We start from the raw sequence: 832,839 nt of genomic DNA, 5'->3' as shown, positions 1-832,839 counted from the left end.
GGAGATGGAGACGAGTTTGTTACATCTTCCGGATCGTCGAGTTCATCATCGGAAGGATCAGGTTGATGTTCTTGGGATTCGAACAGGAATTCTCTGATTTTATCTTCGATGTCACGAGGGTCGAGGTAGGATTTCAGGCAAGTGTCTGAACGCATTTTCTCGAGATTATCCTTCGTGAGGAACAGGGTCAATTGGCGAACATTGGAGATTCGGTTTACAGTTGATCCGTCGGTCGGTGATAATAGATAGCTATTTTGGCCGGTTCGCTTGATGACTATGAATGGTCCTGTTTTCTTTTGGTATAGTTTCGCTGATGTTTTCTTGTCGAAGCTGGACTGTTTATGATTCGTCATTAGAACCATATCACCAGGGTTGAGGATTGTCGGTTCGGGATGAGCTTTGTTGAAAAGGTACTCTTCTTCCATATGCTTGAGTCGACGACGTTCACGTATGAAAGTTTCCACGATTTGGCGATCTGACATTTCTTCGATTTTAAGGAGGGTGTGCTCGATCGTATAGACGGCTTTCTTCGCAAGATGGTCAGCGATGATGTTAGTAAATTCGTGTTTGCGGGCGTAGACATGTTGAAATTGCACGTCCTCGAACTCGCTGCACAGATTTAGAATACGCTGGAAAAGTTCTTGATGGTGGACTGGTTTGTTCCTTGAATTCTTCCATTTATTGGTCTGCCAGATGGATACAGTGTTGGTAAGCGCTTTGATGACGTAATTGGAATCGGAAAGCATTCTTACTTTGGAGACTTCTTTGACCTTGAGAACTTCGAGTGCCGTGATAATGGCTTGTAGCTCCGCCAGGTTGTTCGAGATGGGAAATTTTGAGTCCTTGATACGCTCGGAGATGTTCAGCTTAGAATCTGGAGCGAAGCAAATGCCTATACCAGCAATTGCAGCAGGATCGCCGTTTTTTGAACATGCTCCGTCCGCAGTGACACGGACGTAACCATCAGTATCGTATACTAAATCTTTATTGTGATCGAAAAGGGTGGTTAAACAGGTATCAATGTCGACCGATGGAACTTCAGAAGTGAGTAGTTTTTCTCGGAGTTTGATGAGATGATACCGGAAGTTGAACCATGGCTTCTTTTGAGGAAGAAGTGGACACGTGGTGTCAGGAATGTACCATGCTTGGTTCGGAGTGAACCCAAATGGTGTAGGCGTGTTGTTTAATTCGGATTGAATTTTATCGACAAATATCTTCCAATTGACGTGAGATCGGTATGGATCGTAGAATCTGTTGATTTTAACGCGTAATTTGTCACCGATGCACCGCATCGTCCGCTCGACAGATGATGATTGCGGGTTGTACGCGGTGGTGTGTGCGACTTTGATGTTATTGTCTTCGAGAAGATTACACCATGAATCCGAGATGAATTGGGAACCATTATCGGTAATTATTTTCTTCACTTGGATGTTGGAGGCTTTGATATTAGCCAAAATGGATAACATGGTGTTACACACCACTTTTTTGGTGATTTTGAGCATGGTACGTAGCCAAATTCTGCCGGTGAAGACGTCTTTGGCAACGAGAATATACTTCGGATGGTCTTTGAGAGAGACTATCGGACCGTAGATATCGACTGAGACTACATCACCAATCGCAAATGCTTCGATTTGGGCGTATTCTAAGGTCTTGTGAACGGCATAGTTTTTGTTGACTTTACAGACAATGCAGCTGTTGGTAATTTCTTTGATATAATTCAAAGAGTTCGGATGGTAGTACAGTTGTCTGAAAATGACATCTAGACGTGCAGCTCCGGTGTGACCATATTCGCAGTGAAGAAAATTCACCGTGTCGAAGAGGAGTCTGTCAGGGAGATGTGGTACTTTGGTGCCATCTGGTAGGATTCGTAGAAGTAGTTTTCGATCTTCGGAAGATTTCGCGATATGATAGATTTCGCGTCGTCGCCTTTGCCTGGAACGTTCTTTCTTGTTGTTTGCAGGAATCCGTTTTTCGAGAGAACGGATGATTTCTACGCACCGCTCGTCGACTTGTTGCTCGGAATCGATATTTGAGAGCAGGTCCATCAACTTCGGAATATTGTGCTGAAGAAATTTGACTTCTACAGGAGGAAGATGCGTTTCGAAGTTCGCCATGTTCAAGGTCAAAGGTTCGGAATTTAGATCTTTCGAGATTTCGGCTATACCAATATTGAATGTATCCATGGTATAGGGTTCTGCTTTTTTAGGATCGAACATGAGTTCTAATTCCGGTGCCTTTACATCGTAAAGGGCGTTATTGGAATACTTCATGTCGTAGACAAGGTCGAAACAATTGGTCGTGGTAACCCATTTCGCGGCTTTGCGGTGAATGCGTGCCAACTTTTTGTACTCTTGATAAAGAGCAAATAGGTTTGAACGGACGTGAATACGTCTACCACAAATCCAAATTTGGAGTTTTTTGAGAATAGTGACCAGTGCCATCATTTCTCTGTCATACAGCGTGAATAGCTTTTGACAATCTTTGAAACCTACAGAGGCAAACATGATGATATGTTTTTCTCCGTTATTCATTGAGAAGAGGACACCGTGCATGGCGTCTTCGGAGATTTTGGTGTCAAGATAGAGGTCGCCTTCTTGGGGAGGTTGACATAGTTTGAATTCTTTACGATACTCGCGTTTGAGGGTTTCGAATGCCTCTTGCTGCAGATCTGTCCATTTTACCGGATCATCCTGCTTCGTGAGTTCGTATATAGGTTTCACAATTTGCATGTAATTGTCGATGAATTTACTATATAGGATGGTGTTACCAAGGAGAGCGAGCACTTGTTTTTTGGCATTGAGGGAAAATTTGCCTTTTTTGGTATGATCTAATTCGAATTTATCGAATTTTTCACCTTTAGAATCTTGTTTCTCAATTGAATTTTCGGAGAGAACAAAACCAAGGTGTTCGGTACGCTTTTTGAAGAAGCGAGTTTTTGTGGGGTTTAAGGTCAATCCTGCTTGTTTGATGCGTTGTAATACATCAAGAAGCCTGTCCAGGGTTTCGGAAAAAGTTTTGCCGGAAATTTTGATATCGTTGACATATTTGGAGATACCTGGGCGATTGGGAATGACTTGGTTGATCATGTGAACGAATTCGCCACTAGAGATTTTGAGTCCATAGGGTAGGCGATTGAATTCGTAAACCTGACCATTGACAATGAAAGCTGTAAAGGGCTTGGAATCTTCGTCAAGCTCCAGCTGCCAGAAGCCAGAGGTGAAATCAAGGGTGCAGAAGTATTTATCCGCAGATCCACTGAAAATCACTTGTTCCATGGTAGCCGGTTCTGTCAGAATGTTTTGAAGAAATTTGTTCAATTCGTCTGCCGCAAGGCAGAAACGAATTTCACCATTCTTTTTGATAACAGGAGCAAGGGTATTGATCTGTATCGATCGAGAGGGACGGATAATTTCAAGGGCGAGCATTTTTTCAACAGTGAGATCTAACGCTTCCTTGAGTTTATTCGGGGGACGATAACGTTCGCCTCTGAAAGGGACTAAATGACCTTGTCCTTCAATAAATGAGAAGTGGACTTTTTCTCCGTTGTATTTGCCTGGGTTAAGGCTAAATACTTCCTTATAGGCTTCGATCTTGCGCATGCCTTCAAAGATTTCTTCTTCGGATGAAGTTTCATCCTCGACAAGTTCCTGAAGGTCATCTTGGAGGTTGTTTATGAAGATCTGATAGGCTTTGTCACGATCTTTTTTGAAATCATAACCAGGAATAGTTAATCTGGTGTTATATACAGTGGTGTTACGGATGCTCAATGTATCTCCAGTCATAAGTTGGATTTTACACAGAGATAGCGCATCGTGATAACAATCGGGATCAATATAAGGTACGGAAAATGGGTCTTTGCCTCTTGGAGAACAGAGTGCGACACGCTCGTTTATACAAGGGGTTATTTTGACTACATCCATAGCAACACGTCCCATGATAAATGTGAGTCCAGGAGTATCCATTACGTAGAATGGCATGCTCATATTCTCAGGTCCAAGGTTAAAGTCGATGATGACAACGTGTGTGGCTGCTTTGACTATAGCATCGTTAGCCATGCGAAGTTGGATGGGTCGTCTTAAACGAATTTTAAGGAGTGGTCGGTCGACGGCTCGGAAAATAGCCTCGAGGACCTTTGGGGAAACGACATTAGGGAGGGCACCGCAGTCAAGTTGGATGGAGAAGGTTTTGTTGCCAATAATAATGGGAACAACGCAACCTGGGTCATCCGTTCGCTCGGAAATTAGGAATTGATCGTAATAGGAGTCAACATGTTCACCATCTTCGATGTAGGTATTGTCTACGGAGTCTACGAAGTTTGTGATCTTAGCGTTGGAAGAGATTTCGAATTTTTCAGCGGCCTGAGCTTCTTCCCAACTGCTTTTGTCGTCGGAAGAGCCGTCTGAGTAATCTCTGACACGGACACCTTTTGGATATTTGAGCTTTAAACCACGTTTGGTTTGTATCCTGACTGGGTATGTCATTTTTGAAAGTTTAGAAGCTCGTGCTGGCGGATCTGTCATTATTGATTTTTTGAACAGTCCGCGATACGAGTCACTTGAGGGTGCATACGTCTTCGTATTGCGTTTTGACAAATTTGAGTTTATAGCACCTGCTGGGGCATTTAGCAGTTTTGTGCTTATTTTGACATGTTTGATATTTTCAAGGTCATTGGTGTGACATACAGGTTTTGAGGCCTGTCTTCCAGGTTGAGATTCCTGGGTTTTTTGAGATTTGCATTCTTTCCGGTCCTTGAATTCGGATCGCGGAAGTGCTTGTTGAATGACCTTGGAATTGTATGACATGGAGGTCGGATGGAAATTGACCTTGTGAGTGAAAGCTTTCTCCATGTTTACATACGGATGAGCTCTGTCGAATCCATCGGCACGATTTGCCTTTTGACAATTCTTATGGATTTCGACAATTTCATATATTCCATGACAGATTTGATCGTATAAGTAACGATAAATTGACATGTCCGGGTAATATTTTTGGTACAGTTTTGAGAGTTTGAACTTGGTTGGATCAACCAGAATCTCGTTCTTCGTACCGACAAGGGCTTGTTTATAAGGTTTACCATTTTCGCTTTCGATAATTTCGTTGAGTGTGAAATTTAAAGCGGGATCCTTCCAGAATACGATCTTCGGATGTTTCGCCGCTTCGGTGAAAAGATTGCGGTAAAAGATGTATCTGGAAAGGTAAACCGGAATTTGTTTGTCTTTCCTATCTTCGGGATTCAATGGAGGAACGCGGGGTTTGACAATCGGAAATAGTAATACTATCAAATCCGCCCCCGTCTCTAGGAGATAATCAATTATGGCTTGAAATTGAGATTCCACTATGCTATAAGGCATGTTACCATAATTCATCTCCGCTTGACACATTGAGACAATAAACTTTCCTTGAGAAGGAAAGTCTGCTTGTTTGAGTTTTTCAAGTAGATGAGGTAAGCTAATTTGATCACGTAAATATGGCGGTGGATAAGTATCCAATGGAGAATCGCCTCGGAATAAATAGTGAGCTATACCATCACCTATCCATATGAATTCCTCGAAGATAGGCAAGGAAGTAGGGGCTGGATCGACATAACTAGGCATTGCCCCTTGGATGTCTAGTTGTTGAGGTTTTCCGACAGTTCTGCGTCATCGTCTGATTGAGATCGTAAGGTCAGACTTGAGAATGTCGGTTGTAGTTCCTCTACCTCTTCGTCGGACAATTGAACGGACTCCGGTGAATTTTCACCAAGACGTAGTTCTTTGACGGGTGCGGTAAGAGGAATTGGTTGTTGTGAGGAAACTTTCGGGGTAAACCTACTTGTTTTCTGAGTTTCAGTGTTGGCGTGAGGTACTTCGGCCGAAGTGACCTTGGGTTTCGAGATGACCTTGGAAACTTCGGTCTGTTCACCGCCGTTACTAATTGACAATTGTTTGGGTTTTGCTATGCCGGAATTTAAGAAATTTGATGTTGGTTTCTTTTTCGCGGCAAGCGATATGACAATATCGTGTTGGTTGGAATTACCACCTAGCAATTTCGTGAAATATTGCTGTATCGATTCCATCGTTTCTGTTTGTCCTCTGGACTTTGAATCTTTTGTCCAGGTTGAATTTTTCGCAGGACCTTGAGAAACGGAATCTTTAAGGTTGGTAAGACCATAAGGATGGTTACTGTACGCTGGACCGGTGAAAGTGATCGGTACCTGGCGTTTAGGATCGACATCGTCATTTGCGAAGAATTCGAGTTTTGAAATTAGTTGTTCGATAGTTTGGCCCTTCTCAGTAAGATACATTCGGTATCCCACCGGAGCCTTGTTAACTAATAAGTCGATGATGTCTTCTTCGCATGGATTCGTACATTTCATCAACGTGTTCGCCCATCGGATCATTTCGTCCGCCATTTCTTTTGGACCTTCGGTGGTTACGAAGTGATATTCACAATAATCGATAGCGTCACGTTGATGAGTTCTATCCCAATAGAAATCGAAAAATCGTTGTAAAAGAACATCGTATGAGTCCACGGACTCAACTTTGCTCTTCCACCTCTCGGCATCTTTACCTTTAATGACCCCTTTAAACGCGAAGACCTTGTGTTCTTCTACGATTTGGGTGTTCTTAAAGAAAGACTCAAATGATTTAACGAATTCGTGTGGGAAAAACTTCTTCGAATCGTCATAAAATATACCTGCGCTTTTCAAGGACGCAGCGTCGACAGGGAGAGTTTTGGTTTTAGACATAGCAGGTTGTGAGCGGCTGTTTTGACAATAAGCCTGTTTCAAGTTTGCTAGCTCCGTGGCAATAACTCGGCACTCTTTGAGATGAGTATCCATTTGTTTGCCACGTAATTCCCTGTCTTTATGGAAAGCTTCCGCGGTGCTCACAGCGATATTGCGGGCATCCGTGGCTACGGAATTCGCTTTGTAGGTGTGTTCTTCGGTAGCTTGCGTGAGATTTTGAGCCCATTTTTCGCATGTTTGACCGAAGTCATGAAATGCTTTATCGATTTGCTTGATGGCTTTAGAGTTTTGTTTCAAAATTTTCGCAACTGTAGCACGGTCATCTTCAAGGTCATTGATATACCTTTCATGAAGAATGTACCCCGTACGAAGCTCTTTGACGTTTTGAGCTTGTCGCGACCACGTTTGTTGAAATAAGTCAAGCATGGGGTTGTTTTTATCAATATTTTCAGGTATCTTCGGAAAATCAGTATCGGGAGTTTCGATACTGTAATGAGATTCCAACCTGAAGGGCTGTTCGTCAGAAATCAAATTCTTTTGATGTACCGATGATTGAGATGGTACTGCCTCGAGATTTGGCTGAAGTGCCTTTTGACTTTTAGGCGTTTCTTTCGAATTTGATTGAATGACCTTGGGTGAGGGAAATGAGCACGAGGGCATAGCTTGAGATGCTTCGTCCTCTATTTCTTCCTCTGATTCCTTTGACTCGGAATCATTTCGGTCTTCTGACGAGTCTTTGCTACCAAAAAATGAAGTTAGTGACAAAGGACTTAACTGCGAAGCAGTTTGTACTCGAATCGGTATTAACCTCACTCGAGGTTGAGTTGGCTGAGAAGCGGACTGATCCTGATGGAACTTCGGATCTGAATCGCGAGTTTGATTCATAGTCACGCTTTGAGATGAATCTTTAATTTGATTCGTTGACATGATCGGGATCGAATCTTTATTTTGATTCAAGGTCGTAGTTGGGTTTTTGACAAAATTGGGACAGGAGTTCCTATGCCTGCTTAACGGACATAAGCAATGAATGAACCGAGGCTTGGAACCTGTATTAGTGCGTGTTTGCATCGGCATCTTTATTGAGTAGATATGCCGAAACACGAGACAATATGTAAACACAAAAGCAAAAATAAATATGAAAATAATGCACACAAAATAGAGTATGAACTAATTAACTACGAAAAAGAAATAAAAAGAAAAGAAAAATAAAATTAAGCAAAAAATAGAAAGAAAAAATGGAAAATAAAATACAAAATAAAAAATATTGGAAAGCAATTAGAAATTATTGCGTAAAAAATAAGCGAAAGAATAATCAAAATAAAAAAGAAAAAAGAAAATGATATAAATCAATAAATGGTCATGCACTTGAATTCATTTATATCTGAATAAATGATAAAAATCCGTAGAAAATAATAAATGGTCATGCACTTGAATTATTTACGACAAAATTGATAGCACTGAATTAATAAAAAGAGAAAATAAAATAATACACTAGAAGAAATAGAATAAAAACTAAATCTGAAGAACACTTACTGACTACGTGGCAATAAAACTAACTAACAGGGAGGATGAATGTCGAAAACGTGGCACTAAAACGCGCGCGAAACAAAGACTGCGGAGCTGTATGGAATACAGGCGAGGTACACCTAAACAAACAACTTTGGACTGCGCGCGCAGCTCCGTTAGATAGAGTGTAACCTTGACAAACACGAATGTGTTCTGTCCGCAACGACCTTGAGTATGAATGCTCAGAGGGCGTGGTCTTTACTGGTTTCGGCTGATGCAACAATATGGCGGCCTTGCTTATTTGCTATGACCTTGATAGTGGTCTTGGCGGGCAAAATCGCCTTGCACTCTGAGTAGGTGCGTTTTTAACGTTTTCTAGGGTAGGTAGGTGGGGTAGCGGTGGTACTAAAATGTGCTACGTGTCCACACTAGAGGTGACCTTGTGTGTTTTGGCGGGAAACTTCGCCTGGCACACAACGAGTGTTGGATGATGAAATATTGTGCAACAACTCGTGGTCCTCAGAAATGGATTGGAATTGATCTTTTGTCCAATTTCTGGATTATAGGGATTATTTACAATGGTTTTAAGCTGAAAACTGCTTAAAATTGTTTCGTTTTCGTCTCCGCGCGGTCAGATGGAATTATGACCTTGAGACTTTGAAAACGAAATTTTGGGGATTAGGTCGTTAGAATCGTCTTTCTAGGCATTGACTATGTCCTATAGGAGGGTTCTAACGAGGGTATCAAGCTCGATATACTTGATTTCACGTTTATTACTTTCTTCCAGTCAACTGACTGTGTGACCTTGAAAAGTAAGAAACGTGATTTGGGGAGAAAAGATACTGACAATGATCTTTTGGGATGGGAAGGAGAATGAATCTACTCGCCTCGGCACTGACAATGGCCTATCTGCCTTCTCTGTCGGTGCAAGGCTGTACACACTTTGACCTTGAGAGAGGTGAGATATCTCTAAGACAGAAAAACGCGAGAAAAACGAGTAGGGATTCGTCCTTGGGGTACTGCAATAGCAGTCTTCTTGAACTTTCTGTTTGACAAAAGAAAAGAACAAGGGGGGATATATCTGTACAACGTGTGACCTTGACAGTTGGTTTCACCACGTGTGTACCGATTTGGGTCTGAAGATCGAATTAAAGGGAATAATTTGGTCTCAGATTGACGTACTGAGCTTCTCTGTATGACCTTCAGAGAGATTAGATGTTATCTAAGGGGAGGGAAGTCTGTACTTCGTATGACCTTGAGATTGTCACGTGTGTACAAACATTAGTTCGTAAGTCGAATGCTGACAGTGATTCGACCTTGAACTTTTCAGGAAGATCCAGGCGCCAATGTAATATTAAAAGACACCTGGACTGCGCTAGTGTGAAGATAATAATAATTACCTATTTACGGGGTGAAGACTAGAAATACCACTTAGACGGAATATTTATACCACTACGTGGACTTACCTGTTATTTGCTCGGATAGCACAGGATACACAGTACAGATGAATTAGAATATTGCATATTACGATAATAAATACGGTTTTGGTTACTCAAGAGGTATTTATTTACGTTACATTTACACAAAAACTCCCTTACAGGGTATATTAACACGATTTACTCCCACGATGGGGTACTTTAAACATTAACCGAACTCCCTCGATGGGGTATATTAACAAAACTCCCGCGAACGGGTAAATTAACTCATTTAAGGTAAATATGAATGGTAATTAAACCGAACACGGATGGCGAGCTGTCCTTTGTCCTCTTGATCAGGGAGAACGAGCACGGAGATACACGTTGGTGTCTCTCCTAGCTATAAGAACAGACTCACGCTGAGACGACTGGTAACAGACATACTATTTCTGCCACTGTCATCTACAGACTAGCTCGTTCTCCTCTACGTAGCTCGGACGGAGCTCCGCTTACGAGGACGGACGCAGTGTTACCACAGTAGTAGACCCTGAATGTACGTTGACACCAGGTTGGCCATATACACTATCACAGTCTGAGGGAAAAAAGGACCTCAGATTCGTGTTTCTCGAGCCAAAAAACCTACATTTTGACATAACACTCGAATTTTTTTTCATTTTTACAAAATTTGGTTTTGGTACCACCCCCCCCCCCCAAGGGGTCTGGAGAAAAAAAGGGCATCGTATTCGAATTCCTCGTTGAAAATTACTGCAAAATTGCTACTTTCAACTCTTGGGTCATAGTTTTGTTGTAAAACGCCATGCGCGCCTTTTTTCGCCATCCGAGTCACTGTGGAGCGTGAAAAATCCCATTCGTTCTCGTTGTTGATTTTCCAAATTCAACGCCCCTGCCCCCCAACGCTGTCCAATTAAAATTTTATTTCCATTTTTTTCAGATTCATTATAATTCATTGCTAATATCAAGTTTTGTGAGATTGGCTACAATGTTGGCTAATATCTTGAAAGGAAATTTTCCTCAAAATTGATTTACGTATAAGCAAGAAAAAATGAGGTAGGTCATATACCTTTACCTACCTACCTACAAATAGGTATCTACTTACATAGGTACAATAATATCCATTCTGACAATTTTTGAATAAAACTAGGTAGCTTCTCATAGAAATTTTGAAAATGTTGGAGCATTAAGTAAACACTGTTGACATTTCCTTTTTAATTTACCAACATTTTCATTGAAAATGTCTGGGCGGTAACTCGAGCTAATTTGGGGTAATTTTTAAGAAATGGGAAATCTCAAATTTCTCGCCTTGTCATTTTTTGAGAGCCCTGTTGGGGACTAAAAGTAGTCTCGAATCGAGCCAGAAATGATCCAGGCCAATGCAAAAACTTGAATCGCATCTTTTTAGTGCTGTTTGAGAAATTTTACCATTAGTTGAGGGGTGTCTAGGTGGAAAAAAAATGATTTTTTGTTATTGTTTTTTTCCTCAAAAATGACCCTACTTTTTTGGGAATTTGGTCCAAATCTACAATACTTTTTTTTTCGACGTCCATCCTCACGTGTGAGATATAGGGTGCCCAGAAATATCGTGAACACCAAAGAAAGTTTTTCATTAAAAATATAGGTTGGCAACGTGAAATAGATGCATATGATTGGTGGAATGGTATCTCTCCAATCCAACAACCAATCATGTGCTATCATTATTATCATTCACTGTGACCAACCGAAATATTTACCAGAAAACTTTTTTAGGGGTTCACGATATTTCTGAGCACCCTGTAGGCATATCTATATTCGATTTATTTGGCATTTGTGTAATCGAAAATTGAAAGGGATACTTACAAATTTTTTTACGATGAATTTATCATTACGAAAGGGCTTGTTTTGCTCATTTTTAAAAAGAAGAAGTGTATTTTTTATCACTGCGTTCATTTTGTTTTGAATTGGCAGTTTTTACATTTTTTAGATTGAAAAATCCTTTTTAAGGGTACATCACTCAAACTGAAATTTTTGTATACTTACATATTTTTTGCATATTTTGGGCGATTTTTGCATATTTTTTTGCATATTTCAGGTGAAAAAATTGCATATAATATTGCATTTTCATCATATTTCTGCATAAAAACCCCCAGCTCTACAGTTAGTACACGTCTTTTATTTGAGAAAAGTTCTCAATCATGGATGTTTTTTATTTCTTGAAACATGATTAAGGTTATGAAATATTTTTGATAAGAACTGGGGTGGTTTCAAGGAGATTTCTCACGTGGGACCGAGGGGGGAATTCAAGCTCAAAATTTTTTCAATTCTATACTTTCAATTACATTTTTTTTCAAGTTACAGATTGTTTATCTGATCTACGCTAAAAAAAAAAAGGTTTGAATAGGCATGGATTCATCATGAAAAAGAAAAAAATTTTCACGTTTCTGAAAAAAAACAACAAAAAAAACGAATGTTGATTTTATGTGTCCAGTGTCTCCCGGAGATTTTCCCCCATGATGAAAATTCGAATTTTGAACATTAAAAAAATTGGCAGGTACCTACTTGAAAATTTCTAACCCTTAAATTGTAGCCAAGCTTTTTTCAAGTTCCAGATTGGCTATCTAAAGCCACACTTGGAAAATATTTATATAGACAAAGATTTATAAAAAAGTAAGGAACGTTCACGTTTCTAAGGGGGAAAAAATGAGTAGGTAGAATTAGTATCACACTATGAACATAAACAAGCATTTTTATTATATTTTAAACATGTATGTATACTTATAACTTGGGTATGCTTACATAAACACACTAGATAGTCGATACTAATAAGTATGCACGTTTCACAAAACAAACTTCTGTTTTTCATTTATTTAAGTTCGAATTTTGAAGGTTTACTCTTCATTTATTTCCAATTTTTTAAATTAGGTACCTAATAAAACATTGAAATGTTGCACCTCCGTGAATAAATAATTTAAAAAAAAAAAAAAAAAAAAAAATGTGCACCTGCCCAATAATAATATTAGGAATTGATCACGTTTTTTGAACTTTTTAAGAGTTCAACATTAATTATGACATCAGAACGTAAATTTGCGTTGGAAATTGAAATTATTTCCAAGATTTCGAAACAAGTCAGACAATATATTACAAAATCAAATATGTACATTACAAGGATCTTAACTACCTGGTGCCTACTCTAAAAAATATTGGAAATCTGCTCATCAAAGTTTTTCGATGTTTTTAAAATTCTGATTATTTTCAAAATATTCGACCATCATCACTCCTCAGCATAATTTTTCTCGCTTTTAAAAGACCGCCGGCTCCCCTGTTAGAACTTTGGCACTAAGCTCTAGAAAATCTTCCAAAGCAAGATTCGGGTACCTCTCTTTCATGTAAGCTATCACAGCTGTAGAATTGCGGTAATTATTACGTTCCAGTGCTTCTTCGAAAATTTCCAAATACTGGAGCGTAAATCTAATAGGCTCATCACCAAATATGGGCCGTTCGCCTATCCAATGTCCAGGAATGACAACCCTGGGTTCGAGGGCAAGCATTTGTCGAAGCACTTGGCGCCAGTATGCACGCGTTTCAGGAGTTCTCGAGTTCACTACCCAGACGTGTACCTCCCAATAGATGGCATTACCTCCAAGAATAACTTTATTCTCTGGGATCCATACGTAAGCTTCGGGGGAATTTATTTCCATCAGTTGGATTTCTTTTCTGTTATCAAGGTAATACGTATCTCGGTCAATAGTGTTTGGTACATATAGTTCAGTTGGCGCATAAGGTACCAATTCCGGACCCCAGGTTGCCAGTTTTTGGTCTTTGGTTTGATTAATCCAGTTTACCACTCTAGGAGATGCTACGATATCTACAAACGGAAAAGCCTCGAGGACAGTTTGCAGGCCGAAGTAATAGTCTGGATCTCCGCTAGTAATGATAACTAAGCCAGGCTTTATGTTAGCATCGCGCAAGTAGCTCACTACTGTATTAGCGTGATTGAGACCGAATTGAGCATCGAATAGGATCGCATCGTTTTTAGAATGAATCAAGGATGAGGTGACTGGAGACTTCTCATCTTGAAAATTGAAGACAAGCAATTCGACAGGGTCTTCTTCCGTCTCGAACCAATTTCTTGAAGTACGAGATACGTGAATAGCTTTCGCCGAAACCAAGGTTATTATTAGAATCACTGCTTTCATTGTTGTTTTCATCATTTCGACTACAGCGTTACTTGACAAATCTTGAATCCTAAACCAAATAATAACGTTTTATAATACTTGCATATAAGAATAACTAATTTTCGGGGAGCCCGCATAAGGATGTATTGCACTCCTCCTCCCCCCGTCGATCATCCGGGAAAACTTTTTTTCTTAGAAAGGGAGAGTTCTAAGGATCATTTTTAGCCCTGGTAGATCAAAAGATCCGGCAAATGAGACTTTTTTGATTTTTGGTGAATTTTTGAAAATCAAATTTAGGCCAAAAAATGAGGGGGAAAATCAAAATTTTACCAAATTGGCCAAGAAAATTGAAATTTAGGATAAGCCCTATTTTCGACATGCCAAATCGATTGGAAACTGTTTCAACCCGTTTTGAGCAGTTCTGGAGCCTCCAGCAGATTTTTGAAACTCGAAATTTCCCAAAATGTCATCAAATGGAGATGGAAAAGCTGAAATTCATTCTGCGAACTGATTTCAATACGCTACGAAGTCAACTCCAGGTGGATTTTAAGTTGTTTTGGAGCCTCCAGCGACTTTTTGAAAATTACTGGAGTCCTCATCAGATTAATTCCCATCAACATTTTATCAAATGGAGTTAGCAAGCTGAAATTTACTTTGCAAACTAATTTCAACACGATATGAAGTCGACTGTATGGTGGTTTCAAATAGTTTTGAAGCTTCCAGCTACTTTTTGGAAATTTCAATTTTCGAAAAAACGCCATACAACCTTTCAACAAGTCGCTGGAGGCTCCAAAACGACTTTAAACCCACCTGCAGTCGACTTCGTAGCGTATCGAAATTAGTATTGCAGAATGAATTTCAGCTTTTAATCTCCATTTGATGAAATTTTGGGAAATTTCGAGTTTAAAAAATCTACTGGAGGCTCCAATAATTTTCAAAAAGTCGCTGGAGGCTCCAAAACGACTTAAAATCCACCTGTAGTCGACTTCGTAGCGTATTGAAATTAGTTTGCAGAATATTTCGGCTTTCCAATCCATTTGATAAAATTTTGTGGGAATTTCGAGTTTCAAAACTCTGCTGGAGGCTCCAGTACTGCTCAAAACGGTTTGAAACAGTTTCCAATCGATTTGGCATGTCGAAAATAGGGTATATCCCAAATTTCAGCTTTCTTGAACAATTCGGTAAAATTTTGTTTTTCCCCTTATTTTTGGACTAAAGATTTTCAAAAATTCACCAAAAATCAAAAAAGTCATTTCAGCTCTTGAAATTTTGACAGGTGATGAATTTTTGCCTGATCTTTCGATCTAACTTTGTACGGTTTGAAAAGTCCTATGTTGGAACGTAAAATCTGTGATGTTGGCTGACCTGTCAATCAAAATGGCCACCATTTTGTATGTAGGGCCACTTTATTTGTGAGGTCAAGGAAAAGAAATGTTCCTTAGGACTGGACTCTCCCTTTAAGAAAAAAGTTGTCTCGGAGGATCAACCAGGGGGGGGGGGTGCAATAGATACTTTTGCGAGCACCCCGACTATAAGTATACAGGTAGGTTGGTAGGTAATAGGTATTCTATTTTAAATGTTTTACTAACGTTGATTTTCTGACAAGAATATCTATTCCAACTCGCTCAAAAATCACAAAAAGCTAGATCGAAAGAGCAGGCAAAAAAATATATCATTAGCCAAAATTTCAAGTGTTGAAATGCATTTTTTGATTTTTGGTGAATTTTTGAAAATCGAAGGCTAAAAATAGAAAAAAAAATCAAATGTCACCAAATTAGCCTAGAAAGCAGAAATTTGGTATGCAACCTATTTTTGGCCATTCCAATCGATTGGAACTTGTTTTGAACTATTCTGAGCAGTTCTGCAGTCTCCAGTTGATTTTAGAACCTTTGACATAAAAAGCTGAAATCCAGTCAACAGCATATTTTTGACGTTTCGAGCCATTTTGGAGCCTCCCGCGACTTTTTGGGTATTTCAATTCACTTTTAAGGAAACACCATAAAATCAATCCATTTCAAATTTACCACGTGTGACCGTGATTGGTGCTTGTTAGTGACCCCCTAAAGTACCCACCATTTCTCTAAAATCGATGAATACCAGTTTGGAATCACTTGATGGCGTTTTTTGGAAATCAGAAATTTCCAAAAAGTTGCTGGAGGCTTCAAAACTACCTACTTGAAATACCATCAGTAGATATATCATGTTGAAATTAGGATACAGAGTCAATTTCAACTTTCCAAAATCATCGAGTAAATTTTTTTCAAGTTTCAAAAATAAGAGGCGCTGGATGCTCCAGAACTTCTCAAAACGATTCGGAACTGTTTTATGTATGTGGTAAAATTTTGATTTTTTTTCTCATTTTGGGGCCAAATTTGATTTTCAAAAATTAACCAAAAATCAAAAAATGCACCATAGCATTTAAAATTTTAGTTTGTGATGCATTTTTTACATGCTAAGCTCTTTCAATCTAGCCTTTTCCTTTTCAAAAATTTTGGCACGAGTTGGGATGCTTTCTTTACGAGAATAATTAAAAATATATAAATATTAATGAAATATTGATTAAGTAGGTAACTACATATTATTTTTTTTTTAAATGTAGCATGTCTCTGTTTGAGCGACATTTTTCAATGTTTTCAAAAGGTTCCAAAAATATGAGCCCTGACGTCATTTAGGGTCGTCAAGAGTCGATGTGGTCCCATTTTTTAGAAACGAAACTAGAGGTTTTTTTTAGAGGCGGGTTATGTCAACAGAAAATATTTTCCTTTTTGAATTTTTGGAGTCCTCAAATGGGAAATTTTATTTTAAAACGAGAACAAATTAATTAGCCTGAGCGAAACGAGGGCAAAACCCTTCGAAAATTTGTTTTTAAAACTGCATAAAATCGATGTTTTTTATTCGAGGAGTTTACTTTTTGTCTTTTAAAAATTTAGAATTTGAATGATTTTTTTCTTCTGAAATTACTGAATTTTTAAAAAGAAAACACACCTGAGCGAGCGAGGGTGAAAATTTTCAAAAATTTGTATTTCGACGAGAAGCATAAAAACGATGTTTTTAATACGAGAAGTTTATTTTTTGGCTTTAAAATTTTTAAAAGTTGAATGATAGATATGTTTTTTTTTTTTTTAGAAATTTCAATATTAAAAAATTTGGCCCCCTCCCCATCTAATTTCGATGGTTCTGGACACATGGGAAAATTATTCTCAGTAAACAGAAAGGGTGTTGAAAATTATTAATTGGCTTTTTCATAACTTCTCACAATAATTTCTGTATCAGTGATTTGAATTTTAAATGCATTAATAATAATATGAAAAATTGTCACATTTGTGGTTTTGGGTTGGTGAGATCCTAATTACATAAGTTCTATCTTACCTTTTTTTTCAATAAGCACCCAACACTGAACACAATATTATTTAAAAAAATATTTGCTATAATTTAGGAGTATTTCTTTAACTATGTTCTCATTGTTCTGTATTTAAAAAATATGAAATGCGAGAAAAAATACCACATACTTATAGATACAGGCATGGCACCCCAAATTTCAGTGGCTCAGAGGGAAATCCTCCGATACTTGGCAAAATATTGAATATGGTAAGATAGCTAGGTACTTATCATTACACTCGAGATATGATTTAAATCACTTACCTAGTTCGTCGTTATCTATAGAAAATACTAGCAGCACTGGGCACTGGCGATCATGTGGACTGACAAGCATAAAAATAATTGCAAAGCTCAATAATTAAGTTATGAAATATAAAACACCGATAACGTGACAAACTTGTACTAGCGCAATTAGAAAGTAATAATTAAAGAATCAAACTAACGGCCTACCGGTATTTTAACTAAGCAAAAGCATTTACGCTCACCGACCACAAGTTCGCGTATAAGGTAAACTTCACCAGTAATTGGCAGTTGTCATTTCTGTATCAAGTAATCGGCATACTTGAAATTTTAAATATAAAATTCATATGGTTGCTACACATATTTCGCAAAAAACTCAATTTTTGGGCATCCCCCTCCCCCAATGTGACCCTTGGGAGGGTCCAACTGCAAATCTAACTTCATATTCGTGTTCAGCGACTTTCGCACCGAAATGGGGTGGGGGTGCTTATGACCTCAAAATTCGGTTTTATAGAAGTTGTTTGATTTTATATTGTTTTGGAGGCCCCCATGCATAATTGCAGAATTATGTCACTGGAATTATCGCTTTTTTTGGCGGTGCGGTGACACAAAAAAACACATTTTTGAGTGCTTTTTGAGTTTTTGGATGATGACCCATCTGGAGAAAAAATGTGAAAAAAATACTAATTATAGTACCTACTCATACAGATAATATATTTTTAAATGAAAAAAAATTTTGTGTGCCCGGAATTAGGGTTGGAGTTCCGGTGATTTCAAATTTTCTTTTGTTAATATCTCTCCGGAAGGGTGGGGGGGGGGTCAAAAAATTTTGAAAAAATTCACGTTGCTAGACTCATGTCTCCTCAATATAGGTATGTATTTTGGGTGAATTCAAAATCTTGTATTCAATTCGTCGAAATATGATTTTATCCCGAAAAAGGTATTTTTTCGCCATTGTGGGCAAGGGGGAGGGGGAAGGGGAAATTTTTTTGGCTCCAACATTTTTTTTGAAGGCACCCAACAATGTTTTATCAAAATTTCAAAAACCCGAGGACAGGGGCATTTCACCTGTTTTACCCGGGAATACTTACCCTTTATATTTTTATGGAAAAATGAACAAAAATTAGGGGAAATTATACATTTCGCAAGTCAACAAGTCAATGAGTTACTCTATACAGAAAAAATCAAAAAATCACCTACAGGTACACAGTTATTTATCCGTTATTTACCAGTAAACTTGACACTCGCGTTTTTAGAGATTGTTTTATGCCAATTATGGTGAAGTAACCTTGCATCGTTTCATATATGTAGAGAGATTAAAACATAATAAAGCGACTAGCTAAAAGCGGCTGGCTCATCAGTGCCACTCCGTTGGACCTAAATGGTTCAAGATGCGTGCGCACATCAGACAAAGCTCCGAAACTGTTTATAATTAATTACTTTACATATTATAAGTAATTAAAAGTTCGTCGCAGCCACAATCTCGGTATTTGTAATTCAAGAAAATCTTGATTAATAAGTTGTGTCCTCGTAAATAGCGCTATACTGAAGCATTTTTCACAAACAAATTTAATTTTTGGGCAACCCCTCTCCCCAATGTGACCGTTAGGAGGGTTCAACTGCAAATCAAACTTCATATTCGTGTTCAGCGAGTTCGATTCATATGATAACGATACCCATATTGTCAATCTACATTCGGCCCAAAATTGGGAGAGGGGGTGCCTATGGCGCCAAAATTGGAGTTTCAAGAAGTTGGTTGGTTTTCTATTGTTTTTGGAGGTCCACATGCAAAATTACAGATCGTTTTTTTTGGTTGTGCCGTGACATAAAAAACACAATTTTGAGTGTTTTTTGAGTTTTTGAAGATAGCCCACCTGGAGGAAAAATTTGAAAAAAATACCAATTACAGTACTCATGCAGATATATTTTTGAAAAAAATTTCATGTGCTTAAATTAGGTTCTGAGATACGGCGTTTTCAAATTTTTTTTTGTCAATATCTCACCCTGGAGGGGCCAACAATTTTTGAAAAAAATTCGCGTTGCTAGAATCATATTTTCTTCAAGTATTTTGAGTGAATCCAGAACTTTTTTTTTCAAAATACGTTGAAGCATGATTCCCCCTCCCCCAAAAAGCGTTTTTCGCTATTGTGAGCAAGGGAGGTGGGGGGGGGGGATTTTTTGGCTCCATAATTATTTTTGTCAAAGGTACCCATACAATGTACGTTTCATCAAAATTTCAGAAATCCGAGGACAGAGGCATTTCACTTATTTTACCCAGGAATCTCGATATAAGCAACAATACGTCTGCGCTGGTTCTGCTCGTGTAGTTTTACGATCGCGCGATATAAATGAATTTTCAATTACACATTCTGAGGTAAAATTTCACGCTGAGCAACTTGGTTCTCTTCGATGTCCGCCATTTGTCCATATTTTTGGAGAAAAACGTAAAAAACGTGTTTTTTTGAGTTTTTTGAGCTTTTGAGCTTGACCCACCACTCCAAATGGCCGGGTGATGATTTCTATAGAAAGTAGACCTTAAGATACATATTTGACGAAAAAATCGTTTTGATATGTTTTTTCGTTCCGGAGTAATGTTGATTTAAAGTTTTCTTTTGTCCCTCCTTCTCCCCCCCATGCGATGAAAAATTCTGAAAAAATTCAGGGAGGTACCCCCATGTATCCTGTAACTATATTCGTTTACAGAATAAATTCATCTCGATAACGCGCTGATGCAGAATTTTCCCCCTGAAAAACGCGTTTTTGGCCCACCTGGCTGAGGAGGGTGGGGTGGGGGACGAGCTATCGGCCCAAAATTATTTTTTCGGGGTACTAAACATACCCTGTGAGTTTCATAAAAATCCGAGGTCAAGTGCATTTCGCCTATCTTCGCGGGAGGGAGGGGGGGGTACCCTTTTAAACCAAAAAAAATGCGAAGATGGAATGTTCTCTGATTATTACTTACTCTACAATTAAATGTACACTGAAATAGAGATGAATGATGATGCATATTTTTTAGCATGTACTTCTAGTTTATTGAGTTTTTAGCAAAAATAAAAATCATCGATCATATCAAGTTTAGATTATATTCCCTCAACAATTTGTTCTGTACCTAATTACTTGTATGTAGAACACGTCGATAAGAATTGTAGGTAAACAACTAAAAAGATTAGATCGAATTATATGTTAGGCAAGTTTTTTCAAATTAATAAAATCTCCCGATACTGATACACTTTTTATTTATAGAGTAATCAAGTAAAATATATTACTTAGCCAGAAGTGCGTTAACACCAACTCGTGTGGGTTACCTACGGTACTCGCCTGCGGCTCGGGCAGCAACATCCACGCCTCGTTGGTACCTATTCGTACACTAATTGCCCTACTTGTTAAGTAATATACTATTACGATTATGAACATAAATATGTGCCTATTTATACCTATTTTTACTTAGCCTACATTGCAATACTCACGCCCACACTTCACTCCAACTGGTCCCAACTCCTTAAAATAATTTTTCTCATTTTGAAAATGTCATTTCCCCGGTAAGAACTTTGGCACTAAGCTCCAAATTACTTTCCTCGCCAAGATTAGGATACTTAGCCTTCATAGAACTTATCACAGCAGCAGAATTCTCGTAATTATTTTGCTTCAATACTTCTTCCAAAGATTCCAAATACCTGAGCGTAAACCTGATGGCTTCATCTCCAACCAACGGTCGTTCTCCGATAAAATGCCCAGGAATGACACTCTTGGGTTGAAGTTCAATCATTTTTTGAAGCACTTGACGCCAATTCAAACGCATTTCGAGAGTCTGCGTGTCAGCAGCCCAGACGTGAATATTCCAAGAGATACCAACGCCACCGAGAATAATTTTATTTTCAGGTATCCATACGTAAGCTGCGTAAGAATCTATTTCCATCATCTGTATCTGTTTCGTATTATCAAAATAAAATGTAAGTGTGTCGATAGGTTTAGGCACATATAATTTATCCGGTGCTGTATTCCCTAGTTGCGGAGCCCAGGTTTTCAGTTTAGCGTCTTTGGTTTGATTGATGTGGTTTACCACCTTGGAAGATGCTAGTATTTCTACTCGTACAGATGAGTAAGCTTTTACGATAGCTTCGAGCCCGAAGTAATAGTCTGGGTCTCCGCAAGTGATGATGATTGAAGTCGGGGTTGTTTGGGTCTCTTTTATAATGTTGACCAGTTTTTCGGCCTCTTTCAGGCTGAACTGAGCATCGAACAGAATCGCAGATGTTTTCGAATAAAGCAAGGTCGAGGTGACTGGAAAAATCGCGTCTTCTTGGAAATTGATAGAAACCATTTTGAGGGAGTTTTCTTCAAAAACTGTTTCAACATAAGCCCTTGCCGAAACTAATGTCATTATTAGGATCACTGCTTTCATGACTAATTTCATAATTTCTCGGATCCTTAAACCAAATTAATAATGCTTTGTGATGGTTAAATAAGATAAATTTGGGAGGATTTATTTAGATACCAACTGATTTTCAGAACACTTTTCTAGTGGTCAATTGAAATACTGATGCTTAAACCTACCTGTACAATAGTTTATCGAACATTTATCAGTGAACATCAAAAAATTAGAAACGTCAAATATTTTACAAAAAATAATCACTTTTGATAAAACACAAACTGATAAGTAGATAGGTAGGTACCTATAACTAATAGGTAGGTGCTTCGATATATTCTGGCGGATACAATCACCAACGAATGAGCAAATTCAAATTGATTTAGATACCTAGGTTTCGGTTTGCACAATAAGCTGACAGTGCCATATGCAAATCACTTTCAAATATTGTTCAAAATTGCGTCATACCAATACATATGTGCTCGTAAATATTCTATGGGTACTGCAATAAATCAACAATCCACAAACAAAAGCTGTGCATTTAAAAAAATCGTCAATTGGCAATAATTCTTCCGAAATATTCAAATTTGAAACCCGAGAATTATGTAGGTACGGAGTTCAATTTTCAGACCTGAAATTTTTTCAAATATTACCTACGTACTCTACCTTTCCTGTTTTTTTTTCCACTGATAACTTCCAACTTTGTGAAAATGGGAATTGACGGCTCGGGCTCACCAAACCCTTCTACATAATTCTTTATAGGAAATCAAGTGTACAATACCAAATCTCATTTTTTTTTCAAAGTTTAAACTAAAATCAGGGCATTCCAGCCAATGGTCATTAGCTATTAGCTATCGGCTTGAGCTGAATTTTTTCATCGGCTAGAATAAAGCTGGCTATTGACTAGCAATTTTTCATTAGCTAGTGATTGGCTGGCTATTGGGTAGTTTCGACCAAAGTGAACTGACCCCTCAAAATGCTCATAATGAAACACACGTCATGTTTTCAACATTTAAAACTTGTTTCAGTAACAATTATGGAAGCTGTACAATGTAAATTATTCCAACAAATGAAAAACATCACATTTTACAGAGCTCACTGAAGTATTTTTATTTGTTTGGATCATTTTTTTTCTATTAGGTATACTTATCAAAAAAACAAAAAAAAACTCCAAAAAAATTTTTTTTACTCAATAAATGAAACTAGCCAATCCATTAGCTGGTTGAATTTTCATTGGCTTAAAGCTAGCTATTGACTGGCGACTGGTCGCATTAGCTGGCTATTAGTTATTAGCTATTGGCTGGCTGGAATGCCCTGACTAAAATGCTTCATTGAAAAAAAAGCCCCAGGGATTAATTTTCAATTTTGATACTACTTGGTAATAAAAAATTGTTGTTTTTTTTAGCCGAAGATTTTTTTTAGGATCTAATTTACATGTTTAAGGTACCTCGGAATGAACAGTCGAATTTCGTAATCCAAGGTTACTAGAGGAAGGGAGGAGGGAAAGGACGCAAGGAATATCAAAACAGAAAACCGAAAAGTATCCTACAAATGCACTTGAAAGAAAAATGTCACCTTCCAAGGTCAATCTGAAGGGAGGAGAATGAAAGTGAAATCAAAATCGAGAAAAAGTATTGATAAAATTACGATATTTTCTGAATGCATCAGAATAAAATATCACGCGCCCGATGAAACGATAATGTAGACTTTGAAAGAACAATTATCGCTGAGGAAAACGTAAAATGTACTCAGCAGGGAGCCAATATCTTTCTGTCTCTGTCAGAAGGTATCAACAATAACGAACATAAATGAAAAAACGGTATAGGTAAACATTTTTTAGATTTTCAAGTCGTTTTTTATTTGATTTCTTTTCGAATTCAATGATTAATAAAAAATTGCGAGATGATCGAGTCTCTGAAAATTTATGAAAATTCATACAGAAAATGTGGAAATTTAATAATTTTGTGCCTGATTTTTTTTTTTTTTTTTACTGGAATATAAATTGATTTTAGTCGTAGAGATTTTGCTCTTGGTGGCACTAGAGTTACGGTCATGTTGAAAAAAGTACCCACCTAACAAAAATGTACAACATTTTGAATCAATCTACCTATCTAAAAAGTTTGTTTTTTAAAATTAAATTTTGGAAATTCCCACTCGTAGCACGACGAAAAGTGAATGAAGTGATAAAAATATGGTATTGTTTCGATATTATCATTTGCCGCAAGATTTCATTTAGTACCTATTCTCCTTTTCAAAATTTTTACAGGCATGTTCATATATTTTCATTTTTTTTTTTTTTTTTTTTTTTTTTAATATCTTCAAAATTCGTGTTAGGGTCATTCCACGTCAATTGGACCAAGAAGTGGTAGGGGGGTTCGGCGATTTTTTTGAAATTTTTCTTGTGGAAAGATCTTCTGAAGGGATGACCAATGGCGCAAATCGCAGACCTCTAGCCCATTTTTAAAGGCAGCCAGGGGGTGTCAAAGTTTTCAGTGAACCTAAAATATCATCCATTTCAGCAGTGGATTACTCGAGTCGATAATCGCGATACCTATTACCTACCAAAATGGAACATTTTCCCATAGTTCTGAGGTTGTGAAAGGCTTTTTGGTGATATCATAAAAATCAGTGTTGCCACTTTTTTTCGTACAAAAAATTACTTCAAAAAGTTTTGAAACGTAGTTTTCATATCGTTCCGACTCTCAAAAATTCTGAAGAAAATATATTATGGATAATTTTTCATGCTGAACAACATATTAAAAAATTGGGATGGTACCATGTTGCAAAGTTGATTTTAAAAAATTTTAAGTTTGCGGAAAAAATGCGATTTTTTTTTATTTAAAACATGAAAAAAAGTTCTGATAGGTGAAGTTGACCCATTTGACCCTTATTTTTACATATCTGTTGAAAAAGTTGAAAACCCCCTTTCACTCGATGAATTGATCTCACAAGAAAATCAAAATTCGAAAAAATTCAATTTTCAATTTCAAACATCAAAAACAATTTTAATTAATTCTGTTGTCTTATTTTGACCTCTTTCTGACGTATTTCATGAAAAAGTTGATAAAAATTACACTCACAACAAAAAAAATAAAAATTCATTCATTTTTTGAATCTTTTCGAATTTTGACTTTCTTGTGAGGAGTTTATTTCATCGAGTGAAAGGGGTTTTTCAACTTTTTCAACAGATACGTAAAAATAAGGGTCAAATGGGTCAACTTCACCTATCAGAAATTTTTTTCATGTTTTAAATCAAAAAATCGCATTTTTTTCCCGCAAACTTTGAATTTTTTAAAATCAACTTTGCAACACGGTACCATCTCAATTTTTTAATATGTTGTTCAGCATGAAAAATTGTCCATAATATATTTTTTTCAGAATTTTTGAGAGTCGGAACGATATGAAAACTACGTTTTGAAACTTTTTGAACTAATTTTTTGCACGAAAAAAAGTGGCAACACTGATTTTTATGATATCACCAAAAAGCCTTACAAAACCCCTAACTATGGGAAAATGTTCCATTTTGGTAGGTATCGCGGTTATCGAGTAATCTACTGCTGAAATGGATGATATTTTAGGTTCACTGAAAACTTTGACACCTCCTGGCTGCCTTTAAAAATGGGCTAGAGGTCTGTGATTTGCGCCATTGGTCATCCCTTTGGAAGGTTTTTTCACAAGAAAAATTTCAAAAAAATCGCCGAACCCCCCTACCACTTCTTGGTCCTATTGACGTGGAATGACCCATAGTAGCCCTGATTTCCTAATTGAATAATACATAGATGTAAGTACGTTCTACACCTTCAGTTTTGCAAATCAAAATAAATTAACACAAAGTTTGAATCAACGTTCATTCTGATTATAGATTTTTATTCATCTTGACTTAAATTTTCCAGCAATCAGCTACATTTAAAAATGTTCAAATAACTTGCCCTTCTTATTGAAAAAAAAACCAAAAAAAAAAAAAACACAACTTATGAGTTACATTATTTGTTATAGTTTGATGACCTTAACTCAAAACATGGTAGGCAAATTAAAAATCAACGAGGTTAATAAATACCTATTTAAAAACATTCGTCTACCAAGACTTGATAATAAAAATAAAAAAAAAAAAAAAAAAAAATACACAAAAACCATCGAAATAGGAAAAACACACACCTATTTGTAAGTAACAGACACCCATATCTTCCGCACATGGCAGAAGATTGAGAAAGCGAAGCAGTACTTTTGGTGAATTGTGAAAGGAAAGTAAACGTAAGCAATACTCAGTTGTCTTTTGGTGTCTGACAAAAAGCTATATATTAGGTAATATTTGAACGTAAGCTAACGATAAGGGGAAAATATCAACTATTAATGTTTTTCTGACAAATACCCAGGAACATATATATTGATAAGAACTTTTGAAGCGATTTTTTAACATTGAACTTCCATTCTTGAGTAGTTTTTAAACTTCGGACAAACATGCCGTCTGTGAAGAAGGAAATACATTTTTTACTGGCTTATTTCCTCTGTTTATCGGTAATTTTTGATTTCCGGTGTAATGGACAGATCACTCATCAATTATGTAACTCTACTGAGAAGGAATTCCTGCCGTAAGTTGCTCTCAAATCATCTAGTAATCTTAAATGGGTATAATTTGAATACCTACTAAAATTTTAAAAAGTTTTTAAAAACATATTTCAAAAGTGTACCGAATACCGATAATGAAACCTTCAACTTTACTTTTGTACCGTAGGCTACATACCTAGCTATTTGAAAATTTTCAAGTTTAACAAAATATACCCAAGTAGAATAGGTAATTCTTTTTAGGCTTGTAGGTATCATACCTATTTGATTTACAGCGTTACTTTTGTACAAAAGTTGTTCATTTTCGGGGGGGGGGATGGCAATTTGCACTTGGTTATGCTCTTTTTGTGTATAATAAGCATGTGTTTAGGTTACGAAGTATCGATAAACTACATCCTGTTTTTCAGAGCTGCACAACAAAATGCAGGATTTTCATGTCCAGGCGCAACACATCCGTGCAACGGAGATCACAGATATTACTCTATAGATGGATCTTGTAATAATTTAAAACATCCTAGATGGGGATCAGCGATTTCACCTTATGTTAGAATTGTAGCAGCAAATTATTCCGATGGTATTTTCATACAACTATACCTAAATACATCGTTAGATTACACTGGGTGTTCCATTCTCATCGAGGTGTCCAATAATTGGCCTCGCAATACAGAATAAATTAGTTTTCAAAAGCTAGCATTTTTGTTTTCCCCTTCAAATTTCAAGTTTGATAACCCATTGAATTTGCATGAGTTGTCCAGACAAATCATTGCGCACCTCGAACATAACACCCAGTAGGGTACGTTATGTGCATAATTGATTCTGAAATAGATAATTCTCAAAATTGATTCGTAGGAAAAATGAAACTTAGAAAAGCATCAGATGGATCGCCATTACCCAGCACTAGAGAACTTTCGGTTCATCTTTTCAACGATAAGAATGTGTTCTCGAATAGTTACAACGTATTATTTTACGGAATAGCTCAGTGGGTTGATCACGATATGACTCTCAGTCTTCCTCAAATATCACCAAGTAAGGAACATTTACCTACACTTCCTGAGTAGAGTTGAATGATCAGTGAATAATAATTATTTTGCCAGTTCCATGTTGCTTGGGCACAAAACCCCTGCCCCATCCAATGAGTGGATTATGTCTTGCTGTGTATCCCGCGGCTAATGATTATTATTATTCGAAATATGGAGTCACATGTCTGGATGTGAAACGAGCCATCAATACGGCAACGTTTGCATGTCCTTTGAAACCTATCGATCAAGTAAGTGTGTCATTTGGTAGTGGTAATGCAGAAATAATACTTGAAAATTATGTTTATGTATGGATCATTTTCATCTTTAATAATATCACTTAGATCAATTTCCAAACATCGTGGCTCGATTTATCTCTGATTTATGGTCCCTCCACCCTGTTAACTAACGCTTTGAGGACTTTTCGAGGAGGTCAGTTGAAAATAGGAGCAGTAAAACAAACCAGTGGTCAGACTTTTCCACCCGTTATACCAATCGGATGTCCAGTAGGAGGACTTCAGCCCATACCTGGAGGATCTTGTCTGGCAACGGGTAGGTTGAGGGTGAATAGCCATACAAATATGTTTTGTGGAGAGGAATAAATAGGGGGAAAATTCTACTTCACCATGTGTGAAAAGAGTTGGCAAATCTGAATATGAAAATTTAGGAAAATGAATTAATTAAATGAAACAATTTCTCATCCCTCTCCTCCTCTGAATTGCTTGATAGGTAGATTAGGTACCAATCCATGATAAATTGATAATTTCAATTTTTTCTAATACGAGTAACTTCATTATTCATGTTCTATAGGAGATGCAAGACTTTTACAAAATCCAGAACTGGCCATAAATCTAGTAACACTTTTCAGAATGCATAATCACATCGCTGCTGGATTACAAAAAGTAAATCCTGATTGGAATGATAATAAATTATTTTCCGAAACTAGAAAGTTACTCATAGCCAAATATCAACACGTAACATACACAGAAGTCGTCCCAGCATTAATAGGTAAACACTACAGTACAGAAAAATTAAATAAGTAGGTATCAAGTACCTACTTACCTACCCATAAAATGAACTGATTAAAAATAATTAATTTTTCAGGAAACGATATGGCTGCTTCTTACAAACTTCTGCCACAAAAAAGTGGATATGCATTGGGTTATAATTCAGAACTAAATGGTCAAGTTATAGCCGAATTTTCAGCAGCTGCTGGTCGTATATTGCACAGTTTAGTCAGAGGAAGCACAAAGTAATTTTTGTTAACCAAAGCGACATCTTCTAGAATTAATTTTACAGAATGTTTTTGTCTCGAATTTCAGCTATAAAGATATTACAGGACGTATGAAAGAGTATCATTTGAAAGACCAATATTTCAATCAACAATTCCTTCTGCAGGGAAACACTTTTACAAATATGATCGAGTCGTTTAGCAATGCTCAATGCGGTGCTCAAGATCAATATACTACCACTGATGTAAATATTGACCGATTATGGATCGTTATTTAAGGCATCGTTACAACAATCGTGTTTTTATTTTTTCATTTTAGATCACCAATCATCTTTTTCTCAGCACAACACAGGCTTTTGGTCAAGATTTAGTAGCAGTTGATATAAATCGTGGCAGAGATTTTGGTATGCCACCTTACACTGTGTTTCGAAAAGCATGTGGTCTCTGCCAAATCGACAGCTTTCAAGATCTCAGATCTGTAATAACTAATCCGAATATGGTAAGTTTCAAGTTCATCGATCGAAAGCGTATTAAAAATTAATTAAGGGAGTTTCAATTGAATGAGATGAAGTAGGTATCTACCTACTGAAAATTTAATTCAAGTCTCAATACAAGTTGGGTTGAATTTATCTAAACTCAAAATTGAAAATGTTATAGTTTTTTGAAAAATTTAAAAATCCAAAATTGACAGCATTTTTAAATGGTAGGTCGCAGGTCCAACTTTAATTTTAAAAATAATATCTCATCGATTGGAATGCTCTTTCTTTTCAGAATATCCCTATTTTGCAACGTTTCTATAAAAGTATCGACGATGTTGACTTTTACGTGCTGGGAATTTTGGAAAAACCAGTTCCAGGAGGATTAGTAGGACCAACGATGGCTTGTGTTTTAGCTGAAACATTTTCGCGAGCCAAATTCGGAGACAGATTGTTCTACGAGTTTCAGAGCAGTGGATTTACAGAACGTAAGAGACTAATTGAAATTCACTATACGAACACTTTTGATCCACAGTAAATTTTTTCCACGCTCTAAAATACGTGATTTTGTTTTTCAGCTCAATTGCAAGATATAAGAAGAACAGTTTATGCTCAATTTGTATGTTTGACTAATAATATCACATCAATACCAGCTAAAAGTCTGCTTGTACCATCGCCAACGTAAGTTCCAGTTTTTTCAATCATGCATTTCACCTATTTTTTTTTTACGATTTATTCTCAAATAGAAAAGTGAACAGGTGACGTTTGAAATTCTCAAAAATTATTTCAGGCGAACAAAAAAGTGTTTTTTGTAGACACGTTTTCAGTAGCGACCTATTTTCAAAATCAGATTGATTAAGTATAGTTACCCTGAGCTGAAAAGAAAATAAGAGAAATTAAAAATTTTCAAAATTTTTTTGGAACTGCGAATTTTTTTACGAACAAAAGTTCTAATTTTAATTTTTGGCCCCCCAAAAAATACTCTGTGCATTCACGTGTTCAGCATCTAACTGTCTAACTCTTCGTTTTTTTTTTCAGAAATCCTGAAGCTCCTTGCCATAGTTTCGGAGACGTCAAATACGATTTGTTCAAAAATTAGTGTGAGAACTTCGTCAATACATTAAATTTATCATTTTTTTAATCGAGTAATTCTGAATAAAATATTCCGACAAAAACGTACCAACCAATTTACATTATTTACATACAAAAATAGAAAAAAAATAATAAAATGGATTTTAATATATAATTACACATAAATATTGATTTCTTCGAAATAGTACACGTTTCACCACAATGAATACCTACTTTTACATTGTACAAGTATGAAATCGCGACCGCCTATGAAATGTGTCTTGTCAGCAAATTTTTTTCCTAGATTCCTTGATTACCTAACTGAATCTAGAGGTCAAAAGCGTACACATAAAACATGACGAATTTATATTCAGTGGGTGATTTTACTGCGTGAAATGATCCTAAACAATATTTTCGGTGTTTTGATATTTTTAATAATCCAAAGTAACGTCACGTGTCAATCAATCATTCATAAGAAACATGTCATTCGAAAGAATTCGGGTAAGCGATTGATTACTAATAATGAATCATTTTTTTTACGAGAAAATGAATAATGATTTAGCAAACAATTAATGCTTTGGATAGATTATAGGCCGAATAATGGAACAAAAATTCGTCAAAAGCGATCATTCGGTCCATCATGGGAAGGGTAGGTAGTCCAGGTACCATTCTTAGTTAAACTTAGTTCCCCACTAACAGAAGTTTATAAAGTAGAAAAGTGATACTATATATAATCAATAATCTCTCATCTAACATATCTCAATGGCACAATTTATCTATTTATTTCGACTTTTTCCCCCTCAAATTCTTATCAATACCTAATACCTATTTATTAAAATCTCAGATCTGCATTCACACATCTAAAACTAAACGAAATAGAAGCTGAGGTCACACAATGTTTCGACGAACCAAAAATGTGGTGCAATGATAGATCAAAATATCGAACTACGGACGGAAGCTGTAATAATTTGAATAAACGATCTTGGGGTATGGAACAAACAGCGACATTTCGAGTAACAGCTGCAAGATACGACGATGGTAAAAAATAAGCGAGTGTGCGGTAAACATAATTTTAAACGCATTCTGAGAAAATTCCGGATGTATTTATCGCTTTACAATTTTTTTTCGTAGATATGTGTTCAATACATTCATTATCGGAAAAACCACTTCCACCAGCATTGAAAATAAGTAAAATGATAACAATTTTGAACAGGTTACCGAGGGTAGAAAATGTAACCACGCTTTTTGGCGTTTTTGCTCAAATTATCGCGGATGACGTCGTTTCTTCGATAGTCAAGAACTCAGGTTTTTAAATTATTAGTTCGAATAAAATTAATATTCATGTTTCATGTTAAAAAATTAAGTTCATCAAAAAAACTTTTTTTTTCAAATTTCAGACAGAATATTCTGCTGCTCCAACTTTAATACCACTTTCGATAAGCCTTCGTGTAATTGTATGGACACGAGTTTACCTCAAGACAATAAAAACTGTATCAAATCAGCAAGATCTAAAACAACATTTGACGAAGAATGTCCAGTTTTTCCAGTATATCAAGTAAAAATTTGGAAAAATTCTCCTTTTTACTTGAAAAGAAAATTTTCAGCTCATTTTTGGTCATCTTCTCGAATCGCAGATATCGTCAACTACCAGTTACATCGATGCCTCATTCTTATACCCCTCAGATCTCGATGAATTATTAGCTCTTAGAACAAACAAAACCGGTAAACTGAAAATTGAAATGGATACCACAAATCGACCGTTCATCAAGACGTACAAATATTATAAAAACGTCAATCATACTACTGGTACGTTCTACACTACGATAATATCAACATTTTCTTAGTACAGTTTAATAAATTAGATATGCATTAGTTTATTGCACTAAAGACATTATCACCTTTCGCGAAATGTACTTTTGAAAACAAGTCATCGCATGATTAGTTATAAAGGTGACAATTCATAGAAAGATGAAATTTCAGTCAAATTGACGTAGGTATATTTATCGTAATTTATAACACACAGACCCGAAGTTAACGACCTTTTGAATCATACTGTTCTAGTTAAAAATGTCTTTCGAGCGACACACTTTTAGGGTTTGTTAAATTATTATACAGCATGATGTGTACACATGTCAAACATTTTTAACAGAAAGATCATTCGTTCACATGAATACTGGAACGAAAACTTTGCGAACTATGTTCATAAGGCTGCATAATTTCTTATGCGATGTGCTCGCTTGGTTGAATCCTGCATGGGACGATGCGATCCTATTTCAAGAATCAAGACGTTTCGTTATTGCCATGTATCAGAATATAGTTTACTTCGAATTTTTACCAATAGTGATAGGTACGTAGGTATAGGTATAGGTAGCCTATTTCATTCAAATACCAATGATTGCTTATTACACATCAGTGATTTAATGAACGGAACCCATGTTAAAATCATCTAGGTTACGATTACGCAATCAAATACGATTTAATGCCAACAATTAACAGATTGCAAGAAACTTACGACCCGGATATTAATCCAAAAACCATAAATAGCTTCGCGACTGCAGCTTTCCGATATTTTCACGTTTTACTTCCTTCTTCTATCAGGTACAGTATAATGGTATAATATGATTTCTGTAAATAAAAAATTAAAACAATAAATAATAAAGTGAAACAAATTACATTTGATCATTCATAAGTTTGGTAGATCGCCATTATAAAATAATGAAAAATGTAAGTTTTGTTGGAACCACCGGAGATATTGATATTACAGAGTACGATTTGTACGATAGCGTTATACGAGGATTAACCACCAATTTATTGATGAATCAGAAACAACTAGACGATCGACAGGTAAATTCCAGTAGGTACCAATGTATTGTCTGGTTTTTTAGAAAAATTATTCATTTAAATCGTATCTTTAACAGCGCGATTTCCTGCACGCTGCTGACATAGAAAGAGGCAGAGATCATGGGCTGATGTCGTACAATGATTATCGCGAAGCTTGTGGTCTTCGTAGAATACACGATTTTCAGCAACTGAACACTCTAATGAATCGTAAAGTAATGAGATTTCGTCAGAAGTATAATTTAAAAAATACCTATTCATAATTGTAACACAGACGAATATTTCGTATGTTTGAAGTAGGATGTAATGAAATTGGCTGAGATTTACAACGATGTTGATGAAATTGAATTGTACGTCGGCGGAGTTTTAGAAAACCCAGTAGAAGATGCCATAGTTGGACCAACCTTTCAGTGTCTCATATCTGAAGCATTCTATCGATATAAGTACGGTGATCGATTCTTCTATGAGCATAAAAATGTCATGGGTCAATTTAGCAGAGGTAAGAATATAATTATGAAGCGATGTTTCGAGCGAGTATTCTTTTAGACTTGTAAATTTTATACATTTTACGACGTTTTAGAACAATTACGGGAGATTAAAAAAGTAACAGCAAGTTTACTCATCTGTATATCTAGCGATGCAATACTCAAAGTCCAAACAAACGCGTTTTACTTACCATCCAATGAGTAAGTAATTTCGTTACGAAATGAGTAAAAATATTCATCACTTTCTTACAATATACTCAATACTGTCATCTTATTTTAGCAATCCTTACCTACCATGCGAATTAATTATGAGACCGGATTACATGCTGTGGCAAGAAAAACCAGAGAAACCGAAAAAATTCTTCAAGAATAAACCAAAATAAAATATAGAAAAAGAATTATATTACTCAATAACGTTAACAATTATGGTTGAAGGTTTAAACTCGTTTAAGCTGTCGTTTCTTCGGTCTTCGTACTCTCTTGATTTGCAACCTTAGAACAATAAAAATAGCGAATAAGTAACTAACCATGATCACCTGTACTCAATTCAATTATTATCATCTAATTACATACTTGGAATTCGTAATTGATGCCTAATTTTTTCAATTTATTTAATTTCTTTTGAACACAATCGTTTAAACGTTTCTTTTCTTTTTCGGTTTGCTCTTCGGTCAGAGTTTGATTACTTCGTTGTCTAAGGAAACGCTTTCTTCGAACGGTTAATGGAACTTTAAAGGCTGGAAATCTAATAGCATAAGGTTTCTGCTCTTCCGCTGGCAAATATTTAGCTGTAAACCGAAAATATCATCAATGAGTGATATAATGTTAGGTGAACATAATCTAGAAATTTTGAATACTGTACCTTTAATGACTCTTTTGTACATCAAATAATTATTCATAGTTTCTGCGGCTATTTTAGCTACATCGGGGTACATGAATTCTACGAAAGCGTATCCTCTATATTTACCAGTACGCTGGAAAAACCAACAAAGTTTAAATGATTTTAATGGAACGTGATACTTCGAAATATGTTCGAATTTATTAGCAGCTTACGGTGCTTTTCGGGATTCGAACGCCGGTAACTTGACCAAATTGAGAGAAAAATTTCTTCATTTCGACTTCATAAAATCCATGAGGGACATTCTTCAGATATACGACACCTCTGGTACTTTTTATCTGAAAATTACGTGTTGATGAGATACGTAAAATAATAGCTCACCTCCTTACAGGTAACATGGTCAACATGGACTTGAATATAGAAAACCCATAAATCTTGAAATTGAATTTTAATCGTTGCTCACCTCTTTCTTCGGTGCACGCGCCGGTCTCTTTCTTAGAATTTTTGCGGTGCATGTTTTTTGTTCCGCTGACAGAACTGCTTTTTTCCGGAGAGCAATCTGAAGAATGGACATTAAGATTAGAGAAAGTTCCTGTATGTTACGTAATCATTACGGAAATAATTAAAAAAATTTTTACCTTTGAAACTTTTGATTTACTGATAGCTTTCGGTTTCGTAGCTTTGGAATTTTTTTTCGTGTTCTTGGATACTTTTGACGTTTTTGATCCGGTTTTCTTCGAAGCTTTCGAAGTGTTCGAGTTGGTCGTTTTCTTCACCTTCTTCGGTTCTTTTTTTTTCGGCGTCATTTTGGTAAAAGTATTTCAAATAATTTCTCAAAAATTATGAAATGCAACAAGACAGAAAGAACTTTCAAAACACAAACACATGACTTTTATCAAAATCAAACTTTTTGGCGATTCGATACATGAATCATCGAACAACATCACGTGAAACGATTTTAACGCTCTCTGTAGATCAAAATAATCACTACTTCTTGAGCAAAATTTTCATCAGGCAAATCCCTACATTTCAGAGCTAAAATTTGTGCTAGCTCAAAATAAAAATTTTCCATGAAGCTTTTTGCTCAATCTAAATATAAACTTGGTGAATTTGGTCAGCGAACACAGAGAATCCGGTAATCTCTAACTAGATCGAAGTATGAAATTTACATTCAAATTAACACCAAAGGTTTGCTTCTCACCGGTCTTCAAATGTCGTAACACCCTCCACTGACATTTTGAGTTGAAATCGCGTTATGATTCCATATCGCTTGTAAATTGACTGCCGATGTAAAATAGAAATTAATTTGCTCATTAAAACCATAATTAAGATACAATGCCATCAACGGAATAACCAAGAGCTTCGTATTGAATCAACTCGACCATGGTAAGATTTTTATATTCAATGTGTTTCATTTATTTTTGCCAAAATCTTGGTAATTAATCTTTTTTATAATTTTGTGTAGGCGATTCTCGGTGCTCAATTGGTTATCACATTAGTTACCATTAGCGTAGTTCATAAGTTATCTCCGTACTATTCCTTTTCCAGATGGTTATTATGTTCTACAGGGTAAGTGTTTTCTATCAAGCTCTTTACCGGCTATCTTCTCACATTGTGTTTCTTTTTTCAAATTATTGATTACATGTTTACAGATTGACGAGATATTTATATCCAACCAATAGCGAACTTCGAGCTTTAATTAAAATTCCAAAGAAGAGTAAAAAAGGAGCGAAACACGAAAATGGCAAACAGACTGCTGATAAGTTTCTTATTCCAAAAAATGTCGACATTGAGGTATTAGTCGAACGAGTAAATTTTACAAATTGTTTGATGATTGTTCTTAAAAATATTTAAATATTACAGCTTGAAAGCACCAAAGTTGTTCCTCAAGATATTTGCTATTTGAGATACTTTTCGGATTTTCAATGGCTGGTGGATTTCTCTTTATTCGCTTCAATTGTTTACACCTTGACTGAAGTATATTGAATCGTTTAGCTTAGCAAAAAATTTCTGAAAATTATTAATTTTAAAATATGCACTACGTAAATTTAATCGATATCTTTCTTACAGATACATTCGTACTATTTCTCCATTCAAAATGAAATCAATCTCAGTATGCTGTGGTGTTTGACAGTTCAAGGATTCGCTTTGTATCCTTTTTACACTTCAAAAAACTTTTTAATTTTGTTGAAAAATACTCCTCAGTCATTCTTCATTGTAGTAGAACCTCGTTGTAAGGATTCCTCTGGGGACCAATGAAAGTGTGTGTTATAATGGGGAAAAACAATGCATAGTGTTCAAAGGACTAGAAAAAATAAACGTTATAAATACGGTAAATCGTCAAAAAGAGGATATCCTTAACTTTTTCGTAGAAAAACTATTTTGACCATGACTCTGGAATACTTCAAAGGACAGGAATCTATCGGTGAAAGATCTACCATCATTGTCACAGCTTTTATTTACTTAATCGTTGTCATGATCATTTTAATCATCGATGAAAACAAACTCGAAACTGGATTGGACGCTGCGTATTCCAATTTCACTGCCGGTGCTTCAGTTTTTCTCAAAGCTCAGGGATTCCCTTCACAGTATGTTTATCGAACGAATTCGCTGTAATTTTAAATTTTCTTATTTTTAATTCTAAATATTTTACAGAGGACCTGCTTCTAAATTGATTTTGAAATTTTGTCTCGCTGTTTGGTCCAGTATAATTGGAGCTGCGTTTGTTTTCCCTGGTTTGCGATTGGCTCGAATGCATTGGGATTCCTTAAAGTAATATTTTACGAGTAGCTGTGATTTTTAGTGCAATTTCTCTTCATTTATTCTAATGTTTTTTCATAACAGGTACTGCGGGGAAAGAAAATGGCTCCAGTTAGTGCTTCATATCAACTTTATTTCACCTTTAATATTAGTTTTATTATGGATAAGGCCAATTTCTCATGAATATTTCACCTCACGAATATTTTATGGGATGCACAAACCATTGTAAGATGATATTTCATTTCTTCATTGTTGTTCGAGCGAACACCAAATTAATCTCGCATGTTTTTTTTTTGTTTTGTTTTTTCTATCAACAGAATGTCTATCAAATCATTTGAAAGTTTAAGGCTCATTCTAGTCGTAGTCTGTATGTTATTAAGATTATGCGTCATGCCAATCTATTTGCAAGCTTACTTAAATATGGCTTACGAAAGGACTCGAGCTTTGAAAACCGAAGTTGGTAAAATTACCAACATAGATTTGCAGAAAAAAGTAAGAAACACGGTGGATTATCGATATTAAAATTTCATGCTGATTGCTGATATTAATTTTTTTTTGTTGTTATTACAGGTAGCGTCAGTATTCTATTACATGTGTGTAGTTGCACTGCAGTATGTTATTCCTCTAGTCATGTGTTTGTTTTTCTTGTTCATGTACAAAACTTTAGGTAGGTGTATTGAAATTTTATGGTACAAATTTTAATGTCACCCTAATAAGAAGTCGATTATGATCTTTGCAGGTTGTTTCACGTGGTCGGATGTGTTATTACATAACACAAATACCACAGTATTATCCGCTGCTAACCTCACCACTAATGGTACCATTTTGGATAAACCCGAAGAAGTAAAAGGTTTCGTCACAGCGTCACTTAGTCAGGTATTGGCATTTTTGTTCAGAAAACACATCTGTGTTGAAAATGATTATTTTAATTTCTCATTTTTTTTGCAGGTTTTCACTAAAGATGTCTATCGTGGTTTATTGGGTTTTGCGACATGGTGGACTTGTTTCACGTGGTTTTCTTCGTCCAGTATTGGATTATTATATCATATGTATTTTTCATCCCAAGAGTAATTCATTTTTTCCATTTTTATGTTTCTTTTTTCAATAATGTTTTGAGTAATTTTGTTCAATTGCGTAATTTACGTATAGTTTGATACTCGACTGTCTGAAATTTTGCAAATGTCGCGAAAATAACACAATAAATTGTTAATGAATTAGTAATGTATTCATTTTTTATCGATGACTGGCACTCATTAATGTTTTTTCGTGTAACGTTTCAATTTTCAGATCACATAGATCAATTTTTAAGACTAAATTATTCGATGATTTTTCATTTTTGTTCGCGAATCTTCCTCACCTTAAAACTATCAACAGTTCATCTAGATTTTGAGTAACTTCTGAACTCACTCAGTCGTTCATCCTTTTCGAAATGTATAGAAAATCAGATTATAAAACACATTACTTATTTTCCATTTTATAAAACCGTTTACCAGAACTAATATAATAATACTCTCAACTTTTCAACGTCTCTTTATAGATTACCCTCAATAATTATAAATTTTACAAATACCTAAACCGCGATAACTACGCAATAATTCGTCACTAAATAAGCAATCTTGTTTCCAATCAACGACTAACAAATCTTCGAAAGGAAACGTCGACTGGTATTGTTTTTGAATAATCCAACTAGAATTCGACTCGGTTCGAGTTTAATTTTTTTTCTCATCATCTTGTCTTTAAAGTAGTTCGTAAAATTTAATTTCAACTCGCAAAGATCTTTTGTTACGAATCACACTCTTTATTCGAAACAAACAGTATTACAAGAATACCATTGTATTATAAGTATCAGTTTTATCAAAGACTAAAAAGATAATGTTCAATAGTGAAAATAATTGAAATACTGTTTACTTCTTCCAAAATTTAATACATTTTACTTTGTTTAAAACGACCCTTATCATGACAAGAAAATCGCCTCCTTTCTTTTAACGATTTTTAATTATCTAACAATTTTGTAGCTTTTAATCTTTGATGTTTGTTCGTCGATATTTGGCTTGGCTTTGTTTCTGTTTAACACATTTTCTGATTTTGTTTTCCCTCTTGTCACACAAAGTTCTCGTTTTTGTACGCCTCTCTTTTGCGTTATTGAAAAAGGGAGACTTTTTTGATGTTAGGATTCGACGACGACTGACGACAAATCTGATACACAAAATTAAATACTAACACGTATTTGCGTTTGGTAATTCGAAGATTTATAGGTTTTGTAGCATTTCATACTAACCTAAAATCTATTGTGTTTTTATTAATACAGGGTGTTGTTAAAATTTGACTGAAAAATTCGTAATCGGGTAAGTTTCTATAGGTATTTAAAAAATAAATGCATCATTCAACTCTTCTTATAACCTTTGAGTATTTCCAATAGGTACCTATCTGATTAGGTAATATATTATCTTGTCACTTTCAATGTAAGTAAGTAATAAGTATACAAGAATGTACGTATCTGCATTCGAAATTTCAATCTGAATCAGTAGGTACCTATAGGTAAGCATTCTTTCAAATGCACTCCTGTCATGATATGTATTCTTACGAAGAGAATTACTGTTGAAGTTGACACTTTTCAGGTACTAGAATTACCTATGTCAAATTGTTATTATTTCGTACTTGAATAAGAAAATTGGTGCTAAAACTGTCATTTCCAGAGTGGAATATATTGTTCTTATTAACGACACTTCGAAGTAGTTTGATGTGTTATGTGTACGGTGTCAGGTGTAATATTTGTCAAAGAAGAAGTGTATGATGATTGTATGTGCAACTAACGTACAATTACCTTCGTGTATTGACACATTGTTATCTTACAGAGAAGACGAAATCAATGCGAGGTAGGTGAACATAATTGAAACATTGAAATTCAGTTGAAAAGTGAGCAATGTTTTCATCGCATTTCAAATAGAAAAACTTATTCATTTTATTTGAAATTGTTGGATGCATCGATTGTTTATTACTCAAAAGCCATGAAAAAGAGTTTTTTCAACGATTTTGCAATGAATTGAATGTTCTGAATATTTTCTTCAGGGTTTAAAAATTGTTGGATTCCTCCGTATCCCCCCCCTTCAGACTAATTAAAGTAGACTTTCGTTGCACCTATTTAACCTAATTTGGGTAAATCAAATAGGATTTTTTAATGAATGAAAACGGAGAAAGGAAGCTTAAAAAATAATAAAAAAATAATAATAAAAATTAAAAACTAAAACCAAAGCAAAAACAAGTTGTTTACTCGAAGTTTCTAGAAATATCCTCTGAATTCTTGTCTTCGCTGTACCAAAATCCTGGATCATTTCTATTCACGTACCTACCTATATACCTACAACATACAATGACACGAATGCACGCAGCAGAAAAATATCGTCGAAATACTCACACAAACTCACACGCACAATCACACATCTGAAGAAAAAAAAACCGTAGTAGGTAAAAAATGCCGATAATTTCCAATTTATATTCTTATTTGTAAAGGAAGAGCAAAAGAAATCTACTTAGAAGTTGTGATTTAAATTTGATAACATGAAACGCTTCAGAAACATTCTTAAGGTAGTATTCCGGGGTATAATAGCACCTCATACTTCTTTTCTTTTTTGTCAGAAAGCTAAAAAGTTTATGAAATTTAATAAAAGTTGTTAAAGTTTAATCGATTTTGCTATTTATTTGACGAATGCACCCCTCCGCTCCAAGTTCTTGTGTTTTCTGCACATAGCTATAACTATATCTGTATTTGACGTCAATAAATCAATTTAAATACAAGAAGACCGTAAAGGAATGTTATGAAAATGTAATATAATATCGAGCATTTGTGGGATACGACGAATGTTTGACGCGAGTATTGTACAATTTTACCTACAAAGGTGCAAAAAAATTATATTTGTAATTTCAATGAGGAAAAAAAAGGAGAAAATAACACGTTCGCAAGTACAATAAAAATGTACCTTGCCTTAAAAAAAAAAAGTGCATATAGATTATAGACCCACGTATTAGGTACCTATACCTACCTACTTACCTATTTAAAAGTTTCAAGTCGAAAGTTTTCTTTAAATATAATTCGATAATTTGGTTGTTTCATCAAATCTCTCCGCATCAAAACCTATTTTGACAAAAAAAAAAAAAAAAAAAAAATGAAAATAGAGTAGGAGGCAGTTTCCCAAAAAATCAGTCTTCATCGGTGGAAACTGGAAAGTTCAACTATTTTACTTTTAATTTTTTTTTCTTCCAAAAAATTTATAGTTGCATGAACTAAGAAAACGTAAGGGTGCATTCAAAAAAAAAAAAAAAAATGATAAAGCATGAAGAATTTTTACATTTGAGGAAATCTTTTGGTCCACTGTTGACTCAAGTCGTGCCAAAAGGCAATTTCATCTTCTTATACTCAAGTAGAAGGAGCTTGAAAGTTTTTTCAAATGTGCAAATTTATTAAAATTGGACAAAGTGACGATTCAACCATGTTTTTTTCAAATTTTTTATTTTTATTTTTTTGCTACTTAACTATGCAACATTTTTTTCAACAAATATCTTGAATTTACAAACTGAAGTGTATACCTACTTATTTTATACTTCGGTTTTTTTTTTTTTTTTTTTTTTTGGAAGGAAGAAAAATACGAAGATAAATAAGTAAAATGGGTTCGTTTTTGTGAGCAGTTACAACTTGTGCAGCAAATCGACGAACTTATAATAATTTTATTTAACCTCTTTACAGGTTTGTTTTCGTATTTATTGGCGTGTTAAGATATCTTTCGTTTTAAGCAGAAGCATTTCACGCATAACTCGGGTTAAAATTCTGATTTACAGAGAAAGCTCAGGAATGATCGGAGAACAGCGAATTTTTACGGTTACGGTATGCTTTGGAAAAAATACCAGCTTATCAACGTGTAAAACCATTCGAAAAATTCATTACGAAATAAAATTTGAAAAATTTCTGTAAAACGAAGAATTTTTTCTTTTTAATTTCTCATTTTCTTTTCTTATCTATCCTATAAAGCTGCAAGAAAAATAAATACACCAAAAATACGCGAAAAATACGAAAAAAATTAATTAAAAAATACCCGAAAAATCGGAAAAAAGTCCTGAGCCCGATCTATGGCACCTAGAGAGCTGATTTTTTTTTTAATCGACAGCTTAACGTCTCTAGAATATAGGAAAAATACGCGGGGGCAAAAATTTTGAAATTAAAGGGCCCAAATTTTGAGTTTAAATGGGCTGTTTTTGCCGTTTTTTCGATTATTCTCAAATATATCAAGAACGAAAAAGGCTAGAAGGGTGGTTAATATCTCATTTTAAAGAGCATTCAATTCTGAACATTTCCCTCGATTACATTACCACTCTGGGGTTTTTAGTTTTTGAGCTATTTTGAATTCAAATTTCGAATTTCAGTTACACAATTTTGAATTAAATTATCTCGAAAACTAAAAACGCTAGATGGGTACTGTCAACGAGGGAAATGTTCGATATTTCATGCTCTGTAAAATGGTGAAAACAGATTAGCAAAAAGTTAATTATATCGTGCGATTTTGATCGATTTTTATGGCATTTTATAACAAAAACCGTTACAACGATTCGTGTACTTACACACCCACACAAGCATACGCACAACCACCAACGTAAAGGTACTCGACGACGCTCCCGACGCCGTTGTCATACCAGACTTGATCACGCCACATGCGCGCGCATGGAATTCTTGCGACGCGGATTATGATTTATCGAAATCGATGAAGCGTGAATGCTGTCAACAGATATTGTTATTGTTAATCTGTCTGTCTTGGGTGCTTTATGCGTTCACCGTTTCGCGTCTATCGTCTTGATGCTTTGCTTTTGCGTCCATTGTCTTATCATTTTTTAATAAGTTGATTCAAGTTGATTCAAGTTGATTCAAATCGTCTATCCATAACGGGGTCCTTCCAAGAATATAATTTTATATTTATACGTTGATTCATACTGAAGTATATTTTCAAGATAGATCGACATCGTTCTGTATCAATATTTATGTAGGTACTTGTGTACCAAGGTAATTTGTGGTGTTATTATAATTTTATTATTAAGCAGCTATGGAAAACGAAATAAAATATGATTACCTCTCTGGTGATACCATTAACAAAGTAATGGAAATTATTACTCGTGAAACGCCATTCACGCCCGTCAATGTGAATTTAATGGGCATCTACAATGAAGACAATGTTTACCCATTTCCACCGATACTTGAAAAACATTTGCAAGTATTATCCGATAAGGAATCTTCGTTTGTTGGTGAAATATCACACTGGGTAACATTTTACTATGATGGTACAGTGATCCATGTTTTTGATAGTCTTAATCGTAAAATTGTGACCAAGGGTCAAAAACTTTTTTTGAGTCAAATTTTAGGACGAGATTGTGATTTTGAATTTCACACAGTTCAAAATCAAACGAACGGATTGGACTGCGGTGTTTACGCATTAGCGTTTGCAACGGCCATATGTGTTAATTTAGAACCAAAAAACGAAACGTATGTGTCTTCTGTTATGCGTGGTCATATCTTAAACATGATTTCAGCGAATAAAGCATTGCCATTCCCCACTGAATCCCAGTTGGTGAATGATTCTCTGTCAATTGGCGAGTGTTTCTCAATAGGTAATTCGAGTGTCTCAATCAAACATGATAAAAACAAAACTGCTCAAGGCAGGCCGCGAAAAATTTCAAAAACAGGTAGACCGAAGGTTGAAAAAACTGAAAATACAGGTGTGAAAAAAGTTGATACGAAAGTGAGAGGTAGACCAAAAAAAGAAATAAAAATTAATGATGAGGAAAAGGTTGAAAAGAAAGCAAGAGGTAGACCAAAGAAAGAAGTTGTGTGTGATTCTGTTGAAGTTTGTTCCGAAGTAGTTGCAAACAATGCAACAAAGAGAGGTCCTGGCAGGCCAAAAAAAAATTGCTCTGTGAAAGTTGTTGATGTTTCCACTAAAAATACTCGAGGTAGACCAAAAAAAAAAGTTGAGGGTGATTCTGCTGGAGATTGTTCTAAAGGATTTCAAACTAAAAAAGACATTTTAACTAAAAAAGCTCCAGGTAGACCTAAAAAAAAAGTTGTGAGTGATTCTGCTGAAGGGAGTTCTGAGGTAGTTCAAACTAAAAAAGCAAGAGGTAGGCCAAAAAAACAAATTGAATGCGATTCTGTTAAAGTGCCAAAAATCGTTAAGAAATCAGAATCAGAAAATGTATCTCCAGAAACTACTTATTTTTTACAGAAAATTTCACTCGATGATTGTTACAAATGTCCTCATTGCAATAGTAGGCTTTTTATTGAAGAATCTTCGAAACTGATGTGGTGTTGTGGCAATGGCCGAATTCACATCAAATTGCCTCAGTTAAATGCTTCTTTTTATGATGAGCCACAATTTTTATCACATTCTCGAGCGTATAATAACTTATTTGCATTTTCAGCCATGGGTGTTTCTGAGGGTTTTCAAATACCAAAATCAGGACCATCTTTGGTGAAAATACAAGGAAGGATTTACCATCGAGTGTTTGATTTAAATTATAAAGGTAGTGTGAATAATTCATCTCTGTATATTGATGATGGTAAGGAGCGTTTGAAAATTGCTGAGAATGAAAAATTAGATAAAAATATTGTAGATCAGATTTCGAAATTTTTACATGAGGTCAACCCTTTTATTTCATCTTTAAAACAACTACATAATGAAAAATCGGAAAATGCTCATTTAGTGTTTGAAAAAACGAGCCGAAAAACCCATGGTCCTATTTTAGGGGACAGACCAAGTTGTGCTGAAATTGCTGGAATTCTTTATACTACCCCCAATGCTGATCCTAGGAAAGTCGTAATCTGGAAAAAAAATGAGAGGCAGCCTCAGTTTGTTCCCTTTCTAGACCCTGCTTATGAGAGTTTACAATACCCGTTATTATTTCCCCATGGGTCAGCAGGATGGTCTATTGATATGCTGGATGATAATAATAGAAAAATAACCCAAACCAAATATTACCGATATTTATTATTATCAGATTCGAGATTCACCTCTTTGGATAGGTTAGGACAGGAGTATTTCGTGGACATGTGGTGTAGAGTAGAGGAAGAAAAACTAAGGTATATTCGGTTTAACCAATCAAAATTTTTGAGGATGGCGCCTAGGAGTGAGATTGACGAGTCTATTGAGGCTGAGGGGGGTCCAAAACCAGGTAAAGTTTATCTTCCGAGCTCTTACACGCATGGTCCACGATACATGCAATTAAAATATCAAGACGGTATGGCTATAGTGAGTAGATTGGGTAAGCCAACTCTTTTCATCACAAAAACCTGTAACCCCAACTGGCCTGAAATAAAATCAAATTTATCTCAAAAACAATCCCATATCGATAGACCTGACCTGTGTGATAGGGTATTTAATTTAAAATTGAATCGCTTGCTAAAAGATTTAAAATCCGGTAAAATTTTTGGTAAAATGGTGTATATTTTGTACGTTATCGAGTTCCAAAAAAGAGGGCTCCCTCATGCTCACATTGCCTGTAGAGTGGAGCCCTCTAATTTGACACATGACGAAATTGATAAATTTGTTCGAGCCACAATTCCAGGTCCTGACGAATATGGTGGCAAATTACGCGAACGTGTTCTAAAACACATGGTCCATGGGCCATGTGGTTTAGAAAATCAAAATTCGCCATGTATGGATAACTCGAAGTGTACAAAAAATTATCCTAAACCATTTTTGGAATGTACATACACAGATGAGCGAGGGTATGTACATTACAAAAGACCCAACAAACCCGAAAGCGTAGCCCTAAAAAAAAATAGAGAAATTAACAATCAGTGGATCGTTCCCTACAATCCTGATTTACTTATGATGTTTGATTGTCATATTAATGTAGAAATTGCCTCGACTGTCAAAATTATCAAGTATTTATTTAAGTATATTCACAAGGGCCCAGATATGGCTAAAGTATCTATTGTTCCGGATTCCAATGATGAGGTTGTAGATGAAATTGAAAATTACGTTAAAATGAGATATATAAGTGCTTCTGAAGCAATGTGGCGTTTGTTTGAATTCGATGTATCAGGGCGTCAGCCTACTGTCATTCCTCTACCTATTCACTTACCAAATGAAGATATAGTTATTTTTGAAGAAGGTAAAGAGCAAGAAGCGAGTGAACGAAGTCTTTCAAAATTGGAGTTATATTTTAGCCGGCCAAGAAGTGTTGAATTTGAAAATTTAACATATTTAGAATTTTATGAACAGTATCGATTGAGTGAAAAAAGAGATTTTGAATCCAAAAAAAAAAAATTTGTGAAGAGAGTGCGTGGAGAAGTTGTAGCTAGAATGTATTGGTTATCCCCAACCCTAGGAGAGATTTATTACTTGCGTATGCTTTTAGGAAAGTTTCCAGCTTATAGCTATGAAGACTTGAAAAAAGTTGACGAAGTATCTCTGGACACTTTTCAAAAAGCTGCGTATGCTAAAGGATTATTGAGTGATGTGAACGAATATGAGCAGGCGATAGTGGAAGCTGCAGGTTTTAAAACGGGTCGTGATTTGAGAATTCTGTTTTTCAATTTAATAATTAGTGGAGCTCCTTCAGTTATTTTATGGGAAAAATTTAGAGATCTTTTATCTGAAGATTTTTTAGACAAGTTTTCAAACCATAGTGAGAGAGCTCATAATAAGTCTTTATGTCACATCGATTCTATGTTGAGAAAACATGGCAAAAGTGCTGAAGATGTAGGTTTACCAGTTCCTTTAGATGATTCAAAAGAAGTTGATCGTGAAAGACAGAGATGGAATAAAGATGATTTGAAAGCGTATGTTGATTATTGGGTTCCACTGTTGAATGATGACCAGAAAAGAATCTATGATTATGTTTGTGAGCAAGTTTTCTTGAAAAACAACTCTGTTCAAATATTTCTTGATGGTGCAGGAGGTAGTGGGAAAACGGTTCTTTTAAGGTGCATTACAGCAAACTTACGTTATGAATGTAAAATTGTACTTTGCACAGCATCAACGGGCATTGCAGCTTTGAACTATCAGGGCGGTAGCACAGCCCATTCTATGTTTAAGATCCCTATTGAAAATTTAGATATGTATCCATCCTGTAATATTTTTAACCGATCACAGCGTGCAGAGCTCATACAGAATGCCGATCTCATTATTTGGGATGAAGCCCCCATGGCGCATAAATTCAATGTTGAAGGGTTGAATAATACTTTGAAAGATCTAATGGGTAATCAGCTGTCATTTGGTGGTAAAAATATAGTTTTTTCAGGAGACTTCCGACAGATCCCACCTGTTATTAAATACGGTTCAAAAGCTGAGATTCTAAGTAGTAGTATCAAATTTTCGGAGGTTTGGAAACATCTGGAAATTTTACATCTTTCAGTTTCCCAACGATCTATCAATGATCCGAGTTATTCTGAATTTTTATTAAAGGTAGGCGAAGGGAAAATTCAAGAAACTCTGTGTAAGGATGAAACACTGATATGTCTCAATTTTCCGAATTTAAAGATTTTTTCATTCAATCGAGGACGTTATAGATTTCATATATCCTCAGGATGATCTTCAAAATTTTTGTGAGTTGTCAAAAAGGTGTATTCTATCCCCTACCAATAAAAATATAAACCAAATAAATCGTGTTATTATAAAAGAAAGAATTCCTGGTGAGGAAATCTATTTGTATAGTGCGGATACGGCGATAATTGAGGAGAAAGGTAGAGAAAGTATTGTGAATCCAGATTCTACTTATTTATGTGCAGATTTTTTGAATAAACTGAATGAGCCTGGGGTGCCTGAGCATAAAATAACTGTCAAAATCGGAGCGATATGTATTCTTCTGAGGAACTTGAACTTTGAAGAGGGGTTAGTAAATGGGACTAAAGTTGTGATAAAAACGGTTAAAAAGTTTATAATTGAGGTTTGTCTTCCAGAAAATGAAAATAAAACATTTCTCATTCCTCGAATTAGTTTTAAGTTTTCTGCTGGTGATACAGGTGTCCAAATTTTAAGAAGGCAATTCCCCATAAAGTTGGCCTATGCATTAACGATTAATAAAGCTCAGGGCCAGACTCTAAATCTGGCTGCCATTGATTTACGAGACCATGTTTTCGCACATGGACAGCTCTATGTTGCCCTGAGTAGGGTGAGAAGTTCAAAGAACATTTGTATACTCACCTCTCAGAGCAAAGTTTCTGAGGATAATGGCATTTATACGGCAAATCCAGTATTCCATGAATTATTATTAACTTGAGTCAAACTTTTATTTCGAAATTACAATACAGAGTGGCTGAAAAGTCAATATTGTGATTTTCACGTTTCAAAGAGTTTTAGTTTTTTGTAAAAAAAAAATCAAAAATGAGCACCGTAGAAAAAAATTAATGACATTATGTCAATTGGAAATTTAATTCTCTACAATTTTCTTTCCAACCATTTTTCTGTAGAATGCTTTGTTCCACCTCCAGGTCAATATTTACGAAACCCAGTTTGCAAATTTTTCAAAAGTTCATTTCAAAAATTTGCAAACTGAGTTTCATAAAAATTGATCTGGTGGCAAAACTAAGTGTCCTGCAAAAAATTACACCTGACCATAGTTGTGAAGAATTAAATTTCCAATTGACATAATGTCATTACTTTTTTTCTACGATGCTGAAGTTTTTGATTTTTTCAAGAAAAATCTAAAACTATTTGAATTGTGAAAATCAGAATGCTGACTTTTTAGCCGCTCTGTACATTTCTAACCAAAACTATTGCCTTTCTCAGTTTTGTTTTGTTTTTTTAGTTGCTAAGCGTTTTCCATTATTTTAAGCAAACCATAAACATTTCTTACCAAAACTTTTGCATGTCTTGGGTTTTTTTTTGTAGTTGTTAAGTGCTTTTCATTTTTATATTAAGGAAACCATGAACATTTCTTACCGAAACTTTAGCCATTCTCAGTTTTTTTTTTTTTTTTTTTTTGTAGTTGTTAAGTGTGTTTCATTATTTTAAGCAAACCATGAACATTAATTCTTACCAAAACTTTTGCCTGTCTTGGTTTTTTTTTTTTTTTTTTTGTAGATAGTTGTTAAGTGTTTTTGATTTTTATTTTAAGCAAACCATGAATATTTCTAACGAAAACTTTCGCCTTTCTTAGATTTTTTTTGTAGTAAAGTGTTTTTTAGCTTTTTTAAGCAAACCATGAATTTAAATGGATTTTTTTTGTATTGTATTTTGTATTTTTGTAATAAAATAATTATACCAAAAAAAAGTGAAAAAAATTTTAAAAATAAAAAAAAAATGTAAAATGGAAAAAAAAGTAAAAAAAAAAGTAAAATAAGAAAAAAAACAAAAAAAAAATGGAGGGGAAGTTGCCTACCTCCTCGTGGTCCCTCTGGATGCCCTGCTTTGTTTACATATTAAGTATGTTTATGAGCGGAGTAACTGAAGGCAACAATAAAACAGAATAATAATGAGCTGACAATGAGTGAGTTGAGTGGACCCTTACGAAGCGAGTTCCTCGGGCTTCGCCCGAGGAACGAGCAGGCGAGTGCCCGAGCGAAGCGAGGGCGCGAGCCGGGGGTTGGGGCCGCGAAGCGGCCCAGGGGGCGGAGCCCCCTAGTAATATAAAACTGAGCGCGTAAAAAGTTAAATTATTCGCGGTATCTTGTCTTTCTATGTAGCTCTGCAGCGCAAAGCGAAGCGCGGAGTGAAAAAAATACTCTGTATCGTGCCAAGAAATTTCTTCTTAAATGTATACCGATGAATTTCGCGCTAGGTATTTCGCAAAAAACAGTCTTTTCAATTTGAAAAACGCCAGCAACTGCGAAGGGTGAAAATCAAAAAAACCCAATACTACTAAAAAGCTGGAATGTAACCGCAAAAGACGCCGCGTTCCCAAACACGCCAAACAACAAAACTTAATACCTTTTGAAATAAATATTAAAAATAATACTTCGTAATAAGTTCCAAATACCTTCGTTCTTTGGCTTTTACCATGAAATTTCTTTTGAACTTTTAACTCGACGTTTGTTCTGTGTGTATATAACGATGGCGGCGACGACGTCGACGAGTTCATACCAAAGTATTTTTCTTGCAAACGAAAAATATGTAGGGGAAAAAAAGCAACAACTCGATTTATATACTATACTAGGGGGCTCCGCCCCCTGAGCCGCTTCGCGGCCCCAACCCCCGGCTCGCGCCCTCGCTTCGCTCGGGCACTCGCCTGCTCGTTCCTCGGGCGAAGCCCGAGGAACTCGCTTCGTAAGGGTCCACTCAACTCACTCATTGTCAGCTCATTATTATTCTGTTTTATTGTTGCCTTCAGTTACTCCGCTCATAAACATACTTAATATGTAAACAAAGCAGGGCATCCAGAGGGACCACGAGGAGGTAGGCAACTTCCCCTCCATTTTTTTTTTGTTTTTTTTCTTATTTTACTTTTTTTTTACTTTTTTTTCCATTTTACATTTTTTTTTTATTTTTAAAATTTTTTTCACTTTTTTTTGGTATAATTATTTTATTACAAAAATACAAAATACAATACAAAAAAAATCCATTTAAATTCATGGTTTGCTTAAAAAAGCTAAAAAACACTTTACTACAAAAAAAATCTAAGAAAGGCGAAAGTTTTCGTTAGAAATATTCATGGTTTGCTTAAAATAAAAATCAAAAACACTTAACAACTATCTACAAAAAAAAAAAAAAAAAACCAATACAGGCAAAAGTTTTGGTAAGAATTAATGTTCATGGTTTGCTTAAAATAATGAAACACACTTAACAACTACAAAAAAAAAAAAAAAAAAAAACTGAGAATGGCTAAAGTTTCGGTAAGAAATGTTCATGGTTTCCTTAATATAAAAATGAAAAGCACTTAACAACTACAAAAAAAAACCCAAGACATGCAAAAGTTTTGGTAAGAAATGTTTATGGTTTGCTTAAAATAATGGAAAACGCTTAGCAACTAAAAAAACAAAACAAAACTGAGAAAGGCAATAGTTTTGGTTAGAAATGTACAGAGCGGCTAAAAAGTCAGCATTCTGATTTTCACAATTCAAATAGTTTTAGATTTTTCTTGAAAAAATCAAAAACTTCAGCATCGTAGAAAAAAAGTAATGACATTATGTCAATTGGAAATTTAATTCTTCACAACTATGGTCAGGTGTAATTTTTTGCAGGACACTTAGTTTTGCCACCAGATCAATTTTTATGAAACTCAGTTTGCAAATTTTTGAAATGAACTTTTGAAAAATTTGCAAACTGGGTTTCGTAAATATTGACCTGGAGGTGGAACAAAGCATTCTACAGAAAAATGGTTGGAAAGAAAATTGTAGAGAATTAAATTTCCAATTGACATAATGTCATTAATTTTTTTCTACGGTGCTCATTTTTGATTTTTTTTTTACAAAAAACTAAAACTCTTTGAAACGTGAAAATCACAATATTGACTTTTCAGCCACTCTGTATTGTAATTTCGAAATAAAAGTTTGACTCAAGTTAATAATAATTCATGGAATACTGGATTTGCCGTATAAATGCCATTATCCTCAGAAACTTTGCTCTGAGAGGTGAGTATACAAATGTTCTTTGAACTTCTCACCCTACTCAGGGCAACATAGAGCTGTCCATGTGCGAAAACATGGTCTCGTAAATCAATGGCAGCCAGATTTAGAGTCTGGCCCTGAGCTTTATTAATCGTTAATGCATAGGCCAACTTTATGGGGAATTGCCTTCTTAAAATTTGGACACCTGTATCACCAGCAGAAAACTTAAAACTAATTCGAGGAATGAGAAATGTTTTATTTTCATTTTCTGGAAGACAAACCTCAATTATAAACTTTTTAACCGTTTTTATCACAACTTTAGTCCCATTTACTAACCCCTCTTCAAAGTTCAAGTTCCTCAGAAGAATACATATCGCTCCGATTTTGACAGTTATTTTATGCTCAGGCACCCCAGGCTCATTCAGTTTATTCAAAAAATCTGCACATAAATAAGTAGAATCTGGATTCACAATACTTTCTCTACCTTTCTCCTCAATTATCGCCGTATCCGCACTATACAAATAGATTTCCTCACCAGGAATTCTTTCTTTTATAATAACACGATTTATTTGGTTTATATTTTTATTGGTAGGGGATAGAATACACCTTTTTGACAACTCACAAAAATTTTGAAGATCATCCTGAGGATATATGAAATCTATAACGTCCTCGATTGAATGAAAAATCTTTAAATTCGGAAAATTGAGACATATCAGTGTTTCATCCTTACACAGAGTTTCTTGAATTTTCCCTTCGCCTACCTTTAATAAAAATTCAGAATAACTCGGATCATTGATAGATCGTTGGGAAACTGAAAGATGTAAAATTTCCAGATGTTTCCAAACCTCCGAAAATTTGATACTACTACTTAGAATCTCAGCTTTTGAACCGTATTTAATAACAGGTGGGATCTGTCGGAAGTCTCCTGAAAAAACTATATTTTTACCACCAAATGACAGCTGATTACCCATTAGATCTTTCAAAGTATTATTCAACCCTTCAACATTGAATTTATGCGCCATGGGGGCTTCATCCCAAATAATGAGATCGGCATTCTGTATGAGCTCTGCACGCTGTGATCGGTTAAAAATATTACAGGATGGATACATATCTAAATTTTCAATAGGGATCTTAAACATAGAATGGGCTGTGCTACCGCCCTGATAGTTCAAAGCTGCAATGCCCGTTGATGCTGTGCAAAGTACAATTTTACATTCATAACGTAAGTTTGCTGTAATGCACCTTAAAAGAACCGTTTTCCCACTACCTCCTGCACCATCAAGAAATATTTGAACAGAGTTGTTTTTCAAGAAAACTTGCTCACAAACATAATCATAGATTCTTTTCTGGTCATCATTCAACAGTGGAACCCAATAATCAACATACGCTTTCAAATCATCTTTATTCCATCTCTGTCTTTCACGATCAACTTCTTTTGAATCATCTAAAGGAACTGGTAAACCTACATCTTCAGCACTTTTGCCATGTTTTCTCAACATAGAATCGATGTGACATAAAGACTTATTATGAGCTCTCTCACTATGGTTTGAAAACTTGTCTAAAAAATCTTCAGATAAAAGATCTCTAAATTTTTCCCATAAAATAACTGAAGGAGCTCCACTAATTATTAAATTGAAAAACAGAATTCTCAAATCACGACCCGTTTTAAAACCTGCAGCTTCCACTATCGCCTGCTCATATTCGTTCACATCACTCAATAATCCTTTAGCATACGCAGCTTTTTGAAAAGTGTCCAGAGATACTTCGTCAACTTTTTTCAAGTCTTCATAGCTATAAGCTGGAAACTTTCCTAAAAGCATACGCAAGTAATAAATCTCTCCTAGGGTTGGGGATAACCAATACATTCTAGCTACAACTTCTCCACGCACTCTCTTCACAAATTTTTTTTTTTTGGATTCAAAATCTCTTTTTTCACTCAATCGATACTGTTCATAAAATTCTAAATATGTTAAATTTTCAAATTCAACACTTCTTGGCCGGCTAAAATATAACTCCAATTTTGAAAGACTTCGTTCACTCGCTTCTTGCTCTTTACCTTCTTCAAAAATAACTATATCTTCATTTGGTAAGTGAATAGGTAGAGGAATGACAGTAGGCTGACGCCCTGATACATCGAATTCAAACAAACGCCACATTGCTTCAGAAGCACTTATATATCTCATTTTAACGTAATTTTCAATTTCATCTACAACCTCATCATTGGAATCCGGAACAATAGATACTTTAGCCATATCTGGGCCCTTGTGAATATACTTAAATAAATACTTGATAATTTTGACAGTCGAGGCAATTTCTACATTAATATGACAATCAAACATCATAAGTAAATCAGGATTGTAGGGAACGATCCACTGATTGTTAATTTCTCTATTTTTTTTTAGGGCTACGCTTTCGGGTTTGTTGGGTCTTTTGTAATGTACATACCCTCGCTCATCTGTGTATGTACATTCCAAAAATGGTTTAGGATAATTTTTTGTACACTTCGAGTTATCCATACATGGCGAATTTTGATTTTCTAAACCACATGGCCCATGGACCATGTGTTTTAGAACACGTTCGCGTAATTTGCCACCATATTCGTCAGGACCTGGAATTGTGGCTCGAACAAATTTATCAATTTCGTCATGTGTCAAATTAGAGGGCTCCACTCTACAGGCAATGTGAGCATGAGGGAGCCCTCTTTTTTGGAACTCGATAACGTACAAAATATACACCATTTTACCAAAAATTTTACCGGATTTTAAATCTTTTAGCAAGCGATTCAATTTTAAATTAAATACCCTATCACACAGGTCAGGTCTATCGATATGGGATTGTTTTTGAGATAAATTTGATTTTATTTCAGGCCAGTTGGGGTTACAGGTTTTTGTGATGAAAAGAGTTGGCTTACCCAATCTACTCACTATAGCCATACCGTCTTGATATTTTAATTGCATGTATCGTGGACCATGCGTGTAAGAGCTCGGAAGATAAACTTTACCTGGTTTTGGACCCCCCTCAGCCTCAATAGACTCGTCAATCTCACTCCTAGGCGCCATCCTCAAAAATTTTGATTGGTTAAACCGAATATACCTTAGTTTTTCTTCCTCTACTCTACACCACATGTCCACGAAATACTCCTGTCCTAACCTATCCAAAGAGGTGAATCTCGAATCTGATAATAATAAATATCGGTAATATTTGGTTTGGGTTATTTTTCTATTATTATCATCCAGCATATCAATAGACCATCCTGCTGACCCATGGGGAAATAATAACGGGTATTGTAAACTCTCATAAGCAGGGTCTAGAAAGGGAACAAACTGAGGCTGCCTCTCATTTTTTTTCCAGATTACGACTTTCCTAGGATCAGCATTGGGGGTAGTATAAAGAATTCCAGCAATTTCAGCACAACTTGGTCTGTCCCCTAAAATAGGACCATGGGTTTTTCGGCTCGTTTTTTCAAACACTAAATGAGCATTTTCCGATTTTTCATTATGTAGTTGTTTTAAAGATGAAATAAAAGGGTTGACCTCATGTAAAAATTTCGAAATCTGATCTACAATATTTTTATCTAATTTTTCATTCTCAGCAATTTTCAAACGCTCCTTACCATCATCAATATACAGAGATGAATTATTCACACTACCTTTATAATTTAAATCAAACACTCGATGGTAAATCCTTCCTTGTATTTTCACCAAAGATGGTCCTGATTTTGGTATTTGAAAACCCTCAGAAACACCCATGGCTGAAAATGCAAATAAGTTATTATACGCTCGAGAATGTGATAAAAATTGTGGCTCATCATAAAAAGAAGCATTTAACTGAGGCAATTTGATGTGAATTCGGCCATTGCCACAACACCACATCAGTTTCGAAGATTCTTCAATAAAAAGCCTACTATTGCAATGAGGACATTTGTAACAATCATCGAGTGAAATTTTCTGTAAAAAATAAGTAGTTTCTGGAGATACATTTTCTGATTCTGATTTCTTAACGATTTTTGGCACTTTAACAGAATCGCATTCAATTTGTTTTTTTGGCCTACCTCTTGCTTTTTTAGTTTGAACTACCTCAGAACTCCCTTCAGCAGAATCACTCACAACTTTTTTTTTAGGTCTACCTGGAGCTTTTTTAGTTAAAATGTCTTTTTTAGTTTGAAATCCTTTAGAACAATCTCCAGCAGAATCACCCTCAACTTTTTTTTTTGGTCTACCTCGAGTATTTTTAGTGGAAACATCAACAACTTTCACAGAGCAATTTTTTTTTGGCCTGCCAGGACCTCTCTTTGTTGCATTGTTTGCAACTACTTCGGAACAAACTTCAACAGAATCACACACAACTTCTTTCTTTGGTCTACCTCTTGCTTTCTTTTCAACCTTTTCCTCATCATTAATTTTTATTTCTTTTTTTGGTCTACCTCTCACTTTCGTATCAACTTTTTTCACACCTGTATTTTCAGTTTTTTCAACCTTCGGTCTACCTGTTTTTGAAATTTTTCGCGGCCTGCCTTGAGCAGTTTTGTTTTTATCATGTTTGATTGAGACACTCGAATTACCTATTGAGAAACACTCGCCAATTGACAGAGAATCATTCACCAACTGGGATTCAGTGGGGAATGGCAATGCTTTATTCGCTGAAATCATGTTTAAGATATGACCACGCATAACAGAAGACACATACGTTTCGTTTTTTGGTTCTAAATTAACACATATGGCCGTTGCAAACGCTAATGCGTAAACACCGCAGTCCAATCCGTTCGTTTGATTTTGAACTGTGTGAAATTCAAAATCACAATCTCGTCCTAAAATTTGACTCAAAAAAAGTTTTTGACCCTTGGTCACAATTTTACGATTAAGACTATCAAAAACATGGATCACTGTACCATCATAGTAAAATGTTACCCAGTGTGATATTTCACCAACAAACGAAGATTCCTTATCGGATAATACTTGCAAATGTTTTTCAAGTATCGGTGGAAATGGGTAAACATTGTCTTCATTGTAGATGCCCATTAAATTCACATTGACGGGCGTGAATGGCGTTTCACGAGTAATAATTTCCATTACTTTGTTAATGGTATCACCAGAGAGGTAATCATATTTTATTTCGTTTTCCATAGCTGCTTAATAATAAAATTATAATAACACCACAAATTACCTTGGTACACAAGTACCTACATAAATATTGATACAGAACGATGTCGATCTATCTTGAAAATATACTTCAGTATGAATCAACGTATAAATATAAAATTATATTCTTGGAAGGACCCCGTTATGGATAGACGATTTGAATCAACTTGAATCAACTTGAATCAACTTATTAAAAAATGATAAGACAATGGACGCAAAAGCAAAGCATCAAGACGATAGACGCGAAACGGTGAACGCATAAAGCACCCAAGACAGACAGATTAACAATAACAATATCTGTTGACAGCATTCACGCTTCATCGATTTCGATAAATCATAATCCGCGTCGCAAGAATTCCATGCACACGGTTTTTGTTATAAAATGCCATAAAAATCGATCAAAATCGCACGATATAATTAACTTTTTGCTAATCTGTTTTCACCATTTTACAGAGCATGAAATATCGAACATTTCCCTCGTTGACAGTACCCATCTAGCGTTTTTAGTTTTCGAGATAATTTAATTCAAAATTGTGTAACTGAAATTCGAAATTTGAATTCAAAATAGCTCAAAAACTAAAAACCCCAGAGTGGTAATGTAATCGAGGGAAATGTTCAGAATTGAATGCTCTTTAAAATGAGATATTAACCACCCTTCTAGCCTTTTTCGTTCTTGATATATTTGAGAATAATCGAAAAAACGGCAAAAACAGCCCATTTAAACTCAAAATTTGGGCCCTTTAATTTCAAAATTTTTGCCCCCGCGTATTTTTCCTATATTCTAGAGACGTTAAGCTGTCGATTAAAAAAAAAATCAGCTCTCTAGGTGCCATAGATCGGGCTCAGGACTTTTTTCCGATTTTTCGGGTATTTTTTAATTAATTTTTTTCGTATTTTTCGCGTATTTTTGGTGTATTTATTTTTCTTGCAGCTTTATAGGATAGATAAGTAAGCATAAAGCGTATAGAAAAACACGATTGAATATTTTCCTCCTGCCTCACACCCTCTTTGCCTCGATTCCTTTTGGTGTTTTTACGTAAACGGCACGCGTGGTTATTTTGTTTATTATAAAACTATGTAATAAGATGATTACAACGAGGGAAAAAGTTTAAACGAAGAAATTCTCTCTCTATTGAAAAGCTCTTCATCGTCGAGAGTACAAAATAATAGAAAACATCGAGCTTGATGAATTGACTTACAATGGGCGAAAAGAGCGCGGAATTATTCGCGTCGAAGCATTTAATAAGTTTTACTCGCGTCGATGGAAATTCACCAAAATTATCGAGTTAATTGAGTTACTTCGAATAGAAAGTTAAAGAATAAGTATTTTTTTCTCCTCTTTTTTATTATTCGTGCTGTGCTGGTAAGATGAACGACTATTATAACGTGAAATGAACGGTATCGTTCAATTGAAACGCCTCACACAATGAAAATTTTTTTCGCTGCCCGATGCAATTGTTGTATGTTTCTCTTATTGAAAGCATGCTCGAGAAATGAAGAATTTTCACGTTATTGCGTTAGGTAGGTATGAGTATAAAATGCGACTTTCGTATACCTATATCTCTTCTATTTCCAACGAGTTGATTTTGCATTTAGATTGGCTTCGATATGAATTCAGTTTTTGCGACGATTTCTTTCGTGTTTTTTTTTTCTTCAACCGAATTACAAGATGTTGATGGGGCTAGCAAACGACGTATAGGTACGTGTTTTCAACTTGTGTTGTTTCATTATGTGTGCTGAGGTTGTCCATGTTCATTGAGAATTCTTTTCGACTTTAATTACCTACTTGAGCTGTGAGCTTGTTTAGACTATAATCCATACACGAAAAAGTGCTCTAGAAGTCGATTTTGTATTTTTTTTCCGGGACCAAAAAAATGCGCTGCCAAAATGAAGGTACTACCTGCCCTACTCAGAAAAGTGCAATTTTGAAATTTTTACCCCGCACAACGAGGGGGTGGACCCTCAAAAAGGTGATTTTGGGGACATGGTCGGGACCGAAAAAACTCGACGGGGTTGTGTTGGGGGACTTCTCCCGATGCCAAATATGTAATTTTTTTCCGTGAAACCCTGCACAACTGCATTCTATGGCACTTTGAATGCGATTTTTATGCATTTTTGGCCATTTTTGATGGTAAAATGGCTCTTATGTCCAGGATATGGCTGGGGACCGAACGATTCTTGGACGTTTGTTAGACGGGGCTATTTGAAGCCCAACTGCGCAAAAACGGCGAGAAAATACGATCACAACGCGATTTTATGAACACTAGTAGGCTAAAGGCTTGTGACCACTCCCCCACCCCCAGAAATAAATAATGCATTGTCTATTCGATAATATCGATGCGACCCATCTAAATGGTATAAAATTTCGCGCTGAACTCAAAAATCGCAATCATTTTCAATTCCGACCCCCCGCCCGCGGTGGAGTTCCCCCCCAAACTGAATATAACGATGATATTAAATAAACTTTGCACATTACACGTCGATACTGAGGATTTATGTGTACGCAATCAGAATGATTCTCATATTCGTTGCTTGGGAATATTTTTTCTTCAAAATTTTTCATTCAATCTCCACCCTCTCCTATCCCCTTTAAAGACTATGTTTGAACATGGATTTGAAAACTTGAATATGACCTATCAAAATGGTATAAAATTTCGCGCTGAGCTCGAAAATAATTGCAGTCATTCTTTATTTGGACCCCCTCGGTGGATTTATTCTCCTCTAAATGAATCTAACTATAAAACTGAACAAATTTTGCACATTATGCGTCAGTATATGAAAATTTATGCACACGTATCAGAGTATTTTTTCTCTCGTTTTTCATATCTATTTTTCTGTTTTTACTCTATTTATATATTTTTTTTTCATTTACATTTTTTGTACCTTTCATTGTTGTTCCATTTTTCTTGTTTGTATTTTTTTCTCATTTTTCTTTTCATTTATATTTTTTTCATCTTTCATTTTTGTTCCAATTTTCTTATTTCTTTGTATTTTTTCACGTTCTGATTTTTCTGTTTTTTTTTTTAAATTTCGTCTCGTTTTTTTCGTTTGAATTTTTTGTATCTTTCATTGTTGATCCATTTTTTTTGTGTTTATTTTTTTCTTGTTTTTCTCATTTTTCTGTTTTTACTCATTTCATCTCATTTTTTTTCCATTCACCTACATTTATTGTATTTTTCATTGTTGTTCCATTTTTTCTTGTTTGTATTTTTTTTTCTCATTTCATCTGATTTCTTTTCATTTATATATTTTTTTGTCTTTCATTTTTGATCCAATTTTCTTATTTGAACGTTTGCATTTTTTTCTTGTTCTTATTTTTCTGTTTCATATTCAAGTTTTCAAATCCATGTTCAAACATAGTCTTTAAAGAGGAGAAGAGAGGGTGGAGATTGAATGAAAAATTTTGAAGAAAAAATATTCCCAAGCAACGAATATGAGAATGATTCTGATTGCGTACACATAAATCCTCAGTATCGACGGGTAATGTGCAAAGTTTATTTAATATCATGGTTATATTCAGTTTGGGGGGGGGGGGGGGTCAGAATTGAAAATGATTGCGATTTTTGAGTTCAGCGCGAAATTTTATACCATTTAGATGGGTCGCATCGATATTATCGAATAGACAATGCATTATTTATTTCTGGGGGTGGGGGAGTGGTAACAAGCCTATTAGTGTTCATAACATCGCGTTGTGATCGTATTTTTTCGCCGTTTTTGCGCAGTTGGGCTTCAAATAGCCCCGTCCAACAAACGTCCAAGAATCGTTCGGTCCCCAGCCATATCCTGGACATAAGAGTCATTTTACCATCAAAAATGGCCAAAAATGCATAAAAATCGCATTCAAAGTGCCATAGAATGCAGTTGTGCAGGGTTTCATGGAAAAAAATTACATATTTGGCATCGGGAGAAGTCCCCCAACACAACCCCGTCGAGTTTTTTCGGTCCCGACCATGTCCCCAAAATCACCTTTTTGAGGGTCCACCCCCTCGTTGTGCGGGGTAAAAATTTCAAAATTGCACTTTTCTGAGTAGGGCAGGTAGTACCTTCACTTTGGCAGCGCATTTTTTTGGTCCCCGAAAAAAAAAAATACAAAATCAACTTCTGGAGCACTTTTTCGTGTATGGATTATAGTCTAATTGGGTTTATTTTGATGAATTTGACGAGGTGATTCGAGGACAGGTTGATTCAACAAACGCCAATTAGCAATTTTATTTTCTTTCTATTTTTTCCAGCTCAAAGTTAACTACATATGACTGGAATTTAGCGATGCTTTACGTTGCATGTAGGTATTTTAATAGGTACGTTTTTTTCATCGAGTAGGCAAATACTCGCAGAATATTCCCGCTGAAGGGTGCCTAGCTACGATGAAACCATACATGTATAGGGTAAAAACGACATAGAAAATTACGTACTGGTGGTAGATAGGTACATATGATACGGACACGTTAAAAACACACGATGAGAAGCGTATGATGAGGTCGTATTTGGGTTTAAAAATCGCATTTAAAAAATTATAATGTGTATTTTAAATATCCGCTATTAACCATCCTTGTAGAAATAATGCCGTAATGTTAAATATACCATGCATTATGGTAACTTCTCATTTCAAAAGGATTACATCCATTTTTGTGGTCAGGATTATAACCGTACCTAATCTTTGGTAGATGTTGCGCCGCGCCGCGCGTACGCCATGTGGTAAAATCGCGCCACGCCAAAGTGTTCGTTGTGTTTTGATCAAAAAGAAAATCTTCCTACATTACGTATTATAATTTTAGTTCATTCTCTGGAGATTATTAAAACACGGTTCATTTTAATGGATTGCGTTAATAAAGGACGTAAAAGGTCGCCGGATAACGAAATGCCGTCGAACAAAATTGAATTTTCTTATAGTACAGAAAATCCGCAACTTTGTGTACCGTGTACTAAGTGTACATTATACATATCGTGCTTACTCACTGGGTATGTATTAGGTACTCGCGCAGTTATATCTAATTTGTCAAAAAATTTCCACTGTCGTCGAAGAAATAAAATTTTTACTGGCTGTGGGCAATTAAGGTCACACATACGAATGTGAGGCATATTACCTAATTGTAGATTAACAAAAGGCCACACAACATAAATTGTATTTGAAGGGCTAGGAAATAATTTTCAAAAAAATGGTGGTCTAAAAAATTATTAAGAAAATGGATCGAAGGAGAAAGGAAGGGAACTTTGGACCAATTGTTCGCATAGGCAGAGTTTTTTCCCTACCTAAAGAAGTCCAGAAGGCTCAATTTCTTGTAGGAATATTGAATTTGTGTGATTACTCATGAAAACATGAGGCCAAATTGATAAAAATTCGCTGCTGTAAAGTTTTATTACTTAGCTGAAAAATGTTTTCGATTGTTTTTCTCGACTTACTCGTACATATTCATTCATTAAAATTTATTGAAATTTATCAGGTAGTTGAAATTGTTTATCCTGCATCACCACGTTGATTCCCATAAAAAAGGAAGCCTCGAGTACGGCTTGAAACAATGAACCTAAGGGTTACCTTTTGATTTCTGTACCGAAAAATAATTTTCACCTCGTGAGACAAATTTAAAGATGAAAATTTGCCGAATTCAAGATTTTTTTGATTATCCACCAAGGTTTTGAAAATAAACAATACACCGCCACAGCGTTTCTCGACATTAAACAAGCTTACGACTCTATATGGCATTCCGGTCTGCTACAAAAATTGGAGAATACTCAAGTACTTACCTCGTTACTTATTTGATATCATCAAATCGTTCTTATCAGACCACTACTTCCAGATTTGCATAAACAATTCACTTTCAGACCCTAAACCTATCTTCAGAGGCGTACCTCAAGGAGCTGTTCTAAGCCCTACACTTTTCAACATCTACTGCAATGACATCACAACTTCATCAAATGCTGAAATTCTTCAATTTGCAGATGATACCTGCTTATGCACCCAAAGTAATAATCTCTCCAGTGCAATCGACAAACTCAAACAAGTATCAACAACACCAACTCCTGGCTAAAATCCTGGAAACTTGAACTCAATCCAAACAAAACAGTTACAAAAATCATCACGCTGAGACACCACTGCAACCCTGCCAGAAACATTAATATTGAAAACACTACAATAGAATGGAGTGATGAAGCTGTTAAATATCTTGGAGTATTCCTTGACAAACGACTCACTTTCACAAGTCACATCTCACAGAAAATGAAAGCTACCTATTTCAAACTCAAAACACTTTTCCCGCTAATCGACAGAAGTTCACATTTGAAAATCCAAACAGCATTACTTATCTACAAGACTATTCTTCGTCCTACCTTTACATATGCGGCTCCAGTGTGGTACGGTACATCCAAAATAAACAAGAAAAAACTTCAAACATTCCAAAATAAATTTTGTCGAATCGCCACTAACGCTCCATGGTTTGCCAGAATACCCAAATACAACGCGAGCTCAAAATTGAAACGATTGACGACTTTCTGAAAACAGTAACTGAAAAATACCTGAACAAATTATCTGATAACACCCTTGCTTGTTGCTTCTATATTGGGCAAAATCGCCCTTCAAGACTCAAACCAAAACTTCCTCAAAATTTCTTTTGGGTTTCTTAGTCCTAACTCTTTTCTTTCTTAAGTTATTTTTTAAGTATCCTATTTGTAAAATTTGTGGATTCGAATATTAATAAAATTTTCATTCATTCATTCATTCAAGATTTTTGTTGACTGGATACTTGAGATACAAAAGATCGGGGGCACGCTGGAAGGGAGGGGTTTAATACCCTTAAAAATTTGCGAATGATGAGTATTTTTGAATTTTTAAACAATTCACCATAAAAACAGGGAAAACCCTACTTGTGACTTCTGATGAATCTATCACCAAGAAGTCACCAGAATTCACCAAAGAGTTTACAGACATTCAAAAAAATTACTATAGGGTCATGATGACATTCTGGTGGTTTTTTCACCAACAATTCATCTTGACAAAGACAATAAACCCACTTAATAGTGAAATATGGTAAATCTGTCACCAAGAAGTCACCAGGCATTTAAAAAAAATTTCAAAGGCTCTGAGGACATTCTGGTCATTTTTTTCACCATAATTCATCTTTAGAAAGTCAAAAACTCACTTGGTGACTAATAGTGAATCAGTCACCAGAAGTCACCAAGGAGTCACCAGGCATTCAAAAAAATTTTAAACGGCTGTGATGACATTTTGGTAACTTTTTCACCGACAATTTGCCATAAAAACGACAAAAAACCCACTTTGTGACTTCTGGTGAACCTGTCACCAGAAGTCACCAGAATTCACCAAGCTGTCACCAGCCATTCAAAACACATGCTCTGAGAACATTCTGGTGGTTTTTTAACCAATAATTCGCCAAAAAAAAGACAAAAAACCCACTTGGTTACTTCTGGTGAATCTGTCACCAGAAGTTTCCAGGATTCACCAAGGAGTCACTAGGCATTCAAAACGGTTTTCAAAGGCTCTTAGGACATTCCGGTGACTTTTTCATCATAAATTCATTTTTAGAAAGTCAAAAACTCACTTGGTGACTTGTGGTGAATCTGTCACCAAAAGTCACCAGGATTTACCAAGGAGTCACCAGGCATTCAAAAAATTTTTCAAAGGCTCTTAGGACATTCTGGTGATTTTTTCATCATAAATTCACCTAAAAAAGTCCAAAACTCACTTGGGGACTTCTGGTGTAAGATTCACCGAAAGTCACAAGAATTCACCAAGCAGTCACCAGTCGTTCAAAACACATTTCAAAGGCTCTGAGAACATTCTGGTGGTTTTTTAACCAATAATTCGCCATAAAAAAGACCAAAAAACCCACTTGGTGACTTCCGGTGACAGATGCACCAGAAATCACCATGAACTCACCAGACATTCAAAAGAAATTTCAGGGTCATGAGGACATTCTGGTGATATTTTCATCATAAATTCACTTTAAAAAAGTCAAAAACTCACTTAGTGACTTCTGGTGACAGATTCACCAGATATCACTAGGATTCACCAAGCAGTCACAAGACGTTCAAAACAAATTTTCAAAGGATCTGAGGACATTCTGGTGATTTTTTTCATCACTAATTTATCTTTAAAAAAGGCAAATAGTCACTTTGTTTCTGGCGAATCTGTCACCAAGAAGTCTCCATGCATTCGAAAAAAAATTTCTTGTGTCATGTCCTCATTCCGGTGGGGTTTTCACCAACATTTAACTTTTGAAATAATGGCCTCCCGGTGAACGCGGTTCGGGTAGGTAGGTATAATCAAGTAATTTCGAAAAATGAATAAATTAGCACATGAGCACAGAAACGAGGCGAGGGGAAGGTAATTGGTGATGCAGACAAGTATATTGATTTTCCGCTTCGGTGAATTATTTATCCCCAAAAATTCACACGTTTATTGTAGAAAAATGTCCCAAATAACTAAATTTTATCACCGATGTTTTTTGCAGTTTTCGACCCTTGGAACAATGAAATCGAATTTTCATGATCCATTTCTTAGAATTGAGATGATTGTTCTGTTTCTAGCTTCTTTAATGTCAATGATAAACAATAGGTAGTTGAAAAATTGTGCAATTTGGTCGGGTAACCGCACTTTATTTTTGGTTTGATTTGATAAGGAACAAGCGTGCTACGCCTATTATAATTTTTATTCGTATATTTACGGCAAACCGAGTAGGCAATTTTATTAACATACACGAGAATTCAACGTACCTAACTCATCATTAATTTCTGGATATTCTGAATGCACCCATAAATTAACCCAGGAACTATTGGCTTGAAAAATTATTTCTCGGTTACACTCGGTGAAATAGTTATATGTGCATTTTAAAATTGATTTCCAAAGCATTCTGAAACAATATTTCTTCATTTCGATAAAAATCTGTTTTAAACTGATTTTCAACCTCAAAAACGTCAAACTAATCGCGATTTCAGATGAATTTTCATTCCTCAGCCATGAGCAGAGTGCTCACTTCTCAGTAGGTTGGTTCTTAATCAAACAAAAAAAAAAAAACCGCACCAAAAAAAGTAAAACGACCCCGTTTGAAAAATTTGTTCAAAAAGAGTATCCCCTAGAAATAGAATAGGTTAAAAAGTACGTATGGTTGAAGTAATATGCGAACAATTCAGCCAAGACAGGATCATTAGTTTAAAAGTTTGTACAAAGCGGGGATGGTAGGTTAGGTACGCATAGTACACGTACAGTAGTAAGTCTTATCGAAGAACTTTATCATTAAACAATGTCTTAGCGAGTCTAGGTCTAGACTGAGGTATCCTAGTGCTTGAGTGGAATAGTTATTTGGCGAAAACCGATGCCGGAATGTAGATAGATTACCGAGGTATGTTTTACTTAAATGGACCAAGCTCCCTACACGTAGGTAAGTTGCACTTCGTACCTTCGCTTCGTAGCGACTTCAATTTGTTAATTTTACCTACAATTTGGTTTTTTCACGTGTAAGTACCTACCTGCGTCAGTGATGGGTTTTCTCTTTCTCGTAGGCTCGATGAAGTTTCTTTTCTTTTGCTTTTTTTCTCTACTTCTTCTTCAACTGACGTGGGTATAAATGAAGCGTATACACACGTATGTACCTACAAGATAATTCAAAATTTTCAAAGAGTGTTGATGACAGTTCGTAGAACTGGCGTATTTTTCGCAAGATTGCCTGCGTGGAAAAACGTCTTGTTAAATTCAGTGTACGATAAGTCCGTCAAAATCTGTCTGCGTATAATTTTGATACTCTATAAATAGGTAAATAAGATACCTACTCGTGCCAACGTCATAACCATGAAGTAGGAAATACAAAATACAGGAAGTAGGTATTCGTCTACATTGACTACTGTGCGTCATGAAATGGGAAAAAAATCATATTCTAGCAAAATTAACGCTCGAATGACCTTTTCCTACCTGTTATATAGGTACTACATGTTTTTGGAAAAACGATATTATCAAATTCTCAGAGCATTTAAAAAGACGAAGAAAAACATATTGTGCGCAACAATGCTCGGCAGAAGAATGCGATCGGTTGATTTTTGATTCCCCCTGTTGCCATAGCTTTTTCTGTATAAACTACGAGACCAAGTATTGGAAAATTGTTGTATTAATTTGTTGTCTCGTTCACGATCGAATGCGTCCGAGGAGAAAAAGTTGTCGTATTTTCAAAGATACGTCATTATTTGATATAACTACGCAAGATGAAGAATTTCATGAGTGTATACATATGAGAGAAAAATGATTTTTGCTTCATTAGTTTTCGGATCGTTTGACGTCGAACATTTTTCGGGGTTTTTCTTCTTCAACGTGTATCCATCATATATAAATAACATAACGTAAAAAACAAAAAAGCAAAAATTCCAATTCCGAGAAAAATTCTACTTTGTTTTTCTTAAATCTTTTTTTTTCTTTTTTTTTCATCTTTTTATATACATCGGGCGAGATTCTTTCGTGAGATTTTTCTTTTCTGCAGAGGGTTCTCCTGTGTAGTCGAAATACTATATACAGCTAGTCCTGTCGGCCGTACAGAATTAAAACGGTTAAAAACAATCGTTAACAGAAAGATTAAAATGGAAATCGGTGAAGTTTTGCTTTTTGAATGGAATCATTGGAGCGAATATTATGCAACGATGTCGAAGTCGTTTCAAACATTTAACCCTCTGAAACAGATTAAATCGTAAAACGATCTGACGCTCATTTAACAGAAGGAAAAAGTACTTAGTGTGATGTCTAGCGTAGCTAATTTCATGATATGCTAATCTGTTTTACCAACACTGTCTTTAAGTTGGCCAGGTTTTTGAAAAGTCTAGATATAGTAGTGTGTAGGAGAAACGGCGGTGGAGGTAATCAGGGGTCTCTAAAATACCTTAATTAATACGCGGATTAATAAACAGAACGGATTCGAAAGGCATACGTTCGCGCGTAATAAGGTTTTATAATATCTATGAACTTATGGAAACTAGGATAACTTTAATTCATGCATAGAATTTTTTTTATTTTTTTTATTTATTTATTTTTTTAAAATAGGTATTGATTATACTGATGTGCAAAAATCTACCCTGTTATCACTTTCAGAATTAAATTTTTTTGTTCCTGACCTCTTTTCAACAAATTAATCTATCAACATGAAGCACACAAACGTCAAATTTTCTTCCAAATTCGAAAATTTTTGAAATTAAAGTGGCATGTGTTGTTGCTAATTTGAAGGCTCAAAATTAAACTTTTTAAAGTGGACTTTTCATTTTTTTAAATGTCAAATTTTTTGACACGTAAATAAATAGGTAGGTACGCTTTAAATGATTAATGTCTTTTGGAATCTGGAGAAAACAAATTTTGTTGGAGGCTCAGAAATCGAGATGAACAGAGAAAAATAACGAGGGAATCGCGGAGGTTGGATACAATTTTTATAAAATCGTTTTGAGGTTCAAACACGTCTTTCGTGCATTCTTCCCTTCCCTTCCCTTCTACTCGTAATAGATCACTCATTTTGTTCCAATTTTGAATTCAACTCGCACATGTTAATAAAATTGCCTATCCAGTTTGCCGTAAATACAGATGAATAATGATTCAGCAAATCTGCTTCATTTCAAATCGATTCTAAAATAAAGTTGGGTATCCTAACCTCATTTTGAATGTAATTTCAAAATTTATAAAATTAAATTTTGAAAAAATGAAATTCTAATTTTCAAAGTGTAAGATCAACTTTTCATGACGAGTGATAACAAAAGTTCAAAACTATAACGAAAAAATCATAATATTATTACTTTCCAAGCTAACAATTTTTTCACCTTTTTTTCAGCCAAAAATTTTTAAAATAGGTATCATTTATCAACGCCCCTGAGCCCTGAGGAAGCAAAAATAACCAATTATGATCAAAATTTTAAACAATTTTTAAAATTAAGCATCGTATCACTTGTTGCTAATTTAAAGGCACTGAGTTTGAATATCGGGTTATTTTTTTGATCTGGCCCTTCTGAACTCCATTTTGACATCAGAATTGTTGAGCATCATTAAAATACCAAAAAATTGAAAAATGATGTATGACGTGTTGTTTTGCTAAATTTTCAAGGACGCTGAGTTCGAAAATCTATCAAATTTTTTAGTGAGATGCGATGAAAACAATTTTGCATGAGCAGTGAATAAAAAACTGTAATCAAATTTTGAGCTACCAAGGTTGATTTTTTTATTTTTGGCGAATTTTTAAAAAGATAGTGGGGATAGCCCATCGATGTACTTTTCTATTTTTTAAACTGATCTGAAGCCACTAGAGGACGTTGACTTTCTTAGACGTAGCAATAATAAACTTCGGAAGTTGAAAATTCAATTCTGTCATAAGTTTGAGATTCTGAATCCATAATGATGAGTTGGAAAAATAATTTTTACCTTGGCGAGTCTCATTTTGGAGAGGAAATTCACGTGCCTTAAATTTTTTTAAAATACTAAACATTACTGAAGTCAAGAATTTTTTTTATTGATACCAAGGGCTTGGTGCAGACTAGAGGGGAAGGGGGTACGATGTCCTTCAAATTTTGTAAAGAAATATTTTTGTAATTTTTGGACATTTTGTCATTGAATTGAAAAAATCTAGAGAGATAAGATTGTGTACCAAAAAATGAAGAAAAACATATCTATCGCCAAAAACAAAAGAAAGGATGGGCGTAGGAGGTCAAAAATTTATGGGCTATTTTTGCTCGTCAATGGGACGTCACACCTGAGGCCATTAAGAATAAAATACGAAGTCTGCACTGATTTCACCTATATATTCGGGCAGGCTCTCTCATCAGACAGGTAGAAATCTGAAATTTGATTCGCACAAGAGTTTCGACCTTTTTGAATCGATTGGTGATGGTTTCAAGTCGTTTTGGAGCCTTCGTATTGTATTTTTGCATCCGTACAGTTTCGGAAAAAAATTATTAAAACATGGATTTGAACAGGCAGAAACAGATTTTGGGAATATATATATTCAAGTCAAAGAAGTCACAAGGAAAATCAATTCAAGATGTGCTGGATTTCTTTTTCCAGCACAGAAAAATTCAATAATTTGCTGCAGGTTCCAGAACTGCTTGAAACCGTCAGCCATACATTCAAAATATTGAAAATAGGGTATAAACTGAATTTCAGCTTTCTACCTCAATTTAATAAAATTTTGTATTTTGTATTTTTTTTCTTAATTAAAATAAATGCATTAAATCTAAACTCTTAAAAATCTGGCAAAAATCTAAAAATGAAATAATTTGCGTTGAAGCTTCGACATGACGACGTATTTTTGGACGATTTTAATTTCTCCTTCATTCGACTTGAATTGGTAAAATTTTCACCACATGTAACATTCAAAAAGACATACGCAATATTTAAACCATACGGTTGCATTTAATCTACGTTAAACTTTCACACGATATACGTAGAAATTAGTGTACCATAAAATAGTCGTTTAATAAAGGCACCATGAAAATTACCTTTTAAGTAAAACCGTACACAAACAGAGTACCCTTCGTTTATAGTTCATCATACAGCCATAGGTAGGAAGTATACTTACTCGTATACCAACTTGAAAATAGCTGAAGGTTGTTTTTGATATTATAATTAATACGTTCGTGGGTACATACTAAGTATACGTAGCATATTGTATAGATTGAAATTTATACCACCCTTTCCTTCAACCAATTTACTAAAATAGTATATGTACTTGAAAAAAGCTAATTTGACCGAATATGCACTCAGACGTCTTTTACTCTACCTCATCGATCGTCACCTTGACAAATTCTAAATTCTTCTTCCAATAATTACCTACCTCATTTCGAACGTTTCATAGTTTCAAAAAAAAGACATTCTCTACAATTCACATACCACATAGGCTGCCATACACCAAGGCTTTGCCATATAAAATTATCATACCTATACGTACGTCTACGTATACTAAACGTGTGCGAATACCAAACAAAATTTATCCATCAATCAATTCGCGTAATAACGCGTTTAAATGACTGATCGCTACGCCATAAACAAACACGCGTCCATTTATTTATTTTACTCACTCGTCATTGAATTCTCTACTCTGTGGTCGCAGGCGAAAGGCAAACGTATACCTAAACGAAAGAGGAAAGATCCCTCTCATCGACCACCCAACCACCCAACCACCCAACCACCGCGTGTACAATGTACATCCTTCAAAGAAGTGAAAAAAATGGCTAAATCATCGGCCCTACATGTTTAATGGAAGGTGGGAAAAATCTACTGCATCGTACAACGGTCAATGATCATTGGTACACTGTTAATGGCCACTATCTCGTACCATTGTACATACACCGTTAAAATGTACGTTTCGCTTCTTTTACAAATGTAAACCAAATTAAGGGTTCGGGGTAATTGATGAATAAAGATTAAAGCTAAACCGTTCGTTTGTAAATTATTAATGTCGTCGTGGAACCGTTTAACCTTTCTGCCTCTCTGTACTTTTATACCTACATGTATGAGTAGGTAAGTATGTACCTACATGTGTGTTCTATTCAAGTCTTCAGGTAAAGGCATTTCTTTATACGAATATATCTATTTCGGCAGTTTAACTAGGTAATCCATCACTTATGTGATTTCTTAATCGACGCGTCGATTGGTATTTTTTGCTAATTGATTTTGATTATTTTGAAACAATCAAATTCGCCCAAAACTACATAGCACAACTTACACACAAAGCAGTCAAAAAATATGGAATTAAAATATCGACAGCAAAAGCAAATATTATGGCTTGAAACGCAGCACCTGAAATTTGACCTGTTGGTATACAGGGTGTCCCAACACAGAGTAACTCCCTCTCACCAGTAACATAGGCAACCCATCTTGTGTACAAATATGCATGCTTGCTCACCCTGGGATTTGAAGGGGCTGAATTTTACTCACATGAAAAAATTTCTAGTTCTGAAAAAACGTGTTCAAAAGTTGGTTATTTTTGTTGCCATTTTTCTTGAAAATCTCAACAAAAAAAAAGTACCTACCCATAAGATTTTTTTACAAAAAAATCATGATAGAGGAGTGGGGATTTTGCCATTAGAAACAGCATTTTTTTTTCTCCAAGAAACATTAGAATGACAACAGAAAATAATAACAAAGATTTCTGGTACTCAACTTGAAAATTAGTGGCCTCATATTTCTTATTTATGAAGAGAGCTGCTACATTACTCCTCCTGCAGCAAAGGAGTCGTGATATCAAAAAACAAAACCAGATAGGGATTTTGAATTGGTTTGACAATGACTGAAGTATTCTAAATTGGTTGATTTTGATTCTGTAGAAAAAAAATTTAGTTCAGGATGATTGAGTTCGCTTTCACAAGAATATCTGAAGAGAGTGCGAATCCTGAGACTAGAGACTGCGCAGTTAAATCAATGGCAGTTGCATTGAGGTTGTGAGTTGAATCGTTCAATGAGTCGAGAATTGAATGTTGAGAATCACGATGTCAAATTGTCAAGTTGTTGAGTTTGTTTTGTCTGACTCTGAGTACCAAGTGAATTTTATAAAGGGTATGGGGCTTGCTACTCCATACCTATGTTGATTTAGATTCGTGCACCCATGCTGGTCATATTTTGCGGATTGAAGTTGACTTATTCTGGTGTAAGCCGCATTGGTGATTTTGTCGTTGATGTTGAAAATTATTGAATTAAAGGATTACTTACAAATGATTTTACAAAGTGCAACTCTCTATCCATCATGCTTCTTGAATGACACAGGGTCATTTCCACACAAAATTGAGAGCGAAACTTTTCATGAGAATAAAATTCAGCCCCTTCAAATTCCAGGGTAGGCAAACATACATATTTGTGCTCTGGATGGGTTGCCTATGTTACTAGTGAAAGGAGATTATTCTGTGCTGGGATACTTGGATGGTCTTTGAATTTTTTTCTTTCAGTAGGTGTTCCAAAACCTCTTTTTTTTTTTAGGTTGGGGAAGTTCTAACTTCATAACAGTTGCATCTGATTTTAACTTGAAATTAAAATAATAGGTAATGATAATGAAATTCCATTTTACAATTTTGAGTGAGATTTTTGTTTTAGGTGCACATATTGTAAGTATGTGATTGAAATTTAGAATTTTTCGTTGGTTATTATTTTCCATCTGCAACTACTGGAGGATAATTTTAGAGGGAAAACGATCAGAACAAACATTAGATTGTTCTTCATCCACTTTTTTCACCATTTTGGCCGAGTTTCTTTTTGATCAATCTAAGCGTTTAAATATAAATTTTTTTTTACTAGATACCAATCTTGTAAAAAAAAATAAAACAAAATTCTCACGCATTAGTTAATCTACCTATCTAATAGTTAAATTTATTACAAATGGACCCAAGTCTCCTAAACTTCGATTTGACAAATTGGATGATTAATAATCATGGGAAAATTCGTGTACAGGGAGAACATTGAGGCTTGGGAGAATGAAGGTATTATTTACTATCCATTTTTAAACTCGAGTATATGTATTTATATCGGTGGCTATTTGGAAACTATCATTCCGAATTCGATAGGTTTTATTTACTGATCTATCCTCAGATTAATTCCACCTAGACCCAGAATAAGCAATCTCACTCTATACATATCTATGCATGCGAGACTAAAATACATACATGTAAATGGTCAGGAAACAAAAAGTGTAGGAGGGCATCAAACTACACCCAAGCATTTAGCTCTATTCGACACCGCCAACACACTATATGTATTCACGTATACGAGCAGATCTGAAAATAACACGCACACGAGATTAGAATTATACTTAACAGAGTGAAAAAAGACGCAGTCCAAACTCCAAACTCCGCAAGCTGGAAAAAAATACGCAAGTAGGAAAGGTATAGGTATATCTTGAAATAGATTCGATCTCTTTGGAACGTTGCCGTACGAAGAGAGACAGAGAGATATCCTCGGCAACATAAAAATATGACATTTGAAAACCAAATAAAAAATATATATATAAAAAAAACTCCGCAAAACGAAGCAAAAAAATCCTCGAAAAGGAATAAAAAGGGGAAAACGAGGACGTTATAGGATGATAATACGCGTTGATAACGGAAAACTGTACAGACGAAGCTATTTTGCCTTATCGAAAACAAGTTACTAACTTCATAACAAGCTCCCTACGTTTTTATGACTCAAAAGAAAAAGGTAAGTAGGTATCTTGTTTATTAAAAATATTTTCGTTCAACGGGAATTTCATCATTTTTCTTGATAAAAGAGCACCTCGTCCTTTTAAACACCGGATTTCAAATATCTGCCAGCGACGACGAATCTTCTTCGCAACACAAAATATTTTTTTAATTTTTTTCTCTCTTTTTTCTTTTATTGTTTTCACTTCTCTTGTCAAGCGACGAGGGGAAAAATAAACTATGTTTCGACGTTTTCATCTATACTTCTTACTCTTTCTCTCTCATTCGTTTTATTTTACAAAATCTTTTAAAGGTCTTTAGACCTTCCTACACTCATATTATGAGATCAACTCTCAAGTTGTAGAATTATACAACAAACCCGCGATGAAATTAAATTTATTAGGCTATATTTTTCCCACTATCGTAATATTTCCCTTTAAAAATGCACTTCGTAGCAACCTGCATATTATTTTTCACAAGAGAATAACATCATTTTGAAGAACTGATCCACATAATCCAACCAATCACGAAACATCACCTTTTTCCTTATACATGTAGTTGAAGCTAAAACGTAATAAAAATTTCAAATGAGATTGCCGAAGAAATCATTCACAGTTTCACACGAAACTTGAAACTATTCCAGTCTCTATCTACATCGCTCGTATTTCCAATTCTCATTAATTTTGCCACAATATAACGCTAACCTATACGAACTCGAAATTCAATACTGGCTTGTCTTTTTACGCCTTTATTTTTTTCCACACCCTTGTCCCTCCGCATCCATCTCTATATTCTATCTGCCTCTCTCTCTCTCTCTCTCATCTCTAAACAAGACTAATTAATTGTTTAATAAACGTGCTTATACACGCTACGTTGAATATTAGTATAACGAAGGAATCATTTCTCAATTTTACGCTTATTCACGTACGTTGATATTGCTCACAAATCCTGACGAGTTTGTGCATAAACCGTCGAGCTGTTGATAGGTAATCTGCGAATTAATTTATCCTGTCATTTTTATACCGCGTGGTGATCTTTTTTGCCAACACACAAATTCCAAACCAAGATCTAAATTTCAACTTATCGTCACCATTTTTGATACACAGTTTTTCCGTCGTATTAATTAAGTAAGGTAAACGGAAATGGGAGCGATCGTTTTCATACATACCTAGGCGTATAATTTCATCATTGTCATTTTCAGCAGTAGGTACGACGATGGTATATCTGTATCTATCTGAGCATTGGATTAAAATGATTAGGTAGTTACTTATTCAGACGATAAATAAATATCCGAAGACAGGAAGCAGACATGCGTACAAAATAGCGAAAAATATTTGCCAAACAATATCAAATAGGTAGGTAAATGAGGCAGAAAAACAGAACAAATAAAACTTCCGTCAGTACCAAATGAAATTACATTTTAAAATATCAATTAAGCAGAAAATCCGTCTCCATGCTCATGAAATAAAATACAGTCGAATTACTCAAATGATATACTTAGGTAATCGCGTGAATGTAGCAATTTACGTCAGTACCATACCTGAACTGAACAATGCCTAATATTAGGGTAGCTAGGTACAAGCCCAATCTAGAATGATCACTCTGAATGCAATTCTATGAGATAAACTACAGATGACTCATTTAATTTCCGATGCATTAGGATTGCTCCATAATCGTGATGTGAATTGTGAACCACTTGCTGTGAGATTTCAGAATTCTTTTGAGGTACAAATTTTTACACCCAGCAGCAATTTTTTCAAATAAATGTACTTATTTCTTCAGTTAATAAATCTTATTCCTTATTTTTTTTTGCCTCATATTGTGTGATGATTTTATATTGCTCATTGCTCATTGTGCTTGAATTTCATTTATTGAATTCAAATTTTTTTGGTTATTTTGTGAGTGAGTATTCTGGTTGTTTTCAAAATTTGTTTAGGTATTTACTTCAAGAGTGATTGAAATATTATCAAAGCTCATTACTTATATACTTACTTCTTTTATCAAGATCTGTAAAAAATTTATATTTTTTTAAATTTTCGTTTTCAGTTTTTTATTTTTTCTATTTTAAGTAATTTTCAATTTTTCTATTCAGTTTTTGTTTGTTTTTTTCAGTTTTGAATTTTTGTTTTCGTTTTATATGTTTTTAGTTATTTTTTTTTTAGTTTTTGTTATTGTCATTGTTTTTCCCCTCAAATTTCATTTTTACAAATTTTTTTTTTGGTTTCAGTTTCTTTGGAGCCAAAATACCAGATCATCAAATTGGGTTTTGTAATCAACATTCAACGATAGATCAGGTCCACAGGGTTGCAGCCATCATAGAAAACACATTTGAGGAAAAGAAATACTTACATTCTGCAGCATTTCTTGATGTAGCACAAGCATTGGACCGAGTATGGCACGAAGGTCTCCAATCAAAACTTGCAGAAATCCTACCAGGAAATTATGTTCCTCTACTGAAATCCTATATCACAGGAAGAGCATTTAGGGTGTTCCATGGAGATGCCATATCGCACCTCGGGAGTAATAAGGTTACATCTCAAAAAAAAATTGATTTTGATGTTTTTGCATTTTTGGGGTTTGTATGAGCCCCCTCAACCAAAAATTACACTTTGAGTTGAGTACATTATCTAGATCTTGTAAAAAACGCAAATGGCCTAAGTCAAAATCCCAACAACATTGCAAGTTGTTAGGAGTTATAAGGGTACATCTCCAAAAACTCCACCTTTTTTGAGCAAATTTCGTACATACAAAGTGTTAACAAACAGTTTTGATTGTTTTGAATGTTTGTCAGTTAGAAATAGTCACAAGGAGTGCATTTTTTATTGGTTTGTACCAAATGGAAAACAATTTTTAAATTGATCACTTTTCAGAAAAATAAATTTGCAAATATAGGTAATTAAATTTTAGTTTTTAGAGAAAAACTTAAAAAATAAGCACTCTAGAAAAAAACTAACAACATTATGTCGATTGGAAATTTATTGTTACCATGAAATTTTTTTTGGACGCTTCCTTTCACCTCCACATCAACTTTAATGAAAGGTTATAACTCAAAATGTTTTCCAAACATTGAAATATTTCCTCTTTAAGATTTTATTTTTCAAAGTGTTCTTATGCTAAATGAAGGTAGGATACCAGATCTTTAAAATGAGGTGCTATTCATTCCTCACAATTAATTATAAGTTGATAAAAATAATGAATCAAGTTTTTAAAAAAAGAAAATCACTCTCCTGTAAAATTTCACTTTTTTGAGATGTAACCTTATTACTCCCGTGGTGCGATACCTACTCAACATCCAATTACAAATCCCATATTTAATTAATCTACACAGCTGACATACCAAGAACAGAAGAAACTGAAACTGCAACGTTTGCTGATGACACTACAATTTTATCAGTTCATTCATCCCAAGCCCAAGTAACAGAGAATCTACAAAAAGCCCTTGATGGCATCTCAAGATGGGCAGATCAAGGGAAAATCAAGCTAAATAAGCAAAAGTCAACTCATGTCACTTTTGCTAAGAGAAAATGTGATGTTCAATATTCAGTCTACATTAAATAGAGTGAAATTCCAGCTGCCAGCCATGCTAAATACAGTAAAACCTCAATAAGTGCAACCTCGAGAAGTGCAAATTCGTGTTAAGTGCAACAAAAATGTAGCCCCAGTCCCTAGAGTCAATTTACCATGTAAATTCACCTTAATAATTGCAAATAGTAACCTCGATAAGTGCAACAACTTTTCGGCAGTAGAAAGCACTTTCACCTCTAAGTGCACGTTGCTGAACATTTCACCTCTATAAGTGCAAAATTATGTCTATAATAAAAATTGTAGGCAAATTTAACCTCTATAAGTAGTAAGTGCAAGTTGCTGTTAAGTGCAAAATTACCTAGACAATAGAAATTGTAGGTGAATCTAACCTCTATAAGTGCAAGTTGCTGTACATTTCACCTCTATAACTGCAAAATTACGTAGGCAACGGAAATTGTAGGAGAATTTAACCTTTGTGAATTTGCTCACCTCGATAAATGCAAACTGTGGAAAAATAACCTTGCCAAGTGCAAACCTCTTCAAGTGAAAAACTCGATAAGTGCAATAATGTTTCCTGACCCTTGAGTTTGCACTAATCGACGTTTTACTGTATCTGGGTATTCATCTTGACTCTAGTCTTACCTGGAGGCACCATATTGACCAGAAGAAGACTCATATCAACCTGAAACTCCGCCAAATGTACTGGTTGATTGGACATCATTCAAAAATGAAAATTGAGAGTAAAAGGTTAATCTATCAAATGATAATTAAACCAGTATGGACATATGTGATACAGTTATGGGGATGTGCTAAACCATCAAATCAAAAAATCATCCAAACTGTTCAAAATAAAAATCTTCGAACAATCTCGGGTGCAAGATGGTTTCAGATAAATGAAGCACTACATAAATATCTTAAGATGAAGTGGGTGGATGAAGTTGTTAGAGAATATTATGCAAAAAAGCATAAGAAACAACTTCATAGGCACATCAACCCAGAGGCAATCCAACAGGTAGACACTTTAATTATTATTTGTATGAAAACTAAAAATGAAATCGAAAGGTTTCATTCGTGTTGCTAATTGCTATTGGAATGATTTTTGTGGAGATTTAGAATTTTAATTTTTTTGTAACTATACTGTGTATAGGTATTTCGAATAAATTTTTCAAAGCGACTTCAAATACTTATTATCTACATTTTTAAAAGTAATTCTTAAATGAGTTCTTTTGTGACCATTTCAAATGAATTTTTGTACGTAGCAATTTCAAAAAATAAATTATCACAGATTTTTAATGGCGATTTAGAATTTGGTCAATTCTGCAAAGAATCTTTTCATGGCAATTTCAAAAGGAATTTCTCATGATGATTATTTACAATAAACATTTAAAAAGCGATTTAGAATTTGATTTCATTATTTTTGTGAGGTGATTCCAAGTGAATTTTTTCGTGAAATTTCAAATGAATTATTTCATTTGGGGTGATTACATGTAGGTAATACATAAATTTTTTTGTGATGATTTTATGTAATTTTTCCAAAGTGATTTATATTAGAATAGGTACTTACATTTTTCAGTGGCGATGTAGGTTGGAATTTCGTGATTTCGAATGAATTTTATGGTAAAAATTTCATTGTTGTCGATTTCAGCAATGATAATTTTTTTCGATGGCGATTCAGAATAAATTTTTCAGAAGAAATGTAAATTTTAATTTTTGGTGTTAGATGATATTTAGATTACATAGTGATTTCCCCCTCCCCATGATTTCGTACATAAGGAATTTTTTTTAGCGATTTAGAATTTCATTTTAGTGTACCCATGTGCCTACCTACGTAGAATTTTTCTGTGGTGGCCAAAGCTACACATACCTACATTGCCTTTCTCGTATATTTCATAATCATAACACTTCAAATAGAAATCTCACCTTTTGAAAATGCTGCCACTTTCACTTCATGACGCATTAATTCGACTTTCCTTGGTGATAGAAAGGACTGAAGATTCATAATATGCAAAACTTTCAACTCAAACTGATGCTTTCTTCAAATTCTCAACCTACCCTATTATCATACGTACAAGACCGACGTACTTACATAAATTCGTACAACATACGTATTCTTAGCAAATCTACTTAATATAGCAACAACTAACAAGGTCCGCAAAAACATATCTTAAAGATACAGCTCAAAATTAAAACTAAAAAACAAATCTTTTTACGCGTAAAATTTCGCAAAACTTGTAAGTACAAATATGTATGTAGTAAGTATCGAAAAGTTTCTCAGAAGTGATCAAAGAGCAACGAAAACTTTCACCCGCCAAAACATTTCCATCATTTGAATGAAAAACTTGCTAACATTTACATTTCGCCAAGACTTTTTTGACAAAGGCAACACGAACGGCATCTTTTGAATTCATCGCGTCTGGTAAAATTGAAAAATTAAAAGAAAAAGGTCACTAGAAATAACATCTAAAACTTATCCTTTTTCTTACACAAAGAGAAGAGAAGAGTTAAAAAAAGAAAGAAAGGGAGAAAGCAAATTGAGGCACGACGAGTTATAGTAAAAGTATACCTAACCCATAAGTTTCTACGAAAATAACAAAAATAAAAAGGAAATGAACGGTACAAATTAAGTAATTTAATACCCAACTACATAGGTAGGTATTGCTGCGTTAAAACGGAAAAGCAAAAATCATTTCATCATCAGACAAGAAAAAAGGTTTACGTTTTAGTAGGCAGGTAGGGTACTTCTACGATAGAAAAACAATTATATTTTTCTTTCTCGCCGAATCGATGCTTTTTATGTAAAGGGTAATCCAGACGGTGTTCTGTAAGCCTACTAAATAATTTAAAGTCTCTTTCAATTGTTTTCAAGTAGAAAATAACCGAATTAAAACTTCTTACAGGTCTGCAGCTTTGGTATACCTACCATAGGCTTAACGTGATGTCGTCTTTCGAGCCCGAGTAAATGAAAAAATCCCAATATAGGTACACCATAAGGTATGTATCAGGTTACAAGGCGATTTCATCTAAAAACGAGGGAAAAGAAATCCTCGTATCAATTATAATTTCGTTTTTAATTTGTTTCGAATCTGTAGTACGTATGTCTTTGTGGGGCCATAATCGTATACAGATTACGTTGAATGTCTCCGATACCTACCCAGCCTAGCCCATCCTACGAGCCTAATGAGATCCCTATTCGTTGCTTTAAAAATTCCCTACACCTCGTTCTCGTACACTGTTCCGTTATTATTTCCCTGCACGGATTTATATTCGCTAATTTTCTTCGTATATTACACCTGCGTGGCTGCCTGCGTTGGCCCAAGAACGTGCCAAATAAAACGTATAAAATTGAGAGAGAACGGCTTGCATTAAAAATATAAATCCTATAACTGCGTTCCTTGTCACGCGTACTGTCGTACCGACAACTTTTCAACCACGAAGTGGTGCAACACATTGAATATTCATGCATGCCGACACTGTGAATCGAAATTACTCTTTATTGAATATTAATTAAGACTAACTATTAAAATATTAACCGAGATTTTCTCGCATACCAACCAAAAGGATTGTTTTTCGTTATCAAACGATTAAATGATTATGGAAGATTGTTCGCTATAGTTTACTATACGCGAGCTACTCTACGTAGTACTACGTAGCTACGTAGATACACATAAATATAGCAGAAAAACCAACGATACGACGACGATGCTTTTAAATCATTGCACGATTCCTTCCCATATTCACAGTCTTGTCTTATCGGAAGAGAAGTGAAACGAAGAGAAGGGAAATGCTAAAGCGAATCTCTTCTTGTGTGTTTTCTAGATGTTTCAATTTCACTCGAAATTCTACTTAAAAGTTTTTCGCGCTGAATTCATTAGACGATAATTTACGAGTACAATATTAATATCATGCAATTCCATTATCCAGATAATGACAGAAATCTGCAGTTTACGGAGCAATGTGTGACAAATATTTAATATGTATATGTTAGTCAATTACTAGATAATGTTTACCATCGTTGAGACGCATTAGCCAATATGGGATGAGGGGGGAAAGAGAAGTACTTCAACGTGTTGGTACTGAGTTCTCTATAGCTAAACAGCTCTATCGATGCTCTATTTTTTAATATCATTTTTTCTGATTTTGGCTGCATAGGTGAAGCAATTGTTTCTCCAGCCATACCAAAGTTATTTTTTAAGAATAGGAAGGGAAAAGGGTGCTCAAAGTTGCTTCAACGATGATTGGCCCGCGAAATCTATCATGTCCTTAAAGATTTCATGAAGTATACATTTTTTCAGCAAAGTGAACCAATGCGATAATAATTACTTTAATTCAACTCCCACACATTAACAAATTCTGAATGGGGCCATTCTGGAGTCTCCAGCGATATAATAATTTTCTACAAAAACTTCAAATCACTCTGAAAATGCCAAAAATGATTTTTTTCCCTATAACATTGATCGGTGCTCACTAGACACCTTCTGAATCGTTTTAGTTGGAAAACTCACTGGATGGGTGACTTCTGGAGAATCTGTCACCACGAAGTCTGCAGGATTCACCAAAGAGTCACCGGAAACTCAAAAAAATGTTCAAAAGCTCTGAGGACATTCTCGGATTTTTTCAACATAAATTCACTTTTAAAAAATCAAAAACTCACATGGTGACTTCCGGTGAAACTTTCACCAGAAGCCACCAGAATTCATCAAGAAGTCACCAGTCATTCAAAAAAATTCCAAGGTAAGAAGGATATTGTGGTGATTTTTTCATCATAAAGTCAACTTCAAAAAACTCGAAAACTCACTCGGTGACTTCTGGCGAATCTGTCACCAAAAGTCACCAGCATTCACCAAGGAGTCGCCAGATATTCGAAAACAATTTCTAGAGTCATTCGGACATTCTGGTGATTTTAAAAATCACTTGGTGATTTCTGGTGAATCTGTCACCAGAAGTCACCAGGATACACCAAGGAGTGACCAGACATTCGATAACAATTTCTAGGGTCATTCATTAGGATACATATTCTGATGATTTTTTTCACCATAAATTCACACGAAAAAAAGTCAAAAACTCACTAGGTGACTTCTGTGAATCTGCCAGCACGAAGTCACTAGGATTCACCAAGGAGTCACCACACTCAAAAAAATGTTTGAAAGTCCTGAGAACATTCTGGTTTTTTTTTTACCAGCAATATGTGTTGAAAATAACAATAAACCCACTTGGTAACTTCTGCTGAATCTGTCACCAGAAGTCACTAGAATTCACCAAATATTCGAAATCAATTTCTGGGGACATATTAGGACATTTTGGTGAATTTTTACCTTAAATTCATCTGAAAAACAGTCAAAACAATTACTTGGTGACTTCTGGCGAATCCGTCACCAAGAAGTCACCAGGATTCACCAAAGAGCCACTGGTTACTCGAAAAATTTTTGAAAGGCTCTGAGGACATTCTTCTGATTTTTCAACATAAATTCACCTGAAAAAAAAAAGTAGAAAACTCATTTGGTGACATCTGGTGAATCTGTCACCAAACTGTCACCAGGATTCACCAAGGAGCCTCCATGACATTCGAAAACAATCTCTAGGGTCATTAGATATTCTGATGATTTTTTCACCATAAATTCACCTGAAAAAAAGTCAAAAACTCACTTGGTGACTTTTGGTGAATCTGTCATCAAGAAGTCTCCAGGATTCACCAAGAAGTCACCAGACCCTCAAAAAAATTTTCAAGGTCCTGATTGACTTTTTTCCAGGTGAATTTATGGTGAAAAAATCAACAGAATGTTCTAATGACCCTAGAAATTGTTTTCGAATATCTGGTCACTCCTTGGTGAATCCAGGTGACTGCTTGGCGACAGATTCACCAGATGTCACCAAGTGAGTTTTTGACTGTTTTTCAGGTGAATTTAAGGTTAAAAAAATCATCAGAATGTCTTAATGACCCCAGAAATTGATTTCAAATACTTGGTGAATTCTGGTGACTTCTGGTGAATCTGTCACCAGAAGTCACCAAGTGGGTTTACTGTCATTTTCAACACAAATCGTTGGTGAAAAAACCACCAGAATGTTCTCAGTACCTTTAAATTTTAAAAAAAATGTCTGGTGACTCCTTGGTGAATCTTGGTGACTTTTGGTGACTTTTGGTGACAGATTCACTAGAAGTCACCAAGTGAGTTTTCGAGTTTTTAAAGGAGATTTTATGATGAAAAAATCACTACAATATCATCCTAGTCCCAGAATTGTTTTTTTGAATGACTGGTGACTTCTTGGTTAATTCTTGTGACTTCCGGTAAAGTCACCAAGAGAGTTTTCGTTTTTTTTTCAGGCGAAGTTATGACGAAAAAAAACCACAAGGATGTCCTCCATGGCCCCACAACTTTTTTTTGAATGACTGGCGACTTCTCGGTGAATCCTGGTAACTTCGTGGTGACAGATTCACCAGAAGTCACCAAGTAAGTTTATTGACTTTTTTCAGGCGAATTGTTGGTGAAATGATGTCTTCATGTCCTTTGAAATTTTTTTAAAATGTCTGGTGACTTTCAGGTGAATTCTGGTGACTTTTTGGTGACAGATTCGCGTGAAGTCACCAAGTGGGCTTTTTGTCTTTTTTGTGGCGAATGGTTGGTGAAGAAATCACCAGAATGTCCTCGTGGCTCTAGAAATTTTTTTTGAATGTCTGGTGATTTCTTAGTGAATTCTGCTGTCTTCTTGGTGACAGGTGAGTTTAGGCGAATCTGTCACCAGAAAGACACTAAAACGTAGAAATTTTATATTCGCCCATCTGACTTCTTGGTGACAGATTCACCAAGCAGTGATCGCAGTTTTGATTGTTTTAAATCTGATGACTTGTAGTGAAGCTTGGCGAGTTTTGGTGAATCTGTCGCCAAGAAGTCACCAAAACATAGAAATTTCATATTTGCCTATCTTGTGACTTCTTGGCAGTAATTTGATAATTCTGGAGATAATTGAAAAATCGCTATATGCTCCAGAATGGCCTAAAACTAGTAGCAGTTGATGTGTGGGAGTTGAATCGAAGGAATTAAGCTCATCGGTTTGCTATTCTAAAAAAAATCCACAATCAAAAAACGCTAAAAATCATTCTCAAAAATTCGTCAAAAATCAAAAAATGAACTTCAGCATCTGTAATTTTGGTCACAAAAGTTTTAGGAAATTCCCTTCTGATCTAGCTTGGTATCATTCAAATTGAAGAGTGCCAGCTCATCCTTGTTCAGTACAATCGAATTACAAATATTTAAAAAAAGTTGCAGCCATGGTATCCTAATTGTTTCTAAGTAAAAATTAAAAAAAATGTTGAACCCCATCCCTTCTCCTCAATAAAAACCTGAGAAACGGGAGATTTTTTTTGAAAAAAAAAACTTTTGTCTATTTTCTGTAAAAGTTTGAAATTTTTATAACCATCCCTTCTTGAGATGGAAAATATTGAATTTTGAGTTGGGTGGTTGGAGAACAGTCAACTCGAAATTTTTTTAGATATAGTTGTGTTTAATTTGATGCATGGGACTGCCAATTTCACCACATCATCCTTAAATGTTATCATAAAAGAACGATAAAAATCGTTTGGCGTACCCATTGTTCATTTATGTTGATTTTACCACTACCCATTCCCGGACACCCCGTATAACTCAACTCATCTCGCATCACGCAAAGTAGGAAGAAGTTGCCTATCGAATTCACCGCAAATCCCCCACACAACAGGTTCATTTTTTTCAATTACACCGAGCAAACAAAACGTACATGCACCTACCTACCTACCTACCAACCAAGACAGGAGAAAAACAACGACAACAGCAACAAACCAACCAACAAAAAACCTCCATAACGGGTAACTTGCCTTTTGTAAAATAAGACATATAAACAATAATTTCGTGATATTACACCATCAAATAAAATGACTGTAGTACGTTTCTTTTGAAGATGGCTGATTGCGAAACGTAACGCTTTTTTTCTCTTTTCTGCCGCTCTCTTGTACCTTGCCGCAGCAATGATTGATGTGTAAGAAAGAGCATAAACGTGCTCATGTGTGCGTTAGTATACGATATAACGCGCACCACTGGTAGGTAGGTAAAAGGTATGCTAGGTAGACCTAAAAACGTTTTCATATAACGAAATTTATTGCCGCTTCAAGAATCACCAAAACGGTTACCTACAAAAAATGCTGCATCACGCGAATACTACGCAAATATGGTACGATTGTTAAGTATCGTTGTTCTTCTTAGGTATTTTTTTCCCTCGACGACGCGACACTGAAAAAGAACTAGGTACTTCAATGCCTACCTACTCGTGAGGTAATCGTACTTAAAACGTATATAAAGTACGGGTATGTATTCTTTTGCATCACCCAATTTTTATTTATTCAATTCTGAATTTAAGGTAAGTACCCTGCAGTAGATAGTCATCGTCGTCGTCATTGTCGAATAATAAAAAGTACCTACCTAACTATAATGCGTCAATGCGGTTAAAAAGTTGAAATTATTTTATTCATAAAGCCAAAATCATTTAAAATGTTACCTAGAATGTATTTCATAAAGCCAATTCCATAATTCAATTCGACAGACGTTTCAATATATTTTTAAAATTTTACAACGCGAATCCTTTTCAATTCTTACGCTCACGAGAAATGAACGTTTAGTATAAAATTGCACCAATTGTTACGAAATTGTTGAAAAATATTTTATTTACGATTCTATGTACTATTAAAAAAAAAACCATAAAAATGAAATTATATTTCTGAATCACTTTACCAATTAAGTATAAATAACTGCGTGGTACGTAATGGTGCGTTGACGTATCTAAAATATACATAACTGCAAGATTTTTCCATTGTGCTTCTTAAAATACATAGACTGTCGTTGGTATACTTTTCCTGATCTGTGAATATTTAGCCAAAAAAAACCCTTGAATTAATATTATTTGATTCGATATACTTACATTAGATAGTTGACATAATAAGAGAGACGCAATAAGGACATCTTAGTTTTAAGCTACCTACTTGATATTCATAAAAATTCTCACAAAATTCATAGGTACATACTTTTATGAGTACCTAACTTTAAAGCCTCTGCATGGTCATACAAATAATTGAAAGTTACCAAAATACATACAATATACATAGATGAGATTCTGGAATGATTGAGCCAAGCTTAGAAACAACATCTTGAAACATCATTTAAAATTCTTGATAAAGTACATACCTACCAATCTGAAATTTTGAGTAAAATTTTTCAAAAATCAAATTTTTATCAACAAGTAGTTTTTGAATGACCCTTTCAAATGAGTCTATTTGGATAACTGCCTGATCTTTATGAGCTTCTATGAAGTTTATATTAAATTTACTAACTAGAAAAAGATCATATTATGCAGGAACCTAATTATTTGTTTGAATGAACTTCTACCTTCTGTTAAAGCAAAGGTTATATGTAGACATGCCACAATGCTCAGACGCGTACCTTTTTTAGTAGGTACCTACATATGTATATAATATCAGTACCTACTAAAAATATTATTAATTCAAGCAGTGGTCTTCAGACGTATTATTAAAATTCACGAATTTGCACTGCCAGCACATCTACCTATTAATAAATGGTACATATTTTGTCGGTTCGGTTGGTAAATAAATAACCTCTGTGACCTGTACGAATCAGAAATATTCTGTTCAAAAATACTTACATATTACATACGATACAAGATGCATTAAAAAGTTCATTTCCTGAACCGGAGACATGTAATATCAAAATTTAAACATATAGGTACTTAATTGCAAAAAAGTTATCTGACTAACCACCTACACAAAGTACTCACTTGTACATAAATACGAAGCTGCAACGAGAGTAAACTGTTTACTACATTATGATACGATTGTACGACAAGTGAAAAATTAACTTGCTTCTCGACTTTGTAGGTAGTGATATGTAATGGTAACTTGATAATATCTTTGGGTAAGCATTAACGCGAATAAAGTTTAGGGTTTAACGTGTCACGCTGGTTGATTGGACGAGCAGGAGCAGCTACGCGCACAGAGGAAGGGAAACGCGGATAGATTTTCATTGTTAAGCTTTCCATAACAAGGTTTCCATCGTGTTAACTGAAACTCGCGGTTAATTGCTGAATAAGACGCCGAAAGCTACCTTATTATTGATACGTTATTTATAAATTTTACCATTGAACGTCAACCCGTGAAAATACTCACGTTGATAAGTTAAGTAGGTACCAAGTTACTCGTAATCCGCATCCATTGTGTGCTACGATGTCTGATGTACGCGAGTACAAAAATTTTCACACAATTTATCGACAAGGATATTGTGGTTTGTGAAGAAGTATTTTCTAGTACATAGGTGCGAAAATATCACAAATATGTAAGCCGCAAGTTACCTAGACCTAGTGGTAGGTTGTGAGTATACCTATAGTGAAAGTATTTATGTGGGAAAAGGTAAAAAATATTTTCCAGTTATAAAACGGATAAACATTTTTTTGTATTGCTATTAAATGCTTTTTGACGTTTTTTTTTTGCTTCTTTCTTATTTCTATTTTTTATTTTACGGAATGCTACTAGAAGAATTTTTACTTTGATTTTTTTTTCTTTTGCCAAAAATTCAACTTTTAGAAAAAAGTTGTTTAGAAAATATTTCGTTATTACTTTTTTTTTCTTTATCAAAAAAAAAAGAGAAAAAAGTGAGACGTTTGAATCCCTTTTTACATCGCATATTTTACTCTCTTTTTTTCTCTCCCTTCGTTGTATCTTCATCATTTTATTGTATTTCGTGTTTCGTTGTCGTAGTTACATATGTATGAAAAATATAGACTGTATCTACCATGTACGTGTGTATGTGTCTGAACTTCATTTTTACCAAACGTGACAAGTAATTTTCATATACGTATTAACCTACTGTATGATGTTTGGGACAAATAACGACGACAACGTTTATAATGATGAATTTTATGTTTTGCAATTTTCGTGTACTTTTATTACGTAACGTTGCGTCAATTCGAAATGAATTTTAGTCTACCGATTGATGACCTTTTTTGAGAGATGGGAAAAAATTGACAAGTGGATTTCAAATATTTTGATGGAGTACCTAAAGTGATTTGTAGATTGAAAATAATTAACCTTAAACATTGAAATTGGATCAGGTAGGTGGATCGTTTCTAAAATATGTGCCTGTTTCGAGTTATTTTATGAAAAAAAAGCTCCAATTGTATTGATAGAAAAATCATTTCATAATGAGCATTCTATTTTACTCGTAGCATTCAAATCAAAACGTTCCTCGCCCTCAAGAAAATATGTAGCAAAAAATAGGAAAATGACAGGATGTTTACACCTGATGAGCATAAAAAACTCAAAAGAGCGAAAATATTATTATACGAGTAGGTATTGTACAAACATGATGAATTGAAAAGCAAAAAAAAAATCTTATAAAATAATTTATGAAAATTGATGATGAAAAAACTAGAGTATTTTACTGATACTTTTTTTGATAGGTAGGTACAAAGATTTACAAAAATACCTTTTCTTTAATGAGGATTTTTTTTGAAAATTAGTTTTTCGCATTTTATTTTTAGAAATTTTGTAAGGATCAGAATATTTTACTTCTTTGTTCGTTTTTTGAAATTTGAAAAAAAAAATGGAAAAGTAGCTAAAAAAAGTTATGGACTGCCTTCAAAGGAGGCTGAAAAAAGTTTGATTGAATTTCTGAGTTTGACAATAGGATTCCCCATTTTTGGAGGAGGTTTCAGAATTTTAAGGCTTTCAGGAAAATTTTCATTCATTTTAAAAACTTTCACCATTTTTGCTGAATAAGTGTATTATAAATAGTCAATTTTGGATTTTCAAAAATTACTTAAAATCTAAAAATCAATTATGGGCAGCTGAAATTTTTCGAATATGGGCTGAAGCGCCGATATCTTTGAAAAATAATGAAACATGGTTTTTAGAGATCAATAATAGCCCTTGAGAATTGTAAAGAAGGAGTAACGATTGGCAGAAAGAAAATATCAAACCTACAGTATACGGATGACACCACCTTGCTTGTGGAGACAGCAGATAAGCTAAGGGAAATGCTCCAGAAGATTGAAAAAGCCGGCAATGAGGCAGGTCTGAAGGTCAACAAAGGAAAAATGAAAATAATGATAATCGACAGGGAGTGCAAGAACAGACCTGAAATTTTGGAGATCAACGGCGTAGAGTTAGTGTAGGACTTTGTGTACCTTGCTTCGTTGATAACAAATCAGAGAAGGTCGGCCATAGCAAAGGCGGTGGTGGGAAAACTCAATTGAATCTGGAAAAGCCTTAACATCACGAAGGTCACAAAATTGAGAATTGTAAAAAAATTCAAAAGTAGGTAGAACAATAAATTTTGAATGTTTCATAATCATAACACATCTAGAGAAGGTACAAATATGGTCCCCCCTCTGGCTTTTTGGCTTTAAAGGGTAGAAAAAATTATAAAAATTTCTTTTCGAATACACCATTTGAATTTCAAAAGGCCAAAGACTAGTATATTGTGTAAATTTTTTTTTTGTTGAAAACTCACAGAGAAATTTGAAATTTAGAAAAGTGACATAAAGTGGTACAAATATGGTCATCCTCAAAAAATGTCCAAGAATTGCAGGAAATTGTACTAAAATTTATTTAAAGATGTTTTTCGATGCTTTGGACTTGCCTTCTTTGTTAATAACACTTTTCTTGGTATTCTAAAAACCATTGAATCAAAATTGGATGAAAAAAATGTTGGGGGTCCATATTTATACCCATGCAAAAAATTGGCTAAGTTTATGAAAAATGAAAAAAATCATGGTCCCATTTTCAACACTTTGGACTTGTCTTCTGGTGTAATAACACTTTTCTCGATATTCTAAGAAATATTAAATCAAAATAAGGTAAAAAAAATTAGGGGTCCATATTTATCGTCGTCGTGGTTCCTTATCTTTTACAGGACATTGGAAATCGCATTTTTGTGGTACCCTAACAGGGTGAGGTGTATGCCTATTGCCACTGCGATTATTCTAGGGAATCAACGTTGTTTCGAGCTTCCACTAGTAGTTTTCTGTTGCTTTCTAGTGACATCTACACAAGCACCTTGGAGCTAGCCGGGTAGTTTAGAGACCCTGAGCTCCTCAGTGTTGACCTCTATAGACGCTCGAACCTGTTTCAGCTTTTTGATTCTGCTAACAGATGGCGTGCATTCAGGGCTGTTAAATTACCGTAATTTATTCGCTGGTAAAATACGGCGGTAAAATACGGTAAAATACAGTATTTTACGGTATTTATGGTATTTTACTAATTTGGATATGAAGTTATTTTTTGTAGTTTGACTTCAAAGTTCTGAACTTTTGACCTGCCTCTGAACTTCTGAAGTATAAATTTTCATCTGTTTTAGGTGTTATTAAAGCTTACAGAAAATTTTCCGTGGACATTTTTTGGAAATTTATGGGGAAGAATTTTTGGTAACTTTCAAATCATGAATTTCCATGGAAATTTGGAAATTTATGAAGGAAAGATGGAAAAAAGTGTTAATTTGGCTTTTTGGTAAATTATGGTAAAATACGGTAATAAACTTTTAGTAAAATACTGTAAAATACGGTAAAATACCACCGTAATTTACCAACATAAATTACCTTACAGCCCTGCGTGCATTATCTGTTAGCTTGGCTAAACTGGTAGTCCCAGGGTGCACGAAAGATTTTTTAATTACACGCACAAGCTTGCCTCTGTAGCTGGGTTTGAACCAGGTACCTCGTGAACGGAGGTCCGCGGCTCTACCTACTACTCCACCGAGGGACTCCATATTTATACTTATGCAAAAAATCGGCTCAGTTTATGAAAAATGAAAAAAATTATGAAAATCAGTTGAAGTAAAGACAAGTATGAAAGTAATTCTGAAAGTACACATTGTAAGCTACTTCTCTAATAATTTTTTTTCCAACTGTTATTTGAAGTTGATGAATTACTGATTGAAAAACTAAAATTTTCCAAGGCGAGGAAATGAACACAAAAAAAACAATTCTGATGAGAAGACTGAGAGATACTGAAATTTGCATGGATCTGAAATAAGTAACTGGATCGTCGATACTACACTACAAGAACAATTTTTAGTACCAAGTGTGACCAAAGAGAGGTCCATATTTGTACCAGGGTCCAAAATTGTATCTTCTCCTTCTCCTCTACATGTCATAAGGAACATTAAAAAAAAAAATTGAGTGAGATCCGTCGACCGTATATAGTGGATGAATATTTCAAATAGGCGTGTATGAAGCCGACTTTTTGGATGCAGAATCCAGGAAATGTCCCGCGCATGTGCCACTTTACAGTTTGTTTACTAGTGTTGGTTGTGTGGTTGCTGGTTGGTTGTGCTAGGAGTGACGTCGACTGTTGGCAACTGCAATGCTGACCAGTGAACCATCTCTCTCTCCACCAGTGCTGTAAGCATCATGTTTGGCGCATGAGCAGAAGGTTTCCTGGATTCTGCATCCAAAAAGTCGGCTTCAACTTCGGCGTTTTTTTTACGTTGAAATATTCGTCCATTATATATGGTCGACGGTGAGATCGGTTAATATGGAGATCCAGGGCTCCATCTTCTGATATGGGTTAGAATGCTGGACAATATGCAAGGCAGATCAAGACAAAATTGATGCATTTGAAATGTACTGCTACAGAAGACACATGCTAAGGATATTGCGGGTCCAGAAAAGAACAAACGAGTCAATACTCAAACAATCAGGAGTAAAGGAGAGACTTGGCACAGTCATCAAGAGACAGATATTATGCTATTTCAGACATATCATGAGATAGCACAACCTGGAAAAGCTGACATTCTAAGGCCACATAAAAGGCAAGAGGGAAGGGGAAGATCATCTACCTGATACACAGGCTAGATCAAGAAAGCTGTCACAATGTCACTGAGAGATTTCATAGTCGCAATGTCCAGATGCCGGCAAGCGAGAAAGAATTTTGTCTGCATGAAATGAATTTCCACCAATTTTACTGAAAAAAAAAACAGTTTCAAAATCATCAAAGTGTTACAAAAAAAATGTAATTTTTAAATTTCAAAAAATCTTTCAAACGAGCCATCCTGGTTAGGAACGTTATTGGAGGTTGATCTTTGTATGGTCCTTCAAATTTTCTTGATGAAATTTTTAAATCGATACATCCTACCTGACCCCTTTAAATATGGAAAAACTTATGGTATCTCTTAAAAGAGCTACTTGCTGGATTTTCTTCTTCCTCAAAAGTCACCTTTGTTCAACGATAGCTCGCAATTACTCGAGTAATACGAGTATAAAAATGGTACTACACCTTTCCCTATATAGGTACCCTAGTAGAATCAAGTTGAATGTACCTAAGACGTATAACAATACGTAGTAACTTGAAGTTGCAAAAATTTCTTCAACTTTATCCATGTTTTTGTAGCTGAAAAATGCTGATGAGACCTTGAAATCCGAAGCTGAACGTTAGACGAATGATGTATTCATCTTCTTCACAAGCGAAAGTGGAGTACACAAGTATAGAATGTGACTGCCAAAGGGTGCTTAACTCGGCGTATTAAAATTAAGGCAAGATTATACTTATATACTTGAACATAAATCCCATTATTTTACGCTTTAATATCGCGCAAACACTTGTAAAGAAGAAAAAAACAATAAAGTTGATTAAATTAAAATACATGAGGTATATTCTCAATGATACACCTTAACCACTTTACAGCGGGAAAATATTTACCTTGTTTTCGCAAAGCTGGATAAAGGGGTACAAAAAAATAGAGGAGGGCAAACTGCGCAAAAATAAGCTGGAATTTCGACAACGTAACGTAAAGGGAAGCAAAAAAAAAGAAAGAAAGAAAAAACGTATCTCGTATTCTTCTATTTTATTTTTTCGTTAAAAGACTCGAGAAAATCTTAAAAACGTATCGCGTATAATTTGAAAACACTTCAAAGGTTTTTTTTATAATGTAGAAAATTTTAGCAAATAAAAGGAAAAAATTAGTTTGAAGAAATATGTAAAAAAAAATGAGCGAGAGAGAGAAAATAAAGAAAAAACTAGACAGCTGCGCCAAGCGCAGCTGTAACAGTGTGCGTAGCTTCTTTAGTTTGGAAAGCGCAACGCAATTTTGGAAAAGAAGCATAACAAAATTTCAAAAAAAGGCGCAACTTCGAAAAAAGCACAATGCGACTTCAAAATAATAAGCACAATGCGATTTAGAAAAAAATCACAACGCAAATTTCAAAAATAGAACAAGATTCCGAAAAAAATCAAAATATGATTTTGAAAAAAAAGCATAACGCAACTTTTTAAAAAAAAACGATTGGAATTTTGAAAGCAGAACGCAATCATGATTTAAAAAAAAATCCCAATACGATTATGAAAAAAAAGCACATCACGATTTTCAAAAAAAGCACAATGCAACTTTGAAAAAAAGCGATTGAGATTCTGAAAGCAGAACGCAATCATGATTTTAAAAAAAACGCACAACGTGATTTCGAGAAAAAAAGCACAATACGATTTTCAAAAAAAGCACAAAGCAACTTTGGAAAAAAGCAATTGGGATTTTGAAAGCAGAACGCAATGATGATTTTAAAAAAAGCACAACGCAATTTTGAAAAAAGGCACAACGCGAATTTTAGTTTAAAAAAAGCACAACGCGATTTCGAAAAAAAAGCACAACACAATTTTGAAAAAAAAGCACAAGGCAATTTTGAAAAAAAGCACAGTGCGAACTTTGAAAAATGATCAACGCGAATTCTCAAAAAAGCACAAGGCCAACTTTGAAAAAAAGCACAATGCGCTTTGAAAAGAAAAGCACAACGCAAATGTTGAAAAAAAAACAGAACACGAACTTCAAAAAAAAAGCACAACGCGATTTTGAAAAAAAAGCACCACGCAATTTTGGAAAAAAAGCACAACACAATTTCGGAAAAAAGTACAACGCGATTTTGAAAAAAAAGCGAACTTTGAAAAAAATCACAACGCGATTTCAAAAAAAAGCACAATGCGATTTTGAAAAAAAAGCACAACATGATTTTGGAAAAAAAGCACAACGTGAACTTCAAAAAAAAAGCACAATGAGGACTTCGAAAAAAAAGCACAACACGATTTTGAAAAAAAAGGCACAACGCGAATTTTAGTGAAGAAAAAGCACAACGCGATTTTGAAAAAAAAGCACAATGCAAACTTTGAAAAAAAGCTCAACGAGAATTCTGAAAAAAGCACAAAGCTAACTTTGAAAAAAAAGTACAATGCGGATTTTGGAAAAAAAACAGCACAGCGCGATTTTGAAAAAAAACGCACAACGCGATTTTGAAAAAAAAGCACAACGCGATTTCAAAAAAAAGCACCACGCAATTTCAGAAAAAGAAGCACAACCCGATTTTTTAAAAAAAAGCACGACGAGAACTTCAAAAAAAAAGAACACAACGTGAATTTTAGAAAAAAAGCACAACGCGATTTAAAAAAAAAAAAACGCAAATTTTGGAAAAAAAGCACGTGATTTTAAAAAAAAAGCGCAACGCGAACTTTAAAAAAAAAGGCACAACAAAATTTTGAAAAAAAGCACCACACCATTTTGGAAAAAAAGCATAACGCGATTTTGGAAAAAAAGCACCACACCATTTTGGAAAAAAAGCATAACGCGATTTTGAAAAAAAAGCACAACGAGATTTTAAAAAAAAAGCACAACGCGAATTTTAGAAAAAAAGCACAACGTGATTTTTTAAAAAAAAACCAACGCAAATTTTGGGAAAAAAGCACGTGATTTAAAAAAAAAAGCGCAACGCGAACTTTGAAAAAAAAGGCACAACAAAATTTTGAAAAAAAGCACCACACCATTTTGGAAAAAAAGCACGAGATTTTTTAAAAACAAAGCACAACGCGATTTTGAAAAAAGAGCACAACGCGAACTTCAAAAAAAAAGAACACAATGCAAATTTTAGGAAAAAAAGCACAATGCAAATTTTAGAAAAAAAGCACAACGCGATTTTTTTTTTTAAAAAAGCACAACGGGAATTTTGGAAAAAAAGCACAATGTGATTTTTAAAAAAAAAGCCCAACGCAAACTTTGAAAAAAAAGCACAACACGAACTTCAAAAAAAAGGCACAACAAAATTTTGAAAAAAAAACACCACACCATTTTGGAAAAAAAGCATAACGCGATTTTAAAAAAAAGCACAACGCGAATTTTAGAAAAAAAGCACAACGTGATTTTTTTAAAAAAAAACCAACGCAAATTTTGGGAAAAAAGCACGTGATTTAAAAAAAAAAGCGCAACGCGAAATTTGAAAAAAAAGGCACAACAAAATTTTGAAAAAAAGCACCACACCATTTTGGAAAAAAAGCACGAGATTTTTTAAAAACAAAGCACAACGCGATTTTGAAAAAAGAGCACAACGCGAACTTCAAAAAAAAAGAACACAATGCAAATTTTAGGAAAAAAAGCACAATGCAAATTTTAGAAAAAAAGCACAACGCGATTTTTTTTTTTTAAAAAGCACAACGGGAATTTTGGAAAAAAAGCACAATGTGATTTTTAAAAAAAAAGCCCAACGCAAACTTTGAAAAAAAAGCACAACGCGAACTTCAAAAAAAAGGCACAACAAAATTTTGAAAAAAAAACACCACACCATTTTGGAAAAAAAGCATAACGCGATTTTAAAAAAAAAGCACAACGCGAATTTTGAAAAAAAAGCACAACGTGATTTTTTAAAAAAAAGCGCAACGCGAACTTTGAAAAAAAAGCACAACGCGAACTTCAAAAATCAAGGCACAACAAAATTTTGAAAAAAAGCACCACACCATTTTGGAAAAAAAGCATAACGCGATTTTGAAAAAAAAAACACAACGAGATTTAAAAAAAAAGCACAACGCGATTTTAAAAAAAAAGCAGAACGAGAACTTCAAAAAGAATCACAACGCAATTTCGAAAAAAAGCACCACACAATTTCGAAAAAAAAAAGCACAACGCGATTTTGAAAAAAAAGCACAACGCGAACTTCAAAATAAAAAAACAACGCGAATTTTAGAAAAAAAGCACAACGCGTTTTCGAAAAAAAGCACCACGCAATTTCAGAAAAAGAAGCACAACGCGAACTTTGAAAAAAAAACACAATGCAAATTTTAGGAATTAAAAAGCACTAGATTTCGAAAAAAAAGCACAACACAATTTTTAAAAAAAAGCACAACGCGATTTTAAAAAAGAAGCGAAACGTGAACTTTGAAAAAAAAGCACAATGGGATTTTTAAAAAAAAACAACTCGATTTTGAAAAAAGCACAACGCAATTTTAAAAAAGAAGCGCAACGCGAACTTTGAAAAAAAAGCACAACGTGATTTTAAAAAAAACCTCAATTTTGAAAAAAAGCACAACGCGAACTTTGAAAAATAAGCACACAATGCAAATTTTAGGAAAAAAAGCACAATGCAAATTTTAGAAAAAAAGCACAACGCGATTTTTTTTTTTAAAAAAGCACAACGGGAATTTTGGAAAAAAAGCACAATGTGATTTTTAAAAAAAAAGCCCAACGCAAACTTTGAAAAAAAAGCACAACACGAACTTCAAAAAAAAGGCACAACAAAATTTTGAAAAAAAAACACCACACCATTTTGGAAAAAAAGCATAACGCGATTTTAAAAAAAAGCACAACGCGAATTTTGAAAAAAAAGCACAACGTGATTTTTTAAAAAAAAGCGCAACGCGAACTTTGAAAAAAAAGCACAACGCGAACTTCAAAAATCAAGGCACAACAAAATTTTGAAAAAAAGCACCACACCATTTTGGAAAAAAAGCATAACGCGATTTTGAAAAAAAAAACACAACGAGATTTAAAAAAAAAGCACAACGCGATTTTAAAAAAAAAGCAGAACGAGAACTTCAAAAAGAATCACAACGCAATTTCGAAAAAAAGCACCACACAATTTCGAAAAAAAAAAGCACAACGCGATTTTGAAAAAAAAGCACAACGCGAACTTCAAAATAAAAAAACAACGCGAATTTTAGAAAAAAAGCACAACGCGTTTTCGAAAAAAAGCACCACGCAATTTCAGAAAAAGAAGCACAACGCGAACTTTGAAAAAAAAACACAATGCAAATTTTAGGAATTAAAAAGCACTAGATTTCGAAAAAAAAGCACAACACAATTTTTAAAAAAAAGCACAACGCGATTTTAAAAAAGAAGCGAAACGTGAACTTTGAAAAAAAAGCACAATGGGATTTTTAAAAAAAAACAACTCGATTTTGAAAAAAGCACAACGCAATTTTAAAAAAGAAGCGCAACGCGAACTTTGAAAAAAAAGCACAACGTGATTTTAAAAAAAACCTCAATTTTGAAAAAAAGCACAACGCGAACTTTGAAAAATAAGCACAACGTGATTTTTAAAAAAAAAACTCGATTTTGAAAAAAAAGCACAACACGATTTTGAAAAAAAAAAGCACAACGCGATTCCGAATACACTATGCTATGCTATTCTGAAAGCACCGGAGCACAACGCGATATATCAGGAAAGCATAAGCACTGCAGTACTGAGAGATTGAGAGAACCTCTTGGGAGCACAGCAAAATCACAAATGACTGGAGGTTTTGATTCTGAAAGGGTAACCACCTGCTTTCAGCATCTACGTGTGTAAATGAAACACCTGCAGGTGTTTCACAAATGACTGGTGGGTTTTCATTCCGAAAGGGTAACCACCTGCTTTTGGCATCTAGTCTAAAATTGAACAATGGGAAAGATAACACTGTAGATAAGAATATTTTAGGACCCCTGCAGTGTTACATTTTAAAACCGATGTCGGCTTCCCTTTTGATGCCTTTCTCATTGTTCAATTTTGAAAATTTAAAGTTTAGCTCCACGTGGAGCCGCAACATGCTCTTCAAAATTAAATTTTTACCACCCGTTGTGTTCGCTCAATTCAATAAAAACCGGCAGATAAGCGAACACATAGGGAAAGGCCATATCAAAAAGGAAGCCGACAAAAGCGAAGCCGACTTTAAATTTTCAAAATTGAACAATGAGAAAGGTATCAAAAGCGGCGCCGACAGTCAGTTAAATTTCCAAATTTATGTAACACCGCATGGGGTTGTAAGAACATTTCCCATTGTTTAATTTCCGAAAAATCACCCCTGTGGAGTTACATAAATTTAGAAATTTAACTGACTGTCGGCGCCGCTTTTGATACCTTTCTCATTGTTCAATTTTGAAAATTTAAAGTCGGCTTCGCTTTTGTCGGCTTCCCTTTTGATATGGCCCTTTTCCCTTTTTAGTGTGCGTAGCACACTATTGGTTTCGTTCCGAAAGTTGAAAAATTCTTTGGCTCGAATGTTCTCTTAGAGGAATGGACCGATGTTTTTGAATCTTTCGTAGGTAGGTGAGGCATAACTTGAGGGAGGGAATGTCGTAATTATAATTGCAATTACTCAATTAGCTTCTTGAGTAATTGCAATTAATTACGAAAATTTGTACCAAAAAAAGAATAAAAAAGGGAAAAGGGCCATATCAAAAGGGAAGCCGACAAAAGCGAAGCCGACTTTAAATTTTCAAAATTGAACAATGAGAAAGGTATCAAAAGCGGCGCCGACAGTCAGTTAAATTTCTAAATTTATGTAACTCCACAGGGGTGATTTTTCGGAAATTAAACAATGGGAAATGTTCTTACAACCCCATGCGGTGTTACATAAATTTGGAAATTTAACTGACTGTCGGCGCCGCTTTTGATACCTTTCTCATTGTTCAATTTTGAAAATTTAAAGTCGGCTTCGCTTTTGTCGGCTTCCCTTTTGATATGGCCTTTCCCTTTGTGTTCGCTTATCTGCCGGTTTTTATTGAATTGAGCGAACACAACGGGTGGTAAAAATTTAATTTTGAAGAGCATGTTGCGGCTCCACGTGGAGCTAAACTTTAAATTTTCAAAATTGAACAATGAGAAAGGTATCAAAAGGGAAGCCGACATCGGTTTTAAAATGTAACACTGCAGGGGTCCTAAAATATTCTTATCTACAGTGTTATCTTTCCCATTGTTCAATTTTAGACTAGATGCCGAAAGCAGGTGGTTACCCTTTCGGAATGAAAACCCACCAGTCATTTGTGAAACACCTGCAGGTGTTTCATTTACACACGTAGATGCTGAAAGCAGGTGGTTACCCTTTCAGAATCAAAACCTCCAGTCATTTGTGATTTTGCTGTGCTCCCAAGAGGTTCTCTCAATCTCTCAGTAGTGCAGTGCTTATGCTTTCCTGATATATCACGTTGTGCTCCGGAGCTTTCAGAATAGCATAGCATAGTGTATTCGGAATCGCGTTGTGCTTTTTTTTTTCAAAATCGTGTTGTGCTTTTTTTTAAAAATTGTGTCCTGCTTTTTTTTCGAAATCTAGTGCTTTTCAATTCCTAAAATTTGCATTGTGTTTTTTTTTCAAAGTTCGCGTTGTGCTTCTTTTTCTGAAATTGCGTGGTGCTTTTTTTCGAAAACGCGTTGTGCTTTTTTTCTAAAATTCGCGTTATTTTTTTATTTTGAAGTTCGCGTTGTGCTTTTTTTTCAAAATCGCGTTGTGCTTTTTTTTCGAAATTGTGTGGTGCTTTTTTTTCGAAATTGCGTTGTGATTCTTTTTGAAGTTCACGTTGTGCTTTTTTTTCAAAATCACGTTGCGCTTTTTTTCCAAAATTTGCGTTGTTTTTTTTTTTAAAAAAATCGCGTTGTGCTTTTTTTCTAAAATTCGCGTTGTGCTTTTTTTTTTAAATCTCGTTGTGCTTTTTTTTTTCAAAATCGCGTTATGCTTTTTTTTCAAAATCGCGTTATGCTTTTTTTCCAAAATGATGTGGTGCTTTTTTTCAAAATTTTGTTGTGCCTTGATTTTTGAAGTTCGCGTTGTGCTTTTTTTTCAAAGTTCGCGTTGCGCTTTTTTTTAAAAATCACGTTGTGCTTTTTTTTCAAAATTCGCGTTGTGCTTTTTTTTTAAAATCGCGTTGTGCTTTTTTTTTAAAATCGCGTTGTGCTTTTTTCTTCAAAATCGCGTTATGCTTTTTTTTCAAAATTTTGTTGTGCCTTTTTTTTGAAGTTCGCGTTGTGCTTTTTTTTCAAAGTTTGCGTTGGGCTTTTTTTTTTAAAAATCACATTGTGCTTTTTTTCCAAAATTCCCGTTGTGCTTTTTTTTAAAAAAAATCGCGTTGTGCTTTTTTTCTAAAATTTGCGTTGTGCTTTTTTTCCTAAAATTTGCGTTGTTCTTTTTTTTTGAAGTTCGAGTTGTGCTTTTTTTTCAAAATCGCGTTGTGCTTTGTTTTTAAAAAATCTCGTGCTTTTTTTCCAAAATGGTGTGGTGCTTTTTTTCAAAATTTTGTTGTGCCTTTTTTTTCAAAGTTTGCGTTGCGCTTTTTTTTTAAAATCACGTGCTTTTTTTCCAAAATTTGCGTTGTTTTTTTTTAAAAAAAATCGCGTTGTGCTTTTTTTTCTAAAATTTGCGTTGTGCTTTTTTTCCTAAAATTCGCGTTGTGTTCTTTTTTTTTGAAGTTCTCGTCGTGCTTTTTTTTAAAAATCGCGTTGTGCTTCTTTTTCTGAAATTGCGTGGTGCTTTTTTTTGAAATCGCGTTGTGCTTTTTTTTCAAAATTGTGTTGTGCGTTTTTTTTCAAAATCACGCTGTGCTTTGTTTTTAAAAAATCTCGTTGTGCTTTTTTTCCAAAATGGTGTGGTGCTTTTTTTCAAAATTTTGTTGTGCCTTTTTTTTCAAAGTTCGCGTTGCGCTTTTTTTTTAAAATCACGTGCTTTTTTTCTAAAATTCGCGTTGTGCTTTTTTTTTAAATCTCGTGTTTTTTTTTCAAAATCGCGTTATGCTTTTTTTCCAAAATCGCGTTATGCTTTTTTTCCAAAATGGTGTGGTGCTTTTTTTCAAAATTTTGTTGTGCCTTTTTTTTCAAAGTTCGCGTTGCGCTTTTTTTTAAAAATCACATGCTTTTTTTCCAAAATTTGCGTTGTGTTTTTTTTTTAAAAATCGCGTTGTGCTTTTTTTCTAAAAATCGCGTTGTGCTTTTTTTCTAAAATTCGCGTTGTGCTTTTTTTCCTAAAATTCGCGTTGTGTTCTTTTTTTTGAAGTTCTCGTCGTGCTTTTTTTTTAAAAATTGCGTGGTGCTTTTTTTTGAAATCGCATTGTGCTTTTTTTCCAAAATTTGCTTTGTGCTTTTTTTCAAAGTTCGCGTTGTGCTTTTTAAAATGAAAATCGCGTTGTTTTTTTTTTGAAATCGCATTGTGTTTTTTTCCAACGTTCGAGTTGTTTTTTTTCAACGTTCACATTGTGCTTTTTTTCTGAAATTGTATTGTACTTTTTTTTCCAAAATTGCGTGGTGTTTTTTTTTCAAAATCGCGTTCAAAATCTCGTTGTGCTTTTTTTTTGAAGTTTGCGTTGTGCTTTTTTTCGACGTTCGCATTGTGCTTTTTTTTCTGAAATAGCGTTGTGCTTTTTTTCGAAATCGCGGTGTTTTTTTTCCAAAATCCGCATTGTGCTTTTTTTCAAAGTTGGCCTTGTGCTTTTTTCAGAATTCACGTTGAGCTTTTTTTCAAAGTTTGCATTGTGCTTTTTTTTCAAAATCGCGTTGTGCTTTTTTTTCACTAAAATTCGCGTTGTGCCTTTTTTTTCAAAATCGTGTTGTGCTTTTTTTTCGAAGTCCTCATTGTGCTTTTTTTTTTGAAGTTCACGTTGTGCTTTTTTTCCAAAATCGTGTTGTGCTTTTTTTTCAAAATCATGTTTTTTTTTCAAAATTGCATTGTGCTTTTTTTTGAAATCGCGTTGTGCTTTTTTTCAAAGTTCGCTTTTTTTTCAAAATCACGTTGTGCTTTTTTCCGAAATTGCGTGGTGCTTTTTTTTTCAAAATCGCGTTCAAAATCGCGTTGTGCTTTTTTTTTGAAGTTCGCGTTCTGTTTTTTTTACAACATTTGCGTTGTGCTTTTTTTTCCGAAGTCGCATTGTGCTTTTTTTCAAAGTTGGCCTTGTGCTTTTTTGAGAATTCGCGTTGATCTTTTTTCAAAGTTCGCACTGTGCTTTTTTTCAAAATTGCGTTGTGCTTTTTTTTCAAAATTGTGTTGTGCTTTTTTTTCGAAATCGCGTTGTGCTTTTTTTAAACTAAAATTCGCGTTGTGCCTTTTTTCAAAATCGCGTTGTGCTTTTTTTTAAATCATCATTGCGTTCTGCTTTCAAAATCCCAATTGCTTTTTTCCAAAGTTGCTTTGTGCTTTTTTTGAAAATCGTGATGTGCTTTTTTTTCATAATCGTATTGTGATTTTTTTTAAAATCATGATTGCGTTCTGCTTTCAAAATTCCAATCGTTTTTTTTAAGAAGTTGCGTTATGCTTTTTTTTCAAAATCGTATTTTGATTTTTTTCGGAATCTTGTTCTATTTTTGAAATTTGCGTTGTGATTTTTTTCTAAATCGCATTGTGCTTATTATTTTGAAGTCGCATTGTGCTTTTTTCGAAGTTGCGCCTTTTTTTGAAATTTTGTTATGCTTCTTTGCCAAAATTGCGTTGCGCTGTCCAAACTAAAGAAGCTACGCACACTGTTACAGCTGCGCTTGGCGCAGCTGTCTAGTTTATTCTTTTTTTGGTACAAATTTTCGTAATTAATTGCAATTACTCAAGAAGCTAATTGAGTAATTGCAATTATAATTACGACATTCCCTCCCTCAAGTTATGCCTCACCTACCTACGAAAGATTCAAAAAAATCGGCCCATTCCTCTAAGAGAACATTCGAGCCAAAGAATTTTTCAACTTTCGGAACGAAACCAATAGTGTGCTACGCACACTAAAAACACCAACCAGGTATATTTAATTAGTTTCCGCCAAGTATAAAGGAATGTTAAGGCAGAGCAGTAAACATTTTTGCCAGCGAAACATTTTAAAACACTTTATGATTTAAATTTTTTCACTTTTTAGCCGCCCTTTAGCTACGTAAAAACTTAATACAGCTATGTGGTCGATTTAAATCAACTAATAAGAATGCCTCGTCGCCCCTCAAAAAAAACGCGAATAAATTTGCGTGCTATAAAATTTATATCGAAAGTGAAGTGTTGCCTTTTTTTTTACCTCTCTATGAATCGGAGAAGAAAAAAAGCATACATTGTAGCGTTTTACACCTTGTTTTTCATTATACAAATAGAATAAACAATCAAGAGAATTGGTTCAACAGTGAATGGTTTTATTCGGTGTGCGGTTTTGTTGTTTAAACCGTCTCCTAAGGGACCAATACGACACGCTCTAGAAAAACGCGCCTGCCAAAGTATTAATGATACGATGCTGCTGCCAGATTCTTATATGTATGTATCTTTGGTTCGTCGAATCGAACACGTATTGGATGCGGTTTTTTCTCTACGTTGACGGATGTCGTGATGGAATTGAGATTTGTGATTTCTTTGCGATGCAGTGTACAAATCAAAAAATGTCAAGCGGGGAGAAGGCGCAAGAGGGGAGGGTCACGGTAAACTTGGCACGGATGTGGTTTATAAGATGGGTATTGCAAGATGTACATATGTAGTATGTGTGGAGGATTTATTCTTCGATTATAAAAATCAAAATTTTGGAGAGATGTTTTACGAGCAGAAACATGGAAAAGTTTTCGTGAAATCATACTACCATCCCCTACCTCTTTTCTCATCCAAATTATGACCGATTAAAATGGAAGAAAAAATCTGCGAAATGATTTTTTCACAGCTTGGTAATCTTAACCACATTCTTGTCTCAAATAGGTACCTACTCTACTCTATCCGAGTCGATGGCAGCGCGCGAAAAGGTAGAAAGTTGTTGTTAAAATTTAATAAAGCCGCGTATTTTTACTTGACATTTACAGCGTGATTAAAAAGAAGTCTTAATTACTTTTGATGAGGTTTTAATGAAAACCTGGAATTTTTAAATGGAAATTATACGAATGTTGTCAATTAAGTTTTTAGAAAATTAATCAAATAAGCTATCTGACGGAAATTAATTTCGAAACAGAAACGTCGGTAATTTTTTACCGGCTGGTTTTATCGTCGCTGCGGCGCGGTGGCATGGCGTTTATTTAGTAGGTAGGTATATAAAGCACAGCGTGCTATATATTTTCTCGATTTGTCATTCTTGTTCAAAATACAATGATGAATTTGCCAAGCGCCAAATCGAGATATAAACATTCAATTTCCACTTGTATGAGCGCATTCGTCGAACTAAATGTTTAGTGAAATTACACGTAAAAATTCACGCCAAAGTGTTTCCTCCTCTCATACCTACTCTTCTTCTTTCGCTAACCTAAACCATCTTTATATTACGTTTTGCGAGTTCGGATTTTTATTTTTTATTTTCATTTCACAAACGCTTCGTGTGTACTTCACACGTTACCATTTTCTCTCGTAAAACTTGGCTACATCAAAAGTACGTAATTTCTTTCTTACGAAAAATAAATTTAGTCTTTGAGCGCATAAACATTTCACGAGTGCTCCTCCAGCAGCCTTCTTCACATTACGAATTAACGTATTACATTTCATTAAAAGAAAACACCGAACCACTTATTCTTTGGCGCTTAAGTGATACTCTGTCTCGTATACGTATACCTCGTTGAAAAATTAATTCACGCCCCTCGTTTTCGTCATTCAAACGTTCCTTCGCTTACGTTTTAAAAAATTCACAATACAAACTTTACTTATTCGAGTCAGTTTTGTCTCCGCACGCACATTTTCGTTTCACCGAAAGCTTAACGTGTTGCGCTGTTTTTGTTTTTACCTTTCTTTCTGCGGTTTAGGTGATGGTCGACTAGGGTGAAGAGGAGGTCATACATGATACGAGCAAATTAAGCTTAACTTACTCCATCTATAGTAAGCTCATTACCTACATTACTCACGAGGAAGATAACTTTTTCTGAATTTAGGGAGCAAAATACCACTTACGAGTAGTACTCTCTCGCGGAGCTCTCTAATCGCACGACCGCTCAAATGAGCGTTTTGCTCGCTTGATTAAAAAAATAACGTTTTGGACTCACGATGAATAAAATGATACTCGACTTGTGAGAGCTGTACCCTTACCATAGCTCGAGGTCACCTGCCTCATTCGTTGAACGATATGTGTACCATTCAACGAATCTGAAATTTTCATAATCAACGTAGAAGAGGACTCCTTTGTAGCTGAACTATCAGAGGGGCTATAAGATTGAATTAAGGTAGCCAGGTGTCATCTCTGATTACCGAGGATTACAATGAAAAAAATTGTTTTAGAAAAATTATATCCTACTCAGCCTATGATGAAATAACTTTTTTCCACTCAAGAATGTTCAATTTTCTAAAATTTATTGAAGCCTATTGTGGAGAGAACTATAATTTGCGTCATTTTTCAAAATCTCAATTAAACTCCTAAAAAGTTGAGTTTTTTTTGGCAAAATTGCAAAAAAAGTTGAATTTTCATGACTGATAAACATCTCAAAAAGTCTTGTTTTTTGCAACAAAAAAAAACAAAAAAAATAGATGTGCCAGTGCCAAAAGACTATGTGTCTGCTATATATTTTTACGATGCACAAAAATACGCATATAGATTTTTATGATGAACAAATACGCATTATTGGCAGCTGCATCGAGTTGTATACATCAACATTTTAGTCGATGGTTGTATACATGAATACTTGTTTAGAATATGATTTGCTTTAGTTGTTTGAATGATATCTTGGTGCATTGTGCATGCAATGTACCTAGATATGATTTTAATTGGGTCAGTGATTATGGTTAGTACAGTGGTCGCCATTTTGATAAGTGCATTGTACATCTTGTCAGTTAGTCAGGACCCTGCGGGGGACTTAAAGGGGTACCACAATGCAGTATGTGTGACGAGCCATACAGGCGACAATGTGGCCTCTCGGATAAATCTGTGTTTGGTGCCTAGGGCGTTGCTGTTACAACACTGCTAGCTGGCGATTGAAGATCATTCCCTTATACTTACACTAATGGGTGAACCATGGGTCAATTGAATGACGGAAATGTAAACCCGGCTAAGTGCCATTGACGTTTTTCTACAGGAGAGTGTAAAAACGAGTTCATGTAACACGTTTATGTACGTCTTATGGAAAGCGCTATCTTTAGGTGTTTATTAGTACAACTTGGAGAAACATTTTCTCTAATATGACACTACAAGCACATGTGCAATGGCAATGAAACATAACATTACGTTGAAAAAACGCGTTCCAAAAAATGTCAATAGGACTTAGCCGGGTTTGCATTTTCGCCATTCAATTATTGGCACTCAGGTCCGAAGCATCCCCACAGTTAGCCGTGGCTGAGACTGCGCGGCCTGATATGGAGGTCTCTTAGAATTGGTTGAGATTATTTACGAGTTATCTACGAGTTATTTACAAGCCTTGCATGATCTATGAGTAGTATGTGTGTGTACTCAAAAGCGATTATTTTTATTACAGATCGCTTATGATCCATCCAAGTTCCAGCCAAGCCAGAACTCTGGACCTGACAACCTCAGTTGATTGATTATTGATGTTGATTTAGATAATTTGTATAAATTCTTTTTATGATGTTTTACTTTAATAATTAATAAATAGTCATTTGGTTTGTAATGGCTTTCCTGACATATTTTCGAAGTAGTTTTCAAGCACTCATTTACATTTGATCAAAAAAAGTTTTTTTTGCAATATTTTTGGCAACTTTATCAAAACAGCAAACATTTCAATTTTTCTGGAAATCTTAATCAAAAAATGAGTTTTTTTTTTACCATTTTTACTGATTTTTTGGGGTAATTTTGACAAAAAAGATGTGCATTTTTCTTGAAATTTCGACCAAATTTAACTTATTAAATATTTGCCAGTAATTTAATGAAAATCACCAGTAAATTACTAAAAATTACCAGAAATTACCATTATAGGTACATTATTGGAAATTATCATAAATTAGTACATCATAAAAAATTACACTTGACCAAAAAATTGATAAGACTACAATGAAACCATTTCACAGAAGAGAAACACTTCTGGTACTTACTAAAATAGTTTCTAGCACTTAGGCAGACATACGACCATGAGATGCTAGACAGGTGGACCAGTGATCTTGAAAGGCCAGTCAGCGGGTCAACGACCTTAAGAAGCCAGAAAGACAAAAAAATGACCTTGGGGAGCTAGACAGATGGGTCAGCGACCTTCAGATTCCAGACACATGGGCCTATGACCTTGAGAGGCCATTATCTGCAGGCTGACAGACAATCTTGGACAGCTGGACATGGCACTCAGATTACCTCCAGAGTCCACATAGGCAGATAGACGACCATGAGAGACTAAACAGGAGGCCAACGACCTTCAGAGAGAAGTCGGACAAGTCAACGACCTTAAGGGACCACACAGGCAGGCAGAAGACTTCAGGAAGCCATGCCCACAGGTCAATGGCCTTAAGAGGCCAGACAGACGAGGTAACTGCTTTGAGAGACCTGCCAGCTATGGGTCAATGACCTTAAAAAGCTAGACTGGTGGACAGACAGACGACCTTGGACTGCTAGACAGGCACTCAGAAAACCTTGAGAGCCCAAAAAGACAGATATATGACCACGAGAGGTTAGGCAAGTGAGTGAGTGACCTTAGAGGCCAGTCATACAGACAAAAATGACCTTATCAGAGGATAGATAGGTAGACCAGTGACCTTGAGAGGTAAGTTAGACGGGTCAATGATCTCAAGAGGCCAAACAGATTTTGAGTTTAGTTCTAGAAGTCTCATAATAAGATCTTGAAAATCACAAATGAGTGAGAATTGAAATGCATCTCTTCCCCAGCTCTTTCTCCCCCCCCCCTAACAATAGAAAAGATGGTGATCATTTTTTGGAAACGAAATACATAATTGTCTACTGTTCACTCATATTTACGGCAAACCGGGTAGGCAATTTTATTAACATGTATGAAGTTACATCGTATTTTGCGAACCAATAGGTCGAAACGGATAATCGTCGGTGATGTTGTTATTGTTTTTTTAAACAAGGTTGAATAGAATTGAGCAGTACTTGAAAGAAGTCCTTTAAAACCACCAAATAAGAATTTTACCATCTTTTTCCGAATTATAATTTTATTCTTTTTTTTCTGTTCATCTCATGTTCAAATCTGAAAATCTGATTCGAAGCAAAAACAATTTTTCTATAATTCTAGACCACTGTTGTTTTTTAAACTGATCATCTTTTCGTTTTATTTGAATTTTTTTGAAAAATTCGTTTTTTGATTTTTGAAATTGTTTTATAATCATTTCATGAATTTCCAAATTTTTGAACCACTTTCATTATAAGGCTATAATATGTAGTATCATTTTTGGGTCAATTAAATTTCACTTGTAAATTTTTGATTTCGTTGCTAAAATTTTTTTTTTAATTTTTGTAGAATTTAATTTTTAATTGTGTAGTTTATTAGCCTATTATATTAAATTTTTTTGTTCGTCTGTTTCTGCCATTACTTACACAATCGTGAAGAATTCTATTAACTAACCGAAAGGCCGAAAATTCTGCATGCATATTTACCTACCTACATACCTACGTACAAAAAACAGTACAGATTTCATTCCAGAAAAAAAAACACCATTTCTAGCAGTTTTTCCGATGGAAATTCCACAATGTATCGTTTCCCTTTTACATTACCAGCGGCATAGCAGACGCATAGAAGAAGCAACATGTTGAAAAAAGAAAAAAAAAGGAAGAAGAAAAAAAAACAACGCCAAATTACAGAAGCGCTACAGGTTGAATTATACGCAATAAAAAGGTTAAATGCCATCGCTAACACTCGTGAATGCGAAGCTTGTTTCCATTATATTGAGAGCGATTCGGCGAACTTCCTTAACATTCACAGCGTAAAAGCCATAAAACTTTTCAAAATAATTTACATTTAATAAAACACGTTTACGGGCGAACGTTTGTTTATTAAAGTATCTCATCGTATCAGATTCGGAAGTTAAAAGGCCTAGATTGCGCTCTGTGTGCCGAGTAAATGTCAAATAAATTCACGTTGCATGTTTACAAAACTTCAACAATAAAGAATTTTCGGCTATAAGACTATATTAGCAAAAAGACTCTGTCTGCTCACGAAATGAAGATTTATAATATATGTACTTCGTTGAATATATAGCACAGTGTGGTTGTGGACTTTTATTCGTGATGATGATGCGCTTTTAACGGGGCAATTTTTTTTCGTGTACTCTTTCTCTTCACGTTTTAGCTTTTCGACCTCTTATCGATAAATATTTTATAATTAGGAGAAATTCACAAGTACCTACCTAATGAATCAGATATGCAATTTACTGACAGTGATTGTACATAAGCTTATTTATTTAATGTGGTATCTAAGTATCTATTGCATATGTCTACCTATGCAATTAGACGTCTATATTTTTCACTTATACTGGTTCATCAGATTTGAAATGATCAAAGGCACACATCCAAAAAGGACATTTATGTTTACAACTTTAATCATCGGTAATCCCTTGTTCAAATATGCCCCACACGTCATCTCAACCAAGAAGGAAATTTTCCAAATAAACGTAGTTGTTTTCTTGCAAAATCCATAAGTCACCATGCGTATTTCCTTTTGCACACGAAGAAGAGACAGGGATTAATACGATGCAGGATTACGAAGGGTGAAGGTACAGCAAGAGGGTACTTCTACCAACTAGTATTTTGTTCACCTTTATACTATAGATAAAATTATTCCTTTTTTTTCTTCAACTTTCGTCTCGCGCCTACCATCATTTCGGCTTCAGCATTTCTTCATTTCTACGCCTCGTATTTATTTTTCGTTTCTGTTTTCTTCTCCACACCACCTTCACCATCCCTAGTATCGGTTCGTATATCAAATTAGTTATCTCGGTTTACCTTATCGAGTTGTTTCGTATCACGGTTGGAATTTCTGTCGAAATACCATACCACGACGAAGACACGACGTTTTCGATATTCTCCTATAGATATACACGACTTTGGCTGTACATATAACAGTTTTCCAAAGTAAATATTTTGAGCCGAGGTGCGCCGACGTGACCGATGTTGAGTCGACCTCGTGAAATGTCTCCAGAGGATTCAAATAACAAATTACCCGAATAGTGTCTGTATGCTCGACGTCGTATATCACTATCCAAATTCTTACACTTGTGTTCTTCTCCTTTACCACGTACCTATACCTATCTATTGGTGTACGCTTCGAAAGACCAGATTTTTGACTAGACTTGTAAATCAATTTCTTGTCACTATTCCCTCAGTGTGGTTATGTCGAACTCGTTTGATCAGTTCAATGTTCATTGATACAGAAAAAAGATGCAGAATTATGGAGGTTTCGATGATTTATGTTTCTTTTTTGAATCCTGCAGTAAATATGATAAAAATCAATTCTAAAATTAAAATCAATTCCCCTAAAACAAATTTCAGTATTTTGGGCCATTCTAGAGCCTCTAGAGCATTTTTCGACCAGATTTCAGCATTTTTGAATTTCCGCAGAAGGTGTATTAGAAATCAATTTGGGCAGCTAAAAATAGCATCGTGACCTATTCATAATCTGTTCAAAAAGTTTATTTCAATTTGAGCCCACATTTTCAGGGAAACACGTTGAGTGTTTTTTTGACCAGCTTATCTATTTGAGGCAAAAAAATTGAAAAAATTAAAATTGGCTCAATTTTCGTTTTCTTCAGAATTAGGTATTAAAATGTTCACAAAAGATGTGAAAAATAATTTGGACACCTAAAGGCCGAGTTGTGACTTATTTTCGACCTATTTAAGGGTTGGTTTTATGTGTAGACAAGAAACGGTCTCACTTGCACAAATTTCTAAATTTTCCCCACAAACAAAGAACTTTTAAATTTTTGAATTTCCAATCTTATAAAAATAGCTGGTCAAAAAAAAACACACTCGGGGTGTCCACCTGGAAATCACCTCATGATGCATATAAACTCTTTAAACTGGCAATAAACCAGCCCAAATTAATTTCCCCACATTCTGGAGAGTTAAAATTTTTTGGAGAAATCAAAAATCACGCTGGAGGCTCCAGAATGGCCCTTAGGTAGGCGTTAATCAAGTCAAGACGTCAAGAGTACGCCACAACTCGACTTTTAGGCGCCCAAATTAATTTTCAGGTCTTCTGAAAAAATTCAAAAATTCTTCAGTGATCGAAAATCGTTTTGGGGGCCTCAGAAAAGCCAAAAAATATGAAAATTTGGTTCGTAGGAGTCTGCTTGGAAATCAGTTCATATTATGGATAAACTCTAAACAGGTCGAGAATGAGCAACAACTCGGGTTTTCGCTGCCCAAATTAATTTCTGCACTTTCTGGAGAAATCGAAAATTGCGTTCGAGATTTCAAAAAGGCCGGAAATGGTGAAATTTGGTTCGGAGGAATCAGGAATTGGCATTTCAGTTTTATGACCAATTTCCATCATTTTTATTGAATAAATACTCAAGCACAATGCTACTCTTTTTTCTCCTTTTTATGCCAAAAAGTCGTCGAAAATGGTCAATTTGAGTATTCAAAAATTCGCTAAAAATTGAAAAATCAATTTAGGCAGCTGAAATTTTGGTTATTGGGATTTCAGATCATGCTTTTCTAAAAAATCACAGTTGGATTCCCTGATAGATGAAGCTTTTCACTTTACATAGGTACTTGGACTTAATTATTAGGTTGGATCGCAAAAAAAAGTTGAATGAGACCAAATTCAGCAGAAACCTTCATTTTGAGTTAAAAGTCACTCAAAAATTGTTTAGCTCTGAAGCTGCTTCTGAAGAGGAGATACAAATATGTGGGTCCTAAAACAGGGGGAATTTTCGATAAAATCGTACTCGTAGTTCTTTTTGCTTCAGCCTCCATTCGAATTAATTATGCCAGAACATCTATAGATATTATTTCTGAATTTAGAAAATAATTTTGGAACTCAGTGGTCCCAATTTTTTGGCCATTATTGCCAATTTCAAAAATTTAAGACAAATATCCGAAAAAATAACTTAATTTTTTCAAGTTTTTGAAATTGGCAATAATGGACAAAACTTGGCACCACTGTGGGTATTCCAAAGTATTTCCTCTGTTTTCAAAATGATATCTTCTGATGTTTCAACACGAATTTACCCTAAAATTGGCGATTTGAAAATTTTCAATCGCTCATCAGAACTCTTAAAATGACCTTGGATTTTGATGGAAATAGCCTACCTAGGTCAACACAGAATCTTAAATACTACTTATCTTTTGGAACGGGCTATTTTTCTCAAAACAGGTTGGGTAGAGGCTAGAGCCAAAAGATTAAGATTTTTTCGAAAATTTACTCTGTTTGAGTACCAAATCTTCCTTCCAGGGTTACCTCCAGAGCTAGGTAAATTTTTTTTGGAGTGACTTTCAATTGAACTGAATTTGGTCAAAATCTTTCAACCTTGTAGATAGAATGCTGAAAAAAACTCTTTTGAAAGAGAAACTTGCACCTACTTTTTTTTCCTTGTCTGCTTTATTTTCCTCAGACCCAAAGAATCAACACTCCACCAACACAATAATCGACTGATTCCAATGCTTGAATTAAGTAGGTGGTATTTTCTTTAGATTTAAGTGGGAAGGATTTGTTTTCATTTCCTGTGTACCTAACTAAAATTCTTCGGGTCAAATACCTTTTTAAACAGTGTCTAGTTCGATTCGCAAATTCATTATTTTCCATCTTCCTTTATCTCCCCCTCCCTTCAAGGCCAACCTTGATCAAAATACACTGAGAAAAAAAAACATCAATAAAAAAATATTGGACGAACCCCTTTATATTTAGAACGAAAGATAAAAAAAAGTATGAAGTGTTGAACCTTATAATTAATTACCGCATAAACGGTAACATCTTTTTAAAACCCACCCTATTTATTTTTTATGCCACAAAGGGCTAATCCTAAATACGTTGCTACTCTCACCGCAGCTACAATCTTGATAACTTATCCCTAATTGGAAAATTATTTTTATTACTCGAACGAACGCAAAAGCCGCGAAAAATCAACAATTTATTCACTCTCGCCCACAGATAGCACCACTGCATAGATTTCATATTTTCATCTTCGTCTCGCGTTGCTTTTTTCATTCAATTTTACGCCTTAGAAGAGTGATAGACTGTTACTCGTACAATGTAGTGTACATCGCATCACTCGTGTGTGTGTGGTGTAGAGGAAAAAAATCCAAACATTCGCGAGTACCTAGTACATAAGGCGAAACAAGACTGTCATAATTCCTCGCAGAAATTGATATTGGTTTCCGGTTGAAAGTTATGTAGCTTTTGACAAATTTAATGAGAGAAGCAAACAGTTAAACGTTTTGCAAACAAACTTGTACAATTTAAACGTGACAGCAATCTGAAACATCTGCAAACAATATAAAAGCACAATACACCATTGCTGTTACGTAAGCCTCTTTATTAAGTGTTTCGACTAATGGCTTAAAGAGATTTCATAAACTTCGCGTTTCGAATTCCGAGTATTCGAGACGTATTAGCGTATTGACGTGAACTAAAGTGAACGACACACAGTGCTAAACAGTATTCCAGTCTTTAGTTGCATTCGAGACTTATTAATTATACTCTTCTTTTGTTTTACTTTTCTCAGAGTGATGAAATAGAAAAAATGAGACAAAAAAGATGTCTGATGGAAAATTTTGATAGAGAACTTCATTTTGAGTTGAAAAGTCACTTGGAACACATTTTAGTTCTGGAGATGTCCGAGGAGGGAAGATAATGAGCTTTCAAATTTCCAAAAAAATTGTGATTTTGTCACTCTAGCCTCTACCCAACCTGTTTTGGGGGGAAAATTTCCCAATTTCAAAAGATAGTATCCAAGATTTTGATGGCAACCCAAACAGGCTACTTCTGTCAAAATCCAAACTTCTCATTTTTTTTTTTGAATTGACAATAATGATCAAAAAGTTGGTACCACTGAATGCCAAAATACTCTCCCAATTTCATAACCCTACAAGTAGTTTTGGATTTTGACAAAAATTGCCTACGTCGACGCAGCATCTCAAATTCTATTTTCCGGAGCAGGGTCATTTCCCCCAAAACAGGTTGGGTAAGGACTGGAACGAAAACAAACATGTTTTCGAAAATCCCTCCTCTTTAAGGGCTCATATCACCCCCCTCCCCTAGAACAATTTTGGGACTGACATTTTTTCTGGGATTTGGCCGAAATTCTGCCACATTTTTTTTTTTTTTGCAATATTGCTGTACCTACTTTTTAATTTACAAAAAAAGAAAAAAAGCATCCAACTACTCGAAAATTACGAATTCTTTATCAAAGAAAACGCACCTAATCGAGATGAACAAATTTTAAGCTATCTTACTGGCCTGTGGCTCAAATTTGAATACCACATAAATGATTTTTTTTTTACTCATAATACAAAGAGTTGTCGAAACCGAGTTGAGCACACAAAGGGAAAAAAACATCGAAGCGTATACAAGTAATAAAAAGATGAGAATTAACTGTATAGGAATAAGTAGGAAAAAAACGAAGAAAAAACGCAGCCAAAATACTTTGTAATAAAAATGCTTATTAAGTCTTTTCAGTCTGTTCTGCTGCCTAGTGGTCGGTGTGAGACGGTATATTTATATTATACCTTGAAAGTTTGGTGGAGTGTAAAAAAACTTGATGTTTTTAGGGTTTTAACGGATGTTTGGAATTTCTTTAGGTGAAAAGTTAACTACCATTAAATTTCACTTTTTTAAACTGGTAAATAAGCAGAGCGTATAGTTTCAAGTGAACTAACCCAACAAGCCAACGTGTATATGCGAGGAGGTGCTTCGAACGTCTGCCCCAAAAACAAGTATGCGAAAGTTTGTGGAAAATTGCGAATAAGGAAAAGTTTTTTTTTTCTGCCACGGTGAAAAGAACGAGATGCAAGATTGCGAATAAGAGAAAGTTTTTTAAAAGAAAGAGATGAGTTAACGGTAAATTTAGCTTAAGTTATAGAGACGCTGACGAACCAAAAGCGATAGTGTGCGTGATTATTTGTGATATTAACTCATATAGGTACCTACGTACGTAGTTATAGGGCGTATAATGTCGTAATAAAGTGATCCTAAAAAGGCGAACGTACGAAAATAGATGCTCTAAAATGCATTCGAGAGTGAAATGCAATCGAAACTGTGGATTTAGATTAGACCTTTGATCGTTTCGATATCAAGCCTACGACGTAGGACTGCCCACAACGCTGATGCTAGAAATAAAAATAATAGCAATGAAGAATGTATCAAACCCTTCGTTCAAATTCAAATGCGAGTCGGTATTTTACATTTTTTTTTCTCGAGTTATTCATTTATCACAGAGGTAGATATTCTTTTTTAAAAAATAATTAGGAGCTGAACCGACTGCGTGCCTCTACTTACTGATGCGTTGAAGTTTTGAATAAATGTAATATTTGGACAGTTAGTTTCGACAAAAAAAAGAATCATTTAAAGAATTCGGCCATCCATTTGGATGGACTAAGGAAAAAACATGAGAATTTTTTTTTCGCTGAGTTTATTCTAACTTGAATTTTTAGATTTTTTTCTTCAAAATTTTAAACTGAAGTGGACTGAAAGATTTTTACTTAGGTATATCAGTAAAAAAATGTAAAAGAGAAATCTTATGATTTTCTGTTTTGAAAATCTCACCATTGTTTTGGACATTTTTTATCTCTCCTCTCCACCCCCATAATTTATGTAGGTACCCAAAAATGACAATTCTGAATCGCCTGTATCAAAATTGTGACCTTTCCAGCAAATAATATCGAAATAAAAAAACGAAAGGTTCATTAGGGTCACCCTATACATTACACATACATACACACAGATAATGCAAGCGAATTTCTCAACCTTTCAGATACACATAGACGGTTGCGTCGTGTCTCGAGTCACCTAAACAATTCCCAATTCCCTGTCACGATCACGTATTACCTTTTATATAGGTATACGAAATGATATCATATATAAGGTTAAATTCTCCATACACTTTTACGCATGCATATAAGAAGAAGAAAAAAACCAAAAAATTTTCATTCTTTCCAAAGCCGATTATATTAGCATATTTAAAACATTCATTTTTCTTTTTCATAGAAATTCCTTAATTTATAATAACACAAAAATCGTTCCTATACCGAAAATATTTCCAACCTATATAAATTTGAGCATAAGAGAGAAAAAAAAGAACAAGAAGATGAAGGGGGTTCAATAAACTCGTAAGTATATACTAGGCGAACACCCAGCCTTGGTAATCACTGTTTTCGTATTCCGTTATTTTAAATCGTATTTTCAAAAATAACGTTTACCTTATTTCCACAAAGATTTAAATTAAACTAAATCAGTTGCCGATAAAATTTACTCGGCTGTTTTGCGTCGCCTCTCTCTCGTGCTCTTTCGGCTTCATTCCTTCATTCCCTCCCTTTTTCCCTCTTTCTCCTATGCTCACAGCCCCTAAATATTAAGCAGAAAACTAAATCCAATTTACATAAATTGATTTATCAGCCGTGTTTCTTTTTTCAACTTTCTAACATGCATTGCTCTCAAAGTTGAAAAAGCAATGTACCTTACTTAATACTTATAGTATAGGTACATGTCGATGCATAATTTCAAAAAAAAAAGTATCAATTAATAAGTTGGCAAGTTTTAGGCGTTTTTAGCATGTTGTTTCTTTTGATTTTGTTCATCGTATAGAGTGAATTGAAAATGCATTCAAAAGTTGAACAATTGCTTGGAACTTACGAGTGAATTAAATCTGATTGCGCCACATTACAAAATTTTAAAAAGAAAGACAAAACAGGTTCCTTTCAGTTTTAACATATCTTAAAAATTGAGAATGTTCTTCTTTTAAAGAGTTCACATTGCTACGTAGCTCATAACTATTCCATTTTAATTTTATTCCTATTTCAAGTTAGTGTAAGAACCAGGCCAGAAACAAATGAGTTGATGTACTGCTTACATGAAAAAATTCATTCATAACCATCACAGAAAAAATCGTTGTTTGATGGAAAATGAAATTCTAAATCAACGTCAAAAATCATTTTAAATTGCCCAGAAAAAAAATTAGGTTACTCCAAATTACCATGAAAAAATTCATTTGAAATCACCACAAAAATCTAATTCAGAATTGCTACAAAAAAAATCGTTCAAAAATATACGTACATACTTACTGCAAAACATATGTGTATTCAGGGCTTTTTTGGGGAGTTGGTGAGTTGATATTGGTGTAAATGTTGAAGAGAATTGGTGACAAAACATTGCCCTGGGGCAATCCGTTCTTTTGCAGCCTCCAGGTACTGTTTTTACCGTTGAGTGTCACATAAAATCTTCAGTCTTTCATCAACAATATCAACATAGGTAGTGACTGTCTATGTGAATTTAAAATCCTTTGTTAGTTGGTACACCTTATAAAGTAAGTACTGGAGTAGTTGCTGGCATACAGTGTCAAAAGCTGTTGTGAGGTCGACATGACAAACACCCTCATTGGGGGGAAATCTGCCCATGTGCTGAAGAAGACTGCCAAAACCAGGTGGTTTATTGATGTATTCGGAATATATGCATGAAAAAGCGCTGTTCAGAAGACAAATTGGTACATCAAAAAAATCTGCTAAGAAATACGCTATGCGAATATTTTGTAGCATATTTTTCTCATGTAAGGCCACAGCGCTTTCAAATTACGTGGCGTGTTTCTTTGCTCTGGAAGAAACCAACTACAAAATACACCACTAACTTGTTTTCTGGTGTATTTATAGACACTGGACCTGCGGAATAAGACAACCAACTGCAGGCTGAGGGGAATGGAAACAGTAAAGAAAAGTTGAGTAACGCCAATTTATCCCGCTGGGTGCTCTTGGCAGCGCTATATTTCAATTTTGCAGGCAACAGGGAAAAGGGAGGGTTGTGTAGTCCGCGAGGTACTCCTGACTGCGCGCGCAGCCATGGAGTTCCTTCCGGACTACACAACCCTCCCTTTTCCCTGTTGCCTGCAAAATTGAAGTACAGCGCTGCCAAGAGCACCCAGTGGGATAAATTGGCGTTACTCCGGTTATTTTGCCAAGATGGCCGCGAGTTGGTTGTCTTATATGCAGGTCCAGTGTCTATAGGTGTATTCTTTCACATGTTTGCTAAATAACACGCATAAAATGCAGTATTTTACGTGAATATTTTGGCATAGTGTAGAAATATTTGCATTCATTCCATCACATGCCCCAGTGGTTAGGTAAGTAGAAAAGTCGTTCTCCAACTCAGAGACCCCGGTTTGATCCCTGGCAGAGCCAAAAAAATTTCATGAATATTGGACATTAGCAGAATTTACCGCGTAAAAAATTACGTGCGCTGATTAATGAGCACCCGGTTGCCAAAACGGTATTTTTTAGACAGTGCATCTGACTAGGTACCTGACCACAGTCAGTCAGAATGTATTTCCTGACTGCCAAAATGGCAATATCTGATTGTGGTTCTAAATCCATACTCAGATCTCCACTCAGTCTTCTGACAAGTCAGCGCCATCTTGGAATATCAAAAAATACTTGTTTCTGATTGGTTGATTGTAGCCAGACTGTGAATATGACTGTCGAAACGGCAATTACTGACTGCAGAAATGAGTAGTCAGATATCACCAGAAATGTGCCAATCGGGCAGAAAAGTATTAGCAGAAAGTGTCACAATTCCTGTCACGTTTTTTGTCGAGTATCATCAGCAGATTTTCACCCAATGGGGTACTCCAGTGACTTTCTTCTTTTCAAAGCCATCTTCAATGTGCTGTGTTGGGTGTAATATCTGGCCAGTGCATGATTTCCCTGGTCTAAATCCAGCCTGCTGTCTGATCAGCCCCTCATCTATACAATCAGCCATGTGATTCAAAATTACTCTGTCAAAAATCTTGTATAGGTGACACAGCAAGGAGATAGGCCTGTAACTCTTTGGGCCATTTGCATCTTTGCCTGGTTTCTGTAATGCAATAATGCAATAACATGTGCCTGTTGCCATAGTCTTGGCATTCTTGAAGTTTCTGTACAGATATTAAACACTTTTTGGATCCAATTTATTGCCTTCAGTCCGAAGTGTTTAATCTGTTCAGTGTTATAATGAAAATTTGTCTAGAATAACAAAAATCCGGAACATATAATGTCGTGCAACCTGAACACTGTCTAAGTAACGTGTCATGATGGGTAGATGTTTTAGAGTTTATCGTTATGAAAACTTTAAACGTTCGTTACACGTCAAAGCTGAATTTTATCCATCAAGTTTAACCAAAATGCTGTCGCTTTGAGGACAAAACACTGCACGTATAAATAATAAATAAACCATCAAGGTATAGGAAACATTACACAATAAACGCAATATCGGACTCGCATTTCTTTGTTAGGGAAAAGAAAAAAATAATGGAAGTAACAAACATGGTACAATAGATTAGTTGAATGGAGATAACTCTCAGAACCATTGTGAAGTTGAGAGCTTCTCCACGTAGTTGCATTTGTATGTTTTAAAATCAGATAAATAGGAACTAAACCAATAAAAGATGTAACCAAAACTTATTAATAGCTAATTGGTAACAATGACGTATGCACAGTTTTTCATTTATTGTATCGTCGCTTCGCATCATATCGTTGTTGCGGAAAATAAACAGTAATTACGTCATCGATTATTACTCCTTTGTTTTATAAAAAACGTCAAAAAAATCATACAGCAAGTTTTTACAAGAAATACCCGAGCCGCTTTCGTTTTACTTTTTAGATTACCTTTTTCAAAGTTTTTCTTTACTTTTTCTTCTCTCTTTTTTTTCGTTTCTTTTATACGTTTGGAGTTTCTTTTGTCGAAGAAATTAAATTAAGTGGCTTTAGTTAGTGGAGAAAAAATGCTCGCGAATCGAGCACCAATTACGTGGTGTTTAAGTTTTGAAAGGGAAACGTTAACGATAAATATAACAGTATTGAAATAAAAATTCGCCGCATTGTTATACCTGCTACGCCAACGAGCTCGACTTTTTTTTTTTTACCTCTTTTTACAACGACCGTCAACGACGAGAACAAGGTGTTCGAAAACTATCCTTGTAAAACAAACTTCAAAAGTGGGCTTGTTCAGAAAAGAGAGATGAAAAAAAAAATCAAACATTCGTAAAGATACACTATTCCGGACAATACTCGAAGAAAATCTTGGTACTGTTTCTTTCCGACGCACTCGTCGAGGAGAAAAAAAAACAACGTCGCCACTTATCCCCGATAATATTTCAAATACGCGATAAAAATCACATCATAAGGAAATATTTCATTACTTTAAACGACCACTTGTTGTCGGCGTGACCAACCGAATACCCTAACTTTTATCGCATCCTTCGGATAATGTCGCAAATTCAAATTCATGAGCAACCTTTAACATTACACCGAATAACTCGTAACATATATCACATATCCATCGGATATACAATAAGCTGCCGGCGGCGTGGCTTTGCTGGCTTTTTTCCATCTACCTATATCAACCAAACGGAGCATTTCAGAAGCACAAAGGACCGAAAAGAAACCTCATTATACATATACATATAGGTAGTCAGTTATCTGGGATTTTAATTTTCACTGTTTTCTTTCAAAATACTTACCTACAGTATTTTTATTAAGATAAGTTCGTATGACGCAGGGGGGGGGGGTGGAGAGGAGTGTAATTTTAACCCGCTGGTGATGAAATCTAGCCACTTTTTTCGTGTAGCTTACCTCATTCTTTCATAATAAAATATATTTTCGATCTACTTGACAAAAACTTTTGAATAAAATATGTATTCAAGTTCTAACATAACTGTTCAAGTTCAGGTATCTGAGTTTCCTAAAAAAATTTACACCTCGAAGGAGAAATCATTGGAACTGATTTGATCGTTTATCTGAGTATATCAAATCAGATCTTCTCAGCAAAAAGTGATCAAATTTGATCAGGTTGTGTGTGACCTCCTTGGCTTCATGGATCATCTTTAAGAACTAAAAAAAAAACTCTTAAAAATGAAAGGTTACGTAGTTCTGAAATTTTGCATGCAGGCCTCTAAAAATATCAAAAATCAAACAACTTCTTGAAAACCTCATTTTGGGCACATACGAGCACTCCTCCTCCAATTTTGAATTTTGGGGCAAAAGAAGATTGCCAATATGGGTGCCCTGAACATAAATATAAGATAGGATTTACTACTGGACGCCCCTAAAAATGCCACATTTGGGGAAGGGGTGCACTAAAATTGAGTTGTTCGTGAAAAGTGCTCCAATATTTTGAAAAAAGTCACATGACTAGACTGATGTCTCTTCTACATATCTCGTTGAAGTACATATGATTTTTCCCCCGAAGAATTATTTTTCGTCGTTGTTGGCAAGGGGGTGGGTGGGTGGGGGACATTTTTTGTGTCCAAATTTTTTTTAAGGGTACCCAATAATGTTCAATCAGAATTTCGAAAATCCGAAGATGGAGCATTTCACCTGAAACTGTGAAATTTTGATTCGGAAGGATTACTTTTAGTCTAGAAACAGCGATTCTCGCGAATTTCAAAATTTTTCTTGCGAATAGGAAATTTTTTGTTTTTTCACCTACCTACCTATTTTTTTCCTGGTAAAAATTTTGTTAAAAAACAAACGTGAAGTTTTCACCTGGAAATCAACCCAAATGTAGATAAAATCGTTAAACAGGTCAAATATAAATCACAACTTGATTTTCAGCTGCCCAAGTTCATTTCCACGTCTTCTGGAGTTTCAAAATTATAGAAAATTTTAAAATCTCACCGGAGGCTCCAGAATGGCTTAAGATTGTAAAATTCGGATTCGAGATGTGGAAAATACTGTCAGAATAATTTTTATCATTTTGACTGCTGGATTAAATATTTACCCATCTTTTAGCACAAACCGTTTGAATTTAGTCAAAGTATTTTTAAAAATTCACCAAAAACAAAAAAATTGACTTATTGGACAGTTGCAATTTATGATTATGGGAGTTTTAGACCATGTTTTTTCCATAAATCACTGTCCTGGTCAGATCGCGGAGGCGAACATCAATAATTATCTCAAGTGACTATAAAAAAAAACAAAACGTTAATAATTCCTGGAGTTCAATTTTACCCCAATTTATGGCATGGGACGTCGACTGTTGGGCTTTTGAAGGCTCTGAATTCGAATTTTCTTTTACTTTCAACCTTAAGATGTCCATCGGCACCCTAATTTTGAAAAAATTATTAATTCCAAATAATTTGAAGTCGCTGAGTTCTTTTTGGAACCAACCTCATGGGGCACCTGTCATTTATTTTTCTCAAAAATGGCAGCTGAAGGAGACACTGAGGGTTTTGAATGAATTAAAACTATAAATTTGGATTGTTTTTTTCCTCATGAAATGAGAAACTATCCCCTCCATCAGCCGTTGAACCAACTCACTGCCTTTCAAATATGAATTGAATTCTTAGAAGTAACTACACGTTAGTAAAATTGCCTACCCAGTTCGCCGTAAATACGAACTCATGATTCCTAACTCGCAATCGAATCATAAATAAAGTAGGTAACTATAGTGTCTCAATTTTGCTTGAATTCTCTAGTATTCGTTTCTATGGTCTACAATTTAAAAAAAAAACCATCATCATATTTTCTACCTGACCCTCAACAGTATTTGGAGAAGGGGCTTGAAATTTGCACGTATTCGCGATATTTTGCATAAGACCAAACCGTTGAACGTTGAAAGCTCATATCTCAAGATCGATCTGTTTTCGGGTTTCAGAGATTTTAGAAAAAAGATTTAAAATTGATAACCTAATTCAAAATGTTCAAAACTGAATTTTCACAGTTAAAGCTCAACTTTTCATAATGATTACAGAGTTATAAACTATCATTCGAAAATTTGAAAAAATTTCATTGTACCAACTACCTAGGTCTAGACTTCTTGAAATTGGCCCATAATTTGATTGATTTTTGAGAAAAATGAGTCGAAGTGAAGTCAATTATCGAACAATTTTTCTAAAAAGCAGGAACTTCAGATCTCGTATGGAGGGGGGGGGGGGCTTGAAACTCCAAGTTGGTATATTTTTTCGCATAACTCACAATACGAACCCACTTCCCCTATACCAACAAAATCGAGAACTGGACGACAGACGAGAAGAGTAGGGCAGAAAAGTGAGCTGCATTTCTTCACATTACATAAATACCGACAGCATACTCGCCGAGCACATAAACCGCGCACTACAAAAACTTGCTGTTGTTGTTGTTCGGCTTTCGAATATTATTTAATAAGGGTATGTTACGCGTTGTTACGCTGACGAAATACAATACCGCGCTATAGCACGTGTCAATGACAGCTTAAAAAAGTTTTCCAGTTAAAACTCTCACCTAAAGCATATTTCTATTACTTCTCCTTACATCTCTGTTAACGCTTACATGCCGAAAAGCCCCTTCAAAATGCTTCTAGGTTTTCATTCAATCATAAAGCTTTATACTAACTTCCAATCATAAGATATTTCCTTAACGTTTCTTTTTCCTTTTATAAAGCAATCTACTTTTCTTTTAGACTTTCCATTTCTATTTTCTATCGCTCTTTATCCTCTCTTGTCCACTATGCTACTTCTGTACATTTATATCTGCGTATGTGTGTATATACCCTGTACTCGTACTACTACGTCGTTCATCTGCCCTTCACCTTTCATCGTCATATAAGGTCCAAGTTTTTGCTTTTTTTTTTTTGGGAAGGCCAGTACCTACCTTAAGATTACTTGCGCGTTTACGAGCGGAATAGCAAATATATTTTTTCTATTTTTCCTCTCATTCTATATAACGGCAGTTTGCAAAAGACGATTACTTAGAGTAGCGACGGAATTTTAAATAAAACTTCCGTTTGGGACAAGGTTTTTATTGGAAAATTTATAACGTTTCGTGCGACCGATTCCAACGCGTTTTAAACTAGATGCTTACTGCAGTAAAGTGCTTTCCTTTCGTCGAAAAAAAAATACATTGATGCATAACGATTGCCAATGGTGCAGTATTCGATATGTGTGTGTAGTTTTTTCTTGATCATTTGCTGTGAAATAATTGCCTATAAATGCTGGGAAAATAAAAAATGCTTTTTGTGTTGGGAAAAATAAACTTGCGATGCGTTTGAATGATTTGAGTATATTTTTTCAAATCATTAGTTCATTTATTCCGTTGGAATATTTTACAAAGTACTCGTAAGTATTCATAAATCGTTGCGAAATTATGTGATGAATGCATTTCCAGCATGATACGTTTTTAACGTATTTTTTTCTGTTCATTTTATTCGCGAGTTTGGTTTAATGATATTGGATCGAAAAATTATAGACATTTACATATTAGCCTAGCAAATTCTACGAGATAAATAATCACACCAGCAAATACGTAGTATATTATTATGAAATGCAAGTTTGCCAATGTAAATAATAATGCACAATGGTGCATGTGCAACAGAATATTTAGGAAGGTCGCCCGATTGTCCCTGACTTATGGAGCAGTGAAAATCCAAGAAACAAAGGAAGAAAGACAAAAAGGAAAGAGTTAAACTGTGCATTATTTTGTTGACATCTTTGAACACAATTCTTTTCAAATTCAAATTACTTAGTCGTAATTTGTTGAGTGAATTTTCTAAAAAAAATCTACACTTTTGGCCGAGGAAAATAACAATACGAAATCTACCTACGTATAGGTATTTAGGTGATGAAAAATTAATTTGAAATAAATCGCCTTTCTCCACATGCATCATTAAAAATGAATAGAGTTTAATGCGGAACAAGCGGTGAAAAAAATCAGTAAGTTTGCTTTTTCTTCTAGGTATACAATATAAGGCCAACAACACCGCAAAGAAAATCCACCCACATTGTACATCTGGCGTAAATACTTTTTAATACTCTGCCAAGTAATTGCCAAAGGGTTGTTAAGTAATTTGAAAACGCGTCGAAATGAAAAACGTTATTATGTCGTCCGGGTAATTGAAAACAATGGGTGGTTTATTTCAAACGCTATGGATTTATTCAAAGAAGCGAACGTGTCTGAATTAATTTTCTAGAAATCACTCGATTGACGTAGGTATATACGTAAATGCTTTCTAGAAAATTTCATTACGCAGGTAAGTATTTTTTATAAATCCATCGCGGGTTTTCGCGTCATATGAAATTAGGGATTTAAATGTGTCCTGAAGCGGTCAACGGATAATTAGGTACAGGATCGAGTTGAATTTGTAAATTGAATTGTTTGTCGCGCTGACACGAAAATAACCAGAAATAAAGAGATGAATTTGGAGTACATGGTTTAAAAAAAAAATAAATCCATCAATCAACTAGACTTGAAAAGAAAGAACAAAACCACAAATAGGGTAAGCTAGATCAAATGAATACGCCCCGAGATCTTCGTAACCAAAATTTGAGGTGCTGAAATTCGTGCTTGGATTTTTGGCGAATTTTTGAAAAATTCAAAATTCAAAAAAGCTATTTTTGGGACGATTTTTAAACATTTTTATAAAATATGAATTTTTTAGGTCAAAGTAAACAAATGCCGATAATTGTTTGAATTCAACTCTCACACGTCAAGAAGTAGCAATTTTGGAAAATTCTAGAGTTAATTTAATCCAGAAAAATTTAAAAATTTTTCTGGAGAGTGCCAAAAATTAACTTTGGCACCTATCACTTTGGTCAGTGTCGAAACGTAGCGATACCTCTGCTTTCGAGAAAAATGCTTCGCAAGGTGTTCAGATTTAATCTGACAATCGATGTTTCGTGATCAACGAGCATTTTTGAAAAATACCTACTTTCACGTGTTCAATTTTTTTTCGACAAATATTTGCACGTGTTTGGCTATAGGTACCTCAATTTTCGGATATTCGCGACGCAAAGATGAAAACATGCTTCTGTCTTGACAACCGACAAGTAAAATTTTGCGAAAATACGACAGCTAATCCGAGTCTTTATTTGGGCTCGGTATACCTACTCGCATAGATAAACTCGATTCACACTTTCACACCGAATAACAGAACAAAAAGAAAGGATCAAGGATCATCGATATCAGTGCAAAAAATTTCAACGTTTTAGAAATTGAAACATGTACCTATAACATTGAATAGGTACAGGAATTCTCTTCTAATCTCCACAGTGAAAGATTTTCAAATAAAAAATGCTCTGAAAAGTCAGCATTATTTATTAAATGAAAAAATTAATCATCCCAATTTCTCTGTAATACTCTTCTACCCCAATTGCAGCATTCATTTGGTGAATGACGAGCAGTTTTGATAATTTTTAAGCACTATGAGAAGAAATTCAAAAAACCAAAACTAAATGTTATTTTCAAAAAAAAAAAAAAAAATGAAAATTGTCCATTTTGATGACTTATACAACGCCTCTTTCATTTGAACTCTGGTCTTGAATTTTTTATATTTACTAATGACGATTTGGGGACAATTTACCTTGCGCAATTTACCCCGCGCAATTTACCCCGCGCAATTTACCTTGCGCAATTTATCTCGTGCGAAAATTTATCTCGTGCGAAAATTTACCTCGCGCGAAAATTTACCTCGTAAGATGATTGATCTCGTGAGAAAATTTACCTTGTGTGAATATTTACCTTGTGAGAAAATTTACCTATTTGGAACATTTAACATGTAAAAACAATCACGACAAATTCAGGAACATAAAATGGTAAATTTGAGGAGTCGGCCTGCAAAGTGACCTAACTGCAAAAAAATGATTTTTGAGATAGCACCGCTATCTGATAGTTTAGGACATGCCCTACAAAAGGAATATATCCCCTACATCCAGTTTCACTCGTAACACCCCTTTTGAAGTATTAAAATTGCACAGCCCGGCACAGGTGATCGATTACTATTGTCGAAAGGGGAGGAGAAAGCGAAGTACTCAATATGTAATATTATGGGCAACTCCTCATAGGTACTCCATAAGATCTTCATCTTTTGTTTCTGAAAATTTCGAAACCACACATTTTTCAGCTTCTGGGTGGCATCTCTGTAAACTTTCTTTTTTTTCTGAGGAGGTTCACCGGCAATCGTTTGCTCATACTGAGCCTCGGTTATACACTGCTCCTTTTTTAAGGCAGCTGCAAATCTAAATACATTAGCGTGAATATCAATCACTGAGAGTTTGAACTGTGCTTTGAGAATTATTTCATGTCATTATGAATGAAAACTTTGATAATAAAATAGTGCATGTTTCAAATGGTGTTTCCTTACGCGGTAAATTTTCTCACAAGATCAATCATCATACGAGGTAAATTTTCGCGCGAGATAAATTGTCTCTTGAGGTAAATTGTCTCTGGAGGTAAATTGCGCAGGGTAAATTGCAACACCAACAAATAACTCAGGTAGAAGATTTGATTTGATCAGATAAAAAAAAACACTCACGCATTATGCTTGAGAAGACCGAATTTTCTTCAAATACAAAATATTTTCTACGAACAAATTGAGCCACTATTTTTGAAACATTTGTATAGCATTTGATCTGTTTACAATCGAACCGATTCATTTATATAATTTTTGGTGAATCATTCGCGAACGAATTGAATTATTATTGGTGAATCATTCGCGAACGAATCGATTCATTTACTCAATTTTTGGTGAATCATTCACGAACGAATCGAATAATTTTTAGTTAATCATTCGCGAACAAATAGAATAATTTTTGGCGAATCATTCGCGAACGAATTGAATAATTTTTGGCGAATCATTCGCGAACGAATCGATTCATTCATCTAATTTTTGGTAAATCATTCACGAACAAATTGAATAATTTTTAGTTGATTATTCGCGAACGAATGGAATAATTTTTGGCGAATCATTCGCGAACGAATCGATTCATTCATCTAATTTTTGGTGAATCGTTCACGAACGAATTGAATAATTTTTAGTTAATTATTCGCGAATGGATGGAATAATGTTGGGTGAATCATTCGCGAACGAATTGAATAATTTTTGGCGAATCATTCGCGAACAAATCGATTCATTAATCTAATTTTTGGTGAATCATTCGTCACGAACGAATTGAATAATTTTTAATGAATCATTCGCGAACAAATTGAATAATTTTTGGTGAATCATTCGCGAACGAATTGAATAATTTTTGGCGAATCATTCGGAACAAATTGAATAATTTTTGGTGAATCATTCGCGAACGAATTGAATAATTTTTGGTGAATCATTCGCGAACGAATCGATTCATTCATCTAATTTTTGGTGAATCATTCACGAACGAATTGAATAATTTTTAGTGAATCATTCGCGAACAAATTGAATAATTTTTGGTGGATCATTCGCAAACGAATTGATTCGTAAATTGAAGAATCGTTCAAGTCGTTCGCGAATGGCTCTTTCAAAAAAATCAATCAATTCGTTCATGAATGATTCCCTTAAATGAATTCATACTCTCACGAACAATTCAATCAGAACTGAATCAATTTACTTATACATAATAAACAATTCGTTTGAAAACAAATCCACTTGTTGATAAGGGATTCGTTATTAGAATGGCGGAGGCTTTGTGACATTTCAAGTTTCATCGAAATCGGTTCAGCAGTTTTTTAGGTAATGAAACGAGTTTTAAAAAATGTTGATATCATCTAAAGTGTCCATCAAGCAGAGTCACACGAAGAAATAGGATAAAAGCAGGAAATTCCCTCGAATATTCAATCAATTTTAGATTTTAGAGCGGCGTGGAGGAAGGGAAGGGGGTCAACATTTCTTAAGATTTTCTTTCATAACTCAAGAAATCATTTGAAACATCTTTTTTTTTTAATTTTTCAATACTATTGGTACTTACTCAAATTTTTTCCAAATTTATTATCACTCATGAGAAGAAATTCCGCGAAGAATTCAAATGATGTATTTCGATTTAAAATTTATGGAAAAGCAGATCATTTTTCTGAATATGTATGTATTTCAATGTGTATTCCTTAAAGGGTGGAGAGGAGAGGTCGACATTTTTTTTTGATTGTTTTCCTTTAATTCTACATCGTCATCATTACAGAAAAAAAATCAGAATTTTGAAAAAGGAAACCAAGACACAATTTTTTCAGACATTTCAATTTTCAGTGGGTGGGGGGGGGTGGCCAACATTTTTATTTTTCTCACCATTTTGTATGTAAGTACTCGTATTTGTGAGAATAATGAACTGAATTATTGAATTGACACTGCAGGATACCCCATTTCTGGAAATTATTTCAGCAAAAACATTTCAAAATAAGCTTTTTTATCAGAAGAATATACGAAAACAGCAGGAATGAAAATATTAAATACGTATATATGTATGTAGTAGGTAGTCTAGTACTTCTATACAAAAAATTACAAAATTTAATGAATATTATTTTTTACCTGAAATGCCTGTGTTCTTCAATATGCCAAGTATAAACTGCATTTCATTTGGGATAACTCTGCAAAAAATTTCATGAAAATTAATAGGCTATGTACATTGTACAAGTGCAATCTGAAAATAAATTAGATGTAGTCAAAGTGGTTGCATCTAATACGAATAAATAAATTCCTTCAATTTTCCTCTTAAAAATTCTTCCTGTACGATAAAAAATTGCCACAGCAGCCAATACGACAAATTCTCCATACACGTTACATTACATCGTACCTAATTTATGACAGGAAAAATTTATCAAAAAAACCGTACGTTCCGATCATCATGTTCACATGTTCCTTCCGTGACAGCAAAGTACCGAGAGAGCGTTCAACAATTGAGAAAATTTTAAATAACACAACAGGCGACGTAATATGTAAATTCACAAGGCGGAAAATGCTCGTTTTGAATAAATAACGTTTTCGTTAACCCTCGTTTTAGTTTATCGTGTGCAACAGTTACACTAACTATATAACGCAGCAATAAACACGTCAACGATGTAATAATTACAATTAAAATGTAACTCTTCTTTACCATAAACAACTATAAGGGTGTTTTTATTACCAGACGACCAATTTCTCGGCAAATTTTACTATATTTTGCAGCCTCCTCTGTGTGATAATTTTCCTTCGATAGGTTAATTACTATGTTGTGGTATAGGTATAATCAATGGGGGTAAAATTCCATTACTTACCCATTTTTTTTTCAACGAGAAAAACTATTAGATTTGTAACCAATGCTGTTAACCCAGTTATATGTAGCTCGATTTGTACGTTTTATAGGTACCTACTACCTAGTTGAAGTTGCCAGTGATCCATACTCGATGTGATTTCATTTCCTTCGATTAATTCTTCTTTTTTCAAAATCATCCATCAATTTCGAATCGAAGGTGAAATTAGTAAACCAATTAATCAAATCGAACACATTCGTAGTAGTAACTACACCGACAATCTCGTATTACATCTCATACCATATATATATATACGAATTGAAAATAACCAACAAAAATCTACACAAATACTTTCATATGTACTACGTACAGCACTATACACTTCACCACAAGGCGAAATCCATTTTCGCATTTTCAGAAAGACTCGGTTCGATGCAAATATAAACAAAACTTGAGTATAAAAGCGTGCAACCCTACGTCAATAACAGGACTTGGAAACTTGAAAGATTCGCTCTGCGGTTAGTTGGAAAAGATTGGTCACTAGCAGAGAAGAAAAACATGCCATTGCAACCAACATCCGTGTACATATATCCTTTGTACCGTTCGTTCAACATTTTCAAAATACATTTCCTTTTCACCATCGTATAACCTAGGCTTGGACAGAAAAACTTGAAACGAGTTTACGCCCAAATCGCGTATCAGGCGAATACGAGTAGATATTTTCACGTACAGGGTGTCCCATCTTGTAATCTGAAGGGAAAAATTATACACAAATGGGTTCATCAGGTAGGAATATCAACTGCTTTCAATTTATTCAGAGAAATCTGCAAATTGAAACAAACTTACAAAAGTACACGTATTTCTTTTGGGTATGAAATCTCACACCTTTCATTGAAGAAGAAAAAAAACTAATTTCAGTCTATAATTACACAGAACAGAATTTAGAGAAGCGTAATAAAGATTTTCAAATTTCATCCCTTAGATTTACTTCTGGGCACTAAAGAGTCGAAGAAAATGTGCAAGAGATTACATAGGTAAGTCTTCGAGTGAAATGTCTTCAATACGATGGATGAAGCGAACAAGAGCGTAAAAATAGACTAGACTCGAGCTATGCAACAAACGAGTAATTAACTGTATAAAAGGGAAACTTGTAGAACAAACGGTGCCTACTTGAGCCATATAATGGAGTTAGCGTGAAAAACGCGAAACCTCCTACGAAGAAGGGAGAAGACTATACCAACCAAGCAAAGAGAATCGATGAAATATTGAAAAACTTTCTTTTAAAACAAAATACCTACTAGGAAAATTACATTATACGTTTTGAAAATTAATTCGACATTTTTTCTTCTTCGCCCCCATGGCGAAAGTACACTCGTTCGGTACGAATTACCTGCAAGTACGAGTAGGTAGAGCTGTACACTATTTCAGTCTAACTGTGACCAGATGTAAAATTGCTGGTAGAACGTTGAAAACCGCGTTATGTTCGTCTCCCTTCGCGGAATAACGGGAATACAGCTTTAATGTATTCCCTTTTAAGAATGTTAATCGAATCAGAAAAGGATCCGCAAAGTGACCGGTTATATTAAATCGTCATTTACAGCTGTTACAGGCGTGTTTCCGCACACCGTACCGTTGGTACTCGTTCGTTGTGTTTTCCCTTTTCAAAAACGCGGCCGCAAATGCTTCAATTTACACATGTTCGCCAGTCATTACGAAACTTTTAAATGTTTGTACGATTTGAGCAGCGGAATGCTGCGTCGACGTTATTAAAATGAATTTAGTACGTATCCTGAGTATAGGCTGCATTATAGTTTGTGTTTTTTTCTTCCTCGTTCCGTTCATTTTAATGCGTCACGTGTCGTCGAGTAATTAACACGTACTACACTGTGAAGAATACGTCGTAAATGATTTTTAATTCGAGTACACACCGAAGAGCATATCATTTGGGTTTAAAAATTCGGTTTGTTGACAATGATTACATCGAGGTTGTTTTTTTCATCAGTTCAGTAGCCTTTTTTGCCTCTTCACAGATGCACATCTTGATCTAAAAATAATATTCATGAAATGTCTAGCCAATAAATCAAATAAAAATACGAGTTGTGACGGTCATTAAAAAAATTATAGGTTTAGGGGGTGGGGAGCACAGCTTCTCACGACGGTCTGGCGGAAACGTAGCGGATCTGTTCGGAGTCGCAACAGTGCACTTTTTGTTACAAGAAGTTAACGCTTCGACTATACAAATACATACGTACAACAAGCAACGTGATTAGTGGACCTGATATTTAATTTTAAATTTCAGAATGTATGTCAATGGATGACTTTTTTTGGAGTCTGGTATAAAATTGATGAATTTTTGGACTCGCTTCATTATGCTCAATTCAAAAAAATGTGGATTAATATAATAACACCAAGTCTCGAGAGGATCATTCCATGTCGCATCAGTCCAGTTTTGGGTTTAGAAAAAAATCTGAAATACTCTTTGGACCCTAAAACTTGCTGGAGGCTCTAAAGTCTAAAATGGTTCAAAATCATCATCAAAATCGACTAGGGGTGTTGAAAATAGGATAGGTACAAACTAAATTTTAATTTTTTTTGCGTACACAAACGATGAATTTTTAAATTTTGGATTTGAACCATCACAACATTTTTTTGAAAAAATATGCCTGTTTCGATCGAAATGGTTATAAAGATGGTAAATTCGAGTTTATGAATATGCGCTGAATTTCGTTTTCACTCATACCTACTCACAGATTTTTTTTTTGAAAACTAGAGACGAAATCATCATTGTTTATTTTCAAAAAAATGGACCAAATTTGAATTTTTTCCAAAATTTTCAAAATTAAAAAATGAATTTCAGCTCATCAAATTTTCGGGGTTCTTTCGATTCTATTTTTATTCTGTTTACTTGAAAAACAAAATTTTTCATGGAAATTTGACGATCAGTTGATGTTATTTAAATGTGATAAATTGTAAGTAGGATTTTTGCTTTGAAGAAATGTAAGAAAATCTTCAGAAGAAAATCGTGATCTTTCTAGCTGGGTAGGGAGCTTTCCGAAAATATTTTCCCGAATCAACAAATTTCCCAAATCCACTTTTCCCCAACCCCATCATCCCGAATGCACAAAAGTGAGCAAAAATTCTGTTTTTTCCATAACTGCAGAGATGGTCTGTTTTCCCCTGAAACTTCCCAGAAAGGCGAAAGCTCTGATTTTTCACCAAAATTGCACACAAAATTATACTTTTTAAAAATGAAATCGCAAAAAAAAATCTTCTTGTGGTCAAAGTTATCAAAATGAATAATTCTCTTCCATCAAAATTGCCCAAGGTCTTATTTATTGCCCAAAATTGCAGAAAAACCTTTTCTTTGGTCAAAATTTCCATTAAAAGTCTTGCTTTTTGACTACAGAAAATCACTTTTTTTCATCAAAATTATCAAAAAAATCTGTTTTTTTTCCCATGAAAATCGCCAAAAAGTTGTGTTTTTTTTCAAAATTGCACAAATAAGCAAACCTCCTTTTCTTTGGTCGAAACTTCCAAAAAGCAACTTGCTTTTTTGTTAAAATTACAATTGGTCTATGCTTCGACAATAAACTAAACTGGAAAAACCACATCAACCATCTAAAACAAGCATGTAACAATAGAATAAACCTATTCAGAAAACTATCTAGTACAACATATGGTCGAGCAGACACTCAATCTCTTCTCAGAATTTATAGAGCTCTGATCCGCTCAAAATGTGAAAATGGGTTGTCAACTTACTCATCAGCTAAACAGTCAACACTCAAATCACTGAACAGTGAACACTGTTCACAACACAGCTCTTCGACTGGCAACTGGAGCACTCAGAACTACTCCTATACTTACACTAATTATTATATCAGGAAGCATCTGAAATCCTCCCCTCTATACGATCAAAACTCATCCTATCAAAATTTTTCATTCACCTTAAAACTGTTGATAGTCTCCCTCTCACCATAGACTCAAAAATTGATCCCAATTCCCCATATGCTTATGACTCATAACTCCATAAAGCCTCTTCCATTCTAAACTCCATTCAGCTATACCCTCTTCCACCATTCTAATATCCAGAAAATCCTACAAAAACTAAGAATAATATTCTCTCATTTGATACATCATTACTTGAACACACTCAACTAAATGCTCAAATCATCAATAACTTTATTGCTCAGTATACTTAATGATTTCATTTTGTTTTACACCGACAGGTTGAAATCTGTGGATCACTGTGGTTGTTTGGTCGTACAGTTTTGCGATTTCCACTTCCGTGCTTGTTCAGTATTCTTTCATGTGAACTATATGCTATCATTACATCTTTAAACATGACAATTGAGAGCAGACTCGACAAAGTTGTGATCTTCACTGATTCACTAAATTCCATCTCTCAACTAAGATTTAAATCTAAGCAATATCCAATTGCCTCAGAAATCTCATCTCTCCAATGTGACATGGATGTTACCATAGCCTGGATTCCAGCCCACTCAGGAATTTTGGGAAATGAAACAGCAGACTTAGCAGCAAAGCAGTCACTAAGGATTTCACCTGTACTAGAAACACCTGTTCCAGTATCTGATGTGATGGAAGCCATTATGTTCACGGTTAATTCCCAGCCAAAGCCACACCACCAACATTCAAGATTTACCCAGGAAGCAGGCCGTTGCCTTATGCCGTGTACGTATGGGCCATACCCTCCACACCAATTCTCATCTGTTCAAAAAAGAACCCCCTCCAATATGCTCTACATGCGAAGTCCAACTCACAATCTCCCACATCTTACTCACCTGCCAAGATCATACCAATTTAAGAAACTCACTCAACCTCCCTAAAACTCTACTTGAAATAGCTCATAACCCTTCAGTCTTACTCTCCTTTCTCCAAAAATCCAACCTCCTTTCATTAATGTAACAGCATAAAATAACCCGTGCCTCTAGCATTGTAGCTGTACAATGCACGGTGACAAACCAACAGGTAACAGGTAAGTATTAGGTACCAAAAAACCTCACTTTCTCACAAAAATTTGTTAAAAGACTTTTTTTGTCATAAAAGTGCCAGAAAATGTAATTTTTTCTAGAAAATCTCCAAAAAAAGGTCTTACCCAATTTTGGTTAGCTAAAATTGCAAAAAAATCAATTTTTTGAAATGAAAAATCAAAATTGCAGGGAATGTTATTTATCAAAATTCCCTGAAAGTTTTGTTTTTGCAATAAAATTGCAAGAAATTTTCACATTTCGAAATTAAGTTTTTAGGAATAATTTATTCGGGCGAATGGGTCATTCGGAGAGTATCGATTTGGGAAATCAGATTCAAAAATTTGTTAGTCAGGAAAAAAAGTTTGGGAAAAATTTATTCGGGGGGATGAAAGTTAGGGATGATGGATTTAAAGTAGGTAGGTAAATGGTTTCCATGTTTGGTGAAAAACATACAACTTTTTTTTGAGCAACCAGGAGATACTGCTGGGTGGGGGAGAAGGAGGGGTTAATATTGACAAGCAATTTCGAAAAATTCGAAAATGGACCTACACAAATAAGTTCAGTTGTTTAATTTTTTAATCAGTCTCATGAACTTCCGTACCTAATCTTAAAAAATTCTACGTACTTATCTTACAAAAAATTGCAATGAAAGAGACATTTTTTTCATAAAATTAGAAATGAGAGGTAAAAAAGTGTACAGACTAGTTTTTATAGCCTTTCAAAAGCAAATGAAATTCCAGTCGATCTCGGAGTTTTGATTCTTTAATTCAAATTCTCTTAAAAAATTTTAAGAGTTGATTTGAGAAATTCTCTTATTTTGAAATGTGATTATTGAGTTTACTTAAATTATAGGTTTTGAAAATCACAATCTGATCGTTTGGTTATGGTAAAAATTTTCATGATTTTTAAAGTTAGTTATCTACCTAATATTTTTATTTTACAAGTTCAGTTTAAATTACCTCGAAAAAACAAAAATTTTCAAAATTCATTTTTTTAAATATTACTTTTACCCATTCGTTTACTTGAAGTGAAATCTCTGTCACAGAAAAACCATAGTCTCCACACTCTCAATGCCTTTCCCCTTACACTCGAAAATATTCTATCATTAGCTAAAAAAAAATTGGTAATATTTCGATTGTTTCATGAAACCTTTCGAAAAGAAATCATCTTTATAAATTCCCACGAAAGGAGAAAAAAATTATTGTAAAAAATCACCACTTTTCACGCATGTCTTTTTATTATACTCGCACAAGTCCCTCCTACAAGGGTGATTCCAAATTCATTCCGTTAGCGAAACCTTTCATAGCATTTGCAGTCGTATTCTATCATTTAACAGGTGGACCTGTTGATGTTTCAACGCTTCTCCGTAACGAAAGTTCGCTTTTTCACTTTCACTACATTTTAACGTAAAAAGTTCGGTGTTAAATTATTTATTTTCTTTTTTTTTCAATTCGCAAATAACAGGTCCGGCTGATTCGATCGTTCAATTTCAACGTCAAATTATCGGCAAAATTATCAGGTAAATTTTTTTCACATTTTAATTAATTTTTAACCGGTATAAAATTTCTTATCAAATAATATAAATTTAAATTTACGTAATTAGATAATTATTTAGGTATTTATATTTGAATAAAAATTTGTAGGCAGGCAGGTATAAAAATAATTTTATTAAAACGTTCAAATTATTTTATTTGAAAAAAAAAATCACCCCTCAAAAATTTAAATTCGCCTAAATAGGTAGGAGGTACACGAAAACTCGAAACAATTTTGTCAGCACACTAAAACAAATTCAATCATGGAAACCTTTAAACAAAAAATGAAGAAATTTAAAATGAAAAGATCAAGCCTTTAACATTTATTACCATTACTTCGGTAAAATACTGCAAAAATGTCGCCTTCGAATTTTTTACTATAGTCGTAAAAGATATTTCCTTTTAATAAAGAACCAATTTTACGAACGAATTGCGTTTATACCTATGCATTTTTGCCTTTATTTTTATTACTCTTATACTACCTATGTTAGCTTATATAAAAAGAAAATAAGCTCTAAAAGAACTAACGAAAACTTCTCGTCGCCCAGAAAAAAAAGTACCTTCAACGAGAGGGGGAAAACACATCATCGGGTATAAAAGAATAAAAAAATTAATAAAACGTATTTTTTTCCTGCAACATTTGCTATCTAGAGTTGAAAATACGAGTCGAAAAACGTAAGTTATTTTTCGGAGATGCAGCCTCCGTATGTCCCTCATTTTTAGGTATTTTTTTCTATGGTACGTATTTTAATTTCTTTCGAAGCGTATTTTTTTCCAACTAATTCATGTTGAAGACAAATTCGATGAATTTTTCACATTCTTTTGACGACGACAAAAAACTCGGATAAGTAATTTCATATTCGTTTTTTTTTTATTTTGGTGTTTGTTTTTAATTTCGATTTAAAATCATTTCTAAATGGGGCTGATTAAAAGGGCAAGTAAAATATTTTCATATTGAATCAATAGGGAGAAATTATTCCGAAAATTAAGCATTTAAACATATGAAATCAATGTTGATCAAATCTGCATAAATTTTCAGTGAATCAAAAAAAAAAATGTACAGTTCAAATATTCTATCGAAATCGACCAGAAAAAATTGTAAATTTAAGTAGGAACATATTTTTCAAGGGCATGGAAGAAATGCTGAAGCTAATTTTATATGATTTTTTCAAATATTTTCACCAATTCTTTGATAACTGTAATCTTTTGTTTTGAAAACACGCCTTACTGATACGAAAAAATTCCACCCTCGACTCCACTCTAAAAATAATTCCTCTGTTTTGAACCACCCACCTCAATCAAATGTCTGAAACTTTAATTCATTCGCTAAAAGCACGAAAATTGTTCCACGTACAATGTACTTAATTTTCCAGCAAACAAATCTCAACTTTATTAAAAAGCAATACTATCGTTTTATCGTTTTATTTTATCTTGTTTATTGAATTCATTTGACGAAACTCGTAAATCCCAATTCAAATGATTCTTCATTCAACTCCACGTAACAAGCTCAACTCGACGGAGACTCTATTCAAAAAAAGTTTTTAATTTGAAAAAAAAAAAAAATTATAATAATAAAATAAAACGAGCATTCCGAGAAAGAGAGAATTTCGTATTGTAAAACGTTATTATTATATTTTCAATTGTAATATTTCTCGAAATGAATTTATGCTCGAAAAGGAAAAACGATGAAGGAATTAACGCAATTCAGTTCGTTCAAAAGTATCAACTCTCGATATAAAACTGAAGGCTGTGAAGACGGAATCCTATTCAACTCGAGCCACTTTCACCGTACTTGTAATTTTTATTTAATGTCAAACAAAAACGTCCCTGTTTCTTCCCTTCGCTTTCCTTCCTGCGTTATAGTTTCTTTGCTCACGTAACTAAATGCGTCGGAAATAATTCATGTGTCTGATTACAAAATTCTGCACTTTTAAGTCAAATACTTTTAAATAAAGTTGAAAATGTCTTATTTAAAATTAAACTTTTTACAAGCTCGTATTAAAGTTGCCCACAAAAAGTTGATAATACTTTTTTTTCCCGCTCAGAACAGCCGGATTATTATTTATCTCGTTTTTAGAAGATCGTCGTAAATAATTAAATTCTTCGGAATGTGTTTTTTCTGTCGAAAATTAACTATTCGAAGGAAATTACGATGACTGAGAGATTGTTTCTCGTATCGTGAACTGTAAGTACGTATTTTATTATGGATTCGAATTAAATAATTCGGAAATAGTTTTACGAACGACTTGAAATTATGATACGAGAATTACAATTTGAAGTCTTTAAATTATTTAAATTTTGTAAGATTTTTAATTTTTTTGAAACATAAAGCAGGCTATACCACTGACAATGATCATAAGCAATATGTCAACAAGTTATTTTATGGCCATAAGCTTACTTAATCTGGCACTTTTGAAAAAATAAGTAAGAGTGTGCCTTTTTTTCATTTCTTAACATTTTTCGTCGCGAATTTGTTTTGGTCTAAATCCCTAATTCTTTCGCTTGATACACATACTAAGCACTTACATATTATTGGACAAGAGATGATTTTATAATTAGGTACCTTCAAGTTAGGTGTATTCCACCCGAGTCCTACAAAAATTCAAAGCATGGTATTTCAAGAAATATAATAAAATTTTGATCAAGTATGAAAGTAATCAGTGCGAAGTTAGATACTTCAAAAAGTGCATGAACATTGATTAGACCAGTTAAACTATCTAACGTACAAATTAAAGAAGCTCCAAACACTAGATTTTGAAAAAAATTCTGATTTGAGAAATGATCAAAAAAGCGAACAGTGAGTCAAAAAGCGAACAGTGAGTCAAAAAGCGAACAAACTTTATCTTGACAACTTTTTGCCAAGAGCTGAAATATTCTTCCTCGCAGATGATAGATCCCTATTCATACCAGACGACCCTTCTGAAATTAAAAAAATCTTAGATCTAAAAAACTTGACCTTACCAACTCGATATAAAACTTCACACTACGGGTGTAATAATCAAGTAGGTAATTACTAACACCCAAATAAAAAATGACAATGTTTCAAAAAAATGTAAAAATCTGAAAGTTTGTGTGTTCACAAATTTCAACTTTATGCAAAACGATGTTGTACTTATACTTAATACAGTTTGATCACTTTTTGACGTGGGTACTGCCTTTTTTAAATCACTTTTTCAAATCACGATTTGTTTTTATAAAATGTATTCGTAGCCCCTTCAATTTGCAAGCTCGGCAATATCATGTTTAATAAAATTTTCACCCCATCGCCATTGTCTGAAAATTCACTTTCAACTACACAAATACAATTTCTTCCTGCAATTTATCCAACTCTGAGCCAAAAAAGTTCAATTTTTTCAAAAAATTCACTTATCAAGTCAAAAATGTTCTCAACTAAAGAGGTTTTTAGTTTTATTGGTCTTTAGAACTAACGGAAGCAAGTCTAAAAAGTTTGAGCGACCACCTTCAATAACCGTGGATGTTTTTTGCAATGATTCTGAAAGTTTCCCTGTTGTACCCGCTGAACCATGTTTCGGACAATTCATAGATTTTCAAAAGGTTCTACTCAAACTGAAAAACCAAACGACGTTCATAGTGCCCATGACAACCCTGTCCTAACAAAATTTTATGATTTTTTGTAGAGATATAGCAGATAAATAAAACAATTAAACTAAACGAAAATGTACAAATTTCTGCTGAAAATTAAATTTAAATTGCCAAAAATAAGAAAATGTTTGGCTCATTTCAATGACTTTACCAACTCGTTTTACTCGAGTGGACGATCAAAAAATGTTATCAAAGTATTATGACAAATTACCTATCTTCAAAATTGGAAGGGCAAACACAATTTGAAAATATAAAATTTTCAGAACTTAGGGCACAAATTTGGAAATTTTGTATCGAGTTTGCCCCTTCAATTTTGAGGATAGGCAATTTGTTCTAATAACATTTTTTTTGTCCAATCGAGTACTATATGGATTACAGGCATCGTTTAAATGATTCAAACATTTTCTTTTTTTTTAAATGAATTTTTCAAAGTGAGGAAGTAAATCTCCTGCAGTTTTGCAGAGCACATGCTCCTTCTTTCATAAGATAGACAACCAGTCATGATAACGTTTTCAGTTCGTTTCTTCGAAGACTACCTAACTTTAATTTTGGCAGACAATTCTCAGAACAAATTAAATCAAATCAAATCAATACATTTATTTCCAAAAAATATTTCAAAATTACAAAATATCCCCACCCCCAATGCGCAATTATGCGAGCAAGGGGGCCTCCATGGTAACATTGTTCATAAACAATAAATATTGTGAAAAAAAATTAACAATTTGAAGGAGAAGAAAAAAAAGAAAAACAAACAAAACCAAAATAAATAAGTAAATAAATAAATGAATATAAAACAAAACTAAAAATAATGACAACATCGGAAAATTTGAAAATTGTGAAGGAACACATCGGCGAAGTCCATCAGTAGTAAACCAAAAAATAATCTATCAACATGCCAGAAAGACAAATTCATTTAGAACAGACTATCATCCCGGAATAAACTGAAATGAATGCATCTACCCAGCTGAGAGCCCAAACCTCTACTCATCACTGCATTAAACAGCCTCGACAAACACCACAGAGCCTGAGCACCCGATCTATCTCGTCTGTATCTAGGTAGGGGAGCAACAGTGTTATCAATTTTCCTCCCCCTCTCATTCACATAAACTCTAAATTTGGACCTATTCCTTTGTATATAGTCAATTGCCTGGACTTGATAGAGTTTTTGAATAGGCAGAATTTCTAGTTTTTGAAAATCGTTTTTTGTACTCCCCCCTCTTTTTACCTACAATGCTCATAACTGCCCATTTTTGTAGAATATGAATAGGTTCTAAGTGATAGTCCGCTGCCCCCCCCCCAGATGAACAAGCCATACTCTGCAGCATAGATTGATAAAGAGCATAATAAATTTTTACCATGTGTTGAGTGTCAAAATGTTGTGCCAGGAAACGAATCAAATAGTTTAGTTTTCTAAGTTTAGTTTGTAAGTATAAACTCTGAGAACACCTTGGGAATAAGTGAGATGTAGGCTATAGTTGTGGAACCCCTAAAACATTACCTACCTGCACTTTTGAAAAAAAAAATGAAATACGTAATTGGACAGAAAATGCAGGAACATTGTCATCAGGGGCAAATTTAGCATTTTCACGTTCCCAGACGAACTGAATATCCCCCCCCCCCCGGGGAAAAAATAATAAATAGGTAGTGTACCTATTTATTACCTAAAAAATTGTTGGTTGTGATGATGTAATTAGAAAATCTGATTCACCGTGATCAATGCACAGAGTTTGAAAAAAAGACAAAACTGGCAGTTTTTTTTGTATTAAATGAAAACACTGATAATTTGATATTTCTATCTCTCTTTTCCAAGTAGAAATGTGTACAAAAACTGACTGAAAAATTAAAAACAAAAAAAAACATGTTTTAAAGGGGTGTTTTATTCGTTTTTTGGGGAGGGGGGGTTAACACTCAATCAAGTTTTGTCGTCCGAACTCTGTCAGTGCTGCCTCCAGTGAGCTTTTGATGATATTATTTTGGAGAAATTATTTTAAAATGGCCTAAATAAAATTTTAGCTACCCCTATAAACTGAGATTACGAGTAACTATACTCGTTAGGCACCTGTTGAATCAATTTAAGAGCAATTTCCCAAAATTTATATCTTTCTCTGACTTCTGACAGTAGGTTATTTTAATAGAAAATAATTTAAAATGTGTTGGTATAGGTACCTACTGATTAATACCTACAAATAGAAATAAATTTCAGAAAATTGCACCTATAATCAGTTAAATAGAAGTGGTCACAAACACAGTTTGGTCGTAATCAAAAAATTTTTTTATATCGACAAATTCTCATTTATTTTTTTTTTTTTTTGCAAATGGGTATCTACCTAAATCAGTAGGTAAACTAATTTTTTTTGAAAAAGTTGACTTTTCTCGTGAGAAAATATCTGTCAGAATACTGCGAATTGGAAGATTCGACGTTCATCTCAATTTATTTGAGATCTTTAAGATAGGTAGGTACTTATTCATAGATCTGTTGGCATCAGGATCTGAATTTTGGTAATGACCTCATTTTTTTTGCTCGCGATGGAATACTGATTTTTTTTTCATAGGTACTCTACCTGAGTTGACCTCGAAAAATTTCACGCCACACCCATAGTCTTTCAAATAGATCTAGAAGGAGGAGCTTTAATATGAATCACGACAAAAAGAAACTTGGATTTTCTACAATTCAAAACAAAAAACACCCTATAAAAATGTCTTAAAATTGATACCTATAATACGAGTAAAAAATCATGTCGACGCGAAGATCAATTTCCACTCGTCGATAAATTCCCCAATGAACCGAATAATTTATCATAAAATATAACGACACCACGAAGCCTCATCGTATAGTTCAATACGACAACCTCGCCGCACGCAGAAAAAAAATCAAAACGAGTACTTTTTCCTACCAAACTCATTAAACTTGGCCGAAAACGAAAATTAACATTAAAAATTGCAGACTATGTCGAGTAAACGTACGAGATACAGTGGAAATAGGATATTATTGTTATATCTAACTTTATAAGCTTCATTATTCTCTGTCAGTTATAAACGTGCAAAAACAGATAACATATTTTAGTGTTGAACTCGTAATACGAGCCCGATGATACTTAAATTTCAAAGAGCCGGGTATCAATAAAAACAGCGTTGACTGACTACACGTTGTTCGGAAAATTACCACCCTTTTAACGTGTGCGAGTCTCGGATTCAAAATAATCTGCAGAATTAGGTAAGTTCAGTTCCAGATGAGTGAGCAGTATCTGCAGCATGCTGAATTTTTTCAGTCTAGTTCAACATTATGTTATTTTACTCCCTCTCTTTTTTGAGAAAAATTGAAAGATTTTTCAAAGGAATTAAGTCATTCAACTTGAACTTTCGGTAGAAAAAATTCTTCGTCGCGATTTTACGCTCATCCTGTACACGACGTAGTATTTATATCGTTTTGCTAAAAACAAGTAGACGGGCAATACGAGCGGAGTATGATTATAGGATTTGTTAAACTAGCAGAAAGGGTAAAATTCACCCCTTTATACAACGTGAGGGATGTTTTCGAGTTAATTAACATTTCAAACGTTCAGCACCGGTATGTACGTAGTATTCGCGAAACCTGTTCCCAGTTTCCTCGACGTTTTGTGTATAGCCTGATACTACAATGCACATTCCTAAATGTTAATATATATATACGAATTACGAAATGGTTATTTTCTTTTTAAAACCATATATACGTTTACGTAGCTAGGTACATTGCCTATCTACTTTTTCGCATTGTTGCTACGACTATACGCGATTATCATCGCAACGAACGCATTGATCTCCAGCATATGCACCTATACAAGTACATAGATATAGTTTTATTAACAAATTCTTCTTCGCTTCGTTGGGTCGAACTAATTATGTTTAATTTAACGTTTGCTTTATTATTTTTTCGCACCGCCTGCGCCTTTCTCGTCTCCTCGGTCTCCCTTCGCTGGTCTAGATACAACAAAAATGTTTTTATTATAGTCGTCGCACCACCGTACTAATATAATTTAACCGACTCGTCAACCCTTCGCTAAGAATTAAAATGTTTACCCTTACACGTTACAAAGATGACGTAAATATACTTCTTTTTTCATATTCTTTTCTTTTTTTAATATTATATTTTTATTGTAATTAAGTTTTTTTTATTATTATTATTGTGTTCTATAATAAATTTCATATTAACAGCTCCTCATTTCGCTTTCGCCTTCTCGCTGGTTTCAAAAACAACGAAATTAAAAAATAATATAGGTACACATGTCGCGAAACACCGCCTACTTAGCACCTTTTTTCCATTTTGAGATACTATTTTTGTCTCTGACTTCGCGTTTGAATAATATTTTTCAATTTTGACACGTGTCTGTAGCACGTTTACAAAGCTACGTTGAATCGTTTAAATTTTATGTGAAAAAAAAGAAAAGAATTCGCCCAGTTTATTTTGAAAATTGGGTTTGAATCCATTTTTGGGCACTTTCGTATAATTTGGATTCCTAAAATAAATTATTTTCAATTTGATCGTTATAAATTTCAAGTTATCTTCTTTGAACATTTATAGAAAAAAATAAGTAGGCTATTCTCAAGTTTGAAATGAAGGAAAAAGTGCAAGTGCAAATTTTGCATCGAATTGGTCTACAAAAAGACTGGATGTTTGGCTCGTCGTTATAGGTTATTTTAGAAGCCCTCGTGGCGTTTTTCTCGCAAAAGCACTTCGTTCTTTTCGGCTTATTGTGGTAATCATTTACAATGGCGTCTCGAGGGATGGCTAGGCGGTAATGCGATGTCGTGTTATTTGCTTATTTTAATGTTTCTCGTCGTCGTCGCGCCAAAACAGAGGTAAAAATATGCGAAATAAATCGAGTTCCTCTTTAATACACATAATATGATTACCCCATTGGCTATTTCCATCGTATTCCACACCTCAGTTCGGTATTATGAACATGATGCTATACATATCTATACCTACTGCTGTAAAAAAAAATTATAATAAAAATTGGCCTGTGCTGCGAGAGCTCTTCACATTTAACCCAACAGACTATACCTATACACACCAACACAGAGCACACAGATTAGATCGGATATCTACTCATAATGATATGGGACTCGAAAGGGGATGAAATCTTACCGCGTTTAAATTGAATCTATAGAATTTACGTTTACCGATGAATTCTAAACAATAATAACACGACTCGGCGACGACAGTGGTGCGATTTTGCCGCTAATTAGAAAAATATTTCCAACGTGACGAAAGGAAATCGCGTGCAGGGCGAGTCGGCAGTCGTCGGCTCAGAAACAAAAGCTCGTTCCACTTTCTAGTCGAATTATTATTAATTCGATGACTGGCTTTATCGAATTCTCGACAAATTGAACACGAAATATAATTAGTGTATTTTGTTAAAGAGTGAAAAACTTTGAACTGATTTCTACCAAATTAGCTTCCTTTTTTTTATTTTAATTTCTTTTTGAAAATAACTACCTACGTATAGAATTAATTTATTAATTTAATTAAGAATTCGATTTTATAGATAAAGACTTCGATTTGTATTTCAAAACCGACAGATAGATATTTTCCTAAATAAAAATCAGAAAGGAGGTGAAAATGTGGAAATGTTTTGATATTAAATGATGTTTTGATTGTTCACGATCACACTTTTGATATGAGGGAGAAAATGTGTAGTTTGGCGGCGACATTTTTCAAAAAACTTTTGAAATTGCGAATGAACAGCTGATATTTTTTACATTTTATTCCAGTTTAGTACATAGCTTATTGGTCATCTTTGTTGGAGTCCCACTTTCTGATTGAGTGAAAAAATTGCATCATTTTCAAGAACCTTGTTCCCAACAAAAAAAAAATGTAAAATGAAAATTTTTTGAAGTAAAAGTGAAAAAAAAGGAATTTAAAACGTGGCGATGGAATTATTAATCCAAATAACTAGAAGGTTCTCAAAGTTTTTCGGCATTTCGTACAAAATTTGAGCCTTAAAGAAAACTATTTTCCCCGAAGTTATGATCAAAATTGACCCTCAAAACTTGATTTCTCTTTAAATGACTCTAGAACAGAAACCACGTTTTCAGAAGTAACAAACATTCAATTCATGTGCCAATTTATGCCAATTTTGAGCAATTTTGGAGTACTTTAAATTCAATTGAATATCGATTTTGCTGCTGAAATTCATTTTTTTTTTGTGAGCTGCCCACAAATCCCGGTCATGCTGGTGTAAAAAAAAATGGATTAAATCAATGAGCGATTTCCAAAAAGTTCTCTTGTACATAGTTCGAATAGACACCTACCGATCATTTTTTGGATACGATCCCTCAACGCTGCACAACCCAGCTCCTAATTATTGAACTCAATTGATGATATTTTAAGGAAACGTAAAAAATCATTATTTCTTTCTTTTAAATTACATAAATGTCAACATTTTTCAATTTTTAAAATTTTTTTACCTCGATAGTTGAAAAATTAGCATTGATTTTAAAATTCAAAAAAATCACATTTGGGCTGAAAATTTTGTCTTATTTTTTAAATAAAGCATTGTTAGTCCCAATCAAACGTACGTACTATGAATAAAATGAAAAAAACAAACAAAAAAAAAACTTGTGGATCGTAAAATTTTCTATCACAACAAAGTTCGTTTTGTATCTGATCCAAAGGAATGAAATTCTTTTCAAGATTCAGTTCACTGATTAAGATTAAAGTTGAATTTTTGAACTTGATACAAATGTCTCAAAAAAGAAGCGTTTAAAAAAACTAATGGGGGGGGGGTAAGTCTCTTCGCAAAAGAGAACTTTAAAAATTAAAATATATTTTTTGCTTAAAATTTGATAGGCTAATAAAAATGCCTTTGATAACAACTTTACAGGTTTTCCCCCCAAATTTTCAAAAATTTGATAGAATATTTGGCATAAAGATTCAAAAAATTGAGTATAATAATTTCGCTTTTTCCTGCTTCTGATTATTTTTAGAAAAAAATTCTGGTTACTAAAGATTTTTGTTTTGAAAAAAAATGCTCAAAAATTCAAAGTTTACAACTCACGTTTTCTGCAGAGATGGAAAGCCAGCTGAAAGCTAAAAGCTTAAAAGAGGAAAGCCGAGGAAGTTTGGGGTTTTGAAAGCTAAAAGCTAGCCAAAGGCTTTATTTATTCAGATTGCTTTCAGATTTTTTGCATTTTTATTTAGTTCAGTTTCTGTTTGAGTCATTTTTCAATTTTCACGTTTTACTTTTCTCTTTTTTTCTGTTTTTTCGTTTTTTTTTTCGTTGTGGCTGTGAGTTTCCGTTTTCCTTTCGATTCATCTCATTTGAAAAAATTTGAAAAGCCGAAAGCTAAAGCTTAAGTTTTATAAACTTATTAGAAGCTAAAATCTAAAGCCAAAAGTTTCATCTTTCAGCTTTCCATTCCTGGTCTTCTGCAAAAAATCGCAAAAAGTCTCGCCTTTCGTCAAATCTGACAAAAAGTCTCGTTTTCTATTCAAAAATTGATAAGAAATTGTGGATTCTTTGGCAAACAATTTCAAAAGTTCTCACGTTTAACCAAAAACTGCTAAAAAATCTCCTTTTTAACGTGTTAAGAAAAAGTCGTGTTTTTCTGACAGTATTTGCCAAAAAATCCAGTTTTTTGCCAAAAATTAGAAAAATTCGTCTCCTGAAGTTGCAAAAAAATTTCATTTTCTGTCATAAATTGACAAACTTACTTTTCGGCTAAAACTGTCTGAAAAATGGCCTTTTTTTTTTGCAAAAAAATGTCTAAAAAACTTAGTTTTTTGCTGAAATTGTTATGATCTCGGGCGTTCAGCCAAAAATTGCGAAAAGTCTTGCCATTTAACAGAAGTGTCACAAAGTCTTGTTTTTTGCTAAATGTTTGCTCAAAATGGTTGCTTTCTGGAAAAGTGTCTAAGAAATTTTTTAATTTGTTCCCCAAAAATTGATGAAAAGGCTCGCTTTTTTGCCAAAACGTTGCGAAATAATCTCACTTTTTGGCCATAATTTTCAAAAGTCCTGTTTTTTGCAAAAGTTGTCAACGTTTTGATCGAGTTCCATTATCAAATTTCAGTTGGAAAGTTTTGTTCCATAATTTTTTTTGCAATAAATTCAATTGCGATGTTTTTTTTGTGATTTTGTCTGCATTGAAAATGTCTTGCTCAAGTTTACTTTTTCATGCTTTTTTTGTCACTTAAGTTACATTTTTTTGGAAAAATTGGATGCAAGCCCTGGTATGACATTTTTTTGGCTTTTAAATTTGCGATTTGTCAAAAAAATTCATTTCTCCGCCCAGCTACTTCGAAAGATACGTAACTGGAAATCCTTTTCATTGGGCAGCCAATTTCCAGGAATGGAATGAGCTATCACAGATTATTTGAATCTGGTGCACCATTTTGCAGAGTACTGAAAAACAAAGTCTTTTCAATTTCAGCACGATTTCAAAATGAAGGGAGTTATAAATTATACCTAATACATAGATCAAAATTTTCAATGTTTTAGAGTCTTTAATTTTGTAAATAGGAAAAATATGAACAGTATTTTTTTTTGTTAAGCATAAGTCCTACAAATTAGTTCATGTTCATGTTTGGCATTTATTAAAAATTGAAGCTCAATACTTAGAACACTCTGAAAATTGTAATCTATCATAATTCCTTAATGTATTAGGATAAAAACTGATAGAACATGTTCTTGAGTTATTCAACACTCTATACACATAAGTCACATAACACTTTTGCTCCTTCAATCTCTAGAGTCAGCCAACCAATTTACACTTGAGTAGGAATTATTTGTTATCGCAATCAGAATAACTGGCATAATTTTTTTTAAATGAACGGTATTGTGAGATGGAATTTCATAGGCAACTGTTTCAACTCGTACCTAGATATTAAAATAAAATAGAGTTTTTTTCTGGTTATACTCGTCTATACATTTTCCTTTGCCTACTTTTAAAAATGACAAAAACCTATTTACCTACATAAGTGGAAAAATGACGTCACAACTCGACTACCATACACTCTTCCTCTCCTTCCCTCTTCAAGGTACTCGTACCTACGCGTAAAAGACGCGGTTAAATTTAATCTTTAGTGAAACCCGGTTCGGTCGTAAATCATCGCAAAAAAGCTGCACATCAATTTTAAAAACTGACGAGTTAATATGCATATTGTTTCCGTTTCCATATATACAACAAAAACCTTCACCTAGTTAAAAGCAACGAGTTCCAACTAAATAATCCCTTCACCATATACAATTAATAATGATTTCTATTCCAGATAAAAATACACCTAATAAATCATTATTATTAAAATTAACAAGATCTTCATCTGTTATAACGAGCGTTTACTCGTCGTTTTGTCGCGTTGTGCGAATCGGTTGAGAGGGGGTGAATTGTTCACGTGTTCGTTGTAAATGTATCGTTTCGCGCCCGCGACCCGGCCCAGCCTTGTATGTAGCTACTCGGTCTGTGTATAAATCCGATAATCAAAAATGATTTTGATTTTGATTTGTAGGCTTTTCCGGGTAAATCCGGCGCTAGCGTACTATTTATCAGGGTCTTTGTTGGGAATCCGAGCCGGCGATAATTTTCCTGCCGAGACAAATTGACGTGAGAAGAAGGAGCGAGAAAGAGAGAACGCGTAAGTAAAGAAAGTTATACCGGATAGTTCAAATAAAAAGAATTTCGCGCCGCGCCGCTTCTTTTATATTGTTATAACGTATAAAAGCCGAAAGCTTTATGCTCACCCTGGTATTATATTAAAAAATGCTTTTTCAACAATCCAATACGTTTCGCTTTCGCCTTCACGTAGCCTATATAATTCTATTTCGCTATTTTTCCTCTTACATCCTTCTTTTCTTCGTACACTCGACACTGTGTGGTGTAGTTGGTATAGAATATGCAACGTTGACGGCAGCGACTTTATACTTAACCACCGCCAAGCTGAAATTTCATACCTATTTTCCTGCTGCACAGACGAAAAAAAGTAGAGAGAGAGAGAGAGAGAGAGAGAAAAAACGTTATCACCATCGAACGACATTTGCACGCAAATCACATCCGCCAGCAACGACGACGACGACGTCGTCTCGGAATTATTTTTTAAAATCGCATCTCTTTTTGCCTTTATTTATTTTCATTTTTTTATAATCCGAAATAACAAGTCGTTGGTCGCCCATTCGCCATTCAGAACCACCTTATATATACCTTACACCGCCGTCTGTGTAAAAGAAATAAACGAAAACTTAAGGTAGCAGGTGGCAGCTTTTAATTTCCCCAACGAAGACGGTAGGTACAGCCAGCGAATGCACCTTACCAGTAAGCCACCAACACGCCCCTCGTTCAAGATTCCCTATAATTAAAACATCAGCTCGTTGTTTCTGCAGATGCGTTAGTATTTATGAGAACTCTTTAATAATTCCAAAAAGTTTACCCATCCCTGCCGGCCCGTTCTGCGCTTTCGCTATTTATCCCCGACTGAGGGAAATATTTTGTTACACCTATTACACTACCCCTTTTACGTATTTACAAATTGGGCGTAATTCGTCTTCGAGTACTAATATTAACCCGTTTTACCAAATTTATAACTTAATTTTTTTCTTCTTTGCAATTTCGCAGTTTAATTTTATACTCGCGAAGTACCTACGCCAGGTTGGTGAACGTATCGTCTGAAGGTAGATTAGGTACTTACAAAATGTTGAACATAAAATTAGCTGGTATCACAGATGAATTGGCTTCGATACGACCGGAGTCTAGTCGCAATGGATTCGAAAAAAGTGATTCTTCACATTTTTGCGATGCTTTCATCGACCCATCATTCAAAAAATTAGAGAAAAAAATTACCTACTGAAAATAAAATCTTATCTCTCCCAATATTTTCTAGTCTGGAAGAGCAGTTTGGTATTTTCTTTAGGTAGAATTTTTTGGCTTGAATGCAACGTGAAAAAATTTTCACAAAATTGGTTCTCTTTACACTTCAGAAATTTCAAAATTTCTGGTAAACTTGATGATAAATGTGAATTTTTATTTCAAAATCCACAATTTTTCAGATGGTGGTAAGGGATGGGAGATGGGCAAAATTTCTTCAATTTCAACGTTTTTTCGTCACTTGAAGATGGTCTAGAAATATTTTTAGAACCTGAACCAATAACATAATTTACCCAATAGTGGCCAGTGGGTATCATTTTTAAAATAAATTTTCAAAACAGTAATTTTTAATTTGACTATTATAGATGGTTTTTTCAATTCGTATTTTTTAAACATGCCAAAGTTGATGATGAAAACTTCAAAATTTGAAAGATCGTTATTTGTACGATGGAGTAGCTTAATCGTCCGTAAAAAAATGCACAAAATTTTGCAGAAAAAGATTTTAAAATGTTCTAAAATTAAGAGTACGAGATAACTTCTATCCGGTAGAAGAATATCTTATTAAAAAGAAGAAATAAGATTCGGTTTCAGAATTTTTCCTTTTTGTAAATTTTTGGTTTTTTCTTTTGTATTTTCCGTTTCGAGTTATTACGTTATCATCGTGAATCTTATTGTATTGTAATTTCATTTTTCGTTTTTGGATAGTGTGTTTTCTGGCGATAGTCGTTTTCATGTTATTCTTTTTGTTATTGTTTTTTCTTTGTTTTTTACATTTTCATTGTTAATCATACTCGAGTTTAGATTAGCTGTTTTTTCAATAGTTCTTGTTAATTGTTAATTTTTTTCAATAGTTTAACGTAATTTTTCAGTCTTGCATTCGAGTTTTCCCTTCCACAGATTTTCTCTTTGGCAGGGGGAGAAATTATGTGCTATAGACGAGCCTGAATAGAAATAGTTAGGCAAAACTTAGTACATAAATTCAATGAGCCCATTTCAAGGTTAAAATCTATGGTGGGAAACTCGAGTGATTATGACAATAGGTAATACCTACCTATTCTTCAGTATGTTTTTTCCACTCGATTAAGAACGTGCGTTCGTATTTTTTCTGTAATTTTTTATCTTTAAATTTACCAGTCATTACATGGCTGAATTCGAGTATTTTGTTTAAAATTGAACTTATTAAAATGATATAATTTCTCCGGTAACGCGAGTGTTATTTTGTGTTGCTATGAATTTATTTCACTAATTAATTGGACATCAATTCTAATGGAGTAAGTTTCCTGGTCGAGTTACCGGCAGGGCTGAGGGAAATCCTCTAGCCAATATGTTGGTCAGCATTTAGGTTCTTATTTCAAAGTATAGGGCTACGATATAATCTATGAATAGATTCAGTCCAACTACGATTGATATGGTCAAGGTAATGATTAGGTTAATGGTAAAGTAGTTAGAATTCATCTGAATAATCTAGGTAAGGATTTAATACAGTGATTCAATCTGAATAATCTAGGTATAGATTTAGTAGATTTCCAACTATTTCGACTTGCTTGCAATGTCTAGAAATGTATGTAAATTCAATTTACTTTTCGAGTTTATTTTCACACTGGGATACGTTCCAACTAAGATTGTGTATGATGTAGGTTCTACCTACCTTGTAAATAAAATCCCTTTCTTTCGATTGAGTATTGGTTGAAACATATCTTCGTGTATTTGAATTAAAATAGAGCATTTTTGTATTATGTGGTTAGGTAGGTTTGTCTTATCCTAATCCAAACCCATCCCAATATTTCCTAATCATAAAATTTCCTAATACCTATCTTCTCATTATTTGTTCCTAGTTCTAAAATTCTCTCTTATTCCTAATTCCTACACCACATAATATAAACGCTGCTCTGCGTGATAACACCTCGTTGCTAAGTTTTCACTGATATTTCTAATGTTAATTGATATTTCGAATCGAATTAATGCATATGACTCAGTGAAGTGGTTGTGTATCGTTTGGTGTTTGATTCTATGTTCTTACCCTCGTATATAATTAATAATTTGATTTTTTCGTGAAGTGTTACTGATAGTGTAATGAACTGATAATGGATATTTTGTGAATTCAATATTGATGGTATTTTATATGGATGGTGGCTGCTGTTTGTATTATTTGTCGAATCTAGCCCTCATGATGCGATTGGCGACCCATAATCTGACATTTTCGCTCTAAATTAATTGTAATTCGAGATTTTTATTCGATATTTGCGAAGTCATTGGGCTACATGGGTTCGTAGTCAAGACCTAGCTGTTGGTGATTAGGAAGACTAGTTTCTGAAACCTCCGCAACCAGTTTCTGGCGTTACCAGTGTCAGTTTTCACGGACTGTCAGTTTGACTGTTTATCAGAGTCTGTGTTGAGGCATACCTACATCAACTACCTACAAAACCAGTTTTTCAAGTTGCAGGAAAATTTCGTTACTGGCTTCAAGATGGATAAATGCGGCATATGTAAAGATCAATTGGACAAGATTTATTGCGAGTGTACTGCCTGCCTTTTATACAGCCATCCGAAGTGCAACAATATGCTTGATACCTCTTGGGTACACAAATCTAAAGATAATAGGGCCACCTGGAGGTGCTTACCCTGTCGTGATAATAAGGTGGAACGTAAGAATAAACGATCGCGGAAAGAATCCATTGGGAGTGATGGTATCCAGAGTGATATAGAGCAATACAAGATAGACGAGGAGGTTTTCAAGAGTTCAGTCAGCTCACAGCCAGCAACAATGGCTCAAATCCAGATGCTATTTACAAAAGCTATGGAGCCAATCCAGACAAGGCTGAATTCGATCGAGAAAAGTGCCCAGAAAGTTGAGGAAGTAAAGAAAACAGTGGAAGGTATAAGTACTCAGCTTAACTCGATATCCGAACGTCTGAAGGATGCGGAGACACAAATCAAGTCACTTGAAACGAAAAGTTCTGATCTTGATGCGACAGTCCAAAGTCTGAAAAATGCCCAGAATGTGGCACAGCCAGTCGAGATAGACAATAAATTTGAGGCGATGGAGCGATATACACGTCGCAACAATGTTATTATATCTGGTGTGCCATTGAGTGACAATGAGGATGTCTACAAATGTGTAATTGGATACTGTTCAAAAATTGGAATTGAGGTTAGTGCCCAGGACATTGATGCATGTCATCGTTTACCATCCAGGAAGTGCCCAGCACCCATTGTGGTGAAATTTGTCAATAGACATCTCAAAGAACGCATTATCCGTGCTGCTAAGAGTACTCGAGTACGTGGGAATACATTACAAGTTTTTATTGATGAGCATCTTACTCGGCTGGGAGCGGCCATTCACCGTGAAGCACGCAAGTTAACTAAGATTAATTATTATGTTTGGACCCGTAACTGTAACATTTATGTGAGGGAGAAAGCAGAGGGGGCTAAGGTGGTAGAGATTAGGTCTGTCAGGCAGGCACAGGATTTATTGGCTTCTGTGTCAATGGATACTAGTCATCATGGTGACGGTTAAGTTTAATTCAATGCCATGCAGCTTAAAAGTATTTATCAAGTATTTGGAATCTGGAGGTTTTTTTTTCATTTTTTTTCATTCAATGGTATATATTTTGTTTGAATTTGTTCTCAGAAATCCAAGTGTACTTTGTTGTATTTTTTATGATATTGGTGTAGTAGTAATTAATTATCTATATGTATCCTAGTAATAGTTTTCTAAAGGTCCTGTCCCTTAACATCCGCTCTATTCGGAGAAATTTTGATCATCTTTTGGGGTTTTTAGATAGAAATGTGGAATTCGATATTATTGCCCTCTCTGAGGTTTGGATTGGGCCTACTGAAGTTAATAGATATGCTCTGGAGGGATATTGTGTATACTTAGATGAAAGAAAATCTGGCAGATCAGGTGGAGTTCTCCTCTATGTGCATAAAAGACTAACTTCTAGGGTATCCTGTATAGGTACCTCTACCTTCAATGGTATTAGGGCTGATATTAGTTTGACAAATGCTAAGCCTAATTACAGGGCCAGTAAATTGACTTTTTTCTTACTATACAGATTTTGTCATGGTGATAAAACGCTATTCCACCAAGAACTTGAAGAAAACATCTGAAATTGTGCGGAAACATCAGTCTTAGTAGGTGATATCAACTTGAATTTGATGAATAGGGATGAATGTGCTGGATATTTAGATATTGTAGATTCTTATGGTTTTAAAAGTATCATAAATGAGCCCACTCGCATAGGTCTCACCAGTAGTACTTGTATAGATCACCTATTGGTTAAGGGTTCTCACTTACCAAATGAAAGACAACTTAAGACCATGTATACTCTGGAGTCTGTGCACTTTTCAGATCACGAAGCAATAATCATTGATTTGAAACTACCTGGCCTAAGTTTTGAGAAACATGTGAATTCGATAGAAATTGAAATGTTTAATGAGGATATTTTCAAAACGTTGGTAAGGGAAGTTGATTGGGAGAGTTTAATTGGGAATGAGAATGCTGAGGATGGTATGAACAATATTATAGTGAAACTCAAAGACTGCATTGCTGGTGCTAAAACAAGTAGATTAAAGAAAGGTGCACTGAAAAAAAGGAGGGAATGGGCCTCTATTGAGTTGATGAAATTTTCCAAAATTAAGGGGGAACTGTATAAATTGATGAGGCAATATCCTGGAAATCAATGCCTGAAGGATAATTATAAAGAAGCATCCAGGCGTGTAACTCTGTTGGTAAAACGTGATAAATTAAATTTTTATGATGGAAAGGCTAATAAACTGAAACCTGATGCGAAACAGTACTGGAGGTTCTTGAATGAGATTGCAGGAAGAAGTGTTAAAGGCATTGACAAAATAGAAGTAGGAAATGAGATGAGATCAGTACATAGTGGAGATGGAGAACTTATAGCTGAGCATTTCAATGAATTTTTTGCGGGTACAGTGGAAGGAATTGATGATGATCGAATTATGGATAGTCAATTTACTAGTGAGGTCTTGCCTAACTCATTTGCATTTTCTGAAATTCAGCAAGGTGAAATAAAAACCATTATTGATGCTCTACCTAAAAAAGATAGCTGTGGCTATGATGGAATTAAGATAAATGCTCTCAAGGGGGTGTCACAGATCATAGCTGGGCCTATTGCTCAAGTATTCAATGCTGCCGTATATAGTGGTAGATTTCCACAATGTCTTAAGAACGCTGAGGTGGTGCCTGTACCTAAGACTGGAGACCTCACTCAGGTATCTAACTATAGGCCTATTTCTCTCTTGCCAATTGTAGGAAAAATTTTTGAAACTGTGGTTAAAAAGCAAATTTTGAATTTTCTTACTAAAATGGGGGTTTTCTCTGAGCGACAGTTTGGTTTTCTTCCACATAGATCAACAGAGCAGGCATTGGCTGAACATATAACTCAGATAACAGATGAGGTTGAAAAGAATTCGCGGGTGGCGGCTGCTTATCTTGATATAAGGAAGGCGTTTGACAGTGTGGATCATAAAATTTTACTCGGAAAGCTAGCCAACTGTGGTATTCGTGGGTTCATGTTGGCCTGGTTCAAATCCTATCTAAGTGGCAGAAAGCAAAGAATTAAAGTTGGCAATATTCGGAGTAGCTGGAGAGATATAAAAGCAGGGGTGCCACAGGGAAGTGTATTGGGACCAATTCTTTTTCTTATTTATATTAATGATCTCTTAAAATTGACTTTGCATGGTACCTTGTACTCTTTCGCTGATGACACTGCACTGGTTTGTGCTAGAAGGACAGGAGGGGAACTGAAGGGGGTATTGGAGGAAGATTTGAGAAAAATTGTCCGTTGGTTATGGTGTCATAAACTGAAATTGAACATATCAAAATCAAAATGTGTGTACTATGCTTTTAAAATAGGGTATGAATGGAGACTACCAATTATTGTACACACTTGTGAAAATGAGGAAGTAGACTGCTTGTGCTTACCTTTGGAAAGAGTCTCAAATTACAAATACTTGGGAGTTGTAGTCAATGAAACACTCTCATGGATGGATCATTGTGTATTATTAAGGGGTAAAATGAGAAGTCTGAATTATCTTTTATATTACTTGTCTAAATTTTTAGGGAAATATCATTTGAGGAGGATGTATAGGGCTGTTGTGGAGCCAGTGCTACGTTATGCGCTACCTGTCTGGGGAGGGTGTGCTGATTGTTATCTTCAGCCAATCAGGGTTTTACAGCATAGAGCTGTTAAGACCTTGGTGGGTTTAGATAGGTACTCATCAGCCACAGAAGCATTTCAGAAAGCAGAGGTACCTGCCTTGAATGATATATTAAAAGTAGAAACATGTAGACTAATTGGAAAAATGGGTGGGACAGTTGGCAGGAGAGAGATGCGTTCAGGCCTGCGTGGAGCTGGTGAAATGTGGCTCAGGGTACCTAATTGGGTTAAGGCACACTCTCAGGCACAGTTTGGCTTCAGGGGGCCACAAATGTACAATTCGCTACCGGCAACAATTAGGGGGATAGCCAGTGGAAGATTGAGGGACAGGGCCATAAAGAAATACCTCTTGCAATAGTCTAGTTTTTGCTGCATTGGCTTTTCAATTTATTTTGTTTTTTTTGTTTTTTGATACCATTTACTCTCCACCTCCCCTCCAACATTATATTGTACTATGTTTCGTAGTTTTGTTAATCATTTTTTTTTCTTTTTTTTTTTTTTTTTTTTTTTTCTTTCTCTCTCTCTCTCTCTCTCTCTTTTCATACCATTACTTTGTAATTTGTCAGCTCTTTTCTATAGTTTGGTTGAAATATCTGCGTTTTATACTTATTATTTTATTTTGTTTTTTGTTTTTTGCTTTGTTGTCTTTGATTGTCTATTGTTTACCGGCCTCCGCTCGCCTTTGGCATAGGGGTGTCGTTAATTTGTGTACCTACTTGCCGTGTAATGTTATCTTCAATAAAATTATTATTAAATTAAATTAAATTAAAAATTAAAAAATTGTCTTCTAAATCAGGATATTAGTACTGATATAATCAGCTTTTTTGGAGTGGAGAGGGAGGCTGATTGGATAATTGAAATTATTTTAGTTCTAGTTTTAGTTCCTGTCTGTTTGTTTAGCTCCAGTTGCAGATTCAATTTCAATTCGAAGTTTTTTCAAGCTTTCCAGTCTTGGTTTTAGTTCTATAATGTAGTTGTACCTACTTGCCTATTCCTCTCAACTCTTTTACAGCAATTTTAAATTTTTTAAACTTGAGTGTCTATTCTTATAACAAATTGGTAAAGCTACCTGTAAGTTTTTTTTGTTAAATCATCCATGAGTATTGAGTGGAATAAGATTGCAGAATTCATCAGCCGGGAGCCGTTGAAAAACAGGTTTTCTATCACTGTTAATAACGGTGTTTTTTTCGAGTTTCTCAAAAATTTTCAAGTCCAGAGGTCGGCAAAGACTCGAAAAACGAGTCCAAAACCCACGCCTCATGATTCACACAGTCAAAAATAACACGTCAACAAAATTTTAATAAATTCTACTTTCTATATTTAAATTCTCAAAGTCATAAAAATTAGAAAGTAGGTAGCCTATATATTTTAAAAGACGTCATCAACTCAAATAAGAATCATTTAGTAGTTTCAAATTAATAAAAATCTCACATCTCATTTCGTTTTCGGACATCTTTTTCATATTTTTATTAGAATAGGTACTTTACTTACCTGCTCGGTAAATTAAATGAAAATTAGCCTTTTTAATGAAGCGTTCCATATTTGATGAAAAAAAAACATCAAACGAGACATTTCATTAAAGCTGCTGGTTACCTCTTTTTTATGAAAATTATTCGTTTTAAAATAATTAGTCTACCTGTGAAAAAAATATAAGTAACACTCCGAACACTTGATAAAAATTAAAAAAGAAGAAGAAATAAAACAAAACAAAGAAAAACGTTTCATTTAACAAAATTAAAAGCTGTAGGATTATTGCGAGCATTTAATTTTTTTTTTCAATTCACACCAAAATTAAATAACCTTTTATTTTTGCGCGGGCTTTTTACTGTTCATCGTAGCAAAAAGTAATTTCACGTTTTAAAAAACGCTCAAAGGGATTTCTTTCACTTTGTATTTCATATACTCGCACAACTTTATCCTAATATTTGCGCAATAGTAGTGGTACGAGCAGAACGTGAAATCATTCACCACTTCACCAGCCATATAATACCTATACGTACGATATAAACAATACTTATATACTCGTATAGGTACACAGCTACACACCTATAAGCTAAATATTATATTTTTTCATTCGATGAAAAACCTCGTTAAAATTAAACCCATCACACGTGGTCGTATATTTCAACGCAGCAGACTGGCTCCTTTCGATCGAATTTTCCTGCTAGCAGGTACATTTATAGAAAAAAATACTCGTATCTTCTCTTATACATATATGTACCTACGTGTATATTCGTGGTCACAGCAGCAGCGGAGGCCGTTTAAAAATCGCAAATTCAACTCGGACGTTAACATGATCTTGGTTGTTAATGCCGGCAAATGCAACGTTACGTTGTTATAGCAGTTCAACATCTATAATCCCTTCAGGGAGCGCAGATTTTCGTCAAAAGGTCGCAAAAGGAAAGTCGAGTTTTAGCATCGTCTCTCTTCGGCTCCCCTACATTTCTATCTTGTACCTCGTACTCTGTGTTTTCATTCAATTCTCCACGTGCTTATACCAAATGTGCCTTGCTTTGCTGTACTTATACCACTGCCTATTGCCCTGCTCTAGCTCTCTGACTCGTTACCGCATTTTCTCGTATTTACGATTCGACGCCGTACACTCGTATTTTACAAACTTTATATACTAACGAAGTAATTTACTCATTATGGTTATATCTCCGTTTAATGATACTCGTACCTATATCGCGTGTAATCGCACCTATATTTTTTAATCTTTATGTAAACATGGTCAATTTGCACAATTGTGCGTTGAAATTAGCCTACTAACTATACGGAGATGGCGGAGTAACTTGCAGAACAGGCAGTGTGTTGTAAATTCGGTAATTTTGCGAAAATCCACCCTTTAACCTTTGCTACTGTAATTACTGAGTTGTATTTAGTGCATTCTCTGCTACAGTAGTAGGTACACAGCCTATTAAGGATAGAGGGTATTTTTGTGTGTTATTATCTTGCTGCTTTGCTCCAATGACTGAATATGCAAAAAAAAAAAAAAAAAGGGAGAGAATGCAGGGTAGGTATTGTTTCTTCAAGTTGAGGTCCAAAAGAGGGTAGCTTGAAAATAGTTTTTGGAATTCTAATGCCGCGAAAAAATTGTCCCTCAGAGAGAAATAATTGCATGTAAAACTTGCCTAAAATGATCTAAAGATTTTTTTAATTATTACTTACTTTAACTAGATTTGGTGATTTTTTTTGAGAAAAATTATTCTATCGGAATTTTTGTAAAATATACTTCCAAAACGATTATTTTTTTTCAAAATCATCATTTTTGGTCTGATAAATAACGGAAAAAAACTTCAAAAATTGTATTTAAAACACGTTTTGTAATTTTAACGACATTTAAAATAACAATTTTTGTTGTTAGGCCTTTTTCCGATTGTGAAATATGCATTAGTCGATTGGTATTCTTTTTTGTTTCATATCAATGTGTTCCCGTAAGGCAACTTTTCCGTGGTATTGGTACTCGCCAAACATCATTTCGTAATTTTGGACTAACCCTAGTCCAAAGTAAAAAATAGGTACGTAAATAGGTAATTTTTTCATATTTTTTTTTTGCAATTTTTAAAAACTTTTCACGTGCTTCCCTCAATAACTTTGTTTGGAAATATTGAATTTGAAAATCTCATTGTGTTTGCGTCAAGCACAGGTCCATACTTGGGTCTAAAAACACCCACTGATTGAAACAGTGTCTGTCTCAAACATAGGTCCTAATTTTGGTCTGAAAACGCCCACTGATTTAAATAGTGTCTGTCTCAAACACAGGTCCTAGCCTGAGCCTGAAAACACCCACTGATTAAAACAGTGCCTGTTTCAAACACAGGTCCTAACCTGACCTGGGTCTGAAAACACCTACTCATTGAAACAGTGTCTGTTTCAAACATGGGTGTTAACCTGACCTGGGTCAGAACACACACTGATTAAAACAGTGTCTGTTTCAAACACAGGTCCTAGCCTGGGTCTGAAAACACACATTGATTTAAATAGGGTCTGTCTCAAACACTGGTACTAATCTGGGTCTGAAAACACACATTGATTAAAACAATGTCTGTTTCAAACACAGGTCTTAACCTGACCAGGGTCTGAAAACACACACTGATTAAACCAGTGTCTGTTTCAAACACAGGTCCTAGCCTGGGTCTGAAAACATACACTGATTTAGATAGTGTCTGTCTCAAACACTGGTCCTAACCTGGGTCTGAAAACGTCCACTGATTGAAACAGGGTCTGATTCAAACACTGGTTTTTACTTGGGTCTGAAAACACCCACTGATTTAAATAGCGTCTGTTTCAAACACAGGTCTTAACCTGACCTGGGACTGAAAACACATACTGATTAAAACAGTGTCTGTTTCAAACACAGGTCCTAACCTGACCCAAGTCTGAAAACACATACTGATTAAAACAGTGTCTGTCTCAAACACTGGTCCTAATCTGGGTCTGAAAACAATCATTGATTAAAACAGTGTCTGTTTCAAACACCGGCTCTAGCCTGGGTCTGAAAACACCCACCGATTAAAACAATGTCTGTTTCAAACACAGGTCTTAACCTGACCAGGGTCTGAAAACACACACTGATTGAAACAATGTCTGTCTCAACCACAGTTGTTTTTAATTCTGATTACCTATTTGATTTTGGCCAGAAAGTGGAGTAGGTTCCTGGTTCGTTTTTAAAGATTTTTGGAAATATCGAATTTGAAACTCTCACTGTGTTTGTCTCAATCACAGGTCCATACTCGAGTCTAAAAACACCCACTGATTGAAGTAGTGTCTGTTTCAAACACAGGCCCTAACTTGGGTCTGAATACACCCTCTGATTGTTACCTGATGTTTCTATAATCGCATACCTAAATTACCTCTAGATTTTGGGACAATAATCTGATTTTGAACCAATTCGTGATCTAAATCTAATTTTAGAGGACTTTTTAGTACAATTTTGGGATTTTATCATAATGTTTGAATTTTGGCAAGATTTTTTGAGCATGTATGTGTGTATGGGACATACTTTTTGGATTTGAAAAAGATTATGTTAAAATTTTTGAAAATTGAAATCAAAATTTGTACGTTCTTCAATTACTATGTGAGAATTGTAACTAAATTGCTCTGACCTCAAATTTAATTTTTTGATATTTTTTTATTCACAGAGCTCATGATTACAATCCTTGCTAGCTTCTGGAGATGAGCGTTTTGAAAACCTTTTGAATAACATGTTTTCTAAAGTGGAATTTGACGCTCGACATTTTTTGATGTATGCCTACATTTTTGGCATATTTCGCATAATTTTGCAAAAGAAAAAAACACTCAAAAAACTTGTATTTTTCAAGGTTTTTTGCAAATATGAGCTTTTTGCAGGCAAATTTTCAATTTTATGGATTGGTAGGAAGAAAGTACTTGTAAAATGACATATTTTGGCGAAAACAGTTCTAGTGCCCAACCCTTCAATCCGGAGCTGTGACGGTTCAAAGTTTTCTTTTGTCAATTTTACCCCCACCACTATGATGAAAATTTTTGAAAAAAAAAGTGTTGAAAGGCCCAAGCTTTCCCTACACATTCCGCGTGATACCAGAATTTTTTCCTCACAACTCATGGATACAGCATTTTTCTCGCAAAAAACGCATTTTTTGGCTAATACTGTCCCAGAAAGGTGAGTTGGGGGACAGAAATTTCACTCGAAATTTTTTTTCTGGAGCGACCCAACTATAATCCATCACATTTTTACAAATCTGGGAAAGGGGCCATTTCGCCCATCTTCCCTGGGGCCCTTTTCTCCTAATTTTTCAATCACTTCTAAAAAAAAATCACAGAGGAGCCTATCCTCTACCGCCTCTCTCCATTTCAGGCCTCCAATAGGGGTCACTTTTTCAAGAAAAAAAAAATGTTTTAATCCACCTCCACACGAATTTTGACGTATGAAAGTAACGTCTCACCTGGATTTCGACCATAGAATGAAATCTCATCGTTCGAACATTGAAATTTCCTCTCGTATAGTCTCGCACAAGAGAAACGCTTCTCACTGACGACATCAAAGACGCCATCTTTGAAAAATCAATCACCTTCGAGGCGTATGAAAACCACTGCTGTGAAACTTTTACCAACGAGACCGCCGAGCTGACCACCAAACCAGTAAATTGGGAAATTTCTGGCGGGAAATGGCCCGGCTTCGTTTACCGAATCAAACTATAGAAATAATATCGGTAAAAAATATCCACCAAGTTGGTCAACAAGAGCGTAGTGTTATAAACTCGACGTTGTTGCCTAAAACAGACAGATCAAAGCGAGCATAGATATTGCTATCGAATCACGTGGAGATACCGTACGATATCGATTTCACTTTAGATATACCCACCATTCTCAGTCAAAATATACAAATCCTGGAAAAATGAAATCTCGAATTTGTCGAATTGCATCGTCTATAGTTACAAAATACCCTCTGCTTAGTTAGATCTACCACTTCAATTTGACTAGAGGAGTGAAACGTGTCACGAAAAATTTAGAGTACTACATGACGTATGTGTAGCTCTGTGTATACGACGACGAAGGTGGCACAAAATGGACGATTTTAAGTGCGCCAAGTCCGAACAAAGTTTATTCCGTTCGCGAGTAAACACGTCGTGCGTATCGTAGAATGTGTAAAATTTCTAACAAAGTGAAGAAAAGAAAGGAAAAAAACTCGTTAATTGAATTTCGCCGAGTTGTATTTGTAAAATGCGCTTCACGAAGAATCCTCTTGAATCGGCACAGCGCGTCGATTATGTCGCTTTCGAGGAAATAATTTTGTCCGAGGAGAACTACCATAGAAAGAAAAAAGATAAAGAAAAAGAAGTAGGAAAAAAAAAAGTCAAAAGTTGTTGACAAAATTTACTAAAGCGTTTTTCACCTGCAGACGGCATTTGTGAATAATTAATACATTAAAAAGTCTGAAATATTTACAGTTTGCTTTTAGTTTATTTATTTAAGAATTTCCATTTCGGGAATTTATTCGAATAGAATCGTAGAGGTATTATGTTTACGTTATACTTGGTTTTCTTAAATGTGAATTGAATTTCGTTAGTAGAATGCAACACGAGGAATAAGATTCAAAAGTGTTAGGTATAGTGTAGTACCTACTACCACTACATTTATTACTGCCTCGGCATCGCGCATCGGTACAAAGTTTTGCCCAAGTATAACGAATTCGTACCGTATCGTCAAAGTTTTATCCGCCTGCCTTCACTTGCCCTGTCACTGCCCCCCTCCCCCCTCACTCCCTTGACTCTATCGCTGGCACATCGAACTGTTTATAAAATAGTAACATCGCTGTTGGGAAATTTATTAATACGATTCGATCCGGGTTAAATTTCATACAAAACTGAAATGTTTATGAGTTTGTTTTTAAGAAGTTGAGGAAACGTTTAAATGTATTATAATTAGTTCGATATGGCGAAGATACGACGACGCAGCGATGGCAGCGCGGCATGGCGCGGGTGGCGGGCGCGGCGACCATGTTGTTGGCTGAATTAATTTCAAACGACGACGAGGAATTATAGTATACACCTTTCCTTTACCTACATATCTTACGTAAGGAGTTTTGAATATCGCGCAGTACCTGTTGTGACGTGTAGTATAATTTAGTTTGACGGAGGTGTATAATTTTCGTCAGTCAGATAGATTTTTGAAGGTGGCATATGGCGAAAGTGATGACGTTTCGGGATAATTATTCGTGAAATAGGCGTAGTAGGTAGTGTATTTTGGGCCCCCTTTTTCTCCAGTTTGTGGTTTTGTCTATTTGAGACGACGACACTATCGAATGGTTTGGTTATTATCCGTGTTGAAGGCCGGATTTTTAAGAGATTTGGGGAAAAAATCGTACTATAGACGTAAGTATTTGAGTTACAAGATTTAAATATGTAGTTCAAATTGTAAAAATAATGAAAAATTTGGTAGAAAATAAATAATGATAGAATTGGCATTAAAATGATCGAAAATCAAAATACATAACAGTGATGATGTACCTATTACCTTAAAAGGTGGATCGCGAAACATAAATTCAGCAGATTTTGACCAAATACGACAGAGACCTTCAAATTTGAGTTGAGAGTTACTCAGAAATTTTTTTAGCTCTGGAGGTGTCCCTAGAAAGGAGATTGCAGTCATTGCCAACCTGAAAAAATAAATCCAAAAAAAATGTCATCAGTTTTTTTTTGGCTGTTTTTCTGGATTTTTTGAAATTAGCAACAATGACGAAAAAATATATTTCTACGGTTTCAAGAATGAAATATAGATATCATCTTTCAATATTGTGCCATAATTAATGCGAAATATAATATTTGCAAAGAAAAAATTTAATGAATCGAGTAATTCGCGAATAATTCATCAACAATATTCGTTCGCGAATGATTTACTAACAATTGATAAATTCGTTCGTGAATGATTTACCAAAAATTAATCATATGAATCGATTCGTTCGCCAATGATTCATTATTTATCAATCAATTCGTTCGCGAATAATTCACAAAAAAAATTCAATTCGTTCGTGAATGATTCACTAAAAATTGAGTGAATGAATCAATTCGTCCGCGAATGATTCAGTAAAATTATTCAATTTGTTCGCGAATGATTCATCAAAAATTGAGTAAATGAATCGATTCGTTCACGAACGAGTCACTCATACGAATCAATTCGTTCGTGAATGATTCACTAAAAATTGAGTGAATGAATCAATTCGTCCGCGAATGATTCAGTAAAATTATTCAATTTGTTCGCGAATGATTCATCAAAAATTGAGTAAATGAATCGATTCGTTCACGAACGAGTCACTCATACGAATCAATTCGTTCGCGAATGATTCATCAAAAATTGAGTAAATGAAGCAATTCATTCACGAACGAGTCACTTATTCGAATCGATTCTTTCGCGAACGAGTCACTTATACGAATCAATTCGTTTGCGAATGATTCATCAAAAATTGAGTAAATGAATCAATTCGTTCACGAACGAGTCACTTATTCGAATCGATTCGTTCGCGAACGAGTCACTTATACGAATCAATTCGTTTGCGAATGATTCATCAAAAATTGAGTAAATGAATCAATTCGTTCACGAACGAGTCACTTATACGAATCAATTCGTTCGCGAATGATTTACCAAAAATTAATCATATGAATCGATTCGTTCGCCAATGATTCATTATTTATCAATCAATTCGTTCGCGAATAATTCACAAAAAATAATTCAATTCGTTCGTGAATGATTCACTAAAAATTGAGTGAATGAATCAATTCGTCCGCGAATGATTCAGTAAAAATTATTCAATTTGTTCGCGAATGATTCATCAAAAATTGAGTAAATGAATCGATTCGTTCGCGAATGATTCATCAAAAATTGAGTAAATGAAGCAATTCGTTCACGAACGAGTCACTTATTCGAATCGATTCGTTCGCGAACGAGTCACTTATACGAATCAATTCGTTTGCGAATGATTCTTTAAAAATTGAGTAAATGAATCAATTCGTTCACGAACGAGTCACTTATACGAATCAATTCGTTCGCGAATGATTCATCAAAACTTGAGTAAATGAATCGATTCGTTCGCGAACGAGTCACTTATACGAATCGATTCGTTCGCGAACGAAGTAACTTATACGAATCGATTCGTTCGCGAACGAAGTAACTAATACGAATCAATTCGTTCGCGAATGATTCAGCTAGAAATCAATCAATTTGTTCAATCGCCAATCGTTCGTAAATGATTCTATTCGATTGTAAACAGATCAATTGCTGTACAAGTGTTTCAAAAAAAACGAATCAATTTGTTCGTAAAATATTTTTGTTTTTAGAGAAAAGTCGGTTTTCTCACACTAAACGCGTGAGTGTTTTTTTCTTCTTTCTTTTTCCGAATTTGCCATAGTCAAAAAGGGTCAATTCTTTTTTTAAAAAAAAGGAGTCAAAAAGCGTTAATTTTTGTCAAAATAGTCTCTAAGAAGTAAGTACCTATCCATTTTTGGCAGAATTTTTAAAAAGTCGCTACTTCTGGTAAGATTGTCAAACTGTCCTGTTCATTCCAAGATTGTCTTAAGAAATACGAGTACTTGTTTTTTTTTTCAAAATCGTCAAAAAATTTTCGTTTTTTGTCAAAATTGCCAGTAAGTAGTTTTTTTATGAAATTGTCAAATGGTCGTAATTTTTGTCAAAATTGCTGAATAAAAAAACAATCTACCCCTGGAAGAACCTTGATCACCTAAACAGAAGAGAAGAAATAATTATAACCAGTCTAAGAATAGGTCACTCTAAAATCACACACAACCATCTCTATCAAAAAATTCCGAAACCCCCCTGTCAATTCTGTGAAAATGAACCTACATCCATCCAACATTTACTATTCACCTGTCCTAAATTACAACAAACAAGACTATCTCTCCAAATAGACCCAAATTCAATGACCAACCTAATAAACCAAATCTAAACCCTTCTAGCCACGGGTGTAATAATCGTGCAATTATAAACACCCAAAAAAAAACAAAAAAAACTTGTGCTTTTTGTCCACTCCAAAAAGCATTGATTTTCTGCTTTGCCTGCTTAAGCTGAGAAGTCCTCTTCTTGTTTCAAAGTTTGCCAAGCAATAATTCCTGTTGTTTTTTTTTTTTTTTTACAAAATTGCTTAAAAGGCTTCTTTTTTAGTCATATTTTTCCTCCCAAATTTTTTCGTTTTTTTTTTATTTTAGTGAACTTTTTTTTCGGTAGTAATTTTTTTGAAGTTTGAAGCGTTGGTTGAAGAAAGAAGGGTTGGGTTAAATATTGACTGAAAGATACCCATCTTTCTACTTTTCATAATCGGTTTTGTCTCAAATTTTGGAAAAAGTAATTAATAAATATCCCGATTCATCTTCTGAAATAGCACGTCAAAAAAAAAAAAACCAGTTCATGTACAGCACAAAGAGTGCTTTTTTGGGCAACAGGAGAAGATGGAAGTAATTCAGAGGATTAAAAATTTCACCAAGAGAGTTTTTGAACACACTTTTTGGCAATTTTAACGAAAAGTACATAAGATTTTTTACACTTTATTTTGGCTAAAAAACGAGATTTTTTGATATGTAGTTTCGATGAAAAGCAAGTGCAAGATCTATATCTATTGGACTATTTTTTTGGAATTTCACAAAAAAACACAAAAGGAAATTTTTTTCAAAAAATGGAAAACTCAGTTTTTGAAAAAAAAACAGGATTTTTGGCAGTTTTGTTAAAAGCAAAATTTATTTGAAATTCTGGGGGGGGGGTGTTTGACAATTTTTGAAAATTTTGACCAAAAAACAAAACTTTTTCACAATTTTAGCAATTAAAAAAATAACACGCAACTTCTTCATAATTTTCAGCAATTTCCGCAAAGAAATCAAATTTTTTTTAAGAGTAAAACTTTTTCAAATTCAACATACCAAAAGGGTACCGTCACAAAATCTAACTACCTTGTACCGTCACAAAATCTAACTACTTTGTAATTTAATATTTTTTTTTTCAAAACCACCAGGAAATACCACTAAATGATTTCACAAATAAGAATTTTGGCGATTTACTCAATTTTGAGGAAAATACTCAGGTAGTTAGATACTGTGATGCTAACCATTGGTACGCGTCACAATATCTAACTACCTTTTTTTTTTTTTTCGCTGAAAATACTCAGGTAGTTAGATACTGTGATGCATACGCGTCACAATATCTAACTACCTTTTTTTTTTTTTCGCTGAAAATACTCAGGTAGTTAGATACTGTGATGCATACGCGTCACAATATCTAACTACCTTTTTTTTTTTCGCTGTAAATCGCGGGAGGATGTGTGCGGTGGTTCTCCACTACGACGAGGGACATTCTCGTGATGTTAAGAATGCCAAATCAACGAATCAATCCATTTTATTTTGAAAAATTATGAAAAAATATGCAGGTATGTGTTGTATGAATTCATGTTTTACTTCCTTTTTTTTATTTCAATACCAAGAAAAAATATACTCAAGAAAAAAGATGCCTGTTCAATTTTTCAAACCAAAAAAAAATATTATTCACAGTAATTTTGCCATTACATATAAATCTGTCTTGTAGTATTCAAATTTCAAATTATTCTTTTCCTGTGTTTATTTTATTTTTATAATAATCAACCATTTACATATATTTGACAACCTATGGTACAAAAAATTTTAATTTTATACCTGCAAATTTTTTCATAATTTTTCAAAATAAAATGGATCGATTTGTTGATTTGGCATTCTTAACATCACGAGAATGTTCCTCGTCGTAGTGGAGAACCACCACACACATCCTCCCGCGATTTACAGCGAAAAAAAAAAGGTAGTTAGATATTGTGACGCGTATGCATCACAGTATCTAACTATGTACCTGAGTATTTTCAGCGAAAAAAAAAAGGTAGTTAGATATTGTGACGCGTATGCATCACAGTATCTAACTACCTGAGTATTTTCAGCGAAAAAAAAAAAGGTAGTTAGATATTGTGACGCGTATGCATCACAGTATCTAACTACCTGAGTATTTTCAGCGAAAAAAAAAAAGGTAGTTAGATATTGTGACGCGTACTAGTGGTTAGCATCACAGTATCTAACTACCTGAGTATTTTCCTCAAAATTGAGGGAACCGCAAAAATTCTGTTCCCTCGCCACATTTCTGGCAATTTTGCAATATTTTCAAAAAAAAAATTGCAAAAATTGCGGGTAGTTAGATTCTGTTATATTACCTAAGAAAAGAGTTTTTTCAAAAAATGAAGGACTTCCCATTCGTGAAATTTATTTATGAAAGTAAGTAGGTAAATGGATGCATGAGGCATTGTGAATAATGAAGTGAAATACCTGCCCCGAATACCTGATATCCGGCATTGGGTACAGGTATTGTACCCGAATAGTACCCCTGCCAATATTCCTACACACCCGAAAACGTTTGGGTTGGAAAACCTGCTACCAGGAAAAAGGTTCTTACTACGTAAGTACGAGTATATAAGGAGTCATTATCTCACGCACCATAAAACAAACACTATGAGGGTTAAACATGGTTTCTTTTGATCAGTGTTTACCAACTACCTATTGTTATGGGTTCGTACTCGAGGTCAGTGGAGCGGCGCAGGGCTAAAGCAAAAAGCACAAGGACAGAGTGCAAAGAGAAGCAAACGAACAAATGCATCTCTACGTGTTCGCGGTTGGAGTTCGTAAAGATAATATTTTTTAGGCGCATATTTTTCCTCGGTAGAAAATTCAGGAAAAAAAGTCGGCTTTCCCGGTGCCATGCCGCATGCATTTCTACAAACTGTAGGGAATCTATCATAATATTTGGTTTTCGTCATTATTCATTTATTTTATTTATACCGCGTTTATGGCGTAACGAAGGGAGGGTGCAATACCGAATGAAAAAATAACAAGCGTAAAATAAATTTAAAAAAGAATAGGATTATGTTGTGCAGAACGCACGAGCGAGGGGGTTCAGGGTAGGTAGCTAACAAAACGGGATGTGGTTCAATGAATGGAATTGTGTAGATTGTTGGTGACAGCTGGAGAGGTTTCATTTTTCATTTCTTACGTCATTTTCTCAGTTAGTTACTCCGGTAAAATTTTTTTCTTCTTTTTTTGCTTCGTATTTAAATGTTTTTTTTTTTTTTTTGGAGCGCAGAATGATGAAAATATCTACCTATGCGAACAGCATAGGATTTAGTAATTAGATGTCTGGGTAGGATACACTATATCCAAGATACATCGTCGAGTGATTGGTTGTAAAACGAACGAAGGGAGGAAAAAATCCCAACGAAGAATCCGTTTCGCAGGTGCAGGTGTATAAAGTAACTTATGCGAGTAATCTCGAGGCATTTAATTGCTTAAGCGTTAATTTAGGCAATTTGCAAAATCATTAATTTCGGTCACCGTTAAAACCGCATTTGGCCGATAAATTTTATAACGTGGTAATAAATTCAGTATGCAGAAAACCATTTCGACAGTTAATTATTTATAGCGAAGATAATTCCGTTACGATATTTTACTCAAAGTGAATTTATTTACAAAGGTTGCCACGTACACGTATATTTTCCCATTTGACAGCCGGCGAATTACGTTACAATGTAATTATTTCATCCTAGAGCTGTAAAAGTGATCCCAATTTCTAGATTTTTTCTCCTTCCAAGCGATACCGATAGCAGAAGAAAATTAATAAGGGGATTAACCGATCAAACCATAGGTAAATTGAAAGAGTATAATGGGGGGAAAAATTTGCAAAATCGTGAAGTCTTTTGATTGAGCTTTTAGTTTGATGAAATTTCCATAAATCAAATACATTATTTCGATACCGATCGTTTCTTCTTAAGACCCCTCAAGTGAACTCATAACATAATCAGCTTTACCTACGTAAATATTCTTCACGTGTTACTATCTTTTAGCCCAAATTTTGTTGACAAATATCTATTTATCTAAGAGTAGCTAGGCTAAGTCTAAACAATTTCGTACATCTTATGTGTGAAATTTTTTCAAAGTAATTTGAACAAAGCTGCAGTTAACGAAAATTTTATAAGATAGAAGCGTTATTTGTGATAAACGAGATGCCGAGATATGTATTTTCTTGCCAACAATACTAAAGAGGCCAGTTATAAGGCATAAAAAATGAACGACACGATAGCATTTTTAGAATAGAACGAAGGTGAATGCAACCCCTATCGTAATACACGACGAGATGTCCCACGTGAACCACATAGAAGTTGGTTTTTACGACTGGGATAATGCACGATGAACTCTCGCCGGAGTTAGCAATCATAAAAAAAAGTGTTTGTTATTATAACAGACACGAGGCCAAGGAATAATAGTGTACCATGTAAGGTACCTAACCTACGTAGGTGCTTTTGGTAGTCTAGGACAAAATACAATACCTTTGTATGGGTATTCCTATATCTACTTTCACCACTAACAAGATTCGCTTCGATTCGCCCCATAATAAATAGGTATCGGATAATTGCGGATATTTACGCTCAATCGTATTATTTTTATTTTTCACTTATTCGTTGGAAAAAAGCAGTGAAAAAGGCAACTCGTATAAAAGAAACGTTTACACGGTTTTACGATGTGGTTTTACACACAAATGCTGGCAGTTTGCCATTCAACATACGCATCAGTGTCATACTTGTTGATTGTTTAGATGATTCTAAAGGTCAAAGATTTTGTAATATCGTTTTAATTCCGTACTGGAAAATTTTATGGTTAGATGGCGTTAGTACGATTTTTAAATTGAGTTTGGTCAATTTTACGCGTTTGAATAATGGTTCCAATTATTGCAAAGATAATATCTATTGGAACATCTAAGTATACTCGTATACCATAGGTACATATTTTTAGTTCAAATGAACAGAGGAAAGATTCCATTTGGGAGTAATTTTCAAGAAAGCATCACTTTGTCGTCGATAATTGGAAATAGTTTAGCATTTAAACGATGGTAAATTGTCTGAATATGAGGTAAAAGGAAGTCGGGATATTCGTCACTTTTTCCAAAATTTGAGAGAAAACTGATCAGAAAAAGTGGAAAAATGGGTATTTTTCAGTCAATATTTAACCCAACTCTTCTTTCTTCAATCGAAGTTTCAAACTTCAAAAAAAATTACCATTCAAAAAAAAGTTTACTAAAATCAACAAAATATCGAAAAATTGTCATAAAAATTGAAAAAAAAAACGAAAGAATTTGGGAGAAAAAAAATTACACAAAAAAGAAGCTTTCTAAGCAATTTTGTAAAAAAAAAAAAACAGTGAAACAAGAAGAGGACTCTTAGGCAGGCGAGACAAGACAGAAATCAATGCTTTTTGAAATGGACAAAAAGCACAAGTTATACTCAGCAATTTAACAAAAATTACGACTATTTGGCTACTTACCTATTTCATAAAAAATTTACATTTCTGAGAATTTCAACGGAAAAACACTACAACTTTTCAAGTAGCCAAAAATTAATACCATATAGGTCCTTTTTGGCAAATTGACCAAAAACGGAAATTTTTTGACAATTTTCAAAAAAAAACAGTATTTTTTAGGTTAATCTTGCCAAGAACAGGACAATTTGACAATTTTGGCAAAAATTGACCTTTTTTTGACAATTTTGGCAAACACTGGCCTTTATTGACAATTATGGCAAAAATCAGCCTTTTTGACAATGTTGGTAAAAATTGGCCTTTTTGACAATTTTGAAAAAAAAACAGTATTGTGTAATCTTGTCAAGAACAGGACAGTTTAACAATTTTGGCAAAAATTAGCCTTCTTTGACAATTTTGGCAAAAATTGACCTTTCTTGACCATTTTGGCAAAAATTGACCTTTTTTGACAATTTTGGCAAAAAATCAGCCTTTTTGACAATGTTGGTAAAAGTTGGCCTTTTTGACAATTTTGAAAAAAAAAACAGTATTGTGTAATCTTGTCAAGAACAGGACAGTTTAACAATTTTGGCAAAAATTAGCCTTCTTTGACAATTTTGGCAAAAATTGACCTTTTTTGACAATTTTGGCAAAAATTGGCCTTTTTTTGGCAGTTTTTGGTAAAAATTGACCTTTTTGACAATTTTGAAAAAAAACAGTATTTTTGAGGGTAATCTTGGCAAGAACAGGACAGTTTAAGAATTTTGGCAAAAATTGGCCTTTTTGACAATTTTGACAAAAATTAACCCTTTTGAGAATTTTGGCAAAATTTGGCCTTTTTTGACAATTTCAGCAAAAAGTGACCTTTCTTGACCATTTTGACCAAAATTTGCCTTTTTTGACAATTTTGAAAAAAAAACAGAATCTATTTTTTAGGGTGATCTTGGCAAGAACACGACACTTTGACAATTTTGGCAAAAATTGACCTTTTTGAATATTTTGACAAAAATTACCCTTTTTGAGAATTTTGGCAAAATTTGGCCTTTTTTGACAAATTTGGCAAAAAGTGACCTTTTTTAACAATTTTGGCAAAAATTGACCTTTTTAAACAGTTTTGGCCAAAACGAGCCTGTTTTGACAATTTTACCAAAAATGGGGACTTCTTAACAAGTGTGTCAAGAATGGATATACTTCTTGACTAAGTACGAGTATTTTTCCAAAAATTTACTCTTTTTAACACTTTTTGACTTTGGCAAATTTGACAGAAAAAATAAGAAAAAAACAGGACCTTATGTGTACCTAAGCAAGTTTGTCAAAAAACAAGATTTTTGTTTGGCAATTTTGAAACCAAAAGAAGACTAAGGCGAAAATAAATTCTTTTTGAATGTTTGGGGATGGAGGGAGGGTACAAAAAATTATGAGCGCACAACTTGCGAGAATTATAACGCCACCCCCCCCCCCTCGTGACATAAAAAGGCACGAAATATATCTAAATGTACTCGATGTATTTTTTTGATTTTTAAATTTTTTGTTCGATCAAAACTGGAAAATTGTCATAAAAATGATTCAAAATTAATAAAAATTGATAACATTTTCAGAATTTTAGCAAACTTTTGTAAAAATTCCGTAGATGATCAAACATTACAAATAAAATTGATCAAATGTCATCGAGGTTGACTAAAAATGTATGAAGCATTATCAAAATATGATGAAATGTCTCAAAATTTATGATGATTTGCAGCATTGCAGAAAATATCACAGGAATTGTTGACCTGAACTCTCATTTATTGTAAATTGCCATAAAATATTGATGACAAAAATTGGCACCATTGAGCAAAGTTTTGAAAAAATTGCTTACCAAGCTAGGTAGATAACGTCAAAATCCTGAAATATGTTTTTGAAAAGTTGAAAGTTTTCAAAAAATTTATCAACGGTATTTTCAAAATGGAATCAATTGCGAAAGAATCTCATCAAATATCACACATATAAAAAACCTGTAAAATTATAGCATAGAAATCAATTGAAAATTGTCAAAAATTAACAAAATTTCACTGAAATTTTGAAAAAACTTTCCAACAATTGCTTAAAATATTGTTAAAACTTGTTATAATGGTATAAAAACATTCAAAAACGACATACATTTTGAAAGTTGCTCAAATTATTGAATATTGTCAAAATTGCATGAAAATTGGTCAAACTTTTTTTTGGGGTGTTTTTAATAAGTAACTAGATTATGATTTATTTAGTTATTAAAAATCACAGTAAATTGATTAAAAATGGGCATAATTGAACAATCTTTGCAAAAATTGCTTAAAAATTGGTTTAAATGTAATGTGAATAGGAGTTGGAAACAAATTATCGAAAATTACGAAAAATTGAAAAAATATCTACCTATTGTCATAAACTGTTATAAAATACATATCACAAAGAAAAAGAAAACTTGAAAAGTGGCATAGAAGTTTTTTTAAAAATCTTCAAAAAATTGATGCAATACACACGTTTACATATGTAGCAAAAATTACATAAAAGAACATTAAAACTGGTTGAAATTAGACTAAAAAAATTTAAGATGATCAGAAATTTAGAAAATACAATCTCAGAATTTGAGGAAAATTTCGTAAAAAGTGAGTAGGTTATAAAACATTACAAATACAATTGATCAAAATAATATGTATCATCAATTTTTTTTTAGAAAATTTTCAAACTGTAAAATGGGCATTGAATACCTACCTACTTACAACTGAAAAAATATAATATGCACTCTCTTACCATCACCGTATTCTCATCTATAGGTACTGATGATGATAACCTTAAGTTTTAGCTGCAGACAAATTCTTACCCAAGGATACTAAAACTACACCGAGAAAACTCCACTTTGGCTAAACCTCCAGGGATATAAGTCAAAAAAGAAACTCGGCCCAGTCCTCTCGCACAGCCAAGTCGACACAGTACATCTTCATCAAATTAATTTCATTCCTATTACGCTATTTAATTCATGCTCTCGATTCTTCGAAGACGACTCTAACGCTAGTTCTTCATTGACACAGCACAGCACCTACGAAAGACACTTCTTCTTTTGACGGGGCGGCGGCGGCGTAAAACTTGAAAAACACTTACGTATACGTTATCATTTTAGTATAGTTGCGAATATTAATGAAAAACGAAAGTTTTCAACTCCATTTCCGAAATTAGTTACGTCGTCAAGCTCGTTGACTTGAGCATTAACTCATTACCTTTGCAGAAGGCGAGCCGCACCGGCGTCGGCTTCGGCAGCAGGCAGAGGCAACTCTCTATACAACATAAAAAGAGAGCGCAAAAAATTACTACTCGACAAGTTCGCGCTCGACACTTGGTTCATTCGCGCTACAATTCGCTTCGTATAATAATCAATTTAACAACACGCTTTTAATTACGAGAATTCGCTATTAAAAGTTTTTCTGCTTTGGCTTGTTTTTCGCGTTACGTTGCCGTTCGTTCGCCTTCGCCGTTGCAATTCGTTTCCCTTACTTGCCTACCTTTCCATCTTATCGTATACTTTTTACGCCTCTTTTGACGAAATTAAAATTAGTTGCTGTTTCAGATCAAAACTCCAAGCGTCCGTTACGTAACTGGGCATAAGATATTCCAAACTTATAAAACGGTAAAGAGAGTGAAAGACAGGCAGAAAAAGAGTAAGAGAGAAAGAGAGGAGAAAAAAAACTAGCAACAACTTGCCATAGCTCGGATCGATGCAGTCCGAGAACTCGGCCTCATCGGCCATCAGAGCCACATACTATCTACAACGAGTATTCTACTAAATTCGAAAACGATAAAATTGCTTTGGTTTATTTCAATTAAACGGCTTCTCCGCATACTCGTATATCAACTATGTGTCTGGGAATCCCTCAATTTCCTCTATTTTCTTGCAAACTGTGTGGCGAAGCTTCATCAATTCCCTCGAGACTACTATACGTTTTAACTGCTTTTTACCCCCGGTGCTGTAAAGTTACTTTCAATTCATTGAATGGTATTAACTCGAGAGTAATATAAAGGGGTACTGATATAATCAATCTATTTTGACGGAAATTTAAAATAAAATAAACCTTCCGCCAGCGCCATTTTGATAGCATCGCGCCGCGCTAAGTATAAAAACATGTGTTTTTTACCCCCCTCCATCCTTCCTCCTTTCCTACACTATTGTTTTTAGAAAATTATTTACCACTTCGTCTGTTTTATACACGCGTTAAAGTGGCACATTTTGAAATTTTAATACGTCTATTTAGTTCAACGCTTCTTGCTTCTGCTCGCGTATACCCTTCGCTTCCTTGTTGCTTCTACACCCCCTATGTATAGGTGTACCAATACACACACTTTGAAATTACCTATATATCTACCACGTCTGCCAGGTAAGTAAATGGCGTACCGTCGCCGCAATTTTACCGTTACCATAAATGTCGTCGTAATTCGTTAAACCATTCTCTGCCCCCTTACCTTTTACCTAAATAATTCTTCACTTTTTCTCCATTTCATTTCACCTTCTAAAGCGAGTATTCGTTAACGTTATTATTTTTTCACAACTTCCACTTTTCCCGTTTAACTTTTACTTTTCGATTTTTTTTTTCAACTTTTTTTCGGGTTCCCCGTACACACGATTTTAACATACCTACCTACCACGCCTTGACCTTGAATGATCGATTTTGTAATTATGTCAACTTTTATATACATTATTCTTGAGGTACTTGCTAAAATATACTATGGTCTTTTATTTTTTCGTTGTCTTTTTCGACGATCCACTCGGTGGGAATTTAGGTATACGTGTAGTACGTACTATAAAAATTATAAGCTTATATACCTACCTTAACCTACGTTATGTATGTTTCAGCTCTTTTCCTCTTCGCCACCTTGTCGACTGTCGTATGACCATATAACGTGGCACCGCGACCAACGATTCAGCATTTGCCAGCAAATCGAATCGCTCGTTAGACGACGATTATATTCGTAAGTGCTTTTTTTTTTTTTTGGTAGATATAGTCGAAGGTATTATTATATGTGTGTTATAGCTCTAGCCTACAACATACGTACGATATTACTCGCGCCTAGTTGATAAAATATGTGTGAATATGCTTTTTGGATAGTTTATCGAATTTGATAATAGGATACCTATTTGTGTACTTTTAAGTTCTATAAAGATAAAATAACTGTTATTTGATATCACGTATGTATAAGGGGATATTTTCATTACGAATGAGAAACTTCCATCAAGTATTTATTTATAAAAGGATGGATTCGAAGGTGGAAATGTTCAAATAAGTTATTCAAGCATGCAGTATTGTACTGTAATGTAAAGCTGCATTGGTCTCTTTGGGGTCAGGAAAAAAAAGGTATTTTGATCGAATAAGGAAAGAACTGAGTGGAAATTAATAAATTGTATTTTTTTAAATTTGTTTTTCCTAATTCAAAAAAAATCTACCTATGTATCTAATTAAGTAGTAGATTTTCAATTTTTATTTTTTAAATTGAAAATGGGAACTCGGAAGGGATACCGGAAGGTGTCAAATTCAAACTAGACAGCTCATCTTCAACGTTTGTACAGCTCTAACCATATTTCCTAAAATCAACATGAAAAAAAAATGAGAATTCCTAAACAAGATTCAGTATAGTAATCAACATTAAAAAAATCCAATTTGAAATCATCGCTGAAACATTCATTTGACATGAAAAGAAATTCATTCAATAAGTACCACCACAGAAAAATTTTACACTAGATCAAAAATAAAATTCTGAGTTACCACAGATGAATTTATTCTGAAAAATAAAAATCACCAAAAAAATGTATACCTAAACTTACTGCAAAAAATTAATTTCAAGTCATCAATTACAAGAAATCCCAAATTGAATAGGTTCATCTACCAGCAAACGAATTCTGTTTCTAAATCATCACGAAGAAATACATTTGAAAGTACAAAAAATCTACCCACCTCCCCTCCTTCCAAACTAAAAAAAAGTCATCAGCATTGAATTCAACACTCACTCGTTTGAAAACCAATAAAAAGTTGATGAAAAATTGATTTGGAATTTCCACAAAAATCATTTAAAATTATAAAAAAAAATCTCTAAAATAGAAATTGAGATTCTAAAAATTATCGTAAGAAATGAATCAGTTATGACAAAAAAATTCATTAAAAATTTGATGGAGGTAAAACACATAATGAGCTCTAAAATAGTTGCTTATTGACTTGAAATGAACAATCAGAATATTCCACGAAATTTTTTGAATAAGTAAGTACATAAAGTATAAAATTCAAAATATACAACAGGAAATATGAATTTTCTAACACAATTTGAACAACCAAAAAAAAAATAAGTAGCAATAACATTTTAACAAAAAAAATATTCTAAAATTTTACAGCAGGTGGCAAAAAATAAAAATTCTTATCTTGCTAGAAAACTCACGAATTATCATCACCATTGGCGACAAGACAGCAAAGAATCTAGCCGAAGGACCATAAAATTGAATAAAAACTAATCTATTCCCTTCACCTCTTGAGAGTCACTCTGAAAATGTTCAAAATCCGGAAGGGTCACTGGAGAGGAGATATGTGCCCGTCAGGAGGGGGAAATTTTGAAACGAATCATGTTTTTTTTCGCTCTAGCCCCTACCCCTACCCAACTTGTTTTTGAAAAAAAAAATGGTCCAATTCTAAAAGACAGCATTTGAGATTTTGCGTCGACCAAGGTACATAGGTAGGCTATTGCCATCAAAATTTGACCATTTTCAGGATTTTGCAGAGCTGTTAGAAATGTTTAAATCGCTTAAATATTAATTTTTGGCTGACCATAAGTTCGCCTCGTCGAATATTGAACGATAAATGCCAACACGTCGAAAGATATCATTTCCAAAACTGAGAGAATACGTAAAATTGAGAATTAAAAATGTAGGCAAAAACTTATTAAATTTTTTCGATTTTTGAAGTAGGCAACAGTGGAGAAAACTTTGTAACACTGCATTCCAAAATATTCTGATAGTTACAGACATTTAAGGGGAAAAGATTTTCAAATTAGGCATACGAATTCATCTAAAAAATGAGCTACCCATGTAATTGCAAATTTTAAATCACAAAGTAGAACCCTAAAAGTGGTTTTGGATTTTGATAGCGATCAACGAGTAGCCTATAGGTTGACGTAAAATCTCAAATACATCTATAAGAACTGAGCCATCTTTTCTAAAACAGGTAAGTAGAGTAGGAGCAGGAGTAAAAAATCACGATTTCCTTGAAAGGGGCAACACCCTCTGCTAGAAAATTTGTTTGGTGACTTTCAGCTCAAACAGAAAATTTCTACCAAATTTGGTCAACATTTTTCGGCACTGTTTTTTCGCTATCAAAGCTAACAAGAGAAGCACATTTATATCAATTGACACAAAAATTTTGAACTAGACAAAAGGAAATCGAAAAAGGAGCCCAAAATATACCATCTGTGATAATTTCAGGCACTGAAATTCATTTTTTGATTTTTGGCGAAATTTTGAAACTTCAAATTTACCCCCTCTCATTTCATATGGGGGAAAATGATCAAATTGACATAAAACGCAGAAATATGGTTTTTCTCTATTATTTATGAATTATGATAATAAATGTGATCAAAGTTGAAAGACTATAAAACGCGTTTTTACGGCAAACTGGTTATGCAATTTTATTAACACGAGTACGGTCGACACGAGTAACAACGAGAAAAATCCCAGCGAATTTTATGAACTCAACTAAGCTGATTCAAAAGATGATGTAAAAATACATCAGCAGAAATTTTGGGCACCAAAACGCATTTTCTGATTTTTGATCAATTTTTGAAAATCAAAGAATGAAAAATTTTTTTACAAAATGAAAATTTCATCGACATCTGTAGTTTGAAATTTTATCAATTTTAGACTTCTCAAATCGATTGAAAACGATTCCAAACCGTCTGGAAGAGTTTTGATGCATCCGGCAGATTTTTGAAAATTGAAACTTTTACAAAATTTCAGCAAATAGGGTAAATTTGGTGAGTTAAAATTTACTTTATTCACAGATCTGATCTTGATGTCGAGTCAATTACAGGTGGTTTCAAGTTGTTCCGAAGGCTTGGTGATGGAAGTATTCGTTATTCCTGGGGATGTTTTTAATCATGGATACCTCATGTTTTTTTTTGTTTTTTTTTTTTTTTTTACTAAAATCAACTGACTATTGAAAAGTCATTTTTGAAAGTTTGAGATGATTTTTGCACTTATGCAGTTTAGTACTTTGTCTTCCAAATTCTTCAAAGGCAGGCAAAATTTATTTTCAAATTACGCAGACTAGGTACCTACGAAAAAAAGTTTTAAAAAAGTTATAGGTTATTGGGGCAGCAAACAGTTTTTCATTTATTCTTATACAACCTTTTTTTGGTGGGAGGGGGGTTAAGTCTGTGTTAGGTAGAAGTTTTATATAAAATTAAAAAAAGAATCGTCATCTTATTTTTAAAAAGCTGAAAAACAGGGAAAGAATGTTTGCTGATGCTTTCTCCAATTCTTCCTTGATCACCTCAGTCCTGCTAATTAGATCTGATGATGCAAAAAATGTCAATATTGTATGATATTTATATTTACCTATCGTTTGTGGTCTCTGAATATAAACTTGATTTTCCGATTTTATCCTACTAACCTCTACATTACAAGCATCCCAATTCGATTTAAAATTCAAAATTGACGTTTAAAAATTAGCACACTTTGCATGATATGAAAAGATCACCTTTAAATACCTTTAAAATTCTCTAGTAAAAAATGAAATTCAAAAAAAATGTTCTCAAAACATGAAAAATTTCAATTCTCATCAATTTACTTATTCAAAACAAAAAAAAATACCTCGATTACCCATTTTTCTTCCTCATTCTTAGCCTGCAACTCGAACTATACCGATCACTAATCCGAAATCGATACGCTGTTTAAAATTAATCCATTTGAAAAAAAAATGCCACACAAATGAGTCATAAATACCATAAACACGCCGCCAAACATCGCGTGTCCATATTCATAAGCTACTTCTTACACCAGCACCATTTTTCTGTACCCAAATTACCCAATTTTAGTGACCACGTTACCGTGGCGTACCTACGCCGCTTCGGCTTCGCGTTCCAATGAAATATAAATTATTAACTAAAAGACACCGAACGATAAGGGATAAAAATAACCGACCACGTCATCGTTGTACCGCCTTCACCCTCTCATCCGAATCGAATCGCAAAAGTATACCACCTCTATAGTGATATACCAGCGAGTATCACACTGACACACACTCGTAGCTTCCAATGCATCATTATACGAGTATATACCTACTACTGGAAAAAGGAGGGAAAAAATATGAAGCTAAAAACTATCACACATAATGTAAATCCTATATAGCATCGCAAAATGTCATATGCTGACGGTTTTAAATGATGGTGGGATAACTGGTGTATTTTGTCAAAACGCGATTCCACGAGAACGAAATCTACCCAATAATTGCCACACGTCAAACGGGAAAACGGGTTCCAAGTTATATAAGCTATTATTTCTGTTATCTTTGGCTAACCATTACTACACACCTCGATGCCGTCTCATTTTCCAAATATATGTCGGGGCAAAGGGCGCACTATATACTAACCCCCTATATTCTGGTCCGATTGATTGGTACGTATACGTTTGCGGCCTTGTCATTCGTACACATATTTTCATTGCAATTTCAAACAATATATACTGTAGGGGAAATATGATAAATTGTAAATATGATAACTATAATCGTTTTCGAGTAATTTTTCATTGTCCCTTTTCCACTTTATCGAGAGGCGGAGGCGCAGTAACGGAATTACAAACGAGTAATTATTATTAAATTATTTTTTCGAATATGCTTCTTTGTTCAAATAAACTATCCTATCAGCATCACCCCACATATTCTATGCATAGGTATTTCAAGTTAGAAAAAAGTATGCTAACTTATATTGCCCTTTTCATGCATTCTTACTCATTTCATGGTTGGGTAGTATAAGGTGAATTCTGTATGGGGATACGAGTAGATGGCTGCTTAAAGGTATCGTGAGATATGTAGTATGCAATGTAAGTCTTCGTCTTATCTATGTATTTATGTACCTAAGATATGGTACTCCTAGTTAGTATTCTTGTCAACTTCGTATTCAAGAATTTCAACAATTCACCAAACATGTTACAACTTACGTAAGGGGTAGGTACTATATTATATTACAAATCTAAGGTCATTATTTTCAACATTCCTTTTAGCGAGTATTTTTTTTTCAAGAAGAAAATGTACAACTATGCGAATATTATATTCAAATACTGAATCAGGGAATCTGTAGACATGTATGTAAGAGACAAGAGTGTATTCCATCATCCATGTTCACGATTTGTTCGAAAGCTTAAAATTTGTTACCATCGAATAGTTGGACGAGTATAAGTATGCGCTGGGAACTTGGTACTCGAGAAATTTTATATGATGGTCGAAACTTGGTTTCTTCCTCGAACTCGCATGCTTTTGGCTTGACGTCGATGATTTTTTATGACCTACGGTAACCTTATTTTCGAAGCACTCTGACTGGATAGATTTTTGATAAAGCTAGTTCAACAATTCTTGAAATTAGAATTTCAACCGTTTAGAGGGTTTTTTCGATTCTTATACGTAGTTAGTCCTCAGTCGTTGGTGGTGGTGAACAATGAACGTTGCATTTGAAGAGCTCGTTGCAAAAGTAGCCCTTGTCAGTATACCTCTGTGCAACTCCCAAGCTCTCACTTGAGCATAGCCAGTGTCGTGAATGTAGACTGGTTTTTTCATTTTTTTTTTTGATGGCTCACCATAGTAACACAACTTGTTTTATTTTCAATCGTTAACTATGGATCATCACCGGTCATCTATTTACAACTTACATAACTTAATTCTAACATTGAAACAAAAATATAACATTTTTCTTATAGCTTAAAAACTAAAGGTAACTTTTCTGTCTGTGGGGTAGCAGCTTGGTTTCCTCCTCGTCCACTTTGCTGCTGGCATCCGCTTCGACTAGTGATGGCTTTGACTTGAATCAGTGGTTTTGACTAGATTGGTGTTTCTGCAAGCTCGGCTTCCTCTTCATCCACTTTGCTGCTGGTGACTTCTTCGGCATTGGTGATTGACTGCATGCTTGGCATCCTCTTTGTCCACTTCACTGCTGGATTCTTCTTTGATGGTACGTTAATTTGCAAGTCAGGGGTAGCATGCCTGGCTCATACACCTATAGACACTATGTGTCCTTGATAGGCCAGATCTCACTACTAGCTAGCTCCTGCTTTGTTCGGATACTTGATCATGCAGCGTCGCTTTCACTTTGCTGGTGTGTCTTCATGGTTAATGCTTCACTGGTGAATACTGAAAATGGTCTGCCTCCCTGTCTGAGCAAGTTGGGCAGTTCGCAGGGCCATTCTTCCAACATCAGGACCTACTTGAGCTGGTCTTGAGCTTCACTGTGTCTGGGACACCTCGTGAATGTACCCGCACAACAATTGTCGACGTCGACATTTACATCGACTACGTTTTTTTCCAACATAATGATGGAAAAGCGATCAATTAATTGTTTAGTAGGAATCTTCTGTCCGTACAAAAGCCAGGTAAATGATAAGTTTCAAAATTTTCTCATTGTTTCTAATACCTCGACATGCCATCTCGACATGTAGATGTAAAATTCGATGCTCGAAATTTACATCTACAACTATGTCGACCAATTTTTCAAAATTAAAATTTCTGTTTAAGTGTTTAAAAGTTTAGTAAACATTCAAAGATATGATCTTGTTCAATGAGGAAAACAAATTTTTTAGGGCATTGATGAAATTATGCACTTTTCCACAGTTTGGAGTTGTGGATGATATGATGTTGGTATTGAGGATGTATTTGTTGATGTCAAATTTCACATCAACATTAACATCGACATGTCGACATGAAAAATGGATTAGTTTAGTACTCTTAGATAAAGTATTGCACCATCTTTTTTTTTTTTTTTTTTTTTTTTTTGACATTTTTTTATACTGGGCGTGTATAATTGCCAGGATTTTTACGCCCAGTTTCGAGGGGTTTGTCTAGATTTGGTTTGAGAGATTGATTTCTTTGATGTATTTAAGAATGTTTTCCATTTGCTTGATGTTGTCAGGAATTGTAGGGTTGAGGTCTGAGATGTTTAAGGATTGACGTTTTGTTTTGAGGGAGGGACAGTAGAATAGAAGGTGTTGGGTGGAGATTATTTCAGAATTACAGAATTGACAGGTGGGTTTAGGAGCTTTGGTGTACAAATAGCTGTGGGTTAATTTGGTATGACCAATTCGGAGGCGGGTGATTATAATTTCTTCTGATCTATTTAGGTGACTGAGGTGCTTCCAAGGGAGGATTGATTTTTTGTGGGTAAATAGTTTGTGATTTGTTTTTGAGTTCCATAGGTTTTGCCAGTTGGAGTTTTGGATGATTTTTAGAATGTTAATAACATCATCATGGGTCACAGAGAAAATTTTAGAGGGGGTAACAGCTGTTTTAGCTGATTCATCTACTGCCTGATTTCCTTCAATGCCTACATGACTTGGGACAAACATAAATTTAATAATTCTGTCAGTAGACTGAAGTTTATAGATGATTTGATGGATCTTATGAACAAGTTGATGTTCAGAGAATTTGTTTTGAATTGGTAAAAGAGCAGAGAGTGAGTCTGACTGAATCAGGAATTTTTTGTTAGGGCTTTTTGAAGTAGAGATCTTTTGTAGGCAATGGAGTATAGCAGAAACTTCTAAATTGAAAATTGAAGAATATTTATGAGCTGTGAAATTGGTAATTTTACCATCAATAGAAAAAGCATAGCCTGCATATTCAAACTCATTTTTAGAACCATCTGTGAAGCATAAAATAAATTCGTGATATTCTGCTATGATCTCAGTATATTTTTCTTTGATGAAACCAGGTGGGTACTCATTTTTTTTGTATTGGGATAAAGATAGATTGAATTCTGGTAAAATTAATTCCCAGGGAGGAAATTTATTGTATTCGGAAGTGAGGTCTAATAGGCTTACATGGTAATTTCCTAAAGAATTTTGGAGAATACAGGAGTGATTTTCAGAATGGTTTGAAATATTTTGAATTTGTTTTTTGATTAAAGTTCTGACTGGGTTTGTTGGATTTGTTGTTGCTGATACAATGAATTTATTAGTAATATAGAAATTCCTGAAGTTTGGAGGGGGTTCACTAGCTTCACAGTAGATGCTGTCTATAGGAGAGGATGGTAATGCTCCAATACATAGGCGTAAGGCAGCATTTTGTATTACTTCAAGGATTGATAGGTTTTTATCTGATGCACTGATATAGGCTGATATAAAGAATTTCTGTTCACCTATCTGATTGTACAGACTTTTCATCTGTACTTCCTCGGAAGTGGACTTTATGTCGATGCTGTTTTCAGCACGAGCAATAGCCACATCAGAGGAAATAATTTTTGGAAAAAAATTTTCAATTTTTAAACTCAAATTTTATAATGTTACAACGCAGAAGGTCGACATGAATTTCGATGTGAATGTCAATCCATCCACATCCGTCACTTTTGGATGCCACATGTCGATGTGAATTTCGACCCTGTGTTGAGCCAATTGTCAACACGAATGCAGATCAACATCAGTCGACAATTACATCAACAATTAGCTCGACACAGGGTTGAAATTCACATCGACATGTGGCATCCAAAAGTGACGGATGTGGATGGGTTGACATTCACATCGAAATTAGCATGGTCATTGTTGTACGGGTAGACTCTCCAACGCTATTTCTCTCCAGGCTACTCTGGGTCTGGGTAGAGCAACATGGTGGCTATTTATCATTTATCACCAAAACATGATCTCTGCAGTTGTCTACAGGTACGCATAAGGGTAAGGGCACCAATTATGGACCAGTCCGCAATATGGACCAGCGTCCGTTCTTATCTGTAATTAGCGCAATCTGTAGGGAAAAACTGTTTTCCAATGTATTTTGCATCAAAAAAACGAATGAGACACAAATTATAACTGTAAAGTCAAAACTTGCTGAGAAATTTACAAAAAAAACTGTTTTAAGACACTGAAAATGTTTTTTAGTGTGTTCTTCAACTTTTATTAAAATATAATTGTGGTGTAATTTTCTAAATGTTATTGACGTTTATATAATATCAAAAAAGAATGTAATTTCTGCTGAAGTAATCAGTTTTTGCTAAAAATGAGGGTATGTACAGAAATTTTTGGTGCAAAGTTTTTTTTTATGGGGTGTGCTAATATGGACCACCTGTGATATTGAATTTTTTTTATTCATTTTCATCATTTCTTACAGCCGCTGAAAAGGGGAATGCTTGAAATACCTACTGTTTTTGTTCATTTCTACAAATAAATATGATGTTTTGAAACATAAAAATATGTTCATTTTGAAATTCTTTAGGTGGTCCATATTAGGCGTCCAAAATTTTGAATTGTCATTTTGACACTTTGTCATTCAACAATTTGAAAGGAATATTCAAAATTAACCTGCACTGCTTAAAATACGTTTTTTTATTCATTTCTACAAATAAATACCTATGACGTTTTGAAAAATGTAAATGTATGTTTATTTTACAATTTTATAGGTGGTTCATATTAGGCATTCAAAATTTTGAATGGTCATTTTGACACTCGTCACTCAACAATAAAAAAAACATACTTAAAGTTGACCTTCACCCCTGAAGTTTTGTACAGTGTTAGTGAAAGGATGGAACTTCATTTTAAGCCTTTGTGGAGGTTTCTACACCCTTTAGTTTTCAAGTGGCAATCCTCCAAAAAAAGTGGTCCATATTTGGTGCCTCTACCCTTATGCCATAATGGAGTATACATAAGGTCCAAAAGATACCTATAAACTGACAAGGGCTACTTTTGCAATGAGCTCATCATTTCCATTTCATCAATTCTTTAGTCGTTTGACTTTGACGTTCACATTCAGTTATATTATGTAGTTTTTTCTTTTTTTTAAAAGAAGTCTCGACTCGCTCGTAAAAGCTCGTATCTTCAATTCAGAGATCACACCTCATGTAAACCGTTCTTTTTCGACTGTAGCGCTCCCTATTGGAATTGAATGCTCAACTGAAAGATAGGTATCAAAAAGCCTTTCAAAACCCATAACTATTTAAAAAAGTTCCATTTTGGCAGGTATCGCAGTTATGGAGTAACCACTGCTAAAATGTATAATATTTTAAGTTCACTGAAAACTTTGACAACCCTCAGCAGCCATTAAAAAAAGGCTAGAGGGCTGCGATTTGCGCCATTGGTCATCCCTTCGGAAGGTCTTTACACAGGAAAAATTTCAAAAAAATCAAATCGTCGACCTCCCTTAGCACTTCTTGGTCGAATTGAAGTGGAATAACCCATGATCCAATGCAAAAGGCTACATGGTAGGATCAACACACCTTACATGATATTCTAATAAAGAAAAATACGCTTTCTAATATTCCAGTAGTTAAGTACCAAAGGTGCTTTTGAAGCACCGAACATTCAAGTAATATTCCCCCTCCACTCTTCAATACATCCCGACAGATTCAAAAAACTCATCACACGCGACCAAGAAAATTTATACTCTCTCAGATATCCACCTACAACAACCTCCTCGTGACCATCATAGGCCACACACACAACTCTAAACCCTGTAAAATAATAACCCCTGCGAAAGAAAACAAAAAAAAAAAAAACACGTCATGAACTATTCAAAGCTGAAAAATTATTCGTTACTCACCTCTCGGGTAATGTTGACAACGCACGAATGCCTTATTTATCTACGTTATTACAAGTTATGAAATTCCGCTGACAGTTTTTAATTGCTTTCGCAAGTTTTTGTCCGTTTTTTGGACGCGCGCCAAAAAGAATGACAGAGAACGAAGTTCGAATAATGGAAACTTAGTTTAAAGTAAACGAAAAAGGTCGTCGGTGTAGTTTTAACTTTTCACGCTCCTTTTTTTACCTCTCTCTCTCCCCCCTGCTGTATAACACGTTCCTCTGGCTATACTGAATTTTAAAACAAGAAGAAGAGTAGGTGCGAGCGAACAAAAAAAAAATATAAACAACTTATAACACAGTTTCTGCTTTTTAAAATGGAAAAACATAATTATCCGTTGCGAAAACAGAGTTATACCTAGTTGGTAGGTAGTGCTGGTGCTGTTAAAACTCTCGAAAGCAATTAAATTCAAATAGGTTGGATACAGTTTCATAAGCTTAATCGGTTATCGCGTCAAATTTATAGCTCATACCGATCGCTGTATAACCATTTAATCAATTACATACGAGAAATTTTTTAATTAGCTTTATAACCAAGCCGCAGCGTACGAAATTTCACCGTTCAATAAACCGTAATTAACAAGGTCAAAAGCCGAACGCATTCTTCGCATGGTCTAAAAACACACAAGCAAGCGAGCAAAAAAACCAACCAGAGTAAACTTAGCTAGAGCAGGAACAGACAAAATCATATTTCCAATTGAACGAATACCTTGTTGCGGTTTTATATGAAGTTATCGTCGAACAAAGCCTTGCACGCAGAAAGGTCTTTGATCGGCGCTCATACCAGACCAAATCAGTGATAGTCGATGTATTAATGAATAATTTATCGACTGTTTGGCGTAATATTAACGAACGAATCCCATTTGAAAATTCGCACTTAAGTAATGGAAACAGATTAAACCATATCCCCAGAGAAATTCTCGCCGCTTTGATCTAATCGTCGATATATAGGTTTACTTTTAACCAATGACTGACCGCCAAAAAAGAAACTCGTGTGTTTGTTGACCAACGAGAAACTTTGGTGTACGTAGACTATACACGGTTTAAACGTACAACGATATTTACTATCCGAGTGAGCATTGAAAATGGTATTTTAATTAGCCGAGAATTAAGTCATCCGGTGTATGAGAGAGAATCTCTTTTGAGGCCACTCACATGATTCATCTATTCGTTCTAAAATTTTCTTCAGCATTTTATGGTTGAATTTATATTGCGTAAAAATCTTACCTTTTCGGCGATGAATCTTCACATCGACGACAATCGTTCCTTGAACCATAAATAAGACACATTTCTTCACCTCGAAAACGAATCTAGAAATCAAAAAAATGAACACATTTCCAGTTCAGAGTTCAATGAAGCTTCTAAAAACGCACGTTCGGAGCATTAAATGAATCGTTATGGAAAAAAACATACGAAAATGTTATCTACATACACCTCTCTTCTACACAATGTTCAGCAATGAAAACAACAGTTTTACAACTAGATGAGTAGGTAATGGCAATACACCCAACACACATCTCAAATTAAATTCCAGTGAGTAAGTCTGCCTATCTTACGAGCTGCAGTAATAACTAAAATTTAAAGGAAGAAAAAAAATTACAAGGTTTACGTGTTTTGTGGGTTGCCTACCTTTCAAAACTTATAGAAAATCTACGCATTTACGAAACACCCTATACTTATGTGTGGTATATTTCGCGTGTGTATTGACAAAAAATGAAAATTTTACAAAATGCAGTTCATTTAGCAATATAAAAGAGATTGATACGCGTCAATGCCACAACACGAACATACGTACGAGAAGTGAACGAGAAGCGAATACACAGGGGGATAGAATTCGTATACAGTGTTGCAGACCTCACGTATTCGTTTCTTTCGCAGTTTTATATAAGTTACTTTGAAAGTGACTTATGACAGTGCGATTTTTTATCATAATATTTTACAGTTTGAATAGATTGCTAAAAAATTTCCAAACTTTTTTCAATGAGGGTTTTTTGAATACCTACCTAAAATTCATTTCTTCAAAAAAGAAAAAAAAAATCGAAAACTCGCCAAAGAGTGAAACTTTGTTGCTCATGGGTAAATGAATTTGAACGGCTGAAAGCAAAAGTGAGTATTTATTTCACTGATATTCATGCTGGATGAAAAATCTTTACGTAAGATGAAAATTCACATTTTTACACACGATTCGAGAAACGTTTTGTAGAAAAAACATAAATTAATCATGTTTTCATGTAAGTAATTTGATTGTTTTGATTTATTTTACCGAATTCAGGTTCTCTCAATATAGAGTTAGCCAATTTCAGAGCGAGAAGCATTAAAAAATGTAGATATTAATCCAAAATAAATCGCGTAGGCTGAAGAAAAAAAATGCAAAATCGACGTATTTTCACAAATTTTCGATTGTAAAAAATTATTTAAATGATAAAGAAGAATTACAATTAATTTACCAAAAATTACCGGTAATAATTTACAAAAACTTTTCAGTAGGTACCTAATTTTGTCAAAAATGACTAGGTACTTAGAGTATTTCAAAAATTAACAGCAATTTGCGGAAAATTACCAGTTAAATAGTCGACAAAAACTACCAATAATTTGACAACAATTATGTACCAAGATTTTAAGGAAAATTTCAGGTCACTCGTTCATTAAAAATTATCAGTAAATTGCCATCGCTGAGAATATTCAGAAATTTAACAAAAATTATCAGTAACTTACCAAGAATTACCGTAATTTACCAAAAATTACTGTAATTTGCCAAAAATTAGCAGTAATTTATCAACAAATCAGAGTTTTACTAAAAAGTTTAAATGTACAAATTTACCATAAATAACTTGCAATTCAACAAAAATAATTGTCAATTTGCCGTAAATTACCAATAATTCACCAAAAATTACCCACCAAAAGTCACCAGTAATTTACCAAAAATTACCAGTAATTCACTAAAAATTACCAGTAATTCACTAAAAATTACCAGTAATTCACTAAAAATTACCAGTAATTCACTAAAAATTACCAGTAATTCACCAAAAATTACCAGTAATTCACCAAAAATAACCAGTAATTTACCAAAAATTACCACATTTACAAAGAACTGTTACTAGTTTACCAAAAATTACCAGTAATTTACCAAAAATTACCAGTAATTTACCAAAAATTACCAGTAATTTACCAAAAATTACCAATAATTTACCAAAAATTACCAGTAATTTACCAAAAATTACCAGATTTAACAAGAATTATTACTGGTTTACCAAAAATTACTGGTTATTTATCAAAAAAAACACCCGTAATATGCAAAAAAATTACAAGTTTGTAAGTGACCAAAAATTACCAATAATTTAGCAAAAGTTACCAGTAATTTAAAAGTTACCAGTATTTTAAAAGTTACGGGTAATTCACCAAAAATTACCAGTTTTTACCAAAAATTACAGGTAATTTACCAAGAATTACCGGTAATTTACCGGAAATTACCAGTAACTTTTCAAAAATGAAAAATGACCAGCAATTTATAGTGAATACCAGTAATTTGACAAAAATTACGGGTAACTACCAGAAATTACCAGTAACTTTCCAAAAATTTAACAGCACTTCACCAAAAAATAAAGATGAAAGTCAGACAAAATATCTGAAAATCTTTCTTGAAAATCAGATATAATTTCAGCATTTTTTAAAAAGGGTTAAATGATTTTCTTTCCAAGTTCTTAAAAGTTAGACTTGTCTTATTCACCCAAAATCTAAAAGTATGGAAAGTTGAAAAATTGGTCAAATCGAAAAATTTGAGCACAAATGTTGCAAAAATCAAAAGTAGGTAAATTTCCTGTAATGAAAATAGCAGAGGAGTAAAAATGACTCGCTCACCTGATTCATGGCTCCTAATTGTTATACGAATCACAAATCGTCTAAAAAAATGATTTTATTCCAAATTTTTTTGTCCAAATCATAATTTGAGTGAACTCCAACCCAGTCCTTTCTACTGGCAAGAAAGTCTAGAAGATGTAAAATAAAAAAAAAGCAAAAAAGTGAAGTTGAACGCAAAATTAGTGACCCAGAATCCTCAAAATGAACTAGGTATTTTTGAAATGCGGATCCAAATTTTGAATTTCTGACTCTGATTTTACTCTTGGAGAATAAATCATTTCCAAAGCCACTGAAACAATAAATAATATCACAAATCACTGTATTTGCAAACTTCGCCATTCTTCCAATTTAAAAAACTGATTAAGAATTGTGACAATGTAAAAAATTTGAAAGAAAAATTGGCGTTGGAGCCTTCAAGAGAAGAAGAGTTTGGAGTGATACGTACAAGAGAGCCCAAAACTCGACTGGTGAATTTTTAGCCCATAAAAACTTAACTTACATACATTGAATGTTTTTCAATAAAAATCCATACTTACCTAGCTATTTTCTTGTCTGTTCAAAAATCACAAAATTCTTAATTTGGAAGAGAATTCATTGACTTGGCAAAAAACCCAAGTTTTTTGAAAAATGGTATCTTAAGAATTTTTGCCCTTCAATCATCTCTCATAACGTTACAATAATAAATTCAAGCACAACCTGAAAAACATAAATCGCTGGAAAATGAATGATACAAAATTCACGCTCCTTTTTCATCCCTACCCGACACATTCACCTCAATATTTCAGTCCTTCTTCATCACTACTAGATGAAAATTCTTGCCGAAAAATGTCACAACATAAAGATATACGAGTAAAATCGATTAAAACGCATCGCAGCAACGTGTAGGTAAGTGTAGATGATGGGTACGAAATACGAATTTCAGCCCCATTGGTCAATTAGCGCTGTCTAAACACAACTGTCGCAATGTGAAACCACACGTCTCTCTTTCTACTCGTATTTTATTTATTCACGAAAATATCACGCGCACGGTGGTCGTTGCATCGTGCCGCAACCACAACAAAAATCCCTCAAAATCCGCATCATATGCTCACACCTAAGTACCTACCTACCTACCTACCTACCTACCTACCTATAAAAAGGTGAACAAGATGGGGCACGGGGTACCTACCCTACAATATACCCACACCTCACGAGTATGTAATACGATGGCATACATAGTACAATATACGTAGGCTAGGGCTTCGCGTAAGAAAAAGGAAATACCTACTCGTCGTCAGCGAGCTTGAAAACCTCAAACCTGTCACAAATATACGGCGGCACATCGAATACCATCAACGAACCGAGATGGTTACCGCGTAACATCGATTAAACACAAAAGGTTAACTCGGCCTCAAAATTTATGACACTTAAAACGGACATAAATAACAGTTAAAAGGGCAAAGTTCTTCAACAGCAGCCGTTTTATCATTTAGCTTTAAGCCTTTTTAACGTTCGCGTGTATATATGTATATGCCTAGTACATATCATGTTTTGTTTACCAATTTTACTTCTACTACATTATACTTATACCTACACCCCGAGTGTAGGTACACGAGGAAATAAGTGCGGGTACCTAGCTCTCTTTCTCTCCTTCTCTCTCACTCACTGGATAACACGTCGATGACAGACGCATACATTTACTACGCGCTATTAATAAAACTTTCTCTTACCTTATAATTAATAAAGGTTGAAAAAGATGATAATCCTTTACTTAAATTACGCGCTTTCCTACTTTACCGCTCTTAACTAAGTATAACTTTTCCGCAAAAACATTAAATCAGATTATAGAACTAGGGAGGAGAAGACGAAAAAAAAATAACCAACCGTCTCTTTCCGCTTTCCATCTTGTAGTTGTAATACCTATCTACCGATACACGATGTGATTTTGTTGCATAGTTGTTCATCGTCAAAATAAGGGGAAAATTTCTAGGGTATTTTTGGCAAACTTACACGCGGTTTTATCGGTTATTGCGCTCGTTCCTCCAGAGTAAAAGTTCGAGCTGCCGTACATACCGAGGATGACGACGACGACGACGACGACGACGAAGCTAATCAAACTTTCATCTGTCTCGTATCACTTATGCACAAAAACTTACATAATTTAAAATTACGCGGTTATAAAACTATCCACTTGAACGTCTCTCGTGTCGTTTGTGTATGTGAACTTTTAATGAATATTACTATACAAAATTCTGGTGTCTGGGCGAATGGATAGCAAACTTGGAAATTTGGATTAAATTGAGTGCTATCGAGGACCTAATGGAGTTTTTTTTTTGCTGAACGTGGAAATGGGTAATTTTAAAGAAAGGTCGCTGAAAAATTGTGATAAAAATTCAAGGTCTGGCACGTGAGCTTGTAACATCTAAAATGAGGCTTCAAATTTTTTCAAATTGAAAACTAATCAGTTAAGCAAGGCTTAGTTGCAAAATGTGCGCAGCTTTAACTACGATTTTTCAGAAGGTACGGAATATTTTAATAGGCAATCGTTGAATACGACGTACGTACACATTGAATCGCAAAAATTAATATTTACCTAGGCGAAATCGCAGAAAAATTCGGCGAAATTCAGTGCAAATTGCCTAAATGAAAATAAGGCATTTTGAGTGTTTCAGTCATTCAGTGGTTCCTTTGTCTGTCAGAAGAACGAAAATTTATTAAGCTACTGAAAATTTGTCAGAAGAACGAAAATTTATTAAGCTACTGAAAATTTGATTCACAAAAATTAATCCGACAATAAAAATCGTTGTTCATTCAAAATCGAATTCTAAAAACTACATTACATACTTTTCAAGCAAAATAGACCTTCAGCAGAATTTCTATTATGTCCATCAAGTTCAAATTTTTGCCATAAAAACCTGTAGTTTGAAATTTGAAATAGTTATTTTTGGCGGATTTCAAATTTCAAAAACAATTTTTCAATTGGTGAAGCAGATGTACCTATACTTAGTCAACCACTTAATCCGACTATTTTCAATATTTTGACCTTTTGAAAAATTTAAAAATGCTGAAATCATTAGTCGGGGAGCCTGCATAAGGATCTATTGCACCCCCCCCCCCCTGGTCAATCATCCAGGAAAACTTTTTTCTTAAAGGGGGAGTCCTAAGGAACATTTCTAGCCGCTGTCCTAAAAAAAGTGGTCCTACTCACAGAATGGCGGCCATTTTGATTTACAGGTCAGCCAAAATCACAGATTGTGCGTTCCAACATAAGACTTGCATGACATTTTTTAGAGAGAGAAAAGTATGTATTTATTCGGCTCAGTGTCTAAATGCTATACACAAAGTGATCAATTTTTATACAATAATAACGCGATACTTAAGAGGGTAGGCAAAATTTTTTATAAAAACCTATAAATATAACGATTTGAAAGAATTATTATTTTATTGCATCAAAAAAGATATTGAGGATTTTTGTGTGTTCTAAGGCGATTTATAAGATTTTTGTTTAGTAGGAATTTGAAGTCATCAAGTGATTCCAGCGTGAATCAGGCCGGGCGGTAGCACGGCGAGGGGGTTAGGAAAAAGAACGTCGCCGCTACCGCAACGCCTACTCTTCTGAGACCAACAAACGCGAAAATGAGTACCTTTCGATCTCAAAAACGATCGCACCAATTTTCAAGTTGAATATGTCATTTTGAAGATCTTGACGAGCTTATCAACATACCAAAATTTGAACATTGTGCGTTTAATACCAAAAGTGCACGAGATCTTCAAACATGTCGTTTTTTCACCGTTTTTTTTCTCAAGTTTCTTCAATACACTTTTCAGAAAATCTGCTGGGTGAAATTCGATGAAATTTTGCATGATGGTGTATTTATACACAATTCAGGTCGCTACGAAGGGATTTTTTGAAAAACAAATTCTAACCACTTTTTTACCCAATTTGAAATTTTCAAACGCTCATTATTCAGAAAGTATTTTTGCAAGTGAGCTAAAACGTACAAAAGGCACTTCTCTATAGCTTTAGTAATCTATATGCCGAATTTCATTATAAATGATTGAGTTTAAAAGTCTGTAGCTTCGTTCAATTAACTCAAACCAACGTCAACTTATACGTATCAATCAGAATGGCCGTTAGCCGTTATATTCGAAACATACGTTGCATTCGGCGTTGTATGGAGTTGAAATGCGCGATCATCAACGCAGCCTCAGTGGCTGCGTGACTTAAGCTTCCGCTTACTACGCAAGAGGTCCTCGGTTCGAATCCGGCCTGTACCTAGGTGAAAATTTTTTTTCAAGTTGATTTTTTTTCAAGTAATTATTTTTTTTAATTGAAAAATTGTTATCATTGCGTTTTATATTCTTGAATTTTAACCTAGAAAATTGGTTCTGCCTTTTTTTTTAATCTAAAAAAAAAATAATTTAAAAAATGAAAAAAATTAAAATTTTACCATGTTATGTTAGAAAGTTGAAATTTCGTGTGTAAATTCATTTCAGACAATTCAAATCAATTGGAAATAGTTTCATACCATTTTGAGTAGTTCTGGAGCCTCCAACAGGTTTTTGAATGTTGGAATTTTGACAAATAAATAAATGAATAACATGCACTAGAAAAAAAATCTTCAGAAGAGAATATTGAACCCCCGCCTCCACAAGTTTTTTAAGGAAACCATGTTTGAGTAAAAGTGAATGCAAATCTAACCCAATATTTTGTTCATAAAGACTTCAGAAAAAATTGGTGATATCCCCCAAAAAAGTACCTCAAGGTAAAAAAAAGGGGGTTTGAAAAAGAACGCGCGAGGAAGGTTCATCGCCATTGCAAAAAAAACTTCAAAAAAATCTCCATAATACAACTGGAAAATATCCAAAAAAAATAACCCAAAACAAAAAATTACTGATATCTACATTGCAGGGAGTTGGAGAATGATTGGTGGTACCTACTTACCTGCCTACGTACCTACTTCAGAGTTCGCAAATAAATAATGAACAAAAATTTCCCAACTTCCGCCCACTTCTTTAGACAACTAGATAGCTTCCATTTCCAGTATCCATGATCAAATTTGATTTGATTAGACTTCATTAGAAAGTGAGTGGAAGTTGGCAAATTTTTGTTCATTATTTATTTGCGAACTCTGAAGTAGGTACCACCAATCATTCTCCAACTCCCTGCAATGTAGATATCAGTAATTTTTTGTTTTCCGTTATTTTTTTTTGGATATTTTCCAGTTGTATTATGGAGATTTTTTTGAAGTTTTTTTTGCAATGGCGATAGGTATTTTTCAGTAAGTCTTTCAAAAAAGGCGTCGATTGAATCTATTTGCAGTTCATTATGTAACTGATTGTTTTGGAGGAACCATGGTGCGTTTGTAATGATTCGCAGAACTTTGTTTTGTATAATTTGTAGCTTATGTCTGTTAGTTTTTGAAGCTGTTATCCATATTGGCGCTGCATATGTGACTTTTGTAAAGAAGTAGACTATAAGATGTAGACGATCTGGAACGACGATTCAATAAGGGGTATAGTTTACGAAGTTTGAGGTAGGCATCACATGATTTGAGAATGATATGGTTTTTGAGAGATAGTTTCTGGTCCAAGTGTATGCTGAGATATTTAACTGTTGATGTATTCCATGGCACCACAGTGTTATTGATTAAGATTTCTGGAGTTGGTGAGATTTTGCAAAGTGTGAAGATTTTTGTTTCACTTTTAAGAGGATTTAGCTTAAGTTTCCAGCGTTCAAACCATGGTTCTAATTCATTGATACCAGCTTGAAGTTGATTACGAGCAATTAGAAGATCCTTATTTTGGCTGAGTAAACATGTATCATCAGCAAACATTGCTGTTTCATTATCAGCTGGTTTAGGAATATCATAGCAGTATAAGATGAACAATGTTGGGCTCAATACAGCGCCTTGCAGTACACCTTGGATGATTTCTCGAAGCAAAGAGCTTTCATTGTCAATTTGAACATAAAATTTCCTATCTTGAAGGAAGGAAGAAATGATTTTACGTAGAAAGGTGGGTGTTTTGATTGTAACTAATTTGTGAATTAAACCACAATGCCATACAGAGTCGAAGGCCTTTTTGATGTCAATAAAAGCTGCAGTTGTGAATTGCTTCTTTTCATAGCCATTGATAATAAGTTGTACCATTCGATGCAACTGATGAACTGTGCTCATTTTATTACGAAAACCATACTGAAAAGATGGAAAAATCTGTTCCTTTTTCAGAAAGTCCCAAAGACTTTTACAAATGATTTTTTCAAGGATTTTGGATAGAGAAGAGAGAAGACTGATGGGTCTAAGTATATTCTATAATCATTAGGAGACGAAGAAGGAGTTTCTTTTTTGGATAGCACAATTACTTTGGCAATTTTCCAGGCTTAAACGTACAAAGGTAGATCGAAAAATCAGGCAACAATTTATCACCTGTCAAAATTTCAAATGCTAAAGTAGCTTTTTCAATTTTTGGTGAATTATCAAAAATCAAATTTAGGCCAAAAATGAGGGAAGAATCAAAATTTTATCGAATTGACCTAGAACGCTGGGGATATACCCTATTTTCGACATGCCAAATCCATTGGAAACTGTTTCAAACTGTTCTGAACAGTTTTGAAGCCTCCAGCAGATTTTTGAAATTTGAAATTCCCACAAAATTTCATCAAAATAGAGTTGGAAAGCCGAAAATCATTCTGCAAACTAATTTCAATACGCTACGAGGTCGACTGCTGGTGGATTTCAAGTCGTTTTGGAGCCTCCAGCGACTTTTTGAAAATTACTGGAGCCTCCAGTAGATTTTTGAAACTTGAAATTTCCCCAACATTTCATCAAAATGGAGATGGAAAGCCGAAATTCATTTTGCAAATTAATTAAATACGCTAGGAAGTCGACTGCTGGTGGGTTTAAAGTCGTTTTGGAGCCTCCAGTGACTTTTTGAAAGGTTGGATGGCGATTTTTGGAAAATTGAAATTTCCAAAAAGTAGCTGGAAGCTTCAAAACCATTTGAAACCACCTTGAAGTCGACTTCATATCGTATTTAAATTAGTTGGCGAAATGAATTTCAGCTTGCTAACTCTATGTGATGAAATTTTAGGGAAATTTCAAGTTTCAAAAATCTACTGGAGGCTCCAGTAATTTTCAAAAAGTCGCTGGAGGCTCCCAAACGACTTGAAATCCACCAGCAGTCGACTTCGCAGCGAATTAAAATCAGTTCGCAGAATAAATTTCTGCTTTTCAACTCCTTTGATGAAATTTTGTAAGAATTTCGAGCTTCAAAAATCTGCTGGAGGCTTCAGAACTGTTCAGAATGGTTTGAAACAGTTTCCAATCGATTTGGCATGTCGAAAATAGGGTATATTCCAAATTTCAGCTTTTTTGGTCAATTTGGTAAAATTTTGATTTTTCCCTCATTCTTAGCGTAAATTTGATTTTCAGTTGTCCTGGAGGATCGATGGGGACTGGGGGTGCAATAGATCCTTATGCGGGCTCCCCGACTAGATTGATTGTTTTTTAGATTAGTCACTGATCGCCCTAATCTGTTTGCAAACATAATGAATGACATTCAAAAATCTTGCACCTTGACATTCATACCTATCCCCTATTCACTACATAAGTATATCTATTATGAAACACCCTGTATGTAAAATAATGTTCATTCTGCTCTCTTGTAAACAATTACACGAGCGTAAGAAACTTGACGTCTATAAAGTTGCAATCATTTTGTGTGGGAAATAAGCTCGCGATAGCACTCGAACGAGGACGACGAGAGCGACAGTACTACCATACTCGTACTGTATAACACAACCGCCAGCCATATACACGATGCCATCTCCTATATAATTTGTCGCACATCAACGCCAATTAAAATCCTACTCTTTTAATTCTACTCAACTGATTTTCAATCAAAAGCGCTCGCAAATTGTAACCCTCAACCATAGTGAAATTCAATAACGTAGAAACGTACGAGAATGAACATGGGGAAAAACACATATACAACAAACGTACGTACAGGAGGTATACGTAGATAGAGGTACGAAGCTGGGTACAAATACAAAACCATACGCACTGCGTAATCCAAAGCCATCATCTGGTGACACACGAGAAACCAATTATTGATTGATACTGCGTCTGCCATTGCCATTGCCACTGCTCTTGCGATAGGTACTCTCCTACACTGCTTCTAAAAAGCATCGCTCTGTCATTATAATTACGACTTTGATATTTATTAAATACTTTTACTTGTTTTCCTCCCATACATGTGCACCAAACATCTTTCCATACTCTCTAACTCTATTTGGTACCTATTTACTTTTTTCTCCTCGGGTCTCCACTATATCGCACACCCCTTGTTATTCACTTATATATGTACTATGGTACCTACATACCTCTTATGTGATCGCGTAAAATTTCTCATACGTACTTTTGCACACGTATATAAAATTATTCGCGCATGAAATATTCCCATTCGATTTTTTCCCATTCGTACACTATATAAGGTACGTATATCCGATGTGGTGTATTTTTTTTTTTTTTTGCACTTTCCTATGCGTACCTTAGCTACATACAACTCGAATACGCCGAATGTATCGTAATAAAAAAAAAAGGGCGAAAGAGTATATACGGTGCGACATTTTATTCGCGTATAACAAAAATGTCAAAAATGCGTCTTTCTACCGCACACGTACTGATTTACTTTTAATGAAGTAAAGGTCCCGTATTGAAAAAAGGCCTATTACTCTTTTGATGTCTTCTTTAAGAAGGAAAAAAGCGAAGAAAAAAACTACATTTCGAGAAATAGTACACGCTGCGTCGCGCCAACAACGGTGCACGGTGGGTATATTTCAACCATCTTTCGCCAAGTCCGACTTATATTTCCTGCGAATTGAGATCGAATGCGTTGGAAAACGAGTAGAATATTTTCAATTCGAACATACGTATTACCTATATAAGACGGTAAAGTGAGACTTTCCTGTGCACAGAACGAGATCTACGTGAAGTTAACGAACCTATTTACATACAAAAGAGTCTATTGATGGTCACTCAGTCACAATTTCGAGATGAAAGCTCAATTTATCATGAAAAGTTCGGAAGTTCAAACATTCAATTTGAAGATTTGAAAATTTTATAGCGGGTTATATTCGAAATGTGTTTGGAATTTTGAGAATTTGTTTTTTTAATATATGTACTAAAAAAGCCAAAAATGAACTCCAAAATACTATTAAATTTTGGTTGCAAGGGAATTGGGATATGGTCTTAATGATGTAGGTAGCTTGAGTTAATTCAAATCGGATTGTGTCTGACAAGTTGTTCTCTTTTCAGCAGTAGTTATTGCTGGTTTTTCAAAATGAGTTGATAATTTTAAAAATAATTTTTGTTAGTACATATGTAATACTTGCCTACCTCGTATCTCCATTTTTGAAAAAATGTCTAATTTTTCAGTTACTTCGCAAAAATCTTACAAGTTTTTAAAGTATTTTTGTCATTTTTAATGTATTTGTGACGTTTTAGTTAATTCTCGCTGAATTTTAATAAAATTTTCTTCAATTTCATTAGTTTTTGAAAGGTTATTTTTAAAAGATTCATGCATTTAGAAATATATCATTATTTTCATTTGCAAATAGGATTTTTTGAAAAACTCGACAAAAATTCTGTGTTTTTGAGCTTTTTATTATTGTTTTCCAAGTTTTCATTAGGTACTTCTTGCGTAGGTTTTGGGCAAGTGTGGACTGGCCTTCAAAATTGTATCCCCTCTCTCTTATGAATTTTTCTTCACCTTTTTTTTCAAGTTTGGGTACTTGAATTGAAGTTGTGCAATTGATTTTGGTTTTTGTCTTTTTATTCGATTTCGCAAAATTATTCAACCTGACAGAAACAAGACTACAGGGTTTTTCTCCGGGGGGGGGGGGGCTAATGATTTGCTATGGAAAAAAAATTTGTACCAATTTTACCGCATGAAATGATAACTTTTTTAAAGTGACATAAAAGATGGAAATTACAATTTTATCGATGCTGTATAATTCGCATTGAGGCTTATAAAAAATTGTTGTTTTTTTTTTTAATTTATAGAAGTTTCAAAAATGAATTTTTTTGGTTCAGTTGACCCGAGCCAAAAGAGCTGGTGAATTGAATTGGACAAAACTAAAATTTACATAACATTCGAAAATAGATCTTTAGCCCAAATTTCAGGTGTTAAAGCACATTTTTCGATTTTTCGTGGATTTTTTAAAATCAAAGAGCCAAAAGTAGGACAAAAAAATCAAAATTTTACCAAATTGACCAATAAAGCTGAAAAGTTGGTGTGTGTTCTATTATTGACCTCCAAAATCAAGTGGAACCGGTTTCAAAGTGTTTTCAGCAGCTCTGGAGTCTGCAGTAGATTTTTGAAGATTGAAATTTTCATAAAATTTTATCCAATGAAGTTTGGAAAGCTAAAATTCACTGCATCTACCAACTATATCTCAACTTGAACATTCTAAGTCAATTAGAGGTAGTTTCAAGCCATTTCTGAACCTCCAGAAATTGTTTGAAAATTCCAGTTTCCCAAAAACGTCATAAAATTAATTAGTCCAGAGGGTCTTTACTAATCACTTAATCAGTATCAAGCATAGGTATACCTACTTGGTAAGTACCTAGTTAACTAATTTGCACGGTTTCAAGGCACCTTTCTGTAAATCAGAAATTTTCTGAATACGGCTGGAGGCTCCAGGACGGTCTGAAATAAGTGAATTTAGCTTCCCAACTTAATTGGATTAAATTTTGTGGAAATTTATTTTTCAAAAATCTGCTGGAGGCTTCAGAATTCAAAATCAGATTTTAATAATCAGAATCAATGTATGAGTAAAATTTACTGAAATGATAGGTTTTTGAAATCAAAATAAAATTTACAGGAAAATGATGATTTTCAGTTTTTTAAATATTTTTACCTCCGCGCCCCCTCCCAAAAAAAGCTAAAGACAACTGAAATTTTAGTGACTGGAGCTTCAAAATATATGATACCTACCGACATTCGTTTCAAAAATGTTGATTCGTCATGTTCAGGGCTAGAAACAAGAAGAGTTTTGCTGATTCATATCGTATTCTCAATAACTTTCCTTACCTATCATGAAAATTCTCATCGCAAAAAATATGTATCAAAATTTTCTCATCGTCACAATTGCCAGCACAAAAAGGAAACTCTCGAAACTCCCATCTCGATAAAAAAAAACCTGTACGTATATTTTAAATCTCCATCGCAGCTGAAATTATATACTTTCACGTGGAGCACTAGGGTAGATATAGCAACAGTTCGAGATTATAGGCTACCTGTTACGGCTAGTTAAAATGCACCTCGACAACGTTTGTTCAATATGTGGAACATATCCAGGAAACTTTCAGCTTTTCGTGCAACAGTTTTAGCTCTCGACCGAGCATATAAAAGCCTTTCAGTGTTTTTGAAGCTTGAATATATTACCTATGCAGCGTTCACGATTAGTATTTAATGAGTTTTTTGTCACTTCAGTTCGAAGTTATTGTGGTTAAATTTTGACTATAGTTTTTTGATGATGTAGTCTACCAGAACTGAGTATGGAAGGGCTGAAAAAAATATTCACTTTCATTGGTGAAAAATGCATAAAATTTCATCCGACTAATTTGGTTGATTAACGTCGCTTCTTTTATAATGAGTGGATCTGGATATCACTACACGGATGTTTTCAAGTTTTCATCAATCAAAGGTCAAGTTCTTCGAAATTTAATTATGCAAATCATTCAAAAGTAAGTGCATATTGCACCAATGCTCACGCAGACAGATTAATATAGCATGAAGTGCATCGCACAGCTTAATATCCACCTGGTGGGTGCTTTGATTGTGATCCACCCCTTTTATAAAATCACGTGCAGTAAACCAAATTACACGCGAGCTTATTCGAAGGGAAAGGGATTGATGCTCTCTTCAATATCGCACATTTCGTCGTTTCTTTTTAGTACGATGCTCTACAGAAGTATTTCAAATCAGAATTCCACACGTCAAATTTCATTATTAGCCTTTCCACAACTTTTTTGATGAGACCAAAATTTAAAATGTTGCTCAGATCTCAACTAATTTTAAGTATTTACAATTTTTCCATCAGCTTTAGGCATCAATGAGTCCAAAAAAAAAAAATTGTCACGATAAAATGTTACCACCACTTTATGCTCAACTCTCTCTAATAATCAAAACATAATCACGATAAATGAATTTTCGGCTGTTTTTCTTTACACTTTGTCACGCTTAATCAAATTCCTAGACAAATTTGTTTAATTTTCTTTTCATGTTTTCAATGCCGTTCTCTGTTCTCGTCTCTCGAGGTTTTTGTTTTAAGACTTTTAATCAAAATTTCACAAAACATTTTCTGGTACCTAACTTTACAGAATACGCGAGCATTTTACTCGTAAGTCATTTCCTGTCAAAAGTTCTTTTTATTTATTTTTAAAAAAGAGTTCATTTTTTTTCCTTCAATTTTTCTTTCCACGAGGCGAGTAGGTATTTACTTAGGTACCTATTATTTCTATTTCAACTCGTAAAACGTAGCGAAATAAAAGCTAATTTCTACGAAAGGAATATAAAGTTGGGTAATTTGACTGAACTGAAGAAAAAATTTCATTTTAGATATTTATGGCTCGTGTTTATTTCTGGAAACAATGCAGTTTTTCCAATAGGTATCAGTCTGCGATGAATGGATGGGTAAAAAATATGAACCTTTCAAAAGGACGAATTTTTTCGCTTTTGAATTGATTCGAGCAATTTATAGATACCTAAACGCACGCAACGATGATGCTAATTCAGTCAGTTCCTTTTTTTTTGTCGTTGATACTTTATCGAATTAAATTTCTCGAATAAGACGAATAAAAAAATATTTCTTAATAATCGTGACTCGTGAAAGTTGGCTCAATGACCTCTCAATAACTTCACAAAGGATTGATTTACCTATGTATACGAAAACACCATATTATTCAACGTGAAAATAACCATTAATTAAGGCTACCTGTTCGAATCTACAGCAATGGCACGATAGGTAGCCCAGCTTGGTCAAAAATGCCAATAAAAATGGTTAGGTATTCAGATTACAGTGTATTCTTTCCATATTCGAATAAAATACACCGGGCAACGGGGTTTCTTGGTGGAAGATAAATTAGTCGGCTTTGGTATACATAGTTATACATAACAAAGAAACCGCATGTAGGAAAAGTCGGTCTATAGAGTCGTATTTCAATATTGAGACACTGGATTAGCAAAGTTTATAGTTTACAGTTTTCTAATAATCGTCGAATTAAGTTTCCATTCATTTTACCAACTTTACGAATAATGGTGAAATTAGAATTTTCCGGCCCATATACGAGGATGGGGTTTAAGGTACTGTGCCATATACCCACCGATACCTCTATACCAACTATCTATATAGGTAGGGAGGTACACATAAATATTAAGCACGTGTCTTTAGAAATCTCCCTCTTATGTATCGGTGAGGCAAGTTTATCGATTTTTAACCCTTAAAAAAAATGATAATTTTCAAAGATTCGATTCGAACAACAAAAAAAAAGAGTTGAAACTTGATAGGTAGGTAGGTATTTAGATACGTACTTGAATGAAATACCTAAAACAAAAATTCTTATATTTTGCATAAATGTTTTTTGATACCCGGGTCAGCAATCGTTGATGGTGTTATGGTTATTTTAATTAAAACTCGACACGATGGAATCAACAACAATACCAAATTTCCATCGCGTCTGCAATTTAGTTAGAAATGCGCTCCGGTATCGTTTATTTTTCTAACAGCTGGCCATGCGTGAAAGACAAATATTTTGGTTTTACCGGAACGACTCTACAAAACTAGCCAACTTATAGTGTACGCGATATTTTTAAATACCTTTTGCCATTGTTGACTTTGGTTGTTTTATTATTCGTCGGCGGCGCTTAATTAAAATCATAAATACGTCGAAATTTCGTCGACACTGGCGTTATAATTTGATTTGAAAATTTTCAATTCGTAAGTTTTACGCGAGTACTTGACATAAATTTTACTGTATACAGGGTGTCCTTTTAGGGGAGAGAGACTTTGTTTATCTGCTTTTTAGAATTTGGAAAAAAGACGAAGTCTAGCGAGAAGTTACAGTCATGATGAAAATACAAAGTATGTGGTAAAAATTTTCAATAGTCTAAGTTCGCATTGCTCTCATAAAAAATGTGCATGCAACTACCCATAAGATATTTTGAGTCAATTTTCAACACCGTATTTCAAAACATTCGTGAGAGGATAGATTTGTACAAGAAATCATTCACATTATCTAATTAATGTTTTTCATGTTTATTCACTCGATTAATTTTGATATACTAGAAGTGACGATTTACATTGGAGCTCTTTACTCCTCACCCATTGATAGTATCTACTGTGAAGCTGCAGAACTACCCTCAAATTTCAGAAAATCACTAGTAACAAATAAATTCATTACATAAGTCTCTCAGCTAATCCATCACATCCCCTCCAAAATCGTATCTCAATATACAGCTTACATCATTTACAACAAAATGACAACCCACTTGCCAAGTTCATCTCTGAAATAAAAAACCTTGAAATTGATATTAAAAATCTCATTCAAAACCTCATAACCTACCCTCCTTGGCTATTAAAGCCCCATACAAATTGATTTTCAATTGAGAAATTATCCAAAAAAAAAAAAAAAACATTCCCTATTAGAAATTAAAAGCCACTATCTTGAACTCATATCAAACTACACAGAATTCAATTTTAGTATGATTTACTGATGGTTCTAAAATCTCTAACCTACATACCGGATAAGCTTTCTCAATAACTAAATGAAAAAATTTTCAATTTTAAAATTCATGAGGTCTCTTCAATATATACTGCCGAACTTCTTGCAATTCACCATTGTCTTTTGAACATATCCACCACACAGCTTGAAAACAAAAACTTTTCAATACAAAAAGACTCTCTTAGCTCTTTGATCTCAATACAAAACATTTTTTCAGATTACCCTACTGTTCAAAATATTCACAAAATTCTGCTAGATCTCCAAAATTCAAACCACGCCATCCACCTTATGTATACTGCTAGTCATGTCGGCGTTGCTGAAGGAAATGAAATTGTTGACACCTATGAAAAATCAGCCACTAACCCCCTTCCTTCACAATTTTCACCCCTGACGATATAAAATCCTTCTTTACACAAAATACTCACTCTAAATGGCAACATTTCTGGTCATCACAGACATCAAACAAACTCTTTCAACACAAAAAAACAATCTACCTCTGGAAGAACCTTGATCACTTAAACAGAAGAGAAGAAATAATTATAACCCGTCTAAGAATAGGTCACTCTAAAATCACACACAACCATCTCTATCAAAAAATTCCAAAACCCCCCAGTCAATTCTGTGAAAATGAACCTACATCCATCCAACATTTACTATTCACCTGTCCTGAATTACAGCAAACAAGACTATTTCTCCAAATAGACTCAAATTCAATGACTATCCCAGATAACCCTTCTGAAATCCAAAAATTCATAACCCTACAAAAAAACACCAACTTAATAGACCAAATCTTAATCCCTTTCTCCACGGGTGTAATAATCATGCAATTATAAACACCAAAAAAATTCTCATTTTCTATCCAAGAAATAAATTAATTCACCTCTATTGACTGAAATTTTTGGGTAGGACAAAGAAAAATTGAACGTACGTGAGCATTTAAAAGTAAAGGAGCAGTCCATTTTGGGTACAGAATTCCATTTCAAGAGTTTTGTTGAGTTTTTGAAACTTTAAATTTGACTCATTTTTCATGAAGAAATTGAAATCTAAAAAAATTAAGATGAGAAGTTGAAAGGCTTGCACACAATTTTTATTCATTGGAATCAACCGATTCTCAAGCCTTACAGACCTTAGGACCAACTTTTGAATTTTCCAGTTGTGAAAAAAATTGTCATCAAATTGTCAAAATAAAATCTTTAAAAATCCAAAATTTTTCTAGTTTTTTTTTTTTTTCAAATTGGGATTTTTCGTTTGGCAAACGGGCTACCGTGAAAACCTGAAATTAGAATTACCTCTGATTTTTTACCTTCTCATAATCCACAGGAGGTGGTTCGAAGTCATTCTGATACTTCCATTAGACTTTCAAATTTCCCAGTTCTACAAAAAAAAAAAAAAAACAATGGTTGAAATAATTGATTCGAAGCAGCAGATATTATAAAAACTTATCAGTTTTAGGACAACTCCATATTTTTTTGGGTGTGTTTTTTTTTTTGGTAGCGTCCTGATTACAAAAGAAACAAAATCATTTTCCACTTCAGAAAATTTCCTTTAAAATAAAGCCAAAGTTCATTTCAAATATTTTCAAATATTTTGTTTCCTAAAAATGAACATTTTTACTTAGGTATTCGTTTGATATTTGAACATTTTGATCCAAAATTATAGCAAATTTCATGATTTGGAATTTTTCCGTTTTGCGTACAGCAACAATCATTTTCATTCCTAAATTTTGACGTTTCAATATGATTAAGACTTTTGAGAATAAAAATACTACTTTTATTCCAGGAATTATTTAGTAAATATTGAACTTACTCGTATTTCAGGAGCAATTTTTTTCGAGTAGAATTTGTTAAGGCGAGTGAAATGATGTTCACATTCAATTCGAATATTTTTGAATAAGTATATCTGAATTTATTGGGAACCTACCTACTTCACTTCAAATATCAAAAAATAAAATGCCCAATATTTTACTTCATGCATGAGTACTGAGCATAACCCAGGGTTATCCTACTGATCCCCTCTTAAAATATTAATAAGTATTTTGATCAGATTGAAATTTAAAAATTCAAAAATATGAATTTTTCTGTGAGATGAACAGGTTTTTTTGACCACTTCTTTTTTATGGACACGCCAATTCTTGAAAGTTTCAAGTCCATAATTTTTTGAGCTTCCTCCCCATCCCAAAGAACCAAAAAATTTACTATCGCGTTCAAAAAGTCCTCTATTTGTTTCAAAATTGCCAAACAGAAGTCCTGTTTTTTTTTGCCAAACTTGCTGATAAATATCAAAAAGTGTCAATTTGTTAAAATAGTCCGAAGTGCTCATTTTTAGCACAATTTTGTTGAAAAGTGTCCCTTATATTGTCAAAATTTTCAAAAATTGTTCGTTTCTGAAAGGGGTTGATTTCAATCTTCAAAAGATGATCTTATTTCTAATTCATTTTTTTCCCTAAAAGTACTGAAAATTGAGAGAAATAACCAAAAACTTATCAATTTTCCCCAATTTGGCTTTCTAGTTCCTATAGCAAAAACCAACTTTCAATACAGAACAAAAATTATTGATGTTTCAGAGTCGAACTTGATTGAGTCCAAAAGACATCGATCTTTCGAGTTTCAATGAGATCAATCACCTGTTAATAGTGCTGATCAATAATCAATAATATTTTAAAAGTTCGAAAAATTTATTTTCAGCATTCGATCAATTGATAATCAATCATGATTATCAATTGATCAGGATCACCAACACGAACCATTCTCTTGGAAGGAACTGGACGAAACTCTGAAAACATCCTCAAATGGAAAAGTATAGGTACGAGGCCCCCTAAATTTGGCTCAGAGGTTCACACAGACTATATAATACCTATCTGAATTTAATGGTGCTGAATTTTATTTTGGTTCTTTCGAGAAATACCAACACGCTAGATCAAAAAAATTGCCAGACATAAATTTATATGCAAATTACGAGTACAAAATTGAAAAATCCAAAAATTTACTTATAGGTACGTATTGAATGGATTCAGAGCTCCTCAAGACCCCCACCAATTAATTATTAAAGATCAAAAATAGGGCATAAACCATAGTTCATTTTTTTCATCTCCATTTGATTGAATTTCAATTTTTTCTGGGAAAATAGATCAATTTTGGATTTTTTAAAAATCACCTAAAATCAAAAAATGAAATTCAGCATTTGAAAATTGATAAGATTGTTCTTCAAAACTGGCGGATATTTCAATAAAAAAATAACTAAGTCAAGTTTTAAGCTCAATTATTCAGCATCACTTTTGAAAAAGGTCACGCCTACTCTCGAAGAATGGTGTTCAAAATTCATTGCAGAAATCTAATAAAATTATTTTTTTACACGTTTTGATTGCAAAATATTAGGGAAAAAATGCAAACAAATAAACTTCATCAATTTTAATGTACCTAGATACCACCTACCTACTCGAGTACTCGTACTTTGTTTTAAATACCCATCATCATTACAACAGACTATTCCAATTTCAGCACTCAACTAAACAGTCACCTAATAAAATCCAATCTACGTGCATAATTCTCTTTCAAGTTTATTCTTTTCATGTCCTCCCCTTCCCCTCCCCCATCGACGGAACAATATTAAATATACGTATTTATAAACCGTCGTCGTCTCGAAGTAAAATTTCGCGAAAATAACGATACTAATCCGCATTATTTTCAATCAACGCTGAAAAAGCAGAATTAAAAAGTAAAATGGCCCGAAGGTGCTTTTGCGAGTATAAATCGAAAAAGGATCAACGAAAAACATTGCAATCGTACTCGACGAAAGAGAAACTTGCAACAAGATATCATTTTCCTTCTTATATATATAGGTACTCGTATTTCTACTTCATTTTCGGAGGAAAGCTTAAAGTAAAAGTTGTATATACGTGACCGATATAAACCCGCCACGTTGGAAATTCTTTCTTTATAAAAGTGTAGGTATAAATCCGCGTGTATATAGCTTCCGGCGAAATGATTCCTTTGAAATATTTTAATTGAAATAAAAAGGTGACGAAAAATCATTGCATCGTGATTAATAACACTTCATCAATCGACCCCATTCATCCTTGTCAATTGCTTTGCTTTTTTTTCCACTAGTACCCCTATAAATAGGCACAGGGTATAGGTCTAGGTATACGATATAGCTGTTCATGGAAACATTCGGCATTTATCTCGTATTTCCTTTCAATTATCCGCTAATGCGATTTTTTTTTCAAACAACTGTATGCACGAAGAATATTAATTTCACCTCTAGCATATTCTGCTTTTAAAAATGTGCCTAATGGGGAGTGAATTTTATACGCCTGCGTACCCACTTTTCGTAGTAACTTACACTGAAAAAAAAATGTAATTTTCAATCTTTTTTTTTCAACCATATTTTCGTATTCAAATTTTCTTCTATTTTAGCTCGGGGATGCTATTAAAAATATAATAATTGAAACAGTTGAGAAAAAAAAAGCATAAGATATACACTTCAAAGTGAAAGATATACCTTATTATCTTGCGGCGTAGAAATCAGCTGTAGTTTGTTTTTGATGTATAAACTTAAGCGTTCAGGCATGAAATAATCATTAGCGATTGTTTCGGGGATATTTTTCTCTATCTCTTTGCGCATCGTCGTCGTCGCGACCATGAAAACCCATATAATTCACTTTCAACGTGATTTTACGTACTTTTTGTTTTTATTATGCGATTTTTTTCAACGCATAATTATAATTGGATGTTTAACTTTACGCCAATTTGGTGTATAACATAAAGACAGACTGAGAATCAAGTAGGGGGGAAAAAATCGTAGAAAAAGTTTCGCCAGCTAACAGCATTCTTCCGCGTGTTTGTTTTCTTTCTACGTGCATATTATTATGTAAATAAATCACCACTCGCTTTGAATATCTTATTTTGGCGTATTATAAACGAGGTATTTCACGACGATGCCACTATCATCCGCATCTCTTCGCTCTTCTCTTCTTACACCGTGACGAGTATGAAGGTATAAGGCACGCGTATTTAATCCATTCTTTGAAGTGAATTCAATTAACGGATGGGAAAATAAAACTCCAAATATTGGTCAAAGTATCGCATTTAATATGTAAACGGAATATAGTATATGTTGTAGTTGTTAGATATACATCTATATTTACCCAGTTATTATATTCGGAGTAAATACTGTAGACGTAGCTACCCCTATTCTAACTTGCTTCAGTTTTCCGCTTTCTTTTGCATAGGGAGAGTACACCGTGCAGTCTAATATGTTTATTGTTTTTAGATTTCCTTTTCCGCTTATTTTAAGTAGGTATTATACGCGTCGTGTTTACGCATTTTTATCCATAAGTAGGTACGTATGCTTTTTCTTTCCACTCGTCGCGATACATGCATACTCGTACGAGTAGTTTAAAGATTAGCCCCTTTTTATTCGTTATCATGTATTTTGCTATATTTGTTGTTCTGCTGCATACTTCGATGCTTAGGTATTTGCTGACTCTGAGAGTCCGACGGTTCAGAAACATATGTGGGGTGTTTTGGACACGAAAATGCTGCAACACGAATTGCACAAATGTATGAAAGTTTGTTTACACGTTCGATTCGAAGGGTGGAATTATTCGATAACGAGCATCGGTATGTCTTTCTTGTATTTGTGGGCTATATGCATGAAGCTTTTTTAAAAGAGGGGAAAATACAGGATCAGGGGCATAGGGTCGAGAAAACTCGATAGGAGTACTTCTATGAATGAAAGTTGACCTCTTTAACCCTTCGATTACAACTCAGAAAATCCTCAAGCATAAAAAAAACACGTACGAGTAAGTTAGGTACCTATAGTTAAGCGTCAGTGAACTTTTAAAAAATTCGAACGTCATTTTCGCATTGTTCTGAAAAAACTAAATGAAAAAAAACTCACAACATGAAAAAAAATGTTTTTGAACAAAACGCAGAACAGAGATGAGAAATCATTAAAAACAAACTGGGGAACAGAACACTGAACAGGACAAATCACGGTGAGAAAAACTAAAATCATTTTTCAACCTGTGAGTGATCATTTCGAACACGTTTATGGAAGAAAAAAACATTCACGCAAAGCGTGAGAGACCGACTTTTCTTCAAATACAAATCTTTTACGATCAAATCGAGCCCCTTTTTTCGAAAACGTTGGTATAGCAATTGATCTGTTCACAATCGAATCGAATCATTTACGAACGATTGGTGATTAAATAAATTGATTGATTTCTTGGTGAATCATTCGCAAAGTGCAAACGGATCAATTAGATTACGATTGATTCGGTTTTTGTGAAACTAAATTGTATAGGAATTGATCTGTTTTCAAGCGAAGTGAATCGAATCGAATCGAATCATTCACAACCGATTGACGATTGGACAAATTGATTAATTTCTAAGAGAATCACTCGCGAACGAATTGATTCGTATAAGTGACTCATTCACGAACGAATCGATTCATGTACTTGATTCTTAGTGAATCATTCATGAACGAATTGAATAATTTTTGGTGAATCATTCGCGAACGAATCGATTTATTTACTTGATTTTTAGTGAATCATTCACGAACGAATTGAATAATTTTTGACGAATCATTCGCGAACGAATTGAATAAGTTTTGGTTTTTCAGTGAATCATTCACGAACGAATTGGATTATTTTTGGTGAATCATTCGCGAAAAAATTGAATAATTGTTGGTGAATCATTCGCGAACGAATTGATACGTATAAGTGACTCGTTCACGAACGAATTGAATAATGTTTGGTGAATCATTCGCGAACGAATTGAATAAGTTTTGCTTTTTAGTGAATCATTCACGAACGAATTGAATTATTTTTGGTGAATCATTCGCGAACGAATTGAATAAGTTTTGGTGGATCATTCGCGAACGGATTGAATAATTTTTGTTGAATCATTCGCGAACGAACTGATTCGTATGAGTGACTCGTTCACGAACGCGTCGATTCATTTACTTGATTTTTGGTGAATCATTCACGAACGATTCGAATCATTTTTGGTGAATCATTCGCGAACGAAATGATTCATAAATTGAAGAATTGAATAATTCGTTTGCGACTGGTTCTTTAAAAAAATTAATCGATTCGTTCATGAATGATAGCCGTTCCTGAGAAATTCAATTTTAAATGAATTTTGTGCACAGTCACCCCATGAAAATTTCCAAAAGCCTAGTTTTGTTTGTAATTACGCTCGAAAGCTGCAAAGTTTTGAATCATAGTGAAAGTGATTGTAGAAAATGAAATGGAAAATTTTGAACATTGTAACAAAACGCACAAAATGACAATTGAAAACTACTGAAAACTTGAAAAATGAAATTAAAAACTGTGAGCGAAATCTATAACTTTGAAAATCTATATATGTAGCTAAAGCTCTGAAGATAAAGTGGAAAACTGAAAATAGAATTGAAAACTTTACAAGTGAAATGTAAAACTTTCAAAAATTAAGTGAGGGTCTTTGAAAATGAAATCGAAAATTAAAAACAAGTTTAGAACTGAAAATGATATTAAAAATTCTGAAAAGATGAAATTTTAAAATAAAATTGAAAAATGAAAGTAGAAGTGCGATCTAAAAATAAAATTAAAAACAAAAAATGAGACCAAAAACATTGAAAATTGAACCAAACACTGAAAAAAAAAATCAAAAAATGATAAGTACTCGTATTTAGTTGAATTGAAAAATCTGAATATAAAATCAAAATCAAAAACTGAAAATAAAATCTAAAACTGAAAATTCTAAAAGAAAATCAATAACAGAAAGTAAATGGAAAATTTTGAAAATAACTCTGAAAAATAAGATCAACAAAAGAAAATGAATCCGAAAATTTTGAATACCACCTATTAAATCAAAGCTGAATATAAAATCAAAAAAATTAAATTAAATTGAAAGAAAAAACTGAAAACACAATCAAAACCTAGGAATCAAAAACTCACAAAATGAAAATCAAACACTGCGAGTAAAATCAAAACCTTCAAAAAAAAATCTAAAGATTCTAAAAGTCAAATGGACGTCTTCAGAGCAGTCATGAAACAGAAAATTTTGAAAATAAAACTGAAATCTAAAAAAAAAATAAAAATGAACTCAGAAACTGAAAACAAAATAAAAAATTCTGAAAAGATCAAAAACTGTAGGAAATGAAAAAAGAAATCAATAACTAAAAATGATATCAAGTATAAAACCACAACAGAAAATGAAACCAAAAGCAGAAAATGTAATTAAAAATAATTCTGAACATTAAAATCAGGGGTCGAAAATAAAACATAAAACTCAAACTGAAATCGAAAACTGAAGACGAAATTGAGAACTAAGAACTGAAATTCAGATTCAAAACCCAAAATGAAATTGCAAATTCTGAAATGATCAAAAACTGTCAATGATATTTTCTGTCGAGCTTTTGATTTTTGGTCTTCCATCTCATTCTTTGTTTTAGACATCATTTATAGATTTTGAATTTTGAAAAAAGTGGTAGTAAAACTTGAAATGAAAACAAACTCAAAACAGAAAAATTGAAAATAATAGCAAAAAACTCTGAAAATAAAATTCAAAACTGAAATCCAGAAAATAAAAATTGTAAAAGGACCCAAAATTGGAGATGAAATCAAGAAAATAAAACTGTAATTTGAAAATGAAAAAAAAAAACAAACGAAAACTCGGAAAATCAAATTAAAAATTCAGATCAAAATTTGAAAATGAAATTGAAAAATCCTGAAAGTGAAATTTAAAATTGAAAAAATTGAGAACTCGATCGAAAAGAAAACAAAAATTTTGTATAGGTAGGTACTTGATCAAAATCTGAAGATAAAATTGAGAACTGATGGCAAATAAAATTAACAAAAATTAATGGATTAATTGATTGACAATAATTACATATCTATTATCTAAGTATAATAATTATCTATCAATTGTATTTTAACGTATTGAATTAAGTACACGAATGACTGCTAAATCGTTCTCCACTGCACGCATTAAATGATACCTAATAAAAGTCAGTTCACTCCTATTGATTTAAACCCTCTTTTCTCGAACGAACCATGCAAAAAAAATTAAATGTTGTCACCTCTCACACATTTAATCATTCTAATACATATAAAACCCATCAAGTATAAATCTACCGTTAGATAGGTAGGTAGGTTTAGGTACTTCGTATCTCTAAATAATAGTATCACCGCAGACGAAAAAAATCACTTTAAAAAAGGCCACCTACACCTTTTTCCTCAGCATTCGAATCAAACACCTCGGTTAATTGGCCAGAGCACTAAACCCTTTGACATGTAATACGACCGAACGTACTCGTATTTTTAGAATAATCAAAGTATAATACAGAACGTAATTCGGCATTAGAAAAAAGTTTAGTTCGCAACTGCCAAATTAAGGGTAATAGAATCGAAACAAGCCGGTTAACAACAACAGAAAAGAGAAAAAAACGCTTCAGAAAAAAAAACAACCTCGCGCAAGTACAACGTACAGCTTTTAAAAGCTGAAAGTTTGATGGAGTCTCGCTGTCAGTAATTCCAGATAAGACCGGAATACAATTTATTAAAAGAGACTTCATTGATTTGATTTGAATCGAACGCTTTTCTGATTTCTGTATAGTATTTTCCTTTCTGCACGCACAACTCTATGATACCGCGCGCATCAGCTCTTTTTTTATTTGCTTTTACTATGTACGGTTACGGTATGGTTTGGTCTACGAGTATATACGTATGCGATGTGTACCCTGACTGAGCGAGGTACACGGGGTTGATAGCTTTCCCTCCTCCAATTTCTTTGATATCTTTATAAATATACAGACCGTATCGGTTTGTTATTTCTCTTTTATATTTATTAGCCGTAACTATTCCAAAAAAAAAAAAAAAAAAAAAAACATACAAAGAATACGCTTAACGAATACGTGTTTTTTTATTGGATAAAGTTTACATTGTAAGATTTAATTTTTTCCTTCGATGACAAACCGGAGAATAAAATTGCTAAAAAAATTTATCGGTATTTAATTTCGTATAATTTAACGAGCTGCGTTCAATTTCCACTGGTATAATTCATGAAACTTGGATTCTGGGTCCATTTTTATGGCATTTCGTTCAATTTTGCAGCTAAAATGTAACATTAAATTTATACAAAAAAATCCGAATTGATCAATTTTTTGAAAAGAGTTCACCTTAAAACAAGTTTTGTGTTGAATAATGATGATCTACCTGATACATAATAGGTCGAGTTGATAAAAATTTTAAAGTTTTCTTCATTCAAAATATTTTTGAAACATTAGCTTACCATGAACTTTTTTCCAACCTGACGCCTCGAAAAATTATTTCAAAAATACCGAATAGTTTACCTAATTAATTGAAAAATTATTTTTTTGAAATTCAAACTATATAGATAGGTACCTACTTATTTCAACACAAAAATAAGTAATCAGGTATAATTTTAAACAAAATATTCAGAAAATTTAATAACTGTTCGTACTTTCAGGACGATTTGAAGCCCATTTTGAAAAATAATTAACCCAGGACACGATGATCGGTAAGAAATTGATAATAACTACCTTTAGTGTAGCATGCTCTGGCTGAAACCAGCTTTAGCGTATATTTGCTTCGGCTTAACTCCATACAAAAAGATCTGTGATATAGGTACTCGTCTCATTAAATTACATTCGATCGACCATTGAAAATGCACCTCCACGAAATACTTACTTATGTAGGTAATACCCACGTACTCAATTTTAGGTAGGTATATTTGGCATATGCATACGTTCAATACACCCTTCGTCAATCTCTCTATTATCTTTACAAGCGATATAATACCTACTCGTACGTATTACGTATGTATAAAATAAAAGCAAATTCATTAGGTAATGGAAATTGAAGGAAAATTCATCTCCATCCCTCATGGTTTTATCATCCTGTAGATGGATGTTTTCATGCTCATTGATTATGAGCTATGAGCACCGATACATATTATAGGGGTTTAGGTTTAATTATATAAGATATGCTTTGTTGCTTTGCTGCTTTTGCTGCGGATTCAATCATCGTAACCGCAAAAACCGAAAAGTACCGAGTAAGCGTAGTAAATTTGATCGAAACGTTGAGGTTTTATCATTTTCCGAAACTCGACCACGGAGAAAAAAAGCACTTATTCGCCGTGCATTCTGACCAACAACATTACTCCGGATGTAATTTCAAGTTGAAACTTTTCTCATTGAAAATTTACTTTTGGTTTACGAAAATGAATTAGCGGTTTTTCGTAAAGCAACGCAAGGTGCACCGGCACCGTCGTCCTATTTCCACTTTCCACCACCTAAAACCCACCTTTTCACTTTCTTAAAAGGTTTAGCCAAATTAAAAAAGCTTGAAAAAAGTCAACGGTAACTTTTTTTACGCCTAAAACCGACCTTACAATTAATTTCGTAATTTCATTTATGATTTTTCCCCCCATTCGGTGTGTCATAGGTAGGTATAAAAAGGATGGTTTTTGTATCATCGCTCGGTGGGAACAAAAAAAAGTTTCTAATCGGTTTATCCAGTGACCTATGTACGAGTACCTATCGTTCAAGGTTATATGAATATTCAATTTCTAAAAATGAAAAAAAATACCCACCCTAAAGGATGGTTTTTGTATCATCGTTGGGAACAAAAAAAGTTTCTAATCGGTTTATCCAGTGACCTATGTACCTATCGTTCAAGGTTATATGAATATTCAATTTCTAAAAACGAAAAAAGTACCATCCTATTCCGTAAACATAACATTTTATACAGAATCATTATGGATGGAATTTCGATGAAAAATTCAACCATCAGTTTACCTACCTATATTGAGGTGTATGTCTAGGTACGTACCTACATTAGTATAGGGTCCTTAAAATAATATAGGTAACCGTTGGATGGTCATTTTTAAATACTTAAATAGGTGGACGTAATAACGTCACTAAATAATGTGGGAAATTTTCCAAATGACCGATTTTCGGTTCCTGTAATACCTACTTACTTACCCACTTTAGATATGCAGGTATATATTTGGTTGCTTATGCAACTATAATGAGAGACCATCCTGCTACAGAAAATTTGTGAAAGAGAAATCTGGAATTCAAAAATAATATTTTCAACATGAAAGGTATACCTACCTCAAGATTGAACCATCCTAATAAAGATAAATATACCTACATGATTTCAAATTTTTTGAAATGAAAAATTTTATAATTTTCTCGAATTTGAGACTTAAATGTTGCTTCTAACATAGGTAGTTACGAGACATATAGATTGAAATATTGTACAGATGTTGAAGAAAAACTTTGTTTATGAACATTTTTTTAGTAGATAGGTATTAGGCACAATGAATGCAGTGTGTGCCTTCAGTCGGTGGGAGAGGAATTTGAAAATGACTGACAGCAATTCCATCGAAATAAAATTTCGTTCTGAACACTTCTTGTAGGGACAATTTTTTTTATGGCTGTAACTCTTCGGTAAAAATGAAAAAACATGATTTTAAGAGCCAAGTTTTTATTATTCTGAACTCAGAGGTGGCCTCAAATGAAATTTTTACAAAGAGAATGAAACTGCAGATGAGCATATTTAAAATCCTCATAAAATGGCAAAACTTTTTCACTCGAACTATTTTTCAATAGTATGAAATAGTAGAGGGACAAAATGCAAATTTTTACAATTTTTATTTTAAGAACCCCTACAAGAGACAACCCTGCAGAATATGTAAATCATTGTACATCACAAGTAACTTTAGTGATAAACAGACATTCATTTTTGGCCCCTCCAGAGTGATTTTAAATTCCTAGAAAAATTTGAAAAGTCGTTGAAGGCTCAAAAATGTCCAATTAGGTACGATTGTTTTCAACTTCGGATGGTCGTATAAAAACACCAGATGATATCTTGCTGAAACCTTACACGAAAATTTCTTGAAAAAACTATTGTTATCACTTTTCTTCTTCAGATCAACACATAGCCAATCAGCGAACAGTATTTTTGATAAGCCAATCAACGATTAGTGTTCATAAATGCTTGGAAATATTATTTTGACGCCAAATTTGAAAAAGTAACCAGTAGTTGTTTACTTTTGGGATGATTAGAAATTTTAGCAATGCATTCATCAGAAATTTCTACACAATTTTAAATGGCAATAAATTTATGAAATTTTCGGTTTATAGCTAATCAAACAACAGTATTTTGACATAACAGTAATCAGCAATAATTATTACGGTTCATCAAAACAAATTTTGGGACTGATTTGGAATTTGATTTTTAATATTTTTTTATTCATGTAGGAATGATTTTATTTAGTTGAATGTTTTAATTTACGAGAAATTTAATTGACTTCATTTTAATAAAAGTAATGAGTCTCGGTACATTCTACTTTATATATTAGGTACCCATAAAAAAGATCAAGAAATGAAAAATCAGCTCCCAGTTGATATTTAAAAGCAAACTTAGCAACCAATCCAACAATGAATCAACCAATATGGTGAAAGCGAATGCAAAAACTATCTTGCAATCAGCGAATAGCTGATGGATTTTTTTCCACTTTTTCCAGAATTGACAAATTGGTCAAAAATTTACTTTTAAGCAGTCATTCCTAGAAGGGTGTCCAATAGGCACTGTCCAAAGTTACTTTAGGTTCTGAAGTTCATTATTCGCTCCTCCAGAGTGATTTGAAATTTCTGGGAAAAAATAATTGAAAAATTTCTGGAGACCCCAGAATGGCTCAAATCTAGTACCTACTTAATTACTGATGTGTGGAAGTTAATTTGGAGGAATTATATTCATTGATTAACTTCTCAAAAAATTCAATTTATAAAAAAAAAATGTTTAAATTGTCCATGAACCAACATTTTTGAATTTAAAATTTTTTTTAAAATTCACCAAAAATCCAAAAATAAATTTCAGAACTTAACATTTTAGTTACAGAAATTTTAGGACATGCTGTTTATCTAGCGCTGCCAGCTCAAAAGATTCCCTCATGAGTAAATAAATTGAAAACCTACAAACGATGTTGTTGCTGCCACAAAACGCCAGCCACGTTTGGGTTTTCAGAAATGGAAATTTGTTTTATTTTCTCTGATTTCAACAGTGATTTGATGGCTGATTCAAACCAACTGTGCTGTGTAAACTAAAATCGGTATTTTTTCAACTTTTTTTGAAATTTGATGGAAGTTATCAAAGGAGAGTGGGTGCTGAACCACCCCTCAAGTTTAAAAATTTTAAAGAAGTGCAAATTTCAAAAATTTTCAGACTTACTTGATAAAGAACCTATTTTTCTGACTTTTTTAGAACTTGGATTACACATTTTTTTACACCTTTTCCTCGCTATGCTCGGACTGACTGACTTTTTATAAAAAAAAAAAAAAACTACTTCTAGTACAGTCATTTTAGCAAAATTTTTAGTCGAACCTCGAAAAAATTGGGGGCAAGCTGAATTTCACATTATTTGTTCAGATTGGTCTCTAAAACAACCCATCAAAAGTTGCACCCCGCAACTTGACTGCTACCCCTGCAAGAGGTCATTAACCTTTGCCGATACAGGTTTTTCAGCTGTATCGCCAAAATGAAGGGTCCGAGAGGAAAAATGTTCGAACAAAAATTGTTCTACGCTAAATTTCCTATCAGCATGATCAGTCCAGCTTTTCCCAAAATGGCGATTTCACCCTTACTGAGGAGGGGGTAAAGTTGTCAATTTTATGAAAATTGTTTTAAAAATGAAAATCGGCGTTTTAAAACGTGAACTCGATTCACAGTAGACTAGAAAATATTTTGACCAAAGTTGTACACTGCAACTTGTCTGCAACCGACGCAAAAGGTCATTAACCTTTGTAAATCTACGTTTTTTGGCCATATCGCCGAAATGAAGGGTCGGAGGGAAAAAAAGTGATTGCACTAAAATTATTCTACGTCAAATTTCTTATAAGGATGGCCAGTTCAGTTGAAATATATTTTTCGATTTTTGGTGAATTTTTGAAAATCAAATTGAGGCCAAACATGAGAACAAAAAACAAAATTTTACCAAATTGAGCTATAAAGCTGAAATTTGGGACATACCTCATTTTCGACCTGCCAAATCGATTGGAAACAATTTCAAACCGTTTTGAGCAGTTCTGGAGCCTCCAGTAGATTTTTGAAACTTGAAATTTCCACAAAATTTCATCAAATGAAGTTGGAATGTGGAAATTCACGCTGCAATCTAATTTGAACACGCTTTTAAGTCAACTGCTGGTAGGTTTGAGTCATTTTGTGGCCACCAGCGACTTTTTGAAAGTTCTTGGAGCCTCCAGTAGATTTTTGAAACTTAGTTGGAAAGCTAAAATTTATTCTGTAAACTAATTTCAATACGCTAGGGAGTCGACTGTAAGTACATTTCAAGTCGTTTTGGAGCCTTCAGCGAGTTTTCGTAAATTACGGGAGCCTCCAGTAAATTTTTGAAAAGTGTAATTTCTGCAAAATTTCATAAAAAGGAATAGATTTTATGGCATTTTTTGAAAAACATAAGTTTCTAAAAATCTGTTGTAGACTCTAAAACGGATTGAAACTGCCTGCGATCCACCTCAGAATAATGTCAAAAATAAGGTGTCTCTGTTTGGTGAAATTTTATGGAAATTTCAAGCATTGAAATATCTGCCGGAGGCTCCGGTAATTTCCAAAAAGTCGCTGGAGGCTTCAAAACGTCTTGAAATCTACCGGTAGTCAACTTCATAGCATAGGTACTGAAATCAGTTTATAGAGTGAATTTTTGCTTTCCAACTTCCTTTAATGAAATTTTAAGTTTCTAAAATCTGTTGGAGGCTCTAGTGATTTTCAAAAGGATACCTGAGGCTCCAAAATGACTTGAACCAACCTGCAGTCGACTTGATATAGCGTATTGAAATTGGAGTACACAGTCAATTTTGGATTTCCAACTGTGTTTGGTAAATTTTTATGGAAATTTCGAGCATTGAAATATCTGCTGGGGGCTCCAGTAATTTCCAAAAAGTCGCTGGATGCTCCGAAACGACTTGAAATGTACTTACAGTCGACTCCCTAGCGTATTGAAATTAGTTTACACTGTTTTTAATGAAATTTTGTGGAAATTTCAAGTTTCAAAAATCTACTGGAGGCTCCAGAACTGCTCAAAACGGTTTGAAATTGTTTCCAATCGATTTGGCAGGTCGAAAATGAGGTATGTCCCAAATTTCAGCTTTATAGCTCAATTTGGTAAAATTTTGTTTTTTGTTCTCATGTTTGGCCTCAATTTGATTTTCAAAAATTCACCAAAAATCGAAAAATATATTTCAACTGAACTGGCCATCCTTATAAGAAATTTGACGTAGAATAATTTTAGTGCAATCACTTTTTTTCCCTCCGACCCTTCATTTCGGCGATATGGCCAAAAAACGTAGATTTACAAAGGTTAATGACCTTTTGCGTCGGTTGCAGACAAGTTGCAGTGTGCAACTTTGGTCAAAATATTTTCTAGTCTACTGTGAATCGAGTTCACGTTTTAAAACGCCGATTTTCATTTTTAAAACAATTTTCATAAAATTGACAACTTTACCCCCTCCTCAGTAAGGGTGAAATCGCCATTTTGGGAAAAGCTGGACTGATCATGCTGATAGGAAATTTAGCGTAGAACAATTTTTGTTCGAACATTTTTCCTCTCGGACCCTTCATTTTGGCGATACAGCTGAAAAACTTGTATCGGCAAAGGTTAATGACCTCTTGCAGGGGTAGCAGTCAAGTTGCGGGGTGCAACTTTTGATGGGTTGTTTTAGAGACCAATCTGAACAAATAATGTGAAATTCAGCTTGCCCCCAATTTTTTCGAGGTTCGACTAAAAATTTTGCTAAAATGACTGTACTATTCATCAGACCAGTTGGTTTTTCTTTTTCAAAATTAAAATTTCTAAAAATCCATTATTTACACTCAAAAAATGATAAATAATCAAAAAATTAACTCTTCATCTCATAAAATAAACTATTTTCATTTCTAAAAACTCAGATTTTCGAAAGCTTATATATCCTATTATCCTTACCTCGTTCGGATCTGTTTGCTTTTCTTTTTCAAAATTGGAATTTCTAAAAAAAAAATTTACTTATTCAAATTTTAAAATTTTGGTACCAAAAAAATCAAACTTCTCGCATTAAAAAAAAACAAAGCTGTTTTACCGATCCAAATTCGAATTTTTGAAAGTTTTTGCCTTCAGGTTGTTCAGGCATGTTTGTTTGTTTTTTTCAAACTTGGAATTTCTAACAAAAACCACGATTCGAATTCTAAAATTTTGAAATAAAAAAAATCAAACTCTTCACATGAAAAACATTCCTTTTCCCCAATCAAAATACGAATTCTTAAAAGTTTTTTCCTTCGCTACTCTCGGGCTAATTTGTTTATCTTTTACAAAATAAAAAAATCTATGTTTGAGGCTTCTAAAAATTGAACAGGGAAAACGAAAATTTTTTATAAGTCATGATAGTCGTAAGAAGACTTACATAAATGTATAGGTAATGCCAACTGGTAGAATTGTTTTCTCAGCTTTCATTGTATTCGATAAAAGTGCCATTTTTTTCTCATATCAGTCGGAAAATTTTCAGTTGACCCCCCCCCCCCTTCCCTCCTCCTCCTCCTCCTCCACAAAACCTTTAGCTTCATCCCGACGTGTGAAAATTTTACCCACACATGTTCTTTCGACAATATCGTACATACTACATTTATAATAATGTTTAATACGCTAAAATTCATTTAAAAGCTGATTCCGCGTTTCAAAAAATCATACATAACTTACATTCGTAGGCGTTTTTCGCTCGAAATAAAACACCTCGTGTGTAACAAGTGACAAATGCTCTGTATTCGTAGAAAAGCGAGAAATACATAAATGCAATGAGTAAGAGGAGAGGATAAGGGTAAACGTTCAGGTACGTAGCAACGTACACAGCATAGCACAGTATAAAACGTATGTTATGAAATTCAATTTTTCAACCAACCAAGTAAGTAAGTATTAGAGCTCTAGTAAAATTTTCTCTCACGTGGTGTGACTTAAGAGTTGAAAAAGCTCCTGGGTATTATTTTCGTTTCGTTGGGGGAAAAAAAAGGTCGGCAGGTAGGTAAGTTTTAAAAAGCGCTTCGATTAATTTTTAAAAAGTTTGCCTCATACTGCGGACTAAATTCAAAGTATATTTTGAGTGGTATTAAAAAAATGAAATGAAAAAAAAAACTAGCAAAGTTTGAAAAATTCAAAACTCGCTGTACCTAATTCGTCGGTCACCCCCGTCTCGTTCAATGTTTGTAAAATTCATCGACGTTATTAGATTCCTTCTCGAGAAATATAGTGAACGATTAAACGACGTGTTCCCATTTATATAGTGTTCCAGGTATTTGAACAACTTTCCAAAGACACGATGGTTGTTTTCTGTAATAGTCGCGAAATTGGACACGATACCTACGAGTGTTTAAATATTTAAGGAATTAGTGCTGCGGTGCTGGCAAAGATGATGTCGTGTGTGTAATATTATTCGACTAATTTGTGTCGTATGCTGACGATTGTCATCGGGGTGCAATTTTTTCACTGTTGGGGTGTCAAGTGAATGTCTCGGTGCATGATTGTTCATCGCGTTTTATTAAATTGAATTATACAAGTGCAAGGTACCAGAGACCTTTTCGTATGTACTTTCATTTCTGTAATATGACATTTATTCGACGACTTCGATGGAAGAAAAAACTAATCACTTCAAAATGTAAGCTCTATTTTTCACTCCTCTCCTTGAAAAAAAAACAGCCCCATATTCGGCAGGTGATACGCACTTTCGATCAATTTTCACTCCGAGTGTATTACTTGCTCCTCTCCTCACACTGTTTTATACCCTCATCACTCTTTATACGTAGGTACGAAAACACCTCTCGAGCTGGGTACTTTTCTACCATCATTTTCACGTCGTACAAAACGTCATCCGGAATTACATATCTGACAAACAGGTTACCTATCGATGCGTGGTTCTGGACACTAAGCCAATACACATACGCGAGCATTCGCACGTTACATGTTGAAAATTCGCCTCGACAAATACCAGAGCCGAAGAAAAAACCCCATATCTACGAATATATCGAAACATTTGAACACACAAGGGGTAAAAATTTGTCTTTAGCTCTTCGTGATCTCCTCGCAGAGCCGCTCAAATGAACGCGTAAATGGTTATACACGAGGATACTCGAGCACCGATGACAATTCCCCCTTCACTTTACCACGTCCTGTTGCTCGCTAACATTTACACGTGAAAAGTCCGCACGTAAAACCATTTAGTTTATCCTACGAAGCGTGAGTAAACCGTCACTTCCCCAAGGTCTATAATTTTCTGCCAACATTGAACGTCGTTAAAGATCTGTTCGCACCTCATTGCATTTTTATTCGTTGCTGCGCGAAATATCTTGTTAATGCAGTCGCGTATAATTTTCTTCGATAACCATTACCTCATCTCACGTGAGTTCAGCTATAGAAAGGTAGGTAGCTATACTTCCGTATGTACGATTGATGGATCGGTAGAGGTAGGTAGGTAGGTACTGCGGGAGAGTATAGAGCAAAAAACATACTATTCTGTTTGGCTGCCGGAATGAGGAGAGAAGAAAACTCCTATCATTTTTTAAATGCATAATTCGACGATCTCGAACCGTATACGTAGAAGAAAAATGCAATTTACATCGTTCGAGATTTCACGTACCTACGTAGATATACGATAAAATGTATCGAAAACGATGAGATAGGTACGATGAGTTAAGGGGTACTCTATGGTCTATGTACATCGAAAGGAGATATGAATACCTCGCTCTTCATCTCGTATAGCGTCGGTCGAGTAATTGAAATTAATCGTACGATTGCGCCCGAGAGTTAAGCGGCCGAGATTTCATCTTTATTAGGCAATTTGACGCAATAAAACTGTCAACGGAATGGCGGCGGCAGCAGCAGCAGCGGTGGCGGAGACCACCTCCTTTTCTTAACAATTGATAAATTCGCATTCAAAATATATACGACGAAAAACGCCGACAAATCGTTTCATGTCGCCATAGACAGGAAACGGTTCAACGATTTACAAAAAAGACTCGTATTTGATTTTCATACTTCACGTAAGTTATAGTTATTACATTTTTCAATTTTCCTTTTGAAAAAAAGTGTCGTTTCCGCTTTGCAATATTGAACATTTTCAATTTACATTTTTATGGAGCGTTCGTATGTATTATTCGCGCCGGTGTTGCTGTTGTTGTATTATTCAAGGTAAATACAAATATACATATTATTATATATTTAAAAACGACTACCTTCGACGAATTGCTCTATACCTATTGAAAGCCACTAGGTTTGGCATATACGTAGGTATACCTACCGAAGACGTGCTCGTTGCTGGCTGCTTATTTAGTTCATTGTAAGGGTATTTTGGTATCCTTGTAGGTATACACTTACACAAGTATAGGAATAAGACGTACCTATCAAAGCTCTGTATTGGGTGTTGTGGAACAGAGGAGTAAAGCCTCCAAATACATAAGATGTGTAAATTCTGAATAGAAGAAACTAGCACATTCTTATAAAGTGAAAATTTATAAAATTAAGCAAAATTGAAGCTCTCGATTTCACTTTGGAACGAAATGGACCATGCCGTATTTACGGCAAACCAAGTAGGCAATTTTATTAACATTTACAAATTCAAGAACATTATGCAGTTGACAAAACAGGTAATCCGAATATAATTTTTTGGGATTTTTTTTCTCTCTCTAGTCTGGTCAGCTGTCTGAATTCCCTTCTTATCCCAGTATTTGAGGAATTTCATCCCATTGTCATCAATTGTCTGGTCCAGATTGTCGCTTCGAAGTCACAGTATAATCGACACTTGGAAAGGTGTCTGTCATTTTATACCTCCTCGCCGCATTTGCATAGATCATCATCAGCCAAGTGCCATCTGTATAAGTTGGATTTTGACCATTGCTATTCCACTTCTCAATGTATTCAGCGTTTTCCAGAGGTGGTATTTCAATTGGCTGCCTTGTAGCAATGATTCACTCATATGTAGCATTGTTTCTTGATACTGTATTCCAGATTTGACAGCACTCAACTTTGACAGGAGCACTCAATTCATTTACTGCTTTCAGGAAACAGTGTCTGGATTTTAGTCTGCTCTCTGGTAATTTGTTGTAGCAATATATGAGGTGTAGGGGGTTGTGTGTTGTGTGTTGCTTTAGTTTTTTCTGCTGTGGCAGCTGCCTCCCTACTTACCTCGAGTGGTACAATCCTTGACTTTTTAGATATGGACTGCTAGCGGCCCATAAGCCTAATGTACAGCCATTGTCTTGAACATAATAAGTCGAGGGTTGCAATCTGCACATGTGCCAGCTCTGTTATGACGTTATACCTCCTCCACAGAGGTATAACGTCATCTGGTACAATGTCAATCCTGTGCACATTTTTTAGATTTGGGCATGCACAGAAACCAAACCTCGACCAACCGATGAACCATGTTCAAGACAATTGGCTTATGCACGTGCACTGCTAGCAGCCCATATCTAAAAAGTCAATGAGTGCAATCCCTGGGAGACAATGCAGAGTTGTGAGGAGTTGGTCTGAAGCATCCTGTCACCCTAACCAATTGACAGGCTTCGTTTCAGGGTACATCTACTTTTTTAGCATGTGCTGATCATCCCCATACTGGGCATGCATATTCTGCGACTGAATAACATAGTGCTAGCATAGATGTATGCAGGATATGTGGTTTAGCTCCTCATCCGCTACCTACTAGTTTCAGATAAGGTTTGTTCTTGCTGTCACATTCATTTTTGATTTTGGTCTTTTCTAGTGATGGGATATTATCGATAGACTATATATCATCAACTGAATAATGGACAAATATTTCAAAGTAAAAAAATCAGCCAAAGTTGAAGCCGACTTTTTGGATGCAGAATCCAGGAAACCTTCTGCTCATGCGCCAAACATGATGTTTATAGTGTTGCGATTGGTCAGGCACTGGTGGAGAGAGAGAGAGACAGTTCAGCGTTGCTATTGCTACATGGTTGACGTCACTCGTAATACAACCAACCATGCAACTATCACACAACCAACACTAGTAAAGTGGCACATGCGCAGAATGTTTCCTGGATTCTGCATCTGAAAAGTTGCCTTCAAAAACGCCAATTTGAAATATTTTTCCATTAATATATGAAGGGCTAATTGTGAAAGTAGCCTTAGTCAGTAGCGATTTTTGTACAAATCAATGAAAACATTGTTGTCCTGCTTCAGTGATAATGTAAAAACTTCATGGTCAAGTATTAAAAAAACATCTTCAACTATCCCAGAATGCATTAGAATACTCATTTTTCCCTTTAAAATTGATGAAATATGAAAAAAAAATGTTTAAAGTTGTGTGAACAAAAAAATGACTAAGGCAACTTTCACAATTAGCCCTTCATATGGTTGACGATATATATCAATATGTGAGTGTACCAATATTTATCAATATGAAAAATCTGATATCAATATATTGGAAAATTTTTGAAAATTATCCAAAAATTCAGAAAATAAATTGTTCTTGGTGTTTTTTTGCTCTCTTTGAACATTTTCAGACTCTTGGGGTAAAATATTCATTATTACAGCTATTAATGGTAGCCATGGGACATAATCTGTAGAATGGTGAAATGTTGACATTGCATCATCATTACTTTAATTGAAGCGCCAATTACCTACACAGGAAGCTAGATACTGAAAAGGCAAAGAATAAGGAATAGAAGTTGATTTAGTGACTTTTTTCATCAAAAATCAGCTGTTTTATGGCCTTTTTATGAATGTTGAAAAACATGATATAAGACCTCCGATATTTTGACGATATCGATATCCCAAAATATTGATAATACTCCATCACTAGTCTTTTCACAGTGTTGCCAGTAGGTGAGTGATCTGTCCAGGGTCACTCCTAGATATTTGGGGTGGTTGGTGTGATTTAGTGGAGTGTTTCCCCATTGTATGTTGAGCTTTCGGAAATTGAATGAGAGGAAAAGGATGAATGAAAGTGATATCTGGACATCCACATGACTTACTTATGAAGATTTATCCTTCCTTCCCTTCTTTCTCGTTTCGACTTATAAAATGTTATAACGACGAATTTAATTCGGCTCAAACCACCAGACACGACCAAAATTGACACACTTTTTTTTCAAAAATCCTCCCCCGTCTGGAAAAAAGGTTTAGATATCATTTCACCTCACACACGATTACCAACCACAAACCACGAAAACGAACCAAATAATCAACCACTAAAATTACTCACTCAAATCTCATACACCAGTCACAGTCCACTCTCCCGCACTCCAAGTCTCTAGGTTAATATTCGCGAACGCGCGACGATAAAACCAGCCGGTATTTTTTGCACGTTATTAATGATTTAGTGGGCACGTTCTGTGGTAAATAAATTTTTACGCAAAGTTTTTTCCCGTTTGTAAATGCGGTTTATTAAATTTACCAGCTCTATTTATGGTATGAATGGTAAACGTAGGAAATTACGGCGAATTTCGCTCCTCCGCTAGTTCAAAGCGGATATTAAACGCCCGCAATCTGCTAACTCGCTAAAATACAAAGAACAAGAGCAAAAAGAATTGTAATACTTTCATTTCGAGGAAATAACACAATGCATTTTGAATATTGCTACGCGGTTTATTAATAAAAAGTACAGACGCAGTGCTTCTAAAAATCGTTTCTGGTTCCTTCTACCTAGGTAATAAAGTTACCTCTTCTTCATCGTTTAATACGAACGACGACACGAACGTGTTCCGTTCAATTAACTCGACCAAGGGTGGTGTCAGCGTCGGTGAGCAAAAAAAGAGGGGTTGTATTTGTTGCAGAGGCATTTTGTCCAAAGTAGGTAGCCTTCGTAAAGTCATCGATGCAAACTATATAAACCCTCAAAAGTCTTATTTCACTCTGATGCACCAAAACGACGAGATCGCATCGCTATAAAATCCAGTCATTTATTTTTCTTATCAATGAACGTAAATCTTCGATTTCGGTGCATTTCCCGGACTACATAGTGAAGGTAAGGATGTTTTTTTTTATGGAACTTTTTTCGATGTTATCGAGTGAGAAAATATATCGTTCATTTTTCAACGCGAAGTATTTCGTTACTTTTAACAATTAGTCTAGATTATAGGTTCATTTATCAGGAAAACAAGGGAAAGAAATTCTGAAAAAATAGTGCACGATTGTCGATGTAGTTACCTTACGTCGCATTTACAGTTTTTTTTTTTTAAATGCTGAGACAACACTGAATCTTGAACTCATCTTATGAGTAATTTAAAAATATGTTTTGATTTCTTAATTTATTTTATCTCGAAGAAATATCATATCATCACCTTGAACTCTCGATACTTGTTATATACATTTTTTAAATATGAAATACCTACCTTCTCATATAAAAATGTGCAACTGAAGTTTACCAAACACAAAATCTTGATAAAATACCCTCTCCAGTCCGACCATAATGTTGTAAAAGCGCAATCACAAAACTACAAACTCTTCTGCATGGACGGTTTTCGCAAACATACTCGTACTTGACACAAATTCCAACTCGTAATGCGAAAAACCAACACGACAAAATGTGTTTTTCGTTGAAATCGTTTTCGTTTGTCGTCCAGCTCTAAGTACCGATTAACAGTTTAACATCGTGTTATTTCTCCCTCATATTTACGGTTGATTTCGTTCGACGAACCACATACATGACACATAGGTGAATTAAAACTCGATATAATCCTCTGTAGGTGCCAACCGCGATAATCTGTCAGTAAATGTGTGAAATCAAAAGGAAAAAAAACTCGAAGATGAGGATTATCTTGAAAAAAAAAAGGATTGCTCAAATAAGTACTCGTATACCATTTTATCAAGACCATTAAAATCTTCCTGAAGTGTCGTTTGTCCATTAATGCTCGTCAGATTGGCGAGCAATTCGGACTTATTGGAAATAAACGTGGACTTTACGGACTTGACATTCGTCATTCGAGCATGTTATTGAGTAATAGGAAAGCTCTCAACAGCTTACAGCCGTTTTTGTGGCAAATACTGTACCTGAAATCTAAGTGAGTAAGTTTCAAGGGGTCCTAAAAAAATTCAAAGTGTTCTTATTTCGACTGTTTCGATCGAAGAATTGAAAAATCACGGAACAGGTCACGTATGAGTATAATTTGATTGAAATTTTGAGAAAAACAACAAAACAAAAACAATAATAGATTTGCTCCTCAAAAGAGAAATGAAATCGTTTGCCAATCAAAATTAAATATTTTTACTACAAAATGCTATTCTTTTTTTTTAAATTTGTTAAAATATCTTTACAAATAGGTAACTATTGATCACTCAAGTCAAGTCTCCGATTTCTGTTTTTTTTTTTTAATTTATTTTTTTTATATATACTTACCTAAGACCATAGGAAACTCATGGAGATATTTTCCAAAAAAGAAAACCAAAAGATTTATAAGTAGATTTTAAAATTTTCCAAAACAATTCAACAATTAGCATATTAAAAAAATCAAATGGCTAGTTATCTTTCCTAAAAGCAATTTTTTTCTGTTGTGTGATTACATATGTATATCCCTATTTCAAATATCAACTGTGTACTTTTTGGATCCATCTGTTTTTTCAAAAAAATTCCAGGACCACTTTTGATATACTTAAATGGGAAACAGTGTAATTTTAAACCAATAAAATCAGAATTGAGCTGTTATGCTCTTGAAGTATGGTCTTGCTGGATTGTATTAGTACCTACTAAAATACTAATTAACGTGTTTCGGGGTGCACTTTTTACATGAGTGAAAAAAAATGTATTTTTTGGACTCTTCCCTACCCCCTCCCCCTCCAAATGTCTAAAGATCCTTGAATGTGCAATTATAGGCAGCCATAACTTTAGGAATCTTTTATCTACAGGTCATATTCATAACTAGAAATATGTTTTTGAGGCCCTTTTGACATGAACAAGACAAAGTGTGTCTCATGGGCGCTTAAACAGGAGTGTGGATAGAATGCAGCCCTGTCATACTCCTCTCTCTGGGTGGAATTTCTCCAACATTGTCTCTCTGTTGATTCGAAAATATGCCATGCTCCCCTCGTATAATTATTTGATCAGCCACACCTACGCAATCAAAAGCGTTCTTGTAATCTACAAAACACAGCATCATACACACATTGTATTCTCGTGCTTTCTCAATCAGCAGCCTGAGGTTGAGGATCTGCTCCCTAGTTTCTCTTCCGCTCACAAATCCTGCTTGTTCTGGAGGGATTTGACTGTGTATGAGTGAATATTAGGGTGGTTCAAAGAACAATAGAAAAAATTTTATGTTTTAATTTTTTTAAGCTTACCCCCTAGAAGTGTTCCATTTGGTCAGAAAACACTTGACAAAAAATTGCAGGTCAAAAAAATTATATTTAGAGGTCGTGCATGAGAGTTGAATGTTGAGAAGGTATGAGCGTGTCGAGCGAAAACTTCCCACGGTTGCGCGCCGAGGAACGCAGCGTTGCGTCCCCTTGTTGGATTGAAGCAGATTACAACACGTTATCCCCTCTACAATGCATGATAAGTAAGCCTAGTCCTCAGTGAGCTTTTTATGAATGTTATTAATGATATGTCAATGACAATTTTTCAATTCTGAAGATCACTGAAGGTGAAAATACATATGAAAGATTTGAAAAGTAAAGAAAAAAGTATGAGTATGAATTTGAGGTTGTATTATTCTATTCTACTTTGAAACCAAAGGGAAACAATTTATGGGATAAATTTATATGTTGAAATTTGAATATTTTATAAGATTCAGCACTTCTAGTTGAATAGTTGATGTTTTATCAACTTTTATCAATTCAAGAGCAGTTAAGTACCTACTTAGTAAAAATGGAATTTTTTGATTTATAAATTCCATAAATCGGGTTCAAATGAATTCTATAGCTGAAAAATCATAATCAATACTTTGGAATAGTTGTTTTAAAAACCCCAAAAAATTGGTATCACATAATAAGTTGTAGTGGGGGATGCCACTCTCAGTACAGTTGTGTATAATCAACCCCATCGAGCTTCATTGCGTCTCCCAGGGCACCATCCTGGGAAGTATTGTGCTTTCATGCGCTCATAGCTCTCAACATTCAACGCTTGTGCGCGACCTCTAAATATTATTATTTTTCAACAAAATTTTTATGGTGTCATTTTTTCATCAAAAGGAACAAAATTAGGGGATAAGACCTCAAGATTTCAAAAAAAATGTTACATGAACCACCCTAGTGAGTATAACCTGTTGTACAGAATCTTCAATAGTACTTTTCTGGTGTGACTTATCAAAGAGATTGTTCTGTAGTTCTCACAATTCTCAGGAGATCCTTTTTGTACAGGGTGACATATGTCGACTCTACCCAGTCCTCCGGCCATTCGCCACTCAGCCATATCGAGTTGCATATGTTGTGGATTCGGTGAGTGACTTCTTCACTTCCATTGATGACCTCATCAAGTAGGATTGGTGGCTCCTTCTCTATTTTTTGGACAACAATTTTTTCAAAAAAAAAAAACCTGAAATAATATGTGATTGAGCAGCTTGAACCCTCAGATTTCTCTTTTTAGGTCATATTCTAAATACCAACACGTTTTGGGATACACTTTTCACATGAATGAGGAAAAGGTGTGAGTAAGTATTATATAAGAAGAAGTGTTTTTTTGCACCCATAAATTTTTCAAAAAAATACCTTAAAATCTTAAAACGTACGATTGGGTAGCCATACTTTTGCAAATTTTTTTGATATGTCATTTTCAATCAAACGACGTGTTTTTGAGGTCCAAAAAAATTATATTTTGGACCATTTTTTGCGAAAATTCCGCGAAATGAGTAATTGTGCAGCTTTGCCATTGGAAATCTTCATTTATAAGTAATACTCGTATTCTATCCAACAACCCGAATTTCGGGCCACGTTTGGCACGAATGACAAGAAGTGTGTTTAAAGCCCCAATTTTCTAAAAATGTCTGAATGAGTGCATGATTGAGCAGCAATGTTTCCATTTCCAGAGTGAAAACTTTCTTTTTTTAAAACCAAGTACACACATTATTTCAGCTGGTTGCAATAAGTATAGGTACCTACCTCCTTTTTCAGTGATTGTTGAAACTCTTGCATGCATTGTACCTATTGCATAACTATCTGGGGGAAAACATTGCTTCCGTCCTGAACTCCTGAACCATTCAACTCGAGATCTGGAAAATAAAAGTAGACAAAACGTATAAGTCAACAACTATTATATGTAATTGAAAAAATTTATCAAAAATGATCTTCACAAACTCATCAGCCTATAATTTTTCTATTCATCTATTTCCATTCTCATTCAGGATTAAAAATTCAAAGTCTCAATGGTCATTCTACATACAATAGGATGAGTTATAGTAAGTCTGTGTTCGTCACTTTTCGCATCCATACCTAGAAATAAACCCGACGAAACATTTTTTCCACTGCATGTAGCAGAAATTCAGTGTACTTTCGGGGGTGCTTGCCTAGAAAACTTGGCAATTGAGGAAAAGACGACGACGTTTGGGTGATATTCTTGCAAATGACATTCGGACTTGTATTTAAACACTCGAGAGAAATTTTCACGCCATAAATGGATCCTTTCATATCGTATACACGTGTATGAGATAGGGTAGGATGGTACACGTTGTAAAAATAAATATTGTATAGGGTAGCTTAGCATGGATGGCGTAGCGTGGCATGGCATATTCACGCTCATTTTAAAAATGATGATTGAATTCGTATGAAAATGTTTACATAGGTCGGTTCGCTGTACTGTTAGGTACATCGTAGCCGTTTATACAGCTCTCAGACAGATTTATATGTTGTATTTTCAATTTGTCTTTTTTCTTCTTCATCTTCGCTGGCTGCCGAGTAGATACTACGCGAATACATATCTTGAGACTTCGATGTCTCGATGACTGACTTAGGTAATGTTTTGAGATTTTATTTTATGCTGTTTTAATCGTATTTTTTTCCTTCTTCGTTGAAATGTACTCGTACAGGCACTGATGAAATGTACGATGACGTGTATCTTTACTTACGTTAGACCTATTGTACCTATCCGTAATACTCGTACGAGTAAGATGTGAGATCTATCTGTTTCTGTATACACGTCGAGATGTCAAACACACATTTATGGCGGGCTAATTGCCTATAACGAGGTTGTTAGGCGTATAACGCGTATGTTACATGCTTCGAGGTTATGTTTTGTTTGCGTTGATACACTGAGAAAAATGTATAGTATAAATTACAATAAATTTATAGTAAACGTGCTCCAGTATTGGAATTATAGTCAAAATTACTATAACTATAGTAAATGAAATACTATAATTATAATAAAAAATACTATAATATAGTAAATATTACCATACGTATAGTATTTCATTTACTATAGTTATAGTAATTTTGACTATAATGCCCAAACTGGAGCACGTTTACTATATATTATGATTATTTATACTATTCAAATTTTTCTCAGTGTAGTGTGTAGTTTGTATCGTGTTTAGATAAACAATTACAGTAATTGATGTTGTATCTGCTGATATTCGTACATTACATCAGAGAGGTCTCCAGGCAGAGATAGTAACATTACTTCCTCCCATCTTCACAATAGGAACAGTTTCTGTATCTGTACATGTCTTTTTTTTTGCCAGGCGATGAGAAAACGAGGTCGAGTCGAAGTTAACATAGCGAATGAATTTTTTGGTAACTTAATTTCTACTTTATTACCTCGTAAGATTATCTATCTCAGCATGTCGTTAATATGTAAATTGCGTTTCGTTATATGAAAAATGTCAACTGGAAGCGTTTTCTTTTCTTTTGTTTTTTTCCGCGATCAAACTTCTGTTTATGTTAGTATCAATTTTTTTTTTCTTCAGCAGTAAATTGTTTCTGTAATTAATGACGTTCTATCTCCTAACTTGGGAAAATGTCAAGATTAAAGAATTACATGGACGGCTGCCTCGCGATTGGTCTATCAATCTTTTCCGTTTTTTATTTTCGTTTACTCAGCTCGACATTAAAAGGAAAAAGCTGCAAAGTGTACGTTTGCCCTGAAAAGAAACCGTTCCAAGGTAGACGTGAAAGATTTTGTCGTGATAGTAAATTTGCAACGAGATGGTCACGTGTCTGGTCGTCGCGGAATCGACTACCATGGTACTCGACTCGAGTAACTAAGATTGAACGAGAGTTGGCCAGCAGCTTGGTTGGATAGAATGGAAGGTATAAATACGACATTTACCAATGTGAATAAAGTCGTGGAAATGAAGAAATTTGGTTATTATTTTTTGATTGTTATACGAGTGTGTGTGTGTGTGAGCGTAGTAAGGTGGGTGGGGTGGTGTATACGGCGAAGTTGATGGCAGAATCGAGATATTCTTTTGACATAGATGGATGTCTTTATTTGTAAAACTAAAGTCTGTTCTCTTCAATCAAACTGATGACTGTTTTACCTTCTGTTGCATTTTACGTTCGGTGGCGTTGTCGACTGGTTTTTTTTTTTACTCTCTCTTTCTACTTCTTTTTTTGCTTCTTTTTTTTTTAAAAACTCAACTCGAGAGCATAGAAATCGATTTTTGGATGATAAATAAGACTTTTATGGAGCGAGTTAACATGGCCGCGTTCGCCTCTTGTTCGCAAAGCAACCGTTTCTCGTTCAAGATGAATGTGAGACAAAAATGACAGGTTTTTTTTACTTGTTTTTTGTTGTTGTTGTTTTTTTTTTTTGGTTGCGAACATGTAACTTTTTCAACGCATCACTTCCCAGCAGCGTGCACCCCTGAGAAATTAATCTCATCGTTTGATGGTGTTGAGTGCTTAGGTGCGTATTTGTTGGTTAAAGGTGTAAGCAATTGGTAGATGAACATATTGCCGAATGATAGGTAATCGCTTAAAGATCAACATCAGGCGGATGTCACACATGAAATGTAATCTTTTCATCGGCTAAATGATGCGTTAAAGTTGAAATGTGGTGATTGAAATGTGAAAAATTATTTCAAAATTCGATTAGTTCAAATTGAAAATCGTCAAAAAAAATAATGAATGGGTCTAAAGAAGCTTTTCTAGCTGTTTACAGCATTCCATTCCTTCAATTTTTTTTCAAGGGAGATGGGGGAGAGGGGAAGTAAATTCATATCAATTCGATGTTTTTGAGACGCAAACAAGTTGGAGGAAAGTTCTTGTTGGCTGCTGAATAAGGAAGATCCATTCTCGATTTTTTTCTACATCTGAGACTCGAGAGGAGTGTTGAAAAAAAGTTATAAGTCATGTCAAAATAAATCCTGAAAAAAGTGCGAAAACTGCGAAAATATTTTTTCAATTTCTAAATGGATATACTATCTACCTAAGATATTCAAGTTCATCAGGAAAATATTTCAAATTGGCATTTTTCCAATTTTCATTACGAATTTTGAAATTTTAAACTTCGGTGGATGCAAAAAAAAAAAACAGAAAATCCTTTTGACGAATCAAAATTTTTTTCTGTGATTTTTTGGAATCATTGCACAGCTTTTTTTCGAAATTACAGAAAACAGAGAGCTCATGAGCCCGAAGAATCTCTTGAGGTGTCCGCTTTTGATTTAAATTAAAGAACGATTTTTGGAAAGAGCGTGGTCTGGAACCCCATTAACCCCAATAATCAAAGTTTTAGCTGCCCAAATTGATTTTTTCAATTTTTGGCAAATTTTCAAAAATCCAAAATTGTCTATGTTCCAAGATTTGTGTTTTTTTTGGGGGGGGGAATAAAGTACGTACCTAGTACCTACTAATTTAAGTGAAAAAATGATTATTTTTTTTTATTGATCTCAAAACTACATAACTCCCTGAGCCGAATTTCACTGTTTCGGGCCATTCGAGAGTTCCATCGAGTTGGGGTTTGTTTTTATTTTCCGACCTGTTTAATGAGTTTAGTCACATTTAAATAAATTTCCAGATCTGCCAAGAAATTGGTTCAAATGTAGATAAACTCGTGAAACAGGTTGAAAAGAAGCCACAACTTTATGTTCAGCAGCCCAGATTAGAAGGAATTTAAATGTTCTAGAAAAATCGAAATTCCGCTGGAAGCTTGAGAATAGCTCAACATGACGACATTTGGACCCGAAAGGTTAGTTTTGGATTGCAAACAACCATTCGTGCAAATGTCAAAAGTTTCCCCCTGAACAGAAAATGTTTGATTTTTTTTTCTTCACTTAACAAAAAAACACACTGGACCCAGAAATACGTCCAAATTGGCATAAACTTGATTATAAAACAGGTCGAAAATAAGTCATCATTGATTTTTAGATATAAATAAATAGATCTTCGAAAACTGTCATTTTTGGATTTTCATAAATTCGCCAAGAAATCGAAAAATCAATTAGTGCAACTCAAAATTCTGTTATGGGATTTTCAAACAATGCTCTTTCTAAAAATTGCGGTCCCTTTCGAATCAGGATGGGCTCCTCGAGAGGTCTCATTTAAACTCTCAAAATCTTGGGAGCTGTAAAAAGAGTTGCTTCGCACTTGGAGCTAAGCTTTGAAAATTTTTAAATCTGTAAAAAACGAGCGAAGTTCCAAGAAAAAAAAAAGAAAGAAAGATAGAAAGAAAAATTCTCAGCCTTGGACTCAAAGGTCACCAGGTGATGTTCAGAGGTGGTTGGATCAGAAAAATAAGTCAGTATTTAAATTCGATGCTCTTAAATATTTTTTAAATTAAAAAATGGAACCCCATAGCCCTTTTCCTTTTGGAGTTGGAATAATATTCAAAATTAAGAGTCTTTGTAGCTTGTGGTTGGATCAGAAAAATAAGCCAGTATTTAAATTCGATGCTCTTAAATATTTTTTAAATTAAAAAATGGAATAGCTCTCTTCCTTTTGGAGTTAAAATAATATTCAAAATTAAGAGTCTTTGTATAGCTTTCAACTTCTGCACTTGGACACCATGAAAAATTGAACTCTAACCGAGAAAGCTTGATTTAGATGTGTAAGTATAATACGAGTATTCACGCCTCCCATCTCCTCCTTCATTATTTCAAAGGGGATATCTTCAGTATTTTTATGCAAAAGAATCTAAGATCCACATTATAATGAAATCCACGTGTAGGTAGCTAAAGATTACGGAATTGATTTGTGTTCTGTTCTATGCATAAAATTGGGTTTTGATTAGCAATCAATTACTTAATGATCGAATTTTGTTTATTTGTTTCAGGTGAGTACTAAATTTCAACAACAATACATATCTAACAATTTGCATGGAATGAAAAAAATAAAAAAATAGAGAAAAGTACGTAATTTAGTATACTTATTATGAAATATATAGGCACACAATTACACAATTATTGGAAGAATCTATTCGTTCATTTTATACATCATCAACTTTCAATCGAGAAAATCTAAATTATTCCTCACTTGTGATTTTTTTTAGGAGGGGGAAGAAAAAATAGGATTTCCCACGTACATACAACTTATTTTTTTTTATTATTATTTTTTTTTTCGTAAACCTAAATCACAACATCACTTTTGGTTTCAATTCATAATTTTACGTACCCTGGTATAAACATTTTTTTTTCTTCATCAACGTTTTTTGGCATATTTCATTCATTTGAAATTATTTTATAGGTCCAATGTTTCAAACTTCGTCAAATCACCTTTATCCTCAGGTTTCTGTTGTCATTGAAAAATATGTATACCTAGTTACCTACCTACGTAGAGGATTATCAATGGACAGCAACCAGTATCTATTCGATTCAACAGTAAATAACCGCGATTATCCGTTCGTAATTTGCACCATCGAAAATACCTTTCACCCGGATGTAACATTGTCTAAATTAAAATTTGAAAACGAACATGTTTTTCCAAGATATTTCCTATTCACTTAACACTTGATCGACAAGTTGGGTTTATAATTTCGATACAGCATCGATACTTCATTCTGCTTCAACGAAAACACCCTTAGATATACGATTTCCAACAAAGCTTGTATTCGTCCAATAACCTAAAAACTACCAGTATACATACCTATACATTGGCGTATGACGATCGAGGGATAGTGAGGTGGGGGTGAGTGCACATATACCTACCTATCGCTAAAACACGCCACTTCTAGCCTACATACTTTTACACACAGAAGCGAAATATTCAATAAAAACTTTTCGCGTACTCGATACTTCAAATAAATATACGGCGTTATATTAAATACTCCACTTCGATACACATCGAATAGTTTAATCAAGCGTAGAACCTAATTTAGTCGGACGTCCGAAATATTTCAAATCATTTCACTCGTTTTTCGCTCATATATCCCTGGCCACGTGTGGTGTACAGAGTATACATAAAATGTAGCTCGCGTATGTAAGCGCACCTTTTCAAAAATATCACCAAAAATTACGTACCAACCCATTAACGAGCTACTGTAGTGTTTTTCGTGATGAATTTATTCGTATAATGAAAAATCCATCAAAACCAGGGTTTAAAGTATTTTTTCAATATTCTTGGTACTACTCGTACTTTTAATAGTTTAAAATGTTGACTCTATATCATTGACTTGAAAAATAAAAATTCAGGTAGGTAGATACTCTTATTATCTTCCTCCCATGCGAAGAAGTACAAAGTCTTGAACTGATGTCACCACTGGCAAGATGAAGAATTTTGTATTTACGGCAAACTAGATAGGCAATTTTATTAACATCAAAAACAGAATTAAAACTGAGCAGATACTGTATTTACGGCAAACTGAATAGGCAAATTATTATACATCAGTCTTAGTCGGAGAGCCAGTTCAAGGATCTATTGTACCCCCCCCCCCTTCCACCGTCGATCCTCCGGAGCAATTTTTTCTTAAAGCGAGAGTCCTAAGGAACATTTCTAGCCCTTGTACTCAAAAAAAAGTGGCCCTACTTACAAATGGCGGTCATTTTGATTGACAGGTCAGCCGAAATCGCAGATTTTGCGTTCCAACATAGGACTTGCACAAAATTTTTCAAACTGAACAAAAGTAGATCGAAAGATGAAGCAAAAATTTATCACCTGTCAAAATTTCAAGTGCTAAAGTGCGTTTTTCAATTTTTGGTGAATTTTTGAAAATCAAATTTAGGCCAAAAATGAAGGAAAAAATCAAAATTTTACCAAATTTACCAAAAAAGCTGAAATTTGGGATATACCCAATCTTTGACATGCCAACCCTATCGACGATATTTCATACGCGAATTCGCTGGCGTACCAGTCTCAGAAAGTCGCCTATATTTTGCTGACAAAACGCCGCATATTCGTTTCGCTGTGAGATATGACTTGGCGAATTACTAGCGAATTCGGTAATTCGCCACTAATGATTGCCGAACCGCTGGCGAAATCGCTAGTGATTCGCGAACACTTCGCTTTTCGTTTACCTAGAAAAATACCTACCCCAAAATTACGTTTTCCTCCTTTTTCTTTTTTAAAAATAAAAACCTCCAACCACTTCAATCTATCACACAGGTATATTACACAGTACACACTAACCTCACTCGATCCCTCAGTCCAACTCACAAGCACTTGTCCCACTCAAACCAAAAATTTTCGAAGTCCCAACCCTGCCTTGGTGCAAATTGGGGGGAGGGTGGGAGAGGGAAGCCACTGGCCCAGAGAGGAGGTGCCATGGCGAAACATTTATTTAATTTTCACTTCAAATAATTAGGGAAACACATGTACGCACAGTTATTGTTTTTGTTAAAAATCACTTTTTCACTACACTTTTAGCATACACTTTTACACTACACAATATTACACACTTGCACTAAACTTTTACACTATAGCACAGCATGCACATTACACACTGATTGAAATAAAACTGATTGAAATAAAAAAAAAAATTAACACTAAGTTTCCGAAAATCGTTACAACACGCGTTTACATCAACTTCATAACTGACTAAACTGACCACTGGATGTTTGTCATACTGTAAAACATAGAACTAGTTCGACAGTTGGTTAATCAGTTGAAAATGCGAAGTTATTAATAGATTATCGGTAAGACCAGCGACCAACCGGATGTTGACGTCACCTCACATCTCAAATATTGGCAAATATTTGTAACGAATACACGGCGAATCGCTGTGAGATAATTTTATTGTTAAATCAGCAAAAAAAAAAACGAGTTGACGATCGCGAATCGTCTACATTTCGGTATCGCCCAACTGGTTCAGAATTCATCCTAGCGAAAACCTTACTTTTCGCTTCCATCAAGGCAAAAAGATGACGAAAATGTTGGCGAAAGCGTATGTATCGTCGATAGGGAAATCGATTGGAAACTGTTTCAAACCGTCTTGAGCAGTTCTGGAGCCTCCAGCAGATTTTTGAAACTTGAAATTCCCACAAAATTTCATTAAAATGGAGTTGGAAATGAAATTTATTCTGTAAACTAATTTCAATACGCTACGAAGTCAACTGCAGGAGGATTTCAAGTTATTTTGGAGGGTCCAGCGACTTTTTGAATATTCTTGGAGCCTCCAGCAGATTTTTGAAGCTTGAAATTTTTACAAAATTTCATCAATTAATGGCGATGTAAAGCTGAAATTTACTCTACACTCAAATTTTAACACTCTCTGAAGACGAATTCAGGTGGGTTCAAGTCATTTTTGAGCCTCCAGCGAATTTTTGAAAATTAGTGGAGCCTCCAGTAGATTTTTGAAACTTGAAATTCCCGCAACATTTTACCAAATGGAGTTGGCAAGCTAAAATTTACTTCGCAAACTAATTTCAATACGACGATATGAAGTCGACTACATGGTGGTTTCAAATGGTTTTGAAGCTTCCAGCTATTTTTCGGAAATTTCAATTTTTTTAAAAACGCCATACGACCTTTCAAAAAGTTACTGGAGGCTTCAAATCGACTTGAAATCCACCAGCAGTCGACTTCGTAGCATACTGAAATTAGTTTGCAGAATAAATTTCAGCTTTCCAACTTCATTCGACGAAATTTTGGAGAAATTTCAAGTTTCAAAAATCTATTGAAGGCTCCAGTAATTTTCAAAAAATTGCTGGACCCTCCAGAACGACTTGAAATCCCCCTGCAACTTCGTAGTGTATTGAAATTAGTTTGCAGAATGAATTTCAGCTTTCCAACTCCATTTTGATGAAATTTTGTGGGAATTTCGACTTTCAAAAATCTGCTGGAGGCTCCAGAACTGCTCAAAACTTCGGCTGACCTGTCAATCAAAATCAGTGGCGTAGCCAAGGGAGGACGAAGGGGGCCATGGCCCTCCCTTTCGAGCGAAAATTTGAAAGAAAACATGCAAAAATGGACGTTTTTTCGTTGTTCGGACCCATTTTTTCTAAAAAATTTCGCTCTCGCTTCGCTCGAGCAGTAATTTTGCCTTAATTTTCATGAAATCACCATACATCACAATAGATTTCCAGAAAATTACCCCTCATTTCGATTTTTCATGCCTAAAAATCTGGTTTTGCCCCCTCCTTGAGAAAATCCTGGCTACGCCACTGATCAAAATGGCCGCCATTTTGTAAGTAGGGCCACTTTTTTTTGAGTTCAAGGGCTAGAAATGTTCCTTAGGACTCCCCTTGAAGAAAAAAGTTGTCCCGGAGGATCGACGGGGGGGGTGTCGCGGATTCGCGGTTATTAATTATATTTGGCTATGTTTTTGTTATATTTAAAGTTCGCGATCTCGATAATATTCGGCTGCTAGGTTTGTTATCTTGAAGATTCAAAAGTTTTTGTTATTGTTTTTATTCGAAAATAAATAGAGTACGAAAAGGGTTCGTATTGAAGCGATTAAATCAATCGCCCTTATTGTTGAATTCCTTTTTCGTTATGGTAGCAGGCTGATCCTAAATAATCGTTCGTTTCGTCCTCCGAATTCGTTGGTAAATTCCAAAAATGCCGGAAACCAGCGAAAATGCCGAAAAGCTAAAAGCGTTATCCACCCGAAAGTCCAGACTTCGTTCTTCACTGACTAGAAGTATGTCATACGTAAGTGAGAAGCTGGCAACGGCAGATTTTAACGAAGTTAAAGTGAAATTGACAATGGTCGAAGATATATATAAAAATTATCTTGCTTTACTTGACGAATTCGACAACTTCGAAGTTCCGGATCTGGACCCTTTCATAGAAAAATTCGAAGATGACTACATCGCCATTAAAGGTAAATTAGAAAGCAGTATCGAAAAATTCTCTAATAGCAGTGCTGTTCCAGGTTTTAAAAGACAGTGTACAACTGAATCTGGTGGTAGCGGTAGTTGTTGTTCTTCTTCAAAAGCTACGATTAAGTTACCAAAGTTGGAGTTGAAGAAATATGGTGGTAATCTACTTGAATTCGAATCGTTTTGGTCTTCGTTCAACTCAGCTGTACATAATACTGATTTAGAAGCAACTGATAAATTTACGTACTTGAGAAATAACCTGGTAGGCGAAGCTGAATTATTGTTGAAAGGTATGGGTACCACTGCTGCAAACTATCCAATCGCATACGAAATGGTAAAAAAGAAGTTTGGTAATAAAAAGAAATTAATTGATTTATTATACGATAATTTAACGAAAATTCCAAAAAGTAACAAATGGACTAAAAATTTGCGAAATACTTACGATAATATTGAATCGAATTTACATGCTTTAGAAGGTGTAGGTGAAAATATTCAAAACAACACCATACTGTACTCGATGATTATGAAGAAGTTTCCATTTGATATAATTATGAAAGCCGATTTGGATGTTGCAAGTAACGATTTATCCGAATTGAGGCAGAAAGTTGGCGAATTGATATGGAAACAAGAGCAATATTGTGGTACGAATTGGAGTGAGTCATCCGATAATAATCCTAATAAAAAAGATTTTTTCAAAGGTACTACAGAGAGCTTGATAACTGGTGATAGAAAACCGAGTAAAAAATGTATCTATTGAGGTGAAACGTCACATTATTCCGATGAATGCAGCAAAATAACGACATTGGAAGACCGAAGAAAGAAATTGAATGGTCGTTGCATCATTTGTTTGAATCCTGGTCATCTCGCTAAAGACTGTACGGTAAACAAACCATGTGTACATTGTAAGAAACGTCGTAGTCATCATCGTAGTTTATGTATTAAATTATTTTCAAAAGAAGTTAGTAATCCTGAACCAACTGAATCTTTACTAATGAAAGATCAAGAAGGTAACCTGTTAGCAGCCACAATCAACGTTGGTAATGAAAGTCGTGTTCAGAAAGTTACCTCAATTCTGGATAGCGGTTCAAGAAGATCGTACATTACTACGAGGTTGGCCGATAAATTAAAATTGAAGCCTCTTCATTATGAAACGATTAGAATTTCTACGATTTGTTCCGAAGCTCCTCGAGAAATTTCAACCAAGGTCGTTAGTTTAGATATTTTTACAAATGATGGTGAAAAAATAAAAATCACTGCAAATACGATACCTAAAATTATTAATCGAATAAATCACCACGATATTAAGTTAGATTCCAGATTCAAGAAATTCAAGCTCGCTGAAGTTGATAAAAATCTTGTACCTGAACTCCTGATTGGAAATGACTACATGTTCGATTTTATGGTCATGGAAAAAGTAATTATTGATGATTCAACTTCGTTAATCAATTCGAAATTTGGATGGCTGGTTGTTGGTCGAATCGATAAAAACCACGAAACTCCAGTTTTCTTCTCCGAGATTGAAATGGTAGAAAACCTATGGAAATTAGATGCGATTGGGATAGATGATTCAACCTCAGTGGAGGATATTGGCGATGAACTTGTGGTAAAAAGTTTTTATGATAATATAGAATTGATAGATAATCGTTATGAAGTAGCTTGGCCCTGGAAAGAGTACCCTCCTGATTTAAAATCGAACAAAGGGCTCGCCTACGGTCGTTTGAAATCTCAGATGAGAAAATTCGAAAAGAACAAAGAATTATTCGACGAATATGACAAAGTGATCAAATACCAAGAGTCTCAAGGTATTATCGAACGAGTCAACGAATCTATCAACGATAAAGAAGATTTAGTTCATTATCTTCCGCATCACGAAGTTCTGACACCAGGTAAAAGTACCAGTTTACGAGTTGTTTATGACGGTTCTGCAAAATCTCGAAAAATTGATAAAAGCTTAAACGATTGTATTTTTCGTGGTCGTGTTCTTTTGGAAACGTTATGCGGTTTGATTTTGCGCTTAATGTTGAGATGTTTTGTATTAACTTCTGATATTGAAAAAGCATTTTTGCAAATCGGTTTGAAATTACGTGATCGCGATTTTGTTAGATTTATTTGGATAAAAGATTTTAATAAACCGCTAAACTTCGATAATTTGATTATATTTCGCTTTACTAAAATTCCGTTCGGTGTTATTGCTAGTCCGTTTTTGTTAACTTTAACAATAATTTTTCATTTAAATCAATATGATTCGAAGTTCGTTCCGCTATTACTAAGAAGTTTTTATGTGGATAATCTTATCTTGAGTGTCGATTCGGTAGATGAAGCTATTGATCTTTATAATTTTTCAAAATCTTGTTTTAATGATGCTTCGATGAATTTACGTAATTGGGTTACGAATTGTAATGAACTTAAAAATGTTTTAAAACCAGAAGATCGTTTAGATGTATCTGAAATTAGTATTTTAGGGTTAAAATGGAATGTTAAAAATGATACTTTTGTGATTAATCATAAACTCACTAATTCGACTATTATTATTACAAAACGTGAAGTTGTAAAAAAGGTATCCTCGATTTTTGATCCGTTAGGTTTTTTGTGTCCTGTTGTTTTACCAGCTAAATTATTTATTCGATATTTATGGGGCAAAAACTTAGATTGGGATGATGTTTTAGATGAGAAAGATCAAAAGTCGTGGAAAGAATTATTAGATAACTTGAAATGTATTTCGAATGTAGAAATAGATCGGTACGTATTTCGTGGCACTAATGCTTGTAATGATTTTGATTTACATTGTTTCGTTGACGCGTCTCAAAAAGCTTATGCTGCAACTGTTTACGTTAAGAAAAATAATTTAACTCGTCTCGTTTTTGCTAAATCTCGTCTCGCTCCTCGCAATAATTTAACTATTCCAAAGTTAGAATTGTTAGCTATATATATCGGTAGTCAAATCGTGAATTTCGTTAAGAATGAATTTTCTGATGTTAATATCAAAAATATTTATGTATGGTCCGATTCCAAATGTGTATTATCATGGTTATGTTCGAAAAAAGTTTTGCCCAAATTTGTAGAAAGAATTGTGAAGAAAATTGATAAATCGTTCAATTATCGCTACGTTCCATCTGCTGAAAATCCTGCTGATATAGCCAGTCGCGGTGCAGAAGTGCAAGATTTGAATTCGTTCTGGTGGGAAGGCCCCACATGGTTGAAAGAGATGGAAGTTGCTTGGCCAAAGGCAATGAATTTACAATTTGAATCCGAACCTGAACCTGAACCAGAACCAGTACTTATCTCCAATAATACAGCTGTAATTCAGCCTCCTTTTAAAATCGATTGTACTCAATTTAAAACCCTCAACTATCTACTTGATGCAACGTTAAGCTACATGAAAAATGTCAATCCGAATAATATTGTTCAGAAAACCGAAGAAGCTTTCAACCAGTGGATTATGTATATCCAAAACAAAAATTATCCTGATATTTCGCAACCTAATCCGCTTGGTTTAAAACGTGATTCTCAAAATATTATACGTTGTCATGGACGCCTGGTTGAATCATGTCTCGACGATAATGCAAAGTTTCCAATACTTCTACCTGAGAAAGAATATTTCACTCACTTATTAATTGAAAAAATTCATATCGATAACTATCATGTTGGCGTTTCGCATACTCTCTCTGAATTGAGAAAAAATTTCTGGATTCCAAAAGGCAGATCGACGGTGTACTACGTTCTAAAAAAATGTGCTAACTGCAAATACTACGATGGTGGTCCATATAAATATCCTGCAATTCCTCCGTTACCTGAATTTCGTGTAAATCAAAGCAGTCCGTTTTCCTGTTGTGGTATTGGCGTATCGACACATTTGGTCCTTTATACGTCAGTGATAACTCAGTCCAGAAAAAAGTATTTGTTAGTATTTTTGTTTGTATGATTACGCGTGCGATTCACTTAGAACTTTTAGAGAATATGACCACTCAAGAATTCCTACTCGCTTTTCGTAATTTTATAGCATTACGCACAATTCCAAAATTCGTAATAAGTGACAACGCGCCACAATTTAAAATAACCAAATCAGCTTTTGAAAATCTTTGGCAACAAATAATTTCTGATAATGATGTAATAGATTTTTGTAAAAATAATTTGATAGAATGGAAACTGTTGCCTGAATATGCCCCGTGGCATGGCGGTTTTTACGAAAGATTAATCGGTATAGTGAAAATGTCGCTAAAGAAAACAATTTTTAATTGTATAATAACAGAAAATCAATTGAGAACCGTGTTGTATGAAGTAACTTCTGTTATTAATTCGCGTCCTATTGTTTACGTAGGTGAAAATGATAGTAATGTATTAACACCTAATGATTTGATGAATACCAAATTCGATTTTATTCCGGATATTGATAATGTTAAAAATATTAAACGTGATGTAATCGTAAATTTATGGAAAAGATCTAACGATATTATTAATCAATTTTGGAACGTTTGGAAATTTCAATATTTAACTAGTCTTCGTGAACGTAATATTAGTATAAAACAAAAGAAAAATGTAGTAGACTTAGTTCCTAAAGTAGGAGATATCGTATTAATTGAAGGTGATAAAAAATTTTGTCCTAGAGGAGAGTGGAAAGTTGGTAAAGTAATTAATGTTAATGTTAGCTCAGACAGTAATGTTAGATCAGCAATCGTTGAAACTAAAAATTCTAAACTTACCCGTCCCATTAACAAATTGTATCCCTTGGAAACATCGTAATTTTTCTCGTTTATACTTATTATTTTAAATTTAAAAATTCGTTTTTTTTTTTTTTCGTCGGGAGTGTCGCGGATTCGCGGTTATTAATTATATTTGGCTATGTTTTTGTTATATTTAAAGTTCGCGATCTCGATAATATTCGGCTGCTAGGTTTGTTATCTTGAAGATTCAAAAGTTTTTGTTATTGTTTTTATTCGAAAATAAATAGAGTACGAAAAGGGTTCGTATTGAAGCGATTAAATCAATCGCCCTTATTGTTGAATTCCTTTTTCGTTAGGGGGGTGCAATCGATTCTTAAGCGGGCTCCCCGACTATCTAGGTTTTTCGTGATCTCAACACCTATCGATTTCCTTCATTTTTTCCTCAAATTCGACCCACAACAATTTTCAGAGGCAGATTTTGATTTTTCTTTTGTGATTTACTCTAATGAAGATACATATGTACCTATGTAAATGCTTGATACACTTTGTAACAATATCGACGAAGAATGAAGTAGTTTTTAGTGTAGATATGTACTATGCCCTTGATACGTGGTAAGGAGGAAAGTGGATTTCTCTCTTTTATCTCAAAGTATAATTACTTCCAGTAAAATAATTTGAAAACTTAAACATTTGACGACAAAAAAAAAGGTATCGTCAATTAACGTGCACAACTTTCAAACTCCCATCAGCATGAAATCCGTATATGGGCTCATTTGAAATAACTCAACACGAATACGCTTTCGACTCTCGAGTACACTGTAATTAGTAAAACGTACCTACGTTCAATTTGGGCACTCATCTGAGTATGTTTGAATTTTCCCCGATGTCAAGTATATAGGTATCTTCTAGTAGGCACCTACCTACGTATAATGGCTGCAGATACTGCAGGTACTTCACATACCCGGCACAATATCTCTAGTCCATCTCTCGAAAGTAAAAATTGTTTAGAAATGACTTCTGCGAGGTAAAAAAAAAAATAATTCAAACGAAAACAATAGATTGGATCTCGTAAACGAAGCTTGTTTTTCCCTATCCAATTCAACGTGTAGCACCCCAACCATCCGAATCGAGCAGGAAGAAAAAACCTCGACGTAGCGTTCTTAAAAAAATAAAATTATCAATTTTTTTACACCGCTTGAAACCACAACGTAATGTAAAAACACCGATGAAATATGCTTCGTTGATTCTTTTATTGGCGTAATATAATCAGCGGCGCGAATTTTAATCATCTTTTCCCTTCATTCTCGACGCTCGGAATTACTAACGCGGAACAGCAGGGGAAAAAATGAAAAAGTCGAACGGGAACAAAAAATTATACTACAGAAAGACACGACGACGATGACGACAACGACGACGTCGAATCGAAATAGCTTGTTAATTCAGCTCTGACGCGTGGTTACAAACAATTAAAATCGGATTCGTCAAAATTCAACATATTTTACCTCGTAGTTCTATAGCTAAGCAGGTACGAGCCTATAGCTACAAATTACTCGAATGAAAAATTCGCTACATAACGCGCAAAGCAACCCGCAGAGTGTCGTCACGACCCTATTAAACTAAATATTAATTTAGATTTTCCAATATTTCTACGTGTAGTTGTAGCAGCAGCTCTGACGAATTATGCGACTTATCGCACATCTGTTCCGAAGGTGTTTCCAATCGTGTAAATTGAAAATTTCTAAATTAAAACACGCCGCAAGTTTATTTTCTAATTAAAAACCGATGAGATTCGGCGAGCAGTAGAAAAAAAGTCATGTAACGATGTTCAACATCATCCCTCGTTCAACTTCCACTTCGAGTGTGTACCTCAGCTCGCCGAGAAAATTTCTCGAAAAAGTTTGAAATTTTACGACAATCTGCTAACCACGGATTCGCCAAGCTCAAACTCGTACTGCGCCAGAAAAGCATAATCAATCAATCGTAGAGTTTTAAAAATTATTATTATGAAAATGAAAATTACGATGAACGTGGCTTTCGCTCTTGTTTTCGCAAAAAATGGATATTGCAAATACACGTTCACGTTTCGAGGGTTCGAATGCTTCGTAAATACAAAAAAAAAAAAACCGTCAAAGTTCATTTTTTCAATGATTCACTTTTCATTGTGATTTACAAAATTATATTTTTTGTCGCGATTTGAGAACACATAGTGAATGGAATAAGAATGGGAAGGGGTAGAAACATTTTTAATACGTCACTTTACTGCCCTTGCAAAAGTGAACCTATCTGTATCTACCTGAGCGATGATCAGGATGTGCCTTATTATGCAATGTTGGAATTTTTTACCACCCACCCCCGAAAGTTGCTACCTCATGATAAAAAACAATTACTTACTTATATTTTAAGGTCTTGCTGAGCCCCAAATACAAGTTGAAAAAATACAAACAAATCCTATTCCTCCCAAAATTCTTCATTTTTGCGTCAAAACTTTTTTAAATAATCCATTATTTCAAGAAGAAACTTCCCTCGGTCCTTCAACTGTGTGTTTGCGCCCCCCCCCCCCCAGTATAAAGCCTACTAAAGTTGGGAAAAATCAAAAAAATGCAATAAATTAGACTCATTGAATATTTGTTTTGGAACATTTCCCATTTCTGCATCATAATTTTTCTAGATCACTCTATTTTGAACATGAAACCTTCCTGAGTCTTTGCAAATAATTCTCCTTACTTTGCGCAAAGCTGCCAAATTTGAAAAAAAATTATCAAAAAAATAAAATATCATCATATATTTTTATTGCTTGTACTGTCTGTTTGGACATCTAAAGCATAGGGATTATAGGTTATTTACATTATTACCTTAGAATTAAATCGGAGAATTTTTTACGTTTTAAACGTCTTACGCTTGTGTTTGCACAGAGAGGTTGTTAGGATTATATGTACATATAGGAAGAGAGATCGGCAATGACCTTGGTAGTTTGGTCAATAAATATCCCTTTAGAGGGGAGATTTATCTTAAGTATATCTAGCTATCTCGGATAGGCTTTTCTTTTGATTAATCAAACGAGTGTAATGTACACAGAATACATAATAAAAGAACATACCTACAACAGATACTATGTATAGGTTTACTTCATTAAAGTTTCAACAGCATTTATCATATCCCCCGAAAAAATACTTTTAAAAAGCAAAAAACCCGCCAAGCTAGAAAAAAAACTGCAAAAGTTGGTCTTGGAAAAAAAAAAAAAAAACAGAAACTGTCTGCTGAAAAAATGATGTGATATCAAAGTACCGCCAAGCGATCATTTGTTTTAAAAATTAATTTTTTCTGTCTGGGCTTTGAAAAATTTTAGGCACACCAGTTTCAAAGATGTACTTTATAAAATCATAGGTATCAAAGTAAAAAGTGCTTGAAAATCATTGTAGGATAGAAACACTCAAATCCATCAGGTATTGAAAATGAATTTGAAAACCGGGCCCGAAAAGTTCCCGCCAAGCTTGGCCCGGTTTTCAGATTCATTTTCAATACCTGATGGATTTGAGTGTTTCTATCCTACAATGATTTTCAAGCACTTTTTACTTTGATACCTATGATTTTATAAAGTACATCTTTGAAACTGGTGTGCCTAAAATTTTTCAAAGCCCAGACAGAAAAAATTAATTTTTAAAACAAATGATCGCTTGGCGGTACTTTGATATCACATCATTTTTTCAGCAGACAGTTTCTGTTTTTTTTTTTTTTTTTTCCAAGACCAACTTTTGCAGTTTTTTTTCTAGCTTGGCGGGTTTTTTGCTTTTTAAAAGTATTTTTTCGGGGGATATCAGTCGTTTTTTTTTTTTAAATTATATTCGCCTACCACAATTTTTATTCGAACATTAATTTTTGCAGTAATTTTTTTTTAGCTCGGTAGGTTTTTCGCTTCTTAAAAGTATTATTTCAGACGGATATCAGTTGTTTTTTTTTTCTAAATGAATAATAATAATAGGTACCTATATTTAAAAAAAAGCAACAATAATTTCTGCATGATAGAGAGACTGATAGAGTATCTGACATCTGTACACTGGTGAATGATACTTGCAATCAGTGATGAAAAACTGAAACTGAAATGAAGAAATTCAAACTGAAACGTGCAAAACTAAAACGGTTCTGCATAAATTGAACCCTTAAAACTATAATGATCGTAAGAGATAGGCCTATCATTCGTTATATTTACCTAGCTTTTGGGTCCCTTAATCGAAAATGGAGAATATCAAAAATTATTAAAGATGTTGACCTCTGCAAAGAAAAATTTATTCTCTCGCCAAATAGTTATAATGAAATACCTATCAAAGTTGCAGAAGTAATCGATTTTAAAGTACCTAAGTTAGGGAGAGTTAACTTGAAGAATAAAAATAATTCATACTAATTAGAGGATTAATCCCTTCAAAATTTATGAAAGAAATTTCAAAGAATTTCCAAAACTTCAGTCACATTAAAAAGAGGACACTTCTGTGAAGTGTAGTGCATAGTTCAGCCTAGGTACATACTATAATAACGTGCATTCAAAACTCGTTCGGTAAATTCATCTTCAAACAGAGACGAATAACTAATCGGTAAAATTATCTGAATGTTGTACTCTACGCGCGATTGATAGGTACCAAACCATCGACGCATATTATTGATGGAAAAAATCAATACCGAAGTAACTAATAGAAACGCACAAGATCATGTATTATGGTAACTGCATATAGAACAGAATGAGTCTGAAAATAAACAACTCACCTTATACTTGTAATTTAAAAAATCGTTGACATAAAATTAAAATCGCGGAAAAGCACAACATAAAAATAGGAAATAGAAAATTTAAACAATGCACGTACAACGATAAATTACTCCTACATATTACAACTCGATCAATGATGAGACAACTCAATGAGCACATCCGAAATCTATAGATTGCATTGTGTCTATAGCTATTCTAACACGATGCAAATTTAATTTGTAATAAAGGATTAACAGATTACCAAGTAAAGTACTTAGGTACATTGATAATAATAAAACATACAATAAATACTTATTTGATATCAATGCGATGGACCACCGCAGAATTTTCTACACTGTGATGAATTATTTTCTTCTTCGTTGTTTGACTATTTGAACGTTACGTTTTAGCTACTGAGAGCGTTTTCTTTCAGGTTTACTTTGCTTTTCGGCTTTTTGTAAAATTGTAACATGAGCTGAGTCAATTCTAAGAATAATATTCTTCTATACCACAGTTCAGTCTTGCTGACACGAGTGATAATGTTTTGCGATTTGAGCCAACTTGTTTGGCGTAGGTATCTATCTAGAACAAAACAAAGAGAATTGAACATTAATTGAGTAAAAACGCAGCTAAACGTGAAGCTGAGGTCTGAAGTTTACTTACTACTGTTCAGCTAATTCTAAAGGTACGGTTCTATCTTTCTCCAGATTAGTTCTATTTCCAATGATAAGTAACTATTTGAGCGCATAGACTGAAGTAACCCTTAGATTACTCACCGAATCAAGGCTATTTTGTTGTTAGATAGATTTAATAAAATGACATGTTACCAGCCTGAAAATAGAAGAAATAACGAAGGGTTAGAATGTGTTTGGGATTGGAACACTTCGAAACACATTTACATAACAGATTTCAAGTTTCAGTGATCTTTACAATTCAGACTTGAAGAACTGATACGTAGATATTATGAATATTTACAGTAGATCTGGATATAGATACCATAAGGTGGAATACATAGAATTTTACAAATAATCTATAAAATGGGTAACACTTACGATTTCTTTTAGAGTATATACATATTTCTTTCAATCCGCATGAACTGAGGTCTGAGGTTCAGCTCTTCGTTCTTCTTTCAAATTATTAGCAACCATTTTTTAATACTTTTAAGTATGATTGACAAACTATAAAATCACGATTAACGAAGGAGGAATATACTTCTTATCAGTCTTATCACTGTTTAGTGTTTCTGTTCGTTGGGGGGGACTTCGTCCCCCCCACACCCCCCCATGGGCTTCGCCCAAACTGCTTTCTTCTCCTTTTTCTGTTATCTCCACGGATGCCGCCGGAAATCGGTAAAATATACCACCGGAACTTTCCGTTGACAAGGCTACAGCCTCTTCAAATGAACGGATTTACTTGAAAATTTGTATAGTGGTAGTGCAAGTCATGTAGATGACCCTTTTTTACACTTCAACTAAAAATTTTTATTTTGTTTCTTCTTTTCCACTACTTTCTCATCTCTGTCACTGAAAAATCATGAAGGTAATTTCCGTTGTCAGGGCTACAGCCTCTCCTAATGAACCGATTTGCTTGAAATTTTGCACATTGATAGTGAATATGATGTAGATGATGCTTTTCTACGGTACCACGAAAAATTTTCATTTTAGGGGTGTTTTTGGGGGGAGAGAAATTTTCAAATTGAGAAAAAGGGGGTCAAAAATATTTTTTTTAAAAAACTGACGTTGTATTTAGAAATAACTCGTTAATTTACACCAGTGTACGAAATTTGACTTGAATTGGTTCAGTAGTTTTTTGATGACACGAAGATTTGAGATTTCAAAAATTACCCCAAAATGCTAACTTTGGGTACTACAATCTACATCATTTTTTACCGTAGAAACTTTGTGAATATACCAAATTAAAGCTCTCGTTGATGCCAACAACATATCAAAAAATCAGAATCGTACGTTTCTTTATTCGCGAGAAATTGAACATCAAAAATACGCTTAGTTGTTCAGAGAATATAAGCAGTAAGTGGCCGGACTGTCATCACGTTTGTTATTATTATTATTATTGTTGTTTTTTTTGTGTGAATTTTTTTTTCTAGCTTGGCGGGGCAGTCCGACCGGACTGCTTGATACATAATATACCAATATATCGTATAGTACCTATAGTGGAGTGGCAAATGAAAAAAAAACTGCATTTGATGAAAGAAGCGTGAATTTTGGTATGGTGAATTTTTGAACCAAAATGAAGTTTTTAAGACCGGGAGCCACTCGAGCTCTCCCCTCCTTCGAGGGGGGTGGGGCTTACAATTTTGAAAATTTTCCTGTGGTTAGAGTTTTAATCAGAAATCCAATATTATGGTGTCTGCTGTTAGATATTGATCAGCACTTTCTATTTTCACCATTGAAACCATCGTCCCCCCTCTCCCCCTTGCGTGGGGCTCAGCCCCCTAAATTGTGGATCTAGAAGACGTTGAGACTCGGAAATGTTATTTTGTGAAAATATACTAAGTAGAGAGTACAAATAATTTTGATGGTTCATTTTTGGTTCCCTCCCCCCTCTGCCCCCTGTGGCACCTTAAAACTTGAAAAACGCGCAAAATTGCCGCTTTAATGACAAAACATGGTGGAAACGGTGAGCTAAATGCTAATTCTTCTTGAAACTGGTAAGAAACATTTATTGAAAGCAATACGTAAGACACCTTAAATAAAGTGAACGATGGTTTGGGTGCTCAGTCCATGCGAAAGCAATTTTTGAATTTACTATCTCCTACTTTGTGTCGCGCTTCAGAGGAACGTTACATTACAGAAGTTGTTTTATACTCGATCGATAGAGAATTTTATCAGCTTTCCAACGGTATGTTTGTTAGATGAAAACAAGCAAACCTGTGTCCAATAAAGTGAATGAAGCACTGTGGGCGTTTGGTTCAAGCAAGAAGCAATCGTTAAATTTTTGACAAATGGTCACCAATGCCTTCATCTCGCAATGATCACAAACATACCGTTGGAAAGCTGATAAAATTCTCTATAGATCGAGTATAAAACAACTTCTGTAATGTAACGTTCCTCTGAAGCTCGACAATAAGTAGGAGATAGAAAATTCAAAAATTGCTTTCGCATGGACCGAGCACCCAAACCTTCATTCACTTTTAATGGACACAGGTTCGCTTGTTTTCATCTCACAATGATCACAAACATACCGTTGGAAAGCTGATGAAATTCTCTATCCATTAAGTGTACAACGACTTCTGTAACTTTTCTATGGAGCGTGCAAGAAAGCAGGAGGGGTTACTTTTTGATCAAATTTTGTATAATGGCATATAAAGGGGGGAGGGGCGGGCGGGGGCGAGGTGATGAATGTAATCGATGAAATGGACCATTAAATATATTCACATGACCAGAGAAGTACATATTTACAGAATTTCAGTTCCATAAGTGGGTTTTTCATCGACTCCACATTTTAGGGGTCTGCCCCCATGAGGGGGTGGGAGGTATGCGATGATTCCGACACTTTTAGCGGAACATATCGATCAATATTGAATGGTAACTGGCTTAATATTTCAATTCTGATGGAATTTTGACCAGTATATTTTATTTTGCAATTAGGGGTTGAGGGGGGCGCATAAAGGGGAGAGTCGTCATTTTTCGCGCTACGTATTGCTTTCAATAAATGTTTCTTACCAGTTTCAAGAAGAATTAGCATTTAGCTCACCGTTTCCACCATGTTTTGTCATTAAAGCGGCAATTTTGCGCGTTTTTCAAGTTTTAAGGTGCCACAGGGGGCAGAGGGGGGAGGGAACCAAAAATGAACCATCAAAATTATTTGTACTCTCTACTTAGTATATTTTCACAAAATAACATTTCCGAGTCTCAACGTCTTCTAGATCCACAATTTAGGGGGCTGAGCCCCACGCAAGGGGGAGAGGGGGGACGATGGTTTCAATGGTGAAAATAGAAAGTGCTGATCAATATCTAACAGCAGACACCATAATATTGGATTTCTGATTAAAACTCTAACCACAGGAAAATTTTCAAAATTGTAAGCCCCACCCCCCTCGAAGGAGGGGAGAGCTCGAGTGGCTCTCGGTCTTAAAAACTTCATTTTGGTTCAAAAATTCACCATACCAAAATTCACGCTTCTTTCATCAAATGCAGTTTTCTCCTGTATTTCAGCTGTTTGCCACTCCACTATAGGGATCTGACCACATATCAGTCAGAATGTATTTTCTGACTGCCAAAACGGCAATATCTGACTGTGGTTCTGAGTGTGGATCTGACGTCAGATGTCAGATCCACACTCAGATCTCCACTCAGTCTTCTGACAAGTCAGCACCATCTTGGAATATCAAAAAAATACTTGTTTCTGATTGGTTGATTGTAGTCAGACTGCAAATCTGACTGTCAAAACGGCAATTTCTGACTGCAGAAATGAGTAGTCAGATATTACCAGAAATGTGCCAACCAGGGATAGTCCTGGTCCCGGGTTCATCTTTGTCAAACTGGTAACCTGGACTACTTGGTATTTGCTGCAACCAAATATGGTAATAAGTGTACCCAGGTACTACTCTGTCCCAGTTTGAGCTCTGAGAGGTATTGGTAGGTCTAGGTACGAATCTCTGCAGATTATGACAATCAACTGACATTGAAATCTTATCAAAATATATTCAATTATACTTCCAATGGGCGAAATAGGTAATTACATTTGATCACAGAGGGTCATTGTCCAATAATCACAATAAAATGACATCATCAATTAACTAAGGTAAGGCAATAATTAATTAAGTGGAGACACCACCATGTAAGCAACTACCTACTTACTGAACACTGCTGACCATCTCACCCCCTCTTTTCCTTAGCCTACCCCAATAATAGTGGCTGTCGGTGGCTTCTTTACATTGAAGAGGACTTAATAAACACACGCACCAACTATAGATGCCTAGGTCCATCCCAGATTGGCCACAAAAAGTAAAATGATAACCAAACGTTGGATCATCCTCTTTCTTGATAATTCCAACTTAATTAGTGAATAAAACATGTCCGTGCCAAGTGGGTATTGGACCACTATGAAAAACAATGCGATTTGAGATAAATCCCTGTAGCATATCGAGAAAGAGAATTACCACATACTCTCATACTTCGAGGAGACTCCTGCCACCTCAAATAGCTGGAATCAAGTCATCGTATGTACTTCTGGTCTTTGATGTGTACCGCTGCGACCTTCAAGTATGTCCTCTATCACACCCTACATAATTTCCCACGTTACAGTGCATCTTTACATTATGGGATATAGAATAGAGAATGATGTAAGCATGCATTATTAGAATAACCACCTAAAAGGCATATTGCACCATATCAAATTTTTAAAAAAGTTTTAATTTTTATAAAAAATCTTTCAACAGGACTTCCTTTTCAAAAAAAAAAAAAATGTCCTTGGTCACCAGAACAGTGCTGGTCTCCTTATGATGGGTTAAGTACAATGTACATAATGAAGCCCAAAAAGTTTGATAAAACTAAAAAAAGATACTTACACAAAATTAGAGCCTGGAAAATTTTCCATTTCCAGTAAAAATCGTTTTGTTATTTTTTACTATTTTCATAACATTTCAACAAATTTTCAAACCATTTCAGCAAAAATCGCTCAAATGCGCTGATTTTTCACTAATTTTTCAATTTTCAATAACTTCAAAACCTAATTTTACCAATTTTCCATAATTTAAACAAACTTTATTGAGAATACCTTGGTATTTAAATAATTGATTTTTGATAGGTAATCTAGACTTTTGCAAGATTTTAATCAAATTTTGAGATCAAGTTCTGCATGGAGATTTTTTACACCCTTTTTCTGAAATTTTAACTGGTTTTTTAACTACCTATATTTAAGAAATTGTTGCAAAGTTTTGTGCGATTTCACGGAAAATCCATCAATTCTTGGCAACTTTCAAGACGATTTCTATACCAATTTTACGATTTGTAATGATAATCTATATTGTGATTTTTGCACAATCTAACGATCAATTTTTCGTGATTTTCAATGAATTTTTCAAATTGGAATCATTTTTTCAATATTTTGATCGTTTTTTGGCGAAGTTTAATTTTTAGACAACTTCAATCATTTTTGTGACATTTTATCAAATTTTCTACAAATTTTCTGAAAACCTTGCTCAGTTATTCTGGTTTTTCATCAATTTATGACAATTCTCAATAACATGGGAGATCAATTCAACCACTTGTTGTATTCTTTTAACATTTTTGATAAATCATTACTCAATTTTGAGAACATGTGCATTAGATTATTTTTTTTTAGTAATTTTCAATAATTTAAACTAGTTATGCAAAATTTTTCCAAATGAGTCATTTTCCCAACTTTTGGTTATTTTCTTCTATTCTATCAGTATTTTTCATGTTTTTTGAATCTTTCAACTTTCTGCTAATACTTGATATGTAGGTACACAGATTTAACATTGAAAATGATTCGAGAATTACTTGATTTTACTTAACCCTGTTGCACGTCGCATCTCACGCCTCTCAACAGCTCATTTCTAGCCCTTCTACCCTTCAAGCCGCTAACATATTGTAATAGGTATCGATGCAACTACAATTTTTCTACAATTTTTACAGATCATGTTTCAATTTTTTATCATCATCTATTAACAATTTTTTCACAATTTCGCGCACATCACCATCTGTACCGTTCCTGCACTCTGTAGTGGTATTGTGTCGGACTATCGGCCCTCTGTCGCCTGCATTGAGTATCCTTCATACAGGTATAAAAACAGGTACTTTTCGCACATGTAAGAGTATAATAAATTAACAGAGTTTTTTTTTCGCCTCTCATATTCTGTGCGCTTTTATACCAGTTAACTAATCAAATTACCTACCCATACCCATAGCTTCGCATCATATTAAACCGTTTTAGCGCGCGAATTCGGTATGTTTTAAAATTACATTAAACTCTTGATACGTAGAATAAAATAACAAAACGGAAATTACTTCGAACGTGAGTAGAAAATGTCACAGCATAGTTTTTACTTAATATGTTAAAGTAAAGATAATTAATCATGTTGCTCAAAGTTTTACCTGGCACCGTATGCAGCCGTCGCTCGACTCGTACGGCGCACGCTTCTATTACCCTTTCGACACAGCGAAGGAGGCAGCATGGTGGGGCACTAACGTGTCACATCATTCGTTTGTTAACAGCTAACTTTAAATATTTTAGACGCTAAGAAGTCGTATATGGTGAAGCGATTTTTACCGAGTCAAGCGTTTCGAGGCGTGAATTATAGACGCGTGCCACGATTACATTTAATTATTTCCTTTGCATTATACATTACACCACTCGGCGACGATTTTCTTCCTGCCTAAAATGCGCGTCGACAGGCGGCGGCGGCGGCGGCGGCGCGTCAACAAAGAGCCTAGAAGAGGTTCTATTTTCAAAACTTAATACTTAGAGTTAGGCGAAAATGTGTTCGAACGAATTACCCAAAAACAAGTGAATATTTAATAAAGCCGAAGACAACGACATCGATGTCGTTGGTACCATCCTCACTTCTTTCTCATCCGCTCTTGAACACCCCAGGTCCCAAAATCATCAACTCTGTACTGGAATAAGGGATTTTTCCTCGAGACGAAATGTTGTCATTCCAGTGTTATTTTCTTTAGCCAAGGCTGCAGACGAGGTTTTGGTTCACGAAGGTTACCTACCTACACCATAAGTGTCCACAAGCAGATAAAAAATATTGATAGATGATTGATTTTTTTTATGATGAATGATTTATTTTGTTTTGTTGATTTCAAATGAGTTGTTTTTAGTGTTCAATTCCAATAAATTTTTTTGGCATCACTATGAATGAATTTTTCCGTGACAGCTTTCAATCATTTTTTTTGTCAGTGACTTTTCCAGAATAATTTTTTGGATGGAGATTCAGAACTCCATTCAATTTAGAAGTGTTTTTCCGATTGCAAATGAATTTTTTCACAGTAGGTGGGTAATTTTCAAATGAATTTGTCGAGGTGAATTCGAATGGATTTTTTTTAGTTCCTTGAAATGAATTTTTCGGTTGAATTAAGAATCGGTGATTTTAAAATATGATTTTTTCACGGAGATTTGGATTAAATTTTTCAAGGTGAATTTGGAATTAACATTTATCTGAAAATTAGTTATTCGAGCTGAAATTCAATTCAAATGATGTGACCGAGGAAGTTCAAACAGGGCCATACTGAAGGGTGACAGGGGAAGCTTCCCCCATACCCGTGTCCAGAAAATGGGATTTGACAATTTCAACTTGAATTCCAATATAGTCCAGGAAAAATAGCATTCCATTGGGAAAAATGGGGGAGAAAGCTGAATTTTGGTATACTGGTCCATTTTTTTGTGCTGAACACGAATCCGATGAGTCCCCGGTCGTCCCTGGTGTGCGTTCTCCCTTATTGTGGATCTAAGCCCCCCAAAACCAGTTTTTTGCAATTTTCTCCCCCGCATTGCATTTTAGCGAGAAATAGGTGGTCGGATAAGAATCTACGTAAAATTTCCGATCTAGTGATATATCAACTTTCTTTCTACCCCCAAGGGGGGTGGAACCATAACCATTCAAAAAAGGGGGTTTCCCAAAAAATACATAAGGGCTATAGGCGCCTAAGAGCGGTGAAATGGTCCCCAAAAGCGTTTAACATGAAAGGATGGTACCATAGAGAAACCTCTGCGCAAAAAATTTCAGATCCACACCCCCTACCCTTTTTGCGGAGCCCCCCTTTTTGAAATTTCAGTAGCACTTTTCTCAGCCCCATTTCAACCGATTTTGAAAATTTTTCTGGAAGTTATGTATATCCTTGATAGGTATTCACACAAAAATTTTCAACCCCCTCTCCTCAAATTTACCCCTCAAAATGGCGTTTTTTTCATTTTTTTATGCCTATTAACAATCAAGATTGCGAGGTACAATTTTGTAAACACGTTTTTTGGATGTATTTTTGGCCCCCAAACATCATATACTATATTAGAAATTTTTGCTTTGGTGCGCCGTGGTGAAAACTTGGAATAATGTATCGTAGGGGGGTGGGGGGTGAAATGGGAATTTTGAAAAAAATAACTATCAATGAGTAGGGTATCGTTTTCATATGATTCGATACCGCTGAGCACGAATATGACCTCAGATTTTCTGCTACACTCACCTACCCCTCTCCAGAGCCCCTCAGCCCCCCTCAATTTTCACGATTTTCGAAATATAGTTATTTTGATGATGTTGGTGTCGTTTTCATATGATTCGATACCGCTGAGCACGAATATGACCTCAGATTTTCTGCTACAATCACTTACCCCTCTCCAGAGCCCCTCAGCCCCCTCAATTTTCACAATTTTCGAAATAAAGTTATTTTCGTGATGTTGGTTTCATTGCTATGGGAAAATTACATAAGTTCATTGTTATTGTACATAAAATTTCTCGTAGAATCAGCTACAGCAAGTGATGGTGACGATTAAGTGAATCACAAATTAACATTCTTTACTTTTTTTATAAGTATTTCGTTACCATATTTTTTTCTTGTGATTTTTTATGTAGGTAGTCATTGAATTATAAAATACATACCTACTCATACATACTCAAGTTACAGTTATCATGAATAATTATTATGCCACATATGCTCCGCAGACCTATACAGTCCAGTACACATACAGATTTGTTGCGTTTTCTGCGTGGAAAAAAATTGAAGGATCCACCCCCCTCGGGGGGAAGCCATGTGCTGTAGCTGATTCTACGAGAAATTTTATGTACAATAACAATGAACTTATGTAATTTTCCCATAGCAATGAAACCAACATCACGAAAATAACTTTATTTCGAAAATTGTGAAAATTGAGGGGGCTGAGGGGCTCTGGAGAGGGGTAAGTGATTGTAGCAGAAAATCTGAGGTCATATTCGTGCTCAGCGGTATCGAATCATATGAAAACGACACCAACATCATCAAAATAACTATATTTCGAAAATCGTGAAAATTGAGGGGGGCTGAGGGGCTCTGGAGAGGGGTAGGTGAGTGTAGCAGAAAATCTGAGGTCATATTCGTGCTCAGCGGTATCGAATCATATGAAAACGATACCCTACTCATTGATAGTTATTTTTTTCAAAATTCCCATTTCACCCCCCACCCCCCTACGATACATTATTCCAAGTTTTCACCACGGCGCACCAAAGCAAAAATTTCTGATATAGTATATGATGTTTGGGGGCCAAAAATACATCCAAAAAACGTGTTTACAAAATTGTACCTCGCAATCTTGATTGTTAATAGGCATAAAAAAATGAAAAAAACGCCATTTTGAGGGGTAAATTTGAGGGGAGGGGGTTGAAAATTTTTGTGTGAATACCTATCAAGGATGTACATAACTTCCAAAAAAATTTTCAAAATCGGTTGAAATGGGGCTGAGAAAAGTGCTACTGAAATTTCAAAAAGGGGGGCTCCGCAAAAAAGGTAGGGGGTGTGGATCTGAAATTTTTTGCGCAGAGGTTTCTCTATGGTACCCACCTTTCATGTTAAACGCTTTTGGGGACCATTTCACCGCTCTTAGGCGCCTATAGCCCTTATGTATTTTTTGGGAAACCCCCTTTTTTGAATGGTTGTGGTTCCACCCCCCTTGGGGGTAGAAAGAAAGTTGATATATCACTAGATCGGAAATTTTACGTAGATTCTTATCCAATCACCTATTTCTCGCTAAAATGCAATGCGGGGGAGAAAATTGCAAAAAACTGGTTTTGGGGGGCTTAGATCCACAATAGGGGAGAACGCACACCAGGGACGACCGGGGACTCATCGGATTCGTGTTCAGCACAAAAAAATGGACCAGTATACCAAAATTCAGCTTTCTCCCCCATTTTTCCCAATGACCCTTTTTTTTCATCTAATTTTCCTGGACTAATATGCATTTATATTATAGTTCCCAGCTGGGTCATTTCACGTCAATTTAACCAAAAAGTGGTAAGGGAGGGGGGGGGTCGGCGATTTTTTTGAAATTTTTCCTATGGAAAGACCTTCCAGAGGGATGACCAATGGCGCAAATCCCAGCCCTCTTGCCCTTTTTTGAAGCCTGCTAGAGGGTGTCAAAATTTTCAGTGAACTTGAAATATCATCCATTTCAGCAGTGGATTACTCGATAACCGCGATACCTACTAAAATGGAACTTTTCCCAATAGTTAGGGGGTTTGAAAGGCTTTTTGGTGACATCATAAAAATCAGTGTTGCCACTTTTTTTTTTGTACGAAAAATCAGCTCGAAAAGTTTCAAAACATAGTTATCATATCGTTCCGACTCTCAAAAATTCTGAAAAAAATATATTATGGACAACTTTTCATGTTGAACAACATATTAAAAAATTGGGATGGTACCATGTTGCAAAGTTGATTTAAAAAAATTGAAACTTTGCGAAAAAATGCGATTTTTTTATTTAAAACATGAAAAAAAGTTTTGATGGGTGAAGTTGACCCATTTGACCTCTATTTTTACTTATCTGTTGAAAAAGTTGAAAAAACCCTTTCACTCGATGAAATGAACTCCTCACAAAAAAATCAAAATTCGAAAAAATTCAATTTTCAATTTCAAACATCAAAAAAAGTTTAAATTTATTCAGATGTCTTTTTCTGAGACCCCTTTATGACGTATTTCATGAAAAAGACAAAGTTGATAAAAACTACACTCATAGCAAAAAAATTAAAATTCGTTTATTTTTTTCGAATTTCTCGAAGCACAAATTTTCAAGTGCATTCACTTTAGCAGTTCGGGCCTGTTCTGTTTTTATCTTTCAAAATCAACTTCCTTCAAAAAAACATCATTCAAGTTCTAAAATTTTAAAAACCAAAAAATAAACTCCTCACATTAAAAAAAACTCGTTTTTAGGCATCTCGAAATGAAATTTTTCAAAAGCTACATATACCTCTCGATTCATTCGGACAATTTGTTTCTCATTTTAAAATGAACAAATTTCACATTAATTTGAAGCCTCCAAAAATCCAAAAAAGAACCAAAGAAATTTTCATAAGTCACAAGAATATTGCCTATATCAATTGGCAAAATTGATATTTTTCTACCGCATCAATCAACAAATTCTCAGTTGAGACCACCCATCCCCCTCTCAAAATCATTCGGAATTTTTGTACTCGAATCACCCCCCCCCCCCCACCACCGAAAATTTGGAGCACGACGCCACTGATTCTCGTGGATTCTATAAATCTGCCAAAATCCATATTAGAACACATCATCTATATTTGTTGTTTGAGTAATAGTAGTTTTTTCAACTAGGGAGTAAAAGTGATTTTCGACGAAGTCACAAGTTGACATTCTTATCTCCCCCCTCACAGAAAACGACTTCGGTACGACCCTCAGTTCAAATCCAGAATCTGAGAGAAAAATTAGATTCAGAAAGTCAATCGTTCTTGCTCAACATTAAATCTTCAGCCATCATGTAGATGATTATTTCTGAAAACCAAACATCAGTAAGAGTTTTTTGACGAGTATCAAAACACGTCATTAATTTTGTCAATTGTCATTGTCAGTACAACAAATTTCTCCCTTCTACGTTTGTTATTGAAACACGAGTCTTTACAAGCGTCACAGCACATTCTTAAAGCGTAAGAAATGTCAAAATAAACATCGTCAGAGAACTTGTGTGAAGTGAATTCTCGATGACAATAATACGGAAGCATCTTTTAGTGTAGACAACCAAGATGTTTTTTTATCCCCACAAAATAACGAGTAGGCTAAATATTGTCATCGTTCTGATAAAATCTCAGAACGATGCATCGAATGCAGAAGAACAAAACACAAGTAGAAATTTTTCATTTCATTGTTTTTTTTTCAACAATAGGTATAGGTAGAAATAGGTACCTAACTTAATTAAGGTCTTACGTGTGATTGGAAAATCAAATCCTGACGAAATACTCGAAACCAAGAAATATTACACGTGTCTTAACTCGATCAAAAAACTTTAAGAGGAAAATAAACTGCAACGACGACGTCCAGCTTGGCGAAAAATTTTCATCCACGCGACACCAGCGTCGTTGAATTAGTTGTTAAGACGAATTGTTGCGTCGCCGCTGGCGCCGCTGTCGTTAAGATTATCGCGTAAAATTATAAGAAAGTAAAATTAAATTGCTACGAGCTTTTTTTTACACCGTCGTCGAGGAGGTATACAACAGAAACGAAGGAAAGGAGAAAAAAAATCGTGTCGCTGTAATAAAGTGCGCGAGAGAAAGCGCGAGGCGACGCGATGGGAAGAACAAAACTAAGGTAAATATCGTCTCCGGTCTCTCCCGTTTTACACTTACACTTTCAAAACTTTCCGAACCACGTTTCATTGAAAGCTCTCGTTTAACTTTCACTAGATGCGTAACCGTGTTTTTAGCACGTTTCGTTGTAAATGCGCCGATTCAATTACATTCGTCGGCACGAATACGCTATTTTGGGTGGCATTTTCGAATATATTCCAGTGTCATAAGCTGGTCGACAGTTTTGAGCGAATAAATTCGTCGTGGTGATCAATTCGTAATCGAGGTATGGTAATTTTACGCTGGTTAAATTGTAATTTTTTTCCACGGTTTTACACGCAGTGGTTCACGTTTTACGTTCATGCATACAACTTTGTATGTACTCAAAGTCGTACGAGGTCAATGAACGTTCCAGTTTTATACAGGGTGTCCCATCAAATGCCTGACATCGTGATTTTCATACAGGGTGTTCAAAAAGTGAATAAGTAAACTTGGCTAATTCGCGAAATCAGGAACGAGCCAGTTGGTAATTTTAAAATTTGGGAAAATTCTATTGTCAGAGTACCTTGCCTATCTTAAAAATTGAGAGAGCTCCGAGTATATTCTTGAAATGTGTAAAACCGATATTTCAAGTGGACACCCTGTATTTTCCAATAAAAGTGCCAACATTCCACTAATCTTTCAATTTTTTCGAAACAATCTCGAAAAATAAAGACAAAAAAACTCTATCGAGTTATTTTAGCGGGTCTCAATATTCGCGGAATTAATATATAAACTTCAATAAGTGCATCTGGAAATTTCATTTGGTATGCTTTCATGACGGTCAAGACAACAATTCCCCTCTGAGACTATCTTTCTGTAATAGTCGATTGAGAAATTGAAACTTTCTATCGTAATCCCAACGTCCATTAAAAAACGAAGCTATTCTCCAATGGGTTATTTATATTGTTCCGTGCGTTAGTCATCGTCGGTAATAAATTTCTTCCCCTTTGAAACGAAGTCTAGGTATTACTTTTACTATCAACTCGTAGGTATATGAAAAAAAAACTTTCCCTCCACATTGATGTTCTGGAAACGGAAATCATAGGGAAGTAATTTTTTTCATATTCAACTGGTTACATTACCGAACAATAAAATCTACGACTATAGAATGTGCATAGATAAAACCTTCAAAAAATGGATCATTTTATAGACTTCCCTTATTTCTTCTTTATCGATTTTTAATTTCCAGCTATCTCTCGTTTTCCGTTGCATTGTTATTATTTCTTAATTTAAGTTAGGTACCTACTACGAAAGAAGTAAACTTTCTCTAGGGGAAAAGTAAGACACAAAGTAAGAAGAAAGACGTCTTTTTGAAATTGCTCCAATTTAATGTCGCGTCGAGATGTTAAAGTAGTAAACGATTGTTAATGCAGTGAAAGCTGAGAATGAATTATTTGGGCAACAAGAAGCGCGTGAAAAAGAAAAATGTGACGTAGTTTCGGGTGTTGAGTTACTTCGATTTAAATTACCTAAATTTGTTACTATTTTTTTTTGTACTTCCTAGTTTGTATGCAACGTGATAAATTTTTGTTGTTTTTTTTTGTTTAACGGGTTGGTTTCAAATTTTATGCGAAGTGATAATTGCAAAATTTGATGAAAAAGAGTATTTTTAAACGTAAAAAAAAACTGTGTTGTTTCAGAAAAAAATTGAAATCTGAGCTTCCTTCTGTGAGGAAAGCTTCAAGCCACGGATGCGTTTTCTGCTTTAAATTCGATTACGAAATGCTATTGATGAAAATTCGACGGGATGTTGATATGGATCTGTTTTTTTTGTGAAAAGAAAGGGAGGCTCTTTTCGAAATTTGGGGAAGACATTTGTAAAATATTTGAAACAATTAATTTTTTTCGTTTTTAAATGTCAGGAATAGGACATGATTTTCGTAAATCATTGATTTTTTGGAAAATTAGTAGTAATTTTTGGTTTGATAATAATTTTTTGCAAATTACTGGAAATTTTAAGTAAATTATTAGTAAGTAATTTTTTGTAAACTTACTGGTAATTTTTTGTAAGCTTGCTAGAAATTTCTGGTAAATTACTGGTAATTTTTGGTAAATTACTGGTAATTTTTGGTAAATTACTGGTAATTTTTGGTAAATTACTGGTAATTTTTGGTAAATTACTGGTAATTTCTGGTATAGTAGGGGAGAGGGAGGATGTTTTGGACACTTTTCTTTGATTTGAAATTGCGAGCGATAGGAAACACCTAGAAAGGTGGGGTTGGTCTTATTTGAAAGAGGATCTCAACGCGCACATTTTGACCTACTCAAAAAAATTTTAAGTTCCAAATTGAACAAACCACTGGACTTTGAAGAAAACACATTTTGGGTGGATGTGTTGGACAAATGGGTGATGTTTTGGACACGCTGAGAAAAGACGTTTTTTTGAATGTTTATCTTTGGAAATACCAAATTTCAATCCATTAGAAATCAATTGTCACTATCTGTACACAATTTCACACAATTTCAGCTGACTCTCATTGCTTTTAATATTAGTGAGGCAATGTTGAAGAGTCGACTTTTTTATGCCATATTTTTCAGCCAGTGTTGGCCTGCTCGAATCAACATATTTTCAGGAGGCAACTTCAAATTGTTCTTGATTAGCATTTATCATTCCAGATTCATTAAAAGTCTTTCCTGGATTTGTCGGATAAAACTGAGGCATTTGTACACCCAGCAAACATAACAAATTAACACAAATTTATCGCAGTGTCCAAAACATCCCCACTATGCCATTTCTACTTAAACTGGCTGTGGGAAAAAAGTATCAGTTTTTCATGAAAAGGTAATAATTAGTGATTATTGATGAGAAGGAATCAGAGATTTCATTTTACTTGGGCTCTTGACGAAATCCCTCACAGTTATTTTTAAGGAACTTAAAATGTGAGACAAATTTTTTTTCCAAAAACAGCACTTTAAAACAAAAGCAGGAATATTTTTATCACATGAGTTGGTATCCAGTAAATGTTGTCAAATATCAGTTGTGGTACGACATTGCCACATAATAGTGAAAACCCTGTCAAAAAAAATCAAACTAACTCGTTAAACTAAGGTACTATAACCCGGGTATGTCAGACTCCCATTTTGTTCCTCACGAAAAAAAATTGTTGTTTTTCGATTCAAGGTTTTTATGATGGAATTTCTGGCATAGAATAAAAGTAATCATCAAATTAGAGCACATGCTGTGAATTTCACACAATTTCAAACTATTTTTAACCCAAAAATGAAGTGCTGAAAAATGACTGAAATTCAAAACAATTAAATGTACCTATTTCAATTGATATATGTAGCATACCATTGGAAAGCTCGTTCAATTCTCTTTCAAAAATGTTATTATGAAAAAGTTGTAAAAGTGCACGGTTTTGAAGATATACTTACCCGGTTAAAGTTTGCGGAATTCCCATATACTGCAATGCTAAGTTCGTCAAACCAGGAACAAAATGGCCGTCTGACATACCTGGGTTATAGTTCCCTAGTCAAACCAGCAACTGTCCAAAACATCCACCTGTCCAAAACATCCTCCCTCTCCCCTACTGATAATTTCTGGTAAATTACTTGTAATTTCTGGTAAATTACTGGTAATTTTTGGTAAATTACTGGTAATTTCTGGTAAATTACTGGTAATTTCTGGTAAATTACTGGTAATTTCTGGTAAATTACCGGTAATTTCTGGTAAATTACTGGTAATTTCTGGTAAATTACTGGTCATTTCTGGTAAATTACTGGTAATTTCTGGTAAATTACTGGTAATTTCTGATAAATTACCAGTAATTTCTGGTAAGTTACTGGTAATTTCTGGTAAGTTACCTGTAATTTCTGGTAAGTTACTGATAATAATTTTTGGTGAATTACTGGTGATTTCATTTTTGGAAAATTAGATACTAATCATTAATTTTGATGAATCGCTTCCGAAAAATTCATTCTATGAAATCACCATGAACAAATTTTGGACTAAATTTTAAAAAAAAATGAAATATCAATCACAACTAAAAAATTAACTTCGAATTCTGACCAAAAATTCATTTTAAATCATCACGAAAAAAAAACATTTGAAATCGTTACAAAAAATTAATTTCAAACTCCCACAAATAATCAAAAAATTAATTCCAAAATTCTGCAAAAATTTATGTATTTCAAATCACAGCAAAAAATGCATTCAAACTTACTTACCACAAACAAAATTTGGGGGGATGTTTATAATTACAACATTATTACACCCGTAAAGTGAGGGGGTTAGATTTGGTTTATGAGGTTGGTGTTTTATGTGTATTCGTAATCACCACGACAAATTCACTTGAAATCATCGCGAAAAAATTCGAGCATACTTTTCAGGAATTTGTTTAGAGTATGTACGTTTTTTGAAAACAATGTAGGATAAACATTTCGGAGGTAATCTGAAACTTAATATTCATCTTAGTGTAGAATTTTTCTGTGGCAATTTTGAATTGAATTAACTTTGAATGAATTTTTTGTGTTGATTTTAAACAAATTTTTTAAGGAGTTTTTAAATGAATTTTGTGTGCTGATTTCAAAATGATTTTTTTGAATCAATAAGTGTTTACCTATTTTTTTTTAGGTTCTGAGCACTCTTGTGCTCTCATAATGCTAAAATAGATCTACCTTCAGATTGAAGTTCTGTTTTCTTGAGATATTTGATCGGCTTCTATGAGTACAAACGTGCGAATAAAATACTCTCTGCTTACATATTATCGCGCTTTTGGTTCATTTTGAATCCTTTGAATGCGTATAAATCTTCAGGCAGCTAGACTTCACTTCTACGTTATAGTCTCATTATAATTTATACAACAAATGAAATCGTCGTATTTCAACATATCTATACCTATCCATAGTATAGGTATTATTATTGCTGGAAGAAATTTCACAACATTAATAGGTATCGCGTAGGTAGGCTATACATAGCCTATTCGTATATCCATCTCGTATATGTATTTATAGTAAAGTGTGTGAAACACTGGGGGAATTTTTTTCAGTCATATTTGGTTACGATGAGAAGGGCGCGTAACCCGCGCGTACCGGTACACGTTGCGTTAACTAAATAAATATGTCTTCGATAGAATGTAAATTAATGACGAAAATGTGCCAGAAATGGTGGCAAATTTCACACGCTCTTGTCAAGCTGTATGTGTACATGCATACGTTGTATAAGCGTAGGTACGTAGCCGAAATTAATCCTTACATTATGGAAACCGTTGGCCAGACGTGTGAAACGTGTATTAGCCACGGATGAAATAAGCTCCGCGTATGGAGTCCGTCCGTCATCGTCTCAGCCACCTCGCTCGCGCTCGTCGTCGCATGCAATAATAGCGAATATCAAAAAACGGATATTTAAACAAAATTAATGAGGTGTCCTGTCAGCCATGTCAACGCGCGAGTATTTATACCCCAACCTTATTCGCAGACGTATGCCTTCATCCCTCTTAGCCCTATCGACCCTATGGTACAACGTTTGTATGCAATAGCAATACGTAAACGATCAAAGGAAATAAGCCAATGGAAGTTTATTAAGTGCCCGAAAAGCAGATAGGTACAAATAAACCGATTAGGCTACATCGTCGGTGTAATTCTTCCATAGACTAACGTGTATTATTGGCGTGGAAATAAGTATCTGCGCTTCCTGCATGCTGTAGGTATATGGTACACATTTATGGATTTGAAAAAGGTTACATACCGTCTGCGATTCTTTAATGGGCGTTGTAAATGTTCGTGTTCCCACACATTTGAACATCGTCGAGTAAACGAAAATCTACGTGTTTGGAAAATCCGCAACCTGTGTACGATTACCTTTACCTTTAGTATACGTATTTTTCTGCTAACGTTGCCAGAGTTCTCTCGGTTCTTCTGAAGGGAAATTTACAGGTTTTTAAATATTATTGGTTAGAGTGGGCGATAGCTCAGGGTCGTTCGTCAGACTTGAAAATTCAAGAAATTCGATTTCTGTGATATCAGATTTGAATGAACATGATTTTTGAGCTGAGGTACTCATTAGGTAAATGTCTGACACGGAGACGTCTCAGCCTTTCAGCCACATTTTGAGGTCCAATTTTTGTACCCAGGGAAAATAAATTTACTATCTATTTTTTGAAGCCCAAATTAATCAAAAACAAACACTTCTCACAGTTGTTGCTACTCAAAGACATTTTCTCAGACTTTTCAGAATTTTGAAAAGATTGACCCCGGAATAGTATGGAGAGAAAAATGGAGCACATTATGGTTCCATCATCGACTCGACTATTCCGTTCGTACTCGTACGTATGTACTCGTAGCACGTGTATGCACAGAAAGAAGCTATTTTGTGGCTTCTCTCTCTCTCTATCGTCAACATATTCAAATATGTAGGTACATTGTAACATACTCGTATATGCACACAGTACATACAATATTGTATGATAGTACCCTACGCACACAATTCGCATATACACACAGCTTCCACAGGACCATGTGTATTACGTAACGTATACTTCGTCGAACGACGCGTTTACGACACACAATTAACGAAAAGCCGTTAGCGGTTCCTTTGATGTATGAAAAGGTAGAAGCTCGATAATTTGAACACGGGTCGAGTTTTCACGTTTCATCGAACAAAAGCTCGTCAATATGCCACCTAGCTCTTATCTGTACACTATATCGAATTCGTCACTTTGTTTCCGATCCTTGTTTATAATCGATATAGAATTTATCATCTTGTTCGCGAGTACAGGAGTACAGGGAGTAGGGAATCGACGATGCGATGTCTATGTGTCATTTTCGACAACGTCGTCGCGTCTAGTCCATGTCTCTCTCGGATTATACGATAACGGAGTCGGTGTGTAAAGTCTATAAAGCGTGCTCGTTTGCTAGACGGTATCTTTGATGAAAATGCGTTCGATCATATTCTTTATGTGGTATCAAATGCTATGGTTTTGTCGAAATACGAGTACAATGCTTACTTTCTAGTAGTGTGACACTCGTGAGTAGGTACGTTTTAGACTTTTAGTCTCACGTTACAAAATTTTCTTATCGGATAAATGATCCCATAGGTACTTTGATGGTTTATGGATCGTGATAATAACGAAGATTCAGTTCTGTTCAATTCCAGCGAAAGCATCAAAAATATCTTTGTATGTATTTCTCGTCCTAGGATGTATGGTACCTGAGCCATTCCGGATAGTTCCTAGCAATGTTTTCTATGTATTTCCTCCAGTAACTTCAAATTACTCTAAAATGGGCTAAAAATGAACATCAACATCTGATTGGTGCTTCATGATGGCCCTTCAATCTTTCCAAGGCATTACCTCTCCAAGTGTATTAATTCGGTCAAAAAATCTTTTGACCAAATGATGTCTTTCCATGTCAAAAAAAGTCCAGTTTTGAGTTCAGATTCCTTGAATTTGCTGAATTGATGTTTGGAATTTGAAAACTGATTTTTTTTTAATTTTGACTTTTTTGTGATGCCTCGAAAAAAAAAGAATAATGAAGGGCTCTAAATAAAAAGTAGTTCAAAAATTGCAGATGCGGTCAATTTCAAGGTGAACTGATGATGGGTGAAGGTATAGATCGAAGGGTAGGAGTGGCATTTTCAGCTAGTCTTTTGCGGTCCACACACCTCTCTTGAAATCATATTCATTGAGAAGGGAAAAAATCCTAAACTCCACTGCCTTACAAAGTAAAGGGCATAGGTGAGTAAGATGAGCGAATCGGCCCCCGGAACATTCAGCGATGAAATTTTGGTGGTAGGTAGAAACGATCAAAATACTTTAATCCGCCAAGTTACAGACCTGTATCTTGAGTGGCTCTTAAGTAATGGGTTACTTACTCAAATCGGCCTCAGACCTTTTTCTCCAGATTGGCTCGACCGATTGTTTTCAAACCTGGACCAATGTGTTGCTATATTATACAAGGGGCTTCCATGAAAAAATTTTGAGCTTCCCACCACTACTCTTCCCTCCTCAGATACTCGACTCAAAATTTGAGTGCTAATTCACGTTGTTAGAAACCTTATTGACTCGAGAGTAACATTTTTTCTCAAAAGTGTATCTCATTGGGGCCATGGTCAAAAATGAGGGGGGAACCACTCATTAATGTGCAAAAAAAAGCCAATAATCGTCAACGTAACTGAGAAGCTGAATATTAATTATTCAACAGATACTTACTTTTTCGAGACACAAAAAAAAAAAATATTACCAATAAGCATGCAATAAGTCAATTGGACCCTCGATTGAGCTGCTGTAACCCCCCTCTCCCCTCTTCCTTGGGGTTCAAAATAATCAAGGCAATATGGGTGTCATTTCCATATGATTCGAACCTCCTGAGCACAAATTCCAGACGAATAAAACTGCTGAACTGAGGATTAGCGCCCTAACGCACCTAATATTTGTAATATGTATTATTTAATGAATTTTGTATGAACTGAGAATGAAAGCTCAAGTACTTAAAAATGAATCGCAGTCACACTCGCTGTTCCTTTATTGAGAGATAACCGATGACATCCTTGGCATTAGTATGGGGTTGGAGTTTTGACTCAACACGCCAAGAAAAACGTCATTGTGAAATGATAATTCATATCATTAGGTATTTATTTTTCTGCTCATTGGTACGAGTAAGGAAACATAGCTTTTTTTTATACTTACTAGAAATTGGATTTTTTTTTTCATTCAAAGAATGATTTCAAAATATTGCATTCTGAAGCATGGATCCTCCCAATGAGACATTGAGGGCACTCTAACTAAAAGATTAGACATCATATTCGTGTTCAGCAGGTTTGATTTGTCTGAAAAATGATGTCCACTTTGGCTAAAAAGTATCCGGAACCCAAAAAATAAGAAGGGAAGGGGGCTATACAGTGCCCAATCTGAGGATCAATTGACTTAGGGTCCTGTAATCGAAAAATTGACACCAAATTCATGCTCAAGAGGTTCGAATCATATGGAGATGACACCCATATTGCCTTGATTATTTTGAACCCCAAGGAAGAGGGGAGAGGGGGTCACAGCAGCTCAATCGAGGGTCCAATTCACTTATTGCATGCTTATTGAGAATTTTTTTTTGTCTCGAAAAAGTAAGTATCTGTTGAATAATTAACATTCAGCTTCTCAGTTACGTTGACGATTATTGGCTTTTTTGGCTTTTTTTTGCTCATTATGACAGGTTCCCCCCTCGTTTTTCACCATGGCTCCAATGAGATACACTTTTGAAAAAAAAATGTTACTCTTGAGTCAATAAGGTTTTTAAAAACGTGAATTAAAAAATTGTGCCGAGTATGCTTCATAGATAAGGAAGGCACTCAAATTTTGAGTCGAGTATTTGAGGAGGGAAGAGTAGTGGTGGGAAGCTCAAAATTTTTTCATGGAAGCCCCTTGTATATAGCTACACATTGGTCCAGGTTTGAAAAAAATCGGTCGAGTCAATCTGGAGAAAAAGGTCTGAGGCCGATTTGAGTGATTACCCCATTACTCAAGAGCCACTCAAGATGCAGGTCTGTAACTTGGTGGATTAAAGTATTTTAATGGTATCTACCTACCACCAAGATTTCATCGCTGAATGTTTCGGGGGCCGATTCGCCCATCTTACTAACCTAAGCCCAAATGAATTCGTTATGCACATGTCAATAAAATTGCCTAACTAGTTCGCCGTAAATACGAAAAAAATACACGCAAAACAACTCACACTTGACTCGAATTTTTATACAAGTTTCCCTCGATATTCTAGAGAAATTTCTGCCATAGTTTTCATTCCAACTCTTTCAAGAAGTGTGAGGGGAGAGGTGAGGGGGGCACTAATTTTTTAGATTCATGATTTATTACACAAAATATGTCAAACTTCGTATGCTCATTTCTCAAGACCGGTGGAACGAAGAGAAAATTTGTCCGCGATTTTTCGAAGACAATAAATGGTCATTCCAAATCAGTAATCAGAATTTGAAAAGCTCCCCTTTGCTGCCTCTTTTTGATAAAATTGAAGGTGGAGAAACTGAGGGGCTGCTTTAATTGCCTTTTTGTAACGACTTATAATCATTTTTGAAATAATTTTCAATCTTTTTTTTGCTTGGAAATATTTAAACAATTTTTATTTACGTTTAAATGAGTTATTTCGTAATTTTTTCATTTGGAACGTTAAATTGAGGATTTTTTAGCTCGTTTTTTCTTCAGTTTTTAACGCTTCAGATATCCAGATTGACATCCTGCTATGTTCATATCCCAAAACCTTTTCTGGTCGTACTGAAATCCGAAGCATAGCGAACCTTCAATCGAACACCTTGTGTAATTTCAAAGCGATAGTTTTGAAAAAAGGCGTACTTAGCCAAGTTTATCCCTAGGAGCCCTTATAGGCAAACCAAGCAGTTTATAGCGAACCTGTAGCCGCACAGCATTTAGTGGTACCTATTCGGATAGTACCTACATATAAGACGAAGAATTCGCTTCAATTACGAAAACTGAAGTTGCGCAGAAATTTTTAATCAACGTATAAAAAGGGAATTGTTTGGAAGTACGATTTCTAAATGTCTAGTGCTTTGGTTGATTTGATACTGTAGCGAATAGGTTGTGTTTTGCGTTAAAAGTTGTTGGAAAATTGCATTTTGACGTCCACCTGAGAGATGAGCTCAAAAGAAAAAGTGGAGAAGTTTTACTCGTAGTTTTGCGAGAACTTATACACGCCAGAAAAAAGAAACACTTGGTATCTTTTTTTCCCCAACGAGAACTTCTTTGTGAACTTTTTCCCTTTACGAGTACCTACGCCGTATAAGTGTGTTTAAGGACGGGTTGCGTACGATTAAAATAATAAATGCATCGCCGAGAACGCGAAGGGCACAAAAAAATCCGATCCGCGTAGTTTGATTTCATATTCGAAAGTAAACAACCTTTACACGCGAGAGACGATGCGAAAGCTGCGATGTGGACACATCATCATTTACGCTAGAGCTAACAAAATAGGAGATATTTTAAAAAGTACACAATGAAATACTAAAATATATAAGGGAGAGGAGAAAAAAAATAATAAAATAACATCATTTAGACTCGTCACGAATCGGTAAAATGTCGCTATCGGCTTATAAATTATTCATCGTGAAACTTTCGTATGACAAGAATTGTTTTCCTCTATAGTACAAAAGTTGCGAGTTGGCAAAAATTTCAAATTACTCGAAACTCCGTTAAACTAACATTAAACAATATTACTTTTTGAAGTTTATAAGAGTAAAAAGGGGTCTGATTTGCCCTCTTCGTCGCATTCTTGTTTTCGCGTCGTAATTAAGATCATGGTGATTACATAATTTTATAATAGAATAACAGAAAGATTCATCGCCGTTTCCTTATACAGTTACAATTCTCTGATAACGATGCACAAATTCCTTTGTACGATTGTATACCAATGTGTCAGGTAGTTTGTTATGATTTTTTTTTCTTCAAATGTTTATATAGGTACTTTTGTTCTAAAAATTGACTTGAAAATTTTGCTCGCAGATTTGTTTTCTGCTGGTGAATGATAATGAAAAGATTTCATTTTTTTAGGTATTTTATTTCAAAATAATGTGGAGCGTAATGAGGTTTACATATTTTGTTTCTTCCTAGAGTATGTATACATCATATGACGCACATCATTTTTGAGATATAAACATTCAAAGTATGACAATTTTTCAAAAAATCAGTTATGCTGATAATTTTGAGACCTCTCCCTTCCTCCAGTAAATTTTACCACCACCCTCACACTCTTCAAATCCACTTAGTTCGTTCTTCACTCACCTTAAAACGTGAGTATTCTGAAGAAATATTTTTTAAAAAATTTACATGCATATCATGCCCATAATTTTTCTAAATAACCCCCTTTTCGAGAAAAAAATCTCGAGCACCCAATATAACGATGGTCCCCATGCAAAGGGCCCAAAATAAATTTTCTAAAAAAAGTCGAAACCAAAAAAAAAAAGAATTCTTTTGAAAATGTTTTGTTTCTGTGCCAAAAAATTGCTCTAAGAAGCCCTTCCTTAATAAGACCTTCCTTAATAAGACCTCCCTTTGTTCCACAAATTTTAGACTTACATTTCATATTTTTGAAATTTTTTCAACTCTTATGGCTCCACCAACATTGTTTAAGAAGTAAAAAGAAATGTTTTCTCGAAAAGGAAATCATTTCAAGACTATTTTGACACAGAAGTGATACATTGATATTTACATATCACGCTCACATATACCAACCCACAATGCAATACCTTGTGCTAAGAGGGATAAAAGAGAGATTCTACCGCCCAGTCCGACCAGCCGCTGTGGTTTGTCTACTGCCCTACAGTGATTACCTACAGATGGGTGAAATAACCCTGGCTGGGATGGAGAAAGTCCTCAAACGAGCAGAGAAGGAACTAGAAAAGAGAATCCAACACTCCAACTGGGGAAAATTAGAGACCCAATCAAATGGGATCTTCACCTTGGAAGAAATAGAGGATGATCTGATGAGATAATATGTACCAGCAGTTTGCCTTGGCCCATTGTGTCAGGTGAGACTTCAGGATGTCCAGGGGCATTGCGCTCCTGTTCAGACAAGCATTCAGCAACCAGAACACTCTGTGGTCAAGGGGTGCTAAGGTTCGTGAAGTAGTTGAGTTCAAAAAAGATGGAAATTACATCATATATGCCATCACTAAAGAATAGTACAATGATAAGCCATCAATCTAGGATTTTGTAACAACGATGAAAGTACTTACTGCCAAATGCGACCAACTTAAGATCAAAAAGATAGTGGTACCAAGACTAAGGTGCAGCCTGGATAAACTAGAGTGGCCAACAGTGTAGCAGTTCATCATTGAATGCTTCAAATACCACTCAGTCACTGTCAGAGTATGCACCCCAAAGGAGGAACAGCTTTAATCCTGATCTAGACATCAACCCAACCTCATCCTAAAGAAGCCCTGTGAATAAGTAACCCATTAAAATGCATTACCATAAATGATAAATAACTATTGTACATATATACTAAATAGACCAATTTAACTAATCATACCTACTTTCCTAAATGTTTCAGCTTGAATTAATTAGTCGTAATTAGTTTATACTTTCAAGTCCAATGTGAGCGGCCGGTGAGAAGCCCTTAGCAAGTGCACTGGCTGCCTCACTAAAGTCCCCTTCTCCCCATATCCAAAACTTTTGTAATGCAAAGGGGGAGACCAACATATGTTGACCCCCCCCCCCCGGGCACCAAATTCTGCTCCCTAAAATCCCTTTTCCCAAGACGGGTTGAGAGATTCAGTCTACTGGATGGGCATGTGTGATATCTAACAAAGCCTGCTCAGGTGATTGGGCCCCTGGCAACTGCCTAGGGGTATGGGTCATGGTGGACAACCCGTCTTTCCCCCTCCCCCCTCCTCCCCCCTCGCATCTTAAATCTAGGATTAGGGATAAATTAAGATATTATACATTTTGCTTCGATTTAGTCTTAGATTTAACCCTTTCACGCCGAATATCGGTTTTGCATCCCACATCCAATTTTTTTACATTAAATCATTCATTGGGAATCTCTAAGCAACATAAGTTTGTTACAGATTTTTTTCTCAACTCACACTCAAGATATTGAGGTGGGAACACGCATGTCCCAGCCATGGACTTTGAAAATTTGTCCCAGGACAGCATATGTCCCATCAGTGTTTAAAATTTGCAAAAATTGCTGGGACAAGTGGGACAATACCAATAATAGGTATCATTCCAGTATGCAAAAAGTCATGTGAAAAATTTTCATTTTGGATGCAAATGAGAAAAAAATTTTTAAAAACACTTTTGCTAATAAAATCTTAAAATTTCAAAAAGTTGACATTTCTATGAAATTTTACCAAAATTGAGACATCGATTTCCTTTGACAGAGGATTTCTCTGTGAGTAATGCATCAAATTCGATGAAATTTGGACATAATATGCAGAAAAACATTCCTGACAGACTGAAATCGTCCTTTTATCGATTTCTTGAAAAAATAACACCCAAAACAGCTCAAAAATATCAAAAAATTATTGAATAAAACTTCTTTACATTTTTGTTTTTGAATTTGCTCCCTCAAAAATTAATCAAAATTGATTTCTTTAATACTGAAATGTAGCTTATTCTATCTATTTTCAAATTAAATTCGTTGCAGGGCACAATCACTCCCTGTTTTTGCAATAAATTTCTAATTACAACCAACTAGTTGCTCAGATTTCACATTTTTACTGAAAAACACATTTTTGCAGAAAAAATAATTCACAGTGTTGCTATAACACGGTCGAAAAAATTGCGAGTGGTCTCAATTGATTTCTGACACTTTACTCAACTGATGGGACCTGGTCCGCGGGAAAAATGTGTCCCAGAAGTTCCCAGCAGATTTGTTCACGCAAAAGGGTTAAGATGTAAATAAATAGGTTCATTAGTGAAAACCACCGGGACCTTGTATGTCTGGGGAACCAAAAAAATAAAATAGAAATAGAAAAAAGTGGCACATTAAAAAATTTCTGTTGTCTTATTTTTTTTTCTCTTCATTGTTTTTGCAACTTTTTGAGGATTCCAGTACAATTCAATGTTCAGTTGGAAGGCTCAAATTTTTAGTCAATTTTTCCCATAAAAACTAACAGCTTGAACGAGACGCAAAGTTTGACAAGCATAAATACAGATTACCTGAAAAAAATAAGATAATATTTAGGCTCTTTTTTTTATTATTATTAGGTATTTCAAATCAGTAACGATCCATTGTTGATCAGGGCTTGCGAATATTTACCTATTCATCATGAAAAGTTTAACTTCCATCTTACAAAATTGAATTCAAATTTTTCAAATTTTATTCGCTGATTTTAAATCCGATTAATTTTCCTCAACATAGGTAAAACAAACAGACTTGCTCTGAGCCTTCACAGTTTGTCAATTTCACAAAAAATTTTAAACATGAAGGAATTAGGTACGAGACTTGCCTCAAACCTCTTAAAAAAAGTTTAAATAGAAGTTAAAGTAGGTAGAAGAGAAATTGTATATCAAACATCCCATTTTTGGAACGTTAGGTAATTTCAAATAATTTCAACAGCTTTTTCTGACGTTTTCGAAAACTTTCCTAAAATTTTACGACGTGATTTTTTTTTGTAGTTAATAAACACTGGAAATTAGATAGTTTAATCACATTTTGAATTTGTAATTCTGTGAAATGTATTGTCCTCAGAGTGCCGCCATTGTATCATTAGGTACTCTACTTCGGAACTTCTACTCACTCAGATCCTCCGACACTATCGAGTAGTTGCACTTTGATACCATAACTAATAAGTACACATACGAGTACTTAAGATGAACTTCATATAAATAAAAACCTAATCTCAACGTATCCCGCATGTACACAAGAAAATCGAATTGATATACCTTATCAAAAGACTGCACGCTTCGCGCAAACCAATAAACATCTCACCCAGATCGCAGACTTTACCGATGCGGTATTTACAATAGCCAATTGCATAGTACGGCGAATATAATAATACGGAGAAGCGAACAGGAAGGGTAATTCAAACCGCTTAAATTATTACATTGAAATGCTACCGAAGTGAATTCGATTCGGTCGTTTAATAGCTACATAATGATTTTCATTTGACCGCAGTTAATTAGTCCTGTTTTCGATGTAAACTAATCTTCCTCTAGTAAAACTTCCCCGTTTTATTCCCTCCATTAGCGGAAAGCTTTACGTAGAATTAAATCGTAAAGAAACACCCTTCTTCGTCGTCGCAGCCGCGCTTTATCATAGCAGTAAAACGAGAGTTCTTACTCGTATTCCTTCGGTCGTACTTTTTCCTCGTCGTACCGTGTCTTCATTCTCTATTCTTCCCCATCGTACAACATACATACCTACGAGTACGACCAACCCCAACACCCCTGAATTTGAGTCAGACATGCGGCAAGGTGGTTCTGACCGGCCGAATAGGTAGTAGGTACGTTTCATCGCGATACACCGCCGTGAAGAATTAACGAAATTAAACAAATTAAAAACCGCATTTTAAGGGCTGTCATTCGTCGTCGAAAAGTCGCATTCGTATCGTAGCCGGACTGCGGCAATGGCGAAAAAAAAACCTACCCTATCCACCACCCGCAAAATCGGTACCCGTAATTGAAACTACGCTGCCAGAATAGTTAAAAAGGGTTAATCGAAAAACCAGTGACTAAGAAAGCTTTCAGAATCGCAGTATTTAATTAAAATTTAAACGAAAAGTACGCGAGAAGCTTTAGGCTCGTTGAGGGGCGAAGGAGTGAATTTAAAAAGCAAGGAGAGAGGATCGAAATAGGAGTAATTTTCTATAAAAGGAATTCAATTAAAACTGTTTCAAAATACGAGCTTTTGAGGGGAAGCCAAACACACCCGTTTCACCGAGGCGGTAAATTGACAAAAAGCCCCACGTTCCGTATCCGGTGTATATTATCGATTTACCCCTTTCGTCCTTTTAAATGTCTGCTTTTATTAAATTTGTCTTCTGGCAAGTTTTACATCAAAAGCATAATGGAGTTTTCTTATATATATAGTATTTCTTTGATTTTACGCATTCCTCAGACTCATGCAAGGCAAACGCCAACTCTTACCCCGCCCCCTCGCCCCCTCCTGCCATATCATCAACGCCGAGACGAAGACGACATTACTCTGATGTATCAGATAGGTGCACATATCACAATCTTGTACGCGTACCATATACTATAAGTATGCGCTATCGCAAGTACCTAAATTCCCCCCTCCCCAACCGTTCCCTCGGTCAAAAGGCTTTCTTCGTGTATATTTACACACACTTCTCGAATCACCGAAAGCGTTTCGCTCAAAAATACGCAACGAAAATTTATTGTAAAGGCGTAAGTAACAAAATTTCGCTAAATTTTCTTGCAATAATTATCGTATAACTAATAAGTTTACAATACTTAATTATACCTCGCGAGTAAAATTACGTGAATTTCGTTACACTGGCCGCAGGCACAACGAGAACAAAATTTTTAGACTAGATGTGTGCAAGAACATATGCTATATACGTCTACATAATAAATAGCTAAGTATAAAAGTTAAACGCCCTTGATACGAATAACTACGAGTCTCGATTCAAGGCTCGCGCAAATTACGAAGAATTTTGCCAACGTTCAAAGAATTTTACAAAAGATGCGCCCTCCTCCCTTCTCATCGCCTTGTAGCCCTTACAGCATAGTATACTGCCGAACTATCAACGAACCCTGAAATTTTTACAGCAAAAAATGGCTATACCCAAAAAGAAAATCCTTTGATGAAAAAAAAAACTACGGTACCGAAAATTAAAACGTCGCGGTTTTAAATTTTCTATCGCAGCTAAACAGCCAATCCGCATCTTTAATTGGATTTTAGGGCAAAGACATTGACATTCGAAGCATTAAACTGTACGATATCGAACGATGCGCTAAGAAGAAAGCTTACTTATACTTGAGGGTAATTTTTTTTTAGAATTTTAGTACAAAATGAGATCTTGAAAATTGTCAGTTCGAAAAATTAATTCTAACCAAAAAAAAAACTCATTTTTTCTACTGCAGATTGAAATAGGAAATCCCAATAGAAGGAAATGAGTGAAATCGCTTCGAACATTGTAAAATAGTGCAAATTTGTTTGCTTGAAGAATTTTTTTGGTCAAGGAATAGAAATAAATATTTTAATTATGGGTACGTATTTGAAGTATGAAAATTTTGGAATGAGCTGAAGAAGAGGGAGGTACTGGGGGCCGTGGATGGGGTCTAATCCAAAATCTGACGTCATATTTGTGTTCAGCGTCACCAAAAACATGCAATTCAATATATCACATGCCCCAGATTTTTTTGAAAATTTTGTCCAAATTTTGAGGGAGGGGATACTCTCCTTCCATCAAAAGATCCCAAAATTGCATTTTTTTTTTTAAAAGTTGACGAATTCTGTCCGAATTCAGTTTGGTTTATTTTCAAACCTTTGATGATTTTTTGGGAAGAAACCATTTTTCAGCCAAAATTTACCTCTTTAAGCCGAAAAAAATCCCAAAAAATTTCACTTCTGTGGGCATTTTGAAAGCATTTTAATACCTACTTATTAAGTTGGACGTATGTGCAATAGGCTGGATCAGCTCCAGAAAAATATCAGCGGACTTCGATCAAATTCAGCAGAGGCCTTCGTTCTGAATTGAAAGTTACCCACAAAAAATTTTAGCTTCCAAGATGATCGTGTCAATTATGCCAAAATATTGAAATATATTATAATTCCTGAAACTGGGAATTACCTGTACAATTCACGTGGATGCCTGGGTGGACTATCGATTGCATCAAAGGCGATGCAACTTATTTAGAAAATCTCGATTAAAAACTTGAAGTTATTAGTACAACGTTGGCTTTTTCGAACAGGTAATCTAATTAATAAAGAGCAAGCTTTGTTTCGGAGAGAATATCATCAAAAGTAAACCTACGTTTATAAGCAAACTGAGAAACTGCGTACAAATAAGCACCTATAATATAGAGATGTTGGCTACGTTCAAAGCTAATCTACTCATCCTTTTCGCTCTGTTTTGAAAATTAGTTTATGGAATTAATTTTTCGAGGTACATTTACCTAATGTTAATGTTGTTTTTAGTAATTAAGCTTGTTAGTGCATCGTTGCATCGTAGGTATACTTATAAGCGTCAGAGCTCATAAATACTTACGTAAGAGTATAGACGGATCTTCGAATCATGCAAAAATGCACTTCAGTATAGTCCTTCAGTAATCAACAAATAGGTATACTACTTACATAATATTACAAACTCTTAAAAGAGTTTTACTGAAATTACAAACTTTTCACCCGATATGATTTACAAGTATAATCTGATTTCGGTGCCGGGAAATGTGGAAGAGTTTTCTTGTTTGGATGCTTTCTCTAAGAGCTTTGAAGTTTTGCTGTGATATTTGATCAATAATTTAATAAACGATGCTCGGATGTAATGATATTTCCAAGCCGAGTAACTAATTCCAGAAAAGGATGAAATATTTCGACGTGAAATTTTCTCTCCGATGCAAATAGTTTTATCTTTTTTTGAAGAGTAGGTATATTCTGTACGTAGATGAATATTTGTGTTTACTCTGGCGTTTGTTTAGGTCGTATGTTGGAGTGTAATTTTGAGACTTTTAAACGGATAAAGAATACCTATGATTGCGATGAAGAACATTCAACAGCCATGAAAATAATATCGAGAATAAAAACTGATGAAAATGTCGTGATCGTCGTTTGAAAAAAAAACATGAATTTTATAAATCAAAACGCCAAATTATTTATCCGAAAAATATTAATTCCACTTTGAGGATCAATTTTGGTAGCAGTGGAAAAAATTAGCATTTTTGGGAGCCCAAATTGTTGAAAAAAGTATGCAGAAAACCATATGAATACCTATGTAATGAAGAGCTTTTAAAAAAAAATTAGTTCAAAAATTGTAGGTGCGCCCAATTCCAAGATTAACTGAGGACGGGAGAAGGTAGATCGAAGGGGAAGAGTGGAATTTTCAGCTAGTCTTCCTGCGATCCAGACACTTCTCTTGAAATCATTTTGTTGAGAAGAAAAAAAATCCTCAACTTCACTGCCTTACAATATAAATATGAATTCGTTATGCACGTGTTAATAAAATTGCCTAACCAGTTCGCCGTAAATACGAAAAAATCGTAAAGCAGGCCTGCTTCACATGAACGCAAAACGACTCACACTTGACTCGAATTTTTATACGAGTTCCCCTCGATATCCTAGAGAAATTTCTGTCATAATTTCCAACTCTTCAGAGAAGAGAGAGGAGGAGCTGAGGAGGGGAGATACTAATTTTTTAGATTTATGATGTCAAACTTCCAATACTCATTTCTCAAGACCGGTCGAACGAGGAGAAAATTTGTCCACGATTTTTCGAAGACAATAAATGGACATTCAAATCAGTAATCAGAATTCAAAAAGCTTAAAGTTGAGCTTCCACAGTGAAAGTTGAATTTTTCATAGCATGTGCAAAACTTAAAAACTCTTAAGTATTTAAAAATGTGAAAATATTACAATTAATACCCTCTTTCACCTTCATTACCATTAATTAATTTTAAAATGGGATCTCGACACCTTTTGGAAGAGGAGGGGGAGGGGGGTAACGATATCCAATTTTGATCAAAATTCCGAAAAAATTTTAAACGAAGTGGCATATTGATTGTTGCTATTTTGAGGGTACTGAGTTTAAAAATTGAGTTATTTTTGACATTTGGCCCCTCTGAACTCCTCCTTCTTCTCACCAATGTCTTTAATCATGTTCAAAGTCAAAGTATCAAAAATTTGAAAATGACGTGTTACATGGCGTGTCGTTTTCTGAGGTTTTTCGAGGGTACTGAGTTCGAACATTCACTCATATTTTTTTTGGATACAAATTCCCACCACCCTTCCCCTTCAACCACCTTCATCCCTGTTGAAAATTTTGAACAACATTTTGAAAAAATTAAAAAATAATTTGGTTGCTTTTGCGATTCGACCTTTCTGCCTTCTCTTCCTTCCAACAGTACCTTTGAATAAATGGTCAAAATACCAAAATATTGAAAATAATGTTTAACATGTTCTTTATTTTAGATCCTCGAAGGAGTTTAGTTGGATTTTTTTTTTCATAAGTATGTCCTGGATTCAAGAAATAACATGAATATCCACGATATCCAGAATTATTTCTAATTCTAATTCAGACTACAAAATTTCACACCCAGATAACTTAAAAACTGGGCCAAACAACCGAAGAAAAATCCACAACGTTGGAACCACGTTTAATTGAAAACTACTCCCTCAACCTATGGCTGGTTTACTGAGATTTTTTAAACGCGAAATATGTTAATTTTCGCACCCCATCGCGGGCACGTTTTAAATACTATAGGAACGAAAATCACTTAATCCGATCAAATTCTAATTGGTCAAATGATAAGATCATCGAGAGATTTTTCTGCTTTCCTTACGTCAATATCAATTAGGAAACGAAAGGCAATTACCTACAGCGAACTTAATTTACATATCTTGAATAGCGTTTCAACTCAACTTTCACTATAAAGCATCGTTACGGTGTACGATGAGAGGTGGTGAAAATAGAAAAAAAAAACTAAGAAGAAAAGTATAGAAAGTGAAATGAGGGTATAAAATCGATATTATGAAAAAAAAAGAATAAAAAATACGTTTTCGATATTCTCGAGGTTCCACGCGTTGCATCCGCTATAATAGTATTTTAATAGAACACATAAGTCAAAAGCGGTTTGCCTAATGTTTACCAGCGGGGATAATCTGACACATTTTAAACTTTAATGCAATTCAAAGTAAAGAAGGAACTCTCGCTATCCTTATCCGGCCGCTTTCTCCTTTTACTTGTTTCCAACACGACAACTCGCTATACACCCATCATCCTATACAAATTAAAAAACTTTTACGTGCACTACGAGTACGCTACGCTACCCCCGAACGACAAAGACGATGAGGTGACGCGACGGAGACGCGCCGCGCCGGGTGCGCACGTCCCCGAAAATTAAAGCGCTCTTTTCCCCATCAATGAAGGGCAAAACTCATTCACAACGTGTTCACACCACGTACGCGGTGGCGTTTAGCATTTTTAAAAATGAATGATAAAACCAACGTACCATAAGTACCCACCACCACGTAGAAATCTCTCTTTTTCGTCGCCTTCCGACTTGCTTTATTTATCTTGTCTTCGCGTTTTTCATGTTTCTCGTTGAGTTTTTTTTCTGTCTTTTTCTTCGCCAAACAACTGACTCGTACGAGACAAAAAAAACCACCCCTCTTTGAATTTTTTCACATCCTAGAAGCTCTCGATAGAGATTTTATTACAGTGATTTGCAGATACTCGTACATCTACGTATGTGGAAAGAAAGCTTCCTCCCATGTTTGTGATTTTCGATTTTTCACGCCATTTCTAAAGGATTATTTAGAAATTTCTTCGCGATGTGTTTTTTTTCTCTCGCTGCAGTAAATTGCGAGCGTGACGAAAAGCCTAAAATTGTACGTCAGAAAAAATTTCGAAAATTGGATGATGTTTTTTTCTAAAATTTGTCATCTTTCTAGTTTCTTAATACTTCATGCGCTGGATTCCATTCTTACCTCATTTTTACGTACGAAAGAATAATTGAGCAAGTTTCAATGTCACGAATCTGAATTCTGTACAGAATTTTTCACTGTCAAAATATCAAGTAATTATTCTTTGAAATTTGTATATACATATCTGGCCTTGTACAGTCATCAGCTCGATTATTTTTTATGCCTACGGTTATTCAAATTTCACCCTCTCATCACCTCTTGGGCTTGGCAGGTAAACGATAAATTAACATGAAGATTTTATAATTTTTTTTTTGACATTTGAGAAGCCTATTAGAGAGTTTTTCTCAAATGACCTCGAAAATACATATAAAGGAAAATTATCAAAAAAAAATTTACTCGCGTGGACAAAGGAGAAATTTTATATAAAAGCTCAAAAATGGTTCCAAATAGAATTTTCTACATAGAAGTATAAAAATTATTCAGATCAAAAAAAAAACTGTTGAAATTATTATGGAAATTATTTTAAAAGTTTTGTTGTTGTACGCTTTAAAATATTTCAAATTTTAACAAAAATTGTTAAAATGTCCGCAACAGTGATTTTAACTCTAAGAAATTGTTCTAAACATGTGAAAACAGTGAAAAATTACTCCGAAAATTTCCTTCAATAAAAGTTGCTGAAATCTACCAAAATGTCAATAGAGAAATTTTGAATCTAGAAAACCATTTTTCAAAATGTTAAGAAATCTCGTTAAAAAGTGTTGACATACTTATTACAAAATTTTAAAAAAATGGTTGAAATATCCTCAAAATCATTTTAGTCGAAAAAAATATCAAAAACTGCACCGAAAATTATCTAATAAATTGCAGAATTCAACCAGAACACCACAAAAATAATATCCTAAAATTATCTCAAAACTAAGAAAATTGTGAACATTTTTTAAATATGCTTTGAATTTTTGTGCGAAGCTACTACTCGATTCGATCGGCGCAAAATATTTTACGATGATAGCTTCTCTCGCATCTCCGAAAGCTGTCGAATCACTCAAGTATACTGAATTCATCGAATTACTCAATGGCCATCTAGCACCAGCATGTAATGTTCTAGTGGCTCAGCACCAGTTTTTATCAAAATATCAAAATGAAAACCAGTCCATCAGCAAATACGTCGCTTCATTACGCAGTGAATTACATGATTGCAAATTTATGTTACCTTGCGAGTGTAAAGTTTCGATTTCGGATATTTTTCTTCGAGCTTAATTCAAGACATCCGCCAGTCATGCGTCAACTATCTTCAAGGGAACGTAAAAGGCCGAGATATCTGGATGATTACGTTCAATAATTTGTACATACTTTTTTCAAATATTTTTCTATTTATTTTCTACTATTTTTGATCATTTTTTCGATCATTTTTCTATGTATTTATTTATTCTATTGTGTTTATTCAATTTTATATTCTATTTTCTATTTAATTATCAATTTTTGAAATTTTTGCGCAAGGGGAGACTGTAGTATCCGTCAATACCCCCCACCTATTCGATTGTTATCTCTACGTACGTAGCAACATAGTTACCATTTATACTCGAGTATATTATTCTATCATTGTACATAATCATGAATAAACGTATGTGTTATACAAGCGTGTTCAAGTTCCTACATATATGGTAAAAACACCAAAATTATTAATTTAAAGAACTCATTTCAGTTTTAAATTTGAACGAGAAATGAATTCTTTGGAATATTCTCAAAGTGATTTTAGTTCTAAGAAATTGTTCTGAAGATGTAAAAACATACGCCAAAAATTATCTTAATAAACAGCAATAATTGGTCAAAATATTGTAAAGTATCGTCATAATCATTGAAAATGTTGTAAACTTTACAAATATTAAAAAGTTTAAAGTGTTTCAAAATTCAATAAAAATTTGTACCTATTCTTAAAAAAATTTTGATTTCAAAGTTTTGTCCAAAATATCGAAAACAGTAAATAATCCGATCAAAATTCTTGAAACCAAGAAAATTACGTAACATCTTCCCAAAGCTAAAAATGTTTTAAAATCTTATTTAGAAGCTTAAAAATGTATTCAACGTAATATTCAAAATTATAAAAATGTTAAAAAAACTTATTTACCTACTTACTTAAAATGATGAAAAAATTTAAAATTTATTGAAAATCGCTTGAGAGTAGCAGAAATTGATCACATTATGACAAAACTAAAGTGAAATGACAAGAAGAGTTCAAAATGTTATGAAATTCCTTTTGAAGACTTTCAATTGTTTCAAAATGAATCAAAACTTGTTGAAAATTCAGGGATGGAAAGCTGAAAGAAGAAACTTTTGGCTTTAGCTTTTTAACTTTCAAAAATTCCAAACTTCCACGGCTTTCAGCTTTTAGCTTTTAGCTTTCAGTTTTTCAGTTTTTTTTTTAAATGAGGTGAATAGAAAGGAAAATGGAAACTCATAACCACAACAAAGAAAACACGAGAAAACTGAAACTTGAGAAAAGTACGTAAAATGTGAAAATCAAAAAAGAACCAACTGATGAACCAAATGAATTTGTAAAAAATCTGAAAGAAAGCTGAATAAATAAAGCTTTTGGCTAGAGTTTTTATAGCTTTCAAAAATCCCTTTAGCTTTCAGCTAGCTTTCCATCCCTGTAGAAATTATCCTCAAAATGATTTTTATTCCAAAAGCTGAGAAAAAAACTGTTGAAAATTGATGATCCCAAAAAGTTTTTTATAAATTGTTCAGAATATCATAAAAATGTTTAAAATAATTATCATATTTAACACATAATTAAGAGAACTTAAAAACGTTTCAGAAACAAACGCAAATGGTTGAAATATCTTTTAAATAAATTTTAAAAAATTGTTCTAAGTATTATGGAGAAATTTGTTTACATTTCAGGTTTCATAATTTTTAAAAACATAAAAAAATCGTCCGTTTCTTTTTTTTGAAAAATACTTTCGAAAATAGACTTACATCAAATAAAAAATTAGACGTAGGCTATCACCTTCCTTTCCTCGCCACATTTTTTCATTTAACCTATTTTTGAGAACAACCTCAACAATGAGTCAATAAAGAGAATTTCTATCGATTTCGTCCAAAGAAATTATACCCTATTGGGTACCTAGACCTATCCAGTTTTCGTGAAATCCTGTACTCTCGTAAAAACAGCGTCAATTCATGTCAAGTTATGGATTAATGTTTCCTATTCTGGTGTTCAGATTAGTCAATTTTGATGAACATTTTTTCTATCGCAATTCATGATAAAAGATGCTCGTCAACTACTTACATCATCAGCCAGAATTTGAACCAAATTTATCAATTTTTTCCATGTTTTATAAAATTTTGATTAAAAAAATTGAATCGCACAATTAAGGGAACCCTTGATCCTGACTCGTCTTTCACGTTGCCCCTGTCAAAATTCATGTCCAGATTAGTAACTATATCAACTCGAAATACATCAAATTTAATGGTGTGATTCTGAACCTATATTTTATGCAACTTTCGTAATATTTTGATCAATTTTCGCAACTTTTCGGTCGATTGACTACTCCTGTATAGGCAGCTTTTTTACCTGTGAATTGAATTGTACATAACCTAAGTACCGTAAACGTAGCACGACGAAAGCTGTTTCTATTCGCGTTACTCGGGCCGGGGCAAATCAAAAATAACAAGGTGAAATGAGATCGCAAATACTTAAGTATGTATGTCCTCCGAAAGGGTATTAATATTGCGTCACATTTGAAATCTCGTCACGTCTGTATGCGATACCGTCACACGTGATACGTGTAGCTTACTAACCTTCTACATACGCTCGCTCTTTACGCACTGGCAACCAGAATTTCACCGTTGTACATGTCATCCACCCCTGTTTTCAGCGTCAACAAAACTTCACAATGCAAGAGAATATCCCTCTATTGAAAATTCATATAGGTCTTCGTATAATATAATACGTATTGTATGCTCTATGAACGTATAACGTATAACCTTTCCCATAATATAGAGACAGACACAGAGACATATATCGCTCTAAGTACTCGTACGACCGTAAAACCGCAATAATTAAGCGTTCTGTTCGTCATTACCGCGACTGTACGCGTCTACGTATATTTATCCACTCTCGATTTCGATTCAGCTGCTTGCAGCTATACGTATATCGCATTGGTTTTGCTGTATAAAAGTAGTTGGCCAAATTACGGGCTTTTCTATCTAGCCATTCTCGCTGAAATGCTTAAAAGTTATCATAATGTTAGCCTTATATACTATAAACCTACAATTAGGTGTTATTCAAAGTTCAAAACACTTTGAAAAACTTTCGTCGTTAGAAATTGTGCAAAATCTGATGCCTACACATCTTCTTCTTCTTCTTCTTCTTATACGTTGCTATGTAGTATACCGAGAGTACACAAGAAAGCTCGTAAACTTTCGTCGAACTTGTACCACCCTTACGCGCTGTCGTAGACTCTCTATAAGGAATGTAATTTTTTGGCCAATTTTTTCACCCCTTGTATTCCATCATATTCGTATGGGTTTCGTCTTCGTCTCACTTGTGTTTAGTAAGTTCGGTTATAATACGATCAAGTCTCCAAGTATAGGTATTCGTCGTTCTAAATTTTCTTTATAACTGAACGGTCTTCTCTTTAGAATCACGAAGATGTTTTCCGGGTGTATTATATTGAAGGAGTTTTGTGGAATTCACAAGTAGAAAACCATTATAGGTGCGGTTTCGGTTACAGTTTCAAGTGTTCGGAGTATTCCAATGTTTTGGGTTTCTGTTTGGTTTCGCGAAAAATGATTTTTTGAATGGGTGAAGGAGGAAGAGAGACAAAAAGTAAAAGTAAAAGTTGTAATTTTTTCACCGATCAGTTTTTTTTGTACTGTTATAACTTTAATTCCGTATTGATGATGATATTTTAAAATTAAAATAGTATTTTTTCTTGTTTTTCCTATTTGAAAAATGGTTCTTACAGCTTTAAAAGCGAATGTTTTTCCAATGCCACGAGAAGAAAATAAAAAATGAACGGTTGTGAAATTTTTTGGGAGGGACAGAAAAGCATAATATATAAACCTTGGGATAAAATTTTTCATCTCAAACGAAGTGAATGTTTTTCCAATGCCACGAGAAGAAAATAAAAAATGAACGGTTGTGAAATTTTTTGGGAGGGACAGAAAAGCATAATATATAAACCTTGGGATAAAATTTTTCATCTCAAACGAAGTTTTTTGATTTACTGAGGTACCTATTTGGTCTAAATACACAATTTTTCAGGATTGTTCTAAAAACGTTATCGTTTTTAAAAATTTTAAGACTAGATTAATGCTTTTCTGCCTCGAAAAATTCAGTTTTGCCCACCACATGATTCGAAAATTCTCAACGACCAGTTATATTTTTTTACTGTACAACCCAAGAAAAACGAACAAACAGACCAAAAAAATCGTGCATTTTTGCAAAACGATTAGAACCATTTTAGAGCAGAACTGGAACGTCTGGAAAAAGTCAAGTTACGTATTAGCTACCTGATTACAGCATCTTCTAGAGCCATTCCAGACTGTTGCATGAAAATAAACATTTGCATGCAGACTGGATCAAGACGCATTTTCAATTTGTTCATCAATTTTTTGGACACCCTGTACGTCTAGAAATTTTTCTCACAATTTTCTATCGATTACAACAGTCGATTGCACCACTCGAGTACCATCGAACTTGAAAAAAAATTCTGCTTCAAAGCCTCGTTGCTTTTCCCTTCACCCTCTTCCCACTCCACCCTCATTCAAACACATTTACGTTTCTTGAAAGAAACACACTACCTGAGTGAAAGTTGTTTAAATTCTTGTTGATATTTTGTAATTTTCTAAAGCAACGTTTTTCTTTCTGGCGCGCGAAATTCGCAAACGAGACGGGCCGCAGTTCATTAAAATTAATTTACAGAAGATTTTCGCGAGAGGATTTTCAAAATTTATATAATTCCGTTAGATAGCGTATACAATTTTTTCAATTCGTCGAGTCTGCGAGTTATTTTTTTTTTAACTCGTCTGGAAGATGAGTTGAATTTTTTCGTTCTAAATTGAACAATACCTCACCTATTGGCTATTATATGAAAAGTGAAAGTCCCTGAAGGAGATGCACTTACCTAGACTGTTTCTTTTCCTTTCTACCCATGTGGCGTTCTCAATCGGTTCTTAACTTCTTCGTTAGCTTCGTTGAAATTTTAATGATGAATTCTGAAAGCGAAACAAAACAAAAATTAATTAATTCTATTTCATCAAACCTAAGTATTTCGGTGTCGGGTTCATTATTGATACAGGTATATAACACACGTGTCACCCCATTTGAATTAAAAACACGACGAGTGCGTCAATTTCGTCAAAAATGAGAGATGATAATTTTTTGGTGACTCGATTTTTTCAACAAAATGTCCTCAAAATCCATAAATATGCACTTGGGCAGCTGCTAAAGCTAAGAAATCTGTTTTAGTGTTTTTTGAGCTCAATATTTTGGAAATGGAATTCGTAACTTTCACAACACGTATTTCAACATACGGATTGACTTTTATAGAATGATGAAGTTACAGGGGGTAAATAGGGCAATATTAAACATTTTTCACGAAAAACTCAATTTTAGGGCAACGCCCTCCCCAAACATGGCTCTTAGGGGTGGTGTCCAACTACAAATCTAACTTCATATTCGTGTTCAAGGGGTTAAATTTATAATTATGATAACGATACCCCAGACCCCTATTGCCAATCTTCTTTTGCCCCAAAATTGAGGGAGAGGATGCCCATGAGCCCAAAATGAGGTTTTCAAGAAGTTGTTTCATTTTCTTCTGTTTTCAGAGGCCTGCATGCAAAATTTCAAGACTACATAACCGCACGTAGCGCTTTTTGGCGATGCCTTGACCCAAAAAAACACATTTTTGAGATTTTTTGAGTTTTTAAGGATAATTTACATGAAGGAATTTTTTTTAAAAAATTCCAAAAATAGTAGATACTTATCTAAACGTTTGGTGGGGGGGGGGTGTTTATAATTACTAGATTATTACACCCTACGTCCGATTATATTGAATTTGTCAGGTTGTGTTTTTCAACAAGAGTAGGTAATAAATGTTTCTATTTCGGAGGGGCTGTCAGGAATGGAGAGAGAGTTTTCATCTATTTGAAGAGATAATCGATCTTGGTGTAATTGGGGACAATAGAATAGTAGGTGTTGAACAGATATGGATTCAGGTGAGCAAAATTGACATGAGGGCTTAGGGGCTTTTAGGTAAAGATGGTTATGTGTGATTTTGGTGTGTCCAATTCTCAGTCTTGTCAAGATAACTGCTTCAAGTCTATTTAAGTGGGGGAGGTTTTTCCAAGGATGAATTGATTTTTTATGTTGAAAGAGCTTGTTGGCTGTTTGTTGGGACCAGACATTTTGCAAATTCGTGTATATATTTTGAGTGAGAAAAGATTTGATGTCGTCAGCTGTGATGATGGTAAGGGGGGAAAGAGTAGTTGCAGATTTTGCATAAGTACATATCAACAGTTTCGTTTCCAAGTGATTCCAATGTGGCTGGGAACGTACACAAACTGAATATTAAAGTGGGAATTTTGTAGCTCAAATAGTTTTTTAAGAATATTTTGAACTATAGGGTGGTCAGAAAATAGGTTTTGTATAGAAATCAATGACCTCAAGGAATCACTCTGGATCAAGAAATGTTTGTTATCTGGTTCAGAGGTGAGTATATCACAGAGGCAATGATAGATAGCAGTGAGTTCAGCGGAGTAAATAGATGAACAGTTTGGGAGTTTGAAATTTGAAATTGCACCCATTTTATAGAGTATGCATAATATCCAGAATGATGATTTGGTATTTTTGATCCATCTGTGAAACAGAGGTTGAATTCAGGATATTTTGATAGAAGAAAAAAAATTGCGTACTGCGAATTAGGTTTGTAGATATGGCGGGTTCAAATTTTCCTTGGTCAATATCCCCCCCCCCCCCGGGAGCCTAAAAATTATTGAAAAAATTCACGTGACGAGGCTCATTTTCGGGTGGTATCAAAATTTTTCATTCAAAACTCGTTGAAGTATGATTTTTCCTTTGGAAAAACGAGTGTCAAAATGACCGTTCGAAATTTTTGACGCCTAATATGGACCACCTATAAAATTTTAAAATGAACATACTTTTACATTTTTCAAAATGTCATATTTATTTGTAGAAATGAATAAAAAAACGTATTCTAAGCAGTGCAGGTTAATTTTGAATATTTTTTTTTAAATTGTTGAATGACAAGTGTCAAAATGACAATTCAAAATTTTGGACACCTAATATGGACCACCTAAAGAATTTCAAAATGAACATATTATTTTTACGTTTCAAAACATCATATTTATTTGTAGAAATGAACAAAAAAAGTATTTCAAGCATTCCCCTTTTCAGTGGCTGTAAGAAATGATGAAAATTGAAAATGAGTAAAAATATTCAATATCACAGGTGGTCCATATTAGCACACCCCATAAAGAAAAACTTTGCACCAAAAATTTCTGTACATACCCTCATTTTTAGCAAAAATTGATCAGTCCAGCAGAAACTACATCCTTTTTTGATATTATAAACGTCAATACATTCAGAAAATTACACCACAATTATATTTTAATAAAAGTTGAAAGACATACTAAAAAAAATTTTCAGTGTCTCAAAACAGTTTTTTGTAAATTTCTCAGCGAGTTTTGACTTTAGAGTTGTAATTTTTGTTTCATTCATTGTTTTGGTGAAAAATACGTTGGAAAACATTTTTTCCTGACAGATTGCACTAATTACCAACGAGAAAGGGCGCTGGACCATATTGCGGACTGGTCCATAATTGGTGCCCTTACCCTTAATAATTTTTTTCACATCAGGATTGCTTACGAGGGACGTCCGTCCCCCCAACAGGAAATTTTTTTGGGTCGCACAGAGAAAAATCTGTAGTATCCAAATCATTTTTCAATTTTGTCAATTTTTAATTTCCTATTCTGTTTCGAAAAAAATCAGTTCACTTTGTGGACTCACAACAACTATAGATGCTCATTCGAGACACAATTCCTATATAAAATTTACTCAACAGATTTCCAACTAAACACGAACATCTTCGGTGAAAACGATTGAAATTCCGAGTATGTCTTCTTTTCACTATACTACGCCTCCTCCTATAATGTTTAATATATTATCTTGATTCTGAGAGCCGGGAGGCTGAAGGTGTTGCGATAAATGTTTTTAAAATTATCTCGCAGTTTACCTATAATCTTTGCCATCGGGGAGCATATGGTTTTATAAACAAAACGTTATAATAATTACCGCCAACTAACTAAAAGCACGTTAGCGATGAAGACGAAAGACAAACCTGTAGTAAATTTCTCGCGAGTCCCGGAAGCGCTTCGACAAACTTGGGAAATTATAAACTTATAGTTTTATTTACAAATAAACGAAGAAATTTAAGACGCATTTTGCTCGAAAAACATACTACCCTCCTGCGTATATAGGTGTAGTAATAGGTACCTAAACTGCCGCAAACCATTAATCTAAATAGTCTACACATACTACCCCTTCATCATGGCTCATACTTCTGCTCGTAGGTACCTACTCGTATATCTATAGATAGATTATAGTTTGATTTATACGTCCATCATCGTTGTTTTACTCATACATATGTACTGATAGGTTAGAAGTAGATAAAATAACCTGTAGGGATATTTTTGTTTAAAAATTGAACTTTTATTGTTTTATTGAGTATAAGTATATGGGCACGTGGTCAATTTCATATCGTAGGTAGGGGGTATTTTATACAGTTGTGTATGCGATTGGAAGAAAATTAAATTTACAGAAACACGTAATTTCAAACGTCCAAATCCTAATCCTTTACACTTTACGAGGTGAAGCATAGGTTTAGAAACGATGTGATTCTTATGTACGTATATAACGTAGGTATACCTATTCCTCGTATAGGAACGTACGATAAATGCGAGGTTATAAAAAACCATTTCGAGTATGCATTTATATGGAAAAGCACTGTTCGTGACTATTTCTATATTCCGAGGATATATTTCCAACATAAGAAAATCCTGCTTTCGCTGTTTATGATGGTAAACTTTAAAAAACAATATAAAACTCGTTCACCGTATATGTGGCGATAAATATCCGTATGTTTTTTTTTCCTTCCAGACAACATCAATGTTTCGTGTTTAACAATTCGCAATTTTTGTATATCCCAGAATACGTATAAATAAAACGTCAAGGATAAGGGCAAGACGACGCGTGCGAGAGAGAGAGAAAGACAGAGAGAACCCCAACAACGAGCTAAATCCGTTGCATTTAAGCATTCCTTACATACATTTCAGCAACGCTAAATTTTTCTCCACTCTGATTGGCTCTCGCGTTCATGCACGATCTCACCCGACACCCGCCGAACTCCTTATCATCATTGCCATTTTTGAACTTACAAAAATTTTCAAGCTCACATCGAAACTGCAGCATTGTAAACCCTTCGGATTATCGCAAATTACATCGGAAATAGACAATGCAGAAATGGAGCCCATTATATTTCAGCCACAAAATTAAAACTGATGATTTACCGCCCAATAGTGTTATCGTTTCCAATGTTGTTGCTGTATGCGAAATTCGATGCGCGATAAAGGAATATATTTTATTTGTTGATTTTGGTCACTTTGGTGATTATTTAGTTTATGTTGTAAATCTGAGTCATTATTTTATGAAATTTCGTACCTAAGTGAATGAAGTTACTGTTTACTGTAATGAGAGCAAAACCAAAAGCTACCAAAAGCATTATAACTATAAAATATTTCATTTTGTTGATTAATCTAAGCTAAGCCACTAAGGCATATGTATTCGATAATTTTTTTTGTTTTTGTACCTTTTGCATAATAAAATATGGTCATTTAGATCGTAAATTGTCTGTGTATTGAAAGCATGATACAGGTTCGCATGAAACTTAAAAAATTTTCCAAGTTCAAAAATGATAACGATGATAAGAGTTCGGTGGGTGGGATCGTGCGAGAACGCGAGAGCCAATCGGAGTGGAGAAAAATTTAGCGTTGCTGAAATGTATGTAAGGAATGCTTAAATGCAAATCCGTTATAGAATATTCAAAACCTCAACGCTTCTTGTTGGTTGATGCTTTTTTCTTCTTTTTTTTCTTCTCTCTCGCGCTTTCTCGGTCTCCGCGCGCGTAAATTCGATCACGCCGTCGAAAGTCAAAGTTATTTTCAATTTTCTTGACATTTAACTGTCATCGAATATTACTATTTCATTATATTGGAAATTGTACGCGAACGCTTCTCGCCGCCAATACGGTTTAACATATTTGGTGACCGCAAAATTTCGTCGTCTCGAATTATTAATTTTATAATTTATTGCTAAATCGAAAACACCGCTATGCCATTCGCAATAACGTCGAATCAGATTTTATTGCAGACTGTCTTATACCTCGTTAGTTTAGATTTTACTTCACCTTCCTCTCCTCTCGCGTCTTTCTATTGCCTCTCTACTCGCGTCATCCGTTCGGCGGTATTGTTGGATTTAATTCAACAGAGCTTATTTTTGACAAGTTGAAGTGGTTTTTTTTCTTCACTCTCTCACCTAAGACGTCTTCGTTTGTGATGCAGATTTTGTGTTGGAGTAGATTTTTGTTATTTTTTCTTTTTCAAGGTGGGATGTTTAGAAAACTGAAGGAAAATGCGGGAGTTATACTTAGGTACTAGCTCGTGTAATATGGGTAATTTTATATCGAAAATTTCACAATTGTAGCAGCTGAAATTGTGCAGATGAATATAATATTAATCATAGAAAAAACTCCTCGAAATATACGTACCTAACTAGATTTATCAAAGAATTACGAGTAGTAGGTACTCAGTTGGGTTAAGTATCAACAACAATAACACACCGATCATCATCATCATCATTCCCATAGCAAACTTCTCGAATAGGTACCTACCTACCTACACCTTGAACTATCCAATACCTCTACTCAACCCTACGACCACCGTATCGTCTCGTTTTCTAAAACAAACCAACGCAACGGTCAAATTCCCCTTTATTTCTTGTCGCTAAAATGCAAATATACCACCATTAAACAAAGTGTAAAAAGGAACTCGTTAAATATTTATAATGCCAATAAAGGAAAGCCCGAGTTTGTATAAACTGGCGAAGGTATATACATATAAAAATTTTAAGCCTTTAATACATAATGAACGAAAACACTAGGACACAGTTCCGAGTGAGCTGTCAATATACAGTCGAGTTTCTCGTCTTGACAGAAAGGTCCGACAAAGTGTATGTGAGTAACTGAGAGTATCAACTTGAAAGACTTCCTCTTTTTTGGTTTATTACAGACACGAGAAGCCGCATTTTATAGTGTTGGCAGTTTCTAGGTAGGTATATTTTATTGTAGTCTAATATACATACGACGATATTGCATCGTAATTCGTATAGTCGTGATAATACGTAAGAACAATCGATCAAGAACTATTAAAAGTAAATCAAAATATAATATTCTCTATTTCTTGAAATTTTCTAAACGACAGAAAAAAGAGTTGTAGATTTTTAAATGTAATAAAATTGAAGCACGCGTCTGCGAATGTTTCATATTACCTGAGACGTGAAAGCAAAACACGTGTTAGGGTTGGAAAAAGGTATGAAACCAATTACACTCGTGACATACCATACCTTTTCCTAGCATGTGTTTTTGTTCGTATATTTACTCGAGTCATGACTCATGAGTAATGAAAAGTGTGCAGATATGCAAATTACAACACGTTAGGAATTTCATGATTTAAAAATATTCGTAACATTTAAGTGAAATTGTCAGTGAGATTTTTTTTTTAGATTGGTGAGAGTATAAAATGCTGGAAAAAAAATTGAAAAAATGTTATCATTCCGTGCCAAATCGGCGGATTTTTGCACGAGAGGTCTTCGTGACGAATGACGCAAACCGAATATTTTTTCGATTTTTTTTGACGGAGCTTTGGGGCTTCGAAGTTCTCCAAAATGGCCGAATTTTTCACACTCTACAACTTTTGTTTCAAGCTTTTTTCACTATCTACCATTTTTGAGTAATTTTCGATAACTAAATGCGAATAATGCACCGGTTTCAAAATCTGATCAGCGGAAATGGTTCAATTTTTCACGCTCTTCAACTTTTGTTCGCAGTTTTTTTCTTCATCTCCAATTTTTAGGTGATTGCCAAAAATTGGTTGCTAAATGCGAACCAATGAACCGGTTTCTCAATGTGATTAGACAGCATTGTGTAATTATTCACGTTCTACAACTTTGGTTTTGAGCTTTTTTTCTCCATCTACTATTTTTGGGATACGTCACTGGCTCAAATTTTAAGTGTTAGAACTCATTTTTCGATTTTTGGAGGATTTTCAAAAATTCAAATTTGACTAATTATCGACCATGAAATTGAAACATAAGTTGTAGAGTGTGAAAAATTGAACCATTTTTGCTGATCAGATTTTGAAACCGGTTCATTAAATCGCAGAAAGCCATCAAAAGTTACCTGGTTGCAAGTTAATTAGCCATTTTCAAAATCTGATCAGCAATTTTTCACGCTCTACAACTTTTGTTTCAAGTTTTTTTCTCTATCTCCAATTTTTAGGTGATAGTTAAAAACTGGTTGCTAAATGCAAACCAATAATGAACCAGTTTCAAAATATGATTTAACAGAATTGTGTAATTTTTCATCCCCTACACCTTTTGTTTCAAGCTTTTTTCTCGATCTCCAATTTTTAGGTAATTTTTGATAACTGGTTGCGAATTAATGAACCGGTTTCAAAATCTGATTACCGGAAATGGTTTAATTTTTCACGCTTTACAACTTTTGTTTCGCGTTTTTTCCTTATCTCCAATTTTTAGGTGATTGTCAAAAACTGGTTGCTAAATGCGAACCAATGAACCGGTTTCTAAATGTGATTAGACAGCATTGTGTAATTTTTCACGCTCTACACCTTTTGTTTCAAGCTTTTTTTCTTTATCTGCAATTTTTGGGTATGTTTTGTTAACCGGTTGCAAATTAATGAACCGGTTTCAAAAAATTCATATCACGTTTTTGTTGCCTTAGTGTGTAGAATACATTGCGTCATTGGGCCAATAAAAACCAGTTTGAATTTTCTAACCGAACCGGTTTTTCGATTTGTGGACACCTTGTGCAGTGTGCATGGGCCTGAAATTTTCAAAGTCGCTTTTGAACGTCCTTATTTTTCTTTACTCAACGCCGCTTCATTCATCTCGTTAGCTCTATTTCCACTTGGAAATAAAAGCCACTGCTGGGCACTACTTTTGTGTCATACCTACTGTAGAATTTCGAACTTTTTTCCAAATTGTAGTACTTTGAGAGGGTAATCGACGAATGATGTCAAAATCAGTGTTGCCACTTTCAAAAACCTAAAAAAATTGATTTAAAAATTTATAATTTAAATATAACCACGATTTCCGCGAGCAAAAATTCTGAAAAAATTCTCGGTTTTAGTCCTTTTCATGTGGGTAGAATAACATATCAAAAAATTGGACTGGTATATTTTTTCATTTCCGATAAAAAAAAATTACAAATTTGGCACTTATTGCAAAAATACCATCAAAAACCTAACAAATGAAAATTTTGGCATTTTTGAGATATTTTAATGAGATGGCCGCATATTTCTTGTAGAGAGTCGCTACAATACCTATCTATGAATTTTTTTTCATTATTTTTAGGGTTCCCCCACCAAGGGGAACCCTATTAAAATCGCTTTCAAGAATTCTTCAGTGCGCCACGTTATTTAGAAAGGTGTCTTATGTGTTGCGTATTACGTTACACATAAGAGACCTTTCCACTTGCCAAGTCACTTTCAGTTTCTTCAACAAAGCGAGCATTTAAACTTCGGTTTTATCAGCCAACAATTTCTAGGGTTCTCCCAATTAAAATCGAAGAGAACGAGTATTTTTAAATATTTATTATTATTGTTTTGTACGTTTGCTTGAGGTTAAATAATCCGAAAAACTACTGCGATTTGCGAAAATTTTGTTTCGTCAATATTTTTATACCTAAACATTTTATGAAAAAGCTGCCAAATTGTGTACACTAAAAATGTGAAAAATAAATTCATTAAATTCAAATATTCACGATAACAAATGACTTTTTTTTCTTATTTTTTTATTGTTTTTTCGTTTCCACGGTGTTAAAGAAAAGAAAAACAAAAAACAAAACTTGTAGATGTCCGAATTGAATATTAATTTTTTTAATTTTTGCTTTCAAATTTTCGAATTATTGAAAAACTCTTATTAACGATTTTGGATTTGTATGTATTTATTCCTGTGTAGGGTAAAACAGAATTTTAATCTGAAAAAAATTAATCACTGGATTTTTTTATCCAAATCTGGGGAACCCTCTTGCCAGGTCCCCCGGACCTCGCTTGTTTTTTTCATTTTCACTTCCTAAATTTCATAAAACTTTCCTTAATATATGTATTCTACTAATTTTTATTCCCTCAACTTTTCTCAGCTCAGAACCACTTTCAAGTCGATTTTACATCAATTTCAAAATAGTGAATTCTGATTAGTCGAAATTGATCCAACTTTGATCGACATGACTCGAAAGGTTAAAAGTATGGGATATACGGTAAGAACTTTTCAGCTTTCCATCTCAAGTTCATCAAAATTTGATTTCTTTTATTGAAATAAACCAAAAAAAAGTCCTCTAAACAAGTTGAAAATATTAGATTAAGCACCTAAAATTATGCTTTATGGTGTATTTTTGGATGATATGTAGGTACAGTATTTCAGTTTTTCTGTCTTTTCTTTTCATTTTCTTCCGGTTGGAATACAAATACCTATGTGCTAATAATTTCAATTTTTATGGATGAAAAATGACCTTGCATGCATAATACCTACCAATACAAATTTTCAAATTCCACCAGTCAAAATTTTTTTTAGAAATGAAAGGGTCAAGATCATTCATGCCCACTCTAATGCTACGATTGAGATCACGATTTATGAAATTGATTGGTTTTCCATTTGAAATAACAAATTTCCTTAATCGATATAATTAATCCGGAATAAACACTGGCCCTCTCCTGCTGCCCACCTTCAAAAATTTGAAATCATCTTTCTGGAGTATCCAGGAGTGAATTCCAGTAGAGATATCGTGACTAACGGAGATGAAAACCACGACCTTATATAGGAAGGCCTACCGAAAGAAATCTTTTTTTATACAATATGTAACTACAGGATTTGTCGGTTTATCATTTTTATTTTATCCCAATTCTCAGCACACTCGAACAAGGCTATAATAGCCATGTTAGTGGCCGATCGTTTGTAATTGTGTTTTTATTGGATGCTTTTTATCTGTACCTACTACGTTGCGAAGTACAAAATAATAATACATCCCAGCCGAAGCTTTATTTCGCCAAAACGTACGTAGAAAGTATATATAGGAGTAGTATAAAAGATGAGATTTTCGTCGAATCAACAAGTGTGTAATTAAGTATCAATGGCGTTGGCGCTGGCTGGCGGTGAACTTTACACACGACGAACACTATAGCATGGCTATATTCTTTCTCGGCAATTGGCTCTGTTTCAGTATTCGCGCCAGTTTAACCTTTATCCTTTTCCTTTGGTGGCATGTTGCTCGAATCTTCAACAGATAATTGTTGCATGTTCGGTAATATTTCAATTATCGACATCACGATATCGTTTGTTTAGAAGATAGGTAATGCTATGGTTTTTTTTTTGTGTGTGTGGCTCTATTCAAATATTGTACTCGTACCTTACCCATCCTATTCATTTCTACATATCGTGGTATGACGTGTTCAGGGTGTTTTCGGTCTGTTGAATGTTTATGTTAAATCGTAGACACTTTCACGTCTCGTGTACCTGATTAATTTTTAATTTTTTGAAAGCTTACACGCGTCGGTCGCTCGCTCGCGCTATCTCTCAACGAAAGCAAATTAAAACAAATGTAAGTTAATTTCATTTCAAATTAAGCATCTCTTTTTCCTCAATAAATTAAAATAAATGGGTTTCAAGGAAGACCTTAATTATAACGACCATTGTATAACGCCAGCCAGATATTACACTTCCCGCGCCGTCCGAAATGGAATACGGGAATTCCCTGAATTCATTTCGATTCCGCGCTCGTACAAGTAAAGCAAATCATGAAACGTTTGTTGAAATCCCACAGCAATCGGTATAATTTCTGTTTGAATTTTCGCCTCGGTTTGATTGCGCCCATTCTACACTGAAAAAAAAAAAACAATAAAAATTACTATTTCAGTATAGTAACCGGATCCAATCCAAAAATAATAGTGATTTTTACTCAGCCAAAAAATACATTTTACCTATAGAATTAGGTAAAATTTATTACTCTCATAGTAAAATTTACTAATCTCATAGTAAAATTTACTAATCTCATAGTAAAAATCGCAATATTTTTGAATGGGATCCGGTTACTGTATGAAATAGTAAAAATTATCCATAATTTTTTTTTCCGTGTATACTCCTAAAGAACGCTTCTGTAATTTTCTTATTGCGCATTTGTCACAACCACCGGTATGCTATGCTGCTATACTAATACTCGTACAATAGTCCGCGGTATCGCGAGACGATAGGTTCTTCTATAAGATGCGTGTGTGCGTATGTCGAGTTCTGCACCCCTATATAAGTGAAATAATATCTCAGATTTCAGTTTTATTTCCTTCAACATTTTATTTCGACATTTTTCACGTCAGATATCGCAGCTGTGGACTGTGCATTATAGAATCCATAGTCCACCTATAGGTTATCTACGAATTTATCTTGAAGTACATAATATGCTCTTGACCAATTGAGTTGGCCACCGCAGCTAAGCAAGATCATTGAATTTTCAAACCTGTAATGATCGTCACACAATCATTCCTTCTTGGTGATTTTCCATCGATAAATGAGCCTTCAACCTCTCTTTACTACTACTACTCAGTTTTTTATAACTTCAGACGGAATGAACCGAGGCTAGAAGTTAAAGCATTAAAAAATATAGAAAGAAAATTGCAAAAAATATTGAAAAAAATGCCAAATTTTCTATTCCTACCACATTTTTAAGCCTTACACAACCTAAGCAAACAAAATGTAGCCAAATTTTCTAGCTTGGCTCTAGATTTTCCAGTCAAGCAAAACTAAACCAAAATTTCACCTCATTTTTAATCTGAATTTCAAGTCAAATATTTTTATGCGTTTGTAAACCAATTTATACGTATGTACAAATATTTTGAAATGTTGCCCCATCTACAACGTTTTTGCTTTACCTACCCACCACAAATTGGCAAAAAATCTAATTTTTTTACACACCTATCTGAATTTTCTAGTCTTGCCAAACCTAATGAAATAGTTTGCTTTACCTATCGAACATGACCAAATCTTTGAGCTTTGCTAAATTCACAAAAACTTTTCAATTTCGCCAAATGTAATTAAACCTCATGATTTAGATAACCAAACCTAATGTTCAAGTTTTGTTACACTTGAGCAAATTTTAAAGTTTTGTCAGACCAAACCAAAGTTTCACAGCTCCACAAATACCAAAGCTAACTAACTATCTTAGCTTTGCAAATCAACCCATCTTTCATTTCCACCGAATCCGAACAAATTTTGTAGCTGCATCAAACATGATCAAATTTTTTAGCTTTGCCATACGTGTTCATCAAAATCTTCATTGTTTCGCCAAACCCAAATCAACATTTCTATTTTCGAAACCCAAACGAAACGATCCCTAATCAAACTTTTCAAATTTCGTTAGACCTAGCCAAATTTTGCAGCTATTCAACTTGTTTTTTTTTTTTTGCTTTGCAGATTAACCTTATTTTCCATTTTCATCAAAAACTTGACCAAATTTCGTCGTTTTGTCAAAGCTAATCAAATTGTTCCACTGTTGCCAAATCTAATTTGGATTTTACTCATTTTATGTGGGTAAAAACCAAACCAATATCTGATGGCTGAGTTTTTGAAAGTTATTGTCTAATCTATGTAATTTATCAACATTTTCCAGTTTCTTCAAACCTAATTCAAATTTTTTATTTTTAGAAACCAAACCTAACGTTCAACTTATGCTAAACCTAAACAAACTTTCTAGAATTATAACTTAAATTTTATGACTTTGCAAACCTGATCAAATTTTTGAGTTTCACCAAACCTAACCAAATAAAGATTACTAATCCTTACTTGATACTTTTGTATCACACCAGAATGAACCGAATTTTCTAGCTTCACCAAATCTGATCAAAATAGATTACGCTTTTACAATCATGGTCAGATGTTGAAGTTTTAACCAAATCATCAATATTTGCCAAACTTGACTAATTTTTTTCATTTTACAAAACCCAGCCAATTTTTCTAGACTTTTAAAACCCTGATATATTATTACTTTTTTTCATATTTAACAAAACCTTGCCAAATTTTCTAGGTTTTTCAAACTTAACCAAATAAGTAATCAAATTTTATCAAGCACAATCCAAAATAAACTTGACCGAATTTTCCAACTTTGACAAATTTGCGGAACCAAAGATGGGTAGTAAAGTGGAGTACAGAAGCTCAATTGATGAGTTAATGGCATCCGGGAACTCTGAATAAAAGATCCGATATCACACTCGTGATTGCTGAGAAAGTTCTGGACTAAAAAAGGGCAAAGAGTGGAAATTCAGCAACTCAATTAAGGTTCGATCTATTTTCTTGAACGTTCTGGCCCACAAATAAGGAGGAAAAGGGGTACAGAAGCCCAATCAAGGGCCCATGTGTATTCATTAGTGCATCTTATTGATATGTACTTATAATGATCTTTCTGCGACTCGATCAAGCAAATATTTGTTGGATAATTTATGTTCCAGTTTAATCAGTAGGTAATTTCAACAATCGCCATTTTTTTTACTTAATATGACTGCCTCTCCCCATTTTGGAACGCAGCCCCGATGAAATAAAATTTTGAAAAAATTATACGCTACTCTTGAGTCAATTAAGCATCTACATATACATTAAAGCTAAACCAAAAATTATGCCAAATTGGTTTCACAGGTAAGAAATTGCCATCAAAATTTTGAATTAAATTATTTAAGATAGGAAAATGGCGAACTGAGCTCTACATTTTTTCATAAAACCAGTTTCGAGCGCTACCAAACCCATCCAACTTTTCAAATTTTAACAAACGTAAGGTAACCTGACCAGTGTATGATCAGCAGCCAAAAAATGTTGACAGATTTATTCTAGATCATGTTCTTACGAAGTTCACCAACTTATTTGATTGTTTTTCACTTTTTATGAAGCGTGATCAACTACTGGCTGCTGATCAAGTGATCATACACTGGTCAGGTTACCTTAATTCAAATTTTATATGTTTGCAAAACCTAACCGAAATTTAAGGCTTTGTCAAACCTCACCAAATTTTTCAGTTTCGTCAGACATAACCAAATTCGCTACAAAAAGCTCAGTCACCAGCCAAATTTTCAATGTTCATTGAAATTAATGCATGAAAATGAATTGAAATTAAAAAGCGGTCGATGAAATATCATGAGAATTTCCCTATATTATGATGCGAGAATTCCATCATAAATACCTAAGTACCAACCTACCTACACAGTTAGGTACTTAAGTCATTTTTCCTTCTGAGTAAAGATAAATAGACCGTACCATGGCATTAAATTGTTTTTTTTTTTTTTTTCAAGAAAAAAAATACCCAAGTATAACGATCATAAGTAATACGCTTAAATATTTAAAACATCTTACTATAAATTCCTCGAATCGAACATCTTTAAGTTCATTCCCTTTCATGTACCCAGCCATTTACGTCTAGCGAACAATCAAACAACTTGAAAGAAAAATAAAACCGTTACAAAGTATATTCATATTTTATACTAAAACCCGAACTATCTATTCCGCATTTTATAAGATCGTCAACGTACCTAATTTGTTGGTAAAAAATTTCTAAAGAGTCTTTAATTGAACGAACACGATTATACAGTAACATTAGAGGTAGAGGGACCTTCTACCTACATTATGGAAAATATACGCAAAATGGGGGAAAAATTAGTAATTTGAATAATCCTCGCCACGTAACGTTTACAACCAACTCGTCGAATCAATTTTCAAAGATTTTAACTTAAGAACCAATTAAGGAAAGAAGACATTATAACGCAACACAGAGAATTATATTTCCACGATGAAAATACAACAGAGAGAGGGAGAGAGAGAGAGAGAGAGAGCACTAGGTATACACAAGAAAGTAAAGTAAAAAGGTGAAAAAGGGGGAAACGACGAAGTCATGCTTTTGCATACACAGAAAGCCTTATTTTTCGAATCTAAAATTAATACAACATGAATAAGTCATGAAATAAAATTATTCGATGTATAAAAGGTATATAAAAAGGTTGTTCTTAGGGCAATCAAAAGGGTAACCATTTCCTTCTTCTTGAACCTCTTCCAACTAAAAGGTACTGTATTTTTCATTGAACACCAAACTTGACGACGACGAGTCGACTTGATGTTAAGTACAATGTATACTGTGGAAAAATATCCTCAAAACGAGTTTCCTTTCCTCTCTCTCTCTCAAGTGTTATGAATTTTTTACTCGAGGTTTTTTTGCTCTAAAATTTTTTTCAATAGCAATGATTCATCGTAGTAACCAAGTAACAAGGTACCAAATCGTACAACAAACGTCTTGACAAAATATATATAGGTAAACCAATTTAATCGTATATTTTTCGAAAATTTACCAACGAAACTTCCGCTAACTGTGTCCACGTCACTAAGCCAAGATCAAAACGCTAGATTTTTTCAACCTTTGTTTTCCGTTTCCACTTTTGCCTCGTAATAAGTGAAAAATCTAGTTTAAAATCGGAAAATGTTTTCTTTCAGTTTATTTTCGTGGCTTTTCCTGATTGACAAACGATTTTTCATCTACCTTACCAATAAAAATAATATATTTTTCTCATAGTGCTAATTTTCGTAATATGTGCGGTTGCGATGATAAATTGAATTTTTTACGCTTTCTAGAACAGTTCAATAACTTACTTTTTGCAAACTTACATCATTTTCGTGGTATGTGGTTTGATATGTAAATGGGCTAAGTTTACGAGGTTTTTCTAAAAAATAAATACTAAACAGGTAATCTAAACGTGACCTAATTATAATGCAAAAAAAATGAAAAAAGTAGAGAACAGAAGAAATTAAGATTTTAATCGGGTGGGGTTCTTAGAAATAAGAAAAATGCTACCGTCCTCAATGAAAAAAAATTTCGAACTCAATTTGGCCACAGTTTAGAGCAATTTCAGAGCCCCCAGTAGAATTTTGAATTTTTTAGTTTCCAAAAATTCAAACACATAAAAATCGAATCAATTACCAAAATGCCTGCAAAATTTCTCACACCGTATCTTCCTCTTCCTCTCGATAAAAAAAAAAGCAAAAAATCCTAACAAACGGAAATTCCAATTTCACTTTTTATTATCCGCAAATATAGGTAGGCTACACAATTCAAAGAATCCAAACACACTGCACCGTATCAGAAAGGAAAAAAACTAAAGAAGAGGAGATGAGGATCGCCGCCAAAAAAAAAAAGAAGAAGAACTTACCACCATATAGGGAAAAGAACATGCAAAAACAAAGAATCAAATAAACCTTTTTAAAAGAAATGAATGACGTAATAAAGAAAAGAAACTAAGATAATAAAAAACATATAAAGCAAAAAAGTAAGGCGAAAAAAGCTCGCAAACCATCGCGAAAAAAAAGCCGAATTGATAACATCTGTTTTTTAAACTCGCCGCTAAGGGCGTTATTTTGCGAGGGGGTCACGCGGTACACGGTAGCGTATGGAAGGATGGAACAAAATAAAGGGGTTGCAAATAACGAGAAGACAATGCTTTACCACGTTTTATAAAAATTAAATCAACATCAATCTGCCCGAGAAAAAAAGGAGAGCGACTTTTATGTTTCTCTATATAAGATATTGCAATTTCAGTGCGTACCAAATATCTGCCTTCTTCTACACGCGTCTTGTTTCATCTTAGATCTATTTTCTTTTTCTCTCTGAAAGGTGTACCTAGTACCTACCTACCTACATTTTTACGTAATATTATTTGATTTTTTTCTTTGCTTTTCTTTGCTTGCAGTGATTTTGTAATGGATTTAAAATGCAGAAACGAATGCAGATACGAAGATGTATGGAATTGGAATCAGAGTAAGTAAACTAATCAGTAACCTTTTTTATCTGGTAAATATAATTTAGATATCACAAATTTTCTGCTCAGAAGTAATTAAATTCGACCCAAAATATGTAGCGTAGCCCATCAAAAACCTAAAAAAAATTATCGAATTTTATTCGTTCGTACAAATATTTTGCAAATTGTACCTACGTTTATAATTCATCGATTCTGTCAAATTCGCAAGCACAAAATTATACATATCAACTACCTATACCAACATATCAAGTACGAAAAACTCCACTATATAGTACTGGTACATAGACCAAGTTTGCGTGAAAAATTTCAATAGAGTTTATACTTATAAACGATGAAAAAGAGAAGTGAGAAGAGAATATTCGAATAAGTTTCACGTAGGATATATATACGCATTTCTAGCTTCAAAAATCCACCCGTCTTGAAAAAAAACCAGCATTGATGTTTTTCTCGCCGAAATGTAAGCGTGATATTATTAGGTAGGTAAGCCCGAGTAGCGTATTTTTGGAACCAATAATAAAGCTGAAAAAAAGTCATGAAGACATCTTTACGAATTGTATTGAATTTTTTTCCTTTTAAAAGGTGTGTAAAAATTTCACACCTTCTTCGGTGCTTTTATTTATTTTTCGATTTCGAACCGACGCGAAAAAGTACGAGTATTTTTATAAAAGAATGGTCTGTTTTGGCTTCGGTAATCAAAACCAAAATATTTACGCACGAATGATGACTGATTAACGTACGTAGCTTATCTCAATTATTCGAGTCTCTAATTTTATAGAATATTTGAAAGTGAATCGCGTAAACCACATACCTACTTGTTATACCTACAGGGTGTCCTTTTTTTTTACTTTTCAAACCTTGATTTTCATATAACATTTACAATTAGAGAAGTAATGAAAAACTTCAAAGAAAATTGGTAAAATGGGTGCAAAAATTTTAAAAAGGTCAACAGACTGTAGCAAGTAGGTAGGATGATAAGCCACTGGACCGAAAATTTCAATTTTTAATTAAAATAATAAGGCAAGTACATATGTATATAGATGATTTTTGAGCCCATGCTCGATGTTCCCATATCGCCTTAAAGAGATGCAAAGGGGGGTAAAAATACATTTTTGCGACGAATTTTTCCATCTTCTTCAACCGCTGACTGATTTTTTCTCAATTGATGAAAAAGTGAGAGGGAAATATTGAGCATATTTTTTTTATATTTTTTTTCAGCTACCAAAATTCTAATAAAAAACACCAACCTCACAAACCAAATCTAACCCCCCCCCTCCCCTCCTCTCACGGGTGTAATAATCTTGTAATTATAAACACCAAAAAAAAAATATATATATTCTGAAAGAGACTTACAAAGCTTAAAAGTTTAAAACCAAAGCATTTCAAACTTCCTGGTATTTCGTTTTTTAGGGGAAGGGGGAGGGAGGGGGGTTCAGTGCCCATTCTCAAACCGCCAAGACAGTTTTCTGGTACTTACATTAGCCTTCATTTTACGTTTTAAGCAGAGAATGGTTCGCATTTTTAGATTGGTTATGAATTTTTCAAAAATTTTAAAAATTCAAAAAAGCTACTATGTTGGTGAATTTTTAAATTTTTTGGAAACCTTTTGGAGTGTTTGTTGCTGACCCAAACAAAATCACGATTTTTGGAAAGAACACAGTCTTTTAAACCCCCATCACCAAAATTTCAGCCACTCAAATTTATTACCTAGTCAATTTTTAGCGAATTTTTGAGAATCCAAAATTGACCATATTTCTGGAGAATTAAGATTTTTCTAAAAAAATGTGTACTATTCTTCAGTAAAAATGATGAAAATTAGTCTTGAAACTGATATCAACTTTAATTTTGAACCTTGACGAGATTTATTAATAACGTAGGCTGTTGCACATTGGACTCTCTCTCGACCGTTGAAAGCCACTTCTCCGAAATTTAGAGCAGTTTCTTTAGGTTATTTTCGAGCCTTCAACGAATTTTCAATCTTCTCCAGAAATTTTTAAGTGATTTGTCAAGCTAAAAGGAAACAAGCATGGCGTTGAGCATTCCAATTTTCGTACAAAATACTTACCTCAAAAAACAGTCGAAAAAATTGATCACATTTCAGAGATGGTATCTCACAATTCAGTTTTTTTGAATTTTTCCAAAAGTGTTTGGTTTTTCATCCTCGTCTCTTCTTAGCGGTAAAAATGAAAAAAAATAGCTAAATTTTCATCACAATCAATTCATTTTGAGCTTTCCAACTTCTGCTTAAAATATCTCAAGAACAAAGTCTCCGAAGAGTCAATAAATTACACTCGATCGATGAGGAATTTCATCCTTTTTTTTTCGTTCTACTCTCGGTTTTTTTCAAAATTTTATTTTCAGAAAAATAAGAAATTTTACAAAAAAAAAATGAAAAAATAAAGAAAAAACAATTTTTTAGTTGCAAATTTGTTTATAGGAGACTTTGTTTTTGGGATACTTACTTCGAGCAGAAGCAGAAGTAGAGAAGCTCCACTTCATTGAATAATCAATTCGTGGTGCTCTAAGTGAACCACCCTGTATGTTTATAAAAAAAAGTAATAAGTTCCCTCTTCCTATAACGTTTTAGTAATTATTTATCGGGCAACAATGTCACTTCTTTAAATAGCCTACAATCCCATAAAAAATAATAATTTCCAAATTCGCATCATGAAACTTATAATAGGTACATCATACTCGATTATTTCGAACAATGTTAAATTTACATATAAAACTTATCTACACTGAAAAAAAAAAACAATAAAAATTACTATTTCAGTATAGTAACCGGATCCAATCCAAAAATAATAGTGATTTTTACTCAGCCAAAAAATACATTTTACCTATAGAATTAGGTAAAATTTATTACTCTCATAGTAAAATTTACTAATCTCATAGTAAAATTTACTAATCTCATAGTAAAAATCGCAATATTTTTGAATGGGATCCGGTTACTGTATGAAATAGTAAAAATTATCCATAATTTTTTTTTCCGTGTAAATATCTCATCAGTAGGATAGCAGACGCGACCAAAAAAAAAAACAACAACAACTATCGAATAAAAAGCGCCACGACGAATATTAAAAAGCAACATCGATTCCATCGATATTACGCTTGTGAAAAATTAATTTCCAGTTCGCCTTCGTCGTTCAAATTAAATATTCCTCTTCGTTGTAAAAGATTTTGTCATCGAGAGAATCCAATCCCGAGTATAAGGGTACAGCAACGATGTATCGTGAATAACAACGTTATCAATTTTTACTCTTCATTTTTAAAAGTACAGTACATTATAATGTACGTAATATCTACGAGTATCTCTATAATAGGTATAATATAATTATTACAAAATATCGTTTGATCAAGACGTACATATAGGTTTTCTAACATGTATGTGGTTTTTATTAGAGAAATTCATTTCAAACTCGTGCCATACCGTAGTTTATTTCGTTATTCGTTGCGATCTTAGATAGGTTAATATCGGCAAGAATATTTATAAGTGTAGGTATGCGTTATTATACTACAAAATACAAAAACTTTTTGACAAATTAGACGCCTTTGTGTTATGGGAATAATTTTACATCTGAGATTCGCGTTCATTAATTGAAGGACCACGCGAATTAAAATATGTCTTCGAGACGAGGATGTAGTATTCTTGTATTTACAACACGTTTCGACTCGATTTAAAGTGATTATTAATACCATATAATTAGTAAAACACGACTCGATCCGTCCTCGATACCCTTTCTCGCTTTCTGCATACTTACTCTTCATTTAGCGAATCAATGTTATAACAAACGTGGTTAAACTGGCAACTGGCGACGATCTCACGATCATAACGAAACCCACTGTTTACTCTTGAACTGCTTTTACGAGTAGATGATTTAGGAAGGCACTCGACTGTTCCTCGATTACCTACTTTCAAAATTCGTAACGTAAAAAATCATCCCTTCAATTTCATTTTAAAATGTTAATTTCAGAGTTTTCTTAAGATGTAAATGGCCTTCAAAAATACGAAAAACGTATTTTTTTCCCAAGATTTTTCCCTGCAGTAGAAGAGGTTCATTTCAGCCAGCATATTTTTTCTCACAATAATCGTAGATACACCATCAACGTGAATTTGAACCGAATTTGAACCGAATTTGTGAATTTTTCGCCATGATATAAAATTCCATCACCTATAAGTATAAAAATATTGTATCCTCACATCATTTTGGGAGCCCTTCAAGTAATCATTTTGCAGATGACCTATTAAAACAAAATTCATGTTTAGACAAATATCAACTCAAAATGTATCATATTATATATGTAGGTAGAAATTTCAATGAAATTAAAATTTTACGATTTGGAAAAATACTCTCCAAATTATCAATAACTGTTGTACGTGTTTATTACACGATCGTTTGGAAGTCTTCGCATCTTTTTTGTTCATGTTTCCCAGTTTATCAAAATTATTGAAAAAAAAATTCACTCAGATACGTTTTTTTCCAATTTCATTGCCTTTCAAATACTAAATGAACGAAATTCGCACATGCATGTTAATAAAATTGCCTAACCAGTTTGCCGTAAACATGAAAAAAACAGCAGATTTGATTCCATTTCAAATTAAGGCAAAAAATACAGCTAATCCCTCGACTTCGCTGAACTTTTTTCACAAGTTTTCTTCAAAGTCGAGAAAAACTTCCACCATAATTTCCACAATGACCTTCTGGATGCAGGGGGGGGGGTTACAATTTTCCCCACTTGTGATTTGTTACAAAACTGTCTAATTTTGAAAGATCATAACGTAGAACTGGTTGAATTTGGAAAAATCCAATAGGGATGTTTTGAAGAGAGAAGCAGCAATAAAGTTTAAAAATATCAAAGTTGAGCTTTCACATTGAAACTTCAATTCTCCGATCACGTATAAGGTACAAAAACTGAAAAATGTTATTTAAAAATTTTTAGGAAATTTTTTTTTACTATTTTTAACCGACTAATCATCAGAATTAGGGTTCAACAACTTGAGAGGGGAGAGGAGGTACATACGCCCTAATTTTCATCCATTTTCAAAAAAAAAAGTTTAAATCAAGTGACATATCGATTGTTAATGATTTAAAGGTGCTGAGTTCAAATACTGGGTTATTTTTTCGAATAAACTCCTGTGAACCGTCTTCCTCCCTCATCAACGCCCTCAAACATAGTCAAAACACTAAAAAATTGTAAATAACGAGTGATACATCGTTTCTCAGATTTTCGAGGATGCATAATAAAATATTTAAAAAAATCACTCAGTTTTTGGATACAACAACTCAATCAATGTCCCTACAGTATCACTCTTCTCCTTTCTTGAAAAAAGTCCAAAGAAAACCTGCTGTAGACATGTCAATTTTCACCAATTCAAGGACACTGAATTCGACTTCTGAGTGTTCTCAAGTCCATTTCCCCCAATTTCGAAAAATTAGAAAGACAGAAGAACATGGACACTGAGTGTTGAAATCAAAATGAATAAGAAATAGGCATGAGCAATTGTGAGTGTGATTTGATTTGAAGCTCACAGAAGAGCATGTTGCCCAGAACTCCGAACCAAATTTCGAACTGCTGAAGACGATTAAAAAATAAGCCTTTTGGGGCAATTTCGAACTGCTGGAGAAAATTGAACTTTCTTCTTTGGAGGCTCCAGATTGGCTCAAAAATGGTGGAAATGGATTCTCAAGGAGTAGAAGCAGTTGTGAGTGATTTGTTTTGAGAATTGACGATTTTTTTATTTTTTTTAAATTTGAGTCTTTTGTACGTTTTTTAACCCATTACTTCCGATTTGCGACTCATCTACCCTAATCGATCCGGAATATCGAAATTAAAACAGTATTAAAATTTAGCTCTCGATATTTAATTATTACAACACCTCCTGTAGAGCGATTTGAAATTGCTGGAGAAATCGACTCGACTTTTGCTGGAAGCTCAATAGATCAGCTCGAAAATAGCAAAAACCGATTTGGATGGTCAAATTTAGCACATGAGCTGATTTACAACTTCTATGATCATATTTCCTTGTTTCATGCTTAGAATTTAACCAAGTGGCTATTTCCAGCATTTTCGAAAATTCGCAAAAATCAAAAAATCGATTTCGGTAGCTCAAAATTTACTTCAGAGATTATGGGTACATGTCTTTCAGCCGACCAAATTTCAGCTCTACTGGAATTGACGGATTCTAAAGGTCCCTTCAATTCAATCGATACGTTGATTAATCTTTAATTTAATATCGCTATAGACATTTTTCTCGATACTCCCATTGGTTTTTAAAAAAATTTAAAATCATACTGTATAAATTAAGATGATGATTTTTTACAGTGAGTTCGGCTCTTATGGAACAACAGAACACCAATCATAATTCTGAGGCCGATATTAAAAGATTAATGGAACCATACGGTACGATCGAAGAAGTGATCTTGCTTCGTGACCCTGACGGAATAAGTCGAGGTAATTTACTGTGTGGCTTTTTTTTACCGCTCTTTATAAATAGGTACCTTTCCTATCTTGACGCATTATAAAAATTAGATAAAGTTACCATCGTGATAACTCGATCAATTTATAATTACATTTTACGCGCGTACCCTTCACATGTACGAGTTTTTTTTTAAACTGGGCCAACATACACATATGCCTCACCATATCGAAGATACCTTTTTTCTCTTTCATTATACGAGTATTTGTACGTACACGACGATGGCGCCAAAATATTGATACCATACGCCATCGTGTAGTTCGCGTTTCGCGTATAATGTCAAACCACGATAACATTTCTCTCAAATACAGAATATCGCATACAAGCTGAACTTGAAGCGAAAAAAAAAATGTCAACAACACAAAACTTATTACAAAAGTGTGTATACCTACTTTTATTCGAACATTCGTCGATTCGCAACCCAACCGCGAAAATTTTTCAAACGATGAACTTTTTAAATAAGCTCATTTCCCAAATAACCTCTTGCTCTGTGAGCTAAAAATGTATAAATACCTTTTGTAAATAATTTACTTTGCATAGGCTCGCATTCCTCGCGTGTTTTTTTTACTCTCAATCAACTTTCTCGTATAAAATTGGAATTCGATCGTCGAACATTTCTATACCAAAAATCATTGACAGGAAAAAACCGAGTAAAAAGATTATAAGTAGGTAGAGGTACGTAGTTCAAGTGTAAAAAACAAATGTACGCAAATGAATAACCTGACACCTGCCCTTCAATAGTCTTTTTGCTTTAAAATTTAATTTTTTTAAATTGTTTTCTTTCTAATACTTATCAGCATCTAGTCTCGTCATATTGGACCTGTTTCAGCTGTTCAAGAAGACCAAAAACTGTAGGAAAAATGAAAAAATTATTTAAATTATTTCAACGATATATTTATTGCAGTCCGAAACCACAATAGATCAACTTCAATGAAAAGGGCACAATAATAATTGATACCTAACTAACCTACACCATAATATTGACCAATGAGCCTTCTGCCATGCCAAGATGACTTTCGACAAATTTTCTACTTTTTTCACTGTTACAGACATGAAAAATAACATTCGTAGGTACCCATCTTGAAACAGAACGAGCAAAAGACGCATTTTTCGACCTAAACTTATAAAAACATTTAAATAAATTCCAAAATAAAAAACGAAACGAACACATAAAAGTAAACCCCTATGTTTAGATACAGATTGCAGACTTTCAAGGTTTTTTTCTCGAACTAGCGATTTTCCAAGGTTAAAGCAAAAGACATTTTTCTACGGTTTGAAATTTTTTTACCTAGGTACTGAATTTTTTTTTACGATTTATTCGTATCGTTCGGATTATTTCTCCAGTGGAAAGCAAACTTTTATGGGACAAAAAATAACGTAACTAATTTTTTTTCTCGATAGGTAAGACGTAAGTACCCATTTTTAAAAGAAATCTTTAAAATACTGCAAAAATAGAATTTTGAAATGTATAAACAGAAAATTTGATGAAACTGCCATAATAGAATTATGTTTACTTACATAAAAATTCGTTGTAAGTACCTATAGATGAAAAAAAAATATAGTATTAGGTACACATACAGGGTGCCTAGAAATATCGAGTACCCCTAAAAAAAGTTGTCTACTAAAATATACTTTGGTTGGTCACAGTGAATGATAATAATGATAGCACATGATTGGTTGTTGGACTGGAGAGATAACATTCCACCAATCATATGTATCTATTCCACGTTGCCAACCTATATGTTTAATGAAAAACTTTCTTAGGGGTACTCGATACTTCTGGGCACCCTGTATTGATACGTTTCGTACAAAGACGACTTCGTTACATTTTTGAGAAATTGAATAAAACATGTAAGTATATGATATAAGGTGATACTGAATAAGGTTCTGCTGAAAATGAGACCAAAACGAAATCATTTAATTTAATTTTAATCTTGCTATAAACATTCAAAATTCAATTTTGAGAAAAATTTATTGAAAATTTTGTATTCTCCTCTCCTCATTTTTTTCAAAAGATAAGACTCAAAATTGCTCTCTCATCCAATTGCCGAAAAGTACCTACTATTTTTCAGAAACGCTCAAAAACATTTTCTACTTAATTCTTGAATTTCTCGTGAAATAATTCATTTTGATAGGTCACACACATGGCTTTTTTTTCCAAAAAATTTCTAAAACCATGACCAAATTTTGTACTTAAAATTCTTCCAAAATGCTCAAAAAACATTTTTATTCAAATATTTGAAATTTTAGAGAACTTTTAATTAAACTTATTCTGACAGGTCACATATGACACCTTTTTTCAAAAATCTCCAAAAATATGACCAAATTTTGGGCTCAAAATTCTTCCAAAATGCTTGAAAAACATTTTTATTGAAATACTTGAAATTCATCTTGAGAAATTCTCATCTATATTTTTGATAAATACGTCAATAAATGACACTTTTTCAAAAATCCCAAATGTATGGCTAAATTTTGAACTAAAAATTCTTCAAAAATGTTCAAAAAATATTTTCGTTGAGATACCTATTTGAAATTCTCGAAAAATTCTAATTTCTGTAGATAGGTCACACGACTCTTTTTCCAAAATCTCGAAAAGCATGACCCAGTGTTGAGTTTACAATCATTCAAAAATGATTTCGTTGAAATATTTAAAATTTGCCTACGCAAAACTTCAATATATTTTGATAGGTTGTTATGACACTTTTTCAAAAATCCCAAAAGTATGACCAAATTTAGGACTCAAAATTTTTTTAAATACTCAAAAAGCGTTTTCGTTGAGATATTTTAAATTCTTGTGAAATTTTAACTTATTTTGATAGGTCACATGACACTTTTTCAAAAATAAATCCCAAAAAGCGCGACTCAATTTTGGGCTTAAAATTCTTCAAAAATTCACAAAAAAACATTTTTACCAAAATATTTGAATTTCTGATGATTTTAATCCATTTTGATTAATCCAAGAGTACCCAATTTTCGAGTAATTCTACAACAGTTCATTTTCATTTGAAATTGGAAGGGGGCACGACTCCAAAATTCGACCGTGTCTCCTCTTCCTCCTCTAGGCAACCATATGCACACGTAAATTGAAGATTAATTACCTTATCCATGTCTGATGTCACTTGTTGAAAGTAGGTTACTCGAAAATGGAGCACCCTGTATATTCATACCAATTCGAATAACTCCGCCTTTTTTTATCACATCTACTAAATCCAGCTCAAAATATTTTTTCTCGATACACCCACAAAAATCTCCAAAAAACCCATCTTTATTCTCGCAACTGTATATCAAACGAAAAAATACCTATAAACTATCAATGCAAAATGTAGAAAATGTAGCTGTAGGTGTAGGTACACCTATTTTGTTGAGAAAATCCTCAACCACACATCAGCTGTTCGTCTAAACGTTGATTTTTTTTCAACACCGCACACGACAAACCTAATACGTAATATTCGATGAAATGTGGAGAGTTGAAGATCTTCTCGTGCTCGGGATATTTTCCTTTATATAGATGAAATCTGCCACTACGAAACATTTCACACCATCTGAAATTTGCTGTAATATAATTTCTGCGAGAATTCGATAAAATACCATTTCCATTTTCCACCAGTCACAGTTAATAAATCACAATACCGCGTCTTCCACTTCGGCGCGACAACATATGTAAGAAGAGACGACAAACTTCGTGTGTATTTTAATTCAATTTCCAGACTTGATTCGCGCATTGATCTCTCCTTTTCTTAATGACCTTCAAAAGTATTTGGAAATGAGAACATGGCACGTATTATTTTTAAAATACTGAAAATTTTCAATATTCGTAATTCATTTTCCTGACACTTTTTCATTTCTGGACAATTTTAAAATCTTCTCGAACGACCAAGAATCTCTGATTGTTTCAATTCTTGAACCAAAATACTCCGATTGACCCCCCCCCCTCTTAAACAAAATTTTCTTCTTATTTTAATGATGCCATATACTTGTCTTGGGGTAAAAGAATTATGGTTCGTCAATTTCTCAACAATAAAATGAAGTCCAATGATAGCCCTATAACTTTAAAATTACGAAGAAACCCCAAAAGTTAATTTTTTCACATAAAATAGTAGATAAAACACAAAATATAATACCATAAAAATCATAATACCACTCATCAAACATACCAACTCACTCTACCTACGAGTAAAATTTTCAAGACCACTTTTAAACTCTTTGCGAAAGGTCGATGAAGCCTTCCCATCGCCATGAAAATACCTCCATTACAACGACTCCTGGATTGTGTAATTCTCGAGAAAAAAATGCCAAGAATTAAACTTCACTACGAATATATAGCTTAGTACTAATTAACACGATAAATATTTGCATTCGCTTTTGCTTCATCTTTTTATACTCCAACGTAAAAAGCGTTCGATTTGTGCTAGAGCATCCTGCGAGGAGGCGCGAGCCGACTGCGAAAACGTATCGAAAAAGGGGCAAAAACGCTCGACAAATCGCAAAAATATTTTCGCGTCTAATATTTTCGTTTATAAGTTTGTACGCGAAATGCTGAAGGCAGTAAAATCGGCTTTCGTTTACGCACTTTATGCAAGCGAAAACTGGCACAAGCCTCTTGTATTAAAGCAGCTTTTATATTACAACCTCTATTCTTCCCAAGCAAAACATCCACCGGCTGTTGTTTCTATTTTAAAACCTATCTATCAAATGAGAATGAATTTCATGCTTGTTTTAAAAGGTTGCACTTACCTCTTCATTTTCAACGCACAATAAATCCCTCCACGGCTTGGGTTAATAATATTCGCCGAATACGCGCCCGCGGAACGCGAATTCCTCCTCGTCTATACTATACTCACTACAAATACGTCAAAAATCAACAATTCGCCTTCAGTGTGTGTGTGTGTGTGTATATGTTGTACTGTACACATATACGACGAAATAGCCGGGTAACTTATCGGAACCACATCTATAATACTATACATGATGTACCGTACCTCGCAATACATTCTTTAAATAGGCATAAACTGTATACAGGGTGTTTAGTGAAAGAATGTTAAGCCAAGGGATTCAAAATAATTTGTAGGTATAAGTAGATCTATGATCTAATGAACACGTTTGTCAACAGTCGAAGTGTAAAAAACGAATAATACCACACAAGAAAATGAAAGAAGTTTTCGTCGCAGGCATTGGGCACCACAAAATATAACACGATTATGCAAAAAAAATTAATTACATAATACACTAAGTCTAGCATGAAAAATTACATTTTCAATTGATCGGAAAAGATGTACAAATGAAAATGAAATAACAAAAGTTTACTCACTTCAAATCCAAACACTAGTAACTGACACATTGACTCGATAAGACACCAAATAAATCAGTAAAAAAAAAAAAAAAAAAAAAAAAAAAAAACTGTCAAATACTCAGGTACTCTCCTTGAAGTGATATAAAAAAAAATCATCAATAGATTCTCTTCAAACCACTACCTATATTAATACTTACTAAAAATTATTCAGGATATTGTGAAAATTATGAACAATATATCGTAATTACTAATTACCAATTTATTCTAAGTGCTTTTCAAAAACGATGTTAACTGGTAGAAAAACCATCGCTCATAACACGGTTTTCTTATTATAGCCATCAATTCAAGGTACCTTTCAAAAACAACATTGCCTGAATCAAGAATAATAACCTCTAAAGCGATTTTTCAAATATAAACGTCCATTATTTAGAGGTCTTAGAAAAAACAACGTTAGCGGTATAAAAAATCAAAATCCTTAGAGCGGTTTTTCGAATGTATCTAATTATAAGTGAGTGACGCGTGACGTGTCCATTAGAGGAAGTTTTTGAGAAACAACGTTAACTACATAGATAGAGAATCAACTATTTTTTCCAACTACATACTTACAAATGTCTTTTTTTTTAACTTCACGCAATTATTGCAAAATCCCATCCCAATTCCCATTTTGATAATATTTGATCAGTTTTTTTTTTATTCTCAAGAAATTTTTCGAAAAAGCTAAATTTTTGACATTTTACAATAACTTTTACTCGTTTTTAACTATTTTCATAACATTTTTACAAATTTTCGAACAACTTTTGCTGATTTTAGATCAATTTATCGCAATTTTAATAATACTTCGTGCAATTTTGAGGCTTTATCCAATTTTGATGGTTGTTCATCAACTTTTAGGTTGGTTCAATCCAATTACATTTTAATAACGTTGCGGCAACTGTTCCCAAGAAGTCACCAGACAGTCAAATATGAATTTTCTATGTTTTGATGACTTCTTGGAGAAAGATTCACCAAAAGTCACCGGGTATAAAATCGATCACTTATGGCCACTGCTTGGTGAATCTGTCACCGAGAAGTCACCAGACAGTCAAATATGAATTTTCTATGTTTTGGTGACTTCTTGGTGACGGATTCACCAAGTCACCAAGATTCACCAAAAGTCACCATGTGTGAAATCGATCACTTTTAGTGAATCTGTCACCAAGAAGTCACCAGACAGTCAGATATGAATTTTTTATGTTTTGGTGACTTCATGGTGACAGATTCATCAAAAGTCACCAGGATTCACCAAACAATTCTCCAGCATGGTATCTAACAATTTTTTTGTTGAAAAAATCATAACTTACTTCACTACCTTTCTTCGGCCAAATTTTTAGAAAACTCGCCACTTGACTCACCCTCCCCCCCCCCCTCACACACACACAAAAAAAATTAACAAAATCAAATTTTTCACAGGAAAATTTTCAAAAAAAATTGAAATTGAAAGAACATTATTTTGTATACATAATATTTCTTAATTTCAATCAGTTTTTTCAATAATTTGAAGGTTTTTGTTGCTCGTTTGCATTTTTGCATTTTTTTCACTACCTGTTATAGGAGTATGCCCTGTATTTGGGGGGGGGATGACGCTAATGTTAATTTGGACGGTTTTTAGACCACTTTTTAGAAAATCTGAAATTCCAAAATATACTCGAAGACTCCACAACAGCCTGAAACCACCTTCAATCGATTCAACATAATAAAAACGGGATACTAAGTGAATTTCATTTCATCAACTCAATTGGGTAAAATGTTATGGAAATTTCAATTTTCAAAAATGTTCTAGGGTGCTCCAAAACTATCACTAAAAATAGTTCGAAACAGTAAAATCGATTTGGAGGGTCGAAAACAGGACACACGCCAAATTTCAGATCCACTTGGTATATTTGGTAAAATTTTGATTTTTTCCCATTTTTAACCTCAAGTTTCATTTTTCAAAAATCCATTAAAAATCAAAAAGTGACTTACGTAACTTTTCTCACACAGATTATAAAATTACTTACTCATTCTCATATGCGAGTTCATATTCTATCATTTTTGAAAGGAAATTTGTACTCACCTGAAACAAAAAAAAATTAAGGTGGGTTAGTTACCTAGTTATAAAATTATTGATCAATCAACAGATACATAATATATTAAATAATAGTGGTCGAAGGCCAAAGTAAAAATTCTGACGATCTCCATGTTTAATTAAGAGCCAAAAATAAGTATTCACAAATAAAGTATGTATCATAAGAATTGTAAAATTATTGATTGTGAAATCACTCAAAAATATCAAAAATTGATAAACATCAGAAAATGACAAAAATTTGAGAAAATGTCTCGTATTTGAGTAAATTTTTGCACAGACTGCTTAGTACTTGTTGGATTATTGAAAAATACAAAGAATTAATCGGAAATTCTCAAATTAGACGTGACACCCCCCCCCCATAATTGAAAATTTCCGGAAGTTTTATCATGGTATTTAGTAACGGTTTTTTTTAAATTATGTACTACTTTTTTCAACCTAATGTTCAGAAAGCTTTCCACTCTCCCTCCCACACACACACACACACACACACACACACACACACACACACAAATTAATGAGGTCAACAAATTTTCACAGAAAAAGTTTTAAAAAAATTGAAATTAGAAGAAAATGTTGTACATGTGACCTGGAACGGTGAAAGGGACCTCAGACATCTAAAAATCGTTTTTCACTTTTTGAGTGATTTTTATAGGAAATTTGACGCTCTTTTTAAAAAAACAAACTACAAACTGCCAAGTTCATTTAAAAAACGATTTGGGGGTGTTTACGTTTGCGATGTATGTGTAAGTTGTGCACGCATCGTACGTGTTTACCTATTCGTTTTTTTTTTAATGAGTTAAATAGTGATCCAAATGAAAATCTAACGACATTATGACTATTGCAAATTTTCTTAGCTATCTTTTGGGTCGATATAAATTTTCGAATTTGACGCTCCGTTCGCAGTCTGGTCATCAGGTTCATCAGTCATCACCAATAATTCTTTTATAGATACTACAAATGACCTTCATTTTTTTTCGTAGCAAATCGATGAGTGTTTTTTTTTCAAATTTAGCTTGGTTTCCGTCCCTTGAAATCTGCCACCCTAGGCAGCTGCTCATACTGCCTTATGACTTATGAGTAGATAAATTGATCTCTGCTACCTCCAAGTCCGAGTATCTCAACACCTACTCGTAACTGGCATCTAATAACATCCCAACAATGGATTCATCATCACTGGATTATCGACCAATAAAGTTACAGCCACCGTATGAAAAAATTGTGTAACTTGAATTTATCGTTGCGACGAAAAGCGAATTACGCCAAGCTTTAAAAAAAGTGCTGCTTATTCGGCGTCGTCGTCGTGCCGTACGATGAAACATCAAACAAAACAAAAATTGAAAAACGGATGTTAGGTACATTTCACAATCAATCTCGCATTTTTCGCAACCGGTGTATATCCTCATGGGAACGTATCTGTAATCCTAAAAGATTCAATCCCGAATTCCAAAATGTAATTATATAGGTAAGCCATTGCCGAGAAAACGCCTGCTTACAAACTCTCTCACTCATATCTCGTCGCTCGCTAGATAGATAGGTAGGTAGGTTAGGTATACTACTGTATGTGAGGCGTTGTATGTATACGGTCGTGTGTATATGTGCCTTTGAAACACATCTTTTTTTTCAACACCAGCATATAACGAGATGATCCGGAATATTTCTAGTGCACAGGATGTATAGATATATAGGTTTATGTAAGGCAACATTTAAGGTAAACATAAAATACTACGAGTATACAGATTGATTTCATCGCCTTTTTTCTCTACTTTTTACCCCCTTACTCTCTCACTCACTGGGCTTCTTTGGCCCTTCGCCGTGTAACCCTTGTTCTTCTCTCTATGAAATATGTTCGTCAAAATGTATACAACATAGAATACGTAGAATATACCTATCTACGAGTATCTTATATGTACACACAAAGTGTACAGGAATAAGTGTACGTATAACCTCTTTTAAACTGTACACACAAATGAGGCAAAAGGCAGTATACCTACAGGAAGCATACGTTGTATACTGTTGCGGTTTACCTTTTTAATAGCTCTGGAGACCTTATATGAATCGTTGTGTACACTCACGATTAACCGTACCTACTCATCCTTATTGCATAAAATTTACATATCGCTATTTTCATCAATTTTTTCAATTTTTTACGATCTCTTTTCTTTCGCTCCCCTACCCGTTCTGTTTTCGTTTCCGCAATCTCGGTGTATTTCTAATTTATATATACCGAAGGGACGTGAAATCGTATTAAAACGCCAACGATGCTGTAATATCGAAGCGTTGATATTTTATAGGTTTCAAATGAGAGCTCCCATAAGTACGTTAACGTCGATACGAGTACAACGATACTTCGGTAATTACCTTTCCGCGTCCTCTCGTTCGCTCGTGTGCCTTCCCAATAAAGTGCTTCTTCTTATTTCTCGTACTAAATTTTTATTACATCTTCTTCTTATACTTACATATAGTTTATTATTATTACCTACTACAATATAGAAGCATACCTGCATACCTCCTCATTTCTCTTCTTTCTGCTTATTCGTATGGACCAACGTAGGTATTAGAATATTTAGTTATAGATGAAATCACGAGGCCACATGTCCTTCTATAGATTCTGAAAAATATTATCGTACCTACTCAGAACCTGTTTAAAACAAAATACCTCATGACACATAGATTCAGAAAATCAGACAAAAATCCTGAAATTGCTCCAAAAATTTTGCTATCTAAAATAAAATAGCAAAACGAATAATTTAACGCCATCAGAACTTGATTTTTTTCATTTTGTGACAAGATTTAAACTTCAAGATGGAGTCTATCTTATTGAATTCAGTCTATCTTGCTCCTAATAATGATCTTCCTCATTTTCCCATGAACCGAGAAACTCTCCGAGCTTAAAAAAAAATCAGAACTGAATTGAAAAACTTTTATTTTTTCGAATTTTCATGCACACCGAATAAAAATATGGAATCGACCCTCCCCCCTCCCCCATTGTCTTCCTACTGACCTTAAAAGATAATGTCCATAATAGACAAAAAAATTCTCCAGAAAATTTTCACATCTTTTCTCGACCTCATTTACCTAAATTGCCTTATTTTGAAACTTTTTTCAGATTGTCAAAATGGAGGGAAATTTTAAATTACATCTTTTGGAGAGATGATTTTTTAAAAATCAGAGTGTTATCTCCAACTACGTAGGTACCTATCTGTTTATGAAATTTGAATAGAATGTTAGAATCATTGATGCATAGGCAGAAGTTAGATTAGTTTTTGTTCAATTTTGATGAGTAAGCAAGTAATTGCGCTAAGTAAGTACATAATCAGGGTGTCCTCTCATTTCTGGAAATGATTTTCTCTGACTTTTCCAGGTTTTCCAGACCAATTTCTCCAATTTTCCAGATTCTTGAAGAATGAATCACACACGTGATCAGGTGGAGGGGGGGGGGGTGTCAAATTTTTTCGAACATCATGATCTCCAAATATCGTTGATAGATCTACAGTTGTGCTCTTTTTTTTCAAGCATGACTGTGTGCCCAATAGGGTGGCTCTTATTTAAACTTGGTATTGATGGGGAAAATTTTTTTGGTTTTTCAACGGGAAAAATCAAGATTTTAACGTGCTGAGCTCAATCGTTGGTATCAAAATTTTTAAAAAGAGAGGCGTTCTGTTAAAAGAACAAAAATTGCATTAATAATTCGCATTCAAGCATAGACGGAGACACGATGGAAGAATATCATTTTTCAAAAACTTTTTAAAATTTTTAATTTGAACCCTCAAACATTTTTCATTGGAACTTGAAACAAATGATGAATTGGACAAAATACTGAACTGAACTGAACTGAATACTGAAATTTTATTTTATTTTATTTCAATACTCAATTTTTTTTATTTTATATGTTTTTATTAATTCATTCTTTCATCCAGTCTTTCTGTCTTTCTGCCCATCCGCCCTAGTGAAAAAATACCAATGGTTTTTAAAAAACCATAGCTTATCTATGGTTAACCTATGGTAAACCATACAGGGTATGAGGGTACACAAAAATATTGTGAACCCCAAAGAAAGTTTTTCATTAAAAATATAGATTAGTAACGTGAAATAGATGCATATGATTGGTGTTTTTTAGACTTTTTGTCGTTTCGTCTTTTTGTCGTTTCATCTTTTCGTCATATCGTCTTTTTGTCGTTTCGTCTTTTCGTCTTTTTTGTCTTTTCATCTTTTTGTCGTTTTGTCATTTCGTCACTTCATCTTTTTGTCTTTTTGTCTTTTCGTCGTTTCATATTTTTGTTGTTTCGTCTTTTCATCGTTTTGTCTTTTCGTCTTTTCGTCGTTTTGTCTTTTCGTCTTTTCGTCGTTTTGTCTTTTCGTCTGATACTCATAACTCATAATCATAAGTTGATAAAATGCAAGACTTCAACAATTTTTGCAAAAAACAAAACTTTTTGGGAATAGTGGGAATTTGGCAATTTATGACAAAACCAACCAGCGACAAAATTGCCTGAGCAAAGTGAAGGTGAATTTTTTCATTATGAGAAATGGAAAAATCTGTTTGAAGTAACCTTTCACAAAATTCCCTGACTTTTGAGCAAAAAATGCTGTAAATTTCCAACATTTCCTGACTTTTCTCTGACTTTTTCAGACCGGCCAAATTCTCTGACTTTCCTATTAATTGCAATTTCAGTTCATTATTTCAGTGAATGGGCCAAAAATATTTATGTTACCTTGAAATTCCCAAGTTGTTGTTTATCCTGGAATTTTTTTGAGTGAATTTTTGCTCAATTTGATGAAATTTTAAAAATTATTCATTTCATCGTTTCCGTATGAAAGTACATATTTTACCCTAAATTTTATTATTCGTACATATTTTCAGCGCCTTTTTGCGTAATTTTTTATGATAATTCAACCTCAACTTAGCATAATATTAGCTCGAAGAGTTTTGATCATAGTGATTTGATTTGTTGAAATCTAACCTGGAAACAAAATTGAATTATTGTGGAGTTAAAAACAGTTTAATTTTATTTTTTGTCCCAGAAAATATTTTATGTCTGCGATCTGCAACCATTTAGTCGTCTCAGATCCAGCTCTCTTTGGGACGATGTGTCATTTCCCTCATTCGTTTTAGCATGGTTTAATTTGGAATCATTAATTGTACCTACTAACATGTTTTTTTTTCAAAATGACCCATTCTTTGAAAACTTACAGCGTCTACCTCCTTGATGTAGGAGTACTTTGACTACTTCCAAACTAAAAGTCAACTACTACAGTGAATCTGGTCGAAATCTGAGAACCTTGCATATGTTTTTTAGGCTTCCATAGATACCTACATAATATTCTGGGTCTCGTATGTAGATTAGTTGATTCCAGAAAAATCGTTGTTCAAAAATTAAAACTGAAGTTGTTATTCGGAATCAAAATTTAATTTCCCTCGATATAAAAATACAAATGAATAAAAGATGAAAAATAAATTATCAAAACTCAACAATCGTCATTTCAACTAGTTTCAAAACCATATTCTCGTTGTAAATATAATTCTAAATTTTTCAACGCTCCGTCTTCCTCCCAACAGCAATCATTCTGATAAATTTCTAATACATTAGTAATGATATAATACACTCCTTGGAGGATACGTATACTCTCATCTAATCTAAACAAATCAGTCTCAACTTGAAAAAAAATAACCACCTGCAGATCATTTCATAGAAAGTTGTAAAAAAAAACCTATTCGATTCTACATACCAGCATGACGCATTAAATTACGTAGTGTACATCGGTGAAACCGCGAAATTATCGAATAGATTTCCCCAATCGTAATACCTGTTACCTACCTACTTGCGTTTGAATCGCATGAAATTGCTATTCGCCTCTTTCGAATTTCATATAAATATACCAAGGTTAATAAATACATACGATAGGCGGCTGAATCAAAATTTATAAAATTTCGACTATGAAAATTTACTCGTCTGGTAAAGTTTGTTGCTGGGTTACGTAACTTTGATAGAGCGAATAATCGTTAATCAAAGGCGAATAGAGAAAAAGCTTGAAAAAAAAAACCTTCCAAACAGTACCTATCGTGTATATACCTTCACTAAACATACAGTTTCACTCGAAAATCCACGATTTAAAATTTACACCTTTGAACATTTTTGCACACTTCAAAAAGATTGATACGTATTTGGTGGTTCGACTTGGAAAAAAGTCCAAAAATAACGCCAGGCCGGGAAAAAAAGGCAGAGAAAACTTTTCGTCTGAAACTCCAAAAAATAAAGTTGAACTTGTACGCAGTCATGAAAATTCCCAATTCAATCTAAGTTTGCACTTGGAAACAGTGGATCAACTCCATCCCTCGAGATATAATAACATCCTCCATTTTACTGCAACTCTTCCATATATGTGTATGTAGACTTTTGTATATCTATACACACATTCCGTTTACCAAACACACTTAGGATGAGGCGAGGCGCTAGTCTTTTTATAAAAATGCTCCAATGTAAACAATACGAAACGCCGGTGGTGAAACTAATCGAGTATTTCCGTTTGCTTAAATTTAATAACTCGGCTGGTTTTAATTGCGAAGCGAAAAAAGGCTACGATTTTTTTTCTTTTTTTTTTTGCTCAACGCGTCGGCGTTTTTTTCAATTATCAACGCGACAATGGATAACTTCGGGGCAATTTGCACGTACTACAACGGAGTCATTGTTTCTCCTCCCTTCTCTTCAGGCTGCCGAAGGATTTCTAACGATATGATACCTGCTAGAGCGAAAATCACGTAAGGGGGGTACTGCGCCAGGAGCAGAAGCAAATCAACGTGTTGAATACTTTCTATACGCGATGTAGCCTCTCTTTTCTCTCGTATTCTTAATGAACGAATAGTCGAAAATATAAATACTCGTTCCATATTTTTACCTAGAGTACCATCTACGATAAAGGAAGCGAGTGGAACGTACATCATATAGAATAAAATCGTCGTCTTATAATACCTATACCTTTTCATTCGTCGAATACCGTGCGTATAATTCATACGGTACGCGGTTACCCCTCAAGTACGTCACAATGCAAACTTTGTGGTATTCCAATTATATTTCTAACGCGAAAAAAAGCCAACAAAAAAGCCAGAAAAGAGACGAGGGTGTCACACCTAACTTCTCACATTTAGAAAAGTAACTGTTTGACACAAGTATGCGTTTCTCGACGGAGCGTTTGAAATTCACTTAAAATTGGGTAAAACGACACGTGACAGACAAGTTTTAAAACCACAAGCAACAGTACTTTCTCATTTTTTCCCCCTGCATGCTCAACCCACCCTCTAGTTGAGCTTTCTGCCGGCGCACGTAGTTAACTATGCCACGCCGCCGAGTACGAGTACATATTCGCGACAAGCGAGCTGCACCCGCTCCCTTCCCCTCCTCTTTCCTGGCATGGCGCTTATTTGTCTCGCGACTTATTCTATCTGCAAATGTCAAAAAAATTACCATTTTTCGTTAAATTATTTTTACACGCGGTAAAGATTTTTTTCTTACAAAATACCGTATGATAGCGTATATCTTCTTTATACATCTCATTCTTCTTTTTACACCATCCTATACCTCTGCACCCTGCTTCATGTAGGTACTTTCTCTATCGCAGAAAATTCCATCTTAGCGTTCATTTCCATGATAATGTAATCGCGATGGGGAGAAAATTATAACGCGTGTGTGTTTTTCTCTGGTTTTTTTTGTTTTGTTTTGTTTCGAATTACGAGAATAATGTCGCGTATTTTTTCCAAAATGTCACTCGTGTACTGAACATTCTGAGACGTATTAGTTCGTCTTTTTGTCATTAAAGGTATGCTTTTCGAGCTGTTTACCTTCACCTTTTGTGTTCGAGAAATTTTAGAGGTCGTTTTGATATAATTATGATCAGGGCTCGGATTTTTATGCTGGAGCATATTTTTTGTATGCATAGAGGATAGGGAATTTTTCAATTATCTCCACGATTCATGAAATTTCAAGTAAATTGAGCTTAATTCGTTAGAGCATATTTTAGCATATTTCACCATAAAAGCATATAAAAGCATATTTTGGCATTTTTTAGGGAATATTTTGCGTTTTTAGAGCATATTTTATGTTTTTATCAATTTTTAGGGAATATTTTGCTCAATTTCAAATTTTTGCATAAAATTAATTTTTGGCTATTTTTCATTTTTTCCCCTCAAAATTTGTGAAACTGGCAATGGCTCTCTTATACCTTCTTATTTTTTTTTGTTCATTTTATTTGTTTTTTATTCCTTTAATAATGGAATTAGAATTACCTTTTTGTGATTTTAAAATGCTCTGTTTTGCATTTTTGTTCGTGAATTCTTGGTATTACACAACAGTATTAGAAAAATCGTATAGGAATTGATTTTTCCTGTAAAACAATGCCCATATCGTTAGGGAATATTTTGACTTTTTAGAGCATATTTTGGCATTTTTTAGGGAATATTTAAGCGCATATTTTGGGTTTTTTAGGGAAAGAATATCCGAGCCCTGATTATGATTCAATCAGTCGCGTGTTTTTAATTGCTATCTCTATCTGTAGTAAATTGGTAAGAATAAAGGAACGATTTTAGCCATCTTTGATACTCGCGCCTACACTTATGATTGTTGGTTGCGGCATTTTTGTGTTTTCCAGAGGAAAAACTGTAAAAAAAAATGGTTTTGATGGAATAAATACGTGAAACTATAAGAAAGACTTGAATAGATAAGGTAGAGGAGTTGGCACATCAAGAGAATACCTTTGGAAATTAACCATATTTTGATTTCTTTTCTTTTTGAATTTATGACATGAAAAATCTACTAGCAAAAAAAATGCTCGAGATGAATTGAATTTTATAGAAAATGGTTGAAAATTTGAACGTTGTATTTTGATTGTGATGTTTTTAGAGGTCGAAATACCTTTGCATACATTCTTTTAATGCGTGGGTTGCGTCTTTTTGATGTTTTCAAAAGCATTTTTAACTACTGCAGAATAAGTACTTATAGGTAGGTACTTTTGATTCAATTTCAGCGTTATTTTGGAATTGTGGTGCAGAATTTCGACTTGCTGCGGTTTTATGACTTTTTTGTATCAAATTTTACTTCATAAAATTGAAAGAACCTCATCTTAAGCGATTTTTTACTATTTCGTTCCAACTTTCGAATTTTGGTGGGTAAGAAGACTTAAGAAAATAGCGTAGAGAAAAATTTTCAACCCTTGAAAAGAGAGATTAATCATTTTGAAAACTTTCTTTTGACGATCTTCTGAGTCACAATAACGTAACCCTTCCCAATTTGGAATCTCCTTGTGATTTTTTTCCAAAAACCTTTCAAAAAAATTTTAGCTGCTCGAATTGATTTTTCAATTTTGGGCGAATTTTTGAAAATTTAAAATTGACCATTTTCGGCGGATTATGATTTTAAAAAAATATTATACCTTACCTACCCACATTTATTCATTCAGTAAAAATGATGAAAATTAGTCCTAAAACTATCAACTTCCTCAAACGGAATTTCAAGCATTTTCGGTCATTCTGGAGGCTCTAGTACTTACGATTTCTACTCCTCCAGAATTTTAAAATTTCTCCAGAATACATGGAAATTAAGTAATGCTGCTATAAATCGGATGGTATGGCCTATTCTCAATTTTTTTTTGATGCGTTTATCCTCATTTAATCCGATTTCCAGGAGGATACCTCAAGACTTCAAGAGTGTTTTTTGATCAGCATTCTCCAGTTACAATTGAGAATATTCTGGTCCAAAATCGCACTCGTGACGTCCGCTTGGAGATTGGGTAAAAATGGATCTCGTATAAGCCACAAGCCATCAGTTCCATTTTTAGCTGCCCCAATGAATTTCTATGCCTTCTGGAGAAATTCAAAATCACGTCGGAGGCTGCAGAATGACTCGAAATAGTTAAATTCGGATTTGAGGGGAGAAGGGTTGATCTTAGACTGGACAAAGCTATTCGTGCACATTTTAAAAATTCGATTTTTCGAATATTCTGGTCAAAAAAATACACTCGAAGTGCTGAAATTTTGTGTTACCTGAAATTTATGTCAAATGCAGATAAACTCGAATCGTTAAATTAGACGACTTATTTTATATGAGGCTGCCCAAATTAATTTCCAAGCCTTCTGGGAAATTTTCAAAATTCTTTAGAAATCGAATTTTATCACTTTTAAAAAGCATAAATTGTCAAAAATAGTCAATTCTGAACTTTCAAAAATTCAGTAAAAAACGAAAAATCAGTTTGGGCGACTGAAATTTAGGCTATAGAGAGGGGAGGATCAAATACTTCGAAAGATCCCTTTGCAAGTACCTACCTACGTATTCGAAACATGAAAACAAAATTACCAAATATGCACCTATATGCACATAAAAAAATCGTACCTAATGAAATAGCTAACAAGTAAGAAATATTCAGAACATGACGAAACCTAACTTTTCACGAAAAAATTACTCAAAAATTTACTAAAAATCATTGCAAACTGAAATGAAAAATAAATCTTGAACGATGAAAAAAAATCTGTGAAATATCAGAAAAATTCCATTTAGTAGCTAGGTAACCTAAACCCGTTAGAAATCACAAAAAAAATTGGTACTATCATAAAGACAACGTGAATTTTTTTCTCAAAAAAAAAAAATAAATGAGAATTGAGAAATTGGTGAAATTGACGTAATTTTTGAAAATGGCAAAAAATAAGTTAATTTAGGTACCAATTTTTTAAGGAAGAAAAGAAAAAAAAGAAGCAACTACAACATTAAAATAGTTGAAAATGACATGAAAATCGATTACCTTAAGATAGGTGAAATTTGACAAAAAAAAATAATGCTCAAATTATGTACTTGCCACAAACATGTAAAAATTCATTTCAGTGTCCCAGTTATCAAAAATTGACCATTTTCATTTTCAATTCTAAATAATATTATAACCTGTACTTCTATACCTAATAGCACTTTCAAACTTTAAAAAAATAAATAAATTTAGACGTAGGTATTTAGAAAGTACCAATTTTCCAAATCTATTTATGGTTGAATTTTATTTCACTTATTGAATAAAACCATTTAAAAGATCTCCGATGCTTTGAAAACATATTCCATAACATTTCATTTGAAGTTGTTTTATTTCACTTGTTTCAGGATGCGCATATGTGATGTTTAGATCGCAAGAACAAGCTGCAGCTGCTGTTAAAGGATTACATGGGGTTAGATACGCGGTAAGTTTCAATTGGATTTTTTTTTCATCCATGTAGAAGTATGATTCTTCAAAAATACCTTTCCAAATTCTAAATTTTTATACACTACATTGTGAACTATAGTTGAGTATTTTAGGGGCTATTTGGATTTTTTTCGTGGTATGAGTAGCTGTTGTGCTTGGGGGATCCTATAACGACCATTTTTCACTTTTTAACATTTCCCGAATGGATTTTAATACATATCTCAAAGGCTCAAAATGTTTCAATAAAATTCTAGTTCCTTCATTCATTAATATTTTTTTCAAAATTTTATTTCACAAAATTTCCCAAATAGCCCCTGACCAAAGAAAGTATCATCTTCTTAAATAAGACTACGGAATCGTCTCAATTCATTCCAACGTCCAAAATTTTACAACGTTCCAAGTTCGGAATTTGATCATTTTTACAAAATTAATATACGTACATACAAATACAAATATCAAAATATTTACGTCAAAAAATCCATAAAACGCCTTCATTTACTAGATAACGTTATATCTCGTACAAGGAATCATATTTCGTTGCCTACGTCACTTCTTGAAGGGACTACAATGAAACTACACGACTGCGGATTACTCGGCATTGCAGAGTAAAAAAGGGAAAAAAATTTATAACCGATACTATTTCAATTAAATTTTAGCTGATTATTTAAAATATGAAATATGAAAACGAAAAATCACTATAAATACAGCTCTTTCTAAATAGATGAGGCATTCGTTCCTTCCATTTCTGCAGCATCGCATAAAATACAGGAAAATATTGACATTTACTATAAAACGACTTGTTTGATCATCATTAAAATCAATTTACCCAATACGCTTTAACGGCGAGTTAAACCAATAATAAATAAATATCATTCGATAATTAACCAATAACCGTACCTTATATTAGGTAAATTTACCCACGTGGATTTCGACAAATACGAGGGCCGTTTCAAAAGTAAGGTCGGGCATGCTCGTTCTCCGGAACTGATAGCACTAGCAAGCTGAAATTTGGAGGAGATGTTGGGTAGGTTTCTACGAACACATTCGTTTTTAGTTTATTTCATTTGGTTGATTTGTTCGCGTGTAAGGTGGTGTCAAAGTTGAAAATGAGTGGTGACGTGCCGTCCAATTTTGAAGCTCACGGTATAATTCAATTTTTATGGGAAAAACAGGTTTCCGGGGCCAAAATTTATCATAGACTATGCGCAGTGTATGCTAAAGACAATTTGATGTCAAAACAGCACTATCTCGTGGTGAACATCTGAAACAGTGTATCGTCGATCACGAACTTCGTCCAAGAGAGTACGCACACACGAAATTGGCAAGATTCAGGATGGAAAGGTCGCCCAGACTGCTCCTCGTCACGTGTGCTCGTTCGACTCTCCTGAAAACGTGTTATCCGCCTCGAAACACGCCGTTTCATCATCACATTGTCTTTTCCATACATGGCACATATTCTATGATAAATTTTGGCCCCGGAAACCTATTTTTCCCATAAAAATTGAATTATACCGTGAGCTTCAAAATTGGACGGCACGTCACCACTCATTTCAACTTTGACACCACCTTACACGCGAACAAATCAACCAAATGAAATAAACTAAAAACGAATGTGTTCGTAGAAACCTACCCAACATCTCCTCCAAATTTCAGCTTGCTAGTGCTATCAGTTCCGGAGAACGAGCATGCCCGACCTTACTTTTGAAACGGCCCTCGTACTTGCAAAACGTTCGACGACCATTCGTATTCTCAACCAATCACCTCGCCATTTCTCCACAAATACAACATAAATGCCACGACTACTGGAGAAATCGAAAAAAAAACTACGTCAGCACTGAAATATACACCCTACGTCAAGAAAATAATTCATTTTGGTAAATTAACCGTTTGGAAATTATGAAGTTCGATCGAGTGAAAAAAAACTTATCTTTTCGATGGCTGGCGAAATGTTTAAATTATTCGAATACGTTGCCGCGGTAATTGGATATGTTGGAAGTAATATTTATTTTTAATTAAATAATTCGAGCGTTAAGCAATTTTCTAAATAATGGCAAAAGCTAGGGTTTTTTTTTCCTCCTTTAAAGCCCATTCAGATTTATTTACTCAACAAACGATCACCAATTACATAAGTTGGTAATCGAGTGAAAGAGTGAAAAATAAACATACAGACGTTTACAAAATTATCAACTTTATGGAATTCTTTTGCTGCCATTTTTACCTATCGAAAAACTTTTGCCCGAGGTCGTTGTTACAGTCACTTAATAACGATAAAAACTTTTCCAACAAATGGCTGCTGCGCCTATTTCCGCTCCCATCCAATCAATTACCTCGAAAATTCACAACGGCAATTTTTTCCTTGTAAAAGAAACTTTAAATATCCGATTATACATTGTGAAAATCCCGTAGCCGGCGCTCTTCGTCGGGTTTCCGGCCGCTTACACGTTTAAATTTCGCATCTTTAACATTGTTTATAGTTTGTTGAAAAACCCGCGTACAGGGTTGTGGGGGAAAAAAACGACGAGAAAAATACCATTTATAAAATACAACTACAATATGAATACAGTTAAACGCGCACTTAATTAAAACACAAAGCATTAGAATCATTCAGACGGAAAATATTAAAATAAGGAAATTTAATTTTAATCCGAACCCTATTAAACTTTCGATTGTGGTGGTTTTTTTTCCACTCACTCCAGCGCCTCGACTATCGAAGAGAAAAAATCTTTTTATAAGCGTTATTACGTGCTACTGGAATGAAAACCAAAAAAATACACGCACACAAACGTACCTATAAGTATTATGTACTTTTTTCCACTACCATATTTGCAAGTAAAAAACCAATGATAAAAAGTTAACGCCAGTGAAACCATATTTTTTGGTTTCGATTTCCTGCTTTATTTGGAAAGCGAACAAGGCCGAAAAAAGAATTACTTGGAAACTTTTCTTCTTTCAATTAACAAGTTTTCTCGCTTATTAAAACAAAAGATTTCCTTGTTTTTGACAGTTATCAGCGTTTTCTTATTATATCGTTTTTCTCTTCAACGCCGCTCCATTCCTGGTTGAATTTTTTTTTAATTCTTTGGGCGAAATTTTTTGTCGTTTCCTGGTTCATTTCGTTTACAAATAATATAAGAATATCGTCGATGAAGATGTCAAATGTATACCTAAGATTGTAAACAAAACGACGAATTTTCCAACAATATTATGTATATATCTTCACTGAGAAAAAATTGAATAAACAGCCAATTTAAATTAAGTATTCGAAACGAGCTTCTACGATTTTTTGCACAAAGCTTTGTACATAGGATGTCTACTTTCGACCTCGTATTTTACTTGGCCTACTGCTGTGCGAGACAAAATATACGTAAATAAACAAATATTAAAGGCAAGAAATCTACGATGCATGAATACGAGTATGACTTCATTTTGATGATCAAAAAAATAAATACCAATATTAATAGCACTTTTTTAACGAGTAAATACCTCGAGTGGCAACACTGCATAGCACACATTTCGTTAGAAGTACGAGAAGCTACAGTTTAACGAAATCCTCTGTAATTAATTTTTTAATCAATTTTGAAACTTGACCCCCCTCCCCCCAATAATTTTTCCCACATACATCCAACAAAAAAAATCATAAATTCTTATCACATGGAGCAGAGATATTTTCAAGCCAGACGAAAGAAAAAAACTGAAAGAGCATCGAAAAATGTCCCGCGAGACAAAATTTCAAGTGCTGAATTTTATTTCTACATTTTTTGGAGAATTTTTCAAAAATTCATTGTCTTATTATACCTTGACAAAAAAAAATCAAAAATTGATCGAATTGATCAAATTGTGGTTGAAAGCTGAAATTTTGTTCATACTCTGGTTTAAATCTCCAAATTCCGGTGATTTTCTTTTTTTGACCAATTATGTACAAGAAGTTTTGAGCCCAAAAGTTCATAAATTTTACCATCTAAAATCCAATGGAGGCTCGCGGTTGGTTAAAAACAATCACCAGTCAACTAGGGAGGTCGAAAATAGGCTACAAACAAAATTTCAGCTCTTTAGGTCAGTTTGGTCAAATTTTGATTATTCTCATTTACCTATATGGGCCAAAATTGAATTTTAAAAATTCGTCAAATATCGAAAAATCATTTTCAGCTACTGAAATTTTGGATAGTAATGTATTTTAGAGTCCTCTGTCGATTCTCTCCTGTCTGGTTCAAAAAATTGAATGCCAAATAAACGCAAAAAACACAAATATTTTTGCAGATTTTTTGAAGAAATGAGCCTGTTTCAGACAAAGGAGGAGTTGCGATAAGGCCATTTTTTGGGTAATTTTTTGGGATCCAGGGGTTCCCAAAGTTGTGAATAAAGAAACAATTTTAGGAACCACTGAGTAGTACATATTTTCAAAAACTTTTACATTTGAAACGCACTAGCAAGAGCACGATGATTTTTCATTTGATTTTTCCTGTAACCTTCAAAATTGAGCTATTTTGGGTCAAATTCCGAAATTTTACGCTTTGAAAAAAAGTTCAAAATATCGTTATCACGATTTCAACAAAATAAAATCTCAGAATTTGACCCAAAACAGCTCAATTTTGAAAGTTACAGGAAAAATTAAATGAAAAATCATCGAGCACTTGCTAGTGCGTTTCAAATGTAAACTTTTCAATTTATATGAAAAAATATGCATAAACACCTTTTAGGGGTGCCTAAAATGGGAGACTCTAAAAAAGTGGTTCAAAATTTCGAATATACAAGAAGCTTAATTAAACTTTTTCATCTAGATAATCGAATAAGTATATACCTAAAGACGTGAAGTTTGGCGCGAATCACAGGTTTCTAGTTTTCCAGGGTTTCCCAAAATATCCAAATTACGAAAAATTGTAAAATTGGATTTTTGAGTAAGTACCAGCGGAAAATTTTATTAAACTCAAAATTTGGTAGGATGAAGGACTTTTAGATACTGATAAACTGTAAAAAGCTTTTTAGCGGGGTTCAAAAGGGTACGTTCAAAATAGTGGTTCCAAAATTTCCAAAAAATTAACCCCCCCCCCCCCATTTTTGCCCCCGACGGTCGAAAATAAGAAAATCACCTACCACGTTTATCGGGTTTAAACAGCTATTTACGATGAAAAAGTTTTTGAAAATAATACTCAGTGGTTTCTGAAATTCTTTCTTTATTCACAACTTTGGGAACCCCTGGAGCCCAAAAAAATGGCCTTACCGCAACTCCTCCTTTCAATTTTACGAGTATGTTGGAAGAAACTATTACAAATTTACCTACTCAAAAAATGAACATTTCGGCGGAAACACTTTTTGTGCACCCCTTCAATTTGGAGATTCAACAGGGGTCAATTTTCACCCCCCCCCCCCCCCCGATTGCGATAAGAGTCATTTCAGTTTTTTTTTCGAAAATTGTAGTCTTTTTACGGAATTTTATCAGAGCCAAAAACAGAACCAAAATCTTCTTGCAGCAATGAGCAAAGGTACATACCTGCGTTAATAAAAACTAAAAAAAAATGATAGGTAAAGTACTCAAGTACCTACCTAATTGAAAACATTTTTTTCGAAATTTCGATTTTTTTTAGTGACAGAAAAAAAATACATTTTGTTTTAAAAATTGTGCAATACACTGAATTTTTTGACAAAAAAATGGGATTTTCGGACTCAAACACTTTATTTTTCAAAATTTTTAGGTACGAGAAAATGAAGAGAGGGCTTAATACTTGAATGGAAAAGCTGATTTATTCAGTATTTCTTTGAACAACCACGCTGCTTTACCTTCTTTGAAAAAATTGCACAAACATTGGCCCCGACAAATTCACAGTAATCGGTGAGTTCCTGTAAATGTTTTCTACCATGGACCCAAAAACATCGCTTACCCGCTCCTAGAAAGAGGAGTTTTGCAGTGAATGCAAATTTTTTTCAAAATTATCATGCAGAACTCAAAATGAATCCTTCAAAAAGTTTTCTGTGAAATGATTAGAATTTAACCCTGCCTAAACGCGTATTTTTTCCTAAATAAATGTCCAGAGAATTTTCAACTATTGCATTAGATACTAATATCTATCCAAAGTTGAAAACAAGAATTTGAAAAAAAAAGAAGAAAAAAAAGAAATGAGAGTCAAAGTCTGTTCTGAGAGGTGAAAATTCCACAAAATTTTACCCAAAACGTTGTTGGAGGCTTCAGAACTATACTAGGTTGATATTGGAGTAGAAAATGAATGTTAGCTTTTCAACTGGTAAGCCTAATGTAGTAACTTTTTGTGAAAATTTCAACTTTCAAAGTAACCTTCGGAAACACTTAACAGTTGAAACGATTAAAAACAATTTTAAATCGAATTGAGGAGTTGAAAATAGATAAGATACCAAATTTCAATTTTCTAGCTCAATTTAGTGAAATTTTTGATTCATCTTTTCTTCCATTTTTCGCTCAATGATTTTTAAAAATTTATCAAAATTTGAGAAATACTTACACTTTAGCACCTTGAATTTTTTCTACTTCAGTTTCATCGGGTCCAATAATTATTCTGTCCATTGAGGCATTGAGGTATTTCCCTTGTACCTAAGTAATATTCATCTACTTTATTTTCTCGCTGGTTTCACGTTTTTGAAATCACTTTTGACATGAAAGAGAAAAGTTGAATTTTTTCAAGGGGATTTTTTTTCATTAACTGAGGATGAGGAACTCACTAGAGCGGTAGATTTTCAGTTCAAGCTTTCAAAAAATTAATGACAATTAATTATTGTAGCTCTGATCAATTTTCACCCCCCTTCCTTCTCAATTATCTTTTACATGAAGAAATTTAAAAACTACGTACGCACATAAGAAAAACATTTCGTGGAACGCGTTGTATATTTTTCGAACGAAAATTCTATCAGTTTTTTGTGTACCTAATAATTTCAGTTCATTAAGTACAAAACACATACGCAGGCACGCTTCTCGATAGTTTTTTTTCAACGTGGGTACTCGACCATTAAATTGAAGGTTACCGCTTTTTCATTAATTCGCGAATTAATTCGTTGAATCTGTTAAATTTCAATACGCGCTTCATTGGTTTGTAGATTCTTTCAATGTACGAGTAGTAATAATTTCAACACGTAGGTACCTATATCTCGATAAACAATACCGAATTTACCAAAAACCTATATGGGTACTCGATACGACGAAATAAAGAAACGAAAAAGGAAAGAAAAAAAACACAAAAAACAAATACCCTCCGAAGAAGATGACACCATGAACACCGCCGATTTAAATTAAATAATTAAAAAAAATCAAGCAGTGACAAAACAAATTAGCTCTTCTCGAGGCGGAAATTCAACGTTGTCGTCAAATTAAGAGCTTTTTTCCCTCATCGAGTGGTAAATTATTTTCTTAATTTTTTTTGTTCTTATTGTTTCTTTTTTAATTATTCGTTAACAAGATCTTTTTAATTTAGTTTTCACTTTGGATTTTTTTGTCTTTTATAAAATACTATTTAATCTCGGTTTCGTATTCTTTTTCTCGAGTTCTTAATTGAAATTTCAATCTTGAGTTAATAACATAAATCAAGAATGGTTTAAAGGTCTTTTCTTTTCTGCTTTTTGTGTGTCTCTATACCCTCGGCACCCACGTAAAGATCAGACATTTATGAATATTAAAGCATTACTAATTACGTCACACTTTGTATCTCTGTCTATAATGACTTAGTTATGTACATCGCTAGTTAGGTGAAAATTGAACGTTTGAAAACATTTTAATTAGAAATACCCTAATCAAATACCTATTTTCATTCATCGAATTAATTAGCCGTGCATTCAAAATATAATTAGCGGTTAAATTGAAAAATGCTATAAGATATTATCAAGTTCTATAACAGCAAAATTGTCTGGTCTGAGTAGATCGGTAGGTAAGTAGGTATATCAAACAATCGAGTAAAACATCACAACCCACTGAAAAAAAAAATTCCAGTAGGAAAATCAACCTGTTCTTCCCAGCACGGAAAATTAATCGTTTAAATTACGTCGACGACGATGGGTTTTCAAAGAAATTTAAACGATTTTCAAAATGAAGAGAAAAAAATAACTGAATATTTCTCGAAGCTATATCTCATTACTGCCAGCTTAAAAGCTGAGTGAAATTTTCTGACAAAATGAAGAGTAGACGATGCAAAAGAAAATTTGACATGAAAGGTGATTAAATCTAAGAGAGAGAAAAATATAAAAATGGAGTAAAATACGTGAATTTAGATACGTATTTTAATTATTCTAACCACTCTAGCACTATAATACACTCAACTGTCCAGCAAAACTGATAGGTAGTTCGCCATAGGAAGCTTGTAATATGTTTGTATTCAACTAATCGTCAAATAGAACTGATATTGTATTTGAAAAGTGATTTTTTTTACGTCTGCTGAATGAAACCTTTGGTGTATTTTCATTTATAGTAGATCTAGCTACATAGGTAGGTAGGTAGTACCTAACTACACACATTAAAAATCCGTGCATGGTTTATAAAATGGCGAATATAACAGATTGAAAGATAAAGGGTGCTATTATTTGTGAAAAAATCAGCACAGAAGCGATGAAACGAAAGCCTGCAGTTTTCTAATTAAATGTTCCAGTTAATTGCGAATTTGGGGCTGTTTCTGAAGGATGGGGAGGCTCGTGTTGTATTCGCTGTTGATGCACTGCAACAGATTTTACTAACAAAGGCTGCTGTTAGAAGCATTACCATGTCCAATTATCGGTATAACTGGCCAATGTAACGACGACGCATTCAGTGTTTTGCAGGAAACTATACCGAATGTAGGTAGTCTTTTTATCTTGATTCGCTCGCCAAATCAAAATCCTATATCGGTTAAAAGGTTCAACTTTACTTTCGTTAATGGACCGACTAGTAATGAAATTATGATAAATTAATCGAACAGTTACCTTCGATGTAAAAATAGTGCAGTGTACCTGATAATGTAATGTATGTATCCAAAGTAGATGATCACAATACAACCGAGCCTCATTAGTCTAATTTTTAACCTTTATTTTTCGCACGTACCCAGAATTGGTTTTGAATTTAGCATATGTACCATAGATAGTGAATTGTTATTATTACGTAGGTTCATACATAGGTAGCCGAATTTCTGTTCGGAAAATTGCCTCCAGCATGACTGAGAGCTTCACTTCTGCCACATGAGGTAGGGGGATAGAGTGCGAAAAAAACGAATGCTCCTCCAAGCAACTGAAAATGTTATTTAAAACATGCAAAAAAAAATGTTTGCTTTTATTGTCAATGTTATTGAAAATTTTTGCTCTCACTTCACTTGAGGAGCAATTCATCTTCAATTTTCATGAAATAGGTACCTATAGTCGTAATGTGAAGTATTTCTTTCAAATTTTCACTTGCTTATGTCTAGAAATCTTCGCCTTCCCCTTGGAAAAAATACTGGTCACACCACGGTTCTGTAAGAGGAGGAGGAAAGGAGGCGAAAAGAGCTCAAAAAATTAAAAACCCTCCAATTTGACTTGAAAGTTACCACTCAGGAAGAATTTTAGCTCTGGACTTCTGGAGGTGCTCCTGAAGGAGAGAAATGAGCCCTCAAAGAGAAGGTATTTTCCAAAAAATTGCTGTTTTTGTTCCTGTCGCTACCCAGCCCTCTAACTCTCCTGATAATGCCACAAAATTTTTGGAAAGACATTTTGCTTATTCCTTTTTCACAGAAAAGGCGAATGAGACCAAAATCACCTCTGTAAAGCCAAATGGTGAGAAAGGACAAGCAAAAAATGAAAATCAGAAAGTCAACAATGTCAACATTAAATTTTGAATTTTGTTCGAAGTGAGCTTGTGAAAATAGTCTTTGGCGGATTTTTGTGTTAATTCTTATTTAAAGCTGACATTTGAACGAATAATTAGTGCTAATTACTTTTGGGTAATTTCAACGGTGAGTTTTCAAATTTCTGGTCAAAGTTACTTTTATGAAGTGCCCTAAATTCGACCCTCCATTGTTTTGGCAATTCCAAGACTTTGTTTTTTGCTACAGACATGCCAAAAGATGAACCAAAATCGTAAGAAATGGGCCGAAGTTTCCGGTAAAATGTTCTTATGTTGATATGTCAAGTAATAAATAATCTGTTTCAACTTCTTCAGACTTTGATTTTGGTGTTTTTTACTCATTTTAAAATTTTAACGTTTTTTGAGGAAGTTGATATTAGGGTCACTTTTTTTTTGGCAAGTGACCAATTTTCATAATTCGTGAAAATGTTCTAAATACTTTATATTCAGGCATTAAGTAATAAATATTTGTTTTAACACCTTTAGACTTTGATTTCGGTGTTTTTTTACTCATTTTTAACACGTTTTTTTAGGGGGGGGGGTCGATATTTGAGTCACTTTTTTTTGGTTGAATTTTTGAACTTTTTCGGAAAATGTAAAAAAAAGATAGTAAATGAAAATGTTGGGTCTTGGGGCTTTGGGATGTTGAAGTAGACATGTCAAGCTATCGTTCAAGCCATCACAGACATTTCCAGCTCAATTTGGCTCCGAAAAATTCAAAAAAATAAACTAGGGGGTCGATAATTGGTACCCTTACTGCACTGAGCGATTGAAAATTTGTAAATCGCTTATTTTTGAATGAATTTATGTTTTAAACACTTTTTTCTTCGCAAAATATTTCACATAAATTCCGTCAAAATATTAAAAGATATAATTACAGAAACTGGGAAAATATTTTGGAATGCAGATGGTGCCAATTTTTTGATCATTTTTGCCAATTTCAAACAATTGAAAAAAATTGCCAAGAACTGATAACATTTTTTCGATTCTTGAAATTGGCAAAAATTAGCAAAAATGATCAAAAAATTGATACCTACTACTACGTTCCAAAATATTCCCTCAGTTTCAGGAATGATATCTTTTAGTATTTTGGATACATAAATTAATGCAAAATAGTTCTTCATTTGCGGGAAAAAAATTCAAAAAGCGAATTTATCAAAAATAAGCGATTTGAAACTTTTCAACCGCTCAGTAGAACCCTAAAAGTGGTCTTGGAATTTTACAGCAATAGCTTACTTAATCACTTACATCGACGCAGAATCTCAAATCAAATGTACTTTCATTTGAAGCTGGACTATTTTCTTAAAGCAAACTGGGTAGCGACAGGAGCGAAAGAACTGCCGATCTTTTCGAAAATTCCTCTTCTTTGAGTTTGAGGACCCATTTCTGCCCTCCAGAGACACCCCTGGAGCTAAAAAAATGTTTGGGTGACTTGACTTTAAAGTTTCAACTCAAAATCAGGGTTGGAAATCGTTTGAGTTTGAATTGAATTGATGGTGATTTTCAAGACCTTTGAAAATATGATGGTTCCAGGTTCTGGTTCCCAAAAGGTTTTAAAATGTAGTTTTGACATGCTTTTCTGGTTCCAAGAGGTAACTTTCAGGTTCAGGTTTCCAAAGTAGTTTTCCACTTTTTTCAAATTCAAACTGTTTTATAGTTGTTCTGTTTGTTCTCCTATTTCACTTTTGGTGTTCTGCGGGTGGTTCCACCAATCAGAAAAACAGTTTCAAATGGTTCCAATTCAAAAGTATAGCAAAAATTGAAAATTCAAAGAAAATTCTTTTTTCACACATTTTGCCAAAAAAAACTTGAATTCTTATTTCAGTTTGATAAAAAAAAAAAGAAATTTCAATGGTAAGGAAACCAAAAACAACGGATTTCTGAAAAAAGTGTTGATGGTTCTTATTGAAATCATTATTCTGGTTCTTGTAATGATTGTTCTTTTCCTCGAACTCAATAGATTTTAAATGGTTCTAAATTTTTTGTAAAATCATTTTTATTTGGTGGTTCTTTTGGGATTTTTCTTTTCTAAATTATCAAACGGTTTTAGTGATTCTGGTTACCGTTTCTGCAGACCAAAGAAAGGGTTTGGAGTGGTTCCGAACGGATAACGAGGATGGTTCCAAATAGTTTTCAACCTTGCTCAAAATGAAGTGTCCACTGAATTTGGACAAAATCCGAAAACTTTTTTTTTCATTGTTTCATCCTTTATTTCATATTTAATTGGCACCACAAAACAAAATTAATGTTCTTAAAAACACGGAACAAATTACTTGAATAATAGATACTTATGTATTAGAATTACTCACTGGTCATCACAACATCGCTAGGTATCTAATTCTTCAGAAATCTCCAACTAGATATTATACGAACAACGAAAAAACACGACGTCCATTTTCGTAAAACTGTGTCATTTTCAAATTGATTAATGATGCTTATTAAATTAATATTCGATCACTTGAGTAATTCTAGTCAAATTCAAAATCATCTAAAAACTGAAATAAGCGAAGCGATAAATCAATTACGATCACAAAACACCCCGCACATTCACTCCACGAACACCACACTGTCCACTGCCGGCCGCGTCTATGCAAAAGGTAGACGAAAATATGTATACACACACACACACACACACAGACACACGCCAACGAACGAAATGATTTATATGTACATATGTACAACGACGCAATCCTTAAATTACGAGGAAACGACAAAGTACAACAATGCGACAAAACATATAACAATAATACCTATACGAGAGTCGAGGAGTATGAGTCACATCGGCTACGGTAACACTAACATTCACACAATAGAGATAAGCAATCGCGATAAGAATTAGAAAATTAGGGTGGTTGTACTCGTAAAAATCGTTGGATAAACTTGTCGATCTACATACATTATTTTTTTTTTGTATGCTTATAAAATATATCTAGAGCTGAATTTGATCTCATTTCTGAAAAAAATAATCGTGAAATACTTACCTTTGACAATAATATTGATTTTATCTCTATACTTATGTAAGTTAATTCGCATTTATTTATTGATGACTTGATTAACCCTACCTGTAATTATTTTACAGAACAGTAACCGACAACTATCAGTAAAATTGGCCGAACCAGAAAGCGAAAACTTGGTGGCACGAATCCACCAATACCGAACTCAGCTTCCTTCCATAGACCCATCTCAACGAATAATCATGATACAAACTCAAGAAGACAGAGAAGGACCACAAATAATTATCTACGCCGAACGACCCATCGAAGCTGAACGCCGAGTCGTGGTGATCCAAGAAAACCAAGATCAACGTGACGGTCGTCCGGGGCCTTTACTAATGATTCGTGAACAAGATCAAAATACAACTCAATATCAGACCGTTCAAAGCCACAATGAAAACACCGAAGAACCCCGATACACCGAGTACTCGGCTTGCGATGAAAAAGATGTTGAAATTATTTCTCAGCAGTCTGTCGAATGTGAAACACCTCAATCTTTCCAAATGATGACACTTGGTTCTGACACGACAGTTATGAATCCGCCGATTTTTTACAATACCGCTCTAAGAACCTTTCAAGTTGCTGTAAGTATCTATCAGATATCAGATTACTAATTATTTAGCCATAGATATAGATTTGATAGAACTAGCAATTATGTAGGCCTATTAGATGATCTAACCTTCTAACGTAAGCTTTCTTTGAAGTTTGAAGTTGTGCATATTGGAAAATTTTTCTCAAAATTGCCTCGATCTAAGGAATGTTCAGTCAGATCTGATCAAAACAGTCTGATCAGATCTCATCAAAGAGGTTCAAAGGTTCAAACAAATATGATCAGAGCTTATCAAATACCAAATAAGTCAGGACTGGTCTAATTAGATCTGATCAACCTGATCCAAATATGTGAGATCAAATATAGGAAGCCTGATCAGATCTGATTCAATGAGTCTGAACTGGTTTGATTTGATTAGATCTTATCAAAAAAATTCAGAAGATCTGAACAAATATGTCTAAAGCTAAACAAGTCTAATCAGATCCCATCAAATCAACCAAGAATTTGTCTATGAATAGTCGTTCGACGGTATTCTGGCATCCAAGAATATATACAGGAGACTGGCATTTCACTAATCTTCAACTTCAAAAATATTTTTCGGCATGTAATAGTACAGTTGCGCTACTCCGCACGTGCGTATGATGTACCTACGAGCACAAAAGAGCTTCCTTTATAGGTGGGTAGCGCGAGGGGAGCACTGTAACATGGCGCGCTACGCGCGCTACGTTTTAAAACATGCTAGATGCCACATTACCACATATTGTCTTTGAACCTGAGGGGTGTGGGCGGTTGTATATCAGGTAAAGTGGCATCACCAAACTAACCCTATTTTTGGAATGTACGGACCTGTAGGATATCAAATAACAGCAATGTTAAAGTGGCATCCGCAAAATGATGCCAGTTTGTGAAAAAGATGCCAGTTTACCATTCAACAACAAAAAAAGATGCCACATGGGCCCTGAACAACTGTATTCATAAATGTCTGAACAAGACTGATCAGAGATCTGATCATGGTTTAATAAAGTCGGATTAGTTCGAATCAGATTTCAGATCTGATCAATTCAGCCAAACAAATCTGATCAGATTTGATTGAAAAGATCAGATCAGATCTGATTCAATGGGTCTGAACTGGTTTGATTATAGATCTGATCAAATAGATCCAAAGGATCTGATCAAATACTTAATGTCTAAACAAGTCTAATCAGATCCCATCAAATCAACCTAGAATTTGTCTATTCATAAATGTCTGAACAAGACTGATCAGAAATCTGATCATGGTTTAATAAAGTCGGATTAGTTTGAATCAGATTTCAGATCTGATCAATTCAGCCAAACAAGTCTGATCAGATTTGATTGAAAAGATCTGATCAGATCTGATTCAATGGGTCTGAACATGGTTTGATTAGATCTGATCAAATATGTCTAAACAAGTGTGATCAGATCCCATCAAATCAGCCTAAAATTGTCTAGTCATAAATGTCTGAATAAGACTGATCAGATCTGACCATGGTTTAATAAGGTCAGAATCAGATTAGATCTAATCAGATTCCATACCTGATCGCAATTCATCCAAGCAAGTCTGATCAGATCTGATCAAATAAGTCTAAATAAGCATGATCAAGTCTGATCAAATCTGGTTCAACTGGTCTGATGAGTAACATTTGGTGAAATAAGTCTGCTCAGATCTGATCAAAGTAAGCTGATTTTGATTTGATCAAATTGGCCCATCTAAGTAGGTGTTAAAAGTTGAAACATCTGATCACATATACGAGTAGTAGATCTGGTCATGATGTGAGGGTTTAATTGACTGTGATCAGATCTGATCACGTAGATCCACACAAGTCTGATCAGATGTGATCAAATCAGTCTGAGCAGGTCTGATCAATTGTGAACTAGTCTGATCAGATCTAGTAAAATTGGTCTGAATAGGACCGGTCAAAGATATCTAAAGAAGTCTGATCAAGTCTTATGAGATCTCATTAAACAGGTTTAAACAGATCTGATCAGACCTTGTATTCAGACTTAAGATCTGATTAAATTAGTCCAGATCTAAACTAATCGGTATTTAATAGATCTAAAAAATAAGATTTGATGAAATAGGAACCTAAGTCTGCTCAAAATCTGATTAACAAACAAGTTTAATCAAATCTGATCACAGCGTTCTGAACAGGTCTGACCAGATCATTCTAATCTTTGATTAACATGTGATTTGATCTTTTCCCATTCAAATTAGGCTATATTTCAAATCAGATCTGCTCAGATACGGCCAATTTCCTGTATGACCAGATGTAATATTTTCCCCCTATGATGATATTAATGTTGATGGCGATGGCCTTATTGACGATCAAAATTTTATTTACCACTATAAAAACATTTAAATACTTCAATGGTACCTACCTAAATCACGACGACTCATCTTTAACTATGCTTTGTAGCCGGAAGCAACTCATGCAGTTTCTTGTGAAATCGCTGGAGCATGTTCATACCGATTCTGCGCCCAACAATTTCCAGTGACTCAAGCTTCAGCCTATAATACGTACTATAATCAGCAGTTTTTAACATCTGTAGCTGCTATTAACGAATTTTCTAGAAACCAATATATTCCAGCGAGTGGTTAGTTACCTACATTCATAATTTTTGTACTGTTTCTATGTATGATCATTCCCCTATAGTAGCTGATTCCATTCAAACGTGTTTGTTTTTGTCTGATCGCAGTAAATCCTGCCGAAATGGCGAGCTATGTAGAAACTCCGGTCAGTGAAGTGGCATTAGCTCCTGTAACTCCAGTCACGACTCAATCTTCAACATCATCTTACGAGCTAACCAGAAGAGCTACCGATCAACGGATAATTGTTAATTGTAAGTAACCCTGAAAGTATTCAAATACCTTTCACATTGGTCAACATCCTACTTTACATTTCATCCTCACATCGAAAGTTCCTCCATAATACATAAATTCATCATCAGCGGTTCAAATAGGCAGGATCAATTTTTTAGATTCTTTTTTTCGTTTTTTAATTTAATTAATGATAATAAAAATGGTTTCAGCTCAGAGTCATTTAACAGAACCACTATATTTGGCAATTCCTCCTACGAATATGCCGATAGATCAGGATAACATTACAACTCCGAATAGTTCACAATTTCGTTTTTCCGTTATGTTAGCTCTTTCTCCTATACCACCGGAGTATTATTATCGTACTATGAGTACGTATAATCAGTAATCACACAAACATTATTAAAATATTTATATTAGCCTACCTACGCTTAATAGCACGAGGAATCTTTGGTTATCCTGTATTGTACATATCCTTTTCATCTATTACTTTACCATTTCGTAAAAGTAGGCCTGCCTATGGTACCTAGGTACCTACGATATCTTCCATTCAATTTCAAACGATGCGAATTAAATTTACTTACGAATTTTTGTTTTTCTTTTTCATGTTTCAGATCGTACTATAAGAGGCCCGGAAGGATGTAATATCTTTATATATCACCTTCCCCAAGAATACAGAGACGAGGATTTATTTATTTTATTTGCAAGATTCGGAATGATCATTAGTACGAAAGTATACATCGATAAATATACCAATCAGAGCAAATGTTTCGGTAATTAGCCTTTTCCGACGAAATCCTATCCGCCTTTTTCTGTCTGCAAAAACCATCTAATTATGTTTATCTTATTTTGTAGGTTTCGTATCCTACACTAATCGTCAAAGTGCTCAGCGAGCCATTTGCGAAATGAATGGCTATACGGTTGGACAAAAACGTTTGAAAGTTCAATTGAAAACCCCTAAACATAGACGATATTAATTTATTCAACATAATCAGGTAATTATAACCGACTTAAATTAAAATTCTCTTAGGATTGCCAAACGATGAAAAATTTATTTCTGCCTGTCTGACTTTTGGTGCGGTTTCTGGGATAGGAATTAAAACGTGAAGCTGCTCTTTTACGTGTGGGATGAACTTTTGTATCGCTTTATTTTCTTTGAACTTGCTGCAGGAAATTTTAAATTGGTATATTTTTTTGGACAAAATTCTCTACCAATCCCCCTCTCTCGACCACTTTTCCCCTCTTCTCTTCTCCCTGGCCAGAAATTTTTTCTAACAAACTAATGGAGGAAGTGCGAAGGAAATTGAAAGCAAATCGTCTTTTCAATGCTAACCAAACGATGACTGTGACATTCAAGTTGAAGTACCTATTCGGTTTTTTTTGCCAGTTTCTTAAGACTTTTTGTTACCTTCGACAGTTTTTTTTTTTTTTTTTTTTTTTGTAAATAATATTTCTTCATTTGCTGCAATTTAAATGATTTTTTTTTACAATTTTAGCAATATTTTATGAAGTTTTAATAGTTTTTAAAAATTTTTGTAAAAATTTTGTTAATGCAACGTTTACACTTTCTGTGGGCTAATTTGTTTTACTTTTCGTTACTTTTTCTCAATTTTGGAAATTTTTGAAGTTTTTTTTTGTAATTTTGGATGTTTAGTTTATAGATACTTGGATTATTTTTCAGTATAAAATTACTCTTCCAAATTTTTCATCATTTTCAGTTTTCTTTTCTTTGCGATTACTGATAATTTTTTGGTAAATTACCTAATTGTAATTTTTAGTGAATTACCACCTGGAAATTTGAGGTGAGGTTTTACTGGTAATTTGGTAATATTTCAAGGTGAATTGCTGCTGATTTAAATTTTAATCATTTATATTATACTTGCTTCAATTACTGATGACTTTTGATCTTAAAATATAATTTAATCAGACTTTGAAAAACATTTTTGTAAAATCCTGTCAAGTTCCTATTAACGAAATTTTCATCGTTGAATTGAAAACATAAAATATAACCATGATTCAAAGCTTTTTGGGCAGAGGGTACTTTACCCCCATTTCTTTGCCTTTTTTCTATTACCTGTTTTTCTGTGTTTTTTTTTTGTATTTTTTTTTTTCGATAATCAAACATTACATTCATATTTTAAGTTATCATTATTGCAACTATTTTATGAATCTTTCAGAATTATTTTGTCAATTTTTCATCACTTTTCAAGGATTTTTAAATCAACTATCCCAATTATTGTAGTTGATTTTGAAACATTTTGTCAATTTTCTAAATTGTAGGAAACTTGCCTTATTTCACACAAATTTTTCTTCATTTTTATACATTTATATATTTTTTTTGACAAGTTAATGCATCTTGGTGACGTCTTACAGAATGTTTACTTTATTTTTCAACAAGGTTTATGAAAACTTTGAACACTTTTTTAAATTTGAAAATAATACTCCAAGTGATAACACATTTGTTCACAGTACATTTTTCAAATTCATATACTCAATTTTAAATTATAGCTCAAACATTTTATATTTGTTTTATTATGAAAATACAAGCGTTGGAAAGAAAAATTAAATTATCAACATTGTGAAATTTTTCAAATATCCAAGTACTTATTCATTTACCTGAAGTAAGTGAGAAAGCTACTATGAAGCACCTAAATACAAAAATAAACCAAACTCGTCCCCCTTCCAAGATGGCTAAAGGCCAACGATGATATGCAATTTTCTAGCTCATACAAGTGGAAGGGAAGGCGATGGTATGAAACTAAGTCCTCATATTGACACTTGACTGATCAAAAAATTGAGATCATCTGCATTTTGCACCCTTTCAAAAAAAATCATTCCATTATTTTATACTAACTGATTTGTATTATGGTATTCCATTTATTAATTAATATTACCTACTTATTCTGATTTCAGGTGAACGGAAACCGGTTATGTTGGAAATTTTTCAAACAAAAATGTTACCCATATGCTTTTTCTAGTCCTATCGCGATACTTTTTTCTTATTTTATAAATGTTTTATTTTTGTTTTCGTTTTCTATATACTTACACAATGATGAACGTAATCCAAGGATTTTTTTAACGCGCTTCTTTTTTTAGAAATAGGCGGGACCCATATTAATTTACATTGTCCAAAGGAATTCATTTTAAAAAAATGTACAATTACAATTTGTATTTGTTAATTATACTCGAACCGTTATAAGTAGATGATCTGTAGAACAAAATTTCAACAATAAAATTCGCTTATAACGTTTCTAAAGAAGAAATTTAAGAGAAAAAAATCCTCAGGGTTATTAACCGTATACTGCGAAGACTGACGTTGTTCCGAACATCACGTATATATAGTTTTTACTCTCTGTTGCGGGTATTTTAAGCGTAAGATTAATTTATAACTTAGAAATTTTTTATTTCGATGTGATAATTAAGTTGTACGTTAATCGTGATAAAAATACTCGCAGCGTCATACCGGTTGTAGAGCGAGCCAAAGTTTCAAGTTTTTTTTTTTATAAATAATCACTACTGTTTGAAACATGTTACACGATAAACTTACGTTATGTGCGAATTTTATGAAAAAAAAAGCATCAAAAGCGTAATTTTAAATGTAAAATATCGGCGTATTTATTTTTTATAATAAGCATACCACTATACGGACTTGTTTCTGTCCTTTAACACTTCATAGATTTTAGTTTTTTTTATCACTTTATCAATAGCTCATACAGGGTGTTTCGTAAATTGCTACTTTTGGTAGTTGGTAGTAGTATATTATACGCCTATTTATAAATTAAAAGAAACGCGCATATGAACCATACGATTTGAGCAAGAATACTATACGCGACGATACGCGATGCGATGCAGAGTTACCAAACGTGAAAAAAAATTATTCTTTCTGCAGTTAAAAAGTTGATGTTTGCTCATTTAGTACATTATAAAATGTTGCCATCGATGAAAATTATATTTCGAAGTAAAAAAATCAAAAACACTCATTTAATTGAAATCTTTACGTATTACGAGTATGTACTTCTTGCTCAAGCTTTTATTGAAAAATTTTATAAGCGTATTAAATACGCGATGATGAAAATTGTATTAATGTATTTATTTTAAGCGGCTTCGACGTATAACTTGGATAAGTTTGAATGTTAATTCTCCCTATACTTCAATTATTTTTTTCTCGTAGGTACATATTTATAGAGAATATCGTATAACGTTCTTAAGACATAATAACCTATCGTATTGTTTTTAATAACTTATTTATTTATTTTTCTCTGGTACTATAGAAAGTAAACGTGTAAGGTTACTTATTCTTCGTATAACTGAAGTACTTGGTACTGACATTTTTTTGCTATTTATTGAAATATCTATGCTTAAAATCATTGTGCAATTACATTATTTAAATGAATATACTTATTATATAAAATAATTGAACAACTGTGTTTCATTTTTATGGATTAATCAGTGGTGTTTTTTTCAACTTGAAAAGGTTTTTTTTTAAATTTTTTTTTTAATTTAAATTTTACCTGAAAGCTGAGCCTTTGAGAGAAAAATTTTGATTGAAAGCTGAAATTCGGCTTGCAGCATACGTGTAGGTAGGTCTAGATTACCATTTCGAATAATTTTAGACCCTCCTGCACATTTTTGGATTTTGTAGGTAGGTAGGTACTAGAAAAATGTTTACAAAAATGGTTTAATTTAAATATCTACCTAGTGTTGACAAAATCGAATTAAGCATTCTCGTCATCTCCTGACACTTTTCCGACTTAAGTATTTGGAAATAATTTTCCGAAATTTCTGCAAATTGAAATACATATAACGAGGAAGGTACTCCGATTGACGTGAACATTTTTGAAGCAGGTACCTACAGCTGAATCAATGGAGCATGAAAAAATGAATCACCATTTCACCTACCGAAATTTCAGGGACCAAAGTACATTTTCCAATTTTTGATGAATTTTTGAAAATCAAAGGGTCAAAAAATCGAGAAACTAAAATGTTACCACATTGACCTAGAAAGCAGTAAGAAGCCTATTTTTGAACCCCTTAAATCGATTGAAAACGATTTCAACCCGTTTTTGAGCAGTTCTGCAGTCTCCAGCAAATTTTTGAAAGTTGAAATTTCCCACAAAATTTTACCCCATAAAACTGACATTTATTTTTTACCGGCTTTTCGAAGAAAAGTCAGGTACTGTATTTGTCTCAACTGTGACAGTTTCGGTCCGGAGTAAATTTTCTTTGCGTTTTGGGGTGTTGGGATCATTGTGGGACCATTAGTTTTTTTTCAGGTTTCCTTAAAGTTTATATATATATATAGATTTCCCCCATGCATTACGCAGCCCATGATATTTCACTGACTTTTTGCGGACCGACTTGTGTTGGCACTAGCAGGGGCGCGCTTGAATTTTTCCACGTGTTCTCACAGCAGCTTACTGCTGGGCCATGAGAAGAAGGTATATACTCCACCAGGTTGGAAAAAGACTTACATTTAGGCTTGTAATTCGATTTTTGATTTTTGAGGAGAGCTCCCCACTCAAGTGTATGTTTTGTAGATATTCCCCAGACTTTTTCCGCCACCAAAAAAATGTTTTCATTGACTTATAGAGAGGTGCGGAGCTCGATTCGCTCGTGTATGTGACGCCAAGTTGATAAAATCAGATAACGCAGGTCTTTAGTGGTGTTTTGCCTTATGTACACACTGCGTTGGCTTGTTTTTGAATGTCTGTAGCGATTGAAAACAGAACAGACTTTTTGCAGCCCGGTACTGGGCTGCAAAAAGTCCTGATGGGCCGCAAAAAGTCTGAGGTTTATCTAGTATGGGCTGCGTAATACCACTTTTCATGTATATATATATATGAATACACGTACCTAGTACCTTGTGGTGCCCGGGTCTTTTATGGTAATTGTGGTGCCCGCGTACATGGAGGATCATATATATATGTATGATAAAGGTGTTTCGGAGCAGTTTAGTTTTTTTGGTATTTTTAGTCATAGTGGTGCCCGTTATATAAACTTGGTACTTGCGGTGCCTGCCTCAAAAAATTTTTTTCACCTTAGAGTGCATTTCATGAGATTCTACATCGTTTTATATAGAAAGACCTTGTGGTGCCCGATTTGGGCACCTCAAGACCAAAACCGGGCACCACAATGACTACGTATACTTAAAACGGGCACCACAATGACTAAGTTTAAATCTATATATATATATATATGTGTTTATGTACCAATTTTGTGGCTGAGTCAACTCGAAACCTATGAAATTTTGAACAAAGTGCTTTATCCCTCCCGACTGGTGTATTGCCGAAATTTTGAGATTTCGAGTTTTATTAAAATCGGTCCAGGCTTTCCCCCGATATTTCAGATTAAGTGATATTTTTTGTCATTTTTGCGTCCTTTTGCAGACTTCCTCATCAGTTTTGTTTTTGGTATACCTATTTTTTTCTAAGAATAAATATTTTGCTTAGCAATAATCAGTAACATCTGTCTTAATATACCCAAACGATTTCTCAGTTTATTTCTTGTTAGGAACTCGATGGAAAGTCGGTTCACGTGTTCCTCTGACAGTTCAGCTTAGGTAGGCCTAATTTATTTTTGGTGGCATTTTTGCAGACTTTTCCAGACTTCCTCGTCAGTTTTGTTTTTGGTACACCTATTTTTTTTAAAGCATAAATGTTTTGCTTAGCAAACACCAATGTCTGTCTTAATACCCAAACGATTTCTCAGTTTATTTCTTGTTTCGAAATATTTAGGTTTCGAGATGGGACTCTTTGACGAAGGGGGAGCACCCCCACCCCCAATTTTGGGTGAAACTTTCAAAAGAAAATCTGGGGCATGTGATATATCGAATTGTATGTTTTCGGTGACGCTGAATACGAATATGACGTCCGATTTTTGATTGGACCCCATCCATGGCCCCCGGCACCTCCCCAAAGGGGGTAAAAATTAAATAAAGTGTTTTGTTTGTGCGACACATGAAATAGTACGTTTCTTGTAACGCTGAATACGAATATGACGTCAGATTTTGTATCTATTAAATTCTAAAAGCAATTTAATACTAAAATTTGCATATTGAAAGACATTGTTATGAATTCTATTTGAAAAGAACAATATGAAATCTCCAAATTTGCTTTATTGAGATTTTATTTGTTTTTTAAATTTATTTCAATGAATTGAAATATTATGCAAATTTAAAATTAATTACGCTATTGTAATACTTGAGAAACTAGTGAATAAATAACTGACCCGAAGTTGATTACGACGTGGTAATGTTTAAAATCACAATCAAAAATTAACCCAAGAAATTTTAAAATTTTCCAGTCATAATTGAATTATGAACACCCTCGAAAAAAAGAACAATATGAAATATCCAAATATGCTTTATTGAGATTTTATTTGTTTTTTAAATTTATTTCAATGAATTGAAATATTATGCAAATTTAAAATTAATTACGCTATTGTAATACTTGAGAAACTAGTGAATAAATAACTGACCCGAAGTTGATTACGATGTAGATATTTTTTTTATATTTATAAAACTGTTATACTGATATAAATATAATTAATATGTTTTTAATACGTTTTTCAATTCTGAAAAGCCGGTTATCTCACGCTTTTTTGCGTGAGTGTTTTTTTAAGGCTAATTTCATCATGCTGAGTCAATTGAATGCGGTTTCAAACCATTTTGGAGCCCATGGTCATATTTTGGTGATTCCATATTTTCAAAAAGTTCCATAAAAGCTCAGAATAACTGAAAATTGTCACTCACTTATTCTGGAGAAGACAAAATTTCAATTTAATGTGTTAAATCAGTGCTACTAAAAGACAAATTTTTTATTATTAAAAAAATAATAATAATTGGTATGGTAGATTTCGACCAGATAGGAATGGACTTTGAAAATTTGCACAATTTCACTTGAAAGGATTTCTTGAACGAACGATTAATCGATTGTAAATAACAAAAATCTTGCATCATCCCCTCCTCATCCCATCATGCAAATGAATCTCAATAATATTTTGAAATTCTCAGAAGACCTGTGTTAATTTTTTTCAAAATTTCACGTGCCTACCTTATAATACGATTCTCTAAAAAAATGAACCAATGGCAACTTTTAAAATGTTCTTTGCAATGTTTTTCATAATTTGCTTCGTCTAACGGCGTATTTTAAGGATCAAATTTTCCAACAAAAAAAATACCTACTGTACTTTGATATTATTAATTTCAAAAACTGCAAATGGGTTATAGCTTCCATTTTGGAAATATTTTTGCCCGTAAGGCGCTTTCAGGCTCGTTTCTGCTCCAAATGAGAAAGTGTATTTTTACTTTTTTGGATCAATTTTTTCAAACGAAAATCTTTAAAATTTGCAAAACGTAGATGCTTTTCCAATTTTTCTTTGCCCATGACTAAAAAATGTTCCACAAGTTGGATTGTCTCCCTTGAAAAGTCAAAAAACTAGTACCTAATTCATTCCCTCTGCCTTTTTAGGGGATCCATAAGATGAGGGAAAAGAGGTTATCTATAAGTAGGTACTGAAAATATCAAAAAAATCAAACATGCCTAATATTATACGTAAATACAATGTGATTTCATTTTTAATGTCTTTTTGAAGATATAAAGTATGTCCAAATTATCATCTTTTTTGAAATAAAATTCATTTAGTACATTTTTCAATGCATTGATTAACAATCAAGACCGCTGGAGACGAAGTTTTACTCAATTTGTATTGGTAAAATATCTCAAAAATGCACAAGTTTTCATTTTTTAGGTTTCTGATAGTATTTTTGCAGTAAGTGTAAAACTTGTAATTTTTTTTCGAAATCAAACCAAAAGGCTAGTCCAATTTTTTTATATGTTATTCTACTTACCTACATAAAAAGGACTAAAACTGAGAATTTTTTCAGAATTTCTACTCTTGAAGATAATGGTTGCATTTAAATTATAAGCTTATAAATCGATTAATTTTTTTAGATTTTTGAAAGTGGAAACACTGACTTTGACATTATTCGTCGATTGCCCTCTCAATGTACTACGTACAATTTGAAAAAAAGTTCAAAATTCCTATACCACGTACAACCGGAGCAATTTGCAACTGAAATTTTCCATTTTCGGTCATTTTGGAGAACTTTGAAGCCCCACAGCTCCACCAAAAAAATCGAAGAAATGTCCGGTTTGCGTCATTCGTCATCGTTTAATGACCTCTACAGTCTACACATGATCTGATTTTGAAAAAAATCGGAGACCCCTCTGCAAAAATCTGTCGATTTGGCATGGAATGACCCACCGGTTCTCTTCTTTTCCCACAACGAAATTTTTGAAACACAGGAAACTCCAGAACAACTTCAAACGAGTGCCAATAATAACATTTTTGCTGAAAAAATTGAGGAGGATAAATTTTCTGGAATGCATTTTGAGAAAAATTGTTCGAATAGGTAAAGTATGTACCTACTACCTAGATACCTGTCAAAACTAAAGTCGGTCGTTTCTCATTTTTTTTTTTTTAATTTGACGAAGGCTAGCAAGAAATTATGGCTGAATGTAGGTAAGTAGGTAAATAAGCTCAACATAACATTGGAAAAATTTCAGATCTTCAGATCAATACACAGACAACTTCCTCGAGTGCTTAAAGTTTAAAAAATTTAAAATGTTTCCACAAAATATCAACCTACCCAATCTTATTGAAGCTTTTATGACTGTATTTTGTAGCCTTTTATTTTTCCATCGACTCCTCTAATTTTTTCGGATTGACCCCAAAAGATGGTCATCTTAAAAACAACTTCCATGTTTAGGGAGAGAAAATGAGCTAATTTCATGCCCACAGCCCACAGTGAATTAATGTAGGAGAAATTTAGCATTAAACAAATATACTGATTACTTTCTTTTCGTATTTGACTCGAAGTCATCTTTCCATCTCTAAGAATTTTTTCGGTTCGAGGATCAGTTCAGATATCCGGATAAGTGAACTTTGTATTGGTAAGTATAGGTACTTTTCTTCATTACAAATTCATCAAGTAGGCAAGATATTGCTAAGCAAAACGTCCGCTCGCCTCTTTACCACGTTCTCATTCGCGACATAAATGTCAAAATCATTCGTCTAAGAACACATACCTATTTTTATTTTGAAAAAAAAAGAAAAAAAATTAAGTTATGGACCATTATTCTTCGAGGAAATCATCGAAGAGCAGTAAAAAGGGCGACTTTGAATCCGCCGATCGACATCGAGCTTCAATCGTAACCAAATGCAAACACGAAAGAAAACCCTCGCTAGATACGAGTTGCACGAATAAACATCAAAGTACGAAAACCGCATCACCATGTACGAAAAAAATTTGCGAAGATTCCGCCATAAAGAAACGTCTACAATGTTACGAGCAACCTAAACAGAGAGCAGTCGATCCGTGCGTTAAAGTTTACACATGGCAGCATGGAAAATACTGCAGAGACGATTGCGGTTCTGGTATCGTACCGAACAAGATGGATTTCCGCAGAAACCATAAGTTCTGGTGTAAAACACCCTTGTCGATGTATCAAGCCACCATCGGAGAATTAGGAAGACAGCTTTTATGCGGCGAAACGAGAATAACCAAGGATATCAGGAACGGTCCACCTTGCAACGTTTGCGAATATGTGCTACCTCTTTGTCGAGGGTATTACCGAAAATACGATTGTATTAAACCTTGCGAAGCCGAATACGCTAAAATTGTCAATGGCAAGGTACTGTTTAGGGATCCGGTTGAACGATATTGGCAGCCTTGTTTGACACCGGAGGAAAAGAAGAAAGAAAATATTAAAGCCTATGCTCCTCATAATGCTTACCTGGGAGATAAATTGAGACGTGCTGTAAACGCTGAAAATCCTTGTTGGTAGGTTTTAATTGTGTAGTTTTAATCGTTGGTTGTTTTAAAGTGTGTACAAAATTTTTCGTGTATGTCTCGTTAATATTATAACGGTGTTGTAATATATTATGGAATCATTTGTATCAGATTTTTATAGATTTTGGTCGTTTGATGATGGAGGGAAAAGTGTCCTAGAGAGACATATAGGTACTCGTATGAGTTTTGGAACATGGATTGATTTAGACAAAAGAATGAGCCACAAAGATAGAATATTCACTTGAATGAGGTGCTTCTATCTTCTATTGTAAATTTTTCTACACTCTATGAAGCCATCAAATCTTTTACTTATCCCATACATATTACTTTGAATTTTATCAAACCATGAATCACATGATCCAACAAAAGATTAATCACAAAAATACACGTGAGCGTTTATTTTATTTATTTTTTTCTTTAAATGCATAATATAAAAAATAGTTTAATATAAAAACATCTCCAGTTTTCTTTCTACATCAATATAAATAATTAATAAAATTTCATAACAAATAGAACAGATAGGTAGATATTTTGATTTGGTTTTTTTTTTTTTTAATTTTTCACTCTTTTTCTAAGAGGTTACATAATTGTGCGAGTAGGAAAGTAACTTCTCCATTTAAAGTTGATTATATTCTGATAGGTACATATTACAACGGATGTGTCTATTTGCCCAATAAGATTTTTCTGGTAGCACCGAAACTCTGACCACTTTGAGTAGCAAGTTTATTGGTACCAGCTTGTAAACCAATGACTCCTTCGCCAGCTCTTAATTGTTCTTCGGTCCATTCACGTTTGTGTTCTTCGGATGGTCGTGGTCCTAGGTATGGTCCTCTCCATTCTGGGTGTTTGTAACACTGTAAAAAAAAAAAAAAAAAAGAATGTTGAGTAACAAATAGGTGATAGGTAAGTTTTCAAGTAGGTACAATATAATTTATCATACGTACCGTTCTTCCAAGAGCAAAAATAGTCGTGGTAACACTGGAAATATTTTTCTTATCCCATAAATCTACGCTTTGGAAGAGATCTACGTCCGGAACTCCGTATTCAATACAAGCTTTTTGAAACCTAAATCATTACAATAGGTAAGTATGTATGATCAAGTTAAGTACTGTAAATAGAATTATCGATTTGAACACTATTTCTTAAGTACATATCATTGCCAACTTACATGCTGATATTATCCATCATTTTGTAATCACCTCCGGAGAAATTAATTTTTGGGATGATTCCCGGAGCTAATTTATTCATTAATCTGCATAATACAATACCATCTCGTAAGACATCTTCAAAAGTATATCCTAAAAAAAAAAAAAAAAAAGTTCAAGTCAGTAAATTGTTAAATATCTTGCACAGTTTTACAGAAAGTGTGGATTGGTTTATTTTAAATTTCGAGAACACCTACCGGGAGGGAAACTTTCACCCAATACAGCTTCAATCCATTCTTGAGCTTCGCGTTCTTGCTCCCGGTCACGTTTACCGGCCACCTGAATTCAAATAAAAATTACCTATAAGTACATTTCTTGTAAGTACATACAAACAAAACATTGGACAGAAATAATTGAAAATTTGCCAGCTATTTTACGTTTTTTTACGCTATATCGCCCACACTAAATATATTTCACTTTTGCCCAGAGACATTACTCGCGTAAAACTTTCGTGAACTCTTACAATATGCAATTACGTCAACGCGGTTTTCAAGATCATTGTGTATGACTAATCAAAATAATGAAATGGAGAAATGTCGTAGAACTGTGAAATTTATTACGAGGGGGAAAAAGAGTCTGGTCATGAAGAATCACGAAACCGTTTACTATACGCCTATACATACAATAAAGAAGCTCTCTAATTGAAACATTTTTTTTTTTTTTTTTTTTTTTTTTGAAGAAATAATGATTCCATGTGGCGATCTAGGTGCTAATCTGTATTCACAATTTCCATATTTTGATCAATTCAATTTGTTACTCAAAGTAGAAAAAAATCACTGTTTTTTACTTAGGTATTCCAAATTTTCCAATAATTTTAATTTTTTTTTTTCAAATAATTGTGATTGTCTTGTTTTTGGAGTCAAAACTCGGATTTTTCTCTGAAAAAAATGATTTTAATTTCTTTTTAAATTAAAGCAATTTTGTTTGCTTATCTGAAAATTGAAAATTGGTAATTTTTTTCAGATGATGGATTTTTTATGTCTTGAAAAAATATGAACTGTAGAAGTTTATTCAAACACATAAAAATTTTGAAATTGAAAACGTACGAGTTTTTTTTTGATTGTTTGTTTGAAAATTGTCATGGTGATCGTGTTTTTAGGAAAAATCGTAACTTATTGTTTTTTTTCAGAAATTTGTTTCATAATCTTTAAAATTTGTAGCGTAAATGGATGTTTTATACTTTTTTAACATAATTGATAATGTTACCTCATGAAATTAAAAGCATAGTGTCAATTTTGCTTTCTTCGGGGCAAAAATTGGAATTGGTAATTTTTTTTAATTGAGGCGAATGTGATTTTTTGTAAAAAATTGAACTTTTACATAATTTATTCGGGAACAATAATCTTTCTGTCCTGTCAAAAAAGATTAAAAATAGTTTGTTTTTTTTTTCAAAATCTTCACTTTTTTACAAAAAATGTAAGTTCATGTTCGTTTTATTCATTTTTTTTTTTTGTTTAAGAAATGTTGTTGCTTTTTTGAAAATAAAAACGTTAAATAAGTATGCTCTTTTTTTATTTTTTTAGCAAGAGGAAAATTGATCAAATTTTCTCAAAAATTACGATAAAAACAATTTTTTGTAACCATAAGAAAAAAATGAGAATGAGTAAATTTTTTCAATACCTACTACGGCGAGTGCATTGTTTTTGGCTAAAAATCGGAAGTTTGCAATTAATTTCTTTCAGAACCGTAGTTTTTTCCTTTGTGAAGAAAAAAATTGAAAATACGTAGGTCAATTCTGTTTTTAAGATTATATGTAAAAAGCACAATTTTAAGCCCAAAAAATATTATTACTTAGTAAATTTTTTCCAAAATAGTAAAATTGATGCATTTTTTAAAAATATTGTTTAAAACAGAAGATTTACAATTTTTTCCAGAATTCTGATTTTTTTTAAATTAAACAGTAAAGTCTGATACTTATTTCATGTTTTTTTCTGCAAATGTAACTCTATTCATTAATCCGTTTTTCATTAGTTGGAGAAGTAGATAATTAAAAAAGATAATTAAAAATAGGTATTTGGAAATGGAAATTATTTTTCGATATTTCGAAAACCATGAACCATCTTTTATTTTATATTTGTATTATTATTAGCTCAAAAGTGATTTAGGTTAGGAACAGATTTAATTTTCAACAATATCGAGAGAAAAAAATTTAAAAAACGAATTAAAAATTGCCAATTTTACAAAAAAACAAAAATCTTTTAAAAATCTTCCAAAAAGCTCAATGAAAAATCTCCAAAATCTGCCCAGTACATACAATAATTATTCCATACCGCACTCGAAACACTTGGTACAAAATCTTACACATACCTGCCACAACGGTCTTCCACCAGGCATTTTGAATAATACAGCGAATATACTCGACGACTCGGCGAAAAGAGAGAAATCACAATTAAAGAAAGACAAAAGACACTAACTGGTAATCTCTCTTCGTTCTGTAAATATAGTTTTACTTGAGCGGTGGGATTTCAAAAAGAGGGGGTTATGAGGTCATCCGAGATAAATATAGAATCACCTTCTCTGGAATGAGTTCCCGCGTTTTTTTAATTTTATTTTTAAAGATCGTACCTACCTACTTATCTACTTATTTGAATTAGAAATAAAATTAATCAATGAATCGGTTCTGAGAAGAATTTTCTCGCGATTGCAACAGAAAAATTATCAATTTGACATACCTATCCCAGCAATATTTCACAGTTATTTTCAAATTGCGAAAATATGTATCTTGAAAAATACGAAGATAATAGTGAAGTGAATTAGAGGAAATACACGCATAAAAGACCAAAACAATAATTTATTCAATAAAATCATAATCATAAGTAAAAGATACCTACTTAACTTCTTCGCATTCATGTGCAAAAAAAGATTCCTTCCAGATAAATTCAAACCAATTCATAAGACAGCGTTATAAAATTATTACCTAAATGAAAATAGTACCTACCTACTTACTTAAAAATGTAATAAGTCACAATTTACATAATTTAAAAAAATGATACCTTATTGCTAATAATAAATACTAATTCTACCAAGATAATATTTTTTTTTTTTTTTTTTAAATTACTAGGTACTTAGATTATTTTAAACAATTTGATTAAATTCAAAATTCAACGCCTTCAGAACTTCTATGAGTGATTGTTTTCCTTCTTTTTCCAATTGTTGAAAATCTGGTATATTTATTTCACAACGTTTCATATAATCCGTTATCAAGGGGTATTTTGCTCCATTCACTGGAACAAAAACCTGTAAAAAAGTTAACTCATTAGGTAATAAAAAAAAAGTGATGAAATAATGACGGATTTTCACTTTAGATTAGAATCGTTCATCTTCTAACAGTCATAGGTAGATTTTTTTTCAATAATTAATTTTGATGCTTAGCTTAGGTAAGTAGTAAAATTTTATTACTGACAGATAGGTTGGTAAGTGTGGTGAGAATGGAAAAATCTGCGATTGTGATATCATCTCCAGCTATAAATTGTTTTTCAACTAAAAACTGTTCCAAAAAGTTGTAGCTGTCTTCAACCGGCACCTTCAGTTCGTTTGTAACTTTTCTGAGAGTTTTTTTCAAGATAATTTGATTCTGAAATAATCAATCATGAAGATAGGTATTTCTCATTGAATAATATTTAGTGAGTTGGTAAAAATGAAAACCACATCTTACTATGTTGTTCATGAGTGATATGAACAAAACACCATTATCAAAGTGAAGTCTTTGATCGACGACGGCTCGAGCTTTAGGATCCTTTGGATACAGTTTATCATTTTTTCCATATTTATTTGCCAAATAGGCATTGATTGCGTGACTAGAATGAGACGAAATAGACGAATTGTATGATTACCAGGAATGAAAATTATTTTAATTTGTAAGCACTAAATTTGGTCAGATGAATAATGAATCATCATAAAATAAATATACGGCTTTCGTATTGTCTAAAATGATTTTGAATAAGTACATATCTTCAAACTTATGTGTACAATGTACATATTGAGTATCTCATTGGCTCTCATACGAATAAGAATAGATCACTGAAAGCTAACCTATCCCATATACCAAATCCATCTTCATCTTCAATGGTGGGGACCGTATATTGAGGATTGATCTAAAAATAATATTATTTTATAATTTAAAGCAATAGGTATTCTGAGGGATGGAATTTAATTTAAATTACGAAAAACTCATTGACAAAAATTTTTAATCACGAGGTGTACAATAGTAAAAAATTTTCATCTTACCCTGAGAAATTTTTCCAATTGATCACTCTGGAGCAAATTAATATTGACCAACTCATAAGGCACATTCAAAGCTTTCAGTGTGTGAACAACAGCCCTTATTGGAGGACTGACCATGGTGCTGGCCACAGTGTAATATAATTTCACAGGCATTTTAATTTCAAAACTTTCGAAAAAAGTGATTTGATTAAATGAAAAAAAATTGAATAGAAAAGAAACACTTTATAAATAGGTAATGGAGGTAGCAAAAGAAACGAACACTTCTAATGTTGTAACCACTTTTGCACTGGTGGTAAATGATGTAATGAGTATCCCTGTACGAGGAAAGGTGGCTCAATGAGTAACATTTGTTTTGCTAATCAATTTCGAATTTGTACTAGAAAAAAATCATGTTTATATTTTTGTAAATGCGCTTTGAACTTCAAAGTGGAATATAGCTAAATCACACACTTAAGTAGGTGGTTTGCTTACTCAATTCGTCACTTCTCTCAGCACCTATTTACTTAACCTTCAGGAAAAAAACTACAGAAATAAGCAATACGGATTACCACAAACGAGGAAACTTTTTTTTTGTTATTAAATACTTAAAAGGAACCGCCGTCGCGTCGTGTGTTTGTCAAATTTATTCAATGTACGTATAGGTTTGAGAGTGTGAGAGGGAAAAAATTCCGAACTTTTATTTTGAGATACACATTCTTTAATTTACCTATATTCCGGTTATGAAAGCAGGTAGGTACATATTTTGAAAGAGTAGATCAGGTAGATCTTTGTAAAGTGCTGACTAAAAAATAAAAATACATATTTAAGCAACTGCTGAATATTGTCATCATTTTATTTTTCAATTCAAATGAATGTATAATTTTTTGATACCATTAGATAGGTAGATGTACATATGCAGATACGTCAAGTGCGTGACTAAACATTTAGGTACTTAGGTATAGGTAGGTAAATGATAAAATAAAATACAAGAGTTGCATATTGAACGCAACGAGATAAGAATTTAATAACTACCTAACTCAGTAAGGTGATGGGTATTTTTCAAGTTGATTCATAATTCATAATTCACAGATTTCAAAATTTCTGTAAATTTCTGCTTTGCTTCTTCTTCCAGTTTATTAAATCCTGGCAAATTCTCATCTTTGACCCGGTTCACGTAATCCGCTATCAAAGGCCATTTACCTTTGATTGGCACAAAGAACTGAAACAATTAGGTATACAAATATGTTTCTCAATAAAACGCATCATTAACAATCCCCGTTAATTTTATTAAATCAAAAACATTCTCCAACAAAGGATTTTTTCTACTTTAAAAAAAATCATAAATTTTACGAGTCTATAATTATGTTACAAGTATATTTTCTATTTTAATCGAAAGGGTTGGGTTCGACCATTAATAAAGGCCTTTTTTGCAATCTGGGTACCTATTTCACTTTTTGGGATTCTTTCATTACCTATGTTTTATGTTTGGGCCCCCTTTTTCAACTCTAAAAATAATTCTCTGCGAATTTCGTACTGCTCTGAAAGAGTCAAAAATGAGCTTGAGCATGCACAAATTAAGGATACCTAGGTCATTCTTGATTTTTTTTTTTTTTTTTTTTTGAAAAATTGGGGAAGCAATCTGAAAATAAACATTTTTAGCGCACAAAACCTCAGAAATGGTGAAAACAATCACGATAAATCACGAAAAAAAAAATTATTTATGTAGATCAAACTTACATTTAGGAGATGAAGAGTTGGCACAATAGAAAAATCAGCTATTGTGACACCATTCCCAACGGCGAATTTTCTTCCATCAGCTAAATATTTCTCCAAAACACCATAGGCTTCTTCTACCTGTGTTTTTAATTCATCAGTAATTTTTGTAATTCTCTTTTCCTTGACTACTTTCCTCTGTAAGTGATTAATGCCAATTTTAATAATGAACATAACGAATAGGTTCCTACATAAGTATAGGATAAAATAAAAACTTGAATGAGTAGGTGAGTTTGAATCTTACGAAAACACTTTTAAGTGATGCGAACAAAACACCATTATGATAGTGAAGCATTTGATCAACGAAACCTCGAGCTTTCCAATCCTTTCGGTACAAAGTATCAGTTTTTCCGTATCTTTTCACCAGGTATCCGTTGATGGCGTGGCTATAAAATTAATCAAATAAGTACCTAATTACCTATGTAGTTATGGTTTTGGTGCTTAACAAAGTTTTTACTCGAAATTCCAAAAGTAGGTAGGCATTAACCAATAAATAAGTATCTATGTACCTGCATAATATTGTATGAATATTTTTTCGTTTTTTTTTCTTCAAAATTTTAATTTTTCACATCTTTTAATTATTTTTTCTGCACGATTGAGTTCTAAGTGCTCGTAACCAATTAAGCATTAATTTCTAAATAAAATTAAATAACCAACCTTTCCCATAAAATGTATCCATCTTCTTCTTGAATTGTAGGGACAGTATGGTGAGGATTAATCTGCACAATGAAATGCAAGAAAAAAAGGCAATCAAGAACCATTTTTTTTTTTTTTTTACAATGGAAATACTATTTACCTATAGATAACTCTTATTCAGCGCAATATCGTAAAGATTGGTGTGAATTATTACTTAATTTTTGAATTAGTATTTAACTCGTCTTACCTTTATAAAATCTTCTTTGAGTTGTTCGTGGTCACGTAAGTTAAGACTTATGGCTTCATATGGCGCATTTAAAGCGTTTAATGTGTGAATAACAGATCTCGATGGAGTGCTAGTGATGTAGTAATACAGTTTTAAAGGCATTTTCTTTTTTAAAAAATTAATACTAATCTGCTGAAAAAATCAAGTCCAACGAAGAATAACGATACTGCCGGTTCACAAAAATTTTGTTAAGATGAGTAAAGAACTGTGGAAGTGAAATTCTCTCTACATAGGTAGTTATCTGAGTATTTAGTCACTCCTTGTACGTATTTATTCAGCGTTTGGGTGAAAAACTAATATTGCTGATATCACAGCAAACACATCTAAATTAAACATGTAGGTATATCTGATTGCAACTTAAATTTATGAAGGAAGAGAATGAAGATGCATCATTGTACAATCCCAAAGAATAAGAAAAAAAAAAAAAAAAAAACGAGATGACAGGTTGATTTATTGAGCAGAAAAAACAGAAAGACAGAAACTGATTAGATACAAAGTATAATTAGTACTTAATAAAATCGTGTATTTTTCAAGAATTATTATTTACTTAGGTACGTAGGTAGTAGGTACCTAAGTGTATAGGTAAATAAAAGTAACATGAACTATGAAATAGGTAAGCTTGGTATTCTTGTAGGTAAATCAATAAAATAAAAATTATTAGACGAGAGAGAAAGAGATAGAGAGGAAGAATCTAAATTTTAAAAAAACTTTTCAATAAATAAATTTTTTTAAAATCTTATTTTATTATTACTTCTTTTACCCATCTAAAATTTTATATGATTATAAATCAGTCAGAAAGTTGTTTCAAATGCAATGTTTAAATTTTTTCATGAAATATAAATTTTTTGAGCAAAGTGAACCACTAGATACAAATAATTTCTTCACTTCAACTCACGCACGTCAACAACTAGCTTAGTATAGTTTTGAGACCATTCTTGAGTCAGTGAAAAAATTAAATTTTCAAAAAAGGAATGGAACAAACGAGGACGAGAGGGTGTCCAATAAGCATTGACCTCATTTATAAGTGCGTAAAATAATTTTTGGCCCCATAAAGCAATAATGCGAAATTCCTGGAAAAATTTGAAAACTCGCTGGAGGCTCCAAAACCGTTGAATTGCGATTGTTTTTGAGTTAGGTGAGATCGTGTAAACACAACAGATGATATTTTTCTGGAAAACAAACTCATTATAAACCTTTCCTGAAAAATGGATTTTTTTCGTTTTTTTTTTTTTTGGAATTTATCTAGTTACAAATAGGTATTACTTAAGTCAAAAATTCACTTTTGAACTCACGCCCTTGGGAATTTGTGGTAAACACCTGAAACGGTCGAGAGGGTGTCCATCTGCCCAATAAGCATTGACCAAAGTTATAGGTGCAAATGGTAATTTTTGATCCTTCCAGCGCGGTTTGGAACTTCTAGAAAAATTTAAAAAAATCGCTGGAGACTCCAGGACGGCCTAAAACGAGTAGCTGTTGATGCGTAGAAGTTAAATTGAAGGAATTATATTATATTTTACAAACAAAAAATGAAAAATAAAACTTGAAACAGCTTTTTCAGTATTTAAAAAATTTTTAAAAATCCAATAATCAACTTTCAAATTGTAGAGTGAATTCAAAAGGTTCTCTGGTGAGAAAACATTTGGAAAAACAGTAAAATTATACTTAACGCTAATAATGAGATTGTCAAAAATCAGTCCATCATACTCGAAACTCGAATTCAAAATTCAACGCTTTTAAAATTTCTATAATTTTTCGTCTCGCTTCTTTCTCCGTTTCTAGAAAACCTGGTATGTTTGCTTCAGCGCGTTTCATGTAATCCACTATCAGGGGATATTTTTCATTATCTATCGGTACAAAGATCTGAAAAACATACATTCAAATATGAAATAAGTATGTATTTAAAAAAAAAAAATGAAAACGAAAAAATAATATTCAAACACAATGCAATATTCAGATAGGTAAGTAAGAACGTTTGCGTAACAAATGTACCATCTAGCTGATCCAAAGAGGTCGAACTGAAAAAATCAAATAGGTAAGTATGTCAAATTTAGGGTATTATATTTGTTCAAAAATTAATTTTTGGTTGTATTTTGAGATTGAAAAAAAAATTGGGTACGTGTTTAGCAAAAATAAATATTTACTGCCATTTTTTGTAAAAGATACATAATGAAAATTTCAATTTGGCCATTTCTTGACTTTTAAAAATCCCTCTGAAAATAAACAATACCTATCTACTGAGAAATTCTGAGAACATCTTCACTTACATGAGAATTAGTAAGAGTAGTTAGGATGGAAAAATCTGCGATGGTGACATGATTTCCAGCAGCGTATAACTTTCCTTCCAACAATTTCTCCAATAAATCGTAAGACTCCAGCGTCAATTTTCTCAAATCATCTCTTAATCTAGTAGACATTTCATTCACGATGATATATTTCTGAAATGAAATAAATAAAAAATTTTAGATGCACATTCAAGTAAGCAAGTAAGTATCTACCCAATAGTTTGAAAACAACTTACAATATTTCTTATGAGTGACCCGAACAAGACATCGCTATCAAAATGAAGTCTTTGATCCACAATACCTCGAGCTTTCAGATCTTTCGGATACAATTGATCGTCTTTTCCATATTTACCAACTAAATAGGCATTAATTGCGTGACTACATTTCGAACAAATATCCAGTATGTAGCAATGCAAGATTCATGTAGACTTAGTACTCAAATAAATTTTCCAATCAAAAACTAACCTGTCCCATAAAATAAATCCGTCTTCATCTTCGATTGTGGGAATAGTGTGCTGAATATTAATCTAAAATTATCTCAAGTTTAATAAAACAATCTGGTATTTGAACATTTACACATACCTAGTTTCACTTTAACAAACATGAATAATTCACCTAATACCTACCTTGAGAAACTCTTCCGAAAATTGTTGATTTTTTTGCAGGTTTATATATCTCGATTCGTACGGTATATTTAAAGCTTCCAATGCATAAATTACAGCTCTGCTTGTACAAGTAACTATATTGTGATATAATTTAACAACCATTTTTCAAAAAAAATATTAGTTAAATAAATATTAACAAAAGACAAAGATATTGGAAAAAAAAGTTACTACTCCGTATATAAAACTCAATCGCGAAAATTCAAAACTATAGGTACATATGGGTAGAAAAGAAAGTCTTCCACTGAACAGTTATAATGCAGTTATCCGCATCGAAAAAAATAAAACCATTCATCATACTAGCTTCGACAGGTGCTAGCCACCGAATAATTCTCACACTCACACAATCCGTTTGAAAGTACAATCAAGTATTCAAAAAAATAAACCAAAAAAAAATACGAGATAACATTTTTCTGTAAGTATTTCAAAAATTAAAGAATCGAATCAACAATGTTGGAAAACTGAAAAAAAAAAAAACAGAAAAATCAGATACCAAAAAAAAAAAAAAAAACAATTCATCTTCATCATTATTTATTTCCCAAACTATACAATGACGTATATCAGCACAAAATAAAACCACAATTTCATTGCACAACAAGATATAATATCAAACTTTTTGCGAATTATGTACAATTATTAAAATTATGAACATTGCAATACCCATTTTTACGCTTCGTAAAATCACAAACGTAGAAAAAAATTAGAACAGTTACGTTACACACCTAAGCATAACCACAAATTAGATTTTTTTATTAGGTACATAGACAAAGACATACATCTGAAGTGGTTCTTTTTAAAACGAGAAAATTACAACTTGAAGTGCATTCTGCATTATGACATAATTACATATGCACATTTGACTTTTCATGGTGAACCAATTTCTAATGCAATCCCTTCGAAATCGAAAACTCCTGCGGTTACAGAGTAATACAGACTCCATTTACATATTTATAGTTCGTAATTTTTCAACGAACGCGAAAACCCACCAAATAACGTGCGTGGTACTTTTATTTTTATTTTACAAATGCCCATCAGTTTGATCTAATGAATCCAAGGTATCGTTCGAACTGGAATAAGTCAGATCTGAAAGCTCGTCGAATTGCTTCTGTCGCTTTCGAACGTTCCAATGCAAGCATTCGGCCAACGAGTCGAACCAGTCTGAAATCTGATCTTCGGCGCAAATCGAAGGTACTGGATAGACACTCGTTGTTACTCTGAGGCTATAGAATACAATGGGGAAACAAATTCCAGAGTTATTTGGATGTAATTTCTTTAAAAACCCAAAAACCCAAGCATTTATATGTATTTGTGACTCAATCTATGTCATTTCGACCAGGGCTTTAATCTATTTCAGTTTCACTGCTCTTTGCCAAGGTCTTAAATTGAAAAGACTTTTTTTTTTTGAAAGCTGTTAATATCCAACTAATGTGTTTTAAAACAAATCGTCATAGGAATGGTGATAATTTTTATATAAAAACGCCCATAGAAAGCTTTTGCATAAATTTGATTTTTAAAAATTTCAATTTCAAATTTCAAATTGAAGATTACAATTACAAAACTCAAATCTCATAAGTCATAAAATTAGGAAATGAAATTTCACTTGAATTTAAATCTTGAACAAAGTTTGGAATATTATGTAGGTTTCGAAATTTTTATAAGTGGAAATTCATTCGAATAACAAAAATCTATACCGTTTCCATCAGAGGTAGAAAAATAAATATTTGAGAATCATAATTTCCCCAGCAGAAAAATTTTTGTTTTGAAGAATTTATGGACTGAGCAGAAAAAATGCTAATTTTCAAAAATTCCTGTTTTCAACTTGATTGTTTTGGAATCTCAAATTTCAAAATGGAATTTTTTCAAAACTGAAAATCCATACTTACAAATTTTTTTCTATTTTCATAAATTTCATAAAAATAAAGTTTTTTTTTGAAAATCTCTGATTTTGATTTTCAAAATATTTCCAGATGATGAAATATTTTTTCATATCCGGTTTCATTTTAATAGAGTAAAATCCGTGGAAAAAATCTAATTTTTGACAAATTTTGAAATTTACTACAAAAAATTGCAGAAACAGAACAAATATTTGAAAAAAATGTTTGTTAGAATATTTTTAATGGTATGTACCTGTGTTTAAAAATAAGATCGGAATTTTATCTTCAACTCCTCTTCAGAGGGTGTTCAACTGTTTATATTACCACCTGAGAGAAATTCAAGCGACAAATTTCATGAATTTTTATGAGAGAATAAGTTGAACAGAGCAGTTACTACGTATTTTGATATTTATTGAAAAAATGAATTTGAATGATCACTCAATTTATTTTTTGTTTTACGAATTTTGTCAATATTTTTGGAAAAGGACGAAGAATATTTTTTGGGTTCATTTAAACACTTGATTCACAATGATGAAAGTTTTGACTGAAAATTTTACAGCAACAATCATCAAAAAATTAGATAAATCCTTTCGGTTCTTAAACCCCCCCCCCTCCTTCAGGAGTGATCAGGGAAATAAATGAAAATAAACATAATTGACACACATAACTAAGCCCACGAATTTGATTTTTTTTTAGTTTTTTAGTCGAAGTGACATAGAATGACCTCTGTGTGATATTCTTACTAGACAATGGGTCACATTTTTCTATAAATTATTACAGCAGAGCAGACGTTTGTATTGTAACAGATGATAACGAATTTAACTCGATAAAACTGAGCCACGTGCTGAGTTAGTAGTAGATATAATTTGTATGTATAGGTCTAGGTATGTAGTTGTGAAGCGTGTGTGTAGATTTTCAATGTGCATTTAAAATAATACAGATATGTGCGAAAGGGTTAATTTCATAGGCAAATTTTTTTTTCTCGTTCACTACGAAGAGTATTTTGTTAATAGGTATCAAATTAACCCCTAGCCCATTTTTTCCCAAGCTTACCTTCCTCCCAGATTTTTACTTTATAAACAAGGCAGGTACGCAGATATCGCGAAAGCCGACGAAAATTTTACAAAATTTCTACACACCTATCACCAGGAAATACTTCCAGCTGATGACGTCCGTCAAAAGAGGCCCAACACGGATTACGGGCTTCTTCGCTAATCATTATCTGTAACAAGATACGAGTTCTAGAAGATGAGAAATCTTTTTCAACGTTGAAAATAACACGAACAGAAATCAAAAGTGACACTCTGAGTAACAATGTTTCTTTTCTTTGAAAAACGACAAATTAGCTCCATCGAAAAAGGGAGTCGCTAAAACCTCATCTAATAAGAATATCACAAAGCCTTGTAATTGGGGATGAGGGATTTACAAGTACATAATAAGGCATACCTATCACCGTGGAATAACTCTTGACGATTACGTCCATCGAACGAAACCCAAGTAGTGTTACGACTATCCGGCGATACACAAATCTACTAAAACACATATCAATCACTAATTTCAATATTACTACACTAAGCAAATCGAATCAACAAAAAATTAGCCAACTGATTAGCTACTCATCGATGAATCTACACAGCCTATGGATACACATATAAGATGTAAATACATAAAGCTCATTTTGCGAATTCTGCGTTTACCATTGAGTAGGTAACTCTACAGTATCCTTGTGACGAATGTACATTCACAAAATAATGAATAGGCAAAGTACGTATACCTAATGTAGGTATCCACACGAGAATGACGTTATGAAAGAAAAGAAACATGTTATCGACGAGTATGTCGTATGATGTGATCAGCTTTATACCTTAAGTTCGACTCCGGCAGGAACTACGATCGGTCTAAATGATAATGAATGTGGACAAATCGGCGTAACCATGATGGCTGGTACACTAGGATGGATCATTGATGCTCCCGCAGCTACTGCATATGCTGTACTGCCTGTTGGAGTTGAAACGATCAATCCTGAAAAAATTTACAGAATTTTTAAAGCATGTAGATGGCTTTTATATTTCAATTTTTATAACAGTTTTGGTGATTTTTTTTTTATGTCTTACCATCTCCTTGCACCGATGTAATTGGTTTACCATCTAAAAACAAGTCGATGTTGGAGAGATAAGGTGATGGGCCTCTGTCGATTACCACTTCGTTTAATACCAATATATTGATAGGTCCCTCCGTGTCCTTTTCAGGGTTGTCATTTTTTCTCATCACAATACATTTCAGACGACTTCTTAATGTCAGAGCAGCGTGTCCTGCAAAAGAAGAAAAAAATTATACACTAGTTAATTTAGAATTTAACAAATATTTTAAAAGACATTTTGATTATTCATCTACTCGTAGGTAATATTGCTAAACAATCTAGGTACATGAAAATATTTCACTTTTTAAATCATTTTTATTTGCTCACAAGAAGTAAAATTATGATTGTTAGGGCTCGGATTCGGATATTCTTTATCTAAAAAACCAAGCCCATGCCCTAAAAATTCCCTCAAAATGCTCTAAAACGTAAAAATATTTCCTAAAGATAGGGTGGTGTTTTACAGGATTTTAATTCATTTTTTATTATTCAATTAAAAAAGGAATAAGGAAACGCGAACTTCTTAATCTTTGGAAATGTTGACAGTTGCGACTTTCGCGACATTTTCAAAATCGCGACCTTTTCCTTTTCTTTTCGCGACTTTTCGCGACCTGGTAGACAGGTAGACCCTAGGTACCCTGTTAAAAGATTTATTATGATATGAAAAATTTAGTTGAATGTGTGAAAGTGAGAGAAGTCCCTTGAGCAAGCGTGTGGGTCAGAATTTTCCCAAGACAACACCTACGGAAGACCTGAGCGTTCGGTTAGAGAAGCTACAAATTTGAAATTTCAAAAACTGAATTTTGTAAATCACACTCAAAACTCAAATCTGACAGCTTCTATGACTTTACATAATGAGGAAGAGCATGGACCAAGACTGTCACGATCTCCTAAAGCTCGGAGCTCTCAAGTTGGAACGTCCTCCTCAAAAAGTATCCTCCTGTATCATCACAGAGAGGGGGGTTAAGGAGAACTTCTGAGATGAAGTTTTGAAAGTTGTGAAAGAAATGAGTGTGGGCCGGTCCCGGAGGTACTGCAATACCGGGTCGACCCGTGGCAGAGGAGGAGCAAGCCCCATCCATCCGCCCAGTTCCAAAAATAAGTTTAACATTCTGGAACCCCAATGGGATTCGTATCAGATGTTAAGCTGATAAGAACAGATACTACACTTTGATCTTAGCCAAAAGGCCGAGAAGCGATACCTGATAACGATTTACTGCTTCCTCTTATACTATTTGGCGCAACACTTTATCTGCGAGTAGTAAACATCGCTACAACTCTACAACGCTAACCTGCCTGGTCACCCAGTACATAACAACGTACATACGTACACACGCTAAACACTCGTTTTCCCAACGTACCTAAAGCACGTTAACAACTTTTTTACAATCATAATTCACTTCTTCAATCATCATTTTAACTTTAAACGTTTGCATAAAAATTTCAAAAAATTATTACCTACCTACTTACCCACTACCTATCAACTAAAACATTATTCATTTATTCAAAAAAGAAATTCATTTTAAATTAATTTGAACAACGTTACAATAATAAACAATATTTCCAAAGTTGAAAATTCACTTCTTCAATCATCATTTTAACTTTTAAAACGCTTGCATAAAAATTTCAAAAAATTATTACTTACCTACTTGCCCACTACCTATTAACTAAAACATTATTCAAAAAAGAAATTCATTTTAAATTAATTTGAACAACGTTACAATAATAAACAATATTTCCAAAGTTGAAAATTCACTTCTTCAATCATCATTTTAACTTTTAAAACGCTTGCATAAAAATTTCAAAAAATTATTACCTACTTACTTGCCCACTACCTATCAACTAAAACATTATTCAAAAAATAAAATTCATTTTAAATTAATTTGAACAACGTTACAATAATAAACAATATTTCCAAAGTTGAATAATGAAGCCACAATTAATATTTCTGTCATAAATTATAAATAATAATTCACTAAAAAAAAACTCCTGATATCAAAATTTTAAAATCTAAGAATTAAAAAAATTAAAACATTTTTAAAAAGTAATCTTCATAATTTCAAAAAAACTTTCAATTTCAAAACTTATTAATTTCAATTTCATTTACTTTAATTTTAAAAAATCGTTCAAAAATTTTGAAAAGTTCACTCTCAAAAAAATGTAAAAGTTATTGCAGAACACCTCAATAACGTTAAAACGTTATAATATGTAATACTAGGTACTTTAAAAATTGTTAAATAATTCAATCAATAACATTTTGATGTCAAAATTCGGTGACTCCATGAACAAAAAATAATAAATAAATAAAAAATGCAATACCTCCTATAAGAACGTTCAATAACGAACACTACGTAGTAATCTAAAATTAAAAACTCAAACCAGAATAAAATATATCTGCAAATACTCCTGAAATTATCAATATTAATATAACTGAATCAAAATTTGAAAATTCCACAACAGATAAAACTGAAAAAAGAAACTAATCGAACTAACACTCTAGAAACGTAACGTCTCCTTCAATAGGTATTTGAAAAATTAATTTAAAAAACATTTTCATATCAAAATATTAATGAAACTTTGATTTCAAACATGTAATAATTATGTAAAAAACAGTGAACGATATTCCAAAAACAAAATAATTGCTCGTAAATCGTAACAGCAGCATGAGTTTTAAAAAAATTAAAAAATTTGAAAAAATAAGTACAAGTAGTTAGATACACTAGCTGTCTTAATGTTAAACTACTTCTGCATTCATTCAACATACGTAGGCCGTAGGCCAATAGGTATTAAACAAATATTAATCCAATTTTTCAAAACTTGCAGCTCCAAAATTCAAAAATTTAATCATAATAGTATTTAAAAAATTGTGAGTCAAACGAATACATAATACTGAAAATTAATCCAACACTGCGTTAATTCTTTTCGCATCGTTTAAAATATCATTTCTCGTAGAGGTATTAAATCAGAATACGAAAGAAACATTCGGTTTATCAAAAAATTATTCTACAAAAATTAATCTCACACGTCTTCGAACATTCCCAACACTCGTCCAATTAAATACACACGTAAATAAAATTATTCGCATTTAAAATAAACATTATGAAATAAAAACATAAACCATTTTAAAACAATAAAAGGAACATCGATTCATCCGCCTGTTCAGTCGATTGATTATTAATTTAATTCAAAACAAAAACCGTAAAAATGCGAACGTATAGGTAGGTATCATGCTCTTATATAACATCATAATTAAGATATTTTCGCTCGAAGACATAACATTAGTTAATTATTCATTAAAATCCAAATTATAGTAAAATCAACATCGTTTTATTCGAGAACAAATATTTCATTACTTTGTTGGTTTCTTTTTTCGATGATATTCTCATCGTTGAAATAAGAATTACAAAATCGAGACTTTTGTAAAGTAAAATACGCTTTGATTGAATATAATCAGCATCATAAAATGCGTAAGACGTAATATTTTTTTTAAATGAATAATATATTGAATAACTATAACTGTACAGTTATTAAACGATACGAACCTTCTAATACATTTGTAACTTGTTCTTGGAAATTTTCAAATTTAAACGGCGTCAAAAAGCCTAAGGAACCTAAGTGGAATGCCATTATTGGAGGCACCGATTGCTGTGAACAATTGAAACAACAAATTAATTAAAGACCATTTAATCATCATCTTATGAAAAAATCATCTAAAATTCATAGTAATAGTACATCATTCGTTGAATTATCATTGCAGCATATGTTGCTAATGCTGAAGTACACGATCTTCTCATCGTAATTCGTAATAACATGTAATAATAATAATGTAGATACCATTAATGTAACGCTACCTAGTGTTAAATCCTATAACAAATAGATGAATGGTTTAAACGCAGAATAAATACCTACTTGAAATAATAAACTGGCGTATAACAGAGTTCCATCACCACCCAAGCAAATGATGAAATCGATTTTATCAGTGAGATCATCTTTTCCATCTTTGAAATACATTAATTTATCCTTAATAGTGAGAAATTCGCTATTCTCCACAAGAAGTACATCATCCATGATAGATTCTTCGACAAAAACCACCATACGTTTTTCCTATTACACAAAAAGAAACTCATTAGGTACTAGGTAAAGCTTAGGCACCAAAAAACAATAATTTTAACTTAATTTTTGAAGAATTTTTTTTTTTTCATTTTTTTCAACTTTGTGTATTGCATAAAAATGTCCTGACGCGAATAAAATAGAATATCCAATAAAATAAGTAGCATACTTTGATTAACCATTGCACCAAATCCACGAATGGTTGTAAAACATTCGAATCCCTGACCTTCTTCACTACTAAAACAGTTAATGGTGGTTTATACCATGTCAACCGTTGACTAGCTGGATCTTGAATTGTCCTAAGAAAAGTACGAATAGTTAAAGTATACAAATTATGTCTCACTCATGAAATTAAGTACCTACACAAGATGGAGTAAAATGAATTTTAAAAATCAAAATTTTTTTAGGTGATCATAGTACATTACATCAATGTTTTGAAATTTTATTCGTAAATACGAGTTTCAAGATGAGTATATTTTCTTTCAATGACTAAAAATTTGCACTTCTATCAGAAAAATAAAAATTGCCAACTTGTTTTCCAAAGCTGGAAAATATTTCATTTATTATAAAAATACCAAAATGTAACAACTAAGTATCTGAATCATTTTCATCGCTTCAAAATTGAAATCAAACCTTTCTGGATCTATGAACCAACCCATTCAATTAAATGTAAGACATTCCTGTTTTTTTTTCTTCAATTTTTTCTTCTTTTTTTGGATTAAAATATTCGACGTACAGAAGGAAAAATTCATGCATATTATAATCAAGTATATAATTACTGGAAGAACTTACATTACCATTGCGGAATTTTTCATTATACGTCCACATGGCCCAAACTGTTGTATAGGACTTGGAGCATTTAATGAGCGGGTTCGCCTGCAAAGTAACAGAAAAAAAATCATTACAAACTACATTAAATAAATTGTCTGATTATACAAAACATAGTTAGGTATATGTGTGGTATGCTCCCTACAATAGGATAACAGGGCAAATATTAGGTACATCAAGAGCAAAAACTACATGATGAATAGCAAAAATTATAGTACCTATGTTAACTCTTAACATGATACTCATAAGAAAAATAATATTCATAAATGCAAGTTAATAAACGCTGGTCAAATCAATTTTCTAGCAAAAAAAAAAAAAAAAAAAAAAAATAGAATCAGAACGTTTATGATCTTTTTTTTTTTTTTTTTTTTTTGAATAAAGTATTTTAAGTGTATTTTCAATTTATTTGGATTTTCTCCCAATTGTAAGACCGGTGATGGCTGAGAAAATGTTATTTAAAAAAAAAAAAACATAATGCTACAGGTAAATAAATAAATTTTAATTTTCTAAAAGCTTGACACTTTTCCCCTCAAATTAACAAAATGCAATTTAAATTTCAATCATCTTGAAAAAAATTAATTCTTCACCATCAGTAAACCTGTTTCGGAGATTTCGTCTTTTCTAATACCTACCTACTTTACGTAGGTGGAAAATATACCTGAGGCAATTTCTAAAAATCTTCCCAAAAATCCACAGAAAACCCACTAAAATCTGTATGAAAGTTTATGAACTCTTTCAAACAAGATTGTTTACACATTTTGACAATTAAAAACTCTATTATTTGGAAAAATCAACGTCATATTCGTGCTCAAAGTGTATAGGTAGCTCACAACGACACCTTTCACAATAATTTTGGTCAGACTCCCCAATCTCATTTTCTTTTTTTGAATCAGGGGAGGGGATTTTTAGTTGAGGCATTTTCTAACCTTTTAAAAAGGTCCTTACTGTTTGATTATTTGGGTGAAAATGTCTGGAATGACTACACTATCTTTTTCGATATCGTTCAAAACCACGTGGGAAAATCTTCATAAAAACGCGAGAAAATATATGCATAAATAGTATGGGAAAAACTTAATTAAAAATCACCCAGCTTCCCACCCTCTCTAGCACGAGTACAATTGGGAAACCCAATACCTCATCATCAACTTCGAATTCATTTCCATTTCATTTTTAATAATTCATTAACGAACTCCTAAACCTATACAAATGTAAGTAGGTAAGTGTACGTGTAAAACCTGCACATTAATTGCAATCTACTTACCAGCTATAATACCAGCTGAGCAAAAATAATAACACGTTAGACGCGAAAATAATTATCTGCCAAGTCGCAATGTCGAGATAATACCGAATAATTGATATAATTTCCTAGTCATACAATGAGACAGAGAGCTTTGTATACATAGGTACATAGTTACTACTGGTAAGTATAAAATAAATACAACTTTGCTCACACATTATCCATTTTTTTTTTTTTTTTTTTTTTTTTGGTAAAACTGACTCATTATATGTAAATTCGGGTAAAACAATTCACCATTTGTTGGTCGTGGCTTTAGGAGACATCAAATGAGCCGAGTTTAATGAGCTGAGTCTACGAAAGCTCAATTATAAAAAAGGTGCGATTACGTCAGTACGATAATCACCTCGCATACTTACATGCTACTGGGACTGGCACGACTTCCGCTTTGAAATCGCGTAATTCAGTGTATTCCAGATTTTAAGTCTATGTTATACAACTTGACACGACGTAAATGCGTATTAAAACAAAACCAGTGCAAGAAAACACATCGATATGATATAGCTGGGCTCTTAATTGAATAACAAGAATTTAAAGAGATTATAGAGACAAAAATTTTAAACCATCCATGTTGATTTTACTATTCTAAGCTAGACTATCGGTACTATCGGTATTCGATGTCCAGAGACAGGGAGTGAGTCATTATAAACTGAAGATTTCCATGTACCCCAGAATCCCCCGAGGAATGATCTAAAAAAATTAACTTGTTGCTCTCCTTAAAAATTATTGATGACACGTGATAATTCTACAAAAAAACAACTGAAATTGAATTTTTAGTCATGGGAATTGGCATAGTACATTGAAAAGTGAGCAAGTTCTTCAAACAGAATTAAAATCTTAAAATTGTGTTAATTTTTAAAATTAATTCAATGTCAGGCGTTATTATTTTTCTCAATAATTTAACATAATAGCTGACTTAATGCAGACTCAGAAATTCTACACGATTTATTCGCGAATAGTTTTTTTTAAAAAAAAAAAAACCCTGATGTGCCTAAGAAATTCTAATTCAAATAGGTAATGTTTTGGTTAACTTCACTCTCCTCTTCCAACCCAATCCCGAAACAAAAAATCGTGACAGCTGTACCTACTTTTTCTAAATTATTCTCAACGTTTGTAAAAAAAAAAAATCACTTTTTATCATTCTAACGAATACTTGGAGAACTGGATAATTAAGCTGTAAAATTACACGTAAAAATAATGAAAACGCTTAAATGTTTATTCTACTATATACGTGACTATTTTGATCTACCTATTCCAAAATACAACCTTGAGAATTCATTTGCCAACATTTTCGACTATAGTTTTTTCACATCCACGTGCAAATGCACATTTTGGAGGAATGAATCGTACAATAATAGGTAGGTAGAGGTACAAGATCAAAACGAATACAAATAGAAACATCTCACCTATCTGGATACAGAAATCTTCGTCATAATGCAATAGCCTACGTATTAGGCCAAGAAACAGCTCGGAAAAGGTTTTTTCCTCAATCACAACAAACCATTCAACATCAATACTCTATCCCGAACTTTAAAAAAAAACAATTCAACAAATCAACACTTACGGCCAAGTTTTACGTCTTCTTTGTTTTCTCATATAAAAATCGTATTCAGAATCAGACATCGCATCCGAACTACAATCTGATTTAGACACAACATTGTCACTACTGAAAAAATCACAATCAACCGCGAACGAGCACATAATTTGAATCGAATTTTGAACTTTTTCACCAACCTCAGCCAATGAAAATTTAGCTGCTTATCAATTATTATGCGTGCAGGTATAGGTTGATTAATACGGTTCCGTAATGTTAATACCTCCGAGTATATTCATTTATAATCGATTCATTTACACATACTGAAAAGCGCACCACATAATTAGATACACCTCGATACCATACCATACAAATACATAATCGCAACCAGTCGACTTGTTAGGTAGTTGCAGTAGGTAAGTAAATCGCATATTAATATACATGATTTCGAGGTAATAAACAAAAAATTTTAAGAGCACGCGCATGCGCCCAAGTATACAAAAATATTATCCATTTTGCTGACTGCTGCTGAGTTACTATAATAATTATAGCATTTCAAGTTTTCTTCAGCTGGATGGAGGAAGTGGTGCGATTAGTCGTGTCGCTAGTTAGGTATTCGAGAATTTGCGAAAAAATTCCTGAAATTTGTGTAACTATTATGGTGAAACGCGTGTAGATGTCTAACCGACCGACGACGACGGGATAATGATCTTGGAAATTTATGGCATGATTAGTAGTGATGTTGGCGCTGCGCTAGCTCACAGGTACCTCTACGGAACCAGACGCCATCGCCAGCACCGCACGGTCATCATAATTTTCCGATGTGTCGATAACCTTCGATATGATTAAACCCGGGTTATTTCCAGTGCAGGGCAGTTCGTAACTTTGCGTGTTTCTCACACATACGTTCGCGGAATTCCATCAGTCGAGCCAATGGCAAAATCGTGAAATTAAGGAAATACCTACATGTGAGAAAATTTTACTAGCTGAGTGGGTAACTGGGTACCAGTACCTGTATAGTGCATACTAATTAAACGATAACTTGATATTGGAAAGTAGCACTTTATGACCTATTATTATGATAACAAATCGAGTTAGGTACCTACAGAAACAGATCAACTAATATTTTTGTCAAATCAAAATCATTTTTGTTTTCCGGACATGGATAGTAATACCTAGAAACCTACTCAAAACGTGCATAACTCAATGCGTAGATAAATACATACTTAATAATAATTGGATTTACGTATCTAAGTATTCGCAATCGCTGATTTGAAGGAAAATGCCCTGCCCCATTTCATACATACTTATAAGACCTAAAAGCAAATCTGTACATAGCCATTTTAGCCGCAAAAGATCGAACTCCCTATACAAGGTGCTATCCATCTTAGCCAAAAGGCCAAGGTCCCCTCATACAGTACTATCTTGGCCAATTGACTGTGAGACCCATACACTGCCATCCCAGCAAAAAGGTCAAGATCCCCATACACACTGCAATCTTTTTGGCAAAGATAACTGTTATACAGGGTGTTCTGGGAATCGCCCGCCATAATTCAACTGTAGATTATGTAGTATTCGAGGAGGAGAACAAAAAACGTTATTATGACTAGTATGCCTACCTTAGGTGATTTTCCAAAAAAAAAATTGAAAATTTCAACTTATACGAAGCACCCATGATTTATGGAGACTTCGTAGGTGATTCACAACTAATAAAGTATACCACAACCTCGACGAAAATGACTCCAACTGTGGCCTCCGCCCTTACTTGTGTAAAATTTTTCAACCTCACTAAAACGACTCAACAAAAAAAGAAAATTTCAACCTACGAAGCACCTATTGATTCATAGAGACATCGTAGATGATTTTCAAAAAAAAATTAAAAATTTCAACCTACAAAGCACCCATGATTGATGAAGACTTCGTAGGTGATTTTCAAAAAAAAATTAAAAATTTCAACTCATACGAAGCACCCATGATTCATGGAGACTTCGTCGGTGATTCTCAATTAATAAAGTATGCAATAAAGTATGCAGATGCACATACTTACACTCAAGTGTGTGAACAAAAAATGTAATTACGACAAATTGTACATCTTCGAAATCGAAGGGGCAAACTTAATTCAAAATTTCCAAACTTGCAAGTATCGTGCCTTAAGCCCTTTGAGATATTGAAAATTTTGAATTTTCAAATTGTGTTCGCACCTTCAAATTTGAAGATAGGCAATTTGTCATAAAACGGTTTTTGTTCGTCCGTTTGAGCACTATAGATGTTATTTATCAGCCACTTGAATGATGCGAACATTTTCTTACCATCTGTGAATAGATAATTTCTGGGCAAAAATTTACCAATTTTGAAAAAATGTTTGGATCATTTAAGTGACTTCACTAGATAACTCATAAGTCATAGCACATATATTTGAGTGAACGAACTTAAAAAGTAATTATGTCAAATTACCCATCTTCAAAATTGTAGGGGGAAACACAATTTAAAAATTCAAAATTTTCAAAATCTAGGGCACAACAAAATTGGAAATTTTGAATCAAGTTTGCCCCTTCAATTTTGAAGATGAGCAATTTGTCATAATAAGATTTTTTATTCGTTCCCTCGTGTACTAAGGCATATATGGACATTATTTAAATGATTAAAACATTTTCTTATTTTTAATATTTTTTTTAAAAATTGGTCAATTTTGAGTTTTGCGAAGCACGTAGGTCCTTCAATTCACAAGATAGGCAACCACAACCAGTCATAATAATGTTTTTTCTCCTCCAGGGGGTATGCATGGTCAGCTATTTTCTTGCAAAAGCGTATTTTTTATAACCGGAAAAATATGACATTTGCACAAATTTTACAAGAGTCCTTTTCTGTAAAAAATGAAAAAATATGGCCAATTTTGCAATCTTGAAATTCTATGCAGTAGAACTTAAGATATTAAAAAAATGAATAAAATAAAATGTATTCACATTTTTTATAAAATTTTAAGATTTTTGCGAAATTGGATCATATTTTCTTCATTTTCTACAAAAAAGGACTCTTGTAAAATTTTTTTAAATGTCATAGTTTTCCAGTTACATATAAAAAAGACGCTTTCGCAAGAAAATGGCGGACCAGCATTCCTTCTTCGAGCACTATCTGGGTACAGTTGAATGTTGGCAGCGGATTTCTGGAACACCCTGTAGAATATTGTTGACTAGCTTCTTTCAATAACAAGGGAAACCCCCCCCCCCTCCACACAAATGATAATTTTCGATTGGAATGAAACTTGGATAGGAGGAAAGAGGGCCTCAAAAAACCCCATCGCCCAATTTTCACCTGCTCAACTTGATTTGGATTTTTGGCGAACGTTTGAAATTTTTTTACTACACAGGTAAAGCAATTTTTTTTTTTTTGAGATCCTCTTTGCACCTGTCCAAGTTTCATGTGGGGGGAAGGGTGCCTTGTAAGCAGGGCTTTTTTTGTGGGGGAGCGCGGGGTAACTGCGTCCCTCAAAGGAAAGTTTAAAAATATCAAAAAACTACCATAAAAACTAAAAAAAAAAAAAATGAAAAAATTTGAAAAAAATAAATAAATGTTGACAAATTTTTTTTAAAAAATTTTTTAGGTCAAAATTATCTAAATACAAAGTTTGTCAAGGTTGTCACATTGGAATTTTTGAATTATGGAACATTATTACTTGAAGAGCAACAAAAAATGATCAAAAATTTTCATTTCCAAAAAGTTCAAAATTGTTTTAAAACAATAAAAAAAATTGTTTAAGTACCCTACTTCGATTTTTTTCTCAAAACGCAGTGGTGGGAGGGGGGGTAATGAAAATTAGGTGCTTGCAACTTCAATTTTGCACCCCCCCTCCCCCTCCCCCCAAAGGGAAATACAAGAAAAGGTCTGCTTGTACTTAAGTAATTTTAAGTTCTGAAAGAAGGTGGTTTTATGTACTACAAAAAATTTGTTATTGATTCGGATGAATTTCTGTAATTTATCAAGTCAATTTTATGCTTCCGGAAACTTTTAAAAGCCTGCACAACCATTAGGCAAAAGCGTTGAAAAAGGGATATTTGGAAAAGTGAAAAAAAACAAGATCATTCTTGATGCGAAAAGTTGATCCGTTTAGCTTCAAAGTTTTCAAATTGAAACCATAGTTCTCAGAAAATTCCAATACCTATATTTACGAAAACATGCACGAGTGAATTAGGCTCGATCAAAGCGAGAGCAACTGCATTGGAAAATTCACAATACGTCTTCAGAAGTAACCAGTGGCATAGTCAGGGGGGGGGCGAAGAGGGCAATCAGACCCCCCCCCCTTGCAAGCAAAAATTCAAAATAAAATATTTTTTAGTTTTTTGGATCCATTTTTTTGAAACAATTTTGCTCACACTTCGCTCGAGCAGTAAGTTTATGCCTTCATTTTCATAAAATTATCACACACGTCAGAAAAGGTTTTCAGAAAATTACCTCTAATTTTGCTTTTTCATGCCTATAAAATGTGGGTTTGCCCCTTCCTTGAGAAAATCCTGGCTACGCCACTGGAAGTAAAGCAACATTAATCTCGTATAGTGAGGATTTTTAAATGCTTCAACAAATATTCTCTTAGTAGATAGGTACCCTAGATACTATAAAAACCTCATTTTTGAAAAAATGTTGGTAAAGTGGTATTCCATCTACCCAGTCGATTTGGCAAATTGAGGTTTTCCAAACTAATCCAAATAGACTACCTATATATGTAGTAGTACAATTGTACATACTCGTAAATATAGGTAGTCACTGTAAGACTACTAGAGCTTCATATATTTATGCACAATGACAACACTACCTATCTAATGTAATTTCAGTATTCATATACGTAATTAATGAATCGCAGAAAATTGAATAAAAATGAAAGTTTATTAAACGTAGAAACAAACAGCTCGACAATAAATATATCTTTGGTTAATTATGATTACGAAAATTACATTTTCTCACATTTAAAATGTAAATTTTCATAATGATTCATGACTCATTCTTATATGGCCAATGGCCATCCATTCCCTGACTGAATGTATTATTATGCGAGCACAATATTTGTGTTTTTTCATTCAAAATATTCTCGTATATAAAGCACATTCGAGTCTAGAAATTTCTTCAAAAATAATATTGACGATAAAACCTTCATTTTAAAAAATTTCCAAAAAAATAAAATCTCAAAAAATCGTTGCACCGCCCGGGAATCGAACCCGGGTCGCGAGAATGGGAATCTTGCATGATACCACTACACCAGCGGTGCTTCAACCAGAAATTCCCTTTTAAGCACAACATAGGTAACGATACTATGTAAGCTCAGGGCGGCCAAGCTCAAAGCATCGTAACAAACATAAACTTGAAAGTTCATCGATAAGAGCGCCAGCGCCAACGTTTTCATTATCACGTTTTCAACGGGTAGGTATACCTGCAGCTGTGTGACGCGGAGTTTCTTCTTGCTTTCGAACAGTCATACGAACACGTGAAGGTTAAAAATCAACACGTTAAAAATACCTACATGCTACACTTTCAAACATGTAGAATGATAGATGTATTGGAAAATTACGAACGGTTTTGCACTATTTTGTGTACGAGTCGAATTGATAATTTTTTACGACGATGTGACGATATCCGGGTCATTGACGAGTGACTTTGCTCAATGGAAAAGTGAAAAAATCAAATGATCTAGTTGAACTTTCGAAAAAAAAGTTTCCGAATTTGGGACTAGGTACCTATTATAGGTAATTGTTTTTTCCGTACAATGCAAAAAGCACTGAGAGATGCACATCAAACATCAATCGCATTTGATTCGGAATAAGAAACAGTTTTTTTTTGTTACAATATTGTGCCTCATAAATGAAAATCAACGATGAAATTTCCATCCTTATTAAGGATTTGTATACGTGATCGTGATCAATTAGAAAAAAAGGTAATGTTTTAGATATTATTACATCATAAGTATGAAATAGAATAAAAGAAGAGCACATAGAAAGTTGCAAATTACGTATAAAAATGTTTGGTGATAACTTTAAAAATGTATAATCAAGTTATTCATCGTTTTTATCAAAATTTCTTCGATTAATGTTTCGATACGTTTAAAACTAATAGTGTCTCTCGATTTTTTTTGAACGATGAATTCCACATTCAAAATTAAAAATGGGAAAGGTGACGAAATCAATACCTTACTATTAAGTATTAGGTACGCGCCCATTAAGAGTCTCAAAATAACAGGCAAATCATACTGCTGACTTTTCAAGTCATTAAAATTCAAATCATTTTTTTTTTTTGAAATGAACTTTCTGTACTTATTAACTAATAACTCAAAAATGAGCAGAAAGAGTAAAAAGGGCACCAGTAACATTTCTTTTAAAGTTGACCTTTTGTCAAACTCACTTCCTATTTTATTTTTTTATTTTTTAAAAATCTAAATTAGTAATTTAGATATCTTTTGGATATTCTGCTACCAAACTACCAACGCATTTGATCTGACTAAATATGAAATTATTATCAGCGAGCAATAGATACAGTCGAGAGCGAAAGAAATAGACCGGAAGTTGTCCAATAAAAATGTATATAAATCAGGACACATTTTTAAGAAATCGATCAATATTTGGGCAAATTTCAAAATTTATTTGTATTCGAAAATATGAAATTTTTGATATGGAATTTTGATTCAACTATAGGTAGTTAAAAACCTTGAAAAATAAATACAGAAATGACGAAAAAAAAATCTAAAAATAGAAAAACCTTGACATACCTATTCTCATAAAGTAAATTAAAAATATATACCTATGCACCAGCTTATAACGTCAAAAAATTACATCTTTTTAAACAAAAATCGAACCCAAAAAACCAGAATAAAGAATGTCGAGTAGAGAAATATTTTCAAAATCATCGTTATCGCGAAATTTTATTTCAATGCATCAAAGAAGGCTATAAGTGAGCATTTTTATTTCAACGTGTAAGTAGGTAGTGAGAAAACAATCAACTGGGGAGGCAGAAGATGTCTGTCAAATGTGATCTGTGTACTAGGGAGGAATCTTGATGCTGATTTTTTTTATTTTTAAGTGACTCTGCGATTCATTTCCTTAAAGCTCAGTAATTTTTTTCGATGCAGTAATGTCCAAAGTTGAAATTATCGTAAGAATTGCGGATTTAACGCGAAATTTAATCAAGAAATGTAAATACATCGTATCTGAGATTTAAAAAAAAAATCAACCATTTGGGTACAGGATCCAAAAATAACATTCAAAAAATTTTCTGTTCAAGTATTTCATTCATTCATCTAACTATCTAAGAACCAACTGAGAGTCAATTACCTGAACGAATCAACTAAGGACATACATATTATTTGCTTTGCAAACTTGATTATTGTATCAACTCTTCCTCGAGTCAAAAGTTTAACGATCACGTATATAAATAAAATAACTCATCTTATCATCAATGAAATATGCAAACTACTCTCTACAAAATTCATGCATCAGAATTTACGTTTTCGCATCATATTTAGGTACTTATTTTTCCAATCCATCTATACTTTATGTATCTTTCACCTCGCAGATTCTATTAATACGAGTAGATTTTCCAAAAAAAAAAAAAAATTACACAGCTGAGTAAATAAAAATTTGTTTAAAAAATTGGATACGATCAAAAAACTCAAAAACATCACACAAGACGAGTTAATTTTTATAATTGTACATCTTATACCTATCTTATCATCATGATTACCGATTACGTTTTCAATTATAAATTTAATACGAATTACGAAGACGTAACGAAACTTTGATAAATTTTACGTAGGTACCTAAAATCAATCAGAATGAAAATTTCTGCATTTAGCTTATATCGATCCAATCATGCAAATTACGGAAATGGAATGGACAATTTTAATTTTGAGTATAGGAGGCAGACATAAAAATGCTTCAGTACAACGTAATCCCAAAATAATCATTCGTCGTGTTTCAAAGAGAATTTATGCTGATTAACTTCTGTCAACTGTACGAACATTACTAAGCATCGTAAAGTGCTAAACTACTTAAATTGAGAAAAAAATGAAATCATCCGACCATCAATTTTGAGATAAAATTTTACAACTAAAAAATAAAGTTTTTCTCAACTTTTCTAACATACGAGTATCGGTCTTTATTTTTAAATTTTCCACATTGGATCTCTTTTTTTTTCTTTTTTTTTTTTTTTTGAGACAAAAATTCAACTTCATCAACAGCCGAGGAATGATAAGCCCTCTTTCCTCCAACTTCCTCACTCAATCCAGTCCCAAAAATTGGAAAATTTCATTATTGCAATGCATACACCCTTTAATGCACACACTCATGTAAAATGTTATCAGATTGACGAGTCAATTTTCACAGTTTCAATTTTGAAAATTAATGAATGATTTTCAAAAAATTTTGTTAAAAATCTCTTCTTGAGAATTTTAATATTGTACATAACTTATTTTTTTGTTTCTTAAATAAAAATTCATCATCAAAAACTTTAAAAAATACATAAGTCATTGAACTTTTCTCTCCTAGGAAAAATTATTTTAAGATGTAGAAAAACAATCAATAGAGGTGAGCTAACAAATTTTTGCTTCAAGTGTCTGTGTCTCAAAAACTAATCCTATTGGAAAAAACTAACTATCTTCAAAGGAGAAATTTCATGCTCCACAGTTTTGTTTTCCTCCATTTTTTCCACAGTAGCTATTTATTGCGAGAAAAACTTGAAAAAGTCTTAAGTTTTTCACCCATTTGCACTTGAATTTTTTTTTTTAAATCGCCATACAGAGACATGCAAATAAATCACACTCTACTGTTGAGGAATTTTACGTTATACAATTTTATTTTTCTTAATTTTTTGGTAAGATTCTCAAATTTTCTCAAAAAATAATTTTGGTGATGGAAGAAATGAAAAATTTTTTAATTCAACACAGAAAAATCGATCTTTAGGATAACTAAAGATCTTACAAAAAAAAAATCAAGAGAAAAAATTGTTGACCATGAATAGTCAATTTTCCCAGAAAATTGCGTTTTTGAAACATTTCGAGCAAAAATCATCAAGTTCAAATAAATTTACCCACAGCATAATTGGTACCTTGTAAAAGAGCCACCCTGTAATACTTAAGCAAATGAATTTTTCCAAATATTCTGCAGTAGCCATCCCCTGGGAGAAGGGGAATAATAGTATTGGCGCGGCCAGGGGGCGAAGGGGACCAGTGATCTCTCTTACGAGCGAAAATTTAAAATGAATCATGCAAAAATTTACGTTTTTTGAACCCATTTTTTCAAAAAATTTTCGTAATTTTACTTTCATTTATTTCGATTTTTTATGCCTAAAAATCTGGTTTTGCACCCTTCTTGAGAAAAGTCTACCTAAGAAGAAAGAAAATGAGAGGAACAAACTCTTTAAATTCTAAATGAGATCACACAGCATCACTGCCTTTATGAATATCATTGCATCATACTAATCTAAAACTGACCTACACCATTTTAATCAACTCAAATATACAACACCTTATGAATCAGATCAAACTGCAAGTGAGAAAAGTAAACAAAACATACTTAAATGTAAAAAAAAATCTCAAAAAGCAATTACATAATAAAACGCAAGACACTCGAACGGTGGTAAAAAAAAAAACTCGAAAACAAATAAACAATTCGTAGGAACTTATCAATGGTGAAAAAATAAGGTAAGGGGCCAATAAATCACATACATTCTGATACAGAGAACCCACCAATGATAGAACGCCGTTCATCATTATCACAAGTTGATAAACGTTTAAAACAGGGCCACCATGTGACTTATGTAGGTAGGTATACAGATAAAGACACTCTACACATAGAAGCCAGCTCACAGGTAATACTAAATTTTGAGCAAAATTCAAACGCTTACCAAAGAGACAACAAATGCCGAATATCACCGGCGCTCAGATCTTCAAAACGTCTCTCTAACTGCTCCTCCATGGAAATACCACTCTCAGGAGACGATGTCATGGTAACAATTTATAATAGTTGATCACACAAGTATAAGTAAAGTATATAGGCACACTTGTTACACACACCGATATAATTTCACACCCGAAACTCCGAACAGCACGAAAATTCACTCGAATTAGGTAAGTAAGTACTAAAAAAAAAGACACACACACCCAAAAAACAAAAAAAAAACTCGCGTAAGAAAATGGTTTTTAGAACCAGTTCGAGACGATGAAGACAAAATGTTGAAAAAAAATCACTATAGGAAGACGAATCATTAAACCACGACGTATTCAATGTTTAAAGAGAAAGCCTAGACAACCTTTCTTCAATCGATCGAAAAAACTATCGGGTATCGGTGTGTTCATTCAAGCCGATGGCAAATATGTGACTGCGAAATGGAATGTACACATTAACACATGTGTATACTCATTTTAATAACATATTAACAAATCGGTTAAGAACGTCGTCTTCTGTTTTAAGTCGTTTACTAAATAACCGATACATGACGAATAACTATCATATCTATACAGCGTACCGCCTGAGGCCAAACGATAAGAACTAATTACACGAGTAATCAAAAATAATATAAATGTACTGGTACTATATAATGTACCTAATACCCAGCTACCTATACTATAGCTCTCGTACCAGTTGATATAATTTTACATTCATCGTCTCAATATAGTCAAATTTTTATTCTATCGCACACCTCGCCTCGAGTGTTTGCATAATTCATCGCCGCATACTTTTCTACTACACGCTAAACGCTTACGCACATACTTTCGGCAAGTTTTCATCAATAACCGTTAAATTGAAATAATTTACGTCAAGTTATAGAAATTCGACATAAAATGCCAAGCAGCCAGTAGCCGAATGAATATGCAGTTATACAAACATAAAATCTAAGGTAAGTATTGGTATTTTATAGTTCACTGTCAATTATCCATTGACCCGTACCCGAGTTATGAGCAGCTTGACTTCCAAAACGAAAGTGAAATTGGGACGAAAACTTGAAATTCTTAACCACGATTAGATTGCTAATCCTCAGCCTCAGACTGCGAGAAAAATGAGATAAATCTCCATCTCGTATACACTTGTATCGACATAAGAAGAAGAACGTACAAAGCTGCTTATATTCTTTTAATTTTTTCACCCCGAGGTAAGTTCCTCATTCCATAAAACATAAAATTATCATTCTAGTACCATGACGTCATTACACATAAACACAGTCTATAGCTTCGTGTAAAACGCACCTTCGTTCGTCTATCGCGTATTGAATTTATTAATTAATTCTCTACATGAGCGTTCCAATGCTTTTTAAAATCAAAATACAAATTTAAACCGTACAAATCGACAAAAACTGCTTTGTACCGGGTAATTTGGGATGCACTTCCACAAGAATTTCCATGCTAGGAATTTTTTACCTTTAGAAAAATAAAAGGTTCGAGAATTCCATTTGAAATATACGTTTATACCTTCAGTTCCGGGTTCAGTGGCATGGCGAGGATTTTTTCATCCAGGTATATTTTTTTCATTTCGATGTATTCGTTTATTTTTTTTTGTATATAAATGACAATGTTTTCAAGCCCGAATAAACCTTTAGGGTTATCGGCATCTGTAGATAGGTTGGTAGTTACCTGTTTTTATACATAACTAAATAAATTTAAATTAAATTAGCAGGACAATTTTTTTTTTTTTTGAAAGGCCATCATCCACCTCGTGGCCCTTACAAGTAAAGGGAAGATGGAAATTATCGAACCAAAACGGTCTGATCTGATATTGAAAGAAAATTCTGGCAAGATCACACAAAATGCGCAAAGTAAAGAGCTATAGGCAGCTGAACCCACAAACTTCAGTCTGAAGTTCCAGAAATGAGATCAAATACCCAGGCTGCATTAAACTTTTTAAAGGATTCAAAAAAATTGTTCTGAGAAAACTTTAAACTAACAATTCAATGTATCTTCAAAACAGATTTTTTCTTTTTTATCACTGCCTACCTTTTCACAAATTTTTTAACAAGTTTTCAACCAGGGTGTCTAACAAAACTCCGATATTGGACTCCTTAGTTTTGGTTCATCCTTGACCTAAAACTCCCAGACAAAATATCATGGCTTTTTCATGATCTATTTTTCACATTTTTACCGCATAACCCCCCCCCCCCCAAAATAAAAAAATTAATCACTTGAAACTGTGAGGAAATTGAACAGGGTTGCCATTTTTTACAGGATAAAAATTAGATATTTTAGTTTTTAACCCCCCCCCCCCCAATTTCCAATTTATTGAACAAATTTTCTATTTTTTTAAATTTTATTTTATGGGTTTTTAAAAAAATTTTCAAGTGTGTTTCGAGCAAAATTCATGGCTTTTTCATGACTTTCATGACTATCACCTCCCCCTCAAAAAAAAATCAACGAAAAAAATCTGCATTTTAAATCAAAATTTACAAAAAAAAATAAACAAATTCCGACAGTTCTGTAAAATGTGAATTTTCTTTACTTTTTTTTTACTTTACTTTACTTTTTTCCATTAACGTGCCTTTACTGCAACAAAGGCCAGAGGCACGGCAGGTAAAAAGGTTACAAAAAAATATCCCACTTTCAAAAATAAACGATTTCTTTTAATTTTTACCAAAAATATTCCGCGGTTTTGGGTTTTTTAATTTTTTATTAGTACTTCTTGTTAGAATTTTGACTGAATTCACTACTTTCACTATTTTCATTACCCCATTTTACCCTTCCTGCCCAATGCCCATTAAAATATAATAATTGCAAAAAGTTCTTCAATTTTGCTTGAATGCTTGAGATTTTTTTTTCAATTCCAAAAAACTGTTTTGAGGATTTCAAACAAACCTGTAATTCGTAGGTACTAATTTTTTTTTTGGAGGGGGGAGAGGAAAAACCTTAAATTTTTAGCATCAAAATACGCTTTTTTCAAGAGAATATTACCTTTAAAATCGTCATTTTTAGGAATTTTTCATTATTTTTTTCGAGTCCTATGTACTCATTTAAAAAAATGTTTCACGACTTTTAGAGAATTCCATGTTTTGCTTAAACCTTAAGTTAATTTAAAATGTAAAAAAAAACTCACAAAAATGATTCTGAAGAAATTTTAATGACAAATTTCAGCCTCAAAACCATAATTTTTACCATTCAGACCACATAGAATTTTACAAAGTAGGTGCGTTTTCAATTAGGTATATAGGTCTCAAAAAAAATTAATGATGCTATTTTAAGTCTAACTGCTCAATCGTAAAAAAGGTTCATTTCTGACTCTTAGAGTTTTCTCAATAATTATACTTACTTGACTTACATCGTCATAAATAGGCACATATACTCTAAAAAAATGTACAAAAAATTACTTTTAAAAAAATTGTTTAGAAGAAATTTCAATTAAATTAAGTACATAACTGAGCACTGGGCGAGGGCATTTACATATTTTTTACTCAAAACAACAATTTTTCATCATCAAAAAAATAAATAAAAAATTGGACATTTTTTTGTAGAAGGAGGGGGGGGGGAGAGAAAAGGGAAAATATAACAGAAATTTTTTGAAAAAAATTGTTTCTCATTGTACGTAGCCTCTTATTTCTCATTCCTTCTCACCTCTAAACAAATTGTGCAATAAATTACCTGCATACATACCTACCTACCTACCTACCTACCTACCTACCTACCTACCTACCTACCTCCCTCCCTCCCTCCCTCCCTCCCTCCCAGCTTTGAAGATTTTGTTAGTACAATTTTTGGCAATTTTCGACTAAGCATTATAAAAAATATTTAATTAAAACACTTAAAATCCTCATAATTCATCTCAAAGCTGAAAACGTACGTATAGATTTTGACATTACATCAAAGTCAATTTAAATGAATAGGTAAGTATAATTTTTGGAAGAAAATATTGCCAACTTACATTTCATAGCAAATAATTATTAAAATTCATCAAAAACTACAAAATGAACTTGAGCAGTTGAAAATTCGAATTTAAAGGGTTCTTTATAACTCACTTTATTCACTAATCGATGTTTTGTTTAATTTAACGAGTTTCTTATTCAAAGGTTCATAGGGCAAAGTGAGATAATGAAGGAAGTAGACACAGGCAGTGTAAGTATCTGTATACCTACCTACCTAATTACCATAATGCCCAAAAAATAAACTGTATAATAAGATAATGATTAGGTATCAAGTGTTACATCTTATCAACCCCCCCCCCCCTCGCCTTCTTACTTGCTGAGAAAAACGCAATTAGGTATGTTGTGATTCAAAGATCTCAATATGCAAATGCCAAGTATACCAAACAGGGGAATAAAAATTTATTGTCATTTAAGTTTGAAAGAACATAGCTATACTGTCAAACGTACCTTACCTACCTAATTTTACACATGTGAATTTCAATTAAGTATATGCATGATCTCAGTCTCCTTCCCAACTCCTGATTAAAAGAAAACCATTTGATGATCATTTTGAAAATCACAACAGTAAGTAATTTCTTTTTTTCTTCCAAACGATTGCTTTACAACATAATTACCTACCTCAAATACGTAATGAAAGAATTTATACGATGCGTTCGTGCTCGGTATATTTTTTATGGCGAATTTCATCCATGTAAGTATTCCAAGTACTAAAAATAGAAGTGACTTAGTTTCTGCAAAATTCAATTCTTCTAGCTTAATAAGGTGAAAAATTTCGAATAAAATCGTAATTCTTCCAACAGATAGGTATAGGTAAGTCAAATATTGTACGAACAGGTAATCATCGATACACGTGGTTTAGTTTCTAATTCACAGCGAGTGACAATGAAGCGAAAATGAAAAGCTAAGGTAAAATAGTAAATGCACCGTAGCAAGACCTTCGATATTTTTGACATCCTTTTCTTCCGTATGCAACTCAACGAACGTAATAAAAAAACAGTCGCTAATTATCTTGCACTTGGCAATTACCAGCCTCATAGCTTGGCGTATAACAAAGAAGAATTCGAGTTACATAATGCAACCAAAGAAATATGAGATATAAAGACTTCATAAAAAGAGGTAAAAAAAATTTGAAATTACGTCAGAGGGATACCATAACCATAACTCATAAGTATAGTTAGGTAGGTACCTATTTGTTCGAGGGAAAAATACACAATTTCAAATTTCAACATCAAGGTGTTCGAAACCCAAGGTAGGTATACCTGCATAAGTCAACATTCAACACAGTTTCCATTAGGAAAACCCAATCATGCGAAATATACCTACCCATATTAGCGAAAAAAAAAAATGAAACCAGATTTTAAGATTTTGAACTTTTGATAACACGATCGACACTATTCGACAACTTTTTATGGCGAATTCGCAACCTTGAAACGTCGTTAACATTTAAACCATTAACAGCGAAAGTAGTTTAAGTTTGCGTTCTCTTCTTCCGAGAAACCTAAGGTTTTCCATATAAATTTGCGTGATCGTACCATTTTATGGCATATATTGCTCGAACTCAAATACAAATACGATAGAAAAATGTCCATAGAGTCTAGACTTGCATCGTCCAGTCATCGAGTGGTTATTTCACGCGACACTTTGAGCTTATGTCAATCGAAGGTGAGCCAGTACATTTTTATCCTGTAATTCATTCATTGCGTCCTAGATATTTGGAATTTTGAAATTTTCTTCTTCGTGGTTCCTAAGATAGCGGAGAAAAATTTATTAGGAGGAATTTCTTCGTCTTCTCGACTATTTTTAGACCTCCGTCGCAATTCATGTGATAGTTGATTCGTTCAGACGTCAAAAAATTGCCTTAAAAATTAACGAAAGTTTTTCAAGTTCAAGGTTAGGTTCACCAAACGTTGGTATACTAAGGATACTATTTTATAAGCTTATGTGAAGTTTTAATGACGATTTAAATTTTTCATCTTGAAGGTAATTTATCAATCAGTTGTACGATTACTTCAAAGATTACTGCAATCTATCGAAAAGGGCATATTTCTACGTATATCAAATGAACTGGTTTTATTTTCGACTTATTAAATTATGAAAATATTTCTTCCATGTTCTGTACAATATAATTTGTTCAAAATTTCACCGATAGATCGTGCCACGGTTTACATTTTACTTTTGATGTATTACCTAACACTCACACTGGTATTTTCTATTTACTCGTGTGACGAGAAAAAATTTTAATTCAACGAATTTTCTAAAAGGATCATAATTAGAGTTGAAAAAAAATCATAGGATGTACAGTTCCACAGAACCAATTTTCAGCAAAAAAATAAATAATAGTATAGGTCCTAATTCAACTACATACATAGATGTATAATCAATTTCTATAATTTTTGTAACTCATTCTGCAAATTCCATTCTCTTAAATTTTTTTTCAGAAATTATAATTTTTTAAAAATTAAGTCAGGGCCTAATCTTTACAATTTGAACATCAATGTGTGTACAGGAAAAGGCTACAGGCAGGAGAAGCGGAGTGGTCATCAGGAGCAAGAATGAATCCTAGTCATTGTGGCACCTTCACAAGAACTGAACCTGAGGTAAAATTTTAAAATTTTATTTAATAAAGAGCACGAAAATTAAAGATTTTACATTCATCGTAATTATTCGTCACTTAAATGCCAACACTTTCTGAGCCCTACAGGGAAAGGGAATCGAGAGACCCAGGACAGATTGCCCCTTTCTGCACAGCCCTATGTATAGGAGGAGGAGAGAGACGAACCAGCTCCAATGTCAATCATCTACAATGACCCTTCAAAAAAATGAATCTTCAATACGAAATTATCTAGATGTAATAATCGAAAAGAAATACTACACGTTGGAGAACCACTGAATCGTGATTTGTAAAACTTATTCATAATTTAACACCCCACCAAGGTCACATTAATAAAACGATAGCCTTATTTTACAATGAAATAAAACATACGAGTTTTTATTAATCTTAAAACAGTACCAGAAATAGGTGTAAAAAATATGGAAAATCGAAATCATTTAAACTTTCATAAGAAAAAGCAACGAAGAGAATGTGATTACGTAAAACAACACGTTTGGAAAACGAAATAAGGACCGAAATGTATGTAGTCCTCGGTAGTATAGTGGTAAGTATCCCCGCCTGTCACGCGGGAGACCGGGGTTCGATTCCCCGCCGGGGAGGATTTTTTTTCAAATTTTTTTTCACTGATTTTTCAACAATAAACTTGATTAAGAATTGAGATGGTATTGAAAATTATTTTTTAGCCTATTAACAATTTTTTCAAGAGAAATAATGGCTTAAAAAAAAGTTTGAAAAAAATATTTTTAGAAATTTTTCACTGTTTTTATTCTTTAAAATCTAGTTTGGCTAAAAATTAAAATTCAATATAGGTAATATTTTTTTTATTCATAAATGATACTACTAAACGCATATGAAACGGAGAAAAAACTAAAATTATTGTTTAAAATAATTCTATAAAGTAGATTTTCATTGAATATCTACATGAATAAAATAAGTACCTCACATGGAATTGGAATTCAATAATTTTTCACAAATTATTATTTTGATTATAATAATTATTTTCAGAAGCAATTTTATACAAAATTTTTCAAGTACTTATAGGTATAATAAACTTGAACAAAAAACTTGATATAAAATAATGAAATAATTAAGTAATACCTATTTTTATTTTTATTTTTTTTGTGGCTGTTTAAATATTTAAAAATCCTGAAAAAGACCACAACTTGAACCTCATTAAAATAACGAATAATTCAACCCACTATAAAAAATCAAAAGCATTCAAAAATTTTCAAAAGCCCCTAATTGAAAAAAAATGCAGAAAATTAATTTTTTAAATCATCAAACTCAATTTTAAAAAATCATTTTCCCCATGAATTTCGCATTTTTTCCTCTCGAAAAAACCGTCATCTAACAGAAAATTACTCGTAGAAATTTTTAGCAAAAAAAAATCGACAAAAAAATTTTCAAAAAATTCCTTCGGGCCGGATTTGAACCAGCGACCTATGGATTTCTACGAATGATAACACTACAGTCCACCGCTCTACCAACTGAGCTACCGAAGGATGATGAATGGATGGGAAAATCTTCGCTACTTTAATACAACTACACCGTGTAGCAAACCAGTTGGCATACTTTAACGGATAGTGACCTAATTATTCGATGATTTGCACGTTGATACACATTCTCTCTCATTCTACGATCAATATAATAACATCTAGGTATTGATTCGACGATAAAATAGAATCATTTGAGGGAAAAAAGCATTTAAAAATTTATAATTTGAAAATAAAAAACACCAATTTTAGCATTATTTTTTTCGGGATTTAATTTTGAAAAAAATTGCCATAAAAATTATGCTCGAAGTACAAGTAGTTGGTGAGATGAATGATGAACACTAAGAAGTAACTATTTAATAAATTCATAGGTTAGAAAAAAAATTTCTTCATGATGAGAGTAATTTTCTGAGGAGGGTAAGAAGAGGGAAGGTGAAAAACAGAAATACGTTTGTCTAAAATATGGAATGGGAATACGAAACATAATTATACGATTTTTTGAAATTATTAATTACCTAAGCAGTAAATTATCAATTTTCGTAACTTATCTACATATAAACCTACCTACGTACTTAAATAGGTACCTTTTTATCTGAAATGTTGAAAAAAAAAATTTTAAGAGCTGGAATAGGTATTTGAATTTCAAAATTCATTACCTACATAATAAGTAGAATTTACTTTCTTCCTTCTTAAAAAACAAACCATTTCTGTAAAACGTATTCGTAAAATTCAATTTAATTTTCCCAAAAATTTTTAATGGATTGTTTTTTCTTCAAAATTTTAATTAAGTACATAAAAATTCACCGGCATGTGAATTTGATGAATGAAGTATAGGTAAAATTTTAATTTGAAATTTTTCATATCCCATTTTCTCAGATTTTTTGTAAAAAAAAAAAAAAAAAAAAAAAAAAAAAAAAAAAAAAAAAAAAACTGAAATAAAAATAATAGGGAAGTGATAACTTTTTTTACGAATTAAAAATCTGTTTTCGAATTAAATTTTTTCAGAAAAAACACATCGTAGATGATTTGAAAACTGCCTTTCGAAAAACAGAGTCCATTTCATAACTTCTTGTACCCAAAAAAGCATTTTCCATATCAAACTCACAGAAAAGTGAGCATAAAGTTAAGTAATGCTGACCTACCTATCTTTACCGATAAGTCGAACTTATTGGGAACATGAACAGAAAAAAATACCGCTCCAAAATATGTAATTGGCAATACTGTAAATTTCTACATTTAGCTTCTAAACCAAGCACCTACTCACATTACGATCATAATAAGTTTTTTGAATAAAAATGTTTCCCATTCATTTTTAATTTTAATTTTCAAGTTTATTACGAAAAATGGTTAGGTAAGCAAAGCTGACAATCTATATGTACTTAGACAGACACAGAGCTGTTTTTCTTTCTAAAAATCAAATATTCAATTACAAAAAAATGATTTAGAACTTATATTCAATCAAATGAAAATTAAATTATACAGATAACAAACATGTAATACTTGATTTAATTAGAAAATCTCTGCATAATTATTACTTTCTTCCTTCTTAAAAAACAAACCATTTCTGTAAAACGTATTCTTAAAATTCAATTTAATTTTTCCCAAAAATTTTTAATGGATTGTTTTTTCTTCAAAATTTTAATTAAGTACGTAAAAATTCACCGGCATGTGAATTTGATGAATGAAGTATAGGTAAAATTTTAATTATTTCGAGTTCTTGGAAAATCATACACGGAAATAAAAATGACGAAAAATTGTATTTCCAAACAAATGCATTTTGCTGTGATATTTATGATTTTATTTTCATTTTCGTTTCCATTTACGGTGAGTACCCAGACCTACCTATATAACTGAGTAGTTTATTAATAATTCAAGCCAATATGTATTAAAGTACCACTGTCAACCAATTCGAATTGATTTTTTTATCACAAAAATTGTATGCTCGTATACAGATACAACAAACTACATTCGATATTTTTCAAGATATATACCAAGGATTGTCAATTAGAAGAATATGTCCTCATTTCATAGATGAATGTCCAGAAAAACGAGTCGAAGTGAGGGCATTCTCTCAGTTAGGTTAGGTTCAAAATGCTTCTATATTTTGTATTGTTATTTTTTTTTTCAGGTAACGTTCAATCGTACTACAGGTTCCAACGTAGGAAATGTATTTCTTTGGAATTTAACAATAGAAAACCCAAGATTATCATGGGATTATTCTAATGAATCGTTGTACACTATGACAATGTCGTGTAAGTGCATCGTACCCAAATGAGTATCAACAACGAACAATAATTTTTCCTCGACTAGGTCGGACAGATAGGTACCTAATTTCAATATGTAAGTACAACAGTCTTTATATGTTTCAGTTGTGGAGGAAAGAACCGAAAATTTTACTTTCGTATCCTATACTCATTGGCTTGTGACAAATATTCCAAGAAACGAGGTTGAAAATGGAGATACGATTTTTGAATTCATTCAACCAACGCTTGAAAAAATAGAAAGTAGGTACCTCTACCTACATTAAAATGTCTCACTTCCACACATCTACATCTTTTATGAGCTTTTCAATTTTCAATTCGTTTTTCCAACAGCTTATTACATGCACGTGGTTTTAATTTTCAAACAAAAAGACAGAATAGACGTTCAAATTGATCAAAATTTGAATGAAACGTGAGTTCATTATTTTTTTAGGTGTTTTAAATTTCTCCTCATATTATCTAATTACTTCATTTTACGGATTTTCATGATTGAAGTGATACTGAAGATATTAGATGGTCGATTGAAATGAAAAATTTTACTCGAACATACGAATTGGGGAATCCAGAATTTGGCAGCTGGTTTTATACTTATCGACCTGAAGATTACGACGAGTATTGTGAGTAATAAATTCTATCATTTTTTTTCTACAGGTTTTACAGTATTTTTACATCGATGTACATAATATGATTTATTTTCCAGTAATGTTCGCTCATCCCGATATTTTACACTATTTTCCAACAAAACCATCGACTGCAGGCCGACCACCATTTGACTTTGTGAAATTTTCCTAGTAGATTTTTTTTTAAAAAAAGACTATAAGTAAACTATTAATTAAAAATAAATATTATTCGTTTGATTATTTTTTAATTTTTTAAAATGAACATTATGGCACGTAGAAAATTTTTTTAAAAAATGACAAAATTATTGTATTGACGATTTTTAAAAATTAAGTATAATACCTACCTAATATTTTTGAATCCTAATTTCAAACGTGAATTGAAATTGTTGCAAAGCTTGTTTCTCACAAAAAATGTAAGTTTTATTTTATTCTGATTTCAAAATCACAGTCGAATTTTATAAAAATTATTTACTCGCAATTTTTTAATTTTTATGCCACAAAAATGATAACGAAAGCTCATCTCAAAAGATACAGCTTGTATGCATTTTAAATGTGATTATTTGCAGAAAGAAATCCTAAAATTGATAATTTTTTCATACTCATTTTTTTTTTTTTGGTTTTATTTTGGATGGCAAAATCATACCTATCTACAATTTTGTGAAAATGAAAATTGATAAAAATTTCACGATACTTTGGCAAAACGTTTTCAGATCAAACGACGCAAAAAATGGCACAGAATCAAATTAGAAATTCTCAAAAACATCGAGTGCCTCAATAGAGAAATTTTCCACTTCAAAAATGGGTTGGTTACACCGAATTATTAACATTCAAGTACACTCATATCTAGCTAAGTAGGTATTCAAATCAAGTTTTTAAAAACGAAAAAGTCACATGGAGAAAAATTTGACATTCTGAAGCACCTTGATGAATTGCTTTATTTATTCGGATGCATCAATCATCAAATAAATTCCTCAAGTCAAAATCTGTGAACAGTATTTCCATGAAGTAGTAAGTGAGATGAGAATCAACGAAATAATACCCTAAAATATTCGTTAAAAAGTTCGCGATGCTGACTGCAGCCATTCTGTTCACTTTTATTTCATTAACAGTACGTATGACTTTAAAATACTAAGATCAATTGTCACGTTAGCCCATTTCAGAGTTGATTTATCATTTATTTGCAATTTGCATCAATTTTCAGACATGCATACTTGAAATCGACAAAGATGTATATGAAGGAATGATAGATCGAGATATGAATTCGAGTTTTATTAAAGTACCACCTCGTCAACTTTGCAAAGTACTAAAAATTATACAATATTTTGGAAAAAAAAGTAGTCTTATGGTAATAATACCTTTATTTTTTTTCAATTGCAAGGTGTTCTATCGCGATATACATGAAACTGGCGCTGGTAATATTTTTATGCCTAATTTGACCCTTGAGAAACCTACTTCGATCAAATGGAATGCCAGTGAATCATCACTGTATACTTTGACTTTATCATGTGAGTTTGAAAAAGAAATTAGAATATCTTTCCCAATACACCACCTAAACCAGAATCATTTCGCTCAAACAAATTAACATATTTTTACCAGATTTATTACCGATTAATGAAAAATGGCCAAGTTTTATTGAAAAACAACTCTGGATGATCACCAATATTCCAGGAGGTAACTGGCAAAAAGGAGAAGTAAAATTGGATTACATTCCTCCAAGAGCTCCAACCATCGATGGTATGTTAAATATGAATATTTAATTCAGTTTCATCATTCATATTAATATTTCTTTTGTTTTTTTCTAGAGTATTATTTGAGTGTATTATTGATTTACAAACAACCCGAAAAAATTGACGTCAAATTCGATGCAAGTCTTGATAACAAGTGGGCATTTTTTTCTACACGTATAGATAGGTAACTAGGTGCCTACTGATTCCTTTGGATTTTTTGCAGCGCTACTCGTTACTCTGTTAGAATAAAAGAATTCAGCGAACAATACAAATTAGGAGATCCGGTAGCTGGGACTTTTTATTATGTGTATTTGCCTCTTGATTACGACATATTCGGTACGTAATTTATAAAATGACGATTATTCAGTACCTCAAAATTCGCGTCCCTATTCAATTTAATCATTATTTTTCAGTACAAGAACAAATAAGAAATACTCGAAAACCTGGTAAACCTTATTGGACATAAGAAATCGTTCGTTTTGGCCCATCACTTCACCATTTTCGATAAGATGAGATACGAATTGTTCAAATTTTAAATACAGATTTTCTCCATTTTTTCTCGAATCTCAATTCTTTTATTAGCTGATGCTGAAAAAACTCAATAAATAAATTTTTTGCAAAGATATTGTGGAAAGGAAAGCAAAAGGTAATAAATTCCAACATCAAGCCTTTATGAAATACTGAACCCATATCCTATAGAATTTATTAAAAGATTAGATAACCTCAAATCAATTTTCAAATTCAAATTCGGAGCAGTGTTACCAATCACCTTCAAACTGCATTAAAAATTTTAAAATATCAACTTTTTTATACCTACCTACTTAAATAAAACCGTATCGTTCGTTTCATATCAAATTACGAGATAGTTCAAAATTGATTATTTATAAATTGCTAAAAATGCTCATCTTGAGATAAGCATTCCACGTAAAATCTGCAACAGCCATAAAATTTCAATGCACATTAATCAGCGATGTTTTCCTTTATTATTCTTTTTTTGTCAATTTCTTCTTCAACAAAAGCCCTTTACGAGTTTGATGCAGTAAGTATTAATTTTCATAAAATAATTATGCATTTTTTTACTCTAATTTTCAATATGCTCGAGTAAACATCATTCTTACAATAATTTCGATAGTTTCAATCAGACATGAGTTTGGCTTATGTGGAGGAATCTCAACCTGGAGAAGATTTTACGATAGGAAAAGAAATGGAACGTCATGGAATGATTCCACAAGTCATTTCGCAAGGTCCTCATTTATATTGCAAAGTAAGTCATAAAATATGTAAGTAAAAAATTTCAATAAAGTATGAAAATCTTTACTCAAAATGAATAAAATTCTTCCAGATTTCATTTACACGTTTGAATGCGGAACCAGGAGGATTTTATTCTCGTTCACTTCTTCAAGAATACCCTTCATACGTATATTGGCAAAACAAAAGAAAGAAACTATTCACGCTAATTTTAACTGGTAAAAATAAATTATCAATTCGATATTGTAGGTATTAAGTGAGTAGATACCCAGATACTGAGTATAATAGATAAATAAGTAAATGCATTTTTATGGCAGAGGTTTACAGTCCCGATTTACTAGACATGAAAAATAACACTCAACGTCAGAAATGGCTAGTCAGCAATATACCAGGAGGTGAATGGAAGAACGGTACAATCATACTGGAATACGAGAAACCCGGAAACTTGAAACTCCAAGGTGATTTTCTCAAATTATACAAATCCTCAATTATTAAATAAATTATGACGTCTTAAGTGCAATTGTTATCACTTATTACCTATACTCACGCGATTATATTATTTTTTTTACAGAATATTATACGTATATATTGCAAGTTTTCAATCATGAAGATCCATTAGATATTAAATTAGAAGAAATAAATAGCAATAAAAAGTAAGTTTCGATGGATTAAGAAAAAAAACGTGTTCTCTCGCTAGTTCGAATAATATGTACCTATTGAGTACCTATCTATTTATCTATTGTTATTTCAGTGCATCTCGAGTATCATTCACAATACGAGAATTCATGGACAAATACGACTTTATTCGAGCACACGCCGGAAATTATTTTTACCTTTATGATGTAGTAGATAATTTTTAAGTTTTGAATCACAACAGAGTAAAGTTAAGTAATCTAAATGATATCATTGTGAGGGAAAATTTGATTTAGAAAATGTTTATCTAAACTATTGAAGTAAATAGTGTTGATTACCAAAAATTCGTAGATATGTACTTCAAGGAAGATCATTTTATTCATTTTGCATCCAATTCACAACTACTAAAATCTGATAGCTCATATTTCAAGACTAATTTGAATTTGAAGTAAATCTGTCCACAATTCACGGAGTTTCAAAGAAATCAAGATTCTGAAAATCATATTCTTGAAAATCGAGGTCTAGAAAAACAAGGCTCTTGAAAATCAAGATTCTGAAAATCAAAATCTTGAAAATAATGACTCTAAAAATCAAGATTCTTGAACATCGAGGCCATGAAACTTCATTTTTTAAAATCGTAGTCTTGAAAATCAGGCTAATGAAGATACATATTTTAAAAAATTTAAATCTTTAAAATCAGTAATTTGAAAATGTGGGTGTTAAAAATCAGAATCATGGAGATAGTAGTCTTGAAAATCAGGGAATTGAAAATCAGGATTCTTTGAAATCCGAGTCTGACACAGGATCTTGAAAATTCATGTTCTGAAAATCATTCCCTTGACAGTCGGGGTCCTAAAAATCAAGATTCATTAAAAAATGAGTGGATAAAAAATTCGAACTTTCAAATTTTGGTTTCTTGAAAATCAAGGTCTTGAAATAAAAATCATAGCACAGTCCTGAGAATTTGAATATTGAGTATTAAGGTTCTTGAAAGTTGGGATTTTGAAGATCAGGATCTTGAAAAGTGAGGTCTCAAAAACCAGATCCCAAAAGGTGAAGGTTCTTTAAAATTGGGGTGGGGGGGGGTTAAAAACTTAATTCAATGTTTTAATTTAAGATTGTCAGGATTTTGAAAATTGCTGTCTTCGAAAATCAAGACTTGAAATTAGAGTCTTGAAAATCAAAATCTCGTGAATCAGGGTCCTCAAAGTCAGAGTTCTCGAAAATTAGGTTTTTTTTGAAGGGGGAGGAGGGGTTGTGATTTTAATTACTAGATTAGTACACTCTTCGAGAAAAGCTTTATACGAGTTGAAAATTAGAACCTTAAGAATTGTTTTTTTTTTTTTTTTTTAAAGAGATCCAAAATCAACAATTAAAAACTGAACTTTCAATGTGAAAGTCCAACTTTTCATAATAAGAACAAAAATAAGTTATGTATAGAAAACCATTAACTATACAGAAATTTGGAAAAATATAGCAAATTCAAACCAAAAATGCTTTAGCTTATTAGTTACTTGTAGATTTTCTACGTCGGAAAATCGAAAATTTTCAATTTTTCGAGATGAGTGAAAGTGCAGTATAGTAAAGAGTTGAAATTCAATGCTTAAAATAAACCATCAATTTTCAAAGGAAAATGTAATTTTATAAAAAAACACGAGCAGATGAAAAAATTACAAAAACTTTGATTTTGAGGTGCTAAAAATCGAGAGAAGTTTAATTTTATTAATTAACAATGCACAGAAAAGGTTTTTTCTCTACAATATTGGATTATGATGCAGATTTTTACCTTAACCTAGCTATCCTCCCCGGCGTGCCTAGACCCTATTCCAACTCCCCCTCCCCCCCGCATAAGTACCCTTAAAAATGGTCAAAATACCATAAAATTGAAAATCACACGTGTTACATCTCTTATATTCGAGTTCTTGAAGGTGCTGAGTTCAAACATCTACTTAATTTTTGGGGGCGATTTAATAGAAAATTCGCTCAAAAATACAAGAAAATTCGAATAAATTCTCAAACAAGCGAAACATCAGGTTTTCAGGATTTATAAGGTACCTGGATAAATGTACGAGTACCTAGTTTCACTCAAAACATGATGAAAAGATAACGATTCAATTCATTACAAGGATAGGTACCTCATTACCTAGTATAATTTGATAAATAGTTACCGACTCGTACATCGAGATCATTGAGCCTATTTTCGTGCAACCATAAAAATTCTAGAGAAAATTGAAATCAAATCAGATAAGTTAGCCTGTAAGTACATCATTACTCGATAAGACATGTTAATTAACTAAGTTAACAAATCTTCGCTAGAATGTTACATAGTACCTAGACGAATTCAGATTAAAGCCATGTTTATAACATAAAATACGATTTATATTCCAAGAACAAACATCATGCATTATTCGTTTATTTCCACATTTTTTGTATTCCTCATTTCAATATTAAATTTGGTAAGCTTATAATTTTTTGAATTCTTTACATCGAGATATTTTTCTGTATATAATTTCAATTATTCACAGATCAACTCAATTCATACCAAAAATGTCGATTCAGTTATCGCCAATTCTACACCGGATAGCTTTTCATCTTCGTGGGACGTTCAATTTAGGATGAAGAAATTGGGCATTGTTCCTCATATCATTCCAGAACCTCCGCAAACGATTGTAGATGTGAGTTTCCCACCTACTGAATCTACGTATTTTAGGGGTATTTTCAAAAAACAAGGCATATAATTTTAAAATCAAAAAAAAAACACACCAATTTACAGATAGCTTTCAAGTACTACTTCAGTTCTGTATATTTACAAAACAAAGGCGATGATACGATTCCTCAACATAAACTTTCCAAGCTACCAACAATACATTGGATGGATTGTGATCCTCAAAAATATTACACTTTATTTATGACATGTGAGTTTTTCTCCCTTTTAAATAATCTCATCATTGTAAAATAAATACGAAGTAATCTAATCCCATTGCTGCCATTTCAGTTATAAACATTACAGACAAATGCAGCGATTTCACAAACTTTGATCCGAAAAGTCTAGAAAATGCACAACAATATCATCACATGTTGTACACGAATATTGGACATTGTAATCTAAGATTTGCAAACGAAATTTTCGCCTACGAGCCTCCTTCATCGAATCCCAATAATGGTATGTTTTTCCCCCTTTAAATTAGTAGGTACCTACCTACCTACTTTAACTGGATTTTATGCACTTCATTAAAAATTTATCACTCGATTATTACTTTTCCATGCCTACCTATTCAGAAACCCATATTTACCTGTTTTTAATATTGGAGCAGAAAAATGGTAAAGAGCATTTGGGATTCAAGGAAAAATACAATCATTATTTCTTCCGGGATGAAGACAATCACAAGTAAACACGTTTCTCGATTTTTTTATCAGTTCCAATTTTCAAAAGAATCGAATTGACCTGTGCATTTTTCATTCTTTATGTACAGCGCTTACCGTTCAAATTTCACAATCATGGAATTTATGGACCATTTCAATGCAGAATTGTTGGCCGGAAATTATATGAGAGTAGTGACAATTCCTGAACAACAGGTTAGTTTCCTGTTTCATTGCCCATCGATTTTTAAAAATTCAAGTACCCCGCAAAAAAATATGTAATTGCGATCTAATCATTTTGCTATCGTTTTGTTTTTTCACCAACAGTGGAATTTGAAGCTGTACTGTCCTTATGTGTATGTGAAGAACTTTTTCAATACTTTGACTACCAAGATATTTTCCTAATCGCTGCCTTCACCAACACCAAGTGTACACATAGTTGATCAATTTTCTTAAAAATAAGTTAATTTATTTTCGTATTTCATTTTTGTACATATTGTAACTCATTTATAAGTAGGTATATCGAAGTTATCAAATTTTGTACTTAATTTATTACAATAATATAAAATTAATAAATTTTTAGTTCCCCAATTTTTGAAATTTTTGAGACATATGAACTCAGTGATTGTAAATATCTACACCTAACTCATGAATTTGTCATTCAAATGCACCTACAACGATTCAATATCTGATTCTGATATAAAAACAAATATCTCAAAAATCTCACTTCTTCCAACCTTCCTCTATCTTCAACCATTACTTACAAATTAAAAATATAAAAATGAAAAGAACCTAAGTAAGTACTTTTAAAGTCGTGAATTCTAAAAACAAATCGAAATCCAATTTTCCAAACAGAAAATTGCTCTGAAACGTTCTTTATCTTGATTTCGCTCATTAAAATACTTATCTGCAAAGTTGGTTATTTTCAAAGAAGATTCATTAAAAAATTATTTTTAAGAAGTCGTTCGAAAAAATAACAAGAATAATCAATTTTTTCCAATAGAATTAGAGATCAAAAGATCGATACAGGGCTTCGATCAATTCTAGCTATTTACCTACATCAAGATTCCATTGATATTAGGTAGGTATAAAGAAAGAAGTTCATTAGGATATTTTTCAATTATTCAATCTACAACGATTTGATAAGATCTTCAATTAAAAAAATGATCTGTTATCTTCGTAAAAAAATTATCGACAATTTTTTTCCACTCGTTCGTTTTTCAAACCTCACCTTGTGAGGTGTTTTATGTTTATATAAAAAAAAATGTATTTAAAAAGTACATGTATTTATTTCGCGTTAGTAGCTAATTTGGTAAGCACTGGAAAATATTTTCAAGAAAACAAAAAGGAACTAAAAGGAAGCCGAAGGTATTTCACATACATGAATTATTTTGCAGATTATTTGTATCCGAGCAGAAGAAAATGTTGCCCAAAAAGTACGCCATGTTACCAAAAAAGAAAAGAGTCAAGAAAAAGCTCAGCCGAAAGTCTTCAAAAAGATGGTAGATATGGGAATAGTACCTCATGTCATTCCAAAATTACCAACTACGATATTACACGTAAGATGCAGCAAGATTTTAAAAACTCCGAGTTAATTAAATTTAAAGGGAAAAAATGATTCTAAAATTAAACCACGTTTCTATAGGTAACCTATCCTTTGGTATTTTTAAAATTTCGAGTACAAGAAGGAGATGGTGAGACCTTTCACGAATATGCTACAAAAAAACAACCGTCAGTTGAATGGGAATGTAGCCCTTTGCTGTATTATACATTTTTCATGACTCGTAAGTTATTTTATTCAAATATGAACTTTGGTGGTCAATCAAGTATTAGAGATTCAAAGGCTGATGAGAGTGATGATGTTTTTTTCTGCAGATATCAACGTGACGAATTATACAAAGCCTTTTGACAATTTTGAATACTATGATCCTAGACCTGGTCGATTAATTGGAGCGAAACAATACCATAATTGGTTATATTACAATATTCCAGGATGTGATTTTTACAAGGGAGAAGAACTGTTCCATTACATCGCCCCAAAACCGATGGAAAACAACGGTAAGATACAACTTGTCAACTCGAGCACGTGTTTCTTATTTTTTTTTGGAATATTAGCACGTTTTTAATTTTTCAGAGCACCGTATTTACCTGCTTTTAATGTTCAAACAAAAAAGAAAATTTTCGATTACTTTAGAAGAACGTAAACGATTTCGATTATTCCCTGATTGGAAATTCCATAAGTAATTTGATATCGAATGACAACTTTTTTTACATTAGGGACAATGGGATACTTTTTTAAAAAATTTTTTAATTTTTTTTTTTTTAGTTCGCACCGTTGGGAATTTCCTATTGAGGAGTTTATGGACAAGTACGATTTAGGAGAATTAATAGCTGGTAATTTCTTCCGTCAACAAGGTGATGGTCAACCGAAACTTTTCTAAATTGAGAAGAGGTTGCAAATCGTTTGCATATTTAATTAAGAATATGAAAATGTACATACAATCAATCTATTATTACTAAGTTTTAATTTAAATTGAATACGCTTGCAATAATATTTTTAAGTCATTTTTTATTATTTTAATACGATGTTTTTGAGATTAGATGGTAAGTTAGGGAACCTTACTCTTGTTTTTTAAAAAAATAAAATAAATCATGTCTTTAATACTCGATTACCCCTTCAATTTGAAAGATAGGCAACAACTTATTCGTCTGACAAGTTTTTTGATTTTTAATTCATGTTTTTTCCAGGTCATAATTTAAACCAAAAAGTCACAAAAGCTTGGCCAGTAATCAAAACGAAAAAAATTATAAATTCATTAAGTAAAAATAAAAATGGAAAAATTAATTTTTCATATTATCAACATAAAACCTCATTTAGTTCGCACAGAAAAAAAAACACATTAGTTTATTATTATCATACACTCGTCTGCTTCAACTTACGTTTCAATATAGTTTTAATCAACATGGAAAAAAACTAAAGAAAAGAAAATGGAATCCAAATTTCTCCTACTTTGAAACAATAATGAAACATCAGGTAGGTAATTCTGAAAATCAATTTTTAATTCGCAAAACCTAGCCCCACCCCCCAGTAATTCATTCAGTCGAGTAATTCATGTATGGAAAGCGAAAAAGTCCCAAAAAAAGAAAAAGTAGATTTTGATTAATTGAAAGCTATTCAAGAGGCGAATACGTAAAGAATGAAAATAGAACTGAATGTGAAAAATTTCGATCCGAATACTCTTGATTTTAAATGCCCTCCTGAAATGGGTAACGTTAGTCATCTAAAAATGAGTAAATCTCAAACCTGCCAAGATTGATTTCGAGGAATTTAGTAAAAAGTAGGTATGTAGGTATTTCTGAGGCTATTTGTATGTTCAAAATAAACCTTGAGTAGAAGAGTTATCGAGGTGTGAATTGGAGATAGACCATTAAGCTCGTAAAACTTTGTTTTAAAAACCAAATGAAGTCTATTTCTATTCATTTTCATTGCATTAGCGACTCATATAAATATTTTTCTTTTCTATAGTCTATCAATACTCATTACGTTGATGATGCGATTGGAAATACAAATAATAATAATAATAATGATCCGCTCTTTTATTTTTCGATTTTTTGAAAATGTTTACAATACTTGAAATTTTACTCATTTTTCTATAGCTGTAGGAATTTTTACGGTTTAGCCAAAATTCAGATTGCCAGCACTCGGCATAAATTATTTAGGTATGAATAAAATCACGCCAATTACAGATCGTAAATGTAAAAAACATTAAGTGAAGGGCAAATCGATTCGTTAAAAAAAATATTACGTAAGCAGATAAACACAGGTCGAGTTGGAATTTTTTAGAGCATAAAACTTGAATACCTACTTGCTTAGTACCTACTAATAAAAAAAAAAAGAAGTAAATAAATAAAAGACAATTTTATATTTTGATAATATTTCATTAGGTATGTCTTTTATTTTCAGAACACCTGTTTTTATTTATAGAATATAAATTCATGTTTTCCATCTTTGAATTAATTTCAAATAAGATGTGATTCATTCACCAAGATCACAACATCTGGTTTAGTGAAAAATTACACTTTTTCGTGTGTTTTTTTGTCGTTTTTTTAAATTTGTGGATAGTAATAGTAAGTTGAATAATTAATCATACTTCGTTTCAGGATGAATACGTTATAGAGCTGATTATTTTTCAAAAAAGATGTGAAAATGTCAAAGAAAAAAGAACTGAAAAAAGAAAAACAAAAAGCTCAAAAATATTACATATTTTCAGAAAAATGGGGGAAATATTTCAAAAATTGATGCAATTGAAACAGAATAAATGATGTTGAAATGTCATTACTTATTTTGAAAATTCTTTCCCCAAAGTATTATTTTACTGAAATACAGAAAATTGAGCCTTTTTTCAATAATAGGTACCTAATGAAAAAAATCACAGGTATTGTAACGGATTAAAAAATAATAAAAAATCACTCCACCTGGTAACTCAAAAAATAAACGAAAATAAGGAATCAAAAAATCGACAAAAATTGATAATCTCCTCACAATCGTTATCTAAGAATCGGATTGAATATCTGAAAAACACTTACCCTTCCGATACGTGTTATCAGTCCACATTATCCGAGTCAATGTGAGAGGAAAATGTAGGTAGGTGACCGAATTACGCGAATTTTTCAATACTGTTGTACGATGTCTATGATTATTTTACTCGAATTATGCGCTATACTCGTATTTTTTGTAAGTATCCTTCTTAAATACCTACCCACTAATCAAAAATGAAAATATATGAACATTTTATGCTGTTTACAGCCAGACATCAGCATAACTAAAAGGATCAGAACAACGTATCAATTCAAAAACCAGGATATTGTAAGAATATATAATGCTAGTCTATCCGTCCCTTCAGATGTTCAAAATTACGTACCTATTTACGAAGCGATGACACCCCCTCCTTGGGGCGAGGTTAACGTAAGTTTCACCATTGAATTTTGGGGTACCATAATAGGTATCTGTTGTACATGAAAATCTCAACAATTCAATTTCAAGTGGCCAATTTTTTTTACCTCGTTCAGATCTCAGATATATTTTGGAATAAGACCATATCCGAAGAGCCTTTAATCCCTGCCAGTGAATTTCAAAAACAACCGCGTTTCACCTGGGAAAGTGACTCGAACAAATCTTATTTATTTTTCTTATCTCGTAAGCTTCAATTTATTACTCTCTCGTTAACCAGCACGTTTTTCAAATTCTTTTAATATGAAATAAGTGTAACCATTTTCAGACATTAAGGTTGATTTTGATGTATGGGGTTACTACCAATACCATCATTGGGTAGTCGGTAATATTCCCGGTTGTCAAATGGACAAAGGAGAAGAAATAATCCCATATCTTCCACCGATCGGACAACATGGACTTTGTAAGTGCATGTTTTTCATTTCACACAATATTATTGTGCACCACAAATCAATAATTTTAAATTTTAAGCGATTGAATTTTTTGTTTTCAAATCACACAGGGCGCCCTAATTACAGATTAGTTGTATTTCAACAACCTGGTTACATCGATTTTGAAGAAAAACGTAACAAGTAGGTAATTTATATACAACTTCAATAGTGAAGTATCCAGTTACGAAAATTCTAACACCACTTGTTTGTAGACCGAATCGAATTTTCACCACCGTCGACAAATTTATCGCCAAGTATAAAATGACTGATCTTGATAACCTAGTCGCCTCACGTACATTTTTCGTAGACGACGATAATGGAGCAACAAGTACTCATTTTTATTTCATATTTACAAATTAGACATACCGAATACGTACACTTCAGGAACACGCAATAAAATGCCTTGTTTTTATTTCAGCTCCAAAAGCAGAATAGTGAGTGAAAAAAATCAGAATTTTCAAGAAATTGGGAAACCCACCGAGACTTTGAAGTTTGAAATAACTGACAATTTAAAACGATGAATTTTGGTCAATTATTGTTACGATTCCAGAAAGACTTTTATAAAAATTAGTTATAAGGTTTACCAACATAATGAAAAAAATATAGGGTTTGAATCATTTTTTAGAAATTGATTTTGAGTTTCACTTATAATATATGAAGAAACGCATTTCAAAATCTAGCTTATTGGAGAAGTAGATGTTTGAGAATATGTATTTTTTCCATTTAGAAAAATAATAATCATAATAATATTAAAACTGAAACGACGTTTGGGGTACACTTTGAAGCCCAAGCTTGGTGCCAAGTTATTCCAACATTGTTTTCGATAGTTCTCGCTAACTCCCCCTGCTCCCCCCTTTTGAACAAAAAATTCCACAATTCATATTTCATTTTGGTAATTTCTTGATTAAGCATCGAAGTTTCAAAATTTGAAGATGAGCTAGAAAATTGTTTTTTTTTTGGTTGAAATTTTCTGCATTGAATTGGCAAAGGTATCTAATGCAGAAATATTTACCTTACTTTATCTTTCAAAAGTAAAATCAGATTTTCATTTGAAAGAATTTAAATACTCGTACCTACCTAAATATGAGAAACAATTGGAAAAATTATAATTTAGGCAGGTAGTAGTTTATACTATTTCTATTTTAAAAAGTAGGTATATGAGTTAAAATTCATTCCCACCCAAATAGTTTTCTCAGGATGTCCAACAAAATCTCCTTGTCAAAATGCAGGAGTTTGGCAGAATTTTTGTTGAACTGTTTAAAAATACCTGCAGGACTTTGATCGCAGCGTTTCATAGTTTTTATCGCCCCCTCCTCCTCATCCATCATTCGAAATAAACATTTTCAATTTTGAAATAAATATACCACCTAAAGTCATTTTTTTCTCATTTCCACTCGCCTAAAATGATCTCATCACGGCTTAATGAGTAGGTTCCTCTACCTACCCATCTTCGAGATGAAATCAAAAATCTTTCCTATGGTAAAAAATATAATTTATTGAAGATTACATAAGGTAAGTAATCACATTTCGTATGTACCTTAATTGAATTGATAATATTTATCTAATTTACATTTTGGATAAAATTCCACACAGATGTAGGTACCTATCAAAGAAATAACTGAGGTTTTGAAAATCCTCCAAAATAACAATTGCAATTATTTACACAAAAATTTAAAGAATTTCATTACTTTTGATCCTCTCGTTTAATTTATTTTCAAATTCAAATTCATTGTTATCATTTTCCAAATCCAAAGTCTTGATACTTTTAATTTCAATACAACTCAAAAAAAAAGTCTATTCACCTTCTTGATAAAATTTTCCAACTTGAACTTTCGAAAAGGTGCGCCTATTAGTACATAACAATTTGTCGGCCATTCATAAAAAACACCAAACTTTCAAAACCTATCTCAAGTTGATTAAACGTTTTATCATCTCATTAATTAAATCGTATACGTTGGTTAAAATATCGGCGAAGAAATCGCTAAGAAATGCACGCTCTTATTTAATGAAAAAATATTTCAAAAAACATGTTTAGCATATTGTGAAAAAATGCTGAAAAAAATCATCGTTTGTGTAAACGTCTTATTAATATGCTGGGTGAGTAATCCAAAAATAATACTTAACTATAATAAAGGTCACTAAAAAGGGCATATACTTTAACAATGATTATTTAATTAGGGTGCAAAGCAACCTCACTATTACCGACCAGCGATGCAAGATGAAACTTACGATATGTTATACGATAGAGCGAGACCAATAAATGAAAAATTTGAAGATGTACGACTCGATATTTACACGTTTCCGGAATGTCCTCAGTCTGAAGCGAATGTAAGTGAAAATCACAAATAATATACTCTTCGAACTGAATTTACCTGTGCTCGAATAATTTGAGGCAATGTCTCTCATATGTAGCTTACAATATACGATGGCGAGGTTACAGTATACACAGAGGATGCTTTACCACATCGGATGTTCAGAGAGCCATTTGATTTATCGTGGAATTGCAGCAAAGATAAACTGTACACTATGTTTTTCACAAGTCAGTAAACAATTTGCACCTTATAGATAGGCAATAATAATTACATCACGATTGAGGATAATATGATTTCGCAGATTTGGAAAGTAATCGAACATTTTGGATTTATAAACAATTCCAACATTGGCTGGTGTATGATATTAAAGAATGTAATTTGACAAAGGGGGAGAATTTGCTGCCTTATCAACGAGTAGCTGGACAAATGGATAAAAGTAAGTTACACGAATTTTTAGCAAACCTTATTACCTAGATCTAGATTATTTTATTCAATATTTTAAATTTCCTTTTTTCATAGTGTATCATTTGTATACGGTGTACGTTTTTGAACAACGCGGTCCTCTCAACTTGACAATGTTTCATAAGCAACCATACGATAAAAAGTAGGTACCTATTTTTCAAGTTGAAGTTTCTATAATTTTACTTCTTTAATAAAATTTTGAATTTTTTTCACCCAAACAGAACGCTCAGAAAACAAACTCAGATTAAAAGTTTCGTTTATCACCATAAAATGATTGGTCCTGTCGCTGGAACATTTTTCTATTCGTACTTGTAATTGGCAGAATTCGTTTCAGATTACTCATCCCTTCGAGAGTATAATTTAAACAGACTTTATGATATCGGGAAATTAGCTCAAGTCGAGTTGAAAGATTGGATTTTGATAAAAATACGTAAGAAAATTCAAATTGCAGAAAATAAATGATCGATTAATGTTTTTCCTTGACCAAAAAAAGCATAATTTCATTGTCTCAGAAATTCTCATTTTTTCAGAAATTTCCAAAACGGTAAAAAAAACACACTTCAAGATTTTGTCAAGAGAAAGCGGGGGAGGGACGGTCAAAATTGCATACTTGAGTCAATTTTTTGCTTTTCTAATGTTTTCAGATATTCTAAGATTTTTTTGAGGGGGAGGTGTCAAGAATACCTACTTCACTATTTCAATTTATTATTGGCAGGACGTTAATATTAGCAAGCACTTTAATAATTTCTCAGGAGAGGAGCCAAAAAATTTTACATGCAACATTTTTTGTTTTTCAAAATGTAATCGATTCAATTTATTGTTTGAGGAGAGGATAGGAGAAGACTTTTTAATAAAAAACAGGACCCAAAGATCAAGCCACAAACAAAAAGCAGCATTAAAACAGGTCTTTCCTTTGATTGTTGCTGTCCAAATTCAAAGATGTGAAAAACCAAATCTCTGTTTGAAACACATTTTAATCAGAATCAATCATTTAAAAATTTTATGTAAAATACCAGAAAAATAAATTGTGAAAAATTCCATAAAATAAGCTAATAAAATTAAACCACATATTTTTAGAAGCAATTGAAATGACTGAAATATTTGCTGACGTGTCATAAAATCTTGAAAAATAGCGCATATGTAATTAATATCAGTAAAAAATCTACCATAAAATGTAAGATCTGCTGAAATTTCTTTTAAAACATTCAAAATCTTCGAAATTTATCGATTAAGCGGGGGAAATTTCAGGAAATTGCACAGAAACTGTTTGATATTGTACGAATTTTGCTAAAATACCTTCAAAATATTAGCTTGAAAAATTAGTTGAATAAGAATTTATTTTTTTACACAACGTTTCAAGCAATAATTTAAGAAAATATCTAACATCTAAACGTAGAAAAAATTTAAAATTCGAATCGCAATTTCTTCACATTTACAGACAAAGTTTTTTGGGCAAACCAAAGCTCGAATATAAAATTACCTAATAACAACGACATTACATTCAGAAATTTTCATAACCGAGTAAGTGCGTTGGAGATGTCTCAAAATGGGGCTTTGCAGACTTTTCTTCCGAAAGATAGGAAACTGTCAAAGTAAGAAAACTATTCATCTTTTCTCGTTATAGTGATTTACATCTTGGCTCAGGTTAACAATTTCAAATGAGACAGACCAACAAATATATAGGTACCTATTTCCAAAAAACAGCAAGAAAGTCAATCTTTACAATGAGAGAAGGAAGAGGGTACTGTTCGTCATAAAATTTAAATAAAATTACACCCCGAACACAATCAACGTAAAATTTAAAAATTCCAGATTATCAGGAAAAAAACAATCCCACGAATCAAATCATTCCAAACACGAAATTTTCCCAACTAATGTCTACTTCAATCAACCCGCCCATCACTTTAATACCAATAATTATCGGATTTTTTCTTCAGAAGAAAAACTCTAACCCAAGAAAGAGCTGTCAACGTAAAAAAGTTTAACCTCACTACAAAATTCGAATCAATTCACAAAAGCTTGACCATTTAAATCAATTCCGAAGAGTCAAAGTCAAACACACGTCGAACAAGAGGGCAAATGCGTGACACCCAAAGCAACGATTCCCAATTACAATCGAAGCAACCGCACGAATTCTATATTATTAAAAATTACAGGTTTAAATATCGTCTCTCATTTACCCCCTTTAAACATACGAGTAGATATCGCGTGTACGAATTCCATGAAAAATGCATAATATTATGTAGATTTCCGAAGCACATCTACAGACATACGAGAGTATGTTTCGCCAACAAAGAATAAATTATCTGCGGCGATATAAGTTTTGAAAATTTTTATATAGGTAGGTACGTCGGTCGTCACACATATATACATAACTTATCCTTATACTACCAATGCACCTTAAAAGTATAGCCCAAAAAAACCACCAACTAGTGCACGTATATGGCGATGATTAACACAGATCGCCTACGTTTAATTAGAAAACAATTGCTGGTATGACGAATGTTTAAAAGGAAACATCGACAATGTAAAAAAAAAATCAACCAGACACACGCCCACTAGTATAGGTACTTTCCTAAAGAGAAATTCACTCGAAACAGTTCGGTTAAAATAGAAACAATAAGCGATATGTAGCAGATCACTTTACACAGATTGAAATCTTTCATATTTCTCGGAATATATGTAAATGCCCCATTGGAGACAATCCGATCAAGATAGAAGACAAAAATATCGTTAACTTTCTTCAATATAAATACCCCACAACGAACTTAACTCCCTTCTTGAAACCATAGAGAAAATTTTTCCAGAAAATAGAAGATGGGTACCCACTAGAATCAATTTGCTCATGTGACTCGTTAGGTACATACTTTGAGTGTCACCAAAGAGAAAAAAAATATCTCTTGTACGATGAACCTAAAATGACCGAGTAGTCTGAATAGTCTTCTTATAGGTACTCTTGGAGTACTACACTAATAAACAGAACAATACGGATGACCTCTGGCTTCGATCTTATTCTTAACTAATGTAGTCATTTCAGCTCGAAGAATACAATTTACCAATGGTATACGAGTACAACACTCTTATTATCTATCGACTTTCGTGCCTGTGTTATTACAATGATTCGTGTTAATTCTTTGTGCTGAATGTTCCACAGGGTAATATGTTTTAGTGGTTTTCATATTTCGCAATACGTCCTTTAAAGAAGAAAAAAAAGGCATATAAGTTTCGATTTGACAGTATAATTATACCGAAGGAGGTGCGCGCTTTTTACCAATTTCGTCCGCGGCGAGTTATAAAATTAAAATATTAAAACACAATGAACGTCTCGACCTATTTTGCACCAACGTATAATTGTATAATTTTTGCACACCTTCGTCAATTGTTTTCGGCGCTTTAAGGTGTAGACTAAAATGGCGACATTGGCCTTCGGTACATCACACGAAAGGTCTTACTTTCATATATCCGTATGTCTGGGGTCTTCCTACGTGTAGGAACATTTTCACGTAATTGGGTCAGTTTTTAATTTCATAAGAAAAATAACCTACCGCTAATCAGGGTGAAAATAGTCACATTTATTGCTTCAATTTGAGTCGAAATAAACGTACAAAGAAATATTATGCATAAATTGGATACGAAGAAATATTACCTAGATAAATCACGAAATAGGCGCCTACCAAGTACTAGGAAATGTCACTTTTACTCCCTCCCCTTCTTTCTCCCTAATTAAGGAAATTCAAAGCGCAAATTAACGAAATGAGAATGTATAATAAATCGATTAAATACTTAGGTACATACTAGAAAGTGAAACCGAAAAATATACATCAAAATGATGATAACAAGGTACCTACACGTTTCTAAAAAACAAAAAATATTAATTTTTGAACTTGTTGTAATTGATATATAAAAAGGAAGCAATTTTTAGAACAAAATGAAAACTATACTTCAATTAAGGACATTTTACAAGCTATTTGATAATGGAAAATGTACTCAAGAAAATGTTTTTTATGGAACAAAGATCTATGAATTTCACTTCACAATTTGAAAAACAAATTCTCAAATATCAAATATTGAAACAAGATCAAGTCAGGCCTAAAACATAAGGCACAGAAGTCTTGGAAAAATACTCGTACATCACGAAACGTATTCGTTATTACGATCCTAAATATTTTAAATGGAAAAACACCATAGAAACACCTACACTTGTGAAGTCGTAATAATATTCCTATTTCCTTTTTCTCAACACCTTTCAGAAAAATTACGACCTTCGACACGCGATAGACCAAGATTTGAAAACAACACTAATTATGATAAAAAAATTAATACGTGAAATAACCGATTTTATTAATCATCCTACCTGAATCCCTGTAATTTTTCCTGCAACTTAGTGACAGCAGTTTTCTTGGGAGACTCGAGCTGAAACTCTTCCTGGTTCATTTTCACTAAACTTCTGAAAAAAAAACGAACACATACAATTAAATACGCCAAATTTGAAACATTTCGGTAATTTTATCAATTAACAAATTTTTAAATAAAAAAAAAATAATACCGTGATTATTGTATCGAATAACGGAAAAATCGTCGATATAAACAAAAGCGATTTGAAAAAAAAAAACACACACAAACCGTTTAATTAATAGACGAAAAAAACTCAAAAATAGCACCGACTTATATATTATTTTCTCATCTTTCAAATAACCGGTTACCACCAATGCTTTGAAATAAATACTGCGCGAGCGTGTTTTTTAAAAATCAGTTTAACTGAGGTAATTGTTTAATGACGTCACCTATATCATCTTCCGTTTGTTAAAGAGCTAAAAAAAAAAATACTATCTATACTCCAGCAGTGGTCAGATAGATGTATAACATGTAGCACGTTGTTGAAACAAGACTGATGGAAGAGTACAAGGGGCGTCGTACATAGTTACCTGTACCTAAATACACAGACACAGACCTACACTTCTATACTGGTTGAATTTACCAACCAAATGACTATTTATTTGTTATTGTAGAATGTAAAAAATGATAGAAACTGGTTAACGAAAAATAATTTCAATTAGATTGTTGTAATAGAAACCGTTTGACAGGTTTATTGGCAAAAAAATACGTTAATTATAGATTTAACGAAAGCAAATATAGATAAATATGAACTGTCAACTACGCCTCGAGTGATATATTCATGTTTTGGAGACTTCTCCTTTCTTCTGTCTGAACCATTTGTTGGAGCTGTTGAGATATATTTTATTGTTTTTGAAAAGATTTGTTATCGATTACTGAAATATAATAATTCTGATCAACTATATAGTGATTAAGATATCAATGATATTTACGAATTTGCAGTTGGCGATACAGAAACGTATAATTAAACAGAATACCTACCTACTATTTTGGGATAGTGTTTTGATTTATAATCGCCGCAGGGAGAGATTCGAATCCATCGACAGGATTTGAATAAGTATATTTAGTTTATAATCACCAGAAGAAATGAATGAATTTTAAAAACGAGAAAATAAACAATAAATTACCCGAATGCGAAGTGCTATTCCTATCATATGTGATAGAATGACGATTCGACTTACATTTTCTTCCGTTTCAGTTGAGAAATCTCTCGAATGCATTATTTTAGCCAATGGGTCTTCCGAAATAATATGTATCTGTTTAACTGTTGACAAATAAATTACATATTTCACTCAATTACAGAATAAAACACCTTAATTTCAAGACAATCGCTACATTCAAAAAATAAGGATTATAAACAACTGAATAAAACGTTACTTTATAAACTAGGGGTCAATTTACCGCTAATTTATGGCACAACGACGATAAAAATCATACTGACCAGAGCAATATAAATTTACTTGTAACGATTGAATTTTAATATTTCTATCGAAGACCAAAGTATCGAATAGAAAATTTACAAACGAGCACGCAACGACAAAAAATCAAATAAATGACGTAAATAGCTAATAAATAAATCAATAAAATGTTGAAAAATTAATTACCCCATTTTTGCCATTAATAGTCCACGTTATAGTTTTCAATCGATGAGCTTTTCATCTGTTGCATGTTAGCGTAGATTTGCCATTAATGATCTCTGTTTCTCCAATAAAGCGATTAGCAGCGATTGTTCATAATTGTATGGTATCTGCACAACTGAAAGCAAAAACTCGTATGAATCTAGGAATACCTACGTAGACTTCCTCTCGAACAAAAATATCAAAATTCATTGAGATATTGCTCGAAATATCACAAAAAATGTGAACAATTCTTCAATTCGAAAATGAGCACTGATAATGAAATGAGTGCACTACGGAGACAATTACCTATCTTCTTGAAAATCTTGAAGGGAGATTTTCTTGACAAGACTGAAGTCACCGAAGCAGGAACGACGGCGAGTTTTTCCATAAATTATATTGCTAGAGCATTTCGAATCGAAACTCAATCAAACCTGGAAAAGGAAAATTATTACTAATTCAGTTTCTTTTCATTTTGTAAAGATGTAAAATACTTACTCAGCACTTTTTCCAGAACTCAAATGATGACAGTGAAAGCTCCAAAACAGAAGTCCAAGAATAAATTTCATTTCTTCTGCACTGGGTACGTCTTCTTGTACACTAGTTAGGAAGAAGGAAAATAGCAGTAGACTTACTGTACTTCAAGATCCATATCCTAAATAGAAGCTGAGCTTTTCAAAGCTTTTGAAAACAAACGACGAAAGCAGATGCAAAAGTTCAAAGTTGGCGCAAATCAAAACTGCAAAACTTTTATTTTATAAATTTTGTTGGATTTCGGTAGACTTTCTTATCAGTTGCGGATAGCATTAGTACACAATGTAGAGGTAAACGTACACCTGGTGGTCCAAAAAAATGAAACGATTTCAAGGCAACAAAAATGCAACACACGTAACACTTTTTTATCTGAAAATCGGTTATTCAATTTGATAAAAAGTAAATTTTGTGTCGGTTCTTAAATAGTCATTAAATTTAGTCGTAATTAGTGTAAGTTTTGTACTTTTATACATTTTTATTGTTTTTATTCGTACAATGTATCGTTTTGTAAAACAAATACCGTGATAATAAGTGAACAAACGTAAGTACAGAAATGGTCTTCGAAGGGCATAAATTTCATAGTCGCTCCCTAATCTTTATCGCTTCTTCGATAGTCACCGTGACTCATTGAATTTGTACTTGAAATTTACAGATAATTCAACAAAATGAAGCTGTATTTTGTCGCAGCTTTACTCGCTATTCCAGCGTTGATCTATCTCGCCGATGCGAGCAACAACTATAAGGATTTTATGAAAGAAGAAGATTTAAAGAAGAATGAATTCGCCGATTTCGATATATTTGATGAAGATGATGATTTTGAAGTAGATATCAAAGTTGAAGATGAAAAATCCGAACCGGAGCAACCTCCTCCACCTAGCGCTCCTTTTACTGCAGAAGATGTGGTTGTCGAGGTAAGCGTTGTCTTCAAGCACGTTTCCTGATCCTTAATCTTAGCATAAATATATTAAACTTTTGATTTCGTTAGGACGTAGATGATTTCGATCATTTCGACGATGAAGATGAATTCGAAGGTTACGAAACAACAAGCGAAGCACCTAAGAAAACATCGAAGCGTGGCCCTGAAATTTCCATCGTTCAGGTATAAGGTCATCTGTGACCTGTATTCGTTATTTTTTAAAGATCGTTGTAATTAATTTTTTCAATCTTGTTTTTAGTTACCTGGTCATGTTCACTTCAATTATTATGTCGAAGTTGCTCTGTTAATGGGTATTCTTATTTATTTCACCAATTTCATCATCGGAAAGCATAAAAATTCTGAAATGGTTACCGCTTGGTTTAATACCAATAAATCATTGTTGAATGATAACTTTGCCTTTGTTGGTTAGTAAACTGAAATCATATTTCCGATGTTTTACATGATGTGATAAAATTTTTCATATTTTAGGCGATGATGGAAAAGCGACGACCACTAGCAGTAATGCTGTTACAAAAGAAAGTGAACATTTATTCACCTTATGGTGCAGTGGAAGAACTTGTTGCGAAGGAATGCTGGTAGAATTGAAATTTCAAAAAGTAGGTTTTCAAGAAAATAAATTCAAACTGTATCTGTACGCAATCACGAATAAAGTCGTAATATTTTTTGCTATTCTCAGAGACAAGATTTGATATCAGTGTTATCCAATTACTTCAGTGAAAAGAAGGATCAAATTCACATTAAGTTTAGTTTTGCGAAAGAGGACATGGATAACTACGTCTTCTGCGTTGCTTCGAAAAAGAATGCTGGTAAATTAGTCAAAGAAATGGTTGATTTGGTGAGCTAAAAAATTACAGAGAATCTACGAGTTACCTTTGCTGGTGTCTAATTGTTGTTATTTTTTGTACATTTCAGAGTACTTTCTGCCCTGAGCGTAGGCCTGGAGAAAAATACGAGTTACCTTCAAGTTTTAATGTGATGAGTGAAATAAACGAAGTCGCAATTAGTTTCCTAGATGCCAAAACGATTTCTGCATTTAACAGATACGCTGATCTCATCGATTACGTTCATATATCTGATAGGTATTCTGGACCTAAATCTCCCGAGTACGTTTTTTTCCTCATTTCTATCTTTTTACTGTTTTGTCGAGAAATGTGAATTGATTTTGAAATATTTTTTTATATAGAGATAATCCTGGAAAACAGTTGGAGTTTAAGAGAATGTTCCTCATTGGATTTTCTATTCCCGATAACGGGAAATCGGCTGAAGAAGTTGCGGAACATATGTATCCCTTGATGACTCTAGTCTTTTATTGGTTAGAAAAAATTAGGCGTTTTAGATTAAGTAAAGAGGTAGGTAATTCGTCATTTATTTCGAAACATTTTCGTAATTTTTTTTATTAATTTAACGATTAATTCTTTTTAAGGGAAAACAAAAAACTGATAAAAATCGTACACGTATCGAAGAAGCGTTTTTGAAAACTACCCATTTGGCTAGAAACGAAGCAGCCGCTGCTCGTAGAGAAGAAAAGAAACGTAAAGAGAAAGAGAGGATTTTACAGGTAAAATATCGAATGATTTGCACTTTTGATGCCTAGGTTTCGTTTTAACGATACCAATTTTTGAATATTTTAGGAAGATGATCCCGATAAGCAAAGGAAATGGGAAGAAAAAGAAATGAAGAAACAAATGAAGAAGAAAATACCAAAAATGAAACAACTGAAAGTAAAATCCTTGTAGTCATTTTCATTTCGGTTTATCATTGGTTATTATTCATTAGCAATAAAAAGGGTATTTAGTTTGTATTATAATATTATTATGACTTATTCTTAATATGTATTTTTGTTGGTTCAAAATTTGAAATTTCGTGTGTTTAAATAATATATATTTTTACACAGTAATTTTAATAAGAATTTTTTATTTTCTCCAAGATACATAATTCTTCGTAAAATAATGTAACATATTCATGTATTTTACACTTTAAAATTCACGTACAATTTAAATTCATAAAATTTCAATATTAGGTATTAAATCATATCACAGAATAAGAACTACTAAAATTCACAATACGAGTAACTAAAAATTTAAACTATAAAATATAAAAACGCCAGGTATGCAATGCATTTTAAAAAGTACTAAAACGAAATAGAGCCACAGCCGAAAAGCATCTTAAACGTAATGTCATTTAAAGACTACAATTATTTATATTAATTACCGTTGAACAGAAATCAAAATGGGGTAAATTAACGAAATCAGCAATAACTACATTCACGCCGTCTGGTCTCAACGATTTTTGTTTTTTAATCCATAAAGATTTAATTTTCAAATCACATTCTATGCAGCATTTTTTCTTTAATGTAGATAATATATGGAAAGTTATAAACGCAGTAGATGGAGTAAATAAGCATTGAGAGACGAAACCTGTATTTTCGGGACGATCTCTCAACGTTTCAGTGAGATAATTGTACAAATAGTTTAGGTTTGTTGTATTAGGCCATAAAGTTATCCATTTTGAAGAATGCCACAAATATGACGTCAAGTCAATTTCATCTGTCCTATAAATTACGATCACCTGAAACCGAAAATATTGATTTAAAAATTCTGATGCCAGAAATTCGTTGTTTACAATACTCGGTGGTATTTTCTTACTTGATAACGATTGTTTTTCAGCCAATTTAAAGTTACATCAGTGACGTTTTTTGGTTCAGGGCATAACTTGAATTGAAAAATGGAATGAATTTTTCCCATCAGAAATCTATGATCCATAGATGTGAAATCGTATATATGTTGGAAATCCAAGATGACTACTTCTTCAGGATGCTCGTTCAAACATTCGTTTATTTCTTCCAAAGCGTCAATAACTTCCATTCCATATAGGCCATGACAAGCTAACAACTTTGATCCTTTTCGAGCAGTTCGTATGTCAAAATATCTACATACAAAGGAAACTCGTTAGCACAAGTTGACTACTTTTATCGACTCGTGGGGTAGTATTTATACCTGATGCCAAATAGAAACTGCTGTTTGATGTCCAAAGATTGGGTTACACACCAGTTGAAGGTAATTCGTCCCATAAAACTGCCTAAGAAACGACCAAATATTTTAGCTATGTTGGGAGCATCTGGAGATAAACCGTTTTGTCGTGTAATTGAATAAGACAAAGAGTCGTGTGAACCTGAAACATAATATGATTCATTTGATCCAGAGGGTTTCTGAATTAAGCATTCAAATTCAAACGAAATCATACCTGGAATAGCTAAGTAACAAATGCTGACATCTTTCAATCTGGGGTCTAAATCTTTCATCCAATTTGCATTAGCCAACGATAATTTTGTGTCCATTTTACTCACCAAATATAACAAAGAAATACGGCTACTTGAGAAATAATGAATATTACTACACGATATCGTTGAACTGAAGCTTTGTTTAACTATTGTTCTCGTTCAACGATAGAAAATTTCGTGCCCTAATGAATAACATCGAAAAAATCAATTGAGAAAGAATGATAAAGCTTTTGTTTGTTTATTAGTATCAGTGTTGCAGTTTGTGGAATTGAAAAAATTATACGATCAAATTGACAGAAAGTTTTTGGTGTTTTAAATTCAAACTGTTCCAAATTTTTTGTTAAAAAAATTTACAAAACGTATTTAAAATCAACTTGAAATTTTCTAATTGCAAAAAACGTCAAATTTCATCGACTAACGACAAATACAGAATGATTACGAAAGTTCCTTTCGGAAGCTTATTCATTGAAACACCGAGTGCCTTGCCTTATCAAACCAACTCGACCGTGTTGATAAAAAAAATTTATAGAATATTTTTCATATTTCGCTACATATTTTTCTTTTCTACGCGATTTCTCGGAAATAAAAACTATTTCATAAAATTTACACTACGTGTCCAGCGGTTTTCTATCTGCTCTCCTTCCCCCATACATCAAGTTCTACAGCAAACACATTTTCAACAATAAAAATGTCCGGAGAAAACACTCCAAGCAAAGTAATCCTCGTCACCGGCGGAACTGGTTTGGTTGGTAGAGCTATCAAAGCAGTGATTGAAGAAGAGAATAATCCGAGTGAAAAATGGGTATTCCTCGGATCCAAAGATGGTGACTTGAGGTAATGACACTTGAATATTCATCGAAAGTTTCACTTATTTGTAACACCTTACCTATAACATACGTGTACGAATTTTCAGCGATAAAGCAGCAACTGTAAAAATATTCGAAACTTATAAGCCTACTCACGTTATTCACCTTGCAGCCATGGTTGGCGGATTATTCCATAACATGTCTCATAATCTGGACTACTTCGTTAGTATATCTGCTCTGAGTGTAATGGTAAAGGTATATTTCGCTGAAAATTAAAACATTGTCATTTCACTTTTCAGAGGACTAATTTTCTGATCAACGATAATGTATTAAACACTGCATTTCAAACTGGAGTGGAAAAAGTAGTATCATGTCTATCAACTTGTATTTTCCCTGACAAAACGTCGTATCCGATCGACGAAACGATGGTAAATATATGTATTCAACTGTTTTACCTTGAGTAATTTTGTCTCATTTGTGCGAGTACTAGAAAGCGTAATTTACTCAGCTGAATTTATTCCGCAGATTCATAACGGGCCTCCTCATAACTCGAATTTCGGTTACAGTTATGCCAAAAGAATGATAGATGTTTACAATAGAGGATACTCCGAGCAGTATGGTAAAAAATATACCGCTGTTGTGCCTTGCAATGTATTTGGTCCGTATGACAATTACAATTTAGAAAGTAGTCATGTAATTCCTGGCCTTATTCATAAACTGTACAACGCCAAGAAACAAGGTACCTATTACCTAATTAAAAGTATTCGATTTGATAATATTTTAAAACACTTTCATAGCTGAAGGGTAATTTTTTCCCCCTCAGGTGCTAATGAATTTCACGTGCTGGGTACAGGCAAACCTCTGAGGCAATTCATTTATTCTATCGATCTAGCTAAATTATTTTTATGGGTTCTGCGAAATTACGACGAAGTTGAACCAATCATCCTATCAGGTTTTGATAATTCACTTTCCTATCTTGTTTTCATAGAAAAGTTTCGTAAATAATTTTTCTCGATGAATTTTTCAGTTGACGAGAAAGATGAGGTTACGATAGCTGAAGTTGCAGAATTGATCGCCAAAGCCATTGGATTTGAGGGAGAACTAAAATATGATACGTCAGCAGGAAACGGTCAAATGAAGAAAACTGCTAGTAATGATAAGTTGAGGAAGTTGATGAAAGAAAAGTTTGAATTCACACCTCTTCCTGAGGCGATTAAAACTTCGGTGAATTGGTTTGTTGAAAATTACGACAGTGCAAGGCGGTAGAATATTTTAACGTCTAAATTCGCTCAAATTGTTATTTTTATATTACTTTTTTTAAAACCGTTCTAAGTAAACAATAAACAAGTTGTTTGAAAATTATGTTTTGTTGAAAATCAATTAAGGAACGAATATATTACGAATACGAATGGTTGAATTATGTAGAATAAATGGCGATTGCTGAGTAAGGGGGTGAGAGGGTTTCTAAAAAAAGGACTCAAAAAGTTTATTCTACAAAACCGACTGCAAAAATGATATTGCAGTGTCTTTTTCATTTAGCTCATCAAAAAAATAATTTTCATTCCCGTTGTCGATTTATTTACTGAGGAAAAGATGTTGAGAGGTATTTGAGTCACAGCAATTTGATTTATAATTTCCAAAAGTAAAAAAAAGTTTCAAAAATTGAACTTACGTTAGGCTGGGAGTTTTCAAATTTCATTACGATATTGCAACGCTACCGAATATTTCAACCATTGAATTTTTACTTGAATTGTTTTACACAAATTTTTTTTATAAAATAATTGACGAATTTTTATAAAAATCATGATCGATAAGATTTTATTCTATGTATATACAAAATATAACAAGTTACACTCATAATCAAGTTATCAACATTCGGGAAGTCAAATTTTAATCTTTTAATTCGCTTTTGGCCTTTCCAGTTTGCTTAGGCATTTTCGTATTGGTCGAATCTTCTAATTCTTTGGCTTGATAATAGTGAGGAGCCACTTCTAAAAGCCATTTACTCTCTATTTCCGTGCACTGAAAATGAAAACAGAATATTCAGCATATTTCTTGTAAGAAAATATTCCTATCAATAAGCGAATTTTGATCAAGTACCTGTCGCATGTATTCTTTCGTTGTAAATACGAGTTCGTGGTAAAGAATCCATCTTGGTAGAGACTCAAACATCGAACTATTCGGATGTATGAGTACTGTCTGATTATGTTTAACTGATTTATAACTTCCACCTTTTGAAAGTTTGGCAATATGGTAGAAAAATCCGGCAGTAACACACTGTAAAGAAAATTTTGAATTTAGGAAAACAGGCGAAATGTTAACCTGAAATTAAAATCAATACGATCTTACTTTTCTAATATTAACACTTTCGGTTGGATTTGAGACCATATCTACTTCTACTCTCTGTAATAAATTAACTAATTGATCTCGTACATCTCGAGCTCTCTTCATTGATCTAGAGAAACGAAAATTGTTAGTTAAAAAATTGAATAAGAAATAAGTTCAAGTAAGCTATGGATTTACCTATATTGAATAAAATTTTCGTAACACCATTGGATACTATAATCAGCTTCGGCCCATTGACTATAAATATTCAATAACATTAAATGATCTCCGCCAGGAGTATGAAAACTTTTTCTCGCTGTGTCAGCTCGCATGGTTTTATCTTTAGGCCTGTAGAATATCGCACTATTTACACTCAACATGGCTGCTATGGATACTATTTCTTCAGAACATTTGAATCTGAAATCAAATCGATGCAACATCGTTTAGCAATTCAGAATTAAATGAAACATAATTCATTAACCAACTAATTATCAAAATCATTACTTTTCAGAAGCTAAAAGCATCTTTGACATCATAGGATCTACCGGAAGTTCAGCCATTCTTCTGCCTAATTTCGTCAAAGCGCCTTTATGATTCAGAGCTCCCAAAGCATAAAGTTGTTCTAATGCGATTACCTGAAAATGATTCACTTAGTCAAGTTGGAAATGAAATATCTTTGTTTCAAAAATCTATTATTTACTCACTAAGCTTTCGTGAGGAGGAGGATCAAGGAAGTCAAACTGAATAATGTTATTGACACCTAGAGCTTTCAGAATGAGTACAACGTTTCCTAAATTAACTCTTTGAATTTCTGGCACAGCGTTATCTTCGAGTTCGTGATTGTAAGCCCAAGATGTGTACAAACGGAAGCACTTTCCAGCAGCCACTCTACCAGCTCGGCCGGCTCTTTGATTAGCACTCGCCTGTAAAATAAAAATAAATTGGTATATAATGTCATAGAAAAATTAAGGTGAAAAATTACCTTAATTTCAATACCTTTGAAATAGGAACTACAGTTAGAGTCTCCATACCGGTACGAGGATTGTAACTATTTTGCTTACAGAATCCTGGATCGATTACGTAAATAATGTTGTCAATGGTTAGCGAGGTTTCGGCAATATTTGTAGCTAAAATCACCTGAATACGAAAAAATTCAATATTACACAACGAAATAATGCAAAAAAAAAAGATAAGCAATAATTTGATTATTTTACCTTCCGAGCATTTGGTGGCGTAGGTTCGAAAATTTTAGATTGCATGTCAGTTGGTAAGTTTGCATAAATAGGCAAAATAATTAGTTCTTTGATTTGCGATCCCAATTTTCTCGTCTTCTCGAGAAGTAACTCTTGACATGTTTCAATTTCTTCCTGACCGGTTAAGAAAACTAAACAATCTCCTAAAGGTTGAGTCAAATGAATCTGTAAAACAGATACGACACACGCGTCTATATAATCTGCTTCCGGTCCTTTGGTGTAGAATATATCAACGGGAAATCTTCTACCTGCAATTATATTCAAATTGAATTATTGAACGAAACTAAAAACTGATCAGAGAAAAAAAAGAGAAATAGTAACCTGGAATTTTCAAAATGGGAGCATCGTCAAAAAATTCTGAAAATTTAGCCGCGTCCAAAGTAGCACTAGAAATTAACAATTTTAAATCTGGTCTGAATCGCGCCACATCCTTCACCAATCCGAATAAAATATCGGTATGCAGTGTTCTTTCGTGAGCTTCGTCGACAATCATGACGCTGAAAATTATTCAATTATGAATAAAAACAGCATAAAATTAAACTATCAATGTTAAGAATTAAATCACCTGTATGATTCTAAATCTGGTTCAGATAAAAATTCCCTATGCAATGTACCATCGGTCATGTATTTTATGACAGTCCTTTCTGACGTGCAGTCTTCAAAACGAATACTATAACCAACCTAGAAATTGAACAAAATTAATAGATACATTAACACACTTGAATTATTAAAAATTAGGTATAAATGAAAACGAGTGTTTCCTTACTTCGTTACCCAATTTGACCCCCATTTCGGCTGCTACACGAGCTGAAACCGACATAGCAGCTACTCTTCGAGGTTGGGTACACCCGATTTTTTTCTTATCTTTTGTATAACCAGCTTCATGTAAATACTGAGGAATCTGAGTCGTTTTTCCAGAACCAGTTTCACCTTCGATAATCAATACCTAATCACAAACACATCGCGTTAATTGAAAATTCATCAAAAAATATATGTACCAAATACAAAACCATACTAACCTGATGTTGAGCAACGGCATCAATGAGCTGTTTTTTGAATTTATAAACCGGTAGACTACGTTTAGTTTCTTCAATACTCAATTTTTTCAATTGTTTTTCTGTCAGCTGGGGTTTTTTCTGGAATTAAAACAGATGAAATTAATCCCAAGTGTTTTCAGTTTTCAATAACAATAATTTTGGAATAACAATACTTTTACCTCTTCTTCGGAACCAGTAATTTTAGTAAGTTGTTCAAATTCCACTTTACCACCAAGAATTTCCAAATGCTCGTCGATAATCAATTCATAATCAGGTTGACCATCTTTCTTGTTTTTTGCTCCGAAACGAAATCGAGCAGAGGACATTTGTTCCTCTTCCCATTTTTTCTGTTCATAATGAGGCATTTTTTCTCTCTCATCTTCTTCATAGTCTTTCGTTTCCTAAATAAACAGTACTTTTTAGTCATTTACGAGGAATTTTCTTCAAAAAAATAATTGTAAGCTGTGATTTGTATTACTGTATTAATGATGGACATTAATAAAAGAAATAGTAACACAAATATTTGCTGTAGTCCACAAGCGAAACTAAGTAATCCATGATCAGATCACTAAGCATTATTATGGACGAATCGAAGAAATATATTGTATTAATCAAAAGTCAACATACCTTTTGATCTTCAGGCATACGATAGCGTTTAATACGTTCCAGTTCGCGAGCCTTTTCATGTTCTTTGGCTATCTCAAGAACAGTTTTCTTATATTCACGATTCTTCTTTTCAGTTTCTGTCAATCTACACAGAATGAAAAATAAACATTAATTCAAGTCGAGGCATGATAGCACTCTAACCGAAAATCGTAAATAGAATATTAACGTACTCTTCATCATCGAATAAATATTCATCGTCAACTATATCCTGCTCGAGTTCTAGCACTTTGTCTTCTTTACGTTTTTCCAAATATTTTCTTCGAGAATCAACCCGAAGCTTGGGGATAAGTTTTTCACGATCTTTCTCATTCTCAAGCTTTAGTCTTTTGGCAGCTTCTTCATATGCTTTTTGATCTAACAGAAAGGAAATGGATGAATAGTAAATTGTTTTGATAAAATACCAAAGCTATACAATTCAACTCGTCGTCGATTTTGGAAATTTAGTTAGTATTCGTTGCCATATGGCGAAATTCTACTCGAAGCGTTCAATCGCTACACATTGATCACTCAAAATCTTCTGATAGAAATCTTAGACCCAAAAATAAGCTTCCACCGTAGCATTCTTCAAGTAAAAATACGTATGAAATTAGTATCAAAATTTCCGAAATCGATGAGTTCATTGTATAGCTTTGCCGATAAAATATAAGATTTATGGCATTTTATTACCTGATCGAGAAGCAACTTTCCGAGTAACTCCTTCATCTCGTTTTTTCAATCTTTCAACGAACTCGTCCCTTTGTCGTCGATCTTCTTCACTATCAGAATCACTTCCCATTTTGCCAAAAATAGAATAAGCACAAGTAGTAAATTTAATTCAAACGTAGAAACTGATACAAATGATAGAAAATGACTGATCTTTCAAAATTTTTCAACATCAAAGTTTTGTTATCAACAAAAATTTTGAAAACACAATTCAAGCAGTGTGACCAGATGTAAAGCAAAACAAAAAACACCAAAATAATTATTCACAAAAAAATCAAATTTTGAATTTTGAGCAATTTTGAATTTGAATTTTATAAGCAGTGGGCTTGTAATTCATTTTTTGAAACTTTATCAATCTATATGTACTTTCAGCCTGTCAGTCATCTTCAGTCACGAGCTAAAGAACAATGAATATAAATCAATCTGCAGCCAAATAGAAATAACGGAAGTACGACTTCTAAAATGAAATATGTATTCAGAAACAGCAGCGTATAGAAAATCGTGTAGGAACATTTTATTACTGAAAATAGTTAATACTTATGCTACATCATCCTTAATTTGTACATTCAAAACAGAATTATAAAAAGCCATCATCACAGTGAAGCTTGTAATTTATAAATTCTTCAATTTACGAGGTTGAGGTCTTTTTCTGATTACATTCGCTAATCGCACTGAACTCGAAGGAACATCATTTTTGTTTTCAACTTGGATAATCAAATCGGACTGACTTTTTTTTGGAATCTGAAACGTTGAACGGTTAAGTATAGACTCAGAATTACGATCGAGCATTTTTGCGCTCATTTTTTAATTTTACCTTGCTCAGCTCATGACTTTCTTTTTCCACGTTCAAATTACGTTTTACTTCTTGCTCTTCGGGAACATTTGCTTCTGTGTTTTCCGAACTATAAAATGTACATTTATAACAGTAAAAATCAAGTTCAGAAACAAAAAAAAGTCAATCAGCACATGTTAACTTACGGTAGGAAAGAAAAAAGTTCATTATACGATGAAATTATCTGATCATCAACTAAATCAGTCGGTTTGCTGAATGAAAATTTCTGAGTCTCTTGAATAAACATATTTGGTATTACACTTTCTTGAAAAACTGGCGTTTCAATATTTTCTGAATAAAAAAATTACAAGACAAGATTCAAATGGATAAATTGATAAGTTTTTTTTTTCAACAGTCATTTAAGAAAACACAAAAAAAATTACTTCTTGAAATTACCGCTCCGTCCAATTTGTATTCAGCTATTTCGGTATCTTTCTTCTTCAAGCAATCTTTCAAAAATTCTTTTTGTTGATGCAAATTTTTTATTATCAGTAGTAGAGGCGATACGACGATTTTGGAGAACTATTAAAAAAATGAAGCCGGTAAGAATGAGAGAAATTTGACGGAACATACAAGTAGTTAATCCACTCAATAAACTTACACTTTCTTCGTCTGCCAATTGAAACTCGACGTGGAAGCTGAATTTAATACCGCTAAAAGTTGAATTCAGAACTAACCGATTAGAAACCATACTCCAGTTTACGTCAGTTCTAGCCACATCGAATAAGTTTAACGTTTCACATATCAATGTTTCATCATCAGCTTCGAGCCATTTGTTTGAATCCTGCAAAATGACTTAGGTTGAGTATTGAGGCGAATAATATGAAAATGTAGAAACACATGGACTCACCTTGCATTGATCAACAATTTGTTTCTTTGATAGCTCAACGCTCCATAGTTTACAGAAATCAGTTAGGGAGAATTTGTAGAGACGACCAGCTTGCAACGTCTGAACATTCAGAAAATGATCGGTATCATTAATTTTCTTCAATTTCCACATTATGACTTAGAACTTAGAACTTGAAACTTATAAGATGAAAGTCGTGAACATTTCCAAAGAAATGGATTATGTAAACAAAGCAGGCTGTGACAGGACACTCAGGACAGGGAATGATAACACTGGAGTTACGTAAAAAAAATTAAAACAAATGAAAAATGTAGAATTGTAGCAACTTTTTGTAACAATTAAAATTTTTCACAATCATCATTCGGCGAAAAATCTGATTCAAAATTTACGAAAGTAAATTAAATTTCATTCAACATTCAAAAACACGTCGTCGTCATACGATGGTAGCGAACCTGGTGAGCGCAAAAATAGTCATTATTTAAAATGATGCTTATCACTTATCACTGCTCAGCTTGTGTGAACTGTGTGAAAGCACCTTCACTTTTCAACATTCAACTTTGCTGATGCTGAAAATTGGGCTGACTCGAATGAAAAGAAAGCTCTAAGTTTGGAGCTAAACTTTTAATAATTGTTAAATTGTTTGCCAATTGTTTTGTTCAATTTGTAGAATTATTTTAATGTAGCCTGCCAATTCCTCTACATTACGCTGATGTAAAATAAACTCTGAGCAGTAGAAGTTTAAGGTACATATTTGAACGTAATCAGTATTGAATTTTATGATCTATAATTTCGATGATTTTGTTTATTACAAGGTAAATAATTATTCTTTTAATTGTGATTTTTCCCATTTTATGGGATTCAGTTGACAGTTCGCTTTCCAGAAGCAGCAATAGTGCATCATTATTTTGATGTGTTCATACAGTCGGATTTAGGTGATGTGGAATTCACAAACACACCCAGGTAGTCACGAATGTTTTTATCAGTACTTCTGTTAGTAAGATATGAGTGTACATGTAATTTGTCCGATATCATCTACAGTAGATCCTGGATGCGAATCTGGCTTAGGAAGTGATTCCGATAACATGGCCGAATTAGCAGCTTTACTCACCAACGAAATCCCCGAGGGGAGACATAATCTGTCTGACAGTCACATCAATTTAGAAAGAGTTGCAGATTACTGCGAAACGAACTACCTTCAGGTATATATGCGATATCATATATCCTTTTTTTGAATTTCCACCTACGTTTTCATTTATTTTATTATTGATGAACGTAGATTGAGAACAAGAGAATGGCTTTAGAAGAAACGAAGAACTATACAACTCAATCGTTGGCCAGTGTAGCGTATCAAATAAACACATTGGCGTATAACTTCCTTCAACTGCTCGATTTACAAGCATCTCAGTTATCGGAGATGGAAAGTCAAATGAATCATATATCGCAGGTTAATAAACTGTGCACCAAATATTCGTATTATTTGCTTGAATTTTATTATTAGCAACATATTGATTCTATTTCAGGCTGTTATGATTCATAAAGAAAAAGTAGCTAGGCGTGAAATTGGTGTTTTGACCGCCAATAAAACGATCAATCGGCAATACAAGATAATCGCTCCTGTTAATCCAGAAAAACCCATAAAATATGTTCGAAGGCCGATAGATTACAACGGTATGTGTTCTTTTACTTAGCATGTTATGCCATTAAAAGAAACAGCAATCTCATGACGAGTGTATTTTAGTTTTGGATGATATCGGTCATGGAGTTCGTAGCGCTACACCACGTCTTCGGCAACGAGGTACGAGTCAAGGAAGCATTCAGTCTATAACGAGTGTGAATACTACTTCAGCAGCCAGTGTGGGACCGGCTCCTACGACTAAACCTCCAACACCCCCGGCTGCGGTTCGAGGAACAGGTTCGCTGACTAAAAATTCCAGGGATTATAGAGCACCTCCTGCTGTAGCACCTCCTCAGGTATAAAATTTTTCGCGAATTCATTCATTGGTATGAATTTACGTTCCATTACATTTATTTTCATTTTTTCAAAGGTACCTAGTCATTATGCGCCGAATTATCCAATGGGACATGTCCGTCGAGAAAGAGGAGCCGGTTATAGTACACTGCCGATGCCTCAATCCGGTCATCACACATTACCTCATCAAAGTTCTGGGTCTCCACAAATCGGTATGGTTCATCCAATTCCACAACATACTCAATCGACACCTCCAATGTCTACTTCACCTGCTGCTTCATCGATGATGAATTCAAATGATATTAATATGCCTCGTAAGTTCAACGTCAACTCTAGAATAGGTTTATTAATTCCAAAGTCATCGTGTAATTCTAACATTACTTAATTTCGTAGCTCCACCTTCTCCGTTGACTTTAAGTACAAGCGGTATCGGTTCAGGAGCTGGTGACTACAGCGATCATAATTCCAGTGGTGGTTCGTCCATAGTTGGAAGTCAGACCATATACCGAAGTGGAAGTATTCACCACAATATACCAATTAATATTGGTATAGCTAATCAGATCCATCATACGATGCCTCTTCGTCAAGGTAGTTGTTCACCTCCTCTACCACCGCCTCCTAGTATCGAAGATGAACATGCTAGATTCGGCCAGCCGCAAGGTGGTCCTGGTCATGTACCCATTGTTTCTGATGAACCCGATTTGCCCGGATGGGTACCGAAGAATTACATAGAAAAAGGTACATTTTTAATCCACATCGTTTGCCTGACATTGTAATTGAGTTTTGCTAATATTTTCATTTTTCGAACAGTCGTTGCTGTATATGACTATTACGCTGATAAAGAAGACGAATTGAGTTTCCAAGAAAACGCCGTCATATATGTTTTGAAGAAAAATGACGACGGATGGTGGGAAGGCGTGATGGATGGTCTAACCGGTCTATTTCCCGGCAATTACGTTGAACCATGCATGTAGTTCGACTCGTTCATTTGCTCTATTCCTTATTATAATATCATGCTTGAAATTAATATCGCTATACCTATTTTTACTCGAACATTTTATGATTTCTTCTTCGTATCAGCGACGAATTAATCGATTATTAAGTAAGAATTTCGTAAAAATTTATTCATTTTGAAATATCATTCCAAATGAGAATTCTTCCATTACCTTGAAAAAACTAATAAATGTCAACTTTACCAACCGTTCTATATCCTGGTTTATGTTTTTACATTTTATACGTGCAATGCTAGTAAAATGCATCGAAAACGACCAGTTGATGAGGTTTCATATGTTATTTATTTACTTTATATTTTATATTTTTAAATCATACTAAAATAATATCTATTTCAATAAGTTTTTATTATTTTAATAAATTATTATATTATGATCTGATTTTTTTTTCGCGGAAAAATTAATACATGTTTTTATAATTTATATCAAAGTATGTGAAAAAAAATTCAGTGAAGTTTCAACACTCATAAGATAAAGGAACGTAAACACATCAAAATCTTCATTTCATTTGAAAAACAATTATTTCATTTTCGGTAGATCTAAAGGCTGAATTAAAATTTGAACACAAATTACTGCTGGATCATTGCGGTCTATATCAAAGCATCTCAACATATCGCAAATCCAATTCACATCCGTGTAAGGTGGCAAGGGTGGCGAGAAAGCCGACAATACATCACACGCTGTATCAGAAAATAGGCTGTAAAGCCAGCGTGAAAATTTTACGAATACACTACCATCGATATTCCGATCCTGCAACCGGTCACGGACCATTTTCACGAAAACATCATTCACAAAGCGATCATCTTTCGACATTATAAGTTCGGATACAGCATCGCATATTGATAATTCATCAGGTTTTCCGTAAATAGTCATTTGCCATTTATCCACACCGCAGGGATATAACTTCTTTACGAATGTTTCCAGCTTGTATCGAAGAGTAATAATGCGTAAGACCTTCTCGTAGTTTTTCTGAAAAGTCCAAACATTTCCAAATAGTGAAATGATTATCTCAAGCTTCAAATACATTACATCAACAGAGTCTATACATTACATATCTACATGAAACGCATGCATTTATATGCAAAATCAAGGATAATTAGGTAGGTAGGTACTTACAACATTATAATCCAATGCCCCAATTTGTTGAGCTATCTCTGAGCATAGTTTTCTTTCCTTATCCAGTTGACTACGAAGGAATTCTATCCCACCTTCAAGCCGTAAGATTTCATTTTTCATTTCAGACTCTTCCATAGTTTGTACTGCAATTGAAATCAAATTACCTGGAACATTTTAGTGGATGATGAAAAAATTAATTAAGATAAAAATATTCATAGAAATTAGATAACTCAGAAGAATTCAGAGACTTACCTAAGCAAAGTGTGAAACAATACCCTATACATTAGGCAAGAATGTCAAAACTCTTTGCTAGTAACAGATGACTGAAATTGAATCATGTTTTGTAATGCATGATGCAATTGCATCAAAAACAGTGTTGGCAAAACGAAAATGTTTTCGTTTCGTTTTTCATAACGTTAGGTAGGTACCTGACCAAACCTGACGTAGAATGGAAAAACAATTTTTTTTGTTTTGTTTTCATTAGGACTTATGAGAATGACTTTGATTTTTTGGTTATGTTTCACATCAAGAAAAAAAATTATTTTTCATAACGTGGGCTGGCTTTTTGAGCTTTTTGGACTTGGTTCTTAGGTGATGGCAAGGCAACTTAGAATGAGTTCAACTTTGATGAAAAAAAAAAAAAAATAGAAAACAAAAAAAATAACTATAAAAAACGAAAAAAAGGGGAACAAAACGAAAAAAAAATAAAATAAAAAAAAGGTGTTTTGATCGCAAAATGTCCAGGAAAATCCGTTTTCAAAGCGTTGTTTTGCTTTTGAAATGTTTTGTTTTTCTCATAACGTTATTTTATTTTCTTGCTCCTCAGTAGCTAGATGATGTTTCATATGTTAATTATTTATTCCATATTTTCTATTTTTAAATCATATACCTAGGTACTAAAATAATATTGATTTCAATAAGTTTTTTTTATTATTTTAATAAAGTGAGTAGGTACCTATCGCACCTATTATGAGTTGATTTTTTTCGCAGAAAAATGTATATGTTCTTATATTAAAAAGTCAGGGAAACAAATACCTATTGAAAGAGAGAGCATTTTTTCCATTCTTATTTCCAACATGGAATAATGGCGTTGTTTATTTTATTTCAAGATTAAGTTACAGATCAACAAAAATACTTTCAAAATTGTTCAACCTAATTTTTCACTCGTTAGATATAGTGAAATTTCACGTGTAAATTTATATCCGTAACAATTCGTCGTTAATTTCATTAAGTGAAAAATTTTCCAAAATTGTAATTTTATGCTAATCACGTTCTCGTAATTTGGTGTAATTTATAGTCACACATCGGCCGCATGTCGTTTGAGAAAAATAAACCGGTTGTGTACGACTGTGCTGTACTGTAGGTACGTTATCTTTTTTTAGAAGTGAAGTCGAAAATACTATCGCAATGATTGATCAATCATTCGATATCTATTTTTATAGGAATCAGTTTTTAAAAATTATTTATTCATTAAAAGTAATTATTTTCATAACGAGTGAGAACGTTGGCTTCATCGAGAAAACATTATAATATGTAGGTATTTCAAATCTTGATACATACATTAGAGTAGACTGAAAAAAGTACAGAGTAAACCTGTTATCTTAAATGTTTATTTATTCAAGAATCGATAACAATCGAACGTGATTTTTCTCACAAAATTTAGCCCAGTTCATGATCCATTTACTGTTACAAACGTCCCAATCAATCGAAACTGAATCTAAATCTAATCGATGGAATGTACCACGAGTTATGTAGGTATAATATGATAACAAACACCGAAATTTAATCTCAAATGACAAGCTTTACATAATCCTATCTACCTAGTACTTGAATACGCAAGCCACTAATGAATTTTTTAAAAACCAAAAAGCATCCCTATCTGAGCGATAATCGATCCAAGCAGTACATAATTAATCATTAGGTATGAAGAGTACCTGTATAGGTATTAATATTGTAGACGAGCATATCCATTCAGCCATCCAGAAGCTAGTCAATGTCAATTCCCATACGACTAAACCCAACGATGAAAGAGGTGAAATTACCTACCATTAAAACCGGTGATAATGACGAATAGTAGGAGGTCTTTCTGAATATTTACCTTTACCTATTAGGTAGGTAGTTTTACTTTTCTATAAAGTGAATCCGGATCGTGTTGGATGCATCAATTGTTTCACAGAGACCGAAACGCAGGTGAGTTTTACTTATTTGCAGTGCCTAACTTTGTATTTTATGTGTACCTAGTATTTCTTTGATATTTTTAATTATTTTCGCTTAATTTAACTCTATCGTAATGAAATCTCGTTTGTTGGTGTGAACGTTGACTTGCCTTGTGATTTTTTTGAAATAAACACGAGAAGGTACATTATTTTACTTTTATGATGATTACTATGGGTTCGTATTTTTAATCATTTTTTTAGAATCTTAATTTTTAAAATGTCAAACGAGGTTTATTTGACGATCTTCGATTTAAGATAAATAAATTCCTATTTCTGCTTTCTAATTAAATGATTATGATCACCCAATTATGTTTAAATGTAATTAATTACTGATGCTGATTTTTGAGACCATATTTTAGGACATATCATTATTCCTCCCCTCAATAAAATAGTTTTTACATTTTTTTGGAATTGATCGAAACGTTGGAAAGTACGTCTACCAAATTGGACCCAAAAAGAACAGGTATCTGAATCTTGAAAGAAATTACCCTGTACCGGATTCCTAACTGTCAAAATGACTAGTAGGTAAACTCTACATTCGACGAAAGAAAATGAAAATGCCAAAATTTCCAATCCTCTCGATTTTGCTTCTGCACGATTTCATAAACGAATTTTTTCTGCAACGAAAACTACCTACTTGGCTCGAAATTCGACAAATGGGTAGCGTAAAACATTTCCGGAAGACTTACCTGCGAATCAAAAGGTACTTTTTGCTCGGTTGCATACGCAAGAATTTGAAGGCGTTTAAAATGATTATGCCACGTGAATAGGTATCCGGCGAAGGCGAATGAATGAAACATATTGTTATCGCGTGTCAAAAAATAAACGTTTTCGTCGAATCACGTTTATTTCGATAATTTCAAGATATTTAAATAACGTAAAAAGATCGCACCTTGTTCAAGATATTCATATTTTTATTTTACTTCGAGAAAAATATAGGTAAAGAAAAAACCAATATACTTATCGTGTAATTTCTATTACAACGTCGTCGTCGCTAGTGTTGGAATATAATTAAGAAAATTCTCTCGAATCGCTTAAATATCGAAGGTCTAAGCGTAAACAATCGGAACGTGGAAGCACGTTTAATTTTCATTGCCAATTGAGAAAGTTATTGAAATAATCACGGCCGTTACTCTCAGTGAATTATAAAATTCCGTGTGGTTGTAGTTGTTGTATGCGGCTTTATAAGTATTTATTAAACATAGGTATAACGAAATCTGTTCGTCCTTATGATTTTTCTCTCTTTCGATTTCCACCCTTCCGTTCAAAACCGATGCAGTTGAACTTATCACCAGGTGTAGGTAGGTAGATGCGATGTAAAGGTATTCCCCGCGAAGTGTGCACGTGAATGGCTCGTGATTTATGATAGATTTCACTATATAATTCATGCTATAGGACATACGAAGAAGATTTTTTTTCTCTTTTTGTATAATTTTAATTAAAATATAAACGCTAATAAAACCTTAAACTGTATCTTATCTTTTATATTAAATCGACAATCTTTTCGCATACAGGTATGTAAAAATAGAAGTCACTTGAAATTTATAAATAGGACAAGTACGATTGGTAAAAGATCGAAAATATGGTAAATTTTGCTTCTTATTCTTCGGTAAACATCGCAAGGCTATCGGGTGAGATTTCCACGTTCATAAATGTTGGAAGTCCCTAGTCCATTACCGATGATTTTGCCAAATAGATAAAACAGCTGTCAATATAATATTTCTTCATTAAAATGTGAATCGAGTTTGGTGAAAATTCGTGTAATTTGTTACCCTCTAATTTTTTATTTTAATCATTCGACTGAAGGAAATACTCGAATAGGTAATTTTATACATTGTTGTTGATTTAATGTCTTCAAATTTACTATTTTTTTTTTTTTTTTTTTTTTGAGAAATTCGCCTATTAGGCGCATATTTCCCGAGGCCTAAATCCGGACCTAGTCTGCGATTTTCCTCACTCATCTCCACTTTCATAAGGTCATTCAAAGTTCAATTACTGCGTAATATCACAATCCGAAATAATGCATGTGGATTACTTTATGTGTAGTTAATTCATATTTAATATATTCGTGATTCTCACGTGAATAGTTAACATTATCTACCTTGTACCTACCTATACATTTTCCATCGAGTTTACTGTATATGTATTGTTGTCAAATTTTCCGGAAAACTGTTGAGTATGTTTCATGTTTATGCTGATTTATGGCGATTAATTAATTTTATTTTATAATACTTACTTACTTAGATGTCCATCTCCTCTATTAGTACTGCATAAATAGGATATTGCATTCTAATTTATTCATTTCAAAAAAAAAAATTAATTAGGTGGGTACTTATTGAATCATACACCTAATATTTTTTCAAGACTGCTTATAAAAATTCATCGAGAAATTAATTTTATACTTATGTACTACCTGTTTATAGCTCTCATCTCAGCTTTTTAATCTTAGAGGAAAGGGAGAAGACGAGAAGGGACTTGAATTCTTAACGTTTAAGAAGTCGTTCGACGATAATTTACACCACTCACTTTTTTCAAAATAGGATGAAATATGCATTACCTGAATCTTTAAAAATCTGTTCATCTTTTAAAATTTCGGGTTTTCCAAGGGTTAAGCATCAAGTTCGAGCCATTTTTATTAATTTTTGATTTGTTAGGAGAAGTTGAAAATAAATAAAATTGGAAAAATTGTTTAAAAAATTGCATTTCAATGAACTTGAAACTTTTGTTTGTTTCTCATACGAGAACGTTATTTTTTTTCAGTGTTATGCGATCTTTTTAGCGAGAGAAAATTACAAAATAAGTTTCGAAAAGGACGTGCTTGAATAACTATTATATTTTCACACTTCTTATTTTATTTTCCAAAGTTTTGGATTCAACGTGACAATAATCGTGACCATCTTAAACATTACAAATCGATTTTTTTTTTTTTGGTTTATGGAAATTTTTCAGATGTGTGGTGAGGGGAAGCAGGAGAGTAAAGTGGAAGCTAGCTGTTTCAAGTCACAAGTGCTCGAAATTCTTTATTGATATGCATGTAATTGAAAAAAAAGGTCATGAAGCGATTAATTGCGACAATAAATTACTAAAGGAGGAGTCCCGATAAGGCCATTTTTTGGCCCCCTGACAGTTATCGACTAGACCACTCTTAAAATGTTGTAATAAATATCCAAAATACGAATCGGTGGTTGGTTAACCCCAAATGGAAACTTTTTGGGCTCCAGGGGTTCCCAAAGTTGTGATTACAAAAAAAGAATTTTAGGAACCACTGAGTATTATTTTCAAAAACTTTTGGAGGGATTGATTTTTGGAAAATTTTGGAACCACCATTTTGAACCTACCCCTTTGAGCCTCGCTAAAAAGCTTTTTACAGTTTATTAGTCTATCTGAAAGACCTTCATCCTACCAAATTTTGAGCTCAATAAAACTTTCCGCTGGTACTCAAAAATCCTGCAGTTTTCCCTTTTTTCGCAATTTCGAAATTTTGAGAACCCCTGGAAAACTAGAAACCCACGATTTGCGCCAAACATAACGTTTTGAGGTATATATTCAATTATATTGATGAAAAAGTTTAATTAAGCGTAAGCTGTATATTCGTAATTTTGAATCCTTTTTTTTTAGAGCCCCCCACTTTAGGCACCCCTAAAAAAAAGTGTTTAAGCACATTTTTTCAAATAAATTGAAGAATTTACATTTGAACCACACTGGCAAGTGCTCGATGATTTCTCATTTGATTTTTCCTGTAACTTTCAAAATTGAGCTTTTTTGGGCCAAATTCTGAGATTTTACTTCGTTGTCCCTGGAGCCCAAAAAATTGTCATTTTGGGTTAACCAACCACCGATTCGTATTTTGGATATTTATTACAACATTTTAAGAGTGGTCTAGTCGATAACTGTCAGGGGGCCAAAAAATGGTCTTATCGGGACTCCTCATTTTCGACGTTTTTCCAAATTTTTGATATTCTTTGATACCTACTTATGTTGCAAGGGAGAACGTGTGATTTAGATCTTTTCAACTTTAATATAGAGTCGGAGGAGAGATGCTGGAAACTGAGTGGTAAAATGAAAAAAAAAGTCATAAATATTTAAACTTGGTGACCTTACAATGAGAATACTTCATAGGAATGAAATGTAGTACTTACTGCGTTTTTGGTAGATTCGGAGCTAAAAGGGCACTGAGTCTGTTTCAAAACATTGTTAGGTTTGGGTATTCAAATTCAGTGTCCTTGGAAACCTACAATTGAATGATACGTCATACTAGAGTGGATATTACTGAAAAAAAAAACGTTGGAGGATTTTGACCAAAAATTCAGTGAACGTCTTTATTTTGAGTTGAAAGTCGCCCTGGAAAAATCTTAGCCCTTGAAGTGTCCCTCAAGAGCAAATATTAATTCTAAATAAGGGTTCATTTTGGAAAAAATCTTGAGTTTTTTGCTCTAGCCCTACCTAACATGTTCTGGGAAAAATAGTCTAGTTCCAAATATGTACATAACAGTTTTTGAGATTTTGCATCAACCTATACTTTCCCCTAAAATCCAAACGCTTTTTTAGAGTTCTACTGAGTGGTTGAAAATTTCTGAATCGCTCATTTTAGAACCCTAAAAGTGGTCTTGGATTAATTATTACCATCTTTTATGAAACTAGAGCATTTTTTTCAAAACAGGTTGAGCAAAGGCTAGAGCGAAAAAACTTCGATTTTTTTCTCGAAAATATGTTCTCTTTGAGAATCCATATCTCCCCATCAGGGTCTATCCCGAAGCAACATTTTTTTCGGAGTGATTTACAACTCAAAATACCTAAAGGTCTTCACAGAATTTCCTCAAAATCCTTCGACATTTCTGCTTCGCAATCCACCTTAAAGTCACGTAATTATTTTTTTTTTGTATTTTGACCATGTTGAAGGCCTCAGAAGAGGAATAATGAAGAGTGATTTGGTATTTGAACCAAGCGTTTGAAAATTATCAACAACTAACATGCTGTTTCGTTAAAAAAAATTTTAAAGTTTGATCAAAATTAGGGACTTGTGTCTTCTATGGGTACTGAGATTGAGACTCTAATTTGAAAATAACCTCCTCAAAAAGAGAAAAAAGTCTACGCTGAATATTTTCAAATTTGTAATTGTTTGTCCGCAAAAAGTTGAACTTTTACCTACAAAATTCAGATCGAAGCTTCCTTAATTTTAATTACTGGTTTAATACGAGAAGGCCCTGAAATAAAACATCCCCAGAGTTATTTCTGCTTAATTAATTGCACTATCAAGATTCTGTGGAATTGGGGGGGGGGGGTGAATTTCGATTTTTGAAATACACTCTTTTTTACTCACGTCAAATGTGATCTGTGACCAAAATAGAGAATATTTTTCATGATTGCAGCATGCAGCTGCTCAATCATATTTTTCAGAATTTCACCTTTTTTTTTGGCAAGTATACAATCTGGCTGGGTCTTTTAAGATAGGTACCTACTATTTTCCTCGCTGGTATCAAAATTTCGCCATGAAACGTGGTACTAGTTGAATTGCAGCTACTTCAGTTTTCGCATATGGAAAATTATGCAATTTTTTGGCTATTTTGGAAAAATTGAACCTTTGTAAAACCTCCAGTCTTTTAATTGGACTTTTGAAATGCTTTTTGAAGTCCTGTGAGAAAGTTATACAAATGAATCTACTGAAATTTTGATTTCTATTTCTTTTCAAAACTCCTCACCCGAAATTCCATCGCTTTTTCAACATTTTTAGGTAAAATTGGCAAAAAAAAAAGTGGAAACGATGGGATCTGGGAAGGAAGGAAGGGAGGGAGGGAGAAGCTGAAAACATTGGTTTGTAAGTGAATTTTAGAAAAGCACGAATGAAGTATGTACTTATGTAGATAAGTATTAGGTAGGTAAAACGAATTTTTAAAAAACTGAAGAATCACGGCGTAACAATAGTTACAACAACACCTATTTTTTTAAAAAAATAGCCAGAAAAAATGAAAAATAGAGGCGAAAGGACCATTCCGACCACTTTTATTGTGAAATATAGTTATCATAAGCGGAAGGAATAAATAAAGGTAGATATCGAAAACTCAGTTCAAATTTATAATTAGGTACCTATCCCAGTATTTTTTCACTTCCTCAGCGTGTTTAATGTTTATTATCAGCCAGCTCGAGGTATTTCGGTGGTTATCTCTCGAAATAGGCAAATAAATAAACAATTAAAAAATGAACCAAACTCAAAATTTTCAACGACGAATTGCTTTTCAAAAATGTAGCCCACATCACCGCATTCTTGCGAGATTAAAATTGAACGCTTAATTTACAAAACAAAATTTAGATAGTAACCTACTTAGGTCTTGATTTAATTGAAAAAATTTAGCGATGTTATTGATTAATCGATTAATAATATTTTCATATTTTTTCAGGATGTATTCGATTGTATTCGTATGTTTACTGTTATGGGCGAAACCAATCGTAAACGGAGCTGACCAAGAAGAAGAAGCAGTCAGATTTCTCGACCGTGTCAATAAACTATACGCAGAGAAAAGCCACGAAGTGACATTGGCCGAATGGGCATACGCGACCGATATCAAACCAGAAACACTAGCGAAAAAGGTTTTTATTACGTTTAATTACCCTAATTTCACCTAATGATACGTAGTAAATTACCATATTCAATCGTTTATTTCTATTAAATCCTTATAATTCATGGACTCGCGAAAGTGTACACGAGAGCACAAGACTTACGAGTATGCAAATTTCAAAACGGAAACTTTTGATACCTAGAGGTACCTACTTAAAATTATATCTACCTGGTACCTTACCTATCTCTACCTGCGTATACACAATTCGTTTGATTATTACTTATGAACACCTGTAACAGTGTCAAAGTTCGTCAAAATCGCAAGTGTACCTACGTTTTCAGTATATCTATGTATTTTTTAAAAGGGCTACTGAAATTGATAACCTTTCGACGGATAAAATATATTTCATTAAGGCAGTGGGTTGTTGATTAAAAAATTTCTATTTTTAATTCGTATGGAAATAATTTTAGCTCGAAGTAAGCAATGAATTGGCTAAGTTTGCTAAAGCTCAATGGCTCGAGACAATTAAATATCCTTGGAAGACGTTTAAGAACCCTGATTTACGAAGACAATTTAAGAAATTCTCCATACTCGGTACCTCGGCATTACCCGAAGATAAATATGAAAAGGTAAAAATTAAAAAACTATCGAAGCTCTGTTCTCTCCGTCAAACTACGTAGAAAAAAATCTCTAATTTTTCTTTTCATGGTTTCAGCTGGAAAAGTTGATTGCTGATATGCAGTCAATTTACAGTAAAGGCAAAATTTGCGCTTATAACGATACCAGTAAATGTAACTTAAGTCTAGAACCAGGTAAAATTTTCACGCCGATAGTTTACCTTATTGGAATACCTTACCTACCTATGTTAATTTATTGTATCTGTATACCTTTTATTTATAACGGCGATATTTCGGTACAGAATTAACGGAAATCTTAGCTACGAGTCGAAATGAAGAAGAGCTAAAACACGTTTGGGTCGAATGGAGGAAGCAAACTGGTAAACCAATTCGTCCTTTGTTCGCCGAATACGTGGCACTTACCAACGAAGCGGCAGCTTTAAACAGTAAGCGAATCATAGAATTTGCATAATTTTATCTTCAACGAAAAGCCAAACGCGTAAAAGATGATCATAATCTTGTTTGAGATTCGCACTAGGCAGAGGTTTACCTTACCTTACATATAGCTATAGCTACGTAGTAGGTTAAACGTTTGACGAATTACAGATTTCACCGATGCCGCTGAATTTTGGTTAGAAGCTTACGAAACCGAAGACTTCAAAGAGCAAATTGCTCGAATATGGGAACAACTACGTCCTTTCTACTTGGAAGTGCATGCCTATGTAAGAAGAAAATTAAGAGAGAAATATGGCGAGAAAGTCGTCTCAAAGAGAGGCCCAATACCTGCTCATTTGTTAGGTAGGTAAAGGTACCAGTACGAATAACGTGCCTTAAGTTTCCGTTTTCCTTTTCCATGTAATATCTACTACTCATATAATATTAGATTAAATACATTAGGTACCTATAATGGATTATCGACGCACTATTACCTATACAAATACTTACTAGAGTGTATAGGTAGCTATAGCTTTGAGTAGACATCAAATATTCTGTTTAAATCTATATTTTTTTTTATATAGGCAACATGTGGGCTCAAACTTGGTCCAACATAGGTGAATTGGGTACACCTTATCCTAGTGTCAAAAGTGAAGATGTTACGCCATATTTACAAGAACAAGTAGGTACTAATTAGTTCTCGTATATTATCTCATAATATTTTACCTATGTACTTTGTACTACTCGTATAGCGACGTAGGTAACTGAAAAATTTGCCCGAATAGCAGAAAATTTTTAAATTATGGATTTTTTTGATGATTATTTTCTGTACACGAGAGAGGAAAGAAGAGTATAGGTACGAGTAGACTTCGTTATGAAATTTCAGCTACGTCACCCAACCGAAGTCGCTGTTTATAATTTATTCATTTATTTATAATTAATAATTACCTGTATGTCGGCTGTTTTATCGATTTCTCTCTCTTGTTTACATAGAAATACACTCCAATTAGAATGTTTCAACTGGCTGATGAGTTTTTCCAATCTATCAATTTGACCGCTATGCCAGATACGTTTTGGGAAAGATCAGTTCTTGAGAAGCCCAACGATCGTGATATTGTATGCCATGCGTCAGCTTGGGATTTCTATGATGCTGAAGATTTCCGGTAGGTACAAATACTTGGCTAATTTTACTCGTTTACGAGGAAATTATTTCAAACTGTTGGTTCTGATTCAAATATCAGGTTGAACTATTCGGAGAAGGTACCTATCTTGAAAACGAATCGATTTTTTAAATTATTGGGGAATTTCTGAAAATTTAATAATGTACGATTTAGAATAGAAAATAAATTTTTTGAATAGGTAGCTGAAGTACTGAAATGATAGATTTCTATTTGTGCAATAGGTATCTAACAGGCAATCATTTCTATTTTCCCTTCAAATTTAGGGATAATCTTGTTCAATCTAAAATTTATCTTTCTTCAATCTGGACCCTATGGTCGTTCATTTGAATTTTATTCACCTTAAACATTTGCAAAGGGATCTTTCTTTAAATTGCAAAATTTTACGAAGATGCAATAACGTATGAATATTATTTTGAAATACTTACCTACGAGTACATTGGTATTTCGTCTCAATTTTTATCAATTCTACGACGTTCTTCAACTATAGCATTAAACTGGAGCAATATTCAATCTTAGCCTATCAATGAAGATTCTATTTTTCTTTTTTGGTTGCAATCTTGAGCAGTTTACCAATTACCAAAATATGTTTCTGAACATTAATAATTTTCCTGAGGCATTTGATTTATCGAAAATTGTATCGTCCTCTAATTCAGTATTATTCAGGTTCATTTCAACTTCAATTTCCCATGAGGTCTAAATTACAAATACATTTTTACGTCATCTTCGCGACGGCTCTTCAAACATCTAGATTTTTTATACCCCTGCAAAGCAAAGCAAAATCTACAGAAACTAAAAAAAAAAAAAAAAAAAAAAAAAAAAAACAGTATAATTCTGGTAAACTAGAATCAAATTCAAAACCCTAAGACCTAGAAAACACCTGGCAACCCAATCCTCTATTGAAACCACGTTGCTACGAATGTAAAGAAACATCCCAAATAAAAACTCAAAACTTTATTTTGTTAAAAAAAAAAAAAAAAAAAAAAAAGTTGACAAATGACATTAAAACATAATAATGAAATGAAAGGCGACAGCTTTAAAAATAAAATTAAAATTAAAAATAAAAATAAACTAAGCACTGTTTGTTAAAGAATCCTGCATTATCCCAAGATTACGTTCGAGTCTTAGTTTTGAAACACGTTTGAATCTTTCGTTTCTCATCTCATATTCTTCTTCCTCCGTTCGCGTTGCAGGGAAAAAAATCCACGGTGTCCGAATAATTTTAGAATATGGGGCACATTGGCACGTAGAATGAGCCATACGAAATTCTAATTCTATGCATTCTCCCTGATCTTCAATCCTTTTATAGGTGAATTTATTCCACATTAAATTTGTTAAACCCATTTCGGAAGTTCTCTTCGCCATGGCCAACGTATTGCGGTTGTATGGCGTTTGAGGATTTCTGAACTTCAGTAAAATCAACCAGCGGCACGGGTGCCTACCTCCTTGCAATCTAGATGACACTCCTTCCAAGGTAAACAAATTTAAAGGACAGTTTATGTCATTCACTACGTTAGAGAAGTGATACCTCACCACTCCTGAGTAGTCGATATCAGTCCGAGGACACGGAACAGATATATCTATTGCATGATAGATGAGGCTCATCTCCAGAGAAGTGAATGCTTGATGTGGGTTGTTGTTATCTGAAAAAAAAAAAAACATTTCATACATGTTTTGAACCAAACAAATAGTCAATAATATTGATAAGTAAATAAAATAAATAAAATAAAAAATTAAAGTAATACTTACATCGCTTCACGAGATCATCAACATCTTCAATTGTTACTCTATGAGCAGGAATTCGGGCTACTGCGGCTCCCATGACGTTAAAAATTAAAATATATATTATGTAGGTACCAACAAACACCAATCACAACATATTTTATTGTAAAATAAACATCCAAACAAATGAAAGTATAAATTTAATGAAATATTGTCGAAACTCTGAAATATTTCTCATCAAAAACCAACAAAATCAAAACATTCAAAATCTGAAATCAAAATCTCAACTAATCTCAACCTTTTGACTTTTGACTTTGGTTAATATGCAAATTGCAAGTTTATTGGATTCCAAGGTTGAGATTTATTTTTATCAAGGACAGAGTGAACAAATTTTTAAAAAGGTTTTTGTTTTTTATTTTTTTAGAAAAAATGGAAAGAGATACAAAACAGTTTTTTTTTGGTTTAAAATAAATACACTGCACATTTTATATTTTTATTATTTTTTTCCAATAAAAATAAAATACAAACTTTTACTGAAAAATTAAATTTAAAAAAAAGAGTTGAGAAATCAATGGTATTGGTATAAAAAAACCTGCACTTTGGTCAAGGATAAAAGTAAAACCAGGGACTGAAACAGGGTTGTAGATGTAGAACAGGGTTGTCATTTTACATGTAGAATAAGTTATTCTACGTCTACGTGTAAAATAAGTAGAATAAGTAGAATATCGACGTAGACTATACGTAGAATGTAGAATGTAGAAAAAGTTCTGATTGGCTGTTTACCTGATAAGAAATGACGAAACGTGATAATGCTTACAATCTACAGCTTTGAGCTTACAACAACTTACAATAAAATTTAACAAATTGACCTAAAGTTCATCAATTTTTTTTGGTGAGCTTGAAAGCTGAATGCATGAGAAAAAATGAACAAACGAATAAAGTAACCTTGAAAGTTGAAACCTATCAAAATGTGTTAAAATTTTACCATTAACGAGAAATTCCAATTTTTCAACAAATTTAATGTATTTTTTTTTAGCATTTCTGAAGAATTTTGAGCTCAAAATTGAGTTATAAATTTGAGATAATAATTCATAATTGAAAAAAAGTCATGCAATGCAACCTGTTGGCTGCAATGGGTCGAAATTATGCGAGGAGTTTTTCAATTATTTTAAATATTTTGAATTCTATTAAAATATGTTTTGAAATTTTTTAATTTTTAGAGAATTTTGAGTTCAAAATTGAGTCCTGATTTTAAGAGATAGGTAATTGAAAAAAACTTAAACAGTCATAGGTAGGTACAACCTATTGAAATGGATCAAAATTACATGAGGAATTTGAATTTGAATATTGACGAAAATATGTTTTGATTGAATTTGAACATATTTGGAAAATTTTGAGCTCATGAATCATGATTTTGGGATAATTGAAAAAGTGTCAGGTGACCTATCAAAATGAGGTGAAATTACATGAGAAATTCAGCTTCTACTAAACTTTTTTCAGCATTTTTGAAGAATTTCAGCATTACAATGGTGAAAACATAATTAATTAATCATCCAAATGCTTAGCAAAGTACAATTTTCCAGCAAATTAGAACATTTTTTGCATTTTTTCAATTTATTCTACTTATTCTACTTATTCTACATATTCTACGTAGAATAAAAATTTATTCTACTTTACATATTCTACATTTATTCTACAAGTTATTCTACGTTTTACATTCTACGCTGACAACCCTGATGTAGAATAAAAAATGTAGAATAACACATAGAATAAATGTAGAAGATGTGAAGTATAATAAATTTTTATTCTAATGTTTGTGATAGAGGGTGGGCGGATTTTTTTTTGTCAAGAACAAAATGAGAAAAAAAGGTTCAATTTTTTTATAAAAAAAAAAAAAAAAACTGAAAAAACAAGTTTTTTTTGTTTAAATTAAAAATACTGAAAATTTTATATTTTTATTATTTTTTTCCAATAAAAATAAAATACAAACTTTTACTGAAAAATAAAAAAAATGAAATGTAGAAAATGCAAAGTAGATTAAATTTTTATTCTAATGTTTGTGATAAAGGGTGGGCGGTGGTATAATTTCTTTGCCAGAGAATTTTTTTGCGGATAGGTACAGGGTGCCCAGAAATATCGAGTACCCCTAAAAAAGTTTTCTATTAAAATACTTTGGTTGGTCACAGTGAATGATAATAATGGTAGCACATTATTGGTTGTTGGGCTGGAGAGATAACATTCCACCAATCATAATTATGCATCTATTTCACGTTGCCAACCTATATTTTTAATGAAAAACTTTCTTTGGGGTGCTCGATATTTCTGGGCACCCTGTATATTATGCCAGATTTTTTTTGAATCAGAACCTCGAACTTGTAAAAAGGGGCTGGTTTCCTCATCGATTCGAGTTGATAAAAAAATTTGAAACAATAACAGTTTTCCATTTTATTTCTTTTTCATAAAGTATAAAACAATGCACCGAAGTTACTGCTGAAGACTTGAACACAGCTCATCACGAAATGGGTCATATACAATACTACCTACAATACAGATCTCAACCGTTTGTTTATCGAGAAGGTGCCAATCCAGGTAACTATATTTACCTACCTACCTGTTGCATTTACCTAAATTTAAAAACTATACAGTCTACCGCGACGCGTTTCTCCGCAGAATTAACTAATTACGAGGAAATTTGTATACAGGATTTCACGAAGCCATTGGAGATGTAATCGCGTTATCGGTTTCCACTCCGAAACACATGAATAAAATTGGTCTCTTACCTAATCTTGCCAATAGTAGAGAAGCGGACTTGAATTATTTACTACACGTTGCTCTAGATAAAATAACATTCTTACCTTTTGGATACTTGATGGATTTATGGAGATGGAATGTATTCAAAGGTGTTATCACCGAAGACGATTATAATTGCGAATGGTGGAAGTTAAGGTGATAAGAAAATGCATGACTTACCTATACTCGTATCTTTTGTTGTGCTTATTCGTATATAATAGTCGTACATGTGAATGAATGAATTAATGAATGAATGAAGGAACATGTGCTCATACCTACTTAATACTTACCTATTTAAACTGATATTCGTCAAATTACGAGAAACTGCTGCTGGACTTTGCTATATGAGTGAATGATTTTTTTTCCAGAAACACCTACCAAGGCATTGAATCTCCAGTTGATCGATCAGAAGATGATTTCGATCCAGCTTCCAAGTATCATATTGTTGCCAGTGTTCCTTATATTAGGTTAGTTCTCAAATTTTCATTTAATTAATTATTGATTTAATGAAAATTCTTCTTATTTTTTCCTCCTGAGAGAATTTCGTGGTCAAAAAACCCATTCAAAATTTATTTTCAAACATATTTCACCCCTGTAGTTCCTCATACAGGCTAAATGCTCATTTAAAGTTCCCCCTATCGATAGCAGCATACCAACAAACACTAACCAGACAGCTGTACGAATCTTTAAACCCGCTAATTCATTTCATTTTACCATTTTGCACAGATATTTCGTAAGTTTCGTAATCCAATTCCAATTTCACGAAGCACTTTGTAAACAAGCCGGCGAATACGATCCAGAAAACGCCAGCGCCAAACCACTCCATCAATGCGACATTTATCAAAGTACCGCCGCCGGTAATTTACTCGGGTATGTATCAGCACACGATAAATACCTATACTTTAAATCGAACCTAAAACTAAAAAGAAACTAACACATCGTATAACAAAAACATTCGCGTGATTTATTAAATTTCGAAATTATAACAATCATGTACAAAACGTAGGTAAATAATCATCTAAAATATACGCCAAAATCTACAAAACAGAAAAAAATTGTATAATACGTATAGATACATCTGTACACGAGACATTTATTTTTTATTTTTATTTTTTTACAAAAATATTACAAAGTTTTTGCATAATAAGCGAATCTTCTTCGCTGAAGCGTCGTTCTCTGGTACCATAAAATACACATTTTAATACCTACTTTATTTACAGGAAAATGTTAAGATTAGGATCTTCGAAACCGTGGCCTGACGCGATGCAAATACTAACCGGACAGAGAATTATGGACGCTGGCCCATTGCTGCGGTATTTCGCTCCTATATACGAATGGTTAAAGGAAGAGAATAAAAAAAGCGGAGAATATATCGGATGGGAACCGTCTCAAAGAGGTAATATTTTTATTTCCTAATTGTCGTCGACGTTTACTTCTGGTACTTATTTACTCTTACAACTCTATAACGTAAATATTTTCTGTTTCAGTTTGTAAAAAAAAATTCCATTTTGGTAGTTTCGTCAGAAAAATAGTTAAGAATGTGAGCGACATATTCAGCTCTAACAAGAAACACTGATCCTTTATTTCTCTCTATTTTTGTCTTTCTTCCTCATCTCATCTTATCTCATTTCGCGATTATTTATTGTAATGTACATAATTGAGATTTTTTTCTCCATTCTTAATTTATGCTAATTATTTCATCGTTTTGTAATTTTGGTTCCTATATTTATTATTTCTGGTATATTTCATCGACACTTTTACTCATTCGAATATACATATTATTGAATAAATTAAATTATTGTGTACTTTATGACGATATCGATACAGTAATTAAAGTTCATAGGTAGGTACTTATTTGAAAATTGTCTACAGGATGCAACTAATAGAGTGTGAGAGAAGTTTTGCGCATAGTTTACGATGACATTCGAGGGCTACGTACTATTATACATTGACTCAAAATCCCCCATATGCTATACCATGCCAGTGCAGTTCGTTGTAATTAACATCTCCCATCCTTATGTTAAACATTGGAGTGTGAACGCCACCAGGGAAGAAATTATAATACCTATCTCTTATCGTATATCCAAAGCGATTCGTTCGAAATAAGCCAACTTTGATCATTTTGCAAACTGCGTTTAATACTTGTATGTATCTCCTTTATACAGCCTATATACCCACGTATGTTGGCATATGTAGGTATGTATAATAACTTTTTACGACCTTGATATGTCTTATTTTATCAGCCTCGTATCGATCGATTACTTAGATCCTAATATTATTATTACGACATTGGAAAATTTGTTCGTAAGTAGAGGTAGGTACCAGAGATATACGAACGTATAGTTGAAGAAAAAAAAATGATTATAAAAAATAGGTATTAAAACCTTATTATAGGCTAAAGAAGATGTGTATGAAATATCTGAACAATTATATACGAACATGAAACGATGTTAAGTATGGTGTTTTATAAAATTTTTAGCATCAGGATTAACACGATTATGCAGAAATGCGATTTGAAATCCGATATAGCGTTTGATCTTGAATCTTCGTTTCCAAGCACACTACTCGCCAGTACGACTGCCGATCTGCCAGATGAATTATCGTTGTTGGGCATTTGACAGTTCTGTTGTGGACAAAACGAAGAATGTGTCAGAAAATTGGTCATCGTATCCGTGGTAAAAAAAAGAAGAATACCTAGGAGGGCCCGAAGAAGATATGAAGAAGGAGGAGTGAAAGTGACGGTGGAGTTTTATTATTCATTACAAAATTATCGTGATTTTATTTGAGTGTCATACGTCTTATTTATCAAAAATATTGCTAGGTAGTAGGTACCTGCCGTGAACGTATTTACGTCCCTTTAGGAAAGGCTTCTGAGCCGCAAGTGTTGCCTAGTTTGAACATTGCAGGGGCAAGAACACATTGTTGAAAGAAACTAAGGACTTGTTGAAAAAAGCATCGACCACCTTTATTTATACTTTTATCAATGATGAACGCAACTAAAAATCTTTTCCCAAGGCCTCTTAACAGCCATCATCATTTTTTAGAGATTTAAAAATAAAAAATTTTATTGGTGAAAGGAAATTCTTGTAGTTGCCCTGACCAAAAAATTAGTATGTATACTTACTTAGCTTCAGGAACAAATTTTAAAAAGTAACTTGATTTTAAAGATTGGGTGGAAAAGTGTGGAGTAATTCAAAAATAAAAGTTTTGAAAGAAAAATTGAAATTCTGAAGTTTAAAAGTTGAAAAAAATGTTCTTGGAAAACGTATAAAAATTGTGGGTAGGTATAAAAAATTACAAAAAAAAAAGAAAAAAAAGAAAAAAACTTTAAAAATGAATAAACTTGATGACTTATGTTGTTCAAAAATCAAAAGTAAGAAAATTCAACAAAAACTTAACATAAAAAAGCAAAAATAAGAAACCCTAAATTAGCATTGAAAAAAAACACACCCGCAGTGTGGAAATATCCAAACATTTCCTGATACCTATTTCAATATGTAATAATTACAAAAAATAAAAAAATAAAAACAATTGAAATATGAATATCTACGTAGGAATGTGGAAGAAACGGCACATTTTCTATGGTAAACTTATTTTTCATCAAAAAGTACAATATTGAAAAAAAAATTAACAAGATTTTACAAAAAACCTCCCGAAATGACATTTTATTGAAACGTAAAAAACCTGCGTTTATTTTTGGGTCGATTGAATTTATTATTTTTTTAAAAGATTGAAAAAAAAACAATTAAAATCTACTTAAGTGCCTATTAAAAAACATTTTTAAAATAATTTTTTTTTGTTTTTTTTTCAACCAAAAAATTGATTGATTTTTTTAAACTTTGATCAGAATTCGAAATGAAGGAACTTTTGGATGAGATCAAATTTAATATAAACGTATTTTCCACAAAAAAGTTGGGACTTCGAAGAAAATCAACAGGATTGAACAAAAATGCTTCCACATGATGATATTTTTTTGAAAATTCAAAGCAATTAATTTTGAGCCAATTAAATTATTTACTTTTTAGAAATCGAAAGGAGTGATTAGATTAAACTAAGCTCATCAGAAAACACATTCATGATTTTGTAATTTTTTCATTAAAGGAAAAACTGGATTAGGAAGATGTTTTTTTTAGACTTTGACTAAAATTTGAAATTAAGGAACTTACCCTATGAATTAACCCACCACACACGGTTGAGACATTTTATTTCAGTAATTTATTCAATAATTTGACGAAAATGTTAGATGAGGAAGCGAAAGAACAGATTTATTTTTTTTAATTACCTCCTTATCAACAGAAAAACTCTTCAATTTCAGCAAACCCATTTATCATTAAAAAAAAAGAGTTTAAGCTCTTTCAAGACAAAAAATTATGTCTATCTACCTCTAATCAGGCCCTCTACTTCTCTTCCCCCTTCCTCAAGCCATTATACAAAAGACATCTACAGGATGTTAAAAAGCATCTCGGCTGATTCAAGATTTGCTCTGCAGGGAAAATCATAAAAGATTTTTTTTTAAAAATTAGTAACAAAAATTTGAATCGGATAATCACCTTACATAACTTGAGTATCTAAATTGATTTTTCCGATTCGAAAATGGCTTCATTTTCTTAGTTCAACATTTTAACGACAACATTCTCAAAATTTTTAAATCAAACTTCACCCTAAGGTTAAAGAAGTCTTCGGAACCTTAAATCAAAGTTAAATTCAATTGAAAGTATAGTCTTTCGAACCGGTTTCTATTTTTGAAAAACTTTTGTAGGTACCTACATTTTTCTTATTCATCAATTTTCAGTTTTTTTTTTCAAATTTCATACGTTTTAATAAGAGATTTTTGAAAACTTTTATAACATTTTTGATCAGCTAGCAGCACATTTATCAAGTTTCAAGCAATTTGGTCCATTTTTGGTTTCGTTTTCTTTTTTTTCTGCGAATTTCGTGCATTTTGAAGCCAATTTCAATAAATCAAGTAACCTTCAGAAATTTTTATAAAATTTTCATTTTTTATATGTATTGAAAATATCTAACTATCTACTTCAACAGGTTTAAAGCTTCAATCATCTGAACATTTTTCAAAAAAAAAAAATTCCTCCCATCTTAATTTATTTTTTATTAATTTTTTTCACATGTTTTCTCATGGTTGTGCCCAAAAAATGATGATATATTACAATTTTCTGCCCTTTCTCCTTCAAATTTGAGAGAGACCGAGGACACTCAGAATGTCGTATTCAAAAAATCCGAATATTCAAATTCAGCATCCTCATCGAAGGCCTCAAAAACTTTCGTTTTGAATTTTGATCATGTTTGGGCATTCGTGGAAAGAGAAGAGTTGAGCTGTATTGAAAAAAAAAGCAAATATGTGAACTCAGCATTTTAAAATTATACCTTACAATCAACATGCTCCTTCAATTTTGAAATTTTTCATTTAGATCAAAATTGTGGGCCTTTGTACCTCAGAGAGGCTGAAATGCCATTTTAAAAGCTAGTTCGTCAAAAAAAGAATAGAAAGTGTCTGCATTATTATTTTTTTTTCATTTTCAAATGGCAGCCTTTGGCTTTCTCAATGATTATGAAAAGTTTAGCTTTCACAGCGTAATTTCAATTTTGAACTTACCAATTTGTATTAGGAACTTATATATTTTGAAACTTTAATTTAAATCTTTCCTGATTAAAACTCCGCAAAACCAGTTTCAAAATATGAGCTGTCAAAGTTGGGCACTTTTACAAAAAAATCGCTGCATTTTTACCTTTTTTTCATGTTTTATCAAAAATGCTAGAAAACTTGAAAACTACGCTTTTACGAACTCTAGAAAAAGTAACAGGTAAAAATTAAAAATTACAAAAGATGGCCAGCTCAAATTGCTCATATACGAGTAAATACTCGTTACCTCTCTTAAAAATAATTTTCAATACATGGTTTATTTATTTATTAATTTTTTTGAAAACATAACGTTATTAAAAGTTCAATAATTATTAAAGTTTTAAAAGTGAGTATAATTCGTTCATTTAAATGTTAGAATTTTCTAAAAAAAACCCTGTGTACGAGATGTCAAGTCGACTTAAAACAGCTTTTCACTACAGAAAATTAGAGGGAAATGGCCCTTTTGAATAAATTCGTGATAATTAACAAATTTTGAACATTTTGAAACCTGCATTCCGTAATAATTTCATCTTTAAAGGTTTCTTCAGTCTTTAGCCAAGGTCTGATTCAAAATTTGATAAATAAATTCATGTTCTGAAAATTCAAATCTCAAAAAATCCAAAGTTTGAAAAAATGATCCTTTAGAGAAAAAATCATAACTTTTCCCCTCAGTTCCACACATTTCGCTCATTTGAAAACCAAATTCGCAATTAAACCCACAAAGCAAAGCTTTACAGAAAAATTTCACGATCAACAATAGACAGGCATAGAATTCTCTATCTCTAAACCGATAGAAACTTGGGAAACATAATTTTTAATACTTCACGTCGAGCAGTTTCCCAGAGCGTGATATAATTTTAGTAGCTGTGTAATTTGAAATACCTAAAATACGAAATGATAAGCCTATTACATTGTTACTTATATTACACTCTGGGTTAACAATGTTCCTAGTACTAGGCACTATACCAGCTATTATGTAAACCTCACAACTTTACATACCACACATACCCTCTACCTAATACCAAAGTAAAACTTTATCTCATCGTGTTTTAATTTCGCATTCGTAACGTGTGTGATAAAAATATTAGCCTTAACGTAAGTACTATAGGTGTATAGCCAACTAAGTAGTACATACCTGAAAAGTTTGCGAAGAATTCGGTATATCGTTACTTATCGAGCAACGTTGTCGAAATTCAGCAAAACACGCTATATAGGCTATCGCATGAGGTATATAGCTTTGATCTACGGTCCCAGTGAACAAAACGGCGCTCATGGGTCCGGCTGCGTAAGCTGGTACGTCTTCACCTCCGTGAGTAGCCCATTTTCTGGGCACAGCTGCTCCATGCACAGCGTTTTTCTCTTCTACAGATAAATTAGTCGGGATCATTCGCGGCACACTGAAGCCAGGTCCATTGCCGTACAATAAGGTAGAATAAGGCATGTTATCCACGTCCGATACTTTATTATCCATACCTAGAAAAAAAAATGTTTATTCAGTATTTAATCCAGGGAAATTCGATTAAGTTACGAAAAAAAGTTCAATTTTTATATAGGCTGAAAGAATAAGGCTTACGATATCGTTATATTTGAAAAAAAAATGCTCATTATTTTAGACGATGGGGCATTCGGTTGCCTTTTTAAAAAAGATTTTTTGACGACGACACGACAACGAGGGTGATGCAGGGACGGTGAAGAACAAAAAGAAATGCAGTGTTACTTTCTGATATGAACCTATCCATTGTGACAGCGTAGTATTTTCGTTTGCAAAAACAATAAACGTAATGGCTTTTCTGGTGCTTATCTAACAATGAAGAGATTTCCTTTACTTAAATCCGCTAAACTTATAAGAACATAATTATTTTTTTAAGCTTTAAAAGTTTTTCTTGAAAACCTTATGTACCGATTCGTTAGACTGCGCGAATTTCCCAACTTAACGAAAACACTCTCGGCATAAATTTTGACCCTAAATACGTTGTGATAAATTTAATCCTCTCAACGTGCCCCCACTCCCACCGGTCTATATGCTTCTGCTCGCCATGTACTTCCATATCAGCGACGCGATGAATCCTCTTCCATTAATGATGCAACTCGCTCATAATTTTTAATTGGCCAATTTCTCAGCGTACAAATTTACGAGCATCTTCTTTTATCTAAGTCGTTGGTCTCTACGCCATGCCAGCCATCGTTTCGTTTATCCATAACGTACCACACGAACGCCTTCATCGTCTAATCTCGCCAGCAGCCAATACACTCCACCGTAGCGAAAAAATCTTCAAATTAAGACGTATCTCACATTCAATTTTCCAAAACAGACAACCCGAATCCATCCAACCGTGCAATATTCGATCCTCGAGAATTTTTTTTCCCTCCTTTTCAATCTCCTAAGCCAAAAAACGTTTTGTTGCCGAAAAAACGTGAAACTGAAACGAAACTCGGATATTTACCACTTCTCCCATATATTACGTATATAATACCCGTTTAAGTATATCGTATTTTTATTTCAAAAAGGATTTCGTTTTGATTAGTTTCGTTCGGATTCCTTCGCATGTCGAGAAAAAAGCACGGAAATATATTCCGTACGATAAATCGAAATAAAATTACCCTTCTTTCCATCGAAAATCGGGTTTAAAAGCCGTACATGCGAAACGATACAAAAATAACTCACTACATCCGAAATTATGTTTTGTTCTATGATTTGAGAAAACGAAAAAAAAAAGTAGAAAATAAACGCCCACGACGATATTTGGGTAAGTATTCAAATGTATGAAGAAGTTGAAGTTTTTTTTTCTCCGCTGTCATTGAGAAAGACGAAAAAATTATAACGCTTAGCTTTCAGCGCGGTGAAATTAATTAAAAGGAAACTGTTTTAAATTAAAACCTCTTCGATGTTTAGAAAAATGTTTTTTCGAATAAGCACCGGCACCGCAAGTGAGTATATTTTTCAGTCATGGTATTTTCCTCTATTTTGTGAGATATTCCAAGTGCCATCTGTGCTGAGATATTTTTTGCAGTCTTCGAATATGTATTTCCCCACCAATTCAAGTGAAGGAAAAAAACCGCACGTTGAAATACTCGAATAAGAAAACAGCTTGCTTTTTTATGCTTTTTGATTTACTCGGGTTTTTGAAAGTAAGTATATACATCGAAGGAAAGTACCATTTCCAAGATTTTAAAGTATATCATGTAGGTTTCAAATGTATTGACATAAAATCGAGAACAAATTCTCCATGTGTGGAGCATTTTAGGGTAGAAGGGGTGAAAGTAAAAATTTTTAGGCAATTGAGCCTGTATAAGTATATCTGCTCAACTTTTAGACCTTAATGGAAGAGGTACCTAGTAAAGCTTTATTCAACCATTTTTTTCAAATCAGCTGTAAGATTTTTAAGGTGACCCCAACTGGAATTTTTGATAGGTAGAGAATATGCAAAGATACATCATCATTTGCACAAAATTTCAGGCACTCAAATGCATTTTTCGATTTGAGGTGAACGCTTGAAAATTTAATTTGAGCCAAAAGTAGGTACCTATTCAAAAATCATAATTTTGCTAAATTGGCCCACAAAGCTGAAATTTGGTATGCATCCTATTTCCGACCCCCTCCCCCCCTCCCCCATTGATTCGAAACGTTCTCGAGCTATTTGGAGTACTTCTTGAGGGTATAACATATTTTTGAAATTTCGAGATTCTGCAAAATTTTACTCAATGAAATTGGAGAGCTAATTCACTTTTTATTCCAACTGTCACATGTTATGTTGAGTCGACTAGAAGTGCAGGTTTTAAGCCATTCTGGAGCTTCCCACTGGAAAAATTTTATTTTTAGCTCAAATTTGATTTTTTTAAATTTACCAAAAATCGAAAAATTGCATTTAGCATCTACAATATTTGGCTGGTGATGCACTTTTACATGCTATTTCGCTTTTGTACTCAAATGTACAAAAATAGAAAGAATAGAGATTCATGTTTTTGAATTTAATTTCAAGCAGAAAAGCTGATCATGTTTTTTTATTGACGTCTCGGAGTGATTTTTCATAAATTCTGAGACAGGCATGCTTTTGTATTTCATTCTTGTTGAGGTGTTTCTTCGAGATTATTTTGGCTCTGAAAGTATAATGGATATTTTTGAGGAGCCATTTTTGGAACAAATTGCTGAAAGTAATGGAAAATTTGATTCTGCATCTATAACTTTATCCTGAGATGTTTTTTGGTAAAATATTTTCGAAATTTTCATGAGACGACTTTGCACAAAATTCGTTAAAAATTGTATTTCTCAGGAACGGCTGAACCGATTTTGATCAAATTTAAAATTTCACAAAGCCTCCACCATTCCTAACGATCATTTAAGGGAATCATTCATAAACGAATTGATCAATTTTTTGAATGAACCATTCGCGAACGAATTGATCAATTCTCCAATTTAAGAATCAATTCGTTTGCGAATGATTCACCAAAAATTGAGTAAAGGAATTGATTCGTTCAAGAACGAGTCACTTACACAAATCAATTCGTTCGCGAATGATTCACCAAAAATTATTCAATTCGTTTGTGAACGATTCACCTAAAATTATTCAATTCGTTCGCAAATGATTCACCAAAAATTGAAAAATTCGTTTGTGAATGATTCATAAAAAATTGAGTAAATGAATTGATTCGTTCGCGAACGAGTCATTTATAAAAATCAATTCGTTCGCGAATGATTCGCCAAGAATTATTCAATTCGTAGCGAACGAGTCATTTATACAAATCAATTCGTTTGCGAATGATTCACCAAAAATTGAGTAAATGAATCGATTTGTTCGCGAACGAGTCATTTATTAAAATCAATTCGTTCGCGAATGATTTGCCAAGAATTATTCAATTCGTTGCGAACGAGTCATTTATAGAAATCAATTCGTTTGCGAATGATTCACCAAAAATCAAGTGAATGAATCGATTCATTCGCGAACGAGTCACTTGAAAATTTAATTCGTTCGCGAGTGATTCACCTAGAAATCAATCAATTTGTTCAATCGCCAATCGGTTGTGAATGAATCGATTCGATTTGATTCAGTTCGCTTGAAAACAGATCAATTCCATTTATTTAATCACTAATCGTTCGCAAATGATTCGATTCGATTGTAAACAGATCAATTGCCGTACAAATGTTTCAAAAAAAAAAAGTGACTCATATTTGTTCGTAAAAGATGTGTATTTGAAGAAAAGTTGGTCTTCTCGCGCATAATACGTGAGTATTTTTTTGTTTTTGTTTTTTTAGATTTATGTAGGTATGCATTTTAATTTTGTTAATGTTCTTATGACGTCACATGTCGATCCTTATTACATTGAGGTGACTTAATTCAAATGCCTACTATCGTTTGGATTTAATGCCTCGAAGTCTCCCATATTATTATACGCCAATTTTTTTCAAAATGGAAGGCTTTAGAGAGGACACCAATAGATCAAGTCCAAAGATTAAGTAAGTAAATTTTCGAAATGATCAACTTCAAATTTGTCGGAATCGACATGTCACACCTTATTAGAAATTTTATTTACAATTCAAAATTATAAAGCTAGACGACAGACGTGTATTTGAGACTCACTAACAAATAATAAGTTGGCGTTCTAACTCAGATACCTTCGAAAATCTATCCAGTTTTTAGCACGTATCGGGAAGAGACGTTCACAGGGGTCGGGGAAAAAATAAAAGAATATTCGTATTCGATGTTTAATATCAACATGTCACCTTTACTTTTGGATTTTTTGGAAATTTTGATCAAAATTGGGTGTTCTTTTGCGCCGTTAGGGATATTGAAATTCAATTTTGAAAACTAGCTTGTTCAAAAGAGAAAAAAAATACATCAAGAAAAAAAGAGCTCTCAACAAAAAATTTACAGTAGGTATATTTTGAACTTTTCAAATTATAATAATTATTGATTTTGACGTTTCTAGTTACCTATTCCCTTTAAGCTCAGCAGTGTCACAAAAATTGAAAATCGCGAAATTTTTGAGCCCCTCCCTCCACCATTCAACAGTGTTGAAACGAAAATTGATGATGATAAATTTACAAAATCGCCCAGGAAACTTATTTTATAAAATGCTGTAAAAGAGAGGGACTCGACTTCATTTCTAGTTAGGCATCTAGAACTCAAAACAACCCCCTCCTCCTCGATCCATCAAATACTGTATTTTCAGTATCTTCATAATGTTGAATTTGGGTTGAAAGCCATCCGTAGAATAATTTTAAATTTATAGATTTTATTTATGATGAATTTTGCTTCCCAACACTTTTTTGTGTAGGGGGGTGGGCGGGGGGAGAAGGAGGGAGGAAGGGAAGAGGCTAAGATTTATGTTTTTATTTTTTATTGTACCTATTTGTGAAAAATCTAACACATTCAAACACCTTTGAAATCGCAATCTTATATAGATGCTAAATTTTGACCCCCCCCCCCAAAAAAAAAAAAAATTGTCAAAAACTAAAAAATGATTTTCTTAGCCAAAAATTTGAAATCTGAAAATTCTTCAACATGCTTTTTCAAAATAATCTGAAGTTGTTCTTATCAAAATCAGAAGATGCAAAGCGATCTTGGCTCACTTTATTAATATTATGTACTGTAGGTATGTAATTCATTGACCCTTCCTTGAAAAAAGAAAAGCAAACAAACAAACAAACAAAAGCATTGCTATCAATGTTCTTTTCTCTTTCCGAACACCACTAATATTAAACAAATAGGGACGTATAGGTAAAGAGTAAATGTAACTTCTAACTCGTACATGCAAAACTTGAAATAAATTCGTGATTAATGTCGAGTTGTGCATCGTATACAACAGAAATATGGTAGGTACGATAAAGCTCGCTCATACAGCATGAGGTTGTCAAGTGGTACACAGTTTGTAAATATGGTTGAAAAAATCGCGTTTGTTTCATCGGTTCAGACATTGCAACAAATTGTTGTTTAAAACTTCTTTCAACATGTGAGCGACGTTTAAAATCCCATTCTTTTCCCTACAATTATTCGTACTCGTTTCTCGGATGCTTTTATCTTAACACAACGTACCTATAGTAGTCTCAACTGTATAAGGGATGAGAAAAAACACGCTCCAGATATTATGGAATACAAATTATTCGACAAGATAACTTCCCCGTAGCGCGTTGCTTTACACAGTTCACTTTTACTTTCTTCATTCGAGCAAATATAATTACGTCGGAACGAATCCTTCTCTACTTATTTACCTCAGCAAGTTCCATTCTTCGTACAGATAATCGACGAATTATACCATCGTAGCGCGAAATATTGTTTCATTTTCTTTCAATTCAACGAATAACACCCATTAAGTCGACAATGCTTCATCCCCCCGCCGAGTACGAGGTAGATAGGTCTACAGCTAGGTAGGTAATCGAGGACGAATTTATATTAATTTTCTTACGACGTTACCAGATTTTACAATATATTTATTTTTTTTTTTACAATATTGGCCCAATCAATAATTTCATTTAAAGGAGAAAAAAAAGAAAGGCAATTCACTCCGATGCATAAATAACAAAAGAAGTTGAAAAAAAGAAAAGGCGCGAAGCGTTAAGACGATATAATTTATCAAGCCGGTTACATTCTTACAAATGAACTTAGCACCGGAAAACGCTTAGAAATAGAGTGATGTATAGATTTTACTAAAAACGTGGGATAAGGTTTTTGAACTTATTTCAAAAAAACTCTAGACTTCGTAGTACAAAACTTACAGCAAGACGAACCGCGCCGGAAAAACGTGTTAAGCCTGGGCAAAGAATAAGATTTATAAAGACCAAATTCACGATGACAAAAAAGGAAAAACACGTCAACCGACGTGGAAAATTGTGACATAATAAAAAATACTTTTTTTTATTGTTACAAATGTAACTACTATATGTATGTAGATCTGAATACCACCGACATAACAATCGTGCATCTTAAGGCGTGTTTTATACTATAAGCTCGTCAAATATACCGCAACTTGCCTTACGTCACGTGAAATATGTCTTAGATCAAATTAAACTTCATTTTATACTTCGATATTACGCCAGGAAAAATTTCTAATCAATTTTTAAGCACGCGAGTTACACCCCAAGTGAAAAAAATCTTCCAACACGAGCATACGAATAGGCTTACCTAATAATAAAAAAACTTGTCAGTTTTTTATTTTATTTTTTTTTACGTTTGGTTTTATTACATTAATTTCATTTTTTTTCTCCAGTCCGAAATAAATACTTGGTTTTTCCGCCTTCTTTTTTTTCCTCAAAAAAAAACTTCTTTAACATTTTTTTTTCTGAAATTGCGAGTTTAATTTACATAAACGTTATTCAACTTGTCTCTTATCTACCTACCTCATGAAATTCTGATTTATACAATAGTACAATTTTCTCCTCTATTGGACTTAAAAAGTTGAAAAACTTGAAATCTCAAGCTGAGAAATAAATTGGAAAATTTTCAGATAAAGAAACGTATAACCATACCTCTAAGAGTACGAGTACGTCTTATGTATAGTAGGACCATCGACCTAAAAATGAAAACTCGCCAGTTATACTATAACCATATTGCAAAATATTACAGATATAAATATCAAAAAAAAAAAAAATCACATTTGCTACTCCTTATGGCTGCCTATACTTGAAAAAACAGCTAAAAATATCACAAAAAAGGTACACACGGGTTGAGTGACTTCTCTCAGCATAAGCCTCGTGCTACGAGATTACTCATGTGGAAATTGTATACAAAATAAACGTTCGACTATCCGGCTGACTTGGCGGAGCCAGTTTTTCTAAGGAGTATAATAGGCAATATATACTACGTACGAGCTTGAAATACTGTAGTATTTTTACATTCTAATGCCTATTTTTGACTTTTACTATCAAACTGTCGAGTAAAAAAAAAAAAATTTTATAGGTCAATTGGCCAAAAAAACATTTCAAGATTCGAGTGAATATACCCTCAAGTAGGTACCCACATGTTTGTAACGCAAGGTCATATTTTCTATGGTTTGTACATTAGTGAATGAGATAGGCTTACTTCATTACGTTGAGAATTGTGTAAAAATACTGAAATGTGCCTACGCGTACTTATTTCAAAGCAAGCTGCGGTAAAATGATGGAATCTTGCTCGGCTCAGACAGATTTACCCGTGCATTGTTTACAGCGACCGAAAACAAAAGCATGCCTTTGACTTGAATTGTACTTTTTGTTATTTGAAGTTTAGAGTATCTTCACACAGATGTGCGAAAGCAGGAAAGCGTACCTAGTATAGTCGATAAAGCCTCTTTTATCAGTTTATTTTTGAGATAATATGGGTAAGTTGGAAATTTGCGTCCTTTTTAAAGCGAAAAAGGCGCTGTAAGGTAGTCTACTGGATAAGTTTCAGCCATTCGACCTCAAAATTAAGGTTTTTACAAATTGTTGAAATTTTTCAAATTGAGAAATAATACATTGATAAGTAGCTTTTTTCGGTTTCATTTATATTTTGCATTACCCTTTTCAGGTCTATTTTCATCATTCATTGCCAGAAGTGTACGTTTTAGTACAATTTTTCCGAAAAAATTGGGACGCTCCTTTGAATTGCTTCAAATGTTTTCAAAAAAAAAAAAAAAAATGAACGTGAAACCCCTAAAAAAGTCTTCTGAGTTGCTCATATCAAAAGAAAGTAAGTAAGCCATTGAAAAGCCAAGAAAAGTGAATACGAGTAGGTATGAAAAAAAAAACAATCTGTGAAATAATTTTTCGATATTTTCCACAAATTTTCTGAAAATTGCACCCTGGAAACTTTCTTTTTGGTTAATTTTCATTGAAAACGAACTTCAAAGCATTCGAAAATTAATGTAATATGGCGATAAGAAAAATTATTGACTAGGTTGTAAAAAGAAATGCAACCAAAAATTTGAAGCTATAGACTCAAGATCTATCTGGAAAGTCAACCTACCAGACCACGTATAGGTACTGTCAAACCCCCTAATTTCGGACACCTTTTTCACGTTTTTCGTAAAAGGCTTTAAAACGAGCGATTCAACTTGGTGTTTGTCTTCACATTCTCATAGAATGTCACCGTGTGAACAGTTTTTGAGCATCAATTTATTAATTTTACGTGATTTTGTTTGTTTAATTTGAATTCGAAAAGTGTCCGAAATTAGATCCAAGGTACCCTAATTTCGGACACTTTTTCTTTAACGTGGGAACTCGGAAATTTTAGTTGAAAAAGAAATTATTTACCCCTGAAAAACGACTCCAATCAAAAACAGCTCGAATCATGATGTGAAATGTAGAAAAAAAAGATTTTTCAAGGAAATGTTCAGCACTCTCATTATACACTTTCTTGTTAGAAAAATAAGTTGGTAACATTGAACAATTTCTTATCAAACTCCTTGTTGATGATTTTACGGCTCAGATCTTTTACTTTTCAGTATGGTTTTTAGGAAAATGAGTGAAATAATAGTGCAATTCTTCATCAAAACTAAAAACACTTGAAAAAAATACCGTTGAACTCGAAAAATACACATTTGCAAGTGCATCAGTGTTACCCTTCCAAACTCAGTAATGCGTGATCCAAAGTGTCCGAAATAATGATCCGTTTCGCGACTTTTTCAGTTTTTAGGATTTAAATACTAGAAACAAAACGTGAAATTTGAGGAATGAATTTTATTTTTAATTACCAGTGACTTCTTAATATTTTAGAGCGATTTTCATGGTTATGAAAGCATTTGGATAGACGCCGTGAATAACTTTTTCCTCACTCTTTATATGAAGCACTTTGTGAAGTCCATTTTAATGACCAAAGAAATAGCGTAAAATGAAAATTCTTACATCAGGGAGATTGTCCGTGATCTAAACTAATAGAAGAAGTGTTCACTTTTACTTGTACCCTTAGTTCTTATCAATAAAATAGCAAAAACATCAAGTGTCCGAAATTACGTACCCTGTCCGAAATTAGGGGGTTTGACAGTACTTCAAACTTCGAAGTTTCTCAGAATGTCAGAAACTAATAAGGCTAATCTAATTTTGAAAATTTAACAATGTATTCCCAAAGTTACCAAAAATTACAAATTTACAAGTAATTCACCAAAAATTAAAAAAAATTGTCTGTACAATTTATTACCAAAAACCGACTGTAATGTCGAAAAATTACCCACAATTGACCATCAGTCTTAAATCACCAAATATTTACCAAAAATTGCTAGAAATTCACCAAAAATTACCAGCACCTACTTTATCAAAAATTAAATTACCAAAAAATTTATTAAAAATTAGCAGTATGTAACCATTCCAAAATTAAATTCCCTAGGTAGGTATCAAGAAATTTATCAAAAATCATCTGTGATATTTGGTATCAAAAAAATTATATGTGATTTGCCAAGTTGTCTTGTTTTATTTGGTTTTCTGTTTTTGGTTTTAGTTTCATTTTATTTTGAAAACCCGCAATTCATCAAAAAAATTACCAACCTGTAATTTACCAGGAAATTACCCGTAATTTACCGAAAAGTTACCCGTAATTTACCAGAAAGCTACCCGTAATTTACCAGGAAATTACCCGTAATTTACCTGAAAACTACCCGTAATTTACCTGAAAACTACCCGTAATTTACCTGAAAACTACCCGTGATTTACGTGGAAATTATACGTAATTTACCAGGACATTAACCGCAATTTATCAGGAAATTACCCGCAATTTACCAGGAAATTACCCGCAATTTACCAGGAAATTACCCGCAATTTACCAGGAAATTACCCGCAATTTACCAGGAAATTAACCGCAATTTACCAGGAAATTACCCGTAATTTACCGAAAAGTTACCCGTAATTTACCAGAAAGCTACCCATAATTTACCAGGAAATTACCAACCTGTAGTTTACTAGGAAATTACCCGTAATTTATCAGGAAATTACCCGTAAATTACCAGGAAATTACCCGTAAATTACCAGGAAATTATCCATAAATTACCAGGAAATTACCCGTAATTTACCAGGAAATTACCCGCAATTTACCAGGAAATTACCCGCAATTTACCAGGAAATTACCCGCAATTTATCAGGAAATTACCCGTAATTTACCGGAAAGTTACCCGTAATTTACCAGAAAGTTACATAATTTACCAAGAAATTACCCATAATTTACCAAAAAAAATTACTCGTAATTGAAGGGTCTGATGGAAGAAGGGCTCCCATCCGAAAAGCATAGTTTTGAGAAAAACGCGTTTAAAGTTTTACTTTTGTTGCCAATTAAAAACTACTCAAGGTATTGATTTGAGGTAGGTGTTTTTTTTTATTTGAAGTGTCAGCAACAAGAATTGACCATTACCTCCCAAATAATTTATCCACATCTTCGAAAAAAATGAGATTTAAAAACTCGCGTCGTCGGAGGCCCTTCTTCCATAAGTTGATTTTGATTTTCATCAACTTCATCTTTTAACTTAACGTGATTAAATCGAAAAGCATTTTAGAAAAAAACTAACAACATTATGTCGATTGAAAATTTAATTCTCTACAACTTTGTTAACTTGAAATTTTTGTAGGATGCTTCCTTTCACCTCCAGATCAATTTTTCCATTAAGCAGATTTTTATTTTTATTTTATTTATTTATTTTATTTAATGAGCCATATACAGCAACTTATCAGCTAGAGGCTCATATTTACGAGTGAACCTTAAAATTAGGTTATGCAGGAAATAAAGTTAAGTATGTACATACAATTTTTAATTTTTTTATCTAATTTTGTTGAGATTAGTAATTTAATAACTTCGTCTGTGTGAGAAGGGTTGTCAGAAAGGAGGACCTGGAGTTGGTTAGAACTTAGGTGTCTGGAGCATTCATACTGGTAGGAAGGGCAGTCTATTAGTAAATGAGCAATGTTTTGGGGGATGTTGTTGCATTCTGGGCATAATGGTGGAGGCTGTTTAAGGAATATGAATTGGTGAGTGAGAAGGGAGTGGCCAGTCCTGAGTCGGGTGAGAAGAACCTCAGATTCACGTTGAAGTTGCTCAGAAGTTTTCCATAAGGATGTGGTGTTTTTGATGCTTTTGAGTTTATTTGAACTTGGAATCTGAGACCATGAAGATTGAAAATACTTCATGCATTAGTGTTTTGGAATGGAGTTTCAAGTCAGATAGAGGGTTTGGTATGTTGGCAAGGGGGAGGTGGAGGTGTGCAAAGCGTCTTATCGCCATTTTGGGCAAGGGGGTGGGGTGGGGAATTTTTTGGCCACATTCATCTTTTACGTGATATCAATCAAAAACTAAGCATTTTAGGAGAAAACTAACGACATTACGTCGATTGGAAATTTAATTCTCTACAACTTTGCATACTTGAAATTTTTGTAGGATGCTTCCTTCCGCCTCCAGATCAATTTTTATGAAACTGTAACACGTACCTATTACCTACGGTATGGCGGAATGCCGATTGAGATGTTTTATTCAAAGAGATATAAATAAAACATCATGTAGCTTGCCCTAGGAACAAGATCATGAACTGAAACTCACACCTAAGGTAGCTAAGACATCAAGGAACTCAAATCACCAAAGTAAGGAAAAAGGGCCTCTGGCCGAGGAGACTCCTTTTCCATCAGGCCCTTCAACTTAATGACGTATAATAAGGCGATGACGTTTAAAAATTAATTTAAAAAATTACGGTAGCTTAACTTATGAGAAAATCATTAAAGTCACTAAATTGTAAATAATTAAGGGAATTAAATTTTCTAAAATTAACAGAAAAATATCTGATTTCACACCTACAAAAAAAACCACCGAATACGAAGAATAAAGCCTGCAAATAACCAGCTTTTCCGTTTTCCCCCAAATAAACAAAACAGCTGATGAGAGAAAATTCGTCGAGGAATTTTCCATCTTTTAATGAACCAAAAATAGAGGTAAGTAGGTAGGTAGGTATACCATTTTATCCTCATCTTAACAACAAAATGGAACAACTTACAAAAAAAATTCATCAAACAGATTTTATCCGAAAAGTAGGTATTTTTTTCACACAACCAAAAGAATGCTGATTCACTTCCATAAACGAAGCAATATTATGCTACACAATCCAACGTTCATTAACCATCAATCGTCGTACAGCAAAGAGAAAAAAATTAAGATTCGTCTTTTTGCACCGAGATAACAAAATCTTCTCATTTTCGTTCCTAGGCGGAAATGTAAAAAGATGATAAAAAGCACTGAATTTCATCATCGATTTACCACCCAATAAGAAATTTACATTTTTGCAGAAAATTAAAAACTTTTTCCTTCTACTTTTGAATTACTTTCAAATGAAAATTACTAACAAGTTTTCAAATTTCCTTTTCTTATGAAGAATGCTTACCTATCAACGTGCGGTAAATCAATTTCAAACCGAGATGGCGAAGACGTTCTTTTTTCTTCGACGTTTATAAATATTCGTTCTGTTTTACGTACCTATACATACCGACTTGTTGAGGATTAACTATGGTTTATTTTTTCTTTTTTTTGATCTTGTAATTATGTGCGAGAAAACAGCAGAATTGCTGATAGTTTCGTAGGTAAGTATAGTGTTTTATATCATTTTTGAAAAGTGGAGAGGAGGTGAGGATGCCGAGGGGTCGTGTACAAAAAATGAATACATACTTAGGTAAGTATTTGAATTCGGTTCCCTCCATTTAGGGGGATTCAACAATTCAACATATCAAACCACACCATCTTTATAATTCTTTACACTTTTTTTTTTCAAAATTCGATGATTTGGAAGGTGGAACTAACAAAAGAGGTATCCCAACCGACAGAAAAATTTTCGAACCAAACAACGTTAAATCGAAACAACATGCATGAACAAATCGTAAGCTAAAATCTCAGATACAGAAGTGCATTTTTCGATTTTTAGTAAATTTAAAAAAATCAAAATGTTAACAAATGAACCCAGAAAGCTGAAATTTGGTATGTACCCTATTTTTAAGCCTCGTAATCGATTGGAAAAAAATTCGAACCGTTTTGAGCAGTTTTGGAGCATCCAGCAGATTTTTGAAAGTTGAAGTTTTTACATGATTTCGGCTAATGAAGTTGAAATACTAAAATTTACTTTGCAGACACAATAATGTGTTCTTATTACGACTACACACAACCCACGTAGGCATTTCGAACAGAAAAACAACCGACCAACTTAAGTTCATATTTTCAGAACATTTTGAGAATTGTTGGCAGATGAAAATACGCGCATTGTTTTCGCAGAAAAATCATAATCTTGCTGTCCGGTTAAACTTAAATCTATTTTTCACATCGCAATGACAACCTAATCCAGCCTAACTGCGTGACTGGCTTTCTTGTTCGTATGACAATTTAAATCCTTATTTTAACCTACGATAAAGCCACTCGCTTGTCGTGTTTATGTTTAAGCGAGGAATTTAAATAGCGATTAAATTCGATAAAGGAATTGAACGCAGAGGCGGCTGCTATGTTATGGTCTGTGTGTCTCGTCATGGAAAATTTTTCATCGTGCTCGTGCCACAAAATACTAATAGCACACGATATTGTTTCAATTTGCGCGTATATCGAATACGAGTTTTTTTTAAACGCTTGACCGCGACCGTTCTTAACAAATTCCTCCAATTATATATAGGATTTCACAAAACGTAGGTGAAGGAAAAAAAAATTAAATCGGCTCAAACATCATGATGAAAATTAAGCTTCTTAGCAAAAATACACATAAGTATAAAATTCGTTCTTACCTAATATATTATTCCCTTTGGGTGTAGTTAAACCTCCCAGAGTTAATACGTGGGAGTGGTCGGATGTGAGCACTATCAACGTTTCCTGTAAATTTACAACAGACAGAATAGCCAGTAAAGTGGATTCTAGAACCAGAGTTTCTTCTAATGCTCGGAAAGGGTTATTAAAATGATGAGCATGATCTATTCTACCACCTAAAGAAAGAAAAAAAAACACGCCATGTTAGGTAGGTACTTCTTCATCAAAGATATAGAAAATAGAAATACATAACAAAATGTAGGTATAGGTAAGTACTATAAGTAGGTATAAGTAGGTTAGTATTCGAGTACAGAAAAATTTTCGCGATATGTTATACAAAAGAAAATATTCAGAAAAAAGCAATGTAGGTATTATACGTTACTAGTGTAACTACTACACGTACGTACTACTTAAATATTTGGCCAAATCCAAATAATATGCATAGGTAGGTATAGTAGGTACGTTCTATTGAAATATTTTCGTTTGATAAAATTCGCGGAATTCCTGTAGCACGTATGTACTACGATGCAACTGTAGCGTTATATAATATTATGATTTTAATATTATACGTACTTTCGACAAATAAAAAATATCCTTTTTGATTTTTATTCAATATACTGAGCGCTTTTATCGTCATTTCTGAAAGAGACGGGTCTCCGTCGTCACTCTTGTCGCGGTCGGTTTCGAAATCCATGTGCGAGTATGCGAATAATCCTGTAATATGCAAGTGAAAATACATCGTTTAGGTTTTATTATCGATGAGCATTATTTTAAAGTTACCAATAAAACATTGGTTGCACATCAAATACCTACAATTTATTGTTTCGACGATTATTATATATTTTCTCGATGGGGAAATTCACAATTTTATGAGACAATGAAAAAATTTTCAATTTTTTTTTTGAGGAAAAATGTATTTGTGATGAAGTTCTGGGGGGTCAATGCACATAATAAACCTATTTTCAATCATTGAAGGAGATTTTTTCATTTTTCCTTTTTTCCTGCTTTCTTAAGTGGTTCCAAAATACGTACATATTTGTAAAATTTTTTCAGTTGGATGAATACTGGGGTCTGAAGATCTAAAAATTGTTGAAAGAAGACTCCAAAAGATCAAATAATGAAAATATAACGATTTTTTTTCAGGGCCAATTTTCGATAATTTTTTCCGAAAAAGTATTGAAGAAAATGAAAAATTGCCTTCTGCAGGTGAGATAAATCAGATTTTAGAATAGTTACCTATATTTTTATCAAATTTTTGATTTTTGAACGATTTTTACTAATTTTTTCAATTGGTAAGAGTTGAGTAAGTATAGCTGTGTAATGATTTTGAAATTGAATTAAAAGGCCAAAAAACATGGTTTTAATGCATACCTAATTTTATTCAATTCGAATTTTTTTCGCATGAGTAGGTATGATTTGAGTTAAAAAAATCTATTTTCCAATTAAAAACTTGGCTTTCAATTAGAAAATTTTTAGCAGCCTGCTGATAATTTCTTTAATTTGAAGAAATTTGAAAAATTACACGTGCTGTTAGCTAAAAATCAAAGAAAACCTCGTTTCGAGTGGGAAAAAATCATAATATGATTTAGGTGTAATGGTGTTGTTTTTTTTCAGTAATCACGGAAGACAGGTATTTTTAACTTTTCAAAAAAAAAAAAAAAAAAATGTGAAGAAGGAGAAACGTAGCGAGTCGGACTTTCAAATTTAAAAACCAATTTTGGGAAACAATGAAAAAAATAAAAGGAATTGAAAGGAGCTGTCTTTAAGATCATTTAAAAACGTTTTCTTTTTTTGTCATTTTTTGGAAAAAATGGAAATGAATCTTTAAAAGGTTTCGAATAAGTAAAACCTTCATTGTCAATGCTTCATTATTGTCATTTTTGGAGAAAGTGAGGGAAAGGAAGAAGAAAGAAGTAGGTATTTTAGAATTTCAAGTTCGGATAAAGTTTTAAAAAACTAGAAAAAAATTCACCTCAAATTTTAAAAAAAATTGAAAAAATATACCTACCTACTCTACTTAATTCATTTTTTTGTGTTCTGCTCCTATTAAACAGGAGAGGAGAGGGAAGAAATTTGAATTTATATACAGAGAAAATTTTGAAAAATGGAAAAAAAATCCACTCCAAAAATGGGAGGTAGTGAATGGGTATATTTTTAATTTATGAATAGAAATAATGTCAAAAGGGGAGCTAGTATATATAGATGAAAAAATTGTCTTGATATCGTGTCTCAATTAATCGAATGGAGAGGGAGATCAGGAGCAAATTTATTTTACTTCTTACCTAAAACAGAAAACCTCGATTCGAATCATAATTTTTCAGTGGTTTTGAACCTTTAAATTTTCAGTCATTGAAGTTCATTTTCATTGCAATTTTTGCAAAAGCATAGACAAAATTTAAATCTCGTTTGAAAGCTCCAATTGCTGGATCAAATCTTTTTAAAAAGTCCAAAAATTCCAAAATAAACTTTAGCTCTTGAAATTTTGATTACAGAAGTTTTTGAAAATACCGTTTCAATCTAGTTTAGTCTTGTTGAAAATCAAATGCTGTATGTTGATATGATTTCTTTGTAAAGTACTTCCCAGGACTGAGATTTGGTGTTTTCCGCTTTGTGCAAACTTTGCCCCCCTCTCCAACCAAAGATGAAGTATCGTAAGATATCGTAAGCAGCAGACGATTTTTTGTGGCAAAAAATCTATAAAGGACATACAAAACACCACCAAACCAAATTTTTGTGCAGTATAATTCATTTTAAAAATTTTGGAGAATCATTAAAAAGTCAAAAGTCTAATTTCTATGAAAAAATCGAAATTTTATAAAATCTATAGAACGTTGACATTTGATTCAAATCATATTTTTAGACATTCAAAATCGATTGATGGTAATTTCAAGGTCTTTCAGAGCTCTCAGCAGATTTTTCGATTTTCCTTTGTTGAAAAATATCTAGGTACTGAGTAAATTTCATTTTTTTTTTGGCTTTTTTCTGACAATCTTCTCCATAAAATAGAAAATTCAAAAATCTACTGAAAGCTCCTAAGAGGCTCAAAACTATCACCAATCGATTCGGAAGACCAAGATTAGATCATAAATTGCAGGTTTCGCTCTCTATCTCAATTTTATCAATCTTTTCTATCAAAAATGAACCATTTAAGTTCAAAAATAATTCAAAAATTAAATTCAACATTTTAAAACTTGGTTTGGTGACATATTTTGGGGTAGATACCGTTTCAATTTTCTTTTATTCGGCGTAAAAATTTCCCGTTATGGTTGAAATTCCACCACTCTTGTGAATTAATATTAAGTAAGAGAAGCCACAGAATTGGCAATTTATAGGATCTAATAAAAAAAAAAAAACCAACATGCTTGCAAACGAAAAAAAAGATCAAAACATCTAACTGAATTTTACCATAATTTTCCCTATTTCCGATAATGTACATTGTACATATTTAAAATAAATAAAAATCACAGAAAACCAAAAACTTTCATGCACTATGCAGAAATCTGAAATGATTATTTTTCATTTTTGTTCGTTAAAAAATTCTCAAAATGATGCAGCTTTCATTATTTTTTTCTCAAAATTTTGCCACTTTCATAATTTTTGTTCTATATGTGAATTGGGATAAAACACAACCCTTGCCTTTTATCAGACTTTCAAAAAAAAAAAAAAATTAAAAACAAATCTCCCCTTTCTGCATTTTTGATTTTTCTACCACATTAAAATATCATCCAACATCTTACCTAATAACTGGTCAACTTTCGACGGATTGATCTGATCCAATTGTGATTTTTTCCACACATATTCAGCTTTCACATTACGTTTCTTCTTATCCCTGATCCAGTCTTCGATTAAATTTCGTCCGTCTAACCGTCTGCCTTCTTCATGCGTTAATTCCGGATCATACGAGACTTTTGGTAACCAGTGCCTTCTGCCACCACCTAATAATACCTGTAGGTACAAAGAAATGCAAGTACTCGAAATTAACCAGTTCGGTTTCAAAAGAAGAAAAAAAGAAACTCTGTACTCCGGAAAACGCGACTTTACAAAGCTCGCGGGTAAAAATATACCAACATTATTTTCCACTCAGTCGTTTTAAATTGAACCAACTTTACATTTTATACGTTCTCAGTTACCATAACGAACTTGATATTTATATCAACAGACACTTGTATTAAATGAAGAACTGTTGCAAGTTTAAAGTAACTATACCCCAAGTTACTCGTACACTTATGCAAATAGTTGGTTTCTCTCTAGCTATGCATGTACGTATATATTCGTACGTGTGTGCACGCGTTACTTTCCTTTTAAAAGCAACGATATAATAAAATAATTAAGAACCGCGGTTTACAGCAAATATTACTCTAAATGACAGAAACGCTTTTTCCTTCTCGCATATACAACCGAACTCATCTCACAACTTCCTTTCATATTCCATAAAGTTTCATTGCTTGATTTTGTCGCGTGTTTCTTTTCGCAGATACAGATTTGCCATTTTTTTTTTTTTTTTTTTTTAGCTATAAGTAGGTAGGTACACATTACGTAAGATATTTCATTGAAACTTTGTCAAGTACCTATTTTCAATATCTGAACTTGTTTTGACTTTTTTTTTATTGCTTGTAGCGAAGAACCTTCTTACTCGTAGATATTGGGATGAAAATGGTAGATATCTTAATTTTGATTGGCGTTCAACAGTACAGGTTTGTTTCACTTTTTATAGGGCTGATAAATATTATATTTTGACATATTTTAGGCTCTGGTTAATAATACCGATTACCCACCTATCGTATAATTGACACGAAATTTAAATTTTACTTTGAATTTATTTAACATTTTTTTTTTAACGTTGAAAATCGATAATTTATTTTACGTACAACGTTTAATGCAAATCAAAAAAGTTTACGTGAAAATGTTTCAAAGCAGCATGGAAAAAATAACAGTATCTTTGATGTCAATGTAGGAAACGTTTTCGTGCGTTGTTTTTGAATAAAAAGTGCCTTTAATAAGATACAGAAAGACCTTCAGCTTGAATTAAACGAACCTGGAGTTCTTTTTAATTTTGTTTTTCATATAGGGAGATATTTGCTCTACCTTCATCGTATCTGACACTCATCAAACATCAACTTCACATGATTTAATTTGCAAAACGTGTAAAAGTTTTAACAAAAATACTATACCAACGATGATGAAAAAGAACAACTTTTCAGGAAATTACAATTTTGTTTAAATAAAAACTATAAAAAACACATTGATTTTACAGCAAAAATGGTAGGTACCTTACCTTTTTTTTTTAAAAAAAAACGTTGACTGAAATAATTTTTTTTTTGTAAATTTATTTATTTTTTGTTTAAATTAAAAATGAAAAAAATAGCACATTGATCTTAACAAAAATGGTAGGTACTTTTAAAAAAAGGTTAAATAAAATCTTCTTTTTTTTTGTAAAATACACATATTTTTTTGTTCAACTTGAAAATAAAAGAAATATGTAAAAAAAACATTAATTTTGCGATAAAAATAGTGCCTTAAAAAAATGTAACCAAAATCACTTTTTTTGTAAATAGGTATATTTTTTTTGATCTGATAATTTTTTAGCTGACTTGAATCATTGAATGTCTGTAATTTTTACATTTTTGATCGAAGAATGATTATTCAGAATTAAAATTAAAAATAAACTCACTTTTATTCTATCTATACAAAAAAAAAAACGTTCCATATACGACGATAATCACATCTAAAAGGCATTATCCTACTTTTATAAAAATTAATAAATCATCATCACCGATCTTACGCACGAAGAATTCAAATAAAACGAAAAAGCCCATCTTGTATCGTGAAATCTTTCAACATGGAGCGAATTTTAAAAATGCTTATCGCCTGATCAAATAACACAGCGACATTTATCGTTTACAGAAATCCCATTTAATTCGAATTCCTCGCCGAAAAAATTTTAATTTCATTCGAAAAAGTGCGAAAAAATTCAGGACCATGATCGCGCCACTATCGCACCGATGAAATTTTATTTTCAACAATGGAAAGTGCAAGCATTCATAGTACACATACCGAATAAGAGATTCTTAATCGAAAAAGTTACATCTTGGACATACGACGTGCTGTACCGAACTTTTCAATGTCAAGCCCTTTTCAAGTCGTAGGTATACTCTTCAAGATAAACTTTCTCGTTTACTTCTTGTTGCATTTTATAGAAATGAGGAAAGAACACTCGACTGGAAAACCTCATCGTTAAATACTTTTACTTAGGTAGGTATTTTCGCACTCGAGAATATCACACGCACAACTTATCTCTACTTTAGATCGCTGTTAGCGATGTAATTACTGTTTCCTTGTTGTGTATATGAAAACTGCTTTTAAGAAAGGCGGTCGAAAGTCAAAATGGTTAGCATATTTACATACATTAACATATCAATGAAGATGCTTATGTCGGTGAAAATTCAAGCCGAAAAAAAACCCACAAATGAGAAATTTTTACGCACAATTCAAGCGTACTTGTTTACAACACGTATCAAACTTTATGGTATAGGCTCACAGCACACTCTTACTCGTCTATATCTATTTCTAAATCGATCATCAAACTGGAACTCAACGACATCGGATTACTTATTTGGCTGCGAACTCATTCTATGAATTTTTTCAACAAGGAACTTACAAGTTTATTATGCGAAACACGTCGTATTTTTTTCCTTCTTGGTACTTTTAGAATCATTGTCGACGCCTAAAATGCGTTCGTCGCTGACGTAGCATGTAATTGACTATCTTACAACCTTTTTGCACTCATTATTATACCGCGAATTAGAATATGCAGATTATTCGTTAATTAATTCCAACTTTACGGGGGAGTTTATATTTCATTAGAAGAACAAGGCGCGCGAGCTAACGCTTTTCGGCTTCTCGTTTTAATCTAAAGTATTTTCGAGATTTTCGCGGTGGTTTTTTTTTTACATCTCTCCTTTTTCCCTGCTTGGTCCCGCTGTAGCGTAAACACCTTGTTTATAATTTCTTTATTAGCTTAAGGTACACTAATCTTTGTCATTAAGGCAGATTAAGTCGAGGAGACGTAATTGCCATGTCTATTGTCTTTAATCGTGGTCTTTTTTCGAATATCTACTCTTATACTCTACCTGCGTTAATTTTTAAAAGCCAACGCAATGTGTATGAAATTTGCATATTTTTTTCATTCATTTTCATAAATCGAATATTTAAATGAATGATAAAATTATCATCAATGCTTTTACACCCATTCTGTTTTTTTTTTTGAAAAATCATATTCACATTTTAAAAAGCAATGAATTTCGAAATGTCTTCACACATGTGTATTAAGAATGGGCTTAATATGAAATATTAAGAACAAGACGAAGTGACTTAATGATTAATTTTAAATAAAATTTCTCAATTTTGAGATGTTGGAGATCATTGAAATACGCTCATTAGAAAACTGAGACAAAATTCGACAGTAGGTAAACCTGGAAATACGATCTTGATGAATGAAAACTTTATTTCTTGATTAAAATGAAAGTAGCCCTCTAAAAAGTTTACTTTTAGTTTGGAAACTGAAATAAAAGAATTAATTTTTGATAATTGAGACAGTGCAAATTATTTTTTTTTGTCAATTGAGTAAATCAACTTTTCCATTGTTTATAATATTTGTAGCAGTAGGCCAATTCAAATTATGAACTGGATGATTTTAACGTCATTTTCAGTTAGATTTTCAAGTCCTTGTGCCTAAAAACCTCTCATGTCTCCTCTCTCCTCTAATATAACTTCCAAAAAAAAGTATTATGCACTTCGAATACGAATTGAAATTCGTTCAAGTAAATAAAATTGCATAACCAGTTTGCCGTATATATGAATCAGTGATGTGCAGTCTTACTTTCAAATCAATTCGAACTAGGAATAAAGTTGAATCCTCTGATTTTGCTCAGTTTTTTTCAACAAGTTTCTCTCAATTCCCTCAATGATACACCAGGGGCTGAAGCTAAGCTATTTTATTTTCATACATACATTTGAAATTTCTCACAAAATTACCAAACTGTGAAGGCTCAAATCTCAAGACTGACTGATCTTGGAGCGAATATTTTTCGTTTTTTTTTTTTTTTTTTTGAAGAAGAGAAATATAAAATTTAAAATTGACGATTTAAATCAGGAAAATTGGTGAACTTTTTGGCGAAAGCTCATCTTTTCATCAAATGCAGTTGGAACGCCGAAATTCATTCTGTTAACTAATTTTAATACTCTATGAAGTAATGAAGTCGACTTTAGGTAGATTTTAAGTCGTTTTGGAGCCTCCAGTTGGTTTTTGAAAATTACTGGAGTCTACAGTAAACTTTTCAATGCTCGAAATTTCGATAAAATTTCATCAAATGAAGTTGAAAATCCGAAATTCATGCTGAACTCCAACTTAAACACGCTATTGGATCAACTGCTGGCGAGTTTAAGTCATTTTGGAGCCTCCAGCAAATTTTTGATTCTTGAAATTTCCTCAAAATTTCATTAAATATTTAATGCTGCTGAAAAGCCGAATTTTATTCTGTAAACTAATTTAAATACTCTATGAAGTCGACTGCAGGTAGATTTCAAGTCGTTTTGGAGCCTCCAGCGACTTTTTGGAAATTACTGGAGCCTCCAGTAAATTTTCGACACTCGAAATTTCCATACAATTTTATCAAATGAAGTTGGAAATCCGAAATTCACGCTGCACTCCGACTTAAAAACGCTTTTGTCGACTGCTTGCGAGTTTAAAACACTTTCGAGCCTCCAGTAGATTTTTGACATTTGAAATTTCTACAAAATTTTATCAAAAGCAGTTGGAACACCCAAATTCATTCTGTAAACTAATTTCAATACGCTGGAGAGTCGACTGCAAGTAGATTTCAAGTAGTTGTAGAGCCTCCAGCGACCTTTTGAAAATTACTGGAGCCTCCAGCAGATATTTCAATGCTCGAAATTTCCATAAAAAATTTACCTAACAGTCGAGTTGGAAATCCAAAATTCACAGTGTACTCCAATTTCAATACGCTATCAAGTCGACTGCAGGTTGGTTAAAGTCATTTTGGAGTCTCCAGCGACTTTTCGAAAATTCCTACAGCATTCAACAGATTTTAGAGACTCAGTTACAGTTCAATAATTTTCTCGTCATTTTTAACTACAATCATGGACATTCCATCTTTTTTTTTTTAATGTGAACTTTGGACTGCATTTTCATTATTTTTTATTATTATTATTTTTTTCATATTTCAAACAGTTTTTAGGTAGGTATGTCAATTAAGCTAAATTTTTCAAACCTTGGGACTCGATTTTTTTTCTTCATCGTGCAGGTCGGAATATGTAGGGTACTCATTTTGTCATTTATTTATCAATTTCAAACAATTGAGAGCTAGATTAAAATGGAAAAAGGGCATTTGTCAATTTTATTTTACTGATTTTTACAATTTCAAATTTGACTTGAAATTTTTTTCCATAATCAAACATTTTCCATTTTTTTTCCATGAGAGAACACTTTAGTAAGTATGTATCACTGAATATGGTGGAATTGATAAAAAGGAAAATTTTAAATATATTCAGAATTGTAAAAATCAGCAAAACAAAAAAATAATTGATAAAGGCCCCTTATTCTCCATTTAATCTCTCAATTATTATGGATTACAGTAATTAAACGCTTTCCAAGTCATAAGTATTCAACCTGTTTTCCAATGGAGCAAATTTTATGCTCATTTTTCAGTATTTTAGAGCAACTTGATGAAATTTCGTCAATTACTTCCTAATTTCCAATAATTTTTACGCCAATTTCATTACTTTTATTATGACAACTGTGCCAGTGTTCCGTGACCTGTGTCGGCTGTGTCCAAGCTTTAGGTTATAGAGTAAGTTGGGTTGCCGATTACAAAAATTGAAGGTATGAAGTCATGAGTTGTTTCATGTCGATTCTTCGAGGATGTTTAAATTCCATTCCTTAAATTCATTGGCGCCATGTTGTAGAACTTTGAGAAAAGCACCATAAAGGTTCTTCTCAATTTAAACCCATCTTAAAAATTGAAGGAGCTAACGTACGATTGATTAAAAAATATTAAAGATGCAGTATCACCTCCAATTTTAGACACAAGCAACATAATATGATCATGATCTTTTTTGTAGTTCAGTCAAAATTCTACAAGTTGCGTTATTTTCTTTATTTGCCTAAATTCAAAATTGTAGGTGATAAAGCATTTTAAAAATTTTAAAGCTCTTCAAATTTTGTCTTGTAAAATTTTCAAAAAATTCGAGCTCCTTCAATTCAAAATTTTAATCCTCAATTTGCATTAACTTTGTCCAAACTCAAAATTGAAGGCACCTTTTTTTGGTAGAAAGAATTTAAAAGTTTTACAAGTCAGATTGCATGTATTTTGCTAAAGCTCAAAATTGCAGACGCTCGAATTTTTTGAAAATTTTGAAAAGCAAAATTCGAAGTGTTTTTATATTTGTAAAGCAATTCCTATTCTGTAGAGCTTTGAATTCTTCATGGATTTGTAGACGAATAAAATTTTAATATGTTTACGTTACCATATAAAACTACATAAACATATAGTCACATTATTCCACTTGAGTGGAAAAATTTTTGTGAAAATTAAAAAAAAATAGCGTCAGTGGTCAAGCTGCGATGGTTTTCATATTTGGCTACTTATATTTTTTCGACAATTTCGACCTACCTCAATCTACAAAATTTTTAAAAAGCATTTAACCTTTTACATAACGTAATAAAAATTTTCAAAATATAATAATTCTCTCGACAATAAAAAAAATGGTAACCTCGATGACAAATACACGGAAAATATGAAGTATTATTCGTTCCCATTGGTAATTTATGTTGGCACCCTGGTACTACACAATGAACATTAAAATTACCGATGAATGCCAAATTTTGCCAGCATTTGAATTATACGAGTACATGCTTTAAATTTTTGTTGTTATAAGCCTACAAACGGCACCTCTTTCGTATAGTCATTGAGGAATAGCCCAGCTTTCGAAATACAAATAACAAATTTACTCACACTCGCGCACTTCTCGATAAAATTGTACTGAATAGAAAAATTATTACAACGGATATTTGTTAGCAGAGTTTCGTTGAGCGGAATAAATTTATTGTGTTTACTTACGCAATGAGATATAGGCTTTACGATGATGTATGTACCTATTTGTATATTTTCTTACGTTGTTCGCGAAAATTTTCCAAAGAAAATTTCAATTCAATAGAAGTACCTAGGCGTAATTTTGTTTAAATAAAATTTCTCTGAATTTAAGAAATATTACGTTAGCATAAAATTAGAATTGATTCAAGTTGGAAATTTTAAAATTTAAAAAAATCTAAATTTACCCACGTGAATTATTCTCGTAAGTTCACCTTAATCTCTTGCTCATCCTTACTCCGACTTTCTACAATTTAATTATCACCCTTATCTCGTACCTAACAATTACTCGATGCATATTTTTATCCAGAGTAATTTAAAACTTGATAATGATAACTAACGAAACCAACCGCGTTGAAAATATGGTAAAGAATACCTACAATTTACATCGAGCCAGTTGTATGGCGAAAAAGGCCATTATTACCATTTGGTTTTATTATTTGTAATCTTACACACGAAGGTGTGTTTTATACCCTTTTGGTAGCATTTTTAGGTTTTGTAGTCTATTTTTTCAAAACAAGTTTTTATTCGCGATACGTGGGGCTTTTTTTATTCGGCAATTTATTTAAAACCGATGAAAAACTATACCGCAGTTTTTATTTTATTTTAGAAAGCTCTAAAAAAACATTAGTAACTGCGTTTCGAAGCTTTTGCCAGCGAAAGATTAAAATGAAATATATGCTGCATAAAAAGGTATTTTAAAGGATTAATGAAGTCATTTTAAATTAATGATTTTTATTTTTTTACTATAAAGAAGATTTAATAAAAAGCAGTTGTTTATGGTTACACGATGCATTCGAGTATTTTTCTTTTCATTTCATAAAGAAATAATATATACATACGAGTGTATAGACGTTATTGATACCTAGTTTAATAATATCGAACGTGTATACCTATTTGATTTTTAATTTGGACGGAAATGCACCATCAATGTGTACGATTCACGTTGCAATTTAAAGTACACTTATTTTTCATTAAAATGATTAAAAACCAAAAGGCAGAAATTTAAATGGCTCTGTTTGTATCATCATCGCCAAGAAATAACCTATAAATGGATAAGTTTTGAAATATCGTCGATGCTAAAATCCGTATACATAGTCTAACGTTGTCGGTTACGCTGGATGAATTCCTTTTCGTCGACTTCATTAGTAAAAATACGCTGTAGTTTGGGTGCATCGAGCCCTATGTAATATTTCCTCATATTAGCCAACATTAAGGAGGAAAAATATACCCACGAATGTTTCCATATTTTTATTTTTCCTTTTTTTTTCTTTCCTTGCGAAATGGTATTACCCCTTTTTTCACGACGGCGCGCGGTTTATCATAATTTATTAGTGTAAAATTAATTTTACTTACTTCTACATTACCCAACGAGGAAATAATTTCACACTTTTTAAATTAAAATAAGGGAATCTGGAGAATTTTTTACTCGAAGCAGACCATCAGCGTGTAGTGTATTTTTTCGAAACAAGTAGGTATTGAAAAATGATATTTTAATATTCGTAATTAGACCAACGCGGTGATACTAAAAAGTCTACTATTTAATTAACATAAAAAATTCCAACAAACGTTTCAAAAATTAATATAATTTTTTCGAAAATTATTTTTTGCTTATTTTGACGAAAGCTTTGCGAAAGTTATTCCAAGATATTGAAAGAGAAGATAAGCCCATCATTTTTTCAACTCTTGGCTTGAAGAAAAAATTAATCAAGTGGATTAGGGGGATCATTTTCATTTCAGTTGACTTTTTTTTTTTTGGTTCCTAAAAAAGAACGTTTGTTTTACCCCTTTCGTTCGATATTACGTTTGGTTTCTTTGTAAGAAATAATTAGGTACCCAGTGAAATTGAAGGTTAACGTTCTTTATAATTAATTCAGGGTTCTCTCCATCTGCGGTTTCGGAGTTTCATTAATGAGCACTGAGGTGGTTATTTTTATATTTGTGGCATATTCCGTTAGCAAAGGGCCCATATGGACGATATGGCTGAGAAGAGTCATTTTCAATTTCAAAAATAAAAAAACGTTCATTTTTAAAAAACTACATATTAGTCGGGGGGCCCGCATAAGGATCATTTTCACCCCCCTGCCGATCCTCCGTAACAACTTTTTTCTTAAAGGGGGAGTCTTAAGGAACAAGCCCTTGTCCTCAAAAAAAAAGTGGCCCTATACTTACAAAATGGCAGCCATTTTGATTGACAGGTCAGCCGAAATAGGACTAGCACAACATTTTTTAAACCGTACGAAGGTAAATCAAAAGAGCAGGTAAAAATTCATCACAAGTTGAAACTTCAAGTGTTGAATTTTTGAAAATCGAATTTAGACTAAAAATGAGGGGGAAAAATCAAAATTCTACCAAATTGAGCTAGAAAGCTGAAATTCGGGAAATACCCTATTTTTGACCTGCCAAATTGATTGGAAATGGTTTCAAACTGTGTTTACCAGTTCTGGAGCCTCCAGTAGATTTTTGAAACTCAAAATTCTCACAAAATTTCATGAAATGGAGTTGGAAAGCAGGAAGTAACTCTGCAAACTAATTTTAATACGCTGCGAAGTCGACTGCAGGTAAATTTCAAGTCGTGTTGGAGCCTCCAGCGATTTTTTGAAAATTACTGGAGCTTCCAGTATACTTTTCAAAGTAGGAATTCCCATAACATTTTCATCCAATGGAGTTGGAAAGCTGAAATTAATTCTGCAAAATAATTTCAATACGCTGTGAAGTCAATTGCAAGTAAATTTCAAGTCGTTTGAGAGCCTCCAGTAGATTTTTGAAACTCGAAATTCCCACAACATTTTCATCAAAATGGAGTTGGAAAGCTGAAAATAATTCTGCAAACTAATTTCAATATACGCTATGAAGTCGACTGCAGGTGAATTTCAAGTCGTTTTGGAGCCTCCAGCGATTTTTTGAAAATTACTGGAGCCTCCAGCAGATTTTTGAAACTTTAAATTTCCCCAAAATGTCATCAAATGGGGTTACAATTGAAAATTTACTCTGCAGACTAATGGTGGTTTCAAGTGGTTTTGAAGCTTCCAGCTACTTTTTGGAAGTTTCAATTCTCCTAAAAACGCCATGAAACCTTTCAAAAAGTCACTGGGCTCCAAAATTACTTGAACCCACCTGAAGTCCTCTTCAGAGGGTGTTAAAATTGGGGTGCATAGTTAATTTCAGCTTTCCATCTCCATTTAGATAAAATTTTTCAAGTTTCAAAAATTTACTGGAGGCTCCAGTAATTTTCAAAAAATTGCTGGAGGCTCCAAAACGACTTGAAATTTATCTGCAGTCGACTTCGCAGCGTATTGAAATTAGTTTGCAGAATTAATTTCGGCTTTCCAACTCCATTTGATGACATTTTGTGAGAATTTCGAGTTTCAAAAGTCTGCTGGAGGCTCCAGAACTGGTCAACACGGTTTGAAACAGTTTCCAACCAATTTGGCAGGTCGAAAATAGAGTATATCCCAAATTTCAGCTTTCTAGCTCAATTTGGTAAAATTTTGATTTTTTTCTCACATTTTGGTCAAAATTTGATTTTTGAAAATTCACCAAAAATCGAAAGAGGCGCTTTAGCACTTGAAATTTTAAAAGGTGATGAATTTTTGCCTGCTCTTTCGATCTACCTTTGTACGATTTTAAAAATGTTGTGCTAGTCCTATGTTGGAACGCAAAATCTGCGATTTCGGCTGACCTGTCAATCAAAAGGGCCACCATTTTGTAAGTAGGGCTGCTTTTTTTTTTGAGGACAAGGGCTAGAAATGTTCCTTACAACTCTCCCTTTAAGAAAGAAGTTGTCCCGGAGAATCGGCAGGGGGGTGCAAGTGATCCTTATGCGTGCCCCCCAACTATATGAGAAAAATGAATTTTAAGTTTTTGAAGCTGAAAAATTTTTAATTTCAGTATCTTTTCAGTGTAATGTGAATCTTTTGTCGCAAAATTTTGGACTACGATTCTTCAGGTAAGTCGTGAGGGGAAAAAAACAAAAAAGATGGGCGATTTTTAATTGATTTCCTGAAAAAGCGATTTTCTCGATTTAATTAATTGTGACCGACCAAAACCAAATGGGTCCTGTGCAAGTGGAACGCCACATTTAATGACCATTTTTATCATTTTCATTCCTTAAATATTATGATGTGCCTCTAGTATACCTCCATTCTGAATAGAAACAAAAAAATTTAATGTTTCAAATTTTTCAAACTTTAAATTTTTTTTAACATTTAGATATGACTCGAATATTATCAATGAGAAATTTGACAAAGGATTTTTTGTCTCCGGAAATGAAGAACAAAAAATCTCGAAATTTCCTAAAATGAAAAAAAAATCAAAGTCCTTCTTCAAAGCTAATTTTTTTACACCGAATCAAAGTTGAAAAAAATTGACGCAAAAAAAGGCACCGAAATTTGATTTTCACCGAGGTTTTCTTTTTCTCTATAACCTTATTGGCAATTTCCTTCAAAGCATAAAACAGGTAGGCCTATACTTGGTAAGTGTAGGCTCCCAAAAGACAAACGTTATAGCTTTTTAAACGTAGATATAAATGTCGTTACACATACAGTACCTATAAGTTTTATTCTCTCGCGAGTATATAACTCATCGTCTCCGTTAATAAAGAGCACATAAAGCTTTCTAAACCTCTATTCAAGCTTCTTCTTTTGACAAATTAAGCCGAGTAATTTTGTAAAATCAAATACATACTCGTCGCGTAATATACTTTTGTTAGTTTTTAACAAATACCCTGATATTTCTTACAGCACGTCTTTATCCTTGGTGAAAAATTACCACCACCGCGAAATGGTAAAAAGTCTAAATCAAAATACAAACGTGTAGACTATAAGTATATTCCTGTTGTTTTATACTCGCCAAAGTATATAAGAATAAAATGGCTAGATATATATTCTCTTAAGGTTTTGATTTATACGTTGAGAATTATACTAATGTACGCGACAGATGAATTAGCGTTCAAAAAGCTATATAGGTACGTGGTGAAGAAAATGTGAAATCGTGTAGCTTACGGTACCTAGTTCTATGTAGCTGTTACCTAGTGCTTGGAAAACCAAATGAAATCATGTGAAAAAGTACGAAGTACCGCATTCAAGAATTCAAGAACCCGTAGTGTATGCTTAAGTGCTTAAGATATGAATTTCATTTCCTCCTGTCTTGAAATTACGTTCCATAATTCTGAGGTTTGGGAGCGACGAGGAGCATAAGACGAAACAGTACCTTGACCCTTCTTTGTGGTTAGATATTATTACTCGTAGGTATTCGCCGTTTTGGTAATGAATTTGACACCTTACACAATTATTCGAGTTTCAATTTTGTTTTTCCAAAATCAGTTTCAAAGTAGGTACCTAGCGTAAAATGGGGTGTCTTCAGAACAATTTTTATTCGACAATGTTGTTTAGGAGAGACCAATAATATATGAGCATAAAATACATATATCATTCTGGATTGAATTGAAGCTAACACGTGCGTGAAATATTATTCAATTTATCTTCTTCATTTTTTTTTTCAACAGAAAATATTATTCTGGTAATTAACAGGGAAAAGTACACACTATCGCTCGTTCATCACAAATTTCCTATGCGCCGATTATATTTCTCATTACTAACCCTGAAAGTTTGTACACACTGTAGTGTACATTGCGAAGTATCCGAAAACTAGTCACAAGAATAGTAGGTGCACTCCAGTGTACGTTGCGAACATTGGGTAATAAAAATGCAATAAAACGCGGTGTCAAACTCGCCTTCAAACAAAATTACAAAAGTGACTAACACCAAGGCATCTACATGTTATACTTTTTATTGCCATTTGTTTCATTTTTTCATTTTTTTTTTTTTTTTTACTTGGAATTTCTAAGAATGCTGCGGATGTTGATGGTTCTCGTTCATTTCAATATTGTCGTAAAAATCATTTATTCAGTGTTCTGTTTTTTGTTTTGAAAAGTAAGTATGGGTTGTTCTGTTTAGTGTGCTTTGGGACTGAGTTTGGGAGATGGATTTTTCAAAAAAGAAATAGTCATTCGTGCGAATTTCGAATTGGTCAAAAAAATGCACTTCAGGGTTCTCCTAGAAATCGTGCTTAAATGTGAATAAAATAAACCTTTTGAATTAGTCGAGGATAAGGCACAAGTCGATTTCCAGCAGCCCAAATTGATTATTCCACGTCTTCTGAAGAAATTTTAAAATTCTGGAGAAATGGAAAATTGCGCTGGAGGCTTCAGAATGACTCAAAATTGTGAAATTCGAATTTGGGAGATTGGTTTTATAAAAGATATAGCCATTTGTGCAAATTTCAAAAATTTCCATACAAACTGAATTTTTTTTTTTTTTTTTGAATTTTTCTCTGAATATTCTGATCAAAATTTAGGAAATCGGCTCAAATGTTGATCAACCTTCATTCTAAACAAGTCGAAGATAAAACATATGTACCTATCTGAATTTTAAGCTTTGAAATGAAAATTTTTATTCATTTAAAGATTGATCAAAATGATTGCTCTACTACCTACTATATGTATCTACTTTTCAAATCTGATTACAATATTTTGAATAATTTTCTGATTTTTAGGGTTAAGTAAGCGTCAGCAGAAAAATCATCGAGTCCATGACGTATTTTTTGAGACCAAAATTTTTCTAAAAATTGCCCAAAAATGATAGGGTGTTTGGGACGTTGCAACGTCCTAAACAGCCTAGAAAATTAAATTTTGACAATAAAATACAATTTTCAAAGTTTTAATTGCCCTATCACATTTTTATTTTTTGACAATTTTCGGCCAATTTTTCGAAAATTTTGTGCCCAAGAAACACCTTATGGACTCTATGAATTTTTGACGAATAGGTAATAGGTATACCTACTCGTAAGTAGGTAATAATAAGAATTACTATTTTACTAAGTATGTACTCTTAGCCATATTTTTTCATCTTTTTTTGGTGGAATTGGCCAAAAATCGAAATTTTGAAAACTTTGGACCCCTATGAGACCTGTAGTTTTGCAAGAGCATCTACCAATTTTATGGTAGCCTTCTCTAGGGATGTTCTTACATGAAATTTTTTTTTAATGTCAAATTGGTTTTTGTACACTTGTGAGGTTCTCTAGTGAGAAATTACAAAGAAAAATCGTACCTATGGGATGTTATTAAATTGTACTCATGTAATGTAAAAAGTTTTTAAAAATTGGGGCAAAAGGGGGCTGCGGAGGGGAGGGGGAAAAATCGAAAAAACAATGAACATTTCGAACTCACAAAAGTCACAATCAGTCATGTATCCGTAGGTATACAAAATATTATATTTTTACACCATTTTTCACCTGAAGACCTTTAATGCCAAAAATTGATTTTTTTGAAACAACTTTTCCCACTTAAAATGGTCAATTTTTGCCGATTTTTTTCTCACGTTATACCATAGAAGACTCCTTTCACATTATCGACTCGAATTTGGATCAAGTTTGTCACATTTTTCAATTTTTTCAAATTTTTATCAAGAAAGTTGAAATGAGAGATTCTGATTCATTTTTCTGAAAAAAATTCGGGTACAAAAATAACTACTTACCTCTTTTTTCACTCACACGCTAATAGATGGAGTATAAAATCACTCAGAAAGAAGATTTCTGAATTTGTGAGTATGCTGCCCAATCGAACACTTCGAAATTATAGGACATTTTTTTGAAAAAAATTGGGTTTAAAAAATATTAAATTAATCTCTTTGACACTTTTTTTTGCTCATGACCAAAGTTGACAGTGACAGTACCTAGTTGAAATATCACCTAAAGAGATTTTCAGAGTGGTGAATCCCTGATCGTATATTTCGAGATTTTCAGAGTATTTTTAAAATATATTAGCCCTCCAAAAACGTGATTACATTTAAATGTGACCAGAAATGTGTTTTTCTGACATAATACCGGGCTATTTGATTATTTCATCTAGTGTTATTAATTAGGTAATAGGTATAATATTTTTCAACTGGGTACATATTTTAGAAAATTCAAACCTCGAGAGACCTCCGATTTTCTGATCAAACAGATGAAATTTTTTTGGAAGCTGCCTTATGGATTCTCCATGCTCTTGTGAAAAATTTTTAAACAATCGAAGTACCAAATGACTGACAATTAGAGCTTTCCTTATTAGTCTTGGTGTACTAATTGCTTATTCAATTATAATTTTTTTCTTGCATTTTAACTCCAAAGTGAAACTCGAAAGGAACCCAAAGAAAAAAAAAGAGATTTAAAAAAAAATATGCTACTTAATACACAAACATGAATGAAAATTTTAAAAAATCTAGATTTTATTCGCCTTATTGAATTGACAATTGCTGAGCAATGAAAAAACAGGTACTTAATTTTTGGAACGTAGGCGATCATCACTTTACATTACGTTAATAAACTAAACATGTTAAGCAAGTAGGAAGATATTTCGCCTAAATTCAATATTTAAAAAAAGTTACACAAGACCTTACAAATTTCCTTAAAGTTCATCGCTACCTACTTCAACTTCGGCGTTTGTTAAACTATCAACATGACCTATTTTAGAAGAGTGAAAGTTTCCAGAAACAGATCACATTTAAATTCAAAATCAACATCTTGTCTGAATACAAAATTGTGGAAGCTACAAAGTTTAATCTCATAACTCTTTCAATTTGAAATTTCACAGAAAATATGTTCATTCATTTCACAAGACAAAAAACAACCGGCTTAGAACTGAAGGGGTTGCATTATATGCACCCTACAAGTTGTTAGTTGTTCACAGTTGAACTCGAGAAAAGAGAAGATGATCTTTGGAGCTGGGGATGAGGAAAAAAACTTTGTTCTTAATACAATACGTATACAAATACAAAGCTTGGGATAATAAATTATATTTAAAATTGTCTCTTCATAGTTTCAAAAGTTAGAAAATCATTCACCGTTGAGCAGGAGTAGGTACTTTTTAGATTTTCTTAATGATAAAGATGCGAGTATATAGACTAATGAATTTAGTTCTTTATTAGGTAGGTATTATACACTTACGTTGATATGTCTCCCAGGATCATCCTCTACCAATTGTCTGGCAATATCTTTACATGACTTTCTCGACGCTTGTGGAACTTTACTGTCATCTTCCCAATACCTGCTGGATGAATGCGAATATAAGGCTGCTGGTGTAGCGTGAGTAAGTCTAGTATTAGTTACGATGCCGGTAGATTTCCCTGTAAAATAAATAAACAGTGTAAATAAAGTTAATAAAAAATGATACGAATTAGTTAACCTAACTCGTAAATATACCCAATTCGAATATGTATTTTTCAAACAAAAATATTCAATACAGCGTGAATTAGCCCACTGAAAGTTTTATAAATTTGCAGAAAAACAAACACGATTTCAAATGAAACAAGATAGGCTTCGTCAAAAATTAATTTCATCATATCAATCGGTTTCTCTATCTCTGCCCAAATTTGGGATCTTGAGGGAATAAAACTGTATCCACGATACCCTCTCTAGAAAATTTTTAATCAAGCCTCAATCAAAACTGGTATATTTAATTAGGTACAAAAACTACACATTTTCGAAGATAATTTCGACGACTAAAAATGAAATGAAAAACATACCACGGACTGTTCGCATCGACCCAGTGATTTAATAAACTACTCGCCAATAAAATTTACGTATAGTTTATTCGCTGTGGTAAAAATTGTTGACAGATTTCATTCAAATCACGTTTGTACGCGTATAGAGTAGGCTATGTGAAATTCTTCACCGAGATGTACTTTTCAGCCGATCATTTTTTTAGCCTAGTATTTCGTAGGCGTTTGATGTCTTTATTTTATCATCCAAAAGGATTGCCAGATTTTTTTTCTCACATCGACGTAACAAAGAGCGAAGTTGGCGAAAATAAAAAGTAGCATTTCTCTGCTCGGATTTACGTTTGATTTGTTGCAGTAGATACATATATCCGAATACACACGCTAGGCGTTATTATTTCTGTCGAGAGAAGATTTCATATATATATTTTCCATTTTCTCTCAAATTTACCTTCGATACGTGCTCGGTGCTATACTTTCGCTCGATTTAAGGCAATGAACGAATGTGTAACCTCGTTTAAAATAGCTATACACTACTTGAACTTAAAAACAAGGCATAATTTTAACCAAATTCTCACCTTCTTGTTGAGCCCAGTCAATTAGCGAATCTACTCTAGATGTAAAACTAGAGAAACAATTTTCAAATCGACCTTTTCCATCGAGTCCAACAGTTTCGAAATTTGTTTTCACTCCACAAAGCAAAGCTGTAGCGCACGCCGATGATTCGCCTACTTGAGCATCCAAGTTATAAGTCTGGAAACAAAATTAGAAGGAATTTGTTTAAGTATTAAGAACGAATCACATATAGGTAGGTGCATATATGGACAAAGCAAACAGCAAAGAATGGTAGAAAAAATGGTACTAGTAATACAGTTTTATTTACTTAATATTAACGCCAAATTTTCTCAAAACGAAGAACTAAATTAATAAAGATTCATTTTGTCACTACAGATGTTGCGAATATCTCTTCGACGTTTTCAAAACCAAGTTGAAACATTTCTCCTCCATGATCCAGTTACCACTAATGTAATTTCAGACGCAATGGTAAAATTTTGACACCATTCTTACCTTACGCCTTAATTTTAATCATTGTCTAAAATTTGGAGGAAATAATTTTCGCGCGATGAAAATTCAAGCGTTAAAAATTTTGAAATAAGGATGTTAAAGGATCATTAAGTTTACAGAACTCAATTATGATTTTAATTTATTTACTCGTAGCTTGATTTACTGAAATTTTCTTCAAGTTGTAAATTTTCACCATCCTTCCCATTTTCATCGTTAATAAATTTTCAAAGTTGAACCTGAATCGCTGGAGTTTCGAATTTTTCTCAGGATATTTTTTTCTATTGAAATATGTAATCTTTTGAGCAAATTTGAGCAATTTGCCACCACGAAAAAAAGTTATTGAGAGGGATACTGAGGTCAAATATTACAAATTGATGAAAAAAGTTTGTTTTGAACGAATTACAATATTCTAATGTACACAAAAAATTAATTCAGAGTGATAAATTAAAAAAAAATTGATTCATAATGAAAAATTCTCGAGCCTCAAAATAAAAAGCAAACTGTAACAAAAACTCATTTAGCTGCTTTTTATTATAAATCTACCCAAAATTTCATCTGCCCAAATTGATTTTTGACAAGTTTTTGAAAAATCAAAATTGATCAAAAATTTTTTTAAATTGAATTTTCTTTGAAAGCATGGGAAATTTTTCGGTTTTTAGGTGCGTTTATGATTGTCCATAACTCTTACGGCCTGTTACAGAAAAGTAAAAATTTTTTTACTTTTCTGTAATTTGCTTTGTTCTTTTCTGTAAAACAAAACGTTAAGGTTACGGACAACGTGAACTACGCCATAAGAATTCTTGTATTTTACTTTTCCGTAGCAGACCGTAACTTTTATTACGGTTAGTTACGGACAATCATGAACGCAGCTTTTGTTTCCAAAATTTAATTTTTTTTATAAAAAGAGAGAAAATTTAAGAAGAATTTCTCTTCCAAGTGAGTTTGTCCTTTTAAAGGTAGGTATATTCATCATATTTTGAATTTTTCTGAATATTTTCGGAAAAAATGAATGTAGAATTATAGTTTTTCGATGGAACTGATTCTAATTCTGAACACTGATTGACATAAAATCGAAATTAGGCTCTTAAATGAGGTATGATTTCACAATTTTGTTGCATTTTTCAGAAGTTTGGACCACAATTCCTCTTTCAGGGATTTTATTTTGGTTTTGAAGGAAAATGCTCTTCAGAACGAGAACAAACAAACAATTATTGTTTGTTTGTTTTTTTAAATTTGGCCGAAACTCCCTGGTCTCTAGAGGGCTTACTATAGACTTACAATGGTCATTCGGTTTTCAGAATCAGAATCAGTGCTTTCAAAAACCACCAATCATAGGTTAAGTAATCATTTTTTTTTTCAAAATTACCCTCTCCCTTTAGGGTTTGATTTTTCAAAAATACTTCAAAAAAGCAAAATATCATAAAAACACCAATAGTAGATACCTATCTTATCTTTAAAAAAAAAAAAATAAAACATGAAAATTTTGTTTTCTTTTATGAATTATGTACAAATTTTGCTTGCACATTAAACATCTTTTTCGAAAATTGATTCGTTTTTTAATCTCATATAAGTGATATGTATTTTTACAAGGAAATGGTTTTAAGATTCATGTAATTTGTCAACACCTTTAAAAAACTGTCTAAAATGGTTCGAAAAAATTTCAATCAAAACAACTTAGGTACCTATGCAAAAATGAATCCACCAGTTTTTTGCAATAATCTTAGGCAGTGTGTTATTCTTTAATAATTGTTAATTACCATTCAAAAATAGTATAATTACGTATCATATGTACTTTCTTATTATGCAGTGTTATTTCACATTAATGATCAAATTATTGGACTTCTTCATTTTTTTTAAAGAATAAAAATTATTCAATTTTTTTTGTTAGTTTTATTTTTTTTAAATGTAACGTTTTCATAAATAGTACATATTCACAATTTATTGTTTAGATACCTAGTAGATAGAGGTACTTTTCAAGAATAATTAAAAAAAAAAAAAAAAAAACAGTGATCAAAGTAAGCACATAAAAATATCTACGTATATTAAGCTACTCGAGGCAACGTTGTGACTTTTGATTGGTTGAAACCTTATGGAAATTCACCCGATCCAGGTATTTTCGCATATGTATAGGTACACTTACATAGGTACTATTCGTTCATGACAACGATGACATAACGTTATCAACTCGTCTAGCTGGTATAGAGGTCCGCTTTCTTATTGTTCATAAATAGCATCACAATTGGATCAATGCTTATTATTTTTGATTTTTTTCCCTACTGAATTGTGAGTAAGTACCTAAGTATTAATAATAATTTTAGTTTTTCAGTTTTTCATAAGCTTTTTTTTTTTGATCATCGTAAAAGAATTTTGTTTCATTTCAAAGATTGTGGATATTGATTAAAGATGAAAGAAAGAATAGGCCTAAATCACTGAGGAAAGTCTAGACTTTCAAAAATGAATTAAATACCTTTCTCAGATTTGAATTTTCATACTTAGTTTTTAAAACTTAAGATGAGCTCTTATGTTCATTTGCATAAACAACTAAAATTTCCCAATTAGGTATTTCAGGAGTTATTATTTTGAGGTTTCTTTTTTTTTCAGGTGAATAAATTAGAAGGCACAGACAGCGACCGGGTAGATAACTAAGTATCAAAAAAATCCTCCAAGCACATCTGAAAAGGGCCATCGATCCCACAGCAATCATACACCCGACTTCAATATATATATAACGTAAGTATACGAAACAACCGAACAATTTCCATAAATAAAACTTCGCTGATGATCGCAAAAGCAGATTTTTCACGCAAGACGTGGTAGATTTAAGCGTTCTACGAAAACGACTTACGAGCACGAAGAGCAAATAAGTATACAAAACGATAGAAAACCCATTTGTGGACAGGGACACGCATTCAAATCTGAGTCAGTTCTCTGCACATTCGAATACTCTCTTACTGGCAGTCGAAGAATATACCATAATCAGTTATCAACAATGAAATTGTAGCGTTTGAAAAATGTTTAGAAAACGCTGAATTCCGCGAATAGGTTTCACAGTTCGTCGAATCCCATTGACTTTACATTTATGACGAACGAAATATTTAGACGTTTTGCTTCCATCGTTTTTACGAGATGGAACGTACACCTACTGTACGTTTAACAAACACAGCAGAGCGAAATAAGCGAACAAATCTGCGCCATCGTTGGCATCTTAGTAGACGAAGTATATAAGTAGGTAAACACATCTTCCGCAAATGTGACGATTTACGTAGGTTATTTTTTTTTCTTTTCTTTTTTTCTAAACTGAATGCGCTAAATTTAACACGCCTAATATCACTCGAACGGCTTTTCCCATTCGAGTAAATGTTAAAAATTTTAAAAATCGATTACCAAAGATCTGGAAGTAAAAGCAAGTTTTTCTTCGGCAATTTATGAAAAGTACAGCGAAGCTAGTTACGCTTCGTTGAGTAATAATCGTAAAAACGTAAAAGGTACAAATTCAATCGAAATATATATGTTTTTCTAAGACTCCAAATATCTTGCCGTATAATTATTATGGTCAACGTTTCCTGTATTTATAGCAATTTGCTATATAGATACAGTTATTTTTCTATCTTTTATTTTTACACAATTCGACGGAATGAAAAAAATTACAAACTAATTTTCGTTCGTCGAGAGCGATGAACTAGGTAAACAAGTACCTACCTAAATATTATAGCGTACAGCGCGGTAAGGCTAACTGAAAAGCTACACTTTATGAGAGATAGGTATGTGAAGTAAACATTTAAATTTTCTTGAAAATTTCAAAAACTTATGCGCAATAATTCCCCGAGGATTGAAAAATTCTTCAAGTTGACGTAAATGTTTCTAAAAAGCGTTGAATTATTACCATCCGATGAGTATTTTAAGAGCTAATTTTTCTTTTACCAACTCGAACTGTAAACTTTCGCATTACTACCTCAGGCGCTATCAAGTTCAAAAACCACGCTGTTTTTCACTTTTTCAAACAAAAACATGCACCTACTTACGTATAATAAAGCGTTAATTATCTAAACAGTTTCGTTCGAGTAAAATGAAAGATATAGTTATATCTACATTGTCGATTGTACAATAGTGTTGTATTTTTCATACTTCCTATGCCCATCTTTTTGGATTTTCAATACTAACTCATTTTATTTATACTTCCACAATAAACTCATCGAAAAAATGTATCGAGAACATCGGTGTCCTGAGAAGGCTCCTAAGTTGACCGGATACGGAATTTAGGTCATTCTGCGAGTATTTGAGTTTTAAAAAATCTGACACACTTTAGCCTATGGCCGGCTTAATATAATTTTTAAACCGTTACAGCCCTTTTAGAGCAAAGTTTTTCTTTTAAATTACAAAGTTTGCCAAGAATTTCCGGAATATTGAAAAAGCTACGCAGAATCGCCGCGGATAACTTTTTAAATGCGTGAAATTCCCATTTGATTCGCAAAGTAGAATATCTCGTCAATTAATTTTCGTTATAAAAATATATCACTCTTGATGAAAGGAAGACGCTACGATGTTTTTTTGGGCGAATTTTCCCAATGTTATGAGTCACTTTTACTAACTGAACGCGCATATTGGCGAAGAAAAGATGGATAATGCAAGGGTAAAGGTGGATGTGTATCAGGAACATTGATGCAATGGTGATGGGGGAATTGTTGGAATGATGGAATACAATTCATCAGATACCCATCATCGAAAAATACACTCAATTTGAAGATAATTGCTCATCTCAGCCTATCGAAATGCACTTTGATTGGTAAGAAAGTAAACCAATCATCTTTGATGATCTTGATGATTAATGAATTACCATGTAGGTTTTCCATGTTCAATTTTTCAAGTGACAGTTGCAGTGCTCATTTTAAAAAAATAATGACTTTTTTCCCAGCAGTTTCTACCAACTTTGAATTCGTCTTTTTCAAAACGATTTCGCATTCCAGCAAAAAACTATGTTCATTGCATGCTGCACTCATTTTAAATGTATGTCTTTTTAAAAAAACGTACCCTATACAGTTTCTAAGTAATGAGGTAGGTACATACCTACCTATACGTACCATAATAATTTTATTTCTACGCTTACACTATACTATAAAAATGTCGATGAAAGCTTCATATAGGTACCCTGGTACCTAGGTACTCGCATTCCATGTTCATCGGTTCTGTTCATTCCATCGAGTCGAGTAATAAAAATTGATTTATAATTTTTAAATCAACGCTGCACAGTGCACAAATATTACGAAATAATTGCTAATTCTGTCGTATCACTACTTCTGAGAAACGATTCAGTTTCCTTTCCTTAAAATGAATCGTAGGTACTTACTTGTTAAATTGAAGAAAAAGTTAATTACCTTGCGTACGGATTTGGATTCATTTCATCTGTTCTTCCGAAGTAGGTAGGTACACTACATACATGATAATGTCATCACTCATTTTTTAAAATCATCATTCGCAAGATGACTAGGTACATATAAAAAATTTTTACCTAAAGGCAACTAAAAAGTTGAAACTTTTTGAAAATGAAGGAGGCAGGAGTACCCATTTACGTAGTACCTACGTACTTCGTCATGAATCAATGTCGAATTTTAGGTCTTTAGATCAATTTTTAGGGAAGGGTGTATGGTGTAGTGAGATGAGACAACATTTTTCCAACGTAAAAAAAAGGGAATTTTTTTTTTAATTTTCAAATCAACGCAGAATATATGTATGTATATTTTTGGATATAGGTATTTTTATGCAATTTTCGTCTTGATCACTTAAAATATTGTAAGTATAAACAACTGTTGAAAATAGTACATAGAAAATAATTTTAAGCCCCCCAGGTGTTCAGGGTGATAGTGTTAGTACATCGATAATTACTTGGGTATATCGATGTTGAAATATAAATATCGATAGTTCCATTATTATAGATATTTTCAAGGTGAAAAATCGGAAAAATTGAGAAACTGGTGGAAAACCCATTAACTAAATGGACAAAAAATTTCTTTAGATCTAGTAATTAATGAAATAATTTAGTTCCTTCCTCCTTCAAAGAGTAAAAGCCTAGACAATTTTACTTATAAATAAAAATTTCGAATTCTACCCAAAAAATTTTTTTTAACATGCTCATTACATTAAATTGCTGCACTTTTTGTAATTTTATTGGAAATATCGATGTACTTACCTATCGAAAATATCGTCGATGTATTATTGATATCTCATAATCTGAAATATCAACGTCACTAGTTTAAGGAGCTGGGCCAGGGGTCCTCAAAGTACTCGTAGGACCATTTTTGAAAAAATCAAAAAACGTGAAGTAGTCATCAGTTAGGTCCCCCTAAAAGTTTCAATTTGAGTTTTTGAGCATCGCTGACCCATAGCAATTTAAAATTGAAGACCATTACGAATCGCAAAAATTTTCAGAAAAGTAATTTTGGTGAAATGAAAAGTGAGAAGTTCATTGAAAAGTGTGAAAAGATGTGAAAAGTAAATCGTGCGAGTCTCATTTTAAAGCTCTCTGTAAGAGCTTCAAATTGGTGTATTTTTTGCCTATATAAAACACACAAAAAACCAAAATCATTTTTTTAGCCTACTTAATCGAATAGTGGTAGTTTCGAGCCCTTGTACCTAAAGTCTCTAACATTTTTGAGGTTTTCAGTTTTGATAAAAATGTTGTGAAAAATATAAAAAAAGAGTGCTGAATTGAGAAGGTGGAGGAGTGGTGAGAGTGAAACTTGATATTTGACTTCATCAATGAGGTCAGTGATCTCTGATCAGTAAATTGATTGGTCACTCGCTTTTTTTTTAGTGAAAACTGAAAAGTGAAATGAAAAGTACGTTTCACTTTTCACACTGCACATCTCTACCTACAGTACTTTTTTGAGTTTTTCATTGTTAAAAGTGTTCAGCACTCCACAGGTCAAAATATTCCGAATAACACGCTTTTCATGATCATTTCTATCAATTATGAGGGGACATCAAATAAAATGCAATTCTTTCTCACATTTTATTTTTGAAGCGCAAAATTTTTCGTTTTTCCCCCTTAAGATTTTTAACGCTATTTTCCTCGTTTTTCTCATATTTCAAGTCAAAATTCTAAAAAAGTAGGTACCCTTACTCAAAAAACACATTTTTATAAAAAAAAGAAATGAGAAAAAAATTACAAATTATGCTGATTTCAAAATCTTGATGAGAGAAAAACCACTCAAAATCTCAAAAGTTCTCCGCTCTTCACTTTTTTGGTCAAAATTTCAAAATTTTTACATTTTCCCCGTTTTTATGAAAATCTTCAAAAATTTCAGTCAACAGTTGACATGTAAATTAAAAAAAAAAAAAAAAAAAAACACTCAAAATCTGAAAATTTTGTTACTCTTCTACTTTTTGGGCTAGAATTTTCCACCATTTAGCACTAATCTAGGATGGTAGAGCTGAAGGTGAGTTAACGATCTGGTGAACATAAAAGCCCACTTGACTGCTATCTCGTTTAAATTGACCAAAAACCCCTTGAGATTTGAAACTTTTTGCCGAAGTTGTTAATTTTTTCGTCTTTTTTCAGTACATAGATGAACTTGAATGTCAAAAAATGGTCTTCTCGAATATGTTTGTTATTTTTCAAGGAATTCAAAAAAGAAGGAGGGTCATTATGGGCATTTTCGTGCCCCTCGCTACTTCGAGACTTGAATGGCCTTTTCTTATAGAAAATGGTCCCTAGTATTGATATTAGGCGATATTTTCCCAGAAAAGCCCATAGGGGGGCTGTGGGGTGGCCCCAAAGTCGAAAATTTCAAAAAATTTTAGAACCACTGCTCGAAAATGTAAAAAATTAAAAGTAGCGAATATATGTTGCTTTAAGGGTAAGCAATGCGGCACGTAACGCTTTTTTCATTTTTGACCTTTTTAGGGGTTGTGGTGGGGGTATTTCTATTTTTGAAAATTTTGGAACCCCCTTTTTTGACCCTTCCCGTCGAGCCACCCTAATGCCCTTTTCATGGTTTATTGCTACTAGTAGTAAGTTCAATTGATATCATTTGCAACCCCCTCACCAACTTGGCTCATATCAAAAAATTCAATTTTTGACTTTTTTTTGAGGTCCATATTTTGGGAAACCATGAAAAGCTATCGAGGTCCGGTTTGCGGCAAATATGTTGCATTTTACTTCTTAATCGACTGGCATGCTTGAATTTTTATTTCAAGTCAATTTTTGACCTCATTGTTGCAGATCACTTTTGGGGGTGGTGAACTTTGCGAACCCCTGAAAAAAGTTCTAAAGTGAATTTTTTCAAACTTTGAGCTGAAATGGTCTTAAATACATGGGCTTAACCAATATAATATGCGAATGCGATATTTTAATACAATTTAGTCATTTTGGCTGATTTTATCAAAAAAGTAGTGCTTTAACAACAGGCATAGCATTTCCGGTAGTCCAGTCATTAAAGACATTTTTACAGGAAAAATTAATATCAAACCGATCTTTCGCAGACATTGTTCACAGAGGTCCCCTCAACAACGTACTAAAAGTCCTGGCCCCTACGGGGTCCGGAGCCCCCTCAAATGGGGGTGAAACCTCCCCCGAAATCAGTTTTTCGCCATTTTCTCCCCCGCATTGCATTTTAGCGAAAAGTATGTGGCTAGATAAAAGAACCTACGTCGAATTTCCGATGTAATGATGCGTCAACTTCCCTTGTATGTTCGGGGGGGGGGGGGGGGCGGAACTGCAACCATTCAAATGAGGGGGGTTCTCTGAAAAATACATAAAGGCTATAGACGCCTAAGAGGGGTGAAATGGTCACCGAAATCGTTCGAGTTGATATTAGTATGGAAGGTACCATAGGTACCATTGAGAAACTTCCGCGTGGAAAGTTTCAGATCCACACCCTCTCCCCTTTTTGGAGAGCCCCCCTTTTCTGAAACTTCAATAACACTTTTCTCAGCCTAATTCCAACCGATTTTGAAAATTTTTCAGTATGTTATGTATATCCTCATTAGGTATCCCCACAAAAATTTTCAACCCCCTGCCCTCATATTTACCCTTCAAAATGGTGTAAAAATGTGTCATCGGGAGGGTTGGGGGTAAAATGGGAATTTTAGGGAAAATAACTAAGACTTAATGAGTAGGGTATAGTTTTTCTTATGATTCGGTACCGCTGAGCACGGATATGACGTCAGATTTTTTGCTACACTCATCTACAGAGTACTTGGCCGCCTCAATTTTTATTATTGTTAAAAAACATAAAATAAGTTGAAATACGCCATTTTGAAGGGTAAATATAAGGGGAGGGGGTTGAAAATTTTTGTGGGGATACCTAATAAGGATGTACATAACATACTGAAAAATTTTCAAAATCGGTTGGAATGGGGCTGAGAAAAGTGTTATTGAAGTTTCAGAACTTTTGCCGGAAATGCTATGCCTGTTGTTAAAACACTACTTTTTTTGATGAAATCAGCCAAAATGACTAAATTGTATTAAAATATCGCATTCGCATATTATATTGGTTAAGCCCATGTATTTAAGACCATTTCAGCTCAAAGTTTGAAAAAATTCACTTTAGAACTTTTTTCAGGGGTTCTCAAAGTTCACCACCCCCAAAAGTGATCTGCAACAATGAGGTCAAAAATTGACTTGAAATAAAAATTCAAGCATGCCAGTCGATTAAGAAGTAAAATGCAACATATTTGCCGCAAACCGGACCTCGATAGCTTTTCATGGTTTCCCAAAATATGGACCTCAAAAAAAAAGTCAAAAATTGAATTTTTTGATATGAGCCAAGTTGGTGAGGGGGTTGCAAATGATATCAATTGAACTTACTACTAGTAGCAATAAACCATGAAAAGGGCATTAGGGTGGCTCGACGGGAAGGGTCAAAAAAGGGGGTTCCAAAATTTTCAAAAATAGAAATACCCCCACCACAACCCCTAAAAAGGTCAAAAATGAAAAAAGCGTTACGTGCCGCATTGCTTACCCTTAAAGCAACATATATTCGCTACTTTTAATTTTTTACATTTTCGAGCAGTGGTTCTAAAATTTTTTGAAATTTTCGACTTTGGGGCCACCCCATAGCCCCCCTATGGGCTTTTCTGGGAAAATATCGCCTAATAATAATACTAGGGACCATTCCCAATAAGAAAAGGCCATTCAAGTCTCGAAGTAGCGAGGGGCACGAAAATGCCCATAGTGACCCTCCTTCTTTAACAAAAAAGTTATAAATGCAGACCCGCCCCTTTTCTGCGCCCAAATACCACTTTCCCGGCAGTTTTGCGGAAATCTGACATCACCAGTCGATCCGCCATATTTCAAAACCCACTTATCCGTGAAAAAATTTGTTTCCGAAATTGTGACTTGGTCCCTTTCTGTTCTCACCGATTCAATTATAGCTGTTCAAATTTGATCAAATCCCATGGAAAACCTCAGCGACCTGATTGGATCTAACCAGATTAGATCTGATCTGATCACACCAGAGCGAACCTGATCAGATCCGGACATTCTCTGGATCCAATTAGATTTGTTCAGATCTGATCATTTTCCCCCCAGAAACGACTTCCATCATGCAAAGTTCCTGGGCATATAACCTGGAACCAAAAACTGAAAATAGATACACATTTTTTTGGATGCCTAAGCTCTTGAATTCTGACCTTGAGTGAATGATGAAAATAACTTTTTGAATCTACGTACTATAGGATTTTGTTCTACGAATACCTAATCGTTACCTCGCATATTCTTGTACAGCACTACAACTGAAAACCCATAATACCAGACTGCCAAGACCTGCCCTGAGTTATCTATAGGTACTGATAATTTTATCAGGTAGAAACCGCGAAGCAAGCTATTTAATCAACAGAACACATAATGGACAAAAATACACACAACACTCGCTTTCGCCTTCCAAACATATTCCAAATCCAAACCTTTATGCTTCAGCGATAACCGATAAGCCCAGCTGAAAATACAACTGGTGAAACGGACTTGGTGCCCAGAAGTCGGTCGGCGCGCGCATGCACATTGATTATGACAACATGGCGTTGGTGAAGGATTCCGGTTTCCATTGTTTGTGTTTCTGATAAGAGTAAAATTTGGTGTGGTTTTTTTTATGGTATACAACATTATCATTCCTCGTGTGTGTAGTGTACTGGTACTATATTATTTATTGTTTATTAGAACTAAAATAGTATATTATGCAACTAGGGAGATAAAGTGCGTGATTACAAACGAGTGCTAAATACAACACGAGGCGTAGCCGAGTGTTGTATCTCACTCGTTTATGATCGCGTACTCTATCTTCCTAATTGAATAATATATTTTACATATAACATACATATGATACTTATCAGTACAACGTTGTTGTGAGGTGCAAAAATGACTGCCGCCTGCCGCAGATTGTGGGAATACCTACTAATACATACGTTTTGTTTTGAATTCAACTAAATTTTAATGAACATGTGAAGATAATTTTCAAAAGAGGTTTCATTTACCTAAACATTTATCGTGAATGTACATACGATTTATTTACTATCAAAACTCAACAATTCTAAAGTGAAATGTATTTTGTGACCGTATCGTTCACCATTGTTAATCGAATATTCATTTTAAGTAATTCACGCACGTCAAAATTCACTAATTAAATCACAAGTGTGATTATTTACTACAATGGTCTGAAGTTCGATTCACCGATTCAGTTTGCAACCTCAAACCTGTAACATGTGGCTGTACCTAGTTGTTAAGCTGAACGGCCGACGCGACGTACGTACGGTCCGATAACGTGTTCCATTTTTGTTGAATTTTTTTTTGGGGTGTTGGGGCAACGCGTTCTTTCGTAGCAGTATAATGTAAACATAGCAGTGTTGCCAAATCGCAAAATTTTAGATTATCTCCCTAGGGAGTATCCAAAATTTAGATTACCTCCCGGATAGAGATTCATTCCTCTTCTTATTTACTCGCTCAGAATGTTCCAGTTTTTGCATCGAATAACAACGTTGTAATGATACGTATTATATGTATGTTATATGTAAATGAGGACATCGTGATTTCTGCTGCGATTGCTTCCGTAATTATATGGTAACTACGGTATACGTTGTTGAAGAAATTTATTGTGGTTTGCTGTATTAATTGGCGTTCGAAGGAACATCTTCACCAATTCGGTATGTTTGTTTATTCGCATATCTACTATATTTTTTGTGGTGATAGGAATTAGTATTTTAAGAATAATTTAGATTTATGTATCTTTTACTTTACTCAAACGAACGTAGCAACTTGTAGCTAACTTGAGTACGAGTATTGGATTCCTCATCCTCTGCGAACATATTGCATATTTTAGTTAATGGGTGGTCGATGGTTGGTGAAAATTCGCCAGTTTGAAGCTTTGAACTGTTCATTTCAACTTATTTGAGCATAAGCTCGGAATCGGAAAGAGAAAGTTTTGGTTAGAGACCATAGTTGAATGGGAAATAAAAGAATACTATACACACACTCGTCTTTATTGTTCTTTTCTTCGATTTTTACCCAAATAAGTAGATATGTACTGTACCTAAGCGAAACAATACGAAGAAAGTTTTGGTTAAAGGTTATTTTATAGTGTCGTGTATCGTGGTACGTTTTTTCCCATTCATTGTTGGGAAAATTTTTAAAAATTTCCTACATTTAACGATATGAGGAAAAAGAGTTGTTGGAGAACAGGGTTATACGAAATCAATGATAAAATGTTCTGATGCTGTATAGCATAACGATATGGCCAGCTTATTTAAACATTATTTTACATTTATATGGTACCGTAACGTAACACCCAAGAATATAGACATAAAAATTGATATTGCAAAAATTGAAAAATTGAGTTCCGCTTGATTTGATTTTAGTATATATTTCGATGAAAATATCCTAGCTGGGTTTTAAATGCTACTGCCGTTTATTAATGGTAGTTTCCGTTTTTCACTTTTCATTTCCTTATTTTTATACCAGAGTTGACGTATTTTATTTTCGGTGTGTTGGCGTGAGAATGAACCCATTCCCGTATAAATTTCCCAGCTATTTCCACTATATAGGAGGCGTAAATACATACATGTAGATGTAATAAAATTATGTTACATAGATAGATACCCTTGAAAACTTTCCCTCTTGGTACGGTATATTCGCCGATTACGATGGCTTAATGTGGTCGCTATAACTTAATTGATTGCAGGGCCGATGTATAAACCAAATGTGACACTTTAGTATCAATACTTTGGCAAAAGTTGTTCAAATTATGAAATTTCCAGCAAACCTCCCACGGAATCTTTCACGAAAAAATATTGCCCTCGGTTTTGCTCCGCGCTATCTAATTATATTTTATATAGGTACGTTGTAATCTGTATCACTATAGACTAGACACGATATTGTGTAATTAATTAAACGATACACATTTGGCGATGGAATAAGTGAGCGTCGCGATGCTCGCAGAATATTGCTCTTGAATCGACGATGTACTTATACTGGATACACTTATACTTATACCTCTATATAAACTATACTAAAAGTAGAACTCTTTATGGCTCGTCGCACTCTTCAACGTTATAGTGCATACTTCATTATTTCGCAGACGATCTTTTCCACTTTCGGTGTGCAGATTTGTTAAATTATAATTCCATCTTTGTACTTGTTTTTCATTAATATTTTCTAGTCTTTTAGATATCACGAGTTTATTTCGTCGCTGTATAACGTTGAACTTGCCGCCAAGTTTAATTAACAAAGTTTATTTTATACTTTTTCGATCTATTTTTTTTTTCGCCATGCATAAATCGACTACTATGTGCGATTAATAATGCACCATTTAAATGCAACGAGAAAACAGAATTAATTGTTGAGTTTGGAATTTGGTTCGGAGCTTGCGGATGCCTTTATCGTATATACCGATTGTTTAACTTTCCTTCAGTTTTGACTTTAGTTCTTGAATATATTTTTTTGTACTGGATTAAGAAGTAGGAAGGAGCAAATCTGAGTAAAACGCTACAAATCAATAGAATCAGTCTTTTGGAACTCAGGAAGGCATTATTGACTTTAATTTGGAAAAACCAAAACCCAAAGATTGAACGGTTTTTATGGCATTTTTTGAAAATTTAGAATTAACTAAAAACGACCTGGGGCTCCGGAGCAACTTGAAACCACCTCCAATCGACTCAGCATGTTGAAATTAAGGTATAAATTTGAATATTAGTTTTCTACCTTCCTTTGGGCGAAATTTTGTAGAAATTACAACTTTGAAAACATTTTCTTGGAGGCTCTAGAGCTGCTAAAATGGTTCAAAACAGTTTCCAATCAATTCGGTGCCTTGGTCGAATTTTGTCTTGGGTACCTACCTACAAAATTTTAGCTTTCTAGGTCAACTTAATGAAATTGTGATTTTTTCTCAAAGATTTTCGAAAATTCACCAAAAATAAAAAAATGCACTTCAGCAACTGGTATTTTGGCTGGGTATATATTTTTGCATGCTCTTTCAATTTGGCTTTGTTCATGAAAATTTTTCTACCAGTTGGAAATTGGGATACCTACTTCTCTTGTAAGCTGAGTAAGTACGTCGCAGAGACGGATCAGCAGTTCTGGAAAAGCTCACATTTTTTTCGGACGAAAAGGCTTTGAATTCCTTGAATATCGGCTCAAGAGGGAAGTATATAGATTTTTTGTTGACATCTAGCTCGTGACATTTCAAAAAGCTAGCGTGGCATTTTTTTTTTTGAAACGAAACCATCCAACATGTAGGCTACTTAAAGGTGGATCGCAAAAAAAAAGTTGAAGGATTTTGACCAAATTCATTGGAGACTTTCATTTTGAGTTGACAATCACTCAACAAAGATTGTAAGCTCTGGAGGTGCACCTAGAGGGGAGATATGGGTCTTCAAAGAGAAGCTATTCTTCATAAAAATCGTGGTTTTTAGCATGATTTCCATTAGAACAAAAGGGAAAATAATTATAGGTTTGGAGTTGGAGCAGAGATCACTCCAAAAATCCATTTTGGAACCCCAGGAATTAATTTCCACCGATATTTTGCATGTCTGGTACCTTTTGTATTTTTTCTATTAATTTAATTAAAATGATCACTATTCTCACTTTTCATTTTTCAAACCACATCTCATCTCTTCTTTAGTTGAGAGTTTTTTGACATATTTCCACTGTCTCTTCAACCAAAGTCGGAAATTTTTTTTCGTTTTTATTGCGTCATTTGAAAGCTTAAAATGTCAGCTTTTTTTTTGAAAAAAAGATATTGAGTCTAGTCTAGCCCTTTTTGCGGCTGAGCAATGAACAGTTGAAGTTTCTGCTTAAAAAAAGAAAATTTTGAGAAAATTGAAGTTCAAAGTTTTTTCATCAAAATTTCGAAAAAAAATTATTTTCTCGACTTCTACAGCACCAAATTGGCTGAAATTTTGATATGATACTTCAAAGTTATAGGCAATCAAATTCTCAAATTTGTGTCAACATTTGTTGACTACCTATTTGTTGAATCGCAATTTCAAATATAGTCAAAATTCAAAGTTTTTCTTTCAAAATTTCGAAAAAATTATTATAATATCAATTTGTTCGGTTTTATGGTAATAATAATCCGGTTCCTCGCCTCGCCTCTGGGCATAGAGGAGTCGACATGTACCAGAGATGATTGTATTAGCTAATAATCAATAAATTTCAGTTTCAATTTTTTTTTGTCGGACTATGAAAAAATCCTAGCTGGAGGGATTTCAAAGAAATTCGCTCAAATTCGGAATGTAGGCTTGGTTTGGATTTGGATTGAAAGGGGTTGAGTGTTGATGATCTTGACTCAAAATTTGCGGATATTCGAATTTTTCAAATTTTTTGTATGGTGGAAGAGAGGAGTGAAAGAGATAGAAAAAATTCAAACTAAGAATCAATCGATAGGAAATCAAAATTTGTTTAACATATTCCAAAATCAGCCTCCCACTGCCATTTTCAGTAAAAAAAAATGATTTTTAAAATGTTTTTTTACTTGAAAAATCTTGTGTCACGTCCCCTACCCCTCCAAATTGTCCTAGGAGGCTGAAGTTTGTTTAATCATAGCCCTTACCCAACCTGTTTTGGGAGAAAAGACCCAGTCCCAGATATAGTATAGGTATGTACATATTTGAGATCCTGCGTCGACCTAGATCATTGCCATCAAAATCCAATATATTTTTAGCTTTTGGGGCTCTACTGAGCAGATGACATTTTACTACCTAATCACTTATTTTTTGGTAAATTCGTTTTTTGAAATTTTTATCATCTCGAATATTTCACATTAATTATGCCAAAACATTAATAGATACCATTTTTGAATCTGCAGAAATTCTTTGGAATACAGTAGTACCAATTTTTTGTTAATTTTTGCCAATTTTAAAAACCCAAAAAACCGATACGTCTAGGGCTATTTAGGGAATCAATTGCTTTTAGTTAATATTTTCAACTTCTGAAGGCGTCTACGAATGGAAAAAAGTATTCCTGATAAAAGGTTATCAAATGAGCAAAATAAATAAAATTTATTTCAATCGGGTTCGAAAAAGTGTGCATTGGATAACAATCTAGTTTATTTATTGTAAACGATGTGAAATGATCGAACAAAACACTTTCAAATATTTAATCCTCCATTTTTTCTAATTGCTTCTGCGGTCTTATTCGTACTGCGATGAAAAGAATAGAAATACTTTTCAACAAAGCGAAAAAAAATGTTTCCACGTGGATAGTTTTAATTGAAGGTAAATTTTAATTCATTATTTAAATAATTCTTGACTTGGGAGAAGTTTTGGTTTACTTAGACGTGATTATTATATAATTCAAATGTAGCGAAGAAAGTTGAAATCAAAGAAAAACATTAGAAATTTCCACAAAAACCACACAATGAATATTTTACTCGTATTTTCAAATATAGAGCTTCTGCGAAGTATCGTGCTTCGTATGGTAATACTTCGCTCTCTGTCGTATAAGAGTAAGCAATTAAGTAATTGTAAATGTAACAATGCTGCTAAAAAAAACTTCAAATCATGGTCAATTTTTTTACCGAGAGATGCAAAGATTGAAATCATCAACCACACGAGAAAAAAAGAGAAAAATTTTGAGTATTTTGAAAGAATTAATTAAACGAATAGAAATGGAGAATTTTTGAAAGGAAAACGTGTACTATACGTAGACCACATATAATTTGGTCGAGTGTTTACGCCAAAGGGCTATGGCAAAATATACCTACTGCGTTATTATCATTCATAAAAAAGGGTAAATTTTTACTCAACATCGTGCTAGCGTTACGTACTCGTAAATGGTGGTTTTTCTACATAACATTCGATATTATATGCGGTAGGTATTCAGAGAGTAAACTTACTTTGGTTAAAGCGAGAGCGGGAAATTTTTCCCAAGCTAATTCTAAATCTTCGCCGAATTTTTCTTGACGTTGCCCTTTGAAAATTCTCGCCGCCGTTAATGTCGTAACGCCCATTCCGTCGCCGACGAGAAATATTACGTTTTTCGCACGTTCTCGCTTACTTCCGTATAAAGCCACTTTTTCTTGTATCGCTGTTTTTGCCTTCTGGTACCAGTATTCGCGATCTGAAAAAATTACCTTCTCGGTTAGGTATACGTAGGTACTAGGTAGGTATACTTAATTATCTAGATATTTAGAACTTTAAAGTGGTACGTGAAAGCTTTGTTTTTCCTTTTTCCCTCTATCTCTTCCCTATTGTACCTCCATTAAAGAGAATAGAGAATAACTTGCGAGTAAATTGTGATATTTGTCATGCTGAAATTGCCCCAGAAGAACAATTTTATATACCTAGTTGGTTACTTCTTTGCAATAGTAATGCTTTTCCTTTTCAAATTCAAATGTAATAAATTGAATCGATCGTCTGTTTCACGAATTTCGAATTTTTCTCTTTTGAAAATTTTTTTTCTTGTTCTTTTACCAGTCAAAAGGTAGACGAATAGTGAAAAACATAATTTTCCGCTTTATTGTATATCTTCGTGTTTGTTTGGATTTTTTTTTGCTTTAAAAAGTAGCCCAATGTAGGCTCCTGTACGAAAAATGTCAAATACCCATGCTTGATTTCTCGAGAAAAATACATACTCGTAACCTTGGGCTGCTTTTGGTTTTAGAAAGACTTTTACAGAAATGGAAAATTTAAACAATAGTAGGTACAGCAGTGGAATAGTTATTGTTATTGAAAAAATTTTCTTGATGTTTGGTGTCAAAAATGTTTACCTTTTTGTATTTGAAAATTGGCGTTGCTATCAGCATGTTGAAGTTGTCTCAAGGTCCCTTCAAATCAGATTCTCAATACTTATTTTTTTCTCCATATTTTGGAAGGAAAAAATTTAGAAATATTTCAACGATTATCTTGACTGGGTATACGTTGGGAAGGAAGGGAGGTGATCGAAAGAATCATTTTAATTTCTGTTCTAAATGATGAGTCCAAATTTCCCTCAAGATTCGTAGTCGTTAGAAATTATTTTATCGATCGTAATTAAATACCCATACCCAAATATACCAAATGATTTGAATTCACAATTACTTAGACTTTCTAATATTTCGTAAAAATCAACCTTCAACTACCCACAACAAGGTATAGTAAACTACGATGCCTATTTAACGATTGCTTTCACGTATAATTTTCAATAACACTCCTCAACCCTCGAGGGCTTTGAACTGAAACATTCCCTGTTTCAATTTCGCTGTAAAAAAATTGGAAGCTTTCTTTCAATCACTTAGTTACTTAAAATAGTATTAAAATATGACGAATTTGATATAAAATTTACATAAATTACGATGGAATCAGATAGCAGGGTGAAAACCTCGATAAAATGTTGAAAACAGAACTACTCGAGTGTATAAAATCCGGAAGCTAGGTGGATAAATTCATCGCTGATTTTAACTTGTCAACGACGATAAATTTTACATTAAAGAATTTGCACAGGTTGGAGACTAGTATTTTACAGGAGTTGGAAATTCGCTGGCGAGGTGTCTTTCTGTTCGTGTTTCCAATCAACGAAATGCTTTTTAACTGGCACCGTTTTTGTGGCGGTATCTTGTCGTTATGTATGAAAAAAGAACTTCATTTATTCGATTTTTGCATACAAAAGGGAAACAATCGATTTATTTTTTTTCCTTTCGTAATTTTGAAGATATCCAGCACTATTGATATTGATAGAGCTTTGTTTTCTTCTACACCTACTTACATATTACTTCCTTATATTATTTACCTATAGAACAATATTGAATGAATCATAACAGGGAATCGTATTGTTTGATGTTGAGTATTCTGTTCATTATTTTTTTTTTAGTGTAGGTAGGTCTACAATGTTGATGCAGGAAAACAGATCGTGGGCAGTTACTAAGTAGGCTACATAATATCGACGAATGAATTCACTTTAGGTAGTGCCAAATTATAGGACATTTGCCCAAATAAATTCACTTTTATTAGATTCGTAAATTTTGCCAAAAGTAATAGGAGGTCTGTATTTTAAACATAGAACAATAAAACAGAATCGTTGGCAGTTATTTTTATATGTATGGGAAACGATGACTTTATTTCGAAAAATAAGCTTGAATTTTCACCACATTAATGATTTGCATGGCATGCGTGTAGGTAAAGGTATACCTACTTGATGTGTACTTCTCCATATGTACGTCTTATGGTTGGAGGTTTCGTTTCTGTATACCTCCGTACTCAGCTTTTGAAGTACATACATTACATAGATACGATTCCATTATTTCTTATTTTATTTTTCCTACTTACAAAGATATTTTATTTTCCATCTTTGTTTTATTATCACGTTATAAAATTTGTGACTTGTCTAATTTCACTGCTGCCATTACCGAACTATAAAAGGTTTTATTATTTGTACTATGAGTATATATCGATTCTCGAGACAGATTTTGAAATAAGTACCTACGAAGTACATATAATCGAGTTTATATATCGTATTTTATTTTGTTACAGATTAACGTGATTAGAAAACTAAACGTTTGTACGTTTCAAAGAAAATTATTTACTTTTTATTTCTTCACATTTTGTAACAGAAACACACTCAAAGGAAAACCATTTCGATGATATTTCATATAACTTGAAAAAAATTCCTATCGATATTGCAATTGCTTTCGGTGAGATTTCTGAAGTTGTGGTGAACAATTTTAGATTTTTGTTTCCGTTTTTTTTCCTGAATGGAGGTACATATAAGTTTACGACTGATCGATAATGGAATGGAATATGAATAGTTATTGATTTAAAGGCTAAGTATACATACATGAGGTTGCAAGTCGATGAAATCGATTTATTTGATGATTTGGATTGATAATGTGTATGAAAGAGTTATTTTGAACTTTCTCAGCTATTTATTTAGATGAAAGACTAAAAGATGATTGAAATAATTCTCAGAGCTCACGAGGGAACCTCTTGAGGTGTCACCTTCTGATTTGAATTGAGATCGCGATTTTTGGAAAGAGCATGGTCTAAAAGCCCCAAAACCAAATTTTCAGCTGCCTAACTTCATTTTTCAATTTTTGTCGAACGTTTGAAAATTCAAAATTGACTGTTTTTAGTGATTTATTCTTTTTTTTTTTAAAAAAAACTACGTACTAGATCAGTAAAAATGATCAAAATAAGTCCTTAAACTGATATTAATTACCCAAATCCATATTTCACCATTTCCAGCCATTCTGGAGCCTCCAGCACGATTTTTAAATTTCTCCAGAATTTTGAATATGCTCCAGAAGGCGTGAATATGAAGTTGTTATACTCGTCCTGTTTAACGAGTTTATCCACATTTGAGCCGACACCTCGAGAGAGTTCTTTTTGACCAGCTTTTTTCATAATAAAAATATCCAAAAAATTAAAAGTTTCCCGTTTGCGAGGAAATTTTCGAAATTTGCGCAAATCGCTGTATTTTGTCCAGAACTACCCCCCTTCCCCCGAGGACGAACTTCGCCATTTCCAACCATTCTGGAGCCTCCAGAGCAATTTTCAATTTCTCCAGAATTTTGAATTTGCTCTAGAAAACGTGAAGCTGTCCTGTTAAATCAATTTTTTGACCAGATTAAATCTATTTAGATCTGTTTACATCTAATGGAAAGACCTGATCAGATCGGACGTTAACCAGATTCAGTTGGATTGGATCTAGCCAGCTCATCGTCTCCTAAGTTTAGAGCATTTCAATAATCTGGAGTCATTTATACATGATTTGACTCAGATTTAGAGACATTTTCATCAAATGTTTGTTGTTTCCGATTGTCTTAATGTTATTTTAGCAGATTTGAGTTCGTTAATTTAAAAATTTGTCGTGATATTGTTTCGCTCTATCTTATCAAAATTTCAATAATTTTATTGCTTTTAACTTTCAAATAAGTATTTTTCATATCCACCCTATAATTTTCGAGTTCAATCTTTGGCCAAAAAAAAAAAAATGAAATTTCGCAGTTCATTGCATTTTTAAAAAAAATCATTTTCCCTCCAAAATTTTGACTTGTGCTTGCTGGATTTGTACTCAGGCTGATGGAATAAACTGCTTTAAAATTCGCTCTTTTCGCAACTTGATTTTTCTAATAAAAATTGGGCAAGAAATTTCAATTAATTTCCAAATTTCTAAGTATGTCTGAAAAAAATTCGACTGAAAAGGGCTGTTTCTGTTGTATGTACCTCAAAATATGAAATTGTGCCTACCTACTCATTGAAAAAAGTTATCTTCATTTAAAAAATAAGGTCAAAAAAATCTGAAAATGTAATTCAATTTCCAATTTACCAACATACTTATTGAGTGTTTTTTTTTCAATGTTTAAAAAATATCAAGGTAGGTATATTTTTAAATTCCATTTTAAAAAATCATGGTGAATCATCCGTGTATCTTTTGTACAGCGTTCAAAATTTCAATTTTTGCTTCCTTAAAATAATAACTTAATGATTTTTTTTCAAAATTTGACTTGTCTGCCACCCTCTCCTTTCTCATCCATGTTGAAAAAATACTCGCAGTGGGTCATTTTTCAACTTTTTTCGAATTTTGATGGAGTCTCACATAGCAAAAAATTATGGCCAAAATAACCTCTATAAAACATAACAATTTCAGATTTTTTGATCAATATTCAACTTCTCAAATTTTTTTTAAATTTTCAGATGTTTTGATTTTTGTACTCCAAAACGTCGAGCTCAAACCCAGGAAGTAGGAAACGTTGACTAAAAAATTTGAGAATGTTTTCACGTCTTATCAGGTCATTCGGCCACAATTCTTTTGCTAGGCTCCATCAAAATCTGAAAAATTAAAAAAAAAATATTCACACAATATTCGTCCTTCGATTTTTAAGATTAATACGGTTTTTCCAAAGTCTTTTTGAACACCCTGTCTGTGTACATATATATCAATCACATCTACTTATTATTTCTCCGTTTCGATTAGTCCAGTTGTTGAAAAAGATCGCCTTTGATCTTTTAAAAATTTGCAGATTAATATCTCTGTGAAAAATAAAATCCCACCGATACAACAGATGTTTTTTGATCCACCCTGTAAAAACATTTCACTAAAAGGAAATGTTTTTATCGTCGCCGCAAACAAGCATCAACACAGCGAGTCTATTTGTAACACAATGTAACTCGAACAATTATGCAAACGCAGCAAAATTCAACTCTCTACAAAGAAGTATCCAATCAGAGTACGAATGAAAAACGCTCGCCAAATAACTTTCGAACAATTTTAAGAACACCATTGAAGGAATTTTATTACAATTGACCCTACACACTGTACACGGAAATCTTGAACGCGGCGCGGCGTAAGATTAATAACAAGGATACTCCACCTCCATCGTGTAACCATCAGATAAATCTTTCCAACGTTTACATTTCTTTAAATAACGCGCGGACATTTTTTACGACGAGAATTTCCTCGACTAACTGGAGAAGAGAACTCGAATAGAGTAGTTAAATAGGGGTTGTTTTTCTTTCAACTGCACTTTAATGCTTTTCAAACAGATGTGTTTTCCAATCGATTCACGCCATTTCAAGGGTATACCAACAATAAAACCGGAAGCGATGGATAGTTATAGACCTTGATCTTATAGAAGCGAATTTATCAACTCGAAACGCGTGTAAGCTGAAAGGATTTTGATTTGTTTTGGTAATTCGGGCACAAATTCGAACGACGAAAAGTACAAAACACCAGCTAGGAGCAGGCGCCTGAAAAATAGATACACTTGCTAGTGTCATTTCACTCAATTTGCCAAAGTAGAAGTGTTGTAAATTGGTACTTCAATTTGGTGATAGACTCGCTACGTTTTATCATATTTTCTCTATAGTATTAAACCTCGTGGGAGTTTTTCACTTTGCAACTTACTATTACCCATATATATCTACTTACCATACGCATATGTGCGTTTTGTATTATTATTCTTCTGTTTTCATCTCCCTCACGTATTCTAACCTGTTTACTTAGCTCGGTTTTGTACTCGAATTTCAATAAATGAAATTATTTTTCGAAATGAGTTAATCTAAGTTTGCTTTTATGTTTTTAAAATTTACATATTATTTCGTTGCGGTGAGTTGAAAAAAATATATATCATTTTCAATTACTTTTAAAGTAAAAAAATTCAAATATTAGAGGTGAAAATTAACATTTAATTATTTCAAAATTTTCCATCAGCTTTGCACTTGAAGTTGTGGGGAAAAAATTATCTTTATTTTTAACGAGAATTATTTCAAAAATTTTTACGACAATGTTCTATTTTCAGAGTTACATGAGAAAATCATCAAGTCAGGTAGCAAATGCTTTGTTTTTTTTTCTTCAAAATAACAAAAAGTATTACCTACTTGAAAATTGAAAAAAATATTAGTGCCAGCTACCTATAGGTAATTCTCTCAAAAATGTGTTTCAAAAGATGCATGTACTCGTAGGTATCTGTGCCAGATTTATTGAAAACCCTGTATTTGATGAAATTTCTATACCATCTACGGCGACAAAGGCTGAAGCAGTGAAGGGGGGGGGGGGTTATCTTCGAGTGAAAATTTTTCTAATAAAGTTTGTACGGCGCGATGGTGAAAATACGTGTGAAATATTGAATATGAAAAATTACCAACGTTGAGGTAATACCATCTATATGTAGGTAGGTACTTTATTACAGCAGCCATGCGACATGGAATAAATTTCTTGGCAAGCTCGCGTATAAATCTCTTGGAGATCAAATTTTTATAAATTAGGACTGGTTTTAAATTTGATTATTGGCGTACGAGGCGAGCTGAATTTTCCCAACTGTCGTTATTCTTTTCGTTTACAGATTTGTTTATTTTGGGGTGTGCTGCGCTGTGTGCTTGGCTTTGAAACGGAATAACGCCGAGAATGCCATAAAATACATTACACGCCGCTGCGGTATTTATTCAGTCATCGTACGAATTCTCATTCGTTCGTGACTTTAACATTTTCTCCTATTTCGAAATCATTTAAAACGTACACTATAGTAGTATATAAGGGGCTTTGCATTTCGCTTTTGAGGGAATTTTCAAACGACGATGTGCGGCTTTTATTGCGAGACCTCAATTATAGCTCATTATGTGTAAATGTTGCGCCCCCCGCCCCCGTTCCTTCGCACCGTACTTGAGTCGTCACTGCGCGGCACTCGACCAGAAGTGCGTGTTTTGTCGAAAAAACAAACGCGCAATTGGATCGTTACTGAAGGATGTAGACGTAGGAGTACGACTTTGAAGAAGCTGTGTGTGTGTACTGTGTGTACTGTGTGTACTCATCTTATAGACTTGAACCGAGAAATTACCGCATCTTTGTCTGTGACAATATGCTGTGAAATTTTCTCAGCCTGGAACGCGAACGTAAGCTTTCTATATACGAAAGTGCGGATGAAATCGATTCGTTTTAATCAGACGTGTTGCCCCAGTATTTAATCTACGCGAAGTGTGTGGGACAGAATGCAATTTAGTGTCTTTGGCCAAATTTATTGTGCGTAGATTTCATTCCCACAAAATGTTTGTACGTCTAATCATTTCATTTCAGAACTTTTAGTTTCGAAAAAATGATATTAACCTGATGTAATGATGGATATAATAATTTCAAAGACTGAAAATAATTGGAGCAGAAACGTGCACGTTTTACGAAATTTTGGGGTTCAGAAATGCAAATTTGAGTCAACCACAGCACTCGTATACCCTCCCCCCCAAAAACAACGTTTTTTTGAATGCTAGTTGCTTTCACTTCAAGTATTTTGGCCTGAAAAATTCGAAACAAACATGAGGTCAACAAATACAACCGTGCACTTTAATTGACACATTGGCCACAACTTGAGATTGCACTATTTTTCTTTTCTTCATTTCCAGAATATTATAGTTTATGATTTTGGAAAATCAATCATTCTGGATGAAAGCTCGATCCTTCTTAGATATTTTCAACGTGTTTGTATCAAAAAAACCTTCCTCGAAAATGAAGGTCTTAAGACAAAATTGCATAAAACAAAAATTGTAAAGAATTCAATTTCTTACTCCTAACGTGTCATCAGATTTTTGCTAATTAGAGGGTGCGAGGTGGCCAATGAAACCATGCTGTAGAAAAAAACGATGTTTGGAAGGAGCGTTTTGTTGATCAATTTCATTAAAAAATTACAACATTTTAGAAATACTAGATTTCTTAAAAAAAAAAAACAGCGGTTGATCTTGAAAAATAACTTGATTGGGGGGGGGAGAGGTGTTGAACTAAAGTCGAATTAATGATCCAATATGTACATATTTGAATTAATAGATAATAATCGATTTGCTTTTTTACTTTCACATTTTTAAAAAATTTTAGTCAGAATTTTAGGTCCTTGCATGCTCCTCAAAAGAATATCTGGATCATTTTGTTAGAAAATGAGGAGAGGGGGAGGGGAAATGTTCACTAAAATGTTTTCAATTTCTTAAATATGATGGCTCTCATCAACTTTTTGCATTTCATGGAGCATTAAACTTTCAACTTGAAATTTTTATTTTGAGATTTACATATCTTGATGACCAAATCTGAATCGTATGCAAATACTAATTTCATTAAAACGTCGCATATATACCTACAGCAGATTCACTGCAATGAGTTCAACCAGTTTTGAGGTAGTTATAAAAGTTTTTCAGTTCGGCAAGAAATCGCAAATGCGTTAAAAATCACGAGTCCCATCCCCAATCACCTGCAGGATTTGAATAGAAATGATGATGATTCATTTCCGTAGACCATCGATGAGGAAGACTAGCAAAAAAACAAAAACAAAGATTGAAATGAGGAAGTAGGGGCTCTTTATCATTTTCGGTTTGAGTTGACCTGGAATGAGTCTCATTATTGCTCGATCATGGTATGATTGTTGAACAAAGAGGGAGGTGAGGAGATGACGAGAGAGGATCACTCCTGAAAAATGTGGAAAATTGACCATGGGCTATATTATTAGTTTTTTGTTTTGAAACTCAGAGTGAATTAATTTACATCGTGAATAAAGTTGAAGTTTTTTTGAACACCTTGTACAGATGGTAGATAATTAGTCTGCTTTCTACAGGAGCGATTTCGTCATTTTTTTTTTCATGTTCAGTATGCGGGCGTGGTTTTCTCAGAAATGGCTTCCTTTGGCCAGGTGTAAAATACATTCAAACCGGTTACATTTATTCCTATATACCACAGTAGGTTGGTACTTGATTTTTTAATAAATGTCTATGCTCATTGCTCAGTTGATAATGACGTTATATGTTGCATTTATCCATAAAAACCGAATTGAAGAAAATCACCTTCATAACTGATGAAATATTGGAATCTGAATGATTTCTTGAAATACAACTGAAGTTTTTCCTCATTTTTCACGCGTAAATTTATAAGAATTCGTCTGATTTTTTTTAAAAATAAAATTGAATCTGGCCATATTTTTGCTTTGAATTTACACACTTATTTCGTCTTGAAATTTTTCATCTGTAATACGACGAGGGGTAGATTAGATATCCCAATTGAAGGAAAAAATGTTGAACTTGACAGAGCTATAAATAAAAAAAAAACATGTAAAAGTCAGAATTTCAGAAGCTTTAATTGCATTTTTTGATTTTTGGTAAATTTTTAAAAATCATGCTAAGGGCCAAAAATGCAAAAAAAATATATCAAAATTTCACCAAATGGATCTAGAAAGCTGAAATTTGGTATGTACCCTATTTTTGATCTCTCTAATCGATTGGAAACAGTTTCGAACCGTTTTGAGCAGTTCTGAAGCCTGCAGCAGATTTTTTAAAATAGAAATTCTGCGAAACTTTATGCAATGAAGCTGGATGAAACCTAAAATTTATTCTACAACCTAATTTCAACATGCTGAGTCGATTTGAGGTGGTTTAAAGTCATTCTGGAGCCTCTTGTCGTATTTTGAACAGATTTTAGGGAGGTTTTTTTTCTTCAAAAACTTGAATTTCTAAAAACGTTGCTAAAGGCTTCAAAATGATTTAAAATTATCTGCAGTCGACTCAGCAATTCGGTGTGTCAAAAATAGAATATAAACAAACCTACATATTTTCAAAAACGGTTCGTAACGTGTCAAGTGTGTTCATTTTTTTACAATTTAAAAATTCCAAAATACATCTGGAGGCTTCAGAGCGGTTTAAAACTACCTCTAATCGACTCAGTAGGTTGAACGTATACTATAAAATAAATTTTAGATAATTCTAACTTCATTGAGTAGAATTTTGTGGATTTCAACTTTCAAAAATCAGCTGTGGAGGTTCCAGAACTGCTCAAATGGTTTAAAGCCATCTCTAATCAAGTTGTGGGGTCGAAAACTGGGGGAACACACCAAATTTCGGGTTTATGGGCCAATTAGGTAAAATTTTGATTTTTTTTTGCATGTTTTTAAAAATTCACCAAAAATCAGAAAGTGAAGTTTAGCCCTTTAAATTTTAACTATACGGTGATGTATTTTAGTTTTCTCTTTCGATCAGTTTTGTTCGGTTCTGAAATTTTTCTGCCAGTTAGAATGGTAAATTGGCATTCGGTTCTTTTTCAGACCAATTGTAATTTTAAACAAGTGGAGTAATTCGGAAATCAAAATCTAAAAAATCTAGACCGTGAAGTTTGTAAAACAAATTTATATTTTCTCTTTCGTTTTTCAATAAAAGTATTCATATTTGTTAAAAATACTGTATTACTAAAGCCAAATACACTTTAAGCTTTTAATAAGAGAACTTTTATTCCTCATAATATACTGACAGTCTTGCGTATATGTGGTACGAAACTTTCAACCACGATTTGAAAAATGTATTTTTCCTTGACGTGACGTGACGTGACGTGATTTCCTTTTTTGAACGAAATTTCATTTTTTACTTTGCAAACCAAGCATGCTATATCGTAAAAACCGAAGTTACAGTGAACTAGTCTGACTATTACACAGTCGAAAGTCGATTTCCTGTTTTTCCTTTCACCAAATGCGATATTTCCTATTGTAAGTACGTAAAATTTGCGATAAAGTATGACAAATTATCTATGATACGAGTAAAACATTCATCGACGAAATACAAGTAGGCTATACGAGTTATCTAGGGAGCATTTTACTCGTATGTTCGTATATTATTTAGAAGAGTATAGGAGTAGTATCTACCTATTTTATTGAAGAGGTTCGATTGAGAAAATCGACGTAGGTGCTCGAATTTCAAGCATGAGAAGAGGAAGGAATGGTCCGTATCACATTAAAGTGAATATAAATGAATGTTGATGGTTTTCTGTCTAGCTGTGTATATTTGCTATACTTACCTACCACATGTACAGGCCTACTTAGATAATGAAATTGGAATGTAAATGGTTTTGTAATGATTTTGTTGAAGTTATTCGAGCAATAAGATGAAGATACAAATGAGAAATGACTTCGATATTGTTTACGATTAGCAGGTTGATTGGCGTACTTAACTCTGAAAATCATTTTTTTATACAAATATATAATTTTGATCAAATTTTTAAAATTGAAATTAATACATACGTACTTATTTTAAAATATATTATTGCAATGGATGTTTGAAAAAATTTAAGCAAAAAATTTGAATTTGAACAATTTAATAGAAAAATTCGTAAAAAATTTAGTAATTAAGCATTTCAAATCGCATCTTGGGTTCTCAACATGTAGCATTAATTTCAAAACTATTCGTATTAGAAAACAAAACTCAGACTTAATTTAAGCCATTGTTAACCTTGGACGAGGCAATTGCTGCGAAAATCAGTACTTCGGGGAACATCTCGCGCACTATTAATTAGCATGTCTGAAATTCTAGTATACGAGAATTTATTATACTTAGACATCGCCAAGGTATTTACTTAATAGGTATAGGTAAAACTCTCAGTACCGCACTGTTTTCAGAGCGGTATTGTTGCACTTTACCGGCTACTTTCATCAGTACGGTATTGACGCGAGTTTATCAGTAACACTATGATAATATCAACAATACCTATGCGCGTACGTATAAAATGGTGAATCTTTGTAACATTTTTGAGAGATATGTACGTTTTTGAGCGAATCTATTCTAACTGAACTAGTAAATGAATTAAATATTCTGTACTTTAAACACTATAATGATTAAGGATTTCAGTAAGTTCATTCGTATTCGATGAAATTTAGTTTCAAAAGATATCAATTAACTACTATGTTGTATAATTCTTTTTGAATAATTTTATCAAAGTGAGAACGATCGCAGACTACAGTACCTGTACAAAACACACATTGAATGATCAAGTAGATATAATTATTGTATGTACGAGTACATATTTATAATGTACTTTAGATTCACACCACTTTGTTATCATCACATTTTAATGTAACTAAATACTGAAAACTGAAAAATCTGAATTGATTTTGCGAATAAATAAACTAAAACAAAATGAAATTCATTTTCTGATTAGAAATTAAACACCCACATTTGATTCACTCAAACTTCGAACAAAAGAAAATAAAGAAATCACATGTATGTAAATCGGCAGGTTATCTACTGAAAAGCACGCTTTGAATGTAAAGCAGGGTTGTCATTTAGATGAATAATTAAAGTACTACATTTGTAAACTTTTTTACATTTTTGTGTAATTTTGTACGCATAATGACTTAAAGACAATTGCCTTGTTTTAAACAGTGAGGCACTGAGAGCTTTACCTATACTAATTAAGTAAAACATATTACTCAACTGATTCGGCAAATGTACGTGAACACCAACTCGTGTGCTTTGCAACGCTCGCCTGCGGCTCGCGCTGCAAAATTCACACTCGTTGGTATTCACGCACTTTACCGAACAGTTAAGTAATATACTATTACCTGATTTGAAGTTGTGTGGTACAAGAGCATGAGGATTGGGGGTGCTCCAGACCACAAACGTTAATAACTTTCATTCGAACGCCCAACGTTATTTTCCATAAAATGATAAGATATCGCGAATTGAAACGATATTATCGACGGCTGAACATCATTACCATAGTTAGTTTCACCAGAGATCTTATATTAGCGATACACTCTTCGAAAATAGTTTATTTATTCAATTTTTTTTCGATCGCGAGCAGGCGTCTGCTCGTGCTCGTATATTATGGTATAACAACAATGCTCACTATCGCATATTTTCAGCGAATAAAGAATTTGATATTTGGATTTACTTTTTCCTTGTTTACCCATCGCATCTCGTGCGCTGATGTACGTACTACGAGGAGAAAATATGTAACTGAAAAATCATGTACCTAACGGAAATAAAGATGATTTTTATTTTTTTCGGTTCGATTTCGAAGCTTGTGAATTCGATAATAGAAGAAGAATACATCCACCATGTTATGTAAACACTCGAATAAATTTTCCAAAAGCAGAACTAGGTAGGTATACCTTGGCATATAGATAATCAAGTCGAAGACGAAGGCAGAAGGTTGCAGTGAAATTACAAAGGCCCTTTTTTTCTTTAACTTTTGCTCAGTGTAACTGCGAGGGACTACAGTGTTCAGGGCGTTGAGCTTGTATTGTACACGACGACGTAAAACTTAGTATTACGTCTTGTTAGTTTGCAGATAATACGATTATTTCGCCAGAGGCGAGCACGACCACCGAGTAACATTTCGCGCTATTTTTACACAATTAGTAGGAAAAAAGTTACACGACTTTTGAAAAAACTCCGACGAAAAATAAATTCAAAAACAGAAAAAAGACATAATTTCATCGTCCAAAGAGAAAGCGAAAGAAAGTTGTTCAAAAAGCGAGCCACGTTAGGGAGAAAAAAAATTGACGCGAAGGCTCGACTAACAATACTCTTTCATCTTTGATCATACTTTTTCATTTAAAAAACACGCCGATGGCGAGCGAAAAAGCTGTAAAAAAATTAAGAGCCTCGATAACTGCCATAAGGATTTCCTTCTCTATTATGAATTGAATAGCAGACACATTTTTCAATGTATATAATTTATTTATATTAAACTGGCGCTCGGTTAAAGAGTTTCATCGCAATTATTCGCGTCGTTGATTTTTCCCCCTCTTCTTTTTTTCCACCTAACTCGTGTACGTGTTATCTGCAATGTTAATGAAGTTGACTATACGATGAGTAGGTACGTTGCACCGCCTCCAGCAGATCTGCGGGTATTTCGAACACGTATGAAAAATAATACGAAATTATTTACCTAGAAATAAGCCTCATATGTTTTTCGGTTGGTTTTTGCGTTTTTTCCCTCTCTTCTGACTGCCGTTGCCTCTCGGCCTAATATAAACTAAATCTGCTCGTAAATGATACAAGACGCAAATACCTCCTTTGGGTTTTTGGTAAATTGTTGAAATAAATCAACAATAATGTTTACATTATGCATTTCAGCTCCCGCGGTTGCTTTTGTAAATAATATTTCATTTCGTTTTTTTTGTCTTTTTTTGCGATACGCGAAATAAAGTTTTCTCTCTCTTGCTCGTCTCTCTCCCTCTTCTTTTCCTCTCTCGTGTAATGTATGTATGTAGATGTACTCGTACCCTGTGTACCTAATACGTGCTCGTCCGCTTGTAATTTTTGGTATCGAGGTTTCATTTTGTCAATTACGTATATTTATATATTTACAGGGTGTTTCGTAAGTGATTACCATCCTTCAATCTGGCAAGTAGGCAATTTCTCTCGAATTTCAATGTGTAATGTACGTACATGAGCCTAATCTACGAATTGCAGGCGTACGTGGGTTTATTTCTCAGCTTGCCATGCCAGACAAATGGAGCCAATTCATAGAGAGTAATGATTTTCAGCCTCAAGTTTTGCATGTTGTCTCAAATATACTATTGTGGATGGTCACTGGTCAGCTTTCTAGATCAGTATGGGTATGTTTAATTGTCTAGAAGGATAGATCATTTTGTTTTTCCATCAAAGATGAAAACAAAATGGTTATTTATAAAGTCTAAATGAGGGTCCAATTAAGTACCTGAAAAAATAAACCATTTTTTCCCTCTTTCTCGAAAGTTTCATTGCATGATCTAAATATTAAAAAAAACGTTTGTACTCGTATAATTTTTTGAGAGAAAAATAGGTATATAGTCTCAATGTTACTTGAAAAAAAAATCATTCTTGGGATAATTTTCTTCTCTATTCACAAAATCATTTTTGTAAGTTTGAAATTTTTTTCCTTTGTGTAATTTTTAAAATTATGTACTTATTTGAATTGAAAATGAATAAAACCCGCCTTCCAGCTCTCAAAAAAGTAAAAATTAAAAAAAAAAAGCTAAAAAATCCTCACAATACGAATTTATTGGCAATTTTTTGTAGAAATCATATTCAAGGAAATCATGGACGTATTTTCGGAACTGAATGCCATTTTTTTGAGTTTTTTTTTTTTTTTTTTAAGCCAAGAACCTTTGCCTTGAATAAGAAATTTATGGAGTGTTCATTCAGACTTATTTTTTTTTACCTTTGAGACTCATTTCAGTCATTTCCCACATTTCAATATTGGGGGAAAAAAATAAAACGAGCCACTGACCCAGCCTTTCTGCAGCTTTACATTTCCAATACAGGTGGCAGTGAAAAAACACACTGAGATAAATCCACTAATGACGAGTAAAATTTTTTTCAAAACTCAAAAGGCATTTTCCAAAAAATACTTCTGTTTTATGATGTTTGTATCCAATGAAAATTAAAAATCGTAATGCTCAAATCCCCCCCCCCCCTCCGACCATTTGAAGGGTTCCTTTCCAAGTCGGCCTAAGTCCATTTTTTTCGTTTCGAGAAAAACACAAATAAGTGTTTTTCTCGCCCTTCCGCTTCAATAATAAATGATGTGATTATATGGTTGTGAAGCTTGATCTTTCTGCTTTAAAGTACCGTATTGGTATTTTTTTAATTTTGCGTATTTTCAGCTCCAGAGCGCGTCAAACAGTCAGAAAAAGTGGACTTAGGCCCATTTGGAATTATCTGATGTTAAAAATTTCGAAAAAGAGCTGAAAAACGCGTTTTTTCAAAAAAAAATTCACGAATCATTAATTTAATACATTTCTGAAACAATTTCATTCGAAGCACCTTCAAATTTCGTCTCTCGAAAATCGTTGAAAAACTTGAAAAAAAAACCGGCACAGCCGCACTTGTATACAAATTCTTAAAAAATGTATGATTTAGGCCACTTTGGAATAATCAGCTGTTTTTTCGATCCGGCAAAACAGCGCTCCTGAGCGAAAAAAGTAACGCCAGGTGTTGGGACAAGGTGATAAAGGTGTTAACCGACCTGTACCAGCAGATGGCGCTGCTAACTCAAAAATGATAAAAATGGACTTAGGCCGACTTGGAAAGGAACCCTTCATTTGAATAAAATAGATTAAATTACCTACCTACTTAATACTTATACTGATTTAGATACTTCTACATATTTCTGATTTTTTTATTTTTAATGTAGGTACATTCAAGATGTATATATTTTGGAAATCTTACAGCTTTTGAAGTCTCTTTCTGGTGAAATTTTTCACAATTGGGAGTTATCTCAATCAACAGAAAATTTTTGATCTGAAGAGCATTGAGAATACAACACTAGCCCAAATTACGGATGCTGAAGAGAATTTTTCGATTTTTGACAAAGGAATTTTTGAAAATCTTTGGACTAAAAATACGAAAAAATTCTCGATACCTCGAATTGATTGATAACGATATCGAACCTTTTTGAGCAGCTCTGAAGCCTCCAACGGTTTTTTGAAAATTGAAATTACCATAAAATGTGATGCAATGAAGTTGAAAAACTGAATTTATTTGCAATCCTAATTTCAACATGCTGAGTGAATTATAGATGATTTCGAGCAGTCTTAGAGTCTTCAGCCAAATAAAAAATCTGAAATTCAGTTTATGCCTTATTTTCAACATCCCATCCTATCCCATCCCATCCCATGCCGAGTTGACAGAAGATGATTTCAAGGCGTTTTGGAGCCTTGTGTAACTTTGAAAGTTTCAGTTTTTGAAAAAACGTTCCAAAATCTGTCCTAAATGTGACAGGACGCTTCAGAACGTCTTGAAACCATATCCAATCGACTCGGCATATTGAAATTTGGCTAGAAAATAAATTTCAATTTCCGAACTTCATTGTTGTGTCAAATTTTATAGAAACTTCAATTTTCAATAATCTGCTGGAAACTCCAAAACTACTCAAAAAAAGTTCGAAGCCATTTCCAGCCTATTCAGTGGATCGAAAATAAAAATTTGCGTCAAATTTTAGCTGTCCAGTCCAAGCTGGTAAAATTTTGATTTTTTTGTATTTTTAGCCCGAATTTGATCTTTACAAATTTTCTGAAGACTCCGAAACTGGTCAAAACGGTTCCAAACCATTTCCAATCGCTTTAGTGAATCCAAAATAAGGTGTGCTCCAAATTTTAGCTTTCTAATTCATGTTGGTAAAATTTTGATTTTTTTGTTTGTATTTTCAGCCGTTTGATTTTCAAAAATTTGCAAAATCGAAAAATGCACTTCCGATAATGGCGCAGCTTTTAATTGCAAATATTTTCTAATTCGAAAATGATAAATTCTGATTAAAAGTGTTCGTAACGCTTTAACGCCTCAAAGCTTGAAGTTACTCGAGACACAAAGTTTATATTTTTTTTCTACTGAAATTTGGAGAATTCATTTTTTGATAATAAAAATGATATTTTGGATTGAACTTGAAATAACTCGCCCATCACTTACTATAGATCAAGGACAATCATCTTTTTTGAAACACCCTGTAGAAATATTGGTATATCATCGTTAATGAGAGTCTGTTGTACTCAAGTGCTTAAATGTATTCGCATACGTAATGTACATATTGTAGGCAATTTTAAAATATTCCTATTCCTCTATTTACACGTTCATCGAATATCGAATATATAAAATTAATTGAAATTTTCTCCATCAATTTGGAAAGTTCCCTCGAAGAGTTTTTTTTTCATCCATTCAAAATACGATACTATACTAGATTACAATCTCGTCAAATGGAAATTCTAAATCGTTTGTGGTGTACGTAACGTACAGTTACCACAAAAGCTACGGTTAGTCTACATGAAATTCTGCTCATCTATACTTAAGAGCTATACAGTGGTCACGTTTTTAAAAATTTAATTTTCGCCCAGAGTTTTGTAGTAATTTGGCAATTTTATTTCGTTTTGTTTCGACAATATCGTTTTCCTAAAGGCCTCGTAAAGACAATATGACTTAAATTTTTTCGATAAAATTTTACAATTTGGTGTAAAATACGATTGTGTATTGTACGATGTACTTTAACACGGACATGAGTGCTCGTACAGATGAACTATTGACCGAATAATGAGCCATGTTGTCATTTAAAGGGTTCTCTTGATCATTTATTTACTCGAGAAATTTTATATATGTGTGCTCAAGTACGTGAAAAGAGTTTGGTAATTTTTTTAGGATAGTGTTTATCGTTCAACTTGAGGGGGAAAATATTACCTACCTAAGTACTAGAAATAAGTTTTACAAATTTTTGTATAATCTTATCATTTTCGAAGAAGTGTTGCCTATTTGCTCCTAGAGGAAATTTATGTAAAATTGTGCACCTGAGCCTTCAAATGTCTTTATGCGTTTTTACTCGTAGGTGAAATTTACCTGCCTAGTGCCTTACATCTTTTTATTTGCATTTCTATTTGTGTAACTTTCATTTCAGATGAACAAATGAGAAGGTACTTAATTCTATCAACACTGCAATACTTCTGTTGATCAATTTTCTAATTCGTAATGAAAATACTTACTTATATCAATATCTTTACCTACCTACTTATCTGCATAAAAGACAAGAACCGAAAATATTGCCACACTGACACAATTATTTGGCTTTCAAAATATTGGTATGGGTATATTTGACTCTCTAAAAGCATTCCAGCTCACTTCGTTATTTTTTCTCCATTATCAGAAGTTACGCGAACTTTATCGAAAAACTGTACCTACCTACTGAAACTCACAAAGTTCGATTCGGTTGATAGATTACATTTTCTTTCGAATATGTTTTTGCCAAGGTTATATTTTTTGTTCATTTATTTGGCGGAATTTTCCGTAATTTTCAATCTCTAAAAACCACGTGCATGCGGTTAAAATAGAAGAAAAAAATTGTGAAATTTTCATCGAATTTTCAGAACTTTGCTTACTTAGTTTTTATTATTCTCACAATACCGACTCTTTTGGCCAATTACGTACATAGAGACTATTTTTTGAACAATTTCAGTGGACGTTATCCTTCGAGTCTCACAAAGGAAACAAAGCGTAGCTGAACCTGCAAATAGTATTGTTGACTCATAAATTTCCCACGTACATATATAACTCTCTCGTTAATAAATTATCCTTTTGTAGTGGGCCCTCGTGAGGCAAAAAAAAATCGAATATATTTTTCGAATCCTTTTCGAAATTATGGCTTTTCATCTTGTATGTATGTGTATGTTAGTACTTTTAAAAATGGACAAAGTAGTGTTTTTTTTCGGTCCACATTTTTTTTTTCTCGTCCAGTGAGAAAGGATTTTCGAAATTATGCGGGAAATGTGGCGAATTAGAATTTTTCTCATGCGTTATTTTTTCGGCGAAAGTATTTTAGCGAGGAATTTTACACGAGTAGGTGTCTACCCCGAGGAGAGAATATCTAAATGGCTCGAATTTCTTCTCTCGTGTCCCTACGCTAATGAATTAATAGACTGCGTTGTGGTTAAGTGTATAATATGCTACCGGAAAATTAGATGTTCAGCGATCATTACAACAGTAAATAGACCGACGCGTATTCATTTTATGTGGGGGAGATACTACTGTTTTATACTCGCAGACCCATTGTTCCCCATATACAACACCTTGCTACAGTGTCTATGTGTTAATATAAATAGATGAACTAAATTATAACCTGCGGCTTATTCAAGAAGTTACTTAAGCGAAAGCTTTTTACCATCAACAGGTTGTCGTCATTGTACTTATTCAAAGTTTTACCCCTTGATTCTTTTTTTTTTTGCTATGTACCCACTCATATTTGTGATTTAACTTAAAAATATGGTGTTGTGTAGGTCTTACGCCTATAGTGGATATCGATGATGAATGAATGATGAGAAATAAAAAGGGAGGAAACTATAGGAAAAGGTTTGTGAATGAAGTATAGGTACTTTGAATTTAACAAATGAAAAGGAACCTCTTAGTCAGCATGATGAAGTTAAAATGAACGACCGGATTATCTATACTATAAATAGAGTGTCCACAAGCCTGGAAAACCTGAAAAACCTGGAAACCTGGAAAAGTCAGGGAATTTTGGAAATTTACAGCATTTTTTACTCAAAAGTCAGGGAATTTTGTGAAAGGTTACTTCAAACAGAGTTTTCCCTTTCTCATAATGAAAAAATTCACCTTCGCTTTGCTCAGACAATTTTTTCGCTGGTAGGTTTTGTCATAAATTGCCAAATTCCCAGAAAATCTTGTTTTTGGCAAAAATTGTTGAAGTCTTGCATTTTATCAACTTATGAGTTATGAGTATCATTATTAAATCTCGCTCTTTAGCGCTAAAATGTTTCGATTTTTTGATAAAAATGGTTAGGAAGCCCCTTTTACTGAAATAATTGTGGAAGTGTCGTTTTCTGTCAAAAATAGCAAAAAGTCTTGCTTTTAGCTTAAATTATCAAGATTTTTTTTTTTTTTGTGAAAAAGATGCTGAGAGTTGTTGTTTTTTGCATCCAAAAACTCCCTTTTTTTCAAATAATGGTTCTAATGTGTCGTTTTTCACCAGAAATTGTTGAAAAACCCTTTTCTTTTGCTGAAAATTGTCAAAAGTCGCATATTCATTGCCAGAAATCGCAAAAATTCTCAATTTTTGGTCTTGAATTAGCAAAAAAAAACACGTTTTTTTTTCAATCAAAAAGTTGCCAAACATTTTGTACCCTAGTTCAACTTTTTTGGTAAAAATTGGAACAAGGAATTACCAAAATGTCCTGCTTTTTTCTGAAACTAAACAAGTTTCTATCAAGTTTCATTTTTTGATTTTACTTAATCAAAATGAAAAATTCTGTTTCTTTTTTTATAAAATCTTTTCTTCTATTAAAAATGTATTGCCTATGTTTTGTCACCTTTTTGGTTACTTTTTTGAGCGTTTTAGGTTACTGAAGTCACTTTTTTTGAAAAAAAAAAAAAAATGTACGAGCTGTCGAGCCCTGGAATTTTAAAAAACCATTGATTAAATTTGAGTAAGGAGCCAGTAGCACAATGCAGGTTTAAATTTTGGTTTAGCTGAACTTGATTTAAATCTTGAACCAGGTTCAACTTCTGTAGCGTTGCGCATACATTGGTTCAGGTTTAGATTAACTAATCCGTTGATTAACGCGTCATTCAACCAAATTTTGTCGCAAGTATTGTTGGTTATGGCCGTGATATCACTGATATCAATGTTTTGGAGTGATTTTTGATTACATATTTTTAATGATTAGAAATATCCGATGGAAATATCTTACAATTGGAAACAAAGTTCTAATTTTTGAATTAATTTAAAAAAATAAATATTCTTGAACGAATAGTTGACGAGATTTGATTTTTTTGCTGCAGAAAAATTAATTTGTTCGAGGTAAAATGTCCAATTTTGAACAAAAGTCATCAAATTTTTCAGTATGGTGATGATGTGATTTGAGATTTTACATTCAACAATATTATTCATGTTTTTTGTCATTCAATGTAAGTAATTATACTTCGTCTTTGTTGAAAGTTGGTATTATTTGAAGTTATTGGTTGCCATTTGCAAAATAATCAGTAATCACACAACTTGAAACAACCAATGAACACGCGCCGATTTGTTAATCCTAGGTTAACCTCCGAAAATTGTCGAGTTAAATAAAACCTGGTTTAAACTGTAAAAACAGTTTAATCGTCCATTGTGCTACACTGCATTTTAGTTAAACCAGAGTTAACCTACAGCTCTGGTTTAAACCTGCATTGTGCTACTGGCCCATGTTAACATTAAAAAAATATATTTCTTCATGAAGTTATCCTTTTTTTTTGGAATTGTAAATTTTCCAGAGCTTTTGCTCTTGCTATGCTTGGGCCATTTAACATGGAAGAGACGAAAAGACGAAAAGATGGAAAGTCGAAAAGTCGAATAGTTGAAAAGTCGAAAAGACAAAAAGTCGAATAGATGATAAGACGAAAAGACAAAAAGACAAAAAGATGGAAAGACTGAAAGACATGATTGACATGAAGGATGGAAAGACAGAAAGACTGGGTCAGCTATTCGCTGATTGCAAAAGGGTTTTTACTTTTTGTTAGGTGCTTTTTAGTTTTTTTTTCGTAAATTTGATCACAGCCAAAAGCAAGAAATTTACAGAGTAATGTAGTTTCTAAATTACTTGAAATTTATGAAATTATAGTAAAGTTTGGCAAAATGGCATAAAATATAGTTGAAAATCTCTCATATAGAATTAAAAATCACTAAAAAATGACTCCTGGATATCCCCCCCCCCCCCCAATGGCTCGAATGGAAAAACCCCCAATCGCCATTTTTCTGCTATAGTTTAGATTTTGGTATTTTTCATGGTTCTGGGGAAAATAACGATAAAAACTAGAGAGTAATTGAGCCTTCAAGGTCCAAAAGGCGTTCATAGCAGTTTTCTCTGTCCCAATGAAAAAAGTTGTGGGAAAATTATTTAAATAAAATGAGCTTATTTTGATAAATTCTACTCGTATGACTGTATCGATGCATTCAAACTTTCTCTCCCCAATTTGAATCTGTAACGAGGGCGAGTTGAGGCAAGTGGTTCAAGCAATGGAAAAAAATGAACAGTTGAATGCGATGTAATAGAAGCATCAGGGCTGATACAAGCCCTATAAATGAATGGAGGGATGCCAGATGCTGCCATATTATCGTAGTGTCTGCTGACTTAATGAACATCCGCCAGATCATCAGATAATGTCAAGAATATTCAACATTTTTGTGAATTCATTTTGAGCTGCAGCAAGTGCTGAAATAATGGGTCTTTCAATCTACTTAACAAGGGAATGGTAGATGCATTTGAAATGCAAGTCGAATTTCCCTTCAAAATTACCGTTGGGTAAAAAACAATGTAAAAAAATTTGAACTGAGATCGTGTACCAGAACTACATATTCTACTGCCATGAATTAGAAAAAAAATGTGAACCTACAATCGCATGTGCAATTTTGTTACAGAACTCATGTGCCAAACAGCAGAATTGAAATGTTACATTCGTTTTGTAAGATTATAAAGAAACAAAAGAAAAGACAACTTTGTACAGGAGAATTTTAAAAGAAAACAGAAGAAAAAAACACCATTCAATGTGTTCTTAAGGTTGGTTAAGTATTAACGAAAACATTCACATAATGACGGGCCTGTTATGTTAGGGAGGAGTGAGAGAAGGAAAATGTGTACAATGTTGGCAATGAAATGTCAGTGTAATGCCGTTGGGAGAAGTTAAATTAAACGTTATATTCGGAGCACGTTTTTCCGTCTTGAAAATCTCCTCCATCGTTGCGTCTCGCATTTAATAATAGTTTCATAAAACAAGTCATCTTTTTCTGTTTATAAGGATATTTTCTTATCTGTAATTTCGTTTTCGCTTTTTATGACAGGGTTGCGTTAAATTTGCTCGGTTAGGCGTTTTTTCCTCCTTTTTGGCGGTAGCTTACGTTGAAGGATAATTTTCTCGCCGTTATGCCGCGCGTTGAGCTTATACTTTAATCATATTTAAATGTTTAATGACCTCGAGTCATTATGTTTCATTTAATTTTCCAACTATACGATCCATGTCTCTGTTTCACTTTTGGTGCGGTGTGCAGCGGAAACGCGATGGCAATCTCTAACGGCCAACTAATGAAAACAGTCGTCATGTTACATTGTTTGGGCCGAAAGCTTACATCCAGCTAAAGCAGTTTCCTCCCTTAAATGGCGTGTAATTTAATAATACTTACCTTTATATCGGAAAAATTTGAGGTAATTTTTAACATGTCAGTTGAATAGGTAATTGAGACGTAAGAGAAAGTACAGGTAGGGTACGCGGTGCCATAAAAGCGCCCGGTTACCGACCCGTTGATTTATATCGGCTCATCTTTTCATCGCAGCTCTTCGCTAGTCTTTTTCGCTCGCGAATTTCAAAATATATCTAATCGACTCGTTGAAATTACTATTACGTTTAATCGGTTCGCGCTTAATTTGTTAATTAAATATGCGGGCTACAAATGCGTTTAGTGGAGTCGTAAATTATATGTGAAAAAGAGGGAAAATTTTTGGAAATGGTAGACTATTGTTTCTCGTAGGTATACGTAGAGTGAGATGAGGAGAGATGTATCGAACTCTTCGCCCTATTCGTTCAGTTTCTGGTTGAATAACACCGCATCAGGGTCATTTCGAACATCAATTTGAGCAAGTTCAATTTCAGATTATACGACTTCAAACAATTTTTTTTACAGATGGTTTTATTATACATTTTTAAAAAAGGGAAATATTTTTTGCACGACGAAATAGGGCGTCATCACGACAAGCATTTTTTCGTTCATAAAATATGAATGAACGACAAACAATGATGAGGTTTCACGCCAGATGAAGCCCGACAAAAAAGTATTTTTGAACGACTACAATTTAAAAACGAAATAAGCAGTATTCACGCCAAAATAATTTCATACACGATACACGACAGAACATTATCAGTTCGATTATGGTTAAATTAACGACTTTACAGTTACAATTTTGTACAAATTTTGACAAATAATCAACGGAGGGTTTCTTTCAAAAAAATTAGAGTGAAATTGTAACTCAGTAAAAGAGAACCAAACTGGCCTAAGCGAAGCGAGGACGAAAGTTTAGGGAAAAAATGAGAATTTTGAGGATACGATCGGTGATTTTGTCGGCAAATGAACGATAATTTAATACATAATTGTAAAAAATTTGAATTTTTGAAAACTGAAACTAAAATATTGTTGGAATTTTTTATTTTCCAAACTTTCTGGAATTTTTCACAATTTCCCAAGTTTTTCCTACTTTTGAGGAACCGGAGGGGTGCTTACTGTCACCCCTTAGCCCCCTTTCGCTTCGTCCCTGAGGTCAAAAGAGGAAGAGGGGTCGCCCATCAAAATCCATAAAACATTACTTCTATAAACAGCAATTTTCTACATACCTATGTACCTACTTCGTTTTTTTGGTATCATTTTAATATTTTTTAAACGTTTATTTATGTCGGTAAAATACATCTTTTTGACAAAAAACTTTGTCGTGCATGGCCTTTATATGGCAGTTGCGAAATTATCCCCTTAGGTCAAAAGAGGAGAGGGGTCGCCCAACGAAGTCAACGAAAGCTTTACTTTAAACACTAAACAGAAATTTTTCTAATAGATACTTCGTTTCTTTGTATATTTTTCAATGTAATTTTTATATTTTTCAAAAATTAATTTCTGTCGGTGAAATGCCTGTTTTTGATAGAAAAATTTTGTCGTGCATTGCCTTATATAGTAGTTGAAAGTAATAAAATGTCGTGAATTTTTTAATTCGTCGTTTGATACATTATTTTGTCGTTGGAGTACCTTTTATGTCGGGGTAAGCTATTTATTGTCGGGAATTTCCAATTTAGTCGTGGTAATGATTTTTCTGGCGTGAAAGTGCCTATGCTTGTCGTGCTGACGCCCTTTTTTGTCGTGGTATTAAATCACACCCTTTTAAAAATTTGTTTCCAACCCAAAAATTCATTAAATTGCATTCACTTTCAGGTACATCACTTTTGGCAATTTTCAGTTGAAAAAACTTCATTTTAGAAACAAACGAATTTTAAAAATTACGAATTAAAATAGGCAGGCTTTTCAACATCAAAAAATTCGAGGCAAATGAATTCAATTTCTCTGACGTTTATGCCCTTCGTTCACTACGTAAATTTAAAAACCATATAATGGGTTGAAAATCCTACGTAATTTTCAGCAGACTTGTGAACAAGATGTACTGAACTTTCAGCCCTGCAGCAGGCATTCGCATACTATATAATCTGAGAAATCCGAATAAAAATTTAATAACAAGCTGAATTTAGTATAATCCACTTAGGTATACTTAATCCCGCAAAATTTACTTTAAAGACGCACAACAGCCTCCGGTGAAAATGAACAGAAGATTACCCAACACACTAAAAAAAAAAAAAAAATGCAAACTTGTATCAAAGTAAACTTCTTCCACAGGGTAATTTTTTGTGTTAAAATTCTACCTACAACTCGAAGAAATCGCGCAGTAAACCCGAGTTTTAAAAATTTCCTCGAGGCGAGGCACTCGACAATATTGGTTAAATGTCACCTTGAAAATTTTCTCCCCTTGATTTTCGTCGCTGTCAAATAATAAATAATGAAAAAAAGCATCTCTGAATGTGAATGCTCGGAGGAAAAAATTTCAAATAATCGTTCAAATCGCAAATATTCCAAACGTTTAAGATATGTACACAGAACGACACGCGTATATCTAGTGAAAGTGTTGCTGGGTAGAGGCACAAATGTGTACTCAAACATAAATTTCGAAATATATAAAAGAATACGAGTATGTTTATCACTTTTCTCGGCAAACAATAATATCACCCATTATTGTTTCGAGTCATCGAAATTTATTCGAATTTGGTACTGTGTATTGAACACCCGAACACGAGCAGCAATCTGTGCACGGTTCTTAAAAGTGCAAAAATCTTGGTGGTTTTAACACGAGCCGACACGATAATGCTCGACGACTACGACGACGTCGACGTCGAAGTAACGAGCTTGATTATTCTGATTGTTACCCGAAAGTAAATTCATCTGTCGTACGTACAGTAAGTTTTGATTAAAGAGGCTGTCGTTTCACCGCGCTAACCATTAAACAGCGCAAATAACTCGCGTCAAATTGTAATTTTAATTACATTTAGAACCTAATTAAGGGACTGTGTTTATTCGAAGGTACATGGTACATATGACTCGTCTTCCTATATTTCTAATTCCACTGAGCAATGAAATGCAAACGATGCGATGAACTGATGTGGTGTAAAAAATAAAAGCTTTACAGTTATTCAACTTTTTTTTTATGAGATGCTTGTAATGTTTTAATTTTAAACTTTTAAATACCTAATGCTTATATAAAATTTGACTCCTTTTTCCATCTCATTTTTTGAAACGTTACCTATTTTTGTTTCCTGTTGGCCATATTTTTAAAAAATATTAAATTTGGGTAATTCTCAAAAATGAAAAAAAGGTAAAAATCGTGTACATGGCAAATTTTTCAAAGCCTTTCATTGGTGTACATTCGATTTTAAACCCCAAATGTCCTTCGACTTGGCTGTCACACGCCACGGTTTTGAAAATGAATGTTATAAAGTGTCATGAACTTCATTTTTTTGGGAAAAATTGACACATTCTCATTATCATAGAACACGAAGGTCCATTATTGTGCAAATTGAATTTTTAATAAGTCCATAGGAAGCTCACATTTCACATTTGAAAACTGTCACACACTTTTTGTGCAAATTTTAGAGCAATTTTCAATTATTTTTGGTAGCTTCCCAATCCAACATTTTTTTCTGGTGGGTGGCTGCACTGGTTCACTGTTCTCATAGAAATGTTACCCAGCACCGTTTTTTTTAAAACTACATTACAGCTCGTTCAGATCGTACTTATCTGTGAAGTTTTGATATTTCGCAAAATCTGTGTCCTTCGGCTTGCCCTTTTATTTACCCCGATGAACCCGCCAAAAACGATAATTGAGAAAGGAAAGTTATTCTACATGATAAGTACACATTTATTACGTGTTAAAAATCAAATAATGTCCAGTAGGTAAGGCTAGAAACGAAAAAACGTTGAGATTCTCCTTCGGCTTGCCCAGCGCCCATTTTGTCCTTCGACTTGGCCAAATTTCAGACAGCTGTACTTTTATCGCGCTAGTCGACATATTACACGATAATACAAGCAAAAATTTGACATTTTCTCCCTCCCCACGCCTCACCTCTACCCCTACCAAAAAAATAAGTCCACATTCGAACTCTGCGGTCTGAAAAACATAAATTGACATATTACACGATAATATAAGCAAAATTTGACATTTTTTTCCTCCCCACGCCTCACCCTCCACCTCAACATAAAAAATAACTCCAGATTCGAATTCTACGACCTCGAAAATATATCAATCGACATATTACACATCGATGAGGGTCGAATCCTAATTATCGCCATTTTAGGGGGGGCAGGGCCCACAGGGAAGGGGATTGAATTGAGGCCAACACTAGAAAAGGGATCTGGGACATCTATAGAAATGATTCCCACTAGAAATTTTCCAAAAAAATGATTTTTGTTTTTCAAAATTATGCACATCAAAATTGACCTTTTTTTTTGAGAATTATACCCTATTGTCATTTTCGATTGTTTTTGGACATTTTAAACCAGCTTTAATAACGTTATTTTGTAAAATTTTCGCTGTGTTTTGTCCAATTTTGTCGTTTCATCATTTTTTAGAAATTTTATTTCGTGAGATTATTTCAAAAGTTTTTGATAATTTTCATTGATATTAATGTTTGTTTCTTTTTCGAGTGCCTATGTATAAATTTTTACATTTTTTTTTCACGATTTTTAGAGCAAATTATTAGTAGGTACTTATGCTAAATAAAGAAACATTTTGGTGAAGTATCATTTTTTGTAATTTTTAATTGCAACTATTTTTTAGTATTTTCTTGTCGTTTTAATAAATTTTTTAACAATGTTTTTCGTGTTTCTGCTAAATTTTGACAAATTGTATTAGAATTTCATCAATTATTGGCAAGTTACAAAGATTTCAGACTTTTTCCATGTTTTTATGTCACTTACCTATTGAGGCATATTTTTTCAAAAATATTATTTATGCAATTTTAGCTGAACCTGGATAAGTTTTGCTAAATGTTGACAATTTTTTTTACAAATTTTAACAAATTCTATCAAATTTTGACAAATTTACCTCATGTTCCATTATTCTACATAGGTACCTATATGACTTTTAAATCTTTAAGTGTCATTTTAAAAGTGTTTTCGCAATATTTGAACAAATTTTCCCTAAATTAGAATAATAATGCTTTTTAAACGTTTTTTTGTCGCTTCAATAGGAAGGGGTTCAATCATGTTTTAGGAAAAGTCTGCTAAACTTTGACGAATTTGGCTTGAATTTCTTTAATTTTGGTAAGTTTTAAATTTTAATAAATTGTTTAGGACTTTTTTCCGGATTTTTATGCTTTTTAAAAATATTTTAACATTTCATGACATTTTTGATCAATTTTTTAGGTAACTTGTTTTTACAGTCTGTTGTTTTAAACTACTTATCTATACATATTTGACTGAGAGAAAATTTTGTCAAAAATTTTCGCAAGTTTTTTTCTTTCCAATCTGACATTTATCTCCCTCCCTTTGGTTTAGTGAGATTTGTGGATGTTCAATTTCATTTGACGTGTCTACAAAACCAGAAATAACTCGAAAGCTCAAAATCACTTCGAATATAAATTCAAATGAATCGAATGATTGAACGAATAGAATTAGGTATAAGCTTACCTAAGTTGAAACACGTGAAAAAATTTTCAACTATGTATCCACTTATCAGCAACGTATATTTGTAATAATTTAGGTGCTCACTAAATTTGAATTGTGCGGAGGCCTATTGCCTATTTATCTACTTCCAATTTGCAAAGCATGTGAAATTTAGTGACAGCTCTGTTCACAATATTTTGCATCATGTGACAAATTACTAAATTCAGAAATAAAATTCTAAGCCTATATTTGAAAATTTTCCATTCATTGATTGATGCATCAATAAGCCTAATTTTCTACATCGATGAATCTGGCATCGATAAACTAGCAAATATAACATTATACTAATTGGGAATCAAACGAGGTAAAATTAGCACCACTGTCGAAAAAACAAATCCATGTAACAAGGCTTTTTTCTAATACAATACCAAAATAACGAAGACCATAAATATGAGTAAATGCTCACAATACGAGATATTTACACCTAATTACGTTTCAGGTCATACTACGACTCATATTAGAAAAAACGAAACTACAAATGTATACTTGTTGTATGGAATAAAGAAAACCTATTAGTAATTTTTTGTTTCCTTTGGTTTTTAATTTTTTTTCCTTCACCAAAACGACAGCGCACGAACAAGTCGAGTAAATCGCGACCTTTGACTTTTTAACTGCTGCCTATACGCGAGTAAGATTGTAACATGTACGTACGATTCGCTAACAGCACAGTGAAAAAGTATCGTAAGACTTTTGTAATATCTGTTTGTAAACGAGTATTGAATTTCAACAATGGAAAAACAAGATTACTCGCACCGTGTTCTCTTATTCTGTCGTCCGACGACGGGATTTGTTGGGTGAACTTTTTCGACATTTATATCGGAATTACACGTGATACAGTTTTACAATGTGTATGTGTAAAGTTTAATAACAAAATTTATATCGTTATGGATATTAAGTATGGGTTTAGAAAAACGTGTCGTGTACCAGTGTGAAGACTTCTTGAGTACTCTCCTCTTCATGTCTCATGTCCCTGTTCTTGATGTGTATGGCGAAGCGATACACGAGCGTTCTTTTAAATAGTATGTAAGCAGTAAGCACTAAGCAGTAAGCACAATGATGGCACGAGTATTCGAATGTACTTTGTAGATACTTATTTTTGTACAGATTTCTCGAGTAAATGAAAATAGTCCATTGAAGGAGACGTAATCTAGATACTTATAAATTAACAACTTGATAGGTGTAATTGTTCGAATGCATTTGATTCGGAAGTGTACACTATAACATTAAAGAGATAAATGCAATTTTTACTATGCACTAAATTGAACAGAGTTGGTAATGATTTCGGCGCCATTATTACAGAATATGGCTTTCGAGCCAATTAGACGTAGCAGGCGTTTCACAATGAAATTAATTTGAAATCGAGTTGACAATAAGGCCTATGCGTACAAGTACATTATGGTACATAATTATGTATGTTGTCTTCTGTCTAGTCAGTAGTCAGATATAAAAAATTATCTTCAGATAGATGACAACTCTTACAATTATTAGATACTCTGTATTGCAGCACACACAGGCGAAAAAATAGGCTGTTGAGTTGTCAAAAGTTCCAAATGTTCAAATGACAAAGAACTGTTTGAAGAAAAATTCTGGAAAATGCCCTAAAAACAATCACAATTTCTAAGATAGAATGATACTATTGCCGAGCTGATTTTTACCACTTAGTAATTTGATATTTATTATACAGAACTGAAATTCGGAAAGTGATTTTGAGCCAGAGGATAGGTACTATGAGAATGCGAGGGTGCCCCAAAATCTCTGGAAGTCAGGAATTCTTCTAATTCAACCTCATTTTGATATTTTAATTGCAATAAAAAAATACTACGAACTTGACCTCGTAGAAGCTCATGGTAGTAGATAGAGAGTTAATTGCATTGAAAAATGTGTAAATTGATCGGCCCTCGATAGAGGTTCAAAAAATCGATTAATAAAGTTTTTAACCTTCAGCGCAGTTATTTTAGAAATGGAGGTCAATATGTAATTTTTATGGTTAATTAGTGGAGTAGCCAGGATTTTCACAAGGGAGGGGGGGGTGCAAAATCAGATTTTCAAGCATGAAAAATCGAAATTTAGAGGTATGAAAATGAACACAAAATTACTACTTGAGCGAAGCGAGAGCAAAAATTTTTTGAAAAAATAGGTCCAAAATAATGAAAAAACGTCCCTTTTTGCATGTTCAATTTTAAATTTTTGCTCGAAAGTAGGACAATCACCCCCTTTGCCTCCTTGGCTACTTTACGGTTGAGATGAAAAATTCATGTATATGTTTCCTGGAATCTATTCCAGAGGGTTGAGAGCAACCTATGAAATTTTTTTCAATTTTTTTGACAATTGCAGATTATGGCATTTTAGAATAATTCCTTCAATTCAACTCTCACACTTCAACAACTAAATTAGTGGTTGTAAGACATTTTGGAGCCTTCAGAAATTTTCTAATTTTTTCTAGAATTTTCAGATTACTCTGGAAGGGTCAAAAATAAACTTTGGCATTTACACTTTTGGTTGGTGCTTATTGAGCACCCTATAGAGCGTTTTAGTTCAAATGTGAATTTTTGACCAATTTGTACCTGAATTTCATAAAAAGTGAAGAAAAACAAAGTTTCAAATAAGATATGTATTATGTACCAGAGCTGAAAATGGTACTCGCTAACAGTGGGTAAATACCAGGGCTTGAAAACCAGATAAATATCACTCTTGGGTTTTGGTTTCAGTTTTATGTTTTTTGAAAAAGTAAAGGTTTTGGTTTTTCAAAATATCATCTCTCTAGTTCCGGTTTTGGTTAAAGATTTTGATTTCGAAGGAATCAGTTTCGGTTTTGGTTTCAGTTTTTTTCCTTTTTTCTCCTTTTTTTAGAGGGAAGAAGGCCAAGAAAGTGATCAATTTTTCAAATACTTTGTGTATGTGACTAGAAAGCGGCACTTCGGCAGTGCCAAATTTGTCAACTTTTTTAGTTTTCACCTTTAGCATCAGTTTTTACTTTATTTTTACCAAAAATGCAGTAGTTAGGCTAATTACCTAAAAAATTCCAAAACCAATTCAGTTTTCAATCGGTTGCGCTCTCAGTTTCGGTTTTGAATTTGAGAAAATAATGCTCCTGGTTTTGGTTTTGGCTTTATAGTTGTGGGAAAATAATGCTCCTGGTTTCAGTTTTGAGCAATTTTAATCTGTTTTTTTGGGGTTTTGGTTTTGGTTTGCAAGCCCTGGTAACTACTGTACCCGTACCATAAATTCCCACTGCTCACTAGCAGCTGGTAGTGAGTTGAAAAAATTTCACACTGGTTCACATTGTAGCTGGTAGCATGTTGTATGCATAGCGGGTGTATCGCGGAATTAGGTCATCATTGCCAACAATCACTTCACACTCACCTACAACAGGTGCCAAAATGCAACTTCTCCCACTTACGCATTATCAAGTTTTGAGGTGCGTGCACAGACTTAGTGCGAAAACAATCTGGTTGTGCTCACTATATGTGACCATCCGCGATAAAACCGACCATCCGTTGCAAAAAATTGAAAAAAAAAAAATTTTCGCGAATTTTTGTCCCCTAAATTATTTAACGCCCAAAAATAGGCGAAAAAACATTTTCGATTTTTGCGATGGATGATCGGTTTTATCACGGATGGTCACATATGCTACTATCTATTTAGTACCCGAATCAACTTCATACCAGCTACTAGCTAGTTAGCCTGTATTTTAACCAGATACCAGTTAGCGGATAGGGTAACTGTTTTCAGCTCTTGTGCTGTGAATTTCACACAATTTCAAACTATTTTTAACCCAAAAATGAAGTGCTGAAAAATGATTGAAATTCAAAACAGTTAAATGTATTTCAATTGATACATGTAGCATGCCATTGGAAAGCTCGTTCAATTCTCTTTCAAAGATGTTATTATGAAAAAGTTGTAAAAGTGCATGGTTTTGAAGATATACGCGGTTAAAGTTTGCCAAATTCCCATATTCTGCAATGCTAAGTTCGTCAAACCAGGAACAAAATGGCCGTCTGACATACCTGGGTTATAGTTCCCTATTCAGAGCTTTCAGCTATAGTTTTCAAATTTCTTCATAAAATTGAAATTGCTCTGGAAGGTCCAAAAATGGGCTTGGGCACTTGGAACTTTGATCAGCACTTACTTATTGGGCACCTCCTTGCTGCCATTTTCAGGAACGCGATATCAAAAGCACTATGCAAAATCAAAAGCGCAAAAGCACAACACGATATTGAAAGCACTACATGAAACAGGAAGCTCAAAAGCACTACGCAAAATCGAAAGCTCGAAAGCACGACGTGTTACCAAAAGCACAGCACAATACCAAAATCCCAAAAGCATAACGCGACAACGCCTTCTTTGAAATTTTGAAAAATTCACTTTTGAACTCACACTCCTGAAATTTTGCAATAACCTTTAAAAAGAACGAGAGGGTTTTCAATAAGCGCTGTTGACATGTAAAAGGTTGAAGCAAAAAAAAAAAAAAAATATTCACTTTAGTTTGCTTTATAGGGCAAAACGCTCTGACTTCACACAGCGTATAAGTGGTTGCGGATCTTGATTCCCCTTACATTCTGTAGGCTTCAAGCTAGTGATTGTTCTGTTCACATTGAACTTTGAGGCGACAGAACTTTTAAACCATCTCGAGGATTCCATTATTTTATGGCTCTATATTGTAGAGAATTTTGTCCTCTTTCCAACGGTATTAAATTTTTTGAAAACCGCAAAAGTCTTTCTTGAGGAAATTGACTTAACGAGCTGAAAAAGGTAGCCAATTCAACATATTGTTCTGTTCACATTGAACTTTGAGGCGACAGAACTTTTTAACCATCTCAAGGACCCCATTATTTTATGGCTCTAAATTGTAGAGAATTTTGTCCTCTTTCCAACGGTACTACATTTTTTGAAATCCGCAAAGGCCTTCCTAGAGAAAAGTGACTTGACGAGCTGAAAAGTAGAAGTAAACAGCATTTGTTTACAGCTAGACTTGTAAGGTTTAGCCTACTACTCACAGGGCGCATGTATGCAACCTGAAATGCGCGTTTTGCCCTATTCAAAAAATGACTTCATGAAAAGGTTTGAGAATCGCATTTAAAACTGATTTTTTTAATTTTGTAAAATTTCCAAAAATTCATCAAGATTTCAAAAATGAACTTTTGAACTGGAAATTTTGGTTGTGGAAGTTATAGGACATGCTCTTATTGCAATCAAGCTTAGTTTTGATCAAATGGAAGACTGTGAGTTCAAAAGCTTCACTTGTAAGATAAATACTTACGTGTAAAATCATAAAATAGGTGAGAGAGTTATAATATCTCCCCAATACATATAAAAAATGCTTAAAATCAAAAGAAAAATAGACCTTTTTTAGATTTTTGAAAAACGTAATCCATTCCTCGTACAATTTAAACTTCAGCGTCCCCAAAGACTAAACAGAAAAAAAGAACGAGACCGAGATAGACATTCTTACAACGTGGAAGAACCGACGCGATTTTAAATTCGTTCGCATCATATTGATGGGTAATGTTAGTTTTGAGGCCACAAACTCGATATCACTGTTGCAGTCGTCGCAGTGGCCTTAATCCATAAAATATGGACAAGTTGTAAAATCTATTCGGTATACACACAGCTTAGCCTTTGAAAACGACAAAAAATCCCCGATAACATTACTCTGCATTACGGTCCACACATGAGACCGGTTGATTAATGGTGTTGCCAACACATCTCTAGTCCCTTTGCAAATAGGTGTAAACAAATGTTGGTCTTGTTTCTGCGTATTTTTCAAGATACGGACAATAATCTTTCATTCGAGGTTCCGTTTTGTTCGAAGAAACGCCGAACACCCGCGCCATGGAGCAAAAAAAAGAAAAATAGAAACGTCGGGATTCTTCGTTGACAATTTTTGCCAGAGGAGCCAAATTATAAGATGTAGAAATTAACCCCCGGTACCATATCATAATTTCCAATAACTCGGCAACCTTTTACGTACTGTACCATCCATTCGCCTCTGTTTCTGTGCCCATCGTGGCTAATGGAGTTGAAAATTCATTATCTAGGAGAGAGATGGTTGCGAAGTCGAATATAAATAAAAAGAATAGTCCACGATAGAGAAAGCGAAGAAAAAAATAGAGCGAAAAGAGAAGAAACGCGCGGTTTTGGGAAATAGATGGGTGTAGGCGTGGTACACGTTTCCCATTTATAAGATGAAATAGCAGCGGTCAGCTTGTCTACTGGATGGTGCAATGATTCTCCCTCGGTATGCTATTAACTACTCGTGTTAGCCGTTTGATATTGTGCCTGTCAAACGAATGCACAGTTTACGCGGATGCGAGAATACGTTTCATTGCGTGAAAAATACTTCACTTAGGGCTTCCCTCTTTATTCTTGTCTATACTATATAAGTACTTACGTCGCTGTAAGTTAAAATTTTAATTAAATTTTTTTTCTCAAATTATTTACCGCTTGGATTCTCGCATCTCTATAGAGAAAAAAAGCTTCTATAATACCTATACCTACAGACCTACATTCGTACAAAAGGAAGCATACAACTACCAACTATTATACCAATCAAACTGACCAGCTTTCATTTTTGTTAAATGTGTGTAGGTACCTACCTACCTACCTACCTACCTACCAAGTGAAGAGGTATAGTACAAGTAAATCTAATTCGAACAATTGTATGGTGTGGACGTGAAAAACAAGAATTTTTTCCTTCTAGCTTTCTCAACAGGCGCTTTCTCGTTCAGTTATGATTTCTATACTACCCTTTTTAATCTATTTATTCGAATTGCACCCGACCGAAGCTATTTGCTTCTGATGGTGAACAATTTCCAAGTTGGCACGTGCCCCGACGTACATTTGTGGTGCTTAGTGCTTACGTCTACCTTTGTGAAGTTTCATTCATGTTGAGAAAAAAAATATACCAATTGATGGGCTAAAAAAGTACATTCCGCCAGAACCCTTTTTTTTCCCTTGGTAGTTTTGTTTCTTACTGGGCTGAAAAAATTTAAAGCGTTATTAAAGCCTTTTTTTGTTGAATTACTTCTCAATTTTTAGTTCTCAAATTCGAAGATTTTTTGTCTCTTCTCATTTTCAAGATGAAGAATGAATAAGCGAAAGTATGCGAATTTTCGTTTTAAACTTTTCAAGCAAAAATATCAAAAAAAAAAAAAAAAAAAAAATATTGAAGAAATGAAAAGAGTTGATTTGAGTTAGGAACGCGTAGGTCTACTCTACGTACTTATATTTGAAAAAAATTTAATCGTTGAAAAATGTTTATAAATTTCAAATTGTTTTCGTTTCACTAGTTACTACGTATCTAATTTTAAATTGGCTCGTGTATTGAAAAAAAAAACGATGGATTCTACACTCTACAGTCGGCTCGTCGGCCTTTAAATTTTTTATTTACCAAGTATTTGGTGAAAAGCTATGTCATCTATTAAAGAATTATGATGAATGAAATTTTTGCTCGTACACCTATTTTTGATTTTTTTGTTCACAGGGCAGCTGGTAAGCTGAAAAAATGCCTAAAAATGACGTTGGCAATTTTTATTCTCTCGACATCATATTCTCCCCTCAAACAATCCTATGATCGAGTTCTCTTCTGTATAGCAGCTTCAGAATTGAGAAAGAAATCTGATTTGAAAATTAAACACAACCAACTCATTTACCTACGTACACTAGTTTTTTGAGTCTGTAAGGGTAAGTTGACGAAATCGACACTCTCGCTGAATTATTAAACTCACCAAAAGGTTAGTTTTGATGTAAAACCATCTCAATTTTTTTGAGTTAATACTCCCCCAAAATCAATCCGAATAATGCTTAAAATAAAATGTTTTTTTATCTCTGAAGCTCTAAGTACATATCAGCTGTGTGCATATTAAAAATTTTATTCAAAAATTTTTACCATATTTTAGTTTGTGTGTGTGTGTGTGTGTGTGTGGGGGGGGGGGGTAAGAAAAAAATGGAGGAAGAATGTGGCTGGATTTTTTTTAGAAATGTAGTAGTACGTACTTTAAAGACCTATATTTTTCTGGAATTTGAAAGTCGGGGCAGCATGTTTAAAAAAATTGTTAACCCATAAAAGTGTTTTTTCGTCGTCTTTAGATATTCAAGGTCAATAATTTCAAATAATTTATATTTTTAGCAACTTATATTCAGAATCAAGAGAGGGTCTGAGTGGGTCTGGACCTTCTAAATACATTGCAGCCTGATCAATTTTTTAAAACCATTTTTGATTTTTTCATCGAACAAAAGAAATGATTGTATTTTATTCCAAATTTTCCCTGGCAAAAATGAATCCAAATAAAAACAATTATAATTATAATGACTCTGAATACTGTTGGTACTAGAACTACTAGATATCTATGTAAGCTTTTCAGCCCTACCCCTCCCCCCCGCCAATCCATTTGAAAAATGAAAAAAACACAATTTTTAGAATTTTACCTCACTTATGTTGACCCTTCTGATTGCCCATTCAAAAAATATTAATAAAAAAAAAATTGAATCTGTATCATTTCGAGATTGCTTTCCCTTCTGGTTTCTAAGAGCTGTTTTTCTCCACTCGTAAAACCCCTCCAAAGTTGAAAAAAATCAAGAAAATTAGATTTGGTATCTAAAACGAAAGCCAATTAAAACTTTTTGATTTTCCATTTCGCGGTCAGAAATCTTCTAAATATTCTCTCTTACCCCCATCAAAAAAAAAACAATTTTGGTCTTCTTGTATAAAACTCCCAAAAACCTGCTGCAATTTTTTAAAATTTTTATCTCTGGTCAAAAATCATTCTAAAGAACCTATTTTTCAAGAAAAATCTTTCCTTTGGCTCAACCTGTTCGTTTTGAGAGGGCGGTAGAAAGAGAAACATTGATTGAAGTTGAAAGTTTTTTTTTTTAGAAAGATGCAGAGAAAATTAAAACTGAGCAATCAACGATTTTCATTCATTGCATTTTTTCTCGTTTTTTCAATGTACTTAGGTACTTTGAGGGACTCATACTCATTGTCAGAGATCAACCAACACTGTCTGAAGGAAGTTTTGATAAAGATCGATAACGCGTTTAAAATAATTTCAGAAAGTTGCACTGACTTTTTGAGCTCAAAAAAAAAATCTCATGCCTCAAGGTATAGGCTTGAATTGATTTTTAAAAAATCCATCATGGCCCTCCCTCTTCCGATCCCCACAAAAATCGGCTGTATTACTCGGTTTAGAGTGGGAAATCGACTCGAAAATTTTTTGAGATGGTTTCACATAAAAATTGACCTTTTGAGTTGTTTTAGTCTAATTTGGTGAAAGTCCTGTTCATTTGACGAATGATTGTTAACTAGACTGAGACTACGTGAAGGGATCTAGGATTGAGCAGGGTTGATGATATCGGGGGGGGGGGGTTAAAACCCAAGGGCATACTTTTTCAATCCAATCCAGCTTGATTACTGTTGAAATCGGAGTGTGTCAGTTCAGTTCAATTGATTCTCTGGCAAAGAACGAAGAGGAGTTTGAGGAGTAAACTGTATCAAAATACATCCTTGCACACCTTCATAAAATAAATAATCTCAGGTGTAGATAACTTGGTCTGGAGAATTTATTCGACAACATTATACAAGTAAGAATCAGACTAAAGAAACTTCATTTTTCATTCTACGCAACGAATCCCTCAGTTTTTTGTGCTGAAAAAAAGACGAACTTATTTTGGGAACCCCGCGTAAACAATCAATTACGAATTTTCTTTGAAATTTTTTTTCTCGTCGAATTGCTTTTTTATACGCCGCTTAAACGTGCCCTAAAATGACAAATCTTCTCGAAAGTTTTTTAAAGAAAAGTTTATTTCGGTTGTATGAGGTTTTATCTTTGATCTGACTGCGGCAACTTTTTAAATACGATCAAAGTTGGTATTATTTATGCAATATCGTCGTCGCGAATCGACGAATTATGCGATGCCCATGGTGCCCTCATGCTTTAGATACGTAATCTCTTGACCAATAGCGTTTTTCGTAGATCATCTTTAGCGAATAAATTTCACATTTTCACGTAATACACTATACCTAGACCTACCTATTTAAATGCAACCTAATATATAAATAACTCGACGCGGTATTTATAATGACCTTTTAATATCCTGCGTTGTATCTGAAATATTTATCATTTACCAAATTTATTACTAAAACGTAGGATAAGGCGAAACATAAATATTTGCTCGTTGCTCTTCACAATATACGTAGCACCGAAATGCCCCCACCCCCACCTTCGCGTCGCCCTGTAAGCTACTTCAAACAAGTCACGTTTTCTCGTAGGCCTTTTCGTTACATCCTGAATATCTACACGAAGTCGACGAGGACGTACCATAAGGCAAAGGCTATACACCATACTACGAACAAGCTCTACATACAGATTCTTCGTTCACACTCCCAAGACCCTTTTATTCCGTAATTAATAACTCGATCGCATTTCACAATATTATCTTCCATGTTAATATGATGTTTATTATACGCGGATCAGTTATTATACACTTGCTTATACTTACGTACTCATATAGCTATACACACACACTCTGAGTTAGATGCTCGTGTAGCATCGTCAAGTCTTCACGTATTTAACTACTCTTTCTATAAGAATCACTCGAACGCAAATAATGTCATTTATTTTAAAAATAAATTAAAAATAACTCGAATACTTTTTAAAATTATACTTTTAATCTTTCGAACTATTTTACTGAAAATTCTCGTTAAAATTGTTTGAAGTTTCTATTAAAAAAACTTGCTTACTTTTTAGTTTTTAATATTGTTTCTTTTGTTTAAGTTTTTTTTTTGTGAAAGAAAAATCAAAATGGGTAAAAATACCTACCTGTTTGAGTGTCTTTCGTAGTATCTATTTTTTATTATTATTTCTCTCTAAGGTAAAGTACCAGTTATGGATAGGTTTTTTCAACAATTTTTTTTGGGCCCAATTTTGAACCTTTTTCCAATCTGATGGTTTGTATGTGTAAAGTGAAGCTTTCTGCACAAAATATACGAAATAGTATATTACGTAACAAGGATTAAAAGTGCGGCTTTATAAACGAGTACTTTATAGCCCGAGCCGTAGGCGAGGGCCATAACGTACGAGTTTATAACACCGCACTTTTAACCCGTGTCACATATACTGTTTTTCGTAAAGTATGTGTATAAAGAGCTCATTATACAACTATAATCAAGGGCAAAAGTGAGTTTTCTATTGGCGATCTCAGATCATCAAATAACAATACATAATCACGATTATGATGTTCGCTGATTGTTTTAGTTTTACTTTCAATTTGCATCGTGATTTCAGATCAGTAGTTAAGTAATTCTTATTTGTGAAGATTTTCTAGAAATTTAAACTCATCAACGAAGATGGTCCGTTTGAAGCGAGCATAATATTTAACCGTTCAACTAGTGCCTACGAGCAAGCACGTACATACTAGCTAAATGGTTTAAGCCCGGTTTATAATGGGCCGCGGCCTGAGCCGCGGATTGACACCGCGGAAAGTAAATACCACGTGTTGTAAGCAGGCAGTTCATAATGTCCGCGGCTTTTTTCCTTTGTCTGGCCGCGGAAAGTAGAAAATTTTCTACTTTCCGCGGCCAAGCCGTGACTATTATAAACCGGGCTTTAGTGGTGTTTTGTTTTGGTTTTACTTTCAATTTGCATCGTGATTTTGGATCGGTAGTTAAGTAATTCATATTTGTGAAGATTTTCTAGAAATTAAACTCATCAAAGAAGATGGTCCGTTTGAAGCGAGCATTATATTTAACCGTTCAACTAGTGCCTACGAGCGAGCACAATATGCTAAACGGTTTAGTTGTGTTTTGTTTTAGTTTTACTTTCAATTATAGTCAACGAAGATGGTCCGAACTTGGTATACCTATCGATAATTATTGATAGCACTGAAGAACAATCAACAAATTACAACACTAGACAAATCTTCCGGAATGTATCAACTTGAATAAACTACCTAGGTATATGAAGTCACTGAAGTAAAAGATTTTGAATGAGTAAGTTAGCTACGATGAAAATAATACAATTTAGATCGAATGGAAGACGTTATCAGTGTTTTTAGATGATATTTGGATGTAGATACTTGAGAGTTAAATAGAACAAAAACTCATCGTAACTTAATACTACTACCTTCCGTTTGTAATTACTTAGGATGATACTTATTACTTAGAACAAATACAAACGAGTTCGTCATTGACAGCATAACTTCTCTCAATCTTTAGTTCAAGTATATTATTAGTTCGTTCATTTTCAGTAACATTTTCTACATTGACTTATGCCAGTAGTAAATTTCAATATTCAATACTTTCATCAAACATTTCACCTTACTTACCGTGCAGAACTAAATTGTGTTATTTTCATCGTAGCTATTCAAGTTGATAAATTCCGGCAGAATTGTCTAGTGTTGCTGTTGTAATATTTGTTGATTGTTCTTCGGTGTTATCAATCATCAATATATTATGAAGCTCGGACCGTCTTCGTTGATGAGTTAATTTTCTAGAAAATCAGGTACTATGACAATAAATGAAACCAATTTAGAAATCTAGATCGAATGAGAAAATTATCAGCGTTTTTAAGTGATATTCGAACAGTAGAAATGTGACATTTTCATGATTAAAGTGTATTGATTATTTCAATTGATTGCCTTTTTCAAAGTTTATCAATATTCAGATTCGTGTTTATTAAAGTATTGAATTTATATCGCGAATTTTTACAAATTATCTACATTCCCAATTCGTCATGAAAGTCTGAAACTTCTGAAACTATTTCACGTTTTAGTCACTTAGTGATAAAAAAAATTTACACCATAATACAGTACTGCGCATGCGCTGTGCTGATACAATAACATAAACAAACTGACAGGGAAATAAAATTGCTGCTCAACGTCGATAGGGAAATAAAGTTGCTATTTTATTTCCCCATGATAGGTCGCCGATAAAAGCTCACTTTTGGCCGTGATTATAGTTGTATAATGAGCACTTTATACACATAATTTACGAAAAACAATTTTTTTTATCGAAACCTCTATTTTACAGAGCCATCCAAAACACCCTCAAATTATCCGCAACCGGACTTCGGGCCCGGTTGCGGATAATTCAACCATTTCTTATGAAAAAAAATACAAGCGTTGAATACACCCTAAACTATCATGCTATCTTGTCGGAACAGAAAAAAAATTTTTTGGTTCCAAGTTTTTCAAGAAAAAAAAAAGTACCAATTGAGGATAGAAAAATCCATTATCCGCAACCGGGCCCCATCTGGAATAAGTTCAAATTTGGTGCTATTTTGCTATAAAACGTGTTTTATTGTAATTAAGAACAATCAAGGCTATGAAAACGTAAAGAAAAAATTATAAAAAAATCAAGAAAAAATTGTTTTCAGAACACTTAAATAAGTGAATAAATCAGCATACTCTATGATGACATCAAATTTCAACTGGCCATAGCGCCCAAATGCGTCTATTTTCTCTAAATTGATCGATAAAATGAAAGCCCGGTTGAGGATAGGTCTGAACTAAAAAATTTGGGGCCCGGTTGCGGATAGGTCCCGCTTGAGGATAGAAATTTTTTTTTCAAATTTAGAAAAAAAATTATCCGAAATAAGTCTACACCATAAATAAGTAATGTTTAAGCCACACTAGTTCTCTAAATTTGAAAACATGCTCAATTATCACACATTTTATACCTCATCAAATAAGTATGTACCAATGTGACTAAACATTCGCGAAAAATTTTGAAACCCTCAAAAACGGATTCTTTGACTTATTTGCTATCAGAATAGTCCATCAACCGCAAAAAATAACAAATTTATTTACCTTTTTCCATTTTTTCAAAATTTTACAAAATGAAACACCTCGAAAATCACCGAAAATTTTGCACTTTTATTTCAGAATTTTTTTATTAGGACTTCGGAGTTGAGAATCACGATGTAAAGCTGTACACATGTTAACCTGATGACAAAGAAAAAGATATAATTTTTTTTTTTTTTTTTTGGTCACATAGAGCGCCACAAAATGATTATCCATAACTGGTGTCGATATCCGCAACTGGTACTTTACCTTATTTATTTTTTTGCTTCGTCTCGTCAAAGTAAAATTAAAACGTCGTTACTTTCGACACTATTTAAACAGATTTTGGTGTTGTTTTTTTTTACAAAATGAAACTTTTGTGAAATAAGTAAAACAGGTAGGTAAATGTCTTGAAAATTTGTCAAAGATTTAATTTTTCAGCGTTAATTCAATCTTCATAGCTTTGGTTCAGTTGAAAATGCGTGTGTCAGATTGAAAATTCTCAAAATTTTTAATTTATTTAGATGTAGGTACTTTAACTTAATACCAACGTGCATTTTCTCAGAGTCAGATGACCTTTATTTCTTTAATGTTTTATTTTTTAAAATAAAATAACAAATTGCTCTGATTACATTTTTTTTATGCCCATGAAAACTTATTTCGAAAAATAATGCAAAATGTTTATATCACACAAACGACCTTCCGTTATTCTTGTTTTCTTATTTTAATGACAGTTAAATAGGTTTAGGTAATCTTGTTTTTTGAAAGTTGGTATACGTTCTCAAGTAACCAAGGTTATGCTGTCTAGACCTCAACACAGCCCGAGTTCCCAAAGAAAAATAAACAAGGTGATATAGTAGAACGAGAAGATCCCTCTCCATCATGTAACCTCCTAAAAGTTTCAAAAATAAGTGAAATTCGGGCATGAAAATTGCGAGTTTGTGAGCCACAAAAACTTCATTAGGTAGGTAAGTACGTAGTAGATATTGAAATAGGTACCTACATACATAAGAGTAATAATTATTATATGAGCACGCTATTCGTATTCGTGTATTCTTCTCATTGCGGTTATTAATCTTTATACTCATACACATTATATGTACCTTTCATATCAAACTTTCAAATGAATGAAAATCTGACGCGACGGTTAAAGCGGAACGGAAATGTAGCCGACACTCTTCACGTGCAGGTGCAGCTGCAAGCAGATCTTGTAGTACGCAAGTTAAAAGCAAAGGGTTTTTAACGTCGAAGTTAGCTATTGAACATAGAGAATAAATATAATGGAAGCATTACGTGAAAATGAATTTTCAAAGATACGTCGATAATGGCGTTAAAATATACACAATAACAAATTATTATTACCCTTAGAACTTTGACCGTTGCGTTGGGATAAAATTACCAATTTAGCTTGTACTACGATAGGTATAATATACCCTTCGACGTATATAGTGTAGGTAGGTATAATGTATACTCATAGTGTATATAGGTACTTACGTAAATGGCGATTTGCTTTAGCGACTATTGACGAGACGTGTTTATGGGAAATTGAGCTTTGTTTTTCACATATCAGACTGTTTACGCTTCGAAAAATATGAGATTTTTCAATATCACGTAGATACTGTGCCTCTATACTATGCTGTACCTATGGATAGGTATTTTATGTGGATGTAGTGTTCGTGTAGGTAAAGTTGATTGCAAATTGATTGTATTAATTTTGTACGAAATTACTACCTATTCTGTACGTTTGAGTTTTGCTCGATTTTTGGTGGAGGGATTGCCCAGCTCCATGTTCTAAAACTCATTCGAATTTTTTTCTTTAACGATGTTTGACTTTTCCATTTCCAAAATAGGTGGCATATGTTCGCCCACATAGTTTTTGGAATAGTTGGGCTTCCTATGCAGGTTCTCAATTGTAAGTTATCAAAATTTTCAAAGTTGCCAAAAAGCCTCGTTGTTTTTCGCTGAAAAAATTGCTGAAAATTGTGGTTTCTGGCGAAAAATTCCAAAAGGTGTAATTTTTTTTCAAAGTCTCGCTTTTTTGCCAATAACCATAGAAAATTTTTAAAAATAGTAAAAAGCACGGCTTTTTTGCCAATAATTGCCAAAAAGTTCTGTTTTTTTACTGAAATTGTAAAAGTCTTGCTTTTTGCAAAAAATTAACTCAAAAATCTCGCTGTTCCCCTCTAAAATTGTGTGCTGAAAAATTCAGCTGTTTTGCCATAAATAACCTAAACGTCCCGCTTTTTATCAAAGAGTTACCAAATAAGTAAGTAGTTCAACTTTTTTGACCGAAATTGTGAAAAATGTCTTTTTTTGCCAATAGATAATTCCGAACAATTTTGCTTATTTTTGCTACAATTGTCAGTCTTTCTTATTTTAACGAAAATTTTCGTTTTTTTAGCAAAATTGCTACCAAGACTCACTTTTCCCCCAATAATTAGCCAAAAGTCTCACTTTTTTACAAAAAATTGGCTAAAAGTATCGCTTTTGCCAATAATTTCCAAAAAGTACTGCTTTTGGAAAAAATGTCAAAGCCTTGTACATTTTGGTAATTTATACCTATTGTCAAAAATTCTCGCTTTTTAACATTTTACTTTTTTGCCAAAAATTGCTAAGAAGCTCTGCTGTTTGACAAACTTATTACCTATCGCAGTCTCGTTGTAGGCCAAAAATAGCAAAAAGTTCCACTTTTTGTCCAAGTTACCAAAAAGTGCCATTTTCGGTCGAAAGTTGATAAAAATTATGGCTTTTTTTGTTGCAAATTCCAAAAAGTTTCACTCTTCTCCAAGAATTGTCCTAATGACGAGTCGATTTTAAACCAGAAATTTCTAAAACGCCTTTTTTGCTGAAATAGTCAAAAGCCTCACTTTTTGCCAGAAATTGCCATGGATAAGTATTTTTTTGTGGGGGTCTGAACAAATTTTTTCTCAGTTATTTTAAAGTAAGTGCTTAATTAGGTAACTTTTTTGAGGATGATAGCACTGAATTGGATTTTACATTTAGAAAAAAATGCTGTGTTGATTTCAAATATAGTTTGGGGGGGGGGGGGGCTTGAATCAATTTTTTGTGATAGAACAAATATGTTAATCTAGATTTTAAATGAAGTTCTGTAATGTCGAATTCAATTAATTTGTATTATTTTGGTGATTTTTATAATTATGTAAATTTTCCAGTGATGATGTGAGTATTTGTACCTATAGAATTTCATTTTGTTTTTGTTAGTTTTGAATTTTTTCATACCCAGATGAATTTTTCCGAAGTGATTCAAAGTCAATTTTTTTCTAGTAATTCCAAATGATTTTTTTGGATCACAAAAGAATTATAAGTTTTGAATTCTGATGTTTAATTTTTTTGGTGAGGGGGGGGAATGAAAGCAAATTAATTTTTTTTCCAATGTCATGTACATTTTTTGTGGCAATTTATACACAGGCACTTTGGAAATTTTTTCGTGATTTCAAATAAATTTTATTGTATCTACCTACTCACTTGGTAATTTTTGATGAATTTTTATTTTGGTAATTTTTAGAATACTGGGGGGTGATTCAGAACTAGTTTCTTGGGGTGTTTTGAAACTTTGAAACTCAATTTTTATGTTCCGAGATGATTTTGAAAATGAAACAGAATGAAAACGAAATGATCCGACCACTACTGCTAAATTCTGCAGACAACTTCCTTACAATTTTGTGTTCGCTGCGATCGTGAACGAATTAACGTAGTTATTTAGAATTTCAGAAAGTTGTGCGATTGGTAAAGTAGGTCCCAATCACAAACACGGACCACAAACGCGTTTCAATAAAAGCGCTCGGGTTTGTTTGGAAGGATTTTAGAACGTTTTTGGCAAACTAAAACCTCCAAAATGTTGGCAGATCTCCCAGGATGACTTATTGGTACAGCCTTGAATACGTTACCAATTTTATTTTTCCTAATTACTGGTTCAATTTTTGTGAGATTTTCAATTTCCAAAAGGTTATTGGAGGATCCACGAAGTGGCTGAAAATGAGGGAATACAGGGAGGGTAATTGAATTTCTTGCATGCTTAATTTCAGCTTTCCCGATCAGTTGGGTGATTTTTTGAAAAGGTTCAAATTTGATTTTTATTAATCCTCCAAAGCTGATGAAATAAATCTGAGCATTAGAAATTTTAGCTAGTAGAATATTTTTTGTTCGCTCCTTCAATCATTTTTTTTTTTTTTTTTTTTTTTGAAAGTTTGGAAAGGCAAAATATACCTACCTATAGAATGCATGAAATAGGGTTAAATTTACTCGCAATTTCGTAAATCATAAAACCGAAACCTATCTCAAGAACACATAAAATTTCAAATTTCATCTCCCAATTTTATCCCAGATTTGGAAGAAAAAATCCTTTCATTAATCCTTCATATATTTCCAACTACGTAGGTACGTGGAATATGTACATCACATCGTACGTTGAAAAAATAAAGAACTTATTTTTAAAAGTTGGCCGGGAAAAAGATTCATCATATTCGTTCTACGACGCCACGCGAAACACACATCTACACACGTATAAAACCGAAAATAAATATTTCCCGTTGACAGATCGGACAGCATTGTCGCATTCTGCACTTAACCTTAAACGATATCTACGTTAACATGGAAAACTGCTTAAATCTCGCATCGAAAGCTATTATTCCGTCGTCGCAGGTACCTGCTGGAACCACGCAATCCGGCGTGCTAAAATTACGCATCGGAATTGAAATTAGTTCAAAAGTATAAATTTATTTCTCGCATTAGAAAGTCATATGGTTTTATCTCGGCGTACACGCGATAAACTTAACAAACTGTATAAAGAAAACTGTAAAAGAAAACTTTCAAGTTTATTTGTTATATTGTGTAGTTTTGAACGTTTCTATTTGTTATGGTTTTTTTTTTACCCTTCGCATTATACTTTTTTGTTCAACGTGGTGTTTCTTCTAGAGTTTCCTTTAAAACTGGTAGAGATACTGTACACTTTTCGGAGAATCGGACGAGTGGGAGGAGGCAAAGAAAAAAACAGAGCAAAAAGTACTTACGCAAGTACAACAATAAGAATCACAGAAGCGTAAAAGAGTAGTTTATAAAATCCGTAGGCTTATCATCTATGAAAATTTTGCAAGCCTATGTTTTACTTCCGAAGAGTTTTTTATATACTTATACTTACGACGAATTGAAGAAGATTAACGGAGCGTAGGAAAAACGCAGCTGAATTAATAACCTTTAAAACAATTCTCACGTTCGTTACATTAAAAAAGAATAAAATCAGTCGTATACTTATAATCGTTTTTACGTTCATTTATTCGAATCCGAGATAGAAATATTTCTAACGTTCGATTACCTATAGCGATCGACTCGTCGTCGGTGGAAATATACGAGCTACTTGATTTGGCCTCGAACCGCAGAAAGTTGAACAGAAACCTTTTGGTAAAAGAATGAGTAAAAAAAAAGCAAGAAAAACGGTGCAAAAGCCAACGAACGATGAATTAAAGCAGGTTATTTACGATTCGGGGCAGCTTAATTTGTACATAACAAGTTGGATGTATAAATTTCGTACCCATACGACAACTCGATTCCGCCATATTCCGACTGCAACATCTCATCTATACGAGGCAAAGCAGGATTTCGAAGACAGAAGGCCAAAGGGTGAGTATTTCTAGCCACGTAGGGAGGGATGTGGAAAAAATAACGTAGTGTTAACAATTATCCCGCTCTGTAGTATTCGCAGACCGGCGGGGGTGGAGAGGTGGCGTCATAACGCGCAGAAAATCCCGTAAAAAGCACGCCGCGCGTCATCCGAACCTCGTATAGAGTCGTTATTTCGCCAATTACTAATAAAATTACAACTTTTTCGAGCGGCGTTTGCGATAAAATTTAACATTAGCAGGAGAACAAAGAACGCCAGCTATAGCGATGGTTTCCGCAATTAAAAATTTCCAAAATTATTTATATTTCCGTGAAAAAAGAGGTATAGAATTTAGAGAAAACGCTAGTCATTTTCCAAATGATATAAGATCGGTTCGGTGATTTTTTTTCGCCATCGTATTTGCCTACGGAGTACGAGTACGCGCCACCGAGTAATAAAATACCAAAGCTAACTGCCCATTTGATGCTGTAAAAATGAACGAATGCAGAAAAACACATTTAACGAAAACTATTCGTCGATGGCGTCGAGCCAAATTGGGCGATACTTGGTGCGATGCGTACAAGATTTTGTTTAACTCTCCCAAAAAAAAGAGAGAAAAAACCCAGGAGAGGAGAGGCGAACTCTCACCAGCGTCGTTTTATCGTAGTTTACAACTCTTTCAGACGACCTGCACTCGCTTGTTGATAAAGGCTAATGAATTAATCAGCAGCATCGTGTGAAAATTTAGACCGAAATCATTAAATCGTTCAACGAATAAATTATTGATGAAGGTTATTAAATTTCAAATGAAGATAATGTCGGCTAGGTACATTCTTACATTCATTCCTTTACAATTTTGAATATAACATACAGGGTGTCCTGGAATAAAGTGATTCAACTGAAAATTTGAATGCAGCTGACAAGGGAACCGAACCTTTTGAAGTGTCACCCTCCGATTTGAACGAAGTCGCGATTTTTGGAAAGAGCATGGTCTAAAACCCCGAAAACCAAATTTTCAGCTGCTCAACTTCATTTTTCGGTTTTTCGCGAACGTTTGAAAATTCAAAATTGACTGTTTTTGGTGATTTATGCTTTTTTAAAAAAAAGTACGTACTTGATCAGTAAAAATGATCAAACTAAGCCCTGAAAGGGTCATTCCATGTCAACTCAACCAAAAAAAGGCGATTTTGAAGGTCATGTCTTTCGACTTCGCTCAATTTTGTTTACAACATATACCCATTCAGTAAAGTAAGAACCCCGCAATTAGTTTGGTCCCAGCCCCCCCCCCAGGGGCCCAGGGAGCGGGTGGGGGGGCTTCCATTATTTTCACATTGTCTCGAGGTACTCAACTTCACTCCAAAACTATGATACCTTGATCAAAACTGATTTCACAGTTCAAAAGGGCATTGCATTTAGAACTTTTTAAGCATTTTGAAATTTTCAAAAATTGAAAGTTCAAATTTCAAAATGGCGCTGTAAATGGGAGCTACCATTTAAAATTTTGAAAAAATTCCCATAGATGTACCTTTTGATGCTTTTTCGAAATATTCAAGTTTCGAGATGGGATCTGTTAATGGAGGGGGAGCACCCCCACCCCCAATTTTGGGCGAAACTTTCGAAAGAAAATATGGGGCATGTGATATATCGAATTCTATGTTTTTGGTGACGCTGAACACAAAATATGACATCAGATTTTTGATAGGGCCCCATCCATGCCCCCCGCACCTCCCCAAAGGGAGTAAAAGTTCAAAAAAGCGTTTTGTTCGTGCAACGACACATGGAATAGTATGTTTTTGGTGAACCTGAACACGAATATGATGTCAGATTTTCGATTGGACCCCATCCATGGCCCCCAACAATTTTTTTGGACTTTTACCCATTGGGAGAGGTTCTGGGGGCCATGGGTGAGGTAGATTAAAAAAACTATGGCTATATTCGTGTTCAGCGATATCGAAAACATACTATTCCATGTGTCATACGAATGTAATCCTTTTTTTGGGGGGTTACCCCCTTTCGGGAGGTGCTGGGAGGTCGTGGACGAGTCCAATCAAAAATCTGACGTCATATTCGTGTTCAGCGTCACCAAAAACATGCTATTCCATGTCTCGCACGAACAAAACACTTTTTTGAACTTTTACTACCTTTGGGAAGGTGCTGGGGGCCATGGATGGGGTCCTATCAAAAATCTGACGTCATATTTGTGTTCAACGTCACCAAAAACATAGAATTCGATATATCACATGCACCAAATTTCGGGGTTCTTACTTACTGGATGGGTATAGGTATATTGTAAAAAAAATCTGAGCGAAATTGAAAGATATGACTAAAAAACGTTGGTTGAGTTGATATACCTAGAATGACCCAAAACTGATATTAATTCCCCAAATCCAAATTTCACCATTTCCAGCCATTCTGGATCATCCAGCGCAATTTTTTGATTTCTCCAGAATTTGACTGTCGTTCAAACCACCTTTTTTGTTGTTCGATTATATTATATTTCCCTTTTGAATTTGAATATGCTCCAAGGGGGCTGTTTGTCCCCGGTCCGGACTTTCTGGAGGGTTCGGCAAAAGAAGGGCCTGTGATAAAACAAAAAACTTGTTTTTTTTATATACCTATGTTGGTACTTACTTCTCAAGACACAAATTTTCAAAAGCTTTTGCCCTCGCTTTGTTGAAGCTTGTTTTCTTTTTAGTGTGCGTAGCACACTATTGGTTTCGTTCCGAAAGTTGAAAAATTCTTTGGCTCGAATGTTCTCTTAGAGGAATGGGCCGATTTTTTTGAATCTTTTGTAGGTAGGTGAGGCATAACTTGAGGGAGGGAATGTCGTAATTATAATTGCAATTACTCAATTAGCTTCTTGAGTAATTGCAATTAATTACGAAAATTTGTACCAAAAAAAGAATAAAAAAGGGAAAAGGGCCATATCAAAAGGGAAGCCGACAAAAGCGAAGCCGACTTTAAATTTTCAAAATTGAACAATGAGAAAGGTATCAAAAGCGGCGCCGACAGTCAGTTAAATTTCTAAATTTATGTAACTCCACAGGGATGATTTTTCGGAAATTAAACAATGGGAAATGTTCTTACAACCCCATGCTGTGTTACATAAATTTGGAAATTTAACTGACTGTTGGCGCCGCTTTTGATACCTTTCTCATTGTTCAATTTTGAAAATTTAAAGTCGGCTTCGCTTTTGTCGGCTTCCCTTTTTGATATGGCATTTCCCTTTGTGTTCGCTTATCTGCCGGTTTTTATTGAATTGAGGGAACACAACGGGTGGTAAAAATTTAATTTTGAAGAGCATGTTGCGGCTCCATGTGGAGCTAAACTTTAAATTTTCAAAATTGAACAATGAGAAAGGTATCAAAAGGGAAGCCGACATCGGTTTTAAAATGAAACACTGCAGGGGTCCTAAAATATTCTTATCTACAGTGTTATCTTTCCCATTGTTCAATTTTAGACTAGACGCCGAAAGCAGGTGGTTACCCTTTCGGAATCAAAACCCACCAGTCATTTGTGAAACACCTGCAGGTGTTTCATTTACACACGTAGATGCTGAAAGCAGGTGGTTACCCTTTCAGAATCAAAACCTCCAGTCATTTGTGATTTTGCTGTGCTCCCAAGAGGTTCTCTCACTCTCTCAGTACTGCAGTGCTTATGCTTTCCTGATATATCGCGTTGTGCTCCGGAGCTTTCAGAATAGCATAGCATAGTGTATTCGGAATCGCGTTGTGCTTTTTCTTTCAAAATCGTGTTGTGCTTTTTTTTGAAATCGCGTTGTGCTTTTTGTTCAAAATAGAGTTTTTTTTGAAAATCTCGTTGTGCTTTTTTTTCAAATTTCGCGTTGCGCTTCTTTTTTAAAATCGCGTTGCGCTTTTTTTTCAAAATAGAGTTGTTTTTTTTAAAAATCACGTTGTGCTTTTTTTTCAAAGTTCACGTTGCGCTTCTTTTTTAAAATCACGTTGTGCTTCTTTTTTAAAATCGCGTTGTGCTTTTTTTCGAAAACGCGTTGTGCTTTTTTTCTAAAATTCACGTTTTTTTTTATTTCAAAGTTTGCGTTGTGCTTTTTTTTCAAAATCGCGTTGTGCTTTTTTTCAAAATTGTGTGGTGCTTTTTTTCGAAATTGCGTTGTGATTCTTTTTGAAGTTCACGTTGTGCTTTTTTTTCAAAATCGCGTTGTGCTTTTTTTTTTTAAATCTCGTGTTTTTTTTTCAAAATCGCGTTATGCTTTTTTTCCAAAATGGTGTGGTGCTTTTTTTCAAAATTTTGTTGTGCCTTGATTTTTGAAGTTCGCGTTGTGCTTTTTTTTCAAAGTTCGCGTTGCGCTTTTTTTTAAAAATCACGTTGTGCTTTTTTTCCAAAATTTGCGTTGTGCTTTTTTTTCAAAATCGCGTTGCGCTTTTTTTTAAAAATCACGTTGTGCTTTTTTTCCAAAATTTGCGTTGTGCTTCTTTTTCAAAATCGCGTTGTGCTTTTTTTTTAAAATCTCGTGCTTTTTTTCAAAATCGCGTTATGCTTTTTTTCCAAAATGGTGTGGTGCTTTTTTTTCAAAATTTTGTTGTGCCTTTTTTTTTAAGTTCACGTTGTGCTTTTTTTTCAAAGTTTGCGTTGGGCTTTTTTAAAAAAAATCACAACTGTGCTTTTTTTCCGAAATTCCCGTTGTGCTTTTTAAAAAAAAAAATCGTGTTGTGCTTTTTTTCTAAAATTTGCGTTGTGCTTTTTTTCCTAAAATTCGCGTTGTGTTCTTTTTTTTTGAAGTTCGCGTTGTGCTTTTTTTTTAAAATCACATTGTGCTTTTTTTAAAAAAAATCTTGTGCTTTTTTTTCAAAATCGCGTTATGTTTTTTTTCCAAAATGGTGTGGTGCTTTTTTTCAAAATTTTGTTGTGCCTTTTTTTTTGAAGTTGGCGTTGTGCTTTTTTTTCAAAGTTCACGTTGCGCTTTTTTTTAAAATCACATGCTTTTTTTCCAAAATTGTGTTGGTTTTTTTTTTTTTAAAAATCGCGTTGTGTTTTTTTCCTAAAATTCGCGTTGTGCTTTTTTTCCTAAAATTCGCGTTGTGTTCTTTTTTTTGAAGTTCATGTCATGCTTTTTTTTAAAAATCGCGTTGTGTTTCTTTTTCTGAAATTGCGTGGTGCTTTTTTTCGAAATCGCGTTGTGCTTTTTTTTAAAATTCGCGTTTTTTGATTTCAAAGTTCGCGTTGTGCTTGTGTTTCTTTTTCTGAAATTGCGTGGTGCTTTTTTTCGAAATCGCGTTGTGCTTTTTTTTAAAATTCGCGTTTTTTGATTTCAAAGTTCGCGTTGTGCTTTTTTTTTCAAAATCGCATTGTGCGTTTTTTTTTCAAAATCGCGCTGTGCTTTTTTTCCAAAATTTGCTTTGTGCTTTTTTTTCAAAGTTCGCGTTGTGCTTTTTAAAATGAAAATCGCGTTTTTTTTTTTTGAAATCTCATTGTTTTTTTCCAACGTTCAAGTTGTTTTTTTTCAACGTTCACATTGTGCTTTTTTTCTGAAATTGTATTGTACTTTTTTTTCCGAAATTGTGTGGTGTTTTTTTTCAAAGTCTCGTTCAAAATGTCATTGTGCTTTTTTTTTTTGAAGTTTGTGTTGTGCTTTTTTTTCGACGTTTGCATTGTGCTTTTTTTCTGAAATAGGGTTGTGCTTTTTTTCCAAAATCCGCATTGTGCTTTTTTTTAAAAGTTGGCCTTGTGCTTTTTTCAGAATTCACGTTGAGCTTTTTTTCGAAGTCCTCATTGTGCTTTTTTTTGGAGGTTCACGTTGTGCTTTTTTTCCGAAATTGTGTTGTGCTTTTTTTTTCAAAATCGCATTGTGCTTTTTTTTGAAATCGCGTTGTGCTTTTTTTCAAAATCGCGTTGTGCTTTTTTCCGAAATTGTGTTGTGCTTTTTTTCCAAAATTGCGTGGTGCTTTTTTTTCAAAATCGCGTTCAAAATCGCGTTGTGCTTTTTTTTTGAAGTTCGCGTTCTGTTTTTTTTTCAACATTTGTGTTGTGCTGTTTTTTCCGAAGTCGTGTTGTGCTTTTTTTCAAAGTTGGCCTTGTGCTTTTTTGAGAATTCGTGTTGATCTTTTTTCAAAGTTTGCACTGTGCTTTTTTTCAAAATTGCGTTGTGCTTTTTTTTCAAAATTGTGTTGTGCTTTTTTTTCGAAATCGCGTTGTGCTTTTTTTAAACTAAAATTCGCGTTGTGCCTTTTTTCAAAATCGCGTTGTGCTTTTTTTCCAAAATCGCGTTGTGCTTTTTTTTAAATCATCATTGCGTTCTGCTTTCAAAATCCCAATTGCTTTTTTCCAAAGTTGCTTTGTGCTTTTTTTGAAAATCGTATTGTGCTTTTTTTCTCCAAATCACGTTGTGCGTTTTTTTTAAAATCATGATTGCGTTCTGCTTTCAAAATCCCAATCGCTTTTTTTCAAAGTTGCATTGTGCTTTTTTTGAAAATCGTGATGTGCTTTTTTTTCATAATCGTATTGTGATTTTTTTAAAAATCATGATTGTGTTCTGCTTTCAAAATTCCAATAGTTTTTTTTTAAAGTTGCGTTATGCTTTTTTTTTTCAAAATCGTATTTTGATTTTTTTCGGAATCTTGTTCTATTTTTGAAATTTGCGTTGTGATTTTGTTCTAAATCGCATTGTGCTTTTTTCGAAGTTGCGCCTTTTTTTGAAATTTTGTTATGCTTCTTTTCCAAAATTGCGTTGCGCTTTCCAAACTAAAGAAGCTACGCACACTGTTACAGCTGCGCTTGGCGCAGCTGTGCGCAGCTGTCTAGTTTTTTTTCAAAATTGAAATTTCTAAGAAAAATATCATTAAACTTTTGAAGTAAAAAAGTAGAATGTCGCAAAAAAGGTATCATTTTTATGCTTCTTGAAAAACAGTTTTTTTTATTAAAAATACCTATAGAAAATATCCTACTAAATTTTTTCAATTTTATCATTGAAAAAAATGAGTCTTAAATGGCTGAGCTGAAGCTGTGAGCCAAAAGCGGAAAGCTAAAACAGCGGAATTTTATCCCAGCTGAAAGCTATAGCCGAAAGCCTGCTGTATCAGCCACATTAATTTTGAAAGCCAACAGCTCTACTTTATCTTTTGGATTTCCAAACTTTTATGAGAAATTCTCTGCATTTTTTTTTGGTACGAAATAGGTTTCTTATATAAATTTGAAATTAGATAATGCAGAAAACATTATGTTCGAGGTTTAAAACTTTACTTTCAGAAGGGTCTTTCCTCTGTCTTTCTCTTTCCACTCAATTTTTTTCGATGATGTATCGTTTAGTTTGGTTCAAACTGGTTCAGAGGATTATGCAACATGATATCATTTCTGACATCAATCAAAGTACATGCATTGTTTATTCTACTGAATGTACGTAAATTTATGTAACTTTTGACGTCACCGTTCTAACCAACGTGTGATGTCGAAAATGAGATCCCTCGCGCTTTGAGGGTTAATATGTATTTTAATTTTCAATTTTTTTGGCTAATTCATTAGAATTAAATAATTTTATTCATCATAAATACATAAACCAAAAAATATAGATATAGATATTATGAATCGGAATCGGAACTAGGATTAGGATTGGATTTGGATTTGGAACAGGAATTATTTATTTTATTGTAGCATCTTCCACATTTCATCCTTGCTAAATCGATAAATGCCAAAGTAGTCTTTTTGGAAAATTCACATAACTTCTTACTACAAAAATAAGTACCATAAACCACACAACCAAATCCGTTAAATAAGCTTTCACCAAAACTTCTGGTTTGTAATGCGGAGTTGGAGGATGCAGTTTTAAGTTCTTTTTTAGGGCAGCAACAACAAGGTTCTACTAATTCCTTCGGTTGGCGGGAGGAAAAGCCAGGTATTAATCCTGTAACAGCTCTGTAGGTTTTATTTAATAAGTTACCGAGCCAACTAAGTACTCCATCTGGATTGGATTCGTCTCCTGTGGCATCTGCTTTTTCTTTCAAAGAGTTAGATTGCACTGGGTTCTCATTTGGCGAAGGAAGTGCCTATGATTAACATGATAAGAATGATTATAGGTCCCACTGTCGGTTTTCATAACCTATCGTTTCTATCAAACACTGTAAATAGTAAAATGACAATTTTTGGGAAAATGTAGGTAGGTATCAAACAGTTATTTTGAAGTAGGTAGTTTTATGGATTTTTATGAAATTTTTTCAACATTTTGCAAAAATTTCTACAACTTTAGCCAATTTTCATTGGTTTTAATGTTTATTTTGACGTTTTTATTTTAACATAGTACATATTTCCTACATCCCAATCATTTTTTCATGCAATTTTTGTTTAGATTCACTAGAGTTTTATCATTTTTGGGCGATATACAGTATTTTTAATGTTTATATATATTGTACCTACCTACTTGGAAATTCCATTATTTTTTTTGTTGATTTACATGATTAAAAAATGTAGGGTACATAGATATTATTATTTTTTTTCATAAGTTTTCAGTCATTTTGAACACGTTTCATGAAATTTTCTCTACCCATGGGTACATTTTGTCAGCATTTTATTCCATTTGAGTGAAGTTTAATTGATACTGATGCTTTTTTTTCATCGTTTTTCATTACCTATTGTTTTCTATCATTTTCTTATACAGTTTTTGCCTTTTACCAAAATATTATTTGAAGTCGATGATTTATCTACAATGATTTTAATGGTTACTTATGTTTAAAAGTGGCTCAATTTATGACCAATTTTAGGAAGTTTTTTTGTTTTATTCTGAATTTTTATGAATTGAATGTTGATAATTTGGCAATGATAAAATAATTTAGATGGATTTTCAATTACGTCCTATTTATTTTTTTCCTAAATATTTTTTGAGCGGTTTTAATAACCTTCCGATGAGAAATATTGTGATAAACAAATACCTATGCTCAATACATAGTCTGTTAAGAGAAGTTCCACAAGCCTGAATGCACTATATAATTCAAGTTGGTTCTACTCGTACTTACGAAGGTGTCTTTTTTCAAAAAATAATTTGGTTTCCAACTTACAAGCTTTCCTTCTTATTTCTCGATCAGCCTAATAGCATACACACTTCAGGAGGTAGGTGTAGGTAAGTAAGGTAACATAATTTACCTGGCAACTTAAGAGTACCGACCACGTCAAGTAAAACAGTTTCATGTAAATTGACATTTTTCGACGACCAACTCACGCGTTTCAGTTCTTTGCACTCAAATATGTACAAATATAGGTACAGGTAGTGCAGGTGTATATACATAGGTACCTACGTGTAGACTTCGATACCTCATCAATTGCGCCGTCAACATTTACGGGGTAAATTACAAATTAGGTGTAGTTGAAAATAAGCGAATGGTAACGCCGTATGTTAACCGACAGTATTAGACGGATTGGTAAAAATATTATATACCTATTTTTAGCATTTGTATTTTAAACTACAGATGAAAACAAGCAATTTGTGCAATGTAGTCATACCAGAAGCTCATCAAGGTTGTTCATTATTGGAACAAAAATTTCCTAGAAAAAAAATGGGTAGGGGCAGATGTTACAACTTGACACATGTTGCAAGGTGATAAATAAAATTATTAGTTACATATTTTTGATGAATAACTGATAATTTTTGGTAGAAAAACGTATAATTTTTGGTAAATTACCATTACTTACTCTTAATAATTTTTTAAAAATAAATTACTGGTAGTTTTTGGTACTCAACTTTTTTGGTAAATTACTAGTAATTTTTGGTAAATAAAATAATTAATTTGATAAATTATTAGTTATTTTTGGTGAATTAGGTACTTACTGGTAATTTTAGGTAAATTACTGGTAACTTGTGATAATTTTTTAACAATAAATTACTGGTAGTTTTTGGTAAATTAAAGGTGGTTTTTGGTAAATTACCGGTAGTTTTTGGTAAATTTCTGGTAGTTTTTGATAAATGATCGATAATTTTAGGTATAATAATTTTTTCAAAATTACTTGTTAATTTCGGTAAATTACCAGTAATTTTTGGTATAATTGGTCTGTTAGGGAAAAGTCGGTTGATCTTGCGCAAGGTTTTTTTCAAAATTGCTTTCTTTTTGAAGACCATAAGTAATCTCTCTTCCAAGAGCACCTCCGGACCTGAAAATTTTTCTCAGTGACTTTCAACTAAAAACAAAGGTTTCCACTGAATTTGGTAAAAATTCTATGACAATTTTTTTTCACGATCCATCTTAATGCATAAGTTTCATATAAAATAGTTGACTTTTTATTAGAAAAAAAATATTACTTCATTTCTAACTTCAACGGTTCGAAAGTTTTTACAGCGTATTAGCTACCAACACTTTGCCTAGCTTTTATAATCTAAGAAAAATATGATTCGGTTACAGAAAAAAAACATCAGCTTTACAAAATACGATAAACTGCAAGTTAAAAAGCAATAAAAAGATGTTATTCTAGAACCAAAACCTGAAAACTTGGTTAATTTCGATTCATTTTTTTCAAATATATTTTTTTTCTTCCAACACCTTTAACCACAACAGGGAAAAAACCAAACACCAAGATATAATTCTTGGTTTAATAAGAGTATAGAAAATAGAGTCATATGGTTCTAATCTAGCGACTATATGCTCGTAAAAATGGTACAAAGAACTCTGATAAAAGTTTTATTACAATAAAATAAGCGAACAATGGTTAGGCTTAATTACAACTTGCGGCAACATAAAAGTTATAAAATTTTAAATAGAAAACTTTGGTAATTTCAGTCAGATATTATTTCAATCCGAAATGGAATATGAAATATATAATTGCGGAACGATCCAACTTTTTACCATTGTTCTTTGCGCAGTATTACATCTCTTTCTGTTCAGTTTTACTTAATTTCAACTCACCACGTGATCTAGCTGTATAGCTGTACCGTCGAATAAAATCTTCTAAACGTTGTAAAGAGGATAATTGGCGATGATGTTTATTCAGTGAGCTTCCAGCGGGTGATAAAGCTTTAAACAATATTATCCTTTCTGAATACTCGACAGACGTTTCGAATATATAATCGAATTGGGATGAAAGAGTATGCCAAGTGTAAAAATGTTGAACGAAAATCGCGTTTTACATCAAATGAATGAGAACGTTACAATCTATCATTCTGTGTACGTAGATATTTTCGGGATGTAGGGTGTGGATTTGTTTTTGGTACCGGAAGATGTAGATACAGAATAGGTACTCATTTTATTTTATTTTTGTACTTTGTAAAACCACTCTAACAATTTTTTTTTTCAAAAAATCATTTTTTTCGATCAGAAATGTGCGTAGGTAATTGTTGCATTTTATTGAATCTAACAAAAATATATACTTATAGGTAGGTTTGTACGGAACACATTTATATAGATCGTTTGAGACTATATTTATCCAGCACTCGTTTCATATTAAAGAAAAAAACTTTTTAATTAATTTTTTGTGGCACGAGGTTGGACTTTTTCACGCTGTTTAAAATCTAGCCCCAACGTTGTACGAAAAGAATTTGCGTACTGGGACGTTTTTTCCTTTGAAATAACAAAACAGGCGTATACAATTTGATTATTTTAAATTAAAAAATTTTAATTCGCGAAAAAAATGATAAAGCGAAATTTCAATGCGGGGGTAATTTTTCGGTTTACATTTGAGGCCTTTTCTCTCTTGAAACCAAATCTCCAAAAGTGGTTAGGTACTCGTTCGTAAACATGAGCAAAAGGACATATCTGTATAGGATAGGTATAGGTACTTCGGCTATAAGCCTTTTGTCTCAGTGTATCTCAAATGTATTCTGTTTATAACGTGTATATTTCAAATTCATCAAAAGTCTTCGGATTTTGACCAAATTCAGCGGAGACCTTCATTTTGAGTTGAACGTGACTCAGAAAAAGTTCTAGCTTCGCAAAGGTGTTCCGTGAAAGGGAGGTCTGGATCCTCAAAGAGAGAGTATTCAATCTAACCGCTACTCAACCTGTTTTAGGGAAAATTACCCAATTCTGAATGAAAGCATTTGATATTCTGCGTCCATCTATACTATTGCTGTCAAAATCCAAGACCACTTAGGGTTCTTACTGAACGGTTGAAAATACATATGAAAATCGCTTCTATATTTTTTGATAAATTTTTGTTTTGAAAACTTTTTCTTCGCAAATATTTCGCATTACTTGCGCCAAAATATTAAAAGATATCATTCCTAGAACTGAGAATATATTTTGGAACGCAATGGTGCCAATTTTCTAGTCATTGTTGTCAACTTTAAAAAATCGAGAAAATTTTATAAGTCTTTGCATATTTTTCTCAATTTTTTGAAATTGGCAATATAATGGTCAAAAAATTGGCATCACTGCTTTCGAAGATACTTTCCCAGTTTCACGAATGTTTCAAAAGTTACTAACATGAAATTGAGTAAAACTTTGCAACAATCGCTTAAAATAACATCGTTAAACCTTATTGAAATGACATAAAAAAATCTAAAAACTACCGAAACCTAATGAAGAAAGTACATTTGTGCCTCCAAATGTGAAGAAAATCTCAAAAAAGTTGCCTAAATTATTAAAGATTATTAAAAAATTCTCAAAATTTCACGAAAATTTCTCAGAATTGTCTCAGAATCGAAAATTATCAAAAATTGATAAAAAAAAATTCAGCACAATGAATAAACTTTGTCAATATTGCTTAAAAATTTGTTTAAAATGGGATGAAAATTGTTGAAAGTTACTGAAATTAGATTAAATAACTTGAAATTTGAGTAAAATATCCCGAAAATATGCACAAAATATCTATCAAACAAAATGTGGAAAATTACGAAAAATTGATCAAATATTTCTTAAATTGAACAAACATTTTTCAAAATTAACATGAAGTATCTTAGTATCTAATTATCAGAAAAGCTGTAAAATTGCCATCAAAATTGCTAAAAATCATTTTTAAAAAAATGAAATTTCAACGAAATCAGCAAAAGTTGCTTAAATTAGTATTTAAACTTGTCAAAGTTGTTCTTCTGTTGAAAATGACCAGAAATCAATCAAATATGTACTTGTAGTCGTATCTCAAAAATTTGAGTAAAATTTCATAAAAATTTGCATTGAGTTTAATATTGCATTACCAAGAACATACTTAGATGAAATATCATTGAAATGGAATAGAATTTGGCAAAAATTACATTAAGTGTCATAAAAACTGTGAAGTTGGCATGAAAATGATTGACAATTGCCAAAAATTGAGGTCAATTCGGTAACAATCGCTTGAAATTTTAGTATCATTCAAAGTTGTGATCTGTCACGAGAAAACCAACTTAGTGTCCAAAAAATCGATATCTTTTTTATGGTGGATATTAGTAGTACTTAGGATGCTGAATCCGACTGTGGGGGTTGAAACGTTCGCGAACGATTCTCTTGACTCTAAATCTGAGGTCAAAAAAATAGAGCAACTACAGTAAAAATTGGAAAAAAAAATTTTTTTGATTTTTTGAAAGGTATGTTCTGGGGAGTTGAAATGCAAATTTTTGCAACAATCAGCCCACATTTGTAGGATTTGTGCCATATTTTGAAATTTGAGTAAGGCTTGAGTTGGAAAAATCAACTCTTTTCACCTTGAACAAATTTGTTAAGAAACGTGATAAATTTAATAATAATAACTTGTTCTTCATTAATAATTTCATACTCTGGTAGTTTTTGCAACATTTTTGGCAAAAAATTCAAAAAATTGAAAAAAATTGATTTTGGGAAATTTTGGTTATTGGACTTGGCAACCTTGAATCTGATGATTCTGAAAAAAAATATCTGGTTATGTTGGCGCTCATGGAGGCCAAAAGTGGTGCAAGTTTCATGGACATACAAATTTTAGATCACCTGATACATAGACTCAAAACTTCAAATGCCCTCTGTAAAATTTTCGTTTTGGACACTAGGTTGGTTTTCTCGTGACAGATCACAGTTGATCAAATATCTCAAAATTCGATTGAAATGTTGCAATAATCAAATAGCAATGTGTAATGAAGACAATTTGGGACAAATAATGATTCGAAACATGAATCAAGTAACAACATTTTTGATTCGAATCATGAACGTGATTAGAATCGAATCATGATTCGAATCGTTCCCAACTCTGATTTGAAATTATTATAGATACTCTTGTAAATTTACCCTCTTGTTCAACTAATAGTAAGTATGCAATTTGCAATTGCCTTTAAAGCATTCACGTAGGTAATTAGGAGTTCATTTTATAGATGGTAATAAAATTGCCTAACCAGTTTGCCGTAAATATGACTGAATGATACAAGAGGCCAATAATATTCCACTGCAGTCAAGTCCAAAAGCGTAGCAAAAATAAGTTATTACTCTTTTCAACTGACCATTTTTTGTAAATGATTTCTGAACATCTGTGGTGAAAAGGGAAGGGGTACTATAAGAAATCCCAAATTTCGATAAAACCTCAACAAAAAAAAAGTGAAGTTGCTGAGTTTCAATATTCTTTTATTTTTTCGATCTGCCTTCAACTAAATCTCCCTCTCAATAAAATCATCCTAACAGATAAACAAATTTTCTAGCCTTTTTTTAAAAAGAAAAAAAAAGCCCAACTGCGTTCAATTGACCGTTTTTTAAAATTGTTTGAAATCCGTACACCTGTAGATATACTTATAGATATTATAAAAAGGCCTAAATGCCATGCAATGATACAATACTCTGTGTTGTGTTTTTGAACCTTGGAAAAATTCTTCCTCAAATTAGTACCGGGTCGAAACATAGGTAGAATTAATGATTTGGTAAACTTACAACCCAACGAAAGGTACAAAATGTCGAAAATATCCGCTCCCAAAAGGGATTTTTCTTGCTTTAGTGTTCAAACATGAGAATATACATGTGTATCGTGTAGGAAGCATAATGATGGTAGGTACGTTGAACCTAATCCATAATGCCTATTAATTAAATCAACGCCATACCTATACTCGTCGAGCTTAATTTTATTCTCGTTTATTAAAGCTTTTAATCTATTTTTGGCAGTTGTTGAAATTATAAGGTGAAATTAAGCCGATAGATTAAAAAGATGAGTATGAGGTATACAGATATTAGGCAAGCATCGTTGGCGAATTTTTGTATAGTCGGTCGTCCGGTGTGAGATGATTATGTAGTACAAGGTGTGTTTCCATCACGATGATTCGTTATACGTGTAGTATAGGAATCTATTTGTAATATGTGCTAAATGACGTAGGTGTCTCGGTTTATTTGAAAATTTCGTCCTAGGTATACACAGCCAATATATACAATGTACTAAAGTATAGCCTACCTATCTAACTAGGTATACTTTACCTCTACGTACGAGTTTACAAAGATACCGTTGTAATCGTCTAGTATTACACGCGTCGGTAAAATATTCTCATTAGTTGGTGGCTTTTAATCAAATTTCTAATTAAAATAACGCCACGTATAGGTGCTAGAGCTGAAATACGAAACAAATCTAACTGTATAATATACCATACCGGTCGTAAAGTAACGAAAAGAGAACGCCAATTTACTTAAATTGTGTTCGAGCTCGTGGTGTCGCCTCATCTCAGAGAGATGCAAAAAACTTGTACCATAAAACTCCTCGTAGGTATTACCGAAATGTGATGGTCTAAGTATTATGCGTTTTGTATAATTTTCCCTTATTTTACGTTACCTAAAATCGCAACTTTTCATCAACTAGATTATAAAATTTCAAATTTGTCTGTTTGTACGTGAAACTGCCAAGATGGAGGATCTTTAAATCCGTTCACGTTTTTCGAGCTATTTTTTTCTCTTTTTTTACGAACATAAACCGCAGGATGTAAAATTCACTCTTTAATCTTTGGTTATATTTTCCGGCGATGGGTTGTTTATAAGATTAGGTAACTTAGCTATCGTGTTTCTTTATTGTATGTACATACAGTTACCTATAAATTTATGAACTGCATAAAAATGTCACTATAATCTCTCGAAATTACTGTAAAAAGTTGCATTGAAATCCTTCAATTGAATAAAACTTTTCTAATTGAATTTTAATTTTAACGGGTACCTATAAACCGACATAACGATGCGTGACTAATTTTCAAAGACCTCTTGTGTATTTTAGTTGGCACCGAATTAGGGATATAATAGGTGCAAGTAGATATGTTTGGTAACTGGTATAATTGTCGTATATTTTTGGATCGATAAAGGAATTGTCGAGTAGGTTCTCTATTGCTAAGTAAGTCGCGTATTTTAACGATGTTATGATGCGAATGATCAATGATGCGTAAAATTGTTTCAGAGTATTGGATGGGACATGAAGTTTCGTCGTAACAGGCCGTAGAATTAAAGGTAAGATCATCTTTATGTACTTCGTTTTAATACGTTTTTAAATCTTTTATTTTTTTCGTAGTTTTCTTTTTGAGAAGGTACTGTAGGTAATTTGTCGTGTATGAGTAGGGGTAGAATTGACTGTCACAATTTTAACAACGTTTTGGAAAAAAATGTTTCAAGAATGGTTTATGCCTATTGCAATGAAATGAGGTAAAAATTGAGCGAAGTTAAATTGTATATGTATGTATTTTACAATTTCTGGATTTTTATACCGTATGAGAGGGACTGGATTGAAAATTGTGAGACATTAGAAACTTTAAATGGTAGGTCTAGGTACCTTCAGGTTTTTTTGTACTCTGGTCACTCCTTCGAGGCGACTCTATTCGCGATCAATAAAATAAATGCAAAAAATAAAATCATAAAATCAAGCAACTTGACAACTTGAGGATCATGGAGGGTGATGACCTTTCAGTCATCATTTCACAGGAGATTCCTTTAAAGTACATATGTACATAATATTCTTAGATTTGAACAAAATTAAGCTAGATCGAAGGAACTTGTCTTAAAATTTCCATTAACCAAACTTTCAAGTTCAAAAGTTTATTTTTTGGATTTTTGGTGATTTTTGAAAATTGAAAAAAAAACTGTACGACGATTCTCCAATTTTTTAAAAATACTTCAACAATTTATTCACCCCCTCTCCCCCCCTTTGAACAACAGACAACATCTCAATAGAGGAATAAAAACAATTTCATTTTTGATTTTTTTTTTTTAATGAAAAGTTGGCCCAACTTTTACGAAAAAATCAAATTTTGATGAATTTCGAACAGTTTTGTGCCTATTGCAGATTTTAATAATTGTTCTGTGTTGGAAAGATGCTGAATTCGTTTTGAGCCTTTTTTGTATCAATTTTTCCAAAAATGGAAGATCTAAAAATCTGCTGAAGGCTCCATCTAGGAGATCAAAAATTGCATATGAATCGAATTTTTAGGTGGCATTTTTGAGTTATGGGAAGTAGAACGCAAAATTTCTCAAAAATTTGCCAAAATTCTAAAAATGAAATTCAACATCTCAAGTCTTACGTGATGGTGAACTTTTGAGTTCTATTTCAGTTTTTTTTTTTGTCACTGACAGTAACATTGTACAGTAATTTGTGAGGAGAGAGAAGAAGTTGAAAACTGTATGATTTTTTTCTTCAGTTTTATCGGCCGATAAAAACCGTTTCTCGTCCAAGTTTTTTAAAAATATTTTTGAAAAAAAAATGAAAAAATCATCGTTTGCGAACGTGTGTATGCGAAAAAAGATGCAGAAATGTGGTTTGTCCCCTGTTTTCGACCTACCAAGTTAACCAAGTCGATTAGTGATGGTTTCGAGTAGTTCTTTTTCACCCTATTTACAGCGTTTTATGAAAACTGAAGAATCTTGATCGACTTGGTAGGTCGAAAATATGGTACAAACGTATTTTCAGCTTTTTTCGTTCACGCGTTCAAAAACGATGATTTTTTCATTTTTTTTTTTTTCATAAATAATCGTTGGAGAAAATTTTGGATTTGAATCGACACGAAAAGATTTTGATAATAGGTGCCCAAATCGATCAAAAGGTTCGCAAAGATGGTAAATTTGAGTTTTGAATTTCATTTTCATCGTATTGACAGCGTTTTTTGAAAACTGGAGAATCCGAAAGTCTGCTAGAGACTTCAAAACGGTTTGAACCATCATCAATGGACTCCGAGAGGTCGAATAGAGTATACCTAGGTATACAAAGTTTCTGTTTTATAGGTCAGTTTTCTGAAATTTTGGCTTAAATTTGATTTTTTTTTTAAATTCACCAAAACTCGAAAAATGTATTTTAGCGCTTGAAATTTCGGCTGATGGCATATTTTGGCTTCTGCTTTCTAGGTCAATTTTTTGAAATTTTGATTTTTTTTTCTAATTTTGACTTAAATTTAAATTTTTTTAAAATTCACCAAAATTCGAAAAATGAATTTTAGCGCTTGAAATTTCGGCTGATGGCATATTTTGGCCTCTTTCGATTCCCCATTGTCAGATTCAAAATTTTTTGTACCAGATGTGAGTGTCATAGATGGTCACTGGACAGGAAGCACATTGCGGATCAATCGCAGTTCCAATTTTGGTAAATTTACTCACCTATTGATTTAAACAAAATAATGACTCACCAATTTTCGACACTCATTCGAAGTACAATACAAAGGAACTCACCTGAAACAAAAAGAAAATTCCATCAATTAATTAGTTAATTGCTGATCATCTTACACTACTTATAAACTTTTTTTCAGGTGCATTCAACGCAACGAAATTAATTATATTTTATTTTATTCGGAGAATTTATTATGGTGTTTGGTGACAGTTCTTTTTAAGAGCAAATTAAGGTACACAGGAGGAGGGTGGAAGAAGTTAAAAGTTGATGATTCGCACTTGTTTGTCACTTCCCCCATTTTATTTCCTTAATTTAAATTCTAATATATCAGTTGTACTCAGGTATGCACATCAAGAATATCTACTTTCCAATTTTTTTAAAGCTTTGCACTTTTTTACGAAACAACTCATAATGTAGTAACAAATACATCTCCACTCGAGTTAAATTTCAAAGAAAAAATTACACTGCTGGAATTCGAGACAAGTATTATTTTCATTAATTGAACTCGATTCGTATTTTTTTTAAAAACAGAACATTTTCAGTTCAGATTTCAAGTGGGAAAAAAATGCTCACTTTCTCAGCATTAATTCACATTATGAAGTATTTCATTATCAAACAGCATCATTCGAATAAGATTGTAAGCATCGTTGAAATTCCTTTTTTTCCAAAAGCAGTTCAAATATGCGACTTAATGACTCCAAGAATTACAAAAGGAAAAAAATATACTGAAATCACTTCAATGGAAATATTTCTCGTGGTATTTTTCTAAACGTTATGCTAGGTACTCAACACGTTCAAAGATTTGTTCGCCATTTGGAAAATATTCTAAATTAAGTAACCCGTGTTGATAGGTTGGTTTTTATATTTATTTATCAAAACTTGTCACCTCGTATATGGTATAAAGTTATTCTTGCGTTAAACGTTGAAATAAAAAAATTACAAAAACCTATTTGTATGTTGAATAAACGAGATGATGATAACGTGTCAGCAGAAAGTATACCTAGACTTATGGGTAACCTGAGAAAAAAAAATGCCAACATCGGGTTCCCGCAACAAATACGATGATGTCTTCGACGCACAGCAAAAGACACGTATCAATTTAATAACAAAACCCATCAAATAATGATGAAAAAAAACACCTTCGCGTGTGTCGTTGACTTGTATAAGTATAGGTATACAAGTTCGATATACTTTCTTTTGGTACACACATTCGCTAGATTTTATTCCACTATAGTGAAAATACAAGGCTGAGTAAAAGCTACACGCTTGGTAGGTCTAAATGTAGAAATAGCAATTGAAACGTTTCGTATAATAAATGACTAGAAGTAATGAAAGTTTAAACGTGCGAATTTCGAAATCTTTTCGATTATTCGGTTGCGTGAAGTTCGATTCAATTGGAATAAATCGCTGGTAGCTGGAAAAGTCCGTTAACATAAAGCTTATTTGTAACTTGTAACGTGTAAGAGTTTTTCCTCTCTTGTGTAAACAACAGAAATGTTTCTTTTTTGGGTGAAAAATTTACACGAGTTTGAAATTACAGGTGGGTATATTTTACGAGATAGCGTAATTTTAATTCGCGAAGATGTATGAATAATTTATGATTAAATTTTCTGAATTCTGAATGATGAGAGTTGTCTAGTCTTGAAAAAATTTCAATTGTGCAATAAAATATTCAAACGTGTAATGTTTATTTATTCTTCGATACACTGGAATATCGATATCCTATCTTTTTAATATCGAAGTGCTATTTTAGCCCAAGTTTCATTGATTATATTTCGTAGGGTAGGTATTAGGGAAAATCTCCCTTCAACATCAAAGAATGACTACGGAGGTACTTTACATTTGTATCGTTCTTACGCCTTGAAACAATCGACTTTGGAAATTATTAGTTTGGTAACTTAAGTACCAAGTCAATTCTCGAGTGAGGGAAAATTAGATGGATTTTTTCCCTTTGCTACATTATAATATGAACATAAAGGAGCAGGTTTTATCTATACGTTTAAAAATTAATTCAACTAGGTAGATCAATAAAATTTTAAAATAATCGTAAAAGTTTATTGGTTTGTAATTCTTCGAACGTGGATTTAAACTTAGGTCTATGAGTTTTTTGTTTTTTTTGTTTTTTTTTTTTACAGGAAAACTTTCGTTTTGTGAAGTGAAAGTTGTATTGAAAAAATAACCACGAATATTATCATTTTATTACAGATTTACCTGCCCGATGAAACTTCTTTCTTACTCAAATCATCAACAACTCTGTTTTCATCAAAATTATCGATGAAACAAAATGTTATTTTAAAATTTCCGTGTGATTTATACCAACTTACCAACAATTATTCAAAAACTTTTTCTTCTCATATTTAAGATGGGAGCTTGGAAAAATAAATACCCAGACCCATTGTCTCCGATCGACTGGAAATTTTTTTAAAAAAATTATCACGATTTTTCATCCAACTTTAACTTGATGCGAATTTTTTTCATACCTAATAAAATTGAATTTCTCATTCAATGCAAACGTAGGTAAAAAATTATTTTGGCAAATAACTCCACCTTTTAGAAAAAAATTACTCGCGTTAGTGAATTGAAAAAAAAAAACGAGTCGGAGGAGGAAAAAAATTCATAAATAAACGATAAATTAAGAAATTTACCCATTCGTTGCGAGTAAATCCTGAGCTTGGTTGGTTATTAATGGTTAGAAAACGTTTACTGGTGAAAAAAATATTGAACCAGACAGTTTCCATGATGAAAATTCAATTCTAATAATATTTTGAGAATTACGACGAAAAAGACGTACGTGTTAAAAAATGTATTTTGTCGGTTGTCTTCATTAATAATACGAGTATCTGGCTCATGGAGGGAGAAAATAACACTCGATGATAATCTGTGGGAATGTTGGTGACGTGTTTTGTTAAATTATTAAATTATTATAAACTATTGAAACAACGTGAGCGAATTTTATACGAGCTGTGATAAATTTGGGAACCTTTTTTTTTTTTTACTGTGTTTTGAAAAATTTTCAAGGTGAAGATTTCATTACAAAATTTGAACAGAAGTCATTTGCGATGGAAGAATAGAAATATTGAGTATACGGAATAGTGTTTTTGGAACCGCTGCGTGATTTTTTTTTTCAACTTTGGAAGTGCTAAATTTCTATAGCACTTATCACATGAATTGTGATGGGTTTATTTCTTGTTACAGTCTTTTTGACTCGAAAAAGGGCGACGGGTTTTAATTTATCATAATAGAAAATGTTCAAATTCATTCAACTTTGATTTATCCTATTTTTACATATTTACGGAAAACTAGTTAGACAACTTTATTAACACGTGTACGAATTTAGTTCATATTTAGAAAGAAAAGGAGTAGGGAAAAGATGTGCCTGTTGATTAAAATAAAAGAATATTGTACTCGTAATATCTAAATGAAGGTCAATTTCTCAAAATAGTCGAGCAAACACCTCCCTCCCTATGACTTTTCTTTACCCCTATTCTGACCACCTTGAGTTTGAATCTGTAAGTACGTTTCAAAAAATTATAATGGTATTTAGAAGATATTTTTGCTCAGAAATATCATTAATAGAGATTTCTGATTTTAATTTTTCCAATTTTTTTTTTTTAAGAAAAAAAAGGGGAGGAAATTTGATTTTATTTGAAAAAAAAATGTAAGATTGAATAACAAAATGACAGTGTAATAATTTTCATTCAACTAAAATTTGAGCTGCCACAAAATAGTCAGTCTTGCGTTTTTTTGGAATTTTCCAACCTTGCGATTCAGTAAGTTTTTAGTCTATGGACTTGTCTGTCCTTTTGGCTTTCCAAGGTCATCTGTCTGTCTGTCTGTCTGTCTGTCTGTCCACTCGTTCTCTAAAGGTCACCAACCCGTCTGTCTGGTTTTTCAAAGTCGTCTATCTTCCTGTCTGGCCTCCCAAAGATCATTGATCCGTGTGTATAGCCTCCCAAGGTCGTCTATCTCATAGCCACGCTCTTAAGGTCATTGAACCGTGAGTCTGGCCTCTCAAGGTCAATGACCTACCTGTATCGCCCCGAGCCCCAGGTCGTCTGTCTGCATGTCTGGCCCCTTAAAGTCATTAATCCGTCAATATGTCTTCTTCAGGTCGTATGTCTGCCTGTCTTGCCTCTTGAGGTCGTTGACCCGTCTGTCTGGTCTCTACGAGGTTGTCTGCGTGCCTGCCTGGCGTCCCAAGGTTGCCTGTTCGTCCTCTAAAGGTCGTTGATGCGTCTGTGTGGTGTGCTAGCTTGGAAGAATTCTGTCACAGAAATGAGAAATTTTCAACAAATTCTCTCTGATTTTGATTGATTCTATTTTGCGTACTTTTTTTTTCAATTTTCGGAGGCTCCATATGTGACGCGGCCAGCGATACCATACCATATGTCGGCAAAAATTTTTTTCGTTTTATTGTGGTTTCTGGTAGTGTTTTTCTTCCTCTTTTCAATGGTGCAAACAGATTTTCAAAATATTAAAATCTGACAAATTTTCAAAATTTCAAAGTTGCGTATTTTTTGAAATTCAAAAACCAAAATTCTGAGAAAAACGTGTTTGAAAGTTTGGGTTATTTTTGTAACATTTTTAAAATTTTTTTTTTTTTTTTGATTTTCTTCATCTTTTAATGGTTTTACATCATAATATTTTTTTTTTTTTGACATTTTTTTATGAAAAGAACTTTTGTAAAACCGGTTTTTCACCACTAAAACGACGTGTTTGAGATCGGTGGGTACACCCATTCCAAAGTATAGGCTTCATAGTATATGAATCGACAAAAAATTTTTTTTTGATATTTTCTGACTTTTTCCATGAAAACGCGATTATCTCAAAAAAAAGTTTTCCGACATATGGTATGGTATCGCTGGCCGCGTCACATATATACTAGATAGTCAAGAAGAGTTTTTTCTGGGAAACAGGATTGTACGAAAAAATTTCAACGTAGAAATGAAAAATTTTGAAATAAATTGGATTTTTGTCGTTTTTAAAATTTTTATTCAGTCTGAGGGAGGAAGGGAATGTCACTTTTTCAGATGGGGTAAAAATGAAATAAAAAATATGAAATTACTTCTCATCCGAGGGGACAACTTTCGGGGGTGGAAGATGAAAAAATTCAATCTTGCAAAGTACATTGTACATGCCAAATTTAAGCGTCTTAAGTCAATTTGAGAATGCTTCAATGGTGACCTAAAACCGAAACCCGTTGAAAAGGGTGCCAAATCCGCTTATTCGCAGCTGGGCAAAGTTGGAGAAGAGTTGAAAAAACGGAAATCTCCGAACTGAAACATGTTTTGTAAATGGTCTCATCTCCAATCCAGGTATTGTGATAGATCAATAAACCTGATTTTTCATTCGTTAAAATGAAAATCAGACTAATTAGCGAAATTGGTGACTGAGTGACCAAGAGATTCCCTTGTGAGGTGGCTCTAAAAACAATGATGTTTTCGAAAATGCAGGTGTGTTAAAATTGGAGTGCAGAGTAAATTTTGGCTTTCCATCTCCATTTGATAAAATGTTGTGAAAATTTCAAGTTTCAGAAATCTACTGGAGGCTCCAAAACGACTTGAAAGCCACCTGCAGTCGGCTTGGTAGAGAACGAATTTCGGGTTTATAATTCCATTTGATGAAAGTTTGTGGGAATTTCAAGTTTCAAAAATCAAACTTGGAGAATGGGATTCTTTTGGGACCTAGAGTTGACCCCTAGATTAGGTAGGGTGAAATTTGAAAATTACAGAAAGGTCATTTTTTGGAGGGGCATAATATGGTCTCATACGGATGAAAATGGTCCGAAATCATATCATTGGCCAGTACCCCATTGTGATCAACATATCCGAATTTCAGCTTTCTAGATCATCCCCACTTATTTTAAGGAGGAAGAAACCAAAAAATGGAAGTAAAATTAGGGGTTTTCAACCTTAATTCCGCCTTAAATGGGGTGGGGATGACCTAGGAAGCTGAAATTTGGATATGTTGGTCAAAATGGGGGTGCTGATCAACGAGATGATTTTGGACCATTTTCATTCATTTGGGACCATATTATGCGCCTCCAAAAAATGACCTTTCTATAATTTTCAAATTTAACCCTCCCCACTCTAGGGGTCAACTCTAGGTCCCAAAAGAATCCCATTTCCCATGCTTGACATTATTTGATTGATTAGAACGGGTTCAAAGTCCCAAGTCATAAAATTAATAAAATCACATTATACTTTGAGGGATCGTAGCGCCACCCCCTTGGGACTAGGGAATTGGTTGATAGTTCATTTGATAAGTATTTGAGAGGAGATTAAATGATCAGTGCTCATTCTACTCAAAAGTTGACATTTCAGAAGTTTTTAACAAAAAACTGATTTTGAGGGGGCTTTGAGACAATATTCGCAAAAAAACCTTTGGTCGCAATTATGTCTGGGTTCACCCATTTTTTCCTGAAACAGTTTCCAATCGATTTGGCAGGTCGAAAATAGAGTATATCCCAAATTTCACCATTCTTGGTCAATTTGGTAAAATTTTGATTTTTTCCCTCATTTTTGGCCTGAATTTTATTTACAAAAATTCACCAAAAATCGAAAAAGGCACTTTAGCACTTGAAATTTTAACAAGTGAGGAATTTTTGCCTGCTCTTTCGATCAATTTTTCATACGGTTTAAAAACTTTTGGGCAAATCCTACTCGTATGTTGGAACGCAAAATCTGCGGTTTCGGCTGTCCTGGCAGTCGAAATGGCCTATGTAGGGTCACTTTTGTTAGGACAAGGGCTAGAAATGTTCCTCAGGATGTCCCCTTCAAAAAAAAAAAGTTACCTCTGTGCATCGACGGGGGGGGAGGGTGCAATAGATCCTTATGCAGGCCCCCCCACTAAATGTGTTCATTTTTTAAATCATTTTTTGTTTTGTTGAAATGAATTACCCTACTGCTGAGTTGTTTTACTTGACAATTTCATTTTCTGAGGTAATTCTCAATCCTTGATTTTTTTTTGAAAAGAAGAAACATAATGAAAAAAATTAAATTAGTGCTTTTCTATTCCACGATTATTGTTTCAAAAAACTCACTCTTATAAATTCCGTCTTCATCGAATTATGCTCCGTTGGTTAGAATCTGCAGCTCGTGTGCGCGCTCGTGGCTTAAGTCGCGGCTCGAGGTTTCTTTGTTAAAGGTTACGAATGCTCGGTAATATATTATTTGAACTCTTACGCCGCAAGGTTGGCGAAGTAGAGATATTTTTCTCAACAGCGGTGCGCGTGAAAGAAGCGATTTGTGCGCTTTAGCTAATTACGAGGTTTTGGAATAGAAATACAGACTCTCTCGCTGCCGCCGTTGGTGAACAATAACGCAGGATAAACAATTGGCTGACGTGCGGTGTGGGCATAGGCGCGCGTGTAAAAGGCGCTTAATCTGATTCGAGCTCATTAACACGGGTGCCTTTTAATAAACGCGTGTTAGGTCGCTTCGGTCGCGTCGCGTATTAAATAATGTACCAGGGGGGCCAAGGGGACGTTAAAATGACTGAGTTCCGTTTTCAAGAACCATTATAATAGGAAGTCGGCGGCGGCATTTGCGACTGCAGCATGCCGCGCCGCGCCGCAGCGTTAATAAAATTATCCGCAATGTGTGTCGTCGAATCGCCGAAAATCATTAAACGTCAAAACAATTGCATACCTAATTCGAGGAATCGTTACGGTTGCCTAATCGCAACGCCGTGTATACGTCGCGGCGCCAACCGAATATAATCACGTTAATAGAATTGCCTACGTGTTTCGCCGTGAATACGACTACTACGAGCGTCGTCGTCTCGTTTCGTTTTGTTTCTACGTCGCGATACAGGAGAATGGGGGTAGGGTGGAGGGGGATGGCGAAGAGTACCAGATAATTGCGATAGAATTAAAATCACGTTTTCTTTGATGTGTGTGACAATGGCAAATGGTAAAATCAACAAATATACACTCGGTCTCGTCGTCGTTCCCTCATCTTTAACCTTTTCGCGAACGAATTATACGTTGGTTGAACGCTTTTTCAACCGACTCCACCAGCGATTCGACGGAATTACTTTATATTGATCTTACGAGTACGAAAATACACGCGGAATACCTACGTACTCGTAGATATACTAGTCTACAGTTAAACGTCGAATGAGAAATGCAAGCCCATAGCCGGATGATTACGCCTTCTAAAGAAACTCGCAGCTGGTCGAGAGAATTTCAATTAAAACTACCGGTATAATTTTTATTAAAATTTCACCGCAATTTGTTTCCCAACTCAGCTCAACGTACCGGTTAATAAACCGCTCAAAACTCTGGACAAATATGCGTTTAGGAAAAAAAAAACCACACTGCTATCACTACCACTATAGTAACAACAACATGCAGCAAAAAAACATGATGCCAGTCGTCAAAATGTACTACGTACACATTGGTTCGGTTCTGTAATTGTAATAAAAACATATCACAGAGTGGAATTCCGCCGCGAGCAAAAAAACATCCCATCTTGGTCATTGGAACGCGGATGAGGGAAACTCGCTTCCGATAATTCGAAAAAAAAAAGTTCAACTTGATGTTCATCGTGATTATGGAAAAGGGTAGCGAGGAAAAATATAATGAAAATGGGCGGATGTTGTAATATTAATTTTAATAACATTTATACTTGAAAGCAGAAACCATATTTCTACGGATCAGTTTTCATCGTATATTATACTACTATGCGTTTTCTCGTTTACTATAGATACGTAGATACGTTTTGTAACCAATGGATATTTTCAAGAGTGGTCGCAAAAAATTTATAATTTCTTCGTAAAGCGAATACGAATATGGTGAGGAATGACCCGTTCGCTTTGTTACGCTGCGCTACGAAAAGCTATAAAAATTTTGGTATTTTGCATTTTGATGATCTGAAAACTTTTGGCGAGACGGAATTTCACGAGAAATAAAAGTATCTACGATCTACGTATTTTTAAATTCATGTTGCAAAAAGTTTGGATATTTTTTTTTTCATTTTGGTTTCATGGTGGGTTCGAATGCATAAAAAGTAGTTATTTGCGATCCTTGTTCAAAATAGCATGTAATGAGAAGGACAGTACGTTAGAATTGCTCTTGGCATGCACGAGTTATTTCCATCTAAAGAAGTAATAGTAGACCACTTAAAAAAACAAACGAAGAAAATTATGGGAAACCCGTCATCAGTTAATTTGAGTTAGTTTTTCTGAAATGAGAAATCTCAAGAATTATTATGAATGGAATTGAAATGAGCGTAATCTGAAACCCTCATAATCAAAATTCCACGTGCCTAAATTGATTTTTTGATTTTTGCAGAATTTCTAAAAATATTTAACTAATTTTTATGATGATTTATGCTTTTTTTCAAAAAAATACTCGGACATAATATATGTACATTAATCTATCCAGCAAAAATCATGAAGTTAGTACTGAAACTAATAAGTTATCGACTCTCTTCGAACTGAACTGGAGGCACCTGTGTGATTTTTTATTTATCCAGAATTTTTAGAATTTTTCCAGAACACATGAAAAATTTAATTTGGCCAGCTAAAAATTGAGTCGTGGCTTATTCTCAGAGTATTTAAAGGATACTTCGAAGGTGCTTTTCAGTCATCCTTTGAAATATGTCCAAAAAATCACATTCGAGGTGTCCGCTTGGAAATTAAATTAGATTTTAATAAGCTCCCTTAACAGGGTGCCTCTGCCTACTAGGCACCAAGTGAAAGTAGTGAAAAAGTAGTGATTTTGAAATTCGGCAGTGAAAGTAGTGAAAAGTAGTGATTTTCAGCAATTTTGCTTAAAAGGTAGTGAAAAATGAAAATAAAGGAAACTCCGATTTTCCACAGGAGAAAAATTTTGTAAAAAAATGGCTCGTTGAAAAACTTGAATTAGGTACCTGTTTTTGAAAAATTTTGCCGCTACTTGCTCTTCTTTTCTTTTTCAATTTAACAAACTTATTGTTCAAATTCAAGAAATGTTTGAAGTTTCAATCAGAAAAATACTTCCTTATCTCCATAAAAAAAACTTTTTTATCACTTCTTGAAACATGAATTTTTGAAAACTTTCTCGGCCTCGCTTCACTCGGGCTCGTTTGCTTTTTTTTCAAGTTTGAATTTTTTTTTTAAACAATCATTCAAGCTCTAAAATTTTGAAGCAAAAATAATAAACTTCTTCATTCATTACCCAAGAAAACAACGTTTTTATACCCCTCGAAATATTTATTTTCGATAGCTTTTTCGAAATTGGTATATTTTTTGCCAAATGTTGTTCAAATTTTCCATTAATTTTTTTAAAATTTTTATTTTGAAAAAAGTTTTTTATCGCCCAATTTCAAGTAACAAGAACCTTAAAGGTGAAAATAAAATCAAAAATTGAAATGTTAAAATCATATCTCGACATCCGCTTGCTTGAAAAAAAATCTTGGGATGTTTAAAGAGAATGAAGACATTAGAAAAGCGAAAAATTTCAAGGTAAAATTTTGCCTCATCCACCTCCACCCCTTCCCCCTCTTGAAAAATCCTACGTGTTTAAAATGCCCTGTTAGAGTCCTGCTTTTTTATTTCGAAATTTTGTTGGACTAGACACCCTGAAAAATCACTGCTAAAAATGAAAAATAAATCCTTCATCTTTCATATTTGAAAGAATTATTTTACTCTCGAAATAGTTGATTTGTTACATAATTTTTCGAGTTCGCTCATTTTGTATTTTTTGAATAAATATAGCAATGGTTATAAAATCATTGAATTGATTTCAAATTGATTTCAAATTGATGAAAACGTGTACTTTACTCACTCCAATGTAAAAAATTATGCAAGTTCAAACCAAAAAAAAAAAATTAGAATTGTTTTTGTGGGAGGGAGGGAGGGAGGGAGGGGGGGGGTAAAAATATTTTGGAAGGCGGTGATTTTTTTTGAAAGGTAGTGAAAAAGGTAGAGAAAAGGTAGTGATTTTTGACCAGAAAATTCCGGTAGACACCCTGTTTAAGTGGGTCCAGAATGAGTCATAGGTACTTCGATTTTTAGCTGCCCAAATTAATTTCCACGGTTCCTGGAAAAAATTTTGAAATTTTGGATAAATCCGAAATTTCTGGTTTGGAATTTTGAAAATTTTTCACGAACAGAAAATTTTTGATTTTTTGAATTTTTTCCGTTTCTAGAATACTCTATCCAAAAAAAAAAAACTTACAAAAAATCTTTACAATTAGACAACTAGGTATTGAAAAAAATGATCTGAAAAAAATGACCCAAAACAAAAAATTACTGATATCTACTTTGCAGGGAGTTGGAGAATGATTGGTTGGTACATACTTACCTAAACTACGTAAGTAGGTACCTATTTCAGATTAGGCTGGCGGCCATATAAGCAACTGAACAGTTTCTATCATTTTACAACATGAATATTGCATCAAATTTTCATTGCAAAATGAACAAAAATTTTCCAACTTCCGCCCATTTCTTCAGACAAGTAGGTATATTTCCATTTCCAACATTCATGAAGTATCCATGATCAAATTTGATTAGTCATCATTAGAAAGTGAGCGGAAGTTGGAAAATTTTTGTTCATTTTGCAATGAAAATTCGATGCAATATTCATGTTGTAAAATGATAGAAACTGTTCAGTTGCTTATATGGCCGCCAGCCTAATCTGAAATAGGTACCTACTTACGTAGTTTAGGTAAGTATGTACCAACCAATCATTCTCCAACTCCCTGCAAAGTAGATATCAGTAATTTTTTGTTTTGGGTCATTTTTTTTCAGATCATTTTTTTCAATACCTAGTTGTCTAATTGTAAAGATTTTTTGTAAGTTTTTTTTTTTTGGATGATGACATGACAAGTCTTCCTAGCGTGTTCTTTTTCAAAACCCCCTTTTTTTTTTACCGTGAGGTACTTTTTTGGGGGGATATCACCAATTTTTTCTGATAAATTTGTTTGAGACTACCTATGTTTGTGTTCGCGATGAAATGCAACGATCAGTTTTAAAGACCAAAAGGATCTATTTATTGAAAGTAGTTACTGATGAATATTTAAAAATAAAAAAAACTGCTTGTTGAAGCTGATTTGGATTTTGCAGTTTGATACAAAAATATGTACTTAAATGAAATTCAAATTAAAATCAATTTAATAAATCCTTACTCTTTCAAAATGATGCAATCTCAAACTCGAATCAAATTAAATTTCATTTCATCGCGAACATGAGCATAATTCCAAACAAATGAAGAAAAATTTGAAAAATTACGATAAAGATGAAACTGAGAAATAGAACCACTATACAGTTGAAAAAATTTACTAAAGAATATAATTCAGTCTGTTTGGCCCATTAGCGCGGTACCATTTTTTACACAATATGAAAATTTCCAAATTTAAAATTTAAATAAAAAAATTTAGTTTTTCGCATATTATCAAGGACATTTTTTTACAATTTTGAAACTAGACAAACAAAACTGTACCTAGAGAAATTAATTCTCTTTCGGATCACAGTCATCAGATTTTTGCTACAATGTTTCGTTTGTCTGGTATAACAATGCTGACTTCATTTGGTAACATTTTGTGGAAATTTCAACATTCATAAACCTGCTAATTTCAGCTTTCTAGCTTATCATGGTGAAATTTTGACTTTTTTTATTTTTAAAGTATTTCTTTTGGATTAAAAAAAAAAGCAGAACCAATTTTCAAGGTCGAAAAATTCAAGAATATAAAACGCAGTGATAACAATTTTTTAATAAAAAAAATAAATACTTGAAAAAAAATCCAAATTGAAAAATTTTTAAACAAAGGTACAGGTGGGATTCGAACCCAGGACTCCTTGAACAGTAAGCCGACGCTTTAGACATGCGCCACTTGGGCTGTGTTGCCGAGCGCGCGTTTCAACTCCATACAACGCCGAATGCGCTGCTACATTTATGATACGTTTCAAATCTAACGGCTATTCTGATTGATATAAATTGACGTTGGTTTGAGTTACTTGAACAAAGCTACAGACTTTTAAACAGAATCATTTAGAATGAAATTTGGAATATAGATTACTAAAACAATAGAGAAGTGCCTTTTGTATGTTTTAGCTCACTTGCAACAATACTTTCTGAATAATGAGCATTTAAAAATTTCAAATTCGTAAAAAAATTAGTTAAAATTCATTTTTTCAAAAATCCCTTCGTAGTGACCGTTATTGTGTACAAATACACCACCATGCAAAATTTCGTTGAATTTGACCGAGCAGATTTTCTGAAAAGTGTGCTGAAGAAATTTGAGGAAAAAAAACGGTGAAAAAACGACATGTTTGAAGATCTTGTGCACTTTTGGTATTAAACGTACAACGTTCAAATTTTAGTATGTTGATAAGCTCGTCAAGATCTTCAAAATGACATATTAATCATTAAAATTGGTGCAGTCGTTTTTGAGATTGAAAGATACAAATTTTCGCGTTTGTTGGTCTCAGAAGAGTAGGCGTTTGCGGTAGAGGCGACGTTCTTTTTCCCAACCCCTCGCCGTGCTACCGCCCGGCCTGATAGTCAAAAAATCCCTTTGAGATGTTCACCTGTAAATTGGGCGTAATGTGGATAAATTCGTTAAGTGGAGCCACAATAAGTCACAACTTGATTTTCAGCTACTCAAATTGATTCCCACTCTTTCTGGAGAAATTTTATATGTAGTAACTCTGGAGAAATCGAAAATTGCACCGGAAGCTCCATATAATGGCTCATAATCGTGAAATTCGGATTTTGGGAGTTATTGGTTTCAGATGCTAAAATATATGTAGATTGACACAAAATCTCGAATATTAGTACTTTCATTTGGGATAGGGCCATTTTCGCCCGAACAAGCTGGGTAGAAATAGGAGCAAAAAACATGATTTTTTCGGAAATTCTCCCTTTTTAAAGCTTTATATTTCCCCTCCAGGAGCACCTTGGGGCTAAAAATTTTTGCGGGTAACTTTCAACTCAAAAAGAAGGTTTTTGCTGAACTAGTTTGCTTCAAGATTTGTTTTTTTTTGATAAATATAATTTTTTTAGTATTGCTCTGAAAGTGAATATTTGTATGTTTCTAATTGACTAAATAAAACGAAAGAAAAGTGTACATGTAGGTACAAAGATGAGGAAGTAGCCAACGAAAAGACAGCTATTAATACTCGTGTGGTTTCACTTCTACGAAGATGTTGCTGCGTCACTGAACAGGAAGTGTTGAACAGTGATTAACCCATCAGACATGATTACAGACATTCTAAAACAATCCAAAGAGACGGGAGCAATGAAAAATATGTCGAGAAAAATTTAGAAAAGCCTCCCAATTTTGCCAATTATCTTCCACGTTCACTCCCTTTTCAACTTCCTTTAGATTTTTTTTCAAATCTGTATTAACAGTGTTGTTGACGATCTGAATAAAATAAAACAAACATCGAATGAATAAATTGTAAACCAACACAACCTTTAACCGTTTCCAGTTAGTATGAGCTAAAAATCCATCAACTATGTAGGTGTAGGTACAATATATGTATAGATGATTCTGCTCTATAACAAAGCAAAAATATCGCAAAACTGATTTAAATACCATAGTAAAAACCAAACAGTGGCAATAAATCGAAGCATGTGGCTTGATACACAGTTCAAGTACTCCGCACATTACAAGTGTGTTGTTACCATTCACCACATCAGCGATTCGTTATTGAAGTAGCTCAACGATGCGTATTAACGTCATTTTCAACAAGTACACGCGCCGCATCTCGTCGAGTTTATTTTTGAGCGAATATACCATACCAGTTTAAATACGAGTAAGTGTAAGTGCATATCGTTTATAAAACCACGGAAACTAATACAATCTGGAATATTTATGTAGGAAGTCGCGATAGGTAGGTGAGCGGTATTTAAATAGCGCAATATCGCACCTTTAACGTCGAATCTTTTTATTTCCATGCGATTAAAGTTTCATGAAATGCTAAACAATGATGAAATTGATTTTTCACATACCAGTTTAGTAGTAGGTACCTAGATACACTATACAGAACAGATACCTGAAATACAACGAACGGTTTAATTTCGCTCATTTCCATTAATTGTAATCTTTTCTACGTAATTAAATAAAGTGACCTTTTCCCCTCGTTTGCGAATAATAGCCGCGTAAAAGTCTCAACCATGTCAAATCCTACGAGATAACGTAGGTATTTTAAAAAATAATAAACTTCTCGACTTCTCGTAAAAAAAAAAAAAAACAATGTCTCATTTGGAGAAAAAATAAACTCGATTTTTAACACGGAAATAAGATAAAATAAGTATACATTTCACTTCAGCTTTAATGGTAGAGCTTTTCAATTTGTCTTTAGTCGTTATTCTTTTTTTTTTCACCATCGCGTTTTCTCAATCTATCGTTTTTACTTAATTATAATTCAGCGTAGTTTTCAAGTGAAACGCGTAGTATACCTTTGTCAAGACTGAGTATTTTTTCAACTTGTTTGTTTATTTTAATTTTGATTTTTGACGTAGCAAATATTTTTAATGAATTCGAAATTATTTCGAAAATTAAATTTAATAAGATTTAACTATTTTGTTTTGTTTTTTGAAAGTTTTACGATAGGCTTTCAAAATAATAATAAAAGGAAAACGACACAAAAAATACGCCTTGAACTTGAAAAAAAATAAGGCAATATTTTTTCTACGATGTTGAGACTTGGATCCATTTCAAAGAGAAATGAATTTAGAATAAGTTATATAAAATAAATAATATACCTAAGTATTTTTTGGATTCGATACCTCAGCGTTTTTATTCATTTGCTCACATTTCTCAAAGTAAAATCTTGGGAGATACTGATACACTAAATCCAAATGAAGGGCGGTTTTCCAAGTAGCAATAAGTCAAAAAATATGATTTCGAGATAAATGACGTTTTTAGTGTGCCCATTCTAAGGTGTGATGCTCTTGGAGTAGGCCGCCTATCCTGCAGGCTACATGTTGTATTGGATCTACCTCAACACATACGTGTTGGTTTCGTGGCAGGGTTGAAAAAAAAACTGTTTTCTTTTTTTTTTAAGACAAAACAAACGTTTTTTTTTGTTTAAAACAGGGTTTTAAACCACTAGATTCTCATGTGTTTTAAACGTGTTTTAAACACGTTTTTAACACAAATTCATTTGTTCTGGATTCATTTTTTCAAATATACGTTATCCAGTCATCAACTTTCAAGATGTGATGTCATAAAATAGCTGTAAAGTTCAATAAATATTTAAAAATTGAAATAAAAACACAAAATTTGCCGTTAAAAAAAGTATAGGAAGAAGAATGAAAATCTAAAAGTTCATTTCCTTCAATTTTATTACTTTTTTAACCAGAAATTGAAAAAAAAAACGTGTTTTTTTTTAGGAAATTGGAGTTAAAAAAAACTTGTTTGAAACGAAAAAAACCATTTTAAACAGAATTTTGTTTTAAACTCTGTCTGTTTTTTTCTCGGCATTTAAAACACTGTTTTAAACGTTTTAAACATACGGTACTGTTAGACTATATTCTATAACCCTCAAAAAAGTGATTCTGTAAATCAAATCGGGGGAGTGAAATGTTTTGCGCGGAAAGTAGGCTTACGGACGAGCTCTTACTAAAAACCCAATGTCCCCAGCGCTGGACCCGCTTTTTTCGAGATTGGGGCCCAAATGGGGCCGATTTTGGGTCCGTAAATCATTTGAGGGGAGTGTGGGGACATTGCATTTTTGGATAGTGTTGGTATCGTAGATGAAAAATATGCAATGTCCCCAACCCCCCACCGGCTTAATTTAGGCTCACCCCCCCCCCCTTTCAAAATTTTGACTTTCCAATAAAAATTCATTAAAATACGAGAAATCAACATTTTTGGATGAAATTTTGTATACTAACTTAATGAAGGCATGAAGAAAGCATATCCGCTGAGTTTTGGTTTTTGCAAGCCCCAGTTGGGGCTGCAGGAGCACCCCCACCCCCAATTTTGAAGTTGGGGCAAATCGTCGATGTTGATGTCGTTTTCATATGAAACGACCATGCTGATGACGAATATCAAGTCAGATTTGAGACTACACCTCTCAGTATTTGGAATGAGAAGATAATACATGTGACAATGCAATGAAAAACTGAACAAAAATGAACAAATGACGGAATATTTTGTAGAATTTGTAATAAGAACAGTGCTGAATGGTAACAAAAAAGCAACGAATGGAAACAATACAAATGAATACAAAATTCGAAAAAATGATAACATAAAACAAAGAAAAAAAAACAGATCAGTGAACAAGACATAACGTATGTTTCATAAATCGGCAAAATCTCACCATTACACTGTTTTTCAAAACCTCGATACAAGAACACTGTGAAAACATTTTTTCAAAAAATTATAGTGGATGAAAGCCCCATCTTTCAAGAAATTTTCGATGTTTTCGAACCAAAAAAAAATTACAAAAGCACACTGAAATAAAAACGGGAAATTTTTTAGTTTTGTAGTTTTCGGCATAAATACCAAACGAATTGTGCATCTTAGCGAAAATCTGATGACAGTAATCTGATGACAGTAATCTGAAAGAGAATTACATTCTCTACAATTTTGACTGTGTGAAATTTTCTTACGACATTTAATTTCAATTCCATATCAACGTAATTGTGGGGAATCGAATTCTCTTTCACATTACTGTCATCTGATTTTTGCTAGAACATACGGTTCGTCCGGGATATGTGGAAACTACAGTGGGGTGAAAATTGTTGGACTAAAGCCGAAAAACACGTTTTTTCTCGCTGATATCTCAATCTTTAATCAAAATTCAATAAATGGGGCATCAAAATAATTGAAATTTAGTTGCGGAACTCCCCTTTTTGATTGAATTTCGCTATCTCATTTTGCTCCCGAGAAACTCGCAAAATAATCTTAAAAGTGAGATCAACAAAATACAAAAATAATCAACATTTTTCAAGCTACTTCTGCCAGTATCGCCTTGAATGCGATTTTGGCTGTATGAGTGATTTTGAGAAAAATAAGAAATTAATAAACCTCCAGAGTCCGGACATTTTCACAATGGATTTTTGTTTTTTTTTTCAAGAGATGATTTATAAGTAAATTTTATCAGGAGTCGAATGGCGGTTAGATCGAAACGATTGGTACTCGCGTTTCTCTTCTACGAACAGAAGTAGCTTGAAAAACATTGGTTTTTTGCATTTTTTTGATGCTCACTTTTCAAGATTCTTTTGCGAATTCTTTGAGAGCAAAATAAGATAGCGAAATTCGGTCCAAAGGGGGAGATCCGCAACTATTTTTTGGTTAAAGATTGAGAATTCAACGAGAAAAAAATTGTTTCGACTTTAGTCTTGAGAATTTTTACACCACTATAAGAACTAAAATTATTTTCATTTTCATCTTAGTGAGCTTTTGTGAGCTTTTGGACATTTTTTTTCATTTCCCAATTTCTTGCACATTTTTCAAAATGTGTGAGGTGGGTGGGCATTGAGGGGAGAGAGCTTGCAACTTGAAAAAAAATTAGTGAATATTCAAACTCAAAATCCTCAGAAACCAAACAAACGACGTTCCCACGTGTCATTTTTTCAATTTTTTGAGGATTTGAAGATATTTGGGAAAATCTACGTTCTAGTGGAGGAGGAGGGAGAGGTCATAAGGACCAGATCGGAAAAATGAGTAAATTTTCGAGCTTGTTAGTACATACCTACTTACCTTCGAATTAGTAACAATCGATATGTCACTACATTTTCACAGATTTTTTTGTACTTAAGTATTTTGAAAAAGTTGCGAATTCTTGTTCCTCCAAAGAGTGTAAAGATCTCATTTCGAAAATTAACTAGTTTTTTGAACAGAAGATAAAAAAGTGTCGACACTAATTTTTTAAAAGAGAAATTTTTGGGATTTCAGTAAACAAAGAATTCAGGAAATATCCCATCTGGAAAATGTTCGTTCGGGAGTTCGGATTCGGGAGAATGACTAAATCTACTTGGTAATTCCATTTCAGACGAGTTGAATTATGATAAAACAAAAAAGTGCTCATGTAGGTAGCACTCTAATAAAATTATTGGATTTTTTTGTGGGGGCCATAGAGAAGACAATACGCGAGTTTGTAATATTTTGGATGGGCCCTCGGAAAAGGGGGAAGATGATAAAAGGTCACAGGAGCTGAATTTCTTTGTAATAGCGTCTAGAATGAGGATCTATCATAAAATCGCTTTCAACAGCTTGTTCGAGCAGAATGTAGGTACCGTTGAAATTCTTACTAACAATTTCTTCAGTTTTTCATTGCATTTTCACATGTATTATCTTCTCATTCCAAATACTGAGAGGTGTAGTCTCAAATCTGACTTGATATTCGTCATCAGCATGGTCGTTTCATATGAAAACGACACCAACATCGACGATTTGCCCCAACTTCAAAATTGGGGGTGGGGGTGCTCCTGCAGCCGCAACTGGGGCTTGCAAAAACCAAAACTCAGCGGATATGATTTCTTCATGCCTTCATTAAGTTAGTATACAAAATTTCATCCAAAAATGTTGATTTCTCGTATTTTAATGAATTTTTATTGGAAAGTCAAAATTTTGAAAGGGGGGGGGTGAGCCTAAATTAAGCGGGTGGGGGGTTGGGGACATTGCATATTTTTCATCTACGATACCAACACTATCCAAAAATGCAATGTCCCCACACTCCCCTCAAATGATTTACGGACCCAAAATCGGCCCCATTTGGGCCCCAATCTCGAAAAAAGCGGGTCCAGCGCTGGGGACATTGGGTTTTTAGTAAGAGCTCGTCCGTAAGCCTACTTTCCGCGCAAAACATTTCACTCCCCCGATTTGATTTACAGAATCACTTTTTTGAGGGTTAGAATATAGTCTATGTTTTAAACTGACAAAACACTGCCTTTTAGAAAAATGATTTTTCATGTTTTCATTTATATGATAAACCAATGTTGCAAATCGATGTAAGTCGACTCTAATTCACAATACAAAAGTATATGACCAAAAAAATCAATTACAAAAAATTTCACCTGTATTTTTAACAAAAATTGTGCATTAAAATACTATCTATTGAAAAAAAAGATTTTGGATTTTAAAAAAATCTTTCCACTATTTCGGCAATAAAATTACCAAAAAAACGTTTCGATTGAAAAAAAATGTTTTACCTCCATTTTGGCGATAAAATTGACAAAAATTGAGCATTACAGTAGGTACTATCGTTCGAAAAAAAAAAGATTTTCGATTAAAACAAAAAATCTTACCATTATTTCAGCAACAAAATTACCAAAAAAAAATTGATTGACAAAAATTTTTTACCTACATTTCAACGATGAAATTGACAAAAATTAAGTATTTATCTACAGCATTATCATTTAAAAAATTATTGTTATCTGCATTTTGGCAATAGAATAAAAACAAAATTAAGTACATATTATAGTACATACTATCTATTAAAAAAACAATGTTCACAGCTGAGGTGTACTTTGGCTATAAAAGTAACGGAAACGAAGTAATCATGACGTATTGCATTTTGGAAAAAAGATTGCAATCCGCAACTTACAGAAAAGCTGGATAAATAAGTATTTTGGGTAGGTTAGTCCTTAAATAGGTGAGATCCAACCTATAGAACAAAATGATGTGAAAAACCCGATTTTCAAAAAAATTGACTTATTCCCTTTTGGAAACCCGCCCTTCAAATATTTGCACTCAAAAATTTTTTTTGGTTTTGGGATCAAGAAAAATAACGATTTCAGTTTCAGCATCAGTTTCAGGATTGGGTTCAGGATTGGATTTGAATCGGGATTTAATCGGTTCTGGTTTTAGGATCATTTCAGTCCCACAACTCCCACAAGTTTCTTGTTGGTAATGAAGTCCTTCCATGAGATCCGAAGTAGCCTTCAATAGCACCACATCTCAAAAGCAGATACTTTCTTCTCACATTCTGCACTCATGGTCCATGTTTCACAGGAATACTTCAGAATGGTCTATACATAGGATCTCATAATTCTCTTTTTCAGACCTAGACTCATCCTTCAATTTCTCAGCACTTTGGCGACGTTATTGAAAGCACTTTTTGCCATTCCAATCCGTGATTTAATTTCTTTAAACTTGAATATTATCACAATTGGTTTTCCTCCAATCTCACAAATATTATCCTCTCTGATTTTGGAATTATGGCACTGATTTTATTGCTGATTCTGGTATGTATTAATATACCCACACCTAGTTCATGTGTCTTTCCCAGCATAAGTAAATCGTTTCATAATCTTTATCTGCCTGGTTTCTACAATTTCCAGTCCATCAGGTCTTGCTTATTCCTAATACGTCGATTTATAATCTCCTGGATTCGGTAATTACATTAACCTGTTTCCAATTTTATTCAAAGTTCTCACATTCCAGGTTATGATGTTGCTGTTGTTCTGTGTTGTATTGACTCCGCATATTCTTCCCACCCTATCCGGCTGCTATAGCAGATGAGAATCCGCCTGACAGAGACTAAGGGCCATTGCTAAATTGATGTCCATATAACTCTAGAGAGGTGTAATGGTGATGATTCCCCATTGCCTTCCACCATGATTTTCTGTTGGGGTTCAACTACTCCCTTAGCCAAATTTGCCAGTTTTTAGGTGCTGGTATTCGCCTTCTCACACTGAAGCTCTTGTGCTTCCCTATGCATACTTGTTCATAATCCATTTTTATGTAGAGGTTTGGGCCTTCGGCTTGCCACTCCTCCTCGTCATTCCACCAACTAGAGAATTCTGCTTTGGCCATGTTTATCAATTCCAAGTCCATCAAACAGCAACATGTTACCACCCCGCACGCCCTGGATGCGCAGAATACCCCTGGTGTTGTATTCACCTTCTCATCTGTCCTCAGGTACTGGCTGGCTCCTCTTGATCACCCGAGCTACTACCTGGAGACTAGCTCTAGCAAACAATAACCTGTGCCCTCGCGGGGCTTCTCTCTTTAGGGCCATTATTAAATTTCCAGTACAATTTTTGAGTTCTCTATAATTTCAAAATTTTTCCAGATGGTGCAGAAATGGTCACCTTGAAGGTGTTTTTTGAAGAGCATATTTTTGTTGATATGTAAAACAGCAAAATGTCTCATACATAGGCTACTCGTATTTCGTTATTCAATCAGGCAATTTTTATTTTTCAAGTAAAATCAGAAAAATGTCTCTCCTTCAAAAAAAAAAAGAAAAAAAGAGAATCAGAAATAACCACCAATGATATTTTTGAATTGAAATAGGTATCTTGTAAGTACGTAGATACGAGTATAAAATCTGTTTCAAATGTTTTGAAACGCACAGATTTCAACTTGAAGATTGGTTTTTATGATCGATAAATAACAATCTTCAAATACGATATGTCTACCTAGGTAATCATTTTTTATGTTCAATGGTAACGTTCGAGAGTAGTGAAATGAAAGCAAAGAAATCCGAATTTCAGTGAATGAAATAGGTTAATGTTGCGATGACCAATTAAATGGCGGAAAAGTATTCGAGTAGGGAGTTCAGCTTTTCTTCTGCTTATTAAAATTTCAATTTCCACCCCGAATGCAAACCGTTATAAAATATTTATAATTTTAAAGTTTTTCCTTTCGAGGTAAAACTCATCGTGTGGTTATTACGTCGCGTTGGTTATTTCACCACGAGTAGATCTCTCGTTGATAAATTTCATGGCTTGAATTATGGTCACTGCGGCATTTTTCTACGTTGATTCACGAAACGAAAAAGCGTAGTTGGAAAATACACCAGCCAGATCAACAAGTCATACGGTGAGACATTTACCCCCATTAATCTGTCATTGTCGTGCAAAATATTCTACAAGTGAATCTTACCAGATTAAAATCCATTTACGGCGAGCTTGCTATACTAGAGTAGGCCAAGATTGGATACCGGAATTTCGAGCTTTTATTTTTTTTTCTTTTTTTTCACTCGTTGGTTCGTTCGTTTGTTTGTTTGTAACGCATAAAACCCTTACAGAGCCCACCGCCGCGCCGCACCGCGCCACGTTCGAATCGATTAAACAAATGAAAAAATATATCAAGTCCAATTGTAAATTCTATATCGGAATTCGAAAGATTCGGTCGGCGGTTTTTTACAATGCGAATAAAAATTGTGTGAGTTGTGGAGCGTTTTGAAATTTTCTCAGTTTTACAATTAACGACGATGGTGGCGACGAGAATATAAATACTGAATGAAGAGGTTTTTTCATCCCAACGAGAAAGATGGACGATGAGGTGCAGAGTACGACATTAATTTTAATTCGCACAAAAGTGAAAGGAACTGCAGGATATAAATCAGAAATTGTGATACTTTTTGAAAATACTTCGAACTAGAAACGGATTTCCTTATTGCATCGTTAGTCATCGAGGTCATTTTATTCTAATTTCTTAAGCTTTGTGTATTTTTTCACACGAGACTCGTTTATACGTTTACGTAGGTACTCGCTAGGTGGATCTGGCTACCTACAAAATGTGCATTAAATCATCGTCTCGCAGCTTCACCACTTTATTCCTTTTTTTTTTTTACTTTACACGATGCGCTTTTTATTCACTTGCGAAGAAGTTTGCTGATCTCTAACGAAGCATATTACATGATTCAAACTATATTCGACATCTATAAAGAACGAAGACTAGGGAAAGAGTGGTGGAGGAAGCGATGTAATCCGCGACGAAGTTTATTTAGGTTTTTGTAGATTGTTTAGAGATGATTTTAAAAATGCCAACCAAGCAAAGTTTATTATTAATTTTCTCTCAATGCAAAAAGTCATTTTGAGTAAAAGCAAAAAAAAACTTTCCACATTGGCGCGCGAAATGAAAGTTGAATGGCTTCAAAATTGCTTGCATGCAAGTTGACTCAGCCATCTACAACTATAACGCAAGTTTTTCTGCTTCTTTTCCAAGCTTAGGTGGTATTTTCGATTTCACATCTATATTTTACGTCTCGTCTTGCCATGTAGTCAAAGGGGTGAAGAAGAAATTTGAAAATATTTTTGAAAATTGAGTATTATAAAACTTCCTTAATTAATCGATACACTGCATAACCAAGTTTTTAATTTGTTATCAGCTATTTGGCAAAAACTTTATACGAACAGGTATTTTATTATGAGTTTTTTATGCTGGTAAGAAGCGAGAAGAAAAAAAAATAATATAAATAAAAAAGAAAGTTTCAACTGTTGGAAATTTTTACTTGGTAAAACTTAAACCACTTGTATAAGTAGGTTCTTATTATAATAGGCTCTTTAGCTTTATGTATTACGAACATGAATTTTTTTTTCTTTCGAGGGGTGAAAAAATTCGCGAGGCTTTTTTATTACACCGACATGGTTTTTTTTCCCCATCTCTTAAGCTATAAACGAAATTAGCCACCATCGGCTATTTTCGCAACGATGCGAAACATGCCCGCATATTTTAACGTACGAGATATCGTATCGTATCGTACGATACTATAGCCCGATGAATAAAAGTATAGGTAAAATTAGGCTTAACCAAGGTATAAATTCCATCGCGTTAAATTTTCCAAGTTTCCAAGCGGATATGGCAGAGATGAGATAACATGCTACGCCGCCACGACCATCGTCATCGCCATCGCAGCCGCACGTTTCTGTGTCGGTAACATCAAACTATTTTTAAAGTTGAAGGCGAGTTCGCCATTGTATGGCGTTGATTTTATAAATCGTTCGTTCATTGAGCGAAACTGCTGAAGCGAAGCATTCAATGATTAATTATATACTTAAGCGCTTTTATACGACCACAAATACAGGTAAACCGTCGGCTGGTGCTGCTAGCACCGCGGCGGCGGCGGCGTTCCTATATACCTACCATATTATAGTCCGGCGACCGGCATCGCTATATAGCGTACAGTTTTATACGTCAAGTAAATGTAGATACAACACAAATGCACATCGTAAATGTTTTAACTTTATTTAATAGAGAGCTATCAATTAATCAATCAATGCTAAATCATATCTATTTCTCTAACCCAAGTTTTACTTACCTTGCTACGTGTAAACCTATATGCGATGTAGCTATAGGAAACTATAAGCTCAACCGAGTGGATATCCCTTTCACTCCCCTACTATTTCTCATAATGAGAAGAAGGGTTGTTTTTTTTTTTGGTCGAAAACCATCTCCTGTACGTATTATGGCCTGATAAGTGAAAACCATTTTTTACCAGATTTCATTACCGCCTGCCTATTCTTTTTTGGTAAGGGTTTTTTTTACAGGAAAATTTATCAAAATGATTTTCGAGATGAGTAGGTATTTACACGACTTGGACAAGTGAATTGGAAGTTGACTGGTTTTGTTATGTGAGGTGAGATAGGTGCGAGGATTCGTGCTTTTGATTGAATCGTTTGGTTTTAAATTGAGATGAACTTCGAGGTTTTGAAATTCATGCTCAGTATTGGGGTGGATTTTTGAAGAAAAAAAAAATGGAGAGAATTCTGATAAAATTGAGTGAAGACCAAGTCTAAAGCCTTTTTTTTAAAACTAGAAAATCTGGAAATTAACTTGAGGCTCCAGAACGGTCCAAAGCTATCAAAAATAGACTTGGGAGATCGAAAAAAAAATACCAATCAAATTTCAGATTTTTTCGTTAACGCGTTCGCGAACGATGATTTTTTAATTTTTTTCAACAATAATTGCTAGAGAGAATTTGAGATCTAAACTGGCACAGAATATTTGAAAGTATGTGCCTAAATTAATCGAATGAGTTCCAAAGGTGGCAACTCATATTTCATAGGTGCTGCATTTCATTTTCACCTTTTATACTCTTGCAGTTACAGAAAAAACATGAGAATCCAAAAATCCGGCGAAGGTTCCATAGAACGGTTCAAAACCATCAGGAATCGACTTGGGAGGTTGAAAATAGGATGTAAACCAAATTTCGGCTTTCTCGGCCAATTTGGTGGAATTTTGAGTTTTTTGCCATTTTTGGCCCAAAGAATTTTCAAAAAGTCGCCAAAAATCGGAAAATGAATTTTAGCCCATGAAATTTTGGTTGGTGGTGTGTGCTGGAGTATTTTATTGATTCTCTTTCGTCTATAATTCAAATTTTTTTGTGCTAGTTGGGATAGGTACTTTCTCTGTTATGTTAAAAATTCATGGTGTCGGAACAAATTGAATATTCAACCAGTTACAGCTTCTTCAATTTTTAAGATGAGCCAACGCTGAAAATGGCCTCTTTAATGATCCATTTAAAAATCAAATTCAATTTATCTACAATGTATGTACTACCTATATTTAAAAAATTATGCAACCTTGCAGGATTCATGTAACTTTGCCACTTCAGTTTTCAAACCTCGGCAACCCAACGTACACTTGGAACAGTTTAGGCTTCTGTAACCTAATTTACGAGCAGAGCCAATGAGAGAGGAGAGGCGGAAGTTATGGTGGTTCGACTGACTTTTTATCTTGGAAAATTGATGGGCGATTCGATAAAAAGTTGTGGGGGAGGGGGCTCAAAAAACTATAGGAAAAATTTTGGATGTTCAACTCGAACTTTCACTTTTCTACTGGAGTTTCAAATTTTCAAATTTATATCAAAAATTAAAAAAAAAAAGTTTTTCCAAATTTTTTTTTGTGTCAATTGATAGCATATATATCCACTTGAAAGTAAAAAAAACGTTTTTTTTTTGAATTTTTTCACCCTCACCCTATAAGAGTTTTGCACAAAATACGAAAATGATACAATTTTGGCCCCGTAATTTTTGTTTGGCATTTTCGGCAACATTTCATCTGTACCCAAGTCGACCTAATTTTGAAAGAGTAATTTGTTGAGTTTTGCCAATTTTTTTCAACAAATTTCGTGATTCAAAATTGTAAATAAACAGATACATGTACATGGATGGTTACCCCCCCCCCCTCAAAAGTCAGCAGATTTCGAAAGTTACTCAGAAAGAATTCTAGTTCTAGAGATGTCTCTGGAGGGGAGAAATGGGCCCTCAAAAGAGAGATCATTCAAAGAAATCTTGGTTTTTTCGCTCCTTTCGCTACCCAACCTGTTTTGGGAAAAATGGTCCAGTCTCAAATGAAAGTATTGGAAATTTTGGATCGATCTAATGCTATTAGGGTTCTATGTAATGAGAGATTGAAAATTAGCAAATCACTTAGGTATTTTTTGGTAAATAAGTATGTGTTTTAAAAATGTTTCCTCATAAATATTTCGCATTAATTTAGCAAAAGTATTGAAAGATGTCATTCCTGAAACTGAGGAAATATTTTGGAGCGCAGTGGTGCCAATTTTTTTGTAATTACTGCCAATAAATTCAAAAAATCGAGAAAAATAGCCAAAAACTTACAAGATGTTTTTGATTTTTTCGAGTTGGTTGCAATGACAGAAAAATTGGCACCACTGCGTTCCAAAATATTTCTCCAGTTCTTGGAACGATATCTTTCAATATTTTGGGGTAATGAATGCGAAATATTCGCGAAGAAAAAAATTGTTAAGACACGTAGTTAGGTACCTACTTATTTATCAAAAATACCTAAGTGATTTACAAATTTTTAACCACTCAGTGTCAGTAGAACAGTAGAACCCTAAAAAAGGCATTGGATTTTGACGGAAATAGCTGTACATAGATTAAAAACACTCACGCATTGAACGTGAGAAGACCGACTTTTCTTCAAATATGAGTATTTACATACAATTAATCTTTTACGAACAAATTGAATCACTTTTTTGGAAACAATATTTATGTAGCAAATGATCTGTTTACAATCGAATCGAATCATTTACGAACGATTGCTGATTAAATAAATTGATTGATTTCTTGGTGAATCATTTGCAAAGCGCTAAAGGATCAATTAATTTACGATTGATTCGGTTTCTGTGAAAATATGGTATAGGAATTGATCTATTTTCAAGGAAAGTGTATCGAATCGAATCATTCACAACCGATTGGTGATCGGGCAAATTGATTAATTTCTAGGTGAATCACTCGAGAACGAATTGATTAATAATTGGTGAATTATTCGCGAACGAATTGAATTTCTTGGCAAATCATTCGCGAACGAATTAATTCGTGTAAGTGACTCGTTCACGAACGAATCGATTCATTTACTTAATTTTTGGTGAATCATTCACGAACGAATTGAATAATTTTTGGTGAATCATTCGCGAACGAATTGAATAATTTTTGGTGAATCATTCGCGAACGAATTGATTTGTGTAAGTGATTCGTTCACGAACGAATCGATTCATTTCCTTGATTTTTTGTGAATCATTCACGAACGAATTGAATAATTTTTGGCGAATCATTCGCGAATGAATTGAATAATTTTTTGGTGAATTATTCGCGAACGAATTGAATAATTTTTGGAAAGTCGGTAAAGCAGGTTGGGTGGTGACCGGAGCGAAAATGCTCTCTCTTTGAGGGCCCATGGCCATTTCTTTCCTCCAGGAGCACCTCTGATGGCTTCGAAGCTAAACATTTATCAGTGTAGCTTTCAACTCAATGAAGCTACTATCTGCCAATGGCCGCAATCCGTCTACTTTTTTTTTTTTTTTGGTGTTGCACCCTAAGGTACGTTTTTTTTTCAAATAATTTCTCTGAAAATGTTCGTTTTTTCAAAGTATTGCTAAAAACGTTTGTCTCGTTGTTAAATACCGAAAAATTTTCAAAACCATTTGTTCTTCTTTTTTTTTTGAGGAACAAGAAAGTTTTTAATTTTTTTATGAATTACCTATGTAGTATATTTACCTGTAATTCATTTCAAAAAATTTCAGAGATGCCTCAGGCAGCCAATCCAGTAGTTTTTAGTCGTGATAAAAATTTTCAGTGGCCATTTTCAGCATTTCCAATCGGTATTTTTACGACACCTGTCGCGGAACACTTGGAATAAATATTTGCAATTATTTTATTTGAGTCCTTTGCTCTTCATCAGTCAAAAATCCGATCCCAAATAATATCACATTTGTTTTGAAAAGATGAAGTAGGTACTTAAAAGGTTTATTCTTTCTGCATACTGACTCACCGGGTAAAAATAATAATAACAGGCCCGCTTCTTTCCCTCGACCATTATTGCATCTTTCAATCACGAAGCAATAAATTCGATAGGTAGTTTTTATCGTGAAGTAGATAACGTAGATTATATGATTTTCTAATTATGTAATCTCAATGTTTTATTCATTCAACGGAGAACCACTCATCGGCCATATTACTCTCGAATGGTCGATTCGAGCCGTCGAAAAAGGCATGAAAAAATTTAATAAACTGTTGAGTTTGTTTTGAAACGAGTGTTGGTATGCTTATTGCCTTTGTATAGTGTATTTCACATTGTATACTTACGCTTCGAATAGGAGTTAAAATGAGAGTACCTAAATTTTATAAAAAGTCTGAAACTATTGGCTGCCTATACTGCTTATATGTATCGATCCCGAATATCTTCGCTTTCATTACGTAAAGGTAGGTAGACCTATGTAAGTAGGAGAAGTTTTCCTCTCTCATACTTTACCATATACATTATAATGGATTGTGTTTGGTATAAATACATCTCATACCTATGCATGCGGTATCCTTTTAAAAAAATTAAAACACTTAGCCGAAAAACAGAGAGGATTGTGCTTTTCAAAATATTAGTATTGAAAATGGGTACCTAACACTTTATACTCGAGAATACATAAGGCAACGTTATTTTTGGGGATCGCGGTATTAAAATTTTTTTCTCATATTCTAAATAGCGAGGAATTTTTTAAAACTGGATTATAATTTCATTTAAAAATCGATAAGTTATTAAAATTAAAAACTTTGTCGGAGAAATTTTCAATATGCAGGATTACTTGGAAGCTTTTTTATGTGCAGCGATGTTCGACGTTGAAATAAAAATATAAACCTGGTCGGCGACCTCGTCGTCGTTGAAAGAAAAAAAAACTATTCAGAGTACATAAAAAAACACAAGTAACGATTAAATAAAACCCAACTTATTGGTCGGTTTATTAAATATTATGAAAATACGATTTATTCGCCATGATTTGTTTGCCAATGGAGACTATATAATGTGAGTAGGAGTAAATGTATATCTAGCTACGCCACGAGGCGAATTTTTTTTTCATTTGCAAAACTGCAGCACCGAGTCCGAGTTTGAGAAATCAAAAGAAAACTTCGATTTAAAAACAATGAAGGCAGGAGAAAAACATATAGTATAAGGTTATTTGAAACTAGGGGGCTACGCCCCCTGAGCCGCTTCGCGGCTCCAACCCCCGGCTCGCGCCCTCGCTTCGCTCGGGCTGCTCGCATGGCCCTCGCTTCGCTCAGGCTTTACCTCTTCCTTTCACTCAACAGCTCGCGCCCTCGCTTCGCTCGGGCTGCTCGCCTGATCTTCACGTTGCTCAAGCCTCTTACTCTTGTTTTCATACAGTCATAAAAAATGTAACTAAGAAGCTCGAAAACAAATGAAAGAACCCTCAAGAAATAAGTTTTTTGGATTTTTGACCGAGGTCCACCACTTCAAAAAATTTGAAAAAAAATACCTATGTACTTTGGTTTGCACCACTTTTAGGTTTAAAGTAATAGCAGATTAAAATTATTTTCTTTTCGGCTTTTTGCCTGGCATACAGTCCATGAAATTTGTAAAAAATCTACGAATTCACCTTCCCTATTTCTATACACCACAGAAGTTTAAAATTCTATTTTTTTTTTTTTTTTTTTTGGTTCCCCAAAAGATACTCTGCGATTTATTAATTTGATAACATATTCTTGAACATATGAATATTTTCAAAATTTGGGCTTTAAAAAACCTATTCACTCAGTGATGGGATATCAAAATTGTATTTTCCCCCTTATCTTCGATTTTAGAAGCGGGAAATTCCCCACTTTTTCCGACAAAAATTCATGATATTATTTCCCTTGGTTTTCCCATTTTTTTGAAATTAAAATTACGAAAAAAGTACCTACTAATAAAAAAACAAAAAAAGAAAAAAGTGAGGAAAAAATAAAAATCACAACTGCTAATTTTAAAACTTTGGTATAAAAAATGGTCCGATATTATTATAATTTTTTTAAGAGTAAAGCCACTCAAATCTCAAAATCTCTTCACTTTCTCACTTTTTTGGTCGAAATATCAAAATTTCATGCATTTTTTTCTCATTTTGAGAATCAATTTCTCATGTTTTTTCCTATTTTACAATTTCCCACGATATCTCATCACCGAATTATTCACTTATCACAACAGGGGCACCCTTTAATGATTTTTTTCTTGAGTGATAAGTAAAAATCTATTTCAATATGAATAAGATTTCAAACATTGTTTTTTCAAGTTCTTAAAATGCAGACGAAATATTCTAAAATCTGATGTATCTAATATCTCTATCTATCCTTTCTGTGTTTCCCAACTCACCCCCTCCCTCCCTTCCTTCCTTCGAAATGCAAATTCAGAGTTACTGGTGCATAATGTATACATGTATGTAGGTATGTAATGTATGTAAGCCTATGTGATCTGGTTTTCGTGGAAATTGTGTACAATAAGGCTTGGCTGTTAATTATTGTCTTATTCATATCATTGATGCATGTGTCTGGTGTTGTAGAGTGTTTGGAAACGGCAAAAAAAATATACATTGTATCATGAAATGCTTTAAATCAAATGTAGGGTGAAGAGGAAGAGGCGATTTTTTGTATTGTTGTGAGATACCACAGTCAGGTATTCGCGAAAGAGCCACAGAATACTCGCCAACCAAACCGGTTTTAGTGCATGATGACATGTTGAACATCCCTAAACGTTCCAAAACGTCGTTTTACTGGATTCGGCTGTATAAGTTCTCAACTTTCAACTCGCTCTAGAAGCTTTCCTAATTAACTTTTCAAAGTTTTTAGATTTTTCCTGACAACCTGTTATCCACACCTTTCCACACCCCAAGTTTGAGCTTTCTAGCTATCATAGTTTCTCTAATAATTTCTATCACCCAGTAAGTAAGTAAGTAAGTAACATTCGGCGATATATATATTGAAGTAAACACATATTTTGTTTATTTGTTCGGAAATGGAAGAAGAATCTCGCTGTAAAAAGAAATCTCAACTATTGTTTCTTTCAAGTTGGTTGTTTATTTAGTTGTACGTGTATTTACGAACTACTTCGTTGTATCCGGTTCCGGATCGCAGTCTTTTTTCTCTGTTTAACGATGGTGGGCAGTTTTGGCAAAAATGACACTTCCTGCTGCAGCTTTCCTCCTACATTGTGAACTTCAGCAGCATAATCTTTGAAGTTTTCATCGTCGTCGCTCACGTGTCAATATATTCAAACCAGCTACAAATTTATGCTTAAAAGTTGCAGGCCTCTCACAAAAATACAATTTAATCAGCCGCTTGGCGAGAAAACGAAAACACCTAGCAAGTTTTCTAGCATGTTTTGAACATGGCGTCGAATCACGTTAAGATATATCTACCTGCATTAAATCACTTACACGAGCGAAAATGTGGATACGATGTTTGAAATGATTCAATGCTAAAGCAAACCTTCTTCTTAATGTAACCTCCCTTAAAAGCTTTTTTCCATTGTTAAGCGTCGCTGATCATAGCTAACATAAGTTTGTCGCTATCTTTTTCTAAAGCTATTTTTATACTACAAGAAAAATTTCTCTATTGACAGTTGACTTTTTTTTTAACGAGCTAGCGAGCCAAACACCTCGCTACCGACATCGAATTTCAATAATAAATGATTTTACAGATGGGAACCACTCGCTCTGCGCTCTGCAGCTCGTTGCTGCGAAAAATATGAGGTATCGAAGGCAGATAGCGAGGAAAGAGGAGGCATTCCAACCGTTGCCAAAGTATATAGGGGTCCAAGCGGGCAACACGTGGCTGTACCATGTTGTATTAGAGCTCCAACGCCAATAAAAAGTTTTCCATGCCTTTTGCACAAAAGTTCACAATAATCGCGTAGTTTAAAAAAGTTGGATAAATTATGAACTTACAGTACGACTATACGCGCGAGCTTTTTAGCCATTACCGAAGGTACCCATCGAACGGGCATTGTGAAAAAAAAATTTCGTAATTTTCGCACCATCCCCCCTTCCCCCTTTATATACTTACTTGAATTTCGTACCCTGGTAACGTTTCATGTACCTAAGTTTCTGTTTCGTTCTTTTATTTTTATTTTTATTTTTTTCATTTTGATTGAAATTTGTATCTTTTTCTTCCTCCTCTGTATACCTTTCTCGTGAGCTGAACATAATGAGTACTTGTGAAATGAAAAAGTTACGTCGTAGTAGTAGTAGTATAGTCATTTTAATGAAATTAATTGACGAAGATTAGTTTTATTTGGGGGAAAAAGTTCATTGTCGAAGTTGACTCGGTCTTAGTCAAATGTCAAGTGCTTTCTTTCAAATGACGCGAACGACGATGAAGAAGATACGATGCTTGTGCAGCGTTCACATCTCAAGAGATGCGTATTTCTTTCGGCATTTTTCTTGGATTTCCTTATCTTTTTCTTAAAGAGAGAAAGAGAAAGAGATATACACAGAAGCTCTAGTTCCAGTGTGAGAAATTATTACGAACGTTGAAGTATCAAAAAAGACGACACTGATGTAATTTTATATCAATTAATGTGTGCAACGTGAGTTTATATACCTACATTTAGGCTGCCGGAGGAGAAAATTTAAAGAAAACAATCGTCGAGTTGTGTTTTTAAATTGAATGAAACTGGAGAGTATTTTTTGGTGAATTTTTTCATAGTAGAAGATTTGACTATTGTTGACTGTCGTTGAATCGACTCGAGAAGTAGGTACCTATACCTGCCTGCTCAGTGCTCGCGAATTGATACTGGGTGAGAAAAAAAAATAATACCTCTTTTTTTCTCTCAAGAGAAAACTTAAAATCATGAATAAGTAGGTTCCAGGGATTTATTCTGTTCTTAATGAAAACATTTTGATAAAATATCATTAAGCGGGTTAAATAGTATATTTTTGCATCAGACAACGGATGAATAATAGGTACGTTCTTCGTTGTTAGATAAGCTTATTATAATGTAAGATGAGATTAATTGGTACGTCGTTTGTCACGAATTTTTACTGTAAACCCTTTGACGCCTGAAAGTAAATTTCATTGCTCGAATGAAGTTCAAATTATGATCGGAAATTGAATTATTGTGAGTAAAATGAGATCGGTTCCATTTTCGCATTACGAATCGAACTTTGAAATAGAAGATTTTACGTAAGTCTTGAATTTTATTATTGGTACAATATTGAGCAATAATTTGACTTGAAATACCTTAATGTTTATTATTTTCATCGAATGTGCGAGATTTCGCCATTCTAATAAACTATATCAGGTTCATTTTGTGATAGGTATACCACTATACCTGCTTCAATATTCTAAGTAGGTAGCTGGTAGATAGATATCATTAGAATCTGAATTTGGATTTTGTAAAAATCTTCTTTTCGTTGAAAAGTGGTTACAAATGAAGTTGATTTAGAAAAATCATACTTAGTTTTTCTACAGAAATTTTCTTAAAACTTTTAAAATCCAACTAAGTAAATTTTAAAATCGAAAAATTGTGTGAATTTTTGATGCACATTTTTTTAGCCTTTGCTTTAAAACATTTTTAGGAGAACTGTGATTCCAATTTTCAGAGTTTAATCGATTCGTGATTTTTTTTATACAGGATAAGTAGAGTTCAAATTTAAAATTCGGGAAAAAAATCCTTCAAACTTCTTAATCACAAAAAGTCGTTTTTTGAAAAAAAAACTGAGGGTCTTGAGAGAAAAAATGATGTGAACTAAAGAAAATTGAGATACTCATTTTGAGAAATTTTTTGATTTCCACAAGTGAGTAGATATAAATCAACCTCATATTATCATTTGCAAAAATCTTTCGAAATAGTAGCGGTTGATCAAAAAACGATAAATCATTTTTTTTTCAAAATACGTAATCTTTGAGAAAATTTATGGAAAATTTCATATTTGAGCCGGCATAAAAAGAGGGGAAAAGAACCAACTAATTAAGTCAAAAATTTTCAAAAATGATTATAAAAAAATGTGATCCATTTAGATTTTGAAAAAATTCGATTTTTTGTAGTACATGAATATGATTTTCAAAAAATAGAGGAGGGAAGAGAAATGAGCCGAGACCAAATTTGAGGGCAAAAGGAAGGAAATTTCAGTCTGTGAGGATGAATTCTAGTTTATGAGTGCTGAATTTCATTTTCACTCCACTTACAGCATATTTTCGAAAGTTAGAAACCCGAAAATCCGCTGGAGGCTCCAGAACGGTTCAAAACTATCGCCAATCAACTTAGCACGTCGAAAATAGTTTACAAACCAAATTTCAGCCTTCTACGTCAATTTGGTAACATTTTGATTTTTTCCCTTCATTTTTGGCCTAAATTTGAATTTTTCAAAAATTCACCAAAAATTGAAAAATCAACTTCAGCGCCTGAAATTTTGACCCGAAACGTATTTTGGAATCCTCTATCGATTCCCTTTTGTCAAGTTCAAATTTTTTTGCGCAGTTAGGATAATTTCCTTGTTAAGCCACTTTCCAGCTGGTATAATAAGTGTCTTTTTTTTAACCAAAAAAAAAGGATTAAAATAGGTTCAAAATAGCTGTGGATTATGAGAAAAATGTAGGGTGGACTTTGACCAAATTCAACAAAAACCTCAATTCTGAGTCAAATCGCCCAGAAAATTGTTTAGCTTATTTGTTTCATGTTCTTGAAGGAAGGATATGGGCCAGACGGGATTTTGAAAAAATTGAGGTTTTTTCGCTCCCATCACTACCTAACCTGTTTTAGGAAAAATGACTTAGTTCCAAAAGATGATATTTGAGATTGAGCCTCAACCTCATTGCAATTAAAATTCAAGACCACTAAAATTTCACTACACGATTGAAAATTTACTAATTTCTTATTTTTTTGGAGTAAGTTCGTGTTTTTTGTTTTTCTCAAATATTAAGCATTAATTTTTCCAGAATATTGGAGAAATATCATTTCTAAAGGTGGAAAAATATTCTAAAGTGAAGTTGTGCCAATTTTTTAGTTACTATTGCCGATTTCAAAAAAAAAAAAAAAAAGGAAAAAAATAGCCATTAACTCGTTAAATTTTGAGACAGAAAAAACACGATTTATTTGAAACTTTCTTTTCATTGAGGACCCATATCTCTCCTTCAGGAACATTTTCAACGCTTAAAAATTTGCTGGCTGACCTGATAGGTAATTTATTTTAAATTGAAAATTCAAGAACCTTGCAGGTAATATTATTAATCAATTTGAAAAATTAATCAAAACTGATTAAATACAATCAAAAACCATGGTAGAAATTTTAGGTCTGCTTCTAGTCCCCTTTCCTCTTCAAATAAATTTGGCCATCATTTTTTCACAATATTTTTAAAAATTTTGAATGTTATTTTGATGAGGTCGAATGAAATCCAGTGTCAGTTCTTGAATTTTTAGTGAGTAGTTTTTGTCTTCTTATTGTTAGGTACCTCTACCTACCTATTATTTCCTCATTTTATGGATAAATAAACAAACAAATCGTCGCCCTTTTCATGTTAGTACCTTCAAAAAAAATTTCAGCTGAAAAATATTTTCAAAATCAGAATCCATCATTTTCAGATAGAGAAAATTTTCATAGTTACAATGATAAAATCTATAAACACTCAGGTTGATTGGATATAAAAGAATAAAGGTCTTATCCGCGAGTTTTTAATTTTTTTCCAAACTCTCTCTCTCTGTTGAGATTTTGAGGTTTTTATTAAAATAAAATAATTTGATTTAATAATAAAATCACATTACAATTGCCTACAGCATTATTTTACTTAGATAAGATAGTCATCAAACAGCTTTACGTCCACTTTATTTTATTTTGTGTTATTCATACGTTGGTAACTATAGGATACATTAAAGCCAACCAGAATTTTGTAGTTTTTATCTAATAGGCAAGAATGCGAAGCACATTATATGGATAAAAATATCAACTCACAATCATTCATGTAGTACACCACATACACGTTATCCAAGTCGATTATTATATTTCCTATATCTCTCTCCACCTTCAGGTATATAAAAACTTACCGTAAGTCGTGTTTTATCAAGATTTGATTCATTTGGCTTGGTGAGGCTTTTATAATTAAACGGTTTTAGTTCTCAAACCGACTACAATATTTCATTCGACTTTGTACACATTCAACTTGTGTACGAATTTTAATTAACTAATCAGTGATTAGAGTATTTCGTGTGGTTAAATTTTATTTTACTCATCTTCACCTCGTTGTATATTTTAAAACAGAATCGCGTTAATTTTTCAAATTAACTAAGTTGCTGTGTATTTTCTGTGTAAGTTAAGCTAAAGCAGCGCCAAAAAGCAATGTAAAGCAGGTATGTTGAGCAGGAGTTGTAATGGTTATTGTTTTATAAAACAGTGTTTTCGTTGAAACGTTCAAAAAATTGAACGTTTTGTGTAGGAATATTGTGTAGATCGTTAAAAATTGCCACTCTCAATGCCTATAAAATTATAAAGTTGAAAATACAAATAGATATCTGATATGTGGTGTCAGGACCGGTGGTCGGTAAATTATACCACCTTTTATTGTGTCTGAATTGTAATCTGCTCATTACTTGTTTTTTTTCAAACGTATGTTATAAAATAGTATTTTTCCAAAACGTTTTTGTCTAAAAAAAACTGTCATGTCCTCCTTTTACAATTTTGAATAATTTTCATACTCATTACGATTTCTCACTTAGGTATCCCTACATCGCAGTAACCATTTCTTTTAAATTCTGATTTCAGATATACACCAACTAGTGATCAACTCGCCATCAACTCAACTCTAACAACACTTCAGGCTCCTCGATATGGCCTCAGACAACAAAAACCGTCTAATTTTTCATCACAATCCAGCCAGTTTGAAAGATATCGCTGCTGTGATCGGAGCAACCCTGCTATGGCGAGCTGAAATCATCAAAAACAACTACAAAATTGATTCTCTGAAAAGAATCTATCCTTCGTTAAAATCCGCCATGAAAATCCCAACTCCGGTGGAAAAGTTATTCGATCGATATATCAGACAGACGAAAAAATCGTTAATCGATTGGATGGAATTCCATTATTTACGCGTTTTCTACCCTTCTACCAGGACTTACGAAATTCTCAAATATTACGACTTAATCCAGTGGCGTTTCGATTGCTCCATCGATTTCGACTGCACAGCTAAAAACCTGATAGCTTGTAAAGATCTGGACAAAGTTACCAGGTACAGAATCGCGTGTATATTTTGCTTCGAAGACGATATACGAGCATTATGGCCCGAGGTTGTATACGACGATACTCTACGCGATCTCGATTTCTTCTCCGATCCTTTGGTTTGTTATTGGACTTTTCGCCTGGACGATAAAACCACCACCATCGATAGTCGTAATCGTGACGTAGCTGCTAGTAAAATGATCGAAGGAGACGTTATAAACACCAGGTCTGCTTTATTATACTTGTGGAAAAATTGCGATCCTGAAGAGCAACGTGAACGAGCTGTGAAAATGATGATGAACAGTTCGGAAGACTGTGCCAAGCATTTGTTACCTATGATGGACGAGTCTCAGCTCGAAGACGTTATTCAACGAGTTGGCTCTTGTATAATGAGGGCTTTGTCGAGATCAGCCGCAGATACGAACTACGTCCTACAAATGTGGGAGTTCATGAAAGACAGAGTCCACGGTGAGAATTTCGTCGACATATTTGATGAAATTGGGAAATTAAATTCAACCCATGTCCATGTACCAGCTCTTCTTTACGATATTTGGCGCAACGCTACGGATGAATTGCGAAACTTCGCCGTTGAAAAGTATCTGGATGGAATCATGCATTTGTTTTACGATAAGGATCATCTTCCTTTGAAGAATCTGCCTCGAGATACCAGATTAATCTACGAGTTACTTTCTTACAAAAGTCTCGAGGAAAGGAATCGATTCTGGTGTGAAGAATGGTACGACCTGATCATAGGCGTTCGTTCGGCTGATTTGGTTAAATTGATGAAATTATGCTTCGAAAACGACGAAGCGATCGCTGCCTTCAAGAAGATAAATTTCATCGATTATTCTAGAATCCAGTATTATTGCGAATTGCTCCTTTCGAAAGGATTCTTCGACGAATTGAACGAATTCCTGAACTTCTGCTCGTCCGATCGAAACGTCGTGGCTGGTCTTAAGAAGAAAATCCTCTGGTCCGAAAAATTCGTCAAGTTTTACATCAACTATTTCGAAGACACGATGAAAATGAGTTCGTTTAACGAGTTCGTCAAAGATATGCAGCCCTTATCGCGTAATCGAATCAATTTACCGGGTCAAATCGTCATTTCTTACTGGAATAATGGCTACTTACGTCAAATCACCAACGGCCGGAACCTACTCGCTGTTAAGAATCTCATATGCTTATTTTTAACCCGTGAAAACGACATGAAAAAGGCGAAGAAAAGCTTCAAGCAAATCTGCCATCGTATTCTAAGCACCGGAAAGTTCAAACAATTCGACGCAAACGAATGGAACGAAGTTTTATTATGGTGTATGAACAACGATAAACTTCAGTTAGACAAGTTCAAAGAAACTATACCTATTCACGACGTTTTACCAGTCTTGTTGGCAAGATGGTTCGAAACCGTCGATGATTCGTTATCAAATCATCCTCGTTTCGATCCGGAAGATTTTATGAACGAAGGCATCTACGAATATTATGAAAATAAATCCATCGAGACCGACGATTCCGACGATACTATCGTCGAACAGAATGGCCTACTTGATAATCGAAACGATTTTCGTGCTAGATCGATGAAGAATGACTTTGACGATGAAGATGTGAATGCGAATAATAAAGTTATATATGACGATAACGACGACGACGTAGACGATCACGATATCGATGGATGCAGTCGAACTTGCGCTTTGGATCAATACGACATGCTGGATAATTTTTTAACCTGGTATTGCTCTGGTAATGAGATGAAAATCAAGCAGCTGAAAATGTCGCAGATTCAGAAGTATAATGTGGCTCCTCTGAATAATGTGCTGAATTCGTGTAACGCGCGTCTCATCAAAATTGTATTGGACTGGCTTTTTGACGGTGATAATATGAAAATCGAGAAGTACAAGACTGCTTTGAGTTACAAGCTTTGACTTATATACCTATTTACCTATAAGTACGTACTTAATTTCGCGAACTGATATTTTATTTTGTTTTTTTTTGTTTTTATTTACTTAAATCATGTTTTGTTTTGATCATAATTTACATAAGTTAATTTTTATGGTGATTAGATGTTTTAAAGAAGGTTTACGTTTTGGTCGTACTGGATGAGTAATCAAATTTTGTTGTGCATTTATTTACCTAGGTATAGACTATTTGTTCTTGAGAGAAAATACACCTATATCTAGATGAACACAGAACATTGATAATTTGGTATTGCGATTTTTTATTTTTATTCGTGTGCATATTTTTTTACGAATTAGGAATTGGTTCCTAAAATGAGGAAATAATCGTTTCATTAATATTATGATTCGTAATGAAAGATTTATATGTATTAGACAAAATTCGACCAGCTGATGCCTGATTATGATTTCTACCACTGTCCAATTTTTTTAAATGTCATGTAAAGTATGATGCTTGAAAATTAAAAAAAAAAATTATAACAAGTATTTGATACAGCATGCTTCAATTATTTCGTTAAATTTACTAATGGCTTAGTTTTTTTTTTTTTTTTTTTTTTTTTTAAGAAAATTCGGCTCATATTTTTTGCCTGCTACGCCCTTTGTCTTTCGTAGCTCATTCGTATTCGTGCTATGATGTGTTTTTAACGACAATTTTTTTTTATGTGTGTGTGCGTTTTTTCCAAGCTGCAACAAATTTTGGATGGAAATGTGGTAATACATAGAAGTCATAATATAAAAATACTCGTATGTGTCTAGTTGAAAATTTACTGTAAAAATGTCTCGGCGAATATTATATTCGAAAAATGAATGAGGTTCTCTTGATGAATGAGCCACGGTATTGTTTTCAGTCAGATGTTCGCTGTGTGGTTTCATTTCTTAGGTACCTACTTATTTGTTCCTTCACTCGTTTGAGTGTCCTTTTAGCATAATTCTTACGTTGAATAAGTTTTTTTTTCAACTTTGAAGTAATAAATCTCTAATTTGAAGTTTGAACTCCAAATTTCTCATTGAAGGGAACCACTAGGTATTGAAATGAACTGCTTTTGATCTTAATAAAAGTTGTGTTTTTGTATTCACCTTCTAATTCATTAAAAACCTAACCTTTTTTGGAACATCAAACTTTCGAAAAATCCAACTTTAGGTAAAATTGAAACTAAATATGGCGTTTAGTTGAAATATCAGTTTATATTTTCAATTTAACCACTCTACCTCCTCCCCCAACTCTCCTCCAGCTCCATTTTACACCATTGTTCTTGAATATATTGTCAATATACAAAAAGTCATTTGTTCTGTTTTATGGTGACATTTTTAAAAATAGGCACCGACTATAGGTACACTCATTTTTTGGACCCAACTTTTCAATGCCTCTCATTAGCCTTGCTCTCATTTTGATGTAAAATCCGAAAAAATATGAAAATAAGATACATACAACACATCCATTTAACACTGATTCGAAATCGTCGTTGAGTATGGATATTCAATTTTTTCATGGACGTCTCAATATCCGGGTAAAGGACTGGAGTAAAAATTCATTTTTTTTTTGAAGATGCTCCAATTTGAATGAAAAGAATATTATCTGAAACCCTCCAAACCAAATTTTCAGCCGCCCGAACTGATTTTTTGATTTTTGGCAAATTTTTGAAAATTCAAACTGACCAAAATTCTTTTAGAAATCATGGAAATTAATTTAGGCAGTTAAAAATTGAGTTGTGGCTTATTCTCGGCATAATTACAACGTTTATTCGCATTTGAACGGATTTCCAGGTGGACACCTTGGGAGTAATTTTTTGAACAGTGTTCTTCGGCTAATTTCCACACCTTATTCAAGATGAATTGAAAACTTGTGCTGAAAACTACCAGAAAGGGTGCAACGTAGTTGAATTCGGATCTGGGAAACTGATTTTAGACAAGATGCAGCTTTTTGCGGAAATTTCAAAAATTTTCCTGAGAACAGAAATTTTTTGATTTTTTGTCTTTATAGAAAAATATTGGTCATAAAAACGCAATCGAGGTTTTTTCCAGGAAATCTCACCAAATGTGGATAAGTTCGTGAAGTACGAGTATGATTAGAAATATGTAATTGCCACTGCTCGATTTTTAGCTGCCCAAATCAATTTTCACGCTTTTTTAAGAAATCATAAATCTTGTTGGAGGGCGCAGAATGACTCAAAATGGTGAGACAGGGTATCCAACAGGTAGTGAAAGTAGTGAATAGGGTGGAAAAGTGGTGATTTTAAAAATTGGTGGTGAAAGTGATGAAAAAGTATTGAATTTAGTCAAAAGGGTAGTGAAAAAATGAAAAAATTCAATTGCGGAATAAAACCCTTCAAATTATTGAAAATAAAAGTTTATTTTTTATGAAATTGAAAAATACCTTGTTTACAAATTTGCTTACAATTTCAATTTTATGAATGAAAAATTTGATTTTGCCAATTTTTGTGTTTGTGGGAGAGGAGGGGGGTCGACTGGAGAACTTTCTGAAAATTTGGTTGAAAAATGGTAGTGAAAAAGTAGTGATTTTTTCAACAAAAAAAATCCGTTAGATACCATGTGAGATTCAGATCTAGGAGGTGTGAATCAGTTTTAGGCAAGATATATAGCCATTTGTGGCAATTTCAAAAATTTCCTTTCAAACACAAAATTTTTGAATTTTTTTCTTTTTTGCCAAAAAAGACAAACTTGAGGACTGAGGTGTTTGCCTGGAAATCGGCTCAAATTTAGATAAATCCTTGAACAGGCCGAGAATACATCATAAATCGGGTTTTATCTGCCCATATTAATTCTACACTTTCTGGGGCAATTTCATAATTCTAGAAAAATCTAAAATTGTGCTGAAAGTTCCAGAATGACCGGAAATTGTGAAATTTTTCTCCGGAGTTAATCCAGAGAGCTGAAATTTCGGCCTTTCAAAAAAATCCTTACAAAAGAGATCTGGGTCATTCCACGCCAATTCAACCAAGAAGTGGTAGATGGGTTCGGCGATTTTTTTGAAATTTTTCCTATGGAAAGACCTTCCTAAGGGATGACCAATGGCGCGAATCGTAGCCCTCTAGCCCATTTTTAACGGCAGCCAGGGGGGTGTCAAAGTTTTCAGTGAACCTAAAGTATCATCCATTTCAGCAGTGGATTACTCAATAACTGCGATACCTACCAAAGTGGAACTTTTTCCCATAGTTGAGGATTTTGAAAGGCTTTTTGGTGATATCATAAAAATCAGTGTTGCCACTTTTTTTCGTACAAAAAATTAGTTCAAAAAGTTTCAAAACGTTGTTTTTACATTGTTCCGGCTCTCTAAAATTCTGAAAAAAATATATTATGGACAACTTTTTATGCTGAACTACATATTGAAAAATTAGGATGGCAGTATGTCGCAAAGTCGATTTGATAAAATTCAAAGTTTGCGAAAAAATGCGATTTTTTGACTTGAAACATGAAAAAAAGTTTTGATTGGTGAAGTTGACCCATTTGACCCCTATATTTATTTTAACTAAAAGGACTGACCCAAGTAATAAATCATCATCATCATTAATTTTTGTGCTATGAGTGTAATTTTCATCAACTTTTTCATGAAATGTGTCAGAAGGAAGTCAAAATAAGACAACTGAATAAATTTAAACTTTTTTTGATGTTTGAAATTGAAAATGAATTTTTTTGGACTTTTGATTTTTTTGTGAGTAGTTCAACTTTACCAATCAAAACTTTTTTTCATGTTTTAAATAAAAAAATCGCATTTTTTCGCAAACTTTAAATTGTTTTAAATCGACTTTGCGCCATAGTGCCATCTCAATTTTTTAATATGTTGTTCAGCAGGAAAAGTTGTCAATAATATATTTTTTTCAGAATTTTAGAGAGTCGGGACGATATGAAAACTACGTTTTGAAACTTTTTGAGGTAATTTTTAACACTGGTTTTCATGATATCACCAGAAGGCCTTTCAAAATCCTTAACTATGGGAAAAAGTTCCATTTTGGTAGGTATCGCGGTTATTGAGTAATCCACTGCTGAAATGGATGATACTTTAGGTTCACTGAAAACTTTGACACCCCCTGGCTGCCGTTAAAAATGGGTTGGAGGGCTGCGATTTGCGCCATTGGTCATCCCTTCGGAAGGTCTTTCCAAAGGAAAAATTTTAAAAAAATCTCCGAACCCACCTACCACTTCTTGGTCGAATTGACGTGGAATGACCCGTCTAAATGAAATTTAGTGCTCAAGAATTCAAAATTAATTTCCAACAATTGAATGATTATTTAGCTGCTGAAAATTTTTTGAATTTGAGCCGGTAGAAATAGATTTTAATGTTACGAAGACGATTAACCCGAGTTTGAAGGTTCTGAATATTTTAGTCTGTCCCTTTTTACTTATAGAAATTTTTCCGAAATCAAAAAATTTCCAAAGTTCTGCTGAAAATTGAAAGGTCGGAAATGGGATATAATCAAAATTGGTGCGCCTCCAGAACAGTTTTTGAAAACTTTTAATTTCATCAGGGTCAATGATCTTGAGAAAAAAATCAATACGAAAGATAGATCTAAAAAAAAGCTACAACAGGGGCATCGAATCGAATGAAAATCTGTATCACGTTTATGTGAGGAGCTCATTGCAAAAATAGCCCTTGTCCAAAATGATAATAAAAAAACAAGCAAGACAAAGACCCACTGTAAAGTCCTGATGAATTGCTATAGTGTATTGAAAGTGATTTTTTTATCAACTTGAGTAATTCCTGTTACTCTTGGAAAAACTTTTAGAGGACTATCATACTGATGCATCCATACAATGTAGTGGAGAAAAGAACCTTCCCATTTTTTTTTCAAAGTGACAAGGGCTATTTTTGCAATGAGCTCCTCATGTAGATAGCCAGGATGTAGCCTACATACTTCAAACCTTGAAACAAGTGTTCAAAATAGAACTGAAAATAAGACCATTTTGAACTTTTACCTCTTCCAACTGCTGTAGTCCTACAATAAGTTTAAGAGCATAAGATGCAATAAACCAAATTTCAAGAAAATCGATTTTGAATCAAGTACATTTTAATGAGAAAATTCCTGTGAAAATGAATAGGTGGACTATTTGTACTATACCTATATACGTTACTCTTTCTTCTTATGAATACCTACCTGATTGTTAAAACTACGAAAAAGTTCCACCATTATTCAGAAGCATTATTGATTGAAAAATTTTTATCAACCCTCTTTCGACTTATCTTTATAATTTTCTTCAACTTTTCTTACGAGTATTTAAAATTCCATTGAATGAAAAACAAAATTCTTTCTTTAAAGATAGTTTGGAGCTATGAAAAATTTCCATTTTAGGCTTTTGTCAAAATTCAACGAAAAATCCTGCAGTATTTACCTACTTATTTATAGATTGTTTACTAAGTGGGATTTTCCGTTAAATCGTATTCCGATTCATCTCCGATATTTCCGAATATACTCCATCTAGACTTTAAATACACAAAGTAAAAACATGTACGGCATGGTATACGAGTACTTATACTTATACGAAGCATCTTAGGCGATAATTCACACCGCACACGAATCGCCAAGTTTCTCCAAACGCAAACTGTATACTCGTACATAAAGTTTCGAACCGCGAAGATACCGAAAATTGGGAAAGGAAATTTAACATGGTATTTTACATAATTATGTCTTAACTGCTTATTCGACGACCGACGGTTGAGTATAAAGTGGAGGGCTCGGAACAGTAAATGAGACGAAATTAAAATAACGTTTCGCCTCGCATCCTTGGCGATGATAGAGAAACATCCAGCAGCTACTCCGTAGAAGCGAGCTGCCCTTCGCAAAAGCAACAATATACTATATACAGTGGTATAGATATAGAAAAAACAATGTAAATTATCAATATAATTGTTTCCAGCTGTGTTCAGTTTTGGAAATGTTAATACGCGGCAAGTGTTTTAGGCTTTAATGTTTTAACACGCTTTAAAGCAGGCCCGGAACAGTTTTTCTTTTCCGTTTGCTTTACTATACCTACTGTAAGTGTACGTCTTTCTCTCGGTAGTATTTTGGCCAAAAACAACCCTTCGTTTGGTATCCAGTTCCTCCTACTTACCCACCCTTTTTCCATTACACACGTCCAACATTTTTTCTCACCTTTTTCTTTTCTTTCTCGTTTTGGCGTTAATACTTTAGAATGTGTAATTTTATATCACAAAACGTTGCTAGATAGGTTGCTGGGGAAGATTGGTGTATTGCAAGTTCTCACTATACGTATACCAGTTTATTCCCTTCTTTCGGCCATAATAAGTGTAACTTTCTTAATTTAATTTGTTCTTCGGTAAACCCAGGCTGGAAAGCTCGAATACCTTCGGTGAAAAGTGTATTGTTACCATTTCGATAAATATTTTACAACCGTCGAATCGTTTTACAACAAATACCGTCACGTAAAAATCCTTTTTTTATTGTTACGGATTAAAAGGTGCACCCCTTCTACCGTGAGGTATTGAAGCTCGATACTTAGTTAGTTTACTGTACACGCCAATAGTTTTCTTTCGAATTCCTCGCTCGTCCTCTAAATTACACACGAGCGGAGACGAAGACTAGACCGAGGCAGCTACCTACATTTTCGCAGGTTTTTATTAATTTCACCAAACGATCCGACGAATTATCAGAGTGTGAAAAAAATAAGCACTCGGCGACGTTGCAAAATTAATTATTCTTTTGACAAAAACGTACGAGTAGGTAGAGCACGTTTTGTAGTACTTTTTTTTCCTATCTCTCTGCCTGTTTCTCTGCACAGCACAAAGCACACATAGGTATCTATATACGTTGTACCATCGAGGTACCTATATGAACCATAAAACGAAATATTACGTTCATTATAACGACACGAAATACATGACGGATTAAAACTTACGTATGCATCGAGGATTTACGCGATGCTGAATTTGCTATAACTTTTATTATAACGAAAGCCAGCTTTGTTGGGCTACGTAGTACCTATTCAACAATGCTACGTAATTTGCGTACATGAGACTATATACAGAGAAACTTGAAAAGAGTCGGCATTTCGATCACCTATTGAATGATTTGATGGTGGCGAGAAATTTTAATATATTGAGATTTTTACTACAGAGAAAGTAGGTAGGTAGGTAAATAGTAATAGGTACATATGAATCTTCATAAGTCTCCACGCATGTATTGCATACTCATTGAAACAAATTGTAAATATCTACCTACTATGTTAAGATTATGGTCTAAATACATAGCAACGTGTAGGTATTCGGAAATTGAAAAGATTTTGCACGAGTTTACCATTATACATAGAGTGAGATTGAAGAGGGGGGGGGGGGTTAAAGTTCAGCATAATAAAAACTTTCTTAGCATTATTCGCATTGAATTTGCGCTAATGTACAATCAAATATCATACGTGTAAGGAAGAGCTGAATTTTTCATTTTATAAAGGAAATTTTTATATCTCGTATGTTCAAACTGTACTCGTTAGTGTAAATAGCACACACATACGAGTAGGTAGAGGTACCTAGTTTTTTGTTTATTTCTGCTTCTTCTTCATAATATCTAACGTAACTGTACTTCATTCAATTCGAAATGCTTACGTTTCTTTTCTATTTACCATCTTGTATGTATGTGAGATTTGAATTTTGGCTGTAATATGTGTATGAATGTGAAGTATGTATGTAGTAAGCGAATTTCTGAAAAATTGGAACGATTTTCCAAATGTATTCTATTCTTTGTGAAACGTCTTTATTCGAAATATATCCTGAAATTTGAAGAAAAAAAAATCCAACAAAAATTCTCTTTACGAAAATTGATGAGATATCATCATTAAAGTGCCATATCCGCACTTTGATTGTGAAATTTTCATATTTTATTTTGAATCCTCAAAATACTACATAAAAAATAAACACAGATTTATAAGGTAAATGCCTAACAAAATGACAGCGGAAATGCGAAAAAAGCAGTGAAATAAATTTTGCAGAAATTGCGTTAAATATAATTATTTTATATTCTTACATTGGCATTGGGAATTAAAATTGATGAAATTTCAGTAAACTTGAACAGAGTTCAGTAAGCTGTATAATTATACAAGTACTTAAGATATTATAAAACGTATTAGAATGGCATTAAAATAACTTGAGATGGCTAAAAAGCAATAAAATATTCAGCAATTAAGAAAAATTTGATAAAACAACCTTAAAAGTTATGATTTTCTTTACAGTTAACGTTGTTTATGAAAATCACCCACAATTAATTAATACAAAAACAAAACCGTTTTATAAACAAAGATTCTTCTATCAGATATCGTCGCTTTTAAAAACTAACACAAATGAACGCCTGAATTAACAAAACCTCCTTAAGCGTACTGGTTTTCCATCCACTTAACATTGTTTTTCAATAACTACTGATTTCCGAATAATGAGAGGTGATGCTGTTTTATAAATCTTAGATAAATTCAAGGAAGGGAAGGGTATGTTTCGAGTAATGTTTTCTGTGATTGGTTTTTATGTTTTAAACAGTTTAGTCATAACAATCATGACTTTTGATCTCTTAAATTGAGGTAAACGATTGGATGTCACACCGTTCAATTCAGAGAAGCAACCCATTCTCTTCGAGAAACATTCTTAATGTCCATTGTCCAAGGAGGAAAAAGATCAGGAGTTCATTGTGATGAAAAAAAAGGTGATCATAGGTATTTCTGAACAGATCAGATTATATTATGTAGGGGAGCGGGAGGATGTTTTGGACACTTTTCTTTGATTTGAAATTGCAAGCGATTCGGAGTCAACGAACATGTGTTGCACTCTGGTGGCGGCGAAATGCATGAAACACATGTTATCATGCTGAAAGGGGGACATTTCCATACTCACGCACGCTTACACACGCGCACACACGACTTGTCGAGATGCGAATGAATGCGATTCTCTGCAAAAAGCCCCCCTTTCAGCAAGTCGATGGTGGCGCCGCCACGAGATGTTAATGCCGAATAGGAAACGCCTAGAAAGGTGGGGTTGGTCTCATTTGAAAGAGGATCTCAATGCGCACATTTTGACTTCTGAACAAACCATTGGACTTTGAAAAAACACCATTTTGGGTGGATGTGTTGGACAGCAGTGTGATGTTTTGGACACGATAGGTGGATGTTTTAGACATGCTGAGAAAAGACGTTTTTTTGAATGTTTATTTTTGGAAATCCCAAATTTCAATCCATTAGAAATCAATCGTCAGTATCTGTCCACATTTTCACACAATTTCAGTAGACTCGGATTGTTTTTAATATTAGTGAGGCAATGTTTAAGAGTCGTCTTTTTTATGCCATATTTTTCAGCCAATGCTGGCCTGCTCAAATCGACATATTTTCAGGAGGCAACTTCAAATCGTTCTTGATTAGCATTTATCATTCCAGACTCATTAAAAGTCTTTCCTGGATTTGTCGGATAAAACTGAGGCATTCTTACACCAGTTACACCCAAACATAACAAATTAACTCGAATTTATCGCAGTGTCCAAAACATCCCCACTATGCCATATCTACTTAAACTAGCTTTGGGAAAAAAGTATCAGCTTTTCACGAAAAAATAATTAGTGATTATTGACGAGAAGGAATCAGAGATTTCATTTTACTTGGGCTCTTGACGAAATTCCTCACGGTTATTTTTCAGGAGCTCAAAATGTGAGACGAAAATTTTTTCCAAAAACAGCACTTCAAAACAAAAGCTGAAATATTTTTATCACACGAGTTGGTATCCGGTAAATGTTATCAAATATCAGTTGTGGTACGACATTGCCACATAATAGTGAAAACCCAGTCAAAAAAAATCAAACTAACTCGTCAAACCAGCAACTGTCCAAAACATCCTCCCTCTCCCCTATGTACGAGTATTTGATGAGATCTGCTTCAGGGTTGTACTTGTTTAAAACAAATAAAAAAAACAACAATATTGTAAACAAAATTAAATTTTAAAAAAAGTTTTACTTTTTTTTTAAACGTGTTTTTTTCAACTTCAATTTCCTAAAAAAATGTTATTTTTTCAATTTGTCGTTGAAAAAGAAGTGAAATTGAATGAACTGTATTTTTAGATTTTCATTTTTCTTTGTGTACTTTTTTTCTAGACAAATTTTGTGTTTTGAGTTCAATTTTTCAATATTACTTGAGCCTTATAGCTATTTTATGACGTCACATCTTGAACGTTTATGACTGGATATCGGCTTATTTGGAAAACTGGATCCAAAGCAAACGAATTTGTGTTTAAAACACATTTTAAATTTAAACATGTTTAATCCTTTTAAACAAGAAAAAAAACTGTTTTAAAACCAAAAAAAATCGTTTTAAACAAAAAAAAGTTTGTTTTAAAAAAACACGTTTTTGTACATTGTACAACCCTGATCTGCTTTTAGCTGAAAGCATAGCAGTAACATCGTTCATCTACCTACAAAAGTGACCAGATTTCATCAGATCCGATCAGACTTGTGTCAACTGATTTGATTAGATCTGCCCAGAGGAAAATGATTGTATCTGATCTGAACATTAATAATCAATCAGATCAAAACTCTGATCTATCTGAAACTGGATCCAGTAACTTTCCGGATCTGATCGGGTCTGATCTGGTTCCATCATCAGGTCAGAACAGAACAGATATAATCTTATCAAAACTTCGATTTGCAGGTCAGATCTAATTGGATCTGGAGAAAGTTCGGATCTGATATAGAGTCTGATCGATTCAAGAAAATCATATCTACTTAATACTTATCCAAAAAAATATGTACTAACCAGATTTCATTAGCTTCGACCAAACCTGTTTACACTGGTTTCTCAAGGAGGAACGATTGGATCTGATCAGGCTTCAACATATCTGATCTGATCAGAACATTCGATTTTATTTAGATCTAATTTGGATCCGGGGAATGCCCAGATCTGATCAGCTAGGTGAGCTAGGTTTGACATATTATAATCAGTTCAACCAAGTTCTATCTGGTCTGAACAGATCTGATCCGATCAGAACTTTGATCTTATTCCATCTCATTGGATCTAATTGTATTCAAAGATTGTCCATATCTGATCAAATGTGCTTTTATTTGAATGATAAAAATTAGCTCTGACCAAAACTTATTTCTGGTTGGTTGGTTGGTTGGTTGGTTGGTTGGTTGGTTGGTTTGATTGAATCTGTTCTGTGCAGAATGACCCAATCTGATCAGGTTTATGATCATAACTAATCCGATCAGAACTCTGATTTGATTAGATCTGGTCAGATGTAATAGGATGCGAGGGATGAAAGTCCGGATTGGATCAGGTCTAATTTAGTAAATTGGATTCAGGGCAATGTCTTGGATTTGATTAAGTCTGCACAGCTGGATCTATTTCGATCAAAACTTTGATCTACAAAGCAGATCTTATTAGATCGGGTCAGGTCAAATTGAATCCAAGGAATATCCGGATCTGATCGGATCCAATTTATTTTTGTTTGTTTGATTGACCAGATCTTCCGTTGATTGGATCACCTGGCTGACGAACTACAATCATGATCAATTGATCATCTATAACCTGAGTTCATGAAAAAATTCTGTGCACATTTTAGTATTAAGGACCGCACATAGTGCATCTCTGTACATAATATGGTCCTTGAGTTGGCACAGAGTTGAAATCGAAAAAAAATTGCGTATACTCGTGAGAATAATTTATCCCCTTCAATTTCACAGCCAGGAAAACATTTATACTCGAACTGAGGAGGGGTTACCTACTCGTGTATCTTCAGGAGAGGCATTCGTCAAGTACATTTATAATAATCCTTCAATATCTTCAATATTCATTTAGTGGGTACCTACAAAATATAAATCGACATTTCAATAAAACAATCACTTACCTTCTTGTTCTGGTACCATGGCTGGCATGCAGAAAACACAGGAAAAAATTAGCACCATACGAAAACGACGATACATGTTTCGTTTGGTAGTTGTTTGCAATTGACTAAGACATCTTTCGAAGTGTATTTGAACTTGCTCGTGTTACTTATTGAAAACACTCGAAAGTGTTTTAATATCACGTCAAATGCATAGCTTCGTTATTCTCTTTCGAGAGGCTGCAAACAAAAAGAAACAAACCGAGATTACGTTAAATCTAATGTTAATTTCCATATAATAGCTATGTACCTTCATTATAAAAATATAAATGGTAAAAAAATTAAATTAGAGTAGATCGATGACAGCTAGGTACCTAGCTGGTACATTCACAACGGCGAAGTAAATAAAACCGAGATAAATTCAACATTCAAAATAGCGAGAAAAAAACCACGCTACTGGTATAACGAAGAATTGAATAATGATAGAAACGAGAGTTGGTTTTTGCTGCATTTATTTTCTCAGCATCGTTTACCGGCATTTATGAAAATTTACGACTACCTTACATAGCGACTCGTTTTTCATTTGGTGGGGAAAAAAATTAAATAACTTAATCAGAAAAGTTTCCAAAGTAAGGAAAGAAAATTTGTATACAAGTATTCGCTGATCGTATTTTAGCGTATCGAGAGCAAAAATCGTGGAGAAATGCCAACAACTTTTTTCCCTTTTTGCGTTTTGTTTTCCTAACCATTCAATAAATTTGGCAACCTTGTAACGTTTTCCTTAAATCATCGCGAGCTTTTTTCATTGTCAAGTCATATCCCTACACTTCGGCACTTGGTCTCGTTCTAACGAATCGCTACAACGAGTTTTTATTTTCCATCTTGTTTATTTTCGATATATACTTATAGTATACATATGCGGTGTGTATGAATGTGTACGTAGACGTACCTCTACCTACCTACTACGAGTATAAAAGCTATACGCGTTATATTGTCGACTTTTCATTCGTAAATGCCAAGTTTACGTCGAATCTACTCTATGAAATCATCTTTACGAAGTGGAAATAAAATGGAGATTGGAGAAATTTTTATCCTCGTAGCACCTGGATGGCCGAGGCTTTTCGACGCCTTCGTTATATTTATTGTATAGCAGAACAGTAAAGTCTGCTAGACAGATTAAAGCTTACAGTTGAATCGTCAGAAATCAGACAGCGGTCTTTTTTACGAGTATGATCCGAAGGAAGTGCAATTAGAAATAAAATAAATATATCTACCTACGTCTCGTATTTCTTTTGAAGAGGCTGTATAATTTTCCTGGTGGTGCAAAGCATACTCAATAACTAATAATATATTTTATTATTGTTGATGTGTAAAAATAGAAATTTATTTGCAGGCAGAGACGAAACTATTGGGGGGGGGGGGAGTAAAATTTTCCTACTTTGCCGAAGCTTGACGAACTCGATAAATTTTGAAAAATTTTAGTCTTAATAAAGAGACTTATTTTCCGACTTTTCTGGAAGTTTACTAGCACATTTTTGAAATTTTTTGCCCTTGCTTCGCTCAAGTTAAATACAGTTCATAGGTACCTACTTGAATTATAAACGAAAACTTCGACCCTCGCTTCGTTCAGGCCTGTTGGCTTATTTTCTTTTTCAATCAAAATTATCCAAAAATTCTACTTTTTGACAAGATGGTCAAAAATACCGCTTTTTTGTCAAAATTGTAAAAAAATCTGTTTTGTTTTTCAAAATTGTCTTAAATAGTCTAAAAATCTTACTTTCTTGCTAAAGTTGTCTAAAAGTTTCACTTTTCTCAAAATTGGCTTATAATAATTTTTTCTCAAAATAGTCAGAAAATTCAACTTTTGTACAAAAATTGTTTAAAACCGCACTTTCTTGTCAAAGTTGTCTAAAGACTTCATTTTTGTCAAAATTGTCTAAAAAGTTTATTTTTTGTCAAGATTGTCTGAAAAATGTAATTTTGTTGAAATTGTCTGAAATTATTTTCTAGTTGTCTATAAAATCAAAATTTTCAAATCAATTCCAATTGTTTGCAAAATGGCCCATAATGTACTGTTTTGTCAAAATTGTAAGAAAAAAAATCATTAATTTCTGAAAATCTAGATATTATTTGAACTAAAAAAAATGTTTAAATCCAAAAATAAACTTCTCGCATGGAAAAAAACTGCTTTCTTTACTTCTTGGAATACCCACGACATTTTGAGAGCATTTGTCCTCTCTTCATTGTGGCCATTCTTCTTTTCTTTTTCAAATTCTGAAATGTTAGCCAAAAAAATAACAACCTTGTCCCATAAGAAATCATTGTTCTTTCACTTCATCAAAATAGGAATTTTCAAAAGCTTTCAATCTCCCACGCTCAGGCCAACTTTTTTTACAAAATGAAAAAATTGTGTGTTTGAGACTTCTAAAAATTCAAAAATGAAAACGAAAATTTTTTATAAGCCATAATAGGCTATGAATACATATAACCTAATCACCTACATATATTATATCAATTGACGAGAAATTGTCTTCTCGTCTTTCATTTCACGTTAAAAAACTTACATTTTAATTCGGCAAAATTAGACTGTACTCATTTTTTTCTCATATTGGGTTGACGACCCCCTCCCCCTCTTCTTAGAAAATTCTTAGTCTGTTTGTAGGTACTAAGGTAGGTGTACATTATGGCCATGGGTGAATTGAAAAAAAATATTGGAGGATTTTGACCGAATTCAGTGGAGATCTTCATTTCAAGTTGAAAGTTATTCAGAAAAAATTGTAGCTTCGAAGGTGCTCTTGGAGGGGGAGATGTGGGCTCTCAAAGAGGGGGCATTATCGATTGCGTTAATTATGCCAAAATTTTTATATCATTCCTGAAACTGGGAAAATATTTTCGAACACATAATGGCGCCAATTTTTTAATCATCATTGCCAACTTCAAAAAGTGGAAAAAATTTCATAATTTTTTGGTTATTTTCTTTCAAAGAAAGCTCTACTTTGAACTTTTGGAGTTCCTGAGAAATATTCTCAAAACTATTCTTAAGTAAGTAGGCATGTAAGTCTAAAGTACTTTCAAAACGTTGCAAACATCTTTTCTCTAAATTGCAGCCATCCCGAGCAATTGGATTGGGACTCCAAAATTGGGCATTATGACGAGAAATTGAAACAGCTGAAAAAAAAGAAAATCTGACCTTTCAGTATCATGGGTGGAGGGCGTAAGATGACCACTTCTGAAGATTTTTGTACTTTTCTAAAAATATTAAGGACCTCTACAAAAAAAAATCAGAGCAAAATCCAAAGGGCCTATTAACCTCAAAACGTGACTGATTTGACATGAAATGACTCAACATGTCCATCTGAAGTTTTTTTCTTTAGTGGTTTCAATTTTTAGTTTGTTTTCTTACTCCCCAGACACTCTACACAATGCATATGTGGTCATGAATACCTTATATAAAATAATAAATAAATATCTTGGTTCGATTCCAATTCAACGTCACGTCGTGTAAAGTACATACTTACCTATATAGGGGTTAGCTCACTCATACGTTTATTTCATACGTTTTAAAGTTCAATATAACACATGTATGTAGGTACCTACTTAAACGGCATATGTACGTTATTTTTCTCGACGGATTTATCTAGGAAAAAGTGAAAACTTTTCATGTTGAAATACTTCGGTGAAAGGGGCTTTAGCACCAGCACCTTGAAAATTATTCGCTCAATTTACTCTGCGCTGTAAAGATGTGAGGGATGCCAGTGGTTTAGTTCAAGCAAAAGGAGAAAATTGCGAAAAGAAATTCAACATCAATTCGTCGGTGAAACAATTTAATCTCACGTAATGTAGGTTCAAACGAGAATATTTCACTTTATGAAGTCGAATATATTTATCAAAACTAGAGACTAAATTATAGTTACCAACCAAGTTTCACTTTGTTTCAGTATATTCCTACATATACCTAGATATGTGAAGGGTAAGGTAGGTAAGTATGTTCCTATACATATACCCAAAAGCCCATCATAATGTTCTGTAACAATATCACAACCGCACTCTAACGATTTTAAAACCTTTGACACAATGAGCTCTCTTCGTGTGATACGTATGTGAAAAGTTGACGAAACGTTCAATCCGAATACCGTTGAGGTTTAATTCGAATCCGAACAAGATACTGTAGGGTAGACAGAGACACTTTTCATACACATCTTTCGTCAGTTTCGTCGTTGTCGTCGACGCTATGTAGTAGTCGAATCGATTATAAATGTTGAAAATTGCATTAAAATTACTCTTCTTCGTTGTTGTATACTCGTACGCTCGGATTACCGTCGATCAACGTGATTTTTGTGCTCGTAGACATATTTTTAGAAAACCACATCTGTCACCATTCGCGTAAACGAGGAGCATTTTTTTCTCTCTTTTTCCCAGCGCAGCGTCGCTCGTTTAACCTTTTTCACGACGATGACGTTGCGGTGCTCGGTTCACGTTCGCGGATTCATTTAGGTGGGAATTTTGGAGGCCTCGAATGCCGCTGTAACGACGAGAATAAACGTTCACGTAATGTCAACGTTATAGACGGGTATTTTTTTCTCTTGTATGTAACTACCCATATTTAAAATTTTTCTTCTTCTTAGGAGATGAGAGGAAGCCTTCGTTGAAATGTCTCCTTGCCAGCCTTATCACCATCTTCGGGTTTTCTGATGCAACTAATCACTTAGATATAAGAGCAGGTTGCAGAATGTATTGTTAGATGGATAATTTTTCAATACTTCTTTAGAGACTGGAGCTGCAAGCTGCAAAGGAGCGAAATAACTCGGGAGGACGAGGAGAGGTTCTTTCTCAAGAAGAAGACTATTCAAAAAAAAGAAATTAGGAATTTTTGAGAATTTAGTCTATTTCATTTTTGTATTTACTATCTGAAAGGCTTTGCACAGACAGCGAGCCATATTTTCTAGAGACGTTGGAGAAAACAAGGGGAACAATTTAAAAAAATACTCAGGCATTTAGCGTGAGGAGACCGACTTTTCTTCAAATAAAAACTTTGAGGAACGAATTGATTCAGTTTTTTTGAAACATTTGTACAGCAATTGATCTGTTTACAGTCAAATCGAATCATTTACGAACGATTGGCGATTAAATAAATTGATTGATTTCTTGGCGAATCATTCGCAAACGAATCAATTAATTTATGATTGATTCGGTTTCTTGTGAAACTATTGTATAGGAATTGATCTGTTTTCAAGCTAAGTGAATCGAATAGAATCGAATCATTCACAAACGATTGGCGATTGAACAAACTGATTGACTTCTAGGTGAATCATTCGCAAACGAGTTGATCAATACTTACTGAATCATTCATGAACGAATCGATTTGTATAAGTGACTCGTTCGCGAACGAATCGATTCATTTACTCATTTTTGATGAATCATTCGTGAACGACTTGATTCATATAAGTGAATCGTTCGCGAACGAATCGATTAATTTGCTCAATTTTTGATAAATCATTCACGAACGAATTGAATCATTTTTAGTGAATTATTCGCGAACAAATTGGTTTGTATAAGTTACTCGTTCGCGAAAAAATCAATTCATTTAGGTACTCAATTTTTGGTGAATCATTCACGAACGAATTGAATCACTTTGTGAATCATTCGCGAACGAATTGATTGGTATAAGTGACTCGTTCGCGAACAAATCAATTCATTTACACAATTTTGATGAATCATTCGCGAACGAATTGATTCGTATAAGTGAATCGTTCGCGAACGAATCCATTCATTTACTCAATTTTTGATGAATCATTCACGAACGAATTGAATCATTTTTAGTGAATCATTCGCGAATAAATTGGTTCGTATACCTAAGTGACTCGTTCGCGAACAAATCCATTCATTTGCTCAATTTTTGGTGAATCATTCATGAACGAATTGATTCTTTTAAGTGACTCGTTCGCGAACGAATTGATTCATTTAAGTGACTTGTTCGCGAACGAATTGATTCATTTACTGAATTTTTGGTGAATCATTCATAAACGAATTGAATCATTTTTAGTGAATCGTTTGCGAATAAATTGGTTCGTATAAGTGACTCGTTCGCGAACAAATCAATTCATTTACTCAATTTTTGGTGAATCATTCGCGAACGAATTGATTGCTATAAGTGACCCGTTCGCGAACGAATCGATTCATTTACACAAGTTTTGACGAATCATTCGCGAACGAATTGATTCGTATAAGTGGCTCGTTCGCGAACGAATCGATTCATTTACTCAATTTGTGATGAGTCATTCACGAATGAATTGAATCATTTTTAGTGAATCATTCGCGAACAATTTGGGTTCGTATAAGTTACTCGTTCGTGAAAAAATCAATTCATTTAGGTACTCAATTTTTGGTGAATTATTCACGAACGAATTGAATCACTTTGTGAATCATTCGTGAAGGAATTGATTCATAAATTAAATAATTGATCGATTCGTTGGCAAATGGTTCTTTCAAAAAATTGATCAGTTCGTTCGTGAATGATTCACCAAAAATTGAGGGTCGTAGTAGTACTTTGTAGAAATCGTGCAAGCCAAGGCCTAGTGAGATTTCAAGTTTCATCGAAATCGGTTCAGCCATTTTCTAGTTCTAGGTAATGAATTTTAAAGAATGTTGAAAAAAATTTTTAGATACGAATAGGTACGATTTCGAACAGGTCTTCTTTTTCAACAATACCTAAGAACACTCATTTGAAATGAAAAAAATTTGATGGACTGTGACTGATATCGAAAAAGTTATTCCAATTCTTCGGAATTTCAGCTAGCATAAAGTTATCGATATCTCCATGTATGTATTTTGAAAACATGGATGCTTTTATATAAGCGTTCATTAAGATACATACTCATCATAAAAACTGCTCAATTTCATGGCCACAAATACCAATTTCATTCCGGCAAATACCTCTTAATTAAAGGTGAAAAAAACACCATTTAAACTTTCAAACTTTATACAGCACCAAGTACTCGAAAACTTTGTAATGTAATTAACCTTGTAAAATATCTCGTTGGTAGCTTCTTTGTGAAACATACGTCTTGTTGACTTTTTAATCAATTAATTTGAAAATCGCACTCTTGAGAATATGCTGCATACGATCGTAGCTCATTCCAGTGGTAATTCTGTTTAAAACACGACTTGCATTTACAAAACAAATACTTTAGCTACACACTCGTGTAAAGTAACATTATTTTATTATTCTTTCTGCACTCGTTTACTTGATGCTGTGTAATGGAATACACGGGGATGAGATTCTCGCGAAAGACGTGCTTCCTTCAATTGAATATGTAGGCAATCTATTCACAACGTTATACATTTCACAGGATCGTTGGTTCGTGCAGTTGAAGAGGTGCTTTTCAAAACTTATATGCACTAGGTGAGCAGTTCGAGGGGTCGTTTTTCATGCTTTCACAAATTCTTTGAGTTTGAGCTGCTGCGGTTATTATGGCCTAATGTAGAATAAGTTGTCTGTATAATATTTCTAAGGAGTTGAGTCGTACATTTGATTCATTCGATGGGCTAAAATAATTTTATGGGTTGATGAAAAATAATGAATTTTGTTGCTCTTTTTCGAACATCTTAAAATATGAACTTTTAAAATTCGAATTTATAGTTTTATACTGATCTTGAAGAGAAGAATTTTTTTCATATTCTCCGACATGAAATCGAAGTTGAGATGAGGTAAAATACCAACTTACAAATTTAATAATCGTTCAACCTGAAAATGGTAACGATAATTGCAGACGAGAGTTAAGAGATCGAATTAAAATATCTACATTTACGACTTGCTTCTTAGCTTCGTTAAAAGACAATTTTTATCCACTCGTTGAATTCTACGCCGCAAAGTTCAACAGTGGAAATTTTTTCCTCCAAATTTCACCCTCATAAATTAATTCCTAACTGCAAATTCTTCGCTTATTTAGAATAGTTTACGAGCATACAGAGAAAGCAGGCATTTCTTTTATCCTGAAAACGTACATTTGAAAAAAAAAGCCATTATACGTGCGATTTAATCCATAAAACACAAATCTCAGATAGCCCCCTGGCTTTATTTTTTATTGTCAATTTAAATGCGAATCGACGTGAAACGAATTAATTTCAATTGAAAAAAATTTAATGTATCGAACAAAAAAAGTCATTTCCTTGTTATATGTATATAAAAAAAATAACATACGCGAATATATAGTACGACGCCTTATAAACCTTTTAAGCCTTGGCGAAATTTTATGCGGATGCGTTAAATGCAAATACATTGGAAAATACGACACATACGTGCCGGGTGGAGGGTCTTTTTGTTTTTCAGAAGGCGTTAATTTTTTCGAACGCGCTCGGCCGGCGATGAAAATAGGAAAAAACGCATTAAAAAGTGTTCATTGTGCAGCTACAGCACACATTTAAAAGCGGAAAAATGCACGAAAAATTTCGTTCTTTTGAAAATTAATGTACTATAGTTTTTACACTATGCAGCCGTCCACTCAATTTGTATTGTATTTCAATTTGGTTTAGCTACACTATGAAGCTTGGACTTTATATGTTGACTAAAAACGAACAGTTTTCAGTTTGAAAAGCCAACGTAGCGTGAAAACGTTTATTTATTTATTCAACGAGCCAAAAATGTAATGTTTAAACCACCGGTCGGGGTGTTATTGGCTGATCTTGACGTTATTTTGAAAACACGCCGATGAGAATAATAGCACACCTACCAGACTATTTATCGCCGCGTCAGTAATCCATTAACACACGTGGAATAATTTCGATTCTATAATACCGGCTATAGACAAGTTGTGATGACGTATTAAAACAGCCATGTTTGGGTAGATAATACGAATATTCTCGAACAGAGGTATTAATATTTTCAAAATACACTGGTAATATTATTATCTTTCCGAAAATTGGAAGCAAAAATAAGATCAGAGCTGACACGATGCTTAAATGGTCTTTGTTTAATTTTTTCTAATCCCAGCTTTCAGAAAAAAATTGAGAACTAAATGAAATTTATTTAAGTAATTTTTCGTCCTTACAACAGAAAATGAAAAAAAAATTGTGAGTCAATTCTACAAAAGAACTATTGGAAACTGTAGAAGAATTGCTCGCCGATGTGTCATCAAGTTTTTTCTTTGGTCTTCCTCTGATACTCCTGCCAGTTCGAGTGTATTCTTTGACTTTTCGAGGGGACAGTTCATCAGGCATTCTACATAAGTGTCATTCCGCAGGTAAAGAGCCCATTTGGTCGATATTGAGTTAGGGGTGGGGGGTGGGGGGGTAAAGTAGACCTCCGGAGCAATCATATGAGCTGGATAGAAGCCCAAAAAGTGCAAAAAAAACTCCAAAAAAAATCCAGAACTAAAAATTTGAAAAACTCAACTTTTGAGAAAATTGCATTCAAAGTTTTTTTTCTGAAAAAAGCTTGATATGAGGAAATATGCCTTCATCGCGTAAGCGATGGTTATTAGAAATATCTGTAAGAATATCTCCCGCCTATACTGCAAGTAGGTCAACGTGAGAACTATGTTTTAGAAACAATGCGCATGTCTCATTGAAAAGATCATAGGCATGTATCCATCCGCGACACGTAGCTGGAGGCTCCGTGGATCGGATCTCTGACCAGCAACTTTACTTAGTTTCGGCAGATCGCGAATGCTGGTTCTCAGTCAGCTTAAGGATGATGGAGCTCGTCTCCTCTCCTTGGGCTTTACGTTTTAGGTACCCACCTTATGAAGTGGTTAATATGTGCAATTTAACACGATAGTTTTTCGTAAGTTTAATTATCGTGGTACTTATTGGGCAACCCCAGATCCTGCCGGCCATCTGGATTGCTTCTCGACAAAAGGTACTTCTTGTAATCCATTTATACCGACGAGCCTAGTATGAGTGAGCTCCCGCGAAAGAGGTATAAAAAGCGTACAGTGTTATTTGATCTTGGTAGGTAGCCAGGGATGGAAGAGCCGGGAGCGAGCTGGAGCCAGAGTCTGAAAGAGCCGGATTTTTTGAGGAGCTAGAGCCAGAGCCAAGAGCCAAATGAATGAAAGTGCAGAAAAACATCAAGAGCTCTCTTGCAAAAGAGCTCCTTATTTTACTCAAGAGAGCCATCATCATAAGGAGTCTTCCACCTGGAAAGAGCCAGAGCCGAGTGGGAGCCCACAAAATTTTTCAGGCTCTTTGGCTCCCTAAAAGTAGAAAAAAAAGTGAAAAAAAGCGCACAATTTTATTAAAAATTCAACTTTCAACTCACATTTTGTGAAGAAAATGAAGAATTTCTACGTTTGTTTACTCATTGAGAAATAAAATGAAAATAAATGCAGTATATTTTCATTTTTTTCATTGTTTTTCACGAATTTTAAGTTCTAATTTAAAGAGCTAAGAGCCAGAGCTAGAGCTGGAGTGGGAGCCAAGAAATTGGGAGAGGGAGCTGAGAGTCAAAGAGCGGAGTCGGAAAGAATTGAGGAGCGAGCAGGGAGCCAAAGAGCACAATGTAAAGAAAAAGAGCCAAAAGCCAAGAGCGAGCCAGAGCTAAAACTTGTGGGGAGCTGAGCCAGAGCCAAGAGCGGGAGCCCTGAAATCAAGGCTCTTCCATCCCTGCTTGGTACTCATAAAGGTATTTAGTATTTAACCTACTAACACCTATCATTATGGTAAAATAGTTGAATATACACTTCATAACTAACGCGAGTCGTGTGGCATACACCAGAGTGTATGTCCATTATAAAATGTTTCTCGTAGATATTTTATATTTAGAACTAACCATATCCTGTTAATTTGTACTTTTATATTATTCTTTTTATCAATAAATCACATTGTAATCTCTCCGAGTCAAATGTGTATTATTTATTGGTAAATATGAGTGATTATATGAAGGGTGAACTGGCATTTACTGGAACCTCTCCTATGAACTGAGCTATCCACGGCAAGGCAAATATTCCTTCTCTAAGGAATATTTCTAGTCTCAAATACGTAAATAGGAAAAGATGTTATTTTCCCTCTATCACAGTTATGTCTAATCCCACTCTATCAAGCTGAAATTTCACATAATCCGAAAACCTTCATACCTAAAATTGAAGATTATTGTTTCTGATGTCAAATATTACTACCCACCTGCAATAGCGATTTTTTTTACTCAATATTTTCATGTTTATGAGTATTTTAAGCCTGAAAAACAATGATTAATAAATTTAAATTTTGCATAAAAATTCATTACTCAGTTCAAAAGCAGAAAAAAAATGATTAAATTACATTTTCTGTCAAAATTCAACTTGTAAAAATAAAAATCATGAAAAAAAATTTTCAAAAAATTTCTTCCCCAGGCGGGATTTGAACCCTGACCTTCTGCTTGGCAGTACTGCTAAAAAGCAAAAACGACCAAATGGGCCCTTTATAGAAAAACTTTAGTTCCGTTTTTCTCTGCTTGGGGCGCACCTGCGGCCTTGATACTTCGACACAAGATAGTCGGATATGTTCTACATCGAAATCCATCAAAACCTCGATTTTCGATTTTTTCAACTGTTTCACTAAAAACACAATTATCTCTATAAATAAAAACGACCAAATGGGCCCTTTACCTACGGAATGACACATTATTTATCAACGTGTCTTTGCCATTTCTTTCTATAATCTTTCACTTGTCCAATAATTGGCTCTGCTCCTAGCTCCTTCAGGATGTCTTCATTCCTTTTCCTATCGTGTCTCATATATATATAAATATCACTGTACCTTGCATGAATCTCATTTCCGCAGCAGTTACTCTGTTTTTTATATCCTTTCTCATTGTCCATGTTTCACTTCCATACAGCAGCATTGGTCTTGCCAGCGTATTGTAGATTCTTATTCGAGCTTCAGCTCTGACTTTCCTTGGAGGGTTGGCTCAGTTTATCACCCCGCTTACTCTCAGGAATTTGTTAATCTCAAGTTGTGCGTCAGCATTGTGCATCAGCCAGCAACCTCTGCTTCTTAAGGTAGCTAGCTCCTGAGATATTTAAAGCTTCTGACTTGTTCCACTTCGAGCCCTGCGCCAACAGCAAAATGATTGACGGCAGCTGTGGAATGCAGAGCACTGTGGCTGGTGGCAAAGTTTATTCCAGCCGAAGTTTTTGGTGGCTGCAAAAATTTTACTCGGCGGTGACCCAGCTGGCTATAAAGTTGAAATTTTATGGTAATTTTTGTAAATTATAAAATTACCCCAAAATATAAATTTGTATACAAAATTAAATCCAACTTCTCAAAATACCTATTTGTTTTTTAGCTGAGAAGAAAGGGCTTTTTAGCATCGTGTGGCAATAACAAACAGTTTTGCCACTAAAATTTGCCATTTGAGTGAGTTGAGTCGGCTCAGCCAATCAAATTACTCGGCGGTGGCAACAGCGGCCAAGTGGTGGCGCGGCGGTACATGGCTCTAGTTCTACTGGCAGTCCATTTACAACAATTTTACTGCGTATTGGCTGTTTCCCCTCAAAGGCCATCACCTTTGTTTTTAACAACAATATTCTCATTCCATATTTCATCTAAGCTGCTACTTTCTGAAGGTTGTACATCACTCTCTGCAAGTCATCTTCATTTTGTCTGCAAAGACCACCTGATCATCAGCGAATAGCTGGGTATTGACTTGGGTGTCATTGATGTCTAGCCCTTTTGGCTTAGTTTTCAGCCATTCTTTAATCATGTAATTGAAGTAGATGTTGAACAGGCTACACAACATTGGGCATCCCTGTCTTACTCCTCTTCTTATCTTCTTTGCTTCAGACATGTTTCCAGATCTTACTCTTATTACATTATCCATGTATATTTCTTCAATTAAGCATACTATTTGTTCGTTCACTTCAATTTTCCTCAGGATTTTGAACAACTTCTTCCTTTGTACTCGATCGAACCAAAAATGTTGGTTAGAGAGAGACAGCAATAGCTTCACATTTTTTCAATACGTTGTTGCTTCCCTTTTCAAATTATAGTTTCATGATCGTACGCCTTCTACAGTTCAACAAAGCACATGTGAGTTTCTAGGTTATACTCTAGTCTCTTCTCCATCAGCAGCTTTGTTGCATATAATGTGTATACTCCATCTATAGGGAATCGAAGCGGATCTTTGTGTGCTGTAAAGCATAAGTATGTATGCGTAAGTAAACAATCTCATTTGGTCCCAACCTGCGGAAGTGTTTCATAAGATTGCATGTAAATTTGCTACTTTTCAGTTTCAATTTTCTCTGAAATATTGTGTTAAAAAAAGCTCGTTTTATAATATGATATGTTAGAAAGTCTGAATTTTTGTTTAAAATAAGTTTTTTCATCAACAAGTGTCTTATTCATTGAGAAATTTGAACGACAAGCATACTATTTTTAAGGCTCGTTTATATTGGCCGCAGAATGAGACCGTAAACATTCTGCGGAAAATCAAAGCTGGAGTTGTAACGTAGTCGTTTATGATGGCTACGGACACCGTCCCGTAGTTTCTTACGGATTTTTAATTACTTTTAAAAATCTGCAGAACGGATCCAAGTTGTTCCGCGGCCAATGTAAACGAGCCTTTACATGGTTTCTTATGGGACTAAAGTTTTGTTTGGGACCAAATGAGAACGTGAAATCGGGTAAAAATGAGCTGTGACATCATTGTGACGTCATGCTTCAATTCCCAACGCATGATCTTCCCTTTCTAAATCCATTTTGGCATTCTAATATTATAGCCGCATGGCTATCACTCTAAAAAAAACTCCTGAAGCCCAAAAAAATTTCAAAAATTTTTGTTATCCCTGTCAGTTTTTTTTTTGAAGAACCCCTTTTTGAAAAATTCCAAGGTCCCTAAACAGTTTACCCAATATACATATATTATGAGTCTTCAAGTTGAAAACAACATTTAAATGACATGAACAAAAAATTGGCGAACTTCTTAATTACATGATAGGTACCCCTTTCAAAAAAAAATGTCTTTGATCTCATGTTGTGATGATTAGGTATGTAATTTTTTTTCGTTTTGAAAAATCAGACCAACGACTGCGTTTTAAAATTTTTTCTTGGTACTTTTCCACTCAATGTAAACTTCTCCTTGTCAAATTTTGTTGAAAAAGTCATTTTGTTCGTTCCACCTCCTCTTTGAGAGCTCATTTCTCCCCTCCAGGGGCACCTCCGGGGCTAGAAAATTTTCTTGGTATTTTCCAACTCAAAGTAAAGGTTTCTACCAAATTTGGTCAAAATCAGCTGACTTTTTTTGGAAGGAGGAGGAGGAGGGGGTGATCAAGCCTAATCTATCAAATATCCTTTTAACGAGTAGGTGGGTAATTAAAATGATGTACTTGAGAACAGTCAAAAAAGAAAAACAACGTCATCTTTGTTTTATTCTGTTAAAATAAAATCAATTTTACATATTGCTCGTTCATTTTTATCCACATTAGCATCTTATCAATATTAAAACTATTCCCAGCGGTATTAACGAACTGCTTCCTAGGCTGCAAAACGTTCGCAGGCGTATCTCGTGTTAGCGCAATGAAAATATACGCGGTACATGTTTCGGCGGAAGAAAACTACTTATTAAATATGAACACAATATTTCGCTAAAGTAAGCAAAAATTCACGACGCTGTGTTATGTTGTACTGAATATTTCACGCGTTAAATTCGATTCGGTAAAAAAAAAGGGAAAAGAAAAAAAAAGAAGAAAAACCCGACCTGCACCCATTTTACAACGTAAAACTATTAAACTAAAATGCGAGAATTCCACCAGTTTCGGAAGCTTTGCACAATGTTGCTAATACAGGGCGTAATAAAGAACCGCAACAATAACCGAATTTTCAAAGAGGTGGTAAATGTATAGTGTATAGTAAGTATGCATGTATATATTTTATACAAAGCCTCGAATTCCCTGAAATAGGCTCGTCTGCGAAAATTGGCCGCGTTAAGGAAAATACGATTTTGCGGAGACGGAGACCTCGATGGACCAATAGAATATTTATACGAGTCGAGTAAAAACACATACATCGCTTCCTGTCGCAAAATAACGATAAACTCGCGAAATGATTTTTTAACAATGGAAATGTAAATTCGAATTTTTTTACATCGCGTTGCTAGTTTTTTTTCCTATTCTTGTCGACTATAAATGATAAAAGGAAACAAAAAAATTTATACGGTTTCGGTATAGTGTAGAAGGTTCTCATTGAGAGAATGTGGAGTATACCTTTGTCATTTGTGAAAAGATACTTTAGAGTACCTATATGTACGAGTATGTATGTTTGCAGCGAAGATGCCCTGAAATTAGTAAGATATCAAATTTGAATACGTATAAGATGTGCGATGTTATAGAATGGTTTACCGAAGACAGCAGAAATATTCTCGATAACGTTATCTTTTCTAATTCGTCGACCATGATTAATTTACGGCGACCATTTGAGCGTGCCATTGTAGCAAATGTGACAATACGTACTACGACGACGTTGTGGATTTTCATTCAATCGTTCACCTCTCTGTATACTTCGCTATAAATGACAGCTAAAGGGCGAGTCTTGTGAAAATTGTGTATTTGATCCGAATATAGAACAGTTATCGAGCAAATTGTCATTCTGATAGTGTGACTGGTTTGTTTCCTTCGCCTTTGCATTGTGGTATACTTTTAATTAGTCTGCTGGCGAAAATTGAATTTCCACGAGTTTTTTGTTACGTATTTTCGCGCGATTAACCGAGTCAGCTTGAATTTAAAGCATTCCTGGGCGGAATTCGGTATTTGGTAATTGATTTTCGTCGATGATTGGTGGTTAACTGGGCGGTAGTTTTGTGTTATTATTGTAGCTACCTACTCGTAATAATATTGAATCGAAATCTAGTATTGCTTAGGAGGTATTCCCTCTTCCGACTGGTCAAAAGATGGGGTAAAACATGAAAGGGATATTTCGTTTCCCATATATTTTGAAAGGATAAAAATCTAAGTTGTTTGTACTTTTGAAATTAATATTTCTCCTTCCCCTCCTACTCCCTAAGTAACAGAAGTGATGTTCGATCAATTTAAGAATGAAAAATGTTCCTTTTTTGACTTTTTGAGGCTGTACAACGTTATTTTTTGGACCAGTTTTCCCTTTTTTTTAAATTCAGCCCAGCCATTCTAGACATTCAAACCTCAAACAAAAAATCTCAACATTGGTAAATTTTTTCAAAATGTAAGGAATACTGCCTGAATGATCACGAAAAAAATTTGCTTTGCATAAAATTTGAAATAAAGAAGGTTCTTATCGCTTTTCACGTTGGTCGAAAGCTAATTATTTAATTCAAATAAAAAACAGGAATTTGGAAAACTTGGCCAAAATTATCATGAAAGGTGTGGTATTTGGGGTATTTTGACACCTTGAGCTTGAGCACGAATCTATACAAGCATAGGTTTTAATCAAAATACGATTTTTTTGATAGGTAGGTACATATTTAGATTAAAAAGGGCAACTGAACTGGTACTGTTCAATTTCGAATGAAACCAAACCACATCGAAAGAACGTGTCTTAAAACTTCTGTAACCAATATTTCATGAGATAAAATTCATTTTTGGAACATTTTTGAAAAGAAAAAAATCCAAAAAAGTGTTTTGAGGTCGATTTTTCAACTTTTTTTCGTGAAATATACTTGAAATAAACTTTTTTGATCGAGGTGACTTAATGTGAATAATTCCTTCAATTCAACTTTCATCCATCAACAATAATTATTTGTACTAGTTTCAGGCCATTCTGGAGTCCTCAGCAACTTTTTCAGTTTTCTTCAGAAACAAAAGCCAAAAATGAAGTTTCCAGTAAGCACCGATCAAAGTTATATGTTCTACAGTTCATTTTTGGCCCCTCCAGAGCAATTAACGATTTCTGGAGTAATTTGAAAACAAAATTGGATGCTCTGAAAGAGTCAAATTTCGATTATTTTTTGAGTTGAGGGATCATGTAGATACATCAGATGATACATTTCCAAAGAAACTGCTCGTTTTTATGTCTTCTTTGGGAATTCGTTTTTTCCCCATTTTCTGGAATTTAAAAATTGGTCAAAAATTTATTTTTGAACAGGAACTTCCAGAATTTCGCAGTGATCATCTAAAATGAGCGAGTAGAGGAAGCCCAATAAGCATCGACCAAATTTGAAATTCATTTTTGACCTTTCCAGAGTGTTTGAGGTTTTTGGAGAAAATTGAAGAATAGCTGAAGGCACCATGAACCAAAACTAGGATTAAAAATCACTCTTGAAATATTTTTAAAAAAATTTTTTCAAGTTGTCAAGAATTCTCTACAAATTCAAAAATGAACTTTAGAACCTGAAATTTTGGTTGAAAAAAACTGCACCTGAATGTCGGATTAGGTTGATATGAATTTTTATTGGTAGGAGCTAAAATGGGAACAAAATAGGTACAGGTACCACAGGTACTTTTACCTACACGAATTACCAATATTTTAATTTTCTATCGCTTTGCTGTACCATTTTCCTAAACTTTCCCTTCCTATAAAATTTTTTTCAAAGGAAAAACGAGGTTGGCTTTCGACACGAAGTTTTTGAACTCAATTTCCAAACCGTAACAACTTGAAAATTGACGAAAAATATCTAAATAAAAACAAAAACACGATAAAAAAAATCGCCTCACTTATAAATATCAAAATTTGATAGTGAAGTTATTTCATTCCGAAAGTAGGTGACATACATCTCTGTCATCGCTCGGTACAGGCTTCTGTGTGCTTACGTAGAATATATTTTTCTATGATATATTGCCTAATCGAAACGATAATTTAACATTTTGGCTCATATCCACAGTGAAAGTATTCTTACGTAGGGAAAGTTTTCATTTTAGTGTAATTTCATATCTCATATGTTATATATACCCATAATTCGGATTAATACGAGAGTAAAATAGATACTTGTACCGTGAAAAATTATTCGAGTCTCGAGTACCTCTAGATATTTTTGTTGCTTTATTTAGGAACATGTAGGTATATTGGACGAAAAACATAAGCCAATACAACTCAATTCAAGGAAGTAGACCAAACAGTTGGTGATTTTCTCAAGTTTGTTTTCTTCCTACGAGTAAGTACATTTCCACTCTGTAGGACACTACAATACAAAAATTAAGATTTTTGATGAGTATCGTACGTAGGTAAGTTGGCTGTGAAAATTTCAATTTTTCAACGATTTTCAAATTTTACAAATGTTTCAGAATTTTATTTTCTCAGGTAAAAGAACTAGATACCTACCCATGCGTTTTTTTTAAATGTGTAAAGTGAAGAGGCACGTGATTTTTTATAGACTTTGAAAGTTGCAAACTTATTTAAAAAGAAAATAAAAAAATATATAAGAAAAAAATCTAAAATTAAATTTAAATTGTGGTGTTTTTTTTTCTTTTTGCTAAACAGGCATAATGGCTTATTTTTTTACTTTATTACTTCTCAAAAAAATATAATATATTTTCGAGAGAAAACATGTTTGAAAAAAAAAATCCTTGTTTTATTCACTTGTCTTTTTGATGGTAATTTTGAAAAAAACGGGCAGGAAATGCTTTTGACAGTCAACTGGATACTTAACAAAAAAAGAAGACGAAGAAAATAACTTTTACGTATTTTGATGTAAGTAGGTAGGTAGATATTAAGATAGATATAATTTTTGAATATTTTTACAACATAAACAGAACTTCTTTTGGTTGTTTGTGAACAAAGAGAATTAATCTTGAAAATTTTTCCATGTATATTTATTATTCTTATAATTTTGATTTTCATAAGATTTACTGATTTCGAAGCCAAAAATAAAAATAAATATTCCACTCTTAGTGGGATGGTTTATTATTAATTCATTCTCAATGATTTTGTTTCAAATCTGACTTCAAGGATTTAATCTTTTTTTCATGAAAAAATGATTCTTTTTTTCTTCACCTTCTTTATAAATAAGGCAGGTAAGTACTTATAGTACATAGTATGATTGATGCTTCGTGATTTTTATTCGTAATAAAATTGTGATAATCTCATCATTTAAAGAAATCATTGGGTAGGTAGGTATGGATAGCTTACTTCATAGTTGAAAAGTTTTCATTTTAACCTCAACTGTTGACCTCCCTACTCCAGAAAAAAAAGAATACGTTGTGAGGGGGTTCATTGATAGGATCTCGTTCATGCTTGAAGGATTTCCTCTAAATGATTTTTTACGAGCAATTATGGAAATTATTTCATTTGGTGTGACATAGATGATCAAATAGTCTGTTTTAACCCTCTCTCTCTCCCTTCAACATTTAAAACTATGTCTACGAAAAATCATCAAAAAACACGATACAAAACGATTTTATTTTTTAAATTTAAACTTCTTGTAGAATTAAAAAATATCAACCCTCTGAGATGATAAAGGACGGAGACCTTACTGCAGTCTCCAAAAATCCAAAAAATTTTAATAAAAACATTGAGAATAGTTTTGATTTTTCATATTATTCCTGCAATGTTACTAGTTCCCTTCGAAATGAAATCCCTCCCACGCCTCTAGCTGAGGTAGGTACCTACCCAAATGTGAAAATTTCTAATTTCCTTTTCAAGAATAATAATTTGGGCATTGAAAAAAAAAGTTTCTGCTTCTTAAAAAACAAATTTCAAGTTTTTTTATAGCAAAAATTTCTGCCAAGATACTCGCACGAGTATATTGAACTCCGATACAGGGCGTTCGAAAAATAGGTGACTGAATTGAAAGAGAATCACCCAGCAAGATATCGATAAAATGGCTTTATCCTCGGATTTCAAACCAACCAATCCACAATACAATTTTTTGATCGTCGTCTTATTTACCTATAATTTTTTCAAATGGGACGAAATTGCAACTTTCATGGAAAATGTTCATCTTTGTCAGTTTTGTACCGGATTTTTTTAAACTTACATGGATGTTAAACCCTCCTATAGGATCACTCATGGAAATTTCTTCATACAATTTTTTTTGCAAAATTCATGCAGGTACTCACCTCAGTTCTTTTAGAAGTAAAATTATGAGAAAAAAAAGTGTGCCATGTACTTTAATTTGATGTAGCTCACATGGTCCTTCAAAAATATATACCATAAAAAAATGGATTTTTCACAATTTTTCCCCACCCAAAGAGACCTGTTTTGATCAAAACAAATTTCTAAACACACCAACACCATGAACCTGAATTTGAATCACACTTTTAAGTGTTAAATTGACTCATACTCAAAAATTGAAAAAAAATTACATATCATATTCATTCAGAATTCAGCGAAATAATCTTAGGTACTCACTTTTCAAAAAAAAACTCAACAAAAATCTTCCAAAAAGATCAAAAATTACGTTGAACTACCGAATAACATAAAAAAAAAATAAAAAAATAATCCGCGCACTTTACCGCATATCAGTCGAAAAATACCTAATTGCGAACCAACAAACCAATTAATTTTACTCGATCGAGACACGTAAAATTTACAGCACGTGAAAATTGCGGCCAAATTACGACTCACACGCGAAACTTTTACATAAGCGTAACAATACCGAGATAGTTTATAGGGTAAGATACGAAACGTGTACTAACCGAACCACATTCTGTCTCGGATTCTAAAAGAGGGTTTTTTCGGTGGAAACGCGGCGAGTCGGCGATGCGCGCCGCGAGTGAAAATGGCAAATACGAGTAGTACACGTTTCTCTGGTTTACATGGTCTTATTCATTTGTATATCTGCGAATCTGATACTCTGATATACAAAAAGTAATTTCAATTTTTTCCTCTCATATTCGTTTTGAAAATTCTCAATGCATTATGATACACACAGCACAGCACAAGTACGTGCGCTTTACGAAAATTTTTCACGCTAGGCGGCTGTTTGGTATAACGATTTTCCAAATTCGTCTATGTAATTTTTTCCCTTTGTGTTGTCGCACACACGATTTATACTCGTATGATGAAGGAATCGACGATCATGACAGGGTATCCTCACTACCCTCTCTATCTCTTCTGCTCATATGTGTAGTCTGAATTCTGTACTTAGTGTATCGCTCGTTTGTATTCTACAAGAGAATGTTGAACTGCGCTTTTTAGTTCTTTTTTTTAACGTTTTGTTTAACGTATGTCATTAATCCTTCGTACAGATAGGTTAGTTTATTTTTTTTTCAACGTCGCCTTCGCTCTTTCCAATATCCGAGATTCGCTAGAGTAATTTCTTCGCTGAGGTGTCTTTATCGTCGGATGCATTTCAGTGGAAGAATCCAACTTTGGGCCAATTAAAGCGAAAAAATTGGCGCAGTTGACGTCTATGTAATTTTCAAATGAACTGAGTTTGTCGAACGTGTGTAACGATGCATTTATACGGACAGCCGAATGGTAGGCTTAAGGATAACATTTTTGTAGGTATTCGTCGACTTTAATAAAAATGTTTCGTGCTTTTAATTTCGTAATAGCTATATCTATTTTTGTTGATCATTTTTTCTAGTCAATGTATTTTATTTCGCTAATAAGTATTTGGAGGAGAATGGTCAATTTTTTCTGCGCTACAGAATTCAGTGAGCCAAAAAATTAATAGAGCGTGTCACCATTACATTGTAAATCGTCCTTTTCATCACATACTCATTACTTTTTCAACGGACAAAATTCACCAATAGACTCACTAGGTGACTTCTGGTGCATGTATCACCAAGAAGTCACCAGGATTCACCAAGTAGTCACCAGACATTCCAAAAAGTTTTCCAGGGATATGAGGACATTCTGATGATTTCTTCATCACCAATTCATAAAAAAGACATTACGCCCGTTTGGTGACTTCTGGTGAATCTGTCATCAAGAAGTCACCAGGATTCACCAAGTAGTCACCAGACATTCAAAAAAGTTTTCCAGGGGCATGTTTGGACATTCTGGTGATGTTTTCATCATTATATGTTCACCTGAAAAAAGTCAAAATCTCACTTGGTGACTTCTGGTGAATCTGTCACCAAGAACTAAGAAGTCACCAGAATTCACTAAGTAGTCACCAGACATTAAAAAAGTTTTCCAGGGTCATGAGGACATTCTAGTGATTTTTTCACCATAAATTCACCTGAAAAAAAAGTCAAAAACTGACTAGGTGACTTCTGGTGAATCTGTCACCAAGAAGTCACCAGAATTCACCAAGTAGTCACCAGACATTTAAAAAAAGTTTTCCAGGACCATGAGAACATTCTGGTGATTTTTTTCACCATAAATTCACCTTTTAAAAAAGTCAAAAACTCACTAGGTGACTTCTGGCTAATTTGTCATCATGAAGTCATCAGACATTCAAAAAAGTTTTCAAAGTCCATAATGCCATTTTGGTGATTTCATCATCAAAAATTTGCACTTAACAAGTCCAAAACTCACTTGGTGACTTCTGGTGAATCTCTCACCAAGAAGTCACCAGAATCAACCAAAGAGTCACCAGACAATAGACATTCAAAAAAGTTTTTCTGGGACATGAGGACATTCTGGTGATTTTTTCATCATAAGTTTACGGTTTACCTGAAAAAAAGTCAAAATCTCACTTAGTGACTTCTGGTGAATCTGTCATCAAGAAGTCACCAAAATTCACCACAGAATCACCAGACATTCAAGAAAGTTTTCTTGGTTCATGCGGACATTCCAGTGATTTCTTCACAAACAATTTGCACTGAAGAAGACAAAAAACCCACTTGGTGACTTCTGGCAAATCTGTCACCAAGAAGTCACCAGAATTCACCAAGTAGTCACCAGACATGAAAAAAAAGTTTTCCGGGGTCATGAGGACATTCTAGTAATTTTTCATCATAAATTCACCTGTAAAAAGTCAAATACTTATGTACTTGGTGACTTCTGGTGAATCTGTCACCACTAAGTCAGCAGAATTCACTGACGAAAAAAAATTCTAGAGTCAATGGGTCATGAAGACATTCTGGTGATTTTTTTCATCATAAATTCACCAAAAAAAAAAAAAGTAAAAACTCCCTTGTTGAGTTCTGGTGAATCTGTCACTAAGAAGTCACCAAATTGACCAAGGAGTCACTAGACGTTCAAAAACATGTTCAAAAGTCATGAGTAGGTACATTCTTCTGATTTTTTCACCAACAATTCTCCATAAAAAAGACATTAAACCTACTTGGTGAGTTCTGGTGAATCTGTCACCAAGAATTCACCAGACATTCAAAAAAGTTTTCCAGGGCCAATAGGCCATGAGAACATTCTGATGATTTTTTCACCAACAAGTCTCCATAAAAAAGACTTTAAACCTACTTGGTGAGTTCTGGTGAATCTTTCACCAAAAAGTCACCAGAATTCATCAAAAATTCACCAGACATTCAAAAAAATTTTCCAAGGCCATGAGGACATTATGGTTATACGAGTAACAGTGGGGTTAGATAGGACTGCTAGAAGAATGGATTATGATAATTTTCTCCTAAGGTGGTTTTCTGAGAAATATTCCTTTGAGAAGGAACATTTTCCAAATAAATACCTAGGTAGCTCTAGAATAGGCAATCCTTTCTACCTCTATGTACATAGTGAGAAGTTAATATACTATAAATAAAGAAAGCATTCTCATACCAATTACTTATGGTTTCTATTTACAGATGTTAGTGTAAAACAAGTAATTGAGCATATTATACCAACTAATTACAAGAAACTTATAATTAATCTGTGTGTGAGATAGGTACACAATACAGGGTGGACAGAAATATCGGGTACCCCTAAGAAAGTTTTTCATTAAAAATATAGGTTGGCAACGTGAAATAGATGCATATGATTGGTGAAATGTTATCTCTCCAGTCTAACAACCAATCATGTGCTACCATTATTATCATTCATTGTGACCAACCGAAGTATTTAGCAGAAAACTTTTTTAGGGGTACCCGATATTTCTGTCCACCCTGTACAAATTACCTATCTTCTGACTCTATGAGTAGGTGATATAACAACTTATTACATATAAAGCGATTGTACAAAGTAAAAGAATATGATGCGGTTGTATTCTTTTGACTTCGAATAATTAGGTGATTAACACATCATCACCGAGCATTCGGAATATTGGATTAATAATTAAAAGCAGGGTAGACAACACTAGTGTGAATACAGCATACTCGGCAATAGTATACTTTGTAACATAAAAATAAGATAAGTAATGTCATCCCCATACTTCCCTGATGGCACTACGTAAGGGTGAACGCAACCCCGGTAAAAGAATTAAACAATTTACCTTAGATGATGAAGATACATATAATTTACTGTACACGTTGCCTGCCTCTCCTTGGCAACCCCAATACTAGTCGCATTGGTAGGTATGGTTAGTAGATCCATTTTTGTAGGGATATCATCCCTGTTGTCCGGATTGATCAGGGATGAGCCAAAAAGTACCATGATCTTACAAGGAAATTAACAAAGTATTGCTTTATAAAAAGAAACCAAAGATACCATCCATAGATGGGTATATTAAAAATAGGGAGTATGAAACGAGCCATACCAGCCTTGCACACATTTGTCGCAACTGACATTGGTCCAGAGAGCTCGAGTGTCCTGGACCAAGTGATTTTTCTAGCATCACAATCCTTGCAACGAGGCTTGGATCGCGAGTACATTACGTAGCTTATTGCTCCTCCCACAGGATGAGTACAATAACCCACGCTCATAGAGGAATTACGCTAATTACTACTAAGGCGATCAGGGCATATCTGCTCATCATATGGTGATTTTTTTTTCATCATAAACTCACCATAAGTTCAAAAAACAATTTCAAAGGTCATGGGGACATTCTTGTGATTTTTTTCACCAATAATTCGCCATAAGAAAAACAAAAAACCCACTTGGTGACTTCTGGCGAATCCGTCACCAGAATTCACCAAGAAGTCACCAGACATTCAAAAAAGTTTTAAATGCCCATTTGGACCTTCTAAAAAAGTCAAATACTCACTTGGTGACTCCTGCTGAATCTGTCACCAAGAAGTCGCCTAAATCAACCGAGAAGTCACCGGATGTTCAAAAAATTTTTGAAGAATCATGAGGACGTTAGTTAGGGTGTTTTTTTCCTATTGCAATTCACCATAAAAATGACATTAAACCCGCTTGATGAGTTCTGGTGAATCTTTAACCAAGAAGTCACCAGGAATTTTTTCGTTATGCAATGCTACATACCGTATTTTTAAGTCGACGTGATTTTCTCATCATTTCTGTGAATTTGATGCTGTTGGGTCGATGGTCTAAAGAGGCCAGCCAGACAGACAACCATGAGAGGTCAAAACAGATGGGTCAAGGACCTTCAAAGCCATGTCGGGCTAGGTGAATAGACGGACAGACGACCTTGAAGGCTAGACAGGTTGTTCTGGGGTGACGGTATAATGGGAAGTGCTCTAACATCGAGACGGAGTACTTTAAGGAGCTCTATGGACGCTCCATCCTACAACATAATTTTTGCTGATTTTGGCTGCATATTAGGTGAGGTTATTTATGGTCTCGCCACGATAAATATTTTAATTGAACGTTGCCTTACTACCTACAACTTGCAAATGATACGCATTTCATCATTCATGTTAATAAAATTGCATAACCAGTTTGCCGTAAAAATGCTATACTCAATGAATTTTTAATTTGTTGGGAGGATGGTGGACTCGATTTACCCAAACTCGACACCTGAAGATGTTAATTTTTATGCATAAAAATAATCATTTTAAAATTTTATATCGACTTGCCACTCAACATATTGTAGATAATATTCACCAAAAATTGGGTAAATCAAGCAAATAAATAAATATGTTCCAACACACTGAAGTACTTATTTTTCGTCAAAAAAAGAATTGATTTTGAACCAAAAGTATATCTATCCATTATTTAAAAGCTTTCATCTTTGAAAATGAAAAAAAAACTTTGGGTATTCAATTTTATTCGATTTTTTTTTGAAATTTTTAAATTCGAAGGAAGAAAGAAGTAAATAGGCAGAAGCAAGTCATAGACTTCAACTTTTCATTTTGTATTTGTAGTTTCTTTTGAAGTAGGAACTTTCCAACTTTTTTTCGCCAAATTCCTCTAATTTACCTAAATTTCCGTTACAATTATCTAGGTAGCTATAGCTTTCATTTTAATGAATGAAAATAAATTTAGTTTATCGATATTTCTCGAATGTCTCAGAAAACATTTAATAAGTTTCTCAATTACAATATTATTTTTATGACGTCATATCGGTACAGTTCGCTATTTATAATAACGATACAAACGAAACGAACCACGAGCTTTTGCAGTTGGCTTGTTATAAAGGAACAAGAAACGGTAAAATAACTACATTAAACTGTCTTAAAGAGCATGTTATAGTAGTAATTTGTTACTGTTGTTTGCAACCCTTCGCATACTTGAACATAAGTTAAATGAGAATTAAACGTAGCTATTTTCGGCAATGTAAACATCAACAGTCTTGTTAATAATTTCGTTAGCGGAGTGACCGATCCTTGAGGTATGATTTAGTTGTTCATTAACGACGGTTGATTAGTTTCTCTGATGTTTAGATAGTTACCTTTTTTGTAGCATGTTTTTGTCTTATACTTACATCGCCAAATCGGTTTTCGTGTATGTTTTGAGGAAAATAAAACATCTACGATACGTTGATAGGAGTACCTATATCTACTTACTCGTGTACTCTCTTCTTAACTTATCTTTGTGCGAGTATCCTGTTTTGAGCTTCGCAATTTAAAAAAAAAAAAACAGTTATATTTGAAAACAATTGTATTATTGGTAAGTACTAAGTACATTTATTTCTAATGTTGAACAGAGCAAAGCTGTGAAAACTACTTCGAATCAATTCTTCACCCATTAATAAGTTTTTAAATGCACTAAAAACCAGATAAAAGTTGTTGATGATTAATTATATCGCGCACAAATCACCCATTTTATAATCATTCCTACTCACCCGTACACACTATTCTTAATTTCTGACACAAGAATGAGAAAAATTCTTACCAGTCACTGTCAGCTAGCAATGTAAAAAATGATACAGCTTCGCTCGTTGTGGTGGTAAGTAGAGATAGTTAGGTACGCCAACTACGTACAAATTCTTTTCTTGTTCCACGTATAGGTCGTAGATTGTACGACGAGAACGAGGAAAAAAGGTTTACTACATTCTGCCAGCTTTTCAGCTGACATCGCTTCAGCAAAATTGTTGCAGAAGAAAGTTTTTAAAAGTACATTGTTGCTTTGTATTATAATTTTTCTAAACTCGAGGTTAAATTTAATTTGTTATTTGGCTCTATTGCTGTCAAAGTACCTGGAAAAGCAACAATTTATTACACCATCTCAAGCACTGCGGTTAGATGTATTGTCTATACTATTAGTGTCAGTTATAACAACTTTTTTATAGCATGAGGAAATGTAGATACTCGGTAGTTTATTATAGAATGAAAATGATGTCGATTCATTAAATCTAACATCGCTGTTGTGAAGAAATAAGTAACTAGAGTATTTTTTTAACAAAAAGTTTTGAAGCATAATCGATTAATTAATTAAAATAAATTTACCGTGTGTTTTTTCCCAAGCGAGGTACATTATATTTGGGAAAAAAATACAAAAGAAAGTTTTCAAACAGCACAACCAGGTATATAAATGCTGAAATGGCCCTCAGCTGAATTTTCGAAATTTACCCAGTTCGTATTCCATGCCTAACTACATTCGTGATGAAGTTTTCCTCTTTCAGACAAGACAAATGAAAACAAAATTCTCATAAAATACTGAAAAGGTAATAATATTTCTTCATTTTCATGAGAATCTCAATCTCGTGTCAATCGTTTCATTTCACCTTTGATATTAAAATTCACTTCAAATTTATAGGTATACATAGGTACATACTTTTTGAAATTTTACCTCTTCGATAAGAATAACAAGACTTGGGAATTTTCCACGAAGAAACTTTACAAGAAATTTCAATAAAATCTCATACGAGTAATTTTGTGTTACGATTTTATGATGAAAAAGATGCATATTATTTTTATACTCGCATCAGTTTCTGCTTAACTTACAATATAGCGACTTTGTGATGTAAAAGGTCAATTGAAATTCAAACTTGTAAAATACGAGTAAATTTACCGAGCTTTTCAACACCAACGTCTAAAATTAAGGAATCATTTATTATCTCAATGCCTCGCTCTGAAAAGTTCCAGCTTGATAACAAAATGAGAGCATGACTAAAAAATTTAAAAGTTGCCCAACTGATAGGTAAGTAAGTACCTGTTCGGTTGTTTTCATTTACCTAAGAAACATTTTAAACAATTTTCTCTTGCTTGGGTAGCCCAAAAAAGTTAATTTGATGTAGCAACCTATAAAAGACGAATGAGTCGTTTTAAAGAAATACAAAAGAATTTCAAACGTTTTCAAAATATGTACCTAGTAGGTATTGAAAAAGTCAACACTAGGTGAAAGAACGATTGCGTAGGTACTAAATTCTATTTTTGAAAAAAAGAAGGAAAAAAGAAAAGAAAATAAGGAAATGAAAAAAAAAGTTATAATAATTTAATTTTTTTATGTGAACGGTACCAAATTGAAAACGTGATAAAAATACTACAATAAGTAAGCGGCGGCGTGGTGTAAGTTAGCAAATGAAACGTTGCTATCAAAGTGATTTTAAAATACGTTTAACGAACACCATTGAATAAATCTTTAATAAAAATCACCAATTCCAGGACAGACTCGGCTAGGAAAAAAAGTGATAATAATAATGAATAAAGTCTCGACGAATGTGGAAGTATGAACCGGCTGCTAACGCTTCCGAAAGATTAATTATGTAATATCCAGGTTAATTTTTCACGTGGCGTAAAAATGACAGACATGCTTAAAATGACTAGATCAAGTTTGAATATTAATTTTTGATATTTTTCGTAATGCTCGCGTCTCGACCAATACCTAGCAGATTTTCAAAATAATTCAATAATTCACGATGGTGCGGCTATCCAGACGAATCTCTTCACTTGTTTGCTGGGAGGAGGAGGAAAAACGGATGCATGATGGAATTTTTCAAAGATTGCATTCTTTTGTCAAGAAGTTGGTTGCATTGCTCATTTAATATTGACAGTACACGAGTGAGACTTATTACTTTTTAATAGCAAATCTGATTAAGTATTATCTCAATGTGAGAGGTCATACTTGAAGCAGAAGAGAATTTCAAATGGACTAAGATGTCTTGAATTTTAACCAAGTTCTTTCGAGATCATTTCACAATATAAATACTTTGATAAAATATTTAATTTATTTCAATTTTTTCATTTTACGAGTATTTATCAATAAAATGAATTAAATGAATAAAATCTATCCTATAAAGCTGCAAGAAAAATAAATACCCCAAAAATACGCGAAAAATACGCGAAAAATCGGAAAAAAGTCCTGAGCCCGATCTATGGCACCTAGAGAGCTGATTTTTTTTTTAATCGACAGCTTAACGTCTCTAGAATATAGGAAAAATACGCGGGGGCAAAAATTTTGAAATTAAAGGGCCCAAATTTTGAGTTTAAATGGGCTGTTTTTGCCGTTTTTTCGATTATTCTCAAATATATCAAGAACGAAAAAGGCTAGAAGGGTGGTTAATATCTCATTTTAAAGAGCATTAAGTTCTGAACATTTCCCTCGATTACATTACCCCTCTGGGGTTTTTAGTTTTTGAGCTATTTTGAATTCAAATTTCGAATTTCAGTTACACCATTTTGAATTAAATTATCTCGAAAACTAAATACGCTAGATGGGTACTGTCAACGAGGGAAATGTTCGAAATTTCATGCTCTGTAAAATGGTGAAAACAGATTAGAAAAAAGTTGCTCAGATCGTGCGATTTTGATCGTTTTTTATGGAATCTTGAAACAGAAAACCGTTAAGACGGTGCGTGTACTTATACACCCACACAAGCATACACACAACCACCAACGTAAATGTATCAGACAATGCATCGCTGTTGTTGTTATTCCAGACAGGATCACGCGACATGCGCGCGCATACAAACCTCCCACTCCTCCAACAACGGAATTCTTAAGTACAATGCGAGGATTATGATTTATGCATATCGATGAAGCGTGAAATTCTCAATCTCAACAGAAACAGATACATATTATTGCTAATGTTATAATGTTAATCCGTCTATCATCCGGTACTTTGCTTTCGCGTCTATCATCTATCATTTTAATCAAAGTTTTAATCGAAGCATATACCAGTGTCTCCAGATTTTTTGGATGCGAGGTCGAGGTCGCCATTTCGCCGATCTGAAATCGCCAAAAATCGCCAACGTACCAGTGTCGCCAGATTTTTCGTTAAGCTACCACCAATATTATGTCAATTTTTTTCTGAAATTTTCAGAAAAAATTGTATTTTTTTATTCCTTTCAGACTGCGAAAGGAATAAATTTTAAAATTTGTATTTTTTTAATAAAAAGTATTTTTATAATTTTTTACAAAAAATATTTAAAAAAAAACAAAATTTAATGAAAAATCCCATTAAAAAAGAAAAAATTGAAGAAATCTCAAATCGCCAAAAATGCGACAAATCGCCAACAGCCTTTTTTGGGCGCTTTTCACGATTTCAAATCGCCAAAAATGTGATAAATCGCCAAATCTGGAGACACTGGCATATACTTGGGAGCAAACTTTTTCTGAGAGTGAGCGAAGGGGGGTTTGGGGGCGCAGCCCCCAAGAGCGAGTTCCGAGGGCGAAGCCCGAGGAACGAGTATGGGGGTTGGGCCGCGAAGCGGCCAGGGGGCGTAGCCCCCTAGTAATAAATAAAACAAAACAAAACAAAACTTTGGCTTTAAATTTTAATTATTTTGCTTGAAATTAATTCAATTTAGATTGATATCGTGTTCAAGTAAGTTTATTTAAATTTATTTTATCCTACTAGTAGAATAAAACACTACTTTATTCACTCTCGCTAGTCGCTCGAGTGATCAAATGCGCGTTTTCTTTCCACGTTTGGATAAAATATGTTATTCAACTAGTGAAATACCATTAATGTACCTACCTACTTCAATATTTCCATAATTTTGTTCATTTTAAATTATCTGAATTCAATAATTTTGGTATTTTAAATTAGGTACCTACTAGAGCTGAAAACGGTTACGCTACCCGCTTACTGGTATCTGGTTAAAATACCGGCTAAACCCGCTAGTGGTTGTATCGGGTTGATTCGGATATAGATAGTAGCGTATAGCGAGTACAACCCGAATGTTTTCGCACTTGGTCTGCGCACGCACCCCAAAATTTGATAATGTGTAAGTGGGAGGAGTTACACTTCAACACCTGTTGTTCCTATGTGTGATTGACGTTTGACATGATTGATGACAATGATGATGTCATGCCGGTACACCAGCTACGCATTCAATGCGCTACTAGTTATATCCTCAACCGGTGTGACATTTTTTCAATTCGCTACCCGCTACTACCGAGTCTAATTTGATTTATTTTTCTTCATTTTGAATCAATCAGTATAGCCCTCAATTTAATTAAATTTGAATTAAATATATTTTTCATTTAAATTATTTAATTTTTTTCAAAAACTTCTGAAAAAAAAATTATATTTGCATGTTTGAAATTTAGGTACATTTCATCATGAATTCCCAATGTATTTGTGCGTTCTTCCCTCGTCATCCACCATAAAAAAAACTCACTTCAAACCAAAAAATATTGAATTTCTGAGATCCAGTATCAATTTCATCATCTTTAAGGCTTATTGTTTTTTTATCATTTTTTGGTACCCCAGACCACAAGGTATGGGGGCAGTGTTGCAGAGCGGAACTGACCCGGAACAAACTGAAACGCTAAACCCCTTACTTTTGGGAGAATTTTTGTGGAGTGGAACGGAAACTGGAGCAACTTACAAAAAATTAACTGAAGTGAAACCGGAACCAAACTGGAGTAGAAATATGGGTTTTTAACACTTCGACCTCACAAAATTTTTTGACCTATAATGAACATTTTGCAAGATTGTAGTGTGAACAACACGTGTTTTTGCTGAAATTTTACCTCAATAAACCAGAAAATTATAACAAGACACAGTAAATGACATGAAATAGACAATTTTCAGCTCATCAAAATTCAAATCCAGAACAGTCAAACACCAAGTAAAACCTTCTAAATTTCATTGGGTATTTTTGGTGCTTCTTTTATGTTGTGAGATAGACTTGAAATTTCGTTAAAACACTCTGAATTCAACCATTTTTCAAAATTTTGGGTATTTCAACTTCAATTTTTGCTCCAGACACAAAAATTCTGACGTACTTTGAATGCAATCTCCTCTAAAACAAAAAAGAAAAATCAGAGCAGAATGGAACACTAAATTGGAACAGAACGATATTTTTAAGAGGAGCGGAACGATACAAAAAACCAGAACAGAATTATTTTTTATGCTGGAGCTGAATGCTGAACCTGGAATGGAATTCATTCTGCTCTGCAACACTGCCGGGGGGGTTTCTCTAATTAACATATTTATTTACATCTTAAATCTAAAACTAAATCTAAACACAATGTAATATCTTAATTTACCCCTAATCCTAGATTTAAGATGCGGGGGGATGGGGAGGGGGAAAAGCAGGTTGTCCACTACGACCCATACCCCCTATGCGGTTGCCAAGTGTCCAATCTGTTAAAAATAATGTAAAATTGTGTCATTATCAGTAATTATTTATTACGGTTTTTCAAGTTTTTTTTTACTGGTAATTCTTCGAATATTGAGATACATTGTATTCGTCAAGTCAACAAACATCAAAGATAACTTCAGACTTTGTAATATTTTTATGCTTGTGATTCCGATTTTCAAATATTCTAACTAATGTTCCGATCACGCTAACATTCGTATTATGGTGATTTTCTACCATTTTATTTTAATGTACATATTTGTTCGTTTGTAAATACGAGTAGGTATGTTTAAATACATCGTTTTATTTCAAAGTGTGCATCATATTTTATTACAATCACTTAAGCAGGCTTCGTTATTCACACTTGCCCATCCGGTAGACTGAGCCCCCCAACCCATCTTGGAAAAAGGGATTTTAGGGAGGAGAATTTGGTGCATAGGAGGGGGGCCCAACAAGTGTTGGTCTCCCCTTTGCATTACAAGAATTTCAGATATGGGAGGACTTTTGTGAGGCAACTGGTGCACTTGCTAAGGCCTTCTCACCAGCCACTCACATTGGACTTGAGAGTATAAACTAAGTAATTACGACTAATTAATTCAAGCTGAAAAATTTGGGAAAGTAGGTAGGTACAATTAGTTAAATTGGTCTATTTAGCATATATGTATGTACAATAGTTATTTACAACTTAAGGTAAAGCATTTTGACAGGTTATTTACAGGGCTTCTTCAGGTTGATGTTGGGTTGACCATTGATGTCTAGATCAAGATTGAAGCTGTTCCTCCTTCGGGGTAAATACTCTGACAGTAACTGAGTGGTCTTTGAAGCATTCAATGATGGCTTCACTGTTGGCCACTCTAGTTTATCCAGACCGCGCCCTAGTCTAGGTATACCGCTATCTTTTTGATCTTAAGTTATTGTGTGAAGCTAATTGAAATTAGGTAGATATGTAATTTCAATACTTCCTTCTGAAGCATGCATAAGTTATATTGATTTCAAGTATTTCAAAGAAAAATGAAAAAGGAACAAATGGGAGAATTTTAAAAAATGTTATGCAACGTCGTCGTTTTGAACTTTAGCAATTGTTTAAGATGTCGAAACCTAGCAATAAGCATAAGATGTAAATTGATGATAGTAAAAAATAACCTTAAATACGAAGAAAAAAAGTTAAGTCACGTTTATTTGGTACCGTATGTCGTCTGTTATTACGTAAAAAGATTTAAATCACATCGTTTGCCTGCTCTGTTCGTTCGCTTAGATTAGCTGAAAATGGAAAACGAAGTGTGCAAGGCCTTCTTTTCTTTTTTTCTTTTTTAAAGAAGTAGGTACTTCGGACGTAGTTTCGAAATTATTCTCGCCGACGACGAGGGAGGCACGGAAACGTAAATTTATGCAAACGCAGCTTGCAAACGAAACGATAAATCAATCCAAGTTTTAAAGCCATATATCCATTCTTTAATTAAATTTATTTGTTGTTTCGCATTTGCAGGCGTGTATTTCATATTGCAATGACTTGGTGTAGGTACTCGTAAGGTGTAGACTGGATGCGCCTTCTATGTAAGACCTTACTCACTACGGTAGATACCTACTAATATCATATTCGCTTTATGCTATAAATACCACCTCGACCGTCGCCGTGCCATCGTGTTGAGGAATTTTAATGAACTAACGCCTCAAATTCTTGTGCATTTGATCAAATGCAGATGCGCCAAGTATGGAAATTTTACCTCCGGCGTATTTCGTACACAAATACAGATGGGATTAAATCTAGATGATGGAATAATTTTTCAGATTTTGTGTTTTTTAAAGAATATACGATTAATTTTTAAAGAGTTGCTGAACCAACGTGACTGTTTTTGCTGGAAGAAAAAATATAAATAATTGTAGTGAGCTGCTAGACTATAGAATAATCATTGATAAATAATTGTGAAAAACAATCTATGGGATCTATATGTATTATTTTCTCTACAATATCAATGTAACAATACCAAATATATAACCAAGCCTAAATAGCTACGTACTTCTAATTAATAAATAACACATTTATTACGTTCCTTGACTAAAAATGAATTTTTATCACACCACTCGTTAATAAGATTCTTGTAAATTTCCGACGATTCCCAGTCTACTGCTTTTGTTTTACCCAACTGAATACCCTTCGCAACCCATGATGTAGAGAAATCACCTTTCGCTAATTTTACATAGGAATATTGATACTTACCGAAAGCCCAATTCTGTACCTTATCTTTAGGAGGAGTCGCTATTAAACTAATATTAACGGCGCCTCCTGTGAGATTCCAGATTTGGCGTACATTTCCATCTGAAAATCTGAAATGCATTTCAACCGAGTCGTTTCCTTTCTTCCACTTGAGGTGAGCATCTCGACCAGCAATTCTCTGGTAATCGAGACTAAATTCGTCGGTTTGGAACTTTTCGGTGACATTTTGTTCAGGAGGGAGATTATTCAAGAAGTCTTTGTTGAAGATTGCAGGTAGATCAGATTCGAAACGACTGCCTGAAGAGTTTGCGAGGTTTGTTGTAGTTGTACTCGTATTATCTGTAGGGAAGAAATTCAGGCATATTAATACGGTTCGATCGTGTTGTCAATTTTCAATTTTCATACATTTAATGGAACTGCAATTAGTATTTGGTGAAGAATTATTCGCATCGAATCTTGGTAGCTCTCAGCAGTGTGGATAATTGAATATTACTTATTTCGAAATATATGATGATTCCATTTAAATATATTTTTCCTTTCCCTAGCTCTATTGTTTTTATATTTCAAAGTTCTACATATTGTATGTATAGGTATAATAGTAACATGATCATCCCTTACCTGTATCTGCAGCATACACGATGAAACACGCCAATATTGTCATCAAGCCAATCACACCTGCTTAAAAATTCACGAAAATTAATGCAAATTAATATAATAATAAAAAAATATCCATTATCGAACATTGCAATGAGTTATTAATTTTTTTTTCAATTTTTGATGGAAGTAGGTACTATACTCACCTAAAATTTTCATTTTGGAGATTCAAGTTAAACACGCAAACACGAATATCTATCTGAGCAACAGAACTATGAACAGGTTAAATGAGATTCAGTAAATAATTCTTCACCACCCCTGCATTAATTAGACGTTTATTTAATGAAGTTACCTGATTATTTTAGGATCTACCTATCTACGTAAAATACAGAAATATTTACAGTTTGTACCTTTGATAAGAATTATCGCGAATAAAATGTTATCTACCTTCTTAAATATCTAATAATGAATTGTATACCTAATCAAGCGAGCTTGTTGATGGTTCATTTCATTACAAAATAATAAAAATTTTAAAGAACAATCGCGGATTTTTTTTATCAAACGCAAGATGCGTGTTCTGTGCGTTGTTTAGATTATGCTAATTGTGGGAAAAACCGAAACGTTTTTGATTACCAAGTACTATCATCTTGAAACAGGTTTGATTTTGTTGTTGAGTCGTTTCAGTTCAAATCGCCGAATTTTTGCGCAAAGGGTCAACAGTTTCTTGAAAACTTTTTATGTACGTAGATGTACAATTGGACCTTGATAAGAAATGTGATGAATTGAGGAAATTCCAGTTTTTCTAGAGTATTTTGAGGGGGAGATATGAGGGCTCAAAGTTTAGAGGAAAATACTCAAGAGTTCATCCTGAATTTTGAGCTTGGATAACATTCAAACTACAAATTGACAAAAGTTGCATTTTTTCTCAGCTTTTAGGATCGATAGAAGAGCTTTTGGAGATGTGATAAAAAATCAGTGTTTCTATATTTTTAATCGCCACAATTCATCTAAAAAAACGTTGAAAAATTATATTTTTTCATCGTGTATCGTCCATTTTTAATTTGACGAATTTAGTCTCAAGTATAGCAGAAATTCATCAGTTTAAATTTAGGTACATCAATAATTGTCGAATAATTCGCTCAAATATGATTCGTGATCATCAAACATACACCTTACTTCGAAGTAATAATTTGATCATTTGTTTGGAAATTAGTCTGGATTTTTTTCTAGCCAAGAAAATTTTCATACGTTTATTTTGAAAAAATTTTGGAACTGGGAAGAATACTACTCGGTCCCTGAATCGTTGATTTTACTCATTTTACAGGAGTATAAAAACTCATAGATTTCATTAACAATAATTCAACTCTCCAATTGAAAAAATTATAGGGTCCTGTCGGGACAAGGCTTGAATTTTCTGAAAATGTCAAAAAAATGCATGAATCGATGAAAAAATCAAATAGTCAGTCATCATTGCAGAAACATGCCCGTATGGTCAGAGAGGGGGGGTGGTGGTAAGTACTTGCCCAGAGCCTCTTTGACGAAATTTTGTAAGCATTTTTGTTTTCCTTGGTAAATTGATAGATTTAATCGATTGTTCAAAAATTTTACGAGACTGAAAGAATTGACTCACATCAAAAACATGGCTGTTTTATTTTTTTAAATACTTCTTGGATACTTAAATTTGTATTTTTGAAAGCTATTTTCTTCTATTCTTCAAAATTCAAATTTTGAAAAAGTTCTTTATTATTTACATCTGAAAAATTTCGCGTGTTAAAAATAATACAGGGTGTTTAACGGTCATGAAAGTCATGAAAAAGTCATGAATTTTCGTAGATGGTTATAAAAGTTATGAAAAGTCATGAAAAATCCATGATTTTGTTCGAAACACACTTCAAAATTTTTTTAAAAAGCCCAAAAATGAAAAAAAATTTAAAAAAAATTTAAAATTTTGAAGCAAAAATAATGAACTCCTTCATTCATCACGCAAAAAAAATCGTTTTTTATACCTCTTGAAATACTGATTTTCGAGAGCTTTTGCCCTCGCGATTGCTCTTCTCCTTCATTTTTGAATTTTTCAAAAAAAAATTCATCATTCGAATTTTAAAATTTTGAAGCAAAATAATAAACTTCTTATAAGTAACTCATACATATTACACAAAAAACATCGTTTCTTATACCTCTTGAAATACTGTTGTGTGTTTTTTTTTAGAGCTTTTGCCTTCGCTTCGCTCGGGTCGTTTGCTTTTCTTTTTCAATTTCGAATTTTAAAAAAAAATTATTATCCGAATTTCATTGTTTTATGCCTCTCAAAATAGACAGTTTTCGAAATGTACTGGCGTTTCAATTTAAAATAAAATGTCGTCGCAGTTTCAAGTCATTCAATTTTTTAGGAGGGGGAGGGGGTATTTTCATGCGGTTAAAGTGTGAAAAATGAATCATGAAAAAGTTATGAAAAATTCCCGAAAAAATTACGTTTTTTTGTCTGGGAGTTTTGTTAAACACACAGTAATATTCTCTTTTCTCCTCTTGGGGTTGCTGCTATTTAATTAGATAGGGTTGAAATTATATACGTTTAAAAAAAAAGGAAGAATTAGGATTTCAACAGCGCAAATCACATTTAAATTGACCCTTATTTGGGGCCAGGGATGAAGCGACCAAAGGGCAGGGATATTCTGAACCCTGAGAATATTTGTAAGTTGGCAAAATTTAACAATTTTTTATGATAAGTAGGCAAGTTGGCAATTTTGAATGTTCAATGATGAACTGACAACTCTAAAATTTGTAAATTATCTTCAAAATTGTAAAAAACTATATTTTTTACACAAAACTCCTTAAAAAAATTTCGCCCTCGCTCCCCTCGAGTAATGTTTTGGATTTCTCTTGATATTTCTGAATTTTGAAAACTTCATCAAAATCAAAATCATTTTATATGTATTTAATCATTTTTCATCTGCATCTTTCAATTTTTTCAGCTCCTTATTCTTAATAAAAAAATAAATCACCTAAATACAATTTTTTCGCCTTTTTAAAGTTGGTATGTATTATGTTGGGAAAGCATGAAAAAATGCAGGGCCTATCTTATAAAAGTAGTAACTAGCTAAGTTGTTGGAAAATTTACGGTTTTGTAGTTGTTGGCATTTTCAAGACCCCCCCCCCTCCCCCTCACAAAAGATAAAATTGGTTTGCTTCACCCCTGACTGAGGGAAAGTTTCATTGAAATGTACAACGCTGGGGCTTAGATAATCGAGGATGAAAAACTTTGGCTTCTACCCCTTTTTGATCATACATATGAACCGTTTTTTCTCTCTTCGAGAGAAAATTCTGTGAAAAATTGCATACCTACCAAAATCAATGAAAAAATGAAATAGGTAGGTCTAGTCGTTACAAAAAATTTAATTTTGAATCCTTAGTCTGACTCAGTGGGTAACTATACGTATTATTCTACCATACCTACATCGACTTATGTCGCTTGAAGTTGATAGCAAAGTAAGTAGCTTCACTGTATGATTGACGTGTGTAGTCGGCTTATTGAAAGTACATACATTTACTTAATAGGTATAGGTAAAACTCTCAGTACCGCACTGTTTTCAGAGCGGTATTGTTACACTTTACCGGCTACTTTCAGCAGTACGGTACTGACGCGAGTTTATCAGTGACACAACCGTAATATCAACAATACCTATGTGAGTATGCATAAAATGGCGATTAGTGAATCTTTATAACATTTTTCAGACGTTTTTGAGCGAATCTATTCTAACTGAACTATTAAATTAAATATTCTTCTGTACTTTCAATACTATGATTAAGGATTTGGGCCAGTTCATTCCTCATATTCGTACATATTCGATGAAATTTAGTTTCAACTTTCAAAAGATATCAAGTTACGTTGTTAAATTCTTTTATGAATAATTTTTTCAAAATAAGAACATCATAGACCACAGTACCTGTTGATAATTCCTTGGGAGAGTTGATTTACAAACAAAACACACATTGAGAATGATCAAGTGAAGTGTAACTAATTTCGAGAATAAACGGTAATACATAATATGAGTATATAAGTACTTTGGTAAAATTCACATCACTTTGTTATCATCACATTATAAACAAAACAAAATTCATTTTCTGATACCTAGATAGAAATTGAACATCCACGATTTATTTCAAAACTAAACGAACTAAACGAAGTAAAATTCACTCAAAGAAGTAAGAAATCACATGTACGTAAATCTGTAATCTACTTTCAGCCAGTTCATTCGAAGGTATTCGATGAAATTTGTGTTCAAAAGATATCAAGTAACCATGTTTTAAAATTCTTTTTTGAAGAATAAATTGTATGTACGAGTACATAACTAAACTACTACGTACTTCAGTAAAATTCACATCACTTTGTTATCATCACTTCACATTTTAATGTAAATACTAAAAATCGAAATTGATTTTGTGAATAAATAAACTAAAACAAAACGGAATTCATTTTCTGATAGATAAAAATCAAACACCCATTGCTTTATTTCAAAATTAAACGAATAAGAAGAAAGAAATTCATATTCAAGAAATCAAAATCACTACCACATGTACGTACGTTATCTTTTCTATCTACTGAAAAACACGCTTCGAATGTAAAGCAGGGTTGCCATTTAGATAAATAATTAAAGAACTACAATTGTAATTTTTTTTACATTTTTGTGTAATTTTGTACGCATAGTGACTTAAAGACAACTGCCTTGTTTTAAACAGTGAGGCACTGAGAGCTTTACCTATACTAATTAAGTAAAACATATTACTCAACGATTTGGCAAATGTACGTGAACACCAACTCGTGTGCTTTGCAACGCTCGCCTTCGGCTCGCGCTGCAAAAATCACACTCGTTGGTATTCACGCACTTTACCGAACAGTTAAGTAATATACTATTACCCTACTGACGACTGTACGAGTACATGTAGACGTATACCTATCTCAAGCTAGCTGCTTCTCGATATACGTGCAGAAATTCCTTTTGAGAAAATGGAGAAATGTTTAAAATAGTTGCAATATGAATATACGAGACGTTTTGAAATAAACTTGGCATATAGAACGTTCAAGCTTCACTACCTGTTGTGATATACAAAGGCATTGGGAGGTGAAGAAAGGATTGTTACTAGTTACATATTTTTGAACAACTATACTCGTACCTATATGACAAATGACGTACCGTACCTTATTCATCTAGCTATACACGTGTACTCCTAAGTGTAATTACTGTGTGCGAGGATAAAAGTTGACTTATCTTCTCGTTTAATTAAATTTTGACATTTTTGGAATTCGCTGTGTCCGTTGAAATAAAAAAGTTGAACGGGGAACCCTCGCGAACTCTTCATTTTATCCGCAGCTTTCGTCAAATCTTTCGTAAAGTTTTGAGCTAATCTATGTTGAAATGTGCGCGAAACGTTCGCTTATTCTTTTTTTTTTTTTTTCAAAATAAATAATTCTCTTTTATTAAGATTTTCTGTAGCATTAAAGTTAATATTACCTGCAGCAACTTAATTATGACTAATACGTCGGTTAGGAGTTTTATTTTTCTACTTCGCCGGATATTTTTCTTTCATGTTTTTTGCCTTATTCGTGGTCGCTTGTACATACCTAGTATTTTTATTTATGAAACGAAATGTAGGTAGGTAGGTAGTAGGACTGCGTATGTATTTTTAATTATGTATTTTTTTTATCTTAGAATTTGCACCCGGTTGATAATACCAGTTAAAAGGATGTATAAATATTTGAATTAGCTGCTGAAGTAGGTACGTAATGTGTTTTGTAGGTTTGTAGGTAGGTTTTTTCCTCTTTCAGAAAGGCTTGTTCGTTTACCAAGGATATATTCGGCTTATATACGATACGTGTACCTATACTTATGGTACATGTAGGGGTATGGTAGGCGAAAAGTGGGCAAATATTTTGTAGGTAGGCTTGTTCGGTAATATGGCACGTATAAAATATTACTTGTCCAAACATATACGAAATGCCAAAGGAAATGCGTGAAATTTTACCTTATCGGACACAGGTAGCCGTGGCGTTATTTTTGTAATATTTTACTCGCAAGTTTATTCGAACAACTTTCAAAAAACAAAGAATCTGTTCGACGTTTGCAGCATTAATTCGAAACGTCGTAAATTTATAAAGCTTTCTGAAGTAGGTTTATAAAAAATTTATAAAATTTAAAAGCGGCTTTTGCACAAACCTACACAAAGTTTGCAATAATTGATAGCATTCCTCTCCGGTCGAAAAAATTTCTCAAGCAATAAACAAAGTAGTAGTGGATTGATGTGAAATATGTGGTTTTATTTGATTCAAATTTCCCAAATGAATTTAACTACGCACTTTCCTGCCTCAACAACTTGAAAACTGCCTCTGTTGTTTTGCCTTTAAACGCTATATTCGTAATATACGCGTAATTCAATGTGAAGATGTAGGTACACTTATTTACGAAGGTGAAGGATCGAAATTTAAATCAAATTCGTTCCCTTCTCAACTTGGCAAAGAGCAGGTAGTACGCGTATATTTTTCGAGTTGCGGTAAACTACCTACGTGTAAATACTGCTGTTTAGAAATTTCAGATGGTGTAAAAAGTGCCATTGTTTAGATATACTGTATTAGGTTCTTGACATATAAAAGCCTGTCCTTGAATTAAAAGCCATCAACGTGTTTACAAACTGGGACGAATAAGTGCTACGTTAGATACGAAGGAATGCGAATATTTTAACGAAATTTAGCCTAAAATAAGAAGGATTTCAAAACTGTCTAGTTTATGTGCTTACATTATAAGCTTGCCTCTTGAGCAATTCAAATTTGAAGATCATCATTTAACGTTGATGTGATTTTACAAACGTCATCAGCTGCAAATGCAATTACCCACTTGAAGACAGTAGAATTATTCCTTCAATCAAAGTTATCATTGAGTAAACTTTTTGATCAAACATGGAACTTGAATGCCATGCAATTCGTGGCCAGTTTTGCAGGGTGGTGAAAAATTGTTTGGATTTATAGAACATTTTTCTTGCAATAAAATACTTAATACTAATCTTGATAACATTTAATTGATACCCAGTTCGAAATGAAAACGTGTAAAAAACAAATCTTGGTCAATAGGTAAGTACTCGTAGATTGCAATGGGGAAAAAATTCATTTTTAAACAAAAAAAAAATCCAAAAATGACGTTGTTTATTCCTTTGAATTATGAATTTTCAGAAGCTTTTGGCCTCGTTTCACTGAAATAAATTTTCTGCCCTTCTAAATAATTGAAACTTCTGAAAAGTTTTTATTCAAATCCATAAAGGATTAAATCCAGAAAAATCAATTTCATTCATCAAAAATGTTATCTTTTTTAACCACCAAAATTTTTGCCCATGCTTGGTTCAGGCATTTTGCTTTCCTTTAGCGAAAAGTTTTTAAGCAAATCTGAAGAGTATTGAATCCTGAAACATGAATTTCACGGATCAAGAATACCTAACTTAATGTTTATTTCAACTCTTAGATTAGAACATTTCCAAAACGTTTACCTTCACTTCGCTTGGGGGTCATTCCATGTCAATTCGACCTACTTTTTGAGTCATGTCTTTCGATTTCGCTCAATTTTTTTTACAATATCTACCCACCCAGTAAGTAAGAAACCCGCAATCAGTTTGGTCCCAGCCCCCTCAGTGGGCGGGTGGGGGGACTTCCATTATTTTCAAATTGTCTCGAGGTATTCAACTTCAGCAATTGCATTCCTCCAAAACTACGATATTTTGATCAAAACTGATTTCACAGTTCGAAAGGGTATTGAATTTTGAACTTTTTAAGCATTTTGAAATTTTCAAAATTTGAAAGTTGAACTCTCAAAATGTATGTTCAAATTTCAAAATGGCGCTGTAAGTGGGAGCTACCATTTAAAATTCTGAAAAAAATTTCCATAGATGTACCTTTTGCTGCCTTTTCGAAATATTCAAGTTTTGAAATGGGATCTCTTAATGGAAGGGGAGAACCACCTACCCACAATTTGGGGCAAAACTTTCGAAAAAAAATCTTGGGCCATGTGATGTATCGAATTGTACGTTTTTGGTAACGCTAAACACGAATATGACGTAAGATTTTTGATTGGACCCTATCCATGGCCCCCAGCACCTCCCCAATTGGGGTAAAAGTTCAAAATAGGGGTTTTTTCGTGCGACACATATTGTAGTATGTTTTTGGTGACGCTGAACACGAATATGACGTCAGATTTTTGATTGGACCCCATCCAAGGCCCCCAACAATTTTTTTGGACTTTTACTTATTGGGGGAGGTTCTGGGGGCCATGGGTGAGGTCGATTTGAAAAACTATGACTATATTCATGTTCAGCGATACCGAAAACATACTATTTCATGTGTCACACGAATGTAACAATTTTTTTTTAGGTTACCCCCCCTTGGGGAGGTGCTGGGGGCCGTGGATGGGTCCAATCAAAAATTCGTGCAGTTTTCAAAAATTTACCAACAGATAAAGTCCGCCTGAATGTGAATAAACTCACTAAACAAGTCGCGAGTAAAATTTTTTGCTCCCCGAATGAATTTCTGAGCCTTCTGGAGAGAACAGAAATTGCACTATAGGCTCCATAATGGCCCAAAAGGATAAAATTCGAATAAGAGCATCAAAATTAATTTCTGCGGCTTCTGGAAAAATCATACACTACGATGGAGGGTCCAGAATAGTTCGAAATAAGAAAAAGTTCGAGAGTTGATATCGGTTTCAGAACCAACGTTTTACGTTTATCGTTTTTACTGAATAAATACTCGTACCTATATTATAGATATTTTTTTTTTAAAGTAGGTATAAATCATCAAAAAGGGTCGATGCTGTATTATCAAAAATTCGCAAAAAATAAATTTGCATAGCTGTAAATTTGATCATGGGGGTTTCAGAGCATGCTATTTCCAAAAATCGTGGTCTCCTTCAAATTGATGTCAGACCGCTGGAGTTGTTCCATTGTTAAATTCAATCCTTAAAAAATTGTTCAAAGTCAACTTGAAGTTTAACTCTGGAATAAAACATGGAAATTTCTACAAATTTCTACTGCATTTAAAATGTTCATATCATTCTTTAAATACCCTTTCAAATGTACAATGTAAATTATCGGAAAATACCGCACTAACTCTAGGGTAGAAATTTCTAATTTGGTATGTATGATTGCAAACCAAAACCATAAGATTGAACGGATTAAAAGTTTTTTTGAATAGTAATTAAAATTCACCGATGTTATTATACGCGGAAGTGAAATCATCCGGGTAAAATAAATTCAAATGCATTGAGGTATATACTATTAAACAACTCTTCGTCGATAAAAAACCATTTAGTTAGATTGTCTCTGGAGAATACAAAGGTTCGTGTTTTCGTTTGGTCGGTCGCGTTATAGCTACTTTTTTCCCCTTTAATATTAAACGAAATGTAAAATTATCCCCGGTAAAAATCTCTACCGAATTCCCTCGCATGTGTAAAATTTTTATAGTAAATTGAAAATTGAACATTTGGCTGGACGGTAAACGATCAAGCTGGGAACAGATTGTACGTACGTAGGTACCTACCTATACTCGTATACGTATATAGAAATACCTCGCACAATGAAATTGAATGGGTGTACCACAGAGCGGAGTACTTATATCGATAAAACATCTATACCTTCAAAATAGGTATAGCCAAAATATTCTTGTTCGTCCTAATAACCAACAATTTTTTACTATAAACTTTGAAGTGGCCAAAAACTCGATCCAAGGATGATCCGTATACCTAGTCGTATTATCCAACAAATCTAATTTTCAACTTCGGCCAAATCGTTTTATAAACTTCCAGCGTCTGCGAAGTTGAACTTACGAAAAACCTTTCACGATGTACTCGTAATATTTTCCACAAGCTTATAATTTTTTTTTTTTTTTGAGATATTTCCACTTTAAAAAAATTTCTAATTTACGCCTTCCAGCAAAGTTCATAATTTGTTCAAAGAGAATTTATCTCTACCACAATTCAACTTAGGTAGGGTATTAAGTATAAACAACTGTGTGGGTTGTGTGGTTGCTTATAGAAAACGATCGAGAGTGAAAAAAATTAATTCAATTTTCAAGAGATTTTCTCATCACGTATGAACCATAGTGGAACCAACGAATTGGAAATTTTCAATTTGAAATTTCAATAAGAGGTTCTAGTACGTTACCGTTAAATTTTCAAGGGCGAATTTTGACCGTTTTCTTTACGTTCAAGTTGCCATCGATTTATAGTTTATAGTTTCGCTTTTCTTTATTCGCTAATACTTTTCCAAGGCCAAGAAACTTCTATTGAACAAGATATTAAGAAATTTCGGTGCAAAATGAAGAGCTTTTGGACAATTCGTGCAAGTATAGGTGCCGATGAAAGGGACACGTTTATTCAATGTAGGTACGTGTTGGTCAGGACAGAATTAGTTGTCCGAGATCGAGAAGAATGGGTATACAATTACTACATTGAATTGTTGAAATTTTGTGAATTTTACGAAATCGATGGTTGGAAAATTGTTACAGGAAGAATACCTACTTAGGTACTTCATTTTTAGGCACTTGTAAATGTTTTTTATCGAATATTTTTGCCCTTACTCGAACAGTTGTGGGTTTGACAAAAATAAAATTCATACATGGGTACGTTGGGGCCCCCTTGCGGATGCACCGAATGAAGCCCTCAAAATTTTACCCCCTCCCTCCCCAGAATCTTTCTTTTCCTGTTTTTTTTTTAGGTTCATATACGTACTTGAATGCGATTTTGTACAATTGATTTTTCGATTTTTTTTAAATTCAATTTTGCGAAAATAATTTAACTTGACATGAAAAAAATTGAAGATGACTTAAAATTTGCCAACTGGTATGAGAACAAAATATCAATTTTTCCAAATAAAATGAAGAGTTTTTAAGATAAAATGACAATTTTGCCATTTTTTTTTTTTTTTTTTTTGGGTGTTTGTAATTATACTTGATTATTACACCCGTCGTGTGAGATTTAAATCGAGTGGTAAAGGTCAAGTTTTTTAATTAGGTCTAAGAATTTTTTAATTTCGGAAGGGTCGTCTGTTATGAATAGGGATCTTTCATCTATTTGTAGGGATAGTCTGTGCTGATGTAAGGAGAGACAGCGAAATAGTAAGTGTTGGACAGATATAAGTTCTGACGTGCAGAACTGGCATGTGAGTTTTGGGGCCTTTTCATAGAGGTGATTGTGGGTGAGTTTTGTGTGGCCAATTCTCAATCTATGTAGTTATAATGATTTCTTCAAGTCTATTTAGTTGAGATAGGTTTTTTCAAGGCTGAGTAGTTTTTTTGTGGTGAAAGAGTTCGTTTGATGTTTGGAAGGACCAAGAGTTTTGCCATTTCTTGAGTGTGTTTTGGTTGAAGATAGATTTAAGGTCGTCAGCTGTGATAAATGTGAGAGGAGAAAGAGTAGTGGCGGATTTTTCATTTTTATCAACAATTTCATTTCCTGTGATTCCAACATGGCTGGGTACATACATAAACTGGATGGAGAAGTTTGAATTTTGTAAATCAAATAGAGTTTTATGGATATTTTGAATTGGGGGGGGGTGGTCAGAAAATAGACTTTGGATAGCAATTAGTGAGCTGAGGGAATCACTCTGAATTAAGAAAGACTTATTTTCTGATTCATAAGTGAATATATCACAGAGGCAGTGGAAAATAGCTGCGAGTTCGGCAGTGTAGATTGAAGGGCAGTTATGGATTTTAAAATTTGAAATTTTATCATTAATAGAGTAGGCATACCCTGAATAGGGTTAAAAAGTACTTTTTTTTTCTTGGCTATATGGTCTAAAATGGTAACACTACATCCCAAAAGTGGTAACACTATTTTCTAAACAGGACTTATTTCTTATCAGTCACGAAATTGCACGATTAAATGAATTTAAAGTTGTGTAAAAGAGTTATTTTGATTCGCCACAACATTTACATGATAGCAAGAATGCAAAACAACTCACTTCACGTAAATTTAGTTCTATTTAATGTGAAATTAGTGGAAATATAGCATCGAATTTTTCGTGATAAGAAAGTCCTGTTTAGAAAATAGTGTTACCATTTTAGACCATATAGCCAAGAAAAAAAAAGTACTTTTTAACCCTATGAAATGTTGGTATTTTTTATCCATCTGTAAAGCAGAGATTGAATTTTTTGTATTCTGATAAGAGTTCAAGATAGTTTTGTTTTATTACTAGTGGAGAGTGGCTATTTTTTGGGTAGTTAATAAGTTGTGTATTGACTTGAGGAGGCCTGAGGAGCCATTTAGGATTGATTTGAAGATCATTCAACATTGTGATGAAATTAAAAGTGGGTCCTTCTATATGATCAAAATGTTGGGGGCTAGGTGGGTTAATTGAATTTTGGAGTGGATGGGAAGGGTTGGTGGATGCATTTGAGATGAATTTGTTTGTTATGAGAGTTCTTCTAAAATCTGGGGGTAATTCTGTTGCCTCACAATAAAGGCTATCTATTGGAGAGGAATAGAGGGCTCCTAAACAGATCCTTAGGGCTGAATTTTGAATTGTTTTTAGGATATATTAGAAGTTTTATTTGAGATATTTGCAAAACATAGGCTTCCATACTCAATTTTACTGCGAATTGGAGATTAATACAAGTGTTGTTCGGCATGAAAAATTGTCCGTAATATATTTTTTTCAGAATTTTTGAGAGTCGGAACGATATGAAAACTACGTTTTGAAACTTTTCGAGCTGATTCTTCTTACAAAAAAAGTGGCAACACTGATTTTTACGATATCACCAAAAAGCTTTTCAGAACCCCAAACTATTGGGAAAAGTTTCATTTTGGTAGGTATATATCGCAATTATCGAGTACTCCACTGCTGAAATGGATGATATTTCAAAGTTCACTGAAAACTTTGACACCCCATAGCAACGTTTAAAAAAGAGCTAGAGGGCTGCGATTTGCGCCATTGGTCATCTCTTCGGAAGGTCTTTCCATAGGAAAAATTTCCAAAAAATCGCCGATCCCCTCCCTCCACCACTTCTTGGTCGGATTGACGTACAAATAGACTTCAAATGGGTTTAAATTTTTAAAGGATTGTACTAACTAGAGAACCACTCGAGATATCCTCCACTGGTTTGAACGGGAACGCAATTTTTGGGAACACATGATCATTGCTTCACATATGTGCTAGAATTGCAATTGCTTATTGGCCAGAGTAATTAAGCCTCTTTACATATATAGTCTTAATGTGCCACTATTTATTGGTTCTTTATTATAAAAACAGAAAAACATGGTAAACCAAAATTAAAATAAAATAGAACGATAACAAGAACCAAAAGGTGAAAAAATGTACACATTGATAATATACTCAAGCTTAATTCTGCATAAAAAATACAAATGGAATTGCAAATCCAATCTATGAAACTAGTGAGAAAACAAACAAGTAAACAATACATAATATAATATAATTGTTCACCTGATAGGTACTCACATGATCCTCTTATTTTATTCACCTAATCACTGCAAATACAAACTCATTCTAACATTGGCCTGTAAAAACAAAAGATATGAATTTAAAATGAAAACAATTTAAAAATGCACTCATTGTACTATAAATATTTATTAAAAAACACTCATACCTATATAATTACAAAATCTACTTCTCTAAAAAATAGTAAACTGAAGTGAACTGCAAATGTGTAATCTTGTAATTGTGTAAACATGTAAATGTGAGATTATGTAATTGTGCAAATGTGCAGACATGCAAACATGTAAACGTGCAGATGTGCAGTTGTGCAGACGTGCAGTCGTGCAAACATACAGTCGTGCAAACATGCAGTCATGCAGACGTGCAGTCGTGCAGATGTGCAGTTGTGCAGACGTGCAGTCGTGCAAACATGCAGTTGTGCAAACATGCAGTCGTGCAGATGTGCAGTCGTGCAGATGTGCAGTCGTGCCAATGTGCAGTCGTGCAAATGTGGAGATGTGTAAACGTTCAGATGTGCAAATGTTCAGTTGTGCATATGTGCAAATGTGCAGTCGTGCAAATGTGCACATGTGCAAACGTTCAGATGTGCAAACGTTCAGATGTGCAAACGTTCAGATGTGCAAACATTCAGATGTGCAAATGTGCAGTCGTGCAAATGTGCAGACGTGCAAACGTTTAGTCGTGCAGACATGCAAACGTTCAGTTGTGCAGATGTGCAAATGTGCAAATGTTCAGTCGTGCAAACGTTCAGTCGTGCAGACATGCAAATGTGCAGGCGTGCAAACGTGCAGTCATGCAAACGTGCAGTCGTGCAAATGGGCAGTCGTGCGGGCATGCAGGCGTGCAAACGTGCAGACGTGCAAATGTGCAGACGTGCAAACATGCAGACGCGCAAATGTACAGTCGTGCAGACGTGCAAACATGCAGTCGTGCAAATGTGCAGACGTGCAGTCATGCAGACGTGCAAATGTTCAGTTGTGCAGTCATGCAGATGTGCAAACGTTCAGTCGTGCAAATGTGCAGATGTGCAGATGTGCAAACGTGCAGTCATGCAGATGTGCAAACGTGCAGTCGTGCAAACGTGCAGTCGTGCAAACGTGCAGTCGTGCAAACGTGCAGTCGTGCAAACGTGCAGTCGTGCAAACGTGCAAATGTGCAGTCGTGCAAACGTGCAAACGTGCAGTCGTGCAAACGTGCAGTCGTGCAAATGTGCAGTCGTGCAAACGTTCAGTTGTGCAGTCATGCAGATGTGCAAACGTTCAGTCGTGCAAACGTTCAGTTATACAGATGTGCAGGCATGCAAATGTGCAGTCGTGCAGATGTGCAAATGTGCAGTCGTGCAAACATGCAGTCGTGCAAACGTGCAGTCGTGCCAATGTGCAGACGTGCAAACGTACATTGGTGCAGACGTGCAAACGTACATTGGTGCAAACGTGCAGTCATGCAAATGTGCAGTCGTGCAAATGATGTGCAGTCGTGCAAACGTGCAAATGTGCAGACGTGCAGTCATGCAGACGTGCAAACATTCAGTTGTGCAGTCATGCAGATGTGCAAATGTTCAGTTGTGCAAACGTTCAGTTATACAGATGTGCAGGCGTGCAACTGTGAAGTCGTGCAGATGTGCAAATGTGCAGTCGTGCCAATGTGCAGACGTGCAAACGTACATTGGTGCAGACGTGCAAATGTACATTGGTGCAGACGTGCAAACGTGCAGTCATGCAAACGTGCAGTCGTGCAAATGGGCAGTCGTGCAAACATGCAGACGTGCAAACGTGCAGATGTGCAAACGTGCAGACGTGCAGTCCTGCAAACGTGCAGTTGTGCAGATGTGCAGACGTGCAGTCATGCAAATGTGCAAACGTTCAGTCGTACAGACGTGTAGACGTGCAGATGTGCAAACGTGCAGACGTGCAAACGTGCAGATGTGCAGTCGTGCAGATGTGCAGTCGTGCAGATGTGCAGTCGTGCAGATGTGCAGTCGTGCAGATGTGCAGTCGTGCAAACGTGCAGTCGTGCAGTCATGCAAACGTGCAGTCGTGCAAACGTGCAGTCGTGCAAACGTACAGTCGTGCAAATGTGCAGTTGTGCAAACATGCAGACGTGCAGTTGTGCAGATGTTCAGTTGTGCAGATGTTCAGTTGTGCAGACATGCAGATGTGCAAACGTGCAGTCGTGCAAACGTGCAGTCGTGCAAACGTGCAGTCGTGCAAACGTGCAGTCGTGCAAATGTGCAGTCGTGCAAACGTGCAGTCGTGCAAATGTGCAGTCGTGCAAACGTGCAGTCATGCAAACGTGCAGTCGTGCAAATGTGCAGTCGTGCAAATGTGCAGTTGTGCAAATGTGCAGAAGTGTGAATGTGTAAATGTGTAAGTATGGGAACAACCAAACTTGCAGAATTAAAATAAATTTTCCTGTACTTATTGACCTCAGTTATTACTTCACCTATGTGCTAGAATTGCAATTGCTTATTGGCCTGAGTAATTAAGCCTCTTTACATATATAGTCTTAATGTGCCACTATTTATTGGTTCTTCATTATAAAAACAGAAAAACATGGTAAACCAAAATTAAAATAAAATAGAAGGATAACAAGAACCAAAAGGTGAAAAAATGTACACATTGATAATATACTCAAGCTTAATTCTGCATAAAAAATACAAACGGAATTGCAAATCCAATCTATGAAACTAGTGAGAAAACAAAGAACTAAACAATACATAATATAATATAATTGTTCACCTGATAGGTACTCACATGATCCTCTTATTTTATTCACCTAATCACTGCAAATACAAACTCATTCTAACATTGGCCTGTAAAAACCAAAGATATGAATTTAAAATGAAAACAATTAAAAAATGTCTGAAACATCCATAAAATTTCAGCACCTTGAATTAATTTTTTAATTTTTGTCGATTTCATTTTAATTTTACTCGGTAGAAGTTTCAATTGGGCTTTCGATTCTTTGAACGCCATGTTGGTAAACTTGATATTTCATTTTTTAATTAAACACCTCCGGATTGATTAAATTCACTTTTAAAGTCAGGCTAGATATTTTTTTAACGTTCAAAAGATGGAAAATTTCTGGCACAGGCATGCATCGTTTGCCAAAACCACCAGTATGTGAAAAATAATTCGATTTTTAAATTACCTATACGCGTAAACGTTGTTAATAGAAAATAGGTAGGTAGCTCGCACGTGTAAACGATATTAAAATGTTACCACTTACATAGAATTCATATTATATGCGAACTTGGCTTCGACATTGATGCGACGTCAAATGCAGGTGAAATTTTTCCAAATGATTTACGGCCGATTGTACGAGCAGAAGAAAAAATCTAATATAATTATTTACGTATTTTTTCGCATATATAGGTACGTGTATCGATAGGTAGGTATATGTTACGAGCATAGTACGAGAAATAAGAAGCGAAAAAAAATCATAACACCCTATACGAAGTTAGTCGTATATGTAACGTATCGATTGCAAGTTTTCCATCAGTTGTAAAGGTACGTAGGTATACGTACGATGCGGTTTGGCAATTATAACTTTTTCCATTGAAACTGTTTTCTTAAAAACTTTGCGCACATAATGCGGCGATCCGACCGCCACACCGCTCCAACGAAAACAGATTAAGGTATACCTGCCTTTAGATAGCGTCAAATCTGTCAACACCTTTTGCAACTTTATTTACAAACATATTCTTTAATGAAAAACCACTTGTTGATGCGACACAAAGGTATACGAGTAGCTTTTTTGTGCAACCAAGTTCATGCGGTTCAACTTTTCCGTTTCCTCGTTTTAGGTGCCATTTTATACGAGACTATATGGCCGGGTAGGTATAGTAATTAAGGCAATGAAGAATCACACGTAATCAATCTTCGATCAGGGAGGCATTTTTTTTTTTTTTGAAGTCGTTGGGTATTCTACCTCGAAGTCGAGCTCTTCCGGAGAACGGATTAAAATAATTTAATAATAAATTAAGCGGTAACCGTTGAACGTTGAACATTCAAGATGGGAAAAATCTTGGTGAACTGTGCCGGAGTCGCGCTACTTGAAATGTAATTAATTTTGCCTTATATTTCATTTTACGACTGTATAGACAACCGCTGCGGCACAAATAAATCAAACAAAAGGCTTAAGAACCCGTTTTCATTGCCATAATTTACTGCTTGCCGGTAAAACGCCTGCTGCCTAATTTTCTTTTAATTTGTGTCATTATGATAACATTTTCGTCTGCAGTACGTCTACACAACATCGTTTTAAAACTCACAATGAAATTAATTCGAGTCGTTGCCGGTGGAGCATATTTACCATAAATAGGTTCACTGTGATCAAGATGAAGAGATTGGTGCTTTATTTACTCGAATATATGCTATAGTATATACTTAAGTACATCCAGGCCATTTTTTAAGGTATAGTCGCTTGGGCAAATGCCCACCCAGTGACCAAGTTTTGCCCACCCAGTAAATTCGATTTGCCCAAGAAAATTTTTGATTTTCATTCAGTCACAAAAACACAAATATTCAAATATTTATTCAAAAGTCAAAACATTGAATTCTTATCAATAAAAAAACAACATGTTTTTATAGACCACCGTTTTTTCTAAAAAACTTTTGCACGAAGTCTCTGTCAGCATATGTGGAAGGATCAGGTTCTCTGTACCGACGTTCCTTCTTTTTCAAAAAAGCCGCCACCGCTGGCCGTGGGTCGTAATGCGCAGTGCCTACACCATTCAGTGTTACTGCCATCCTCGAGTTCAGCGTTGTTTCCAATGTGGATGTGCGATGAATCGATTTGAATTGATTATAGTGGGAAATTGATTTTTCCACGGTCATCGAATGCGGCGAAATAATCAAAAACGAACAAAGCAATTTTTTTAAAAGTCCAGTTGTAGCAGGAACCATTTTGCGAAGCTTATAAGACATTTTGACTCCATCATCAGGCGAATCCAAGTCACCAATTTCTACAATCCTTGGCCAGCAATCACAAACATTGTTTGTGAATTCAAGGACTTCAGCCTCGCCAAAGATTTCAGAAATTATGAGACGGCCATTATCGATCATTTCTCTTGCAGTTTTACTATTCAAAAATGAAGAAAATTTTTTTATTATACCATTTTCTTCAATATTTAATCTTTCATCAAGAAAATTGATGAAAGATAAAACAATTTCATTACGAATAGCTGCCCAATCTCGCGTACCAGTGGTCACATAACTATTAGTAACTTTTCGACGTTTTCTTGGAATTTCTTCAGTTTGAGAATGTTCACCTGATGAACTTCCATTTTCTTCTGAAGAGCTTTCATTTTCGTCCATCGAACTTTCATTTTCATCCCCCGAACTTTCATTTTCGTCCACGGAACTTTCATTTTCTTCTTCGGTGTTTGATTCGACCTCATTATTAGCGCCTGGATTTACAAGTTGTTCTTCTTTTCCACCTGGATACGGACCACTTTGCATGATTTTAAGCTTACGTAGGGCATTATTTTTCAATGTAATTACATCAGGTAAGATGAGATTCCCTTTCTGTAATTTTTTTTGAAGATCTTGTAATATCAACGTGATATCAGCCATTAAGTAGGTTTGCCGAATTTGCAATGAATCACAAACGTTCCACATTTTTAGCATTCCATTTGCTTTTGCTTTGTCAGCACGAGAGAGAAATGATTTATTTGTTAAGTCGTTAGAAAGTTCTTGCCAATAGCTGATACATCCAGGTAAATTATGTAATACAGTATCAATCAAATTATGAACATGTTCGGCAAATCGTACTTCAAAGTAGGCAGGAAAAGAATGATATTGGGGGAAAAGTTGTGTCATTCTTTTCAGTTTTGCTGGAGCAGTTCGAAAATATGTGGATACAGCAGTCGTGTTGGTTAACCAATGTTTCAATTCGGGAACAGTACTTAAAGCAGACTCCATAGCAAGGTCAGATCGGTGGCAAAAGCACCATATGGTCAGCAATTTACGTTGCAAATGGTCTTCCAACAATTTCCAGAGACCAGCTTCACGTCCAGTATTCGCTGCTTCGCCATCAGTAGTAATACCTACCAATAGTTTGGTTGGAATATTGGCATTTTTGCATACTTGTAAAGTTGCTTCCAGTAATCCTTGAGCACCTGTTGATTCTGGTTGGATAACCCCAACAAAACGATTTTGGAGCACAGTAGGTTCATTTTCGGAAACATATTTGGCGATGACAAATTTCATGTCCTTATTACCACGGTCCACGCTTCCATCTATCTGAAGAGACACACAAATTGCTGATTTAAATTCGTCCCCAAGTTTTTGCATTTCTAAATCTCCAATAATATCCAACATTTCAGCATAAATGACAGGATCTCTGTAATGAAGTGCGGAAGCTGGTGGTTGAAATTCATCGAGTTGAATGCCCCAGTCCTTAGAATCGTATAGTTGAGCTTGTATCGATTTCGCACGCATTACAGCTAACGAGCGAGCTGGCCATGAACGAGCAGTTGGTGTTTCCAGCAGAGAATCGTTATAAACATCCATACATAAAGCAATCAAATCATTTACAACACCTTCGCGATGTTTTTTCAATGTATTGATCCATGGATGTTTATCAGACTGTTGTTCCCACAACTCGGCAGCTTTTTTTGCTTCTGAGGCGGCTAGGTGGGGTTTAGAATCCAAATGATCAATCATACGTTCAAGGCCCTGAGAACTATCTACACGAATTCCTTCGGCAAAAGCAACCACACCATTTCTTGACACTTTAGCCGCCTCATCTTTGAATTTTGCACAGATTTCACAAGACACAAAATTTCGATTTCTCTTACCATCAGCTTGAACTGATTTCTTGAAGAATGGGTACGAAGTCAGCAACCAATTCAAATCCAATTTACGTCCATGATAGAAATTTGCGCCTTCATTTTTGGAGTCAGAACTTGTAGAAGGTAAAACTTTGGCGGCCAATTCCAGTTTCTGAGACTCTTCTCGACCAGTTTTACAATTTGTGCTTTCATCATTTGCTAGTAAAAAAAAAAAACGAAAAGAAAAGTTCATAAACGTATTATACATACCTACCTACCTATTTTTTGTTGCTTTAGTTCACTTAGTGGTAGATACTTATCATAACAAAAAATGATGCAATCGTATTTTTTTACTTACCAGAAAGATTTTGTTTTTCAGTTGCACATGTCGAATCACAATTTGGTTTTGATTTTTTAAAAAAGTTCCGAATATCCATTTCATTCACTTTTCTCAATTACAAATAACCAGACACAGACAGTACGTAACATTACTCAGATCTTCAGTTGATCAAATTATACTTAGATATAGAACAGGTACGAACTTGAATATGAGGCGAAGTGTCTCCTAATCTCTTTTACGTCTTATCGCTCACCACTACTGTAGCAGTTACTACTATGCAGAAGCTATTCCTGGAAGTCTGATAAGCGATAATGAGCTCGTTTTTTCAGTTTTTGCATGGTTGCCCAAGACGATGTATAAAATCATCGAATTTGAATTTTACGCTCAGTTTATGAGTGTGACCACCCTGACAGGTCATATCACACATCTCCTGCCCACCCAGTGAAAATGTCTTAAAAAATGGCCTGAGTACATCCAACGCGAATGTGGGGTTTTAAAAGCGAACTTGAAAGCTCGTTTTGAAACGATTGGTTCGGTCACCAGTTAAACAGGGCTTGTAATTGAACGTTGATGTCAAGTTGAGGTTTAACAAGTAGATAGGCAATATGCATTGCATAAACTGCCCCAGCACTTTGTTTGTGTATAATGTGCACGAAACCGTACTTGTTATAATACTCGTCTAATGGTCTTATTTTGCCCACGTAAATTAGTGTTTATGTGAATACCTTTTGATACATATCGGTGCAATAATGTATTCTTACACTGACAAGAGAACAATCCAAACCGGCATAAAAATTTCGAATCTAAACAAAACTTCAAAGAACATTCAAAAATCCGCTCCTCCCTTCCATCCAAAATTTCAGGAGCTGAAGTTTACTATGAGAATATTACATCCAGTTACACCAAGTATTTGGTGACTTTTTCATTTCTTGAAAATGTCATCTCGAATTATCTTATGTTGTGAATAATGATGGGAAAATTTATTTCAATTTAGAAATTAGATTTGTAATTGATAAATCACGAAAGAGCCTTTTCAACATTTTTGGAAACAAGTTTTTTTATTCAAAGAATCACCATTGTCAAAATTTATCATATTTCAATTAAGTACATTTTCTGAAAGAAAACTTGGGGGAAAAATACGTAGGTACCTACATACATTTAATGATAAAACCAAAAAAACATCTTTCTCAATATTTAACGAAACTGAATCAAAATCGAACAATCTTGAGAACTTTCTTTCCAAGTTTCCACATTCTACATATAATGCATTTTAACCTAACATGGAAAATGATAATTTTATAGAGCAAATCATGCTCGATTAATACAACATTATAGATGAAAACAGTGCGATTTCGTTTTGCCTTCAAATCTCTTTAAATGCAAAGCATTTTGAAGATGTTGATAGAATTGCATAACCAGTTTGCCGTAAATATGAGTCCGATGTTAATTCTCCATGCCTCACTTATCATGAATTTTATTTTGTTCGAACTTTTTCATACTCGTCACCTAATTTGATTTTTCACTTTTCAGTGATTCATTCACCGGCGAACGATTTTTTCATTCCCAATTGGAAATCTTACAAGGACGAATCAATGAATCATCTTCAACTTTTTCGATGGATTTGAAAAAGTCGAATTTTTGTCTGATTGCCTTGTACTTTTCCACCGGATTAAAATTTAATAACGATTCAGTTGTTCTCGAATGATTTGTCGATTCTGTGCAAATCGTTCGCGAACGAATTGAGTCCAGTTTTGGATGATATGATGAATTGTCGAGTTTTGCCTTTGCCATGTTGCAGTTGTTGTTTTTTTAAATGGTTTTATTTAACGTCGCTCGACCTTTACGATCAATTTGCGACATTTATCTACACTCAAAAGAAATAATTTGATTTTTCAGTGATTCATTCGTTCGCGAACGATTTTTCCCTTCTGAGCAAATCATTTACGAACGAATCAATTATAATTTGAATTCCAAATTTCCAACTGATTCAGTAGTTCTCGAATGATTCATTGTTTCTGATCGTTCGTTTACAAACGAATCAGCTCCAATATTTATTTTTTGTTTATAGATTTGTAAGGTAATGCCAAATTTTGCAGTAGGTATTACCTTGACCAATTTTGAATTTAAAGGAGGAGTCCCGATAAGGCCATTTTTTGGCCCCACCTAATTTTCCACTCAATCACTCTAAAAATGTTGTAATAAGTCCGAAATACGAATCGGTGGTTGGTTAACCCAAAATGACCATTTTTTGGGCTCCAGGGGTTCCCAAAGTTGTGATTACAAAAAGAATTTTACGAACCACCGAGTATTATTTTCAAAAACTTTTTTTGGGTAAAATATCTGTTTGAACTCGATAAACGTTATGCAAGGTGATTTTCCTATTTTCGACCCTCGGGGTCAGAAATTGGGGGGGGGGTTTGATTTTAGGAAAATTTTGGAACCACCATTTTGAACCTACCCCTTTGAGCCCCCCTAAAAAGCTTTTTACAGTTAATTAGTATCTGAAAGACCTTCATCCTACCAAATTTTGAGCTCAGTAAAATTTTCCGCTGGTAGATACTCAAAAATCAGTTTTCCATTTTTCGCAATTTCGAATACGATTTGCGCCAAACGAAACGTTTTGAGGTAGATATATACATTCAATTATCTTGATGAAAAAGTTTAATTAAGCTCCCTGTATATTCGTAATTTTGAACCCTTTTTTTAGAGCCCCCCACTTTGGGCACCCCTAAAAGAGGTGTTTTAAGCACATTTTTTAAATAAATTTAAGCATATACATTTGAACCACACTGGCAAGTGCTCGATGATTTTTCATTTGATTTTTCCTGTAACTTTCAAAATTAAGCTTTTTTAAATTCTGAGATTTTACTTCGTTGAAATCGTGAAAACGTGATTTTAGCGTTTTTTTCTAAGAGTAAAATCCCTGAATTTGGCCCAAAAAAGCTTAATTTTGAAAGTTACAGGAAAAATCAAATGAAAAGTTTGAATTGAGTTAGGTAATTTTATTTTAAATTGGTTCAGTTACCTGATTTTTAATTTCAATCTTTTTGAATTGATTAATTTTAAAATTAATTTTGAATAATTCTTTTCAAACTCGGTCATTTCAATCTAGGTATTTTTTCTTAATTGCAATTTAATTCTTCAAAAATTCTTCAATTTTATTTGTTTAGGTACCTATTGAAATTTTAAAAGAATTCTAATTGTTTTATTTTATTTTAAGTTGATGAGGTGTGATTTGAATTATTTTACTTCATTGCAAAGTAATTTTTTTTTAATTATTCAATTTTATGTGTTTAGGTGGTGAAATTTGAAAAAATTTAGTTCAATTCTAAAGGTTTCAGTCAAGTGTTACTCGTAAATTGTAGTTTTATTTTATTTTAATCTGATGAGATGTGATTTGAATTAGATAATTTATTTTAATTTTATTCAATCAGCTGTTATGATTTAATTCGGCCTATTTTAATTTATTTGAATGATGTGTTTTGTTTTGGTCAACTTTTTTTGGTTTAATTTATCTTTTTTGATTTCAATGTTTTTAAATTTTTAATTATTCGATTTAAATTGCAATTTAAAATAATTTAGGTGTTAAGATTTATTTTATTACATCAATGTAATATTCAAGTTAACTAAATTAAATTTAAATGAATTCAAGTCAATTAAAATTCAATCCAAGTATTTTTAAAAAAATGTTTCACTAGTACCTACATACAAGTGCCTCCCCATTGGCACTTCTTCCCCCATGCATTCCAAAATGCATACACATTTTAAGTACTTATCGAAGCATTCAGCAAAATTTTTTGTCGAAAAATATTCTTGACGTGAAAAAAATGATTACTGCTGCGCACATCCTCCTTCTTCAATAAATGCCTAAGGGATTAAAATTAATGATTATTCTCTAAAAGCAATCAACCGTTAAAACACATAAATAATAATTTTTTCCAATTGGTCCTCAATTTTTAATTGGAGAGAGAAGGGATCATGTCTATTTTTTGAACTTAACTTTGAAGCAATGAGCGATAAATATTCAAATTTTTGTCATCTCGTTTCAAGCTCATTACGTTATGTGTATTGCGTATGAAAATTTTAAAGAAAGTCTACAACATGCAGTCTCTCCCCAATAACTAGTGCTCTGAGCAGGTAATTGAATTTTTCTACAGATTGCTCATGCTCGATAATTTCTCACAGGGGAAGTGATATAAAACGAGTAAAATATACTTACTCGTATTTCCAAAAGAACCCACAGTATAGGTACCTACCTTTGCTAGAATGATACTGTGAGCTTCGACAGAACATATGTAACAGGAAGTAAACGTTTACGACTTTGTTTTAAAAAATTATCGAAATTAAAAGAATCAATTGGAATTTTGGGTTAAAGCCAGTAAACTAAGCATTATAAATCTTACGTTTAAAGGTAATTTGGCAAAGATTTCTAAAATTCACTGTTCTTTTCTGCGGTAATACCGCTTCTTAACAACTTACCTTTTGTAAACTTTAATTCGCTTCCAGATATTTCTAAATGAAATCATTACCGATTTTCAAGGTTTTATCAAAAAATGTGGCACATTTTACCATTTTTTCAGGTTAGTAACAACAAGTTCGCAATTCTATAGGCCAACATCGCAAATATGTATTCTCACAACCAGTATAAACATTACCAAAATCTAATCGTAAATCAAACCTCAAAGCACCAAGTTATGAAAAGTTTTTAATCGATTCGCTGAAAGTACGATAAAATTTGTAATTGTCTGCGATACATTTTCCAGACGGAAATTAGTCTATTAAAAGTTTAATAACAAATAAGTTATAAAGTTCGCACTTTTTTTTCCTCCTTCTCGGTGTGTTGCTGTTTGACTTAAGGCGTCCAGACCAATATTTACTTTATAATCATGGACCACTGACGCTACGAATTCAAAAAGGAAAATGGATTTACCGAGTTAACTTCCTATCACGTACAAATTTACCGCAACTTTTTCAACCAACGTTTGCGGAATATCAACGGCTTCTAATCTCTTTGTGCCCTTTTTAAGCGTTATTTATTGCTTCTAAGCAGGACAGCGATGAACTAAAAACGGTGCGTAGAATTGAAATAAGTCATACGCGGTAAAATAAATACTTTTATTTAATTTAAAAATAAAAAACATCCAATATACGAATGATTTATATGTTTGTAAACGAGAAATAAAACGTTATAAATATTTTAATCTCAGCTCAGCTGGCGGAAAGATAGATACGATGTGGTTTGAAGTTTCAACTTGTAAGAAAACCCTTATTTATATCGATATAGGTACCTATTTCGATAGGTAGTCTAGTTGAAAATCATCAACTTTGCAACATTCTAAAATATCCACAAAAGGGTAGGAAGGTATCACCAACCATGTACAATACATATACGGGTAGGTATACCGAACTCAAACAACAAATTTTACGTTTTGATACTTAAGCACGAATTGAATTTCGGTATTGATTTTAAGTTTTACAGCGTAGAGGTTGCATGAATAAAGCATGATGGAAATTGAGGATTTTTCCGACTAATTTAAATGGATAGATTTTACTCGTTCAACACGTAAAAAGCGGTCGGTTCACTCAACTACATTGACAATGTCACTGAATTTTCCAATACAAAGCGATCCTTCGACCGATAGGAATAAGTACAGACGACCCATGTAACATCCTCGTTCACGTTCGTTCTGAAAATATTCATCAGGGGAAGGGGAGCTTGGAAGTGAAAAGTTTATTTTACCGTATTCCAGTTTTAAACATTTCGACTCAATTGATGACCAAAAAATTTTGAATTTTCAAGTTGTCGAGAAATTCTATAAAAATAAGCAGTATAAACTCATTTAAAATAGCATCCTGTCGAAAAAGGATTGCATTCGGAATTAAATACTTAAATGTACCTACGATTATTTTATTATCAATCGAATAGGTAGGTACATACTTAACATAAAGCGCGCTGGAACCAAGTTGACTCTCAATTGACATAATCCAAGTTAGAATAAAGAGAACTTGCAACATAAACCTATCCTCGTAGTTGGTTTTATTGATAAGCTTAATGTAGATTACGCGATTTCATATAAAATAAATCCGACGACCACTTTTAACCAGGAAAGAGGAAACTGCAATTCAAACAACATAGTCATTGAAAACTTCGTCCATGCTTCTTTCATAGTGTTGAATTTTAACGCTAAAGACTTTTTTCTACTTTCTATCTCCAGTTCAATAGACATCATTGAAAAACACAAAGCAAAACCGATTACCGTTTACTTTCGTATTTTAATAATTTATTTTCAGCACAAAGGAGCTGAATGCGCAAAGTGATTTTTTTTTACGAAAGTATAAAAAAAAAATTTACAAATAAATACGTTAAAAGTTTTTACGTTGTTTACGTTTTACAGTTCCTTTTTTATACATCGTGTTAAAACGCAATTCTTTTGAAATGATAAAAGAGTTTGAAAAATCAGTTTCCATCAACGTCGCCATTACGTCTATGTTTGGGTGTTGTTTCACCTAATTTTCTACACTATTGAACTGCAAGTTCGTTATGTAAGTCAACACATAACGAGAGTATACGTAGCTCTTTTTTTCTCTTTCTTATAAAGCCGAAATATTTTTTGCTTTTTTTTATTTTTTAGCTCGTAAATGTATTCGTATTTGTCATGGGTATACCTGGATTTGCCTACATTTATGAGAAATATTACAAACAGTTGATAGGTAGATATCACGATGAAAAAATTTCTACATCTTTTAAAATAATTTGCTTCAAAAAAAAAAAAAAAAAAAAAAAAATGTATGATACCTAATTATGTAAGTTTCTATTTCACGTAATCAATCACAATCATCTGGTCAATGAATGTATTTGCGACTAACAAAAGAATAAAATGAATTTCGAAAATTGTTTCGAAGTAGGTAGGGTGCCAGATAATGTAGTACAAATCGTTACCATATACCAGAATAACCAAATATCTACACATATCTCAATGGTAGGTACAGTATAGCTTATAGTTGAGTGAAGACTGTAATACACTATAATTCATCGTTAACGACCGTATTCATTGATTAACATAAATGTACCGCGTAATATTAAATGATTGATCTCTCATAAACCTATAAAAGTTTATTTTTAATTTGACAAAGAGCAAAAGGGTGTCAGTATTGTTGAAATAATGCTGTAATAACTGTCGAATGGATTAATGGCAGAAGGTTGATAATATAAAAACGAGGAAACCCAAACCAGGACTATACGACTAAAAGCGAGGATTTTCGTAATTAGAATCGCCATTTGTATGGTAATTTCACTTTTATTTACTAAACCACGAATATTAATCTCGTCTAGGCGAATATAATATACACGAAAAAAACCGCAACACCGAGTAGAACTGGAATCAAAATTATATTTTCAACTGGTAGATAAAAATGTAATTAAATGCTTATTAAAAAAGATAAATTATTTGGTGTAAAGATGATTTTAAATATGCAGGATTTTGTATTCTTGATTTACACCATGAAATTATCATAGAACTATGAGTTGGTATCTATCTTCCCATAAGTAAGGAAAGGAGCTTAGTAACTTGTTGATAAGCCTATGGGTAGGTACAACCTGTCTAATTATATGAACATGAATATTTTGTAAAAATGAAAAATCGTTCGTTGAGTTTTATTTCTTCTTTCTTTGAATCAAAAATCTTTTATCGAAAAATAGAAACTATTAATTTTAGAAATTCATGAAAATATTTCACTGAGATGAGAAAATCAGTGTCCGTTTCATTATATCGAAATAATAAATTTTTCATCGGTTAAGGTGGTTGAAAAACACGCGATAATTCATTATTAGAAAATAGATAGATACTTTGGTACCTATCCTTACCTATCTACACGTACCCTTTTCTCAAATTCTATCGTTTTTACAATGTTGATGGATTAATTATTTGTGTAGATAAGAAACTTTTCCCCTTTTTTGTCAAGTTCCTTCTTTTATGCTTAATTGAATTCATTTAAGAAACTTTTTTTTCAAAATCTCGCATAGGCATGATTTTTAATACCTACTACCTAATCTACAGGGTGGCCAGAAATATCGGGTACCCCTAAGAAAGTTTTTCATTAAAAATATAGGTTGGCAACGTGAAATAGATGCATATGATTGGTGGAATGTTATCTCTCCAGTCCAACAACCAATCATGTGTTATCATTATTATCATTCACTGTGACCAACCGAAGTATTTAGTTAGAAAACTTTTTTTAGCATTGACTGAAGGCAGGATGGCTCTGGTTTTTTTTTCATCGATGACGTCACTGTCATTGCTTTTGAAAGCTGTTTTTAGTGTTGGGGGGCGTTGTGTCCGCTCACCTCGGCTTCGCCTCGGTTGCGCGGGTCGCTTTGTTGTTCATACTATGTCCGTTTACTTCCCTCGGCCTTCGGCCTCGGTGAGTACAATTTTTTTATAAACAACCGCAGTGCTTCATACACGGTAATGTCTAGCCTCCGTCTGAACTTACCAAGGGGAGTAATGCTCATCGAATGAAATGTAAATTTTAAACGGCTCGGCTTCGCCTCGCCCAGGGTTGCCACGGTTTTTCAAAAATTGATCCGGATCACGGATCACGGATCGTAGCTGTAAAAAATGATCCGGATCACGGATCACGGATAACCAAGTAAAAAATGATCCGGATCACGGATCACGAATCATGCTCAAAAAAGTGATCCGGATCACGGATCACGGATCAAATTTCTGCGGATCATTTTAAAATGTTTGTTTTCTAGAAAAACGGCCAAAATTTGTCATTAAGCAGTAAAAAATCCCAAAATATACCACTTTTTTCCAAAATTGACCAAAAGTTTTGCTGTTTTGAGAAAAAATGACAAAAAATCACATTTCTTTTCAGAAAAATTGCTAAAGAAGCACACTTTTTCTCCAAAAATCATCAAAAAAATGATCCGTGATAGGTGATCCGTAAATGGCAAATTCAACGGATCACGAATCACGGATCATGGTATAAAAAAAGGATCCGGATCACGGATCACGAATCTTGCCTGAAAAAATGATCCGGATCACGGATCACGGATCACAAAAAGATGATCCGGATCGTGGCAGGGTTGCCACGGTTTTTCAAAAATTGATCCGGATCACGGATCACGGATCATAGCTGTAAAAAACGATCCGGATCACGGATCACGGATCTTGCCTGAAAAAATGATCCGGATCACGGATCACGAATCATGGTCGAAAAAGTGATCCGGATCACGGATCACGAATCAAATTTCTGCGGATCGTTTTTAAAATGTTTGTTTTCTAGAAAAATGGTCAAAATTTGTCATTTAGCAGTAAAAAATCCCAAAATATACCACTTTTTTCCAAAATTGACCAAAAGTTTTACTATTTTGAGAAAAAATGACAAAAAATCACATTCTTTTTTGAAAAATTGCTAAAGAAGCACACTTTTTCTCCAAAAATCATCCAAAAAAATGATCCGTGATAGGTGATCCGTAAATGGCAAATTCCTCGGATCACGAATCACGGATCATGGTATAAAAAATGATCCGGATCACGGATCACGGATCTTGCCTGAAAAAATGATCCGGATCACGGATCACGGATCACAAAAAGATGATCCGGATCAATGATCCGGATCATTGTTGATCCGGATCGTGGCAACCCTGGATCGTGGCAACCCTGGCCTCGCCTAATTCGGCATACAATTCGAAAAATAATATTAATAAATTTATTTATTGTTTGAAAGCAAAAAAAAAATAATTTAATTACATTTTCTGTAAAAATTGAACTCGTAAAAATAAAAATCGCGAAAAAAAATTTTGAAAAAATTCCTGCCGGACGTGGGAATCGAACCTGAGACCTCTTGCACAGCGATCCGTTACCATAGCAAGCCGCCACAGAGGCAGCTTGCCGATTAGCGTTTTTTAACCGTTTACAAGTTGTGAAACATGGACGAAAACTACCCCCCCCCCACGCGCGCGCACGTATACGCGTACATACGTACGAGAAAAAACATTCAGAGCCATCCTGCCTTCAGTCATTTCTCTTTTTTAGGGGTACCCGATATTTCTGGCCACCCTGTACAGGAAAAAAATTAGTATCTACGTACTATACCTATAAGAAAAATACCTACTCAGTACCTACAATTTACAGTACTGGAGTTTCAAAAAAAAAAATGTTTGCAATTTTTTATCATGGAATGAATTAGGTAAGTAGTAGGTACATAAAAACTTGAAAAATGTCAATGGCAACGAAAAACAGTGTATGTAAATAACACTTTTTTCATTTTTAAATGAGACGAGACCGGAGACTCTTTTATCATTTTTTTTTTCAGTTCTAAATTAAGTGCGTCTTTTAGTTTTAGCTCAAGAGATCATTTAAGGAAATAAACCCAAGACTAGGAACAGCCGTAGGTAGGTACCCTAATGGTGAACCGGGTACTTGTTGAGTTTTTTACTTCCATAAATTAGAAATAAATAGACGTAAGACTTCTTTATCTCAGGGCGTTTAATAATACTTTCATATAACATGACAACTTTACATAACGAAGAATAAAAAGGTAATAACGAACACAGAAAACATATAACACAATCGTTGACTTAGAGAATTACAACGTTGCCAATACTATCATACTATCCATAAACCACTTCAGACTATTATTGGCCGCTAAATTGGCACAATTTTGGCAGAGGAGGTGCCGTTTCACTGCCCCAACTGTCTCGGCGCGAGGCACGAGAAGAGGGACAGTTCCACGAACACCCCCTGCCCCGACTCAACTAATTAAAATACCTCGAATAGTATAAATGATAAATTATACAACAAGAAAAGAAAATATCACAAATGATTCTTAAGAAATAATAGTATTGATTTCTATTCGATAACACATTTGAATTACGTCGAGTCGACTGTCTTTGAAGGAACTAGAACTAAATTAGATATCATTAAAAAAAAACAAACGAGAAAAAAACAAAATAATACGATTTTACAGCCTCGATTATCATAGAGGTATCACATTAGTATAAGAATTTTACATATCACTTGTAGAACACAAAAGAAAATTACGTTCAGTCGAACTTAGAAAATAACTCATGATCAGTAAAAAAAAAATAAGAGAATTTTACACAACAATGATAATAGAAATGATTAACTAAGAAGTATGAAAAAAAAACAATCACAGCTGAAAACTTCGAGAGAGCTGTTTGATTTTTAGATTAATAGCAATATAATAACATACTTCGGGAGAGGAGAGTCGATACGATTTTCAATCATCCAACAGGGAACGCGGCTCGTCTAATAATTTCAATCTTATTGCGTTGGTATACTCGTTATGGAAGAAGATTTTCGTAGAGTTTGGTTTCGTAAAAAATTTGTATCCCACGTAGTCCTGATCGATGTTTTCTATATTTCGCGTTACGATCGTACATACATCATCGGATAGTTGTCTCGCTGCGTTGATTAGCGTCGCATTGAAGAAACTTGATCGCTGGTCATTTTGTCGAATGATAGACTGAAATTCGTAAGGTTGAGCATACTGGACTCGTAGGCAGTTTTCGATTTGGGGTAGTAGAATAACTCTAATAATTTCGTATTTCGACTTCAATTTATTCAGGACTGCGTAGATCTCGTTGTTTAAGTTATTTTCCGTCATCCTACCGTTTTGAATATCGAGCCACCCGAAGCTGGTTATGCAAGTTCTGTCTGTGCGATCGTTCATTTCTAAATATTCACGAAACTCTTTTACAGTATACCGAATATTAACGCCTTCCACCATTTCTAATATACTTTTTTCTTTGTTTTCCATGAGAGCATCGCGTATCAAATAAGCAGCAAAACCATCTCCGAGCATTCTGGAATTATTGAAATGGGCGTATAACTTGTCATCGGATTGTTTGATGGTGAGTATTCCGGTTACAACGTAGTTTGAATGAAATTTTCCCATTAAGTAGTTAGAGACACGACGAAGTTGACGAGATAGAACCGTTGATTGGCGAACAGCTTCTTCTTCGCGATTCCGTAAATAATTCTGTCTTGCCAGAATCTCTAAGTTTCGGTTACGAGATTCTTGTAACTGTTGTCGAGTTCGTTCGTTTTCTTCCTTTCGTTTGATCTTTTCTTCTTCAAGTTGTTGTTGGTAATATCTCCTGTCATTTCTCTCCATATCTATGATTGCTGCCAACTCCGCGTTGTCCTCGTTTAGTCCTCGGATGGTCAAATCTCGATCCTTTACTTTTATTTCTAGAATTCGTACCTGTTCGGTGAGGTTGTTAATTATCTTTTCTTGTTTATAGGCGGAAAAGGGTATTTTCTTCGATTCTTCAAGTTTGTTTCGTAAATTCACCGTACGTCTCTCTAGATCATTTATTCGCTGCTGCATTTCCTCCACCTTTCGATCAGCCGCTCTATTGTCTTCTTTGAGTTGACCTATCATATCGGTTTTCTGTTTTAGTTTGATTTTGAGATCGCAGATTGATCGGTCTGAGTAGGAGTTAGTATCGTCTTTATATTTGTAGGACTTAACAATTCTGCCGTCGGCAACTCGCGTTATTCTCGACACCGGACGCAACTTGGATTTGATAGGAATTATTTCTATATTTTCACCACCGAATACGCAAACTAATACTCATTCGAAACACAGAATCGTACGAGGTACTTTAGCACAGTATTACTCATTAAAAGCAAACTAATAATTAATAACAAACTGCTAAGAAAGATCATCAAACACAAGGAACACATTTACTTGAATATTTTTAATGCGCATTTCCTTCGAAGTTCTAGAAATGAAGATTTTATTTTTTTGTTATCAGTTGATTTTTGGCTTTTCGTTGTTTTGGTGATTGAGGCAGTTGTTTTTTGACTATGTGACGTTTCGATTAATTCCATCCTCTTACTATTCGGTAATATTCTTCTGTGGAGAATTTCTCTTTTAGATTATTTCTAAGAAGTTGGCGCGTTGATGTTGGGATGTTTTGCTCGTATTTAATTTTTCGAATTTCTGCTGCTGTTTTGAATAATTCATCTTCGCCAATTTCGTTTTCGATTCTCATTAGTTCTTGAGTGTAATTGCTTTCGATCGGTACCGGTGAATTAGAAATAATCATGTTGATGGTAAGTACATTTTTCGTTGGTGTTTCCTTAGGTGGTCGACCTCTTCTTTTCTTCATCTGAATAATATTTTTTAATTGTTTTAATTTAGATGGATTTGTTTGCTCATCGTTCCAACCTAGATAATCGCTTTCAGACTCCGCATCCTGTTGGACCAATTCAAGTTTTCTCTGATCATCTATCCGCTGTTGGAACGTTCTTTTATCAAATGGAGAGGTATATTTAATATTGTCTTCGAGTAGTTGAACTTGTTCTTTTTTCGCATAGATGGTTGTTTGTCGAAGATTTACAAATTTTATATCGTCGTTTTCCTCTGTTTTGTAATTTCTGACTAGGTAGCAGTTAACATCAACTTGTTCCTCCACTATAAACGGACCAATGCGCTTCGGATAGAATTTACCGGCTAAAAATCTGTCAGCGTTGCTATGTAGATGAGTAGAAATCATTACTAGATCTCCTTCTTGGAGTCTTTTCTCTGGATCGTCGTTCTCGTTGAATTTTTGCTCTTGAGTAATCCATAATTCCAGCTGTTTCAATCGAATAAGTTTATGGATTTTTTCACGCTTCGTTTCTTGAGGTAAGTTCAAGATTTGTTCGCGGTCATCGCCATAAACAGCTTGCTTTGCTAATTTATCGGCCACAATGTTCGTGAAATCGTATTTATGACCTTTTGTATGGATTATTTCTACATGATGCATTCGGCTTTTTAATTCCTTTATTTGTAAAAGAAGATCTTTATGAGCCACTAGTTTCCTCGATGCATTTTTCCATTCGTTCAGTTCGTATTCGAGTGTTTTATCAATAGTTTGTTTGGCATACAGCGAATCAGTCAAAATCTTTAATTTTCGGTGATCGGTTTTCCATAGAACAGCAAGTATCGTCTCTTTTATCGCGTAGAGTTCGGCCAAATTATTTGTCGGTTTCTGTTTATTTAATCGCTGCGAAATGTTATACCTGCTGGTTGGTTTAAAACAAACGCCAATTCCAGCGACAGCATCGTCGCTTCCGTTGGCTTTACATGCCCCATCGGTAGCTGCCCATAGAAATCCACTTTTGTCAATATATAGTTCAATATCATGCATATCGTTACCTTAATGCCAAATCCGAGTATGTCCAAAATTTTCAATTTTTTGATTTTGGTATCACTGAAAAGCTGACGCTCAGCCGAATCTAGTGAAATAAATAATAAACCTTATAATTATAATGAAAATGTAAAAAAATTGAATTTAAATAAATTTTAAACATTGAGTATGTCCATTTAGAAGCTAAAAGCGAGTATGTCCATTGAGTATGTCCATTAAAAATAAAACCATCAATGATTGTGTTCCAGCTTGTTCATCATCTCGTACGCCAGACAACTGGTTTCATAGATCAGGGTAAATAAATTAGTACCTAATCCGCATTACAAAATATTCCAAACAGAATTCAATGAACTCATTGTGACTTGTGACTGCTTGATAACAGTGATAACACAGTTGACCACCTTCCGTAATTTTGATCTTCGAGAACTTTCAAACGGTTGAAGGAACAGCTTTCGATAAACAACCATTTTAAAGAGGATAAAATTACGAACATTTTGATACATTAAAATACCTATGTGTCCACTCAAAACGTTCAGTAATTTCAGTTTGAAGTTCAATACTTGCAGCTTGCAGCTCTTTTTCGCAACTTCAAACTTCGAAAACTTTTGAACGGTTGCATGTAGAGCTTTCGGTAACAGCTCATTTTCAACAGCTCATTTTCAAGAGGATGAAAATCCGAACATTTTGCTGTATTAAAATACCTATGTGTCCACTGAAAATTTCGAGTATTTTTAGTTTAAAGATGACGTACGTAGTATGCAAAAATCAGTAAAATAGAAGTACTCATTAAATCGTTAATTTTACGCGAAATGATGAAAATTCAACACCAATCGAATAAGAATTTCATTGTCTTTAATTTAAGACTGCATAACAGTTCACCCATACCTGAAATTCATAAGAAATTTGGGACATACTCGGATTTCAATTCGTAACAACATGGACATATAGAATCAAAACCTGAGTATGTCCATCACTGTTTGAAAAACATTTAATTACACGTACTAAATTGAGAAATTTTACAAATGTAGCTCAGACAATCTCTTCATAAGAGATTGAGCTATCATACTTCAAAATTTTACTACATCATATCCCCTCCATTTGTTTTTATCATCTTTCAAACTTTCAATTTCCTCTCCTGAAAAATTCACGTTCTTGGACATACTCGGATTTGGCATTAAGGTAACGATAGTATCTGGTAGATTGTCGAATGTAGTATATTTTTTCTCGTAGTTACTAATTTTTTCTATTGCTTTTTTTAACAGCTTGTTGACATCATGTTGAAACGTTTCTATAATTTCAGGCTTCGGTGCATCTTGGGGAATGCCCCATATCTCAAATGGACTAAGACCGTAATCCGAAGGAGCCATATTGAGATTTTTCTCTACCGTTGTTACGTAATTATGCCAGTTTTCGTGAGTATAATCTTCGGTATCACTATTTTCGTTTAGATAAATTCTTAATTGCGTGCCGATTTCTCTCATGCTTCTTTCCACCGTAGATGACTGAGGATTATATGGCGAGACGTACGTACATTCCACCTTCAACCGCTTACACTCATCTTTCCATTGATTCGACATAAACTGTGGTCCGTTATCAGTCGTGATTCGCTTTAATTTGTGACCATGAGCTCGCATATCATCGTTGATTCGTGTTAAAATAGGTAAGACCGATTCTGTTTTCGTATCTTTAAGTGCCATCAGATATACTTTCTTGCTAAATACATCTTTAGCGACGACGATAGCACGAGGAAGACCCAGTGGATTCGGCAATTGCCCATAAAGATCAACACTAACATTTTCTCCGATATCATTTGCTGTAACTTTGGCAAACTCTGGATACTTTTTTAATCCGTAGATTTTGTTCTGTTTGCAGACAATACAGACACTTACGATAAAAGCAATATGTTTTTCAGCCGATGGATGGTAGTAAGTTCTATTAAAAATGTCAATCAGTTTATTCTTTCCGAGATGACCGTACCATTCGTGCAAATACTCAACAGTTTCTCTCAGCAGCGCACTTGGAAGATAAGGTAATGGATATTCGCCAGTTGTTCGATATAGTAGACTGTGATCAGTTGTATATTTTTCTTTGATGTTTTCTATATACTTCGCGACTGCTTTTTTTCCTCTGAACTTAATTTTATCCGTAACTTGACCATTTAATGCGTTGATAATAGTTTTTAATTTCGGATCATCATTTTGCCATGTTGATAAATGAAACAATGCGTCTTCGAGATCTCGTTTTATCTGTACTCTTATTTCTAAAATATCCATTATTTCTTCAGATCTGATCAATTCCAGTGGAGGCAAGTTGAATAGTTTGTGGTCAGGTTTCGAGATGGTGTATTGAACGTTGAGATGTTTTGTCCAGAGATACCATCCAGCAGCTTTAACATGGAATTCAGACGCATCTTTTATCTTCGATACAGCTGTTTTCAAACTAATGGGTACGTGTATTTCTCTACCAATCAGCCACATTCTGGTTTTCTTTAGCGCATTAACAAGCGCAAATACTCGTTTTTCAATGATGGTGTAATTTTTTTCATGTGATTTTAATGCAGATGATACGAACATAACGATGTGTTTTTCTCCTTCTAGAACTTGATACAAGACTGCATTTACGGTGGCTGATTCGACGCTGATTTCTATGTAGAATGGTTCTTCATTATCGGGCATCTTTAATTCGAACTTTTGTTGATAAGCTTCGTATAGTCGGTCAAAAGCATCGGATTGTTCTTTTCCCCAGACAAACGGTACATCTTTCTTGGTGAGTTTCGTGATTGGTTCTAATATTGTTTGATAGTTTTCAATGAACTTTCTGTATAGATTCGTGAGACCGGTGAACTGCTTGATATTCGTAACAGTTGGTAGAATAACTCTGTTTTGACGTTTATTGAAGAATTTATTTCTAAAACGTAGTAATTTTTCCATTTTTTGATCTTGTTTTTTAACAGAGTCTTCACCGATGATATGGCCAAGAAAATCAACATTTTTCTGGAATAATTTGGTTTTACTCGGATTCAGCGTCATATTCGCTTCGTTGATTCGCCGGAACACTTCCTCAAGCAATTGGACATGTTCCTCGAACGTTTCGGTTTCTATTAGAAATTCATCCACGAACATCTTCACTGGAAGACCATAAAACATTCTCCGTCTGCGATCGATAAACTCGCCCATTGCGACAACGGTACCGAATGGATCAACTTGCCATTCCCAAATTTCACCATCCATTTTAAATCCGGTGTATTTTTTCGAATTTTCGTCGAGTGGATCTTGCCAGAATCCCGAGTTGAAATCGCCAGTTGATCGATACATTTTGTTTTTTCCATCATGAACCAGGCGTTCAGAGTTCGGTGGTTCGTTGTAATTTGGAATTAAATATTTATTCAGCTCTTCAGGATCTAAACAAATACGCAGTGAGCCGTTGGATTTGGTACGCATTATAGTGTTATTAACATGTGTTGTATTCGATGGTCTAATAATATCATTAATAATCAACCGATGCATTTCAGCTTTTACTTTTTCACGCATGTGAACACTCGGAATGTAATTTCTACCATTAAAATTTGGAACCTTGTCGACGTTGAATTTGAAGACCACTGGATCACCATTATAACGACCAATTTCGTCACGGAAAATACGGGCATGCGGGTTTAGACGTTGGAAAGCTATTTGCTGTTGATCGTTCGATAGCTGAATATTTCTATCATTTCGGAGTAGCTTTTTACGAAGAATTTCGCCAGTATCTTTTGTAGGTTCGATTGGTTTAATTATTTTATCAATTAATCGTATATGAATTTCATGGATGTTGATGTATTTATCCAGAATTATGAAATCGATGTATTCAGTTATGCCGCCACGTTCACACTTCGCTCTCATTGGACCAAACTCAGTATCGATATTGTTGTCTTTCATAGCATGATGACCGATGAGAATTTTTCCTGGTAAGTTTCTCATTACATGAAATTTTACGTTGATTTTATGGTCTTTAAATTTAAACTGTACAACGCCCATGAAGTCAAGACATTCTTCTTCGTTACCGTTAGCTACTTTAACAATTGCTACTTGATTTGCGGGTTCGAAAGCTACGTGATTTGGATGATTTCTATGCAGCATGTAGAGTGTACCTTGATCAATAACGTTCGCATCAGCACCGGAATCGAGTAGAACTACGCAATCTTCAGTCTCAATTTTTAATGGAATCGCACTTGTATTTCTCAGATGTTTAGGTTGTTCATTCGCTTCGATAGTTTTTATTTTATTAATTTCTATAATTTCTTCGGTAATTTCTTTGATAGTAACTGGTTGTTTTTCAACAGGTCGTTGATAGAGAACTAATTGTTGATTGGAATGAACATTATATAGATCATACACCACCTCGATTTCATCTTCGATACTTAAATTAGCTGGTGAGTTGCAAGTTGCCACTGTATCCATTGAAACCGAAGAGTTAAGCGATTCGTCCGATGAGAAGCTTTCGTCAGCATTATTGTGATTTATAATGCAATTGATGTTAATATGTTCGTGTTTTTCCATCTCAGGTTCACCGTTCGGATGCTGCTCAGTGATTGGTTCGCAGATTTCGATTTTCTCATCGTTGTTTTCGTATGTTTGGATAATTTTTGGTTTTCTTATCGGCGATAATTTTTTCTTCAATGGCGAGAGTACTTTTCTGCGTAATATTGGTGGTGATTTTACACGAATTGGCGATTTTTTAAGAGTAATTCGCGCTACAGACTCAGGTATGATTTCTTCTTCTTCGGGTATTGACCTAATAGGTAGTTTATTAATTTCTATCGGTGATATTTCCTTTTCAGGTTCAGACTGGATCATATTATATTTCCGCAATATTTCTTCAAATTGGCTTCGTAGTGCTTTGGAATTATCATCTTTCGGTAAGAAATCATGTAGTTTATTACTATAATAGAATTTTCCTTTAATAACATTGATCACTCCGGATCTGTTTGTTTTAAAACGATAGCCATTTGTAACTAGAAACTGCTTCGATAATTCTGTAATCAGTCTGGTATTTTTCATACGATAGATATTTTTCTTGTAAATAGATAGAATTCGTAGATATCTTCGAATATGACCACGAGGTTTTTTATGGGTCATTGGATGTAGGATCGGAAATAGAATTAAAGTTGACGAAGGTTTTTGATATTTTATCAGGCCGCAGATTTTCTGAACCCAGTATGCGATGTAATTTAATGGAATTCGATCATCGTTTAACTCTCCTTCTCCGAATGAAATTACTAATTTTTGGTTAGATAGATTAAAATTCTTCAGCGTCATAAAAATATTTGCCAAGGTCGGCATACGTATACTCCCGTTACCAAGTAATAATTGAACGATATTGTCACCGAAATAGTTTATTTTACAATTTTTTATTTCTAGTTTACATAAGTTTATTCTTGGACGGGAATACGAGTCAGGAATTAGTTTAAAGAGTTCTGTTGAGCAGCTCCGGCTTGACTGCCAAATAATCCATTAGCAAATGAGTTATCGGATGTTGAAGCGTTTGCTTGAGGCTGACGTTGGAGTAAAGATTGGCTTGGCGGAGGATTCGAGGCTGTATTTTGTGGAGGAGGTTGCTGCTGATGCGTTGCAATTTGTCCGCCATTTTGACCGGAATGTTGTTCGGATAGTGGGCGAGAGTCATCGCCGTATTTATCACCGTAGGGTTTGTTATCATAGTTATCATAATTTCTATATCCTCCACGATAACCACCTCGATATCCGCGACTTCTTCCTCTATATCCACGGCGATACTCTCCATTATTCCATCGACCACGATAGCCGCCGCGATCTTCGTTTGTTCTGCCATGTTCGTCTTGCATTCCACCACTATAATCGCGAAACGTGCGATCGTCAGTGCGTTGATGATTCGTTTGTTGAGGAGTTTCTAACTGCTTAGCCCAGCTGGTAACACTACAGATTCTTGAAGCCGCTAGTTGTTTCAACGAATTTAGTTTAGAGATGAGATGTTCAAATGAATTTAAATCTTCACCGGAAATTCTATATTGGAACTCGGAGGGTATCTTGTCATATAAGCTGCTGATTGCTTTGTTAGGAGTAACACGTTTCATGTTAATTAATGTTGGATACCACAATTCTATCCTTTCGATAACTTTTGTTATGCTATAGTCGTTTGGAGCTGTTTCCAAGCTAAATGTGTCGAGAGCTGCTCGTTGGCAAGATTCGTCCCAGAAGACTGATAGAAAGATTTTTCGAGATTCTTGGTAAACTTTTGCATTCTTGCTACGACTATTCCACGAATCATTATTTATCTTCACAGCTGTGTTAAACATAATTATCTTAGTCATCTCATTAGTTAATTGCACTTGTGACATATAAGGTGCGTTCATGATTGTCTGTAACTAACCGTAATAAAAGTTACGGTCTGTTACGGAAAAGTAAAATACAAGAATTCTTATGGCGTAGTTCACGTTGTCCGTAACCGTAACTTTTTGTTTTACAGAAAAGAACAAAGAAAATTACAGAAAAGTAAAAAAATTTTTACTTTTCTGTAACAGGCCGTAAGAGTTACGGACAATCATAAACGCACCTATAGTTTTCGAATTGGTTTAGGAATCGATGCGGATGGTGTTTATTCTGCTCGTCGAATACAATACCGGAATTTGGAAATAAATTAATGAAATTTTGTTCATTCGGAAGCGTGACCTGGATCTGCTGAGGAGGAACTTCAAACTCGGCCATCTCAGCATCCATCCTGTTATTTATCGCTGTCGTCATAGCTGTAGAAATCTGTTGAAATAGATCTTTCGTCGCATCGGATATCGTTTTTGTAACATGATTATTAATGCGAGTTTCGGCAGCGGCGATTTTTTCGTCGATTTTAGCATTGATTTGTTCTTCAGTGAGAGCCATCTCTGACACACTTTCACGTACGGACTCGGATAGGTTTGAAAATGGAAGATTTTCAAATAGTAATCGAATTTGATTTTCGTAAAAATCTTCAAACACTTGGATACTAGGATTATTTATTTCTATCTGTTTAACTTTTCGAGCTTTCTTCTTTATTTCAACACGTTGAACTTTCCTTTGTCGTAAAGATAGAACCGGAGATTGAGTCGGCGTGATTGGTCTTGAAAGCGACTTATCTGACACAATATTTTGCGGAATTTTGACGTTTTCCACACAATATTTGACGAAAAATTCGGCTACACGTACTTGGATGAGTAGATATTTTTTATTTCTAATTGGTCAGGAACTAAGTAATTATTTCTACCGAATCTTTTGACTTTTATAGGCATTAAAGTCACACATGCGGTTCGAACAATGGAAACTTACGACGACACAATCGTGTAGAATAGTTTTTAGCAAATAGAAATAAAACCGCACTTTTAAGAAAGTCGTGCCCACCGATTGGGAGCCACTAGTGAACCGGGTACTTGTTGAGTTTTTTACTTCCATAAATTAGAAATAAATAGACGTAAGACTTCTTTATCTCAGGGCGTTTAATAATACTTTCATATAACATGACAACTTTACATAACGAAGAATAAAAAGGTAATAACGAACACAGAAAACATATAACACAATCGTTGACTTAGAGAATTACAACGTTGCCAATACTATCATACTATCCATAAACCACTTCAGACTATTATTGGCCGCTAAATTGGCACAATTTTGGCAGAGGAGGTGCCGTTTCAATGGCTACTTGTCAGCATTTTTTTAGACGACAACTTGCATTATAATTTACAATGTGTAGGTAATTGCCTTTTTTTACGTTTTCTAACATATAGGTATAGAAAAATCAGAAAAGAGAAAGACCAGTTGTGAGCCTAGTTACTTACTCATTTTATCCCATCCTTTCCCATCCCATTTCATTAATCGCAAATGTAAATTTTTCAACCAGGGCCGGATTTAACATTAGGCCGCCCTAGGCAGAAAAAAATTTGCCGCCCCTTCCTCCCCCACAATTTTTTTGGTTTGTGTGAAAATTTATGCCCACCCATAATTCAATTTTTAATCAAAATATACAAAACGTAACTGATATATACAATATCAATATCTACGTATTTAATATCAGAAACATTGCATTTGTTTATTATTTTTCATAAAGTGCTGGCATCCAAAAAATCTATTTTAAATCCGTATTTTTTTATGAAAAATGAAATACGCAAGTTTCCTTACACTAAAAAAAACAACCTTAAAAAACGTGTTTCTTGATTTTGAGTTTTTGACCGCGTGAAATACCAAATTTTTGGGCATGAAAACTCAAAATTAGAGGTTTGGGTCATTCCACGTCAATTGGACCAAGAAGTGGTAGGGGGGTTCGGCGATTTTTTTGAAATTTTTCCTGTGGAAAGACCTTCCGAAGGGATGACCAATGGCGCAAATCGCAGCCCTCTAGCCCATTTTTAAAGGCAGCCAGGGGGTGTCAAAGTTTTCAATGAACCTAAAATATCATTCATTTCAGCAGTGGATTACTCGATAACTGCGATACCTACCAAAATGGGATATTTTCCCATAGTTAGGGGTTTTGAAAGGCTTTTTGGTGATATCATAAAAATCAGTGTTGCCAGATTTTTTCGTAAGAAAAATTAGCTCAAAAAGTTCCGAAACGTAGTTTTCATATCGTTCCGACTCTCAAAAATTCTGAAAAAAATATATTACGGACAACTTTTCATGCTGAACAACATATTAAAAAATTGGGATGGTAACATGTTGCAAATATGATTTTAAAAAATTCAAAGTTTGCGAAAAAATGCGATTTTTTGATTTAAAACATGAAAAAAAGTTTTGGTAGGTGAAGTTGACCCATTTGACCCCTATTTTTACGTATTTGTGGAAAAAGTTGAGAAAAAACCCTTTCACTCGATGAAATGAACTCCTCACAAAAAAATCAAAATTCGAAAAGATTCAAGAAGTGAACGAATTTTTATTTTTTTGTTGTGAGAGTAATTTTCAACAACTTTTTCATGAAATACGTCAGAAAGAGGTCAAAATAAGACAACTGAATAAATTTAAACTTTTTTTGTTGTTTCAAATTGAAAATTAAATTTTTTCAAATTTTAATTTTTTCGTGAGGAGTTTAAGTATTTCAACGAGTAAAAGGGTTTTTTCAACTTTTTCAACAGATACGTAAAAATAGGGGTCAAATGGGTCAACTTCACCTATCAAAACTTTTTTTCATGTTTTAAATTCAAAAATCGCATTTTTTCGCAAACTTTGAATTTTTTAAAATCAACTTTGCAACATGTTACCATCCCAATTTTTTAATATGTTGTTCAGCATGAAAAGATGTCCATAATATATTTTTTTCAGAATTTTTGAGAGTCGGAACGATATGAAAACTACGTTTCAAAACTTTTTGAGCTACTTTTTCTTACGAAAAAATCTGGCAACACTGATTTTTAAGATATCACCAAAAAGCCTTTCAAAACCCCTAACTATGGGAAAATATCCCATTTTGGTAGGTATCGCGGTTATCGAGTAATCCACTGCTGAAATGGGGATGACGTTTTAGGTTCACTGAAAATTTTGACACCCCCTGGCTGCCTTTAAAAATGGGCTAGAGGGCTGCGATTCGCGCCATTGGTCATCCCTTCAGAAGGTCTTTCCACAGGAAAAATTTCAAAAAAATCGCCGAACCCCCCTACCACTTCTTGGTTCAATTGACGTGGAATGACCCAAATGGAACTTTTTGAGGCGTGGGATAGTTCTAAAGGAAGAAAAGTAAAATTTTCGCTGAAAATTTTTTTGAAAAAATGGGTTCAAGAAACGAAAAAACGCCCATTTTTGCATGTTTTATTGGATAAAAATCGAGATATCTGTACATTTCCGTAGGCACTTTTTGCCAAATTCGTACGATTTATTATTTTTTTTAAAGCAAAAATCTGCCGCCCCCTAAAATTTGCCGCCCTAGGCAGCTGCCTATACTGCCTATACGTAAATACGGCCCTGTTTTCAACGATCATTTTGGCCATGCAATTTTAGTAACACTGAAAATACATGACAATTGAAGTTGAAACGTAAACTTGGCTGGGTTGAAGGGGGAGGGTTATATTAAAAGATTGAAAGATTCGAATTATCATTTTCTAAATCGTTCGTGTTATTTTTATAACTGTTTCAGGTACTGCATTTGATGAAGAAACCTGAAAATAAATCATTAGAAAGATCCAGTAAATTGAGAAACAAATTGACGTTAGATAGCCTGTTCCAATAATTTTCAATGTTGCAAAGGTAGAATGAATAGTGAAAATGAAATCACTGAAATTCTCAAGTCAAGTCAAGCTTGAGCTTGAATGCTTGATTTGATGTTTGACCTAATGACCATAATTTTTGGGCTTGGCTTGGGCCTTGGAATGGAATGAGAAATGATGTTAATGATTATAAGATTTTTATCATTCAGAAAAAATTCAAATTCAAGTCCACGCTTCAATAAATTCATAATTCAATCAATTTTCAATTTCATTTTATTTTGTTTATTTTAAAAAAAAAAAAATAAAAAATCAAAAAATTCTCTTGGTTCAGTTGGTTCTTGGATGGGGCGCTAGTGTTGTTACTTCAAACTGCCTCCGCCATATTTATAATGGCATTCGTGTTTTGAATTAATTTCGAACTGATAACAATTTCGCTGTTATCAGTATCACTTGAAAATTCATTTTGCCGGAGAGTATTTTTTCAAGTTCAATGATGTTGAAAATTGTACCATGTCGTTGCTCTGATTTCACACTTTCGCTGTAATTTACACAATTCAAATCATGAACATCTAAATGCTAATCAAATAGGTAATATCTCAAAATCAAGATGCCCTGGACAGATTTCCTAGATAATTTGAAGGACAATCAGTTCTTCGGTGCCGGATTCGCTCTTGTTGGAGTAGGAGTAGTAGGAGCAGCAGCTAGAAAAGGAATGATATACGCATCGGCAGCTTTCCAGAGACGGTATATTACCACTTTGGAAGTTCCATGTCGTGATAAAAGTTATCAATGGATATTACAATGGATTACGAAGAAAGGTGCTCGAGAAACACAACACCTTAGTGTCGAAACCAGCTTCGAACAATTAGATAATGGACTCGCGAAAACGAAATATGATCTGATTCCAAGCGTCGGAAGGCACTGGTTCAGGTAATTTCAAAGAGTCAATTTTTCACATAACTTCACCTCGTAACTTATCGAAGTTATCGATGACCATTTTTCAGACATGGTGCCAGATGGATACTGGTAGAACGAGACAGACAGCAAACGATGGACCTGACTATGGGTATGCCATTTGAATCGGTTAAGTTGTCAACGATTGGCAGAAATAAACAAATTTTACTCAATATTTTGGAAGAAGGTAAACATGTGAATTTTTATAGAAATTGCATCATTTTGAAAATGTTTTCTAATTCACTTTTTTTCATTTTACGAACAGCTCGACACGAAGCTCTGACAGAAACCGAAGGCAAAACCATCTTGTATACTGCTGTTGGACCTGAATGGAGACCATTCGGTCCTCCTCATAAAATTCGTCCTCTATCCAGTGTCGTTTTAGACGAAGGAGTATCGAATAAGATTTTGAGAGATATTAATGAATTTATCGATAAACCATCGTGGTATTTCGATCGAGGTAAAGATTCCTGTCTCAATTTTTGAGCTCATGCCACAGTTTGCAGTTATTTAATTCTAATTTGTTTTTCAGGTATCCCTTATCGAAGAGGGTATTTACTACATGGGCCGCCTGGTTGTGGTAAATCCTCGTTTATTAAAGCCCTGGCTGGCGAACTATCCCGAGGAATTTGTGTTCTAAATTTAAGTGAACGTGGGCTATCCGACGATAGACTGAACCATTTGCTCGTTTCGGCGCCTCAAAATAGCATAATTTTATTAGAGGACGTAGATGGTGCATTTCCGAATAGAGTAGAGAGCCCGCAAAGTACGATTTCAATTTTGATGGAATATTTTATTTCGTGTGCGGCAATTATTGTACAATTAAATACTATTCTTTATTTTAGTGCAAACTGCCTACGAAGGATTGAGTCGACTTACTATGAGTGGATTACTTAATAGTTTAGATGGCGTTGCATCAGCCGAAGGACGAATTCTGTTTATGACAACTAATCATCCTGAAAGGTATTTTATTGTGGTTGTATTTTTTTAAATATATTGTGATATTTTATGAACTACTAATAGTCAGTTTAATATAATATTATATGTATTTTTTTTTTGTTGTTTTTCGCAGATTGGACGCAGCTCTTATTCGGCCTGGTCGCGTAGATCTTAAGCAATACGTCGGATACTGTACAGAATATCAAATTATGAAGATGTACGAAAATTTCTATCAAGATTCTGGTTCAAATGCGAAAAAATTTGCTCAAGAGGTTACTAAACATAAACGAAACACTAGTCCCGCTGAATTGCAAGGATTTTTCATGCTGTATAAAGAAGGAGACTTGAAAGCTTTACTTGAAAATGTGCCTTATATTTGGGAAGAACGAAAAAGCGAACAAATAGAAAGTAACGTTGAAATTGATTCTAAAAAAAGTTAACGTAGCTAATTTATGTGGTTGTTGTTAAATTTTTATTTAATTGTAATTTGTTGAACATATTTATTTTATTTTTTAAATATTGATGATAAAGTTCTGCTCAAATTATCTTCTACCTAATTATTTGTTTCATCATGTTCCTTTGAGTTGCGATAGAATCGAAATGAGCAGTACAATACAGTTCGGCGTGTTTTAATGTTTTTATTACATTTTTGTTATTTACAAAGAAGAGAATGAAGAAATTTGATGGTTCTTGAAAAATGGAACATGTAAAAATATCAATGATTAAGAACAAAGATACCTAGCCTTACTAGCTGTACATGGCACTCTATAAAATAAATAAATTTATTTTATTTTTTGAAAGTTGAATTTTGAAGAAAAAAAAATAGTTGGTCTCAAACTCGATCTTAATTTCTCTTACCTGTATCAAAATTTTCAAAATTCTGAAACAACGTAATTTTTCAGTGTTTAACAACAATTTTTCTTTTTTTTTAACGAAATGGAAAATTTGAAAATTTGGTCAACAACGCTCAATTTGAACAGGTTTTTTAAAAATAAATCAGATGATTATTTTGTAAAATGAGCTGTCAAACTTTTTCTAAAAATTCTCGGAATTGTATCTCCTCCCCTCCTCCTCATTATTCCCATCGTACCTAGTTCTTTTTTTCTTTTTTAAAGGAATTTGCTTCCGTTTGGTGGAAAACTCCAATTTAGTTCAACAATGCGCAATATTATATTGACAATGTCAAAAGTACATCGTGTTTAAACCAATACCTACGTACACATAGAATCATTATCCTGAAAAAGCGATTAAAATTATCGCTTCCTTTATGTATTTTCTTCGCTTTTTGTCAACGATAAGGACACCTTAACCGTGAAAATTCAATCACTATACATAAACTTTTGAAATATTGTCAAACGCTGTTGTTTCAAGATGAATCGTGTAGTATTTTTATTATTGTTCTGTTGTTTATTTGCGGCCATGAATGCTGCACCACCTGAAATTGTCAATGTGACATACTTGACTTATAATTTACCCCAAAATTTCAAGTTGTCCGAATTACCTGTGAGCTTGAAGATTTATTTTAATACAACTGCGAATGGTACATTGAAGATTTCGCCGACCGGAGATGAGAAAATCTTGGAATTGGATGACAGTGTATGATTTTCTTGTTGTTAATTATTTTTAATGCTTCTTGATTCTTTTTCGACTAAATAAATCTTATATTTATTTCATTGCATTAATTCTTTGTAATAAACAAGTTTGTATCGAGGTAACAATGTTGCTATTGACCGAGTTAAGATATAGAAAAAATTTTCTTGGTCGAGTTGGTAAGCGAAAAAATATGAAAATTCAACGAAATATGCAGTAAAATTCAATGTGTTTGCTGTAGCAGCGGTGAAAAAAATATAAAAGAATGATAATCCCATCACAAAACATGCCTCTGGAATCAGTAAGAATGTAGGTACGCGTTATTAACTTTCCATTAATAATGATGAGCTTCTGCTACTTTGATAGACTGGATTACGTTTCTTAAGCAGTGGAACGCATTTTATTGAATAGGAAAAGACTAAAAGAGGCTTAGAAAAAATTAGTTCAAATATCCATTTTTCTTTGAAAACCACAGTTGAAGTCGTAAAACGCATACGTGTCTACAAAAATCATGATTGTTTGTATTAGTCATAGATAAGTTGGTATAGGCGGGTATATTAGGTGCCATGGTATTTTCTACGTATGTTTTGGTGGGCACATTATAGGTACCATAAACTACTTTTGGTAGCATAAAATCATTGGGTAAGTATCAATAAAAATTTCTAGGTAGATACGTTTGTACTTTGCAATAAAAATCAACAAAAATGTTAAAAAGGTGATGTCGTATATTTTATTTTTTGTTTGTTGGTTTGTTTTTTTAAACACACGTTGTTTAAAAAATTATTGTGTCAGTAGGAACTCCTTAAATAATCGGTAATGACTAAGGAGTTTAAGTAGGTATAATACCTGAACTGGAGAAAATTGCATCAACAGTTGATATTTCAACGCTCCATTTTTTTCATCTGAAAGTTGTAGGTTTATCAGAATGAAAATTGAAAATTTACCTAGGTAACTAGTAATTAATAATTTTATTTTTAAAAAATAAAATAAAAAAAATGTAGGTAGAAAACTGCGATTTTTTGCTTTTTGTTTTTTTAAACGTAAAATAAATTCAAAATGAAATTGGAAGATCAAAAATACTTGGAGTGTAAATTAAGTAAACTCAGTTTCGCATTAAGTGACATATTTTTTTTTCAATTTTCCGGCCAAAATTGCATACGTAGACAGCCACTAGCCAAAAAAAAAAATAGTAAATTTCACTGAACCCTTTTCCGTATAATTTCTTAGAAGCTGGAAAAAGCATTTCCAAAAATCCATTGAAAACTTTAAGAAAGGCTTGAAACCCGAAAGTGTGACCATTTCGTTTGAAAGACCAAAAATAAATACATACGAGTAAATAAATCAAATTTCAGTTTTCTGTTTCATTATAGGTAGGTATGATGAGTTGATGACAATTGAAGGACTTGAAGTAAGAAGCAAGTCAGCTGTATTTTTAATTTTTTGTGGGAAAAGATTTCATTCAAAGTTATCACAACCTTTTGAAACGTGAACCTGTTTCCTAATTTCCCACAAAAACGAAAAATACTCCTGACTCATTTTCACCCCAAGCCCTTCAATTTTGAAATTTTTCATCACATTAGCCATAAAATCAACGAAAATTCAGCAAAACTAAAAAAAAAATGCAGTTTTAGACCTCATCTGAACTCTTGAAAACGAACATAAAATGTGATCTTTCATCTTTCAAGATTGCCTATCTCCAAAATTTGAAGGCAAACTCACACTCAAGTCACACATTTGAAAATTTCCAAAAGATTTTCAAATGAATTGTTTTCAGCTTGGGACATTTCCTTTTGGGTAATATTCAAAAATGAACAAACTTTTCGGCTCTCACGAAGCTAAGTGATTTTAAATTTGAAAATTTACCCGATCTTCCAAAATGACTCAAAAGTTGTTGTTTTCTAGTTGGGTGGTTGAAATTATGAAATTAATCTCACTAGTTCGTGTCGTTTGAAAACAGAAAACTCAATGAAAATGTTGAAAAATTTTCATACTCAATAGCATCGATTTTTAACTTTCTCAATTTTTAAAAATGTATCAAAAATCCAAAAATGAACTTTGGGAGATGACATTTTAATTACAAGGATTTTTAAAGCATGCAAACTTGAATCATAATTTCCACATTGAGATGTCCAAACTTTTAAATTGTCGTTCAATTGTCTTTTCAATTTTGAAGATCGACAATTTGTCATAATAACACCTAAGTACCTATATTTTTTTGTTCGTCTTCTCGAGCAACATTTTTTTTTTTCAATGAACTTCTTAAATTAGTAAATTTTTAGTTATAGGATCACATAACTCCTTCGATTCACAAGATAGGCAACTTATCGTAATATTATGTTTTTTTGTCCGTCTATTCGATTTGTACCTAAGGTTGGAACATCCCCAACGTTTGACTCAACAACACCCTCCATGAATACTCACATAGTGAAAACAATTTTTTTTGAATGGTTTTACGATGATGGAGCAGTGGCAACCTCTCGAAAAATTCTTTTAAAAATACATGCGAGTAGAAAAATGTAGCAAAAATTTGCTGATTTTTTTCGGATTTGAACTTTTAAATTAGATTTCAAGATGATTTTTGAGTGAGGTTAAAAAATGAAATATTCAAGGTCATTACCCTCAAGTACTTTTCTCCACACGTCAAATTTCAAAATGCTTCGGAAATGTAACCGATTCTAATTCAATTCGATCTGAAATCGTTTTTCTAACCTTTCGTGAAAAAAAATTAGAGTGTATCAATCCAGAACATATTTAAAATTCAGGACACATAATTTGACTGAAAATTGCCGCACGAAAACTAATCACCTTGCTATGCTATCCCTACACCTACCCACATGTCTGGTCACACAATATGACGAGCAATCTCTCAAAACCTCGATCCAACCAAGAACAAATTTTCCTCACGCAAACCTACGCTCGCGGATAAAAATTCTCGTCGTTTATTCGTATCAATTAATAAAATCCCCGCGAACATATTTTCATCGCAAGTTCGAAGCTTGAAAATAGCTTCGGACGAACGAAGACGCACGTATGGTAGCATGTAATGTGCGCTACAAAGCAAGGCGTATATATGATTTCATGACATCGTCCTTTCAGCGTAGAGAACTGACTCAGTTCACAGAACATTTAATTAAACCAATTTAAACCAATTTAAAAAATGTCGCCAAGATCAATTGAGAACGGATGTGTGTAGCTCTTTTTGTTTGTAACTGTAACATCGGATGGAAATCGTATTGTTCCCTTTTGTAGAAATAATTTTTTATGCTACCGTCGTTCGTAGTAGATATACTCGTATATGTAAGTGCAATACGTACGGTGATGATGATGATGAAGCTGACACTTCGAAGACGCCATCGCCAGTATTATTATTTTTTTTTACCACAACATACGACGTACTTGTACTTGATATCTGTAGGTGTCCGGGATAGACCGATCCTAGGAATATTTATTTCTTCAAACTGCGCAATTTCTTCTGGGTTGATATTATTTATGAGATTTCAATTCGTCGCTGTATATAAACTTAATTGTGAAAGTTGGCAAATCTACAAGGCAGATGTGACCTATGCAAATTGGTTACATATTATAGAGTCAACTAAGTATGTAGATAGATGTATAAGGGAAGCAGGAGTGGAATTTCTCTGGCTGATATGAGATTCGTGAGAATAGGTAGAAGGTACATCAGCACCATGACCAACAAGCGGGTGTTTTGTATTTAATTGACGATCATTTATCGTATAAAATTATGGAATATGTTGGCAATATGAATCGTTTACGATAAGGGTGGTTACCTACGTAATGTTTCGCTCTCACTAGCTGTACCAAAGACGATGATGTGATGGGCACGCGACCCCGTTTAATAAGGGTACTCAACCCTATAGTGATGTTGGAAGTTGGAACGTGTTACGTGTACGTGTGCGGTAACTTCAACATTTTTATTGTCGAATTGTGTTGTACGTAGATCAGAAATAAGCCTGGACTCCCTTGGTAGGTATTTTTTTACAATTGAATTTCCTCTGAAGTGAAGCATACGAGTAGTAACGGCTGGTGCTAAAAGTGGTTAATTTATTGATTGGGGGGGGGGTGATTTTTTTAAACTGTGTTATGTGTCTTTGATTTAATTATTGCTTTGATTTTTATGAATTAATTTGGGACATCATAGCCTAACTTGATAAGTGTTCTGGAGATTAATATGTATTTACATCTGTTTTACTCCACAGGTACTTGATCACTTCTTTTTAACTTCTGCTTCGTGGTACCTATTTACATACCTAGGTACTTACTTATTGAAAAACTCATATCTGATCAGAAAATGCTGATTGAATATCTTTTGGAAATAATTGTGACAGGATATTTAAAGCTGCTCAGTGAGTATAGCAAAATAATGAAGAAATTGCATCTCATGAGAGGTTTTTCGCAATCCGAGTTGATTTATTTCGTTACTTAGGTAAACATTTTACAATGAAAATGTAAGATATAGGTATAGGTACCTAGAATCGAAATTAAAGGACATGAAATTGTTCTTTGATTGAGTTCATTTACATTTTTTTTCTAACAAGCCAAACTTCCTTAATGGATTTGAAAAATTCTTGAATAGGTATTTAAAAAGTAGGTACCTACGTATTAAAAAAAGAAAAATGAAATTTCAGCTGTCGAAGCTCATTATTCTCGATTTCTGGGAAATTTTTAGAACCAATGAAAAGATATGAGATTTGACAATTTCAAAACTGCGGAGAGCTGGAATTTTTTTTACTAAATTGCTAATTAATAGGTACCTATTATATGTACAGAGGTCCTGAGCCTCCAACGCAAAATCAAATTTCTCCACACACATCAAACTTTCTTCCTAGAATTTGCTTGTTTTTCGATTAGACTGCCTACTGAAATTCAACTATTCTGGAAATTTTGGAATTTTTGGAGAAAACTGATTTTGCGCTGGAGGCTCCAGAATATCTGGAATTCGCGAAAAATGTATTCAAAATGATCGTGTTAGCTAATAATCGAAATTTTTGCATTCCCATCTTAATGATGCCTTAATTTCAAAAATTGCATTTTTTTGTCAAACTTTGATTATTATTTTGGCATTTTAAAAAATTTTTCCAAAGATTGAGAAATGAATTTGAGCAGTCGAAATTTTGGATTTTAGAGTGTTGACGTGTTCTTTCCAAACATTCGAGATTTTTTCAAATCCGAGGTAAAAGCCTGGAATGATTTCTTTATTAGTAGATTCAAAGATAAGTTCCTTTCGTTTTTGGTTTAAAAGTAGAGCTTTTATCATCTTTAACGAATATCTGAAAAACAAAGTACGCTTTTTGACAAAAAAAAAAACATGCAATTAAACTCTACATATGTGTCATTCCGTAGGTAAAGGGCCCATTTGGTCGTTTTTATTTATCGAGATAATTGTGTTTTTAGTGAAACAGTTGAAAAAATCGAAAATCGAGGTTTTGATGGATTTCGATGTAGAACATATCCGACTATCTCGTGTCGAAGTATCAAGGCCGCAGGTGCGCCCCAAGCAGAGAAAAACGGAACTAAAGTTTTTCTATAAAGGGCCCATTTGGTCGTTTTTGCTTTTTAGCAGTAAATTCGCTTCCAAAAAAATACCCTACAAATTATACTGCACCTAGTTGCCAGTGGCAACATGTATACCATTCAAAAACACGTTTTACGTTGGTGCAGCGTTAGCCGTGTGACACTGATAACGGGTTCAAATCCCACTGGGAAGAAATTTTTTGAAAATTTTTTTTCATGATTTTTATTTTTACAAGTTGAATTTTGACAGAAAATGTAATTTAATCATTTTTTTTCTGCTTTTGAACTGAGTAATGAATTTTTATGCAAAATTTAAATTTATTAATCATTGTTTTTCAGGTTTAAAATACTCATAAACATGAAAATATTGAGTAAAAAAATCGCTATTGCGGGTGGGTAGTAATATTTGACATCAGAAAAAATAATCTTCAATTTTAGGTATGAAGGTTTTCGGATTACGTGAAATTTCAGCTTTTTTCAGAAAAAAAACTTTGAAGGCAATTTTCTCAAAAGTTGAGTTTTTCAAATTTTTAGTTCTGGATTCTTTTTTGGAGTTTTTTTTTGCACTTTTTGGGCTTCTATCCAGCTCATATGATTGCTCCGGAGGTCTACTTTACCCCCTCACCCCTAACTCAATATCGACCAAATGGGCCCTTTACCTGCGGAATGACACATATGGAAAATTTCACAGCCCATAAAGTTACCCATTGCCATTCATTATTTTCTGTGTAGGGTGCATAGTGTTGGTTGTCTTAAAAAAATCGGTCCTTTCTTACAATGAAATTTTTTGAACTGACACTCTCTGATTTGAAAGAAACTAAGCTAGATTGAAAGGGCGTATCCTTAAATTCCTCTAAACGAAATTTCAGGAGCTGAAGTTCATTTTTGAATTTCTGTTGAATTTTTGAAAATTTAAAAAATTCAAAAATTTGTTTTCACGTCAATTCTTCAACTTTTTTAAAAAAGTTTCTTTTTGAACAAAATGAAGTAGTGCACACTTCGTTTTGGAGCCTTTAGCGAGTTTTGAAAATTTTACAGAAATTTCAAAATGCTCTGGAATGGTCAAATAATGAACTTTAGCACCTATAACTTACGAGTACTTTGGTGCTATGTAATTGAATATCCCCTTGATAATTTTAGGCGCGTCAGTTGATAAGTAAATTTTTGACCTATTTGTAGGCAAACTCCAGAAAGAAAACAAATCGAGTTTTCAAAAACAGCGTAGTCGCAAAAGTTTATTTTTGGCACCTCCACAGCGATTTAAAATTCCTGGAGAAAATTTAAAACTCACTGGAGGCTCCAGAATAGTTTATGATACGTTTTGAAGGGGGGGGGGGTGGTTGAAATGAAATACGAGTAACTCTTCCTAGTTCATTTTGTTTGGAAAAAAAAACTTCCATAAAAAACTCTAGAAATTGCCATTACGAGTACAACAGATTTTGTTATTTTTTCGGGATTTTCAAAAAACCAAAAATGAATTTTAGCACTTAAAATTTTGGTTTTTTTAAAATGTTATTTCGAGTATGTTGAACCTACTTTTTCAAATTTTAATCGCATTTCAAGTTTTATATTTTTTATCCAATGTTCAGGTTTCTTGATTCTTGTTGTAGTTGTTGTAGAATGTATTTCCACTCCAAAATTAGGTACTTCGGCCATTTTTTTAAAAAAGGGTGCAAACTTTTTTATCAGATATTTTACCTCACTCTTGGAATTTCCCCTCTAAATTGTATTATGGGTAGGTATTCAAAAGGAAAGGATGGAATAAATAAAAAAATTATAATTCCTCATTCTCAGAAATGAGCTAACGATTCAGGATATGTGAATTGTCGAAACGATGATGAATCATTTCCATACCCTCCTTTTTCCTTCCCTTTCCTCGCAAAAGTCCACTGTTGCATTGATGAAGAGTAGGTATATCTACGTTCTCTGAATTCTAACAATTTTAATTTAATTTTTAGAAATTCAAGTGGAGATCAAGTACCTGCATTATATATTATTATACATATTTTCTTCTTATCTTCTATGAAAGGGGCTTCTTAATTACGCTCGTTGAATTCATAATCGAAAGTTGAAGAACGTAACTATTTGAACCAATAAATTTTCTCGTTTTTGCATTATCAAAATTAATCATTGGAGATGGCTCAAAAATACAGAGAGAAAGCCTTTATAAATTGTAAGAGTTGAAATACTTACCTACTTAATATGTATTGATTTCTATTCAATTTTAAAACCTACAAAATTGATAATTTATACCTATTGAAAAAAAAATGAGAATGAAAAGTTGTTGCTTTGATTTAGAAAAGCTGAGATGATTTTTTCACTTTGTTAGACATTTACCCCCTCACCCCACACTTCTCATATCACAACTTTGCGTTAGGTTTTCTGGCCAATTTTTCAAAATTGCAAAATTTACGTATTTGCAGAACTTGAAAAGTACCTGTCCAGTGTCCAGTGTCCAATCTTTCACAACTTTTCCACAGTTTTTGCCAAATTTTCAATTTCTAAAAATTGTCTCAATCAATTAATTTTGATTTCATTTTGATTTTTGAGTATGACATTTCGTTTAAATAGGCACCTATTTTTTATTGATTGCATTGCAGACCATCGGTTTGGATATCCGGATATGGAAAGAAAATGATATCAGATCTTATCATTGTCAAAATGAACCTAGCGCCCAACAACCTTGTTATCAGCCCCTCCCTCATTCCAAAAAAAAATCTTTTCAAAAAAAAAACGATTTTGCTCTATAATATAACAACCAATATTCGTCAACTCCAACTCTTTGTATAAAATTACCTACTCTCAACCATCCTCGACAACTAAAACCAACCAAGACAGGAACTAAACACACAAAAAAATTTTCCAATTCATTACCACAACGTCAAATCTTGATAACAAACCAAAAAACTTCACGTATAATAACACACTTTTACGCTTTCATAATTCGCCAAACATTAAGGGTGAAAAGTTTTTATTTTTACGTACAGTACGAGTACATGGATGCGGGACCACCATGTGGCAGTCGGAATGCGAGAAACAGCGCGATCCGAACGCAGCTTCGGCGGATGGCGATGCCTTCGGAACAATTATTATGCGCGACGGGCTGATTTAGATCTTTTTTGTGCACTCAGACGCGTGACCCGTACTTTCAACTAGCCCCTTAACTGCATTCAACAATTAGCCATTACCAGGGCAATACGTATAGTTACTTTCCAACATATGGGCGATTAAGATGATGTTTGTTTTTGTACTATTTTTTTTCTCCTCTCATTTTCCCACCCTCCTACCCTTCCTTCAGGAACTATTACCACCGCGGTGAAAAAAAAGGCATAGGCTGACGACGAGTATAGGAAACAATTGGTGTAATGTGAAGTCGATATCTGTATAAGATCTTTCTACATTTTACCTATTCATAGGGTGTATTTGTATTACTCGTAGTTTGGTATTTCGAAATATGCCAACACTGTGTGATGTACCGAAGCATCGAACTGGATGGTTTTTCGTGTTTTGTAAAGGTGTAATAGCGTAAATAGATTCAATTGGATAATTAGGACTACTCGTGAATTGCTTCGTGTGGATAGATTTCAAGATACCTATACTCACGAGTCACGAGGGAAGCTTCCGGAGTGAGTCAGATTTTGACGCAATCACCTATGGCTTATAGGTTCAAAGAGCGAACCCAAAAACCTTCAAAGACTAATTTTGAGCCACTGTATAGTTGATTCTTTAAAAGAAATACTAATTTTTAATTTTTTGGGGGGGGGGAAAGAGGTTGAAAATTTAATTGTTAAAGATGGTAAATTTTGCTTCGTGTAAAATTTATCCTGTAATGCTTATTTTTTGCGTGAAATCATAAATGGTCAAAACGAATGAAAATTGTGAGAATTTCCCAAGAAGTGAGGCGAAAAAAAAACAAAAATATTAATTCGACGTTTTAAAAAAATAACTGTGATTTTTCCTGAAAACCTTGAGTACCTACCTAGATATTTATTCGTTGATTTTGATGCACTTTCCATCTCAAGAGTCATATTAAATTGAAGATAGATTGAATATGGGACAAAATACTCTTTCTATGAGCATAATTATGATGTCAAGTTGAAAGAAAAAAACATTTATTTTGCTGGCAAGTATGAATTTAATTCAGAAGATTGCAGAGATTGGTAACTGCCGCCTGTCCTGATTTTATCGTCGAAATTAATCAGATTTGATCAATTTAAAAAGTCAAATCAAGTCATCGTAAAATTTCAGTTTTCTGCCACTTGGAAGTGTCATCGGATTTGAATGCATTCCGTAAATAAAAACCTACTCATGTGCTTCGTAAGTGAGTAGGTATGAAGAATATTGATGTACATCTATCAATCACCCATTTTGCATATACATATATTGTAAGTAATGAAACCTGCAGTATTGCAAACTATGAAATACGTAATTAATTGATTATGAGAATCGAAATTTATATACATAAAAAGGTCATGACCCCTCACATCACTTACTATATGGAGAAAAATATATACACACAAAGTCGACATAAAAAAAACTCCCCTAATGGCCTTGATGAAAGTTATTTGACCACTTGAAATGTAGAGTGAGTTTTTATGAGTGTGATATTTTGTTCTAAGCAAGATTTTACCCTGTCATGTGCTTAAACCGCTTATAACTTGTAAAACGAGGTTTTTACCTTGAAAAATTCAACTTGAAAATTCGTTAGAGATTATCCCTCCACATTTGAGATTAAACCTGGAAGTATTTTTACATTAAATAAGTAACTTTTTTTCGTGAAATTTTTTTATGAGACTGAGATGGTTTTTGCACTTTTTTCAGTTTGTATCTAGACGAGCGCAGAAAATCCAAAAATTAGGTATGATAAATTCTTTTTTTTCTTTGATACCTATTTTACCAATTCTAGACCAAAAACAGATCTCTGTAATGTATGGCAAAGTGCCAAATTTCCAACAAAGGACCCAAATATTGATAACTCTCTTTATTATTTTGACCTCTGACGTGACATCTTGACATCCTATACAAAACAAATGGTATGGTGATAAAAATTTGGCACATTGCCTCAATTTCATGAAGCTCGACCCTAGAGCATGATCAATAATTTCAAATTTTTGATGGATTTTTTCTATCGACGAAAGGGTTCAATTATTATGGAGGTGATCCAATTTCGAAATATTTATTTCATGTAATCGGTAGAAGTATAAATGCGTCAATATATCGACTTTATTTTTCGAGTGAAAATTTAAATCGTATCAACTATCAAGAGGTGAGTGGCCGAAAAGAAGATCCTACGTATCGACTTGCTGAGCTAATAGACCTATTTTATTGTATGTACATTGTGAGAACATGCACTTGACTTCGTACCATCATATACAAAATAACACAACCATTTGGACATTTTTAGACCTGCCTAATTCATCTTCGTTAAGTTTTTCAAAGGATCAATTTTCTATCTACTTCCTGTTGTCTCGTCTTTTAGACCTACGCAAAAAATATACGTGAAAAATTTGATGAAAAATTGTGTAGGGGTATATAAATCATTCTTTCTGCGAAGTGCGACTAAAAATACACCTTGAAATTTTCTTATCCTCTTTCTAAGAGTCTTCCAACTACTAGTACTAAGTTTCAAGTAACGAGTACCTAATTACCTATACTTATGTAAGTAAATTATGTAAGTTACTCAGGTATTCGGATGGGTCGTTTTTCAGTTTTTCTAAATATTTGAAGGAGCCCAGCGAAAAATCATACTCAAATCACTTAAACAAGACGTAGGAAAAATTTCATATTTTGGGGTCAATAAACCTTCCCAAAGCGTTGAGAACTCAAAATTAGAAAAATTTCAAAATTTTTCAAATGTTTGCAACTCTTTATTTTTTTGTGTTATTAAAGTGGTCTCTCGATGTCTTTAATACTTCCACATCATCACAATTGAACCATTAGAAAAGCTCAACGTTCATTTTTGTCAAGTTGAACACCAGAGCTGAAGCTGCTGAGTTTAACCATTTCTCATTCTGGGTAAATTTTTCTGCTGTTATCACCCCTCCTCCTTCACCTCTCTCAAAAAAGGTATCCCGAAATTTTGGATCAAACAAAAAAGGTGGAAAGAGCGCACAAAAATGCACCATTAAAACAAATTTCAGTCACAGAATTTCAATTTTCAATTTTTGGTGAATTTTTAAAAATTCAAATTTTGCCTAAATTTTTACTTATAGTAAGTTTTGATAAAATCGAGATCGAAATCTGGTATTTGGATCGTAGCTCACTTTTGACCTTTCGAATTGACTGCCTATGGTCTTCAGCCTTTTCATAGTCTTTGGCATATTTTTTATATTTTCCTGCGTTGCTTGAAAAGATTCTGAATTTCATTTGGATTATTTTTACTTTTTTTTTCTTCAAAATTGAGCAATCTGAAAATCTTCTGGAATAGATGTGAATTGTGAAGATCATTTGGTCATAATTCTTTATTTAATTCCATTAAATTTCAAAGAAAAAACTTGAAAAACAACGTCCCCTTGTAGGGGTATCCCTGCCTTATTCTGCAATCCAATACCACAGTTTTAATACCTTCATATTGCTGCAAAATACATACGAGTACAACGAACCCCTTGAATTTTTGCTACTACCTACCGTACCTTACAACTTGTTAATGATGGATAATGTTGAGTTATTTTGAGATTTAATTATCTGTTTTCGATTTCATCAAAAAAGTTGCTCGTTTGCTCAATTTTTCAGTGAATTTGAGTAAACTTTTCACAGAATTATTCTCACAGAAAATGAGTAGATACAAAAATAAAATAGCCTATTTAATCTGATTAAAGTTCTACATTAAGTGTCTAATTTTTTTAAATTTTAAGAAGTGCTGAAAAATATAGGAATAACTGTTTTGGAAACTGTAATGAATTTTATTGATTTTCAGGATAATCAGTGAAATATTTAGAAGGCCAAAAATTAGACTTCGAAGTTCGTGATTATTTACGTCTTTAGTCTGTTTTAAATTCAAGGACAGAATAAGTTGGGAGGAACATTTATTTTCAGGCTATATCAAAATCATCTTACCCATCGAAATTCTTGATTTTACAACTCATGTGTGATTTTTACCTTTTTAAAAAAGATTCATTACCTGCATTCAAGTTTTTCAAAACTGAAATTTAACGTTAATTTCTGAAATTGAAGATTGTTTTTTGATGAAAACAAAGATATAGATTTTCCAACTTTATTGATGCGAGTAATTTCCTTTGAAAATTTTCCTATCATATTTCAACAAAGTATACCTAATATAAATTTCTTTTTGAAATTTGTGAGCATTTTGTAAAAATGTGTGATGAGAGAATCGTGAGAATCATGTGAATAATTTGCAATTTGATTGCATCTTTTGCAAGTAAAGTCCTATCAAAATTTTTAATTGAGTGCCATTTTAATAACTGGATCAACAATGTAACCAGGTATGAGGTAGGCTTTGATTGGTCAATTTTTTAATTTGATTCGTGTATTTTTTAAAAAATGAAAGATAGGTTGGTTGAATGAGAAATTCAAAATTATCATCGTTAATTTTTATCAAAGAAATCAATTTCGTATCATTTGAATTCAACCTCGTGAAAGTCTTTGAAAACAGCAGGATTTTTTTTTTCTGTTAGCTGGGCTCACAATAATTTTTCAATAATGAAAACATAAAAATAAAAATAATACAATTTGATTTTTCAATCCTCCTCCCCGCCTCCTTCATCCCTCCATATCAGCTCGACGATTAATCTGAATTTGGAAGGAGATTCTCGAGTAGATAGTTTTCAAAGGTGCTAATTTGTTCCAAAAAACAAAAATTATTATACTCTCCTTTCCAACTTTTTAAGCTTCAAATTTAATTTAAACATAAAAAATTATGCTTTAAAAAAATTTCCAAAAAATGAATAAAAAAAAACCTGCACAATGAAGATAGGTAGACCACTAATTACCTACTTAGACAAAACTTTCTCCATCCGATTTGGCGTTTTAGACCTATACCTATAAAAAGCCCGCGAATTATTCCATCTAAACGGCAGGGAAAACCAGACTCGGAGCGATGATGAGGAAAAGAAACGTCGTATATTTCCACGATCGGTGACATAACCATAAAATATGGAAGGATACTCTCTATTCTATTGGCTGTAGCGTGGCCACGCCTACCGCAGATGATCGCTCATTGGTGACCTTTCTCTTGCATCCGCGGACCCCTTTTTTTCAAAACTCCGAAACCCGAATATACGTAATCCCGTTTACGAAAGATGCACACTGTTACACTCAACTTTAAGAAATAATGACACCTTTATTATTTCTATAAGTAATCAATTATTCGCGCTTTTTTTCTATTCCGTATCACTAGTTGCGGCGATTTTCGCGGGGCTTCGGCGCGCAAAAAAAAACGTTTTTCGGTTACACGTTCGATGTCGACTTTCGAAATGAGAAGAAATAATTTCTATAAGTGACAAAAACCGCGGTATTCGTCAATTGCCTTTAATTTGCTGTTAACTGGACTTATTAAATATTGTGTCGCGTACCCCGTGCTCGCCGCTCATCCTCGGAGACCAATTGTTGGTAATCATTTGAAATTAAGGCTAACTGTTTCTTCTATTATTTTTGATTATATCTATTTTAGAACGGTTAAAAACGGTAGTTTTTGTTAAGTTTACGATAACTTTTAATTTAATAATAATTAAGATCGTTTGTTGGTTACGCGCGGAGGGTGAAAAGTGGGACGGAAATTTTGCTACGCTGATTGCTCAAGCTCCGGGTACGATTTTCGCACTGGCCAGAATTGCGGTAATTAACCATATTATTTGTTTATTAATTTTTAATTTTCCTAAAGGTGATTAACGTGGTGCTGATTGCGTTGATTGGCTACTATTTCACGTTGTTGTGGTATTTTGATACTTTAATATGGTGAAGACTGGTGATATCTGTATTGATGAATGAAAGGATTTGTGAATTGTCTGACGCGTCTCCTGTGAGAGACTTTTGACCGTCAAAGTTCAATCCCCTTGTTGATTAAATTGGAAAATTAAATGGTCAATAATGTTACCCTAGCCTGAGTTGATTTCAATAAGTTGGTTAAGCTTAGTAGATTGTTAATCTTTGCTGTTGGAATCAAAATGCATCTGTGAATTAGAAATATTTGCGACGCCAAAAAATAAACGTCGTCAACTTCGACTTTCGTTTCAAAAATTATAATTCTTCAATTCGAGCAAAAGTATCAATTTTGAAAAAACACTGAATCTATGTTAAATAAGTCGGTTTTTATTTTTTTAAATACCTACTCAAGGCAAGGCAACTCCAATCTCTACTTACTTTAACAATCCTCCTCATCATTCAAACAAAGCAAAAGAGCAGATAATGAATAAAATCGTAACTTTAGACATTATTAAGATCATCTGACCAAGTCAATAAATAAATGAAATGAAAGTCGAGTCAAAAAGAAATTTTGTTGAGGCTAAGAAAGAGTTTGGTGCTGCTTATTTAAAGTTAGGTAACCAAAAAAAAAAACATTAAATTAGAAATTGCTAGATAAAATTTCCAATTACCTACAAGCAAATAGGCACTTACTTGAGCTGTTTTTCTAAACTCATAGAAACGCCATAAATTCGCCTTGAAACACACCCATTGACGTGGCAATTGAGACAAACAGTAAGACAGATTACTTATAACACAATTTTCTACAAATCGAACCTGAAAATTTTTTGAAATTGTACACGTAGGTCGTAGACCAATAATGAGTATTTTTCTGTAAAATAGTTTACCCTTTCAGTTTCAAAAAATATGAAGTTTGGATATCTGTCCATGAAAATTTATGCCTGCCAAAGAATCCACCTATTAGAAATTTCGTGTGCCTAATATTTGATTCCGATAGTTTGAAGGAATTTCATAGCAAATGATTTGCCCGAAATCTGTGTTCTGAGTTGAAAACAAATTTCCGTTCAATTTATAGACAATTCAAAATCTTGTTGATAATCTTAAAATACCTAAGGGCCATTCCACGTCAATTGAACCAAGAAGTGGTAGGGGGGTCGGTGATTTTTTTGAAATTTTCCCTGTGGAAAGACCTTCCGAAGGGATGACCAATGGCGCAAATCGCAGCCCTCTAGCTCATTTTTAAAGGCAGCCAGGGGGTGTCAAAGTTTCCAGTGATCCTAAAATATCATCCATTTCATTACTCAATAACCGCGATACCTACCAAAATGGAACTTTTTCTCACAGTTAGGGGTTTTGAAAGGTTTTTTGGGAATATCATAAAAATCAGTGTTGCCACTTTTTTTTGTACAAAAAATTAGCTCAAAAAGTTTCGAAACGTAGATTTCATATCGTTCCGACTCTCAAAAACTCTGAAAAAAATACATTATGCACAACTTTTCATGCTGAACAATATATTAAAAAATTGGGATGGTACCATGTTGCAAAGTCGATTTAAAAAAATTCAAAATTTGCGGAAAAAATGGGATTTTTTGATTTAAAACAATATGAATAAAAGTATTTATTGGTGAAGTTGGCCCATTTGACCCCTATTTCTTACGCATCTGTCAAAAAAGTTGAAAAAAAACCTTATATTCGATAAAATAAACTCCTCACAAAGAAAAACAAAATTCGAAAAAATTCAATTTTCAATTTTCTGACGTATTTCATGAACAAGTTGATAAAAATTACACTCACAACAAAAAAATAAAAATTCGTTCATTTTTTGAATCTTTCCGAATTTGGGGTCAAATGGGTCAACTTCACCTAATAAAACCTTTTTTATCGTATTTTTTCGGAAATTTTCAATTTTTTAAAATCGATTTTACGGAATAACGCCATCCCAATTTTTTAATATGTTGTTCAGCATAGTTGTGCATAATATATTTTTTTCAGAATTTTTGAGAGTTGGAACGATATGAAAACTAGGTACGTTTTGAAACTTTTTGAGCTAATTTTTTGTACAAAAAAAAGTGGCAACACTGATTTTTATGATATCACCAAAAAGCCTTTCAAAACCCCTAACTACATATGAGAAAAAGTTCCATTTTGGTAGGTATCGCGGTTATCGAGTAATCCACTGCTGAAATGGATGATATTTTAGGATCACTGAAAACTTTAACACCCCCTGGCTGCCTTTAAAAATGAGCTAGAGGGCTGCGATTTGCGCCATTGGTCATCCCTTCGGTAGGTCTTTCCACAGGAAAAATTTCAAAAAAATCGCCGAACCTCCCTTTCACTTCTTGGTCCAATTGACGTGGAATGACCCCTCACTTGAATGATGAAAGTCCTCACTTTTCACAGATCCAATTGATGCAAAGTCTTCCTTCTTCCCCCTCTCTTTCCTTCTTTCTACCCTTCTCAGTGAAAGCACACTGCCATAGTTCACTTTTATACCTGGAAATCCATTTTTGTCAGATTAAAAATTTGTATGAATAGAAAAATTGAAATTTCTAAAAATAATAATTGACACTGGGATGCTAAATGATCGATGAATTTTGGGCCCCGACAATTTTTGCTGAGATTTTGGAACACAAAAATTGGGAGGCAACATGCAACCTGGCCAACCTGGGGTTGATAAACTCTTTTTGAAAATAAATCAACTCTTCACTCGATTCAACTCATTTTAAAGTGAGTTAAAATAGGCCAACTAAACACTTTAAAAATTCTGTTTTCAACACTGTTTGAGCTCTTTTGCCTGATCTTCAAAAATGTCTCAAACACTATTTTTTTTTAAAAAAACAGCTGATTTGAAAATAAATTCAAAGTAGCAGATGTCCATTTTTGTAGGTTATATGTACTTGATCTTTAAAAGATTGGGCTCGGAAGAAGTTCGGAGGACTCATAAAGAAAAATTTCAATGCCCCAAAACGCAGAATTTAATTCCAATTTTTTTTGACAACTCTAACAAAACACAAGGAAAAATGTTCACATGGCGAAAAAATTGGAATAAATAAACAAGATCAAATGTCGCGGAGTTATTTTCAATTTTGAAAAAAGATTGATTTTGGAATTTTAGTTGAAGTATAAAAACATAATAAGTAAATATTTCTATGCAGCATCAAAATTTCCTTGCAGAAAAAACTTTAACTTGTATGGAAAATGTATTTTGATTTTATAATCAATTTCATGGGTAGATAATTTATTTTTTTGCAACGTGATTTTGAAAATTTGCTACTTGATTTTTTAGTTCCTCCCTATACTTCAAATTTCAAAATAAAATTGCAACAAATTTTCAAAACTGTTGCGTTTTTTGCTTTATTATGTTAGGTAGGTCTAGGTACATTTTTTATTTTTACAAAAATGAAAATTTTTCTCAATTCAATTTTTTTGGATTGTTAAATGCCCTGCATATTATTGAATTTTTCAAAAAAATCTAAACTCGTACGTTTTCAAGAGATGAGTAAGTACCTATAAACAGATATTTTCTGAGAGAAAATATTTTTTACTTAAGTAAGTACTATGTAGGCTACCTGAATATTATTCAAAAAATTTCAATCATGTTTTTTGAAAATTCAAATATTTAGAATGTATGTATTTGAATATAATGAAGGCTCTGGCTCAGATTGAAAGTCTTAAATTTTTGTCAAGTTGTTTTGATATCGTAGCACAATTTTTCCTCGACTCAACTCCAACTTTTTCTTTTTTTAAAGAGAAAAAAGCAAAGCATATTTTCATTTTTCACTCTACATTTTGAAATGTTTTCCCTTTTACTATAGAAAGGTATTTTTTCAAAAAATGCAACAACAATATAATTTTTTACTTTTCCAGTTTTTATTTCAAAGTAGGTATAGGTACCTATGCTTTTACTTAAACATGATGAAAAATTGAAATTGAAAATTTGAAAAATCGAATAATGTCTCTAAGAAATATTTTCCAGATTTTTTCAGAGCAACAGCTCAAAGCAGTAGGGAAGGTTAAGTATTTTCTAAAGCTAAAATTTCAAAAAAAAAACTGAAATTTAAAAACAATATACCCAGGTACTCATCTAAACTTTTTTTGGCTCGTGTCAGAATGATGTGCCTTTCAAAAATAACGGAAGAAGAGAGAATGTGATCTAGATGAAAGATTCTCAAAGTTGCTGGTGTTGAATTTCATATTTCGGAATTTCGAGAATTATTTCGAAGAAATTTGGTTCCAGAGAGTACTTGATCGTTTTCTTTTCTCGTTCATGTTAGAAGGAGCACCTAAAAATCGCTGATAGTTGAAATACGATCTAAAAAAATATCTTTAGAGTTGTAGCAGTCCAAATCATACATTTTAGGATTTTGAGTATTTTGTATTACTTATTATTTTTTTTTTCTCGAAAAATAATTGACCCCAAAAAATGTGTAGTTCCCATTTCTGCCAAAATTAGGCTTCTGAATAGATTGATTTTAATTTGAACATGACCAAAATTTGGTTAACTCTCTTCAACTTGTTTCAACTTTTATTCCCATATTTATATTTTTGCATTTTGATTCATCACAAAAGTACAAGCTTGACCTTCCAATGCCTCAGAAAACCTACTTTAGCAGAATGGATTTCAAAAATTTTCAAACGAGAAGTTGGACTAAAAAATCAATTAAAAAAAATAATAATAAATGTAAGGTACCTATCGCTCATTTTCGGAATTAATTTTGTCAAAACCATTAAGTTGATTCCCAAAACCAAATTTAAAAACGCAGACGGAAACAAAAGGCCAAATTGATAGAAATTCGCAATAAAATTTCATCACCTGAAAATTTTTCCACTTTCTCTCCTCCTATATTTTTTTTATGAACTGTAGATTGCAGGTAGCCTACTTAAAAGTAAAAATTATTTTTGTCGAAAAAATACAAATTTAGAATTTTTTGAAAAATTATAGAAACTATGGACTCCGTCTGCCTAGACACAATTTGTACAAATTCAGAGGCTTGAAATTGTTTTATTTCGTATCTTTTTCACTTACAACTTCAAAAAAAGAAGCAAAAATGTTACTTTATCCAGTTTCCTTTCAGTATCAGTATCAAGGTCTCAAATACCTGTTTTCACAATACAGAAAAAAATAGCCTAGATAATCTTCTATACAGCAGTATCTCATTTTTTTTCTCACACAACACTCGTTTATTTATTCTTGCAGATTTAATCCACAGGCGCGAAAATGGAACCAAACCCATTCGACGATTCCATCTTCCCCGAATTTTCGATCGGTAACCTCAACGCGAGTAATGCCACGTCTGTGATCACATCGTCAAAGGGAATGTGCGCCAATGATAATCGTAATCACTCGATTCAAGTCATGTTAGGCTTACAACAGCCAGAAATGATGTTCAGTATGTCACCATCCGACCATCAGTTGGATGAACACCATATTCCTCACCATCATCCCGAAGACATCAATAATATTTTCAATTCTACCTCATCATCGATGGTCAGCACCGTAATCACCAGCCAGAATATCAAACCTAGATCTATATCACCTTGTACTACCACTTCTCAACCATCACCTACCACTATTAGTCAGCATATTCAAAAAGTAAATGTGGGTTCAGCTCCTGAATCCGTGACAACTACCACGATTGAGGAGAAAAGTAAACAAGAGGTGGATACTACTTGTAATATACAAACTTCTGGTGAGTATCATTTGATGCGAGTTCTTGATAGGTACCTATCAAAATTAAGCTTCAGAAATTGGCATCATGAATTTCGTATTTTTTTTTTTAGTTATCGTATCTGAAGCCTCCGGAACGAAGAAAAACGACAGCAAAAGTAAAAAGAACGAAGCACCAGGAGGCATGAAAAAGAAGAAAACCAGGTTTGTGAACATTTCATTTTTGCAACTTCGCTAAAATTTCATCAATTTTTTGATAATTTTTACACATTTTTTTGTAATTCAAAAAATTTCTTCAAACTGAAAATCGAAAAAAATCCCTCATTTTCACTTTTAATTACGCGAGACTAATAATAAATTCTAAAAAATTGTTCATTTCTCAGGACTACATTTACTGCATACCAACTCGAAGAACTAGAACGTGCTTTTGAAAGAGCCCCCTATCCTGACGTATTCGCCCGAGAAGAATTAGCCTTAAAATTAAACCTAAGCGAATCTCGAGTCCAAGTATGGTTTCAAAATCGACGCGCTAAATGGCGAAAACGAGAACCACCTCGTAAAACCGTCTACCTAAACAGTATGGGTAAGTTTGATCAATTTAAACGTAAATTTACTTCAAAAGATTAATACCTTCATCGCTTATAGGATCACCAGGTAACAGCCTAGCGACCTCTAATTACACCTCGTTGGCACCATTCAGCGGAAACGTATCTCCATCGTTGAACAGTGGATCACCAATGGTGAATTCGGATCCATGGACGTACAGTTCGTCTTACGATTTAAATCATCTTAATTTATTGAACGCTTCAAATTCTCCTTACACATCTTATAATTCATCTCCTAATGTTGGCAACAATCCCTACAATTACAACATCCTTTCCCAGAACGATGGAGGGTCTTCGCTGGTGAATGCGGGCCTCTACACCGGCAACATACGAGGAAGCCCTTCCGAATATATAAATTTAAATAGCGAAGAATTACTAAACCGAGAGTACCACCAGTCTCATATAAATTTAAATGATACTAAGCCTATGGTTAATTACATGGCTCATTTGAGTCCAGAACGTTACACCGATGAAGGGCCAATTATGCACGATAAGGACCTAAATCGTACGAATATTGGCGGTTTTAATATCGGAGGCGGATTGATGGAAGAGGATCAGTCTGTCAAAGAGGATTGTTCTAGGATGAAAGTCGAGTACAATATGTATTAAAAAATTAAAGTGCTGCCTATTTAAAAAAAAAAAAAAAAAAAAAAAAAAAAAACGTGTTATGTAAGGCATTTAGCCTAATGGGGGATAATTTAAGGACACAATATATTGAGCATCCAGTTTACATTTTGATCTAAAAATTTTCATTTTTTTCAGCATGGCCCAAGTGTAAATAAGTACCTACCTATATTAATAATTTCAATTTCGAACCCTCACGATGATGATGGAGCATACCAGGTGTCCTTAGTTGAAAATTTTGGGTATAATAATGCCTATTTTTTGCCAAAAAAGTAAATTAGAATTTTCAGAATGAAAATGGAACTGAGTGCTCAATGAGTGTGAACTGTGTTCTATTAGGCTAAATGAACTTAATGTTAATACCTACACCTATTATTTTTTCTCTCTATGTACCTACTGTAATACTCATTTTGTGTAAATGATTCAAGTATTTGAAATTAGGGTGCCTTCTTTTTTTTATGGTCGTTTTGATATTTCAAAATATTTTTTTTCAGTTGTTGAAATTGGTATTTTTAATTTTAAGTTAATTTTTAATTTGTTTTTTGTTCTTCTGTTTTTCAACTATTTTGTATTTGTACCTATTAAGTTTAAAGATGAATAGTAGGACATTTGTTAAGTCGAACAAAAATTGGACGATAGATCGTTAATATTTTCAAAAATATTCTGCATTTCTGTGCATTAGGAGGGGAGGGGGGGGGGGGGGGTTGAGGAAGAATTTTTCGCATTTCTCTCAACGTAATATTGAGGGAAATAATGTTAAAAATGTTTCAAGTCATTTTTGAAATTGCAACGGTATTTTTCCAAAAATAGCAATAAGCTAAGTAAAAGTACCACCTATTAAAAGATTTTTTCTTTTTCAAAAGTGGTTGAAATTTGTTAAAATTGAAAAATCAATAATCCATCATTCAATTTTTGTTTGATAGTAACATTTTTAGGATATGTTTAGTGAATTTGTGTGTAAATATACTATAATATAATGCTTATTTACTATCAATCGTTTCATTTTAAATCATTTATCAACTTCATTGGTCTAATTTTTAAATTTTAAATTTTCACAAAACACAAAGATGCATGGCAAATCTTTTCCAACCCAACTTCTCAAAATTGTATTGGTACTTTTATGAGAAAATTGCTGAGAAATTGAATGAGATAAATGATAAGGCCATTTCAATTTTAGCCTGCACTTAAAATTGAAACATCTATGACTGATTGAAATTTTAAAAATTCTCTAACCCCTTCAATTTTAGCAAAACATGATAATGAACATTTGTGTTCAGAGCATTTAAAGTTACCCAAATTAGGTTGTATTTTATTTTTTGTCTAATCCGAACTGAAAATTAGAAGTGCTAAAGTGTTCTAAAAATTGAAAGCACTTTAAATTTTTTTTCAATTTTACAAAAATTCAATAGCCTTTAATTTTGAGTTTAGAAATAATGAATACTTACAGGAAAAAAAATCACAAAAAAACAGAAGATTTCAATTAAAAAACAAAAAAAAACCACGAAACAATATGCCTATGTATAAACATTCAAATTGAAATTTAATAATGAAATTCTATTGAGACTTTGACAATTATTATTGGCAAAGAAGATACATTTTCCAAATTTTTGTCTGAAAAGTGAGACTACTTTGAAACTTTTTGGCAATAAAGGAATATTTTTTGGCAATTTGTGACATAAAAGTAAGAATTTTTGACCATTTCTAGCAAGATTCAGACAATTTTAGCAAAATGCAGAGCTCTTTTAGCAAATTTTGAAAAAATTGAGACTTTGAAATATTAAAAAAAACTACAATTTTCAGTAATTTTTGGGGAAAAAGAAAACTTTTAAGCAACCTTTGATAAAAAAGTGACTTTTCAGAAATTTTTGGCACTTTTAGGTAAAAAAGCGAGTTTTTTTTTAGCAATTTGATGAAAAGCGAGAATTTTTGTCAATTTTTGCGGAAAAACTATAGTTTTTAGAATTCACTATCACCATAGTAATAGTTTTTTTTTTGCAATTTTTTAGTAAAAAAATGACCTTTTTAAGGAAAATGTTGGTAAAACGCCGAGACTCACGTTGACAAATTTTAACAAATAGACTAGGGTTTCGGTTCGTTCGAAAGAAAATACCTGATGACTTTCCGATAGTTTGACAACGAACTCTTGAGTAAAAAAAGATTTATTTCTTAAACGAAATACGAAAAATATCACTTAATCACGTATCACAAAATATTTGTACGTATTAATAAATGCCTTGCCCAGGCATGAAGAATTTCCCAGCAAAAGATTCTACTTCATTTTTCAATTTCTTTACCTTCTCCACGAATACAGCATCTTTATGTAATACTGATTTGAAATCAGCTAATTTCGGTCCGGATGCAGCCTGAACTTCTTGAGCAAGTAAAATTCCTGAATTCCGCACAAAAATAATAAATAATTTATGGATTTATAATTTCAATAAATACAAAAAAAAAATACAAAAATAATCGTCCGATTGTCACCTTTATGAATTAGAGATGCAACTTGAGCCATATCATCTTCACTCAAACCACGAGTAGTCAACGCTGGTGTTCCTAAACGAAGGCCACTTGGATTGAGAGCACTTTTATCACCGGGAACTAGAAAGAGAGAAGATATTAGATAGAATAATCGCGCGGTCAAAGGTTTTTCTTACATAATTTATTCGTTATAACTTCATTTAAATGGGGAACAATATGTTTGCGTTGAGTTAGTTTCCATTATAAATGATAAATTTATCAGAAATGATAAGATTCATTCACCGGCAGGGGGTACTTACGTATAATTCCCATGACCTTTGGCATTTTGCATTGTTGCGAGAAAAAAAATTATACGTACCGGTATTTTTATTACAAGCTATATCAATCAGCTCGAGAACATGTTCAGCCTTCGATCCAGTCACTTTGAAAGACTTTACTAAATCCACCAAAACCAGATGAGTATCTGTTCCACCGGTGACCACGAAGAATCCTAATTTTTCCAATTCGGATGCCAGTCTTTTAGCGTTTGATGCTACTCGTTGTTGGTATTTTCGGAATTCCGGTGATTTTGCTTGTAACATGGCTGTAGCGATACCGGCAATAGCATTATTATGAGGACCGCCTTGTAAACTTGGGAATACAGCGTTGTTGATTTTTTCTTCGTAATCGTACATGATGGTTTCTCCAGTTTTGGTTACTTTTTTCACACCTATATGGACAAAATATGGTAATAATTTTGAGTAAACTTCATCTACGTTGGGAATAAAGTTGTCAGTTGACGAATGAAAAAATACCTTTGCGATAAAATATAACACCGGCTCTAGGACCTCTTAAAGTTTTGTGAGTGGTTGAACTGACAACATCGCTGTACTCGAATGGACTCGGATGTACTCCAGCAGCGACTAATCCGCTAATATGAGACATATCGGCGAACATAATGGCATCGTTTTCATCGCAGATAGCTCGGTATTTGGCGTAATCTAAGAATCTCGAGTAACAAGTGGTTCCTATATCGAACAATATACTTTTATTATGCGCAATTCTTCGTTTAAAAATTACATTAACGAGTTATTCATGATGAGGTAAAAAACCTGCGATAATTAGTTGCGGTTTAAATAATCGAGCGTGTTCGGCCATTTTATCGTAATCAATGTAACCAGTGGCAGGATTCACTTTATATGGCATAGATTCGAAGAAAATCGACGTAGCTGATATTTTCTTCTTGCTTGTCATAAAACCGTGAGTAAGATGACCACCGTCCGGTAAATCTAATCCTGTTGAGATGAAATTTCAAAAATTTAGATATTATTCAATAATGATCTCATTCCTCACTTTGTAATTAGAACGATAACCTCGATCATCGAAACGTACGCGTGTTAGATTGCGTAATAAAACGAGAAAAATATATCGATAAAGAGATTCAATTATCCGTGGAAAAATAAGTACGATTAATTTGCCATTTAGGCTGATAAAACGTAAACGATTAGGTACAATACGTGCAAGCTTCATTAGTATACATGTAATCGAATCACTAACCCATGATTCTTCCATGTGGTTGTACGAGACCGGTATACACTGCGAAATTAGCCGGTGATCCTGAGTAAGGTTGAACATTGACACCCCATTTTTCTGGATCGAGGTTGAAAGCTTCTAAAGCTCTTTTCTGGGCAAGTAATTCGATCTTATCGATGAATTCGTTTCCACCATAATATCTGAAACATTGGCAAGATTAAAAATTGTTCCAAAATGATGATTACTTATCGAGAAAAATTTACCTAGCACCAGGCTGTCCTTCCGAGTACTTGTTGGTCAAACAGGAACCCAAACATTGTAGGACAGCAACGGAAGCAAAATTCTCCGAAGCAATCAATTCGAGGCCAGAGAACTGGCGCTTTTTTTCAGCCTTTATTAACTCGCTGAGTTCAGGATCACCTTCTTCCAAGGTAGCAGAGAGTAATTGTTGCTCGGGAGTCGTATGCATGATTCTTTAATCGAATAAGAAAAACGATGTGAAGTAAATCAGTACGATTACAATCAATATATCGATACAGTATTGATACATATATAAATCAACTCTAATCATCTCATCTAAAACCAACAAAAAATCGTTCCAAGTTCGATGAATAAGTTAGTCTACAATGTATGTACTTGAACGAAAAAAGCTACGAGTAGGTTAAGTTTAGTAGGTAATGTTCAAACGAAAGGTAAAATGGTGCTTTATGAAATTCGGCGTTGCAATTTTTATTTGCAAAATGACTTTCTACGGTTGACGTGTGATAATTGATGGGTGAAAAACAGTTGGCGGTGCTGAAATGCGAGTGAAATTTATCATCTAGCGTCGAAAGCTCAGTTCTTGATTACTCGTTGAGCTTACAGATAAGTATCTGAATTTGAACATCGAAATTCAGAGTATCTATTTTATAAGAGAAATTTGAGTGAACGTTTTTTGAAAATTACTCAAGGTATAATAAAAATGAATTTTTCATCGGTTACACCCGAATACTTGAAACGTTGAAACTTACTTATCTAGTACAAGTTTTTAGTCAACGTTAGCTCAAGTTGAACAAACAAAAGAAAGAGATAGGAGGGTGGAGTACTTTTGAAAAAATTGGAGAGAAAAAATCTAAAAAAAAAGTTGAGTATACGCACCTCAAATTTATGCTAACCTTTCAAGATGAAATAAAAATTAATTTTTCACCAGTTACACTCGAATATTTGAAACTTACTACAAGTTTTTAGTCGACAAATTTATCTCAAATCGAACGAATAAAAGAAAGAGATAACAATCTTATATCTACCTATGCTTCACTACTATCACATATTAGATACTGAATACAAAGAATTTCAACGTAGTTCGTCCAATTTACTTCAGTTTCAATCCAATATAGAGATGATGAATTAAATAACGTGTAGGCGTGGTTACTAAATTAACCTTTTTTCGAGTAATTTTTCCATAATTAGATGAGCTGCACTGTTCACTTAAGAGTAGAGCAATCACATCCCATTAATTAGATATGAACGATTAAGTAATTCGCGAATAAAAGCGTTGATTCAATTCCTCCGATAACGTTATCTGCTAGCATACAATTTAATTCGTATCAAATGATCGTCTGCTACTTCGGTATTGTTGAGAAAGATTACTTGAAAATTCTTCCATACGATTATTACAAAAAAATATTCTTCTTATACCCACAATATGATCAATAACTGAGCTTCCAGTGCAAAATTTACATACACAGTTAAGGGTGAAATGATACAAGCTGATGAAATTTTTCTACCGGCATTATCACACAATTTGACCATCAGTGTTACAGGTGTTTGGCATTTTTTTTTTTAGATCTAGTTTATTTACAAAGGAAGCATTATATTTATACCACCAAAAAGCTTAACAATTTATACAATCATAAAAATCAAACTAAAAGCACGCTAAAAATATCATAAATACCTTCGAGAGTATTTCACCAACGATGTTGGTGTTGCTAACTTGAAACATCTTAAATTGGTAAAAATTATTCTGATATTCATTACTGGTAGATTAACTCGTGATATACCACCAGCGAGTATTCATTACGTATAAAGTGTTTTTGTAAAATGAAAGCATCTATACCTTTGTCTAGGTTTCTCTGAACGTTTCCAATTATTTAAAAACTGATAAAACCGAAGATAATTTATCAATATACTTAATTAAAAATACAGAATCTCGCGATGCTTAAATATTTTCGAACACGCCACTGATTTGAAACGATTACTTTGAATAAATGAGACTTTCCCGAATACCTCTCGAGTTATTAATTTTAGTAATTATTCAACAAATTTCAATAGTTTCAAATTCAAACCATGCGAAGAATTTTTTCATCAGCAATGAATGATAAGATTCAAGGTCATGATCTTATCAGTGAATTTCTAATCCTTTGTTGAGTTGTAAGATGGAGCGAAAGAATGAAAAGAATACTGCAAAAGTAAAATATTACGAAATGTTATGCGCGGATATTCTCGTAAATATGTAATTATTATTTTAAAATCGAGGAGAAGACAAACGTAAATGAATTTGTTATTCGTTATGTAATCACATGTTTGTTGTTTACCGTGTCATAATAGTGATAAGGATGTGATAATACGTCAACGTGTTCGAAAAACTGAGCGCCGGTCTCATTATTCGATTGATTTTCTTGCTGAGCACTTGAACTGAAGAATTGAAATTTGAGCAAAAATTTGAGTAAGTTAACTTGATCTTTATCTTTCATTTTTTCCCTAGATTTACTGATATCTAAGTAATGTATTTTATCATCTGAAAATCTCGGAAAATGGTCATCAATTTATCAGTACAATCTTCGATTAGATTGATTGATACAGATTGTACTCGGTGTAAGGATGTCCTTTATAAATATCGATGAAAACCCGAAACCCCTGCGTTAATCTATGTACTTTTACCTGAAAACAGTTACTAACCTACTCACTTTCGATTTCAGAGAATACAAAAAGATATTGTAAAGACTACAAAATGAGTCCCAGTGTCACGAATGGAACAACTTTTAAACCAGTCACTCACGTTATATTCGATATGGATGGATTACTCTTGAGTAAGTAAATATATAACTAATTTTTGACGAGTAAATTTGAATACATTTTCCATATCTTTACCTGAATTTTTCAACCTCTTACATAACATGTTAATTGGTATCGAAAGCGTACACAACTACTCATATGCTTACAAAAATTGCGATTTATTTTCAGATTCTGAAGAATGCTACCACAAAGTAGATTTAGCTGTAATCGGTCAGTTTGGCAAGGCAGTACCAGATCACCTCAAACTAGAAATATTGGGTTATTCGGATATGGATTGTGCTAAAAAAATCGTCGAAATTTGCGAACTACCGATTACGACCGAAGAATACGCCAAAGAAGCTAAAAAATATACTCATTTATTGAAAGATGTTAAATTATTACCAGGTTAGCTTGGAATTTTGGTTTTAATCGTACGATTCTTAAATGGACACGACGTGTATTTTGTTATAGATGTAATAATTTATAAAATGATGGTTTCATTTTAGGTGCTGAAAGATTAATTAGACATTTAGCTAAACATAATATTCCGATCGCGATCGCTACAAGCAGTAGTAATACTAGTGTTCAAGCTAAAATACACAACCATCAAGAACTTTTCAGTTTATTTCATCACATGGTGATGGGAAGTAGTGATCCTGAAGTAACTAAAGGCAAACCTCATCCGGATATATTTCAAATTTGTGCTAGGAGGTTTCCTGATAATCCAGATCCTGAACAGGTAATTTATTTCAATATCCATTATTTTCACGGAGTAATAATTTTTTAAAAAAATGAATGGATTAATCTATCTAAAATGTTATTTTCAGTGTCTGGTTTTCGAAGACGCTCCGAACGGTGTTACTGCAGCCAGAAAAGCTGGAATGCAATCTGTACTCGTTCCAGACGAAAATTTACCAATGGAACGAAGAAAAAATGCCACCTTAGTGCTTAATTCATTGCTCGAATTCGAGCCTGAAAAATTCGGCTTACCTCCATTTTAAAAATGTTTTATTTGCTTGTTTTTTAAAAATGTGTTTTACCTGTGTATTTAATATTTATTGTATGTAAGATGATGTTTGATTTTAACTTTCAAAAAAATGGTTCTCTATTTTAAATATGAACGAATTGTGTATTTTTTGTTAAAAGAATACACTTTTTTTAAAAAATTATTCGTTAACATTAATATTTTTGTTTAAATTTAACTGGAAAAAATCATTATGTGAAAGTAAAAATTAAATTGCATTTTTCATCACCGTTTATCTCAATTTCGATCGTGTGTATTTTTTAGGGATGTGAACTGAAAAGAGAAATGTTGGTTAAAGGTTAAACGTTCCAGCAGATTATTGAGAAATAGCTTCTGGTAAACAGTTGCAGGTTAATTACACAAAATTTAAACTTTGCTTACTGGTTGTGAGTTCTAATAAAGTTACCAGTATTTTTTTTGGTTGTAGGTCAAGGTCGTGGTACCTAATTTTAATAAATTTAGAATTCTCAAAATTTTGGTTTTTTAAAACACCTTAATGCTCACTGAAAATTTTCAATTTAAAGTTTACATTTGGTGAAAATCAGAGAAAAAAATTTACAAAGTCTTTATCATTGCTGAAAATTTAATAAAAATTATACCAGTCGATAGTAAATATCAACATCTTTGTGTCTTGTTTAGTTGTTTAACTAAATTAAAATTCCACCTTTAACCTCTCTAAGTTTATTTAGTGGAAAAAAAGGGGGAAAAAATCAAAAATGCGTTGCAAACATTGCTTACATATGTACCTAATTCCTAGCTAACTGCAGTGAAATCACATCACCTGATACGCAGTTGAAAATTTGTTTAATCAATTGATTTTCTTACTGAGTGTTTGAACTGAAAAATTGAAATTTTGACAAAAATTTGAGTAAGTTAATTTGATGATTTGATCTTTAAATCTTTCATTTTTTTTTTAAAGGTCTACTGATGTAATGCATTTTTATCTTTCGAAAATCATCAGCAATTTATCTGCGCAATCTTCGATTAGATTCTTGGCGTAACGATGTCTTTCATAATCGATGAAAATCCTCACTTTGATTTCTTACTTTTACCTCAGAACGGTTACTTACTTTCGATTACAGAGAATACAAGTAGAAATAGTAAAGACTACAAAATGAATCCCAGTGACACGAATGGAACAACTTTTAAACCAGTTACTCACGTTATATTTGATATGGATGGATTACTCTTGAGTAAGTAAATAGGTACATATACCTACCTACGACTAATTTTTAATACATAAATTTGTATAAATTGCGATTTGTTTTCAGATTCTGAAGAAAGCTATTACAAAATAGATCTAGCAGTAATTGATCAATTTGGCAAAACAGCACCAGATCACCTCCAACAAGAAGTATTAGGTTTTTCGGACATCGATTGTGCCAAAAAAGTCGTTAAAATTTGCGAACTACCGATTACGCCGGAAGAATACGTCAAAGAAACTAAAAAATTTACTCACTTATTGAAAGATGTTACATTATTACCAGGTTAGCTTGGAATTTTGGGTTTCTTAATCGTACAACTCTGAAAGTCTGATTGGGCACCGTGTGTATTTTACGTACAATAATTTACAACTGTTGGTTTCAATTAATTCATTCTAGGTGCTGAAAGATTAATTAGACATTTAGCTAAACATAATATTCCGATTGCGATCGCTACAAGCAGTGGCACTAGTAGTGTAGAAGCTAAATTACAGAACCATCAAGAACTGTTCAGTTTATTTCGTCACATGGTGATGGCAAGTAGTGATCCTGAAGTAACTAAAGGTAAACCTCATCCAGATATATTTCAAATTTGTGCTAGGAGGTTTCCTGATAATCCAGATCCTGAAAAGGTAATTTATTTCAATATTACATTTTATTTCCACAGAATATTTTGTTAAAAACTAGGTATTCTATTTGGAATATTTGTTTTCAGTGCCTGGTCTTTGAAGACGCTCCGAGCGGTGTTACTGCAGCAAGAAAAGCTGGCATGCAAGTTGTATTCGTTCCAAACGAACGTTTAAAAATCGTACAAAGAGAAATTGCCACCTTAGTACTCAATTCATTGCTCGAATTCGTACCGGAAGAATTCGGTTTACCTCCATTTTAAAAACGTTTCGAAAAAATCAATAAAATTATTGTGTGAAAGTAAAAAGTAAATTGCATTTACAACCATCGTTTATTTCAATTTTGCTCGTGTATATTTTTCCAAATGAGATCAGTGTGTCATACCTACTTGTTGGATCGTGGCGAATGTGGTTTCAATTTTTAATGAAGCTGGTATTTTTGATTTTAGCCCAAATTGCTCCGATCGTAGATTTATTGTTTTGCAAATTTGTCCCAAATGTACATACTTATCTTTAAATTATTGGAAAATGAAAAGTTTATCCGGTTTTTACTGTTTTCAGAATGAGTGCTTCAAAAAGGTGTGATTGAGATATTAAAAAAAATATGGTATTGTTTCATTCTAGGAATGAGGAAATATTTTCTAAGATAGGTACCCACTAAAATCTTTTTGATTTAGTACCTCTACGTAATTATGTACCACTAACTCTCTAAACTACCCGGCTAGCTCCAAGGTGCTTGTGTAGATGTCACTAGAAAGCAACGGGAAACTACTAGTGGAAGCTCGAAACAACGTCGATTCCCCAGAATAATCGCAGTGGCAATAGGCATTCGCCTCACCCTGTAGGGTACCACAAAAATGCGATTTCCAATGTCCTGTAAAGGACAAGGAACCACGACGACGACGAACTACCTAGTACGAAAGGTAACGAATTTTCAAAGTGTATATATGTACCTATTAATTCGATTTTTTTTGCTTGAATATTTTATTTGAACCTCGGATATTATCTACGAGTTTAAAACTGATAAAACGATTTGATTAATTTTGAGCGTGACCTGATGTACAGATCCAAATTTATCGACACCTATTTAGTTACATACCAGCTCTATGTGATTCCAAATTATATTTGCCTATTTATTTTAATTTCTGCTAGTGCATGTTTTTTTTTTTTTTTTTTGTATAATACAAATTGTTTTTACTTGATTATGAATAATTTTTCGTTCATTAATTTTAATAATGCATTTTTAATATGTGCTGCATTGTTTACTTCAGCATTCGGCGCACTTTGTGAGTGATATTTTTATTTTTCATGTGATAGGTACTTACTTTGCTTGCCTGTGCGAATTGCTCGTGTTCGCTTCTGTATCGACCTACATATGATGTCGTACTTAATTGCCTACCTACGTGTTTTATATTTAAAAAAAATTACCTATTACAGTTTATACGCTTCCCGGCTGGCAGAATAAAACATATGAACGAGTCACTCATGTCATTTTTGATGTTGATAATACAGTTTTATGTAAGAAACAAACTTATTACCTACCTATACCTACTCTATTAACACTCAAATCTACGCCCATTCAAATTTTATGGAGCTTCAAAAAATGCATTACACATTTGTAAAAAAAAAAAGGATAACGTAATTCTTACAGCGATTTTCTGGTCATTTCATTTTCAGCGGTTGATGAAATTTACAAAGAAGCAGATACTGAGATAATCGAACATTACGGGAAAAAATATCAATACTCCCTCAAATTACGAACCGCTGGTCGTTCGAGAAGAGAAAGAGCTCAATTAATTGTAAAAGAATTAAAACTACCCTGTACAGCTGAAGAATTTGAATCACTATCCAGAGAATATTATTTTCGTTTATTACCCGAAGCTGAAGTGATGCCTGGTTTGAATACCTACCTATTACATCTGTAATGTGGTATGATTTAAAAGAAATATCCACAATTAGTGATTTTCGATTTTTTTGTAATTTTGTACCCAAAACAGGAGTGCTGAAATTATGCCACCATTTAGCCGAGCATGGTGTACTAATGGCATTAGCTACGAGTGGATGCCAAGATGATTTGATTCAAAAATTCAGATATCACGATCAATTATTCGGATTATTTCATCACGTTGCTATAGTGGGCGAATATAATTCCACTAAATATAAACCGGCACCTGACGTTTTTCTTATGGCTGCGGAAAAATTTCCAGATAAACCTTCGCCAAACAAAGTTCGTATTGTGTATTGTGTATTTTTTTTTTTTTTTTTTTTTGGAGATTCCTGAAGTCATTGTCTGACGTTCAATGTTTGTACTTTTTGGTGTTTCAGTGTCTAGTTATTGATGATATGGCGGATGGTGTTGAAGCTGCTAGAAATGCAAGTATGCAAGTAGTGTATGTTCCTTGTGATAAAGGCACACCGCAGTATGAGAAAGAGAAAGCCACTTTAGCCATTGAAACGCTAAATGAGTTTATACCGGAGCGTTTTGGATTGCCACCATTTCCAAAATAAAGGAAGATTTTTTTTTTACATGCTATTCATATTATCTTTATTGATGCGCACTTCATTTGTTTTATTTGAATTTTTCACGATAACTACCTATATCTAACTATACAATTCAGAAGAAATCAAATTTTATAATTTAATAATCAGATGTTATGTTCCCATCAGGTACCTAGACCTACCTATCGTACCATCCCTCCCAGTAAACGTTATTGCCCTCTTAGGTACTTGATATGTAGGTGTATGGTAGGTACTATTATATATTATTCGACTATCTACACTTTTTAAAACCTATTTTGAATGAACATCATCGGTATAGGTTTCTTATTCGCAAATATGCGTAACATTGGACTACAGAGGTTTTTTCAAATTTTGCCAAAATTTGTCGATGGGCTAAATTTTGGCGAATTGACGACTGAGGAAACGACTCCTTACCCCACACCACCCTATTGAACCGGCCCTGGAACCAATGAGCAAGTTTCAAAATGTGATTAGACAGAATTTTGTAATTTTTCACGCCCTATAATTTTTGTTTCAAGCTTTTTTCTCTATCTTCAATTTTTGAGTAATTTCTATTAACTGGTTGCAAATTAATGGACTGATTTCAAAAAATTCATATCACATTTTTGTCACCTTGGTGCGTAGCATACATGGCACCAATAAAAACCAGATCAATTTTTTTTACCAAACCCTGTTTTCAATTTGTGGATAACCAGAGCATAGGCCCGAAATTTTCAAGGTCGCATTTAAAAGGGATGGGATTTATCGGCACGACAGTTTAGGGTGTTTTCAACGACGAAAATAGGTGGTTTTCACGACGAAGTAATATAATGCCCGGCCATATAAGAATTGAACGACAATATAAAAAAGTCAGCGACGGAAAATAAAAAGTAGCCCGACGGCAATCAACGACAGGTTTTAAAAAAGTACACGACAGATTTTTAAAAAATTCACGACATTTTTGTACATCAATTTCACGTCCGTCTCGAGTCTCTGGAATTCCAAGTACAATCCGAGTATTTATTCGAATTCAGAAAAAATTCCTTGAATTCGGAAAATTGTCATAATTTTTAAAAATTTGGGGTACATGAAGCCCCCTTCTCTGAAAAAGGGTTCGCACGGGATCAAAATTATTCTTCGGGGCTCGCTTCGCTTACTCATAAGATCTAAGAAGTCAATGTGATGACCAAACGTATTAAAATACCATTTTCAAAATTTTGGAGCATTTAACCCCTCTCCTTCTCTCGCTCATTAGTCTGTCCCGAGTCCTTCGGATCCCAAAAATTAGATTTGTGTACTTACATAGACTTTTCTATCAAAAAAATTGTCGAATTCGGCAAACTTTAATAAATGAAAAAAGCTTAGGACACAAGAACCCCCCCCCCTCCCCCAAGCTTCTTATTTTTTGGAGATTATGAATTAATCTAGCTACTGGGAGGTATCTTACCACCCTTCTTTCCTTCCGTAAGTCCGTCTTAAGTGTTTCGAGTCTCATTTATCTCGTAAAATTCAAACGTTATTCTACAAGTACTATTGTCGGGAATTCTTTGTTTTCGGCGTGCGAAGTGAATATCTCTGTTGTTACACTGGCTGTCGTTCAAAAACCTATTAAATTCGTCGTTCAAATCACTTATGTCGTCGTGCATTTATGGCTGTCGTGCAAACACCCTATTTCGTCGTTGAACTTCGCTGTCGTTCAGTATATTTTTCTGTTGTGTCATTATATATTTTCCCATTCAAAAGCCCTGATTTTTTGCTACTCACCATGACTTGCCACTTCATTCTACTCACTAGCTCTTTCCACTTGAAAATTAAAGCCACTGGGCACTTTCATGTCATACCTACTTAGGTATATCTAGACAATTGACAAGCTATAGGGTGTCATTAATGTTTTTGGCAAATTGTACTTGACCTGACATTCGTTTGCTACTTTCCCTGGACTGTATACCTATACTCGTAGTTAAGCAAATTTTCAAATACTTAAAAGGTATACACTTGACGACCTTATAATAAAGTACAGTGGTAAATAAACCCGTGAAATTTTAGTGTATGTTGATTCAGACTTTGCATCTGATCTTTCAGATTGAAAATATTCCTCTGGCACAGTGATTTATATTACCTAATAATATGTATATTTACATATCTAGAAAACAAGATTGCATTCCTCTCAGTATATAACTGAAGCAGAAAATTTTGCAATTTCTGTAGATATTAGGGATATTAAATTTGTGTTTAGATTAACAAACGATATCACAAATATACCTCATTGATGATACAATTAATGCACTAGAAGCAAAATTTATTTTTCACAATGTATTTCACTAAAAATATTTACAAGAAATGTAGGTACAGAAAAAAAAGTGCAGGATTGGGTATATCTATCTACGCTTAAAATAGTCTATTCTACATTTTGATGTACATACATAGGTATGTACCTACATAGAATATATGTACTTACGTAAGATTTGGTGTAGAATGTGCATAATGAGGAGAAAGTGTAGAATGCGCAAAGAATGCGTATGAATGCAGCAATATCTATACCCCATTCTACCTAGGTAGTTATTGTTATACTCTGAAAATTAAGGACCATAATGCTTGGATTGATTATTTTCTATTATTGTTTTTATTTTTTTTTACTCATTGTTTCGTTTTTTAAAACCATTACACATTACAGTCATTAGGTTCAGTGATGGCAATACTTTTTGCTTTTCAGTTTTTAGTTTCAATGTTGTTCATTTCACTCATTTCAGTTTCAGTTTTAGTTCCACTTTTTTCCCCATCAAATTTGTAATATTTTGGAAATTTATTGAAAAACTGAAATACCTATCTACCGAAAATCAGTTTTGTTTCAGATTCAGTTTTAGTTACATCCGATAAATTAGTTCAAGTTTATTTTATAGGTAGGTTTTTTCAATTCACCGTTTCGTTTTTGTCACCTGATTATTTAGGTTTTTAACGTTTTTTCAATGTTCACACATAAAATGATGACAAAATTAAAGTTTTTCAGAGAAAAAAATGCCACCTGCTCGCTTATTCTAGGCACGCATTTTACAATTATTCTACGCGGATTCTACGCATTTTACCAGGATTTCAGTCTATTCTACACGCGCTATTCTATACGTAGAATGTCCATGTATTCTACATGGTGTATTCTATTCCACAACCCTGAGAAAAACAGCATGTAAGTAAATAACTGGTTCAGTCTGAGAATTACTATTTTTACAACATTATAGGTAAATGAACAAACATTACATGATTTTTAATTATTCTTAGGTAACAGTTGAATCGTTTTGTATGAGGTAATATCTCAGCAATTTGTTTATCAAAAACCATGTTGTAGGTACCTATCACCACACACATGTGAAGAAGTTCGAAATGGTTTTATCAAATCAGTTTCAATTAAAATCGCAAATCAAATTGCTGAAATTTTAAATAAACATTTAAATAAAATAAACCCCCATTTCAGAACTTAAAAGGCAATAATTATTAGGTATTTATTAACAATAAACAAACATCCATGAACAGAAGTAAAATTTCTGGTATATTTTTCCTAAAAATCAAACGAAGTATGCAAAATCTTAAGCATGAAAATGCATTATTGGTTGTATTTTAATTTTTAAGGAACAATTGAATTGGCATTCAAGTGTGTAGAAAGTACGTAGATATACAATATACATCATTGTATGTATTACAGATTTATGCGCAATAATGAAATGAAAAACGTGTATATTAATCCTACATTGTTTCTTATTCTCAGAATAATCAGATTAGTGTATCAAGTCTCAGTATCTCCTGAAAGTGAAAGAATATTATTGACGTTACCTATTTGATTACCTTCATCATTCTAAGATTGATATTTTTTGGCATATCAACTGAAAAATAAATAAATCATCAATGAATTATTTTTTTCTGAAACCCCAGTATTTCAACTTATTATTATCTTATTCAAATCCCATATTCTTCAGTTGAGTGGGAGAAATTTTCTTTTCAGAAATGACTTCGATCAATGAAAATGATGAATCAAAATCAAAAATTGATCTTCAGTCAAGTGTGGGTGTTGAATAGTGGTAACACTGATGCAATGTTTGTGAGCTCATCATATAAGCTACAAATATTGTAGATATAGGTAGGTTCGCAATAAATTGAAACCTATACTGTGTTTCAAAGTGTTATATGTACATCTGTACATCATCCGTCACTATAATACCTAACTATAGGTGGTTAAAAAAAATTGACAAATCATCGGATATGTGTAAAATCCATTTCTCTTTAATAGCGGAAGGAAGGGCACCTGGACCAAATGAAGAAAAAATCCAGATGTTTTTAAAAATTAATCGACGATATAAATCAAGATTAATACCAATACATATCCACAAGAAAATGTTAAAAATTCTATCTGTAGATGAATCTACAGAAATTCCGTAAGTTATATAATTATTTAAATTTCGTTTCGAGCTTTTTTCTCTATCTTCAATGTTAACGTAATTTTTGATAACTGGATGCAAATTGATGAACCGATTTCAAAATCCGATTAGCAAGAACGTTACGGTTCAATTTATCACACTCTACAACTTTTGTTTCGAGCTTTTTTTCTCTATTTTCAATTTTTAGGCGATTGTCAAAAGTGGGTGCTAAATGCGAACCAATGCGAACTGCAGGTTTCAAAATACGATATGATTAGACAGAATTGTGTAATTTTTTACGATCTACAACTTTTGTTTCAAGCTTTTTTCTCCATCTCCAATTTTTTGCAAAATAATGAACCGGTTTCAAAAAATGCATACCACGTTTTTGTCACCTTAGTGTGTACGAATACTTTTCGTCATAAAAACCAGTTCGGATTTTTTGAGCAAACCGGTTTTTCAATTTGTGGACACCCTGAGCACAGGCCTTTAATTTTCAAGGTAGCTTTTGAAAGCCTTTGTTTTTTGCTAGGTACGTCGCTTCATTCATCTTGCTAGCTCCTTCCACTTGGAAATTAAAGCCACTGGGCACTACTTTCTTGACATACCCCATGTAAAACAATACTACATATTAGTTTTGAAAAATACTAGTAGTTTTTTCAAAAAAACTATTAGTTTTTCCGAATTTATTAGTAGTTTGGAATATTTACTACTAGTATGCAATATTACGAATACTACCTATTCCACTATTAGTCAATGAAAATACCAGTAATTTTTGAAACGGACTACAAGTACCTATCTTTACTTCATTACTAGTGCTTCACTACTAGTTTATGTTTGAATGGCAGTGAGTTGCTTGACTTGAATCATTGATTGAATTTTGACACTAATAAGATCGCATCATTTATAAGAAAAAGCATTGCCGCTCTCTCTGATAAACTACTAGTACATATATTTTCAAATACTAATAGTAAAATAGTAAATAGTATGCCATTTCAATACTCTTAGATAAAGTATCGAGCGGTTTCTTTATAAGGCAAATTCTTAAGAAATTGATTCTATCATCAATATGATGATGTAAAACTGAAAAAGTAATTTTTTGAAGCTGAGGTGGTGAGAATGAGTGTATCACGGATGTGTGCTACTGAAATCATGAAAACAGCATCACATAGAATAGAAAAGAATTACAATACAATGTCTCACACAATTAGTAAAGGCCCCAGGCAGATAACTATGGTCGAGCGGCCCCCGGGACCTTCGGAGGTGAAAGGTGAAACTTATGTGATGTATAGGTATAGGTACCCCCAAGATAAGTATTTTTCCCAAGTTTTGGACCTCAACTCTGAGTGGTATTTGAGTAATTACTAATTCCTCAAAAATCGAAAATCGTTTTTAATTTTTTTCTCAGGATTGACTAGGCCGATTTTTTTCAAACTTGAACCAAAGTGTATGTATGCATAAGGGCTTTTCCCAAAAAAATCAACAGCCCCCTCCCCCCAATTTTCCTCCTCCAAAATTTCGATTCAATTTTTTGAGGTCCCCCTTACCCCCAAGGCCTTTTGGCACACTTTTCGAAAAATATATTTTTTTAGATGCAGTATTGATCCTAGAACAACATATAACTTACCCAAAATTGTACCTCGGGTGCGCCATAGTCAAATTCGACCAAAACCAACACCCCCTCACCTGTAATGGTACCTACGCGATTGCTATTGAAGTAATTTCTGGAGTATTGTTTATAATGTGGTAATTTTTAAATGAAAATGTTGTTTTTGAGAGTCGTTATTCACAAATTCCGATTTGGGGGCAGCGAAGCACCCCCTCCCCCAAATTTGGGCGAAACTTTCAAAAAGAAACCTGGGGCATGTGACATATCGAATTATATGTTTTTGGTAACGCTGAACACGAATATGACGTCAGATTTCTGATCGGACCCCACCCACGGCCCCCAAAACCTCCCCAAATGAGGTAAACATTCAAAAAATGGGTTTGTTCGTGCAACACATGAAGTAGTAATATTTTTGGCAACGCTGAAACCGAATATGACGTCAGATTTTTGATTGAACCCCGTCCATGGCCCCCCCAAAAAAATTTGGACAATTACCCATGGGAGGAGGTTCTGGGAACTATGGGTGACGTCAATTTGAAAAACTAAGGCTATATTCGTGTTTAGTGATATCAAAAACATACTACCTTTTAAAACTGATAAAACGATTTGATTAATTTTGAGCGTGACCTGATGTACAGATCCAAATTTATCGACACCTATTTAGTTACATACCAGCTCTATGTGATTCCAAATTATATTTGCCTATTTATTTTAATTTCTGCTAGTGCATGTTTTTTTTTTTTTTTTTTTGTATAATACAAATTGTTTTTACTTGATTATGAATAATTTTTCGTTCATTAATTTTAATAATGCATTTTTAATATGTGCTGCATTGTTTACTTCAGCATTCGGCGCACTTTGTGAGTGATATTTTTATTTTTCATGTGATAGGTACTTACTTTGCTTGCCTGTGCGAATTGCTCGTGTTCGCTTCTGTATCGACCTACATATGATGTCGTACTTAATTGCCTACCTACGTGTTTTATATTTAAAAAAAATTACCTATTACAGTTTATACGCTTCCCGGCTGGCAGAATAAAACATATGAACGAGTCACTCATGTCATTTTTGATGTTGATAATACAGTTTTATGTAAGAAACAAACTTATTACCTACCTATACCTACTCTATTAACACTCAAATCTACGCCCATTCAAATTTTATGGAGCTTCAAAAAATGCATTACACATTTGTAAAAAAAAAAAGGATAACGTAATTCTTACAGCGATTTTCTGGTCATTTCATTTTCAGCGGTTGATGAAATTTACAAAGAAGCAGATACTGAGATAATCGAACATTACGGGAAAAAATATCAATACTCCCTCAAATTACGAACCGCTGGTCGTTCGAGAAGAGAAAGAGCTCAATTAATTGTAAAAGAATTAAAACTACCCTGTACAGCTGAAGAATTTGAATCACTATCCAGAGAATATTATTTTCGTTTATTACCCGAAGCTGAAGTGATGCCTGGTTTGAATACCTACCTATTACATCTGTAATGTGGTATGATTTAAAAGAAATATCCACAATTAGTGATTTTCGATTTTTTTGTAATTTTGTACCCAAAACAGGAGTGCTGAAATTATGCCACCATTTAGCCGAGCATGGTGTACTAATGGCATTAGCTACGAGTGGATGCCAAGATGATTTGATTCAAAAATTCAGATATCACGATCAATTATTCGGATTATTTCATCACGTTGCTATAGTGGGCGAATATAATTCCACTAAATATAAACCGGCACCTGACGTTTTTCTTATGGCTGCGGAAAAATTTCCAGATAAACCTTCGCCAAACAAAGTTCGTATTGTGTATTGTGTATTTTTTTTTTTTTTTTTTTTTGGAGATTCCTGAAGTCATTGTCTGACGTTCAATGTTTGTACTTTTTGGTGTTTCAGTGTCTAGTTATTGATGATATGGCGGATGGTGTTGAAGCTGCTAGAAATGCAAGTATGCAAGTAGTGTATGTTCCTTGTGATAAAGGCACACCGCAGTATGAGAAAGAGAAAGCCACTTTAGCCATTGAAACGCTAAATGAGTTTATACCGGAGCGTTTTGGATTGCCACCATTTCCAAAATAAAGGAAGATTTTTTTTTTACATGCTATTCATATTATCTTTATTGATGCGCACTTCATTTGTTTTATTTGAATTTTTCACGATAACTACCTATATCTAACTATACAATTCAGAAGAAATCAAATTTTATAATTTAATAATCAGATGTTATGTTCCCATCAGGTACCTAGACCTACCTATCGTACCATCCCTCCCAGTAAACGTTATTGCCCTCTTAGGTACTTGATATGTAGGTGTATGGTAGGTACTATTATATATTATTCGACTATCTACACTTTTTAAAACCTATTTTGAATGAACATCATCGGTATAGGTTTCTTATTCGCAAATATGCGTAACATTGGACTACAGAGGTTTTTTCAAATTTTGCCAAAATTTGTCGATGGGCTAAATTTTGGCGAATTGACGACTGAGGAAACGACTCCTTACCCCACACCACCCTATTGAACCGGCCCTGGAACCAATGAGCAAGTTTCAAAATGTGATTAGACAGAATTTTGTAATTTTTCACGCCCTATAATTTTTGTTTCAAGCTTTTTTCTCTATCTTCAATTTTTGAGTAATTTCTATTAACTGGTTGCAAATTAATGGACTGATTTCAAAAAATTCATATCACATTTTTGTCACCTTGGTGCGTAGCATACATGGCACCAATAAAAACCAGATCAATTTTTTTTACCAAACCCTGTTTTCAATTTGTGGATAACCAGAGCATAGGCCCGAAATTTTCAAGGTCGCATTTAAAAGGGATGGGATTTATCGGCACGACAGTTTAGGGTGTTTTCAACGACGAAAATAGGTGGTTTTCACGACGAAGTAATATAATGCCCGGCCATATAAGAATTGAACGACAATATAAAAAAGTCAGCGACGGAAAATAAAAAGTAGCCCGACGGCAATCAACGACAGGTTTTAAAAAAGTACACGACAGATTTTTAAAAAATTCACGACATTTTTGTACATCAATTTCACGTCCGTCTCGAGTCTCTGGAATTCCAAGTACAATCCGAGTATTTATTCGAATTCAGAAAAAATTCCTTGAATTCGGAAAATTGTCATAATTTTTAAAAATTTGGGGTACATGAAGCCCCCTTCTCTGAAAAAGGGTTCGCACGGGATCAAAATTATTCTTCGGGGCTCGCTTCGCTTACTCATAAGATCTAAGAAGTCAATGTGATGACCAAACGTATTAAAATACCATTTTCAAAATTTTGGAGCATTTAACCCCTCTCCTTCTCTCGCTCATTAGTCTGTCCCGAGTCCTTCGGATCCCAAAAATTAGATTTGTGTACTTACATAGACTTTTCTATCAAAAAAATTGTCGAATTCGGCAAACTTTAATAAATGAAAAAAGCTTAGGACACAAGAACCCCCCCCCCTCCCCCAAGCTTCTTATTTTTTGGAGATTATGAATTAATCTAGCTACTGGGAGGTATCTTACCACCCTTCTTTCCTTCCGTAAGTCCGTCTTAAGTGTTTCGAGTCTCATTTATCTCGTAAAATTCAAACGTTATTCTACAAGTACTATTGTCGGGAATTCTTTGTTTTCGGCGTGCGAAGTGAATATCTCTGTTGTTACACTGGCTGTCGTTCAAAAACCTATTAAATTCGTCGTTCAAATCACTTATGTCGTCGTGCATTTATGGCTGTCGTGCAAACACCCTATTTCGTCGTTGAACTTCGCTGTCGTTCAGTATATTTTTCTGTTGTGTCATTATATATTTTCCCATTCAAAAGCCCTGATTTTTTGCTACTCACCATGACTTGCCACTTCATTCTACTCACTAGCTCTTTCCACTTGAAAATTAAAGCCACTGGGCACTTTCATGTCATACCTACTTAGGTATATCTAGACAATTGACAAGCTATAGGGTGTCATTAATGTTTTTGGCAAATTGTACTTGACCTGACATTCGTTTGCTACTTTCCCTGGACTGTATACCTATACTCGTAGTTAAGCAAATTTTCAAATACTTAAAAGGTATACACTTGACGACCTTATAATAAAGTACAGTGGTAAATAAACCCGTGAAATTTTAGTGTATGTTGATTCAGACTTTGCATCTGATCTTTCAGATTGAAAATATTCCTCTGGCACAGTGATTTATATTACCTAATAATATGTATATTTACATATCTAGAAAACAAGATTGCATTCCTCTCAGTATATAACTGAAGCAGAAAATTTTGCAATTTCTGTAGATATTAGGGATATTAAATTTGTGTTTAGATTAACAAACGATATCACAAATATACCTCATTGATGATACAATTAATGCACTAGAAGCAAAATTTATTTTTCACAATGTATTTCACTAAAAATATTTACAAGAAATGTAGGTACAGAAAAAAAAGTGCAGGATTGGGTATATCTATCTACGCTTAAAATAGTCTATTCTACATTTTGATGTACATACATAGGTATGTACCTACATAGAATATATGTACTTACGTAAGATTTGGTGTAGAATGTGCATAATGAGGAGAAAGTGTAGAATGCGCAAAGAATGCGTATGAATGCAGCAATATCTATACCCCATTCTACCTAGGTAGTTATTGTTATACTCTGAAAATTAAGGACCATAATGCTTGGATTGATTATTTTCTATTATTGTTTTTATTTTTTTTTACTCATTGTTTCGTTTTTTAAAACCATTACACATTACAGTCATTAGGTTCAGTGATGGCAATACTTTTTGCTTTTCAGTTTTTAGTTTCAATGTTGTTCATTTCACTCATTTCAGTTTCAGTTTTAGTTCCACTTTTTTCCCCATCAAATTTGTAATATTTTGGAAATTTATTGAAAAACTGAAATACCTATCTACCGAAAATCAGTTTTGTTTCAGATTCAGTTTTAGTTACATCCGATAAATTAGTTCAAGTTTATTTTATAGGTAGGTTTTTTCAATTCACCGTTTCGTTTTTGTCACCTGATTATTTAGGTTTTTAACGTTTTTTCAATGTTCACACATAAAATGATGACAAAATTAAAGTTTTTCAGAGAAAAAAATGCCACCTGCTCGCTTATTCTAGGCACGCATTTTACAATTATTCTACGCGGATTCTACGCATTTTACCAGGATTTCAGTCTATTCTACACGCGCTATTCTATACGTAGAATGTCCATGTATTCTACATGGTGTATTCTATTCCACAACCCTGAGAAAAACAGCATGTAAGTAAATAACTGGTTCAGTCTGAGAATTACTATTTTTACAACATTATAGGTAAATGAACAAACATTACATGATTTTTAATTATTCTTAGGTAACAGTTGAATCGTTTTGTATGAGGTAATATCTCAGCAATTTGTTTATCAAAAACCATGTTGTAGGTACCTATCACCACACACATGTGAAGAAGTTCGAAATGGTTTTATCAAATCAGTTTCAATTAAAATCGCAAATCAAATTGCTGAAATTTTAAATAAACATTTAAATAAAATAAACCCCCATTTCAGAACTTAAAAGGCAATAATTATTAGGTATTTATTAACAATAAACAAACATCCATGAACAGAAGTAAAATTTCTGGTATATTTTTCCTAAAAATCAAACGAAGTATGCAAAATCTTAAGCATGAAAATGCATTATTGGTTGTATTTTAATTTTTAAGGAACAATTGAATTGGCATTCAAGTGTGTAGAAAGTACGTAGATATACAATATACATCATTGTATGTATTACAGATTTATGCGCAATAATGAAATGAAAAACGTGTATATTAATCCTACATTGTTTCTTATTCTCAGAATAATCAGATTAGTGTATCAAGTCTCAGTATCTCCTGAAAGTGAAAGAATATTATTGACGTTACCTATTTGATTACCTTCATCATTCTAAGATTGATATTTTTTGGCATATCAACTGAAAAATAAATAAATCATCAATGAATTATTTTTTTCTGAAACCCCAGTATTTCAACTTATTATTATCTTATTCAAATCCCATATTCTTCAGTTGAGTGGGAGAAATTTTCTTTTCAGAAATGACTTCGATCAATGAAAATGATGAATCAAAATCAAAAATTGATCTTCAGTCAAGTGTGGGTGTTGAATAGTGGTAACACTGATGCAATGTTTGTGAGCTCATCATATAAGCTACAAATATTGTAGATATAGGTAGGTTCGCAATAAATTGAAACCTATACTGTGTTTCAAAGTGTTATATGTACATCTGTACATCATCCGTCACTATAATACCTAACTATAGGTGGTTAAAAAAAATTGACAAATCATCGGATATGTGTAAAATCCATTTCTCTTTAATAGCGGAAGGAAGGGCACCTGGACCAAATGAAGAAAAAATCCAGATGTTTTTAAAAATTAATCGACGATATAAATCAAGATTAATACCAATACATATCCACAAGAAAATGTTAAAAATTCTATCTGTAGATGAATCTACAGAAATTCCGTAAGTTATATAATTATTTAAATTTCGTTTCGAGCTTTTTTCTCTATCTTCAATGTTAACGTAATTTTTGATAACTGGATGCAAATTGATGAACCGATTTCAAAATCCGATTAGCAAGAACGTTACGGTTCAATTTATCACACTCTACAACTTTTGTTTCGAGCTTTTTTTCTCTATTTTCAATTTTTAGGCGATTGTCAAAAGTGGGTGCTAAATGCGAACCAATGCGAACTGCAGGTTTCAAAATACGATATGATTAGACAGAATTGTGTAATTTTTTACGATCTACAACTTTTGTTTCAAGCTTTTTTCTCCATCTCCAATTTTTTGCAAAATAATGAACCGGTTTCAAAAAATGCATACCACGTTTTTGTCACCTTAGTGTGTACGAATACTTTTCGTCATAAAAACCAGTTCGGATTTTTTGAGCAAACCGGTTTTTCAATTTGTGGACACCCTGAGCACAGGCCTTTAATTTTCAAGGTAGCTTTTGAAAGCCTTTGTTTTTTGCTAGGTACGTCGCTTCATTCATCTTGCTAGCTCCTTCCACTTGGAAATTAAAGCCACTGGGCACTACTTTCTTGACATACCCCATGTAAAACAATACTACATATTAGTTTTGAAAAATACTAGTAGTTTTTTCAAAAAAACTATTAGTTTTTCCGAATTTATTAGTAGTTTGGAATATTTACTACTAGTATGCAATATTACGAATACTACCTATTCCACTATTAGTCAATGAAAATACCAGTAATTTTTGAAACGGACTACAAGTACCTATCTTTACTTCATTACTAGTGCTTCACTACTAGTTTATGTTTGAATGGCAGTGAGTTGCTTGACTTGAATCATTGATTGAATTTTGACACTAATAAGATCGCATCATTTATAAGAAAAAGCATTGCCGCTCTCTCTGATAAACTACTAGTACATATATTTTCAAATACTAATAGTAAAATAGTAAATAGTATGCCATTTCAATACTCTTAGATAAAGTATCGAGCGGTTTCTTTATAAGGCAAATTCTTAAGAAATTGATTCTATCATCAATATGATGATGTAAAACTGAAAAAGTAATTTTTTGAAGCTGAGGTGGTGAGAATGAGTGTATCACGGATGTGTGCTACTGAAATCATGAAAACAGCATCACATAGAATAGAAAAGAATTACAATACAATGTCTCACACAATTAGTAAAGGCCCCAGGCAGATAACTATGGTCGAGCGGCCCCCGGGACCTTCGGAGGTGAAAGGTGAAACTTATGTGATGTATAGGTATAGGTACCCCCAAGATAAGTATTTTTCCCAAGTTTTGGACCTCAACTCTGAGTGGTATTTGAGTAATTACTAATTCCTCAAAAATCGAAAATCGTTTTTAATTTTTTTCTCAGGATTGACTAGGCCGATTTTTTTCAAACTTGAACCAAAGTGTATGTATGCATAAGGGCTTTTCCCAAAAAAATCAACAGCCCCCTCCCCCCAATTTTCCTCCTCCAAAATTTCGATTCAATTTTTTGAGGTCCCCCTTACCCCCAAGGCCTTTTGGCACACTTTTCGAAAAATATATTTTTTTAGATGCAGTATTGATCCTAGAACAACATATAACTTACCCAAAATTGTACCTCGGGTGCGCCATAGTCAAATTCGACCAAAACCAACACCCCCTCACCTGTAATGGTACCTACGCGATTGCTATTGAAGTAATTTCTGGAGTATTGTTTATAATGTGGTAATTTTTAAATGAAAATGTTGTTTTTGAGAGTCGTTATTCACAAATTCCGATTTGGGGGCAGCGAAGCACCCCCTCCCCCAAATTTGGGCGAAACTTTCAAAAAGAAACCTGGGGCATGTGACATATCGAATTATATGTTTTTGGTAACGCTGAACACGAATATGACGTCAGATTTCTGATCGGACCCCACCCACGGCCCCCAAAACCTCCCCAAATGAGGTAAACATTCAAAAAATGGGTTTGTTCGTGCAACACATGAAGTAGTAATATTTTTGGCAACGCTGAAACCGAATATGACGTCAGATTTTTGATTGAACCCCGTCCATGGCCCCCCAAAAAAATTTGGACAATTACCCATGGGAGGAGGTTCTGGGAACTATGGGTGACGTCAATTTGAAAAACTAAGGCTATATTCGTGTTTAGTGATATCAAAAACATACTACCTTATTTTATCTGTCACCCGAATGAAACCATTTTTTTTTAGGTTACTCCCTTTGGAAAGGTGCTGGGAGCTGTGGACGGGGTCCAATCAAAAATCTGACGTCATATTCGTGTTCAGCGTTACCAAAAACATATAATTCGATATGTCACATGCCCCAGGTTTCTTTTTGAAAGTTTCGCCCAAATTTGGGGGAGGGGGTGCTTCGCTGCCCCCAAATCGGAATTTGTGAATAACGACTCTCAAAAACAACATTTTCATTTAAAAATTACCACATTATAAACAATACTCCAGAAATTACTTCAATAGCAATCGCGTAGGTACCATTACAGGTGAGGGGGTGTTGGTTTTGGTCGAATTTGACTATGGCGCACCCGAGGTACAATTTTGGGTAAGTTATATGTTGTTCTAGGATCAATACTGCATCTAAAAAAATATATTTTTCGAAAAGTGTGCCAAAAGGCCTTGGGGGTAAGGGGGACCTCAAAAAATTGAATCGAAATTTTGGAGGAGGAAAATTGGGGGGAGGGGGCTGTTGATTTTTTTGGGAAAATCCCTTATGCATACCTACACTTTGGTTCAAGTTTGAAAAAAATCGGCCTAGTCAATCCTGAGAAAAAAATTAAAAACGATTTTCGATTTTTGAGGAATTACTTAAATACCACTCAGAGTTGAGGTCCAAAACTTGGGAAAAATACTTATCTTGGGGGTACCTATACATCACATAAGTTTCACCTCCGAAGGTCCCGGGGGCCGCTCGACCATACTTAGCTGCCTAGGGCCTTTTAAAAACTTGTAATAATTTCGTCACTTTTACTACTAGTGATTTATTTTTACCAATTATTGTAAAAAACTATTTGTAATCATGAATTTACTAGTGGTAAAAATGACGAAATCACTAGGTACTAGTGATTTTTTGTACTAGTAGTATTTTTTTACATGGGACTGACTATACCTACTGTAGTGTATATTCGATCAAATTTTTGATTAACGATTTAGAACAGAAATTAAACAAATTTTAAAATTTTGTTCACTTATCTGTATGTGCCGATCGAAGTTGATAAGTCATCCTAACTATTTGAATATAAAAAATTACAATATTTAATATTGGAAATTAAATTTTAATATTTATGCAATTACGTACGTATGGGTAGCCCAAATGTCTTCAGACAGTTGCGTTTACTGGTGGTTCACATAATGCCTCTGTATCTTCTCCTTCAATAAGAAAAACTATGCAACCAATACACCTGTGGAAAGTGGTAACTTACCCCTTTCCTGAGGTACGTATTGGTTGCATAGTTTTTCTTATTGAAGGAGAAGATATGGAATGGAGGCATATGTGAACCACTAGTAAATGCAACCGTCTAAAGGCTTTTGAGCCGCCCATACGAGAAAGTACGTGAGTGTTCTAATAATGGTACTCCTTATCCTTACAGAGCAGATCAGAGATATACTCTGAAACTAGCCATTCTTCCAAAACTCTATAATGTAAACGAAACCGCTCACAAAGTTGTGGAAATACGGGTCAATGAAGAGAAAATTCATGCGCTGGTACCCATACTTTCCATAGAGGCTATTTTTAAGTGTTTTCGTTGTAATATGATCTCAATACGCTGAATCGATGGTGTTTTGTAAAAAAAAAGCCAATCTGAATTTTTCAAGATTTTTTTTCACTCGGGACAAAACTGCTTCAACAGCAAGAATTGAAAAGGTAAAAAGGGCCAAACTGAATGATGCAGTTTGGCCCTTTTTACCTTTTCAATTCTTGCTGTTGAAGCAGTTTTGTCCTGAGTGAAAAAAAAATCTTGAAAAATGCAGATTGGCCCTTTTTACAAAACACTATTGAAATAGTAATCGACAAAAAAATCTCTGGGAAAGATATCCGACCCCCCGCCCTCCTGTCAGAAAATATTTAACAATTGTGAAAATAAAATAATGAATGAATGAATTTATTAATTTTTCGAAATCATACGATCTACACAAGTACTGACGACCCTCTATGCCCTGAGGCGAAGCGATTATAAGCACAAGGAGGAAAGGGGTAGGATTTCTTTCCCAGAGAGATTTTTTGCAGATGTCAGTATTGTATTCAAGTGATATATGTAGGTAATTTATTTTTGTTATAGTAAGTAATTTTAATTTTGTTAATCAGGACAGCTGACAGTACTTAGGTAAAATTCTATTTTCATGTAATTTTCAATGATTCTATAATTATGATTTTACCAAATTTACCTATACGACTTTTTTAAATGCATTTTTGGCATATTTCAACAACCATCGCATCGATGCTGATTTTCCAATGATTTCAATTCTTTTTTTTGTTATTTTAACATTTTTAAATCATTTTTTGTGCGTTTTTGACACATTTCGGAATTATATATATGTATGTGAATACTTATATCTTATATTTATTTTGTTTCCAGAATTTTTTATTCCATTTTGTTTTCTTACATTTATAAAATTTTCATTTTTCATTTGGAGGTTGTGATTGTGAAGATGACTTTTTTTTGGTTTTCATTTTGAAGTCTTTCAATTTTCAATGTTTAGTTTTTTTTTGTCAGTTTTCATTTATATAGGCATTGAAGGTTTCAGTTTTCATTTTCCACATTTTTCAGTTTTATTTTTACATTTTTTTGTTTTTGGTTTGATGTCTTTCAGTTTTCTTTGTCGATATTTTCACTTTTGTTTTTTGTTTTTTTTTTCTTATTTCAAACGTTTTATAACATAGGTATTCAAAAAAAGGTTCTTACAAAAGAGTTTTTCTAAAATGATTTCTAAGATTATTTGTGCTTTTCATTCATTTTTTTTCCTGTACCTGTACCATGTTTAATGATATACATATGTAACTATAATTATACTAATTCAATTTTATCTATTATGTAATTCATTTTTTGTGTTCATATTGTTGTTGCATTGCCATTGTATAGGTAAATATGTAAATCGGAAGCTGTCAACTCCAATAAAATGAATTGAATTGAATCATTTATTCTTATTTTATGCATTAATTGGAAAGCCTGTATGCAGTGCGTTTAGCCGAGAGTGTAATTAAATTTTTATATGAGCTCATAGGCATTTGTAAATATTGCAAGAGTTCAAAAGGAGCTAATAGTGCCAAAAACTTGATTTCGAGATAATCGCATTCAAATATTTGTTTTGTGTCCAATTCTTAGGTAGGTATTAGTGAAGAACGGCAAAAATCATGGCACATTACAGTAGCATTATTTGATAGGTATGTTTACTACCAACTAGTGCGAAAATCCACCCTTTCCAATAATTTGTTTGAGGAGTAAAGGGAGTCTAAAAATGTATCACAAAAATGCAAAGAAGCTCAGTGCAATAAAATTAATTTTGAGATAATTGCATTTCAATATTTATTTTATACTTATCAAAAACTAAGTCACCTATAAAAAAAAACAATGACATTATGACGATTAGAAATTTAATTCTCTACAATGTTTCTTCAAGTTCATTTTTTGTATCCGCCTGCACTTCTGCATAAAGCTTTAAAAGGTTTGAGCGCTCATTTTGGAATTTTTATGCAATTTTTTGGAAGTTTGGAAACACTAAAGTTTTGATGAAAATAGAAAAAATGCCGTTCTTGTATTCATGTACTTTCTTTTTCAAATATGTACATCGAAAATTAAGCATTCTAGAAAAAAAAAACCAAGGACATTAATATGATAGTTGGAAATTTAATTCTCTACAATTTTCCTTCGACTTCCTTTTTCTGTAAAATGCTTTATTCTGTCTCCAGAATGCTTCAAAAGTTTATTTCGCCCTTGAAACAGGTATTAACCGCTTCTGCCTCAAAAGGTCAACCACTATGAGAAAAAACTGCGATGAAAATTTTGGACCCCTTAAGCAAGTATTGGGGAGGTGGGGGGGCTAAAATGTGTTTTTTTCTTAATTTTCAAATTTTTCACCAAATGCTGATGGGTCATTCCATGGCAAATCGGCGGATTTTTGCACGAGAGGGTCTTCGATTTTTTTCAAAATCAGATCATTTGTAGAGGTCATCAAACGATGACGAATGACGCAAACCGGACATTTTTTCGATTTTTTTTGACGGAGCTGTGGCGCTTCAAAATCCTCCAAAATGGCCGAAAATGGAAAATTTCAGTTGCAAATTGCTCCGGTTGTACGCGGTATAGAATTTTCAAGTTTTTTTCAAATTGTAGTACTTTGAGAGGGTAATTGACGAATGATGCCAAAATCAGTGTTGCCACTTTCAAAAATCTAAAAAAATCGATTTAAAAACTTATAATTCAAATATAACCGTGATGTCCCCCAGTAAAAATTCTAAAAAAAATTCTCAGTTTTAGTCCTTTTCATGTAGAATAACATATCAAAAAATTGGACTGGCATTTTTTTTCATTTTCGAGAAAAAAAAATTAAAAAGTTTTACAGTTGTTGCAAAAGTAGGTACCGTATCAGAATCCTAAAAAATGAAAATTTTTGCATTTTTGGAATATTTTACCAATTTGTAGACGAATATGTGAGAAAATCCCCCTCCCCTCCGATTTGTCAACAAATTGACGAAAAATGCCATTTTTCGTGCTATAGGTAATTTTATTTCAAGAGTGAAATATTATGCATCGGTGACTTGATTTTTCATCAAAATAACAATGGGGAAGGGGGGAGTTCGGCAGGTCAGGGCCCTACATAAATATTTTCTGTTGGCTCCAGAATAAAATGATTTTATAAAAATCAATGGTTAATAGTTGTTTCCCCATAACTTGTACTTATGTATTGTAGGTGTCTTGATGAATGAAGCAAGGAACGGTCAGTTTTCATTTTTTGAGGAGGGGAGAGCCACTCAGGCTCCCTCTCCTTCGAGGGGTGTGGGGCTTACAATTTTGATACAATTTCTGTGGATCGAATTTTGATCAGAAATCAAATATTATGGACTATGATGTATGTTGTTAGATATTGATTAGCACTTTCTATTTTCATCATTGGAACCATCGATATACCACTATGTAAAGCATACAAATAATTTTGGTGGTTCAATTTTTTGTTTTCTCCTCCTCTGCCTCCAGTGGCGACTCAAACTTGAAAAACGCCCAAAATTGCCGTTATAATGCTAAAACATGGTGGAAATGATGAGCCAAATGTTAATTCTTTTTGTTATGGTAAGAAATATTTGTTGAATAAAGTAATACACTGTGCAAAAAATTACACGACTCCCCTCTTTATGTGCCCCAGTAGAACACCAAATTGCAAGAAATTTTTACTAGTGGAAATTCCATCAGAATTGAAATAGGTAATAAGCCATTTACTGTTCAGTATTGATCGCCATGTTTCGCTCAAAGTGTTAGATTCATCGCATACCACCACCGCCCCTTCAAGGAGGCAGACCCCTATAATGTGACAACGGATCAAAATAAGTAGATGAAAAAAATCCATGACTCAGGTAGTACAAATTTACCAAATATCAGCTCTGAGGGTGTTTTTTTTATCGGATCCACATGTGCATTTTTTGCAATTTTTGCATTTTGAGAATGGTATTTTTCGTTCTATTCATCATAAGGCCTTCTGGCTCAAAAACAATTTCGTAAAGTTATCTATTATCACTTTGAAGCAGAAAAAATTACATTCATTCCTCTTATAATTAGGTAGGTACCTACCTAATAATTTTCATTAACGTGTTCCGAAGTACTTACATTTCATACCCAACAACCAATACAGGGTGCCCAGAAATATCGAGTACTCCTAAAAAAGTTTTCTGATAAAATACTTCGGTTGGTCACAGTGAATGATAATAATGATAGCGCATGATTGGTTGTTGGACTGGAGAGATAACATTTCACCAATCATATGCATCTATTTCACGTTGCCAACCTATATTTTTAATGAAAAACTTTCTTGAGGGTACAATTTTGAACAAACTGAAAATCTCAAAATGATATCTAAGTACATATCATTATTTTCATCGAAAATTTACTACCTTGTGAACTATCCCAATATATCAACATCCCACATCTTTTGAGTGTAACTATACTTTCTTTCCCGAAGTTCAAAGTTTCATCTCTCGGAAACCGAGATGGCAGTGTGCAAAAAAATACACAATAAAAGGTAGGTACTCGTAGTTTAGTTTTCAGTTTCAGCTGAACATCTCAATAGACGAATTTTTATTCGATTTTGTTTGCATTTTGTGTAAATTTACTGAAATTTCGTCCACCTTTAATGATTCTCCCCGATTGGTAATTTTAATGCGTTTTTGAGTGTTTTTACACACATCTTCATGAATTTTATGCGAATTTTATTGAATTTTCTTAACTTTTTTGTGATTTTCATGTTTTTAGGTAATTTTAACGATGTTTTAAAGAATTGTTGCAAATTATATCTTTCTACGCAGATATATCATCTACCTACTTAACAGAAATGTTATCTTTTCTTCAGCGGTATGCAGAAATTTGATAGCTTTTTGAGTCTTTTTGAGTCATTTTGACACGTTTTTAACACTTTTATAGCCTATTTTTAGGAATACGTATAATAAAGGCACAACATAAGAGAATTTTACGCTTCACCAGAAGTGTCCACAGTGTCTTTAGGGTTTTTATTTGTGTTTGAAGAAGTTTCAACGATGTATTTTGCCATTCTTGCTCAATTTATAGCGACAAAACTGTTTCTTTTTTCTTTTAGCATTTTTGAAAAATTTTGAGCCCGAAATTGGGTTTTGACTTTTGGGAGTTTTGAAAAAATTGGTGGGGAATTCTAATATTCTGACGAAAATATTTTTTGGGGCATTTTTGAAGGACTCAGACCCCGAAATCAAGTCATGATTTTTAATTATAAAACTATGCGGTCAAAACTTAAACTCATCAGTCACTACAAAAAACATTGTTTTTACCTCTCAAAATACAAATTTTTGAAATTTTCTACCCTCACTTCACTTGGGTCTGTGTGTTTATTTTTCTTGCTCGGGTCAATTTCTATTTCTCCTCTAAACAAAAAAAAAAAATTGAAACTTCCATAAATTCAAAACGTAAAATAAGTAAGAATTTTTCGTAAGCCCAAATGCGATTATATCAATTGACAAAATTGTCATTTCATCTTTTATTTCTCTTTAATAACTTGTCATTTTTTTCTTATGGCAAATTTTTCGTCCGCTCCCCTCAAAAAATGTCCTCTTTTTCGCTATTACTAGATTTAAATAATCATAAATATTGTTAAAACGACTTCTGTTCACTTTCGCACTTCTTGAGAAAACCGAAAACCGATAAAAACTTACTTACTACGTACCTAGACCTACACTTCACTATACCTATGTGATCTTAAAATCTGAAGTGATAAACTGGTTGCCTAGTACACCACTCACCGGAATATATCTTTTTCATACATTTCATCAATATTGCGTCATATCTCCACGAAATTCATGACGAAGTCAAATACCTCGACCTAGTGCAGGAGAATTAATTAGGTATAGTTTTTCGATTTTTTGGCAAAACAAAAGGGTATGGATGAAATTTTATCAGAACATAATCTTGAAATACATATTAAAATCTACTATAGATTGGAATAGGTAAATTTCATCACATTTTGTGCGATAGGTATAATGAAGATTCTACAAATATTTTCATTTTCGAATTCTTGCTGTAGGTGTGGAAAGTTTAAATTGAAATGCCTTTCACTGTAGTAGAATAAACATTTTAAAAGTAATTTTAGTTAATTTCTTCAAAAATGTGGGTCAAGTTTTCTCTACAAGTAGAGTTTTAAATCGTGAGTATGTTTTTCGCTCAAGTAAACTCAATAGGTACTTGAAATTTCAAATTAAAAAATAAAAAAAAAAACTGATAAAAGATCCAGAGACGAGACTAAGTAGTCAACTTTGAAAAAGACGGCAAATCGTTTGACGAGGTCGATAAATTTTGGAAATGTTTTAACTTCATAAAGAGACTTGAGTATTTGCATACTTGTTTGGAACCTGATTCGCACATTTTTGAGATTTTTTCCCCTAATCGCTTCGCTCAGGCTAAATACAGTTTTTCTGTTCCTGAATTTCTGCATCTGGGAAATATGTATCTGTACTAGGTAGGTAGGTAGACACCTAACTTTTAAAAATGTCAAATGTAAAGAAATCGACTTTTTGTAAGAAAATAATAATTCACCAGGCACTTACTTGAATTATAAATTTTTGAAAACTTCTGCTCTTACTTCGCTCAGCCCTGTTAGTTTTTCTATCATTCAAACTCAAAAAATGTTTAAATCAATAAATAAACTCCTCAACAAATAGAAGAAAAATGTTTTTCTACTTCTTGAAACATGAAATTTCGGGAGCTTTTGCCCTCACTTCGTTCGGGTCATTTTGATTTGATTTTTCAAAATTTAAATTATATAGGTACATTAAGAAAAAAGTAAGCAGAAACAATGCATAGGCTTTGGTCATAATTTCTAAATCCATTCACAACTATGTAGGCCAATCCATAGAATCACTCCGACTGATCGCAAAGAAACTTGAAATGCAGAGTACCTATGTACATAGGTATAATATTGTTTGCAAAAAATTGCATATAAATTTCCGGAATATTATGCTAGTGATGCAAATTTGTATACATAAACGACGTACTCTTCCACACGATGATTGATGAAAATTCAAAATTCAATTTTACTTCGTTCTTCCCGAACTCAAATTCAATAAATTGAGTAGGGGAAGCCAGTTTTGCATGTTACTGATTTGGTTTTCTGAAAGAAAAATCAAAATTAGTAATAGACAAAAATTAAACTCCATGCGAATGTATACAGTGTGAGTGTGCCCAAAACTATCGTGAACCCCAGATGAAAAAGTTCCGACTTGGCCCTACATAATCGTATGTATATGGATTTTGACTATGATCATGCATAATCATACATGTTCATGCTAGGAAAATGTCCCCCACATGATCATGATTATACTGAATCATACTTGATCATACACAATCATGTTCTCCATGTTCATCATATTTTTTTTCCTTTTCGTTTTTCGAATGGTTCTACTGAATTGGTGAATTTTTTAGTGTTGTAAGTATACGAGTACCCGGGGAAAAAAGTTCAAACTTGGCCATACATGATCATGTATGACGACTTCATACATGATCATACTAAAAAATTGTCCCCCACATGCTCATGTATGGATCATTTGTATGAAATTGCATGTTTTATATCATACATTTTATTCTATAATCTAGAAAAGTGTCTATAATCTGGAAAAATGTCTGAAATTCATTTATCCACATTTGTCTTGCGTTCTTAGCTCATCTTATGTACTTATGCCATTCAGCAAATCATCCCATATATTTTATACTGACAATATTTTTATTATAAAAATTCATACATTCTCGAATTTTAAGTATGATCATACATGTTCATGTTAAAAAAAATCCCCGCATTTTCACATGATAATGGTTACACTAAATCATACTTGATCATACATGATCATATATGACATGTATGATCATGTGGGGGACAATTTTGTAACATGAGCATGTATGGAAACTTCGGTTTATGTATGATCATGTATGCTCGAGTTCATCCACCATACATGATCATGTATGGCCAAGTTTGAACTTTTTTCCCCGGGTATCTATAAAATTGTAATGTTGCTCTGAGGACATTATTTTTGCATGACCATGTATGAAACTATTAATTTATGTATGATCATACAAGTAGGTATGTGCTAGAGCTCATCCACCATACATGATCAGGTACATATTATGATCATTCAAAACGGCGTTCACGATATTTTTAGACATACTTTACGTAATGTATACGCACATTAAATTAAAATAATGTTACTTAGTACTTACGTTATGTCTTGAGTGGTTCCCAATCAATTTTCCGATAAATTTTTATTTCTTCAGCTGAAAAAATTAATTTTTCTCAAATATCATTTTTGGACATAAATTTTTCAACAGTACTTTACTAACGTCAGGGCCGGAATTTTTTCATTTTTCCGCCTGGTGCAAACTCTAAATGTTCATATAATGTGATGAAAAGTGTGAACCACTTTTTATGGAGAGGGGGAGGAGGGAGGGGGTGTTTAAAAAGCACGAAAATCTTGAATTCGCTGGGATGAAAGGAAAGGAGGTGAGATTGCAGCAGTACCACTGCATTTTTTATACAAACACAGAGCTGGAAAGAAAACTGAAAATGTTTCAATTGTTTTGATTTTTCAAATTCTGATATGGATTGAACACGATTTTGGATTGAACTTCAGAATTTTTTTATGATCTGAAAAAAATTGATTGATCCCTTAATTTTTAATGGATTTTCGAAAGATCTGAAAATGATCAGGTCTTTGGAAACATATTCCATAGTCCATACATATTCTGGATCATTAATCAACTGTTTTTTTCTTTTTTGGTTTGTTTCTTTTCAACAAGTTTTTTCCACTCTGGAATTATTTGATACAAAATATAGCTTCACATACCCCATCTTCCAAAATTGGCTTTTGAGATCGGCTCAATTTTTTCACAACTTTCTCAAGTAGCCTACGCATGAGGCACGTTTCAAAAATATAAAAAATTAAGTACCTACATATAGATTAGATTATTTCATTCAACAGGTTTTTCCAAGTTCGAAAACATTCAATAGTCAGGAACTCAGGGTCAATTTTCAACAAGAATTGAATATTTTTAAAAGAAGAGAATGATGAAAACTGGAATTCCTAAAAAATATTCTGATCTACCTTCTCGCCATCACTTTAAAAGCGCTAAAATGTTTAAAATGTATTATTTTTGAGAAAAGACAAATTGTTGAAAACAATACGAAAATACAGGGGTATTCAACTACGTAATCAAAAAAATATAATTCGAATCATCATATTTAGTTTTGGGCCTTTTTTTGAGGTGGGGGTTTGTATGTGTATAAAAACTTGTGTATTTTTTTTTACACAAAGGACCTTATATTCCGAGTAATCTCCCACTCCGTAAATTTCGTCGCCAATTTTTCGTCAAAATTCATGATATTATTTTTATTTTTATTTTTACCTACTCCTTCTTTACATGACAGAGTGGTCGGCTATGCAATCTATGTGACAGAAATGAAAATTCCATTTTTTTTTTAAAGTTAAAATCATTACAATTTGAGGAGTGAATTTTGATTTGTTTTGAAATTTTCATGCAAAAAATAGGGTTATTTTTGGAAATTTTCGCACGGTGCAAGCACGTCTGCTTGCACATGGGCTTCCGCTGGCCATGACTAACGTTGTAGGCCTAAAATATGAAGAACGCATTCAAATGCAAAATAAATTTAGTCAGGTCTAGTTGATTCTTTTCCGGCAGGACTTCCTCTAACGAAATTTTGGAGCTGCACAAACTTAAATAAAATGAAATAATTTTTGATCATGATTATGTACAATTAAAGTGTTTTCGTGGCAAGAAGGCATGTAAGGTCCCAAGAATTTTTTTAAGTTAGCGGATGTCGAAAATGTAATTTCATCATTTCAATTTGATGTATTTTCACCTTTAAGTTTCTTGCCAATGCGATGAAATTGGGCGGTTAAAAAACTTTTTTCAAAATAACGACGAATTTTAAAGTTAAATAAACAAGAGATGACTAACAATTTTGTTACTGAAAGGTATAATTTTGTCAATTCATTTACCTAGCGAATAAAAATTTTAATTTCTCCTTCAAGTCTGAAATTTATTAACTACCTGCGGAAAAGAGAAACAAACTGGCTTTGGTGAAGCGAGGGTAAAAGTTCTCAAAAATTACAATTCTAAAAGGTATAAAAACAATGGAATTCGAATGATTTTTTTTGAGAATTCCAAGATTAATAATGAAAAGCAAATGAGCCCGAGCGAAGTGAAAGCAAAAGCTCTCGAAAATCAGTATTTCGAAAGGTATTAAAAATGATGTTTTTTTGTGTGACAAGTTACTTATAAAAAGCTTATTATTCTGCTTTAAAATCTTGAAATTCGAATAATGATTTTTTTTTTGAAAAATTCAAAATTGAAAAATAAGAGCAAACTGGTTTGAGCGAAGCGATGGCAAAAACTCTTGGAAATCAATATTCCGAAAGCCATAAAAATTATGGCATTCGAATGATGATTTTTTCAAAAATGTCAAATGTAGAAAAGAAAAGAAAATGAGCCCGAGCGGAGCGAGGGCAAAAGCTCTCGAAAATCAGTGTATGAGGGGTGTAAAAACGATTTTTTGTGTGTGATGAGTTACTTGTAAGAAGTTTATTATTTTGCTACAAAATTTTAAAATTTGAACGATGATTTTTTAAAAATGGTTTCAAGCGAAGCGAGAGCAAAAGAAGCTCTCTAAAATTAGTATTTCGAGGTGTATAAAAACAATGTTTTCGTGTGTGATAAATGGAGAAGTTCATTATTTTCGCTTCAAAATTTTAAAATTTGAAGGATGATTTAAAAACAGAAAAAAAATTTCAACTTGAGAAAGAAAAGCAAACAAGCTCGAGTGAAGCGAGGTCCAAAACTTTCAAAAATTCATGTTTTTGAGAAGTTGAGGCAAAAGCTCGCAAAAATAAGTAATTCAAGTTATAAGAAAGTCAGCAAATGAGCCCTTATCTACAAATACAAAATTTGTTCAAAATTCTAGAAAAAGGCGTTCCAACTGCACAACTTTGTTTCGAAGCTGCACAAAATGTGCGCAGCTGCACGTTACAGGAGGCTCTGAATCTTTGAATTATAGTTCCTCCAATTTTGATTGAAAAATCTACACCCGTTTAAAATCAAAAACCATTAGAAATTCACGTTTTGACCGCCCCATCTGATATATATTATTATCGTGTATACTATTGATAGTTTACATTGTAGGTACCTTATAGAGATATTTTCCGTCGAATTCTTCAAGATATTGATCGATCAGTACCGCAGCTTTTATGAACAGTATAGGTATCATAATGAAGTGTAACATTTTTTTCTCAATATGGGGCAACGAAAGCCACTGAATCTAAATTTAAAAAAATAAAAAATAAATAAAATAAAAGTTATGCAGAACTGAAATTATATTAAACTGAATAAGTACCACTGTGATAAGCCCTTATTGTAGGTTACCAAATAAACGAAATCGCCTTTCCATTTCGATAGATACTCATCTAATTATCTTGAAAGACGTTAGGTTAAACTTTAGAGGCGAGTACATGATCGGTGAATCGAAACCGCCAATCCACCATTTTTGGACGTGACAACATTTACCTCCACTAGGAGCGCTGCCGTCTTTTGAAAAATTCTTCTTTGGGCCCAGCCCATCCACCCGGGTATGTCAGCCCCCGTGCCTTAAAATTGCAAAACTGTAAAAAAAATACAAATCGGGGGAGAGGGGGAGAATACAAATCTTAAAAAGGAGTAGGTACCTATCTAATAGTCAGAAAAAATTAAGACGTTAATTTTGGTTAAACGTGTGCTATTTTTTCTCGAAAAACTAGAAAAGCTCCTTTCGAGCAAATTTTTAACTATGCATTATTTTATTTTTTTCATTCGATAAACATTTTATACATTTTAGGTCTGCTTTTTTTTTTACATTTATGGAATATGGTAAGTAAACAGAGAGAAATGAGAATTCTCAAAATATGTACGCTGAAAAAATTTGGGGCCTGCAAAATTTTATACTTACTTGACGTCTTTATAGATGAGCACATTTTCACGGAAAAATACTCATTCAGAATGAGACTCGAAAAAAACACAAAAATATTGATACATCGACATACATAAACATTTAACAGAATTACACATACACCGTACTCAACAACTCCCACATTCATCTTAGCAGACACGGCATAGGGATGAATATTAGCTCACACGAAATAGTTTCACATTTAAAATTCATCCCGCCTTCCAGTTGACGTTGTACCTTTTCCAAGGTTATCCATCACCTCCACCCATTCCTACTCTACATGCGATTCCGCAGGTAGTCTCATACAAGTCTCAATCGAATTATTTGCTTCAACGAGTATTAGGAAGGACTTCGATATCGACACTTTCGAAAATCTTTTTTTCGATAATACCCTGCGTTAACTGTATGTATTGTATTCGTTTGTATATTTTTCGGGGGAAAAAAATCGATACCTACCAATCGCCTATTGTTGGAACGAATTCAGGAACATGAAAATTCTGGCATCTTGAAGTTTTCAGCAGAATAGCACCTTTAATTTTGAATCTGGGTAGCACATTAAGATAACATACGTCTACCTGTTTGTAGAATTATCGATTTTCTAAAATAAAATTACCGGTATTTTGAATTATGGGAACTTCGTTCAAGTTCATGCATTCAACACATATCCTGTGGATTATGGCAACGAAGGGATGGGGTACGTTTTAGTTGGTTCATATATTAATACCTACTCGTAGATAATACATAGGAATTTTGCTTACAAGATGAATATTTAAAAATTATTAGAGAAATTATAATTGGTCGAAAGTTCAAACTTGGAATGTGGAAAGGTGTGGATAACGGGTTATCAGAAACATTTTTAAAAGGGTGAAAAGTTAATTGGGAAAGCATCTAGAGCGAGATGAAAATTGAGAACTTATGCAACCAAATTCTATGTCACCAGTGAAGCGACGTTTTGGAACATTTAGGAATGTTTAATAGGTTTTAAATACATGACACCATCAGTTTGGCTGCAAACACATCACAATTATCGACCCATCGATTCGATTAAAAACAATTTCAATCCCTTTTAAGCATTTTTGGAGCCATCACTACCAGCAGATTTTTCAATGTTGCAATTCCAAAAGATTACCTACCAAATGAAGTTGGAAAGCAAAAATGTACTTTACAAAGTTTAAACCTTCAATTTCAACATACTGAATCAACTGAAGGTGATTTCGAGCCGTTCTGGAACCATTAGTTTCGCAGTTGTAGAATTGAATGTGGAGTCAAAAGTCCACAATTTTTGATGACTCTTCTCGCATTACGATACTCTCTAAATTTGAAACAGTCAATTTTCACTGCTTCAAATTTAGAGAGTGAGAGTATGTTTACTTCAGCTTACCACTTGCACAATTGAACGCTTTGCATACTTACCTACCTCAATGTGATTTTGGGGTTCGAAAAACTGTAATTTTAGCAAAAAAGTTCTAATTTCTTTATTTTTGATCATTTTTCAACTAGGGGGGGGGGTGGCTCAGGCACCATTCGCTGTTTTTCATAAAACTCAACCGTAGTAACTTCCTTTGGTAGTGGGAGCCAAAAAAATGCAACAAATTTCCTATATAAGCATTAAATAATATTAAGTAAGAACCACCGTGAGACAGATATTACATCTACCGACCATGATAATAAAATTAGCCCTATTAATAGACATGAAAAAATATCCTGTATAATGTAACTGCAGGCTCGGTTATGTAGCGTGTACCTTCTTGAAAAACACTGATTTAACAAAAACTTGACAAACGTATCAGGTGTCGGGTATAGAAACGGTTACAATGAGAACAAAACATTTTTTTTTTTTGTGGGTGAGAAAACATTACGAACCACCAGGTCGTGATTTCGGGCAACAATCCTATCTGTAGGTGTACGAATGGAATGGAGGGTAGGTGAGGTACGTAGCGTACTCGCGAGAAAGCAGAAACCCCTGACAACCGGATTATTCGAAGTGTCGTTTGGAAACTATAGAACGGCATCAAACCACTTCCGTCCAGGCAACTCGCCACTCGGCATATTGAAATCACGGTAGAAAATGTTTAGTTTTCCAACATTACCTATTTGGTGAATACTTGTGAGAATTTCAACCTACAAATCTGTCAAAGTGCCGAAGGCTATAGAACTACTCGAAATATGTACCTACATATAAGTACTCCCTAATTCGAAACCAATTGATTCAGGGGTTCAAAAATAGTTTATATTTGTATATCTACTAAATTTCAGTTTTCTAGGTCAATTCGGTGAAGTTATGATTTTTTCCTCTATTATTCCATTTTTGGCGCAAAGACGATTGTATGAAAAGTTCTCTTATTTTTTTTTTTTTTTGCTTAGGTAGATAGGTACGTATTACCCACGTACTCGTATGTAGTATGATTACAAAATAAAATCTAAACGATAAATCGTGAATCGATGCGTATTGCCTATAGGTAGGTAAATACATTAGAAATACTCGGCAATGATGCATCGCCCAACGCCTACGTACGTAAATGTATGTATTGTACCTACGATCAGAATATTTCTGCGACACGTTATCGTTTCAAGGATGATTAAGAAGAAGCGATAGAGGAAAACATCGCCCATCGCACGCCAAAAAATTCGCGACGAGAAATTCGGACTATTCGCTGGACACTTCGCGCATTATTATGCTTCTAATTTCGCGCATTATTATGCTTCTAATTTCGCGCATTATTATGCTTCTAATTTCGCGCATAAGATTGCTTATGCGTGATGGCCAATCATTTCAATGGCGTTTGCGCATGGGCGATATTACAAGCGAAATTATCGGTACAGTACATATTTAGCGACAACGACATATCCTGCGTTTAGTCCCGAATTGTCGTCAGCAGGTTTATTGGCGTCTACAAGCTAATTTCACACGACATTTTAATTAAGATAACGGTTACTTACATTTAAAAAATTTTTAAATCAAAATAGAAAAGCACTAATGCACGAATTCCACTTTTTCATCAGGGAAGGTTTTTTATCTTAGTTTCGAATTTTTCCTGCCTAATTTTGGTCAATTCCCAACCTACAGTGGTGATCGAACCCGGGACCTCCCGAACCTTACATAAATCTTACACCTAACATAACCCTACGACTACCAGTCCAAAGAGTAGAATCGGACGTGAAATGAATACCTAAGTAGGTACTTGAAAGTTTGCAAGTGCGCGTTGCTAATAATTGCTCTGATTTATTTAGGCTATGGCATGACCACGTTCTGATTTATTCCGAAACCTTCTCATTATTACACACATTCAAGTAACAAAAATTTACGCATGTTTCTTGCGATAAAAAATTCATTTAAATTATTTTTTTTTCTAAATTTCAGTGAAACTGAAAATCTTAAAGCTAAATTCAGAAATTTTTTCTAATTGATTAAAAAGTAGGTAATAGTTTAAAAATGAAAAAAAAAATTAAATTCACCGCAGTCACTCAAATTAGAAAAAATAAATAAAAAACAAAAGAAAAACAATGAAAAATGAGAATTATATAGGTATGATTTAAAATATTTTTTACCAAAAAAGTGTGCTTTGTTTTCAAACTTTCTGAAAAAAATCTCCACTGACATCTCGAAGTTCAGAAGGCAAACATTCAATGCTAAATCAGTTGAAAATTTTTATAGTTAAATGCACTTTGAAATATTTTAAACCAAATTACTTAATTATGAAAAAAATCTAAGCTGAGTAATCTTGAAGTCACTATCAGAAACGTTTCTTTTTGGTCATTTGGTGAGACACTGAGACTCGTTAAATCACGCGAGTTCGCAAGTAGATACATTGAAAACATCATAGGTGTTAGGTACCTACACCTACCAGACCTGCCTATAATATTATAGATTAGGATGGATTGCGAACTTCTTATTCGTGTTCAGTGAGTTTGATACCCATATTGTCAATTTTCTTTTGCCTTAAAATTGGAAGAGAGGGTGCCTATGGCTCCAAAATTGGGGTTTCAAAAAGTTGCTTAATTTTATATTGTTTTTGGAGGCCCGAATGCAAAATTGCAGGATTGTACCTTTGGCAGTATTGCTTTTTTTGGTGGTTCCGTAACACAAAAACACATTTTTGAGTGTTTTTTGAGCTTTTGAAGATGATCCTTTTCCCGTGAGGCCTTAATACGCCGATAATACGCTGACGTTTCTTACGCCTGAAATACGCCAAAATAACCATGGTAAAATTGTAGAATAATTGTCGTAAATATGACAATTCTTCATACGCTCAAAATACTGCAATATTACAGTGGTATCTTTAGCGTAAATTTGCAGTTGGTACCATCAACGATATTCAGAGTACAAAAGCGAAATTTACAGGCAATAATACGCGGGTAAATTTACGTCAATGATCGACGTAAATTAGAGAACATTTTTTTTTAGGTATCACAAATTCATTAAAAACTTCAATAATTTTCAATTTTCAGTGCATTTTTTCAATTTTTTGGATATGTTTATAACTTATGATGAAAATCGCACATCCCCTTCACTCTGTCCCTATCATTCTAAATTTTCAATTTTTATCGTACCCCTCCCCCCACTCCTTCTGAATATGATGCATTCAAAGGAGGTTTTCTTGTTTAAAAATTGCTGAGACTTTTTTTTCTCAAATTTTGGACAATTTTTTTCAAAATTTTTCGACTCTGATCAAAACTAATCTTGGCGTGGATAGAAAAGATGAAAAAATCCGCCATTTTCCATGACAGAGAGAAAAATTAAAAAATTACTAGGGGCTCCGGCTCCTGGCCCCAACCCCCTGCTCGCACCCTCGCTTTGCTTGGGCTGCTCGTCTGCGTGGGGATGTTAGCACCAAGCCTCAAAAGTATCCAATTTCAATATTTATGTTGCCTTTAGTTAGTCTATCGCTGAACATTACTTTGTGCATTGAAGAAAATATCATGAAAATTTTCAAAAAAATCATTAAAAAAAATTTTTTTCTAATGATTTTTTTGAAAATTAATTCAAATTTAATGTAGTAGGTATAAAAAATAGACAAAATAACACATTTGTCTATTTTTTATACCTACTACATTGAAGAAAATAGAGCATCCAAAAGGACCGCATTTTTTAAATACTCACATCCCCTCATATATTTTGTGGGCAAATTTTATTGTACACTCCTCATCAGATTTTCCCTCAGAGCTCAGGTGGTTATGTTAAACATTTTAGCCTGAGACAAAAATCTGAGCATCAAAGTACCATCATTCAGTTCCCAATAACCAGCTACAAAATGTTCTAAATCAGAAGTGTCTCTACAAACCCACAGGAACGAAAGTAAGGAGGCGTATTCTCCCCCACCCCAGTTGTCAAATTTTTAAAAAAAACGGTAAATTTTGATGGCAAATTTTATCAAAAAATGTACTCTTCACATAAAAAAAAAAACGTTTTTTACTTTTCGAAACTGTGTCATCGTTCAGGCCTATTAGCTTTTCTTTTTCGACATTGAAATTTCTAAAAAAAACCATCATTCGAATTCTAAAATTTTAAACCAAAAGAATCGACTCCTCGCATTGAAAAAACAAAGCCTTTTCACCTATAAAAATACCAAAAAACCAATACATTGATATCCTGATTGAATTTTTTAAATATGTTTCGCACCGCCCCCTTTCTGGGCTTATATCGAGGTTGAGGTGGATATATGAATGCTAAAATCGACTTTAGCGACCCTAAAAACCCCTACTTCGATATCCACATTCAATTTTTCGAAATTGCACGTTTTGCACCCTCTCCCCAAATTGAGGGTTCATTTCAAAATTCTCTTTGGATGGTTCATTTCGAGGTTAACCAATCCTATCAACTCAAAAGCAACCAACTTTTGGGCAGTTGTGCAGCCTCCGGCGAGGTTTTGTTTTCATCTAAGAATTTCAAAAAACTCTGGAAAGAACAGAAATCAAGTTTGGAAATAGATGAATGCCTACTGAAGACCTTCTGGGCTGTTTTTGCCCCACTATCGTGAAATTTTAGGCGTGCCAGTTGAAAAATTACTCATTTGATTGATGTTTCGATTGGGCAAAAATTCACTTTTAACATGCTCTCCGTCTGGAATGATCCAGCAAATTTTAAAATAATCGTAAGTGCAATTTCGTACGTGCACTTTTTCTGTCCCGGGAACAACCACTCAACCAGGGACATGTTGGAAATTCATATATATTTTCATTGGGATTTTTATCAGGCGTTAGAAGGCTTAATTTTTGACGACGAGTAATAGGTACTACAGTAGAGACCTGAAATACGCTTGACAACATTGCAAAATATGTTGTCAAGGTTAATGTTTTCCACCTGTTATAATACCTACCTAACCGCTGGTATTGAATTTATGGCATTACCTATCCTTGAAATTTTCGATTTCAACACTTGTAACCCACAAACACAAAATTTTTCGGGTTATAAAAAATTTTAAGGATAAGGTACAATATTCAGAACACTTTCGAAAATTATTTCAAGCACAGTTTGAATTTGAAATTAGAGCGAAAGTGAAGTATGTTTGATCGAGTACGCTTTGGAGTTAAAGCATGAGACCAAACATTCCTCACGTTGCGTCGCTCCTTGCATTGTAAGATATTTTTCAATGATTATGACCCCCTTTTTGCTCAGTAAATTTTTTTGAAGAGAATTATACTTTCTTTTGCAAATACCTACATCGATAACTAAGCCTCCTAGAAAAAAAACCAGCGACATTATGTTATTTATGTTAACCTAAAACCCTTCGATTCCCAAAATTGGGATTTTTTAGAAAAAAATATGTTCGATACTCGTCATGTACCTACTGTAGAGTTTCCTGTTCCACATCCACTTGATTATGTTGTCAAAGTGTCTTCTCAATCGGGGTTTAGGACTAGGTACAGATATTTTATTTTCATTTCATTCTTTTTGTTCGACGGCTGAATATAAATAAATTTTAAAATTTTCAATTTATGAAAATTTTAAAACAGAAAGGAATTGGATTGAGAAATCCTAGGCTCGACTTCGATCCCTTTTCGAGGCACTGATAATAAAAATTAAAAATTATGATTTATGAACTTTAACTCAATATTATATTATTACCGATTCAATTAATTATAATAGTCCGGCATATGACAATAGGAGTGATTGCACCCCCCCCCCCGATCCTCCGGGACAATATTTTTCTTAAAGGGGACATCCTAAGGAACATTTTAAAGCAAACTTGCCAAAAAAAAAGTTGGCCTTACTTACAAAATGGCGGTCATTTTGATTGACAGGTCAGCCGAAATCGCAGATTTTGCGTTTCAACATAGGACTTGCACGAACTTTTTCAAACTTTACAGAGGTAGATCGAAAGATCATGCAAAAATTTATCACCTGCCAAAATTTCAAGTGCTAAAGTGCGTTTTTCGATTTTTGGTGAATTTTTGAAAATCGAATTTAGGCCAAAAATGAGGAAAAAAATCACAATTTTACCAAATTGACCAAGAAAGCTGAAATTTGGGATACACCCTATTTTTGACATGCCAAATCGATTGGAAACGGTTTCAACTCGTTTTGAGCAGTTCTGGAGCCTCCAGCAGATTTTTTAAACTCGAAATTCCTACAAAATTCCATCAAATTGGAGTTGTAAAGTTGAATTTTATTCTAAAAACCAATTTCAATACGCTACGAAGTACTGCAGGTGAATTTCAAGTCGTTTTGGATCCTCCAGCGACTTTTTGAAAATTCCTGAAGCCTCCAGCAGATTTTTGAAACTTTAAATTTTCACAAAATTTCATCAAATGAAGATGGAAATCTGAAATTTACTCTACACTCCAATTTTAACACCCTTTGAAGACGACTTCAAGTGGGTTCAAGTCATTTTAGGGCCTCCAGCGACTTTTTTGAAAATTACTGGAGCCTCCAGTAGATTTTTGAAACTTGAAATTTCCCCAACATTAATTTATAAAATGGAGTTGGGCAGCTGAAATTTACTTCGCAGATGACATGGTGGTTTCAAATGGTTTTGAAGCTTCCAGCTACCTACTTTTAGGAAATTTCAATTTTCCAAAAAAAACGTCATACAACTTTTCAAAAAGTTGCTGGAAGCTCCAAAACGACTTGAAATTCACCAGCAGTCAACTTCGTAGCTTATTGAAATTAGTTTGCAGAATGAATTTCGACTCTCCATCTTAGTTTGATGATATTTTGGGGAAATTTCAAGTTTCAAAAATCTACTGGAGGCTCCAGTAATTTTCAAAAAAGTCGTTGGATGCTCTAAAATGACTTGAAATCCACCAGAAGACGTTTTCAGAGGGTGTTAAAATTGGAGTGTAAAGTAAATTTCAGCTTTCCATCTCCATTTGGTGAAATTTTGTGAAAATTTAAAGTTTCAAAAATCTGCTGGAGGCTTCAGGAATTTTCAAAAAGTCGCTGGAAGATCCAAAACGACTTGAAATTCACCTGCAGTATTTCGTAGCGTATTGAAATTAGTTTTTAGAATAAATTTTAGCTTTACAACTCCAATTAGATGGAATTTTGTGGGAATTTCGAGTTTCAAAAATCTGCTGGAGGCTCCAGAACTGCTCAAAGCGGGTTGAAACCGTTTCCAATCGATTTGGCATGTCGAAAATAGGGTATATCTCAAATTTCAGCTGTCTTGGTCAATTTGGTAAAATTTTGATTTTTTCCCTCATTTTTGGCCTAAATTCGATTTTCAAAAATTCACCAAAAAATCGAAAAATGCACTTTAGCACTTGAAATTTTGGCAGGTGATAAATTTTTGCGTGATCTTTCGATCTACCTTTGTAAAGTTTGAAAAAGTTCGTGCAAGTCCTATGTTGAAACGCAAAATCTGCGATTTCGGCTGACCTGCCAATCAAAATGGCCGCCATTTTGTAAGTAAGGCTAACTTTTTTTTTGGCAAGTTTGCTTTAAAATGTTTCTTAGGATGTCCCCTTTAAGAAAAATGGCGGTGGGGTGCAATTACTCCTATTGTCATTATGCCGGACTATAATAAGTATTTAATTTGTAAAAAAATAAAAAATCAAAAAGTAAATTGAGACTGAAAACAATGAAAATTTTTAGATTTTTTTTTTTTACTTTGTAGTTCGTAGGTACTCGTAGAGTCGCAGAGGCTAGAAACAGACAGTTCAACTAATCAACTTCACTTCATTAAATTTCAAACATCTCCGATGTTTTGCCTTATCTTTACCTTTGCCTTTGCCTCTGCATAAGCATAATTTAATTTAATTTAATTGATCAAATCAAAAATAGACTTGAAAAATTATTCAGAACCAGATTTCACTGAATGAATTATTCAGACTGACTTCAGTGTTCAGACTTCACTTAAGAACGCTAGTCGCTAACGCTGAAAGTCAGCCTGAAACACTGAACTCTGAAATCACTTCAGAGTTTCAGCGTTAGCGTTCCTAGTGGTTCTAAATGAAATCAAACGACGACCGCTGGCGCATTTAAGCATTCCCTACATCGTTTCAGCAACGCGTACATGCGCGCGCACGCGTATATAAGTAGTTTTCGTTTTCGTCGTTGTTCCGCTGCTTCTATAGCGTTCGAAAACGAATTCTAGCAACCAGCAGCGATGGCGGTGTGGCAGGACAGAAGGCTTAGTAATCGGAAGGTCCAGAGTTCGATCCCCGCTCAATTCCAAATTTTTGAAAATTTTTTTTTACCATAAATTTTTTTTCAAGTGTATTTTATTAATATTATTTTTATTTTTCGAATAGTATGCCGAATTAGGCGAGGCGAAGCCGAGCCGTTCATAATTTATATTTCACTCGATCGACATTACTCCCCTTGGTGAGTTCAGACGGAGGCTGGACATTTACCGTGTATGTAGCACTTGCGGTTGTTTATAAAAAAATTGTACTCACCGAGGCCGAAGGCCGAGGGAAGTTAACCGACATAGTATGAACGACAAAGCGACCAGCGCAACCGAGGCGAAGCCGAGGTGAGCAGACACAACGCCCCCCAACACTAAAAACAGCAATACATACGTGATAAATATCCCTTGTTGCTGAAATGTATGTAGGGAATGGTAAAATGCCGACAGCTGGCACAAAAGAACCTCCGTATAATAATTATCCGTATGCGATTGAACCGTGTTGAACGTTGAATGTTGATAACTGAAATGCATCCGGTTATCAAAATTTTAATTTCAACTTTCATTGCTTTCATTTCAGTTCAGTTTCTGAATTTTCAACTTATTTGAATGATCATTCAAGTCTGTTGTCATTTCTAATTTATTAATTATTCCACAAAGAAATCAAATAATATTTCACGTCGTTTTTCTTTGAATAAAAATGATATTCACTGCCATCAGAAGTTTCAGCACAAAAATCCCTGCATTTAAACCTGTTTCTCATATCATCTTTGACATAGATGGTTTAATTTTAAGTAAGTATTGTTATTTTTAATAAAACACAGAAATTTAACTCTTGCTGTCAATGCTGTTGAAAAATGTTTGAGCTTGACGACTTGTGCTGTCCTAGCGAAAAAAACTTAAGTAAAGTTAATTTGAATTTCGTTGTGTTTCAGAAACCGAGCAATTTTATTATCAAGCAGATAAAACCGTTATCAACCGATATGGTAAAGAATATCCGTGGGAGCTTAGAATGAAAGTATTAGGACGTACTGAACAACAGACAGCTCATATGATTGTCGAAGAATTAAAACTTCCAGTATCGCACAAACAGTATCAAACTGAAGTGAAAAATGTTGTCCTAGATTTGCTTAAAAATGCCCCCTTGATGCCAGGTACGTTGTAATTGAAATATTTTTAGTTTCGATCGTTGATTATTTTCAAACTAATCACTAAATAAATACAGGGGCCGAAAGATTAATCAGACATCTTTATAATAACAAAATACCGATGGCCTTAGCAACAAGCAGTGGAGCAGAAAGCGTCGTAGCAAAGTTCAGTAAATATCAAGATTTGTATAAACTATTCAATCATATCGTTATGGCCAGCTCGGATCCTGATATAAAACAAGGCAAACCTGCTCCCGATGTTTTTCTCGCTGCTGCGAAAAAATTCGCAGATAACCCAGATCCGGAAAAGGTTAATGTTTCCTGCTAATATATTTTCTGTTGTACAGAATTCGTATTAATAGGTTTTATTTCGTTTTACAGTGCTTGGTTTTCGAAGACGCGCCTAATGGTGTACTGGCCGCTGTTAGTGCTGGAATGCAGGTTGTAATGGTGCCTGAAGATTATGTATCGGAAGAAGATAGAAAGAAAGCTACTGTAGTGTTGAAATCGTTGAACGATTTTAAACCAGGACAATTTAAATTGCCACCGTTTTCAGACTGATTGTGATAATGTTAATCTTTGTCGAAGATCGTTGCCATTCGAAAACCGAACCCATGTTTAGTGAGAATCCTTATTTAATATCTCATCTTTCTGTCCTAAATGTAGGTTCTAGTCATGCTTCTTTTCTTCAATCAAAATTTGTGATTTTATATCTTGCTTGAAATATTTTGTCAAAAATACTTCGAAGAACAAAAATACGCGTATTACTGCCTTTTTTCATACAGCAAGACTGATTGATTTATGCTACGTAGAGGGCATGTATGTATGTACTTAAAGTAAGTATAATGACGGTTCAAGGATTAGTATGAGATATTTTTGTTTTGACAATAAGTGAACTATCCACTCATCAATTCAAAACGATTAATTATTGTATTTTTGTGTTAAGATGTTAGTTTTACGATAAGTGGCGTAAGTTACCATGTTTGTAATCGAAATTGTTTTATATTCGCTATGAAGTGGCTTGTTTCGTTTATTTCAAAAGCTAGCATAGATAATTTTCGTTGTTCTTTTATCTTGATTTTGTTCGTTGTTTTACGTAGAAGTTTATTTTGGGATTGTTTAATGGGTTAATTTTTAAATAAATTGTTGATCTATCCATTGATATGCTTTTTAATTTTAATTTAATTACCTGCCATTTTTTTGTTACCAATTTTCTCCAAAAAAAAATGTCATTGAAATTTTATTTTTATAAGCCAAGTAGTAGGTATACACATTTGAATAATTATTTGATTTCCTACTGGTTTCGCCAAATATTATCGATAAATTTTACTGCCTACATTTACCTATACGTGTTTTTACAACACTGTTTTGGTCCAAACTTGTGACGTGGACTCACTGGCACCCTACTGGCACTGTCTGTACCACATATTTACACATATTACATCACATACCATGCCATTAATATTGACCGAAGTAACATTCAACAAATATCAAATTTTTATCAGTTGATCTGAAATATTGGCCAATTTCTTAGGTCTTTGATAAAAATAAGATTCATATTTGGCGTGTATCAAGTGACTGAAAAAGTTTTAATTTTCCTTCTTTTAATTTTTATACGTTTCGAGTTACTTCGTGTCACTCGGGTTATTAAAATGGATAAATATCAGCCGGTTACTCATGTGATTTTTGATTTAGACGGATTACTCTTGAGTAAGTTGTGACGTATATTTTTTTGATCCTTTGAATGCCCTTGAATTAATTTTTCATGCTATTTTTATACTCGTAGATACAGAAACTCTTTATTTTAAATTGGATTCTGCATTATGTGCAAAACACGGTGGAAAATTTACGACTGAAATTAAACGAAAAATTATGGGAACAACGGAGTTACGTTCTGCGGAAATTATCGTCGAAGAATTGAAGTTACCTGTTACTCCTCAAGATTACTTATCACAATTGAAACAGTCGGCGATGGAGCATATAACTGAAGTGGATGTGATGCCGGGTAATTGTAAATAATTTTGCCTCGAATCGTGTCCGATTCAGTAACCTGATTTTAATTTTTAAAATACTTTCACCTTACTGATTTATTACAATACGTTTTCTGTTGCAGGAGTTGATGAGTTATTTCAGCATTTACATGAAAATAATATTCCATTTGCCATCGCTACCGGTTCATCTTATCAAATATACCTAAAGAAAGTACAAAAACATGAGAAATTATTTTCATTAGTCGACCACATAACAGCTGCTAGTTCAGATCCTGATGTTAAAAATGGTAAACCTGCTCCTGATGTGTTCCTAGTTTGTGCAGATCGATTCAAGGATAAGCCACATCCGAGTAAAGTAAGCATTTAAGAGTCCAACGGTCTTTCATTGAATATCAACTTGAATTTTTATGTAAATTTTGTACAGAAATACTTCGGTTTTTTTTTTTTTTTTTTTTTAGTAAATACCTGCCTATTTTAAAAATTGGTATTTTTTTTCAGTGTTTGGTTTTTGAAGATGCTCCAGCAGGCGTTACTGCTGCTGTTAGTGCCGGAATGCAAGTCGTAATGGTGCCAGATGAAGATTATATTACTGATGATTTAAAACGAGACGCAACTGTGGTTCTAAAATCATTGAAAGATTTCCGTCCCGAGTGGTTTGGTCTCCCTCCTTATCCTGAAAAGAAAGAATAATAAATACTTCTCGATTTTATAATACTTTAAGCATGGATTTACTCACTCTTTCATTAAATAATTTATTATGAATTTTCCTTTTTTTTTTTTACAATCTAATTAAATTTCTTCTCATTTCTCCGAACTACTTGACTTTTTTTTTTTTTTTTTTAATGAAAAGTTGAGAATTAAAAAATAAAAACGATTTTAATTTAATTTGACGAGAATCATGTGGCGTTTCTCATATCACACAATACTTGTTGTACCTACCTGTTTATCGTGGTCACATGCTCGTGTAGTATAAGTACCCCTTGCTATCATGGGATAGACTGTACTTATTACATGAATTCGAAGAGCTTACGTCAGAGAATAAATCTAGAGTGGGAAATGGAAAAGTTTATGACGCTAGGTACTTACCTACCTAGCGACAGTATGTTTTTATTCGATGTAATAGTAAGAACGTGTGATATATGTTCGACCGTTTTTTTTTTTATCTTTTATTATTCAATTTGTAATGTAAAATGTTTCTAATTCGAATGATTAATTAAACTATTTTTCAATGATCTAATATTTCGTGTCGTGAAAGTTAATTTGCTCAAAGGAACATGTTTTTCTGATCGATTCGAGTATTGGATCTAATGGAGTAAGTCATATTTTCGAGTACACTGGCATGGCTGGGACTTGATCCCATGCCAGTTCCGGTCAGAATATAGGTCTTATTTCATAGTTAGGTTTAGAGATAGCCAAGGTAAATGGCTCCGTTAAAATCTGAGTACGAAATATCCAAGGTAATGGTTTAGTGGTTAGATTCAATTAGATAGTCTAGTTAAAGACTTAATAGGACCTAATTAATAAAATAAGATGATCTCGGAGTAGATCTATTAAGACAGTACCATCTATTTTCTCCCTTGAGGTTGAAATGTACGTAATTCTTAGCTAATTACAATTCGAATTATATAATTAGGACAAGTCCAAAACATGATTGTCGTTTTGATAGGCTCTGCCTATTTTGTAAATAATGTGTAAATCTCCTCTCTCTTTTGGTTTCTTGCTTGTTAATTCGAATCATATTATCATTATTTTCAATAGAGCTTAATTTTATGTTGATAGGTAGGTTTCCTTTTATCCTAAATACCCATCCCAATAATCCAATATGTGAATCCTTTTATACCTACAACACTCGCTCCTCTCCCTAGTCTAAAAATATTCATCAATTTCCTAATACCTATCCAACATAAAATTAAAATGGCGCCCAACGTGGGGCTAGGGCTTAGTGTGTGTAAGTAGGTTTAATTACCTAATTAAAATTATTAATTTTCGATCTTCTCGTGTCAAAATTCCATTTGAACATGTGGTTCAAATTTTAACATGAAAATAGGATTCGAATAACAAATAGGCCTAGATTAGTTTTATCTCGTTATCGCAATGTGCCATTCTCTCGCCTATAGGAAAGTTCGGTCAGTCTCGGATAGGTAGGTACTGAATTGGTAGGTACCTATCTTCCTAGGGGTATTTGCGTGTGAGAGAGAATGTTTTAACTCGTGCATAATTGTACTAGCCTTCTAACGCGATAAAATTGTAACAGAAAAGTACCAGACCATCGAATGCAACGAGTACCAACGAGAAACGAACGAGATAACGATTACTCTTCAGCTGCTACAAAGTACCAGAATTGCTTAGCATTAGAAATAAAACATGTTACAACTAGATTTACGTTCAAGTACGTTGTATTGCTATGGCAAGGCAGGGTTTGAGTAATAAAGGCCGCTAAATTATTTTCCCCTCTCCCGCATATGTTCGAATACCCGAGTGTTTGAAATATGCCTTAGTATTAGTATGTGTTTTTATAAGAAAATCATCAGAAAATCAAATAAAAAAATTACGTGTAGAAAAATCGACACTCGCGTCGACTAAATTCCAAGAATCGTAGGATATTTTTTTCTAGGTATTGTTATTGTGATGTCGAGTCGCCATTTTGTAATGCTTATCTCTATTGTCTATTTCCAAACGATCGCAGTGTTTTGATACAAGCTCTTTGAGTATTCTTTCTACTTTCATTCGATGAACATAGTTGATTTTGCGTCGCGTAATTTTTCATCTATTTATGCTTTGTTTTTTGCGATTTTTAATTCGAATAAATGATGCGATCGTGTAATTAATGAGTAATTGATTAACGTAAAGGATTTTGTGGAGTTAAGTGCGATTTATTCGTGTTATTGTTCGATTTCGGTATCTCATCAGATCCAGCCGTATACGTTGTCTTTGTTTACCTTTTGGAATCGCTTGTTTTCGTATTGATATTTACTATGACTTCGATTGAGGTAAAGATTTTGGAATTTTGTCTAGATATGTGTTGTATTTTTCTTTTGTGTATATTTGTGTAAGCTCAAAAGTATTTTACGTGCCAAAATTGGTTATGAGAATAACCTGGCGCCTGACGTGAGTATTTGTTTCCTTTTAGATTTGTTTCATGCACGTCAGGTATTTTTGAGCTGTTAGGTTAGTTTGTGTTAATGTTAGAGTAGAATTCGAATGTAAAACCATTACCTAAGGATTCGAATAGTTAGGGAACTAGGTTCAGTTAGGGATTTAGTTAGTTAGGGATATTCTGACCGGAACAAGCCATTGGTGTGCTTGAATCTCCATTAATTCGATTTGTATACAGTGAATAGTGAAGAAGAATTCAACGTTGCTGATATCGACGATTCGATTGTAGACATTCGATCATTCGATCCAGCTATCATCAACTTTACGATAAATAGTAGTGATATTAACCTCGAAATTTCGAATAACGAAGAAAGCGACGATTCTGTTCAAACGATAACCGAAGCAGACGATTCAATTGAACGAGAACTTCGCGGTATTCGAGACCAGTTTAACGAAACTCGATCCAATTTCTCCGACGACGAATTCGAATTACCTAAAAAGTCCAGAAAATCTCGCAGTTTGTCGAATTCATCATCATCATCGATTGCTTCTGCATCTCCGACTTCGATTACAAATAAATTTGAATTATTATCAACTGAAGAAAAGAAGAGCAAGCGTCAGTCTCGTCATCGTAGAAGAGCTAAACTTTTCTCTCCAGTTGGCCCACATTTACGTGCGATTTCACATCCGCCTGGTTTCTATAAAGAAACAAAACCAACATTTCGACCTCGTACAAAAAAGACGTACGATTCTAACGACAGTGATTATCACGAAGTTCGCGAAGAAATACCTGTTGAAGAAATTGCTGAAGTATTCGACGAAGTCATGCAAGCTGAACTCGAGGAGTTGAGAGCTAAGTACGCTGATTTGCAAGCGACTGAGAAGTCTCTTCGCGAGAGATTGAATACTCGAGAATCTCTCCAGAATGATCCAGTTCCAGGAACGTCAACTGGAACCGGAGGTGTCTCTGCCAAACAATTATGTGATATATTGGCTGTTAATAATAGTACTTTTGCCGAAGAAGTTGCTAAACAATTCTCTATCTACGTACCACAACCTCAACAACAAGGTGGACGTGGTGGTGGAGGTGGAAGTCGAAATCAAGACTTCGTTCCTCAACCTACTTGTTTGATAATACCGAAACGCAACTATAATTTAGCAGCTGATAGCGAAGAGCTTTCTTTCGGTATTCCTGGTACTAGATCATTATTGAAAATTTCACCAGTTGTATTTTCCAGCGTCGATAATTCGAATCACAACAAAGCTACCAAAACAATTCTTCAAAATGCTCGTTTGAAATCTTGGACAGCTGGAAAAGACCATCGTTGTGTCGAAGAATTCATTGTAGAATTCGAAAACGAAATTCGTCAACTAGTTAAAACCAACCAAGAATACAATATTGGATTCGATCATTTTCTCGATTCTCCAGATTTATTGAATTTCAAGAAACAAATGAAAGTAGATACTCCATGGCATGAGAATGCGATCAAATTGATTCAAATGTATTCGAATGTTCGTGAGCATTCTAATGAATTAAAATGTTTCAATGAGAGTGTCAAAAAACCTCAACAGAGTGCTGTCGATTATGCCACTTTTTGGTTACGTCGTTTACATTGGAACTCCTCGGTAGAAGCGAAATACGTATCTGAAGTTTTATTGGAAGACAATAAAATTGGAATGAAATATCGAGAAATTTTCAAAGAGTGTTCACCAACCGACTCTATTGAAGATTTAATTGAAAAAATTACGAAACTTGAATTCTCCGGTACTTCTAAAGAAAAGAATATTGACGCATCTTCGTATTATCATCAAGTCACGAAACCTATGCTTGACAAAGAGAAGAAATCATATTCGAATAAAGATGGTTCAAGTTCCAGTAAAAGTTCCAGTGGTTCCAGTTCGAATAAAGAGCCACCAAAGCCATTTTCGAATAAGCCGAATCCTTTTGAAAAGTTTAAAAAGGGTCAGCTGCTCAAATACGTCAGTTCAAAAGATGGCAAATACCAATTGAAGAAAATTGAGAGCATAAAGGAAGTAGAAAATGAACCTAATGCTCAAATTTACATCATCGATCAAAATCATCAATTAGCCGATTACGTGAAGCCGAAAGAAAATGAACCAGAACCTGAAGGTGAAGCTTTCGATTGTGAATTCGATCCAAATGATTTAAACTACTGAAAGGTGCTACCAAAGGTCGCAGTAGTACCTTCACTCGAGTCAAGCCGACCAAAAAGTTCACTTTACCGAATGCTTCCATTGTAAATACCAAAAATGCACCGATTGTACCACCAGTTATTCCAGAAATTCCAAAACAGAAAGAACCAGTTTATTTGTTTTGTGATGGAATACTTTACATCGGTAGCAACGTCATGTTCCGTTTCTTGCGTCAATATGATAAGAAACCCGCTTGTAATTTGGAAAATTACAAATTAGTTGGTGACAATTTAACTGCTAAAAAAGTCAATCAGTTATTCGATGAACACACCTTCGATATTCCGCCCGGCGTCGAACATGCAATTATCCATCTAGGATTGCAAGAATCAATATTCAAGAAGCTTGATAGTTCGATTTTCCAAATGGAATTGGAAAAATTGATCATGCGATTACGTGATAATTACCAACTTAAGCACATTGTTCTCGCTTTGATCGCTCCGACTAACTTTGCTGTTCCAACAGTAGAATATTGGGAAACTCTCGAAGAAGTAAATAAAACGATTTACTTTACAGCAGGCAAGCAAGATAAATGCCTGTTTTGGAACGCGTTTTCTCCATTTGTAAAACGTAACGAACTAATTCCAAATGAAAAGCGATGGTTTAAATACGTGGCTGAAGGAAATATCTTGTACGATATAAAACGAGAATTATATCAAGGTGGCGTTAATCCGAAGACCGCTAAAGCAGATTTGGCAGGTTGGAAAATATTCGAATTAAATAAACTACAATACGAAATGTGTAGCTTTATGAAGAAATTTTGCCATATCAACATATTCGAATCTACAAAGCCACAACCTAAAGATGAAAATCTCGATCATCTTTATGGACGTACAGATGCTCCAGTGGTATTCAATTTGAATGACAGCATCATCGACGTATTACAACCAGTCGATATTGAGTATTCGAATAAAGACATTTCACCTAAAATCAAAGTTCAATTTGGCAAAATTGAGATCGATGCTCTGATTGATAACGGGTGTTCGCACGTTCTAATGAACGAAAACGCTTACGAGCGTATATTAGCAGAATATCCAGAATACAAGAAGAGCGAAGTGAGAGCTGAAGGGATGGGCCAGAAGTTTACATTGGCTGCTACAAAATCACATCCTAAGATAAATAAAATGGCATATTTATCAATCAGCTTTCCTACTCAAAAGCCAAATAAGAGCGTCTATAACATTCAAGTATTCATTGTTAAAGACCTCAACGCTCAGCTTATCATCGGTCGCAACCTAATGCGAGCATTCGAAATGGTCATCTTTACGGCGAAAAATTATATCGAATTAACAGATCCTGCCAATACTTCCGGTAAAAATCGAACGTTCACGATTCCGTATCAAGAAGCTGAAAAAGTTCCAGTCAATTTCGAATTAAAACCTGATCCTAAACAACAGCCGTTAAAAGAGGTTCATTTCATCAACTTCATCAAACCAGAAGAAATATTTTCGATTAGCGAGAATCCTGAGTATGTCATCGAAACTGAGCTTCGTTACAAAATCGAAGAAGCTGTCGAAGGCACCGAATTATCTCAAAAACACAAAGGTACGTTGCGTAAACACCTATATAACAATTATGAGCCATTTGAAAACAGGATAGGTCTATGTAATTGTTACGAGCATAGGTTTGCCTTTGTGGGAAATAAACTTCCCCCTCCTCATAAAGTTTGGTGTAAAACCAGGCCTATTCCACATCGATATGAAGATGGAGTCCACGAAATCATCCAAAAGTGGAAAGAAGAGGGAAAGGTAGTTGAAAGACAGTCTCCTTATAAATTAGGATTAGTATACGTTGACAAAGGAGGTGGTAAAGTTCGAATCTGTCTTGATGGTCGTCCATTGAATGAATTTATCTATCGTCATTCTACAGAACCTCCGAACATAAACCATATGCGTATGAAGTTCAAAGACGCAAACTACTTTACGATATTCGATTTCAACAATGGTTTTATGCAAATCAAAGTAGTCGATGACCAACAATGCGTTTTATCATTTACTGTCGATGGCATTCCATTAGTCATGACAGTAGTTGGTTTTGGTACGGAGGATTCCCTTGCAGCATTTGTCTACGCTCTGAGATTGGTACTCCGCGGATGTGAAGATTTCACAGGAGTTTACGTAGACGATGTAATTATCTATTCGAAGACAATAGAGGAGCATCTTGAGCATATTCGAATCTTTCTCGAAAAAGTCAAAGCTGCAGGAATGACTTTAAATCTCCGTAAGACACAGTGGTGTCGAAGAAAAATAAAATATTTGGGAATGATCTTTTCTGACGAAGGCGTACAGGTAGATCCAGAAAAGATAGAACCGATATTGAACTTTGAGCTTCCCAAAGACGTAAAGTGCCTCCAGCAGTTTCTCGGTATGTTTCAGTACTACCGAGAATATATGCCAAGAATCAGCCTGCTGTGTGAGCCTTTATATGCGATGATTGCTAAAAAAGGTGTTTTCATTTGGACTGAAGAGAACATCCAATGTTTCAATTTATTGAAACAAGAATTAGCCAATGAAACCCTTCTCACTTACCCTGACTTTTCCAAGCCCTTCTATGTGTATACTGATGCGTCTACGAAGGCAATTGGAGGTGTTGTTATGCAACCGAATAGAAAGAATGGGAAAGAGCTTATGATGCCGATAGCTTTTACTTCCAGAGTCTTAAAAGGATACGAAAAATCCTACTCTGTGATGGAGCTAGAATTATTAGCCGTTGTACATCTATTGGCTAAAAATTATTATTTGCTCGCTGGAAATGAGGTGAACTTGTATACTGACAACATAGCAGTCACCTATTTAAAGAAAAATCAATTACTTCCGAATAGAATTATAAAGTGGTTACTTTATCTGGATAATTTTCGTATCAATATTCGTCATATTGCTGGAGCTGATAATTCGATCGCAGATTTTTTGTCTCGCTATTCATTTAACATCACTGAAAACGATAAGAATTTCACCATATTTCTATTCGATTATGTAACACCGAAGTGTTTGTATACTGAATTTCGAAGACTTCGTTCGATTCAAAATAATGATACAGCAGTTCAAAATTGGATCGCAAAAGCACCAGAACGAGTTCGAATTGATGATGATTTAAAATTGATTGTTTTCCAAAATCAAAATGACCAAGAATGGAGAATTTTTATTCCAAGTAATCTCCAACTTGATATCATTAACCATTATCATTATGACTATGGGCACGTTGGAATTACAAAATTAATTCGAATCATTCGAAGGCATTTTGACTGGCCTGGACTGACATCTCAAGTGCAACAATACGTTAATGGTTGTATATCTTGCCAGGTATCAATGCGAACTACGTCAAGAATGTATGGTCCAATTCAATCGATAACATCTGACAATTTTAATCACATTCTTTGTCTGGATAATTTTGGCCCGATTCCATCGAGTACAGCTGGTGTTGACCATGTATTCGTAATAGAGGATCATTTCACCAAATACGTTAGACTTTACCCAATGAAAGTCGTGACCTCTACGAATATCATTGATCGAATGGAAAAATGGATGGCTGAATTTGGTTGCCCAAAGATCATTTTAAGCGATAATGGACCGCAATTTTCTTCAAAACTATGGAGAAAATATTGGCTCAAAAAGAATGTTCAAATACGTTATACATCGCGTTATACGCCAAATTCGAATCCTGCCGAACGCATAATGAGCACATTAGGTTCAAGTATTCGAAAATACCTCAGTGATAAGCAAAAAGCATGGTGTCGTATTATTCCTGATATTGAGCGAAAACTCAATTACACTGAGAGTGCTGTGACTGGATGTATTCCCTATGAAGCAGTTAAAGGTAGACTCGTTCCTGATCCACTCGTTGAAATTGTAAAGAAACGGAAATTACCTGAAAATCTCCATCAGAAGATATTCGATAATCAACGTAAAGAAATCGAGAAAAGAAGAGAATATTTTAGCAAAGTTCATCCTCCAGTTCGATTAAAAGAAGGGGATCGTGTCTTCGTAAAAAACCGAGTCCAATCTTCGAAAGAAAAAGGTGTCGCCGCTAAACTGTCTCATCAGTGGAAAGGTCCTTATAAAATAGTCAGTAAACCTTGGATCAACGTTTACGAGTTGGAAGACGAAAATAGACCCGGCTACATCATTCGTGAGAACATTAGACATCTGAAAAAATACGACAAGGCAACTGATGATCCAGAAACGCCTCCTATAGAGTAGTGTCTTAAGTCTCGTCTTGTCTTAGCCTTCTTTTCTCCCTCTCTCTTTTTTATTTATATTTTAGCATTATAAAATAGTTTGTATTCGAATAAAAAAGTCTCATAGAATTATTCTAATCTATGAAAAATGGTATTTTAATTTGTTCACAGAATAACATGTACGCGAGTTGTCTCGAGGGACACGTACATCCTCTAAAGAATCAACAAATGCAGAACATCGCTGCTCATACTTGCACAGCAGATGACCTTGATCTACGAGTAATGTACGTACGTGGAAAACAGCAGCGGACATTATTGATTGTTTTCCAAGAGGTCACCTGTCCGATTAAAACAACCATCCGCCGCTATTTCGATCGTCTCAATCTTCATCCTGAACTGGCAGAGTACTACAGAGAGAGCGAATTTCAACGAATCGAGCTGTATATCAGAGAGTATCTCTTAACCATCTTGGCTGCTGATCTGATAAAAGGTTTCAAGCGCTGCGTCATATCCGATCCGGCTCCGAGGCTATCTGAACAGGTGTCTTCCGTTGCGGTTGAGATCATTAATTTACGATCGTTCTTAGTTGACTCAATCACCTCGCTTTGGGTACCTCCGCCTCCTCTCGCTCGTCCGAATCTTTCGATAAATATACGAAGAGCCTTCTCTGTCGACGATTTGAATCTGCCACCGTACGTAATTCCCGCCGTTCATGTTGAAAATGCTGAAGAAGTCATCGCTCCTATTCGAATTCCAGCAAACGATAACGTCGCAATTGCTCAGTCTGCCGAAGAGAACTCCGATAATGTCTTTGATACGACTGATGGTGACGATGACGATGTGTTCGAATCAAACTCCGAGAAACTAAATAAAACATTCCACGATCTCAACGTTACTCTTTCCGAAGACGATGTTCGAATGATCAATTCAACGAAACGAGAATTATTCGTCAGCCTTACTCGATGTGATACGAAGAAATCTGAGCTGAAAAGCCCAGATGAAAGTTTGCCAGAAGCCAAACGTCATGAGCCCGAAGTGTTGCCTAAGCCACCGAAATCAGTAACATTTCACTTTGCTGAAGGTGAACTACCATCTCATCGATTAGTCACGCCCGACGAACCGCTACCTTTCACTCTTGAAAGCATGTTGGCCCAATTGAAGGCAAATTCGGATAGCGCACCTTCAAATTCATATTTGGTACCTCCAGTAATTGCATCCTCAAGTGATCACATCTTCGTTCGACCGCCGACTTCAGATGCTGAGAATGAAAAATGCAACAATAAATCCGAGAATTCATCTGATAACAAGAAGCCTGTCGATTCGAATGATGTTGAAAATGCAGTCACTGATAGACCTAGTAATTCGAATGTTCCAGCGGTGATTTCTGCAGCAGTTCCAGTCATCCCTACCAACGATCGTGCTTATCTTCGAGTAACGTTTCCACGGTTCAATTACGCCGAAATCGATGGCAAACAATACTTCGCTCGTGATCTTATCGATTCGAACAAAATCCCAGAGCAGAGATTCAAGACATACGTTCCGCCTTTTTATCCGAGAAATTATATACTTATGGCATTCGAATGGAACGGTCCAGATTTTTCTTCACTCTACTTACGTCTCTGGAATGGCCTCAATAGAGGAACCACCGTTAATTACCATATTGTGGTACCGATTTTCCCACGTTATGTGCGTAGACAGACGTTTGAGTGGCCTCGTACCCGAGTTGAAGCTTTATGCTGGAGAAACCACTTGAACTTTGTGCGGAAAACGGTTTCTGAAGAAATTTTTCCTCACGAGTACGTCGATTTCCCGAGATGGAGCTACGAAGACAGGAACCTGGAGGTGAATCATCTTCTCACCATACTCGGTAATGTACGTGGCCAGGAATTGGAAATAAAATTTGATGCGACGTTGCCAGTTTCGTTAATTAGCCAAGACGCCGTCGACAATTTAACACCTTTTGTCGATTTTCAATTCACCGAGTTACAACATCCACGCGCCACATACGTACCGTGGAAAGATTTTGTTCGAGTGCTTTCTCACAAACGTACTACCGTTCCGATTCGATTAACCCCTAATATCAGATGGCATGTCGAAGAAGAACATTTGTTCAATTGTTATGTCGCCGATTTCCCTGTATCCAGAGGACGTGATCCAAAGTTAGGAACGATAATTCTCGGAAGACAATTGATTCCGCACATTAATCGATTTGACCCAGATAAATTGGATATGTCGATCATGGGTCCTGAGGAGAATCGAAGGTTGCGATCAATTCGTTGTAAAGAAAAGGTCCCAGAGATTCGAATTAGGGGATTAATGCGAACGTTACGGGAAGCGACTCCTGATGACATCAGGGCTGAATTCGAACCTGTTCAGAATTATTGCATCGAGAAGATCAAAGGTTGCCGTTATGACGAAGATTATGTCGACTTTTAATTCGATTTTTGTGTTTCTTCTTCTCGTGTATTTTGTACGTGTTCCTCGTTGTGAATTTTGTGTACTGTTTATCGATTGCGACTAAATCTACCCGGATATGACTCTGTAAATATGTTATTTTTATTTTTTCTTTTTTATTCGAATTATTGTTATTGGTGTTTAGTTCGATTTGTTTTGTTTTGTTTTTGTTTAAAAATCTGATCATTGAATAATTTTTCCTTATGGAGGTTTTGTAAAATAGTTTATTAGATTTTTCATTTGTCATTCGATTTATCATATCAGTAGAAAAATTATTGTATTTCTGTTTCTTACTTGTGTAGTCTAGCGTTTCCTTTTCCTACTCGGCGATTTCTTCCTTGTCGGGGGGAGAGTTTATGTAGTATAAGTACCCCTTGCTATCATGGGATAGACTGTACTTATTACATGAATTCGAAGAGCTTACGTCAGAGAATAAATCTAGAGTGGGAAATGGAAAAGTTTATGACGCTAGGTACTTACCTACCTAGCGACAGTATGTTTTTATTCGATGTAATAGTAAGAACGTGTGATATATGTTCGACCGTTTTTTTTTTTATCTTTTATTATTCAATTTGTAATGTAAAATGTTTCTAATTCGAATGATTAATTAAACTATTTTTCAATGATCTAATATTTCGTGTCGTGAAAGTTAATTTGCTCAAAGGAACATGTTTTTCTGATCGATTCGAGTATTGGATCTAATGGAGTAAGTCATATTTTCGAGTACACTGGCATGGCTGGGACTTGATCCCATGCCAGTTCCGGTCAGAATATAGGTCTTATTTCATAGTTAGGTTTAGAGATAGCCAAGGTAAATGGCTCCGTTAAAATCTGAGTACGAAATATCCAAGGTAATGGTTTAGTGGTTAGATTCAATTAGATAGTCTAGTTAAAGACTTAATAGGACCTAATTAATAAAATAAGATGATCTCGGAGTAGATCTATTAAGACAGTACCATCTATTTTCTCCCTTGAGGTTGAAATGTACGTAATTCTTAGCTAATTACAATTCGAATTATATAATTAGGACAAGTCCAAAACATGATTGTCGTTTTGATAGGCTCTGCCTATTTTGTAAATAATGTGTAAATCTCCTCTCTCTTTTGGTTTCTTGCTTGTTAATTCGAATCATATTATCATTATTTTCAATAGAGCTTAATTTTATGTTGATAGGTAGGTTTCCTTTTATCCTAAATACCCATCCCAATAATCCAATATGTGAATCCTTTTATACCTACAACACTCGCTCCTCTCCCTAGTCTAAAAATATTCATCAATTTCCTAATACCTATCCAACACTCGAAACGTGTACTTTTGCACTTGTACTGATGCCCAAACAAGTACATATTTAACGACTAAGCGATCATACAAACACATTCAACAAGCTCCTAATCTGTATCGATGAACTTGAAATTTCTTTCATTCATTAATTAAAAATCCGATAGCGTTGTCTATTGTTGAAAACAAATAAGATTGTATGTACAATTGTCAGTCCCGACACGTACCTAGTTCCAACAACACAATTTTTCTCTTTTCAACTAAACTTTTTCGATTTGTAATAATTATGGATAACTTTAAGCCAGTTACTCATGTGATTTTTGATTTAGATGGTTTACTTTTGGGTGAGTTATTATTATTTTATTCTTTCGAGGGTTGCGAGTACGTTTGAATTGATCATTTGTAGTTTTACAGATACCGAAAGTATATATTTTAAATTAGACTTTCAAGTATGTGCGAAATATGGTAAAGAATTTACTCACGCGATTAAAGAAAAATTACTCGGGACGACGGAGTTTCGTTCAGCCGAGATAATTATCGAAGAATTAGATTTACCTGTGACTGTTCAAGAATATGTAGATCAGGTGAAAAAAATGCTGTTGGAGGTTGTGAGTAACGTTGACTTGATGCCAGGTGATTATTTTTTCTCAGACATTGATGATTAGACCTGTCCTGCTGAAAAGAGAAAGAAATAATTCAACAATAATTTTAATGTTTCAGGAGCTGAAAAATTAATGCGGCATTTAAACGAAAATAATATTACATTTGCCGTTGCTACCGGCGCTAGTTATCAAATGTATCTTTTAAAAATACAAAAAAATGAAAAATTATTTTCATTAGTTGATCATGTAACCGCCGCCAGTTCAGATCCTGATGTTAAACATGGTAAACCAGCTCCTGATGTGTTTCTAGTCTGTGCAGAACGATTTAAAGATCAGCCTCATCCAAGCAAAGTAAGAAACATCAACTTAGGCATGTAAGAACTGATTCGTTTTGAAGATTCTGAAAAATATTATTGAATATTTTTTTCTTTTATTACAGTGTTTGGTTTTTGAAGATGCTCCAGGCGGTGTCATTGCTGCAGTTAGAGCCGGAATGCAAGTCGTGATGGTGCCAGACGAATACATCTCCGATCACCTGAAACAAGAAGCGACTCTGGTTCTCAAATCCTTGGAAGATTTCCGTCCGGAATGGTTTGGTCTCCCTCCTTATCCAGAACTCAAAGGATAAATTGCCTGATTCATAAACATATATTTTCAATCAAGTATTCGATTTTAACCTAATGAAGTTATATTTGCATCCGTAAATGTTTTTTTACTTCTAATGTAAGACTGTACAGAATTTTTATTAGCAGATTTTTGGGACAACTTTTTCTTTGTGCATTGTATTCTTTTATTAATGGCCCAGTCTGGTGATTTGTTTTCTTAGACGAGGTTAACATGCGTTCAGTGTTTAATAAATTGTTGATTAACTGAAAATTGTGGAAATTGTTTCATTTCCTCCCTCCCCTCCCCTCCCCACGGCCCAACGTTTTATAGATTGGCCTTACGTTTTGAAAAATTGAATCAAGAAGTTTTTTTTTTTTTTTTTTTTTGAGGACATGAATGTACCTACAATAAGTAACACAAAACAATTCACTGTAATCTTGCGTTGGTATTTTTCATTTATTCATTTTTTTGTAATTGTTGACTGAAAAAATAGAAAAATTTATTTTAAAGAAAATAATTTGCCCATTTCAATGGAAAGCTGACTGATATTTAAATCTAATACATTTTTTAAAATTACAATTCTTGATTTGCCTCCTCAATGAATTCCAAAAATAAATAAATATGTACATTCGAAACGTAAAAATAGAATACTCATCCCTACAGTACCAGATAATTATGTACTTTAAAGGTCTAGGTACCTATAAAGACTATATTCCAACAGATGTCAGCTTAGCATCCCACGTGAGCAATTAATTTTAAAAACGCTTCCCACACGGGTAATATACCGATAAATTGGACACCAATCAGATATAACTTATGTTGCTGAACTCGAGTTTTGCAAATTAAAATAAAAATAATTCGAATTTGCGCACTTCCTAAACTCTCATCGCGTATCTCTCAACTATGCAACACTGCTTGGCAAAAAAATCAATATTCGCCTACACGGTTTATAACCTACTTCCTCATTTTGGTGTTTTGATACCCTTACGTTAGACTCATCGTGTTGATGAATATTATTTTTTTTTTAGGTAACAAAACGTATCAATATTTATAAAAATGTGTGGCGGTTTTAATTGTTTGAAAAATTCTTTAATTTCGTTAAATATTTTGTACATGGTAAGTGGTAATTTTTTTCCAAAATATTATGCCAATTTTTATTTCATTTAATTTTACTTATTGTCCAGTTGGTTGGAGCTTTATTGATATATGTAAGCTGGTCCGGTAAATTGGAGTCTCCTTATACGGATAATATTCCAGTAGTAACGAGTATCGAAATATGTGGCACATTTTTAATCGTTCTGGCAGGACTCGGATTGGTTGGAGCAGTCAAACATCATCAAGTGATTCTGTTTTTTGTATCCTTTGCGTACAAATTATGCCTACGTGGAAGTTGACATTTTTCAAAGAGTTGTTTTCCTTAATTTTATGTATGTAGTATATGATCATATTGTTCATTTTATTCGTCACTCAGGTCATCGTTTCTTACACGTGTATGAATATGTCGACTGAACGAGAGAAAACTATCGCTACTCAGGTGAGTCACCCTTTTCAAAGCATAATGTTTGTTCTGCGCCTGCATATTGTGGGTATGCTATTTTATTAACGTTGCTTGTTTTCTTCACTACGTATCATTTTATGAGCCGATTTTTCATTTCAGAGCTGGAGTAATACAGATTATGACTCGAAGCTTCGTTTCCAAAAGGATTTCAATTGCTGCACGTACGATGTATCCATCCGAGCATTAACTGATATGTCGTGTCTCAATGTAAATAATATCAGTTGATTCATTCTTATAAGTTAAATGTGTACCTACAGCCTATTCTAGACTAGAATTAGTAAGAGCCTTCCACTCAGTGACTATGCAACACTTATTGATTCTTATACTGTGAAAACTAAAAATTGTGATTGATGAAAGATTGAGATTTCGAGCCATGAAACAGAGAACTTCATTCAAAAATTGTCAGACATTTTGCAAAATTTATGAAAAAATATGGAAAACAATTTCTCACTTTTTCTAACAATTTTCAATTTTATTTTTCTCGTTCAAAAACAGACAATGATTTAAAAATCTACCCGCATAAACTTAATAAGGGTTGCATTGTTACTAGATTTTAGGCCTCATTTATTTCTTGAGATGTCGTGCACACTCATAAGCAATATTATGGACATTTATTTTGTAGGTGTTTATCAATGAACTCCTAAATTGAATAATGAATTACTTACTTTTCAGATTCCTTGCTGCACTGATAAATTTGCAATGAATTGCGAATGTCCTACGTGTGAAAATAAATTGCAAAATAACTTGAGAAATGTTTTTCAACTGGCTGGATTTTGGGGAATTGTTTTCAGTTTCACTGAGGTAGATAATCTCAAGTTGAGATTTTATTTTTGAATCCTACATTTAAATTTGTCTATCAAAACGTTGAATTCATACTTGAGGTATATACTAACGATTTCTATTTTGCAGATTTTTGGAGTATGGTTGGCTAAAAGATACAGAAATCAAAAAGACCCTCGAGCTCATCCGAGTGCTTTTTTATAAGTTCCATCGAATTGGATACAGGATTGTGAACGGGTACGAGTAAATTTACATCAATCTCAAGCTAAAAATTGCATTCGAAAAATTCACTGTTTTGTGAATGTGATCATCGTCGGTCGTTTTTTTTTTTTTTTTTTTTTTTTTTTAGAAGAAATGTGTTCATTACTCACTTGACAATATGTACAATAAGTTGCCTATCATAAAAATTGAAGGTAAATGTTATTGGAGAATAATTTTATTTTTCAGATAATAAAACTACATCCACAGCTGCGGAGGCAGCATCACATATAAACGTCGCAAATTAATTTTAATGATCGTGTATTCATGTAAGAAAGCTCCGAAGTATTCATTCAAGATTAATTACAAATTAGAATATAAGTTGAGAGTGCAACAATTCGAATGTTGTATTTTTAATTACGTGTATCGAAACCATTTTAAAAAACATTTCAATTGTATTTTTTCTCAATACCTTTTTTTTACTATACGGTTGCCCTGCAAAATAATTAAACGCTTAATGTAGCTTAGGTATTTACATTGTACCTACCTATTCTTATTTAGACGTACGTACTACCTATTTTCTTCCTTTTCTCTAATACAGAATATTTATGTGATTTCTTGTACTTGACTCGTCTTCTCGCATTGCCAATTACTTACCTATAACTATAATTATCCGATAAAATGTTCAATAGTCAGAGTCCTATGTTAATTATGTTATCCGTACTTGAAGGATGATAACCATATGAAAACGTATACTGTACTTACCTGATCTCAGGAATTCAGGATTATTTCTTTTATGTTCGTATGAAAGTTGTTGAAGTATCTTTTTTAAGCTAATAGATTAAGGGAAATGTGTACAATTATTAATAAATTAAGTCAGCATTATTTTATTTGGTTTTATTTTATCTACCTATACGTTTTCAGGCAGTATAATGAATAAAAAAAAAAGTTAAGAATGCCATTATTGCCCTTATCAAATCTAACTGTGTTATATTCACATTGCTTGTAGCTACTTTTGTTGTATGGAAAAACAGTCATGCCCGAAAGCACTTCAGATAACGTCAGACCTACTTCATTCAGTACCCTTTTTGCTACCGAAAAACAGCGCCACCCTTTTTTTCCTTCAAGAAAAAGACCCAGTACGTTGAGCTGAATATGAAGAAAAACGAAATGAAAAGGAAAATAATAAAGGAACTGTTGAACAGTAGAGAGGTAGAAATTTCAAGTTAGGGTTAATCCCACGGGCATAATACGCCATAAACCCTCGCTTAAGCGACGCAATTGGGTACTCGACACTGGACAGTCCAAACCCCAATACTCTAATCCAGCCTCTCTGCGCCTTGTCAACCTGTCCTATTTTACTTTATTTCCTTTCGTTACACTTCCACATGCGATAGATTTTCATGAAGGTGTCCAAAAATTTTCATATTATGTATTGATTTACTTTTATTGGATGCTTTCTACCTATTTGTTATAATGTAGGATCGCGAAAGAAAAAATGTTGGAGAAAACTCAAATTCAGTGGAAACCTTTATTTTGAATTGAAAGTCATTCAGAAAAAATCCTGGGTTTATCGCTCTAGCCTCTAACCAACGTGTTTTAGAAAATGGTCCAATATCATTATTAGGGTTTTACTGAGTGATTAAAAATTTTCAAATCGCTCATTTTTCTGTAAATTCGTGTTTTGAAAATTTTTTATTCTCGAATATTTCGCATTATGTAGGTAAGTAATAAAGCCAAAACATAGAAAGATATAATTTCTGAAACTTGGAAAATATTTTGGAACGCAGTGGTGTCAATTTTTTGATCATTATTGACAAATTCTTTGTGGCTATTTTTCTCGTTTTTTTTGTTTTTTTTTTTTTTTTTTTTGAAATTGGCATCACTACTACTACGTACTAAAATATTTTACCAGTTTCAGAAATGATGCTTTTTCCATGTTTTCGCTTATTTAATGAGAAATATTTGAGAAGAAAAAATGTTCAAACACGAATGTAGGTATACTGAAAAACAAGTGATTTGCAATTTGCAAATTTTTAATCGCTCAGTATAGAGCCCTAAAAGTGGTCTTGGATTTTGATGGCAATAGCCTAACTCGACGCAGAATCTCAAACCCAATTTTTTTTTAGACTGGACCATTTTTCCAACGGGGCTAGAGCAAAGCACCGCCATTTTTTCGAAAATTCCTCCCCTCTGAACACCCATATCTCCTACCAGAGGCACCGCTGGAGCTAAAAAAAATGTTGAATGACTTCAACTCAGAATGAAGGTCCTCAGGTTTCCACTGTATATTAGGTCAAAATCCTTCAACATTTTATTTTTTTTGTGATCCACCTTAATTATAGAAATTTTTTAAAAAATTTTTTGTGGAAGGAAAGCTGGTTAAAACGTTAAAAATATTTGAAAAATTATTAGTTTTCATTTCAAGATTTGAAAAAAAAATTAGCGCATAGCTTTCAAGTTTAACACAGTCTTCTTTAATCCGGATTTGAATTTTTAAATACAAAATAGAGTCTGTTAACCGCAGTACGTAGTTTTGGATTTTGGAATCTTTAACATAGACCCAAAATGCGTTTTCTGCGGGTAGGTTGCTATTCATTTCACTTTTCACTTTCACTTCAGTAAAATCGAGCCCTTTTTTCATTAGGAGAAATTTCGATTGATAAATTTTCAGATATTATCAATTACGATTTCCAAGTTCAATTTTACCTAATGAATTGAAATTGAAAATTTTTACTTTCTTTATTTTGAAATATGAAAATGCAGCCTTACAACAGTCTACTCACTTACTTGAGACAATTGATACTGAGAGTTGAGACTTGAGACTTGAGTTTGAGATTATATCAAGCCTTCGACCAAAAATAAATGGTATGGTCGAAAGTATCAAATTAAAATTTATTTGAACAAATTCCCAATATCGAATATCCAAATTTAGGACCACCGAAGTCCGACACGGTTGACGGTTGGTCAAGTTGGTTTGTTTGTTTTTCACTTAAATTTCAGTTCAGACTTCAGATTTTATAAAAATTGAAAATCTCATGAAAAAGAAAAATCCAAGGAAATCCTGGTTTTTGACTTTTGTTATTTTTGATCCAGAAAAAAAACTAAAAAGTAAAAAAGTCCGACTTGACCTTCGAGACTGAGTTAGTATTTCCATACTCAAGCTCACGTGGCGAATCGAATCGATCGATGGCTTATCACTTTCTTATCAGTGAAAAAAAATCATGAAAAATTGAAAACGTGATCGTCTGATCTATTCGAGTTTCATTGCATTGTATTGCATCTTTTTTTAAATTTAGGCAATTAAATGTCCATTTAAACTTCTTGAACATGAAATCGTAACGTACATAAGTTGTTGGCGTAATTCCGCGAAGAAATATTTCATCAAATTCGCAAATTCGGTTGTGATAAGTGCATTCGGATTCTAGATCGATAAAGATTAGCAAATTCGCTAAATTGCTCGTCATTTTGTAAAATACAACATTTAATTCTTGCAAATGATACCCAAACTAACCTAAACCAGACCACATTCATTGAAAATCCCACTAATCATCCTAATTCATTCATGAAACTGACAACAGGTAAATTAGATTTCCTTGTTAACATGCAGCTTTTATCAATAATACATTCACAAATCGATGCTAGATTCGACATTAATCTTTTATCTGCGTTCGTATTTGTTTTCAGGTAACGACAAACATATAGTTATATTTTTACAATTCCGGTTAAATATCGCAATTATTCTAATCGCCGGAGATAAGTTCTGGTTCTTCATTTTCCAACAACACCTGCTGTAATCGATTAAGTTGCATTGTGAAGACACATTATTACAGGTTACGAGGTTACAACTTCAACAAACTGTGGTATTTTTCGAGTATTTTAGAAACGATAAATACTTATTATTATCTACGCGTTATCGTATTTACATCGAGTATTTCCTACGTGTAGTGGATTCATTCTCAAGAGGATTCAATTACGGTTCAACTCTACCTATAGGGTATTAGCATGTTATGTCACGAAAATTATTAATAGAGATCTGCATGCTAATACACGGGACAACGAATTGAATAGATATTTATCTAATATTGGTAAAATCATGATACAGCTGATTTGGAGATATTTTACGGTAGTCATTCGAGTATTTGCCAGAATGATGAAGTGTTTTGGTTCATTTTATTGGTAAATTTTCTAAAATTTGTTGCTCTTATAGTCCTATTCCAATTACGTAGGTTCGAAAGATGCGTTTAGAAGAACAATAAGCTCACTTACCTGTTGCTAATTGTGATTAAAACGTCGAAGATCTACAATGAATTGATGATCGGAACTTGGACGCTGACACTGGTATCTCTTCCTATATGCAGAATAATACTTACGTAAACAGTTCGAGTATTAGTTTTTTCGTCTATTTCTCCAAGCATTTACTTATACATATACATGATTATTGTACCTCATCCAATTTTGTATATTGTTAAGCGATAAGGTTCAGTTTTAATATGAAACGTGACTGAGCGCGATGTCAGTTTATTATAAAACGCTCCGCTCCGGCGAAAAGGTTGCTCGGTTTTTGTGGCAGGGGAGAAAATAAAAGCATGTTAAGCTGATGCATACGATGAATATGGTTTGGATATCAAACTCCATGTTCCACTTTTGATGGTTCGTTGGTTAATATACTATTTTTGTTATTGTTTTCAGTGATGCCTATATTTTTTCCTTACTACTACGAAGTGGATGTTTCCTCTCGAGATCTATGGCCTGAAGTATGCAGATTCTACACAATTTTCAATGAAAATTCAATCCTAAGAACACTGGCTACGTTGGTTGGTCTAATTGATAACGATAAAATATGTATCTTCACATGTGTACTTTCCTCCCGTTTCCCTATAAATAACTGTAAATTGTAATTATCTTCCCTGGTGTGTTTTTCAAACAATTGGCACTCGTTGTTTATCGGTTTTCTTTTCATCATTAGTATAGATACAGCTCTTTTCATCGAGTTTTGTCCCAACAAACCCCTATATCCTTTGGTTCACTTCCGTTGTACCCGTTCAAAGATATATTTCAGTAGGAAAATAATGTTGTAGGTAAATGGACACGATATAATGTATGTAAACAAAACTCGTTGCCATCATTAATTATTAAAACTACCGGTTATCAGCGTAGGTCTAGGTACATCAATAATTCGATTATTCCGGTTGATTGATCGCTTTCGTTCTCGTATGAAGAAGAGACAAAATTATATGAAAAACACTCGCGACATGGTTTTTTTCCTCTAATTGGGAGATGGCTTCTTGGAACATGAGCTACGAAGACTGGACATTTTAGAATCGGATCCGGCGATACGCAGATTCGTATCCGGCGTGCCGTGCACCTACCTCGCTACCTATAGCTCTACATTACAATGGAATTTGCAAAATATGTTCGGAGATTTTACACGATAGTGGTGACACGACGAAGGTATATATTGCATACGTGTACATAGGCGAATCAGCAGAAGCTGTTTTATTCGTTGATTTATAACCCGGTTTCGGTTTTGATAACAGAGGCGACGTCTACTCTCGGAAAGAAAATCACACGAATATTACCAACAATTAACGCGGCAATGATTAATGGTGCGACGTTCGCTTATATAATGAATAACGTGAAATGTATAAAACAGTAGTTTGTTCAAAAACTAAATAACATAAGCCGGCTTCGTGTGTGAGATTTGTGTACCCCTCCGTTTGGTAAGAGGTGCCCCCTTCGCGCGGCTCCTTTCGTTGGTCTATCATAAAAGCCACACCACACATTTTCAAAAGCAACTCGAAAACTATTCTTCGGCGTTCTTTTACGCTTCGTTGTTTTGGAAACTTCGTAGTCGTCAAAATCCCGACCGACGTCTTTTGAGGCTCTTTTCTTCGATAGACGACGCGTATCGCGCCTCCTCCCGTCGCCCGCCGCTCTTCATCAAAGTTGGCGGCGCTGTGCGGCACTGACGTTCCCCATCCACTGTTGCACACGTATTTTGATTAATGATTCTGCTCTGTGTACCATCTCGGGCTGCTCGGGATCCACGAATATACACCGTAGATATACAACTATATACCATAGCGTTATGCTATACTATACCGAAGTGCGTTCTAACCCGATGCTGTATTACTCTATACAACTATCGCATCGTCGTATATCCGATGTGGATGTTGTAAAACCATGGGTCTCGAAAATAACTGATCCGCGATGACTAAGTCAGGGTTCTCCAACTTTTTTTTTCTTTTTTTGATTCGACTACTGTAGCTATACGCAGGATAATTTTTATATACCGCACAAATACAATGCACCCTGCACTGAATGCAATTCACGCTTTTGTCGCCAATCGTGTAGCTTTTTACAGCTGATAAGCATCGCTGATTTTTGCGCCTCACAATGATGTTTTCATTTGCGATTTTCCTAGCGATGGATATAGCCCGCTACTGTACCCGGAAATGAAGCGAGTTTTTTTTTTTACTCGTACCATCTGTGTTTTGGGTTCGGAAATGTTTTTTTTTTAGAACTGAGAAGAATTAGAGGAAGATCATATCGCAAACGTATCTCTATGGATTTTTTAGATAACTGCTGGTTTATTGTTTGTATTGAAGTAATATCTTGATTCGTTATCGTTCTTAGACAAATTTGAAGAAATATCATTCTGAGTCGAGAATTTATCTATGTACTTTGGTCTCTTTACCAACATTTTATGCTTCTGCATCGATTCTTTTTATTTAATTTTCACATGCGAGATTATTTTTGCAATCTTTGAAGTGTGGTCCTACAAATCTGATACTCATTTTTTATCAGTTCTTTCTTCCCTCGAAATAGTAATTACTCATTAGATAATATTTGTTCCAGATATGGTGTTCAAAAGAGGTAAAGGAAATGTAATTTTTACCTCTCGTTCATTCTCAAAGTGAAAAAAAAAAATCAGTAGATTGCTGAATCAACCGGATATTCAGTCTCTGGAAAACCCAAACCGTAAAAAAGAAGGAAATACTGGAATATTTTTCAATTTTAATTTCAAAATCAAAGAATTCTGGAAATAAAATCTCGTTTTTTCTAGCAAAATTTTTTTTTTTTTCGATCCTACATGAAACATGGGGAAAGAAGTCCATTTGGAGCAGAGGTTTTGTGTCTCAAATTGGGACTTAAAATTCTTGGAAACAGTGAACATCTCTCTGATTGGAAGAATAATTTTCTATAACAAAGATTTAAAAGTTGAAGCTTCATTTATGTTTGGGTCCAAGCATCTTGAACCTCCCCCCTTCCCCTCGGAGAGGAAAGATGTTGAAAATTTAGCTCTAAAAGTGATTGGAGGGGAGGGGGGGAGGCTTGTGTGTTTCAAAATATTTGAAAACTATGTGTAGATTCACTCAATTCCACAATCATGATTCAAGAATTGAAATAAATACGCTGTTGTTTGGAATGAAGGACTTGAAATAAGGTGGGGAAAGGGCCGAGGGGTTCGAACGAAGTACTGATTATTCAAATGTGGCATTCAAAACCTCTCCTCTCACTCCAAACTCATCGTAAATGTCATAATAGGGCTCGTACTCGGTTACTTTTTGTGTAACCAAGATTACTTACTGAAGTTACGAAAAGTTATTTTCGGGTACCTACGTCTTTTTTAAATTTTGGTTACTAAAGTAACTTTTTTTGAAAATCTTCCATAATCCAATTTTTTCCAATCTCGGTCATAAATACTGCGTGAAGAAAGCAAGAAAAAATGTCTCAAAATTATAACAGAAACGAATCCTACCTTTTTAGAACTCTCAAAAGGCATTGTTTCTTGCTAAAAATTTAAAAAAAAATAAAAATTGTAGTTCCTCGCAGAAAATTCCAAAAAGTCTCGTTTTTTGCCAAAACAATCCAAAAATCTCTCTTTTGTGGCTGGAATTTTCAAAAACAGAAGAAAAAAAGTAACGCTTTTTCAATAAAGATTGCGTATAAAAGTAACTTTTCTGTCAATAATTTCTTTACTAGTTTTTTTTTTTTTTTTTTTTGCTAAAATAGGTACTTTAATAATCTTGCTTTTTGCAAAAAATTTATAAAACATTTCGCTTTTTAGCAAAATTGTTGAAAAGTTACCTACTTACTCTTTTCCCCAAAAATTGAACACCCCCAAGTGGAGATTTGTTGCCAAAAATTACCTATAAACGTTCGACTTTTTACGAAAAACGATGCAAAATAGCCCCAACTTTTCAGAATAAAAATTGCCAGAAAATATCACTTGTTTGTCAATAATTGCCAAAAAGTCTAGTTTTTTGCTAAAATTGTCATTCTTTTTTTTCAACAAAATATTCTCGCTTTTTGGCAAAGTTGCTACTAAGTCTAATTTTTTTTCAAAAATTACTCAAAAATCTTCTTTCTTTTTTGTCTGAAATTTCCAAAAAGTACCACTTTTGCCATTAATTTACTAAAATCCTAAAAATTCCCACTTTTTACCAAATTTGTCAAAAATTGCTAAGAAGCCCTGCTTTTTACAGTCACATATTAAAATTATTGCCAAAGTCTTATTTTTGTGCCAAAATTTGCAAAAAGTCTCGCCTTTTGTCAAAATTGCAAAGAAGTTTCATTTTTTCCAGAAATTGCTAAAACATTAATTTTTTGCAAAAAATTCCAAAAAGCTTCACAATTTTCCAAAAATTGATCCTAATGTATTGTTTTTTTTGTCAGAAATTGCTAAAAACGCCTTTCTTTTGCTGAAGTTGTCAAAAGTTTCGCTTTTTGCTTGAAATTGTAAAATTTTTTCCTTGTTGCCACAAATTACAAAAATCTTGATTTTTTTGACAAAAATTACGAAAAAATCATTTTTTGACACTAATTGCCAAAAAGTTGTGCTTTTTGATGAAATTGTGCAAGTATCTTTCGAGTTCCATTTTTAGATTTTTATTAAAAACGAAAAGTTCTTTATTTCGAGAATTTTTTCTGCATTAAAATAGTGTAACTTTTTTGGTTACATTTCTTAATTACATGAAGTTACTTTTTTTTGAACAAAAAAAAAAAAATGAGTACGAGCCCTGGTCATAATCCTACGGTCTCTAGATTATCAAATTCAGTTTTTCAATCAGAAAAAATTGTCGAATTAGGAGATAGGTGAATTTCACTGTTGTCAAGTAATTTGGTGCGTAAATTCTCTGACATGTTGATTTTAGGTTGAATTCTGAAATGTGAAGAAAGAAGCATACTCAGAGTTTTGTATAATGCTTCCATTCAAATTTTCTTTTGCGCTGAGGTGATCTTGATGCCATTAGAAAAACCTATACCACCAGCCCATTATTAATTACAAAAAATTCATATTCATCGTACCAATTAAGGTTATTTGTTGATTTAGATAACCAAACAGAAGATTTTATCATCGAGCTCATTTATTTACATAAAAACTCGAATTTAGACACATAATTTTTGGAAAGAGTGTAGGTTACATATAACCTAGCCTCGTATGATAAATAGAAAACGAGCAACATGCAATGGAACGTTGATCGTTGCTAATTACATTAATATGATTAAACGAATTTTTTACGCATTAATTTAGATAATAACTAAGATGATATTAATTCACAAAGGGTGGCACCATAAGTACGTTTTGTACGTAACATATTCCAAAGTACTAATATTTCTCCAGTCGCGAATGACTTATGTCTCAAACTCACGGATTTTGAGCATTAGAATATAATAATTTTTTTTTCAAATAATTTGTAGTCATTCGATCGTCCCATTCATCACTTACTTTTAATGGAAAGTTTCACGTCATTGTAACACGTAGGGTGAAAAAAAACGCCCTGGAAGCTTTCAAACAAAAGCTTAAAACACTCAAACACGCGGTGTTGCCTCTAGACCTACATTGTACATAGTATACGTAGTTTGTACAACAGTATAATTTTTTTGTTTTCTAGAAAAACGAAACGTATTTTACGCTACGTTTTTCCGCCGTGACCAGCCAATTTATTATTTGTAGTTAAAAAGTCCGTAAACATGTGGAAGAGTTGAAATGAAATTTTAGCACGTTCCTGCAACCGCTATTGATCGTCGTTTGTCGACTGCGGTTTTGTAGTGCTGTATATTCCAACACTCTCGCGTAAGGGTAAAACGCGTTGCGGGTTGTATGGTCACGACAGGGGTACCGGAATTTTACTCGTAGAATGGTGCCGAAGCAAGACCAGAGAAGCAGAGGCGGAAAAGTGATGAAATCGCCGTCCAATTCATCGGCCATCTTTCATTATGGTCGAGAAGACGAAAGCGGCTAACCTCATCGACCTGAATTAAGTTTTGGCTTTTAATTAATATTTCGAATGGGTCGTACTATCGATTAGGGTTTTCTTGGTTTTAAAGAGGTTAAAATAGGGTTCTTGAAGGGAGCTTATCGGTCTCGTCTCTATACTAACTATATATATACTCGTTGGCCTATCCTATGGGTTAAGAAAAACTCGTATAACCCAAACGAGTTGAAGCGTTTGAAAATAAAGTGGGTAGGTTTGTTATTGGATGAGAAAAAAGAAATGTTGCAGGTAAACTCATTCTTTGTGAAATGATGAAAATGGGTTCTCCTGTACAGCCAGCGTTACCAACCTCTAATTGATCCTTCGTTTAAAGAAGTGTTTCAGAATTTCGGTTTCATTGATTTTAACTGGGAAAATGTGTACGGGAAAAAGTATTCCTCTTAGAATCGAGCACTTTTCAAGTCCAGAATGACAATTCTCTCAAATATTTTTGTTGAGAGGTTTCAAAAACATAAAAAATACAAAACTGACGAGATCGGAAAACAGCTCAAAGTATGTGCCCATGCCCATGCCCCCGTCCCTCGTCCTTTCTGTTTAAATCAACTCTTGGTGAGAAATTATTGAATTACAATTTGAGGCTTTGATAACATTGAATTTTCAACGTCTGATGCTAATAATTGCAGAACCTTCATTTTTTGGGCCTTTCAGCCTTGGAATAATCGTCCCTTTGCCTACCCCATCCTCTCTGCGTCCGTTTCTAAAAAAATATTTACACCTCTTCGTGTTGAAATTGACATTCCTATTCCTCGGACTACTCATTTTCAAATAGTTTTTTTTAAATTATGTACATACATTTTCCAAAATTTTGAAGAGAAATGGATGCATAGTTTTTATTATTTTTTAGACCTGTTTGCCTACTAAGTAATTTGAGCAATTTTGACTATTTTAGAGTTATTTTAAACAATTAGTACGTGATATTTCAAGTACCTACGGCATATGATGATTAGATACCATATCATCTAATGACTTTATTCCAAGTACCTATTTAAAATAATTTTTATCAATAAGTTTTGCTTTTTGAAATTTTGACTGAGAATTTCTTGCAATATTTTGAACAATTTAAATTTGTTTTAGGCAAACAGTTTTCATGGTAGGTAGTAGGTACCTATAATTACCAAAATATCTAAAATTATTTGAATAATTTTTATCTGTCTTTAGATGATTTTATGTGTTCATTATCTGTAATTTAATGCATTTTCACTTTGATTGAAACTATTTTTAAAACATTTCAATAGTTTTGACCAATTTTATGATTTCACCTATATCTACATTAATTTTAATGCGGAAATATTCAAATGTAATTTCATTGTGCGTTGATTAAATTTAAAAAAAAATTAAATCAATAATCCAGAAGCTGTGGAAATTAAATGAGTCCTGTGTATAATTTTAGCCAACTTATGCGTTCTCGATGAAATATTATGCAATCACCATACATAAGATGACATTTTTCAAACGTTTTTTCATCGTGCAGCTAAAGTTCGTGGAACTTTTCTAAATTTTTACGTCATTTCTATAAAAAAGTACTTTAGTTAATTTTGAAATATTTCAATCGAATCTTAAAAGATTTTGAATAAGTAACTAATTTTTGCAGAAAGCATACCTATCCTAAGAAATTTTTATAGTTTTGAACGAAAATTGAAGAAACTATACCCAAAATGGATAAGTTAATTTCAACATTACTCGTATAACAAAATTGCGTAAAATTTCAATAATTGCTCAGCGGAATAGTGAACCATTGAAAAAATAATGCTAAAAGTGTTGTGTTGAAATGTTTATTCCTCCGATGATCATGTTAAAAAAATTGACAGCCCCGAAAAGGTCTTCAAAAAACACAACATGTTAACATTAGTCGAGTTGAACACTGGCGGGTACCTAGGGCTCCCCCCCGGAAAGTTCGACAATATAAAAAAAATTCCGTAAATACTAAAAAAAAATAAAAGAATTTGAAAAAAATAAAAAATAAATAAATAAAATTTGGTAACTTTTTCAAAAAATGTTGAATTCTTTTTAAGTCAAAATTATTTAAAAAGATACAAAATCTGTCAAGGTTGTCACATTGAAATTGTCGAATTAGGTATGGAACATTATTACTTGAAAAGCAATTTTTTATTTCACAAAAATTCAAAGTTTTTTCAAACAAAAAAAAATTATTTAGGTATGTACTTCCATTTTTTCTCAGAGGGGGGGGGGTAGTGAAAATTAGTGACTTGCCACTTCAATTTAGCCCCTCCTCCCACCTGCAAAGGAAGAAAATACAAAAAGGCCTGCATTATAAAAATTGATTCGAGAATCTATGTACAATTTCTGCCTCATGCAGCGATTAACGATAATTTTGTCTTTTGTCAAATTTTCAATTTTTGGGGTTTTGGCTTACGAAGAGATGGTCAAATGTGATAGTTGCTGGGACTTGGAGTCGAAAGTGGGGGCTGGAAAATTTTTCTGCAGAGTATTTTTTTAAACAATTATAGTAATAAACCACTTCATACTTGAGGAGCCAAAATTGGAAATGCAGTCTCAGGAGAGTCTTGAGGCCTCGGGAAGCGGTTGAAAAAAAAGGAACTGGGAGGCAAAAGATGGAAACACTTTATTCTCCGATTTTGTCTATTTTTCATTAGCCGTAAAACCCATTTGTAATTTTCAAAAAAATTTCGCTGGTTGAACAAAAAAATGGAGGATGCTACAGAGTTTTCAATTTTCTAAACTATGGTCCAAAAATTATACGTACTTGAATTGATGGAAAAATCAAATCTCCAGTTTTTTATCTCGGAAAAATACATTTCTGGTCACATCTAAATTGCAATATCATTTGAAAGTCCAATTTTGACATGGGTGGCGGACGTGGTGGTACTTTATGATAAGTATATCGCACCTCGGGAGTAATAAGGTTACATCTCAAAAAAGTGAAATTTTACAGGAGAGTGATTTTCTTTTTTTCAAAAACTTGATACATTATTTTTATCAACTTATAATTAATTGTGAGGAATGAATAGCACTTCATTTTAAAGAAATTGTATCTTACCTTCATTTAGCATAAGAACACTTTGAAAAATGAAATCTTATAGAGGAAATATTTCAATGTTTGGAAAACATTTTGAGTTATAACCTTTCATTAAAGTCGATGTGGAGGTGAAAAGAAGCGTCCAAAAAAAATTTCTTGATAACAACGTTGTAGAGAATTAAATTTCCAATCGACTTAATGTCGTTAGTTTTTTTTCTAGAGTGCTTAGTTTCTGAGTTTTTCTCAAAAAACTAAAATTTCATTATTCAAAACAATCAAAACTGTTTGTCAACACTTTGTATGTACGAAATTTGCTCAAAAAAGGTGAAGTTTTTTGAGATGTACCCTTATAACTCCAAACAACTTGCAATGTTGTTGGGATTTTGAGTTAGGCCATTTGCGTTTTTTACAAGATCTTAGATAATGTACCCAACTCAAAGTGTAATTTTTGGTTGAGGGGGGTCATACAAACCCCAAAAATGCAAAAACGTCAAAATCAATTTTTTTGAGATTTAACATTGAGCTCAAATATTAAAAAAAAAAAAAATCAAAACCAAGCAAAAAATGAACAAAAGTTCCGAAATGTGCGATTAGAGAGCTACAGCTCCAAGAAGACGTCTTTTCTCTAAATCTTAATTCCAATTTCCAACATGTTTATGGGAGTCTGTCTATAAATAAGAAACGTGGTATTTATTGGACTGTAATTTTTTTTAAATCTCAAAAAATATGATAAGGCAGCTACAACTCTGGGAATATAATTTTTTCGTTGCATATCCCATTTAACAAAACAACACATTTCGGGGCCTTTTTTGATAGAGCAGTAAATTAAAGTGTATTTTTCAAACGTTTACAACTTTTTTTCTACATTCTTGAACTATTTTGGAAAATTGAAAATCCTGCAGGGCTCTCTATTTTCTA

The 832,839-nt window shown here is 33.7% G+C and overlaps 40 protein-coding genes, 4 long non-coding RNA genes and 4 other non-coding genes across 78 annotated transcripts; 26 read left to right on the top strand and 22 right to left on the bottom strand.

Moving 5' to 3' along the window:
- Positions 1-12,372: 12,372 nt before the first annotated feature.
- Positions 12,373-17,700, bottom strand: LOC135844537 (uncharacterized). Its single transcript, XM_065362759.1, has 2 exons — positions 17,460-17,700; positions 12,373-13,887 (listed from the first exon to the last, which is right to left on the bottom strand). The coding sequence occupies exon 2, from the start codon at positions 13,851-13,853 to the stop codon at positions 12,942-12,944; it is 912 nt and encodes a 303-aa protein (XP_065218831.1). The 5' UTR covers positions 13,854-13,887; positions 17,460-17,700; the 3' UTR covers positions 12,373-12,941.
- A 2,952-nt stretch (positions 17,701-20,652) lies between these two features.
- Positions 20,653-22,183, bottom strand: LOC135845267 (uncharacterized). Its single transcript, XM_065363736.1, has 2 exons — positions 21,990-22,183; positions 20,653-21,862 (listed from the first exon to the last, which is right to left on the bottom strand). Exons 1-2 carry the CDS (start codon positions 22,010-22,012, stop codon positions 20,950-20,952), a joined length of 936 nt encoding a protein of 311 aa, XP_065219808.1. The 5' UTR covers positions 22,013-22,183; the 3' UTR covers positions 20,653-20,949.
- Positions 22,184-26,217: 4,034 nt separating this feature from the next.
- Positions 26,218-34,067, top strand: LOC135845186 (uncharacterized). Its single transcript, XM_065363652.1, has 25 exons — positions 26,218-26,390; positions 26,772-26,938; positions 27,214-27,390; positions 27,459-27,631; positions 27,725-27,932; positions 28,191-28,388; positions 28,485-28,632; positions 28,703-28,856; positions 28,931-29,110; positions 29,383-29,575; positions 29,666-29,768; positions 30,126-30,185; positions 30,523-30,659; positions 30,744-30,807; positions 31,003-31,196; positions 31,290-31,463; positions 31,556-31,713; positions 31,793-31,964; positions 32,308-32,505; positions 32,609-32,756; positions 32,849-33,002; positions 33,077-33,211; positions 33,297-33,495; positions 33,577-33,682; positions 33,762-34,067. Exons 1-25 carry the CDS (start codon positions 26,260-26,262, stop codon positions 33,862-33,864), a joined length of 3,834 nt encoding a protein of 1,277 aa, XP_065219724.1. The 5' UTR covers positions 26,218-26,259; the 3' UTR covers positions 33,865-34,067.
- LOC135842473 (uncharacterized) lies at positions 33,867-35,217 on the bottom strand. Its single transcript, XM_065359953.1, has 6 exons — positions 34,958-35,217; positions 34,783-34,878; positions 34,535-34,657; positions 34,344-34,455; positions 34,055-34,269; positions 33,867-33,973 (listed from the first exon to the last, which is right to left on the bottom strand). Exons 1-6 carry the CDS (start codon positions 35,123-35,125, stop codon positions 33,929-33,931), a joined length of 759 nt encoding a protein of 252 aa, XP_065216025.1. The 5' UTR covers positions 35,126-35,217; the 3' UTR covers positions 33,867-33,928.
- Positions 35,218-35,360: 143 nt separating this feature from the next.
- Positions 35,361-38,296, top strand: emei (transmembrane protein 161-like emei). Its single transcript, XM_065359952.1, has 12 exons — positions 35,361-35,705; positions 35,785-35,888; positions 35,972-36,113; positions 36,183-36,296; positions 36,390-36,469; positions 36,692-36,907; positions 36,975-37,091; positions 37,164-37,304; positions 37,397-37,571; positions 37,650-37,746; positions 37,819-37,955; positions 38,028-38,296. The coding sequence occupies exons 1-12, from the start codon at positions 35,703-35,705 to the stop codon at positions 38,148-38,150; spliced, it is 1,449 nt and encodes a 482-aa protein (XP_065216024.1). The 5' UTR covers positions 35,361-35,702; the 3' UTR covers positions 38,151-38,296.
- A 61,253-nt stretch (positions 38,297-99,549) lies between these two features.
- On the bottom strand, positions 99,550-103,173 carry LOC135843661 (uncharacterized). Its single transcript, XR_010558364.1, has 2 exons — positions 101,998-103,173; positions 99,550-100,301 (listed from the first exon to the last, which is right to left on the bottom strand). It is a non-coding gene; the product is annotated as an uncharacterized LOC135843661 (long non-coding RNA).
- A 33,457-nt stretch (positions 103,174-136,630) lies between these two features.
- Positions 136,631-359,423, top strand: LOC135842556 (CUGBP Elav-like family member 3-A). Of its 5 annotated transcripts, XM_065360068.1 has the most exons (14): positions 136,631-136,849; positions 149,953-150,078; positions 178,181-178,296; positions 218,220-218,270; positions 313,689-313,756; positions 320,079-320,207; positions 338,753-338,829; positions 351,710-352,207; positions 354,609-354,786; positions 354,889-355,032; positions 355,222-355,380; positions 355,624-355,782; positions 355,865-356,004; positions 357,923-359,423. In XM_065360068.1, the coding sequence occupies exons 5-13, from the start codon at positions 313,699-313,701 to the stop codon at positions 355,984-355,986; spliced, it is 1,524 nt and encodes a 507-aa protein (XP_065216140.1). In that variant the 5' UTR covers positions 136,631-136,849; positions 149,953-150,078; positions 178,181-178,296; positions 218,220-218,270; positions 313,689-313,698; the 3' UTR covers positions 355,987-356,004; positions 357,923-359,423. The 5 variants fall into 5 exon arrangements, with proteins under 5 accessions (XP_065216140.1, XP_065216139.1, XP_065216141.1 ...); XM_065360067.1 differs by lacking the exon at positions 149,953-150,078; XM_065360069.1 differs by lacking the exons at positions 149,953-150,078; positions 218,220-218,270.
- LOC135843284 (uncharacterized) lies at positions 246,855-250,844 on the top strand. 2 transcript variants are annotated; one of them, XM_065361112.1, is made up of 2 exons: positions 246,855-247,749; positions 248,926-250,844. In XM_065361112.1, exons 1-2 carry the CDS (start codon positions 246,855-246,857, stop codon positions 249,783-249,785), a joined length of 1,755 nt encoding a protein of 584 aa, XP_065217184.1. In that variant the 3' UTR covers positions 249,786-250,844. The 2 variants fall into 2 exon arrangements, with proteins under 2 accessions (XP_065217184.1, XP_065217183.1); XM_065361111.1 differs by having other exon boundaries at positions 246,949-247,067; positions 247,174-250,844.
- On the bottom strand, positions 254,640-256,518 carry LOC135844797 (uncharacterized). Its single transcript, XR_010558633.1, has 3 exons — positions 256,312-256,518; positions 255,923-256,090; positions 254,640-255,841 (listed from the first exon to the last, which is right to left on the bottom strand). It is a non-coding gene; the product is annotated as an uncharacterized LOC135844797 (long non-coding RNA).
- A 6,821-nt stretch (positions 359,424-366,244) lies between the features above and the next one.
- Positions 366,245-369,517, bottom strand: LOC135845477 (muscle-specific protein 20-like). Its single transcript, XM_065364058.1, has 5 exons — positions 369,374-369,517; positions 367,264-367,345; positions 367,030-367,159; positions 366,806-366,926; positions 366,245-366,715 (listed from the first exon to the last, which is right to left on the bottom strand). Exons 1-5 carry the CDS (start codon positions 369,398-369,400, stop codon positions 366,524-366,526), a joined length of 552 nt encoding a protein of 183 aa, XP_065220130.1. The 5' UTR covers positions 369,401-369,517; the 3' UTR covers positions 366,245-366,523.
- Positions 369,518-369,839: 322 nt separating this feature from the next.
- LOC135845472 (glutathione S-transferase 1-like) lies at positions 369,840-371,801 on the bottom strand. The gene is made up of 5 exons (XM_065364052.1): positions 371,294-371,801; positions 371,099-371,160; positions 370,722-370,863; positions 370,470-370,640; positions 369,840-370,303 (listed from the first exon to the last, which is right to left on the bottom strand). Exons 1-5 carry the CDS (start codon positions 371,441-371,443, stop codon positions 370,142-370,144), a joined length of 687 nt encoding a protein of 228 aa, XP_065220124.1. The 5' UTR covers positions 371,444-371,801; the 3' UTR covers positions 369,840-370,141.
- Positions 371,802-372,091: 290 nt separating this feature from the next.
- On the bottom strand, positions 372,092-377,223 carry LOC135845185 (uncharacterized). The gene is made up of 10 exons (XM_065363651.1): positions 376,873-377,223; positions 376,712-376,773; positions 376,483-376,624; positions 376,229-376,399; positions 375,666-375,824; positions 373,926-374,102; positions 373,700-373,761; positions 373,287-373,428; positions 373,007-373,180; positions 372,092-372,488 (listed from the first exon to the last, which is right to left on the bottom strand). The coding sequence occupies exons 1-10, from the start codon at positions 377,011-377,013 to the stop codon at positions 372,339-372,341; spliced, it is 1,380 nt and encodes a 459-aa protein (XP_065219723.1). The 5' UTR covers positions 377,014-377,223; the 3' UTR covers positions 372,092-372,338.
- A 199-nt stretch (positions 377,224-377,422) lies between these two features.
- LOC135845466 (NAD kinase-like) lies at positions 377,423-431,384 on the bottom strand. Of its 9 annotated transcripts, XM_065364041.1 has the most exons (13): positions 431,239-431,384; positions 431,050-431,174; positions 430,729-430,879; positions 430,306-430,388; positions 429,084-429,176; positions 385,822-385,905; positions 385,199-385,328; positions 384,829-385,023; positions 384,462-384,564; positions 380,897-381,094; positions 380,647-380,804; positions 380,229-380,311; positions 377,423-378,128 (listed from the first exon to the last, which is right to left on the bottom strand). In XM_065364041.1, the coding sequence occupies exons 5-13, from the start codon at positions 429,161-429,163 to the stop codon at positions 377,927-377,929; spliced, it is 1,233 nt and encodes a 410-aa protein (XP_065220113.1). In that variant the 5' UTR covers positions 429,164-429,176; positions 430,306-430,388; positions 430,729-430,879; positions 431,050-431,174; positions 431,239-431,384; the 3' UTR covers positions 377,423-377,926. The 9 variants fall into 9 exon arrangements, with proteins under 9 accessions (XP_065220113.1, XP_065220116.1, XP_065220115.1 ...); XM_065364044.1 differs by lacking the exons at positions 430,729-430,879; positions 431,050-431,174; positions 431,239-431,384 and adding an exon at positions 430,502-430,517; XM_065364043.1 differs by lacking the exons at positions 430,306-430,388; positions 430,729-430,879; positions 431,050-431,174; positions 431,239-431,384 and adding an exon at positions 429,276-429,635.
- On the bottom strand, positions 381,928-382,119 carry LOC135846105 (U2 spliceosomal RNA). The gene has a single exon (XR_010558883.1). It is a non-coding gene; the product is annotated as a U2 spliceosomal RNA (small nuclear RNA).
- TRNAG-CCC (transfer RNA glycine (anticodon CCC)) lies at positions 393,872-393,942 on the bottom strand. Its single transcript has one exon. It is a non-coding gene; the product is annotated as a tRNA-Gly (tRNA).
- Positions 405,699-405,770, top strand: TRNAD-GUC (transfer RNA aspartic acid (anticodon GUC)). Its single transcript has one exon. It is a non-coding gene; the product is annotated as a tRNA-Asp (tRNA).
- TRNAY-GUA (transfer RNA tyrosine (anticodon GUA)) lies at positions 406,584-406,673 on the bottom strand. Its single transcript is given in 2 exon segments — positions 406,584-406,619; positions 406,637-406,673. It is a non-coding gene; the product is annotated as a tRNA-Tyr (tRNA).
- On the top strand, positions 407,922-409,782 carry LOC135844755 (putative odorant-binding protein A5). The gene is made up of 7 exons (XM_065363089.1): positions 407,922-408,488; positions 408,617-408,721; positions 408,793-408,916; positions 409,034-409,168; positions 409,259-409,337; positions 409,421-409,542; positions 409,626-409,782. The coding sequence occupies exons 1-7, from the start codon at positions 408,408-408,410 to the stop codon at positions 409,715-409,717; spliced, it is 738 nt and encodes a 245-aa protein (XP_065219161.1). The 5' UTR covers positions 407,922-408,407; the 3' UTR covers positions 409,718-409,782.
- On the top strand, positions 410,402-411,836 carry LOC135845474 (protein D3-like). The gene is made up of 7 exons (XM_065364055.1): positions 410,402-410,653; positions 410,747-410,845; positions 410,924-411,050; positions 411,142-411,279; positions 411,348-411,426; positions 411,496-411,608; positions 411,686-411,836. The coding sequence occupies exons 1-7, from the start codon at positions 410,612-410,614 to the stop codon at positions 411,736-411,738; spliced, it is 651 nt and encodes a 216-aa protein (XP_065220127.1). The 5' UTR covers positions 410,402-410,611; the 3' UTR covers positions 411,739-411,836.
- On the top strand, positions 412,147-631,970 carry LOC135845460 (uncharacterized). 4 transcript variants are annotated; one of them, XM_065364027.1, is made up of 9 exons: positions 412,147-412,311; positions 412,405-412,536; positions 412,615-412,738; positions 412,838-412,978; positions 413,092-413,173; positions 413,272-415,609; positions 415,679-415,828; positions 415,927-416,068; positions 629,740-631,970. In XM_065364027.1, the coding sequence occupies exons 6-9, from the start codon at positions 415,553-415,555 to the stop codon at positions 631,443-631,445; spliced, it is 2,055 nt and encodes a 684-aa protein (XP_065220099.1). In that variant the 5' UTR covers positions 412,147-412,311; positions 412,405-412,536; positions 412,615-412,738; positions 412,838-412,978; positions 413,092-413,173; positions 413,272-415,552; the 3' UTR covers positions 631,446-631,970. The 4 variants fall into 4 exon arrangements, with proteins under 4 accessions (XP_065220099.1, XP_065220097.1, XP_065220096.1 ...); XM_065364025.1 differs by lacking the exons at positions 412,147-412,311; positions 412,405-412,536; positions 412,615-412,738; ... (3 more) ...; positions 415,679-415,828; positions 415,927-416,068 and adding exons at positions 517,812-518,794; positions 589,231-589,280 and having other exon boundaries at positions 629,074-631,970; XM_065364024.1 differs by lacking the exons at positions 412,147-412,311; positions 412,405-412,536; positions 412,615-412,738; ... (3 more) ...; positions 415,679-415,828; positions 415,927-416,068 and adding an exon at positions 628,298-628,661 and having other exon boundaries at positions 629,074-631,970.
- On the top strand, positions 417,668-419,180 carry LOC135845471 (putative odorant-binding protein A5). The gene is made up of 6 exons (XM_065364051.1): positions 417,668-417,825; positions 417,911-418,072; positions 418,159-418,297; positions 418,389-418,571; positions 418,648-418,753; positions 418,840-419,180. Exons 1-6 carry the CDS (start codon positions 417,778-417,780, stop codon positions 418,952-418,954), a joined length of 753 nt encoding a protein of 250 aa, XP_065220123.1. The 5' UTR covers positions 417,668-417,777; the 3' UTR covers positions 418,955-419,180.
- LOC135845473 (putative odorant-binding protein A5) lies at positions 421,092-422,583 on the top strand. The gene is made up of 7 exons (XM_065364053.1): positions 421,092-421,248; positions 421,321-421,479; positions 421,584-421,710; positions 421,793-421,927; positions 422,027-422,096; positions 422,168-422,283; positions 422,374-422,583. Exons 1-7 carry the CDS (start codon positions 421,201-421,203, stop codon positions 422,388-422,390), a joined length of 672 nt encoding a protein of 223 aa, XP_065220125.1. The 5' UTR covers positions 421,092-421,200; the 3' UTR covers positions 422,391-422,583.
- LOC135845476 (uncharacterized) lies at positions 423,868-425,820 on the top strand. Of its 2 annotated transcripts, XR_010558759.1 has the most exons (7): positions 423,868-424,052; positions 424,134-424,283; positions 424,368-424,494; positions 424,569-424,703; positions 424,787-424,871; positions 424,951-425,159; positions 425,260-425,812. XR_010558759.1 is itself a non-coding variant. In XM_065364057.1 (6 exons), exons 1-6 carry the CDS (start codon positions 424,005-424,007, stop codon positions 425,042-425,044), a joined length of 639 nt encoding a protein of 212 aa, XP_065220129.1. In that variant the 5' UTR covers positions 423,921-424,004; the 3' UTR covers positions 425,045-425,820. The 2 variants fall into 2 exon arrangements, 1 of the variants encoding a protein (XP_065220129.1); XM_065364057.1 differs by having other exon boundaries at positions 423,921-424,052; positions 424,951-425,820.
- LOC135845465 (PAT complex subunit CCDC47) lies at positions 431,641-434,108 on the top strand. The gene is made up of 10 exons (XM_065364037.1): positions 431,641-431,815; positions 431,927-432,185; positions 432,260-432,373; positions 432,450-432,615; positions 432,680-432,807; positions 432,888-433,046; positions 433,124-433,314; positions 433,395-433,560; positions 433,635-433,769; positions 433,843-434,108. Exons 2-10 carry the CDS (start codon positions 431,940-431,942, stop codon positions 433,945-433,947), a joined length of 1,410 nt encoding a protein of 469 aa, XP_065220109.1. The 5' UTR covers positions 431,641-431,815; positions 431,927-431,939; the 3' UTR covers positions 433,948-434,108.
- LOC135845468 (PI-PLC X domain-containing protein 2) lies at positions 434,109-435,679 on the bottom strand. Its single transcript, XM_065364049.1, has 4 exons — positions 435,455-435,679; positions 435,208-435,382; positions 434,857-435,139; positions 434,109-434,779 (listed from the first exon to the last, which is right to left on the bottom strand). Exons 1-4 carry the CDS (start codon positions 435,546-435,548, stop codon positions 434,393-434,395), a joined length of 939 nt encoding a protein of 312 aa, XP_065220121.1. The 5' UTR covers positions 435,549-435,679; the 3' UTR covers positions 434,109-434,392.
- Positions 436,007-437,659, top strand: Gmer (GDP-L-fucose synthase-like protein). The gene is made up of 6 exons (XM_065364048.1): positions 436,007-436,325; positions 436,405-436,519; positions 436,597-436,725; positions 436,823-437,036; positions 437,121-437,249; positions 437,325-437,659. Exons 1-6 carry the CDS (start codon positions 436,180-436,182, stop codon positions 437,561-437,563), a joined length of 972 nt encoding a protein of 323 aa, XP_065220120.1. The 5' UTR covers positions 436,007-436,179; the 3' UTR covers positions 437,564-437,659.
- On the bottom strand, positions 438,099-442,467 carry l(2)37Cb (lethal (2) 37Cb). The gene is made up of 16 exons (XM_065364023.1): positions 442,245-442,467; positions 441,749-441,932; positions 441,540-441,663; positions 441,092-441,313; positions 440,895-441,011; positions 440,642-440,821; positions 440,441-440,556; positions 440,197-440,372; positions 439,837-440,123; positions 439,619-439,759; positions 439,327-439,545; positions 439,127-439,257; positions 438,821-439,039; positions 438,647-438,752; positions 438,398-438,574; positions 438,099-438,319 (listed from the first exon to the last, which is right to left on the bottom strand). The coding sequence occupies exons 1-16, from the start codon at positions 442,351-442,353 to the stop codon at positions 438,188-438,190; spliced, it is 2,640 nt and encodes an 879-aa protein (XP_065220095.1). The 5' UTR covers positions 442,354-442,467; the 3' UTR covers positions 438,099-438,187.
- LOC135845469 (non-homologous end-joining factor 1-like) lies at positions 442,780-444,365 on the bottom strand. The gene is made up of 6 exons (XM_065364050.1): positions 443,963-444,365; positions 443,714-443,896; positions 443,496-443,634; positions 443,259-443,403; positions 443,095-443,182; positions 442,780-443,021 (listed from the first exon to the last, which is right to left on the bottom strand). The coding sequence occupies exons 1-6, from the start codon at positions 444,110-444,112 to the stop codon at positions 442,893-442,895; spliced, it is 834 nt and encodes a 277-aa protein (XP_065220122.1). The 5' UTR covers positions 444,113-444,365; the 3' UTR covers positions 442,780-442,892.
- Positions 444,498-447,314, top strand: Abi (tyrosine kinase Abl). Of its 2 annotated transcripts, none has more exons than XM_065364036.1 (9): positions 444,498-444,702; positions 444,822-444,919; positions 445,001-445,158; positions 445,236-445,403; positions 445,480-445,627; positions 445,698-445,930; positions 446,005-446,242; positions 446,322-446,666; positions 446,739-447,314. In XM_065364036.1, the coding sequence occupies exons 2-9, from the start codon at positions 444,895-444,897 to the stop codon at positions 446,900-446,902; spliced, it is 1,479 nt and encodes a 492-aa protein (XP_065220108.1). In that variant the 5' UTR covers positions 444,498-444,702; positions 444,822-444,894; the 3' UTR covers positions 446,903-447,314. The 2 variants fall into 2 exon arrangements, with proteins under 2 accessions (XP_065220108.1, XP_065220107.1); XM_065364035.1 differs by having other exon boundaries at positions 444,998-445,158.
- LOC135845478 (uncharacterized) lies at positions 447,268-448,459 on the bottom strand. The gene is made up of 3 exons (XR_010558760.1): positions 448,307-448,459; positions 448,055-448,218; positions 447,268-447,907 (listed from the first exon to the last, which is right to left on the bottom strand). It is a non-coding gene; the product is annotated as an uncharacterized LOC135845478 (long non-coding RNA).
- On the top strand, positions 450,053-465,371 carry LOC135845462 (angiotensin-converting enzyme-like). Of its 4 annotated transcripts, none has more exons than XM_065364029.1 (14): positions 450,053-450,244; positions 456,666-456,855; positions 457,295-457,453; positions 457,540-457,636; positions 457,744-457,887; positions 458,048-458,239; positions 458,461-458,558; positions 458,870-459,039; positions 463,241-463,365; positions 463,479-463,722; positions 463,935-464,033; positions 464,293-464,436; positions 464,787-464,962; positions 465,054-465,371. In XM_065364029.1, the coding sequence occupies exons 2-14, from the start codon at positions 456,667-456,669 to the stop codon at positions 465,140-465,142; spliced, it is 1,926 nt and encodes a 641-aa protein (XP_065220101.1). In that variant the 5' UTR covers positions 450,053-450,244; position 456,666; the 3' UTR covers positions 465,143-465,371. The 4 variants fall into 4 exon arrangements, with proteins under 4 accessions (XP_065220101.1, XP_065220103.1, XP_065220102.1 ...); XM_065364031.1 differs by lacking the exon at positions 450,053-450,244 and adding an exon at positions 450,281-450,411; XM_065364030.1 differs by lacking the exon at positions 450,053-450,244 and adding an exon at positions 451,934-452,091.
- On the bottom strand, positions 459,994-461,170 carry LOC135845475 (uncharacterized). The gene is made up of 2 exons (XM_065364056.1): positions 460,804-461,170; positions 459,994-460,697 (listed from the first exon to the last, which is right to left on the bottom strand). The coding sequence occupies exons 1-2, from the start codon at positions 460,874-460,876 to the stop codon at positions 460,126-460,128; spliced, it is 645 nt and encodes a 214-aa protein (XP_065220128.1). The 5' UTR covers positions 460,877-461,170; the 3' UTR covers positions 459,994-460,125.
- Positions 464,510-663,945, bottom strand: LOC135845463 (alkaline phosphatase, tissue-nonspecific isozyme-like). Its single transcript, XM_065364034.1, has 10 exons — positions 663,514-663,945; positions 643,309-643,524; positions 523,981-524,204; positions 506,176-506,350; positions 505,047-505,225; positions 488,631-488,838; positions 485,467-485,607; positions 484,875-485,069; positions 470,340-470,677; positions 464,510-466,189 (listed from the first exon to the last, which is right to left on the bottom strand). The coding sequence occupies exons 2-10, from the start codon at positions 643,382-643,384 to the stop codon at positions 466,031-466,033; spliced, it is 1,695 nt and encodes a 564-aa protein (XP_065220106.1). The 5' UTR covers positions 643,385-643,524; positions 663,514-663,945; the 3' UTR covers positions 464,510-466,030.
- A 13,808-nt stretch (positions 663,946-677,753) lies between these two features.
- LOC135843590 (uncharacterized) lies at positions 677,754-683,410 on the bottom strand. Of its 4 annotated transcripts, none has more exons than XM_065361523.1 (4): positions 682,992-683,410; positions 678,833-678,944; positions 678,651-678,710; positions 677,754-678,371 (listed from the first exon to the last, which is right to left on the bottom strand). In XM_065361523.1, exons 2-4 carry the CDS (start codon positions 678,843-678,845, stop codon positions 677,842-677,844), a joined length of 603 nt encoding a protein of 200 aa, XP_065217595.1. In that variant the 5' UTR covers positions 678,846-678,944; positions 682,992-683,410; the 3' UTR covers positions 677,754-677,841. The 4 variants fall into 4 exon arrangements, with proteins under 4 accessions (XP_065217595.1, XP_065217597.1, XP_065217596.1 ...); XM_065361525.1 differs by having other exon boundaries at positions 678,651-678,707; XM_065361524.1 differs by having other exon boundaries at positions 678,833-678,898.
- Positions 683,411-710,473: 27,063 nt separating this feature from the next.
- On the bottom strand, positions 710,474-711,640 carry LOC135845184 (coiled-coil domain-containing protein 63-like). The gene has a single exon (XM_065363650.1). The coding sequence runs from the start codon at positions 711,638-711,640 to the stop codon at positions 710,474-710,476; it is 1,167 nt and encodes a 388-aa protein (XP_065219722.1).
- Positions 711,641-723,996: 12,356 nt separating this feature from the next.
- Positions 723,997-727,136, top strand: Bcs1 (Bcs1 chaperone). Its single transcript, XM_065360619.1, has 6 exons — positions 723,997-724,500; positions 724,575-724,711; positions 724,790-724,984; positions 725,057-725,290; positions 725,370-725,487; positions 725,597-727,136. Exons 1-6 carry the CDS (start codon positions 724,178-724,180, stop codon positions 725,901-725,903), a joined length of 1,314 nt encoding a protein of 437 aa, XP_065216691.1. The 5' UTR covers positions 723,997-724,177; the 3' UTR covers positions 725,904-727,136.
- A 13,675-nt stretch (positions 727,137-740,811) lies between these two features.
- On the top strand, positions 740,812-749,356 carry repo (reversed polarity). Of its 2 annotated transcripts, none has more exons than XM_065362856.1 (5): positions 740,812-741,378; positions 746,663-747,155; positions 747,247-747,337; positions 747,517-747,716; positions 747,788-749,356. In XM_065362856.1, exons 2-5 carry the CDS (start codon positions 746,684-746,686, stop codon positions 748,345-748,347), a joined length of 1,323 nt encoding a protein of 440 aa, XP_065218928.1. In that variant the 5' UTR covers positions 740,812-741,378; positions 746,663-746,683; the 3' UTR covers positions 748,348-749,356. The 2 variants fall into 2 exon arrangements, with proteins under 2 accessions (XP_065218928.1, XP_065218927.1); XM_065362855.1 differs by having other exon boundaries at positions 740,813-741,378; positions 747,779-749,356.
- A 1,149-nt stretch (positions 749,357-750,505) lies between these two features.
- Shmt (serine hydroxymethyl transferase) lies at positions 750,506-755,060 on the bottom strand. 4 transcript variants are annotated; one of them, XM_065362852.1, is made up of 8 exons: positions 754,926-755,060; positions 752,616-752,825; positions 752,377-752,552; positions 751,932-752,114; positions 751,635-751,847; positions 751,199-751,549; positions 750,844-750,960; positions 750,506-750,751 (listed from the first exon to the last, which is right to left on the bottom strand). In XM_065362852.1, exons 1-8 carry the CDS (start codon positions 754,991-754,993, stop codon positions 750,585-750,587), a joined length of 1,485 nt encoding a protein of 494 aa, XP_065218924.1. In that variant the 5' UTR covers positions 754,994-755,060; the 3' UTR covers positions 750,506-750,584. The 4 variants fall into 4 exon arrangements, with proteins under 4 accessions (XP_065218924.1, XP_065218926.1, XP_065218923.1 ...); XM_065362854.1 differs by lacking the exon at positions 754,926-755,060 and adding an exon at positions 754,448-754,588; XM_065362851.1 differs by lacking the exon at positions 754,926-755,060 and adding an exon at positions 754,286-754,441.
- LOC135844619 (probable pseudouridine-5'-phosphatase) lies at positions 754,939-756,637 on the top strand. Its single transcript, XM_065362860.1, has 5 exons — positions 754,939-755,056; positions 755,310-755,420; positions 755,575-755,790; positions 755,892-756,124; positions 756,213-756,637. Exons 2-5 carry the CDS (start codon positions 755,342-755,344, stop codon positions 756,384-756,386), a joined length of 702 nt encoding a protein of 233 aa, XP_065218932.1. The 5' UTR covers positions 754,939-755,056; positions 755,310-755,341; the 3' UTR covers positions 756,387-756,637.
- Positions 756,638-757,397: 760 nt separating this feature from the next.
- On the top strand, positions 757,398-758,579 carry LOC135844617 (probable pseudouridine-5'-phosphatase). The gene is made up of 4 exons (XM_065362858.1): positions 757,398-757,602; positions 757,681-757,896; positions 758,011-758,243; positions 758,327-758,579. The coding sequence occupies exons 1-4, from the start codon at positions 757,413-757,415 to the stop codon at positions 758,498-758,500; spliced, it is 813 nt and encodes a 270-aa protein (XP_065218930.1). The 5' UTR covers positions 757,398-757,412; the 3' UTR covers positions 758,501-758,579.
- A 742-nt stretch (positions 758,580-759,321) lies between these two features.
- LOC135844616 (pseudouridine-5'-phosphatase-like) lies at positions 759,322-761,012 on the top strand. The gene is made up of 5 exons (XM_065362857.1): positions 759,322-759,523; positions 759,675-759,755; positions 759,915-760,133; positions 760,235-760,464; positions 760,563-761,012. The coding sequence occupies exons 1-5, from the start codon at positions 759,442-759,444 to the stop codon at positions 760,743-760,745; spliced, it is 795 nt and encodes a 264-aa protein (XP_065218929.1). The 5' UTR covers positions 759,322-759,441; the 3' UTR covers positions 760,746-761,012.
- Positions 761,013-767,412: 6,400 nt separating this feature from the next.
- LOC135844618 (pseudouridine-5'-phosphatase-like) lies at positions 767,413-769,097 on the top strand. Its single transcript, XM_065362859.1, has 5 exons — positions 767,413-767,608; positions 767,760-767,840; positions 768,000-768,218; positions 768,320-768,549; positions 768,648-769,097. Exons 1-5 carry the CDS (start codon positions 767,527-767,529, stop codon positions 768,828-768,830), a joined length of 795 nt encoding a protein of 264 aa, XP_065218931.1. The 5' UTR covers positions 767,413-767,526; the 3' UTR covers positions 768,831-769,097.
- An 8,995-nt stretch (positions 769,098-778,092) lies between these two features.
- LOC135843547 (uncharacterized) lies at positions 778,093-789,157 on the bottom strand. Its single transcript, XR_010558340.1, has 4 exons — positions 788,973-789,157; positions 788,178-788,309; positions 785,198-785,251; positions 778,093-784,097 (listed from the first exon to the last, which is right to left on the bottom strand). It is a non-coding gene; the product is annotated as an uncharacterized LOC135843547 (long non-coding RNA).
- Positions 789,158-799,016: 9,859 nt separating this feature from the next.
- On the top strand, positions 799,017-800,851 carry LOC135845491 (probable pseudouridine-5'-phosphatase). The gene is made up of 4 exons (XM_065364073.1): positions 799,017-799,335; positions 799,477-799,695; positions 799,767-799,999; positions 800,071-800,851. Exons 1-4 carry the CDS (start codon positions 799,242-799,244, stop codon positions 800,248-800,250), a joined length of 726 nt encoding a protein of 241 aa, XP_065220145.1. The 5' UTR covers positions 799,017-799,241; the 3' UTR covers positions 800,251-800,851.
- A 212-nt stretch (positions 800,852-801,063) lies between these two features.
- On the top strand, positions 801,064-802,442 carry LOC135845492 (pseudouridine-5'-phosphatase-like). Its single transcript, XM_065364074.1, has 4 exons — positions 801,064-801,399; positions 801,476-801,694; positions 801,803-802,035; positions 802,179-802,442. The coding sequence occupies exons 1-4, from the start codon at positions 801,342-801,344 to the stop codon at positions 802,368-802,370; spliced, it is 702 nt and encodes a 233-aa protein (XP_065220146.1). The 5' UTR covers positions 801,064-801,341; the 3' UTR covers positions 802,371-802,442.
- A 136-nt stretch (positions 802,443-802,578) lies between these two features.
- On the top strand, positions 802,579-814,246 carry LOC135845488 (uncharacterized). Its single transcript, XM_065364070.1, has 2 exons — positions 802,579-804,670; positions 811,333-814,246. Exons 1-2 carry the CDS (start codon positions 804,656-804,658, stop codon positions 813,595-813,597), a joined length of 2,280 nt encoding a protein of 759 aa, XP_065220142.1. The 5' UTR covers positions 802,579-804,655; the 3' UTR covers positions 813,598-814,246.
- On the top strand, positions 814,184-816,371 carry LOC135845489 (pseudouridine-5'-phosphatase-like). 2 transcript variants are annotated; one of them, XM_065364072.1, is made up of 4 exons: positions 814,184-814,321; positions 815,300-815,526; positions 815,614-815,846; positions 815,935-816,371. In XM_065364072.1, exons 1-4 carry the CDS (start codon positions 814,317-814,319, stop codon positions 816,121-816,123), a joined length of 654 nt encoding a protein of 217 aa, XP_065220144.1. In that variant the 5' UTR covers positions 814,184-814,316; the 3' UTR covers positions 816,124-816,371. The 2 variants fall into 2 exon arrangements, with proteins under 2 accessions (XP_065220144.1, XP_065220143.1); XM_065364071.1 differs by lacking the exon at positions 814,184-814,321 and adding an exon at positions 814,339-815,237 and having other exon boundaries at positions 815,308-815,526.
- Positions 816,372-817,043: 672 nt separating this feature from the next.
- Positions 817,044-819,522, top strand: Tsp97E (Tetraspanin 97E). 2 transcript variants are annotated; one of them, XM_065364075.1, is made up of 7 exons: positions 817,046-817,217; positions 817,286-817,456; positions 817,537-817,635; positions 817,759-817,866; positions 818,332-818,460; positions 818,569-818,676; positions 818,887-819,522. In XM_065364075.1, the coding sequence occupies exons 1-6, from the start codon at positions 817,158-817,160 to the stop codon at positions 818,641-818,643; spliced, it is 642 nt and encodes a 213-aa protein (XP_065220147.1). In that variant the 5' UTR covers positions 817,046-817,157; the 3' UTR covers positions 818,644-818,676; positions 818,887-819,522. The 2 variants fall into 2 exon arrangements, with proteins under 2 accessions (XP_065220148.1, XP_065220147.1); XM_065364076.1 differs by lacking the exon at positions 818,887-819,522 and having other exon boundaries at positions 817,044-817,217; positions 818,569-818,679.
- The last annotated feature ends 13,317 nt before the right edge of the window (positions 819,523-832,839 follow it).

The sequence above is a fragment of the Planococcus citri genome, chromosome 4 (genome assembly GCF_950023065.1).
Source record: "Planococcus citri chromosome 4, ihPlaCitr1.1, whole genome shotgun sequence".
In the NCBI taxonomy this organism is placed as follows: domain Eukaryota; kingdom Metazoa; phylum Arthropoda; class Insecta; order Hemiptera; family Pseudococcidae; genus Planococcus; species Planococcus citri.
This window is presented reverse-complemented; position numbering and strand designations above follow the sequence as displayed.

Excerpts from the sequence above, each read along its gene's own strand:
- LOC135844537 (XM_065362759.1), bottom strand. The coding sequence starts at position 13,853 with ATGATGAAAACAACAATGAAAGCAGTGATTCTAATAATAACCTTGGTT.
- LOC135845267 (XM_065363736.1), bottom strand. The coding sequence starts at position 22,012 with ATGTTCGATAAACTATTGTACAG. Across the intron at positions 21,863-21,989 it reads TTCGATAAACTATTGTACAG|GATCCGAGAAATTATGAAAT; the intron begins GTAGGTTTAAGC and ends ATTTGGTTTAAG.
- LOC135845186 (XM_065363652.1), top strand. The coding sequence starts at position 26,260 with ATGCCGTCTGTGAAGAAGGAAATACATTTTTTACTGGCTTATTTCCTC. Across the intron at positions 30,186-30,522 it reads TACGATTTGTTCAAAAATTA|TTATATTCAGTGGGTGATTT; the intron begins GTGTGAGAACTT and ends AACATGACGAAT. Across the intron at positions 32,757-32,848 it reads TTACTTCCTTCTTCTATCAG|TTTGGTAGATCGCCATTATA; the intron begins GTACAGTATAAT and ends ATCATTCATAAG.
- LOC135842473 (XM_065359953.1), bottom strand. The coding sequence starts at position 35,125 with ATGACGCCGAAAAAAAAAGAACCGAAGAAGGTGAAGAAAACGACCAAC. Across the intron at positions 34,879-34,957 it reads GTAAATCAAAAGTTTCAAAG|ATTGCTCTCCGGAAAAAAGC; the intron begins GTAAAAATTTTT and ends TCCATTCTTCAG. Across the intron at positions 34,270-34,343 it reads GTACAAAAGAGTCATTAAAG|CTAAATATTTGCCAGCGGAA; the intron begins GTACAGTATTCA and ends TTCGGTTTACAG.
- emei (XM_065359952.1), top strand. Across the intron at positions 37,092-37,163 it reads ATGCATTGGGATTCCTTAAA|GTACTGCGGGGAAAGAAAAT; the intron begins GTAATATTTTAC and ends TTTTCATAACAG. Across the intron at positions 37,956-38,027 it reads TCACAGCGTCACTTAGTCAG|GTTTTCACTAAAGATGTCTA; the intron begins GTATTGGCATTT and ends TTTTTTTTGCAG.
- LOC135843284 (XM_065361111.1), top strand. The coding sequence starts at position 247,251 with ATGTTCGATTTTATGGTCATGGAAAAAGTAATTATTGATGATTCAACT.
- LOC135842556 (XM_065360069.1), top strand. The coding sequence starts at position 313,699 with ATGGATTTAAAATGCAGAAACGAATGCAGATACGAAGATGTATGGAAT. Across the intron at positions 313,757-320,078 it reads TGTATGGAATTGGAATCAGA|TGAGTTCGGCTCTTATGGAA; the intron begins GTAAGTAAACTA and ends GATTTTTTACAG. Across the intron at positions 355,033-355,221 it reads TCAACGGATAATTGTTAATT|CTCAGAGTCATTTAACAGAA; the intron begins GTAAGTAACCCT and ends AAATGGTTTCAG.
- LOC135845477 (XM_065364058.1), bottom strand. The coding sequence starts at position 369,400 with ATGCCTGGTGGAAGACCGTTGTGGCAG. Across the intron at positions 367,346-369,373 it reads GTGGAAGACCGTTGTGGCAG|GTGGCCGGTAAACGTGACCG; the intron begins GTATGTGTAAGA and ends ATTTGAATTCAG. Across the intron at positions 367,160-367,263 it reads GGGTGAAAGTTTCCCTCCCG|GATATACTTTTGAAGATGTC; the intron begins GTAGGTGTTCTC and ends TTTTTTTTTTAG.
- LOC135845472 (XM_065364052.1), bottom strand. The coding sequence starts at position 371,443 with ATGCCTGTGAAATTATATTACACTGTGGCCAGCACCATGGTCAGTCCT. Across the intron at positions 371,161-371,293 it reads AATTGGAAAAATTTCTCAGG|ATCAATCCTCAATATACGGT; the intron begins GTAAGATGAAAA and ends TATTATTTTTAG. Across the intron at positions 370,864-371,098 it reads GGATTTGGTATATGGGATAG|TCACGCAATCAATGCCTATT; the intron begins GTTAGCTTTCAG and ends GTCTCATTCTAG.
- LOC135845185 (XM_065363651.1), bottom strand. The coding sequence starts at position 377,013 with ATGGTTGTTAAATTATATCACAATATAGTTACTTGTACAAGCAGAGCT. Across the intron at positions 376,774-376,872 it reads TTTCGGAAGAGTTTCTCAAG|ATTAATATTCAGCACACTAT; the intron begins GTAGGTATTAGG and ends AGATAATTTTAG. Across the intron at positions 373,429-373,699 it reads GGATACATTTTATGGGAAAG|CCACGCCATCAACGGATACC; the intron begins GTTGGTTATTTA and ends TTAATTTTATAG.
- LOC135845466 (XM_065364039.1), bottom strand. The coding sequence starts at position 388,852 with ATGTGCTCGTTCGCGGTTGATTGTGATTTTTTCAGTAGTGACAATGTT. Across the intron at positions 380,805-380,896 it reads TACATCGGTGCAAGGAGATG|GATTGATCGTTTCAACTCCA; the intron begins GTAAGACATAAA and ends AAATTTTTTCAG. Across the intron at positions 380,005-380,646 it reads CTGCCGGAGTCGAACTTAAG|ATAATGATTAGCGAAGAAGC; the intron begins GTATAAAGCTGA and ends ATCTTGTTACAG.
- LOC135844755 (XM_065363089.1), top strand. The coding sequence starts at position 408,408 with ATGACGAAAAATTGTATTTCCAAACAAATGCATTTTGCTGTGATATTT. Across the intron at positions 408,917-409,033 it reads GTACACTATGACAATGTCGT|TTGTGGAGGAAAGAACCGAA; the intron begins GTAAGTGCATCG and ends TATATGTTTCAG. Across the intron at positions 409,338-409,420 it reads GATCAAAATTTGAATGAAAC|TGATACTGAAGATATTAGAT; the intron begins GTGAGTTCATTA and ends TCATGATTGAAG.
- LOC135845474 (XM_065364055.1), top strand. The coding sequence starts at position 410,612 with ATGCTGACTGCAGCCATTCTGTTCACTTTTATTTCATTAACA. Across the intron at positions 410,846-410,923 it reads CACCTCGTCAACTTTGCAAA|GTGTTCTATCGCGATATACA; the intron begins GTACTAAAAATT and ends TTCAATTGCAAG. Across the intron at positions 411,280-411,347 it reads AAGAGCTCCAACCATCGATG|AGTATTATTTGAGTGTATTA; the intron begins GTATGTTAAATA and ends GTTTTTTTCTAG.
- LOC135845471 (XM_065364051.1), top strand. The coding sequence starts at position 417,778 with ATGTATTTAAAAAGTACATGTATTTATTTCGCGTTAGTAGCTAATTTG. Across the intron at positions 418,572-418,647 it reads AAAACCGATGGAAAACAACG|AGCACCGTATTTACCTGCTT; the intron begins GTAAGATACAAC and ends TTAATTTTTCAG. Across the intron at positions 418,754-418,839 it reads CCTGATTGGAAATTCCATAA|TTCGCACCGTTGGGAATTTC; the intron begins GTAATTTGATAT and ends TTTTTTTTTTAG.
- LOC135845473 (XM_065364053.1), top strand. The coding sequence starts at position 421,201 with ATGTCTATGATTATTTTACTCGAATTATGCGCTATACTCGTATTTTTT. Across the intron at positions 421,249-421,320 it reads GCGCTATACTCGTATTTTTT|CCAGACATCAGCATAACTAA; the intron begins GTAAGTATCCTT and ends TGCTGTTTACAG. Across the intron at positions 421,928-422,026 it reads GATCGGACAACATGGACTTT|GGCGCCCTAATTACAGATTA; the intron begins GTAAGTGCATGT and ends CAAATCACACAG.
- LOC135845476 (XM_065364057.1), top strand. The coding sequence starts at position 424,005 with ATGCTGAAAAAAATCATCGTTTGTGTAAACGTCTTATTAATATGCTGG. Across the intron at positions 424,495-424,568 it reads GTACACTATGTTTTTCACAA|ATTTGGAAAGTAATCGAACA; the intron begins GTCAGTAAACAA and ends ATGATTTCGCAG. Across the intron at positions 424,872-424,950 it reads AAGCAACCATACGATAAAAA|AACGCTCAGAAAACAAACTC; the intron begins GTAGGTACCTAT and ends TCACCCAAACAG.
- LOC135845465 (XM_065364037.1), top strand. The coding sequence starts at position 431,940 with ATGAAGCTGTATTTTGTCGCAGCTTTACTCGCTATTCCAGCGTTGATC. Across the intron at positions 433,047-433,123 it reads TCAAAGAAATGGTTGATTTG|AGTACTTTCTGCCCTGAGCG; the intron begins GTGAGCTAAAAA and ends TGTACATTTCAG. Across the intron at positions 433,561-433,634 it reads GTTTTAGATTAAGTAAAGAG|GGAAAACAAAAAACTGATAA; the intron begins GTAGGTAATTCG and ends ATTCTTTTTAAG.
- LOC135845468 (XM_065364049.1), bottom strand. The coding sequence starts at position 435,548 with ATGGACACAAAATTATCGTTGGCTAATGCAAATTGGATGAAAGATTTA. Across the intron at positions 435,140-435,207 it reads CAGTTTCTATTTGGCATCAG|ATATTTTGACATACGAACTG; the intron begins GTATAAATACTA and ends CTTTGTATGTAG. Across the intron at positions 434,780-434,856 it reads TGAAAAACAATCGTTATCAA|GTGATCGTAATTTATAGGAC; the intron begins GTAAGAAAATAC and ends TTTCGGTTTCAG.
- Gmer (XM_065364048.1), top strand. The coding sequence starts at position 436,180 with ATGTCCGGAGAAAACACTCCAAGCAAAGTAATCCTCGTCACCGGCGGA. Across the intron at positions 436,326-436,404 it reads TCCAAAGATGGTGACTTGAG|CGATAAAGCAGCAACTGTAA; the intron begins GTAATGACACTT and ends ACGAATTTTCAG. Across the intron at positions 437,250-437,324 it reads TGAACCAATCATCCTATCAG|TTGACGAGAAAGATGAGGTT; the intron begins GTTTTGATAATT and ends TGAATTTTTCAG.
- LOC135845469 (XM_065364050.1), bottom strand. The coding sequence starts at position 444,112 with ATGTGGAAATTGAAGAAAATTAATGATACCGATCATTTTCTGAATGTT. Across the intron at positions 443,635-443,713 it reads AATTGGCAGACGAAGAAAGT|TTCTCCAAAATCGTCGTATC; the intron begins GTAAGTTTATTG and ends TTTTTTTAATAG. Across the intron at positions 443,183-443,258 it reads GAACTTTTTTCTTTCCTACC|TTCGGAAAACACAGAAGCAA; the intron begins GTAAGTTAACAT and ends TACATTTTATAG.
- Abi (XM_065364035.1), top strand. The coding sequence starts at position 444,895 with ATGTGGAATTCACAAACACACCCAG. Across the intron at positions 445,159-445,235 it reads GCGAAACGAACTACCTTCAG|ATTGAGAACAAGAGAATGGC; the intron begins GTATATATGCGA and ends TGATGAACGTAG. Across the intron at positions 445,931-446,004 it reads CTGCTGTAGCACCTCCTCAG|GTACCTAGTCATTATGCGCC; the intron begins GTATAAAATTTT and ends ATTTTTTCAAAG.
- LOC135845462 (XM_065364028.1), top strand. The coding sequence starts at position 452,412 with ATGTATTGTTGTCAAATTTTCCGGAAAACTGTTGA. Across the intron at positions 457,637-457,743 it reads TAACTTAAGTCTAGAACCAG|AATTAACGGAAATCTTAGCT; the intron begins GTAAAATTTTCA and ends ATTTCGGTACAG. Across the intron at positions 457,888-458,047 it reads CGAAGCGGCAGCTTTAAACA|ATTTCACCGATGCCGCTGAA; the intron begins GTAAGCGAATCA and ends GACGAATTACAG.
- LOC135845475 (XM_065364056.1), bottom strand. The coding sequence starts at position 460,876 with ATGGGAGCCGCAGTAGCCCGAATTCCTGCTCATAGAGTAACAATTGAA. Across the intron at positions 460,698-460,803 it reads TGATGATCTCGTGAAGCGAT|ATAACAACAACCCACATCAA; the intron begins GTAAGTATTACT and ends TTTTTTTTTCAG.
- LOC135845460 (XM_065364025.1), top strand. The coding sequence starts at position 629,139 with ATGGCCTCAGACAACAAAAACCGTCTAATTTTTCATCACAATCCAGCC.
- LOC135845463 (XM_065364034.1), bottom strand. The coding sequence starts at position 643,384 with ATGTATCGTCGTTTTCGTATGGTGCTAATTTTTTCCTGTGTTTTCTGC. Across the intron at positions 506,351-523,980 it reads CCGCTCTCGCTTTAACCAAA|ACTTATAACTTGGATGCTCA; the intron begins GTAAGTTTACTC and ends TTTTGTTTCCAG. Across the intron at positions 488,839-505,046 it reads ATCCTGGGAGACATATCAAC|GTATTATTAGGTGGTGGCAG; the intron begins GTAAGTGTATAA and ends TTGTACCTACAG.
- LOC135843590 (XM_065361523.1), bottom strand. Across the intron at positions 678,372-678,650 it reads CGTGTATGCTGCAGATACAG|ATAATACGAGTACAACTACA; the intron begins GTAAGGGATGAT and ends TCTTCCCTACAG.
- LOC135845184 (XM_065363650.1), bottom strand. The coding sequence starts at position 711,640 with ATGATAGGTCAACTCAAAGAAGACAATAGAGCGGCTGATCGAAAGGTG.
- Bcs1 (XM_065360619.1), top strand. The coding sequence starts at position 724,178 with ATGCCCTGGACAGATTTCCTAGATAATTTGAAGGACAATCAGTTCTTC. Across the intron at positions 724,501-724,574 it reads GTCGGAAGGCACTGGTTCAG|ACATGGTGCCAGATGGATAC; the intron begins GTAATTTCAAAG and ends ACCATTTTTCAG. Across the intron at positions 724,712-724,789 it reads ACTCAATATTTTGGAAGAAG|CTCGACACGAAGCTCTGACA; the intron begins GTAAACATGTGA and ends TTTTACGAACAG.
- repo (XM_065362855.1), top strand. The coding sequence starts at position 746,684 with ATGGAACCAAACCCATTCGACGATTCCATCTTCCCCGAATTTTCGATC. Across the intron at positions 747,156-747,246 it reads TTGTAATATACAAACTTCTG|TTATCGTATCTGAAGCCTCC; the intron begins GTGAGTATCATT and ends TTTTTTTTTTAG. Across the intron at positions 747,717-747,778 it reads CGTCTACCTAAACAGTATGG|GATCACCAGGTAACAGCCTA; the intron begins GTAAGTTTGATC and ends CATCGCTTATAG.
- Shmt (XM_065362851.1), bottom strand. The coding sequence starts at position 754,365 with ATGAATATCAGAATAATTTTTACCAATTTAAGATGTTTCAAGTTAGCA. Across the intron at positions 752,553-752,615 it reads GAAGGACAGCCTGGTGCTAG|ATATTATGGTGGAAACGAAT; the intron begins GTAAATTTTTCT and ends CCAATGTTTCAG. Across the intron at positions 752,115-752,376 it reads ACCACATGGAAGAATCATGG|GATTAGATTTACCGGACGGT; the intron begins GTTAGTGATTCG and ends TCATCTCAACAG.
- LOC135844619 (XM_065362860.1), top strand. The coding sequence starts at position 755,342 with ATGAGTCCCAGTGTCACGAATGGAACAACTTTTAAACCAGTCACTCAC. Across the intron at positions 755,791-755,891 it reads AGATGTTAAATTATTACCAG|GTGCTGAAAGATTAATTAGA; the intron begins GTTAGCTTGGAA and ends GTTTCATTTTAG. Across the intron at positions 756,125-756,212 it reads ATAATCCAGATCCTGAACAG|TGTCTGGTTTTCGAAGACGC; the intron begins GTAATTTATTTC and ends TGTTATTTTCAG.
- LOC135844617 (XM_065362858.1), top strand. The coding sequence starts at position 757,413 with ATGTCTTTCATAATCGATGAAAATCCTCACTTTGATTTCTTACTTTTA. Across the intron at positions 757,603-757,680 it reads TATGGATGGATTACTCTTGA|ATTCTGAAGAAAGCTATTAC; the intron begins GTAAGTAAATAG and ends ATTTGTTTTCAG. Across the intron at positions 758,244-758,326 it reads ATAATCCAGATCCTGAAAAG|TGCCTGGTCTTTGAAGACGC; the intron begins GTAATTTATTTC and ends ATTTGTTTTCAG.
- LOC135844616 (XM_065362857.1), top strand. The coding sequence starts at position 759,442 with ATGAATAATTTTTCGTTCATTAATTTTAATAATGCATTTTTAATATGT. Across the intron at positions 759,756-759,914 it reads TGTTGATAATACAGTTTTAT|CGGTTGATGAAATTTACAAA; the intron begins GTAAGAAACAAA and ends TTTCATTTTCAG. Across the intron at positions 760,465-760,562 it reads ATAAACCTTCGCCAAACAAA|TGTCTAGTTATTGATGATAT; the intron begins GTTCGTATTGTG and ends TTGGTGTTTCAG.
- LOC135844618 (XM_065362859.1), top strand. The coding sequence starts at position 767,527 with ATGAATAATTTTTCGTTCATTAATTTTAATAATGCATTTTTAATATGT. Across the intron at positions 767,841-767,999 it reads TGTTGATAATACAGTTTTAT|CGGTTGATGAAATTTACAAA; the intron begins GTAAGAAACAAA and ends TTTCATTTTCAG. Across the intron at positions 768,219-768,319 it reads CGAAGCTGAAGTGATGCCTG|GAGTGCTGAAATTATGCCAC; the intron begins GTTTGAATACCT and ends TACCCAAAACAG.
- LOC135845491 (XM_065364073.1), top strand. The coding sequence starts at position 799,242 with ATGATATTCACTGCCATCAGAAGTTTCAGCACAAAAATCCCTGCATTT. Across the intron at positions 799,336-799,476 it reads CATAGATGGTTTAATTTTAA|AAACCGAGCAATTTTATTAT; the intron begins GTAAGTATTGTT and ends GTTGTGTTTCAG. Across the intron at positions 800,000-800,070 it reads ATAACCCAGATCCGGAAAAG|TGCTTGGTTTTCGAAGACGC; the intron begins GTTAATGTTTCC and ends TTCGTTTTACAG.
- LOC135845492 (XM_065364074.1), top strand. The coding sequence starts at position 801,342 with ATGGATAAATATCAGCCGGTTACTCATGTGATTTTTGATTTAGACGGA. Across the intron at positions 801,695-801,802 it reads TGAAGTGGATGTGATGCCGG|GAGTTGATGAGTTATTTCAG; the intron begins GTAATTGTAAAT and ends TTTCTGTTGCAG. Across the intron at positions 802,036-802,178 it reads ATAAGCCACATCCGAGTAAA|TGTTTGGTTTTTGAAGATGC; the intron begins GTAAGCATTTAA and ends ATTTTTTTTCAG.
- LOC135845489 (XM_065364071.1), top strand. The coding sequence starts at position 815,093 with ATGTACAATTGTCAGTCCCGACACGTACCTAGTTCCAACAACACAATT. Across the intron at positions 815,238-815,307 it reads TTTAGATGGTTTACTTTTGG|ATACCGAAAGTATATATTTT; the intron begins GTGAGTTATTAT and ends GTAGTTTTACAG. Across the intron at positions 815,847-815,934 it reads ATCAGCCTCATCCAAGCAAA|TGTTTGGTTTTTGAAGATGC; the intron begins GTAAGAAACATC and ends CTTTTATTACAG.
- Tsp97E (XM_065364075.1), top strand. The coding sequence starts at position 817,158 with ATGTGTGGCGGTTTTAATTGTTTGAAAAATTCTTTAATTTCGTTAAAT. Across the intron at positions 817,636-817,758 it reads AGAAAACTATCGCTACTCAG|AGCTGGAGTAATACAGATTA; the intron begins GTGAGTCACCCT and ends TTTTCATTTCAG. Across the intron at positions 817,867-818,331 it reads CTGATATGTCGTGTCTCAAT|ATTCCTTGCTGCACTGATAA; the intron begins GTAAATAATATC and ends CTTACTTTTCAG.